This window comes from Channa argus, chromosome 14 (assembly GCF_033026475.1).
Source record: "Channa argus isolate prfri chromosome 14, Channa argus male v1.0, whole genome shotgun sequence".
Lineage (NCBI taxonomy): Eukaryota > Metazoa > Chordata > Actinopteri > Anabantiformes > Channidae > Channa > Channa argus.
In genome coordinates this window covers 3,236,707-4,243,238 of record NC_090210.1, presented here as the reverse complement: position 1 = coordinate 4,243,238, position 1,006,532 = coordinate 3,236,707, and the positions used below count along the sequence as shown (strand labels likewise).

At 40.6% G+C, this 1,006,532-nt stretch overlaps 28 protein-coding genes across 87 annotated transcripts; 13 read left to right on the top strand and 15 right to left on the bottom strand.

Annotated features, from left to right (window-relative positions):
• Nucleotides 1-22,181: 22,181 nt before the first annotated feature.
• Nucleotides 22,182-25,584, bottom strand: LOC137098386 (glutamine synthetase). The gene is made up of 7 exons (XM_067474595.1): nucleotides 25,427-25,584; nucleotides 24,582-24,769; nucleotides 24,333-24,494; nucleotides 23,793-23,939; nucleotides 23,572-23,699; nucleotides 23,284-23,483; nucleotides 22,182-23,189 (listed from the first exon to the last, which is right to left on the bottom strand). The coding sequence occupies exons 2-7, from the start codon at nucleotides 24,745-24,747 to the stop codon at nucleotides 22,877-22,879; spliced, it is 1,116 nt and encodes a 371-aa protein (XP_067330696.1). The 5' UTR covers nucleotides 24,748-24,769; nucleotides 25,427-25,584; the 3' UTR covers nucleotides 22,182-22,876.
• Nucleotides 25,585-56,177: 30,593 nt separating this feature from the next.
• pbx1a (pre-B-cell leukemia homeobox 1a) lies at nucleotides 56,178-105,182 on the top strand. Of its 4 annotated transcripts, none has more exons than XM_067475649.1 (9): nucleotides 56,178-56,852; nucleotides 57,645-57,718; nucleotides 93,424-93,668; nucleotides 95,490-95,680; nucleotides 95,963-96,098; nucleotides 97,276-97,435; nucleotides 98,371-98,483; nucleotides 99,741-99,839; nucleotides 103,275-105,182. In XM_067475649.1, the coding sequence occupies exons 1-9, from the start codon at nucleotides 56,668-56,670 to the stop codon at nucleotides 103,365-103,367; spliced, it is 1,296 nt and encodes a 431-aa protein (XP_067331750.1). In that variant the 5' UTR covers nucleotides 56,178-56,667; the 3' UTR covers nucleotides 103,368-105,182. The 4 variants fall into 4 exon arrangements, 3 of the variants coding, with proteins under 3 accessions (XP_067331750.1, XP_067331751.1, XP_067331752.1); XM_067475650.1 differs by having other exon boundaries at nucleotides 56,179-56,852; nucleotides 99,741-99,830; XR_010910667.1 differs by lacking the exon at nucleotides 98,371-98,483 and having other exon boundaries at nucleotides 56,181-56,852.
• Nucleotides 105,183-107,754: 2,572 nt separating this feature from the next.
• On the top strand, nucleotides 107,755-115,268 carry prtfdc1b (phosphoribosyl transferase domain containing 1b). Its single transcript, XM_067475648.1, has 9 exons — nucleotides 107,755-107,926; nucleotides 108,181-108,287; nucleotides 109,576-109,759; nucleotides 110,209-110,274; nucleotides 112,466-112,483; nucleotides 114,028-114,110; nucleotides 114,364-114,410; nucleotides 114,555-114,631; nucleotides 114,763-115,268. Exons 1-9 carry the CDS (start codon nucleotides 107,882-107,884, stop codon nucleotides 114,808-114,810), a joined length of 675 nt encoding a protein of 224 aa, XP_067331749.1. The 5' UTR covers nucleotides 107,755-107,881; the 3' UTR covers nucleotides 114,811-115,268.
• Nucleotides 115,269-116,871: 1,603 nt separating this feature from the next.
• On the top strand, nucleotides 116,872-152,138 carry arhgap21b (Rho GTPase activating protein 21b). 11 transcript variants are annotated; one of them, XM_067475630.1, is made up of 25 exons: nucleotides 116,872-116,945; nucleotides 117,062-117,120; nucleotides 118,080-118,286; nucleotides 124,796-124,978; nucleotides 125,139-125,160; nucleotides 132,148-132,240; nucleotides 132,750-132,828; nucleotides 132,910-132,964; nucleotides 136,471-138,037; nucleotides 140,843-140,989; nucleotides 141,341-141,443; nucleotides 141,553-141,598; nucleotides 142,015-142,140; nucleotides 142,243-142,542; nucleotides 143,992-144,050; nucleotides 144,185-144,330; nucleotides 144,432-144,574; nucleotides 144,717-144,875; nucleotides 144,988-145,066; nucleotides 145,205-145,278; nucleotides 145,366-145,455; nucleotides 145,562-145,729; nucleotides 146,131-146,236; nucleotides 148,979-149,010; nucleotides 149,130-152,138. In XM_067475630.1, the coding sequence occupies exons 3-25, from the start codon at nucleotides 118,215-118,217 to the stop codon at nucleotides 150,678-150,680; spliced, it is 5,400 nt and encodes a 1,799-aa protein (XP_067331731.1). In that variant the 5' UTR covers nucleotides 116,872-116,945; nucleotides 117,062-117,120; nucleotides 118,080-118,214; the 3' UTR covers nucleotides 150,681-152,138. The 11 variants fall into 11 exon arrangements, with proteins under 11 accessions (XP_067331731.1, XP_067331732.1, XP_067331733.1 ...); XM_067475633.1 differs by adding an exon at nucleotides 129,480-129,529 and having other exon boundaries at nucleotides 116,907-117,120; XM_067475631.1 differs by having other exon boundaries at nucleotides 116,906-117,120; nucleotides 118,083-118,286.
• A 434-nt stretch (nucleotides 152,139-152,572) lies between these two features.
• Nucleotides 152,573-224,866, bottom strand: LOC137098911 (A-type potassium channel modulatory protein DPP6-like). 6 transcript variants are annotated; one of them, XM_067475643.1, is made up of 26 exons: nucleotides 224,727-224,866; nucleotides 177,138-177,252; nucleotides 175,153-175,251; nucleotides 168,816-168,910; nucleotides 168,634-168,708; nucleotides 168,489-168,541; nucleotides 168,052-168,133; nucleotides 164,357-164,477; nucleotides 159,235-159,389; nucleotides 158,756-158,853; nucleotides 158,507-158,633; nucleotides 158,181-158,219; nucleotides 157,903-158,010; nucleotides 157,724-157,815; nucleotides 157,597-157,644; nucleotides 157,398-157,510; nucleotides 156,601-156,648; nucleotides 156,399-156,497; nucleotides 156,245-156,314; nucleotides 155,458-155,652; nucleotides 155,323-155,377; nucleotides 155,120-155,222; nucleotides 154,972-155,027; nucleotides 154,830-154,902; nucleotides 154,664-154,737; nucleotides 152,573-153,904 (listed from the first exon to the last, which is right to left on the bottom strand). In XM_067475643.1, the coding sequence occupies exons 1-26, from the start codon at nucleotides 224,781-224,783 to the stop codon at nucleotides 153,758-153,760; spliced, it is 2,397 nt and encodes a 798-aa protein (XP_067331744.1). In that variant the 5' UTR covers nucleotides 224,784-224,866; the 3' UTR covers nucleotides 152,573-153,757. The 6 variants fall into 6 exon arrangements, with proteins under 6 accessions (XP_067331744.1, XP_067331747.1, XP_067331746.1 ...); XM_067475646.1 differs by lacking the exon at nucleotides 224,727-224,866 and adding an exon at nucleotides 218,055-218,194; XM_067475645.1 differs by lacking the exon at nucleotides 224,727-224,866 and adding an exon at nucleotides 217,839-217,857.
• An 18,041-nt stretch (nucleotides 224,867-242,907) lies between these two features.
• Nucleotides 242,908-317,601, top strand: kmt2cb (lysine (K)-specific methyltransferase 2Cb). 7 transcript variants are annotated; one of them, XM_067474666.1, is made up of 61 exons: nucleotides 242,908-243,660; nucleotides 248,351-248,539; nucleotides 262,210-262,298; nucleotides 265,923-266,070; nucleotides 266,384-266,590; nucleotides 267,934-268,043; nucleotides 268,186-268,295; nucleotides 273,870-274,032; nucleotides 274,159-274,330; nucleotides 274,859-274,973; nucleotides 277,141-277,316; nucleotides 277,457-277,809; nucleotides 280,660-280,740; nucleotides 281,353-282,077; nucleotides 283,787-283,909; nucleotides 285,102-285,218; nucleotides 285,546-285,650; nucleotides 286,883-286,987; nucleotides 287,095-287,276; nucleotides 287,613-287,777; nucleotides 287,866-287,972; nucleotides 288,118-288,189; nucleotides 288,321-288,533; nucleotides 289,360-289,479; nucleotides 289,714-289,839; nucleotides 290,517-290,647; nucleotides 291,508-291,694; nucleotides 293,998-294,090; nucleotides 294,372-294,419; nucleotides 295,451-295,591; nucleotides 295,679-295,711; nucleotides 296,270-296,419; nucleotides 296,510-296,651; nucleotides 296,768-297,003; nucleotides 297,548-297,621; nucleotides 298,668-298,766; nucleotides 299,094-301,067; nucleotides 301,597-301,910; nucleotides 302,594-304,161; nucleotides 304,255-304,366; nucleotides 304,551-304,617; nucleotides 304,703-304,763; nucleotides 304,908-305,140; nucleotides 305,859-307,496; nucleotides 307,716-307,907; nucleotides 308,735-308,899; nucleotides 308,985-309,114; nucleotides 309,656-309,803; nucleotides 309,951-310,135; nucleotides 310,313-310,449; nucleotides 311,496-311,769; nucleotides 311,915-312,048; nucleotides 312,489-312,602; nucleotides 312,696-313,812; nucleotides 313,901-314,037; nucleotides 314,139-314,281; nucleotides 314,402-314,576; nucleotides 314,664-314,780; nucleotides 314,864-314,937; nucleotides 315,781-315,889; nucleotides 315,969-317,601. In XM_067474666.1, the coding sequence occupies exons 2-61, from the start codon at nucleotides 248,352-248,354 to the stop codon at nucleotides 316,059-316,061; spliced, it is 14,817 nt and encodes a 4,938-aa protein (XP_067330767.1). In that variant the 5' UTR covers nucleotides 242,908-243,660; nucleotide 248,351; the 3' UTR covers nucleotides 316,062-317,601. The 7 variants fall into 7 exon arrangements, with proteins under 7 accessions (XP_067330767.1, XP_067330765.1, XP_067330768.1 ...); XM_067474664.1 differs by having other exon boundaries at nucleotides 298,668-298,865; XM_067474667.1 differs by lacking the exon at nucleotides 283,787-283,909 and having other exon boundaries at nucleotides 298,668-298,865.
• A 4,160-nt stretch (nucleotides 317,602-321,761) lies between these two features.
• On the top strand, nucleotides 321,762-344,776 carry LOC137098439 (5'-AMP-activated protein kinase subunit gamma-2-like). Of its 3 annotated transcripts, XM_067474671.1 has the most exons (15): nucleotides 321,762-322,065; nucleotides 325,145-325,406; nucleotides 333,199-333,425; nucleotides 335,516-335,567; nucleotides 336,719-336,825; nucleotides 337,518-337,599; nucleotides 338,537-338,595; nucleotides 338,683-338,728; nucleotides 338,803-338,857; nucleotides 338,950-339,076; nucleotides 340,597-340,762; nucleotides 340,878-340,915; nucleotides 341,048-341,194; nucleotides 341,286-341,379; nucleotides 343,342-344,776. In XM_067474671.1, exons 1-15 carry the CDS (start codon nucleotides 321,982-321,984, stop codon nucleotides 343,368-343,370), a joined length of 1,575 nt encoding a protein of 524 aa, XP_067330772.1. In that variant the 5' UTR covers nucleotides 321,762-321,981; the 3' UTR covers nucleotides 343,371-344,776. The 3 variants fall into 3 exon arrangements, with proteins under 3 accessions (XP_067330772.1, XP_067330773.1, XP_067330774.1); XM_067474672.1 differs by lacking the exons at nucleotides 321,762-322,065; nucleotides 325,145-325,406 and adding an exon at nucleotides 327,913-328,626; XM_067474673.1 differs by lacking the exons at nucleotides 321,762-322,065; nucleotides 325,145-325,406; nucleotides 333,199-333,425 and adding an exon at nucleotides 334,999-335,022.
• A 2,362-nt stretch (nucleotides 344,777-347,138) lies between these two features.
• On the bottom strand, nucleotides 347,139-372,843 carry bcl2b (BCL2 apoptosis regulator b). Its single transcript, XM_067474866.1, has 2 exons — nucleotides 371,607-372,843; nucleotides 347,139-349,663 (listed from the first exon to the last, which is right to left on the bottom strand). The coding sequence occupies exons 1-2, from the start codon at nucleotides 372,153-372,155 to the stop codon at nucleotides 349,526-349,528; spliced, it is 687 nt and encodes a 228-aa protein (XP_067330967.1). The 5' UTR covers nucleotides 372,156-372,843; the 3' UTR covers nucleotides 347,139-349,525.
• Nucleotides 372,844-373,334: 491 nt separating this feature from the next.
• kdsr (3-ketodihydrosphingosine reductase) lies at nucleotides 373,335-378,962 on the bottom strand. Of its 2 annotated transcripts, XR_010910618.1 has the most exons (11): nucleotides 378,498-378,962; nucleotides 377,974-378,063; nucleotides 377,725-377,781; nucleotides 377,532-377,597; nucleotides 377,354-377,449; nucleotides 376,758-376,949; nucleotides 376,378-376,461; nucleotides 376,204-376,287; nucleotides 375,985-376,086; nucleotides 375,662-375,873; nucleotides 373,335-374,098 (listed from the first exon to the last, which is right to left on the bottom strand). XR_010910618.1 is itself a non-coding variant. In XM_067474865.1 (10 exons), exons 1-10 carry the CDS (start codon nucleotides 378,684-378,686, stop codon nucleotides 375,754-375,756), a joined length of 1,080 nt encoding a protein of 359 aa, XP_067330966.1. In that variant the 5' UTR covers nucleotides 378,687-378,961; the 3' UTR covers nucleotides 373,335-375,753. The 2 variants fall into 2 exon arrangements, 1 of the variants encoding a protein (XP_067330966.1); XM_067474865.1 differs by having other exon boundaries at nucleotides 373,335-375,873; nucleotides 378,498-378,961.
• A 178-nt stretch (nucleotides 378,963-379,140) lies between these two features.
• On the bottom strand, nucleotides 379,141-389,466 carry vps4b (vacuolar protein sorting 4 homolog B). 3 transcript variants are annotated; one of them, XM_067474861.1, is made up of 13 exons: nucleotides 389,380-389,466; nucleotides 386,000-386,111; nucleotides 385,603-385,703; nucleotides 384,011-384,122; nucleotides 383,559-383,709; nucleotides 383,346-383,404; nucleotides 383,023-383,142; nucleotides 382,710-382,866; nucleotides 382,446-382,594; nucleotides 381,198-381,279; nucleotides 380,893-381,112; nucleotides 380,669-380,809; nucleotides 379,141-380,588 (listed from the first exon to the last, which is right to left on the bottom strand). In XM_067474861.1, exons 1-13 carry the CDS (start codon nucleotides 389,449-389,451, stop codon nucleotides 380,487-380,489), a joined length of 1,578 nt encoding a protein of 525 aa, XP_067330962.1. In that variant the 5' UTR covers nucleotides 389,452-389,466; the 3' UTR covers nucleotides 379,141-380,486. The 3 variants fall into 3 exon arrangements, with proteins under 3 accessions (XP_067330962.1, XP_067330964.1, XP_067330965.1); XM_067474863.1 differs by lacking the exon at nucleotides 389,380-389,466 and adding an exon at nucleotides 386,958-387,116; XM_067474864.1 differs by lacking the exons at nucleotides 385,603-385,703; nucleotides 386,000-386,111; nucleotides 389,380-389,466 and adding an exon at nucleotides 385,032-385,271.
• Nucleotides 388,087-437,874, top strand: LOC137098539 (laminin subunit alpha-3-like). Of its 5 annotated transcripts, none has more exons than XM_067474858.1 (76): nucleotides 388,087-388,603; nucleotides 389,139-389,291; nucleotides 397,634-397,751; nucleotides 398,535-398,653; nucleotides 398,745-398,915; nucleotides 399,610-399,710; nucleotides 400,635-400,750; nucleotides 401,466-401,584; nucleotides 402,042-402,132; nucleotides 403,334-403,465; nucleotides 405,804-405,854; nucleotides 406,959-407,093; nucleotides 407,684-407,818; nucleotides 408,167-408,301; nucleotides 408,399-408,451; nucleotides 408,985-409,084; nucleotides 409,865-409,917; nucleotides 410,005-410,110; nucleotides 411,001-411,100; nucleotides 411,236-411,392; nucleotides 411,941-412,079; nucleotides 412,298-412,440; nucleotides 412,593-412,696; nucleotides 412,873-413,029; nucleotides 413,170-413,333; nucleotides 413,444-413,552; nucleotides 413,651-413,748; nucleotides 414,180-414,372; nucleotides 414,523-414,649; nucleotides 415,142-415,290; nucleotides 415,787-415,902; nucleotides 416,158-416,369; nucleotides 416,514-416,718; nucleotides 417,354-417,498; nucleotides 417,775-417,915; nucleotides 418,094-418,255; nucleotides 418,911-419,012; nucleotides 419,111-419,194; nucleotides 419,622-419,852; nucleotides 422,304-422,417; nucleotides 423,063-423,181; nucleotides 423,279-423,359; nucleotides 423,464-423,564; nucleotides 423,680-423,733; nucleotides 423,833-423,984; nucleotides 424,329-424,439; nucleotides 424,578-424,689; nucleotides 425,072-425,239; nucleotides 425,391-425,587; nucleotides 425,774-425,890; nucleotides 426,187-426,341; nucleotides 426,488-426,629; nucleotides 426,772-426,871; nucleotides 426,958-427,074; nucleotides 427,181-427,351; nucleotides 427,498-427,649; nucleotides 427,789-427,983; nucleotides 428,065-428,213; nucleotides 428,385-428,547; nucleotides 428,643-428,770; nucleotides 429,155-429,299; nucleotides 429,394-429,489; nucleotides 429,615-429,772; nucleotides 429,875-429,992; nucleotides 430,093-430,233; nucleotides 430,336-430,466; nucleotides 430,664-430,798; nucleotides 430,939-431,059; nucleotides 433,487-433,656; nucleotides 433,742-433,922; nucleotides 434,087-434,245; nucleotides 434,320-434,485; nucleotides 434,650-434,804; nucleotides 434,969-435,062; nucleotides 435,155-435,274; nucleotides 435,519-437,874. In XM_067474858.1, the coding sequence occupies exons 1-76, from the start codon at nucleotides 388,340-388,342 to the stop codon at nucleotides 435,659-435,661; spliced, it is 10,221 nt and encodes a 3,406-aa protein (XP_067330959.1). In that variant the 5' UTR covers nucleotides 388,087-388,339; the 3' UTR covers nucleotides 435,662-437,874. The 5 variants fall into 5 exon arrangements, with proteins under 5 accessions (XP_067330959.1, XP_067330958.1, XP_067330957.1 ...); XM_067474857.1 differs by having other exon boundaries at nucleotides 410,005-410,230; nucleotides 433,487-433,620; XM_067474856.1 differs by having other exon boundaries at nucleotides 410,005-410,230.
• A 1,538-nt stretch (nucleotides 437,875-439,412) lies between these two features.
• Nucleotides 439,413-447,126, top strand: LOC137098338 (tetratricopeptide repeat protein 39C-like). 2 transcript variants are annotated; one of them, XM_067474494.1, is made up of 14 exons: nucleotides 439,413-439,835; nucleotides 440,882-440,930; nucleotides 441,505-441,633; nucleotides 441,803-441,917; nucleotides 442,109-442,514; nucleotides 442,901-443,069; nucleotides 443,174-443,267; nucleotides 443,349-443,456; nucleotides 443,537-443,646; nucleotides 444,255-444,378; nucleotides 444,484-444,581; nucleotides 444,751-444,855; nucleotides 444,946-444,984; nucleotides 446,352-447,126. In XM_067474494.1, the coding sequence occupies exons 1-14, from the start codon at nucleotides 439,690-439,692 to the stop codon at nucleotides 446,439-446,441; spliced, it is 1,782 nt and encodes a 593-aa protein (XP_067330595.1). In that variant the 5' UTR covers nucleotides 439,413-439,689; the 3' UTR covers nucleotides 446,442-447,126. The 2 variants fall into 2 exon arrangements, with proteins under 2 accessions (XP_067330595.1, XP_067330596.1); XM_067474495.1 differs by lacking the exons at nucleotides 439,413-439,835; nucleotides 440,882-440,930 and having other exon boundaries at nucleotides 442,042-442,514.
• Nucleotides 447,127-447,486: 360 nt separating this feature from the next.
• LOC137098337 (oxysterol-binding protein-related protein 1-like) lies at nucleotides 447,487-467,615 on the bottom strand. Of its 6 annotated transcripts, none has more exons than XM_067474490.1 (29): nucleotides 467,520-467,615; nucleotides 467,102-467,251; nucleotides 466,932-467,017; nucleotides 466,771-466,845; nucleotides 466,453-466,564; nucleotides 466,280-466,365; nucleotides 465,809-465,953; nucleotides 465,570-465,637; nucleotides 464,854-464,898; nucleotides 463,815-463,888; nucleotides 463,613-463,676; nucleotides 463,392-463,493; nucleotides 463,154-463,282; nucleotides 462,983-463,061; nucleotides 461,729-461,835; nucleotides 457,122-457,290; nucleotides 455,304-455,496; nucleotides 453,460-453,535; nucleotides 451,373-451,507; nucleotides 451,001-451,098; nucleotides 450,712-450,894; nucleotides 450,499-450,606; nucleotides 450,141-450,230; nucleotides 449,862-449,988; nucleotides 449,660-449,776; nucleotides 449,379-449,502; nucleotides 449,196-449,286; nucleotides 449,050-449,070; nucleotides 447,487-448,706 (listed from the first exon to the last, which is right to left on the bottom strand). In XM_067474490.1, the coding sequence occupies exons 2-29, from the start codon at nucleotides 467,223-467,225 to the stop codon at nucleotides 448,604-448,606; spliced, it is 2,931 nt and encodes a 976-aa protein (XP_067330591.1). In that variant the 5' UTR covers nucleotides 467,226-467,251; nucleotides 467,520-467,615; the 3' UTR covers nucleotides 447,487-448,603. The 6 variants fall into 6 exon arrangements, with proteins under 6 accessions (XP_067330591.1, XP_067330590.1, XP_067330589.1 ...); XM_067474489.1 differs by having other exon boundaries at nucleotides 467,102-467,254; nucleotides 467,520-467,614; XM_067474488.1 differs by lacking the exon at nucleotides 467,520-467,615 and having other exon boundaries at nucleotides 467,102-467,403.
• Nucleotides 467,616-476,421: 8,806 nt separating this feature from the next.
• Nucleotides 476,422-482,122, top strand: LOC137098396 (histamine H3 receptor-like). Its single transcript, XM_067474612.1, has 3 exons — nucleotides 476,422-476,714; nucleotides 477,385-477,551; nucleotides 479,538-482,122. The coding sequence occupies exons 1-3, from the start codon at nucleotides 476,474-476,476 to the stop codon at nucleotides 480,279-480,281; spliced, it is 1,152 nt and encodes a 383-aa protein (XP_067330713.1). The 5' UTR covers nucleotides 476,422-476,473; the 3' UTR covers nucleotides 480,282-482,122.
• Nucleotides 482,123-488,687: 6,565 nt separating this feature from the next.
• Nucleotides 488,688-577,682, bottom strand: znf521 (zinc finger protein 521). 6 transcript variants are annotated; one of them, XM_067475549.1, is made up of 9 exons: nucleotides 577,508-577,682; nucleotides 569,977-570,033; nucleotides 560,949-561,149; nucleotides 533,892-537,397; nucleotides 533,630-533,714; nucleotides 533,243-533,275; nucleotides 506,045-506,176; nucleotides 500,575-500,690; nucleotides 488,688-490,140 (listed from the first exon to the last, which is right to left on the bottom strand). In XM_067475549.1, the coding sequence occupies exons 4-9, from the start codon at nucleotides 537,039-537,041 to the stop codon at nucleotides 490,111-490,113; spliced, it is 3,546 nt and encodes a 1,181-aa protein (XP_067331650.1). In that variant the 5' UTR covers nucleotides 537,042-537,397; nucleotides 560,949-561,149; nucleotides 569,977-570,033; nucleotides 577,508-577,682; the 3' UTR covers nucleotides 488,688-490,110. The 6 variants fall into 6 exon arrangements, with proteins under 6 accessions (XP_067331650.1, XP_067331651.1, XP_067331647.1 ...); XM_067475550.1 differs by having other exon boundaries at nucleotides 569,977-570,030; XM_067475546.1 differs by lacking the exon at nucleotides 577,508-577,682 and adding an exon at nucleotides 576,793-577,497.
• A 22,749-nt stretch (nucleotides 577,683-600,431) lies between these two features.
• On the bottom strand, nucleotides 600,432-610,073 carry ss18 (SS18 subunit of BAF chromatin remodeling complex). Of its 5 annotated transcripts, XM_067475541.1 has the most exons (11): nucleotides 609,705-610,071; nucleotides 609,170-609,246; nucleotides 608,991-609,075; nucleotides 607,667-607,823; nucleotides 607,016-607,246; nucleotides 606,690-606,860; nucleotides 606,296-606,373; nucleotides 605,151-605,273; nucleotides 603,217-603,347; nucleotides 602,748-602,810; nucleotides 600,432-602,013 (listed from the first exon to the last, which is right to left on the bottom strand). In XM_067475541.1, exons 1-10 carry the CDS (start codon nucleotides 609,771-609,773, stop codon nucleotides 602,793-602,795), a joined length of 1,140 nt encoding a protein of 379 aa, XP_067331642.1. In that variant the 5' UTR covers nucleotides 609,774-610,071; the 3' UTR covers nucleotides 600,432-602,013; nucleotides 602,748-602,792. The 5 variants fall into 5 exon arrangements, with proteins under 5 accessions (XP_067331642.1, XP_067331641.1, XP_067331644.1 ...); XM_067475540.1 differs by lacking the exon at nucleotides 602,748-602,810 and having other exon boundaries at nucleotides 609,705-610,073; XM_067475543.1 differs by lacking the exons at nucleotides 602,748-602,810; nucleotides 609,705-610,071 and adding an exon at nucleotides 609,567-609,602.
• A 414-nt stretch (nucleotides 610,074-610,487) lies between these two features.
• On the top strand, nucleotides 610,488-613,441 carry psma8 (proteasome 20S subunit alpha 8). The gene is made up of 7 exons (XM_067475545.1): nucleotides 610,488-610,696; nucleotides 611,639-611,765; nucleotides 611,978-612,102; nucleotides 612,298-612,420; nucleotides 612,546-612,665; nucleotides 612,831-612,893; nucleotides 612,975-613,441. Exons 1-7 carry the CDS (start codon nucleotides 610,595-610,597, stop codon nucleotides 613,068-613,070), a joined length of 756 nt encoding a protein of 251 aa, XP_067331646.1. The 5' UTR covers nucleotides 610,488-610,594; the 3' UTR covers nucleotides 613,071-613,441.
• A 19,971-nt stretch (nucleotides 613,442-633,412) lies between these two features.
• On the bottom strand, nucleotides 633,413-646,804 carry kctd1 (potassium channel tetramerization domain containing 1). 3 transcript variants are annotated; one of them, XM_067474957.1, is made up of 6 exons: nucleotides 646,445-646,804; nucleotides 643,420-643,559; nucleotides 641,138-641,316; nucleotides 640,107-640,251; nucleotides 638,117-638,422; nucleotides 633,413-635,980 (listed from the first exon to the last, which is right to left on the bottom strand). In XM_067474957.1, the coding sequence occupies exons 2-6, from the start codon at nucleotides 643,507-643,509 to the stop codon at nucleotides 635,819-635,821; spliced, it is 882 nt and encodes a 293-aa protein (XP_067331058.1). In that variant the 5' UTR covers nucleotides 643,510-643,559; nucleotides 646,445-646,804; the 3' UTR covers nucleotides 633,413-635,818. The 3 variants fall into 3 exon arrangements, with proteins under 3 accessions (XP_067331058.1, XP_067331059.1, XP_067331057.1); XM_067474958.1 differs by lacking the exon at nucleotides 643,420-643,559 and having other exon boundaries at nucleotides 646,445-646,800; XM_067474956.1 differs by lacking the exons at nucleotides 643,420-643,559; nucleotides 646,445-646,804 and adding an exon at nucleotides 642,144-642,818.
• Nucleotides 646,805-652,949: 6,145 nt separating this feature from the next.
• aqp4 (aquaporin 4) lies at nucleotides 652,950-656,969 on the bottom strand. 2 transcript variants are annotated; one of them, XM_067475666.1, is made up of 5 exons: nucleotides 656,761-656,969; nucleotides 655,919-656,336; nucleotides 655,677-655,841; nucleotides 654,781-654,861; nucleotides 652,955-653,997 (listed from the first exon to the last, which is right to left on the bottom strand). In XM_067475666.1, the coding sequence occupies exons 1-5, from the start codon at nucleotides 656,820-656,822 to the stop codon at nucleotides 653,749-653,751; spliced, it is 975 nt and encodes a 324-aa protein (XP_067331767.1). In that variant the 5' UTR covers nucleotides 656,823-656,969; the 3' UTR covers nucleotides 652,955-653,748. The 2 variants fall into 2 exon arrangements, with proteins under 2 accessions (XP_067331768.1, XP_067331767.1); XM_067475667.1 differs by lacking the exon at nucleotides 654,781-654,861 and having other exon boundaries at nucleotides 652,950-653,997.
• A 79,668-nt stretch (nucleotides 656,970-736,637) lies between these two features.
• On the bottom strand, nucleotides 736,638-794,866 carry LOC137098242 (cadherin-2-like). The gene is made up of 21 exons (XM_067474279.1): nucleotides 794,550-794,866; nucleotides 792,707-792,815; nucleotides 761,156-761,376; nucleotides 757,802-757,969; nucleotides 756,844-756,999; nucleotides 755,383-755,527; nucleotides 754,914-755,086; nucleotides 753,432-753,569; nucleotides 752,393-752,560; nucleotides 751,425-751,580; nucleotides 750,515-750,659; nucleotides 750,038-750,210; nucleotides 749,598-749,735; nucleotides 748,946-749,131; nucleotides 747,995-748,248; nucleotides 747,103-747,245; nucleotides 745,778-746,011; nucleotides 744,712-744,945; nucleotides 744,319-744,458; nucleotides 740,548-740,712; nucleotides 736,638-737,891 (listed from the first exon to the last, which is right to left on the bottom strand). The coding sequence occupies exons 1-21, from the start codon at nucleotides 794,607-794,609 to the stop codon at nucleotides 737,685-737,687; spliced, it is 3,513 nt and encodes a 1,170-aa protein (XP_067330380.1). The 5' UTR covers nucleotides 794,610-794,866; the 3' UTR covers nucleotides 736,638-737,684.
• An 87,486-nt stretch (nucleotides 794,867-882,352) lies between these two features.
• On the bottom strand, nucleotides 882,353-891,316 carry dsc2l (desmocollin 2 like). Its single transcript, XM_067529364.1, has 16 exons — nucleotides 890,421-891,316; nucleotides 890,073-890,163; nucleotides 889,719-889,924; nucleotides 889,523-889,627; nucleotides 888,972-889,127; nucleotides 888,554-888,698; nucleotides 888,315-888,466; nucleotides 888,081-888,215; nucleotides 887,777-887,962; nucleotides 887,376-887,623; nucleotides 887,029-887,171; nucleotides 886,008-886,229; nucleotides 884,913-885,134; nucleotides 884,497-884,609; nucleotides 884,038-884,352; nucleotides 882,353-883,646 (listed from the first exon to the last, which is right to left on the bottom strand). The coding sequence occupies exons 1-16, from the start codon at nucleotides 890,457-890,459 to the stop codon at nucleotides 883,434-883,436; spliced, it is 2,691 nt and encodes an 896-aa protein (XP_067385465.1). The 5' UTR covers nucleotides 890,460-891,316; the 3' UTR covers nucleotides 882,353-883,433.
• Nucleotides 891,317-893,796: 2,480 nt separating this feature from the next.
• LOC137140764 (desmoglein-2-like protein) lies at nucleotides 893,797-902,042 on the top strand. Its single transcript, XM_067529363.1, has 14 exons — nucleotides 893,797-894,008; nucleotides 894,880-895,002; nucleotides 895,413-895,568; nucleotides 895,682-895,823; nucleotides 895,910-896,073; nucleotides 896,360-896,503; nucleotides 896,594-896,779; nucleotides 896,899-897,176; nucleotides 897,339-897,481; nucleotides 897,563-897,784; nucleotides 898,549-898,779; nucleotides 899,069-899,196; nucleotides 899,295-899,621; nucleotides 899,737-902,042. Exons 1-14 carry the CDS (start codon nucleotides 893,955-893,957, stop codon nucleotides 900,730-900,732), a joined length of 3,294 nt encoding a protein of 1,097 aa, XP_067385464.1. The 5' UTR covers nucleotides 893,797-893,954; the 3' UTR covers nucleotides 900,733-902,042.
• Nucleotides 902,043-905,012: 2,970 nt separating this feature from the next.
• LOC137098718 (tubulin beta-2A chain) lies at nucleotides 905,013-909,565 on the bottom strand. Of its 2 annotated transcripts, XM_067475246.1 has the most exons (5): nucleotides 909,303-909,565; nucleotides 908,800-908,908; nucleotides 908,533-908,541; nucleotides 907,477-907,587; nucleotides 905,013-906,447 (listed from the first exon to the last, which is right to left on the bottom strand). In XM_067475246.1, exons 1-5 carry the CDS (start codon nucleotides 909,357-909,359, stop codon nucleotides 905,363-905,365), a joined length of 1,371 nt encoding a protein of 456 aa, XP_067331347.1. In that variant the 5' UTR covers nucleotides 909,360-909,565; the 3' UTR covers nucleotides 905,013-905,362. The 2 variants fall into 2 exon arrangements, with proteins under 2 accessions (XP_067331347.1, XP_067331348.1); XM_067475247.1 differs by lacking the exon at nucleotides 908,533-908,541.
• A 993-nt stretch (nucleotides 909,566-910,558) lies between these two features.
• On the bottom strand, nucleotides 910,559-940,258 carry LOC137098114 (solute carrier family 22 member 23-like). Its single transcript, XM_067473954.1, has 10 exons — nucleotides 939,458-940,258; nucleotides 933,947-934,050; nucleotides 933,688-933,842; nucleotides 922,055-922,223; nucleotides 920,839-920,966; nucleotides 919,157-919,259; nucleotides 918,164-918,399; nucleotides 916,966-916,998; nucleotides 915,712-915,835; nucleotides 910,559-915,023 (listed from the first exon to the last, which is right to left on the bottom strand). The coding sequence occupies exons 1-10, from the start codon at nucleotides 939,893-939,895 to the stop codon at nucleotides 913,547-913,549; spliced, it is 2,967 nt and encodes a 988-aa protein (XP_067330055.1). The 5' UTR covers nucleotides 939,896-940,258; the 3' UTR covers nucleotides 910,559-913,546.
• A 6,882-nt stretch (nucleotides 940,259-947,140) lies between these two features.
• On the top strand, nucleotides 947,141-962,631 carry dspa (desmoplakin a). 3 transcript variants are annotated; one of them, XM_067529089.1, is made up of 24 exons: nucleotides 947,141-947,551; nucleotides 948,861-948,945; nucleotides 949,214-949,332; nucleotides 949,578-949,722; nucleotides 951,385-951,510; nucleotides 951,709-951,768; nucleotides 951,854-952,021; nucleotides 952,145-952,249; nucleotides 952,341-952,436; nucleotides 952,536-952,661; nucleotides 952,927-953,079; nucleotides 953,183-953,337; nucleotides 953,611-953,737; nucleotides 953,893-954,079; nucleotides 954,178-954,440; nucleotides 954,631-954,812; nucleotides 954,982-955,120; nucleotides 955,246-955,439; nucleotides 955,583-955,745; nucleotides 955,926-956,009; nucleotides 956,119-956,226; nucleotides 956,509-956,607; nucleotides 956,734-958,548; nucleotides 959,096-962,631. In XM_067529089.1, the coding sequence occupies exons 1-24, from the start codon at nucleotides 947,301-947,303 to the stop codon at nucleotides 962,321-962,323; spliced, it is 8,178 nt and encodes a 2,725-aa protein (XP_067385190.1). In that variant the 5' UTR covers nucleotides 947,141-947,300; the 3' UTR covers nucleotides 962,324-962,631. The 3 variants fall into 3 exon arrangements, with proteins under 3 accessions (XP_067385190.1, XP_067385192.1, XP_067385191.1); XM_067529091.1 differs by having other exon boundaries at nucleotides 947,145-947,551; nucleotides 956,734-957,231; XM_067529090.1 differs by lacking the exon at nucleotides 947,141-947,551 and adding an exon at nucleotides 947,741-947,862.
• A 1,155-nt stretch (nucleotides 962,632-963,786) lies between these two features.
• LOC137098289 (tensin-3-like) lies at nucleotides 963,787-994,190 on the top strand. 4 transcript variants are annotated; one of them, XM_067474386.1, is made up of 27 exons: nucleotides 963,788-964,144; nucleotides 971,276-971,443; nucleotides 971,653-971,703; nucleotides 971,947-972,069; nucleotides 972,256-972,320; nucleotides 973,393-973,476; nucleotides 973,979-974,091; nucleotides 974,567-974,627; nucleotides 974,809-974,884; nucleotides 974,975-975,104; nucleotides 975,339-975,404; nucleotides 976,288-976,389; nucleotides 981,920-983,098; nucleotides 985,908-986,065; nucleotides 986,173-986,305; nucleotides 986,462-986,539; nucleotides 988,318-988,447; nucleotides 988,558-989,099; nucleotides 989,180-989,266; nucleotides 989,359-989,490; nucleotides 990,806-990,901; nucleotides 991,252-991,329; nucleotides 991,546-991,623; nucleotides 991,786-991,954; nucleotides 992,052-992,120; nucleotides 992,396-992,425; nucleotides 992,531-994,190. In XM_067474386.1, exons 2-27 carry the CDS (start codon nucleotides 971,294-971,296, stop codon nucleotides 992,673-992,675), a joined length of 4,125 nt encoding a protein of 1,374 aa, XP_067330487.1. In that variant the 5' UTR covers nucleotides 963,788-964,144; nucleotides 971,276-971,293; the 3' UTR covers nucleotides 992,676-994,190. The 4 variants fall into 4 exon arrangements, with proteins under 4 accessions (XP_067330488.1, XP_067330489.1, XP_067330487.1 ...); XM_067474387.1 differs by lacking the exon at nucleotides 986,462-986,539 and having other exon boundaries at nucleotides 963,787-964,144; XM_067474388.1 differs by lacking the exon at nucleotides 991,252-991,329 and having other exon boundaries at nucleotides 963,787-964,144.
• Nucleotides 994,191-999,425: 5,235 nt separating this feature from the next.
• On the top strand, nucleotides 999,426-1,004,126 carry LOC137098287 (insulin-like growth factor-binding protein 3). Of its 2 annotated transcripts, none has more exons than XM_067474385.1 (4): nucleotides 999,426-999,898; nucleotides 1,000,465-1,000,712; nucleotides 1,001,461-1,001,580; nucleotides 1,003,209-1,004,126. In XM_067474385.1, exons 1-4 carry the CDS (start codon nucleotides 999,526-999,528, stop codon nucleotides 1,003,332-1,003,334), a joined length of 867 nt encoding a protein of 288 aa, XP_067330486.1. In that variant the 5' UTR covers nucleotides 999,426-999,525; the 3' UTR covers nucleotides 1,003,335-1,004,126. The 2 variants fall into 2 exon arrangements, with proteins under 2 accessions (XP_067330486.1, XP_067330485.1); XM_067474384.1 differs by having other exon boundaries at nucleotides 999,445-999,898; nucleotides 1,000,462-1,000,712.
• A 91-nt stretch (nucleotides 1,004,127-1,004,217) lies between these two features.
• Nucleotides 1,004,218-1,006,302, bottom strand: igfbp1b (insulin-like growth factor binding protein 1b). 2 transcript variants are annotated; one of them, XM_067474383.1, is made up of 4 exons: nucleotides 1,005,955-1,006,302; nucleotides 1,005,646-1,005,788; nucleotides 1,005,355-1,005,483; nucleotides 1,004,218-1,005,219 (listed from the first exon to the last, which is right to left on the bottom strand). In XM_067474383.1, exons 1-4 carry the CDS (start codon nucleotides 1,006,298-1,006,300, stop codon nucleotides 1,005,094-1,005,096), a joined length of 744 nt encoding a protein of 247 aa, XP_067330484.1. In that variant the 5' UTR covers nucleotides 1,006,301-1,006,302; the 3' UTR covers nucleotides 1,004,218-1,005,093. The 2 variants fall into 2 exon arrangements, with proteins under 2 accessions (XP_067330484.1, XP_067330483.1); XM_067474382.1 differs by having other exon boundaries at nucleotides 1,005,355-1,005,788.
• Nucleotides 1,006,303-1,006,532: the final 230 nt, after the last annotated feature.

Here is a 1,006,532-nt window from a genome sequence, read left to right as displayed (position 1 = left end):
CGGAAGTTACTTCTGTGGTGCTTTTTTGCAGAAAAGGCAAAAGGCATTTGTCTTTACAATGCAGGTCAAACGGGTACTTACTGTACCTCTGTCCTTTAATACTGTTACGTGTGCTCTTGTGGTTCGATAATGCTGAATGATCATAGCCTGCCATGTGGTTTATTTCACAAGGAAGGTGGGTAGTTCTGGACTCACCTGAGCACTTTCTAGTGCATCACTTAACCATATGGTATATCGCATGGAATAATAATGGTCAGTGCCAGCAGACGGTTGAAGAAGGACAATGATTACGTTAAGGCCCTCATTCCAACATCCCTAGAGCCATGTGTTGCACATCAGGTATTAGGCATGACACTTTTACTAAATAACACAAGCCTGATCGTTGGAGCACATGACACAATACCCACCCTAGACCCCACTAACAATGACAAACAGCCTGAGTGAAAGTAGACACTGACCACCTTTGGTAGAGAGGAAGCTCTGGTCACTGTGCATCCGACGGGCTGTTTTATAGCGGACAACTGCTTTGCCATGGCAGTGGCTTTCTACCCAACCAGCGCTGTGGGGGTGACCGATCTGTGTCAGCACTCATTACCATCCACTGCCTCTTTCAGGAGTCCTTTAGAAAGAAATAAAAGAGAGATGCTTTACACTTTAATGACTTTCCCACAGTGGCTCTCCAAAACAACAGTTCCTCTTAAATTGCTGTGGCTTGGCTGAGACTGGAGTAGAGTCCCCACTGCTCACCAGAGGAAAGGAAATACTGGGTGCCCTGTCTGTCCAGTCGCCGAGGGGGGGGGGGGGGGGGGGGGGGGTGATAATCAGGTCTTTATGTAGTATGGGTTCTACAGAGGACAGCCCCAGATTTGTCCCCACATCCCTCCTCCCTCATGCCGGTTTGATTGTTTCTTTTGATCCAACACATGGTCACATTGAGTCAACCTCACAACCAAGACCACAGTTGGTGCATCTACTTCCCCAAACAAGTCCTGACCCACCAGCCAGTGAACGTCCCGTTTAAAGCAAACAGATGAGGCAATATGTTCTCTCACATGTAATTTTATAAATACACTTTCCAGGTACTTGTTCTTGTTTAGAGTTTCTGTTGGCAGGTTTATAAAAGTAAACACAAGTCACATATCCAGGGTCTCCCTCCCAAGAAATCCTTTGGAAATTGTGTTTTGTTTTGTTGAAGTTGACTATTGCCAGGTGCACAAACAATTACCAAAGTGTGACACTCTGTATTGCTGCAACTGGACTGATATAAACACTTTTAAACAGGAATGAACATTGTTTCAAACAACATTAAACAATTGACACGTAGGCTACACAATATCATTGTTTTCTTGAAAGCCAGTTATACAACCAGTAAGATGTAGTCAAGCGGGCAGTGTTGGCATCTTCCTCCAAGTTTAATCTCCCGAGACTTGTGTGAAAATAGATTATTAGACTACTTCCATAAATAGGTATTTTTAAATTATTAAAATATGTGGTGCCTGTTGACAACATCAGCATTGATCTTTATTAAAGTGTCACACACTTCTTCAAAATTATGCATTTATTTATGCAATTATTATCACTTATGTTCCAGAAAAAGTATGTCAGTAATGCAATATATGAGTAAACATAGCTCTGCTAAAGTGGATTACAGCAATAGAATCCACACTATATGTCTAAACACTGAGTGTAAGAAGTAATGGGATCGATTCAAAATCAATATAGCAGTGTAGAAATATTCTGTGATGAGAAAAAGTCCTGCTTTCAAAATGTTTCTTAAGTAAAATGTTCCAACTTTGACCTCAAACAAGTCTTACCAAGAGTAAGAAAAAACAAAAGTACTCTTGGCTCTCTCATATTATTATTATAATAAAATTACTAATGCATTATTATTACAGCTGCATGATGGTCAGACACCATCAGCCATTCTGAAGAGGGGGTGTGATGGCAGCTGTAGCTCAGTTTGTAAAGGCAGTCGACCACAAACCACAGGGTCAGCCCCTCCTGGCTATGTGTCCAAGTGTCCTTGGGAAAGACATGGAACACCAAGTTGCTCTATGTCCCTCACTTGTCAGTCACTTTGGATAAAAGTGTTAAATTAGTTACTTAAAACTGTAAGTGATGCATTATTGTGTCATGTATATTTCTGTATTGTTCTAAATCAGATTAGCAGCAAGGCTGGTGGTCTGGTCCGTCCCAGCTTTGATCCGGATTAAAATATTTCAACAAGAATAACTATGGCACGGATTGCAATAAAATTTGTTAGAGACATCCCTGTCCCATCCATCTGTTATTTGTAAGTGCTTATCCTGTTCAGGGTCACGGGGGGTTGGAGCATATCTCAGCTGTTATAGGACGAGAGGCGAGGTTCAACCTGGACAGGTCGTTGGTCTGTGTCAGTGATAACACAAACAACCATTCACACTTTAGAGTCGATTTAGGCCATAAAGAGCCAATAAAGAGCCAAAGCCAATTGCTTCGTTTTGCTGTGACCGTCTCACTTGCCTCGTTCCGATCAGCAGAAGTAGGAAGTGACTAAAAGAAGGAATTAACTTAAATTCTGAGAAAGTAACCTCTAAACAAAAAGCTGTGAAATCATAGGCCTGTTCAAACAACATGCAGTTTCTGTTCAAACTTGTCTAGACTGGGTGTTAGAAGTGGACAATTACCCACCTGAAACTTAACAAAAGTCAGCTCCTCCTCTGTCCCTGATCAAATTACACATGTTCCAGCTGTAGAATGAGTCACAAACAGAAGGATAGAAAGACTCAAAAGAAACTGGAAACCAGACATTAGCATGTATAACTGAGTTTATTGTTATAACATCTGGTCATTAAGAGGTCATGTCCAATTCTTTCTTTTTTTTTTTTGAAAGGTTTTGAGCTCTTCAGTGGATATACCTTTGTAAATGACCATGGCAGATAGAAACGTGTGCTTGCAGCTTAACAACTAGACTAAAAAGCTGACAGTTGCTGGTTTACAGAGAAATAAAAATATGAGGCGACACGAGAAGCAGCTGTTTCCTTAATTTTCTCTAAATCACGGGCTCGACACAGCTGACTCATGAAGGACGAAGTCACTTCCTTTGCATCACGCTTGCATATTGCTTACTTACGTCTGACAGTGCGCGTTTATAGACGTCATTATTGTAAAAGTGCAAAGACTGGTGCCACCTGCAGTAACACTTTAACGAAATGTGGATGTGACCCAAACTCCTAATGTTAATTAAAAGTACAAAATACAGTTGCTCACCCAGACGATAATCAAGCAGGGCTTTACGCATGGTGGCTGCTTTTGGGCTTATCTGCAGTTTTGTGTGATGGACTGTGTCTTTCAGAGCAAAAATTTAAAGACAGAACAATTCAATTATATATAAAGATCAATAGCTTTCAACTTGTCCCTTCAGGAGCTGTAACAGTGGAACATGTTTGGCAATAGTTTTTTGTGCTGAATTACAGTACCTTCCCGTCTCAACCAGCGAGGTGGGGTGGGATTTGATCCTGCGGCCTTCTGCATCCCAGCCTGATGCTCTACTCATTGAGCCTCCAGGCCCCCTGGGAAATGCAAATATGTATCATGCACAAAACATTTCCCATTATATGTACAAAAACCCAAAACACATTGAGGACATAATTAAAGTTTCATTTTATGGTTTAAGCCAAAAATGATGGAAATTATTGAACGACAACTACCAAAGTAGCAACTAAGATGTCTCCAAAAGTAAATAAATAAATTCTCATATTTTGACAAATGAATTAAAATGTACAAAGCACTTTCACTGTCAGCTGAGCTCAGATGCTTTTTACGGTGCCAGGATCACTGCGCTCAGTGTCACTGTCACTTACCCTGTGACTGGCAAATGATCAGCCACGTGACGCAGCCGGCACAATGGTGCCGTCAGCATAATCAAGAAGCCATAAAGAGAGACTGCTTTCAGACAACCAGGAGATAAATGGCTTCAGTCATGTCCTCTTCAGAACTGTGGCTCCTTTGGTAAATAATCCAACTATGCAAGGCAACAACCTGACAACCGAACAAGAGTTGATTTGATATTACACCAACAACAAGAGTCCTACATCTGCTCTATGTTCTTTTCTGACCAAAGACAATCAAACTTTTTATATCAACTGAGGATTATGTTTGTTGACAATTAGCTGACTCTACTGGGAACCAGCGCACACAGGAAAACAGGATGGAAGTGGGTCAGTAAAGCTGTGTGCACAAGAAGCTGGCGAGGAAGAAGAACACTCGCTCTGTTTTCAAATTTCCTCAAAGAGCACAAAGGCTCAACCAAACACAGCGTAACAATAAAGCTTACGCACTATGTTGATCCTGTGTTTGATTTCCGTTATGTCCGTTGCTCCCTTCAACCAGGATTTGAACACGCAATTTATTTATTTTTTTCCCATGCTGCCTGTGCCTGCCATGCTCTACCTGGTCCAGTTTTTGTCGGTGCAGAGCCTACAGTTAAGAAGCTTATTGCCATCCACTCTTAATTAGGCTTTGCACACTCCAGGCCTCCTATCAAGAACAATGACCCAGCTGTACAGGGCCATTTTCCCTTTAGTGTGGTCAAAAAAGGGGAAATGTAATCTGCCTTCAGCTGTTATGTATATTTCGATGATATAAAGGCCACAGATAAAACACTGCAGCATGTTTTCATTGCATAGACTGTAACAGGAACACAATGTCCTTAGGTGTTTCCCATAGTGTTCAAAAGAGAACACAACTCATATATTCATATTTTCTCATTCTGCTGCACATTCCTGCATATGCACAGTGAATTTGTTTCAGTTTTCCACATCACAGGCCAGCGAGCCCGAGTAGGAGGCTTCTTGTGTTTGAAGTTTGAAAGAGGCTTTAACCACCTAATAATGGAGCCATTGAGCTCTGAAGGAGGTTTTGCACAAACTGAACTCACCATGAATACACAAGACCTTCTTACATAAACAGCAAGCAAGGCCAGGTCTAATCATCATACGGCCACAAACAATGGGCTTCCGAGTGAAATTTCATGGTGTCAGATTTGGTTTGGACTTTGTCTTATGATGGGTTTGGCCACCAGTGACATCTCCCTGCCTTTTACTACAGCGTGATACATTTAAAGTTATAAATGATTCCCATCTGCCAGAATATAGGTAAGCTTACTCCTCTGGTACTAAAAAAACTACAATAAGATCTCATTTCAAAGCATTTCTAATTTTAGTGGCTTATGAGCCACACACATACCTCCCAGTACATTGTAATACTACAGTACAATGACCAAAGGTCAATATTCATCCTGCTTCTCAGTGTAGGTCGTCTGTGGCCATCGCTCCTACCATCTAAGCGTAAAGTTATAGATTAGATTTCTTCTGTGGTTGTTGCCACTTTTCGTGCTGCGTATTTCAACCCTGACCTCTCCTTGCACTAGTGAAACATCAGCTAAGGTCAAAGGGGGCTGCAGAACCAGATTACAGCAAAAGGTCATGCACAGAAACGTAACCTTGTACTGCATAACAGAGTGAAACATAGCGTAAAGCTGTGGGGCCACAAGTCATTATTATACTAATTGCTGTCAACTATTTTTGAATTGATTAACAAAGTTTGGTTCGTGATAAGTAAATGTAAACGTAACATTGTGTGTATAACACCCATTACTGTTTTACAGAATAACTTCCCCTAGGAATCTGCAACCTGTGATACAGGTAGAACAGATTTTCCATAAATTACTAGAAAATTACTAAATTACCAGAATAAGCTAGTGTACTGACAATAAAGATGAAACTGAAAACAAGTCTAGATTGGGCTTGTACCATGATAAAGTGCTTTATTCTGCAGAAACTCGTTTCACTTCTAGTACAGTAAAAGAGTTTTAAAACTTTGTGATAACCCTGTCAAAGTCCAAATCCCTTCAATGGAAGCAGGTGTCTGAGAGTCACTGTAAACTTTAACCTGATTGTGGCTCTGTGGAAACATAAAGAGGCCATTTGTTGTCTTTGTGTTTAATAAGCTGTAATTAAGATGGCTCAGCTAAATGTCTTTGACAGTGTGTGCATGTGCTGCACTGTAGCATGGAGGGCTGAATAATAAAGGCTTCAGTCTTTACTCAGTGTTGCACCCTAGAGACCTCAGATGCTTCTGGCCTGATTTGGTTCAGGTTGAGTCGGGTGATGTTACACGAACAAGCTGCTGTGTGCCAGCTAAATGAATTGAGTCCATGCCGAAGAGGACAATTCTCATTTTATCCTTCTGTCCCCCTTGACAGCTCCTGTTGCACAATGCTCTGCTCTCCACATTTACAGTTCTCACGGTACAGTGGGACACACATTAAGGTCAGTGATGTAAGAGATTACCAGTAGGTGCTTACCTGAGAGTCTGTGTAGCAGTTCACATTAAAACTATTTAACACCACTCAGAAAACAGGAATGTGAAAAATTCAATTCCAAAAAAAACAGGAAGTAAGGCCTTAAAAAAAATACCACTATTGCAATTTAAAGAAGTGGTAAAGCTTCAATAAGTGGAAATTAATGGGCAGCACTATTTGAGTTGTGAAACTTTTGGGGAACCAAAAACCAAAAAGCAAGAAAGATGTGAACACATTGCAGAGGAAGTTGGTCCAGACGAGGACAACGAGAGACAAAGTTCATCCTGGTCACGCTGTGTTTCTCTTGTTATCTGAACCCGTTAACATTTACCTTTAGTCAAGTTTATTTTATTAGGATTATATTGTTTCATGTGCACCAGAGAACAGAATAGATCCAGATGTGAAAGTTGCACCACACTGTTTTCAATTAAGCTTGGACATTTGTTGGGACTTTTATGAAAAAAAGTCCTGGGACTTTTATGTTATCTTTTATGAAAAGTAAAGAAATATATCATTTGACCACAATTTTGTATGTTACAGAACCACAATGCAGCATTGTATCAACTCACTCCTGAGCTTTGGAGTTGCCCTCACCCCCACTTTTTCTGCAAAATCCCCTCTACACTGGCCACAGGAGGTCAATCTCTTGCTGCAGAGTTTATAATGGTCTCACTGCATTTAGATTTTTAACATTTCAAAATGTGCAAAATGTCCTCTTCTGCATTTGTTTATCATGGTAACCAGCTCCGCTCAGTAAGCTAAATTACTAACACTGTGAAGTGAAAGTAATTTTCCTTCTGTATCAGTTCCACTAGTTTGCACTTCAGTGAAGCTTAAAGGCTTAAAGAACTGACTGCATTGTGTGCCAAAAAAAAGGCAAAGTAGCTACTACTGTCTTTTCGTCTCCGGCCTATAAATGTAAAGTTAGATTGTTATAGAGATGTCACACTTTTTATTGACTGTGACTAACAAACTGATCACAAAGTTGCACCATCCAGTCCTAAGAGTTTTTAGCAGAACTGTTGTGTGATATATGTATGAGTCTGTGATTTACAGTACACCCACACTCTCCACATCAGTAAGTCAGCATTTGTGATTATACAGTGATACTCCATTCTACTCATCCAACACGGATAAGAAAAACAGCTAAAGAACTAGTAGTAGTTTTGACTGTCGAAACTGTCCTCCCGTGCAATATGAAAGAATGGGTCAAGTACCGGCCACTAAACAAATGGTCAATGGTCATAAGAGAGGGTAGATTAGAACAGAAAAAAATGCATAGTCAAACTAAACAACACCTAAAACAAAACATTAGTTCTTCTTGCGGGTTCCAAACGAAGGCTACATAACTACGAGGACATACGTAGTTGTCGGACCTTCATGTTCGTGACAACGCGCGTGAACACTACAGCATTTTCATTTGTGTAGCTATGAGTTATATTACATGGCTAATGTTTCATCCAACATTACTGTGACCGCAGTTATGGTTTCTAAGAGTCCTTCTAATGTTTATCAAGAATATTTTTAAAATGCTTAATATTTGTGACTAACGTTGGCAACAAGATTTTATATATAGTAACTAGAAGATTTCCTGAATCTTATTTCCTTTTTCTTTTGCTCTTCTTAGTTAAAGTTGGTCTGTTCAAAAAACACTGGTCACTGCCAGAAGAATTTCTGCAGCAGATTGATGAGGATTTCACTGTCCTGCTACTCATACTAGAAGCAAAACAGTTTAGAACTTGTATCAGTACACTGTATTTGCAAGTACTCAAATGTAAGTATTTGTACTTGTACTTAGTCTGGGAAAAAGTGGTATCCGGACATCCCTAAATGAAACTGATAAAATACCCAACCCTAATAAGGGAGTTAAAGTTAGAGGACTTTTCCATTTGTATACTCAGTACATCCTGATCTCAAACAGTTTGTGCCAAATAATGACTAGTACAATGCATCTGCTTCACTTATCATGTGCAACCGAATCAAGACTGTGAGTGAGGCTGCATTCGGACCAACGCTGCAAGAAAAGTATCTCCCTCTGATTTGTTTAAATAGAGCTCGTCCAGCCGCACAGCAGAGGTGCCCCGACAAACAAGCACAGGGTCATCTACCAAAACAGCTGAAGCAGGCTCAACTTTCGCTTCAGTGCAACTCGGCGTCAACCCGCCAGTCACCATGATGGCTAATGTACTATGTGCAAGTCTACAATTATTGCAAGGGATTATTAAATAGATAGTGCTCTGATACATTTCCCTGAGCTGCAGAAGTCCCTGAATCATTGTGTGGTGTTTTAGTGTCAGAGAAGTAATTAAGAGGTTCTTTAACTGAACAGATTAAATTAGTTATATTACATACACATCTGCATCTCTGAATGTTGAATTTATGAGAAGCAAGAGAAAAGGTTTGGGTATGTTTCTCAATTTAAAGGCTTTGTCACCGAGTTTATTTAATTTGCTATTTACGTTGTTGTAAACTGTGTAACAGTTGATGTGATAACTGTGATGCTAAAGATGCAAATCCCTCTCAAATATAAGCATTTGTTTCTCAGTACAAAGCATGTGTGTCCAAGCCAATGTAAGGGAAAGCTTTGAGACATCCTAGAGAGAGAGACAAAAAAAAAATACAGGTGCAAAAACACAACCACGTCTGGGGGAGGACACAAGAGATTCAACAAGCCCTCACTGTTCCTTTTTATCAGTCCTGGCTCTGGTAGTCAGGACCCCCAAAGGATAGGAGACTTTGGATGTCCGCAGTACCATTAATGAATTATACTGTAACACGTACAAACTACAACTGGTATCAGACATGAGAAAACACAAATAATTGTTTTGAAACTGGTTAAACTGATAAGATTGCTTTATCCAAAGGGTAGAGTTGCATGTCTCCATCTCCTTAAATCGCTGTTTGAGCTTGTGATAGTCAAACAACTGGCTAAGATCAACCACACTGTAATCGCTGCTGTTTACCTTGGGTGACGTAGATTGTCTAGTAGAGGCAGCTACTCAGCTTCTCACAAGAGGGACTATCATTGTGATGCACTTTCTTTCTTTATTTTGCCCTAAATTTGTACAGAATGTCAAGGTTAGTGCTTTCCTTGTACGAAGTGTGAAGACGTGAAGAAGTGTTTTGAATCAACAATCAGGGTCACTAAAAAGTAAAAGAAAAGTCCCTTTGTGGTAATTTGGATAATGCAAAAATGTGCTGTATATATGACGAGAGAAATAACGTCACATAAACACTGAAAGCTGGGGAAAGGGGCTAGCTGGGTCCCCATTAGCATTTAAAACTATGTCCACCAGCACCTCTACCACCTCCTGGCATTTTGTTGTTGCTGTCAAGTTGCCATGGAAACTCAAGTAAGCTTTACCTCCTGCAGTGTGTAACTTCCTGCCAATCCACACTGTGCATGCAGCTGGTTGACCGATTTTCTACTGTAACTTTGTCTTTATGGTAAAGCTAAGCTTCCTATCTTCTGCATCTAGCTTCATATTTACTGTAATGCATAAATGTATTTAACTTAGCCAAAATATTATAGAGATGATATTGTTTCCCCCCCCAAAATTGAAACTATAACAAACCAGCAAATTAGGAAAACATTCATTAATTTGATGCTGTGTTTCTAAGACAGTTCCCAGTTTCTAGTTTGTAATTTGTGCCACATTTCTCTATACCACCTGTGTGTTCTCAAATTAAGAAATATTACAGAAAATTGCAGAGACTATTAATGTGTTAATTTCAATATTTATTAAAACAATCATTTCATAATAATTTCAATAAATTAAATAACATATGATATATTGTTATATTAACTATTGATGTGCCATGCTGAGGCTAAACTTAAAATTAAAAAGAAAACTCTCTTTATTAGAAAAGCAAAGTGTGATTTTGCTTTTCAAATAAATAAGTATTGCTAATTCTGTTAATTCCAAATTATGTTTATTGTATAAAAACTCACATTATGAAAAATCTTTTCCACATCGTTTCTTACCACATACGCTGTGACACATTGTTTCACACTTCAGAGAGAACTACACATGCATCTGTCCAATGACTGGTCACTCAGTGACAGCTGTATCCCCACTGCTTCGTGACCTCCCTTAAACGTCTGCACCTCTCCCACCACATTTATCCTATTACCGTGAATGGGTGTCAGACGAACACTAAGACCACTGCCTTATGGGAATATGCGTCATTCCTGGCTGCTTTGCATCAGTCCATTTTGATCACTGCCTGTGGATTAGAAGAAAATTTATTTTCCGTGATAACAGTCTTTTAGTAGCACAGAAGCAGTTTTAATTCTTTGCTTCTATTTCACTCTTTTAGCCTACTTTTTGTGTGTGTGTCTGTCTGTGTGTGTGTGTGTGTGTTGGATGAACTGAGGAAAAATAAAGGATTTACTGGGATTAGACCCTTGCAACAGACTAATGGCAGGAGGAACCTTGCTGTGGCATCATCAGAGACATGATCAGCATTTAATCTTATAGGAGCTCAGGGGTGTGTGTGTGTGTGTGTGTGTGTGTGTGTGTGTGTGTGTGGGCGGGGGGGGGGTTTACTGCTTTCGTGTAATCATTTTTAAATCTCTAAGTTAGAGGGAGGTCTCAAGAGTTCAACAAGTGATTTATCTACTGTCGTCATCTTTAAATTGTTTGAAACAAAGAGTGCTTAAGACTCAGCTCAGCCTCAAATGACTTGTTACTGACATGCTGTTGCCAATCATGCACAACAGCAGCCAGTGAGTGTGATTCGAATAAGCACTTGATGGGAACAAAGATTGTCCAGGAGTACAGACTGGGCACGGCCTCTTTTCACTAACAGCAAAACTGCTCCAGCACTTCAGCAATGTTTTAAAATCTTTTCAGATTTGTTAAAGGGTTTTTCCAAACCGGGAAAAAAGCCCACCCATGTGGAGGGGGGTTTGATAACAGCACCAGGATTGCCCTGGATGGGTAGCGGGAGATTCGATCCTGCGACCTTCTACATCCCAACCTGATGCTCTACCTATTGAGCCACCAGGCCCCCTCTGCTCATAACGCTAACATGTAAATTGCAAATAATTTTTATTGCCTTTGATCGTTGTTAACTTTTGTTAACTGTCCAGTGTCTTCGTCCAAAACTCCTTCGTATTGAAGCTGCCGATATATTTAAAATACTTGGCACCAGATTACAGGAGAGACTAGCTAGGCAGAGGACTAGTTCCTCATGCCAAATCTGAACTGGGTCAGATTGTTTCCGGTATTATGCACCTCATTATCGGTGGTGGTGAGCTGAAACACAGCCAGTATCACCGGTAATGACTGTGATTACAATAATTAGTGTTGTAGTGTATGTGCTCCTGGGTATGATGATTGTTTCTGTGAATTAATTTTATTGTTATTGCTACTAATTTGTATATACATTTTTTTTCTTAGTTCTTTTAAATGAGAACAACTAACTAATCAGCACAAAACCTAAAGAAACACTACAGCTGTGGGAAAGTCATTAGACTTTTAGGAATTAGAAATTATGACCTACTGTACGAGTAGAATGTCTTCACATAGATTTCTTTACCGCAGTGCTTGGAGTGTGTTGTCTGCTTATTTGATGCCAAAACACAGCATGATGGTTTTATAATACTCAAGACAAGTATGGTCTGTGATTTTATATTTAAGGTACACAGCAGAAATGTGATGTTCACCTTACAAAGAACGCGTATCATCGGGCCTTGCAGCATCTGGCCAGATGATGTCACATCGTGCTGGACAAAGTGTATTTATTCAAGGTCCCATGGTTCTGATAGAACACCCCATGGTCCTGGTCCCCATGAAGTAAACACACTCCCCCACTCGAATGAATGAGAAGGCTGCCTTTTTAATGTAGACTAAATGAGCTATTAAAGAGGATCCCAAAAGTAGTTGTCTTCATTTCGACTCAAGTAAAACTATTGCACGCTGCATTCATCGCGTTAACTGTTACATAATAATCCAATTATAACCATCATGTGAGCTTTATCTTTTTGTGTCATTTTGCACATGACAACCTTTTGCATTATGTAATGATGAAGGCTGAAGAATTTCACAGTGAATCAGCACCAAGTCCAACAGCTTCACACAGAGGATCAGTGTGTTTCATACGACTAATCATGTGTGTAAAATCTGCCTGTGTGTCGTAACACACATGGAGGAGGTTAGATAATCCCAGTGTAGGTCATCATCAGTCACAAACACAGGTGCAGAGAAAAACAAGTTTTTAAGATATTTGAGTTTCTTTTGGGTAATCACTACTAATCTAGCCATTTGAGATTTCATTTTATCACCTGATAACACAACATGATTAGCTCAGGCTTTCAGCTTCAATCATGTTCATTAGTCCTGTTGAGCTGCTTCGTCTAAACCAGACAAAATTCCTAAACCACTGCACCAGCGTGACTAACAGGGGGAAGAACCCCCCTAAGTCATCTGTCATTGTTTATTCCTGCTCTTGTCTTTATTCATGAAAGGAAAGAATGAGAAACATTGGTTAAGTCTGTCTACGTCTTAGGTGCTAGTAAGCAGAACACAGCCTTCCTTATCTGTTAAACAGAGGTGTGTTTCTGACATTCACTCAAGGACTGTTCTTAAGTCAATTTGAGATACTTGCAAAAGCTAATTTCTTAATGTTGACCATGTTCAGCCTTTTATTTTAGTGTGTTAAACTATTTGCTAACACTAGCAAATAAAAACTAAAGTACTGGACACTAATACTAAAAGTTTGACCTCAAGAGGTAGTTCAAACTCTGATTGCAGTTTCAACCATTCTCTCCTAATATTTAAATTGAGGCTATAAGGACACTGTGCAGATACTACGATGTATCCTCTCACGGCCATCCTTGCATGATTAAAAACATCTGATTCTTTTAAAAAATATAATAACAGCATACCTACTAGTATATAAGTCGTTAAAACTGACTTCACTTTGGTCAAATTTAAGCGATGCCTTAATACACTTAATTACATTATGGTATTTTTACTCACTCAAATATACTACAGTGAATATACTGCATATACAACTCCAAACTCTAAAGATTATTAACATAGAAAATCTATGCAAGAATGAACAATGATTTAAATGATGAAGGGAAGAAAAATTAGGCCAAAACAAAGAAACAGCACACCTGCCAGTGACCAGCTTTGAGGAACATTTTAGTCCCGCTCACTTTCACATTACAAAGTCACGTCATCAGCCTCTCAGCCTCTCCCATTCACCTTGTTGTCTTAAGCAACGCGTTCTCATATCTGTGTATCAAAGCCAAAACAAACAGAATCAAGTAATATTAGAGCTGAGTAATATGCTCATATATAATCTCTCCTTTTTCCCAACTGCCATGGGCCTTATCAAGCCTCAGCTCAGGTATATGACACAGAGTCATTTAAAGACACTTTGACATTGCAGTTTGTCCTCATTGAGCTTACAGCATAGTACATCCTAACACGAACATGCATTGTTGCATCGGTTGTGTGCCTAAAGGGAGGTGAAAAATAGGGCAGCATGAATCCTGGAAGAATAAGCATTCTCTTTGTTACACCTATGAACAATACCGAGAGGTGTTCATTGGGAAAATTGAACCCCCCGTCTTAGCTGGTCAGGCATAGAAGATCATGGACGGGCGAACAAAAAAAGAACACAAAGCAAATGTGCACAAATACTGCCTTTCTCTGGGCCTTAGGAAGTGCCTGTTCACCATAGCCAACAATGGCAGTACACGGATTATGTGCCAAGTTCAGGCTTGTGCTACTGTTCTGAGGACATGTAGTACTGTGTTTTGCCTGTAAGGGGATGATAAGCTGTGGGAGAGAAATGATGCCCCTGACTGTGCTAAAAGTCTCCCATTGTTGAGTTAATTTACTGTATCCATCTGATTGTCCAAACTTTAAACGGTTACTTAAGCACCATTTGGTCCAAAAAACGGAAGAGAAAAGAAATTAGTCTACAGCAAGTGTCTATAAATAAAAGTGTCACCTCCTGGAAACACCACTTTATTTGCTGTCTCACTAGTTGACGGTTGATGCAGGAACATATGAATGGTTTTTATTTCCTGTAAAAAACTTCGGCATCATCACTTACCACACCAAAATGGAAATCACAAGCGGTTACACAACTATGAAACAACTGGTGCCAACAGAGAATATTAACATATCCAAAACTTTGCTGTTGCTCAATCTTTTCTGACTGCACACAGATAACATTAAACCATTTAAACAAAAACCCAACTTACATGACAATCAACTAAAACTGAGTGTAATTATCTATACAGTGCACTGTATCTAATGTCCTCACTATTTTTTAAGTGTACCGATCCCAAGATTAACATGTGTGTGTGCGTTTGGACATCAAATGGAGTTTTAAACACATGCTTGATGTGTTCACTGATGAACAATAGGGCTGGTATTCCAGTATCAGACAGCATCAGAACATTAGGTTTGAAAGGTAAAATGAACTGCTGGTGTTCCCAGTGCTAAATCCATGTCATATGCTAAAGTCAGTAGGTCAAAGGTCAATATAGTCCTATATCCTACATCTGCTTTAAACAACTAGAAAGTGCTAACGCACATATAGAGAATTATATGTTAATTGTACTTACTGTAGTGGCTTATGAGCAAAATGATCAGAAACATTTTGATGTGTATTTTCTGTGTATTTATTTATTTAGGGTTTGATGAATGAAAGCTTGAGTGAAACAAAGCAGCTTTGAGAAATTGAAAATGTTGTCAATGTCTATATGTCCAAAATAATTATACTCACATGTCACCACATCAACTTCATTAACAAATAATTATTATAAAGGCTTAAAATAGGATCGCGTATCGGCAGTCTGTTCAAACATGACAGTATATATAAACTCAATGGCCACTTTATTATTTACACCTGTACAATTCAAAATGAATGAGGTGGCTAAGACATTAGAACCACCTGTTAATATAATTTACTCCACTATAACTTCATCATGCACTATGACCTCAATTTTTATTTATTTTTGTATTCTTAGATGTTGTTCCTGGAATATTGTAGCTGTTGAAGAATTGCATCAAACTGTTTGTGAAAAAGTATTTTTAGCTTTTTTAACTGCATGCATAGTTTAGTCATGCAATTCTGAATAAAGGGAAAACACTGCTTTAGCAATTATATAATAAGGAAGATCTTTTCCCTCTCACTCTCCAAATTCCTGCTAACTCTACTCCTTCACCTCCTCTTTCCCATGCTTTCAAATTATTAATCCTTTTTATGCATCAGCACATTAGACCAGTAAACAATGTGATCACATTCCTTAAAACATTTAGTTTGCTGGGTGACTTAATTGTTTCTCAGCTTGTACCCTCCTTCCCCTAACCACTAGTATCTAGATCCTGGTGGAATTGTCCTTTACCTTTCACCACATACATTACCTAGTCCTTTTCTATGGTTGCTCAGTAAAGGTTACAATCAACACCTTATTAATTTCTCTTTATTATATTAATATGTTTCTTATTTTTCTGCCATTTTCCATTCCTGGGTTCTATCATCCGCTCACATGGTCTTTCCTATCACTGCTATGCTGATGACACACAGCGGATGACTCCACTTCCTCATCACACATTTCTACCTGTCTCTCAGACATCTCAGCCTGGATGAGAGAGAGACATCTTCAGCTCGACATCTCCAACACCAAAGTTCTTGTCTTCCCAGCCCGACCTTCTACGCAACACAACATCAGCATAAACATTGGATCTATAGGGATTGTTCCTACTAAGTCAGGGGATCATCATCGACGACCAACTGAGCTTTAAGGACCACATCTCCTCAGTCTCTAGAGCATGCAGATTTGCAGGTGCTGGTTGTATTTTGTCTTGATCACTGCAGTACTTTGTTGATGGAGTTACCGGTATCCACAATCAAACCCTTGCAGATGATCCAAAATGCAGCAGCATGACTCATTTTTAATCAGACAAAAAGGATTAATGTCAACCCATTATTTAGATCTCTACTCTGGCTTCCTGTAGTTGCTCGCATCAGGTTCAAAGTTCTGTCTCTCGCCAACAGGGTGATCACTTCAACAGCTCCTGCTTACCTCAACTCCCTCATTCAGGTCTACAATGCTTCCCTTCCGCTGTGGTCCCATCACCGCACAGAAGACACCAAGCAAACCTCTTCAGAGCAATGATCCCACGATGGTGAAACAAGCTACCAGCCTCTGCAGACTCCCAGAACTCCTATCCACTTAAATCTATTTTTCTAAAAACAAAAACAAACAAACAAACAAAAATAAACTTGCATCTCATGAAATGTAATCACTTCTCTGATAGGACTCTGATGTTTCCTCCTTGACTTAGATTTTTGCTGCCTTGTACCTCACTTGTAAGTGGCTTTGGATAAAAGCGTCTGCTAAATGACTAAATGGAAATGGAAAATTCTTAATTCAGTTTTCATTTGAGCCCCTTGCTGATTGCCAGGTTTGCCACATACTGTAGTTCTGTGCGTAATAAATACAAATTATCCCCTTAGCCACCTACTCTCTGTGTGTATATTACACTAGTCTCAACATGACTGCTTTTATTACCTGTACACAGACAGTCACCCAGCACAGAGCAAACAAGGAAGTATTACGAGGGTTAGGATCCCAGTGAAAACCCATCTAGATAATTATCATTTCCTTCTCGAGAATATTTATGTTTACATACTGGCAATTGCACAAAACTGTTGGTATATTATAAATGACATGGCTCACATGCCAACATAGAGTTTTATCAGACAGTGGCCTGACAAAGGTCAAAACTAATTCGTTTAAGTTAAACACCAGAATAATTTCATGAAAAAAGGTAATAAATATTTCATTCCGACTTTATGGGCAACAGTGCCTGCATGTTTATGCATCAAATTAGTGGCTTATTGAAGCAGCTATAAAAGCCCTGCTTCCACAAACAGTCATGCAGGTTATACTTCTGGCATATTATGTAGTAATTTGCTAGTTTTCTCCAGTGGAAAATAACTAGATACATTTACCCAAGTTCTATACTAATGTCCAGCTTTGGGGCTATTGTACTTATTAAGTGGCCTGCTTGCATTTGGTGGCACTCCATTGTGTCTCAGACTTGACAAATGCAGTTGTTGGGCATCTAGTTGGGGGGGCTTTTTTAGATGCCTTTAAGCTGTAAGCACATCCATCAGTGTTATCAGATAACATCAGGCACTGTGGCATTAGTCTTTCAAACAAGTACATTTAACTTGGAATAGACTTTTATGTGTTTCAAAGTTTCTGCATTGGTACTTTTACTAAAGTAAATTATATGACTACTCTAATCTAAAATTTTAGGTGATGCAATTGTTTACTACATTTCCAAACAGATAACCTGAATTTCCAAATTACAGGTGTGGCTGCAAGTGACTAAGCCTGAGAGTGGGTGTGATCGAGGAATTCAGGTTCAGTCATCTTAAATTGGTGTTATTAATCTGGCAGAAGTTTCCTTTCAGTTGGAAGGTAATTCAATCATTTTTTCAAACACAACCTTACTTGTGATTAATTGTGATCCAGTTAGTCGCATCCTTTCAACATATAAAGTAGGTAGTAGCTATAATATATATGTATTTTTATGTAAATGTGTAATGTTTCACAGCATTCCCCTTTTGATTGACACAAATGTCCATCTTCTGCTTCGCTCAGTTTGGGCCCACTTAAAGCAATAGAGTTTCCAATTATATCCATTAATAAAATGTACATAATGCATAATGTTGACAAACATAATACAGTAAGGTATGACCAGGCACCATCCTCAAATTTCTGTGTGGAATTGTAAATCATTCTTAATATAATATGAATGATTACACAGAGTGGGCTTGTGTGGGTGTATGGGTTATCTATTGTTCTGTGTTTTAAAGAAAGGACAAGGCTGGGAGAGAAGTCAGGGGGAGGTTTTTCGGGGGAGGGGAGCATTTCTTGTGAATTTAGAGTTGGAAGGACCATCTGGCCTGGATGCTTGTGCAGATTCAAACAATTTTAGCCACTGGGTTGTACTCCTTAATGACACAAATTGATTTTTCAGAATTACCATGGGCTGTCATAGCAATTTTGGGCCTTAACTAACTGAACCATCTTGGGACGGGTCCATGTAGTGGTTGTTGTTTGAACACAGTCGACCCAGGTTTTATCACCGTGGGCTAAGACAAAGATCTAGTTGTTTGGCAGAAATGGCCAAAAGTGTGTTTGCTGCTAGGGGACCTTGTGCATTGCACAGAGGGGATGCAATAATGAAAAAGCAACATTACCCCAGTATGTTTCAGCATTACCCAGAACTATCAACTGAGACAAAAAAAAAACAAAAGATTTTGTAGAAATTCCGCCAAAAAGAGTGATCAAATTTCCAACCAGAGTTCTGTAATAAAATTGCAAAAGGTGGAACTTGCTGAGGAACAAGGGTTCCAGGAATGTTACCTTCAGTTACTTGCTGCACCACTGAAAACACACAGCATATATATATATTTATTTATTCATTCATTTTCATTGTGGAATAATCTGTACTATCTACCATCGGTCGACAACAACCAAACTAAAGCAGACTAACAACGACTGTGCTGCAGCAGTACAGTCAAAACTGTGTCACTGTGTCATGTGTAGTGTTGTGTGACCAATCACAGTCCAGGTAAGGTAATGTGACTAAAGGGAGCTCAGTATCAGCCTAATAACTTCAGAGTGCTCAACCAATCAGTGCACTCCCAGTCAGGGTTTAGCATCTGCTTGAAATAATACCGAACAGTGTGAATGTGCAACTGTTCTGTGCATGTAAACATGCGGCAGCTTGTAATTCTTTGCAGCAGCAGAATGCATCGGGAGTGATTTGAAGTGAACGAGTGAGATCAGCTTCCTCAGAAAACACAGTGTAAATGTGTTTAGGAGAAGTCTGCAAATTTTAACCAGACAGCGAGATTTATTTACTGGGAAAAACACTCTCTTATAGGCTGATTTTTTTTCCACTGTTGTCGATAAAAAACTCCAAAATTCATTTCATTGTCTTTTCTCTACAATGGCATCACACATCCTTCTTGCTGAGACAAATTGGTTCTCCAGTGACATTTTCTCAATAGCTCTTGCAGTGTCCTTGTTCACCATTTTGCACAAAACAACATTGTCCAGTTTTTCTCTCTTAAGCTGTTCATCATTCTCTCGTCCTTCCTAAGTCATGGCTTTAATGCAGAGTCCTCTTCTTCTGTGTCACATTGCAGAAAGAAGAGCTCTGACTGGTTTAAACTAGTATGTATTACACAACAATGCAGCATAAGTGAGGACAATCTTTCTGTACAGCAAAGCCATAACCTTTAAGAATAATTGTAGCTCTGTGAATTTGCTGTCTTTCTTGCAGCTATTTTGTGTTAAATTACATACAAACATATGTGTAACTCAGTACACTTTAATATTATGTAAAAATGGAAAGAGTTAGAGGCTATTGACACTACCTGGTGCCATAGGGTGACAAACTACAAACTAACTGACTTGCATCTTAAAGCTGTGTTTAGCCAGGGGTATATTGTGAAGATCTATTTATGAGACCCCATTTCATTTTTTTTCCATCCTTACATAACATCGATGTGTTTTTTTTTTCTCCCGCTCCACACAAGAACCAGCACGATCCAGCCTGTACATTCCAGTAGTTGTCATAGCAACAGGACTGCATCCCTTTCCATTCTTTGTCCAGCGTCATTCGTCCCCATCATTCGAGCTTCCCAGGCAGAAGGTTCGGATTTTGCATGCTAATTGAAGCCCCTAATTGAGACTTCACACAACAAAGTGGAAGGGGTTTGAGATATAGCAACCGAATCACAAAATGGTGGCACCATGGCAAACTCCCCATATTGTGCAGTGTCAATGTAAAAGATCCACAGAGTTTAGAGTAAATATACAAGCAGATAGAGTGGACAGGAACTAAATGACATGCACCCTTTAAAAACATTCTTTGGTAATATTTTGATTACTGGCGAGTCCAAAAAGATATAAAAAATTCTGGCACAGGTGGGATCAGTAGGTGGTTTGAGGAAAAGAACATGATGTCCTTGCTGTCTTTGGAAAGGCAGGACATTTTACTGGGGATAATGGGCGTCTCTGCAGTTTTCAGGCCATTTTAAATTCCCAGTAATTGTATGTGGCAGTCAGGGGATGGGGTTTTTGGGTTCAGATTTAGACCATCGGGGAGAAATATCTGTGGGAGGGGGATGAACTATTCCTGAACAATTCCTTTGTCAAGTGCACATCAGTGTCTGTATAAATGCAGAACTATATACTAAGGGTTATTGTTATACACACACACATACACACAAATGAACAAACATATGTTTGTGTGTGTGTATAATATATACAGTATATCTTCTACACAAGTTTATTACAAGTTTTAAAGCAGAATTTCTAATTTCTAATTTTCGTGTAGCAACTAGTTTTTTTCTTGACAAAAATAACACAAAAACTCAGTAACCTCCAAATATTTGCACAAAACAAAGTTCAAAAGGTGAAGAGACTTCCCATTTGGAAAATAAAGTGACAAAAACAAAGTTTGAGTACACGTGTTGGCTCAGACCCAGTAACATCCTCTGAACAAGCCTGAACCCACCCTCCACTTTTGGATTGGTTAACTTTTTCCAGCAAAGCCAATCACTGAGTTGATTATTGCCCTGTTGTTAGGGGAGCTAGGATGTGGGGTAAAGGTCTCAAATTCTGTTGCCCTACCCCCGAAAACACAGAGAGGACACCAGGAGTAAATGTTTGTGTGTGCTTGAAATCTATCCTTGTAATGTCAGTAAAAGTATTTTTTTTTTAAGTTTGAGCTTAAGTCCGGAGGTTCCACACAACTGTGAATAAGCTCTGAAAGTACAATGACATTCTCACTTGGTTTTACAGTAAATAAAAGAGCTCACACAAGATAAGTGTAGTCCTCAGCCACAACAATCTGTGGTGCTGTGTTCTTGTTTTGGACACGGCATGTCTGGGAACATTGGCCTCAGCCTGTCGCAATGAACAAGTCTAATACTGGTCATGTGAGCAAACCCATTTCCATTTACTTCCCACAGGATCTGGAACAAAGCTGCTGCCTGAGATCCTGTCAAGAAATAATCCGGACCCAAACAGCGGAACATTTGGCAAATAAAAGTACAACCAGGGAGACTTTACTAGATTTTCCTTAAAGTGCTTTCATTTTACTGTGGGGTTTTAAAGAAGTACATTTTTTTTGCAGCCCGGAGACCAGCTCCAACTAGAAACGTGTTCCTGAAAATTACAGTCTTCACAGAATAACCAAGTCTTCAAAGTTGTAAAAAAGAACATTTTGAGATGACTTCTGTTCATTCAGTTCCTGAGAAACATTTGAGCTCCTGAGCGCCAATCAAAAGCTTTATTATTCATCCAGTCCACAGCTCTGCAGCTGTAAGAGCCGTAGTGCAGTAACCATACCAGTTACTTTCTTACAGTAACAGTTTGCCATTTTGGGAAATTCTTATTTGCTTTAATTATTCTGACAGTTAAATGTGCATACAACTCTGGTGTCTGTATAGTTTGACCGCTGCTCGCAGCTGATTAGCTTTGCATAAAGACAGGAAACAGGTTGAAAACTATCCCGGTTCTGTCTGAGGTGCTGAAAACTTACCAGCAATGAAGATTTGTGCTAGTGGTTTCCCAGTCTCTAATCATTATGCTAAGCTAACCAGCTGATAGCTGAGGCCCTATTTACCACGAAAAGATGATGGTCAGTGGATAGATAGTTGGATAAAAGGATCTCAGTGTTGGCATTAACTGTCCTCAAAAAAAAGCAAATATTTCCCCAAATGTCAAAATTTATTAATTCAGGTCTAAAAGTCAAGAGTCATACAGCGATAGTGTGATAAAAATACGTTTTAAATGTGTCAATAAAAACCACCAGGTTCAGTAAACACACCGTTTAACCAAACAACAGGTGTATTACAATATTGCAGTTAACAAAAGGATAAAACTCCTTGAGGAAATCTACAAATGGCATTATGGACAGATCCACCACATTTGAACAACATACGTCTGGGTACAGACAGCTACAAAATGTACCATACAAGATGACCCAGTGTGTCAAAATCTGACGACAAAAATTGCCATTTAGAAATAGACATTTGATAGAAATCAAAGAATTAGTAACACCGTAAGACTGGAGAGTTGAAAAGGCAGGTCAAAATACATCAACAGGACATGACCTAGTGATATTTATTTAGTGGCACATGCTGTCCAGCCTTAGCAGCTCTATTCAGTGTCCATTTGCTTTAGTTCATTTTTTAGTTAAAAGAAAAATGGAAAGATAAGCTAAGAACAGTGTTACAAAAGTCAGTCCCTTCTAAAGACAAGGGAAAGACATGCCCTGCAAATACCAGCTCAAAACTACCAAGAGTATTATTATTTTGTCAGGATTTTAAGTTGACCAGCCAACCTGAAGCCATTAAAATGCATGTTAAAATAGTGTCAGCTGGAGAGAGAAAAAAATATACAGTACTACTTTAAAGAAAAATAATGTCAGGTGGGCAGTGAGGGTCAGTCCATGAGTTGTGCATTTAGTAATCCGAAGGTTCGTCTCCTTCCTCATCCAGCAAACAGGTGCGGATGAGGGCCTCGGTAACACCGTACGGGTCACAATTGGCTGATGGACGGCGGTCCTCGAAGTAGCCCTTCTTCTCCTGGCCCACGCTACGAGGAATCCGAATGCTGGCACCGCGGTTGGCCACGCCCGCGGAGAACTCGTTGATGTTTGAGGTTTCGTGGTGGCCGGTGAGACGGCGGGCATTGTCGAGCCCCCCTTTGGGATCATAGGCACGAATGTGATAGCTGTGCCTTTTCCCAAGCTTCTCTATGGAATCTTCAATGGTTCTGAGAACACAAAAGACAACATTAACGTTACACATTTAAAGTTGTCCACCAAAAAGATTCAAAGCTGTCATGTCAGCTGCATAACGAGACTCACTTCAATCCCCCCTCTTCCCTCATCTCTTTTGTGCTGAAATTAGTATGGCATCCAGCACCGTTCCAGTTACCAGGGATTGGTTTGGGGTCAAATGAGGCTACGACACCAAAATCTTCGCAGACACGGTGTAGGATGAAGCGGGCCACCCAGAGATGATCCCCCATGTTGATCCCTTCGCAAGGTCCAACCTGGAACTCCCACTAAAAAGGAGGAATTTATTTTAAGTTATATTTTGAAAGTGGCCTTGAAAATGCAAACAATGCACAAAGTGTACATGTGGATCATCACCTGAGCAGGCATCACTTCTGCATTTGTGCCACAAATCTGGACCCCAGCATACAGACAAGCTCTGTAATGGGCCTCCACTATGTCCCTGCCATAGGCTTTGTCAGCTCCCACACCACAGTAATATGGACCTGAAAATACAGAAATAGTCAAAAAACACTGCTTCACGTCTCCATGCAGGAAACACATTTATAATTATAACGTTAAACCAGCCTTGGCTTTACCTTGTGGCCCAGGGAAACCGTTTGATGGCCAGCCAAATGGGTGTCCATCTGTGCCCAGGATGGTGTACTCCTGCTCCATGCCAAACCAGGGATGCTGGTCTGCCACCAAATCCATCATCTTCTTACACGTAATGCGAAGATTGGTTTCTGCAGAGAAAAGCGTTCAACTTAAAACACTGACGCAGGGCTATGAAAGCGTGAGATTTTTCCTCTTAGAAACCAGGGGGGCAAGTCAAAGAAAAATAATTTTCGTTGCAGTTTAATTTAGAGTCTTTTGTTTCCTGACAGTCCTGTTATAAGAGTGAATGTAACAGTCAGGAATAACTTTTCCAACATTTGCAAAGACGAAGGGCAAAATTATAAGTCAGATTACAAGCTTGCAACTAAAATGCAGCTGCCTTCATCTCTCTCTGAAGTCACTGCTTCATACCAAACGGAAATATCTGGTATTTGTACGAGATTATTGGTGTATTTTATCAAGTTTGAATTTCTAACCATACTTTGTTGCACCATTCGTTACAACTTCAGACTGCTTATTACCTGCAGGTTTGCGGTTGTACTTGAGCACTTCACACAGGACCAGCTTGTTGGGGTCTTTACGGAACGGATCACGGAACATGGCTGCAGGAATCAGATACATGTCGCTGTTGGAGCCCTCGGCCTGGTAAGTGCTGGAGCCATCAAAGTTCCACTCAGGTAGATCTGAAAGAGACGGGGTACAGCTACATTACACCACATTTAGGGAACTGTCTTCGTCAACGTTGGATCAGTATTTACTCATCTGTGTACCTTCAATGCTTTTGGGTTCGGAATCCAGCGTCCGGGTTTTGCATCGGAGCCCCTCTCCGGTTCCATCAATCCAAATATACATGGCTTGGACTTTATCCCCCTGAGGGAGCTCCATGTACTGCTGCTTCACAGCTTTACTTAAACAGGCGCTGGCGGACGTGGCCATCTTATTTCCTACTATAACACACCTGAGGAGAAGAGCAGAGCCGGCGTTAGACCTCCGTGCGCTCTGGAGCAAACCTATCCGGGCTCGGCAGCAACAGATCCACCACCATTGTCTCTACTTTCTCAAATGGGGGAGGGATGAAAACCCCCGCCGAGAATGTAGAAAAAAAACAACACAACACATTTCTAGGTTCCCCCCCCAATTAATGGTCTTTAAAAGAGAAGTCGGAAAACGACTTTCCACCGCCTGCGCATAAATATTAAAAACGATTTTGAGGTAATTGCCTGCTCCCAAAGGAGAGGTCATGGAAAACCTTATCGCAGAAAAAAAAAAAAACACTAGACGACCGACAGACGTCAGCAAAGCCGCGTCTTAACTGCACATGTCACTGTTGTCGTGGTTAGTACAACCACTAGTGATGTAATATTACACCATGTACGTCTCCATTATAATCAAGTACCTACAATTTAAAGCCCCGTTTCAAAACAACACACTAACTCTTACCAACATTTAAATGAAATAAATCTCCATCTGACACCGATGACCTGAGATAATTCCCCGTGTTAAATAACAAAAACTAAGTCTGTTAGAATGAAAAGTCTACAGATGAAGCTGAGCTCCCGCCCGACGTCGTCAAGTTAATCATGGAATAAAAGTAGAGAAAATGTAGAACAATTACCTGGATAAACGAGGAAATCGAAATAAAAACTAAAGGACTGACAGGTCCCGGTTCTCAACGTGCGATGTCTCTCTAGTGTCTCTTTCATTCTCCAGTAACAGAAGTCCGGATGCGGCCACATTTATAAGAACAGGAACTGGGACGTCGCGTCTTTGATTGGTCGGTGAGACGACACTGCGTTTACTCCTGGATGATTGAAGGAACATGCAGCTCCATCATTGGACAGCAGCCTGCAAAAGGAGCCACGACGCCCTCTAGTAGGAGTTCAGCAGCATGTTACTATGGATGGTCCCCCCCCCCCCCCCCCCCCCACCCCCACCCCACCACTGCCATCACCCACCGTGTGTGTTTGTGTGTGCGTGTCCTAACATGACATAATATAATCTGAGGAGTTACAATGAAAGTCAAACAAAAGCGGAGGTGTGAGCAGGTCTGAGATGGAGGATGGTTGTTTTAAATGGAGACCTGCTTCATTGTTGGTCATGGTTGGCTTCACGGTCTTCACTGTGAGGACAAAATGTACAACATCCTCAGCCGCGGCACACACACACACACACACACACACACACACTTTAGATCTGACGCCACCATGTGGCAGGACTCAGATTATGTAATCCAGCCAAGATAAAGCCTCTGGTTTTACAATGCAGGATACAAACCCGAAGAGGAGAGTGATGAGCTAAGTACCAACGTGTTGATAATAGGTGAAACAACCGGTAACAATGTAGAATGTTTCATGACAACTGTTACTTATCTTTATATTATTCAATTATTGAGTAAGTAGTAGCTCAAAGGTGTTTTAGTTTAAGCAATGTTTTAATCACCACACTATTTTCCTAATCTTATCTCACATCCCAGAGCCACTTTTAACTGTTTACACCAAGTGGTTTACTAACCTGGGGATGGACCAGAAAAATCTAATGACAAGAAGCTTCAAAGAAACACTGCTCTATTGCAACAGGCCACATACTCACTCTTTCACCCTCTCTTTACCCAAAAATGTTTGGTTTATAAAGCCATGTTCTAACATAATGCAACACGTTTTAGGCATTTGGCTTCTGCACACGCTGAATTTGAAATGAAACACTCAAGATTTGAGGGAAGTCAGGACTTTCAGCTTTAATTCAAGGGGTTTGACAAAAGTGTGGCATTAACCATTTAAGCGTTAAAGCCATTGTAATACAAACACCCCCATTTTTGCCGCTTCATAAATAATGTAATAAATGGCTTAAAAGCACTTGCATGTCTGGGTGTGGTCTGTTCCCTTGTTATTCTGCTTGATTAGCAATGAAGTGAAGACCTGGAAATAGTTGAGGTCCATGAAGTATCAATTCCAGTAAAAGGAGGCCAATTGTTCGGCTGAATTAACAATATCACCCCATCAGAGAAATAACTAAAGCAAATAAAGTAGATGACTGCAGAAGCCTTTCGCAACATCAAGGCAAGTAAAGAAGGTGAGAGACTGCGTCATGAAAGTGAATTTTGCAACGAGCTTGCAAAGCACTGCTAACACTCAAAACCGAAAGCAAATCTAAAGCCAATTTTGCCAGGTTAAACACATAAAAATGCCTGCCCAGTTCTGGAATATGATTCTTTGGACCGATGAAACAAAATTTTAAAATTGTAGAAGAATGATGGTAAAAGAAAACTATAGAGAGGGAAAGGAAAAGCTTATAATGCAAAGTATCACCACATCACCTATCAAACGTGGTGGAGGCAGTGTTATGGCACGAGCATGTATGGCTGCCAATAGAAGCTTGTCATTGGATTTTATTCATGATTTAACTTCTGATAAAAGTAGCGGAATGAATTCTGAATTCCACAGGACAAAGCTCTCTTCAGCCAAAGTGCTGCTAATGCTGTGAGACCTAGCTTCACATTGCAAAATGGATGATGACCAAAAAACAAACTACTCAAGAGTTCTGAGGAAAAGAAAGGGGGTATTCTTCACTGGCCAAGTCAGTCACCTGATCTTAACCCAATAAAGCAGCTTACTGAAAACAAGACAGGAGGCAGAGAGATCCACAAACAGCCGCTCAAGGTAGCTGCAGTAGAGGACTGGAAAAGCATCTCAAGCAAGGAAACAGCATTTTGGGTTTTAGACTTTGTCATTGAGTTCAAAAATGATTTTAATCCAAATGTTAAAGGTTTCAAATGATATTACTTTGTTTCATTGTTATGAGGGTTGTGCATTAAAGTTGCTGTAATTTCTTCAAACCCCTTAAATATAAGCTGCAAGTGTTCACTTCTCACACCTTGAGGGTTTCATTTCAAATTTAGTGTGGTTGTGTACAGAGGCCGAATGCCAATGACAAATTCAGCACTGTTTCAATATATATGATTTATATTTAATCTCACTGTGTCAACCAGTTTTCTGGTGAGAACAATGTGCAGAGTTTGGACACTTTCCCTGAGCTCTCATTAAAACTTATCTGGTCAGACATACACTATATTGCCAAAATTATTCGCTCACTCATCCAAATAAATGAATTCAGGTGCACAAAGCAAGATCCATAAAGACATGGATGGTGTGGAAGAACTTGACTGGCCTGCACACAGTCCCGACCTCAACCCGATAGAACACCTTTGGGATGAATTAGAGCGAAGACTGCGAGCACTGTGTATTATGTATTTCATAAACACACTCCTAAACCTCATGGAAAGCCTTCCCAGAAGAGTTGAAGCTGTTATAGCTGCAAAGGGTGAGCCGACGTCATATTAAACCCTATGGATTAAAAATGGGATGTCACTAAAGTTCATATGGGTCTAAAGGCAGGTCAATAGTGTATTTTGGAGTGTGATATCCAAGTTTTACTTTCAGGTACATATACTATGAGAATCTGTGTAATAGTGAAGAGGAGCTCGCTTATTTTAGCACAATAATGTAAATAGATTCTATTATTATGACAGTATGGCCCTACAGAGTCCAGGTGTGAAACTGGTCTGCCCTGTCACTCACCGGACACATTTGGTGCATCACTGACAAAGTTGAGCCATTGAAATTCAGTGACAATGGGGGAAAAGAAATTGCTTACAAAACAAAAGCGCTGATCTTGCAAGTTCCCATGTGTTTACAGAGTGATGTTAAAACATGTTCCTGTCCCAACATTTGACGTTTTTTGGCATCAAACTCAAAACGGGCATATATTTTAGAACAAAATTCCAGTGTCAACATTTGAATCATTGCATTTACTGGGTGCTTACATTTTTTATATATGGTTGTAAATATTATAAAAATAAACCCATTTAATGTTAACATTTGAGAGCGCTGCCAACAACACTGGTCCCAAATCTCACTCAGCTAGCAAACTGACGGTTACTTTACCCTCAGTGCCAAAAAAAACAAAAAAACACAAGGATGTAACCTTGGACTGCAAACACCAGAACAACAACAGATCTGGATGTTCTCTTGGATACATCCGCACATCATGGTATTAGGTAGTATAGTTGGTAGCTTCATGGTGTTAGAAGAAGGAATGAATGAACAAACCCTGCCGTTGTCATCACTGGAAGACGGGGATGAGGGGGACAGTGTACTTTGAACATGTACACAAAGAGCAGATTCGAGGAAGACTATGGCAGCAGCTAGCCAGTGACATGTACAGAACTGTTAGTTGTTAACAGTTTGAACATGTGCAAACAGGCTGGTTAAGATATTGCCCTGCCTTGACGAAGAACAGAAGGCCCTTCCTAGGCCTTCATGTGGACACTTGTGCATCACAATTTTTCCTTCATTTATTTCTCCTTTTAGACCAGACTTTTCCCTGGTAAATTGGGAACAGGAAACGGTCACGGTTTCCCTTTCAAACTGCAAATGCGAGGTTGAGGTTGATGTAAGCATAATGAGAGGTTGATGTAAGCATAATGGCTTTAATATGAACAAAGCAAAACACAAATGACTCCAGGAGATGGTACAATGAATAAACAAAGACCTAAATATGACCCTAAACAAACATAGACAAAGTAACAAGAAACACCAACCAAAACAAGCCACACACAGTGGTAAAACTCAGTCCAAAAACAACTCACAATAATGCAGATGTGAGGCACTTTCCATCACAAAAGGTTGGTGCAACACAAAGCAGGAGACAGTATGAGTTCAGAAGACAATGCAGCAGCTTCCTTGTGCTCAGGTCACGTGAAGAAATACTGAGGCTCAATGAGCTGATCTGTTACACCTGAACGAGGGGTGTGGCTGGTGTCAAGCTGGGAAGCCCATCAAAGGGAAATTGGGGAAGAAAAGGCCGAATGGGTGTTGCGGTCGGGGGTGCGGGAAAGGAGTGATCAGGTGACTGATGGTGAGTGTGAGGAAACAATGGCAGGGATCAACAAAGGCCAGGGTGCTTGAAATAGGGCAACATCCTGGGTCATGACAACCCTTCTTAATCACTAGGCTCATTGGTTCACACAAAGCTTCACTGAGCCTTTAATGCAAATGTAGCATTTATACTTGTTTGCAGAGACATTACTTATTTACCTGGGGCTAAAATACCATTGCTATACCCGAGACTGTGGCAGCACCTGGACATTTAACAAAGTTCTCTAGCAGGTTCTGGCCAGAAGTGTTATTGTGGGTCGATTAGTTGTCATGAGAACCAGTAAGGCATCACAATCTGAAATCACAATCATACATCCTGTCAGCCTGGTGCCAAGGCCCAACGTAATACCCTGGATTCAAACGTTTGGGCAGGCAGTGTGCCAGGTGATTATAATTAAAAAAAAAAGTAGAATTAATATGGACAGGCTCTTTGAGGTTTGGATACATGCTGACATAAAGTACATTTCCTTCCTTTGGCATTCATGTCTTTTCTGATGCCCTTTAACCTTTTGTTCTTTGCTTGAACATCTTCTGGCTCCCCCCAATATTTTCTCAGATAACAAATAAATGTTTTTTAGGCGACAACTGTAGTGTTTTCCTGCTCACTTTTGGAGTTCAGTCAATGCACAACACCACCTGCTGGACAAATAGCTCGCGTGCAGCCTTTGCAGACAAAGGTGCTTCAGTAGGTACAGTAGCTCCTTATTGACAGGTGAGCTGGTGGTTTCTTACCTGTGAGAGGTCTCAGAAGGGGATGTTTCACCTTCCTCCACTACAGAAAGACCTAAAAACAAAGTACAATTAACCGCAACGCTTTAGTTACCAGCTGACAGATATTCATACATTATGTGAAAAGCAGTAGACAATATACAGGTGGGTGCAAAAGATATTATTTTGAAATGTGAAAAGGGTAAAATAATTGTTATTTAGAAATTTATTGCACATTCAGCTAGTATTAATGCTACATGTGCATTAATATGAACATTTTATTGAATTTTATACAGTCATTGACCAGGGGTGGTAGCTAAGTATTCACAAAATATTATGTTGATCAAAACAATGCTTTGTTTACTCTTTTTGGCTCAAATTTCAAAACAAGGATATGCAAACTTTTGCAACAAACGTATTATGAAACCAATATCATGGTATCAGCATTAAGAATATTTTCATACCTGATGAATGAAACTGAAATGATAGGAATCAGAGGTCAGTCATTGTGATACAATGACATTGATTTTAAAATAACAACAATTTTCCTCAATTTTATGTATTAATCTTCATCATAGTGATTATTTTCGAACAGATACATTTGTAGATTTTCCTCTTTGATACCAAGAATGTTGGAATACTTTTCCCCTGTCCCAACCCTGAAGAGGATGACTGGACAGCAAGAACTCCTGTTCCTTCTGTCTGTCGTGGACCTTGTTTAATTCTCAGATAATGAAAGGAAAGGAGTGGAACATCTATTCGTGAATATGATTGGTTGACGTTATAATAAGTAAATGTATTTATGATTTCTCAATGTCTGAAATTTAAGACCTTTAAATTAAATAATCAATTTAACTCATTCAACTGAATATATAACAAATGCAAGATAAAAATACCTGACAACAAAAACTTAGTGTATATATAACTCTCACAACAGAAAGACAATTATTTCAGCTCGAAACTTGCTAGAGACACAGCAATTATCCATCACAGGTAACATTTAATTCTCATCAGGTTTAGGTTGTGTTAAGGTTAAATTATAATCACATGGTAACACAGTAGAAAGTAGGGACCGTTTTAAGAGTCAGCTGCGGTTCATTCATGTGCACATGAAAAGCTGACATCTACAGTTAAATGACACAGTTAACTTACCATTTAAAAGACCAAATTTCTGTCTGTAGTGTTTCTGTATTCTTAGATGTAGATTATCTTGAATGGCAACAGTCTGCAATCAGGAAACGTAAACACGTGTTGTAGCTAAAGAGTGAGATTATAATAATAATTATAAATATATATATATTTAAATATCCAGGTATACAATTAATTGAAATACAAAAAGACAAGTAAATTACCTGGCTAGAATTTCATTTTACTAAATATCAACACAAATTATAAGCGACATATATAACAAGTAAAAGTAGTAGGTCATAATAATACATTCATAATTGTCAGAAAAACACAAGGTTTCCCTCTCAAACGTTTAGAAGAACAATAAAATAACATAAAAGGGACTTTGTTGTGATAATAGTAGTGGTAGTATTTCTTGTTATTGCGGCTGCAGTGAGTTACTGAGCGATGACAAGGAAATCTTATTTCACAATCATCATTTCCTCTGTAAAGGCTTTACAAAAAATCAGACACACCATTCTCTGCTAATGATGTTCAGTAAAAAGCAATGTGCACTGACATTTATGATGTTGGGGACGTCCAGTTGTTCCAGCAGAGGGCAGCAGCTACTAACCCTGGACTCACAAATGTGCAGCATGGTTTCAATCACGAGCTCACAGAGCAACTTAAGCAGCATTTCCCTTTAACCTGAGGACACTCCCTACAGTCAGTAGATTAATATGAAAACTTTAAAATATCATACAAATCTATCATAGTTTAACTGCGAATTTAATGGTCACTAAACATCCTCCATTCAGTTTGTTCAAAATTACAACATGTCAGATCCAGACTTGCTTGTCAAAATATAATTGAAGGCTTTTATAAAGACTGAGGAGGCAAAGATGATGAGGATGCTACTTTTAGCAACACACTTTACTGGGGAAAGAAGCTTGAAACAAGAGACACATGTGAAGGTTGTTTTTTGATCACTTCAACTCCTCCGTTGTTGCCTCGTCGTACTATTGCATGAGGATTTTGACTAACGTGCACCATAAACTTTGTCTGCACGCTTTGAAACTTCCCTCCTGGTTTGCAGCTCTGTCACTCAGCACAGAAGTTGACGAATGCCCCTTCATGCGTCTCATGCCTTCACCCCACTCAACCTTTTAATAATTAGGCCCTAACCCGTGCAATCCCTCGGCCATCATATATCATCATGTCCTCTACAAACCACAGGACAACACTCCACCTTAAAAATTAATAAGGCTGACAACATACTTGTCGCTATTTCAATGCCCAGCATGTCCTCTGTGACTCATCAGTTCAGCTGTAAATCAGGCCAGGAGGAGCCCCGAGGGACTGTGTTCCTCTAAAGCTCCTTCAGAACACTTCATATGGAGAATCAAAAACAAAACAGTTTGCAATAACACTTATTGGCATGGCAGCATGAAATACTATTGATTGTCCAATGAAAATCAGCAGGGGCACAGTCTGCTGCTGGGATTGTTACCTTTGCATGATCTCTGTCTATATTTTCTCTTCGGTATCAGCCTGGATGAAGGCAGAGCAGTGTGAGGCATCATGGGTTATATTTAATCCAGCCTTGCTCTTCTTTGGGATAATAACTTTTTTGCTCCATTCCAGGACTTGTCTGTCATCTTGACATGGCAATATCTCCCAACTCCACTGTTTCATAGTCAGTTTCATTTATTTCCAAATACCATTTCACACCCTGCTGGCTTTAACTAGGTATTATACAGCGTGTGGGGAGTGTGCTGCAGATTGAATCGTGACAGAGACAACACTGTTCTAGTGAAAAATAAGTGAATATTGTAAGTGGCAGAGTATATAAAATGATTTTTTGCTCCATTGTCTTGGCATGGATTTGTGTGTTTGTCATCCTGCTCTCTCAGAATCATATGGGAAGTATACAAGCTGATAAAATTAGCTGCTTTTATGTTATTAAGATTTGTATTAAAACTGAGAACTGTAAATACAAAATTCATGCATCTGTGATCCACAATTTTTAAGTCTCTTCAGCTATAGACAGTTTTCATCCTTCATGGATTTTAAAAAACAGACATTTTTACATTTTATTTTTTTATTTTCCATACTAACCTAGGAAAATACTGTTGCTAACAAAATCACAGTTACTTGATAAGAAAATTGTTTAATAATGCTCATTTTAATCAGGTTTGTGATTTCTATAGTATTGTATTTTAAACCATTTCTGTGGCAATAGGTCGAGATTTACATGCTTATCTAGCTTTAATGTACATAAATATGTAAAAGCAAAAAAAGTTTTATGGTGGTGGTGGTTTTATGAGGGTCTGTTTTTAATCTTAATGCTAAGGTAAGCGATCAAGCCCCTTGCGCCAGCTTTATATTCAACCAAGGACCTCAACTCATCTTTGTGTCTCTTTGTGTTTCAGAATATGTGTATAAATAAATGTATGTATAAATAACTGGGCTCTGATATCAGTTAAAGTGGATGTTAGTTAACTGCTAGTTAAGGCCAAATTTTAACCAATTAGTAAAAGATTCAAAAGGAAAATGTCAAGCTCTTTATAACCTTTATTAGTTTTATATGCTAATAGTAGCAGTATTGGTGATGAAGGTAGGTCATCTTCTTCTTCTTCTTCTTCATACAGAATATTTAATGGACAGATATGAGAATGAAAAAGATTCATCTGCATTTTGTTATTTGTCAGATGCCTTTATTCAAAGCGCCTTTGAAGGGAGAAACACTTGAATGTCAACTTGGGGTTTAATGTCTAGTGTCCCATGAGGAACTGGGAATTGAAACATTATCCCTGTGGTAAATGGACAACTAGCCCACAGCCACGCTACAACTCTCTCACGTGAAAGCAAATAAGCAAATATCTTATTATTATTATTAGAAATTAAAATGTCTTTGAGGCGGCACTAAACATGGTTTCTCTGCATGGTCTGTTAACCCAAAGGGTTTATAAAAACACATGTGTACATGCATTGTAGCAGTGGCTCTGGAAGATGGGAGGCAGGAGTTATGTTAAAGACAGACGCAGATAGATCAGCAGGAGACGTCAGTGATAGCAGAATGCTTTTATTTTTTTTTTTTAAATCATCGCACTGCTAAATATATGCTTTTAGTTTCCCTGACATTTGTGTCATACTTGTCAGTAATAGTCCCCAGTTCCAGTTAGGGAGGGGCCAGTTAGATTAGGCTGAACACAACGGGCAATAAAGTTTGAGCAAAAAGTTGTTTTTACTCATGATATGAACTTTGATGGAGAAACCGCCTGCATGGACATCGTATACCAACAAACCTCTACGCAATATGTGTATAAAATAATTTAGGGTTTATAGCCCATTTAACATTTGTGGTGGCTAATGTTCTGTCTACTTTAACATAAAGCAGTTGCACTTGAATCAAGATTTTTTTTTCTTTTCTTTTTATTGTAACCACATTATCAGCCCCTCCATGAAAACCTATTACCTGCCTGTTTCATTTGTTCTCTAATGAACCCTGTTCTCTGTAGTTCTAAATCTCAAAATCAAAAAAATGCCACTTGTTTATGCCACGAAGATGAAGTCCACTACAACATAACCAGCAGGAACAGTCATTTTTTTCACAGATGGTATTGTAAAATCTACCTGCAGTCACTCTTGCGCAGAAATAAAATTAAGAGATAGGAATGTTCTTTTTTTCTTGTTGTTTATTTGTTGTTCTTCAGTAATAGGCCTCCTTACGCCCACACGGCCTTTCATATGCAGAAATCACCCACTGATGTGTGTGCTATGGTGCCAGTAGGTGGTCCTCCCCATGGCTTGGTGGGCGAGCGTGGTGCCGTCCCTGCTGCCACAGCCGCTGACATATCTGAGTTGTTTATTAAGAGGATGACAACTCTATCAAGCCCCATAAGCGGGCCCTCGTGCACAGGAGTTCTTTTGTTACTTTCAGGGAGGGTGTCATCAATCTTGCTGCCATGCTACTCTCTTGAGCTGTTGATGGCAAACACGATTCCTCCCTTTCTGCCTGGCCTCTCCCGCCTCGCAGTCTGGAATCAGGCGTGGTGAGGGGGATCGGGGAGATAGGAGGACTTTCCCCGAGAGTGCCTTTTCTTGACAGGCGACGGAGCGGACCGTTTGGACACCAGGGCTCGATATATAGGACCATGTAATGAAAAGACGTTGACAGGACCTGCTTGCTTTGTAATGAAGGTCCTCTGGAGCTGTGAATGAATACACACATCTTTCACGCTTTTGTCTTCCTGCCTTTCCCACAGAATCTATCTCATCCATTTCAACCAAAAACAACGTGTAAGAGAAGCATCCAAGACAACAGCTCACAGCGTTAAGCATTTACATGCAACGACGGGGTGTGAATTTTTAATGAAACAGCAACTAAGTTGATTTACACCCACGATTTGGTAACTAAATCCCTTTTGCATCAGCCCATGAAGGTGCAGTTGAATGTTCAGCCTCTTTCCTCACTCTGTCAGTGCTACTCAAGACTCAGTGCAGCTCACAGAGATGGACTATGATGTATGTACTCCACTTTAGCATTGACTGAGGTCGCAGACTCCATAAATGTCTTAGACAAGTCTGATATTTTAATCTCTTTTTAGTGAGGGGATGTTGGGCCTTTGCCCAATCAATACACAGGGCAACAGCCTTGCCAAGTTTTCTCATGGTAGCTTTTCATTGTTCAGTCTGGAAACTGAAATGTCGACCAGAATAGAACTGCTCAAATTCAAGCTGAAATACGACTGTCTGTAGTCAAAGTCATCATTTTATGATCTAGTAGCAGCATCTGATAATAGCTAACAGAAATCGGCGATTGCAGTCTGAAGATGACTCTCGTCAGTGGAAGAGCGGGCAGACTGACACCTAAAATTTCCCTTTTCTGTTTTCAAATCATGTCCAATCTGTTTAATTCATCAGTCAACAATGGCACTAAAAGCTTGAGAGTGGCGGGTGGGGGGCTGCGGTGCCGCCTTTGTAAGCACGCACAGCCAAAAATATCAAGACGCTCTCTCACATTAACATTGCTAATTTGTTTGCCAATGGTTTCCAAGGCGCTGAATAATTGGCTGTGAGATATTGTTTGTTCAGGTGTTCCACATAATTGAATTCTGTATTGAAAGTGCTGTGGATGAATGTTGGAAGAATACTGAAAAGAATCGTGTACTTTGTGATACATTTTCTTTGAAATGGAGCAATTGGTGTAGATTCATTCGCATCCCAATTGCGACTAGGGATGATTGCTGCACATTAATTATCTGGCCAATGTATAAAGCACACACAGCTTGAATTTAAAACAACTTAACTCATGTTCACCCGTTTTCAATTAATGTCCTGTAGTGGAATCTCTTTTGTGGACCCTTCCAGAGATGATGTGGTTTCCTTTACACATGATGACCTTTTGAAACTCACAGATTGATTTCATGCATCCATTATTCCACCCGAAATGCTGCTTTTGTCAGTGCTCTGCTGTGAGCCGTGTGCTGATAAGCCCTGCTGATGTGTGTTGCGTTGCCAGTCGCATATGCACATGTGGAAGTGATAAAGGGTCCAGCTGGACACATGTGTTGACAGAGCCGGATGATGTATTTAATCATAGTTAGTTGTGAGGAGGGTCTTGGTTGGGTTTGATTCAGCTGCCCGTCACTGACCTAATGCCTCTGCTCAATCAGTCACCTTGTCCTCCCCTTGACTTCTAACCCCCTGATCCTTTTCTCCCACCCTGAAGGACAAGAAAAACAACCAAAGTGCTTATAACCGTCCGCTTTACAGCCCACCGTCTGGACAAAATATGAAATTATCGCTGGGTCCTTGCTTGTCTTGTCTAACACATTTCAACCACTGATTTGAAAAGTTTGGGGAAATAAACACAGAAAACTCTTTACTTGTGAAAATGTAATGCAACCCAATTCAAAGGAATTTAAACATTCGAAACAAACAAAAATATATTAGAAGTATATCAAACTGATCTGGTCTTGAGAACTACTGCATATGTCAAAAATTACTAATTAATAGTAGGTTTGTGGATTTATACAACATGGGAATGCAGAGTTTGAGAGAAGTGAGTTTAACAGACCTTTGGAGTTCACCACACATCTCTTAATGTAGCGACATTAGCTGCTACTCACATAACAGAGACAAATGTCTCAGCAAATAATGGCAGTTGCACTGTGGCTAACTTAGGCGCCAGGCTATGACAAAAAAAAATAAAAAATATTGTGTGTATCAGTAAGAAAAATAATCTGCATTAAATTTCATTTGCTTTTTAAACTTTCCATCATGAACCCACAGTGTTATGTGCAATGCTAATATCTGCGAAATACTCAGGTAATGGAGCTGTGAGTACAGCACATGCAGTAAATAGGACAACATGGAGCCTGCTAGCACTGTAATAGTATGAGAGTGATCAAGTATCATTATAGAAATGAAAGCAAACAGCAAAGTGTTGAATATACAAATAATAGAAATAAAAAAATCTTAAAATTAAAGATAAGTGCAAACCTTTAATGAATTTAAACCTCTGATCTGCTGCCCTTCACTACTGTGCCTGTATCTCTTCATCTCAAAAAAACTATTTAATTTCCGAACCTGTACTGTCTGTTTGCTTCAGTATTATAAGAGATCATCTTGTGTTTCTGACAATGTTTGTGTGTGCGTGCGTGTGTGTTCGACTCTCCGGTCTGATAATCAGTGACAGAGATGTTGTAGGAGTGTGACAGAGTTCTATTTGCCATAACTGACATCTTCATCCCATCACTTTTCTTGTGTTATTTTGCAACTTACCAAGTGCTGGCATCTGTGGTGTTTCCAGGCGGATACACTGCAGTGGACGGGGAATTCAGTGGATTCAGACAAGGCCACAGCAGCTCAGGCAGGTGGAGAGAAGGAAGAGCTGTGCACAGCAATACAGTAGGAGGGGAGAGGAGATGGGGGGGAGGAGTGGGGGGCTGTTTCTCGGAGGCTTATACTTGGAGTGTTTAGCAGACATGCTGTCAGATTCAAAGGAGGCCGATTCAGAGGTCGAAGGGGATGATTGTATCGACGGGTTGTATTCGCTGGTCATAAGTGGAAGCAGACAGAAAAGCATTAAAAATCCCACCATACTGTTTGCTGGATGGAAACTGAATCAAAGCAAGAATAGATGCTGAACATGTACCCGTTTTGACAACACACTCCTCTCAAGAATATTTGCACACTTGGCACACATGTCCAATTTCATTTAGCCCACTAAGTATTGAATTTCATTCATTGGCACAATCATTATCTAAAACAAAAGCTCAACTCCAGTGATTTTCTAAATACTCAATGATTTATGGATTTCACGATTGGCATTTCTAGATTTAGGAACATGTTCATGCCAGCAAGAAAATGTAATAAATGAATGTCCATAGAACCTGAAACTGCAAACATGTAACCTGCAGTGTACAACGTTGTAACACTACGTAGATAATAAAAATGCTTAATATACCCTGTAGTTGTAAGAATAACAGGTTTTGTAATTCAGTGATCCGAATTCATAGCATTTATATTCATTAGAGGTGCTGACGGAAACATGTAAACAATATTAGCACAGCGTTTCTCTCTTCACCACCCTTGTTTGTAACGTCACAATCTACGTCCTAAATCAGAAACATAATCCTTGTCACATGCTGAACTGCACTTGTGGACATAACCAAGTCAGAGCAGTTGGAAACATCCATCATTAATAAACAAAATCCACACTTGTTAACAGATTGATAGCACAACATTAACATGTGTTTATGACTGGTAATATTAATTAAACAAGAAAATAGCCTCGTGTTAAGTTTGGAAATTTGAATGAAACCCAAGAGTGCACCTTCTCAAAGAGCCTAAAGGTTTAGAGACTTTTTCTCAACTTCCAAAAAGCAAGGAAAACTTATCAGCACCTGAATCACAAACACTGAATTACTGCAAGCTTTAACAGTTCTTGATTCTACAAAGGTCAAGTTCAGATCTACTTTAACTTTTACGTTAATCTCAAAAACCCCTTTACAGGAATATAAATGTGGAAATACATGGATGCAAATGTAGTGTTTTGGAAATAAATCCTCAAATGCTTAAATCACTGCAATTGTCAGATTTACAGAAGGTCTGCAATAAATTACATGCACATTTAATAGTAAACAGAAGATCCACTGTTATTTACAGCATAAATTCTAAAGTGAAATGCTAATTGAATAATAATAAAACATTTAAGATTTCAAGCTGTTGTTCTACTTTACCTGTGCCTGAAACCTAAACATTGAAACTGCACATACTGTGCAGGAGAACGTCAAGCGATCGTTAGTCAAGACTTTACATTACTGTAGAATTTCTGAACACAGCTGAGTTGTTGATGTTATTCTTTACTTCGACTGAATGGATACTTTAAGTGAAGAGTGTTTGTGACACAAAGTGAAAAGGGCGTCGTGTTTCTCAGGGCAGTTTGCACAGGCTTTTCAGCTGCCACTGGCCCATGATGTCTGACCCCTCCCTTTCTTTGTCACCACTGGCGCTGTGCTGTGTTTTCTCCCATCTCCCTGGCAACCAGCTCTGCATGCTATTGTGTTGATGTTTGTCCACAGCTAAGGTGTCGCCTATGTGTTTAATGGACCTCCCAGTCCGCTTCAGTGTCCGCTTCAGAGTACCCCAGCAAAACTGAGCGGCTGGGCCCTGCCACTGTTTGTCCCCGCGTGTCAGTGAGTCGACGCAGGGTGGGGATGAGATAGGGCTGATAATGACCGCTTTGTTCCTTTGCTAGATGTGTTGAAGCTGTGCTCCTGTGGACCAGGAGACGCCTGGTCAAACAGAGACACACAAAGGCTCTGGACACGGCTGGCCATGGCCCATTCTCCACAGTCTGCCATGCTGCCAACATACACCACCTTCTGCAGCCACGCTGAATTACTACCCTCACAACCTTTCACACATATAAAGGCACTCTTTCCCTCAGTGGGAACACTGACATTTGCCTTTTGTCTGATACAAAGGATTTTTTAATACTAAGTTTTTTTAGGTGATTACACCGAGGTCATATACACCATTAGAACCAGTATGGGGGCTCTTTTTTGAAGGGCATTCAATTTATTCACTCGTAAAAGCCACACAAGCATTACTTGATTCAATCGAGCTTGAGTCAAGATTGATGCTTTTCCACTACCTTTGATGTGTAAGTGGTGCATTTTGCTTTTAAGATATTATTTTCACTTGATTGATTGACAAAGTAGGCGAAAGCAGCCCTGATATCCTCACTCGTGGTAGAAATTGAGGAGAAATAACTCTCCATTATCGCGCTTTTAACATTTGCAGAAACTGTACATGGCTGCACAGAGAATAGTCATATTTTGTAGTTCTGCATAGATAATGGTAAGTTTTACCAATCAATAACCAAGAAAAACCTCTGGAATGCCAAGAAATAATCTCTAGAGCTAATGAGCACGTTTCCTCATCTACCAGCTGATGTTTTAACCTCTTTAGCATAGCCCCTGGAGGAAATGGGGGATATGATTAGGAATTCGTTAGCGGGCTTCTATTTTTATGCTGATGACACACTTTCTTCTCCCGGGCTTGCAATGTTGCTGGCTCTTGACTTTCTCACTGTCTTTTCTAAACTAGATCAGCTGTTTACCACCATGTAGGAGCGTGACATGAAGATCACTGACTAAAGCAGCTGCAAGCAGAAGCAACCGATATCAGTCAGAGAGAAAACTCCGCTGTCATCCGAAATCCAGTCACACACTCTAACACCATTTACAGGGTTCTTTAAATTCCCTCTTCTGCAGCTCAAAGTTTTTTTTTTATAGCTGCTCCATTTACATTTCACCAGTTAACCTGTGGTCGTGCCACCTTCTTTAGTTTTTGGCTGCAAGATACATAAAAGGATGCACAAAACCAATAAAGGGTGCTATACAGTTTTGTTGAAATCCTGTGTTTCTGTTCATCCCATCATGTTTGGAGCAGATTACAGTGTGTCCACACATCCTCACTCCCCAGGGTGCCTCCTCTGTGGTTCAGGTATTGTGACCAGGCAGGCGGGCTGGTGGCCCTGGGCCCTGGGTGCTTTGGAGAAGAGAGGACAGTGGCTGCATTTGTTTCCCACTGAAAAGGATTACAGGTCCTGACGGCCATGATTAATCACCTGGAGGCAGACATCTGAATACAGCCAGGGAAAGGTTCAACTTTTTAATTCATCCCACACACAATCTATTCAAACCAGCTGTTGGCGCTTCTCTCCCTCATCTCGCTGCTCTTTCTTCTCAGTGACCATTGCCTTCTACTGTCTTTCTCTCCCCATTTATGGCTCACATAATTATCTAGGGACGCACAGTTGTTGTAATTGCGGTGGTGCTTGGACCGCGCTCAGTGCTCTGTTTTTATTGGAGATGGGTTCCTTTCTTCTTTGGTGGAGAATAGTTAATTGACTTTGTTAATGCATTTGGGGATCAGTGATTTCTCAACAACAAATGACCTTTATGAAGCTCAGTGTCACATATTGTTTATTGTGTGTGTGTGTGTGTGTGTGTGTGTGTGTGTGTGTGTGTGTGTCTGTGTGTTGATCCATTATGACCTTTTCATGTGTCAGGTGTGTTTGTGCAGAGACAGAGGAAAAAAAAATCCCTTCAAAACTTCAGATTCATAAATATTTCTGTGCTGCTACTATGCTGACAGACAGCTGAATTCTAGTGCTTTGAATAAATTTCACATCTCACCATGTTCATATCCACTCATATGAGCAGGCCTTCTCATTAAGACTCAGCAGGTTATATGATGGTATTGCTGGAATCCCTGGAGCAAAATGAACAGGGACAGCTACACTGCTTAATGCAAGGTAGCCTAGCAACAGATAGTGGGATGGTGGTGGAAACATACCCTCATATTTATGTTTACATGAGAGAATGATTTGTCTGTCAGGCTGATGGATCCTAATGTTCTCCTCTCCCTGGGGCTTTTCTTGTGCCGCACGCAGACCTGACACTTACCCTGAAGGACAGGCACCACCTTCCCCAACACGCATGAATACTTAATACTGTTAGACTGCATTTATGCAAAGAATAGAAATGGCACTAGATGAAGAGAGGGGAGCTAAAATGCATCAAAAACATGACACAGGGTGCATCACGAACACGGGGAAGAAGCATAGACAGTGACGACAGACATAAGGAAAGACAGAGTAGCACGTTGTTTCTTTTATGCAGTTTTTTTTTCTTTTAAACAGCATGCAAGTAATCAGATAGTATTATAATAACAAAGCAGTAGTTCTATGTGCGTGCTGACTGTTGACAACTGTGACAATGTGAACACAAGTCACTTCCGGTAAGTACAATACATGAGCTATATGACTTGATAGAGTCTGTCTTTACTGTATGTCCAGCTCCTCCAGGGACAGGCTACATCAACTCAATTAGCCTAGCACAGCCTGAGTATCAGCACCATAGATTAGATTTCATTCTGCCTTGTTTACCAGAGAGCAGCCCGCAGAATAATATCTATACAATTTGTGCTTTCAGAAAAATGATGATGGTATCATAGCAGGGAGCAGTAGATATAAGCTTCTCCTGCGCTGTGGTTTAGGGTAACTGGCTGGGAGAGATTTAAAAAAGCCTTTTGTCAGGAGATAGGCATATCCCTGTTCATCTTGGGAACTTGTTTCCATAGTTACATCAATGTTGTTGAAGTGAAAAGATCAGGGATTCCAGTGAGTGATCCTTTACATGAGCTTTGCTCTTCTCTATCGATTTCCATCCCACATTGAAAAAACAAAAAACAAAACAGCAAACTGCAAACTGTCTTACAGATATTGTGGAAGTAATGAAAGGGCAAAAATGTGTCTAAAATGTTCTGGACAAGAAAACCAAAAATAAAAGCCTCTCAACAACAACTAGGAGATTTTAAGATGTCATGTGCATCTCCTCTGATGGGGTCAGGTCATGTTGTCAGAGCCACAAACCACACACAAGCACAACAGACTAAAAAAAAAAAACTAATCAGTGTCTCTAACAGTCGATGATTGCCATGTTGTTAGCCACATGCTTATGTGTTCATACGAAATCTCCCCAACAGCATGCTGCTTGCTGTATTGCTAATGGCTCTGAAAAGAGAGTTAATCACTGCTGCGCGGTTAGCCACATGCTTCGCTCTTGCAGCATGGCTGGTGTGTTCCAGGGGTTAGCAAAACACTGGCGTAACACATGATCGCTCTTTATGAGGCCGGGGCCTGCACGAGAGAAAGAGGGGGCCCACAGACGATGCTAAAAAGACGGTAATGACAGCCATTCACCGCAATCCAATTATGCAAAAGGGAGTCTAAACTATTCCATCATCCCCTAAATTAGATTGTCCTAACGAGATAAAGGCACCAATTAATCCTGAATTAATTTCTACAGCTCATTTTCCCCAGAAAACACTCTAATATGCAAATGCCAGTGAGAGACAGAGAGGCATCCTTCTGCAGGGGTTTACAACACCTCTGCTTGTTGGCTTTTCGCTCCCAGTGAACTTATGAACTTGGACACATATTGTGAGGATAAATTGTTGGAATACACAACATGTAACAGGCATAGAATGAGCAAGTGAAAGAGTTCAATGAATGCGATTGTTTTATTGACACAAGATGGTACAGCTCGATAAACTCCTCAGCTTCTAGTGTGATAGAAATCAAATAGAAGTAAAAAAAAAAGTCAATACGTCTAAATGGGCATCTCCGTTTAGCTGCTTCAGTGTAAAGATCTTAAAACATTAAAATGTGCCCGTGTGTGTTTAAAAGATAGGGAGGATGTCTGAACCTAAAATGTGAAGATTTTCGTTGTCGTTGATTTGCTTTAGTTCTTGTGCTGCAACACTGTCAGTGTCCTGTGGGAACCATGTGTGTCCCAAATGAAGAACGATCTCAACCCAAAAAATAAACACTTAATCTTCTAGTTTATCTGAAAAACTGAAAGCCTTTAAACGTACATTTGGTTTTGCGAAAAGTGATGATTTAATCGTTGTTAACATTTTCTCAGTTAATGGCGATCAGCACAACTTGGCTAAACTTCACGTTAGCTGGAGACAGAATAGAGGTTGCACACTAAAGCTGCCTGCAAATATCAGCTTGCTTTGAAAACAAAGCAATTAAAAATTTTGTTCATCATAATCATCATTATCATTTTCACACTCCTAATTGTCTTGCTGCCAGCTGTCTCGAGTTGTTATAATTGAGTGATCTGAGACAATTTCTCAGTGGTGCCTGAGATGCAGGCTCCACCTCTGTAGCAAATGTATGTTTACAGAAATATGGGCTTGGTTTATAAGTTTATATAAACCTGTGGTTTTTCCGTTATTTATGTTTCATGACTGAATGAGTTGGTTTTTTTTTGTGTGTGTGTGCAAAAACTAAACCATCCTACAAAATGAAACGAATGAAAATTTAGAAATTCTTCTTTACTCCGTCTTTTATCACAGAAGATGTCTTTATGAACCTGGTTTGGGCCTCGAGGTGCAGTATATTTATTGATCGGCAGTGAGCTACTACCACCTGTGCATACCCCCAGTGATGACAGAAACAACCAGGCTGTCAGTTGCCAGGCAATATTCACAACCACTGGCCCACATCAGCTAATTACCAGCAGAAATCACATATTGACAGATGGGCCCATGCATATTGATTGGCCTGCACTGCCACGTTCTAAATCACCAAACACTAATGAATCATTTCCCATTTGGGAGAGAGAAAGAAAAAAAAGCATTAGTCTTCTTCCTGACATCATACCTGTATTGCACTTAGCACATGATGGACGTACACACAAATCACGGCAAACTCTCCTAAGATTTCCGCTGCTCGTACACATGCCATCAGCTTCTCTGTCTGTCTTAACTCTCTGTCTGTCTCTCTCACCATCATTCTCACCCCAGCCGTCCCTCCTTCTGTGCTGTGTGGTAGTTATTTTTCATTGCGGCGAGCTGGCCGAGGCAGTAAATACCCCGCTCCTCACACTGCGGACCCAGACTGACCCTGCAACCTCTGTGTCTCTGATGCCTCTCCCAAGGTCTCTCATTCCAAGGCCCCTGTGATGCAGTGCTCTGGTTGCAGCGCAGACCCTGTAATTCACCAGCCTGCTAGATCGCCTGCCAGCAGCTATTGATTTTTGTTTCCCCAATCTCCAGGAGAGAGGGAAAGAAAAGATTAAAAACACTTTGTCAGTTTGGTAGGGAATAAGAATTCTGCGCAGGGGGATACCTAGGAGGTCACGGGGTCAAGGCTGAGGTACTGTACGTCTTTATGGCTTTAACTATTTCTACACCACGGACATCTCTGTCTATGGCTCTTGTCCTGTCTTTGTCTTTCTGTGCAGAAACAATTCAAGAACGGAAAGGAAGTCGGTGTTTTTTTACTCATGTCCTGCTACTGTTCCTACAAGATGTGTAGTATGTGTCAGTGACTGTGTTTAAATGCACTCAGACAAAAACACCTGATCCACAGATTGCATGCACTGCGGTACTACAAGCTCACTCGATAACATGAATGGGTTCTTTAGCGTCACATTCTCACTTGTCCTTGTTGTGACATCAATATGTAGCTTGTGTGAGTCCCCAGTTTTTTTTAATATAACTGACTGGGATAAATTGAGAATGTGTAATTTTCTAATTCTAATAGTAATAAATAACACAAATTTTTCCTGTACAAAGCCTAGAAACTGAGACGTACAAGAATGTCTCACATATCTCATTCTGTTCCTGGCCCACAGGGTTGGTGGCTATATGTTGAAGTGGGCAAGACACTGAACCCCCAGCAGCCCTTTCCTTTCCCCAGCTGTGTAGTGCAGTGCCGGTAAAAAAAATAAAAGGGGAGGGTCGCGTCAGGGTGGGCATCCAGTGTAAAAACTGTGCCAAATCAACATCCAAGCAATGATCCACTGTGGTGACCCTGAACTCACGGGATAAACCTTAAGGACAAAAAATAATAATAAGTTAGATAGCGTGTTCATGTCCAGTCTCACTGGACATGAGAGTGGACATTTTTTGCAACACACAGTATGGTAATAATTTAATATGTTCCTGGTTCACATCCTGGCCAGCTGCAGCCTTTCTGTGTGGAGTTTGCATGTTCTCCCTGTTCTTGTGTGGGTTTTCCTCCTGTTACTCTGGTTTCCCGCAACGGTCCAAAGACACGTTAGGTAAATTAGTGGAGAACTGTCTACCGTGAACCCAAACTCTTTTCCCATGACAGCTAGAATAGGCTGAGCCTATATGTCTTGAGTAAGCCCCTCCCAGTAGGAAAACACGTTATAGATAATGGCTGGATGGCGAGATGGATTATCCAAAAATACATTTGGGTTTAGGTCATCCTGTCCACATTTTGAACGCAGCATGACATGACATGTAACCATACCAGCATGCTGTCTCTTGCTTGCCGTCACTAAGGCTGAGTCAACATCTACATAGCGTCAACATAGCATCTACTAGCTAACTGAGATATCTCGAAGACAACTTACCACACTCCATCCATCATGAAGGCTTTGAGATGCTATCAAAGACTTTTTTGGTCTAATGCACAACTTTTTCCTAAGTTAGCAAAGATAGGCAACTCACTGTACAATTAGAATTTTTATATTATATAATTATCTTAAATGTATGTTTGGGCTTATATGTGTTGGTCAATAAGCCTTTTCCACTTTACACATTTAATGCATAAAAGAAAATCTATGGTGTCAACCATGGAATAACCTTTGTTGTTTCTCACTCATATTGCAACTCACCCGTCACTTTGAACTTTACCTCACATACATATTAACCAGACATGCAATCGACAAGAAACTTCTTGTAACCGAGCTTCTTCCGCAAGAATCAGTTTACAATTCCTAGAATTAGCTTATAAGTGAATGTGACAGACTTCTGGCCTTCACTTATAAACATTTATACTTTTCTTCCTTCTCACCAGATGGATGACAAACTGAAAACCTTTGTGTCTTTAGTATCCAAGTTTCTCATTTAGCCATTTTGAGAAAATCTACACACACAAACACACACACACACACATTGTCATGCAGTTAAAAATACTCATGCTAATGTGATGCCAATGCATTACTCCATCAGATTGTGTTACGCATGGACGGCTCTTATCATTTCACCGTAACGTTCAACTAAATGTGGAGAATGTTTTCCCCCTGACATTACAGTTTGGTAATGGTGCCTTTCAGGGCCACTCTATTTTCTGAAATGAAATATTCATTCATTGGCGAGGACAGTCTTAGAGTAAGTCTGTCTGAAAGGTGAATTCATGGTTCCGGCAGACATTTCTTCAATATTTGATGGGTCATCAGACCTCTGTGTTTAATTCTTCACATTTTTTCACATTCACTCTGTTTTGCTCCGCTGCCTTCAGATAGTAATATGTGCTAAACAAATATACTCAGAACACCTTCTAGGATCATTCGGGGTATTTTATTTATAAAATGTTTTATTTTTTGCTTTTGTGACAATGTTTTTTTTTCAACAGGTTAACATTTCTTAAGTCCAATCCATTGTGTGAAACCATCAGGCACTGCACACTAAATCAGCTTGATTGCATGCCAGCAAGAAGATAAAAGGCTCGGAGGTGGGTACAGTAATCCAAAGAGAGCGGGTGGTCTGCTTGAAGGCATATCGTTTTATTCTCTCATGCATATTCACTTCTAAGCCTCTGAGTATGCAGATTAGTCTTGTCTGATCAGTGGACTCTCCAATCATATCCTATTTTTGCTTATTCTTTTTTCTTTCTCCCTAACTGCACCCTGCTGTGCGTGAGTGCTTGCACAATGAGTGTAATGTGCGTGTATGTGTGTGTCTAGGAGGGATTTTTTTTTTTGTTTTGCTTGTTTGCAAATTTAGGGGCAGGCGAGTTTGAGTGTGTGTGCCTGTGAGTGTGTGTGTCTGTGTGTGTATGCATGAATAAATGTTTGGGTGTGTGTTTAGGTATGTGTGTAGGTATGTGTTTGCCAGACACATGGCTTTGTCTTGTCCTGGCACCGTGCTCGACTCACCAGATGTTCTCCTTATTTATCATCCTCTATTCGTACCATGCTCTTTGAGGTTCAGGGAATCTGTGTCGCTCACGTTCAACCTGTTCTGTTGTTTTCTGTTGTTTTGTGTTGTTTTTAAATTTAGCTTAAAACATTTGGACGAATTACTTTGTCGTGCACTTCAGCAGTTCATTGCGTTTTTGGTTTTTCTTCGAATAAAATTATGGTATCAGTAAAAATGTATTGATTTGGGCACCCATCAATAATTTCCCTGGCGACAACTGCTTTTTGACGAAAGTACTAAATTCCACCGGCTTATGTAGTAACACCATTACATAAAACTCTATTGGATTACACAAAACCATATTGTGTACAAAAGAACTTTTGGGAATATCATGACTGGGATGAGTGTGTACTGTGTATACTACTTGGCAAAAAAAACCTCAACACGCTAGTCACCGTAAAATGGAAGTTGGTACGTTCTTGGATTCTATACGATGCTGAGTCAAACCTTAAAGAATAACTTTTCAAAATTACCAGTTCATCACTAAACAGACACTGAAGCCATCAATGACAACACTCAACTGGGTCACATTTGTTCTTCGCAAACTGTGTTATGGAGAATTTTTCCAAAAATGCCTCTGAATCAGAAAATCGAAAGGACGTACTTAAAACTCCCGTACAAAATTACAGTGAATTGGAGCATTTGGGGCTAAATTTGTCACAAATTCTCTCCCGAGCATTTTACTGTTTTGGTTCACTCTTACTGCACTTAGCAGACAATTTTGTTCAGATTTAACCACCTGCAGCAGAAATTTACAAGTTCACAACTGGTGACCATGGGGGAGCATTTAGCAGCTTCAGAGCCAGAAAGGAGTTGGTAGAGACCAAAAACAAAGCTAAAACAGTGTGAAAATTGGACATTTACTCCACGAGTGGCCACAAACAGAACTCCAAATGCTTGATAAGGCTGCTCCACACTGTAGCTGCTGTGTATGTGTAAATAAGCAACTGTTTACTCATTTACAGCTTCACCATATTGACTTTAAAGGTGATGATATGTCACTGTCACTGCTGTCTTCAGTTCCCCCATGTAACCACAATCACTTACAATGTTTGCATTTTAACCACCAGAGGGACATTGTGTATCAAACTAAATGCACTCAATGTTAAAGTTTAGTGCCATATGAATGCAAATGTTACACTAGCAATAGATATTGTAAGTGGGCAACTAATCATCTCACGTCTCCCCGATCTAGATTTTGTTCTACTTATTTTTACCTTAAGTACTTGTTTCTTGTGAAGTCAGGGGTGATGATAACTTCAGGTAACCACAGCTGAAACTACATTAAATGGTAAATCAAGGACACTTCGAGGGATTGAACCAACCAATGTGAGATTGGTAGACAACCACTCAACCTCCTGCACCACAGTCACCCCCCAAACTATGATTCATTAGAATTAATTTATTAAAGAAGAGATGTTCCAGTGTTATATTCCTCCAGGCTGCCCCAGAATCCTTTGTGACACCTCTGCCCTTGTTCCACAAGAGGTCAGAATGCAGGGTTGCATACAGAACAAGTAATGGAAGGAGGGATGCAGTGTTTAGCTGCGTAACTCCTCAGCAGGACAGATGTGTGAGGAGAGGGGAGGATATGGAAATTAATTGCATTTAATTGTGTGTTTGTATCCACCCGCTATTTCAGGTGTGCGTTATTAAAAAGCCTACAACAGAAAGTCAGGATTGAAAACCACTGCACCACACTTCAATCACGCCCATGTGGAATTAAATCAAGCTGTCACCTGGTCAGTGCCACCACCCACCAAACATAAACACACACACACACACACCAAGCACACACATACATCAACAGGCACACTTCCATCAACAAACACAGAGAGCTGTCAAATAAAACAACACTTGTAATTATGGGAGGGGGTGAGATTCATATTTATTTATACCAAAATGAAGCCTGCCGATCGACGAAAGGACAGCTCTCCTCCATCTGTCATCGTTGAAGCCACACACGTCTGACACAGGGATTCATTCGTCTTGTCGTCTTTGACAGTCAGATTTTCCCGGCGTACTCCCACCAGGAGTCGCACGGGATTTTTGGAGGCAGACTAAAAAAGAAAACACTCTGTGACAAGGAGTAGGCTCTTTATGAATGCAAATGAGTCTGGGAAAATTCACAGAACAGCTAGCGGGCTCCGAGGCTCCAGCATCCGTCACATCTCCCCCCACCAGGCACAACCCACGCTTTGCCAAGAGGTCTAAGGGCTTACAGGGGCCCTACAGCAAGAACAGACACACTCATGGAAAAGGGCATGGAAATCCTGTGGCTGACACACACTGCGAGTGCCACCGGTGACTATTATTTTCATGAAAATGATAAGCTTACTATTTTTCTATGCCATACACAGAATGGCTGGTGGGTTTGAGATTTTATTATAAAACATTCATCTCCCTATCCCTGTGTGTGTGTGTGTGTGTGTGTGTGTGTGTGTGTGTGTGTGTGTGTGTGTGTGAGAGAGAGAGAGAGAGAAGATGCGTCACTTGTATCACTTGACATTTGGTTCCCCTTTTATCCTGTTCCAAGGATAGTAAGTCAAATGCTATGTGACAGGTCAACCCCTTCATATCAGTCATCCTTCACCCTGACCCAGCCTCAGCTGCACAAACACACATTCAGCTCCTCCACACTAAAAATGATCATTAGCTACAAGATTGAGGCAAATCCTGCCGGGCTAAAGGCAGAAGTCTGTTTACTCCAACTAACAAGGAAACACTGCATAAAATTTCCATCTGAAGCAGCCTATTCCTGAATCCTAAACTGTTACTTTGCTAAACAAAGACACGGAAGCGGTGGCAACATTTGCTCACCTTTTCAATAAAATGCCGTTCTTAAAAGGCTGGGATCAGTTTCCCAAAAAAGATCAGGCAATGAACTTTATCTGTGGGAATTGATACAGTGACTCTCATTTATAGAAAACTCCTCAAACAAGGGACGTTGCTCCAGGAACAGGTGACAGGTGAGGTATTTGCCACATCAGAGTCCTCAAAGATTTAAATTGCCCTCGAAAACAATGCAATTAAGTCTCTTTAGATCCTGCACTGCTGTAGTACAATGTCATTGTCAAAAAATGTCATATATGTCACAAATAAAATAATGTTAGAACTAACGTTTTGCTTAGTCTGGGCTCAAACAGTGACACCACAGTTATAGAGCCACTGCATCATAAAAATAGAAGGATCCTGTTGATCCTGTGATTCATCGTATTGATATCTACCTCTGCATGTATGTATTCCCCAGTCCCCCACATTTATGGAAGTGGGGTCTAAGTTGCTGGAGCACTCCTCTAATGAGATGATTCATTATTGACTGAGTGGCCCTACTGGTTTGATTTTCTACCTCAGGTTTGTTTCAGGTTCCTCTTTTGCCTAAAAGCTTATCTAAGGGTGCAAAGAAACTGCAACTTGTGGGTATTTAATTTAGTGGGAGTTTGAAGGAGAATGGTCGAGGGCGAGGTCTTGAAAATGCTGACTCGGCTCCTGTCGCTTAATCTATTTGAGGCGTGATTAAAGTTTAATTCGTGCCCATCTCCTAGCTGTAGCCCGCGCGTGTGTTCCTCAGCAGTGGGTCGGTGAGTAGTTTCAAGCTGAGCCCAGGTCTTTTCTCTCTGTCTGGGCCTCACTTTATTCATGCCTGAGGGACGCCAGGAGCTGCAAACAACTGAATTTTTCATCAAGGTTACTTCCTGGAGAGATGCACCATGCAGTTGCTGCTTTCTCCCTCGGTGTGTTCTTAGCTCATACATAACTTACCCTGCTCTGACCTGCAGCTCTCTGTGGGAGGACTTGCTTGACCCTGGTCCAGATAGAAGAACGTTTATGCTGTGGAGTCAGCAGGAGTTTCTTATGTAGTTAGAAATACTGATTTTACATTGTTTTCATTTTTTAGATATTTTAACATGCCACTTTATTTTAAATCTCCCTATTTGGGTTACGATATTTAAAAATTGTTGCCAAGGACAAGTTTTTTAAGACAATTTTAAAAACATACTTTACATAATGTAATGTACATACACTGGACAATTGTCCTTCATATACTGTATATGTTTTATATATTCATGTAGCAATAGGATGCATCACTTAAGGCTGAAATAGAATGAGACTTTATTGCATATTTGCCCTCACATAGCCTGCATTGATTGTGAGCATCAGTTGTGCTCGTCATCAGAAACTAATAATAGACGTACACGAGATGCAATCCTGCAATAGTATTGTTGGTAGGGGAAGGTGGTGGGGGAGAGCGACAAGACAGTGGTGTAAAGTTGAGTGTGTTTCTGTGGAGGTACATGGGTTTTTATTGTGTAAATGGAAAGTTTGGTGGGAAAAACTTACTAAGCCTGTCCACAACTACAACAGTTCACATACCTACCCTTTATGTTTTAGTTGCCATTTTCTCTGCTTTGATCTCAAAATGACCTTTTTCAAGTGTTGCCACGGCTTTTAAATTATGTTGTGGAAAAGTGGAAAAAAATATTGTGCTTGGTCACGGATGAATCAGTCGAGTCTGTCTCCTTTTAGCTAACCTTTGAAATCCTCCAGACATACACAAACTAAGCAAGGAAGTCAAGGAAATATGTGAGCAATGATGCTGCTGCTGCTGCTGCCATTGCCTGCACGTGCACTTGGGTAAAGAGGAAATATACTTTTACCCTTACTCTCTTTGCTCTGCTACACTCAGCCCTCTCTCTCCCTGCTATGCTATCACCTGCTAGCTTCAGGTAGTTGTTATTAGCACATTACAATGTGTAGGAATCCTCAAAAATCTATCAATCGAGTAGAAATAAATAAAATTCTGTGGTTAGAAGAATAAAAAAAAAAAAACGAATAGATGCAAATATCTCTTTGCTGTTGTCAATGAAACTGAATTACAATATGCTAAATTTTGAGCATGTTTCTGCTAATCAAACAACAAAACAATCAAATACATAAACATACATACATATATATACGATATATCTATATCAGAATCATTTCATGGTTTCTCGTATTGCAGTATTTAAGGTAGTTTGTGAAGAAACTTAATGCAAATTTTTAGTTTTATTATAATCTTTGGTAAATTCTGTCTTCTCCATATTTATCAGAGCAGCCTCACTGGGTGATGGGTAACACAGCACAACTCAACAAATTCAACTACTTTACATTTCTGTTGGGAATACCAACATGTTTGGCATTAACATTTTTAGTCTGTGGAAAACAACTCTGCAACTTCTGGAGAAAAACATCTACTATTTATAAGAATGTTTTTACACCAAATTTCATTTGCAATTATAATCAGATACCACTTATTCTTTTTTTTGCAGGATTATTAATGCTGCAACAACACATTTGGTTTTAATGGATGGAAAATATGCAATGTCAGATTTTTTTTTTTCCCCTTTCATTAAAAGGCAGCAAATGCTGCCTTTTCTGAAATACAGCAATCAGAGCCCCAAACAAGGTCTTATTTATTCTATTCAGAGTTTACTTTCCCAAAAGCATCTAAGCAATAAGGTCATTTCTGTCTATTGGCTTACAGTGGAATAAATTTGAATTTAGAGCAAAAAGAATGAGCTCTTTAGATCATATTTCACACTAATCAATGCAGCCTTGATTTTTAAATCAGACTAAGAAGACGAATGTGTGTGCGATGCAGATCAGGACTCGAGATCACCCTCACAGCAAAGTGTGAATTTACAGTTTTCAGACAAATCGTTGGGTATAAAGAAAGCTTGAAATTTGTCATATCTGATGAAGGCATGTGCAGGAGTATGCACCGTTCTTTATGTCAGGTCGACAACAGAAAGATTATCCTCCATCATTATGAGGCTGTTAAATGGGGAATAAAATAAAGCAGAATGGCTGTTCTGGACTGCGGACTTCCATTTCAGAGCTGTGCTGTGTAGTCTTGCAGCTCCTGAGTGTGAGACATTATCACCACCACTACCCTCAACCTCACCCTGCCCCTTGTGACAATTACTGCCCTACCTCCCTATTCAGCATGTAATGAGAAAACTGACTGATCGATTTCTGTCCAGCCAGTAAAAGAAAAGAAGCAGTTGGATACAGCACAGGCCAGACTCTCACTATATATTCATATTGTGATTTGGGTTTTTATTAATGAGAATTGATGTGAGATGATTAAGTGATTATAACAACTAGGGCTACTAAAACATTTTCGTCACAATCGATTAATCAGCTGATGATTTTTTTTTCAATTAATCGATTACTTATTAGATCTATAGAATGTCAGAAAACAGCAAAGAAATTGCTTATTACAATATCCCAGGTAACATAAGGCATTGTTTATATCGACCAATAGTTGAAAAACAAAGATATAAAAGCCTGCAAATGGGCAAGCTACTCAATTCAACCTACAGTAAGCCTGGACTAGAAGGAGATCAATTCATTCTGCTGCACCCAGCCCTCCTCTCCCTGCACTGCTGTGCTCTGCTACAAAAAAGTAGTTGTTATGAAATCACAATATTGCTCCCAAACATACTAATCATGAAATAATTTTAATTCTCTAATTGGTCAAAACTGCTATAGGCAAAAATATTTTTGCTTTTGTTAAATGTTTGGGTCACAGGGGGCTTCAACAGCACCTCCAATGGTAAAGGGAGTGTTGGAAAATATATTCAAAAAAGTTGAATACTGTGATAAAATAATAATAATAATAATAATAATAATAATAATAATAATAATAATAATAATAATAATAATAATAATAATAATAATTTGGATAACAAAATAATCACCCAATGATTAAAGGTGTGTTTTATTTCTTATTAGAAGCTGGCTCCTACATTACAACAATTCAACTCACCTGCCAACAGGTCAGTTTGGAGATTGAGATGTATCATACTGGTAACTTCGCCGTGGGCTGCGTGCTGTCACCAAGCAAAGAGAGATGATAAACTCCGTTCTTTATTATCCGTCTAGAATTCTATTTTTCAAATTTGGAGTCTTTCGCCACAACCAACACACGTTACACAACTCCCTCTGATGGCACAAAGGACTGTAAAAAGCGGTTTTGACACGTCCAGTAGACTTTATCCAAGACGTGTAAACAGACTTTGATGTGTAAAGGTGGTAGAAATGGGACATGTGGCTGTAAGTCCCATTAGGAAATTAGAGAAATGTTACAAGTTTGCGGATGTTCACTATAGACAACCGTCGTATAGTACAACCGCATACGACTCGTCAAATGCTTTCCACAAACTGCTGCATGTTCTAATAAATTCATCTTGATTTATTATTCCTTTGACTGATTACATGGATGTAAATACTCAGCAGGAAAATATATAGTCTCCCTGACAGAGTGTCTTTTCCAAGCACCAGCACGCTGTCCTGTTAGGTCAGAGCTCCACTGCCACTCACAATTATTTATTAGGCTACATATTCACTCTCTATCCATCACTGTATTGCCACCCGGTCCGGTCACATCTCTTTATGTTTATTACAGTGTCCCACCTTCCCGTGGAGGATGATTGACGTTTTCGGAGAGGACCGAGGTGGGACCTGCGCGCTTCTTCTCCAATCGTGGCTCGAGGGGCGGGGGCTTTGCATCCATTCTCTGATTATGAGTCAGTTACCAGACATAAGCGAAACAATAACAGTTGGTGCTTACTTTGTACCCAAAACCTCCATAGGGAAGTTGGGTCCTAGGCGCGTTTTGGCGCATCTAGCTCTCGAGTAAATCGGAGGTTCTTAAAGCGGAGCACAACGCACGTTACTTTTAATCAGATTAGGAGCCTTTAATGTTCAATCCTGATTTTGTTCCTTCCCTACAGTAGCTGTGCAGGAGTGGCTAAAGCCAAAAGCAGCGATTCAGATCAGGTTTCACCTAAACCAGCTGGGAGAGAGACCGAGAGAGAGAGAGAGAGAGAGAGAGGGTTTGTCAGTCTCCCTCCTCCCAAATCCAGAAAAGCTTACCAAGGAAAAAAGGAGGAGTGTCGGGTCTAAAAGAGACGCGGAGGAATCCAGAGGAATTTCCGAGGATATTTTCTCTTCTTTCACCCCTCTTGATATCAAAATTTAAAAGTTGGAGCCGAGGCAGCAGGGACCGTGGTCGAGGATGGACGAGCAGCCTCGGTTGATGCACTCCCACGGGGTAGGCATGGCCGGACACCCCGGCCTGGCGCAGCATATGCAGGATGGCACGGCGGGGACGGACGGAGAGGGAAGAAAGCAGGACATCGGAGACATATTACAGCAAATCATGACCATCACAGACCAAAGCTTAGATGAGGCACAGGCGAGGTGAGACTAAACAAGAAACAAACACTTGTATTATTAATCTGTGAAAGGAAAAATGAGGCAGTTTTGTTGGGGATGGAGAGTGGAGATAACATTGTGGTCTGTCTCTAAATGAAAGCAATTACGCCCACTGAAGTGTCGTGTCTGCACGAAAGCGAAAAGAAGACCTTCAAACTTGTCACGATTCCTGTTTAATTATTCTAAACAAACTTTTGTGTTACCATTTTTTTTTAAATCAAAACTATTAATTATTGTTTGGTTATTGGAAATGGAGGCGATCTGTTCACAGGATTTTCCAAACTATGGAGCAGTTGGTAGCTCAGTTTCACGAGACTCTTCCACCTCGTTACAAAGGAGCTTACATTGTAATCCTCTGCTCCGATAACATGCTGCAGATCCTCGCCTCCACCTCTGACAATATGCATCATTGATAATAGTCCAAAATATTACTTAAAACTAAGCTGAGACTTGGTACCACTGTAACATTTAGCTGCATATTACGTTGTAAGTAGAAAAAATGTTGCTTTTGCAAAAGTCTTCCCAAGTGTCACACTGTGTATCCAGATACAAACAGACGCAATATTTAAATTCAAAGATTATGGAATTATTTTATTGTTTCCTTGGCTTCTGAGTATCTATAAAACACCCTGCTTCTGCCATCAGAAACAGCAGGGACATCTGTAGAAACGGAATCCTCATGATGATATTTCGTTATTTTAGATGACCCACTCTTTTAAGTTGTTGCCACTTGTTTGAATATGTATCTGAAAAGTGGTGTCCTGTCCTCTTCTTAAGGAAACATGCACTGAACTGCCACAGAATGAAACCTGCTCTCTTCAACGTCTTGTGTGAAATAAAAGAAAAAACAGGTACGTTTTTCCGTTTCATGGTTTCTCTTGTTTGCTGGATGTGTTTGGTTTGTTTCTGACTGGACTCAAAACCTGTACCCAGAATATCACCAGCTTTATGCCCGAATAATGTATTTTAAGTGTCTCTCATTTTTCACAACCTTTCATTTATTGTTGATGATTGTGACATTCCCCATAAACAACTGTATATTTTGCTCTGAGTTACGATTCGATTTCCCTGACGGACGTCACACAGCATGTGCGTTTACAGCTCTGGCCCCAGACGAGGTCACTGGACAGGACTGTTTTCACGCCGACATTTGGGCCTTTCCAGGGCTGGGCTTTCTCACTCCTCTGTCTGTTTTCCTTGGCTGAGCTTGATGGTGTTTGCTAAATGAGCTGTTTTACATGCAGAGGCAGATCAGAGGGATTTTCTGTTTATGTTTGCAACAAGGGTCAAAGTCATGAAAAGGAACGTGTGAATTATTACTCACTTAACAGCGGATTAAGAGAAGAGCTGCTCACATGATGAAAGCCTGTGAATAATTATCTGAAGGATGTGGCTAAGTGCTACCTTTCAAGGGAGGAAATAAAACAAATGTTCAATATCACTTTATCTGTGAACACAACTTTGAGATTACTGCGAGAGCCTTGTCACTTTGTCTGCTGGCGTTGGTGCATCGCAGGCATGTAGACAGATGAAAATAAATACAGGAGTTTCCTTGATTTAGCATAAGCTCTCTTTCCCCAACATTTCTTTCTTGTGAGTCAGATATTGGAACAGGTTTCCCCAAGAAGACTTAGAAGGAACCAGCAGACACTTTGGGATTTTCACCAGATTTATTTAGAAGGTTAAAGAGTTCAGTCTGCGCAGAGGAAGCTATAGTGGGTTGGGGCCCTTTTTCTAAATTGCAAGGCTTGGAAAAGCGAGAGAGTAATGCCTGGCTCTTTGTAAACTGTCTGGCGTCTCCCTGGGTTCAACCAGAGTTCGTTTCCAAAAAGAAGAACAAAGTGACTTGGACCTTTTCCTGGCTTTCCCCCCTGTCTCTCCTGTCTTCCCACCATTCTTGGCAACCGGGTTTTCACAGAGCTTCTGACGAGAGAGAGGCTCCCTTCGGCCTGCAAATTTTCTTCCCCTCCGTTTAGCACCAAGTTTGGAAATGGACATATTTCATCATAGTTTATAATTTACTTTTTTTTTTTTTTTTAATGTATTGAATCACCGGGACAGAAAAACAAGCTCTGGACTTACAAATCAGCCCGATGTACTGTAAAAAACTGCGTTGTTTTTATGAGGACAGAAAAGCATTTAAAAGTTAAGAATAACCCAAACAATTTGTGAGAGACTTGAGGCTTAATGGCTGCCTCAGTGTGTCCTCCCTGTCTGCGTTTGAAGAGCTGAGCTGCGGCTCATCTTCACCCATAGGAGGTTTGTGCAGACGAAACTGAAAATCCTTTCACTGCAGTGACAGAGAAAATGACTCAAACCTTCACCATGGCATTTACAGCCAAATGTGCTGAGTGCAGTGTATACGCGCGGGGTACAGCCTGTAATTTGTCAGGTCTTTTTTATATTCTTTATAAAGAGTCAGCTTCTCCTTGCTTTTTTACATTGTTGCAGTCGGAGTGTCTTTGAGAAGAAATGCGAGCGAGGGGGAGATGAGTACATCAGTTCAGATGTGAAGCAGCTCGACCTTTTACCGAAGAAAAGGTCTTTAAATCATAAATCATTTTTTGCATGCACTTATTCACATGCGTGTTTCATGTCTCCCCTTTTCATGGTATATCAGTGGTGTGTGTGTGTGTGTGTGTGTTGACAGCAGCAATATGGGACATTGCAGCAGTGAGTCCATTGGCAAGCAGCTGACAAACAAGCGGGAAGCACATGCCATGCCAGAGCAGGCCTTAACTGATGACCCCACCCCACCCATCTCCCTGTATATTTGTGTCGGGGTCAGGCCCGTGTCACTGCAAGAGAGTATTTAGCAGGCTTAAGCAAGCTCAGGTTCACATACTGGCTTATGGAAAACCAGTGAGGGAGGCTTGTGTTCCCACTTACAGTCGCTCCTTGTGGCCGCCAGTGTTGTATTTCATGAAAACATTTGCCCCGTCTACTGGCCCCTTGTGATGTTTTATTTTAACTATCATCATTGTTCCTGCAGTTCCTGACAACACTTAGAAGATACTTTCCGGTGCGTGGGGAGAGCGTTCGTGTGGAACCATTAAAACGAGAGAAACTGGCACGTACAGGTTGACTAAGTAAGAGAAGCCAGACACCAAGTCAGTGTTTCTGGGTGTCAGATTTCAGGCCTACTCTCCATCTCTCTCCCTCTCTCTCTGTTTGTATGTGTGTTTCTATCTATCCGTGGGCCTGGGACTGTTTCGTCAGGCCACTCTCTCTGTCAGCTGCCTCACATTACCCCCATCCAGGCTTGGGTCAGACGGAGAGCTCCTGCATAACTAATGTGATCAGACGGATAATGCATTACACCGCTTGAACTTATCAAAGCTGGAGACCTGCTGAATCAGTCTGTCCTGCTAACCCCCCCCTCAAAGATTGCTCTGCTAATGACACATGTACTTCACATATTTACAGAGGTGTTGGTCTGGTCAGCACTCACAGCTGCTGGGAGAAGTGGTTTTTATTAATTAAGGCAAATTTTCTTTTAATACCCACTCTGTGTTGCATTGATAGTAATCAATTATTTCATTATCAAATAGTCTGCCGGTTACTTTTTCCACTCAAATAAAAACTAATAAAAAGTAGTGAAAAACACCTATGATAATTTCTCAGACCCCAGGGTAACGTCTTTGAATGCTGGATTATATCTGACCAAGACTCCACCCACATATTCATATTACATGTGTGAAAACAGAAAAATGTTAACACTTGAGAAGCCGTGACCAGAATAAGTTTGGCACTGTTGGTAAAAAAAAAACAAAAAAAACATCATAAAGTCCTTTCAGCTCTCATTAGTCGACTTTAAGTAAATGCAAATTTATTGGTGACAAATTTGAAGTTGTCAGCCTCTGTGTGTGTAATTGACACGGCCGATATCTTATTGGCTCAGCAGGTAAAAGAAATGCATGTGGGGGGGTGGAGGTCCTGGATGTATCGTAAACTACTACCGAAATGGCAACTAAGATTACAATGGGAATGGTAAAAGAAAAACAGATGTGAAAGGATAAAAACTATTCATATACTCTAAAAAGTAGTGAGATGAAAGAATCGATTGTATTGAATTCAAATTAAAAGTCTACAAGTGTTGCCAGCAGTTTGATCTTTTTGCTTTCTCAGACGTTGACATCAAACGATTGTGGAAGCACTAGTTAAGCTCCCATGAAGCAGTGTATAGACTGGTCACTATGGCTGCCAGTGCTGCTGTTTTTCAGTTCTTAATTGACATGGCTGTCCATGATGAGTTCAGGGGTTAGTGTTGCCTCTCTTTGTTACTCTCCTCTCATCTCCAGTGACAGATGGAGGCATTAGTCTCCAATGTGGCGCTGTCCTGAAACTAATGGCTATGTCCTTGGTTTCCCCGCACTAGCTGGGAGACTGTATATCTGTCCCCGGCTTGGAAGTGCCGAAGCAGCAGTTTATCCCCCTCGTGTTTTAGTTTCCACAGAAATAAGGCTAAACAGGACTCTGTCTGTTCGCTCATAAATAATTTGAAATAAACAACTTCAACGAGTGCAGAGATTTTCCTGAGAAAATGTTGCCGGGCTTTGATTTGTGAGTTTATAGGAAACGCTTCCTCCACTTACAAAAAAACCTTTATTTAAAGGAATAATAATAAACATGTAATATATTTTTAAAAGTAGTCTGAAGATGGGATGTGCTGATTTGAACTTCATCTCTGCTTTTAAAGCGAGTTATACGATACATAAATAGACTTGATTCCCTTTTATCCAATGACATTTCCTCTATAGTCATATTTGCATCCACTACATTATCAGGACACTTCACAAGCAACAGTGAATATTTTTGCTGTTGCCTGTCCCTGATATAAACTCACTTGCAATTAGGACAGCTAATATATTATGCAAATGTTGACTGGCTTAATTGAGATGTGTTAATCATGTTTTAAGAGGCTAATTACAGCCCTGTATATGTGAGGTGGGAGTAGTAATTACTCGTGATAACAGATCTGGCTGTAGAATGGTCATATTCTCTGTGTCGATGTATAGCGATGGAGTCGCTAGGTGGATCTGGTTGTGTTGTGTCTTTTGCTTGTTTTTAGCCATGATAGCACCTATTTTCAAAAAAACAAAAAGACTAATTTAGCATTTTTTTGTTTGATTGTGACCCAAGTAAGCATGTTGTCTTGTTTGTTTCACTTTGCTGTATAATTATTGCCCCCCCTCACTCATGTCTCTTCACCTTCATGCAAGTGACATGAAAAAGAGTCGTATCGTTTCACCAATTCAACAGACACATGAATGCATTGTGTCTCTATCTATAGTTTGTTTCCTGCACTTTTCAATTTAGTTATCTGATGCAGCAACAGTGGCAATTCTGCACACTGGGCTTTTATACAAGGCTGTGTTCTTATTCTTCTGACAGAGATCATATTCAGATCCATTACGTTAAGAATGCCTTCCCACTTATCGAATATAAAATTGCTTTAGAGAGGAAATTTGCTCTATGGTGGAGTGGAGTTTCTTTTTTATCAGATGTTTGTCTCTGGAGCAGCTTTTAGTGTCTACAAAACAGCTCTGGTGACATTATTGCAGTTGCAATTGCCTCAGCCATTGTTTTTCTTATTGGTGCTGTTTGGATTTGATTGGATTTTCCACAGTCTAGTGGAATTGCCTCGCGCAGTAGGACCGGTGGATGTGTATATATCCACATATTGTTGGAGTTGAAACACCTGCAGATCTTATTACTGATATGTTCATGGAGCTCCAACTACCTTTTGAATTATACTGTTTAGTTTTTTCATTTTCCTCTGTGTTAAAGCTGTTTGATTACATGTCACCTTTTACCGCACCGTTTGACTAAGGAAACAGCTTTTCTTATATCAAACGTCTAACTTATACATTCAGACTTTCTTGGACACATTGATGGAGGCGGTTGCCCCGGCAGTTGATAACCTTTAATTTGAGGTGTGGGATCTCATTTCTCTGGCACCCTGCCACTAAGACGTAAGTGGCATGTTGGCAGCATGCTGGGGTTGTACAAAGGAGCCCCCCCCCCACCCCCACCCCCCACCCCTCCCTCGACTTCGATGAACAGTCAAACATAAAGTGGCAAGCGCTCTTCCCTGGCTGACTTAGTAAAAATGACATAAATTAATACATGCTGCTTAAACAGGACCAAGATTAATGGTTGCCTTTCGCAGCGGCTTAGATCCACTGTCAGTCGCTGCTCGCTGCCCAGATGGAATCAACACCAATAAATGAGGCTCCCTGACTCTCCCTGGATATCTGCTTAGGTTCTTGCAGCAAAAACGCAGATACACAGGTTCACATTTAAATACTATATTTGAAGATAAATTCACATACATAGTCGTGCAAAAACTCTAACATAAAATGAGCCCTTGTGGATGCAGCATTTTTTGCTCCTCGCTCATAGGAAAACTCAGGAATATCCCGTGTTACTTCCCGTACAGTGGCATGTTCAGTCAGGTGCCACAAAGTCAGATGGGAAAGAGCAGTGAGGCTGATGGCTCACTAGTGATTGGATGTTTCAATTACTGATAGTAATGCCATGGTGTAGTGAGTCATGCAGTGCAGATAGCACCATTTATTTTAATCAGGACAGGGGAGAGATGGGTGTGGATGTGTCTCCCTCGTTACAGAGTAGTTTCACATTTAGATGCAGGGGAGTGTGCTCTCTCTATCTGTCTCTTTCTCTTTCTCTCTTTTCCATTTCACACACAAACACATGCACAGACACACGCATGCACATGCTCAGGTGGATTGAGAGTGGTGGAGAGGTTGCCGTGGGTAACGCATAGCGACAAGGTACTCTCTTGGTGAGCTATTCTAATTTATGTTAATAAACCTTGCCGTTGCCGTGAGAGACAAAGGGGCCACAGATGAGCCTTGGTAACCTCGGCACCTTCACTGGAAGGAAAAGGCGCAGACAAAGAACAATGCAGACACACACAAACAGACACACACACACAGGAAAAAAAGAGGAGTGTAGAGAGAGACACAAATACTGTGGCGGAGAGCGATGATAAATTTAGCCACACAAAGAGTTGTTTTTGTGGCTGCAAAATCAAACAGCCTCATGCTGGCAATCTTCAGTTCGGCGTGTGGTATCTGCTATTTCTGTGTGTGTGTGAGTGAGAGTGTGTGGGTGCGTGTGTGTGTGTGTGTGTGTGTCAGAGTGTGTGTTAGAAGGGCACAAATATGCAGGCAGGCAGTCTCTTGGGAATGCTGCTGCTAATTCTGTGAGGCCTATAGAGACACGGGGTGCTGCAGTTTTGGATCACGTCCCGGGGCAGATGTGACACCACAGGTAGCATTTAGCACAGTGCCTCGAGTGTTAGCATAGGTCAGCATTTGGGCTGACTGCCTGGAAGTGGTCAGACCATCTCCGAGAGGAAGATAAGAGCACCTGAATCTGCTTGTGATGTTGCAGAAGGGAAACCCACAGTTATGGATGAATCTATGAATCTCTATGAACGTGCACAAAACACACTTGTTTGCTCGGCCTGCAGTAATGCACGCATGTCCTGAAAAAAGATTAAGTCCCACCTGCCATTAGATTGAGACAGTTCCACTTGTTTTCAGTGAAAGCTGTCAGAAACACTTCGTTGTTGGAGGATTTGTTGTTATCATGGAAATGTACTTCATGTAGAAATTAAACGCCTCAGTTCTAGACCAGTACATGTTTTTAAGTTTAAGAACCTCATGTGATCAGTCTCAATTTGTGTGTTTAACAAGGTAAAATATGTATTTTTCACAGTACCCACAATGAGGATTGATAATACAGTGATGCCTGCTTGCTGGTAGATGGCCATACCCCAACCCAGAGAGTGAAAGCTGTGGGTTTCCTCTGTGCCTTCTGTCTGCCAGCTTGCCTTTGGCGGTGTTAGTTCTGGACAGTTAACTCCTACTGAAATTATGTTAATTGCTGTCATTTTCTTTTTTCTACTTGAGCATAATCAGCAAATTATATACTTCTCTTCATTTATTACCAAGCCATTTCTAACAGAGTTTTTACCCTTCAAAGATAAAAAGTTCGGCGCTTGTTTTGCTCCCGTGATTCAAGCATACATGTTGGGTAATGTGCACAAATGTGTGGCATCAACAGTTTGTTATTTTGTGTAATAATTGTTTTAATTACATCGGCAGAATTGTGTCATCAAACGTCTCTGACATGTTGGTGGATGCGCATATAGCGTTAGAACATAAATATCAGGAACAAAAATAACACTGTTGTTTTTGCAGAATACGTCTTTTCATTTTCGTCACTGCTTCATAACAAGTAATAATACATGTTTTATATGTAGCTCGACTACTTATTTTTGTAGTGTAGTTGCTCTGGAGGACATCATGTTGGAAGGTGGTGGTATTAGTGCTACAGAAGGTATTTGCATAATTAATACGGACATACAAAACAAAACATCTTATTTCACGATGACAGAAAATGCAGGAGGCCTCACACTGTTCACATTTTTTTATGGTTTATTGTTGATCTGTGATTGTATGCTTTCTTTGTGAATTGACGATGGAAATCCCCTTGGAAGTCAGTGACTACAGTAAGTGTGTATGTGTGTGTGTTAACAGACGATAACTCACTGACAATAAAAAGTGTAAGGTGTGACATTAAAATATTACAATTTCACGTAGAGATTTTCATGGGGCTTAGAAAGCCTTTTATAATATTTATAATCTTAACATATGAACACCTGTAGCTGACCAATAAACTCGCTCTCTGAAAATCTTAGGCAGTCTCTCAGTTTAGCCTCAAATATACTCAATTTCTCATTTTGATTTATGCCAAATAAATACATAGGTGTAAGGTAATGTAGATGATCTAAAAAAAAAATGCAATGTAATTTCTTTTTGTTTAGGCAAGTTTAAATTCTACTTCTAAAATGTATCTTTATTTATTGGCTTCTGTTTACGACTGAGTAACCACACGCGCAGCCCGCTGCCTCTGACACTTGATATAAAAATGGCAGATGCCCAGTAGAGACTATTACTTGTAGATAAAAGGCACCTTCACCAGAGGAGAATGTGTGTCAGTTCAATGTTCAAGATCACTTTGAGCCTTGTTGTTGAAGGAGAGTTTTCTCATTCACGCTTTCACTGGTCGTCCACAAGATTTGAGCTGGCGACCCCGTGGTTCCGTGCACGCCTCTCTCTTTTGAAGTCAGCAGGCTCTTCTTCCTCTTCTATTATATTTTATTTGGCTTGTTGGCACCACATTGTAGCCTATTTTATTGGACATGTCCTTCAGCGCCATGTTTAGCAGTCTCCTCCCCTAAACACATAAAATTCCTTTATGTTCCTATTACTTGAGTTTATGAAGAGCGTCTTCACCCCCCCCCCCTCCCTGCCGATAAGATCATATTGATAGATTGATATTGGGAGAGCTCTGGTGTGATAAAGGCGCGGGGGTTAAGAGCTTCTTGGATAGTTTAACCTTGATAAAACAGTTGTTTCAGTGAGGCTGATTTTGCCCCATCCGTCTTCATCCGTCAGGGCCCCGCTGAAGTATGCAAATGAAGGCAGTAGAGGGAAGCGCCGTGTGCGGTTAAATGGGGCGTTGCGAATGTGCGGTGTACCGCGCCGACGGGGTGATACTACTTACTGTCCAAATTTAGTGTGTCTCTTCTGAAACAACCCCCACCCCCACCCCAACCACCCCCCCACCCCACTTCCTTTTTGTCTGCATTTCAAGAATATATACAGCCCTAAGAGGAACTGTGGCCTCTCGTAAAATGATTACAGCGGTGGCAGCAGCAAAGCAGTTTATGCTTGTACACGTTTTATATTATTATAGATTTTAATGTTTTTGAGCTGGAATGTAGTGACTGTGGAGCAGTGTGTTATCAGTTTATTTGTGTCGTTTGTGTGTTCAGTATCTGTATTTACATGTTGCAGTGGCTTTTATTGCATGCTCCAGCCATATATTTTCGAATATGCCTATTTATTGCGCTAATTAGTGAGTCTGGAGGTGTCAGGGTAATAATCTTTATGATAACAACTGTTTATGCTTTTACACTGCTCTCCATTCACAGTTTACGTTGCTCGGGCAGCTTCATTTGCCTGATTAGTTTTGTACCTACTCAGCAGCATTAGGGATTTTTTTTTTTGTGTGTATGATTCTCTCATTTATCTCGTGTGTCGGCATATTGATTGATTCCCCTGCTCACTCATTATTTTGTTCTGTTCTTCACAACTCATTTTCAGAAAGCGGGCCAGCACTGAGGCCAGAAACAGATAGCATGTCTCCTCTCTGCTGTCGGACTAGTCACCACACACATAAAGCTGTCAATCAGGAGCTTTCCTGCCTGCCCTTTGTTATGGAACGCCAGCTCCGTGGGTGGGTCATCTGGGTGATAGATGGCTCAGAGAGCCTATCAGACTGCAAGTAGCGTTCATCTCTGTCTGGAGCCTGTTAAACAAGCTTGGGAAGGCAGCCATGTAACCCTAACCACCACTGGCCTCCACTAAAAAAACCCATTAACATTAATGAAGGATAGCTTTAAAAGTTCTCCTGTAATAGACTTGAATTGAATTTATGAGTTAGATAGTTTGCCAGAGAGTACGTCATGAAAAATGTCCCTGGTATGTAAATGGAAGCGAGCATTTGTGCGGCTTCAGGGAGATTGTTTTATCAAGGATGTCAGCTCAGCTTGCAAACTTTTTTCCTGTCCCTCAATCCCATTCGCTCCACGTCTAATATGAAGCCTCACCTCAGAGCGTCTGTTAAGGAAAGCAAGGTGTTTGATGCTTTAAGTGACTGCAAAGATAAAGCTGCTCATCTTACACACAAACTGCTGCTTCCACAGAGAAAAACGTTCTTAATGCTTTTTTGTAAAGGACTTTCATCCCAGGTGGCACTGACCATTTCAATATCTTGCAACTACCAGTTTGCCTGTCTGCTAGGTCCCTATAGATGGCTGATGTGAAACTGCCATTAGCCAGCCAATTCCTCAGCCACAGATTACTGTGCCAGTACGTGGTAATCACAATGTTGAAAAAGGTCTGATTGCACTCCATCCAACCTACAAAGTGTGGCATAAATGGGTTTTTTGAAGGTCTGCAGTTGGTTGTTGGTATGTCATCATAGTGCATTAGGACTGTCAAAGGCAAAATGGCAGCTTTTGAAACCTCTTTCATTTTGTCTGAATGTTAAAAGGATGCAGAAATACACTTGGACTCAACCAGAAAAACAAGACAAATCAGTGAGATTTTTCAGTCAAAGCTGCACGCTTGTACATAAGATGCTCTTCATGCCATTCACCTTTTTTTTTCTTTTTTTTTTTTCGCTTCCACTGAGAATGTAGTTATTTTAAATTTTCCAATTTCGTGCACCTCTGTTTTTCCTTCTTCCTTCTTGCTCCTCTACCCCCCCCCCCCCCCCCCCCCCCCCTCCATCTCTTGGCTTGTCTGCTCTTTGCTAACCTCGGATGTCATTAGCGTTGGAGGGAGTTTGAGAGGAGAAAGGGGTTGCTATTCTTAATGAATTCCAATGTGTCTTTGCACTCCCCCACCTAGTTAACCCTATCCCCCTCTAATGCTCAAGGTGTCAAATTAGAGCAGCTGGAAAAGGGGAGAACAAGAGGATGGGCAAGGTACATCTCACCCTGCCTCACTCTCCTTCAAATCACCTAATACCACACAGTATTCATGAGTAGTATCCATGTAACAACTATGCAAAAATGGTTGGATGCACTCCATGTATCCACTTTAATGATTAAAGAGCTGGTACTGCAGTTAATAAATGTTACTCAGGCAGTGCTGCACTAAAATACAGTCAAAGGGAGAATACTCCTTCAGGTACTTTACCACTGTTACATTCAGTATCATCGAGGTGCAGTGGTTGAAGAGAATCACAAAATTGGCTAAGTAAAGAAATTGCTCAATAAGGTATTTGAGAAAATTACCTTCCACCACTATCAGCCAGTGTTTTTGAGTGATATAATTTTGTAATTGTATTTTTCATCCACCTAAGTAGCCGATGCCCCAAATCATTACACACTTTAGTCAAACCCACAGACACAGTTTTAAGTTCCAGTGGTTCCAAAGTTTCCATTCAAAAGTATAACATACTTTAAATGTCCTTTAGCAAGTTTCATCTTTATCGTACACGTTTGGCTGCTATCAGCACCCTGGTTGGATATTTGACAATGGACTTGATGTTTAAACATGTCCAACATAATAGGTCTGAGATCAGGTCATTATGAACGCAATTCCAAAACCTTGCTGTATCTCAGCACTGAGTCAGCATCAAAGTGTGTCCATGTTTCTACCATCTGGCTAATATTTAGGTTGATAGCGGGGTTCTGTTAAAACATGAGGTAATCCTCCTCCTTCTGGGTTACATCCGCTCTGTGCAATACAGCAGGTCTACTGTAATCAAAGCAGTCTCAGAGCATGATACTACAAGTACTGTGTTTTACCAGAGATACACCTCGTCACTGAGACCAAACAGATCCATCTTTGTCTCATCTGACCAATAAACTTCTCTTTGTCTATATGGTCAGCTACGGACGTTAAGCTCAGGTGTTGATTTTAGCCCAGAGCGTTCTTCCTTTCTCTTTCACTCCATGGCAGTTTAAAACTCACTTGACTGCAGAAAGTGACACTGGTGTTTCAGCAGCAACCAGTTCCTGTAGCAGACCTGTGCCATGTTGGTTCCTGGCTTGTTCCTGACAATCTGAACCAAAGTACTCTCAGCAAAGTGAGACAGTTCCTATTTCAGACCTTGGAAAGTTGCTACACCTGATTGTTTTGGAATTTGCACTTGAAGGAAGTGGCTCCAAGAGACTTTCTTGACTTGGAAAAATCTACCATCCTCTTTGTGAGCTCATTGGACTTTCCCTTTGTACTGTGTGTTGATCAATTCAATAAGCGCTTTCATACAAACCTTTATACTGTATGTTGGTACAGAGAAGCAGCTGCAGTCAATCATCATAAAAGGCCTGTGCCTGGCAAATTGAAAGGCATTTCAGAACTTTTAGCATCACGTAATTAATAATCTGAGTGGGTGTTTGTTTAGCTTTGGCCCTGTGTGTATAAATTTGAACATATAAAAATGAAGACATGAAGAATATTTGATTGAGCTGTGCAGCCATAAAAACAAAATTTCTCATGAACTTAAAGTGAAGAAGTGCAACAATCGGATACATAATAACACCATAATGTGAAAATGATATGTTCCACTTTGTCTCAGTTGGTGACTACAGAGAGGAGGCCATGACCTTGTTGCATTTACTGCATGAAGGCGGAGAGAGTAATACTGACAGGGATGCTGATAATATATCCGACTACATCAAAGCTCTTCAGGAAACACCTCAGCATAATGTCACAACCCCTTCGTTCGGCCTATGATTCTCGGGGATCAGAAGAACACGCCACTCGGCCAAGTAGGCAGGAAGGTGCAAGCTACATCGCCGGCAGCAGTTTTTAACTATGTTAAAGTGTTTCAGGGTGGATTTTTGCCGTGGGCCTTGCAGGGTTGTTGTTGTCTACTACACCCCAACATTAACAGTTGATACTCCTGACTCAACAGAGAGCCGGCATCCCCCTGTGGCTGTGCTTACTCACTCCTGAGCCCAGCGTTTAGTTTTCCTTGGCAGACCCAGGCCACAGCTCATTAGACTAAGAGAATGTGCCTGCCTTAATTAATGATATGTAAATATCCTTGAATTGGCCACATTTGCATATTAAGAGAGATTTGTGAAATCTGTGGAGTAATATATTTTAATTAGGGATTAATTAAAAATAATGGGAATTTCATTTCGCCTGGCAGGTTGTGTTTGGTGTGAAGCGTGCGCCGGGGCCCAATCTTTGAACACTGAGGCTGCTACCAAGATGTGAGGGAAGCTCTGTGCTTCCACCCTCTATCTGTGCTGCATACAAACATGCACTCTCACAAACACACACACACACACACACACACACACACACACACACTCTGGCATCACATTCCTTGAGATGCCAGAGCCTTCCCAGGGGGTCTCCACAAAGCGCTGTAGTTTTGAAAAGCGGGTGAGGAGGAGGGGGATCCAGCTTGAAACACCCACAATATATTTTTGGGGAAGGTCCCAGTTTGGCTCAATTTCATCTCCTCTCATCTCTGTTCTTTCCGTGTAGTTGGGGAATGGCTCTCAGACACGGAACACTAGTTATGTTGGCAATTATGTTAATGGAATGCCATTAGGCCATGATTGTGTATGAGCGAATGGGGAGAGAGGGCACATTTTCCGAGACCCAAGTCAATGTCTGCTTTGATCCCCTTCTAGGAGCCTTTTTGCCGAAACATTCTCTAAGATATTCTCCAGTTTTTCTCCCATAGATCTTCAGCACAGGGAACAGTTTGAGCGTCATGTCAGGGGTTGTTTCAATTCAAGCTATTTGTCCTGGGTAATGATGTACTCAGTGTGTTTTTTCTCTGACAACTGTGAAAATAAATCTAAATAGAGACAAAGAAACCATCTGTCATCAGCATCACTAATAGCACTGATAGCACGGCCACTATCGCGGCATCTCCTAGGTGGAAATCATCCCCATTACCAAGCATCAAGGCTGCTTCCTGCTTCCTGATGCTCCACACTGCAGCATCAAACACGGACACAGACACACTCACTCCACGTTACACTCGATCTGTAAAGATGATTTTTGATATATTTGGCCATTGTCTTCGGGCCATTTTCAGAGTGCAGAAGCATGCAGTAAATGTCTGTTTTTCTTCGAGCTGGGCTCAAAGCGGAGCCCTCCTTTGGCATTTGTGATGTGTCGTCAGCGCGCTGATGTTATTGATCCAGGACCTTCCGAATTCATTAGGAAATCCAGCCCCACTGTGCCGCATCTTTATTTATGTTGCTGCCCCCTCCCTGGCCTGCCGCTCTCTCTCTCTCTGCCTCACTCCCTGTCTGCTTTCCTCTTTCATCCTCCATGCATTATTCTTTTATTATTCTTTTACAGCTGCCTTATCGCCCGCATTTTGGTGAGGATAAGACCTGTCATCTTTGGGTCTTGTCTGGGGAGATGATGGGAGACTTCAAGGGGGAGGAGGAGGTGGATGGGAGGGAGGAGGGTGGGTGTAAAGAATGCCTGCTGTCCCCCTTTACCCCTCCAGTGTGAAATGGACCTCTCTCTTTTTTCCCCTCCCTCCACCTTGCTCTCTTCCTCTCTCTCTTTACTGCTCTCGCTGTCTCTCTTTGTAATGAGAATCTCTCTCTAATTGAGGGAGCCGCAGCGAGCTGGCCGAGGGCAGCGGGGTTAGATTGTGATACTGGCTACGTGACCGATATGCTGATAGAGGTGGCAGATCAATAATTTAGGCCCTGACCTTAATGGTGGTGTTAAAACGCTCATTCCTCTGGAGTCTGGAGGCCTTAAAGGTGCAGAGTTGGATAAAGTCGCAGAGCTGGCTGGATGTGGAGGTGGAGTGGGGGGATGGTTGGATAAGCAGATAAGAGGAGAGGTGGAGAAAGACAGAGAGGGAGAGTGTATTTGCAGTCAGCCCCTGAGTCTGTGAAAGGATGGATCATGAGTGATATTTTTGCTGCTTCTACATTCAGACACTCACATTGTCACTCGCATTCATCCTCTTAGTATCTATATGAATGCCATAAGCTTTTCCTCGCCTTTATTTGGTATCTGGGTGTAATCCGTTTTCATAAGAAATCCTCCACCCATTCTTACTTATGCACCGAATGCATCACCAGACACCAAAAGTGAACAAAGACTGTGGTTACGAGTGGGTTTAATCTGGTCCTGGGCTTGTCTTGTACTCCTAGCTTAAGGCCACGCATGCCGAGGTTTCGGACAGCCATCGATTTGATTCTGAGGGACATTAACGTCACGGCCTCATGCCTCTCTCTCTGAATCTCTAAGACTGGACTCATTCCCTGCTGGCAGGATGCGACCATCTCAGCTCTCCTGCTCCTCCCCACCCGCCCAGCCACCCTTAGGGGATGATATATTAGATATAACCAATTCAATTTTATGCAGCCAGGACAGACGCCCTGGGGACATAAACACACACATTTTTAATACACTCCTCACCAGGAAGCCCAATGCACCAGAGCCTGCGGCTGCCCTGGGTCTCCTCTCACACTCAATTATTAATGTAACGGCCATAGTGGCTTAATTAAATAGTAAAGACAAGCTTACTGCAAAGGAATGGGCCAAGGACAAGTCAGAAAGAGAGGTGGCTTCTTTAAATGTCTGATTTTGACATATATGAGAAAACAAGGTGCTAAATATGTAATACTGTAATAACATTTATGACAAAGATATATTCTCTCTCTCTCTCTCTCTCTCTCTCTCTATATATATATATATATATATGGCTAATAGGCTGTGTATTTCCCAGAAAGACCTTAAAAATTTATCATTTGACCATCTGAGGGAGAGGTGTAGACTTTTGGCTTCAAGTCTTGGATCTGCTCGTAAATCAATTGTCTTGAGAGTCGGGTCAAACAGGGGCTTGTGATACCTCAACTACATAAAAAGACTGATTTCCTCAGATTATGGATTCCTGCCACCTCAAGGGCAAGCCAGAGGAAGCACTCTGTCTCCAATATGATGAAATGTGGCGTTATCTTTTACTTTGTTTCATTAGATTCACTGGAGATTACACACTATATCCTCAAAGACTAGATTTTCCAGCTTTCTAAGATGAGAGATCTTCTGGCCTCAGGGCAAAAAAATATATTTCCAGTTCCCCGTCCCTCAGCCCGTTTCTTGGGGTTCGTGTCTGTTTTAACTTGCAATTAATTATTCAAATTCGTTTTAAAATGCAGGGTTTTGAGCGGCTTGTTCAAAGGCAAAAGCATTTTTTTTTTTTTTGCACTAATGGCAAGTAGGCCTCACCATTAGATTGAAAAATAGGCCCATTGTGTGTGTTGACTTGGTGGCGTACTGCGATGAAGGATTGCGACAAACTGGAGTGTTTAAATCGGCGAATTGAAATTAATGCCCTCTCAAAGCCAGGCTTGCTGACGATACATTAAAGCTAATACTCCAGTGAGGTCGAGCAAATGTTTGTTTATATACATGAAATGCGCTGCGAGAGAATGAAATGATTGGATTTTGCCCAAGTAAACACTTATATTAAAGAGAGAGAGACAAAAGAAAGAAATTGTAATGCAATGAGGTGTAGACGTTTTTTATGTTTATTGCTCCGTCTTTGTTTTTGTATAGACTAATCTTCCCTGACGCGTTTCATTTATGGCATTTCCTAAATTCTCCGTTCTTTTTTTTTTTTTTTTAATTTCACCCTCATTGTGGTTCCTCCATACCTCTTTCTTGCCACATGCTTAAAGCGTGTCCCTCTCTTTTCGTCTGCTGACACACTGAGACACTTTCAAAGGTCATGCATCAAGTCTGTCTTGTCACATCTCTTATTCAGGCTGGTTTTATTTATTCATGCCACTTTTTGATTTTAATAATTTAATGCAGCGAAATGTTTCTTTCATACAGCTATAAAGTGCTCGCAAGGAGTGTTGATGTCTCTGGAAATATGGTTATATGGCTTCTTTATACAGCTTGGACGATCCTCCATGTAAAACGTGAGATGTTGCTGTCAGTAGAAGCTGTAATGTGTATCGATTGAAATTATCCCTCACTTCCACTGCAGCCAGAGGACCTCTTAGATGCCGGGAGTGTATAATAGGCTCTTTTTGTACTTTTCTTTTTCCTTTAGAATTTACTGCCAGCGGCTGAGAGTGGTATTTATTTTCCTCAGACTCTGCTCTGCTATCCTGGAGTTGGCAGAGTGATTTTGTAGAATAGAAACATTATAGACTGTTAGTGTCAAAGTGTTAAATGTGATGTATAGAGCTGGGGGTCTCAGAGGGAGGAGGAGGAGGGGGGGGGGGACGAGGTTGAAGAGGAGGCGGTAAGGAGGTGAGCACTGCCAGCCATGACTGGAACAAGGTGCTCATGGGAGAGAGGAGCCATCCACCATGTGAGGGATGGCAGGGTAATGTGGCGGGAGGTAATGGCTTTTCTCAGTCCGCTGAAACAGAGGGGAGATCATTAGGGGCTGCCGTGCTGCACCTCACCGTCCGTTTACCCCGACTCTGCCAGCGTCTGCTGTCAGAGCAGGGATGTGGAGACACTCATTGTGTTTGTCTGTCTGTTTTTCTGTGGCGCTGGCAGTGTTGCTCCAAAGAGCCAAGAGTGTTTGATTATTATTTTGGGCCTTTCTCGCTGGGATGGATAGACACTGACACTTTGGCTTACAGCTGCACTCCGATATTTTCTTACCAAATGCTTCTCCAGCTGTGAAATCAAATCAAAGAGCTAGCTTAGACCTGATGACAAAAAACAAAACTGCTTTGCTTGTTTTTTCGCCTTTTTTTTAATCTCGCATTACAATGCACAAAGCAATTTATTGGACAAAAGCGTTGTCTTTTAAAAATCACCCGTTCAAAACCTTTGAGATATTCGGCGACCTAAAGTTAGCATTGCTTCATCATGGCGATGCTCGACTTTGATTCATTAAAAAGATCACAATGTTAGTCATACATTTTATGTGTTACAAGCAGCAACGCAGCACATTGCTTTATAGTTCAAAACTCAAGTCTTAATCAAAAGAGAAACTGACTTCAGACGGAGATAGTTTGAAAAGCAAGGAGACGAAAAGACCTTCAGATCTCAAAGTGATTGTCTATGGCAAAATAAAGATTCCCCCTTTTATTTTCTTTGAGGTTATGATCATCTTTGGTCTGTGTTTACAAGTCATTACAGTGGCTGACGTCTATGTCTTCCTACAGTAGATATGATGAAACATGATATAATTGCACATTTGTATCAAATGAGAAATTGACTTCAGACCAGGGTATGTGTGAATATTTGGGAATCTGTATTTATTTTTCCCATATGGAAGATGTCCAAACTTTAATTGTGTTTGTGTGGGGGAGGGGAAGCAATAGCATGCTTTTTGCAAGCTGTGTTAGAAATAAAGGTGTGTTTTGTGCATCAGCGAGGAGTCCTCAAAACCGGTTAACAGCACTTTGAGCTGTCGGTCGATTTTTGCCCCGGTGAGCCTCCAGCGCGGCGTGACAGAGAAGATTGGACGTCATTAAGGACTACACTCTTTCCACTGTCTGGGGGTGTGTGAAATGGGCTCTGCTGCTGCCAAAAGTGTGCACTGTTATTGTGTATCTCCATCTTTCATGTGAAATCTCAAAAAAGGGTTTTCAGCAAGTCGACCAGAGCTCTGCATTCATCTTGCGGTGTCATTTACCTGCTGTGTATTGGTTTTCCAGATGTTTTTGTCTCAGTTTTTATATGCCCCGCTGTTATAGTTGATGGTTGGTGCAGAAGTCACATCCCTAACAAGAAGATTCCTCCTTGTGTCGCTGTCAAGATTCATTCATGCTTTATGAAAAAAAGCTTCAGAGAAATATGATCACTCCTGTAAAACGTGCCAATTACTCCCCATTGACAACCTTCAAAGCTCACGTTTATTGGCCGATCCAGCCTAATAAAACTTTATTGCAGAAGCGGAAAGGGGTGCCGCCATTTTTGCATAGCTTTTCCAAGCCCAGCATTTATACGATCTCTGTTATTACACCACTGTGACATTTAAATTTTATTGAACAAGACTTTAAAATCTGTATGCAGTATATAAAATATCAGAATTTATTTCTTTGAGATAGGGAGAGTCCTCCTGACTGGGACAGATTGGCATGATTCTTTTAAATCCAATATTTTGTAAACAAAGTGATTTTTTTTTTTGCTCATCACAGTTCCCTTTAAAAAAATCTTAAAATATTACTGTCACCGTGGTGGATGTTGTAGAACGAAGATTAAATTTGGGGATGAAACGTACAACTTATTTTGTTATGGAATAATCTACAAATTGTAATAATGCTTAGACAGGGTGACAATACTATATCTTTTGTGTGCAAAACCTAAACTGTAGGGCTCCAGTGGTTATTTTCATTGTTGATTAATCTGCTGGTTGTTTGGTGTTTAGGTCCATTTAATATCACATTTGCTAAAGCCCAAGTTGCCTTGTTTTGTCTGATTAACCGCCTAAAAGCCAAACACTTTCAGTTTAAACATTCACATATTATAACAGAAAAACTGCAAATGTTCACAATTTTTGCTTAAATCGCATATAATCAATTCCCTACTAACAAAACACTGTTTACAAACTGATACATTATTTTAACAATTGTCTTCATCGGCAATATCTTAAAGCTTCATGTGATACCAAGTGGCTTACACGAGCCTCCTCCTTAAAAACATTTCTTAGACAGCCAGACAGAAGGAAACTAAAGCAGCAAGGGAAAGGCACAGGGAGAAAGGTCCTGCCCCCCTCCTCTGGGTAATTAAAAGGGGGTGTCTGTCAGGGGCTGCTGCTGCTTTGTGTGGCCCCATATGTTTGGGCGCTGATACAGGGAGGATTATTCTGTTTGGAAGCCTGATAACAGCCTGTTTATAACCTTGGCACAGGCTGTAGCCTAATCTGGCAGCAGCACATCTCTCCCCACCTCCACCCCAACCCCCTCTAAATTTTCACAGAAAAACCATATTGGCTGTTTTTTCCCTAACTGGGGGAAACAGTCATGACCCAAAAACAAGTGCTTCACCTATACTGTATCTCTTGTATGCACATATGCTGCAAGTATTCTGTGAAATGATGTTTAATCTAAACTGCTGGATGCTAGAGAGTCAAGACTGTAAATGTTTACAGCTGTCAAATTAGTTTGATTTTGGAATTTTAGCTGAACCTCAACACACCTCTAGCAAGGAGCACGGAGAAATGTTTCCTCTCTTGAACCTGTCCTTCGTTTTTCTTCCAGGGTTTTGGTTTTTTGAGTTGTACAGAATCAGCTCTACATCACCTTTTCTTTCCTTTTCCGGACATCAGTGCTGCCTTTGTTGCGAACTCCATATTCATTTTTTAATCTGCAGGCTGATTAGTTCAGTCTTTTGTTCTCAAAGTATATTGCCATCGTACTGCCTTTCACATGACTGAGTGTGTCATGATTTTAATTCTGCTACTGGAAACTCCTTTGTGATTTTAAGTCCTTTGTGCTTTTCTAATAACAGTCCCAAATGGTCTCCTTTGAATGGCTAAATAAAGCCTTTCCTTGACTAATTGCAACATGATTGACTTGATGAAAGTAATTGAACACTAGTTGCCCAGGATGGAGGCCATGTTCTGAAGAAGATGTGCAAAAACCTATTAGTATACTGTATTGTTACACTTTAACATAATATTGCTAGTATGAAAGTAAGGACTGTTATATTTAATACACTTCTTTTAATTTCCATGTTATGCTTTATTTTATTCTTCTTTATACTAGAGTGTTGCATGTTTCTATTCTAATTCATTTTATATCCAAACCTATAGGCCTAAGTGGTTTATAAACACAGCATACTTTATTAAATAATACTCAAGATTATTAAAAAGCAGTTAAATGTCTACCTCCACCGAAGAAGATATCTGTATCAATTAGCAATGATCCAATAATAAAATAATATGACTGGGGCAGTGGAGCCTATTAGAGTGTTAAGAAACTTACATTTTGTTGCTAACATTTCTTTACTTTGACTTACGTAAAGTTTTAATGCAGGACTTCTACTGGTAATGGGATATTTGTACACAGTGGCTTTTGTTTGAGTGAATCAGTGTGAATATCAACAACAGTGGATTAATGATTTTGCTGTTTCCATCAAGAAGAAAATGATTTGAACTTCAGCTTCTCCACTCTTGCTTTGTCTTGCCTTAAATGTTCATGTTAATAAGAAGGTTCCAGCCCTGCTGATGAGTTTCCAGTGCACTGAATAAAAGTCACTCTTAGTAATGCACAGTTCCATAGTGAGGACCCTTAACCGGCACACTGCAGGGAGAGAGAGGGAGTGCTCTGAGTGGCAGGCAAAGAGAACTGTCAACCTGTCACATTTCTCCCTCCTCTTCCCCCTGATAAATTAAAGTTACACAGTGTGCGTGTTGTAGCAGCGGAAGGCTGTGCAGAAAGCCTGGCTCCTCAGGTCTCAGGAGATAGCTGGCAACTAGGTCAGACTGATAATGTAATCCGCTGACTGGATCCTCAGCCCACTACATCCAGAGAGAAAAGCATGACAGGGAAAAAACGGAAATGTAGGAGGAAAAATCGGAACTTCTTTGTGTCGCTGCCCTTACTTAGCATTACCTCGCTGGCTCTGGTTAGTTACGTTTATACAGGAGTGATGTCCACGCAGGCGGTTATGTGGAAATGTACTGATAACTTTTCCAGCTGGCGTACACGTGACTATTCCGAAAGTGTAATCCATGTTACACCTCGCACACCTCACTGGGGAATCTTATTTACATGGATTCCTTTCCGCGCGTTATCTTTGCACCACATACTGCACTGCACATGCACAACAAAATAACACCGTGCAAGTCCACAGGGAGAGTGACAAGAATAAGTTCCTGCATCAGCAAGGTGCATTTTCATTCCCATGCAGTATTCCAGAGAGGCTCTGTGGGCCCACTGTGACAACTCTGCCTCCCTGCAGGTGTGGAAATGAAACAGGACCTATAAATAGCCCAGGCAGCTGGGAGCAGAGCACTGTAGAGCAGGGGGGAGGGGGGAGGTACGGCGAGGGGGGGGGGGGGGGGGGGGGGGGGGGGGGGTTAGATGTCCAGCTGGGGATGCAGGTGTGTAGAGGCTGAATACAGAATACGACTGCTCTCACCCGGGGGCCCGGGAGGGAGGTGAGGCTGTGGAGCTCGGTATAGTTTGGAAAGCGGAGAACTCCAAGATGAAGTAGTGGATCACATATGTGATGATACTGACATACCGTGGCAATCATAGAAGTAAGACAATTTTGTGATTTTGTGTTGCCACGAAAAATTAAAGCATATGCAGGCAGGTATTTTTTGACACAGATAATGAAACAAACAAAAAGTAGAAGAAAAGACTTCTGAACCAATGCATACAAAAAACTAATGTTCTAAGTAATAAAAGAAAGAAAATATTATTTTATATGCACCATATGGAACATACACATGCACAATATGTATATACTGTTTCCAGATATACATTTAAGTCCGGACAGTAGCTCAGCAGGTAGAACAGGAAGTCCACTAACCAAAGTGAAGAAAGGTTTAATCCCTCTTCCTTTAAAATGTTGCGAAAAGCTGAACCCCAGGTTGTCACTTTTTAATTGATTTGACAGAACATAAATGCCATGTTCAAATGGGAATTGGTTTTTGTTTGTTTCCACTCATTTATGAACATTTGTTTTTTCGAGATTAATTTTTTTTTAAAGAGATAGTGACATTCAAGTAAAAATACTGTATTTAGCATTAATTCTCCTTGGACTGTGTCTTGAAATGACTTTATTATTAATTATTAATTAATTTGTTTTCTACTCAAGAAATTCTTTGTCCACAAACTAATGCAACAGGTATATTTTGAAAATGAATGAATGTAATATTAACATTTTGATTTAACATTAAAAAATAATTTTTAAGGCATTTGTTGCCAGATCAGTTATAGATGTGTATTTGATCAGTTTGGTGAACCGGTTACAATGGACTGATAGAAGATTTGACGCTGTTTCCATGGTTACGGCTGTCTGACTGCTGGATACTGTGCTGCAGACTGTGGCTCTGTACCAGCACTTCTTCTTCTGCTTCTCGGTATCTCAGTGCCGTCTGCGCTGGTTCAACCCCTGAAGGCAACACTTGGAATTTCAGCGTGTTTAACAAAACCTACTAAAAAACATTCAACTTGATTTGATGAACCTACTAAAAAAAGATTCAACTTTTTTTTAGTGTGTATTCAAATCAGTGTGCAGTGGAATGGAAGATATGGGTTGTTGTGTCAACATTCTCATTACAGCTGTAAAAATACTTGTAGGCTTTTACATTCAAAGTGATTTGATTGTATTTGGGGTTTTACATGTCATTCACATATTTTTTATAACCACTTAGTATAAACAGTGTATTATTGATTGTTCAACACAGACGGACAGGTACATCCCTATGTTTACATATACACTTCACTGTATTGACAAAGCTGACCGCAGCATCAATAAAAGTGCTTCATGTCCTTTGGTTGAAGTGAGTACAGGCCGTCGTGTTGGATGAACAAACTGTCAAAAGCTACAAAAGGATTCATGAAAACAAGCTGCACAGCTGATTTTCTGAATAGGTTCATTATATCATTTACGACAGTATGAAAAACAGAAGAGTTCAGGCTGGAGCAGTTTTAGTTTACACGGGTTTCCTGAACCCGTTCCACTTTCAGCCTGACAACGTGACCTGTGGTCGGAAAGGGTCAGCATGTTCTTTTGTGAAGTGACGTGAGCCCTTTTTGCAACTGTTGTAAAACAAATTTTTGGTTTAGTTTGTGAGCTGTGACGACAGTATTCAAACCTGTGACAGCAGCATGAAAAAAGTGGGTCAACATGCTTATAGTAGACCCGTAGCACACACATCGTCCTATTTGAATAGGATATTAGCGTTTTTGGTGCATGCTGCTGATGCCACGGGGCTGTCTGAATTTTATATCGATTTGCTCATTTTACACAGAGCACTGTTGTCTTTATTTTTTAAAATCAAACCTCAGCTTTTAGGGCAGAAAATGTTGCTTTTATTCCTAACGGATGACTCGATATGCTTTTCATGTAAATTACGTCTAGCACTTGCACACTGGTGTTTGCATTAATGCATTAATTTGTACGTATTATATGCTTTTTGTAGCTGGAGGCAAAATGACACATTCTCATCAAAAACAGCTCCCCCGCTCACGGTCCCACTCCACACACACACACACACACACACATTTCAGTGCTGATTGACAGCAGGAGCTCCCTCTGACCCAGTATTCTGCTACAGTGGGACGATCCCACAGGGCTGTGATTAATGACTAGGCTCTATCCGCTAGTGGTGTGGTAGGCCTGGCAGCCAGGCAACTTAGACTGCCTGGACCACTACCTCTGCTGTAAACACTCACTCTCTGCCTCTGTGTTTCTTTCTCTGCGTTGCCTCTAGGCAGGGAGAGAGGGAGAAACACGTCATATTTATTGTAAAATCTCGAAACCTTTGTCCCAAGTTGACCTTACCCAACACACACACACACACACACACACACAGACATTGATTCATTCAGCATCACCACAAACATTTTTGCTTCAGCTCCCTTTGAGTAAGAAGCTGCGGCTTCTCGTAGCAAACATTAGTCAAATATTATTTGCCTTAATTCTACATTAGGACGGTTCTGGTACTGTGAGGTGAGGTGTATGCAAAAAGATGGCCTTCATTAGTCTTTCAAGTGCTCTATTTGGGGTATTTAAATGTGTGCCTTTCTATGCAGCTAATCCAAACAGGTTACAATCAGACGTTAACAAGACTATTTGACCAAAATATATCTCTGAGTAAATGAAATGGAGCTGGTCTCACTAATAGACAGTGATTCCTCACACAGTTTTCCTCTCCTGACAGCTAGAGGCAGGCTAAGCATCGCTTGCCAGACCACCAGGCCTGGCAGAGGAGTAAACCTCACAGGGATTTCCGTAGCTGTGACAGCATCCAAACAAAGTGCACATGCAGCAAAACAAAGACTGTTTGAGTTATTCCACCTTGATGCTACCTATAAAAGCAGGGTGCAAAAATACACCCTGCTGGAACAAATCTCTGAAGCTTTACAATATTAATGGCACCTCAAAAGCTACTGTAGCAAACACTAGGATTACATCGCCCCGCCTGCTAGATTCCCAACTGCAACCTTTTGCTGTAGTTACAGGCACTATCGACTTGATGACCAAACTATGACTATATAATGATATATATATATATATATGTGTAATGAATTAGTTGTAAAAATCTAATCCCTAGAGTGTATACATCTAAAGTATGTGCAAGTACAGTGAAATAATAGTCTGGGCAAAAGATAAGGTTACAAACGTTTGCCATTGTCAGCTACTCAAATGTGAAGCTGTTGCTGTTTTTCTTTGAATATTATTAGTTATTATTAGTTAGACAAGACAAGCAATCTGTTGTTCTTTAGCTTTATAGAATAATGCTCGTTGTTCTTTTTTTCATGACAATCTGAGACTAGCTGTGATTGTTAGTAATTGAAGTCGGTTAATTAATAGAAAGAAACAAAGATTTTTTATTATGTGAAAGTAAACAGAGTATATAGTTTCTAGATATAACAAGCTATTTGAACATTTGAGAGTTTCCATCCTTGAATAATCCATTACTAAATTAGTCACCAGTTGCACTTGTCCTCTTGTAACCTCATAAATTCATTTGCATGACCTATCACATTGACAATGTACTAATATTTTTAGCTTTGCTGTGGTTGGTCATGAGTTAACATGAGATAAAGTGGCCTTGTGGGATTGTGAGGATCTGAACTTGTGAAGAGCTTCAGGGCTTCTTGTTGAGAACCCAGAGAAGATGGCTGCTAATGATTCAAACCCTAAAACCATTGGGTAAAGCTAAAAGCCTTGCAGCTCAACAAAAATGCTCATGAGCTTGTAAAAACTAAGACGAAAAAAACAAAACAAGAAACAGCATTAACATTTATCCAAGCTGACATTGCTAGTATATTTAGTTTCTGACGTAACACTTCACTGACCAGATACTTTATATATGTAAATGCTTACTTTAGATTGTATCTAATTATAGCAAGGACAATAGGATCATACCTATTTACAGAAGATGCATTGGCATATGGCTAACATTATTATCATGCTATTCAAAGCACTCAGTGACCACTTGTGCTTTATACAGAAGAGCATTGTCATCGTGGAAGATATTGTTCCCATTGAAGATGAAATGCATCATGGGATAATCTAAGTAACTACTCTGAATCTTTTTTTAATAGTAGTGGATTGTACAGACTGACCCATGTGACTCTGTGCAGGATAATAATATTCTATATCAGTAGCCTGTCTTTGCTTTTGTCCTGTGTATTTTAACCTGTAAACAGACGGTGTAGTTTTGTTCTTCCAGAGAAGCAAACGTCGAGCTAGCTTTGCTTTCAAGCGACGCTGTGTAAAATGCATGTTTACATGTCGAGTGAAGCCGAGCACAGCGAAGCAGAACCACAAGCACTATGTGCCGATGTCTGTGAGCGGCCATATGGTGGGTGTCCTTGCGTGGTAGCTTAAGGGAGCCTTTCTCCCTGAGATGAAACCATTTTGTTTAAAAATGAACCTCCACTCCCTCAGCACTCTGTGTTCATCAGACCCTGCGCCATCACCCACCTTTGAGATCACACAGTGTGTCATAGGTCCCCAAAGACTGCTCACAGCAGGGGTGGGAAGCCAAACGTCCCAGGTAGACCTAAACTATCTCAGTCACGTGGTCTCTGCTTCTCTGCATCTCCCCTCTTGTCAAAAATCCCACCCCTACTTGTCTAGCCCTGCTCCATGCCTCCAGATGTGGCTTAATTTACTGCGACTCTGCTAATTGCTGTAATTAAGGATTAATTACTGTTAATTACCTTCGCATAAACTCATCACCAGTCAAAGAGCGGAGCCTTATGAAATGTGCCATGCACAGGAACACACACCACGGGGACTTGGGCAGGATTGTGTTACCGGACCTCTTGTTTCATGTCTTGTCCTGGTGCGTAGGGAGGGCTTGTAGGGCAACAGTTAGGGCAGGATGCTAGCTGTCATGGACCATCTCCTCCTGGCTCCAAACGCTTCACACGTCACCTCCTCACCAACTGTTGCCTGAGACAGCATCACTACACTGGCTGTCATTTGATGAGAGGCTGACATTTGTTTGTAGATGTAGGTGACAAATTTGAAACATTAAGGAAGTCTGAGCATCATTGTCTGCAATAGTATGTGACATTTTGTGTTTTTGTTTAAGCAGATTCATTAAACACATCTAATATTAACCTCCTCAGCTATGGCTGGGTATCAAACTGCAGTACTCCACAGTGTGTCTGCTGACTCAAGTCTAGAAAACGTGTTCATTAAGCATATATTTCCCTTATCTGAATCGTAATTTTTCATAAGTTATAGAAGTGACATGTTTATGTGCCTCAAAAAAGGAAAATAATACTAATATTGTGCGGGATTAGTCTCAGGATAGTTGAAACAAGTAGTGCTGTGGTAATTCTAGTTACTTATCCTAGAACTACTTCATATGATGTGTCAGAGAACAAGAATGTGTAAATGTTTCAAATGGGTATGAACATCAGATTGTTGGCTTTAGAGTATAAGCGCACTTGTTGAAGCCTTTATTTTGATCTTCAAAAAGTGTCAACCTTCCAAAACTCTTCGGACAGTCAACAAGCACTTCTACTGAGAGTTACTAGACCTTTTACCCCTCTGGTTGTAAAGTCTGAGGCCTGTGATCTGCCTGACACTTGCCCAATGTTGAATCAAGGCAACAATGCCTCAATAATCCTTCAGAACCCTCTCTCATAAAGATGTGTTTGTGTCTGTGCAAGCTCACTGCTCCACAAGCTTGCGACTTATCTTCAGTTATTCAGCCACTGTGGTTCCCAGTGCAGCCTGGAGCATGAAGAACTACATTGGCTGAGCATGAGTTTGATTCAATCAAGAAGATATATATATTAAGACACCGTAAGAAAGACTGACAGCCAGGGGGCTAATATATTGCCTATTTTGAATATAAATTATTTTAATGAAGGCTTTTAAATGGGAGTGCTCTGCGTTGGTGGCAGGGCGGTGCTCTGAATGGTCTTCTCCTCTGGCGCTGGCTGCCTCATTATCAGGCCAGCCCCTAAGGCCTCAAACTGGCCTGCTTAAGCCTCAGATGATGACGATAATTACCGTTATTAGGAGTAGCTGCAGGGGGAACTTGTTCTGAAAAACACCAAGCTGAGTTCCTGCCTCGTTTGCCGCCGCCACTACTGCCGCATGAGAAACTACCGATCGCCAGTGGAGAAAGCCAGAGAGGGAGAGATAGAGGGAGAGGAGGGGAGGGAAAAAAAAAGGAGGGGATGAGGGGAGCGGCCACCAAATCCGCCTAATGTGACGCCTGTCAGCTCGTCTCCCACCAGCTGTCACCTCCCAAATGCTCTGGGGTTCATTTTTTTAATTGACACCTCGCTTTCCTATTCCATTTCTATTTTTCGCCTTTCATTCTCCCTCCATCACTCTTCCCTCCTTGTGCCTGTACCATCCACATCGCCTCGTCTTTGCCTGTCCCTCCAGTATTTCTTTGGTGTTTTTCCTTGTCCTTGGTGTCCCCCATCCCCCCACCAAGTGTCATATACAACACTCTGGCTCTGCCCTCTTTCTGCACATGATACTCAAGATGGCTGATAAAACATAAAGCTGTTTTAGAGGTACTTTATGACTATGCCCTTGTGTACTGAGGCTGTACAGCCTCCCATTATCTGGTGATGGAGAGAACATTTTGGGTCTGAGAAAGTTTCCCATGAGTTCACCGTTAGACAACAAAACCAGTGCAGCTTACAGTACAGGACATTTAGGACAATTTACACTTTGCAATGATGAGAATATAGTTTATTAATTGTTGTGCCAACTAATATTAGCTATTTCTTAATTATTGTGCTCTTTATTAAAGCTCACATTTTGTTTAGTAGAAATGACCACAGGTGGCGACTGTGGCACAGGAAGGTAGAGCGGTTGTCCACCAATCTCACAGTTGTTGGTTCAATCCCCTGCTCCTCTGGTCACATGTCAAAGTGTCCTTGAGCAAGACACTGAACCCCAACTTAGTTGCTCCTGGTGAGTGTTGGCCAGCTGCATAGCAACTCCCCCACCGGTGTGTGAGTGTGTGTGATTGTGAGTGTGAATGGGTGAATAAGAAGCAGTGCTTTGAAGAAAAGAATAAAGTGAGGTGTCGGTAGAAAAGAATAGGTAGAAAAGCGCTATATAAGTGCAGACCGTTTACCATATGGAGTTAATTGGATGTAATGGATATAATCATAATTGTTATTGGTTTTAAAAATAATTCATTTAATGTTCCCAGTAATAATAATAGCTTTGTTTGTTGGTCGCCTCTAATGTATAGGTTGAACTCTGATTTAATAACTTACATTTTACAGATCTTGGGGAATACTACTGCATATGGATTATTATGGAATCTAAATAAGGCAATAAATTAGATCATGTCATTTCATTGTACTTCAAGTTGCAAAATGAAAGAAAACAAATATTGCTTTTATAGCCTACTCCGCATCCCTGCTTTAAGCTAGCAGCTACAATAGCTACAATACAAAAGTCTCCAAATGAATAATTATCAGTCAAGTTGCATGTAGGTAAAGTTGGCACCGGGATTTGATGCATCCAGTGAAACGGAGGATATGTTTGTTTCTGCTTCAACCACTTTTATTCTTTTTCCTTTTAACTGTCCATTGTAAGAGTGACAATGTTGCGTGAGTCTTCTTCTTCTTTTCCTTTCAGATGTTCCATTTCAGGGGCCATCACAGCGAATCATGTGCCTCCATCTAACCCTGACCTCAGCATCCCCTTCTCTCACACCAACTAACTTCATGTCCTCCCTCACTACATCCATAAATCTCCTCTTTGGTCTTCCTCTAGACCTCCTGCCTTGGAGCTCCAACCTCTGCATCCTTCTCAACCAATCAATCACGCTTCTTTACCTCTTTTCCACACTCTCCGTTGCTCTGAACCGTTGACCCTAAGTACTTAAAGTCCTGCACCTTCTTGACCTCTGCTCCCTGTAACCTCACCGTTTCACTTGGGTCCCTCTCATTGACACACATGTATTCTGTCTTGCTGTGACTAACCTTCATTCCTCTGTTTTCCAGAGCAGACCTCCACCTCTCTAGATTTTCCTCCACCTGCTCCCTGCTCTCACTACAGATCACAATGTCATCTGCAAACATCATATTCCACAGATAATGCTGTCTAACCTCATCTGTCCGCCCGTCCATCACCAGAGCAAACAAGAAGGGGCTCAGAGCTGATCCTTGATGCAGAACCACCTCCACCTTGAACTCCTCTGTCACACCTACAGCACCTCACCACGGTCTTACAGCTCTCATACATGTCCTGCACCACTCTAACATACTTCTCTGCCGCTCCAGACGTCCTCATACAAAACCACAGCTCCTCTTTCCCACAACTTCATTGTTTGGCTCATCAGCTTTATTCCTCTGTAGTTGCCAAAACTCTGCACAACTCCCTTGTTCTTAAAAATGGGCACCAGTACACTTCTCTTTTATTCCTTGGGCATCCTCTCTGAGATCTTGTTAAACAAACTAGTCAGAAACTCTACTGCCACCTCTCCTAGACACTTCCATACATCCACAGGTATGTCATCAGGACCAACTGCCTTTCCACTCTTCATCCTCTTCAACGTCCTCCTCACTTCACTCTTACTAATCTTTGCTACTTCCTGCTCCACACCAGTCACCTCTTCTACTCTTTGTTCACTTTCATTTTCCTCATGCATCAACTCTTCAAAGTTCTCCCTCCATCTTCCCATCACACTCCTGGCACCTGTTAATACATTTCCATCCTTATCTTCAATCACACTAACCTGCTGCACATCCTTCCCATCTCTATTTCTCTGCCTCGCCAACCTGGACAAATCCACCTCTCCCTCCCTAATGTCCAATCTACCCTACAAGTCCTCATATGCTCTTTGTTTGGCCGTTGCCACCTCTATCTTCACCTTATGCTGCATCTCCCTGTACTCCTGTCTACTCTCTTCAGTTCTCTCAGTGTCCCACTTCTTCTTAGCTAACCTCTTTTTCATCTTCCTCACCACCAGCATCATTTTACATACCACCATCCTGTGTTGTCTGGCTACACTCTCCCCTACCAATACTTATAGTCACTGACCTCTTTCAGATTACAACGTCTACACAAGATGTCGTCCACCTGAGTGCTTCTACCTCCACTCTTATACGTCAACCTATGTCCCTGCCTCTTCTGCAAGAAAGTGTTCACTACAGCCATTTCCATCCTCTTTGCAAAGTCTACCACCATCTGTCCTTCTGTGTTCCTGTCCTGAAGACGAAGTCTGCCAATCACATTCTCATCACCTCTGTTCCCTTCACCAACATGTCCATTGGAATCTGCACCAATCACCACTCTCTCACCTCTGGGGATGCTCTGCATCACTTCATCTAACTCACTCCAGAATTTCTCCTTCTCTTCTAACTCACATCCTACCTGTGGGGCAAAACTACTAACAACAATGAACATCACACCTTCAATTACCAGCTTCATACTGATCAACCTGTCTGATACTCTTTTCACCTCTAGAACATTCCTCACAAAATCCTCTTTCAGTATAACCCCTACTCCGTTTCTCTTCCTATCTGACCCATGGAACAACTTGAACCCTGCTCCTAAGCTTCTAGCCTTGCTACCTTTGCACCTGGTCTCCTGGACACACATTGTATCCACCTTCCTTCTCTGCATCATGGCATCAACTCTCTAGCCTTTCTTGTCATAGTCCCAACATTCAAAGTCCCTACTGTCAGTCCTACATTCCTGGCTTTCTTCTTCTCTCTCTGCATATGAATACGCCTTCCTCCTGTCTTTCTTCGACCAACAGTAGCCCAAACAGTGGTCGTTGTTAACCCGGCCCTGAACGATCCAGTATTGAAGTCAGATTCGGTGTGGAAGTCATGATTTGCATGTTTAATTTGGCATGTGTTTTACATCAGTTGCCCTTCCTGACACAACCCTTTACATTTATCCAGAGTTGGGACTGGCACAAGAAGGCACTGGCTTGTGCCCCCTTGTGGTTGCATTGACAATGTTGCGTGAGTGCTATGCAAAATCAATGGAGTTTAACAGCTTGAGAGGCATTTTTGAATCAAGCTTCAAGCTACAGCTGAGTACAACTACCGTAAAGAGCATTTTAAGATTATTTTAAACAACACAGTATTTAAAGCAAAGCAATTGTTTTCATAGCATAGACTCTGTAGTGAGCTGCGATTAGTAATTTTCTAAGGATTGTTCTTTCAGTATTGAAGCCCAGATTCAATTTAGTAGAAATGACCACATATACAGTAAATTGGATATAATACAACATAATGTTCATTTAGTTTTCTCAGTAATGATAATAGTATTGCTTAGCTCTGTAGTTTACCTCTGCTGTGTGGGTCAGTGTGAAATGTGTGGCGTCTTATGAAAGCCGCTTTATTGGGCCTGTATCATATGCAGATTAGAGCAGGATGCTGAACTCCTCGAAGGCGCAGGGAGGGGAGGATTTGTATTAGTGATACTTGTCATGTCTGCTGTAAATCACGCTGCTTTTTTCAGGTTCCTAGGTTGTTGTTGTTTTGTCTCAGAATGCTGTGTGGCAGGGATGAATGGTGGTGATGTTACATTATCATGTGGCTGTCGCTTCCACTCCTGCTGACTGGTCCGTGACAGGCCCACACACACACACACACACACACACACACACACACACTCACACACACACACCCAGAGTTGTGTCAGGAGCAAGCCTGATTTATTAACTGCTGAAACCCTAGATGACGTGTGCCCACACAATCAATAGAGAGCACAGCCACTGGCTGACCCTCTCTGGGGTCATGTGATGTGGACAAGAGCTAGGCAAGGAAGGACACACACGTACACAACCACATATATACACTATGGTGCTGTGGAGTGTATTGCATTACTGTATTGATGGGAAATGGATCCAGTCCAGCACTGGCTGCTAGCTGCCAGTCAGAGGCAAGAAGGGTAAACTTTCATCATGGCTGTCAGGGACATCACTGCTGCCTTGTTTGACAGTAAATCTTCCTAATTGTGACAGAATACTTCAACATCATTAATTAAACATGTTTTCATTTAAAAGCACTCGCAGGGCGCCAGGCTGGGTGCTCAGGGTAGTCTGCCAATGTGCATAGCTGTGTGTTTTTCCAGTGTGTGCACCTATATGAGGGCTTACATTTGTGCACAAAGTGTATGCTTGTGTTGTTTGTTTATGTGTGTTGGAGTGTGTGCACCTTGATTCTCCGTGTACGTGTGGGTGGCTTAATCGTCATGTTTATTTACACTCCCGTTGTCTGTAAACAGCAGGCACTGTGGCAATGGGCATGAGCCAGCTCTTAAGGAAGTAAAACAGCAGAAATTAATTTTTTTTTAATAAGCAAAACAAAGGCTTATTCTTAGAATTCCATGTGTTATTCAGGAAAAGGCTCGAGAACTGTTTATGATGCATATTCATTTTTTATGCCTTTCCTTCTTGGGTTTAGTGCTCCACATCTCAGGGAAGGAATTATACCCGAGTGTGGAAAGAAGAGGAGAGGGAGGAAGTGAGAGAAAGGGGAATTGTGTCCTCTCATTGTTCAATTAAGTCTGTCGGTAATGATCAAGATGAGATGATGGCCATCTTCCTTTCATAGATGCAAATCTGGGACTGTTAGTGGAATAAGAGAATCACACAGCAGTATGGACTCCATGCTTTTGTTGCTACAGTGGATTAGAAAGTCTATATAAAAGGGTATTTATGTGATTATACAAGTGTTGGGAGCATGTGATGTATTGTAATAGAGGGCACTTCCCTCTGTCAGGTGATTATGTTAATATATAGTCCATGGTTGCAGAGTTCACAACAAGCACTCTGACTGGCATCGAGGTCTAATCGATTTCATTGCTATTACTGAACAGAAATAAATAAGGCTGATGGCTGTGGTTAGGGTAATTATGCTACAGCACAGTGAATTGTTTGATTTTCCTTATTAATTGTATTTATTTAATCCATTTCATGCTTTTAGTTGTGCACTCTGGGACTTGGAGGGAATGAATAAATCACTCTTAGGCTCATTAGATTCACCCTCTGGTTGGAATGTGCCACTATTTTGTCAGAATCAAATTGGTGAACGTTATAATTTCCCGATGGTGTGATTCACATGAAAAATATCCACATATTTATCTTCTAGCACATGTGCACATGCACCCACACACACACACACACACACACACACACATACACACGCGTCTGCTCCCCATCTGAACTCCTGACCTTTTCCAGCCGTCTGATAGCCATTGACATTTGCCTCTTAAGCTGAGCTTGCTCACGTGTTGGAGCTGATGGGAATGGATGATGTTTTTGCTGGAGGAGAAAAAGAGAGGGTAGGGAAAAAAGGTGGTGGAGTTAAAATTGCAGGACTAGGGACAAGCTCTCCACGCAATCCATCTGGACCCCCCTCTCACCAGAAAGGTCACAGGGTGACTCAGCCTTACATCCTCATTACAAAAGAGCCGTTGCTGTGACCATGAGACTGCGAGCTACAATATGGCTTCACTTCTCCGTCACACAACCTGTCATTTACCCTCACTGTCTACAGTTATCATGGAGGAGACATACAGTATGCAGTATTAGATTGTTCTCCTGAAACATTTTGATAGATGTGTGGATTAAAGTGTGTATGACAAATGTTGTGCCAGCATGAGCTTTGTCTTTGTCCTTGAAGACAGTGGATGGAATAGTGGGCTGCACCTGGTGGACTGTTTTCAGCACCTCTTTGAAAAGCAGGATGTTCTGCAGCTTTACCAAGGGAGCCTTCTGGTGGCAGAAAGAGGCAGAGCAGTACAGCTGCTACTAAATAAAAAAAAAGAAAATGTGATGAAGCGCGTGTATGTTTAATAAGATTCCATTAATGTAGAAGTCAGACGCATTGTTTTTGTGTGAGTTGAGCTTGTTTCACATATATCGCTCAAAATATCCAGGTGTGTGGGTGTGTGCAGAGATGGATTTGTGAACACGTTCAATTATCAGATTTTTTTCTGTGTATTTTGCTTGTGCATATCCATCTAAAAAGACCCGTCTTTGTTCTATTTAAATGTCGCTTTTTACAATATGTGAGTGAGCTGGGTCTGCCCAGATGTGTAAGGATTCATCCCGGGATGCATTAGAATGTTCATCCAGTAGTTACTTGTGTAATATGAAAAGAAAGTATCCAAAATCCGGCATTTAAGTTTTGATGTTGAGATGCGAAAACATGTTTACTGCTCAGCATTTCACTTATGTATTGAGTGTTGTAACTAATTCTAATAATTATGAATACATTTATGAGGGAATCTGCATCTTTCACCTTTACTTTTTTGCTGTTAAGGTTTACAAGTATTTTAAGTCTTACATTGTGTACTAGCAAAGGAACTATGTGATTTAGCTTTAATTCTGTAATCTCCTTAACAGATTTATATGAGCCATGTGTCTTTGCATTAATACGCTGTGTCAGACTTGTGTCATTATTTTGTTTTTCTTTGCAGACAACATCTGACAAGATAATAAAGCCATCAGCCTAAGCATAGTCTGAGCATAAGGAGTGCAATGAAAGATGAACTGTGGTGGAAGACTGTGTTAATTTTTTCACATAAAATGGTAGTCAGAATCGATGAAATTATAGTTTTATGGTCTTGCCTAGCTGCCAGCTTCTGTGAGGCTGCAGGTTTTTATGGCACAGACTTGAACTATTAAAATGACGGCCATATTTCAGAGAGTTCACTTTGGTGGACTGGACTACGACAAGTAGTTAAGACTTTAAGTTATGGTTAAATCATTGTGCGTTGTTCCGTCACAGTGTTCACTTTAAAAGTGAGTCATTTACAACCCACTATGATAGTACATTGCATAATACCATTTCTTTTTCTTGTGTTTTCCAAAGTGCTCAGTATCCGAGGGGCCCAGGAGGAGGAGCCCCCAGATCCCCAGCTGATGCGACTGGACAACATGCTGCTGGCAGAAGGTGTGGCCGGACCAGAGAAAGGCGGCGGCTCGGCAGCCGCGGCAGCTGCTGCGGCAGCCACGGGCGGCGTCGGCGCAGACAACTCTGCAGAGCACTCCGACTACCGAGCCAAGCTGTCTCAGATCCGACAAATTTACCACACGGAGCTGGAGAAGTATGAACAGGTGGGAATTGAAGAACACTGGCTCTCCACCAGCACATTTTAAAACTCCAGAATACAATAGTTAAATACTGTAAATATTTACTTCTAACTCTTGCAACAGCTGAAATATATTTTATTTTATCAGGAAACACCCAAAATGCATTGGTAGAATTCCAGTCTGCTGCACATTTTGGCCAGCAAGATGATAAATTGACCAGGGAGCATTTTTGTCACTTGGAGTACTTTCTATAGGAACTGTCAACCCTGTTAATACATGTGTAAGCAAGTCTGGATTAAACTTCTCTGTGTTTTATGTCCATTTCACAGTCGACACCATGTATGACTATACCTCCATCTGTTGATTTTCCCATTCGGTGCAATTATCTGTTTCATTCAAATATGTTAGGGCAGTTGAATGCACACACAAGTGAAATGAGAGTAAATCCTTGTAAAGAGAGGACATGGGGAAAAAATGCCAGACGCAAACTAGGGATACACTTGGTTCATAGTTGGCGGCCTACACTCTGTGTGCCAAATCTGCCAACATGGATTGTTTGTTTCATCACAGAATTCTGGTTCTTAGGCAGGACACTTGTAGATATGGAGTTTATGCTCGACAGAAGTAAGATTGACTTCAAGGTACAGCTGTGATCTCTGGCTTCTTCCTATTAACGAGAGCATGGATTTTTTTCTTTCTTTTCAGTCTGGAAAAACTAACAAAAATGCAAAAAAGACTTGTCCTGTGTCCGTAATGTACAGAGTTCTCATATTCATGCATACATATGTGTTTCCTTCTATGGTGAAATGAAATGCAGCTGAAGTTAATTAAAGACTCTAAATTGCCCTTGTGAATGTGAGAGTCAGAGTGTGTAATAAATATGTTAAACACCAGAAAGGCCCTGCGTTGTGTCCGAGGCTTGTTTACTTGTCCTTTGGCCAAAACACGCTGAGATGATCTCCACAGGAAAAAGCTCATATAAAAGATGAATGAGGTGATTATTTAAGCATAATGCTGTTGAAAATCAGCTCCCACCGACCAACTCGTGACAAGCCAAGCTTTCAGAGATGTTATCTTCAGCAGGCAAGCAGCCATTATATCAGTCACACACCAGCTCCTTTTCTAAAGACTGTAACGTCTCGTCATTCCCTCGAAAGTCAAAGCGTTCTGGGTTTATCGTCTTCTCAGAGGAAGGCTAGTCATCGCTAACTGTCACAGTCAATATACACCTGAGCATTTTTGTGTCACCATGCTACGTACACTTCGCACGCATATGAGTGAGTAGTGTCTGGCATGTGTGTGCAAGCAGAACGGCTGCTCAGTGCATCACTTTGACTGACGTAACCCTGGTGTTGACAAGCAACAGACACCTTGACTCTGAATGCAGTTATATCCAGTGACTGATTCAGACAGAGAAAGAACAAGCTAGACTGAAAGATGGAGTGAAAAGAGAGGGAGACAGTTTAAACCTCTTGAACGTGAACGGGACTGAAAGCCTGCTGTCATTTTAGATTTCACTTCACTTGTCACATTTTCTCTTCCATTGAAGAGAAGTCTTTTTAATATTCAGAGCACTCCAAATCTCGCTACCTCCACTGTATGACTCCACTGCCACATTTGTTTGGCGTGAAACATCTCGCTGTGTCTGCTGCTTTCATCTAGACTATTCTTATTACCTCCAACACTGCTGCTGTTATACTGTCAGCACTGCTTCTACAAGGCCAAAGCCTGCAAATGAAAGTGCAGCCTCTCCAGAATCCAATTTCGTTCTTTTGTTCTGTGTGAAGCTGTCGAGCTTCTGTGATAGTTATTCTTTTTATGAATCCTGTCTGTCTGTGCATCCAGGCGTGCAATGAGTTCACCACCCATGTGATGAACCTGCTGAGGGAGCAGTCTCGAACACGACCCATCTCGCCCAAAGAGATCGAGCGCATGGTCAGTATCATCCACCGCAAGTTCAGCTCCATCCAGATGCAGCTAAAACAAAGCACCTGCGAGGCCGTCATGATCCTGCGTTCACGCTTCCTTGACGCCAGGTCTGTGTGTGATATGTGATTTGCTACAACACAAGCAGTCTGTTGAAATATAATATTTTTAATATTATATTATTTTAATAATATTTTTCCATTTTCCATTTTTAAGAACCCTTTTTTTATTACTTCTCAAGCTGAAGTTTATTTTCATTATTTTGCTTTTCTGATTTGTTTCACAGCTTTAAAACACTGTTCAGTGGAACTAGCTCAAACACACAGGAGAAAACGAAATGTATTTTAATAATTTTTGTTTTGCCCTTTTTGTTCTGCTTGCTTTCTGTCCAGACGAAAGAGGAGGAACTTCAACAAACAAGCAACTGAGATCCTAAATGAGTACTTTTACTCCCATCTCAGTAACCCCTATCCCAGCGAAGAGGCCAAAGAAGAACTGGCCAAGAAATGCGGTATCACAGTGTCACAGGTAACCAGAATGAATAAGCTTTGTCAGACACATCCACAGTTGAACACTTTTTTAAGTAAAGCTATGTTAACATTGAATGGGCTGCAGTGAGCTTCAGGGTTAACAGAGCTATATACTTTGTTCATATCTATCCAGCTTTGCTATTAGCATTTGAGAGCCAGTTGAGGCTAATTATTTTTAGCAAAGGACAGTAACACTATGCATCAAGGCTGAGTAAACTGTTTTAAATAATATGCTTATGTATTTATATAACACCTGCATTCCTGACATAGAGTACGTGTGAGTAAAAGTCCAGCACTAAGCATTTAAAGGGTAACTTTTAACGATGGCTCTAGTTGGGGGAGTACATGCCTATGAATCATATTAAATTCCCTTTCAAGTACATTTATAAAATATTCCATTTTTGGTTGTTGTTTTGTTTTTGTTCTTTCGGCTTATCCCGCAAGTTCAGGGTCACCACAGCGGATCATCAGTCCACATGTTGATTTGGAACAGTTTTTACAGCTGTTGCCCCCTCCTGACGCAACCCTTCCCAATTTCTACAGGGCTTGAGACCAGCACTGCATGGCTGGGGATGGGCTGTTGGGGGTTAAGTGTCTTACCCAGGGACACTTCGATATGTGGCCAGGAAGAGCGGGCCGCGAATCTTCGGTGGGCGGCCACTCTACCAACTGAGCTCCAAAAATATTCCTTTGTTGGTTCCTGAAAAAAACAGATGACATCATCTGGAGGAGTTTTTCAGTTCTGAGAATGCCATCTGATTGGTAATGCTATGGAGGTTGTAGTCATGGTTGATCTGCTCCTCCAGAACTCCATTTGGAGGAGAAAACTAAATAACTCTTCCAGATTATGTCATTTAGAGGCAGGCAAGGGCAGATATACAGGGAAAGCTGAGGGATGTTTAATACCAGTCATATAATATAAACGTACTCCCCCAATTTCAATCATAGGAAGGTTAATATTGGTGATTTGCATAGTAGAAACCAACATTGTTATGAGTGCAGACTGCAATGATTCAGTGCATGTCGGTTTAGAGGTACAAATATATTTAGAAGAACACAAGTACTATCAGAATGTATTCCTATAATATGCCTTTTGTTTTATGGTGTCCTTGCAGTGATATAAGTTTAATGTTATAAGTATAATTCATTCTATCTTGTCAATGATGTCTTGACAGGTATCAAACTGGTTTGGGAACAAGAGGATTCGATACAAGAAAAACATAGGCAAGTTCCAAGAAGAGGCTAACATGTATGCAGCGAGGACTGCAGTCAACGCGACCAGTGTGTCGGCTCACGGCAGTCAGGCAAACTCCCCCTCAACTCCCAATTCAGCAGGTGAACATCAGAGTGAGATTAACCAACACTAGGCTAAATTATCAGAAGCTCTTTATGTAGACCAACAAGCAAAGATATGTTTTTGATCACAGAACAGGTAGAAGCACAGCATAGAGCAGAATAATGTTCTTAGATCTGAGCTGCAACTCAAGAATTCAGTCTCTGGCTCTGTTTATATTACCAGGCCCTTCCTCTCCTTAACTAACCCAGTAATATGGTATGGGTTACCATCTCTCCTTGTTCCATTTGTTCTCTTTCTTCTTGGCGTATGCTCTTTGTCTTTCTCACCCATTTTCTTTCTCTCTCTCTCTCTCTCTCTCTCTCTCTCTCTCTCTCTCTCCCACTGTCTGTTATTGACCTCTTGGTCTTGTGGACGTTAATTTTTTCCTGCCTCTTGTCCGGTTGACCTCGTGCATGTCATTAAGCTGCTCAGAGGGCAAGCGGAGTCTTTTGTCATATAGAGACTTTGCAACTGTATTTGATTAGGACCGGGTGTTGAAATCAAGTTACACAATGGTCTCTTTACATCTGGGGAGCTGGGGTCCATTAATGGATGAAGACGGTTCTTTGGGTCTTCCTGCAGATCAGTTATTACTTCCTTAATGAAACACTAGCAGCAAAGACATTTAACAACTATATAATCTATAAGATTTGTTTTAACTGGACTCATTTTATACTTACATACTGTCTCCTTCTACTTGTTGATTTTTTTTTTTTTATTTTAAATTATGGTGCAGTGAGATTTCAGCTGTGCAGTTTGGAATAAAAAAGACTTTTTCATACTGTTTGTCATCCTCCCAAACTAACCCACTTAAAACACTTAAGCTTATGCATGCTCATTTTACCTCACTTTTCTGTCCCTGTCTTCCCATTTTTTCTTATCTCTTATCTTTGTCCTCCTTTCTTTCCTCCTCTCTGCCTCTGTGTATTCTCAGGTTCTGCTGGCTCTTTTAACATGTCAAACTCCGGAGACTTGTTCATGAGTGTGCAGTCCCTCAATGGGGACTCGTACCAAGGGGGGCAGGTTGGGGCCAACATACAATCCCAGGTAGGCGCCTCTCTAAGTTTAGTCTCTGATGTACCGCTGAAAAAAGTCACGAGACGACTTGTGATTTTGTTCAACGTCTGTCCAGTCTGTGAATGAGGATGCACATGGTAACTTGACCTACACAATGAACCAGAGGTTAGACGTAGCCTGAAGCTTTGCATTAATGTAGAAGCCATTGTCAACCCATAGTTGAGTAGACATCTACAGACAGATTTGGAAACGGTGCAGCACTCATCAGCACCCCTGACAAGAGTTCACATACCCACTGGTGCACTGTAGCTCCCTGACCTTGCCCCAGTTGACAGTGATGACCAACACAGTGTTTCAAGTGTTACAACTCTCATCATTGTAAAAGGAGTTGGTACCCAGGGTGATTTTGTTCATTTTGTTTGAGAGCTTTTGGCATAATTTCTTAATCCTTCCACCCCCCCACCCCCTTTTTTTTTTCTTTTCAGATCAGTCGTGCAAGTGCTTTAGGTCATTCATGAATATATAAAAACAATGACCCTTATAGGAAGTAAGTAGGTTTTCAGGGTTGGCCTTTAATTATTAAAAGTCATGTTCCTTTAAAAGGGTTCTTTTTCTGATCATGGCCTTGCTCATGGCAAAGTACAATTAAAAGACGACAAAACAAATAGAGAAAGTACAACTTAGACTAAATTGGCCTCTCGTCTTAGTCTGATTTATTGTGAAATCCATATAGCAGGTGTGTTGTCATTCTGAATGGCTGCTCTGCCAAAGGCTACAAAGCAGCTTCCAGGAAATGCTTGATGCCCATGGAAATGACTGCATTCCAGTAAACAAAAGTTAGAATTGAACAGTTTAACATTTGACCTCAATTACACCATATTTTTGCTGACTGCCATGTCAGGTAAATGTGTTTCAGAATACATCTTCAGAGTATTTGGTTCAGTCTTGCATTTTGTAAAAAAAAAAAAAAGTGTGTGTATATACTGTCAACAATAATGCAGGAGCCACATGTAGCGAATGCATTTCAGAGCACTGGGTTTAACATCTGTATTATTTCAACTCATTCATAATTGCCTAATGCTGTGTTTCTTTTATTTTTGTCCTTTTCCAACACCTGTTATCAAGCTTGTAATAGCAGCCAAGTTATTATGATGCGCTGTTTGTAACCTTTTCCTGTTTACGGTACCCTTTTACTATCAGAGTGACCTTTCCTTGTGCATGGCTGTCTTTGTTATCCAGAGCTTTTGTCTGACCAGGTCTTTTGTCTGTGTGTCCCTGTGGTTTCAGGTGGATACCCTTCGCCATGTTATCAGCCAGACCGGAGGATACAGTGACAGTCTCGCAGCCAGCCAGATGTACAGTCCACAGGGCATCAACGTAAGACCTGTAAAAACTCTTCCTCTTTTCTTCTAAACATTTCCTTTGCTTTCTTACTTTGCAATGATTCTCCTGTGGCAGGGGGTGTATAATGTTGTGTTATTTCTTGCTGAGATGCCACTTAGCAGAGTTGGCTAGGTTTGGCTGGTTGTGCACCCAGTTGCCCCGCTGCCCTAGTCGTGCCCTAGGTGGGAGGCAATGAGGCAGCTACCAGGCTGAGTACCTGGGCACACTGTCGGCTGTCGGACAATATTAGCGTCAGTGAAACACCTGCAGTCGACAGAAACAAGAAGGACACGGATGTCATCCTCCCTCCCAGTTCTGTTCTCGCATCGGCATCATAGGACAAAGCCATCCCCTCTGAGACTGGCTGCACAAAAAAAGTTCCCAGTTGCTAATTCTTAAAATAACTCTTTAACTAGCCTGTCAAAGGCTGGGCTGGTTTTCTAGGTCTTCTCGCTGGGCTGGGTGGTGTGGGACAGGGAATACTGGAGGCAGTGTGTTAGCATGCAGATCCATAGCGACAGGCTGCACGGGGCTGAACAGAGTCAATACGACAGTCAGAGGGACAGAAAGAGCGGGGCTTTGGGCTAGCAGTCCAAGCACATTGGTCAGATCATTCATCCACAGGAACATCCACAGCGACACTGACAGCCAAGCCTGCAACACCCCCCCATGCTAAAACAAGAACAAGGATGCTTAAAAGCAGTCACACTATGCAACAGGCTCAACTGGAAATAGATGATCAATGGACTGTGCTGGTGTGTCGGTCAGTGGAACAATTGAAAGCAGACAAAATCTCTAATGAAGTGACTCAGCGATAAGCCAGTTTTATTCAATTAGGGCCTTTATTAAACTGTTGCCCCAGATGTTCTGAACAATTACCCAAGAGGTTAGTTGTTCTGGAGGTATTTTTAGATTCCTCAAACACTTGTCTAGACATCTGAAAGAACTTTTCGATTTGTTGCACAAAAAAGACATACATATTACACTTATTATACAACCAAGTGTGACTCTTTCAATTTTAGACCTCATCCTGTGGATTTAACAGAACTACATTGTCATGTCACACGTTTACAGTTGCATAAATAGATGCAGTATTTAGCAGTGGGTTTATATCATAGGGTAAATCTTATAGAATATAAAGACACAACAGGCAAAAAAAAACTTGCAACAGGTGGGTTAACAAGACAGGGTAACAGCCAGCTGAGCAAAGAAACAGGCAAGCTAAAAAACGTTATCTTAATCTTGGTTGAGGTTCTTATATCTAGATTTAGTGGGAGTGCAGCAATGTGAGAACATGTAACTAGAAGACAGGACTTAAACTGGAGGAAGAGGCAAAGAGTAGGCTACTCCAAACCACTCACACAAAACAAAGCAAAAGTACTCTGCTCACACGGAATCTGACTAAATCATACCGTGCACAAAGCACTGCAAAGAATGAGATGTACTGTAATACCTGGAGAATCAGACGTCAGACCGATTGTAGGTAAGGTACTAGGAACTGGAAAGTGGTGAAGTAGAGAATAGAGCAGACAAAACGTGGCATAATTGACAAGACGTAACAGTAAAAAAGTGCCTGCCAACAAGAAGCCTAAATAGTACTGAGGTAGGTGTACCAGCCGGGGGGGGGGGGGGGGGGGGGGGGCACTGAACAAAGTAGAGGGCAGAGCTGAGAGAGAATGTGTGAGCAAGACCAGAGGACAGGGGAGAGCAAAGAACAAACCATAAACAAAGATGAGGATCATGATGATATTAATATAACGAGCAGAAACAACTACTGTGGTTATTGGTGGTGATGACATGAAGCTCTCATAGTACTTTTAAAAAAATTGCTGTCTTTCAGCAGTTGTGAATGAAGTACTTGTTTTTATTTAGCCCAGATGATACATTTTTCTTTCTAAGAGCTACTGACTGAACTCGTATGGTTCATATCTCCTTCTTTATCCTTGAACAGCAATTACACCCATCAAATTGCTTGTGGGTGTTGCTTATCCTAGAGACTCGAAATGTTTTTTTTTTTCCATTCTTCCTTTTTTTTCCCCTCTTGCATCTGAATACGTTGACAGACAGTCTTTACGCAAAATAACAGGGTTTGGAAATAAGAGGCTGCCAAAGCACGTTCCTAGCTCTCACTAATAGTGTGGAAATTACAATTAATGGTCTTTAGTCAACCTTTTATCCTGATTTGAGAAGGCCTCCGCTTTAAAGAAGAACTATTATTTATTGTGATAATTTATTCTTTTATCAAACATCTCAGAGGAATATTCTGAGAAATAGCAATGGTCTGTATATTTCGTGTTTTATCTCCTTTGTTTATCTCACATTATGTCGGCCATTTGGAGGAAAATACGAGCAAACTGGTGCAAGAATATTTTTAATGAACAGGGTTTGTCAGTTTGGTTTTTTGTTGGACAGACAACATATGCTTTTGAAGAGTAAGCCACATAACTTTCATATTTGTGTCTGAATTTCAGAATTTATAAATCCTTGTTTTACATTAAGGACTATCAATCTATTCAGAACAAGTTCATCTGGATTTGAGAGTGTTTTACTAAATTCTGAAAACTTTGCAAGTGATATAGAGGCATTGCACAACCCCTGTAATAGTAGTATATACTAGTCAACTGTAAGTAGTTTAATATTTTGGGAAATGTCTTGAGAGTTACTTTAATTTTCACATCCTAAAAATTATAACAACATATACATATACAGTATAGCACACCCCTAGATCTCTACATCTTTCTTGTTTTATCCAAACAAATACAGAACCTATAAATAAGGGAGTTTCTGTAAGTCTTGGCTGCCACAGTGGCTCCTAATTAACATCACCATGATGTTTTTGGTGGCAATAAATCAGAGACAGTATAACGTGTGAATTTGTCAGCATCCGTAGATTTTAGGAAAGAGCCGGGCTTCTCCTCTAGTTTCTGATCCTTACGATAAGCTAAGCTGAACATCTCCTGGCTCCAGCTTCACAGGAGACTGGCATCATCATTTCTCATCATTTCTCAGCGAGTGTATTTGCCAAAATGGCAACTAAAGGATAAAGCTGATAGTAAAAAATAAATACGGAGACATACTGGACCAAGAAAAAGCTGCTTATTATTGTTTTTAGTAAGTGCTACTAAAAATGAAGTAAATAGGATGTTTTGTTGGTTACTTGGTGATGAAGGAACATTGAACAATTTAATACTGCAATTAATAAGTTAAAAAATGTAATACTTCTGTGACACAGGTCTGTGGGACCATGGAACAAGCGTTATCAGACACCACCTCTTAGTGGGATCAATTCAATGATGGTTTTCCTCTTTTTATTGATTTTATTAACAGCGAGAAATATTGTATGGAAGAGTGCAAACCGTATCCTCAAAGATACTCTTGTACCCATGTTGTATCCTGTAGTACACTGTTACTATTAAGCTTCCTGTCTTATCTCCACAGACAAATGGAGGCTGGCAAGATGCTCCGACTCCTTCGTCAGTGACATCGCCCACAGAAGGACCCGGGAGCGTTCATTCAGATACTTCCAACTGAATATATCCATCTCTACACTTCATCTACAAAAAAAAACATGGACTGTCCTTGATATTCACAGTATTAAACATGGGAATTCAATGTCCCACACTTTGGAGAGTTACTGTGAAGCCCTAAGCAAGAAAAAAAACAAAGTAATATTTCCTCTACTTCTAACATTGGACATTTGGGATACAAAGAAAAGGTTTCACAATAAAACTTAAAACAATACCGCAATCAACGGAGACATTTGTACAGATTTCACAATATATTCAGAGGGCTGGGGTTACTTATTCACTCATAATGTTTTCACTCAGTATGATGAAATGATATGAAAAAGTAAATAAATCAAATCATTGGTTTTACCTGAAAATACTTCATTCTACCTCTCAGCCACTAAAAAAAGTAGGGAAATGTCAGTTTCCATTATTTGTTTTGTAAAAATGAAACTTTTGTCTTTGCGAGCAAAAGGCACATCTTCTTACTTACATTTTGTTGTCTCACCTATGATCCACCATTTTGACTTAAATATTGCGCAGTTGTTTACAATGTGTGCTTGATTAAAAAAAAAGAGTATGTTCATCTTCCCCTCAGTCCCTGACGAGTCAAAACAAAAGTTCTGTCAGGAGATTTTACCTTTAAGGTAACCCTGTGAAGTAAGTTATCTGTAAAACAATAAATAAATACTTGTCATCAAATCAGACAAGCTTGACATCATTCATTAAGATGGAGGATATATCAGCTTAAATTATTTTACACCCTGTTGGTTTTGGTTCTGCAGCATATTGGTAGAGTGACAGTGACAGAATTACAGGATTCCCTGACACAGAGAAAATTGACTTTAATTTGCCTGAATTAAAAACTGATTTTTTTTTTTTATTGTTACATCATCACAACTGCAGAAGAAACATTTTCCACAACGCCAAAATGCTGATGTGACCAAAACAAAACTGTTAAAAGAAAGTCTATTATATCTTTCCATTAAATGCATACAACATTATTTCTTCTCCAACCCATTATTTCAATCATCATCTACTGTCATTTAGCTGTGGTGCTACAATCAAGTGAATAATACTCTCCCATTGACAGAAAAGATAAATTATCACCGTCAACGCAAAACAAAGTTTGTCAAAGACATCTGTAACTGAGTTTGTTTTTCAATACATGAACCACAATCCACTTAAACAGGGAAGTCATTATGTTAATAGAGTTTTACATGCTTACACAGTGAATCCTTGCTGGTGAATATATAGCACAGGTCCAGAGATGCTTGTAGCGTGTAGCTACTGATCATTGCCATGACAGAAGCATCTGGATGTACCTGAAATGCTGCTCAGCTGAGGACAATTTGATATAAAGACAATGTTACGTTCCACATTTAGTTGAATTGTGTCTTTACATTTATTTACATTTTCAATCAATATATTACTCTGCTGGTACTGCTTTAGTAACCCTATTGACACCAAAACAAATGTAGACCTTTGAATTCATGCTTGTCTTACTACTATCAGACTGATTTCTTTCAGTATCGAACATTTATGAAGATTGTAAATGTTAAACATTAAGCACTAAAGAGGGACATGTCATTATGTCAAATTATGTGTATTCTGAGCAGTCTAACCTTGTTTATAGACACTTTTTTTATGTTGTGTGGCCTATTTGTTTTTGTATTTGTTGTTTTTTTTTTTATTGTTATGCTTAATGTAGCCTATTACTTTTTGCTTTCCTAATCGTGAATTAGCTCATGAACCTTCCACATGTGTTTATGTGCACCATTGTGCTTGACTTGCTTTGTTGGAAAGCGTTTTCAACACATTAAAAATTATATGTAATACAGCGAGACCATACATCAGCATTTTTTTATTGTGGAGTTTACGAGAGAGCAAAGACCTGTCATTTTGCTCGGGATCACATGAAAGCATCAGAGGCACCGTGGTAATCACAGGCACTTTTGTGATAACTGAAAGTCAACCAAGGTTAGCGACTGCCAGTAGACATTCCCCTTTTATGGCTGGTAGTGTGCCTGCCTGCTGTAATGGCTCCTGTCCAACTTGTTAGTGTACATACATTCATGTACACACACACGCGCACACACACACACACACACACACACATACACACAATATGTTAAAATCCATATTAGCTATCTTTTCATTAAAAGAAAAAGCCACTTACAAACAAACAGCAGACAGAAATCACTTTTTATGAAGCATTAAACACATCTAATTCCATAAATCTACTATTTATTTAAGAACCCCATTACAAGTTTTATAAGTCTGTAGCACACAGCCTTAGACGTAATCATTCCTACCAAAGATGACAATCTGAAAAAAAAAACTGGTCACAAACGTTAGGCAAAACTAATGCATTTGCCGAAACATGTGGAGAACTAAAGTTTCTATCAGAAGGCACTCAAACAACAGACTTAGAGCATTTGCTGGGGACTATTTTCAGATGAATGTACATTTGGTGCTCCTATGCAGAATGGTGCATGTGGAGTGTAATGAAGATAAACTACATGACCCACTGATGTGTCTGTGGCACAGAGGAAAATGTGAATTATATAAACACCCAAAAGAAAGAAAGGAAGAAAGAAGGGAAAAAACGAGTAACATACTTAGGTTGTCTTATATGTTGTCACTATAAATATCAAAATCTGATAGAATAAGAGAAGAATTGTCAAGTCCCTGTATGACCCTTCTCGTAAATACTACAAACAATGCCCCTGACATTATCTGGCTGGACAGTTCAATGTCTGACGGCATTACATTCATGGCAACTGAATATTCATAATTGGCCAAACAACAGGGGTAATGCTATAAGGGAGCAGTTGGCGATAAAGTCTGCACACGGTCACAGGCCTTGACTGCTGAGCGCGTGTGAAATGCCAAAACCAGACTGCTCCCCTGCGCCCTGAGGGCAGCTAAGGAGCCAGCCCTCTTTCACTAGCACAGGGGGCATCAAAGACAATCTGACAAGACTTCAACCAACAGCATCTTCTGACTTGTGCAACATTGCGTTGATTACTCCAGCCCCTATCATTTGCAACAAAAACATCTTATGACATACGTTGTGGCATGAATGATAACTGTTTTCAGTCATTTTTGAGGGATTTTGTCATGCAGTGTAGTTTTAACACCTCCTCGTTCCTCTGAGGTGCTGGTGCTGTGCAAGCTGATTGAAATCTAATGTTGCTGTTGACATCTGCCTCCCCAGCTGTCATTGTACCACTGTTTATAATTACAGCTGCCATGGAAGAGCATGGGTGGGTGGCCCAGACACCTTGTCCTTCCCTCTTAACAGAGCCCAGCAGATTGCTTTATGTGCAGTGACACAACGGACCAGACCCTACTGCTGCTGCTGCTGCTCCTGCTGCTGTTGTTGTTGTAGGACTGACTGACCACACGAGTCCCTGGGTGGTGCATCCAGAATTCACTCATACACACTCTTCACAATTTAGACTCAGCATAAGGGACTGGGTGTGGCATCTAGATCTCTTAAATTACAAGCGTACAAGTCTTTTTTTATCGGGTTTTGGAAAAGATAACCAGACACACAACCAAAAAAAATAATTACTATGTTACTATAATATTGCAATAATTACATGAGGTTAGAAACCAAATTATTTGATTCAAACAAACACAGTTTACATAAAGGACAGACAGTTGCTGTCCATCTCCACAAGATGGCAATGTGAACAGGTTTGTTAAAAACCTTCACAGCATCTATACATGATGAAGGTGTTAAATTTAATTATACCTACTGGGAATTGTGTGATTGCAGTGAGCAGCCACTTTTAGTGGATGCAAAAGAATTCTGCTAGTATTCTGCTAGCTTTTCACTTATTTTTCTTTTTCAGTTACACTTGCATAACTGTGAAAGCTTTGTTATGTCCCTAAGGTGATGACATAGTCTTCTGTTTTCCATTCTTGCTGATATTTTTCTTTTGTGTGTGTGTGTGTGTGTGAGAGAGAGAGAGAGAGAGGGAGACTGATCTGATTCTATTATTGTGGTGGTAATTGAATTGTTTCTTCTAATTCAATGGCTGAATGGTTTTAAGATACTTTTTTCAAATTTAACTATCTTCTCACACTTCCCAGCATTTCTGCAGGGATTGTACTTTTATTATAAAACATAAGAACATATAGAACATAAGAAGAGGGGGGAAAAAAAGGGAAATTATTTTTTATTTTTCTACATAGTCATATCACCACAGTGTTTCCTCACATCATTGGAGCTCTCGTATCCCTTCTGACCTACTGGCCGAGTCCTTATCTATAATGACAGCTTCTATAACTGATAACTTAAGCTTGTGTGCGGGTCGTTTAAGCTGAAACGACCCACTGTAAAAACTCTCTGTTGAAGTTTTGTCTCCGTGCGCCTCTGGTGACAACACAGCAGTAACACAACGCCAAACAGGAACATTCCTTGACCCCGATGCTCCTCCTCTCTCCTCACGGTGCCACATCCTTCTGAAATCTTGCCCCACCACTTTCTTGAAACAGCAACCTGCTCTAACGTCGGCGGAAAACAACATGGCAGACGTTTCCGTCCCGCCTGGAAGAACCGGCGGAATTGTGGTAATTAAAAGAAAACGCGGCAGTGAATTAACAAGTGTTGCATTGTTTCCAGTAATGGGGGGAAAGTCTTTACTCATTCATGGATGCACGGGATGGGGCAACTCTTCGCATCCTGTAGATGTATTTTCTTTAGAGCTACACGTGTGTTTCACACTGATTTCGTGCAGGCAAGAAACGTGCAGCACAAAGCTCCTGTTCGGTTTTCTCTGCGTGTATGAGTGAACACGATGCTGACGTTTATCTTGTTCTCCTAGATTAACGATGACTGGCCAGGCTACAGTTTAGACCTCTTCAGCTTCCCAGCTCACTACTCCGGAGATTTAGACTCTGTCATTATTCCACACGGCCTGATTATGGACAGGTACCACAAAATGAAAGTAAAGAATCCGTCTTTGAGGGTACTTGGGGACAACATCGTGCGATGCACCATGTGACTTTTACACAAGTTTTGTTAAAGCTATGTAGAGGAATTCTGGGACTGTAAAACTAGTATGAAATACTTTTTAAAATGATCACAGATAAGCTAATTAACTCATAAATGAGATCAATATTAATATATGATCTGTTATAATTAAAGGGCAACTTCACCAAATTTTAAATTGGCTTTAGTTTAGGGTGTAAATTGCATTAATGCTTTTAAACTTCCCTCTTACTTCCCTTTATTCAAATATTTCTCCATTTCTAGCTAAAAACCTCCAGATGACATCAACCAGAGGAGTTTTCATCTGTAGGAGTTCTGATGATGTCATCTAGGGGAGCTCTGGAAAGCAAACTCCACAGTGTGCAACAAGTAGAGAGATTTTGATACAGGGAAGTCAATGGGAAATTTAATGGCATTTATGTACATGTACAACCCAAACTAGAACCAAAAGAAGCAAGTTCAAAATCAGTGGCGTCCTTTTTATGTATTTCAGAAAATGTGTAAAAATTTTTAATGTGAATCTAAAGAAATCACAATTTGTGTCAGTATTGCACGTTGATGGACAATATTGGCATTTATGAGTCTGAATATTTGAATCAACTTCAACATATGTGGAGTTCAGTAAAATGTGTTCTACACTGACATACTTACATGAAACAAAAACAGCACATTTTTAAATGCTCACAAATTGTCAGAAAATGCTTAAAGTGTTATTTATAATTTCTCCAATAACAAAGCGACATCGTCACATGTTGCATTTACCTGACCAACAGTCCAGAACCGAAATGGGTTGAATTTACTATCATCATGTCTGACCGAGAGAAACATAAACTCTTTACATTTAGAGGTTTTTATGCTCAGTTGATTAATCAACTAATCATTGTGGATCTAGTCAGTATTATTTGGCCTTCATTCATATGCAAACATTCCTATCATATTAATATGTAGTTGAATATAGGCTGGTTGTAGTAAACACACACTTCACACATTCTTTAGTTTGTCCCTTTAACCTTCCACCAAATCTCATTGGTTTATGTTTTTTTGTTTTTGATGACATACCGCAGGTAAACAGCAAACAGGAGTATAAACATGGTAAATATGGATTACTGTGTGGATCAGACCCACAGCCTACAATTTTGAATCACCTGTAACCCCAGCATTCATTGTACCACTGGGGTTACAGGTCACAAAGTGTTACGGAGGAAATGTACTTTTTACGCTGTTTTAGAACAGAACGTCTTGCTCGAAACATCATGGATGACCTGGGGGAGCATGACATCGTGGTTCTGTGTGTGCTGAAGGGAGGGTACCAGTTCTGTGCCGACCTGGTAGACAGGATCAAGGCACTCAGCCGCAACTCCAACCGCTCAATCCCTATGAGGGTCCACTTCATTCGTCTCAAGAGCTACCTGGTGAGATTGTGCCTGCCACTGTACTAAAAGTACTCAGACACTGATACTTTGACTTAATTGGTGTGTATGTGAATGACGAGTCACTCTTTGGGCATAAGGTTATCAGTCCTGATGAGTAGTCATGACTTAGTCACAAGTTATATTTTATAGACTATGACAGAGATATCTTTGTGTAGATGGGCCATAAATGTAGTGTTTTCATGTAGCCACAGTAGCCACAGCAGAAAGAAAAATACCACAGACTTTGAAATTAGGACCCTGTAGATAGTCTTGTGCTTTTTGTCAACTGTTTCAAGTTTGGAGATAATTTCTGTCAATAAATGTGGCAAATGCCAAAAGAATTAGTTTGGTCAAATAATGTCTGTTCTCCTCTACTGTAAGTGAGAATGAAACATTTAAGTTTGCATTTTACCACACGTTTTATTCTTGACTCGTTTTTATTCTCACAGAATGATCAGTCAACAGAGGATCTTCACATAGTCGGAGCTGAGGATTTGTCTTTTTTAGCTGATAAGGTAATATTTGTCCTGTTCAAACTGCTCTTTAATTACAGAATAAACACAGTCTAAATAAGGTCTATTACAGTAAAACTAACACAAGTAGCATGGAGATGGTGGACTTGACTGATGATAGCCTCAAGAGGGCAGCCTCTCCTCTGCCATCTCTCTCTCCAGTATGACTAATTGGTTCTGTGCTTCTGTAAAGGAGATAAAAGATGGCAGTTTCTGACAATACTAGCAGTGATCAGATACCAGCTGTTTTAATGTAATAAATTCTTAGGATTCTCTCGCTTTATCTAAGTGTAAGCAAAAATCTATACGCATCTGAGTTGATATCACAGCAGATCAGGAGGAATGAAATGTGAAAATGTCAAAATCCGTACTTTAATAATGAACTGAAATATCAGTGATTGTGTCTGTATGCATATGGCTTTTACCAAACCATAGGAGAGTTATAACATGCACTAAACATGAAGAGTACAGTTCACTAACCCATGGAGGTGATTTGTGGTGTAGCAAATTAGAAACAGATACTATTTCTAAAATTGTGTTACAAACAATCATATTTATTTTTAAGTCCAATCCTTGATTGTTTAGTTTGTATTGTATTATTTTGCTCCATATTAAGGAGTCACAAAACAATCACACTTCTACAGTATGTCAACTGTTGAAATATGTAAACACTAAAAACCCCTTTGGCCAATGAACGATCCTTCAGTGCAACAACTACAGTGTATAGGTCAATACGAGGGCTGCAACTAAATGTTTTCATAGCTTAAAAATAAATTAAATATCAAAATTGTCCATATATTCTATTATTTGCATGTGTCCAACATGCTACAGCAGCATTAAAAATAACATCAATACCCTTAAAATAATTTTTTAAATGACAGCACAACTGTCAGGCACATTTGTCATCAGAGGGGATTTTTGGTATTTGTGAACGTATGTCTTGTAGGAAAATGGTGTGTGTGTGACGGTTTGCATGTCTGCAGCTTGTTTGCAGACTGTGCTTCTTTGTGTTCCTGTGTGTACACAGAGATGAATTACTTAACCACTACTACAGAAGTCATAAGTCAACTAGAGTAATACTACGTAATTTATATCAGCTGATCCGAACACTTTCTTGCATACACACACACACACACACACACACACACGCTTATACGCCCTGTAGCCAGGCGTGGCATAGATGCCTAAAGCATGAATAGGAGATGAGGTAGCATGTGTGAGTTGTTGCCGACTGCTTTGCCCTCAGTATTTTAAGTGTGCTTGTGAAATCCCTGGGCTCCTTGAGATGTACTAAACTAAAATTAGTCGACCTGTTTGTAACCGAATCTTGTGATGTTTTGCTGGTAGAAGTGAAATACTTGTATGGCGAGGAACATATTACATGTTCCGTGTTACACCTACGCCTCTCAAGGCTTTATTCAACAGGCAGCAGCTTCCCCTTTCTGCTTAGACTTGATATAACTTGTTCCTTTATACTTCTCTAGGGTATACTATGCTCTTAATAAATATGGATGAATAATGAGCATAAAACAAAGCATGACGACATGCTTGAATGAATCCTTTGTTTGAAAAGTAGGGTAAACAATTACATGCCAGTTAAAGTTTTGTTTTGCTTTTTTCATCTTGACCTAGCTGGGCTGAAGTAAAGCTGAAGATTGTGCCTCTTAACATAAACAGTGCCCAGTTGTCTCCGGTTGATTAGACAAACATTTGTAGAATTTCAGCTATTTCAATGTGACATTCAAAGAAGGACTGTAGGAACACAGATTTCCAGTCTGGATGAGGCAGCTTTCAGCTGCCTGCAATCCTTTCCTTGCATAATCACTGATATCATAAAATGTAATAAAGTGCTTACAGATACAGTGGTTGCAGTAGGGTTGGTTGGGTGTGACTCAGTTGATAACATGTGTTTCAACACACATCTTGTTAGACATTTCCAAAAAAAGACATAAACATTATTTTACTTTTATTCGTGTTTTTTATTTGGTTCCCCATTGCTGTCAGTAAAAGTTAGGCTGTCCCACAATTTTCTCGGACTTTTAAATTAATAGTTTATTGCCATTTATATCAAAACTACATAACTTTTGTAAAGTTGTATGGGCTTGTTTTTCAACATAAAACACTATAGTCTCTTATCTATTTCAACCTGAGAATAATTGTTTCTTTCCTCTCTTTTCTTTCCCGCTGCCATAAGAACGTACTGATTGTGGAGGTAAGTCCACTATGTTTTTTTTTTGTTTTTTTTTTATTCCCTTCACTGAACAGATCTATCGTATTTCTTTCCATGATTGGCTATTCAGGTCAAGAGGAGCCAGGAAAAGCATTTTAATTCCTTCTACTGGATCTGATTCTAACATGAGGAAAACTTTTTAATAAGCTGACCTGTATTTAGGAAAGAAGAGAATTATTTATTCCAACATGATCATAAACTTTTTGGCACAGTCTTTTAGTCTTGTAGTGGGGAAACAAATGACATTTACAGGAAATACATTTGCTTAGTGAGTAACATTTCCTTACTGGGCATATGATGTAGTGCGGTTAATATTTTGAAAGAGTAGTCATTAGTCAGTGCTTAAAAATCTGTGAGTTAAATATGTAATAACTTTGGCCGCTATAGCAGTAAGTAATGGCGATAAGTTCAACAGCCCCAAGAGGTCAAAGTGCCAGAGCTAGTTGGGTTTATTGTTTATATTTATTGATTAAAACTACTCAGTCAAAAGGCACAAAGTTACCACAAAGATGGAAAATAACTCAAAAATGATTAACACCGACTGTGGCGCAGGAAGGTACAACGGTCTTTTTCGTGTTGTTGGTTCGATCCCTGGCTCCTCCAGTCACATGTCGAAGTGTCTTTGAGCAAGACACTGAACCCCAACTTAGTTGCTCGCTCCCCCATCGGTGTATGAGTGTGTGTGTGTGAGTGTGAATGGGTGAATACGAAGCAGTATAAAGCACTTTAAGGGGCAGTAGGTAGAAAAGTGCTATATAAGTGCAGACCATGACGTGAAACGGTCCACAAGAAAAATAGAATTAAAAGTTAAAAAGAAAGAAAATGTCCAAAATAGAAAACACACTATGCAACACAAGGTTTACAAACTGTGCCGTCAGTGTTTTCACTCAACCTCACAGCGTTGTCTTTGGCAGCAGCAAGGAGCTGTTTTCAGCTAAACAGCTCTGAGAAACTATTTTACATTATCTGCAGACAGGCAAAGTTAGTAAGTGTGGGCTGGTCCCAGCTGGTTGTGGGATTTAGCAGGAGAACCAGATGCTGTTCTTAGGTGTTCAAAAATTAAACCAACAAAATTGATAAGGCTTAAATAAAAAGTATTAAACATATATACAGCTGGATAGAAACTAGACTGCAATCTAGGGGTGTCTCTATGTATTTATTTATTTTTTGCTTCATAGAAAATAGGACAAAAATCACTGTATTTCAAAGGAGAGTGTCTAAGAACAAACTACTGTAGGGCTTTATGACCACTTTTACATGACAAAGCATACTACTTCCTGTGGCTTCATTCCACCACTAACTTTTGCCTCTTTCCCTAATGCCGAAGGTCAAGAGGCAGTTTTGTGTGAAAATGCTGCTTTTTACTTTTTACTTCCTTTTTCAATTAAAGTCAATTCTTTTCAAGAAATAAATCCTAAACAGTTATGTAATACAATTGAAAGGGGACTTAATTTCTTTTTATTTGCCTTTCACAATTGGAGTCCTCTTGCTTTCTCAATCCCGTTTTCCTGTCTTTGCCTTTTCAGGCCATTGTAGGTACCGGAAAGACAATGAAAACTCTCCTGAAGCATGTCGAAGCTTTCAGGCCCAAAATGATCAAAGTAGCAGGGTAAGTTACTTTAATGGTTTGTGAAGACCTCAAAACAAAACCAAAAAAGACAGACCAATTGTTTTGCTTTATGAATCACTCAGATTCTAGACTTAAAGGTGGGAACCTTTAAGTCTAGACAGACAGAAAAGAGACTGGGAGACACAAGCAACACAGGTTTCAGGTGCTGTTGTTCACAATGAATGTCGTCCCTTGACATCCTACAGGGCAGGTAAAAATAGATATTGTGCAATAATCTGCTTTTTTCCCCCAGGTTGTTGGTGAAGAGGGTACCACTGAACTCGGCGTGTCTTCCTGACTGTATGTACATGACCAACCCTTTCAGATGTTTGAGTCAAGTTTTCCCTTCACATTTCAAATAATTGTTGCCTCGTGTTTCTTGGTGAGTCAGTGGACTGTAGAAAATGGTTAAACTTAAAGTTCCTCTTTGTCTTTTTATTTCAGATGTGGGCTTTGAGATACCCAATCATTTTGTGGTTGGATATGCCTTAGACTACAATGAGTATTTTAGAGACCTCAATGTAAGTCAGTCAAAAGTGACTCTGTTTTAGACAAAGAGTTTGCATTTAGTGTCGAAGAAACCTATGTTTTGTATAGTTGTAGAACATGTGCATATTCTCCTATGTGACTGGTGTTTTTCCTCCTTTGTTAGCATATCTGCGTGATCAGCGAAAGTGGGAAGATTAAATACAAGATTTAGAAAACTACATAGAGGAAACTGTCACACGGATGTCATCATTCAGCTGCTATGACATTTAATCTTAAGCATCTCTGTTTTGTTATAACATTCCTTTGATGAAATGTTTATACGTTTTAACTATAGTTGCTGACATTTAACTGACTTTAGCAAAGCACCTGTGTGTTTTAAAGCTGCAGCCTCATTCTTAATGGTAACGAAACTGATTCACATGGAAACTATTCAATGCTGCTTTACTGCTACTATGTGTTAGTTTGACTCAAACACAAATGCCATCTTATTTTTACATCACTTTGTATGCATTCAAAATAACTCGCAGAGTCTTAACCTGTATGAATGTAAATGTTTTTTATGTCCATGCACTGAGAAACATGTCATCTTCTTCTAAAACGAAAGGGACTTACACTGTTTCTATCAGGACCTTTTTGCCATTTAGTGATTAAAGTGTTGCATTTACATCATCTGTACATGGTAATTATAATTTTTATTTACTGATTCAGCTGTCATCTTTAATGACAGAAAGAAAAGCTGTTAGGTAGCATTGGTTTTTTTGGGTATCTAATTTTTTATTTAACACCAGTATTTTACAGTTCTGTGTTCTATAATACTTAAGTATCACTGCATTAAACAATAAATAATTGTCTGATTAGAAGGCCAAAGTCACATCTACCATTGTTTGGTTAAAAAACCTACAAATGAAAAAGGAACAAAAGAGAGTCAGTTGTGTTTAGCTCTTTGTACTCATATGACATATGACTCCCAGTCTTTAAGCAGGGTACTCGTGCTGTGAAAGCAAAACTGTGAGATCTGCTAGGGATTACAGTGACCTTTTAACTGAACTTGCTTTAAGAATACTGTGTTGATCAAGTGCTCCTTTTTAAATACTGTTATTTCTTTTAGTCACCTTACTTTTTGGCTGTACTGAAATAAGTTTTCAGATGGTACCAATAACAGACAGAAAAAAAAAATACAAGAAAATTAAACTGGTTAAACCCTTAATTAAGACTACATATGTAATACTGGAAAGGGGTAGTTATGGTATCAAAAATATTAGTATATAATAACATGGCTGCTGTGGATGCTAGGATTTTTTTTTATTTATTTATTGTACAATACATACATTTTTATAAGTTGATTGAATGTTCACATATGACATCTGACCAGAAAATATAAGTAACTATTAAAAAAAAAAATGAAAAAAAATGAGAAAACAAAATCTGCTTATGAAATTTGGCAAAGTATTAAATTAACAAAAAGTTAAATTGTCCAGAAAGCACAAGAAAAAATGTTGAAATAGAATTGTTTAAATATAGGCTACTTCACTTGGGGGATATTTTCAGGAAGTAAATCACAAAAATGTTCTTGTTTGTGAGGTGCTACTGATATAGCCCAGACAGGTATAAGTTGTTTGCCAAGCTCATATCTACATAAAATCTTGACTGGAAGTGGACGTTGCCAGACAAGCTTTGCGAAAAATCTCCCAAGTAACCTTAAATGACCTCTGCAACAAAAAAACTGGCAGTCTCAACAACAGGTGGCCCCATATGTTGGAGCAGAGTAAAAGCGACATTTGTCAGGGTCCAATCTGAGCGCTTGTTTTTAGCACATAGCTGGAATCTCTTTCAGATTGTGTATAGTACGTGCCTGTTAATTTGGGGCATTTATTTTGAATATTTGTTATTGGGAGGATGTTGTGTCCGCAATCATGCCGTATGGTACGTGTGAACGCATTCCTCATGTCAGCCCTGCTCGACCTCTTTTTGAACCAGGACGTGACTTCTGATTTACCCTTGTTGTGTTTATACGAAAGCGTAATGGTGGATTGCTAAGAGTCGCAAGCAATATGAGAAATGATCGCTTAGTGTGCATATTTATTAAACAAATTCCACTTTGTCCTCCTCGCAAGCTCGGTTCACTCGACTCATTGAACTCCATTAAAAAACACCACTCTTTTAACCAAGGCTGCGGCGTCCTTTTGTAAACTCGCACCCGATTGGTCGAGTCGAATACAATGCCGCTCGTGATTGGCTGACAGTGTCCTGTTGACCGAAGGTGGACTCCCAGAGAGTCGGGAACGCTGAAAGCAAAAAAAAAAAAAAAAGAAAATCCAGATACCAAAACTGCACCATGCGCCTCCCGTGAGTGTGTTCGGAAAAAATCACAGGGAAATAGGCTGTAGTCGAAATAAATAGAATTATGACCACGCCTGGCTATTCTGAAGTTCCCACGCAATGTTTTTACTCTTTGTCCTCAGGTCTACGGACAACCGCAGTCGCAGCTGGCCGTCTGTAATGACGCTTCTCCACTACACAGGTAACTTTGTTTAAACTCCAGCCGTTAGCTTGGGTGCTAACTGCAGCGGCAGTAGCCTGTTGCTTTAACTTACTTGCTTAGGACGTCGTTTTACCTACTTCACAAGCAGCGTTTACATACGGACTAAGCCTAAAAAGCGGCTAAACCATGTCATGTACAGCTTTCGACTGGTTTGTGTTGGTGTTTTGTTAAAGGTAACAAAGAAATTGCTACTTTTGATGGTCTGTTGAGAACAACAGCCCGACACGCTGTGTTCGAGCCTCCGTTGACCATCGATCCTCAAACGAGAAATTCTAATTCATTTCCTCTGAAACAAAAAAAATAGGCTTTACTATTGAAAGTTAGCAATTTGATGGGATGACCTGGCTTGTGTTGTAAACCACCGGGACTAAATGTTTGTAATTTAAATTCAAAATGTGATCGCCATACTTCGTCGTGTTCTCGTGTGTAGTCCACTTGTTGCTGGTCATTCATTATGCAGTGGCGACTGTCCACGTTGTTGAGCTTAAAGCTGATGACAGCAAACCTAAATTGTTCTTCCTTCAATTATGCGTTTATGATGTGGTGTGTTACATCACTGTCTTCACTATGTTTATGACAGGTCAATTTAGTCGGCATTTTGCTTTGATCACTTGTACGATTGTGTTCAGCTTTTTTTTTTTTTTAACTAACTTACACTCACGTTTCATCCTATCGTGTTGCATATAATTACACCAGTCTGCCTGTTTTGCAGCGACAGGGCGTAAACCAACAAAAGACAAGATACTAGAGGTTTGGCTTTAAATGATGGCCTGTTTCATAAAGTGGATTGACCCAATTTAAGTAAGGGGGGGTCTACTGTTAGGTGGAGGAAAGAAGTGAGGTATTAACTCATGTTGTGTGAAATACTTATAAGTCTGCCTTTATTATTTAACAAACCACATTGCAACAATGACCCATCTCTTCCCCTCTTCTTACAGCAGATACGCTAAGAAAGCAAGAAAGAATGGAGTTGTAAATTGGATACATAGTGGAACATAATTTTCTTGCATCCTGCTGGAGCTGTGTTTTTCGATGTGGGCGTTCACAGATAACAGGATTTCAAGTGAAATTGAATGATGGCATCAGCTTGGGTTAATTCTTGTGACGATGACGAGAGGCAACAAGCAAGATCTTCTTTCTGTGAGGTAAGCACAACCAAGTAGAACGTCAGACGTTTGTGTAGAACAATAACAGACTTTTTTTTCACTCATGAAAGTGTTTTTAGGGGCCAACTGTCTGGTGTCAGTATCTCCCCTCTCTGGTGTTGAGGGGGAGTAATGTGTGACACTTTGGCCCAGCTGTTTGTGTTTGTAAGATTCCCTGTTGAATTGTTATGCCCTTCTTTTCTTAAATTCTAGCAATCAGGTTTAAGATTTTTATTTTTTTTTTTTTGAATGGATGAGAGTGATGGTTCTAGCTAAAGGGCGAAAAAGACAAGTCTCTGTTGTAGAATAGCATTTAATGAGATTTAAAATTTCTATCAATCTTGTGACTGCTGGAAGTGGCAGGAGACAGTGGCATGTAAGGAGTTTTTGCAATTTTTTTTAAGCTGCAATTCCTGTGATACCAGACACTAGCTACTGCTTCTCTGAAAGCTTGTTGCCTGAACCCCTGCAACCCCATTCTCTTAAACTCTTTCAAAGTTATTTATAGAATCTGTATGCTCTCGTTTCCTTTATTGGCTTTAATCTAATATTCATTGTTCACTTAAGCCTCCGTGCTCCTATGGATGAACTGAATTTTCGATGGTTAGACAGAAAACAGGACAGCAAAGCCTTAACAAGATATTAATCATTGGTATGTACAGTATTATGTCATTTATTTTTATTTTATTTAGAGAAAGACCACCTTTATGTAGGATAATAAAAAGCCTGATGGTGTTTTAAACAAAGCATAACTCTGCAGACAACATGCACAGAAGCCCACATTGTTTAGAACTAATTCTAAATTCATACTGTGGAAACTCATTTTTTTGTTTGTTTGTTTGTTTTTGTTTAAAAATATTTTTTTTAATTTTAATTCTCAAAGCCAAGAAATTAGATCCTGTTTCGTTACGACCATTTTGATACATCCTCTTCTAACCACGTTTTAATAAATTCTTTCAATAATTGATGTGGAAAATTGTTTCAGTTAAATATTTGTAAATTACTTGATTTTTTTTTTTTTTTTTTTTTTTTTTATTTATCCATCACATCAAACAAATTATCTTCCCTTGTTGCGAAACGCATTTTTGTTTAAAAAAACCGTAACGTTTGAGAAAAAAGCCCCAGTACAGTGAAGTCAGTGGAACTCCTTTTTAGCAGTCTTTCTAATACCGCTACCACACAAACCAATTCATGTGCTAATTTTGAGCCGGAAACCCCCCTGGAGTCTCTGGTCCTGGGATTTTCTGGAAATGAAGACACTGAATTTAATCACTATCCTGAATTTCCTGAGTGGGTGTGTGTGGTGGTGGTGGTGGTGGTGGTGGTGTTTGTTTTATTTTTTTGAATGTGTGTGGGGTGTCCAACTTGTGATGATCTTAGTTGACAGAAATCAGTCAAGAAGTGTTAAATAATGCTAAATAGATGTGGCTTTTTTTGTCCTGTAGAAAACATGGCCTTGTTGCTATTGTAAATAAGAAGGAGGGATTTTAACAAGGGGGTAGGACACTGTGTCAGGCCGAAAGATGCCCATTGCCATTGTCCTGTATGAATAGATAATAATATTTGGTGAAGTTTATTTTGCTTATTTTATCACACTTTTAAGTCTGTCTCTCAGAAACATAATTATTTAAAAAAAAAGGCCTCTGTGAGTTATGTTTCTCTGTTGTCTCCTGATATTGTGCTGGAAAAATATTATATGCATTTTATGAATCAGGCCTTTGGCTTTTGCTAGTGGTTTCCTCTACACTGGTGTCTTTGTCCCTTTATCAGATGAATAGTGTACACGATTGTGAAATTGTAGCTGAAGTCAAATAGCAGGCAGAGGTGGCTTAATGTTTTTGGTTACTACTTTGATTTATTTGGTCACATGCAGTTTGCAGGTCATTTCTGATTGTGTGCAGATATATGTCTGTGGTAGGTTTTTCTGCATTAATATTGGTGTGTTTAAAGTATCAAACTATATCTTTTACTATATTTATTAATCTGGAACTCTAGAGATGTACACAAGTAGCTTTTTTTTAAAAACCAAAACACTTGCACAGAGCAACCTTGCAATCTTGCAACCTGCAATCTTGGCCTCATTAAAGCCTGTCTGTCTTTTATGGAACCCTCTATACAGGCATCATATGACAAACTAATAACAATCAGAAAGGAAAATTGACCTTAAATTAGATAGAAAAAGTCTTACTTCCTGTTGGCTTATGAGTGTGTCTGGGATGTCTCGAGGGAAAACATTAGAGATGGTCCTTATTCTTGTTCAGTGCTTAGTGTCATCTTAAATGAAAAAGTTTGCAGTTCTATATGTCTTGTTTAAATAAACTCCCTTTTTTACAGTGACTGTTGTTTTTCTTTTGTCAGAATATTTTGCACTTTTGAAAGCATAGTTAATTTTTCTAATTCACTACACATTATGTCATATTCAGCAAAATTTCTCTCATCTGTCTGCAGTTTGATAGTTGAAAGAGCAGTTGGTTTACTGGTTTAATACTGGTTTGATTTTCCCCCTTTCCTCCTGGCCACATGCCAAAGTGGGCAAGACTCTGAATTCTGGGGGGCATTGTAATGCAAACCCAACTAAGGGTTGTTGTGGATTGATTTAAGTGCCGATACAAGTGTAGACAAACTAGTGCCCAAATTATGGACTATACATCTAAAGAGTAAAATGACTTTTTTTTTAAATCTAAAACATCAAATAGTTATGCCTTAATTTGTTGTTCCACAACTACACGTGCACTGTCAGTATGACTAAAAAAACTATTTTGGTTTATTTATGTTACATTATTAGCTGAAAGTCTGCTCAAAAAAATCTGCACTGTTGTTGTTGACAAGATACTATTAAGTGTAAAAAAAATTTAAATCAGACTCCAAATGGTCACCTAACTTCCATCACTTCCCTTTTAGTAGCCAGCTATAATTAATTTATTTTTAACAAATCAAACTCGGACTTTTGATCACTATGCAATTTCTTTTTAACTGCCTCCCTCTCGTGAACATAATTCCTAGATATTCTATGGGATAACAAGCTTGTAAAGTGTCTCAACTACTTGCATCAAGGTTTACAGGACTGGTACATCTTAAGGTGGCTAATATAGCCAGCCACATCTCTTTTGTGCACTTTGTAGTAACTCTCCTTCCACAAATACATTTTTTACACATCATGAAGCCCATGAAGAGCCCAGGTTTACCTGCTTACCACTGCATACACAGACAGTGGCAGCGTCAGTGGCATTATCGTTTACACACCATCCCACGTTTGTGTATGACCCCCCAAAAATATGCCGGATTGCATCACGCTCTTACGAGTGGCAATTTCTGACGACTTGCTCACCAAATTCATCTAATCATTGTAGGCTATGTGAGGGCACCTTGTTGAGTAGGCATATGCATAGTTACAAGTAAACACATCTGAGACCTAACTGAACCACAAGTACAGATGCAACATTTGTCACAGATTTAACACGTTTAAGGAGTAAAGGTGCAAATGCAGTTTAAGAAGAGTGGTATGCCTGAATACACCATGCGTCTACATAGGTTGAGTAATTATACTCCAAACCCTGTCTTGCATTACTAGGCTGCAATGCTCAGGCTTCACCAGTGGCCCTGTATATCATTACCTTAGGCTTTTCACAGTTAAGTGCTTAGTTTGAATGGGATGCAGTGTAGAATTTAGCAGCCCACAGAGAACTTGGTTTCTTCACATTTAAAGGCTGTGTGCTTGTCTGACATTTTTAGAGATAATGCTTGTAATGTGTCAGTGTTATGAAAAATGGAACAAGGTGGAAGTTCCAGTTGTATTTGTGTCACTTGCCTTCAGACGTAAAAATTTGTGTTGTGTAAACCGCTGTGCATGTACAGTGTTTACCCTAAAATGTCTGATGTAAGTGGGTGGGTTTGATTGACCTGCGCTCTCATGATTTTGAGGAAAGTGCTTAAGCGTTTCGACTGAAATGGATGAGGATGGGGTCTTAGATGTAAAACAGTGTCATGCAACTCTATTGCTGTCACTAAGGATGCGAAGGTTTTATTTATACCATAGCCATTAATGATTATGCTTTTCGGCCTAATTCTTTATCTTCTCATATTGATGCCTGATTAATTATTTGTTGGGGGGCTTGCTGGCAAACACAGTTTTATCATTCACACAACTGTTTTTTTGTCTTTATTTTTTTCTTATTTAGTGTACACACTTTTTCTCTCTGACATGACTGCTGCTCCTTCTTTCTTTCTTCTGTTTTCTGTTTGTGTATTCATTATTTGGGGGTCTGTCTGATCTGTCCAACTTGTGTGTATCTCTCAGGTCCAAGCACATTCATTCATACTGAAGACAGAAAGCTTATATTCTTTTAACTCATCAAGAATTCGTTGGATCAATTCATTGGTAGTGTTGGTGTGTTTTTTTTTTTTTTATTTTGGGGGCGGGGTTGACACCAGAACATGGTGCAAATATGTGTCTGCTCTGAGACACAGGCATGGCCCCTGTTCACATCCAAAGCTATCCACCAGAGAAGCAGATGCCTGCTGAAAACTCCAGCTGCCTCACCCACTGTAAATATCAGTCTGGCATTCTGGTGATTCATAAATAGGTGAAAGGCATTCATTTGTGGGCTGGAGAGGATGTGTGTATTTTGATGTGGATGCGCCTTTTTTATATGCTTTCTTTGTAGCCCTTTTGTGACAGGTAATCTCATAATGTTCTTATGTTGATTTCCTTTTAACCTCTTGTCACAGTTAAACCAGAAAATAGTGTTTTCAACTATCAGGTTCACGCCAGGGTACTGCTTTATTTCTCCTTTGTCCTTAATAATAGATTTGTTTTTTTAAATAAAGGGAAACCTTGGAAGGAGATGTGGCTGCTGAATTTATTGACCTGGGATATAACAACAATATTAACCTTGCAAGTGGCAATGATAACACTTCTTGGCATGTGTCTGTCAGGAGTCCCACACCCGCTTCTGTCATCCACATCTAGAGATCAGAGGCTTGGAAATTGCCCCGTGCATTGGCTGCTAAATCAGACCCAGCAGACTGGGATTGGTTTGCCCTAGAGACATGAGGAGAGCAGTGCGCATGCTTTTCAAATATCCAGTTGATCTATTGTTATGTTACCGCAAACACTTGTCTGGGTATGGATTTGCATTTTTCCTAGTTGTGTGAAGGAGCCCAGAGCTCACAGAAACAGACTCCAACATGAAAGTGTTGATATCAGAGAACAGCCAAGTTTGGTTAGACCCAGTAAACCTGTTTTGCTAGATTCATCAAAATACATGGGTGTCAGCTGCACCTGCAGCTCTGTTTCCCAGCCAGCCAAATTAGTGCTGTGGGTCCTTACTCTCTACAATATACACATACTCAGACATATTTAATATACACATACTCCTTATAATGTGCTCGCCAACTCAAGATGGTATTTAAAATATACTTTTGAGTTAAGTAGTTTGTTACTGCTGGTTCCCGTAAAATATTGTTAAAAAGTGGGAAAACTTGGCTGCAAAGAAAGTATTAAAACTCTGGAAAGGACCTAGTGAAACATGCTTTAACTTGGAACTCTCCTCCAGGCACAAATTATATTTGCAATGAATGTTCATCCTGTCAAATACTCAGAGCAACTGGATGGGATGTTGGTGGTTTGAAGTTGGTTTGAATGAACCTTTTTTTTTTTTTTTTTTTTTCTTTGTGGCTTGGCTGCAACAGCTGTATCATGTGGCTAAGCTGTTAAGACTTAGATATTCCTCTTTTGATGAAAACGAGTCAGGTGTGCACAATTTTTATCTTCACAAGTGGACAGGTTCAAATGTACTGATTATTTTAATTTGTAATTCACGTAGATTTTCTGACATTTTACTCACATATTTGCTTAGGCAGAGAGAGAGTGTGAATGCAAGCTCATCAAATTCCTCGCATTGTGGGGGGTGGAAAGTGTGTGCTTTGTTGGGGGAAGGGGGAGACTTTGACACAGGGTGAGGAGAAAAATAATTTTTTTCAGTGTTGAAATGCAAGAACTTGTACTGAGTCGCTCCTGAAATTTGTACTGCAAGAGGGAATATGATATGCAGAGATCTTATTAAAAGTGCATGTGGAGTTGCCACACGATACCTCAAAGGTGTGAGTCTATTAATAGCCAGTAAGAACAGGAGTGGGTCTGAAAAGCGCTCTGGCTTGACATGCTTGACTCTCGTTAGAATTTGGTACCACAACCTGAATGTCCAAACTGTACAGCCACTAATATTTCTCAAAAGCCCATTATCCTTTAAACGAGGACAAAATTGAACGATTGTCACTTACTAGTAACCTGATACTACTAGTTGTTTCCAGTAAAAAGCCAATTTGTTAGAAGGCTTTTACGTGCCAACTTTTAGTCTCACCGTCTATGGATTTTAGCACAGGGGTTTTCCAGCATTTTTACTTTCAATTTCAAGATTTCATAACTTAATCTTTTTTTCCTCTGTGAGTGTAGAAGTGAAATTAAACCTTCTTAATTAAACTTTCCTCACCCTTGTATCTTTGTGCAGAGTGACCCTCCAGAGCGGAGAAGCTTGTCTGATTCTCCTGCAGCACAATACCCCACAGATGAGGAGCCGTTTTCATGGCCAAGACCCAAAACTGTGCATTTACGTCGCACGTCTCAAGGGTTTGGCTTCACCCTACGTCACTTCATCGTGTACCCACCAGAATCAACCATGCATTGTTTCCCGGTAAATGTCACAATTGCCTTTCTTATTAAACTTCAGGTACTTTTAATGAGTTTCATACACATGAGTTTGGATATATAACACTGAGTCAACAGAAACCTGATATAGTATTTCTATGATCACAAGCAAGAAAGTCACTTAAGTATTTCTTTATACTTCACAGGGGGAAGATCATGGTCACAGAGGTAAGCAGACAAACTTGGCTGTTTTTCCTCATGCATGCACTTCAGCACTGCTGAGTCAGAGTAGTGCCTCTGACTTCTAATGACTCTTAATCCTTCCACTCTTTGGCTCTTTTTTGCTTCCTTTGCGACAAGAACAATGTAGCTTCTGTGTATCACTAACCTTTGTGGAGACAGAAAGGTTTGGTCAGCACCACCTGTTTCTGTCCTGTGACCCACCTCTTCATATTATTACACATTGTTCTTACTGCTTTTCTCCCTCACAATGAAACGGGCTGTCAGAAAAAGATGGCATCAGTTTTTTTTTTTTTATTTTATTTTTTTTAGGGTGTGTTTGACCATTTCCCCCTGCTAGCCTCAGCTTACTTTAAAAGGCACACACTTCCTCATGTACTTTTTTAATATTTTAAACATTTTGGCTGTGTTTTTAATGAAACACACTTACTTCCTCAAATTTCGTATTATGAGAAAGGATGTCCCCCAGAGGATCTGTAATAAAATCCGTCAGAAATGACACCTCGGCTTTTATTAAATACAGAACTCCTCAGTTTTGTCTTAAGCCATTCATATTTAGATTAAATATATCTGTAAAGGTTTAATTTTGATGCATTTTCTCGCAAGGTCATATTAGAGGATATAGACTAAAAAGAAGATAATAAAGTAAAGTTAAATAACATAAATAGTGCGCATTTGCTGTAAATAGCTTTGTAAAAATGGAATGTAATAAATATTGTACATGTGCAACAATAATCACTAAAAAGACACAATAATTACTATACAAGATAAAAATAAACATACTAGTATAAGATGAAGGAAGGAAAAAAAGACAATACCAAAACATGTAAATGAACACTATACATGGGGTAGTAGGGCCCACAGTATTCAATGAGCCCTAATATTGAGCCCCCATATTGCATCTTCAATATTGCATTGCACATATCATGTCATATTGCAAAGAACCTACAACAACAAACTCGTGATTCAGATTCTTCTGTACTGAGTTCAGGATTCTAAGAGCCTGTGGAATGAAATTGTTGCAAAATCTGTCTGTTCTGGCTGACCTTTATTATTGCTTTAGAAAGAATTCAGTTCTCTACCTTTAGCAAGCATTGTGTGGTCGATTTAATTTTAAATATATTTTTCCCAGCACGCAGTAACCCATTACAAGATAGAAACATGGTTGATTGAACATGAGACATTTGTTATTATGAAAAATTAAAAACTAAAATATATCATTTACAAAAGTATTCCTATGCTTTTTTGTGGCTTTCCACATTGTAGTCAGGGTGAGACTGTTGGCTTTAGTTTTCCTAGGGATGTGTCTACAGCTTTATTGTAGTTGACCTTTGTCAAATTAAATTGATTGAACATAGTTTTTAAGAGACACACAACTATGAATATAAGATCTCATAAATCAGACGTTGTGTCAGGAAAGATCCTACCTATCCCATCCAAGGTACATTTATCCATTTAAATTGTGTCTATATTCTATAGTATGCAAAATGTGAATGGGACTGGAATGAAAGTGACTTTATGGTACATGTAAGTACCAATATCATTTGTCTTACACATGTAGAAGAAACGCGTTGTTATATGCACAAGTGAACTCTTTAGTAGAGGAAACTACATTTAAACATTTTGTTTAAAACATTTCTTAGAGCTTTCCATCTACACTTAAAGCATTCATCAGTTATTATAAAACATTTTATCTGATGTCTTTGAGTTGTAGTAATGTGATTTTATTACAAGCTTTATTTTGTTAAGAGTAGTTTTTCACACAAGGAAAAAAAAATCATAATCTAATGTGGTGACCTAACAGGAAGACCCATTGATAATTTATATGTCACATGTAACACAATAAGCAGTCAAGCTCAGGTATTTGTCACATGGCTGTTAAACAACCTATCTAAAAGAAATCACAATATTCAGAACTGTTTTAAAACAATAGGTGCCTAGAATCGTTCTTTCTTATGGTATGTGTTAATAATGAGGATATAGCAGGCTGAAATAGTCAAATCAAGTGGGTAGTTACCATCTCTTCATACAAAATTTCCTCTCTGTTTTCCTTGCATTCCTCCGCTGCAGAAAGTACCCATCAGAGCAAATGGAATTGCCTGTAACTTTGGAAATTACCTTACTGGATTGATGATCATTCACATTGGCATGCTTACAGAAATATTAAAGAATCATGGCAGTTACATGATACTGGACACAACCCAGATTGGGCTTAAATTACTACTTTTGGAGGGGGTGATAAAGTAGTCTGCATAGATGCAGACCTATGATCACCTCCAAAAGAATTAGAATAGCAAGGAAAATGTATTTTGCTGAATACAGAAGATTGTCCTCAATTGAGCATTTTTGTGGAACTTGATTCATCAAGTTTTTCCTATAATTGTCTGACAGTGGAATCTTTACTACACTGCTGAAGCACTCCACACTTTAACAAGTCCCTTCCTCTCCTACTCAGCGGTTGTGCTGTGCATAAACCATTACGGTTCTGCTGTGAAAACTCAGTTAGAAGGGAGGGGAGAGAGAGGCTTTTTGTCTCCGCCTCCTAGAGATTGTTTAAATGCACATAAGGTATTATTCTATTAATAGAATGATACTTAGACCAAAATACTTCTATGTAAAATCATACATTCAGAAGCGTCACATAGCTGGAATTGAATAATCTTTTTCAGAAACGCATTCTGCAGTAGTTTGACTATAAAATTTGCAGCCGAATTAGGCTCCTTTGATCCAATCATTGAATATTCAACTATTCAGGGTCAAACCCTACTGAGAACATGTGGTGTAAGATCAAAAGATGAAAGTGGAGAGATTTAAGTTTCAAATAGCATTATTTACTCCTTGATACAAGAAGGTGGCACCTTTTTTGTCTTTACATGAACCAAATGTTATCTGTTCCAAAATGTTATTTGCAACTTATTGGTGTGTTGCTGTGTTTTTTGGTTTGTTTTTTATTTTCTCTTTTGTTTTTTCTTCAAACAAACAGTTCTGATTTCCTTATTTTGGTTTTAGTTCTAGCAGTGGAGTACTGCATTGACAGTATTTTTATTTCTTAAAAAGAAAAAAAAGATAAATCAGCATGAAAACCAGAGAGCTGTGTGTGGGAGAGAAGCAAGGAATTTGAATTTGAGGAAAAAAAGGGAATTAGTCAGGGGCATAGCAAAAAAATGGTCATAGCCATTACAACAGTTTCTCCTGAAAGAAAAAAACTTCTCATTTATTGACTGACTATATTGACTGAATAGGACAGCCCAGGAAAACAACAGCTGAGGTTCGAAGCATTGTGAAGGAAAAACCTAAAAACAACAGTCAGTGACATCCCAAACAACCTCCACAGAGCAGGGGGGAGGGTATCACAATCTAACATTTGAAGAAAACGTCCTGAGCAGAAATGCAGTTATAGAAACACCTAATCAGCAGCAAGCATTGCAAAGTCAGGTTAAATTTGACAAAAAATACAGAGTAACCACAGAAGGTCTTGAATAATGATTAATGACTAACTAACTATTTTAGTATTCTACCAACCAAACAAACTAATCCCTTGCATGGCTGCTTGTAGAGCAGGCTCACTAATATTCATTGATGATATAACTCATGATGGTTCCAGCAAAGTGAATTCAGAAGTGTACAGAGTGTCTGCATTTCCAGAGAAATGCATTATCAATAATTAGGGGGAAGCTTCACCATGGGGCAGGACAATGGGCTAAAACACGTAAAGACTTCTTACGAAGGGAGGGTCAGACTGGCCAACTCAATCACAGACTTTAATCCAATTGAAAATGCAGTTTGTTTAATATAAAGCTTTTGTCCTTTAAATAGTTTTAATGTTATAGAGCGGGTGGTAAAACAGACAAAAGTCACAAGGCACGTTGTAATTGTTAGAAACTCATAGCGATGTTTGAAAAAGAAGAATGGATCAGTGTCAGACATATAAATTGACCATACCCAGGGTATCAGAAGGTTCCTAACAGAAATAATTAGAATATAATCAATAAAAAATTATTCACAAAAGAACTATGAACAGCCATCTGTATTTTATTTGTTATATTTTAGAGTTTGTTTTTATCAATCTACAGTCTCTAAACCATTAAAATGAATTTAGAGCCCTTGCTTTAACCATTGTTTGCCGGGGAAGTAAAATAGAATTTTAAATGTTAAATTAAATAAACTATGTTTATTGTCAAAACATACAGTGTGTGTGCAAAACATGGATTAATGTCTAAAAACATTTATTTATGATTTTTTTCTTGCCTTTTCTTTTTGTCCCTTTTATTGTGCCACACCATCATCAATTCTCTTATTGCGTTAAGAGTCTGCTTCTTCCCAAGACAAAGCTTTTCTGTCATAACTCTAGGATCAGGTTTGTGTGTATTTTGATTTAATGTACCCGTATCAACTATTCCCTGTTTTTCACATTAAGAAAAGGTTCTCTGTTACAACTGTCATTTAGTTTGTGTTGTGTAAAGAAATTACTAGCATTAATTTTGAAAACATTTTATTAAGGCTTTGTTAAATGTTTGGCCATGGCAATTTAGTTCCTACCCACAAATAAATGTGCAATACATTTCACAAAATCTTTATTAACTTTACAGTGAATGAGGATAAACATGAGCCGACTGTGGGCAAATAGTGTTCTTTATTTGCCAAGTGATTAAAATAGTACAAATGAAACTTGGCAGCATTTGTTAAACAGGCTTTTCTCTGTTTTTAAAGGAATGCACCAGCCTCTCTTTACCGAACACAGTTGATGCCTTATGCATTTATCTTAGAAAATCCTGCAAACAAGGCATTTCCCAAGATATCTGCACTATTTCATTCAATCTTATTGGGTGCAAACTGCATTTGTTACTGTAGGTGGCTGTAAGTCTGTATCGTTTGTATAGTTGGATGGTGCTTGAAAGTGTGAAGATATTTTTGTGTCCAGAGCAGACTTGTAGAGTGAAGATAAAACTAGTCAGATTGAGTTAGAGTACAAAGCACCATTGGACATTATGATCAATTACTGTGCATTCAAATGTATATTTTAGGGAGTAAAAAATATCAATGTCATGTTTTTTTCCATATATTATTTAATTTTCCTCAGTGTGTCAAAGCAAAGAGTGACCGTACATGTCAAGTAATATGGTGAATTTCTTTGCTTCATTTATTAATTTTTCAACAACTCTGTGGGCAAACTAGATGTAATCCTATTATCTGCCACAAGAGGGAACATGTCTCATAAGGGTGGTTGTAAAGGAGAGCATTACATAATGTGACTCCCCAGGATGTTGCTCTGCATGAGTAATCTTGTGTGGATGAGAAAAATGGAAACACAAGTGTGAAGAGTTTTTATTGATGAATTAACTGCTTATTAAAGTTAATCCTACTTGTATTTTGGTGTCTCTATTTACTTAACACAAAATGCTTACTATGTAAAAATATTTTTGAAAAACATTTAGCATTTAAATATGTTGGTAACATTGTGACTGTTGACTTTAAGAGTTATAACTTCTTTAACTGACAATGCTAGAATTTTTCATTACCTTATTCTATTATCATGTGTGTTTAAAATGCTTGGCCTTTCCATTCACTGTAGTGAGCCATCGTGCGCTGACTTACTATCAGAATGTAAACTACTGGGGGAAGATTTTAGCCACTCTTTGGCTGTGCCCAGAGCTATTTCTCAGTTTATAAGAAAAGAGTGGGAGTTGTGCAGCTGAGCACACTGTCACTCTACCTTCTTAGTCCCTTTTCTTTCACCCCCTTCTTTCACAGCTGCTAGGAGACAGGAGCAGCATTAGCAAACAGGGTTTCATCTCTTCAGTTGCTTTCATCCACCTTCTCTAAAACCACACAATTGGACCCCATTGGGATTACTTTTTGCGGAACCAATTAAAGAATATGTCCATTCCAAACTGTTGCAATGTGGGCAAGCTTTGGCAAGAGCACAGCGTGTTCGTCTGTCATAATGTTGATTCACATGCTTGCAAATCTTGTGATAACCCTCCTGGTTTATCTTATCCACCAATCTCTCTTTGCACTGAAATGTCATGAATTGCTCACTCTTGTTCTCGTTTGTAGGTTATGGGGTTGTTGTTTTGCACTTTTCAACTTGGTGAAAGTAAAAGGTTGTGAATGGATTCACAATATTCTGCTGCTGTATTGAAACTTTTCATTCACTTAAGCAAAAAATGGTTAAAAGCATTAAAAGACCACAAAGCCAAAAGAAATCATTTAAGGAAGTGGGATGTTTGGTTTATGTGTAGAAATGGAGGCACAGTGCAGTTTTGGATTTTGCAAGTCAAACGCCCAACAATTTTCATGTTTTAGTGGGTGAAACATGGGTTTGCATCAACAACCAGTAGCAAACTCCTTATATGTTAATTAATACTTGCCAAAAATGTCAGTTTTTAAGTGTATAACTTTCAAAATATGATGAGGAACATATCTCCAATAATGTAAACAAAATGGCCATATTATGTAAAGAAGGCAAAATGTGTGTGAGAAGTCAGTGAAGATGTATCTGTGGAAAAATTGATTCCTCTGATAGTATTTGCTCAGCACATATATTTGTGAATTTTCTTTGTAACTGGGCTCGGATGGGGAAACGTTACCATATGAAAAACAGTATTTTGGCTTTGGGTTCAGTTTTGTTGTTACACATCTATTAAGCCATACAAAAAAATCCACAATACACAATAAATACCAGTAAAGCTTCTATGACGTCCAGTACTGCAAGCAAATTACGCAATCCACACTCCCCTCGTATTTGTTGCTTTTTGCTGCCCAGAGTAACGACAAACTTTGAAGCTCCAGTGTTCCAACTGTCATTAGCAGGAGAGTTTCTGGTAATAAAGAAAAGAAAAGAATGTCTGTTCCTGTGTTTGTGTTTGAGTTATTATAGTGGGTGACCAGATAACAGTGTACTTTTTATACTTTGTATGTGTTTGCTTTGTGTACTGCCTGCATAATTCATAGTATTCTCTTTACTATTATTAGGGAGACCGCGGAATAGGTTGGAACCAATGGACACCATTTTTGTGAAGCAAGTCAAGGAAGGTGGCCCTGCTCATGCAGCTGGGCTTTCCACTGGTAACAATCAATCATTAATCAATCAGTCTACTTAACTAACTAAAACCTGCTAGGATCTAAATGTTAAGTTATTTTCACATTACTACAACAGAGGTTTAATTCTGGCAATGACGCAACAAAAAAACATAAACGCTTCCTCTAAGCTATCGGACTGATGTTTTAGTGTGTTGCAAGTTAATCGGGAAAAATGCAAGGTATGCAGTTTTGGGTAGTGGCCTAACAGTATTCCTGCTGTGAAGCAAAACATTAGCCTGAGCGTGTACGTTATAGAAAGTGCTCGTTTTTTTTCTTTCTTTATTATGTAGCTACCGCATAGAATTTTTATGATTTAGTAGATTAAGGAAACCTACAACATAGACACTGTAATCTGTGCATGGTTTTAGCATGTATGTGTGTTTCTTTTTTCCTCTTCGGATACGAACATGGGCTTCGGCAAACAACTTAGAATCTTCAACTACACATGTTTAATATTGGCATCATTGCAACTGTGTTTTTTTTATTGCTGTTAGGTGATCGCATAGTGAAAGTGAATGGAGCAAGCATCATTGGAAAAGCCTATTGTGAGGTTATATGCTTGATCCAAGACAGGTGAGATTTGATATTTTTATGGAAAGTTGTGTTTAGTTGGTACTTTTTCCCTGTTTTAAATCTCTTCTTCTTCCCCAACAGTGGTGACTTTCTTGAACTTTGTGTGATGCCAAAAGATGAGGATATTCTTCAGCTGGTAAGTTTCTCTTTACATTCCTGTTTCTTTTCCTAGTTTTGACCTTGCCAAGACACTTTACTTGAGTATTTTCTGTTATATCTGTTCTCACTGAGCTGCTCTAGATAAGAATGTTGGGAATAAAGTCATAAGTTGCAGACAGCCCACCTATCCCATCAGAGCTCTTTATCTAGGCCTCCTAATCAGGCCAGAGCTAAATTTCTGCGTCCGAAAACTGCTGCTTCTGCTACTGTTAAAATGGCCTAGTTTGAGTGCTAGAGTTAAAATTTAGTTCAGCTTCAATTCATACACAGTGCAAACATAATAGATGGTAATAAAGCAAATAATATAAAGCAATGATCATATAGCCTATATGTTTACTTAAATGTGGTACAAAAGTATATTTCACAAAACATTTTCTTCAAATGTGCAACTGTACAATGTAGACCTACACTAAACAGTGGAGTAGCAGAGACATTGCTGTGCTTGTTTTTCAAATCCTCAGCAAAGTTAGGCCACATGGATCATGGATGTGGAGGTCGGTGGTACGTGCACCAGGTTCTTGATTGCTATCAACATAATTGCAGAATTTAAAGAGATTCTATTATTTGTGGTCAAGTAATTGGTTATATCTGTATTACTGTTTTTTTTTTTTTTTTTAGAGTTATACAGTACATTTGGCTGATGTAGAGCATCAGAAAGAAAAAATAACAACATGCATGTGTTGCATTTACCCAAATAAGTGCAGAGATGTGCGCTCATACCAGTGTGCACTTGTAGATTAAACCATACTTGACAGTCTTATCATCACACTTTAATGGAGGCAGCTGTTGGCAGTCATTATGCACTCTGTGCATGGGGTAAAAGCAAAGGTGCACTCATCTGGTCCATACTATAGCAAATGTGCTTTTTGTCAGTATGCCGAGGAACCCCTTTATTATAAATTGTTGAAATGCGAGAGTCAAAATGTTTGTTTCAACTGAACTTTTCCCCTGTGGATCCTTAATTGCTGCATTGAATCAGCATAATTAACTTGATAGGTGCTTCGGGTATCGTTGAGGAGTACAGCAGCCAGAAAAGCCATATCAATTTATATGATGCACCCTGACTCCTGAAAATGTTAAAGCAGTCTTGTTTCTAATATATTTAAAACAGAATATCAGCCCTCTTTATAATTTACAGGAAATTCTAACATAAGTCAATTAAAATTTGAGGTTCATTTTCTCAGAAATGTTAATATTCACATAAATGTTTTCTTTGATTTATTATTAGTCCACCACTCATTAACGTTAGGTCCTCTCTATCTGACTCCCATTGTACGTATTTACACACTCTTCAATTTTTTTTTTTTTACATTATGATGCCACGAGTAATACTATTCCTCAGTTATGGCCAGTAGTCACACAAAAAAAAAATCTCTTAACACATATAATCAGACAGTTAAAGGTTGCCAATAAAAACGAGGATTATCCGAGATGCAAGCCGATGACATGACACTGTAGGAGGCAGCACACACCGACTGCTTGGAAACAGGCAGCAGTTGCTTAGCAAAGAGATGAATAGGGTGTACATTCAGGCAGCAGAAAAGGGAGGGAACTCTACACTAGGAAAGCAGAGGAAATACATAGCAGGGGGGAAACAGGGGAACAGTATGAATGATGAGCTTAAACCAGTAGATGAAATCAGCTGACTGTCCCGTGTTTTGAAGGTTGATGCTCAGAGAAAATGAGAGAGAAGGAAGGAGTGGGAGGGGGAGATGTACCATCACAGCTGAATGTATAATAAGCAGCTGCTGCTGTTATGTGAGCACAAGCAGAGGGAGGGAGAGAGTGACATAGACTGGAGGCACCTTGTTCCGTTACCGTAATATTCTGGCTGAAGATGGATAGAACCATGGCGACTTAACGGCAGCATGAGAGGCGAGCTTCTGCTCTTGCCACCTCATCCAGGACAGACTGGCACAGGCAGGTCGTAATACGGAAACCTTGCTACATCTCTGCTTTTTCATCTCTGTGTACTAATACTGCAGCTCTAGTATATTTTTAGCATGTCAAGCCCAGGCATTGCTGTGGCTGTTTCACATTGTCTCCTTGAATATGTTATGTGTTTTTCAATGTGTGCATTTTACTCTGCTGGCATTTTTTTTCTCTTCTGTCCTTTCTCCTTTTATTTCCTGATGCTCTTGTTTTCACATGCTCTAACGGCAGCCTTTTTTGGTGGAAACTACTAATCTGGTAAGCAAAAAGAAGGCTGGGTCACCACTGGATGTTGACATATGTTGCTTGCTGTCTCATTTTGCATATGTCATGCATGTCGGCATCATCCTCGGAGAATGTACTCAAGGGTTTTTCATTATTACTGTTCAGTTGACTCGATCCACTTTTAAAGAGGCAGTTCTGAGCTGCTGAGCTAAATGTGTAGACTGTAGAAATGGCCGATGGACTCTGCCTGCAGTACCTGTTAGATTGAGCACTCCAGCTGGCATCCAGCTGGCATGTGAGTGAAGCCTCGCCCCTTCGTCATCCTCATTGCCAAGTGTCATTAGTGTGATAAAGGCCCGTGACCTCCGAACTTTGTTGTACACTCATGCTTACAAAGGGAGGAACACAGCCTGCACTGATTGTCATGGCACACACAGGTTTATGTAAGATTGTTATTTGATAACAGCTTATTGTAGGATCAAAGTCCTCATACCTTTACACGTCTCTTACTAGTTGTATGTACAGTATTGGTAAAGCAGCTACATAAAATGAGCCTTACAGCCAAATAGTGAATGCACTGGAACAAGGTATTGCTTTAATTATGTATTTATCAAAAAAAATTGTTAGCAGATAAAGGTATGTAGTATAGATTTTCAAACTTTGGACTATAATCAAGGCAGTCTAAATATAGCACTTGAGAGATTTGCAGTCTCCTGTCTGTCTGAACTTACCATCTTCACTCCGCGGTGGGTAAATGGAAACACTTTTTACCTGTCCACATTTATGTTCATTTGTATGTACATTTTTCTACTACCATCTTTGACCAAATATCTCAAATGCTACTTAATTGTTTGAACTACGGTTACAGTCAATGCTAAAAATGTCAGGTAAATAGTTGGTACACATAAACACCATTCCACATTTATTATATTTTATTTCCCTTATATTGAAAATCAATGTTGGAGTTGGAGTAATGGTGAAAGACTACTGTACCAAAATAACGTAGATGTTGTTTGACAACAATATCCTAAGTATTAGTGGAAATGTTTTCTACTCTGATTGTACACTGTGTACAATCACCTGCAATAGAGCAGTGAATATTACCACCAGAGCACTAAATAAGGAACAGATGAAGACCACTGACACCCCTGAACTGCTAACGCCTCCACATGCTCCAACTGCAACATGCACTACCCACACAAGTCCATCCAGTAGCATTTGTAATAACTTGACTTCAGTGAATGCCCACTCTTGAGTTTCACACACACTTGATAATGCAGGTTGTACTGTATCTTTTGTAACCTCGCTTTGTTGCTCTGTGTCCAGGCCTACTCCCAAGATGCCTACCTCCGTGGCCATAACAGCTACAGCGGAAATGCCCGTCACATTCCTGAACCACCGCAACTATCTTATCCCAGAGTAGACTGTAAGCCTACGGGCATGGCCCAGGCAATGGACCAAGTGGGGCAGGTCTGCAGAGGGCCGACAGCACCTTCTGACCATGGGTACCGCAAGGAAATCACCGTGCCCCCATCTCCTCCTCCTCCTCAATCGTATCCAAAAAGCCAGATGGCAGTGTGCATGCGCAATGATAGCGTGAGAACTGTGTTGGTTCCTCCAGATAAGGCCCATATGGGACGCATGGGTCCAGGACATATGATAGATTTCATGGACCCTGTCTTTGGCAGGGGTAGACCTGGTTCGCTGGCCCAGTATCCTCCCTCACGAAAGGCTGATGTCTACACCAGTGGTCCAGGACTGGTTCCATATGGAGTTCAGGGACCTCCCTACCCACTTAACCATCAAAACATTGATTGGCGCACTTACCAAACATACAGGGAGTACATTGACAACAAAGGAATCCATTCCCATGGTAGTCGGACTATCCAGGAGAGGCTGGACAGTTTACGTGCTGCCAGTCAGACCACCTTTGCTGCTCATCACATTCCTTGGGGAGACTGGGGCCCTAAAGGATTAAGACGGAGGAGTACGTCCCATGAACGCTCGTACCAAGGACCTCCACCCCACTTTCACATTGCCCCTCGTAGTGCCTCGCAGGACCGCATGAGCAGCGCAGAGAGAATTAGCCATGCTAGGAACTGGCCCTCTCGAAGCGTGTCCCAAGATGTCCTGCTGCACAAAGCCCGTCACTCCATAGACTGTGTTGAACCTTCGGAGCTGGCTCGACCAGTTGACAGAAGAGCAGGGTATGGAAGGGCAGACCAAGGTACGAGGCCCAGCAGACAATCTATCCCTAGACATGCAATGGTCTACAGGCCTTCTGTTGGATACAGCGGTGGTATGAGGGCGGCACCAAACCCTGCTCTCTACTCTAAAGGACCAGATTCTCTTCAGACCCGCTCCTCACCCATTCTCTCAGACAGAATCTCACATTTTGGAAAGAGCTCAAGTGCTGAGCGCTCTTTTGCTGACCAAAGATCTTCAGTTAAAGGAAGCCATGCAGGCCACGCTACCCAACAGGTTCCGAGTAGGTTACGGGCTGAAAGCATGCAGCCTTTTGAGGCAGGCAGAGATGCAGCATTGGTAGGACACAGGTCGTCTTCATGCTCTACTCCAAAACAGATTCCTCAAAGGCCCAGTATCCTAAAACCACCCCACCCAGACTCTCAGAATCAGGTCAATGGAAGAAGCCCCACAGAGACCGGGGTTGTTCTGAGGGAGAAGCCATCCTCTGGAATGAACCCCAGCCCTCTGAGGCATCCTTCCTACATCCTGGCTGTAAATGACGAAGGAGCAGATTCCACAACAGATGTTGTGGCATGTTGGCTTCCGAATGACGCACGTCGAGAGATACACATACGCCGCCTGGGGAAGCGTCACAACTCCTGCTCCAGCAACCTAGATGAGTCTCTGGACTCCATTCCATTTATTGGTAAGAGCATAATCCGTTGTAAACTTTGTTTATTCCTCTTGTCATAGTAATGGCGGCAGAAGCATCTGGAACAGTATTAGTCCTGATACTGAAGCTAGTTAATGGGCAGTGACCATTGATGCCAATATAAATCATCAGTAGATTAATAAAAATCCTAATATGGTTCCTGTATCCAAACAGACCACTGTGGCTTCATTGTTAATCTGATTTAGGGTATTACTGGTGTGTTTGTGTGGGCGGGTATAGAGGTGAGGAGATGTTCTCAAATAAATAAATCTTTATTAGACTGGTTTCGTGGCATTCAGACAGGGTTTGTGGGATGTTCAGCGTAACTGGGGTGGGATGAAGGATGGCTTAATCCTTTTGGAATGTACTGGATTTCTCCTCCTCATACATTGTTTTCTCTTCAGAATGGATTGAATTATGATAGAGTAGTCTCATAATGCATTTCCTGGTTATCTCGAAAACAACTCATCATCAGAAGGCAGTTTCAAAAAGGTTTTAACTCCTACTCTCAGAAAGATAGTGATGGCTTTACATCTGTCATATTGCAAAATGTTTTTGTTGCTTCATACTCTTCATATTCTTGCTAAAATTCAAAGTGGGGTATTCAGTGCATTCTGTGTTGTTTTCTTCAGAGAATCTGTCCTAATCAGTTCAGCATTGAGGAATATATTTAGAATTATAAGGAACTGTCAGTGTGTTTGTTTGTGTGCCTTGGTGAGAACATCGATGTAGTGTAGTTACATTGTTAGAGTTTTCAGTATTAGCAGTATTTTGTATTTCTTATACGTTCTTTGGTTGCTTTTGTCAGACTGCATTTATATGTTTAGATTTTTCTATTTCTTTCTTTCTGTCATTTGGTGTCTGCCTCGAATTGTGATACTACATATTGTCGAAAAATGGTGTATATCCTACTATTCACAGTTTAGGTATTCTGTACTATTACTCTGCAGAGAAATGACCAGTCGACCGAACTCAGCATATCTTAACTAAAGAAAACCGTCTGATGGGTGATCTGCTTTTGTTTTTCAAGTGCAAAAGGAACATTTTGCACTTTTCAAGTAGGCTTTAGGGTTGACCTGGGTCACAGGCAGTGGCAGCACTAGTTTTAGTTTGACACATGGCAGGAGAGTTAATTTTGGATTTAACACACAGTGTTTCACAGAAACACATTTTGTTTGAAAATGGCTCCTAATTAACGAATCTCAAATCTTTAGAGCCTTCTTCACCACAAAATCTTTAATTTTGTTGAATGTACACATGGTTGCCAGTAAATCAGTTACAAAAGTGGTACTAATACAACGTGTGCCCATGAGAATATAACATTTATCATTCTGTTAAAATAGTTTTAGAGACACATTAACTGTAGCCTGTAACTTGTGATACTTGATTGTATTGTGATATGCTAAAAGTTGTTGGTAGAAATTTGTCCACCCAATGCAAAGTACATTATACTGGGCCTGTAAACTGCCTTTAATTGTGAGATAATTCAGGCGTTTTTGTGTGAATTTGTTGACAAGCTGAAGCGTGTCAGTGAATTTTCTCATTTTAGTATTTTGAGGTTAGATTTTTTTTGCATATTACTTACTTACTTTTAAGTCATTTGACCCTCTGAATACTGTGCTAAGCTTTTGATGAATGAAATGCCATTTTTGCTGCATCTTTAAGTGGCCCATGTAATGCAGGTTGCTAAGAAGGCATGAAAGCCCAGGTGCAGACAATGCATGCAGTGAAGATGATGCTGAAGACCACAATCTTGGATAGTGCCCCAACTCAGAAGAACAGTGCCCTGATTCAGTAGACCGCTGGGCTGCAATCAATGGCCTGTTCAGTTGTGTGGGGTCATTTGCTCCTATAGCCCAAATAGCTGTATTTATAAATAGGGTTATATGTTGTATCTCTTCTTTACAACACAGTGGCTTGTATTTTTCTCTAAGGATGGGTGTCAATTAAATTCAAACAAATGTAAATGCTATTCAGAATCTGCTTATTTAATCTGATTTCTTGATGGAGGTGTTGCAGTTGTAGCTGTAAAATCTAAAGTAAAAACAGCATCTTGAAAATAATATTAAGTAAAATATAAATTAGAGAGTTACTGAACAACTGATGATTTGTATTCATGATAGTTACCTGAAAGCAAACTCTCTGTTCCACCTCTAACTATTGTTCCTTTACATGAGGCACAGTGGTGACAAAAATCCCTTTTGTTATGGTCAAGAACGTTGATGAAAGCATATTACAGTTAAGAAGATATGAGACCTGGAGAGAGCAGATGAAAAACTTTAAAGATGTTACTTCTAAAAAATGCTCATTAGTGATGGTCAGATCTGAAGCCCAGCCGGCCCTTTCCGGGAGCTGGTGAGATCGTTTTTCCATTGCCCTGTTTCAGAGTTGGGTGCATTCAAGAACTAGGACATTTGCTATTAAATTTAGCTCCAAAAGCCCCTCGGCTGCAGAGAGCAGCTTTGTACCATGAGCTGTGTAAGACTTGAAGTGCCAGGAGTGGGCGGTTCTTAGGAGTTAAGAACTTCTTCTTGAAGAAAGCACGTCAGAATATGATCTTTTCCACTTTTAGCTGTGTTGTGGCATGTTTGCTTTTGGTATCACAGAAGATAACTTAAGATTCCCCCCTCAAAAAAAAAGTTTTTGGCCCTTTTTTTTTCTTTTTTTTTTCTTTTTTGAGGATGTGCCGATGCACCAAGCTTAGTTCGCTAAAGCAACATATCCACAACACACCGAATCTTAACAAATTAAGCCTTTGAGATTAGCTGTGCTCTGACTGAATGTTCATTTCCCTTATAGATGAGCCGGTCAGCCCAAGTGTGGACAGGGAGGCCGCTCCTATTCCACCCTCTGCTGTCATATCTGTTGCACCATCCATAACTGCAGGCAGCTCCAGTCCAGGCTCACCGTGCCTGACCATTCGTCGTCAGCTGTCACATGATCAAGGTAAACCGCTTTGGTTTGGTTGGGTGATGGAAAGCTTTGTGTCAGTAGGAAAACTGTATAAATCACTGTAATAAAACCTTGTTTAGTTTTTTAAGCTGCATCCTTTAAAATGGTGGGTTTAGTGTATATAATATAAATGTGAATTTATATATTTAGGTACTCCCTTCTTCGTGTATGTATAATCAGTAAATTAAGGTGAATTACTTTAACCTAACACACGCAATATTCTGTTCACACAGATTGTCTTTTAGACCCAAAGCTACCAAAGACAACTTAATGTGACATTATTCACTCATTGCATGGGTTATAAATTACAAGTAACATAATTTCCTATTTCTTACACCTGTGCAGAGTCCCTGAGAAGTGCTTTGCTGGAGTCTGAAACAGCCAGTAAAACGGAGAGGTCCAAATCATATGATGAGGGCCTAGATAACTACCAGGAGGAGAGTAGAGGGTGAGTGCATCCCATGATTAGATCCTTCCACTATTCCCCCCACCTTATTTTGATTGTGTTGTTGACCTCGGGTGTCTTTCCTCTGAATTTATTTGCTTGTTTTTTTTAGAAGAGCTCCCAGTAAACATATGCCCAGTCTGAGGGGGCTGCGAAAGGTGAGGAACTATGTTATTATTCTCAGCATGCCAGATTCCCTTATGCTTTGATACAACTCTCATCACTTTTATATAGAGAAGTTTGTAAAATAAAAAAATGTAGAACCACCAACACCACCAGAAGACAAATGGGCCTTTGTTGTGAGCATAACTGAGGATGAAAGTATTATCTGACATGACAGTAAAGACTTGTGCATTTAATTAGAAATGAGAGATGGTATGTATTGTGTTTCTTGATATGCTTTATTTTTTGTTCTTTTTATGCAAACAATTTTTGATGCTGTTTAAACCTATTCTATTCTCTTCTTTAACATCCAAATGTTTTTTCACTTAGAGAAATTTGTTCTCACTCCCCCCATGCACTCTACTGTCAGCTAATAATGTCAGAAATAAATATCACGTATTCACACTTGCAGGCTCTGGACGGACAAAAATCATCCGGGGATTCTGGATCTCGAAGGGATTCTTCTTCAGATACCTTTGCTGATTCTTCCAAAGAAGGCCTGCTTAACTTCAGGCAACTAAGTACAGATAAAAATAAGGTATGCCTGTACATTTATGCCTTCATTAAATTACCACACATTATACAATTACATTTTAATGTTTAAGTATTTATCTTGTGTTGTTCCTTTTGTTTCTTGTAGCGTGTTGGTGGGGGAATGAGATCGTGGAAGCAAATGTATGGCGTTTTACAAGGTTGTACGCTGACACTTTACAAAGACAGGAAGGATGCAATGTGTCATGCTTCGATGCAGTCCGACGAGGAGCTACTGCAAATCAGCATCAGGGCCTGTCTGATTGACATCTCTTATAGCGATACAAGACGCAAGAATGTACTGCGACTAACCACCTCAGATTGCGAGTATTTGTTCCAGGCAGAGGGGAGAGATGATATGCTGTCCTGGATCAAAGTCATTCAGGAAAACAGTAACCCAGATGAAGAGGTGTGTTGTCTTAAGGCTCTCTGTGTGTGTGTGTGTGTGTGTGTGTGTGTGTGTGTGTGTGTGTGTGTGTGTGTGTGTGTGTGTGTGTGTGTGTGTGTGTGTGTGTGTGTGTGTGTGTGTGTGTGTGTGTGTGTGTGTGTGTGTGTGTGTGTGTGTGTGTGTGTGTGTGTGTGTGTGTGTGTGTGTGTGTGTGTGTGTGTGTGTGTGTGTGTGTGTGTGTGTATGAGAGAGAGAGAGACTGTATGGCTAAGTAGAGATTACTACCACACAATGAGTCGTACTTTATCAGTACGTCACTCTTTGCACTGCCCTCATCAGCCCAGCCCACCCAGTAAAATGTCACCAGGGGACCACCAAGGGAAAACCAAGCAGGTTTAGACTATAGTTTTGAAATAAAGTAGGCTACAGCCCCACCCACCAGCTTAACAACAAAGAAAACCAATGTCTGTCTTTGAACAAAAAAAGCGGAGCTGTGATAAAGATGGAAAGGATCACAGTCTTTTTTTTTTTTTTTTTTAATGCCTAACAAAAGATAAAATAAGGTCATTGGAAACTTTTTCTACCCTGGTAGGAAAAACAATAGGTGGCACTTTTTGGGTATGAGGGGAAAATTCCATTTCAGATGGAGAGACAATAATAAAGCTGCCTTCCAGCAAGACCTAGTTAACTGATATCTTTTGGCAATAATTCATTCTGGTGTCTCAGATGGAGGACTGACAGTACATGATTAGGTGGAAATGTTTGGGAAAAGAAGGGGAAATTTAGTGCACAGACTTGTAGGGAAATTGTCCAGTAAATCACACTATCGCCATGATAGACTATTTTGACAATGGACCAGTACATCAAAATCCAATTTGGTTGGATTCAATGACTATATTTTAAAGAAATCCTAATAGCAGAGGATTTCTCTGTCTCAGTGTTTTACATAACACAGAATTATCCGCATTTCTGTGATTTTTCTGATTGCATGGATGTCTTTTAACATCCAGCCTTGCTATGAGATCTCCTTCCATGAGGATATAAAGGGAAGACTTGTGTTCTGTCAACATTTGTGCAAAGTTCGTATTCACTAATATTTTCTCTCGGCTTCAGAGAAAAGCTGGCTGCCTGTTCCAAAAGGGAAACTGGTCTTTATTTGTACAGTTACTGGCCTGTATGCAGTTCTGCTTTTCTCTTTGAGCTTACTCCCAGTCTGTTAATCAGCGAGTCTGTCAAACAAGCGAATACTTCCTGATTGCCACAGAGTATATGTTTTTAGATTTGTAGTTATTACTGAGAACTGACATTGTTTATCACTGATTTCAAACAATATCTTCAGACAATGGTTTTGTTAGTGTTTACAAGCAGCTTCAGATAATGAACGATTATTTAGTCATATTGGAAATAACCCAGAGGGACACAAAGTACTTAACATGTTAAACTTTCTCAACTGTCTCTTTTTATTTATAGAATGCTGTAACAAGCCAGGACTTGATCAGTCGCAAGATCAAAGAATACAACATGATGAGGTTTGCAGGACTCTACATTGCCACCTGTGGCTTACTTACAGTACTCAAACAGATATATACCTATTTTAATTGCATGTCAGTTCAAGACTCAATGTATTTGTTTGTTTGCTCTTCAAAATTTGAATCTGGATTAGTGCACCCAGTAGCAGATCTGAGCCCTCCCCCAAAACCAGTCGTCAGTCTCTTAGCATCAAACAAGCTTTCCTGGGAGGTAAAGCAGATGGCAAGGTTCACAGCCCTCATTCTCCAAAAACAGGAGAGGAGCGGAGGGCCCTGAAAGGTAAGGACACTAGTTGCTTTGCTGAGTTATGTCATCTAGATTAGTTACAGGGCATGTCGGAGCTCTGATGGCTAATGTGTGATGTGTGTGTACCTTGTCAGATGAGTCCAGTCCACCAAGGGACAGAGCTGCTTGGAAAATAACAATTCCAGGGATCATGAGGAAGCCCTTTGAAAAAAAGACTCAAGCTGGGGTCACATTTGGCGTGCGGCTTGATGACTGTCCACCGGCACAGTCTAATCGGGTGGGTTTGACCGTCTGTGTATTTAAGTAAAATGGTACCTTGTTTGGCGTTTTGGAAAAGGGGGTGGCGTGTCGCTTCCTAGCAAGTAGCATATGAATTTTAATGATGTGTCATATCTAATGTCCTCCTATGTGTTCTACAGTTTGTTCCTCTGATTGTGGAGGTTTGCTGTAAGGTAGTGGAGGAGCGCGGTCTGGAGTACACAGGAATCTACAGAGTCCCTGGGAACAATGCTGCCATCTCCAGCATGCAGGAGGAGCTCAACAGCAAAGGGATGACTGACATTGACATCCAGGAAGACGTGAGTGACTGACAGTTGGATTGCACAGTACAGTGTGCCACCTTCCTGACAGCTACTCTAATTAGTACTGTAAAGGCTGCTTAAACACAATTCTGTTTGGGTTTCTTTCCAGAAATGGCGGGACCTTAATGTCATCAGTAGCCTACTAAAATCATTTTTCCGAAAACTTCCAGAACCTCTGTTTACAAATGGTAAGAGAGTAATGTTTCTGAAAGTTTTCTTGAAAAGGGGGAATATACTTAAAGGAGAAAATCACAACTGTTCCTTTTTGATCGGTGTAATTAGATTCTGAGCAGTTGTGATTAAACGCTCAACATTTTTGTTAACAGAAAAGTATGCTGATTTTATTGAAGCAAGCAGAACAGAAGACTCAGTGGAACGATTGAAGGAGTTAAAAGGGCTGGTGAGTAAAATCCTAATACAAGAAGCATTTATTTGATTATCATCTCATTTGCATACACCGTTTAACTGTTATGGTTCATTTTTGCAGATTCACAAATTACCTGATCATCACTATGAAACTCTGAAATTCCTCTGTGCTCATCTGAAGAAGGTTTCTGATAACTGTGAAAAGAACAAGGTATTGACAGTTAACACTACTTGTAACCAACCTGGCCCGTTTAAATCCTGTGAATCTTTGAGAATTCTTCTTTTAAATCTATTTTCCCTTTATCAAAACTGTTTAGATGGAGCCTCGTAATCTGGCAATAGTGTTTGGCCCTACGCTGGTCAGGACCTCTGAGGACAACATGACCAACATGGTCAATCACATGCCAGACCAGTGCAAGATAGTTGAGAACCTTATCCAGCAATATGACTGGTTCTTCACTGATGACTGTGACGAGGACCCTGTTGTATGTTAATTTTATTGTATTTTCTTATCAGAGGCAGTTTGGTTCATAAATGTGAATATCTATAGCCGCACTATTGAAATTAGGCACATATATAATCACCAATACAGCAAAGTCCACTGCATCTTTCAGTTCATTATTTTTATTACCCACCAACAACTGTAATGTTGTTTCACTGCTCCCATCTACATCTCAGTTACATCAAACAAAAGACAATTAACTGATAAAGCCACTGCGTGCTGTATATGCAGAAACAAATGACCTACATATGCAGACAATTAATGCAGCTTTAAATCAAATGCAGCTCCCACTTATGTGTGGTTATTCTTCTTTCCATTTATGTGTTGTTTTTTCATTTATCTTCCTTCTGCCCTGTCTGTTGTTCCCTCCTTATGCGGTTCTAGACCACAGCAGAGCAGGAAAGCACGGTGCAGTCTCAGCCTGTGCCCAACATCGACCACCTGCTCTTCAACATTGGACGAACGGCATCTTCACCGGGCGAAGTTTCAGGTAACTCACCATCATTTTCTCTTTGGACTCAGCACTTCAGTATCACCAAAAATCGCCACCATAGCAGCAATTTTAGAATGTGTTACTAATACTGCAGTAGTATTAGTAGTAGTAGACATTTTTAAAAAGCTGTCTTCTATAGATATTGTAGGACCAAATGCTGTCTTAGTTGTTATGCTCAGATCAGCAGTCTACCAAATTTGTGTATATGTTAAAGCAAGTTTTTTTCAGTAATTTTTTAATGAACACGTTTTGTGTTTTTATGGAAAATTGTTGAAAAATGCTTTGCAGTATGTCAAGCCTTTGTTATTCATTTATTTATTTAAGTCTGTATAGTTTCAATGTTCACATTTTTTTGCCCAAAGAGATAAAATTGTGTTTAAGTTTTACTTTAGTTACATTTCTTTGCTTTGTTCTTTATTTTTTCCTGCGCAAGTCATTTTTTTTCTCCCTGTGCTTTACCTGTGTTGAGGCGACGACTCCTTTTCTTTCAGTTCTTTTCTTCCCCTCCTCCTCGTCTCTCACATAATCCCGGCATGTTCTTTCCCAAAGAAAACCTCAGAAACAAAAAGAAACCATGGAAGTTTTAACCCTTCTGACCTATGCCCTTCTGTGTGTAGTGTGTTGTTTTTCTCCCTTATCCCTGTCTAGCACTCACACATTACCCAATCTTGACACAGGCCAAGTGGGCGGCGTCTATCACTCGATGATGTCACTGATGGACTCTGTTTTGTCAGTGATGGACAGCTGGGACTGTAGGAAGAAGGACGAGTGTTGTGCCCAGTGTAGCTGCCTAGTCTGCAGAAACCCGCAGCTCTTTTAAATTTGGGTGAAAGGAGGAAAAAAGATAAAGAAAGAAAGAGAAGTCGATGTTTGTCATTCTTCCTGTGGTGTGCACGTCTCATATTTAAACCAATACCCTAATTGAGGGGATACAGAGCGATGCTGCTGTACTTTCTCTGAAAAGCCCTTCTGCTGTCTCTTGTTGTCTCTTAAGCTGATCGCAAGGACAAGTAGCATGGTACGGTCAACCTCAGGTTCTCTCCCGGTCATGTGGCATAATCTGTTATGATGTCTGAGGGTGGGCTCGCAGTTTTGGGACTGAGCTGGATACTTCCCAGCACACACTTGTAAACACACAGACAAACACGCATCCAAGCATGTTCTTGGACCAATAAGTATGTAGTGACTGATGCACAGGTACACATGCAGTCAAATATCCCTTGAGGCAACTCCAAACACATAAAGTGGTAGTGTTTGCTGCTGCAGAACGTTTAGTTTCTAGTGCCTCTTTCTGTGCCTTTCTGTTTGATTTGATGTTTCTGATGTCCTTGTTTCAGAGTATTTCTCTTCATTCAATATTAATTACATTAATTGAGATTGTCAACTACAGGCCAACAATGGCACATACATCCTCATGTCCCACTGTTACATAATATACATAAGGCTTTACACAGAAACACATTTGACATAGGATTTGATTGTTAATAGCCCATTTCCACTCTAGGAACACTTTCGGTAGGAAAGCATTTCAGGAACCCAGCAAATCGTACCTGTGATGCAGCCAGTGATTAAATTAATTTTCTTTGCTTTGTAATGGCCATACAGCAAGCAGGGTGAGCTTTCCAGTGCATCTCTGCTGCTCTTAGAACCCACCATTAACTTTGTTCAGTAGGTGGGTGCACTTAGTAACAGTAATTAGACAAGAATTAGTATTTTTTGTCATGTTGAACCGAAAAAAAAAAACACAAATTTAATTACGACAAATTTAAAAACACATGAGATAAAAGCTGAGCCAAAGGAGGATGAGGAGGACACAACAGTAGACATAAGCTACGTTGTAAGTTGAATGACCTTTGCAGGTCTTCTTTGCATTTGTTCATCCCGCATAAAAATACAAGATGAACACAGTTGTTTCCCTCATGTGCAAATTGCATTTCAAACACTGCTGTCATATTTTAATCTGTAACCTGTTTAATTCACAGCTTTTACGATGCTGTGCAAACCTAAACAGCTCCAGTGTTCCTAGAGCTATTTGGTAGAAATGGGCTATTATTCTGCTTATCTTTATTAGCTGCAGTTTTGGTTTGTGTGGGTTTTTTTCTTTTTTCAATAGCGAGAAAAAGGAAACTTGTGAATTCTTTTTTTTTTTTTTCGTTTAATGTTGTTGAAACTGACAGGCTACATGTTAAAGGGTACCACATGGGTTTAACTAGGTTGGAGGAAGCGCAGTCTGTTATACTAAGGCTTCCCTGAGCCAGCTGTATCCACTGCGACACACTTTCACTGATCTGTTCAGCTCAGGCCCCTTTTAGTCAGAGCAAACTTACCACTCCCTCTCCTCTGTGATGTCTTTGAGTTGGGAAAGAATGCCGTCAGCTGGTTGGTGGCTATTTGTGATTGACGTGTTTGTCCGTGATGTACCGTCGTTCCATCAATACATAAGCATGAGCTGCTTTTTGTGTCTTGGTTTACTGCCGGGTTTTAACTTCCTTTCCTCTCATCCTTAATCTCAGGCCTTTTCTACTGCTTACTGCACTTTTTCATATACAGCCTACTGTGGTTACTCAACTTTGTCTCTGTCTGAGCTGAAAAAGTGTCATCTGCTTTCATCAAGCTGCTCCCATCGTACTCATCCTGTCTTGTCAGTTTCACTCTTTTCACTGCCCTCTATCTATCTGACTGTTTCAGCAAGTTGCAGAGATGGCAAGCTTTTACTAATGATTATTCTCTTTAATACAGATTCAGCATGTAGTGATTCCTCCAAATCAAAGGTAATATCCTTCTGTTTTTCATTTGACTGTTCATAAATTCATCATTTCTTTTGTCTTTGATGTTTTTATGTCTCGCTTTGACAATTTGTTTTGATGCAGTTTTGTTTCTGTTTCCACAGGGCTTGTGGGGATCAGGGAAGGATCAGTGTAGCAAAGAAATGCTGCGCTCCTCCTTCTTTGCCAGCCGCAAACGTAAGAAGCCCAAGGACAAAGCTCTCCCCAGCAGTTCAGACGATGACCTGGACTCTGTGTTCCCCAACAAGGAGCTTCCAGAAGAGAACCAGCAGCGCCCTCTGTGGTCCCCTGGAAGCCAGACTGAGGAGGAAACTGATGAAACCAGTGAGAAAGAGAAGCACCGCAGCGGCTCGAAGGAACAGCTCGACAAAACCGACACAAAAGAGTCTCTGAAGTCCCAGCCCTCTCCCTCCCTGTCTGCCGAACTCCTTTCCTCCAACCTTCAAACTGGCTCCTCCTATGTCTCGCCCTCCCATTCCCCAAACCTCAGATACCACACAACGATGGCTCATCAGTCCTCTCTGTCAGACCCACCTTCAAATTACGATGACACAGTGTCTGACCTTGGTACAATGAACAGCACCAGCTCTCATGCTTCAGTGCCCAGAGTGATGCGTGGCAGAACTGTTGGTCTGGGTCCAGAAGCAGGTCCTAGTGGGCTGGGAGCTGAGGTTTGCTCCATTACATCTGACTACTCCACAACTTCCTCCATGACTTTTCTGACTGGAGCTGAGCTCAGCACCCTCAGCCCTGAAGTACAGTCTGTGGCTGAAAGTAGGGGTGGAGATGAAGCAGATGACGAGAGAAGCGAGCTCATCAGTGAGGGGAGGCCGATGGAGACAGACAGTGAGAGCGACCTGTCTGTGTATGCTGTTTGTAAATCCGATCAGAGAGAACTGCAGCAAGTCGCCCAACCTCTCCCCTCCCACAGACTCATCGAATGTGATACCCTCTCCAGAAAGAAATCTACCAAACAGAAAACAGACAGCGAGTCCTCACTGGACGGAGCTCGGCGCGATAAAGATTCTACCCGACTGTCGCGTGTTTTGGGCTCAGTTAAAGGCCCTTCCACGGGCAGCATCAGCTCCTCGTCTCGTAGTGAACTGGACAAGGCGGAGCCTGCATGGAAGCTGAAGATCACTGATCGACTGAAGGTGCGTTTACGCATGTCAGTGGATGACATGTTTGGTGTGGGCAGCCAGAGGAGCCGGTCCCCGGAGGGCCGCACTAAGAAGAAGAACATTAGACGCAGACACACCATGGGGGGCCAGAGGGATTTTGCAGAGCTGTCTGTTTTGGGAGACTGGCCACAGCAGGCGGGTATTGGTTCAGGCTCTCGTTCAGAGTTGTCAGCTGTGGACCGGCTGAAGCCTAAGTGCACCTCTCAGGACTTCTCCATCGTGGACTGGATTGCCCGCGAGCGCCACCGAACCAGCAATCCAGAGGTCAGTCTGGACTTACCTGACCTTCAGGGGGGCCTCTGCAGCGGAAACTCCCAAAACCTCGGAGCTTCATCTTCTCCTGAACATCATCCAGCAGAGGTGTGGAACGGGGACGTCCCCCAGAGTAAAAATCTGAGCCTTTCAGCCACTGCTCACCCACATAAACTCGCCAGTTCCCAGGTGGTCCATTCACGATTTTATCAGTACCTGTGAGAAGTATTGTGTGTGTGTGTGTGTGTGGGACTGTGTATGTTCATTGTCTGTGAGATGTGTACGTACTTGAGAGTCTGTCAGTAGAAAGTGTTGTGTAAACATTGTTAGTGAATGCGCATGCTGTACAAAAATGGTCATCTCTGTGTGCGTGCGTGCGTGTGTGCGCGTGTGAAAAGAGAATTGCTGCACACAGGGATTGTTGATCTTATGTATAAGGCATGGAACAAAATGATGTTTATACCTTAATATTTTTTTAATGACAAATAACTTTGGAATGGCTTAGCTGAAGGATTTGTACCTCCGAAAACAAATCCCTGTTATGCTGACGATTGAGGACCTGTAGCTCGTGAAACAATGAGCCTGTGAAAGTAAGTGCGAACACAGAGTTGAGATTGTTTAAAGGTTTAGCAAAGTGGCTTTAAGGATGAACTGACTTTAGAATGAATAGAGAGTAGTGAAAATGGCAGATTTTTAGTATTACAAAGGAACTATTTTTGTGTAAAGGAAGTTGCAATGTTTAAAGTCAGTGAGTCTCTCAGTAACCAAATGAAGAATGTACAGACATGCTTGCTGTCATACTGACTAAAAGCTTTAGATGCTTGTGTTTAATTCTAAAGTGTACATATCCCTATTTTTCTGTGTACTTGAATTGTGTTTTTTGGCACAGCCTGTCAAAGGGCCTTTTCAAAGGTACAAATACAACAAGGAAACACTGGACTTATGCAAATGGAATTAGTTCTTGTTTATTGCAGTTATGTGGTTTAAAGAGCAGTGAACATCTCTGCATATGTTAATGCTGTGTTTTAGTGTTTGTGGTTCACACGTGTCAGTGACTGGCAGTAGATTGCAAAAAGGAAGAAAGGGTTGGGGGAAAAAAAAATAAGTAATCAAATCAGAATCATGTTTATTCAAAATAGGAAGTGCCTAACAATGAAATGTTAAGGGTGCCATAGTGTCTTTGTTGAGATACACGAAGATTTTACTGTGAATGACATTTTTATTGTCGATACTCGGTCATTCTTCAGGTTATGTTGTAACAAAATGCAGAGCTTCCATTCCTTAGGCATTCCACTCTGGTCTTAACATGTTTTATACATTTTTTCCCCTTTTTCATTTAAATTTTTTTTTTTCCTTTTTTTTTTTTTTTTTTTTTGGTTTTAACAGAACTTGAATTTAAAATATTGTAAAATAAGTAACTTAAATGTACATATGAATGCCATGTTTTAGCTGCTTTTTTCCATTTCCATCAGATTGCAGAAGTACAGTATTGTGGGATGATGATGATGATGATGCTCATGTGGCCTGTGTGGGTGTTTTGTGGGCAGTTTGGTACTTCTCTGTGGAAAGAGGTCTGTGCAGGAGGAAACACTTCATTGAGCTGGACCATTTGTATTAATGCAGTGTTCCTCTGGTGTGCGCAGATTATTGAAACATTAGAAATAAATTTTGTCAATGGCAGAGTAAGGTGTGTTTACAGTTAAATATTAAAAGGTAGCTCCTGTTGCTTCCTAAAGTCACATTAAATTCACTTTGATTTAAAACGTGAAGAAAACACCTGAGCAGTGGTGAACGCCTTTAGATTTTTTGAATTGAATTTTTTGAATTGAATTTCCAGGCTGTGAAAATCGAGCCTCTGCACTGAAGTTTCCCAATCAATTGGAATTTAATTTCATTATTAGTACTATTCTTTCCAGTTGCTTGGACTTCTTTAAACTGGGTTATGTGCCTTGACTGGACAGGTTGGCAATGTCACCAACCTGCTAGTTAGTTAGAGCTGCAATATGCAGGTAACCTGTTTTACTTTGGATACTGGTTAAAACAGCTCGACCGCATTGGTTTTGTTGCCGTACAAGTCACACTTTGTTGTAGTTTAAAAGAAAGACCAACAAAAGTACATTTCAAAATGCTTTATATACAAGTTGCACACACAACATAAAGACTTAACAATATAAGATTTATACACTTTGTACATCAGCTGACTATAAACCACTAACAACACAAACAGAACATGGGGAGAGAGTTGAACCATTTAACACACAAAGAAATTCACAAAATAAAGTCAGCAGGTAGCTCACCCCTTTGGAAGGTAAGTACACTGTATTTGCAAACTAAAGATTCTTTACATTTTGTCAGTACAACACGACCTTTCAAACAGAAAGATGGCTACTTAGTCTCGAGTTCATTCCATGTTTTGAGATGAAATGTGCCAAACCATGTGTTTTTAAGCTTTGCTCAGTAACAACTGGCTGCTAGTCTTTTGAGCGACTACTGAACCACAATGTGGTTTTGAGTTATTAATGGAACAGACAGTTCAGACAAAGTTTGTCCATGTTTACTCATTTTCAGTGTCATGTGGGCTCCTAACGTGAAGATTTCACCCACAGTAAGGCACAGTGACGAAAAGAATGAGTTCAATTCAGAAATATGTAAAGTGAATATATTTCATACATACCAAGTTTGTATTGACACTTTTTTTTTTGGACAATAACACAAGTTTAACATTGTGCCCTTGTTTTGTAAAGCAACAAAGGACTGATGCAGCCAGACATCCACTCAGACACGGTACTATTGTAAGACACTGAACAGAGAAATTCTGAGAAACAAGTACCAGTAATTGTACTCATGAACACAATAATCAGTAAGTTGGATGGTAAAGGTTATTGGAAACTGGCAGCTTTTGAAAAGTAACATTTCAACGTAATGAACTGATCGTCACAGAGGGGACATTTTGTGCTGCAAAGCGCTTGATTAATGTGCCTTTGTTGGAGCAAGAGACATTTCTCAGTGAACATTATGTTGATCCTCTATTTGTCCACCAGAGGGAGGAAAAAGTCCAGTCAGTAGCAGGGACAAATACGACTGTTCCCTCTGAGATTTAGTCTCTGTCTTTCCCAATAGTTCTCAACAGCAGCCAGCAGGAGGTGAGACGGGGTATATGTTAAGGTCCCTTTCGCACATGCAAGTGCTGCACTTCAGAGTAGAGCTGAGACCAGAGTGGACAGCAGGCGGTGTTGGTTGATTGGGTTAGAAAGATATGTTGCATATTGTGCTGTAGCAGCTCACTCTGGGGCACAGCTTTAACTGTTGTCCTCGTCCTCTTCCTGCTTGTCGTCCGTCAGGATCTCTGGCACCCGGAAACACTCCTCAAAGAAGTTGACCAGAGATTGGCTTAGGTGCTGCTGTGTCCCCTCACTGTGTAGGAAGTGTCCCTCATCTGGGTAGATCTGAAAAAGAAATGCAAGACGATGGACTTTCTGGACTAACCAATACATCTTACAAGCCAGATTTCACCCTTTACTTCAGACCCCAAAGTGATGTCCTCAAATGTCTAACAAAGGTATAGAATTTACAATAAAGAAGCATATGTGCACATCCGAACAAATGAGCTTGGACTTAACTTTTCTTGTGCAAAGAAAGTTTGCACAGGAAAAAAAAACAACTATTCCTGCCATAGCATTAGTTGGCCACTGTTATTATTGTGTAATAGATATTACTGAGGCACTTTACTACTTATGAATGTCCTTTCATTGAACTAGTTATAGCACAGCTTAGAATTATATAGCACAGTTACAGGAAAAACCCCTAACTGTGATTTGCAGCCACCCTCACATGATCATTTATACATTTAGGAATTTTTGACCTCGCACTGGACAAACTCACCGTGTCCATTAGCAATTGATCTGAACTCTTCCTTTTTATCACACGCTATTTCACTAAATATTATACATATCCAACGCTTCAATTTGAAAACCTAAAATTAACGATTCCCCAATTTAAATATTTGAAGTTTCATAATAAATGGACAGTCTGTTTTAGTATGAAACTTGAAGAAGAAAAAAACTCGCTGAACACGGTTTTTGATTATTTAAACTAAACACCTGACCAGTTGTCACCTCTAAAGAACTTGAGACATTTTTCATATTAGGAGCTTATTCATTAACATTACAATTAGAGGAAAAAAATAGTCTGAACCTGCAACTCACCTGTAGAGTATAGTTGGCTTTCTCACTGATTAAATGGTTGATGAATTTGGCTGAGTGCTGGAAATGAACTTTTTCTGTGGTGGAGATGAGGTTGGAAAAAGGCATTAGATACCAATCACATTTAAATAGTAGTAGTGAGAAACAGTATATGAGACAAGTGTGTCACCATCAGCAGTTGGGTGAATGATCAAGTAGCGCTTCTCCAGAAGCTGACTCGCTCTGTGTGCTAAGTTTGCCATCTGAAAGAAAAAAGGCCAATAAGCATCACCAAGTTAAACATGGAGGTAACAGAAGTGTTGAAACTTTACCGTGTATACTCGGGAATCTGTCTTTGAGCCAAGGTATCGTTCTGAAAATGCAGATGCTGCAATTTAGAAAAGAGACAAATCAGATGCTTGTCAACACTGGGTCCTGAGATTATGACATCTAGAACAATAAACATCTGCAGAGTTGTACCATATAGCTCGAAATCTGTGATGGGCGAGACTGCTGTTCCACATTTAAGTTGGGTAAACTCTTCCGAGCTCAAAAGCATCGTGGCTAAATATCCTCCATAGGCCTGAACAAAGGTAGAGAAGACACAGAAACACATTTAAAAAAAAAAAAAAAAAAAAAAGCTGTGAGCTGAAATCAAACCTTTGAGCACACATCCTGCTTACCTTTCCATGAACACCCATCCGATTCTTATCAATGTAAGGCTCTTTGGATATGAACCTGGAAAATACAAAAAAAATGGGTAAAACTATTTGACCTGTGTCTGCGGCGATGCTCACAGTTGCAGTCCTTGTTCGGACCTGAGTGCCTCAAGTTGGTCCCTCTCCTCCAGTTTTCCCAGCTTCCTCCTGACTTTGTGGAGGAGGTTGGTGCCCTGAAAGCCGCTGCCGTGGCCGTCAAAGCGAATGATGATGGTGCTAAAGCTGCTGACCAGAACCGTGGCCCAGTCCACCTGGAACTGCTCCGTCACCATCTGCCCACCCGGTGTACCATCCCTGAGCAAAACCATTTACACAACAGTCACAGTTTCACACTGTATCTTATTCTATTTGTCTTATTTACTGCAAGGCATTGTAGTTTATGTTGTGCTGCTAAATCATGTCATGATTCTATGGGTTGAGTGACGGAAAATGAGCGATTAATACTTTACTTCATTTATTAAAATGACGTTTACTGCTGGTGAAATCTGAGTATTCCAATTTTCGCAGTCACAAACATAAGCCCTGAGGAACTGTGATGATGTGTTTTAGAATTTGAAAGGATTTTTGACTAAACAATGAATCATTCAAAAGATAGATTCCCAACTTAAGGGGCAATAAAGGAGCCTTCCACCATTTTCATACACCATTGTGTTTGTTCAGGGTTAGAACAGTGTTCACAGAAAGTCTGCATTACGAGTTGGGGGCAAGAGCTTGACAGATGCTGCTCAACAGGGTCTATGAGTTGCATTATTTGCAGGTTTGGATTTTGACCCATACACAGATGTGTAAATATCCCATTTTTTTTACCATTCTATTCTTATAAGTCCCCCCAAATTTAGGGTAGTGATACTAAATCACCCTTAAGGTAAATGTCAGTTGCACTTACACAAGCAGCAGCAAAGGGTAATGGGCTGTATCCACGAAACCAGCTGGCTTCAGAATCTGCATTGTCAGAGCTACAACGCACAGGACAGGGTTATGTCATAACTAAATATTCCTGACTGACAAATGTGCATTTGTGTACCCCACCGAACACATACTGTAGTCATCTATGGTGATAGTCTCGTACTGCACTCGGGGCATCTGCATGTTGTTGAAGGTGTTGTTCACTTTGTCATTAGTCTCCACGTCAAACACCTCTACAGTTAAAGAGAAAGAAAACGATTCTTTTACAAACTCAAGCATAAGTTGATCAGCAAATCTAGTCCGTGTCCATGTTTGCAGCGCAGAGACGACACTCACTCTGTTTGTCCTCGGTGCTATAGATTGCCACGCTTGGTATATCTGGGCCTGGAAAGAGCAATTCAGCAAAAAATGATCAATCAATTAACAAGGAGGCAACAATAGAAGTTAATGATAAAAGGCTCAAGTGTCTCCATCAAACCAATAAGACCCTGAAATCCAACAATTTTCTGCATCAGCATCATGTCACTGTCTTATCTTAAACAGCCTTTAGAAAAAGGCCTCTCAGGCAGCTCTACAGTTATTAACCTACTGTATTTCCGTCCCATGAGGACGAGCTTATTATTTCACACTGGAGCTACTCTCCAAAGATCCAATTAATGAAGAAAGCCACTGGCCCTCTTGGTCTCTGTAGGGAGCGGCCTAAACAAATCAGCTTCCATGGAAACTGCCTTGTACACTGAGTGTTGAAGGCAAAAGAACAGAAAAATACACAGACACACACACACACACACACACACAAATAGGCAGAAGGTCTCTGCTGAACACGAGAAAATCACATGATAATCAACACAGCGCTAACATCTGGTCATTATCTCATTCACATTAATCAATCACGAAAAGCCACACACTCTCTACCAGCAGCCGAGCAGTTACTCATGTGACTGCTGGCATGAACTCACACACGGCTTTTACTTCTGAGGCTAATCAGAGGGACCCAGCAGGTGTTTGAGGTGATTTACCACTGTCCTGTTTGATATAAGCTCTCATTTACGCGTCGTGCTGAACAAAATACGCTTCGTCCACTATCATAAGAAGAGCCTTGAGACGAGAGACTCCGGGTTGAGGATGCTCACCTTTACAGTGGAGTAAGAAGTACTGCATGTTGTGGCTGAATGAAACATCCACATAGCCGCAATTGAACTCACAAGACAGGCAGCAGCGGTTAAATGGAGGGATTGTGTCGGCACTGTGGGATGGCACAGAGTAAGTATTGTTAGAAACCTTACATAGCGCTTGAGGGAAAAGCCCGTCCACAATGTACTAAAATCCCACCTGTACAAGTGCCGTCGTTTGGGGTCATCCTCTGTGCTCAGGAAGTATCTGAAAAACATTCAAATATGAAATATCAAAATAACCAATCACACAGAAAAATGCATGAACAAATATATGCACGTCTTACATGAGGCTCCTTTCATGATTGTACGCCAAGATGCTGGTGACGTCCCAATCTCCAGAAGTCAGGGACTGAAGTATGTCTGTGCTAGTGTTGGGCTGGGAGACAATGACAAACATAACCTCTAACTAATCTGTACCCAGCTTCCAAAAAATTACCATAAAGAGCATTTTGGCATTACTCACCATTGAGGTTGACATTGATATGTGGAAAAACTTTCCTCTTCCACCCTGAGGGATCGCCCTGGTGAAGAAGAACTTGTGGCCATCTTGAGAAAAGAGTGGCGCTTCATTCTGCGGCGAGGAGAGAATAAAACATCTGGATGGGGGTTGTGTCTGAAATGGGCCTGCAGGGCTTTTATTTTGGTAGTTATCTGTTATTTAGTTCTTTTATGGCTCGGAGCAGATACAAAATGTTACACAACAGCAGCAGACGCAGCAGCAGCAGCATTTTGATCACGTACCTGTCTGTGCAACCAGCTCTCACTCTCATCCTCATGTTTCTGAAAATAATAAGAGCTGAGTTGAAAGCTTTTCTGAGGCTGTGTTATGCACACATAAGGGTAAAGTCTGTTAGTATTCTATATTATATGAAAAGAAGCAAAACAACAGGGCTTGAGTCCAATTCCCATTTGTTCTTACCAAAGATGTTACTCTTAAAAGCAAAAGTTTGAACTTTTGATGAATAGTCTCGTGGAAACAGGGGGAGGGAAGCTCTCCTTGCTCTGTACTAAAGAGGAACCAATTCAGCACTGACACTTTGCCAAAGAAAAGTCGCTGCAAGCTTCACCTTAATGCAGACTCCGGTTGTGGCCTCACACAGTGTCAGGATTGAGTTGTTCTGGGCTCTGTTTAGCCAGTTGACAGCCAGTTTGGTGCTGGTGGCCCATTTCACCATGGTGATGTAATATTCCCTCCTGGAAAGCCACATAATGACAAACTATGACCATCACTCACAACCTTTATCTGGACCAGCTAAAGAACATGCTGCAGGGCTATTTTTAGTGTTTCAAACTCGATGGGGAACATTGTCTCTCACCCTATTCGGGGGTCGTCAGGTTTTTTCATCCCCACTGTGTGCAGGGGGCCGTTGAGGCTCACCACTGACAGATGCACCACAGGGTTCTCCTCCCCAGCCTGCAAGGTCCAAGAGGAAATTAGACAATGTAAGATCAGACGTGATTTCAGTTGAATACAGTGAGGAATTGTCTTTCTGTTGTCTTCAGGGTAGAACAAGTTTTATGAAAGTCCTGTTAGGAATTTAATTTATCTACAGTTTTATAGTGCTTTACTCAAGTATTTCCATTTTATGATTATTCATACTTCATTTCAGAGAGAATTTTTTGATTTGGGCTTATACTTGACATTATAAAGACAGGACTTATTTATTCATTGTGATATTGCTACTTTTACCGTTACTAAGTACAAGATCTCAATACTTCCACTACTATTGTCACACGTCAGCAGGATAAAACCACCCAAACAATGAAGATGAGACTGCAGATGATTTCAACCTGCCTTTGGGTAGTGGTATTCCAGGCTGGAGGGGTACGGCGTTCCTGTGAAAAAGGGGATTTCCATCTTCGGCACCAGCGAGTCATTGATGGTCATGTAGGCCAGACGCAGCCCGTCTGGAGACCACCAGTGGGCTATGTGGGTCTGCAGAATCTCCTCTGGAAAAGAAAACAACCAGAAAACACATTATTGACACTAACAATGCAGAACATTGAACAATCAGAGGGTAATATGTGTATTTTCACCACAGTATTTTTCTCAGTATTTGTCTCTTTTGCATTACTGTTTGTGACAATTGTGCACTATAGAAACTTTGGATAGACGTGGAAAAAAAATGCACGTTAATACCTTAACTTCTGTCTAATCTCTCCAAAGATCTTTCAAAAGAGTGGTTTTATGAAAACCTCCTGAAGTTAGTCTTTAAAAATAAACACGTCCATTTTAAAGCTTAATGAACTTGGCTCCTGACAGTTAATTTTACGCCACAAATTCCCTGTAATGTAATGGTTCTTATTCAACATTGGGTTTTGTCTGTATGCTGCTTTCCTATTAGTTGCCCTTTATGTACTTAATTTTCTGACACTGATAAAGATGTTTCTAATAGATCACCTCTTAAAGAGACGGTAGTTTTGTATTTACAGCATGCATGATTTATGATTCCCATTTCCTCTACTGTCCTTGAGGAAATATAAATCAATTATTCATATTTAATTTTGACAGGTTGAATTGTCAAAATGTGAAACCACAAGCTGGATTTAAACAAACCTTGTTAGTGTAGTTTTAAACTAAATAATAAAAACATAATAAGAATTCTGATAAATATTATTATTATATGACTGCTGTCTTTGTTAATGATGGATTAACATAATTGTTAACCCTGAAGGTAATTGCAGATTTTTTCATTAGTAAAGCATATTATTTTTTCCCTCTGTGTATAAAAAATACAATTTAAACAGAACTCTCACGACGCTGTGTTGTTTGAGGTTTTTGTTTGGTGGTGGTGGAAAACTAAATCTGGAAAGTGGCCTTGATCGACTTACAAACTTGCTGTAACTGTGACATTTTGGAAGAAACCAACACAAAAAGCACAGAACTACTGAGCATTTTTAAACAGGTATATGATTCATGCACTTGCCATTTCAGTGGAAACGCTTTGTCCTGGGTAGTGGCCTTTACCCAGCAGGGGGCAGAAGAGCTCTGTGAAAAGCTCTTACAGTAAAAAAACTCAGCTCCATCTTGATCCAAACAACAGCCTTTTGCTCTGAAAATGATCAAGTTTGCTCAGATATTAGAAGTTTAATAAGGAGTGTGTTATGTTGTGATCATTGATGTCACCAACTATAATTATTTCTGTTCCTACTAGAGTGAATGCAGGGGTTGGAGCATGTCATAAGAGGGTCAGGACGGGCAAAGGAGATTTTTCTGAATTGAATCCCCAACAGTTGAGTTTTCACTTGAAGGCCAACTAGTTTGTTTCAGTGCTGCAGGATTTTTTTAAGGCCTGCACCCACAGGACATCAGCCCAACACAAATTCTTCTATAATTCATTATGAGCTGCAGGAAAAAAATGTTTTATTCATTACTCTTTTTAAATGAAGATGAAGCATTTAATAAAACTCCTTGCATGCTGCTCTATAATAAGGCCGTTTTTGTGGCTCAGCCACACGACACGCTATGGATCAGCAACACATAATTATATATCCTGCAGAAAGATGGGACGGTTTTGTGATGCTTGTCATTGCACATCAAATGAGACAAATCAGTGCTGGAGTGCCGCGGGTCAGCTGTGTAGGTGAAGTGACATTGTGTCTGTGAATGACAATCACTGCTGTCCAACACAAATACAGAGCTGTCTGAACCTCCATCAGATTTAGAGAGGCCACACACACACACAACCACCCACCCACCCCCACACCCACACCCACACCCACACAGACAAAAACCCGAAACCTAAGCATTGCATTCTTATTCGAACAATCTCTCCCATCTTCTAAGCCCACAACTCTGCAGGAGACATTGTAAGAGTCTTTTTAACTTCAATTCCACGACTTCATTGAGATCAAAGTTATATCTCGCATGATTTCTGATGCTTCATCATAGTAAGTGAGGAATAATTATTAACACTGATCAACATCAAAGGCTTGCAGATAATTATGTTTTTGGCCCAGCATTGCTTAAATTCACTGGACTGTATTTGAAATCTTTGTTAGGATCCAAGTGTTTCAGAAAAAAGTGAACCGTTTGAAACAGAAGCTGTCAGTCCATCATCTACAATATTCTGTTTGATGCAGAAGTGCCGCCTTAAAACATGTTCATATTTGTATAAATATAGCACAATAGACTGTGATCTCAAGAAAAATGGCACAAGAAGATTAACTACTTATGAACAATATACAATACAGCACTTTCATTGATGTATAAAAGGTCTGTTTTTTAAAACTTGCAGATAGAGTAATGTACAAAGTCCTAGGTCCCCATGAGCTTTGGTGTTCAAGCAACACTATTTTAAAATATATCATTATTTCACAGTCTCTTTATTAGAACAACTAGAAAATATAGGAAATATATAAACAGTATTAAAAATTCAAAAATGTGACAAGTATCTGGTGTGGCCTTCCCTCTCACTAGCCTGTCTTAAACTCTCTTTGCCAAATATTAGTGGAAGCCCAAGAAAACTGTTTCTTCTTTGAGAAACTGGAAGTCCAGCAAGGACCTAGCTCAGCATCTGGCAGCTTCATCTGGTTGCCAAGTTGATCCGCAGTCTGCAGAAGCTTGATTAGATTTGGCCTTTGAAGCCAAGAAATCACTTTTTCCAGAAGGGGAACAGGGCGAAAAGATTAAGATTTGCCAAAGTTCCCAAGGTTGGGAATGAAGAACAGTGGAAAATAGTATTATGAAGCAATAAATAATTTTTTTTTCTTTTTTTTCCTGGTACAATCTTTGACAATAATGTGAGAAGAAGAATTGGAGAGGTGGAATAATGAGCTCCTGCAGACGCTTTTATCCAAAGCGACTTACAAGTGAGCTACAAGGCAGCAAGAATCTAAGTCAAGGAAAAAACCTCAAAGCAAAGTCCTATCAGAGAAGTGTTCACAGTTCACGAGAGGTTCTGTCATGGTTTGGAGCTGCATTTCTGCCAGAGCTGTTGGTGATATTGTCTGAATTCATGTGATCATGAAGGCTGAAAAGTAAAGTCAAGTTTTAACTCATATAATTACTTGTACAAAGCTCCCTATTGGAAACATATTTTGTTTGAACATTTGTTTGACAGTGATCCCAACCACATTGCTAATGCAGTTTTGGGAAACTGTGAATATTTGACTGCACGGCATTAAACAGGAAACAAGCAGCTTCACCTTGAGCCATATTCAAACAGCTTCGACGATGCCTACAAGTAGAGCGCGTCAACAGAACAATACCGTACACATTGTAGCAGGGTGTGTGTTTTTGTGATGTGGTCTGTTATCCTCTGATAAAACATGTCAAGGCAAATCTTTCTTTTAGCACTGAAAATGGATTACGTCTTTCATGTGATGTTCTGTGTCTACAACAAAGAAATAATCCCGTTATTGAAAACCGATTACCGGAGACCCTGAAGCACTTCCATGCACTGTAACTGCATTTCTTGCATAATAACTTACATTTTTAAATTAAAATGTACAATTATGCTGTAATTATTGTCCCAAACCATCTTCTGAAGAAATCAAAAAAAAAAAATAATTATTATAAACAATGCCAGAAATAGAAGTTGTGACTTAATAAGCAACATGCCTATAAAGTTAATTTTATATGAAAGCGCAGGGGAAATACTAGTCTCAATTGTGGCAGTGTATCCATAAACAAAGCCGTATTTAAGTGGCGTCTAATTGGAACGACGGTCTTACGTATGAAGTAATAAGAAAAATGTCTCATATCAAATTACAAGTATGCTGGTCCTTGAACATCTGCTTAGTGAGATCGCAGTGCTGCAGACATGAATTAATTAAAATTGCCTCGACACAAAGACGAGCGATGGGAAGTGTAGAGGAGGAGGGGCACTGAATCGTAGCCAGCCGTGCTCTCTCAAATAGAATCAGGCACACAAATACCCGGCATGTCTGAGGGAGGGGAAGGTGTCATAAGATTGGTCTCTAATTACAGTTGGTTGAATTCGTTATGTTCACACGTTTCTGGACACCACTGCCTGAAGGTACATGTATATATCATGCACGGGACTCTTTTGTCCAAGCACCTTCAGTTAGAGCTACTATATTTTATTAGTGTATCACATGTCTTTAAGGTTGACAAAGCTACACGTATTTAGCGCTGGATACTGCAGTTCTTTACAGTTCTCCAGAGGAGTGTAGCATCTTTTAGCTCTTTGCTTTGAATCTTGGGCTGCAAATTGTCTTTTGGTTTACCTTCAGTGCTTTCACAGCTCAAATAAGGCAGACAGACAAAAGGTAGCTGGTGGAGACCAGAGCCACATAATTGATAGAAAATGTTGAACATTAAATCTTTGTGTGGCAGGAAGCATTATTCTAATTATTCTGTTTCTGCAGGATGTAAAATCGGTTTTAGTTTTTCTGTAAAATCTGTTTGAATGTGTTTTTCAAACACATTCAGTATTAACTCAAACAATGATAATATAGCCCCCAAAATGTGTTATAGCCCCCAAAGAGGCCAACAATGTGGTAATGAAAGTTTATGATGGATGGTGCTATTTTAACTTCGTGACATCGGCTCGGAGAAGGTCATTTTCTGTGTCTGTCCAAGCTCCAGTGCAAACAGCAAGGTGCAAATGGTCCTGGTTCGGTGACTTAATCCTGCACCTTTGGGATGAATTAATACACAGACTTTGAGCCTCGTCTTATCATGCAACATCATTCTCCAACCTACAATTTGCTCTCCGATTCTCATGTGGCTGAATGGAAGCAAAATGTCTGTGCACCAAATTCTTGCGGAAAGCTTTTCCATAGGAGCGAGACTGTTACGGTGCCATATTTTAGTGGGCCTACCTGGTGTTGAAGAGAAAAAAAATTGATTTCCTTCACTTTCTTCCTATTAGTTTACTGTGAAAGTGACAGAATTTGCTACTCTTTGTTCCAGTGTTTGATGTTTTGTGGTGTAATGGTAGGGGTCTTACCCTCATAGAGCCAGTCAGCAAGCCCATTAAAGACGACTCCCTCTTGACCGGTGGAAACCAAGCGGATTGTTCGACTCTCTAACGTTGATTTGTAATAGATGTTGTTTTCAAATATGAAGATCTGAACAGAGAAAGGCAGAGCAGAGGCCACCGTTAATTTCTGTACAACTGTACGGGATCATTTTGACTTTCACCTAAATTTTAATTTCCTGCCGTGCGAAGCTGAGTGCACTTTACCTCAGCATCTCACATTTTTCTATCTACGACGCCAATCTCTACCCAACACACTTGTTGCTCTTTATCACAACAGAACTTTATCTTAATCCAGATAGAAACACAGCTACCCACTCAAAGACCCTTAAAAGCTAATATAGTCTCAGTCGACACCTGCCTTAAGCTCTGTATTAACAGATATTTGCCTCATTATTATTCAAGCTGGATTCCTCTCCAAAGCAGTAGGAAGCCGTTTCTGTTGCTAATCAAGGCACTGGAGCTGACTGAGGCCCTGCAGGCACACACACACACACACACACACACACACAAGCACACCACTTTTCCCAAAGTGTTTGCTGAGACATTATACTGTCTGCTGGGGGTGGACAATGGCTTAGCTAAACTGTGGGTTAGACTGTTGATTCAAGCCCCTCGGCACCAATGACTGCATCGCCTGAAGGAATTAAGACACACCGCTGGCAGATGAGTGTGTGGCACTTAAAACCCACTGTCAATCCACTCCAGAGTGTTTGCTGCCTCGCATGGTGCCAGTCTGAGAGATGAACGTGGGATTGATTGGTATGTGAAGCTCAGGCTGTTTGGTGTGACTAGGCTGTCAGTCTGAAACCTATTCACCTACATCTAAGCCTCACATTGCTGCAACAAAAATAAAAATCAGAAAAAAAAAGAAAAAGCATGTCTCCTTTCACTCTGATCTGGGGCTGCTGTTGAGAAAATCAAAGTTTCATATTGTGGGATCAACATCTGAGGAAAACAGATCAATGCAGGGCTCAAAAGAAAGCTGGTGGTTGGCTAATGCTGCAAAACCACCATGAGACATAATATCATAGGCTGCTTTGAGATGCATGAGAATTCTCAACACTCTTAATTATTATAAAACGGTATGTTGACAAAAGCTACCTTAAAACCTCCACTCATCTACATAATTCCGACAAATAAAAGATACACGGTCTCCAGGTTAAAAGGAATCATTGCCAGTAGCGAACCCAATAGGGCATTGTGTGGTAAATGATCCCAAATGGCCTCAGGAAGTTGGAATAATGTGTAAACGGGCCATAATGTCTCAACTTATCAGTCTACAAGGGGGTTAGATGAAAGCAAAGAGAGAATAAGCAGAAGGCCGTAAAAAGAGCCATTTCAAAAGGTCGGAGAGATGAAAGCAGCACCATCAAAGATACCTGTGAAGCTTGAATAGCAGGGTTTTCCTACACACTGTGTCTGGGAGCGCATGTGTTGTGCTGAGAAATATTTACCAAATTTGTCAAATTATCCTTTCATTTGGTTCTTTTTTATCTCTTAAACCCATTTCTTCTTCTTCTTCTCCTCCTCTTTTGTGTCAGTGTAAGCTCTTTTTTTTATGTGTGTGTGTGTGTGTGTGTGATGACCCAGTCTCACTGATTGCTCTGTCACAGTAGAGTAATTGCTTGTGGTTTAATGAGGGGAGTGTCGCAGGAGTCATCTTCCCTTCGCTTCTAACTGTACATCTAACGCTTGAGCACACACAGTCATGCTGCCACAGACACACACACACACACACACACACACACACACACACCTCTAATTTTTACCTGCTGATGATAAATTGTTCAGATTCTGATAAACTTAATGGGAAATCATTATATTCACAAACCGTGAACATAAAAGAAAACACATCCGACATCTCCAGGTCACAGAGAGACAAAAGACAAGAGCTCATCTCATTTTTCTCGGCTGTTCATTAAATCAAATGTGGAGCTACAGTAACAGCATTGCGCATGAAACAATCAGGTACACTATTACCATATGCAAATTAATCTGCTTTCCTCCCTCGGGTAGGAAAGTCTCATCACACACTTGAAATGTTAATATTTTCTCACAGCAATGTATCTGTAATTTAAGCAAATGATACGATAAGAGCAATTATGTAGGAAGAGAGAGCTTTGAAATAATAACTGAAGAAACATGAGGTTGTCTGTTGTGTAAGCACCATAGTCCAAACAGAAACTAGTCTAAAGTCAACAAGGGAAAAAACTGTGGAAAGTTAAATCATTTGCATTAGGTGAGACAATATCGCAAAAGATCATGAGAGCTTTGAATTAAAGGAACTTTTTGGTTCGTTTAAGGGACTATGGACAAACTCCATGAAGATGCCAAAAGCAAGAATATTTTCTCTGCTTTGTCTCTCTGCATTTACATGAAGCGCCAAGGCCGCTGCTTTGTACTGAAGATGCAAATCTTTTAAAACACGTAACAAACATATAATCTAATCTATTTCAGACTCTGAAAAGGCACTGTAGCTTTTTACAAAAGTAACTGAGGAGGGTTAATGCACATTTGAGCTTTATGTTCAGCTCGAGACTAATGCACATTTTGTGCACTAGTAAATATTTGACGGAAAAAAATAACAGTGCTTATGTTTGACACAGTATAGCAAGGACAGTGTCAACAGTGTCTCAATGTCTTATGTGAAACCAAAAACAAATTACTTCTGACACACGCAGGAAATATTTACTGTTAACACTGTTATAAAAATACACTAAGTAAAGAAAATAAATCTCAAATCTAGGTCCTATGTCTTGTCACTATGACAATAATCGACATTTGCTGAAATTACTTTTGACAAAATATCAGTCAAGTTGAAGTTAGTCATGTTTTCAGAAGATTATAAACACAGTCTCAAAATTGCTTCTTTTCATCACATGAAATAGTCACAACAGAACAGCCTCAGTCATGTGAACATTAAGTCGTTATACTGCACTTTCAATAGTCAAAATGAATACAGATGGACCTAAAATGTGTAGCTGAAACTGTACAAATAAAAAGAAGTAACTTAGATTTCCAACTGTGCTGAGTTTGAGGACTTGGGTGAATAGTTTCAAAATAACAAACACATATTTTGTAAAAGTATATATTCTTTCTCAGTCTATAAGCCATCGGGCCAAAATACAATGACAAAAAAAAAAAAAAAAAATAAAAAATAAAAAGGGCAAATACAACTGTGGTGGAATCAAACTGAAAACACTTATTTTGTTTGCCCAGTTAGACAAAGTATCTTCAACTGGTGCTTTTTACAAAACTGCCCACAAATGTGGCTGATCACATCACACACACACACACACACACGGCTACCCGTAGCAGCCCCTGATAGTCCAAGCCCCCGGTTTTGCCACTGAGATGCCATCTGCCTCTGTGGCTCTCACAGGCTCAAGTGTAGTCATAAAAATTGTGAAAGTAGAAATTATCTTCGCATTGATGAATGCCAAAGCAATGAATGTTACAACTCAGGCCCCTAATGTGGTCATTACACAATTGCACATTACATTTGCACAAATATCCTATTTCCAAAATCTGTCTGTTCCACAATGACTAACCATAGATGACCAAAGTGGGTCCTCCGGGACAGTCGGCTAATTCTGACACAACTCCACAAGTGTTTCAGTGTTAAGTTTCTTTTCGAGGGTAAAGCCTCATTGAATCCTTACCAGCTGCTGGCCTTGGGGTCCCCACCCGGCAAACTGCAGCGCAGTGTCGTATACCTCAGGGGGATTCAGAGGCCAAGTTTCCCTTTGGAGATAACATATTAAAAACAAATAGATAAATGGTGTGTACATCTACTTTATGCGCAATGTGCAATCTATATCTGAAAACAACTGACCAGTCAAAGCAAGGAAGTCGGGTTCTTTACTTCTTTATTAAACTTTCAAATTTTTATTTATTGCTTTTATTAGTACAAGCTGACTTTCCGTAGCATATTACTAATTCAAAACAGTAGACATAGATGAAAAAAATGCTAAAGTGTCAGCAAAAGCACGGAAATGAGGCTGATGTTAGTGAACTGTTAATATAAAGTCATGCTAAGGGTCCTTTTGTGCAGTCAGAGATCCGTGACAAGACCAGACAAGAACAAAGGTTTACTTACTGTGTCACGAGGCTGTATATAATGTACTTGGCCACATGGGAGTGTTGGTAGATCTGTGGAAACAAACCGCAATAAATAAAAGGACAAATGACTTATTAATTAGTTAAATTATACGGTGTGAGTTACTGCCCTGAAATGTTCTCACCGGTTTCACTTCGAAAGCAAATAACACATGTTGCATGTCTGGAGACACTTGGTACTTGGCAGCTCTGGATCTGACCTGAATGGGATTAAAAACACGGTCACAGTGGAAACACACCCAGTGAAGCAGCTGCTGTGAGGATAGTTGCTGCTTGTGAATCAACTGCCAGGTAAAATGATACTCACAAACAACTGGTTCGGCACAATTACGGTTCTCTCCTGCGTGTCAACATTAAGCTTGATGACATCACCTTCTCTAGTGCGATATAGAAGCTCGTGGTCTGTAAATGGCAAATGAAAAAGAGCCATCAGTCATGACAAGAGACAGACTAGATTAGCATGTTGCCTAAACAACCAGATTATAGAGTTTTACATTTCCTCTTTTTAAGACACAAAATACTATTACAAACACTTTGGTCACTTGTTGGCAGTGGAAACAAGCTCTGAACACAACAACTTGTTGTTATATCTTTGTGTTAAACGTGTTGCTTATTGACACATCCAGCAGTTGTGATGTTTCTAGCCACATGATGAATGTGACTAAGTGCATCTCTGAAAACAGTGACTACAGTGAATACAGCAGTTGGAATTCAGGGAAGAATACAGGAAACACAGGAAAGACCGGTGGCAGCAGGATAGGCTGCATTGGGAGAGTCGGTTTGGTAGCCCTGCTTTCTAGTTTCCTGAGCAGAGACACCAAAATGATACTACGAAAAAAAAAGGAAGTAGGCAGCCCAAAGGAAGATGCGCCAACTAGGGTGGACAAAAAATTAAGGATTTTTCAAAAGAGCAGGTGTGGATGGATAAAAACAAGACACGTGGCTTCAAATCCATTTAGGAAGAAGAAGTGAGCTACTGGCAGCCATAAGCAACCTTGCTCAGTTCAAAAGGCAGGTCAGACAAATGGGATCCAAGGCCAAGTTAAAGACCACGGTGCCAGTGTTGTCAAGACTTGGACGGAAGAACGGAGGGAAGTGGAAAAAGGGGTAAATGATGAACCCTTTTTGGAACCTAGCAGCCGCTGCGAGACCTAAGAGTGGAGGCGTGTCAAAGGGAAATAAAATTGAAAAGCCAGGATGAAAACGAAGATACAATTGGCAAAAGTAACATGAACCAGCAGAATAACTTAAGGTAGACAAACAGCTGAAGATAACCCTGCAGGGACTTGTTTAAAGTGACGCTAAACCTGTTTGGGGAAAACCTGTAAAAAAAGACTATAGCAGCAGGTATGAGGAGACATTCACCAGGAAAACTGTAGTAAGGACAAAAGGGAAGCGGAAGGAAGCAATGAGTAGCATGGTAGAGGGAAGAAGCAGGCTTTGCAAATGCTGGTGGAAAAGAGAGGAGTCAGAAAAGGTTGGAAGAGAGGCAATCAGGAAAAGGAAAAAGAAGGGGAAAAGAAACTTCTGGAATAACTGCACGCAACATAGCAACAATTAATAGCTGGGTTTACCAAGCTATTTTTCTAATACCAGAAAAGTACAAGGTGTGGTGTTATGATTTTACTCTGTATCTAAGGGTAATGTGGCCCCTGAAGCTGTGCGAGGTCTCTTGGTCAGCTGTAAGCAGGATGGACTATAAAGACCAGTCATTTTGGCCGGGGATTCCACAGTGTGGAAGTCACTCCACCTACCCCTGTGATCCACCACAAAAAGGTACAGGCAGGACCAGGCAAGGCTGGTAATGGAATTAAGAGACTCTCCTGAAGAAGCAGTAATGGACATGCAGGCACAAATGGTGACAGGAAGGAAGTGGAGGACTGGGACAGTAAAGAGACTCAAGCCCCAGGAGGTTGTGTGCAGACTCCAGATGGGATGGGCAGGTTTTGGCTGGGGAGACCCACCCAGTCTAGATCAAGTAAAAAGCACAAGGGGACATTTTGATATCTGCAACAAGGTAAACCATCAGTGATGTTCCATTCAAGCAGTTGTTCTATATTGTTGTTCTGTATTCTACATGATCAGAACAAGACAGAAGGATGTGAGTGTTTTGTGTTTCCTGCGTCCTTGTCACCCTTCTCTGTCGGCTACAAAACCAAATCCAGTCTCAAAAGCTCTCATTAAATGGCAGACTTGCTTTCTCTTGTTGTATTAGCACTAACAATACAGCGTTTTGCAACACAAGTTACAAAATTGAACAGCACTTTGCAATCAATTTAAAGTTTTTCAATTAGTGCTTTCAAACTAAACTCTCTGGAACACACACTCTTTTTCAGTGTGTTTTATCATCAGATTGAATTCTACAAGACAAATAGTTTCTTAAATATAGCTCAAATGTCCCATCTTGTGATTACAAATGAACGAGGAAAAATAAAAATGTTCAACAAATCAAACAAACAAATACTCTGGTCACACATATCTGAGATATCTGAGGTTACCAAAACTGAGCAGGACAAACAGAGACTAAAGGCAATGACACAGGGGCAGTAAGGGACAATGAGCGAGGGTGTTATGGGTTGAGAACAGAGCAAACCTCTGCAGGTCTATCGATGGCCCTCTACAGCACATCCCAGCAGGTTGCAAAGCAGCACTGATGCAGGATTGTTATAGACCTTTACATGAACAAGTTGCTCTGAATGCTGGTGGAGGTGGTGAAGGAAAGAAGGCAAGAGGCAAATAAGGACAGGGTGGATTAGGAGGCCAGGGGGGGCTAACATCACCAGGAGACCCATACCTAAATACCAGGGGCGGAGTAGAGAATGCAGTTGGCCCTGGTGAGGCAATTCAATTTTCTAGGAGACGTTTGCAGCACTACACTGCTACCATTGTGCTTTAGATCACAGCCAGAAAATCAGCAATATCTGTGGAACTGACAGTGCTGTGGGAATAAGGACTGGAAGAAGCCCTTAAAAGGATGAGTGGATGAAATACTAAGCTGAATGCAAAGTGCAGGGAGGGTGGGCAGAGAGTGAGGGTCTAACTTGTTGAGTTCGGTGCCAGAGGCTTTTTTGGAGACTCAATGATCTGACTACTATAAAAAGGAGCTGGCAGACAACACCAGGTTTAGGGAGCGATGAACTCCAATAGATGTTTAGCTGCAGAGGGCGGCAGGTAACACGTCCCTTCACTGTCCCAGATGTTCCAGGGTAAGGAGCGAAATATCAATGAACAGTGACCCCCACCTGAGGAGTGCAGCGTCTTACCTTTGCAAGTACGACTGTACTCACACGCTTTGATGGCTTGCGATTTACCACGGAGACACTGGAAAACTGGATTTCTCATTATTAATTTTTCCAAATACCATTGGCTACCACTGTGATTTCTTTATTCCAGGTGGGGTTCACTGTTCTTCCGGTTCATACCTTCCCATCGCCACGAAATGTAAAAGATGTAAACTTTTAGCAGAAGATATGAGGTAACTCAGTCTAACCACCGCAGTAAGTTGGCAGTAAACCATCAGTGATGTTCCATTCAAGCAGTTGTTCCTCTTGCTGTATTCTACATGATCAGAACAAGACAGAAGGATGTGAGTGTTTTGTGTTTCCTGCGTCCTTGTCACCCTTCTCTGTCGGCTACAAAACCAAATCCAGTCTCAAAAGCTCTCATTAAATGGCAGACTTGCTTTCTCTTGTTGTATTAGCACTAACAATACAGCGTTTTGCAACACAAGTTACAAAATTGAACAGCACTTTGCAATCAATTTAAAGTTTTTCAATTAGTGCTTTCAAACTAAACTCTCTGGAACACACACTCTTTTTCAGTGTGTTTTATCATCAGATTGAATTCTACAAGACAAATAGTTTCTCAAATATAGCTCAAATGTCCCATCTTGTGATTACAAATGAACGAGGAAAAATAAAAATGTTCAACAAATCAAACAAACAAATACTCTGGTCACACAATGTTTGTGACATTAGAAATTTCTAGCTTGCACAGGTGAGTATTTCATCTGTTACACTTTATTGCTAATTCCACTGACTAAGGACAAGAAAAGTACAGTAGATGACGTTAGTTCATACTGACTCTAGGATGTGAACTGCAACGAAGCCAAATCAATTTAATAAGAAGATCTGAGCTGGGAGCCTCAAATTGCAGTAATTTAGTTGCCAAATTTGTGGTTTTTGTTTCATGAGTAGATGTCCCCTGTTGATACTGTGTTCTCATTGTTGAACAAGATCATATTCTGTAATTTAAAAAAAAAAAAAAATAGGAATGTGTCAGACAGACAGCAGCAGCTCTTTGTATTAAAGATCAGTCTGAAGGTCGCATTCTTTGTCTTTGGATTCGAGTCTGTGTGAGGTGAAGTCAAAAGACTACTGAGGCAAGTGGTGATCAAAGCGCAACGGGGATCAATTACGCACTGCTGTGAATGAAGCCCACAAAATATTGATGAGGACTACTGAAGTACGGGGTTGTCCCTTTGGACTTCTTATCAGAAGGTCATTAGCACCAAATGGGATTTGATTGCATTAACTTAACTGACAGGATGCAATGTCACACAATTGATTGCTGGGGTTTCATCAGGTGCTGAGGACATTTTCATCATGGTCATGAATGAAGGGCATAGAAAGACAGGAACTTAACTAATGATATGTTAATAAGCAAGTAATGTAACTAATCAGGGGAACAGTTTGCATAGAAGAGCACAAGGACAGATGTAAGGTCATTTCTCAGCACAAGAAGGCAATGTGAGTTTGAATTTGAATTGGAAAAGTGAGAATGTAACTTTATTTATAGGTACAGCTTTGCAAGAACCCAGGCGTGTTCATGTGTAACTGGTTAGATGTTGAACAATCGATGCTTTCGGTCTTAACATTCGTAACATCAGGGATACGTTTGCATACAGTGCAAGGAGATGCAAACTTAACCCAGAACCTGTTTTATTTCTGATTTGTTTCAATCTTCTTGCCATTTCAACTGTATGTACGTTATGTTTGTGTACAGCACTTTGGCCAACTGTGCTTCGTAAATAAAGTTGGATTGGATAAAATGGAGTCATTGTTCATTCATTTTCGAATGAACTACTCTAAACTCCTATAAACCACTCAGTACTCTGTAATGTGAGCAGTAAATTGAGATTCAGGCACTTATGAGTTATTGTCATTTCCTGTCACCACCGCAAGCGAACTTTTACATCCATCGTTCACATATAATGTACTTTAACTATTTATTACAAGTTTTAAGGGGAGCTGTATAATTTCACATAAAACTTTTGAGACTTAAATTAATGGAGAGTAGGTAAATACAATTTATGTAACAAGTCTGAATATTCTCAAGGTTTATGTTCAATCTTTTTTCTCATTTTGATTGTGGGTATTCAGTTGGTTCATGCAGTAATGCATCTTTAAACATAATCCTAAATGGGGGTTTTTTTCTACTTTAATTGTGAATTTTCCTGTTAGACTCCCTGACTTCTTGTGTCCCACAATCAGTGAGGTTTAAAGTAACTTCAAATAAGTGAACACTGTACAAACAACCAGAGGTAACCGCAATTAACAGTCTTAACCTTGACTTTTTTTGCCTTATTCAAAATACAAATAACAATAACACCTTAAAATATTTCTCATTGATAGTGGTTTTGTTCTTAGTCACAGTCACAGTCACAGAATGTTCAGTTGTCCATTACACAGAACAACCTCATGATCCATCCACCGCTGGAGAATCACTGATCGAGTTTCCAAGTACTTTTCATGTTGAACACCAGAGGGCACTGAGTGAGTCAGCTCATCCATCATTTATGAGCTAACTCTGATTACAGTACATCTTACAGTATGTCTAGTACACCGCATGATGATTTTGTAGTACATACTAACTGAACCTAGCTAAGTTCATTTGTTTACTATGGATAAAGGGGAAGCGGGAGGAAGCTATGGAGGCAGGCTGTGGTTGACTATGGATAAAAAAACGTCAACCATAATGAGCAAGGAGAATATATTTAATAGCATCGGTGTCTTTTGGAAAAAGGGTTATCATAATTATTGTAAAAATCCAGACAGAGCTGGGATTTATTTTTATAACCGTGATGTTTTTTTTATGAGCATACTATCGATCAATAAAAGTCTTGATTTGATGTCAAACCAACTTGGAAGACTGAAGACCATGGGCTGGATGGCTGAGAACCTCCACTGCTAAAACAGTGGGGCCATGTGAGGAGACTGGAGCTAAAGTGAATTTCACATTTTATAGTTTATTTATTACCTAGAAAACTCTGAAGTCAAAACTTCCAAACTACTTTACATGTTTGCTTTCATTTAAGTCTTGTAGCTACAATTCATAATCTATAGTAACTGCAACTTATTCAGAGATGTTACACACTGTATGTACTGTGTATATGAACATCTGGTGAATATTCTACTATGACCAGGGCCAGAGTTCTTTGTCTGCATAGTAATGTTACAATATGATGCAGTAAGTTATTTTTGGAAAAGTCCCTGTGAGTATGGGATGGCAATCTATTGTGTAGACAAAAGTAAAATCACAGATTTGGATTGTAAGTCATGGACAACAGTGCCATGTGTCTGGACGTGTGCTGTGTTTAATGTGAGAGTCATATTCTAAATGTACATGGTGAACTGGGCACTCACTGCTGAGCCATTTGGCATCTGGATCATGGATGCGCAGGTCCGGACCAAAAACATCCTCTATGGTCACTTTCTTTTTAAGAGCGAGACTGTCATCTTCACCTGTCAAGTGAATCACCAAACATAAACACACATACATTTAATACGACATTCAGAAGCTCAGAGGAAAAAAAAAATTAAGTCAATCTTTTGAATTTTTTGTGTTATGTTGCTTCGCCCCCCAATCCCCTGACTGATACCAGAGACTGTCACTGTCCCATTATTGTCCTCTTATCTTTGCAGACAACTATTACAAACAACCAAGGGGATCACGGTTTTGCTCTATTGATCAGAGAGCGTTAGTTCATCTGTTCATTTTTCAGCTCTCCCGGGTGACTTTTTCCATCTCCAAAACTCAAAATGATAAGAAAAGCTTACAGCTGAATTGCAGGTGGATTCTTAGCAGATTTGTGAGCTCTTTAACTGCCTCCTACCACACGTTTCCTCAGGCAATCAACCATTAGACATGAGATGTCACGACAGCTGACAGCCAGTCTGACTGTACAAAACAGTACCTTCATAGGTTCTTCAGCAGGCTTCCTGTTGTGACGGAGCAGCGAGATCCGAGTGTGTAAATATCACATCAGACATTGTCAAGCGTTCATCGACCAGAAAAATCTGAGAAATTCTCTTGTCTGCCAAGAAGCTGCAGAGTGAAGGGAGAACGCTAATTTTCAACGTGAGGCAAATGGCATCTCTGACGCTGTGCCAGCCTGACAAACGGCTGAAGCTATTACTGCATAATCATATCCATTAAACTGGCCTGAATGGTATTACACATTAAAGGCCCATTATGTGAGACGATGACCCCACCTCTGTGTAAAACTGTAAAACAATCACCAACCTGGAGAAATTGTGTCATCTGTCTAAACCTTGCTCCTGTTGCTCCTGGTTGTCAAATTCAAATAGGTGCCTGCTTTATACGAAAACACTCAATATTGTGACCAAGAGGAGAAGGAAATAAGTTTCAACTGAAGTGTGTTTGTAAAACTTAATTTAAAACCCAGTATATACATACAGAGGCAGCATAACTCTGGAATTTGGTGTAAAATTATTGCCCATGGGCAAAAATGGTTAGTTTATGATGACGAGCCATGACTTTTTATCGCTTGGTGAATTTTAAACCATTCAGTTCCAGATAGAGAGTTGAAAATATTACAAGGGCTTTCTATTAATAAAAGTTGAGCGGATTGCACATCCTTCACAGACGTCTGCGCAGAGGTTTTGCTGTTCCCAATTTAAAGCCAAGGCTGGATACTATACATTTGTATTTAGCATGAGTGAATATGTATTGCTACAGCTTCCAGGAAACCCAAAATGTATATTTTAATTCATTACGTTAGTTTTTTTGTTATTAAAAAGGTCTGTAAACATAAGTAAAAATTGTTTCTTAGTGTTTCCTATAAGAAGCATAACTGAGAATTTATTATCGTTAAAATTATTTTCCCATGAATCAAATGTGCAAGATCTCACAGTAGCCCCACATATCACCAAACAAGCTCTATCCAACTAATGGCGTTATAATTCTTGCTTTCTGTCAATGTCAATGTGGGAACTGTTGGTTTGGTTGGAGGTGACAAATATACAGTATGGATGGAATAAGGAAACTAAAACATCACGCGAACAGTGAACGTAATCGCGGGTCTAAGATCGGGGTGAACGTTGGGGTCCACACCACATTCCTATCCCCACCCTTGAGCTACAAACAATTACGGTTCCTCCACTTGCGTCCACACTTCTTCAAGCACTCGCACTGAAGGTTGGCACTGGATGAATTGTGAGATGCAGAACAGTCCTGTTTGAAAATAATTCTTTGGACATATTACATAACTAAGCACTTTTGACCAATTCATAAAATGACCAGTTAAGAGGATGCGTCATTGACATCCTTGGACACACTGTAGGAGCACTGATTGATATCATAGGTGTTTGTGTATTTTAGTACGTACGAGGGGTCAGCAGGATGACAGAGGTGACGATCAGGGAACAGATGACGAGGATGACCAACAGGGCGATAGCTATTCCCTTCCAGTTCCTTTGAGGCGGTGCACTACCCACCAGGTCCTGAAAAACATGGACATTACAGACATTACAATGATGGAAACACCCACACCAAAATATGACCTTTAAAATGATTCTACTCCTGTAGGCTTGATCCACTGATGCATTTTATTTCAAAAGGGGTTTGCAGGTTTTTAGATTTCATCTGATGAGACAGATGTATGTTGTACTATCACGGTCGGAGGCAGAGATTGTCCAGAGGACAGCTCATTCGCTGTCAGACAGATGCCAGCAACTCAGCCACTTGTGTGCAATAACGCAGCATCCTACAGCTCCTCCCCGCTGCTCACATATGAAGAGTCCCTGCAGCTCTGCCTGATAGCTGGAAAGGAGCTATGGCATCATCGCAGACACAACAGGCAGAGCAATGAGCCCCTCTCCTCACAGCCCAGCAGATGGTAGATGGCTAATCAGCACTATTCAAAACACATACTTTGCAAGAATCCACAGGACATGCAAAACATTTTAATTGCAGTGTAAAGTGTGGAAGAGAGCAATCAGGTGGCCTTTGAAAACTGCCCCCTACTCAAAAAGACAGATCCTAAACTGCACATGATGTCATGGATGTAAACATAGCAACATACCATCGATACCCTGAAACTCTCCACCAAATCAGCAGTAAATTACATAACTGTTAACATAACTGCAGAACATTGTAAATTGACAGGATGGTAAAGGGCTTATTGCTAATATTGCTCATTCGTCCTGGTTGTACTTGCTCAGCATTAAAAGCTATTAAAAAGTCACAGGAAAGCAATTCTCAAATATGACTGGGAAGATCATAAGGAATAATATTAAAAACATTTACTGTATCATTATTCATATACAAACCTCTTAATGTGGTACATTGGCATAAAATGGTAAACCCCTTGTTTAAAATAAATAAACAAAACAATATTCATACCCATGAACATCAGACAACTTGACACAGTTGTGAATATTAACAGTTTGGAATTTAGCACCGTTTTCCATTTCCACTCTTAATGTGGTATAGGGACAAAAAAATGGTGGTATTATTGGTATTTTAGTTCACTTGCTACGCTTCCACACCTTTAATTTATAAAGCTTCACATAATCAACATTTTAATGTAATAGGACACATTGATGGTCAATATAATGCTACAGATGTTTATTGCACACTGAACATGGAAAAGTGAAATGAAATGGTGACGTCTAAATGTTAAAATACTTGCTTTGATAAGACAAGTGGCTGTAAATGCTTCCTATTATAGTTTTTGTTTCATGAGATTCATAACGAGCAGCAGCAAGTAGCTTGTTATTTTAGACTTCTGTGTTCGGCTCACACATCTGCACACAATAATGCAAAACTAAACTTAACTACAGATAAAACAAAAGCAAGTGAAAGGTGCTGCGGGTTCCATTGTATTTTACAAACAGTCCCGGGCACAAAACAGCTGCTTTATCGTCAGCATAAAATGCCAAAGGACTGGACAAAGCAGCACTTTGTGAATGAGAAAGGGCTGCAGCTTCTAATTGTCAGGTTTGTGCTCGAGACTCGAAATATGTGAACATTAGTGGAAACAGTACTTGAGTGTGAACTGTCTAGTCTTTGAAAGTCTTCGATTTTAGTTGTGTCCCCACTATTATTTGGATTAGCAGTGTCTGCCTACAGCTGCGAGCAGTGGATTAATGTGGATTTTACAGTCCAGCAACTTCTTCTAGAAGCACAAATAAAGTAGAAAATACAAAAGTACTTATACTTAGTACCTATACCCAAATTGGCATGGAAACATCCCTCATGCTACTAATTACATTTCGATGGTGACAACAGACAATGGCCATTGAATGATGTGATAACATCCAAAGCAGTTGCTAAGAACAGCCCAGTAGAAGCTGGATGGTTTGAAACCATTCAACTCTTTTACCTAATGGACTTATCTTTGGAAACCATTTTAACAAGACTTGGAATTCCTGCTGCATTTTTGTCCGGGCTCGGGCCCGGCACCAAGTTGGCCCTTGGTGGCTGAGTGGGGCCAAAACTCTGTGTGTACGCAGATAAAAACCTTGTGTTCACATTTGATTCTTTGGTTACAGTCAGTGAGGAACCTGAACAGCTGCATCCACCTGTATCTGTCCAGCTGTTGATTGTTGTTATCAATTAGTCCTGATCTTTGTTTCCAGTGAGTTTATATGTAAATGTGGTGTGTGTGCGTGTTTTTGTGTGGAGAGGGTCAGGGTAATCCTAAAACCTCAACTCTTGGCTACATATAATGCTTTAAATTGCTACAGTCGAGGTTCTTTTCCATCTATATGTTTGTAGTGTGTCTGTCTATGTGTTTGTTTACCAGTGCAACCACCATCTCTGCACATTTTGTATCACAGCAATGAAGATCGATACTGAGACAGTGAGCACACATAGAAAAACAGCAAGTACATCAATAGGGTGATTTATTGCTGCAGAGGTAAGATTTTATGAGATAAGGTGCACAGGCTTGTATACAGGATTTAAAAGATATTAATCTCCCAGCATTATCATACTGTAATAGGGAAGACATGCTTTTTGCCTTTGATATACCTGAAAACATATCACTCCACACCTCTGACTGAGGCAGAAATAAAACAGTCAGATGCTCAGACAGGCATGAAGATAACAGTCTTGTTTCTGCATCTGCTTATTTATTTTTCTGGATATATCTGGGCTCAAAATGACAAACCAAATTATTGTGGGGAGGCGATTTAAATGCATGCCAGTCAGGTATCCAGTTAAGTGCCACCTGTACCTGACTGAGAGGTACAAATTTATAAGGGTGGCAGCTGGATTTATGCCACATCGTAGAGGAAAACATCTCTCATCTGACTATTTTCAAATACTTTGATGTCAGCCTTGAAGGCATATGAGTAAATATTTAGCTTCAGTCATTTCCCACCCATGACAAATCTAGCATATTCTCACGAAGAGACACGAAGTAAAATTCTTTCAGACAGCCTACTTTTTGAATAATAAATACATCTCCCACAGGCCCTGTGGGATGTTTCAGGCTGTTGACTGGATGCAGATGACTTGACTAGCACCGGTAGCTTCCCTCCTGCGTCTGGGATTTGTGTAAAGAGACACTTAATTCCTAAATTAGAGGTCAAGGAACTTTTCCACAAATAAAACATTAGCAAAAATGGATGCGACCATTAAACCTCACTGTCAATATTCTTGGATAGACCAGCTTAATAAAGATCAATGGATGTTCATCGCACTTCCGGTGGGTCACAGTGGTGAACAAGGCCGTCACAGCACCCCATACTATTTAACCCACTCAATTACCAACAGTTAATGGAGAGTTTATCTAAGACCAACCATCTGGAGTTTATTTACAGAATGCTGGACCTTAAAGCTGTGCTAGGCAACTTTTCTTATGCATTGAAAAACATGAGTTAGCATATGTTAAGGAAATTAAGTTTGTTGTTGGTTGTTTTTTTTGGCCACAATTATACGTAGACCACCCTTTACAGCCTCAGTAAGACAGTTATCGTGATCTCTGAGCAAAAGGGCCCATTCAGATCACCTCTGAGCAACTATTTGCAGCTGTTAATAGAGGAGGCATGAGCGGTCAAAAAGAGCGAAAACCAATTTGAGAGAGGAGGGGCATAAAGTTTTACAAAGTGTAAGTGCTTATGAAAATGTAAAATGCCAAAAATGCTCCTGCTCCATATTCCAAACTAAACAGAAGGTAATGCAGTGTGGTGGGCTGTGTGTGTGAATTATTTTCTTAACTAATGTTACAAACACGGTTTGAAGGCTGCTTTCGATGCAGCCCACACATGAATACTGTCCTCGTGTGGTGGGTGGGCCATTTAGAGCAACTTTTCACTACTCAAACTTGAATAACTGAGTTTTAAAATATACCTGTTGTGTCTGTTAAATATTTAAACATGTTTGCCGATAAAAACACTGGATTACGTCATTACATTCTGTAGGATGGTCGTATCATTTCTCCTTCGATCAGTTAGCAAATATGTAGACTTAAGTAGAGGTAACTAAATGTATTCAAGTATTGGACTCAAAAGTAGCTTTTTATACATTTCAAAAATACACTTTTCCTTCATGCAATCCACTGTTATTAAAGTGTCTCTGAGAGCTTTATCCCTGCAGACGCCTTTATCCTTGTGTGAATTGTGAAATATTTCACCCACCTACTCAACCATGACTAAACAGAAAGCTCCTAACTCAGGCTGAGTTCACTGTCAAAAAATGTATGAAAATCATCACACCTCCTTTGTTTGCAGCAGATTTAAACCCTAAAGAGGTGTGCAGCGCAAAATCCAACTTCAGGTCTCATTCCCCTTATGTACAGCATGTTTAAGTATATAAGAAACTTTGAAAGCTAAAACTTGAGTATTCTCTCTAGATGTTGCCTTTTTTTCGTAAGAGCTCAAGGAAAAACAAGTGTATCTGTGTGTGAGAGGGAATATTGACCTTTGGTGGAGTTTCCAGATGTGTTGAGATAATAGAGGCTGTCTGCTTCAACGTCCTTCTGTTGGTGTGTGTGTGTGTGTGTGTGTGTGTGTGTGTGTGTGTGTGTGTGTGTGTGTGTGTGTGTGTGTGTGTGTGTGTGTGTGTGTGTGTGTGTGTGTGTGTGTGTGTGTGTGTGTGTGTGTGTGTGTGTGTGTGTGTGTGGAGCAGGTATACATAGCTTACAGCTAATGACAAGAGCAATAAATAAATGAAAACTGCAGCCATTTTCACCCTCACCCACTCCACACACCTAAACGAATCCCATGCATTTCAGCACTGACAACTCTAAAGGATATAAAATCCCAAGAGGAGAAGCAACATCAGTTCTGTTGTTATATTTTCAGGCAAAGGGGCTGTAAGAATGAAACATCTTTTAAGGTCAAGCTACGTTTATCCCTCCCCCCCCACTCTCTTTCCTTCTAATCCTCTCTCCCTCCCACTTTCCCTTTGTCTAAGCATCGCTTTCTCTCCGCTCACTGCTGAAGTGTGAAATGGATCTTTCCTGATCTCTGAACACCTGGTTTCCAAGGGAACCAAAAGAGTCATTTGAGTCAGATTTGCAGTGAAGATGCTGCTGGCTGCTGTACAGTAAAGTAACATTACTGTGAGTGTGTCTCGTAGGAAATTTCTTCTGGGGCGCTCAAGACATTAGACAACGAGAGACTGATGTGAATTTAGACTAAAGTGAATTTAGACATTTTAACAAAAGCAAACTTCAGCCGACTGAAGTCATCGGACACTTGACACGCGATACACTGTATCTCTCCACTGAAATGTATATTCTCTGTCTGAGATGAGTCGAATTGGAGAGTAAAGCAGTAGCCTTCAGACACGGGAGTAAACTTTTCCTCCGGAACAGCATCAATAAATCATGGGCATTCATGAGTGAGATTAAGAATTCATGCCAGCTGGTTTTTGGTTCATAGATAGTCTCTCTGTAGCCTGTCTTTGTCCACTTTGGAAAATGTAGAGTGTGGAGGCTACACTCAACTGAGGCAAGACAAAGAGAAACAAAATGTTCTTTTGATGAGATTTTGTAACCTGCGGAAACATTTGTTGAATAATGATCAGCTCTGATAAGGAGAGCGAGGTACAAATTTGGGAATGAAAGACATGCAAGTGCAAAGCAAACAGCAGATAAATAGATCTGACAAGTAAGGAAAAGTACCATAAGGCAGTGACGTAACTATTAACTGTGGAGAAATTAAAGGAAGGGGGGAAGTGAAGAAGAGAAAAGACAACACTCACACAAGGTGTTAATTTAGAATTAATGGTACGTAAACCTACATAAAAGCTTATATTCACCTCGACTCAGACAGAGCTGTAAACTAAAAGCCAATTACCATTTTTACCATCTTCAAGTGAGACCGAAGGGTCAAAAAATGAAGGGGCTTAATAATAAAATCTGTCCTAAACCAAATTCAGCAAACTTGCGGTGCCATTTTCATCGCCCTAACTCAACTCTTCATTACCTGAAATTTCTACAGACAAATATTCAAAAGAGATGGTCAAAGTCTTTTTTCAGGGCGACCTGCCTGCACAATGAAGCATTCAAAGGAAAATGCTGTGGTAACACCTGCAATACAGAAATTGGAAAGTGTTGAATGAATTCTTCAATATCAAAGTGCGTCATGAATGTAATATTTTGACAGGAAGTCCGCTTGCTACAAATTGTTTGTTTATATCGTGTTTGGTCAAATAAATAGAAGTGACAGAATAAAGCTATGAGGCTAATTGTTTGACACACTGAACTGCATTTTACTCTGAAGTTTTCTAGGTTTTCCAAAGACAATCCATCGCCTTCTTATGAGTCATCGCAAGTGAACTACAACAGTAAAAATGTGGGCTGCAAAAACCCGCAGAGTTGGGAAGTACGGATTATAGACCTTTAACATGGCATACTTTATAAATAACTACTAATTCACTATTATTTACAATATTTGAAAAGTCGCAGTAGTAGTAGTAGTAGTAGTAGTAGTAGTAGTAGTAGTAGTAGTAGTAGTAGTAGTAGTAGTAGTAGTATTAGAGGGACCTTTGATACTGTATATTAGTGCCATGAAGACACATGCTTTGGTTGTTATAACCAATCAGGGTAATCTTAAAGGGTTTACACTAAATTCACCTGGAAAAAATGATTCACTGTCTAATAAGATGCCTCTCTCCCTCACACTTTCAGCTACAGTATCCTGAATGTTGACAATCTGAAATTAAATTACACCCAGTCAGCGTCTCATTTAATAAGAGCTGCACTCGTCTTACAAAGACTGGAGTGGGAGGTGCTCCAAGGGATTTATTCTGTGCAGAGTGTGTGTGTGTGTGTGTGTGTGTGCAGAGTGTGTGTGTGTGTGTGTGTGTGTGTAGGTGTGTGTGTGTGTGTAGGTGTGTGTGTGTGTGTAGGTGTGTGTGTGTGTGTAGGTGTGTGTGTAGGTGTGTGTGTGTGTAGGTGTGTGTGTGTGTAGGTGTGTGTGTGTGTAGGTGTGTGTAGGTGTGTAGGTGTGTGTAGGTGTGTGTGTGTGTAGGTGTGTGTGTGTGTAGGTGTGTGTGTGTGTGTAGGTGTGTGTGTGTGTGTGTGTGTGTGTGTGTGTGTGTGTGTGTGTGTGTGTGTGTGTGTGTGTGTGTGTGTGTGTGTGTGTATACACACGTGTATTTGATTGTCTAGATTTAGCTGTAAAACTAGTGTGGGACCTGCCCATTTCCCACATATACTTAACGTTTTTTAGTTTGAGTTCAAATGACACAAACTACAAATACACACACACACTCATCTAACAGCAAACATGACATTATTAAGTTATATTAAGTTTTTTCTCCATTAGTTACTGGAGACTACAGCCATGCTGTGCTCACCATTTTATTTTAGGTGTCAGCATGCTGACATTTGCCAATTTGCACTGAAAATAAAGTCGAATTTGATCAAATTGTTGCGCAGGTTTTTGATCAATTTAAAAGTTTGACCTCATAAAGGTAAGTTTAGTTAACAAGCGAGTTTAGATTTTCATTAATTCTAGAGAACGGGATCAACATATTTCAATTTTAATAAAATAACAATAATAAGCCAGTTAAAGCAGTTGTGTAAAATTGGTTATGATTATTATGGTTGTTGAGATGATTAAAATTATTACCATTTCTGCTAAGCTGTGTCATATTCTGTTTTGTCACAAAGTCTTTATCAGTCACTTGTTCATTTGTGCTGCAGTATTGTCCTCCAACATTTAACAGAAGGTCAGTGTTGATGACTGAAGAGTTTTTCTCACAATTCATTTAATTTCAAAACAGATGCAAGTTTCAGAAGCTAAACATCTCATTGTCCAGTGAAGTGATTCATGAGTCATTGGCACCAAGAAAGAGATTCAGAAGAGGCAAGTGAAACATTTTTATCCGATTTAAATAAACTAATATTTGAGAAAATGCCATTTGGTATTTAACATTTGCAAAGCAAGGATTTACACTAGAACACACACCAACTCCAAATGTTCATCTGTGTCTTTGTTTCAACCAGAAAATTGGCTTAATGTGTTAACCAACTATGGAGACTTGGTGTTTTGCCATTAGTTAAATGTATAGATTTCCCAAATGACCCATTCTGAGAGTAATTGTTGTATAGACTGCACAGACATCATAAAAAGATAGGAGGGATATCAATATTTGAGCATATGCTTTAGAGATCAGACATCAGAAGCTGCGGGAAGACATCCATAAAAGTGGGGAACGTGAGTCTTGGTGACAAAAAAAATACAACACATGGAGATACAAATAGATATTTCCTGGGCTTTGTGTGCATTTCATTGGTTTTTGTAAGAATTTACAACATGTCACACTGAGTCTGTGAAACTGGGAGGGAGAGGAGAAAAGTAAAAATGAGGCAATGGTAAACTCCTGCTGACTTGATCTCCAGGAAAATAGCAAGAATGAGAAAAACAAGTGTTTTCTCTGAGGACATGAATTACTGTCTACCTCTGGAAGAACTGGCACAGTGTCTTTTAATCATCAGATGAACAGTAGCATACATCAATATGACCGAAGTTGAATCACCGAAGAATGGATCAGTTTGACGCAACCCGTGTTTTGTTTTTTCTCTCTTTTTTTTTTTTTTATAATGGAATGTTTTCCTCAAAATGTCCCTGAAAATTAAATCCATTTGAGTTAATGGAAAGATAAGAGACCTATTATCCTTTCAGAATAATTATGTGTAGACCAAATGGATCTAGCTTGACAGAAGTTTAGGAGAGAACCAAATCCCCAAAACACACAAATTGAACTTAATCACAGCAGCATTTTTAGAAGCTGAGTGTGGTGTAGGTGTACCCATGTCATTCATTTTGTAACGGGTCTTTACTGTATGAGTCACTTTGGATCCCCCTCAGGCTGGGGGGGGGGGGGGGGGGGGGACTTTTGTTTTAAATGACAGCACTGCACAAGCACAGTACTGAAAAGAAAGGGGAAAAAAAGTAGATTCTACCTTGAACAAGACAATGATCAGTAGTACCAAGTACAGTAATGGAGGAGATATGATATTAAGTTGCAACATTTCTGTGCACCTTTGAACCATCATGATCAGCAACAATGTGAGAGCTATTTGCGGTGGTGCTCGACATAAGAGCATGACAGTGATGGTGTATCATGTAAAGAACACAGAGGTATATTTCCAGAGCCCCTGTAATGACTTCCCTGATAAAGGCAGCAGCATTTTAAATGGAGAAGAAGAAAAAAAAAACATAGCTTAGATTTTGTGTATCATATTGCTCAACTGCAGCAGTGATATTGCAGTCCAGAGGACTGGAGTCCTGCATGGTACTTCCACACACAGTATCTTCATCTCTGCATCATGAAAGACCAGACACATAGGCTGGCATTAACATTTGAAGCTGATGTTTCCAGCAAGCAAGGTCACTGTTGAAGCTGTACAGCACCAGTGATGGAGGTGTATGATTTCTGAGCTCCCCATCTACCAGCCAATTGTATCATTTGTACAAACTGTACAAATACATACTGGAAAAAAAGAGACATCAGAGCTCTGTCACATATAAAAATCACTTGGATCTAATTAAAATGCATCGTTCTGTTCACTGACATTAGTGGAAACTAAGTGCATAATGGTAACATAATGTATGTGGCCCGATGTATATTGTGTTGCACTGATGTTCAGCTTTCAAGTAAAACATCAAATTTCCTCTCAACCTTCAAAAAAAAAAAAAAAAAAAAAAAAAGACTCATCCTCCTTTTTTATCTGAACATAGTAAAGCATCTGCTGTACTGCTGTCAAGTCTGCACTTCCACTCTCAAAAATGTATGAATAGGACACGCTCGCACGCACACACACACACACACACACACACGGGGAGTGAGCGAGACAAAAATATTCACTACACTTAAAATATTCAAAGTTACAAGTCAAGACACAAAAAAGGATCTTCACAAAGATGAGAAAGTGTGCCAGGAGATAATAAGCCATTAAATGCAGGTGAGGATCTCTTAAAAAAATGCAGCTAAACCTTTCCCACTTTGACAAATATCAAATTTAAATGTATCCTGTCTATGCAACAATCACATCCAGCGGAGGGTCTCACTCTTCTCACAGTTATAGTGGCCTTTGAAAAAATGGCTGCACTACAATGGGCTTCAAGAGCCAAACACTTAACAATCAACGACTGTTATGCAACTAAATTTATTGTCAAGATGTTCTCTTCCTCATTTAAGCAAACATGGATTTATTTTGGTGAAGCGCCTTTCATCCCAAATTATGATATCAGTGCCAGGAGCCTAGTTATGTAAAGCCTGAAGTGGATGGTCCGTCTACACTACGTTACATCACTTCACACTGTTCCCGATGCCCTCATACAGATATAGTTTTAAACTCCATGAAATGACAGAACAATGCAGAGCAATCAACACCCACTCTGTCTTTCTCTCCCACTGCCTCCCTCTGTTTCTCTTCTGCACACACACACACTTTTTCTCTGGATCTGGAAACTTTCATCTTTGCTTCAGAACCAAAAATCTGACTTTGTTTCTGAAAGCAAAGCTCCTCAAAATAGACTGGGAGTAGAAGTTTCTACGTGAGGAGTCAAATCCCAAACCCAAGTAAAGGGTTAAGTATAGAAGCTACTTGTGGACCGAGGTTACAATAGGAGTTTATTAAATATTTAGGCAGGAAGTTGTGCTTTGTTAGTGCATGCATTCAAACTGCTGCACTCACTCATTTCCAGCCATAAAATCTACAAGTCCAACAGAAACAGTAATGAAAGGCTCAAATGGAAAGCAGCTGCAGTAGTTTGGGTAGTTAAATCAACTGCTGTTCTCACAGCTTTGTAACGAGCGTCACACGCCAAGGAAACACAGCCAGGGAGACAGTTGGTCTGAAGTCCTACCTGATCCTGCTGCTGAGCCGCCTTCACCGGCCCGTTCGCGTCTTTTGCCGAAGTCATGCCCGTAAATAAATGAAGATATGAGCGAGACAACGGGGAGAGAGTGGGCGCCGGTGTCCGCTGCTGACAGGTGCAGAATAATGAAGCGGAGAGAAGCGCAAACCAAGACACACATAAAGAGAGAGAGGGGAGAGAGAGGGGAGAGAGGAAAGAGGGGAGAGAGGAAAGAGGGGAGAGAGAGAGGGGAGAGAGAAAGGAGAGAGAAGAGAGGGGAGAGAGAGAGGGAAGAGAGAGAGGAGAGAGAAGAGAGGGAGAGAGAGAGGGAAGAGAGGGAGGAGAGAGGAGAGAGGGGAGAGAGAGAGGGGAGAGAGAGGGAAGAGAGTCTCTCTCTGTCTCTGAGAGAGGAGAGAGGGGAGAGAGGGGAGAGAGAGACGGAAGAGAGAGAGGGAAATGAGAGAGAGGGAAATGAGAGAGAGAGACAGAAACAAAGAGAGAGAGCGTACACCTCTCTGCCCCTCTCTCTCTGTCTCTCTCACAAAATAGACAGAGAGAGAGACAGAGAGAGAGACAGAGAGAGAGAGAGAGAGAGAGAGAGAGAGAGAGAGAGAGAGAGAGAGAGAGAGAGAGAGAGAGGGGGGCAGAGAGGCGTAAGTATTCAAAGATACTCAGTGATTTGCTAAATAATGAAGAGACCGTGGGCGCAGACAGCACAGGGTCCAGCAGCTGATGAGCAGGATCCTCTGGACCCTCGCGATGATATCACCCACAGCTGAAATGAAGCGGCTCCTACAGCTCACAGATAAATGGCCATTGAGGTCTTGAATTTCTATTTGGGACCAAGATGCATTTATTCAGCCACATCCTGAATAATTGCAAAAAATGTTCAGCAATTGGAAGGTTTCACATCCTTTCAGCAGTAAAAACAAACATCAGTGTCAACTATCAAACACAAACTATAAACCTGATATCAGGTCATGTTTTTGTCATCATTATCTTCAAAAAGGAAAGTTCCACTTTTTACAGCAAAGTAAAAACAGTGGAAAAAGGCAAAAAAAAAAGGAAAAGTTGAACAAAAAATAATCACATTTAAAAAAAAAAAAAAAAAAAAAAAAAAAAAAATCACAGAAAGCTTCAGGTAGAATAAAAGGCTTCCCACGGCTCAGCAGTCCAGGATGAAACTGCAGGTCTTTGCCATTTCCATTTTTTGCCGTTGCCTTTTCTTTTCCTCCACAGCAATGTAAAAGAAGAGCTCAAGGTTTTGTCCTTCTACCTCGACCTATATTTAGTTGCACCAGGCTCCACTGCTCAGCTCCGTGCTCACAGCAGCTGATAATATGGAGACCTGTCGGTTTGGATCAGATCACTGTGGGCACTCATTACTGGCAAGTCCATTACACAGGAAATGGAAACAGGAATCAATGCAAGAAGAACAAAATACTTTCAGGTACCAGAGCAGCTCTTTTTAGGACGGGATTTTTATCTTGCTGTAACTATGGGGCACATTCATGACTGACAATGTTCTGTGCCTTTGAGTTTAGGGAGCAGGAGAAAACAATTTGCATAATGTATCTATACACATAAAACTGATATTCGCTCCATATTCTGTATGCCAGTGCCGCTGTATTGTCTGCCAATAAAACAAAGGGTTTCTGCTGGCCTGGCTCTTGAGAAGCAGCACCGTCCTCCCACATAGAGCAGAAATAGTTCCAGTTTCTAACAAAACATTGTTTGTGCTGTAACTCTCGCACCGTGTGTCACATCTCTGTGCACACACAATCCCCATTCTTGTTAGCACAGCTTGTCTGCCTATTTGTGCTGCTCACACACACACACACACACACACACACAGACACACACGGCTCTCATGTTGGAGAGAAGGTTTCTTCAGAAGTCATGCACGGTCTCTGCAGAGCTCCTGGCCTTTTGAACCAGTCATCTGTTGGATGGAAAGGAACTGAACAATCTCACACAAGAAGGAAATAAAGTCTGTGATGTGAGTCACAGGCAGAGAGAAGGATATGTTTTGCATTAGGAAAGATGCCTGTTTTACAATAATGACTTTAGAATAATGTATAGCAGTTGCTTTATTATCATCTGTAAGGGTAATTACAGACAGCAAGGAGATGCTGCCTTCTCTTTCTCAGCCTTTTGTTGCTATACAATTTAATAGAGCTAAATAGAACAAACTCTAAACGCCAGGGTAAAGATATCAATTGGTCTCCCAGTCATTTAAGTGCATAATGATTATAAAACATACAGAGTGAATCATAAAATGTTGTGACTGCCACAGGAAATTAAACTCTACAATCTAGTTTATTCTCAGATTACATCTTGGTTCATTACTGACTTGGAAATTAGGAGCATAAAATGAAAAAGTTCTGCCAGGTTATTCAGCCAGACTTTAATAAAGAAGCTGGTATCAGAACAGGTTGGGGGAAAAAAACAAAACAAAAAAAAAGGTATTATTGTTATGAGGACTTTATTTCTTGGCTCTTTAAAATATGAGACTAAAATCTTTACGGGACCATTTCATAACGCTTATGCCCTCGTGTTCTTGTCGTCATCATCACTGTGATGAACACAAATTATTTTCAGCTATATGTAGGTTTTATTATATAGAGGCTTGTATATGTTGAGAAATGCATATTTCTCTTTATTTTATGGGCCTTTTATATTAAATGTAAAAGCATATGTGAGGCTAATTTAAATACAGACATAATGATCCACTCTTAACTATGCAGGAAATCTAATACACCTATATCCATAATAGCAGTGAAGTATCCAATAGGCATTAGGATGGCATCAATTTGTGATATCAGAGTCAATGAACTCAGAACATAAAGCAATCCACAAAACCAAAAGGTCACAAACAGCAAAAGGTGACCAATAACAAAAGATCAAATATCAGTGTACAGTAATCTGCAGCACCTGGTCAAAGTTCGGACACGTGGTTGAATTTGTCTAAAAAGTTGAATTGATATAGATAAAGATACAATGTTTTTTTCACACTACAGATGAAAAACAAACATTTCGGTGGCAGGACCGTGGCCCCTCACCATACCGAACCCCACCCTTGGCCCTGCTGTCACTGCACAGCTCAGCACGCGGCCTGAGGGAGGTGCATGACCAGCTCACTGCCAAGACTGATTTCAGCACCACTGCTGTGGACAGCTTCACTGACAAGAGCCGGAATCCAAGCAAATTCAATTCGGAAAATTCAACTAGAACTTCACACATAGAGCTTGTCTAATTAGATTTGTTTCACATACTGCAATAAATAAGAAAACACAAGTGAATAAAAGAGTTTAAGCCTCAAATGTGACACAGCCTCTCTCCTAATCGTTTTTTCACTCATATTAATGTGCTTTAGTTGCTCAGTGAGAGATTAAACTCACCTCACAGACAGGATACACGCTAATGACAATGAGTTTCTAACATACTGTATGTGGAAGCCAAACAAAAAGAACCACTGTATTAAATGAAACAAAGTGAACATGGGGGGGGGGGGGGGGGGGGGGGGGGGGGCTAAGAGAGCAGCCAAACCCTAATAAACAAGAGAAGAAACCCAAACACAGCGAGACGTGCAAAGATTGATCATTACAACGTATCACGCATCGATTCCTGGTGACAATTACTTTCCAAAGAAACAACAGTCGGGTCTAATTGGAGAAGCAGGGAAATGCAGCCATGTGGGGTCAAAGAATGGCAGCAGGGGCTTCATCTTACGGCACAAACTCTGCTTTAAAATCACATTTTCCAACTAATTACTTTCATTTTTATTTAGATGGCATTTGATCCTTTAACTTTTATGTGCTGTCTGACTCTGCATCACTAGGTGGCACCTGTCAAATAAATCCAGCCGTTCAAAGCCTTTAAACAAGCACTTTACACCAAGCGGTGAATGTGCAGTGTTGTTGGAGTGACTGTCTCTCTCTTTCCAGGGGAGCAACATAAATCCATTTGTTTAGCTGTCAGCAACGTGTGTGAAAGTCTTCAACTGCATGCTAGCTCCCCCCAGTGATCAGGAGCTGTGTGACATCTTTATTGTTGATCAGAAATAAATAATTATTGCGTACATTTCTCTTAGGAAAATTCCTCTTTTAATTGTTTGTGGCTGGAGGCTTGTGTTTTAGTTATTACAGAAAATCACAGACACAAGTTACGCTTCAAAGACTTGTAGGTTAATGGGCCTATAAAGTTATTAATAATGAATATAATTTGCAAATGGAAAAATGAAGAGATGAAAGAGATTGTGGGCAGCATGTAACAGTCGGAGTCTTTGATGGACTTTGTATGTGGTTGTAGCCATCTGTCATGGTTAAGAATGATGAGAAAAAAAAAAGAGGCGAGTGATGAGGATGTTTCACAATGGCAGGGACCGTTTTTGTTTGATAGCTGATCATTATCAGACACGCTACTGCCACAGACCAAACAGCACAGCAAAAAGACTGACGCGGCCAATTAAAGCAGGCAGCAAACCTTTATCCACCACACACTTGTATAAAAAGATCCCTGATGGTTTTTTTTTTTTTTTCTTTCCTGTGTAAAATCACCACTAATACAAAGCCACCAAGCAATAAATGGTGATTATTTAAAAGGAGGCCCATAGTATCATCAACACACATTCGGTCAAAACTGTGCCAGAGAGGTGCCAAGTCAACTGTTTGTTAGTTTCTGCAGTTCCAATGGGGTTTTATACATTATTAATCAGTCACCCACATTTTTTAATTGGACTCCTAATGTTTAATATTGTGTACTGAGAGAATCTATAAAATCTGACTTCGTCAAATGCAATATGACTGAAGTCAATTCCTAATTTTGTTTCTCACAATTTGTGGCTTTTAAAAGCTATGAGAATTACATGCTACCGATAAGGTATGATGTGTGTGTACAGAATAAAGGCTGTGAGAAGATACAAAGTTTATGATTTTTGGGTTTTTTTTTGGAATTAACAAACACTGTCAAGTGAATTTAAAAGTGTAGTGCACAATTAAAGAGCATAAAAAAGTTAAATCAAAACAGTGTGAAAAGCATGAAGTGAAGTTTAACTAAAGGATGAAAGATACGTTTAGATGCGTTTTAAAGATACGATGATGATCCACTTAGTTTGTTAAGAAACATAACAGCAAGTTGTAAAACTGCAAACAAAAAACTGTTCAGCCTGAGACAAGAACAAGGAGAGACGAAGGCAGAAAAGAGCAAGAAGACAAAGACGAAAAAGAACAAGATGAAGAACAAGAAGAAGCCGAACAGTTTGCGGAAACAGGAAAAATACAGCTGAAGTAAAATGCAGAGAAAACATTTTTCATTTCAGGTGGATTGTCAAAATCTGAGCAATGGGATAAAGCCGGAGGAGCATGTGTTTGACTGACCTCAGTTTATCTAAAAGGTTGGATGCAGCAAAGCCTCGCAGACTGTGTTGTGACCACAGAATTTTCTGCCAATTAAACTTCGGAAGGACGAGAGGCTCTGAGGCAGGGTGACCCACATCATCAGCCTGAATGTTATTAAAATGTGCAAAAACGGACCCAACAATTCAACTCTAAATTGTTCTCTCACTGTACACAAGGCCTATAAAGTGCTATCAATCAATCATTAAAGGCTGCTGATTTGGGAACAAGCTGTTTGCACTCAGCCGCGCTGCCAGCTGTCAGCCCAACCAACTCATTCATCAGTCACGTCCCCTTCGCCCTCCAGCCTGCCGTGACTCCCTCAGCACACCTGCCTCACTGAGGGGAAATACTGCTATCTGCATCCCCACCACCTCTGCTGAGCTGCAGCTGTGAACCACAGGTTGAGAAGAGTTCAAGTCAAAGGTCATCACAGATCATTACTGTACTCAAAGGTCATCGATTAAGCCCCGAGAAAACAGGCCTCTGTGTGTCGTGGCGAGACGTTTTCAAGCTGCAGGCGGAGGCAGTTTTTCACTGTCAGGACATTGCAGAGGGGTAATTAACAAGTCCACCAGTCTTTAATCAGACTCATTATTGGTCTCTTACCAAGAGAGGACTTTCAGGAGGAAACAATTAATCTACCAATGGCTCATGTGGAATTGTTTGGGGGGCACACACACACACACAAACACAAAATGTACATTAACTTTCTTTTATTCCCCAGGCTCTGAACCTACTTGACCCTCATCAATACCTAACTGATTTTTTGGACCGGCTGCTCAGCTGGTGAACTCATTTAATAAATAATAATTCTTAAAGTAAAAAAACCTAAAGTATTAAATCAATACTGTTTCTCTATAGACAGTTGTTGCACAGTATTTAAAGCTGAACATGATTACTGTAATAATTTGCCAGCTTTTTTTTTTTTTTTTAGTCTGTTTATGTGTTTATTGTTTCCAGCTTGTAATTATCAAGCTGATTTGAACCCCCCCACCCCCCACCCCCAAGTCAGTGACTGACATTTACACTTAACTCAAATATGATGTGAACAAGGTAATTACATCCTCCCACCCACACTAATCCCATCTGACTGAGGCAACATTTCGCAATGTGATACATAAAAATGTGAGTAGTTACTGAGGAACAAAACAGGAACGACCTGAGAATTAATGAATTGTTAATGAGTAGTTGCTGTATAACATGCAGAGCTGGTATACGAGTTACTAAAAAAACACTTTACATATTAATGAATCAATAGTTAATATTTAATTCATGAGAAATTGAATAACAGCCACTTTTTTCGTAGGTCATCAGGACTCTTAAACTTTATAAAGGCAACTTGAGTTTTAAATCTTTGTCTTTCCACACACAACATTACCTTCTGGCGCAATTTTAGTTTGCTACTTTTATTTTATGTTACACAACAAATTGGATATTGCTACACAGTATAAGTATGAGAATGTTTTGAGAACCCTGCTGCCCGTTTGTTATTATGAACTAATTGTGAATTTCCAACAAAACTCGCGCTATTTGAAGTGTACAAAAAGAGCAATGAGTATTTTAGTAATGAGCAATAACTGAGTTGATAAAAGTTTACCTCAACTGAACCAGAGGTAGTCAGGAACAACTAATGAAGAACATGTTATGCCCTTTTATAAATAACTGAACTAGTCATTACCTAAGGATTTATGCAAGAACTACTCATCAACGGCAAACTGATTTTTTGCTCATTTATTTTTTAAAAGGTTAATTTGAAATCCTGAAAAGAAGCCAGATGTTTCCACACAGAACATACTGTAAGGGATTCCTGTTTTTGACACCTTTCTTCAGCATAATCATAATTTCTGGTCTTTATTACTATTCATATTCCATTTTTAACCCTAATTGTTTAATAACATCTGGTCTTATTCAGCCCCACACACACACACACACACACACACACACACACACACACACACACACACACACACACACACACACACGCGATGGCAGAACTGCCATGCAAGGCACTCACTTGACCCACTCAGACCTACTTGGGATTTGGTTTCTTGCCTGAGGACGTTTTGACATTTGAACAGGAGGAGCAAGGAATGAAACGTAATTAATGGACAACCATGGTGAGCTACTGCACAGGAGCTAAAGGTATTTGATGAGTAATACATTCACAGTGAAGTGAATGTATTACTTAAGACTATTTGAGTAACATTATTATAAAATCCAGAACTCCGAATATGCTTTTTACAAGTGAATGAGGTCTGCAGAAAATAAGGCATAAAACTGGTTTGTTTTATGTGTTGCAGTTTTTGACGTGATGATTGATATGATTACGGATGTCAAAGTTGTAACCAGTGCTCCACACAATACTGTGTTGCTGTGTGTCCCGGCAGCACTTTGCTACCTGCACATCATAACTTTCAACTGGAGACTCTCCTTTTTCGTTAATGTATTTAAATGCAAGCAGAACAAGCAGAGCTACACAGACCACTGTCTGTCAGGGACAAAAATGGGACTACGCCATAGACCTGCACAATATTAGAGTACTACAGTATATTTGAGTATACAGTATACAGAGACTCACATTGTGGTTCCAATTTACAGTGCAGGACATTTAAACCATAAACCCTTTATTTATTGCTAGTGCTACATTCCTTAAATGTTGGACTCTGAAACAAGACTCAAGGCACAGGACACTGGCACATTGTGGATCTCAGCATCTTCAGGATGCTGCAGTCTGCTCAGACAGATCAATCAAGGAAGAGAGACCAGAACTAAAAGAATTTGAGTGCTTTGCTGTGAGGGTACCCAATTTTATGTGAAAGGAAACAGAAGAGTGACACCTCTAACAAAAAGTGTCAAAATAAAAGCCTTTAATCATGACAGAAACTGACAGGTTTTTTTTTCCCTCTGAATTAACCTACACCACGTATTCCCAACCCTGCTGGCTGAGGACCCCTGCCCTGCTTGTCAACTATACCCATACTACCCATTGCATATGGATCAGGTGTGCTCATTCAAACATAAGCTGGAAGATACCATCTGAGATGATTAAAGGGTGGGGAACACAAAGCAAATTTTAATCTTCATATTTCTGACTGGCTAAACACACACGATCCAGGTTTTCAGCACGGTGGGATAGTTGGGAAAAGAGCAGCGAAGGGGTCTCTCAGGACCAGGGTTGGAAGGTATCAATTTACACCAAGATGTAAAACACTTGATTTGTTTCTGCACCTAAACCGCATTTGTTGGATTTGGCAGCGGTATTCATATCACCCAGAGCTCACACCTCTTCACCGGCCACTGACTTCATAAAGCTTTTCAGTTATGGACATACGTGATGACGGTGACTGTTGAGGTTGAGCACATCAGGAGTTTATTTCATCAGCATGTTTTTTCGATGACTGCATTAAAAAAAACTAACAACACATTTAGGTTCATATTTGGGCAACTGTGATCGAGAGGAAAGTGAGTAAACAGAAGGTGATTGCAGAGTGGATGCAACGCAGATAATAAAACACAACATGAGGGAATAATGTCAACAAGGAAACAGTTAAGTTGTTCATTAGCACTGTATAACGCATGGGCAGCTGCCATATATACAGAAAGACCCAAGCAGGGTGAGTCAGCATGGATTTACAAAGCATTAACCCATCTGCTGATCCAGTTCTCATAAAACAACAGACTTACGAGCCTCATGAACTTAATGTGGGCCATTAATGACTTACAAGAGGCTCATAAAAACGAAAAAAAAAAAAAAAAAACACATTTTAAAAGTTTGGAAAGAAGAAATTTGTTGGAGATAAAGCGCAGCCACTAGACCGATAAAGAAGGAATTAGCAGCAACACGTGCAATATATTCACATCGGGGAGTTACAAATCATCAAATAAACAAAAGTCACAGGTATGAAAATGTGATTCAGTGGACTGAAAGGAAAGGATAATTAATCACACACACAGGCAGAGGGTAACTAATATATCAGTCCCATTCTATTCTTCTTAAGAATGAAGTAGTAGAGATACCAAGGGGGTGATTAAAAGCAAATTACAATCTTCTGAATGAATAGTTTTCAATTCACTGCAGGTTTGAAAAGATTTTCATCATCAGGCTACTCTGTGTCTCCAAGGACCCCTGGCAACCCACAAAAAGTTTCCAATCTAGATTATGTTTAATTATTCTCCCGCTCTCTTTTTATTAGTACTTCAAACCCAATTTAGGCATTTTACACACATGCATACACACTAACCTGCATCCATCTCTTCCACACATATGCACAGAGAAAAGGGGAAGAAAGAAAATGAAAAAGCTGCCCACCTACAATAAACAAGGAGCGTCTCTAGTGTTATTACCGTCATTCAACCTTTAGCAACTTATCAGCAAATGACAAAAACATATTTTCTCTCCTTCACCTGTAGAAGCATCAAGCCATATGAATAGAATCTTGTCTCTGAGGTTTCTGCCTCCACGCTCAGTACTGCGCTGGTAATGGTGATTTTGTTTAAAAAAATACAAGATGAAATTGAATTTTTTTTCTATTATAATAAAAACACATGATTTCAAACTAAATTACTTGTCACTCATCTGTTAAAGGGCTGAATACGAGATATAAGAGAGAGAGAGACTGAATCAAACCCAAAACAATCTGCATGGTTCAGATTCCACAAGCACTTTTCTGTCATTAGTCAGAAAAAACCTGACCTTACCATCTAACACAGTATTTCCTTCAACAGCTGTTAAGACATTTAACTTAAAACCACAAATGTTAACCTCCCGATAGGTGTACAAAATTACATGGCAATCTATTCAGTAGAAGTGGGGACACTTCCATCCCAAAACTGTAAATACTTGATCCTAGAAACTACAGGAGTAGCAGTGATAGTGATAGTAACATTCTTTGCACACAAAATATGGAAATATAGTGACAGCTTGTACAAAGTCAGCTGCCAGAGCCGGTTCTCTCAGAGCATTTGGATGCAGGTTTGAAACACCCGTGTCAAAGTCATATTGTGTGCATGTTGAAATGCATATTACAAGCGTCAAGGCAGCCACAAGGACAAAACCCCAGGACACCCAGCTAAATCGGTTGCTAAGCTGTAGCCTGAGTCTATCAAAGCCAGACAGTGTCTCATTGTTGCCTCCTGCTCTCCATGTGAAGCTGATAGCATCAAGTGAAACATCTTGCCCCTGCTGGGCCCCAAAGTGTGTCTGCCAGCACTACGGAAATTGTTATCTTTATGGCCATAATGAACTATTATCACTAACTGCACCACCAACGCGCAAATGAACTGGGTCAGAAATGACTCACATTGGGTCGGGGAATTATTTTACTAGCGCACCTAGACTTTAGGGGGCAAACCCCCTAAATACAGTAGCACATTTGAAGAATAATTTTAAAATGAAATAAAACTATTTCAGGTATAATAAACAGTATATGAATAATATTTTTATTCAGTGTAAAAATAGTGCCAAATATGTAACTAATGTATTATATTCTATTCTATTAACAACTTATAATAAACTGTTGGGGAGGATAAACGGCCTGGTTGCAACTGCAACAAAATTCAAATGTCCCAAAATATAATATATGAAGGTACTATATATGCAGATACCCCAAGCTGCCACCCCTGGCCACTCCTCTGCTCCCGCCCATGTCAGGGAGATATCACTGGGTTATTGTTCATAGTTATTGTATTTTGTTCAAATGGGAGTTAACCTCTCACCAATGCCTCAAGGATCTTTATATTACCTAGAAGAAGGTTGGCATGCAAATAGCAAACGGTGGGTGCAGTGACTACAGTGAGGGGGTTTTATTATGGATGTTTTGGAGCAACTACTAAGCACCTGAGTGACACCTGTATGCATGTGCCTACCTCTTTGATGTCTTTGTGAGGCTGGCTTTCCTTCTGATGTTCCAGTTTAAGACCCTAGAAAGAGTCTGAGACACCGGTCAGAATACACAACGCCTGGCGGTGTCGTGCTCCACGCTGGCCTGTGTTAACCTGAGGTGGTTCATCGCACTGAGGTTTTACTTCTTCAGAGAACTAGCAACTCTCAGATACACGATCACTGCCAAAGCAAAAAATCTTTTTACGGTGAGTTTTTCCTTTATTAAAAAAGAGGGTTATATTAAAAGGAACAGAGAGAGGATTTGTACAAAGGGCCCCGACCGGTCTCAAACTGGAAGCATCGTAAATCCGCTGTTTGTGCCTCACAGAGCGTTAAGAACCAATTAAATGAGATAAAATACGAATGATCATATAAATGTTGAAATACGTTTGAACTGCAGTATATTATAGTTTAAGTGTGTGAGAACAGGATAGTTGTGAAGCAAATAAGAATGTGACAAGATTGAACAGAATTTGTTAGAAGAGCTGGTTTTTATTAGAAACATCAATAAGCCTAATTACCAAGTCCCATCGACAGTTGCTTCATACTAAATGTATCTGCTGTTAAGGTCTATCTTTGTCTAGCAGGTCATATATTAAATATGTATCTTAGCAAAAAAAAAAGCTGATAATGCACGATAGGACTGAGGAAGCACTCTGTGCATTACGGTGCAGCCTTTGCTTAACCACAATTAATGCCTCTATGGAAAGTGCATTAATGTCTTTCTGTGTTCTATCCTGTGTATCTGGTTCTGCTTTTTACATCTAAAAACAACATCAAATAAGCCGTTCTGGATGAAAACATATTAAATATCCTTTAAAGACAGATGCAGTAAAGCAAAGTGAGTGTGAAATGGAATCAAGCCCAAATTCATTTCACTTCATCAAACTTTATGTAGTGCGACTGAATGCATACATATAATAACAAGTTGCCTATCAGCATGTCCCCACAGAAAGCACCCAGTCTAAATTTACCATCTGACAGGTTTTCAGATGCGTCTATGATTTTTCAACCAATTCGAACAATTTACAAACTGCGCTGTCATGTGAAGTGCTCATTATATCCTCAGCTTGTTTGAAAGATAAATAAATAAATTAATGGCACTGACACTTCCTCAAGCATAAAAACAGTTTTTAATATGTCCTCCAACTGCTGAATAAGAAACTGATCAAAAGCATAAAAATAAAGTAAGATGATACTAAAATGCCTCACACGGCAAACATTAAATGCAAACACGAGTTACATGGGTCACTGAAAAGATTTAACACACCCACCTTCCAAAGTCTCTCCACACGGGACAACTTGCGGGTTTTCATTGTGACGAAGCAGCTGCATATGACAGAGAGAGCGAAGAGTGATGTGGATCCAGACAGAGACAGTGAATAATGACCTGGTCAAAAGCGAGACACACCTCAGCTTGCAGTGAGAATATTCCCCTAGTCAGCATCTCCCCGCTAACTTTCATACATTACACCAGTGCCCACGGGGGTGTGTGCTGTGTGCTCTTGCCCTGGATTTGATCCAACTGAAACCCTGCACTGTTTTCCCCAAGTAAAGTCCACATCAATGAGGAGAACCCAGAGTGCCCAAAAGAACCTGACACCACTGCAGTCACACCGGAGAAGGTCATGTCAGATCACTGAGGGGAAAATCAGACCAAAAATGGTTTCCAACAACGGCCACATTAATCGCTGAGATGCAAGGCCAGAGGACAGTGAGGAGGGATGAAGCCCAAGCACTTGGCCCCTTCACAACAATCAGCACTGAACCACTTACCTGGGCCATTAGCTGCATCTTGCTGTTCAGCACGGATCAGCATTACACACCACACACAGAGCTGGGCAACTTTATAGCCCTTTTTATCCAGGGCTGTTTATCCTTCTATTCTCTTCACCCAGGAGCAATTTACCCACAACACCAACTTTTGAGTGATAAGAGTGCTGCTCATACTGCTGCAGTCTAGAATTTCATCAAGTCTCTGTGAAGTCAAATGGACAAAGGGCGTGGCCTTTGGAGAGAATACCTGCCAGGTGTCACTAAGTGCACACACTATCTGTGCCCGCGAGGCCTTGCAAGAATGTTGAACCTCAGGGGTGAAAGCACTGTGGAGCTTCTGTTGCTTTTTGATTTTTAAACATGATCACGAAACTAAAATATTTGTTTTTTGGTTCAAGTTTGCTGCTCTCATCTTAATTGTTAGCCACAGTGAAAGGACCCTGAAACCCACTGCGGGTTATTTGCCCAGCGCAAAGTGACAAGCAAATGTAGCCAGTAGCAGGTGAAGCATTTAGCTGCTAAAGAGCCAGATACTGTACTCAGAACAAAAATAAAGCAAAAACAGAGAAAAAAATATATATCAGATAGTCTAAAAACGTGACTCTGGTGATAGTGTACTTAGAGGTGAGGTGATGTCAATATCATGCCTCCACTGGCCTGAAGAATCTGAACCTAAACAATGATGCATTTCTCTGAAAAACTTGCTCTCTCTATCTATATGTTACTTTACCAAGAAAGCAAGAGATCCACGGATCGTTGATGGCATTTCCTGATCTGCATCCCCACCAAACCAGATACGCTCTTTGAGGTGTAAGACATCAGGGTTCAGAAATGTCCAATGGAGAGACAGAAAAAAAAACTGCTGTTTTGCAAAATGTTGATCAAGAATGTGTGTTTGTCCCAACATATAAAGCCTGAAGTCAGTCCAGCACAACTTCTTCATAAACACACGCAGCAATAAAGTCACTATATTCCCATGATACAACAGCCAATCTGGTGAGGGGAGCAACATCCATCATTGCGGTTCGGCTTTCCTGTCTTTGGTGGGGTATTATTTGACAGGCTGCCAAGCTTCAGAGTAGTGAATCACTCAATAGCACTCCCCGTTCTCTCCACCTCCGCTACACCAAACAATCATTATCTCCTCCATCACTGTTCTGCTCCATGTGAGCTCCATACCGAACATCATCACAGAAGTCAGCGCCCAACTCCCAGCTCAGGGAAAAGCAATCTCCTTCCTCGGTCCCAAAGCTGTGGATCTCATTCAGACTCCTGACTCCTGGCTCAGAGAACCAGGAGAGAAATTGACTGGGGACGATGATGCAGGGAAATCTTCAAAATGCAGAATGCGTCTGACAGAAAACACTCTCCAAAATGGTGATGACCTGCATATGCCTGCACACAAACACACACACACACACACAGCACACTACCAATCCAGAGCCAAGATGCAGCGAACCAGCAAACAACTTGTGAATCCGAGCAGACACTTTCCAGAAGTAGTAGAAACTCCAAGTTACCCACCTTCATGGCTGGAGGGACAAAACGAATCTCTCTGTTGCTCCCCGTAAGACTAGCATGCATGTAAGAGGTCTGGCAAGGACACAACATGTAAACCTATCTCATGCATTATTCATCAGAATACAAAACCTGGCTGGGGGCAGGTGAGGGCACGCTTAGCCCTGGCATCATTTTGTGAGTGAACCGATACCAACAAAGTATAGAGGGCTGAATTCGTTAGTGCATGTTGATTCAGTGTAGCTAAAAGTAAACCACGTCAAAGTGTTGGATGTGGAAATACATACACACATATACAGTATTTGGTAGATTTGGTGTAATAATTACATATATTTAGAGATGCAACTACATTATTTCTGCATTTTTGATGATGTGACTTTCTGAAAAATGGACCATTTAATCATTCAGGGAGCTGTGTTTAAATGGAGAGTATTCGTTTTGTGGCCAGGACTCGAACAATAAGAAGATCAATACAAGTCTCATGCTGAAAAGAAAAACATGAGCAGCATAAAAAAATAAAAAATAAAAAAAAAATGTATATATTACTCAATACTCCTTCCTCTGTTTACAATGAATATACTACTTTACTTATAACTCACTGTCCAAAGTAACTGATCACATCGTGTTTAGCATCTGAGAGACCAACAATGAGTCAGTATTGGAAATGCATTACATATTGAATGCAGCCACAAGCTTTGTTGGTTCTTTGTTGCTTGTTGTAGCAGCTATTGACAATACAAATTCAGTTTAAGTTGTTTAGAAATGGAGGTCTACAACCAGTCTCCACGTCCACAGAGGGCCCATCTTTGTTTAGGTATGTCCACACGGGATTTACATTATGGTGCTGTCCGATTTCAAATCAATCTCTGACGCGCTGACAAGAAAAAGTAACATAATACGTTACAGTAGTTGTTACTGGGAAAAGTCCAATTTTTACAATGCTGTAATGCTTTATTAGTAATAGGTTATGGCCCAACACTGAATATGGGACTAGCATAAATGCGTTTTAGCTTACCTTGCGATTAGTATCTTTCTGTAATACGCTGCTTTTATTTTGTATTAATTTGCAGTGCCACTATGTATCTATGCGAGCCAGTTGTGTCAAGCATGTTACTACCAAGACAAAAAAATGATGAAGTTAATCAGCTTAAACAGCATCACGATACAAACCTAAACACTGACAAGATCATCCCTCTGTTTCAACAAAGGCACAAATACAACCTGGTTGCTTCTATTACTGTCTGCCTTCAGGATTTACAGTATGGTACTGTAATATGACCCTACTGACTTTGCAGCACTGCCTTTCTTTTTAAATTCTGTGCGTGTGCGCTCGTGTTCATACACCAGTAAAATTGCCCGAATGCGTGTTTGTCTGTATGCATGTGTCTCCCAGGGGTGTGTCGCTGCTGTATCATGGCGGGGTCGATGAAAGACTCTGCCCATGTGACACAACGCATTACTGCTGCCTGGTCTGAGCCCACAACACCACTATGAGAGGACTCAGGAGGAATGGCAGCTCCATTTTTCAGCTCTAACTCCAGCTGACACAAATGCTGTAAGAGAAATTTCCTTCACTTGCTTTAAGGTTGTGTCTCCATTATTGATAATTTAATTCAGATTGTGTTCGTTATTGCCTAGGAAAACAGATGTGTAACCACGAATCAACGCTGCACAGATACAGAGGACGAGTCTCCCTTTTAGCAAAATAAAGGCTACAGGGAAAGATCTGGTATCTGGCTCAAAGACACCTCAAGTGAATATATGCACACACACGAGCAGTAGGAAACTTTGAACTTTTCCCTCACTTGATTTAAATGTTGCAATTAAGCAATGCCACTGATGTCTTCTTTGTCTTTCTCTGCCAAAGAAAGATCTATGGGTCTACAGGTCAGGGCAATTCCTTAACGTGGCTGATAGTGTTAGATGACTGTATAACCTTTCCAATTCCAATGAGGGCTGACATTATGTTCCTCTTTGATCTGCACAAGACACTCTCAGCTGTGCCAGCTGGTTGGTTGTAATCACAGATGCAAATTGTGTGTCGGAGCCTGTGTTCACCACAACCAAACCCTGGTTTCACCTAGTGCATGGACAGTGTAGAGCAGGTATATTCACTGCAACACAACAGTCTCTAGTGGCTAAACAGTTACAATGCATGGAAGAACTATTTCAAACTGCAACATGTTGAACATGTAAAACATCAATAAAATATAAATGTCCAATAAATAAAAACTTCAAAGGCAAACAGGGAAGTTAACTAATGCTTGACTAACACTTGCTCTTTCCTTGACTCTTTAAAGGAACTGCATTGCTGATTACCAGCCAGACAACTAATAAAGCTTAGAAAACGTTGCCTGATGTTTTACATTATATATATATATATATATATAAAAAAAAAGAGATATGAAGTCAAGGAGTAAAGCAAAAGAGAGAACGAGCTGTGTTAAAAGACGGTTATATTTAGCTACACACTCATAAAGGTCTTAAAAGCAGAAGAACTACAGTCTAGTTACATCTGTGGAGTGAGCTAATCTCCGGTGTAAAGCAGGCAGGGGATATGACTGACATCAAGAAGCTGAAGATCAAAAATGAAGACTGGTAAAGGGAATGATATTTGTTTTACTCTATGAATATTCAATTTTGACCACACAGATGAAAGATAGTGTTAAAATGGAAATGCCTGTGATATCCCTGCACAGAGGGCCTAATGACAGCTCACATTGTGTTTGTTACTTCGTATAATCTTCAGAACATAAAATTCTAGAGAAACTAAAGCTCAGCATCAACCACTCGGCAGGCTCCTCATCTCAGACTTCTCCGTATTTAAGCACTGACTAATACCCACTGTCACCTTGTGTAATAATACAGTAAATCATCAAGAGGGAGAGGGACAGTCTCACAGCGAGGCAGCGGAGGCAAAGCGGCCTGCTAACGTGCTGACGGGTCTGTGGAAGTGGTGGGGAGAGCGAAGTGGCGAGGGATGATCGATGACATGTCAACAGAGTGTTGAGGTACTGTGTGGGGGATGGATGACTTGTTGAGATGCCCTCTGGGAACACAGAAGCAAAAGACAAAGCGAAGCAAAACATAATAAAAAAAAAAAAAAACAGATCGATAGTGAAACGTCTGTCAGCAGCGAACCAGAGACTGAAACAGGAGTGGAGGTTTACGTATATTCATCAGGGACCAAAGGAGAGCGGCTGTTTTCAGAGTGGAGATGGGTGGAGGTGGGGGTCCGACTCATTAAGTTAGATGTTCCAAGACACAAGCAGAGGATGCTCAGTGTGTAATGAGAGAAAGCTGCGTCATCTCCAGATGGCTGTCAGAGCCACCAGCAAGCTGTGCAGCTTTGTGTGTGTGTGTGTGTGTGTGTGTGTGTGTGTGTGTGTGTGTGTGTGTGTGTGTGTGTGTGTGTGTGTGTGTGTGTGTGTGAGTGAGAGAGTGTTCTCAGACCTTAATACCTCACCCTTTCCACCTTTGCAACCATGGCAACGCTGAGCAAGAGGTCCTGAGGATGCTGTGCTGTCCTGAGGGGAGGAGCTGCACTGGCTGACAGCATGTTGGCTTTGTGTACTGTACCATTAACTACTGGTTTGCAGTGTCACCAAACTTGCATTGGACTACATTTAATTTTATGTTACCTTATTCAACGTACTGTATATGTTTGAAATCACCCAAATTAAATAGCTCTAAATATTAACATACATTTTAAAATATAAAGCCAGGTGTGAAACACTAGTAAAACTGCTTTTAATAAAAACTACATTATCATTTTAGCCAAAATATTATGGTTTAAGATTTGCTTAATGATTCAACCAAGACCTTAACGCTGCTCCAGTCGATATGTTTTCATTAACAGTGAATCAAATTAATATATGTTACATAAAAGGGGGTTGCTCGTAGTAATAAACCCAGAGAATTACATCCAGACTTTGCAGTTCCCCTGCTTTATGAAGCTTTTCACCATCCTTCAGCTCACTGTTTTGATTTTATGGTGCACACACATTATCTTTTGCTTCTCTCTCTCTCTCTCCATTTCTCTCATCTTACACCATTTTCAGCCAGATGCACACTGTCTGCCCAGCATTATCATACAATGGTACACAAACACTCACTAACTGGTGAACAAAACACAGCATTTAGCAGCAAAAGAGCCCAATATTCCCTTCAGGACTTGGTAGAGACCGAAAACAAAGCCAAGGAACATACCTCATTCTTACATTGTGAGGTGGATTCAGATCAATTCATTTATATCTGTTTACCATCTGTGGTTGTCATTTTTCTTACAATTGAAATCATCTGATAAAACAACAGTTAACATGTGACAAGAGCACCTCACTTCTGTTATGTCACTGTTATGACAGTGGATTGACTCTTGCTAGGGTCATTTGTTCCTTTCCATTTGTATTCCCTCCTTCTCCTCACGCCCTGCCATCTTACAGCTACACACAAAGTCTGGGTCATCAGGACACATCATCACTTTGAATGAGTGCAGCACGGCAGGAAACCAGAGGCAGCCTTAAGTAAACCATCCTCACCTCACTCAATCCGACTACAGAGATATTGAGGACAGACCATCACTTCTCGCTGCTCTCTTTCTTTTATCTGGATGTTCTTGTTGAGCTCTGTCTGGCTGATTTATCTGAGCTCTGGACCCCAAAGGAGGTACAGAGCTAAACTAAGACTTGGGAACCGGGCCAAACTGTCTTACTCAGTTCTGGAGTATCTCTAAGTAGAAGACACACTTAAGTGCACATGAGGACAGGGAGTGAGTGTGTGTGTGTGTGTGAGAGAGTGATTTATGATTCATTCCCATTGAACTTAAATTCCCTGTGATCCAGAGCTGGATAACAAAACTATCTGAAGAGGGAATTAATGTTTGATAAAAAACTGTTTTCACCTCAGTGCAGCGTATGCACATACCAAGACATCACGTCTGTCAGACGAAGGTAAAACTGTCTCAAGAACATAAAATATACAAACACACATGAATACATTCTCCATAAAAAGGTGATCTGCTGAATACAAATGTCAGGTTTAATCTCTTTACGTAGAATAGAAGCAGAGTTCAGCAGGTAATCAACCAGATCCACATATGACTTCACACTTCTAAGCAGAATAAACACAATTGTCATGCAGGAGTAAAATGACTAATGCATTATGGCAGAGAATGCAATTACAATAGCCCTGTGGGAAATATTGCTTAGTGCTAGTGACTGGTGCCTATTTGGAAACATCAATTCACAGTTGCTGTCACAAAATCAAAATAAGCCAAACAGTTTTATAAAGTTTTATCTATTTTCAGTAAAACGGCTATGAGGGCAATAACATGTGATTATTTACATTACATGGAGCGAATAAATGATGGAATATTTTACATCTATAAATATATCTTTATTTTGACACAAATCAGTAACTGATATCAGCGAAAGAAGTGCAGAAGATTTTCAAATCTTTGGGAGGAACCTGTGATTTGCAACATGTTGAACTTATTTAGAAAACTGACAGCTAATAAATCCAAAAGCCCTTTTTTAGTTTACTGATCAAATCCTAAAAAAAACATGGCTCCAAAAATACCACTCAACAATGGAGCATCACTTTGAAATAAAAGCGTTTGACTGTTAAGCAAGGAGTCTCAGAAAATACATTTTAGAGGCATTATAAAACATTATAATATTGCAGCCTGTCGATGGATGAGTCAAAATGACAAATGTTGCTGAATCTTGCTATTGCTATGTTGCTATTGAATCTTTGATGTCTAAAGTTTTGTCCCATTTTAAATAAAATGAAAAAAAGCCAAATGGAAGCAAATGTTCTAAAATACTTTAGGCTGTGAAAAGTGAACTGTACTTTTTGATATTGGTATGACTTGTTCTATTAGAATGGCGGCATACTGTGTAACGTTTATGTGCTAGAAAAGTGAATACAACATTCTTGAGTTACAAAATGAATTCATGCCATTTCTTTGAGCGCGTATTAATCTATATATATTTGTAGAGGCCATAACCCTTGCAGAGTCCCATTATTTCACATTATCACAACAAGTAAAAATGTCTACAATACTACAGTTTGTCTGCTATTCTGTGTCCATAAAGGAAAAGTCAATACAGACCAGGTCCCTGGGCACCAGTGTGAAGGTAAAATGTCAACGTATTTCACCTTTACATAAAAAAAACAAATAATTAAGGACTTTATTGGGTTTTCTAGTTGCAGTAAATGGGAGAGAAAAGGAGAAAGAACTGCTGCTGATATCTCCCTCTGTGACATAAACTTTACCACAAAATTCTGATGGTTACACACAGAGCACAGCAAAGATTAATCAATCCCACAACACACACACACACACACACACACAAATGCAGTGCCTGCATTTTTTGAGCTCAGGAGCTCAGAACAACAGCACAGTAAACAAATTAAACAGTTGTTTATAGAAAAAAAATCTAATTCTTTCTGCTTTTTAAACCAGCTTTAAGCAAAGTGCTGCCTCAAGCAACCCGACCTGCTTCTGAAAGTGGGGGATTTTAGAAACAAGCTGAATATCCAAGCAGGTGATTAGCCAGGAAAATAAAAATAAATTCATGCCATTTCCAAGTCAATTTCTGCCCTTTTCCTCTGCAAAATAAATGCAAACCATTGCTCATACTAACTTTTTCTGTGGGAGGGGGGCAGGTTGGAAATAGCACTACTAGAAATGGTCTCCCCATCTCCTGAGGCAAAAGGCAATTTCATGGTCCAGCACGACTCAAGGGGGACATCAGGACTAAAGGTGACCTTGAGGTTAGAAGTGAAAGCTCAACAAATATGTTGGAAACTCTGCAGTACAATAACAGCTTCTGGTCACGCTACTAAAATACTATTCTGCGGTTTAATAGTTAGAGCAAATAATGATTTCTATTTTTCCAGCAATGAAGTACGTCAGAGTGAACCCTGCAGCTTTCATAGGAAATAAACAGGAGGCACTGATGTTGTTGTAGACAGTTAAGTTGTTGCCAGCCTGTTGCCAACCTTATCACTTGATTCTCAATGTGACAGACATCAATAATGCAGAGGAATGTCCCAGTGTTGGCAGCCATTTAGAGATAAAAAGGTACAATTGTGTTTACTGTGGGTCTGAACTGCTGTCAAACAGCCAACGCTTGTATGAACGTGTGGCTTCATCAGGCCTTTGTGGAGACAAAGTATCCAAGCTTTCAAGCAAATGCAAAAGTATAAGCCAGTATTTTTGGCTCCATGTCCTGTAGACATTTAAATATTTTGGATATGGATATGATTTCTTTTTATATTTGGTCAAAGTTTTCAAGAGTTGGAGTTGGGTTGAGAAATGAACAGGTATCCACGGGTTTCCTCACCTTTTGGCCAAATTAAATTCAAATTGTCCAGCTCCAGTGCATTAAATGGCAAAGTAAAATTTGGAGTTCTAATATAAAACATCCCAACAAGACCCGTGAGTGGTGTAGCACACACTACAACCATGTTTTAGGCACAACACACGTGATGCTCTTTGCAATTTCAGCCCCGTGGACAGGCTGCAGGAACACAGAGTCCTCCACTGCAGACTGAGACAGACACATAAAAGCTATAGCAGACTGATCTTTTCTCACATCAATATCTATCAAACACCAACGTGGAGGATTTAAAAAATAAAACATTTAAATATCTGAACACGGGAACACAACACTGGTGTGGTCACTTTTGTGTATAAGCGCCACAATATATAAAAATCTTTTAAAAACTTTGGACTATCTGCAAAAGTGAAACTAATGAGAGTTTGTGTGTACATACATGTTGCATATTTCTAAGGGTGTTTTCCAAACTATACTGTACGTCTGATATTTTACATAATTGGGGGGTTATCTTGGCAAACAAAGCTTAAGTGTCTTACATCTTTATCCTCCCGAGAGCATTTTTTGCGGTATTGCACGTGAGGTCTGCCATCGACGAGTTGCTGAGGGGTCTTCGCTGCGTTTTCCTCGTCTGCAACCTGGCCACCGAGGAGGTGGCTGGCCTCAGGTGGATACGGGAAGGAATTGGTCGTGTTGATCTTCCCGGTGAATCTCTGATACAGCGAAGCCATAATATAAAGTCCAGTCCAGATAAAAACAACTTAGATCATGTCAGAGCTACAAAGAGATGTCGCCAGACTCGGGTCTAGGGACAGATCTATCTGCTGTCTGTGCGCTTCGAGGAGGACCGGTGTCGGGAAGCCAGTTTTCACCCCCGGAATGGAGCAAACAGATAAGGTGAAGATACTTAGCTAGTAAATAAGCGTCTCTGGATAGTGGATCACCTCAAAGCCTGAAGTGTTAGACCAAAATAAAAGGTGAATCCTTCGCAGCGCTGTCCTTCAAGCTTTGTCCAGGCGCACAGCAGACTGGTGGGCTCTAGGTGTCAATAGTTACTCTCTTCTGTATTCACAACACGTTTTCTCCCCCTCTTCAGTTTCCTGATGCTTCCTCACGGCGAGATAGCAGGCGGATGCGTCAAGTTTCCGATCAGATAGTCGATCCCCCACTGCGCTCCGGGTTATTGTCCGCAAAACAAAATAGGAAAAGAGAATGTTTCGACACTTCCAGGATGTTTTTTTTAATTTTTTTGTGGTGTACTGTCCTCGCGTATGGAGACTGGAGGACACAGGGAGCTTGGCGGTACACTCAGCAGACGCGCTCTGCATGAGAAGTGGCCAACACTGAGAGAGGAGCTTTACTGTAGCTACTGTCAGGCAGCACCTCAGCGTGTGTGTGTGTGTGTTTTATGCACAAACATGCAGCCAAACCGCACAAGTGTCAACCCAGTTTACCTGCACTTAACGCCTCAGCTTAACAAGTCGCTCCAGTTTATGATTTGACAAACGGAATGAGAGAAATGTCTCCTAAATGGCTGCATACAGTCCCAAGACGGAGCTCGAGTGCCTCTTTGTGGCGCTCCGCATTAGGACAGGCTGACCACACACCTCCCAGCAGGTCTACTCCTCATGAACAGATACAACAAATGCTCGGATCTTGGCTCATATTTCTCACAGTTGTCATTATGCGAAAGTTGTGATGCTTCAGTCGACCCTCTATATTCCCTTCTTTTACTAAAAAGGTCCACACATGGTTTGATACTACAAAAGGTTAAAATGATCTGTTTTCAATGTTGATATAAACAAACTTACATAACTCTCACCTCACTCATGCAAAATCTCCAAGGTTCAAATGTGGTTCTTAAAATCCCACCTGACAGAAATTATTCTTTCACACTGTAGTTTATGGAGTTTCCCCCTCCCTTTAACATCTACATTCAGCCAGTTCACATCCACAAGAGTTATTCAGCTCATACACTACACTGCACGTGATTTCATGCCTTAAAAGCTCACAGACGCCACAGCGATGCAGCTCGCCCGTAAATGCAGAATATTGGCTTATATATGGTGCAGTGGGGGGGGAAGGTTTTTCAGTCAAAGTGTTAAAAAAGCTCTGCCATCCTAGTTATGAATGCTACAGGGAAACACCCCTCAGCGTCTCACTGTGACAGCTCCAACTATCAGTCTGCTGGGGCCTGAGCTGTATTTCTGAGAAATAGGTCATCTTCACAGGGGTATAACTTCAAAGCAGGAGCTCAACCACCCCTCCACCCACATCTGCACATATTCTGTTGAATACCACTGTTTAGCATCTCCCATTTGGTGAAATTAAGTTCATTTGATAATTGTCTCCAAAGAGTAATCAAGTCGGACTACAACAGCAGAAATGAAAATATTCTTAATTCGACAGTGAACAAAAACTTTCAATTAATTTTGTTGTTACAAATGGTGAGTCATCTCATGCTCCGACAGAACTGCTGGAGGCTCACTGATTCATGGCTTGAATTATGAATGTAAACTCTATAATAGGATATGCATCTGGAATACAGAATGTTGATTTCAAAGGTTTGAACATTCATTCAAAAACAAGGACATATCTCGCTTTACGTACTGTAATTAAAGTTCCGGTAGCCCCGTTTCTTCCTTTTCTCTTTATTTAAATCAAGTTTCTTTTAATTCATAGATTCCTCTTTGCATGATTTGAGTTTTAGCCGAAATTTATATTGTGCACTGAACATCTGGACTCGTGCTCCACAGTGGCTTGCTTTGGTCCCTGTCATCATTTTCTCTAGTTCATAAATGCCTTTCCTGGTTCTGCACACCCTGGGAAATCATCCACTCAACATCCACCCCAGCCTCTCTGATAGATGTCTTCTAATCTCCCTCACCTTGTTGAGGAGCTACAGTTTTGTGAACAGCCTGACTGCGTTAACGTTCCCCTCTGGACCACGCTGGGGAGCCTGGGCTCAGCTTGACTCCCCTATCACCACCTCACAGATACAGCAACTGACTGGAGCTACGCCTTTTCCCTTTTCAAAAGCATCACTGCAGCTGAGCTCTGCATTACAGGTGGTAAAAATTTGGAGAGGCTTGTAATAACAGCTATAATGATGATGATAGTTGGACCATACTTGAGAGAACTGCAGGTAGCTGATGGTGCAACTGGGGTTGAAACTTATTTCTGAAGTAATGTGGGACATTAAAACTAATATATTTCAAGCACATAACAGGCATTTTAATGACATCAGGAGGGCGAGCAATCCCAATCAAAGGAATCATTGGAGGCCTGCATCTTCAGCACAGGGCAGGTAGTCAGGCAGATTGATGGGCAGTGGAGAGCAGAACTACAGCTAAGGCTCTGATGCTACCCAACCGGGAAGCTGTGTGGTTTTTCATCTGGCCAGAGAAGTAGGAGAGTTGTTAGTCTGCTCAATTTGGGTTTGTGTGAGTGTTGAATTATGAGGGGCCCCGCAAACTCATGCAAGGTTCAGAGCCACAAAGTCGGCAGTGCCAAGAATCTTTGTCAGCCAAGATAATGTCACCTCTCCAGCATTTGCATTTTCCAGGTCTTCTTGCAGATTCTTCATCGTGTTTTTTCCTTTTTTATTTCCAAAAAGAACCCTCCAACAAATGGCTCCAGATTAGCCTTATCGTATTTTAACAGCTGGTTTATGGCACAGAAATTGCAGACCCTTTCACAAGCAGGTAGGTTGAAACAATGATTCCACAGCATGAACAATAAAACGATCCTTGTCAAGAAAAACACCACGACATGTGCAATGATCTAATAAGGAAGTGGTGTAGACTGCATGGCAAAGGCATAGCATACTATTTTACTCAAGTAAAAGTAATCAACATGATGTAAATATACTTAAGTACTTGTTTAGAAATCTACTAAAAAGTCAAAAAAACTAAAATATTTAAAAGGCACTTTGTCTCCTACAACCCCGGAAAATGCAGGCAGGGCATGAGCATGGAAATAACATTTTTAAGTTCAGATGACCTTTATAGTGTGACATGCTTTAGGAAATTAAAACATTAAATAAACACTGAGTACATTTTTATTATTTTTAAATGGAATAAAACATTATAATGCCATCTCAGCACCCAAGCTGACAGATTTTTGTACCATGTCATATCTAGAATAAAATAGAACAATTAGTTAACTATTGCTCCTTTAACAAGGCAACAGATCATATTAAAATGTTGAATAGCATTATTTATATTTCGACACCGCAAATCAGCCTCTGTAGGGCCTGATGAATACCACATTAACTGAACTGGAATGGTCATGCAAAAGGAAGCTAACTACTGTAGCAAGTCAACATTTGCTGGACCACCAGGCGTAGACAGGCACACTTTTGGTTGCAGTTATTAACTTACCCACTCAGGCTTGCACAGGTTCAGTGCACAGTTTTGGCCAAAAGCCTAAAGTTACACAAAATAATAAAGCTGTCACTGTTCTATGTTCAACTTCAGACTCAGCTGGACATGATTAAGGTTTTAGATTAATTAGATCCGCATTTCATTCGTTTTACTTTAGCTCAGTGCTATTTCATCTGTGACATTTCATTCACCTGATATGACAACTGGCAGCAGGAACTGACCTGATGTCTTTGCTAAGAAGATTGTTTCCTAGGGCAAAGTTCACGGTCTGTAATACACCAAATTTAAATTGCTAAGTCAATATTGAATTGCTATAATCAAGTTCAGATAAATTGACAGTTTTTAAAAAGTTTTCAAGAAGCATAAACCCACTCAAAGAATATACTTTGTTACAATGACAAGCATAAATGTAATTTGTTACTTCCATTCCTGCTGGGTGGTATGTTTAGGCAATTGAGATCAGCTGTGGGAGTGGGTGGGGAGGGTGAGGTGACTGTGATTGGTGGGAAAGTCATCTAGCAGGAAGGTGAATTGCAAGGAGAAGAAATGGGAGAGGTCTGTGGTTATGTGGGTGATGTCAGAGATTGAGGTGGGGGAAAAAATTTCTAAACTGAAAATCCATACATGTAAATTTATTATATAAACGGGAAAAGTTATTTATTTTTGTCTGATAGCTGAAAGAAAATAATGCCAAAATACAGACAGGTGGAACACTGAGGCGGTGTGCAGATAAAATCCCACCGTGTGTCAGGTGGGATTATTGTCATGCTGGAAAACTCCTCCTCTTCCAAGTTTCTTGAGTACAGTTGAGTTTAAACAATGATGTGTTTTGTTGTATATTGTCCTGTACATAAATTATATTGTTGTCAAATCTTTTCAAGAGAGCCAAGTGGTGTAAATAACTTGAACAACATGTCGGTGTTACAATGTAATTGTGCATATTTCATTATATGATAAATTATGTAATGCACATATAATACACACACTGAAGTGCCCCCACAGGCTAATTTGTTTCCATCAGCATGCAACACACCAAAACAAATGACACACAAATTAATTGGATGAAAGAGCAAAAAGATCAATCAACTGATGTCTGGTGGGAGTGCCGTAAAATCTAATTTCCTCTAAACGTCACTTAGCTAAACAAGGAAATGACTGCACCTCTCAACATACATATAACAGAATGGATTTAGCTACAACCATAATCACATTTTTGCACAATTTTCCATTTGGTTTTAGCCGAGCACTAATGATTTCCCTTGCTGCTGAGCTGAGCCAACAGCGGCAACAAGTTTCTTTATCATCCTGCTGCCTGTGTCGGATTACATGCCCCACTTTGCTGTGGACTGGACAAATATTTTATCTTAACGCAGTTCTCAACACAGTCTATTACTGGATAGTAAATAGTTTACTGTCACATTGATTAAAAATAATATTAAATATCGTTAATCTGAACTGTGAACATTGAAACTGTGCAATTATCTGAACTAGTCTTCAGGCAGAATTTACACACTGCAAATCCCTGTAATACACACCAGAGGTTTTCAATCTGTGAGCGAGTCCATGTGCTGTGTGGGCCTCCTCAGGAGAGTGCAGGGGGGGGGGGGGGCGGGGGGGGTGGAAGTTGGTGATTATAGTTTATTTCAATGATTTGTTAGAAGCAGCTGTGACACAGAGCTTATGAAGACAATTAAAAGGCAACTTCATCGATTTTTATTTTCCTTTCTATGGTTTTAGCCTGAGGAGTACTGTGCATGAATTGTTTTAAACTTCCTTCCCTATATTAAAATATGTATCATCTTAAAAACTCCTCCAGACGATGTCATCTGGAAGCCGTTCAGACAGTGTCATCTGGAGGAGTTCTGGGGAAATGGGTCAACCAAGATTTGCAACCTCAGTAGTATGAGCAATCATCATCTAAATAAAAAACTCCTACCGATGATGTGATCTGGAGGAGCTTTTCAGCAAGAAACAGAGCGAAGGAATATTTTGTGTTCACATATACACACATCTAAAATCGTACTCCTTTAAATTACAACTCGGTAAAACATGGTCACACTGAAAATATACATACTTTCAGATTCATTCTGAGAAACACATTTATTATCCACTCAGAACGTGTAGTTTTACTCTGGAACTGTAAATACCTAATTCCAAATATGTAAATAAATGTAAGCTCTAAAAATAATGTCAGGTCATATTAACCGGATGGTGTGTACAGTAATACAAGCTGCGTAAAGACACAGATGAAACAATTTATGCATTTACGTTTTTTGAAAAACCATGGGAAAGAGTCTAGGAACTGCTTATTCCCAACTAGCTCTAAACTCAATTTTCTCTGAGCCCTGTGTAAAATTCAACTTTGGTAACTGCTTTCCTGGACAGAAACTAGCTGTAGCCTGTTAGAGCTGGCATATTATCTTCCACAAAGAGTAAGTGCTGAATCTCCCAGTACATTACAGCTGAAGAGAAGCTATGTAGTGAGCCCAAACTGAAATGGCAGCAGATAAGTCACTGAGGAAATGGAGTTTAATGCTGGCTGATGTGGCAAAATAGACTGTGGCTATGTTTGAGGGGAGCAGCAGACTACAGTTGTTGACTGTGACAGCAGTAGATGATGAAGAGGAGACAGAGGTAGATGGGGAGCAGTGGAACGCAGCAAGAGAGGATGTCACCGGAAATTCCCAGTTATGCGTGTTTGTGTGTGAATAGATATATCATGCGTGAATTCAAAAGGGTTGCAATGAATGAAATGAAGAAGCTTTCACATGAGAAAGTTAGACATAATCCAAACCACTCTTCTTCCCCACCTCTTACTCTTAATGCACTTACTGTTTGCATGTTTTTTTCTTGTGCCACAAAATGTGCTTCTGGCTATTATTTTCCTTATAGCTCTTTATTCATTTTAAAAGCTACATAGCATGCAGCCACTCGTTCCCTGACAAATGTCAAATTATTTGTGTACCTTGCGTATTTCAGTGTAAAAAGAGATGGATTTTGAGTTGGTTGGCTCATACGTGACTCTTTACTCTTATAACAACATGCTTTAAATAATTTATACTTAGATTGTGTGTGTTTTTCCATTTTATATCACATCAATTGCGTGACAACAACTATAGTTACCCTGAACTTCTGCTTTTCATCAATCTCCCTCGCAGCCCATTTGCATGCAAGCTTGAGACCTGCATAGAGTCGGCATTTAGTCAAAGCCGAGCAATTAGCTGACCTAAAAGCCATCTGATAGATTTTCACATAAACAAAGAGTAAACAAAATGATTATATTCGGGACATGCCAGCAAGGAATGGAAGGCAATCGTTAAAAAAAAATTCAAACATCGCACACAACAGTGCACACATACTTCTATCCAACTTTTTCCCCACAATGTCCAGCTCCCGCCTAGAATTAGATGGCAAAAGCTTACAAAGAATAACAATGAGCTGCTAAGCATTCTCCACTAACCATTCATTAGAAGTCAGCCCATGAAAGGAAATTAAACAAAAAGCGTTTGTCCATCAAGATCCTCAGAAAGGGGCATCGGGACCTGCCGCTCCCTTTAAGCCTGTCCAGCTGCTCTCAAAAGCAGCCAGCAGCCTTTTCTGTCGGGAGCAGGAGACTCACCCATAAACACAGACATTCCCTCACAGCGTGCCATGCATGCTAAAAAGGGCCACTTACCCTTCTGGAAGGAGTGCTGGTGTCTATCTTCAGCTGGGTGGCTATGAAGACAGACATGGTGAAAAGTGTCCCCCTTCCTTCCCCTCTTGCTGTGCTCACACTTTTGCACTGTGAAGTTGGGGCTGCTGGAGATGTCTGAGAAGTTCCCCCCCACCCTTCCTCTTCATCGTGTCCTCCCTCCTCCCTTCCATACGGCTAAGGAAGAGGATGACCTGGGAGCCCATAAGCCCGATCAGAACGCCTTCCCTCACTCCTCTGAGCGTGCATCAATCAACCAGACACGGGCATCGCCTCCACAGGAGGGGGCAACAGGGTGAGATGAGAGGGAAGCGGGTGGGGTGGGGTGGAGGGTCACCTCCTCCACTAAGGCTGCTGCAAATGCCACTTACTATCTCTCCTGTCCTTTCTCCCTCCCCACCCCCCATTGCTGGCTTGCTCTGTCACTCCCTCCCTTACAAATACCTGAACTCTCTCAACAAGACTTTTCTCAGCAAAGGCAGAGTTCAATATTTAAGTACATTTTACTTACACACGTGCTGTATATATAAACAATAAACACAACTTGGTTCTCAGCACATCAGTACCATACTGCCAGCTTGGCATTTTTTTTCTTTGTTTTATGTGTGTGCGTGTGTGTAGGTGTGTGTTTTTTCAATCTAAGTGTGTGCACATATTACCAAGAAATGGATCAATTCAGTCAGCTTTGCAGCTGGGTTGTGATTAAGCACAAGTAATATTTATGCTTCCTGTCCTCTGCATCATAAAACACACCCTAACACACACACACAAACACACACAAATACACTATCACAGCTATATATATATACACACACACTCACACACAAAGCCATGCTTGCAGGACAGGAGCCTGGCACGAGATACACTGCTGCTTTATTTATGTAGTGTTTGTGCCTTGTGTATTAAATCCCAGGGCTGAGACTGAGTAACCAGTTTATTTAACCAAACCACAGCAGAGGGAGTTTTTACAAAACTAGGAACACTGACATTTCTATGTGGAACATTTGGAATCTATAATTTACCATTCAAAGGCAAATTTTGCACAATTATAATATGACCTTGCCAATTATTAATAGAAAAAGTTCAATAAAGTTGAGATGCCCGTGTTCCTTTTTCACACACAGCAAAACCTTTTACACCCTGAGGTGGAAACGGGTTTGAGGTTTCAGCAATCGTAAATACTTGCTAAATTTCTTTTCAACTCCGACTCATGGATCCAGAAGTCTTCCCCCCTGCAGCTGCAGCAGTTTATTACTAATGGCTTCAAGGCTTCAGCTCATATTTTACATCTTTGATTTGTGAACGGACAACAAATGTGCCATGACAGCAGCAGTTGATAAAGAGCTGCATGCACTTTGTCAAAGGTAAGCAGTATAATCACAGAAATAAAATGAACTCTAATGAAAACCAATAAAAACATTCAATGAAAAGTTGCATATGTAATGTTTTCCTCTAAAAGTTAGATCAGCATAGAAAAGCGCACTACAAAACTGAGGATATAGATGAGCAAGAGTTCATATTTCCATGCACACCACAGGAGATGAGGTTTCATCTGGGAGAACATTTGCTCAAGTGACCGTACCAGGAAATAATAAAGTCCTTTGAGTTATTGCAAGATGTGCTGGTTGTGGTTTTCAGCACTGCCGTTAACAAGCTGATTTTGTGCCATGACATTTCCACAGGGTCCCTTAAACAAGCCCCTGATTGGTCATCTTCTGCATTTATTTTTTGTCACATTTACAGGCGTGATATACACTCCTATGATTATGAACATTGCTGGCTCACAGTATGTCACCGTAATTGCAATTAGTGTAAAAGGTCAGCGGTGTTATTACTGTCGAGTACAGAGGTGATGTGGTGTTTTATCATGCTGACAGAAGATTAACAATACGCAGCTTGTTCTTTTTTGTTTGTTTGTTTTGTTTTTTTCCTTATTTACTTTTACACCACAGCACTGCTTACACTGAAGTACTGATTTCCTCCATCTGTCACCTCCTGCTGATTTGGCAGAATGGGAGGCACCATTAAAGCATTTTAAGAGCTGGTGTCAAAACAAAATCATTAATAAAGCTTGTGATTGATGGCGCAGACAAATTCAAGAAGGTATGTTAGTTCAAATCGGAAGTTGAAAATCCCAAGGACTATGGTATCAGCATGTTCAGAGGAAATACCTGCCTCTCTAAATCCACGCAGAAAGCTGGATTTATTATTCAATACTCTGGGGATAATTATATCATCAGTTTAGGTTTGCACTTATCTATGAGTGTCGGCCTGACTGCTTGTCTTCAGCTGCTGAATTAAATGGATGAATCATAAACTGATCAATACATGAGGTTGGTAAATACCAAACATCTCGATGTTGATTGCACGGAGCAAATCATCACTAATAGTGTCTTCCTGTTGTTGTTTTTCTTGCAAAAGATCAATGTTGTCAACACTACCGCAATGATTTGGCTCGACTAAGTTATAGGATAAAGGTGCAGAGAAGTACCTGAATGGAGACGGATTTGACTGTGCAGACAAGCGCATGCGTGTTTCTTTGTGTGTGTCTTTATATAAATGTGTGAATGTACTGTACAAAGTCAATTCATAACTCTGTATCCCATGATGCTAACAAACCTTTATGTCCTTGGCCCAGCTCTGATCTTGACCTTCAACCAGACCACACTACCTATCCCCGGCTAGGCTCAAAGGCCCTCAAGCACTCCTCCCTGTGGATCACAACAATTCCTACCCCTCTACTTGGTATGCTTCTCAGACCCATTTCTTTTTGAGCCCAGGGAAGGGCAGTGGTACAAAGATATGAATAGAGAACACAACTATGTTTGTCAGAATAGGAAGGACTCCAGATAAATGTGCATACCGGGCAACGGTGTGTGTTTATCAGCAGGTTGCGAGTGAGTTTGCAACAGACAGGGCTCTATTAGGTCATCTGTTACAGGTGACAGCTTATGGATGAACGTGCACCCCAGGTAGCAATGCAAGAAAATAATTGGGTCCAGGACGAAGAGCTTTAGGTGTTTGAAGGTGGCCAGGAGCTGCACAATCTGGACCGCTTTCATAAGCATGGTTCTCATCCACAGCGAACCCTCCCTGGAGAGCCAAAGCACAGCACAGCAGTTAGCGCTGACAAATGACTGCTGTTGAATGGTGGTGTCCCTTGCTGCTGGGCGTCCCTGGTTGTTTCTCTGTCTCCGAATTTCATTTCATTGAACAATGTGCTATTGTTTGTCACTGCATTATCACTCTCAATAAAGTCATTGGATAAAATAAACAGATGGTATCAAAATGTGAGCGTACTGTGTGTGTGTGTGTGTGCTTGTGCACAGGAAAACGAAAGTCATTTTGTACTGGCTAATAGTGGCTGTGGGCAGCAATACAAACATTTTAAACAGGCAATTCAAAGTGCAATGGTTCAATGCAGAAATACAGACGGCTCACTAGATGAATACAGAATGCTTTTGAAAGGCATTTCATCCGTATATATTCCTTCTGCATACAAATCGTTCAGTGAAAGTTTGTCTGTACGATTCTGCTCCGGGGAACCTTAACATTCAGCTCAGGGTGCCAGTAAAACCTTGACACACTATTTCAAACAGCTTGTATACAGGTTCACTCAAAACTAAGCTGACCAAACAGATTAAGTTATGATCATATTCTCTGCCGACATTACAATATACCTCAGGAACACACAACATGGCCCAGACAAATTTATTAAAACATTTCGCTTGAACATTTGAATCAGTACTGCAAACTAAGTGTGTCTGCAGCGAGTGGAACAATGCCATTTGTATCTTGGAAACAGAAAGCACTATCAGCTGACTGCTGCCTCTCAGTCTCTCAGTAAATGCAAATGATCGAAGTCTAGACTCAGGTACCGACCTCAAAAACATCAGGCACCTGGCAACACCAGAGGCCGACAGCCCATTAGATAAGACAAAATACCGTGAGGCAAAATATGAAGTGTATTTTCTTCCCATTGGTGTAATGCCAATGCTTGAATCAGAGTTATGTCTAACTATGAATAAATAATACTGAGTAACCTTTCCATTTAATGTATAATAAATGGCTTTCGTCATGGATCTAAGATGTAATTTGAATTCTCAGTGAAAATGATGAATGAGCGGTTGTGGAGATGATGAATTGGTGTTAGTTTCCTAAAATACCACAAGACGCTAGAAACTGCAAACATCCAGGTTCATGTGACAGCCTAGTTTCTACTGAGTAATTTTGAATGTTTTGGATTTGTGTATCCTCTTGGGTGAGGTTTCATTTTGAAAGCAGTCATGGACATAATCTCTACAGAAAACGACAAAAACATGGAAATGAAAACAGCTTACAAAGTGACAGGACACACTGCGAAAAGTTTAATGCAATACGGACACACAACTGGAATTATAATGTGGCAACAATATGTGAATTTTTAAATGGCTCAGAAGATCTAGAACATGTGCATTTAACACACAGTGTATTACATGTTAAGTTTTAGTAAAAGTCCAATTAAAAGTCTCATGTTTTGTACCTAAAGTCATTAGACTTCTTAGTCTTCCTCCCACCAAAGCTACATAATCTTTCTTAATAAATTACTTTAAATTTAAAAGAAAACTCAAATGTCCTTCCTGAAAAGGTATGGTTACATGGGATTTCTAATAACATAATGAGAATAAAAGCTTGAAACACCATCTTTGCAATAACTGATAATGTAAGATTTTGACACTTGAATATGAAGAGCAGCCGGTTTATTCCTGGCTGCGACTTGTTCAAGTAATTTCCCAACCGAGAGTCATGCCGATAATTGCTGCAATAACTTGACACATCTATCAAAGAAAAAACAAGAGGAGAAGAAGAGGAGGGGGCAAGAAGACAAGAACAAAAGGAAAATGATGATTAGGAGTGTATCCTTGCAGTTTCAGCGAGTAAGTCAGTGCTCTGTCATTTTCAAGGCAGGATCATAACAAGAAAAAAAGGGTAATGAGCTTTAGTGAAGACATGTCTGCACCTTCTCCAAATGCAGAGAAGGGTAGGCAGCTCAGATATCCACAGCCAGACTTAATGGTCTTTTCTATGCAAATTGACCGTAGATTATGGGAAAATGTATTAGGCCATGGCCGGCAGTCTGTGAAGACTCACAAATTGGTCACAGAAACTTAAGACTTCCGGACTTTCGGGTGAAAGTCATTTTATAGCACAAAGTTGAACATGGTGTCAGCAAGAATATAGAAAAAGGTAAAGCTTCTCATTGCACATGTGAACTTTGTCTGAAAGAATCAGATAAAGGTTTGCAAAGCCCAAGTAAACGTAAGAAAATCACGGCCAAAAAAATAACATAAAATAAAAAATAACGTGGCAAAGAGGCATCATCTTGAGCAGGCATGGGGCTCTGTGCCTCCAGCAGAGGGCAAACTAACTCCAGCATGGGCTGTTAGGCCAGTCAGAGTCTGATCTATGGCCATCCAGGGGCACTGGCAGAAGAGCCAATCCACACAGTAAGATCTGAAACAAACCACGTAGAACTGTGAAGTTTAAAGCTGATTAAAGAAATTCAGGGAATTAACAGGGCAACACACTGAGCGTTCTAAGCATCTGCAATGTAAACTATTGCTAGTAAGTCCGAAAAAAAATATCTAGTATACATAAATAAGCTTTGGTTGTGGCACCATACGTCTCATTCAGCTTTCAGAATCATCTAAAAATAGCCTACTACAGCCTGTGATGTGGAACATTTTGGGGGGATGACATGCCCCCTAGAGGCAGCCACATTTGTCACAAACTTGATTCGCTCCTCAGCATAGTTTTGTCTTTTATTGAAGCCACAATAGATGCATCCTCCCGGTAATTAATTTTTGATCTTTTTCTGTGAGTGTTGTTCAGAAATGGGCTTGTGGGAGTGCTGTTGTTGGGGCATTAGCAGGTTTTTAGAAAAGTTTTTCAAAGGTGTGTTTTCCCCCTGTGGGTTGATTTGTGAGGCTTTCTCTACGCAGGCAGGACACCGTCTGGCAGGTGTTCAGAGAAGTTGGTTAAAAAAACATGTGAAGTTAGAGCTGTAGGGAAAAAGTAAGCGATATCCAGACTCTAATCAGGACAGTGTTATTTGTTTTCACGTGGAGTGAACAAAATCATTGGGGCTATAATTTTCAGTGTGTGCCAAATTTCTTTGTGCATTGAGTCTTAATTTCTAAAAGCAAAACGATCAGTGGGGTGAATTTTCCTGAAAAAATTGTGTCTTTCTTGAGAGCTGCAGAGGTATTTATTTCACTTAGTTGCATGTTTTTATTCTTTTCAGAAAACCCCGATATAAATTATGCTAAGTTAGAAACAGGACACTGAAGTGTAAATAAAGCCGAGCATCCGTGCGAGGAGACCATTGTGGCACATAGCGCGACCTCTAAATGTGATCTGAGGGTAAGACACATACCCGAAGTTAAAGCCACCACGCAATAACATCTAAACAACATAAATGTCTTTTGTTGAACTGTTGAGGGTGAGTCCACACAGCAAAAAGGGAAGAATATCTTCTCCGTGCGCATCAGTGCGCCTTCAAAAGTACTGCAGAACACAGCTGTCCACAGCTGGAAACATAAGCCTTGTGGTAAAGAAATGAAAGCCTGGCTGAATGTAAGCAAAAGTAAAATAAATATGGACAATATAAATTACCTTTTGTCCCTTGGGGGATCCCCTACGGTAGGTTCCTGCACCTGCTGATGAGTTCATGGTCCCGTATAGCAATAATCAGCAATACAAAAATATTCACCTAAGGATCCGAGAACGGTCAACTTTCATCCCCCCCACCCACCTCTGTCTGTCTCTCTTTCTCTCGTTCTTGCTCTATCTCTCTCTCCTGCACTCACAGCCAGTAACAGCAGTGTCTGCGCGTTTCCCTCTGCAACCTGCAAGTACAAAAGCCTCATACGCGTTCATTATCATTGCATATGCTGTTGAGCGCCAACTAGTCCGTGAGTGAGCGAGCTAAAACTCCGCCCACCTGTAGTAGGTGAGGACAATGAGGGATTTCTGTGAAGCAGCACATGATGAGTATAAACTTTGCTTAAGATGACAAGTAAGCCAAACGGCGATTTGAAAATAAAGTTCCTTCTGTAGCTTTTGCAGAATTGTTGCTAAAAATGAACTGATCCCCAACTAGTTTGGTGGCGCAAATTGGAAGGAAAAGGGGAAACGGAGCCGCTTTATCAGCAAACTACATATGCCTTTCTGTTCCCAGCAGTGAGGATCCACTGCAGTCGCCCAAGTGTTCACGTTCAACTGTGCAGCCTGAATCCCCTCAGTTGAATGGGAGTCTCACACGCACCTTATTCAAATGTCCACGCACCGCCTAGTCTCATTCAGGACGGGTCGTGACAAATTTGAAAACGCTTTCATGGTGCCAAGGGGCAACTATAGCCAAATCAGTTCTGACCAGCATCTTTGGCTCCTGCTTATCTGGAGAGGTTTAGAATCTCGGTTATGAGTGGCTGCTTTCTCTGATCCCATTAGAGCTGGACGGCAGCGTAACCGTGCGCGTGATTTTGCGCCGCGCCGCTGTTTCAGGGCGAGAACGTCCCGCATCCAGTCGGCACTTAGAGGCTTTTGGCGGTGGGTGGTGATCAAAGGGAAAACTGTATGTCACCCCATGGCCCCTCAGCGGATAATATTTTTTTTTCCATGGGCCTAATGAGGAAGGGAATGCAAAAGACTTCATTACAGAGAGCAGTGCGCATTTAGTGAAACCACAGGGAGCTAAGTGGCGGAGCTCTCTGCAAATGCTAATGATTCGGGGCTGGGGAGTTTTCTCCAACTTCAGTTGCAGCTAATTAGAAGGAACAAAAGGCAGACTTTTCTTTTGTTAGCAAGAGAAACGTGATTGATATTTAGTTAAGGATATTTGTGTAACTCCTTTGAGGGGAAGTGCTTTTTTTTCCCAATTCTGTCATCCTTGTTTCGTCTGCAAGCCGCTGCTGACAGTGAATAAAGACCTTGGTGCTGCTCCATTGTTACAACATTTAAATATGTTACAACGTATTAAACCCTAAAAATTAAATAGCAGAAAGGTAGGAAATACAGTGCTACCCAAAGATATTGTTTAGGCAATAAAAACCCCAAGTGGCCTAGACGGGTTAAAACAAGAAAGCCGGCAACATGTCTGCTCCAATAGTTTAAATTGTAACCTTAAAAAATGTTTTTAAATCTCAAGATGAAAATGTTTCACATTTTATTACAGGAGATCCTGTTTTTGTTCAATTGTGAGCCGCTTTAACTCTTTTATATCTTCAAAAAGGACACCTGTCAATGTTGTTGTAACATGTTTTTGCGTGTTACAGAAAAGCAATCATGCACAAGACAGGAGAATAGTATAAAGAAGCGAGTGTGTGATAGAAGGCTGAGCACCACGCAGGTATCCTCCATCTCAAAGCCATCATTTACAGATCCGCAACTGGACAGCAGCCAGGCAGCTCTGTGGTGGTGTTAATGGAAGAACAGGCAAGGGGCTCTGAAGCCACAGGAGACCAATTATAGTTGTCACACTGTTGTGGAAATCCTCAAGTGGACTAGAGGTTTTAGTCCGGGATCTGAGTTACACTGAACGCCAGATAAATTGGAAAGTGGCCAGATGAAATAGTGTGTGGGAGGTTGAATGAGTGAAATCTGCAAAACAAATATGTTTTATGATGTTTGTCTCTTTTTTCTGTGTGTGTTTGTGTTTATAAATCAGCTCTGTAGTTTAGCTCTATAGACCTTCCCTAGAAAAGTGTGTCAATAATTATGCTTGTAATAATTGTTATATTCCCTAAGAAAACCCTAATTTGTCATTAAGTCTGCCTCCTCTGGTCACTGTGCCATTATGTCAGCTGAATGATTATCAATATTGAATTACATCTTTGCAGCAAGAAATCAGCTGACCATTACAAAGTATCAGTGCTTCAAGATCCTGTTCTCAATGAGGCGTTTCCTGTCAAATGGTATGTGAGAGGGCTGTGATTCCTATGCTGCATTTTCAGATCTTATTTCAGTCTCTGAAGTCTATAAGCACTTTATTTAGATGAAGCTAAATATGCTGTAGACGGTAAAAAAAGGCATAGCGCAGCAGGATGTACATCAGCTGCAATGCTGCTTTTTATATCAGCTCTTACATAAATCAAATAATCATAATCACAAGATAGAAAGTATCCAGAACCATTTTAATATGGATGCAAAAGAAATCAAAATTTTTGCTACAGTGACTTTATTTCAAAATGTGCTTCATGGATTCACACATGACAAATTTATTCCATCATCACCTCGGAAAGAACAATCTCAATGCAGAGTAAATCCCACACATCTTGTTGAAAATCCATTTTTCACCCAGTTGGCATTCCTCTTTCTTCATTAGAATATCAACAAAGTTCACCACATGAGCTGTGAGACTCTAGATAATTTTACTGCTCTGAGCACCGCTGATTTAATGGTCCTGAGGTCCTCAAGGGTTGGAACTGAAGGTTTTGGGGAAGCATGTGGAAAACCAAGCCCTGTAGTGATAATGACCTGGATGACCAGGGAAACTGGGGCTATCAGCTTTAAAAGGCTCTTCCACTTAATGATGTGTGGGCTGCTGAAGAGCTAACATGAAGCTGAAATGACACAAGGACAAGAGACAGACAGCAACTGCAATGGCCCTGCCCTTGAAACTAATTTCCACTCCTCTACTTTGCCTGAAATTACTTAATACAGTTGCCAGCAGGAACATGGGTCATATGACCCCCTGAAATCTATTTGTAATGCATGTGCAGATGGGGAGCACTTTAGGGGGCCTGTTCACGTATATGTGCTTTATTTGAAAAGAATGACTCAGGGAAACAAAATATGCATTGAATACAAATACAAGAATAAGGCTGTAAATTCTTACGTAGTTTACTGGTCACATATCTGCAACAGAAGAACGTTGGGGAGGGGGCTGACTTCAACTATGGTGCCCATACATCATCCCTGCAATAAAGTTTATTGATTATATTGACACTTTATGTAGTGTTACATCCTCAGCGTCAATTCAGCTCAGGTAAGAGTTATTTCTTTACGGTAAATTAGGTTCCCCCAGTTTACACTATGAGAAGTGTTACTCATGTTTTAAGAGGGTCATTATTATTGACACTATCCAATCAATGTTAATCATAATGAATTCCAACGGTATTTATTCTAAATGAGTCTTATACTGTTATACTTACTCCCAATAAAGTGGAGCCTGTTTAACAGAATTTGATTATGCACCACCCTTATCAGAAACTGTAGAAGACAAGACTTTTTGCAATGTTTCTTAATCTGGGACGACCATGGCAAAAAACAAAAAACAAAAAAAAGCCCCCCACCAAACAAAAATGTTAGCACTACTTTAAAAATCCCCTTTTTATTGGACTAATCAAATATAAACAGAATATTTGAGCTATTAAGACAAAACTAATTTGTTTTCACCACTTTAGCCTTACAACTTCTAATAATGTTATGTAATAATAATAATAATAATAATAATAATAATAATAATAATAATAATAATGTTATTAATCCCTGTAACCACCACACTCACCACAATGAATTTACCTTGTGTAGACACCATCTAGGTGACAGACAATATTAGGTTAGTATAAAACATAGACTTGGCAAAGGTATAAAATATTAATGTTTAATGTGTCATAAAAGAGGGTTTGTCACAGTCACACAAAATGGTGTCGATAGTCGATCAAATTGCGTTGATAAAGATTTTGAGATGAGGTGGGGGTAGGAGGAGTCATTTTCACAGTGAATATCTTACCCATGAAGTGTTCATCTGCGTTGACACTCCACATTTTGCACTGGTGAAGCCAATTCTAGATATTCTCACCAACAAACACTGGGGGCGATTTTTCTCTTCCTCACGTTGGAATAACTCTGGAAGAGTCAGTAGACTTTGTCACTGGATATATACACTGGCGAATTTACTGTGCAGCAGCTGGTTAGCTTAGCATATAGCCTGGAAACATAGGTAACATAAATCAAATAAAAATGAATCGAACCAAATGAAGTGACCTTCCAAGTCAACTAGATGCTGCTAATCCTCGTTTATTTAACGTGTACCTCAGTGTGTAGAAACGTTGACCTTTACACACTGTTACAGGTTGGACTACTTTGTGTCCAGTCCTGCTGTCACCGTGGCTGTGTCAGACATCCAGCGAAGACACCAGAAAGTCACTGCTCCCAACCAAAAAAGTAAAATGAGGAATTGCTCCTTTCATAGCAGAAATCAGTCGGTGACGTGACACGATGGGCGACTGTGGCGTAGGATGATAGACCGGTTGTCCATCAATCTCACAGTTGTTGGTTCAATCCCTGGCTCTTCTGGTCACATGTCAAAGTGTCCTTGAGCAAGGCTCTGAACCCCAAATTAGTGGCTGCCAGTGAGTGTTGGCCAGCTGCATAGCAGCTCCCCCATCTGTGTGTGTGTGTGTGTGTGTGTGTGTGTTTTTGTGTGACAGTGTGAATGGGTGAATAAGAAGCAGTGTAAAGCACTTTGAGAGCCGATAAGTGCTATATGAGTGCAGATCATTTACCATATTATTACATTTTCCTAACCCCTAACCTTAACTGTCACACCTAAATCTAACCAGTTCCTACCTTACACTTGATCTAAACACACTAAAACCAAGTTTTAATGCCTACAAAGTCTGTAAGGACTCACACACATAGGCACACAAGAGCACAGATGCACCAGACACACACGCATTATTACAAAGACCTACTGCATTAGCTTTCAGGGTGGGGTCTCAGATTTCTAGTTGCTTTATCTCAGGTTGTGGTCTAGAAACAGTGCAGTTCCACAAAGCTTCTATTTACCAGTCCACTGACATCCATGCAGCAATTGTGAACATTGTCAGAATATACATAGAAGGACCATGAAGGCAGTGGTGACGCTATGGTCTACATATCCTATGTATATTAAATTTGAATCATATACCTTCATCCCTTTCTGGCGTCTGGTGCATAATGAAAGCTCTTTTCCTGAGCTACTCGTTGCAGAGTAAAGGAGAGGACTTGCTTGTTGGGAGATAAAACGTGTGACTGTATTAAAATAAGCACTTGTTGTCTGCATTGACATTAGGAAAAGCTCAAATAAAGACACACACACAAACACACACAGATACACACAAAGGCAAACGAACAAATTTGTTTTCAAATGCTCAAGTGTTTGTGTGCCACAAGAGAATATTTGTGATGCTCAAATACATGCAGTATGGCCATTTGTTGTGAGGCTCAGTCAAATTTGTTCGTATGACTTTGTCAGAGTTTTTATGCGGTGCCCTGCATGGTCAACATTCATCACATATTACAATCTTGTGTGTGCACGAGGAATTCCCAACCCAGAGTTAGTGTTGTGGATGTATTAGTGGGATAAATCATGCCATTAGTGGCTATGCTGTTTACAACGCCACAAGGAATATGTTGGCCCAGATTAATCTTCAAAATGAGCCAACAATTCGATAACCTCCACGCTCTGTGTGCAAACTGTCATATGTTATTATAGAATTTGTCAACACAGGGATGAGAGGAGACAGAAAGTACACAAAACAAGCCTGCAAGAAATTTGATTTGGACACATTTGTGTGGGATCACAACACAGTTTTTTGTGCTGGAGAGCTAAGCAAACAACATTATGTGCACACACTCTGAGTAAGTGGTTGTCATGTAAGATACACGCAGCACAAATAAAACTCTCCATTTTCTCATCTGAGCTGCAGTCCTGCAATTTGCCATAGCTACAATCGCTTTAAAATGGTCTCAATTAGAGGTGTCAAAAGGTCAACATGCTATTTTCTGCATGCTCCGATCAGATCCACACAGAAAGTATACCCCAACTCTGGGACCGTTGCTCCATCACATTATTCTGCAGACACCCACCTTCATAGATCACCTTGGCAGCACGTTTAGCCTTACGTGCTTTATAAAGAGGGATTATAAAGGGAAAAGTGAGTCAAATATCTCACATTGACAGAAATACTCTGCACACACAAAGGTTTACATATTCCAGCTGAAAAACAATTACTCATCATCAAAGCATTTGTGTCTCTGCATGCTTTGTTGTTTTGACAAAGAGAAGGGGACCATTCATCACAATGAATGGAAGGAGACACCGAATTTTTACTATACTTCAGCATATTCAGCCACGCTCAGCACTGCCAGATCTTTGGCTTTCAGAGGCTGATTATTTTATAGTTTATGATTTATGATTCTTTGTGTTTGGAAAACAAACATTTCCTGCATGTTTATCTATTTCACTGTTCTGAAATTTGGTACGGGCTTTGTACACTGAGGTGGGTTAGATAGGTCAGCAACACCAAAACAGATCATATTTGACATTTCTCTGTTTACTCAGTTTCCTATAATTAATGTGCTATTTCTTAATGACCATCCACAGCCATGCAGCACTGTGAGGCTTTACTTTGGCACAGAGGTGCTTTGGAGCTATGTGCTAATACTATCATGCTTACACTCACAATAACAATGGTAATATTCTGAGGGTTCATGTCTGGGAACCATGACCTTCCGTTAAAAAATATTGTGCAAATGTTTAGCTAAAAAAATAAATGCTTTGACCTGCTGATCTGAAGAAAGGTCCACAATCCACCAAACTCAGTGGGTTTCAACCTCAGGAGACCATGAGCAAGATGGTGGGCTGATTACTGACTGAATAACAGACATTGAACCCATAGCAAACAGTACAGGGTTGTAAGTACTAAATGGCAAATGTGATCTTCTACTTTACTGGACAAAGCGCTTTAAAAGAAATAAAAGAAAGGACAGAAATGCATTTTGTAACTTGGATAACTAGGTAAAAAACTCCTGCCAAAGGCTGAGTCCGGTTCAGCCTCTGTCTCATCTAACTATGAATTGATGCCTTGATGGCCAGCAAAGCGAATTCTGCCAATTCCCTAATGGTTGTGGATGCCATGACTAATTCAGGAGCATCACATTCAGCCCAGTATTTGAATTAGGGATAGTTTTTATCCATTTCATGTTGGTCCTCTGCATCTTTTCTTTGACTGTGAAAGAGCCTGTTCTAAAATACATGAAAACAACAAGGTTTTCGGTGTGGATTTTCTTGGAAGGGCTGTGCAAATAACCCAAGTGAACTCATTTAGACAGCTTGTGTATTACCATAATTAGTCTCTTTGATAATTCCAATTACCTTCAAGGCAAAATAGAAAAAAGCAAAATAGATGGGGGCTGATTTATGATTTATATCTAGTAACCAGCAGGAATGGTAAAATAATGGCTATTTTCACTAAGTTGTGGATCTCAGCATTTTCTCACTGGCTTTCTTTGAAACGTAGCTGTGGGCGACACATACAACAAACACTAAAGTGCCACTTTTATCGAGGAACGTTGCTGAACAACTGGCTGACACTAAATGTGGTAAATTTTTGACCACGCATGACCTGAAAGACATATGATTAAAGGGCGACTTCACCAATTTTCAACTTGCTTTCTATGGCTTTAGTTTAAGGCTATAAATGTGCATAACTCTTTTAAAGTGCCCTCTGTATTAACTTCCCTGTATATAAAATATTTCTCTGCTTCTAGGTGAAAAACTCCTCCAGATGACATCACACCAGAAGAGTTTTTAATCATTAGGAGTTCAAATGATGTCATTTGGAGGAGCTCTGGAAAAGCAGGTTGACCATAATTACAACATTCATAGTACGAGCAACAAGACGACATAATCTAAATTTAAGGTTTCTCCAAGTGATGTCGTCTGGAGGCGTTTTACACCTAGAAGTAGGAAGGTATTTTAAGATGGGGAATATCAGTGAAGTCCTTTAATATACTAAACTATATTGCAATAATAGAAGAGATGCTACACCTGACTAAATATTACGTGCAAGCATAGATGCACACATGGAATGTCGATCATAGATTTCGGACGGCTGCATCTACTGGTTCACTAAAACCGGCTGAATTTAAAAGGGGGCTTTGTTCTCATTGGAAATCATCCACCTGAACTCTGAAGTCAGACTGTAAAGGAAAGACAGAGGTGATGAAGGAATGTAAAGGAGAATTGATCTATCACTTACAACCCAGTGAGTCTACAACTGTCAAATTGTTTGTCAATAAACGGTTTGGTTGATAGTGTGGTTAGTGGAACAGGAAGAGGTCCATCTGTAACCAGTTCACCAACTGAGCTAAGTGGTTGTGCCAGCCTATACTGTTTGTCAAGCAGTCCCACAAAGTCACTGCTAACGTGCCATGGTGTCAGCTGTACATAATCAAATCCTATGGAAGGCTCTAGACATGTTAACATGTTCATACTCATCAAAACGAAATTTTTAATAAATGATGGTGCAAGGAGAAAAGTCACCAAATGTTGATAAGAACTTGTGTGTGGAAAATTATCCAGTAGTTTAGTTTCGCTTGAAACCAAAAATGTCCTGCTTATTGGCCCCTGATATGCAGTTTGGAGATCACCAAAGTCAGCAAGATTCCTCGTGGCACCACAAATGTACAGTGCAGTCCATTTAAATGTTGTTCGGAGTTTTCCATTTATACCAAAGTGCTGACCAGCAGGGAGACAGAGAAGTCATCCCTCCTTGCATGGCTAAAACCTTGACTGAATACAAACCTGGATTGCTCGCAATGCTAAATTGTTCCCCCTCCCAGTAGCCTACAACATGCCGTTATACTGCAGTGCACATCTACAGTGGCTTCTACAACTTTTCATTGCTTTAGAGTCATATAATTGCTTATTTCTGTGTATATATTTTGGTGCATCGTGTTGTACTGCCTATATTCTGAAATATTGCTAAATGTTGTTATTACATATGTTGAGGTCTGATGTCCTATTACTTGGATCATTCACAGAGTTTGTTACAGTCCATAATTCCGTAAAACCATAACAGAATCAAATCAAAGCTGTATGGACAAGTGCAGATTTTTCAAAAGTCATTTTATACTGTGGCTGCAGCTCTCGGTGTAGCTTTGGTGAACCACTGAAACACACAGCATTTAATTGGCTCTACTGAGTTCTGGTAGTAGACTGGCAACTTGCCCAGGATGTGTGCCATCTCTCACCCAGTGTGTGCTGGGATAGGCTCCATAAGCAGATGGATGGACGGATACTGGGACTGTCCTTTTAGACTACTCGTCCTTTCGGCAGCCTGTCAGTTATATCCAAACAGCATGTCCAACAAGAATTCCTGAAAATATACGATGTAGAAATATAAGACAGAGCAAGTTCACTTATATGAAACATCTTTTCTCTGTCCCAGCCCAACTTGACTGCTGTGAAACTCTTTCTGTGCCCAGTCTATAGCAGTAACGAGAAGAAATATGAATGTCTGTAAATCACTTCCAAAATCCTACTTACACTTCATCTTAGCTTATTGCTATGTAAACGAACAACATGACAGTTTGATAACACAAAGTAAGAGCAGCTGTATTTTGTGTCTGGTACTCGGTATCACACTGGCAACAAACTGTCAAAAATTTCTCCCATCAGCAAAAGCTTATTACCAGGGTTTGTATTTTTGGGAGGGAAAAAAGAAATAAATAAATCCAACTGAAAGATAGTGTGACTTTTTTTGGCATACTGATACTGGAGGAAGTGTGATCCGTGCTGTAATATTATAGCCTTGTTCCATAAGGTTTGACAAGCATCAGTGTAGTGAATATTCAATAAATTTGGACCCTCATTGCCATGGAAAACAAACACTGTAAACACAATATGTCCAATCTTCCTTTGATGTCTTAGCTGAATTCATTAGAGTGTCTCAGGGGCTGTCATTATAGGCTAAATTGGATGCAATTATCTGAAATCACCAGACAGTGCCTTTGTTAAAAGAACCTTAAACGATTTTATTTATTTATTTATTTTTGTCCTTTCAGCTTATCCCGTGAGTTCAGGGTCACCACAGCGGACCATTTTTCCACATGTTGATGTGGCACAGTTTTTACACTGGGTGCCCTTCCCTTCTACCAGGCTTTGGACCAGCACTGCGCAGCTGGGGATGAGGACGGGCTGCTGGGCGTTCAGTGTCCCGCCCGGAGACACTTTGACACGCCGTCGGGAAGAGCAGGGCGCAAACCTCCGACCCTGTTGTCCATAGGTGGCCACTCTAACAACTGAGCCACTGAGAGAACTTTAAATGGTCTATTTTTTTAAAAGGGCTTGAAGGAAGTTCATTATTGACTTTGGGAACACAATGCGCAACAGATTAATCTCAACAGTCACTAAAGAAAATGCAACACAAGAAATGATTCTAACAAGGGTGAAACATCACTTCCTGATTTATAAATTCAATGTTCACTGTTTGTTTTCATTCCCCAAAAAATTATTTGGGACGCTTTGGGAAATATGGATATTCACTTACTTGTCGTGAGTTACATGAGAAAACTGAAACCACTGTCCAGTCTATGCATTAATTATAGAGCAGGAGCCAGGGGGCAATTAGCCTAGTTTAGCATAAGTACTGCAAGCAGGAGGAAACAGCCAGTCTGGCTCTGTCCAGAACTAGATATTTCAATATTTTACCTGTGAAGTTCCCGGATCAACTGTTCACATGTAAATTCTTAATTCTTACATGTAAATTCTTATTCTATTACACTCGTAGATAAACAGCAGTTGTTTTGAGTGACGAGCTGCATTTAACAACTGGAATACCCAGTCTATTCTGCTAGCCCATACTAACAGCTGAATCTAAAAGTGAATCAAGCTTCACTTTTAGAAATAGAAGAGACTGTCAGCCAGAAAACACATAAGTGGGTTTTCTTTAAATGTAAAAGCTGATCCTTTCAGTGTGAGGAATGTGGATACTTAAACCAAAGGCAGGTGACAACTGAGGTGAAGGTGCATGGAACTGCACTGCACCCATGCTCACACTCCTCTGATGGGATGAGTTGGTGAGCGCTTTGTACTGTCAACAGGGGTCTTTAATGGAGAGCCCACCTCAATCTCCTCTGCCACATTCTCCACTCTCACTCCTCGATACAGTTTGAGGAGAGTATCAGTTCTGGTGTCTCACGGCTCACTACCTATTCTCTTGGGTTTATAGGGGAACTTGAGCCCTGTGAATTAATCCCCTCTAGCTGCAGCAGGCTTGTGATATTCCATAAGGCACTATCAGAGTTAGACAACTGATTTATGCAGCAAAGAGGCTGCTTTATGGAGCCATATGAACGAATTACATTATCTGAGATACAGGAGATAATGCTAAAACAAAAGTACTTCACAAGGTGGGTTTCTGTTGCACTTTTTTCATGGGTGAACAAATCACTGCAGGAAATGTGACCATTTTGAAAGTCCATCTGGGATTGTCACAGCATGGTTTGCCTTATTCTAAAACAACTTATGATAACGTGTAACGAGGTTAAATAATACCTGACCCAAAACAGACGGGCTAAAGATGGCTCCGTGTTCTGCTGTCCTGAGGCTGTTCCAAGCCAAATAAGAGAAGCACCTCATGTTGCCACACTATAACAACTGCTTTGTCTGTGTCTCTGAGGAGTCAAAGTGCAAGAGAAAGTCCACCATATTAGAAAACACTTATACTTGTGCATGGATAGTAGTATATAGTGTTAGAGCAGAGTGTGATTTACTTTAGCTTTAACAAGGCCACTTGAGTGTGTCTGGGAGGCAGCCCAATGTCTACCTGCTCTCTGGGTTTTTTTCCAAAGAAAAGTGAAAAAAAAAAAAGCGTAGTTCCAGGAGGAGAGAGAAAAGATGGAGATGATGTGACAGAGAGGAAAGGTGAAGCACTCAAAAATATCATGTTTCGCCTGCTGGTAAGATGCTTTAATTCAGTCACATCAATGAGTGATTGCCGGTGCAAATCGGAGGCTATTTCAGTTTGTGCTATTTTCGTATCCTTCCTTTAAATATACTCTTTGTAAAGCAGGTTGATTTTGATTAATTTTTGCTGGATTTCTATGCATTTATATTTGTCTCTGACACAAAACACAACCCTTTATAACAATGTACATATGCTTAATCATAATTACTCATAATTTCATTATAGAACATTTAGGGGTTTTAAGAAACAGTAGTTTCACAATTTCTACACTCAAGGTAGAAAAACCAAGTCTTAAAGCCTTAAAGCCTCCCTCTCTCTCTCTCTCTCTCGCTTTATATATATATATATATATATATATATATATATATATATATATATATATATATATATATATATATAGTAAAAGTTAATAACCATGTTACTGGAAATTGAATATTCTCAGTGTAAAATATTGACTTCTATGTTACACTGACATGTCTATGTCAGTGTTGCAAAAACAATTCATTTAATAGCCACAAAATAAAACAGAAAGTGCTGACGTGTCAAGTCAGCAAGTGCATGTGACTGGGTGATTTAGTGAGTCCAGTCCAGAAAGACTGCTTTCATGTAAGTGGATGATGGGTGGTCTACGTTGAATTCGCTGGCTTGTGCCTGTTCTGTGTCACATCATTGCATTAAAATAGGAGGCTGGTTGCACAGAGCTGACAGCATGGTCATGATTTTTGCACAAAGTAGTGAAGCAGATCCTGTTCCTGGTTAGACTCTTTGATGATGCAACCACTGAGTGCAAATGAGGGTTAGTTGAAACTGAACAGAATTACAATATTTCATGTTGAATATGCAAAAGTATCGTAGCATTATCTTGGCGAATGTGTTGTAACGGTTTGATAATGAAGTCTAACACATACCCTCTTAGAGGGTCATCGTATGCTGGTCCTAGAGAGACTTACAAAACATCTGACTACTAAAAGCTAATGTGGGACAATTCGCAAATTTTAGACAATCAAATCATCCCTCTTCATTCTCACGCTTATGCACCTGCGTTACACAAGGATTTGCAGCAAGCTGCTGCTCCCCTCCTGAATAAAAGAAACTCTGCCTTGTCTGTGTGAACCTGTTAATTTGTTTTTGTCTGGCTCCTTCGATGTGAACGTCTTGGTTTCAGATATCCCAGCATGCGGAATGATTTTATGACACCTACCGCGCTTTTAGTCCCCCTTCTGTTTCTCTATTCTCTCTGCCTCTTAGCTCTTTGGATATATTCCCCTATGATTATAAATAGATTCTAATTAGCTCCTCCAGCCATGGGCAAACGAATTGTTCATCAAGTAGGGACTGCACTCAGAAGCCTTTATACGTTAAAGCTTGTGCAAAAGTCAGAAGAATAGCAAATCCCCTTTGCCTACATTTAATTTCTGTCTTTTTTTGCAAAGCAGGGATTCATTTTCCTATAGTTTATCAGTTCAAAAACAATTCTACACTTTAATTAATTTTACTTATGGTTCACAATTACTAAAAGGTCATTATAACTGCATGATTGAAAGTCACACAAAATCAGATCTGGTACAAACAAATGAGGATTTAATATTTTATGGCTGCCTTGAAAAATCAGTAACTGATACTGAGCATCTCTTTATGTGTTGGCTGATAATATAAGCTCACCAATACAGTTTAGCGACATCTATTCATAACATTTATGCACATTTGGTTACACTTTTTTATTCTCACAGAGACCTGAATTGTTTAGCTCCAACTTCTTTATACTTTTCTCAAAGCTTGTCAAGACCAAAGACATTTGATTTCTGAGATATGACCAGAAGGAAAGACAGAGACATTTGCTTTTTAAAATTTTGCCTGTTTAATGTACCCTGATCAACCAAAGTCCTTCTAAAAGTTTTTTTCTTCAAAGTTCAGAACTCTGTTCTTCAATGAGACTGTGATAAACCGCTGTCTATTTAAAGGTAAGTAACACTCATTCCACAATGAGTTTAAACTCCCGGTTGTCAGAAGAAATTATGATGCAAATTTGTCTCTGAAACATTTATACCTCTGAAATTAAACTTTAAAACAGATGCTCTATCCTGGAGCCTTTTCGAGTTTATGTACTCTCTGGGGGTTTCAGCACTCACACTGAGTCTAATTTTCAAAACATACTAAAGTTCTGAAATGTGTTTTGCATGTAACCATGGCAAGTGTTGATCTGCCTGTGCTGTGAATAGATATGAGCTGGACTCTACAATACCTGTTCTTGTGTGGACAATAAGCCCAGCCAGCGTTAGGTTTCACATTTCTGGTCTCCTTTAATATATTAATATTATCCATCTGCTCACCTGGCAGCTGCCTGTTGTGTTGTTCTGCAACTGCCTGTGCAGCAGCCTTATGTCCTATTTGGGGAGCATCAGTGCTTTGTCATAGAAATCTCTAATATCAAACATGTATAAAAGCTTCAAAGGTAAAAAAAGTAAATTAACTAAAACTTCAATGTTAGAAGGTTTTTACTTTGTGGATGTGCAAAATAATCATGCGATGTTTCTAAATTTTTGCATCTAACAGGGTTTACATTACTTTACAGTAATGGTGTATTTGATACATCTTTAACACCCCTTGCATGTCAGACTTTGCACATAATGATCAGTAAACTGACGGCAGGGCAGTAATTCAAATCACTGTGAGGATACCACCACCAACATAAACACAGGGCAATTATTTTGTGAAAACAGCATAGCGAGGCTTCACACCCACACTATGACTTGCAGGGCTAGCAAAGTGTAGGTCAGTACCCTTGAAAAAAGCCTGTTTTATATCCCAGTCACAGTTCCTTGATATTCTCTTGAAAATTAATCCTTAATGCTGATAGCCAAAGGGCATCAATTAAGCTCAACAACCAGAAAAGAGCTCCTTAAGCATTTATCCACTCAGCATGCAATTATGTTTTATTTTGCTGAAACGAAACATTGTATTAAAACACATTTGTCTTCTAATAATTATATAAACCGGCATCATGAATTTACATGAGACAGATTTAGATAAGCATGAAAAAGTGGAGAGAGTTTGACAAAGATTCATAAAAAGGAATAATAAATACAAATGCCAAACTTTGTGTGAAATGAGTTTTTGTGAGTGTAATAGCACATTGCTTAAGCTCGGTAAAAGGCATCTAATGTGCTTTGAATTTATCCCAGACTTTATTGTTGCTCTTCTTGATAAAATCATTCATCCCATCTCTATTAGTCACATCCCCCACAGTAAAGAATATTTTACTCATGAACAGGATGCCTCTAAGATGTGGGGAGGAAAATGCCACAAACTGATTATCGCTTGAACAAGAAGATAAACAATGGCCAAACAGGACATACAAAGAGGGTGCAGGACAGGCAGAGGACAAACAGACGGTATTTTTCATTTAATCTAGTTATGATTCCTATTGCTGTATAAAATGGAGCCGTGCTGCCCTCTGTCTCATGGTTTGGTCCTTGCTTGTTGTTACGAAATTGATTCTGCAAACTGAAGTAGCCGTTTTTAAAGGTTTTAATGTGTTTCCATGTCTCCTATTATGTGAATTGGCCTTTTTTCAATCTATTGTCACCAAAAAAATACGATACGATTTATTTTTGTTCATGTTTGATTGTTGAAATAGTACATGGTTAGTGGCTGTAATTAGTCCTCCATCATAAAAGATTGTGGGAAATTCACTAGTGTAAAAATTACTATTAATGGCTTAATTCTATTTATCAGATACTTGTATAAAACAGTTCAGTCACTAATTGTGTGAGACATTTTTTCCTACTATAACTAGTCAAGATATTTTTTTTTGATAAATGCTAAAAAGGATCTTTCACAACTCTAAGATATGAACCATGAACTGGTCTGAATTAAGTTCCAGTTTTAATGAAAAACAATGCATTACTTTAGTCTACAGTCCCTGCAACGGAGTGTTACAGTAATTACAGTCTTGATCTATGTCAGCAGATCTGTAAGAGCTTGTGGGAATGAGGCCAACAGGAGTGTCACCAATACGACACCAAACATTGGCCTGGTGTGTTTCAAGGTAATTAGGTCAATGGAGGGTTGTGGTGTAAACATACACCAACTGTATGTGTGGTGTTTCACCACTGACCAGCAATCACACTTGTAATGCCACAACGCATGTCAGCACATAATGCTAATTTACTTTGAGTGTATATAAAGAATGTTAGAACATTTACTGTTGGTCGAATCAAAGGTTCATCCTGCTTTAAGACACACAAGCACGGATGCTGCATATTGTTTTGTGGCATTTAAAAAAATAAAATAAAAATTATGATTCACTGACATTGTAACTAAAACGTGTGAACTGCTTATGATGATTGTGTTCTTTTCTCTGAGGAAAACACTTTGATGAATACGTCTGCTGAAAGCATTTCTTTCTTAAGGTGCTAATTTCAGTGCTTGCAACTGATATTTGATCTGTTCTTTAATATTGTATGTTTTCAGTACTGAAATATGATACTTTGTGGGCATCACTGAATATCCTGTGACTATAATAGTTTGCATAAACCTATTATTGTATATTTCCAAATCATTTCTCTTTTGTCTTTCCTACGGTTTCTTTTCTTTTTTTGGTGTGGTTCCATTACCGTTTTTTAATTACGGCTCGGCCTGTTTGAGCTTGGCAGAACAACTTATATACTTGTTTGCGACTGAACTGGAAGGATGAAGACATTTCTTTCCAATACATTTTAACAAGTGCAATGTTTTGATGCTGGTGGTGAGCACGGTCTAACACACAGTACAGCTCCAGGATCTCCTATAGGTTGAAATGTTATGGTTGTGGAGGTTAAGGCATTGGATAAATATCATCATAAAAAAGGATCAAAACAGTGACCTATTGTGCCCCTTGTGGTAGAAAATGTAATATGTTTCTGCAATAATTTAGTCAGGTTTTACCTATAAATTGTCAGTCGTTTGCTCACTGTGTTGTCTGAGCATGTGCATGATTCATGACTACGACGAACTAATCTGTAGCTTCGGCTATGACCATGACCATAGCTGTGGGCACAGCAGCACCTACGGGCATCGTGGTCACATCAAGTGGCCGTGGCTACTGCTGGAGCTCGGCCCTACAGATTGGATTTGTTCTGGTCTCCAGTCTCTCTCTCTCTATATATATATGTAATGTGTCTTGTGCTGGATTCGACAGCAGAGGGAGCTCAGATCCTAGGAAAAACGTGCCAAGGTTTACCATTTAAAGGAATGGGGCTGTTCTTGTTTCCAGTTCATTTCCTTTTTACTTCAGTAAACTCACTAAGTTGTAATTAAAAGAGGCCAGAAAGCAAATGCATCTCAATACGTAACACCCTCTGGCTCTATTACATATTATGAACAGCCACTGGAAGCCGACCCCTGGGGGCTTTTCCGGAATTTAACCCTTGCGTGTACAGTTTGCCAGTTTGTTGACTCCTATTACTAAACACCTAATTCAAGGCCTGTAACAATGTAGGTCCGTGCGTTTGTGAAAGAGAGGAAAACCCCCATGCATCGTGCTGTCTTGGGGAAAAAACCAGTGAAAACCCAGTAGGTCTGCCTGCGTGGACGCTATCTGGACCAGTCCAGAACCACCACCGTGCGTGTTAAAGTTAAACCACCTTTGTGTTTCCCCTGTTAAGGAGAAGGCTGGTGACTGTTAGAGTCATCGCCGTTGTTGTTGTTGCTGCTGCTGCTCCTGCTGCTGCTGGCGACGATTTGCATGAGCTGGATGGAGCAGCGAAAACTACCAATCCTCCTCCAACAGGCTTCAATCCAGGCTCCATCTCTTACAGCCGCCCCTAGCCATTATTTTATTTACTAAATGCCCATATCCCTCCGCAGGGTCAGAGAGTATTTTGAAGAAATTGTTCAAAGGTTTGCGCGGCGTATTCTTTAAATCTTCTTATCGACGATAATGAACATTGAACATAGTCACATTACATTCTTACCTCGACGAGCAACGCCGATGTGGAAAGATTTCTGTGCCGTAGTTGTGGTTGGGGGAGGTGGATCTAGTTTTTGAGGAGCCTAGAGGGGCTGTGCTTCGGTGCCACTTATCACTAGATATGGCCACCGTTATAGAGTATGCCGAAGCGTCATCTTCAACTTAATTTTGTGACATTTCCTAGTAATTTCGCAGTTTGGCCACTGTCGCAGGTGGAATGTTATTTTTGGCAAGCTAATGTTTGTTTTTACATGTCCTGGAAGCGGTTGTTACTGCGTGGCAGACAGGCTGCGAGAGTCTCTTAACTGGCCGCTTGGTCCCGCAGCTTGTCGCAGCTGAAGAAAATAGAACCAGTTGCCAACCAAGCGGTCGGCTTTTGCGTTAAGCATCGCTTTATATTCGCTGAGGATTTACATTTTAAAGTTTCGTTTGCGGAGTGTTGACTTTTGCATTCGTTTGGATTTTGGCTTTGATTTGTTTATACGTTAATGGTAAAATTGTTGACCGTAGACTTGGGTGGCTAACACCAACAAGCTATATAACCCGAACTCGTGCGACGACAGCTGTCATTGGAGAAAGGAAAGTGATCTCCTGCAAATGCGTGTGCCAATGAAGCGGTTTTCTGTTGGATTTACAGCATCTGTCTTTCCATCAAATGGGCAAAGTTGGGAAAAACATTACAACGTTGGAATATAATGATATGCGTTATGCATTTCTGAGAACTGCGGTGTTGCTACATTGGAGAGAGGCTAGCTAGCTCAATTAGCTTGCTAGCTAGCTGGGTGATAAAAGTGCGACGTTTCATCCCCCAGTATTCTGGACATGAAGAGGATAATTCGCTATTCATAGGGGCTGGAAGGTAAGGCCCAGTGAGAAGTTGAAGTCGTTTTCATGCAAGCTGTATTTGTTTGGTTTTCACCTTTCTGAAGTAACGTTAAAGCTGAGCCAACATTATCCACCTCCAGTGTGATGTTGGGGGGTTTGTCGCCGCCTTGGCTTTCATGACTCAGTTTATTCAACGGAACGGAACATTCGGTAAACGGTTCATGTGCGCTATCTAATTACTAATGGATGTATACGATTTTACGTTAACGGCATCAACACAACATACGCGATCAACTCACACGGGACTTGCGTTGGTCTCTAACAAAAAGCAGAAATCAAGGCTTACGTCATTGTTTCGTGTATCATTTTCACTTTTTGTGTAGCGTTGTAGTTCCTTCCAACAGTTCCGTTTCACTGAGTAGACGAGCCTTTGTGTGTTGAGCACAAATGCTTATCAATGCATTGCTCCCACTTGTGAGTTAGCTAACGGACAGTGGTTAAGATTATATATCCGTTAGGAATATTTACCAGTAGCCGGAAGATAATATAGGTTGGAGCATGAATGTTCTGCCGTGAGTGTTAGTTAGAAGCTAGTACGATTTGTTGACCAAGTCACAGCAAACGTAGGTAACCTGTTTGCTATGTAAACCTCTTTCAAAGTTTATCGGCAAATGTCTTTCGAAGCCGAACCGAATCAACAGTTGCCAGTTACGTGATAAGGATGGAGTCCGATCTTTCTGCGGTTTCTTTCACATTTAGACGATGTCATTGTTACGTTTGCCTGTGGTCGTTAAAGAAAAGGCGACAGAGTTCAGCACAACAGGCTAGCTGTCGTTAGCTGTGTGCAACTGCTTTGTGCCCGAGCTTGAGTTAACAAAAGCTAACGTTAGCACGTCTCCAATTGTGCCCAGTGGTGGTCGTGACTGTCTAGTTCTAAAATCTCCTGCCTCGGATGCCCTACAATCCACATGTACTTATCACATTCAATTTAGGCTTGTCTGGTTTTTAAATGGTCATTACCCAGCTTTATAATTTTTAGATGATTGTCCTGACAGTCCAACCATTGTAATTACAGATATTTCAATTAAACTCCAGATAATACAGAGAGAGAGAGAGAGAGAGAGAGAGAATTACATGATGGGCAGTGGAAGATTGGTTCAGTTGCACAGTATTCATCATTACAAATTGAGACCTCTGCTGAAAAACATCTTTTCAGCACAGTTTTGTACAGATGTGTAAAAAGCTATTTTACAAAATACACAATGTAATAAAGCAATCCAGATCCACTATAGTCTTTAAACCATGCACTGCTTTACTGTAAAAGTTGACTTTGTGATGACTCATACTATTAGTCATAATGAAGTCTCTGGTTGCATTTTTGCACTGAAAAACTAGCTAATGGCGTATGTGCATTTTCGTTTGGAAGAGGAACAATCTAAATTATTTGAGTTGGGTAAAATCATGGTACATCTACTGTTTGGAAGTAATTTGCTTCTTGAAAGGATGGAGTGGGATGGTTTTTCTGCTCTCTTTGTTTCTTTGTAGGAGTATCCTGGATGTCCTTGTAGATGTAAACTATGTCAGCTTTAAACATTATTGTAAGATTTATAAGATTGTATTTGTCACATTTCCTCCAAGGTTTTCTATTTCTTTACATTTATCATTTTAACAAAAGTGTAGCAGCTTATCTATCGAAAAAACAAACAAACAAACATGAGCATATAATTGCACGTTGTGGACCGGGTGTGGGATGTAAATTCAGTATGCTTGGATGTTCTTGTTAGCTTATACCCCCACTAAGTAATACATTTTACTGGGCTTTGCTTTCTAGTTGTTCAAATGTCCGTACCAACAAGTAGCTACCTTTTGTTGACTGTGCACATTGACAACACCAATGTGAAATTGGCATTTTGACATGGCTTAATGCTCAAAATGTAGCCAGTAACGTAATGCGGGGGCTTAATAACTGAAGAGAAAAACCTTCAGGTCACAGTTACCTTGAATCAGGTTTGTCAGATGTCTAAGATGGACGACTGAAAATGTGGCTAAAATGTGTCCCCAACGAACACTGGTTGTTGGTTCTTTCCTTAATGGGCCTAACAAGTTTTCTTCTTGTCTGAGCTTGTTTACCAGAGACAACTGCCTGCCATTTTATTTTGGGGAGAGCAACCCACCAAAATATAACAATACTCGGTGACCTTAATTTATACAAACAATGTAAGACTTTGCAGACAGACCCATTTCAAAGCATGAAAGGACAACATGCATCATACAGGTGACACATTTAAATAAAACCCTTGATACATGAACAGAGAGATTTAACCAAAGCAGATGCCTTCATACGGGGCCTAATGGGTCATTAATTGTTTCAAGTACAATCATTGTTGGTAAATGGTTTGCACTTATAGTGCTTTACAGTGTTGCTTCTCATTAACCCAGTCTCTCTCTCTCTGTCTCTCTCTCTCTCGCTCTGTCACACACACAACAGCTTTAAAGTAACTGCAATTTAATTGCTTATCACAAACCTTACAAGTTAGGCACATTTTCAACTGGGTCCTTTTTTTAATGCCTCAGCCTCTGAAAAGTGGACCAGAACAGCACAACATTTCAGTGAAATATTTGCGGGTGTTTAATTGATTTCAACACAAGGCAGTGGGTCTTTTTTTTTTGTCTGCAGTATGGATCAAATCTAATGTCGTAGTGTATATTCCTCAAGCACTATCAGTGCCCTGGTCATGTTTCAGCCAAAGTCCTAAAGACAGTATTTGTAGGTTTGGAAGTAGAATCGTTTACTTATCACTTCTAACATGGGACAAGTCTGGATTGCATGCACTAGCATTAATGGATAGACACACACAATATTATGACATCGATAAAAGCACCAAAGTAATGCTTTAAAAGCTGCAATCTATTCATGTATAGTTTTTGGAATCCATGCTTACTTAAAATTGTTTGGGACAATGCTCAAAACAGCATCAACAACAACAACAACAACAAAATCTGAAACATACTTGTTTGTCCTCCATGTTGTAGTAAGACAGACAGCAGTCACTTTAACACACTGATGAGGCCAGCGGTGTGTATCCCATGACAGAAGAGGGCTTAGTATTGCAATATAACATTCCTGTTCACAAATTTGGAAGATTCCCACTGTATAAGCAAAGAGATGAAGGAATTAGAGATTTGGTAAAAACCGAATAATAACTTTAATCTGTTTTTAATGAGTATGTTCGCCAGCACACTCATGCCACGTGTATGAGTTCGCATTGTATAACACGCAATCAAATGGTAGCATTCATCACATTTACCATCAAGTGGTTTGTAGTGGGTTTTCTTTCAGTAGGTGGGTTTCAGCAAATAGAAAATTTGAAATGGCCAAATTGGAATGATTATGGAATGCTTTGTGTAAATAGTGGAAATTAGTGCTACTCCGTTGGGCTGAAGCTAGGTTGAAGAGCAGTTTCCTGCACGGAGTTGAACACGTTTCCACCCACGATGCTGAGAATGACTCTGCAACAATTATAAGGTCTTTGGGGTGAAAATGCAGCCTGGGTTTATAATGTAAATAGCAAGTCCTTTGGATATGATCACAAATGGTAATTACTGAGATGTGACAGATGATCAAGCATAACACGAAGAAGGATGCAGCTTGTTAATATTTCGCAGAATAATTTGCCAGTAAAGTGGACCTCGTCACAACAGATGGCTATTGGACAAACTACTTCTTTCTTACTCTTTTTGTCGTAATGTCCCGATACCACTTCTTCCAAATATAGAGTACCAGTACAAATACTTACATTATAGTACTCACTCGTACGAGTACTAAACTTGTTCTTCTAGAATGAACTGCTGGACAGTAAAATTCTCATCAATCCACTGCACAAATTAGCTGATAAGACACTGGTCGACAATGCTGGCCCAAATATTAGTGGGGGACACAACTGAAGACTAATTAAGACTTTCAAAGATTGTACAGCTCACCCTGTGATGGACACAGTCTAGTAGGCAGGGAAACACTGTTTCCATCAGCTTAGATTTCTTGTCTCTTGATTGTCTGGAAGTTGTACCCACGTAACAAAGCTGGAAGTTCTGATGGAAATTCTGTAGAGAAATCCACAAATCCAGTGAAAACTGAAATTCTCGCATGTAGTTCTACAAAAACAAATTGGCGGCGACCAGCCTTTGAAATATGAACAATTTTTTTTTTAAAAAAGAACAAAAAGTAAAACGACAAAGCACAGATTTAGGGTAAGTTCTCGGCTGGAGAGTCAGAGCCAATATGAAACGTAGAGGTTACGTAGGAATATTTAGATGAGAATAACTTGTAAAATGAAAATTCTGGTTAAACCGTAGCCAATCCTTAGTTCTCCCTTGGTTGTTGCCAGTCTCAGTTGTAAATATTTAACATGTTTAAAATAATCCTTGGAAAAACTGGATCTTAAGATGTTGTCACGTCCTTGTCACTAAAATGCCACCAAACAGACAACGACAGTTCCACCTTCTACTTCTGTACACCAGGTTTTTCGCCTAAAACCTGAAGTCCTTTTTCTATTTATCCTTTTAAAGTTTGTCAACTATTCAACCACATGAAAAGAAATTACGTGAAAATTAGTGCCTGTGTTTTTGTGTTTGAAAAGTTGATCTTAGCTGATTTTCCAAGTTTAGCATATCTGAAACATAGCACCTGTCACATTCTTCTTTCTTCCCATTTTTCTTTTCCCCAGAATGTCATCAGAGGATAAGACTGTGGATCCCTCTGACCAGGGACCCTCACCGCTTTCCAGCAGTGTGGGGACTACGTCCACAGGAAGTCCTGCCCAGGCAGACAAGCGACCACGTGGAAGGCCACGAAAGGATGCCACTGCCATCCTACCCCAGGCCCCACCCTCATCTACATCTAAGAACAGAAAGAAGTAGGTTTCTGCGTCTTATTACCTGTACACGTAAAGCAAGTTATAGTCACACGGGGATATGGCAGGATCAAAATTGAACAATGTGAAAGCATTTAATAAAAAAATACACAAACAAATCAAAAACAAACTAAACAAGGTTTTAAAATCTAAGAAAATTAGAACAGTATTTGTTTTGCTTTTTTGTTATTTTGTTTTTTTTTTTTGTAGGTAAAAAGCTGGTTGCAGCTTTTTTGAAATATGTCCTGGTTGGTATTATGGTTGGAGGTGCTTGTCATACAGCACGTTTTACCAGAAGCTTCCACTGCACAGAAACTTCTCATGAGTTGCGTAGCTTCTTTGTAATTTCCATTACAACATATAATGCAGCTCAGAGCTGCTCTGTAATATAATGCCCACAAGGTTCTTAACTCTCCTTACTCCGTCCTCTCAATCAATCCTAATACTGTGCTACCAGTGAATCGTTTAATCTGCAAGCGTCCAGGCGATGTGTTAAGTGGAGGGCTGACCTACGAAAGACTTTGTAAAATTGTCAACAACAAACAGGATAAACGTGACCTTCTTTTGGTTATTTACGTTGCTGTAACAGCCAGTCTTCCCAGAAGACTATAGTTGCTATCATGCCCATCTCAAATATCCTTATATTACCACTGCACCTCCAGAAAGCTCAACAGAGAGGTAATTTTCCATAGAACCTCCACCTCTACTAAATCTCAACAACTGTAAGAGCTTTGGTGATGGATTTTAGGCTGTTGCACATGTGGGCTTTCAGCCTATTCATTAGTCCCTAGTTGATGGGCTAATGGGCAGCTGGTTTCTTTGAAAAAGACCTACCTGTTTGGTAGTTAAGAAACCATTCTTATTATTGTGATAGTAATAAGTAATATTAATAATAATTGCTCTAGTAAAGGGACACAGTATGCTCAATCATGGACACAAGTACAATTGTGTGTTTAGACCAACAGGCTTCCTCTTGTACATGATATAATCAGTGTGTATACATCTTAAAAATACAGTTAAGCGCTAAAAGGCAATTTGCTTGCGACAAAGGAGGATGTGTCAGTAATCACCTTTGTACACCTGGTTGTTGGAATTGACTAGATTTGCCCACGGGCCATCTGCTAGTCAGTCCTTTTAAAAGCTACACTGATCCGTGTCAGGTTTTCCAGGCAGCACCCGCTAGCTGGGACTACTTCCGCAGCATTATTTTCACCTTTTCTTTTTTTCTCTCTTTCCCTGTGGTGGGACTGTGGAGAGGATAAGTTGTGGAGGGTATGGGGTTGATGTTAGTCTTGAGCCTTTTGTTAGTGAAATAACTGGCTGTCTCAATGCTAAAATTTGATGCCCTTAGTGTAGTTATATGTAATTACAAATGAATGTTGTGTAGCAGTCTGTGTAAAGATGCTGCCACTACCAGCTTCTTTTTGATACTATGGATTGTGGTCATAGATAACACACACACACACACACACACACAGGTTATATCTGTATTTAGGTTTACTTGCTGGAATTAAAACTAACCAGAATTTCATTAGTTATGGGCAGTTAAGGAACATGTAAAGGAAGCCTGTGATAGAAAAGATGGGGTGGGTAGTAACAAAATGTACTACCCACCCCATACATGTCTGTTGCCTTAAGGTGGAATTATACAGTGCATCCAGAACGTATTCACAGCTTACTTTTAAGCTTTCCACATTTTATATTACAGCCTTATTCCAAAAATGGATCAAATTCATAATTTTATTCAAATTATATTATTTTATTCAAATTATGATCGGGGCCTGGTGGCTCAGTGTTAGAGCATTGGGTTGGTAACCCGATCCCGTGCCCGGACCAAAAAAAAAATAAAAATAAAAAAATAGAAAATGGGAGGGTCGTGGCAGGAAGGGCATCCGGCATAAAACACATGCCAAATCAACGTGCGGAACATGTTCCGCTGTGGCGAGCCCTGAAGGGACAAGCTGAAAACTCTTGATATTTTGATTCAAATTCTACACGCAATACCCCCTTAATGCCAACATGAAAGAAATTTGTTTGAAGTCTTTATTAAAAAAAAAAAGTACTTGTACAAAAGTATTTACTGCCTTTGTCATGACACTCAAAATTGGACGCTGGTGCATTCGGTTTCCACTGATCATCCTTGAGATGTTTTGTCTCAACTTGGTGGATTCCACCTGTGGGAAATCAGTTGATAGGACATGATTTGGAAAAGCATACATCTGTCTATATAAGGTCCCACAGTTAACAGTGCATGTCCGAGCATAAACCAATCCACGAAGTCCAAGGAATTGTCTGTAGACCTCTGAGACAGGATTTTTATCGAGGCACAAATCTGGGGAAGGGTACAGATACATTTCTGCAGCATTGAAGGTCCCAATTATCACAATGGCCTCCATCATTCGCAAATGTAAGAAGTTTGGAACCACCAGGACTCTTCCGAGAGCCGGCCGGCCAAACTGAGGGATCGAGAGACAAGGGCCTTACTCAGGGAGGTGACCAAGAACCCGATGGTCATTCTGAGAGAGATCCAGCGTTTCTCTGTGGTGAGAGGAGAACCTTCCAGAAGAACAACAATCTCTGCAGCACTCCACCAATCAGGCCTATATGGTAGAATGGTCAGACAGAAACCACTCTTTAATAAAAGATTTCAAAGATTGTACAGCTCACCCTGTGATGGACACAGTCTAGTAGGCAGGGAAACACTGTTTCCATCAGCTTAGATTTCTTGTCTCTTGATTGTCTGGAAGTTGTACCCACGTAACAAAGCTGGAAGTTCTGATGGAAATTCTGTAGAGAAATCCACAAATCCAGTGAAAACTGAAATTCTCGCATGTAGTTCTACCAAAACAAATTGGCGGCGACCAGCCTTTGAAATATGAACAATTTTTTTTTTAAAAAAGAACAAAAAGTAAAACGACAAAGCACAGATTTAGGGTAAGTTCTCGGCTGGAGAGTCAGAGCCAATATGAAACGTAGAGGTTACGTAGGAATATTTAGATGAGAATAACTTGTAAAATGAAAATTCTGGTTAAACCGTAGCCAATCCTTAGTTCTCCCTTGGTTGTTGCCAGTGTCAGTTGTAAATATTTAACATGTTTAAAATAATCCTTGGAAAAACTGGATCTTAAGATGTTGTCACTCCACCAATCAGGCCTATATGGTAGAGTGGTCAGACAGAAACCACTCTTTAATAAAAGGCACATGACAGCCCACCTGGAGTTTGCCAAAAGGCACCTGAAGGAATCTCAGACTATGAGAAACTAAATTCTCAGGTCCAATGAAACAAAGATTAAACTCTTTCGCCTGAATGTCAAGTGTCATGTCTGGAGGAAACCAGGCACCGATCACCACCCGGCCAATACCATCCGTATAGTAAAGCACGGTGGTGGCAGCATCAGGCTGTGGGGACGTTTTTGAGCGGCAGGAACTTAAAGACTAGTCAGGATCTAGAGAAAGATGAATGCAGCAATGTACAGAGACATCCTTGATAAAAAGCTGTTCCAGAGTGTGCATCTTTCAATAGGACAAAATAACAAAGGAGTGGCTTCAGGACAACTCTTTGAATGTCCTTGAGTGGCCCAGCCAGAGCCCAGACTTAAACCCGATTGAACATCTCTGGAGAGATCTGAAAACGGCTGTGCACCGACGCTCCCCATCCAACCTGATGGAGCTTGAGAGGTACTGCAAAGAAGAATGGGAGAAACTGCCCAAAATAGTTTTGCCAAGCTTGTAGCATCATACTCAAAAAGACTTGAGGCTGTAATTTGTGCTTTTTTTTTTTTTTTTTTTTTTCTCTCAGATTTCAAACAAATTTCTTTCACATTGTCATTGTTTTCCCATTTCAATCCTGACTCCTGACGTCATCCAGTCAGCTTGTTCAACACATCTCTGCACAACACACTTTGTTTAGATTTGGGAGGAGCATACGTCTACCTCAGTGGGCCTCTGTGGCCTAGAGTTACCCATAATTCCCTTCTCTTCGTAGGTCTGCATTGGTATATACGTGTATAAAAAGAAATGTAATCCTGCCTTTAGCTTTTTTTGACCTTTTGTGTCATGCTGATTAGGTGAAAGGCAATTTTAACAATTTATGGTATTGCTTTTTTGTTTTTTTTCATCATGAGGAGAAGCACATTGACATTGACAGGACCCTTATTTAATGATTTTTGATTTTGGAAAATGTATATGCAAATTATCAGTTGGCCTTTTGATTGTTTGGTTTGTCAGTCAAATACTACAGACAACCAAGCTGCTACAGCTGTTTTTCTTAGTTTACTTTCATATTATCTAAATGATCACAAACAATTCTTGGTCATTTTTTATCAAGCATGAGTTTTAGAAGTATATATTTCAGGGGGATCCAAAACTATAGCAAGACAGCTCAGCATGTGTGGATCTTTACAGTAACATGGAGATTTCTTTCTTAACATTTGGTTTATTGTTTCCACCTTATTAAACTTTTTATGTTTGACTCAAGCTTAGCGGTAATTATGGATTTAACCAGGTGTTGTTGGAGGCATCTAGTGTCACTCTTTGGTTTTAGGATTGTTATCTTGACATGGATGTTCAGAGGGAAGGGTAGATTTGGCATCCAGCTATTAACAATTTATTTATTTATTTATTTATTTCTTACTCTCCAGTGGCTTTGAAAATTACCCATTACACTCACCACTCGGTCTCCTCACTCTCTTCCAACTCCCTATATCCTTCTGATCACCCTTGAGGCTTGCTGCTCTCATTCAAGCTTCCTCTCTTTACTTAGAAATGCTAACCAGTGATGTTGCTTTTTCATTTGTATCCGTGACAATTATCCACTCCGCATGGTTCTTCCAAGATTTGGTTAACAGAGCTCCCATTGGAGTATGCTGACACTGACGGATCTTGAATAGCGGTGTGTGCTGGTGTGTGCACATCTGTATGAGTTGGCACTCAGGCATGTGGTTGTAAACGTAGATGTGATCTGATTTGCTGACAAAGCACATTTTTGTAAGCTATTGATTGTTTGTTTTTGCTTTTATAGCAATGAATCCAAAAATGGATACATGAGAAGAGCTTTCCCTTTTTAAATATAGTTGTTGTTAGTACAACTGATGATGATGGTGATAATAGCAGTAGTAGTAATTTTGTGTAGCTATTTCTTTCAGTAATTGTGTATTTACTAGTTCATATTCTGATCCAGTATTTTTTCCTAGCACATACAATTACTACTTTACAGTATTTTTGACAATGTAAATAATAGTGCTTAGAGCAACCCTCCCATTTTTATCCAGACTCGGGACTGGCACCATGGTTACTTTTGGTAGCTCGTTGGGGCCACACCTGGTGGGTTTGGATTCGAAACTATGATCTTCTGCATCCCAACCAGTGTTCTACCACTGAGCAACCAGGCCTCCGAGATCCTTTATATAATAATATAATAATAAGTGTGTGCGTGCGTGTGTGTATAGAGACTAATGTCTTGAAACCCCTTCTCTCCACACGGAGTACCAGTACTTACATTTGAGTATTAAATTGTTGTGCATCTAGGATGAGTTTCTGAACAGAAAAATCCTCATCAATCAAGCACAGTTAAGCAGATGTGAGACACTGCTTATCCAAATAGTAGTGGGAACACACCTGAAGACTTTCAGAGACTGCTCACTTTAAATACCGTTTCAACCAGCTGTCACAGATTTGTACTCTCTGACAGTCTGGAAAGAGCACACAATTGATGACTGGACGTTTTAAGGCAGAGTAGAGAAACTGTCATGTGCTCTTCTGCCAAAATAAATTTGGCAGCGTCTGGGGTTTTATAAACAGAGCAACTTTTCCTGGGGGAAAAAAAAGAAGAAAGAAGAAGCACAGGTTCAAGATGAGTTGCTGGATGGAGAGTTGCAGACAACGCGAACTATAGAGTCTACAGAAAAATTTGCATGTAAAATAACTGTAAAACAAAGGAAACTTTTGGTAGAGTTGTAGAGCTCGCCAAACTTCATTGCTAATATTAAATGTTTGAAACAATCTTGAAAAATGACAGTAACTGGATCTTAACTCTCAAGCAGAACAAAGTTGCCTGTTGGCTTTACTTTTGTTGTCATCAATTTTCTTAACAGCTCTAAGCCAGGCATGTAACAGGAAATCAGAAGTTATACAAGTTCCTGAGTACGCAAAGATAATATTCGCTCTGATATTGGAATCAGCATTGGGACATCCCTAACAGACAAGTATTAGTGTGTAGCTGGCATGACAGGAAGCATTTCTTCATGATGTGGGAAGTGGCTGTTGTCCCCATCATAAACCCTTTAAATGAAGTTTTTAACCGCAACATTTTTTTACTTATTTTTTATTTTTTTGGGTAGGAGTTTATTCATAAGCTACACTCTGTGTTAGGAATATGTTGTAACAAGGTGCAAGTGTACAAAATGTATACGTCTTTTCCTTTAGGCTGTTCCCTTTCAGGGGTCGCCAAAGCGAATCATCTCCCTCCATCTAACCCTGACCTCTGCATCCCCTTCTCTCGCACCAACTAACTTCATGTCCTCTCTCACTACATCCATAAATCTCCTCTTTGGTCTTCCTCTAGACCTCCTGCCTGGCAGCTCCAACCTCAGCATCCTTCTACCGATACATTCACAGTTTCTCCTCTGAACATGTCCAAACCACCTCAATCTGGCCTCTCTGACTTTACCTCGAAAACATCTAACATGAGCTGTCCCTATGATGTCCTCATTCCTGATCCTGTCCATCCTCGTCACTCCCAAAGAGAACCTCAACATCTTAAGCTCTGCTACCTCCAGCTCTGCCTCCTGTCTTTTCTTCAGTGCCACTGTCTCTAAGCTGAACAACATCTCTGGTCTTCCCACCGTCTTGAACACCTTTCCTTTCATTCTTGCTGACACTCTTTTATCACACAACACACCTGACACATTTCTCCACCCGTTCCAATGTATACAAATGTTTGTAATGCTCAGTTTATTATTTTTTGGTCAAATTTGAACACACACACACACACACACACACACACACACACACACACACACACACACACACACACACACACACACACACTTTCTACAAATTTCCAAGGAAGCCAACTTCACAAATGAAAGTGAAGTGTAGGGGTGTAACACATCAGTGGATTCCTGAACCGTATGTACTACCCCCCCACCCCCCCAATTTGGCACACAGGTGTTCCCCAGGTAGTATGAGGCTAAATCATTCCACTCTTAATCCGGCCTTCCCTCTCCCTGCTTAGCTGCAGCTCCACTTCGCTTGCTACGCTCCACTACTATCTGGACAGCTCCTCAGCTCTGTATCATTATCAAACTAAAATATATACGAATAAAATACATATTACCCTCACATAGCCACAATAGGTAGACTCTATAACGTTGTACCTGATATTCTCCACTGTAGGAGATATTGACTGCACTAAAAGTCAGGCTTTAAAACCTTGACATTGACATTAATGTTTGCCTGGACTACATAAACTCTGTTACGGCAAGTGGGACGCATCCCGTTTCCAAAACATTTGTCTGTTACCCCGCTACAAATTCAATAAAATCGCATTTCATTCTACAGCTATTTGCAGCATGTTCAATTTTAAGTAGTTCATGATCTTATTTATTTTTCATTTGATGCTATTATGCCCAAGTTTATACACTTGCACACCAAAATTTCACACTTTTCATGTCATTCCACACATGACTTGCAACCAGCCAATCCAACACCTAATTTTTCCCCACGCAGTGGGAATCCTGCCAACAGAAAATGCATGTTTAGAAGAACTGATGCCTGGTGTGGTGGTGAAGACAAATGGAGATGACGCCCTTTGACGTATGGTTGTTTGCGTTGAACAGTCCGCGTGTTGTGTGGGGAGGGGATCGTATCTATTGAAGGGAACATTGGAGTGGACTGTGATATGTTGTGGATTGTGTATATTCCCCCTAGGATCTCAAGCTCGGATGGCTTTGGGTGAAGTTGAGGCTGACAGCACTAATGTGACTGACTGACTCACTCGGTACCGTGAATACATGCACATGCATATTTTAAATACTCAATACTCTGGGAGCGATCATAGATGCTGTGGGTTTGCTTGTATTTTCTGATTCAGTTTGTTTGTGGGTGGATCCGTGGGAAAACCTGGACCAGACATTTTGTGTTAACCGTTTGATACAAGGAAAGGGAACATACTGAACTGAGTAGGGTTTTGGGGAAAAATCTTGTTGGATTACTGAAAAGTAATGCCATTTTTTTTTTTTTTCAGACTGAATGTAGTGTTTTTTTGTGCAGAATTTGATGCGTTTTTTTATTATCTGTATAATGTTTTATTGTTTTGCAGACTGACCTGTTTCTATATTGTCATTTAACTTGGTCAGACTTGATTCTCACTGCACTTTTTTTTTTTTTTGGTTTAAATATGTATTTATATATTTATTTTCTTCCTATGATTAACCCCATTACAAGCATTAATAACATCAGGATAACCATAGGGCACTCACCCTCTTTTTTCATATTAATGTAGTTTATATCAACTTTCTGTGTTCCACAACAACTTTTACAGACATAAGCTGCAGCTGCCAGTTAAATGTATGTCTGAATGTAGCAAATTTTATTAGCAAAGTGTAGAAAATATTCATTGTGTAGCTTTACATTTTGTTGTTCATTTAGTGCTGATCAATTCAGAACTGAAAGGTGCGTCAACACCCAGACACAGTCTTTAAACCTCTCCCCTCAGAAAGACCAAACTGCTGCAGCTGAAAGAAGCTGCCTGAATGTTTTCTTTAAATATTTAATTAATCTTTCACAGCAGTACAGCTGTGCCATAGTTAATGTTAATGAGTAGTAAATGAGTAATTTCTCACCATCTGTAAAACACAATCTACTACATTAAAATGATTTTAAATATTACCAATAAGCTAAATAGTAAATTGAAACAAACTCACAATTTTGACTCGATGTGAGCAGCTTTCAAAACATGTCAACTTCACCAAAAGCACTAAAAATCAAAAATGTAAAAACGACATCCAAAAGTTTGTGATATTTGACTAGATGGCGGAAACTTTTGTGACTGTTCACAAACTTCAGTAGGACAATTTACTATGTAACAGGTGCTACCTGCAAGTATCTCTGCACCTGTTGGTGCATTAAGTAAGGGACACTGATATCTAGAGGAGGAAAGGAGCTCAGTGCATCGGGGGGTGGGTCCCCCAGCAGTCTAAGCCTATATCAGCATAACTATAACTAACAATAAGCTTTATTAAAGAGGAAGGTTTTAAGCCTAGACTTAAAAGTAGAGAGGGTCTCTACTGATAACTGGAAAATTAATTATAATTAATTATTATCTTATTCTCTGGTTTTATCATACCCTCTGATCAGTATTTATGCTCATGCCCATAACACTGTACTATTTCTACCTTCTCAATTAACAAAATATACTGATGCAACATGAATTATACTTAAAGTTATTTTTAGGGGTGGGAAGGATTTTTTAAATAAATAAGTCTATTTATGTAATGTGTGTCAATGTGTTGCAAGTAGGAAGTAAGATGGCCATGTATTCAGAGCATGGAGTCCACTGAGGAGTGAGCGAGGGGGGAAAAAAACTTGGCCGCAGTCATTTTAAGCATTGGAGTATTTTAATAGAATGCAGGCTCTGCAAATTGTTTTATTTATTTTGCTGTAGAATTCTTAGATGTAGAATCCCCTACATTCCTTTAAAGCAAGAACTTGTTCCATTCAAGTTAAAGGGCAACTTCACCAATTTTCAACTTGTTTGCTTTAGTTTAGGGTGTAAATGTACATTATTAATTACTCTATTTCTCTGCTTCTAGCTGAGAAACTCTTCCCGATGAAATCATCCAAATTAGTAATGATGACAAACTCCTCCAGGTGATGTCATCTTGAGGAGTTTCTCATGTATTATTCAATGTGAACAAGCTATAAATAAAATAAAAAAACACAGTGCAGCATAGAATCCCTTCATCATAAACTATTCCCTAGTGTTGGCCAAACACATCCATACCAGCTTGAAATGATTCTATTAATTCTATAATGATTAATTCTATTCAACTTTATTTATATAGCACCAATTCACAACAAAGTCATCTCAAGGCACTTTACAGAATAACGTGAAGACTATAAAGATGTATAGAGAGAACTCAACAATTCCCCCTGGAGCAAGCCATAGGCAACAGTGGAGAGGAAAAACACCCTTTAACAGAAGAAACCTCCAGTAGAACCAGGCTAAGGGTGGGCAGCAATCTGCCTTGACCGATTGGGGTGAGTGGAAAGTGAAGGGAGAAAAGAAAAGGGCAATAAAAGCAAGAACAAAACATCGGGCAGGTTGGTAGGACCAGTAGCTGCACACTGGAAAACAACTACTACACAACTACGGGAGAAAACACACAGTTACTGTCATATAGTGGTGACAATTGTCGGGTGAGAGGAGAGGAGAGAGTGATAAGAGGAGGAAAGGAGCTCAGGGCATTGGAGGGTGGATCCCTCAGCAGTCTAAGCCTGTGGCAGCATGACTATAACTGACAATAAGCTTTATCAAAGAGGAAGATTTTAACCCTAGACTTAAAAGTACAGAGAATGTCCACTGATAACTGTAACAGTGAAAAATCTGCAAAAAAATCAGCAAATTGTGTCTGCTTCCCAAATCTGAACTGGGACCTGGTTCCACAGGAGAGGAGCTTGAGAGCCAAAGGCTCTGCCTCCCATTCTACCTTTGGAAATTCTAGTAACCACAAGGAGGCCTGCATTCTGAGATTGAAGTGGTCTACTGGGATGATATGGTGCTAAGAGGTCTTCTATATATGATGGAGCCTGACCGTTTAGAGCTTTATATGTAAGAAGCAGGGTTTTAAATTCTATTCTAAATTTAATGGGAAGCAAATGGAGAGAAGCTAGTGAAGGTGAAATATGATCTCTGCTGGTTCCAGTCAGCACTCTTGCTGCAGAATTTTGGATTAATTGCAGGCTCTTTAGGGAGTTACTGGGGAGTTGAGACAGGATTCTCCTAATTTTGGCAATGTTCCGTAGGTGGAAGAAGGCTGTTCTAGAGATTTGTTTTATATGTGACGTAAAAGACAAATCCTGATCAAAAATAACTCCAAGGTTCCTCCAAAGTACTGGAGGCCAGACTTATGCCGTCTAGAGTAATGATATGGTTGGACATAATATTTCTGAGATTTTTGGGCCCAAATACTTTGATTTCAGTTTTGTCTGAGTTTAGAAGTAGGAAATTGTGGGACATGCAGGCCTTTGTCTTGTAGGTTGATTTAATATTTTATTTTCATCTGGTTCCATGGATAGATATAGTTGGATATCATCAGCATAGCAATGGAAATTTATGGAGTGTTTTCAAATAATGCTGCCTAAAGGAGACATATATAAAGTAAAAAGTATTGGTCCTAACACAGAGGCTTGTGGAACTCCATAGCTAACCTTTGTGTGCATGGAGGATTCATCATTAACATGAACAAGTTGAAGTCTATCAGACAGATAAGATTTAAACCAACCTAGTGCAGGTTCTTTAATCCTAATATCATGTTCCAGTCTCTGTAATAAAATGTTGTGATCAGTGGTATCAAATGCAGCACTAAGATCTAACAGAACAAGTATAGAGACTAGTCCATTTTCTGAGGCCATGAGAAGATCGTTGGTGACTTTTACCAGTGCTGTTTCTGTACTATGATGAACTTTAAATCCTGACTGAAAGTCTATATACAAATTATTACTGTGCTGTAATTGTTTTGCAACTACTTTTTCAAGGATTTTAGAAATAAAGGGGAGATTAGATATTGGTCTGTAATTGGCTAAAACACACAGGCCACATGCAGCACAAAATGGCGCCGACGATTTTCAACAGCATTCAATCGTTCTTCACTCTGTCTCATGTTTTCTACCAACTCTTTCCATTTCTATCCTATCTCTCACAAAGTTATGCAGTGTTTACTAGACTGAAAATACCAATGCCGAGATGCATTTGGCTGGTCAAGATTCCAGTGGACTAGTCCCTCTGTCTCAGATACATGTTCTCCAGAGTACATACAACAAACTTTGATTATAAACTCCTTCAAATTTCATGGTCACACCTTGGATTCCTTGCTGTTATAACAAACTCTGTCAGCTGGTATCCGGCTGCTAATTTGGAAGTTGCATTAGCAGACCTGTTTTTCATCATTAACTCATTTAACACAGCCCTGTGTTTTTTTTTTTAATGTGGATATCACTTTTTTAGCCAAAGACATTCAACACAACACCTGTTCCTGCTGTACTTCCTCTCACTTAAAACCAAAATAATTTCAACAATGGATTTGACTTTAGTGTTTTGGCTTGGCACAAGCATGGTCTCTTGGTCATTGACATCTGGGTTTGCTTCTGTTAAGATTATTTTCACCAAGGTTGGTAGCATGAAAGTTAAAATTTATTTGCATCTTAAACTTTGTCGTCCCCTATAACTCATTTCCTCTGCAGGCGAGCGAGGGGCACATCTCTGCATGCGAAGCCTGCTCTAATGCTCCACTTATTTTAGCATTTAAAAAAAATGTAATCCTAGCTTTTGCATTTTGAAAACTGCGTTCTATTAAGATAGATGGATAAGGGAAAAATTATAAAACCATTTCTAAACCTTTTTAGTGTTCCTATAAGCATCTGTGGCTTCAATAATTATTAAAGAAAAAGGACCATCTTAGAAATACCAGGACTTTCCTGGGGTCAAAGTTATTTCCCCAAGAAGAAAAGCTGTTATCTGGGTGGTGCCTAAGAACTATTGCTCCAACAGCGCTCCGTGGGACAAGATGGACAAGGTGGAAGAACCTACAAAAAAAGCTGCCACATACAGCTGTATGTGAAGAAAATCTCCAGAACATAGCACTACAGTGGTGTGAAGCATACAACCAGGATAGTGCTGTATGTACTTCGGGACAAGTCTCAGGACCTTAGCCCCCCAGAACATCTGTGGAGAAACCTGAAGATGGCAGGTCACAGACTCTTCCCCTCAAATGTAATGGAGCTTGAGATCGTCTGTCAGGAAGAATTGGCTAAACTGCTACTATTCTGGGGTGCAGAGCTTGTAGAAATTTACACCAACAATTGAAGCTTTAATTGGGGCCAAATTAGCTTTGGCAACAAACTGAAATTAATAAATAAATACTTTCAGTAATGTATCCCAATGCTTTGTGAAACCACTTTACATTACAGCCTCCAATGCTTAAAAAAATACTAATGTTATGACTGTTATAGACTGTTAAATTGCAGAGCTGTTATCACATTAGTCAAATATGAATTCTGATTGAACTTTAACTAGAGCATATTCAATTAGACTATATTTAGTCATTATTCCCCAAAAGAGATATTTGGTATTATCTGTTTGTCTTTAGTTTAAAATAGATTTGGCGGTAGAGTTTAAAATTTGATGTGTGAATAATAATAATATATTCTGATTAGTAGATGGTGTTTTACATTATTTCTACAGTATCCCTTTAATTAAATTCCCATTCTCCTAACCTGAATGTTTACAGCAAAGCTATTGCCTGCCTCCACCTTTATATCCTACTCCATGTTCTACCAACGTGTAATTTACACCTCCTTTCTCCCACACTTTAGCCATACACAGCAGTTTGGGTGCACTTTTTCATGTCTTTTATTTGCATTGTTTATTTGTTTGTGTCTCTTTATCACCCTAGGGGTCGCACCAGAGGGAGGGTTGTTGTGGATGAGGAGGACAGCATGGATGGGACTGAGATAACAGAGTCCATAGGCCCTCAGGACATAGGTGAGACTGTGCAATCCTACTTTTTGATTTATTATGTACACACTGATTCTGCTGGGAGTGATATAAGATGTGAAGTTGCTCAGCCAGACAGCCTCATACAGACAGGGCTTCAGAGGACATTTTGGTAAAGGTAAAGGAGTCTCCCTCTCCTGGAGAAGGATAGATGAGAGCTTTTTGTTGGCAACCCATGCTTCTACTTCAGGGCTATAATTGAAAGGGTTTAGCTTGAGCTGTGAAGCTGCAGTGGGTGTGTATTTTTTTCCTCCCTTTACTGCTTCCATCTCTCCCCCTTCTCTGAGATTGGCATTGAGGTGCAGTGGGAAAAAGCCCAGGGCTAATGTCCTCTAAAAGCTTTTTAAAATCCCATCAGTCTCTCCAGACCCATTTATGTGCTTTTTTTTGTGTGTGTACATCACACCACATGACCGTTCCTCCTTTTCGCATACATTTTAGTGTTGTTGTTGTTGTTGTTGTTGTTGTCGTGTTACAGATACTGGGGAATGCAATTCTGCTAGTGCTAGTAGTTTTACCTATTAGTATTTGTTGTTTTTTTTTTTTTATCTCATGCTGAAAGTCAATTTTTATGAGTTTTAAATATATTTTATTTCAGTAATGATGGACCCAAGTCTGTGTTTTGTTTTTCATTCTACTCATTTGTTAACAAATTAATGCTACACTACCCCTTTATGGATTTTAGCAGAATGAAAGATGTGATTCTATACAGTAAGATGTGTGCTGCTGAGGTTAATCCTAGTTTCAATAAGATTTATTGTTTAGGGATGTTATGATGGCCAAACATATTTATTGTATGGTTATTTATTTGAATATAGAAAATACAGACACTATTAAAAACAGATGTGGAAAAAATGGTTTTATAGGCTGAAGTGACAAGTGACCTCCTCTTTCATTTAGCATGTCTTAAATTGCATTAGGCAGACAAGATTAGAATCACTGCACAAAAATAAGAGGGAAAGAAACTAAGGGCTAAGAGAACTGTCAGTCCAATGAGAAGTTACTCTGTTTCTTTTTTGAGAAATCAGAAGAAAACCAACCATAATCTGGCTCAGGAGCATCTGCATGCCAAGTAGATCCTTCCACAGTTCAAAAAACCTTGATCAGGAATGACCTTTGTGGAAGAATGGCAGCCGAGAAACCATTTTTAAAATTTTTTTTTTAAAATGTATTTGGTTTTTTTTTTTTTGTTTTTGTTTTTTAAAGAAGGGGAACAACCCAAATGTTTCTTGATCTTTTTACGTCTAATTTTGTGCAGTGAATCTATTTTCATCCGCCCAAGCGAGTTCAACACATACTAAATGTGAGCAGGGTCACGTGTCACTTTAGCTTATAAACCATGTTAATGTTTAGTGTCAAATGTTTTTAGTCCTAAAAAAAAAAGTTTAAACCTGTTTAATGCCATGTACATATTTCCTGTATTTTCTAGATGTATTCTAATAAAGAACACAACTGAATACGTTAGGGGTAGGACACACATTGAGTTAAGTAATGTGTGTCGATGCATCACAAGTACGAAGTGAGATGTTTGTGTCTAGTAAGACAACAGAGTCCACTGGGAAAAAAAAAATCTAATGTATGGAAGTATTTTAAGTAGAGATGAAGCAACATGGTGCTCTGCAAGCTCTTTAAAAATGGCTTATGGCAGCAGTACCACCGCCATGCTCGAGCATTTGATTATATTATATAACCCTCTTACTTAAAATAAAGAAACTTTTACTTTTGATTATATATATATTTTTTCCCAGCTAGATTTAAGGTTACACACAGTTTTGTTGGTCTAAAATTGACTTGAATTTTGCACAGTTTTATTTAATTTGCTAAATCCACAACCCCAATTCCAACCAAATTGGGGCAATGTGTAAAACCTAAATAAAAACAAAAAAATTGCAAATCTCATCAACCCATATTTTATCCAAAGTAGAATAAAAGCAGCATGTCAGACGCTGAAACTGAGACATAGGTCTTGGAAAATATCAGCTCATTTTGAATTTGATGGCAGCAACACATCTCAAAACAGTTGGAACAGGGGCAACAAAATGCTGGAAAAGGAATTTCCGCAAATCAAAAACAAATGGTGCAGCATTTGACAACTAATTAGGTTAATAAGCAACAGGTCAGTAACATGACTGGGTATAAAAGGAGCATTTCAGAGAGTCAGAGCCTCTCAAATATAAAGATGGGCAGAGGATAAGCAATCTGGGAGAAACTGGGTGTAAAAATTAAACCATTTCAGAAAAAAATCTCCTCAATGTAAAATTGAGAAGACTTTGAAGACCCCACTGTACAATAAATAATCTCATCAAAAGATTCAGAGAATCAGGAGGAATCTGTTTGTGCAAGGGACAAGGCCAAAGGTCAAAACTGGATGCTTGTAATCTTTGGGCCCTTGGATGGCACTGCATTAAAAACAGGGCTGATTCTGTACTGGACTGCATGGGCTCAGGAACATAGAAATTACTGTTCACCATGCAGTCATATGTAAGTTAAAGCTGTATCATGCAAAGAAGCCATATGTAAACATGATCCAGAAACGCCGCTGTGTTCTCTGGGCCAAACCTCATTTAAAATGGTCTAAAGCGAAATAGAAAATATTCTGTCAATATTCTTGTCTAGATGAATGAAAATTTGAAATTCTTTTTGGAAACCATGAAGGCTGTGTCCTGTAGATCAAAGAGGAAAAGGATCCTCCAGCTGGTTATCAGTGGACAGTTCAACACCTGCGTCTCTGATAGTATGGAGGTGCATTAGTGCCTATAGTGTGGGCAGCTTACACATCTAGAAAGGCTCCATCAATGCTGAAAAGTACATAGAGGTTTTAGAGCAAAATATGCTCCCATCCAGACAATTCAATTTCAGAAATAGAAATATAAATGATTGATAAATTAAAAATTTTAATTAATTAATTGGAAAATATAGTTTAATGGGATATACACTCACTGACCCCCAGTTTTGTAGCACTCGAAATGGTCTTTACCTTAAGACCAGTGTGCTTTTTTGGATTGCATTAGATTATACAGGTCAAAGATGAACAGCTTTTGTTTTGGGCCACCAGGCCCCTGCATTAGATTGTACAGGTAAACCTAAAAGTGGCCAGTCAGTGTAAATTAATTGATTTAATAGAAAAGAAATCCGTAGATTAATAAAGTAAAAAAAATAAAATAAAAATTGTTAGGCGCAGCCCTAAAATACATGTGGTCTTTGTAGCATTGCTAAAACAACAATACTAACTTTGCACAGTACTGTAGGTTTACAAAATCTCCTGTGGTAATTATGTCATAACTGTTGATTTAGGACTTATGCAATGTTTATTATGCAAACCACTTTTCAAACATTTTAAATAAATTTGAAAATAATGCTTACCACATTCCTCAACATGTATACCTTACAAATTGTAGCACTATTACACGTTAAAATGCTCACAATCAAAAGAGAATAGGCGTAGACAATGAAAAGGTTAAATATTGGCATATTAAAAACAATCGCAAAAGAAATAAAGGTGATACTCTTTAATGATATCTCAAGACTGCAAAGGTTTTTAGGTTTTAATTTGAGCCTCTTTAATTCCAATGGAGAAAACTGACGAAGTACTGTGTTTTATTTATTTATCAGAAACGCAAATCCAGCAAATGGAGACTGTGGTAGTGGTGACCACTGAGGGTCCAGAGGAGGACAAGCCCTCTTCCCCTCTGCCCCAGAGCACTCCAGCCGAGAATTCAGCAGAACCATCTGTCCCAGCGAGTAGAGAAGTCAAAAGCAGGTCAGAAACACTAAACTTTAGCTGAACCATAATTGTTTGTGAGATGAAAAATCTGTGTTTCTGTATTAATATGGACGCATGCCTGTAGTATGTTTTTATGTTCAGTTTTTGTGGTTCTTTGTGAATTAAAATGGTCATCAATTGGTAGAGGCAGTACTTTCTTCACAGGTGCCACATTTCTAAAGGTTGTAATTAATCTTCTGACTTGTCTCTCACCTTAATTTGCGGTGACTTGCATGGCACTCTATTAGGCCCCAATAGGTGTACATGTAATTAAACACCTCTTACCACACTTTTTTTTTGTTTGTTTCAGGGATCATCTCTGTGCCTTCTGTTACTGTGGTGGCCGCAGCCTGCTGGGTCAGGGTGAACTACAAGCATTCAGCACCACTCCTCAGCTTGAAGCACTCTATAACCACAGGAATGGAGCAGGCTCGATGAGCGATAGCAGTGATGGTGATAAAAGTAGTCAGCCAAAAATGGCTGGAGAGACCACCTCAGGACAGAAGGAAAAGACAAAGTAAGTAGGCTTTATTTTCATCGTTGGCCAGGACCGCAAAGTCATGTGTGATGTCTCCCCTGTCTCCCCAGGAAAATATTAAACTGCATGATTTCAGAATTTGACTGAGGCCTCACTTCAGTGTGGAACACTGATGGAAAAACAGCCCACACTGCTGTAAATTTTAATTGTGACAAAATATTTTACTCTGGTGTTTCGGAAAGGTTTTGGCAAATGGAGACTTATTTTGGGTTTAAAAATGTTATTAAACTGAAAACGCAATGCAGCATGCACACAAGCACCTACACAAACGTCACAAAGCAAAAGACGTTCCTCATTCAACAGGCGGTGTTATCTTCGTATGTTTTGAAGGCTAAAGTGTCACCGTATCATAGTCTAAAGCTTCAGAGAATTGACATCAGGTGCAGAGTGTACGTCAGATGTGTGTGCATGCATGTGAGCTCACATGCCTGCGTAGAACGCCAACAAAGGACCCTGCTCTGACTATTTTGGGTCGCTGCCTAATTTGTTATGGTCCTTTTGAACCAGTTGGGTGTCTCCCTGAGTTCCCAATGATGTAATGGGCAGTGGGAGCAGTGTGAGTCTGGCAGCATGCCAAACCAACCTTTAGCTGTTGTGGTGTTGCTGTGTGATTGGTCATTGGGGCCAGGACTTACTTGCTCATGCCACACAGAGGCAAAGTTTGGGGTCCAGGGCAGGATGAGAAATCATAGATTGATTTGTCAGATAAGCAGAGAAAGTGGACACAAAGGGAAACTCCGGGCAAGAAGGTTATTTCATTATTGGTGATTAAACGTTGGCTCTGAACAATAAGCTGTCAAGGCTGTTACATGTTTTTGTTCATTTGTGCCATCATGCTTCTAAAAGACAGTCTCTTGATTTTGGCAGTTGGTTTGTTTACTGGAACTTGGGTCCTTTTTAAATGCAAATGCTACTTCTCCACATTTTCTGCATGCTATGTGGCTCACTAGTTTGAGCCAGGGACTTGGAGAAACACATCCTTTTCAACAGATTTTATGAGACAGAACAGCCAGCCTCTTGTGCACACGCCAAACAAGATGGCCCTCTTCCTCCTCCTCTTCTCCCTCCTCCTGCACAGCTTTTTATTTCCTCTCGAACATTTATCCCCCAGCTCATTCGGTCTGTCTTTATATATGTGCTTTTTGCAAAAACTGCACATCTTTCTCTATCTTTAGATCTATTCTCAATTTATTTCTGAATTGATTCAAGCTGTCCTTGTCTTGTGTAGCACGTCTTTTACTGTCCTTTTAAAAAAAGACCAAAAAAACAAACAAAACTCTCCTTACCTGCTTTCTTTGCAAACTCTTTTTCCTTTGTTCCAGTGATTCTGAAAGCTGCGAAGAAGAACCAGATCCAGCTAATCGATTTTGGGATGAGCTTTCTCATGTGGGCCTTCCAGAAGATCTTAATGTCCAGTCTCTCTTTGAGTCAGGTAAAACTGATACACTAAGCTACTACTTTTTAACTCCCCCACCCGCCCACAAATTGAGTTGACACTTAATCTAGAGTTAAAATGCTATATTTTTAGATTTTTATTTGATCCGTTTTCCCACCTTCATGTATTGAATTTTCAGGGCAATACTGGGCACATCAGAGTTGTGCCTTGTGGTCCGACGGTGTTTGTGAGAGCGAGGGACAATCTCTGCTTAATGTGGACAGAGCCATTGACTCAGGGAGCACAAAGGTGAGTCAGGGGCTAACATCTGTGGAGTAATAGATGTTAACACCATCTCAAAGTGTTGGGGCAGTAGGGAAGGGGCTTCAGTGAGCCACAGCAAAGCTGATGGATCAGACTGACTGGTAAAGGTCGGCCTGGCACCGTGGATCTCTCAGCTGTGAAATGGAAAAGGTCACGCCACTCAACAGGGCTGAGCTCTAAAGGCAGCTAAGCTCCTAGTGTTAGTGGTGGCATGGCTCACAGCTCTTCGATTGCATTTGCAGCCCATTTGTTCTGGAGCCCATCAGCAAGTCTTCCACTTTATCTCTAGAGTTGTTACTAGTGCAGACTCATGGAACTGAGAAAAATGGGAACTGGATGAGGTTCTTTTGGGGGTGTGATCATCAGACGGCTGAAACGGGGTTTAAATATGGTTCTTGATCCAAAGCTGAGAAACCCGATGACTGTTTTTCTGCTGAGACAAAAAAGGATGAAGGACCTAGCTAGGGAAAAGTCAGTATGTTGTGGTTTTTTTTTTTTTGTGTGTGTGTGTGTGTGAGATCAAGGACTTTATTGCTTTTAGATAATGGCAACATTTAAAAAAAAAAAAATCTTAACAAGATCAAAAAATAGTAAACAGTAAAATTAAAAATTATAAAAGGAAATGATTTAAAAATATTTGTAATTAATGTCAAGATCAATGGCTTTTGGCTTGTCACTTAATCGGTTGCCAAAGCGGAACATGTTCAGTTTGTTGATTTGGCAACACTTTTTATGCCGGATGCCCTTCCTGCCGCAAGCCTCTCATTTTATTTGGGCTTGGGACTGGCACCAAAGTGGCCCTTGTTGGCTGGGCGGGGCCACACCTGGTCGGGTGGCATTCAAACCCGAGCCCATCTGCATCCCAACCCAATGCTCTACCATTGAGCCATAAGGCCCCCATTTATTTGTCATTAATGTCAAATAATAAAACCAATTCTATAGATTAAAAAAACAAACAAACATCATTTTAACATGGTTTAACAATTCAAATAAAAAAAGGGGGGATTTTACTGCATTTTGAAACATTTGCATGAGGACCATGCAGAACCCTGCATTTTTGAATTTATGAAATGGAAAGATGCCTAACAAGTAGGCAGGCCAAGACAATAATTGACAACTAATATAAGGACTGAAGGCAGGTGTAATGTGATCTGTCTTACTGATCGTGGTCAGCACTTGGAGAGTTTTGAATCAATACTAACAATTTTACCCAACATTGTATGTAGACAAGATAGGTGAGCAGTTCACTGGTGGATATAAAAGCATGTATGCTGTCTGTCAGTCAGGGAGAGAAATGGCTGTGTTTCAGCAAAATGTTCAAGCTGAGAAAAAGCTCATTATGTAAAACACCACATAAGCTTCAATTTTCCGTTTCTAGTCAAAGATGTCACAGAGAATTCTATGCCCAGTGGCTTGGGGTAAGTTCTGGAGAAGTGAGCTAAAACTAAATTAGACTTTTCCTAACAGGAGATATGGACACATAGGGCCGGGAACTATATTGAATGAATTATCCATCCATCCATTATCTGTAACCACTTCTCCTGTTCAGGGTTGTGGGGTTCTAGAACCTATCTCAGCTGTCACTGGGGAAGAACAGGGTTCACACTGGACAAGTCGTCAGTCTATCTCAGGGCCAACACACACACACACACACAGAGATAGAGAAACATCCATTCACACTCTAAATCACAACTACAGGCTATTTTAGAGTCACCAAATATAATAACATGCATGTCTTTGGATTATGGGAGGCAAGCACATGAAGACAACATGCAAGGTGCCTGGTGAATTGAACTGGCAACCTTCTAGCTGTGAGGCAGCAGTGCTAAGCATTCCACCACTGTGCTGCTGTGAATGAATTTAATTAACTTAAAAAACAATTCTCTGCTGTAACTTGACAGCAGCACCAGGAGTTTTTCAGTGTTTCGAACGTAATGTCTGTCTCTGACTAGGTAACAGGCCTAAATAATGGTGCCCACAGCAGTTGAGAACAACTAAATACACATAGTTATTTTGCCTCAGTGATATGGAGTGTTGGAAATCCCACCTCCTGTCTCTTTCAACTTGATTCAATCTTTATTTATATAGCACTTAAAAACAACCCTGAGTTGACCAAAGTGCTTCACATCAGATAAACAGAATATCTAAGCAAGCAATTACAAAAATATAAATGTAGGATAAAACCGATATGATAAAAATAATCTGTAAAATTAAAAGTATAGGTTAAAAAAAAAGTAAATAGTATAAAAACAATCAAAAGCCAGTTTGAACAAATGTGTCTTCAGCTTGGATTTAAATCATGCCAATCTGTAATGCAGCAGATGTCAGGTATTAAGGGGATACACAGTTTTGGAGTAGCAACAGCAAACACACAATATCTCTCTACCTTTTACACCTGGAGCTTCGAACTTCTAAAAGAAGTCGACCAGACGTCCGTAGTACAATAAGTAATGGTGCACTGCTGCACTGTTGCATTTTAGGACATTACATAATGTAGGTAATCGGTGTTTTGGGAGCCTTCCTAGCTGAGTGTGCAGTTTCAATGAGTGTGTGTTACTTTTATACTTTTACGTTTACAATATCTAACAAAATAACAGCTGCACAACTTCATACTCTGCTAAGATCATCATCATCATCATCATCATCAGCCTTGCCTTAGTGCAGTTTTATTTCTTTCTTTTTTTCTTTTTTTTTTTTTTTTTTTTTTTACATTGTTTAAATATTGTTTGCTTTTTTTAATTGTGCTTGTTGTTATCATTTAATTTGTTGTTCCTACAGTAGCCTACACTACAGTGGTTAGAAATGGTGGCATTGATCTTGAAGATTTGTGGCTCTGTTTGTTATCCTCATACTTAGGTAGCGATGTGGAACCATTTTCAGAAGCGTAACAAAAGTGCCTTCCATCGAAATTTAAGCCTATCTTTTGTAAAACACAGTGGAGAGCACTGACAAGACACACCTGGTGGTACAACAAGCAATGACTAAAGTGGCAGTGGTCAGATCCAATGACCACATTGCAGCCAGAACGTGAGACGGCTACCTGTTCTGGTAGAATTAATAGTCATACAGCAACTACTTTCAATAAAGCCATAGATCAAACATTTATGTATATATTCCTACTCTCAAAAATCTATGCCAAAAATCTTCCTTCTGGCTGTCCCCTTTCAGGGGTTGCCACAGCAAATCATGTGCCTCCATCTAACCCTGTCTCCGCCCCAACTGACTTCATGTCCTTTCTCTCTACATCCATAAATCTCTCCTCCTGCCCGGCAGCTCCAACCTCAGCATCCTTCTACTGATATATTCACAGTTTCTCCTCTGAACATGTCCAGACCACCTCAATCTGGCCTCTTTGACTTTATCTCCAAAACCTCTAACATGAGCTGTCCCTCTGATGTCCTCATTTATGATCTTTTCGTCATTCGTCACTCCCAAAGAGAACCTCAACATCTTAAGCTCTGCTACCTCCAGCTCTGCCTCCTGTCTTTTCTTCAGTGCCACTGTCTCTAAGCCGAACAGCATCTTTGTTCTCGCCACCGTCTTGAACACCTTTCCTTTCATTCTCGCTGATACACTTTTGTAAAACAGCACACCTGAGACTTTTCTCCACACGCTTCAACCTGCCTGCACTCGCCTCTGCACCTCTTATCCACCCTCTCCATTGCTCTAAACTGTTGAGCTTAAAGTCCTGCACCTTCTTCACCTCTGCTCCCTGTAACCTCACCGTTCCACCAGGGTCCCTCTCATTCACACACATGTATTCTGACTTACTGCAGATAAGTTTCATTCCTCTGTTTTCCAGAGCAGACCTCCACCTTTCTAGATTTTCCTCCACCTGCTCCCTGCTCTCACTACAAATCACAATGTCATCTGTAAACATCATAGTCCATGGAGATTCCTGTCTAACCTCATCTGTCAGCCTGTCCATCACCAGAGCAAACAAGACGGGGCTCATGTCTCCACCTCCTCTGTCACACCTACAGCACCTCACCACAGTCTTACAGCTCTCATACATGTCCTGCACCACTCCAGACTTCCTCATACAATACTAAGACACAATGCAACTCCCTATAAGCTTCTCTGTACTTCTCCATCAGCATCCTCAAAGGAAATACTGCATCCGTTGGACTCTTTCTAGGCATGAAAATATATTGCTGCTCACATCTGCCCTTAGCCGAGCTTCCCCTACTCTTTCCCACAACTTCATTGTGTGGCTCATCAACTTTATTCTTCTGTAGGAGTGACTATGTACAGCACTTTGGTCAGCTGTGGTTGTGTTAAAGTGCTTAATAAATGAAGTGGAGTTGAGTTGGGTAGTTGCCACAGCTCTCCACATCACATCAATCTTTGCTACTTCCTGCTCCACACCAGTCACCTTTCCTACTTTGCATTATTTTGTTTCCTCATTCATCAACTCCTCAAAGTCCTCCTTCCATCATCCTGTCACACTCCTGGCAGCTGTCAATACATTTCCATATTTATCTTTAATCACACTAACCTGCTACACATCCTTCCCATCTCTCTGCCTCTCCAACCTGTACAAATCCACCTCTCCCTCCTTAATGTCCAATCTACCATACAAGTCCTCATATGCTCTTTGTTTGGCCTTTGCCATCTCAGTCCTCTCAGTGTCCCACTTCTGCTTAGCTAACCTCTTTCTCTGTATACACTCCTGAACTTCCTCGTTCCACCACCAAGTCTCCTTGTCCACTTTCCTCTTTCCCAATGGCACACAGAGTACCCGAGTATCTGTCTTCCTTTCACATCATCTGCTCTCTTTTAGTTCTCTTCATCTTCCTCACCACCAGTCAATTTACACCCCACCATCCTGTGTTGTCTGGCTACACTCTCCCCTACCAAAACTTTGCAGTCACTGGTATGGAGGTCAGATTTAATGTGGAAGTCATGGTTCACATGTTTAATCTGGCATGTGTTTTACGTCGGTTGTCCTTCCTGACACAATCCTCTGCATTTATCCAGACTTGGGACTGGCACAAGAAGACACTGGCTTGTGCCTCCTTGTGGTTGCATTCTTCTTTCTCAAAAATACTGTGTAAAAAGATTGGAGCTTGGTCATTAGTAAAACAACTTTAACAAGTTAATGGACTACTTTTTTACCTTTTCTTTTTAGAGGTTTAGAAATGCTATACACAGAAATCCTCCATCCTAAAGAGGAGGAAGACCATACAGGTTTTTATCAGCACACTTTTTAAAACAATCACCAAGGCTGGATTTTAAGTGCATTAATTATAACGGCATAGATAACACATTCTGGAAAATTCCATTAATTTTAACCATTATAAATGTATATTGGTTTTTGAAAAAAACTTTTCTGCCATAGGATTAAATGTTTTATAATCAATGCGTGTTTTTATTTAGTTTTCTGTATTGTGATTTATTTTCAAAACTTTAAATATTGTAAAATTACATTTTACATTGTCTCGACTTTTCAGGTAACTGTGTCATATATGAATCATATTTATGACATTACCTCTAAATTAATTGTGTCATGTGTCTTAGTAGTTTTTACACATTTTCTTATTTCCCTATTTTCTGCAGCACTGTGCATACTGTAAGCGCCTTGGAGCATCCATTAAGTGCTGTGCTGAAGGATGTGCTCAACTCTACCATTACCCCTGTGCAGGGGCAGCTGGGACATTTCAGGATATTAGGAGTCTGTCACTCCTGTGCCCAGAACATACCGAATTGGCCATTCAGAAATGTAAGTAGAGCTCTATAAAAAGGCTATAGGGACAAAAAAATGAGGATTTGGAACAATACAATTCAGTCAACTGTTCTTACTAAATGTTATATTTATTTTCACATTTTTCTCTTTTTATTTCTTCAGTTGTAGATGATGTAAATTGCGCGCTATGCGATAGCCCAGGGGACCTAGTGGACCAGCTCTTCTGCACCAGCTGTGGTCAGCATTACCATGGGATGTGCCTGGATATAGCTGTGACCCCTCTAAGGAGGGCAGGTTGGCAGTGCCCAGAGTGTAAAATCTGCCAGACATGCAAGTGAGTCCCCTTCTTACATCCTAAACAATGTATCTTTAAACTAAATGTTGTCTTCTCTATTTTTCACATTTTCCACACAGTTTCTCAAAGCTGCCAGGCATGATTGATTGCTCGCTGCTAGTTTGTTTATCTCTGAGGTCCATGAGGATTTAACTGGATTTTGTACCTTTCAAACATATTTAAAAGCACCGAAGCCTAGTTAAAAAAAACTCGCTTCCGTTTACATGGAAACTTAGTAATTCTAGTTAGTTATTGCAAGAGTGACATTATTCATAATGAGCATAAGATTTATGCAGGACCCTATCAGGGCAACCTGTTGCACATCCTTGACTACACATTACTGCTGCGAATCACCTTGAGTTTATCAACAAAAATTGCAAAAGACAAATATTATGATCAGCATGACTAATATCCATTAAATTCTACCTAACCTTTTTTCCCCGTTTCATCTCTCTGTCTCTCTCTTGTCCCCCTCTCTCTCCCCCTCTCTCTGTCTCTCTCTTGGTCTCTGTGTGTGTCTGTCTGTAGGAACCCAGGAGAGGACACTAAAATGCTGGTGTGTGACATGTGTGACAAAGGCTATCATACCTTCTGTCTGCAACCTGCTATTGACTCTCTTCCAACCAATGGATGGAGGTGTAAGGTAGGAAAGACTTCATATCATGCTGTATGGCCCGTTGAAGCAAAAAAGAGTTATTTTAGGGTTATTTTAGGTCGCCTGTAAAAATGGGGTTGAACCTGATGCAAAGATTGTTTTGACCGGTCTGATTTTCTAGCAAACTGCAACACAAAATTCTTATTGTGTGGCTATTATCTAATAATAAATGAAAACATATTCAAGATAAGAATTCTTCATTCTGGCACAGAGTTAAATGTCTACCACCCATGAGATTATGACTTTTTAGTGGTTTGTTTTTGAGCTTCCTGTGGTTAAGAAATGACTCATACCGACTGATCTTTGAAGGTTTCAGTACAGTCTCAGTGCTGTTAGTTAATGTAGTGTGTGTATGCGTGTGTGCACGTACGTGTCTGTGTATGCACATACGCATGTGTACATGTGCGTGCATGTTAATCACATCCATCCCTCAGTGTAGCTTTGCCCTTCATCTCTCAGCAGTGTAAATGGTGTGCATGTCACTCAGGCAGCTGGTTAACACACCACCCAATTTTCTGCAGTCGGAGGAGGAAGCCACTGTAATAGAGGCAGCAGGTGATGAGAGGTCCTCACACTTGGCTTCTCTGACTCAACGTTGGCTGTACACAACCTACACTAATCCTTGCCGTTTGCTTCTCCTGAGCGCCCACTTCCATGTCCCCAATCACTTAATGATTTTGTTATAAGTTAGGATAATTTTAATGAAGTGCAGATCAATGAAAAATGATTCATTGCTCCAGTTTCAATGCTTTGTCATTGATCTCTGCTGTTGTTTGTTTATTAAAAAGAAAAACTAGATGATTAGCTCATGTACTGAAGCTGCAGTACCACTAAGTAGGTGCTGATAAACTTCTTTTGATGGGTGAATGGTAGGGCTGCACCTAACGATTACTTGTTTTTGTCGATTAATCTATTGATTATTTTTTCAGTTATTCCATATATTATTTTCCCACCCATTATTATTCACTGGGTTGCCCGTGGGACAAAGACATAATCACCTAAATGGAATTCACAATTGCACCAGTCTATCCCAAACAAAAACTGACAAACTGTATCTTTTTAGAAAGCAGAAAAACTTACGATGATACAATGATATAGACCACTTTAAGATTGAAGGACCACAGCAATAACGAGGTCATACGCAGCGAGACGGTAAACTTTATATTATATGATGTTTGCAGGGGCAGACGGTTATTTAATCCTCAAGTGCTTTACACCTTTTTCTTGGTACAAATTTTCTCAAACTCTTAAAACAATCAGTTTTCACTGTTCAGTCCTTGCTAAAAAACATTTTTTTAGCCTGCATATGAAAAATAAATACTGCAACGACCACCATTTTGAAACTAGTGCACATTCTGGATCAAAACAAGCCCACATCTAAGCATCTACAACAAGGACTGGGCCTTCAGTGAGCCTGTAAACCAATCAAAGTGTACATGGGCCAGCACACTCGGCACACTCGGTATACACAACGTTCCAGATTCCAGATACAGCCATCTTACCTCTTATATACGCAGCGTCGATGCACGTTACAATAGTCCATGTACTTACATAATAGATTACATCAATTATGTTGAATTATGACGCGTTGCCCCACCGCTAGTGAGTGGTCAGTTTCTACTTTGTGTGTTGCTCGTAAAAGGAATGTGTCTCTGGTTTGTAGAGGATCTGACAAGATCAGAGAAACTGTGCATTGGTGAGCAGTTATAAAAAGCAGGTTGTTTAATAAGTTACTATATGTAAAGTAGTATTTTTTTAATGTACAAAGTTGATTGTGTTTACTATTTTTATATATCTATATTTATCTATCTATATAATTATTTTTTTTTTGGTTTTGAAATTGCTAGACAAGTATAGGCCATATATAACACTGCTTTATGGCTAGATACATGAAACCATAAGTTGATCACCTGATCCACACATTTTAAATTTAATCAAATATTATTAAAATCTTTAATGCTCAACAATCTTAATGCCCCCCCCCGTTTTTTCATATTCTCAATTTTTGCTGCATAACCTTAGCTGGTTTCATGCTTGTTACCTGTTCCATTACTCAAGTTTTAAATCTGCACAACACAAACACCATATTCATACTGTGTTGGGCCTGAATGGTTTTCAGTGAATTATTACTAAAAAGGCTTCATTTGCTCCTCAGAACTGCAGAGTGTGCATTCAGTGTGGAACACGGACCAGCGGGCAGTGGCACCACACCAGCCTGCTGTGTGAGAACTGCGTCCAAAACCAAGACCCTGCTCTGTGCTGTCCTACATGTTCTTGCATCCTGGACCCGGAGCATCAGAAAGACTTACTCTTCTGCCACACTTGTAACAGGTGAAGAATCAATGTTTATAACTCTAATATTCCTGTAGAAAATGGAGGTTCCCAGGTAACAGTAGAGAACCACAGCAATCATATGTCACAGAGAACCCTTTCAACCAGTCACTTGAATTCCGTTGCACTTTTTTTTTCAGATGGTTACATCTAGAGTGCGAGCGTCAGAACTCAGGCCAAGCAGAAATCCACCCTAAAGAGGACTATGTTTGTTCGAACTGTAGGTCCCCTGCCCCAGAGCAGGCGCTAAAGGCAGAGGATATGGACAACGGCCCAAAGCTCAGCCCTCAGACAGCCTCCATGCACACAGACTCTGAGACTGCACTACAGCTGGCTCAAAAGCACATGGACCTAGAACCTGGCAATGAACTGCCTCCTGAAACGCACAATGACCCCAAACCGGAATTGCTTGCTGTTCCATTGCTCTCAGATACAGAGCCTGGTCAGGCTACCATCCAGGAGGAGAAGCTGACCATGTCACCCCAGAAGCCTGGTGGGTCTTTGTTCAACAACTGTTTGATTATACACAGCATGATAACTGCTCCCAAGTGTCCCTCTAATCTGTAATCAGGATATTAGTGCCTTGTTATTGCAAGGACAAGCCAATGAATGCAAGTCTTTTGATTTTTACATATTAGCATTACGTTGAAATGTTTTTGTATTTGAGGGTTTACTGATTGAGTTGTAGTGTTAGCACTGGGGAAGTTTTGAAAGTCTTAGTTGTGGCAGATAAAAGAACTAAGCGAGAGAGTTGTCTGGACTTGGACAAGAGAGAAGCACTCTTTAATTTGGAGGTATTTCTAAGGGTCCCCAATAACCAGATGGTGTCCTCCTAATTAAAGCAACTACATTGTCTTTGTAATTAATTTTGAAAACTAAAGGTACTTTGTTTCTATCTTCTGTCTCCTGGGGATGCAGTATGTGCTGCCCATCAATGCAAGGGAGACATTGATATTGGAAGGCACTTAAACTTTAAGTGGATGGCTCTAAAGTAAAACTCCACAGTACTTCTTGAGGTGGAGATGGGTACTAGAGTTGACCATTCAAATGATTGCAAACAGAATTTTTATTTTAAATTGTAGTTGTTTTTAATAACCTCAGATTAGGCTAGAGTAATTCATACTACTAAATGAAGAGCACGAAAGAAATAAAAGTCCGAAACAGATTGGGGTCTTTCGGGATCCTTTTGCGTATAACTGTGTGCATACCCACAAATGCTATTGTCCAAACACAGTAAGCCATTTTGTGGTTTTAGCAAGATTCCAAATATGAGTTTGAGAAATAGCTGCATAATTTCTAAGGCAAAGCCATTATAAAGACTTGGGACTGGACTCGGACTCTAATGTGAGGCTGGGTAAGTCTACATAGAGTCTACACAAGACCATGTAATATACTCGCTCCTTCACAGTATCGATCAGTTATTTAATGTGGTCATTGATGTGATACATTGTCATGCAGGTTGTATCCCACACTTCAAGTTACACGATCCTGGTATGTGCTTGTCTGAAGATGAAGGCAGCATCTCTCACTTTGTTGCATGTGCTGTCTGCCAGCAGCGGAGTGCAGTCTAAGAAAAATAAACAATAAGCTGGGGATGCCAACGGTAGCTAGGCTGCCCACTCTTGTCTAGACAGCAGACTCCAGTGGTGAGAGAGAGAGAGGGTTGGAGTAGCACGATGGTGATGATATCAGACCCCCTGTCTGCAAACCTGCCTTTGAGCTATGCTGGTGTAGTCATGATTGCTCGCTCACCATACACATATGCTCTCATTTGACTAGCTTTTTCCTTTGGCATGAAAAAGCTGCTAAGACGATGCCTCCCCCATTGAGGTTTATAGGTGTGTTGAGTGTAGCTGTGTATCAATCCAAGAGGAATTGTTTTTTTAAGATTCACATAGGCTTTACCTGTTTTTAATGAGTTCTGTGGTTTATATGGTTTGGCATTGTGGGTCACAGCCCCTTAATTTAGGTGAATGGTGAAATTGTCATTTTGGTTTTTGTATATGATATTCGTCCAAGAGAATGGGATTCATTTTCGAAAGTGCTGAAATTTTAACAAATTATGACTCTAGTGCCAGTACACCTGCTTATGCCATGTACTTAAAATAAATAACCTGAGTTTTTTTTTGCCTGCCTGGATTCTCTGGCACTCAGGGTTTAACAGCAGGTTTGTAGTGACTCAAATGACATATGCTGTTACATCTATTCTTTGAATCCACGTTAGAGCTGACTTGAGGCCTCATCTGCATTAATCAAAGCCCTCACCTTATTCACTGTAGGAGATATAGAAGGCGGAGTGTTGATATAAATGAGAATGTGTGTTCAGTTTGGTCAATGGTTGAAGGCTGAGGATGGTTGGAGGCCCATCTCCTAATTGACTTTCTGGCATCGGCACCGGATGAGCACCTGCAAGCTGCACAGTCATGAGCCCAGAAGACACAGACCCTGGGATGTTGGTTGTCATGGTGACTCTCTTCCCTGGCAGAGATCCTTAGCAGGTGCATGTGTGTCAGGATCAGTGTGACATGGGAACTTGTGGATTAAAATAGTGGGTGCCTCTTTAAGACTGGGCTATCTGTACTGTCAGAGGTCGTCTGGCAGAATATTGGCTCACTGTGTAGATGCCTGATAGCCAGGAATGACTAGTTCTATTCATACCAAACTGTCAAATGTGTTCATGTTTTTGATTTTAAAAAACCAAAAAGCAGAATGAACAGAGAAGTAAAGACACACTACAAAACCAAAAATGGAAAGAGTAGGACACACAGAGTAGTGTCACTTCCTTTTCAAGGTGCCACAGTAAATTAAATCTGGGCATTGGAATTAAGTTATGTCTATATAAATTGTCTATCTTAGTTTTTTTGACCTATGCTAATATTGCACCATATACAATTCCATTTTTTATTTATTGGCCCAAGTATTGATGGGTGCTTCCAACCGAATGTTTTACATGTGAAATTGAGAGCTTATAAAGAACATCACGTTTTTCACAGAAAAACAGACGGCAGTTTTACTAGTATTTTTTACAACTCAGTTATCATTTTTTAAATTAATTGTTGTAGAGCAAACATTACATTTGGCTCTGTAAGCCTGCGATGGCTTTTTATTGATGATTTTAATTTATTTATTAAAAACAAGCTAACAAAGGAATCCGCAAATGGAGTCTGAAAATAATTTGGTTTTGGCTCTGAACAAAAGATTTAGTAATGATGAAAGGAGAACTACCCCCCAAAAAATCCCCAACCTACAAAAAACCTATACACATATAAAACATATGAAATATAAGCATTCATGTAGTTTATATACCATTGTTTTTAAGTGACTCTTTATTTCTTCCTTTTAGAAATCTCAGTGGGAGCAGACGTTGTTGAGAGGCAGGTTACTGAACCTTCTGTCTGCAAAATCCTTAACGAATTCAATCCAGGTTTGTACACACACTGTTTTATTTATTCATTATTCCAAAACAATCACCCACCACATGGTGGTGGTTTTAATATAAAACATATTCTGTTTTTTATAAAACAAAATTATGAACCAATAAATGCTTGTGTATCATTATTGGTTAACCACTTTTCAGCACATAAATTTGATAAAGTCACCTTCACCTTTACCAAAAGTGAGCTTTGACCCTAATTTCTTGTTAATTACAGTTTTTGCCATAATTACAAGAATCGGCTTTGTTTAAAATAGATTGATTTCTTTGAGTACTTTAAGTTTTATACATTTAGTTAAATGTAGATAATCTGCTTAATATTTGGGTAAAAGATTTTAGGACATATTTGTAGTGGACTTTGTTTTAATACCATACTTGCACTATAATAATTGTGGCGGTATTAGCTGTATTAGATGTGCTATAAAACGACACCATTGACATCTGGGCTCCCCACCAACTGCATGTGACATTAACACAATTATAATGGAATGTTGATTGCTCAAAATATGCTGTATTAGCCTCCATTTCTATTCTATTCGATGTCATTTTTTCGCTCGGCGTAAATACATCCAGAAATGTTCTTCTGTGTATTCCATCCTACAGAGGCATCACCAGCAGCAAGAATCCAGCTTGCATCTACACAGAATCCTGAATCTTCAACAACTCCTAGCCAAGAGTTGGAGTCTTTTCCATCCCAGCTCCCTGTGGAGGCACTACAGACACAAAATATCACATTACAAATCAAACCAGCAGAGACAGAGGCCTGCCTTGAGGACGGCATGGCCAACCCTAGCACAAAGGATTGTATGGCCATCATCTCAACCACCAAAGAATCAAGTACTACATCATTACCTTTCACAGACCAACTAATGGAAGTCTCACTACCCCCACCTTCGAGAATGGATTTAGTCAGGGCCTCTTTCCTGGACACTACTCTAAAAGAACCCAACAATGAGAGGATGGAGGATATTTTTCCACGTAACCTGACTGAGACTGTTAAACCTTCAGCCACTAGTACATCCGGGGAGATGGACACTGCAACCGAGAGCAAGCCTAACCTGTCATTTCCCAGCCTGTATTTAGAGGAGAAACCCATCAGGACATCTGTGGAGAGATTGGCTGAGATGGTTTCCAGTCCTTCCCACTCCTCCCCTCTGATGCGAGTGACATCTCCCAGAGAACCATCTCAGACCCAGATCCTACCTTCACCAGGTGACCACAGCAGTATGCCCACCACCACCCTCATACCATTCACCCCCAAGATTGGAATGGGAAAGCCAGCCATCACAAAGAGGAAATTTTCTCCTGGGAGGCCAAGAGTGAAACAGGTAGGAGCTTGGATGTCACTGATATTTTTGGTGTTCCTCTCTGGCTGGTTCTGCCTTATTCACAGTCCCCTATCAAAGTAGTGCACCACTGGGTGTAGGGTAATAGTTGGTGCTGTTTCCTAGTGGACTCGCAGATTAAACATTCTTCCTTTGGGTGGCTATGCTGTACAAAAGTGGATTATTTTTTATGAGTTGGTTGAAGCAGCTAGTATGGTGTAGGATATGTTTTGCAGTTACGGTATGTTTGTTTTTGATCAAACATAACGCTACTCTGGGGGAGAAACGGAGATTTGCAAGGGAGTGTTGCAACGTACCCCTACAGGTAGTTGGATTAAGTCAGCAGAAGAAGGTGGTCAACTTTTGAGGATATAGCCTAACCAGTCATGTGTTATTACTTAACCAGCAAAATTAGTAAAAGCATTGCAGTTAAACTACCAATATTGTTTTGAAAGCGATACTTTGTGTGCGTATGTGTTTTTGTGCGTGCGTGAGTGTGTTTGTTATGTCACGCTAAACATCATACCTGGGTGTCACTTTAAAATGAACACAGTGCCTCTTGGGTGGTAAAATGACTTCCGCACCTGATCGAAGGGCCAGCTGAACATGGCAGGGTTTCAGTATAAAAAGGCACATCTTCATTCAGCTGAAGTAGAAATTATTTCCATTTGGAACTGTGTTTTGTTTTTGGTTTTTGTTTTTAAGGGCTAAAAAAGATTTTACCAACAGACCTCACCAGATTCCACTTCATCAGGATTGTCAACTGTCTTTGTTCATCTCACACACTTCATTCTTCTTTTTGAGAATGAACATTCCTCAAATCACAAATTATAGTGTCCATTACTGTATCAGTTTTTGTTTTGTTTTTCATACTACATCATTCATAGCATTGGGTCACTATGGATTTTAATCGCATTTTAATATTAGTTTCACAGTGTCATTAAAACTAAGGAATTGTAATAAACAATCTAAATATAGACACTCGTGTACAAAAACTTATGGGAATTGAATCACACCCATGGCTCTAATATACTATGAATCATCCTATTGAGAGTGGTGTAATTTTTTGTTTCCCAGTGAGATCTAATTTCTTCAATAAGCATTATATGGCTCAAATTATTATTATTATTATTATTATTATTATTAATAATAACTTATTTTTTACAAAAAGCCTGGGGAAATCTATTATAGAATTGTGATTGTTTCTCCTTTTTTATTCCCGACATGTTTTTGTCTGATGCATTCATGCTGACGCAATTCCCCATGTTTTGGCAACATGACAAACATAACCTGTGGTCATGGCGAGAAGTTGCAAGGTCTCTTTCCTGCTATATGATGCTGTGGCACATTCTGCTGTGCGAAAAGTACTAACACAACTGTGCTCACTAGTTTTTCCTTTACACACAGCCTGTTAGAAACATGCCTCTAACTCACGTGCATGAAATCTCTAAGGACTGGCTTTAATGCAGAAAGAACCGTTGAAATGTAACCATTTTTTAGCACATCTAATTATTTCTCATCCTGTAGCATTGTATAGATGGGTGTGTTTAGAAGTTCCCATATTCCTATATTAGAAGCTCACTACATCTAACATCTTCCTTTGTATGTTTTGTTTCTTCGCTGGCTTTGTTTTTAAGTTGCTGCATTTTGTCGCCCTTCCTCCCTCCCTCCCTCCTTCCCTCCCACTCTCTCACCCACCCCCCTTACCTTAGGGTGCATGGAGCCCTCATAGCAGTGTGAGCTCCCCCTTGTCCTGGTCACCAGACCAGCCAGAGGGGTGGGACATCCCAAAGACGAGGCAGTCTTCTGGCAGCCCTGGCTGGAGCATCAGAGTGGTAAATACCGTGGCTCACCAGAAACAGCAGGGCAGCAGCTGCCCTCTGTTGGCCCTCTGTTTACCCTAGTGACGCACACTCCCTGAGTGTTCTTCAGTGTCACTGTGATGTTTTTTGTAGCCTACACTAACAATTGCCACCTCCTCACAGTAAGAAGACAATCTTCAGAAACCAGCGACCAAAGCTAATAACTTTATAAAGTGAAGGTGTGGGATTTGACAGTGACGTTCGCCTGGTTTCTCTTTGACAGCCATGCACTGTTGTGGTCTCTTTTGTTTTGTTCAACCTAGCTTAAGTATATATTTTTGTTTTTTTTGCTTTAAATTTTTATTTCAAAATCCAGAAGCTGGTTGCCAGGGTAACGGCCATTATTCTTAGCACACCTTTTTGAAGGTGTTAATTTGTACACTTTGGCTTGCGTCCAGTCCAGGTTAACCACCATGGTACATTGTGTTTGTCAGGAGGCACAGCGATGAAGAGAGTCCGGTATTGGGATCCGGACTAATTGTGGGGTAAATGGGAAGGGATATTGGAGCAGGTGCTGGAAAGCTCAGTCAGACTTAGTTTTGACAAGGCAGAGGCCTCTTGTCATAAATGTGCCAAAGGCACGGTGGAACTTGCATTACTAGAACAACAGCTCAGAGGCCTTTCCACAACTTTCACACTTTGCTGACTGTCTGCAGAAATTGTAGTGTAGCTCTTAAATCCACAAACTATCAAACTGTCAAGAATCTTAGTTGCTTTATTTTTATTTTTTATTGACATGCTGTCCAAAATGTCCTTTTAACCTTTTTAAAAATGAAAAGTTATTTTCAAAGCATTAGGATTGTCAAAATAAGTCCTTGAATGTATCAAGTAAATCATTTATCGTTCACACTCTTCTTGCAGTAGCAGCTTACATTCATCCAAACAACACTGCAGTATGACATTACCTTCCTAAAAAATGATGAGCAGTACTCCTCCTGCCTTGCATTGAAAAAATATGTACAGTCACATATACATTCCTATGTTAAGCGGGAGGATTAAAAGGTTTTCTACAGCAAACTTTTAAATCTTGTCTGCTGAGTTTACTGTGAATCAACGATTCAGCATGTACAAGACAGAAACAAACATTTGATAACACCTTAAGCTTCTGCCTATTTAAATTGGTAAGTTGGGGATTGGTCATTGTGTTATTGTCTTGCCTCCACAGGGTCGAGGTTCAGGCTTCCCTGGGAGAAGGAGGCCCAGAGGGGCTGGACTGTCAGGCAGAGCTGGACGTGGCAGGGCCAGAGGCAAAAATGGAGTGAGCCCCAGCATTAACCCTGGGGTATGTGCTTTCAGCTGGATGACATCTTGGCATCTTTGGCAGATACTGCATTCTATGAGAATAATTTGTTTGTTCTCTCTGAAGCTAAACACATGGATGATGTATTATGAGAATGCTTTAATTTTATGTTAAAGATAGCACATTTCCTGTGAACTTTAATACTACCAAAAGCAGACTCTGGAAAACTCAGAATAATAGTAATGGCTCTTTGTAACTAATCCATAGTAGTATGTGCTTTCCTATTAGTCGTTAACTCTTTTCAACTACTAAAAACAATGTCATCCCATCATGTGGGACTATTGTGTGTATTTCTTTTCTAAAATACAGGTCACCACAATAGAAACACAATACCAAGTCAAGGAGGAAGAGGAGAATGCCATGCATAACACAGTGGTCATATTCTCCAGCAACGACAGTTTTACACTAAAACAGGTCTGTGTCTGTGTGTGTTTTCTTAGAAGTATTGCTGATCAATGTCATTGTAAATCTTCATCCATAAAGTTCTCCATTTAATTAGATGGACTGAAATTAAATCTGTGTTTAAAGACCTCTCCCTCCGGAGATGAATTCCTGTGAAGATACTGTTAACTGCCCTTCAAGAAATACAGTCGATTATACTGTATATCACAGGATGATACTGAGATTTCATGGTTTCTCATTTTTTGCCTTGAAAGTAATGTTCATGTCCCAGTTCGAATTCGGAGAATAATAAGTTGCTGACGACCACTGTCAGATGCTCATCATGGCTTGAGAGACAGTATTAACAGTGAAGTTAGAATTGTTTGATAGTGATTCAGAGGTTGAAATAGTGTATTAGTACAGAGGACATGAAATTTCGGATGGATGGAGAGGGGAGTGCTTTTTATCTCCCTAGTCAACAACTTAATAATTAAAGAAAGCCATGCGGAAAATCAGATGTATTCACTGTTTAACCGTAGCAAAATCACAGTTTATTACAAAGACTCATTAGTTGCGATCTATGTAAACTAAGACATTCATTTGGATTTTGACAAACTATCTTGATATCAAAAGACAACAAGGCTTATTTTCCCAAGATAACAAGGTAGTTATCCTTTAATCATGGGATAACAGGAAAAAAAGAGAACTGCATTCATAGCCATTCTTTCCAAAGAAACTAAAATGCACTTAAACATCATCACCAAGGTGCTGTTTGTCCAGGCATCTTTCTCTCATGTCAAACTGATCAGTGCTCAAATGATTGTCCTGCTCAGCTTGAATGGGGACTATGAAAATTCACAATCAATAATACAATTTTTTTATTGCAGCCAGTGTTTCCCAAAGCATACTGTAATAATTTAACCTTGCATTTTAAGGTGTGGCTATTTTTATATTAAAAGATAAAGCACAACTGCACTATTAATATTTAATAAATTAGAAAAGAAAGCTTTCCCTTTCTCATGGCTTGCAGAATAGCACCAATATATTCAATGACCTTTTACTTGCAGTCAGTGGAATTGAATGCTAACACAGAATGTAATTGTACTGAAGTGATGGGTGGTGACAAGCAAACTGAGCTACATGTGCAGAAATTACCAGATTTTTTTTATTTTATTTTTTTTTAACTTCTAGACCTATTCACTAGGAATCACAAAGGTAAGACTAAGAGATTGGATCACTCATTATGTTTTCTCTTTTCTTTTTAGGACATGTGTGTGGTGTGTGGGAGTTTTGGCCTTGGTGCAGAAGGCCGTCTTTTGGCTTGCGCGCAGTGTGGCCAGTGTTACCATCCATTCTGTGTTGGCATAAAGGTGCATTTACAACAAAATTTCTATACCACCATTTCCGTATACTAAAGTTCATGGCAAAACAATCCTCCTGTTATACACAGCCCCACAAATAAGTCTCATTGTTACAGATCACCAAGGTAGTGCTGAGTAAAGGCTGGCGTTGTCTGGAGTGTACGGTGTGTGAGGCCTGTGGCCAGGCCACAGATCCTGGCCGCTTGCTGCTTTGTGATGACTGTGACATCAGCTATCACACCTACTGCTTGGACCCTCCACTGCAGAATGTACCCAAAGAGAGCTGGAAGTGCAAATGGTGGGAATTGTTATTGTCGTAACCAAATTTGGACTAACCTTTTAAATTAAAATTAAATGTTTCCTACAAGCATTTAACAGTTGGCCATGTTGATGACTATGATATTGGTTGTGGAAAAGAAAGCTTAGCCAGTTTGCTATATTCCCCTTCTTACAAGATAAACAAATATCTTGTCTTACCAATCTCGGTTTATAATGGCATGTAAAGTAAATGTTTTAAACGCAAATAATTCTAAGGAGAAGATATTAACTAAACGTTCTAAATGACAGGTGAATGTATAATTTTTTCTTTGCAGCATGGTGACAGAATAACCTCTGTCCTCCATGTTTCCTGCAGGTGTGTGTCCTGCACCCATTGTGGTGCTACCAGTCCAGGACTAAGGTGTGACTGGCAGAATAATTATACCCAGTGCGCCCCCTGTGCCAGTCTTGCAACGTGCCCCATTTGCGTGGTGGACTACAGTGAAGGCACCATTATTGTGCAGTGCCGCCAGTGTGACAGGTATACACTCGAGGATCAAGTACTACTAATATTTACTATTATGTTATGTTTGATGGGCTCTTACCTAAACTTTCTCTTCTATCTGCAGATGGTTTCATGCTTCATGCCAGGGTCTCCATTCAGAAGAAGATGTAGAGAAAGCTGCAGACAGCAGCTTTGACTGCACGATGTGCCGAGCTTTTAAGACCACTAAAGGTAGGTAATTCCTCTTTTTCATGCCTGAGGGGTTGTGTGTGTCCGAGGGTTTATTTGTGGAGCACTGTAGACTTGACATTTGATCCTGTTTGTGTTTTTTTATTTTTTTTTTGTAATGGCTTCTGTGTTTTCTGTGCTGCCGCAGTTGTGACCAAGGCCAGGGATACCATTGAGCCTATGGTTATGACACAGATTGTCACAAAGTCTAAAGAAATGGGTGAGTTCAAAGCTTAAGAAGTAATAGTGAAGTAATTTTTTTTATTCAAGTAATACAGTAAGCAGCTCATTCTAGCTGCTTATGATCTCCTTTTTTTTTTTTTATTAATAAATGTATTTATTTTTGGCCAGATTTGTCAAGGACCTACACCCAAGATGGTGTATGTTTGACAGAGTCAGGGCTTTGCCAGCTCCAGAGCTTATCTGCTACAGCTTCACGGCGAAGGAAATCCAAGCCGAAGCTGAAGCTGAAGATCATTAACCAGAACAGTGTTGCAGTACTTCAGGCTCCTGTAGATCCTCTCTTAGAACACTGTCGTGATGAAGACATGGAGGACAACAGAGGTACTTGTCATTTCACACAAGCTTGGTTTATTTTAAGCCGTTTGTAAAATGGACTTGACGTAGAGTATAAATGTTTTGTTTTTTATCTACAGTTTTAGGTGTCTTGTAACACTTTATATAGCTGCATAGTCTATACTTACAATTATATAACATATTTAATAATGTAAAAGACCTGGTGCAAGAAGTGAAAGTGGAAAAATATGTAGCTTGCACGACTTCTTTATTATAATGGTTTACATATCGTCCTTTTGTGCTTGTAATGTAATTTCCATTGATATTAAGGTGTTATGGCAGGAAGGTTTGAACAAGAACAAAATAGCAAGAACAAAATATCTTGCTGTCTGTGTGAATGTCATAAGTTGAAAATAAGAGGCAATTTTGGTAGGCTTCATAAATACAATTGCTTTTTAAAGCTCCCTGCTCCTCCACAGTTTAATATATCAATTAATAAATGAACCAGAAATGGGTTGTGCTTTATACTAATAACACTTTTCATACATACTTGCATACAAATAAGAAAACATCTTGTAAGATAAAGACCATTTTTAATGGATGTCTATAATTAGCAGTTATGGAATTTACTTACACCATACTGTATTTAACCCTATCAAAAGTATTCCTCAATCTCACAGTCAAAAATGTATTTTACTTGGCATTAAATAAAGAACATATTATATTTTTTAAAAATTTTCTGTCTCAAAATGAATGTCCTCCGTAATGGAACTGGTGAGCTTAATTCAAATTAGGTTGGTGTCTTGCTACCAAGTGGAGTTCAGATCGAATTGACCCTGGTAATGTGTTCTCCCTCTCCCTCTCCCTCTCACAGAGGCAGAACTCCTAGATTGTGAAGGGAAGTCTGACTCAAGCCCGGAGCGAGAACCGGCAGAAGACGACTCCAAGGGGGCCGATAGCGGCAAGAAGAGGAAGAGGAAACCGTACCGGCCAGGTAGGGCACCTGATTGAAGGAGACAGCTCCTCTGAAGCATTAAATGGAGCATTGCATGTCTGACATAGCTGTAGCAAAGCACCACCATCTCAAGACCTCTGATGTATACAAGGGGGCTGCCTAGTGTTTGAGCTTTAATGCTGAGCAAATAGCAATACCTTTCAAATTGTATCGCTGCTATTATAGCAACATTTTTACTGTTTTTATTAATCATCTATTTTCCTTCCTAATAAGGGATTGGTGGTTTCATGGTCCGCCAGAGGAGCCGTCCAGGCCAGGGTCCAGGCAAGGCCAAACGATCACTGTGCAGAAAGGATTCCTCTGGCTCTGTGTCAGAAAACCTCACTGGAAAAGATGAGGGTCAGTACAACAGTAATGTATCCACACATTGCATTATAGCAGACTGTCCCTATATGTATTTTAGACTTGTTTATTTGGTCCAAAGGAAAAAAGTTCATATGCATATACACATACATTTATACATTTACATATGCACATTGTCATTATATGATTCTATGACCCAAAAGGTGTTGGTAGAAGCTCCAGCTTGTTTAACTTACCCTTCTCATTAACAGTACTCCAATAGCTGAATTTACAATCATTTAAAAAAGTAGTCTCACTAAACTAACCAAACTTTACCGTTCTCTCTCATATCCACTCTAGACTACGTTATACTCAGTCATTAGGATATTTTTTACGATTCCTTTAAATTTAAGAAGTGAGTCACATATCTTCAACTTATCGCTGTACTTATTCCACAAATGAACTCCCAATAACTGAAATACGGCTTTCGTTTTTTCTTTATTATTATTTATTTTTTTAGCATACACACTTCTCTCATATCATATTTGCTGTCTCTCATAATGAACAGTTTTGGGTGTTATTTCATTATCAACAAGTCTGTACATAATTTGTAGTATTTTGAATTTAACAAAATCCGGACTTTTAAGAGCAAAGATTTACTAACCAATAACTATTCTTATGGCTCTTTTTTTTGATGGATGTTTGTTTTTTGTTAATATTTTTTTCTGTTAAAGGATGGACAGAGGCACTGCCTGATACTCCTGTGGATGAGATGCCTCCTGGACCAGAGGTCCCAGAAAAAATAAAGAAACGCTACAGAAAGAAGAAAACCAAACTGGAAGAGGCTTTTCCCACCTACTTGCAGGTCTGACTCTACATAACCATGCAATGCAATTTCTCTACTTAAACATTACATATTATAAAAGTTAATTTCAATTTTATTTCTGTTGTACTGTCATGCATGCCTTGCATATACTGTATATGCAGAGATTTTCTGGTCTTGTCATCACATATCTAAAATTATTTTTATCTCATCCTTGGGAAGGTTTAGAATCCAGAGCACATAGCCTGGAACCCACTTACCGCTCTGGGCTGTGGTTCCCTTTTTTTTGAACGTTTGTGAAAGAGGAACAGCCAAAAGGAATTCATAGTAGACGATACTCCTCTCGGACCATACTCTTTAAATGGCTACTGTCGGGGCTGTGAATTGACATACAAGCTTCACTGGAGATGACTTTAAGTTTTTTTTTCTCTAGTTTGTATCAGTGTCACCTTCTGTTGGCCAAAACAGAGATATGCAATGTTCCTTAAATCACCAGCAGCCAACAGTGCTGTTATTTATCTCATCACAGTACGTGGAAGTAGGGGGGTGTTTAGTTTAACCTAAAGGTCCAGCACTGTGGTGCACATTTCATTAGCTATTTAAATAGCAACATGTTGGGTTTTTAATGTCTTGATGCAGCAGGGAGCTGAAGTTGCATGTCACAAAGGGTCGTAGATGAATTGTGGGTATAAGTGGTTGGTTGAAGTAGGTACTGACAAAAGTGTGATTACCAGCAGCATGACTGTTAAAATGTTTTTCTCTGTTGTCAAGGGGTGTTCAAAATGCACAGAATAGTTTCCCCAGAGTGTCATGGATGGTAAGCAAAGGGTAATCACTTTTGAAGAACGGTCAACGCAGAAGTAACCAATGGTTTTGTTTTGGGGTTTTTTTGTAATGTTCAGGAGGCATTCTTTGGAAAGGACTTGCTGGACAAAAGCAAGCAGAGCCGGCAGCAGGGGGCTGAATCAGGCTTGCTGGAAGAAGGACAAAGTCGTGTGGAGAGGAATCACTCCAGCTTCCTGGATCCTTCGTCAGACCCTCTCCTCAGTGCCTCAACAACATCACTTTCAACCAGACCCACAACAGCACGTATGTATACACATTTCTTTGGAACTCCAGTGCAGGCGATGCAATGCGACATTGATTTAGAGTGATGTGTTTGACTAAATATTAAATGTGACCAACAGCTTGAATTAGTGTACAATATTAAATAATGTAGAACAATAATAGATTGGTTAACACAAAAGTTAGCACAACAGGGGCATCCTATGTTTATTTTCTAAATTGCTGCTTAACATTGCCTTTGGAATGATGCATTTTTTTTCCCATGGCTCTTCAAGTGTCATCACCCATTGAGAGTATTAACTATGGTTGTGCGATCTTCACAATTGCCAAGACAGATTTTTAACCCATGTCAATATGCAACATACTGTCAGCTTGCACACCATTAAAACAATTAAACTGTTGTATACAGTATATATATCGCACAGCCCTAGTATCAACCATATGAGTAAATGGGTAAGACTCAGGTTCACTGAACACATGTTTAGACTGTGATTCACCCATTCATACAAGTGTCAGAGGTTAATCTGTGGTCATAGCATAATAATCTGAAATTACATTTCTGCTAAACCAAAGAACTAAACAGAATTTCATTGCATAAATACAGAGGGGAAAAAAGATGTTTGTGGTGCATTGCCAAGTTTGCTCTTTCTCGCCTGCCCACTCACTTTCTCTTGCTCTCTTGAGCTTTCTCTCTATTTAGCATGAAATGTCACATACCTCTTGTGCAGGCTTGAATGACTGGTTGCACAAAAAAGTAAATTGGACACATGCCTGAAACAGAATAGTAACAATATTGAATGCTGAGCATGGAGTCATATTTAACATGGCCTGGCATGTCTGAATCTAAATGGAAAACATACTACAAAATTACTACAAAAATTCCACAGAACACTAGCTAGTGGCACCAGATTTCCCCACTTATGACACATTGTTTTATGCCTGCACAACAAGGCAAATTATAGTTTCAGTCACCAGAAAAAGATTAGGTAAAATCCATCTCGGCTACCATCATTAATTGATGGTACACATCAGCTGTTAGATGCTCAGTGCCAATATATATATATCAGTCGCAACCCAATCCCAGAAATGTTCATCTAAATACCAATGGTTGATTCGCTGGTCATCCCTGTTGATTGATTACCTTTCCATTTGAGGCCAAGCTTATTCTGTTTTTATTCTTTGTTAGCACTTAAAAATCTCACTGTTGCTTTCACATTTATTCTAGTATGGACGTAAAGTGTTCCCCAGAAACATTAGGGGCACTATATCGAAGCCTTTCTATGGCAGGAAAATAGATTAACTTAAGATGGTTTAAAGGTAAACCTGAGATATTCAAGACCTATGTTGTATACCCATAGTTTGTTACAAGTGTGATAAGTGACTGATAAGACAGATTTATATTCTATAGATCTTTCTATAGATGCTTGCATATATAAAAAACGAAATATATTTCTTAGAAAAGTGATGGTTTTGCAGATCCGAAAAATAAGTGCTGCCTGTAAATCTTTTCAGTTTGATGAAATAAAACACTGTATCCTTGACAGTGGTGATCTTCAGACAATAATGGGATTTTTCAACGAAATAACTTTTTCAAAACGTCTGTTAATAAACAGAAAATGGAACATTCTCAGGAGAAAAGACTGCTGCATAGAAATGTGCTGCGCTTGGGTGACATGAATTTCTGAATCTAAATGTTTTAAATATTTTTTCAGTCTTTTTCTTATTTTTTATTTTTTTTAAAGTATTTTATTTTAATGGAAAGTCACATTGAGAGCAAGATCTTTTTGCAAGAGACACCCAAGGACGAATTACTAAAGTACATCACGTACATACAAAATTGAGAATACCAATACACTCAATTCACCCAAACAATAATCAGTCCAGTCAGTCAAAAATGTGTCTGTGAACTTTACAGTGTGCACAGCAGGAATACCCTCTGTCTGATACACAAAAACATCCCCCTAAAATCAACCTAAAATGGGAAAAGAAATGGAAGAAACCTCAGGAAGAGCACGGAGGAGTATGGACAGATATGACATTATCCAAAGTTGAGCCTAAATGTCCCACAGTTATCAAAAGGCTGTTGACTAAATACATAGTCTAATGCTTGTAGTCTAATGAGTAGTCATGTCCACCCTAACATGTAAGTATTTTGATAACCTCTTCTCTTGTTATATTCAGACCAGATCATACATGCAACATCCAAACAAATGGTTCCAAATCATATTTTTAATGTTCATTCAACATTACCATCAGTTATATTTTTTGACATTTTGGTTTTTTTCTTTTTTTGTTTGTTTCTTTCTTCCTGTTTTCCCCATCCACAGAGACTTCTGAGGAACCATTAGTTGATCTATCTGATGTTCTGAACACTGATGCAGACATCTTGGGAATGCTGGGAAAGCCAAGCAGTGACTCTGGTGCGTCATAATCTCATAGGCAGTCACAGCAGCAGGATTTTAGTAATAGTCACCTAGCTGTGGGTTACAAACTCTTTTTCTTCCCGGCTCAGAAATTTCCTCAGACAGCAAGTTTCTTTTTGCTTTCACCACATTTTTTTAACAATTTTTTTTTTTTTTTTTTTTTTTTTTTTTTTGGTTTTATCTTTTGTTTGTTTGCATTGTCTGAAGCGTGTTGTGCTTGTTCTGTCTTCACAATTTTTTTTTTTTCACTCATTTTATCTGGTTTTGGGTTCTTGTAGGTCTTGATTTTTGCCCCTTCCAGGTTGAGACCTCACCTCCTACTTTTGGTAAGGGTGCTATGGCCTCCTAATCCCTTGCTTTAGTGCATTCCAACTCTCTGACACAGTGTATATTTTGAGTGTGCATGTGTATATGTAAACTGCTTATTTCTTAGCTTTTCTCAGACATTTCAGATTGTTTTAACACATGAATTGCTTCGTGCTTACCTAACCCAGTGCACAGTATTTGCTTAGATGTGTATGGTGTGTCAGTCTTTGTTTGTGAGCCTCCTAAACCCTTTCACATTGGTGACATTTTGTAAATAAAAAAAAAAAAAAATGAAGTCATAACTGGCTAATCGAAGATGTCTTCAAGATAGCAAAGAAACAAACTAACAAGGACATTCTGGCTTTCAAAAAAAAATAAGCTGTTTAAAACCAAGTTATTTAGCCCGAGGCCTTGGTAAATGTCCTTTCAGTTTCTGAACATTGTGAAGGTTTTCTGTCTCAGACAAGAAAAGCTGCAATACATGTCCTTCATTCTTTGTAAAAATGACTTTATTCAGCTTTAATGCTCTATGGGCTGAAACAATTTACTTCTAGTAGAAATACTGCCGAGTAATGGTTCCAACCATCCTTGCGTAAATGTTAAGTTGAAATTGTGGAAGAATTGTAAAGTATAGGCAAAATTATAAATACATTTATCTTCGTTCTATTTGATATTATTTTAGTTGCTAGATCATGAACTAAAAATGCATCTATGTCCTTTTCAAAGAAAATGACTTAAGATTCTTTTAATTGATGAGTGAAACCAGGTTTTTCCTCTTGTTTGTGGATCTTTAGAGAGAATTAGTATGATCTCTCTGTCTCTTCAGTTTTCAAAAAAGAATTGTAAACCCAAGGAGATGTAATCACATACTTTTCAGTTTTAATTCTATTCCTCAACCTGGATTAATGATGACCTTCATGTTTGACTATTTTGATGTAAACTCTGAAATATGTTTGCGTGTGTGTGCGCATGTTATGATGTATATACATTTTTATTTTATTTAATTTTTTGGATTATTTATTTATTTAAACACCTGTGTGTGTTTCCACAGCTGGTTTGGACATTGGACCACTGGCAGACAGTTCTCCAGTGGTGCCCCAGACTCAGGCTGGCCGCAGGACACCTCGAACCCTCCCAGAAGAACCCCTGGATGGTATTCTCAGTCCAGAGCTAGACAAGATGGTCACCGATGGTCAGTGTAGGAGAAATCCAAACAATTTCAGGCTTTTTACACTCAACACAAAATGAATAATATTGTTATCTTTGTTTCTGGTTTCAGAATCAATTCTCAGCAAACTTTACAAAATTCCAGGTTTGTACATTCATCTTTTTGTGTAGAACTGTAAGGTTAAATTGTCTGTTTTCCCAAACTAATCTCCAGGAGTTTGTTACATGTTGCAATCTCAGCAATTAATTCAGTCAAATCCCATGTGAAAACACTGCAACGTGCATCATTTATTTATGTATGTATGTATTTATTTATTTATTTAAAGCGGTTTTAAATAGTTTATTTTTCATTTTTTGTGTAATTTTATTAATTTGTTTAACTGTAGAGCACTTAGGTTATGGTTAAGTATTTAGCTAAATAATGTTACACAGCTTAGTTTTGTACTGTACATTAATATCTAGATGTCTTTAAAGGCAATTATAAATATAAAAATCACTTACTTCTCCCAATAACGGAAACAAATTTATTGTTTTTTTATGTGGCTAGCTACTATGGTAATTAAAGCACCCGTATTTGGTGCCCACATAACAAAGAATAAATGGAAGGATATTCTGGCATCGCTTTATTATTGAAAATCACCTTTACTCTTACTGTAATGGATTTTACACACACATAATATTGTACTGTCACATTCTGTTACAGAGCTGGAGGGTAAAGATGTAGAGGATCTCTTTACAGCAGTCCTTAGCCCCAGCACAAGCCAACCCCCTCCACCACCACAGGTGCCTCACCACCAGGGTCCAGGGCCCCTCCCTGCTACACCTGGCACTAGCATGCCTCACCCCAATACAGGTACATCATTAATCACCATGTCAAAATCATACGTAGAATTTTAAACTGTTTTTGAAAATTATGCACCTGATTTTAAACTGATGTCTCTAGGGAACCCCATGTTTCCAAGGATGCCAACGATCAATGGTATGATGGGACCAAACCAACGCTTCCCTACAAATCCAGGTGCAGGGCCCTGCTTCCCAGATAACTTCTCCCCCCTTAACCGTATGCCTTTCACTGACAATCCAAGGTAATGTACAGATTTCCTACTTTAGGTTAATACATATTCTAATGATGACTTTTCTTTGTTTTCCTGTTAAAGAATACTATACGGCATGTTTTCCTAATTGTTTTTTTTTTTTAAAGGGATAGAAAGTTTAATCAAATGCCTAGAGAGGCAGTTGGTCCGTGGCCCTCCTCTGCCCATGGTCCTGGCCCTACACCCTCTGGTTCTCTGACTGAGGGGGAGACTGAAGCCATGTCAAATGCACAAAGGAGTACACTCAAGTGGGAGAAGGAGGAGACGCTTGGAGAGCTAGCCACTGTCGCACCCGTCCTATATACCAATGTCAACTTCCCCAACCTCAAAGAAGAATACCCAGGTTTGTTTATGGCTCTGAAGTTTTAATGTTGTGTCCATTTTTTTTCTATTCAAACTTTGTCAAAGACCTTTTTTGTTTTGTTTTGCTATTATTTCCACTCACACCTGTGCAATTAAATGCAATTCAATACATCAGCTCTGCCAAGAATTCTACTCTTCCGAGGTTATAATTTCTCATTCCTTAGTTTGAAACTGTCAGAAAGGTGATCATTTTACTGTCTTTATTATTGAGGTCAAAGTGGGTAGTGAAGTCATACTGGATTGCATTATAAGATCAAGCTGTTTTAATATTTTGATTACCTCATTCATTTAAAATGGGGTGGCATTTTCAGCGTAAAACAGAAATGAATAACATTAGAAAATAATTTATGGCAAAACCACTGTTTTGGGTTGTATTAAATTACACAGGTGGTCATAATGTTACACCTGATTGGTGAATATTTGAATGTACGCACTTCACTGTCTCAGTGTCACAGTACTAATAACACCTTGTATGCTCTTTGAGACTGTTGGCCTCAGAATGTCTCCCCCTTTTCTTTCAACAGACTGGTCTACAAGAGTAAAGCAAATTGCAAAACTTTGGAGGAAAGCTAGTTCTCAAGACAGGGCCCCATATGTGGTAAGATCACTCATATTGTTGAATTTGCTAGATTTCTTCAACTATCTCAAAGCCTTAAGCTAGACATCAAACTGCACGAGTAGTTGGACTGACATATTAGTCCGCCAAAGGAAGACTTCTTTATCGCATCTGGCCTCTTGCCTCTTCCCAATGCAATTTGAAATCCACCCATTCACAGATGAACTAATTAACATAGGAAGCCCTGTTCAGTGTTAGAACTCGGTAATTAAGTTCAGTAGATGTAATTTTATCTGGCAGAGGCCATTTTCAAAGAACTAGTCTTGATTAAAAATGTTCCATCCCTTAGTTATTTTTAGGCATATTTTAGACTGGTTACATGATTCAAGTTGACTTTTATAGCCCTTTCTTTTGATAACTCACTCCAACATCCTAGCTGTGACCAAGTAACTATTGCGATATCTACTGTGCAACAGGGTCACCTCTGTCTTATGCAGGATATACACTGTAATAAGAAACATTAGCTGAAGGAAAAAGGTTACATAGAAATGTGGGTACAAATGCCAATCCAGTAGCCTGTATCATCTGCAAGTGTTAATTCTGTTCCATTGAAGAGCACTACTCCATCCCACATATCCTCTATTACTGGAGTACAAAAAGGGGTTGATATGGTTAGAGACAGAGTAGCTTTCTACCCTTTTGTAGATGTGGCATCTTTTCAAACCCTGCTGTTCACTAGTGTATTAGTATTTACAAAAGCTGGTAATATGGCAGGTCCCTGTACCCCTTTTTTGGTTGTGTCTTTTCAGGATGTTTATGTCACTTTGGCCTGTACTTGTGCAAGGACTATTTGGTTTATTGGTAAAATTGAAGGGTTATCTTATGCATCAGGCTCTATTTAACTTGACTGTCAAGTAGTAGGACTCGTGAGGGAAAGTTAAGGTGAACTACCAGCTAATTTTGAAAGCTGATCTTTACTAAAAGGGAGCGTGAAACGTTAAATAAAGGTAAATGCTGTAGAAAGTGCTTTGAAAGAGAAATTTTCCTCAGTGTGTGTGTCTGATTTTTGTGGTTCATTTGCTGTTTAGCAAAAGGCAAGGGATAACCGAGCAGCCCTGCGCATCAACAAAGTCCAGATGTCGAATGAGACGGTGAAGAGGCACCACCCGCAACAACAGCCCCCTGAGGTGTTTGATCCCAACATACCACTAGACACAGAACTGCTGTTTAAAGACCCTTTGAAACCAAAAGAGTCAGAGCATGAACAAGAGTGGAAGTTTAGACAGGTAAGAGTGTATGCAATGAAGTCAGCGAATGCAGCGGCAGGTCCACTTTATATTAAGACAGCTAAGAAGTGGTGGTTTAATAAAGCACCGTAAACAACTGCACTATCCTCCACATTAACCCGATGACATTGGTGGTTAGTAGGTCCAGTTCATTTTTGGCATGAAACTGATATTTGCTGCATCCTTTTTTGATGTCTTATCCAGCTTTTCACTGTGCCCTTCCAACAGCAAATGAGGCAGAAAAGTAAACAGCTAGCCAAAATTGAAGCCACTCAGAAACTGGAGCAAGTTAAGCATGAGCAACTCCAGCAGCAGCAGCAGCAGCAAGAACAGAAGCAGCAGCAGCAGCAGACTACCAGCCAGTCAGAGGGAGATGGAAACAACAGTGGGAACCAGAGCCCTGCCTCCCAACCCAGCAATGGCAGCATGTCCCCTATGCAGCAGCTCAGCTCTAAAGAAGGTTTTGCCAGGCCACATCTGCCTGGTACACCCACTTCAGGTCCTGCAGAGGATGTGTTCTTAAGACCTCCTCCTCCTCCTCCATCTGGCCCTTCTTCCCAGCCTCAGTCACCACAAGTATTCTCACCAGGTTCTTCTGGTTCCAGACCTTCTTCCCCATGGGATCCATACGCTAAGATGGTTGGAACCCCAAGACCACCATCTCTTGGGCCAAATGCATGTCGCAGAATTGCTGTGGAATCAGGTAAATCACCCACCTCCATGATGGAGCAACAGGACAGAGGCCGGCCTTCTCCTGCTTATGAATCATTTGGTTCTCCAACATCCATAAGCAGTGATCCTTATGCCAAACCTCCTGACACCCCAAGGCCAAGTGGAGAAATTGACCCTTTTTTGAAGCCCATGGGTCCTCCCAGAGCTAGTCAAGCTTCTCAGGGAAGGCCCCCAATGGGTTCCCCAGGTAGAGATTCATACTCAAGGCCTATGATAAAAAATGAAACCTATCAGCGCATGACCCAAAACAGGATGATCTTGTCTGATCCTTACTCAAGACCTTTATTAACACCAGTCCCCGGAAGTAATGAATCTGGCTCTGTTCCTCTATTCAAAACACCTATGCCCCCTTCTCAGGCTCAGGATCCCTTCAACCGACCTGGTCCACATCCTAGTGACAGGTTCTCCCAGAATCAGCAGAATGACCCATATGCTCAGCATCCACTTCCAAGACCAACTGGGAATGACAGTTTCACCAGTCCTCCTCGAGTGGGCCAGCATCACCCTCAGGGGCACTCATTTGCTCAGCCTGGACCAATGAATCAAATGTCTAGAAATCCTTATGCTCATGCACCGTCCACTCCAAGGCCTGACCACTTCACATATGACCCTTTTGCTCAGCCATCTGTTACCAATAAGCAAGGTGTTGAGCCTTTTTGTCAGTCCACAGGTAACCAACGAACTATCAATGAACCCAGTCCTCAACCTCGCCCATTTTTTGAACCCTATGCTCGACCTCCCGGCACCCCACGTCCACATGATAACTACGGTCAGCCATCAAACACCCCCAGCCCATCAACGGATCCCTATTCACAGGCACCCGCTACTCCACGGCCCAGTGGATTGAACCAACTTGCTCATCAGTCGCACCCAGGACAGAGGATGTCACCTTCCCACTCAGTGGACCCTTATAGTCATCCACCAGGTACTCCACGGCCCTCGGCAGAACGCTTTTCTAAATCACCAGGAAGTCAAAGGGGCCCAGTTGATCCATTTAGTAGTACACCTATAATATCCAGGCCTGCGAGCAGTGACATGTTTTCTCAGCCCGTGACCCCTAGGCCATTGCTTAACGACCCTTATATCCAACCTCCAGGAACCCCACGACCTGGTCCTGATGGGCTCAGCAGGCAAGCTCCAAGGCCAGGCCCAATGGTAAACCAGGATCCCTTTTCACCACCACAGGGCAGGCATCAAGAGCCCTTTCCTCATTCAGGCTCTCAAACACCAAAACACCAAAGTGTATCTGAAGATGGATTTACCCAGTCACCCTCCAGACGACCCAGTCAGACTCCTGGCCATGACCCATTTGAACAAGGCCCCATGACCCCTTGTCCACAGTCAACAGAGAAAATGGAAATAAAAGATCAGTCAGACCCAGGTCAACTGTCTAACAACCTACAACTGGCCAGTGTGTCCTCTGAGGCTCAGGGTGTTGCTCTTGCTGAGAGTGAGGAAAGACTTAGACAGGTACATTAATGCTGTGGTTTGTATTTGTGTAAATCTCATAATTCATTCATTACTAATGACATTTTGAAATAGCATCAGTGTTCCATTAATTAGAAGTTATTTGATTTTAATTACATTTTAAGGGAACCTTGAAAATCCAAAGAACAGACTTAAAACATCTGTTCAGGTCTACAAAATCTAATAGCAGATTCAGTCCAAAACAAAACGTGAACTTAAAGAAGCCCATTAGTGATTCTAACCCCTAGTACCATGTGTGTGTGTATAGATAGATAGATAGATAGATAGATAGATAGATAGATATCCTTATCCTTTACCAAATTTATTGGAATGTTTGGCACATCAAATCAGAACACAGGACCTGTACGGTTTATTTGCCTTTACAGAATTTAATGCATACATCAACAACACAGAAAATTTCTGCAAATATCTGAATGTATACTCTTATGTAAGCTACACATGACCCACAGACCAATACTGCATTTATAAAGGTTACTCTTCTTTTATTTTTATGTATTTATTTATTTTATAGCGACAACGAATTAGAGAACTAATTCTCAAGCAGCAGCAACAGAGGAGTGCCATTCGTCAGGAGAGGGGCCCTCAGGAGCTTGCTGGCAGCATAACCCCAGGAACACCTCGACCTTGGCCCCAAGAGGGCCCCGGACAGCAGGGGGAAATGTTCAACCGACCACCTCCACCTTATCCTGGACAAGTACCAATGAGAGGGACAATGAGGTTTCCTTTACCTTTTCTAGGGGATCAACGTGTCCCTTTGTCTAATGAGGGACAAAATCCCCGGGGCCCACATCCTGTAGATCCTAATTTAAGACATCAAGGACCAAGGTTTGTGTTTTTAAAAAATAAATAATTTAAAAAAATAATGTATATATTTTTTAAGTTCCCTATAACATTATCACACCTTAGTAGTATTACATTGACTAAGTGGATAAGAAATAATTGATGGGAAAGGGCTCTTTGGTGGTTCATTGTCTTGCCCAGAGACACTTGACAGGGGGATTGAATCACTGACCCTGTGCTCCGTGGATGACTGCCTTACCATCTGAACTACAGCCTCCCCCAGCTTTAAAAAAATACAAAAATAGACAGGTCCCTTAAAAACAGTGGAAGAAAAGATTGAATTTTAAAAATCAGGAAGCAGAAATCAGCTCCAATGTGCTCCGACCCAGTTTAATCTATAGACTATCATAATAAAGGACGGGCATACACAAACTGATCCCAGCATTTTATTTTTTGTGGGTATTTCTTGGAGCAAAAATTAGGGACATCATAACTACCAACCATGTTGATTTACATTCTTAACTAGCCATTATATGTATAGTAATTAATGTATACCCTTTCCTAATTTCATATCAACTAAACATCATACTGATTTACATTTAATGCTAACATTGCTACCTTGCGTTGGGTCTGTGGACTTGACACTTTGTTAGATATCATTAATTATATGTGTCAACACTTCCGAAATATAGTAATTCTTCTTTTCTATGTATGTTATCGTTTTTTAGGTTTACATTTTCACCTGGGGTATTAGGACCTCATGGTCCCCAAGAATTCTTTCCCCGGGGGCAACACCCAATGCAAGATGTCCCTCCTCAAATAAGACGCTGCATTTCTGCTGAAATGGCAAAGAGTTTGGGAGGCAACCCTATGGGCCTGCCCCAGCACTTCCCACCACGTGGTATGCCAGTACAGCAGCACAACATAATGGGCCAGACCTTCATTGAGCTGCGACACAGAATGGCAGAAAACAGGCCGCGTATGCCATTTCCCCCAGGCGCTGTGCCAGGAAGCAACATAGTTCAGTGCCTACAGGGTCATAGACCAGCGGGCTTTCCAGCAGCACATGATTCCAGGTTGCCTTTAAATCAGGGGCCCAGGATGGTAGACGCCATCACCAGCCAGCCTGGCCATGCACAACTATCTGCCAGCATGGACAATCTTCATCAGCAAACAGCAGGAAACAACACAATTAAACAGTCTCTTTTGATGAGATCCATGAGCCAGCCTGCCTCAAATGAGACCCAGAACATGGCAGCATCAATGATCCTGACTGCACCCCCTGCTGGGCAGACAGAAACTCTCTCAGTGGCCAGCAATGATGCTGTGGAAGAAAAACTGGATGCGGAGGAATCAGCGGTCAAAGATCTGGAAGATGTTGAGGTGAAAGACTTTGTGGATGCTGACTTGGAAAACCTAAATTTAGATCCTGAAGATAGTAAAGACCTGGACCTTGAGACAAATGACCTACACCTTGATGATTTCCTAACATCTGGCAAATTTGATATCATTGCTTATACAGACCCCGACCTAGATGACATAAAGAAAGACATGTTTAATGAGGAACTGGATCTCAGTGATCCCATGGATGATAATGCTGACACCACAGACCTTAACAAAAACTTGAGCAATGAGGCTTCATCTAGTTCAGCATCTGTTCTGGCAAAGCCAGATCCCTCAGGCGAGCAGTCTTCATCTGAAATAAAGCGGGAAGTCGCTAGTAGACTCGACTCTGCTTCTTTGGCTCATGGGCAAGAAATTAAAACCGAGGTCAAAGACTGTCAGAACCCACCTGAGGTGGTAGACCAGCAAGCTACTGGAAACATTTTAACCTCAAACCAGCAGGGAGTGCTTTCTGACTCCACACCTGTCCTGTCTAGTTTACTGATTAAGCAGCAGCCTGAAGAGCAGTCATTAAATCAGATTGTTGAATCTGTCAGTCAGGGAGCTAACCTCATGCCCCAGCAGAATCAAGTCAGTGAAACTCAGCATACCTCTGGACTTGCAATAAATCAAACACTACCTGACACCGCCACTGCAGGAGAAACTTCTCTGACCGGCTTTGGGACAGACCAACAGGTAGGGCTAGCCCCTGGAGTTGAACAGAGCAGTCTGGCCCAGCAGACAGCGTTAAACCAGGCAATGGGTCAGCACAACCAGCGTCCTCTCTTACTGGAGGAGCAGCCACTCCTATTGCAGGACCTCCTAGACCAGGAGCGACAAGAACAACAGCAGCAGAGGCAGATGCAAGCTATGATACGACAGCGTTCCAGTGACTCTTTCTTCCCCAACATCGGTAAATTGTTTGGGCCGCAACTTTATGTTAAATATAGGTTAATGTTCACTTTTTGTAAAGTGATTATTTATGACATTACCTTGTTATTTGCAGATTTTGACTCCATCACTGACCCCATCATGAAAGCCAAAATGGTCGCCTTAAAAGGCATCAACAAAGTCATGGTTCAGAACAACATGGGGATGACACCAATGGCCATGAATAGGTAAAAAAAAAAAGTTCACTTTGAGGGTTTTTATTTTCTTGAATACAAAATATACTGATAGTGATTGTATGTATGTATTCTTTGCTTTAAGGAAATGGCTTAGCAAAGCTAATAACCCAGGCAATACCTGCTACTGTGATAAATTCATTAAGCTAAGCATGGCTGTGGTTTTGCTGTATTTCAGATTCCCAGCTGTTCCTGTATCACCTTGTTCTGAAAGTACACCACTTCCACCCCAAGTTGTTGGGCAGGTAATCTATGCATTAATCTGACTTGATAGTGTTTAGAACTATATAATGTAAAAGTTCTAAACCTACTTGTCAACCTTGCTTTCAGGATGGCAAATTGACACAAGTCGCAAGACCAAATCCTCCAAACTTTGGACCCGGATTTGTCAGTAAGTTCTCTATAAATGTATGATGTATAGATGGTATTTTCTTTTTTTTTGTGGATTTCAAGGTCTGTCAGACCTAGAAATGTTAACATGTTTGTTTTTAATGCTGTCAAGATTGTTAACAAAATTGCCTTTTTCTTCTTGTAGACAACACTCAGAGGGCTCAGTATGAGGAGTGGCTTCAAGAGACACAGCAACTACTTCAAATGCAGCAGAAGTTTCTGGAAGAGAAGATTGGCGCTCACAGGAAGTCAAAGAAAGCCCTGTCTGCCAAGCAGAGAACAGCTAAGAAGGCAGGGAGAGAGTTCCCTGAGGAGGACGCTGAGCAGCTCAAACATGTCACAGAGCAGCAGGGTGTAGTGCAGAAACAACTAGAGCAGGTAAATGCTCAGCCAGTCAAGCTCCAACACAAAATTCTGTCTCAGCCCTGCTCCACACTGTGGCCACCCTAAGCATTGTCATTTTATTGTTCCTTTGAGATGAATTCTTAACGAAGGGATTAGAAAATAATAGACTGTGTGCCCTCTACCATCAGTATTTGGCCAATACAATATTAGTAGTATTCTATTATTATTTTTGTGTCATTTCAAGAATTAAGCTGCAAGATGCAGAGATTGAAATGTTTTTAACAGCAATTTGAATTGCAATGACACGCTGGTGTGGGGATTAAACAAGAATACAAAACATTTTTCATAAGCCTTTTTTTTTTTTTTTTTTTTTTTGGAGTATAAGTGTTGTCTTTTATGGAATGTTAGCACAGTAATTCATTTAATCTAATTGATCAAACAGATAATTTAGGTATAATGTATGTATTAAAAGGTTAACATGCAGCTCGGTTCTCTCAAACTGACTTGAAAATTAATATCCAAAACATCTGGTTTCCAGTCACAGGTCGGTGTCTCCACTGCACTTGTCAACCTAATTTAACCCTCTAAAAGTCCAATGAGACATTTTCTTGGCTGGCTGTTATTCTTAGCACCTGCTGTTTTAATTCTTCAGTAAAATCCTTCACTTCACTTGCAAAACATTTAGCTTTTAAATATGGCAAAACACCTTGAATGCAGTAGTGATACATTTCAAATTTTGCTTTTGTTTCAGATTCGCAAGCAGCAGAAGGAACATGCTGAACTTATAGAAGAGTACAGAGTGAAACAGCAGCAAAACAATATGACACCCATAATGCCTGGGATGCATCAAATGCCAGGCCCTGCAGGCATTGTACCCAGTGGACCACCCATGGTTCAGCCTCCTATAAACCCCATGATGCAGATGACACTTCATCCTGGCCAGGCAAATGCACCTCCACGAATGCCCAACCCACCACCTGGCTGGCATCCAAGTGCGCCCATGCACATGGGCGGACCAGGAATGCCAGCAGTAATGCCCCACCAGGTACCTGTGGGAAATGCAGGTCAGCCCCATCCGTTGCCAATGGGTAACATACCTCAGCACACACAAATGCCTGTGGAACCCCAAGTACCACCAGCCGTACCAGGCAGTGTAAAACCCATGCAGGCAGGTGGTGTCAAGTTTGATGATAACAACCCATTTAGTGAAGGCTTCCAAGAGCGGGAGAGGAGGGAGAGGCTTAGGGAGCAGCAGGAGAAGCAGCGGGTGCAGCTTATGCAAGAAGTTGAACGACAGAGAGCCCTGAAACACCATATGGAAATCGAGCAGCAAAGAATGATTGGACCTGATGGCAACATGGCCCCACTTGCTCAGATGCCATTTTTTAATGCAGATCTTCCACAAGACTTCATGCAGCCTCAGAGACCCCCTCTACAACAGCAGCCTCTTGGACCAGTGTTTCACCAGCAGCAGGGCATGCAGCATGGAATGGGTTCACCAGCTGAAACATTTATACAAGGTGAAAGGAGGGCCTTGATGAGCAATGGGATGATGCCCCCAGATATGGGGCCTGGTGTGGGGCCTGAGAATCATCCCCTACATGCACCCAACTTCCCCCAGGGGCAGCCCCGTCCTCGTCAGTTCAGTGGCACAGCAATGATGCTTCAGATGTCAGGTGAGGGTCCAACGTTTGGAGGTGACTCAACACCGTTGCCTTCTAACTTTCCAGGCTCAGGACAATCTCTCATCCAACTCTACTCCAAAATCATCCCAGATGAGAAGGGAAAAAAGAAGAGAAACCGCAAAAAGAAGAAAGATGATGATGCAGATTCAGTCAAGACACCATCAACTCCACACTCTGACCTTACAGCCCCTCTCACACCATGTATTTCAGACACCTCCTCAACTCCGACTAGAAACACCCATCTCTTCACAGACCAGGACTTGTCAAGGTCTCCGTTGCTAGGATCATCTACACCAAGTCATTCGGAGCTGGAAAGGCAGCTTTCTGGAGGAGGACAACCTACTCTTTCAACAGACACAGCACGGGCACAAGCTCAGGAACATGACAGGATCCTTGATAACATAAAGCTTGAGCAGATAGATGCTAGTGATTGTCATGGGGCAAGAGAAGGACCCATCACCTCAGAAATGAGCTCTGTGAAGGAGGAGGGCGGTAAGGGCAATGCTTCTCCCTTCCCGACAGGACAAAGTCCAAACAAAGGTGATGCTGCTGGCAATGAACTATTAAAACACCTTTTGAAGAACAAGAGCACACCGCCACCTGGGTTGTCCCAGCAGAGGTCAGAGGAGAGTCTGCGCTCAGAGGAAGAGGAGCATGCAGACTGCAAAACCCTGCTAAGGCAAAGCTCTATGGACAGCAATGGGGTCAGTCTTTAAGTCAGTTATAGAGTGCTGAATTGGTGATCAACAATGTGGGTCATACAGTGGCTGAGTCAGATTGGAGGAACTTCAAAGTTAAATTGGTTTAGTTCATAGTTGTCATTGCTCAAGTTGTGCTTAAAAACCTCCAACTTAAAGCCACCGTGTGAAGTAATTTAAATTTTATACATGGTGTCTAGTTTTAAAACATCTTCTCATCTTCAGGCATACTCTGATGGTGCCCCTGACTTTGCTGGACCTTTGCTACCTGAACAGGAGAAGAAGAAAGGGAGGAACAAGAGGGCACCAAAAGGAGGAGAGAAACCCGCCTCTCGCTACAAGAAGAGGAAGAAGGATGGGGATGAGAGGCAACTGATGCACCCTGGCCCTGACACTGTAATGACCCAAATCAAACAGGTATGATTGATTTTACCATCCTAGCACCTGATCCTCAGAGAGTTGGTAGAGGCTGTAATGCCACTAAAAAAAAAAAAAAAAGTTAAATTCAAAAAAGATTATAGCTTCAAATAAGAATGCTTTATTATTAATGGTACAATATCAATTACTGCCAGAACGCACAGACACAAATTTCACATACCATAAGCATATTACTGCAGGAAGATTGGGTTGGGGTAGTGGGTTTGAACTCCACCCCACCCATGTGGCCCCACCCAGCCAGCAAGGGCGACCTTGGTGCCGGTCCCAAGCCCGGTTAAAATGGGAGGAAGGGTAAAGCACATGCCAAATCAATGTGTGGAACATGTCTCACTGTAGCGACCCCCTGTATGGACAAGCCGAAAGCCGTTGTTTGACCGCTTGAATACAAACATAAAAGTGTTATTAGATACTTGGTAGGTGACAGTTGCACACCCAGCTAGTAGAAGTTATTATTCAGGAAAGTGAAGAGGATTCATGACTTTATTGTAAGTGCATTATTGATTGAAGCTTCTTGATTTAAACTATAGTAAGCCGAGTCACTTATTAGAATTTTAGATTGTAATACCAGCTCATGACTTACAGTACAACTTAACAAAATTTAAACAAGCATGTTCTGTGTTAGTTTTAAATATAAGTTAGAGCATTTTAATCAAAACACATTATGACTTAAATTGGCATCTACGTAAAAAGACTGAACAAGTCTGCTTATTTTATTAAAAAGAAAAAACTAAATTACCTGTTTGATCATTACATTACATAACTTTTGGTTGTTTTATCTTACTGGTTGTTTTTCTCTCCTGGCACAGCAACTCTCCTTGCTGCCTCTCATGGAGCCCCTCATTAGGGTAAACTTTGCCCATTTTGCTCCCTATGGCAGTGGCCAACTCAATGGAGAAAACCTCTTGTCTGGTACTTTTGGCAGTGCCTCACTAGATGGAGTCTCTGACTATTACACCCAGCTGGCTTACAAGGTAAGATGTCCTTATTTTACTCTGTTAGAACTGGATAAACTGATTGTGTGGCGTGCTGACTTTGAATTGGTGCTCATTTTTACAGCAGAGTAATCTGAGCAATCCACCAACACCACCTGCTTCTTTACCCCCCACACCTCCACCTGTGAACCGTCAGAAAATGATTAATGGTTTTGCCACAGCAGAAGAACTGGCTAGCAAAGCTGCTGCCATGGGTAAGAGCAAAGGAGTGTTAATGTCATGTTTGTGTATGTATTTCCTGTAATGTATTTCCTTCTATAGAGAATGTATTAATGTTACACATTGTTAACTGTTGAGGGATGTGTGTCTGTTAGAATGGTGATCTAAAATGTTGTTTAAATCATTCTTTGAGATGGTAAGAAATGAAGAGGAAGAAAAGGGACCCCAGATCTAAAAAATGTTTTTATTGAACTTTAAAGCAGTGGTAATTGACAAAAAGTTATGTAAAATGTTTTCAGTATCTCTGAGCGAGATCTAACATACTGTGACAACGCTTTTCAGAACCATGACAGAAATTCAAAACTCAGCCTTCAACTCACTAACAGAAAGGCAGGGGAAAAGATAGTGCTTGGGACCTCCAACAGATAACACAGTGTGACTAGAGTTTGCCCCTATTTTCCTACAGTTTAATATTATTCAACTGGTTCACAATATCTGATAAAGTCTACAAGTAAAAGTGCAAGAAAACTACTGCAAGTGAACATTCAGATTGACATTATCCTCCTGTTCATACAGTCTCCAAAGGCATGGGCCCAAAGCCGCTACATGTTCCTTTTAGGACTGATGAAGATCTACTAGCCCGTGCCATCGCACAGGGACCCAAAACTGTAGATGTTCCAGCCTCCCTCCCCACCCCTCCACATAACAACCAGGAGGAGCTCAGGTATTGGATAAATAAAAGCAATTATCTTTGTAGTCTGATCATATTTAATCATGTTATAATAATTTTTTTATCAACATCACTTTGGCAGAGTTGATTAAAATTTTTGTTGTTTGTTTTGTTATTGTTTCCTCTCACCAAATGTAACAGTAACAGAGGTCAGGAGCCTTGCAAAGACAGAGACACACCTGACAGTTTTGTTCCATCCTCCTCTCCTGAGAGCGTGGTTGGCATGGAGATCAGTCGCTACCCAGACCTTACTCTGGTGAAGGAAGAGCCACCATCTCCCTGCTTGTCTCCAGTTCTCCCAATGCTTCCCACACCTGATGGGAAAGGTAAAAGAAAAGACCTCTCCACTATAAACGTATAGTCTCTAGCTGCAATTAATCATCTATCTGTGTGTGTGTGTGTGTGTGTGTGTGCCTTCTAGACACAAAACTCCAACATACCTTTTACAGTGTAGTCATTTACTTAAAAATACCTTTGTCAAGTAGTTTTTTTTTTTTTTTAAGGGTCAGAGATCAAACTGCAAGATATCAAGACTGAGCCATCTGCAATGTTCTTTGGCTCCCCTTTTGGCCCCTTGTCTAATGATTCTAAACAAGGCCTGGTTTCTGTTGCTATTACACTGAGACCAGCTGCAGCTGAGGTAAGAATACTTTTAACTTCCTGTGGTTTCCCATAACTTGAAATCAGTATTGTTAGTCTGTTTTATTCAGCAAAAATCAGTCAGTTGAGGATAAGATAACAGGAACAATGAATGTGTTTTGCCACATTTGGGCAAATAATTGTTTATAGGTTATTGATCCATCCATTATCTATAACTGCTTATCATATTTGGGACGTGGGGGGCTGGAGCCTATCCTAGCTGTCATAGAGTGAGAACCAAGGTACTCCCTGGACAGGTCTCCAGTCTATCTCAGGGCCAATACAGAGAGACATACACAGACAAATCATTCACACCTACGGGCAATTTCTTACATTCACCCATTATCCTAACATGCATGTTTTTGGACTGTGGGAGGAAACCAGAGTTGTTTATAGGCAAATATTTTATTTATTTATTTTTAATTAGAATTGAGATGATGGAATTGACTAAAATTTAAGTTATTGCCTCAATGCAAATTTCTTTTGAAGCTTGGTCTGTTATGATGACCTGTTACTTTGCCCGTGCAGAGCTCGACATTGTGAGTAGGAAAATTGACCAATTGTCAGCATTTTATTTGAATGTGAAGAGTGCACTGGGTAAAATGACCAGATGTGACATTAAAATTGTTATTTGTGATGCAGTTTCACCATTGTCTGTTTCTCCATCTCATGGAGGACCAGGCAGCTCTTATATACACACACACATACTTGTAACATGCAGCAGCAGTGAAAAGACACTAAAAGTACAAAAGATTGCAAGCTCATCTTTGAGCTCTTGCTCAATGCAAGTCAACAAAACATGCAAATCAAAGCGAGAGACTTACACTAGCTAATGTATTTTACATACAACTTGGTCCAGAATCTGGGAATATTTGATGGAAGTTGGTGGTAGTTTTAAATTCTGACCTTTATATTGACATGACAAAAATTCTAACGGCAGGCTAAGGGATGTGAATGCAGACAACACAGTAAAAGCCCCACTTGCTTTAACTGTCCATGATAGTTATTCAGCTTAAATGTGTTTGTTTTGTTTTTTTCCCCCCTCAGAATATCACAGGAGTAGTTGCAGCCATTTCAGATCTACTGTGTGTACAAATCCCCAGCAGCTATGAGGTCAGCAGCACCCCTGACAAGGGGTCCTTATATATGCTCAGTGGTCAAAGGATGGTTCATGGCATGGAGCCTCGGCCTCCCATGCTCTTACATGCACAAGGAGACAATGGAGGAATTCATGGTCGGCCAGGACAGGTGATAAGACCCAGCGGAGCACAGGGGATGATGCATCAGACGCATAATTTCCGATTCCATCCCAACAGCCCAGGTGAGGGAATTAACCTAAAGTATGATTGTCTCTGATCACCCAAGTAGGGTAATTCAGCCTGGATGTTTTTCTTCTTTTCCAAATATCCTAACTTGTATCATAAAGGTATTTAGAAATGATTGAAAACCATTTTTTGTTGCTTCAGGGGCAGCTCGAGCACCTGAACAGAAGACCCCTGCCAGTCCTGGATGTAAACCTCATTGGTGCAGCCACTGTAAAGTGGTAGTTCTGGGAAATGCAGTGCAGAAATCTATCAAAGATCTCCCTTCCAACATGAAGGTATTGAGTTAAATAGGCGCAGGAGTATTACACTGGTAGACCACCCAAATAAGAGTAAAGTTCTTTCCCTGCTTGATACAATTTAAAGGTCTAGTAAAGTAAGACATGTTTTGAATTTACAATAAAAAGTCATCTCTGCCTAACAACTATAGATCACTTTAATATTGATTTCCCATTAAATTGAATAGATAATCCATGACTTGATGTTTAAGAGCATATATTACATTATTTACTTAAAGCTTGAAGGGTCACACAGATGCACATATTCATATATACACAGCACCACAGTAATGCTGCACATATTATCTGATTAGTTATCGGGATAAACGGTACCCTGTGACTGCACTTGAGCTTAAATGTTGCAAGTTGCTGAGGCTTTAAATTTTAACATCTCACTTTTTAACCAGTCTGTTAAAACTTAAACTGATTTCCCACTTTAGGAATCTGAAGGCCGTTTGAAATCTGAAGAAGACCTGGTCTTTTGCAGTAACAGCTGCTTCCTCCTTTTCTGTTCTTCGTCACCGCTGCAATCCAGATCAGCCACAGAAACAAAGGTTTGTAGCAGGACATCCAGAAACATCACAGTTTGTGTAAATAACGTACAGGTAATAGGATTGGGCATCATTGCTCTTCTCTCATCTTTTCAGCAATCGGTGTCCCTTCTCCCAGCCTCAGAGCAAACCGAGAACCTTTTTAAAGCCCAGCACCAGTACAGTAACAACATGTCATCGCTGGATGTTCACTGTCTGGCTGAGCTTCAGCCCAAGCAGTCTCCGCCCTCTACCCCGCCCATCCGCTTCCCAATGGCTAGTGAAACACCCAAGATGGAAACAAAGTCCGATGCCATCAAAGTGACAGTAAAGCTGAAGGCCCGCCCAAGATCTCATGATGGCTGGCACCAAGGAAAGAGGCAAAAAGGACTCCGCTGGAGGAAGTGGAGCGTCCAGATAGTGGTGCCAAGAGGGAATTCACAGCTCCCAGATGAGGATAAGATTGACGAGCTCCTGCAGAAATTAGGGGCATCCTTGCGCCCTCCTCTTTCACTCCGGGACCAGAGGCGTTGCTGTTTCTGCCACCAGTTTGGAGATGGGATCACTGATGGCCCTGCTAGGCTGCTTAATCTAGACCTTGATGTATGGGTTCACCTCAACTGTGCCCTGTGGTCAACTGAAGTGTATGAGACTCAGGCTGGGGCCCTCATCAATGTGGAGCTTGCACTACGCCGGGGTCAAACAATTCGCTGCGCCTACTGCCAACAAACTGGAGCCACCAGCGGTTGCCACCGCCTACGCTGCACCAACATCTACCATTTCACCTGTGCTCTGCAAGCTCAGTGCACCTTCTTCAAGGACAAGACCATGTTGTGTCATGCCCACAGGCCCCGTGGAACAGCAGGACAGGCAGTGGAGCATGAGTTGCGTTGCTTTGCTGTCTTTAGACGTGTCTATGTCCAAAGAGATGAGCTGCGCCAAATTGCAACTGCTGTGCAGAGACCTGAGTTAGGGTATACGTTTCGAGTTGGCAGCTTGGTTTTACATGCAATTGGACAACTAACCCCTCTGCAAATGGCCACTTTCCATTCGCCTACAGCCATCTTTCCAGTTGGCTATGAGGCTTGTCGCATTTATTGGAGCATGCGACATGGCAACCGCCGGTGTCGCTACATTTGTTCGGTTGAAGACAGAGATGGACAACCAGAGTTCATAATCAGAGTCATCGAACAGGGCTACCAAGACCTGGTTCTGACTGACACTTCTGCTAAAGGTTTGCCCTCATTTATTCTTTTGAGAAATAAGATCCAACTTTATAGAACATTTTTTTTTAACCATCATATCTGCCTGTCTGTGTTTAGGAGTGTGGGATAAGGTTCTTGGTCCTGTTGCAGAGAAGAGAACTGAATCAGGCACTTTAAAGCTCTTCCCTGTTTACCTAAAAGGAGAGGACCTGTTTGGGCTCACAGTCTCTGCGGTTACAAAGATCACTGAATCGGTTTGTTTCTGCTTTTTGCCATTTTACTTTGGAAAGAAATGCAGTGATCATATTTTTGTAATCGTTGCAGCATATAACCCTTTTTTTACTTTTTAATTCAGCTCCCTGGAGTGGATGCATGTGACAGGTACTCGTTCCGTTACGGACGCAACCCTCTTGTGGAGTTGCCTCTCATGTTCAACCCAGCCGGCTGTGCCCGTGCCCAATCAAGAACAAGCTCTCCCTGCACATCACTGGTGATAAGGTAACTTTGAGTTTAAGTTGACATTTTCAGGTAAGAGCTAACTGCATTCTCCTAATACATGGAATTTCTAAAATTATTTAATACGGTCATTTTCATGGCTTATCCCCCTTGAATATAAAGACCACAACCACAGGCTTCATCAAACAGCAGTGCCAGGTCTAACCAGAATGTGGCCCAAGGAGAAGGTGGCGCCCCCCATAGCAAGCCTCCTGTAGTGCACCCAAGGTCCTCTCAGTATCGCTGGATGAAGAGTGAGTGGCGAGCTAATGTCTACCTGGCCCGCTCCCGCATCCAAGTGAGTGTCCAAATGTGATAACGTGAAACTGCTGCTCCTTGACTTGTGTGGACAAAATGAACAGCTGCTAATTGAATGTGTTTACAGGGCCTAGGGCTGTTTGCTGCTAGAGACATTGAAAAACAAACTATGGTGATTGAGTACAATGGAACTATCCTCCGGAATGAGGTTGCCATCAGGAAAGAAAAGATCTACAGATCTCAAGTATATGTCTGTTTTAAATACTTTCTGACCAAATTACTTTATGCAGAACAAATTCTAAGTTAATATTATATTCTTCTTCACAGAACCGAGCAGTGTTCATGTTCCGCATCGACAGTGAACACGTTGTTGATGCCACTCTAACTGGAGGGCTGGCAAGGTATTATGAAATTTGACTGATTATTTTTGACATTTTAATAAACAGTGTAAGGTCCTTTCAACCACTTACAGTAGGAAAAATTGGCGGCACTAAAAGCGGAATTCACTGCGTCTATGCCTCTGGAATAGCATTGTTACAGTCTCTTAAGACTTAACAGACTGTGAATATGGATGTGTGTGGGTGGCTTGTCTCTGTCTAAATTAGTTTTAGCCTATTTTGTGTAACAAATAATACACACAAAGTTACTGCTTCACTTGCCTTCCTTCATGAGTGCTCCTCCTTTAAGATTGAAACCTTAAAGTTATAAAGGATGTAATGTTTTGAATGGTGATAATTTTGTAATGGATGTCTGAGATTGTCTTTCATGGTCCCGCAACCCCGGCTGTGTTACAGTTCTATTGTTAAAAAAGCGAAATAGTATATTAGCATGACATGAACATTTTTTTATCATGATGAAGATTTGTTGAGACTGTACGATATTATAGATTAGCAATTTAAAGTACTTTGAAAAATACATCAGGATTTTTACTTACTTTGTTGCCTATATGTTTTATTTTTTTTAATTTGTGTCTTGTCAAAATACTTAGGTCTAGAATACAAAATGTATTGTGGTGATTACCATAATGTCAGTAATAATGGAAACAAGGAATGGTAGAATGTTATTTTTAAAATGATCAGTAGTGACTACTTTCTCTAGATGATGGTGTTAAATGACCATTATCTGAAATCTCCCATATACTTGAACACTAGTGTGTGCAGTGCCTCTGTAAATATACAACGTGCAGCCTGATACTTTATAGTAATGTACATAGTATTAATATTTATATATGTGGTGTTCTACAGATATATCAACCACTCGTGTGCCCCAAACTGTGTTGCTGAGGTAGTAACATTTGAAAGAGGTTACAAAATCATCATCAGCTGCATTCGCAGAATTGAAAAAGGAGAGGAGGTGGGTGCCTGGTTCTTTCATTAGACTTTGTGTGAAGCGTTGATGCCCAGACACTGATGTTTCTCTCCATTCTCTGCAGCTGTGTTTCAACTACCAGTTTGACACTTTGGAGGGTCAGCACAAGATTGCCTGCCACTGTGGAGCTCCTGAATGCAGGAAGTGGATTAACTGAGGAAAACGTCAAATCAAATGCATTCCTAAAATTCCTATACGCTCCAGTATGTGGATGCTGTAATCTCTGCACAGACAAAAAGGCTTCATGCTGAGGTCATTTTATTAATGAGCAGAAGGCCCTGAACCCTTGGGAGAAGACGAATGAATTTACATGTCGGTTCAACAACATCATCAAAACAAAATGGGTGGAGGAAGCGACAGTGTAACACAGTAGCAGGATGTGACTTGTGCCATATGTGAGGGGCTCTGTTGTATGCAGTGCCTATTTATGCATCTGTGTGTGTTTGTCTGGTGTACATGGGGTGCTGAATCCACCAGCGAATGAGAAAGCACTGTGCAGGGTGCGGCCTTATTGCTTACTAAGGGCAGGCCCTTTTGTTTCATACTGTTAATGTATACCGTATGACTAAATGTAGACATCACTGAATGAGGAATGTACAGCAATGATTACCACGAAGGGAATAATAACTTGCACTAAAAAAAAAAAAGGAAAAACAAAAAAAAACACACACGACAACTTTTAAAATACTTGATTCCATGAGTCAGTTTTATCATAGGTCTCTGTCATGTGATTTGTGTGGAATTCGAGAGGTTTTGTATTTATTACTGAGTGAATGAATTTTATTGTCAAAATGATGAGATTGAGTTAAAGAAGGCTAGATTGCTATTGTTTTTGAAGATTGAAGAAGACATGCTGTTACTTTTGTATAAATGTACATGAAGAAAACTATAGAAATAACTGACCAAATACTACCTTAACCTTCTTGATGTTTGGGTGTTTTTAAATGGTTTCTGTTCTGTTTGTCATTGAAATTTATTTAAGATGGACGTTATTTCAGTTTGAGAGTATATATTATGATTATTCTGTACAGAATTTGTAATATAACCACAATAATTCACAAAGTATTTTTGTTGTATTAAAATAAGGTATTGTAGCGTAGTGTTTTGTGACTTACACATACTTTGACCACTCAAAAAGGAAATATTTTTGTTGACTAATGTAACAAGTTATCAGTTACAGAATCAAAGGAGGAAAAAAAAAAAAAGACTCAAAAAGTAAGATTGTTGTGATCCGTTTGCTGTTAATCAGGTTTGATTTTAAAGAACTGTGAATTAGGTTTGGAACCCAAAAAAAACAGCTTTGTAACTTTTTAACACACATAGGAACACCAACCTGTATTTACTTGTTTCTGGTTTTACTTTACTTTTAAAATAAGGTGCAAATGTCTAATGATTATGTGAGTTACGTGAACCAGTGTGTGACAAAGAATGCGTAGCTCTTACTTGGAACAATGGGGTGTTCTACCTTTTTGGAGAGAAATGACACTTCACAAGTCACATGCTTAGAAACAGATTTTTTGCGTGCACAATTTCAAACTGACTGTAAAATTTGACAGTCTTAGAACTTGTAATGTATATGGCATGTATTTTTTTAACTTTCCGAAGACTCAATTGTATATATTTTCTCAATGAATGGTTGTAACAAATTGTTTCTTGAATATTTTTCTTCTCTTGTATATTACATCATCCTGCCAGTGTGTTTGTGCTACATTTTCTTGGTCATGCAGACACCCTTTCTCCTTTTCTTTTTTTTGAAATGCCTTTTGAAGTGTACAGACTGAGGCTTGGAGTTTGTGGAACTGAATTTAGAAACATTTTACAAAAATAAACTATTTTACATGTTAGCATGTATGTATGGTTAATCTGTACATTTTCATTTTGCTAGATATTTAAAAAATGAAATGACTAAAAATCTGAAGTTTTCATCTGATTGATGGCTTAAAAAAGCCAATTGTAAGAACTATATCAGGAGTAGGTTCATTTTAATAGAGAATCCCAAGAGGCTGTTGTATTGCTAGAGATGCAATCAAATAAGTGGCTTCCAACTTTTTTTAAGCTTGCTGCCCCTTTAGGGCTGCATTGCAACAGGTATTTTTACTATCAGTTACTGTATTTTCATGATTTGTCATTTGGTCCACAAAATGTTTGAAGATATCACCCAGAGCTCAAGAGGTTGAAAACCCAAAGATCACATTATTGTCATAAAATGATTGTTAGATAACAACACAAAAAAAACTGATATTGTATGGCACAGTTCCCTACTGTGCTGACAGTGTTGGTGTCTCCTTTATCATTTTTTCAACCAGCTGGATTACAAACCCGATTCCAAAAAAGTTGGCACAATGTACAAATTGTGAATAAAAAAGAAGTGCAATAATTTACAAATCTCAAACTTATATTTTATTCACAATAGAATATAGATAACATTAAATGTTGAAAGTGAGACATTTTGAAATTCCTTGCCAAATATTGGCTCATTCTGAATTTCATGAGAGCTACACATTCCAAAAAAGTTGGGACATGTTGCAATAAGAGGCTGGAAAAGTTAAATGTGCATATAAGGAACAGCTGGAGGAACAATTTGCACCTTATTAGGTTGATTGGCAACATGACTGGGTATAAAAAGAGCCTCTCAGAGTAGCAGTGTCTCTCAGAAGTCAAGATTGGCAGAAGATCACCAATTCCCCCAATGCTGTGGCGAAAAATAGTGGAGCAATATCAGAAAGGAGTTTCTCAGAGAAAAATTGCAAAGAGTTTGATGTTATCATCATCTACAGTGCATATTATCATCCAAAGATTCCGAGAATCTGGAACAATCTCTATGCGTAAGGGTCAAAGCCCGAAAACCATATTGGATGCATATTGGATCTTCCGGCCCTTAGACGGCACTGCATCACATACAGGAATGCTACTGTAATGGAAATCACAACATGGGCTCAGGAATACTTTCAGAAAACATTGTCGGTGAACACAATCCACCGTGCCATTTGCCGTTGCCGGCTAAAACTCTATAGGTCCAAAAAGAAGCCATATCTAAACATGATCCAGAAGTGCAGGCGTTTTCTCTGGGCCAAGGCTCATTTAAAATGGACTGTTTTAAAGTGGAAAACTGTTCTTTGGTCAGACAAAGCAATTTTTGGAAAACCGGGACGGCATGTCATCCGGACTAAAGAGGACGAGGACAACCCAAGTTGTTATCAGCGCTCAGTTCAGAAGCCTGCATCTCTGAGGGTATGGGGTTGCATGAGTGCGTGTGGCATGGGCAGCTTCCACATCTGGAAAGGCCCCATCAACGCTGAAAGGTACAGTATATCCAAGTTCTAGAACAACATATGCTCTCATCCAGACAGTCTCTTTCAGGGAAGACGTTGCATTTTCCAACATGACGATACCAGACCACATACTGCATCAATTACAGCATCATGGCTGCGTAGAAGAAAGATGCGGGTATTGAAATGACCAGCCTGACGTCCAGATCTTTCACCCATAGAAAACATTTGGCGCATCATAAAGAGGAGGATACGACAAAGGAGACTTAAGACAGTTAGAAGCCAGACAAGAATTAGACAAGAATGGGACAACATTCCTGTTCCTAAACTTGAGCAACTTGTCTCCTCAGTCCCCAGACGTTTGCAGACTGTTATAAAAAGAAGAGGGGACGCCACACAGTGGTAAACATGGCCTTGTCCCAACGTTTTTGAGATGTGTTGATGCCATGAAATTTAAAATCAACTTGTATTTTTCCCTTAAAATTATACATTTTCTCAGTTTAAACATTTGATATGTCATCTATGTTGTATTCTGAATAAAATATAAGTTTATGAGATTTGTAAATTATTGCATTCCTTTTTATTCACAATATGTACAGTGTGCCAAGTTTTTTTTTGGAACTGGGTTTGTACAAAAAACATTGGTTCATCCCTGCTGACATGTGGACGAATGGTCATGTTTACATAACCAGCTGATAATAAAGTGCTAACTGAATGAAAGCGAAATGGATGTATTGCGGTTAGTTTGAACATAACCAAAATAATGACTAATAGTTTGTCAAACGTAGGATGTACAAAAATCTTAAGTATAAATGAAAAACGTGAAATCAAAATGAAATCTTTGTTAGTCGTTTATGAAAAGTTCCTGTGTACTTATGTGAGGGGTAAAGGCAGCGTTTACACATTTTTTTTTATTAAGAAAGAGAAGTTTTTGTAGCATTTTGGGGCCAAGGCGATTTTGTCTCTTTGAGACCAGTTCTCCTGCATTGTAAAAAACTTCCACAAAGTACAGATGAGGCCAGAGTATATACAATTTTTAAAGCAAGTTCGTAGGGGGATTTCTCCTGTTTATGTAAGACAGCTCTGTGGAGCAGAGCCCACATTTTATTAAAATTAATTCATGTGAAAAAAAGATTCTTTTATTTAAAGGAATTTTAACATAATTAACTTAAATGAAAACTGAGCAAAATTGGGAACAGGAAAGGAAAACATTTACCTTATTTGGCCCTATGAGATCAAAATGATCGCAGACTGGAGAATATTGATATCGATGGTTCCATAATATCAGTGGGTAATGACGAAACTAATACAAACAACAGCCAAACTAAGTCTCCTCCCCTCTTTTCAACACGAGAACAGTCAAAAGTAGCGCTTCCCGATAAACACAGTTTGACGCTTCACTTCCGTACGACACAGCAGCTGTTTAGGTCACGTGATTTTTTCTCAAAGCGATACACACAACGATACAGGGTTTCGCTTTATGTGCTTGGTACACGCGCCGACGCTTCAGTGTCGTTTGGATAATCACTACACACAAAACTTAGAAAATCAGCAAAAGGGAAACATTTTTTTGGTGTTCTGGCTTTAAAGACATGTTTAAATATAAATTATTATCAAAAGTATTGCATATTGATTTTCTGTCAGTCACCTCTAGTAATGTTTCCTTGTTACTTAATTTGAACATAACGTGATCAGTTTAGCCACAATATTTCCTCAAGGTATCTCTAATACTGATGAATTAAAACAAAACATTTAGAAAACCAGCTGAATCCAATTATTCCAGTTATATGTGTATACTTCAAAGTATTGACATATAAAGAAAAACTAGAGGAAGAGAAAGAGATTTCACTACTCGTACTACTAAAGAATATTACACTCTGCAAAACTAATGAGCTCTAAGCTCAATCAATAAACTAGTGTATATGTCTTAATCACTGGCCCTTCTCTCTACCCTCAGCAAACGTACCAACCCCAGTTCCTCATGTGTTTTTTAAAAAAATCCAATAACTACTCGACCTTTAAATGCTTTTACCTCCTTTTTGTCTGAGTTAAACTAATAAAGGAGCTGTTTTGGGTCATTTTGTATTGCTCTATTCTCATTGTCACCTTGTTTTATAAAAAGCCTAAAGTCTACACCAGTACCCACACGATTCAATTAAGCTTGACTATTTAATGCAAAATTTAATATGAACAATTATTCCAACCCTGTCTTAATTTGTTTTCTCAATCTTAATGCATAAAGTTATTCAAGCTAAAAGAAAATATATGACTAACAGTGACATCTGTTGGTGAAGCTTCTATGTACATCAACCCTGCCTGGTGCTTCTCCTTCAAAAACATGTTTTCCTCACTCTGTAACTTTTTTTTTCTTCTTCCTTCGACGTAACGTTGCAAGGAAATGCGCCACACACCAAGAAAATTGCCTTTTTTTAATAAGGATAAATATGTCGTCTTAAGGAATTGTGGAATTAAAAATGATAGTCAAAATTATTTAAAAAAAAAAATAAAGCCTGATTTTAGCAAAACTCCCAACATACGATGAAGTCGGCTATTTTATTTCCTCTCTGTCGCGAGACGGTGGACACGCATTTCTAGGGAGAGCAAAGTGTGACATAACACCTGTAAACAGACGAGTGCCCTGCGTCTTTTTCACCAAGGCCGAGCCTACTTCCTGGTGGATGAGGCAGCACCAGTGTTGTCGTAGTAGGTAGAGGGGGCAGCCGTAGTGGAGGTGGAGGCGGCAGTTGATGGTGTGCAGTCGCGGGTCGGCAGGTAGTTTGCACACTTCACGCTCCTTTGGAGAAAAAAATGGGAAGCACGGTGATGGAGTCCAGCAAGGAGAGCTCAAAGAAAATGCCAAAGAAGAGGAGAAGTCTGCGGATTAACATGCCAGTGAGTCGGTGAAGTATCAACTAATTTTGCTTCTTACTGTAACGGGAGAAAAAAAAGACTTCTTCTTTAAGTTTTAGTTAAATTAGGAGCGGAATTTTAGCCGTTTTTATTGCATCTTCGCCTGGGCTCGCGACGTTGAAGCGCGCGCATGATTGACAGCTGTCCTGCATCACGACTTTGCAATCAGTCTGGTGCGACTGCCACCTAAAAACATGCTCGCTAACGCCACAAACACTTGGCTCTTTGCACTGTTGGGGATTTATTTTGGACAGATTCTCCCCTAACGTCAAGAATTTTCATCGGCAATGTCCAAGCCAGCTCCACCCCGCGAGCACTGCAACTCACGTGTATTTTCGTCGTTTTGATGTGTAAAATCAGGAACTAGTGATTCAAAAGGAAAAAGCTCCATCACGTTTTCCAAAATCCAAGATGAGGTCGTCTCGTTTTGTCCCACCAGCTCCACAAAAACCATAGAGTAAACGCTGCAAAGTTACACAAGTGCTTAAAAACAGGAGACTCTATGATATGAGGAGCTGCGATTAAATATTTTCTGACAATAAATATAAAATAAGGAAACCAATCTAATTCATGATTCACTGTAGTCACCATGAAGGCTTTTGCTTACTTAACTTTAATTAAGTAGCCTGGAGAATTTCTGACTGGGATTTTATTTACCTTTGCTACCAGTTTTACAAAACCGTATACATTGAGTTGAATGAGGCCTTAATGCTTTATCAAACTGCTCATTAATACCAGAGCAGACTTTGCTAACAACCAGTTGGTCTTGTAACACTAATAACTGCATGTTACTATAGCAGCAGGGTAAAAAAGATGCTTTATGGACTGGCATATTATAATTTGGCATTTTGTGAAATTGACTCTACAGAAATGTATTGTGCCAGAGTTTTTAAGATTCTCTAGTGCAGGTGTATTTATTGGAAAAGTGTTGAGTTTTGATATAGCTCCATTAAAGGTATCACAACATATTTATATTGTTACCTAATTACATCTGCATACTTTCTGTCACATCAAGCATGGCATCTCTTGTCTGAAGCCCAATCTTTGGTATGGGGGAAAGATTGTTTTCCACGGTGGCAAAACATGTTTATCTTCTTTTTGAGCGTGTCAGCCCGGAGTCGTGGGTGTTAACGTAGTTCATTTTTACTCAAATGGAAAAAAAAGCTACATTGTTTTGCAAAAGCAGCATTTAGCAAGAAAAGGAGATATCAACTCGACCTGTTATGACATGCCACTTTGTTTTTCTGTTGTATGTCCTAGAATTTAGCGCTATCCTTGGAATCCTGGTCTCTCTTATGTGCAGGACTTTGGTGGATTTACTTCCACACAAGTGGAAAGGAGTCGCTCAACCGAAAGTGGCGTTCACATGATGCAGAACAAATTTTTGATGAATGATTTTTATTTTTTATTTTTTTGTGGTTATTTTTCATTTCCTTGCCAATTGTTTGTTTTCTCAAAGCTTGCTTTTTCTTTACACGTGATTTATTTTGTCTCTTTGGCACTTGTTTGTTTGGCTTTGAACAGATTCAGACAGGGATTTGGGACAGCAAAATATTACCATCACAAGGCCATCTCTCCTATTCTGCCAACACTCACTGGCTTACAGTAACATTACGCCCACTGTGTCCAGGCGTAGCAAGATCACATACAGGAAATTGATTTCTCTAACAGAAAGTATCGTCTTTCTACTGTCTGCACAAATACAATTAATTGGGAATAATTCCTGACCATTAGCTCGTATCAAGTCAAAATATATATTTCAGTCTTATCTCAGTAATATTTGTAGAATGTTAATAGAAACCTGCATTGGCTTGCGTTTTAAAAAAGTTGATTTATAACAAGACAAAATGCTAATAGCTGGTTCGCTTGCCTTAACAAGCTCTTGCACAATGACGGAGTTAAAGTTGTTGGCAAACAGGAGAGATGGGTGTGTGCTCTTGCTCCCTCAGATTCGTCACACGATTGGTTTAAACAGAAATGTGCGTATGGAGTAAGGCCAGCCTTAAGCAAATAACATTCTGAGCCCTTGTTAAGAAAAGCAGACAAAACATTTTTAGATTGAGTTGCTTTGTGTCTTCATTTGTGCATTTTACGTCCTACAGAGCTGCAGTGGTTATTTTTGCACTTTATATCATCATGCAACTTCTCCGTTTCAGTAGAGTAGCTACTATACAGAATATTTTTTGCCAAAATGTTGCCAAAATACTGTCACATTTGACTGTTTTCAGTAAATACAGTACAATCCATCCGAGTTAAAAATCACTGCAAATGATTATGCATCACTGAGTTGGAGCTCACAAATAGTTAAACTATTTGTTGTTTGCACATCCAGAGCAGGCATCAGTCAGTGTTGGGAGGAGGCTCTCTGTGTCTTCAGCTAGATTGGCTGCCACGTCTCTCGTGTCTAGTTTTGGTGTCTCTACAGTGAATAGAGAAGATTTTCCAGACTGTTTACATGATATTGACCTTGCAAAGACTGACTGATAAACATAGAAAGTGAATGAAAAACATTGTCAGTATTGTTTGGCTAAGAAAGGCTGTGATTGTCTGAGACTAACCTTATGTTCCTGTTTAAAAAGTTCCATGGAGAATGAGGCCATTAACTATGGAGTCCTACTAAGATGCTGCATAGCAGGACATTGTGTCTTAAATGAAGATGGAGACACACTGGATTTTTTTCAGTGTTTTTATAAAATAGTTTGAGCTGTGGTATTTTAGTAGCTTTGCATTTTTCTATACTGTTGGATATTAGCTGGATGCAATATGACTTTAAACAAGTGAACTCTGACAGCACTGCATACCGCTGTTTATGAGATAAGTGTTTTAGTGTGGCTAACTACAAAAACAAGAAAAGGAGAAGCGAGCAGAATACCAGGCATTCAGAAAATGCGCAGTCAGCAGCTGTCATTACACAATGAATCTCATCTCTACATTTGCACTTTTAGCATAGCCATTTGTTCTGGTTCATATATATCATGCATTAATTTGGGAACACATTGTACATAAACTATAAAAATGCAAGAAATTATCTGAAATATCTGCCCCCCCTATTTTCTCTCAGACAGAGGGTTGTATCAGTGCACCCAGCACCACTAGAGGATCGTCTGCGAGGAGCCCTGCCAGTGCCACGCTGCCCCCTTGTCCCCGGTCTGCTCCAGTGCAATCGAAGACAAGCTCAGGTTCACCCAAAACGATCTTCCCCTATCCCTCCCACCAGGATTCACCACCCAAGTCCCCCCGCCGCCTAGGCTTTAGTGGTATCTTCCGCTCTGCATCCAACTCTTCACCTGCCAGCCTTAAAATCTTCTCCAGAAGCAGGAGAGGTGAGTCTTAAAAGCTAGCATGGTGATGACTGCCTGTTCACGATGAATGTTGTTTTAATGGAAACTGAAATGGTAACTGTCAGTCAGTGCATTAACCACAGCTGTATAAAAAGTTGTATTAACCTCATTTAGGAAAATTGTGATTCACAGTCTTTTTGGGTGATAATGCATCTCAATACTGATATTACTTTGTGCAAAAGCAAAGATCTAGGAAGAAAACACTTGAAGGAAGTAAGACACAAAAGCTTGTTTGCGTTTCCTGCTGCATGTACGAGGTAAGCCACACAGAGGATCCTGTGTTTGTGAGATTGAGTTCATGAGTTCAGACACTTGTTGTAATAGTCTTAAAAACATGACATGCAGCATTTTCTCAGACACACACATTGCATATTACTGTGTCAGTAAGAAAATAGAAGCAGGGGTTTACGCGTGTTTTTCCTCCTCTCCTTTCCTTAGTGGTGCCCTGCAGGCCAACACAGTCAGCAGCCCTATCAGACAAATGAGAAAGGAGAGCCATGTTCTGTCACTATCATTATTGATGTCAACACCATTCTCTAGGAAAAGGATATGACTTGACTTATTATATTGAATCAAAGAGAAGGGAGAATTTCTATCATTGAGCATTTCATTGTAGACCCAGTTTGTCAGATTACATTACAGGTTGGGCTGTCAGCCATAGTGCAGTCACCATACGGCTATTAAAACTCATAATGGTGCTACAAATATGTGAAGTGAAGGTGAAATGACAGCCTAGGTAGAACAAGGCCTTGCTTTATGAAGGACAGACCTATGGCGCAGATTTTCATTTCTCATGTCTCAGTGTATTTAGATGTCTGATTATTACATAACCAAAACCACCCTGTTTAGCATGGAAACATCTCTGCTGGAAGGATTACATGGCACAAAGATGACTCATATGTTTTGGCTCCTACATGTACCCATTCTTCTCTGTGTCCTTGCTCAGGGTCAGTTTGGCAGTAGTTGGTGGAACAGCTTTGTGAGGGCCAGGCCTCAGGAGTCGGCATGCTGCTTCCTTCAGAGATTGTTATTAAATGTAACCAAACTGAAACCCACCAAGACACACTAACTGCCGCACTCTCATGCAAGCTGCTCAGAATGACTAATATCTGATGTGCTTTGAGACATAACATCCTCCCATTGATTATGACTAATGATGTGGCTTTAAGAGAATCATGGCCAATGATTATGCAACAAAGCATTCTTCTTCTCCTTTTCGAGTGAGCCCCCTGGCTTTCCTGTTGTAATAAGATGTTTTTGTAGACACCCTACTTTCACCACAAGGGTGTGCTGAAGGATTTGACTTTCAAACTAGTGTCCATAAGGGGGTAATGTTTTCATAACATGCAACGTTTTGAACATTGATGCATACATAAATGTGTTTAGGGGGGAATTTTGTGTGTTCTTGACAATCACATTTTCTATACTTTTTGTAATTGTTTATCGGTTGACTAATTTGTCCCCGGCGCTGTTGTATTATTTTTACTTCTAATATGATCAGAATGAGTTTCCATTTCCACCTGGTCTAAAAATGTATTTTCTCATTGCCTGGACATTGTCAGTCTCTCACAGCTGAAGACAACTGTACTGCTTTCATACCCTTATCTGGAAGTGACCAGACTCTCTCTCACTCTCCCTGTTGCTACTGTGCATTGTATGTTGTCAGTAAATACAGGAACTGGTTAGTTTTACTGACCAAATTTACAAAACGCAGACCTTACAAGGACAGGACTATTTGTATTTATTATTTTTGAGTGGTTAATTTAAGCTAAAGAAGAGCTTAACAACGTGCACCTTGGATACAGATGTGTTTTTGTAACCTAAAAAGTATGTAAATCCTCAGGGACCTGAAACTTAGCAACCTTCAAAACAAACTGAAGTGAATAACTTTTACAAGGATTGTGAAAAAAATGTTCTATTATCATAGGACGTTAGAGGGGAGGGATTTGATTTTAGCCCCTAAACTCATATTGACCTTGGGACCACTGAACAAAGTGAAGACTTTGCATAACACATTAATTGAGATCTGTACTGGATATGCTGTAACATATGTGGGCAGCAAATATTGAGTGGACCAGGTGTTAAGGATAAGTTAGGATGGTGCTATTGAATGGAAGGCGTCTGATCAGCTGACAGAACATGGGATGTCCCCCTGTCAGCTGAGGGGAACTAGTCTTCGCAGTCTTAAAGGTCAGGCCCCCAAAGGTTACAGACAGCTAGCTACACAAATGGTCGTACTGCAGGAATCCCAGCTGAACTGTCTTTCTGAATGTCTTCATTTGCAATCCCTTTAACTGGGAAAAAAAAAAAAAAAGAAAAGAAAATCTGAAAAAAATGAGTGTGTTTGTCAGATAGGCTTGTGCTGAATTTGCACTGTGTCAGAAGGGAGGGGAGTGGAAGAGGGGGGTAGTTGATGCGTAGCCTGAGCCTATCGGTGGTGCCTCCTTCACAGACTGGCCTCCTTTTACAGGCTGCTGCCATTCCTGCTATATTAAAGAGACACCACCCACAGCTGCACCTGACAGTGTGCAGCGCTGACACGGCTGGTCTGTCCCAGTTGTTATTGGGACAGACCTGGTATTTGCATCACTAACCAAGAGGGACATTTGTCAGTTGAAGCCGTGTGGAATTTACAGCTTTTTATACTGTGTAATCTTTGCCAACATATTTAGAAGGAAACACAGCAGTGTTGCCTTCTTGCTAGCCCTGTGCTCTGTGTCCCTGGAGGAATTTTTTTCCTGGATATACAAGCTTAGCCAGTACCGGAGACTTGCTTTGGTTGTCATCTGCTATTTGTAGTAGTGCTGCTCCCAAGAAAAGGTGGAATCGACAATGTAACTGAATAGCCAAATCCTTCACCAAAGTCAAAAGAAGACCACTAAATATACAGCATTTCTTGATCCATCGACTAAAGGCAACATCCTCCTTTAAAGACAAACTAAGCAACTTTCTGTCACCAGTTGGATCTACTTTTTCCACCTTTATTTTCCTACAAATATGTTCACCTACAAATGGAGTGACTCTCATTTTGAGCTGTTTCTGTACCCCTACCGTGATCCGTATGGTCATGCTCAGATTTAGTTTTGAACCCATAACTTGCTGTGTTCCATGAAGAGGTTTGGCAGCCTGAGGAGGAGCAAGAAACGGAAGGAGCAAGATGAGCTAGGAGGGAGGCATCAGTCCGAGGCATCGTATCTATCTGGTAATGTGCTGTGCTCTTCATTTACTACGTTAGACCTTTATCTTGAAAATGTCCTGCATGTTCCTCCACTTCCAGTGATCTTCAGATGTTTCAGGCGTTTTGTTTACACTCAAACAAAACAAACTGTAATTTCTAGACCTTTAATGTGCTAGTTTTACTTTCAACTGGATTTAATGCTTTAGTGCATGCTTGGCTTTGAAATTGTTTTCACATAAAATACACCTAAAATTAGAAAAACAAAATGGAACAAATGTGACAAAAAAACAAAAGGCACAGTCTTATACTACTAAGGATTTTATATGACTCATTCAAACATATTAATAGAAATCTTCAATTTAAACAAAGGATCGAAAAAGTGTAAAAATTATTAATATATCTTGGTCAAAACCTTCCATAAAAAGTTAAAAAGGTGAAAATTTGGCTCCGTCATGATTTTAAGTTTTATTGATATCTGTAACTGTTAACCAGAATCTGGTTACATAATGCAGTGCCTTGAAAAAAAAGGAAACAGAAAAAAATGCATTTTATTTTATTCTGTAGTATGTAACTAATTTTAGTAGAGTCATTTACAGCCACTCTACTTGAAACAGTCCTTTCGGAGCATTAGTTTGTTCCTTTATTCAAATGAAGTCAATTCAGAATAGCTCATCATTTGGAAACTTTATTATAAAATGGCCCAACAATTCCCACAGAATCTGCTTGTGCTTATGTTTGGCAGCTATCTCTTGTCACTAAATATTCTTTCAGATTTTTATTATAGAAAGGAGGGCATGAACAGTGTAAATGAAATGCCCATGAAATAACCATGCAGACTTAATACATGTATTGTAAAGTATTAAATCATAATGCTTGAAAGCCAAACACTTCACAGCTCCTGTTCTAGAGGCAGTCTCACCTCCATAGAGTGCATGCATAGTTATGTAAGTTCATACAGCTGTGACTGTATAAGTTAAAGCTAAAAACTGATGTTATTATTTATTTATTATTTCAAAACCCTTTTTTCTAATTGGGGTTCCTGAGTGTTTATATCACCCCTTACTTCACAGCCTACTCACCAGTTTTAACCAGTGTGCCTATATAAACATAGCCATTCATAGTTGTGATTCATCATGTTACATGTCTGGCTAGAGAAGTGTGTCCACTGAGCCTATAGTTGCCTCACTACTGCTCTGACGTCAACCAATAGGGCTCATGTTTCTCTTATAGTCAGCGTAGCCCCACATGAGTGAAAACACCCTCCTGCTCACGGGGCACCCACACTGAGAGGATCTGCTTTTAAAGGTGTTGCAGTAACACAGCTTTGGCCAATATTGCGTCAGTCCAAACAGGAGACATTACCTTTTTTTAGACCTCTAATAACTGACCACATTACAGATATTCTGTTAAGATAATTCATATTATATGTAAAGTAATTGTTTCATTATTAGAATACTGAAATTTTTTATTTTTTATTTTTTTAAAGAATTGTTTTGTTTACCCAAAGAATTTAACTCTATTATCATACAAGAATATGTGCAGCAAATCCTTGCATCTGAGAAGAACATGGGAATGTTTGGCATCTTTTCGTGCAAAATGAGTTAAATTAATTGTTTAATAAATTGTTGCATTGCTGTTGGAGTTCACAGCAGCTGTGATGTTGCTTTTTTCTCTCTGTGTCCACAGAGGAGCTGTGTCTTTCTGTTTGTGCAATTAGTCAGTATAAAGTATTTTTCGTAGATAACTTCATGTTAAAATAATACATACGTAGAGTGCTGCATACTTTTGTTTATGTGCAAATTTAGATGGCCTGGACTACTTACAGCAAAGCATCTAGTTCCTCTTTCCTGGGTTGTGGTAATAGCCTGAAGAGAGGTCCCAAGCCCCACTGTTATCTCCTCCTGTGGAATGTGCCACAACAGCGTGGCTAAAATAAGAAGGCTCACAGCGGAAGCAGGGCACACTAAAGAGGCCCGGTACACACCAATTAAATGTCAAGAGATAGTGTAGAGTGTACTTGGATAGAATGGCAAAAACACTACGCTGTACATACTGGCCCTCATGTCTTTTTAAAACCTCTTTCTCAAAGTTGGTTACACAAGATATATGATAAAATTACTGTACATAGAGATTGTTTTTTTGTTTTTTTGGTCGTTTCAGCTTATCCCGTGAGTTCAGGGTCACCACAGCGGATCATTGTCCACATGTTGATTTGACACAGTTTTTAGGCAAACCCTCCCCAATTACTGTTGATGGCTGTTACTACCGGGCTTGGACCGGTACTGCACAGCTGGGGAGGGGAATGGGCTGTTGGGGATTCAGTGGCTTGGCCAGAGCAACTTAGACTTATAGCCAGGACTGGGGATCGAAACACTGAACCTGTGGTCCATGGACGCGTGCCTTTACCAACTGAGCTACAACCGCCTCCTACTGTACATAGAGATTAACATGAAGAGTTGTGTCGTGGCTTAATTGTGAATGTGCACATCCAATTAGCAATCAAGTGACAGTCAAAAATACATGTATTTTCATTCTGGCCAGTTGACTCCAGTAAATGTGACATTTATACAGTCATGCTTCACTGTCACACCAATGTTGAATATGTGGACGTGATAAAAGACACCTTGAAGTCTCATGGTGGAGACTTTGCAAGATGCACCATTTGGTCCACATCATCCATGTCACTCATTGTCTGGCCTCAGAAATATGTCAGCAGGTTGGAGCTATGGCAGCATGAGTGACGCACATCACCCTGTGTAACATTATGACGCCTGATGTGAAAGAGCATGTGAGCTGCATCATGTGACAGACACTCTGACACATTTGGAGGAGCTGTGTCACTAACACCTGACTATTATATGGAGTTCGGTGTAACACTGTGGAGGGATACCAAGAACACGAATATTAATCCATAATTTCTATCATATCATGTTTACATTATCAATGAATATGCCATGGCAATGTTTCTAGGCTAGAGTTAGCCGTTAAATAAAATCAATAACTTTATTACCATAATGCATTTTTTAAACTGATCAAGATTTAATTTAATACGCTTTTGTGTCGTCTTGTGATTTGCTTCAGTGATATTTAAGATCTACAATTTGAAATATCTAATGAGGGTCAGAGAGATACTCTTTGGGATTAAACACACCTCTTCCTGAATGCCAAAGAAGTCTGTGGCATCATGTAGTTTAAGATCTAATTTAAGGTACGGATGTTAAAAAAAACTAGTATGCCAGGGACAGAAACAAGAATAAGGCCCACTACCAAAAATGAGAGGCTTTGCACACACAGGTGTTTGCAATTTAGTCTAATTAGACATCAGCTCTGGTTGAAGATGGGTGGGGTTGTGCTGTATATGGTTTGCTGCACCGTGTTTAGAAGTTCTAATCAGACAGAATAAGTGAAAACACTTGTGGGACTGAACCATGGGTGGTTAAAATCAAAACCCATTTTTTAAAATGTGTGTAGCTGGACAAATCTTAGGCAGGATGTTCTGACTTCAAAAAGGTCTTATAAAACTCACAGGAAGAGTGGATCCAAGCTGTTTTTAACTATTTATTTCTGTGGACACATCATGTTGCAGCTTTCCTTACAAATGTCCTCCTACTGAGCTTCTCTCTGTTAAGGATATGAAACTTGTCTTTCTTTTCTCATTTTGTTTAAAAAGACAAAAACCTGTTTTGTTCCAAACTCGGCAAACAATTTCCGTGCTTCTTTTCTTTAACCATATGGATCCCAGAAAACTACTGCAAATGTTATAGTAATTGTTATGGAACATTACAGTACAGTTAGCATTTATAAAGTAAAGCAGTTCAACACTAGAAATAACACCTGAAGGATTTAAACAGCTCTTCTCTTACAGTGTGTTTGCTCATTATTAATATTATTAATAATTAGTGAAGATTTGTAAACATCATTATGATTTTAAAATGTTCTGTATATATGGAGCTTCATTACCCAAAAAATAATTTTGACAACACAGTCCAGCTTGCATGTGGGTTTTACTCCTAATTGATAAAAATGTACTTTAGGAATATAGCAATTTCAGATTTTAATATATGAGAACTTTTCATCCATACTGGATAGATCAAAACTTTATAAACTTGTTATAACAGCACCACAGTACAAACAAAAAATGTTAACAAAATGTTCATTTTTAATATTAAATGTTTGTTTTGAGGACGTGACAAACTAGACCCTTGACTTCTCCCAAGTTTGTATAAAAATAAAATAAAATAAAATATAGAAGGAAATCCGGTGTCCCTGGCTGTGAATTTCTCTGTGGTATCGGTTTGTCAGTAGTAAGGACTTTCTCAGTCCTTAATGGATCAGATATGCATTCTTTCTCATTCATGGTATCTGCAGCAAACACAGTTGTAGCACCTCAGTCCTGCCAACTAAGTCAAGAGTGATACCATATTATGTCTTTGTGTCGCTACAAATGTATGTATGGATTGATATTGTTAAGTTATCACTTCTAAGTATTGGATCGTTTCTACTTTCTTTGCCAGGACTTTCTTGAAAAAGAGACTCTTAAATGGTACGTTCTCTGATAAACAAAATAAACTAACTAAATTAACAATTGCTCCACAGCCTCTGGAATCTCCACACCACCAACTACCCCTACCCAGGCATCCAGCCAACCTGTTTTCACCCAGGACATACCGCAGAGTGGCCCCAGTCTGGAACACCTGGAGCCAAGCCTCCGATCCCGGTCCCTTTCCACACCTCCAGACACAGGACAACGCCTCAGCCTCCCTTCTGCTAAACCTCCTATCCCTTACTCAAGTCCTGTGTCATCTTATTCTACCTCACAACAAGTGAGTCATGCCGCACAAATATTTTTAAAAGATGTTATCCTGTTCAAAAATGCATGTGTGTCTATAACAGTTCAGAGCTCACAAGCAGTGACAGAACAATTAATTCATATGGCTCTAACTATGATGAAGATCTGTGTGCTAGTTCTTGCAACACTGAGGACTATTAGTACTTCAAAATAAATGTGATGTGAAGATTTTCCATGAGCAAGTGCAACTGTTTTAAACTTCACCAAGTTGGTACTTTCAGGAGCGGTGTGAATTTCACAAGTAATGACTGAAGTTCCCTGGGGCCTGTGTGTGAATTTGTAGAATAGGTGATATATTTGTTGCTTTTACTCAGAATTGTCAGGTAAAATGCAGTTTCTTCACCCTATTTTCTGGAAGCACCAATTAAATTTCATGGGTCATAGATGTTGAAACTAATTTGTATTTTCCTGTGTAGCTGCACAAAAGTGCCCTTACAAGCCTTGAGTGCAGGAGTCATTCCACTTCTCTCTGAGTCATAAGGGTTTGCTTTGACTTTGGTGAAGAGAAAGCAAGGATGATGCAAATCTCTTTAGATCAAGCTAATGCTTGAACATGCAGAGTGTGTCAACAGCACTGTTTGCACTATTTGCTCTGAGCATCAGTGGCCAAATGAATGTGTAAATATTGTTCCAGGATTGAAACAATATCTGAAACTGTGTTTGATGTCAGGATAGCTGCTGCAAAATTGTCTTCTGCTATAAAGCAGCTGAGAATAATTTTGTACATGTCACAGGTTTGTCTGGAATCAGACAGTTTGAGTCAAGGTGTGATACCAGATTCCCTGCAGCTAGTGAGAAATTACTTTATGACTTGTACTGATTAAATGAATAGTTGGGTGAAAGTCTATCTTAGTCTGTCTGCTGTGAGTGACTGTGGGCTCTAGCCAAAGGAGGCAAATCAATATTTCATCACCTTAGTTGTCTACTGTTAATATCAACATTGAAGGATTCATGATTGCGGCTGAAGAGTGATGAGTTGAACGGGTTTTCTGTTTATCTGCTTCCCTGGAGTTTGCTGTAATGGCAGAGCAGGCTGCGTATCTGCTGTGATGCAGCAGGTGGAGATTTATGAAAGTGCAGGAGTAGTTTCTGGTGAGAAAAGTGCTGTGTCACCATTGCAGGGTGACGCTGGGGACTGTTAAACATCCCAGAGCAGGAATAAAGCTGTTCTCATATTGCTGCAGGATATACTGGATTATAGGGACCAGGGGAAATCTTGTATCAACAAGCACCCTTTGCATAGGCTAATGCCTCAGCATGACAAGGCACATTTCATGCTGTGAGCTCACCTGTGTTACGTGTGATAGGCAAAAAGCACATTTTGCATTTTATTTTCTCCTGCTGCACTTCTTGCCAGAGTTGTTTTCGAATATCTCCGCCATGATTCTCATTTTGTCAGGCAAAAAGAACTCTAATGAAGTGACAAGGCATCCCCAGCTTCTTGCTGCTAAGCAACGTAAGGGATTTCCTAATATGGTGAAGCCTATGTTGCTGTGCACGGAGGGTGTGTCCTCAACGCGTGCAGCTTCCTGCTTTTTACCCCCCGTTTCATGTGAGAGACTTTTCCCGTGGTAAGTGTTGACTTGCAAAATAAAGGCTTTAAGAATGAGACCAGCTGAAAACTGTAGTGGGATTAGTGCTCGTGCGTGTGTGAAGTGGCTGCTCGAGCAGCGTACAGGCATTGGTTCCCCCTACTGCAGCAAATGAATCAGGACTGTTCCACTCGGAGTTTTGAGGGGTGTCCGTTGTCTAATAAAATGTGCCAATGAAGTTGTAGCTACAAAGCGCGAGGTTTTATTACGCTACGTTTGTGAAATGAGCGGAGGAGGAGGAGTTTTATGCAATCGGTAAAACACCGGTGGCGCACGTCATGTGTGTGTGAGTCGTTGTGGTGTCTGCGCACCACACGGGGTGTGATCACAGTCTGCTGGGGCCGCTGGGGAAAATTCGCTTCACCCTGCTGCTCACTCACAATTTACGCAAAGTTTTGTGGCTCATCGTTGTGCGTTGTGAAGATTTGGTGCGCTCGCTACTGCAAACGTCTGTCTTTTCTCCCTTTCACAGGTCTACGGCTTTTTCGAAGGCATGCTGGAGAAACTTGAACTAGATGATGACGGTAAGATGAGACCGCTGACCCGCTGCTCTCTGTCACTACATTCAACGCAATTATGTCGAGCTTCATATGTTAGAGGTGATATCGTGAGTTTCCAAGCATTTTGTCTGCAGAATATTAGGAGTTTTCCTTTTATGTTCTTGGTTGTTTACCAGGCTTATTCCACGTGTTTTACTAAATCCAAAATATTAGGTAAAGATAAATCTGTAAATACTGTACTTTCATTGCATTGTCATGGAAGCAGCGCCGCTTTGGTCCACAGAGATCCAGCTATTCATCCGCTCTGTAATGTGTCAGAATTGATGGAATTCCCTTCACAGGATTTCGACTAAGCGGTTTGTTGCACAAACACTGCTTTATGTAAATGACTCATTACTCAAGCGGCTTATTTCTGCCATGGTAATTGAATGTTTCCAAAATAGTGGGAAAGGACTCTTGATTTTGTCTGTAAATATATATATAAAAATGTCATGCCAGTTTAATTTAGTTCCTGTAAGGGCAATGATGAGGGTAATAACAAATCTGAGTGGGGACCTTGGCGTCTCACTCAGGGACACACCTGGTGGATAGGCTGGGATTTGGTCCCACAGCTTCTGCATTCTGTCCTGGAACTCTACCCATTGAGCTACCAAGCAATAGAGGCACATATTAGTATAGCACATTGTCAAGAGCACAACAAAATGATCGTGTAATTAAAAAAGAACATTCTCATTTTCATAAAGATTTAATGTATTAGAACTTTTGTTTTAGACTGACTTAGTTTTTGCTTGGTGTATCTAATAATGTATTTCCAAACAGCAGTACAGTGGCAAATCCTCACATAGTTGGAACAATTGTTGTCATAATTTCCTGTGATGAATTGCCTAAACCTTCATTTACTTTTCTGCCAGTCAACATACAGATTCATTTGCTCACTTTTTCATCACCATATATGTGGGGAAACATCTTTGCTGTCTTTGTTTTTCCACTGTGTCTGTGCTTGTTGGTGCTTAAAGCAGAGTGTAATTATCAGTAAGATCGAGCCACAAAGTGGTCCAGGCCCATAATGGTTGTTTAGGCCCTGAGTGTGTTTTGTTTCCAGTCTGTCATTATGTATTCCCTGGGAGATTTATCCTTCCTCTAAAAGTATATTCCTGCTTTTTCTTTTCTTACAGTTGCTGAACCTGAGAGTGATATTTACATGCGCTTTATGAAATCCCACAAGTGCTACGATATTGTCCCCACAAGCTCCAAACTGGTTGTGTTCGACACAGCACTTCAAGTCAGTACTGACTGTCTGTTTGCCTCTCTGTTCTTTGTAATAACATTGAATATGCATGACAAACGGCTGTGAGTTCATTAGAATTGTTACACTATTAGATTGAGTCATACCTCTTTTCCTGCAGAAGAATCTTGTTTTTATGGTTGCTTAGGGCTTGATACCTGAAAGAGATGCTAATCCTAAGGTAATGTTTAGTAAAATAAGCAGGATATTTTTGCCTCAGAGCAATTTCCTTAAGATGGTTAATGAAATTGTCATAAAATTGTTAAACAGTAATCCTGGGAAGGTCTGACCTCTTTGATGAGTAGATCTTCAACTACTCAATTCATAGAAACTAGGAGTTAAGAGCCCTTATTAAAAAGAAGTGGAAATACTTAAACCAACACAGTCATCAGAAGTTTAGGCAAAATTTTGTAAAAAGTTTGTCTACTCATAAAAATCTGACAGCAACAGTGTTGTACTTGTTCAGAAGAATTTCCATTACAGGTTTGCAGAGCCCAAGATGACAAACAATTTATGTTCAACTTAAATGCATATTAAACAAACAGGGCAGCAGTTTTTTGCCTTTAAGGAGCCACTTGTGTTCTTGTGTGGTGAATGAAATGTTTTTGCTGATGAACCTTTCAGCTCTAGTATTTTTCAAAGTCTTTTATAATTTAACAAAATATTACTTTTCCACTGTTACTTCACAGGTTAAGAAAGCGTTCTTTGCCTTGGTAGCCAACGGTGTACGAGCTGCCCCACTATGGGACACAGAAAAGCAGAGCTTCGTAGGTAAGAACCACAAAACCTTTTCAGACGTCATGACCTTGTTTATGTCTGCTCCTGTTAGATGCTTAAATTATTAGGTCTGCAAGAACATTGTTGTATTCTTGTTTTTAATATCTCCAGTTAACTGCTGATAGGTTGTAAGCTTCTGTAACGACACATACAAGCAACAAAGTACAGTAATTTACCAAAATCTGAAAGATTCCATCTATCTGCTTATGAGAATTATAGGCTTATGAACCTTGTACATGCAAAATCAAAGTGAGGAAAAATCCACCAATTCTGAAATGTGTCGTGCATAACACTGAAGCACAAAACAAAGTCAAAGTTTTTTGTTACTGTTCAGGTCAAACTTAAGCATGTAATACATACATACATTGTGTTCGAAGTAAGAGAAAAAAGTTCTTCAGTCATTACAAAGTATCACCAAGAAGAAAGGAAGGCTTCTATACACTTTGTATACCATGTCCATATTAAAGATAACGCTATAACTTTTTAATCTGCTGCATTTCTGTCCTTGCTGTGGAGCTAAATGAGCACAGTGGCCCATGGTCACGGCTACTGGAGCATGGTGCTGTTTTGAGCTGTCATAAACCATTAAGCACCACAAGGACCCCCTTCTGTACTAATATGGGCTCAGACAGGTCACATATAATATTCAACAGCAACAAAAAACTGACTTTAGACTTTTAGAAATGCAAACCTGTTATTGACGCAGCATCAAAAGCCAAACCAATAGGTGAACAGGCTTTGTTGTGCTGCTTTGTGAGCCCGTGATAAATAATGAATGTCAAATCAGCAGGAGAAAGCAGTGGTGAGGCAGTGATGTGCTCTTTGAACCACACCCTTGTATTCACTCTTTTCTACCTAGTCACACAGAGCCTGCAGTCAGTTCTCTAAATGTTCATTGATTCAGTGTGTTGTGCTGCTTGTTTTCTTGCAGGAATGCTGACTATCACAGATTTCATCATAATACTGCACAGATACTATAAGTCGCCTTTGGTAGGTCTCTTTGACAGGTATTGTTTGCATGACACTTATCATTGAAGATTTCTTTTAAGCCTATATATATTCTTGTTGTTATTTCAGGTGCAAATTTATGAATTAGAAGAACATAAGCTTGAGACATGGAGAGGTAAGTATCATCTTTAAAGCTATTATGTTTTTGTGTTTTAACTGTTCTTTAATATATTATTTGTTGATACATAGAGGTTTACCTTCAAGCAACATTTAAACCTCTGGTCAACATATCACCTGATGCAAGGTACATCACCTTACTCTAAATAGTTCTTTAGGTTTTGGTTCTTATTTGTCAGATTTCGTTGTGCTTCTCGTGATTGTGCTTGTTGTTTGCAGCTTATTTGATGCAGTCTACACCCTCATCAGAAACAAAATTCACCGCCTGCCTGTCATCGACCCTGTTACAGGGAATGCACTTTATATTCTCACACACAAGAGGATCCTCAAGTTCCTCCAACTCTTTGTGAGTGAATTTTAACCCCACATCACATGTTGAGTGATATGATGTTTATTGTTATTATTATGTCATTTACTGGTTTTCTGCATAAATTGGTCGTGAATTGCGATCTGACCTTCTATTCAAAAATATCAACAAAAACTGTATTTCTAAGCTGGTAAAACAGTCACGGTCTTTCATGTCTTTTATTAAACACACCCATTAAACATGCACGGTGATGGTAGAAAAGGTAATGGCAACAGTGTTTTAGTAACTGGTTGAACCCAGCAATAACCTTAAGCAAGTACTTCCTGTAGCTGGGGATTAGACCTGTACTATGTCTGGGAGGAATTATGGACAAATGTTCCTTACAGTACTACTTCAGGTCAGCAATATTCTTAAGATATCTGGTGAGCGGCTCTTTTGAGGTCATTCCACAGCATCACTGTTGGGTTGAGGTCTGTGCTCTGACTGTGCCACTTCAAAAGGTGGATTTAATTCAGTGTTTAGCATCTTTGTCCTGCTGCATCAATCAGCTTCTGCTGCTAGTGGACAGAGCCACCCGGACATTATTATGTAAGAGACCATGGTAAACTTTCAGAGGCAGCAAAGTGTCTCTAAATCATATTGCTCCCTCCACTGTGCTTAACTGTTGGTATGATATTTTTATGTTGGTGTGTGGTTCTCTTTTTATGCCATACATATTGCACTGTGCACTTCTCAAACTTACAGTATCAAAGTGGTCTTTGGCAAACTCCAGACATGCTGCAGCGTTGGTTTTGGTAAGGAATGGCTTCTTCTGTGGCTTTCTGCCATGGATATTCTGCCTGCTCAATATTTTGCCCATGGTTGAATCATGAACCCATGAACAAATTCCAATAAATCTTTCAAGTCTTTAGCTGGGGCTTTTTTTATTATTATTATTTTTATTTTATTTTTTATTTTTTCAACTTACTTGGTCATCTGTGTTCTGCCTTTTGAAGAGGTCCTGGCCACCCACTTAAATGGAGAGTAGCCACAGTACAAAGTTAGCTCCATTTATAGACAATAATGATTAAGTGTTTGGTTACTTAACCCTTTACAGTTGCAAATCAACAAATCAACAATTCTTGATTGTAGGTCTCTGGGTACTAACATTGGCTGACGCTGCTTGTGACTAACACACTGACAACGTTTGACTGTTTTTACAATCGGTAGTTTTAAACCACACCTCGATTTTTAGTGTCATTAATTACATACCAGGATTACCAATGGGTGTGTTTAAATATAGACACGAAACATCATGAGTTTATGTTTAATTGGCTTAGAAATATTTAGTTTATTAATATTTGTGACTTTGGTGAAGATCAGATCAAATTTTAATTTATGCAGAAAGCCAGAAAATTTGATTACTTCTACTGGAACTTTGCCTCTTTTTTTCCCCCTCTACTTCCCCCAGTGGTGAGTGTGTGTGGCACACTGTGTGTGTGGCAATTAAGAAACTATGATGAATTTGATGGAGAGTGATCTGATTGAATGTGTCTCCATTGTGCGTGTGTGTGTTGCAGATGTGTGAAATACCGAAACCAGCTTTCATGAAGCAGACTCTTGCAGAGCTGGGTATTGGTACATACCATGACATTGCTTTCATCCACCCGGACACGCCTATCATCAAAGCACTCAAAATCTTTGTGGAGAAACGAGTGTCTGCTTTGCCTGTGGTAGATGACTCTGGTAAGCTAACAACATCCAGTATTAGAAGTATACATGTATAAACACATACACTCTATATCTATCTAGCTATCTGTATATATTTACTGTTACTTACTGTTTCTTTTCTTTTTTTCAGGCAAAGTTGTGGATATTTACTCCAAGTTTGACGTGATTGTAAATGAGGATTTGTAGAATTCAGATTTAATGCCAAATATTTAAAGTTGGTCTGTGATGTAGTGTCTGGCGTTTATACGTTAAATCGGTGTGTGTGTGTGTGTGTGTGTGTGTGTGTGTGTGTGTGTGTAGAACCTGGCTGCTGAGAAGACATATAATAACCTAGACATTACAGTGACCCAGGCTCTGAAACATCGCTCTCAGTACTTTGAAGGAGTCGTGAAGTGCCATAAAATGGAAACGATGGAGACCATTGTGGACAGAATAGTGAAAGCTGAGGTGAGACTGACATTTGCACACAGTCTATTCTCAAAGACATTTACGTTTTATACTATTTTTATGGTCGGGTGTGTGTGTGTTTTAATGTCAGGTGCATCGACTCGTGGTAGTGGATGAGCGCTCCAGCATAGAAGGCATCATCTCCCTGTCGGACATCCTCCAGGCCCTGGTGCTCAGCCCTGCAGGTATAGATGCTCAGCATTGCTAGCCCCAACTCCCCTTCTGTCCTGGAACCTGAGCTCTCTCTCCCCACCTGCCCTATAACCCTGCCCCAGGTAGGGAACACACCCGTTTGGCTCACGACTGGCTGGAAAGAGGCATTGTGCCTGTCCAACATCCCACTTGTTCTATTGGATGCGGTGTTGTGTGGAATCTTGTGGCAGAATAAAGAGTTAAAACATGCCACTAGTTCAAAACAAGCTTGACATAATACACTGAAATATATTTGCAGATGTATGGTAGTTTAGTTTTGATATAGATTTGCTAAATAGTATATGAGGGGGGGAAAAATGTAAATATTAAGTTCAAAGTTGGATAGATCAATCTGTCATCAAGGGAAACAGTTTGCTCTCATCCAGCCCAGGAGTAAACATTGACATTTTCCAAGTGGGTTAAAGGGGATCTCCATTGATTTTCCCCCCAAACAGCCCCCCTCCCCGGCCAAACACTTCAAAGTTTGTTGACAAGTCAGGGAGTGTGTCTGCATACATGTGCAGTAGTATGAAGCTTTTTGTGGATCCATATTGAGCTGTGCAAAGAATGCAAATTAAAAACAAAACAATGCAATCATTTGAAAATCATTTGGATTGATTTGAATAGAAATCGTGAAGAGGCAAATTATCAAATGGTTAAACTGAGTAATTTGAGTGTTTATAGTATATGCTCATTTTGAACTCCATGCCAGCAACACATTTACAAAAACTTGGAAAAAGGGCAACAAAAGAATAAACATAACGTGTAACTCTAAAAGCCACCTGGTGAAACATCTCACAACTAATGAGGATATTTGTGATGAAAAAGACTTACAAATTTAAAATACTTGATAAACCCAATCCAAGATTGCACCTCAAGCAGCACAATTGTGACCTCTGCATATCCAGCAGTTAATGGCAGAATTTAAATAAAAAGCCCAAAACCAAAATATAATCTGAGAACTTGGTGTAACGCTAGCTTCAATTTAGGGCAAATCATTAAATAAAATCTCTATCAGTGTTAGTGTAAGTAAATCATGAGTTGGAATTGGTTTGTCTTCTGCTTTGCCATAACACCTACCAACCTTATAACCCGTTTCCCAGACTTTTAATTTACACAGGTGTAACCACATTAACCTGTGATTCTCATGTAAATGTGAACCAAAATAAAACTGCCTGAGCACAAGATTTCATTATTCAATGAGGCATAATGTGCCCCATGCTGACGATTACATATTAATTTACAGTACGTCTTTCTGAGTAGTAAGCTTTGATAAATCACTATGTGAAGGCAAATGACAAATGGTTGCATAGTCTTAGTGATATCAGTTTTACATGATGTGGTGGGATCAGGCTAATTCCAATCATTACACTTCTATAAAGATAACATAAGATGCAAGCATTGAAAGCTTAGCACGTTATATTATTCAACCTAAGATTTACTGACCTGTTTATCACCATGCATAAATCTCTATTCATACAACTCGAGTTTTTGTGAAACTAAGCCTGCACTGCAGCTTCTCAAAGGTTCTACACAACGTCCAGTGGGGAAGTCATTGACTGCTTCAAAAAGAAAGAGAAATGATGTTTTTGAAAAGAGGAAGCTTAGTTTAGACATTGACATGTCCCCATGTTATACACACATAAAAAAAAAAAAAAAAAGCGAGCTAATTATTCTTACTTCTGCTTTTATTTCTTATTTCTGCATCCTCACAGAAACAGGGTAACTGTGCAAAGTAGAAACATTGATCTATTAAAAAATGCTACAGTCAACATGTGAAAATGGGTTTAGAATTTTGTCTGGTTTTGAAGGTATGAATAGTTTTTTCCATTAGTCCTGCAGTGTAATTGCTCATTGACGAGGTTGTGTTCTACACAATTATTAGTCCTTTTCATGTTTCAGTACATTTATTTCCATACTGAGTCCCAATTTGTTGCTTTTCTTCCCCTCCACAGATACCTGTAAGGAAGAGAACCTGACTTAGTAAGAGAGTGGAGGCATCAGCTAAAGTGGAGACGTGGTGGCAGTAAATTAGTTTGAAGGTGGAGATAGGGAGTGTGAGGCATCCAGAACCGGTCGAAGGTCCAGGAGACGCCTGCAACTGATGCACTACAGAGGCTTGGAAACCAAAGAGCTAGACAGCTGAGTGAAGTGTAGTTCCTGCACTGAGAATTGATTTTCTAAATAGGTTTTTGTTTAGTTTATTAAACACTGATGTTAATGTACACACATACTGGATAATTTACATGTATATCTATATACACACAAACACGCACAGGAAACACAGGAAAATGAAGCAGTTTGATGAGTTTGGGCTTCGGCATTTTGGGTGGTTGTTGTTGTTGTAATGATCATGCTGCTCTCATCAGTTGATTTTTAGTCCCATTTCCCAAATGTTATCACCTCCAGGAAAGCTGGGCATTTATCAGTATTTCCTGTAGAAAAGATGAACATTGACTGATGCAAGTTAATGTTAATGTATCAAAAATATACTTCACCGCGATGTGGCCAATTTAAGTGTTAACATACAGTTTGCTATTGTCATGTTGGAGCACTTAATGTCCAGTGTTTATTTGTGCCTTTTGTTTGCCCTGCACACACCAGTTTAAATTTGTATTTCTGTATTTTGACTACTTGTTCTCAGAGCAGTGCTAATATTTGGAATTTTAAAGAAATGGAGGTCTGACTGTAATATTAAAGTAGTCTGCAAATCATGCCTTCTACTTGTATTTCAAGTGATTCTTCTTCATTTAGTTTTGTTAGTAAATTTCAAATTATGTCAAACTTTGTCCAGAATTACATATAAGTAGAAATCTTAAAATCAGATACGAAATAAAATCGAACTCATTTTGGCACAAATAATTCGCTGAGCAAGAGTAAGAATTCTTTTTGTGATGGTATGAGAAGAGGGAAAAGGTCTTTTTAAAAAACTTTTTTTTTTTTTTTTTTTTTTTTTTTTACATGTAATTCCAGTGGCTTTGACGCTTCAGATAATCTGATACTCAAAAGCCTTCAAAACAACTCGGTTATCTCAGCTGTAGCTCTACAGGACTCATCTCCATCTCTGACTGTAAATAGGATAGTTTTTGGGAAATGTCACAGAAAGCTTTATTTTTATGAATGTGTAAACGTGTACAAAGAGACTGCAGTTTTAATGTAAATTTTTGTAAATATATTGTGGCAATATATTTTTGTAAATATATTGTGGCAATATATTTTTGTAAATATACTGTGGCAATATGTCCAGTTCCAATAAACTTCGTATCAGATCAACACGTACTGTAAATGTGCAAGCATGAAAAATGACACTTCAGCAGTATGAATGTTTTTTTTTTGTTTTACTTTTTCTAATTTTCTGGCTGTGGAAAAAATAAAAGGACACTGAATGTACTTTGAAGCCTTGTTTCTACTGCGTTTCCACATTCTGTATACACATGCAGTATTTAGCAAACCCTGGATTGTAATTCTGATCTGATGTACCCGTTTCAATACATGAGGGGTCTTAGGGAGATTAGTTGTGCTGGATTCGTGATATGTGGATGAAAAAGAACAAAGTGACCCTGGATGTTAAGCTTTCCTTACTTTATTTTTGGCTTTTGCCTTGTTAACCCTCAGCAGCAGCACAGTGTTTAAACACCTGAGGGTGGTGTGAAACTGGAAGGTGTCGTCTGCAGCCTGCTTGTGGTGGTTACTGGTTATTGTGGCTTTAACTGTAGTAAAGCGTAGCCTCACATGAGTTGGCTGCTTCTATATCAAGTAATTTAAGTATTTTCAGGTTAGCTGAACTACCCAGCATTTTTTTCACATCCCCTTACATTCATGGTGTAAACAGAAGCGCTGAAGCGAGCGGTTGTAGAACAGAGAATATGAATTAAACCACCGAACATCAATCTGCAACCACTGTCTTTTTTTTCTTGTAAAACCAATAAGATTGAATTCACTGTTTTCTTCACTGTTTCTCTCCAACTGACAAAGTTGAATATTCTTTAGCCTCTTGATCGAGATTCTTCTTACCATTTGTGTTTTGTTTCCAGTCTGAGCACAAAATAAATCAACATGAATATGCAGGCTTACACATTTGTGGCTGTTGAATGAGTTTTCCTTAATTAGCTTTTAGCATCTGTGTGGTTTTGCTTATCACAGACGTGACTTTTTCCATGTTGGTTCTCCTGCTGGTTGCCCTGTACGACATTTGGATCCTTGTTTCACACATTTCTCTAAACCCCTCTACTGGAATAAAATGCCTCACCAACCACAGAGGGCCGAGCAGCCATCAGCAAAGCTGTAAGCTGCTGTGTGTTCAGCCCTGGAGCTTTTTCTTTTCATGGCATGCTGCCCCGAGGATATTTTGGAGCAGGGATAGGCAACCATGTGCCAGAGTGTGCTGAGAAAAGACTGGTTTTTATTTCAGCTGAGCACTACAGCAGCTGATAGTTCATCCTCTATATTTGCGCACGATCGGCTCAGTGAAATCAGCTGTCATTTCCTGTAAATGAACAAGCAATTTGCAGACTCTTGGCTCCTCTGTGGTTGCCTTGTGTTTCAGACTCAGCTGCAGCAATGTAGGGAGCGCGTAGCAGCCACAAGGTGACACTGTAGTACACGGCTTTAGCAGAATAAGCCTGCACCCAAAATCACGTATCTACAGTTGATTCCATCCTGGTGTAATAAGTAACAACCTCTTTCTCATTGAATATTGACATTTGAGCACAACATAAATGATTTCTGATCTCTTTCAAGGAAATAGCTTGATTGCACTAGGAAGTTTTTACTGCAATAGAGGTTGCCTCTAAATGAGGCAAAGGTGCCTGGCATAGATCTGATGGACTTCCAAATGAGGCTAAAACTGGACCAGACTTACTCCAGACAATCTGCTTTGATCTCCCAATCTCCCCAGTGTTATCCAGGGAAAGCCTCCTCAACACCTTGTAGGCCTAAAGCAGAAGAGGCAGGAGGGCTTCACTATACCCCCCCCCCCCCCCCCCCCCCACACACACACACACACACACACACCTCTTCTCAGTGTCCATTTCACTCACTTTATACACACACACACACCATCCACACCCACACTGGACTCTCTTTTGAAAGTCTAGGGCCTGATTTAAAATTCTTCTTCAGAGCGTGTCATGCATTTTATATGCATGGTGAGTGGGAGAGAGAGGAGGGATTGCGTGGGGCTCCAGCCTAAATGAACTTCCCTCTGCTGTTGGTCTCCTCAGGGATGTATCCACACACACACACACACACACCACTTTCTTTCACTCCTCTCCCCACAATTTCCCTCACCCTCTCAACTCTTTCAACATTAGTTTTACTGCATCATGCTTTTCACAAATTACACTGAGCAGCGAGAGTGCCATAGCCTTTGAAGACAAGTGTGATCAGAACAGAGGCAGGGGGTGTAAAAAAAAAAAAAAAAAAAAACCTGGCCTCGGGGCATTTGGGTTTTTGCACTCGTGTTTAGCAGCGTATTGAGCAGAGGAGGGAGGCTGACAAGTGCAGTGTTCGGGGACAGCTTTGATGTCTGATGGGGTGCGGCTTCTGCCTCTGCACAGTCCTTCACGAGGAGACTGTCACATTGACACAACAGAAATGTACAGTTCGTAGCTGTGGATAGTAAAGAAGCGTGCTGCGGGTTCACTGCTGTCCACGTTAACATCTCTTATTCCCCTTCTGTCTTGCTGACATGCAAAGAGATGAAATTGAGACAAAAAAAAGAAGACACAACATGAACTCAGACTGCAGCTGCTTCTGAAATCTGGTTTATTAGGAACAATATCATCCCCACTAGCTTATTGTGGATATAGCAGTAAACAACAGAAACACAATTCACTTTTTTTTTAAGTGCTACAGGTTTGTGATTATAGACGTAAAACGGTACAGCAACCATGGTGCCTACATTCATATATGCACAGAGAATATAAAAATTACAGTATATTGCTGTTAAACTGCTCCTATTCCTGCTCATGAATCACCCTCCGCTTCTTGGTTTGCAGTTCTAACTGAGACGAGGTTTAGGTCTGGCAGGTCAACATTTTAACAGATTAGCACTGAGTTATCATTGGAGCACAACGATGACAAAAGTTAAGCTGATATAGTACAGTAACACTAGACAAACCCTCCACAGAGAGATCACACAACCTCACTGGACAGACTCTCAGTGAAAGTGAAGCGACACTTATTCTCATTAAGCTACTTTTAGGTTTAAATTAAAGATTAATACAAGTTAACTTTGGTTTCCAGCTCTCTAGAACTATACTGTAAATTTGTGGCAGTTTAAGCTGTAAGTACAAGTTAAATCAACAGTATAGCAGCCATAAGCCAATATTAATACGACACAGAAATTCACTTTTTAGACTTTTTTTTCTTGTTATAATAGCAGCCAGAAAAAAAAAAATGTAGTTACAGTGTGTACAGATTCCATAGCATAAGAGTGAAACAACTGATTTTTTCATTAGAAATCTGATCTGGTACCTCTAAATAAATAGAAAATGCAGCTTCTTTGTTGTCATTTCTTGTCTTCTACCCTACTCTGTTATAAATATGGATACTCAAAAGGGAAAAATGTATTGTGTGAAAGCAGTCTTCCATCCATGCGACAAAGAAGCTGAAGATTTATGACAGAAAAATAAAATCACTGTTCCATAACCACCTTGCTAAGTACTGTATACAACAAAATATTTCAGAGCTTTTGGGAGCCTTTTCAGAATTTCTATCAGACTGTAACACAAGACGAGCATCCATAAAAACAGACTGAAAGGAACAAATCAATGACTGAATGAATGCATTTGCAGACTGGAGAGAAGGGACATCTCAGGTTCCAGCACATGGGACACACTGGCCTTAGTGCTAAAGTGAAACCCTGCTGTCGTGCTATTCCACTCAGTGGTGTGTGGCTGAGCAAGGCTCTCTCGCTCCGCATCAACAACCGTCTTTGTCACAGCGGACTCTAGCATTACAGAGTGGCTGCAGGGAACCTCGGCAGCTGTGTGTGGGGGTGTGGGGGTGGGACACGTGTTGAGAGGGCCAACTCTGAAACCTGGGCGAGCGTTTACAAGAATGATTGAAGAGCAAGAAAACTGCTGCAGAGGTAGAGAACTGAAAATGTCCTGGCAGCTTTTAGACTCACTTGTTGCTAATGGTGAGAGCTCTTTGCGTGACGAATATCCTTTTGAAATGTTATCCGCTCGCGTTGCAGGGCCCTACTCGCTATTCAAGATGGGAAATGTAAATGTTTTTGTTTTGTCTACCTCTCTCCTTTGTGCTGTGCTCCACATTTCTCCCAGTATGTCCATCATCATACAACATTTTTCTGCAATGAAACGTTTCCCCTGCGTGTTTTCCAGTTCTTCAATAAACCCTCTTCATCTGCAGTGGAACTAAGCTACATAGGGTGTTGCAAAAATAAAACGTAAAAAAACTTTACGTTTCCAAAACTTTCAGAAGATGATCTCAGTCCTCCACAGGTCCATCCTCTGTTGAAGGCTAGGACAGTATAATGGAGCACTGTGTTCAGAGTTCACTGGAGCTGTGTGAGGAGGGGGAACCAGTAAGACACACACTGTGCCAGTCGTAACAAGTGCTTTGCATTATACATTCTGAGCAGCTTTTCTTGGCAAGAAGTCCTTTGAAGGGCGGCTGCAACATGGGGCTAACTGGAGCCCACAGTTCAAGCAGAGGTGGGGCGTGGTCCTCATCTTCGTCACTACATCCCCATCATTAAGGCATCCAAACAGAGGTCCCGCGTGAGCGCCGACACATGCAAACGTCTACACTAACACTCAACGTTCATGCTATAACTAGTACAGAAGCAGGCAAGAAAACAAGATAGACGCATGCCACTGATCCCTCAGTTCTCATCACTCGCACTCCGCTTAGCGTGATTACATCTAAGCTGCCTCTTTTTCAAAACATCCTCTCACTCTGTATGGGCTGTGCATCGGGTTCTCTCAGTTGTTTTTGATTTGTGTCTGTTTTGACATGAAGGGCCAAGGACGAGGGAGGTTTCTGAGAGAAGGCTTTGAAGAGATTGGGAAGAGTCTGAAGGTTGTCTCTGAGGGGTCAGGGAGTCTTGAAAAGGAAAAAGAGAGAAGGATGTTTGGGAAATAAAGAAGAGCTGGTTAAAGTAGGACTCGCTCATTTCTGTGTAAGGTACGCGCCGATAGTGAGGCTGGCTGCCCCAAGTGCAGCCAGACCGAAGACTGTCTTGATGGAGGGCCAGGAGCAGCTGAAGACCGACTCCCTCTGTCTGTCATACAACTCCACAAAGGCATCCTGGGAAACCGAGAGAGACAAACAATTCATTAATATTCAGTTAGTTTACCTACTAGAAAACACCATCATGAATAACACAGAACTGCCATTCACTCATGTAGCCAATGTTTTCTAAATGTCTTTTTTTTTTTTTTTTTTAGAAATGCTCATTAATTTCCTAAAACAGTCCAGCCAATGTTGTTTAAACTGGAGTAAATACATCATCTCCCGAGGGGCTATTTTCGTCTGCACACTGATACATATACATGTGTGTATGATGGACCAAAACTGCACTGCACTCTTTGATCTGAGTGAAGAAACCTGACAGAAAGTGTAACTTCACTGGGAGTTTTGATTTCATTTATCCAGGAAATGTGTCTGACCAATTGGTGCTCCAACCTTAATATGAAAGAGGCAAACAGAATTTAATTTGTGGTGTTCGCACGCACAAAATTGATGCTTCAATTATTCCACTCTTTTCAGAATCTTTAACTTTTGGTAATTCACACAACTCACAGTGAGCAGTTTTTTTTTTATTGGTTTCTGCAATATAGAGTATTTCCATTTAGACATGAAGTCAGCTCTGTGTGTTATTCAGCTTAGAAACATTGTGTTTTGATCTGAGCATCTCCATTTATTGAGGTGGCAGCAGAAATTTCACAACTCTCTCCATGACTCTATGTAAATACAGTTCTTCCATAATAGAAGTGAACGGATGCTTGAAGATGAAAATCCCTTCAGTGTTATTACGTGCTGCCAGCAGATCCAATACTGCTCATCGGCTCACACACCCTGCTATGCACAACCTCCGAGAACCATCATGCACAAGGAAATCAAGACACGCACAACGCAAATCGCCAAAATCGGCCGATGCACAGCTGTACATCAACAGATCGGTGTGTTTATGAGCGTGTGCAGGAGGAGCGCTGAGGCGCTCAAGTATAAATATATTAATGTTAAGTCAGAGGGGGCTCTGCTTTCTGGTGCTAACAGGAGTTTTAAAGGAAATCTGGTAAAAATTGAGAATTTGTGAATGTGCCTGCAGAGTGAATTCCAGGACGGCTGTGTGTCTTAGACAGGATACAGACATCTGCTCATAACCAATGACAGCGGGAACAGCTGGACGGGACAGTCATTGTGCTGAGCTCCCTGCTCCCAGTCCCACACCCACACACACACACCAGAATTTTTGGGGCTTTACCAGAGGATGTATCTCCCATTTCCTATTGTATTTCAGTCCTTTAGCTGTGAAGCTAACCACATTAGCAGCGTTCTACATTTCCACTCCTTTGTTGCCTCTGTTTTTAGTTGTAACTTGACCTGTCTGTGAACAATGGTGAATTGTTAAGTTTAATTCACTACAACATTACTATGTCAGTTCCCATGGGAGTCTATTAGCCATCTATTTTAATCGGTCTCGATTTTACTCAATTTACCTACAGTAATTATGTTTTGTGTAACTCTAACACACGTTTTATCCGACCTTGATCTAGTAGCAGCAAAACTGGGTCATGGTGCTCTAATTCCGAAGTGTCACATTTTAATACACGGTTTCCTTTTATCAAACAAAAGCCCACACAGGAACAACAACAAAAAAAAGTAGACATCAGTGATATAGGGAGACAAAAGTATTTCCTGTTTCCCTCTCCTCCCTTCCCGTCCTGAGGCTCTGAGCAGTCCATGACACAGAGGGAGAAGAATCAGCAGTTTCTTTCCAGTTTCCACCCTCTGGTGTCCAAACACCAGCTCCCAAATTAGCTGGGAATATCTTTAATCACACGGCGTTTCCTTTGTTCAACCGAGTGCTTTGAATTTTTCGAGTCTGAAAGAGTTGTGTTTAAGGCCACGCTAATGTCAGTGAGGGAACGCGCCCTTTCACACAACGCTGACAAGATCATGCGAGGCAGGTTTTACCATCTTAGCTTAGCATCAGCGGGGTGAAATTTATAAAGCAGCACTTTCCACAAAGTAGAGCTGCTATGATGAGGATGATGATGATGATGATGATAGGAAGACGGTTTCAGTTTGCAGGTGTTCATACACGAAAAGTCAGGAGGTCAGCAAAGTGATTAAAATGTATGAATCTGAGTGCTTAATCATCCATCTAATATTTGACTCCAAAGTGGTGCCAGAGGAAAGGTCGGGAGATCACCGGAGTCTGAAGGACGACTCGTTTCTACTAAATGTCATCCTTTTACTCAGTTTGTCTGTCTGGATGAAATGAGTGGATTGATCCCTAGAGCAATGAAACTTCCAAGGCTAAAAACTGAAAGCAAAATGTTCCATTTTGGAGAACTTTGACAAGGCCCTGACATTCACTGATGATAGTCCCCTGCCCTCCCGTCCCTCTGCATTGTTAATTAAAAACCAGCTTGTTCAGATCTAAAGCTGATGGGAATGTGTTGGCTGTGCAAAAACACTGCCTTCATCTTTTCTTTTCTTTTTTTTTCCACCTACTCCTGAAAAAAATAACAGTTTGCTGAGGCAACAACACAAACCAGCCACTGGGTCCGACAGCAAGTGCATGTGACTGACTGTTATCAAGGCTGAACAAAATGGCAAGCTCATGATGTGTGTCCTCGTTTTGTCCCAGACAGTCGGCATAGATTATCATCTATTTAAGTCTGAAACAAAAGCTGGCCAATTACGGTAAGAGGTTCATACGAACGATGATGGATGCCTGAAAGAATCCCGCAAGGACATGGATGGTAATAACTCCAGACTGACTCACGGCGGAGCTTGGAAGCGAGAAACAGAAGAGGGAGGGGAGGGGTGTCAGGTGCAAATCATGAGACTGAGGCATGCTCCACTTCAGCTCCTGGAACTTTTTCACCCACACGTTAGCAAGCAGCACTGCAGCAACCACGTGAGGAGTGTGAAAAACAAACTTTGACACTTTCTATTTTGTCCTTCCCGTCTCTGTTCTCCGTTATTCCTTTTGCATTCAACTGTCGTTAGGAAAATCTGAGGCTTTGGAGAAAATAAGCTAATAATAAGCAGCTGGCAAAGGAGGATGTAGAAGGTCGGCTTGGACAGGAAAGGACAAAACATCTGCATTCATCACATGGACAAAAGGGTATAATCCTCAAAAACTCATCTTTACCCTGCAGCAGACCATCTGCCATCAGCAGCAGGTGTGCGTCTGGGAAATAAAGTCCAGGCTGCAGCTCTCTACAGTATTCATTTTTTGGATCAATGGCTTTTAGAAAGGTCACAGCCACCCTACAGAAGCCGTGAATCCAACGGGAAAATGCTTAGCCAGGTTTACACATTCCCTTCCTTTTAGTTTTACTGCACACAATGAGCCCCTGGGAGAGGAGCAATGGAGTAAAGGAGTCAGACTAAGCAGTGAGGACTTGAGAGGATCCTATACTCAGCCATGGGGTGGCAACTTGCTGCCTGAGTGTCATGGTTACTAGGTTACTGGAAGCTTTGCACATGATTTGCTTTTCCCACCAGTGGGAGGATGCCCTTCCTGGACCTCTGATTTTTGTTTTCTCCCATGATTCAGTCCTCTGGATTTTGTGTCATTGACACAAAGAATGTTTTTCGCCGTTTTCTTCCTCAGATTGGGTTTATATTATCTTAAGGGCAACAGGAAATACCAAACATTGACCAGTTCCTTCTGGTATCCCCCATGCTACTGGGGAATGATCTCTGAGCTTGTGTGGAAGATAATGAATCAGCTTGTGTGCTTGGCTAACTCTGTGAAAAACGCCAAGCAGGGCTTTGCCAAAACAGAAAAATGATTAGGCAGTCATCTCTGCGTTGGGACATTTCTGTGGGTAATTGCGGGCAGCCTGGGACCGGGAGAAAAGGGATGTGGGTAAAGGTTCAACTTGTCATTAAAGTGCCTGTTGTGGCTTCGCTGCTGTATTCCCATCCAAACCAAAGCCTTTCCTTACGCTCTGTTTATGTCCTAAGCATTCACATGGTTACGTACGAGGGTGATCCTTCTTTGATTTTCTAATGAGCTTCACTGCAGCTAGTTAAAGTTGAACAAAACTCCCATTTTGGGGCTAAGGGGGAGTAATGAGTGGTTTAACAACTGCAATAAAGGCATCATTTTTTCTGCCATTGATCTGTTTTGATTAAAAGTTACAGTGTACAGTTACAGTACATACTCTGCCATTTGTGTATCCACATTTTTTAGTTAACATAGATGCATTAATATATATATATATATATATATATATATATATATATATATATATAACACAAACCCTCTCCAGACACAATAGTTGGCAGGACAGCAACCTCTTGTCTGGCAGCAAGGTCAGGTTCGATCAAGTCTCTGGTGTGTCATCCATCGACTGGCCCAACAAAAATGAGATGACGGAGGAGTTTGTTGCAATACTCATTACCCAGTGAATCCCCCTGTGTCAGCACTGCCAAACAGCTCAGAGCTGAGGACACTGAGCCCTTCACTACGCTGTGACAATACTGCAATACTTGGAAACAACAGCCACTGAGCCAAGTGATGACAACCAGGGTTGGGAAAGCAGCAAAAATCTGGAAGATATGCACAGTTAGAATTCAGTTTTAGTGGATAAGAATATTGAAAAATGGTTCTGTAAATGTCTGGATTTAAAACATATACTTCTAGGCTAATAATCAATTAGTAGATCATCAGACAAATTATGGTAAAAGTTACAGATGTTCATTCTGGTATGAGATTCGTCTTTATTATTTCTCTCTGTTATATACAGAGCTATTATTATCCATAAGTGATTTTAAGAATGTCAAAGAATGAATAGAATGCAGTGAGGGGAAAATGTCAGTGTTTTTCTTGAGAGGCCTTAATGAATAGCTGTCATTCTCCTTTATTGTTCATTTATGTATTTTGTACGTGTTGAATTTGTATGGCTGCTATCTTGGCCAGTTCTACCTCGCAGGAGAGATTCCCTATCCCAATGGGAGTTCACGGTCAAATAAAGGTAAAAAAGAATGATAATAAATCATTATTAGACTTTAGCTTAGCTTAGCATAAGACTGGACATGGGAAACAGCCAGTTTTGGCTCAAAGGTTTTAGCAGCACATCTAAAGCTCATGAACAAACATGTTATATCTTCCTAGAGACACCAGGGTGATGGTCCAGCCAAATAGCCTGGCACGTAAGCCTACGTTGAGAAACATTCCCCAAGTTTGCTTCAAACCTTTTTCAAAAGTAGGGGTTTCATGTTTGTCTGTCTTTTTAAATTGTACATTTTTACATTTTGGACTGTGAGTCAAAGAAATCACACAGTTTTCTAATGATACGATCAAATGATTAATTACCTAACAAGGACAATAATCAGCTGAATTTCTGGCAGTTAAATTAAGTGTTAAATGAACCTCACTGTAAAAATCGAGTCTTTAATTTAGAAAACCTAAATAGCTATATGGGGGGCATTACACCAGCTCTTTATATCAATATTATCTCCACTTCATAAGAGAGGAGATAAAAAAGCACATGACATCAGCTTGTTTTGGTAAAAACAAATATTTTGAGAATTTAGAACAAAAGTGATGAACATCAAACACATTCCACCTCTGTCCTCCAAAAAAGCTCAGATCAAATCACCCAAGGAATTAAGTCTCTAAAGTGGCCAGACAATGTGATAACTATAAAGATTTATCAGTCCATCTGATTAAAGAGAAAGCAGCCATGATGTAAAACAAAGAAAATGAGGAAGCCTTTTTAATTTGGCTCCACTTGAGTTTTAGTCTCAGATTTCGTACCAGTGTACTTTCCAAAGTCATATTGGATTCCAATGTAAAGGGAGAAATCATTTTGACGCTGGGTGCAAACCTTAAAGGCTCATAAATATTCAAATGTGCGTCAGCAGCAGCAGCAGCAGCATTTGTGTGTTTACAAAACAGTACGATCTCCCGTGGGAGTCAGCCTGCTCCGCTGGAACATGAAATGCGATAGTAAATCACCCACACTCCTCGTGACATTCTGCGTTTCTTTATTGTCCCCATTATTCAATGTCTAAACTGCCAGATAAATGAGGACGGCAACTTTACACATGGGACTTTGGTTTCTTTGGAGAAGAATAACGGTTCAGTAAACTTGTTTGTGGATGCAGGAGGAAGAGGAGGAGGAAGAGGAGGAGGAGGACTCAAGTTAAAGTGTCCAATTTGTGCCGAAGCATCCAGTTTTTCGGTGGTTTCTGGGGAAGCACAGATTTGGAACGGAATCCACTTTTCTGATGTATGCACCTAACCTTGACTGAGTATGATCCTTGTCGGCCATTTATTCTTGTTGAGCCCCTTGATTTTTATTGAACAGCTTTGATCCAACATGAAATGAGGGAGAATGAGGGGGGTGACCTTGCAGGGTCAGAGGATTGAGAGCGAGAGGATGGATGCAGGCTATGTTTGCCGTCCTGTCACCATTTCTCCTCCTGCCCTCCCTAGTTTATCTGCACCTCTCCACACCTTTGTGAGGCTCAGGGTGAATCATTTACAATCGTTCGCATCTACTTACAGAGCAAAGAGATATCAAGGTGTGAAAAAGAAGGCGGTGAACCAGAAGAGGTGATCTCCATGGTGTAGTTTGCAAACACGCAACTTAAAACAGGCAACACGAACGTTAGAAAGGAAGTGGAGTTCCAGCAATCTCATTTAGCCTGGAAAAACAGTTTAAAAAGGTACAAAAAAATCTCTCTGTGATGCCAGAACAACATATTATTCATCATTAATAGAAGAACAACAAGAACAACCCCCGGTTTCTGTTCAGTACTGTAGCCAGACTGACTAAGAGCCAGAGTTCTGTTGAGCCTAGTTTTCCCTTAACTCTGAGCAGCAATGACATCATGTAAAAGTGGTAAAAGTCACCAACGATCTTCTCATGGCATCAGATAATGGACTCGTCTCTATACTTGTTCTGTTAGATCTTAGTGCTGCATTCGACACCATTGATCACAACATTTTATTACAGAGACTTGAACATGAAATTGGGATTAAGGAACCTGCACTAGGTTGGTTTAAATCTTATCTACCTGATAGACTTCAATTTGTTCATGTTAATGATGAATCCTCCATGCACACAAAGGTTAGCTGTGGAGTTCCACAAGCCTCTGTGTAAGGACCAATACTTTTTACTTTATATATGTCTCCTTTAGGCAGCATTATTTGAAAACACTCCATAAATTTCCATTGCTATGCTGATGATATCCAACTATATCTATCCATGGAACCAGATGAAAAAAAATATTAAATCAACCTACAAGACAAAGGCCTGGATGTCCCACAATTTCCTACTTCTAAACTCAGACGAAACTGAAATCAAAGTATTTGGGCCCAAAAATCTCAGAAATATGATGTCCAACCATATCATTACTCTAGATGGCATAAGTCTGGCCTTCAGTACTACTGCAAGGAACCTTGGAGTTATTTTTGATCAGGATTTGTCCTTTACCTCACATATAAAACAAATCTCTAGAACAGCCTTCTTCCACCTACGAAACATTGCAAAAATAAGGAGCATACTGTATCAAAGTGATGCTGAAAACTGGTCCATGCATTTGTTACTTCTAGGTTGGACTACTGTAATTCCCTACTTTCAGGATGCCCCAGTAACTCCCTAAAGAGCCTGCAATTAATCCAAAATGCTGCAGCACGAGTTCTGACTGGAGCCAGCAGAGATCATATTTCACCTTCACTAGCTTCTCTCCATTGGCTTCCCATAAAATCTAGAATAGAATTTAAAACCCTGCTTCTTACATATAAAGCTCGGAACATTCAGGCTCCATCATATATAGAAGACCTCATAGCACCATATCATCCCAGTAGACCACTTCGATCTCAGAATGCAGGCCTAGTTGTGGTTCCCAGAATTTCCAAAGGTAGAATGGGAGGCAGAGCCTTTAGTCTTTATTACATCTCTTTACTGTATTCTGTAAAGTGCCTTGGGATGACTTTGTTGTTAATTGGCGCTATATAAAGTTGAATTGAATTGAATCAAAGTAAAGGGAGAGACACAGTGAGACAATCCTTTTTCTCACGCAATAAATCAGATAACCTTTGGAGCCTAGACAATGTTTCTTTCATTCCTGAAAAACAATTCACTACCATGATTTTGCCCTTGAAACCCATTTCAACCTTAACAATTGATCTAAAATCCTTTTCAATCGCCAAAACTTGACACAATGGCTTCCTCAAATAGATACAATGAGGTTAAAATGAGACGTCGGGCTTTTCTGAGAATGTAGGACAGAGCCCATCCGGCCTTCAGCAGAGGAGGAAGTGACAGAGTTGAACCGGACAGAAGTGGACCAACTGCTGTGCTGCTATAAATATCGAGAGGGTTCATCTCAGCTCCTGGTTCAGGGGCTGCCTAATCTAATAAAACAACTCTCATCTCCACCGCTCAGGCCCTTTTAAAAAGGCCACCGATGACGTGCAGGAGCAGAGCCGAGGAGAGAATGAAAACGGGGCACTGAGTCATCATCCACCCGTCGCAGGGCTGCTGTGTTTGGAGCTCATTAAACCTGGCTTGAGTGGCTTTCCAGTAAAGACAGGATGTCTGCCACTTGAGCATCTAATAACTCTGCGTTGTCTGCTCCAGTAACGTGTTTGTGGCTTCAAAAAAAAAAAACAAAAAAAAAAAAATAAAACATGCAAGTCCTGTGAAAGTCGACAAGTTGTGGTGTTTTCTTTGGAGATAATCTCCATCATGGTTTCAGGAATTCAAATTGGACGGCCGTGTAAAAATCCACTTGTGGTGACTCCAACATGTAGGAACACTCCCAAAAAAGGCAAGATTGTGCTTCACATTAGCTCCACGTTTCAGGTTAATGATTAGACATCGGGGAGAGCTTTCACATTTCAAACAGCCCTATCGGCTTTAAATCAGCTTTGTGTGAAGTTTTGGCTTAACAACAAGGCATGAGAGCCCCGGTAGCTGAGCTGTTCTGCCTGATTGCTTCAGATCGTAACCTCTGATACAGACTTAACAGTATTACACAATCCCGATTTTCCAAAAAGCGCTTTTCAGTGTTCACTTGGCTACGTCTTTATAAAAGACCTCAACAGCTCAGTTAGAGTTAGGTCACTTCCTGTTCCAGATACTACAAGAATGACATCACTGTCTACTTTAAGACTATAGCTTCGCTGTGGTAGAGCCAAGTATGGTTAAATCACAGACTGTTGTGGTAACTAGGGAAAGACCAGGAGCAAGCCAAACATGTAGTCATACTAATACCATGGAGAAAGGGGAGGGGGAGCAGCAGGGGAGAGCTGCACTTGGTTAGACACTGTAACTAAGAGATTTGTATTTGTTTAGAACTATTAAGTGACTCCTAAATCTTAGCCTCAAGTATCAGAAAAAAGCAAAGTGTAACCAAACGGAAAGTTTTATGTTCACAAAAAGTGGCAATGTTGTGATTTTTTTCCTTTGATGCAATCCCAGGTTACCCCTGTAATTTAGGAAGCGTTGCCAAACACGTCGAGTGCAATATCATCTAACAGAGCATTAAACATGTCAGTGGAGAAGAAAGTATTAGAACATCAAAGCCAGACACCGAGCGCCTCTCATAGTCTCGTCTTTCAAATGGGAGACATCTTGTAAAGTCGGGGCTAAATGAAAGCTTGTCAGCTTTGGCAACAAGATATTGGAGCGGTTTAAGTGATTGGAATCCACGGGGCCAGGTTTCAGGTTAAACCGTGTTCTCTGTGTACCCATGTAAATGAGCGAGGCCACAATCTGGGAGAGGGCACGCTGCGAACAGAGCACATGGAGCATCTCAGATGTCCGACAATGTCAGAGACAACAGTCACGTGTTTGAGGTGCAGATGCCTGCGCCACCTTTGAAGTGGAGAGAAGCGAAACTTTCCAAGAAACAAAGTCAAAACGAAGACGTCTCCTGCAAGAGACAGAAAGTAATTAAGTACATCCTGAGGCACTACTCAACTACTACAGCACATCTATCTGATTGAATTTCTTTTTATATTAAACCACTGGCTCTAAACAGTTTGACATTCAGCACCAAACAAATCATTTCCACTTTCAAAATCTCAGATGGTCTAAAGATGACACATTGTCCAACAGAATAAATGTCCAAAAACCAAAACCAAAAATTGCGTAGCTGAACACATTCCCCACTCCCATCACCAGGGGTGGACGACCAGAGGGGTGGAGGCTTTGGGCGGGCACTGGTCAGCCCCAAACCCCGATTGGCCATCCCAGTTGCCCCTACTGCCAAAGTGACAAGGTGGTAGGTACCTGATGGAGAACTCTAAGCACAGAGACCTGAACAAATCTGAAGCTGAAATAAATCACCATCATCATAAGCAGATATCATTTTAGTATTTTGTACATGTAAGGTGGTTTCATATAATTTCTCCCAATAAAGTTTTTAGTTTCACACAGACAGTTTATCCCAGCTGAGGAATTCTACCTCTCCCCAACTCCTTATGAATGTTTAGAGTTGGAAATAGTAGATACGTTATAAATATGACATTTCTGATACTGAACACACACTATTAGCCTATTAATGTCTTTATTATTTCTAAAAAAAGGTTTTAAATTTGAGTTCTTGGGGCAGCCCCCTCAAATTGGGAACCACTGGACTAAATTGTATAAAATAAAACAAATCGAGCTCCACCTCAACAAACCACAACACTAAATCATTTTTCAGTAGAAACTATCAAATAGTGTATAATATCAGTCGCAGGGACATTTTTCCACATTTACTTTTTATACTGAGCAATTGCCTTTTGCTGACAATGCTGATTATTCCCACTGAAGTTTTAAATGTAATACATTTTACTCATTATTACTTCTACAGTGTACTGGCCCAGTTACTTTTAAATACATCTTTTACCTCGGTATGTTTTGATATTTACATCAGAGGAGTTTAAAGAGGAGATATTGTGAGGGAAGACAAAACAAAGAAAGAAATGAAAGCAGCTTTCCCGCATGCTGAGGAATGAAAGAGTGACACGCATGACAAAATGTCTCTGCCCTTCATGGAGCGTGAGATCATTTAGAGACTGGAGAGCGGGGGAAGCAACAAATGAGACTTACACCATTCAACTTCTGATTGAAACAGAAACTACATGTACCATTTTCCTCGGAATTCCAGTAAATCTCAGAGCAAGCTCACAACAATCTCTACTGAGAATCACCCCACTGTTTTCCCCCCCATCCCCTCCCTTTTCAGGCTGGGCAAGCTGGAGAAAAGCTCAACGACCTCTCTCTTGGGCAACCAGCTGATTTTCATCCAGGCTGGGGGAGAGGAATGAGAGGAATGCACTGATGTGTATAAACAAACAACTGCACTGTGTGCCTGAGAGCCATGATATGTGAAGGAATGAACCTTGAGAAGACCCAGTCGACTGCAAGCAACACAGCTAAACCGCACACTGGCATTATGCAATGAAACGACTCCAACTAAAACATTTTAAGGGACAGATGAGCGTGGGTGGACTTACCTTTATCCCTGGTCCTTTTGCTTTCTTTGGTCTGAGTTTAGTGTGACTTATAGAGACTTTGGAGAGAGAGAGCTGTGTTGAGCAGTGTGCTTTTGAAAGATGGAATTGTTTGAACTATCCATAGCAGGTTAGCTCACCCGAAGCTGTGTGACCTTCTCTGTCTGTAAGCACAGAGCAAAGGGAAACAAGCACAGCTTACCTGATGAATGATAATAAGTCCGTGTAAATTGTGACACCGAAGCTCTGGTGTGGAAATGTGCGGAAAGCTCATAAGGCATGTTGGCATTATAATAGAGGAGGGTTTTCTGCCATTTTCTCTCTGGAATAATCCATGGAAAATGTTAAAAGTGATATTCGGTTGTTGGTTGGTGTATGGTGAACAGCCGCTGACGCTGGTATGTGCTGACAGAAGGTGGAGCTATAGTGAGTCAAACAGACACTTAAAATCATATGGGGGAAAAATGTATATATATATGAAGGTGGAGGTGTGGTAAATGTTCTTTTTTATTTTTATTTTGTGCTATGTAAGGCGCATGTGGATGCTTCACAAGTACATTGCTCGGCTTTCCAGTCAGCAGATGGATCAGCTGAGAATCAGATGATTATGGAGTCAGATGACTTTAACGGGCAACCTTATCCATGTTTGCTCTCCAAAGGTCTATGGAGTCCGCTAATCAACTCATGCTCTACCTAACACCCTAGATTCCAATTAAATCAAAAGCACTACTCTACTTGCTCTTTTGATTTGGTCTTTCAGCACCGGTGGCCTCGTCATACTTAGTCACTCATCCATAGGTTTTCTGGCATTTCCTACATTGTCAGTCTCAACCTGGCTGCAGCACACGTGTCTTTAAGTGGGGGCTGGACCGTCTCTTTATTGCTTTAGACGCCTCCTCTCCTTGCATGCCCTTCCATCTCTCCTCCTCCTCTACACCCCTGTTAGCTTCACCTTCTGATCAAAGGCACCATGTGAAGTCCAAGCATTTCATCTGGGGATATTTTATAACCCCGTCCCCCTTGGAGTGCAGAAATGTGGATTAATTCAAAGCTGGAAAACTTAAAGGTCATGGGGGCTGAGTGCCTGTGCTGATAGACTAGGTGGTATCAGAAAATGAGTTTTCAAATCTAGCTGATATTTTTGGCAAAATCAAGTCTTTTTTCCACTAATATAATGACATTTTGTTGATTAAAAAGGAAAGATGATGAACACTTTAGGCTCTTTCTTCTTCATTTGTTAAACATCTTTTTTCCCCACCAAGTGGAAAATGTGAAAGATAAAGTAAACTCTTTATAGGTCTATTTGCAAAGTTGGTTAAACTTATACTTGTGAGCATGGACTTCGTCCAGACGTGCTACAGAGTTAACACTACTCTATAAAGCAAAATGGCTGAATCCAGGCATCATAAAAAATTAACTCCGACAAAAGTCACCAGGTGATGAATCTGTAGAACATATACAATCATAAATCCTCACTGTGTTGTCAGAAATACCCAAAAAATGCAAAACAAAACACCTGAGAAGAAAAGGCATCACTGTCAGTTCTCACCGCTCCCTTTGAAGTATCTGTCTTTATATGAAATTGTAATGGCAGCCGAACAACCAATTAAAGGCAGCTCCTTCAAACTAGACGCAGTGTAACTGGTGTAATATAATGCTGTGGCAATACTGCGTATGCCCCTGTTGGTGGGATATTCCTGTTAGAAGTGGGATGCAGTGGCAGTCCTCTGAAAGCAGCAGGGGTTATCTGTGACAAAATGTCTGTTCACTGCAGCATGCTGACAGAATGTGGTTGCGTAGGTTTAGAAGGATATGAAGACTTCAGGATGGTGAGGTGTTTCACGAACAATGGTTGCTGCCCTAAAACACTAGATAGCAGCAGCAGCAGCAGCAGCAACATCTGCATTGCAAAGCTTTTATCTTTCAGACATCAGTTGCGTTTCTCTTTTTCCACACAGCAGAACTAATCAGTTGCCATCAAAGGTGACTAACAACAGGGCGATGCTACCGTATGTGAGCTTTGGCAGGGGTGAGAGCTCCCGGGTTCAGCCCACACACCTACACACACACACACACAAAATCAGCATAAAAGTGCTAAACCATTTGCCAAAGTCTTTCTGCAGAGACACTTTTTTCATCTGCATATTCAATCTCCCATTTACAGCCACAGTGTTAATTGAATCTTTGCTCAGAGATCCCAACACAAACGGTCGGAAACACACAATCAATGCGACATAGAGTGATATCAGAGCAATGGCTGACCTCACTTAGTGTTGACTGAAACAGATCAAATTTCCTTAGGGCTTTCTGTCCTCTGCCAAAAAAAAAAAAAAAAAAAATATCACATTGGGGAGGGAGTGCAGAGAAATATTTACCCCAGACCTCCACGGATGAGGCGGAGAAATCTATTTACCATTATCTGGTTGTTGTCATTTTTGGGAGGGCATGTACTCAGCATTTCAGAGAAGTGCCAATAATGGCATAGTATTTGTTAATGGCCAGCGCTGTGGCTAGTTGCACTGGGAAATCCCAGCAGAGATGGTAGTGGTGAGTGTGTGTGTGTGTGTGTGTGTGTGTGTGTGTGTTGAGGCTGAATGGCATGGCTAACAGGAAGCTAGGCACCCCGGGGCCATCTGCTCCCTGCCATGGCTCACATGTCACCCTGTGACAACACAGGATTATTGATTCACACTACCACATCCGTTTCTGTGTGTACACGCCGATGTGCCACATTATATGTGTGTATGTATAAGCGTGAGTGTGTACACAGCCATTTTGTGGACAGCAAATAATTGATTTGTACCAGTACATCCGCTTCTGTGTTTGCCTGTCTGTGCATGTATAAACTTTTATAAACCTTAAAAGTTCAGCTCAGTTGACCCGAATCACTAAACCAAATTTCCCCACATTCTCATTTGGAATCTATCGATGCAAAAGATTTCATTTTTATTTTAACAAAGGTTTTAAAGCTGCACTAATCCACATTTTTATATATTACTAACTCCATCACATATTACGAGAGCAGAGAATTATTAGCTGGTTGTGCATCTTCCCTTTGCTGTGAGTATTTTCTTTGGTCTGATGAACTTAAACAACAAAAGGCAACTCAAGCTGTCACTAGCACGATACTTGAAATCATCCAAGCTGCTCTTCTGCCCAGCCTTTTCTTAATCAGTTATAATCAAATTACAATAAGTAAGAATGCAGCAACAGATCAGCCACAATATCAGGGACATCTGTACAATCTAACCCAACCCAGTCCAGCGGCTCTGCAATAAATTCTACATTTACAAGGTTATTTCTCCTCAAATTTTACAATGAAACTGTCAGAAAGGTGATAATTAGTTGTCTTTATTATCGAGGTCACATCGTGTAGTTGAGTCTTACTGAAGTGCATTATATTGGTGTGGTGAATCTAATCTTTTGGCCATTGTATTTAAAATTAATGAGGGGGGGCAAATCATTAGGACCACCTCCTTGTAAATGTAGAATTTCTTGCTGAGCTGCTGTGTTGGATTAGATCATCCAGGTGTACCTAACGTACTAATAATTATGGATTTGTTTTTGCGAACCATAAAGTAATTTGGGATACTCCCAGCTGCATTTTAAACAGCAGTGGCCACTGGTGCTCTACAAATTAATTGAGAATATCACATCTCTTTCGAACCCTTCTGGGGCTTTGACCCAAAAATATCTACGCTAGCTAAATAATGGAAGGAACCATTTAACCTTGCCCTATATTGATATGCTGTGGGACTCGTAAGGGTGTGCCCACTGGCAAAGTCAACTAGCATCTCTCAGCGGGCTCCTCATTATCCAGCTCCCCCGATGACAAAGAAGGTGGAAAAAATCTTTTATCTGCCATCTAAAATGGTGTATTAGGACATTTTTTCCATACAAATTGGTGGTGGACTTGTGATGTGAGTGTGATGATGGCACAGAAGCAAACAGGGCAGGGATTTATGTGTAACATGACAATTAAAGGACCACACGGGAGCAGGGATGGTTACACTTCTATATTTAGAGGCCTCTCACATGTCCCTGCATTTTTCAGGGATGTGGAACGTTACCTGACACTGAACGCCAGGTCTCAGGGTATTAGTGTGTCGTTTGCGAAGGGATTGTGCACATGTAAATTACTATGTCTATAGCGGTGGGGTAAAAGAAAGATGGAGAGAGAGAATAAGGAAAACGAAGGGAAAAAGTACAGTTAAGCTCTTAAATGGAGCTCAGACAGCCTTCGGGGTTCCACTTGAGGAACATCCATTTAGTATCAGCGTTCGTCTGCCCCATATATTATTCATCAGTGTGTGTTCTGACTGGGATGGTAGTGCTTTTTAACAGCTCAGGCACATGTCCCTTATGAAGCTGGAAAACAGCAGGTCGTAGTGATTACTGATTTGAATAACATAATTAAAAGGAAACACAATCATATGGCTGTATTAAAATAAAAAAAACACCAATCTGTAGGCTCACATGACCCCACAGGCCTAAATTTTAGTAGACAAAATAAACAAAACACACACACACACACACACACACGTCAGCACACCAAAGGCCTACAGTGTTTCCTGAGTGAACCATGCTCAGCTGACATGATTGTCCAACAAAAGAACTAAATTGCCCACACCCTTCATTGGCCACTCAGGAAAGAAACACCCAGGTCGTCTCCATTATTTATTTACAGTTGCTGTTCCCCAGCAGACATTCCTCTGGCTCTCCTGAGGAGGCCCAGAAATAAGCACACAGAACGGGGTGGAGGGACTCTAGAGAGAACTTAGGTCGTGGAAACAGGCAGAGCACTAGCGAAGCAACAGAATTATGTTCCAGAAACACTGACGAAACACCATTTCTGTGCTCATTGTGCTGTTGGAGTGTTTTCCGCACACAGCAAAGGTTTCTGCTATGTTCATGAAGCACTCGACATGCGTGGAATAGCAAACTTGACATAGATACTGAAGAAAGATCAAAGTCAACTTCTGACCTTCTCTCCAGTCAACACAAAAATCCTTTTTTGGTAAAGTTTGGAGGTGCAGCGCGTTACTCTGTCTTTATGAAAGCATCTTTTGTATAATTAAGGCTGACAGCATGTCTACAGTTGACAGATCAACACGATTTATTTGCCGGAAAATAAAGGAATTGCAGCTCAACTTTTGAATATAGAGCTAAATTATTTATTGCACTGCATTCAGCTGCTATAAAAGCTTCTGCTTGTTATTGTTTGTTGTAATGAAGGGCTGTAGGATAGAGACGCTGTGAACAATGTACTTGTTTTCTGGCGAAAATTGAAACAAAGTGAATTCTTAAAAAAAGCAGCACGCATATACAGACATGCAGAGGGGTGAAGAAATTCTGTTTTCAATGTTAAGATTAATGCCTACTTATGTCGTCACAGGTACCTGCGGTAAAAGTCAAGTAATTTAATTAGGCAGTAATGTGTGTAGGCTTTGAATTAAGTAGCCTCTTGTTGTCACTCAAATGGGAACCATCTCAGCTATAAAGGGTTAAATTTACTTTCTTAAACATTGCCCACAGGATTGAATGCACGGAACAATGGTCTTTGTGCTCTGAGCATCTCAGAGACCCAGATAGCAGAGAGACTCGAGATCTCTCTGTCCCTGCTCCTGAAAGAATGTATTCATGTCAGACTGATACAGAACGTCACAGCCCTGAGCTGCCTAGGACTGTAGGAAATGTTGCAGAGATTACAGTTGCCGAGCTAATGGGTGTAAACACAGTGGCAGATGGCAAGCGACCGAGGCCTGCGCAGCAAAAGGGGTACAGTGCAGGGGGAAATCTTGGCTGCTTCGCGCCGCACTAAGTCCTTTTGCGGTGTAGAGTCTCCATTACAGAGCTGAGAGTCCACATCAAAAGATCCTGTTGAAATCTCCAAACTGAGTCCGAGTTACAGATGTTCCTGCCTGTTCAATAGTGAAACTGTGTTTTTATTCCTCCGTTTGGTTATGATCAATGGGAGGGGGAAACCCCTAAATATTATTTGCATGAGTAATCACATATTCCTTTGTGTTTCCTCTTACTCCTTTCCTTCTGAAAACAAGAAATCCGAGTTCAACCCACAACTACAAATTAACAGTTGTTAAGGGAAACAAGTGACTGTGATGACTCACAGAATGAAAAGAGAGGGTTTCTAGATGTGAATGGAAGCCTCAGTCATGAATTATAGGGCTCGAGGTTCCGTAGCAGTTCCTTTGCTGTCAGTTCCAAGCCAAACAAAACAGCATGAGCCCTTTCTGAGTAATCATGGTTAGTATCGGCTTGTGTTAAACAGACTGACTTTGCACCTCGGTGACACACATTGGATGTAAGTGAGGTCTCGCTCAGACTGTCTTGTAACGCCACGTGCCTCCTTTTGTGATTCAGTTTGTTTGGATTTTTTTTCCACCTCCCCCTCTGCCAACATGTCACCTATATGGAGATTAATGACTTCCTCGCTGTCCCAGATCCACTCAGTCCTAACAAGCGAGGAGTAGGCTGCAGCCAGATGCCTACAATGCTTGCATCTCCCTACCAGTAGATGAGCAGATTGTGCTTAGGGAATCCCCCACAGGATGGACCCAACCCAAGCCAACTCACATTGTCTTCTCTTTACACACACACACACACACACACACACACACACACACACACACACACACACACACACACACACACACACACACACACACACCTGTGACACACAGATAAATAGGCCACCTTGCCAGCAGCATTCTTCAGACACCTGATCCTGCTGTTTGAGACCTGAAAAGGTGTTTTTCAGGCGCTTTAACTCTTTCTTGTCATAAAAACAAGATTAAACAACCAGCTGTTAATGTCATCATGCTAACATGACAATGCTACACACTGGTGCTTTTCCACCTTATCTTTACCCAAATTACTTTATCATTTCAGTTTTTTTGAATGGTTATCACAATAACATTTGTTCATTGGCACAACAAAGCAACAGATAAGGCAGAAGGCCACTTGTTTCATTTGAATGTTTGCTCTGAAATTTGGGGCGACAGTGGCTCAGTTGGTAGAGTGGCCACCTACAAACCATAGGGTCAAAGGTGGTGTTACTAGATGAATTGAACTGAATTCTTCAGTAAATAGTCCCAAAAAATAGCCCCACAGCTAAAGTCATTGTCAACTAATCATTAAGATTCATCATCTGGGGACCACCAGTTACTCTTTAAATGTTCACTGCCATCTATGCGACAGCTGATGAGGAAGTTCAGTGGGCCAAGTGGTGAAGCGACTGACTGACAGACACTGCTCTCCTTAAAGTGGGTCCAAAAATAACACAGCAGACAATAGGTCCTTTTCTTGACACTGCATCTGAAGCCGTTGTGAAACCATGTCTCTCTGGAACACTTCCCTCCATGCCACCCACTCAGGCAGTCAAATCTCTGAGGTCAGCTTGGAATTTGTGAAGTCTAAGGCCGTATAACACTGTGTTCAATCACCTGGTATTTACAGCAAGTGCCTGTAAATAAACACAGGTGTGCCATGTGTGGGTGAGACTGCAGTCCCCTGACGAGAGCAATTTCTGTCATTACAAAGGTTAAATTTATACAGGCGGACAAAACAGACTGTGTGGGACGAGGAAAGGACAGTGTTTGGCTTGCTGGAGTGTGGGAAGTAATCAGTTCAGAGCAGGAGGTGTTTCTCCATCAGCTGGGTTTTAAATGCAGCATAGGCTTTGTTTTTTTCCAAAGGGCAGATAGTTTTGTTCAACTAAAAGTATATTTGACTCGCTGGTGATGGCTAGACTCAACAACGATTAGAGGGCACTCCTATTTTGGGATAAAATGGTTTAAAAACAACAGGAAACCGCCTGGCTGATAGAAAGCTGTTTCCACTCTACTCTGACATGTCAAAATGTCCGTAATGGGCTGATTAGCCCACGTTTGTTTTGAGAGTGGTGGAAAACAGAAGACTCACCTCTGGCACACAATAACACAATGAACAGTGTGAGTGACCATAAACACAGCCTGTCTAAATGCACATATAACCATGTTTATTCAGTGTCTTCATTGTTGGGAAGTTGTGTAAACTCCATCAAGAAATATGATCTTTTTTATGGTTTGTGCCCTCACAAAGCCAAAAGCTCCTCAGAGGTGAAGGAACTGAAACATGTGTGAAATCGACAGAATACTGTGTGACACTCACACTGTGCACACATGGTACATTTGCTTCCCTCACAATCCATTCAAAGCTTTCACACTAAAACCAATTGTCTGCAAACAGTGGCAGGCATTATCCTATTCACTGATGGCTTCTGAGGTGGCGCCCCTGCTTTTCTGAGTTTGTGTTTTGGCAAATGCACATTGCCTTATTAGAAAATGAGACATTGTGCTGCATTTTTTAAATGGCTGATTCGATTCTTCTTAAAATCAAAATGTGGAATTTCTAGAAAACCAAGACAACAGAATAAGGTAATTTTACCTGATGATCTTACACCATTCAAGGGAATTATCTGATCAACGAGAGCTTTGGATTCATAACTTGGGAGTCAGAACAAAATCAGCCTATAAAACACAAACACTGGAATGTAAAAGTGACAGAGCACAACACACAACGTGGAAAAACTACCTTATTGACACATGCTGCATGGCATGAAAACTTGCATTATATTTATATTATGGCCAAAAATTCAGTAAGAAGGAGAAGCTGCTTTTCACAACCATCTCTAAAGTAAGTTGTTAAACGTCAGGCAATGATACACACCTCCGGAAATCCCCCACCTGACTGACATTCAAATGAATATAACAATACTGGTCTCTGTCAGACACTGATGCGTCTACTATGAAGCTACCAAACCATCCAAAGTAAAAGTCCCCATCAGCAAAATGCTAACATTTGGCAATAATTTGGGCAAGTTTTTCAAAATGAAGACATTAGAAAGCCACCATTGAAACAAAAGTGAGACAAACAGTAGGACTCGGTCACCAGATCGCCATCCAATCAAGCACCTTTGGGATGTGGTGCAAGAGGAGGTTTACATCATGGATGTGCACAGCCAACGAATCTGCAGGTGGACCAGAAAGTCTAAGGAATGTTTCCGGATGAAGACAGTTAAAAAGGCAAAAGTGGGACCAACCTACCAAGGCTGTCAGTAATTATATGCTTGTAGATAATCCTAAACAATGCCTTGGTTTAAAAGGACTGTGCCTTTTCTCTCTCTCTCGAGTGGATGCAGTGCGGCAGAGATACAGTCATCTCCTCTCATCTGGAAAACACAGACTATGATGACCTACATTATTGTTCAGTGGGCACAGGCTCCAGAGACCCGGAGCAAGCCTCTCTGCAGCCCAGGCTACAGCAGCTTCAAGGCGCGAGTCTCAAACAGCAGACAAAAAGAGTTCCAACCTAGATGCACAGAGGGCTGCATGTTAACACAGTGGCTGCAAATTAGAAATCTGTGTTCCTGGAGGGCCCACCCTCTGTTGCCTGCCTTTGATATGTGGCACAACCTGCTACCTCCAGGGGCAAGGCAGACTCAAGGGGAATGTTAAACAGTCCTTCCCTTTGAGGTGAAATGTTCACTATGAATCATTGATGACCCCCCCACCCCCCAAAAATTGATAACTTCCAGCTAAGATAATCAAGCCGCACAAATGTTATGCTCTCATTAAGAGCACTTCTTGCTAATTAGAGACTAATTCCAGGCAGATTGGTTTAATGGCTGTGGTGATCGCAGAAGAGGAGGCCGCTGTGCTCTCTACTGGAAACAAGAGCTACTCCAGAGTTTGCGGCAGAATTATTGCTTGTGGGTGTTATATCTCCATGTATGTGTGTAGGGAGAAAATAACCAAGTGTAGATGCCTCTTCTCGTTAGCACCTGAAGCTTATGTGTCATTTAGGTGTGCAGAGAACCGCCCTGATAGCTGAACCCTGTCCAGCAATGCCCCGAGGCTTGAAAACATTAATTCAATAGTTTTCTGTTTGCTGACAAGTGTCTGACCTATTTCCCCCCCACCCCCCTTTGCTAGAATCCTACACCTATGCATCAAACCACAACAGCGCTGGAGCCCTTTGGCTTCAGATGCAAAGTAAATGGTGAAACAGCCATTCGGTTCTTCACGGGGACATTCATTAAATGCAGGTTTTGTGAGCGTTAATTTACATTAAGTTACAGGAAACTGCGCTCCACACTCCGTGACAGCTGTGTGGCTGCGATTGGCTCTTCAGTTGAGTAGGCGGGCTTTTCTGTTAGAACGTCGGGAGGTGTGACAGTGCACACTGGTCTGATTGGTCGAAAGTTTAACAGCCACCGCGGACCCCCAATCAGAGCAGTTCATCCATCTCGGACGTACCCGCTATGCGTACTGGGCGCATCTGGATATTGATAAATTTAATAATGAATAGCTACAGATGTGGTTTTAATGATGTGGTCACACACCAAGGTCACAGAATCCACGCTTTACTATCAACTAAAACTGTATTCATAGCTGCATCAATGTTTAAAATGCATTAAACAAGAGTAAAGGAGGACTTTTGGGCCCCCGTGGCATGGAAATGCAAAGCGCTCGGAATCAGACCTACCCATCCCCCGTTATCTTGTATCCAGCTGTTTAGAGGTCCATTTAAATACTCCGTCATCCACTCCGCGATGTTGTCCACCTGCGATGTCATCTCCTCTTTGGACGCGCACTCCACACACACAGTGCCGCCGAACTCGAAGAAAGCGATAATCCGGCCCCAGTTCACCCCATCCCGGAACAGTTCGTCTATCACCTCGGCGAATCTCCTCTGCGCAGTGGTGGAGGTGAGATACAGCTGCCGGGACATCTCCGTAAAGTCCGGCTGGTATAGTCTTTCAAGTTCATCTCCAGCTTCGCGCAGGACTCTGTGAATGGCGGCGTGCGGGTCGGACTGAGGGAGCCGTCTGCAGTGGTGCGGGATGCTCTCGCTGTCAGGCCCGGTGCTGGCTTCACGGCACCGGCGAACCAGGAGCGGTGGTGGGGGAACAATCGACCCGTTGTTAGCAGCATCTTCGTCTTGGCCATTCTGAATCCGCCACGCGTAGCCCCGTTTGGAGAGTCTGTGGAAAATATACTTTTCCACAATATTGCGATTACACTCGTTCGCCATTACGGCTTAATTTGGCACTTTGTATGCCTACAGACGGATGGTACCGTAAATAAAATGCATTCTGATCAAATGGGTGCGCTGTACACTGCCCTGCACAGGTTTGTCCAGAAGTCGGTTGTGTTCAAATATCAGCTTTGCGGCGACTTATTCCACATATAGAGCAGTCACTGGTTCGAGAGTTGAAGAGATTCTTTAATTAGAACTGCGCAGAAATCGCTCCAAAAGTCAAAAACAGAGAGTCCGCGCCAACAGCAGTTTTCATTTCCCGAATCCTTGGGACATATGCGACCTTCTTTTTGCATAGAAATCCAATATGCGGAAGAGGTTGGAGTAGTGTTGGTCTATTCCTGTGCACATTACCCCGACGTGGAAGTGTTGCAAATAAAAAGCATGAATGAGGGCCAAAGTTGTAAGCTACGCGCCTAAATGAGCTTTAAGCGCCGCCAACTATTTTAGCAGCGTTTACGCACAAGCAGGCGCGGGGCTGTGAGCCAGACAAGGTCGGACTGAGTCCTTGTGCGATTGCTCCTATATCCTCCTCATCGCTAGTGGGCCGCGCTCGGCTGGTGAGGTACTCCTGACGTCACCCAGCCACAGTAATTCCTTCCCTGAGCTCGGAGACTCCCAAGTGCACACGAAGAACTGCACTAAAAATCATTCAAAAGCGAATTACGCTCGTGAATACGCACATTAGTAATATCCAATCAGTCCACCCAGAAAATACAAACAAAGTCTTCGTTTATCTGCCAGACACCTGCAAGAAAACCTGAAGGGAATTCATAAGGGACACAGGAACACCACCTTAAGCTAAGGGGCGGCTTTTATGTGGTCCAGCCACCCCCTTGTGGATGCGGATTTAACTTTGCAGAGCGAAGATTTTGCACGAAACTGCTTTCTGATTCCTTCTCTATAGTCTCATATAGCCTCTATGTTGTTTTGCTCTTTTCCTGACAAAGTAACTTTATTTCTCAAGTCTGAGAGGTGCTTCACTGGAAATCCACCACTTTGAAGATTAACATTTTATCTCCTCAAACAATAGTTTAAATGCCACAACCCGCTCACCAACATTAAATTCCCCAAACCACTCACTGAATTAAGGATTATCTGTTTAGCCAGGTTCTCCTCAAGTACAGTTCAACCACTCAGATCTGCAGATGTGAATGAATACAAGGGATTGGATTTTGGTTTTCCTCACAGTTATTTATTTAGTTTGTCATGTAAGAAAATAAGACAAAGAAACGTTCCACTTCTCACATTTTCTTTCAATGGCACACAAGGTGAAAGTGTAGCTTTTTGGCAGGAAAAAAAAAAAAAAAAGTCAAAGCAATAAAGAATAATGAAACAAAAGAGTGCATTATGACTTTCATGGTTAATACCTAAACTCTGATGACACCATTAAACAGGGGAAACTAGTATAAGTGTTACAGAATGTAAATCTTAACTGTATGTTTAAACATGTTATAAGCATAAGCTTCATTTGCATAGCTCAAAGTTGTTAAACAAATATGCTTTTTAGTTTGGCTACATGTTCTATTAACTACATGTTGCTACCTTAATGTAAAATAACTTTTCAAAGCAATAAGTGTACAACTATGAAATGCTCGAGTGTCAAGTGCCTTAACCAATCTCAAATGAGAACATCATCAAACAAGAGTCATCCATTCTCACCTTCATATTTTGTATTTAAGTAAGGCTTCTTTTTGTCATACAAAGCTTCAAAATTGACAAAATACACAACAACAGTTGGCATTCTACACTGAAAAGTCATATTAAATGAACTGGTAAACCACAAGTGGGTTAAGCCACGTTGTTCTGTGGACATGTCCATTCTAATAGCATTAGCTTCGTCAGTAGTCACACGTCTTAAGGCTTAGAATGGGTTCCCACACTGCTCCACAGCTTTTACGAACTAAGATCAACAGAGCAGCAGCATCAAAACGAATCTGAAATGAACGCATTGCATCTACATAAATTGTCTCAACACATTTTGGCATTCAAATATTGGTGCATTTAAAAATAATATTTCTCTGTTCTGATTTGTATGATTTGTATTAAAGTACATTCTCCCAGTTTATGATGGACCGAAGGAATACTTGCATCTCTTTCTCCCTCTGTATGTAAAACCACTTAACGTTCACATAGTAAAACAACATTTCAAAGCCTGGTAAAAATCTGGAGGGAACAGATTTTGTCATTTAAGTGAGTGACAGCAGGTCAAAATCAGAGGGATAAGAATCATGCTTCCCTGCTAGTCCCTCTATTATTTGGCCCTTATGTAAAACAATTCTCTGGCGCCCTCACTAGACCTACAAGGATATGACTCGAACCAGCGAGCTGCCCTGACTTGAAACCACCCCAACAAATAACTGATCCCACTTGGATCTTGACTAGGGCAGTTGAATTTGTGCACTGACATAAAAAAACTGCATTTAAAAAAATTATACACTTTCTTCAAAAAGGACAAAAAGTGTATTGAAGTTAATTTAATGCACTGGTGAAACGTGAAGTCACCTGTGCTTGTGTTCTCCTCCCATTTTCTGACTTCATGACTTCAACCCATAGTACCTCCTTTCCTTTCTCAGTAAAATAACTGGGATGATGAGAAAATCAATTTGGTGTGATTATTCCCGAGACAGTAAAATCTAATGGCTTTTCTCTCCCTGGGGGGTTGGCTCAGTCACAGTAAACACAATCACACACATTCATGTACACGATTCACTCAAAAATCTTTGCCCCAACATTGTGTGTTAACTTTTTAAAAATTATTTGTCTAAAAACCGTGTTTTTTCACTAGTGAAATAATAAAAAAAAAAAAAACTATTAAAAACATCACATGCTCTCTTTTCCTGATATCACTGAAAAGGACTGTTGTGTCACACCAAAACATCCCACAGCATAAATAAAACACTAAGGGTCACAGGTTACAAACAGAGGTCGCTCATAAAAAGGAAGGTGCTTTGCCTGCAAAGACTTTTGGTACAAAAAGGTAGAGAAGAAGGAGTTTGTTTAATTTAAAAACTGTAAAAGTCTGACTAATTGGACCAGGTTTTGTGATATATGAAAATAAGTGAGAGTTACCATTCTGTATTTTAATATCGTCCCTGGTAAAAAAGGAATTTCAAGCCATTTTGGCACAACCAGTCTGGCCGAATATATGTTGCTTTTCTTCTAGTATGAGAAAGAATAACACAATATAAGTAGAGGAACAGAAGCCTGATATTTAAAATGTGAATGTTTCAAAAGGCCTATCCTGAAAGCAGGCTGTGGGATGTTTAGTCTGCCCTCATTCCCCTACAAGTAAGGCTGCTCCCACAAAAAGAAGCAGGTGGACACATTAAAATAAAAAGTCACTGGAATGTTTCGATAGAAAAATTGAAATATCTGAAGTCTACAATGGAGTTACATCACTGGATAAGCAAAGAGTAAACATCTGTCTCTTTCTTTCATCTCGACTGTTACTATAAGTTGATATTGCAAATGCACTCAAAGCTCGACCTTTTTCTCACCTAAGGTTGTGCACTTGTACAGCTGGAGGAGGGGATGGGAGTGCAGTGTGGGTGAGGTTTGGATGGGTTGGGGGAAGGATGTAAGGCAGCTGTTACTCCCTCTTGTCAGCTGCTTTTGACTGCTCCCTCTGAATCATGCAGCGGCGGACAATGCTGTCAAAACTCCCCAGGTAGAAAAGGGCGATGGTCCGAAATAGCCCCATTGTAATAATCTGTACAGACAATACACTACAAATTACAAGTTGTAAACTCACGGTTTTAAACAGCAGCTGCCAGTAGCATTTGTCTGGCTAACGTGACAGTAGCTATGCACATATCTGTACCTGCTGGAGACCTTCTGTGATGGAGGTAACAGGTGACATTCCACAGGTGAGGGCAGAAAGCATGTAACCATCTGGTCCCACAGAGCTGTTGAAGTTTCCCTGCTGTAAGAGCAAAGCAAAAACAACATTAGATTTGCAACAGATCACCCATCTACCTTAAAAAAAAAAAAAAATTAAAATCACACGGTAAGTCAAAAGCAGGTGAACTGAATTCCTTACCACTGCGTCTCGAACAACAATTTTGGCCACTTGTTCTGGCTGACAAACTCCAGAAGTTTCAGAAATTAATTTGGTCTCTAGAGGCTATAAGAGAATACAACAAAGGAAAATGGCTTTGAATAGGAGAAAACTTAAGTGAAATGATGTTACTTTTTATGGTGTAGAGATGTTCACCTTTGTTTTATTCTCCTCAGCTAAGCCTGGAGTGTCAGTGTCTGGGGGGTAGGCCACAGTCACATAGATATTGTATGGCTTAATCTGAAAAACAGCAAAACCGTAATGAAAACTAACAACAGGAAACATTTCATTTTAAAAAGTTCTTAAGGGCAGTAAAATTATGTATGAATGCTACTATTAATTTCAGTATGAATCCTTAAGTCAACATTCAAACAAGTAACATACACCTCTTCATCACACAGCAGCAAAGACATGGAAACAAATCAACTGCAAAGTATTTTAAATAGATGCATTCTGAAGTATCTAGAGCTGCAGTGTGTCTCGTAGTTGTGGGGCTGAAATCAGGGAAATTTCAACCATGAGAGGGCAAAACTCACCTCCATCTGCAACGACTCTGCTAAGCCACGCAGGGCGAACTTGGATGGGGAGTACGCGGTGTATCCAAACAGACCAATCTGGCCTGCTTGAGAGGACACAAACATGATGCGGCCCATTCTTCGCTCCTTCATAGTGGTTATGACAGCCCGTGTTGGGTAAACGCTGCCCAGGTAGTTCACCTCCATCAGTTTCTGTAGGAAACCAAGGTTCACATATAGGATAATTGTGGACTCCATAGTGCTGTATGAGTGCAGCTAAAGACATTTCACATTTCAACACTGTTGCACATTTTATCCACTTAGCCAGTCACAACAGACTGCAACTTGTATCAAATATGACCTGCGAGTTAAGTAAAGCACATTCCAAATGTGTTTCCTCATAAGTATTTAATGCCAAAAGACTTTTTTCAAAGCTAATCTGTAGTCTTGGATGGCGAGTAGGCGCATACACACAAAAACACAAACACACACTTTCACCTGGTGTTAATATGAGATGTGCATTATTTTGATTAAAAGTGTTTTTATTACTGTTAAGAGCAGTTTATCGACTTCTGTACATAGCACTATACTTGGAGGTTACACTTCCAAGTACTTACTTTAAAACGATCCACTTCCACTTCCTCAAACTTGCCAGAAATGGATGATCCAGCACAGTTCACAAGCATATCAACAGGTCCGAGCTTCTCCTGAGCCTACACAACAGCAAAAAGCAACTTCAACAGTGCTGCTGCAGAAATCTGAGGTGTTTCAATGTAGTGGTGAAGGTAATATTACCTGTTTTATCACACTTTCCACCTGACTATAATCACTGGAAACATCCACAGATATGCAGAGTACCACCTGAATAAAATACACTTTATTAGCTTTTATAATGTAATGCTCCAAATGTAATGTCCTATGTGAACACAGTGTCATAAAGTGCTATAAAATAATATTTGAACGTAACATATTTTACTAAAAACCATACCTGCTTGTCATTGATGGCATATTTCTCCACATCTTTCTTAGCCTGAAGCAATTTAGCCTAAGGGAAAACATGCATTTTAAAACCTTGTGTAAATGCTGACTGAGTCAAGTCAGGTTTAAAGTTCAATGTTTCCACAGATGTGTGGAGCACAATCCTTGTTTTTTTTTTTTTTTTTTTTTTTTTACCATGTTTGACATTAGACCAGTAAAAAAAAGAGAAACACTAGATTAGGCAGTAGTGTGATCTGACCTCATCTCGGGCCACCAAAGTGATGAAGGCTCCTTGCCTGTAGCACTCAATTGCAATGCACTTCCCGATCCCACTCGAGCCACCTGTCACCTGAAAATGCATAGGAAATAAAACCTGTAGGCTTGGGTGGCAGGTAAACTAGAAAACTGCTGTGTGGCTTCATACATTTAAAAATGTGCAAGTCATTTTTTTAGTGGTGCTATTGGCAATAGTACTGGGTTAGTGTTGATTTGACAGTCTACTCCCTGACACAGTCATAAAGACCATAAACAGAACCATATACAAAACTGAATAATATAACCTTCACAAATATAATGTTAACGTCAGGCTTCACAGACAAGCTAGAGCGAGACATCTAGTGTTAGCTAACTCGCGCTAAATGAACTGGAAATGTTTCATCTAAATACAAATTAACACCTCACTCTGTTGTTTGGTTCACAGTACTTAGCTTATGTGGGTGTGTCACACTTCATAACTGCTAACGTTACGTTACCAAAGTAACGTTAGCACTTCGCAGCACTTACCACAACGTGGGCCCCGTTCAGTTTCAGAGGTTTGGGACTAATAAGAGGCGAGATCATGTACAACAGCAACACAAAGGCAACAATCAAGGCAGCAACTACGAGAAGCATGATGAATGGCAGAAGGAGCCACCAAGAATTGATGAAAAGCCAATTGGTGATCGTTGAGCTCAATCCTTCTTCAGAGGACATGGGTGAAATCTGACAACCGTTAGCTAGTTTGCTAACTAGCAGGCCAGCTTCTGGGGTCCGATAACAGCGCTACGAGGCAGGCGGCGACCTTGAAAGGAGGGTGGCGGTACACAGATGTCGGAGGAGGAGTTGCTCCCTGGTTTGGCAGTGAGTCAAGGAAGTGCAACGACTAGATTATTGTCCCGCGTTGAACCTTCGCTCCCCGTGACAAAGCAGTCTACATGAACGTAAACAAATCCAACTGTGCTGCGTGAACGGACGCTTGACGTTAGGCACTTGGTAATTGTAGTTTTCAGGGCGAAATTTTGCTACGTAATCCAACGGCTGCTGCGCTAATTTAACCACAACTCCCACAATGCAATACTTCTGCTCATCGCTCGTAGTATCCAACACCCGCGCCTTAAATCACTGCCAATAACACATTTTATAATTGTTACTAAAAAGTAAACAGCTGTTATTGATGTAGGTAAGTTTTATTTACATAGTGGGAAAAAACAAAAACAAGAAATTGTAGGCATCAAAAACATGGCTATATGTATAGACATTTACAGTCAACAGATGTTTCCCATCAAAATTAAACAGAAGCTGTTTGCACACTTTGGGAGAAAGAGTACAGTTGTATACAGATGTCTCTAAAATAACGTACATGAAATGTGCAAGTAATATACATTTTAGTTGTAGTGACAAAGCACTCAGTATATGAGCAGTGTGTCCAATTGAGAAATAAACAAATACAAAATAAACTTGCAGCTTTTCTAGAAGGCACATGGTGCACACTCCCACTTATGGCTACAAATAGTTCATGCTTGGAGATGCATTCTTATGCTGTAGAGTATGCAAAAAGATGGTGTATCCAACCTGAGCCATCAATGTCCATCTTCAACACCACGGTCTGGTTTTATCACAATTGGTGATGCATCTTTCTCTTAACAGAAGGCTTAGTTTTTTGCAGTTTGTATTAAGAATGAGCAAAGCCTATGAATAGGTTACAGAAAAATATGTACAGTAAGTTGTGAAAAACCCATGAGCTCGGTGACAAAACACTCCAAAGCTAGCAAGTCCTTTGAAGAAAAAAAAAAAAAAATAGAGTGAACAAATACAACTGTTATGTTTGGAAACTGGAAAGATAATCTAAAGCCAAAGGGCCTAATGCAGTTCTCATCCTGAGTATCCGTCTCAAAACTATACCATGTTCAGCAAGAACTACCTATTATTTTACCTATAAAAATTCTATGAACTCACAGTCAACTTGACTCTCACAGCCCAAGATTTATACATTCCACAAAGTACAGCACACACTTTAAAATGCTTTTTTCTTAATACAAAATAATGAATGTATGCAGGGTATTTTTTAGTCCAATAAAATTTATTTTGAATGTGTAAAGGACCAAAAGCTAGTCCTCACCTAAAATAAATTCTTAGTTTCAATGGCCTTACGTAAATTAATTTTTTAATAGATATAATTATTGTCCCTAATTTTCTTGGGCATTCTGCACACCTTTAGGCTTTAGTGCATACATCAAACAACCCCTGAAATTTGGTAATGTCATATTAGTTTTTTTTATCAGCTGCAGATTGAAAATATTGCATCTTCTTTGGACAACAGTGAATATCAAATAAACTTCAACACTTTGTATTGTTATCCGGTTGGTAGAACAGAGCAGTAATCTTGCCCATTTAACGATAAACCACCAGACCTGGTGAATAGTTGGGTGAGATAGAGGGGAGGGGAAAAAAAAAAAGCGAAGAGAGACGATCACAATTAATTTGCTTTGGTTTGGGTTGGTTCAATCATCCCACCTAGCCTTCTTGTCCAAAGTCGTCTGTGAATTTTTTCAGTTTGTCCAGATCTTGTTCATTTACTGTAGGCTTTGTGCTGGTAAGAGACCTCAGCATGTCAGGCTGAAAAGACAAAAACGTTGTATATTAAAGCCAGGACTCCAATAGAGATTTACAATTATCTAGTGTGTTTATGTCCTTACCATGGATACTATTGGTTCCAGTAGTTTCTCCCCTGGAACCTCCATCCATGTCATTTCAATCGCGTTAGGATCACCAGGGGAGCAGGGGGTCAAGAGGTCATCTACAACCAAGTTGGGGTCAGATCTTGATGACCCTCGAACCTTATTCAAAAGAAAAATCACTGTAAAGTTAAGAAAATGACATGATTATGGCATGAAACTGTGTGAAATTTGAATAGACATACGCGTTTAAAGTGGGTTGCTGACTGGACTTTTCGAACTGGCTGCATTAGAGCATCTCTGACAATGACACTGATATCTGCTCCTGAATATCCCTCTGTCTTCTTGCCCAAAGTGACAAAGTCAGAATCGGTTAGACTACTTGGGGTAGAGCCCAGATGGAGTTTGAACATGAAGGAGCGTGCGTGCTCTTCAGGCAATGGGATGTAGATCCTCTTCTCAAATCTGAAAGAGTGTGATTGGTGTACAGTGAACACAGGTGAAAGACAACATGGTTACAAAATAATTTTCATCCACTAATAACAGTTACCTTCTTCTGATGGCTGAGTCTAGGGTCCACGGGATGTTTGTTGCTCCAAGTACCAACACTCCATCATTATCATTCCCCACACCTGCAAAACAACAAGTCAAGGGGAAAGACAAGATTGAAATTAAACAAGCTTTAAAGACACGGCACATTTATGCAGCTACTTGTGATGAGGAAAGTACCCCTTTAAAGTCTAACAGTTAGAGGAAGAGGCTCTAATTTACTTGTTGCAAATTGTGTTGCACCTCTAACCACATCCTAATCAGTGATGTCACAGCTCGCTTTTCAACAACATCAACTACCCCAACATCTGTTTGGGGAAGTGACAAAAATCTAAAATATATAAATTTAGATTCTAGCAGTTTTCTCCCCATGAGACTCTGTGCTCATGTAGCCTATTCAGGTTAGCTTTCAGTTATGAAAACGTAAACAGAATAGAGCCAGTCCATGCACTGCCCTACTGTGAAAGAAAAAAATTCCAATACAATCCGTAAGGCATTTATACTGTTTTACCAGTCCTGAGTTTCTATGATAACACATTTATCTAAATGGTAAATGGTCTGCACTTATATAGCGCTTTTCTACCTATTGGTACTCAAAACGCTTTACACTGCTTCTTTTTCACCCATTTACACACTGATGGCCAGCTGCACTCAACCGGAGCAACAAAGTTGGGGTCCAGTGTCTTGCTCAAGGCACTTCGACATGTGACCCGAGGATTGAACCAACAACTGCGAGATTGGTGGACAACCAGTCTCGCCCCATATCCATCTGATGTTTAGCTATAGTAAAATTAAAGGGACTTAAACTGAAATTTTTTTACTCAACTCCCATTTTAGATCCCAGATGTGGTTTCTGATTTCACAGAATAGTACTAAAAAAACTGTTCCTTATACACACACATTATTATATAATACACAAATACCAGGTTCTAAAGCAATTTAAAAATAAAATGTCTGAACCGTTGTTTTTGCTGGCATAAACAATGTGCAAATTAAGTCACCACTTTGGAGTCACTGAGACATAAAGGGCCATCTCAGGCCTATACCACACATCAATATTTTGCTTATTGTTTTTTCCCCCCATGATCAGAGTCATAAGTACTTCTTACCTCTCTCAGTATAAGTTCAGCTCTATCTTCATTCATATTTAATAGCCATAACAAAGTATGAAATTGTTTACAAACTCAATTTGATCATTTCTTACTAAGCAGAGAAAATTGTTTTTTGAAATTTAACTCAACAGACATACCCTGCATCTGAACCAGGAACTCTGTCTTAATACGACGAGCGGCCTCACTCTCATTTTCACTTCTTGAGCCACACAGGGAGTCAATCTCATCAATGAAGATGATAGAAGGCTTATGCTCTCTTGCAAGGGTGAAAAGATTCTTCACCAACCTGGAAAGTAAAACAAAAGTTTTCAGGCAGTGATATAAGAAAATTATTTTGCTTGCAACATAATTATTTGCTAACGCATGCTCCCCTGGATTGCTGATAGTTAAAATTCACTCACTTTTCACTCTCTCCCAGCCATTTAGAGACGAGGTCGGATGAGGAGATGGAAAAGAACGTTGAGTTGTTTGCCTCTGTGGCAACAGCTTTAGCCAGATATGACTTTCCTGTTCCTGGAGGTCCAAAGAGCAAGATTCCCCTCCATGGAGTTCTCTTTCCTGTCAGTCAAATGCAGAGGCAATTTAGTCTATGAGCGTGTCGCCAAAGCACCATCTACTGCACTCTGACACAAATATTCTGTGTATCATTAATGATTGCTTCTTTCATTTAAAACCTAAGCATTGCTTTGAATCCTATTAAATATGATTTAATACCTGTAAAGAGGTGGGGGAATTTGATTGGAAGAATAACGGCTTCTTTCAGGGCCTCCTTCGCTCCCTCTAGACCAGCAACATCATTCCATTTAATGTTTGGTTTCTCCATAACAATTGCACCTGAAAAAACAAAACAAAATAAAATGTTATACATAAATTTGATTACATTACTGAAAAGTCACAATGATGCCTTACTTATGACATGATAGCATGTACCAAACACCTAAGAATTAACGAATACTGCAACAACTCGGTTTAGAGATTAGTTTAAAAAAAAATGCACATGCAAAATCCAAATAGTCCCGAAAAAGAATATTACAAACCTGAGAGTTGATTTTGGAACTTCTTTTTCTCTGGATCATCACCTTCATCACTTTCATTCCTAGTCACACAAAAACAATTTAAAAATATAATAGTAATAACTGTCTAAATTTCAGGAACAAATTGTAGATTTGATCCTTTATTTTAGGCGAAAACAGATTTTCGATCCAGATCTGAATGGCACCACATGATCATTGCCCCACCCATAAACACACCCTTTGTCATCAGACTGTGACTCTTTGACAGGCTTAGCAGGAGGAGCCTTCTCTTTCTTCTTTAGATACTCTTTCAACTTCTCTGCTCTGTCCAAATATTCTGCACATTTCCCTCGGATGCTCTGTTTAGCTTTGTCACCCTGGGCTTCATCTGTCAAGAATAAGCATAAAATATTAACAGATTTCAGGCTTTGGGATTCAACATCGCTGTCTCGTGATTTCAATTTAACAGGTTAATTACTCATAAAATATTAAGATTGACAAATTGCATAATAGTGTTTCAGGAAATTATTGTACTATTTTGTGGGGACATCACAACTATCATGGAAAGTGACTCGCATGTCATTTTGCACAAGGCAATAATAGTCTCGTATAGCTGCAACCATTTCAAGAAAGATGAGGTGATTATTAAAATGTGCCTATGATTACCAAATGTATACTCTATGCCTTACATTTTACCACATGAAGGAAGTACTGAACGGCAGCCTGATAGAGACGCAGAGCCTCCTCATAGTTCTGAGCTTTATCCTCCTGAGCAGCCTTGCCGGCAAGATCAATGGCTTTCTAAAATCACAGAGACAGACACTTGTAAGTACTGGAACAAATGACAATTGATGTGTGAGAAGGTCAAAAAGTCTTTGAACTATGAAACTTTTTTCAGTCTATGTTAACTGTTAAAAATAATCAAAAGGTAAAAACATAACGTTACAAAATTTACCCTTTATGGGTCATAAAATACGTAGACACATTGAACATTGAACACATTGCTACATGTCAATTTCCTATGAGCGTATTTTACCGTAATTTAATATATGTAATGACCTCATACAACGTAACACCTGTTCTGTGCGACGACACTACACACACCGAGGTAACAGAGCCTAAACCCTGAGAACTTATTTTTAGGTTTTTTTTAAGTCTCCGTAGTTATAAAGAGTAGCTATACCACAAATGCGTAAGACTCATACAAAAATAGGCCTACACCACAAATGGATTGTCCTTCTATTGGACATCGGATGTCTTTTGAAAGGCCAAATAAAAACCAGTTAGCTAGCAAAGTTAATCACATTAGCAGTCTAGTCCATACAAAACTATCAATAACGTGAAACCATATATTTAACAACTGTATTTACTTAAACGTCCAAAATCATCGACCTTTTTATGGCACATTGGCCACTGTATCCCCTTTTTTGATTGTTTTTTTTTTTGTTGTTCAGAACTGTCAAATTCACGCCTAACATGGCTAACTGAATTAGCCAACCATGCTAACTAGCCGCTAGCGTTGATGTCACAAACATTTAGCTACTTTACCCGGTAGAAATCTTCTATAGTGAACAACGTCTAACAAAACTAAGTGACAGATTGTATTTGTCACGACCTACCGTGCTTTCTAGTGTAGTCTTACTCGTAAACAACTTTTTTTAGCTTATTTTATGCGCGTTTTAGCAAGCTCTGGGTTGGTCTTAAACTTACCTGTAAATTGTTGTTGGTAGCCATAAGGGCCGATCACTTGTCCAATAATCGAAATAAAATGAACACCGCCGTGTGTAGCCAATGTTTACACAATCTGATTTATGTAGCGGTAAAGGTAAACAGTTAGCTTAATTTTCGAGTATTTTATCAGCCTTGTTTTTGTTTCTTAGATCGCCCCCGAATAAGATCGAAGAGGAAACTTCCGTATTATACAGCCGATACTCGCATGCACGGAATGTGATGACGTCAAGACGTAACTTTGCTTATGAGCTTCCGGTATCCTTTTGTTCACAATCTAGTGAAAATACATTTGCCATCTGTTTGTGTTGCTTTTGTTACCCTACGTCTATTTCACCACTCTTTTTTCTTAGCTCTGTTTAATGTGTTATCATGTAGTGTTTTTGGTGAGAGGTTCACTCCAACGCATAGCCTTTATGTAGCCGACGTGAATCTTTCTTGAAAATATTCTCTCAGTTATCAAAATTTCTACTTGCAAACTCATAGTATTGTGAGATATTACTAATTTTATCATCACGGAGAATGAGCTCCAGTTGTAAATTTTTGTAATAACCTCTTTATTGACTTGGTAGTCCTGTAGTTCTTCTACTCTGTCCAGGTACTGTTTACATTTGTCTCTGATCTTCTGGTTGCCATCTTTACCCTGAGGTTCACCTGATGGGAAGAACAACATTCATTTAAGTTAGAATTATATATTGTGGTTGGTATGAACATTTTATAATCTATCTTTTATAACAAGTTAGGTAATTACACTAATTAAAATTAGCATTTATATACACAAGCAATCAGCAGACTAAAGCCTAGTAAAAATTCAAATGAAATGCTAATTAATTGATAAAGCAGTTAGAGGGATGGACACCCATGTACAGTCTGTTAAATGACTTTAAAAGGTTCGGTTGGTGTTTAAATGTGACATCAGAAGCATTTTGTTTCCAGCCATTTTAACGCACGTTTTAAAATGTGCAGAAAGTACTTGACAGCATGTTGGTAGGAACGAATAGCTTCTTCGTAGTTCCCGGCCTGGTCCTCTTGTGAGGCCTTTTGTGCTACGGCAATAGCTTTCTGAAAGAGTGAAAAATTAATTCAGATTTTAAACACAATCAGACCTTTTATCTTTACCACATAAAAGTCCGTGTGACTTGAATCTAGAGTCTGAGTGATTTCATATGGCATCAGTGTCCCATAAATTTCATGAATCTACTTCAGTCAAAACAAAGGTAATGTGTCTGCATGTTATCAGTATACTGCCTATTACCAAGCAAACTGTCAGACAATTGTGTAATAAACCACTGTATTTGTAATCTGTCAGTGAAAATCATTGTGTGAACATTTGCCAAACTATTGTCTATGACCAACTAATACATTTTAGTTATACATGAATACAGTTTTTATATTAGCAGATTGATTCCTAAAACTCTCCTGTAGAATATTAGTAACCCAGTACCCCAAGACCCCATTTAGCTATTAGTGAACTTTGGGGTAGACCTGCTATTTTGTTATTTAAAAATCACTGTACAGCGTGTATGTAGAATACAGAATTGTTATAAAAAGTACTCAAATGATAAAAAAAAAACACATTATTAATTAAAGTTCCGATTTAACACTTGAAATCAACTTGATATAAGACTTGTTATAAATCTCTGTTTTTGTTTAGTGATGCACCGCAGGCTGCTCTTGCAGAACATAAATATTAACATAGATGCCCCTGCACTGAAGCCAATAACTGCTTATTCTGTTATAGTTTATCAAAACATTGAGAGTTATTTTAATAATCGATACCAAACTCATACAAACAGATTACTAAAATGAAACTGTCAGAGTGCAAGCAGCTACACTCGGTTGGTCCAGTGAGACACACTGTAAACAAACCGTGGTCTGTCCAGCTTTAAGGAAACTTATCCTACCTACCTGGAGATTAGTTGGCTCCATGCGGAGTCCTGTGATAATTGAAAAACCCCACAGTTCTAACTTGTGATCTGCGCCAGGCTTGTTTCGTTTACCCAGTTGTTCTGTAAAGTGGCTGAACTCTTAAGTTCCTGTTTGCCTACCAGTCCCTCTGTCCTGACACATGCGCTCAAGAAAGCAGTCTGCCCAGTTATAAAGGAATGACAACGATGCCGGGGCGCGGAAACTCTCCTGCCAATGAGTCACGGTGCTTTATTGTTGTTGTGCGGGTTACAAAGACAAAAGGATGCTAATAAATGATCCCAATTTAAAGAGCTGCTTCAGAATGTGCTCTGGAGGACTCTTTCAAAGGGTCCCTATTTAATTGGAAATAATTCGGGGCAGTAGAAGTAGAATAATAAGAATTAAATGTAAATACGCCAGGTTTTTTTTTTTTTTTTTTTTTTGTAACGCATCTTTTATTACAAAAAGCCCAATAATTCCGACTTCATCTGTACGTGTGTGCGTAAACGCGGTAATAAAATGTCGGTCACTGCATCTCGTGTGACGGCCTCTAGAGGTCGCCCGAAGATAATTATTAAAACATCATGTTCGCATCATGGAATCTCACTCTCGGGGTAAATTTTAGATTCTTTTGATTTAGCTGTCGGAGATAATAAGCTTTATATTCATATAAGAATACATAATTTATATATAAAATAAAACGTAATGATGTAAAAGATACAAAAGGTTTTCTCCCTTTTCTAATTTTGATTTTCCAAAAAAAAAAAAAGAAAAACATTCAGTGCATTTGCACATTTTGTTATTGGTTTAATATTAAGGCCATGTTCGAAGCAGACTTTTCTGTTTCAGAAACTGTATCTATCTGCAGTATCGCCCTATTATCTACTCTCTGCTATAAGGTATTCTATTAAAACGGATCCAAAGATGAGTGTTTTAAAATATTTAGGGTACAAACCAGATGTGGTCATATGAAACGCTTTATACCACCAAAAAAGTTGTCAATAACTAAGGCAACTTGTAAATTGATCAGAAGAAAAGAAAGGGAAAATATCTGCACGCAAGCGATAACTGATCAGAGACCTTTGGCCCCACTCAGTGGATTAGCTCAAACCATCCACAGCCCGACACCTGATAGTTCCAGTGTGGCGCACACGGTGTGGCCAGGAAGACGGGAAGCCTGCGTTACTTTGGGAACATGCGGCGGAAAGAAAGCACGCCTTCCACAAGAGAAGACCAACTTAGAGCTTCTCCATAAGCGGACGTGGATGGTGACACTGGGGAAAAGAAATTCGCGCGGTTTGGCGCCTGTCGCGGAGATGTATAGATGACAAGTTCTGCACGCTGCGGGTTGCTCTCAGCATCTAGGATCTTTGGTGTGGAACATGGCTAGAGGGATGAGGGGAGCTCGTCTCCTCGCTGTGTTTTTGACTTTTGCGTTATCGCTTTTCAGACGGGCCGAGGGACAAGGACCTTCTGATGACTTAACAGGTTTTAGTTTGAATCCGCCGTATTTCAACCTCGCCGAGGGGTCTACAATCTCTGCCACAGCAACCTGCGGTCAGGATGAGGCTGGGAGACCGAGAAAGGATTTATACTGTAAGCTTGTTGGAGGACCTAACTCCAGATATCCTCCTCAAAATATACAGGTAGGATCACATTCTTGATTCGGGCTCACTCCAGCTTTTCCTACAAACAGGTAATGTAAGCGCTGTACAGCATCAAGCAGGCTACAATTAGTAAGCAGGAAGTGATATAGGTCAGTGAATGATAGCATACTACAGTCTGTTTATGTGGAATTTTCTTCATATTAATATGCAACTGAAAAAAATGTGTCATCTTGTAAAATGTACTAAACGAGTGTTTGGAGCTCTAGAGGGAACCCTGCCAGTCATGCCCGCCCTACCCAAGTTGTACGACAGCCAGAAATAGTTCAGAACTACACCATTGTAGTTGAGTCCCAGGTTTTCTAAAGGAAATGGCTTTTCTGTATTGGAAGCTATTCTGAGCGGCCCCACATTGCTGTAAGAACAATTTCACTGTGACAGTTACATGCCCCCCACCCCCTTTTTAAAAAACGTATTTGGTTCTGTGCCAGCGCCTCCCTCCATTCTAAACTATGCATGTAGTTTGCTGCAATGATTTGGGTGTGTTTCTGAATATTAACAATTGTACTCCACTTAGGGTCAGTTTTGTGACTATTGCAACGCCATTGACCCAAACAAAGCCCACCCGGTGACCAACGCCATCGATGGGACTGAGAGTTGGTGGCAGAGCCCTCCTCTCTCCAGGGGACTGGGCTACAATGAAGTTAATGTTACCCTGGACCTTGGACAGGTGAGATTATCATACTTTAATCGTGGTTTACCTGCTGCTACCTGCTGTGTGAATAATGATTGCTCTGTGGTGGCAGTGAAACACATACCTGGATACCTGTGGAAGGAGTAGGAATGTGTTTTTCTGTCTTTGCTCTGGCTCTGCTGCTGAGTTGTGTCATTCATGTGAGGTGGTGGATTTGGGCATCTTCCTCAGTGCTGTGTTTCACTGCTGCTCCTTTGTTTCAGGTGTTCAAGGAAGAAATTTGTTTGGAGTCAAGATTTTTCATTTACAATCATATTCCATGTGTTTACAATTTCAGTGGGAGCTTTATTATATTACCTAGCCGTGACCACGTGATCGTCCTACAGCTGGATGCTTTCCAGGAATCAGATTCACGCCCCTTGGCCCTTGAACATGCTGCTCCGTAGTGACTTGTGTCTCTGGAAGGGCTTTGGCTCAGGGATCCCAAAAATGCATCTCATGCTCAATTATCCACTGTTAGGAAAGAAGGGAATTTTGTCTTAGGATCAGGGATCAGAAGGATGGCAAATCAGATCCAAAGAGTGCAGGGGTGTTGTCCTGTATGAAGAGGGTTTTGTATGAAGAGGGTTTTGACTAATTTTGGAGAGCAACAAGAGAGCTCCTCTCCACACGTGTTGAATCTTTGGCTCCCAGTGGGCACAGTGTCAGACAATGGGTGTTAGCTTTTCAATCTCTGTTTTTAGACAGACTGAGCTGAGCAAAGACCCTACATGGCTAAATATAGCCCACGCTTAGAAGAGGATGGGCACATGCAGGGCTTCTAGGGATGTCTGACTTTAATACGTGGTAATACGCAGTTTATTTGGGAGCAGGCAAAGCAGCATTATTGAATTATGGTGTGCTAAAAAGAGCAGGGCTAGATATGTGGCTCTGACTACCAACCACAAAACACCCTGCTGCCCCTAAATTCATCACCATCACCTCAACCGAATACTCGCACCTGTCACATCCATTTTTCTTTCAATGGCATCGGATGCAACCGCTGAGACTGTAAACAGTGTCCAACTGCCAGTGTGGCATTTTAGGTCATACGATTGTTTTAGCACTCAAATATTCTACCTATTCTGTCAAGGAAAATGGATTTGAAAAGAGCTTTCCCAGTATGGTATGTAGTCACTAATGAGCTAATGAGAAATGTACCTATGGCAGCTTCCACTTTCTCTAAAACAATCAAACTCAACATTCTCTGGTACTGAGGAAGGACACTGCTCTATAAACGCAGAAAAAAGCTGGTGCATTATAAATGAGACATCACTTAAAGGCTGTTCATATTGGCATATATTGTGATTTGAGTGTAAAAGGGAGTTTTGGGGGGGGCGGGGGGCATTTTCCTTCATTGAAATAGCTGATTTACTTGTCAAGCAGTTTGACTGTCCCATATAGTTTTTTTTGGATTTGTTTTGAAGTCTACAGGGTGAATAATGCGGTCACTGACATGTGGGCCAGACTCACCTCAATGGGTTTGCGGTTTCTTTTAGGACCTACATGCTCTTAAAACATACCACACTGAGGACAGGGTGGCTGCTGTGTTTATAGCTCTCAGGAGATATATTAGATAGCAGCACAGTTGTTGTTTATGTTAAATGATGTTGAAGTTCAATGATAAGGCTCAAAGAGAGGCCCCCTTTTTTTTGACAGCCGTTTCCGTTTTTTTCTGCTTCAAAGAATCTGTTTGAAGCAAGGTGTTCGTGTGTTTAAAGCTAGACTACTCTGACTGATAGTGAACTCAGTTTGTCAGGTGGCAATGTTGGGCTGTCAGTTGGTCTGTTGGTTCACCGTGGATTTTCATGAAATGTTGTACAGCGTTCACGGTTCTGGGACAGTGATCCCCCGGATTTTTCTTGTCACAGCGAGTTTGTCGTTTCGACAAATGTGACAAATGTGTCAACAGCACTTGGAGGGATCGCAGCTTTTGCAGTCGTGGACTTCATGTCCCGCTTAGAATGAACTGTAATGGCTTTGGTGATCCCTGATTTTTCACGTAACGTCATCATTGGCTCAGAAATGTTATTGGTCCAGTATTTTGGTATATATTTAAATGTAAATCGCATTCATATAAGCCACTCTTTTGTATTTAGTGCAAAAAAGGCATTTTAACTTTAACTAACTCTAAAGGCTGAGAGCTCCTTGGGATGTGATCACTTTCTGAATCAGCTCAGCTCAAAAAGCACTTTTGGATGAGCACCGTGTCTCTGACGAGCCAAGGACAGTAGGGTTGTTGTGACTTGTTTATCAGGCTACTTGGCTTTGACCTGTAACCCATGGAAAAGCCTACCTTCAAGCACATAATGACCTCACTGATCTCCAGTTAGCTCCAGTATGACAGATAAACAAAGGTGTTTGCCCTAAAAGTTGGAAGTAAATGGCCCAAAACTGTACGTAGACAATTTGTTCTAGACACTTTTTAGCTGATTTCTATTATTATAGCTTTTGCATTATACATGTTTGTCAAACTCGAGGCCGTCATATGTCGAGAACCCATTTCTTGTCCAACCCATTTTAAATTTATACTGCACCGTCTCCATCAAAATTCTGGCTACTTTACCAGGAGCTTTTGCCCTCGTTAAACTATTTGCAGTGCACAGTGGGCTGGCCATTGTTCTGATAAACATTTACACCATGTATCAAGACTGCCAGTCACTCCTTTTTTCTGGGGAATGTATTTTAGGAGCCCTGAGCACATGTGCTTATCTGCCTGAGTGAGCCCAGAGTACACCATGTGAGGCTAACATACCAGGGCTTACTGCTGTCTGTCTCCCATCTGATGAGACTGAGTTGCTTCTGATCGGCGGATATCAGGCAGTGAAAGAAAATCAGACATTAGTAGTTTAAATGAACTTCTCATTGGTGGATGGATGTAGATTCGAAGGACCTAAGTGGCATTTTTATGTGAAGGTTTAAGCTATGGATTATTTCTGTAGATGACAGGTGTTTACTATGTTGATGATGGAGCTTTGTGCAGTGGTTTTGTGGCTTTAACTTTCATTGTGGAACATCTTGCTGTTTATCTGTGATTTATAGGGTTAGTTGCCCAGCAGGCTGACATACAAGTTGAGTTGAGTTGGTGGTAAATGATTTCCACTTTTTAGGGAATGTCAGTATGTGCAATATTTCAGACGTTAAATGCTGAAGTTGGAAGAGAGTAATGATCTGGTTCAGGTTAAAGCAGTGGCTTTGGCTCCGCTTGCAGTTTTGCAATCGTCAAGAGACAAAGCTTCCACGAACTCAATTTTAGAGACATTCCCCTGGAACCTAATCCCCCGTCTCTCAGGGGTCCACCTCCCAGTGAAGTTGGTTTGAATGTCTTATTTGCAGCCGTCGCCCCCTTTTGTGTTAAGAGTTCTTCTAGACAATATTGTGTGACATCTATTCTGCCCTCTCAGACTCTCACAAAGGTTTGGCTCTTTTTCAACGTTGCTGAAAGTGACCTGGCTTTCGCTATTCATTTGATAAATGGAGAAGTAGTGTAATTTGGTGGTGAGAAAGTACTTACACCGAAAACGCACACACAAACACACATGGAATTCCACACTCCCCTGACATCAGCCCTCTTACTGAATAGACATTCAGATACAGCCAAGCATGATGCTTGCGTGCATGCACGGATGATTTTGTGGGTACAAATTCAGTGCGCATGGCTTAACTGCGTCCTTCTATATAATGTAGTTGATTGCTGTTAAAAATCCACCCTGTACCGGTACAAATGTACATATACTCTGATATACAGTACAACTGGCACAATCGGCCCCTAAAGACAAGGCTGACAGTTAGGCAGGCTATGCTGACCATAGAGGTGATGTAAGTGTCTGACTTTAGCCATGCTGCCTGAGGCGCCAACCAGCCCAGCGGATATTTACTACTCCACTAGCAGCCACCTCGTGCTAGTTAGCAGCACCGCTCTGGCTTGGTGCGTACATCACAGGTGACTATTGGACTGTAGTTCCTTCTAATTCGGGAGCGCAGATGTGGAAGAGCTTGTAGGGGTTAACATGGGATCTTGTTATCTTTTCAATGCCTTTGTCATCAATTCTTACATGGAAATGCTAATCTTACATGGAAATGCCGTCGCTAATCACAGGTTTACTGACACAGGCATTGATGCAGTGGGTTGTGTTAAAGAGGAAGAAAGGGTTGTTTCATGAATAGCAGAAGATCCATCAGCCTACCTGTGACTGAAAGGCATCAGTTTAATATTAAAGCATTACAATAATACTGTGTTAGAGTATTCAGTTCAGTAGTATTGTTTTTTTTACAGGCATTTCTTTATCTTGCATTATGTTTAAGTGTTTCACTGACCATAAAAAAAATAACTGTGAAATATTTCTAATTTCATTACACTTTGTAGGTAATATTAGTGTACTAATTTAAGAAATTATGCATTCTATTGCCTTGTTTGAACGGAATTTTAATTTTTTTGTTTTAAAACAGACTATTCTTCCTTCATTAGGCTTTTACATTGGGACAAAAACTTAAGGAAAACATCATGTTTTCTGCAGCTACAATTCTTTTGTGATTCAGTGGTTCATTGTTCCCATATTACTAATTCTGTCATGGAGACAGAGAGGAGCACACCAGACTGCCCCTCTCCCCTTCCACCGCCCACCTGTTGCAAACAGACAAACAGTTGTACACTGCATTGTTTCAAACTGGAGGGCAACTGTTCCACCCCACTGAGCTGCAGCGTGCTCTGTCTAGCAGAGCTGATTCATCCCAACAGAAGGTGATGCCTCTGCTCCTTTGAAATGCATTCTTCTATTCTCACATCAGACAGTCAGATGCCTTCAATCTGTCAGGACTGTGGTCTCCCCTATAGATTTTCTCCTTTTGGCTCTGCTGTGACCTTTGTTTGAAATTTAGGATTAGGATGGTCAGTACCTGTGTCTTGACATCATGTGCTGAAATTGTTGTTATTGATATTAGATTGCCAGTTATGTCCTTTGTCTACACATTTGTTCTTCACATGATAGCACACTGTGCCCAATATTAGGGAATTTATTATAATTTTAAATTCAAGGATTATTCCAAAAAGGAACGGTAATTGTTTCAGACACTAAAATGTATGATTTAGAAGAGTGTGAGAAATTCCTAACCAGTCCACTTACAGTCCACTTTATTAGATCAACACAAAGAGATTATAATGGAAGAGATCCGTGTGGCAGGCACGACAATGAGTGTAACTGTGTAACTGGCAGTGTGTCACGCAAGCTGGCCTTTTTTTTTGGGTACGTGTTTAATAGTGCTCCATGGCTCTATTACATGAAGTGCAGGCATGTGTGAAATGAGTGCAGAACCACATTTCACACTCAAGGGTGCATATTTATCATCCTTGAGCTGTCACACACACAAAGTATGAAATAACTGTCAAGCGTCTTGACTTAATAGTACATACAAACACCCTTTAAGCATTAAATGTTAGAGTTCAACAGATTTACGAATGATGTGGGTTTGTGCAAATGTTGCTGCAGGTGCAATGAGAAAGAAAAAAATGTTAATATGCTGTTGTCGAAATGGTGCTTGGTCATGAGGGACGTGTTCGGCCCTGTTGTCCTGTTGTGTTAATTAGAAGGCTAGAAGAAATCTGGATACTTTACACCTTGTATATGTGACACTATTATAAGGGGTCAAGATTAGGAATTTGAGAATGGGCCAAAGTGGGTAGATGTCAAACAGTGTGGACATGTTGTAACTCAACCCTTGACCTTTTTGATAGCCATTTACAGCCACCTACACTAAACCTCTTGGCATAACATGCTTGTCTAAAGCCTGAGGCTGTTGGTGCAGGGAGGGGCAGAAGATGGCTCTGCCCAAGTGCTATTCCAAGTGTCTTTGCCACAAGCTCGTCAATCTGTTTCGTGTCTTACGCCACTGGAATCTTCTGCCGATGTGCTTAGCATGCCATCGAGATAGTTCATGCTCCCTCTAAACAATACGTAGGTGCTGGACATATTTCAAGAGTGTGTGTTTAGACTGGCACGACACATTTGGAGAGGTAGGCAAGCAAGGAGAGGCTCCATCATGGGCCAAGACTGTGCTGTCTGTTTCTGGCTGTGTTTGTTGGAGGTTTCACTCTGCTACTGGCAACAAGTCAGTATTAGATACCACAATGAATGGCATGATGTAGGAAATTTCGAATAAAAGTTGGATGCATGAGCTTTGTGCTACTCCCTGGCTCACCAAATGTACACTTTCCTATCAGAGTAAGAAAAAGTTATATTATTCTTTTGTGATATTTTTTATCTATAATTAAGAGTTTTCATGTCTTTAACATCAGAACAATCCTTCCAGAGTACAGTAGATAAAACACTGGACAATATAGTTACTTATCAGTAGACCTGCACTGGACATCGGTCTGTTGTAGTTCATCATCATCATCATCATCATCAGATGCTTTAGTCAAATTGTTGGTTAACTGTATTATTTAATGATACCCATCGCTGTACAGCAGTTCAGTAGTCTCCAAATTGCAACTTATGCATCTTTATCCATTCTGTAAAAAATACCTCTGGACACATTAAACGTTTCCTGCCTCCTCAGCTAATATAGTGGGTTTACGTTTTACATGTAATAAAAAAAAGGTAAACTAATGTAGTAATGTTGTTCTTTGTTAAAGGGGGGGATCTCTTTTAGTTGCCATTTTTCGGAATCCCTGACAAGTGGTGGATAAGATTTGCACTGCTGTGCTTTGTGTCAGTGACAAGTTCCTGTAAGCAGTGACATGCCCTGCTTTGGGTGCATTAGGAGGGAAGGGGAATGTGGCGCTATGTTTGGAATCTGAGATGGGTCCACATGCCAGCCAGCATGTCTCTAGCCACCCATACCCTTTTAACCCCCACCCCTCCCATCTCACCCTCTTTCCTCCATCCCTTAACGTCCCAGTCCATGTGAACCAAACTCCCTCCTGGTGCACATGAGACCCAACATCCTAATAGTAAGCAGCTCTATGGAAAAAAACCTTGCTTCTTATTTTAGCCATTTAACAGCCCAAATCCTGCCCATCCTGTTGCATGTGGGTGGGAATTGTTTTTCTAATTAATTTCAAAACAGACCACATTTAAAGTTGCAGTCAGAAGGACGACTCATGCCAGTGGTGATCAAAAGCCAGTTAATGACTCTTCAATGACTGCTCCTGATTTGCAGCCTAATTGTTGACAAACATAGTTAGGCATTGTTGACAAACATTAGAGAATAAGGCCATTTGATTCCAGCTGACCTCTGAACTCTCTCACAATCCGTCAAACTCTGCTACTCGTACTCGAGGCCTTTATTTTTCAGGGTTGTGTGAGAAAAAGCCTCGATAATTGTGGCTCCTTCTTGACACCAAATTTTACAGTCGATTTTTTACGGGGGGTTACTTTTGCTTTGAAATATTAACATAGCTAACAGAAACCTGAATGTTTCAAATGCCTGTTAGGGTTTTAATCATGGTGCTGAGGGATGCCAGGCGAGTGCAGGCCTGCCCTCATCCTTTTCAAAGACAAGACCATGGACATTTCTTTCACTTAAATTGCATACGCTTTCCATTCCACACTACAGTCGTGTGCACAGGGCACTGAAATTGCATGGGGAAAAAAAGTATATCATCCATAAGAAAAACAAGACAGGGGTGAGCTGGTCAGGTGTGGGCGAGGCCTTTTGTTGACACTGCAGGTGTCATGTGCAGATTGGTGTCACAGAGTGTATATTTCAAGCAGTGCCAAGTCCATGGCAGAACATAACAAAGCGAGCGTTGACTATCACAAATTACATTTTCATTGTACAATGTTCAATCGGGATGGATTGAATCGATGGCTCGTTGATAAAATGCAAAGCAAATATATTGCTCTGAGCATTATGAGCTTGACAGGAAACAATGTTTAGCATAATTTTCCCTTGTTTGACCTGAATAGTCTGATGAAAGGTGTAGATAGAACGTTCAGAGAAGAGACGTAGATCATGTGGCATTAACTAATGCCTTTTCATTAACTAGGCTGCACCTGCACCATTTTTATTGCAAATGTTGGTGAAATGTTTGTACTTTGTTGTGCGGCCACACCGACACTACTGAAGTCATGCAAGGCTAAACCAAACTCAAAACAGGAAGTGTCGGCCTTGTTTCAGTGCAATGGCTAAAGTAATTAGTTCTGCAGTGATCATTCGCAGTGATGCTGTATTATCAAGCTGAAGTTGTTCCCAGGCTTTCACAAGAAAGGAAACAAGAGTATTGTCAGCATTTCCGGCCGAGATTTGGCCTTACTTGCCCGAACAAAACATTTTGCCAAAATCCATTCACTGCAGTGACTGCCTTTTGTTTAGCCTGCTCTTTGTGTTCTGCTTTTTAGCTCTTCCATGTCGCGTATGTGCTCATCAAGTTTGCTAATTCACCTCGGCCTGACCTGTGGGTGTTGGAGCGCTCGGTGGACAACGGGAGGACCTTCACCCCCTGGCAGTATTTTGCACGTATGTTCCGACTCTTTCTTTTATTTTAGTGTTTGTATGGGTTTGTGCGAAACAATCCAAGGGAACATTGAAACTGACAGCTGAACAATCTAATTTTGAAATAAGTCCAAGGATAGACCTTGTGCACAAAGTGGCGAGTGCTTACATGCAGTAAATCCTTGTAGTTTCATTCTATTACAAATTACCTGAACTACATACTTGAAAACACACTTTGCTGTGTTGTCATATCTGAGTTATAATGTCTCATATCTGGGAGGCACTTCTCCACAGAGATTCCTAGGAGAGACTGCTGTGACTCATTAGATTTGTTTTCCCTAAGATATTGCTTTCATTTTACCAAGTTAATGTTTATTTAGGATCTTTCTTGAGTTCAGCGCAGACTCCACTTCTTCAACAGCTCTCATGATTCATTTCCTTAGGTGCTAAGGCTTTGTTTCCTTATTTCAATACTCAGTTCACTATTACTCTACTTATATTTTTTTTCCCTCGTTAAAATAACAATAGCACAGAATCATACCCGGTAATTAAAGACATTTCACCTCCCACAAATACATTTTCATATTTTACAATCCATGTGAATCTGTTTAATGCTATATTTATTTGCTCTTTGCCTCCTGGATTTCTTGTGCAGCATAATTTAGGACAAGGTGCTGTGTTTTTGCAGCTGCCTCTTACACATACTGTAGGATGTCAGAGCTTAAAATGTGTGACTGTTTCATATTCATTGGCAATAGAAAATAGTTTGACACCTATTTTATCTATTTATTTATTTATTTTGAACAGATTCAAAGCGAGAATGCATTGAAAGGTTTGGAATGCACCCCAATGCTCGTATATTACACGATGATGACCAGATCTGCACCACAGATTACTCCCGTATTATACCTTTGGAAAACGGAGAGGTAATAATATCACATGAAGTAGTTAATAAACCAAACCAACCATTTTATGTGGTATCAGAAACGACCTGTGAAAATTATTTTTGTTGTCCAGATTGTGGTGTCTCTCATCAATGGTCGGCCAGGCTCCAGAAACTTCACCTACTCACCGGTTCTGCGAGATTTCACAAAGGCCACCAACATCCGCCTACACTTTCTCCGCACCAACACCCTGCTGGGCCACCTTATCTCCAAGACACAGAGAGACCCCACTGTCACACGCAGGGTGAGACACATACTGTACAATCCTACACAATGTTGGCGCTTTCATGTTTCCCACTTGGGCAAACTGAATTTACAGCTCTTCGCCGCCTGCCGTCTATCTTCCTTTTTGCTGACACTAATACACTGACCTGCTCGCTCGTGTATACACATTCATTCTCACCGAGGCCCAACGCCAGATCTGTCTGTCCAGTCATCACGGTAATTCCTTTGGCAGAGATTGCCAAGGTTGGTTTGGACAGCTCCCATAGACTGCAGGTGCAGAATATTGCACCTCTCTTTAAAACAGGGGAATACTGTATGCTGTATGTTAATAAAAACCTGTTGTGTCAGAGCGTTGAGGTTGAAGCCTGTGCCTCCTCTGCTATACTTGTAGTAAACTGTAAAACCATGTTATAATTCCAGAAATGTGTCCTGTGAATTCATGATAAAACCAGCTATTTGACATAATGACAATGAATCACTGATTTTAGCTTTTTCATATCTGATTCATATCTTATCTCATTTTTATGGTGCACTGATTCACCCCATAAAACTAGCCCTGGATCATGGGTCACGGTTTAAGTTTGTTCTTGTCGCCGTGTGTGACTCACTTCTGCTGCCATGGAAAGCCAGATGTTCTGGTGCAGGTGACATGCCTGAGTAGCTGATAACACAGCTGATACCTTGATGATGACATTTTTGTTACTTGTTGACAGTACTTTTATAGTATCAAAGACATCAGCATCGGTGGACGCTGCGTTTGTCACGGACATGCACAGTTGTGTGGAGGGGTGCATAACCAAGACCACCCAAATAGGTAAGAAATGCTATTCATCATTAGCAGCTATGTTGTTGTTAGACCCCTATCTAAATATGATACAAGACATAATATATGTGGTAAGTTCTGGGGGAACGGGTTTTATTCACTCATTAATTTTCCCGACTTTGAAGTTGGGATGAAATACATTTCATTTGTTTATTCATAACAGAGCTGAGTTCTTTCTGTACAATGGTATCCATTGTGTATGACAATATGCTATGATGAGGCAAAGACCGCAGAGATATTGCCAAGTAGTGATTTGAGTGATAGTGAATTGTTTCTAAACTAGTACAGTTGCCTCATGTGTTTGTGCAATGACATCAGCATTTAAAAAAGAAACAGCACATTATTTTTGTTACTCTGAGGACTGGGTGTGACATCATGCATTCCTGGTAAAAGGAGAAGATGTGACTGTGGGTGCTCCTTTGTATTTTCAGCACTTAAATAGAATAACACATCTCAGCTAATTGTGTGGGTGTAAAGCATTTAGCTGTACTGTTTTGATTCTGTCTCATTGTTCTCATCCATGCTGTTTCCTGATGTTCCACGGAGCTGTTTTCAGTAAAAAGAAAAGTTCTGATCTTCTACTTAGCCATCACCAAATGCCAGACATTTCATTGAGGTGGAAACAGAACTAAAAAGAGCATAAATGTTAGGATTTCTGACGTTGTCTCAAACATGAATCAAAATAATTGTAGTGCTGCTTTGTCTTAACTGGATGAGAGAAAAAACATGTTTGCAAATACATAACATTATCAGGTGATTCTAGGTGATATACTTTTGTGTTTACAGCTTGTCTGCTACATCCCGTTTGGGTGAAAAACAACAATTATTTCTGTTCTTGTAAGTTTTTGTTTTGTGAGCTCTGAGTATGATATAAGTATTGGTGTTCCTAAATTCAGTCTCATCTCCTGACATTAGACTTCAGTGCGAGTGCCAGCATAACACCTGTGGTGAGTCATGTGACCGCTGCTGCCCAGGTTTTAACCAGAAGCCGTGGCGCGCTGCAACTGTCGACAGCCCGAATGACTGTCAGCGTAAGTTTATATGTATAATTGTTCATTTGATGAGTTAAAAAAAAAAAAAAAATCACACTTTGTTACTTCTCTTTGTTGCTGGCTCCTTGAATTCTAACCTCCGTAGGATTGACTGAAGTGTCCTCTAATATTTAAGCCTTGTTGTCGATGCCCTGATATGGTATTGTAGAGAGCCTCAGTAAAGAGATGAGAAGACATTCCTCATATGGTATGTGTGATGAACAGCACAGTGCACAACTCGCTCAAGATAGTTGCTTTTTGTCTTAGCCAAATAGTCAGCTTGCTAGCCAGGCCCGAGCCAGTCTAGATAGTCCCAGATGCAAGCTTATTGGTGAGCCATCCAGCTGTAGCAGCTGGAATCTAATTGCTTTGGACTGTTGACAAATTCTGCCTTTCTGAAATATGACCTTATAGCAGACACAAAAGCAGAAAGACTTGTAATCCAATCAGTGCACTCAAGCAGTGGAAATGCACCCTAACCATTCATAAACATTAATGAGACACAAGGGTGGTATACAGGAAGAACATGTGCTGCCTTGTTTACTTTGGGTTTTATAGTTTCTTTTAATGCTTAACAACTATACTTAGATATCTTTTTTGAAGAATGAGTAGCTTAAAGTGCTTAAATACAGATGGGGGAGTCAGAGATAATTTGCAGAGGCATATAGACTAATTCTGTGTGTTTGTGTGTCTGTCTCGGGGGTTTCCTCCTCAGCCTGCCAGTGTTTCACTCATGCCTTTGACTGTTATTACGACCCAGAGGTGGAAAGAAGGAGAGCAAGTTTAGACACCTTCGGCAGGTATGATGGAGGAGGAGTGTGCATCGACTGCCAGGTATGAAGTTTATATCAAGTCTAAACTGATTCCCGTGTATGTGCATGTGTGTGGTTGTAGGGGTGGAGGGTGTAAAATGAAGAAAAATTCCATGTTGCCTGTCTATATATTTATGTAGTCCTCTGGGGAACATTGCATACTGCATCATTTACTCTGCAGCATGTGCAAATGGGTTGATGGGGGCAAGACCACCTTTTTCTGGCTTTTTTTCTGTTGTCAGAATAAAGTTAAGTGTATTCTGGAGTATGATGCAGAAAAAGCTGTTTCCTTTCAAACACAGCTTACATAGTTAGGCTAAAACAGTAAAGTAAAGCACAAATACATGAATAGGACAGAGAGAGAGAGATTCTGATATACAGAGTAAAGAGGACTTTATTGATCTTCACCTGTGTTTTCTGTCTGGCACCAATTTTCAGTTTTGCATGAATGATGGCTCATACTTTTGTGTTCTTCTTAGCACAACACTGCTGGAGTAAACTGTGAAAGGTGCATTGAAGGCTACTACAGACCTTATGGAGAACCCCCAGAGTCTCCCACTGGATGTATATGTGAGTCACTTTCTCTGTGTTTGTCCTGTTTTTTACTTTGGTTGATTGTTTTGATGCTGGCTTATTTTTTGTCTTTTTTGTTAAAGGATCTGAGCGTTTTTGGGCTATTCAGAAACACCATGGAAATGTTGTAGATGTGCGTAGATATATTAATTTTAAAACTAGAGAGCTATGAATCTATTGGACTGTTATTTTTATATTTGGATGAATGTGGCAATAGATATGGCTTTAAATAGGTCTGATTTGTGTCTGCTGTTTTTCTTGCTTATGAAAAAGGACCTCAACAGTTATGAAAATGTCCAGAGAGACTAGGGATGTGTTTGATATTAAATAGATAGATGTCAATGAAAGGCTCAACCAAATTGTGTATTGGGATAACATGCTTAGTTTCTCCATTTTTTTCTGCATCTTTATCAAATGTAGTGGTGGTCTAATAAATAGAGAAGCGAGCCCTTATCAACACCAACACGAACCCTTGAGCAAGGGTTTAATACCAACTGCCCCAGTGGAGCCGCTCAGTGGTCAGCATGTCAGACGGTGGTTATACTGGTCAGCTATTAGTTGTGTAACTGATCAGGGTCTTCTGAAAAAGTGAAGCTACACTGAATAAATAATGGTTCAGATAATATGAATGAATGAATAAAGAAATAAAAGAAATGACATTATGGAAATGTTTGCTTGTGTTGGGTTGAACTTTGCCCTCTGTCAAATTTCCAGGATAGTTTGGGAAGTAAGTAATGTCTCAACATGTAGGTATTTGATTTAGAGTGTGTATCACTTATACACAAAACAAAAACAAAACAAAGATTCAAAGACAGCATCGGTCTCTTGTTTCAGACAGACACAAATGGCCCCATTGCATAATCACCACTGGCACCACTGCTTGTATTATTGCTAAACTGTGGTCTCCTTGTGTTTACATTACTTCAAATGGCCCATGACTGTTCCTTGCTGTATAAATAGCTGCCAGTGGTGTTTGGACATTAGAAAGTAGTGAAATTAAACTGCTTGCCCTGAGCACTTTAAAAAGTACACCTTAGGATTCGCAAGGCTTAGCAGTGGAAGGTGTTCATTCTGGCAGATGATGTATGGCTGCAACTTTTTTGTTATAGTAAATGCAATACATCTTTAGATGTTAGTCAATATGTGTACATATCTGTTTATTTGTATTCATATTTTAATAAAATGTGATCCCCCCCAGCCTGCAGGTGTGATAAATGGACTACATCTGGCTGTGAAATGGGTTCTGGAAGATGTATCTGCAAGCCACAATTTGCTGGAGAAAACTGTGATCGCTGTGCTGAAGGATACTATTACTACCCTCAGTGCATTCGTAAGTTTTATTTTGATGAAATCAAAGGTTGGATTCTACCTATTGTGGAGATGGATAAGTGAATGTCTGGGTTGTTTTGTGGACCAAGGAGTCATTTAGTTGAGCAGAGTACATCATTTGTGTGTATGGCAAGAGTTAAGCCTGTAACAGCTTCAAAAATATATAGATAATAGCTTGTAATAAAAGTCAGTTTGTAAAACTTGACTCACTCTTTGATGGCTGGAATCAGTTTCATGTTCAGCCTTTTATAAATCTGTTTCCCACTTGAGGTTTTTAGACAAAGCTTATTTTAAAGTTGTAACCATCATTGCACATTCACATGTCATACATCTATCTAAAAACAGATACGGGATAGAAACACAGAGAGTTTGTCCATTTTTGACTGAAAAGTTCTGTGTGTGAACTTGTTACAGAATTCAACGTCTGTGTGCTCGATATTTAGATGAAGATTGAACTAAAATGACTTGTTTTCTCAAAGGGGGCACTTATATTAAAGTGGCCTCAGAAAAAGTTCAGGCCCTTTCACATGGATCTTAGTTTAACTAAAAATAAAAATTCTGTTTTTGCCTGCAATGTTTTAAAAAACAAAAACTGACATTAGTTGTTTCGTGCTGTTGCACTTTAGTTTGTGATCATACATCATGTTATCTGCATGATCATCACATTACTTTTCTAGTGTCTGATTTGGCACATTGCATTGACTGGACATAGTTTAGAAATGCACTCCCTTGTATTGTAGGTGTCTACCTTTGCAGAAGTGTAATTGCTGCAAAGAGAACTTTTAAATGCATTAATTCTTAAAACATGTTTTCACTGGGACAAACTAGAAGTTTTGTCCAACACAATAAAGTCAACAACACAGTTTGAGTTCTTTACTTTGCTTTGTTCTGAGGCCACTCACTCTAAGAGATCATAAGATGCCTCCCATCTTATTTGAGAATTCAATGTTCTTTTTCCCTGATGATTTATGGTAAGACAGTTTTCCATGAACTACAAGGTCAGTGGTTTGATTCCCAGTCCTGGCTATATGTCAAAGTGTCTCTGGGCAAGACACTGAACCCCCCAACAGCCCATTCAGTCCAAGACCGGTAGAAATTGGGGAGGGTTGCGTCAGGAAGGGTATCCGGCATGTGCCAAATCAACATGGTGACAATGAGCCCTGAACTCACAGGAGAAGCCGAAAGGACAAAAATTTTTTATTTTTTATTTAATGATGATTTAAAAACACTTAATCTAAAACTTTCATATTGTAATGGTTAGTTCTGACATATCCTTATACAAATCAACTAATCTGTAGCCTGCCAAAGGCCTAATATTTCTTATGTCATATAAACTTGAAATTAATTGTGCACTGATAAATCAAGACGTGGCATTTTATAAACATTAGATTTATTACGCAAAGATATTTTTTAAAACTTGGTCTTAAAACTTGATCTCTTGTTTCTTCAGTTACTTAGCACTGACAAACTAGTCTAATCATGCAGACGCATTCATTGTGAGGCTCTCTGGGTTGCAAGACATGTTCATACGCTCTATCAAATCCCTACAACAGTGGCCGATAGAGAAGAATTATAGTTGCCATGCTGAATCACAAATGTCTGTTTAAAAACAATATCTAACTATATATAAATTGCGAAAAATGAAAAAGTTACTGAGCAGACCAAACCAGGTGAGGTCAGCAGCTAAATTCTTTTTCAGACCTCAGTGTGGCTCTAGGCAAAAAAGTTTAAAGAATAGTTTGACATGTTGGAAAATAACGCTTTTAGGTAAGAAGATTGATGAGACTCTGGTGTCTGTAATGTTATGACAAAAATGTAGCTGCGGGAAAGTTGTGGTTTTACTGGGGTTATGTGCTAGATTATATCTTGGCTGGAAGAGGTTGCCAGAAAACCAGCATTGCCATTATTGGAACTCAATATTGTTCCCAGCATTCAACATTCTCCTTAGACAAAAGGGCAACATTGTGTTTTGGAAGCTTTTGTTTAAACATTAACACTTACTATATTATTTGTATGGATTAAACAAACAAGATACAATATGTTAATCTTTGACTGACTTCTGTTTCTTATGGACAGAGCAGAGCCAGGTAGTTTCTCCTATACTTCCAGTGGGTTGTCAGCAATTTAGGTTGGCATCAGGTTAAATTCCCAAATTTTCTTTAATATCTTTTGCCTTTAAATTTACTGGGGTCTTTTATATGTGTTTCCTTTAATTCAATAAAACATTGTAGTAAAAGGAATTTAGTAAACAGTGAGATAAATAAATTTGACACTTGAAATTTTAATTCATCAGTTTCCCATCACTGGATGTGTTTTTTGTGCTTTTCCTTTGCAATCAGGATATCCCATATACCCGGCCACAACCAAATCTCCTGCAGGTCCCATTGTGGGTAAGTTCAGTAAACAACATTTTACAGTGTCTCATACCACGGTTTAGCTTGAAGGACATTTATAAGCAATCGTTTACAATGCTGTGTCTGCTGAACCTTTTATTTTTCCTATTCTTTTTCCTTCTCTCTATCAAGGGCCCACCCAATGCCCTTCGGGTTATTTTGGCACACACAGCTTTCAGCACACCTGTGATTAAGTCAAACCTAATATGTTGTGTCATGTCTAGTATGTGTTTACATGTCAATGGTATGTTAACAGTTTTCAGTGGTGCTTTATGTTAAAAATGTGTTTATAGCATGTATAGGTGTGACAGTGCAAGTTTCTTCCCACCTGGAAAAAAAGGCCTTTAGAGAATCATTTAAGGCTGAGTCTGACAGTGTTAAACATAAAAAACAGGGTCTACATAGAGGTCAGGTCCTTTTTGTAGATCTTCTGAAAACAGATCTGACAGTATATTATGCTTGGGTTTAATAGGATGGTTAAAATCCTGGAATGTAGAATACTGGTATAATATATAATGAATAAATCTTGACAGTTTTGCATGTTTAGCAGTCTGATGGCCTTAAATGATGATGGCTATCAGTGGGGATTTAGGTTCAAGTGGTCTCTGTCCATGATAGCATTACTCAGTTGGGACTTTTCAATGAGAACTAATCAGTCTATTATTAGTTGTAGTTCCCATGCTAAATGTTCTTTTCTGGTTTTCTCCAAGCTGGTAAACCTATTATTACTAATATGGTATTTTTATTAAAACTATCTAATGACTTGTTATAGAATGAAGACAAACACAGACTTTTCTTTAACTTATCTAATAAAAAGTCGTTTTTTTAGCCTGCGAACTGACTGAGAAGTAATTTAATCAGTAGCTCGTAAAAGTTCAGCAGCACAGAAGAGTGTGTGTCTATTCACATTCCGATACCAGGCAACATGTGGGCACCAGTGTGGCCATACACGTGCCACAATAGCTGGACCAAACAAAGAGCTCAGACTCATTAACTAAGAGGATTCAAGCCTCAGCTGTGTTATTTAGTTGAATTTCTATTAGTTAGGATTTAATTACTTTCATTGCTAAAAAAAAAACATTTGTGTGTGTTTGTGCACAGAGTGTATATGTGACAACAGAGGGGCAGTGGATAAGGTGTGTGATGCCTCAGGACGCTGTCTGTGCCGTGAGCATGTGGAGGGGGAGCGATGTGATCACTGCCGACCTGGATTCCACTCCTTTCCCCACTGCCAGGGTAAGAAACAATCACCTCACACACTGAGAAGCACAACATCAAATACAAACTTTTATTTTGAAGAATATGATCACAATCTCTTAGAATGTAGACATAAACAAAGGCAGGAAAAGAGAGTAAGTGGGGATAGATTTCCACAGTGTGACCACTATTGATATTTGGAAGTAATTGTAGATTGTTGTTGTGCAGAGACTTTGGACAGTTTCCCCTGTATGCTTGTGCTTTATCGTTACACAAAAGTGTCTTTTGGTTTGGACGAGCCTGCTCACAATAGGTTTTGCAGCACATCCCCTTTAAGGAGGGCAGTTTCTTAAGTGTTTTAGGATCATAACTAATGTAAAATAAACAACTATGTCCTATTACTTTAATTTATTTGTTACAATAGTTTTGAATAGTACCTGTATTATATTTTATTTGAAATAATCATTTGATGGTTCCATTTTTAAATTGGGTTTTGCATAGTTTTGAGTGTGCCATCAGTGCTATAACAATATAGTGAACTCTCATATATTAGTTTGTAGAGAATAGGGGGTATTTAACTATGTAAAAGTGCAAAAGCAGCAGCTCATACCGTATTTTCTTTCCTCTAGCATGTCTCTGTGAAGGGGCTGGTGTGGCCGACCATGTCTGCAGTCCAACTGGATATTGCATTTGCCTCCCCAACTATGAGGGGCAGGAGTGTGACGAATGCGCACCAGGCTACTATGGATACCCAGACTGTGCTGGTGAGTGGGTTTGATCCCTCTGCGTTCACCAGTGTGATTATGATAGATAAACATGTGACCTCTGCTGATCTGAGGGCTGATGGAAAAATGTTGCTGCTGCTTTCGCTAAGCTGACTGTGGCCTCTTCTCATGACTCTGTAGAGCAAACATCCTCATTCTCCCACAGTATCCCAATATACCCTACATTATCACACACATTGGATTAATTTTACGTTATCTGCATCAAAACACAGCGAGCCAGCCTTCTTACTTATAGGGAATTTAAAGGAATCTGGAAAAAAGTCTTTTTAAGATTCAGCCAACCCTAATGAGGCTTGTATTAAAATTCAATTTTTTCCTGTCCCCCAGCATGTCAATGTTCACGTGAAGGCTCACATGGCAACGTCTGCAACAAATTGTCAGGTCAGTGCCTGTGTCTCCCTGGAGTAGTGGGCCAGCAGTGTGACCGCTGTGCCTCTGGACTCAGGTTCCCCCAGTGCTCAGGTAAGCACATTACAGTAGATATCATCATACTCGTAACGGCACTTGGTTTTACTGCAAGCAGCAGTTATTATTTAAACCATTAATATTCTCGTTTCAGCTCCTATCAGTCAGTGTAATTCAACAGGAACTGAAGTTGTTGATCCCCAAACGGTAATCAGTTTTTAATAAACTTTAATTTTCTACCACAACCATGTGTTGATGAAGTTGTTTTTTACCTTGATAATAGAAGTGGTTACAGTCTAAGTGCAGCAATGGTCCTTTGGGTGTGGAACAGTCCTACAATTGATAACACAGCTGCCAAAAGTACATAAAGCGGATTTTACAAGGAAGTGTTTTTCCCGTGAAATGTAAATGTAATTAAAAAAAGGAAAGGGGCTTTCCTTCCATTTGGAAGAGGAAGGAGAAAGCCACAACATGAAGCCATGGTCAGCTAATGCAGTGTTGCTGGAACTCCACTTTCTTCCTTTTAAATATCCTGTGTTTAAAAGAAAGTACCAGGGTCATACTTTAGTCATGATTATATTTATCATGATACAAAGTGCCGGTGTTTGTGACAGACCTCAGTCTATCTAATTAGAAAAAACTGATAATTATTGTTAAAAAAAAAAAAAAAAGCCTACATAACCTGGCTTTCAACGACAGATGCTGTACCAGTCTCAACAATCCTTTTACTCCTGTTTCAGGGCTCCTGCCACTGCCTACCAAACGTAGAGGGGACCCAGTGCAACAAGTGTAAACCTCTTTACTGGAATCTGGCTACAGAAAACCCCCATGGCTGTGTAGGTAGGTGACCCAAAACCAGGAAAAAACAGAATAATATATTTGACTTAATTTTCTAAACAATGTCAAAAGAGATCACTGTATTAAATAACCAGTAAACATTTGACAAGGTACTGATATGGGTCCTGGCACCTCTTATCCAGAGGATATGTCAACATGCCCCTGTCAACAAGATCAGAGCTGTCTTCCTGTCCCACAGAGGGAAGCTGAGGATAAACACGTTAATACAGGAAAATTCCTGTTAACTGCTCACAGCGTGGAGCTGCAAGTGAACTGGACATGAATTCTATAACCATCCAGTAATCACTTAGCTACTGGCACATTAAAACTATATCTGGACGCCTGCTCTGAGAAAGTAATAACCCAAAAAGGATCCACTGGAAATACTTATTACCCACCCAGTAAGGGAACAGCTTCAGGCTTTGTCCAGATACCTGTCTTATGTTACAGTTCTACTCTCTTGAAAGAATGTTATCACTGCCACATTGCCTGAAGACACAAGAAGGGGGGAAAAAGAGCTTTTAATATCCTAAGAATGCTTCTGGTTGAATGTGGCCGGACATTAAGAGAACCTTCTTTCACTGGGTTGAAAGCAAACCATGGCAATAAAGCTTCCCCTGGACCTTTGATGTGCAGATCTGTAAAGATCGGAGGGTTTTATGCTGCGGTATTTCAACCATGAAAGTGACAAAACCTTGTAATCAGGGTCTATTCATTGTAGAGCCCCTTTAACATTTTCATAACCTCTCCCTGCTCTCTTTCTGTGGCTTGCTCTCATACCAGAGTGTCAGTGTGATTTGAAAGGGACTCTGAGTGGTGTTGGAGAGTGTGAACAGGTGAGGGTTTCATCTCTACCTCCAATTTTTTTTGCTCAACCGCAATATTGTAACATTAATCTTAATTATGCTTTTTTTTTAAAATAGAAAAATGGTCAGTGTTACTGTAAGCCCAATGCATGTGGACATTTATGTGACAGCTGTAAGGATGGATACTTCCTGCTGCAGAAAAAGGATTATTTTGGTTGTCAAGGTACGTTAGCTTATTTTCCAAGGTTCCAGCAACACATCTCACTTGCATGTACTTCATCTTGTTACAGTAATGCAAAGAAACTGCAGGTTGAACACCCACAGAAAGGCAGGGATGGATATTGTAAGTAAACGTATACCGATCAGGCATAATATTGTGACCAACTGTGAAATTTATTGCAATCCAATACACCTCCCTCATTTTAAATGGAGTGGCCAAAACATTAGAACCCACTCTTTTTGTAATTCACTCCAGCACGACTCCACTACCCACTTTGACCTCAATAATAAACACAGGATTAGAATTATTGCCTTTCTGACAGTTTCAACCTAAAAACTGAGACATTCTAACCTTGTAAAAGTAGAATTCATGGCAGACACACTGTATTGGATTGCATTAAATTGCACAGGTGGTCATAAAGTTATACCTGATTAGTGTACACGCAGTCATAATTGTACAGAAGTAAATCAATTTGCTCTTCAAATCTAACTTCAAGTTTCCTAAAAGTCTTGTTTTTTTTCTGACCTACAGCAGTTTAACTTCGCTTTTGTTGAAGTAATGTAGAAATATAGTCAGTACACCATTACATTACTTTTTGGTGTAGATCAGGTATAACGGAGCACACTTTTTATCGCACCCATGGGGGTAAAGTGGGTTTTGCACACATTCAACCAGAGATGGGAGTGAAAAGCTCCTGCAATATTTTACTTAAAGACCTCAGTGTTTCTCTAAAACATTAAATTTGCATTAGTAAAAATGTAACATAACTCAAAACGTCAGTTAATCTGCTTGTACGTTGTTGTAGACTGGTGATCAAAGAGTTCACATAGGATTCTAATTCTGATTCAGCTGAATTTTGACACTGAGGTAAAATAATGAACCCTGCCTCTTAGGTTGTCAGTGTGATGTAGGCGGTGCCATCGACAGAGCTTGCGATGTGATGTCAGGACAGTGTTGGTGTTTGAAGAACATTGTTGGTCATAAATGCACTGAGTAAGAAACGGCAAACTTTATTCTTATTATATTTAATTGAGAATGAGACCAAACTTTACATACAATATCTATTTAGCTCTTTTGCTAATCAGTACCTGTATTTGTTTCAATTTAAATTGTCTTATACCTCGTTAGACCAGCACCGAGCTACTATTTTCCTTCTCTGCACCAACTGAAGTTTGAGGTGGAGGATGGCACCACGCCAAATGCCAGACCAGTACGTTTTGGTTATAACCCAAAAGAGTTTCCAGATTTCAGCTGGAGAGGTTACGCTGTTATGTCCCCTGCACAGGTTTGTACTCAATATTCATAATTAGGATGCTATTAAATGAGTTGTTTCTTCTACTTTAATCACTTTATAGCTTTCTTTTCCATTTTTTTTTGCAATCTATTCTTGCTAGCATAGATGTTTTGCTTTTACCTCTGCACTGATAATCCTGCTTGCACACAAGCTGTTTCATCAGAGTTAATGTGGTGAATATGGACACCAGCTCTCTTAGAACTAACACTATTTCTCTGCAGCCAGAGGTGATCCTAATGCTCACCCTTGGGTTTCCTGGCTCTTTCCATATTGTCTTACGCTACACCACCCCCAAACAAAAGGGGAGCGCACAAGTCAGTGCACGGATCTTGGTGGTGGACGAGGGTGGCTCTCAGTCTTGCTGTGACTGTAAGTGAAGGGCCTGCCTTGCCTCAGCTGTAATTTCCTCTCTTCACCTTGCTTGCAGTCTGCTGATTAACCCAGTCTGTTAGTTCAACTTCTCAGCTCACCAAGAGTTTTAACCAAGTTCTTAACATTTCACTCTCACAGTCAGCTGTGTGTCACTGTCATCCCTGCAGAGTGAAGTCAGAGTAACAGTGCATGTTGACCCCAAAGGTGGGAGGCAGCATTTGTTCCGTGTGGTCCTGCGGTTTATTAACCCCAGCAGCACCGCAGTGACCGGTAGCATCAGGGCTTCCAATAACAGAGGCACTGCAGGTAAGGCTGCCTCTGACATTGATTTAGCTCTCATATTTTACCATCATATCATAAAATCGAACTAATCCGTGAATAAATAAAACAAATAACTCGTCTCCTTTGCGACATTTGCAGGTGCATGATGTCTTTTATATGATGTTCCATCTATCATTCAATTTATGTGCTGTCAAATGCCAACGTGCGACATTACAACTATCTTTCCGCGTGTGGTTTGGCAGGGTCAGATCAGAGTAAGGAAGTAATATTCCCCAAAAGCCGCAGCCCATCCTTCCTCACTGTGCCAGGAGAAGGCTTTGCCGAGCCCTTTGATTTGACCCCTGGTAAATGGATCATTTACATCAGGGCTCAGGGGGTTCTGCTGGTGAGTCTAATGATACGTATGATGTGAGCATCATTGTGTAAATTCTTCTGGTGTAATTTGCACTTTCATTTGTTGTTGATTTGTTGATTGGAGAAAAATAACCTATGTACAGTATATTGAATACTAAGTGCTCTGTCACTCTTGCATCCCAGGACTACCTGGTGCTGCTTCCTCGGGATTACTATGAGGCGCCGCTGTTACAGGAAACGATCATGCAGCCCTGCACATACTTACCCACTGCAAACAAGAATACAAAGTAATTCTTCAAACCTTCTGTTCAGCATTCAGAACTTAAAAAGCATCTATATACTCCTAACACGATCCTTCAGTAGTCTATGTTCGTTAGCATTAAACACTACGCTTGTCTTAATTTCCACATCAACCACAACAGGGTTTTTACTTTTGTAATACCTCTGTGTGTCTCCATTGCAGCTGTCTGTTGTATAAACATGTGGCCATGGATGGATTCAGCTCTGCACTGGGCTCACAGGGAAGAGTCTCCAGCCGTAGTAGGCGCAGAAGTAGGCAGGCCCGTGTGCGGCGTCCTACCACAGATCACCCTGAAATGGCTGTTCTTAATGGCAGGCAGGTAGGAAGCCATGCCTTTATACTTTTACAATGTAGATTAGCTGAAGTTACATCTTTAAGTCAGTCTTTGGTCAGTCTTTACCTCCCATTCTCTCAAAATCCAGGAATTTTTTGCACAAAGTGTATGTTATGTGTCCTCAGTCTCAGCTTCAGCTCAGTCTGCGTGTGCCTCATCCTGGCCCATATGCCCTTGTCCTGGAATATGCCAGCGAGGTGGACATTGTCCAGAATGTCAACATAGTCATCAGTGCCCAGTCAGGTGACCAGGTCCTGGCCAGGGTTAACATTTACAGTTGTGCCTTCAGGTGAGCCTTATTGTTGTTGCTGCAGCTTCAAAAACAGTGTTTTTATATTAAATTAAAAATAAGTGGTAGAATTTATAGGTTTAAAACTGTGGTCTCTCTAATCCCGGCAGCTTTTTGTGTCGGAGTGTAGCAGTGGACAGCAGGGATCAGGTGGCAGCTTTACAGCTTACACATAGCACAGAACTTCTCCTGCAAACATCCACAACCTCATTCCTGCTGGTGAGAGACATTTTCCCCCTGATATTTATTATAGCTTACAGTATGATATACACCACAACATGCAACAACAAACACAAAAAAACTTGTTCTCTTGGCAGTACAAAGTGTATGCAGTGCCTGCAGGAAATTTCTCAATTGAGTACGTAGAGCCCAAGGTGCTCTGCGTCTCCACCCATGGCCGCTTCACTGAAGACAAGTAAGTTACCTTGGGTGAATTCAACTTGGTTTTAACAACACGCCACACAGAGACTAGATGTTTATGTTGTGCTGTTGGAGAGTAGAGATACACATCTGTTTTCCAGGTGGGGTTGCATAAGTTCTTCCAGCTGAGCAAAGTCATTAACCTGAGGCTAAACTAAGGGTCAAGCTCCCTTTTCTCCGTGACACTAAATTGACTCCCTAAACCTAATGATGACCTCAGACAGAAGTCACATATGAATTGTCAGTGTATAGTCCTGTAATTTATTATGTAGCTGACTAAAACTTCTAAAAGGGAAACATGAAAAGAAAACAAACCTTGGCTTGCCACTGACCCCTCACCTGACATGTGGTACACCATTGAAGTATTTTAACCACTATCAACAGACGGAAATAACAAAACAACTTATTGCTATCTCATGTTTTTAGTCGACACTGTGTTCTGAGCCAGTTTGACAAGCCAAACTCAGCCTTGATTTTGTATGCGGCGCGTGATGGCCAGCTGTCCTCCCCACGAGCTTCCCATCAAGCTGAGAATGATGACTGGAGACAAAGACGACAATCTGGGGTGTTCTCTGTCAGTGAACCTCAGAGTGATGGGGTGCTGCTGAAACACCCTCAGGTATTAGAAAAAAAAAAGCACGCACTGATCTTCCTAACATTGTTGAACGATTTGAGTCTTCCACTGCTGCTTGGAGCAAACTGCACCAACGCAAAATTGTAGGTTTCGCGTCTGGTTGGTAATTAAGGTTCCATGCCATTTCGTTTACAGACAGAGATCCACTTCACTCCAAGGGTGCCCGTCCCAGCCAGGTACGTGGTTGTGGTCCATTATCATCAGCCTGAACATACCTCCTTCCCTGTGGAGGTCAGAGTGGACTCAGGCCATGACTGGAGGGGTGAGTCTGTGTGAAGAATGTAGAGGGTTACTCCTACTGTATCTGATCAGAATGAATTAGAGAAGCTATGACCTCCTTTTGGAAATAATTAAGTTTACTCGGGTAGTGCCTGGGACAGCCTACTCAGTGAGGGGAGTAATTTGGGGTGACTGTGGTTCAATGGGTTGTTGGTTCAATTCCCAGCTCCTCCTGTCCTTGAGCAAAACACTGAACCTCAACCTAGTTGCTCCTGGTAAGTGTTGGCAAGCTGCATAGCAGCTCCCCCATCTGTGTGTGATTCTGAGTGTCAGTGCATGAGTGAGAAGCAGTGTAAAGCGCTTTGGGTACCAACAGAAAAAGGTAGAAAAGGGCTATATAAGTGCAGACCATTCCTCCTTGAGAGCAGAAGATCAAAGACGTAGACACACTTCCCTATATGGCTTTAAAGGATCATTGTTCGGCTTGCTAGTGTCTCTTTCTTCATTCAATATGAACTTTGCTCTTCTCTTGCAGGTTTAATAAATGCATCGTTCTGTCCTGCAGTGTCAGGCTGCAGGGAGGCCGTGATTGCCAATGGGCGCATTGCACTCGACTTTGACCAGAATTCTTGGCAGCTACCCAGGATTTCTGTGATTGTGCCAACTAGGAAGACTCTTATTCTGGTCAGTGGTTTAGAGAATGTGACATGTCAAACACCATCTTGAAAGTTTACGCCAACTACATTCTTATTTAATTAAGAATTAAGATCAAAGGAAATGAAGACATACTTGTGTGTAAAGTTGTGTAAGTCTCTGAGGACTGAGGAGTCTGTGTTTTGTAATGAAGTCGTTGAGCTTGAGGACTGGGATCTTCTCAGTGTTATGTCATATCGCCAAAAAAAAAAAAAACAATGAAGGGCCTGTACTCCACCTGGCTACTCAAAACAGCTTTATAAGAGCAAAGCTTCGAACCTTAAGCTGGTGCAGGTTGGGCTTTGTTGCTTGATGCTCACTTGCTTTCCTTCATCAGATCAAATGAAACAGAACAATGTGGCAAATACATTCAAAACATTCAAATTATAGGTGCATTACTGAATAGGGTTTAACAACAAAACAAAGTAGAGGGTTTTGGTGGGGTTATATGTTTTATCGTTTGTTATGATTTGTGTCTTTTCTACAGAATTATATCTTGTTGGTTCCTGATAGTAGTTACACCCTGGATCTCTTGAAAGAGAAGCCTTTGGATAAATCATCAGAATTCATACAGCAATGCAGAGGAGAAGGCTTCTATATCGAGTAGGTATTCACCGTGTAGGTAAAACAAGCCAGACTGATACCCGTCTCCACCAATACTGTAGATCGAAGTATTGAATGAGCTTTAATTAGCCCTGGTTTCGTATAATCTATGTTATACTGTATCCTTATTTTTTGTTACGTATAGTGTGAGGAGTGTAAGTTAGTAAATGGTGCCCTCTAGCTGTGATAATAGTGAGTAAGATGATGATGATAAAAAAACGACAACACTTTTTTTATGAATTTTTCTGCCTTCAGCCCCAGAACATCTTCACAGTTCTGCAGAGAGTCTGCCCGCTCTCTCGTAGCTGCTTATAATGGTGGAGCTCTTCCTTGCGATTGTGACAAGTCTGGCTCCACAGGGATGATCTGTGACCCAGTTGGAGGACAGTGTCCCTGCAGGCCGCACGTCATTGGTCGACAGTGCACGAAGTGTGCTACGGGTTACTATGGCTTCCCCTACTGTAGACGTGAGTTACTATTTACTTTTTCTGACAGCTGAAAATAGATATGTACTGGTTGTGATTCATATAGTGCGTAAGATATACACAAAAATAACTAGTGAATATGAAATATGCACAAGTACTTGACATAATCCCTTGTTCTGCGTGCAGCGTGCGAATGTGGTCGTCGACTCTGCGATGACGTGACGGGAACCTGTATCTGCCCTCCTCATACAGTCAAACCAGCCTGTGATGTGTGTCAGCATCAGACATTCAGTTACCACCCTTTGCTGGGGTGTGAGGACTGTGAATGCTCTCCAAGTGGCATCGACACCAATGCAGGACTTGACTGTGATCGCATCACTGGGCAGTGCAGGTGTGTGGCAACTTACACTAAAATATTCACTCACTAAGACTAGAAATTAGAATTTAATAGTTGTATATGCAGAGGTGAATTTAGCACCACACACTGCAGTTTTATTTCATGTGTAAAACAATCTGCTCTTTCTGTTGGCTTCTTAGCTCTGTAATTGTCCAATTTTCTGTAGTTTACAGTATTTCTTGACACATTATTTTCTTCAATGCACTAACTTTTGGATGGTGAAAGAGGCTGGTATGTGAAACCTGCAGCGTCTGACATTGAAACTGAATCAAGACTGCAAAATACTTAGAGTGATTAAAGAGGGGATTGGTACTCAGTCCAGTCATGTTGATGTACTGTTTTCTCTCAAGTAGGTCTTCAGTCACTCAGCTTTCCCAAGTTGATGTCTCTGTAGATAAAGGAACAATAGGAATGCATTAACAAATACAGCACTAGGATAAAGCAATTTAATGAAGAGGATTATACTTTATTTTTCAATTTATAAAAAGTGGCTTTATTTTTTTCATCTTCATTTTGTCCATCTTTTTTTTTGCTAATATCTGGGTTTAAATGTATGAACAACACATGACGAGTTCGGAAACTGCATCAGAATGTTTTTTTTAAAAATGTGACTGTTTATTTCTACATAGCTGCAAACCAAGGATAGGAGGCCGGCAGTGTGATCGCTGTGCTGCAGGTTATTACCACTTCCCTGACTGTCTACCTTGTAGTTGTAATCAAGGTGGTGTCACACCCGATATCTGCCACCCAGAAACAGGAAGGTGTCTCTGCAAGGTGAGTTGATTCTATCTAAATGCTAATGTTAAAGGACGCCTTCACTGATTTTCAACATGCTTCTTTTGGTTCTAGTTTGGGTTGTACATATGTACATAAATGCCACTAAACTTCCCATTGGTTTCCCTATATCAAAATATCTCTCTAGTCAGGGAGTTTGAGAGCATTAATGTACATTTACATCCTAAATGAGAGCCGTAGAAAGCAAGATGAAAATTGGTGAAGTCGCTCTTTAAAAGTCTCTTAAACATCCTCGCTCTGACTTTATATTTGTAGAGAAATGTTGCTGGTGACCGCTGTGATACTTGTCGGGAAGGCTCCTTTTATTTTGACCCCTCAAACCCTTATGGCTGCACCAGCTGCTTCTGCTTCGGAGCCACTGACCAGTGTCGAAGCTCCAACAAACGCAGGGGGAAGGTGTGTGTTTGCTTTTATGTGGTGTACCACACACATTTACACATGTTCAGATAACAGACCTGTGCTAGCATAGCAGATAATAGCATAACATGCCAGGAGGGTTTTAATGGGACATGGGCACATTGTACATTTTAGATTTAGCTTTTGGTTGCATTTCTTAAATCCTATCCTTTTTTAGTTTGTTGAGATGCGGGGATGGCGTTTGGGAAGCTCTGACCAGGAGGAGTTTCCCTCTGTGCTGAACACAGCCAGTAACACAGTGGTGGCAGACATCCAGGAGCTTCCTCATGCAGTTCATACTCTACACTGGGTAGCACCACCATCCTACCTGGGAGACAGGGTGAGTAAATGGACTGGAAATGCCAAAGGAACAAGAAGGCTTTGTCTATCTTTTTATGTTTTTTTATGATGGTCAAATGTCCGTCAATTCAAGGCAAAATCTAGGGCTGTCATGATATCAACTGTTGTTGGACAATAAATTGTCCATAAAGTAATTGCCATAAATGATATAATAGGTGATTTAAGAGGGGTCCCCACTCGGCAATCGGCACTGTCCCTGAACTGCCTCAATGCATTGCACAGAACCATTTTCCAAAGAAACCTACACTTTGTGGTGTCCCTGAATGCACCGTGTCTGCAAGACACTGCAAACCTGCAGCTTTGATGCTACAGTGTTATATTAATGTAAAGCCCTGTACACAATGGGAAGTGATCCAGTTACAACATGAAAACAGAAAATGTCCAATCCCAACAACCATTTAATAACCATGCAGAAAACAAGACTGTGGCAATTGCAAATTCTCAAAGTCGTCTCAATATATTGTCCATATATAGTCGATAATGTAATTATTGTTACAGGCCTAGGTAAAACAGTGTCATAGCAGAGAAAATGTACGGCCTTAACCTAGCTTCCTATTTTAGAACCAACTAATGTAGATACAGACTTTTTCCTGTTGCAGTGTCCTTTATCTCCTTTATGGCTTTCTTATTCTTAGGTTTCATCTTATGGTGGTTTCCTCACCTACCAGTCCAAATCCTTTGGGATTCCCAGTGAGGGGATGACTCTGATTGACAGAAGACCTGATGTTGTACTGACTGTGTGTAGTGCTGCTAGTTTCCTCATTCTCACTCTTCTCTTCTTGCAGTGGCTTTTTTCCCCACAGCTTATCGTTTTCTATCTCATTATTTCACCTAGGGTCAAGATATGACCCTGATCCACATGGCTCCACAAGTGCCACTTCCAGACAGGCTGTATCAGGGCAGAGTCCAGATTGTGGAGGTAAAACACATCAGTTGCTCTGTTTGACATAATTTTACTTAAACTTCTAAGTTTAAGTTTAAGTCTAAAATCAACAGGTATAATTATTTATCATACCCTCAGGACATGGCTGGAGGTCAAGTCAATAAATATTTCAAATTAAAATTACCACTCAGAATACATCCTTTGGGAACTGCAATAATGAAATTTAATAATTTAAATAATTATAATAAATATATATATAATATGTATATCCTATTTTATAAAAACAAAATAGAAAATATAAGATTTATGATAAAAAGTAACTCACATGTTTATACATGAAATTAAAGAAATTTGAATTGTGAATGGAAACTCCCCTCTATAAATTTCTAAGCATTCATCGTGTGTGTGTGTGTGTGTCTGTGTGTATATATATATCATTATTATTATTTATTTATTTTTCCAGGCAAACTGGCGCCATGCTGTTACTAACAGGCCCGTATCCAGAGAGGAACTGATGATGGTCCTAGCTGGTTTGGTTGGCCTTAGGATTCGAGCTTTGTATTTTACTCAGACCCAGCGTCTAAGCTTAGGAGAGGTCGGCCTTGAGGAGGCCACTATCACAGGGACTGGAAGTCCTGGAAACACTGTGGAGCATTGTTCCTGCCCTCCTCAGTACACAGGAGACTCTTGTGAGGTGAGAAATTCAAAGACTCTTGAGTCTTTTGATATTAATAGTCTTGAATTCTCTTGAACAATAAATACATATTAAATGTAAAAGACTTAATGATTATTCAAAATAAGCTATCTTTTCAAATCATATTTAATTGTTTATAATTTAAATACGTGGGCACACAGTAACCTAACAAGTGATAAAGAAAAAAGCGTAAAATACAAGATTTAAGCATAACTATGTAAAGTGCTTTGTAATAATTGTGAATCTGATGGAAAACATAAACTAATTATGAGAAAAAAGTGACAGGATCGGGATTTTGGTGGATTTTGTCGGATCAGAAGCAGCAGAGATAACAAACGGGGGGGGCAGGGTGTTGATTTAAGAGCTGGACCTCCTCCTCGTATTTTTAGGGTGTTCTGACATGCCTGATGCAAGAACCACACCCTTCTCTAAAACAAAAATTCATCTGCTGAGGAGCCTTGGTTGGAATGTACTGGAAAATACCGGCTGGTGAGGTGTGCAGCCAAATTGTGTAGCCCAGGGCTAGGACATGATGCACAATCATGCAGACATAATATTAGTGATTATAAAGCTATAATCACTGGCATGGCTACAACTCACAGAAATGATGTGGTTGCTAAGGAAAGAATTATCTTAAACTCCATTATGGTGCTGAGTTGACTGAGTCTGTTTGTGCTTCTCAAATCTGATTTGTATACACATGCTTCATTAAAAGGACTTTTTACTTTTCTAGCAGAGAAAAAAAACTTTCTCTTCTTTCTCTCCTCTTCTTCAAAAAAATGTAAAAGCATTTTAACTTTGTGGTAGTACTGTTGCCATAGATGTGGCTACAATCCTGTGTGTTTGGGAGTGTTTAAAGGAAGTTCATTATACGTACCTGGAGGTGTTATGACACGGTGCCTCACCTTAACACATGAGGTGTGGCACTTGGCAAAGCAGTGTTGCTCATAAAACCTCACCTGAGTGCACTCTGTATGTGTGTGTGTGTCTGTGTAAGTACAGATGACGCACCTAGTTACTGTATGTCTGTCGTGTGTTTGAGGAGTGTGATTCAGGCATGAGTTTGTTGTCTGTGCTGTCTGAGGATGTCTGACTTTCCCCTCACTCATAAATGATTGCACACTGTTGGAAACCACACACACAAAAACACACATAGAGAATGTTATCAAATATTATGAGACTTCCGGACATTTTACTTCAGTCTTATATTTGTGATTTTTTTTTTCCCATCTCTCTGCTCGGAATAATTGTGCTAATGCTAAATTTCTGCGTGGATGCTCATGCATTTGCCCACATTTGATTGTCTTGATGTAACTCACAATCTGTGTGTGTGTGTGTGTGTGTTTGTGTGTGAGAGAGAGAGGGAAAGCATAAAAAGCAGATCGAGGACATGTAGAATCTTGCATGTTTGGGCCTGTGTGCCTGCATACGATCATTCTGATCTGCTGGACTGACTCAAGTGGGAGATGGGTGTGTCCTCTTTATGTGCGTGTGTGTGAGTGTGCGTATTTGTGTTTAAGAGGCTGAGGCCGGTCAGAGTAGAGCACTATTTGCCACAGACCAAACACTAGGAATGTCACATTCGCGTACGGATAGACGGTATCTTACAGGGGCTCTGCTACAGACCCTGATATGTTGGACTTTGATTGGACTTTGCTACACTGGGAACAGGCCCCTTGTGAGAGTAGAGCGGCCTCGCTACGCTAGACATCAGGAGAGATGGACTCAGAGAATACAGTACCCGTCGATTCATGACCAGGGAGCTCAGCGGATAGAGTTTCCATCAGTAAACGGCCCAGACACCCAAGAAGTACGCTACCCCTTGGAACATGACAGAGGACAAACGGTTCAGTATCCCTCAGTTAATGACAGTGCTGCTAGTTCTCAGCTTCAGGTAAAGATCTTTGAAAATGTGATGCATCTTATTGTTATTTTGTGTTTGTTCCACCTGGTATGTAATTTACCCTGCTCTCCATGTGTGGGTTGTTGGAGACTTGAAGACGGTTATCTCTGAAGCCAAAGGGCAGGTGTTAGCTCTTTAGTGTTAATTGTTAATGACACTCAATTCAGGTCAAGTTCATCTTGTGTTGTGTAAAATTCTCATTCTTCACAAAACGAAGGCCGTGCCTGGGAGAACAGCTTTTAATCCTCGTCTGTAACTGGTGACATAATCTATGGAAACACTGTTGGGTTCAGGAAAAATAAATGGTTGATGATTGGTATTATGTCAATTTGTATATGGTATTATTCATAATTTAGGCAGTAAGGCAGTATAGTGTGTAAAGGGTATAAAGAACAGAGAAATGTGTCAGCAGTCAGATTATGATTTATTTACCATGAATTTCTATTCGAAATCAGATATATAGGTGTACACACTACCAATATAAGCAATTTCAATATCAGTAATAGGTTAGTTATTCACGTCTCTATATTTTTAATTCTCTCTTTCAGAAATGCGCTCCTGGTTTCTACAGAGATGGCAGTGGGTCTCACCTGGGCCGCTGTGTGCCCTGTGAGTGCAATGGTCTGGCTGATGTTTGTGAAGAGGGGACAGGGAGGTGCCTGGTAAGAAACTCAATCAGTCAGTCAAAACAAGTACTGTACGTAGGCCCATACGCTTTTACTAAACCAAGAGGGATTTCCTTACCTCAGCTGACTCTAGGGTGAGCAAGGTCTGCATCTCTCACCGTCAGGATACATTTATGGGCACACTTTTTGTGCCCTAGCCTCCCTCTTTCTCATCAGCAATTTCTTTATCACTTCATCTGTACCATTTTCTTTACCATGGCTGTCTGATTTCCTCTTAAGGAGCCCTTCTCACTCATTGATGGCAGCCTTAAGGCATTTCAAAATCTCCGTCTCTGTTGTGTTATTCTTATGCAAGAGACTCAAGACTGAGCCTGTGTGTGTGTGTGTGTGTGTGTACATACGCAGGGATCCACACCCTAGCAGCACAAAGCCAAATGCATAGAAGCGTCTGAACACTCTCTCTGCTATGTGCATTAAACACACGCTTAGGGAATATATTTTTTCTTTTCCCTTGGGGCTTCGCACTACATGTGTGTAAAAACCTTACGGCAGAGCCACACCGAGTGCATGTTTTTTTTTTATACAATACCTGGCCAATATTTGGCTTCTTCTCATCCATAATTCCACACATGCAGAAGTGTGTTTGCAAGTGATTGAATGAATATATTATTTCCTTTTCAGAACTGTCAGTACAACACAGCTGGGGAACGATGTGAACACTGCAAAGAAGGTTACTATGGAAACGCAGTTCAGAGGACATGCAGGGTATGCCCGTGCCCATTCAGGGTGCCAACAAACAGGTGGGTGAAGAAAACAAACAAACCAAAAAAAAAAAACAGCATAATTACATGTAAATGTGTATTTCAGGAATTAAATCATCTCTCGGTCAAATTGCAGTTTTGCGACAAGTTGCAGAGATGTCTATGGCGATGTCCAATGTATATGCAAACCAGGATACACTGGTGACAAGTGTGAGAGGTGAGTGTATGGTGTATATCAACCAAACAGCTGACTGTACAGATGCTGTGGGCTTATTTCTATTTTGCCACGTATTCTGTGATACTTATTTCTGTTTCACATAGTTGTGCTCCTGGTTACTATGGAGACCCTCTGACGATGGGAGGAAGTTGTCGACCATGTAATTGCAATGGCAATGGTAACAGCTGTGATCCCCAGACTGGAGGTTAGATTGTGAACTTGCATATTAAAAACCCTACCACAATACAATAATTGAAACATTTAAATAAACATTTTAATGTAAACGCATGTTAAATGTATATAATTGAATTTTTCTGTAGTTTGCAAGAATGCACTGGAGCCAGGGGACACGAATACAGATGAGCAGTGCCAAGGTAATCAAGCAAAAAGAACTGAAGTCTGAAGACTGGAATTATATTTTACAATAAATTGAATAGGATCTTTTGCTAAGTCATTCGTTGTTCGTCCTCCAGAATGTGACAGTTGTGCCCAGACTTTACTACATGATCTGGAACAGCTGGATGATGAGCTGGTGAGGATCAAAGCTCAGCTGGATAATGCCACTGCCAGTGCCTCCTCTCAGGACAGGCTCAGGAAGCTGGAGAGGGCTGTGTCAGACACAAAGGTAACCTGCCAGTATACTGTAACCCAGCTCCCTCACTATACAAATAGGAAGAAAGATAAGGGGAAGAGAACACTAACATATTTTAGAGTATAGGTATAAAAGCAAATAAATGATGCCAACTCATAAGCACAAAAGATCTTTTTAATAATTTTTTTAAACTACACATAAGATGGGTGTACTTGTTCAAAACTTCTAGCTTTCTTTTGATAAACATTGGGTGACGCAGCCCGTGTGCAAACGCTAATGAGAGACGCTCATTGTCTCATAATTTCAGTGCGTTTGTATGAGGGTATGTCCTTTGTTAGTTTATGACGTGAAAGTGAACAATTGTATGCCTTTTGCAGATTCTTGTCAATAGATTTAGCTCTGCCATCAACACCCAGAAGTCCACAGTTGACCAGCTGGACAGGGACACAATTACTCTCGCAGATGACATGTTCTTACTCAAAAATAAGGTAATTTTGGACTTTGTATGTTGCAAATTGTATGTTTCACCCCTAACACCAGTGCATAGTATTTTATTAATAAATGTGTCATTTGTAAGTGGGGAACATGTGTATAAATGCGTATTGGATGTATGTGTTTTTATTTAGGCAGGTGAAACAGCGGCTGATGCTAACAAGGCAATGGCAGAAATTGAGAAAACACAAAAAAGGGCTAAGGATCTAGACTCGGAGATTCAAAACATGCTCAAGAAAATCCAAGGTAAAGAGTAATTCTGTTTGTCAGTCTGTTGGTATAATAACCTTTATCAACCTTCTATTGGTTTTCTGCTTTCTTTGATGTTTTTATATACTGTATGTTGGTAGAGTAGGTGCTGTGAGTAGCTACGCACTGCTACAGTGGTTACAATGAATCACCTTTGTTTAAATTGTTCAAATTTGATGAAGATAAGGTAAAAAGGTACAGGTAAAATCAGCAGTCCTCCACTGATCTACTGTGGCAATACCTTTAAAAATCTTGATATAAAGTCAATAGAAAGGCAGGGGGATCCTCCCTAAATCAAAACCGAAAAATTCAACATGGCATGATATCAACTTCACATTCTCTATTGCATTTGATTATCAGAGTGTTTGTGTACTTACAGCTCTGCTGGACCAACTGAATGAGGCGGGCAACCGTGGTGATATGAGACCCAATGAAAGCCTCACCAGAATGCTGGAGGAGGCTCAGCGCATGGTGAAGGAGATGGAAAACAGAAACTTCACCCCTCAGATCACAGCTGCTGAGAAAGAAAGGGACGAGGCCAGGAAACGTACGATTTTTGAACATTTATAAACATTTTCCCCCAAAATTCTAAGGTTTTCTTTACCAAGGATTTGATTTAGTTCTATAATGTTTAAAATTATTGCAGACTGGTCAGTAACATTTCCACTAACTATTTTTTATTTTTTTTTATTGTCCAGTACTTGACTACATCAAGGCTAATGTCAGTAAGCAGGTTGGACTGAATGAGGCTGCAGCAGACAAGATTCGAGGCCTTCTTAAGGATTACGAGGCCAAGCTTAAGGATCTGGACCAGGCTCTGAAGGAGGCCCAGGACTTGGTGAAAAAAGCCAATGCACAAAATGGACTCAATTCTCAGGCAATGGGAAATTTGCAGGTAATAAGTTAAGCAATTAATCATATATGAGGAGCACACGAGCTTGTTGGTTAATGGTTAGCATGATAACACGAGGAGGATGTTATAGTGGTTTATAGAACAAAGATACACAAGATTTTTTTGTACGCTATACAGGATTCCGTTATTACACAAGTGTAATGAAACTGACTCATTTACTCTCTACAGAAACGTATTGAAGACTTAAAAAGGGAACAGAGGACTGTTGTGGACCAAATGTCAATGGCAGAGAACGAACTGCAGAAAACAGAAGACTTGCTGAATATGCTCACTGACAGCAAAACGGTATATTTGACTATTCCCTGCATATTCTGTACACTTAAGTGCATGTCTTGTAGTTTTTTTTATTTTCCAGTAAAAGAGCCAACACATATTAACACACTGTGCTCCTGTTATAATAAACCACCACATCTCAGATCCCACAGCAGCAGGCTGTCGTGTCCCAACATATCATCTACGCAGATAATAATCAGTGCTTTTGCTTGTTTTGGTCTGAAGTGAGCAAAATGACATTTCCTGCTGTTTTGAATAACCTCTTGTTCTATTAATAAAACGACATCACCCGTCCTTCTCCTCTGCAGGAATATGAACAGCTGGCAGCACAGCTGGACGGTGCAAAGACTGACCTGACAGAGAAGGTGAACGAGATTTCTAAGGCAGCGGGCAAAGAAGACATTGTGAAGGCTGCAGAGGACCATGCTCAGAATCTCGACAAGCTGGCAAAGGATCTTGAGGAGTAGGTTCAATGTGAACTCAACATTTTGGCAAAATACTTTACATTGTCTGTGCGGTGGAGGATTTCCTTGCTGATTCAGAACAAGTTTCAAGAAGCCTATCATTTAAAACTACATGGGATTCTTTCCTTTTTATTTTGTATAACAGTGCTGTGAAGAACACAAGTGGCCTAAGGGAGGTGCGTAATGCCAAAGATGCTATTGAGGCCTACAAGAACATCACAGATGCCATTAATGCTGCAGAGGCTGCAGCTAATGAGGCCAAAGATGCTGCAGAAGATGCTTTGAATGTAAGGCACTAAACTAATATTTTCTGAATTACATTATACAAGTAACTTTGCTCTCTTCTTCTGGTATGATAGAAAAGTAAGTGTATCACCTTAATATTTTAAAAAATCCAATTACTTCCACTACTATGCTTTTTTTCTCTAGAATGTAAAAAAACAAATGCTCTCAGAAAGAGCAAAAGACCTGAAAGAGAATGGGGATACCTTGCTGCAGAATGCACAGGAAACAGAGGAAAACCTTCAGGGTATTCAGCTCTATTTTTGAATGGTTTGTTTTAAAGTTATTTTAAATTATTATGTTTACTCACTAATCTTTGCTTTATTTAAACAGACGCTACCAGCGATCTTACTGATCTGAAGAATCGCTTGAAGAACGCTGACAAAAAGAAAAGAGATCTCGAGAAAGACCTGCTTGATGTACAGAAGCAATTGAATGACACCAAAAGAGGTAGTCCAAGCTTTATAGCATTAGTTGTGACTGTGAATCGGATAGTGTCTGAGCCAGAGTTCATATTTTCTTCTGGTCTCCCCATTTACTCATTTCTCCCAATTAGATGACATTGGCAAAATGATCGATGAAGCCAAAAGGAAGGCAGCTTTAGCCAATGACACAGCCAGCAGCACTATGGACAAACTGAATGACATCAGAAAGGAAATTGACAAGATCAATGTCACTCCTGTGGACTCCAATCTAAGCAGTGTGTTAGACAGTGTGGACCAGTCAGGTGAGCTTAATAAGAAACTATCATAGGCACATTTCTCATGGTACAACCAAACCCTTTTTACATTATTAATGTAAAATGTTTGGGGTTAATCTTAATGATGTTGCCTTGCTTCTAACCCCCGCCCCCCGCCACCCTCTTCTTTGCAGTTAAGAACCTGCTGAAAGCCATCCCGGTGCTAGATAATAAGATCTCAGAGGTGGAGAACTTGACTTCGCAGTTCTCACCCATCAGCAACATTTCTGAGAACATCAAGAAGATCAAGGAGCTCATTGAACAAGCACGAGATGCAGCTAACAGGGTGAGGTCCCAGTCTGTACACACAGGCATTTTTGCCATATGTATGTAGAGTACATCAGACCCAAATGAAACAGAGCTGTAAAGTGCAGAATATCTTACCTTGTCGTGTCTAATTTCGTTTCTTTATTTCCGCTCTCCAGGTTGGAATCCCAATGAAGTTTACAGGCAACGGCTATGTGGAGATGCGCACACCAAAAGATGTGGACGATCTGAAGGCCTACACATCCCTGTCTTTATCACTTCAGAGACCTGAAGGCAGTGGAGATGCAAGACGCAGACGCAGACAGACCAGAGACAACGGAGACATGTTTGTGCTGTACCTTGGAAGTCGAGATGTAAGTGAATCCAAAAGCATATGATTATTTTGTTTTGCTTTGTAATTATACACAAGGCACTTATAAACTGTGATTTTGTAGTCTTCTAAGAACTACATAGGCATGGTTCTAAGGCGCAACGTGCTACATGGCGTGTACAAGCTCAACGGAGTTGAGTACAGCATCAAAACAGAGTCCATCACAAGGTCTGCAGCCGAGGTGTCCAGGTTCGATAAAGTGGACCTACACAGGTAAACTTCCACTTTACTCCTGTTGTAATTTATCTGATTTTGGTTTTTATTTTTTCCTGTCTTATCTGATGTGACTTATTTCACTGACCTGTCGGTATTCTAAAGTGAAAGTGACTTCACTTGAGTTATAATAAAAACGTGTTGTTTTTTTTTTTCTCCTCTAACGTTCAGAATTTACCAAGACGCAGAGATCGCCCTCACCAAAGATGTAACCTCAGTCACGCTCAAGCAGCCAGTGCAGTACAGCAAACAAGGAGATGAGAGCAAGAACCTCCTGGACCTCAGCCCGAGTGATGTTGTTTTCTATGTTGGAGGCTATCCTTCCGACTTCACTGTAAGCAGCAACAAAATGAGTGCAGTCTTACTATTTTATACTCTAAACCAGATTGGATTTTAGTAATATCTGCTTCTTTCTTTACTGCTGTTTAGCCACCACCTTCTCTTAGGTACCCCAAATACCAGGGCTGCATTGAGTTCTCCTCCTTTAACGACAAAATCGTCAGTCTCTATAATTTCCAAAAGGCTGAAGAAGTTAATTTGGAGACTCCATGCAAGAGGTAAGTCCCTTATTTACTTGGCACTGAGAGTACATAAACATATTAAAGTCTGGCATGGAAAAGATTCGTCAACCCCATATTACCCTATCAGTCTCACACTGACCATGTCATCACTATTATAATTTAAACCTACTCTGAATTCTGTGGTCCCATTTCTCACATTTAGCTCACATGTACAGTTTGACAGCTGTTTTTTGTTTGTTTTTATTTATTCCTCCCGGATTAGTTTAGTCTCAATCTCTCAATAATAGGGCATTTGTTATTTGCTATTGCATTTGTTATGAAAGAAATTTCCACAGCATGGTCCACAAAAAGGTTGACAAATAAGCAAAATCTTAGAATGTATTTTAAAACCTGATCTAAAAGAGTTTTCTTTCTGCCTAGGTATATGCCTCAAGTGGACACATCCTACTTTGAAGGCACTGGATATGGCAGAGTGTTAGTAGATAAATTCCTTCCCTCCCTCCTCCTTGGTATGTCCATCGTTACTCATCTAGAAAACAGTCTGCTTTTGTTCATCGAGAATAAGGTAAATTATGAATTCATTTGTTTATGTAACAATCCCATGTTTTGCTGCATTTACAACAGGAGTTTGAATATTCTGTATTCTCTCTTCCACACAGGGCAACTACTTCACTGTGACACTGGAAAAGGGCTTCATTGTAATACGTAGTAATCTGCTTGAAAACCCAGCTATAAGTAGCAGTAAAGTAGTCAAGGTAACAAACCTTTTTTGTTTTTTGCAGTCCCTCTGGTTCTTTCTTGACATTTAACATTACACAACTGACAGGTATAAGAGGAACAATTAATTAAGCTGCATCTTTATGGTCTTTATTTTCTTCAGAGCATGGAGTTGCTAGATATTTTCACGGTAATGAAAAACACTGGAGAGATTTCAGTCCGTGTATCAAATATAGAAGTGGCCAAGGCCCAAGCCACATACAAAGTTGCTGACCTGAAAGAGGTCTATGTTGGTGGTGCACCGGTTGACCTGAGGGAAAGGTATGTGATTTTCATTTTCCTTTTTAATTGTTACGCATTGTAGGTAACGTGGTCAACCTTTTCCCAAGAATAACTTGATCTTCCTCCTGATTGTGCTCACAGATATAACATCAATATACAGCCATTCAGAGGATGCCTGAGTAAGATGAAGGTGAACAATGATTTTATAGCTATTAATGAACAAGTGGGCATCAGCAGAGGTTGTCCTAAGGAGTCTTTGGTAAGACATAAACTTATGAATTTCTTTTGTCGGATCATTTCACTGCCCAACCCACAATTAGGTTTATCTACTGATGAATAATGTCCATGTTCTTGTGCAGGTTACTCGTATAGCAGAGTTCAGCTTGGGGAGCTCCCTGTCTGCTGAGCTCAACGGCTTTAGCTTGGCTGATGATATCACCGTCTCTCTTGGATTCAAGAGCACAGAGAATCAGGGTCTCATTCTGCAGGACAAAGAGCTGGTCAGTCCTCTCGTTTGTTTTAAAATATGATTTTGTAACCCTGACTGATCTGATATTTGTGACTTGCGGAAATTTTAAACAAATGACAAATATATTTTCCAGGGTAATGGGATTAATCTTGCGCTGGAAAATGGCTATTTGAGTCTCAGTTTCAACGATAAGAAATGGAAATCTAACAAAAAATACCACGATGGCCAGTGGCATTACCTGACTGTAACCAAAAGAGCTGGAAGGTAAGAAGGAAGCATTGATTTTGTATTATACAGCATATATTAATGTGACATTTTACAGTATACATACTTAACCCTTAAACATGCACATTTGAATATGAGCGACAACAGGAAGTAAATGAACAGTGACACCTGTTGCTCAGTACATATAATTAAACCCTGGTAAAAGTTACACTAAATGCTCTGATTATTCCAAACAGGATTGAGCTGCTTATCGATGATGAAGATAAAGGTCAGGAGCAGAGTGACAGCACTTCCATCGCTGACACAAGTGGCTCTGTGGTCCTGGGAAATCAGCAGTTTAAAGGCTGTGTTTCCAATCTTTACACAAGACGGTAATATTTTCTCCATGTGCTATCCATAGCTGCATAATTTGAAAATACCCTTTAAAATATTTTTGAAGCGATTACACACTAAATATGTACAGTATGGATTTACTGTGTGATATTAAATCTGCTGTTTGTTTTCCCTACAGGCCAGACAATCTGTACAAGGCTGAGGACTTCAGCAAATTCAAGTCATCTGGAGATGTCCTTCTGGATGTGTGTACAGCTGACAGTCTTGCTCAACTGATGCTGGACCGGAGTATTAAAAAGGTGAGTGTTTAACATGCACACACATACTGTGACCTATGCAGTTCCACTGCGTTTTGTAAATAAGTATGTCAGCCATGTCGTGTCAGATGACATAATTATTTTCCAAGCAAATGAACTTGGTTCTCTTTCCCTAAATCAAGAAATGACTTTGGTAAATTACTCGATACCCGAGCAGTCCATCTCATAACCATCAAAACTATGAAACATCTACGTTACGATTTGATGATGATTGATTTTGCTCAAGTAGCAGTGAGTCTTAACCAGCTCAGTTCTTCCCCTATATACAGTTACTTTCATTAAGTTGTACTGGAAAACACTCAAACTTAAAACAATATTTGTGGTTTGTTGACATTGTTTACATTGTATTTCCAGAGATGAAGAAGAAGGAGCCCTAAGACCTTCTGATGCTGACAAGAATCTGATATTAACATGAAAAAACGAGTGGCAGTGTGCACCAGAATGTCCTGTTGCTTTTGCACAAGATCATTCATTTGCAATGTACTTCAATAAAAAAAACTTGCATGAATGTTCCAATAATTACAATACTTATAAAATGTATTGTATGCTTGTAAACTCTATTTAAAAATCCTAATAACTACAAACCAAAACTTGTGAATAACAAGCTTGAAATCATTTCATGTCTCTTCTCTTTCTTCCATGTAACAATAAGCCACTTTCTAACGGTCGCCCACAAGCACATCCGCTCCATCTCACCATTGTCAGACCTAATTTGAGCTCAATTTCACTGTGACATGGTAGAAACTGAATCCATGTCACCATCAGATAAACCTACAAATTATCATGCTTGAGCACAGTAATTTTCACTATACAAACACAATGGAATCAGCATGTTTCTCAACATTTTCTGGCCTTTGACCCTTTTATTGCTTAAACATTTCACGTAATTCACGTCATATACATTCTATATCCATTTCTGTAGCCCTGCGAGAGACTAGTAATGTGTCCAGGGTTTTCTTACCTCCCACATAATGTCAGCTGGTCCTAGTTATAGAAAACGGATGGATGAATTGCAGTTTGTGGGCAAGAAAGGCCTAATGAGACAGTGTATGCAATACATACATGCACAGGCTCTGCAAATACACATCTTGGGTTCCGGCATTAAGGTCGAGAAACGTTACAGATGTGCAGTACGGCAGAAGAAAACTTCTAAGATTTGGAGGCATTTTCTTAGATGAACTGCCAATGCTTCATAGATGTTTTAGTCAGTGATGTACGAGAGGCCTGGTGGAAGTTACAGTATTTAACTACTTTAATTGTAAAAATAATTGTACTATTTTCTCACATCACTGTGGATCTTGCATGCTCATATTTATCCACTGAACTATGTTGTTTGATTAAGAGCATCTCATTAAAAATGGGCATTTGACAACCATAATCTCTTCTCCAACGATGTCTGACCCACACTAACTCGTCATCATAAAACATTTGTTCACAATAAGTTCTATACCATGACAATATGACCAAAATCAGAAACAAAAATCTGACATGTTTTGTTTCAAAATGCAGTTTCGATTCCCGAGGTTTCCTTCTTAGATGATATGTTTCCATCTCTTATGACTAATTATGTTGGCATAAACTAACAGCATCATATCAAAAGCACCCAAGCCATTTCAGAAACAATCCATTTACACCTTCATCCAGGGTGTATTCCAAAATAGTTGCACTCACAACATGTGCAACTATTTTGTCTCTTCTTGTACTGAACAGTGGGATAAGTACAAATTCGTGGGTATGTTGAAATCAAACACGCCCCTGAGCAACAGAAAATTTGTGTGGGTTGTGCTAAAAGAAGCACAGCCTCATGGTAAAAACCTTAATGCAACTAAAGACAATATCCAAGGGTAGGTTTAATTGTAGCTGTAGTTATAAGAACCACACTGAGCCATCATCGAAAATCATAATAAATAATCACAATAAATAATGAAATCATAACTACGTGTTCTATTTCGGAATTTATCAAATACACCACAACTATCACACGGTTCGAGTTTACTCTCTTAGGGAAACTTATCTCTGCCCTTCACAACAAAATTAGCTGAAAAAAAAAAGTAATTTAAGTTAAATGTTTGCTGATATTCTTCGTCTTGTATGATAGTAGTATGTAAGTAATTATATTTGGGTTTTAGCTGGACAAAACAGGCAAACACATACACATTAGCCAAAGCCTTACATTCAGCGTGGATCTACCTGTGTGGTCACCGGTGGTCGGTGGAGCTCCAATACAGAATATACTGTGTTTGTAACAATGATTCAAATTATTCTCACCACTATTCATTGTTGGGCCGTCACATTTTGATTTTGACAGAGTGCAGACATACAAACAAGCTCTGATCCAGCAAAGACTTAAAGACAAACTTTGTATCGTTGCACTGAGTCTTTCTCTTGTTTATGCTTGTGCTGTTTCAGGATGGTGTAATGCAGGTGATAAATGAGAGTATACCAGTGTGTACACCGCCTGCCCTAGTTCAACATGCCTTTCACATTGGGGGCCCTGTTAGCAGCCTGAGCTACAGCCTGCCACTGCAGGTCCTGCAGCCAAGGTTGGAAGCCAGTCCCACCTTCCTGCACTATTTGATGTGCGAAACACACGAAAGTAAATCAAAGTTGGCTGTGTTTCTGTGCGTCAACACTAAAGATGATCTTTGTCTTTACCTTCGCCAGACCACACTTCTCTCTGGATGTCAGGACTCGATCTCCAGAGGGTCTGCTGTTTTTTGCTGCTACCAGAGGAGGGCACTCTCATCTCGCTTTGTACATGTCCAAGGGCAGAATCCGACTGTCTGTAAGCAAACAGAAGGAGATCTTCAACCGGGAGAAGTACAATGATGGAAAGTGGCATTCGGTCAGTGGTCTCAAAGCATCCTAATTACATCTTAACACAAATCCAAACTTATTTGCAATTATTAATTTCCAATCAATAATATAATGGAAACATAATGGAATCATTGAATCCACATTGCAGCAAGAACAATACTTGTTTTTGTGTGTGATGAACATACACTGCAGGTCATATTTAGTTTGGAGAAGAAGAAGTTTCGATTGATTGTAGATGGGATCAGGGCCCAGGACGGTCAGCTGACAAATACGGAACTGACGTCCATGCAGCAATTAATGTCACCTGTGTACCTGGGCAGTGCACCACAGTCCCTTCACAAACAGCTGAAGGTAAACACACAAGCAAACGCACATACACATGGATTTACAAACTACAGCTATTCATTTTTCCGTTTACCTTTCAGTCGAAGGCGCTTCCAAAGCAAGCTGTGTCCGGCTGTCTCAGAAACTTTAAAATGAATGGAGCACCAATGTCCAATCCAGCCACAAACCAAGGTGCTGGCCCCTGCTTCGAGGGACCAACACAAAGAGGGACGTATTTCTCAGGGAATGGAGCACACGCTATTATAAGTGAGTGTGTCACTATTAAAAACCCAATCTTAATATTGTAAACACATTTCTAAAGAGAATCTCTATCTCACCTTGTTGTTTTACTAAACTATCTAAATTATATCCAATTATATCCAACAATATCAGTAATGACTAACATCTTATTGTTGTGTTCTGTATTTCAGATGAATCCTTTGTTGTGGGCTCCAGCTTTGAGCTGCTGTTTACCATTCGTCCACAGACTCAGACTGGACTCCTGCTACATGTTGGGGACACCAGCGGGAGTCAGTATGGACCCACAATGGGCCACTATCTCAGCGTCTACATGCTCAGAGGAGAGGTGAGCCATGACTCTACATCTGTTTTTAGTCAAAAATCTTTGTCCATTTCTTGAATTAACTAAATTGATTGATTTTTAAAAAAATAATCTTCTTGGTCTTGATGGAACAGAATCTACTGCATTTGTGAACAATGGCTTATGTTTTAACACGCTCTCATTGACAGGTGGTGGCCCAAGTTAACAATGGAAAAGGACAATTCATGGTATCAGTAAAGCCAAAATCTTCTTTATGTGATGGAATGTTCCATAAAATTTCAGGTAAAATGAAACACATCATTCAAGGCCAGTCTAACTAGTTTTAGAACTTTTTAGGACTTAGAGAAATAAGCTGCTTTCCATGTGTCTTTTAGTAATAAAGAGGAAAAATGTTATACAACTGCACGTGGGCACCATTGATAATTACAAGATTGGACCACCGTCTTCCACTGTCACTTTGACCAAACACCCACTGTATGTGGGTGGCCTCCCTGGTGAGTATTACTCTCTTAATGTCAGGTTTCATTTAGTTAATTGAGTCTTTGAGTAGTATTTTTTTTTTTTTTTTTTTTTTTGCACATATCACAAATTATAAAAAGGAAATTGTGGCTTCCAGAACAGACAATAGCAATGAGGGGGGAAAAAAATCCCCAAGTTAATTTTAGCCAATATGCTGTTTGCTATTATCAAATACAATTGTGAAATCAACAGTTTATCCTATTTCCCTTTCTGGTGCAGAGATCTCAATGCAGCAGATTCTCCCAGTCACATCATCATTTGTGGGATGCATCCAGGACATGAGGATCAATGGGGACTCTGTCTATTTTGAGAAACTTTCTGGTCTGTTTGGTCCAATCAACCCCAAAGAGTGTCCAAGATGAACAAAAGTGCCTCGCTGCAGCATCATTAAACAAACCTTGGGACCATGTCCTCTGCCAACTATGTGCAATCTGTTACCAAGACAGAGAATGTGTTTGCGTGTAGGAATGTACAGTGGCATGAAAAAGTAAGTGATCCCCTTGTAACAGCCTGGTGTCCTGCAGGAACTGATCCTAAAATCTAATCTGGTCTTCAGTTTATCAAGTATAGAAAAAACACGATGTGGTTAAACTATTAACAAAAATAACTACAATTTGTTTTGTCTTTAATACGAATACACCTTTTAAAGACTCGGTGCTGGTGGAAAACAGCAAGTGAATAACAGCTTAGACCTCCTTTGGCAACAAGAGCCCTTAAAAATGCACTTCTGCTAACGTTGGATAAGCCCTGCACAATGTTCATTATCAGTTCTGTACATTTCTACCTGAAGGAGCTCCGCCATATTTTTAGGATGTCTGGTGTGAACAGCCCTGTTAAAGTCATTCCACAGCAGTGACTAAGTCACTTTGATGTCTGGGGTCATTTTCCTGCTGCATTGTTCAGCTTCTATTGAGCCTCAGCTTGTGGACAGCCACTGTGTCAAACAATTCATTTTCCCCTCAGAGGGTGATTTAGGCTTTAATGTTATAGTAGACTGTTTAGAGAGACGTTAGACGCTGTTAGATGTTCTAACCTCCTGACTAGCAGATGCTCTGTTACCTACAGTCTTTGACACTACGCTGTAACCCTTTCCAGCTTGATGCAAATAATTACTCTGAGTGAGGTCTTTTGTGTGACACATATCAGTAGTGTGTTTTTTTACAAGTCAAATTAGCTCAAACACACATCTTCACTTGTTTTATTGATTTGACACCTCTTTTGCTGACTCTTTAGCTTTTGCTGATATCAGAAGGGATTCACATACTTTTCCCAACCTACGCACAGAACATTTATATGAGGTAGTCAATATGGACAAAACACTGCAAAGATTTGTGTGTTATCGTTTAAGAAAATGTTGTTTTGTGGTAAGTTGGCTTAACGATATGATGATGTGTAAATGGATGCAAGTAATTCCACTTACTTTTTCATGCCACTCTCTATATATGCTGAGTGTGCTGAGTGAGCACAGGAGGGGCTGTGAATGTGTGTGTGGAAAAATTAGACATGAGCGGCAGATTACAGGTTCATAATATTTGCTGCTCTGTATTTATTTTGTGATATAATCATGTATCACATATTAATGCATATTTAAAGTTTTTTTTTTTTTTTTTACAGTCTGATGTGTTAGTACGTTCATTCTCTGTTGACAATCAAATGCTACTGATGGGTCAGGGCTACAGTGTGAGGAACCCAGCACTTTAAGGAAACAAAAAAATACCTTTTGTCATGGTGCTTTAATGAAAATCAATATTAGTAGTGGATGTTTTTGTTGTTGGACTAAAAAATTCATTCTCTAATAATTACGTTTACACCCGTGGTGCTCTGTTCAGTGGCATTTCAATGGATTGCCAAACCATTTTATGTTCACATGAAGACAGAATTTGGACTTTAAAAAAGGCCTTCACGCATGATATGAAGGACCTTTTTCTGCCATTACTGCTGTTCTGAATTTATTTTCCGTTTTGCATTCCTTTTGCATGTATAAGAATGTTCTGTGTGGCTGTTAAAAGCAGTCATGCTCTAAACTTTGTGGAGCTGTTAAAGTAATATTCTGTAGATTCCACTTTAATAACTGTCACATTTCTAGTCAGTCATGTTTGGGACCATTTTGCCCATAAGTAAGCCAGAAATGTAATAAAAACAAAGGGTATTTATAGGAATATTCAGGTGTTTACATACCCAATCTGTACATTTATACCAAAATGTGTGATATGAGAGAAATATGCATGATAATTGGATTTATAATTGCATTCCTGGATTGCGACCATTGATTTGTTGACTTGTAGACCCATAGGTTTTGATAAATATCTTTTGACTTGCGATCATGTTGACAGTGCTTCATGTATTAAAAATTTGTATTTTGTGGGAGAAATCCAGGATTCAATGTTAAATTGTGCTCAGTAACATGTTTATATTTTTGAGTGCATGATAACATAAACATAATTTGCAATTTTTGAATAGAGCTCATGTTTAATTTGGGGACTGGAAAATTAGGATTCACACGTACTGGGAAATAAATATTCCATAACTGGAAAAAAAAATGTCTAAAAAGAAAATGCAATGTGAACGCGTTGGAGCTGAAAGGATTTTCCGAGCAAAGCTGAAAAAAGCTGAAATAAAATGTCGCTTCCTTGTATTTCGGTTACCCAAAAACTTTAAAGGCAAAACTTCAAAGGTAATTGTGTGGAGTCACTGGTTGCATTGATGACGTCAGAATTCAAACACGTATAAAAGTATAAAAATGTTAAAAAGCATCAAAGTTATCAAAAGCCATATACAAGCAATAATGTCCTAAGCTGAGCGTTTGACGTTTGAACTGTGTTTATAGCTGAAAATATGCCGAAGTTGTTGCCGCCAAATAACGTACTGAAGACGGAAGTAATAATAATAATAATAATAATAATAATAATAATAATAATAATAATAATAATAATAATAAAGAAATAATGTGTGGAAAAAAGTACTCTTAAAGTACTCTTTATTTATTACACTTCTATTGTGTCTTTGCCTTTTTGTTAACCCGATTTTATGGCCCTCAGGAAGCGTAAAAGTGCAGGATTTCTCTTGTCTTCTTTTCTTAAGACTTTGTTGACTGTCTGGATCTGAAGGACTCTCCACGCCCACTCAGATGCTGCCTTTAGGGACTCGTTGTGACGTTTTGACGTAAAGGTTTGGATGGAAATTCTGCGACCAAATATCCAGTTTTATAAGTAAAAAACGTTTAAAAGAAAATAAAAATAAATGTTTTTAGGTAGGTTTATCAGTCCTGAAAGCTGTAGAAAAATATGTTACTTCACAATTAGAGAAATGTTGGCACCTGCTAAAAAAACTAAAACCTCTAGTGTTTGTCATGAAGTTAATTCTCCACCATCAAAATGTGCGACCTGTAGAAGCAGCATGGACTTTACTTTACCTTACTGTGATCAGCAAAGATCACCTGTGCTTTATCACACACCTTAGGGTGATAGCTTTTACCAAAGTCCATGTTGCTTCTACGGGTCACAGATTTTGATGGTGGAAAATTAACTTCATGACAAACACTAGAGGTTTGACCAGTTTTTTGCCAGGTGCCAACATTACTCTAATTGTGAAGTAACATATTTTCCTACAGCTGTCAGGACTGATAAACCTACCTAAAAACATTTATTTTTATTTTCTTTTAAAAGGTTTTTATTTATAAAACTGGATATTTGGTGGCAGAATTTCCATCCAAACCTTTACGTCAGAACGTCACAACGAGTCCCTAAAGGCAGCATCTGAGTTAGTAATGAATGACCAGCCAATTTTTTTGGGCTCCTCACCCAAAAACAACAACAAAAAAGTAAAAATAAAAAATAAATCCAAACAAACACACACACAAAGTTAGACATTTAACCCCCTTTGAAAGAGAGGCAAAATGACAGATTGGTTGGTGTGGGGGCTTAATGCTTGTTTTTTTTTTTTTTTTTGCTTGGGGTCCCTCAGAGTCATGTCTGTCATGTTTGATATTTTAAGTGGTGCAACTTCGGAGGAACCTGCGATGAATCAAATTATGTGGCGCAGTAAACGGGGAACTGCTGGGCTTTCTGCTTGATCACAAACACGACAATTCCCATAGCCCTTGAAAGCAGCACATTTCCTGTCTGCACAGGAACACAAACACCGGCCAGGCGGCAGAATACGGAACAGTCGGTACGATGGACACCGTCCACACTCATGTTGCTAGCGGGTAGTAATCTCAACTTGTTCGCTTGTCAGTCTCCTAACTGAACAACATGGATTTGACTGCGCTTTTTCAGAACTGCGCCACTGGCTGAGACTCGCGTGCCTGTAAGTACCTTAAACTCAGCAGACACAGCGCACGTCCCCTCCCTGCCTCTCAGTTCCTCACCTCCGCTGTCGGCTTAACTCAATGGCGGACCCGCCGGAGCCAGCCGCGGGGAGCGTGGAGGAGGCGAAGACGGCCAGTATCAACGACGCGGAGCTGGCTCTGAAGGGCATCAATATGCTCCTCAACAACGGCTTCAAGGAGAGCGACGAGCTTTTCAGAACATACAGGTCTGTCTCTGCGTGTGTGTAGTATTTGTGCGTACTGTGATGTTTAGGAGACATGTGAAACTAACTGTGTTCGGCATCATTGTAACGCTTGGCTAATGTAGCAGCACAGGACTGATCCGGTTTCAAACCGCTGAGCAAATATCCCACACCTGGAGTGTGAGTCTGGATGCTCGCCCAGTCTAATGGCAGTTTGTTGGAAGAAGATTGCTCAAACAGTGACAGGCCGCTGCACTTGTTGTCAGAAGAATTGTTTAACAGGTGAACAGTCCTGTCATGTCGGGTACTTTGCTCAGGTTTGCATTTCACTTGCCATCATGGACCCGCTTCTGCAGTCATAAGGCTGGAACTACTTTATGCGTGTTTGGACGCTCTTAAATGGCCAAGTGTAGAGATTAAAGTTTGTTACAGTGATTTGTTTTTTTTGCACATGTAACGCTAATGTTTGCATTTCTTTAACTATACATCAGCACTTTTTGAGTTAAAAAGTTTGGGATTTTGTATTTGTAACCTTTGGCCACTGCCTTAAACTAATTCCTCAGGCTTGCTGTTGGGTTTGTATAGCGGCTCATTATTTCTGTGAAGTGTTTGCTTTCATCTTGAGTGTTGATGCTACAGAAGGGCAGACCGCAGGTGTCCTGACCCCTGGTGAAAGCTTAAATGTCACACCTCTAACTAATTGCATTTAGCACTAGGTGTCCTCCTGTTTTCATTACATCAACAAAAAAGAGGGAGGGGGGATTAAAGACGGAGCATCTATGATAACTGATTACCAGCTCTGTTACTGCGTTAAATGTGTAGGGGGATGTATAGGGTGGGAGTAGTTTTCCTTTATTATCACACCCAGTCACCACATACCGAATTACTTTGCTTTTGTTCAACTGTGCCCCAACTTGTTAATATATTCAGCGAATCAACCCACTTCACGATGCTTGAAACAGGCTTAACACACAGATTAACACACAGATCTTACTGCTCTGCTAAACTCTTACCTCTTTATACTGTGCTGAATTTACTGACATAGCTTTACTTGTCTTGCTCTGTTTCAGGAACCACAGTCCCTTGATGAGTTTCGGGGCCAGTTTTGTGAGTTTTCTGGTGAGGAGCATGCTACTGTTTTACTTCCTCTTTAAATGCTGACTAAATAGTTTTAAAGTAGCCTTTAATAAGCAGTTCTGTTTCAATATAATGATAAAGGAATTTGTCTTTGTGTTCCTGGTAGGAGCAAAGCCAGATGACTCATTTTTTTCTGGCACGAAAACAGAAGTGAAACCGATTAATTCCCTTTTGAAATAAAAATAATCCAGTTTTCACCACATATGTTTAATTATTATTTTACATTATATTTGTTTGGCAGATGCTTTTTTCCAAAGCACCTTAGAACGAGTATAGTTAAACATAGTAGAAAAGAATAGTTATTGACAGTATCACAAGGTCTGTGTGAGCAGATGAAATCAGTTTTATATAATCAAGTGCACTGGTTAACAAGTTAAAAACACGTTACAACAAGGAGACTAGTAAAGCTGTATTTTGCTTCTTTCCAGGAGCCAAGGGTTAATCCAAAATTCAATCCAGGATTAGACTTTTTGCATACTTTATAAGACCATTGTGGATCACCAGGGTTTTGGCTATAGTTGAATAAAGTATTGTTTAACTTGCTACCATGTTATAGAACGCTGTCATGACGTTTGAAGAGGAGAAAATGCAGATGGCCTTTGAGGACCTTAAAGCCACAGAGAGGCTGTGTGAGAGCGAAAACACTGGAGTCATTGAAACAATTAAAAACAAGATCAAGAGGAATGTGAGTAAACCCGATAACAAGTTATTGAAAGGATGGCATATGCACAGAACAGGTACAATTTGGCTAAAATAGCTTTTTATGGTGCGTCACAGTTTCTAGCTTTGCTTATTAGCTTGCTGACACATCAGTCACTTAACAGCCTGAAATTGTGAGGTATTTGTGTGGGCAGGTGGACTCTCAGAGGTCAGGGGTGGCTGCAGTTGACAGACTCCAGAGGCAGATCATCATTGCAGACTGCCAGGTTTACCTTGCAGTACTGTCTTTCATCAAACAAGAGCTATCGGGTAAGAAATCCTAGAGTATTTGCTGGTTAAATAAAAAGTGCACATTAGAAAATGATGAACTTATCAGTTCAGTAATACAAGTTCTATTAGCATTTTTCTTTTTCTTCCCTTTTTCTTTTCTAAGTATTATCAGATGATTGCACAGGTCAGCATTCGCAGTTTCACTGACCTTAACTTGAATCCACTCACAGCATACATCAAAGGAGGCTGGATCCTCCGCAAAGCCTGGAAGATGTACAACAAATGTTACAGCGACATCACACATTTACAGGAGGGATGCAGACGAAGGGCCTCAGAGCAACAATCGATGCCGTCTCCGTCTCTGTCATCTTCCTCTGACCCGTTCGACGATAGCCACTCATCTTCTCCCAAGCAGAGTCCATCCCAGACACTTGACAGAGTCAGCCCAGAGGCTCTGGACCGGCTGAAGGGTTCAGTCAGCTTTGGTTACGGCCTCTTCCACCTCTGTATCTCGATGGTGCCGCCACACCTGCTGAAAATTGTTAACCTGCTGGGCTTCCCCGGCGACCGTCTCCAGGGCCTGTCAGCTCTTACATACGCCAGTGAAAGTAAGGACATGAAGGCCCCCTTAGCTACGTGAGTACGTGAGTGAGTACGTTTGTGTATCTGTATTGTGGCTGCGACTGACACGTGATCTGATTAATTCATTTATAAACAGCATAATAAAGTAACGGAAACATGATAACTGGAGGAAGGAAAGGACAGACTCAGAAGCAGTGTTGTGTTGCTGGTTTGCACCGTTTATGCCAAATCTGAGACTTGTATACTCATATTCCTGTAGTACTATAGCAACTATATTTGTTTTGTTAGAAACTTGGTTCTCTACAATGATCCAAAGTTCTCTGAAACTATTTACGTGCACTGATTTCACATAAGGAGTCATATTCCTACCGGTAAAATATCAAATGTGATGTACAGAACAGCATATTGTCTCCATTACAGTATCTGTGTCTCCCTTCCAGCTTGGCCCTCTTGTGGTACCACACAGTAGTGCAGCCCTTCTTCGCTCTGGACGGCACAGACACACAGGCAGGTCTAACAGAAGCCAAGTCTATTCTCCAACAAAGGGAGGCTATCTACCCAAACTCCTCCCTTTTTATGTTTTTCAAAGGCAGAGTCCAACGCCTTGAGGTAAATACGTGTTATGAATAAACCTTATTATATGTGACTATGTGACTTATCCGTCTGACTTGGGGAAAACTCAATATTATTTCACTGTAAATCCTCCTTTCTAGTGCCAGATCAGTAGTGCCTTGAAGTCCTTCAATGATGCCTTGAATCTGGCCTGTGATCAGAGGGAGATTCAGCATGTGTGTTTATATGAGATAGGTACTATTTTGCCTTTTAGATTTCAAAGCAATGCCCCCAGTTCTAGTCTGCATCCTAATCCCTAATTTTTGATCGTCTTAGGTTGGTGCAGCATGATCGAACTAAACTACAGAGAAGCCTACAGAGCTTTTGAGCGGCTGAAGTCTGAATCTCGCTGGTCCCAGTGTTACTATGCCTATTTAACTGGAGGTAGGACCACTGCAGTTCAATAGAGTAATAAAAGTATCTCCCCTTAATTCTGCTCCTGATTAGTATTATCTGTTGTTTAGTTTGCCAAGGAGCCACAGGTGATCTTGAGGGGGCTGTTGCTGTTTTCAAGGATGTTCGAAAGCTTTTCAAACGCAAGAATAATCAGATAGAGTTGTTTTCAATGAAGAGGGTGAGTATACACTGATCAGCCAGAAAGATGAATACCACATGGTGGTTTTACTGTTTTGGTGAAAAAACATGTGCAAAGACACAACGCAACTGTTCTGAATTACCATCTAACTGGACTATGGTTGGAATTGGGTCCATCAGCTCATCTGTAATAGTCTGTCAGCCAAGCCTTTTAGAACTAAAGAGAATTCATTGTGTGTTTTAAAGTCCGTTTATGGATTGATGAAAAAAAATTAAATAAATGACCAAAACAGACCGTGCATGTTACCGTGCTGCGTTTGCATGGCTATTCACGGGTACTAATTCTAGATCTTCGGGTGCCGCAGCCATGATTGTTTTCCAATTGTTCCTGCAATACCCACCGTTATCTTCCAGCATCCGACTGACTGAACAAACCTGTTACAGGTAATAAGCAATGGGCATGGATAGTTGGAAAACAAACGGGAGAGTGGCTGGTGAGGATCTGGAATGAGTAACCCTGCACTCTAATGTCACCACCTGGTCTAAATGCTGTGGCTGATTGCTGTATATTTATTGATTGCATATTATACAGTAACTTCTTGAAACATGTAATGAGAATTAACCTAGTATGTATGCAAACATTTAAAGTCTGAGAAGCTACGAAGCTCCAGTCTGTGTAAAGAAGTCTGCATCCTGTCTGTGATTGAGATCCTTTATCTGTGGAAAGCTCTGCCAAACTGCTCCACTGCCAAGCTGCAGACAATGACACAAGGTACTTGACTTTGAGATGTTTCACTTGTAGTTAACTGTAAACTTTACAATATAATTATTGTACTTGTTGTGTTCGTTGTAGCTAAACTAGGTTTCTTTCTTTTAGTCCTGCAAGGAATTGATGATGCTTCATGTGCAGGCTTGAAAAACCTGCTTCTTGGTGCCATAAACAAATGTCTTCATAATACCAAAGATGCCATTCAGGTAACGTTGTGTTTAGGTATTAAAACAAAAGGTGGTCCATGATACACCACACTTTTAGGATTTCTTGTAAAGTGTGTGATCTTCACACAGCAATCAGTGTTGGTTGTGCTAATAATAGTTCAATTTTCATCCAGTGTGTCACAAGGATTATTATTTTTATTTTTTGCAGTATTTTCAGCTGGCTGTGAGGGATGAAGTTGGTCGTCTGACCAACTCTTATGTGCAGCCCTACTCCTGCTACGAACTGGGCTGCGTGCTCCTGGACACCCCAGAGGTATTTGTTTGTGCGTGATAATGAGAGACTGTCCCACTTATCTGCCGGGGCCAAGTCACATAGTCAAAATGTGTAATTCTCTCTTTTCAGTCTGCCGGGAAAGGCCGAATGTTAATGCTTCAGGCCAAGGTACAGTAGTATTTTATTATTTTTTTAATTTGCCCTCTCACCACTGTGAGGCAGATCAGTACATTCACTGGCTGATCAGGGGAGGGGATGCTGAATGACCACAGTAAACCCTCTGATGGATAAACTGGGTACAGTGGGGCAGCTCAGCATCAAACCAGAATTGCTGGAGATTGATAGAATCACAGTGGACCCTGGTCCAGTCCACATTTTGCTTGGTCTTGGGTCTTTGTGTCAACATTAATGGTGTGTTTGTGTGCGTGTGCACATTCGGGACAAGATGCAAAATGAGTGCTGGGCTTTCCAATTCATTGCAGCTCTTTGCAACAAGGCAACTAAAAAGCTGGTCTTATTTTAAGAAAGTAAGTTTCCTACAAGATTCATGCTGTTAAATTACATTTTGTGTTTGTCTCAATTGAGAAAGTTTGGGCTGACTGCTTTTGGTTCAGGTCTAATATCCTCTGGTGTATTCAAGTCAGGTCCACAACTTTATATGCACATTTAGTCAGTTGGTAGCTGCTTTTAACCAAATGGTGTGACAATGAAAGGGCAACTCTTTGCACAAAAATACTTCAACACGTGGGCCGGAGGAACTGAAAATCACTAACCCTTCAGTTAAAATCCACCTACTGAGCCATAGCCAGGCTTATAGAAGTGAAGTTGCACCAGCTGGACAAAATGAAAGTCAACAATAAACTACATATTCTCCATTGTAACTGTTCTTGTGACAATAGTTGGCTCACTCTTAGGAGTGCTGGACATACCTACTCTATACCTAGCCTGAGAATGGTGGCTGGCTCCAGCTATGCCAGGTTCCTGTTAATGTGTTTGAGTGCAGCAGCCACTTATTCTTATCACATTCACATTGCCCCCCCCCCGTTCAGAGGACTGAGACAGTGTTCTCTCCTGCTAATTTAAGTTGTATTTACAGTGACCTCAGCATGAAGTTACAAAACAGGATACAAATTTGCACTGAGCTAACTATCCTGAACTACCTGAATGGTAAAAAAAAAAAAAATGTCTGAAGACAAATTGTCTAATTACAAAAGGCCTGTGTTTACATATGTTCTGTAAATGACATCTGTATTGTCTTTTGTCCAGGTGCTGACTCGGGTGTTTAAATAGTGTTGTGTGGTGCAGTAGCGTGGACTTTGTTAGCTCACGTTGACTGAGGCGTTGAGAGAGCTCTCAGTCTCTGCTGTAGCTGTAACATTCATTTAGGAGCACTGAAGGAGCTGAGCAGTCAGCTCTCTGCATTTTCTTTTCTCCTCTGCTCTGACCTGACTGGGCAGTGAATGTGTTGAGGTCCGAGCTTGAACAAAATAAAATGTGCATTTATTCACTAATGTCTCTTTTCATGCACTATGCAGGAGAACTACGCTGGCTATGACTTTGAGAACAGGCTCCATGTTCGTATTCATTCAGCTCTTGCCTCTATGATGGCTGCAGCCCAGCCTTGACCAAGTTTTACCTGCATCTTGCAAAGAACTGGAAGAAAGAGTCCTTGAAAAACCCAGTGGAACTTTTGTTCCACTGTTTAATTTATTTTTATTTTGTAATTCTCAGCCAGGGGGAGGGGGGGCATATTAAATGTGTGCAATATAAAGTTTTTTTTTTTTTAATTTTTAAATGGATGAGCAGTTACTGTACGAGATTTTACTGTGCTACACAATAGAAAACTTGAGTTTAAATGTTTACGTCTGATTTAAATCTGTTCGGTTAATCGGTTAAATCGTATTTAAACTAGATTTAATTTTGAAAGGCATCTGTCACACTGCTTCCACGGAGGTCAATATTTTCCATAGAAAATTCAGGTCGAGCACAGTATTAACCGAAAAAGCAATTAAAACAAATGACTTTGTAAAACATACCTTTCCAGTTTCAGTGTAGAGTGTTGACTTTAATGTTTGTGCTCTAAACGCTTTGCTAAAACATAGACATGGGTACGAAATTGTGATTTTAGTGCATCCCCCTTTTTAAAGGAGAATTTTTAATTCATGTAAATTTGTCTTTCAAATTTTAATAACGTGCCCCCATTATGTTGTGCCACTTTTGGGGGCCTAGATGCATACTGCTACCATTTGCTGTAAACTGGTTCTACTTTATAGTTGTTTTAAGATAATAAAACTAATATTGAAATGATAACATGTTCTATCCTCAGTGATTCAACAGGTGCAACACAAACCCTCAGATAATATTTATAGCACTTTAATGGTTTACTTGAAGCAAAATTCAGGTACAACTGTTAAAAAGTAACATTTAATTGATCAGGTCTAATCTTTCCTGCTTTTATTGAAAAATGTAAATGTTTTATATGCTGTCAAGTTACTGTCAATGCAAGTGCAATGCACCTGGTTCTGTTAATGAATTATGAAAACACCTGTAAAACTTAGTAAATCACAAATGTAGGACAGCATAGAGTTTTGGTTGAGACCGTTATGGTACATTACATACAGGCAAGTTTCTTTAAATGTACAGGAAATAAAATGTATGTATATGGATTTGTTTCAACAGTCAGCTTTTATTTAGCAACAACTGAAATTTGATACCCAAAGAGCGATTAAATAAACAATCTTATGGCATCTGTCCACAACATTAGATTGAATATTCAGTGCCTGTTTGTGAGAGAGGTAAAGTTTGCATAGTTCTAGTGATACACGTGCAGGATTTAAATTGATTTGAATTAGATCAATGTACATAGCACTAGGAATATACCTTTTATAATTACTATGGGGAGACTCTTACACACACATGCGCTTTAGTTAGAAAAAACTGCTTCTGAGTAAATAGAATCAGGTAGATGTATGTGCGATGCATTCTCTATACACATTTATACAGTACATCATTTAGGACTTAAGTTTTTACAGTAACCAGTGTTTAAGATATCACACCAAGTAGTATTAGACGTGTTGTCGTTCAAGTCATCAGTCATTGACGGATATTGTAACATTTTACCTGCCATCATTTCTGCAGGGAAATGGCTCCAATTCAGTGCAGCAGCTGTTGCAAACAACTAAACAGGCAAATTTATAAGACATCCAGTTAAACACTAATTAGTGTTTGTACACCACCCATTGTACGATCACTTGAAAACTAATATAGATGCACCAAAACTGTCTTATTTTAATGCTTTGCACTGCATTAAAGTATGCATGCACAAGTAGAATTGGTGTCAGTCAAATAAACATCTAACAGTGTGCTCAAGATGCACCATGCTTTCCATTGTGACGGTTTTGTCCCTGCCCCAAACCTGATAAATAAAATGTTTTCATAACCAGACAAACTACAAAAAAATACACACACTAACATTGAATATTTTTAAAATACATTGTAGTTTTTCCTGTACGTGCCTATCTCATATTTAAATATGCCAATAAGAGTTTTTGTGCTTTGTTCACGTAGATGTATATTGTCTATATTCCCCTAGGTTCATTTGTGTCTTGCTGCCTATTAAAACATACATCTTCTAAGTATATTCTCTCCAACTGAACTCCACTAGCTGTTGTTCTGTATGATGGTTGTTAATGCTAGAAGCCCTAAAGCAAACCCAAATACACCAGATAAGGTCTAAAGGTGATAACAGAAGATATGTGTGTGCTGCCTCTGTATGTGTTTCTACTTGTTAGTAGATGTCAGGCAGCTGACTGTAGTTCCTGTCCCAGTAGCCTTTTAAGTAGAGCCAGTCCTGAGCTTTGTTGTGAGGGTTGGGCCCTGGTTGAAACCACCTGTACAGATTTTAACAATGAGAGCAATAAATATGAATACAAGTGGGGGGGGTGAATAAAAAATAGCAATTACAGAAAAAGCACACAACGTGAAGCACACAAAAAAAGCAGGTGGTCATGTTAAGGGCCCATTGTATAAGAAAAAGGTCATTAGTCCATCTTTCTTTAAACTAAAGGTTGAGTTTCAAACACTAGCATCTTGAGAAATTCAGTGTTGTGACACATGCTTTCAAGTGTAAATACACAGTTGCAGTTCTGCATTTTGTCCTCAGGAGGGTGGTGTAAAGCAGTAATTCACACTAGAGGTAACAACAAGCAAGAAAAGCAAAGCTATGAACCAAACCTTGGGCCAAGTGTAGAATTCCTGCATTGTTAGTAAAGGTGGAAGGTAGAGTGGATAACATAAGACAATAGGGAGGTGTTTAGTAACAGCGGATCCAAAGACAGCAACTGGCCAACAACATTAGATCCCATGTGATATTGTCTAACCTGGTTTTCCATTCCTCTGTTGATTTGGTTCGGTTTTTCCGAGCAATCCTCTGTTTTTCCTCAAGTCTCTGCTTCTCTGCACTTGCCAGATCTATAATGCATAGATGGAAATATTTGAACATGGAATTTGACTGCTGTGTTATAATGGCGACTCAAATCATACACTCAAGTCCCATATTGTACCTATGTCTCCATTTTCCATGGCGCGAATGTCGGGTCTGAGGCGACTGTCGGTGGGAGGAACGACTCCCTCCATGCTTTTATCCAGCTCATTTAGCTGCATAGCGAATGCAGAGAAGGCATAGAACTGCCACAGAGAAATACAGAAATTGCAACTGTGATTGACAGAGCAAGGATGAGAGGCAACTAAATACTGGACACTGGCTGCTATGTCGCCCCTTTTCTTTTAATATTTTGTTTGACAAACTGTCCATGTTCAACATCGACCTCCCGTCCTCTTATACCTTGGATGAGTTGTCTGGCTGAGGAGTTATCTTCCAGATGAGTTCGCTGCCTGGAATGACCTGGACTGTCTCAGCATCATGTGGAGGCGTCTCTTCTGGCTCCTCATCCACAGTGCTCTGAGGCCACAGGAATAAACACAAGTTTTACTTAAAGAAATTCCGACAGAACATGGGTAACTTTGAAAGCAATAACATCTAATACCTGTTTGCTGCCCTTTTTCTCATCTGAATTCTTTTTGTCAGACTTTTTGTGGGCATCAAAGGTAGCAGGGTCCACTGTGTACAGGCATTCAGTCCATTTGCCGTATATTGCACAGAGCTTCTTTTTGCTGCAAACACACAAAGGACACATTATAAGACGAATGTTTTAATAATAAATAATCTGAGGACATTACTGACAATACTATGTGCTAAATAAGAAACCTAATTTGACCTAATATGACAAAAGAGTATTTGTATTGGTAATTAAAGAAGACGGTACCTTTTATCTAGGATGTATCCTTCGACCTTATGGAGCTCTTTTCCAAAGAGGCCACAGGGTTTGAACGTCAACATGCATTTCTCTCCCGTCCTGTCACAGAAGGACAACACCATTTACCTGTTCTCTGTTATTCTGTGAGCTGAGGCTTTTTAAACATTCATGCCACCATTATCCTCCCCCATGCTCTTCTAGTCTAATAGCCAAGAATTCCTCTTCCTCTCCCCATGATCTATAAGCCAAGTCTCAAAGTAGATCAATACACCACTGCACAGTCCAAAAAACATTTAATGCACTCTGGTCTGCATGTGTGCAGACACCATACACAAAGAACACCAAGAGGAGATGAATGTTCTTTTACTTATGATTGATCACTTCCACGCTGCCATACTGCTCAATCCAAAGCTGACCCACAATGATATTGTGGACACAACAGGTTGGGTTCGTCCAGGTGTAGGCTTCATTATACCTGCAGAGACAAGGTAACAAAAAGGTAAAGACAAAAGTAAAGTATAATTATGCTGCCTCAAAAGGATTCAGATCCGACTTACAAAGATGATCTATGTGGACTCACTTTGGGAGCTCCAGTGTAATGAGCCCCCTGGGCTCTGCTTCTATGCTCTTTCCCCAAAACTTAAGTTTGGGATAGATAGAGCCATGGAAGACAAAATCATCCTTGAGGCCCTCAGCATGAAATGCACTGACTGGAGGGTGATGGCTTACTTGCTCTGACACCCACCTAAAGCCCAAATCATCTCTAATGGAAAACAGAGACATTATTTTTACTGGAGTAAAAGACATTTAAAAAAAGGTAATTCTCAAGCACAAAATGCTTTCAGGTGGACAGCAATCAACTATCTTACCTGATGAGCTCATAGGTTTCCCCAAGCAGAGGGTTAAAAGGTTTTCCAGTCCTTTCCCACTGAGATGCTACAGCTGACACAGCGAATGCTGCAACGCACTGCAAAACGTTAACTTATGATAAGCAAATTACAAGCAACCAATTTAGTATTTGATGACAGTAAATTAAATCTCTTAACTACTACGTTGCACAATAAGCCACTGTTACTAGAAAAGACAATGATTGACTTATTAAAGTAATTGTACAATAATTTATTTTAAAGTAAGGCTACAAAGAAACTCCGATTTTACTTTTTAAATAGTAAAAGACATACGGAGATAAATGATGAAATCAGTATTTTAACTGAAGAAAGTAAACAAGGGCATGGTGATACCTTCATCCGCTCAACAGAGTCTGTTGTGGTATTGGCCTGGTGGATGAGGTAGGTGTGCTCCATGTACTCTGTCAACCGCTGGAGGAAGCTCAGAGGCTCATTAAATATCACAGGCATGGCAATCTTTGATAACTCCTGAAAGGAGAGTTGGAGAAGACACAAGACACTGAGGCCCCAGACTGATGTACAAGCAGTTTACAGTACACGTTTACCAAGAGTCATTTCACAAGTCAATTCCACCGAACAAGGTAAGAAACAAACCTTCTATAGTTATGTGATCCGATTAATGACATCATCCGTACAATTATACGTACACTTCTTAATCTAACTAACCTTACAATACACAACGCGAACAAAAACAGAGGAAACCCTGGTTGGCTCATACAGTTGGTTGTTCAGTCTGTATGTTGATTATGGACAATGTGACCAAAATTATACTTCAAATTTCAAATGTATCACAAGATGATGTGGACAAGTTTTTTTTTTTTTTTTGAATGACCGTTCAAATGTTGTCCCAAAGGATAAATCAACCTGAAGACTAGAGAACTGTCCATTATGCCATTTTAAATCTGATGATATACAGACCACTTAAGCCATCAAATGTTAATATTTTTCTAGTTTTATAGAACTAATTGATGTCATCTCCTTTAAATGCACTGGCTTTTAATATTGTTAATATTGTGGACACCATGCATAGTCCGTGTTAGTGGGAAACACCAAATTTAACTGTCTCTTTGGTTTTTGGTTAGTTTGAACTTCAAACTATGGAAAACACATTTGTGACATTACTGTAAAATTAAATTTGACCACCTTTCAGCTTTACTTTAACTCTAATGACAACAACTATCGGAAATCCAAATTCCTCGGAAGCCATCTTGAAAGCAATGACCTTTTTGTGCCATTTCAATTTGGTTTCTGCTCAATGCATAGTACCAAACAGCTTTTTAGTGCTTTTATCCAAAGCTTTACAATGTCGCTTCTCATTCACCCCTTCACACACACTATTGTTTCCTGCTGGACCATTGTGCACCATTTGACACAATTCCCCTTCAATTCTTTTTGACTGTCTTCATAATATTGGAGCTTGTGACACAGTTTATCAATGGCTTGTTTTTGTTTAGTATGATGGTTTCAGGAATTTGTTAAATGACCTTGAATGTCTTTTTTATCACTCAAGATTAACCTGATATGAAAAGGAACTTAGAACAGGTAGGTCAAGGAAAACAACAGCTGAAGTATTGTATGAAGTATAAAGAAAACCCCCCAAAATCCTTCAGTGACATCACAAACACAAACATATTCACAGAGGAATGGGGAGGGTATTGTAATTACCGATTTGAAAAAAAAAAAGTTTGCAGAAAGATGATGGTAAAACATAGTGGTAGTGTCATGTGTTGCCACATCTATTGATATTACTTATAATGTTAAGAGTAGAAAAACATTTTATGGTTTTAAAAAATCTTTTGTCTGCAACTTTACAAAGAAATGCATGAAGACTGACTGGGAGGTGCTTTATCCAGCAGGAAGACAATAATCCAAAACACACTGCCAAGTCAACAGAGGACTCCATCAGAGGGAAAAAGTAGGTTTCAGAAATAGCCAGGCCTTTGCCCAACTGAACATGCATTTCCCCTCTTAAAGAAGAGAAGTGAAGGAAGTACCAACTAAAGGATGCTGCAGTAAAAGTCTATAGAAAAAAAAAGAAGCCAACCATTTGCTGATGTGCTTATGCATGATATGCAGATACAGATACACACACCTTAAGCATATCTATACACCAAGTTCATATTTAGCTTTCTAACAACAGAATTGCATACACATGAATTATAAACCTTATAACATTTAATTAAATCCAGGCAGGGGCTGGAGTGAGGACGAAGATCCCTTAAGACTCGAGGACACTGATACTACTGACAGCACTCTTAATAGTAAAGATAATGAGGAAGTGCAAAACTGATTCATCACAATTACTTAGTTTTGTCCTTACTCAACAGGCCTGCTTTAGAACAAAACCTCACATCAGCATTTATTCATCCCAGACAGCAAATTCAAGGTTAATCCATTTAAAGAAGACAGTCTTGGCTCACCATGCCAATGCACTTTTTCAGGATACTCCAGATGCTGACATCGTTCCTGGAGAACATGGGAGCTGGTAGAGAAGTTCTGTGGAAAGACAGAAACACAGTGAGAACGATCATCCATGTCTATATAATGTGTCATTATGTCTGTAAATACAATACATTTTCAGCTCAATAAATAAATAGTTTATTTTGAGTGCAATATATAGCAGGTAAACAGATGCCTTTAGAACATGTGATGTAATCTCTTCATCACTCAGAATTATTTACTTTTCTATTTTGACATCAAGCACACAGTGCTGGGTAAATTGCTATTTTATCTACGGAGTTCCTATGCAATTTAAAAGCTGAAGAGCGGACAACATCGCTTGACCCAGCATTTGGAAACGCAGTCATTTGACACATGTGAGCTACTGAGCTTTCAGCTCGTCAAGTCTCATGTAAAAACCATGAAGGGATGTGCAACTGTATGTGTGTTGGTCTCAAGGCAGGATGAAATCCTTACAGGTTTTCATTAGCATATCAAGTTTCTGTCAAAACCAAAATAAATAGCTTTGCATACACTTTACATATTTTAACTTCTACACCTTCTAAGTCTTGAGTCATTGCTGCTTGACTAAACTTGTAACTTGTCTGCATTGTATTTCTTTGTAAGTCTCATAGACAGCTCTAGCTTGTAGTGTTTTACAGGTATTCTGGCTGGAGGCAGATGGTGCCCTTGTTTGAAAAGCAGTGCTCAAACAGCGACACAAATAAAAGCCTACTTCAGCTAAATAAACAGGGAGCCAGTGAGTGGGGGTTTGCTCCATCTGTAGAATAAGCAGAGCAGTGATGCATGGCATACTATACTGTACTTCTGGCCTAGTTAGCATTTCACAAACTTCTGCTCCAAAAATGTATCTGGGCATAGAGGAATTCATTCTGAAGGCTAAAAATCCCTGAGCCTGTAGGTCGTCATCATACAAAAGGCTAAAACAACACTTTGAAGGATGCATTTCTCGCACCACCATCTAAAGTAGAGCTTTTTCAGTATTATAACATGCATGAAAATAATACATGTACTCTCCTGTAATCTGGTGCTCTTTTGATTTTAACTCAAATTTAAGTGATCTGGACGTTTGTATTGTAGACCCTTAATATAGAACAAGGTACAGTAAATGCGAGAGACACGTGTATGAGTCCATGTACAGGCAACCGGAGACGGGACTTACAGTACAGTTTCTTTGAATGACAGTGCTCATTCCAAACAAACAGATGCCTCATAAATTTTTAGGGCACAGCACATATCAACACAAAGCCAGCCAGTCCCCTTTTCTCCAACTGCTAATATGAGCCAGCATATGCTAAATAATTCATGGATCACTTGTTGGATTAAGGACAAGGGGGCCACGCCAGAATCAGCATCCGTGGAAATGAAAGAGATTGTCCAATCTTCAACAAGCAAAGCAGCAAAAACTAAGCACTACTAGCTTGGCTGTTTGCTTGGAGAGTTGGATCTGCAGGAAAAAACAAAAACAGGCTATTCTCTGTGGATTGGGTGCTCAAACAAACACACCTCGCTACAAAAACAGGACACGGTGGAAAGGTGCGATCTTATTACACCAAGGCTGCCATTCATTGAGATAGTCACATGTACAACTTGTATTTAAGCTACATCATTTAAGTATTTAAGTTATATTTTACTAAATGCCGCTGCCATCGGCAATAATTCATCTTAAACAAAGCCCTGTGTGTGGCAGTGCACAGGTTGTCTGGAGATCAGTCAGTATGGATGTCTTTGTATTTCCACCTGTCTCGTTTCCATCATTTAGGTCAGTAAACAAGCATGACATCATAACTGGAGTGTGTCCCACCTGGGCTTCTGGACATCATTGTATTGGGCTGACTGGTTGCCATGGTTACCCTCCCCTGACATTCCGGTAGGCTCGCCGAGTACGCTGGGGTGGCAGAGGCTGCTGAGAAGGGGAGTGTCTCTCCCCTCGTCCTCTTCACAGGAGTGACTGGCCACAGACAGGAAGCCGCTCACAGAGAACTCCGACTCAGACTCTGTGGGGCAGGGGGCAGATGCCAGGTCATGCCAAACTCTCTCCAGCTGACACACACATACACACGCACACACACACACACACACACAGAGGTTCAAGCGGTTGGCTCAGATCGCTGCAGGCTCGACAGTATACGGTCAGCAAATAAGCATCTGCGTTTGAGTTCTTCTCCGACCTCCCCCTCCCTGCTGGCTGCCAATCCCCACCTGAGGATTGTGCTCCAATGAGAGGCTTCTTTTCAACATCGTTTGCTTTGTGCTTCCTGAATTCTACTTCCTCTAGCCGGCACTATCAGTGACATTACAGGTACCGTAACACACCACAAAAGGAAGTAGAATAGCTTGCAATTCGTTCACAATGAGTCACAATCATGGAGAACTTTTTAGTGGCAAGTGTAAAATTTTGGGAGCACTTTAAATGTTTCACTTTTTCCTGAAGAAATGACCTTAAAAAAAAAATAATTTAATCACTAAAACTAAAACGAACCCAATTGAACTAACTCTCTACATACAAACATAACACTTATTCCCGTATCAAATGTGGACAATAATCTAACCTTAAGTATTTGTGTGGGTAAGGTTTTTGTTTATTTTAATTGATTTTATTAATTCCATTTATCTACTTCGGGACAAAAATTATGTTTTAGATCATATTTATACATAAATTGCAGAACATTTGAAAGGGGTCGTGAATTACAAGCACCACTGTACCGTACTAGACTTCTAGACAGAATAAACCATGGCTGAACCCGGTAGAACCAGATATAAAAACTGCTTAATAATTATACTTGATACAAACAAAGCTGTGACACATATGATGAGCATGGTGCCTCTAGCTTGTAGACACCATATGACCATCAATGAATAGTGAAATAATTTCAGAGAAAGATTTCTCCACAGCTCACAAACATATTGTAGAAGAAATTTTACTCTATATAATCTCAGTGACATCTCAGAGGCTTTGGGTACATGTACAGTATATACGAAATCATAATGTGTGCATCCATTTTAATACGGACACATTGCTGACACAAATATTGCATTAAAGTAACCAATTTTTTAATTCTTCTTTATTTAATCATTTGAAATTGCCTCAGTCTAAGCATGATTTTATTACCCTTGAGTTAAAGTGAATTAACAAATACACGCACACACAAACACAGTATTGGTGTGTGTGTGCGTATTTTGTTAATCATACTTGTTACAGTTTATGTCAAGGTAGAGCTGAAAACTAGTTTGAAACAAAACATCCAAAAGGTGTTTATCACTAGTTATGAAATTTCTGAGCACAGTTACTTATCATAAAACGAGGCTGATTATTTAAAAAAAAGTAATATTGTGCATTGTTTGCACCCATGTTTGTGATCTTGGCCTCTTTTTTTGCTTTGCCTTGCATTTTGCTTATTCCTTTGTTGCTGCATTGCAATTCTTCTTTTTGCTTTCCTCTCACCAATTAGTGGAACAGTGAAACCAACAGTGCCAATGTTTATCTTGTGCACAACACAAAAAACTCCACTGCTCTACTATAAGTCCAAAAGTCCACTCACTCCGTATCTTTTAGGAAATCTCTGCAATTGGAGAAGTGAACATATATATATATAAAACTGTCAACAGAGGTGCTGCTGACCTGACAGGGCATCATAGAAGTCATCTTCAGTGAGGGTACTGAGAGTTGACAACCTCCTGCTCTTAGTCAGGGACTGCTTGAGTTCGTGGTGCTCAGTTGCTAATGTCTGCAGAGCCTCTGTCAGAGCTTTGTTCTTCTCTAACTCCTGCTCTAACTTCAGGCTCCACACCTGCAAGCACATGTCCAGCAGACAAATAAAACACATGGGAACACACCAGCTGTCAAATATTTCATGAACATTTCTGATCCATGTGTGCCTAGTACGTACGTATTGTGTTGCTGGCAAACATGTGACTGATGGTTAGTGCAATATAAAAAAAAAAGTACAGATGTGGATCTTTAGCTTCCACAAAATTTGTGCCTTTGCAGGTCAGAAGGTCATTATTTTAACCCTGCACATAGATCTAGTTTCCATCGGCTGGAACCAAACACCCCAGTGTCCGTGCATGTCCTTTCAGAGCAACCTGAGCTAGGCTACTGTGGGACAGACCAGATCAATTTTAAACTGAAGACCAAAAACTAAAATGCACGCGCACACACACACAATAAATAAGATAAAGACAGTAACATGTTTTCTTGATAAATAAAATGTATATAACCAGTTTAAAAATTACATTCTGACAAAAAGCTTTACAAAGTAAAAAAGTGCACTGGTCATGAAATAGCATAGCTTCTACCACACAGAAAAAAAAAAAAAAACAAGGGAGTCACCTTGAGGAAGCCAGTGGATTCAGAGAAACAGGAGCTTGTGAATCCAACTCTAAATCTGAGAATTCAAAGCGAGGCCCATGTCTTCTATTAAGGATAAAAAGTTCGGCCTCAGCCGTCAAATGTGTGCAGACGCGCAAATGGTCGGCTACAATTTACAGTTATAATCAAGTGTTATCTGTGACTCACCCATTTCCCTTTGGTTATGTATAGCCACATATCTCAATGTGGGGACAATGATTCAGCAGTCACACTGGACATTTAAGTAATTAACAATGCCAAAAAAATGATTACTCTGAATTGCAAGGGTGACATTTTCATGATGTGTGATATACCAATTAAATGCTGATTAGTATTTTCAGATCAGTAAACAAGGATGCTGATCTACCTAATAATTATAGTGTTTTGATTCAAATGAAGGGATAACAAGTGGACCACCCTAACACCACTGTACTGTAAAAGTGCATTATAGTATTATGGAAATACATTATGCAGACCTCATTTTCTTCCTTTCACTGAGCTTCAAAAAGATGAGTATTACTATAATGCAGAACATTTAGGTTCTGATTCTGTCAGAGCAATACAACCCATACTATCCAAAGCTACAATACGTTTATCTAAACTCACATTCATGAACTTTGCACCTATCACATCATTTCGGCACAGGGGTGCCGGTATAGGGGGATGGCTTTGGTATTTTCGAACAATACTGCTGACATTTCATGATGTTTTGAACCTAACTGCATGAAACATCCGTTACTGAGATCCCTGCCCCTTATGACCCTTGTAGCTTTGCTTTTTTTGAACCCTTGCAACCCTGGTAACCCTGGTAAAAAAAGGCCATCTGCTGTGGTTTAACCTAGGTGAGTTAGCCACAGCAGATACATTGCAGATACAAGGCTTGCAGCTTCTTTCACACGAGGTTCAACAGCTGCCTGCCACCTACAGGCGAGGACAAACTTCACACTTTCACTTGTGCTGTCATCACAGTTGCTGTGCTGTTATGTTCAATCCAGTTTGGTCATATTGTGTATGAAAATAGATATGCAGCGTGGATGTTCAGACTGTTTAGGGACGTTCAGATTTAGATCGAGAAACACACTTCATCTGAAGCCATTTCTAAATGTTTGGTGCAAAGTAAATGAGCTGACTGTGTAGGAGCCAGTGTGAACACTGCCCGTCTCAGGCCCATCCAGGAACAGAACACTTTGTTGTGTAACTATCCCAGCCAGCTCTCACTGCATCCTCTTGCCTGAGCACAAACAGAGCTATTTTAAGCCCTGCTGAGGCTGTGTGCTGTAGCTGTAGCTGAAGCCTGGGAGAGATGCTTCTCCTTGGCCAACGCCCCAAAGGAAAGATCTTTTACTTTATTGTAAAACGTGCTTCCTCTGCTGAGGGAGAATCAAATCTCAGGGGAAAGGTTTATGAAGCTCTTTACAACATTCTTTAACACGTGGAGTTGTTCATCAAACTTTACATTAATGGAAGGTGAAGGGCACCTGAGCAATTGAAAAAGAATTATACTTGTAAATAAAAGTCACTTAAGTGCTTGTTAATCCCTAACGGATTGAGGAGCAATGTGCATCCTTCCAGCCTGCTGAAGAAATTATGAATATCATTAAACAAACAAACAAAAAAAAATCTATGCTACCTTTAGAACAGTACAAGCTGACACTTCTGCTTATCTACGTACCACCACTAAGTGGCTTTATGCTGTAATTCTCGGTTTTCTTGACAGGTGAGGAAGTGTGCTACCAACCAGTCTTGTATTAATGTGGCACTCTCACTTGCATACTTCAATATTGCAGTGGCAGCTGAAATGGGTCAGACCACATCTACTCTGCTGAAGGGCAATACTGTAATTGCTGCCAAACCTCGGGAGCTATGAATTATGCTTCTCTATTACTTATCTGCCCAGACACCAAAGCACAATTACAGCAGCACCAGCACGTGACTACTTTGTTATGTACTGTAGAAAACAAACACGGGTATCTGTACCAGGACAATGGGAATGTGGATTATAGTTAATACCGGCTAATGTAGTCACTCTCAGCTGTAGGAAATATAATCCGGTTAGTAAACGTAGAAGCAGAAACAGCTCAGTGGGAGACTAGTGGATGTTAATTGTTAATGCTTTTTCCTCTTATTATACAATCTGGTTGTCAGAAATGAATTCAGTGGTCATCCTTGTGACACATTCAGTATTTTTCAGACTCCAATTAATGTCTTCAGCCTCCATGTGATAAAAATAGCGCATAGTTCCATATGACAAGGCCCACAGCTGTTGCTAATTCTTACTAAGATCGTGTCATGTGGCAATACACACACACACCCTTGTGTAAACATGCTGCAATTAGACACCATTACTGTATATCAGTTGACTCTCACAGCAGAGTTTCATTGTATTTGATTTGGTCGTTTTCACCATTTTTATACAAAACCAAACAAAAGAAGACACAAAAGTCCTTAGGTGTGTCTCCATATGAAGATCCGTTTAATTCCCGCATTTTTATTAGTTTTGCACAAAGTCTTGTAAAACCGCATAATGTATTCAGCAATGACTCATTTTAGTTTGGTACTTTGCCAAAGTGCCAATTTGAAATAAATGCATAATGACTCAAAAAAATAAATAAATCCCTGAGTATTTTAGTTACTACCGTAAACAACCACTGTGTTAAAGTGGTAAAACCCACAATTATATATTGAAAACCAAACTTCAAGTGGCACCAAATAACTCCCACATGCACTTCAATCTTTGCTTTCTTCATGTTCTCACTTTAAAAGCATTCATTGCATTATATGATGATCTCATTACAAAGATGCAATGAGCTATGTAACATTTAGCACCACTTCAAACACGCTCAATTTCACGCTCTGAAATTAGATTATTAAATCCATAGTAATGATCTGTGAATACGGATGAACAGCTTTCACTCATGACAACACTTCCAATATTCAGTTGAATGACATAATGACAAAAACACCAGAATAAATCCAACCTATGCCAAACTTCAAACACCTTAAACTAAGCACTCTGGGCCCAGCACACTGCAAACAGACAATTGTGTAGCTGAGGATTAAAAAAAGAGAGATAGAAAAAGAAAGAAAGCACAAAGCATGAACGTAATACAAAAACAATTAGGTTTGTACCTGTGCAGATGCTAAATGAAACAGTCGTCCCTGTCCCCTTTTTCTATTGTTCTCGGATGCTCTTGCATTTGAAAGTGTGCGTGTGAGAGTATATTTTCCCTCTGTGAAGGTGAAAGCATGTATCTCCAGCTGAGCCTTTTAATATGCACACGCTTGAGTTCCCTTGCTCAATGCACAGCTCTTTCCCCTAGAGCGGGAGTGTGTGACTACAACTCCAACAAGGTCTGTGTGCATGTACCCTGATCTGGAAGCTGAATGCAGAGCTAAGCATAAAAGCGGATCTTGTCTGTGTCCTTCCTCTAAACGTGCCACTGATTACCCCACGCTTGCATTCCTCCCCAAGGGCACAGTACAGCCACTAGGACAGGTGGACAAGGACACACACGTACACATGAAATTCAGATCTGATTGGTATGAAGGAGCTAACGTAAGAGTGGGGGGAGCGTGTGCATTTTGTAATCAGTGAACATAATTTATTCAACCAGCAGGAGCACAGCGCATGGGTATGGGAATCCATAAACTTCATACAGACTCAGTGAGCTGCAGCCATTAAAAAAACCAAATTAAATCTTCACCTTGTGAAGCTCGACATATGATGTACATCTAGCTTCACAGGGTGAAGACTTTCACCGTAAACTTAAATATGTGTGAGGAAAGGCGCGATGGTGGAAAATATAAAAATGTGTTTGTTATTTGCCAACAATAACATGTGGACGCAGGCTTAACTGTGATGAAGAATGTTTCCTGACCTCTTCTTGCTTTGACATCAGTTCGAGGCACAAATGGAGGGCAGCACAAGTCTCACTGGAAAGCTCACTGGTCTCTCTGGCTTTCAACAGAAGAGGAGCAGCCAATGCTTTGAAAAAAAGTTAAATATGTGAAAATAGTAAATAATTGCATAATCGGTGATTATAATTATCATCATCAGATATTAGATCAATCACTAGAGCAGAAAGGTTTTAATTAACAGTGAAGTGTAACAGAGCTAATTATCAACCATTTTTTATGTGATAACCAACTTACTTTGGGAAAAATTATTATTCAACACAATTGTTTTCCTTTGACATATTTGGTGTACATAACATTACCAGCAAACATTGATATTATCTTAAAAATGGAGCATAAGATTCAAATCAATTTAAAAAAAAAAGTTATGCAGATTAAATTGGAATGACAGAAAAAAGTACTGAACAATTAGAATGGGCTGAGTTAATGCATGTGGTATTTGTTACCACCACCCTTTTATGGTGTAAAAGCATTGTTTCTTACCAAGCTGTCGCACAATCAATATTTCAAGATGGACAGAGGCAAAGAGCTCTGCAGTGACATCAAGAGGTGTTCATCATACTTTGGGGCTGTTTGTCTTTTCGTGGCACTGTCAGAATCCAAATTGTTAAAAAGGAAGATATTCTTGAAAAGAATGTTATGTCATTCAACAGGTGAATGACGATAATAAGTGGGACGATGCAAAAAAATACTACAAAGGAGAATCTTTGGTTCAGGAGAATGAAAATATAAATGTTGGAACAGTTCAGTCAATTCCCCAACTTGAAACAACTCTTGTGTAAGTTAGTGAAGGTAAAAATTCACAAGCAGATTCACAAGCAGGTCCTTTATCTGCTTAGAAGAATAAAGAGAACCTGAAGCGGTCATTGCATGTAGAGGTTTCTCTTAGTGTTCTGTACTTTTTTCCCCAAGTTTTCATTTCAATTTAATGCATATTATTTTCTCTTAATATGAATGCTATGAATTCTTAAGCTATTTGGCCCAACTGAATAAATACTTCTGTCTGGTCATAAGTCTATGTAAAAAGCTGCACTGGAAATCATTCGAATTTTAAAATGGCACAATATTACATGAGGTTCCCCATCCTGCACCATGATCGAATTTTTTAATGGCAATTGTTCTATGGATTAACTTGCTAATTGTTTAATCATTAAAAAAAAAAAAAAAAGGGATATATTTTTTTGGTATTGTTATGTAACAAACTCAAGCACACTTACCAAAAAACTTCTCATTTTTCACCATGGATTGAAATATTGAAACTTCACCCTCCAATTTCTGCTGGCAAGCACCAGCTGCCTGCAGCAGTACAGGTCAAGAGGAACTTAAAGTGGGACATTGTAGAAGCAAACAAAACTACAACAAACACACCAAACAACAACTAGTTTTACCTGAAGGGCTTGTGTCAGATTTGCCTGTGCTACATCATCACCACCACCATCTTCATCACTAAAAATCTGTCCTTGGATACTCTGGCAATTCCTATAGGATGAATGTGCCTCAACAGCATCCAACCATTTCTATGAGGACAAAAACCAGCTGTATTTACACATTTGTCAACTCCTGCAGAAAATCCCCTTAGAAAAATGAAGGTGGGGGTATTGCAACAGCACAAAAGACAAATCTCACTTTTCTTGTTGCCACTGAATCTGTCTTTGAGGGGACCTTAAAAGAGTGTACAGTAGCATCAAAGCACCTGAGCATGAAGAAGCAATGATCCCACGGTTTCACCTGCAACGACAAACACAAAATCTCGTTCTGCAGTAGATGTCATGGTACAAGCTGAGTGTGACATGAAACATCTAAAGGACTTCTCCAAATGTGAGGTTTAATTGTTTATAGTGTCTCACCATGCAGTAGGCATTTGTTAGAGACTTGCACCCCTGTTTTTTGACACCAGCTACTGCATCAGCTCTAGGTGAAGAAAGACGAAACATCAGACACCAAACACACACGAAAAGCTGCAGTAATAGGAAAGAAAGTTCAGTCACATGGCTGACACTGTACTATGATTATAGTTTCAGAAACTGATTTCAGATAGAGTTCACTCACTGTTTGGGGTACCAGGAGAGTGTCCCATTCTCAATTACCACCCAGTGGGACCGCCATCCAAGAAAACGTGAGCTCTGTCACAGACAAGTGAAGTCAACAATAGATAGACAGTAACTAAAATAAATTTTAATGTATCATACAGTGATTAGCCAAAACATAACCACACGCCTAAAATCGAGTACGTCCCCTTCCGCTGCTATAGCAGAACATCGCCCAAAGCACCGCGCTGCCTCTGTCGGCTCGCCTTCTCCGTATTGTGCATCCTTCTGCCATCTCTTGCCCAGGTAAGTGACACACATCCACGTGATGTAAAAGAAATCATGATTTATTCGGACCAGTCCACCTTCTTCCATTACTCCATGGTTCACTTCTGGTGCTCACATGGGCGTCCTAGTCTGTTACTACACTGCCACATTAGCAAACTGTGTCCTGATACATTTCTTTTGGAACCATCAATTCAGCGTCTAATCCGCAGTAGCTCTTCTACTGGATCGGACTACACAAGCCAGCTGTTGCTCCCCGTGTGCTTATATGAGCCTTGCCTACCCATGACCCTGTTGCTGGTTTAGTGGTTTTGCTTTCCTGGATTGATCTTGGTACATCCTGACCACCGCAGACCCAGAAAAGCTGCAGTTTTGTTGTTGTGCTGAACTAATCTTCTGGCCATTACAATTTGGCCCTCGTCATAGTTGCTCAAATCCTTACACTTGCCCATATTTTCTGCTTCCAACACATCAACTCTCTTTGCTGTGTAATATCTCACCCACTGTCAGGTGCTATTGTCACAAGGTAATCACTGGTATTCACCTCGCCTGCCAGTGGTTTTAAGGTTATGGCTGATCTGTGTATTTTTTAATTTACAATTTTCAAAATGTTACCATATTCAAAATTAACTAATCAATTCTCAGAGAATTCAAAACACCGATCTGAAGGGACTATAAAGTAAGAGTGTGTGTTGATGTGAAAACAAGTCACCATCTGCTGAAAATATTAGAAAAAAAAGATATATCACATGAAATAGACTTCAACATCTGGGTACCTTCCAAAGAGTGCCCTCAATCTTCTGCACCTCGCTGTTGACATCCTTTATGTGGGGAGAGAAAAAAGAAATCATTCTCAGTCGCAGTCAACAGTTCCTGACTGACGGTGCTGATGAGTTGTTTAGTGAGCCCACAACAAATTTTATTTCACAGCAAAACCTGCTTAGTTTCAGATGTCAGCAGTAAAGTTTTCATTTCCTAAAAAGCTCTGCCTCAACAATCCTTTGCCTTTTTGTTTTTTAATTTTCCAGTGTTATGAGGCAGCGCTCTGTAATGAAGCTGTGCCAGAGTTATCAGACATCCAAATGAGAGCTAGGACCGCTGACTGCAGTCTATAGACCTAAGGTGAACACGTGCAGAGATAAATGAAAGAGCAAACTGCAGAGAGAAGGTTGTGGTACCTATGTGTACACCGTGTTGAGGGCAGCAAATTCCAATGTTTTAGTTAAAGAAGAAATGTAAACACCCAAGCTGAGATGCTGAACACACCACATGCTGACTTTTAGTACTAAAAATTATCTTATTATTTAGCATTAATTGGCATTTAATCCTCGGGGAAACATGAATGAGCTCAGTAAATTTCACGGTCTAACTGTTCATTAGATTTATTTTTGCCCCAGAGGTGGTGGTAGACCAGAGGCAAACAGATCACTGACGTAATCAGTGCAATAAAGAAATAATCCTTGTGGGTTGTAACCTAGTTATCTATACTCACCTTGACTTGATAGACTGCTAGAATCTGTTTTAGCTCCTCAGTACGGACCAGATCCATTGCCGTCTGGCCTGCAACACAATCGGTGTAAAGTTATTATGCACCTTTGTACACTGCCTAGCAGAATATTGTATATTAATATATATATATATATTTAAAGAGTGCCAAGGAGCTTTGCAAATAAACTGTGAAAACCATCATACTAGTCAGAATAGTTTCCATGGGACAACAAAGTGATATACCATTGTTGTTTTTGATAATGTAGCTGGCACCAGAGTTGAGCAGTTTTATAATGCACTGCTTCTGCCCCCTGTAGCTTGCACAGTGTAAGGGTGTATTTCCCACTGAATCCTTGCAGTGAACATCAGGAGCTTCCTTTCCACTGAGCTGAAGAACAGAAAACAACTTAAAAGCTGAAGAGAGCAACACCTTTACACACCTGTTTTATTTATATTTTTCTTCAAACTGTGCACTGGCTTTGAAAAACAAAACAAAACTGAATACAGCAGGTTTCCTTTTACTTATGAAAAATGTCTACTAGGTTTCAACTGAAAACTATAACTAATCTAATCCTGTTGAATGGTGCTGATTAAAAGGCATCGTGTAACTGACATTTGACAGAAATGCAACATGTGCCAATAGATTTGAGGTTATAAGTGTGAATTCTTTAACTTTAACCGCTGACAACATGCCTTGTACAGATATCCACTAACCAATTCACACAGAGTTGAAATGTACCCCTCTCTGGCTGCTTCCAGAAGCTTCTCCTCCCTCCGCCTCTTCTCCCTTCTCTCTGCAGCTGCACAAACCCAATACCATTTCAAAACAAGGGCAGATGATCTACAGCAATGAGAAGCCATCAGCAAATATTCCCATCATTTCATACCCTCCAGCATTGTAATGATTTCATCATCCTCGGTGAGATCTTTAGGGATTTGAGCTGTTCCATTGATTATTTTGGCAGAGGCATCATACCGCAGCAGCAACAGAACGATCTCCTTCAGGGTCCACAGTAAAGAAGATAAAACAAAAAATACAAAGCTTGGCATCAGTCAAATACTTCTGAAGGGAGGAAACAGATACTTTGTGGAGTCTGTGACAGTAGCTCCAGCTGAAAATAAAGTATGTTACAGTACAGACAGGAACTCTTGTCTCTTATTATAGATGAGTTGGCATGAAGGCAGGTCTATTTTTCCTCCTTTACCTTTCTACCAGCGCAGGCTGCATTGTGTAGAGGTGTGTCACCCATGTCATTCTGCAAATTCACATCAGCACCTTCCTGTAAATGCATTGCACATAGTTATTGCACCCCCTGCAAACCTGGAGGGGAGCACAGAGTAAAGTCCCATCATCTGCATCTCTCACCTTCAGTAACTCCTCCACAACATCGCTGTGTCCAAAGGAACAGGCCAGGTGGAGGGCTGTCCACCCTGAGCTGTCTTTAGACTTAGCTACAGTGACAGACAGGAAAATGAACAGCCTCCCATCTACTTACAGTCATGCTGCTTGGGAGACACTTAAAAATGTCTACTTACATCTGCAGTTAATGTTAAAGGAGCTGCTTTGGTCAAATCTCGTCTGAAGGAGCCTCTGAAGATGAGAACAGCTGCCCTCTTTAGCATAGAGGAGAAGCTGGCCCTCAAATGTGTTTGTTTCCATTTACAACTTCCTAGGACTCATTTTCTCTGCTTAAAAATATTTGATAAAAGAAGCTATTAGACAGGGACACATGTTGGCACCTTTTCTCACCGTCTTTACCAAGTTTAAATGTCAAGCTGCTTGTTGAAGCGGTCATTTCTGTTTGTTTTCTTTTAGGTTAGCGCTAAGGATCATGGGACTTTGAGTTTAATATGCAAAACAAACTACGCGACGGTCGCAAGTGTTGGGTAAATGTATCATACCAATAATCACTTTTAACTAACATTAAAATGAGACAAACACTTTCAGACTTACGGGCAGGAAAATGTTAGCTGACCACACTTTCACGGACTCTAGTTTACAGCTGTGAAACCACTCGCACTTTCACACGTGAAACCTGATCATTTCCATCAGCTGACAGTCAGTGGCAACCGTCACGTGACCGGGCAGCGGCTAAGCGGTGCAGGCACGGAGCTGCAAGATCAGACGTTTCAATCACTTCAGTAATCATCCAGTAAAAGGCTCTCGGCTTTTACTGGATGTAATAACATCACATATTCCATATTTGTCTCCATCATATTGTATTGGTCCTGACTTTCCCAAAGCTACTTTATGCAACTGAAGTTAGCATGAGACTCAAAATCAATCCATTCCTCAGCCAGTGCTCCCTCCAACTGTCTCAGCTCAACTGTCCTCTGCTACACCACACTGCCCACCGCTTCAGATAGTAGTCATTGTTGTAAAATTACAAAAGACAGGAATGCTCTAAAACGTACTAAGCATATAGACATAACTAAAATTCTGTGCTTTGTTAAAGGGGTGAGACTTGCCTAAAAAGACTTGGAGGCAAATATCTCAGAACGTCAATGTGTCTTGATCACAGGAGACTTGGACAGCAGCTCTCAATATTGAGATGATTTTTGAAGCATAGTTATAGTAAAAAGATACAACCTAATTCTTCTTTTGTTCACTAGAGGGAAGCATTCACTGCAACGTGGGATGTCTGCATGCTGTAGGTAAGAGCTATATTTTATTTTCAAGCTTCTGACAAAGACACAATAATTATATTTGTGTAGCATCTTTTATCATAACCACATCTGAATCCTTTACCCCTAATTGTACCATACTTCTCTTTTAAAGGTCATTCATCTCAGACATTTTGGACTTTATTATCCTAACAAGAAAATTGTAGCTGCAGACATTTTTGAGGCATTGAAGGTTAATTCACTGTGTGTGGCTTTAAAGGCCTTACTTATTTCAAGCAGTTAGGTCCCCTGAGGCACGTGCATATCTGGCAGGGAGGTTGCTGGGAGGCAATGCTGTAATGAAAGTGCATGTCAGGGAAGACTTCAAAGATGAGTCACTTGTAAGAAAAGACTTTTTTCAGAGGATGTGTAGACCAGGACCCTCAATAACAGGTCACAGTATTGTAAACCCATAATGCAATAGAATTTCAATGCTGAAATCACTAATTTGCCTGCACAAACAATGCCACAAAGACGGGTAACTTGAGTTTGTATAGTCACAGCTGCATCTGCCAGCTGTGAACTAAATCTGCAAATCGGTACTTTGCTATTTGAGCTTTCAAATCAACATGAGATAACCAACAGAACTCTAATTAGGCCAAAACTGCTGCCTAAATTGCAGATGCTGAACGGTTTGGACAATTGTGTCAAACAAAGATAAACTGCACTGACTGATAATAGGAATGCAACTTTGCAATCAAATGTGTTTCCATAAAGGTTAAGTGCGCACACTGTTTTCAGAATGTAGTGAACAATGCCACTTATTACCGCTAAAACTGTATATTTGCTTATTAATAATTTTAAGTACCTTCACTGTCAACACCATTATTTTTCTTTTTATAAGGTTATGACTGTTAGAGCAATGATGCTGTTGACTATTAGGGACAAAATGGACTTTTATTTTTAGCTCTTTAGCTTATTCACCTGTTTATTACACAGAAGACTGCACCATCGCATGCTGGGGGAAGAAGCCACTTCACAGCTTCCTTTTAATTTTCAGTCATATCTTGCTGCAATTTGTGCCTTGCTTTTTCTTTTTCCTGACTCACTGCTTCCATCAATTGCGAAATGAATCAGGGATTAAAGGTGGTCTTTTTAAGTCATTATGGTTGAGCTGATCATAATTTGCTTTACACTCCAGGGATGTTTGTATATTGATCTTCTTGTAATTATGGTTCCCTACACTGGTCCAACGCGTGAATAAAACCCTTTCAGTGTCTTGATTGCATGCAAGTTTTCTCCTCATCCTTCGCAAAACAATCACCTCCACTGCTTGCTTGTCACTATACATCAATCAATCCCCTTTTTGTAAAATTAGTGACGTGGTTAATTTCATCGGTTCAGAAGATATGGAAACACCACTGCCAACATTAATCAAACCATATTCATCAAATCAGGTCTGGTGAGGGAAAGAAGCACACTGGGCTATTTCCTGCTAATTACTATGCCAATTATTGTAAGCTGTCACAGTTCTTAAGCAACGGGGTGGACTGTGTGTGCTCCAGAGCGTAATCCCTCACAAATTACAAGATAATGGAGGCAAAGAGAGGCCACCGCTTCAAAAGGAACCAAGAGATAGAATCCCCAGCAGGGACATTTCAGAGACATCCAGACAGAGTGAGACAGCGAGCGAGGGAAAGGTAGTGGGGGGAAAAAAGTACAGCATGTATTCCCTTCACATTGAGCTGTCTAAAGAGGAGGGTTATATTTGACTGCTTATCAAAGCGATGGGCTCCAAATGAAACAGGTCTTAAAAGTTGTTCTATTAACACATTGTTCATTTTTTCCCCAACTGTAGTCTTTTAAAATAACTATTATGAAGATAATAGCGCATAATAAAGCCCCATGAGTCCACTGTATTCCATGATGCAGCATGAGCTCACTGGATAATTCACTTAATAAGCACAGATTCATTGTCATGTTCTCTTTTTGAATCCAACACGTGGCATCCTTACCTGTTATTCAAAACACGCTGGTAAAAGTCTATTCTAGCCTGGATCACAACTGAATTTTATGCGTGTTAAAAAATGACAGCATATAAAAGAAACCAGGCTGTTTCAGCATTTCTGATACACACTAGACAATTGTGTTACCTTATACATTCAGCATGTGCGTGTAGTTGATGTAGAGGGTCTTTATAACACTGTACTGTGTGTGATGGACTGTACTTTGTACATTATTCATGCAAGATGTATTTCAGGATGTTTCAGGAAACAAATGGTGCAAGTGATAGCTTCTCTTTTCTTTTCTTTTTTTTAATATATGGAATTGCCCAAAATGTCACATCTCAAAGTTTACAATTGACTCATCACCAGACACATGTATTGTTCATTTGAAATGTTCTCAAATGCATATCATGAGTTTTAAAGTCTATTTCAACAATGCTATTGTCATTAGTTCTGATAAGTGTTAGGACATTAAAGCATTAACATTCATATGAGGAATGTTATCATAAGATAATTGCTTCACTACTGGCTTTATACAGAATAAATGTGACCATGCAGATTAACTCTTGTTATTTGTCGCTTTACTTTTGGCAAGCAAGTTGAAGCAAAGACCTCATTTGAAACCATTTTAATGCATATTTACATAACAATAGCCATAATTACTATAGGTTAAAATAAAACACAGTGCAGTGGTAGAAACATGGTGGAAACAAAGTTTAATGAGATATAAAATCTACATTGTGCCATTCTGTTCTTGGCAAAAAGCACTGATTACATGTTATTGTAACCAAATTTCTAAATTATTTTATTAGCCCATTATTTCTTTGCTTAAAGACTAAACAACAGTTTAACATCGAGATTTCCTGGTAACACCTACATAATGCTTACAGTAACTATTAGAGCACACTGATGTTTACACACTTACTTAATACATTTTGATATAAGGGTTCAGTACAGCCATACATGGATGCTTGCTGCATTTGAAAATGAGATGAAACATTTAGCAAGTCAAAATACTGTCACCATGAGGCACACCCACAGCATTTCAATGAGCTTCTGTGGATCTGCAGCATAAGGTAAATGCCAGCTCCCTTCATCTCGCGAGCAGCGCTGCCAAACAGACTGTGAGGCTGTGAAGCCCTCCAACTATGAGTTCAGCTCTCTCATTAATCATTATCATTTATTATGTAAACCGTGAGAGCTCTCATGTGATGTGAAGACTGAAAGTATCAGGGGATATTTCTGCTATGTTCAAATGGCAACTAGCCCAGATCCACCATATTGATGCATTCAACAGTTGAAACATGTTTTTTCTCAACAGATGCATTACTGTGTTATAGTGTGAGATAGTATTAATTTTAGCAGAACACTAAACTAGGAGAAAATTAGGTAAAGGTTGTGATGAAAGTACATTTTTTGTTGAAAACAGTGGAGAATCAGACTGTATTTAGTGAAACATGTAGCAACATGTGAGACCCTTTTGTGACTTGGCACTAGAAAAAAGTTGGCTGGTTGTCAGGTGCTCCTGCATTATTTAGAACTGGACAGAGCCAAGTAAGAAGAAATGACCACCACGAGCTTATGCCTAATTAATAAAGTAAACTAACATATGTTTATGTTCATACTGTTGGTTGAATATGTCAATTTAGGTGAATTACAAAATAGAAAATGTACTGTACAAATCCAACACTGACATGTTCAACCCCTACGAAACATTATGTTTTCAAAAGAGCTCAGTGTTTCAATACTGCATCACTAGTTGGGCCTGTAAACTCGTTTCAAAACTTCAACATCAACTGCAAAAATTACGACTCCCGTTAAAAAAAGTTGGGATGACGTGTTAAATGTAAATAAAAACAGAATGCAATGATTTATAAATGAAGAATCTCATCAACCCATATTTACTTCACAAAAGAAACTGAGAAATTATACCATTCCATATATTAGCGCATTTGGAATTTGATGGCAGCAACACATCTCAAAAAAGTTGGAAGAGGGGCAACAAAAGACTGAAAAAGTAACTGATGCAAATCAAAAACAAATGAAGCAGCACTTCACAACTAATTAGGTAAATTGGCAACAGGTCAGTAACATGACTGAGTATAAAAGGAGCATTTCAGAGAGACAGAGCCTCTCAAATGAAAAGATGGGCAGAGGTTCACCAATCTGCGACAAACTGCATCTAAAAATTGTGGAACAATTTCAGAAAAATGTTCCTCAATGTAAAACTGCGAAGACTTTGAAGATCCCACCATCTACAGTTTTTAATTACATCAAAGGATTCAGAGAATCAGGAGCAATCTCTGTGCTGAAGGTCAAAACTGGATGCATGTGATCTTTGGGCCCTTAGGCAGCACTGCATTAAAAACAGGCATGATTGTCTACTGAACATCAATGCATGGGTTTAGGAACACTTCCACAAATCAGTGAACACAGTTTGCTGTGCAATCCACAAAAGTTAAAGTTGTATCATGCAAAGAAGAAGCCATATGTGAACACGGTCCAGAAACTTCACCGTATTCTCTGGGCCAAAGCTCATTTAAAATGGTCCGAGACAAAATGAAAAACTGTTCTGTGGTCAGATGAATCAAAATTTGAAATTCTTTTTGGAAACCATGGACACCGTGTCCTGCAGACTAAAGAGGAGAGGGACCATCCACCTTGTTGTCAGCTTACAGTTCAAAAGCCTGCATCTCTGATAGTATGGAGGTGCATTAGTGCCTATGGTGTGGGCAGCTCACACATCTGGAAAGGCTCCATCAATGCTGAAAAGTACGTAGAGGTTTTAGAGCAACACATGATCCCATCAGGACAAGGTCTCTTTCAGGGAAGGACTTGCCTATTTCAGCAAGACAGCGCTAAACCACATACTGCATCCATCACAACATTATGGCTTCGCAGGAGAAGAGTCGAATATTGAATATTGTCTGCCTGCAGTCCAGATCTTTCAACAATAGAAAATATTTGGTGCGTCATAAAACAAGTCAGCAAAAAAAGCCTAGTTGAGCAGCTAGAGTCCTGGATCAGACAAGGAAGGGACAGCATTCCTCTACTAAACTTCAGCAACAGGTCTCCTCACTTCCCAGACATTGTTCAAAGACGAGGCGAAGGTGCACAGTGGTAAAAATCCCCCTGTTCCAACTTTTCTGAGATGTGTTGCTGCCATCAAATTCAAATTTAGCTAATATTTTCCATGAAATGGGGCAATGTGACAGTTTCAACATCTGATATGTTGTTTATGTTTAATTGTGAATAAAATATGGGTTGATGAGATTTGCAAATCATCGCTTTCTGTTTTTATTTGTGACTTACATGTTATTTTACAAGTACAGTTTTTTTTTTCTTTGTTTTTTGGCAGAAGAATTGTTTTTTCATTGGTAAGGTCAGGTCTAACAAAAAGGGAAGGATGTAGTTTGTCAGCTGGGTGAAAAAATCTGCATCACCTTATTTTGAAATAGCAAAATGAGTACTGGCTTGTATCTGCTGAACACTGGAACATTTTGCAGCCCCCTACACGGAAACTGCGTGTAGGGGGGCTGCAAATGTAACACAAAAGCCTTATCTAGTAACTCTGCACCATCAGCTAGTACAAATGTTCTTTCATTATCAGAAGTAAAAAAAAAAAAACCTTTTAAAAATAAGGATGAAAATCATTACTAAAATAATGAAAATGACAAAAGTGCAAATATTTCGATACCTCTTGATAAATAGTTTAAAAATGAACTTGACAAACATTTGTGCTAACTAAATGTGCATTACATATTGTGTTTATTAAAAACATAATAAAACATGTATTCTCTCACTGTAAGTATATTTCTGAATAAAAGTAAGATAAAGGAGCAAAAAGCCGGGGATTGAACCAACTGTGAGATTGGTGGACAACCACTCTACCTTCCTGCACCACAGTCGCCCGAACAAACAAACAAATATGAAATTATTGATGATTATATTTAGATAACGCTACTTCACACATGCAGAAATTTCTTTCCCACATTATCGGAGAGTCCAGAAAACGGTGAATCCTTGTGATGTGTGCTTTACGTGCCATCGTTTAACTGTGGACGGAACACTGTTACAGTATGATGGCATCAGTTCTCCAGCCCAGCATCTAAACACTTGAGTAATAGAGTAATGGAGAACCACAGCAGGACGTAGTATAATCAGCAACACTTGAGCGTCTGTGTACCCTCTGTGACACTGCTTTGTTTCTGAGTGCCCTCCATATTCAGATGAGTCAGTGTGCTTGTATTTCCAAAGCCGGTGACAGTGCACCTGGCACATTGATTGCTTCCCTGACACAGTTTCCTTGCATTGCAGTTTAATATGTATGCATTAGTTTAACATATTATACTCAATTGTAATTACATTAACATAAATACAGGTTTAGCTGTTTGTCTCAGTATGTTCCCATGAATGTCTTAGTGCGACCTTTAGAGTAGTCATTTAATATTGACGCTGATCTTTACATGATGTCTGAGACTTACTTAAGAACTTATTTAGACATGGATTATTTCCAGTCTGGTGAAGGCATAAACAAAGAGTTATTGGTGGTAATGTCTTAATTATTATGAAAAACGCTTTTCCAATTACAATTTGTCATTAGCAGAATTTGTGATCTGCAGCTCAGAATGGAAGACTGAAAAAAAAAAAAAAACATTCCTGTGAACTGGTGGAGCACAGCAGTAAAGCAGCGCTGGTGTAAATCTTTACATTCATTAATTCCCATGACGGCACAACACCAGTTTCTATAAAGTCCTGGTGTTTTTGTGGCATCGCTGTTTTACAGAGATTTGCAACTAATGGGAATTTTGTAATTACTAGATTTATTCAGGCAAACCATTTAAATATTGAATTCAACGTTTGGCCTTGAAGAGACAGTTTTATAGGTGCAGGCAGTTGTGATTGAGGTTCTGACACCTTCCAAATATGACAAATGAATTTCAAATTGATGAAGCACTATGCAGTTTGATTGCAAGCAGTTTATGAATAAAATCACAGTCGATTCCTAAACTAACCTTCAACATCAAAGCCAAATATCTACGTTTGTTGTTCTTTAATGGAACAAACAAAAGCATTTTGTTCTATTAGCCATCACGATGTGCAAATCACTAACCCAAATCCACATGCTGGATTATGATAAAACATTTTCCATGTGTTAAAGCACCCAGTAGTTTCTCTTTTGTCAAAGCACACAGATGAACAGATGAATTAAAGCAAAGTGGCGAAACCAGTTAGCTTCAAATTTCTGAAGAGCTGATTTGAACAGACATTTTACTTTAATTGAGCTTATTGTGAACACCACTGGCAAAAGTCTAAAAGAAGCTGCATTAAAAACACCCACGCTTGCTGTGTGCTATTTGCCTGCACTGGGTCCTGTGTTACAACTGTGACGTGACTAACTCTGAGAGATGGTGGTGGTGCTTCCATTTGTGAGAAAATAACAGTAATTCAAGCTGGGCTCCTTTAGTCACTTCTACTCTTCTGTAGTGTTTCTCATTTCTCCTGGTCCACAGCTGGGGGACTGACCGGACAGTGTCTGAATGCAAATAAGACATACACAAGCAGGCAAACAAGAACATGGAACATACACATTTCATTAGAGCATTAGAGCTAATATTTCATTACAACTGGTAAAACTGGTCTCAACCACTAAAGGTGTAGCAGCTCAAATAAAATGTAAAAAAGCACGGAGTAATCCACATCTCCAGGTTCTTTATTGTTTACTTTCAGCTTAGAGGCATTGTTCTTAATTGTTGGTGCAGCAAGTGAGGAGGTAGGTTGGTTGTGTCACCTCCAGCATCATATATGGGCGGGATGCTGGCCTGTGTGCTGCTGAGGTGTGTGGCTGAAAGTCAAGTATGAACTTTCTCTGAAAAAAAAAAAGACAATTAGCAGGTTTGTTGCTTTTTAAAAAACATTTCACATTTTAGTGCGGAGAAATGCAACTTTTGTCGGGTGGTGTAAATGCGGTATAGTCGTGGCCATCGCTTTACAATCCCCTCTATACATACGTGCGCTGCAGTGATCGTTGGGAAAGGGAAATGAAGCGCTCCCTCACCTCCGTGCTGTCAAATGTCAGTTCATCAAGTGTCCATGCTGCCTTTGTGGAGGGCGTTGTGCGCTCTCTCGTGGATTTGCTTGGGCACTGTGTTCAACCGGGAGGCGACGCTTTCAGATGATGAATGGGATGTGTTGGATGCGGTGCCCGTTCATCTGGCACCTGTTGCTGGCTGCTGGGTTTTCATGCACCGGTCTATTGAGGATTTAACGGGCGCATCGTTCCCCTCACACCAGGACCATGTCGGAGGATCAAACTAACTCCAGCGGGTACTATTTTGACAACAGCTCAAGTAAAGTGCAGAGCAGTTTCGTCTTTTCAGGACCCATCTTTGTCATTTTGATGGTCATGATGGTGACTTTGGTTGTTGTGATAGTTTTGGGCAACGCACTTGTCATTTTGGCCTTTAAAGTGGACAAGAGTCTAAGAAGACAGTGCAACTACTACTTCCTCAATTTGGCAATTTCAGATTTCCTTGTGGGTAAGTCCAATACTTTTTTTTTCTTTTTGTATCACATTAAAGTCTGGGCTAATGTTTAAACGTGTTACTTTTGTCATGAAGGTTATTTTGATTTGGAGCGACGTGTTGGTATATGATGAAGTATAGTCGCACATTTTTGAAAACCTAAAAACAGCATTAAGGATTTTCTGCACTACTTTGTATTTTTCATGTCCATCCCGCTGTACTGCAGATGTGACCAAATACAGTAGTTGAGCAGGTAAATTGAGCCACTGCAATTTCCTTCATATTAGTAGACAAACAATGCACGATGTCTATTTCCTTCCTTCCTTCCTTTCTTATTTATTGAAAGTTTTGCAAATAGTTGTATGATCTGCTGTTTCACACCTACTAATCACTATATTGTTCATTAATCTAAGGTTAAATTGATTTAATTTTAATTCATTACTGTAAGTCCCCCTTAATTACAATTTATAAGCACAATACACACATTACATAGACACATTTATGATTTATAAGTAAATAAATTCTTAATTTCTAAGACGTTTATAACATACCATAATGGAGTTAAAAACAGCTCTTGGAACAGTTTGTGTTTATGGGAGGAATATGTGACTTTCATAACATTATCTGTAAAGACATTTATTGTGCATTTAATCTTACACACAAGTTAAAACATTGGTTTCTGTAGGGGCCTTCTGCATCCCGGTCTACATCCCCTACATCCTTACAGGCAGGTGGACACTGGGACGAGGACTGTGTAAGCTGTGGCTGGTCATGGACTATCTGCTTTGTTCTGCATCGGTCTTCAGCATTGTCCTCATCAGCTACGACCGCTTCCTGTCAGTCACCAGAGCAGTGAGTGGAACATCTTTCCCCTCACACCCACAGTGTATATAGCCATTAATGTGAATTTAGGATTGTGACACATAGTCTGCTGCAGTTAGGTGCGTGGGATGTTACAGTTACAGTTACAGGTGCGTGGGATGTTACAGTTACAGTTACAGGTGCGTGGGATCTTCTTTCTATATCATTTTCTAAACAGACAGAATAATACTTGTTTTCAGTTTAGATTAAGCCTTTAAAGCATGATGCTAAAACCCTAATAGCCATCCATCCAAATGTTTACTGCATGTGCTCAGTGGCTTCGTTTCTGACTGGTGAGTCTCTCAGGTCAGTGGTAGGGGCAGCACCACTTTATTCTCCCAAATGTATCCAGCTGCAGAGGTTAATCACTCCTGACCCATTCGGGCCCAGTGCCACCACTAATTATAGACTTTCCACACGACAAAGAAAAAAAAAAAGTCACACTTCTGCTTTTGGATTTAAATTTAGACGATGCACAAAAACTCATGACTCTCAATAAGCCAGTGACATTTGTTGACTAATCCAATCATTTAACATACAACCATGAAATTATGGTCTACGGTTTTGTTTTTTCTGAAATACACCATCAGTAATGTCGATTTTCTTTTTTTCTGCCTGTCTTGGCACGTATTTCCAAACCTCTACAGCTTTTAGCCCCATTGAACCTTTTGTTGGGCCTTGTTTGTGCGTTAGCTTGGTGGCCGTGCATCATACACATGTGTGTTAACTCAAAGGTGGGATGAGGGTTGGCACAGTAGACAAAGAGAGTGTTCTGTCTCCTTTCACAAGCAAACACTTAACATTAGAGCAATGAATACAAATAACACCAGAGAGAGAGAGACCCTCTTCTTTAATTAGATAGCTTTGATCATAGAGATCCTCCTCGGTGCCATGGTCCTTCCAACCTGGAGAGATCAATCACAACAGAAACAGGCCACCGGCAGCCAAGCTGAATTTTCCTAAAAGCATTTCTCTCTGAACATTGAAAGACAAAGGACTGTCAACAGTAACAGGACAAAGTTTGTCTTTGAAAAGAATAGATGGTGTCACATTAGATGGACGTGTTTGCCAGTTAGGCGAGATGTCAACACCTTAAGAAAATGACTAATTGCACGGCATTAGAGATGAAAGATCTTATACAGACATCATTAAAGGACTATAATATCACTAAAAAAATTCATATTGGATTCATGAGCACACCTGATTCTACTCGGTTGAGTGGTACATCATTACATGAAGCAGGGGTGAGAATTATGCCAATCAATTTATGCAAACACAAGTGGAGCCATTTGTCATCTTCTTTGAAGAAGAACCGAAGTTAATTTCATCTGATTCCGAACAGTGGCATATATTCACAGCAGCTCAAGGGGTTGTAAAGTGTGCTGCCCGCTGAAGAAGAAGAATGTGGACAGGGGCATTGGATGTGGGCCTAATTGAGACAAGTGGTCATGAGAGGTGCTCCATTGACTTAACACTCATTCACACACTTTTTGTGCACTGCATGTTGGAAACCTTAAGAGCCCATATGTCCTGTCTCTCCATCAAAATTTACGATGTGATGTATCTGTCAAGAGATGGATGGATGACTGGACTGGATAGTTTTGTAGAAATGTTGGAATAAATCTCTGGCCTCGAAGCTTGAAGTATTTTGGGAGATTATTGGTGTGCTGTACACAGCCGCGATTACTACATTTACTCTATTACTTTACTTAAGGAGAATTTAAGAGGAGTTTGAAAACATATGATAGATTAAATTACCCAACACCATTTAGTAGTAATAGTTACATTTAAACACAATCCTAACTGTGTTACTTCAAAACACCGAACTCCTGGTGCTAAATACGGATTACTGACCTTTTTATGGCAAAAAATAGTCCACTACATGTGTTATTTTTGCTCTCTGAAAAATACCCATCTAATATGAGAATGCAGCAATTCCCTAAATATTTTCTGATTTGTGCTCTTTATTTACTGCAGGTAAGTTACCGTGCCAGACAGAGCATGACTCATCAAGCCATATTCAAGATGATTGCTGTCTGGGTGCTGGCCTTTGTCCTGTATGGACCAGCTATCATCTTCTGGGAGCTGGTTGTGGGCAGAAGCCGTGTGCCAAAGGATGAGTGCTTTGCAGAGTTCTATTACTCTTGGTACTTCCTGCTGAGTGCCTCGATGCTGGAGTTCTTCTCTCCTTTCATCTCGGTGGCTTTCTTTAACCTCAGCATTTACCTCAGCATACGCAGAAGAAGGCTCCAGGCCCAGCTCCACCTTCAAATGAGCGAACCTGCCTCGGCTCAGGGGGAAGGTACCCCGCTGTCCCACAACTGGGGGTATGGGATGAAACTGGCTTTAAGAGGCTCCATTCATTCCCAGACCTCCTCTCCCAGTTTGGGAAAACTCGATCCCTCAACCAGCAGGGCTGCCCAGCCTAGCCGTCTGTCCAGGGATAAGAAAATTGCTAAGTCCCTGGCCATCATAGTGTGTGTGTTTGCCATCTGCTGGGCACCGTACACCCTACTGATGATCATCCGTGCTGCCTGCAGAGGGCAGTGCATCCAGCATCACTGGTATGAGGTCACCTTCTGGCTCCTGTGGCTCAACTCTGCTATTAACCCATTCCTGTACCCGCTTTGCCACAGCAGCTTCCGCAGGGCCTTTAACAAGATTCTCTGCCCAAGGAGACACACTACTCCCCCATCATCTGTCCTTCGGGCTACGCTGTGATGGATGTTCATAAATGGATGTGAATGTGCCAAAGCTATGGATGGAAGTATTCAAACACAAGCTGAACCCTAAACTGTGAGCAACATTTTGCCGTACAGAATATAACTGATATTTCTCAATTGTGCTTTTCAGTATTTTAATGTATGTATTTGATACCATGAAGTAAAACCAGTCTTTGGTTTAACATCTAAGTTATGTATTATGTAAACTTTCATTAAAACATATGGTGGCACAGGCCCATTGATAAAGACCATGCAGAGACATGTCAGCTAGGGATTATTTTTAACCTTTTTCAGGGTAGGTCCATTTAAAGGCACATTTATTTTTTAGGAAGACCCTGATACACACACACACACACACACACACACACACACACACACTGGAGCAGCTGGGATTCGAAGGGTCTCACTAAAGGGCACCACAGTGGTGTTGGTGAGGGAGGGGCAAGTGCTGCCTTTTCAAACGTCCCAGCTGGATTCAGTCCAGATGATCCAGGTCCTGGGGACTGAACCATAAAGCTAAACAGCATTTGGTTGGTTCGTGCTAAACAAGTTGTTCTTAAATCTATATCCTTTTAACCTTTTATGATCATATAAACTGTTGCCACTCACTGTGACATCCTTGCTTCAGTTGAAGTAAAAGAGATCACTATCACCCTCTGCTGTTGAAAGGACTAACAGAAGCACAGTAATGAAAACACAAAGTGCCACTCAGTATACATGTGTGTAAAGCCTGACAGAAAGCTTGATTTTCTTCCTGTTTTTGGCACGTTGTTATACATTAGATAAGTTGTTCCCTGCCTTGTTTCCTTGGAGACCCCCCACTTGTATTAAGGCAATGCTGTGCGTCCCTCAGCCTGCACACACACACACACACACACAAACACCAAAATTATATTAATGATTATCAATGTAAGCACCAGTACATGCGTAGCTCTGTCCTACATCTCCCAGTGTACTGAAACAGGGGCAGTTTGTAGCATATCCAGATACACATCATGTGAGCACAGGTTTTTACACTGTTATACAATAACAATCAATAACTTATTATATAAATATATATCCATATTGGGCTGCCTCAGAACAGACAAAGCCTCGTGCCCCCCCTGTGATTTTTGGTGGACCCATCTTTGGGACCCAGTTTGACAACACTGGCATCAGATTAGTAAAGAATTACATTTGAAGCAGATTCTGCACTTGCATCGACTCATTTTTGCAGTTTCTTACAGCAATGTAGAAAAAAAAAATCCACATGCATTGTTTTTTTTAAGAAAGCATTTTCCACATTATAAGAGAGAGATGTAACCTGCTTTCATAAGACGGCAAAACACAATTTTCACCATCTTTGCTGAGCAGGTGTATGTCTCCTCGTGTCCCACTAGATGTCACCATTAACCTTTACAGCTTCCTGTGCACGTGCAACGCACAAGCATTCAGCTACCATTCATCACAGTGAAGCCAGTCTTCACGATTTCACATGGCCTCCATTACCTGTTTTTCATTGTTTGTGTGCAAATGTTCAGTTAAATATTTATTTATTCATTTGAATGTTTATTTTTGCATCAGGGCCCTCGAATTATAATAGAGGAATGCAATTCAACATCAAAAATCTAAAAACCAGATGGTGCTTCTCTTCAGATATACACAGTGGCACTTTTCACTGCACATTTTGTCATTTAATAATTTTTAAACTGAAACAGTTACAGTATGTATTACGGTATGTGTAAAGAAATAAAATGTATAGTCCTGAACCACTGGCATGCTAGTTTCTGTTCTTGTAACTAAAATATTAGTAGTAGCCTCAGTATTGTGTTTTTGTCTAGTAAAACTATGTAAAAATCAAAATCAAAAGTCAGTTATTGTTTATTTTAAGTGAATGGGAAAAAAAAAACACCGGATGAGAATTCGTATGCACAATGTCCAATAAAACCGCTGTTTTTCTGATCTGTGTTTTGAATGGCAGCACTTCGTGTCAACTGATTGATAACTGGGTCAGCGGCAAATAGGCTTTTGCTGGATGTGCAAAGGAAATGTTGAGAATGCAGTATAATTCCTGTGTTGTGTCCCTTGTTTAGGTAGGTTTGATTTGATAGAGTAAATGAGTTTCTTTCCAGATGTAGACTTATTAGACCTGTAATTACGCCATCATGTTAGATTGTGAGGTTACATTTGCAGGTGCCTGGGTCTCACGGGGGAGTTACATTGCTCAAATTGTTGCTGTTGCCCGTGTGCACATCTGGGCTCCCAGTCAGGTGCTGGGAATAAGGGCACAGCTGCGGGGAACAGGCCTCTGCTCCCCCTCGCTCCCTCTCTGCCTGTGGTGTTGTGTGTGTGTGTGGGGGGGGGGGACAGAAACACACTTCTGACCAGAGGGATGCAGGCACATTTCCCTTGGGGTGACAGAACTGCATTTATCAGCAGAATGGGTTTACTCCCTGTGTATCTAAATGCAACAGCAAGAAGCGAATCACTGTGAGGAGTGCTTGCACTGTGTGCAGTTATATTAGGAGGAGTACTGCTATTGATTTTGTTGATAGATTGAAATGTCAAGGCATGTGTGCCAAACTGAACGCTACTGACTGAGGCTGCATTGAGTATTATGCCCACTTAAATCAGTGTAGCACGGGCAGCAAAAATAAGAAATAATAAATACAGCAGTAACAGTACAAAAGGTGTGTGTGTCTCTTTAATCCTAAATATCTGTGTGATTGTGTCCATGTTTATGGGGAGTTTAGATGTCTGTGACCCCAAATGGAGCACACCTGTGCCACTTGAGTTTATAGAGTAGAGCCCTATTAGCAAAGACTCAGTCAGGTGGGGGGGCAGGAGAGGGCCCTATATACAGTGTGCTCCCCTTAGATGTTCCCCTTCAGCACTTTGTTAGACTGACTCATGCTGAAACCTCGTGTTTTTAAAACACCTCATATCTGCACAATAGGCAATAAAAGATGACAGATGTAGAATAAAACCGCTGCAACGTTTGCCATAGGAAAAAAAAAACACAAATTTGGGCGGCATTTTAACTTACCAGGACTCTTTGTGACGGCGCAATGACTAATATGCTACTGCACGGAGATTTTGAAGCAATGCTGGAACATAAGAGTGGACCTGCGGAAAAGACCAAACCACTTTAGTCTGCAGATGCAGGTCCAAACTATGACCTCTTTTGAAGTTGTAGCATCACTTAGTGCACATTTTCCCCCAGTGTAGGCTGTTCACTTTCAAACTAAATGTAAACCACAGTAAATATTTTATGAGGGACATACTTAAAAAGAAAAACAAACTCTTTCTGTGTGATTTTTTTGCTTTTTCCGTTCTTCCGTTTTTCCCCTCTGCTTTTTCCTGCAGTGTACTTCCTGACTAGAGATTAAATAATTCCATTGGAATCCTCTTAGGATGGGTTCCCAGCACTTGGCAATTAAACAATTACATTTAATCAGCATGGGGCGACGCTTCAAGTCACCCTCATTTCAGACGTTGATTAAAAGCAATTCTGCAGTGGTTATTGCTGTCGACTTTCAAAACTGTGGTTCACTTAGGTTTACTGCATCTGTGGGGTCAGGTTGGATAGCAATATGGCAGGTTCAGTGGTGGTCGAGAGCTGTATCTGCCTCTGGTGGTTAGTAGAGTAATGGCAGAACTCATGGCAGACCTTAGATGGTCCCTTAAGACAAAGCTAGTTAGATTACTTGGAGACATTTTGACCCTACAGCAAAGAAGACTCACCGAACAATGGAAAGATGAGGGGCTTTACCTTTTGCATTCGGGAGTCTGTGTGATTGTACACATCTCTTTTTATATTACTTATATACTTGAGTGTGCCTATACACAGCTGTTTCTTTTTGCATCTGCATTTAAGTGCATTTGAGTTGAATTAAATGCACCGTGACATGTACAATTTCATCATGCATTGCAATAACATCTCCCTCTGTGATGGCAAACAAGTTGAGAGCGGGCACAGGGGGAGGGGGGCTTTGGTGTGAGACATATTTGACATTATGCTTGAGTGAAGCAGTGCTACGTGGCGTGCTGCTGGAGCGGACTACAGTCCAACACTGATGAGTTGTGATGGATATCTGACCCCCTCTTGTGAAACCCAGGTGCCCCTGTTTCATAAGGCACCCCACTGGCTCTCCAGCCCTCTTAATTAGAGGCTTCCATCAGCTGGCACCCAGGCCTTCAAGCACCAGTCACGGGCCTGCGCTGCTGAAAGGATCAAGCTCACTCCAGATCTTCAGCTTTTTTTTCAGCAGATGGATGCATGGGTGGACCGAGTGAGCAACATCAAGGTCTTTGCAAACCTGTAAATCATCTGTTAATGTTGTGGTATCGAGATCAGATCCAAGCATATACGATTGATTATATGACTGCTGCTGGTGTCAGTGGAGATGGGCAAAGGCAGAGAACGGGACGCACGTTTTTTGGTTTCAGCTGTAGACAGCGATGATTTTTATATGATGAAGTCAAATATAGATAAAAGATGCCACCAGGACTTGAATTTAGTCTTTTTCCTGGTGTAGTATCATAGCAGAGCTGTAACAATAGTCACTGCTAATGACATTCCCCTAGTAACTTCTTGCCTCTACGAATCTCAGGGGGGAAACGCTACAAAAAGTGATAATTACATGAAATATACATAGAGAATAAAGGGAGCATGTTTACATAACCAGGCCCATAAATATCTGACTGAGAAGACATTGTTCTCAACTCCTTTTAGGCTGATCTCCCAGGGATGCCATTTTAATGACATGATGGTTTAAAGAGATGCTGCTCACTCTCGTTCCATATTTAATTAACTTTTGCTTTTCTGACGCAGAGGAAAAAACAGAATAAAGAAAGCGTGATAGAGACAAACACGCGATAGCGAGGAGACAATAACAAATAGCTGGGAGAACAGAGAGGGAGGCAGGGGGAACATGAGCGGAGACCTTGTCATGCTTTTGTGAGCTGTTTACAATACAAGAGATGCAGAGGGAGAGGAGGGGTGGAGGAAGAAGAAGAGCAAGGAAGACTGGCATGGGTGAGCGAGGATGGTAGTGAAGGATGGGTATGGCGAGAAAAGAAGGAACAGGATGTCCTGAAAGAGAAAATGAAAAGAGGAACACGAGGGGGATAGCAGGGGAATACCAAGAGTATGAGGCCCTTGTTCTCCCCTGGGGCTCCATCATGGAGCATTTTTCTAGTTAATCACCAATAACCAAGCAAGATAAATATGAACCCGACAACAGTAACAGACATGTTTCACTGACGTCCCAGTTTTCAAATGATAAATAAAGTAAACATTAGCCAAATAGAATAACGATAAAGCCCCTTTTTCGTATCACGCTTGGGCTTCCTTCTCCACATTTTCGGCAACACACACCGGTGTTTATCTGCTATGTGCTCATTAAATAAACTTGTCAGATGTGAGCAGATTATTTCCCTCCAGTATTAACACATGCATTTACAGTACTGACATTTCTCCTCCGTACAAAACATGGCTGAAAACATTTAACCCACTAAGTTTGAGTTCCGCACATGTGGACACACACGCACACACACACCCAATGTTCTGGGCCATTTTAACTGGTTACAGTGAATTAAAACCATTTAATCAACAGATTTATGTTCTGCCCTGAATTTGCTCTTCACTCCTCTCTCTCTCTCTCTCTCTCTCTCTCTCTGGCAATGTGTTTTTTTTTACTGTCAGCTGTATACAGTGTGTGCTGCATTATTGATACTTTCTTTCCCTTTTCTCTCCTCTTGTTAGACTTCTCGTGTCCTCAACTCATCACACCGGCCACATTGGCAGTGGTGCCTGGAGAGTGGCAGTGAATTTGACCCCACCTGGTCTATATTTTATTGTTTGGTGTTTAATGCATTTTTGAAAATCCTCCCCGCATCTCTCACACACGCACACAGACACACACACCAATCTAGTTCCTTGTCTTTTCCAAATGTCTGTCTTGGTGAGGTGGTGGGGGAGGGGGGGGGGGATGACTGGAGGGGGATACTCACCTTCAGCATACTCTAGTTCCGAAGGCAGGGGGGGATCATTAGTGAGGGGCTACAGAGAAGGGAAAAGTGTGAATGTGTTTGTCTATGTGTGTGTTAGCTTGGTGATAGACTGGTGACTCGTCTGTGGTTTATCATGTATCTTGCCTAATGTGTGTCGGGAGAGGCTCAAGTCCCTTGTGACCCGAACAGGACAAATGGTTAAGCAAATGGATCAAGAGATGAAAAAACATCCATGCCCTACATAAATCAATGCTTTATTTTGAAAGTGCACACATTCACATTATCTGTTTTTAAATTGCAAAGAAAATTAGACGAAAGACAACAGCGTAGGCCCTTGAGTTTAATCCATAAACACTGTGGCACCGTTACACACTGAGGTTGAGGCGTCCATTTTGCTGACACAGTTCTGAAGTGAAAAGATGGCTCTGTGGATGTGAAGTGCCGGTGTGAGAGATTGGGTTACCCCAGACACTCCCAGCGGATCTCCCGGCCAAATGGATCTGGATCTCATGCTTGGGTGCACATATTGAATGCCATAAGAGGTCTCTGAGGTCTCCTTCAGTGGGAGGAATGCAGAGTCTAACAATGTGGAGTTTTCACCAAACTAAATTTTGCACCAAAGCAGTGCAATACCAAGGACACTGGCACACAAGGGACAAGTGCTGAATGCATACTTAGATTTGTGCTGGTTGTTCCTACCAGATAAAGTGGCAAATTTTCATCTTCCTGCTGCACACGTTCAGTGGAATCTCATATAATTTTTAATAAAGTCTTAACACAGACTGCCACCACTTTCCCCTAGAGGATATTGATATTAGGCTGTCAAATAAAAAAACAAACAAAAAAACAACAAAATGCCATTTTACATCATCTCATCCTGGACAAGAACAATGGCATTTCAGCTACTCCTAAACATCTGGCCTAACTGCCCAGTTTTGCTAAGGACTGGCCAGGCTCTTAGCAGCACTGAGTGCCACTTGCATTGAGGTTATGTTCAGGCGATGACACACCAGAGGATCCGTCAGCCTAAGTTATCTCTGAACAAGCCATCCATTCCGCTGCTTTCTGATGGAAGAATACTTTGGGGCTGTGTAATTATATTGCTTTAAATGAACCCCCGAGAATGCCTCTGCCAAAGCGCCCACAAAGTCTAACACTTGGGCGAGTGTCAGAAACACAACGCTTGTGTATGCACTCATGTGTGTAGCTGTGTGCGTGTGTGTGTGTTTTGATGCTTAGGCTTGCGTTAAAAGGGAAGCCACAGTGCTTCTGATACGCCTCACAAGTGAATTTAATTAAATCATAAATATGAGCTGGAGGCCGCCACCCAATTTAATGTAATGGATGATGTGGGCCAGTCCATCTTTGGCAAAGCAAAGTTCTGGACCCGTTCAAATGCCCTTGAAGCTTATTAAAAGTGCCTGGCACAGGGAGATGCTAGCAAAGTTGTTTAATGGATGCCCAGCTTACATTCCGTATGACAGTTAATGTTGGGCCATACCATGTCCGATCTGGATGAGGGGTTCCACTGCGAGAGGCCTGGTCCATTCCTCATCTGATCCTCATTAGGGTCGAGTAATATGAGCTAATAAGTGAAAGACAACATGCACAACTGATGTTACATTTGAAATAAGAAACTTCAGTAAAATAAGCCAGATTACACAGATAAAATACCTTAAGTCAACATTTTCTGTGACAAATGAGATTTATTATCATCCAGACGTGTTACATCTATAGGTTTTCGAATGTATTGCGTACAGAAAGTATCAAAACGGTATATGTTGAAATGTGTGTCTCCCTTATCATTTGTTTTGATGTGCATTATACATTTGCATTTAGATCCATTATATTATGAAATACAGAATATCTGTGTATCTGCTGTGCATTTCAGATGCAGCTTCTTTTGTTACAGTATAACCTAGTTACAATGCAAAGAGCTCCAGTGCTGAGCCTTTTCAAAACAAAGCTGAATGCTCCGACAAATGTTATGCTGCTCGTGTGCCACCACTGATGAATCATTTGCTGAGACAGACAGATGTTGTCGCACGGGTTTCGTCCTATTCGGCAAAGGCAGAAGAATTTTTTTCCCTTGGTCCCCTGGAGCGCTGGAGGATCCCCAAATAGACCTAGCACAAGGGTGTGTAGAATGGGACCGCACAGGGTGATGGGTAATGGAGTCATTAATAACACAGACCTCCCTTAAGATGCTCAGATGTTCGTTAGCAAGAGCCACGAGGGAGTGAGGAAAAATAGAATGCAATTTAATACAAAAAAAGAAAAACAAAAAGACAGTGTAAACGTTTGATGATGATCATGTTTACACTGTCATAGGTCTTGTATGATAGGTTAATTGTATAAACACACACACACACACATACGTTATACAGTTAATGAAGGGATACTGAAGCCATTTCCTCATACAGTTTTTAATATTTCCATCACATGTGCAACACAAAAAAAACGAGGTCTGCCAAATACAGAACTCCTTATTTGTACAATACATTTTAATAACATCAGAGATAACTGTCCTTTTGCTGCAGGAGATGGTGATTTCCTGTAAACTGTGTACGAACAATTCTCAATCAAAATGTCAAAACATTAAAGTTTCATACAAAAGTGCATCTCAGGTTCAATGAATGCAAAACATTTACATGACAGAATGGTTTAAAGTTGTGTATGATGCCACAGTGGCTTCCAGCTTTAGCAGAGAGCAATGGAAAACTGCAAAGTAACAAGAGGAGTACTTGGGCACTCTCCAGGAGAGCCAGGGACAAAGTTTTGTAACTACAGTATATCCCCGAGACAGACTGAAATTGTGTTTAGTCTTCATGACCCCAAATCCAAGTGGATTTACTCCCTCACTGCGAAAAAAAAAAACATGTAGAAATAACATTTAAAAAAAAAAGATATTCCAGTAATCTCCCAGCTTCAACGAGCAGTAAACATTAACAACAGAAATGTACAGGTTGAGTCAGTGGGCTGGAGATTTCCCCATGCTCTGAGAGCCACAAGGGAGCTTCACGCCTCTGTTCACGAGCCAACCAGAGAAACTAGCCTTTTCCAAATCTGTGTCACTGCGTTTGCATATATCAGCATCCTGTCCTGTTTTTCTGTTCTCTGTATTGTTTCTTCTTCCCCCCCCCCTCCTCATCTGAACTTCAGTGCAGGCAGTGCAGATTAGTCACACTCTCAGCTGGTCCTCTGGCAGCCACGTAACGATGGACACACAAACAAGATCTCAGCCTATGCTGGTGAATCAAACTTTTTCCTACCCCATAATGATTGACCGTCTCAGGATACGGAGCAACATACTGCGCAGTAGGAGCAGCGCAGATGAAAAGAGTCCTCCTGACAACACTTGCTGGTTCCTACAGCTTCCTACACTCTCAGTGGCACCCTGTTTCTCCTTTACACAACTGGTTGAAACCCATCTGGTTTGATGGACAATGTCATTGATCTTCCCCCCCCTTTCTCTTTTTTTTTACACAAACATTTTGAACTGTACATTGGCAAATACTGTATAAGATTGCAATATAGCTGTAGTTAAGCAACACATGAAGAATTCTATGTACAAACAAGTTGGCTTTTTCTTTATTTCTGAAATAATGGTCAGTAAAGAACAGGGAGGGTTCTTTTATGATCTTTCCCCCCATTTCTTTTATTTTCTTTGCTTTTCTTTACTTGCTGTGGCACGGTTCCTTGTGGTGTAACCGAATCGAAAGTTCAGTGCAAGGCAGTCTGTGGGAAACTGCACTGACAGTAATTGGTGGTCAGACATTATTCTCTGCATCATACGATCCTTGTTTTTGGCCACGGCGCTGATCTTTGCCATGTTAGCTGCTGTGCTGAGTCAACGTGTGGTTCTGCAAGGACACAAAAAGAAACTGACATTATGAAACAAACAGGGCAATCATTATGATCACATATGTCTTTCAGCTTTCTTGCTTATTATTAAACAGTAATCTTCAGTTATGTTTGTGCACTTTGTTTTACTTTTTCTTTTCTTTTAAATGTTATGATTGACATTGTCTTTCGATAATCTTGACATTTGAACATCACCATTCTCCAAATCCAATTAACTCGCAGGAGCCAAATCTGGGGATCAATAGCAATTGGCTTTGGGTTAAGTCCTGGGCTAACACAAAAGGCACAAGACCACTAACAGATAGCATCCCATTCCTCAGAAATGCTGCCTCTCAATCAAAGGCTGTGTCCATGGAGACAAATCCATAACAAGGCACACGTGATGGAATATCCTTCTTGGACTCTTGTTAATTCACAGCTTGCATGTGCTGGATTTGCCACAAATGTGCAATGCCGAAAAAAAAAAAGTTTTCAGATACTTAAGATGCAAGTGTGGCTGTCAATAATTTGAGCCACCACACTTATTTACATATGTAACGGTCCACAATTCGCTATGACAGGATAACAAGCTGACAATATCACTCAGTTTTGCTGTATCTCCCAAATTTATGCAGGCACACACACAGACCATTGAGAGTGGTTGTAGTGGGGCAGCTGTGCCAGGTTCTTTAAAGGCAGTGTAGACCAGGGGGTGTGTAACTGGTGTCCCTGGTGGGCTGAATCCAGGTCATCTTTTGAAGTGACTGCTAATCCCTTTAATGCAAACTACATGCCCCACTTGCTGCGCTCTGTTTAAAACACGGCCTTGGACTCTCTAAACTGGCATGGAGTAGACACACCTGTCACAGAGTCCTCAACACGCATACAACCACACGCACACACACACACACACACACACACACACACACACAGGTCTGTGCACACATATATATTTAGTCCTGCACACAGGCACAGAATTACAGTGAACCAGAATTTTAAAAAATATAAATGCGAGAAAGAGACAAATTGATTACTGCAACCTCAGCGAGAAGATTTACCAAAGCAGCCACCTTCAGTCGTGTTGGTGCAGTCCTTTGGGCAGTACTAGGAGACTATTAGCCCCCCTTACATTCATTCCTACCCTCTTTACCCTTTCAGCTGCCTCCATATAAAAAATTTAAACACCTCGACAGCTTTCCTTTCAGCCAGGGCGATTACTTCCCGACAGGTGGGGTAATAAGCTGTTTGACGGGGAGCAGGAGTGTGACCCCTGTAAGGGTTAGCATGACTCGCCTGGGCCCTACTCTCCCTTTTTTAAAGAGACGGCCCGGACAGCTCCTCTGCTTCTCTCTCTCCTCTCTTGCTGAAATAAAGCTCCTTTAAGTGAGTCTGGGAGGAGACTCCCCACGGGACACTCTTTTTCTCCCCCCCACCTCACCTCCTCCCCTTCCTCACACTCCACCAAGCCCCTACCCCCCGGTGAAGACATCCTTGGCGTTGCTGAGGAGGGACAGGAGCACGGCAACCTTATTAATGAATGCGGCCCATTACCCGTCAGCCTGGCTCCTCTGCGACTCCCAGAAGCCCCTGCAGTACGTGACTTCAAATGGCAGGATATTGACACGGGGAGAGCAAAGCAGCTAGGACTGAGTTTGTGTGACCGTGTGGGTGTGTGGAAGAGAGAGAAACAGAGAAAATTTGTGCTCAACTGACTGTGCATGCCTTTCTGTGAGTGTGCCAGTGTGTCTAAGGTGTGTATGTGTGCACGTCTGTGGACCCCAAAGGAACGTAGCTCCTTGGATATAATGTAGGGCTCGTAACAGCTATTAGAGGGGAAAATAACCCCTCTGGGGAATGGCTCCCCCTCCCGCAAGTCCCAGCTCTGTCTGACACACACTGCATTCTACCTTTTCCTTAAACATGCCAGGAGTTTTCTCACTGAGGGCTTTCTCAAGGACGGTGTTAAACGACTTCAGTGGCTGTGGCAGCCATGCAGACTGAAGGGAAATAGAGGAAAAGAGGGGGAAAAAACGTTAAAAGAAAATGAAACTGATACCTTTATCTCTGTGGATACTGAACTCCGCCGAGAAGATATAAACTGTTCTGTGTATGACTACGTAAGGCGGAAGGGGGGGAGAGTGGAGGGATAGTGGGAATTCACTTTCCAATCTTCCTCCTTGTCAAGTTCTTCAAGTACCTCTGCACCAGTGCCGGGCAAGTTAAATACCCACACGCCGTAGGCAACAGCAAATGTCAAATTAGATGTGAAACAAAAAGATTCACGCCCTACGTGAGAAAAACGTCCAAAATGTCCGGCACCCCATCTAGGAGGACGACACTAATGGTGTCACACCAGAATCGCTGCAATTTAGGATTAGATGCCCTCCATTAAGCCTTTTAGCTCTCATCCTAGCTCTCTCCTTCAATGCCATCTTATTCCCCCTGAAACTTTGCCATTCCCCTTATCATCCATTTCCTTTCCTTCTATCCAACCCTTAATCTCCCTCTCGATCCTTTCAACCACCTGCTGGCCACACAGGCCTGCTGCAGGGTTCCGTTAGCAGCAGTGTTCAGGTAAACCATAGCAGTCAATTCTCCACTAAATTAAATTTTGCTCTGATCAATAATGCGCACCCACTTTCTCCCTTATGAAGACTGGCTGCAATGGCTTGAAGCAAGCGTCTTCCTCCTCTCTTATTCTCTCTGCGTCTCTGTGCCACCATTTAAACACCACTTTCATCTGATTACATCACCCTACTGCAACGCCCTCAGGGGTAGTGGAAGAGGAGGGAGAACACCCGGCAGGGGTCTTGTGTACCCATGCAAACAGGTGCAACATGTCTTAGGAATTTAACGCTACTGCAGAGAGGGAGAGGGTGATTAAAAAAAAAAAAAAAGGGGCAACGATTGAGGAAGAGCAGAGAGTGGGAAAGTGCAAGTAGGCTGGGGATTTGATTTATTAACTAATCATTCTTTATGCCGTTCCCCATTGCTCGGGTCTCCATCGAAAGCACCCGGCCTCCTCTGAGGCAACAGAGGTGCATCTCTTACATCAGCTCTGCAGAGGAAGGCTAGTGGACTTGCAGACGCATTCTGTCTTTCATCTGTACATCTGTATTAAAGACAATCATCACATTGTCCAACATCACAGAGAGAGGATGTACAGCTTAATCACAACACTAACAATGTTTGACTAGCATAATGTTAATACCTGCAGAGCACATGTTAAGCACATTGTGTCAGCTCTTCTACCTGGTGTTATCCAGTGTGTTAAACCCAGGCTTTATTGAGTGGTTAGAGAGCTGAGTGAGCAATAATGACTTTTTAAGCCATGTTTTTTCTTCCAAAGCTTCTCAAACACACAGAGGAGTGTGCACTTTACACAAATGTAGCACCGACCAGCAAATTGCCCAGAGTGTCTTTTATTATGTAACCCTTGTGCCGTTTAAGCTTTACTAGTTTATTAATAATTACATATTATTGAATTAAGGGTCAAATAAGTTACTATGGTTCTATGATCTAGCACTTAAGACAAATAAATGCACAATTGTATATAAAGATCTTATGGAACGAAGCTGAAAATGCTGCAATTTAATTTAACGATGCCCCCTTTGCATTCTTCTTAACCTAAGTCTAATGTCAGTGGCATAAAAAAAAAAAAACGCCGTCTATAGGATGTTATAAGTATTATGCAGTGGAACTTAAAACGCTAACAGTAAGGCTGGAAGAACTGCAGCCATAAAACAGATTGTTTCACTAAAAATCAATGTAATCATTTGGATTTCAAATGTCACAAAGGCTTTGGGTCCTCACTGTTAGGAGGATAAATGTAAAAAATATCCACTAAAGGGAAGTTCTGACACATTAAAATAGATAAAGATATTTATATATGTTATAAAATAAAAGTTAACATACATTAGGTTAGTAAAGTTTGGTATTTATGTTTCATATTTCATTTGTTAATTATAAAGCATATTAATTTTAGCTCCAGCAGCAAAAGTGTCCTATTTCGTTTACTTGCTATCTGAATGTAAAAAAACCGTCAAAAGTCTTAACACAAATCTAAGCTCTGATTTAAAGTCTTTAGCGTCTGTGATGAATTCCTCTCTTCCCCTACATGGCTGACATACTGTCTGCATAGCTGCATCTGGAGCACGGGGTGTGTGCACAAAACCACAGAGACCTGTGTATACCCACAGTCATCACTCAGGAATTTAATTAACGTATAAGAGAACGTCACCAAAAGATACTAAAACAAAGAGCCTGTGCTATGTCTTTGAGGCTTAAAAACCGCCGGGTGACTTTAAGCGAGGAAATCACTATGCCCATTTATGTTTGCGTAACGACTGAAAGATGAACAATGGACTACGACCAGTAATGACCCTTGTGCGTCTTAAGTTATTTGGTGGAAATTCTATAGTTGCATTGTTTTCTTGTCATTCAAAACAGCTGTGGACAAAGACAAGAGTGCTGCATTCTGCCTTGATCTTTGCTAGTGTGTTGAACTCGGGCCAGTATTGACTCCATTTTCCCTTTGTGGATTCCCTACTGTTGACCAGTTCACGGAGGGACGAATCTTTTCCTGCTTCGACCTCAGGTCCGACTTACTGCTGGCTAGTTTAGCCAATGAAGCACAACGGTCAAATAAATAAATAATACAGCAGTTGGCATTCTCCACAGTCATCACTTATCGGGCGCGTGGAAGGGCTGACCCTAAAACACTGTTGTGCCACGACCGGCCTGGTCTCCTTGGTAACAGGCTGTCTTGTTTGAAGTGAGGTGCCCAGGGAGCCATGGTCATACAGTAACAGCACTAGGCTACAGTGGACATGACAACAGCAATCGATTTCAGTGTCTTCCACGTGTATCGTTTTGTGTTCGGCCATATTCACAGGGACTGCTTGTAAAAATATAAATAATAAATCCATAATGTTCGAAATGCTTTGATTAGATGTCTAACTACTGCGACCAAATACTTTTGAGGTGTAACCGGAGATGACGGACCACCCTTTTTGTAAGCTGGTGCTTTGTAGCTCCAAATGATACTCATTACCCTGTCTAAGTAGACAAGTGAATGGTACTAGAAACACACTATGCAGTGATCCCGCTGTTTGACTGAGGTGGCAAAACAACTGCACAACTGCTGTGTTATTATGGGGCCTCATTAAGTGAGGAGAGAGTGGGAGATGGGGAGAGGGAGAGAGGGAAAGCAATAGAGAGAGGCCAGCGAAAGGGGAAAAAAAGAGGGAGAGGAAAAAAAAACAACACAAGAGAGCGATACAAACTGTATTCTGAGGTGATAGCAACACACAGATGCCTTTCCAGCCAAAATGAAGACTATGACTAAAGAACCCAATTAAGGGCTTTCTTAGGGGAGCCATCTTGGGAGGGGGATGGGTCTTCCTGGGACATGAGCCCTGGGCTACATCCTCTAATTAGACAGAGCGAGGGGGGAGATTCTCTGCCTGTCACTGGGAGGGAGATGGGGTCCATGGGGTTCCACATGTCAGTCCCAGAAACAAAACACAATTACTCTCACATTTAACCACTTCAGTGAGGGACAGACTTTGACTAGGGATGCTACCAAGCACCAGCGACCCCCTCCCGCCCCCCCCTCCCCCCTCCCCCCATGCTGCTAGATATGCCACTTCAGAAATGCGTCGATTTTTGAGGACTACATTTTCTCCTGCGTTTCCACGCTTTTATTAGAAGCCAAGAGCTGATCCGCACTCTCATGCTTTCATGGAAAATTAAAAAAAATTTGCTTTTAATCTACCAACAATTGGTGTCATTCAACATCCCTTTCCAAAACTGGAGAGTTAAATGACTTTGTTGTTGCAGTGAGTGAATATGAAACTCGAGAGGGAGTAATTGTTCTAATGCTGTTTATTTTGGCCTCCGCTGCATTTTGTTAACACCAACAGCATAAGAGACACTTAAAAAATCAAATCACTGCAGACAGCAAATTAAACCTGTGGTAAAATTCCTGAGAAGCACTTAAAATAATATTTATCAAAGTTGTTGAAAAAGTCAACTAAGAAAAGTAAAGGAGACATGTTTGAGGGAGAGATGTGGTGATGGATTCTAGCACAGAACACCAAGTGTCTCCTCTTTGTTTGGATTTAACTTTCCCCAGTGGTGCAACAGAGGAAAAAGAAAAAGAACAGCTCAAAGGCTTCTGGGAGTTTTTGTCATGTCTCCCTCCAGACAATGTGTTTGCATGCACATATCAGACCCTGAGAGAGACAGAGACAAAGACAAATACATACAGCATACACACAGATGTATATACACAAACACACACACACACATACAAACAATGAGAAAGAGACTATCCTCTCAGGATCATTAGGTCTGTCATGCTGTCTAATTCTGATACACCTACAAAACTAGAACACCACTATTGCGATACATCACCATCGTCATCTAAGGGTGTTTATGTCCCCATTTACAGTGCGGAGCAGTGTGTGTACAGTGTTGTACATAATTATAAATAAGCTTAAATATTAATGATGGCGCATCACAAGCAGCTGTTTTTTCCCTCTAATTCACTGTTCTTTTTTTTTGTAGTGCAACTTTTTGAAAACGGTGACAGAATTCTGAGCACCTGGGGTGATGAAGAAGAAAACAAGTTGTCATATAAAAGGAAAAAAAATATACATATACAACTTTCAAAAGCACGAGAAGCTGTCACACTTGGCAGATCAAGACATCCAGAGAAAAATGGGGTGTTTGAGAGCCACTTGGGGACAAACACGTGAAGCTATGCTTTTGTGCGACATGTTTGGGACGTGGGGCAGTTATGGTGTTTATGAGGGCATATTTTAGAATTCATTTAAAGAAGAAAAGGGGAATTAAGTCTCCGTGCTTAATGCTGAAAAGCCATTTGTAAGCCATTTTTTGAAAGGAAGGCCTAAAAAAAATTTTTAAAGTTTAGTAATTCCAAGCATCATTACAACATTGTATGATGCTTTGCATGGTTTGAAGATATTTTGCGTTTAACACATCGCAGGCACTTGTTTACTCTTGAGCCCTCTCCCTCTCTCATCCTCTCTGACTGTCCATCTGTGCTGGTTATTCTCCTTATTTTCTGTCTTAGATGGACATGATGACATGCATAGCTATATACACTGACCCGGTGACCGCAAAGCCTATAAATATGCTTAACTAAAACAGTGGAATTGGTCACAGCTTGGCAATAATGGCTATTACATGGTGAGAGGAGGATCTCATTTGTGTGGGGAAGTAGAACATAATGCAGATGTGCTCTTGTCACTTTCAGCACTCATTAAGGCCATGGAGCTTTGGATTGTCTTTGAAGGAATCCTTTTAAAAGACACTCCAATTAAGGTACGTGTCCTGCGGGCGTCTGAGGAGAGGGAGAAGTCATACAGTACGCCAGTCCTTTCACTTCACCGTCAATCGTGGCACAACTTAACACATGACTTACAATCTCGTGTCACTTCCAAGCAATGATAATGAAATTGGAGGATGGAGGGAATAAAAGACAGCCCAGCTTAAAAGGAACAAGGGAATCTCACACAGAAAATGTCATCTTCACTGTTGTGTAACTTCAATCTCATTGTCTTGTCTTTGGAGGAATTTAGATAGCTGGGAGAGAAGCTTCCTATTGCAGCCCCTCCAGTACATTGCATCGCTGGAGGAGCTGAACTTGTGTGTTTCCTCACAAATGAACTGCACTTAGAGAAATGTCAGATTTAAGCTGTGGCTAATACTGCGCATCCATCAGTTAATGAATCTGGCTAATTAATCCAGTCTAGCAGCATTGTCAGTGGCTCAGTTCTTTCTGCAATGTAAAAATCTCCTGTATCTGAAGCCAACGCAAAGGGAAAAAGGAAGTTTATTGTTAAGTTCCACATCGCAATGTTGCCTTTGCAAGAACCCAGGGACATTTTTTACTCACAGGGAGATAGCTACTTTTAAATTGAGAGGACAGTGGATCTTATATGGGTGAAAGTATACAGTGAAGCTATGCTTCCTAGTTGCTCTAGGGGTGGGCAGTAGTTGAGGGTCAGAGAGAGCACTGCACAGCTAGCCTGCTTGCCCTCCCCATCAGTACCTCATGAAATATCTAGACTTTGCTCCATATTTTAATGGAGTGAGGCAGAGGGATGTGCAGGGCAGGAAGCTGTGTGAGTGTGTGTGATAGGGAAGGGGCGTCCCCTGGAGAGTTTCGAGGAGAATGGTGGTCTATGCATCTCAGTGCTTATTTTTTGTCTGTGAAAGAAGGAGGAAGGAGAGAAATGGAAGGAGAGAGAGAGAGAGAGGGAAAGCAAGAGAGAGATAATTCTCCTTTGGAATCTGGATTCTGGGGCACACAGGCCCAGGAGTCAGTCAATCTGGCTGGTCTGAGGGGGGTGGCTGGGCGGGGGGTCCTGTGAGGGCTGATTAGACGGATGCTCTCCCATCATCCATCTCGACAGGCTGGCGAAAATTGGCTAGCCCCTCGCAGGGTCGAGTTCACGGGGGGAGGCGGTGGGGGAGGATGTGGAGCAGTGCACTGGATACCTGTCACAGCCTTTGGTCTGTTTCAGGATCTCAGCAGCAAATTAATAAAATATCGTTCCTGCTTCCCTTTACCTGCCGTGGCAGCTCTCCCTCTTACCGCTACTTCTCCCAGCTTGCACTGGCCCTTTGACCCCTCCGACTACTGTGAGAGATGAGGAGCCCAGGCAGCCGGTGAGTGGGCCAGAGTGTCAGGGAGAAATAGGGAGAAACTCCAAACTCAAGATCTGGCAAAGAGAGAGAGAGCTTCCACTCCACTCGCTGCAGGAAGACAGCTCCACTTCAGACAGACTGACAAACGACTGCCCTGTGTCAGTGAGACATTTTGAAGTGTGATGCATGGGAAATGGCAACTGCACAAAAAAAACAACAACTAAAAACAAGACTCCAACCTACAATATTTGTTGAAGTCTTTAACTAAAGATTGTGAAAAAGGCAAATTTAACATTACTGTGTCCAGGACCTACAACCCCCCCCCCCGGTAGAAACGGTAATGTATGTGTACTTGTATCTATATGTACTGCATATATGTGGAAGAGCATGAGCATGCTCTCACATGGGACTGCCTTTGGAGCGTGGCACAGGTTGAGCATAATAATCATCTTATCCCCCAAGCTCATTCCTGCTCTCCTTTCATAACCCCCTGTTTCACAACAAAGTGCCATAGGTCTTTCATGTTCTACTCTTGTCTCCTCACACAGAGTGTAAAACAATATAATCATGCATGAAACAACACCTCCGGGAGGTAGAGATCACTTCAATCCAAAAAATGTCAAACAAAAAAAAGTAGGAAAACATCCCCAGGTTATTTGAGATTGTTTACAGGTACCTGCAACAACCCTTGCTATAGAGAGAACACTCGTACCAATGAAGGATGAAAATGTGATAAAGAGGAGGCCTTGGCATGAATGAAAAGTCTCCACATTGGCAGTTTGGCAGAGAGCAAGGCTTGTTAAATAACCTTCTCTGTGGTGGAGTTGCATATTGGTGGATCAGGACTTGTTTTATTCATGGTTGCGGTGCTCAAATGACCAGCAGATAATGATCAAATTCACCTTCCTCCTGGCAGACACACGCCTCTGTGTTTACAACCTGAATCTCAATATGAAAATCGTTGCCGATCAATGGGCAGCCAAGCCCTGGATGCTTCCTCTGGCTACCTGCTAATAAATAGTGCTGCTAATCCACATTTCAGGTAGGTGCATTAGAAGGATGTGGTTGGGAGCTGCCAGCTTCTCTTTGTGCTTTAGGGTGAATTAAGAATCATTCCAGTGATTGAAGTGCACACGTTACTAATATTTTAATGATTTAGTTTCAAAAGCTAATAGAAAGAAATCTGGATATGAGAAGTGCACTGTGAGTATGGTGGAGAATCCCCCTAACAAAACAGAATTGCTTGAAAACACCACCACAGTGAAATAATATAATAAGGTCTGTTTCATTTTTTCAGGTTCTCCAAGGACCAGAGAAAAAGATTGCTAGAAAATGGATTATCTCTCTAACATTGCGAGTTCATAAGTCCAACTAGTAACTTTGTTGAAGGGCAGATATGGTTTCCCAGAGGACAAAGCTCATATTTAGCCATGAGGCCTCCTGTGTGATTAGAAGGGGAGATGCAAGCATATTGATTCAACTGTGTTTTTGCCTCTGCACTGTATGTAATTACCTCTTCAAAAACGAACATTGCACTAATCCTCTAATTCCAGATATTTTAGTGCTCTGCTGGTCTAATAAGCAAATCAAATCATATCTGCACATCACAAATGAGTTTTGGAAACGGCCTGAAATAATTCCTTCTGTGCCACAGACGGGATGGAGGGGATAGCCGGAGTGTGGCGAGCGGTGTTGAGTGTTTGTTAAGCTGTCATGTGTGATTAGCTACTGCACTTTCTGCTGGTGGCCGTGTGCTCCACCAGCCGCGGGCTCACCTGTAACTCGGTCTGGAAGAAGAACTTCTGCGGGCACTGCGAGCAGTCGTAGATCTTATCCTCTTGGCCGTGGGCAGAGAAGATGTGCTGCTGGAGCTTATTGGCCTGGACAAACACTGCTCACAAACATGGAAGAAAAAGAAGGAAAGGAACAATTAAACAGGGGGGAGACATTTGTAAATGTCAGAGTATTGTTAATGCTGTATTTTCAAAATTAGTCACTGTAAGGCGCATGATGCACCTCTGTGCTTCCCATTGCTGACCCTGCTACATGATACTGGGGCCTTGTTGCTTGCACTAAGGGAACAAAGCATCATAAATGCATGTGTCTAAACAAAATGTAAAGGCAGATGTGTCGAATGGCGAGAAAAGTTACCTAATTACAAACAAATGGATGCGCTATCAACAACGGGCAAAAAACATTTTTATGAGATATATAATTGAAAAAATGGAGATGTTAACAGCAAAACTTGAGTGGTCACGGCACTAGAGCCGAGGAATGCATAATGTTTGGGGAATAATGATGCTCTTTATTTAGCACTTCTGTGGGGACAACAAGCCAGGAAATAAACAACCACCAAAAACTGGCATGGCTTCAAGTGCAAAACATGGCCTCCATTAGTCTACATTGCTAATTATATTGACAATATAAATATTCATGGTGTTACACTTCCTATTTATGCAGACTCAGATTATATTCACCATGATATAAACACACAACTCACTGGCACTTAAAACATACCATACTGTACATTTGTGCTTTAATTAAGACATAGTCCACACTGAAAAAAAAAAAAAAAAAAACCTAAGGACTTAACTGCGTGTGTCTTGAGTGTATGTGTGTTGCACGTGTGGGCGTGTGTCTCTGCATTCTCCGAGGAGCACTTCAAACATCCCGTTTGTTATCCCAGACCCTTGTGCTTTAAGGATGGCTGTCTAATCTCAAAGGTCTGGATGCTCTGGAAAAGTTAGCATGTGGGGGCTTCATTTGAATTCCTTACAGCTCAAAATAACTTTTCTTCTAATGCATGCACCGCGGGGCCACAAGGAGAGGGAGGGGGGGGGGGGGGGGGGGGGAAGCACAGCCACAAAAGGTGAGGTGTCTGTTGGAGATGGCTTTGGGGTCGCTGCAGCCCACTGGTAGGGCCTGTGCAACATTAACGTGTCCCAATTTGAGCTCACCTGGGAGAGCAGTTATTAATTATTGAGCTGTGCACACTTGAGACACACTCAGCTTCATTGAATGTCACACTCCTGACCTGGGAAATAAAAGTTTAGATCCAAAGCAGACACACTACGGTGACGCTTTCAGACTGCTAATGCTTGGGTGGCAGCTGTCTCTGGAACATGGCAGCATGTTGACCAGAAAGGAACAAACCTCCACTAATGAACAAACAACAACTCTATGGTCCATTTCTGAAACTAATGACCACAGCAATATGAAGACAAACATAATTGCAGAGAGATGGCCAGTTTTACAGTCGCTTACAAAACATTTCAGCTCAAGGTTAAGGGCCCCCAGCTATCATGCATATTTGTTGCTCTGTTATGCTCCAAAAAAATGATGACAATTTTCTATGTAGGGAACACATGCTCTAAAAAAAATGCACTGATAAACAATGGCTTTTTCCTTTAGCTGTCTTTTGTCTGCATATACTGTACAGAAGCAGGTCACAGCAGCTGCAGGAAGCCTTCATTATGTCTTTGGCTAGAGGAGGAAAAAGTCAATACTGCAAAAATAAAAATGGATTCGAGACTTAGGGGGCCTTCAAATACTGTAGAATTTGGCTAAACACAACAAGATGTCAAGTTAGCCGTTGCTGTGTTTACATGTGTATGAGGTCCAGTTTCAGTAATAGACACATTTAATCATCTATACGCGATCAGTTTAAAGCTCTGCATTCGTTTATATGCTAGTGTCCATTACCAGCTGCTTTAAAGTGGGAAAGAGCCCCAATAAATACTGACTAGATGTATGGGATAAATGAGAGCTCCGCAACGTTTGGGCTAATTTAATAGTGCAATTTTTGAAATCTTTAAAGGCACGGGTTATATTTATGGTTATTAAAGATGACTGCAAATCTCAGGCATTGCTAAGATACTGTGGCTAGTGGTAAGCATTAAGTAAGTAAGAGTTTCAATTCAGAAACTTTCTAGGTGATATTGACAATTTGCATGCAACATGTAATGAATGGATAAGCTAAAACTGGCAATGAGGAGACACCGAGTTTGCATTTGGCAGCATGAGTCTAATACGAAAAATTCTACGGCTGTAGCCATTCGCAGGAGGAACACAGGCATGTCTTTCTTTAGGGTTAAAATGAGGACATAGAGAAACGGGGAAGAAATAATCCAAAACCACATCCAAACAGGATCAGTAGCTGGCCATTGTGACATTCCCTGCTGAGAATGAGAGAGAATCGGGGAGAGAGAGAGAGAGAGAGAGAGAGAGAACTTTGTGGAGTTTGTTGGCCGTGGAGCCAGAGCAGAGCAGCGCTGAACAGAGTGCTGAGCCGGGTTGGGCGTCAGGGGTGTCAGGGCTGAGGGGGCTGAGGGGCCAAGGTCTCCTCGCTGTGGGGGATATTAAGCCCTCTGATTAGATCTCAGGGGCCGCCCATGGCAGACGTCTCCTTTACTACAGGCCCCAGCTCATCTTTATTTTGGCAGGGTGGTGCTCTCTGCAGGCTGCACTGCACCAATACTAAGCTGTTTGTGCAGGGAGGAAAAAAAAGTTTATTCTTTTTCCTCCTTTCTCCTTTTCATTTATTTATTCGTCTAGCCTACATGTGCTTGTTTCTGCTTAATCCAAGATTTCACAATGCAGAGCCTGATCCAAGTGTTCTGAGGCAACACAAACAAGTTGACAGCGTACTATTATTCACAGTTATAAGATGATGGCTACTAATCTTGAGGTAAAGCTAAGCCCATGTTAGGTTTTTGGTGGATGTAATACGTCATAATTCTAACATCATGCACCAGCAGCACATTGGCAGCAACTAAACAAAAAACTAATTAAACTACTGTACTTGTCAAACTCTTGTGGATTTGAAAGCAGTGCATCCTGTAGTTTTTCAAGTTTGTGCTTCATACTGTGACATAAGTAAAAGAAATGTGTGTACACACACACACACACACACACACACGACTTTCATCAGGAACACTTTCTTCTGTTTTGTTTGTCTTAAGCACATATTCCCAATCACAATTTCCACACCAGCCCTCACTACTGCTCCTAAGGGTGCAGGCAGACACTTCTAGCTGCAGGCTCCCCCACTTCTGAAACCTGTCAAATCTGTCCTGGGAGAGTCAGCCTCTCTCTCATCATCCAGGGGCTTATGGACCTCTCTCCATTTACCCTCCCTCCCCATACACAGTTCTCTTTTCCTCCTCCTCTTCCCCCTCTTTCATCTCACATCCAAACTTGCCAGTTGCAACCTTCTCAGCTTCCTCCAAGTTTTGTCTCCTTTTCTCCTCTATTTTGTCTCCACTCATCTACCGTCTATAAACTTACTTTTCCACATATCTTCCTCCAGTCTGTTTTGTGGTGTGATTTGTCCTTTTTCATTTCCCTTCGGGTTGGATTTAGGAGAATCACATATGTCAAAGAATGAGAATCCCTCACTTCATCCCCAGAGATCTACTGTAGGTCACAGTGGTCCTAGACGGTATGTTTGTTTTCTGCTAATGTGTTACACTGTGAGGGAAAGTGTGGATTTGTATCCTAGATGCTGGATGTGATTAGCTTCATGCAAATTTAAGCTTTAAAAATGATTATGTTGATGATATTAATGAAATGATGACCTCTTACTTGTGCTTTTAAACACTCTTAAAGTTCGAGTTCTTAAACACAACTGTGAAACTATTAATGATCCTCATTGAAAAACAAACAAATTACTGTGTCATTTTTCTGTGGTGGGTGGGTGCTGTTGGAAAACAGTATTAGGCCTCCTGTATATTAACATATTTTCTAGGAGTGAAAATGAAGGACTTTGTATTGAATATTTGAAATTTCCCGCGTCACCATTTCTACTTAAATAGCTTAAATTCATCTTCCATCACTGTATGTAAAAGTCTATAACTGTGCAATCAAATGTGAACTCAAACACATAATGAAAAATAAATATAGTTACCAAAGTATATATATACTGTGAGCTTATTTTAGTGTGTTAACTATTTAATTCCTCTACATTATGCCAGACTCATCTTGAGGAAATATATTCAAGGACAGCTGTCAGCCAATCTCTCAATTCCTCCTTTTCCTCTGAGTGCTCTGACTTCAGTCTGCCTGTCCCCTGCATCCCCAACAGAGGGAGGCCTTTCAGTCCATTCTAGCCTCCCTTCCGCACTACCACAGGCCTTCTCCCATCTGTCTGTCTGCTTTGCGACCACTGTCCTGAGGGTGCACTCTGTCTTTCCCTCCTCCTCGCTCCCTCCCAGCATCCCTCTCTCTCATGCGCCGTGATCGATATGGACGCGGAGGGAGAGGGGGGACCTGTCTGTCAAAGCTGGCGGTGGAAAATGAAGGCTCAGATGAAGGAGGCATGCTCTGTATATTAAATGCCCAGACCCCTGTGGGGGGGGGGGGGGTTGCTTGGGTTGGGGATATATCAATAGGCTTCTGCTTAAAGAGAGATAAGGCCAAAACAGCAATGAGAGAAGTAGAGTGGAGTAGAGGGAGGGGAGGGGTGAGAAAGAGAGATCAGGGAAATGAATGTGAAGCTGAGCAGTGAGGTGGATGAAGAGGTAAAAATATGAAAAAAAAAAAAAAGAACTTTGAGCAAAATGCAAAACGCAAGCTAATGATGTTAACTGATGTAACAAGTGGAAGAGAGACAAATGAGTTCTTTTGGGTGATGGGTGGCAAAGGAGGGTAAGATAAGTGCAAGAGAGGGAAATGAGCTGAGGACCCAAAAAGTGTGAGGAAGAGTAAAGAGCTGAGAAGGGAGAAAGAGTGAAGAGCTGAAGTTAACGACTTTGCAGATTTCATTATAGAGATAGTTAACCCTGTTGACACTGAAGGAGGGCGCTATCCTCTCAGGAGGAGTCCGGTCCTTCCACCTCCACGCACAGAGACAGATGAGATCATTACAGCTATCAGCACCACTGCCATCCACAATTAGCACATCTCCTTTTCTTTCCCCACTCTTCCATCCCCCATCTCCCCTCGGCTCACACTGTCTTCCCCCTGCTCTCTTTCTTCTCCCCCCTTTCACATCATGACACTTCTTTGGCCTTGATTTGAAGGCAATCTGACTAAATAAAAAGTCACATGCAGCAAAATGCTCTCAGCTTTAGCGACCTGCTTGCCTGACCTTTCCCAACTCATTTAGAACCCATCTGCCTTTTCAAACTGAAGAAAGACGCTTAGAAAATGCAAAGCTTAGCATGTCGAGAATGTAAATGCCCTCGGAAACTAACATTCTCTCAAATCCGTGATGTCACGGGATTACAAAAACACCACAATACCCACCTGTAAAGCAGACAGGACACTTGAAGGTTCCACCCATTCCCTCAAAGCTGTGCTCAATCAGGTGGCATTGAAGCTTTGCAGGCGAGTCGAATGACTGACTACAGAGCTTGCATTCATGGTTCAATCCTTCCTCTGTAGAGAAGAGACAAGACAAAGACACAGAAAATCATAAGAGGGAAAATAAGCATATTAAGCATAGCAGAGGTCTCACTCTGTCCTGTTTCTTTGTTTTTTTACGTTTTAACTTTATTCTTTCACATGAAATTTAAATTTAACTAATTTGCTGCAAAGACTCCTGCCTGGGATTTTCATGACTCAGACAGGAAATAATACAAGGTGTGATCTGCTCCCATCAAGTACAAATTGGATGATCAGCCAGGGTCCTAATCGCTCAGATGAGCCTTGCAATTTGAACATGGTGAGTGTCATCTTTTTGATTAGCTTACATGCAAAAGAAAATTATTTTTAGAATATTCAAATTAAAACAGAGATGAAGGAAGTCTTATGAATGAATGAATGGAAAAAATTGTGCTTTGCTAAAAATGAATCAAAAACCAAGAATAGCCATATAGTCTCATTTCAAACAGTGAAGAGGGTTATTAATATTATTGCGAGGACAAACCGTTATTGTGAAAATAGTTTTTTAGCTCGTTTTATTTTATGTCACCAAATCATATCATAGCTTCTTTGGTGTATATACACTGACTGTCGAGGCTGTCAAAACAACTCTCCTTTACAACAAACCCACATGTCAACATTTTTAATACAGTGATGTGACAGTTATTTCAAGAGCACGACAGATTCCCAGTTTATCTTCTTGGCATTACAATTCCCCACACATCTATCTTGACATTAAACTACCTCACCCGTGGCTGGAGATATCTTAAATAAATGTCGTTCAAACTGTGAACCTGCGCACTCATTTGCAGCACAACGATCCGCTGACTCAGAATTCCAGTGGACTGCCCATCTCGAGTGTGTCAATAAACGGCCTATACACTACCATGGCCCAGAGACTAGTGCTCTATCAAACTCTTAACTTGCCAAGTCTCACATAAGGTGGGGCGTATACACTGGGGATTCATCTAGAATTTAACCCCAGGTCTCAACAGCCCAGCGCCCAACACATCCAAATGCACACATAACCACGTAAACGCATAATCCACCAATCCAGCTGTTCCATTTTGTCTCATTTGGAATTAGTTCTTGTTAAACCTGATATGACAGAAGCCATTTAGCAAATTTAAATCTCTCAATAACATAAACATTTTATGATCTTTCTGTATCAATAATGTGAAAAAAAACAACTTGTAATTCCCTTTGTAAATTATTATTGCAAAAAAAACTTGCCATATGCATGATAGATGTCATGACAGAATAAATAGTAGGGTAGTATCTCTCTTTCTGCACCTATAGATTGATGCCGGTTAACAGTGATGTCTGGAACCCAATGACCCCTGATATTTTAGGAAGAGAAGCAAATGGAAACATCTCCTGCAGTGCCAAACGTAACAGTGGGAGTGTATACATATTCAACTTCTTACTTTAACATATGACCACATGTTCCTTTACAAGCCTTTCTCAATATCATAAACATATGGCATAGTATATCACAAAAGGTGGTTTCTACGGCATAAAAAAACAAACCATAAATTGTGCATCAGCACAAGTGCACAGATTATGTTCTCCCATGACTGTCTGGTAAAGGCTGATCAAACACCTCATAGCAGTTTAAAAAGGAAAAGCTGATGGTGTATTCTGGAGTGATGCATTCAGCAGATGAGATTTTCTGTAGCCTACATGTGCATCTGAGTGTAGCAGCAGCCATCAGAGGAAGAAGCGGGAGGAGGGTGGCACGAGCACATCCACACAACGGTGGAAAAGGATCACTGCCCTCTTTGATCACCATTTAGTTTGCTTATCTGTGTGAGGGTGTACACTAAGGTCAAGCTTGCTGCAAGGTTCACAAATCTGTTTTTCTGCCATATGTGCAGCCCATGTTTGACCCTGGTGCACAATGCTGTCCCTTTGGAGACCTGGCCTGCTTCATTATGCAGATAACTCTGCACCTGCCTGACTGACCTTGTGCGTGTGCATGCGTGTGTTTGTACCTGTGAGCAGGTGCGTCAACAGTAAGCGGCAAATAAGTGGCAGATAAAAGTACTTACTTCAAATCTAAAGTAAAGGGCTGGTGTTCTTCTGTACTGACTATGATTCCTGTTTAATCCTGTGAATAGACTAAATTCAATGATGTGTTAGTCTGTTTCTCAAGAAGACAAAAACCTTTAACAAGAAGGCACAAACATATAGTTTCAGTTGTTTTTTAGGCTAAAACAGCCGTGCACTGTAATTTAACCACCCATATTTAAACTGGTGAGAATTGCAAAATTGTTGGGAACAATTTTTTCGTGGAACAATTTTGGCGCATTAGCAGAACGTACAGTATGTGGAACTAAGTCCAAATTAACTGTCCATGCATGTTGCATTGAAGGAGCATGTCATCCAGTAAGACAGCGTGGTTTACATTAGTGTGGACAACAATGAAGGTCTGTGAAACTTAGGAATAAGCCACAGTACATTAGGTTATGGTTACCACTGACAAGACTTGTTAGTGGGTCAGTGCTGGTGTCTTTTAATGGGGTCTGTGGTTGATTTGAAACAGAGATGAATACAAATCATTTTTGAGTGTAAGTTCCTTTTAAAAATAGTTTCCCCATGTCCTTCATGAATTTACGTATTCTGTGTGTATGATCTGTCTATTCAGTCCTAAACTAAATGCATAATATGTCAAATCTGGATAAATATAGGTGGACTTAAAGAGAAACGAGTAGTAGAGGTATGGCTGCAAATCTATCATGACTAAACTGTGCTCTGTTAGTCTTTTTAATGCAGCTTGTGTAGGGCTGGGTTTGTATTCAGCAGTGTAACAGGGGTTGAATCAGACTGGCAGTCTGTCTCTTGGTGAGAGCCAAGGGAGGAAGTCAGCTTACTCGCCCCTATAGCTGCCTCACTGCGCTGAGGTCACTTCCTGTTGCTCCCACAGCCCTTCTCCAGGGCTGCCCAATCAGCATGGCTCTGTGTGAGCCCCCACCCCTCTCTTATGCACTGAGCAGACTCTGGATATAGTTACAGGGCCACAGGGGACTGTCAGCTCTCTCTTTCTCTCTCTATTCTCATCTCGCTCTCCCTCCTCCCACTCCCTGTTTCTGAGTCTCTCGAGTCCTCTCCGATGCCACCACCCTGTCCCTCTGCACTCCTAAGAAAATCCTTTAGATGAGAACTGCTCCTGTGCCTGCTCCCTCTAAGCATCCCTGACACCAGCAAAGTAAGCCCATCTGCATATCCACAGGGCCTTGCGTTCCTGTGGCTCATGGTTTATGTATTTCACAGCTCCTTAAAACACAAACGCGTAATATCTCTCCCATGTGGAGGAGGACAGGAGAGGAAGAACGGTGGGGGGGGGGGACTACTCTCAAAAAGAATGGTCTTTATTTCTCCATGCTGTTTACTTTTTCAACCAGGCTGAAGTTCATGTGCTGTTGAAGGTTGCTTGGGACGCTGGGGCTTGCAAGGTTTGGCTTGCATAGGCGAAGTCCTTATGTAACGACAACACAGCTACAGCATATTGCATTCAGTAAGAATAGGGCAGCCATCAGCAGCCATCGACTGACAGCGAGCGACAGTGAAACACTAAAAACCAAAGTAACTAAAGATACTCAAGCTTCCCGATAATAGTGTGTAGTTAAGTATAACGCAGGGCATTGCTTAATTAAAAACTCTGCCTTAGCTTGTTCCACCACCCCACGACACCACTGCCCCATACGCTATTTAAACAGGCGCAGAGGAGAGGAGCAGTTGGAATTGCAGGGGAGTTCATGATCACTTTTAGCATTTGGCTTTGGAAGAGAAAAATCTGATACTTAGATTTACCCTCCTCTCTGGGGCATTGTGAATGGTTCTCTGAAGCTCCCTCTTAGTGGGACCCGTGCTGCTTGTGTCACCAAAGCAGCACACTCTAACAAATGATATTAAGGACATCAATCAAGCCACTTCTTTGCTGAAAGTAATGAGTAAACAAGTGGGAGAACAAATTGAGAATATTTGGTAGGCAAGGATGGGTTGTTTTGAAAAAGCCAAAGACCGAACCAGCACAGTAATCAAAGCTGGTCCACACAAACTAGCAGGTCAATGCAATCCAGTCGCTCTAAAATGCCAACCACTGCTGGATGAATTTCACCTTTAGCGATAGTTTGCTTTCTGTTTTAGCGCCGGAATTGTACTATTTAGCCTGATGTTGGAGTTGCATCTTAATAAACCAGGAAGATTTGGTTTTCAGCGGACTCACTGCTGTATATACAACCCACCGCGGGATTGTGGATGGTAGCAGACAGCTTCAGGCCTGTAAACAGTAGGTGGGTTTACTTCTCTCTTGTCTCTGCGGGAACTATCCATTAACAGATAATGGGGGGAAAATCAGAGTGATTAAGGCCCAGGGAATTATGGGTGAATACAAATTGACTCCACCTCTGTGTGGTGCGCTCTCTTGAGGTAGAAGCACTGCTCATAAGGAACAAACTCATTTCAGAAGCACTACAAGGCCCATTAAGGCCTGGAGAATGCAGGGGATGGGGGGTAGGAAGGTGGTAGGTGGGAGCGCAAAGGGATGGACTCCCCCTGGACCAAAGCTGATTGGAGAACTGGTGCCTGGGGGGAACATTACTGATATCTATTTCCTGCCTCCACAGTTTGAGAAGGACAGAGTGAATCAAGTGCAAAATGTCGAAATTAAAGTACAAGATTTAATCATGGCACCTTAAAATTCACCCCATTCTATCATAGAGTTAATGTATTACATGAACAGGGATGGAAATGTGGTCGAGCACTAGCTAATAAAATCAGAGAGATTGGAAAACTACCACAGCATGAGAAGGAGTAGCTTTACTCCAGCCTGCTTGTAGGGAGGAGGGCATGCATGAGACATATTCTGTCTTTGCAAGAATGAAGAGCAAAATGCAAGGTACCGAAGCTCCTGTGTCAGGGCCTTAACTTCCATGCATGCCCGATGCTGTATTACAACCTTCAGAGGGAGAAGGAGGGGTGAGACTGTTGGCTGCGGCATGTCAGTAACAGTGACGCCCTCGCACAGCAAGAGCAAAGGATTCTGGGGGAACATGTCTCTGGGAGAATGTCAGCTCTGATGCATGGCAGCTCGTTGGAGGCGCTAATCAGAGCAGGTCTAGGCTCCTGCTAGGATCAGCCACTCTGAGCCTACATTAACCGCCTCACAGCTCCCCTGGCTACCGGGCCAGAGGTAGAAACACCAAACTGACAGGTTTTTGTGTTGAGATAAACATGCGTAACGCTTGAATGGGTGTTACAAAAGGTTTACCCGACTAGAACACCTTTTGGAGTTCACAAAACAGGAGGGACAAAAACATAAGGACAATTCCTCTTCTCCCTAACATAAATGCACTGAGAAGACATTTCCACTTGGGTTATTTGCCAAGAGCCCCTGTGCATGTGTTTAGTGATATTCAGGCATTTGACTGTGCAGCAAAAAACACAGAAACTAAAGCAAGTGGTGATCACTTTAACATAATATTAAAGACACATAAGGAAGCGTTTTACTTTGCATTATTATGTTAAACCAAAAAAAAAAAAAAAGTTAAAAAAAAAATCTTCTTTGTGAAAAACATAAAATCTACGCTTATAGAATTTCTTAATAAGAGCCCGGTATTTATGAAGAACCCACTGCATGTGCAAGCTTTTTTTTTTCAGCTGGGGTATGGTATGAAGGACGAACATCAAAGAGGTAATTTGACGGAAAACCTGTATGTAAATTTTACCCTTCACCATACTATAGCCTATTATATCTCTATCAAAAATATATATATTTAGCTTAGATGCTGACATTTCTGCAAGTGTATCTCTTCTAAATCAATGACGCAGATGCAGTGTGACTTAAATCCTGTAGTCTAACGCCAAGATAAAGACACATAACCCTAGCCCTAAGTAAAACAAAGCCATCCTATAATTGTAAAATGTTGTGCAAATATGTATTTTACATCAAAACTGGTGTGGTGCTAGAGCACTACAGAATGCTATGAAGAATATAATCTCCTGTTTTGTGTTTTGCCTAGACCATTTTACCTGCTATTCTTACAACTGAAACCCACAATGGCTAAAACTTGGTCAAATGAACACTGTGTAGGTCACAGAGGCAGAGGAAAAGAAAAAAAAGTGAAGGGAGAAATCCACAACAGTAAAGGCAAAAGCCGAATACTTGTTAACGAATGATGTGTAGGCGCTGCAGCTGCAGGCAGGTACGGCGGTCCGTTGGGGACAAACAGTGCAGGCTGTTGAGATGGATTGCATGAGAGTGCTGGACCCCCTGCAGCGACACAAACACCATTCTGCACTGAAATGCTCTAATTTACTCTATACATGCCTATTCTAAACTGCTGGGCATTTTCTTGTTAGAAGGAAATAAAGGTCAAGTGACTACGCCCTGACTTTCTAAGACTCTTGTGCACAATGAAAGTTGCAATGCAAAGTGAGAAAAAAATAAAAAAATAAAAAAAAATACACAAGCAAGCAAAGCAACTGTTAAATAGGCAAAGAAAAAATTTAAAGCAAACAAAAGGAACATAAAAAATTAGGTGGGAACTAACCAGAATCCCTTTCAGGTCCGAAAGAGTGAGTGGCCTGGATGTAAAAAGTTAATTACGGGCACATGCCCGGCTTTTCTTTGGCTAGTCTCACTGTGGCATTGTCAGCCTTAGGTATGTGGCTCTATGGGTTCTGTGATCCACACAAAGGAGCGAGGAAAGAGAGCGTTGCAGAGAGGCCCCTTGGCTGGGCTCACGGCATGGAACACTGTACAATTAGCCAGCCCCTACGTTCTGCCGGCTTATAATTATCAGTGCTCACCTTAATTGACTCCCTTAGCCTGCTGCAGAGGGACCCCCCCCCACACTCCCTTTCTCCCCTGCTCAACGCAGGCCACCGAGCGCCATGCCGGGCTCTCCAAAGTCATTTAAAAAACCGCTCATATTTTCGACACAAAAAAAGGGGGAACATTTGGCGAGAGAGAATTCATCATCAGGTGTCTAGAGGTTTTCCTTAATAGAAAAGCTGAGTCCCACTGAGTGCGCTCCGTGTAGCGGCCAGCCACGCATGCTCAGGACCAGCAAGCCGCCGTTCACAGCGGGCCACAAGACATTAGCATAATTTTATATAACACAGGCACCCGCACTGGAAATTTAATACATCTCAGCAAATACGAGACAGGCGTTTTGCATAATTTTTTTCCTCGTTCTTCAACTAGCTTCATCTCTTCCTTCCATCGCTCTGTCCTCACTCCGCGTCTCGCTGCTGTCTTCGTCCTGCCTCCCTCTCTCCTGCTGCCACTTTCCTTTGCCCCCGCCCCTCACAACCACCCCTCTCTCCTCGCCCCATGGTGCTGCTCTCACTAGGAGAGGGGAAGTTCATTACCTCAGCTAAATCAGAATTAGTCCCTTCATTTTGACGGGGCGAACTTCATTAGAAAGGCCCTTCCTTAATCCAGCAGGGAGAACTGATGAATCTACATGGGGGCAATAATTTGCTTCAGACAGCACATTCAGCCACTTCCTCCACACTATTTCCCCCTTCCTTTTCTCCGTCTATCTGGCTTTATGCACTTATGGTTACATTTTTATTAGATCCACAGCAAAAGACTTGAGAAAGGAAAACACCTGCATATAATTAACTAATGGCAAAAGAGAGGGTGTAAAGAATGAGTTATGCTTTTTGGAATGTCCCGTCTCCCCAACAGGCTTCAGGGCCTCCGGAGCAGTCAAGGCTGGCTTGGCCGACGCTCAAACACAGCCTGAGTGAGCATGGTCAACAGCAGGCTGGGTCTGAGGTAACTATTCAAGATTATTTTACAATGATTATACTCTGGTGTTTTAGGAAACACAAATTGTTCCTGTGAATGTGGTTACGGCAGGTAGAATGAAAAAACACACATATGGATAAACTGTTACTGTGAAAGTGAGAACATAGCATCCTTTGTTTAGTTTTCCTTTTTCCAAAACCTACAAAATACAGAGTCTCTAAAGAGACAAAGCTTCAGTAGTTGTCCAGCTCTTTAGAACAAACTACAGAATGGAGAGATGTGAATCAGGACAGACAGCCCCTGACTGCCATACCACAGCGCCTGGTGTCAAACAGATGTGCTGCTTGGCAGCTAGGCTCCCCAGAAAACATGGAGCCTACGCATTCCAGGGTGGTGTTGAGTTGTGCTGCCCTCCCCTCTCTCACCACTCCACCGTCCCCCAACAGTCCCAACTCCCCCACACTGTTTCCCTGCAGTTTCCCTCCCTCATCACCTCCACACAGGGGTCTCCTGACTGGTAATCTCGTTCCTCGAATGTAAAATCTCCAACAGAGATGCCCTGTGCTTTTACCCCCTACCTCTGTGGCTGATGGGTAAATTGGAATGGCGCACCCTGCTGGTGCCAAGAGCTCTGAACAGACAGCGGTACACACATGCTGTGACACCCCACGCGCACTCTGTCTAATATAGTGGACATGCACACTTCTCTGTGAGCTGCAAAATCCATGCACTTACACACAAATGCACACACAGATGATACGCGTGAGAACATACTCGCAACAGCTTCGCATGAATCCCATACACATCTTCCTAAACATACGCGCATATGGATACAAGGTAAGTGTTCCATGCATGATCTGTTCACCCTCATCTGCACAAAGACTGAATATATAATAAACCAACAGACACCAGGAAGTGAGTCGAATTATTTTAAAACTTAAGAGTGCATCATCTGGAATGGCTCAGCTTGGGTCCTTCAACACAATCTGCACCTGATATCAGTCTCCATCATTCCTATTGTGTATACGATGTAGAACAGAAAACACACAACAGCAAAACAATTTGAACTGCAGTAAAGGAGCATGTATGTAGGTCCTCAATGTGTATAGTAAGCGCTGCCAGCTTCATGTTTTTTAATAAGCACATTGTAATTGTATTGTAATAACGACTCAGATCAGAGACGATCTTTTTTGGGTTTTTTTGGTTTTTTTTGTGTCAAGGAGTAGCAGAGTAACATTTCCCAGAGGGCTGGGTTAGCTGTCCGTGGCTTCCCCTCTATCTATCTGTCTGTTTTTCTCCTCGGTCAATGTTCCGAAGCATGTGTGAATGGTTGGGTCCACCCTGAAATCGCAGGGACATCGTGAAATAGTCAACGGGACTTGAAGGGGCTAAAGATCACTGCGGAAGAAGCCACAGAGGCCTTCCTGTCAAAGGCAGTGCTTTCAGGGGGCCAGGGGTGAGAGGAAACTAGAGGGAGAGAGCCAGAGACATGACATACATTTCATTACACTTAAACCAACTGTGGGTTCAACTCAGAGCCCTGGATTTCCAATGGGGTCTCAAAGGATGGAGTAAATGGAGGTATAAGAGAATGGTTTTTACAAAGAACACAATGGGTAGGTGGACAAAGGCAGGCAGCTGGACTAATTGCTTGGGGGCTTGTAGGAATATTTTTGTAAGTACTTCTATTTAAAGCTCAATTTAGTGGCGTATGTCACTCTGGTGAACATTAAATATCTAATGTATGAAAATCTCCAAACTCCAACTGCAATTAGAAGGAATATAAATACGATTCATATTTCAAAACATTTAAATGAATGGTGCAAATATCTATTTTTTCTACAACAACAGATTCTATCTCACAATTTTATTATACCAATTTGTTATTTATGTCAAAACGAATACAGTACACAAAGAATGCCCTATCTTTCCCCATCCTCTATGTTCGCTCCCATGAAGGCTGTTTAATTTGTGTCTATAAACACAAGCCTAGATGGGCCTGACACAAGAGAGGAGAAAACAGTACTTATACCAGACATACCCAGAGTGGTCTTTCAGCGAGAGCTCTCCTGGCCTTGTAGAGAGACTACTTGTCCATTAAGACTGTCAGAGGATGCTCTCAGAAATGGGAGGCCATATCTCTGGAGAGGTCTGCAGGGAGCATGCTCAGATGGAGGCTGGGGTTAAAGGAGAGGGAGCTGGATGGGTGTAGTGTAGTGGCCATTTATGCACGAGGTTAAGAAAATCTGGAGCTGGACTGTGCAGCACAGTGGTGAGGATTTGGTAATGTAAAGACAAACTACCCATCATCACTGCAATACTATGGAAAATATAATTTCCAGTCTAACCTACTTTACAAAGAAATGTCTATTTAAAAGTCCTGGGAGGATTATTAAAAGGGCTATAGAATTACAAAACACTATTATTATTGCACGCTTGGGGGGAGCCCTCGCTCATTAAGCCTCTAAGATGTCGTGGGTTTTGATTATTCTATCAGCTTCATTCTCTTATTATAGTGACAAACTCCTGCTATTTTGTTGCCAATCTTTTTCCAGCTGTCATGACTGTTGAAAGATCACAAAAACCTTCAAACACACTTGTGATATGTCTTCAAATTCACCAGACAGTGCACGATTCCCCTATTGAATTTGCAGGATTAACGCGAAGAAGAAACAACTCATATTTCTTAACTGGTTGCTGCGCTGACATCAGAGTGTATGAGAATCTAGCATAGTGGTATTGTCCAGGGGAGGGAACCCTCACTCTAACCGTCAGCGCTTCACCAAGTGGGACAGAGATGATTAAAACACACCATGGCTGTGACTGACAGACTCCCCACCACTTCTAGAAGATGACATGTCTCCAAGTCACACAGAAAAGCAACTCCTCTAATTTTAACTCTGACTGCAACACCGACCCCCTCTGTCAAAACCCACAAAAAACAACCATGCTGAGATTCTTAACCACAATAAAAGTGATAACAACTAAACAGAGAAATAAGTTTAAAAACAACAATTGGGAGGGAGGAGACAAAAGGGCTGAGAAGGCGCCATTTCCCTCTGGTGCACACAAACAGCAGGAACCTGTGAGCTTGTGACAACACCTTCAAACATTTCTGTTACTTTCACAGAAATATCTGATGCTGATGCTCCAATGTGATGCTTCCGCAGCAGTCTCGTCCCAGCGCACATTCAACTTGGCAAGCTTTTGGTTACCAAAAGGAAAAAAACACCCTCCTAACTGACTGTGTTTGACATTTGTCATGACAGGAATACAGTGAGAGGCGAAAAGAAAAGAGGAGTGAGAAGTGGGAGGGGAAGAGGAAAATGGAGGAGTGGCAGTGGGTGATCAATGTGTGAAATTGTATGTGTGAAAAAAATAATTCAGCATTCTCTGGGTTTACTGCAATTCTCCTTTTTTAAGGAGGACAGAGGGGGGTTTCCTGTTATTGTCACGTTGCTCAGGGTCGCGTACTAAATGATTCACAGAAAACGGAATCTTTTACATTGGCGTCAGCAATTCAGCCAGGCGCCCTTGTGGGGGAATTCTTTTTGTGTTTTTATTGAAGTCTGCACTGAGCGCGCCCAAAAGCTCTGACAGGGGGCCCCCGAGGGCGCTTGTCTTCACCTCCGAATCATAAGATGGAGAGACGAAGCTCCCTCTGTGCTCTCAATTATACCCCTCAAAACCCCCTCTCGCACAGAGACTTGCAACCACGCCCTCCCCACCTAAAAAATAAAACAGAGACAGAGGAGAGAAGCCTTCAGTAATGCAGTCCCAGTGGAGGGCTCCACGATCACTCTGTGCTGTTGAAACAGCTGACAGGCTCGACGCAACGGGTCAATTCCCAGCAGTCTGTCAGAGTTGGTGCTACAGCATGACGGTTAGTACTTCTACTCCAGGGATGTGCCCCTTTTGTCTGCTCCTACACGCCCCTCACATGACAAGCCACTTCTCTGACCCATGGAAGCTTGGTGGCTTTGCCCCAATTACTGCTACGAGTAGGTGGAACTCTTTACCTTTACTGTTCTCCCCCCCCGTGAGTGGCGGACACATCTGAGCCTCCTGGCACATTCAGAGGAGGTTGGGGGACTCCCAAAAAGGGCAGAGGGAGGTGTGGGTGTTGCAAGAGGGTTGGGGTAATTTGATCAGAGGGCACAGCTGCATAAACATGGGTATCAAGGAATTTCTGTCTGCTTGATGGAATTGACTTTGCATGAATGGGCCCTTTTCCCCCTGAAATGGGCCATTTTCCACATGTCTCAATGAATATGACAACCTCTCCAGCAATATGAGTGCAGTAGTGGAACTGCAACAACAGCTCAGGGTAGCCGGAGTCTTTTCTCGAGCTCTGAAAATTCTCCCTCTCTGGCTGCCTTAGCTAAAGCCCTCATCCAAGTCCTGCTGCCTGACCTGTCAAAAAGAGCCCCATCCTAACTAAAATACCCAAACAAAATAAACCAACAACCGCTGGCTGGGTCAGAGGGCAGCTGCTCTGGGTGCCTGGACTCTGGCGGGCCCTCTGATTGGTGGAAAGGGCAGTGAGTAAAAGGGAATCTTTTCAAAGTGAAATCTCCAGCTGATGGCTTAGAGCTCCACACCCCACAGTTTGTTTCTCTTGCTGCTGTCAGGAGTTTTGCCCGAGCCATTTGGAAGGATTAGAAAAAGTGGGGGAAGAAAAAACTCAACGGGCAGATCGTGTGCGCTATACGGTCTGAGTGATGGCTCCAGGACCCCTTGGAGAGTGATAAACCTTTGACCTTGACAGCCTCCTGTGGTGACCCCTGACCTCTGGCTTTGTGCCACAGACTCAGTGAGACAGGTGCAGGCAGCAGAGTGACCACAACTTCCCTGTCCAAGCCAAAATCTCCCACATCTGACCTATGTGTGCTGATGGTCTGGACCTAAACTACATAAAGAAAAAAAAAATACCCACAGGTACAAGATGTTGTGATGTTGTGCACTAGTTAGTGTTTGAAAAGAAAAGCATGCAAATATTTGAAGCAAAATATAGTTGTGCTGCATTTACGAAAACATATATCAATAAATTATTATATGAAGTTTAAACATAATAGATAAAAGGGAAATGGAAGAGACAGGGGGAGACTCAGGGAGTTGCACAGATGCTCTAAATGGAAGCTGAGAGTGACCAGTCAGTTTACAAATGGATTAAGTTCCATTTCAAAAACACTTAGTTCCCCAATGTTATGAAGAAAATACAAGTGTTTTTTTTTTTTTTTTAAGTAGGAGGTGTAGAGTAAAGGCACAGTAACTTCTCTCGCGGCCTCTATGCGCTCCGTGGCGGGCATTAGCTCCAAGGTCGCGCCAGTCCGCGCCAGTCTTTCTGCAGATCCATTTCCTCTCCCTAGGCACTTTGCTCATGTTGTTGGCCCAGTGATTCAGTGCCTTGCATTAAGAGCAATTCACCTGCCTCCGGCGTCCCAGCGGCACAGGTCCCCTGGGGAAACCAGGTGGAGCATAAAAAAGTTCCACATATGGTAAAGTCAAGCTGCTCGGAGGCTGCCGAGTGTCTGCTGTGGGGATAGAGGCTCCTAAAAGGCCCAGCTGGTACTTGGAAAAGGGCTTCTGCATTACTACACCTCAGTGTCTTTTTGGGCTCCCCTTTGGAAAGTGTTGGCCGACGCACATGACCAGCCATTTTAGATTTCTCCCTCTACCCCTCCTCATCCCTCGCTCCCTCCCGCCTTCCAACTGGTTCTGTATCCAATTGAACATTTGGTCCTCCACTGCTGGTTAATCAAATTCCTCCATCTGGCCTCCCTATCCCTGTGGAACACAAAAGGTGCAGCCTGAGCCCAGGTCCAAGTGCATATTGGGAGGGAGGAGGGGGATGGAGACAGGGACTGCCTACCTAACTTACATAGCCCAGTCAACTAGATCAAGTAGAGAGCACGAGGCCAGGCCTGATCGTTTTGGGCAAACAGGAACAGCTTGGGACTAAGTATCAGAGCCCTGCTGTTCATATAGAACTCAGGGACAGCAGTGGGTTCATATGACAGTAGGAGGGTTTTATGAGCTAATACCTCCACATACACTGTAGAATACAGAATAGAGTGATGCCTAAGCACTACTGGCTACAGCAGAAGGGATGCATGTCCCCGACACGTTGATGTTATTCAGTCTCCATGGCAGCAGAGGGCACTGTTATTTGATGGAAAAAACCCCAAAACAAATAAAAAAACTACACACACATATTATATATAATTATGTGCATGCGTGTGTTTTGCGCAAAAAGACATTTAAAACTAAAAATTAACTTGTTGTCTTCCTACACTGCTTCTTTTAGTTCAAAGTAGCAGTGTGTCAGTAACTAAGCAGCCTCTAAGCCTGTACTCTGATCAAAAAGAGCTATCTTAAGATATCACACAAAGGCAGCACTGATCTTTTAATCCCCCAGAGAGACTGTGTAGCCTTCACAAAAAATCTCCTTAACTACATATTTATTAGAAGAGACCTTTGAAAAAGCAGTCCTGCCGCACAAAGTTAAACAGGTTTTAAAGTGCAGTCACTTCCACAAAATGCTTCCCTTACAACTATGACATATCCAGCTGATCACGTCTTCTCTTTGCTCTTATTCAGCAGGAGAACCATAGGCCAGGTGAAGACAGGGACGTAAATGGAGTCACAGATACGGAAACACATGGTATCTCAAGTGTTAGCTATACCCGTCCATGTCTATTGTATGATTTCTATTCATGTCCAACCGTCTTTCCCCCTGCCAGGTGGCAAAACATGTGTCAATAATTAAACTGCTTTTACATAACAGGATACAGGAACACAATGCAATTTGCTGCCTATATTTCATTGGGCCTTTATGAAAGCACATGAGAGAGTGTAATTAATCAAACCACTGGAATATGTGAACGGCAATTTCCACTTAATGGCACTTACAGGGATTGGGTCCCTTAAGCACCACGTTCTGTCTACCAAACGAGCGGGATTCATTTTCATCTTCATAGTTCAGACAATAAAATCTGGTGCGGATGTTAAACAATACCCATTTGACATCAGGATGTCTGAAAACAACAGCAGTTGGAATCTGTGAGGCCTAGTCTCTCCCATTTATACATACTCTTTCATCTGGACTGCTCAGCTGATACACTCATGTGTATGATTCTCATGCTTAGACTTCAGAAATTAATATTCTTTTTAATGATCTTGCTTTGACCTCAAACCTGAGAGTATGTTCTGTGTTCACTTAACCACAGGAGGCTAACCGCCTTCCACCCAGGGACAGGAAGAGGATCATTCGCTGCTTTTAGTGGCTTTCTGTGAGAAGATGGTCCCAGTCTAAATGGCACCCATGTCCCTAAAAGTGTTTCTCTCTCCCCCACCTCTCCCTTTCTCTCCCTCTCCAAAGACTTGTCTAAGTGCAGCATCTTGTTTCAGTAATTCAGCCAAGGCAGAGACAGTGGAGAGAGGAAAGTAATCGATTTCTCTCTCATTTGGTTCCTCCTAGACTTGCTGTAAGGCCTCTTAGGGGAGTTCTGGACTATTGGACAGGACAATGTTATGGGAAAGAGTGTCATTGCGTTTAAGGTCATTGTTACACCAAGGTTTCATTTTGAGTGTATTTTTATTGGTGTATGGAACAAAGTAGACAAACAATGCTGCTGCCATTTCCAGGATGGCAGAAATAAAGATATGCCCTCCCTGTTGATAACGGCATTGCCATTCTGAATGATAGAGAGGAATATCACACCGCAACATGATCCGCTGTAGAGACATACTCTGAAAACTGCTACTAAGTACTAAGCTTTTAGTAAGCTCCATAGGTAAACCTTGTGTCTATAAAAAGATACCATTACTCAATTATTTAGAGGCAATTCCTTTAGTGTATGATTACTATTTCTGCTTCATATCATCTTTCCAAAAGAAGGAAAAAAGCAAAAAAAAAAAAAAAAAGAGAGAGAGAGAGTGGAAACAGAAAGAGCCAAATGACGTTGAAGGTTGTGAGTGGAATAATATGCCTTCTTGCTGAAAATTTGAAGACATCCACCAATTTTAGATATTGTACCTATTTCTCTGTGTATTGAACATTGTGGACTTTACATCATGCATTTTACAAACATGGCTGCTTGTAAAATGTGTTTTTTAGCATTGTGTTTCATGTAGCAAATATAAAAACAACTGCCTTTTAAAATATTATACAGTGAAACTGTTATTTGTAATTATAACGTAAATACTCTGCAGAGTTATGGACAGTCGTTCCCGCTGTCTCTTGACACGTGGAAGTACTGTGCATGTAAGGCAAAACCCTAGACTTTAAAGGGAAGCAGAAAAAATTCAGCCTGTCTTTCCCCTCAAGATTTAGCATTATTGGATAGTGCCAGTGAAGTCTTCCCTCAAGCCTTTCAGCCTCTCAACTTGGCCTCATCAACAGGTTTGTGGTTAGTTCTGTTGTCTGCATTTGGGCCCTTTTATGGTTTATAATCATTCATTCTGTGTTTCAACTCCACATCAGCCTGCTAAATTCTTAATAACAGTGAGTAACTCTCAGGTTGGGCTTCCATTCATTTACATCAGATTGAGATATTCTTGCACAAACCAATTAACAATGCAATACAACTATACCTGCAAATCTTGGCAAGCATTATTTTCAAAATGCAGACCAATCTCATGTGTCATTAGGAGTGCAGCAGCTGCAGTACAAACAAGACAAATCTATCTATTGTTTATTATCTCCTCAGGCTTTTTACCCAGAGGGCAGAATAAGAGAGGGAGGGGCAGAGGTCAGCATAATTACCATTCACTCCTTCCTTAGAGTCAGACAGTGCTAAGACATGCATTGGCAAATTCCATGGCAGCATCGTATATCACATTACCATAAGGCCCCGAAGAGCTAACCTTTGTTCAATTCCATTTGATTCTAAGCAAGGAAAACAGTCTCACTGACAGCCTGATACAGCCTCAGTGTTTTAAGAGTTCAGTTGTTTGTCTTTCAGTCTTGTGACTGCTCTTGCTAAAGACGTGCTATTCCAAAAATAAAGCGTCAGGGGACGTGGGGGATCATTGAATCATCCTGGGTAGAATATCACATCATCTGGAGAGCTTCAAGGTTTAGTCTCAAACTTTGCCTAAGAAAAAAAAAAAATCCGGTGTTTGACTCCAAGTCCCTCAATATACTGTACATAGTGTTATTCTATATTTGTGTACAACTATGCCTGCTCACTTTCTGATTCCTATATTTTTTCTGTGACATTAAAGTATTACGCCCCTGGTATTTTAGAATCACCTGGAAGCATGCTTCATTTTGGCTTCTGTTGACAAAGCTCTATCGTTTGCAGCATCCATAGACACCAATATGCATGTTGACTGAAAATGAGCGTGGCCGTGCTGATGCTGATGCTTCGGTCATGCTTTAAGCCAATGGCTTTAGCTCTCTGTGGCAGGCTTTAGGTGGTGCAGAAGGACACCGGTTGCCATGAAGGATGAAAAAAATATAAAGATGAGAAGGGGGCAAGTAGTAAACAGGCCCGTGGATAAAAACACATAGAAGAGAATAATGCAGACAAAGAAATTAAGACACAAATGTGGGAAAAGAGAGCAAAAGAGAGAAATAGAGAAAGACAGTATGAGAGAAAGCGAGAGAAGGAAAAAAGAAAGAAAGAAAGAGAAAGAAAGAAAAAGATCTGTGAATTTCCCCTTCCTCCCTTGAGACTTCCCTTGATGCCAAGCATTCATCATCCAGCTTCTAATATCAGTTATTCTGTGGCTCCTCTGCTTACAGCAGAATTAATTTCTGCTTTAATTACTCTCATCGGCGGAATGCTGATGAAGGAGAGGGACGAGGCATTCTGGGACTCGGGCCTCATTCCACCGCTTTAATTTGAATGAATTCCACCCGGAGACGCCGGCAAACAACTGGCAGCCGAGCCCAGGGAGCCACTCTGGGACTGCGCAGAGGAGCTGCAGCCATGGCCCCCACCAACCTAGCTACCTTGTGCGTGTGTGCCTGTATGTGCTTTCTTGCTTGTGTGTATTATGTGGAGGATGTTCATTGTGTATAAGATTGAGCGGTGAAGTGAAAAGGTAGGAAGAAGGAACACACAGGAGGAGGAAGAGAAAGTGATGAGTGTGTGTACAGTAAGTGAGTGTGTTTATAGTGATTGTGCATGTGACTTAGTGAGGAGTTTGTGCATATTTGCATTAAAATAAATGTACTCCGTGACTTGGGAAACAACATTCATAGAAACAAGAGATTTCGTACATAGAGACAAAGTGTGAAAAGATCCACACGGACACGAAATATATGAAATATAAACAACACCACTGACTGCAGCCCACTGTGTAACACAAATGCTAGTGTGAGAGCAAAAATCATTAATAGTTAATTTGATTAACTCAGATATAGCACATCATTCTCCTCAACAAACCCCTAGTCCATATATCATACAAGAGCTAGAACTATAAAAAATGAAAAAAAAAGAATAAGGAGTAGGAGTATGAATAGGAAATTGCTGTATGTTTGAGATGCATACAGTCCATGTTTGCATAATGGAAACAACTGCAGTAACAGTACACAGCAAACCCAGCAGAGAAGCAGATAGTGGGGCCTTAATTGACTTTTCTCCAAGCCAGCTTCCTAGGTACAGAATGTAGCATATTGGATAAGGATTTTGATTGATTATGTGGGTCTGCCATACCAATTCGTTTGATTAAATGTAACCATGGGTTTCTTTTCCAAGCCCTAATGAAGCAGCAATTTGAAACGGAGTCTGGATGAGGCTGAGCCAGGCTGCCTTCAGCCCTACACTATCTATCAGTGTGCATTTGCAGCTTAAAAAAAACAAGAGGAATCACACAAAATCCTGTCACTGTCCCTCTGCTGTGACACAAATAATTATACAGTAGATTTTGTGGAAGCCTGTTTTTGTCTGACTAATACAATTAAGCAAACGACACGACGGATTTACAAAATTGTGGTCTATTTAAAGAAAATCTGATGTAACCTCTCTATTACTACACATAATATCAGCATTAAAATTCTATGAACAAATATGTGGCACAAATATCCGAAGAGAAAAACAAACATTTCCATTCGCAGCATGAGAACAAAGGCTTAACTCTAATTAATATGTACAACTAGGGTCGTGAATTCATTGAGTAATGCTTGAACTTCACTCAACAATTTATCTCCTCCAATTTTATGATCAAAGCTATCCCTCCTCCAGTTCTGCAGAGGGCAGGGAGATAGGTAGATATGACCTCCACTGACCCTGAAACCTCTGGACAGGTGGGCGGTGGTCTACGTGCACTGTCCATTTTGGCAGCAGCTCTCTTCCCTCCCCGGCAGGGAGCTCAGGCCATGATGAGCAGCTGGGTCGCAAACACTAAGCACATTAATATCTTCTTAATGATAATAATCATTATGGCATAAGCACCTTCCCCAAAGTGGGAAGGCGCATGGAATGTGCCAGAGTAGCACCGTCGTTAAGGTAAAAAAAAAAAAATATATACAAAAAGGAAAAAGAGGAGAGATGAAATGACTCTTTTAATGGGCAGCAACTTCAGCTACTCGAATAATGCAGACACTAATGTAATAATATGATAATTAGACACACGAAAGACATTAAGGATACCAAAACCTCAATGAAAACAGTGTAAATGAATAAATAAAATCTGTACATGAAATTGGGGTCATAGGCTTTATTATATGACACATATGCTAATGAAAACGTGATTATGTGACAAATGTTAATTAGTGCAAACTACCCTAAAGATTTCCCGACGCTTTAAGGCCTGTCAGAAGTTAGTGGAATACTTTACCACGTGTCTTCCTCCGTCTTTCTGTCCATGAAGTGCTACTTGTGCATAGCATTTCCCATATACTTGGCTCATTTAATATAACTGTCAGTATTCACCTATCATAGGCCATTATCTCTCTCATCCGCGTTCATTATTGAAGCTAATGATCTGTTGTCCTCTCTGCTCCCCATTGAAGGAGGACTACATTAAAAGTCTCTTACTAACTTAATTAGTAATTATAAATGTTAAAGATTAATCAGAGAGTGAGTGGCTTACGGTTTACGTCTCTAGGCAGTGGTGGGACAAATGGAGAGACAAAGAGGCCAAGTCGCTTCACTGTTCACATTTCACTGTCATGCTTAGAATTAAAGCAAGTACGTATGTCATATGTGTTTTACATATAGTATGAGTTTGTGAGCTTGAAGTTACTCTTACCCTACAATTGCAATGTTTTGTTTTTGTCGATAATTTGCGAGCACCACTGCAGCGCATATAATGCTGTTACAGAGGAGAACATTTAATATAGTAACCTATGATGCATAGAGTACTCACATTATCTCTTTCTAACAAGATGGAAATAGATCCTGTTAATTAAATCCTGGGTGTACACTAATTCCTTACTAAATCTGCACCTCTTTGACAATTCCACATCAGCAGCACTGTGTACGCCAGTAAACATACAAGCACGGATATCAACATTAAACCTTAATAACTAGCAAAGCTTTTATCCAGGGAGTTCCTGTGTGATTTCCACTAACGTAGGGGGAATCGCCCAGGACCATATCCTTCTCCCTATTTTCCGGAGCATGTTGATGCTCAAGCCAAGGGGGTCTGTAACTCTTGGCACAGGGGGAAAACAAGCAGGAACTTTATCTGTGCTGAGGATGGTAGAGATGCAAACCACATGTTTGTCTGAACTTCAACCACATGTGAGAGAATCTGCTTGAATCTGGCCAGCAATTAAATGTTAAAAATTCCACTTGAAGGAGATACGCAAGTCTCTTGTGTGAAAAACTAATAGGGATAAAATTGTAACTAACACAAGCAAAGATTACACAGCGAACAATGGCGCGTATCCATTTTGCAGCTCTGTCCTCTCGCTCTTTCAGAGGAGAAATGGCAGATTGTCGAGGAGGAAGACCTATCACACAAGACACACAGTGTGGTGATGGTGGGGGGCTGGATGGTGGCCCGCAGCACCTGAAACCTATTAGAGAGCTTTGGAACATTCCACAGGGTTCTTCCACTTTGGCCTGAGGGCATCGTAAAAGTCCTCACAGAGCGGGCTGGTGCAGCTCAGACACTGACGCACAGCCAAAAAGGTGAAGTACTAAAACTAGATTCTGATATTGAAGAGCCTGAGATCTGACTGCAAATGAGAGTTCTGTTGGTTTTGTCATTAGGAAGAAAATAAGTTGCTTCCACTACAGCTCTAAGTTGCCCGTAGTCCCAGCTGAAATATAAAAATGTGGCTTAAAACCAACTATGACACGTTCTGTATTTATTCACAAAGAGTTTGTCTTGATAAAGAAAGACTAGGTCTGAAAACATTTATTGTTGGCAAGCGGAGCAAAACTTTTATCAACTTTTTATCAAATGGTTTGCCATCTGGACTTATAACAGTAGGGGCCCAATAGTGCACTGACACTAAAAACAAACATGCATAAACACACACAAATTGCTGCCAAATTTCTTGGAGATAGCCTTATCTTCTCCGCTACGTGTGTGTATATATGTGTTTTAGTGGTACCAAGGCCCATTTCTTTGGCTCAATCTGTGTCCATGCCTCAGTGTTATGCTCACTGGGTTTAGCTCTATGGGTGTCTGTGGCCTCTCCTCTAGCCGCCCGTGTCCATTTGCTCTGCGGGTATGGCAGGCCTGAGCTGACAGATGGCCGCCCCTCTCCATTCCGCTCCAGAGTAACACAGTAACTGGTTTTTCCTCCGCCGCTGACCTTGCCACAGCCAGCCAGCAATCCAGGCTGGCACTCGGCCTGTCGAACAGGAGGGTAATGAAGTCCAGCGCTGCTCACATGATTATTAAGGCTTTGACGCTGGGGGGCCTTTCAGAACCCTATCCCCCTCCCCTCCCTTCCCCTGTCTGCCATTCACGCAGCCAAAGTTCGATGAGGATAGTCATTCGTTACATGGTACTTTGGAAAACCACCACTGTGATCCATGAAGAGAGCTAAGACTTTTTGCTGTACTCTTTTGGAGTATGTTTGTATTCGCAAATAAACCTCTCTACACCTATAAAGTGCACTTGACAACAATTTTGAGAACAACACTGAAACTCTTACCTATTCAGTAGCATGTGATAGCTAGTCGTGTCCCAGCGTGCATGTCATTCCAAAAACACACCATGTAAGAGCCACAACACAAAGTTAGATCAGATCTGTCACTCTACTATTGGTGCTGACAACCTCTAAAAGCAATGCAGCTCAGCAGTAGAGCACCACTTTACTCTTACTGTAACTTAATTCTCCCTTACCACAAACATCTCTAGGCATGAGTGGAACCTTGGTCCCGTCAGGGCCAGACTGGGATTTGAGAGGTGTAGGTTGCAGCTCTGACCTTTACTAAGGCAGGACTGTCTGTTTGCACTTCTCCCATAAGCCCCCCTTCGAGTCAGAGTGCTAAGCAACCCCATCAGACTAGGGATGCGCATGCACCTACGGCCTTGGTGACATCTTAGAGACCATGGGGAGGAGGAGTAATGCAGAGGTTAATTCTGATCATCCAGTATTTATGGGCTTCACTTCAGAACAAGGGTTGGCATTAACACTCTAAAGGAGACATCCCTCCTGTATATCAATAAAACATGGCCAGAAGCACGGGAAGAGCCTACCTTTATTCAAGTTGCCAAAGTGCCCAACTTGACTTGCCTATGGCTAAAAGTAAACCAGCGATTCCCTTCATTAGGAGCTGAAATGATTTATTTATGTCTGTATTACTGTATGTAGTTTGCAAGTAACAGTTGCCTAAAAGCCCACAAACAAACAGAGTTTAAACAGTAAATTAAATGAGTTTTACTATGGCGAAATCAACCCACCAATTACAATGCAGTAAGGGGCAGCAAGTGTTCATCCAGAGTTTGTACAAACAGGCTGTATGAACTGAGAGCATCAGATATTTTCTCACATGTTGGCCTAGTCTGTGAGGTGTGGGGAAATGTCAGGAAAATCAATAGATAAGGACCACATCAGACCAAGCTTGTCTGGCCTAGCAACAGAGCATCCCCATGGTGATGTCAATTACCTCTGCTTTACAGCAAAAACACCAGGACGAGCAAAACAGTCTCTGCAATGCTGTAAAACTTTTAATGCAGTCTCCTGGTTACATCAAGGAATTTGTAAGAAATTTCTTTCTTTCTTTTTTTTTTGTTTTCCATCCAGACAGGTAGGTAACACTGTGAATGTGAGAATCTTATTGATAGCTCTTTTTTGCAGCTCACTCTCTTTTTTTATTCTCCTCATGGATGCCACATTAGTCGGGGAGAGGTATAATGTAACGAGCAGTAAGGTGCGCATAATTGCATATTAGCAGCAACACACTTGGCTGCACGGGAGGTGACTACGCTAACGAACAGAGAGGTGTTATTAATCACCAATTAATAAAAGCAGGCAGATATCAGGCTCCATATATGGCACGCATGGTTTCCTTTGTTTCCACTGGCTGGTCCAAGCTTGTTCTCTTATTTATTTCATAAGATTGATTCTGTTCATGTGCTGTGTTGTCTATTGAGTTCTGACTCTGATCCAGCCCCCTAGGAGTCAAATGAGGAGTGTTTGGCCATGTTTATTAGCAGATTACATGTGTGTGTGCTCTATGAATAACTCCCAGAAACTGAGGGAAACACCATCAAACATACCTAATCAAAAAGGATCATAGGAAAAGAAACAAAGACTGAAAATACCATATTTGGTTATTGCACCAGTAGAAAAAAAAAACAAAAAAACCCAAACACTTAATGGAGTAGTAAATGTGTTGCCACAAGGGCAGAGACAGTGATGGAGACCATGTAATCAGCATACACTGGCCAAGTTGCTCTTGGGGCCCAAGACAAGAGGATATGTGTCAAGGATAATTTGTGGCCCTTAGCAAGAAACACAACAAGGCTTTCAGCTTCAAATACTGTTAGTGTGCCTCCTGTCTGTTTCTCCACTCACAGCCAACACAGTATGTTTTTGCCAGGTTGGAGAGCAGTGAATATGAAAATGTGAGAGCTAGATAGTGAGACAGAGGAAAATGGAGAGATGGTGGACAGTGAGAGGGTGGGAGACAGAGAGAACAGAGAGGAGGAGGAGAAACTAGAGGAGAGCTAAAGGCCTCTAACTCGCTCCCCTCTCCAGCTCTGTAACGGCCCACAGTGCCTGCTTCACACAGAGCGGCCAGCTGTACAGCAAATGTGCCTTTCCCTCTCCGCCCCCAAACCTTTCCACCCCTCCAGTGCCCCCCTCTGCCTGGGCCGACCAGGCCACCGGCTCCTCTCTGTGAGAGAAGGCTCCTCCCTGACTTGGCTCCAAGCTCAGTGCTGTCACCAACCCAAAAAATCCGTAGAGGTGACCTCAAAAACACTTTTCCGGGATGAGGTTTAGTTTGTTTGTTTACAGCTGTCCTTCGGAGCACTGTCACTTCAGCAGTGGCTGCTTGCAATGGACAGGACAGCGAGATGAGAAAGCGGCCATAGCAGAAAAGCAAAAATCCTTTTCACCTTTTAAAACCCTTTAAGACAGAGCCTGCGCTTCAAAACCTGTCAGGGCTCTGAAAATCCACACAGGGACATTTGAAACAGTGCGATAAATGGGCCAAACGTGCCCCCCATGATGCTCCAAATGTCATAGTTTACAGTGGGGTCAAAGTGAAGCAATGGGGTGGCATGATGGCATGCTGATAAAACCAAACAGGCTTTTGTGTCAATGAAAGACCTTCAAAGGTCCTGTTAAAAAACAAGTTACTTTGTGAAAGCACTGTGATATTAAATCTTTTTCCAATGCAATTACTGCGGATCAAAGTGGTAAATTGACCCGATGGATGGATTTGTGTCCTAATCTCAAAGAAGAATAGAAATAAAAGGTTTGATAGTGACTGCAGCAGCTGAAAGCTGTATAAATCAGTGTGTCTCTGGAGAAAAATCGGACACCCTCAATTCTGTAAGTGTGCCATGCCAAAAAAACTCTAAACTAAAGAGTGGCCAGCTGTCTTCTGGCCTGCTATTAAATTGCTCCTTGGATGGTGGCGATATCATTTTTTTCTCCATAGGAGTATCACACCAGGTCCCCAAACAGAGCGACCAGCTGTACAGCAAATGTGTACTGATCCATCTGGGCCCTAGCAGGCTGCGGCCTCCATCTTAAGACACGTGGGGCCTTTCACAGGCTTGGCTGGGGCTGGTCTCTAACACACCCTTCTGACACCCATGGCCACCTCCTTCCTTTCATTTGCTTCAATTATCATAGTAAATTTTGAGTAGCTGGGGCACCAAAGCTGTGTTTTACGTCTGAACCAGGACCACAATTGTCTCGGTGTGATTTTCATGCATCAAAATGCGCTGGCAATCATACAGAAGACGCAGCCACAGGCACTTTGGTCCAATGGGTGGAGGCTGACTGCACTTGGTTTACGTTTACGACTATTGTATTTCAAAGACAGCTCGTATGGACTCGTCTGGGTGAAACAGGCTCAGGTTTTGTTGTTCCATACACTTAGCACTATGGTTATGTCATGGCACATCACTATATATAGAGTTATCAGTGTGAACTGACACCATGGAGCGGGGCATGGACGAAAACAACACCCCTATGAATCCAGCGTCTGCTCCATTACCTACGCTAATAACGCTGACAGCTGAGCGGAGATGACCCCAGCCCCCTGTTTCCCCTCTCCTGTGCAGATGGCCATTAAAAGGAGAAAGTGTCCCTTTTTTTTTTCAGGAGAAAAGGTATTTAGAGCTTTTCCAAATGAGCATTTTTTCAGTTTTTTTCTTTTTTTTTTTTTTTTTGGCCAAGATTAGCTTTACAGTGATTACAGCCTGAGAAGAATTCACCAACATTCTGCACATAACACGATTTAGTCTTAAGACGCTATATGAAATGAGATCAACATTAGCGTTGTAACAGAACTAATCTGATGCACATTTTCCTTATAGCTCCTCAGTTAAAATATTCTGTGTATTTTTATTCCGTGCAGTCTATCTTTTTTATACAAAACGCAATCATGTCTTGACAACTTCATCTTTCTATCAAATTTTCATTACGATGAGTTCTGTTTTCTCCATATTTTACAGATCGCAAAACAAATGCATCTAACAGAAACCCTTTGAGGAGTCTGATGAAACCCGTGATCATGTTGAATACAAAGCAATGGCATATCAGAGAAATAAGACATCAGACAATAACCCAATCACCTATCCTCCTGTTATCTTAAGCTGTCTGAATTCCACTATTATGGGGGAACTGTGTGCTTGTGCGGCTGAAAGACATAAAATAACCAGTAGGGGGGTTTGTTTTCTACCCTCCCAGTGTGCTCCGTGCCTGCCTTTGCGAGAGAAAGGACTAATGCTGGCATGGTACTGTATTAGGCACCCCCAGTAGAATAGTGGGTGAGCAGATCTCAAAGATGAATACAAAATACACACCTACACACTCTCAGCTCGTCTCTCTCCTTTGCAAATACACCGCAGCATCAAAATCACAAATCACATGCTTCTGATTGTTTATGCACAAACAGTGGGTCCCTGATAGAATTGCCTACCAGTCCTGATAGAATTGCCCACCGTGTTTAAATTCACCTGCGCCTAGAAGCGTGTCCCAAACAGAGAGGCGGTTTGGTTCCAGATCAATGAGTCTCTCTCCCAGTGAAGACAACAGATAATGCAGTGTAATGAAAGAGCCGCCAAACGAGCTGAATAAATGAATGAATAAAGGAATGTGAGACCGGAATTCAGACGCCTACTTACTGCAGGCAAGAAAACCTGTTTTCCAATTGTCTGTTCTCTACAAATTATTCTGCCTGCATACAAATGGCAACCAAAAGTAAAGACATTTGGAGAATGTGGATGTTAATCTTATGCCAGCACTCTTTGTTTAGAAATCTCGTGAAAGCAAAGGAGAAATGTTGAGTAATTTTGCGATGCACAGTGTGATTAAATTAAGTATTCACTTCTTGAGCTCATTTGTCGTCACTCAATGGAAGGAGCATGGAATTATGTTACCAAATGTATTCAGATCTCAGTTATCCAAAGAGGCACATTGAACAAACAGAAAAGTGCAGCAGGAATGTGTTTGTGTTTTTTTAATGAATTAAAAAAAATTTGAATAAAACTGCTTTTGGTATTTAATAAAGTCAATAGTCTGTAGGGTATGTTCCCACTACTTCAAACTACCTTCATAACTGAGTGGTTTGAAGTGGAGAGATTTGGCTCCATGTGCATGCACACTTATCGGACTATATTGTACCATCCACATGCATGAGGAATTGAAAATGAATGGGTTACAAAAATGCACAACACAGGGGATGCAGTTGATGGTCAAAATATAAAAATAATTCCACCTATTTGGTGATGTGATCCAGACACTTGTAAGCCTAAATGACACAGGGTCAAATATTTGATTACATATAATTCATCAATCCTTAATGTATGATTCACCTTTAAACCAAAGCATGAAAACACAGTTTCTGATATGTATTGTATGCACAAATTGGTAGTGGAATTACCTTAATGTTATGTATATTGTATATTGGGGATTAGACAAAAATCATTCCCTCTAACATTTAAAACACACGCAAAAGCCACACTGATTAAGTTTATGTTACAATATACTGTACGAACACTCTTAGAAATGTAGAAAAACATATTTGCATAAAGCACAATTTTTTTATGAATTTGTCGCAGGAGTGCATCAGAGACAATAATTAATGAAACAAAACGTCTCCTACCCAGCATGTGGTTGGCTACGTGAACTTGGATGTCCCATTCACTGTAGAAGACCATCTGACACTTGATGCACTGATATGTCTTCTTCTGTATATAAAAAATAAGAGGTAAGGGATTATTAAAGTCAACACTGAATAAAAGGTAATATTACAAACTAGCAATCGTTTTAGTTCTTTATTTTACACAGCAGTACATAATAATTTGTGAAACTCGTTCTTTCAAGGGCTATTAAATCTCATTTCGTACAACACAAATTAACAATACCTCTTCAGTTTGTGAAGGACTGGCTCTGGGCATAGGGGACACCTGGGGCGTCTTGAGCTGCCCGCTGTTGCTGTCCCCAGCCTGTTCCCGATGAACCGCCTGGACATGGTTTTGCAACTCTGCTTCAGACTCAAACTTCACATTGCAGCTAGAGCATCGTGTCTTGGCCACAGATGATGAAGATGTGGAAGAGGATGAAGATGAAGAAGAAACAGTTTTGCCTTTTCCATCTCCAGGGCTGAGACTCTCTCCTTGGATCCATGTAGCTGTAGTTGTTGCTGGAGTGGAGGCTCCGCCTAGTTGCTGTTGCCTTCCTCCATTCACTGTTGGGCTTGAGCTCTTGGAGCCAACTGCTGTCACACAGGATGCACAGAGTCCATAAGGCAGTCCGTTGATATCCAGTTTTACCAGGTCTTGTTTTGACCTGAAATCTTTCAGGCAAGAGGCGCACTTGAAAAATTTTTGGGTATGGTGTTGCTGCTGGTTCTGAGAGATTGCATTGCTGCGGCCAATAGGTTGGTTGGTGGACATGGTGCCTGTTTTTTGCATGTGGAAGGTACCATGAATCTTGAGCTCCAACGTGGAAGTGACTGTCTGCATGCACACCACACAGCGGAAACCCGTCAGGGAGTTTCTCAGGTCAGGGTGCATCTGGCAGTGCTCCAGGAAGTCCTCCTCACTTTGCAAAGGCATCTTACAAATGCGGCAGCTGCCTGTGTCCAGACTCTTGCTATGGGTGACCTTGTGCTCAGTAAGTGTGAGCAAGGAAGGGAAGCGCTCCCCACAGATAGGACACATGTAGTGTTTGACAGGCCCAAGGTGGGTCTGCATATGTTCCCTAAGCCCAGCCTCAGAGAAGAAGGTGCGCGAACAGACATTGCACTTGTGGTTGCCCTTGATCATTTCAGCTTTCCTTTTTATCAAGGCACTCTCACCAGGGCGTATATTGTGATCTCTCAACTGGTGGTTAGTGAGGAGTGATTCCATAGTGTAGGAGGCCCCACATATGTCACACCCATACATGGGTTCGGCAGTGTCCACCTCTTCCTCACTTCCATCGTGGCTATTCTGAGACTCTACGACAGATCCTCCTGCTGCCCCTGGACCATGGCTGTTAGTGAGAAGACCTTGTAACTCAGCATCTTCTTTCGGCTGGCCATCCCCACCACTTACAGTAGAGCCATTTGCACCGCAATTCTGTGCCTTTCCCTCGAACACACAGTGTTTCTCCCTCAAATGTTTCTCCAAAAGGACAATGGCATGGAAAGCCTTACTGCAAAAGCGACAGTTATACTTCTTGCTGTGAGTGGTGATGTGGCACTGCAGTTCCACTTCTGTGCCAAAGGACTCTCCACAAAAAATGCAGCGATGGGCACGACCTTGGTTCTCCAGATGACTGTGTTTGACATGCAGCTGTAGGTCAGTCTCATGCCTAAAGTCCCAGTTGCAGGAAGTGCAGCGATATACTTTCTTCTCATTGCTGTGCTTTACAGCGAGGTGGAGCTGGGTGGACACCTTTGAGTCAAAAACTTCCTGGCACAGAGTGCAACGAAAGAACACAAAGGTATGCATATCAAGTAGATGCTTCTGCAGATCATCAACTGAAGTGAACTGCTTGTCACAGCTCTCACATATGTAATAAGTGGAGGTAATAGTAAAGTGAATTGTCACGTGCTTCAGCAGAGATTCCTGGTTGGGAAACTCTTTATTGCACTGTGGGCAGGTGAGCTGAGGCTGCAGACCATCCAGATGGGTTTTTAGATGAGTCTGGAAAAGGTCTAAGCTGGTATACTTGGCTCCACACTGGTTACATATAAACTCACTGCTAGTGCGTGAGGCTGAACTGCCTTGTTTCAGCATAGTTGCTTCCACAGATATTGGAGAAGAGGGGCTTAGAGTGCGCAGGGATTTCTTTCCATTGTTGATGTAGTTCAATGCCAGTGGAATGTTTTTGTGATTCTCCTTGATGTGCTTGTTGAGCTTCAGAACACTATTGAATATGGGAGAATTAGTGCAGTATGAGCAGGAGTACACTTCTACTATAGGCTCCTTGGGAGCTACTGCCAGGGGGGAGTCGAAGCGCAGGCTCCCACCATCACAGTGAGTCTGACGAACATGCTCCTCCAAGGTGGCCTCTGTCAAGAACCCCATGAAGCATTGAGGGCAGAAGAAGGCATTGCTCTCCTTGGCAACAGGACTGGGAAAGCCATGGGAGCAGCGGATGTGTTCCTGAAGGGCGTTGAGGTCACTCAACACCTCAGGGCAGAAGTTGCACTGAAGAAGGGCATCAGGCAAGCTAGCTAATAGGGCGGCATGGTCTTCTGCATTGTGAACTTGCTTAAGATGTTCATTTAAATTTAGTAAAGAGGGCAGAACCTCCAAGCAGAACTGGCAAGTATGGGCCTGCTCGGGCTTGTCCAAATGCATGGTTCGCAGGTGAATTTGAAGCACAGCCAAACTGGAAAATACTTGCTTGTTGCAGTAGATGCAACTGTATGAGACTTTAGGTTGCTTGGAGGAACGTCCTCCCACATCTGACGTGTTCTGAGCAGCCCTCTTTCTCCTGCCTCTCGTCTTGGGCACAGGTGGCGCTGTCTCCACCATTGTGGAGCTGTCAACAGAGAGGTTGGAGTCAGGGGTGGTGCTGGAGACAGAGGTGTAGCCCACAGTCAGCAGCGAAGGGCTGTTACTATGGTTACTTGATTCTGGGAGCTGGTGGATGTCCATGTGAGCATAGAGATCCTCAACAGATAGAAAGTGCTCGGAGCAGATAGCACAGGTGTGGCCCTTCCTGTCCCGGCTGTGGGCCTGGTCAATGTGGGTCAGCAGTGTGCCCTCATCACTGAAGGGCTCGTGGCAGTAGATGCACTGCAGGGTGGCACCTAGACCTCCATCTTCTGATGGAGAGCACTCAGGGTGGCACTCTGCTATGTGCCTCTGGAGCTCTTCTGGGACATCAAAGCCCTCCTCGCATCGGCTGCATTTGCGAGTTTCTTTCAGCTTCCATTCATCAGCTCTAGAAAGGCTTGAGCTGCTGCCATCTTTGCCCCTTTCATGTACTTGCATGTGGCCGTGGAGAGAGCTGGAGGAAAGGAAGCCTCGGCGGCACACAGGGCACTTGTGGGGTTTGTTGGAGGCGTGGGTTTTCATGTGGATTTTGAGGTGATCACTACGGGAGAAGGCAGAGTCACACTCTCCGCAGTGGTACTTCTTATCACCGGTGTGGAGTTTGACGTGTCGATCTCGGCTGCGCTTGTGTTTAAAGAGACGGCTGCAAAAGGTGCAGCTGAAAGGGAGTTTATCACCGTGGCTCTGTTCGTGGCGCTTGAGAAAGCTTAAGCGACTGAAGGACTTATCACAGAACTGGCATGGATACGGCAGGCCAGGGCCTCCTTCCTCCTCACCGAAATCATAATCCTCACAGTGTCCTGGAGAAGTCTGATCCTTACTGGAGGGAGATGATGCTGGCCAGGAACACGATGGGTCATCCTCAAGATCAACAGCATCTGGTAGAAGATAGAAAAAAGAGAAAAAACAAAACAGGAGATCAAGTCCATGCCAGAGGAGAAAAGAAGAAAAGATTGCATGAGCAAAACAGAGGGAGTAAGAGGGCTGTTTTGCAAGACTGTATTAGCAATTCATTTGTCTCACCCTTGTCAAATAGAAAAGGTGGGCCACTGTGGTGTTATTTGTCATAGTAATTATGAGGTTGTGGTGTATGAATTTAGAATTCTTTGCAACTTGGTCCATTTTTCTTCAGCAGAAACAATACCTCTCCTTAGGTGTTATCTAAAAAGTTACATTTAAATATGCAATTTAAAGTATAATTAGAGAAGAGAATAAGTGGAAATACTTTTACTACAATTAACCTTGTATGTGGCCATGTAATGGCTTAGCCCACTGTGACTCAACACACAATCTCTCTGACATTTAAAGCCAACACAAGACAATAGGTGTACTTTAGGATGTAAGCCTGGCATGAGGTAAATTAGAACATTTCTATTATTCCCTAACAATTACGAGAATATTTTTTAAAAACAAGAGCCCTTCAGATGACCTTAAGACAAGAGAAAAAAAAAAGTAAATTAAAGCAGTTCTCGAGAGTGACGGAGAAGATTAAATGTGCAATTTGGGCCACAGCTTTGCAAAGCCTTTAGGAACACTGTACTGCAAAAACAGATGATTTTCATGAAACACTGACCTTTCTGAGCATCAATCAATAGCTATCAGATTATACACTATGCATTATTATCATATTTGTCTGTGTGGCCTGTGCTAAGCCGTGAGGCAACTGATACTGGATAGATGAGTGTGCCACGTGCTGATGCATGAGGAGAAAGGGGACAGGGAAACAGCTAAGGGAAGACAACTTAGTTGCTAACTACGTCAGTCAAGGACAAGCAGGTGCACAGAATGACCAGGGAACGGGTTAACTGACAATAAAGCCCCCATTTTATTCACTGTAACTTTAACGTGTCCCAATTCAAGCAGTTTCTTTGCTGACATTCCTTTTCGCTTGTTCACTGCACATTGATATGAATGGAAAACACCACTTTCCGCAAGTTCAAAAGGTTATAGACCACTTCTTCCCGCTGTCGAATTCTAAGTGCTGTGAACTTCCTTGCTTAAATAAAACAACGTAATCCCAACCCTTTAAGAAAAAAAAAAACTGTGTCAGAAGGCCAAAACTTGAAATGGGAAAAACAAGAGGAAACTGCAAAGATTTATGAGAGGGACGAAGGAAAAGCAGGAGCTCTTTCCAGGATCCAACCTCTGTACTCTCCTTCAGCTGACAAATCTAAGTCTCTCTCTCTCTCTCTCTCACTCCCCCTTACTGTTGTTTTCTCTGGGAGATCTGCCCTTTGACAGGATATCATGCCCTCTCCGAGCACTTACCCCCATCAGGGCCTATCTTCAGGAAACAGATGGGGTCGGAGGCCATTCCCTTGCCCCTCCAAACTGCTGAAAGCGGCACATTGAGAGCCCACCTCCACACCGTGGCCCTCCCGGAAACCTCCCACCCCTGGCAAGGCGCCCACTCTGCACACACATCTCACTCAAGAAGCAAACCTTCCCCGATTTGCTTGCTTTATCTCTCATACATGTCTCATGGTTTTGTATTCTCACTTGCTCTCTCTGGTTTGAGGGAGGATGGGTGACTCAGTGCTATGCCCTCCTCCACAGAGGGGGCGGATCTGCCCTCTCTCATACTGCCTCCCAGGGTATAGGAGAAGAAGACAGTTCAAGAAGAATGACCCAAGTCAATGCCTTACAGTCAAACATATTGGCTTCAAGACAATAGTATAAAACAAACAAATAAATGGGCCTGTATACAAGGCTAAATGAAATTCTACTTCTTAAATGAGGATGTCTATGCCTTGAGACATTACTAAGCTGTCAGGACAACCTCATTCCATTTTTGTTTGTTTACTGATTGATGTATATTATTTATTTAGAGCCTTTACTCCAATAAAACTCATACATAAAGTCATATCTGTGGGGGACATGTGGGAGTCGCAAACATTGCTTGAGTTCAACTAGCAGAATGGATGTTTAAGATGGGCAGAGAGCTATGTTAATATTATATTTGTGAAATATTACAAAAACTCCAGCATAATAAAATATTCACATAACATTAATATTAATATTTATATTTTTGTGTAACAACGAACTGTATTTGTCTCTGAGGTACACCTTTTGTACTACTCCTGTATCATCATGCTAATCTGACTTTAATATGTTGTATGTGTGCTTTAACAAAAACCCAGAGTTGCGACTTCTGTAAAACACATGATTGCTTAATCTTGTGTCCCAGCATTTAAAATTCCTGAAAAAAAGGAAAAAGTATCACATCTGTTTTAGGCCAAACTGTATATTTTGGGTACAACTGTCCCACATAGCGAGATTTACTGCAGTTTTATTCTCTCTCTCTCTCTTTCTCTCTCACACAAACACACTCTCTCTCTTTCTCTCTCAATAATATACACACAAGAGACTATTAGTGCACTGCACATATATATATATATATATATATATAAGCACACATACCTCCACACACATACACACATAGAATACACAGATACAAGCGCTATGGTCAAAACAAGTGTGTGAACAACTGTAGATGAAAGAGCAATATTTCTCAGGAGACCTCGAGAGGAAAGAGAGAGAGAGACTTGTTTTTTTCCTTCTTCACCCAGACAAGAAATGCCCAGGCCTCAGCAGCAGCCTGAGTAAATAAAAGAATGGGCCTTACTTCCCTGTCTCTCGGGCCGGGGGCCTGTGCACGCCAGCACTCTCTCTGCTGCTGCCAAAGGGGATGCTGGGGCCTGAAAAACTACACCCTGCAGCTGAAGGGCTGTCTTTGTTGGTCTGCCAAGGCCTTCCTGAGCATCCTCCAGCCAACAGCCTGTCACGTCCTGGGAGGAAGACCTCCATCTTAAGGCCTGTCCTTCTCTGGGAGTTCTGTCCCTACCCCCTCCTTTTTTCCTCTTTTAAATGTCCCCTATATGGAACAAAACAACCTCATTTACAGAGCCCCTATAGTTAATGTCTTTAAAAAATTCGTAGCTATTTGGTGGTAAGATATAATCGGTCCTAAGCTACAGTACATGAAAACTTACCCTGTCAACTTCAATGAATCAATACATGTAGGATTAACAAAGAATTTACAACACCCCAATACTGTAAAACTTTTTATTTATTTTTCACTGGACTGCAAACATTCCCATCAAAAATCCCCACTTCTGGACAGGCCTTAGTTTCCTCTAAGCCCCTCTGAAGTACTCTTTCTGCACCATTTCCTCGATGTTCATTTATAGCACCCTTTCCCAAAGTAAATACTCCTGCTCAAATAAAGTCCTTAATGCCAGGAACAGGTAAGTTTGCTGTTTCTGTACACATCAGCATTGCTTTCAACCCCCTGAAGAATGCTTGCATTTATGCAATTAATGTATTTGAGAACTAACAAGATATAAAATATATATTTTTAATAGAGATAGTCATAAATTTTCCTGATGACATTGTTCCCCTTTGGGCTATAATACATATGGTGGCAAACATTGTCTCTGTGTTTGTCCATGCTAAATGGTGAGAATAAATTCTAAGTTATTACAACTGGATTGTTTGTAGACAGATACCCCCTCATCATTTAGGGCACTGGCAACATCATTTTTCGGTCCTATAGTTCATATCCTTAAGTATATGTTAAGTATAAGTATATGCTGATTGGTAGAAGAATTTCATAGGTATGATGGGATTGGATGGGATTTTTTTACCTTGTAAAAAGTTTGTCAAAATACCTAAAAATACAGCACCCACACACCTCATCTTTGCTTTTTTTTAAACATAAAATATTTCATTTTATCTAATAATTGCAAAAGAATGCATTGTAGTTGAGTTCTTAGATGCTTCAAAGACCATCCTGAGAGAAATTGCTTTTTTATCCCATATTTTAAAAAGCACAATGACTTAGGTTTCAGTTTTTTTTCAAAAGTAAATGCTTGCTAAAAAGGCACTTGTCTTTATCCAGTGGTAAACCCTTCTAAAACCTTTTAGGGATCATGGTTTGAGAATAACTCACTGCTGGAGCCTGGACATTCATGTCTCAGGTCCTGGAAGCGGTTCAAGATGGCTTATCGCTGTCTGACAGCAACAGAGTACATGTCTTGTATTTAGGGAGCCAAAGTCTTATCCAGGTCCAGGACCTTATCTTATCAGAAAAGTGCTTTTGCTATCACTCATCTGCCACTTCTATAGCAAGCTAGACTTTGTTCAAAAGCCATTCTAGTGAAGCAAAGCATAGCCATGCATCCTGCCACCAAACCTTATCTTTCTGCGTGTTGTACCAGATATCTGTACATAGCGGTTGTCATAAGAGATGCGTTTGTGTGAGTGTATTTGTGGCACGTTGGGGATTGGGGATTCATTGAATAAACAAAAAGCTGACAACTTGTCTGATGTAACACCATGACCCTACTTCATATTCAGAGAAAGGATCTTTTTACAGTTACAGGGAAAAGTGGTGAGCCTTTCCCATGAGAGAATGCATGTGTCATCTCCACGCTTTTCCTGTTCTGATGCCCAAATAGCAATGTGTGTCTGAACAACACGCTATCATGTACGGCCTTGTTTGTGACACATCCATTTAAGATCTAATAGAGTAGGTGGTGAGACAATTTTTACATTAGCTAACACTCCATATCTCCCTGACTGAGAATGTGCGGAGTCGGGTGTCGATTTTTGGGGACTAATTCCAGTCAGATGAACAAATCACTCAGTTGATTTAGGACTGGGAGCTCAGAGGACACAGAGCTATTGGAAGAGGCCCAGTGCTGGGCTTTACTCACAGTAGTCCCGCTACATCCCTGTTTTAAGACATCAAATCCAGTCAAAATGAAACACTGATAATTCCCAGTAGCTGTCAACAAAAGTGCCAGGTGGCGAGATGTGGCTTTTTGCACCATGCAGCTGATTAACACACACAAATAAGCACAATTAGAAATATTTATCAGAGTTTGTATTTGCCAGTACATTTTAGAACACATATAGTATTGTCTGTGTGTGTATGGATGTGCGTATACTCAGTTTGTCCGGCTCGTTTCCTTTTTTTTCTTAGCAAACACAATATGTTTTCTACACATCACTGAGAAATGTCAGGTCCCTCTCCCCCCTTGCTACAGATCAATCAAATCCACCATGCTACAGGATGAGAAGAAGGGGTTGTGCGAGACGACTGGAGGAGCAGTGAACAAGGATGCTATCTTTTACTGGACGAGGTAGAAAAACAGTAGATGAAATGAAGATTCACTTCCTGGGGTTTCATCAGTGTTGTAGCAGCAAGACACTCTGGCCAAACATTGTGTAAATGCACAGTAAAACATCAACACACACACACACACACACACACACACACACACACACACACACACACACACAAACTTGAAGGAGAAATGCACACATCCCCGAACTGCAGTCAGTGGGGATTTTTTCACACAGGGCCTGACACAAAGAGCTGGAACATCAAGCACTGTCCTGACTCTGTGGTCTGGGTGTCCATTATTTCAGCCCTCATGGCTCTGTCTCTCAAGCATGGGGAAGCGGCAAACTGTCAACTACTTTGTCCACATTACCCATGTCCCCCAGCTCAGACAGGAGCACTTGGTCACTGTCCCAGAAATCACAGTGCCCCAGTGGCATCCTGGGCAAGTTAGACAAATGGAAGGCCAGAGGAGGAAAAGTAGGGCGGCCAGTCATCCTTTACTAGGGTTTTTCTATTCATGATAGTGAGGCAAAATGAAAAGTGGAATTCCATTACTTTTTGTTTTGCTGCATCTCCTTCAACATGGACAGATTAAATAAAAATGAATGATGATCATCAGTGACAATGTTTGTTCAAATAATATCACGTCTTTAAAATGAAGGCAAATGTGCTGTGTGCCGAATCTGCCTCATTGTGTTTCCTGGAAAAATCATCATTGCGTATCGATCTATAACTGCACGATACCAGAAAAAATGTTGTGCTGTGTGAAACATTCTCCACCCTCAATACAAACTGCATACTATTACACGTGGTCACTGAGGTCAGCAACACACTTTATAAAACAACACGAGAGCCAAGTAGGTTTAGGCAGGCTTGTAAAAATATTGCGAATTAATTATTTCACTCTTTGATAAATACTAGCATTTTTCTGAGAGAATCAACTGTTAAATCCATTCAGGGGAAAGTCAAAAAGACGGGGTTAACAAGAATTTAAATTGTCAGGAGTGCTTCATTTAGCACCTTTGAAAATTAAGTCCCTTTTTTTTTTTCAACAGAGAAAAAAAAGAAATTAATGAGAGGACAAGAAAAGGGAGATATTTAATTACTCTATTATTCAAGAAATGTGAATTTAGGGTTCATTATTGACTCATAGTCAGAGTGTAGTGGGTGGGCTCAAGGGCTAATTTTGATGTTTTGTTGTTTCAATTGAATTTTAGTTGATTTCAAGTGCCTAAATTATTAAAACTGATACATTTTGGAACAGAATACACCTCATAGTATGCATGTCATCAATTCTGTGAAAGTCTTTTTTACATTGTAAATAAATGTCTATTATTTGCATAGTAACTATCACAATGGCAAAGCACATTTTAGCAAAGTGGAATAATTTAAATACTATCAGTAAATCTGAATTTACCCATATAAAAGCAACAAGCCCAATTTCTTCTTTGGCATATACAAGACATAAAGGTGCTGCAAACCTCATGGATGATGAGAGTTACATTCAGCATGCAGGTGGAGCACTTTGTGTGTGGGGGGGAGGGGTGGGGGCAATGGTGTCATCTCCTGTAGAACTAAGTGCCTGGTGGTGTGGAGAGGAAGGACAGTTGACCACTTCAGGTAGAGTACAGTACAAACAGGAAGGAGGCTGTTCCCCAGGTCTTGGCAGGACTAGAAGACACAGTGAGTCTCTCAGGAGGGGAAGGGAGGATGACAATCTGTCCCCCAGCATGGCCCTTCACCGCCTGCCTCACTGCACTGGCTCTAGGGGAGAGCTGGGCCAGGCGGTACAGGGCTGGGCCAGGCCTTAATACGCAAGGGAACTACTCTGTGTGTGTGTGTGTGTTTGTGTGTTGATATCTCAACACTGCGGCAGACCAGGTGAAGGACCCAGTGGATGGTCAGCTAGCCAGTCACCCACAGTTAGATGCCGCCTCGCTGTGCTGCCTCTCCACTAACATTTCCTCACTGTGCGAGAGTTTACTTGGATGCTCTTATTTTTCTCTACTCTTAGTTACTCATGGAAATGTGATTTATGTGATCACTTGGAAACGAAAAAAAAAAAAATGGCGGTGCGCACAGAAATATGCTGAGTTACTGTATGGTTGCTTCATTAAAATAGGGTTTGCTCTGCAAGTTTCAAGAGGCACTATCCATTACTGAAAACCAAGCACAGCACTCATTGAATTTGGGAAATAGGGTCTAATTCTTTTTAATCAAACTACCTCGTAGTGACCCATAAAACTTGGGCTAGACTTCAACTAAGAGTTATTTCACTTTTAAAGAATAGCTTCAGACACTTGGATCTGTGTCTCAGTACACGAGGGATATTTTTCAAAAGGGCAGTTTGTCTGCCAAATGCCCATGAAAGAGTTTAATATCAACACCTCTTTATTCCCACTACAAGGATGAATAAATTCACATGCATATGGACAAGCCACTCTAGTGTTAGCTTTAGCATTAGCATTTATCAGCCTGACCCTGCCTCTTGACCCATGATCTTTTGTTCCCTTGATTAATACACCGTGGCTCCATTTGATATCTCCTCAATGCCATCCCAGCTTGTCAGTGGTAAAACAACTGGAGACAGCCCAGGAGGGAGAACAAAACATGCATTTTGCAGAGGAGAGCGGGAGGGGAAGAAAAACAAGCATCAACTCAAGCAAGACGATGTATTTTCATGCATCCCTGTCTTAAATGTCAAGATTTCTTAACCCTCAGCGACTGCAGTGCTGACACCTCTCCAAGGTTCAACAGAAACCGCATTCATTAATAATTAGCTCAGCTGTGAGGACAGGGAGTGAGACTGAGAATGAGATAAAATTTAAACTTCTGTCCTTTCCCGAGAGAATCAAGTTTCACTTTATTTTTTTCTCATTCTTCCTCATTTCTTGTTTTCCTGGTGTGTTGGCAGGAATCCTGCAGGCAGCCCACAAACGAGTGATGCAGCCGTCGCATCAGCCTTACTACTCCCTCCTCTCCTTAATCATGGCTCTAATACCCTCCAGATGAATAAACATCTTCATCCCCTCTCTGTTAAAGCCAGAAGGCTCCTCCACTCTCGAGTCCAAGAAAGGGAGAAAGAAAGAGAAAGAAATGGAGAGCTGAAGAAGGAGCACAGGAAAAGGATGACAGATGGAAGGGTGGATCAATGTCGAAATGAACCAACAGCAAAGTAACAAAGCCACGGCAAGATTTTCTCGTTCTTCCCATAATTTGTCTGATCTATTTCCCCCTTGACACAATTATCACAGTCCTCCTAATTATTTTTTCTCCTTAAACAGATTTCTAATGGCAGACTGTGGCTTTTTTATGATCGTGTTTGTAAAGTGGAGCTTATGCGAGCTGTTGTGCAACCTTGTCGCCTCAGACTGTGTCCACAGACTGCACAGGAAGGGGGAAGGGGGCGGAGAGGGAGGAGGCGGGTGGGTTGTCTCTGGAGAATGGGCCAGGCCCCAGACCAGCACTTCTCTGGCCCAGTAACTGTGCCAGAATACTCATGACATGTGTGTACAGTATGCGAGCGCAAATGGCAGACAGATTTAGGGGTTTGCTTTGTTTCCCATTCTATTGTTTTCTGTTGGTATCCAGGCAGCTCATCATCATATCTTAATACGACTAAGTAATATAAAAACACACACATGCACACACAACTACACAAAGCGCAAACATGCACATGTCTCAAACGAAGCTGTTCCCTTACTGCCCTCAACCTCATCTTCATTTGCAGAACAGGGCTGGAATATGAGGCCGGAATACAACTAGACAAATGACTACAGGGCATTTTACTTATTCATCCATCACTTCACATTGATTTATTCTTGTTTATCTATTTATCAGCTGAAAAAAAAAAGAAAAAAAAAAAAAGCGTTCCCTTGGATTGTTTTGCTAAAAGTTTGCATGCTGATACACTTACATGGTAAACTTTCAGGGTCGCTGTAGAAAAGCCCTTAAAGAGATTATTGAGGTTCATCTTACCTTTAAACACCCTCCTCTCATTCCAGTACCTCAACGGATACTTTTTCTCCCCCTAATTACACAGACCCAGCACTCCTTGGCTTAGTAACCATTTACTTAGTTACAGACCGCCACCTGGGAGGCTATTTATGTCTCTCTCAGGAGAGGAACTTGGTACGACTGCCAACCAACACCCCCATATGAATTATCATCCATTTAATACATGTAATTTTCAAAAAAAATCTCACGTATTCACTATGACTCCCTCTTGTATGAACAATACCAAGTGAATAAGTTGAACTATAAGGGTTGACTTGTGTATTATAATTAAAATATTTTAAAAGAATAGGAGGCTTCAGTACATGAATTTGATCTGATTTAAGGAGTTTTTCCTTTTATATGCTGTAATCCCACGTCAATCTAAATGTGCAGCTTACTGTGTTCAGCTTCAAGAAAGATCATTCAGGAGAGAGAATGTAATAGCCCCCCAATATCAGTTATCACTGACAGCAACATCCATATCAGCTAATTACTTTTCACCGGGTTTTAGATGAGAGGACATCAGGCTTTATCTGTATATGAAAGGAGAAGACATCGCTCTTACGCTATTACTGTTAAAGAGCTAATGTTACCAGACCAATAATATAGAAACAGGACACAATGAGATGGTAATAAAACCCATGTCACTCCCCCAGTGGCTTTCCTCCTTGGCTACTTTAAATATCAAGAGAATATTAGCAATAAGGTGACCTTTAATTAAATTTGGCATGCAAATAAGCTGATGAGTCAGGAAAAGAGTGAGAAAGAGATGTTCTAAGATTACCATTGGAGTCCTGATGACACTCACACATACACGTACAGCCCTAACTGCCTGGTAAAATGATCCCTGCAGTTTCTTTCTATAACCAGCATAAACCCGGCAGAAATAGAGGAAACAAATAGGTCAAAGAATCGTACTCCCCCTTCCTTAATTTCGATTTTCCTTTGCGTTCTTGGGTTGGTGAGGTGATCCTCATCTCCGCTGGTGTTTATTGTCCAAGGGACGAGCTGGAGTTGGGGACCACAATCCCTTTCACTATACAGCAGAGGAAGAACGTGTGGGCCCAGTGGTGGTGCATGGCCCCCTGGGTAATTTGTAAAACATGAGCCATGGCACCTGAGTGCCATGCTGAAGCCTGGGTCAGGTGACTCACACAAAGGTGCACCAAGGGAGGATATCTGGTGAAGAGGCAGACCTACATCCACACGGCATGATTGGCTACACAACATTTCCTAAGAATGAACCTCTCTGGAATGCTAGCTCAGCCTTTATTTTTAAGTGCTGAATGCTGCAAATGGAGCAGAAGTGGTAGCTAAACTGTTAATAGATTTTGAGATTTTGGAGACCATTTTGGATTATTAGCTTGCAGGTGGAGAGAGGTCGGTGACTTCAGTGCCTTTCGTGCCTTGCTTCTATCTGATAAAATGTTGTCACACCTCTACATATTAGCTCCCTGCACACAGATTTTCGAACATAATGGCTTAAACATACCACAAATACGTGCCAGAGCCCACACATGTCGCTTTAATAAGTCTGATTTGAATTCGGTATACGCAACATCCCACGTGCGTGCATGGTCTTTGCTTTGCTAGGCCTCAGATAACCTTTATCCTATAGGGTTTAATTAATGTCAGTCTACTCTGCCTTTCAGAAGGAAACGACTTATTCCTCTGCCCTCATGAAACCCAAATCCCTCTGTTTCACTGGTGAGGCCGACTGACTTGTTTATCCCAACTACAGGTACTGCTCCCTATTAAGGCCAGCACTTGTTACATGGAAAAGGTTGAATTATTTACCAACAGTAGAGGAGGAGGAAGAGAGAGAGGGGGAATGAAACAGACACAGGCATCTCATACATGGGATGAGATTTGTTGTTTTCTGAGGGTATGAACAAAGCAAGAATAATGATCCGTGGATACTAGATATAGACGCTGATTGCTAAGGAACCAAGTTATACAGTAAGTAGATATAAATTCAAGTCAGTAAATCACACCCAAAACATCATGGATTAAATTCCTTTGATGAAAAACACCTCATATCGTGTGCTCACGAGTTATACATTTAGTAATGTGCAAACAGATGAATGTGTTTTGTTAAATAGACACCAAGAGTGCTTGTGCGTACTCTTCACCGAGGGCAAACTGTCTGCATTCTATCTGCATCTCAGCCTCTCTGCACAATACAACAAAACATACAGAAAACAAAAGGGAGCACAGAGGGGGAGAACGAAGAGACAGACCAAACAATAAACTCAACCACAAGAGACAGAGTTTGACTTTGTGTGTGTGTGTGTGTGTGTGTGTGCGTGTATCGAAGAGGGAGACAAAAACCAAGAGGAGGACGAGAGAGATGAAGACAAATGCAGAAAAGGAAAGAGACAGAGGGCGGCAGAGAAAACGAAAGACAGAGGGAGAAATCAAATTTGCAAGAACATAACAAAAAGCTGTATCTCCGACAAAAGAGAACACACAAGGGTATTTGTCTAGCTGTCTGCACCAGCAGGATCCTCTGAAAGTTTATTAAACTAGAACCCTTCAAGAGAAGGCAGAGAGTAGTAAACTATACTACTGGGGAGGAAAAGAGAGAGGGAGAGGGAACAGGGGGGTTGGAAAGAAAAAAAAAAAGCTAGCTTTTCAGCCTCTGTCTCTCAGAAATTCTTTTATTTCAGCCATGCATTAAGTAACCTCCCCACTGAGTTCTGCTCCCCTTCCTGGTGTGGATAAAGCCGTCCCTCGGGGGAGCCGCTGGTAATTTCCAGCTTCGCCAGAAACTCAGGTATTAGAAAAGACCGCTTGGGGACCTGCCACAATATACCTTCACAATTTCATACGCTCAGAAAAAGAGGGAGCCCCTCCCTCACAAGCTACCCCCACCCTCCCAGTAAACCCCCTCGAGGGTCCCCAGTTCAAATTTCTGAAGTGCAGACAACGGGTGTATGTGTGTGTGTGTGTGTGTGTGTGGGGGGGGGGGGGGGGGGGGGGGGGGGGGGGGCCCGTGGGACTGAGCACCAGCAATAGAAAATCCACTGCATTGAGGAGAAAAAAGCATTTCCTCTCTGGTCTGGCAGGAGTGCCTTTTTCCCCTGGCTCCCACCAGAGGCTTTTTACAAAACATGTGTTGCTGACATGTTGACAGATTGCTCAGTGAAGTGTTAGGCGCATGCACACGGCTGGCCATTTAGGGGGACATGGCTTCCTACCCAACATCCTCTACCTGAGGCACCATGTTTTATACATCATCCCCCAAAGAAAAAAAGGAAACAATAAAAGGTAAGGGAGTTGCTTCCTTTGTGAGGAAAGCAGAGTATCAGAGAGCAGAGAGAGACTGCGTATAATGCTGCCTTAGCTGAACTGCAGCGATGGGGAGGAGCAACGGAAGTGAGAATAAGGGAGGGAAATGGTTTCAGGCAGGAAAGACTGAGATAAAGCATAGAGGTGGAAAGAAAAGAGCTTGAGGATGGATATATGCTTATGCTTATGTGCAGCAGGTGAGCTTGTCAAGCCAATAGAAAGCCCACAGGACCTCCTCTTTGTCTTCCTTTACCAAAGCCACCAATAGCAAACGAGAAGATGGAATCTGATCAAAGGCCAGCTTGTAGATCCAACTTCTGCTCCTATCAGGGTATCGACAGCACACGTCTTAATCGCCCTGCGGCTCCAAAAGTGCTGCCGTGGCAACAGGATGGAAATGGGGATCATAATGTATTCATGGTGCCGGCGACCTGGGGGCTGCGGAGCGTGCTCTCTGGGGACCGCACTTTACCCAGAGCCAGACGTGTCTGGGCAAAATCACTCCACACAAGACAGCAGCAGAATACTGAGAAGCCATGACAGGATGGAGGGAGGGCGAAAGAAAGAGAGAGAGAAGGAGAGAATGAGGGGAGGCAGGAGACAGAGCTACGGTTAGAAAGAAGATAATAGAAAACAAAGAGTGAGTAGGGTTAGGACATCAAGGGTAAACAATGGTTGCTGAGCAGTTTCAGAGATTACAGTAAAAAAAAAAAAAAAGGACGAAGCAGCAATGAGTCCCAACTTTAAAACACAAAAAGACAAAAAATCTTAGGCTCGTGGTGTAAAAAAAACAGAAAGTGATTGGTTGGAAGGGGCTTGCTGGGATGAGTGGCTCTACCTTGAGAACTCTGACGCTGCTTGACCAGGTGGGTGGTTGGCTGGAAAATAAATTGCAGAGGAAATTGTTTCAGATTATCAGGGCCACAAAGAGACATCGCCCTTTGGCCACAGGCAAGGATGGATAAATGGCTAGATGAGTAAATGAACACAGGGATAAAGAAGGGGAAGATTGATAGCTGAGCAGACGGATGGTTCAGTCAGCGTGTGAGACCAGTTAACCACCTCCCTGTACCTACAAATCATATCTGCTCCTGAAATACAAATGCTTACACTGGAGAAGCATCGTGGTTTCTTTTTTCCATCCCTGAACGTAATGGGCTCTCTGACCCTTCCATTCTAATGATCTTTCCCTCCTCTTCAGACACACACCACACATATACAGTGTATACATACACAAACTCATGCACATCTGCAAAAATACTCATGCGCACAAACAAACAAACAAACAAACAAACACAAAGCTATAGCCTGACCTGCTTTTCCTCAACAGGAGGGCAGCTACAACAGGCACCATGCCAGGTAAACATCCTCAAGCCTTGTGCGCTCACTGCAGAGGGTAAAGCTCAATGCTGCAAACACACTCGAAAATACAAGGAATAGTCAATTATGTTTAGGACTAGGAAGACATTCTTATAATATATATATATTCCTCTTACACAGCGCTCCTGCTGTATCGAGAAATAAAAAATAAAAAGACAACTTTTTGAAGCATTTTATATCAAGGTTCCATCTGTAACAAAAAGTCATAACAGTCCCCCCTAGAGGTGATGATTCAAATGCATTAAGTCTCCTAAAATGAGAGGATTCACCTGCAGACTGCGGTGCATCCTTCTACACTAACTATCCTCCACACGTAGTACACCCCTAGGCATTCAACCTAGGGTCACAACTACTCCCATGTCTGTCTTTCCTTCTTTCCTTTGGCTGACAGGTTCTTCGACTGCTAAGCTCCAGCACGGACCTCTGTGTTTGTGATGACTGTGCAGTGCAAATCAAGGGAGAGACAGAATGAAAGAAAAGACTGATGAAGATGGGGGCAGGAGAAGGAGTGCAGGTGAAGAAGAGGTAGAGAGAAACAAGGACATCAACAACGTGTTCTCACAGAGAGATGACCCCTGGCCATCCCGAGGCATCTGGTTTATCAGGCTGTCTGGGTAAGACACGCACACACCTAATGACTCCAGCCTGGTCTATATCCCATAGGTTTTTTTTATCCCGGATTACGGATAGGGAATGACAATGGGCTGTAAACTACTGTGCCTCACGTCTAAGAGCTTGTATCAAACAAGAATAACTCCGCGATGACAAGAACGGAGTAAGTTGAGAAAAAGGTTGAAAGTTTTAAGAAGTTACAGCAATAGTTTCTAAATTATAATCACAATGCAATGTAAGATTAATTGATGTTTACTAAACGTCTACAATATATGTGTGTACAGACACGGAACTGGGGTATTGCTGATCTGTGTGCATCCTAAACAGTATCACTTGTCAAACTGGAGGTCAAATATACTCTGGGTTTCAGTATGAATAATGTCGGCAAATATGAAGATGTAGTTTGGACTCTAATCTCCCTCCTATTTTTTTTCATGTTGCATGGAACTGCTGAACAGACCTCAATCTACTTCTGCGGTGGAGATTAGTAATCATCTAGGGTCTTCATATTGATGACCAGGCTCAGCTTGTTTGCATATTTACTGGCCTCAGAGCCCAGTCGCCTGAGGTGAGAAGCAAATTACATTTCTGCTTACCCCTACGCGCACAACTCTCTCACACTTTCGATTTCTATCCCTCGTTTTTTTTCCTATTTTTTTTCCAAACCTCGTTTCTCTTAACATGCTGATCAGTCATCTTGCAGTAAGCATCTTTGCCTGCCCTGTTTGCATCCGAATAGCAGTCTCATTTGGCTAACATCATCACAGCGTAATCTTGTTGGAGAGAGCAATCAGTTTACTTTGGAATTAGGTATTCCGTTGGCGGGCCCAGAGAGAGGGAAGGCTCACAGGGTTTAAAGGATGCAAACGAAAGCATGCTCTCCAGAATACAGTCTTGAGCCTGATTGGGTGATAACAACCCACACAGGCTCCATGTGAGAGTAATGAATGGCCAATGGGAGGCCTGAATAATAATGCAATCGGATTAAAATCCAATCACACGATGGTTTTGTCTGTTGACTTTGTTTGTGGGGTATGTTCTACAAACCAAGTTCATGATGAAAAAGATGCATCATGCTTTGACTGGGGGCACATAATGTCCTAATATAAAGATTACCACAATGTTTACTACGGCCCAATCTCTCTTGGCTGTCAGTCAGTCCTGCAGGATTGTGTTGATCAGATATTAGTGTACATGCACTGCATATAGAATGAGCTTGACAATTTAATGGAGTGAAAGTAACAGTGGATGTTCTGTGTCATCTTAAATCAGTGGCTTATTTAGACAATGGCTATCACAGGTGGCGAGTTACTGTGTAATCAGGAATTTTAATGTCTTGGTTTAACGCAGAGACATGCACCAAGCTGGTGCACTCTGCAGCATTCCGCAGAAGCCCAGTCACACATTGGGAGGCCATCTCATTGGAGAGGCTCTCTGATCAAATTGATTGACTCCTCCAGTATGATCGATCACTCAGGCAGGTTGGAGGTGGAATAGATTAGATGACCTTTACATTCTCGGCAGTGTTGGACCCCCCACCGTCTGCTGCTCTTAAAAATACGAGAACATCTCTGTATTGTCTGACAGCGTGGCTTTACTATTACTTTCTGTACCGACACGCAGTCATCCCTCAACCAAAGCAGATTACAGGTGGTGGCCTTGGAGACCTAGGAGAAATGCACCCATCCTGCACATAAAAATACATTTAGGAAGCCACCTTCCACTGCAGTTGGAGCACTAAGTGAGCAATTAGCACTTAGGAATAAAAGCATTATTTTCACATGATATTTGAGAAGCCATGTCCTTGTGGGTGGCTGAACTCCCTATATCCTGAAGTATAGGAGTGGCTGTTCTACACGGTCTCTTAGCAGCCCCCACCCAAACACTGCCCCCTGGCCAACAAAAACAACCCCTGGGAGGGATTGAGGAGAGGGGGAAATGGTGAGTCGGTGACAGTGTAACCCCAAAGTTCCTAAACCACAGTGGCTAGCAGGATGCCGTCACAGCTGGCTCCGCTCCTTCCTGTGGGCCCGTTCCACAGAGCTCAGTCTGCAGGGAGACATAAACCTGTTGGACTGGTCACTCTTTCCACCGCCCTCCATCTCTTTCCTTTCCTCCCATTACTGGTGAGTTTGGCAAAAGCCCTCTATGAAAAAAAAGCCCTATGGGGATCAATGCGCAGTACATTTCCATGCGACATAAGCAAAATCCTATGACCTTTTCATTAGGGAGTATGTGATTAAAAAGACTGCACAAGTCTTTGAGGTGTCTGGGAATGAGGTACATGTTAATTGGTGAAGTGGTCTCCACAGCCATGTGACATCCTGTCGACTCCAGGTGCAAACTATCGTTAAAAAAAAAAAAAAAAGGCAATGGAAATGTTCTTCAGTATATGATATGTTATTCCAGTGTTAATTACAAACCAATGGTGTGTCCATGTTACTAAAAATCAAAGAGTTTGTAAAAGCTTATTTGCCACTTGTTAGGGTGCCATCTGATGAAACGTATTAAAACTGAAAGCATAGATAAAACTCTGAGGCAATAGCATTTAAAAAAAAAAAAAAAAAAAGTACACACTTTATTGTAATATGGAGATTCAGAGAAAAGCATTTTACAAAGGATCTGTTAGAAACCTGAGCCCAGAAAATGTCCAAGACATTTTTAAAATACATTTTGCCTGTTCTTTGTGCCTAGTTATGTTTTTCTGTATCTGCTTCATCATTATTCTGGTGAGCAGTCCCACGTTTGAAAGAGAAAAAAGAAAATCATTTGAATTCTGGGGACCCAGAGGAGAGTGAGCAAAACCCAGAGGTAAGATCCAAGCTCGCTCTCCGTGCCCTTCCGTTGGCTGCCTACCTGGTAAACATCTCCACAAGCTCCTTGCTTTCAAAACACGTCAACTGGTGCCTATGTACTTTAGACTGGCCGGCCAAGCAGGAATTGAGACTTTATTTGTTTTTTACTTTTTCCTGTCTCTCTTCCGAGCCATCGCACATAACCTGTCTGGCATTAATGATGCTGTTAATAAAATGCAGCTTGTCTGTGGGTGGATTTGCCTGGCAGGCCTGGTGCCTGTCCTTCTCAGAGATAAGCCCTCTGCTGGCCTTATCTACCTCCCACAGCCCCACCCAGCAGTGCTGTGCACTGGACACACAACCAGTCAACTCATCACTGGCTAATTACCACCTCTGACTGCCTTACAAAGCAGGCCTGGATTCACATTGCTGCTGCTACAATTGGCTCCCCTACCTTGACTCTGTCTGTCTGGACTTCTTTGTCTTTTTCTCCTGATCCCTTTCTCCAGCTACAGTTTTGCCTTTCCTTCCCTGTCCTTCCATATCTTCGTGCATTTTAGTTGCTACACCTAAGCGATTTTGTCCTAATCTACTGTGCCTTCGGTGCCTTTGAGGAATATCTGAGATTCATGTCAATACATTGTACCTCTAATTAGGAAAGAAATAAGCAACAGCTTCATTGTGGGTGGTCAGGTAAATCCCGCGTCTGTGTTACATGTTATGTCTATGCATTTTGAAAAGGGCTAATGTAATTTATGCTACAGTTTCTCAGTAAGGGCTTAAGCCATTTGTGAGACAGAGTCAGTTCAGTCTCATAGCTTCAGCAGAGCAGTCAAAGTCACTTGTGTTACAGAGGGAGGGAGCAGTTTCTTTTATTCAATTGTTTTCCACTTCCACAAGCGTGTGCCAAGGGGGAGGAAAGCGCCGGCTTAACACGCTCTGCAATTCAACACGGCCAGACGCAGTCCTATTAAGATTTAATGTGCCATTCTTCTGCTTGTGCCGCTGAAAAAGACTTGCAGGCTGAGGAAGAGAGTGAACAAAGAGCAGGCAGAGCCAGGGCCAGAGAGAGAGATGAAGAGAGCAAGAATAACCGAGACAACCACTCTATGGCCAGGTCCTTGTCACACAACTGAAGGCAGTACTTTCAAAGGGGTTGCTACAGTAGAGGGGGAAACAACAACAGTATCATTGATGTAGTGTTTTCACTCAAGAGCATGCAGTTCTGGATGAGTGCACAAGATTATCTCTGTTTTGGCCACATGCCACCACTGTTATTGTGGCTACCTACTTAAAAAAGAAAGAAAAAAAAAAGAGGTCAACTGGATGAAGTCACAGCATGTGTTTAGCCTCTTCAGCGATGAATTATGTGTCATCTAAAATGCAACGTGCAAGCACGCAGGTGCTGCGAGGGAGCATGTGTAAGCATGTGCGTGTGAATACGTTTCTGTGTTTGCATGCCTAAGCTGAGATGACCCGAGTGAGCAATACAGAGTGTGTTACTGTACGTGGAAAGGGGTGTGAATTTGAGGAAAGCAAGGAGTTTTTGTGTTGGTCATTATCATTTCTACCCTAAACACTGAGAAACAAGCATGAAACGCGGGCTCCTCTATTTTTATTTTGATTGTTTTTCTGCCTGAAATGCAGGCCTCGTCTGACAAAGACCAATAAATACTTTATACAGTGCATAATGTGTGCAGTGTGAAGCGCAGGGGAAAAAGAAAGAGGGCGTTCTCACGAGGGCATATGCTTTGAATTCCTAATGACACTCCTGTTAACGTTATTGGCACTGTTGCGCACAGGAAATGCACAGGGATGTCATGTCATGGAGTCAAACATCTACTTTAATACTCCCTTTCTCTGTTCTCTTCCTACCTATTTCTCTTTTACCCACATACACTCAGCGAACATGCACCCACACAAACACATACACACAGCAAAGACTGAAGCCCATTTCTGAGAGCTCACTCTAGCATGAGGTCTCTTTTCAGTGGCTGTGTTGTGCCAGAAGTAGCTATTCTCCCCTGACCGCCTCTCCTCCTTTCAAAGCCTTGTAATCAGTGTGCTGCTCTTTGTACCAGGATGTCGCAAGACACCCCAGCAAAAACACAGCAGAATTTCTGATGAACGGCAGTGGCTCAGAGTTCGGCTAATCAGGTCTTGCTCATGTCGCTTTCCTCTTATGTGAGCCCTTTTGAAGCAAATAAAGTCTTTGCAGTTTGGCACATTCTTCTTGGCAGTCACAAAGCAGCTGTTGGATCAATATACAAAGTTAGATGAAAAAAAAATAAATAAAAAATACAACCAATAGGAGCCTGTTGGAAACAGTTAGTCAAAAACATGGACTGCCAGGAGCCAGTTCATAGTTGTGGGTATTACTGAGTGTTTCCATGCTGCTGACCCAAGGGCTTGATGTAAATGAATTCAAATAATTTAAACACAGATGTCATGGTCAGGAATGGCAGGGGTAAAATATATCAGTGAATTTAAAAAAATGAGCGCGCTTCCCCGCCGCCAAGACTTCATATCACAAAAATATTTGATATCACTGCATTGTGGGGGGATTTTATTGTTTTTCACTGAGTATTAGTATTTCATTTGTATTTTTCTAATAAATCTGAAATGCATTTTATTGAAGCTGAGAGCATTTTGCAATGTCTACAGGGAAGACAAAACAGACAATCTACATAATATAAATCCATATATGGCCCAGTTATCTCTCCCTCTTTCTGTGTTGCACCCTCTCTGATTGATTCCTTTATCTGAGGGAAGCAGAAGACATGCTCTGTTTGCTCGCACAGTGGCCGGCAGGAAAACAGAGAAAGACACTTATTAAAAAGGTCATCTCACAGAGGGTTAAAATAGCAGGGCATGGATGTCTCTCGGGGGAGCAGCCATGCCCCTCCTCTAGTGAAGGACACAAGAAAAGGTGTTGCTCAAGGGAGCTGGACCCGTAATGAAAGAATGGCCACCAGGCCGACAGCTCGTGTTTGCACTAGGCTATTCAAATAGTTTCAGAGGCAGGGAATTGGAGAACTGACAGTGAAAGGCTTGTGAAAATGCAGTGTTTTGAATTAAACTCTGAGCGAGAGGTGTTATTTTTATTTACCGTGTGGGCTAGCAGTAAACACAAGTGGAAATGAGCGGAGAAGCAAGGTATTTCTTTGGTGGTAGGTATGAAGACATGCTTCCTTGCCTATTGCTGCAATCCCATATCTAGCATATGAACATGTTTTATGCCAACTGAGAACAAAAGTCAAACTACACTTTTTTATTTCTCGAATGATCAGTACTAATACATGGGTGTACAGACAATACAGTGAGACAGCGAGACAAAGCTTTTGTGAAGTGTTTCTGGAAAGGCCTACGGAATAGCAGTGCCTCCAGCCTCCTGTCTCCTCCCCAGGGCAGCCTAAAGCCCTGTCGGCAGGATGCTGATCCCCACATGGAAACCTGATCTGCAGCCATTCTGGAGCCTGGGGGGGGGGGGGGGGGGGCGGTGAGCTCTTTCCCCACACAGAGCCCCTCCATTTCTACCCCTGAGTTAAAGGGGTGCTCTGGGGGAACATTCCTCTAGCCCTGCCCCAGCCAACCTCCACTCTCAACTCTCTAGAGGAGCATTCTTCCATCCCTGCCCTAGCCTTTACTAGGATCTCCAGGGGAGCATTCCTGAAGCCCTGCCCCAGCCCAAGACAGGCTCCCTGGGGACACATTCCTGCAGCACTCTCTGTCTCTTTCCCCATCTCCCTCCTTCTCCCTTGCTCTCTTTCTCAAGCTCCTGCCTTCCTCTGCAGTCTAGCATTAGCACGATCAATAGCACCGATCGCATCGGGGACACGAGGCAATCCATACCCATGCACTCCCTTAGCGCACTGCAGTGGTCACGGCTTAAGTGCAAGGAAAGGTGTTATACCTATGGCAGACGAGGGGGAGACAATGGCCGCCATTGATCGCAATGACATGTAACATCTTACTCTCTGACTATTGGGCGTAGTCGACATACAGCTAGAATCTGTTTAGACTTTATTCTGTCTGTTTAGTCTCATTCCTGTTGTGTTTTTACTGTAGAACATAGAAGCAAAGTATAATAAGGTACAGAACGACATGTGTTCAACAACATGTGAGAAAGCGGGTGCACGTGGGCACATCTGATTCGACGAATACACTGTACGTGCTTATAGGATATCAGTTAGGAGAAAAGGGCAAGTTGAATTTTGCTAGGGAACAGCAAGCCCATCTCCATATGTGGATTGGTTCCAGTCAAGCTTTGCAATTTGTTTACCAAAAATAAAACATTTGAAATTGTAAAAAATGGAGGGTTTAGCAGGTGCTGGTGGTTGATTAGAAAATGGTTCTAATAAAGGATCCATCTGTGAGTAGAGACTTGATGTAAGGCAGATTAATTGGTCATGGATGTCTACATAATCCCACATAGGAAATCTCCCCCCATATTCCAGAGAAAACATACACAGACACACACACACACACACACACACATTCCAAGTACTTAGCATGCCATCTAGAAGTTTCTTTTCTCCCACTGTGTTTGAATACTAATAGAGTGTTTCTGCACAATCACAATACCCTAATGGCAATTAGATTCTTTTGTTTGGTTTCCACAGGGGCTCTTATCCAAACTGTGTTTTTTTTCATCATTGAGCAATTAAGAGTTATTTGTCCGTAAGATTGACATTTATAAAAGCAGGCTTAATTATAGGAAAAATATGGCTGAGTCAGTCATGACCACATTACAACAGGGCTGAACATAAAAGACCTGCCCATGAATCAAAACACAACTCTTATAAGATTTCTGACAGTTTCCTGAATATTACGCCACGAAACAAGTGCAATTAAAAGACATTTTTAATTCAAGCAATGTGAGTACTTGTCCCCCCCCCCCCATGTCTTAAATAATGCCCTTTGTGTTTTTAATTTCAGAGTTTCTGAAACACTCTGTCCATGAATCTGGCTCGGCCTTAAAGAATTGGGTGTTACGTTGAAAAAAGTGTGACAGAAGTTCGGCAATCGGTTTCCCTTAAAGTGACAAATGCTTATGTTGGATGAACGTAAATTGAAAGCGAGCAATAAATTGATCACCTTTTGACAACCTTTTGTTGAATAAGCATAGCTTTTTTCGTATGTGCATACAAATAAACATACCCTTAGTACACATACACATAACAAAGTCTAACATATATGCATTTCTGCTTAAATGAACACCAGCGGGGGGTACGACAGAATGCACATGCAGACACACATACAAGCAGGCATTTACAAACAACTAGACGCAGTTTGTGAGACTTACAGTTAATGGAAAATCTTTCTAAAACTTGGTGGATATCTACCCTGCAATTTGTGGCTTGCTGATGGTGGGTTGCAAAATATTAAATCAAACTGGGCTTGAGTGTAAACAGAATGGAGGTTTCTCCTTAACAGTGCATTGAATTTGCTTAAAAATTTAAACTGTAGCTTCTATACTGCAACAGAAACACGATCATCAACGTTTAGCCTGTTCGTGTTCTGTTTCTGAAGAGATCAGATGATGCGTGTCAGAAGTTGTTTCTCAATGCAGGCGCATCAGGATGTGTAAAGGAGGACGGCACGTCCAGGAGAAACACATGCAAACCTTCAGTTCACATTATTTGTTCTGTCTTCCACCTTGTCAGGGTATTTATAGCTCTATTCATCCATCAACAGGTCAATGACACAGTCTGCCAATGGCATCCTTCTTTTTCAGTCCCAGTACTGCTGCTAGCTAGCATTGTGACCAGCTGAGGGACTTTCCTGGAGCAAGGATCTGTTTCCAGTTGCTGGTCTGGTTACTCTGTGACCACGTAGCTGTGTGATACACTCTAGTGAAATGTTAGAATTAGTGTGGGGCTGTACACTCAAACAGGCAAGGACACAATGCACATCCTATAAATACACATACTGTAGCCTACAGTGGTCTATTATAAGGACACATTGAAGCCCACCTTTATGTCACATCTGTAGATATTGATGTACAGCACATATAAATAATGTGCCGTGTTTGAGGCCTGTGCTTTTCTGTGTTGGAGATCTACCAAAGAAGCTGGTAGTCTGGTGTTGTGCTCCCCTTGGCGCAGTGTAGTAACACACATAGTGTGGCATATTCTCTGGTGAAGGCATAGAGCGAGAGTGGGAGTGGGAGAAGAGCTGAGTGGCAGAGTGGAGGGGAGGCCCGGTGGGCTGAACGTTGTTTACCTGTCAGCTGGCATTGATTAATCTTGTGTTCGGTGAGATCGCTCAGCGACTCGAACACCTGCCGGCAGCTGTCGCAGCTGTGCAGCGCAGGCTCCTCGTCCTCCTCCTCTCCCTCTTCTCCTTCCTCTGGAGAGAGCAGCCTCTTCCTCAGACGCCCGGTCTCACCATCCTCCGCCGCCCTCTCGAGGGCGCACTCTGGATCTGCCAAGCCACAGGAAATGACAGCAGCACATAGTCAGAGGGGTGACCCACACAGTGAGGTACAACAGCTTCCTCTGGGTGACAATAAAATAGATTTCTAGACTCTGGATTTAATAAAAACAATAATAAAAGCTGTAATAAAAATGCAGGTTCAATTTGGGCTTCTGTAACTCAACCACTCATGCCATAACAGAACAGTTGGGCAGGTGAGGATGGGGGATATACACAGACAGGGTGGCACAATGCTCACACACACAATTCTATCACACACACACACACACACACCTCAGTTATTAGAAATGGTTTTACGTTGTGTTTGCCCTGCTTCACCCAAGCAAAACTCCAGTATATGAAACTAGACTGATGGGAATATGTGTAGTTAATAAATCCTGGAGTGTAGTTTTGGCTGGACCAAAGAAATATGAAATTCAGCCAGTGAGCTCTGAATTGCATCAGTCATGATCTATAAAAGGAGACAGACCTTGCCATATTATCCAGACATCTAGGCCAGATCTGTGGATGTATGGTGCACAGTTAAGTCACACAAAACTGAGATTGGTGTGTGTTAGGCTGTCGTCACAACACAGTTCCCTAAATTATTCAGCCTTGCTCGCAGGCAGCCGCGGGTCGCACACATCAATATTCTTCAATCCATCTGCAGTTTTGTCTCTTGTTGGCTTTGTGCTGCAGCAGTGCCAGGGGTGGGCGATTGACTACCCTGAACTAGGACTAAGAATCATCTTTTCAAATACCAGTCTAATTTGTCAGTCTAAGTTCTTATTATATTTTGAAATATTCCAACGACAAATCAAACCTTACATTGTTCCCTCACAGCATATCATAAACATCTTCACTCGGTGGCTTAGGACATCAGAACTGGTTTGCAACAGCATCTTATAAATAGGTAGCCCAGCCTACAGCCCTCATTCTCCCCCGCTGTGACCATTACAATTCACAATGAGACTGATTAAAAAGCCATACTTGCAATCAAACAATCATGTCACCCTGGTTAAAGCTTTGTGGGGGAGAAGAGCCTTTGTACTTCACTGGCAGCCATTTTAAGCCCCACTGATGCAAGTGTTCTTAAGCTTGTCATAGAACTCCAGAGGGGAACGTTAGGAAAAAGCTTGTTTTTTCACCTAGCACGCCAGTTAGCAGTGCCTGAGGACAAGGAGTGTGTGGGAACGATGTGTGTTGTTGTGGGTGTATTGGGTGTATATACACACAGGCGGCCATTTTAAGTTCTCCTTCTGTAGGGTGCTCTTAAACTGAAATTCCTTGAGGAAAGGCGTTCCAGAACTCATCAAGGCCACCCAGGATTTTTCCTTTCCCCCTCTTGCGCCAAGTATTGATGTAACATCACACCCTCCATTGTCCTTCCCTCTTGGCGACTGAGGCTCTCGGAACATGCCCTCTAAAAATATCAGCACTGTGGTCCCCAATGGGACCATGCAGAACAGAACAGAAGGTGTTTCAAGAAAATGAAAATCCCAACCCAATCCTCACAGATGCAGGCCTTTCTTGCTCTGGGGGGAAACACTTCTGACTGGAGCCAAAAGCCACACAATATAGACTTATGATTCATCCACACACACAAATGCAGAATCCACAATACGTGTTGAAATGTGAACATTTTATGCCTTTTTTACAGGGCTCCTGTGGAGGATATGCCAATATCCTTTATGAATCATTAATTTCTCTAATAGAGCACTGGGTTGAGATGCAGTAGGCCGCAGGCTCGAATCCCACCCCACCAGGTGTGGCCCCACCCAGCAACCTAGGGCCACCTTGGTGCTGGTCCTGAGCTTAGATAAAAATGGTTTGGGGCAGGAAGGGCATCCGGCATAAAATCTCCTGCCAAATCAACGTGTGGAACATGTTCTGCTGTGGCGACCCCTGAAGGGACACGACGAAAGGTTTATTTTAACCCTGTCGTTTTTGACAGCTTAGTCAAAACTGTTGGTCTAGCTGCAAGACCTCCAATGAATATATATACATATCAACAAGTAAAGGTTTGAGAGAGAGCGAAAAACCAACTGGGTGCTATGCAGTCTGCAAATCAACGTCAAACGTTAACGTCCATTTTTGAGTTCTCCCTCAGTTTTGCCTTGGCAACTTCTGAGCAGCTTCTGAACCTCTGAGTCATTTGTTAACCAGTTTTGACTAAGCTAACTACAACAGTACACCCAAAAGCAGCCACACAGACACACACCTCACAGGTTATGTCTTTGTCAAAGTTAAGAAAAAAAGAGGCCACCGTGCCACAGTGATGTTGCTGTGGTCACAAAAGCATTGAGTGCATGATTTTCTACCCGAACACGTAAATATGCTTTTTCTAATATAGGGACATTACAGTCCATCGTTTTTGGTGCTGATACAGATCTGATACCTTTACGTTTGCCGTTTTGCTTTATCTGTCGGTGTAGATTCTGATGATCCCCTGAGGGGGCCAAAACATTAGAACCACCTCTCAAAATAATCCACTCTGTTATGACTCCACTATCTACTATGACCAAAGAAACTGATAACTTATAACCTTATGTAAGAAGAATTCACGGCAGAGCATGTTGTACAGGTGGACCTAATGGAAAGGACAGAAGTGCTCTGTTGACTTCTGGAACTACAGCCTACTTGTGTTTTCTACAGCTGTTCCTCCAAAGTGGAGCTTCTTTCCTCGCAAACCTTTTTCAGTTCCTCACAGAATTAATTCTAGCAGCTAAAACCATGGTTGTCATTATAACCAGTAAATGCAGCATCTGAAGTGGCAGCATTCATCATTTTTAACAGCTGTTTCATCTAACCTGCACGTCTTGCTGCAAGCGCTTCAGTGGCATCTTCATGTCCCTATGTAACTCCTCTACAAAGAACAGACTTATGGTGAAGCGGAAGCTCAATATTTACTATGTTAGCAGGTGCCTACAGAGGCTTAAGGCCCTTGTCGTCCATAGCTTTATTCATATTTTGTAAGTCATACAATTACTTCATTGAAATGTTCCTAACACTGTAAAAAACAAAATTAGACACACTTTGCATATCCGCTGGACCCCGGCGGTTAGCGCGTCAAAAGAGTGGACGTTCAAGGAGGAAGTTTCAGAAGCGCTCAAATACAGGACAGTAAACCACTGCAGCTCAGTAACGCAGTGACGACATCTCCATCGACTCGTTAAGGACCTTTTGGTTTCATGCAATGGCCGACTATAGACACTGAAAACTAGTAGCAGCCGCAGTGTCGTGTTTTCAAAATATTCTTCTCAGGTAATAAGTTGAAATCAGATAGGATTATGAGAAAAACTTAGCAAAAACTAAAATATTTACATTATTATTTTACATCCAGGGAATTAACTACCGTTAGGATTAAATCACTTAACGTTATTTTAGTTTACATAAACAGAATAGACTGAACGTATTGGACAAGTGTGATTTCACAAGTAGATAGATATAGGTTTGCCAAAATGTGTTTATTAGATGTTTTTGGCAGCCATGTGATCTAACAGCACTTTAAAGATCTAAATTAACATTTGTAACATTTTTAGAAAACCTCTTGAGGGTATGTTTTCATATAAGCGCACAACTGCTTCATCATATAAATTAATGCATAAATCTGCAATACTTATAATTGACCATCAGCAAGATTAGCACAAAATGTAATACCAGAGGTGGAGTAGCCTGATAATTTGAAATTGTATAAGGCATTAGCTGTTTACCACCAAATGCTTCTTTTCTCAGTAGAATCCAACACATCTGAATCACTCTCTTGAAACTATTTAAACTATTATTCAAACTGTCATGTGACCAGCTGTAGTTTGTGACCCCTGCATCCTTATCTAGTAAAAACAAACGAAGATGGGATTTGCAATGGCCTAATTTTATACTATACTGATCCTTTGAGGTATGTGGATAACCATACTTGGTGTCCCCAGATTGGTACATCTCTAGAAATGTCCCGGTGTAAGTATCTGTAAGTACATTTATGAAGTAGACATGTTGTGTCTAAATGTACAAATGTAAAAAGAAAGGAAAATATATAATAAATGCCTACATGTGTGGTTATAAGTAGTATAATTTTTTTATTATTATACAAATGTATTAAATCTTTACAACACTACCTGTAGAAACGAATAGAAAACCTGAATATTACAAATCCATACCTGCATGCTCTCAAATGTTCACCTACAGACTGCGTAGCATAATGCTGAAAGTACAAACTAGTACATGTTTAGGGAGAGGGGTAGGTGGGTGGGTGCGGGCTTGACATGACAAGGTCACGTCTAACCCTGGGATTAAAGAGCCATGTTGATGCAGAGGTTCCTGTGCCTCTGGGCCTAATATAGTAATCCATCAGATCAGGACATCCTCTTCTACCAGTCTCCACAGGCTGGACAGCAGATCAATACCAGCATGCATGGAATGGCTGACAATCACATGTGGAATATGAGGGAACATCTGCAGCATGCTGAGAAAGTTTCAGCTTGCTTAATGCCCTTGTTAATTTCGTGAATCATGTTGACAATGTTGGTAACGACGAGCGCAAGGCTACACTGACCTCTGATCCATATTCGGAGAAAGTCAGTCGAAGTAAGATGATTGTAATTTGGACTGAGAAATTATTCATGAGATGAACATAATGAAAATCTGACTAAAGAATTTTAAGGTTGAATTTTCATCCTTTATCGTACTAAAAGCGCATTAATACTGCACTAATAAAATAAAATGTGCAAATCTGAATGGTGATTGACATCTTTACAGCCATGTAATATCTGTCTGAGTCCAAGTCCATCCATCATACACACTCTTGTCTCTCATGGTGCCTGGTGACATTTATCGTGCCACAACTTTCATCTTGTGAGTTGAAGAGTCCCTTGGACCCCCCACCCTTATATTATTGAGTATTTCTGCTTTTAAATATTTATAACCTTTTAATTGATATTCTCATCTCTGCTCCATTAACCCCAATAGGGACCCGTGGTCCTTAGTAGAGAAGCCTACACTTGCCCCCCACAGTATGGCCCACACACTGAGACCAGTTGAGTTCCTGAACAGCGTAGAGAGAGAGCCTGGACGTACAGGAACACTCAAAGGATAAAAAAAGACAAAGAGGTAGACACTGAAGAATCTGGCCCAGCTCCAAAACCTGAACTCGAATCGAAATCTCTTTTAAAAAATTAACTCTTACACACTTAACCTCAACGGAGAATTCATATCTAACCCTAAGCTTAGAGATTAGGTAAAATATTGAAGACTTAGACAGGGAGAGAAGGAAGAGAGAGACATAAAAGTTGTAGTTTTCCAAATGCAACATGTGATGGATGTCAGTATTTTAAACTGAAGTTGTTTTAGTTCCGGCCACAAAAGACTGAGCACAAAACCTGTTTAATCACTGAGGGCTATGTTCTTGCTTGCCTGTAGATACAGTAAATCTAGCTCCATCAGGGTTTAGACTGAATCTTTCTTTGTGCACTGAAAGACCTTGGTGTTGAAAACATCATTACCACCTCACCCATCTCCTCATTTCCCCATCATTTCCCAGAGATCCTGATACTGTGATGCTTCCTCCCTGGCAATCCACCCTACAACCACCCACCCCCAAGTTCAAATTAAGAATTTATTTTAACCAGCAAGCAGCTTCTGTAGACACATGTCGGCAGGCCTGATCAAAGGTGAGTACGCTCCTTTATCAGAGTGAGAGGGGCTGTCAGAAATAGGGGGACATTAAGATTGAATAACCTTCACACGGTTGCCGGCACCTCATTATTTAAAAATCTAAAACTTTTGCAGAGCACCCACTATATATAGGTCACGCTGCATTCTAATGCCACATGTGTCTCCAACTGCATCCTCTTCCGTGTGGATGAGATTTGGGACTCTCCACTTAGACTGTCACATCCAATGAACCCCCATCATTAAAGAAAGTCATGATCCAACAACGAGGCTGTGTGCTTGGCACTTGCCAGATTGTAAAAAATCCTCATAAGTCTGCATCTTGTAGACTATCTAGTCCCCCAGATTCCTTTTAAAGAACAAATTTTTCTTTATATTTAAGCAGAGGAGTTTGTCAAAAGACGCCCCCCCCCCCTCAAAATTACAAACACATTACAAGCTGAAAGTGTAAAAACGGTAAAAATGTTTCACAACTTGTTACATATTACAATTAAACACGTCGTGTATTTATGAAAATTTTATGATGCATGCTGAGATAAAGATAACGGAGAAAAGGTGCCAAACAATGAAAGGAAGAGTAAGGACAAACAATGAAGACAACACAGAGAGCACTACATGAAGGAGGCAGTACGTACAATCACAGGTGTACCGATAGCATCAACCACCATTAAAATCTCAAAAAAGCAACAACAACAACAAAAAAATAACCATACGAGCTTCCAAGGGAGAATGGAAATCAAGGCAGTTGAATGAGAAAGAACATTTGAACAAACCAAGTGCTGTCTTTCTCTCTCACCCTTTCTCCCTCACTCTCTCGCAGGGAGTGATAATATTGAATGGAGCGCCTTGCTATGCCATTAGTGCAGTAAAACATCAAAGGAAATGAATAATAGAGAATATGATTTTCTGAAGTGGTGGAGTGAAAGACTCCTTTCCTCTTCCTGCTGTAGTGAGCCCTGCAGTACATTGATCTGTGGGCAGCCTCAGCTAGAGTCAGAGTCTCAGACACCGCACCACTAAGCTACACTACTCCACATTATGGCCGCCCAGACACTCTCTTCAGATCTCTCAAATATTTCTATTTGCCTCAGTCCACTCCACTTTGACAGAGCTGACACCATCTTCCTAAGAAACACCTCAATCTGACATAACCACGAGTGAAAAAGAAAGGAAGGAAAAGGACAGGGATGTATATATAAGAGAGAAGAAAAAGCATGGAGCATGTGGTTATAATTACACACAGGCAGCACAGTGGTAAAGCCAAGCTGCAGATCTTAAGCCTACTCGACACTCTCTGGGTAAAAAAGCGCACTGCCTCATTAAATCTCAGATATCACACTGTTTCTGCCCCTCTATACTATGCATAATACTGTCTGTCTTGTAGAGGGCCTCTTTTGTTAGCATTTCTCCTTTGCCTTTGCTACATATCAAACATGAATGAGAAACAGGATGCAGGGCCTGCAGAATGCTTGCAGAGTCACAGAAGAGCACAACTGGGGGTCTACTTATGAGGCAGATCTTGACACCATGTCTGATTAAGCCCTTAGCTTGTCAGGAGTCTAATGGATATTGTGTCCGTGTCCGTCAAAGTGGCAAATGCATGAAAAGCAGGTAAGCATTTCCACTGCTTTTCAGTTTGACGTTAGAAAGGGCTTGTTTGGGCAGTGTTTTAACCATACAAATGGATTACTGCTGTTATGATAGACCTTGTGACACACAAGCAGCAGTTAAACATTTAAAAAGTTGGCAATGACTTATTGGCAAATATCCGGAGAAATCTCGCACCATTTTAAAAGTTTACTGCCACAAACAACTCGTTTCCCATTGACCAATAGTCAAGCTGCATCCTGAGAGGGGGTTAAAAAATAAATCAGTCAGACGAAGTCAAATGAGGAAAGTGAGAAATTAATTTGCGCGCCCTCCTGATTTCTCCACAGGCAGACATCGATCATGTGGCGGCTGTCTCCCCTCACTCTGGAGATAGAGGTTGTGGAGGGATGGAGAGAGGGGAGATTCGTGTGTCTGAGGGGGTCGTTTTAATCAGGCACACTCATTAGCTCTGGTTTGGCTCTGGATGACAGGAGGTCTCCAAAGCAAGTCTGCCTCTTATGCCCAGTTCTTCATCCCTTGAGCTGGGGTTAGATGGGCTAAGGAGGCAGTTTCTCTCCACAGAAGAACCCACACATAACTATCAGTACACCTTAACACAGCAACAGATAGCTAGATATTGCTCGGCTTTTTCCAGAGATGCACAAAACTGGACAAGACGAGTTTACTTGTACTTCTGGTCAATTAAAAGCATGAATTAGATGCATAGAAGAGAGAAAACTGAAAACATTTACATTTTTTTTTTAGGTCTGCACTTTATTTGCAGCAAAGTGCTTCAAATTTAATGTAATACATTTCAAGAATTTAAAAAAAAATCCCTTTAAATACCTGCTGGACACTAAAGCACAGGTTTGCAGAGACATAAAAAAAAAAAAAAAAATAGAACATAATACCGTAGTCATCAGCAGCTGAGAAATGCTGGAATCTATTGTAGTGGTGCATGCAGCTCCTGAATTTCTCACAGGAGCACTCAGGAAGCCGTGGGTAAATGCTGGACTAATGTGGCAGCCTAGGAGTACCCAGGGTCCCCAGCCTGCTGGGCAAAACCATCCATATCGGGTTTAAAATAACCACGCCTGAGACTTAACCTTTACCAGAGACAAATGAAATGAAAATATACAGTGTGGTGCATCAGGAGCAGGTTTCATTCATAGGGGGCTTTCTGCTAGCCTGACCTGAATTACCGCTCTGTTCCTGGAGGGCCACTGTGAATGGCACACACGGAGACAGGACACATTCATCTGGGTAGCTCTATTCTACATCATACAGAAGGTTGGGAAACAAAGCGTCTAAAAAAAAAAAAAGGCAGGAACACACAGAAACACAAGGACAGCTATAAGCACACCTGCATGTATGCATGCTCACAAACGAATAAGGAGAGCTACACCACTCGGCCCTTCTCTTATAAAAACCCATGCGACCGTGCAGGAGACAGTGTAAAAACCTCAAAAACAGGAAACGTACTTTATTTCATTCTGACAGACACACACGCAAACACACACGCAAAGACACATGATCCACTTTCCAGCTGAAATTGATGAAATATGAATTGGAGCATTACCGCTTGGAATGGCAGTCTGCCCAGGACTGTGCTGGTCCTCTGTCACATTGTCTTCTACTGCCAGAAAAATTGAAAGGGGAGAAAAAGAGGGAAAGAAACAGTTAACAGTGAAAAACAAGTTTGGCTCATTGAGATTTCCTTCTTTTTTATTATTTACTATTGAGATTTTCTGTATGGAAACTCCAGGAGATTTCAACAGCTTTCGACAGCTCAACCTGTGGTTTGGGAATCCGTGCGAACCTTTCACATGTATGAGATTTGGCAACAAGGCAAACAGGCACCCACGTAAATAACATATTGGACTGGGTAATGACTTGATGAATTATGAACGTCTCCCATGAAACGTCCTCCGAACATCAACAGTGACCAAGTGAAAAACACCTTGATGACTGCATTAGTGGGAAGGCTGCAGCGCGCCCTGGTTTTGCTAAATTAGACAGGTATCAAAAAACAGATTTGTAGATTCAACTAGAAACAGAGAAGCCTACAGCTTACTTTGATCCAAACTTAAATGAAAAGAAAACTGTATATTTTGCACGATATATGTTCTGCACTACGAGTCATAACAGCAAAAGTAAAGAGCATTTGCTCTTTAACAGGGTGACCGACAAAATAGTGATGGCTTGATCGGCACTCACATCCGCTCATTAGGTGCATAGCAACTAAACCACTTTTGACTTTCTGACAACAGCACTGGCCTTGAAAAACAAGACTTCTGTTTAGTAAAAGGTAGGAACCTTTTACATTGGAGCCTTTTTGGAACTGGTGAGAGTTCCTTGTGGCATGTCAAGTACAAGAAATGAAATGGATTTTAACAGCGGGAAGAGAACAAAAGAGTCTCCCACCTGTTCCATGTAAAATGAGGGTCTCACTGAGGACTTCTTACGCCTCTGCGTTCCACCCCTGCAGTTGAAATGCATTCTCCATTATGTCTTTTCTTTCTAGCCTTTCATTTTCTTGGGCAAAGAGGAAGGGGGAGTCTGACAGGACCTCCCAGTAGGGGAGTGTGGCAGTGACTGCCAAAGCAGAAACTGGCGCACTTTTAAAATCACACAAAATATCCTGTACTTTGCATAATTAAGGCAGGATCCTATGGTGGCAGAAGCCTTTCCCTCAGGGGAGCAAGAGTCAGTGTCAAGCAGCGTGTCAAACCTCAGTGAAAAATGAAGAGGAAAGCGTTGAGCTGTTTTTTTTTTTAATTTTTTTTATGAAGATGGCAAATGACGGAGCAACTACGTTTTACTGTCAGGCCTTGTCCAACCAAAACCCAAGTTTTATTCAAAATAAACTTTCTAAAACAAATGGCAATATTCGTTTCAATATATAAAAATGGGTCTGATTGCAACCATTTCCTTCATTAAATCAACGCCATGCAAAATATGCTATGGCTCCAGCAATGAATTAGCTGAATAGATAAATAAAAGTGACGGAAAGACAGTGCTGGACACCATGGGGGTGCATCCCTCGGCACCACCAAGGAGGACCGCCTCAGCCAACGCAGAAACCTTGTCCTGTTAGAGGAGGCCTCAGCGACTGACGCCCTGAGAGTTTAATGAGTTTCTCCAGCACTGTTGAGTGCCTTGCATGTAGGATCATTTAAATGGGCTAGGGATAGGGGGTCCTAATAAATCCCCCATGGCTCTATCAGAGATTGGTGGTGAGAGCTGGAGTTTTTGTTTTGATTACCATCCCTGTTGGTGAGATGAGGGAGTTCAGGCAGAAAATTCAGTTTCACAATGCCATAAGAACTTAAACATAGCAGCGGCTTGTGATGATTTGTCACCACTGTGAACTTATTAAAAGTTTTGCCATTTAAAGTAAACCACTTCCATCACAGTGCAAATTCTTTTCCCGTTTGCACCTGTCTTCTGGATAATTAATAACTAGCTGGGAGTGATCTTAGAGGGCGAGCTGTCAAGTAAGGGCAAACTCCTGTGATGTTTCTTACCAGGTGGACATTTGATCAACAATTATGACGCAGTCGACACACAAACAGCCGGACAGGTTTAATTAATAGACTCTAAAGCTCATGATCACCTTATAATGACTATAACTTCAACTGAATACAAGTCAGCCCACACTGTTTTTAATGCATCACTGCTATCAGTTAATTAATGTTTGACAAGGTACAGTGTATCACTCGGTTGGTGACAAACTGTAATCACGCTGCTAGGTTCTGTTGATACAATACCAAACACACATGGGACCATTTCGGCGCTGCTCCTTTGATTTTCAAAATGCGGCGCAGGAAAAACATAATCCCACAACAAGTGGCTCAGTCTTAAAGGCCACTAATTAACACACTGGCCACACACAAAAATGAATGTAAGGCAACTGTCATTATAGTGTGAGTGACAATCCCCAAGACAGGACATTGCCTTTTTAGGGATGAATTAATTTTCTACAGCTAGGTGAGCGAAACAAGAAGCGAAACACAAAGCACAGTGTAAAAAAACAAAACGAAACAAATTTTAAAAAAACACACTGATCGGCACATGCACGGCCCGTGAAATATCACAACTGCAAAAACTAATGATTTAATAGACATGAATAAGCAAAACATGACATACTCTCAGCAGCTTGGACCATTGCTAATCCATCAAACGGTTTCTGCTGTGTAAGAGGCTACAGTAGAGGAGTGTGTACATGCACACAAAAGTGTGTGCACTGTATATACTTTAGTTCTTTTTTTTTTTATCAGAATTGCCACATATCTGTGTGCGTATGCTAGTGTGCATTGGTATCCACAGCATTTCTCAGACACACACACAAAAAAAGCTCTGAGTGTGTTCCTCGATATGCGTGACTCATCTGCTTGGTTTCAGCCAGCTTGGACGATACAGTGCCGAACACAATGGCTGTGTAATCCGCCCTGACTGACCGGGAAGGAGACGCTCGCCACAGGGACTACAACTCAATTTAGCTTGGGTCAAGAGGTCAACCCTCCTCAATTAGGGCTGGGAAGGGAGGGAGGACGACACATACTGCACATGAATAACTTTCTTAATGAGCATTATTTGAACTGGTGATTAGTGTCATAAATAATTTGCAATAGAGGAGCGTGTTAATCACATTGCATAATATTTGTAATCCTTTCTATACTCCCATTTACAGTAAACAATCTAAAGTGCACTTATTCAAATAAAAAAAAAATACACTTCACTAGTAGCAATATAAAAATGTCATGGATCAATAATCCCATTATAAAATTATTGCAAGTGCAGCTTAGAAAAACATATTAATGCTATTCATAGAGGCAAATGAGACACATGCAAATAAGCCCAGCAACGTTTCATTTCGTTTGCAGCACTGGTGGAAATCAATCATTGTCTCGGAATCACCATGTGGCAGACAATCCATGACAAGAAGAGAGACACATGCCATGGAATAAGAAGAGATATCGGCCAGCTCCCGCGACACCCAGTCCAACACAGTGAGCCGCATGTCAAGAGCACTGAAAGCCGTGCTAATGGGATTTTTCCACGGCTCCATCATAATTTCCTTAATGATAATTCTAACCATATTTTTGTGTCACATTAGAAAAGTGTTAATGGGTGTTATGCCACAGATCATTAATTGTGAACAGCTTTATAAAAAGTCAAAATGATGGGAAAAAAATAGACTGAAATACTGTTCAAATCAAGACAAGGCCATTATTACTTTAAATGTTAAACACATTGAATACAGCATATATTACAAATGAAAAGCCTCATTTCTTTTTGAGGATATTTTTTTCTGAAGAAATACTTAAGGTTAAAGGTGCAGCCACACTTTGGTGGCTGTGCATCCACACAGGCTTATACAGATCAGGACTTACACGGGACATGGTTATTCATTTCTGGGCATAATAGACATGGTGGAGAAATAGCTTCAAATCATGGCAAATGTAGATTTTAAAAAATAATATCTGTTTTTCTTTGACATGTCAAATTGTAGCAGCAGTCAAAGTTGCCTGACATGAAAGGAAATAAAATGTACTTTACATCTGGTCTATTTATGTCCTAGAAGAGGAATTTTAGGTCAAAATGTATAATTATTTTTATTTTTAATTTGCCTTTCAAAGATTTCATTTAAACAATCTGTTCTGTGAGGTTTACATTTAAAATCATATTTTCTTTCCCGCATTGGCAGGTCAAGACTCCTCAACCGTGTCACAATAAATTTTGGCTCCTCACAAAACATCAAATATTTATGGTGCAAATGACACTGCGCTGATTTCAGGATTTCAACTGTTGTAATTAACTAAATAAAGCAGAAAACATATTTGTATATGCAGATGACAGACCTGGAAACTTTCCCTAAGCCAATAAATACGCGAGGACTGACGCTTCACGACGTGTCATTTGTGCTTCGAATGAAAATCTCAACCTGTCCGCACATTATTCAGGAAGTGCTGTAGGACAGACAACGTGGCAGTCATCACACGTTACATGCAAGATTTGGAGTGAGATCCTCCTTCCTTGCTGCTCCTCACTGACTGAGGCAATGTGCTGACCTCCGCACATCAAAACAAAATTACAATGTGCCTACAGTTGAGAAATGTAGAAGGCTCAGGATTGAGTAAATGTCAGTAGCTAGGTTGAAGTGTTTGCATATAAGCGAATGATGTATGGTCTCGTCCTGTGCCATTTATTCCCCCAAGCAATAACGTAGCCGGATCTGTCTCTCAGACTTAATTGAAACGGGACTTGTAATGTTGCCCTTTTCCTCATAGGGACCAAAAACATAACCTCTGACTCCCAGAAGCAGCCAATACTAAGGAAGTGGGTGTGTGTTGGGGTACACAAGGGAAGAAGTGCCAACTGTCATAGCATTATTTTATCAACTCCTCTACAGGCACCCCACACTATCCATACCAGTGTCTCAGACACCGCACACGATGCCCGCTCTACCTTGGCTTCACTTCTATTTTCGCTCCTGCAGAACAAAGTGTTCTTTCTGTGCAAAAACAGAAGCGTCCACATTGACCACCGCTTCAAGTCAGCAGAAGACAACCTAGAAAAGTGAAACCTGACCTCTGAGAGCCCATTCTGGCCACAAAAACATGCAGCACACGCAGTCACAGGTTCACACACAGGCATGCATACAAAAGAGAAACAAAAGAGAAATAGAAAAATGACTCGCACAAACAATAGTGGAGAATACAGTGTCAAGCAAGGACATGCTCTACACTGGAAAGTTATTGTGGACATCTGTATGAGTGTGTCTCTGTCCCCGAGGACAAAGATAGACAAAGAACAATAATAATAACATCTGCCTGGCCTTCCTTGGGTCTGATCCAAAACAGGGAAATATCTATGACGTATCTGCATTTGTGCTCTGCTTGAGCAGTCGGAATGAAGACATAAAAGTCGCTATGTTTTGTGTGCGCCGCATTTTCCTAATTTAAATTTTAGTGACAATAATAAAACAAACAATGTCATCACTCAGACTTCATTTGCATACTGATTTGCTAACACTCTGTCCCTCTCTGTCGCACACATACATGTACACAAACCTTAACAGATGTTCTTCTGAATGCACACACACACACACACACTTGTAGCGTGTAGGCATGCAGACAGGAGACGATTATATATAGGTGATGTGTCTTTTGAGAGTAGCAAATGTCACACCAACTAACAAAAAAAAACAGTCAATGCCAATCTGGTCTGAGAAAATGGGAAATCTATGTATACAGCTGTTCACTGTGAATAGAGCAGTGCAGGTGTGGAAACAGAATGTGACAATTTTAAGATGTGCATGCACTCACATTTCCACCCTCTCCTGGGTATTGATTTAAAATGGTGGCTGCATGAATGTACTAGTGCAGACCATGTAATCTTCCTTTGAGATGAAGACTTCCGAGAACGAAAGGGGGAGCGAGAAAAGGGCTCCACAGACCACAAGCTGGGAATGTGAAATTGTGGACAATTATTTGCTGAGCAAAATACAATGCCTGCCAGATGAACTGGAGCTCAACCTCCAAAGCGCAGCAGCTCCCCTACCAAAATGCTACAGAGAAAAGTAGTGTCTGAATATGTGCATGGGAGAGTGTGTGCATGTTGCTCGCTCTTTCTCTCTAACCCCTACACCCCACAGCCCAGACACAGATGGACGATCAAATTACTACTGGTCCAACAGTTTAATAAAAGGACAAAAGTAACAAAATGGCACAAAAATCATACACATTATCTGCAGTGTATGTAGTGACATGCGGTGCAGTCCTAAAGTTTTCACGCTTGGCGCAGATAAATCCAGATGTTTAGAAGTTTGTAATGAGCACGTCAAATTAACACCTAACACATATCCCACCACGAATTTCTCTCTTTTTTTTAAAGTATCGTGCGTGCAAAGGCATACACAACACGCACACGGACACAACCTATCCCTCCCTTTTCATAACATATAAAATGTTTCCTCCTTAGTTTCTCAGACGGGTAGGGGTGGAGGGGGGAGAGAGGCGTCACGTGACTCTGCACCCCATTCCACCAGACGACTTAAGTTCTGACCAGGAGCGTCTTTAACATATCCAGATGTTTAGCAGCGTCGGCGCTGCACTGTTGCTCGCTAAAATCTCCCCGCACTGCCCCTGCACTTTAAGTAGCATTGCAGCCCAGTCTGAACTGACGCTTGTCCCCGATGCCACATAGCCTACATGCAGCCGATTTTAATGCGCAACATAACAGGAAGACTTCCAAAGGCGTCAAAAAAAAAAAAAAAAAAAAGGAAGACAGTTAACATTTCAGCGACAAGTTCAGTTCATGTTCGTCCAGACTTGTCACCACCTTAAAATGAAATAATCTGAGAGCCACCAAACACAGGCTTATCACTTACCTTTCAGTGATCTTGGTTTAGCTTGCTTGCGGCGCGACATCCTATAGAAAACGCTGAAGTTGCTCAGTTTCTGCCTGCTAAATTGTGTAAGACGGGATAGTCTAAAGGTTCAGTCTCTCTAAATTTCACTGGCCAAAACCGCCGCTGCCGTTTTACCATTACAGAAAGATGCAACTTTGCCCTTGCCGCGCGGTCTAAACACGAATAAGCTGTTATTTTGTGATGAGTAGGTGGATGTTATAAAATCCAATTAGCCCGATCGGTATAGGCGACTCTGTTTAGTTGAGCTAGGTATCGGGAAAAGTGTGAGAATAGAGTAATCCCGTCATGCGCTTCCATTCTCCGGGAAAACACACACGCGTGTGGGCATGATGTTCGCTTAGAAATAAAAGCGGAATATTTGCTTTTCGCCTCTCATCTCAAATGCATCCGCGTGAGAAAGACATCAGCAAAACGCCTCCTGTGAGAGTGCAAAAAAAAAAAAAAAAAAAAAAAATGCAACAAAACCCCAAAAAAGGAGGAAAAATATGATAATTACACTTTTCACTTCATATCCACCTAACAGCATCAAAACTACTATAGACTCTTCCTTTTCTCACTCCAGCCAGCTAATCATGAATTAGTTTCGGAATCTGATCTAAGTCTACGTCTAAATTGCTCTTAAAAGAGGATGAAGAAGCAGAGAGAAGATGGAAGCTCCCTCCTCATCACAAACCTGCAAGGTCTTGGACTGCGCTGTCGCTCCGGTAGTCCACATAATAATGGAAAATGGAAGCAAGGCCCCCAAAGCCATCAGGATGGCTCCAGAGGGGGCCCCTACCCCGCAGGGACTCGCTCTGTACGTAATCACTGAGGAAATCATTGTCAGCCTGCCTGCACTCACACACAGACAGAGAGGCATGATTAAAATCCTAGGGATCATGGCAAGATGCGGATTGCTGGATCTGCTGGTCCCCGGATCCGGAGTCGAACTCTAAACCCAAAGTCGGCTTGCTCACCCTGGCGTCTCCTCTGCCTCAGCTCACCGTCGGCCACTCTCCGTCTACGGCAGACGGACTGGTCCCCCTTCTGGTAGAAATGGTTAAGCAGAAAGACATTTTCTTGTGCGGCTGTTGACATATATGAAATGTAATGGCTCACAGTGAATGTTGGGATGATCCGTTTATTTACAAATTGAATTTGACGTTATTACTGACACGTGTGAATTGATTTATTGTTATTATTATTGTGTTCGTTAAAGAGAAACACATGCTTTAGATTTAAATCCATATTATTTAATATTGTTCTCCCCAACAATATTTCCTCCTCTCTCAAACAATATTCTAGGACGATTTTGTGTCTGATTATTCTATTATTTACAAACAAATGCAGTAACAAGCACTATAATAAGCTCATTTTGAATTTGCTTGATTATATATATTTTTCAGTCTAATAAAAACACATGTTTTCTTTCTTTTTTCCTTCTTATCATGATTTCCACAACAGTGCATTGGTATACACCCTCACCTACATGTGGACGTCCAGGCCCCCATGCTACCCCTGCTATGTGAAAATGAGATCTGGAGAGGAGTCCTGCAGTGGGCTTCTCACTCTGTTCCTCTCTCTTTCCACAGTCTGGAGGTAGCCTCTGCCAGGGGTCACATCTAAAAATCACAGTCACGCAACTGCTTTCCCCCACTTTCGCTGGTTTCCTATTCAGGCTGATTCAAAGAGGCAAATGTAAAAGGCAACTCAAGTTTTTTTGCTGCAGACCTATAGGGAAAGAGAGAAACAGTCGATAGGGCAACTCCCAAATATGGACCGATGTAGAAGAAGAAAATTAACAACAACCTTTTGATAGCCTCTACTGTGGCAGAATCTAAGTTTGTTAAAGAAAAATCAACTATAAAAGTTAACTATAACTATAAAAGTTAATGATGTGAGTATATAATAAGGCTGCTTTTATCCCCATGGGGTATTTCTACCTTTTTACTTTGGAGTCCATAATGAGGCCTTATACCGTTACAGACATTGAAAGCAATCACCGCGCACAAAGTAATATAAATGTAACAGAAAATTCAAAGCTGCACAAGAGGCATGTTACCTGACAGTCATTATCAAACTCGTATTTTTTTGAAGGCTTTGTTACTTTGCATCTTTTGTCCCAAATAAGGAGATGTGAGAATTGGGCACATTATAATAAGTGGGGACTTATGACCTACATATGTTGTCAAAGCCTTCATTTTGTTTGCCTAATTGTAATTTAATCCACACACTTTGTCTTTCAAATAATTTCCCCACCCACAAGCTGCCATGAAAAGTGTGAAAAAAGATCAACAAAACAGGGGATGACACAGATTGACGTGATGTGCTTTGGTAGATTCAAAGCCCTAACAAACTACAGTAAAGTTGGTAAACATACACATATGAAACATCTATTTGTAGGTGCTTGGAATCTGTCAGGAGGTCTCAGCTGCCTTAAAACTTCAATCTTAACAATGCTCCAAGTTCCCCCCCGCTCTGTCTCGGCACACTGTCAGGCGGCTCTCCCAAAGTTTTACCACCTTGCTTCCCCCCCCCCACCTCTCAAATGCTCTCTCAAACACAAACAAACAGTGCTCTTCAGTCCTCCAGGGCTCTTTGCTACTTTCATTAGTGACAAAGTAACTGGGAAAAGGCTTGACTTGACTCAGTGCTTGCACAGTTCAGTCTCTAAGTTACAGTACATTCTTGTTTAGAAGTTGTTGTTTTTTTTTTGTTTTTTTCTGGGTGTGGAAGAAGCCTTATGTGAGGATTGTTGCTCATGATGCTCCAAACAACTGTCTGACACGGCTTATCCCCAAGAGATGAGCTTATAAATATGGAAAGGAGAATCAAATGTGAATTTTGGGGAGCAAATAGGCAGAATGAAAACCAACAAAAAATGTTTCTGTTTTAAGTCTCACCTCTGAGCAAAAGGGGGAAAGGGAATCAAGCAAAGATAAAAAAAAAAAATAAAGACAATTCCAGCCATGAAATTTCCGTTTATCACATATCTATATGATACTGCAAACCTAGTGGATAAAATCAATCAATCTTTCCCTTCCTCACACTCCATGTCTACATTACAAGCCTTTCAAATGCTCAAACTCACAAAAGCACAGTCTATTTTCAGATCACTTAAACATCTTATTGTGGTATTTGTAGTAAAACTGAGCAGTTATGGGCATTTTTTTTTCACCACCCATAGCTTTTCGTTAGACATGGAGCCGCTGCAGCAACTGTGCGTGCTCCGGCATCAGAGGCTTCACTCTGCCTCTCAGCAGGGTGAAATGTTTCCCAGTGGAATCTGTGGCCCTCGGGTGGTGGGCTCCTTCAGCAGTTCCTCCTGACCTATGGTCTGCTCACCCTCTGTCCATTTGGCTCCAGCAGCACATTGTCCAAAAAGCAAATAGTAGCTGAACTTTAAAACTAAGAGAAAGTTTTAATCCCAATGAAGTGTCTCCTGTAGAAATAATAATCACTGAAGGCTATTTAGTAGAATAGTCTCGCAAATGGTGAAAAACGGCAGCTAAAAAGCACAGTCGGTCAATTACGCTCGTTAGAAGAGGGCAGATACACAGACATGCATGTACAACACACACACACACACACACACTCTTGACTTGCCTCATTAAAACCCATCCAGCTACTAGAACTCAGAGATGTGAATGTTTCCCTTGAGGAGTGGGGCACGTTCATTTTGAGAAAGGCAGAAGATTCAACTTTTTTCTTACTTGCTTATAATTACAGAGATTGCTGGAATGCATGACCCTGAGAATAAGGCTGAGTCCTGAGAGAGTCCACCAGAAGCATCACCATCTTCAGTTTTGCTCTCCACTGTGCATCTCCCTTGTTGGATGCCACCCACACCCGGCATGAGTGAGGTCGAGGCAGTGCCCCCATCACCAGAGGAGCGCTCCCTTGGGACCTTACACTCTGATCCAACAAGTCAAACTCCTGAGGCTGAGAAAAAAAAAAAAGCCAAGCTAGCGAGTGACTGAAAACATTGCCCTCTGAGCACTGAGGCCTACTCTGACAGTAAACTGATTAAAAAAAGAACAAAAACAACATGGAGAGCTAACAATCAGAAGGCTTCAGTGTTGGCAAGCAAGGCGTGAATGCTGCTTTCCAACTTCTCTGTTATCCAAATTTTTGAGCAATTAAACACTGGAGCAAACAATGATCATATGTATGCAGTTCACATAAACATTGTGTCTTTCGCTACCAAGAAATAGTGCATATAATTACCACTAACTGCGTGGAAATCACATAAGAATATCCCTGAGTTGCCAGTCGGTCAATGCATATATTTAAATTCTTTAATTTATTTTTTTTCGTTTGAATAAAAGGGTCAGTGACACGCTCCTTGTCCTGCCAATTCAAGGGTGTCAACCAAGTAGAGGGAATGTGAAATGAGCGGTCCATGTCAACATTGACCTTCCAGCTGGATATCCACAACTTCCATCTTCCCAAGCCAAGGAGCCCCATGGAGTGACTCCCAAACCGGGTCATTAGCACAGTGGTGTCACCAGACAGCAGATCACGGGCCAGAGAGGGAGCGAAAGGGGGACTCCTGGCACTGCAGCGGCTGCTGTGCGGTTTGACATTCAGGGCTGGCTGATCTATGGGGCTGGGGAGACAGTGCCCTTGCTCTGAGTCTTCATGAAGAGAAGGTCCTGGCAGTTTTCCCCTTACTTACTCCATCATAAAACTTAGGTCACAGGATGTTAGACTCACATAGGCCTCACTTGCAACATCAGGACCCGAGTTTTCTAGGGTGTTATTGTGGCTTTAGGGACTGTGCTATCACGTGCAGGTTACAACAATGATATTTCATGCGTAAGCTTTGACAGTTTGCTGTTGATAGACACCACTTCCCCTCTATTATTTTGTGGACAGCATTCCTTTTTTATTACCTGGAACTTCTGTCTGTGCCACTTGATCCCAAACTGAAAGCCTTTCTGGATTTTATTGATCGGTAGCATGATACAATTCCCATGAGGACTAAAAAATCTGCGCTCACGATCTGGTTAGATTAACATAATACTCCTAACATTCACCTATGAGTTGTAAGATTTATTCCCTTAGACTAACTTGTCATGACAGTAACCTCCACAAAGATGTGTTACTGGCACCAAGAATACCCTTTTAATCACAATGCAATGGTTTCATTGTGTGATCAAAAACCATTCTAGGGTTTTTATGTCTGTCTCAAATGGCTTTGACCTCCACAGCCCATCTCCTGCAAATGGTGACCACTATGAACATGCCAAGAAAGAGAACCCCCTAAGGGCATTACCATGAGCCAAGACGATCATAAAAATCTCCCAGTGAAAGATGGACATTTTCCACTTGGCACCGCCACATAAGATGAAAGGAAAAGACAGTAAACCTTTCAACACTTTTTTTTTTTTAATTGAAATGAGAGGGATTTTTTTTTTTTCCTTGCTCATTACCACACTCTCATTAGGAGATCTCCACTTTAAGATGAGATCAAGCCTCCTCACCTCTCGATACAGCAGTTGTTAACTAAGCTGCGGCGTGTAACTGTGCTGCAGAGCCCCTTAACATACAGAACATTTTACACCATCACCCAGACTCACCTGGTGAGCAGCACCACTGTGTGATTACTAGGTTCAGTGGATCTCACACTGAATGTAATCATTTAGTGGAGCATATTTTTCTGAACAAAAAAATCATAGTTCAAGAACATGGCTATAGGATTGTAACTACTGCTTCCTGTCCTATGTAACATGTTCCTTTGTAACTGGGAGAACAAGCTAATATATTCAGCTCTAAATGTGACCCGCCGATGTACGAACGAATGTCTGTGCGGTCAATAGCTACAGCACAAGTGAAAGCTTTTTGACTTTTGTGCAGTGTAATAATCTTTAGTGCAAATTACGAGCAGCCGTTTTCTCATCAGCCTCTCCAATTTACCTTAGGATTGTCCCTAGAAAATTGTCAGCTGTGTAGAATGACTGGTGTGTGAAAGCATGAGGATAAAGTAGGCTCGGAAGGATTGGAAGAACCCCCACTCCCAGGCCAAGCGCGCATTATTCATCAAACCTCCCCCTCCTCACCCCGCTCACCTTCATTGCTCTCACCCACCCACCACCTTTCTTGCTCCCTGATGACTTCCCCACTTCCCTGACAGTTGCATAAACCTGGAGAAGCTCTCTCCAGACCATGGTGGCAGAATCTGGGAGTTGGGACAGTGTTAATTAAAGGAAAAGGTTAACACACACAGGGCCTGGCAGAAGGTGCATTCAGGAGGCTCCCTTGGTAGAGCAGCTGCTCGCTGTTTCCTCCCTCACACTCCCCTAGGAATGGACCAGCGACCAGGGATGGAAGCCAGGTGACTTGGGAGAACAAGATGAAGGTGTGACTGGGGTATAAAGAATGGAGCTGATTTGACCCTCATACTAAAGCTCAGCCAGGAGGTGTAGTGAGTGTTTCCACTCACCTGTCTAGTGCCTCCCTGCTGGTGCCTTGATTTGGGCCTGATTAGTGTGTCCCAGAGAAGATCTCACTGCTCTAAGCAACACCCACACACACATACCTTCGTTAGACAGTGGGATCCATGCCAGGCCCATTTAGAGGAGTATGTCAGAGGTGAGGAGAAACAGACAAAAAGGTGAGGTGACAGAAGAAAGGGCAGGAATAGAAGCAGCATTTCAGGAAGAAAAAAAAACTCATACTGGACAACAAATAAGGGGTCAAAGGGTTACGTGGGCCTGAGCGTGCAGGCAAGTTTAGTCTCTGACAACTAGCCCCACACAATCCTGCACAGCTGTTGTCGCTGACTGCACCATGTGTGATGCACTGTCTGTGTGAGATCATTAAACACAGTAATGATAAATTATCATTTCATGTTGTTCAAATATGTAACATTATATAAATATTATATATTCATTTGGGAAAGTTGTTGGCCTAGTTTAGGAGGGCTAACAGTAAAAGAGGTGTTCGGCATCAACTGGGATTTGATGATAAATGGATCACACTTAGTAGCAATATTTTAAAGATTAATTCATTGAGTAAATTAAGACACCAAATCTGTTTAATTTCCCCAAATAAGTCCAAATTCTTTACCTTTTATCGAGAAAAATATTCAAAAATCATCATTCCACCTTTGTCTTTTGGTCCCTCGCCTTCATTGTGTGTGCCGCTCAATGAACTCACGTCTTTCACACACCGTCCACAATATTCACTATCTTAGGTCAATACATTGTGACTATCAAACAAAGCACACTGATTGCCACTTAAATTAATTCAAATAAATACTCATGAGCTTTTAAGACAAACAAGAGGGAGTGAAACAGTTTTTCCTTCCTTTCCGCCCCAAACAAGCAGAGATAATTAAACATCTATCCTCAGAGAAGAAGTGTTCCCTCTGGAAGGTTGTTTGGTTTAAGGATTTGCTCAGTGGTTTGACTCGCCAGGGACTCTCCATTTGAGTCTCAAGGTTTTATATCTCTAATAAGGCTTTAATTGCCAAGGAAACAGACCACCTGATTAAGCCTGACAATAACCCTGCTTTATCTGTGGGCTCGGAGCGAGCTGAATAGACTGCAGGGTGGAGGAGGGATATTCAGCTATCAGAGAGTCATGTATTCATGCTCAATGAGGTTGTTATTTTCATATGGACAACAAGCAGAGAAACATATTGTATAGTCCATGCACCTCAGGAGTGTGAACTGCTTAAAAAATTCTATTTACTGCATGTCAGCTTTGGAAATTCACAGCACTTGCAGGAACGATCCTAATTCTACTGAGAGTGTGGAGGAGGCGGCACTCAAAGCCTCAGGTCCCATGCCATGTGCCCTCCTTATTGTAACGAGAGCATTTCTCTCCTCAAACTCTGACTGGTGAGTGCGTCGTTGTGGAGGGATATTCTTCAGAGGAGACGGGGAGTGTCTGGTGGTGAAAAACTCTGTGTTAAGGTCCCATCTCTCCTGTCAGAGGCCTGACACGGGGCAACCAGGGATGCTGGGCTTCTGGTGCTCTGAGCCTGGACACTGGCCTAGTTTCTTCCCTCTATTCACCACCACCCCCCACCCTTCCTACAACATCCCACCTACAAAATACTCCTCAACCGCCCCATCTCATCTGTTCTTTACTGTCATCCTGACCTCAGTGAACTGCTCTCCTCCTCTGGCATTGCCATCCCTTAGCTTTACCCTTTCTGTGTGTGTTAGAAACAATCAAAGTCATCTTAAAATTGAAATCAAACCATAAATTGCAACAAACAACTGTTGCTGTATCCCAAATCCATTACGCACACTAACTACAGGCAGGTTTTAAAATATAATGTGGACAACAAAACAAAACACTGGCAAAATAAAATAAAAGAAAACAAAAACACACAACTATCACATTATAAATTGTTTTTAAATTGCAATTTGATCACCCGGAGGAGTTTTACATCATTAGGAGTTCAGATAATATCAACCTGGGGGAGCTCTGGAAAAGCAGGTTGACCACGATCACAACCTCCGTAGTGTGAGCAACAAGATGACATAATCTGAAGTAAGGGATCCTCCAAGTGATGTCACCTGGAGGCATTTTTTTCAACCAGAAGAGTGAGATAGTTTAATATATGGAAGACAGAGAGAAGTTTAAAAGCATTGTTGTATATTTACACCTTAAACTAAAGCCATGGGGAGCAAGTGGAAAATCGGTGAAGTTCCCCTTTAAGTATAATCATTTCTTGTTTACCAAATTTAAAAACAGTATAGTACCAAGATTTGTGCAAATTACTTAATGTATACAGTTAATGTGCAGTTTGGCTTTGGGCTCAATTATGCGATGTATATATATTGTCTGGGGTCATTTATTTCATTTTGTCAGTGTGAAAGGTCACTCATGATCCATAAGAAATGTGGCTTTACGAAATAAAGTAAAGTAAAATTACCTTTAATTACTGATTCAGAAGTGCAATGTAATGTTGGAGTTAGTTTAAAAAAGTCATATTTATCAATCATAATTAAGAGCAAGGAAACTAATGTTCAGGGAAATATTAGAAATACTCTTTTTGCTCTACTCTGTTGGCCCTGGCAGGGGGAATTCAGAGTAAACAAATGTGCACTGCCGCTTATGAGCCACGAGCAGACAGTATGCTGTTAGCAGTGGTAATAAGGAGTAAGAGCTATGTCGGCATCTAAATGATCAAAGCTGCATTTGCAGGTAAGTTTACATGTTATTTAATCTAGTTGCAGCTGAGATGATAAGTCTGTAAAAAAACCTAAACTTGGAAAGTTGCTCTTCATCTGAGACTGAGAATTACAAGGTGCTACAATGGATGTATGCAAAGTAATGTCCGGAAATCATATACATAAATATATATATAGATCCCGATTTCTGTATGTTTTAGTAGGTTTTAGCAAAGAGTAACACAAAGCTGGTCTTTTTCTGTTTCAAAATGTTGTAATTTTGAATTGGTGTTTACTAATTTGTGCCATATGTTTGCTTTTACAAATATCCCAAGTGAGACCAAACCAGAGAGATTCCTCCGCCGTGTGAGAAATGAATGTTGTGTTATGTTGTATCATCACTTGGCACTGTTGCTACATCGTGTAAAATATGCTGAGGAAAGCAGCATCTTGCACCACTGACTATTTTGTCAAATTATTGACGCACTCCAGTTTTTCTGTCCCGGATCATAGGATCTCCATTTCAAAGCTTTGCCTGTGTGTTGATATAAAACGGCTGCTGTATACAAATGACTTATCTTACCAACCCTAAAACAACATTCAAAGCATCTCTGTCATGTGAACACGTTGTTCGTGTCACTTCATGAAATTCTGCCTGACACATGGCGTCAACCCTTGCACTTCACATTATGCTCTGCGTATGTGGCTATGGAAATTCAATGTCAGGATGGTTCTCTCTCCCTCTCTCTCTCTGTCTCTCTCTTTCTTTCTGGCAGGTGTAAATGCTGCAAGTTTCTGTCTTGTTCAACACCCATGCTATTTTGATGTGTTGGCAGTCCCTTTGCCAGACCAATAACTCCCTCACACCAACACTACTCTTTCATGCTGCCTGCTTTCTTCTCATTCTTGGGGGGAATCCTCCTGAGATACATAGTATCCCTTTTAATTTCCCCGGGGAAGTATGTAGGAAACATACACTAGTGACTTTTCAGGGATGAAACACGGGGAAACATTAAAAGAGGATCTATCAGGGCATCTACTGCTGCTAGGTCAGATAACCAGTTAAGTGGGTTCCTCAACTTGTCACCAGCCTATTGCTTTGTATTTCTCGTCGTTGTTTGTCTCCCGTTTTCCTTTCGCTTTTTTGTTTCCCGGGCCGATGGGTGGAATTATTCTGAACAGCGTGGCAGTGAGCAACATGCAGCCAGTCAGAGCAGCATAGTAAAGGAGAATCCCAGGAGACAACGTGGCCCACTGGGTTTGGTTTGTACTCCCGTCACACACTTCTGAGGGGTGACGTGCATCACTGCTCCACTGAGGGAGAGCCTCTGCCATGTTTACTGTCATGTTCCAAGGTATGCTACTTGGCTTCAAACACATCAAACACATCTACAGGAATACTGATATTGGGAATGCCATGGGGAGAAACACAAAGGGTACAGATAGACTCCTGAAAGAACACGTGCCCATAACTGTGCGATGAACACCACACGAAATAAGTCTGCGTCAATACCGATTTAAAAAAAAAAAAAATGTATTATCAAATCGTCATGTCTGTGATAGTCTTTTTTTCTTTTCCACACAGATACATGGTTGCGTCAGGTCAGGTCAAATTACTATGTGAGACATCGTGTATTGATCTCATTCATGTCTGAGCTACTGTATCTAAATTTGCCAATATGTCATTTTCTCTGTACTGTTGTTTCCATAGTAACAACAGCAACAGTAATATCTATGATGTAAAAGGAGATGACATAGCCTGGCAATTCTTTGTTCAGATTGGGGGAGCTGCTCGGAAGCAAAGATGATCAAATTGTCCGTAGCTCGTTATCAAGGTGTACGACGAACAACATCTAATTTCTCACAACGGCGTCAACTGACAGTGTTGAGGATCAGCACAATGTCAATAACCTGTTTTTCTGTCCTCCACAGTCAAGAGCCTTTGGGCTGTGCCCTCACACAGTTGTGCTTGATTTATGAAGAATGGACAAGACTGATTTGACTAGCAAAGTGCTCCCCGTCCTAGCCCCGCTGTGTGTAGTGTTGACGAGGGCTGTTTGCTGTGCCTCTGGGCGTTGGGATGAGGGGGAGCAGCCTGGAGTTTCTGCATGGCTCAGAGGGAGGTTGGACTGGATTAGACGGCTGACAGCTGGGCCACATCTCTGGAGGCGCAGGGCAGAGAGGCCCCCTGTCTGCCTGCCTCTGCACCAAGTGTCAATTTGAGCATGAAGGAAGGATAGAGCGAGCCAAAGAGTAAGTAAGTGAGCAAAGTGGGGCCACTGGTAGTCCTGGGTGGATTGACATCAATGGTGCATGGGCCTTGCACACCGTTAGGCATCAGGAAACACACTGTTTATTTAGCTGCTTTTGACCTGGGGGCACAAACGTGTGCACACTCGGACAGAAACACAGACACAAAACAAACCACTTTTACAAGCTCGGAGCTCTTGACCTCTTTAGTTTGAGCGGCGATGTTCATAATCAACACTACGTGGCATCGGGCGAGCATATTAAGCAGGCTCAGCTATTTGATTTCAAAATGTAAGCGTTGCTATTAATTGCATTTGTTTCATAATCAAAGCGTAATCTTTTCTTCACCAAATCAAAGCTTTTCAATAATGCAGAAATGGCAGTGAAACTAGCTCGCCTCAGGTGGTATCCTGTACAATTATGTGCAATCAAGATTACAAACAACTTCAAAATCAAACACACTGCTATTTTACTCCTATTTTCAGGGATAGGATGTGTAATTAAATCTGACTTCTGTAGTGGTTGCATTATTCGATAGGCTGACTTTCAACATTTGCTGCAACTTCCACAGGAGATTCCTTGATAAATTATTTTATTGGAGCATGCACAACAACTGGCATAATTTACTTCAGCAGCCTAGTGTTAATAAGAAGAATGTTCCAGTGCCATATGAGAGTTTTCTATAATAGGTTTTCGCTAATCCTGAGAGACTGCTTTGTGTATTTCCTGCACTGAGACTTGGCTATCACTGGGACGTGGGATGTGGGCCTGAGTTGACTTTATTAGTCGGCGATGTTCTAATGTGATTTATTTTTATAAATGAGTGTAGGGTGGGAATGCAAGTGGGGGTGGAGGCCAGTATGCAAATGTGGACCCTCATTAAACACCATCGCCACCACACATTATCTGCTGCTCCTCGGATTGTTTGTGTGCATTAATGAGGTGCAACCATGTCTCCTAACTAATGACAACGTAATGATCAGAGCATTCATGATAAAGTCATCAGAAGGCATGACATTTACACATTCAGTGTATTAGGAGGGTCTCTGCCACCCATACACTCAGGTCAACCCCAGGTTTGAGAAACTCAGCAACGATTAAAGATTTTAATTTATAGTTTATGGCAGTGACCCACAGTGGCAACAAACTACTTATTGTATCTTCACTTCTTGGGTGAAAACTTTCAGGCAAAACTTCAGTGAGAGCCTGATGTTAGGATCACAAAATCTCTTAGGGGACAAATAGTTGCTGCTGCTGAGAAAATCAAATATGTGATTATATTATGATTAAGAAGAATTAAGAAGAACTACAATTAGGAAGTCTGCTTTTGATATTTCAGTTATGAAAAAAATGCACATTCTTTCATCCTGTGTAAGTCTCTGAACCAGCCTAGGTGTTTTGTTCTGGTTATTCACGGATGGATGAATGATGGATGCCGTCTTAAACACAATCTAAAATTTTGTTAGTTATTTTTACCAACGGTTCTTGGGTTAGCTTTGTTCCAAGATTTGGCAAAAATGACCGCGCTACTCCGCACAGCGGTTTTATTTTTGGTCCTTCAAACTTTCTTATGAAGTTGGGACGCAGTTCTCTGGGGATTTGCGTGAGCCCATTTCTGTGCAAAGATGTTTATCTTTATGCCTTTTGCAAGAATGAGGAGATTAACCCCATAACTAGAAGACATCTTATATTTGATCTGAGCATCATTAGTCCACATTAATAACCCATGGAAGTGCAAATGGGCTTTTTTTTTTATCATCTTAATTACATGACATCTGAGCTCTCTATCTAAAGATGACTCTCTTTAGAGATGAGACGGGCTCTGTGACTTCGAGGTACTTGTTTTTGTGTGCACATCTGATGAAAAAAAAATCTCGGTGCTAAAGAATGTGTGTACACACACGCAGACGCACGCACGCACACACACACACACACACAACCACCCATCTAAACTAAAAAGGATGCCATTGCCCATTAGAGAGATGGATTGACAGGAGAGCAGAATAAATCTTTGTGGCAGTGAGTCAGAAATATAAATAGAGCACCTAAGATAGATTTGTCTCTGGTGTTGATGAAGTTACCTCTGGGGGTAGAGCTCTACGTTTTTAGTAATGAGGACAACCACAAACAGTTTGGTCTCCTAATGAGAAATGATCGTTGCGGAGGTGCCATACAAACATGCCATAGAATAACACCTCACTTAAGCATTTTCTACTCTGATTCTCAACAAAATTACAAAAAAAAGGGGGGATTCATTCGTGGAGGAATCAGCCCCACCTGGTGGCTACTGATGTTACACTTTACGCACCTATTAGAGCAGGAGGAAAACCTGCTCTGCATTAGTATCAGTGATACTACAATGTGTTCACTGAGATGTCATTTCAGTTGCCTTGGGCGGTTAGAAGACATTTTTTTGACCTGTTTTTCTGTCCACACCTCCAAGGAAGGACAGCATTTAACTAAATGTCTTCTGAGTGGGTCTGGTGTTTACATGCTCACACACACCATCCTTTACAAGTATTCCTAATCAAAACCTGCTCTCCATAACAAAAATGCACCATCAACAGAAGAATGATTTTAATTAGATCAATAGATGACGGTGGAATCAGGTAGGTAGGGGGGGAAAGAAATGCTCTATTACCCATTTTATCATCAAAGTGAGCGCTGTGTTAATTATGCTTGCAGCACCCAGTTAGAGCAGCCCTCCAGAGACTGATAACAGAGGACTGCCCAGGGTTACAGTGATAGCACACACCAACTCCCTCCACACCATATCATTGGGCAGGTTGACTTGCTGATATCCATGCACAAAAAACGGATGCATGATGATAAAGTGCACTTAGAAAGGTATGCAGTGTTTTTTCTTTTCTTTTTCTGACCCGAGTCTGTGAGCTGGCATCCCATCAGGGCACTATTGCTAATCAATGTAAGGCATTATAGGTTGTATAAATCACACTCTGACACCTGCAGTATGGGTCATTAACAGAGAACTCACCGGGGAGGGACAGACAGAACAAACATGCAAACTCACAGAACAAAAACGTCTGAGGCTCAGACGGAGGCACAGACACCAAAGCATCGCTGTGGTGACCATGGAGCGGATCAAAAGTGAGATTTGATACAACTTAGTTTGGTCGTAGACGAAATAACTACGGCAGTTAAGCGGTGAAGCAAACGTCGGTTTGGCTTGGCTACAAAGATACACTCACTGCTTTCTAATAATGTAATCTAGGCTCCAATGATTATCTTTAATTTGTGGTTACCAAACAACCGCAGACCACCGGAGGTATTTTTCAAATATTAGAAGGCAAAGAAAAGAGAGGTTCCTGTGAAAATCTTTTAATTGAGGATGTAGTTATTCTGCCCAAAAAGGCATGCAGGAAAGTGCACACGCAGGCATTTGTAACCTGAGTGTGGTACAGAGGGGGACCATCTGAAGACTCGCAGGCCCTTTGATGTCTCCTGAATATGGGTATAATGCATGTGTAATTAATAAGCCATTTGCATATGATGAACTAGGGCACTTAGTCAGTGTTCTCGGGATACAAATACCTGAGGAAAACAATAACAACGGCGAACATTAAAAAAGGGAGTCTACGCAAAAAAAGACAAATCTATGGCCCGCTTCGGATTAGAAATACATTAGCAGCTAATTATGTCCTAATTGCCAATATTTTAGCAGGTGTTTGTACTTAACCAGTGGTAATGCCCTCCTGGAACAAGCTCATCAGGGTTATTCTCAGGTGTATCTCGGCAGTCCTGGGTGATTATGATGCGACAAGATGGACTTATGGTCCAAAAACATGGGTAATAATGAGGCTGCTGAATGGGACAACAATAATAACAATACCAAACAGAAACATCCATAATAATGCAATGTGTATTCTTATACTATGAATAGTATTATAAGAAATAATTATAATAACCAAGCAGAGAAAGAAAAAGTGGACACGAAGAGAAACTTGTAATTCAGGAGCCTTTATTACAGAGTACAAATGCAACACTGACAGCGATTACTGGTGCATAGCTATTAGTGCTGAGAGCACACAGTTCAAAGAGGAGTATTAATTTTTTTTTCGGCCAAATATTTTCAAAGCAATCACAGACTCTGGGAGGTGGAATTCTCTTACCTAATCAAACAGAAAATGTAACCAAGCGCTTGATTAAATATTGAGTTTAGTAGTTTCAGATATCTTTTTTCACTGGCCTGCTGGCATCTGCCACCAAGGGAGCATCAAACTCCCATACGTCTTTGGGGCCAGGCGACTCTGAAAAAGTGCTGAGCCAGCAGATCAAACTGCCGACACGTCACGGAGTGAAAATAAAATGCAGCATATATCATCAGAGAGTATTCCTCACATCTGACACTATAGTTCTTGATGAGGTCCAGATGAGTGGTGCTGTGAAAAGTTAACTTGGGTTATAACTCAGGCCCAGTGAATTACAGAATGATATGGTGTTTTAGTGTCCCATGATAAGTTATACCAGCAAATGGCAAATATTTGAACGTGTCACAGTAGGAAAAGTATTAATAATAAAATGAATGATGATTTATTGATCGTGTGCTTTGCATACTGGTTCAGCATCACCATGTCATTGCTTGATGGGACATAAAATAGAGCAAAGAAAATATAAAGCTGAAAAAAAAAACATATTACTAATATCAAACCTATTGTTGATAATATGTTTATTCATTCTGTAATTGCTCTGTAATTACTGCTTTTCACTGTTAGTGGTCATTTTTGTGCTAACTTGATGTAGTGTACTTGTGAATTACATGAAGCACAGCATGTAGACCCCTGAATTTATTTATGAATGTCAGGGAAGACAAGGGTCAGCAGCTCCACACAGATAAAAAGGTGATGCACTGTGTGATGAGGTGGTGCACAAAGTCAGTACTCAAGTAAAAGTAAAAGTAAATAATTTCCCACTGCAAGTACCACCTCAAATCTTTTACTCAAGTTAAAGTATTAAACAGATTATCTGCATTTTACCTACAAAGTACAAAAGTAAATGAGTTCTCTCCACTAAGACAACAATGTAATTTAAATAACACTGATCATGGTAGTTACGGTAAAACATAATTCATAAAAAAATGAAGGTCAAAGATCACTGTTGGTAAAGGTGAAGCTGACTTTTACCACTTTACCATTTCACATTCACAACCACCAACTGGTATTAATGTTGTGGCTGATTTGTGGATCCGCTGTGTGAATTTAATTCAGTGTAAACGCTCCTATGCTTCCCCACAGTAAAGTGTGTTGAATCATTAAAACACACTTTGCATGATATTATCAATAAATCACATGAAGTGCAGTGTATTTGTTCCTAGTACTGACAATGTTTATCAGGACAACATGACGATGCCACTTTCTGCTTTTTTGACAGAGGATCAATTTTAAATATTACGTAATGGAACAAGAAGGAAGCACCACAGTGAACTGGTGGCATAAGAAGTACAGGTCCCTGCTGTTATGTGGAAATCAAATAAAAGTTGCTCTGCATTAAGGAATAATGATGGTTATTGACTGAGAAAAATGTATGTAGTTCACATGTACCTGCACTCGTATTGTAGAGGTACATGTGTAGATCAGTTGCTTCCTGCTGTATTTTTGAAAAGGTTTCTGCCCATGGAGCATTTGCTGTATTAAAATACACTTACTTTTACCGTCAATAACCAATAAATAACCATCAATAACCAAATCAATGAGGACTAACTCATGAGGACTAACTCCACTTTCCACTCACCCCAACCGGTCAAGGCAGATGGCCGCCCACCCTGAGCCTGGTTCTGCTGGAGGTTTCTCCCATTAAAGGGAGTTTTTCCTCTCCACTGTTGCCTAGGGCTTGCTCAAGGGGGATTTGTTGGGTTGCTTCTACATACTTGTGTAGTCTGGACTTTATTCTGTAAAGTGCCTTGAGATGACTTTGTTGTAAATTGGCGCTATATAAATAAAGTTGAATTGAATTGAATTGAATTGAATTGAATTGAAATTGAATTGAATTAATATCTAAAAGCTTAGATACAGATATCTTCAATATCTTCATAATGACAAGTTGTTAACATTTCATAGTCCAGCTATGCTTTAAAAAACATGTTATTGATATCATGCCACTTACATTTTTAACCTACCATTTATATGTTTTATGCAATTGTAGTTTTTTTTATTAATACCCCAAGCTTTGATAGGTGGGTCAAAAATGTCCTGTGTTCATTTCCATGGAATTTCATGGCAACGTGTGTGTGTTTGTATGTTTGTATGTTTGTGTGTTTGTGTGCGTGTCATTCATGACTGTTGTGTGAAAGTGGATGTGTTTCTTATGATCTATCATCCAAAATGCCTATTTTATAGTTTGCAAAACATGCTAGCTAGTATTTTGTGTGTGTGTGTGCATTTATTTATATGGCTACATATTGATCAATGGTTTGATTGTCATTCAAAACATTCAAGTAACAAACATCACATAGTCCACAGTCGGTGTGGGAGATGCAACGTACCTGTGTGCAATGATCACAGCCAGAAACAGGTGGTTTGTCACGAGAAGGCAAGAAGAGAGAGCTACACACACATGCACACGCATATTGTTGGTGAGGCAGTCGTCCACGGACCACAGGGTCAGTGGTTAAATTCCCGAAACCTCCTGGCTACGTGTTGAAGTGTCCTTGGGCAAGACACACTGAGTTGCTCCCGGTGGGTCAGGTGAGCACCTTGCTTGGCAGCGTCGCCGTCAGTGTGTGAGTGTGTGAGTGAATGGGTGGATGAGAAGCAACATTGTAAAACGTTTTGGATAAAAGCGCTACATAAGTGGCCATTTACCATTTGCAAAGACACGCACACACAAAATGGATGTGGACAGTGTCCTTTAAAATTTTCACAATGTGTTAAAAATGTTCAAAGAGTTAAAAATAAAAACATTTAAAAAGCATGAAATCATTGTTGTGTGGACAAAAATAAAATACAAACTTTAACCAAAAAGAAAAAAGTGGCATAAGAACACACTGATTCTAAACACGGGTCATTTTTGTTTTTGCGTGCAGGGTCCAGTCACTTGTGCATCTAAGCGCTAAGGATTCGACCACTGATGTTATCAGTAAGACTGGTGCTTTTCCACTTTTAAAAGAATTTACTGTGATACTAACTTTGTTCATCCTGGACACAACAAGCACAGTTTGTCCACAACAATGCAGATTTACATACAGAGCTGTAATTCCACACATTCTTTTTGGGGTCTCTGAAACTACCCCAAACAATCATACAGGTCCTCTGATAAATGCCTCTAAAATTCACAAGTCTGAAATACCGTTCTCCCAGTTCGTAAGTCAGTACCCAGTGCTACATCAAATATCTGTTAAACTTTTTCCTCCATTTCTCTTTTCTTTTTTTGTTCTACTCCCCACACTTAACATTGTATTGTTCGACCTTGAATGAGATGCTGTCAGGCGCTTTTTTAGAACATAAGCGTTGCAGTTTCCCATAATCCACTGGGAGTATTGAGGTGAGAGCTGTGGCCCAGTAGCACTCTGAGTGGCTGGCAGCAGATCAAAAGCAAACGAGGTTCCTGAGCTCATTCCAATTATAACAGCACACACTATCAACTACAAATACAAACAGCACGTAAGTGATAGCGCTGGTGGCCTGGAGGACTGCTGCCAGAGAGAAGGCAGCATGCTAATCAGGATACCTCTTGCCATGGGCTATTTAGGGAATAGCCTCTCATCCCACCAATTCCCCATGCCTTTGCCAGGAAAACGAAAGAGAAAAAGGGGAGTGAATTCCCCGAGTGCACAATCCAAGGACAAAATATTAGAAAATGGATCTTTATCTCTTGCTCTCGGCCAATATCCATATTAATTACAAAAAAGAAGAAAAAAAACAACAACAATGCATTAGAACTGAATAAAATATAAAGAGAAATGTCAGCTACCAACAGCTACAAATTATGACCACCTACTATAATTGCCATTTTCCTATGATGTTAATTCAGTTCCCGTACACAAGTAAAATAATGTTGAAAAAATATTACCGAGAAGAATGTTTTTTTTTTTGTTTTTTTTTTGTTTGTTTTGCAAATCCCACATAGGCTTTTGTTGACTTCACTAAGTTGGCATCACACAGTCAACCCCATGGTTTAACCTTTGCAAAAGCCGAATGTGGAAAAACAAGATCCTCAGTCATTTGCACATCACTTCACACTGTTTATTGCAATTAGTCTGATTATTCATAACAACATCTTCCCAAGCATCCCAGTGTGGTCGGCCAATCCAAGGAATTGATTTATATCAGGTCGGCTGATATCCGAGAAGGAAGTAAGATGTTCGGAGCAGGTCTGTGGCAACATGCACACTCCCCCCACCTGCACGGACAAACCCCTCAGAGCTTGGCAACTCTCCAGAGCCATGCAGGGGTGGCGGAGTACAGCAGGAGCCTGAGTGAGAAGCCCACATTGTGCACCACGGGACCCCACCAGCCCCGGCCCGAAGGCACAACTCTCAAGGACATGGAGAACTGGGGCAGAGAACTTCAAAGCTCCCCACTGTCAGGGCAGGCTGAGAGAAAAAGGGAAAGTTTCCAAAGTGTCTCGGTCTGTGCAAGTGTAGCTGGTGAAATGCGTTGTTCAGAGGTTAGATGTAAATGTTGTTGTTCGCAAGACAATAAAACTATTTGGGTTACGTTACATTTTGCATTGACAGAGGGTCAAGCCAGGGTCGCTATCAGGAAAACAGGGCTCATATTCAGGAACAACAGTCAATAGATTTGAACTAATAACGCATTTGCGCAAATACATGCACACAACTGTGTTTGTGTGTATTAATTTCCTAGTCATTTAACTGAATTATATTCAACTTTGGAAAGTGACACTTTTGAATTCCTGGCTCATATAACCTAAAACGTCTATGTTTATTCTATAAAAACAAGATGTTTCTTAAAATGGAAATTTAATCCAATATGGGTTGAGGTATATAATATTTCAAATAGGAAGAGACATAAGAGAATATTTACTGATTTACAGTGGGCTGTAAAATGAATCTGCATTTGTTCAGCTCTTCTGAATATTTCTGTGACTGGTTTTTGATATAAAATTGTACAAAAGAGGCAGTGTTTTTTTGACTCTGCTGGAACAAGCAGCCCTTTCTCTCATTGTCCTTCCAGTCAGGAGTTCAGGTTTACCGCGGGTCAGCCCCCTCTCTTTCCACATCAGGGGGAAGGAATCACACTGATCTGAGATGGAGTACCCCCAACCAAACCTTGCCACATCGACCCATGCCACCATCCTGGGCCTCTAATGGAAGTCCTGGGCATCCAGACACCTCCCCCGCTCCAACACGGGCGTCAAGTAGCGCTTCACTCATCACTGGAAGCAGCAGGCCTTGCATCCCTCCTTTTCTCTCCCTGGGACTGACTTTTTGGGAACATTGCAGGCAGATGTGTCCAGATGAGCACGTTTTAATTTGCGGGCCCAGGTTAATGCTCCGCCAGAGGCCCTTGAGGATCAATAGCTTTATTTCCCTAGAATGCCGGCGAGGTGAGAACCAGCAAACGGGGTGCTTTTAATACCGCCACAGTTCCAGTGACGACTGGGCTGTATTGATTGTGCCCATGTGGAACTACGTGCGCCTTCTGGGGAAGGATCTATTTGTGTCACCCTGGGCTGGGATGGGGGCTCCACTGGAGGAGTAGAGAGCTCAGCCAATGGAGGATGCCAAAAACATCAAAACAGCCATGTTTACAGATTACCCAAAGGGAAAGCAAATTACAGCAATTATGCAGGCTGTGGGAATACTGATATCAGCATACCTGCTATTTCACCTAGAGACTGCTTTTATGAGGCTAGAACACATACAAAACAGCACACTCAATTTGATTTGATGGCTAAACCCTCAACAAACGATGGGATTTAAACAAAGCACTGCACATCAGATGCATGCAAAACACCCTCTTTCTAGGGGACCACCCTGTTTGTGTATGTCAGGTCCAAAAATCTTTTCAGTTGTTGTGAAACTAGATATAATCGCTTACACAAATATCTGCGAGGCAAGTATATATCTGGCAGGCATAATGATGAACATGTAATATTGAATAGCATCTCTACCACCGTTTTTTTTTTTTTTTTCAAACAATGGCAATTAATCATTCTTTGTAAACATTGCAAATTGCTTTACAGAAAACTCATTTAGCAATGCAGCATTTATCTCATATATCAGCACAGAGACAACATACAGAGGAGTCTTATCCAAATCACAGGCCTTTGTTTGCAGCTGTCGCGACATATTCATGACTAGGGCCATAATAGTCAGATTCCTGTTATATCCCCCAGGGAGAGCAAAGAGAATGGTGTCACATCCAATTACTGCAGCCACTGTAGAGGTAAATCAAAACTCATGCCATGAACTCTGGAATCCAAGGTGCACACACACACACACTACATGAGCAAAGCGAGACAACAGGTATATTAACATTGATAAAATATTGGAAAACACATTCTCCTGGTAACTTGGAGGTCATGTATGGATCACACAGGGAAATGGGATTGTTGTCTGGAGGGTGTTAGCAACTGTCTTCTAAAACCATAAATTGACATACTACGTAAGATCTAGACGCAAGTGAAGCAGGCCACGCTTACTCAGGATTTTACAGTTATGGATTTGCTCACCAGCGTGCAGAAATTGAAATTGCAGATGAGGATGATATGATGCCCCTCACTGGAGGAGGAACAATTGGGTCACCAAGTTCACCTACACCTTCTCCTCAGCACCAATAAGATTTATTTATTTTTTTTCCTATGGAGTGAAGAGAGCGCCTTTGTTTTTTCCTCCATAGTAGTCTTTGGAAGGCATGGTGGTTTGGTGGTTGGAGGGTATCTCAGCAGTGCATAGCCCTGTTTCACCCTGGAGCGGTGCAAAGCTCCTGCCCAATAAAACAGGCTGCCTCCCCAGGGCCCCTCCCTCAAGCCTCCAGTCAGCGCTTGTTTTTGCACCATTTATTTAGTGTGACACATCTCCAATTAAACTGTGGAGGCTGCTGCATTCCCCCCATAACTACCTCTTATACCTCCCCATAGACTTTCTGTCACACTGTGAGTGTGGGTATGAGAGAGTGAAAGAGAGTTAGTAGGGGATAGAGAGAGACAGACAGATAGACAGACAGAGAGAGAGAGAGAGAGATCACATCTTGCCTGCCAGCTATGATCACAATGTCATTTTCCCCTCAGTGGCTGGGAGCCTCTTCTGAAAGGTGCCCTGAATTATAATTATCAAAATATTGAACAAGATAATCATCCTCATGATGCTGCTAGTTCACCATTTGCCTTACCAACACAGAATGTGCGTGGAGAAACACGGTCCTCTAATTTTTCTTGATTACTCATTTAGAACTACACAATCAAACAACTCTCTTTTTTTTTCTGTTTTTTGCAAGAGTACACTTTGCGAGAGTCTCCTTGCCTCTTCATTCTCCCCCAACGGCCCCAGACACAGTCACAGGAGGAGTGACATTGTCCGACCCCAATCCCGTCTGCAAGAGCGCAGCTGAGGGCAGCAGCTGCCAGGGAGGACTGGTGGGGGAGCGCCCAAAACGCCAGCTCTGCCAAGCCGAGGGGCCGGGGGGAGCCCCAGTGGCAGCTGGGAAGGGTGGGGCGGCCAGCTGTGGAGCAGCAGGATGTTGGGGTGACTAGGAGATGCCACTAAACCTGAGCAGGGATACACATATGAACACACAAGTGCATATAGTTTCTACATAAACCTGCTTAGAACGTTCACACCTCCTTCATACCTTAAAGCACTTCTGCTGTACCCACCCACACTCACACACTCACACATAAGCGCTCATCACTGACACTAAAGCAACCCAACCAGCCTGTGGCCCTCTTAACACCAGCACCACCCTCACATCACGTGCTTCGGCCACACATCTGGTGTACCATCTGTATCGCTCCCCCCAATGTGACAGGTAGTCTCTCTCCCTCTGTGGAGGGAGCAGACGGGGAAAGAGGGACACGGAAGGTAATTTTGGGTGTAAATGTGCTCTGGACCTCTCTGGATGCATCTGGACAAAGCAGACATGCTGCTGAGTGGGGAAGGGTCATTATCAGTTGGAAACTGGCTACCAGATAGCAGATGAAGACAAAACAATTAGATCATACTGTCACATTATGAAAGCACCAATAGTGCAGATCTTGTCATGAGGATGAACAATGTTTCACTTCTGTATTAACAGCACATCAATAAAAGGTCAGATGCTATAAATAACACAGGTCGTTCTTCCCATTTATTGTAATGTACAGTTATACATTGCCATGACACAAATGTGACCACCACTTCAATGGGGTGCAGAATGCAAAATATTAAAACAGCCATATAAACAATAGCGGAGGACACTGAATCCTCTTAATGCCACTGTACATATGGAAGTATGTAAAGTATACACCATAAAACAGATATCTAGACAGTAATATAAAACTGCACAACCAGTCTTTACTGTGACATTAAGGAATCCATTTCAGAACATTATTTTCACATCTTATGTTACATATTTGACAATAACAATCTTTAGTATTCACACACACACTATTTGAATGACATCAACTTAGACATTTATTCAAAAAGAGGAAAAGGGGCGCCAGCATTGTCAACATAAGAGTACTGGTCAGAAATACTATACCAAGTTTGAAGTTTCTCATTCACCACTTTGCAGTCAATGGACAAGACATGAGGTGCTTGTTCAGAAAAAACAAAACAAAACAAAAAACAAATCCCAAACTAAAACGAAAGGCTCCAGACAGCATCAATGACACATTGGCAGTGGCATCTGTTACACCCTCTATGGGCACATATGCCAAAACAGTGTCAATGGTCATTTTTCTGTCAGGTAATGTTAGAAATATTTGTTACATATTTTGTCACCGACTTAAAAACACAGCTCACCACAAAATATATAGCAATTGGTTTTTGTTTTTATTCTTGATATGCTCTTGGTATTTGTCCTTCAAGGAATTCCTGTGCATGTTAATGGACTTCTCGTTTTTACACTAAAGATGGATACACTGCGTCAATGAAGCAGCAGATCCAATTGTAGAATTACACAATTCAACTTCAGAAAAATGTGCTGGATGAGATTATGAATAAAGATTGTGGAAGAAACAAAAAAAAAAAACAAACAAAAACAAAACACTGACACATACACTTCATGAAATAATACAGCTGTAGTACTAGTTTCCAATGTCTTGTACAAAGTTAGCTTGATCTAAAAAGCATAAAATATATTTTAACAATATCACATACATCAATACATGTACCATGGCCTAGCAGGAAGTTTATCTGGTGCAATGTATTCAAATCTAAGCCCCCACACATTTCCCTACTGCTGGCATTATTGCTTCTTATAGACAGGGAGCTGAATGATAGAGAAACAATGCACCACAGTAGTTGCAAGTGTACATTTAAATAATCTCTGATATCCAAACTTTTGTTATAGCCCATTTCACAATCTGCAATGCTAAAGGATAAGGCAGTTCCATTTTTTAAGGCATTGCTACTTTGAGACATACTGGACCACAGGGCAAATCATGGACTTTGACGATAATATAGTCAACGTTCATGACAAACAGAATACATTTAGGAGCCCAAACAAAGGGGAAAACATGTCTTGTATTTTTTTTTTTTTTTTTTGAGTGTAGCATGGTCTGAGAGAACTTCTGTGAGCTGCAACCATCATTAATGTCTGCTTAGCAGACCAGAGGTCAGAGCTCCAGACAGAGATCAGAGCAGATCTGTGTGGGTTGCTGTGACCATCTCTCATTGCTGGTAATTTCCATACTGGCCCTGTGGAGAGAAATGTGACAAATTCATGTTACCGACCTTCTCAAAAACGGTAAAAGCTTTTATTCTATTCAAGTCTCAACAGGGTGCAAATAAGTATCTGTGGTTTCAACCATATCATACTGCAAACCGTGATTTATGGCTGCATTAGCTGGTATTAACCAGCAGGTGGCAGCATGGCCTCACAACTTGTGAGCTCAAGTCTATTTTGATACCTCAGGTTTTGGCAGCAGCATGGCTGAGGACAATATTCGTCATTATACAGTGGACACTACTTTCAAGTGAGACACATTAAGTGTGAAAACAGTAGTAGTTGAAGCATTTCTAAACAGGGGTCGAAGTATGGGTTTAGCATTAATGGAAAATGCAGTAGAAACAAAATATGATTTCATGGATATACATTTATTTCAAATATATTTTAGAGTTTTATCGTGAGCACAATAGTATTCAAAAACAGTGTTATAAAATTGCAGAGATTAAGGACACAGCCAAAGCAGGTAAGCATTTGGCTGTCTCAGCGCAGACTAAGCATGCTGTGTTTCTGGACCTCTTGACAATTCGACCCCTGGTTAACAACAACAAAAATAAAAAGAGTAAACAGAGTAGGAAAGAAAATTAATGAAGAGAGATGGAAGAAAGATAACGAAAAGAGAAAGAAGAAAACATAACAAATGCAAATTAAGGCTAGGTGGTCAAACATCTAGGTTGGACGTTGAGGTCTTCACAGCAACCATTACCTTTGCTTCTTACAGAGCTAGTCAGGGGTTCAAATCCCTGGGTCTTTATTTCCTCATGTGCCCCTGAATATTCAAAGATAAAGATATCAAAGTGTAGCTGTGGTCCCCACATGAGACCACAGGAAATACAGGGCAACAAATAGATCTCCTTTTAAACACTAGAGCAGTCTGCATCACGTTTAAGGAGAATTCCTCTTACAGCCCTCATATTTCACTGGAATGGCATACCATGTTAGCCAGGACATAGAGGTAAGTCAGGTAACAAGCCAAACACAATAGTAACAGTCTCTTTGGGAAAAGCAGATTTAATCTCCAAAATGATGACAGCATGCATGACAGTATTACCTTTTAACATTAACGTTTTATCTTAAACATACAACTATGTCTGGCAATAAATATATTAAGAGACAAACTAGGACCCATTTCTAGACAAGTCTCTGTGACTGTCCAATGTTGTAGGTATACTCACCTGGTCATAACCATAAGGGCGCTGCTGCTGGCCCTGTGGGGGACCAGGCTGAGGAGGGCGATAGGCCCCATACTGCTGTCCTTGCCCCTGGGGATAGTTGGGATACTGTCCTGGGGCACTTTGGGATGGACCTACAACAAATTTAAACGATGCATACTTTAACGATCTTCAGTAAACAGAATACCATTTGAAAATGCTGTTGCACAGAGCCAAAGCAGGCACTGAACCAAACTGCTTGTAATTGGCCAATATCAGCATGTCTTGTTTGTGATCCACACTGGGCAGTTTCTTTTAAGTCTAGGACAGTTTTTCCAAAAACTGGTAATGTAAAATAAATAAAAAAAGTCATAGGCCACACATATCATTAGTTCTACCTTAAAACAATATGTTGCATATGTAATCGCATAATTTGTAGAACAAGTGGATTATTCATGTCATCATATATCACAAACCTCACTGATTTGTGAGCAGTGAAAAACATCCAGGCCCAACTTATTGTCACACATGATTAAATAAGTTGCCCTGTGAGCTGTTTTCCCCCCCTTTTCTTTCAATGCAGGTCTTATCATCTGCCTACAGAGAGGTGTGACAACCAAACTCAGGTTTCGTCAAACAATGGAACCTGGTGTGAAAATAGCTCAACTTTCGCTCATTAACCATTTCAGTTTCCTACTTGTAACTGCGAGGACTCTGGGGAATCCCTGTTAGTTCATGATCACTAATGGGCGGCAATAAAAAAAGCTCGTGGATAACAAAGAAAGGATGGTGGGTCTATCAGACCCATTTGTTTAGGCTGCCTCCGCAATGCCCGAGTCAGTAATGAATGAGAATTAGTGAGTCAGGTTGGAGCCAGGCGGTGGTTCCCTAATGGAAGCAGGCATCAAGCCGATTCCGTTGGTCTTCATTAGAGGAGCAGGCTTCATTTAAAAAAAATAAAATTAAATAAATCACTTCATCAGCCCCCGTACTCTGTAGCTATCTATGCCGGCTCTGTGAAAGACTGAGCAAAGCTTGACTGGGGCTGAAGTCAAATGAGGCCCACGCACCATCGTTAGGCGCTCATAATGCCTTATGCTGTTGAGCATAACCTTGTGGGGGTCTGTGAGAGAAAGCATGTGTGTGCGCCAGATGGATCTCACCTCACAGCCTCTCTCCTGGCTCATTACTAACATCAGCTCTGGCTCCGACAGAGTGTGAATGATGGAAAGTTCCAATGAAAAATAAGGGGAGGAAAAAAGCTCAAGAAGCCGTAAGAACTTGAATAATAACGCCGTGAGTCAAACCTGCGTTAGACTATCTACGCTATATTCAATGTGGTTTAATCTCAAAGGGTGAGCCCTCAATGTGAATACCCTAAACTTAGAAAACACAGGTCAGGAATTGTTGTCAATAAAGAAACATAATTACTATTATTATTTGCAGCTTGCCTTTTCTACCAAACGATTCCGAAGTGTGATGATGTTTAAGAGACTTAAAATCTTGAAGGGTGACAAAAATTGCAAATTCCTTCGCAATTTGTTCAAAATGATAAGTTTGGTTGAGAGTTTGCACACACTTTACTTAATGGCTGCCTCCATCAGCCTAAGCTCCTTTCCCACTCCCCTTAGAACTGTGTGTCATATCAAACTGAAGCACCAGGAGAAATGCTGATGTAGTGCCAGCCACCAACACTGATTAAATTTCTCTTCCACCAAGCTCCAATCCCCTAACCATTCATTAAGGTGGTCCTTTAATTCCTTGCTCTTAATGATGTCTTGACATGCATCTGGCACAGTTACATTTCCAAGGGGCAGTAACCACCAACTCGCTCAGGAAGAATTATTATTCAACAGTTTAAAAAAAAAAAAAGAAAAGAAAAAGATGGCAGCCAAAGAGAGCCGATAGTGCCTCCTACAGGACAAATATATGTCCCTATTTGAGAAAAGCTTACTCACCATAAGCCTGCTGCTGTGGTGGGTAGCCCTGTTGACCTGGGTACTGCTGTTGAGGAGGATAACCCTGCTGCTGGGGAGGGCCTTGCTGGTATGCTTCCTGTTGCTGGCCATACTGGGCATTACCTTCGGGGGGCAGGAGCAGGCAATGTTAGGATTTTTGCTAACAACTAACAGCATAACATCAAGGCAGACAGACATTAAATGAAAATTACTTCTTCAACATTCGTTTAAAGTGTTCCATAAATTTCAGATGATGTGCTTAAAAAGGGAAGTAGCTGTATTTGCCAACACAGATAGTCACGACTGCAAATAAACATGTATTGATAGTATACATTTAAAATACTTTATACTTTTAGAAAACTACTGTTATTTAAAAGCATTGTTTTTTTATTAAATAAACAACATCCTTGAGAAAACTTATTTCAATATTTTTACAGAGAAAGTTAGGCATCCTTTCCAAGACAGCTGGAATTGCAATGAGGAAGACTTTACATAAAGCCTACTGATGACTTGATCAAGATATAGTGGTGACTATGACCTACATCAGCTCAACATGAGCACATAACACTCAATTAATTCAACTGAACTAAAAGACAAAATAATCTCTGTAGGAGAATATACGATTGGTCACATTATCGAGGAGAGTAAAAATGCACTTGGTTTTAGGAACTGTTTCTCAAAAATGGCTGGATTTTCATTATTTCAGAAGAGGAAAACACTTGTGTTTAAAATGTCAAAAAGGAAATAGTGTAGTCAGAAAGGAAAAACAAAAACATTTTTAAAATTAGAAATATAGAGAATGAACACTAAACTTTCAGATTCATGTAAGACCCTGCCTGACTTTTCTTGCACAAACAGGTGGAGCACCAGCCATGCCTGGGGGTGGGTGCATTATAAGAGTAGCTCCTAACTTATCAATAAGCTGCAGCAGCTTGGAGAATGGGGTGAAATCTGGCATGTGGACATTTACTACGTGTTAGATACCATTTATTGTTACATTCCAAAGACCATTAGATTCCCCAGAAAACAATGAAGAAACTGACATTTTAGTTTTGTCACAGTCTCTTTGCATCATTTGTGTTTTAACACAACTCCTGGGTTCATTGTCTGTTGGTTTTCTCCAGCTGACTGGAGAATTCTCCTACCTTCTGAGGCCCCCTGTCCTGCGTGACTGTACTGGTCCCCATAGTAGTCTTCCTGCCCTGGGTACTGCTGAGGGGGTCCTACATACACATACACAACATACACACAAGTAGATTCAAGGTGTTGTTGGGTTGGTTGTGCGAGGGGGAATAATAGAGAGGATGGATTCCTTGCTGCCAGTTCTTATTCAAAAGTCTGCTTTGGGTCACTTGACTAATTTTATAATCGGAGGTTTAGGGTTTACATGTCTTGATGGGAAGCCTGTGAGCTACAAAAGTCAAAAGAAAAGGAAATTGAAAGGGTCAATGAGTAAGAAATGCAGGAGGGTTGATTAGGGAGAAGAAATACCAACACTCACAACATGCATACGCAACAGAAACATTCTGGGGAATATACCTTGCTGTGGGGGTCTGTATGGTGGCATTGGCCTCTGTCCCATGACATGGTTCCCTTGGTTGACCTGTCCCATCATACCCATTGGGTTTTGTTGCCCTTGGTAGTGCTGTCCGCCACCACCAGGAGGCATGTTGTACTGCTGGGAAGGAGGCTGCTGGTGCATCATAGGGCCTGTGGTCCACCGACAAAGAGTTAAAATAATCAGTATAGCAGAAAAGGTTACGTTTATTATAACTGCATAATGTGCAGCAAAGAGCAGCAAGACGGATAAAAACACACTGGAAATCAATTCAACCAAGTGGAAACTACTAAATAAAATGTTTTACCTTGATTGGGTTGCATGTTCATGTTTGGCCTTGGCCCATAGTTTCCCATGGGCTGGCCTTGGGTCATGTTCATTTGGCTCTGAGCCGGCATGCCCTGGGAGGAAGGGACAGTATGATTGTACCCACCCATTGAGCCATGGCTGCTGGGGGGGATATTCATTGAGCCACTGGGCATGTTTGGGGGCTGATTGGGGCCTGGGCCGGGACCTTGCATGGGCATGTGATTAGGCCCTGTAATACAATAGCACACATAATTTACGATAAAAATCACTTGTGTATTGCACACATTTAATATGCTGAATTTCAATAATGTTGTGATATCTGTGGTTTTTCTGTTTTGTGGACAATTGTAATCTTTCAGTTCAATTACTTAGAAATCAGCTCTTTAAAAAACAAATCCCTCGGCTGTTACATTATATAAATTCCCAAACATAAACCCAACAAAGCTTATATTTAAACAATACAAAACAGATAACAGATATCAAAAAGTCCAAGACAACCAGAGCTGACAAACGGGTGACATCATCCTTCAACAGAAAGACCTCCCTCACAGCTCTGTGGTGTTGCTAGGCAACCCAAGTGAGACAGGGACTGAAGAAGGCTAAAGAGAAAAAGATATGAAAGGGAAGTTGAGGGTGAGGGGTTACTTACCAGGCATCTGTCCATTCATCTGGTTTTGCATGTGTGGGGCTGGAGGGCCACCGCTGACCATACCCTCAGAGGGCATGTTGTGACTGTGAGGAGGCTGAGAAGGGGGTCCACTTTGGTTCATCCCACCAGGGCCCATGGGCATGTTTTGAGTAGGTGGCTGCAGGCACATAACACAGACACAAAAACACACATCAGCTGGCTAGAATCACATCTGAGCCTGAGTCACTCAAAAGAGAAAGCACATAGAAGCCAGGATCTCTACACAAATAAAATATTATCTGTTATAACTGATGTGCCTTAATAAATCAAGGATGACAAAAAAGATTCAGCATGATTAAAGGGGAAAATAAACAAACATGTAGCACAATACATACATACATACATACATACTTTGCTTTGAGAGACAAGAAACACAAATATGTAACAACGTGGACACATGCCACCATTACTTAAATTCACTCTGGGCTGCTGTGGCTCAACATATGATGGGACAGCACATTCACAACAAGCATCTAAACAAACCGCTTACCTTTTATAGGCTAAAATGCACACAGCAACTTCAATGAGCAACATCTACTGAAGGAAATACTAGTTTTAAAGGATATATTTTATAATTTCAAAACGAATTATATTTTTAGCAATCACCCGAAACTAACAAGGAATTGTCTCTTCTCGCATGTCAAATCAGTCTGCAGCCTGGAGTAGCTTATTAGTCTGGGCCATCAAAAACACATCAACTGGACACGCCTCTATACTGAATCACGTGTTTCTTTATTTCAAACCACTTGAGATATATTAAAGAATTTACCCCCAGCAACTAAGTTCTACAGTGCAGATGGAAAGGCTGAACAAGGTTGCAGACTGTATACACGAGCAGAGGTAACTCATTGTTGGTTTCAGTGTCTCTGTGAGGACTGCTGATACTATTAATTAAGGAAATGATCAACGTCATGCTTAAGGAATTGTCAGCTCAGTGTTTGAATTCCAGAATGTTTGGGGGGAAAAAAGGTTAAGACTTTTTCCTCCTAATATGAGTCAATGCTAAACATGATGAATTGTGCAATTTTTTTTAATGCTTTTACATCAGAAAATATTTATTTTATAGCGTTAAAACCATTCCCCTGTAATGTAAAGGGGTAATATAGCTTTGGCATCTTTGTTCAGCATTAGCATATTCTAAAATATTTTTATTGAATATCAATTGAGACCATAAGCCCAAACTAATACCCAAGTGACACGTGCTTGAGATGTTCTAATACTAAAGCTCAACAATACTTTATGAGGGAGAGAAGTTAATAAACAATCATCGGACCCCAATACTTACAGCAGGAAGGAGAGACTGCATGTTCTGATTGGAGTCTGCTATCGTGGCCAGGTACACTAAATTTCTGTGCAGCATCTGTTGATATCTGGGCAGGTGAAAAAATATCAATACAGTTTTATAATCAATATGAATTTGAAATGAGTGCAACGTGCAGGGAGGAGGGAATTTTCATAACTTACTGTGAACATTCTGCTGTTTTGCCTTTACTCTGAAAGTCCATTATACACTGAATCAGCTGGTTGTTTTCGTCCAGTAACTGAAATGAGATTTATATCACGCGTTAATATTGTAGGCTAGAACATTTAAAATATAGACAGTAACGTTAATTCATTTGGTCGCCGACGCTCATTCTGCTGTAACATTTGGTTAAAAACAACTGGGAGCTTTAGGGGCGTTTTGTAACATTTAAATGTGGGTTTCTAGCTAACAAAAGACTCGTCTCGCCAGCTAGCGGTTTCCCAGCTAACAAAACCACAGGCCTCCATTAATTTCAAACAAAACTGCTCGTGTGTGTAATAAATCGACCGATCTATCGTCTACACATGGCGTCCTGACTCCAGAGAGGTTCATATTCACCGCGCTTTGACCCTGCAACATTGTTCCCGATCTGTTCTCAGTTGGACTTGGATGGGCACTGCTACATTGATTAGCTCAACGGCTAGTAGCGTCTGGTACCATAGCCTCCATTCGGCGACGCGCTAAAAGATGAATTACCTTTTGTATTCCAGCGGGTGTTATATCACCTTTCCCACGCTGCCTGTGAGGTGCAAACGCCACCGACATGGTGATACTCAATGAGATTTAACTGAACTGGAACATAAAAGTCAAAACTAGCCAACGCACCTAACAAATCGGTAAAACTCAGATCAAACAGTTCAGAATAGGATGTAATTTCGTAATGCAGTGGTCCGTTTGAAGGGGGGATACAACACATTCGACAACAGACTCGACGGCTATTATTTAATTTGATCACACTAAGATAAGCGAGGTTCACATTTAAAAGACATACACTATAACACGTCAACACATGTATGTAGCAAATTCAAAGCTTAATCATTTTTGCTCATTTCAATTACAAATCCACCCATATTTTGCATAGTGGAACAGTCTAGATCGACTCCAAAGGCCACGGTAGAATGACTGCTCAACAAAAAGAGAAAACAGTTAAAGCGTAATTTTTTTCTGTAAAACTGTGTTTTTTTTTTACAATGTACAATAGGCAATAACAATATTTTATTATTTATTTGTGTGTTTAAATGTATCCTCATCAGAAGCTTAAACCACATTGCCCAGCCACCATTAATATGCCTACTATGAAAGTTTGTACCAAAGTAGTAATGTTAAGTCTTTTATGCGTTTTTACCTTTGAATAATAACGTTTGTTTTGCATATAGTTTTTGCGAAAAATGTGAGTGTTATATTGTATTTTTATTGGAAATAAATTCAGCCGGCCCCTAGTTTTGGTATCGTCCATTTCAGAGGTCGTGCGCATGCGCTGTTGCTAACACACGTTAGCTTCACAGACTGAACGGTTTGTTGCTAACTAGCTGAATCATTTAGCAGAAGTCTTTCAATATTCGTGATTGAACGTGTCTTGCAGTGCAATGGCGGCAAGATATGACAGAGCGATTACTGTGTTTTCTCCCGATGGCCATCTGTTTCAAGTGGAGTATGCCCAAGAAGCTGTAAAGAAAGGTTCCACAGCAGTAAGTCCTGAATTAAAACAAATGCTAACGTTAGCCAACTAGGGTTCGCATTAGCCAACTAGCTAAGGTAGCAACTAACGTTAGTAGGCTTTCTAATTACTTCAGTGTTTATCTTACTTTGCTCTTTAAGACAATCGTTTATACTCGTAATGTGGTCTTTACAACCATTTTCGATTGCTTTGGCAAGAAATTGGTTTGTTCTGTAAATGTAAATAAAAAGTAACATTGTCATTAGCGAGCATATTGCCGCTGTGTCACTCTCACGATGCTTTCAGTTTCAGTGTTAAAGTGTAGCTAACTAATGCCGCTTCAGAAAAACAGTATTTCTTTGTAACATGCTTATCGTAGCTACATTCTCTTAGGTAAAGTATAAAAATTACATTTCATGTAAAACCCCAAAAAAGTACAAACACCAAACTTCTAGCAGAGAAACAGCTTAAGTGTTGTGTGTGCATTATCTTAAGGTAGTAGGTGGAACACACATACTAAATTAAACCGTTGGTTTTCATATATTTATAAAGCAGCTAACGTCTGTTGTAGAGAGTTTAATTTGTTGATGAAAGTCGCCTGGAACATGTTATTTACTGTTACCCCAAAATTCCATTGCAAACTGTGGTAAAGCCATTAAGTAATATGACTAGGGTAATTTGTTCAGGAGCAAATTGAAAATGACGTTCTATTTGAATAGACTTTTTTTTTTTAATCACATGGCAAAATGTGAGGAGCATAGAGTCCATTAAAATACTACACATGAACTAACGACACTTACTGGATTCTTGAAATACAGCCTATAACCTGTGACATCATCAGCTTTAAGAATCTGGATAGTTGCTTTTTATTACTTAATGATATTCTATTAGCTGCCAGCCCTTGTGAGTAAAATAATTTGTGTTACGAATGCTCAGAAATAATGATGATTTCGCTTGTTTGTTTTATCCTCAGGTGGGAATCAGAGGTAAAGACATCGTTGTCCTTGGCGTTGAAAAGAAATCTGTGGCAAAGTTACAGGAGGAAAGGACTGTCCGTAAGATATGTGCCCTGGATGAGCATGTCTGCATGGCATTTGCAGGTAAGTCTCACAACACAGTCTTCTCCTGTGACCCAGTAGCATGTTGATTATGTGACACTACATACTTGTTGTCACAGCTTACTGTGTGACAGAGTAATCAGCAGACTCGTTGTGACACCTTATGTCATTAATATCAGAATCTCCTCAAGTAGATGTGCATTGAATTTCTTTTTTTATGTTGAATAGCTTTAACCACATTCAATGTTCTGAAGGTTTGACAGCAGATGCCCGTATTGTGATAAACAGAGCTCGGGTTGAATGCCAGAGCCACAGGCTAACTGTTGAGGACCCAGTAACAGTGGAATACATCACACGATACATAGCTACACTCAAACAGGTACTTAACCTTCTTACTATTACATTTGCTGTTTACTATTAATTAACCAAAAGGAGATTTTACATTCAATGGGCAAGAACATCAGTTGTAGCTTTTGCCTTCTTTTTTTTGCTTGCTTATTTTTAAATTCTGGTTACATTTTTTTGTTTTTTGAATGACCATTAACATCAGTCTGTGTATTGCTCCTCTTGATAGCGCTACACTCAAAGCAATGGGCGCAGGCCATTTGGCATTTCTGCATTAATTGTTGGCTTTGACTATGATGGAACTCCCAGGCTGTATCAGACAGACCCGTCAGGAACCTACCATGCCTGGAAGGTCAGCAATTGTTCTCTTCGGACATTGCTTACTACACCTGTGCAACGAGTAACTTTTCGGTTTGAAATTGATTAATAATTGATTTTCTTTGTGTGTGTGTGTGTTCTTGGAAAAAACTATATCAGGCAAATGCAATTGGCCGTAGTGCAAAAACTGTGAGAGAGTTCTTGGAGAAGAATTACACAGATGAGGCCATCGCTGGGGACAACGAGGCTATTAAGTTAGCTATCAAGGCTTTGCTTGAGGTCAGACCAAATGTGCTTTTTATGTTCACATACTTGCATATTTTTAAAACTGTATGATTTCCAAACTTCTTTAGAATAGAATAGACAGTAAACTGTTGGTGAATTTGCTATTGCTGCTATTTGATACATGCCGTTTCACTGGGATTTGCTTTGATTCTGTAACAGGTTGTCCAGTCAGGAGGAAAGAATATTGAACTTGCTGTCATCAGACGGAATCAGCCACTCAAGGTGGTTTGCAGCAAATTATATTTTTCGTTTAAGTCTAACCTTTTATGTATTGGCTACTTGATTTTTCTTGGTTGTTTGCAGATTTTGGAATCCAAGGAAATTGAGACCCTGGTGGCTGAGATTGAGAAGGAAAAAGAGGAAGAGGCAGAAAAGAAAAAGCAGAAAAAATCCACTTGAAACTGTTAACTACGAGTTTTTCTTTTTTTGCACTTGGATGACCATAGCATATTTGGCTTGACAATGTTTAAGTATGTTTCAATGGATTTAATCCCATTTATTTCATTGTGACGACCTGAACTATAACTTGAGATTTTATGTAGCCTGAATATTTTGCAGTGCTACTGCATCATTGGGCTTTAGCTGAGTTGACTTGAGTGTAAAAGAACACAACACAAATCTCAAGTCATGGTTTAGATCTTAACTACAGGATTTTTAAAATGAGCTTTGCCAAATAACCGTCATGGTGATTAATCTCAACTATTGAAATAAACGAAAACATTCAAAACCATAATAAGACTAAATATTCAATAAAAGATCATTTGTTTGTACCATGTTTGTTATTTGTAAAACTAGTATTAAAGACTTTGTTACTAAATGTCTTTTATTAGATAGTATAATCACGACTGGTACATTAACTGGTTTCTTTAGGATGAGAGTATTAGGGACTTAAAAAGCAGCAAAAGCAGCAAGAATGGCTTCCTACCATATTTTTCCTTTTCCTCATTGATTATCCTGCTACAAAGCAAGTACTGCAATAAAGATAACTGGTGTTTAAAACACTTGGCAGTGTGGTATGGGCCTATAAAATGCAGTGTTTTTCATTTATCTGCATTGTGTCACGCAGCTGGGATTGTTCTATGAAGTGCTTACCTCTATCATTTAAAACAAATTAGCAAGGAGCAAATGCGAGCGTCTAACGGTGGCCCAACAAGACCCCTTTTTGCCTATCCTTTTGTGTTTCACCCTAAATTCGCTTATCAAGCGACTGCTGCTCTGAATTCTCAACGACACAATTATGGCCGGCGGTGTGGTAGGGCTGCTTAATGGGATCCTGGCCTCAGACCCCACTGGGAACTTTCAGTGACTTTAATCTGGAGCCCTTTGAAAAGTTGTGCCGTGCTGTGCTGAAGAGCCCCGGGGGTTCCCTCTGACTCTCACCAAAGACATAATGGTGAATGGTAAAGTCCTTCATTTAGAGTCATCTCCCCAAGCCAGGATTTCCTGAGTGGGTGCCCTGGCTGCCTTGACTAGAGCAATTGCACTTTGTCTGCAATTTGTCTTGTTTGTGAGTCTTGGAGGTTGCTGTTTGGGCTGATGTCAGTGGATCAATTAAGCCTCTGACTTTACTTATAATACAGTGTCATTAAATTGTAGAATGGCAACACTATTTGGGGTTTATGAGGCAATGTCAGCTATTTCATCCATAAGCTAACTGCCACACAAATGCATTTTAGGTCTGACTTTCACGAGATCATGAAGTGAAATTCATTGATTTGTTGGTGCTCAGTTTGCAGACAGCCTGAATATACTGGATGACAAAACAAGCTATAGGTAAACTTTAATACACTTTATTTCAGGTAATCCTCCAGCTACAGAGGTTATCTGATCCATCTTGTCAATAGAGCAACAGCAGCTTATTCTGTGCCGCTGCTAAGACTCCCTAGTCTTTTGAACTGCTTGTGGGAAGAGTTTTTCTTTTCTTTTTTTCTTTTTCTTTGCCAGCATTGTTGCCCATAATCAGTGCTACTGTGCCTCAGGATAAAGTCCATCTCTCTCATCGCTGGCTCCTACTCATCATTAATGCAGAAAATAATGGCTTTACTAGAGGTCATCGACGGAGGAACGAGGCCCGAGGACATGTACTCTCCAAGCAAGTATGCAAACTGCTGCAGGCTGTCGACTGAGTGCACTGTTTGTATGCACACACACACACACACACATACAGCTTACAGGACCATTGCACATACACATGGCGAATACTCTATTAATGTGAACACACAACAGATTTTTTTTTTTTTTTTTTTATAAACAGTGCCTCCATCTCTTTTTCTCTTGATCTGTCATGCAGATACACTTGAGGCCAAATGTGTTCTCATGTTGTTGTGAATATGGAACAAATACTGCGAAAAGCGTTCCATGTGTTTACGTTTGATTTAAGTATTTGGTTGTATTGAACATCAATAGTCTGACCCTTTTCCAACGATATCCATTACTGTCCTTTCTAGTTGATTTCCAAGTCACAGGCAGATTTCACTTTGAGGATCTACATTTTTGTCATTCTAATGTGCCACCCTGTGGCCATATTTCAAATTATGCCTCTCCTGGGATGTTTGAAATTTGCAAAATGTCCTTAGGTCCAAATAAGGCAACAGCTTCAAGGGTAGAAGCACATACACACTTGCAAATCCCGGGGAGCTGAGGTTGGTCCTTAGTTGAGACTTTCTCAGTATTTCTGCTGAAGGACTCAAGGTGATTTCAGCTTCAACCAGTAGAGTGCAGTGTTGAATAAAAGCAGTGCTGGGATCATATCGCTTACACTTTCATCTCACATTTTTTTTGTCCTACAGATTGACAGTACGACTCCTCCAGCAAACAGCGACCAGAATCTACAGGGTACTGACATGTTTTTGTCTCTGTGCTTTAACACACAGCCACAAAGGCTCTCTGAACAATTGATTCTATCAAGGGAGAGTTGTTTTGCTTAAATTTGTCAGATGAAAAAGCAACATTGCTCGTGTCCTCAAGCAATGGCCAAGCTGTCAAAGTGTGTTGGGTCATAAAAGGCTACGCTCTCAACACTGTCCCTTTTCTGCTTGTCACATGTCAACAGTTGCACACATACACTGAGTTTACTGGATTGGCCCGCCTCCACTTATGCCCTTTAGGCCTCTGCAGTATGAAGTAAAGTTTGGGCACATTGGTGTGCTGGCTTATATATCCATAAGTGATCAAAATATGTGCCCATTTAATGTTCTCTTTTAACTTATAGCTCCAGGGATACATTTTGAATATCATTCTATTATCTCATATCACACATCTCATCTTCTGTGTCCTTAAATCTCTTTCTCTCTCCTTCGCTCTCTCTCTCTCTGGCACATATGCAGCACATCTTGATTTTCAACAGTTTTCCTCTTGAACACGCCCTCTGCTCTTATCACCATCGCAAAGAGCAACATGTACAGTTGAAAAGCAGATACCGCCATCGGATTTGGTCGTCGTTTACCTTTGTGTCCTCTCAAAGGCGCTGAAATGCTAACGGTTCGGGGGGAGAGACTAAAGACACGGTTTTGGGTTTCCTTGAAGACTGACCTGTCAGGGCTTTTGTCTCACAGAAGAATAAAAGTGCATCCTCTTCTAATTAAAAGTAGACACCACTGGGCCAGAGAGAGGGAAGACGAATGGAGAGAACAGGAGAGACGAGGAAGGAGAGAGCAAAATGACAGAGAGAGAGGCAAAAAGGAGCAGACAGAGCTAAAATAAACAATTCCCAGTATGCTGCAGGCCAAAAGCAAATGCCCTGAGGCTTCATGGCCTCTCAGGGCCTTGGCAGAAGCCAGTCACACACATCACATAGCATTACTAGGGATGGGGTTACAGGAAAATGTCAGCCGACGCATAAGGAGGAACCATCGGCCCATAGGATAATTCGATTGCCTGAGGGAGGTGCAATCTTGCATTCCCACGATTCCTCTCTTTCCACCCACACCCTCTTTTCATTGTATTTTTGAAACCCTTTTTCTTCCTCTGTTATTTAATGTTTTCAATTTCATTGTTTGCTCTGGTAGCCACGTATTTTTACGCCTGTACCGTAGGAGGCTACTGTGCTCCTGGAGTGGGATGCTACGCTACATTTTCTGTGCAGCCTCCTCTTCTATCCCCATAGGGATTTTATGGGCCACTGGTTTGTAGTGTGGCCCCTGATATATTGATTTACAACCGGATCACAGTCAAAATTGGCTTTGCACTGATCCTAATGTGCCCCAACAGTGTTGTGGGATGCATGTTGTATCCCCAATCATGAAACAAATCTTGTTCCTATGGCAGATGTGGCCAAAGTGCAGTTATGAAATGAGTCGTAGCATGTTGTGTATTTCACATGCTTATGGTTTCAAATCTTTCGTTTGACTTTCTGTCGTACGGATGTTATTATTGCATTGTTACTGTACGCAATATTGAGGCATGTGATTGTTGCATGTGTCCGTGCATGAACATGCAGCTGTGTGCATTAGATAAAGATGAGAGAGAGCAAAGACAGCAAAAGAAAGAGACAGCAAGAGAGTTCAGCGCAGATATCTGAGTGCGTCTGACAGAGAGGACAGCCCTGGAGGCAGGTCCCAGCCCTTCAGCACCGAAAATGACACATGACTGCTTTGACTCTTGTCATCCCCTGTCTCCCTCCGCCCCCAAACCCAAGCCTCTAACAAACACAGAGGCTAGCATAGATACACACACTCAGAGAGACACACAGTCACACTGTATACTGCTTAGATTACATTATCTTTATCCTCAGGACATGAGCCCTCCTTGTTGGATGACATTTAGGCTTGTGCAGCACTAAGGTTACCTTTCTTTGCCTCTGAGTTAAAGATGCCTGTCTGCAGCATGCATTTGAAATGAAGGACGGGGGAAAAAATCAGATGAGAAAGATTTCCAAAAGCACTTTGATCAGAGGCATCAACAGTCACGCACAAACTTGTTAAGCAGTATGTAAATTTGGGCTGATACTGAATAAAGTTGCCAGAATGGCATGAATCCATTGTGCTGCGATGATCAAAATAAAAGAGGGCTTCATATGCTGGAGGGCAAGAAAGTCACAGACATGAAGGTTTTTTTCCTTCCTCTTTTTTTCTACAAAGGGGCTGATGGGGTGCAGAGAAGAGAGAGTGAGGGGAGGGAAATGAAAGATAGGGGAAAGCCTGGAAGGATCTCAATCTAAATTAGCCGAGTAGAAGGAAGACTGTGCTGTGTGAGACATATAATTAAAACCAAAGTGATGAAAACATCAGCACTCATTCAGTCACTTGCCAGATGGATTTCTGAAATTGCTACTAGGATGATTTGAAGATGTTTTAAAGCTAAAGGTAAATGTAATCCATCGGTAAAGTGCACCGGTCTCCCATTTACGCTCTACTGCGCTTTCTCTCACCATCTTTCTTCGTCCGCCTGCCTTCCTACTGCTTCTTTATCCCCTCCCTCTTTCACTCTTTCTCTCCATCTGACACCCTGAGATGAATAGATGCTGTCACCGAGACTCTTGTAGCCTGTCAGCTTTTAAACAAACAGTTAGCAAAAGGATCACTTTCACAGGAAACCTCCCAGTCTGAGGTGAGGTTATCAGCTTTACCTTGTTGTGTCCTGTCCAACCCAAACCTGTGACTGAGCTAAAGAATATGACCTCAATCACGCAGGAGTCTCACGCCTCATTGCATTGTACCATACATTCAAACTAAGTGCTGCTTTCAATCATTGTTTCATGAGGTTGTTTAAGTAGCTTGGCATTGGACACAACGTCCTACATTTGGGCCTCATTGCTGAGAATTGTATTTGTTCTGTCAGCCCGCATCTCAAAACAAATGTCTCTGGCAGTTAGATAGGAAGCATTCTAAATGACGAGCCTATCTCACTGTCTGTCCTCCCAAACAACATATGTCTCTGCACCAAAAAGGCCTCTCAAAAAATTAAAAAAGATCAGCCTGACTTTTGTGAGGAGAAAAAAAAAAAAAACCCATTCCCCTCAGGTGTGTTCCCTCTCACTCTTCCTCTCTGCACCTGCACTGAGTCTCTCAAGTCCTCCGTGTGTCTCTCCACACAATGGAGACAGTGCGTAGCCCCTGGCGTCTCTCTCCAGCTGAGAGCCACCTCTCTCCAGAGGACAGGAGAGGAAAACTGCCAGCACTAACAACTGATCCTGGCAGATAAAGGAGCAGATAGGCGAACAGAGAGTGCCTTGGACAATACTCGCCTTGCCTCGGCCCTTAGTGCCACTTCCTCCAGCCCTGAGACAATGATGATAACAACTGTTGGGACAAAATGCGACTGCTGATGACTAGTTTAAGTTCAGAAAACGAATTCTTTTGTTGTCAAACTTGTTTTTTCTATATTATCATCTTTACAAATAGTTGCAAAACAACATGTTCTTATTTTACACAGATTTGTTTTACAATGCACAGTCTTCGGAAAACCCCTCTCAGACTGTTTTCATTTCGGATCTAAACTGTATCTGTTACCATCAGTTGTGACCATAAACATGGGCTTCTTAGTCTTTTTTTTTTTTTTTTTTTTTATCTGCTCCAATGCATTAGTGCCAGGCAGGATGACCCAACACCAGATCAGTGTACTACTCACACTCCCGAGGGCAGCTGACTGGAACTGCAGCTAGGCGAGAGGGGGCCATCGCAGGTTGCCCAGGCCACAGCTGGGAACCCCTAGGCCAAAATGCTGACCTGATGTGATTAAGGGCACATGCAGCTGTACTGAGGGATATTACTGTACAACGAACATAGTGTTACACCTGGGAATTTGTGTAACTAATATAAACCGCGGTTTGTGTCTGAAGTCACTAAGAATTCCGGCTGTTTCACCGTGTTTTTGGAGAGAAGGCTTAGGTGCATTTGCATACCCCTTACTCTCCTAATTTCTCCCCCCGATCCAGTCCAGTGTGTGTGGTCTATAAGAGCCAAGCTCCCGGTATTTGTCCTGAGAAAGACCTTGATAGGAATGGGGTCTGAGTGAGAGTGCTTATTTTATTCTCTCCCATGCTGCTGCAGGCTATGGCTGTATTAATGCAATGGCAGGGATCTTTGAAGTTGTGACTTTATGAGACAAAAGCTAATTTCCTTTCCTTTGTTCATTATCGAGAGCGACTTCCAGCCGGGCGGAAAGCATGCTGCGCTAATTATTCCATTCATGAGTCTTCTCTAAAGTATGTAATGGATTTCACTGGGCTTTTCACAGGTAAGCAGGGTGATATGGCGCACACACTTCAGTCAACATGCTGGTTTACTGCCATTTTACCTTTTACTTTTGTTTAATCCTCGCTCGGTAAAGACGAACAAATGGTCTTCAAACACCTACTGTAAGTCAAGGCAGACGACTTAGAACTGAATGGACCGGTAACTTTAGGTTGCCAGGTTGTCAGCTGTTTTGTAAGTAAACTTTAAATCAAGGCTTGACACATAGGCACACTTTCACCGGTGCCTCAACAAATACATATCCTCTGCAGATTTATGAGACCAAAACCACTTTGCAACTCATTATGATCTGAACCCAATTTTACAAATGAGTTTCAGAGTTTGTAGGGCCAAGTTAGGCATGTGACATAATGGGATTTCCATATTTCCCTGAAACACAACTTGGCAGAGCATGAAGGGAAATGCAACATTTCACATTCCATCTTTGCCGTGTAGCAGGATGCCACCCACAACACCTGAGCGCTCCCAATCAGTGAGATGTGTGTGTCCCGCCATGGATGCATGATGTGTATCCTGTCACTCACAGCCAGATCAGACGGGAACAGAAATGAGTGTACCGGTGATACGAGTGAAGCCATATACCTCCTCCACTGCTATCTGACACCCCCCACCTCCTCCTCCTCCTCCTCCTCCTCCCCTTCCTCCTCCTCCCTCTTTCTCTTTCTCTCTTGCTTTGTTTGTGCTCATTTCATTCCGTGTGCAGCCTCCTGGCAGCCAGGTCAAGGTTTACCCTCGCACCACACACCATTTCCCTCACAAGCCGCCTGGGGGAGGAACACTAGAGGCCTGAGGCAAGGGCAAGCCCAAACAGCTCACACAACGTTGTTGCCATCACCACCTCTAACCATACAAATAGAAGGACAGGAATACACAGCTTAGAATCCAACAACTGAATCTTTTGTCTTTCTTTTTTCTTCCTTTCTTGCACCAATTATTCCCTTTCCTTTTCTTCCTTTCCCTCCTGCACTTTATCTTATTGTACATTATTGATTTCTGTCAGTAGTAAGGTATATGTCTATTAACCGACAGATTTAATAGAGCGACAATAGAAAGCTACTCATTTGTTCCCCCCGTAAGTGTTCATTTTGAGAGTCTGATACTAACCCTGGCTAGGAGCTAGTGCTGGATTTTTAGCTGTAAATGGAAAATGCCTGTGGGCTTTTCATTTTCTGGGCCCAGACGTTCCCTTCATGGTGTCGGAGCCCTTGTGTTCACAGAGTTCATGTTTTGCTGCGGGGCTTTTTTTATTTTTTTATTTTGTTTTATCTCATAGCTTAGACTAGCAGGGCTTTAACTCCCAGAGGACTCCTGCGTAGCAACAGCAGAGATCAACAAAGTAAGTTTGTTTATGTTGGCTGTGTCCGCATGTTGTCGACTTATACATTTCTCAGTCTCCATTTCCTGCCTCTCCTTGCCCCAGGGGAAAGGAGCCCTCTAATTGGATCTTGTTCTAATTGAGCCTAATACTGGAGCTAACCGGAGTTGGGCCCTGTGGCTAATGAAGAGCTGAATCAAAACTAAGCACTAAAACTTTGAATGTGCATGTGTCTCTCTCTCTCTCTGTGGGTGTGTGTGTGTGTGAGTGCCTGCATTTTTTTTTTTTTTTTTTTTTTGCTCTACATTTGATCATGAATGCACCATTACTCATTTTGGCTTCTTCTTCTTTCTACTTCATATTCTGCACAACAAAACACAAAAATCTTTATTTTTGGACAGTGGATGCATATATGTGACCAACACTAGTTGTCAGACCATATTGTGTGTGTGCATGTGTGTTTTAATTGCGAGTGACACACTTAAAATAGCTTTAGCATGTTGTAGATTCTCCACAAGAGGAAGCTATTCAATCATTGTCAAGCCAGTTTTACCCATCTCGCCCCACCAGCAGATAGTTAGACCCACATGTACTGTGGACACAATGATGTTGCCACCTACAGGAAAATTAAAGAGTTTCCAAAAAGGACCATGCACAGCCAGTACGTTTTTTTAGTAACAGCTGTTATCTTTGTTTTACCATATGTTAGCAATGATAAAATGACAATGCGTCACACCAATGGCTGCTAAATGCTCACACATAGGGACAATGCACCGACACTAAAGAAACATTTTTTAAACACGCTTTTAGCCTATTAATATGCTGTTTCGATTTCCAGAAAGGCTTCGAGACCTCAGTTTAAAACCTTTTAAATCATTTTCCAAAAGTGTCACCCTATTTAGAGTGGGTGCCCGAGTCCGGCCACCCCAGTAAAAAATGGATAAAACCACCTGCGTGCTAACCACTGTGCCCTTGTTCTTTAAGTCACTACCCTCTCAGACCAAAATGATCAGGCGTTTTCTCTCATTCTATTTCCCTCTGTTACACCAAGTGGCATTTTTAAAAAAAATATCAATTGGATGTAAAATGAAACAGGCCAAGCACATACTGCAGTTTCAACAGTTGCGTAGGCAACAGAGAAATGGAAAATGAATAACGCCAGGTTTTTTGCTGGAGGGCTAAGAAAAGAAAAAAAATGACTTCTGTCTTGCCTCCAGCCAAGGGATTGTCTTTTTTTTTTTTACATTTCTATCTATCTACAAATAATCTGCCTTTTTACATAAGAATAGACACATGTATTCACTGTGTGTATGAATACCCAATGTGGCCACAATGTGTTTTTTAATCACATTCTAACAGTGTGCATAAGAACATCCATATCGTTTTCCTAGTAGTTTAATTTAGTTTGCATTCATGTGTCACTATTCACGTCTTACCTGAAGACAACATGGCTGATCTGTCCTCACTACGGGCTCATGTCCTTAAGATTAACCACATATAGTGTTTTCAACACCACAACATGCTCCATTTTATCCAGGTCAGGCACAAAGTAAATCACACACATTAGACACATCAGTCAAATTGACAAAGTGGTTGGCCATAACTGGCAGTTCACGTTCAATGTGTGATGAAAAATAGAGCGCAAACACTTTCAATTCCTTTGTTTTGCTTGTACAACATGACTAGTTTTAGACGTGCAGCAACATCAGGCTTTAGGACTTTCAGGGCGAAAAACTTTACACTTTTTTAAAATTAGCAACCTTAATTATTACAAGTTATTTTATGCCTTCTTTGCATGGCTCTTAAATGTTATTTTGAGCAGTATTAGCTGGCAAGAGGTGTCAGCTCCAGGTGTTGCTGCAGTGAAGCTAACTGTTAGCCAGTTAGTACCAGAAATAAACATGGAAATAGTTCCGTGTGCACTAAGAGCATACAGTTCAACTTTCTTGTTACCCAGCAACTCATCTCTGGTTTAAAAAAAATAAAATAAATCTAGCTTGTAAATGGCGATGGAGCAATGCCACAACATAGCTGTGGCCAGTATTTCAGCTGAGCACATATGGTTCAAATCCCTTCTGTCAGCGTTACCATACAAACTGGTGTTTGGAAGCTGCCGTTATTCAATCTTGATCTCCAGATTGTGATGTCTTTCCAAACAGTTGTTGTAGTTAGTCAGCCCTGTGAGGCAAAAATCAGTGTTGCACAGTGTTGGCGACTACTACCAGAAGGCGGTTGGGTGGGGTGGAGACACAGCACTCCAGGTGGGCTGAGTTGCACTATACCCTCGGGCGCTCTGCCATATTTCGAGAGGGAGGAGGGCACAGTAAATGGTTCCAGAGCAAATATAGCCTTCAAAACCTCCTGCCTCAAGGATGTAGCCCAAAGGCCAAATTGAAGATTGGAAACAGATGAAAGAAAGAAAAAGAAACTATAGGTGGAGCTTTTGGAAAAACACAAATACTTTTTTACTCTTTAGAATGTCACATTTTTCTCTTAGACGATTCAATAGTCAAAAGGTTGCCGTTTGGGGTATGAACATTTGGACATGTATAGACGTGACAGCATACGTATGTGCCTGTCATGTGCTCATACTCATTCAAGAGTGGGATTGCATTGCCTAAGTAGCCCTGCAGCTCTCTTGTTTGTTGACAGTATTAAACAAATGGTCAGAAAACCCATTACTCAGGGAGGAATGAAGTGAAACTGCGTATGCATGTGTGTCTACGGTGAATGTGTGTGCTCTTGAGTGCATTGCCCCTCCCTGGCCCTGCAGCTTTCTCTGGGGTTTCTCGTCACCCTACGTCTTGGAGGTGAGAGGGCGGGTGATAATTGAACACTCCCTGGCACTTTTAACAAATGTATTGAAAGGAGGAATCGAAAAACCTGTTAATGAGATTTCCCTCCCCAGGCAGTGCTCAGGGTTATTATTCTTATAATTTTCTTAATCTAATGAGTTACTCAAAGTTTATTTTCAAATGCATTTCTACCACTCACCCTATAGGGCTCCAGTTTTATTTTGTCTCTGTTCCTCAGCAGCAGACAAACTGTATTAATAAATCCATTTACAATGCTTTGGAAGAGGCTGCTATTGATATTCAAGCAGTCAAGATCTTTCAAACCCAACAAATGATGAGACAGAGACTTAGCGACTGTGGAGATGATGGAACAGCAATGGACTTGTACCAAGCTGCACATTTTTGTATGTTTGTTTACCTCACAAGATGGCTTCTGGCTTAGGGAATGGACCATGAAAATGGCTGCTCTCTTGTGCCCGCAGCACTCTATATAGATTAGTTTTTCACATGGCAGTTGCTGGGATATACTCCCCAGGGTATGTGGTCTCATTAAGGACAGCAGCTCTGGGCACTTTTGCAATGCTTCCTGTGGCCACTGACCTCCTTTTTACCCGTGGGCTTGCAGCTACACCACAGCTTCTTGGTCACTCCCAACAATGCCCTAGGGTCTTCGTATGACTTGTGTGACTCCTGACCTGCCCGGGCCTTCTGCAACCCCCTCCCCTCCTGATGGCGAGTCGATTAGAACGATCGCAGACAGCGCACTGTTCACATGTGCCTCCCCCCCCCCCCGAAAATGGCGGTTATGTCCTTGGGCTTTTGAAGGAAGACTTTTGCGAGTCAAAACATCATGTCAAAAATGGCTGACCTTATGTGTCATCTTAAAGCAGTACAGCTGCAATTTTACTCGTGTGGAAAAAAGTTTGGGTGCTACAGTAAAACTAAGCGTGCCATCCATCATTCGTACAGAGATAGAAAGCACTTGTCTTGTTGGACCTTGAACCTGAGTTCAAGCAAATACTGAAGTCATGCTGGTTGAACGGACTCAAGTAGGGTTATAAACATTGCTTCGTCACTATCCTCCCTAAGCCATTTATGAAGCCATTTGCTCCACGTTGTGGTTCGTTTTTGCCACAAGAGAAACTAACTTGCGAGGAGCACCTTAAGGTGGTCTATGATTTGGACTAAAATGCTTAATCACTGATCAAAAAAACATTAGTGTCGACTAGGGGCATAATAGCTCTGTGCCTGAAGTGTGCAGAACAATATCAATAAAAAAAACCCTGATATTTTTTTAATCTGAAGGCTAAAAGCCTGGTTCTTTCTGTTCCTGGTATAGTTCAGTGGGGACTTTAAACCAAAAACTCTTATGCTCACATACATGAAGTACATGAATTCAGGGGTAGGCTGTGGGGTGGCCCTGCATAGCTGATTGGTGGATTAAGATATCAGACCAGTTCTCATCAGCACCACCCATACTTATACCTGCAGGCAAAACAATTTTGTCCTCCTCTAGTAAGCAATTAGATTATATTCAGACACACATACACACACACAGAGAGCCTCCACAAACTGCATTCCCCCTATGCAGCATTCTCCTTTCCTCAGTATGACACTTGCTTCCTCCATATGTGTGAGTTTGTGTTAACACAAGGGTGTGAGCAAACACACATAGATACACACAGACCCTGTAGGTACAAGGTTCCAGTTGGTATATCTCTGTTTCTAAGCCTCAGTTTGATGCCCTAGTCTTATGGTATCCAACCCCCACTCTTTCTGCATCCCCTTAGGCTTCTCTGCGTGTATGTGTGTGTTTGTAAGATGGCTACTGAACCAAGAGGGCATTGTTTCTCTCCAGCGGGGTTTCATAATTGAACGCTCACATTTATGCACTCATTCAAATGGATAGTAAAAGTAGAAGTGAAGCGAGTAACAGTGTTCCACACTTGAATTATCCATGATGGAACTGAAACTCAGGATTACAATGCTGATGTATCGTGCGCCACTTCTATGTGGCGATCACATTTTAGCGGATGAACACGCAACGTATAATTACACGCGTACATGTACAGGATTGGAGGCTTTCCACAGGAGGTGCAAACTCCAGTCACCCTGCATCAGGTCAGGGGTTTCTTAGGCACATGTGTGAGAAATACAGGGAAGAGAAAAAGACAGCGGGCAGCAGGGACAAACCCGTCAGCCACTCAGATCACATCAGGTCTGTCGGGACACATCGGAGCACAGCGAGCCTGATGGGATATGCCCCCCAGGGGGTGTGAAGCAGGCCAGATGACATACAGGCACAGGGGCAGGCAAGAAGGGAAAGAAGAATTGAGGATGGCACGCTTTTAATGCACATTATGTTCCAATAACTTGCATTTATAATTGGTAACCTTAGCTACATGCTAAATACACAACAACATCATGCCACCATGGATGTACACTTCCACACAATCCCAGATACTGAAGCATGCAAACCCGCAGACTCTTATCTGACGCACACACTCACAAACACATGCAACGACTTCGCCATAAACACGTAGCCTGGATCTCACACCAGATAACTTATATGCTAATGGGAAACATGAAGGCATGATGTTTATGAGCTGCACACGATACATATGCTTCTGCGTGTGGGTAAATGCACAGACACGCTTGGGTACATATGTCCGCAGGGGCAAAACGGGAAACAGACACTTCTCTTCATGCCTGTTCTTTAATTGGGGCATTTATTGTTTTGTGGTGGTGTTTACTTCATTAAATTAAGGCACATTTCAGAAATGCAGCATGTTTCAAGGTTTATATAAGCAAAATTATGCTTTCAGCCATTAAGTTACAAATTAACATATCTTAATGGCTGTGGGATATGCCAGTTGAAGATGCTTTTACATTTTCACACTAATCAACTTGACTTTAACATGTTGGATTTCAGTTTGATTTGCTTTCATCGCAAATATTGTTTCCCCCCACGGCTGTGTGTGTGTGTGTGTCTGCACGTGTATTTGAGAGGAGCCGGGTTGGTGTATGCCTGCTCGTAAGCGTGTACGCCTGCATCTTTCTGTTAGTTGTCCATGCCACCTTAATGTCAGCCCTACTGTTCCCTTTCTTAGGAAATAAGATGTGTGTCTGAGGAGGGGGGGTGTTGCAAGGACAAAATGAACTAATGTTGAATATTCCGTATTGGTTTTACTGTAATTCTTTTCTAATTCTTAGTTTATTCAATTTCATCTCCTTGAGGGGGGTAGGTATGGAAATGAGGTCTGTTCCTTTTTTTCTTTCTTTTTTTTTTTTGCCTGTGTAAATTGCAGCTATCACCTCAAGCCTTTTGAACAAGATTACCCAGATGGCCTTGCGTGGTGTGCCTGAAGTTTTATTTTCCTCCTTTGCCTGCTTTTCCTTCTTGGCTGCGGGGGGAAAGGAGAGGGAACTGGGAAGCCTCCTGAAGGCTTTGGGCGAGGCTAGGAGGCAGCAGCTGTGGCAAAGAGAGATCTAGGGGAAGAAGAAGAAGAAGGAGAAGAAGAAGAGTGAGTTAGGGAGGGAGTGCTGGGGGGTGAAAGAGACTGGTGCAGAGGGCGTTGTTGTGTGCATGTGTGTACGAAGAGGAGGGTGGTGGGGGGGGGGTTACTAAAATCTAAAACTGAGCACACCAGCTATTATGAACCTGGCTTGGCTGTCAAGGGGAACAGAATAACCCTTGGAGTACTCAAAGAGGGGGCTAGTGGAGTGTGTATTCTGCAAAAGGCAACAGGAAGAACTTGGGAGTGCATACCTGAGCATACTTGGAGGAAGTTGTTTCAACCCTGTCAACTAAATAGGCATTTCTGTGCGGCTAAACTAATGAAAATATGTTTTTGTAGGGAATGTGACCCATATTGTGTTTCTTTGTCCAACATTGTTTTCTGTCAGTAAAAGTCTCTTCGCCAACAACATATTTACTTTTGATGAAAACCAGAATCATTTCCAAACATTACTCAATGTGCTTTTTTGGCCTAAATTTAACCACTCTTGGGACCATGGAATCAGGTCTGTGGTTTGAGAGTTTGAGTGTGTGCAAGCTGACCGTCCTCCCTCTGCTTTCCATTAATAAATAGCGTTTCGTTCATTCAGAGAAACATGCTGCAGTGGAACATAATGCAGACAATACGTTCCTGAGAAAAAGGAAATCGGGTTTGCAGTTTGCAATTATCGTAATTTCAAGAAGATGGGGTTGGTTTGTTTACAGTGTGTCCCAGTGTAAACAACATATTACTACCATTAGCAGTACTTAAAAGTCAGGATTTGGTGAAAAGCTTGATAAATAGCAACCTCCTGCCCAGGTGATCATTGTTGTGCGAGTGATGGGATTTGTCATTGGGTTTCCACTCACCATGCCCTGGATATAATCTGCTGCTGGTTTTCTGCCCCAAGGAAGAATATGATTTTAATACATTAAGGTGGCACAGAGATAGAGAATTATGCAGAGTCGAAGTGTTCACCTTATTATTCTAACAGGCAACAGCCTCCATCCACACTAATCTCCAATTGAACACACCCAACTCCCAGATTGTTGATCTTGGCTTGGAGGCAAAAGTGAAAGGAGATTCTCACCTGAGATAAGGTGAGGAGAGCAGCAGGATAGACTTGGAGGAGCTGCGTATGCCACTTAAAAAATACTTACCAAAAAATGTATTGGAGGAATAACAAATGGGAGAGAGTTATGTTTCACCTCTTAACTTACTAGACATGGCTTTTATCTAGTGAACATACTCAAGTTGTTAGTCGTTTGAATATAGTTGTTCATGTTAGTGACACAAGAAAACAAATATCTAAGCATGCAATGCACATGGTCAGCTTTTTCCTCACACTGAAGTGTGTTGTCGGATCAAAAACACCCCGTGTTATTTCAGCAACAGCTTCTCAGATACTGCTGCCAATGAGCCAAAAGTAGACTATCACTGTTTGTTTTCACTCCCTCCGCTTGTTTGTTTTGTTAAGGTTTTGCTTTCCATCATAATGAATCACGTTTTTCATCTTGTTCTTATTTATTCTCATAGCTGGAGGTGGAATGAGGTGGTTGATGAGGGGCTGAAATGAACTGAGCCTTAGCCTTAGCCTGGGGGCTGGCGCATATCTTAGCATAAGTGATGGCCAACCAGAGGGCTAGAGCCTGGCTGAGAGCGCCCTCAGGACAGCAACTCTGACAGATCATGTATTTATAGGTCTGTTGAAAGACCTCTATTGTGTCCCACATAGCCTCAGAGCACATCTGTCCTCTGTATTATAATAAAGCCGCTGGCCTTACCACTATGATGGATGGGTGGACCTCGAATGGCAAGCTCCAGAATCATTAGAGCACTCCTAACATGAAGGTCTACCCGTGTGAAAGACTAGTGCAGGGAGGGGGGCTACCGGTGAGCAATACAGTACAGTTGAGACCTTTTAATCAAGGCTAGCTAGCCCTTATTAATTTTCAACCAAGTGAGAGGGGGGGGGCGAAGAAGGAGAGAAAAGAGAAGAAGTGAGGGAGGGGGTAGGTTTGCTGATGCTTTTGCCAAAGGAGACATTTACAATTATCTCAGTGGGTTAAAATGCCCTCCAGGCTTCTTCAGTACGGGTTAGAAGTTGGCACCTATAGCATTTACAGGCAGCTTCACTGGTCAGATTTCATTGCTGCTGAAAATTTCACCGAAGCCAGCATTCCATCACACGTCCACAGGGCCATATGGCTTAAGTGTAAAATGTGTGACCATGAAGGTATAACTGAGCATAGGATAGGCCTGTATATTAGGACATTTGTTTGGAGAAACTAGTTTAGAAAATAGAAAGAAAAAACACAACTTGCTTGAATACTCTCTCCAGCTCCCCCCAAAAAACAGCTTGACTTTTCTGCGCCTTGAGCCTCACAAGCGAGTGGTGTTTGAGCTGTTTCCCAATCTCATGTTCTTCTGTTACCTCTGGAGTAGAATATAAATGATTCCCTCTCAGTGTACAGTGTATGCCAAGGGGCCTGCAGCGACCATAGTCCGGTCTAAAATTCCTCACTGCGAGCGCGCCATAACTCAAGGCCCGACTGATAAATAAACAATGGAAAGTGCAGCATGTTGTCAAGCACTTACGCAAATCCTCCACTTGGGGCACTGTCACAGTTTACAGACCAAACACCATGAGAGGAGTAAGTGTAATAAAGTTTTTTTTTTATAAGGCAGGCAAGCCATATGCAGCCTTTCTGTACGCTGTGAATTTGTGGGAATGTGGAGTGTAATATTTAATCGTGAACATTTTATATAGGGTTACATTTTTTCCCTAATCCTGTAAGAAACAGATTCTCAATACGTAGTGGATAGATTGACACAACATGGTTCTCAGGTGATGCATCCTCTCAGATGAAGACTCTGGTGGTTTTGCCTGGTCCTTAAAATTTTGAATGAAGCTTCGTTACCAATTGTAGGGATTCCCATGATATTTGCTCCAAACAATGTGACAATTTGAGCAGCTCCTGAAACTAAAGCCTCACAAAGCTGCTAGCATGGTTGCAAATTCTTACTCTTGTAAGAGAAAGGTGATGTTAAGTCCTGGCGTGGAGTTTGAAAGTAACAGTCAGGTGGGCTCAAACAAAGATGACATCGATTCATTAGAGAAGAGCTGAAAGTCAGGTTATCTCTAATAAACTCTAATAAACGTTCCTTGAAGGATCACAGAGAAACAATAGTTTGAAATAAGATTAGATTACATTGTGTGAGTAAAGCAGCGCACTGCTTTTTTCCTATCCGTCCATCACGTTTGTTAATCTACTGAGTGAAACTACGACTCCAAAACATCTTGAATGGCTGAGCTGAAAAAACTATCATAGAGCTTATTGGGTTAAAATTTGTTATACATTAAAATTTGATTATTTTAAATTGCCTTAGGCTGCTACAAAATAGAAAACTTGGGGAACATTAAGGATAATGTGTTAATATAGTTCAGTGGAATGATAAGTAAAAAAGATTCCTCTTTTGCACGCAACATGCACCTCAAACAAGTTTACGCTCTGTACAGGCTGGAGCTGCATTTTATGTATTTAGACGGTCCCCATTTTCATCCAGACTTACATTTCTATAACTAAAGCAAAGCCACTGTGACATATTATTCTTCTAGTGAGGGTCCATTTGGGATATTCTCCTACCAGCAATTGTCCATCTAAGAACATTTAAAGCCCCAAAGACTGCAGAGGCATTCATCACGCAGATGAACTAATTTTTCCACTAGAAATAATGGCTGGAAATATGTGGCCATTATATTATAATAAAGGTATTTATGAGCCTTCAATCTCCCATCCTCACTATGAGATATCTTTGAAAATTTGAAATCAGTTCCTGAGGCTGAGGGTGGAGGAGGAGGGGAGGGCAAAAGAGAGGGAGAGAGAGAGAGAGAGAGAGAGAGAGAGAGAGAGAGAGATGGCAAGGGAGCGGTGTGGGAGTTGTGTTTTGCTTTTTTGCCAAAGGTAACATTTATAATTATCTTGCTGGCATAAAATAGCCAAGAGGCTTTTTCAATAAAGGTAGGAGGCACCTACAGAAGAGAATATTGCCTTCAGATCAACACAGAGAAAGAAAGGGGAGTGCAGATAGAATAAGACTAAACCCAGAGTACAAAGTATATCATCTAATAAGTGTATTTAGTCAGGACATTCATTAGAAACAGTTGCCACTGCTCACACTGGGCAGTGGGACTGAACACTGTTAGGGCTCGTGATTTGAAGACGAGGTGAATGAGTCCATCCTCTGACCTTCATTGGTGGTGAGTAAGCAAAGCCTTGGGAATAAGAAAAAGATGGCCACAGACACTTTCTTCAGGCCTTACTCTGCCTTTTGATGACTGGAAATAATCACTAGAGAGAAAGTGAGTGAAAGAGACATGACGACAGAAGAAGGGAAGGATCTCAAATTACTTTATTCTCCTCAAACCCCCTTTCCTCTGAAGCACTGGAAGTCAGCTTCCTAATATCATTCATCTTTTCTCCAAAAGGCTGTGTCCTCAGAAAAAGGATATCTCTAATTCCTTTTCAAGTTAGTCTGAATCCAGGAAGTAAGTGGAGATAGAGCTGGACAGGGTCTCATTATGCCCAGGCTGCCCCACAGGTAACAAAGTTAAAAATCACATAGGGTGCACAAAAAGTACTGCTGAATTTGAAACTAAACACATGGAGATTTCTAAAGGTTGAAACAATTGTTTGATGTTTTTGGAAGTACATGTTTTTAGATAGATAGAATTTTTTTCTTTCTGGAAAATAAATACAACATTACACTTCAGCCAGTGGCCAGTTGTATTATTTCATTTCAGGAAGTCACTATGTCCAGCTGACGACTACGCCGGATTTAGTTTGCAGTTACAGCTTTGGTTCGGCTGATGGGTGGATTTCAGCTAATCTAACCAGCTGTAGCATCATTTTTCGGCTGGTGATACTAACTTCTTCTTACTCTTCGAAAGAAAGCAATGAATTCCTGTAAAAACATTTGGACGATTACTTGTAATACTTTGTGATTACTGCTCTGCTATGCTGTGCTGCACTCTGCCATGTTCTGCTTACTTCTTCAGGTGATTGATATTATAAAATGACAATGAGAATGTTCCAAAACCTGTTGGTCAAGCAGAAATTTATAAAATCTTCATACTTAGATGCGGGCGAGTCTCACTCAATAACTTTTTAAAATGTTTAAATGTTTGTTAAGTCCTGGTAAATTTACCAGCACCTCTCCACATGATCATGAAGCATATTTCTATAAAGTTACATACTGTACTGCATCTTTAACTCGTACCAACTCCAATAGTTGGTGAGGCCTGCTCCATTAATACGTGCTTATTTCACAGGTCTAGAAAAGTTTGATTTTGTGATTGAGAGGAAACCACTGCTACAGTATGTACCACTCACAACACAGCTGCACCTCTAGCCTATGAGAATAACAGTCAGTCAAAAGGGAATCTAGGGCAAAGAGGCCTGAAAGGGAGACATATAGCATAAACCGTAGATCGCCAAAGAAAGTGGAGATTCTGCCAAAAGGGATGAAAACAAGACGACAGGACTCCATGTGGGATTTCACTTTGGATTTTGGCCCTGCAGGAATGTGTGGAAGCACAACTGACAGGACTTGCGTGGAGAAGTCGGCTCTATTCAATATAACTAAGTAAAGAATGCCCCATGTAGTCACTGATGCACCAGCATAAATCCTCCAAGGTACAATTTTGCCTTGGTAACGTTAGCGTCACCTCTCCTGGTTGTACAGAGCTTAACCACTACATAATGTAACATATTTTTATTCTTTTTGCCACTGAACACATTCAGAATGTTGAAAAATATCTTTGCATTCAGTAAATTTCAATTTAAGGAACTGCTATCTAATATAAACCTGGCCAGACATATAATAAGAAATGTCAAAGCAGTCCCTGCAGCGATGTAAAAAACAGCGGACAGACACCATGACAACCTTAGCTGAGATTTATTTCACATTTTCTGCTACATTCCTCTTAACTCAAATCTAGGGAGCGTAGGTGGGTCAGTCAGTCTTAGAAATACTTTATACTCAACTTCATATCAATATGTGTGACGGGAAACGCGATCTTGAAGTGGGTGGTACAATATGCTTTTAATCTGTTCAGTCATGTCTGAGGCAACAAATTTGCTTAAAAATATTCAATGTAAAAAACACAAACACATATACAATGAAAAGATTTACAGGTCATGAAACAGAGGAATAAAATGATCCAATTAAATAATTTCCAATGTAGCACATATAGGTTAGAAGTTCATACTCCCCAGTGATACAAATGGAGTGCTAATAATTAACTAAATTATTTGTATAAATTGGTCTTTGATGTTACTAACGTCAACTATATTGTATGGCATACTCCAATAAAATAACTTCCATAAAGAAAAAAAAAAAACACTTCATTGATATCACAATATTCAACATGATGTTAATTGTGAAAAAAAAAAGATGCTTTGTTGAACTGTTCATAACAACTGAGACATTCCGTACTTTAAGCAACACATTAGTGACCTTTGTACAGCAAGGAATAAAAACAGGCCTAGCCAATTTGCCAGTGAGACAAAATCAACTCACTGGTAACAAGTTATGCAACATACATCAGCAATAAAAGCCTTTTTAAATTTATAATGGGTATAATAGAAATGATATTTAACCTAATGTAGGCTCCAAGTTTTAAAACCAACTTTTTTGGGGGATCCGACATACAGTCGCACGAAAAATTAACGGCACTATTTGCAATTTCCTGGTTTTCTGCATAAATTGGCCGTGAAATGTGATTTGACCTTCACAACTATCAACACACACAATATTTCTGAGCCGATAAAACACAGCCATCCTCTTTCATGTTTTTATTGACCCATCAAACTTTCAAAGTGATGGTTGAAAAAGAAATGGCGACACTAGACCTCTGATGTCGCCGAACGTCCACCGTTGCATGTAGCTGGAAAGAGTTACACACTAATCTTAGGCCTTAGATAATCATCGATCCACAGTTAGACATACTGTCTATAAATGGAGAGAATTTGTTGCTGTGGCTACTCTCTATAAAAGTGAGCATCCAGCCAAGATCACTCCAAAGCCACAGAACAGAATACCCAATGAGGTAAAAAACAACCCTAAAGTAACAGCTAAAGACTTGAAGGATTCGTTGGATTTCGTTAACAAGTCTGTTCGTGAGTCAACCATGGGCAAAACATTGAATCCATGGCAGGACAGCGCAAAGGAAGCCCATGCTCTAACAAAACAACATTTCAGTGTTTGACAACACTCCTGGCAACAGATGACAGTCTGTGGACAGATGGAACAATGGTAGGACTGTCTGGGAAGAACACACGGCATTATATATGGCATAAAAAAAAAAAAATGCATACCAACATGAAAACATCATACCAACAGTGAAGTGGCATGAGTGAGCAGCAAAAATTTGGGGCTACTTTGCTGCCTCTGGACCCGGAGCGCTTGTTATTGTGGTGAGCAAAACAAATTACTATGTTTATCGAGATCTCCTACAGGATAATATCAGGGTGGCTGTCAGAAAGCTGAAGCTCAGACGAAGCCGGGTGATGCAGCTGGAGCATGGCCTAAAAATCAAAGAAAATCTACTACAGAATTAGTTCAGAGACACAAAATCCAGCTTTTGAAGTGGCCCAGTCAGTGCTCAGACCTCAGCCCAACAGAGATGCTGTGGAATGACCTCAACAGAGCAGTTCACAGCAGACATCAAGCATATGGCTTAACTGAAGCAGTTTTGTAAAGAAGGATGGTCCCAAATTCCACCTCAACACTGTGCAGTTCTAATCCTCAGCTATAGGAAGTGCATGCTTGAAGTTACTGCTGACAAACAGAGTTCAAGCATTTATTAAAACACTTGTTTCCAATACTTTTTCCACCAGCACTTTGAATGTTAAATGTGTGTTCAATAAACACATGACAGATCAAGACTTCGATTATCAGCTTAGCAATACAGTGTTTGGGGATATTTGTGGTTTTGGTGGAGATCGCACTTCACGACCAATTTATGCCGAAAACCAGATAATCACAAACTGAGCAATTACTGTTTTTTGCGACTTTATGTAAATCCTTTTTAAAATGGTTTATTGGGACTAGACAATCACAAATGTCTTTGCAATCTCAAACTTATCAAATGTCTTGTATCTTCTTATGGCAAAAGTCTCCTGTTGCACCTCTTTTTTTAAAATTCTCTAGATGGTTTTCGAGTTTAAGAAAACAATTACATCAACAAGGAAACGAAGAAAAAACAGAGTCCACAGAGCTCTGCAGCATCGAGCGTTTGGCTGCCACAGAAAATGTCTAGCACCTCCTACTGCTGAACAGGCTTCTAGTCCAGCTGCTCCTGCTTTATCCTGTTTGAATTGGGTCCTCGCTGACCTGTCCTCCTCAGTTCTCTCCTCAGGATGTACTCGCTAAATTGGGATGAGTCCACGCCTCCGCCGCAGGAGCCAGCAATCTCAAAGCCACGTTGTTGGAGACGCTCTAGAACCTGGAAAAGATACAAAGGAAAGACAGAGGAAATTGTCAGTGGCTTCCATGACATAAGTTATAGAGCGGAAAAGCACCATTAGCGGCTACTTAACAGGCAGTGCTCTGTCATTTATCTTCAATGGTCAGTGTCCACCTGACCCAACAGTCAACCCAAACTGTGGTGCTGAAACAATAACCTCTAACCGCTCCAGTCATAGTTCTCCAGGTTAGTGCTAAGCCTAGCACTGGGAACAGCTTTGGAAATAAGCTGCAGCAACATACGGCCTGTGACGTTTACTTGGATGAGACATTCGCAAGTCTTTCATGAAACTAAGAGCCTCTCATTTTGCCCCATGCTTCATTTTCATTGTTTTCTTGTGTACATGTGTGTGCAGTTGTTCCTGATCTCGAAGCCTCGCAGACATCTACAGACGTGTCCAGGGGGGATGTAGGATCACATTCCATCGAAGAGGCCCCAGGGAGCAGTGAGGCTTTCTCTCTGCCACTTGGCTCAATGTGGGTTGCTTAGTAAACCCCCCTGCTCTCCATTTCTCCCCCAGCCCCCAGGCCCAAGCCTCTGCCAAAGCTACAAAGGTCCCCCTACTGCTGGCAGCTCTCTCTGCCCTCCTTCCTTCTCTCAAAACCCCCGCCCTGCCTCCATTAGCCGCAGATACAGCATCCACCCCCGGCGTGCTTTAATAACCAAACAGGATTATGGGCCCTGCCTGGGGACAACCTGCCAGGGAGCATGCTCACTCTCTTGCTCGCTCTCCACAACTCACACACTTAAGAGATGGGTTTGTTTGTGTGTTTTTGGGAGGGGGATAGAGATTTGACTTCCTCATTTGAAGACACAGTCCAGATCATTGTGAAATCTTTTCAGATATGCGTCTTCTGTGTTATTTATTGATGCATTTCTGAGGATTTTATCATCAATGAGTTAGTGGAATATCAATATACAATTAGGGAAATACAATATTGCCAAATACAATGCTGTCTATAAAAGATGATTCATTTTAAATTTTTAAGAATCTTGAAGCTGTTTTTAAAGTCCTGTTTTAGTGATTTTCCCTATAGAAAGTAAGAAAAGTTAAGTGTAAATCCCTTTCATGCAGTATAAGTATATATAAGTATACGCTGGCTTTTAGTACTTAAAAAAATGTATTCATAGATCTTTGGATAATAATTCACAAATCTCCCAATTACAATGTAAAGTGTAAATTATTTCATGTATTTGATGTCAACTACAACTCACCTGCCTAAGATTATTCTTAGTATTCATGTACATCTATACATCTAGGGACTCTACATGTAAGACATTTTACCAAACATTTATTGGACTGTTTTGTTTTTCTTAAAGTGCCACCAATATCTGTAGAGTTGCTTGACGTGATTTTTATAAACTGAACATTGATCGTGACCCTGCTGTTGGACACTCACAGGCATCATCTCATCTGATGTCTACTCTTGTATTTCACTGCATCCTCCATTGCCATCTTTTTCTTGCCATCAGCCACTTTGGAAATTCATGTGACTCACCACCACGATTCAAGGTGTCAGCCATTCAGTCAGTTGTGTGACAGATTCTACAATTAGCCCCTTTTTACAAGTTGTATCTTCTCAGCAGTTTGGCACTGATGCCCACTGAATATTGAACGTTTACAGCACTCAAAATGACTTCATTAGGATTTCGTTGTTAGTGTGTTTTATCCACACAAGACCACAGAAGGCAACTAGGAGGAAATCTTGAAGGAAAACATAAGAAGTAACCACTGGTGCTGACCATTTCCCAGCTTCAGAGTCAAAGTTGAAATCATTATTCCAATCAGATCACAGAAAAGTAAGGATAGTGGTTGGCTTGTGTAATGATGGCTTGCTAAATTGATGCTTTGATGAAGTCATCAAAGAGCTCATTTTTCTGCAAGGCTGTTCTTGTAATTTGATTAGATTAAAAAAGATAAGATTTTGCAGTCAGACACCACTTAAATGTTAAAGTCTAGAGGAGGACAGCACATGAAAACAAACTGAATGAACAAATTATCACCTTAGTCACTTCCCTGGGCAAACAACTGAATGGAAAAATATTATCTATATATATATTACAGTGCTTGACAGAAAAGATGATACACCCACAGCAGACGAAAGTTGCCATTACCTGGACCGAGTTGAGGTGGCAGTATCCATTGAGTGGAAAGCGGATGACATGCGTAGAGTCATGGTTCCAGCCAGCATTGACAGAGTTGCACATGACATCGCCGATCTCCGGAAACACATCTTCAATTAGGGCCTTATCACCGCTCAGCGTGATCCTCTCACCCAGGTCGGGTGCAACACGCACCACCAGGCACTCACAAGGGCGTGAGACCCAGCCCAGCTCCTGGTCCTGACGCCAGCGCTCCAGCTCCGCAAGCATAGGCTGCAGCTGGAAGTATCGCGCTTCCTCATACAGCAGACTGTAGTCCTGTAGGACAGAGGGGAAAAGAAAGGTTTACAAACCATTTCAAACATGATAAATCCCGTTTCATCCTAAATGTCTTTGCTGGATTTTCATTTTGGATTTTACGGACTCTGTTAGTAACATATATTAACAATACCAGTTGTTTCTACAGAAAAGGCTTTGGGCTGGTGGGTTCCTGGGTTATATTTAAATGTGCTGTACATAAATAATAATCCTGTACTCTAACAGTCTTGATACTTTGATACCTCTAAGCTTGTAAACTAAACTTAGAGAAAGTACTTAACTGGATATCAGTTACGGAGGAAATATTCACACACACTCTCAGGGTTGAAATGTGTTGCATACTGTATCAAAAGATCAACGGCTGTTGGCTCGTTCCTTCAGGGGTTGCAACAGCAGAATGTGTTCTGCACGTTGATTTGGCATGAGTTTTTCCCCATTCCTCCCCATTTTATGCGGACTGATGTGGCCCTTGGTGGCTGGGGGGGGCCACATCTGGTGGAGGTGGGATTTGAGCCTGCGACCTACCACTGAGCCACCAGGTCCCTTACAGTATGTGTTATATACTGTATACATCTACAAAATACCGGTGAGAATGCATCTGACTCATGCTGGGTAGTGAGGTCAACACTGGAAATATGATGTTTTGCAAAAAACAATATTACAACATACTTTGAAGTATCTCAATATCAAAAATCTAATATGCAGGACATGCATTTCAGTTTAAATATTGTCATACTCTCTCGCTTTATGTTTTTGTTGTCATGTCAGCATTTCCATCCATTACCATTATAAATATGTTGTAGAAATGGATTTTAAGGTAGACTGAACTGAACTGGAGGCACCTGGTCGCCTAAATGCAGTGAACAATACATCCTGTTATACTACTAAATAAAATAACAAAAAAAACAGATCACGCTAATCAGGCTGAGATTGGGATTTTCATCTACACCAAACAATAAATAAATAAATAAAACATAATTCAGCAAGAATTACACAACATACTGAGTAGAGGAGATGTAGTGCGACATGTAACACAGGGTTGTGAGGGGTAGAAGAGCAGATCCTCCACCCGCAGGACTGCGGGGCCTAAATTTGAGTTTTCTCCTGCTACTCTTAAAATCTACTCAATGTGAATGTGGCCTTAGCCTGAACTTGAGCCTGTCTTTTGTCTTTGCTTATTATAGCTGACATACTTTCCACTGATTGAGTCACACTGTGGACAGTTCATCAGATAATATGGTTATTTGTTTTCTCCCAGGACAAGTTAAGTAATTACTGACTAAAAGATACATACGAGTATAAAAGAACAAATGTTAATACGCTGCTTACAGTGAGAATCACCGTGGACAGACACAAGAAAACAGAGTGCTGGAGCACATGCTATGTGGTCATGGGCACCAGATTATTTATTTCCATGTCTCAATGCAAGCTTCTTGTTTACCACACATACTGTATCTCCAATAATCTTTGGTGGGTAATAGCCAGAGGGGATCAAATTGTATCTTATGATCAGTAAATGCATTAGGATTGAGCGCTCATATTTTCTCTTCAGCATGGGAACCATTTTCTGCAATTCAAGGCCCAAAGGCATCCCACAGCCTTAGCATTCATTGTGTGTGCTAAGTTGTAGGAATGCTGACTGGCTGATGGAACTTTACAGGTTCTAGGATGGACATCCACTCACTTTGAAGTCGTCTGGGATGAGGAGCTTGGACGTCCTGAGGAAGTTAAGGATGTAGCGGAACATGTGTCCATCCCTGTCAATGAAGTAGTGCTGCTTCAGGCTGTCCAGGACTATAGGCTCTGTGCCATCAAAGAGACGACCAATTCTACCAATCCGGTAGAGGGGCGAGAGGGGTGGCAGGTTAGGCAGAAAGGGAGGGAGGGGGAAGGGGGGGGGGACACAACACGTCAACATTAACATCCTGAATTTCTTGATTTTTTTTTTACATCACTTTTTAAACACAAAATCATTGGAGAATGAGTTTCTGCAGCTGAACCTTTTTGGAATAAGTAGGAAAGAGAGGTTAAAATGGCAACTTTTCTCAAGCCATAAAGTGTTTTTTCACACTTTAGCACAGACGTTACACACCACCAAGCTCAATACACAGAGCAGCCAGCATGAATGACAGGCAAACAGAAAAAAGAAAGCAGAAGAGTGAAAACAGAGGTGGTCTGGAGAGGTCAGGGCCAGCTGGTAGTTGGCTGCCTGAAGCACTGTGCCAGTCACCCTCAGGCTTGGGCCCCGAGCGACAGTGCAGCCCCACAGCCTCCAGATGGCCCATGCCCTTTGGCCCTTCACTACTGCTGTGACATCTGTCAGAATAACCAAGCTGCTTTTGTCTGTGTGCTGCATTCTGCACTTGAAGCTCCTACAAATTGTTTACTGCTCAAAAACAGTGTCTTTGTAAATGACAAGATGTTCTGTTACGGTACTTAATAAAACATAAAGGAACTAGTGTGTGGAGTAAACACTGTGTATAATCCCAGACTGTCTACCGAGCGCATGCATGATTTTTTTTTATGTGATTTGAAGATTTTTGACATTTGATGGCTGAATGTCACAGAATGACATTAAACAGTGAGGAAAGTCTGACAGTGACACACACATCCACAGCCTCCTCCTCTGATACAAGCTAAATTCTACTGGCCAAAGACACAAACTTTATCTCCATCACATACTTAAAGTGCACATGCATGGTAAAGCATACTCACCGGGATTCTGGGAATTTTGTTAAGGTGGCCAGGCTGCTGGTATACATGTGTCCGCCAACATCGATGTGCACAGGGGCGTTTGACTTGGTGAGCTGTGCAGGTGTGGGGATGCCCTGATTGCTCAAGGGAGACACTGGTGACCGAGTGATCATGGGCCTGGACATGCTGGAGCGATTATCCTGTTTCAAACAAGACAAGGGAGAAATACGATGACACAGGCTGGTGTGACTGACCGGAGGTGCATTGAACTCTTGTTTTTCTGCTGCAGCTCAAAGATAAAAAGACACAATTATTGACTGCATGCAAAGTTAGTGTTTAAATGATCACTAGAAACAATCCAAACGATTCTGTCCTGTAACACGCTTTACAATCAGGAGTGTAAGGGAAGATTTTCTCTGCAAGTTAGAGCAGCCTGACCTTGACCTGAATGTTGCCACAAAGCACAAGCATCAACTCCTGTGGGCCATAATCTCCAAAACCAAATTAATTTGGAACATCAATCTCACAGTCTTGGAAACGAGCAATAATGACTCTTGATTTGAATGCCATAATAGGATTTGGAAAAATTGTCTCTTATTAACCTACAAACACCATTAGCAGACGATTTTTCATAAGCTCTCAGAAGAAAACGACTCTATACAACTAAAAGTTTCAGAGAGTGAGTGAAGATGGTAGAAAATACCCCACGGGGAACTGTATCAGTCACGAAGGGGTTCTACATTTAGATAGTAAACATATTTTCTGAAAACGATTAAAAAGATCCGACAGCAAAGTAGAGATAATAAGCTTTATCACACGCCACAAAGGACTGTGTGTGACTGCTAATGGAATAACGTGACAATAAATGCGCACTCCACATTTAAGAACAGCTGAGAGACGATCTACTACATTTAGTAAAACGAAGGAGTATTAACTTCGCTACCCCGGAAAAAGTGACAGGGCGACCCCAGTCTTTTGGTTATTTCTCTGTTTTTTCCTCGGACAATAGCAGATTTTACGCGTTTACCTGCGCCGGCATCACTGTGGTTGGAGAGGAAGTCACGGAATGGTCATTTTGCTTGAGTGATGCTGCGGGAACAGGCTCTCCTCTGACAGCGAACATCAGTGAGGGATCCCTGCATTCCGCCGCCCGGATCGGGAGCCGTTTGAGGGACGAGTGCACGGACTCATCCACGGAACTGATTGGACGCGGTCGCTTTCTCGCCTTCTGATGCGTTAAGTCCATGATATCCGTTTCGTTCATTACAGCTCAGAGTCTCAGGTTAACAGATAGTACGTGGTTGGCTCTTTCCACCACACCTGCCAAATGTGGAGAGGCGTAAAACGCGGGGATGGCGAACGCCGGGGGAAGAGCGGCGCCGTTGCTGTCACACGGAGCAGCTCCTTTGCAATGGCTGGAATAAGTCAAAGCCCCCGACAACATTAGCATGGTAGTGCCTGCGGCTCTTTTGGGCTGTCGCTGTTTCAGTAGCAGGTATGTGTGTCGCATTTTCGGAATTAAACAAATACTGCGCACCAAAATGTGATCGTTGGTTCTACGCGCACATCTGGACCTGCCACAGCTGGCCTTTGCCCTTTAGGAACAATGCCATTCTCCTCCTGCTGTTGCTGTCCATTGGTCAGCAGGTCAAACCCTCCTTTGTACAGAACAACCCAAGAGTCCAACGTTCAGTAACCAAAACGCACACAAGCACCTGGACAGCACCTGCCCCTACTCCCTCCACACACACACACACACACACACACACATTAATTGTATGCACCTGAATGTTTATGAACTTTCAACAACACAGAAGCAGTCAGTAATGGCCTTTGCTGTTGTTCGATCGCATTGTTAATAAAGGGCAAAAACACTCTTTTCATTATTTAAACAAAATATGAAGAAGTGCCCTTTCAAAGCAGGAAGTAAAAACACATGTGTCTCAATCCTTTTTTTGTCAGTTGTTATTGGCTTTATGCCTCACAAATGTCAGGGTTGTATAATAACCGCAGTGTGTAAACATCACCTCTGATGACCACATCAGCACTGCAAAACTGCCACACCAGTGACATTAATGGAGTAGAAAAACCAAACCACAACATGTCCAAATGTTGTTAAAAGTACTGCCACAGCACTCTCCTGGGCTGTTTTTCCCGTAGAAAATGCAAGGAATCCACAATTTTTAATAACATTCACATTAAAATTAATTAGTTCAACCACTGGCCTTAAAACATCCACATTCCTGACTCTCATTGGCAGTGTGAGTTTCACACCTAGATACCCAATTAGCAATTAAGCTTGCCTTTGAGTGTAGGCCTCCAATGCGGTGTGTGATCCTGGTCTGATTTGCATGCCGCTTGTGCACGCGCTGATAAGCGCAGGCAGCAGCCATACATAGTTTTAAAATTCAACTCCAGAATCCCTCGCAGAAGGCAAAGGGGCCTGCAGGGCAAAAGAGAGAGAAATCACATGGCTGCTCTTCAAAAGGGGACCTGTGTAAGGCAGCCGGCAAAGTGCGTGGGATCACACTCAGAATGCAGGTAATTTGTTCCCTGACTAATTTGTGGAGATGATGGTGTGTGTGTGTGTGTGTGTGTGAGTGTGAGTGACTGTGAGAAGTGAGTGTGCCTGTGGAGAGTAAGTTCTGAAAACAGCTTGGTGGAATTGGATTTCCTCAAAGCCTTGTCATCGTAAAGGTGGATTGAGTGTAAAATCTGTAAGGCATTATGGAAAATTGCAGGGGAGAGAGAAGAGAAAGTAAAAGAGAACGGGTGCTTGGGTGGGTGGTTGTCGAAATGTGCTCTTATATCACGAAATCACTCTGAGTTGGTGGAAGTACAAATAACACGTAGACCTTTTTCGTGACTAATATGCACATCGCAAATCTGTGTTTAAGGAAAGTGCAAAGGTCACTGAAACATCTAAATGCATCAGTAAGCAAACAGTGTGATACAGAGCACCGACCATTGTATCAACCATCGGCTCCAGATGAGCAATGCAGATCTGGCACAAAAGCTGTTCCTACCTGTTGCCATGTGACAGTGTTTGTAGACATGTTCGTAGATGTGTCTAACATTTCAAGATGAAAGGTACGTGTTTAGTGAATTTGCTTATGTACCCAGCTTGCGTAAATCTGTTGCACCATATTTTGCACAAAAAACAAAATCCAATACAGGCTCACGGTATCAAAGCCTAAAGTACCTGAGCTGCTTCAGTAACTGCTGTTGTATCCCACTGTGGTGGTCTTTTAGTGATTTGCCCTTTATGTAGCATATTCCTTTATATGTGGAGATGCAGTGTCTGGTAAGGTAGTTTGGGCTATTACCTACTAATGCTCCAAAAGCCCAGGAAACTAAAGTCTTACTACTATTGCAATAATCAAAGGGCCTGTTGGGATCAGCATAAGCAACAAACTTGCTTTCAATTTTCCATCCCACAATGCAGCTCTCCAGTGTTTCGACATATCACACAAGACACAATTAGCATTTCAGATCACAGCATTAACATTCAGTTCGAGGCAGGGAGACTGGTATTTACATAATCTCGATAGGCTGTGTTGCTTTAGTGCCCACGGCCATTTGTTTCAAATGTCCACACACAGGCAACTACAGACTTTGTGTTAACTTCAGTCACTGGCAGCCGTTAAAGGCAAAACATAGCAGGTAGTGAGACGGCTGAAATTGAATGGCCTGAGTAAATATTGTAAGATGGCTGTCTGGACAGGTGTGCATCACTTTGGCTTCTGCATCTGTAGTAGATATCCGTACAATATCCAGTTAGTAGAGGGGGCACGCAGGTAATTATGGTCAGCCACAATCAACAATGTCATAGAGCGTAAGCAACTCAGTCAAACAGAGACTAAATACAATCTGAACTGATGCTCATTTTTCCGATTTTACATCTCCAACATTAATCCAACATTAATCAGAGTTTTATTACAAGTAGGGCTACTTCTGTTTGGAGTTACTGCAGCAGTACATTAGCATGACCTCACGCATAAGGAAGTGTGATCAGTGCTGTGTTGCTGCAGGCTGTTTGGGAGACAGTGGTGCATGTTCACTGGCACGGATCGAACTATCCTAAGGCACAGGAGTGGCCGTGCTACAATAAGAAATATAATAACACTATTTCTCTCCAAGGAGTTGCCATGTATCAAGCACCTCTAAATTAGAGCAGATGGCGGAGCCTGACAAATATATTGTGCTCTTACAGATTTGCCTTAGAAGTATTTGTCTTGGGCCTGAACAGACTATGTTTCCTAAGTATTATTATAGTGGGAAAACAATGTACAGATGTTCTAGCTACAATGAAGTGTCATGGCTTTGTTATTATAGCGCCATCAAGTGATCAGACCGACAACCCGACACCCCTCTGTTTATTCATGCACTGCTGAAACCACTCCTGGCTTTAGTTACAGGTGATCTAAACTTAGAGTGTTACTTTCTGTTACGTATAATCTATAAATCTATAATAAAGTCTTATCAGGAATGCAATGACATAAGTAACACGGCACAATTTATGTTTTTGTTTGGGATGTAATATATCAATTGTAAAGTCTAAACTTTATGAAGAGAAGCAGATGCTTAGTTACACGCTACAACGTCCCCTATGTGAAATAGGTCCCGGTTCTTCAATATCAAACTGTATTTGCATCCGGACCTTGACGCTGATTACGCACAGGGCGGGCGAGCAAAGGGCGATAAAGAGGATAAAAGTCACTCTTGTCCTCGCCTTCTTTTACATAAATATGATGTTCTTAACACTGTTGGAGCTTGTATTAAAGGATGATTCACAAATTCTGCATTGACGTGTGTAAAAGGTGCAGTCTGTCTTACAGAATAAGAAAAACGCCCGCGGCAAAATTACTCCACAATGGCGTCTTTCATTAGGAGATCTGGGGCAGCCAGGAAATAGGACTGATTCGCGACACAACTGGCTTCCAAAAAGAAATCTTCGCGAAAACGGCAAACGCACGTCTGAGTAAGTTATGAGCAAGTTATACAGCAACAGCGACGCGGAGACGGCGACGGGGTAGGAGCTGAAACGCGCCAGGAGCGAATTCACACGGTGGATAAGTGGTGTTTGCTCGACATGATCTCACTCTAATCCCCTCTTCGTTTAGATCCGACGCGACGGAGCCTCATATATTGTAGTCACGCGCATATATTTGTACAGCACCTAAGGAACAATAGCCAGGAAGTGGTTAAATATTTTTTAAGAAGTGTACCGCTCGAATCGTTTGGCACATGCGTAAAAGCTGCTGCGCCTCAATGTCCCAGTCCATCCAGCCTCGGAAATAATAGCAAACCAAATAAATCTCTGCTTACCTGAAACATAGAGCGGCATAAAGTAGCTTTTTATGCACCTTTTCCCTCCGATTTGGCTCACGATCTGCTTCTCTTCCTACACCAGTGAGAAATGCAATAGCTTGGCTAAGGTAGACAGAACAAAATACAGAGAACACTTGCTCCAGGGCTCCGAAACCCCTCAAGGCAAAGATCAGGATACAATTAGCTCATGTCTCTGCCCCAGTCTAAACCAATCTGCAGACTAAAACTGCGAGCAAAGGGAGAGATCACAGCAAGCAGTGCCTCAGTCTTTGTTGAGTTTATGTTTTTATAAAATCAAATGAAGAAATAATTTTTTTTTTCTGCATTTTCAACACCCTCACTCCTCCTGCCTCCAACTTGCCTATTGCCTCCCTCTCGCAGAGAAGTTGATTTTAATCGTTATGATTAGTTTTGATGTAACGTTCCCCCGGGCGATTTCTGCAAATGGATGGAGTGTTTCTTTGCCAGGGAGGAAAAGCAGCAGATGATGATGATTATATAGATTGTTGGTGGAGTCCTTTGATTTTTTTCCCCCCTACCTCTCAGACATCTAACCTATTTAGCCTGTTTCTTTAACACATGCCACACTCACTGCGTGTGCATTAGGCAACTTGTTGATTAGCTTGGGATCAACTTATTAATTTAATAGAATGTGGTTAATGAAATTCTCACTCCGCAGTTTCTCTTTTGTAATCTTTTTCAGCCTCTTTCCTCCCCTTGGACAACCTCCAAATGACGTAGTTGTATAAATAAGCACTTGCAGCTTGCCTTGCCCCAATCAAGTTTGAATCAGTGCCTGAGGGTGATGTGCGAGCTCATTTCAAATGTTCAGCCATGCATGATTTCAGGAAGATTGAGGCACTTCTGAGGCTTTTAGAATTACTTGGGGGGGTGTAGACAGTAAAAGAATCACGTTCGTGTTTAAAGTCCTTCATTTTCCCAACTCCCTTCATGTGAATATAGTAAAGTCATTATTCGGTGTCAGCGAGGAGGGCTAATTTGTGCACACCTGGACATAGAAGTGAAACTGTGAAGTCCACACAGTCATCTCCAGCCATAATGGGATAAGGCTGAAATACCCTCTTTTGCGCCCCCTACTGTAGAGTGACCACCAACTTGTTTTTGAACAGCGCCTGAAAGCAAATCAGTTCAGCTGTGTTATTGTAACATTACTCACCGTGAGAGCCAGGAACGCAGAACAGAGAATGAGAAAAATACCAGAGAAATCACCGATTTGAAACAAATATTTACGAACAGGTTGCATATTTCAACAATCGTCCAGGGAGGACTGTGAATCTAGGACAAGTTTGTTTTGAAGTTAAAGCACGGAACCAGTGACTGATGGATGCCAGCACAGTACAAACACAAGCATTTTTCAATTCTCTTCATCAAAAGAGTTTCCTTCTCCGAGCAGCTTTTGTAGATTCGGAACAAAACTGCTTTTGAGGAAAGGGCCAGCTGTCCCTTGCCCATCCAATCCAGGGATTATCAAACTTTCCACCTTTTGACCAGCATGTCCTGCAGGAAAACAAACACAGGATTAAAGTGTTATGATGAAGTTATTTATCTCAGTGGTTACTAACTGGCACACAATACACGAAGGATATACACACATATTTATGCCATTAGTCTGACAATCTGTAGTGAACAGAGAGCACCCGGGCCTTAAACTTCCATACGTTATCCATTTTCCACGCAAAGGGATCCCATTCATTATGGGATCCTCTCACCTCACAATTTAAAATATGCATCAGATGTTGCTGAAAGTAACCAGTGGAGATCTTTAAATGCATTTGGTGGATGATGCCAAAAAACAAAGTCCTTGCTCAGTGCCGTGATGGAAGAGTTAAGAGTATTTTCCTTGGATGTAAGTGCTACAGCAGCAACGGGCCAACATTAGCTGGCTGTGGCATATTTCGGTGGACAAATTATCCAGATTGGTTACAGATGTGAGTTTAGCCCCAAACAGAAACTGCCTAGGCTGAATGACATCATACGGTTTTAAAGCATAGGAACAAGAGAGGAGCAGAATCTTTGATTGAAGTTTTGTGAAGCTGACTGCAGTCATCACACCCCCAAATAGAAGTAGTTACCAATTTGATCAATTCTTTCTGTCCCAACTCGAAGCAAGACTATTTTTCATTCTGAAAGCAGAAATGACACTTTTTTTTCTCTTGCAGTGACGGAAGATCATGGTGGCTAAAGTTATAAAACTTTAATTAGACAGTAGGTTATTGATACTGTTGATACCACTGTTTGCTTAACTTCATAATTCGTTAGCTGTGCTGTCACACTGCCCTTTAAAGCTAGTCACAGTTTAGCAAAAGTTACATCATTTTACTTCAAAGCCGGAATTCACAGAGTTGACGAACTGAATCGGAGGCTCTGTTTTATCCTCGTCTAGACTTTTTTCCCTTCTGAATGCATGTTTTAATGTCTAAGAGCAAACGTACTGCTTCATCATACTACGATCTCTGCAAGTCAATGTGGTCTAACAGTAACTGCTGCTTTAGCCTCAGATCATATTAATAACTGCTTCTACACTCACCACACCCCTCTAATGGCCCATGGTTATGTAATGGAGTGGAATGGATAAGGAGAAGCGAGTGCTGAAGCTGCTCCAGAGCCTGGCTCAATCTGCCCTGCAGGGCTGCACACTTTTAGGCCAGAACTGTTCATCAAATATTATCTTTGGCACAATGAAATTTAGATTTGGAGAATGTTTTCATTGCTACAGTGGCGTCTAAATATATCACCAGCGATGGCTTTTCGAAGGTTACATGTTAACAATGGTAAGAACAAAAAGTCATGACAGTGACACCTGTGCATTAGTTGTTTCATTGTTCTTGCCTTTCTCCAGATTCGTTGTGTGTGCAGACGCTGTGGCGTTTCTGCCTCACTGTGACGATGGAGTTATTACAGCTTGCAAAGCAAAGCTGGCAGGGTCTATTCCGTTCATGACAACGGGTTAACTTTGCAATCAGGCAAACGTGATGGAAAATCAAAGCTTTTGTGCTGACAAGTCACTTGTTGATTAGGGATCTTCAGTGTTTGCCCCACTTGTTGTCTTACCTTTTGGCCCCAAATGCACCCATCCCATCCACAGTGGACGGAGGAGTCAGTGACACTGTGAGGGGAAGAGAGACAAGGAGGGTGGGTGTGGGGGTGGAGGGCTGCTTGGGTTATGCTGGGAGGCTCTAATAAAATGTAATCCTATTATATGCTTCCCACTAGAGGGCAACAATAATAAAGGTTTCCCTAATAACACAAGCAGACCAAACCCAAATGGAAAACAGCTCCTCCGGTCAAGTCCCACACTTGTACATATATCCTCTCATTAACCCGATTGCTTTTGGGCCAAATTACACTGACAGGCCTTCGAGATTTAGCCGAGATGGCGAAGCAAGAGTTAAGTCAAACAAATGTGTTTCATCAAACTGCAGTTTGGGCTGCTCTGCATAAAGGAATTGAAGGGGGAGCGGGGAGGAGGGGGAGGAGTGAGGGAATGTGTGCGGGTGGGAAGTTGGAAGCGGAGCCCTGAGGAAACCAATCAGAACTTCTCCACCCTCCCTTCCTGTGTCAAAGCCACCGGGGTCTCAGGTGTGTGTTACATGAGCTAATACCTCCCAAACTTGATTGTTTGTGTTAGAGTAATCAGAGTTTTCTAAATTACCATTTTGGAAATGATAGTCCTCTCGCTGATAAACAAAATCACAATAAAGTTGGGGAACACCACAAACTAGAAATCCCATGATAAGACCTGATGGTTTAGAAAACCTCCAAATGATTATCAAGTTTAATTCTTCCTCGTGGGCTGAAATAAATGAAATAATTTTTAAAGTCAGAAACAGATGAATTGGCATCAGATGAGGTGCAAACTAAGACACAAACGGTGAAAGTGTCTTTCTTTGGCTAATATTTACGAGAAACGTCAGTCTCATTGTGAAGAAGGACGTAAACACAAGCTCTCATATTTATATGATTTGATAATGTAATGAATGAGTTATTCCACTTCCTAGCTTCCTCACATAAATGCAATAAAATATTTATCATAAGTGACAAGGTGAGTGAGAGTATCAATCATATTTTCAAGACAGCTTGAGTTATTAAGTGAGCCAATGTAACAGTATTACAAAACCCACAATAACAAAGTTATTTATCTCTCTTTCTGCATGTGTGTCTGTGTGTACACAGCATTGTGTGTGTGTGTGTGTGTGTGTGTTTATGTCTGTGACAGCATCAGACAGAGAGAGAGAGAGAGAGAGAGAGAGAGAGAGAGAGAGAGAGAGAGAGAGAGTGTCGCATGTCTTCCTGTTCCTGTACCACCCTCCAACCCCAGAGCCGCAGACTCAAGGCAGTTTCCAGAATCAAACAATTTCACGCAGCTACTGGAGGAGGAAATGAACTGAGCCCAGAGCAATAATAAAATTATACAAATGTTATTACAGACTCGCCTGCTACTGTCCTACTTTAATTCAAATTTGGGCACTCCAGGCGGTGCTGGTGGCAGAGACCTTCCTGAATAAATCAACATTAGCTTACGTCTAAATTATTAAGGAAGTGGGAGACTTTCTTGTTTATAGTATGAATTATTAAACAAGTGTTTAACGCTGTTTTTCTTCATGAATCCCCAAATATTAATTGCTAATGATCTTTAAGGTGTGTGTTTTATCTTTTGCCCCTTCTGTTGTATGTTGGGAATAGAGAATCAGAATTTCCAAGTTGCACAAAATCTGTTTTTAGTTAGATAAGTATGAGATGCACTTTGAGATATAATTTCTCTACACATCTCTATGATGTGCAAATGAAGTTTTGGCTATAGAAATATCGTCATCCTATAGCCATTGTAGTATTTGAAATGAATGCCAATAAGCCACTGCAGAGGCTATTCGTCTTTTATCACATTCCCGCTCGTCTTACCGATAAGTCATTCAAATTGTTACCGAACAGACAGCTGAAAAAGTGTGGGTTTATTATGTGTTGTCACTTTCTATTAGCTTTTCTCTAATTGAGGTGTCTGCAGCAATCTTTTGGAAGACTGTCAGCACAGAGAGAGAGGACATTTTTCTAATGAAGATCCAGGTTGATTGGCACAGCACAGGCTTACACAGCGGATTTTGGCAATGCTTTGGCTCTTTTAACATTTCATCCTCCACTACCAATGTGAAATTCTTAGCAAAAGTTAAAATTCTAATCCAACGGGGAATGCTATCCTCACCTGTCGTCCTCTTTTTAATCTTTCGATGAGCAAGGGCCAATGAATCAAATCTGAGTGAGCCCATTCCCCATAATCTGCCCCAGGAGGAAATAGTCAATGCATGAAATATCAGATTTATGTACTCATTCATTTGGGCTATAAAGATGATTAAATGTACAGTAGCTGTGGCCTTGAGCAGGAGCCTTAAGGGACACATGCAGCATGCCTGCAGGTAAAGGATAGTGCTGATGAGAAATTCAGTGCTGTCCATTTTGACTAAAGTAGGTCTTGAAGAAAAGCGTTCGATGTGGGAATTTAAGGTTAAATATGGAAAGTATTTAGAATGCACTTCAATTTAGACGGAGTGAAAATATACATACAAGTATGTTCTCACTCACTACCAAAAAATAATAATATGACAAAATAGGTTTGTATTAGTTTTTCTCGTGAAGGACTATGGAACACATGAGCCCACGATAATCCTACGTGTACTTATGAAGTATTGGCCTGTGTGAGTTCGAATGTGGCTCAGACTTGTATGTGACCAGCACTTCAGTGTAACATGTGCATCCAAGGCTCGTGGCTGCCCTCCCCTGGAGAAATACAAGTGGGAGCCTTGTTGTACAGTAGCTCATTCACATCATGGCCAGTAGGGGAAGCTGTTGTCACATGAAAAAAAAACTTTCTTGAAGAAGAAGGTGAATTGGGGGAGTTGGTCCATGCTGGAGTAAAACCCATTTTATCTGAATAACTCTGGCGTTCTAGATTTGCAAGCACAAAATCGTTTCTCCACGTGGACAACTTCATTTGATGCAGCACTATCAGCAAAGCTGATCATTCCCTTCACATTACAGAAAAAGGATTGAATTGCACCTGTTCTTTTAGCAGAGGAAATAAAGTGTAGACATAACGGATCACCTCTATTTCTTTTCACAAAGAGGCATCATTTCCTGTGCTCTCACTGATGGAATGAGATTACGTGAAGCTATTCTCCGAGAACTAACTCACAAGGAACACATACCATGGACATTTATCTAGACATAGTGAGACATAATCTAAAGGTAGATGAGCCGATCTATCACGGAAACTCTCCTTTCCTCAGTGCTCAGTGACTCAAGTAAAAAAAAAAAAAACCTCATAGGTGTGGCAACAGGATGCCTCGCAGTAGATTTATGTAGCTCTTCTGCTAACTTGTTGTTGTTTTTTTGAAAGCTTTATTTGTTTTACCAAATATATTTTACTAATCTTTTAATAATAATTTGCATTTTTGTACAATAAACTTTGCAAAATTCACACTAAATTACAGCGATTAGCCAAATATCAATAAATGGATCAAATACAGCAAATCATGCTGAAACTTGTGTTACAAGAACCCAATCTACATCTACAACATACAACTGCTAAGAATTACAATTATGTGAAAAAACAAACAAACAAACAAACAAACAAACAAAACAAATCACAGTACAGTACAGTAATAGACATGATAAATTAAAAAAATATAGCGATAAACCTGCACAACAACTCAATCTATCCACGATGATCTGATTGTTTTACTGACAAATGCACTGAAAATGGAGAGTGGTGTAATATAACCCTGATAATAAAGCTGCTCAGAGCTATCTTACATCGCTTACAACCTGTAATGTGCTTAATGATCACAAGGAAAATCTCTCCTGTTATTATATATACAGTACATGGACCAAATGTGACAGTAAGCCAAAAATAACTAGCCTGCATTTTGCTTCTTCACTTCTCCGATTCAGCAGAATTAACCTGTATAATTGGTTGACCCCACACATATTCCCTACCACAATGTATTGCTGGCTGTTATTCTGCACGGAACAATGTGCACTGCATGCCAACACTGCTACACAATTGTTCAGGACCTGAGGAGCAGTATTGAACAGGCTGTAGATGTTTGCGGGAGTCGGCCATAGAATCACATTAGCTTTGTGACAATTAGAGTAATTCAGTCTTTTTTTGGAGCCTTGAACAGGGGTTGTATTCTACTTTGGAGGGTTGCAGACTCATCTTCATCTCCAAAGCATGATCGTCGATTCATGCTTTACAGATTGGTCTCCATTTCCAGTGCGTGTGATAGTCATACAGAAGACAACACTTCTGTTGAGTCCTGAAAAGGATCTTTTTTCTCTGTTTTCTCCAGATCGATGGTTTGAGTGGAACCCGGCCTGATGGCAATGTCCTCGGCCTCCACCTCCCTGTATTTCCCCGATGAGCCCTTCTGAAAGACCTGCTTCAGCCTCTTCTTTATCTCTGGGTCAGGACAGTACAGGTACTCATACAGGCCAGCAGCCAGGACGCCCCCCAGGATGGGTCCCACCCAGTACACCTACCATAAGACAACACAAAAAGGATTTAGTCAGCTGGATCATCGTTGCTTTATTTAGGTGGGATGATAAAACAATGTAGCATAAACATGGTGAAAAAAACCCAAACTTAAAACCTGAAACTGTCAAACTGTCCTGCCTGTCCTGCAGGGTGCCAACCTTTATGAAAGACAAGTAGCTCAGTGTCTGCGGTATCAAGCATTTGCAAACAAGAGCAGACACTTCTGTATATGATGCTAGCCTCAGAGGCAGTTACTGACAGTGCATCAGCCAATGGAGGCACACACACACACACACACACACACACACATACACACACACACACACACACACACACAGACACCGACACCTGCTGCCTGTTAATAGCTCAGAGGAACTAACTAATTGGGCATGTCTCATTATGTATCTACAGGTGAAAATGCTGTAAATTTATGATTCGTAGATTTAAAAATAATAATAATTTAAACCACCTCACCTCTGTGGATTTCTCTTTGCATTTACTGACGCAAAGGCTACTCTCGTACCTGTCATACCTGTTTTTACTGTCATGGCAGTGCCATTAAATTGGTGACCTTACCAGGTTTACCGTGCCATTCTAACTCACTGCAGAGGCTGCACTCTTTAGTACAGTCAGTTCATCATTAGCTACTGCAAATCGAGCCACTACATAATAATAGGGGGTAAAGCTGATTTATCATTTGTAACACAAGTGGCACATGCTCATTATCTGGAGTTACCAGGTAATGATTTGGCCATGCAAAGTCAGGAAGAAGGATTATCCTTACCCAGTGGTTCTCAAAGTCAAGCATGATCATTGCTGGCCCAAAAGAACGAGCAGGGTTCATGCTGGCCCCCGTATAAGGAATCTACAAGACATAATACCACTGTTTTCAGATTGAATGATGATACTTATTATTTTGTGTAAAATTATCACTAGATATATGCTGTGAATATTGTGTATAATATTGTATTGAATACTGCGTAATACTGTTGACTTTTATGAATAATAAATATCCTAAAGAATATGCTGTACAAAAGTAAAAATTTGTATATGCATTGGTTAAACAGACCAAGGGAGAAATCAGTTGAGCAGTGTGAGAGATAACATCTATTTCCCTGTGTGTTCATTTGCTGTGCAGGGTTCAGGGAGACCCCAGAGATTCGTTGCCATGCAATGGCAGCCTCCAATAAAGATGTGCACGTGGGTGTGAACCACAAAGAAGTGAGCAATATCACACATTAAAGAATAGATGCTGTGATGCGCATTCACTTTCTCAGGAAGCATCACTGTTCCAGGTTTCATCTCATACTATAACAGCTTGCACTTGGAAAGAGTCTTGTTCTACTATTTTTAATGTGGTGTCTTGAATTCAACATGATGAATCTTTAAATCTGGGTTGCACTGCTGGGGTATGGAGCAAAAGAAAGAGTTGTTTGCAGTACAAAGGTGGGGTTGCAGATTTCCACAGGCAATTATATTCAAATCTAGTATTTTATTTTGAATATATAAAAACGTGCTGTGAGAACATTATAGTTTTTATATAATGCAGTTAGCCACAAAGACGTAGAACATACCTCGTTAAAATAATTCAGAAATTCCTGCTATAAGTATTCTATTAGCCTTCATACATAACTTCTAACTCCTATCTTTGTTATGTCTAGTTCACTGGCTGATACTTACTGCAAATAGGTGACCAATCACCACAGCTAAACCAATAGCCAAGCTAGCAGAGCCACTTAGGTCTGTTCGCTTGGGATCGCAGGTGGCAAAGATGGTGAAGACCAGTTCAAATGTGATGAGGAGCTCCACGAGAAAGGCGTGGCCTACTGAGATGTTGGAGTTCACCTTGAAAAAAGACGATTTTCCTTATAAACTGTAGGAAATTTACAATCACACACAAATGAATAAGTTCCGATTCTTACCGTGGTCAAACCAAGAGAGCCTCTAACCGCAGCTGGTGTGACTAAGTAAAGAATCCCAGCTCCTGTAATAGCTCCCAGGCACTGAGCCACCATATAGAACAAGGCCTTTGCCAAGCTCAGCTTTCTGGTTACAACCATAGCAGCAGTGACAGCCGGGTTAATGTGTCCACCGCTGATGTGGCCAAAACTCTGCACCATAGTGGTGATGCTTAGGCCAAAGCACAGTGAGATAAGGACTAGATTGGCCGGGGGAGGATTTTCCTGGCCCGCAGCCCAGTTAATTGTGGAGCCCAGACCAAGAAGGACAAAGATGAAAGTGGCCAGGTATTCTCCAGAGACAGCCCTCCAGAAATCCTTGGTCCAGATCCCTTTAAATGCCACCATTATGCTTTGACAGTTACACCAGGACAGGAACCTCCTGGCAAAAAGTATAATGAGCAAAATGATTAGCCTACTTATGTATTCCTAGCATGTATATGTGGCAGAAAATGTGCTGAACCCTATCAGGATAACTGCCTCTGGGCACAACATTTATAACTCCACTAAGGATTTAAAGCCAGTGACTTTGCATCACAAAATACAACACAGAGGATTCTTTAAACACAGTGTATGAGGGAAAATCATTATAGTTCAAGTCACTCATTGAACTTCAAGCAGGATGGGAGGAAAACACACTTCCTTTGACAATAAATACTAAAAAGACCAACATTTAGCTGTAAGTGACTATACACACTATACAGAAAGAAATATGATTACACAGTGGTCAGCAAACATCCAAGGCAACGAAGTTGCAACAATAACTTCAGTCTTTTGTTTTCTTTGTTTGAAGGTTTACAACTTACCTAATGTAATGACATGTCCTCCCTCTCACTGTCCCCGTTCTGTGAGATGTGTCGTCATTCATAAGTCCCGGTGGGTTATTCAGCTGGCAGAGACATACCTCCCATCGTCACATCTAAAATCTGCAATGGCCGTGACCTGCAGTAGTGACTGAAGAGCATGGGGCTGTGTGAGCGCAGAGAGCAGGGCAGCTGAGCAGAGAGCAGGTCTGTCAGCCAAACATGATGCACACATTGTGCCCTGGGATTGCATCCAGCAGCTTTATTAAGTTAGCAACAGGGCATCAACCTCATGGGAATTAAACAGCCTAGTCAGGGGAGGAGTTATGAGATTGGCTTGCGCTGCAAACAGTGGCACCGTTGCACAAAGTGCGACTATAGTCAGTATCAGCATCTGAGTTCTGAATATTACACCTGAAAAATCATGCTGGGATAAGCACAATACACAAAATCCTTTTAAATTAACCTATTCCTTCTGATTTTAGTCATTCTGAATTACTTCTAGAATAAAATTGTAGAGGTATTAAATTAATATCATTCTGATTATAAAACCATTTGATAAAAGCAGTGTAATAATATATATATATATATATATATATATATATATATATATATATATATATATATATATATATATATATATATATATATATATATATATTTCATCTAAACTACATTTCAGAAAAGACTATTGTATGTTTTATTCAATTAAAGCTGCTTTACAAATAGAACCTTCCATTACACAACTTTCATCCATAAGGCTTCTTCTAGATGAAAATATCCAGGGTCAATGTTACCATTTATCATTTGCTCCAGCTTGAACAGGTTAAATACAAAAATGCTACATTTTAATGTATTGTTCCAGTGGTAAGAAGAATCAAATATACATTATAGACCTCTGCACAGGACCCGAGTCTTTTTGCTTTGGATACATAACATATTTTGATGCTTCTCTACTATTATTTGTAATTAGTTTTTTTTTTTTTTTTTTAATTGTGGCTGTGAAATATATTTTTCTCTAGTGTGCATTTTGGCAAACAAGCACCAGGTTTGTGTTAGATTAAAATATGATTTGTTATTTTCGCCGGGTGTTCCATGCTCATAGAGACGCTATGACAGCTCTGAACAACACAAGCCATAAGTTTGGTTCCCCTGGGTTATAGGTACATGTTTCAGCTGTTAAAAGTACTTCTTGAGTACACATCAGGTGTACTCGAGTTTTCAAATTTACCATAAATCACTAACAGGATGGTATCTTTTTGTTTGTGAGTTCAAGTGTCAGGTTTAAAAACTCAAAATGTCTCTTCTCAGTGCCCTTCTGATATTGATCTTCAGTAAATATGCACTTGCAAAAATGAAGATCTGTGTGCCTCACTGCGAGCTGTATTTTTATTTGTCAGCAGTAAATGTTTGAGGCCATGCTACCTCAAAAATTCTAACGCACCTTCTTCTCTTTTATTTGGCTAAGTCTCCCAGTTTTTATGAGGGAGTGCTAATGTGCCATTGCTGCTTTAGTACCATGGTGTTGTTGTGCTGTAGATATTTATTCATATCAGCGATAACGCCTCAGATATGCTTCTCAAAAAACAACAAGGTCATGGGGAGAGTGAAGGTGATTTTGAGATAACAAGGCTCAGTGTAACATAAAAACAATTTGCATTGACATTTTCAAGAGAATTAGTCACACTTTATTTGTGTCATAGTCACACTGACAAAAGAAAATGTAATAAAGATGCACTTTGTTAAAAAATAAAGCTCATTCTAGAAGGAGTGTTTGCACACAGGTATTCATATACTCTTTCAACTTTCCCTCCTCGTTCTGCTTCGTTTTTCTTATCTGTGCCAATTTGACCTTGAGGAAACAGCATTCAGAAGTTGAAAACGACGATAAAAATAAAATAAGATGACCTACGTTTGTCCTCCACGTGAGCGCAGAAGTATTTCACACATCCCGACTATATAAACAAGTCCCTGCCCGATTTGTTCTATAATATTAAAAGTTGGCAAATACCGAAGCTTTATACTTCACCTACTGTTTCTGGATCGGTGTGGCTGTGGTAGGTGGTAACCTCTTGAATTTCAACGCATAAAGTTGCTACGAAGATGCAAATACGGCAAACAACCAAACACCAGTGTTCGTTTTAGTGGATCAAACTTATTTTGTCGCTCAGAGAAGCGTGCTGAGTTTGAATCAAAGGACATATTACCGGAGGATGAGGAACATTTGGCGTATTGTCTCCATTCGCTGGTGCCATCTTGTAATGTCTGGCATGTTCAATTAAAAACAAAAGCATAAAGTTGCCACAATTGTTATGGCACATGAATTAGACATCTTCAATCATTCTGAGCAACCAAAGGGTGAGATATTTTACACATATTCGAAACTCAAGTACTACATTTTTTTCTACAATGCATTTACATCTAAGTAAAGTTAAAAAAAGTCAGGACCATGAATAAGACAGGAAACAGCAGCACTTTCCTTTCCCCCAAACAGTTCGACACACCCTGCGTATATGCACAGTTTGACATTTATGTATGCAGTACATTTTATTTACAATGGTAAATATGGCCACAAGGCTTGAAATTTAAATCTGCACACTATACAAACTAGAACATTAATGAGCTACATAAATCACTAGAAAACAGTTACTCAGTATCGTGTGAAGTTCTTTTCCCACATCCTGTTTGTATAGTTCCTCCAGGCATCTCATACACATGAGATGAGCCCTTTCTTTACTAATTAAAGACTTGCCTTAATGCCACGGATTTGCATGTGTTTAAGTTACAGTTGAGTCGGTTAGTGTTTGCAATTACAATATGAGTTCTGTTTGATTAAAGAAGTGTCCTTCAGATTCGTGTGTTCAGTGTTTAATTCTTAATGTGCTTTGAAAAAGAAATAGTTAACGTGGCACTACTCACTTGTTTTACAGTGAGTATGGAGCTTATCAAGCTATGAAACTGAATTATGAAAAAAAACAGCTAATGTGGCAAATTGCCTGCTGCTGTGTAACATATTGTGTTTTACAACCGATACAATTCCAGTAAAATGGCGATCAACCCACCAATGTCCATCAATGCATCAGTGCTTTTCGCACTACTTTAAATAATGCAACCTTATGAATACATGAACATTTCTAATGACAAATGCTCATGTTGTCAACAAAAAATTTTATGGTCTATATTCGATCCCAGCTGTAGCCCTGGGGATTTAGTAAAGGCAGCTTAAGCAGACTGTCTATTGTAACAAACATGTTTTCATTACTGAGTAATACTGCCATGCTTCATTAGACACAAGCTACTGCCTTTGTTAGTGCAGCACCATGCCAATTTTTTATGTGCCACAGTGAAGAGAATCCCCACACTGTTATATAACCTATAGCCCCGATAGGAAGCAGAATCAGTCGCCTCCTTCTGAAAGACAGCACTTGTTAAAGTAAATGAAGCAAATGGGGACAATTTGTCTTTGAAAGCTCGCTTGACCTTTGACACGCAGAGAAAAACAAGCTGCTAACTGTACTGACTGGTAATCATGCATTCATGCATGAGGATGGCACAGATACAGTGCATCTGACGTGCATTCAACCCGCTGCTTTTCCACCGATGATTTTCTTTCTTGATACAGTCTCTATAGATAAGACATGGCAGGCACAGGCTGTCATCAGTGATGCTGATAACATTAGGTGGTCATTTTTATTTTTACAGGTCTTTACCAGCCTTGTTGTTAGACTTTAATTGCTGAACATCCACCAGATCTGTAACATGCTGTAACACTATTTCTCTGATCACCAGAAGGGCCTCACTTTGCCATTACAGGGATAAAAATATTCAGACTTTACTGCAATGAAATAATATTTTCAACAATGCCCATACAAAATAAATTGCCTCTAGCAGAGTTCTTAACATGACCAGTTTTGTAAACACTCACCCTCTCTGCAAAGTCTGGGAGCAGATCCACGCCACACTGTCCCAGCTGAGCTCTAAATCAAATCAGCACCCAACCTGACTCTGGCTGCATATGCTCAATATCTCCTGGTAGAATTATGGCGATTCGCAGCATTTGGGGCAACAACCTGTCTCCTTGAATTAATAATCTCTCAAACTGTGTTAGTGATTCTGATCTGAATCCCGGGTTGTCCGTCGCTTCTTTAACATCACCTAAAAAATAACCAGAGATCGACGTCGTTGAGATTTTTATGGTGCTGATATTGCTTAATGATCCAATTCTTCAAATGTACTCTTCTCAGTACTTTCTGTCATTCTTCTGATCAGAAAAAAGATAAAACAAGTAAGGAACAGAATTTTTCCGCTTTTCTACATATATGAAAATTACACTTCTTCAGTAGCAAACAGCCACAGCAGTAGTAGACGGCGGTTTGGGTCAGTTCATTGTAGCAGCAACTTTAACAAAAAAGCTGCAAAATATTTAAATGGCTATTGAATAAATGGGTGTTAAATATTGTATCAGAGCATTTTGCACAATTTCATAGATCTTACTCAAAATAACAAGTCGATATAATGCATTGTTACTCAGACATTCACGCATTATATAAGAATTAAAAGCTTCACCTTAAAAATATGGTAAGTAAATGTAAGTACCACTTGATAATACCTCTCTTTTACTCTTTTTAATCCTAATTTAAAAATGTATTTTTACTGTGTGGTGGTTTGTCCCTCTTCCAACTTTTTTAAGATGCCATCAAAATTCAAAATTAAGCCATATTTCCCATGAAATGGTAAAATGTCTCAGTTTCAACATCTGATATGTTTTTTACATTCTATTGTGGAGAAAATATGGGCTGATTACATTTTACACATCTTTTGAAATTGGGGTTGTATTATAGAACATTCAAACTGCAGAAGTACAAACAAAGAGCAGCTTGTTCAATTTACTTGGTCTAATAAATATTATTGCCAAACATGAAAATGAACTGTCAAAAGACATTTTACTGTACAGTGCCATTCTTTCAATTGTGGGGATTTACAGTACATTAAACATAAGTTCAATAATTTACAACAAAGGCATAAAAACTATAGCAAATTATTACTTCCAGTGCTGAATTAAAATGATCCAGAATTATTTTGTCAAAACCTGTGATGTAATTTAAAGCCTTCTGTGATGAGAATGATTGTATACGTATTTGTTGGGTTTTGTTCAGCAAATCAGCAAAGAGGAAAATCCAACTCACTGTAACATCAATGTACCCTTCAAGTTCCACTTTATCTACCAAGGCTTTGCACATTATTTCACTTTGCCTGTGCTGCTACAGCTACACGGTGCAGTGAAAGCACCAGTATTTAATCAACTCCACCTCGAGGCTCTGATTCCAGTTTCCCCGTAGGTGAGGATTTTGTTACAGTCACTCCCCAAACCTCTGTGGGCAGGCTCAAAGAGGATACTGCAAGAAGAGGTGACGTTGGAAACATTATTGCTTATACTCAGTTTAAACATCAATAAAACTTTTCCTGTGTGCTGGCTGCTCAATTGCTATTATGTACTTCTCAAAGCTGGCAGGCTGTGCAAATCCTATGGTCTAATAAACCCACATATTTTGGCTTTTTTCCACTCTCCTGTTCTCTCTGTTTCACCCTGTCTTTCTCTCAGAAGCACTCAGAGGACCTTAAGATTATAGTGCTGCTGGACAATAACAACTTGACAAGATCCCAGTGTTTTCTGCTGCAGGGAGAGGGCACATTCCTTCTAAGCTTCATTACTTCTATTCAATCATCCAGAGAATATACTCAGATTTTCTACTTGGATTGGCAAAATGCATCACACCGTAGCTGGAGTTGAATCGTAGCTTAGGACCAATATAGTGTTTTTTAATCCAGTCATAAAAGAAAAAAAACTTTAGGGCGCATGTGATACACTGTGTATCTTCAGTTGCTTCAAGATTTGCACAATCTGGTTTGCACTTAACTAACAATGATAAAAATGTTACACCGTCTGATGTCAGGATGGACAAGGTGTCCTTTGTTAAAGGGACCGAAGGGCCCTCTGAACGGGCCACCATGGGCCTCCAGACTGTTAACGTGCAAACTTTGTGTGCACTGGTGCAGCTACAGAGGGTTACTGGGCTCTGTCTGAACTCACAGGAACACAATGAACAGACAGCGTTAATGATTTGTCATCTCACAGTCTCCATCTTTTTTATATGGCAACTGAAAATTGATTGAAGTATAAAATATTTTTCGGGATCACAGCCACAGTGTTCATGTGATTTATTACTCTGCCCGGACAGCACTCCACACTCATGTCATATGTCTATGTCCATGAGGGGCCTTTATGGGAAAATCACATCCTCTGCAGCACGAGTCATCAGCACCAGTTGCAATCTCCTGGTGGGGATGTAATTTCTTAAAACCCCATTTATCTCTTTGTGTCTCATGTTTTGTCTGACTCAATTCTGTTAACTTTTAAGAGATTAAATGGCAAATTTTCCGGCACTAACACTGTTATGGAGGAATGGAGAAAACAAATACTCCAAGACAACGAACAGAAGGCTCCAGAACTATCTGCAAAAGTCCAACCGCTCACAACACAATAACGATATTAGCCCGATCAGTCGTTTGCAAAATAGTTAATTGCCGTCTCAAGCCTGTTCATCTTGGCCCCTCTGCCACTGCCTGCTGCCACTGTTAATCCTCAGACTTTACTCCTTTGCCCTGCCTGTCACCTGACTCCCAGTTTGAGCCATCTGCTCACTTTCTCCAACAGCAATCACTGGACATTTATTGCCTACCTTCAAACCTGTTGCCCCTTCCTCCATTAGCATTGTCCTAATCTGTCTCTAAACCTTTCCGTTCACTATTTCCCTAATAAAATTACTTCACTACACCTGCCTTTCTTGCATGTGTGTTCTCCCTGCTGATGCTTCACACCTCACTTGTGATAATGATAAGCAAATGAATTCTTCTCTCAACACGCACACTTTCTCACTGAGTTTCATCCTTGTTTTGCAATGTGTGACAAACATGAGCAGTGGCATTGTACGTTTCCAAACCTAATCAGAAATACTTTCCCTGCACTGTGATTTTAAACTGAAGGATAACCTGTCTGCCTCACTATGTCCTGCCTTTATTCCAGCCCACTTTGGAACTGAAAATGCCATTTTTGCACCTGCTCGTCCCGGAAAATCCTGTCTGACCAAACGTGTCCCTGTTGTCCAAAGAGGGAATTTGTGATCTATGACTCAGTAGACATCATAAATAGCTTGCTTTCAGGGCAGCTTAGCACTGCGGAGTGATTTCTGTCTCTGTCCCTTTTCACTTTCCAGCAGAGGACAAGTGCATCAGAGGGGAACAAATTGTTCAGTGGAGGGCTAATGAGAGTAAACACCAATCCTGTGGAGTCCAAGGCTTTCAGACAGTATCCACAGAGAGTCTCACAGTACATCCCTTTTACATCTGACACTTTCCTTAATCAACGATTGATCTATTTATAAAGTACTACATGTAACAATTAGGCAAAAGCTCATGTTTTATTTTCTATACAATACTGTCTGTGGAACAGTGGTGGAAAAAGTACAACATTCAGATTCTCTACCTAAGTAAAAGTACCAAACAATAATGTAGAATACTCTATTACAGGTTTACCCTCAAAGTGTTTTTGTGTAGTGACTTAAAGACATATCAGGGTTGTGACACGCTTAACCTCAGAATAAAGATGATTCTGTATGGCTTGTTGACATGGAGATTTTCTCTCCTCTGATCATGGATTGATCAATCATTTACCTATGACCTCAGGTTTATTATAAAATAGTGAGACAGCCACACCAGTGTGATCTGGTTCTTAGTATGAGGTGTTCAGGGACAGTGCAAAGTGTAGGTCATCTATGTTTCAGAAAACTCATCACTATAGAGAAAGTGAAGTTGATATCATGCCCGGTTAACTGTTGGTGCACATGTGGACCATAGTCATCTTGTCACATTTCCCCTGCCTTTCTGTTAGAACATTGAATGCTGTGTATGTTGTGTAAAGCATCGCCTCTTGAACAGTGCCCGTGGAACTCTGTAATATGCAGGTAACCCAGGCACTGTAGCCAGCACAGGTGAACAGGCCACGTAGATCAGAAGATGGTGATATTGTGTCACAACGGTTAAACACAGCATGATGTAACTTTACATTTTCTAGTGACTATTTAAAAATAACTTATTATCAGAGATATGCTGTGAGCTTCCCTGACACCCGTTATTATACATATGAATATGCGTTTGCCTTGTTTTATTGTAGCGGATCCCCTTGTGTGTTAAGCAGGGTCAAAGACACGTTGGGCTTGTATTTAACTACAACATGTTCACGTGGAGAGTGTTGAATGAATGAAAAGGCTTTCTGTATGTGTGACCGAGTAAGGGCACAGAGCAGCCACTGAGTCAACAGAGTCTTAGGCTTTATTGCGGTGCAGCCTCAAGGACATCCACGTTTTAAAATCCATGCTGAAGTGCAGGAGCAGTTAAATGTAGAGTGACGTCAAGTAAAAAATGCTAAAAACAGAGCCTTTCATGTACATGTCTTCTTAGCCTTAGTTTTATTAATTAATATATGTTATATAATTCTGTGTGTATGCATAATAAAGTAATTAAATCACTTTTTTAAATTAAAGAATTTGAGGTTTGAGCTGCATTCTTTTAAAAATTAACATCCTGTTTTTTTAAAGCAGGGCTCAGAAAATAATGTATAATTTCCCCTATGACATATTTAGTGGAAAAAATAACAAGTGAGCTTTTAAAATGTATCTCTTTTGGTTTTTGGTCTTCCACCACCCACAGTCTTGCATCCTTATCCGAGCCGTCTCTGCCATTTCACCGGTTCTCAATTCCACTTGACCAGGTCTGTAAAAATCAAATCCAGTGTGAAAAGACATCAGTTATATCAATATCTGAGGTGCTCCGCAGTTTTATTAGGCTTTCTAATGTCTTTGAACTCACTGGTTTGCTTTTACTTTGTGCATTTTTACCAATTTAGTGGGTAACTGGCAAAAAGAAAAATAATCATTTTTGAAGACTAAATGTTACTAAATGGACCTTAAATAAATTATAAGAATTACACATTTTCCAGGTGGACAGAAACATGGCTCCAGTTGAATTTAAACCTATCAAGTACGTGAAGTTATTCTGTTTTTATAACTTTTTGTGCTGCCCCCAAGACAAAAATATCTATCATCGCAAGGCTACAATTGTTTTTTAAACGAGTAGCTCTGACACTTTTACATACAATATCACCATCATTACTTTTAACCTTCTAAACGAGAGGACCAGTTTTCTGTGAAGACACCAACCAACAGAGCTGTTGCTTGGCATTTTTACTACACACTTGTCACATTTAGATTGAATTACCTGCTATGAGCGTTTTTAAAAATCTCTTAAGTTAGACAAATAGGTAGCGTAGATTAATGTCGCCGTTTGGTTGTTTTACTTGCCAACGATGTTAAAGGAAAACTACAGTATACACGAGCTCCTAAAACACTTGTGTATATGTCATTCTGACACATGTAGACAGGATGAACACAGTCTTTCTCATTACCAAACCTTCATAGAGACAAGCTGTCAGGTTGAAACCCACAGGAGCCCACTGCAGATGCTGCAAACCATCAGCTTCAACTCCCAAAGCGAAGGAAATAGGATGTCTGCTAGCATCAGCATTAGAGGGAAAAGAAAATATTTACAGCGAAAGCATTCAAACTGAAATCTTGATTATAAACCAACTCTTCCACAAGGTGTTAGTCTGCTGGGTTCACTATCAGTTTACAATCTGCTGTCAGTGCTGCCAGTGGAGAGATTTAACTATCTCACTATCACGACTAACTTCAAGAGCAGAAAATCTGGACGTCTCAATAACGCTAGCATCCGTTTGCATTTCCCATTCTATCACTCATTAGGAAAAAGACAACATGAGTAATAAACTTAATGTAAATGTAACATGTGTGAGAAATCTCTCACTAACTCTTAGATGGCAACTCCTATACTGACCAAATGATCCATGTGTTATTACATGAGCTGCAGCATCTGACCTCACTGCGAACACTGATCCAGATGGCAGGATGCTCTCGTTTAGATCAGCCATACGTTTTACTGCCAATAAATGACTGTAATAAATGTCATATTTAGGCACAGAAGCGGTGGGAGGCACCACTCCGTCACAGTCACAAAGACTTCTTTAAATTCTGTCTGTCTGTTGACTAAGGCCGTCTTTGTGCCCTAGACAACATTTTATTCAGGGCCCTCTCTAACCTGATCTGAACCAGAGGCATCATCTTCTCACTTTCGTCTACACTTTTTGTTCCTGCCCCACCCTCCTGAAAAGCTCACAGAAAAGAAGAAGATGCAAAAAAAGTGTGTGTTTTTAGTGATAAAGTGCTTCCCCTATTTTATCAAAACACCTCCCTCCCACTCAATCAACTTTTCAAAATAAGAGAAAATAAAGAATCTTGTAATTTAGCTTCACTACACATAGTACTAATCAATCAAATCCATCTAATGAAATTACTTTTGGTGAAAAGCTGCTAAAAACTGCATCTTTAGCCTCAGTGCCAAGCATGCCATTACACTTATCCCCTGGCACAGTCCTGGAAACATTTTATTCCTCTTCATTTTCCAAGAATAGCCCGGCGTTGGAGTTCAGCCTACAGAAACAAATATATCACTTGCTTGTTTCATCTATCTCTTTGCGGGCAGAATGGAGAGCTACTTGGTGGCCTCGAGGGGCAACAAGTCCAGAATCTAGATTGAGGGAAACGTGGTAGCTGTCCAGGGGGGCAACTGGTGTCCTGTGTTCCAGAAAATCAAGACAATAATGCAACAACCAATAACAGCAAATCAATATTAAATTAATGAGGAAGTTTGTTCAAAGGCCGTTTCACTAAATGGGGGGGGGGGGGGGGTCTTAGATTTTAGATAAAATTTCGCTGATTGTGTCATCAAGGTCATTCAAGCTCCAAGTTTCAATGTTACGGAAACATTTAGCACCAAACTGAACATGTTAAGTGTGAAAGATGCAGGCATGTAATGTAAGATGTCATGGAACTGCAGTATAGGAAGCGTAGAGTCAAGTGTTTTTAGAGAACTTAGACTCATATCTCAACCTTTGCAACTTCCGTATGGCAGAGTTTTGTCCACATGCAAAGCTCAATCCAGAGGAGATAAATAAAATAAATACACTTACTCATGCACAATACTTGTGTAAAGTTTTGCTGTACTTTTACTCTAGTGGCTTACTTTCATTTTATGTTACCTTTAGTTTTACTCCACTACAGTTCTGAAGTAATCAAATTCTGTACTTCACAACATTTACCTTAGTTGCTCTGTAGGTGGATATTCTTAAAACAAAGTACAATTCAACCATTGAATTCAAATGCTGATATATTATTACACCTTTACCAGCTGCTGTTTTACTTCTGCCCCAAATCTCTGTTTGTACTTAGGACATTAACTTAGTAATTTACCTTGAGTGAAGAATTTGTGACAAGTGACAATGTGACACGTACGAGTGAAAATAATGTGTAAAATAAAGTTAAAATAATAATAATAATAATAAAGTATAAATACAAGTGCAATTTAAAATACTACAGAAAATATCTATGTCCGAAATTTAATGAGCCTAAAACATACAGTGTTTGTTAAATCAAAACAATGTCATGTCACTGTCAGTACAAACAAATTGTTGTAGTCTAAATGTTTACTATTAATAAAACAATGTAGAACAGTATAAGCATTAAGTTAAACACAATTTTTGCAGATCTTGTAATTCGTTTTCTTTTACATGTTTGATTTTACAGACGCCTAAAGATGCTGGTCAAGTTATCAAATGATGCAGGTACAACATGATGCCTCAGGATGGTGCCAGTGTGCTTTGAAACACAGAGGCCTCTGCAACCTACTGATTCCTCATGGACCCCAACTTTAGTGACAACCCTGGTGGCATTATATAATATCAACTTAATGGTGAATGTTCTGTCACAGTTTGAGCTCCTTGTCAGCTATTCATCCTCCTTTCTGTCTTTTGTTGGCTTAGTGAGAAAAATGCTTTCACAATTACTACACTTTGCAGTTGTCTCAAAATGTCAGCTTTGTGCCACTTTAGATGACCACTGCACACAAATAACAGATACATGCATAAAACATTGGCTATGCTTTGGCTAAGTCACATGGGTGTGTATATCCATGTAGAAGTAGTGTTGCACCGTAAACCAGCTTGTCTTTATCCCTGTTGCACATTCAACTCCAAGCTCTGCATGGTAGGTTTAAAAAAGTCAGCTCCGTGTTAATCTGACGGGTTGTTTGTTTGGGATATTGTTAGGTAGCTAACTGGAGGCTCATTCAAATTTAATAAAGAAATGTTATCTTTCACCATCCACATACTGCACATCCAAGGCCATCACTGTTTGTTACAAGCTAAATAATGTTAGCAACATCACGCTATAGTCAATAGAACACAGCGTGTATTAAAGTAATAATTTGACATTTTGAGAAATGCGCTTGTTTGCTCCTCTGCCAAGAGCGGGATTAGAAGATCAACACGTTACACTGGTAGGGGGAGAGAAATTGCCAAACGGTTTCTTGGCCAGGTGCGATAACTTCCTACTGTCTTTTTATTTTCTGAAGTTACTGAAATAAACTTTGTGCTCAAATAAACTCAACGTTTAGATGCAAGTGGCAGCTTCATATAAACATGGTAGAAATCTTCTCATCTACCGTTTTTTAACCAATTGTTAAAAAAATCAGGCCCAAACATAATAAAAAATAAATCTTGTTTGCTTGACCCTTACAGAGATGACCAAGCCTAGAATCATAATTGAATCCGCTGCATAAATCCCCCCCTATTATTGCACATGATCTGAGAACCTTAAAAAGCCACTATTCACAGTTGCTGTTTCACTTCTATTCCAATATATACATTTTTGATTAATAATGTAAAATAATGTGTGGCTGCAGTAACTCATAAATTTAGATGCCTCTTTTCTCCTTTATGCCTTAGCTCAATCTGCATAATGTGTAGCCTAGAGTGAGTGTTCTGGAGAACATGCATAGTGGGACTATTTCCCTATGGTGACATACAGCTGATGCAGAACAAAAAATGACATTTTCTTTCCCACATGGTTCAACTGCCAAGCATAAAGCACATAATATAACTTTTCTTTGCTGAAACAGCTCCCACAATATAGGGCATAATACACTTCACACAGGTTTCTCCAGCATAGACATGTATACATGGTACTGTACCGAGGGCTGCTTGGTGTTATGGTCAAAAGTGAAAGCCAAAATATCCTCAGGATACCAGCATGGAGACATGCATTAGTGTCAGTTATTTTCCAGCAACTTCCGATACTCTCCAGTTGCAGACACCCCACTGGACTTTAAAGCGTGTCGATGTTTTGTTGGGGCTATTAGTACGCACAGTTGTCTATGGAGTATGTGCTTGCATGCTGCTGGGAGATGGGGGAGGTTGAAATGTAAGTTTAGAAATGGGGAAACTGTAAAAGTGGTGTGTTTTCGGAAGACGGTGGAAGGTAGTTGTGTTTAAAGTAAAGGGGGACTGAGGAATTGTTCCCTTGTGTAAGTGGATGTGACAGCTTCTCACCCAGGAGAGCACTTGTACTGAACACACACTAGAGGCCAGCAGGGCTACCTGTCACACAGATCTGTGACTAAAGAACTCTATTAGCGTACAAGCACCCTGGGGTAACAGACACATGCACATGCATGGGTGCACATGTGTACAAACACATACAGTGCATAAATACACTGAGTCAATACGTGTTTTACCAGTTGGGGTAGAGCGATTAAGTCACGAGGTAATAAATATGGAAAAGGATAAGACAAGAATGAATTGACAGCCTCCTTTAATATTAATTCTTACTTTAATGATCCCATTGTTGAGATTATGGCATCCTTGCCACTGCATTCTGCAATATCGCTGCTCAAATGTGCACATTTTCAATTTATATGATTTAGAGTATGTGGAGGGTGTGAATGCCAATGGAACAAAGATTTCCTTTTAATACACGAGGTGGTGCATGACTATGTTTCACTCTGTCCACACTCCATTCAGCATATGACAATTATCAAGATGGATTTGCACTAAACCGTGTACACTGCCATGAATGCACAGTGTTTTTGAAAAGATAAGTGGGGGCTCAGCGCTGAAATAAAAATGATCTATATTTCAAATAAACATCAAGCAGGGGTGAAAGGCAGACTGCAGGCCCTTGCACTCGCATGCAGACAACTTCTCTTTTCAATTTTATTGTCTAAAATAATTACCTGTCAACCACTTTTTATACATGCTATAGGTAACTTAACGTGCAGAAGATGCTGGAATAGAATAGCCAGAGGAATTTTCCACAGTCTCCCTGTTGTTGTGGTCTAATAATCTTATTGACACTGCCGCGTCCTCGGAAAAAGCACGACAAGTTGGGCTGTCAGGGCTCTTTTGCTTGGCTCTTGTCCTTGAAGCCTTTTGTCATTTTTCAGCTACTTTCTTGCCCCCGCCTGAGAGAGTACTGGTGATGTTTGATTTTTAAATGGCTGCTGGAATAATAGCCATGAAATCAGGGATGATTGTTGCTGTCTCTCAAACCACTACCTCCCCATTACCTCCCTATTTCAGCCTCTCACGTGATGCTGTCTAGCTGATCCTTGGAGAGAAATTCATTGGAACAGGTGGAGCTGTGGACCATATCCCATTAGTGAGTCTGCCAAAGGCCGGTCCCTGTAGGAGTAAACCCTCCTCTTCATGCACCATAGGCACAAGCTACTGTATATAGACTCAAATTTATGAGCTAAAACCTGCTTTTCAGGCAAATAATAGGGAGGGGATGATGAGCATATAGATCCCAGCTTTCATTACTTTTAATAAATCTGTGAAATACATGATACAAACCCTCTTTCGAGTGAGGGATGTATTTAGCCTGGACACATTTAGAGAACAGTCATCTGCAATGAAAGTCAGTGGCTGAAAAACTACTGTAGGGGGCTTGATGTGTGTATTGGGGATGCATGTGAAGGGCGGACATGGCTCTGACTTTGGCTTTGACTGGCTCGGCTGTTAGCCCCTGGCTTCATGACTCTTCCCACATGGCAAAACATTATGGCAACACTCTCAATTCTATACATAGTACAAGGAATAATGTCAGAACAAATGAGAGTCATTGTGCACAGCGATCTGATAAAGCAGCTTTCAATTTGGCCTTACAAAAATGAAATGGACCAGACTTTACGCAATATAAAATGGAAAATTCATTCAGCGAGACATGTGCACATGAAGGCTGAGGGGAAGATGTCTTCACAAACGACGACATTGGTTAAGTAATAGACAGAACATTCGAAAAAGTCATATTTTACCAATATACATATGGCATCATGAGTCTACTTGCTTGTTATCAAGGCAAATTTGAACACTAAATATGTGTATTTTCAAACCCACACATACAAACTGAGAAACATATAAAAATGCAGTGTTGAAGAGCAGATTTTTTTCATTATTTTGAAAATATTAAATTTAGTGTCAACAATTTGCAATGGTAGCTCAAACTTGCTAGGAAAGTCACAATCATTTTCATAGTGGTGGCAACACAATATATATATATATATATATATATATATATATATATATATATATATATATATATATCTTTTAAGTTAACTGACTTGTTCCATGGTTCCAATTCCATGATCTAGGCTGAAAGATAAGGAAAAAGTTCACATGACAATACATTTATTGCCATGTGACCTGTTTTACATTTTTTTGAGGTGGAAAGCAAAATCTACTGTAAATGAAGAGAAGAAAAAGCTAGTACTTTAGTACTTTAGTTGCTGATATTAATTAATTCAAATGTAAGATGAAAATGCTCATTTGAGAAATTATGACCAATTAATAAATATGTTATCTAGCTGCTTAGCTAGCTACAATCACATAAATGATGTGGAATTAACGTAGGCCAATTTGAAACCCTTGAATTATTAAGCTTCGGTTGACAAGTCTTTGTGCCTTACAGCTGACTTCAACAGCTTTTGGACACATTTAATAAGTTTGACATGTGCTGTCTTGGTCTTTTGCATTTTCTAAATGTTTTCCTTTATTATGATATAGTGCTAATAAATGTTGTCATTATGTGACGGTAAAATAAGTCTTTCCTTACTGAATATGACGCCGCTAAACTAGTACAGGTTTACAGATCACAAGTGCAGTAGCAGCACGGGTGTAAGAATTTTACTAACTAACTTTACTGGCATTTGTTGGATTGCATTTGTCAGAGACAGTTGCAGTACTGTGTATTTTTACTCTTTGCGTCTTGCAGCATTTAGGAGCTGAACTGCCTCTTTCCTGAAGTAATTTGACAACTTGTTGAGAGACAGCACAGTGAGGCGAGAGGCAAAAGGATCAGAGACGAAGCAAACAGACGTGTTGCCATGGCACATAATGGTTAGGGTAGAGGATCCTGTCTCTTCAGGAAAACAATATCAGAGAGCTGCAGCACATTCAGTGCTGCTTCCTTCTGTTGGGTTGTGGACACTGATGGTGTTTGTTTGGGTTTAGCTAAGCATCCTGTTCCTCTTATGTCAGTTTTCCACTGGATGGAACTGAATGCTGTTGAAAGGCTATGAAAAATTTATCCAAGAAAGACTCCTGGGTTCCTGCTGGGCTGGAAAGTTTGCTTTGTATTTTAACTCCAAATAGCAGTTTTACTAAGCAGGTTAAAACTAATCCTTCTCTTTTCGTCATGATGTTGTCTTCTTCCTTTCGACTGTACATATAAAGAGCTTCTCTAACCTTGTAATCACATCTCTCTACAATAGTTTGAGTTTTTCACCTGGCACAGTACTAAATGATATTGTAACTGTAGCGAAAAATGACTAGCTCAATTCACATTAACTGGGATAGAGTGTCCTTGAGCAACGTGCACTTATGAACTGAAAATGTTGCATTACTCACTAGGGAGTAGTGGGAACTGAGGATGCAGTTCAGGACTCTGAATGTAATTGGGGATGTCAGTATTATAATAAGAAAGTTCCATCTCGTTTTTCTTGACCTTTTGTTCGAATGCTCTCTCTGAGTTTGTACTTTTATAGCAAAATCAATATGTGCATCATGGTCCTCTTTGTTCTTTGTGCACAACAATGGCTACTGGCTAAGTCTGCAATGACCAGGTAAAATAGTAAAATTATGTGGTATTTGAATCATATCCAAACTGAGGTTTTCCCCAGGCTGAGAAGTGAATCATTGTAGGAGTGAAATGTTGTTGGTTACAGTTTACATACATGACTAACTTGAACTAATATGAAATGATTAATTTGTACATTTTTGAGGCAAAATATTGTAGAACTCAATTTTAACAAACAAAAATTGGTGCACAGTTTAATTCATTTGGGGTTTTCTGACATTAACACAGGCTCCAAATTATAAAAGTCCAATTCAAGGATTTTAGCTGCATCATACACTAATGTACCTCCATACCTTCAGGCTTTTGTCCCAGTGTCCATGGTTTCCAAAAACAATTTTAAACTTTGATTCATCTGACCACTGAACAGTTTTCCATTTTGTCTCGGACCATTTTAAATGAACTTTGGCCCAGAGAATACGGTGGCGTTTCTGGATCGTGCTCACATCTGGCTTCTTCTTCAGTGTTCCTGAGCCCATGTAGTGATGTCCAGAAGAGAATCATGCCTGTTTTCAATGCAGTGCTGCCTGAGGGCCCGAAGATCACATGCATCCAGTTTTGACCTTTGGCTTTGTCCCTTGTGCACAGAGATTCCTCCTGATTCTCTGAATCTTTTTGATGATATTATATCTAAATAATGGGATCTTCAAAGTCTTCGCAATTTTATATTGAGGAACATTTATTTGAAATTGTTCCACAATTTCTAGATGCAGTTTGTCACAGATTGGTGAACCTCTGCTCCACGTCTCTGAAATGCTCTTTTTATACACTGTTGCCATTTATTAGTTGTCCAAAGCTCCTCCATTTATTTGATATGCATCAATTTCTTTTCCAGCCTTTTGTTGCCTGCGTCTTCCAACTTCCAACTTTTGAGATGTGTTGCTGCTAATATTTTCCATGAAATGGTAAAAATGTCTCAGTTTCAACATGGTGAAACTGATATGTTGTTTGTGTTCTATTATGAATACCATCTACCTAAAAGTTTGATTAAAATGTCTGCGGTTGTCCCCCTTTTCATTATTCTGTCCACTTTTAGCAAAACAACCTCAGAGGACGATGCCACTACTGTGCTTAACAGTAGGCACAGTGTTCTTGGGGCTGAGCATCTCACCTTTACTCCAAACATAATTCTGGTCATTGTTGACAAACCACTCGATCTTTGTCTCTTTGGGCCATGACATTTCCATCCAAAGGGCTTTTTCTTCATGTGGTTAACTGCAAGTGCAAGTGAAACTGATGTTCCAGCAGCAACCACTCCATGGTAGGCCTGTGGACCATTATCCTTTGAGCCGAGTGAGACACTTTGGGTCTGTTTTTGTAACCTTGGAAAATGACTAAACATCTAATTTGAAGATACTGTGTGTACAAATGTCTGAACTGATGATTTTAATCTGCAGTTGTTTTAAAAAGGCTCTGAGAGACATTCTTACAATGCAATTAGCTTCTTGATCTTTCCCATTGTATTGTGCATTGGTCAATTTAATAGGTGCAGTCATCCAAACCATTATATGTTGGCACAGAGAAGCCAACAGCTGTATTCAGTCATGAAGCCTAACAGGAAAAAGTCTTTGGGTTTGGCCTGTTGTTATTTAATTAAAGTTTGCAGTGTACACTTGTAAATGTGGTTAATTACACTGTAAAGAATGGGAAAAAAACTTATTACAACTTTTTTGATAAGAAGAAATACTTCATGCACATGCACAATATACATTTAGTTTTAGATTTGACAGTGCTAGAAGTGATGTTGGTCATTATGCTAATCAAGAATAAAATAATTGCACCTATTAAAGCAATCACAAATAATTAAGAAACATTTCACCCTTTCCTTTATTTTCCATGACAGCTCTTCTGCCACGGAGTCTGTATTTGTGAAGACAGTGTCATGAACTGTCCAGGTTCTAATAAGGGTGCAGATATTACAGTGGTGTAAAAGATCTGTGCAGTGTTGTGTAAGTTCCCCCTGGCAGCTGATCAGTGTAGGGATGCACATATGTATGTGGATGACGTTCATGTTCTTGTGTTGCAAAAAGATCCATTCAGTTTACCGATCACGAAAAATTATGTGTTTGATCAAACACACTCTCTGGGTTGCAACCAGTATACGCATTTTGTTCTGCACTGCATTGTTCAACGTAAATGAAATCATGAGCCAAAGTGTTTGCATCTCTGCAATAGTATTACTTCTAAACAACCACTTGTCATTCCTGGGGCGTCAAATGCTGACATTTTGTCAAAGCTGCTGGTGCCTCATAAATACACACACGATACACTTTGGCATCTGCATCTGACGTGCAGGGTGTTCAATTGACTGCAATGCTAAGCCACTGGTGGGAGTTTTATACACAGAACAGCTGATGCAGATGTGTAGTGACTCCAACATAAGCCGATATATGGCAATATTAAATAGTTTAAGAATGAACACTGGACATTTTATTTCCTAAAATGAAAACCCGGGGACATTTGATATAACTAAAGTATTTGAGTTGTTTAGTTGTCACTGGTGTTACCATAGCAATGAAAGACAAGGACAAGGACTCTTTTGTCAGGACAAAAGATAATAAACTTGGGCCTATTGATTTTTAATATGCATTGCTGCCTGTAAAGTTGGAAATTTCTATTTTTATTTTTATTTCATAACATGTGTCTGAAAGCTAAATTATTCCAACTTTATGGGCAACAGTGTATAATGAATGTGTATTGATTTAATTAAAAGTAATAACTCAACATGTAGCTAATGTAAAGTTTATATATCAAAAAAACAAAAACAAAAAAAAACTGAAAATAGCCTACAACAATATTTTGGAAAAACATGGAGTGTGGGATTCAGGTGGTGTAAAATACTTGTCAAAGCATAAAATATGTCGGCAGAAAGGTTTGAATTGGAGTCAATACATAGCTGGAAATACAGGATATGTCCTGCATGATTACAATGAAAAGCATATAGATATTTGTAAAGACGGGCTTTTCTGGTAATTTAGGTTGAATCTAACATTCAGTTGAGTTTTTCTTCATTCATTTGTTCAGGTTCTTTCCTAACCTTCCTGGTTAGTCCACTCGGAACCACTTTGGGATGAAAAGGATCTGAGTTTAATATGACATTGTCAACAGAGTGCTTGTAAAGAAAAAAAGAAAAAAAAAGGAAATTGTACACATGGCTACACATCTTGTCCTTCAGTAATACACTTAAAACTACACAATACATAACTACCCAATTTAATCAAATTCAAGTGAATTACATAAGCCTGAATAGACAATTACCTGAAAATACAACCCACTATAGCATTTTGTTTTTCTTTGCAAATACATTTTAGAATTCTTCTAATACAAATGTTGAAAAGAACAAGGTTGGCAAACAAAGTAGTCATATGTTGTCAAATTCAAAACATTAATAATAAATAAATAAATCCGTTAAAATAAATAATCACAAAGACGTTATGCTATGCATAATCAATTTCAAAAATAGAGGTGCAGATGCAAACTACAAAAATAAACATTTCACATCTAGCACGCTCCAAGGCCAAAGTAGTCCTAAAATCCTAACTGATCACTTGTTTTTTAAGTCTCATCATTATGGTCTCATAAGCCAGAAAGTAAAATGGGCCTTTGAAACAGTTGGAAGTAGGTAGGACTGTCCCTACTGTCAAAATTCCCATGTGTTCCACTGTGGAGGTGGCTGCTTCAGTTTGCAGGTTGAAACATTATCAGTGAAGAAGTTCTGTAAATCAATAGGATAAAGACAATGGGATACAGCCAAGACCCCAAAGACTACTGATAATCCACTCTGATTGAAACTTTGAATAGCTACATACTGTAGCTCAAATAATTTGCAGCCTGAGCGATTGCTCTTCCTCTGCATGATGAAATAAGGGAAATAATAGACATAGTGACATATAATAACTCAGCAACAAAGGTGTAAAGAACAGATTGAATGCTCCTTTAAATGAAGTGGACATCAGTCACAATGATTCTGATGCACAGTCTCACATGAAGCACAGGGGCATCAAATTGTAAGATGGACAAGCTGGATGGACAGGCTTATTGGTGCAGACAAGTTGTGTCCAATTTAATTTTCCCAAGCCTTTGTCAAGATACTGGGATATACTCAAAAGACTCTGATGCCTTTTTTCCCTTTTCCCGCCACAATATAGAGAATAATCTATTTTGGCCTATTCAGTAAATCTGTTTGTCAACAAAAGACTCAAAAGGCGTATTCATAACAGAGACTGATGACAGTTCTGTGTAATGAAGAAATGCCAGATATTTGGTATTTTAAATTTCCTGTAACAATAAGCCAGTAGTACCTGTCATTCCACCATTATCATATTCATAGAATAGCCTTCAGTGAGTTGTGAATAGCGGCGTGATATCAAAGTATTCCCAGAACTGTCCTCTGAAATTGTTTTTTTTTTTTTTTTTACTTGACAAATGCCAAAGATGTCATCGAATGCTCTGTGACTGCAATGGGAATGATGGCTGTGGAACTGAATGTGAACATTTTCAGTGGACAGTATTTACAGTTTTCAAATATTCACTCCCACAAACCCACAGTATTTCAATGAAATGTCTTTGTACTGCTGAAATTATACAGTTTTCAAAGGCTTTATTTTTAACAACCATATCAAAAAAATGTTAGGCTGACTAATAGCCCCAGAACACACACTGAACTGGATTCATTGTTGATGAATCAAGTTTGCTTGTTATAAAAGCCAAAGTGTGTGACGTGGTAATGGTCTTAAAACTTTGTTGGTTTTTCAGTTCTGTCTGAATACACATACAATTTTCATTCTGTAAATATTTGGCTTCAGCTCACTGCAGAGGTGATTTGCTATGTTGGGATCAGGTGACTGAGCTGGCAACACTGTGATGTTTCTGGAACTGTCTTGTGGTGATTGGATGCATTATCTTGGTTGAAAAAAAAAAACGAAACATCTAACAGTAGGCTGTGGACATGATTTGTCAGAAATGTTTAGGTATTCTGCATCTGTAAAAAGATGCTCAGTTGGGTAATGTGCACCAAAAACCATATATTATACACAACCATACATAGATAAAATCTAGAATAGAATTTAAAACCCTGCTTCTTACATATAAAGCTTTGAACGGTCAGGCTCCATCATAGATAGAAGACCTCATAGCACCATATCTTCCCAGTAGACCACTTCAATCTCAGAATGCAGGCCTACTATTGGTTCCTAGAATTTCCAAAGGTAGAATGGGAGGCAGAGCCTCTAGCTATCAAGCTCCTCTCCTGTGGTACCAGGTCCCAGTTAAGATTCGGGAAGCAGACACCCTCTCCACTTTTAAGTCTAGGCTCAAAACCTTCCTCTTTGATAAAGCTTATAGTTAGTTATAGTTATGCTGCTATAGGCTTAGACTGATGGGGGACCCACCCCCCTGATGCACTGAGCTCCTTTCCTCCTCCTGATCCTCTCTCCTCTACTCTCACCCCACAATTTTCACCACTGTGTTGACATTAACTCTGTGTGTTTTCTCCTTCTCTGTCTCCTTCTCTGTCTCCCTCTCTCTGTCCCTTTCTGCAGGTGTCCCCAGCTTTGAAGCTGCGTGTCTTCCAGTGTGCAGCGACTGGTCCTACCAACCTGCGCGATGTTTTGTTGTTGCTCTTTTCCCTCTTCACTTTCCACTCACCCCAACCGGTCAAGGCAGATGGCCGCCCACCCTGAGCCTGGTTCTGCTGGAGGTTTCTACCGTTAAAGGGAGTTTTTCCTCTCCACTGTTGCCTAGGGCTTGCTCCAGGGGGAATTGTTGGGTTCTCTCTATACATCTTTATAGTCTTCACTTTATTCTGTAAAGTGCCTTGAGATGACTTTGTTGTGAATTGGCGCTATACTGTATAAATAAAGTTGAAGATGGACCCAAGGATTCACGCAGTTCGTGCTCACTTGTTAGCTTGCTGTAACCATGTTGTCACACAAACCTTGATCCCATTGGACTAGCAAAAAGCTCCCCACTGCTCATCACTAGGGTGATGAGATCCCTTCATGTCTTATCATTCTTTTAGAGGTGACAGAGAGGAACCTTGCATGTTGTTTTGACATTTAGGACCATACATTTTAAGATTTGACAAGCTGTCTGACTTAAGAAGCCCTCCTGCACATCACTGTGATCCTGAGCTGTTAGTTGTGTTTTTGTAGGCCATCAGTCAGCTAAAACAAATGTCATGCTATTGTGACCTCTCCTGGCAACAATGTGATTTTGTCCACAAACCTGTCAGTGACTGGAAGAGTTTCTGTTTGTTTGCTAATTTTTTTTTTGCTCACAGCACAATTCAAAATAAACTGAAGGCACTGCAGTGAGTGAATTTCCCAGAATAGTAAATGTGTTTGTGTTGGAATTTGCACATCTGGGATCAAACATCACACCACATTCAAAGTGGTTCAGATCACATCCTGCCCATTCTGCCATTTAGTCAAACAGTTACTGAACCTCTCAACCCTGGTTGCATGCTTTACACTCATGCATTATTTATATACAGTATGACTCACTGTCTGGAGGAGCGGGCTGTTTGTGTAAAATGTTTGTGTGCTTAATAAAGTGAATAGCAAGTGTACTGTAGATTCTTTCCCAGAACACCAGTCATAAAAAATCTAGTCACATGAAGTTTTAAATTTTACCTTGGGCCACAACTGCTTTAAATGTTTAACGCATCTAGGAGCTCTGTGAGTCCTTGATCTCTTGAGCTGACTTACAAAATTAAAAGCTGCACATAATGGAAAAAACATTTCTTTGAATTATCATGGATTGCCACTAAATTTGTTGTAGATATTTTGTACTTATTACATCTCCCATGCCCATGACTTGTTCAATGTTCTGTGCTTCATTAGAAAAGAATAAAATAAATCCAAAATTGTGTTGCTAAAACTCCTTCAGAGGAGTCATTTGTATCTTGGTGGCCTTCCTCACTAACCTCATTTTGTGCTGTCATCCAGTTTTTGAGGGCAGCCTGCTCTGGGCAGATTTACGCATGTGAAATATTCCTTCCATTTCTTAATGATGAATTTACTGTACTCCAAGAGATATTTAATGACTAGGAAATGTTCTTGGATCCATCCCCTGACTTCTGCTTTGCAATAATCTTGTCATGAAGATGATTAAAGTGATTATTAAAGTTCTTTTGTCTTCATAGTGTAGATTCTGGCAAGGATAATGATTCAACAGTAATTGGACCTGCCAGATACAGCTGTATTTATACTACAATCCTTTACACGCACTTACTGCAGCCAGGAGTTCTGCATTTAACAAAAGGTGTGACCTGGGAAACCAGGTGGCTGCACTGTTTTATTTTTTTGAAATTAGTTCAGATTACTGTTTAGTGATCTGTCTTTACTTTGACATGAAAGAGTATTTCTTGTAATCGTTTGTAAAAAAAAAGTCAAATTAAATAGACTCTGATTCAGTGTTGTGAAAAAATAAATATATTCCATGCCCACTGTAGATCAGCAGGTTGCAACTAAGCGACTTTGATACTATGTTAACTGTTTGAACATAACTATACAATGTTCCCAGACAATGTAGTTTTTCAGCCAAGATATCTAATCCTCCATTACTACATCCAGTATTCTTTTCTGACAAAACACACAGTCTTGCAGCACAATATAGTTTTTGCAACTATGCCAATATTCAATCTGTTTATAACGGTTTGGACACTCGCATTATTTGAAATAAAGTTTATATGTGTGTAGCCTAACTTGGCTAATAAAAGCTGATGCCATTCTTATTCTGCGGCTGACATATTGATGCTGCCATTTACTGTAGCTGTCTGGCCTCTTATACATGTAGCTGCTGGGTCTTGTTAGTAGGATTCTTTCCTCAAAAGTACCAGCATGGTGATTCTAAAATAGATGTGCTATAAAAGTCACATAGCTGCATAGCCTTTTGGGATTTTGCATAAATGTTGAAAATAATTTAAGCAGTGTTAAACTGTTTTATTTCATCACCGTTTCATCCATTGTAGTAGCGATTTAGAGCATAGTGAAGACACACTTGTGTAGTCTGATGTGTGATGGTCAACTGGAAATGGCCAGACAGGCCCCTGAAAAAAGACCAACTACTTTGTGGTGTCTGTGTCCTGATGTCAGGTGTAGGCCTTGAAAGAGAGACACGCTGACTCACCCACTGATCCTGCTGAATGCTGACATCAAAACAAACAGGCAGAGGAAATAAGCCGTGGCATTGAATCAACAAACAGCTGTCAGCCATCCCTGCGTAACATGACGGGTTCAGCCGTGGTGAGAACAACAAAGAGTAAATGGGAAGGGACAGATGGACACGCTCCGTTTGGGTGACAGACTGCACAGCCCTAGGTAAGGTGTGGGACAGACAGCTTTTTTTTTATTTTTATTTTTTTATAAAGAAATATGTTTGACACTGTGGAAGCTTGCTGCAAAAATCACATCAGGTTGCCTGAAGCAGGTTTGCAATTCTGCTATTGTTGAGAAAATATGAAAACACTTTCAAACTGTGGATATATCTGCAAGTAATGTCTTTTTCCCTGTGGGGACTTTGATTAACTATTATCATCATCTTCAATTTTATCATAATAGATGCATATTTGCTGAGAGTTTTGAACGCGAGCAATTACAATGAGAATAGAAAGCAATCAAACTAAATTGTACTGCTGTAGTTGTCAGAAAAGATGCATGCGAGCAGTCCCTTGATAATGTAGCTACAGAAACTGCATGTTATCTCTGTAATGACAATCTGCAGACATTACTGTAGTGCAAGTGCGAAGTTTTGCTCAAAACTTTCCGCTGTCATTTATTGATTATCTAGATCGATATTGAGGGTCAGGTATTATTAAATGTACTCCAACACTTTTGTATTATCCCCAATGACTGGTGAAGTAGTATCTTACCAGATACATCACGTATCCTCAAACTGTAGGAGTAATGCAGGACACAAATTACCTCCTCCCTTACATCTCTTGGGAATGAGACTGTATATTCTCTGTTTTCTTCAACACCATGAATCTTCATGAATTTGACAACTACACTCAATTGTCCTTGTCTAATGGTTTGTATTGTGATATTGAAATGCAGAACAATGCACAACAGCTTCTAGGGGAAACAATTGCAATCTGTCTAGCTTGGAAAATAATTGTATATGAAATTATATATTTTCTTAATAGCAATGACACTCACAAATCTCTGCTGAGTGATCTGGGATGAAGTGGGATTTTTCAGAACTGTCAGATGCTGCTGAGACTTTCGTGATGCTGCAAGTTTTTCCCTTTGTTGTAAAGAAATGTGGACTAGAGATTCTTGTATTTGATGTTCTCTGTAATGTTAGAGAAACAAAACAGAAAGCCTACAAAGATATTACTCAAAACAATGCAAAATATTCTAGGTGTCCTTGTTGTGTTGTTATGCGAGATTAAAGGAGTGGTTGGGTTGGATGTTTCATTAAGTTCCTTGTTGCTAAGTACAAAGGAAGCGACTGGAACAATCACATATCTGTTCAGAATAGACTGAATTATAGAAATGGATACGACAAAAAAAAAATGATAAAAAGAAGTGTTGATTCATTTTATAACATGTCTCAGCAGTGATCAGACGGAAAAATATGTCTGAACATTTGTGTTTGGTAAAATCTAAAAACTAAACTAAATAGGCATCCACTGGAAATATGGGACATAAGGATATATACAAAATGTTTTCATCCCACAGTGTGAAATAATGACATCAAACCTCTTTTTACGTCCTTTGCCATCTCATATTGATACCACAGGTACCATTTGGCATCACTCTCGGACGCCCCTGGAGCACCACTATTGGTGCAATAATCATCATTTAAACACACACTTTCTCAGGCTCTGAGAAAGTCGTGTTTCTTGTGCCCCCCCCAAACCACCCAGACCAACTCTGTATGAGGGCTTTTTTCTTTACATATACGTTCTTTGCTTTAGGCACCAAATACTGAGCTGACAGTAACCAGTTGTACTTGACTGGAATATGCGTTTATTACTGATGCATAGGGATATTTTGGCATCAGCAAGTACAGCCACAGGGCTGATCAAAGTGGGGATTTTTGATGCCTTGGAAATGAGAACGGGCTGACACACTTTATGCTTGTTCTGTTATAGTATAATACATTTTTGATGGGAACACACTGTATTGGATTAAGTTGTTTTTGTGATAGATGCAGATGACCATGACTGTAAACAGACTCAAACATTATTGGAATCTAATGCAACTTGAGAAAGATTCTAATCAATGTCTGCTTTTCAGAAAACAGATTTCCATGGATTCAGTCTGCTCAACAGCACTAATTATCGTGCCAATCTTCTGGCTGCATTACATACTTGACCTAATCCTGCTTATATCATTTTTCAGTGGCCACTCAACTGAAACATTTGCTTCTTTTTATATATTTATTTATTGTTTACATGGAAGCTTGACAGACACAGTCAATGGCTCTAAATGTCTCATTATAATTCACACTGAAATAGGAAACTGTTTCATTGGAAACATTTTTGTTTTGAAGGAAAAGCCATTAGAAGATGGTTTAACAAATAAACAACAATTCTACGTAGCTTTGGTTCCTTATTTAACTGGTAATTTGTGCAATCAAAACATGGACATGAATGTCTTTTTCCAAACTCGGGTGTGGCTCATAACTCATTGATAGTAAATGGTCTGCTCATACAGCACTTTTATAGAAAGTGTTTCACAATGCTGCTTCAAAATTTCTGACACGATCACAGTTTCCCTAATACTTTTCTCCTTTAATTCTTGTTAAAGGATTAAGTCTTAATTCTGCAAAATTCATAACACTACATATGTTGCTTTTTCCATCCTACCTGTGAGTATCCGAAAGTCTCACTAAAGATTTATCAGTATTCGCATGAGAAAGCTGTGTCACGGGGCTTGACTTTCGGTTTGTTTTTGCTTCTTCTTCCTTTTTAACACCGCATTGATCTCCTACAAATTTAATTATGGCTTGTTCCTGTCCAGTGGGAGGTCAGAAAGAAGTCTCTTGAGTCTCTTGGGTTCTTCTCAAGGAACACTTCCACTGGTGGCTGTTTGCTGTCAGTGGAGCTTGAAAGTGGGTTTAGCAACTAAAGGGCAATCTAATCTTAGACACACAGTTTCCGAGTCTTTGATGGATGAAACGCTAAGCTTTACAGTATATATGAAACATTTCAAACAAACGTATCAAATGTTGAACATTTTATTAAATATGCACAATCAACCAAATCAGACCATTAAGAAACGTTACGTCTAAATACGGTTAATCTATCTTGTCTTTTCTAAAGCATATTGTAAATGCAGTGTGACTATGCTCTGAGGTTTTTGATGGATTTTTACATTCTCTCCACACCACACAGTGACGCAAAGGCAGAAGTAAATAATGTCTAGGCCTAAAATGTAGCTTTGTTTTGACATATTTTATGCTAATCCATATATCTATATCTGTATACATATAGATATATAGACAGATAGATATAAATGTGCAAACAAAAGTAACTTTTGTTTTTTTATTAATATTACTAGCAGGTCGAGTACACTGACAACACATAAGCTCTGAGAGGCCGTTGGCATCACCCTATTTGCTCATTACGCAAGTTGCATAATTTTGACCAGGAAAACCACAGTGAGACGAGCAGCAACACAACGTTTCGGACAAACGACAGAAAACTTAAACTAGCTGTGTTTGGTGACATTACTGGGACCTGCCACGCCCAAATTTCAGCTGCCAAAAAGAAATAAATCAAAAACCTCACCAGCTTTTCCTCCCCATTCAGTAACAGCGACACGCTCTCATCCCACAGGTGCTGCAGGGGCACTATTATTATTATTATTATTATTAAGTATAGGACCCTCCAGGAGCGTTAGCTTTTGGCGCAACGGGAACAACTCTATAGGCACAAAAAACTACTTAAGGCTTAGGGAATATAACATCAGGGTAACTTTACGTTAGGAAACAACTACTGTTAGGTTTAGACACAAAAACGTCATCGTCAGGCTAAGTTAGAAGACGAATGACGAAAACGAAACACCACAAAGAGCGAAAACAGCACACACGTGCCTACTAAATATGTGAGCACGTGTGCCACGTTGTGAAACTTGGATCAATAAAGCGAACACCATCTCGCACTAGAGTCAAACCCCAGTCTCCCGTGGAAAAGTCCTGTATCTTGTCGTGTCCTTCACTACACTTGTCCACCTAAGTATGAGACTTTTTCACTTATAGTACGTTATCGATTTTTGCGTCAAATATTATAACGCCAGGTTTCTGATTATTTACAAACGGGCACCTTCAGCATCACCATGTAACGCGGAAGGTCTTGACAAAGTGATGCTTTTTAATGCCTCTGGTAACAACTATGCTGTGGCCTGAGCTTTATAGTTGCCTAAATTAATGTGATCTATTGGTTTCTTCATCCCTTTAAATCATAAACGGTCTTAAATGTTGAGATGATTCAGACTAATGAGAAATAACATAAATTCAGTGGATTTGATGGTAAGTTGCTCACAACATTTTCATGAGCTGTAACTTTTTTATCATTTTTAAAATAAATGAATAAAAGACGATCATGTCTAATAATACTTAAAGGCAAAAAACAGAGACTTCTTGGTGTAAGGCAATGACGACCTCAAACGTGGTCCTGGCCTCTGTCTGCTCATCCATTTCCTCATACCAAACCTCAGGATCCACAAGAAACTGTACTACATACAGATTTATCGCAAATGTATCGTTCATAAACATTAGAAATTCTAAATGTGATTACATTTGACAATAGCCCATTTCCAACATGGACTATGTCACATTACATTTCATAAATCAAATAAAGGGACATCTTTTTGCCATTTGAGAATTTCATGCACTGTTAATTGCTAAATAGTAGGAAATGCAAATACACATTTAGTGAGACAAAACTCACACCTGTGTTGCTTCTAGTTAATTTCTGTGCAAATGATCACATACACACAAAATACTTTCTGTCTAGTAAGCATGCAGGTTCATGAGAAACTAATCTTTTTGCTCATGTTTCTTTAGGGCCTCCGTAGTTTTACATTACATATACAGTAGGATGTGGAATGATGATCATATTTTGAAAAATTTTAAACTAACATTTATATTATTTATCCATCCATTAGTCGCACATTAGTTGAGTGGATGTATCGAAAAACCTTAACATTAAATATTGTGGAGATATGTTTAACGTTAGGGTCCTACACAATACCATATGTTACTTTACTCTGCTGGACATACTAGGACAGAAATATAAAATGCGGGACATAAGGCTGGTGTTTTCAGCAGTCACACACTCCTGAATGCCTTTCTTGCTTCTTGTCTCTTTGACATCAGAGTACTGTCAAAACCAACTGCTTCAAATAGCCACATTAACAGCAATTTAATGAGGGCTCGGACTGTCTAACACTATTACTGTTGTAATTATTCTCACTGTGGTTGGTGTGTGAATATGATCTGATCCTCAGAAAGAAACTCATAGAGGTTCTGAAAGTGCATAAAATCTTAAAGGAACTCAGCCTCTCCGGGGATAGAGACTTAACGAGCTCAAGAGCCTTTGAGTTGCCTGGAGACAGTGTCAGGGTTATAAAGCATTAAGGAAGGAAATCAAGTCCTCCTGAACACAGAAAAAAGAAAGAGGCTGCAGAGATTCTGACTAAGCTGTGGGCGGCGGCTGCAGAGGCTACAGGGTTGCTGAGGACAAGTGATGAAGGACCCTGAAGAAAAGGGAAAATTGGGATCAATGCAGGTAACATAATCGACAATCACTAAGGCAGTGACATTTAGATAAAGCCCATTTAATGCCATATTCTGTTTTAAATCTTTTGCAAGCAATTCCCCGTAAGATAGTCTTCAGAAAGTTAAAGGCTTAGAAATTACATTTCATAGTGCCATGCTACCGTGCGGACCATTTCCTTTCTTAATTACAGAGTGACTCATAGCAGTGTAATAATATGTGATGTCAAGCGCTGTCAGGAGGTACATTTCTATAACGAAGCATGTTTTCCTTTAACACTGCTTCGCTCGCTTCCATCTTCTCTTCTCTTCTCTTGACACAAATTCCAAAAATGTGACAGTAGTGCTGATGGAATTCTGTACTGTCCTACAGGCAAAAATTTAAGTTGTTTGGAGCCTCTCTTTCTCCCCCCCCCCCCCCCTCTCTCTGATGATAACCCACAAAGCCTTTGGCTGCCTCCTCCAAGTCCTAAATTACTGAAGTTGTTACTGGTGAATTCAGTAAAGATTAATACAGTCTTTGAGCATCAAAACAATCTGCCCTGAAATCTGCCATAAAACAATAATTCCCTAAAACTTTAAGGCCCCCCTCACTTTTTGAGATTTTAAATTACCTGTTGGATAGATTTACATGTACAGTAATTTAGTACATTAAATCCTCCCTCAGGATGTTTCTAATCAATTCCATTGTGTGCTCAAAACATCAAATTACTCCATTCAAGGCAAAGTTATTTCCCCTTTGGGCTTAGTAAAGTTTTCGGAATCTTGAATACTTTTCTATATAATTAAATATGCAAAAAAAAAAAAAAAAAAAAAAAGGAATTTGCATAAGACTCATTTTACTTTGTGTTTAGCAGAAATAAAAAAATAAAAAATTATATATTCTATAATTTCAAATAAGCTCAATGAATAAATTACCTTTAAAAGGTGTTTTTTTTTTTTTTTAAATATGCTCGGACCAGCATTAAAACCAGTAGTATAACAATGTATACGAACTAGTAACATATTACTTTTAATAGTTACACTATTAACACTGACACCGATACTTGGTGTCTGATTGTGAAGGGATGCACACACCAGAGCACGGAGGCCTGAGGGCTCCGTGACCAGACTCCTCAGCTCCTCCCGGCCACTTTATCCTGGCCCTAGTGTTCCGTGGTGTCCTCTGCTGGCTGTGGCTTTGGGTGTCCTACCAGGTCTGCTAGGCATGAATGTTAGCATGGACGCTGTTCACATTTTACCACAATAGCATTAGCATTTAGCTCCAAGCACTGTTGTTCCCAAGCAGAGCTTCAAAGAGCTGCTGGTTTCTCTGTAGACGCCTGCTGTCTTAGTTTTGGTTGTCGTATTTTCAATGTTTTGTGGAAAAGGGCTAAGTGCTGATACCACACCCTGGGAGCGTTTCCTTCATTAAGTCTCCCAGAGATTGTCCTGCATTACTGTTATTGAATTTGTGCTTTTCACGAAATGCCTCATGATTCTCAATTTCATAATGGAGGCAAGTGAAGTGTTTAAACTTTGAATCATTTTCCAAAAACAGATTAGATTTTTTTTTTATAGGGTTTCTTTGGATAACAACATACTGTCAGAAGAAAATGAAACCTCTGACTCTCGGGGTGAAGAAAGCTTCTGGGGAATATTGTAGTGTTGTCTTTCAGAAAAAACGAGAAAAATGCAGACCCCGGCTAATTTGATTGGCATCTATTTTGATGGCTGCTGAAGCGTCCAGGTGCCCTCTTATCTAATTCTCTGTTCTGCTGGAAGGCTGGAGTCTATAATAGCCTCGTTATGGAAGCCTGTTAAATTCATTATGAAAGAAGGAAGCGGGAGCGACAGTGGGGGCAAGAGCTCAGTTGTTCTGACATTCTTCTGGCAGAGACTCTGCAGGGGGAATAGTGTTTCTCATTTTCATTAGATTTCATTAGATAACACCTCGCTTTTCGCAAGCAGTTAAAAAGATGAAATGCAGTTTTGCACTTTTGCTGTGTCCTCTGCCCACACAGAGCTGCTTCCAAGACGGCGCTGTTTTAGAGAGGGAAAAAAAGACTTTTACAATTGAAACTAAAATTGTCTCTTGGTTTTGAATGTTAGCTGGATGCTGCAAACTAACAAGCAGCACAACTTTAACTGATATATTCAGTTTAGTACAACAAATATAAAACTCTTTTTATATTGCTGCCTGTGTTGTATTACTGGATACATGCCACTGCCTCTGCAGCTGCTTGTCATCTCATCTTGCTGTTGGAGAAAATCGGATTCAGTTAGTTTACCAAAGAAATATGTTGCTGTTTTATGGGCACTCTGGCCCGATCGGACATACTTGTGTAGTTCTCAGTACGGAACCTCACAAGTTTACTCATAAGCAACACGGTTTCACAAGACACCAGCACAAATATTGCAGCACTAGATCAGTGGTGTTGCACACGGTGTTGTCCATGAAGAGCGCTGCGTATTAAATACGCTCATGTTTCAATGAACAATGAACTGAACAGTTCATTTTGCAACTGTTGACTCATTGCACATGTTTTAAAGCCTGAGCATGCAGCTCCTGTTCACCCTGGTCACCTCTCCACTCAACTGATGCCCCGAGGGCTCAGGGAAGGAACACTGGTCCATATCAGTTACAGAAGCTGCTAAACTCTTTCCACAAGCAAGTATTTCACAGAAGTTATGTTTTCTAGGGGTTCACATCAGAAAATGGACATGACCGACTTCATTTATTGGGACAGCAAACTTACAGTGGTTCAAAATCTAAATTGTGAACAATGAATGGGTAATTGTTCATTTCAGTTTTGGTGGACTGAACTATGAGCTGCTCTTGTGAAGTGTGAACTTGTACAATGCTGCTTACATAATGGAATTACATAATGCAAAAGCATTTTTAATATTACTTTTCCCAAAATAGTGAAAAGTAAGACGCAAAAATAACATTGGTAAAAAGCACTTTGAGTTTTGTTTTTTTACGCTTCTTTGAAAAAAAAAATATGATAAATTGAAAGAGCCACTTTATGTACTATAATCCCGAATTTGCCAAATAAAAGAGCAAATCATCTTAGACACCCATTGGTGACAATACCCACATGCACCGAATTGTTGTCATCTACACAAATTAAATTACAACATTTGCATAAATGTGCACTTGAAAACACTACTTTCACAAGCAGTCAGAAATGAGTCAGTCCTAAAAACCTTACATCAGGTAAAATAAGGCTAAATGTCTTAGTGTTTATAGGGTTTAACTATTAAAAATGTTTGTGTTTTTCAAAAATATTCCCAAATGTCACTCCTTCTTTTTTGTCACACCTTGCTCTTGCACACTTACCTCGAGGTTTCTTACAGCAAATGTAACTTGCGTTTCAGAATATGCTTATCTGTTACTTATTCAGCCACTAGTAATAAGCTTCTCAAACATCTCTGGGCAAACATCAACAGAATTTGTACTAAAGGGGCACATAAGTGCTGTATCTCATCTACTAGCTCAACTTTATGTTCTGCTGCAATCCTCTTAACCTTGTGCACTCTCGCCCATCTCTCCTTTTGAGTGTTGTATTTTGCTGTGCTATTCCTCTGCCCTGTCCTGCAACTACATAACCTTTCTAACTGCAGAATATCAATCAATCAGACTGTAGCATGTGTTTCATCATTTGGCTCTTCAACTCAGCCTCCTCTGATTTCACAGAAGCAATCAACTGATTGTTCTTCAGCCTGCTGAACCTTTCCTGAGTCACCCCACAGAGTTCAGCCTAAATGTCAACCAAATTAGCAGCCAGACTACCTGCGAGCATCACTAGCAAACAGCAACATTCTCGGAAACAGCACAGCTACCACATCGCGCTAACAACTGTGCTAGACAAAACAACCACGCTAGTGGCCATCAGCAAAGTTCCTGACAAGCTGTTAATGTCGAAGGTATACCTGCTCGAAGGTCTAAACAACCCCTGAACTACTTCTGGCAGGAGCGTGCCTCTTTATTTCACATTTATTCCCATTAGGGGATTGTTTGATGTACCCCCTGCACAGCATTTATTATGCTGCTGTTTTTCTATGCTGCTTTGCTGCGTTGTCACAGCAGGGAGCATCCCGAAAGGCAGAAGATTACTACCATGTCAAAGTGTGTTGAACTGTGTATTTGCAACATGATATAAGAGTTCCTGACAGGAAATATGTTGAGGTCCCATAAGGCAAACCAATGGGATTTCTTCCTAAAATAAGAATTGTTACTTGCAGTGAACAGTAATAATATTTTCTTTTGCGGCTACTTCTGTGAAAAAAAAATAATTGTATGACATACTGATGGGAAGTAGTATTTCATGGAACCTGAACTTTATGTTAGTGGAATAAACTCTGACACCTGGCTGTGTAAGGGCCCTGACACACTGGGGTTGGTGACGGTCTGTCTGCGACAGAGAGCATTCGGATTGACTGTCCAGAGGACAAGACAATTAACAATGGCAAAAAGTGGGAGCTAATGCTGCTTTGTTTACAGTTTATATATTCAGTTTGTACATACATGCAGTACCAGGTCTACGTGATCTACGTGCATTTTACATGCCTCTCAGTTTGTGTCTTTGCCACTTGTTGATACAAATGATAGGTGGGGATGTCACAGCCCTAAGGTTCAGCGCCAGTGCAAGGATCCTCCTCGCTCTCCTGTGATTGCCCTTGGCAGGTTCTGCAAACCTTTTGCTGTATGTGGGACGCTACATGCCGTGTAAGAGGAAGCTCACAGCATACTGAAGCTTGTATTTGATTTAAAGTAACAGGAATTTACCATGCATGTCATTGTTGCCTAGGAAGTGAGGGTGGCTGCCAGATATACAGTACATGGTAAACACTAATACGGAGGTCAAGTAGCATTTAAGCATAATTATCTTTAATCATTTGCTCCTGTAAATTCATACCGCTACATATGCAGACATTATGAATCAGATAGACAAAGAAATGTAGCAGCATTGTATTTAAATTAATTCTAACCAGGAGGGACGCGTTTTCTTATGTGCTTATGATTGTGCCATAATTCTCATAATCCCTGTACAACCCCCTCAATATGTCATGTTTATTCAGCGATTTATGCCATGAAAAAGCTGTAGGCTGGTGATTACCTAAGACAAATGGTGCCACTTTACATCCTTAACTTACATCATCTAAGTTTGGCACATGAGACTGCCATTCTGTGCTTTTCCATGTTTTCCATTGCCATAAACAAATTTCTCCTAAGGCATTTGTTCCCTGCCATATACTGTTTGACAATCTGTCCAATATCACGTGTCACAAAAACAGCAATTTTTTTTGACAGGACTTGCTTGCATTGACGTGCATACTGCATAAAGATCAAAGCTTATGTGTGGTTTTCAGTTCACGGCTGCACTGTTTGTGCTCCGGCACAATGGGGGAAAAATCTTTTTCACGGTGAAGAAAAATAGAAATTTACTACATGGGAAAATACCTATCTCAAATATTGTACACACATCCGCTGAACTGTAAAATGACTAGCTTCAAATAACTCAGTACACAATAATTACAACTTGTTCCCGGCTGCTGTCAGACTTTACAACCAGGGCTGCTCCCAGTGAACCAGTACTCACTATAATATATATTCCTACGACTGATTGCAACACTGTTCAGTAACATCAACCCTTGTGCAATTGTTTGTTTGTTTGTTTGTTGATTGTACACTTATTTTTAATCTTGTACAGAAATTTGCACATTTTCTTCTGCTGCCACGACACAAAAAGTTCCCCACTGTGGGACGAATAAAGGATGATCTTATCTTATCTTATTTTATATTTGCTACTGTGCTTGTGAGACTGACAAAAGATGAAGAACATGGAAGTATATTTGTGTTAACCTGAACACGCTGCAAAGTCAGTTCACATACTGTTCACATACTGTTCCTTCTGTCATGTAGACAATAATTCCAAGAGGGGTAACTTCAGATTTAAGGGTTGAGTCTGTAGTAGATTTATTTCCATTGTTCCACAAACACACTATACTTGTGTTCAAAACAGAGTCAATCAATCAAAACTTTATTCATACAGCACCTTTCGTACAGATTAATACAATTGACAGTACATTCTTTTTATTTATGTATAGTTGTGAAACTGATTTTGTTTAGTTGCGTGACTTATTCACAGTCTTTATTCTTCCTTCCCACTCATAGACCTGCTGTCTCCAAATGCTTTGATAAGCTACATATATGTTGATTTGAGTGGTTGATCTTTCCTCACAGTTGAGTGGAACCACACATGTAATTGAACCAAAAGAGCAAATAGTTGAATATGTCAGATGTACCAGCAATTAATACTGCAGCATATAATATGTGAATGTCACCAATGTGTACAGGCCATATTTGCATGGTTCTATGATTAGTTTTGTAACGTTACTTCCGTTCTTTTTTAAATGGGTCAGAGTTAAAACGATATGTTTCTGAACTACTCAGTTATTCCAAAGTGAGAGGGAAATAAAATTATTATAACATCACACAGACTTACAGTAACAAATGGTCATTGAGTAGTCTGCACAATTTTGTGCTTCCGGCAAATGAAGTTAACAATGAAATGATGCAATAAGGAGCAACAATGTTTTCATTATCAGTAACTACTGATTTCTAATCTACTGTACACTATGAGGGTACTGTGATTTTCCTCCAAATATAGTTTGCCCACAAAGGTGCCTAATTAGTAATCAGTACAAGTGCTCAGTGCTGATAAAATACAAAAAGATGATCTGCAGAATACCTTTCATTCTTTCAGCTTTTTCCACTGTGGCTGAAGCCGAGCCTTTCAACAAAGTGCTGCTATTTAAATCAATACATCCCTCATTACAAAATGATGAATATTTCATCAGCAAGACTATTACTTCAAATGAATAATTTAACTGTGTTATATCAGGAAGGATTGGGGGGTTCAGTGGTACCATGGTCCCTCAGCTTTTAAACCCAACCACTTATTATGAAGCTTTTTAAATCACTGTATAACCCCTCCAAAAAGGTCCAGGATGAGGTTCAGAGATTGTTCTCTCTGAAAATGCCAGGGTCACAGTTGAATCTACTGACAGTAAAGGTATCCTCAGTTCCAATTAGCCATTGTAATGAAAGCATTTATCTTTATTACATCCATGCATCAATGCATGAGTAAATCTTGAATGAATGTAAAGCTTTTGTGCTTATTATAAATACCAAAAACCCTGATGACCTAAAACACTAATCTATGAATTATAAAAAGGACTAAAAAGAATAAATGTGGGTGGCACACTCTCTGTGCAGTCTGGTTTTGCAATGACGGCTCCTTTCGTGTTTTATCATAAACTATATCACTTTTTCATTTATTTTTTATAAACATGCTGATCATAGCGGATGTTATTGTGGAGAAGTGCTGAGGAAACCTCCTGTAACCAAAGCCCACTGAACATCACTGGCAGCAGGAAGAGAAATTTGCGTTTTTGAGCAAGACTAGCTGCTCTAACCACTCAGAGAATTTTACTTTATGTCTGCTTTATTTGTACATTTCTAAGCATTTTTAGTAATTGTCATTTCATAATTATGACTAACTGAAACATTTTTCTGACCTTCTTCCACTTATAGAGTTGATATATTGATATACATACATACATATATATATATATATATATATACACACACTTTTGCAGTTGTTCATTTAACCAGATAAAACTATTTGAATAATTACATTAGCAGGTCATGGTCAGTGAAAATAATTAGTTTTGTTTAAATGACAAAATAACATGTTAAGATTATTTCCCATCAATAGTTCAATATTATGTACAAATGGAAATAAATTGAACAAAAATATTATTATGTATTTCATTACTCATAACCATAGCACCAACCATAACTTGAACCCAAATAAACCCCGTTTAACTTTGATTAACTCTAAATTTCTTTTTCAAATCCAAAGATAAATACTTATATTAAAGATGAACTTAGTTACTGATGCCTAAAATGGAAGTTGTAGGACATCCCGTTTTCTTTTTCCTTACAACTTATGCACTTGGATGTAAAGTATATACACTGTTCTTCCTTGCTCATGCACAAAAGGAATCATCATCTTTCTAAAATACATTTGTTGGATTATGACTTATTTTAGTGTAAAAAGCTTCACTGGCAGCTTGGGAGTGAATCTCTTTACTTATCTGTCAGTGCGTGGGCAGTTTTTTCTATGAATGGGGCTGTTGTTGGGCCACACACACCTGACAGTATTTGATGAAAAGCTGGCATTGAAGAACACAATCCCAGTAACAATGCTTTAATGTATCAGTTTCCAGCTTACATAGTCAATATAATCCTAGCTCATGTGCATTAGAATTGCTCCATTATGGTTTATCATAGATACGTTTATATTTTATTCAAGTCTTTGGATTATCACTTAAAGCTAAAATATAGTGCCAGTGCAGTTCCGCATGTGCAAATCACGGCACTCTAAACATGACTGAGAACAGTGATTGTACAAAAAGGATAACTATATTTGCAGTGCGTCAAATCCAGTATTATACCGTAAAAATTGAGTGAGCAGATTTTGACCTTTGGGATTTTCTTGGAGAAAAAGGATGAATCCACCTACCCCATATGAACTTCATCAAAATGGAGATAAGAGCTCTTTCAAGTGTGGAGCTCTGCTGGGTATTAAGTAACACAAGGTCAAATTCTGCGTTCACGTAAGATTATGAAAATGTCAGTCTTTTTCCTTCCTCTCGACTCTGCAGTTAAGAACACTGACACAGAGAGCACTGTGGTTAAGTATGTCGTACACAGATAGACATGTTGATTGTAAGAGAAGCACCTATTTGAGTCGCATGCCTGCTCATTTGTAGTCTTTCACTTAGACAGGTTATAATTTCAATGTAATTACTTCCATTAGCATGAATTGCTCTTGTGAAGCTTGAGTTTGTAATGACATATTGTGAATGCAAATAGGGCAGCATGGGCATCACGGGCTCTGCAATCTTTTCCTTTAAAAGGCTGCATTCCCGTTCTGCAACTAAGGCATGTATCGAGATAACTCATCAGTATCAAGCCATAGAAATCCAATATTTCTGTAGATATTAACTTTATCCTTTTGGGCGAAACGTAGGCTGAGGTGGGATGATATGATTCCTAGCTGACTCTTCTGAAAAGATGCATTCATGCTGCATTTTAATCACTGAAAATCAACAGCGGCCAAGCCGTCGTGCTTCCACTGCACGTTGAAATTGGTGGGTGACGTCTTTTCATTCTGCACCGCTACTGTACGTCTCCATGCATGTGGAAAATAAAATCCACGTGCACTTTTTGGACAATCGAAATCTATACAAACCAAAGTGGATTAAGTTCTTTTGGAAAGCTGCATTGTTTTTGCCTGTGCCTGCAAAGTTGTCAACCCTGACCTTTAAGCATCTAAACCAATGTATTTAACATAGCTGGTAATTCCTTTTAGCACTGAGCCATTCATATCCTCTCTAACATAATGTCCTCCTAGACGGCGCTGATAGTGATGGCGGAAGTAACTTATCTAGATCTATCTCTCCCCAGACTCTCCCCTATCTCTCCATCCTCTGTCCGAGAAACCTACTGAATGACAAAGTGTACTGTTCTCTGTGGATCAATGGCTCATAAGTATAAACCAATTTCCTTTACAAACTGCACTCTGGGAAATAAACAGACACAGTGCCTCAGGAGCCTGACACTGTGAGAGCTTCAACAGCCCATTATTCATTTTAATGTTGTGGAACTTTGGTAGATATGCCAAACTTCGGAGATTAGTTTAAAAAGTAAATTTTGCAAAAGTAAAACTAACATCACAACAATAGTATAGAAAAACTTTTACGGCTGACATATCTTAAAGATGTTTAGCGGCACTTTATCATAGTCTTTTGGTTATAAAAGAGGAGAAACCACAGTGAAGAGCCTTAACATGGCTGACTAATAGCTGAGTCAGCTGTAGATCATAAAACTTTGGGTTCGAAAAAAGCTCAATTTACTTTAATCTTTCTTTTGTGTTTAGGCTTTTGAGTTGGATTTTCTGACAACATACCTCAGTAACGCAATGCTTTCCCACAGACAACAAGCTCTTCCGGAGAACTGATGAGTGCTTGAATGTGCTGCCAACAAGAATCTGTTTTGCAACTGCCACAGTACCAAACTACAGGGCTGTGTACATGTATCCCAACATTAACATTGTTGGGATTGTTGGGACTCGCAGAGCTGGAGATGTTTTGCTATTCGTTGTCAATTCTTATTCTTTAAGCAGATTAGAATAGAACAAATAAAATAATCATCTCAGCAGCAGACGTGTTAAAACTCTAGGAGTAAAATATGTGTTTTGTCTTTTTTTTTTCTTTAATTTAAAAGAGGGTCAAAGAGTTTAGTTAGTTCTCTAAAACACTATCTTCCCCTCAGTCTACCAGTTGTTTCCACTAGTGTCATCAGAACAGACAGCTGCTCAATGTAAGTTATGTTTTTAGGAAGCATTTTTTCAGGGCCAGATTCTGAATGATGGATCCTTTGTTGCTGGAGTGACATTAAAAGAATGTCCAACTTTGCAAGACTGATCTGTTTTGTTGTTTGGCTTTGTTTTCTTACACAGTTGTCTTGGGACTTTTGCACTGATGATGCAATTATGATGGAAAAACTACTAGTGGGAATGTTTCGACTAAACAGAAAACATTCTGACATACAGTAACACAAAGAAGGACAATAGGAAACAGTGTGTTTCAAATAAATTTTTGCTCTTTTCTAAAACAAATAGAAAATCAGTACACATTTCCGATAATTGGATATTAACTGAGTGAGTAACGGTTTGCTTCACAGTTTGCCATCCAGGCTGCATGTTCATAATAATAAAGTTGCAGCTACTCACTAAAATGATTTCAAATCATATTCCCTTCCACTTTTCCTTCCTTAAGTTCTCAATTAAGTAACCAGGTTTGTTGAATAGTGTCTAATTCTTCCTGCTGTTTGTCCTGGGCCCCTTTTAATAAAGACCATTCTTGATGAAGGCTCATACTTTCAACAACATTTTTCTTCGTTTAGTATTACTTTGCTAGTAGCTGTGAACCATATCATTTAAAAACGATCTCTGAAAGCAATGCTATAAGTCCCACAAGAAAATGGGTGTATCTGACCATATGGTTGGTATTTTTTAAATGTGTAGTTGGCCAGCCCTCCCTCAGATTAGGTGCATCTTTCTACTCCTATAGTTTTAGCTCTGCATCTGCCAGCAAATTCACTGAAGCTTTTTGGGCCTTTTTATCCCATCCAACACTACTTCAGTGCTTCCACTCACATCTGAAGAGTTTCTTGATTGCTTTAACTGCTCTTGCTTGAGTTCTCTTGATGCCGTTGCTCCTCTTAAAAACAAAATTATCACCAACAAAAATCCTTGCCTTGACTAAATGAAACCACTTCACTGGTGCAGGGAGGATGTCTTAATGTTATATCATAAACTGACATAATGTTTTCAGTTACTCATGACTGCTCATCTGGAGAAGACATTATTTTGGGGGCTTCCTTGGGATCATGATACTCTTGCGTATTTGAAAGCATATAGAATATAAGTTTTCACTGTTAGACAGAGTTATATTGCCTTTTCCCATGACACTCAACCACAGAAACACTTTCTTCTCATTTACCTACTGCTGCTACTGCTAAATGACAGACGTGTCTTTCTAGCAATGTAAACACAGCATCAAAACACCCACATCACCCATTTTAGACTTGCTGCCTGTTTCAGAATTCATGCTGCTTACTGATTCATAGCTCGGCATCACAACTTAAATTGGAAGTTGAAACAATGACATTTTACTTAAGAAGGTGCCACAAGTGCCATTAAGAATCAATGTTATGTCCTGCTTGTACTGAATGGCTCCTCAATTAGCAAGTGATTGTGGAGAACATGTTCTTTAAAAGCAGAAATGAACTTACAATAATAAGTTTAACATGTGTATTATTACGTTTAAAAACAACCACCAAAAAATATTGTCACATCAAACAATCAAACAATTGAGGGACCACATGTATGTGAAATGAACGGCCCCTCATAAGCACGTATGCGTCAATTCTGCATTTTCCTTCCACTCACAGGGCTTAAAAGCACCTTTCAGCTCACTGCTTTGGTTTTTAATCCAGCCCACAACTTTAATGTAAGAGTTCACTCTCACCCGCAGCTGTTAAAAAAAAAAACCCACTATACATTATCAGCCCATGGAAGTCACGAAAATCTACTGTAGCTGGTTATGTCGCTCTGAAACTGCTGGATGTTTAGGAAGTAGGCAACTATTAGCAAACAACTGACTGTGTTTAATTAGTTAATACTAGGTTTAAATATTTGAATATTTGATCAAATTTTGAGTTTTCAGATTGATTTCATTTTTATCTTTGTAAGCATGTAAATAATGTCAGTATCCCAACTTTTGAAAACGTTGCTCATCCTCTTATTTCATGTCTATGACTCATGCTAATTGGATGGAGAGTGGCAGAAGTAAAGAGGCTGAACATAACAATCTCATATAAGCTTTGCTATCTAGGTTACAAAACACATTTCTGGACTGCAACAGAAGCATGGAAGGGGGGGGGGGCAATTCACACAGAACACTGAAAGGGTTTGATCTCCTGCAACAGCCATTTTCTCTGAACCTCCTACTTAATGTTTTGACACTGTTATCCATGTAAATGCTCAGCGCAGTGCTTATGAATACTGAGAGCTCTCTTTTGCACATGAATTGTCAGAGCGGCTGGAGATCATTTAATTCTTAGGAGATGGTGATTAACACATGCATTAATTTCAGGTTATGCACCTCTTTGATGCCAATGGAGGGAGAGAGACTGAAAGAAGAGGAGAAAAGAGGTGGAGGAGAGGCTGAGAGAGGGGGCAAGGGAGGGGGGGAAAGACTAGAAAGAAAGAAATACAAAGAGACAGACAGAAAGCCACACAGGGATGGGAGAGACAAATCCCTCATAACCGTGTATTATTGGTGTGTGGCAGCGTGCAGGAAAGAGTCTTCATTAGCACTGCTGATACTAAGCACAGCTTCATTCAAAAGCACAATGAGCACTTTGCATTTGCAGACATTATCAACACTGCCCTTAGCTCGACAAAGAGCGGAATGAAAAGAGGCAACCACGTATTGTGCAATAAAAGCTGCCAGTAATTACGTTCCAATTTCCACATTAACAACATTGTCCTTCATTCCTGAATGCGGCGGATGTGGCATTTGTGGTGGGTGTTTGTCTGCAAAGGGGGGGGGGGGGGGTCACTTTAAAAAAATGAATAAACAAAGATGAATAAATTATGTACACATAAACATCCCGAGCGAGAGGAGAAATGGGCTGAGCACTGATGGTGTACAGAGAGAAGAGAAGACAAAATAGGAATAATGAGAAATTTTATTGCGATTATAATTATGAGATCTGACCATTTAAAGGGCTATTGAGGCTGTCATTAGCCTCCTTGTAATTCCTTCAGCCACTCTCATACTGTGTAGAGATATTTCCAGCCCCTTCATCAGTGATAATATGCCAACACCTTCCTTTGGGTAAATATCTCATTGTTTTTAAAGGTCATGTCCCAATTACTGATTCATAGCTCATGCAAAAGGGCAGATTTCCTTGAATGAAACCACGGCTAAGGTGATTTGCACAGAGCAGCATTTATCCACACAGTATCTATTATCTATAATCTTTCAACCATCCTCGCAGCATTTCTATTATGCATCTATGCATCATATTCGCGTATGAACGGCGGCAGGCATAGCCCAATTCCAGCTGAGCACTTGAGTTTGTTTTCAACTGCAATACACGACAGAGGCATGTAACAAGAACAAAGACTTTGGTCAGGGCAGGACAACGTGACGGCCCCTAGAGGACCACCCTCTGTACTGGCAGAGCATTGCTCAAATACATCTTTTATTAGTCAATTATATTTTGGAGTTTAAAAGATTTTGTTCCCCTTAAGAACAAAGTTTCCACCCATTTGTTTTTTTTATTTTTATTTTTTTGGTCCTGTCGGTTTATCCCGTAAGTTCAGCGTCGCCACAGCGGATCATTGTCCGCATGTTGATTTGGCACAGTTTTTACGCAGGATGCCCTCCCTGACGCAACCCTCCCCAATTTCTACCGCGCTTGGACCGGCACTGCACAAATGGGGAGGGGAATGAGCTGTTAAGGGTTCAGTGTCTTGCCCAGAGCCCGGCACTTCGGACCGGGTATCGAACCAATGACCCTGTGGTCAGTGGATGACGGCCTATTCCAACTGAGCTACAGCTACCCCATAAGAACACATTTTCCACCACCCATTTAAAATCTAAGACTTTAATACTTGCTTTACTAAACAGATCTTTAACATGACTTTTTTTGATTTTCCAGTGATAACAATATGATGAATATAATCTAACTGAACACATTTACTAAACACAGGTAAACTGTGGGCCTGTCTACAACAGCTGACCTGTTTGCTGTGAAGAAGAAGGCTCAGAAGGCCACAGTAGCCTACAGCAAACAACTGATGAAACCCAATGTGATCTTTGTTGGTTCGTTAAATGAGTTTATGTTTATACTAGGTAATGGACTTTTAGAGTTATTTTATTATTGGTCAGTTTTATTAGGCTAAACTTAGTTGCCAAGTAGAATTTTATTAATATTATTATCATTTTCTTTATTTATTTAGGGTAAATTTATTAAAAAGTAAAAGTATTTGACTATTTGTGTCCCTTTCTGTGGGTCAATGCTGCTTCATGTTTTAGGGGACATTAACTAATTAATGGTAATAGACATGAATGATGGGTTGAAGTTCATTAACTGTATGATCCGATGCTTTTGTCAGTTTTATTTCTAAACCCCTCATATCGAGAGAGAAGAAGAGGTAGGCAATGGCAAGTTTAAGTTCAGGAACCCAAAGAGTGAAATTATTACATACATCCTCACTTTGAGTATTGCTAATACATCAGATAAGTCTTTTAAATAAGATTGTGAAGGACAAGGTGGTTTATTATGAAATGTGTAAAGTTTGATTTGATTAAAAATGCAGTGGACTATAGATATTTGCTCTTACATGTAGTTGCTCTTACAAGGAGCCATTTGGGGCAACTTCATGGACCTTCATCCATGGGGTCTGGTCGGGCACAGCTCTAAGAAATAACATGGAGCCAGCACCCTGTGGGCCCACCACCTGCAGGGACAGGGATCAGGGTCAGGTGGCAGACAAAGTCAGGGACCCAGATGTGCTGATCCCTGACTTCATAAGTTGATTCAAAGCACGTGGAATGTTTGGCCGTGATATTGAAATTGGTACCAACTTTAACATTTCTGCTATCATGACATCTCTGAGATAAAATACTGTCTTCATTCTTCAGTCTACTGCAGATTTGCTACAACTGTCAGCCTGTTTGCCACCAGCACATACACACGTACGCTGTAAACAACAATAATGCTGACAGATTCTTTGCTGAAAATTCCATGTACATTTTAAAACAACTGGTTCATGATGAGAAACATGAGGGCAAAAGCAGACTTTTCGCTTCTAGTTATTAACCATCAGTGTTGGTAACTGAAATAACTGTCAGTGGCAGATTGGTTTAAATTTGATCTGTGAGTTGATTGACTTAATCTGTCTCAATAAAGCTGCTGACCCCCTTTAAAATTTGAATTAAGCAAGTGGTGCCATATCAGTGGCCACAAACTGGTGAAGTCCAGTGTGAGTCCAGATCCAAAGTCTCGCTTTTTCCAATTCGAAATTAACCTCTGCCTTATTTTGATGCCACCTTGGCAAAGGTGTGGTTTCTTTGGGTTAAAGTGTGAATTCAATTGGATTCAATTCTCTGAAACACTGAATCTTTAAAGGACCTTAAGGAGGCTGTGGCCCATTTTAGCCGCCACCGGGCAAGAGGCAGGGTAAAAACTGGACAGGTCATCAGCCTATCACAGGGCTACACATGGAGTGTATCTCACAATTAGTACAAAGGTGGACCCAGGTGACAAGCTCATTTATTATTAGAAAATCACTAACAAACAGAAGTCGCTCCGAACAGGAGGGTACGAAGGAAAACATGAGCGGAAACAGAAATAAACCAAACAGCAAGAATTTCAGAATATAAAAGTCCAAAAGGCAGGAAGTGTAACTGAGGGCCAGATGGTCACAGTGTAAGGATGTGTCACAGATTGAGTGACAGGAAACGATGCTTTCTGACTTTCTTTGTTGCGTGTTCGTGCTGCGGCAGAGTGACAGCGCAGGTGGACAGAATGAAAAGACAGAGGCGAGACAGACAGCTGATCCACAGCACAAACTGTCTGAGTTTAAAAAGTGACTTCTTTCAGATATGCATATATATATATACTGTAGCTAGAATGAAGGTGCATTTGAGACAGACGGAGAGAAGGAGACAGAGACATAGAGGAGGGGTTGGGGGGGGGGGGGTTCCTTTTATAACATTACAATGTGTCTTCATTACTAAAGAGAAAACCTTTATTTAACATTTGGATGGAAAATGACTAAAAGCTAGCTACTGATCATGGCATCCGGAAATGGCTGCTTGTGTAGCAGACGACGTGCTGTTGTACCAGAAACTCCGACGATAAACCTCATTTTCTCTTCCTCGAAGCTTTGCAACACCAACTTGGCTGCAATTGTGTTTGTGTTTACGGGACATATTTCCTGCTCTTTCTTTCTGCTATTGCTATTCTATCTGTGGTGCAAAAGCCTGACACCACAAGTGAAGTTACTTCTATTTCGCATACTTCAGGTTCTGTTTTCTCTCTTTTTCACTCAGGCTTTAAAAGCTTTTGTTGCCAAGGTTATTTCTATCTTATAACAAAGAAGTTTTGGGGCAGAACACAGGCATAAATTATTTGAACTGAAGTAGTGATTTAAACCTGCACGTATTTCATCAGGTTTTATAATATAGCAAAAACAGTGATTACATATTTGACAACAATGTCCAAAGTTGTATCAGGCAAGACTGGCAGTAAAATAAGCCAATTCTTCATAGAGAAACAGTAAATCAGACTCAACAACACGTAAATAATCATCCAAACACAGCTGCTGCTACTGCAACAGGAATCCAACTTAATCATGATTGACAGCTACAAAGCCAGGTTGAGATCAACATTTTAATACAGTCTTACCTTAAACCGGTTCTTCCTCTTTGCAGAACATTTGTAATTAAATCCACGGTGGATCACAACATGATATAGAAAGAAGATGTGCACTAAAATAAATCTAGCTTTCTAATCAGACGGTTCCGCCCTCCTCCATCTTCCTCACTTACTTTGTCACCTAGAGGCTCTTACCCTAAAGTGTGGCCCAGTAGATATGTCTTCGGTCAAAGTCTGGAGTATATAACTATAATCAGTGATGTTCCAGTCCCATTAATGCTAATCTGAGACTTATCAATAAGAAACAGAAGCAGAAAAGCAGCATTTGTTCATGGTTGTCACTTGGCTGGTCAAGCTGCAATGCTAATCGAGCATTTACCGGTGCAGTATTTCATTCTCAGGAGTGGCTCTTATTGTTAAGAGGAAATGGGAAATATAATGGATTATCGTGCTGCAATGTTTGGAGAATGAAAATCCAGTTTGGGGCACTTTTGAAGGTGTATCATTTTTATTGATCTGAGAAACTAAAGAAACAGAGTAAAGCTGTTTCAGTTTAGGGTAAAATACTTGTGCTCCCACTGCACCAGGTCCATCTCATTTAGCTTAGGTGCTTCTTCTTCTTCTGCCTCCTCCTCCTCCTCCTTCTGCTCTTCTTCTCCTTTTTTGTGTTTAATGGCAGTTGGCAACAAGCATTTTCAGACCAACACTGCCTCCTACTGCTTCAGAGTGTGGCTCAGCACAAGTTACCCATTAATCCTGTTTGTTCAAAATACTGAAAAAGGGGGGCTGAGTAGAATTATATACAGGTTATTTCAGAGTAGGCTATAAATGTAATTTAAGTATGTACTGTATCAAAATATCACAGTAAGTTTCTGTTTTTTTTTTCCTAGGGAATTTCCCACTTTGCCTTTACCTCTAGGCAAAGTGGGAAATGTGAACGGCTACCTTCAGATTCCGTGTGAGATGCCAAAGGGTTGGAGCAAGTGATGCCAGGAAATTGAGAGCAGGTTCAAGTGAATGCACCCAGGAGAGGAGAGGACAGCCTAGTGAGTAACTGTGGTGACTGAGTAACAAAAGAAGTGTGTGCACAGAGGAGTGGGGGTCTACACAGCACAGTTTGGGACGAGTCAGTGTGGCAGCCGTGTCAAACAACATGTTATGTGCAACTATGTAAACTGAATATCTAAGTATACAGCTTTGTGTCTCTGTCGGTCTCCTTTTTGAACAGATAATGTCTCCAGTAAATTGTGAATATATTTTAATATTTTTAGTATGGTAAAAGTGCACACTGCAGTGAAGTATAGGAAGCAAACTATGATTAAGAAAATGCTTCTGATCAGACATTGTTATCCATTTTTGTAACGATTTCCTGTATTGTCCAACCAGCTGTTCTGGCTGCTGGGGAACTTTGATCAATGCTGAACTTTGGTGATACAAGCAAACTCACCGTTACTAAAACATTGCTGATGGACTGTTTTTATCAGCACGGCTGTTCTGGTACAACAACTAAATCAGCATTAAAGACCGTGCTGGCTTAAACGAGCATTTTTTAAATATCGGTTTACGCTGTCTTTTTGCGGTAGATTTATTCTGCAGATTATTCTTGCTCTCAGGTGGGTTGTTCTGACGATCAATCCCGAGCTAATCTAAGTGTTTTAAAGAATGTGTTTTGTTATAGTATACTGTAGGTCTTTAGAGAGTATCTAGTAGTACCTGTTACTCGCATGGAGAGTTGAGGAACAGAAAATAGGGCTTGGAACGGCTTTTTATGAATATTTGCATACTGGCAAAAGCACAGTGCCATTGCACGGAAAATTAGATTCTCCTTATATACATGTATGTATGTATTAAATGTTTTTGGCTTGGGGCTTAGCTGGTTATTAAGCAATGAATGGATCATAGCTATTTAAAGAAGGGGTCGAGTAAATAATACATTTTTATTTTTTTGGTGCTTTCAGGTACTGAGTCCACAGAAGATAATTTACTTTGGATCGTGCTTAGCTGCAGCATTGTCTGCAAAGAATCCCACAAAAAATAAAATACAAGAAAGAATTGTTTTTTTAAACCTGGAGTTATCAATAATGCCTTAATTTCACAGATTAAATTCATCTACATTTTATTGCTAGTTAAATTTCATGTGTTGACAAATCAACCATACTATATATGTGTTACTTTAGCTGTTATAAAATACATGTTAACATTTAATCATTTTAAAAATGTAAGCGACAACGACCAAAAACAACAAACATGGGCATTAAAAGGTGTCTTCACAATGAAAAGGACACTGACTCTATAGACAAAGCAGTATAACTGTATTCCTTGTTGTGGGTGTAAGCTCACACTGCCAGTTCACAAAGTCAGCGTAATGTACCGTGAAATATTGTTTCATCATAACTTCAAAAAAAGCTGGCCCTAGCATATGGATTTTAGCTCAGTCGGTTTAGCTTTTTGCCTTGAGTGGCTCATATAAAATTAATTTACATTTATGTATGAACATATTTTGCTGTGAATCACTTGATGCTGTGAGCATTGTCGCAACATTTGGGCCCGAGACAATCTAATGACAGACACGCTTGTAAATACAGGATGTACAGTAGTCTACCAAACAGTGAACATGAACTTCCAACCTATTACATTTTGATCTTGAACGCGGGAGGGCATTCAAATATTTATGATGCTGATGAGACATTTTGGCTCTTAACGTGTAAACTTATTACCATTTGCTCTAATTTGTCATATCCTCTGCTTTCAGATGGATGCCCCAGAGCCTTCACCAGTGTGCATCTCTTTCCCAAGGGTTGCATAATTTGTCCGAAAAGAAAATTAATTTCTAGTGCCCGTTTTAGTTGAAAACCGCTTTATATTTTACAAGAGCACTTTGACCAACAGGAGTCTTTAAAAATCAAATTACCACTGTCCTTGAATGTTGACGGTAGCTATTTTGCAGAGATGAAAAAATGACAAATAAATGCAAAAGCTGTGCGTGTGTGATGGCGTGCAATGCACATTAAAGGATTTGTTTGTGGAAGAAATCCATGCTGAATATTTTTATAACTCTTGAAAAAACATTTTTTTCCATCAATTGCATTCTAGTATAGCTGCAGGCGACGGTGTATTGAGGAAATAACATAGTGATTGTGGACCTTCGGGCACAGTCAAAAGTAATATTGCTAGTAACATCATGAGTGGCCTGTCACTATGTGTGGACAAACTGTGTGTGGGGATGATGGGGGACAAAGGAGGCGATTAGTTGGACAGAGCACTCGTAATACACTCTCAGGGGACCAGTAAGTCAGGCGGCTCAATGCTGCAGCCAGGTTCACTGAGCAATTAAGAGAGCTCGGAGAGTCAAAGTGGCTTAGCCTCATGCTCTGCAGCTCTGCGCCAGTGTTGAGAGCAGAGGGTCACTTTCAACCCCTATCAGTCCACCTGTGTGTCTTAATGCACCCATCCACACTGGCTAGAGGATCCAAGGAGAGAGCCAAAGGGACAAGTGGGGCCAAAGCTGTACATGGGAGGAATTATTCTCCTCTTTCCCCATAATTGTGCCTGGCACATCCTTTGGCTTCTCTCCCAGATCACTAGTGATACATATATTTTCCTTTATACCCTTGTTATCCGTGGCTTCTTAATGAATAATTTATAGTGGGGTGAGTGAGGTGGTTAAGAGAATTTCTCTCAGAGTAAACATACCCATAAAATGAGGGATGACTGCAATAAAATGATATAGAATGCCTCATTTGCCCTTTTACTCAAATGTGTTTTTAAAGTGTTATAGACCAAACACTATTTTTGAGCCGTTCAGTGACATCAGGAAACATGGGAGGTCGGAATGAAACAGTAGAAACCTTGAATCAAAGGAGCTAGATTAGTAATGTAGGAGACTTTATTATAAACTCAATCATACTTTGTGATGGAGGAACAATTGATCTTAAGTGCAATAATCCTGGCTGCTGCACAAACTAAATCGATTAAATCCTCTTAAATATTCCATTTTCTAATGAACACAGCCATTAAATTGCTCTAGCAGTTTCTTTCGGTTTCAAACGAGTGTCAAATATGAGTGTACAGTGAGTGTTTCTGGCAATAAATAGAAAAAATAAAAACTGCACTGGAAGCGTTTAACAGAAAGGCCCCAGGGACAAACCTCAAAAGTGTTTTTTTTTTTTGATTCGCTTTTTTTTTTTTCCCCACCACCAGTCCACAAGACAAGCAAGATTACACGAATGAAGGCAGTGATGCCTTGAGGGGAACAATTTCCAACTTACCAGCAGCGCATTAATGAGCACTCTCTCACCTAGAGGTCCTCAGAGAAATCTGTGCTCCAATTTACAGCTTCTACAAGAATGTGAGAAATAACTTCTGAAATGAGGAATCAAGCTCTTTGTTAGATTTCATTCATTTGGAGGGGAAACCGTCAGCTCGACAGACAGATGCCAGGGTCAATATTGTGGGAAAGTCAGGGACTTTCCCTCAACCTACACATGTACATATGTTCTGAAGTCTTAATTTTATTAATTCTTGTTGAGTCCTAGATTCTCTCAAGCAGGTTAACACGTGTAAAAGTGAACAATCCTCCCACATATAAACCTGCGTGGTGTATTTGCTCATTGATATATACTTGCTTGAGTCCCGTATTTTGCAGGAGAGGTCAGTGATAGGTCAAAGCAGAGAGCCTTTTAATTGATGTTGTTCATAATAAAAGGAGGGGGGAAGGGAGAGGGGAACTGTTCGTTAATAATTGATCAAAGAGCCGTTAAAATGAAATGTGTTTGCATCAATTAATCATTCCCCCAGATGCCACTAATCAGCCTCTTCATTGCACTAACATAGCAAACCTGCAGAATACACCAGTTGTGCTGAGTCCACACTATCATTCATCATGTCTCGCTCTCCTCCTAAAAGTGCCCTCAAGTCTTTGACAGAGTGATTAAAATACTATTGCCACTGAGCGCCACAGGCTTTACTCACAATCTCCTCCGAAAATTGGTTGCTGTCTACACTGTGTACAGTTTGAAACTTGATTACTATGTTTCTATAAGGTTATTGATATTCTCTGAACTTTAACAGGGGGGTGAGGCATTCTGCAACTGTCTAAACGCTCAGCTCAGTCACTGTCAGACAATTACCTGCTATGTTGAGGGGTAGAACAGATCTTAGCAGTTTGTGAACAGTCCAAAATAAAATTTAAGCAACTTTTTTATAGAAAACCTAATTTATGTTTATGGTTATAGTATTATTATATGTCCGCACTGGTCAAAACAATTTCATGCTTATATTACCTTCATATGTCTTTCCGGCTTGTTAAGTTCCTCAAATCAAACACACCCACAATGGGACTGTGTAGCCATCAAGTGCATGCATGGAGATACAGCTGTTGCTCATAAGAGAATAGAAACTGTGACATTTAAATCATGCAGCCTTTTTTTTAATTCACCACAAAAATACAAAACATAACAGCATAACAACAGAGTGAGAAATGACAAAAAGAAAGAAAGGACATGTGTCACCTATGTGCAGCCTATGTTTGCTTGTGAAGGTGCATCGGTTGTGGGTAGTGAGGATGGGTAGAAAGTGTATAATCATGAAAGAAACAACAATTGGGATGGGGATGGGAAAGTATAGGGTAGGAGTATAAATATTAAGGATATAAATATGTTTTAAGCGTATATATTGTATAATAATTATTTATGTGAAAACTGATAGTACATTCAGATAAATTAGCTAAAACAGAACAAAGAGAGAGAAAAAAAACACATATAAATATATATAGCAAACAATGAAAATAATAATATTGTTAATCATAATATCAATAATAATAGTAGTAACAATAATGATGATAATATCACTAATATTAACCAATAGGCTGATAACAACACTAGCGATAGTAGAAAGGATCCAAAACATGTCATAGTTAAATAATAGAATGATGATATAATGATAGTGTTTAGACAACACACTAAGGTGGGTAAAGGTGGGAAAGAAAAGCTATTACCACTAATAATAATACTAATAATATTGATAATAATAATCATCATCATCATCATTATGGTGGAGGGCTGTGTGGAGATGTGCATGGCTTCAGTCCCAGGCATTTTGTTTAAGTTGAAATGTTCTAGAAATGGGTTCCAAGCTTCATCGAAGTTTGCTGTATTGTTTTTGTATGTAGCTGAAGTTTGCTCTATGCTTATGTATTCTGTCGGAAGATTTGTCCACTGACTGATATCACCACATCTCCATCCCTCTTTTTGTTTACTTGGAAACATCTCTACATAATATAAAAACCCAGTACTCATCTCTCAATCGCCAAGAAAATCATTTTTCAAAAGTGGAAATCTAAAACCTCCCTACGTAAAAGCATGCAGTTTGAAAGATGAAATATTGATTGCGTTTGGAAAAGAAATGACAAGAAACGAACAAGGAAAGAAGTTGCACTTTCTGTAGGTGAAATGGTCTGAAGTCTTGGCGCGTTGTGTCATGCAGGCCTCACACAATGATGCGGAAACATTAGTGAGTTGAATCATTTTAGAGAAGGTGGCAATAATTTGTAATCTATTGTGCCCATCTACGAGACGGGAATTAATATTTAGCTTGGACAAGTGACCCCGTGGTGCAGTTTGCAGAGTATGACATGCTGCACAAAGGGAAAGGCATCCATCAGAAACAGTTCTAATTATTTTTAATATTGTGTGCCTGTCTTTTATCATATTTTATCTTTGTTGCTCATAATCACATTTTATCCAATTGATCTAAATATAAGAGCGTGACAAATGTGATGTGTTCCAAAGGGTCACCTTCATCTAGTCTTTGTGAAATCAGAGCCCACCATCTTTAATTAAAATGAAAGCCCATGTTGATGCCTTTATATATTTACTACATCAGTGAACATCCAGGTTAATCCAAGGAGGGATTATCTCGACCACTTGTGTAATAAACTCACAGGTTGGGAAACTCGGTTTCAGAAGGCCTGTGCAAAGTTACAGGTCAGAGTAGTCAGTCTCCCCTCAGCTATGTTAGGAAATATCCCCATTGTCTTTATTTAAAGTTTAATATCTCTAGGCTGTGTCTCGGGCCCGATACTGTTGACATAAAAATGATCAATGACAGTAGATCAGCCCCATGGGAAGTGCAAGACACACATCACATGATTAATGGCTTTGCAGGCTGTCATGAACTATACTGGACCAATAGAGCTTCATAAATCTTAAGTGTTCTGACACATGAAGTTTTTATGCACTTCAAAAAAAAAAAAAAACAACATTTGGAGTGTTTTCACTTTTCTCTCCTTTTCTGCAGTAAATGCTCTGTAGGACTTTTCTACTCATTGATACTCAAAGTGCTTCACACTGCTTCTTATTCACCCATTCACACTCACACCGATGGGGGACTGTGGGACTAAGGTGAGGTTCGGTGTCTTGCTCAAGGACACTTCAACGCGTGGCCGGAGGAGCTGGGGATCGAACCAACAACTGCGGGAATTGGGGGACGACCGCTCTGCCTCCAAAATTACTCCACGTATTCTAAGCAACACAACATTTTCGCTTCCCGTTTTGTCTGTATATAGCGAAGCTGCTCAATGCTGTTGACAGAAACGTTGCCTCCGGGTCTCATGATGAATTAACCATAAAATTTAAAACTACAAATAAGATGTCCCTCAGGAAAGTCTTTCGTGCGCTGTCATACACTAATGAATGTCTCTTAAACCTGCATTAAGTGTTTACCACTAGAGAGAAGAGAGATTCCAACGCAGATTCAAAGCAACAGAGCCCTGACACACCATCAGCTTATCGAGCACTCAGGGCTAAAGTATTACTAGAAAATTGCCTGCCTGCACATGCAGCACACAGAGAGATACAAAGCTCATATTTGTTTGGTTTTCCTGTTTTTTTTTCTTTCTACCTTTCAAATACTCGCCCGTATTTTAGCCCCTTGTTTGGTCCTCAAACCACTGAAGAAAAATACACGGGTGTTCTTGACTTTCTTTGATGTCAACAAAAAGACTCAAACTTTAAATATCGTCACCAAGCTAAAGTGCTGGCTGTCGATATTTAAAGCTGCATCCCTTAAGATGCTTGATTTGACGCCTGTGGTCATCGTGATATTGACACGCACGGTTTATTTTACAGCTCACATAACTCTGGAGCGTGCGAATACTACTTGAGAAGCTTCTATATCAGAAATACGACAGACAAACAACCGGCGTACCTGTTTATAGTGCCACCAAATAAACTGGCTGTGTATTAATAAAGAAGTCTGTCAATAGTAATTGCACCAGGAATCTGATTTCATGCTGCACACAGAGACAGCAGCTCTCCACACGTCAGCGTGGCATATTAGAGTTGGTTATCTCTTTGAAAAGTTGGACGTGGCAGTCTGAATTTCAGCAGCCAATAACTATGAAATTTACTCCATATGGAGATACAGTATAACATTAATTTGCTTGGCTATTGCAGAAAGTATCAGTGAATCAAAACTGGGGGTTTGACTTCATCAAATGTTGGACTTTTAATTTAGTTATTAGCAGTACAAGCCAACCCTTCACATTATACAGGAGCAAAGTCATTGTATTCGGTCTAATGAAAAATACCAAGTGATGGAGATTTAAATAGTGTAATCTCTTCTAATTTATGTTGCTTTAAAGCCTGGTGTTTATTCCCCAAAGTCTACTGACGACTATTATTCTCCAGATTCAACGTCTTGCATTCTTAAATGTGTCTGTGTGTGTGCTTTGAGAAACATTTTCCACTCCTTATCATTAGAATATCCTTGGGATGCTGAACACTTGCATTTTTACACATTTGCATTCCACACGAATCATTATTCCACCACAACGCTCCTTAATGGCCGTATTAGTAAAACAGGTCATCGCGAGTACAACTTGGGAATGATTACATATCCACCCACCAACCACCTACACATGCAGAATTTCATTAGTCGCACAGGCATGTGTGCACAATCAGCAAAGACACTACGAGGACAGCAACAGGAGAAGATGTCGAGGGAGAAAGTACAAAAGAAGAAGAGAGACAGAGGTCAGAATTAATGGAACATTGAACCTTTAATAACACAGTGTGATGGTGAGACCGTTCCACTTAATAATTATGCTCATTAGCCTAATGCCCCCTCCTCCATTCTGTCCAGTATGATATGTAACTCTGTTGAGATTCATCAGCTTCATACCCATTGGGACTTTATGAACATATGGTGGATTTAATGATGTGGGGAAAATAAAAAAATAACTTCACATAAATCTCAAATAATTGTTGATCTGACCGTGCCTTTGGGACCCCATAGCATTTCTTAGAACTGAGAAAATGTACTCATTTTGTATTAAATGACTTACTCTTTTTAATGACTGCATAAACATTTGCCGCATTATATTTTTATTATTAACACGGGCTCCAGTGGGTGACTGCTTTAACATGGAAATGTAAGAATTTGAGGAAATCCTGCAGGACCGGATCTTTCTACCAAATTCCTACCAGTTGAAGGCCTTTGACCTTTGCCACTACTCAAAGTTAGCAGCAGCTTGTGCTAAGACACCACAGAGTAGGTTCAAAAGAACATGGAGAGACACACTGGTGGCTCAGGGTTTGGAGCAGCGGGTTGGGATGCAGAAGGCAGCGAGTTCAAATCCCACCACACCTGGTGAGGCCCTGCCGCAGGGGCCACTTTGGCGGCAGTTCCGAGCCCCGATAAGAAATGGCCTCTAGCATAAAAACTCCTACCAAATCAAGATGTGGCCCACATTCCCCTCTAGTGACCCCTGAAGGGATGAGCTCACCTTTGTTCATCTTTTGACTATCACTCTGTGATGCCAAAGGGCAAACATTCGAAAAACATCACAACTTTAAATATAGCCTGTCAGAAGCTATTAACACAGTTTTGTGTTGTTTGGTAACTGTCCTACAATAACTTAGAATGTTCCTTATTTCTAAGCTATGCTGTCTAAGCTATGCTGTCTCCTTGCCAGTGCATGCTGGGACAGCATCCAGGTCATTTGGGACCCTAAATGTGGTAAGCTAGCATCGAAAATGGACGGATGCCTGAAAGGAGTGGAGTCTCCCTAGTGAGAAGATTCACTGTTATGAGAATGACAAGCAATATCTCATCTCCCATGTGTAGGCTCTGGCCATTTAAAACATAGTAACTTGTGCAAATTTGTCACGAACGATCTTCGAGAGAAAAGGCTGGTTTACAGTAGGATGAAATCGTTTGCATCCAACTTGCATCTAATTAACATAAAAGTTAATGCACATTTAGTCAGTACAAAGTTGGTTAGTTAGCTCTTATTTTTAATTTTTAATCTTAATTTAATTAATTTATCTTTAAATTATACACAAAGTTTATCACTTTTGTCATTTTTTCATATACACGTCTAGGTCTCTTTATTTCAATAATGAGAGAACATTTCTACTAGCTGACGCATTCTTTGAGTGTCAGGTTTAGGGTTTGTATTCCCCATACGTGCCATTTCAGCCAGTACAAAACAGTGACATACACACACACACGTGAGCCAGAAATAGTTTGGTGATGCGAAGTGCGATCGGGAAGGAAACTTTCTGACTTAATGTGGGTATTTGACAAAAAAAATACCAAATAGAGTCATAGGAGGTGCAAGCACTACTATTTCTCCACAAAGCACAACAATTTCTTTCACTAATCCGCCCTTGATCAACATGATTGGACTGTTAGAAGGTGCTTTTGTTTTAATTAAAGCATCATGCGCAGTACTAGTAGCAAATGCAACAGTACCTTGCAACCACAGTAAAGCAAAGGGGGCTTTGAATGTGTATTTCAGTCATGTGGGAGTGTGGCACTGCAATTTAAGTCAACTGCCCGAACTGGCGTACAAGCTTCATAACTGATATAAAAAAATAAATTATTCCACCTCTGAAAAAGACCAAATTGCCATGGCTATAGACATAGTATATTTCCAACCGTGTGATGCTTTCTGTTTCTTTTAAGCTGCCTGTAATTGAGATGCATATGTTTACCTAGGAACTGTGGTATTAATTATTGTGATTTTATCATACTTATTACTAAAAAAGCTCTGTGCATCTAAAGGAAGTTTAATAAATTGGCTATTTAATTTTATTGTTATTGTATTGTGCATAGTCACACATGTGAGAAAAGTCCTTGGATCTGGATTTAGTCACCTAACATTGATAGGTCCTACTACAAATGGGCTCTGAAAATTGGAAAATAAAATGCTGTAATCAGCACTATTATATGTCTAGTGGCTGACACAGACAAGAGTGTTAGTATGACTAAGGGAGCCAGGACACAATATCCTCATTAAATGCTGTGTCTCAGGCTGTGAACAACAAGGCCTGACCCTTTGATTACGCCAGAGCTGGGGACAAGGGCAATCCAAAAAACCTCCTCCACAACAATGATTAACACTGCAGAAGCTGAGGCTCCCCTGTGCCGTTTTGATCCTATCAGATCATTTCTGTTATAGTTACTTCCAAAGTAAAAAAAAAAAAATGTAAAAAAAATCAATAAAAAGCGAATGCAAATACAAAAACATTGTGAACACCACTAGACAACAGGGGAGGCAATGGAGCTCAATGCCTTGATCTAAAAGTGGTCACTCGACTTTGGAATCTGCAGGCAATTGGCTTTGCGATGTTAAATTCAGTGAACATTTATTTGCCCGTGCTGTGCGTGGTTTTGTCGCACACAGAGGAATCAGCACATTTATCACAAAAGCAGCTAGTGATGTAGGTTCAGCTATGGGCACGATAAACTGTAGGCCACATTGTTTCCTCCTAAACGGAGAACAACAAAGACTGAAATGTAACATAAAGTAAGGCACAAAATACAATAATACAGTATATAATGTGTGTTTATACATAGGATATATGTTCACATACCCTCATTTATCATTGTAATTACATTTCTGTACAGGTTATACTTTGCATGTGTCTGTCCTTAAAAACTATATTTATGTATTAATTTATTTAACTTTTTTGCTCTCGTGCTTCTATCAGGCAGTTATAAATCATTGGCCAAATCTTTTTAAGCCATAAAGTGAAGCCGCTGACATGAAGCTTGACAGTTTAGGCTCTTGCTCCTATTACACAGTTCCATGCCCGTAAAGAACACTCAGTACAGACATAGTACTGAAGTGAGATGATTATGTTATGTTACTGAGAGGATTCTGACATGTCAAGTCATGTATAAGAACCCATTGTCCACTAAGAGCTTATTGGGTTTTTTTACATTCCGAAAGTGAGTTGAATGTCTTTATTTCACTCTAAGAAATCCAGATTAAGAGGCAATTTACAAATTAAACACAATTACCCAGTGAAAGCCACGATATTCAGTTGGATGCAAATGTCCATGTGCCTGAGAGGCGAGTGACAAGAGACAACAGAGAAGTAAAAACATCTAAGCTAATGCTACCTGAGAACATTTCTGTGCTAAGAAGACAGAACATCGGTCAAATACAGGGATGCTAAGAGCTTTGGTAAAGATCTCTTTAAATGGTTGGTCTTGATGCAAGACTCAACATTTATCTGTAATTTTAAAATAGAAACTGACAACGGTTTTCTTTTCATTGATATTTACTATTGAATGTAAAAGTCCCTCACCTGATTCGTCATCAACAGATGAAAAATACAGAGAGAGTCCTTCTGGCTGTTTAAAACGCTCTGACAACATATGCTGGAAAAGCAGTCATTAACACATGTCATAGCTGGAAGTGATATGTGGATATCATTTTACAGAAGAATGGGAAACACTAATTGAAACTATTCGTGGACTGCAAATGAGGCAGCCTCAGCTCTTTCCATCATTCCCTCCGCATTAAACAGGAGTTGCATAGTGTATTTTTTCCGTTGTCTATTCGCCACTAATTGAACTTCAATGCACAGGCACAGGGCACATGCAGACAGCCCTGTGTGCTCGGGTAATTTTGCTTCCCCCCGCGAATGAATGGGGTGTGAATAAATGAATTGCTGTGAAAAATCATCTGCGAACGTTCTTCAGAAAGCAGACAAACAAAATTATATCAAGCTGATGGAAAAGGTGTCAAGGCCAATGCTCTGGGTTGTTAACGCTGCTGATTTCGGTGACCAGACTCTGCCCCCGGTCTACATGTGGCTCTGATTATAAGAGGCCTCGTGGCTTTGAAAAGCAATGACCTTAACTGCTTAAAAGCTGCTCTGAATCAGGCGCAAGGAAATGTCCTTCCCAAATGTTTATTTTACCTTTGCTTTGCTGCCTGCTCTACAACATCCTAAAACGGTCATCAAGATGTTGTGAAACCCACACAGCATATACAATTACTGAATACATTAGTGTGCTACATCTGGAATCATTAAATTCCACTTTTTGGTGGGTTTAGTAAAAGCACCGTTAAAGCAACCAGTGCTGTATCAAACTTAAAATAAGATGACAGGTGGATGAGACGCGATGTGCATGTTAAGCGCGCGTTTGCTGCGAAACATGAATGAATGTGAAGTATGAATATGGAGAGGCGCCTTCCGCCTGCTGTTCCTCGACACCTGGCCATTACGCTGCCACGTAGCTGCTGCTTAGACAAGTTTCTCCAAGGCTGCTTCTGCCCTATAGCTGTCCTTGTAGGCATCACTTCTTTATTTAATTTCTGAGGTTTTTATCCTACAAAGGAGGATGTGCTCACTACACAGCATAGGAAGAGATGTTACTCTTTTAATTAAAACACAAGCCAGTGACTGGAAATACAATTTTGAGTCTGCTAAAACTCATCAATACGGGAAAGCTGCAAGTCAGAAGCGTTAGAATAAAAGAGAAAATCTTGGAACATTTATTGTCTTTCTGTAATTTTGTTGGAGTTTTACCACACAAATACAATAGAGAAACGGTCACCTCATTATTTATTCCTATTATCTCCCAAAGCATCCGAATCACCGTAAAAGTGCTCAGAGAGGGCTTTTCGGGGTAAAAATCATCTGATGATGGGAATTATTAACTCGCCAGGACAATAAAAGCACAGATGCACATGAATGCCCTCAAAACAAATACAAGAATACAAGAACAATGTCCCGATAACCCTCCTAATCCCGGTGGGAATTTTTGTCATTACTGGCCCGTTGTGTTTGCGAGGATGCTGGAATGCGGCATCCAGAAAGCGGTGCCCTACATCCAAAGCTGGGAGAGCCCCTGCCAGCCCGATGTGCTCTGCTAGCAATCACAGCCCACTGAGTCACGGGCCAGTGGAAAATGTCAGATAAACATCGCACTGGGAATGAGCTTCCTCCCTCTTCCTCTTACTGGCAGTATAAGTGGTTTAAGAATAGCACTAGGGATGGAGCTGCTTATTTTAAGTGACACCATAAGAGTCAAAAGGTCAAATGAAATATACAAAGCTAGAGCAGGCAAATGCTGGCTGAGTAGATCAGACGACTGAGGCAGATGCCAGGGTATGTTGCTGCTTTCACTGTGATTCAAACACTGTGCTGCATATTATTCTGTCTCACCAACATCTCTGCTGTCATCCTCTATTATGAGCTGTACAATAAAAGGAGAGGGAAGCTTCGACGATACAGGGAGGAACTGAAACCTGAATCAGAGCATTGAGTTCTTGCGCAGAAACGCTGCATTAGGACTGAACTGAGACTTGGCTCACTCTCAAGCATCTAATTCACACCTTCAAACAAACAGTCACAAAAGCTTGTCAGAATTTCCTGTGAGACCTTAAAAAAAAACACACACACACAATGAGGCACAGTTCTCTTTACACGCTTGTATTGTAAATCACATGGGGGCAGCTCGGAAATTTCAGCTTTGTTCAACACTTTCATGACCTATTACATGAACTTACACCATGTAATATTTTTAATATTAATAGTTTTTACCTGTTAAACTAGTGCATAAAAAGATTTCCCTGACTTCTAACATGACGTCGAAAATACATTTAATATACAGCAATCAGCCACAACATCAGGTACAATTGTACAATCTAATGCAGTATGTCTGCTATTATTTCTATTTAGGCAAAATATACGTGAAGAATTATTCATTCAGACATGAGACTTGCAGTTGCTACCGTATAAAAGTAGAATTCACGGAATAACCGTATTGGATTTCATTCAATTGTAGAGGTGTAACTGAGTTCTTCCTGAGTTCTGATGCTATGCTACTTAATTGTTATACTTCACTGCATTTCAGGGGAAATACTCCATGTAACAGATTTTAATGTATGTCTTGTTTCTATGAACAGGCAGTTATAGTTATATTTTATAATTAGACTTATGTGTGACTTGATTTACATCTGCTGACCTTTGTTGTTGCCCTTTCACAAAGCAACTCAACCTGTTCACTGAGTTTCCTCAGCAGATGTTTAGCTGCTTCTCCACCCAATAACAAGACTGTTTAAGAAGACTTGCAACCTGCTTTGAGTCGGACATTATCTTTCAGATTGTGCTGCACTTCCCTCCTGCAAGAAGCTTATAGTAACAAGCTTGTTTGACTTATCAGCTTTGTTCCTCCCACTCAGTAAGATCCAATAAGTTTTTTCCATAACGTCGACTACTTTGCAAATCAGTATTAGACATACATATCCTGTATTCTTTTTCTGTTCTCCAACTTATTTATAAGGTTTCAAGTACCTTGAGCAATGTTTAATCAATGTGTATTTTAAGAAGTTTTATGTAAAATTGGTCTATAACTACATTGTGATGCTATGGTAATTTTGGCTGGACTGTAAACTTTTCTCTAATCTTTAAAAAGACTTATCTCAGGTTATTCAGCACACACATACTTTGTACTTTTGTTCCATTTCCTCAGGACTTCCTCATTTGTTTTGCTAACTGAATGCTGGCCCAGTTGAATATCTACCACCCCAATTCCCCAGAAGAGGGGAAACAAAAGCATTGAAAAGTAATTGCTGCAAACCATTTAGAAACTAATTGACAACAGGTCAGTAACATGACTGGGTATAAAAGGAGCATTTCAGAGACGGGGAGCAGAGGTTCACCAATCTGCGACAAACTGCATCTAAACATTGTAGAACAATTTCATAAAAAGATCCCACCATCTACAGTATTTAATATTATCAAAACATTCAGAGAATCAGGAAGAATCTCTGTGCACAGGGGACAAGGACAAAGGTAAAAACTGGATGCATGTGGTCTTTGTGGGCTCAGCCGGTACTGCATTAAAAACAAGTATGATTCTCTACTGGAGATCACTGCATGGGCTCAGGAACACTTCCAGGAAAATCTAGCTTGTTATCAGCGGACAGTTCATAAGCCTGCATCTCTGATAGTATGGAGGTGCATTAGTACCTATGGCGTGAGCTGCTTAAACATCTGGAAAGGCTCCATCAATGCTGAAAAGTACATAGAGGTTTTAGAGCAACATATGCTCCCATCAGGACAACGTCTCTTTCAGGGAAGGACTTGCATATTTCAGCAAGACAATGCTAAACCCCATACTGCATCCATCACAACAGCAGGGCTTCACAGGAGAAGAGTCTGGGTGTTGAACTGGCCTATCTGCAGACAGTTGTTAAAAGAGATGTTACACAATTGTAAACATCGCTCTGTTACAACTTTTTTGAGATGTGTTGCTGTCATCAAATTCACAGTGAGCTAATATCTTCCATGAAATCGTAAAAGATATGTTGTTTATGTTCTGAGGTGAATAAAATATGGGTTGATGAGATTTGCAAATCATTGTATCTTTGTATATACGTTTTCTCATCTTACCAACTTTTTTGGAATTGAGGTTGTATATAGTGCAATGAGCGGGAAAAAGCTACTGTATGGGTTCCGTCCTCTTTCTTCTTCTGTTCCTCCCTGGCATTCACTTTGCAGTGACAACCGGTGATCATGGCAACGGCAGGTCTTTGGCAGGGCTAGTCAGGTCTAGACCGGTCCAAGCTGCAGCAATCTGCTGGCTCTGGTGCTAAGGCACTGTGTTTAATTAGGCCCATCCTGCTGAGATGCTGCTGTTTATTTCCCCTGTGACACTTCGCTGATGTCCACTGAGAGAGAAAGAATACGAGAGACAGAGAATCTTTATGGAGACACTTCTGTCATGAAGCACCTATACACTAACTGCTGTAGACACACAGAGCGAGTCACACACACACACGCAGAAACCCACACAGTACATTGTCTGGAAAATTTCATTCTGTGCACACATGACCACTTTGCAGAGAGGCACTACAGCCACTAACAGTGCTCAGCCAAGGATTCTCTGGTCTTAGCCTGCACTCCCACGTTATCTTACTGCAGCAATGTGCAAGCTTAGCCACATCTCTAAAAAATCCACTTTAAACCTCCTCAAAGTTGAGCTGCTACAGTGTATTGTTGATATTAGCTTGGTCATTACTGGGACACATGATTCCTTTAAGGTAATCATCAGAAACCCCAAGAGGCAACTGCTTCCCAACAAACCAAGCCAAGGTGGTTTTACACTGACTATCTTATGCAGCAATGCCCTGATCACATTCCCACCTTGAGCAGTTTAGGGGTTTAGGGCCTTGCTCAAGGGCACTGCGGTGGCGTTAATGAGGGAGGGGCAAGCACTGCTTTTCATTCCTGTTGGTCTGGGGATTTGAACCAGTGACCTACAAGTGATTTCAATGTTCTCATTTTGGTCTCTGCAAAAAATAAAAAATAAAAAAAAGGAATTTACACATTTCTCATTTAACATCCCGTGTCAAAGAGCTTTTTGATATGATTTGTGTTTTTGTGGCGTTTTTTTTTTTGCACACGGATTTACACTGGCCTGCTGCTGTGACACCCCTTGGAGAAAAATTATAGAGTTTTGTGTTCAAATGTTCATGTCAAAAAAGAAAAAGACATGCTCACAGTCCACTCTCTCTCTCACACACTGAAAAACAGTAGACCTGACAGAAGTACATTTCATATAGGGAACAGGCAGCAGCTGTGTCGCTCCAGTACAAAAAAGCAATCCCCAGTAAAAAAAAATAAGAAGAAAAAAAGAAAGAAATGCAATAGACCTGACAGAAGTTTGGGCCTGTGAGTTTCTTGAGATCTTAGAAATTCCACTGAGTTTTTAAACATTAGCTGTTTCATTCAATGACTGTTTATCTCTATGGGTTCTCTATACGGCGGATAGAAGCATCCGGTCAGCACAACACTGCAGCCTAACGGAGAGACAGTGATAGATGGACTGTCAGAACACCTCAGGAACAAACATCTCATACCGTAGAACACATTTTCACTATGTGTCATTTAAGCTGCTCAGCTAAACAAATGAGTGAAGCAAAGACAGGCGAACAGGGTAATGTGCTATCCACACCTTTTTTCCCTGTTTCAGCGGCTACAAATTGAGAACAATTGGACCACATGGTATGTTAGAAAGTTGTTTGACTACTCTGGCACCTACCAAACTGTGAAAGTAGGACTGGCAGAGCAGCCATATGCTCTGTGCCAGAACACAGCTCCAAACACACACACCCACACCCACACACAATTATGGAGGGGAGATATGATTGATTTCCTGCTTTTAAATATGAACATTCACTGCTCTATGCTCACTAAGTTTAATGTGCTGCAAACCTGCAGCTTAATGTTGAATGAAAAACATATAGATGACAGAATCACGGACGTCTTCCATAGATTTATAAGGTCATAATTGAAAAGGTCATTTGCTGTAATGTCTAAGTTCAACTGAGAAGCTCAAGACGCTTAATTGTAAGATAAACCATTTACATTTTATGCTCTGGTTTCTAGCAGGCAGTTTGCTTGGATCTCAAAATATGAGGAGAATATTTTCCTTTTTAAACAGAATATTTTCTCATCTTTAGGCAAAATATATGTGAAGAATAATTCATGAGACACACTTTCATAGTATCCGCCTTGGCTTGTAATTCATTGGCCACATAGTGTCTTTGTGTCTGCATGATGAAGTGACTGAAAGCGGCAAAAAGGACGTCCAGGAATTCCTTTGAAGTGCACAGCTGTGCCCATATCAGTTGTGTATGAAGTATAATGAGAGGCTTGCTTGTCACTGTCACCTGTGATAGACTCATCAGACTGCAAATCACAGAGTTAATGGAGAGATTGCCCAGTGGGGTACAAAGGAGAGATACGGCTGTATGAGGTTACAGTTGGCAGGTGATCTCTGGAATGGGAGGCATAATGCTGCATTTATTTGTTGTGTTAATGTATTTTGGAGGAGCTCGTTTGTCTGTCGCCATGTACACTTCACTGGAGAGAGATGGAGATTAGCCGTGGAGTCAATGTGACCTTTCGTTCTGTCGTTCCTCTCTTCTCACTGTCTATTGCGCCAGGCTGTGGTGTCCGTCTCCCACTGTATGCACAGAGTGACCATGAACTTGGATTAGGAAAGGTTCTTGGCAGCGGTAGCGTTTTCTGTGCGATGACAAAAAGGGCAATCTGAAAAGAGAGAGTCATTCTTGAGCCGCTGCCTTGGTGAATGGCCCCTTGGAGGGGAGCTGATCGGTGCTGGTGTTTACTTAACCTGATTAAAAAATACACTTACCATTGCACAACAGGGGCTTCAGCTCTTGCAATTGTTTGCTTTAGCCGGTCGTCCTTAAATGTAATAAATAGACCAGATAAGGGAAAAAAGTATTCCTGCCTAATTGTCTCACAGGTCATGAAATAATCCCTGATAAGTAACGTAATAGTCAAGGTAAAATAATAATAGTCCGACTGTTTTTATGGCCATAGTGTTTGGTGAGACTTTAGAAAGACAAACAGTTGTTAAGTGCTGTGACAGACATCAGAACCTAAAGCCAAAACAGAATCATAGCACAAAACCTTCTTGCCAAAAGTTGGAAAAGATTAGCCACAGTCTAACTGGCATTTTAATTCTTGTTTTTTTTTTTTTTTTTGAATGCGCATTACTAGCAGCGTTCTCGGTGCACATTTATGTGTTTCTTGTTTGGCAAATGAGGCCCATTGTTGATTTGCTTTTTCTGCGTGTTACCGGAGTTCAGGACAGCACTGTTGGCATTGAGAATGATTGGAAGGGGAGAAAAGCACAGTGACAGGCTTGAGCAAACAATCTCAGCATGATCAAAGCTGCTGAGTAGAAGAGAACACTGTGTACAATGATTGGAGGGGGTGGGGGTGGGGGGGTGGAGGGGGGTTACTGTAGTGAAACAGATCACCTCAACACAAAGTTTCTCTGACACTGCATTTCATGGGAAGGAAGAGGGGGGGGTGTAGTTACACCCCATTAATCATAACTATCACACTAATGTCAAGCAATAGCTTTTGCAACCTACATCTCGACTGATGTTGTGGCTTTATAGCAGAGCCCCCGATGTGATCGCTGCAAGTGCATCGTAATTAAAGAGCGGCCTTCGCACCTGAGGTGCGACAACAGGCAGGAGCAAAAACAAAAAAATACAGGTCAGAGTTCGAGGTCCAGTCATTGCTGGATATTGTAATTAAACTGACGAGGTAACAACCTCCATTCTGGATCACATTCACAGCCCTGTCTACATAATTACCACATTTCTCCCCTGCAGTGACTATTGCCGGTAGGAGCTGCGTCCCTGCAGAGGAAGAAAGACATGTGACACCCAAACCCACCGAGCACTGTCATTACACAGCGAATTAAGGCAGAGTGCAGCAGACAACTCGTGTATTAGGCCTAATGGTTGTGCATTGGGATGTGGGGCTGATTGGGGACAGGGCAAGTAAAATGTGTAATGTGGTGGTGGAATTAAATGCACGTTGTGAAGAGGCTGTGATTTATATATGAGCAAAGTGTGTTGGAGACTGCAAAGCTGTAAATAATGCTCACAAATTTAACACGGACTCTATGATGTTGTCATTTTTCTTTTTAATGCTACAGCTTGAGACTTTTGTCACAAGCCGCAAAAATTAGTTTTGGCCGTGTGGCATTAATACAAAATCGTCCGACAGCTTTGGAAGTGAGGACATTAGACATCAGCTAACTTACAAATATCGGAAGCAGCTTCATTTTGTGCTGTGTAAATGTAACGTATGATATTTAAAAGTTAACAACGTGTAGATTTGATGAAATTGAAACATTTTGGGACAAAAAACAAAAGCTTACAGTAGAGATACAACACTAAAACTCTGCTGTGACACCAGTGCCTCACATATTAATACTGACATTTCCACAATCCGTACCATCACCAAACTGTGACTGTGACAAAGATATACAATGTTTGGTACTGTTTTATGTATTTCAAATTTGTACTTTTCAATAAACAATGTTTATGCCAATTAAAATTGGTGACAGTGCTACACACACACGGGTGCATTGTGTGTGCCGGGCTTTGCCTGTACTATAACTATGTAAGCTCATGACCAGGGGACACTTCTGGGTCAGTTCCTCAGCAATGTGTTAATTCGATCTGCTCCCTCTATCTACAATTAAAACCCCACTCAGGAATGCTGCGCCGTGGCCCAATTACATTTCTCCCAAAAATCTCCACTCCCACTCCTCCCACTTATAAGTTTGTGTGACAAGCACCTGAAATACCTGCTTCGTCTGTAGAGCTTTTCACACTGCCCCAGATCCATCATTGCAGGGCCATTGAGGCTCATTGTGTGCATCCATTAACTGTATCTATGGTGGAAACGAACAAAGGGCCAACTCGAAGAGGGTCACTGGTGCGTGGGCCCCTGCCTTTATAAATCTGGTGCAGTACAGAGTTGAACCTCCTCTGTGCTCGACTAATGCTGCTTCAATCGCTGGCACCGCTGCTTGGGTGGGGCCAAGGGGTGTGTGTGTGTGTGTGTGTGTGTGTGGTGGGGGTTGGAGCCTTACAAGGGCACGTGATGAGTAAAGCATCACTTATTTGTTTCCATGCTCTGAAACCAATGAGCCCTAACTAATCACCCAGCCTTTTGTTTCAGAAGAACACAAATTGTCCGGCCATTTTAGAGGCACTTTCTTTGTCAAGGTTTTGATATGAATCATCATCTTTATCCCCACTCCAGCACAGTACTAATATCCATATGAATAAAATATAGGCTGGGCACAAGGGACGGTCACACCCCTTCCCTTGCTTACTTACAGATGGATCTCATTGTTCCTCATTACTGAAGTGGGTCAGTGCCTTTTCACCTCTCTGCTCACCTGTACAAAAACATATGGGTTCAGCGGGACATGCAATATTAATCCCCCCATAAAACATGGAAGACCTCTGCAAATATGTACTACCATAAATATAGTTTTACTCCATGACTTGGAAACCAGCTCTTCAGTAAATGAACATTTGCTTTTGTCATTTCAACTGCAAACCGTGAGTGTTTACATCTTCTACAGCATTACATTCTTTAACTTATAAGTTGATGTTGAAATAAATATGTGTAATGAGAGCTAATGATTACAGAATATTATTCGGAAATATTGTATCCTGAAGTAATTCGGCAGTGTGTTAAAACTGGCATTTGTACCAAAGTCACACGTTGTTAATTTGGTTTATCTGTTCCTCTGTGCACTGACTCCTGTGCAGTATTCCTCTAAGCATTTTCACACAGACACAATTGTCCCACTAATTTGCCTGCAGGGTCCTGGGAACGACTGAGTCCCTTGCGCCGTATCACACTGACTCAATTGGGTTATTTTGAGAAAACTATGAGGAGACGCTTTTACATCCTGTATCCCGCAGTTTGTCCTCTGGAAACTGGGCGAATAAGTTACATTTCTGCCTTTGCTTATTTTCTTTCTTCTTCTCTCCGCCTACAGCTTTGTAGGTAATGCAGTCAGAACATCTCCCACTGAAATCTGTGGGTGTCCTCTAAAGTAAAAAAAGCTCCCTTTGGTTTTCCTACAGCATCCTACCCACACGCGTAAAACGGTTTCCTTCACCAGTCAGTCTCTGCAAATCCATCACAGTCTGAAACGCAAAGAAAAGCGTCCACCTTAATACTGTCCCTTGGTAGATGCAGCACAGTGGCATTGGCAAAAATACAAGGCAATAGTGCCTCTGCTTAAGGGCCCCCAGTCCTCTTCATCCTTCACATGTTGGCTAAGCAAACCTCAGAGGAAGAATCAAGTGCTTAGAGATCAGTGCTGTTTTCACTCCAAAAGCTGCAGGGTGACTGGTGGAACATAGCCAGACATATCCTCACATTAATGACACATTTTAGATGATAGACCATGTCCAGGGCCTGATGTCCAAACATTCTTCTTATGGGGGCCCCAAACTAAGTATCCCAATGCTGCACAAAGACTATATTCATCATAAATTAAAAATAATTGTTTATAGCATAACGTAAGAAAAAAAAAATCACACACTAAAATAAATAATATATTAAATATATAATAATAAATTATCCTGAATGATACATTTAAAAATGAGTTTTCTTCTTTTATCTTTTTGTCTCCAAATTTAAGACTCTTTTGTGGTAATCTATGATGTCTTTGCCAGCAATTAGAAATAAAAGCATGTTTTATTGTTCCTTCAAAAAAAAAAAATTCCAATTACGACTGTGCCACAGGTTTCAGAAAACCCTGTGAAATGCAGGCTATAGCAACAATCTATTATCGGTGAAGTGTATTGAGCAATGCACCAGAGAAAGCCATATCAAATATTCATCCGAGGCTATTTCCAAAGTGTAAACATGAATGTCGTCCTTGATAAGGCAGTGGCCAGTGGTGCAGCAATGATGACAGACGCCCAGTGATCCACCTGTGTGCTGTTCAGCGTTCCACAGAACGTGCTCCACAGCTGCAGGGATTACTATTCTGCTCAGGTCCGACCTCTCTGTGCGCCAGGATCGCAAGCAGGGGCTCTGCAGAAATATTAAATACAGTTGCAAACAAGCCAACAAACAAACCAAAAAATGTTCATGCCTACCTGTTGGATGTTATGGTAATGATTTCAGAATTACTCCTGCATCCTATGTGCTTCATTAAATGGAATTCCTACTGTGTACTTTCACAGTGTACATAAGATTATCTGTGGTGCTGTACAGCGGCTCATTTTAATGCTGGTGAGGACTTTGTCAAATAAGATTATATGCTCACATAGGTACTCCTTTTTTCTATCTCTCTTCTTCTTTATGTACATTTACATTTAGCTTCTATGCACATTTTTACACTGTAAGTATGAAGTAATGAAGATACTGAAGACAGATATTTACCCAGGTTATGTACCAGATAGGTCTGTGAATTGTGAGTGAATTGTTTTTTTTTTTTTCTGCAGCTGAACAAATATTACACTCACAGCCAAGCCAGAAGAACATTCTATTGGTAAAAAAATATATATATATTTAAACTCTATTGTCTGTCTTACTGCATATCCCTATTTTTTTTTTTGTGTAAAATGTTTTGTGTGTCATCCTTCCTTTTTATGCTTAATACAAAATCTATAGAAAAACGTGACCGGCTACCAGAGAGTATCGCAGGTCAGAAAGGTCACGCTATTTCACGTTGCCTTAGGTGTCAGAAATGACACCAGCATCTTCATAAAACACACGAAAAATATTGACTCTACTGCAGTGCAATGAAACTATAAAACCAAATAGAAAGAGGAGAACAGGTGAAAGAGGGAATCTGGTGAAGGACTGGGACAAGCTTCACCTCTTTCTTATTATAAGGTGTGATTGATCACAGTATCATGCCATTAATGGTGTTAGAGCTCACATAATACCAAGGTCATGATACCACATTACTGTGCGCTGCTGTTCCTTGACAGGGCGGCAATATCCTCTGCTTTTGACTCACAGTCGAAAATCTTTTCGTTCAGCTCAAACCGTCTTATTATTGCCAGCTGTAATTCTTTCGTAGATAATAATGTTCTGTATAAGAAATGTAAACAAATGTGAACATTTCTGTACTCAGTTGCAGTGCACAACTATTTATTTTTGCATAATTTTTTCATGATTAATGTGTCTTAATGACATCTCTATGGTTCCTATTTGAGGCACTACTAGGCAAGAAGAGCTCTCAAACTGTGTAATATTAAATTAATTATTGATATTTGTTGCATATATAATTGAGGTCTTGTTATTGATATTTTTTTTTTTCATGGATGTTAATCCAGTTGTGCAGCCTCATGGAGATGCACAATAATAAGTATGGTCATTTTCAGGTGCAATTTGTAGTCCATGTTGATAGGAGGGAAATCCTTGCACGTACATGTACATATCTCAGACGTCGTGCCAATAGTTGAGGACAATGAGCTGAAGTAGTTATGTCCTGTAATCATTTTTATACCTCATTAATTTGTGTTATAACGGTGTTTGCTGAACAAGGACGTGTGGTTGCAAAGGTCTTTGTGTGGCTATAGAGCTTTATGCCAGTGATGTCAAAAGCATTCTGAATTTGATTTCAATGAATTAGACAAATTAAACAATTATTAATTGCTCCATTTGTTAATTTAACTCCATTTAAGCAGCAATTTAACGTTCTGGCACCTGGCTTTAGTGACTGCAGCATTCTAATGGACTATATGTATTCACTGCATATTTGTACTTCACTACTGCTGCCAGAATTGACAATATTCATACAAGCAAAAATGAAAAGGCACCAAAACTCATTGTTTTTTCTTTGTGGTGCGCATCATTATTGTTTGTGCACCTGACCAAAACCACATCTTCCAGTATGTTGTACTGCTGATAATAAAGTCGTTTCAGAGTTTTGAGTTCTGTGTTTGGAGCTTTAAAGGCGTGAGGATGATTTATCCATCTTGGCAGGCGTGCATTTCTGCTTGTTTATAAACTGAAGAGTTTATGGGGTTTCAAGCTTTGGCAATGTTGTCTTCATCTTCATCTGTCCTTTGGTTACACTGCTGTTCATTTACAGAGGAAATAGTCTCTATGCTGCATGTGAAAACAAGCAATCTATTCATTGTATCTTAAAGCCTGTGTGTGTGTGTAGGAGCTGTAAGACACAACTTACAGAAGCTGGCAGCAGTTTTCTTTTTATAAAAGTGGAGAATGGACAGATGATTTACAAAAATAGTTTGATAAAGAAGATAATATATATTCTGGAGCTGAGCTTAAATGCCAACACATACTTCAAAATATCCACAACTGTGCTCCAGCCAAGTTCTGTTCTCATACTCCCTTTACTCCCTTCAGTGTGGGATTTATTAAGGTGTTATTAAAAAAATAAAACCTTGTTTCATGGATGCATCTTAAAAACTCATCGCAACAGCGTACCATCATAAATCATCCTCTCTGAAGATTTCACCTAGTGCTGCAATAATTCTACTTTTCATGCACACAGGTTCTCCAGGTCAGCAATAAGGCCCAGTGTGACACTCCTTTAATCTTCCAAGAATAAAACCTGTGCTTTGGACTTTGGACTTCTAAAAGACACAGCTTGTAAAAACTTTCTGCGACAGGGGGTAAAGATGTTCCCAGTTTAAGCCACCCTGGTTTTGAAGCTCCTCTCCACTTAGAATTGAGGGCAAAGGGTCGATTCAAGAGAAGGAGGCATTTGTGAAAGCGAGGGCCGTCGGGAGAGATTAGGCAGAGCAGGGTGAAAACTTATTTAACGTCATCCAATCGCCATCTAATTCTGTCTTACACCTTTGGAGAGTAGTTGGAGGAACATCATATTAGCATCAAATACCAGTAGGAACTGTTTATTTTATCACGGGAATTTTGCCAATTGAATTTAACGTGTAAAAAAGGATTAAAGGGAGCTTATAATCGCTATGTTTATCTCTACTTAGCCATTCACGGTGGATGGTTTGACATGTATGTCAGAGCTGACTAATGATTTTCACTCACTAATTCATTTATATGTTACAGTAATGAGCTGTAATTCGTGTAATAACTGACATTTTACAGATGTCAACATTATAATAGGCTGATTAAAACGTACTTGAATTGATCTGATATTTCTGTGACAACGTGGGGATGAAAGCTGATGTTCTTCAGACTGACTGTACTCTGGAGTTTTGTCCCTGACTGGCTGATGGCTTGTCACTCTAGCTCTCGGCTACCCATACGAATGGGTAACTACAATGGAGTCAGTAGACAGGAAAGAGTGTGGCCCACCCAGTGGCCTCGTTTCACCTCCATATAGACAATAACGCAACGACCCCGTTGTACAATCTGAAGCACAATCATCTCCAGGCCGCATAGCCTTCAGCACAGTTATTAGCCAACGATCGTGGAAGTCCCTCACTAGTCAGCAGCAAGACCACAATAACATATTTGTTCTCACTGGAAGAAATTACCCAGTTATTGCAGGGATGTGGCCAAGGGACATGAAGCCTTAATGACAAGAGGGTGATGGAATGTCAACTGTTTAAAAGCATGAATAAATCTCAGGGCTTCGCGAGGGAGTCATTGTTTCCCCTCTTTCTTGTCGTTCTTCACTTCCTTTCTGCATATCACAGGACAATAAAAAATTCCAAAAGTCTTTCACTTGAGTGCCCCGTTGCTTAATATCATCTCTTCTTTTTCTCTTTTTTGGTGATTTTAAGCTTGTGCTAAAGCAGATAAGCGCGTATGCGTATACAAGTAAGGGAGAGAAAGACACAGAGAAAGAAATAGAGGGCTCGGGTGTCTAAATGTGTGTGCACGGTTTATGATTACATGTCCTTTGTGGAGCACATCAACCATTCATGGAAGAGAGACCGCGGCGAGATGAGAAATGCCTTCCGCGCTCTTGCAGGCAGCAGAAAGTGACATCAAATGTTCATATACGAGTGGAAATCTTATGTTCGGCCAATATGCATCTTATAAAAGGAACGGCGTTTATCATTTTCCTTTCAGTGCGCCCCCCCCCCCCCCCCCCCCTCCAACCTCCCCCCTTGCTCCCTGTGATCTGTGACCATGGTGCCACAGCTATGTGGGGACTGAGAATAATGGTGGGATGGGGCCTGATAAATGAGAGCTGATAAATCAGTGTTGCGAACAGAGGCAGAACAATATCTGCAGAAACAGAGGGCGAGTCATTCGAGAGATATCTGCCTGCAGTCAGTGAGAGCACAGGGAGCTGTAGATCAAGGGTGGATGTTGGTGTGATCGCACACACCTGGGACTTATGACCAGGTCCCTCTCTGTGGGTGAAGCAATCCAAACAAATGGATCTAAAATTACGCTTAAAGTGCAACCGAGTGGAAATGAAATTGACTGATTCTACTCAAGAGACCAGGTTTTACACACAAATACATACAATCCTGCATGTGCCCCTGTGTGCGCTCTCTGTCATCCAGCCTGCTTATTTATTCATACGAAGGTAGCATGCAGGGGCAAGGAAACCATAAGAAATATGCTCCTGCTGCTGCGGGCCAGAAATTTCTATCGATAGCCTGGGTAGCATCCATCTTTTCCAAAGTCCACCAAAGGTCAGGGGCAGCATAACTTAGAAGCTGGTTTGCATTGGATTCTAGTCGGTATTCTGCATGTTTACTGACAGCTCCCCCCCAAGGAGGCTGAGTGGCTCTGTGACACTAGCTCAGCCATCCTCACACACACACACACACACACACTCTGTGGAGCTGAAGATGCCTGCCTTGTAAATCTGCAATGGTGAGGGGGCGTTGGTGAAAGCATTGTTTCGCAGTCAATAAAATAGGCCCTGGGGTGCTTGTAAGAACAGCAATCTGCAGCTATTTTCCAATGAGAACATCTTGGGAGTACTCGGGGGGTTGTAAGTTGAGTTCCTCCTCATACTTGGAGTTAATAATTCGATTAAAAACTAAAACAATAATCTGCCCAGCACATGTTGCAGTATCTAAAGGGAAAAGATATGGAGTCGTGGGAATTCAATGGGTACACGAGAAGCGGATTTCAGTCCAGGATAGACAATAAAGGCAGTAATGCCAGCCAGAATTGATAGCACGTTCATTATTTATTTATCATTTCGTATTCCTGAGGTGTTTGCCTTTTTTAATGTGCACTTTGTATGTGGAAGACATTCCCATAAACTGGCAAATGAAACCAGTGTCATTCCCAGCCAACTTAATTAGATTTGCAAATAACTTTCTGCATATTTAAATTCCCTCACATTACTATTTTTATCCATTTGTCAGCTAGCTAAAATGTGCAAATGAGATACTGTTTTGAGCAATTATTTCACCCATCCTTGCTGAACCATATGGCAAATAAATGTTGAAAATATGCTTCTAACACAATAGTCATTGCAATTACAGCTCGGTCAGTCAATGTCAATGATTCTAATTAAAATATATTATCCTTTAATTTCCCATATAATATGTTCCAACATCACTCTAACAGGAAATGATCCTTTTCACCGCACTGTTAAACAGTCTCTAATGCTATATGTCTACAAACGGTACACAACTTTATGTTCAGGGTGTGGATAGTAAAGGAGCTGTGCAGTGGCTGCCCTCATGTCCTGGGCTCTCTTAGATTGCCAGAGTTCCTTCGGGGATAATCCAGGATGTGAAATTGAAGTGCATTGCTGGAATGTCAATTCTTTTTTTTCTTTTTTTTTCTTGCTGAAGGTTAAAAAATGATCAGCATGTGACTGCTCTGTGTATGAGAGGCCGTTGAAGCAACCTGAACATCAAGATGACAAAACGGGAGAGTGGGACAGCTACAGAGGCATTAAAGCTGAAGAGGCAGCATAAAAAATCAGGACCAAACACAATAAACCCTGGAAGTTATTCCCTTTTTTTGTGTGTGTGTGTTAATTGACAAAATAGCTCCATAAGCAATAATTTGCTGACTGGTGGAGAAAAGGACAGTATGTCTCATAAAAAAACACATGGGGGTAGGGGTGGAGGGGTGGGAGGGGGGAGCTAGTAATTCATGAATTTTGGAGTTTGTGTTCGTGTTACATTCCTGCTTTGACCTCGGCGAAAGTGAGGAGACAAAAGGAAAAGAGCAACAAAAAGCAACAACAAATCATGGGGCAGGTTGGTAGGACCAGTAGCTGCTCGCTGGAAAACACACAGCTCCCAAGCCTGGGGACACCTGCAGAAAGGGACAGAGAGACGGAGACAGACAGGGAGAAAGACAACTACCAGAGAAAACACACAGAGTTAATGTCATTCAGTGGTGACAAATAAATTTGGGGTGAGAAGAGGAGAGAGAGGGACAAAAGGAGGAAAGGAGCTCAGTGCATCGGGGGGGTGGGGGTGGGGGGTGGGGGGTCCCCCAGCAGTCTAAGCCTATAGCAGCATGACTATAACTAACTATAAGCTTTATCAAAGAGGAAGGTAGACTTAAAAGTAGAGAGGGTGTCTGCTTCCCAAATCTGAGCTCAACTAACCATTTTCACTATTTCAATCCCTGCAATGTTGCTATTACAACACTTAATTCAACCTATCACACGTGACTTCTGCACAACTCAAGCAAAACACTTACGATTGTTTTATAAAGCTGTTCTCCCAGACTTGTGCTATGCTAACTGGCTATGTTTAGCAGTGCCATCAATCTTCCAGTCTAACGCAGACAAAGTTGAAAGCAGATCAGCGTATTTCACAAAATGTGAGCCTATTCCTTTAATGGCGTAAAGCCTTCCTCCTAAAGATTGTACTGCTTGGCTGCACAGTTGTTAACTTTAGGCACATCTAAGCCATAAAAAAAAGGATTTGATTAAGCCCTTTTGAGATAGTGAGTCACTAACCACATCTGTGCCTGCCCAAGATCAAAGAACTGAAGGTAGTTAGGCAAAGGTTTAAGTGGTATAACCTCATATTAGTGAAGCGGAAACAAAAGGAAAAAACATTAAAACCAGCCATCAGGTTTAAAAACCTCAAAGTTAAAGGAAGTGATGTGGCAAAACAAATACGATTCAGATGCCGGTGAAACAACACTTTAAGGTCAGACATTCAGTTGTTCAACATTTCATCAGAGTGAGCGCTGTAAAATTTCATGTTGCTTCTGGCAAGTGGAGCACACAGCTATGCATACTTTAAGATATGTGATACGCCCCAGACAAGGTAACTTAAAAAACAACTCGGAAAGAATAACTCTTCCGCTTGTGAAAAGAGGGATGTATGAAATACCACTGGAGGTACAGGATGTGGAACTGATTAACAAAGAGCTGCGACACCGATTACAGCAGCTGAAAAACAAAAGCCAAGTATGGTTCACTGGTTTTGTCTAATAGACATTCATTGCATTTTGAATGAAGACTACAGAACCAAACTTGCTCCTGTCTAATTTGGTCGAATTAATTAGCCATGTCCACATCCATTCCAACGGGTGCAAGTGGGTGGCTCAGTGAATTACAAGGCGCACAGGAAAGTGAGAGAGGGGAAAGGAAGGGCAAGCGAAGGATAAACGACTGACACTCCCATAGACACGATGCACATCAGGACTGAACCACTGTTAGCCCCCCGCACACACACACAAACGTTAATAATTTTCATCTTTATCCCTTCGCAGGTCCCAGGTGTCCAGATACACGCTATGTCCCTAGTGTATTTTTTTTGGAGGCGGTCTTCACTTTGAGGTCAGGTCCAGTCTGACCTCCAGCACAAATCCATGAGAGCAGACGGGCGCAGAATGGATTAGGCGTTTCCGTGAGCCTTTGACCTTGACTCGGCTTAGGAACACAGATAATGTATTGTCTTCTTCTTGGCCTGCAGGCCACACGACTTCTCATCAATAGACTTGGGCCCTTAGCATTTTGCTTTTACATAGTTTGTGCAAACAACAAATAATCATAGAAATGATTTATTCTCCCCTTCTGTAAAATTTACCACTTTCGTTGTTATTTAAAGGCTATTGTCCTTTGAGTCTCTGCTACAATACTGAGTTTGACTAGAAAAAGAGGCGTTTTTTTTTTTAGTTCCAAAATTAGCATTTTATTTGGATGGCTGGGGTCAGAGATGTATAATTATCCAGTACACATGGTTTTCCACAAGGCTTAACTCCAAAACCTTTTCCAGTCTTAAAGCTGATTCATTCATTAGTGCCTAGCATGTCACCCCCACCCCACCCCACCCCCCTTTTTGGTACAAATTCAACAGTTGTGCTGACAAAAGAACTACTTTCCAATTTCATTAATGGTTGTTTTTTTTCTTTTTTTTTTATACAAAAAACTCTCTTAACTTCTACACATTTAATGTCACCCAGGGTTTTATTTTTTTTATTTTTTCACTTTGTAAATAAATTTGGGAAAGAACATTTTTTCAGTTTTGTCGTCATGAAAAGATAAAAACATGCAAAAAACTTGAATTTGTAGTCCAAATTATACATTTACAAGTTTGGAACTTTTTGCACTTCTTCATTTACTACATCAAACAAAAGAGATAAGGAAAAAAATATGTACACACGTCTTTTTACAGTGAAGTAAAACTTGAAAATATTCGATGACTAAGGCAAATGAAGTGTACATAGATTAGACCCAAACAGTTTTTTTGTTGTTTTTGTAAAATACTACATCACTTCAGAAAAAAAGAAAAAAGAAAATCTGCTACAAAAAGTATGATTCATAACTCCCTTTATTTGCAACCAGCTGCATAATTTTTAATTTTTAGTGAAAAAGTCTAGAAGTCTAGTGTACTGTACAGTGCTGCTCATAATTTTTTCCTTCCGTCCTAGCCAACAGATGATCCTTCGTTTCCTTTGTAGTTGGTTTAAATAATCTTTAACAAACAGGAGCATTGTGTAACCAAAGAAAAAAGCATGTAGAAGCATACCAGAGTGTAACATACCTTGTTTGAAATCACTCCAAAAGTCAGTACCATTAAAGCCTTTAACATAAAACTAATCATTTAGATCCAAAAAAATGTACAAAAAGGCACATTATATCCCAGTGCTTCTGTACTGTGAAATTCAAGTGTAACTGAGCGCATTCAATACCGACAATCTGAGTGGTGACAGTCCACGAGTGTTCCCTCCCACATCCTCCATAACCGGACCACAGTCTATGCCTAAGCTTTCGACAAGCATATGTATGCGTAGACTACAACAATAAGCCTAGGTTGGTTGTTTTGAAAAAATTTCTGAATCAATGTTTATTTTTTGTTTCTTTTCTGTCACAGTTCTGTCACCCTCTGGGGAATATCAGAAGCTGTCCTTGTCCATCAACAGGAAATCTTTCCTTTTTCTTCGTCTTTGTTTGATCCCTCCATCTTTTCATCCTTCCAGAATTGGCTGTGTGTCCTAGTCATCGCTTCCACCGTACATGTCTGCCAGCTTTCTAAAGCGAGGGCCCCAGTCGTTGAGGTAATCGTAGTCTTGGTCGCCCCCGCTGCTGGAGGAGTTGAGGGAGCTTAGGGAGCCAGCTGTGGAGCCGCTGCCCTCGTAGTCGAACACTAGGAGGGAGTCGTAGGGAGGAGCGGTGGGGTCGTTGTCTGCCGCCTTAAGTCCCTGTGCAGACGGAAATAAAACCACCGTTAGATGAGAAGATTAAACCACATCTGTACTGACAAGGACTGAGCCATAGCAACAGCGCTCCCTCCCCCATGTTGCGACACACAAGCGGGCTAATCTACCCTAAAACCACTCAGTTGGTCTCCCACCACTTCAGGAAATCGGGTTCTTGTCCAGATTAATCAGGCTCTAGTCTTACTGTAAGTATCCTGCTTTTTTGTTTGGGATTCTCCTGATGTTACTGAGTGTAGGATGTAAGGCTGAGCATGACCAGCAGCCTCAAATCACTGGAATCATCTCTCTTTCCCCCACTGACCCCTTTGTAAAGCTCTTTTTTCTCTTCATAGGCCTTGTAGAGACACTACAGCTCTGGCACTGATAACCGCCCACCTACAATCTAACCACATTTATATTCATATTCATCAGACTACTGCCCGAACATTAGCACTAAGCACAAGACTCCGCCGAGGCAGAGATTAGGAGTGTGTTCTGCCACGCATGCGTGTCTTCCATGTTATCTTGAGACTCGTGCCGCTTGTGTCGGGGGTGGATCTCTTTCAAAGATTGTGCTCGACATTCCCAGAAATTCTCAAAGCGTCACGAGAAGTCCTTATGGATTGGTATTGATTTCCAGCCTCGTTCCCTAACAGTACTCGGGAGAGTTGATGGATTGCTAATCTAGGAGTTGAGATGTGTTTTGGCCACGAACCACTTTGGATCCAAGCCTGGTTTCTCCCTTTTACTGCCACAACTGAGGACACCCAACTAATAATAAATGAATTAAAAGAATTGGAGCAACATAACATAAGAGAGATGAGACCTCAGCTCATTGGGAACTTGGCATAGATTTATACTTCCTCTATGCTGCCATTATGGTGCTGAAATGCTCTTAAATAAAAAGATGGATTAAATTAAAGTGACTGGACACTTAGCGATTATTTTCCACTTGTTAGCTTTCGTTAAGTATTTGCTCAGGGCTGTGGTGCTGATAATTTGTGAGGAAATATGACAGATGGATCGTTCATTTCAATTACAACCATAATCGCTCTGCTGGTCATAACCCCCCCCTTACACCCCCATCCACACACACACACACACACACACACACACACACAACCAAATCGCCACTGGCAGTTTCATAAGGTTAGTCACTCACAGAACTGAGCCTCATAATTTTACTATAAGTGAGTCACCCACTGTGCTGCAGACAATTACAACTTTTAGTGGACTGTGGACTTATGTGAACTGTTTTAGTGAACTGTTTTCATGTATTGGAGTCACTCTGTCTCACCAATAACAAAAGATGTGTAATCAAACCCAGGGGTTTATATGCACACAACTCTGCTGAGAGTGAAACAACAAAATGATTCAAAACTATAAATTAAATCACTTCAGCTGGCACCTGTGACTAACAGAGGTCATGTTTACTGGGTGCTAATATATTTAATGTTACCCATCTGTTGGACCAGAGCAGGAGTGGACTAACTAGACCCTTGTTTGTCCGACTGTGAGGTTAAAGTCCTTATGCTAAACCTCTGCCTGTTTTTTTTTTTTCTTTGGGTCCCTCTAATTTAATTAGGAGCCAAAAGTTCCCGGGGTGCGAGCACATTTCAGGGTGGAGCACATTTCAGAAACCTCCCCCACACCGCCCCATCCCCCATCCCTCTCTGTCTCCCAGCTCCTCTGGCAGCTAGCTGTTATCAGTTCAGTCAGATTCCACCTCTACATGAGTTACCATGACTGGGAGTTAACGACAGTCAAAGCTGGGTCTAAAAACAGATCAACTGTGGTTGCAGCGAGCGTTTCTAGGTCGGAATACTCAGACTTGAAAAGTCGCCACGGTCTTGTGAGAATATTAAAACAAGCCTAATGAGGGATGGTGCATTGCCAAATTGCTCTTTAATGGACTATGCAAAACATTACATTCCACTTGTTATCAGCTGTTATGATAAGCAGATTAGGTGTATTCATGACACACGTGAGAGAAAAAAAAAAAGTAGAGCTGGGTATAGGAATCACAGAGATAGATGGTCGGGGGGGGGGGGGGGGGCACACCTGAAAGAGCAATCTATCTAATCTAAAAACATGGGCGCCATCCAAAAACTAGGAGAGAACTCCATTTGTAATACTGAGAAACTCTTGTCTGTTGGAGCCTGTGAAAAATACATGACTGCTCTTTTCATTTTACATTCTCCCTTCATGCTGGAGTCAATGATGGCCTCAGGCAAACGAGGGCACTCTGAACAGTGTACTCCAATAGAAAGCCAATGCATTGCTTCTCTCATCTCCTATTTCTATGCTGATACATCTATAACTCTACTTTGGTGGAGAGTGGAGAGAAAAACAATTATATCTAAGTGCGTTAGCATCATGTATTTTGCAGGCTTTATACATGTCATAGTGGATATGTGTGAGATGAGAAAAGTTTCTATTCCTTTTACTGGGAAAAGATGAAAACAATTCTGGTATGAGCCATATGAGGCAAACTGTTTATTTAGATACAAGTATATTATAAGAAACCATTCAACCTGAAAATGAAATTCAAGCTTTGTAACACCACTGATCCCTTTGTTTCAGCTCTTTTTCTAGGATTTGATTTCACACAGCGAAACAATCTCAGGTTTTAAAAACTGGTGCTACTCAGTGTTTGTACCTCATTGATGAATTCTCCGATGTCTCCAGGGTGTGGTGCTGCTGACCTCATGGGGTACTGTGGCTCAGGGTGGAGGGGTCTCTCGTCGAGACGGCGAATTCCTACAGGCTTGATGGCATCAGGCTCTATCGTGTCTGGCTGCTGGAGCTGACTCAGATCGTAATCCTGTGGGACAAATAGATAGATGGGACGCGGCTTAGCTAGAGCGACGAGGCCCTGAACTGAGTGTGATTATTTCAATACATAAACACTTCCTGTGCTGTACAGTTAAAGAAGGAGTTTCAGGAGCAACTGAGTGGAGGGAAGATTTTTAGAGTTAGATGAAGCGAGAGGAGTTGAGGGAACACGAGGGAAACTTCTTGTTCGCCTAATGTTCTTGTCTGTCACGAGCCCAGGGACAATTTTACACATTAAAAGAGACAGCACTGAGAGGGTCCAAACTGAGGACCACATCATACGAGTGTGTGTACTCGTGCGACGTGCTGCAGGACGGATGTGCAGGGGCCTGTTTTTGCACTAATCAATGCCTAGACACGGGATGGTGGATATGCATAAGCCATTGCTAATCCTATTAACATTACCAAGGCAACGTGAATGGCTCGCAGTTTGTGCAAAGTCATAGGCAGGAAGGGAGGAGCAGAAAGAATGAAGAGAGAAAAGGAGTTAGGAGAGAGAAAGAGAATACGGTGAAGAGCAGAGCTGATCTGAGCTGAATGGCTGGATGGTATCACAGTGACAGCAGATATGATAGAGAAAATGCCATTTGAGAATCAGTCAGTGTGCCTAATAAGCATGCATGATGGATTGTCCCTCTTTAGAAGATTTTCAGTAATCCATCCATCTCTAATATCCCCCTGCAAAATTGTCTTTGCTCAGTTGCACATGTACCTACACACATAGACAGCAGCACTCTCAATCCCAGCAAAGAAAAAAAAAAAACGTTGCAGACATTCCAATGTAAAAATAAACATGAGAATAAATATCAACCCTGCGATGCTGCACAAACAACTCAGAAATACAAACACACCAAAGCAAGTGGGCACTTGATAAACACCTATTCAACCCCACTCTAATAAGTAGCATCTCCAAAGTAAAACAAACACATTGATTATTCATGTGTAATTTCATTCCATGCAGTTTGACAGTAACCCTGAGGCAAGCAGCAGAGGAACAACGGTCATCACACATCATTCAATCAGGCCATCCATCATCTTTGGCTCATTTCAGTCTCACCCCTGTTTGACCTTCTCTGAGGTCGCACACTGGAAGGGTCAGGAGCTGGTGACAGAAGCTGCAGCAGCATAATGGCTGAACTAAGCAGGAAGGCCTAATGACATACCAGCAGCCTTTGGGGAGATGACTCCTCACACATACACTGGCCTGGTGAAATGGCTGCCCCCAGCACTCATGACCCACATTCAACCACAGTAAAATGAACATTGCTGAGCCCTGTGCACTTTATCTGCTGTGAGTAATAGCTGAGCAATTTAAAAGAGAACTGAGTTAATTTATCATGAAGCCAACAAACAGTGTGAAGCCCAAAACCTCTATGAGTAACCTAAGGTTTTATTTCAGTTTACGTTTCTGCCATCATTCCTACAGGTAATTATAACATATAATCACACCCCAGGTTCACTGCAAGAGAAAACAGAGAAGAACACCTGAATCATAAAAACCTATTGCAGCAGATTCTGGATTAATTTTGACCAACATACTAATGAGTGTTGAGTTTTTCAGTGTGCTCACGCATGGCTTTACTTAGGATAACCGAGCTAAAGTGCTAACTTGTTTATGTAAACCAGCATTTTAGGAAATATAATTATTTGCCTTCTTGCTTTGAATTAAATGAGAAGATTAATATAACTCACATCTCTGCAAGAATAGGTAAAAAAATGCTTCACTTACTGCATGAGATTGGAAAAAAAAAAAAATCAAAATCATTTTCAAAGCATGCCCCCACTTTCTAAGGTTAACGTGCTTTAAATTACTCTGAGGTCAGGTTTCGCCTGTAAACCTGTGTCCAACAACTTCCCAATCTGCTGTTATTTCTGCATAATTCTTTTCCCATGGCCACAGAGTGCGTCCCGATCAGCTGTCCGCCTTTGAAGAAATTGGTGTTTTGCCAACTAGTTTAAAGCAGGGCAATGACAGCGACAACTGAAATCATGGTCTGGGAGGGCCCACTGGTCTGACACTTCAATTTCCTTCCCAGCAGGGCATTATAAAGAACACATTGGGTCAGGTCCATTTTTTCTTTCCAACAATGACTTTCTTTCCCCGATTCCGCAGACAGGCCCATTTTCTACCAACATCCTGCCTTTATGTGCACAATTCAGAAAAGTTTCCTTCCGTTTAATTGCTGCACCCATTCATTTGCCTTTAAGCGCTGTTATAGCATATGACAGATTCCGTTTAAACATGTTCTGGTTTACAAGTTTGTGCATTTTGTATGTGAAAGTGAGGATGTGAATACACAAGTGGTTGCACTCCCTTCTGCCTAACCACAGGCAGATGTGTAATGGCTTTCCAGTCATATTGTTACCTTAGACACAGCTTCATTATTGCGCCACAGCATATGTCTGTTTCCAAATGACATCAGCTCACCAATTACTAGGCTCCGAGGCTAATTTGGCACCGTGCTGGGTCAGACCAGGGTTTCCCTCTCATTTCCGCTATACCTAAGCCATGTGAGCACTTTAGCCAGCAGCAAGACTACAGCCCATTTGGTATATCACTGCGGTTTTTATGAAATGATTCCGTTCAGCTAACAAGGGGTCATTAGGACAATTGAATTTGTGTCCGTGTGCCTGACCAGTGCAGGGGCATACAAAGATGTGACTTCAGGGACTAGGACCCAGTTTCAGTTGAAGAAACATTTCCAATATTTCTAGAACAAATTGGGTTAATATTTGTTCCTTTTCTGATTCAGGTTTCTATTCCCACACATTATTTTCAGAAAACAAGGGACCATCTGTAATTTACAAAGAAAACTCAGTTGCTCGCTGTCAATAACTGGGACCTGTTAGCTCTGACTTGAAGAACTAACTCAAAAGGAATGCATTGTACAGTGTACAGTATGTATGCTGCAGAAAGAGAGTAGGTGGCCCTTTCAGGCCTTAGTCTGCTTCAGTCGCACAAAAAGTGTCTCTGTGCTGCATAGATGTGACCTGAATGTTTCTCCTAAATAAAGACCACACACATGCCTTATGTCACCCTTTTAAAGAAATTGCACAGTGACATGAAGTGTAGGCCCAGGTGGCATTTTACATTGTCAAATATATCGTTTAAACACGAGCAGTCATGTAGGAACTTTGTCTAAATAAAATAATATCCAATATTGTTCTATTTTATTTAGATGTAAATCACAAACCTAAGCAAATAAAAGAACAAAACTAAACAAATGAGTTATGCAGTTATGTCAAATGCAACCGAAACCATCTGTTCCTCTCTGATCTTTAAGGTATTTATCCATTAATAACAATTCTAATGTCTAAATGAGCAATGCTCTTTTAGACATCAAGAACATATTGCAATTTTAACATTCAAAACTCAGTTTATCTGCTTCATCAGAAGTGTGTGGGCTTGATGAAATTTGATTGACAGCAGCCTGGCAAGATAAGAAAACAGCTCCGCAGCTGTCATCGGCATCTGATTCAAACGTTGCTAAATCCCGATCAGTGCTCAAATGCAAGTAAGTAATAGTGCCTAGAATGAAAAAAAGCCAAAAGCACAAGAAACATTTTCTTTAGAATCTACATTGCGTCTACATACCTGATCCTCCTCTCCTCCACCTTCCTCATCGTATTTGAGAATGTTGTCTCTCACATCATCCTCAGGATCGATGAGAAGCTGCTTGGCCTGACGCTCTTTGTCACGCCGCTTCATCCACACGACAAACATCAGCACAAGAACTGACAGACACAGAAAGAGCGAGGGAGAAAGTAGAGAAAGATCTCATATTACAAAACATAATAACTTACATATTTTCATACAAATGTAATCGGATCAGATGTTTTAGAGTTTGGATGGGGGCCTGATCGAGGCTATCTTTTTTTTGTAATCCTACAGTAATCTAGTGGTATCTCGGATAATGTTTAGCCGTCTTTATAATCCCTCTGTGTGTTCATGCTATGTGCTGTATGAGAGAGGCACTGAGACACTCACTGAGGAGGATGATGATGCAGAGGAGGATGGATATGATGGCACCAGTGCCCAGACCAGCGGCCATGATGAGCTGTTGGTCAGTACAGTCTCCATTGATGTCACACTGGCACACTTTAATCCGCAGGTAGGAGGTGTTGGACATGGGCAGGTTGCCTGAGTCTGTGATTATGATGGGGATGTCATAGATACCACTTTCAAGGAACCCAATCTTCAGGCTAACCTGAGCATAGTCACCTGAGAGGAGAAAGAACAAAAGGAGTGAGTGACCTATGATGGCTCCTTTTATGAGGAGTTACCTATGACTAAACAAGCTAATGTGATTAAATATAAAATAATATAATGTTTCTTCACCACAGAGGATGAACCCCAAACTCCAAATAGTTGTTTAATATGTGGAATCAACACTGTGCAGTATGGAGCAGAAGGTCCTACCTGGAAGTTACATCAGCATATCTAATCCAAAACATGGTCAGGATTTAGATTTGGAGCATATAAATCTACTGAATACCTTTTGATAATGCTGCTTAGGCTAAATTCCCAGCCGCGATAATCCAAATGCTGTTATCCTATTAAGATATATTCACTGTGTTTCAACTAACACTACCTAATAACTAGCAGTCAATAAATGAGTTCCTCCACTCATGTTTTTATTTCAAATTAACATAAACAATTAATGCCTGCTTGGTAAGGTTAATATAATATTGTTGGTCCCTGCTCTACCTGACCCCTATGTAGTATGATATTTATTCATATTTTATTTGTTTAGGGGAATCACAGAAAAAAAACTTTCATTATGAAATAACAGACTGAATGATACATATTTTATATATTAGATACTGTATTTTACAGTTTTATTTGCAACTAACAAATGTCACATGGCGATCTTCTTGTTTTTTCATTTTTCAAGGATGAATACGATTGGAGGCGAGTGCCAAAAAGGTCAATCTAAGTCCTTGACAGGCTAAAGATTAGTTTCATTTTATTCGTTTAAATTTACATTACAAGCAGCCTAGAATGAAACTAACTTGAGTTATTGAAGCCAAACTGTAAACGGTGTTTGTGTTACCACTGATTCTTGTGATGGTCCAGTTTCTTCGAACATCCGAGGGGCGATAGGCTAACTCAAAGGCGAAAGGCCCCGCGTTGGGGTTCAGGTCTACATCAAGTGCAGTGATGTTGATGGCATTTGGCTCTGGCTTCTCACATATCTCTGCTTCCTGAGGGAATACCTTGGGAGCGTTGTCATTGATATCCAGCAGGTGGATCTGGAGAGTACCTGTGCCACTTGCTGGAGGTACACCTGCATTGAGCACAAATTGACACACAGTTAGCACATACATATTTATGAGAAAAGTGGATCTTTAAACTGTGCATATGGATAGAAATATAAACTACTGGAATGCCAGATCTCATCTTGGACTCATTATGGAGTCGATACAGAAGAGTAAAAAAAAAAAAAAAAAAAGAGTAAAAGACTAAAATATGAAGTTTATTCTCTGGGTCTCATGCTATAATAGGACACTTTAAACAGCTATTTACTCTAGTGGGAGAAGACCCATCCAAACTGCATACTGATCTGAGAATCTAATCTCAAGTGAGGAGGCAGACAGAAAAAGGGAGATATCAGAAGATTTGGGTTGTGTGTGTGTGTGTGTGCCTGAAGAACGTCTTCCTGACGAAGGACGCAGGATGGGAATACTAAAGCAGACAAACAGAGCCCACTGTCGCTCCTCTCAGGGTCCTCTATGTATTCACTCTGCTAAGAGGCTTTTTTACCATTCAGGCCACGCTCAAAGGAGCTAGTCATCCAATGCTGACCCATTAATGCTGAGAAACCTCTTTATTGGTAGAGTTTTTAAGCCTATTGGCCTAAGCTATGGTCTGGAGAACAGGGTAAACTTGAACAGAGGTAAATCCCGCCAGTGCAGGAAGAGGTGAATATATCCACAAGCTGGCTGGTTCTGGAATTGCTAGCACATTAACCCTCAACTAATGTGGTCAGCGTTCCAGACATGTCAGGTACTGGGTACAAGGTTGACCTTCAAGCATGGAGGGTGTCTTTGTCAAAGTAACAGTGATAGTTTTTTTTTTTCCCTCCAAAGGATATACAGAGTGTTTGTGCACTGGCTTTAGGTGAAAAGCATCACAGAGGTAGACAAAGTGATGCTGTGTGGAAGATTGACCTTTGAAAGGTAGGCTAGATTAGACATCCGCTAGGGTTCCTTTTGAAAAGGCACCATTATCTCCTCCTGAATGCTCTAACAATAATGGTCTGGAATAGAGTGCTTGTGTAACAACCAGGCTAAAACACCTAGACCATGTAACGGGTGCATCACAGGACCACAACAAGGTATTTTTGGCAACTGCAGTGCCACTTGAATGGCTGCATACCACTGTCAGAGGCAAGGAACGTTGCATTGTACAGACTGTTCTTCACAAAGGGCGACTCTCTGTCCAAAATTGCGATCGTTGTGATTCGGCCACTGTTGGGGTCAATGCTTAGCCAATTGGCTGGATCTGAGAGTTTGGAGTATCTGAGGGAAGGAAAAAGAAAAAAAAAGAGGTTTACACATTAATTCATAATCCTTACTATTCACTTTAAGCTGGATTTCTAGTTAGTGGTTATCAGCAAGTTTGTCTTTCAGTCATGAAACACTTTTAGAAATGTTTAATTTTGGTTTCTGCAGAAGGAACCTTAGTCAATTTAGTCTCCATTACTATTTTAACAACCCTCTCTTCTAAGATTTGTTATTGTTTTTATTTGTTTACACACAGAGTAAATATTTTAGACATCATGCACTTTCCATAATTATTCAGCCTCACAGGGGAGACAAAACTGGCTTGTTGTTATCAGAAGCTCAAACTAATTTGTAGGACAAACCGTGGAATTACAAAGCTAGCTCATTTCTCATGGACTGTATTCAGGCAGATAAACTCTTCCATGTCCAAACAGCTGTGAGGCAAAGCATTTGAAGATGAAAAGGGAAAAAAATAGAGCTTTAACAAGAATGAGATGGAGACATGTTGGCTGCTTTTTTTGCAGGATCGCCACATAAAGTAGTCAGAGTGAACAGTCATCACAACTTTACTTAAATAATGATTAATGACCTTAACAATGCCCTTATTTTGTTTATTGTTAATCATTTTATTTATTGTGGTTTAAAAGTCTGTGCTGTGATTTTCAGAGCAACAACACATTAAGAATTAACGCTAATTTTAAATGCTGTGACTTGGACGCAATTCTTTGAAGTTTTTTTCTTCCCCATGTTACTGTGAAAAGTACCTGATGCTTTGCACCATGAAGCGATCAGGGTCCTGTGCAGTGAAAGTGGTCAAAGTCGAATCTGGCATCATTCCCTCTTCCAGCTTAATGAGTTTGGGGTTGGGCTCGAAGTAGGGGCTCTCGTTGACATCTATCACTCTGATGGAGACGGTGGCAGTGGATTGACGGGGAGAGTGGATGCCTCGTGCCAGAGGGACCTCGTTCCTCGCTTCCACCGTCAACACATACGTCCTACTGATTTCATAGTCAATAGGCTGGAGAGAGTAAGGGACAGTACACAGAAAATGAATTACATAAGAAAGTAGGATAAATGGACTCACATTGCATATTTGCGTATGTGAAACTGTTGAGAGGCAAATGTAAAAAATGAAAGCTTTTCCTTCCCGTTGTCTGAAAAACACTATTATGAAAGCTTATTGTCGAGGGACCTGAGATAGAGACAGTCTCCTTTTGTGGTCAACAACAAGAGGGGCTCATGAAAGAAGTGTAAGTGTTGAGTTGTTTTCTGAATTGTAAAATAGGCATGAAATATTCATTCAAACTTACACACGATCCAAGACAAGGCGTCGCTAGTTACAGTTTTTCTAACATGTTAATCATTGCCAGAAAATGAGTCGTTTAAAACATGCAACAAAACCGTTGTTCAGTTTTATCTCATAGAAGTCTGATATAACAAAATTCTTCTACTCTTCAAACTATTGAACTGCAGGGTTGGATTATTAATTTGTTCCCTTCATTATAAGGCAGCAAGATAACACATATCACATTTGGATAATACACTCGTGTACAACACACAGAAAAGTCTTAATGCCAGATATTAAAGTAGCCAACCACTCACCACCCTTTTAGAAATGCCTAAATACATACAGTTACATACATACACACACAGAAACAGTGCACATATGAATCTCCAAGGGTTTAAAAATGTATAGTTTGAAAAGGAGGCCTTACCTTGACGACTGTTACTAGGCCCTCGTTAGTGGTGGGATCAGTGGGCACAGAGAACCTGCCGGTGGGGTCGCCCCCGGTGATTTTATAGACAGCATTCCAGGCCGGCGTGTTGGGCTGGTCCTTGTCAGTCACCGTCAGGTTGGCCACAATAACATTCACACGGTTTTCAGGCACCTCGCCGAAAAACTGCATGAATAAACCATGAACGTACAGAACAGCAAGCTGTTAGTGATACTGCTGTGGCAGCACAAAATACACCAAGGCTTGACTCTCACAACACAGCAGGAACAATCTAGGCATCTAAGGTAACTTATCATGTCGTCATGGTCATTCCTTGTTCTCCCCTGATAGCACAACAGTGGCATTACAAATTTCAGTGATTTGAAAGTACAATAAGTGCCTTTCAGTCAGAGAGACATCCCCCGTCGCTGCATGTGTCAACATTCGGAGAGAGGTAGAACACTTTACGCATGGCTGGCTACTTGTATATCTGTAAGGCTTTGGAAATGCTTGGCAAGCAGAACTCGGTAAGTGCGCAGAGCTGACAATTGCGTGCAGATATCCACATTGAGGTGTAATGGGAGTACTTGTACTGCTTTGCTTTACTCTAATATTACTGTGTTGATGTCCCATATAGGAGTTTGTGTCTTACCGTCTCAGCAGTAAACTCCGGCGGATTGTCATTAATGTCAGTGACCCTGATGACAGCAGTGGCTGTGTTGGAGAGGCCATACATGGGGTTGCCCTCCATGTCAGTGGCCTGGATGATCAGTGTGTACTGAGGCACTTTCTGAAATTGAGGGAAGAGAAACAATTACAGGATTATAACACAGTTCTCTACAAACCTATTTTAAACACTCAAGGTGCCTGTGTAACTCAATATCATTTGTAAGTTATTGTTATTATCATGTATATAAATATGGATACGCAAAAGAAAGATTTTGTGTACTTTCACAAAAACTACACAGGCAGTAAAGTACTAAAGTGTAGTAAACTAAGAGAAAAAAAGCCAAGTCAAATACCCAAAGGTAAAGAGAAATGGAGGGGAAAAATGAAAAGGTCACAAAGAGGGAGGGTAAATGTGTCAGTCACCTCTCGGTCCAGGCCTGCTGCCACCGTAATGATGCCCCCTGTTTTATTGTTGATGGTGAACATATTAGAGGTCGGACTTTCTGGATTCTGAGACAGGATCTTATAACGCAGCATCCCGTTAGCTGTTTTGGGATCATCTTTGTCTATAGATGTTACAGTCATAACAAACGTTCCTATGGGACAGAAAGACAGAAAAGATGCAAATACTTTCCCCTTTTCATTTCTTTTTTCAATGGCGTCACAATGCATCAGAAGCTAAGTCATACATTTTCGGACAACACATAATTTATAGATTTGTAATACACACATATATATCCGACGCTGTTTCTTGTGACTCTAAAATCTCAGTCATCACCTAGTACAGCTGAAGCCAAGTTAACAAAATGGCCACCCCAGGAATGCTATCAATGCTGTTTGATCTGCTAACACTCTCACACACACACTGTGACTGTGCGCTTGGATTTGGTGATACATTACCTGGCTTGGAACCCTCTGGAACTGTGCCATTCCAGATCTGATGGGTGAACTCAGGTCTGTTGTCGTTCATATCGATCACATTGATCACAATGTCAATAGGGTTTTCTACCTGGTTGCCATTAAGGTCCACTGCATGAGCTCTCAGCTGGAAGAAAGCACAAACACATTTGGACTATAGAAACTGTTCAGGCAAGAACATTCTTAGCTGTGCAAACAAAACAGTATATTGGTACAAACTCAATGTCAACCCATTAAACTGCTGTGATAATTACGCCCACACACCATAATTAAACCATCATTAACATCTTTTGTTGTATGTACAAGAGCAAACAGTTCGGAAAATTCTCTTCAAACCAGTGTCACCAACAGCAATTCTGTATATGAAAAACAACATGTGACAATAACATGAGCATTTTAGTTGCATTTTAATGATTGTATCTTGAAAAAAAACATCCACTGCATGTATTTATTACTCTTGCCTAAAATCATCACTGGTTCAGTTTTGTTTTACAAAAACAGCTTTTGCACTTGAAGTGCCCTTTTTTTTTGCAAATAAACATAACTGCACAGTTGATGTCTTTTATCTCATTGATATACAGTATCTATTTTGATCCCACCCATTTATGTTCATTTTCAAATATAGATACTGTGGCATGTACTGAGAATCAACAGTACTATGTATGTTTTTCCTTAAAGTCTGTAAGGTTAAGGTTGTTAAAATCTCTAATGATAAGTAACAGCAGGTTACTATGCTATAATATCATCACGTTAAATTGTTTAACTTCTCAGATGGAGAAGTCAGATTCCCTGGGAGACCCTGGTCTTTATGGAGTCTTAATAGGCTGTTTAGGTTACATGTGACAATTGGGATGACAAGAGGGATTTTTTTCAACTATTGTGTCTGACTTACATGGAAGTTGGGGATGTGCTCTCTATCCAGGGGCTTGTTAACTGACAGCTCTCCAGAAATCGGGTCGATGGTGAAGATGCCAGTGGGGGGCTGGTCAGCACCAGGTCCTGTCACACTGTATCTGAGGGAGCGGTTTTTATCATGGTCTGATCGGATCTGTGGGTGTAAAGATAAAAGAGATAAAAGTTATTTCATACCAAAACAAAAAATTTTTTAAATAATCAATTACATATACTTTCTGTATAAAATCCTCTTGTATTTGCTGTGTTATTTACATGCAATAAGCTAATATCAGTCATCACACTTTAGACTAATTTCGTCTATATCAAGAAGCATTAAACCTGTAAAAATCAACAGAAGAAAGTAAACTTTGAGTAGCTGCACCAAGCCAATTATTAATTACTTATTAGAACTGGTATTAACTTACATAAATACTTACATCCCTCCTAATATGACTGGATTAAGTTTAACTGATAAAAATGGCTTGTACAAGACTTAATAGTGGGAAAAGAAGGTAACTTGAATTACGGAAGAAAGTCTCATTTTTATCTGCTGTATTGCTGCTTGTCCTCTGTCAGCCACCCACACTTAGACCTGACCACAGAATTGTTCCAAATGAACTGGGCCATGTGTGTCCTTGAGGCATGATAAAAGGAGCGTAATATCTCAACAGCCAACTGAGGAACAATTGCGCTGGTGAGCTCTTCAGATTTAGCATTACAGTGGCACAGAATGCCCCCTGAAACAAAAGATAAACAATACAGCAGGAAAAAAAGGCCCTGACCTTTAACAAAGTATTGTAAATATGAAGAATTTTGTTGAAGGCATAAGTCTCATGTCTCTGACCCTCTGAGTAGGAGCTCAGGGCAACAAGGAACTCTAAGGTTGTCCTATCAAGAAAAAGACATTTTCTTTGAAATTCAGATTGATGTGTGTGTAGACTCATGTGCATGGGTGAGCTACGTTACCCGGACAAGCTCTTGCGGGAATGGGCCTCGAGAGTTTTCTGGGACATTGATTGGGGGGATGACCCAGTCTCTCTTCATGCGTTTGAGTTGGCTGTCTGTGTTACGTGGTGGAAATGTTATTTCCTTCAAATCCTTTGACATGACTGGAGGGGCAGCAAACTCCAAGACCTGTGGAAAGGAGATGGTGTAGTTATAATGATCACATCTATGCAATAATTTGAGTCCATTGATTTTAATCTGCACTAGCGGGTTTTTTTTTTTTTTTTTGAGTTGGTCAGTCTGTCCACAACAGACTAAAACATCTGAAAATCGAATGGATGTTTTTCATGGATTGCAATGAAATTTTGTGCAATTATTTATGGTTCCTAGAAAACGATTCCTACAAACTTCCCCTAACTTTATCTCTAACACTATCATTGACACTGACAGTAGTTGTGAGTAAAACAGTAGCACAGTGTAGCACCTAACAGAACTAATCTAGTATTAGATAATGGTAAAGGTGTTAACCTCACCACGATAGCTTTTTCTCTTTTAGTGTATTAGATTGCTGATATTAGTATTTGACTCAAATCATCACTAAATAAAACCTCCTAAACCTGTTAGCATGGCTACAGAGTCTTATTATGTTCAACCTGTGGGACTGAAATCATAATTTTGATTACATAATAACTCAAATTAAATCCAGCACATGTCTATCCACTTACTGGATGGACACCTTATTCCAATGGTGTAGGCTGATGGATGACCCAATTTTCTGGAGTTTAAAAAGGAAAACTGATGTTGTAATAAAAGAAAACCAGCTGTCATCGTCTACTACTATACCTAATAAGGGTTTCCAAATGTGATTTAAAACCTGCTCAAGATGTGGATTATATATCTGTGTGACTTTGGGAAGTCTTGGCCAGCAGAACGTGGTAAGGGAGCAGAACTGATGGTTGTGTGCAGATATCCACATTGAGGTGAAATAGGAGTCCAATTGGTGCTTTGCTTCACTCTAAGATTACTGTCTGGATGTCCCAAATTTGAGACGGTGTCTTACCGTCTCAGCAGTAAACTCGGGCTGACTGTCATTATTGCCAATGACTCTGATAACACCGGTGGCTGTGTTGGAGAGGCCATACATGGGGTTGCCCTCCATGTCAGTGGCCTGGATGATCAGTGTGTACTCATGCACTTTCTGTAATAAACAGAGGAGAAGCAATTACAGGATTAAAAAAAAACACTATTCTTACAAAAACATTTGAAATGCTTGGGTTAGCTGTGTTAGCTGCTATTTTGCAGTTTATTATATACAGCAAATTTTTAAATATATTGTCTTCTTCATGTATACAAATGAGGACAGGCAAAAATGTAGAGAAGGAAATATAATAGAGTTCAATGCAAAACAACAGCCTGAAAAATTACAACATAGTTGAATCAGCACCTCTTCAACTCATTCAGCAAAACCTGAGCTTTCAAAGCGGATTATAAAACACATGTGTTCCCTATAAGCTGGTAAGTCTGTATTCATATTTTTAACTAAAATAAAACTAATCTGAACTGACCAACTTGTTGTGTGGCATTTTATATAAATCTGATTTATTTATTCCTTATTGGGGGGGTGGGGTGGGGGGGCTTGTGAGTGCATATGTGAGACTAACACCTCTGCTATGTAGACCATCATAGAGCTAACAAATGACTCTTTTCACATTAAAAGCCACTCAGGTGACGGACCAGTTGTTGGGTAATGAGAGCCGGGCAAATTACTTTCATGGTGGCAACAGGCGGACATAAAACTGCTGCCCAAGGGTGGAAGTGATTGAGCAGCCACCTAGTCTGATTGCCCTCTCTAGAATTGCACCAACTGGCTCCAGCTTTCTTTATTATTTTATTTATTTTCTCAAACAGCCATGCGATCCAATTAAATGAAAGAGTGGTAGCATTTACAGCATGGGGAATGGAGAGCAAGAAAATGCAAGTAAAGCGTCTGCTTCAAAAAAAAAAAAAAAAAAAGAAACAGAAAAAAAAAAGACAGAAGGTACGAATGAGGAGATGGAAACATTTAGCTGCTCAGTGATGCACGTTGCCTCCTTGTAAGAGTAAATAAGTGTGAAAGAGCCAAGTCCATTTCTACTTCTTATTTAGCTGGTAATCAGCAAAATTCCATTTGCCTCATTAGTTCTCAGACATTTGGTATATTAGCTAAGATACTTAAGCTGTGTTTTGTCATCATATTTAAAATCAAAAAAGCACAATCTATTTATGTAAATATACAAAATTGATGAGTTGATCTACAACAAGCAGCAAATGCAAGACAAAGATTTGTTAACATAATAGACGGCAGTGCTAGGGAAAGCTTCACCTACTGTAAATGCAAGATACAACAAGTCTTAGTGTACTTTCACAAAAAACCCGAACCGGCTATGAAGTGCTAATGTGGAATGAAACTAAGAGAAAAAAGTTAAGTCACGTACCAGAAGGTAAAGAGAAATGAGGGGACAAATGAAAGGCCACAAAGAAGGAGCGAAAATGTGTCAGTCACCTCTCGGTCCAGGCCTTCTGCCACCGTATAGATGCCTCCTGTTTTATTGTTGATGGTGAACACGTTAGAGGTTGGACTTTCCGGATTCTGAGACAGGATCCTATAACGCACCATCCCATTAGCTGTTTTGGGGTCATCTCTGTCCGTAGCCGTTACAGTCATAACCAATGTTCCTGTGGGACAGAAAGACAGAAAAGATGCAAATACTTTACTCAAATGTCTCTGTATTTATTTCTTTTTTCAATGGCATCACAATGCATCAGAAGTTAAGTCATATGTTTCGGACAACACATAATTCATAGATTTGCAATATATACATTTATATACTCTAAAATCTCAGTCATCACTTAGTACAGCTGAAGCCAAGTTAACAAAATGGCCACCTCAGGAATGCTATCAATTTCGTTTGATCTGCTAACACTCTCACACACACACCGTGAATGTGTGGTTGGATTTGGTGATACATTACCTGGCTTGGAACCCTCTGGAACGGTGCCATTCCAGATCTGATGGGTGAACTCAGGTCTGTTGTCGTTCATATCGATCACATTGATCACAATGTCAATAGGGTTTTCTACCTGGTTGCCATTAAGGTCCACTGCATGAGCTCTCAGCTGGAAGAAAGCACAAACACATTTGGACTATAGAAACTGTTCAAGCAAGAACATTCTTAGCTGTGCAAACAAAACAGTATATTGGTACAAACTCAATGTCAACCAATTAAACTGCTGTGATAATTACGCCCACACACCATCATTAACATCTTTTGTTGTATGTACTAGAGCAAACAGTTCAGAAAATTCTCTTCAAACTAGTGTCAGCAACAGCAATTCTGTCTATGAAAAACAAATGGATTTGTTTTCCTTTACTAGCTCAAGCATGTGCTGGGACATAAGGCAAACAGGGATTAGACTTAGTCTGATACCTGTCACATGTAACAATAACATGAGCATTTTAGTTGCATTTTTATAGTTGTTTCTTGAAAAAACATCCACTGGGCAACTGTGGCACAGGAGCTAGAGCAGTCCATCAATCCCGCAGTTCTTGGTTTGATCTCAGGCCCCTCTGGTCCCACGTCAGTCAAAGTGTCCTTGAGCAACACACTGAACCCCAACTTAGTTGCTCCCGGGTAGTGTTGGCCAGCCGCATAGCGGCTCCCCCATCGGTGTTTGAGTGCCAATAGGTAGAAAAGCGCTATATAGGTGCAGACCATTTACCATTCACTGCATGTATTCAGTGCTAAAACTAAATCATCACAGGTCCAGTTTTGTTTTACAAGAACAGCTTTTTTTTGCACTTAAAGTGCCCATTTTTTAAATAAACATAACTGCACAATTGGTGTCTAACATTTGATTTTATGTTATTGATATACAGTATGTATTTTATTTTATTTTGATCCTAACCACTCATGTTCATGTTCAAATATAGATACTGCAGCGTGTATTGAGAATAGTCAATGCTATGTATGAGAACAGTGCTATGTATGTCTGTATATTTCTCTTACAGTCTGTTAGAATTACTAATGTTAATAAATTATGTTACATTGCAAAGAGCCTAAATCCAAAGAAGAAATTATGACATACATTATTAACCTAAATCAAGAATGGGCTCCTCCTATGTTTAGTTCACATTCAGCTTAAATTGAATGAGCATGGACATTGTTTTTTTTATTGTTAGAATCTCTAATAATAAGTAAGAGCAGGTTACTATAATATATCTAACACACACAGTTCATTTAAAATGATGGAGAAGACAGATTCCCTGGGAGACCCTGGTCTTTATTGAATCTAAACAGGCTGTTTAGGTTACATGTGAGCCTTGAACACCTACCAACTGGCAGGACTGTACAGCACATTTATTTTTTCTTCAGCAGACTGGGGGAAAAATGCAAATTAATCTGATATTTTTTCATCCATTGTGTCTGACTTACATGGTAGTTGGGGATGTGCTCTCGATCCAGGTGCGTGTTAACTGACAGCTCTCCAGAAATCGGGTCCATGGTGAAGATGCCAGTGGGGGGCTGGTCAGCACCAGAACCTGTCACACTGTATCTGAGGGAGCGTTTGTCATCATGGTCTGATCGGATCTGTGGGTGTAAAGATAAAAGAGATAAAAGTTATTTCATACCAAAACAAAAAAATGTTTTTAAATAATCAATCACATATACTTTCTGTATAAAATCCTCTTGTATTTGCTGTCAGCTTTGTGTTATTTACATGCAATAAGCTAATATTAGTCATCACACATATCAAGAAGCATTAAACCTCTAAAAATCAACAGAAAGTAAACTTTGAGTAGCTGCACCAAGCCAATTATTAATTACTTATTAGAACTGGTATTAACTTACATAAATACTTACATCCCTCCTAATATGACTGGATTAAGTTTAACTGATAAAAATGGCTTGTACAAGACTTAATAGTGGGAAAAGAAGGTAACTTGAATTACGGAAGAAAGTCTCATTTTTATCTGCTGTATTGCTGCTTGTCCTCTGTCAGCCACCCACACTTAGACCTGACCACAGAATTGTTCCAAATGAACTGGGCCATGTGTGTCCTTGAGGCATGATAAAAGGAGCGTAATATCTCAACAGCCAACTGAGGAACAATTGCGCTGGTGAGCTCTTCAGATTTAGCATTACAGTGGCACAGAATGCCCCCTGAAACAAAAGATAAACAATACAGCAGGAAAAAAAGGCCCTGACCTTTAACAAAGTATTGTAAATATGAAGAATTTTGTTGAAGGCATAAGTCTCATGTCTCTGACCCTCTGAGTAGGAGCTCAGGGCAACAAGGAACTGTAAGGTTGTCCTATCAAGAAAAAGACATTTTCTTTGAAGTTCAGACTGATGTGTGTGTAGACTCATGTGCATGGGTGAGCTACGTTACCCGGAGAATCTGTTGCGGGAATGGGCCTCGAGAGTTTTCTAGGACATTGATTGGGGGGATCCACCAGTCTCTCTTCATGCGTTTGAGTTGGCTGTCTGTGTTACGTGGTGGAAATGTTATTTCCTTCAAATCCTTTGACATGACTGGAGGGGCAGCAAACTCCTGGACCTGTGGAAAGGAGATGGTGTAGTTATAATGATCACATCTATGCAATAATTTGAGTGCATCGATTTTAAGATGCACCAGGGGCAATGTCTTTGAGTTGGTCAGTCTGTCCCCAAACGACTAAAACATCTCGAAAGCTAATGGATGTTTTTAATATATTGCGATGAAATCTGATGCAATTATTTATGGTTCCTAGATAATGATTCCTACAAATGTCCCCTGACTTTACCTCTAACACTATCATTGACATTAGTTGTGAGTAAAACAGTAGCAAAGTGTAGCACCTAAGAGAACAAAATTATACTAATCAAGTATTAAATAATGGTAAATGTGTTAAACGTGTCAAATCATAACTAGATAAAACCTCCTGTTACCTGTTAGCATGGCTGCAGAGTCTTATTATTATGTTTACCCTGTCAGAGTAAAATCTTATTTCTTATTACATAATCCCCCAAATCTTCTCCAGCACGTCTATCCACTTATTGGACTGACACCTTATTGCAATGTTCTAGGTTGACGGATGACACACTGGGGTTACAAAATGAAACTGTTGTTGTAATTAAAAAAACAAAAAACAGCTGTCATTCTACTACTATACGTATTTATAAGCTATTCCAAATGTCATTTAAAACCTGCTCAGGATGTGGGTTTAATCAAACAACCCAGATTTTATAGCATTCTTTGCAGCCTAAATTATGTACAAAACAACATGTGACAAAAATGGTATAATTCTTTGGTGTGGCTCCTGCAGAAGCTGGGCGGTACCAGCACCAGCACCAGCCTGCTTGAAATGGCAGGCCTTTTCTTATGTCCTGATAAAATGCACCCACACAGACAGACCAGCTTCCATAATGGATCTGCCATCCTCCCTCAGCTGTAATGAATGAGATTTGAAACAAAGGAGGATGGTACCTGCAAGCCAGACACTAAACACACAGATGGCTCAAATTGCCTATGCTGCTGCAGAGACTGAGGAGACTGAAGTGGTGCCAGAGAAAGTTAAACTAACCTTGAACAAAACAAGGAAGGAAGGAAAACATGAAAACAATATGTAAAATCTGTCAATGTCAATGAATGATAGTTGGGATTTCACTGGAATTGTCACTGGCATTTTTCCTATAATGCCTATAATTATCTGAGTTTTGACTTGTTGCAAAGTAGTCAAGTGTCCCATGCAAAAACATATCAATGAATTGCCACTCTGCCACCTTATATCATGACCCATATCCCCCATTCCCATACCTCTAAAATCTGTCGGAGAGCTTCCACTAATCATGTTTGAAGTTCGTTTGTACTGCTTTTACACATTGGGAATGCAGAGAGGCAAGCAGGCAGATAGTGAAGAAGCATGCTTCAGAAATATCTATTACCCGATTAAAATTGGTGCGAGTGAGAGCAGTAATTATTTGCAACCTGTGTCTGGAATGATAAATGGCATGGTGGGTTCACTTAGCCCAACATGCATCTATCTCTGGTGCGCTGGAGGTCTGCTGCCATCCACACTCTCCATACCCACCGTCTTCTGACTAGGAGTCTTCAGAGTCCAGGAGAGTGTTACGCTGAGCGATGACCTGAGTGTTTATGAGCGTGTGTAAAGAACTATGCGTGAGTATTTAGCATCTCCTTCAGAATCTGAAACATTTTCTCCTCACAGACTGTGGTGGAGCTGAGGTTCTAATAGAGGGGGCGATAACAAGTGAGGACACTCATGTTAATGAGGACATTGTTTGGCTGCCATTGATTAAAATGTTTCCCCAAGGCTGCAGCATTCATGGCACTAATAAAGAAATTTAATCACTGATGTGATTAAGAGATGTGTGATGATTCATGACAATAATTGTGCTGGGGGGGGGGAAGATAGCCACTCATGACCTAATAAACGTGCAAGATGTGGGAGAGTCAATCCCTGATTTCATTACAGACAAATCAGGGCAAACCTAACAGCTCTCAACAGATAAATAACAATGGCACAGTTTATAAATTGTACCAACATGTCAAAGTCATGTGAGAATGTGGGTTTTGCTTAAAATGTGAATAATGGTATCAATAAAATGGCATGATGTAGGAGCCCCTGTAGGAAATGCGTGTCAGTGGTGTTGTAAAGCCATAAAATCATTACCAGCTACAGGCTTAATTTCAGCGCAACAGACCACTGCACCCAAAGCACTGACAGTAACCTCGCATAACTGTCAGTATTAACTTTTAATCTGCAGACATATGAAATATTACACTGGCCTTTCCCGAGATTATCAGCGGCACCCGCACGTTTTGTAAGTGGCCACTTGTTGTCATCTGTTTAAGTGTATTACAGGGATTAGAAAGAAAAGCACATTGTTCTTTGTAAAGCAAACATGATTACAGGATGTTCATTAAGATGTCAGAGGGCTAATGAAATCTTACAGCAGTGATTATTAACATATGCACATAAAAGCTCACTTATAACCCTCCACAATGCGTCAGGATAGAGAGCAGCACACACAGTTGGGAACAGCATGTGTGTCTGTCTGTAGTGTCAATCCGAAAAGTTTGAATTAGTAAATATTATCAAAGTGAACAGGATCACACTGGCACAGAAGCTAAAATCTCTACAATAGCAAAGTCTTTAGAGCGTCTTTTCATTTCCTGGTTACAGAGCAAAGCAAATGGACCATGTGGAGAGCTCTTTTTGTGCACTTCCTCTGATCTTTGGCTAACCACAATGTTGACATATGAACACACGGTCATTCTAACTAATTGCAGATGACTGCACAACATGTCCAGCGGAGCAGTTAAAGCTGCACTCTGCAGCTCAAACAGATGCTTCCCATCATCCAAAGCACTGAAAAAGATGAGTCCCCTTTTTGAAAGATAATGCAATAACCTCCTAGCCACAAGGCATGCTCAGTGAAATCAACTTTATCAGAAGCTATTTTGCATCTGCTCATGCCATCCATTGACCGTGATGAGTATATGTTTGTGCTCCGAGTAAACTGACACGTTAAGTTTTAATTAGCAAGCATCTAATCCGGTCTCTCGGAACACCTGCTACAATTTAGGAAACTAGTCATCTGTGAATGTGAGGTATATGTCTTAAAAGTGGAAGTTATTCGATGCAAGGGCAGAATTGATCGTTCCACAGGAACATACATCAGATAACTGGCAAACAAGTCTGAAATATTATAAAAGTGGTTGACTGATGGGTATATTCACCTGCTGGCTTGAATGTGTGTAAGGTGTCAGCACGACTTGGGTCACCCATTGCTGCTGCGTAGTTGTGTCGCTGGCTTTAATAAGCAATGGTGACACAAGGAGAGGGGAGCGCTGAAGACTCCTGGCAGCATATACTACTCCGTTGGCTTCTATCTGGAAGTCAGATGGGTTGCTGCACTCGAATCGTACCAAACCACCTCGGCCACAGTCATGAAATCTCACTGCAAGACAGAGACAGATGGGTTTAAGTTCAAAATTAGCTCAAGAGTGAGAGAGAAACCTAGGGAAAAAGTAAGTATATCGAGACAAAGGAGGTGAAGATAGACAGCTAGGGAGACAGACAGAAGGTCCACAAAGGTTTTTTGATTCTGATTCTCACTCATGCATTATTCACTTCAAGCTGTGCCCCAAAGGTATTGCTCAAAACAGGTGCAGTGGAGGAGAGAGTTGCAGGGAGTGAAAACCACAAAAAAAAAAGGAAGTGTGACCCTTAAGAGCTATTAAACAATAATCCAAAGACCCCAAACACTACATTAAAAACCCATCATATAAATTAGAACGTTTAAAAGCCTCACTGTGTTTAGGTTTGGGAAAATATATACAGTACATATGAACATGTTTCATTCTGCTAGATAACTCGCAATGGCCTCTGACCAAGGCCTGCTAGTTTGCATGGTAGCTTTATCCGCCATGACATACAGGGATGCTTTCCGCGGATGACTACCGATCCACAGTTCCTCGAGAGACTGAAGCAAGTGCATGTGATGTTTATTGCATCAGCAAGTTCACACAGAAAACGCAGTAACTCACGTATGCATGCAGACGCCGCAGACAGGTGGCTCATGGGGGCGCAAGTCCCAAAGGTGCCTCAGTGGCAGTGGTACAACACCAGTTCATGTTACAAGTGAGTGACAGTACAGCCGCCGTATATCCTATGTGCACACAAACACAGCTAAGAGACTCATTGTGTGATGCTTTGGTGTGGATACGCTTCCTTGACAGCCCCCCCCCTCATGTTTATAGCATCAAAACAGCATAAAAAACAAAGATTTAAAAAAAAAAAATCCTCTTGGCAACAGCACTCACGTTACCATATATCATTTGTGTGAAGAGTGTACTGGTGTTGGTTTAAATTATTAAAGCATATGTGGAATTACTCAACAACAGCCTTGAAGGAGGGGGCCTAATCTTCCTTTTTGCTGCTACCTTGGGGACCCACTGATGTGTTCAGAGCATCGTCTGCAATCTGAGCACAATGAGTTCCTCTGAGCAATGGAAGGGGATGCAGGAGGTGAGCTTGGGGTCTAAAGGAAGTCATACATTTAACCACCAGACTTAATTTAATAGTATCAGCCCAAACACTTGCAATCTATTCTGCCAATGTGCACCACACCCTGCTACCAATAAATCTGGTGATGACAGGGGTGAATTTAACACCTTTTTGTGCTGCGTATAACAGCCGACATGGCAGATGTTTTCTGGTAGATGTGCCTGGTCCTAACACTGACAAAGATGTACTGGCTTATTAGATGAGCATCTAATAGCTAAAGCACACTCAGCAATAGCAAAGGAAAGGCCAATCACGTTTGAAATAAATAAACAAACAAATAAATAAAGAGAATATATAACATATATAGGTAAAAGATGGGAGTGGAAAAACCCAAATACCGGAGAAAATTGCCTATCACATCCAAGTGAAAAGCATTTACAGAGAGAGAGAGAGAGAGAGAATAAAGTGTAACCTGTAACATGCAGTGTAACCAAAATGTATTAATTCTGATGAATAAAAATGCAATCTTGCTGTATTTTATCAAAACCCAAAGAGGGAGAACAAATCTTCGCCAAGGACCATGTGCTACATTCCATTACAGCCTCCTAAAAGATTTACAGTAAGTATCAACTAAATCAGAAAGCAGCAGTGCAAATTGAACTTTATAACTGAAGAAGTGTTGTTCATAAATAGTGCTTAACAGCACACACGTTGAAATGGCTCTGAGGGAGAGCAAACACTTCCAAAGATGAAGATGTAAAATACACTTTAGTAAAATACACTTGAAATTGACCATCTTCTTCCTGGCTGCTTTTGTTCAATTACCCTTGACCAATTAGTTTTTTCCTCTTTGGACCCAGCAGATCTGACATCAGATAGATGACCTTCTCTCTCTCTAAAGGTTTTGCCTTAAAGCCAGTCGCCTGTAAACTCAAAGCCTTCAGGCAATCACCAGGCACCCAAAGTCAGCAGATACTGAGACAGAAGTGGAATACAGAGCAAGGGACTGTCAAAATAACTCCCAATACAGTGGAAGAAAAGTCCATGGATTTAAGAAGCTTCACAGTATTGGTGGTTGGAAAAGTCTCACTATATATCGCAAACTCTATTGCTGCTTGAATATTAGACTTTCAGCAAATATCAGTTGATCAGAAACAAGCTAATTAGCCACAATTTGATAAATCATTCAGGTAATCTTTCAAAGAGCAAGACAGCACATTTTTTCTAACAACACTTACAACACTTACCTTTACCTTTATATTAGAATATAATGAGAAGGACATTTTTCTCTACTTCTGTATTACTTTACTTTGGGCTGTTCCTCCTATGCACCAGTTAATACCGGTAACCACCAGTAGAGTTACATTAAAACTAGGCGTGTTTAAACCAAAAATGTTATTTAAATTTGCTTTTTACCATCAGTATATGTATTTTCCTGTCTCACACTCTCACACACATTTTGAACTCATGCATTTTGCCTTTCTGCCCCTGTCTTTCGCGCCCATGTGTTTCCATTTTCTGTCCTAATGGCACTTTTGACAATACATTTTTGTGCGGTGTGCAGCGGTGCACTTGACAGCAGCGTTCCCAGTGAGTTATTTTAGCACAAGTCTCTTGTTGAGCTGAGCACCAGCTCTTTAACATTGTCTGAAATTTGGCCATCAGGACACGTCCGAGAGGCATTTCAACAGTCAACCCCCACGGCAATCACTACACCAACTCCCAGCAGGCACAGCCATTTCCAATGATAATAAATAGGAATGTCCAGCATGTGTCTATTCATTTATCAAGCAGACTCTGGTGGCTTATAAAACCACATAAATTTAGTGTGGCTTCACTTAAACCTGGCTGCTACAACTTATCTATTTCCAGATGTATTGGCTCCACAAGGTGGAGGACTAAAAGAGACCTTGGGTGCCACGCCCTGTCAGACATGGCGTCATGGGAAGAACGATAAAGGCCTCTGGTTTGGACAGAAATGCCGATGCAGCAGAGGGGGACTGGGGGTTGGGGTTTAAAAAAAAAAAAAAAAAAAAAAAGGTGAGGGAAGAGAGAGAGGGAGAGAGGGACAAACAGGCCTGTCAGCAGAAAGGTCTGTCCAACTAATGCCCTGCACTGGGCCCCAAAATTACCTCTGACTCAATGATCCTTTTCAGAGCTTAGATGCCCCCCTCACTGACAAGCAACACAAAAACCCTGGCTAACCTCTCCGTAGTGCCAGAGTGCCTCGCTATTGTCTGCTCCATCACGTGATAACTCAGACAGACACAAATAGAGAGAGATAGGGAGAGGCAGAGAGAGATACATTTAATTTGGAACAATGAATGTGGACTCCGTGACTGCACAGAGGCAAAAAAAAATAAAAAATGTTCCACAATCTCAGCCTTTATGTCTGAGTGCTAAATACACTGCATGTGAGTGAGCAGGCTAAAAGTCGCTCTTATGTAGTGTAAATATGACAAGACTGAAACCTCTCATATGAGATCATCTCGATGCACCACCCTTCATTTGTAGAGAGTGAGGTCACTGACAGGTGGGAAATACTCAGGGAAGGTGTTTTATCAGTAGCTGTTGGTTAATGCAGACTCAGGCAAATACCCCAGTGACAAGTCCCCATCAAACCTTGGCAAATGGCAAAACACCTCTGACAAAATGCTTTATTCACATATGAATGTGACCAGGTGCAGTGTAGTGGCCTGCACGGACAATGAGACAATGCAATGTAAAGCAATGGCTTGTATTGAGTATGTTGTTTGAGACATCCATGCCTGTGCCACTGTTTCAAAGATCCTGTTAAGCCCCTTTGGAACCCACACTCTGGGTCCTAAATCCAGACTGCTGATATGGAATTCTAGTCCCAGCCAAAAATTAAGGAAAACACGCTAAATTAAGATCTGCATTCTCTCTCTGCATTCTAACAAACTATGTGTCTTACCATCAAAATATCCTTCACAGCATTTTCTGCAATAGGCCAATTACTGCACAAACTGCTAAAAGCACAACACACTAATGCTTTTAAAATACGATCACTGACGCTATGTGTAATTGTGCATGCATATGTTATTCTTTCCAGCTGTATATTTTTAAATAATATTTTTATAAAAGCATAATCTAGAGCTTGAAGGCTGGTAAGTAAACAAATGCCATTGTGCAAATGACTACATCACACTCCTCACAATTTTCCATTGTTTTGTTGCTCTCTGGTTAGATGCAATCAGTAAAGACACATTTGCTTTTTCAACAAGTTCATAGACTCTGCACATTTAAATAATGTAAACTGCGATTAATTGTGTTAAGAATTAGGTTGACAAGCCTGGATATGTGAAAATAGCTACAGTTGGCTGTGTGATTTGAGCTGTTCATTCACTACTTGTCTGAGTCAAAAAAAAAATCATTTATTCAAAGAGATGCAGAGATGAGTCTAAAACATACTTCTGTTTTCAGAAAATAGCGTGTTGTTCAGAGAAAGTAAACAGTTTGTAGCTGAAGCTTGGATCTGGGAATGATGATCCTCCCTTTTGCCAGTCTAATCCCTTGAAGGCATTTTACTACTGCACTGCACTTCAAACGCGTAAAGCATTCCATGCATTTATAGCTGGGCCTAAAATATGTGAGGGATTTGCATCGGAAAAACAACACAGAATGTTTGTACTCTGTTCAGTGTCTCCAGTAATTAAGAAAACTAAAGAGGAATTGCATCAGAGCATAAACACATTTAACAAGCAGCTGGCTCATTTTCCAAGCTTGATTGCAGTGACCATTCCCCTAGCTCTTGGTTTGTGTAGTTTATGCATATTGTTGGCACTATTTTTCCTTTTTCTAAAACTGGTGCCTCAATTAAAGCATCATGAAGAGGCCCTCAAAAACTTTGATTGATACTTCCTTTATCACACAGAAACATAAGCACCGTGGGATGTCTGAGTGGCTGTAGTCGTTTGAGCTTGACCTACCTAACTGGCTATTAGGAAGGGGAAACTATTTTCAAACTATATGATGTGTTCTTTCCTTTGGTTTCACAAAAGCATTTACATGACATTTACACAGGGCCATTTGCTCTCCCAAAGTACAGCATCAGCATTTGACAACATGTCTATTCAAAAGGACAGCTGCAAGGTAAGCCACCACCTAGGACCCCCCACTAGGCCAAGAGTCACCTCCATTTGCTTTAGAGTGCTTCTTCCTGTTTCTGTATAGTGCAAATGTTCTACATTGTGTCTCAGCAATGATTAGCCTTGAGGAAACTACCATGACCCTCTCCACTGGCTGCCTTATACCTGCACACCAACACTTCATGCGTTGTAGATAGCTGCTGGGTTCTGAACAAAAAACTAGCGTCACGCAACCGAACACAGAGATTTTTCTAAACTGACAGTCAGTAAGAGCCTCTTCTTCCAGTGGCAAAACAGGTTTCTCTGCAAAGAAGAAAAAAATCATGATGACAGTTCTATTCTTGTGAATAAGTAATATTTGGCCTTTGAAAATTAGCAATCTCTATGGTTTACTAGTGAAGGGGGAGTGCATGGGGACGTCACAATTATTCTGGGGCCTTTGTTGGCTAAATGAAATGATTCAGTGTTTTCCAGTACAATGACAGTGGAGCATTGTGTGGATTACTGTGTCAGTGGAGCCAAGAGCTGATAAGGCTAAGCTACATCCTTCTGCAGTTATCAGCGCATAGCTACTGGGATTTTGTTCTGTGAGTTATTGAGACGAGCGGCTTGATACAGAGGCTTGAGTGGGGTATTAAACTGACCATTTTAACAGGGTGTCAAATGCTCTTTCTCTTTGTAATGTCTTTCAGCAAAAGTTCAGCGACCCTTGCAAATGTTTACAGGTGAAGCTCATTATGCAAAGTGTCACATTTAGATGCCATATAATCAGACAGCAAAAATCCCGAAAGCTCAATGTCTCCCTGTCCTTCATGTTCAAAGGACAACAGTTGACCTAACTGCATCCTTTCATAAAAGGTTGCAGGTTGTTAATTGCTTTCCATACCCTAATTCACCTTATAACTTCTGACACTGGTCACTTTGGTAAATCTACAAAGGTTGAATGATTAGTGGAGGAGGGAAGCAGTAAGAGATGGAGAACAAAAGCAGATAGGCTTGGAATAAAGCAATCTTCGTGAGGTTGGAGACCAGAGGCAGGTCGAGACACTGAGATGCCTTTTATAAATCAGATCGGATAATAAGCCATTTAAGGTGTCCACATGCATCACTTTTTATTGTTTTTGTATTATAGAGGTCATTCTCTGGTGGCCATGTGCTGCAGGAGCACACATTTTAAGAAATGCTCTACTGCACTGTGCATCCATCTTTCGCCAAGCCATGGTGCTACAACATCTCCGGTATTTTTAACTCGACAGAATGTTAACTTTCTGAAGCTCTGGTTGGGTGAGAAATAACCATAAATATTAAACATCATATATTGATTGCTCTCATTAATTATGCATGTTCTGCGATGAAAACAAAGACACCACTTAAGAGAAGTATGATGCTCAGTAGGAGTCACAAAAAAAACCTGAATTCACTTTTAGGTAAAAGAAAGCTTTCTATATGTATTTATTTAAACAAATATGTCAAACACAAGCACAGTGAACAAACTGCCTAAATTAGATAAAGGAGCTGGTGGTATTTTATTTCTTGAATATAATTTGGGTTAATTTTCCCAATAGCTACTGTATGTCAGCGGATTACTATGACTCCCCCCTGCCTCTGGTTCCATGCTGATATTTTTTGAAGAGACTGCTCACGAGGGCCGGGCACTAAAACTGCTTCAGTGCAACCTGTAATGTGGCATTATTAGGTCCTTTTGATCTCAAAAGCCCAGACTCAGAGCTATTTAGTTCTCCTCTTGATCATTTCTGTCAAAAATACCATCATAAAAATCAGGGACAAAGAAGAAGGCAGTGATGAACCTCTGCTGGCATGTTCACTGGGTCTTGTAAGACTTTTTAATCACACCCGCACATTGGTTTCAGTCTCTGATTTGTTGCCGAGAGAAAAATCTCTCTGCCCAGTCATTGTTCATTGGGGACAATAATTATTTATGACTCTTGGTGGAAGAATAGACAGGTGACTTACACAATGATGTCAATGTCTCATTCTGCTTTAACAGGCTGGAAAACTAATCATGTTAACATCACGCATAGTCGGTGGTTATCTTTTAAATACTCTCATCAACCCATATTTTATTCACAATAGAACACAAACAACATGTCTGTTGTTGAAACTGAGACATTTCAGTTCAACGAAAATATTACCTCATTTTGAATGTGATGGCATCAACACATCTCCAAAAAGTTAAAAACGAATGCTGGAAAAGTACTTGGCACCAATAGAAAAACGAATGAAGGAGCATTTGACAACTAAGTAAGTTAAAACTGGCAACAGGTCAGTTACATCACAGGGTATAAAAGGAGCGTTTTAGAGAGACAGAGCCTCTTGAATGTAAAGATGGGCAGAGGTTCACCAGTCTGCGACAAACTGCACCAAAAATTTTGGGAACAATTTCCGCAAAAAAAATTGCGAGGCTTTGAGAATCCCACCATCTACAGCATATAATATAATCAAAAGATTCAGAGATTTAGGAGGAATCTCTGTGCACAAGGGACACGGCTGAAGGTCAAAACTGGATGCATGTGATCTTTGGGCCCTCAGGTGGCACTGCGTTTAAAACAGACATGATTCTCTGGTAGATATCACTGCATGGGCACTTCAGGAAAACTTCCAGAAATCACTGTCTGAGAACACAGTTCGCTGTGCAATCCACAATTATACGTTAAAGCTGTATTATGCAAAGAAGAAGCCATATGTGAACACGATCCAGAAACGCTCTGGGCCAAAGCTCATTTAAAATGGTCTGAGGCATGCAAATTTTAAATTCTTTATTAAACCATGGATGCCATGTTCTGTGGACTAAAGAGGAGAGGGACCGTCCAGCTTGTTATCAGCGGACAGTTCATAAGCCTGCATCTCTGATAGCAAGGAGGTGCATTAGTGCCTATGGTGTGGGCAGCTTAAACATCTGGAAAGGCTCCATCAATGCTGAAAAGTACATAGAGGTTTTAAAGCAACATATTCTCCCATCAAGACAACGTCTCTTTCAGGGAAGGACTTGCATATTTCAGCAAGACAATGCTAAACCACATACTGCATCCATCACAACAGCAGGGCTTCACAGGAGAAGAGTCTGGATGCTGAACTGGTCTGCCTGCAGTCCAGACCTTTCATCAATAGAAAGTATTTGGTGCATTATAAAACCCAGTACTGTTGAGCAGTTATAATCCTGCATCAGAGAGATTGTTTTATGCTAAATAATTTTATAAAATGTATAAAATGCTAGGTGAGATCTAGTTTGCCAATATAAACTTGGCAAACTACAACTTCAGTGGATAGTCCATTGCTGAATAAAGTTAGATATAAGTCTTTATGCAAATAAAAATTCAAATCATTTGCTTAACAACAATGACTCAATACTAATTAACAAGAAACTGATAGCTAATAAAAAAAAGGCATAGTTTTGTGCATCCACTCTACCGTCATAAAAAATATTACTTGAGCCTGTTTTGCATAGCTCTGTTGTCAATCAAACCCATGCAAATGACTCGCTCAGGTAAAGACCGATACAGTCCGCTGCATCCAATTACAAACCAAACCACACACACACACACACACACACACAAACACACAGTTTCTGTTCACATTTTTTAACTTTCTTTTTAATGTGCACACACAAACACACACACACAGTTCCCCTTTGTCCTTCTATGTGCTGAAAACAGAACAGCGCAGCAATTTGAGCCAGATTCACAAAGTGAGGGATTGTATACAACACAGAGTGCCTGAAGAAGAAAAGACACGCTAGGATGTGATGCACTCACCTACTGTATAAGATGTAAAATAAAAGCTGAAGATGATTGCATGCATGGGGATCCAGGACTAGTTCTGGGGCCATTGTGTCATGTGCAGCACAGTCACAAGTTTTAGAGAACAAAGCTAATGGAATTCCTGCTTCTCTGCCTTTTCTTTTAGGAGAAGTCAGGGCTCGGGTAGAAACAAGGAGAAGGCATGTGAATCCTCTTTGGCTGGGAAACAAAGCAGCAGACAAAGGAAGATGAGGCTGGCAGCCTCTGGAGAAGACTATCTTAATGTAAGATAGGGGCTTCTCTGCATCTCTGAGTCATTTGCACGCGCACACACACAAACACACACACACACACACACACATACACAAATATATACTGTATATTGTATTTCATTGCTTACAGCAACGTCTGTAAATTCTACCAGCGTATATTTATGGGATAATAGGCTAAAAGATTCTTAGAGGGATTGAATAGGGCATATATAAGAAATTTCAAAAGCAAAAAAAAGAAAAGAAAGAAAGGGATAACAAGCGAAAAACACTCTTTAGTTGGACAGGCTCTGAGGACATTTAAATGATTCTTTTTCCAGACAAACAAAGCAAATGAGTCATTCTGGTGAACAGGCCATTACAGTCCCAGTTACTGACTATTATCCTTATTTCACTCACTTGCCTTATGCCACATATCGCAAGAGACTTGAAAATCTCTCTTTTGCAATAAGACCAAAACAAACAATCATATAGAAAACCCCCAGTGCAGATGAAGGACTGTGTTTAGAAGCCTGCCTCTCTGAAAGGATGGGGACAAGAGAAAATGAAAAGAGAGAAAAAAAAAAAAACATCCCCAAAACAATGACAGCAAAGAAAATAAAGCCTCTTCAAAGAGGGGGATTAGGGCAGCTGCCAATACACAGGGTGTGCGCATTTGCCATTACACGTTGGAATCAATACGTGTCAAATTCCGCTTTAAACACAATTAGCCCGTGCTTAAAGAAAACGATGAAAAGTACACAGAAGGAAGATTAAAGACGAAGTCCAATGTTCCTCTCAAAAAGATTTCATATCCAAGTCATTCACAGCTTTTCAAATGCATGACAGCTTGTTACGTGCTGCTCCAATTGAAGAAAGCAAACAGAGAGGAAAGCATGCATTTGTATGAATTTGCTGTCTTAACGTGTCAGCAGAGCTGATCCCTTTGTACTGTGTTGGTTCCAGGAGATATCAAGTTACAACTCGGATGTTGAATGCATCTGGCTACAAACCTACTTTGACATCCTTGACCTGCCCTCACTCATCGTTTAAGCTCAAAAGATGAGCGGAATAGACGAAGGCGAGGACGCACGATATTCTGTGGTTGGATATTGTAATATCTATCAAGAAAAGCAATTCCTTTCTGTATCTCAAGGCTGAAGGAATCATATTTTTCAAATTAATACAAGCTTGCAGTAGACAAAGAACTCCATTTGAAAAATGATGCCTGCATGTGGACTTTGATAAGTTCTCTGATTTGCGTGTTATGTTGTGTTACATATGGATCTTGTGCACAACTCTGTTATTAATCGCTGATACTCTTTTTTTTGTCATTATTGCAGAAGTTCAGCGTCTGATATTAAAAGCAGCATCAACTTTTAAGAAAGACACATCTTTCTATTAGCGCCGCTCATTTTCATATGCATGACTTTGCATGATTTTTATTCCTGAGCAGGGAGAATTTGACACAATCCAACCCAACAAACTGCACTGGAGCCTTGCCTTTACGTAATGCAATGAGCAGCATTATAGGACTATACGTTTGAAGACTGAAAAACTGCGCAGCTGCAATAAAGATTGCAACGGTTTACACAGAAAAAAACTGAACACGATTTCCCCCATATGAACAAAATGTGTGTTTTCTGTGTTGCCCCTGCGTCGCAACTCTTTTTCAATGCAAATGCAGCATCAGGTGCGAACAATTAGTCTTGGCAACAATCCAGCAGAAGGAAGTGGCTCCTCTTACATGCATTATCTGTGTTAAGGGAATAGTAGGGCATGACTACGTGGGGCGCATAGCTGTGTGACTGGACTCTGTGAGAGGAGATGACTTTTACTCTCATGTAATCAGCTGAACGGAGTGGGTTCAGAGAAGGATCTGTGCAGCTGTGCTTTATTACAGACACAATGAGTCCCAGATTAGGGAAACTGGAAGGAGGTGGGGGACTAGTGGATTGTCGGGGGACAAGGAAGGAGGGGTAAAAATAACTACAAACACATCTGTCCTCAGTTTGTCTGCAGCTTTAACACCAAACCACAAGCATGACCATGTACAAATCTGTCTTTGCTTGGGAAGGCCGCCTGCGGAAACATTTCCAGACCTTGGCTTTTTAACGTGAGGACTCGCGGGACTAGTCTGTCGCCTTGCAGTGATAGCAATGTTCATCAGGGTCACACTAACACCGACAATAGGGGCACAAACAAGCAGGTGGCACTAACATGTGAATCACTGTAGACGGCTTCTGGTACTGTTGTGTGGTCTCTGTGGGTGTAGCAAGTAAACCATCAGCAGTGATTTTTGAATCACTGTGAATGATGTGCTGGTTTGCGAGCTTTTTCCATTTGTCTACATGTTTGTTTGTTTGTTTTTTCATTTTACAAAAGTGATTGTCGTCCAAGAACACAATGGCTTCTGGCCAGGCCAGAAGTGCATCTCCTGAAGCGGGTTTTAAAACTTCAAAAACTACAAGCGATCATGGCGCCTCCACCTGAGCCACCCTAACTGACCTACAGGGAGGGAGAGAGCGAGATAAGAAGGAGAAGGGGGAGGTGGTATGTTTGGTCTGAGCTGTCCTATCTTTTTGCTCCAGTGGAACCTCTCAGGCAATTGAAAAAAAAAAATGAAGGTTCACAGCACGTTATGCCAACAGAGGCATGATTCACCAGGAAGACATCCCACTGCCATTAAAGATTACTGAAAAGCCTTTCTATCCCCCTTAGAACAGCTTACGCACAGGGAGTGATTAGACATCAAACTACACTTTTGAACCATAATCCACCACCCAATTCTTGATGTGCCTCCCTGTTTGTCTTGCTTTCCTTCTTCACATGTTCATAAGTAAGTAAGTTGGTTCCTAACACTATTCAGAACTAATCCCACAATAAGATGTCTGTTTGAGAAGAGGCAGTAAGACTTTCACACAGTTGACAAATGTCCTTTGTTATACTTAGTACTACCACTTACTACCTAGTAATGTGAAAAGTTACTTCTGGTTTTGATGGACATTAATCTTTTTATTACTGGGGAAAGGCCACATTTGGCAAAACCTGGGGAGGTTCGTGACACCGGCAGTGCGCGGCACTGTTTCTTTGTTGGAAATAGAAGATAAAATTGTTCCCAGTGGGGTGATATTTTCTTTAAAACTCTTCTGCTGGTGTAAGAATAGCTATCCCCGAGACTGAAATCGATCATATGTTTCAAAGCAGACGAACAGACCAACAGGAACAAAGGGGGCTACATCACTTAGTCTGTGGCTAGTTTTATTGGTTACACTACTTCCCATCTAAAGCTGTTCTGTCCACTTATCCACATGCCTCTGATGCACTGGAGTGGGCACAGGAATTATATTTTTTAATAGCTTAATCTCATTACTTTCATTGGCTGATAAAGCCCTGTACTAAAAGTAGGCTTATTATTTATTGTTTTGAACAAAGTCTATCCACACCAGGTGTGTGCATACTCAGAGGGATGCAGCGATTCAGATAAGCAGTCCATGGATGATAATAATAACAATAATAATAAAAATAATAAACTTTTTTTGTTCATATCTTCTGTGCTCAGAGTATGGCACAGCTGCTTATTAGGCAATATGATCTCCTGCACTACTCTATTTCCTCTAGGACCACACAGGACATATCTAGCAATATACATGGAAGCTCAAGATGAACAGCCTAATAACTCACATTATATGAATTCAATAACACATGTCTATACCCCTGCATGGTTGTTGATGGGAGCAGTAAAACAAACTTTAATATCCCAGTGTGTTAGAACTGTTAATGATCAGAGCTGAGGGCAGTTATGCTGTAACTCACTGGCCAGGGCCACTTCACTGCCAATGCAGACTGTAATTCTCATGCTAACACTATATGTAAGGGCTGGAGAGCTATGTCTCCAAAGGAGGCAGACACAGCACCCATAAATAACCTTCAGACATTTTAACAGGCTTTTACCAACTGTGTGACGTCAGCACTAAAGTTGTGGAGCCCTAAAACCCACAACAATATCTGATTCACTCGGTTTTATTGTTTTCTCAGAAAAGCATGACACTGACCACTTTTGAGCACAACTTATTCATCAGAATGTGATTTCCCATCCAAGGGCAAATAATGACTTGAGGTAGGGCTTTGGCGCAGCCGATGAATAGAGCAAAACATGGAAAACATGGCATGCTATGAGCTCACCAACCGCTGGCCAGCTGTTTGTGTTGATGCTGTGGAATCCTTTCAAGCCCTTTCAACATACGGTTCGAATCATGTACATCAGAGTCATACTGAGTTATAAAAACAAGCAAAAACGTCCCCTGTATTTGAAAATGCTGGATTAATTAAAAACAGTAAAAAACACATCAGAAAACACATTGTGACATGTAGAAATGCTGACAGTGTATTTATGCGACCACATAATTCAAATTAGAAAAAACAATTTGTGTTTCAGTGTAATCCAGCAACAGTTTTAAATTCAAGTCTCAAACAGCATTTGACAGTGAGGCTCACTGCTCTGAGCATTTAACAAAAAGGATTTAAACATATACAGTATGTGGTAGTTATACACAGTAGACACTGTACTTTCAGTCTTTGAAAATTATTTTTCAGGTGGGAAATCAAATTAAAATCATGGTTAAATGTTAACAGTACAGGAAGCTGTTGGGTAGGTAAGACCTCACAGTCTCAGAACACAATCTGTTAGGAGTTAAACTACCTCCTTTACATGTTCGGACGCAGACATACATTAACCTCTGTGCAAATCATCTAAAGGTAAAACTTCAGTTTATTGAGTTTGAAGGCCACTCTATCTTTCAAATGCATTATTGCACTCTGAAGTGCATCAATATACTGAGCAGAAATCGACATAAAAGGGGAGAAAAGGTGTAAAAAAAACAACAATTCTGAATACTTAAAGCCATTAACCGTGCAACTTCCATTACGGTGTCAAAATGGGTACCTTTATATTTATTAACCCTGCACAAAGGGCAAGGGTATGCAGGTTTTCAGTCTCTGGCTAAAGCAAACAGCAAAAGGGTAAATAAACCTTAATCACTTTTATGTGTAAGTGGGTGACTGAGTCTGTGCTGACGAGAACACATTTGTATACTTTCACATATTGCAACACTACTGTCACTATATTTGAGGGGTGACTGATGGTCATCCTATCCATACAAAGCAAGCACGACATATGGACAGAAAAAAATCATGTTGAACCACATTCACACTAGTGAAAAACACAGTAACTAACCTCTCTGACATGAAATATACAATTTTTAAAAGCAGAAAGGGTCAATACATAAGCTCAGATACAGTCTGAGAAAGGGTGTTGTCAGTGCACCTCAGTATGGAGCTACATCTTGTATTACACATCCCCTATCCTTTGTGCACAGGGACAATAACAGCGTGCGGGGGGTGGGGTGTTGGTTGCAGGGCTGACGGAGAGGGGGAGTCTGGTTACCTTCCCAACCACTGTCATAACAACATATGGAGGAAGCTCAGTTATACAACAACAGGTCCATCTCCCTATATTCCTCTTTATATGCTGTTCAGCTTTCACAGGAAGCTGGTGGTTAAGTAGTGAAGACACACACCCCCACCCACACACACACACACACACACTAGAAAGAGAACACAGTGTTGGATATTAAGGTAGTGTAATTGATACACAACTGAAATTTTTCAAATCACTTTACAACTAAAGCAAGCGCCGCACTGCTTTGTTGTGTACCAAATAGCAAACAGTGTGTAGGAAAATGATTGTATCATCCCTCTCTTTTGTACACTCATTTACATAATGTGGGCGTAAAGAGGTCAAAGATCAGCCCCATCACAATTCCCTTTGAGCGAGGACTCACAATGGACAGGAGCTGAATGCTTTTAGCCTAGCGGCAAAGGGGAGAGAGGCGCCTCCCTTGGTGCTGGGTTCCTCCATCCCTGTACCCACACCTCCACCACCACCACCACCCCATTATTCACCGAGTTTACCGTTTGAAAAGAATCTTACAGCCTGCACTGTAACCTGAAGCAGTCTACTGCATATCAGTTTTCAACTGAGAGTAAGCAGAGCTGTGGAAGAGAGCAGAGGGAACAGAATAAAGCAGGAACAAAAAAAAAACAAAAAAAAACCTGCAAAACAAAGACAAAGAGGAGGGTGTAAAAGCAGAGCTCTACTAGTAGCTATTTTATTGTGTTCGGGTCCATGGCGGAAACTGTGGGGTTTCTTTCAGTTGTCACATTAAAAGCCTCATCCATCAGTAACAGGGCTCAGTGTAGACCCTGAAGACTGGCAAAGAGGGGACACTTTCCGCTGTGTTGGCCAACACTCCTAAACCCAGCTAGTGTAAATAAGGTTTCCATTGGCACTCATTATTACCAGGATACAAATAAGGCCATAACATCCCACAGAAATGAAAACAATAAAATTAAAGACATGGTGGGAGTGGGGATTGTTTATTTCATGTTATCCTGAACAACACAGAAAGGTTATATTATCTAAAAAAAAAATGTGTAGTTCACATAAAGTGCATGCAGCACTGATAGGGTAGCACGGCATTATGAGGGCATCAAATCTGATTTCCTCTTTGAAAAAACTTTCCATTTGGGACTAAAGCCTCAAAAAACACTACTGCGCCAGAAGTCTTTTAATTAAGTATGCAGTCCTGAAAATAACGACACACATTTGAAAGCGTCTGCAGCTGGGATGCTAGCAGATATTGTGTTGTTTTCTGAGCTGGAAGGTTTGTCCAGGAAGAGGATAACATGACAGCTGCAGTGACCCAAGATACTAAGAAGACCTGCAAGCATAAACATTTGCCTTTCTGCCTCACTGGAATCCACATTAGGAGGTCACCGGCATTACAGAACCCCCCCCCCCCCAGACGTGCCCCGGTGGCAGCTGCACTCGGGCGATTACAGCCCAAACGTAAACAAGGGGTTAGGGTGTTCATAGAGAGAGATGGGTGCTGCCAATGCATGTACAGTATAACACTGACACACTATCCCAGATGCTGTGCCTGGAGTTAATTAAATTACCGTGTCACGACAGCCGTTTTCATGGAACCAAGTGCACATTTACATATATTTACTAAGTCTGGGAAGATAAGGATGAGAAATGAGGCATGTGGTAACGTGAGAGACCCCATTTGCATCATAAATCAATCAAGATAACATCACCAGGGTCATGCGATCTTACACCAAATACTAAAATGTTTGATGTTTTCCCACATATGTCCCACTCAATCAGGTTAAGCTCTTCTGCTCAAGTAGAGCATAGGGAGCCAAGCTTTCAAGATCAATGTAACATATGGAACACACCAAATTGGGGGGGAATGGTGCCCAAGGGTTACATTTAAAAATGGACAGACAGCTGGTGCCGTGAGCTATGACAGCAGAGAATTTGTATGGAATTCAATTCCATTTTTACTGCCGTGGAACTGTGGAGCTTCTCTGGTAAGAACATTAAAGCGTTTTTTTATGAGTCTACTAGCAGAGAGCAGGTCACATTAATGAGGGCCAATGTCCATCCCATGCTCCTCCTCACTTTAACTGCATGCTTGGCCACATCACAGACATCTGGCCTCTCCAACTACAAACATGGCCCTTAATGGACAATTACAATGTCCAGGGTCTAAGAATATGCTTCGATTTATAGTTCCAATGTATCCAAACCCAGAATTCTCAGTCTATCATGGCCACATTAGGTTATATGAGACAGGAGGCCCATCAGACCTAATAAGCCTTATCCTTTCCAGAGGATGGCCATTAACCCCCCCAGCACCACCACCACCACCACCACGCCAGCCCAGCCATCAGCTCCCAGTCCAGTAAATTAAACAAATGAATGGCGTCTTCTGTATTACAATTAAAGCATAGAATAACAAAAAACTATGAAGCTCATTAAAGATCTGCTCCATCTACACTCCAAGCAGAGCGCAGGAAAACTCAATTATAAATCCTTTACAAGGCAGACATCCAGTGTGTGTATTTTGTTTCACCCTTTCAATGTCAGGCTCATTTTCAGGACTATATGCTTCTATCTGAGCCCTTTGAGTTGCCCCTGACAACCCATGGCTTTTGCCAAGTTGAGCCTTCCTAATTTAAGATCCCCCTTTCTTCACTTCTCTCTTTTTCCCCCTCTCTTTTTCCATCGGGGGTCTCCTGCTTTTATTAAGTCCCCACCCCCTTTCTTTACAAACAGCCACGCTATCCATGTCCAATCCGTTGGAGACAGTCTGAGGAAGTTAATATGGAGCCAACAGATTCTCAGCTTCGACTGTGAAACTCCTATGGCTGAAACTGCATACACAGCTGAAATCGCGGACAGCTCATTTTCCTAAATATGTGATAAAGGTTTAAGCAAAAATTGTTATTCCAAAAAAACGATAAATTCTTTATATTCAATCGAAATCTATTCAGGTGTGACAGTAAACAGCCTTTCTTCCTAGCAATGTACAAGTAAATGAAAATTGTTTCAGCTGAAATAAAACGCTGGACAAAAAAAATGACATTGTTTTTTTTTTTAGTGTTTCTAAGCTTGGAACTACTGACAATAGGATTTATCGTAGACGCATTAATCTGCATAGTTTAATGATTGGCTTGAGCAAGGAGCAAATTCTAACGTAAGGCAGACAAAGAACAATCAATTGTGAAATACTTTATTCTTCCCATCTTAGTGTAGATGCAAAAAATAAAAACTCTGTTCACAAATTATTCTTAGCAGTGTGAATATCAGCTCCGGAGAGAGAGAGAGAGAGATAAAGACAGTACAGAAAATATCTACCGTATCATGCCTTGTTTTCTGCTGTCTTTTCTAGCAATTAACACCTACCAACAGCCTTTCACCCTCCTGTCCTAAGCCGCAGGTGTGAGGAGGCAGACGTGTGACCTGATGAAAGACACACTGCCAGTGTAGTGCCAAACAGTCATTTCCCCTCACTGATAGGCCATTCTTTATTTAGCATAGCCTAAGGAGGTATGCTTACCCACCAAGCAGACCAACACACACACTGCACCAACACTAAAAATAAACCATTACCTCTAGCACAGCCCACTGGTCACACATTAACCGCAAGAAACTAGCTCTTCTATGTGTGATAAGATAGCGAGTCTTGCAATCAGACAGAAAACAGCAGTGGGAAAAGACCGAACATGGCATCGCAGGTCAAACTGTGAATCACCACCTGTACAGCGGTATTTCTCCCACTCCTCCTTCTGCTCGCCCAATGGCCGGAAATCTAGAAGTGACAGTGAATACTAACAACGGGAGATAGTGTCTCCTGGGCCTCTGTACAGCAGGCACGGTGCAGAATCATAAATGAGCGACTTTGACAGAAAACACATAGGCTTAAAGGAAAAAAAGGGGTGAAGGATGAGCAGCAGAGGAGGCAATGAATTTAGAGGTTGGGGGATTTTTGATATGACAGGGGGTAGTTATTTGCTGGCAGCAGCAAACCCTTTACCAACAAAGGGCCTTTCATATTTCCTGTGAACAGAGACACAGACTCCCATTAATCCCGGAGGGAGGGCTCATCTCAGGCTTCTCCTCCGCACATAAATTACTCTTCCTATGCCCTTCCTCCCATTACTGCTCAGTGTTTACAGCATAAAGAGTAAAGCAAGAAAGTAGAGGAGCCAACCGCACATCTTTAATGTGTTAGACCACTCTTAAAAACAGTTATGTCGGTGCTAACTCATAACACATGTGCCAACATTTGCTTTGCTCCAAGCCTCAGTCAGGAAGCTGTGGCTACGCCACTCTCTATGTCCCTGCTCTGGTTATGTCTCTCCATGTCTCATTTGTGTTTGTCCTTTTCATATGGGAGGAGTGAAAAATCTCTGCCCAGCTGTCGCATTTCTGAGCAGATGAAAGCCGCTCTGACGGGCAAAGAACATGCCAATCCCCACTTATCCTGCACAGAATAGAGTTTAACAGTGGTGCACAGCTGCATGTGTACACATGCTTAGACCCCTTGGTGGTCTGGTGGAAGACACGATAAGCGGCTAAGGAACCATCGTCTCGTCTGTGTGGCACTCGTCGAATGGATTTACAAGACAAGGAGGGGAGAGAAAGAGCGCAAGGAACGGAACTGGACCGAGAAAGAAAGAGAAAAAGAGTTAAAAGAAAGGAAACTTCCACTTATGCACGTGCCCAGTGTCTGGACCTCCTTATTTCAACGCACAAATCCTCAATGGTGGTGGAATTGCGTTTTCCAAGCGTACTGCGGACGGCCCAATAAATGGAGGCCAGGGTTTAGAGGATAGGCTGTGGAGGGGCCAGACACAGCATCGGCTGTGGCCAAGTTTCATAGAATGCTGTTCCAGCTGTCAGCAGGGTCCAACACCTACTGCCGCACACACTCACACCCTTTAATGCCTGCAGCAGAACTGCTCATAAGGTGCTCAGCATGAGACTGCTGTGGCTGTTGCTTTTTCGACCATTAAAAGCAACAGCAGCCATACTGTTTTCCTGTGAGAATGTACTGATCACGGCACAGGAATGGTGATGGATCATCTGCATAATGGAATGATTCGTCAAACTTATCAGATGGATGTTCTGGATTCAACGCACTTCAAATCTGAAGTCATAAATAATATGGCAGCAAAGCACCCTTTGCATGTATTATTCCCAAAGTCTAAAATCTTAAAGACAAAAGAGGATTGTAGAGTATAATCAAATACCTATTACTGAAAAGCCACAAATCTCTTTCACATATCAATATGTAACCTACTGCAGGTCATGAATCTCTTCTGTTTAGTACATTTCGAATAAATTCAAAATGTACAACTTCAGTGTATTCCAATTCAGAAGACAAGTGTGTGACTGTCTTGGTAGTCAAAAGAATGTAAAATTAATATCCAATGTTAAAGCTCATGAATGAAAAATTCTCTTTCAATCAACTACCCAATCTTTCAACAGATGTATAAAACAACAATGAGTGCCAGTGTTGCCCCATGCAGTCACTCCGCGCAGAGTAGGGCTGGTGAAAGTAGAACAAAGCTTTGTTTGTGTCTTTTGACCTCAGTTCTCCCAGACAACACATTCTTGGTGGCACAGAGGGGGAACATTAAAACGCGTTCAACACTTTTGTTTTTCTGCTATTTATACAATAAGATCCTCTTAAAAAGACGAGCTGTTTGCATTGCGGAGGCGGAGATACGCATAAAACAAACATTTAACTAGTGATGTAGTAATGTCAGCCTTTTGGTTTTTGTGTTCTTGGCAAAACATCTATCATTTTGTTTGGGACTGTTCTCAGCTGAAACGTTTTGGATCACACGTAGGATTTTGAAGGGTTTTTTTTTTATAATAGTTTATTTTCCCTCGAATGTTGCCCAGGGATAAATAACGGCTAAAACCCACTTTTACATTCACCAGTTATAGAGATTTTCATTTACATATATTAGCGCAAATGAGTATAAACAGGTCAATTAAAATAATGTCCTTGTGCACTACTGACACCCATTAGCACAGCAATGTTAGTACAGAGCTCAAAATAGTGACACCTTCAGCTCGACTGCTCAATCAACCAAGGGTGTGATTTGATCCACCAGGTTTTGATAAACCCGACAGTGACTTTGTGTACTTTTCCTTAAGACAAATTTAGTACCTTTTAAGCGCCATTTGGTCCCAGAGAACAAAATGGTCTACAAAGGAAGCAACTCCGGTGGAAAGGCAGCGTCTGGGTTTAAAATGTGAGGGTGTTTCATCATGTCTTTATCTCGATGGGTATCTAGATTCTTGCATGAAAAGGTTGAAGTCACACCTTCAATAGGAGGAGGAACAGAGGAGAAAACATGAGCTGTAAATATATGAGGATATCACTTACTAGTTTTCCAGGGCGTTTCCAGATCAAACCTCAGAGTTTAAATAAATAAACATGTAAAGATTTTTAGCATACTTTTGCTTGTTCACCATTTGGTGGTCATGCTCTTTTGTAATTGAACTGTGTGCGAACCTCAGATTTAGAGTGACAACCATATTTAGTTACAGTGTCATCATACCCATCATAGTGCATATTTTCCCCATCAGCTGGCAGCCGTTCGTCCACAGTCTCAGCTTGAGGTATAAGCTTTTGTGATATGGAGCTGTTCAGGTCCAAAATAGCCCACCCACTCATACAAATCCCTGATGCACACAGGCAAAGATAATATGCTTTCCATTTTGTACACACTGTACATTTCGATAAATAGTCCACCTGAGTAGGAAAATAGGTCCTAGCAACACAAAAGTACACATTGCATTAGTCCTTTTACCTCATTCTATAGCAATCCTGATGCAAATAAACACTTGAAATCTTGAAGAAGCTACTCCAAATGAATGCGTTAGATGATGTTTGAAGCTGCATCTGTGGTTTGGTTTCTGTTCTTGCCCACTTGTAATATCTGAAGTATAGGTATGAATAAAATGTATCCTATTTAAAATGTCCTTTAAGCTGGACGTCACTGGGGATGTTCTCTAATAAACAAAAACACATTTATAAAGCAAGTTGTCTGTTTGTATCTATTGCTTATTTCCACTGGGATGTGATTGTGGTCCTATGTACAAACAATGCATCAGGCCGAGATAAGCTTCTCCAGAGTCAATAAAAATGGTTTTGAGTTGAACCCCAGAAGGGGCCGGGTGTGATTATAAACACAAGTAGTGAAGCTGGAAATAACATCATAGCATGTTGATCCAATATAAATGCATGCTTCCCTTGCCTCCCACCAGGTTTTACAGACTGGGAGCTCTGAGGGAGGATGGGGATGAAATAACATGTTCTCAATCTTCTCTATCCATGGCTCTGTTTTTCTGCAGTCCACACAACATTCTTTACATTCTTCATTTTATTCAAATGGTTTTCTGTCTTATCAGCTTTCTTCCCCCGTCTTACCGCTATAAAGTACATCACGAGCAAAGACCCAAAGACAAAAAGATTTGTGAAAGACAGAAATAAAAAACTTTGATGTCTGTCTAGCAGTTCGACTTTTGCAAAACAATAAAACTGTGATTTCTGATTCTGAATCCGCAAAATTCCTTTGTGTGATAATAATGACCTCAATTCAAGATGTGCTGTTGTAATGTGTTTTGTGGTCCGAGTGTTAATCCTTCAGGCAGTTCACGCATTGCACACTGATTTTTCCCAGACATTTAACGGAGAATTTACTCCTGCTATGTGTGATCTCAGCTTCTACTCTGGCAGAAGACAATTGGTCAAACAGTGTAAAGAAATCATGATTTAAATGAAAACGAAAACTGAAGAATAAAGTTGCCTCTAGGTTTGATTCAAAGCCCAGCTTCTTAATAAGCACAATTCATTTCGCTCCTGGGCCTGGCTCCCTCGATCACTAGTGACAGGCATGAAAGGTCAATAACCTTGGCTCATAGCTTTCATATGGTTAGCAATGCCATAAATTAATGGTTGAGGCTGTTAGTCCAAACTCTTCAAGTCAGCTGAAGAAAGCTTATCTTCTACAAAGGTCACAGTGCTTAGAACACTTAGTGTGAGAGTGAATGGCTGACACAGAATCTATGCAAGATTGAGTGTAATGGGTGGAAATCAGATGGAAGGTAGGTGGCATGCTACAACTGGAATCCGAATGAGAGCTGTCAAGAGGAATCAAATTAGTGCACAGTTTTATGAGTTGCAACAAAGATCAATAGACAGGAAAAGGACATTTCTTTTACAGAATAACTAACAATACATTGTGTACTTAGTATGTTTTATACTAACAATGAAAAAAGTCTGTGTTGTGCAATGCACCAGCCCTGCAAAAGGCACTACCTTGAAAGTTTTTGTTGAAACTACTTTTTCTAAACCAGACACCAAGAGATTCGGCCCTGCATGCAGGGAGGATTTTCTGGTGTTTTTTTAATGGCCTCGATTGCTTCATTGTTACCTCCTAATGCTGCAACCACGATTTGCCTGAAATGTGCTTGTGACTACCCTCGATATTATCATGATCTTAGATACTAAAAGCTGCCATGTAAAAAAAAAAAAAAACAGGCAACCTTTTTGCGATTTGCATTTTTGTGGCAAGTCTAGCTTGGACAACATACAGTATTTCACTCTTCCTCAGTATGACCAGGGTTTTATTTTTTTTATTTTTCCACTCTGTATTTGTATTTACAGAGAAATTAGTGTGTGCTTGGCTTAAGGTAACTGATCTCCTACTAATCCAAACACAGCAAAGTCATTGTCATGGACCAATGAGGTTTCATTGTTGTGAATGTAAATATTGATTTTGATAAAATTATTCATGTAGTTCTAATGGACAGCTGCTTCCAGCTCACAAGCTCCTACCTGCCCAGCATAAAATGGCGAGCAGGTTAAGCACAGAGTCAAAGAAATTAATGACAATATGAAGAGGTTTAGGAAGGTAAAAATATAGAATATATATTAGAATATAGGTAAAAACATGTTTTAATCAGACCTCAAAAGAAAGAAGGCAAAAAAACTGACTTATTCTTGACAAGGGGTAAAACTTACAAAGCTGCTAAAATGTAGGTGTAGGAGCAAATTGACAATACAAGTAGAACTATTGTTGTGACATTGGTGAAAGACATTTGCCGGGACTTCTTGTTGTGTTTAGACATCTATTAATAATATCCATTTCTTGCAAGTGATATTACAATCGTTGTGACTATTTCCACAGTTCTGTTCTCTGTAGTCACAACCTTTCTAACAAATGCAAACCTAATCAGAAATCATTCAAATAACTGTAGGATATGTATTTGTCTCAGCCGACATTTCTGCTGCATATTGTCCAAACAGGGAAACATTTTTACACAAGTGAGACTCAACATGTCCACAATTTAGCAGACCCTCACTTTGTAGCAGCAACCCCTTCAGTAAGAATCTACTCCCTGCAGCCTCCATCCTGCTCAGTGCTACAGAAAATGCTACGGGAAATAAAGTGCAGTGCAGTTCTACAGAAAATAAAGTGGCGACACACTGCAGGCTCTTTAATGCCTCAGTAAATATCGACAGAGGAGGAGATAAAATAAACTCAGACAACACAGGCCGCAGAGCGATATGTTGCTTACTGCCATAGTGTGGTCAATCATAATATCCGTGCGGTGATAGCACACACTGGTGTCAGTCAGCAAGGTCTGGTAATACTAGATCACTTGAGGGGAGTAATATGGTGGGCTACATGCACTTATCTGATGAGCCAACATTTTGGACTAAGGAGGGGGATGGAAGCCAATGTTCCCAATCACCAATCCAATCAAGATTACACAAAATGATTTATTTAAGCAATGATGTTCTTTATTTTGTAAGACAAGCAAAAAGCCGAATGACTGTCACCCCAGCGGTTGCTGGAATGATAAGATCAATCAGTAGTGTTTGGGACTCAACTGTATTCATATCCTCTTTGACAAGCATGGACACAGAGCACAAGTTGTATAAAAAGCTATCAAAACCCACACACATCGCAGAAAGATATTTATCAAACGTATTACCAGCACCACGGAAATCACACATCACACTCATGACTGAAGCCATGAAGTCACCATGGTCACTGCAAGAAACAAACCCATCTGTAGAATAAAGGACTAAATGCTTCAGTATACTGTCCTTGCATTACTTAATTTAGACACATCAATCATTATATAGAGCCAAGGGAGCTCCTCCATCTTAAAGCTCACAAGAGGGAGAGGGGGAAGGGAGGACAGAGTAGCGAGTGGTGGAGGGCTGGATAAAAGAAGGATGCATGGAGAATGTCACAAGATACGACCCAGTGACTCATCAGAGGCCTGTGTCCAGAGAAGCGCCAGTGTGTTGAAATTGAAGCTTCTGCCGGAACACAATAGTTGGCGTGGCCTGCAAGAGGTAGACGTCTCTCTCCAGACAGGATATTGGCCTTTGTGAACATCGTTACAATATCTGGGTCAATTATTGTGTCTCTGCTTCAAATTTCTCTTTTGCTGCAAGGAGGAATAATAGTGTGTCAATTCGTGTAGCCTCATGTACACAGCATGAGGGCTTGAAAATGGGAGTTATGTGTGTCACTTGCATAGAGAAAAAGGCTAAACATGTTCCTCTCTTTTCTACACTTGCTCAAACTATCTCATTAATATATTCATTAGGGTATTAGCTTCTCTCTTTGACCCCACACACAAAGACGCTTTGTCTACCTTCTGTCTGTCGTTCACAGCTACACGAGACAGGTAATGTGGCTGCGTCTACTTCTGGGCGGTCAGTGAATGCTCTCCTGTCCAAAAGCAACAATGCTGAAGCTCAATGTATTGCCAATAGCAAACAAAAGATTTAACAAGAGGAAAAGTAATGAGGAATGGGAGTGCCTTCACATCACATGCCTGGTGACAGAATACACAAGGACAAGGCTCTCTATATGCTCATCTACCTTAACGTAATGGGAAAAACAAGCATGGCAGAGAGAGAAACTGCGGGTAAAAATCGAACAAGGGTATTGCACAATAAACAGCTGGGGCATCAATGCAAACAGAGCTTTCTTTCCAGAGACAGGAGACTGTGAGAGATATGGAGTTGTTTGCTCTACCAACCAAAAGAGGCTGTCCCGCACAAGAAAAATGGCACAGAAATCCACAAATCAGTGCCTAGAAAAGTAAACAATTCACTCCATAGTGCTGATGAATCGTCTTCTAGGTGCAAGCTGGCATTTTTTTCCAAAACTTGTTCTAACATTTCACTTGTGAAAAATCACACTTGCCTAGTTACAGTATATAGAGGCGTATATGCAGAAAGTCAGGTCAATATAGCTATTTATACATGGCCTCATTACAGAGTGCAGTCATCTCTCTGGGTGTTCTTCACCTTAAATAAAACACATCAGAACCCCAGCACAATTACTAAAGATTATTCCTGCTTCCTCACATGTCATGACCAACAGCAAGCTAAGAATGATTGTAAAAATAAATCTTTCCCCTTTGGACAGTAGTTTAGATGGAAGCACACACATTGGTTTTTGAACTTAGCCATAAGGCATCACAGCTTGAGGGGTCCAGGTGTGATCTTGAGCCAAATAACCTATAAACCCTACTAATACAATACAACGACACGTCAGCTTTATAAATCTGTGTAAATCACTCTGGATCACAACAATGACATTTTGGCTAAAATTGGCAAAGCAGTTACATGCAGCCTTGTGAGAGATAAACAATCTACATTTAACTAGTTCTATTATATAGCAAGGTGTCAGCTACAGTCTTGGTCAAATGGCCTTTACCAACATCTGGTTATAAAAGTCTCTGTTACCAGGAGCTGCACATGCATTTGTCCACCACCACCAAGAGCAGTCTGGGTCAAACAAATTAATTACATGCCAAGGACAAACACCCCACTCACACTTGTAGGCTTGAAAGAGGGACACATTAGCTACTGCACAATGTCAGAGGCACATGGTTAGATAGCACCAGCAGAGGGTAGGGCCTGCAGCTGATAAGAGTGATATGAACCAAAGTGATGAGAAGCCACCAGGCAATGTCAACCCTCTACAAAATACTTTATCTACATTTAGGCACTGCACAAGTACCTGACTCCATCTAAATATGGAGGGGTGACTTAAGAATACAGATCCTAAAAAGGTCAGACGTAAATAAATGATGCCCTTTCCTGTAATGCCACCCAGCAGGCTCAGAAAGCACACCCACAAATTAGCCACAGATGGGTGCATTTGGTCTAATTGGCTTACATTGCTGTTGCAACACTTTTACAATAAAGCTTCGCAACTTGAATGAAACTGTGATCTTCTGACAATCGGCAGTAGTGGCAGTAGCACTCTAACTTTTCTTCTTATTTTGTGGGCAAACCGAACAATTTCTTCAAAAACATATGTTGCCAAGATTCAATCTTTCACCACAATATGTGTCGGTAATCTAGGCCATGGTGCTCTCAGGGAAGATAAAGACAAATGTATGCATGCTGATAACAATAAAGAATAAAAAGAAATTCAACTCCAACCTGCTAGTGATGCCTTAGCTGGGAATTGGAGCAGAGACTTCATTACATCATATTGATCAGTGCAAACAAAGACCCTGTATTCATTGATCCTCTTACAGAAAAAGAGGCAATACTGGAGCAGCGGACCACTATGAACAAACTTGCAGTGCAACTGCTTCCTTAGCTTGAAAAAGGGTTGAAAGCTGGAGTTTAAACCGCACAAAAAGGACAAGGATGGCCTTGGGGTTGCCAATGATGTCCCACAGTGACAAAGAGAATTTGTGACAAATGCAGTAGTCAACATACTTTTAAAACAGTGTTGCTTTTTACTGCAAAATAACTTTGTTTTGAACAGGGTTTCGAATATTAAAAAAATCATTTATGTAACTATTCAGCATTGGCACAAACATCAATGTAGACTTTATACAGATCCACAAACACACGATCTTCACAGCAGACTTTTTCGATCTGTAGATTTTTAAAAAACACCCTAGCTATTTCTCAAAGTTACAGCAGAATATCTTCATAAACAATAGGGCTATAAATTTATTTCTTTATTTATTTAAATTATATTTATATAAATTTATTTATTTATTCCACCTTGTTCCACAGACAGTCTCATAATAGTTATTTATCTGTCCACCATGCTGTTGGTGAAAAAAATACTAAGAAACTTGTTATGCAGACTGCCTGAAAATGTTAGATTCTGAATTTTGATTTTGTCTGATTCTCCAAGCAATAAACAAGCAGCTCCATAGGTCATCACAACATAAGGCATTTGTGGGCTCCCCAGTGATAGATCAGGACCTCTTGTCCTGCTGTTCTATTCATCTATAGCTCACCAGGAAACCCCCACCAGCTTCTTTCCCCATCTGAGAGCAAAAAAAAAAAAAAGGGTTAAGTATGTTGCCGAGCACTTGGTCCAGTTTACCGGAGAGGGTCAAGCAAGGTCACACCTCGCCAAACATTGGGGCCCCTTAAAAACATCTGAGTGGCCCCAGCTGTACTTGGGTCCATCAGAGAACGGCATAAAAAATGGATGGAGTCAGTGCAAAGTTTGCGTTCTTGTAATGTTTTTTCTTGTCAGTGAGTCTGCCTTAAACAAACACAGCAAGGAGAAATAATTATACTTAATTATAGATTAAATAAAAACGGAGACATATTTAGCCTAAGAGAGCTTTTCAGTTCATGTTCCCGTTGCTGACTTTGACACTAATTGTTTCAATCACGTTATTAAACTGGTCAACTGTAAATCCCTCCCGCCAACTCGTCTCTGGAACCAGCTCAGTGAACCCTAGTACGCTCATGTTTTAAACACGGGAACGAAGGCTAAAGCAGACTGTAAACATCCTTCTTTTTTCATCACTGGAGCTTGCGTAAAGAAATAGAAGAAGTAAAACACAAGGCTGAGGGGTGGAGAAGGGAAAAATGAAAGCAGAATAGATGCTTGGTAGGGAAGGCAGAACACCAGCATAAGAGAGTATATTAAGCTCAATTAGGCTTTTTGGGCTTTTCATTAACCCAGTTTTTAGGGAGGGAAACCTCTGCTGAATAATGCTCTGGCTGACTCACTTTGCAACCCTGCTTTACAGGCCTCTTCTGGAAAAAAAGAAAAAAACTGCACAATGTGTGTCAGCTCTCCAAAGCCACCAGAATTCCATTAGACACCCATGGGCAAACCTCCTGCAGCCACAGTCTACCTGAAATTAAATGACTAAACAATGTGAGCATAAAACACTGCCCAAATGTTTAAAGACGTTAAGCCGCTGCTATCTGTATGGTGTTCTGGTAATAAATAACGTGTTTGTTTGTTTGTTTTTACTCAGTATCAGGCCAGAACAAATATTCTAATTTTAAGTCCAAAGTCACAAGGCAGCAGGAGGATGGGGTAGACCTAACCTCGTTTTCAGTCTGCATACAGTTAGTGTGAACGCCCTTTAATGAATCAGTGAAGAGGAGTTTCAATAGAAACATAATCAAACTTCCTTCCTTTTCTCTTAGCTGCTTTGCTAAGTAACCTTAAACAAGCACATTTTACGAAATCTATAAAAACAAATTAACGGCACGTCACCTGGCCAGTTAACAAGAATGTGACTGAATCTTCCAGCCAAATGGAGATTTGCTAATCTGTTGGGTATAACCAGCCTTATCTAAGCCACAGGGCGTCTTTAAATTAGCACATACAGTGTCGACTGTTTACATGTCAACTGTCACCATTTCCAGGTTCTACGGGTCCCAGGATGTGTATTCTCTTAATCAATAGCAAAGAAGAGAATGTAATTAAATGGGACAAAGACACCCAACAGCTAACCCCCAATGGATGCATATTTGGGGGCAAAAGCAATACAATACATGCATAGGAGTCACACTGCTGACACTCAAGCACATCCATTTTCAAAAAAGCAAAGTACCCCCAAATACCAATAAACAATAACCCTAAGAGACCATTGGACAACAACAATGTATTTTAAATATAATTTAACTATAGTGGCATGAAAAGAAGTTAAATCTTAAAAGAAGTTTATGCTTGCTGGAAACATCTGACTCGGTAATCTACAAACAGACCCCACCAACATTCACCAGGTCTTTCCATTCATCATTTAAGGGCACAATTGACATCGTTAATGAAATGCAAGAATACACAAAGCCATAGCTAGCTACATGCAGCTAGACAAGCACCAATTTGAAAAAGAAATAAATAAATAAATAAATAAACTTCTGGCCCTGGTCAAACACAATGTTCTAAACCAGCATGGTGGAAGCACAGTTGAAAAACTTAGGGCAAACTCTCCACACTGTGAGGCCTTTGTCTTTTAAAATATGCCACTGGAGCTTTTCATTAGCGAAAGCAGTTTCATTAACACCATCCCACGCTGCTGAGCTCGGCTGCATTACAATGACACAGGAGTGCCCCTTGCTGTCAAGAAAATCTCCACAGAGCAACAACTCGCTGGGGGAGGGGAGGGCAGAGAAAAGAGTGGAGGAGGTAGTACGGAGGGCAAACAAAAGGGAACCTGATTACCCCCGGTCACGGCTCATCCACAAGCCAACAGAGGGAAATCCATCACCTGCGGGATCAAACAGAAACTTGTGCACAAGGTAAAGCCCAGTGAAAGCTGTACCCACCCATCTAAGCACTCGCCTCCCTCTCTCCTTTCTTCCCCTCTGCCACTGCCACTTCCCCCTCCACCTCTGTGACTCACATCAACGGCAGCATGCAAGTTTTAGTCGCACAGTGTGAAATCCAACACAAGTGAGAATGTTCTGTGGTCCAAATGACCTCAAGGCTCTAACCTCTTTAATAGCACACTGCCAATATGTTACAGTTTGTATTACCATCTGTACGGCCTGCATACTGTTTCACGCTAGCTGCATCCTCATTTTGCCAATATTAAACTCAGAGGAGGGAGTATTGTTCATGCCTGCTGGAATGTAATGGAATCCCGCAAAAATAATCTGTTTTTTTTTTTTTTTTTGTTTTACTTTCTTGTCTTCAGCAGGTTATATGAAAACTAGGTTTACCAAAGGACTTCAGCTGTAACAAACATTTTCAACAATACTTTAATAGCTGTAAGTATGGCTTCTGAGTGGACTCGGTTGTACTACACTGCAACTGGACCAATCACTGTAAGATTCTAGCAGAAACCTTTCAGCATTAAAATGTTTAAACAGCCAAAAAAACATCTACTGCTTTTGATTTAATTTTTTTTTCTTTTTGCAAATGTAATATAATAGCATATGATAATAGAAATTATCTCATCCACCAAGCTCAAGGCGTGAGATATTATAGCTAGAATATTTGCTTGATTTAATGTGAATAAGTATTCAAATCTGTGTGTAATTGATTTTTTTTTCATTGCAACAAGAAGCGTCCCCAGTGTAATCAACAAAGTTTTCCTACTTTTAATGATAAAACCAGCAATTAATATTCTTCTCTACAAAGTGCAGAATGCTAAAAGAGAGGGTGTTTTACCACAATCTTCATATGCTTGTCTGCTATGAATAAAAAACATCATGTAGGAAATAAGGACAGGAGCAGCATAAAGTTGAAACCACATTTACAAGCTCGTTTACAAGGAAAACAAGCGACTTGCAATGCCACACAGCTACACCGAAGCTAATTGTTTAAATATGTCACAGGCTTCTTCTGATCCTCCCTGAAATGTAACACATGAAAACAAGTACACACAACACCGACGCATACCCACATACTTAATCAAACACACAACAAGCACCCACAACGAAACAGCACTAGGAATATTTCACACTCACCACTGAAAAGGGGCTGTCCTTCCTCTGTGGTATCTGGCACCATAACCTTGTATACATCTTCAGTGAAGCCTGGCCTGCACGGTGGGGTGCCCCTGCCCTCTGCTGCAATCTGTGATGGTGGGGTAGGAGAGAGAAAAAAGGGGGGGGCTACAATGAGTCATAAATCAACCTTCGAAAATGCACCGTGTTGCCTCTAAAAACCTCTTGGTCACGTTCTGAAGCCCCCACAGTTGTACAAAAGCATCTGTTGTTTTTATAGCAGGGGCCGCAATTAGGATAATAAGGCCAAAAGGGTTAAGCATTAGCTAAAAAGCATGGTTAGGCAAGAACAAGCTTCATTTGTCCCCCCCGAGGGGCCCAGGCGCAGGGTAGGTTTATAACCAACATTCTTGGTCAGCCCCCCTTATCAACACACTACTGTGGACAAACATTGCACTTTGAAGTACAGGAACAAGGGAGTAAAAAGTAAATGCTAACGATCCACTGTTGTGGGAATAAACATTTATGTGTGAATGTCTGGATAAACGAGAAATAGCATCGGCAGATGCCTAAAGAAGCTGCTAGTCTATGGCTGTGATCAATATAGTGAGTTTTTCTCCTCGTTTGGAGAAGGAAAACTGTGCTTAGGGTGTCAACACAAGATTTAGGGAACAATCAGGAAAATCTCTGCATCACTCTAGAGGTTGCGTTTCATTAAAGCATGAAACTAGCTAACAGTGAGAAATCACACAGTATAACTGAGCGATGCAACCTGGTGTCCAAGCCAATGCTCCATCCCACTACCTCAGCGTTGTTTGCTGGCCCTGTTTCTTCACATGCACTCTCTCAAAAGAATGTAAAGCCAGAGGAGTCCTGCTGAAAATTAGTTTTTTTTTCTTTTTTTGGGGGTGGGGGGTGTCTGTGCCACTTGCCACTCTTAATCAGAATGGAATTTAAATGGAAGACACTTGCAGAGATTTGGGGGAGGGGGTCCGAGCTGGAATTCTAGCTCATTACAACAGTGGCACCAGGGTGTACAATTTTCTGGTTTTAAGTGTTAACAAAGATGCCAGTGTTTGGCGGGGGGGGGGTATTCCTGCTGCTATTTAACGGTGTTGGCTGTGCTGCTTTACTTTGTGTTCCCTGCTTCCCATGAGGCACATTGATGTGAAAATTAGCCCAATCGTCAAAGAAAAAGAAATGATTACCACAAAGACACACTCGGATTACACTGACAGGTTCCATCCAGTGTTCCAGAGCTGGACGACAATAACCATCCCATCAGTGGTTGGGTTACACAACCTGCAGCATCACAATCATTTACAGTAGGCTACTTTTCATTGTCGCCCATAAAGGCTTTTAGCAGTAAGACAATTAAGTCACTGACTGGGCGACAGGGACACGCTGCAGCAATCTACATAAATATTAATCCCAAACTAAATATAACCAGGGGAAACTAGGTTAATGTGGGCCTGCGTCCCCCAACTTCTACACAATAAAAGATTCAACTACATATTGAGCAATTAAATGTTGGCTACGTCAATACGCATTTTAATCCCCCTGAAATGAATTTTTTATTTTTTTGTAATTGAATTTCCTTTTAACAACACAGCAGGTTGTGAGCACGCGGCGAACCGGACCGTTAGCCTCCAGTTCGCGTGCCGCACGGACTTTGTCGTGGATTGTGGTTCGGCTTCCCAAACAGCACGCCACGCAAAGTGCCTGTTGGATGGAGAGCGGCTCCACCAGGCTCGTAAGTCACCCACCGACACACACACACACACACACACACACAGAGAGAGAGAGGCGCAACAACACCGAAAAGTGTCCGCTGGAACTCCAGCCCGCTCCGGGTTTACGTTACCTGCATTCCTGCCAGGACCGCCAGCAGCAGCAGACCGCTGCCCTCGTGTATGAAGTACATTGGTGCGCGTGTCGCTGCTTAATTCCCCGGTTACGGAATCCGAGAAAAATCAACGAAATAATATTAAAAAAAGAATTTAAAAAAAAAAATAAGAATATCCTCTGACTGTGGCGTGGCCGCGGTGAAGAACGTCCCTCTACGACAAAGGCAGGAGCGGTGTCGGCGGCGGCAGCAGCAGCATGTAGCAGCAGCAGCCTCCTTCTCTGTCTGCCTGCTCTGAGCTCTGCCTGGTACTGAGGCTGCTGCTCCCTCCCATCCAGTCCAACACGAAAACAAAAAGAGCCCCGGCCACTAGTCTATAAACCGCCCATCTCACTGTCTCTCCCTACTGGTCACACGGCCAACTTCACCGCTGGGACCAAGCGGGGGGTCTCCAATGTAAACCATCTTCCCAAAAGACACACAATGACGTCACATTCACACATAATAATAATAATAATAATAAAGTACAGGCACAGTCTGCGATAGTGCTGGGAGTATTATCACACACACAGAGAGAGAGAGAGAAAGAGAGAGAGAGAGGAGAGAGAGAGAGATGACTAAGTGTTTAAATATGTGGTTATGATAGCATTATATGCTTATTATAAGTCAATGTAAAAACGCTGAAAGGACTTTTGAAACACTCACTCATGTACATACTGAGATCGCTGTGTGATACGCTGCTGAGCCCGTTGTAATTTCAGCTATGTGAGGTCACCCTTTGTTTGCCTAGTGTCTGCTGTCTTTTAGTCATGCTCACACAGTTTAAATGCTACTCATCGAAGGCAAAGAACACAACGACCCACATGGACAAACATCAAAATGTGGCTACAGCGTGGTTCGTTTACAGTTGAGGGTGATTGACAGACTTTTAGTGTAATATTTAGAAGTTACTGTAAATTGCGAGCTCTCAAACCATGTGTTGTTTTTACTTCCAGATCATAATACACCGGGTAATGTGAATATCTATATTGTTTTTCCATTTAAATTCTATGGTTATCATCTCCACGCTCCTCTGAGAGAAGTGCCTGCTGAATGTCATCAGCTATTCAGGAGTCAGTCAGTTGTCTCTCAGCCTGCAGGAAGAGGAGCCCACACTCTAGTGCTCGTTAGGTGGAAGATTTTGATCACGTTGCCCTTAGATAATTGCTGTTTACTGCACATTTGCTCTTAAGGATTATTCATTGTCAATAGGTGCTAAGTCTCGGAATATTCAAACATATGTTTCCTGCTCTCATACAAACACTTAGCTAACACGCTTGCTTTTCCAAATGTCTTGATCACTTAGAAGATTCGAATGTTGTATTTTTATTCGGTTATCGTTAGTTAAGTCTGGGATTCATAAGTAAAGCTCTTTTAATGTTCCACTAAAATATGCAATGAATAATTCCCTTGCATTATCTTCTCATGTGATACAGCCTGATGAAGGTTAAATTACCTGAGTTATGCTGGTGACACCTAATTAACCATCAAGAGGTGTCTCTAGGGAATCGGTGACAAATTGGATCTGTGACACCGATACATATTCTAGTTTTGTAGACAAGAAAATACCTACACCATCTCCAAACAATAAACAAGGGCTGACTTTTAGTTCACCTCCTCCTGGGCAATCTGTTGTTTTCCAAGTTATTGGCATTTTGAGGTGCAGGTGATTTTGTGATGGGAGAGATGCTGCTCCCTTCCTCCTACAAATCAAACCATCCGCTCCTGAGAGTGTGTTGTAATCCTAAACAAACAGCAAGCACTATCACATCCCACTTACAGTCAGCACACGTACACATGAAGAGAAGGCTGAGCAGTTTTGGAAAGTGCTCACTTCTTGTAACAAGTGACTCATGTCACTTAAAACTCTTGTCATTGATTAGCGCGCCTGGTCACTCATGTTCTAAAGTAATAAGGCTGTGTCTTTGCTGAAAAAAGAAGGAAATTAAGGGAAAAAAGAACATGCAAAACAGTTGAGATAACAACAATTAAAAAATCTTTTTGTGCTTTTCAGAAACATGACAAAATCATCTTTTAACCAAAAGCAGACAGATTCAATGTGCACTCTTTTTTTTTTTTTTTTGCTGTGGCAGACTGGGGCAACAGATCAAACTGAATGACCTGGTGATAATTGATATCACATTTTGTACAAATTGTTAAATTTATGTCATCTAATCTAATTGAGAGTGGGATCAAAATGCTCCATCTCTTTGATTAATGCAGAGGCGGTTATCTTTCATCAGTACTTGTCTAGGCAGGGAGGGGAGGAGGCGTTAGAGGGAATCCAATTTGGACTTGGTGCATTCAATCACACAATATCATGTTGCATAATTCATAAGACCAATCGGAGACCCCCCTGAAAACTCAGCGTGCGGGGTATACCTGAGTTTGGTGTGGTTTAAAATCTGCAATCAGAGGCCAAATCAGAGCTTGCTTCTCATTCTGTGGTCAATACTGTAGCTGTGTTTTCAAGTCTGTGCTGCCCGTGTGTACATGGCTTAGGATTTTGCAGGCATGCGTGAGGCAGCCGCATGATCTATGTTGGTTGTGTTGCTGACACTGCGCTTGACTCTTATAAGCGGAGGTGTCTGAGGTCCCGTGGCTGCAGGAGCACTCGATTCTACACCTTTTACTCTGCACAATTGGGTGCAGGATGGAGCATTGCAGCACGGTGGCCTTGATGGCACTGGAAGAAAAATGGACGAGGTCAGCAACACTTTCACATCTGCGGCACTTCTTCATGCTGACTTTGTATTGATACAGGAATATCACCCAGTTCAACCTCTGCTCCCATGTCCATAATGCAGAGCTCAGTCATTTCTAATCAAAGCCAAATATACACAGCAATATTCAGTGACACACATACATACAGCCTTATTGGCTGCTTATGGAAATTGACAGAGACACAGATGCTGCATATTACGTAGACTTTCTTTTTGGTATAAACACACATATTTTGACCCCTCTCAACAGTTGGCTAATTACCTTGTCATTGGCAGTCCTGTTCATGTCAAAGGTTGCTTTAGAACAAATTAGTGAGTGGAAAGGAGCAGCCCAGTCTTCAAAGCCATTATCAATTCCAATCAAGCTTCATTGTGATGCATTCAATAAAGGATCTCAAAGGACCACTGTAATGCTCTGATTATTCTCCTCTCGCAGCAAATTCAATTCATTCAATCCTTTATATCATTTTGAACAATGGAGTCAAATAGAGTCACACATGTATCAGGCTGCATGTACAGACATTCTGTGTAAACATTGGCTATAGGGTGTGTGTATACATTACATGTATGAATCTTATTTGGCAGCTTTCTGTTACGTCTCACTAACATCCTCAGATGTAGTGCATGACATATTCGTGACAAAAAATATTGCACGATTACTTTAGTGAAAATTTGTAATCTTAAAAGGGATCTGATTATATTATATTGTATGCAAAGTGACAGAGACATGCAAGAACATTTCCACCAAGCATTTTCTCTGTAATTTCTTGTGAAAAGACATGTCAGTAAAGCAGCTTGGTGCCATCCCCTTGTCGACAAATAAAGGCAAAATGCTGCTTTGCAAGATCTGGCAGCAACTCTGGCAACGTCTATACTGAGTCACAGGGCCCATACAAGTGTGTGTCTGCCCCAATTTAGGGATTGTAGTTTTGCTGGGGGGCACATCTGCCTGCTGTGTTCTGGTGTGGCACACAGACCTAATAGTGATTGATTGGCTGATTAAGGCAAATTGTGCTGAACTCCAGAGCAACCCAAGGAGCGAAGAAAGCATGTCTAGTTAGTAAGGCAATAAAACTGTAGCTATTGATTTGTAATGGCAGATGCTGCACAAAATAAGCAGCAAGTCTCAATTATTGATTTCTTACTTGTTTTTTTTTATTATTAGTATTACTTTTATTATATTATTTTATTTTTATTATTATTTTTCCATATAAACTAACTATTCAAAATATGGAGCCTACAATAACAATATGTAGACCAAGTGTAATTAGACCAGTATTCAGGCATGGTGCAGTTTTGTGCCAAATATTAATGTTTGCATGGTGACATTATGATGTTTACAGGCTATTATGTTTGTTAACAGGCTAATATTTATAAATTAGGACTAAACGTAAGGCAATCTATAAAAACCTGATGGTGTTGCTGCATGAAAAGCGAGAAGATCACCAGAGGTACACAGTGTGAGGACTGACTGTCTGTAGATTCTTTAATTCATCCAAACGAGAGCTGTTACCATTTGAGCCAAAGGGATTGACCAATCCCATCTAAGAAGAAGTCCGACACTGAGCGCTTCCACCAGAAGTTCAACGGCTTTCGGCATGTCCCTGCAGGAGTCGCCACAGCAGAACATGTTCCGCACGTTCACTTGGCACGAGTTTTACACCAGGTGTCCTGCCGCAACCCTCACAATCCTCATGACCGGCACCAAGGTGACCGTTGGTGGGTGGGATTGGAACCCATGGCTTTCTGCATCCTAACTCAATGCTTGAAAACTGAGCCACCAGGCCCCCTTAAATGCTTTCACCACAAGTATAGTTGCTCAACTTGACTTGACTCTACTCACCTTTTTTTGGTTTTCCATAAGCCCAAAATTGTGGAAAGGAACTAGGACCTCTTTTTTTTTTTGGCATCACTCCTAGTCTAAAAATAAAATTAGTCTCCTTTCTGTGACAAAAAGCCATAAACAGCATTGCTTTGATGTAAACCATTGTTCCTGTGTGTGTCACGTTAACGTTAATGTCACTGGGGTTCGATGTGGCATTGCCATGACGACCAGCTGCATTAAGTGGGGTGCTATATCTGCAGTGGAAAACAAATTACGTGGTACCAAAAGCGAGTAGCATAGAGAACAGTTGATCCAAGTTGAGCCAATAAAAGAAAATGCTATAAGGGGGGCTTTGTGACAGCGGCCGTGCCCCATATACTGTCTTTATGGAAGGTTTAAGGTTATAAAAACTGTCATTGCAAAATGTGCCAATAGGAGTAGCCATAAGTGGTCCTCTTTACCAACATTTGGAGGGGCACAGACATGTACATGCTTTTCTTCTCCTGTCTTCTGCTTGTTCATACAGATGCTATTACTCAAAACACCAAAGAAGAACCAAACATTTTTTGTCCCTCTCTCAAGCACACAGAAAATAATAAATGTCTGTGGCGTTGTTATCTGAACTTCCAGGACAAAATTGAAAACAGTTCTAATAAATAGCTTTATCTTCTTTACATGACAGGTTAGTCAGTCAAGTGCAGCAGCACACAGGCACTTGCACTTCTAAGTAAGTCTACAAATAAACAATGCAGAGTTATTTAGAATCGATTTTTGATAATCACACCTAACAGTCACATCCTTTGAATCCCTGCACGACCTTTTTCCATGAAGTAAGTCAGATACAAAAAAATGACGTAATGCTTCAACGACAAGCTCATCTCTTTTTCCATGTCCTCCTAATCCTAAGCAAGAACAAGACCAAAGATCCCAATCATAACTTCAACTCTGCAAAAGTCCCATTATAATATTCCACACTTCAGGATATGTTCAAGCTCTTTGAAACACGAGTGCCTCTTTGGTGTTTTCAGTATTTGCAGCTCTAAATTTATTTCCCCTTATCTCTATTGATCTGCAAAGGACAAGGTCTCCGGTCTCGACAGCCTGGCGTGTCTGATTTAGAAGTGGACCCACAGCCTGTCTGTGCAGAATGGCCTGGATGGATTTATACGAGGGCTGTTGCTGTTGCTGATCCACCCCTGCGCCATCCTCTGTCTCACACAGGACTTTCTTATCAAGAGCTCAGTTTTAGAGGCGGCCAGGGAATGAGACACAGTTTTGTTGTAATCACTGGAGGAATGAGATTAGAGGTTACTTCAATAAATGCTTGATTTTTTTTTGGTTATCTTAATGTCTTCAGCTGGGAGAGTTTAGTTTTCACATTTATTAGATTGCTTTCATGCAAATGGTGCAGAAGCCTGATTACAAAAATGTGTTAATAATTACTGTGGGCTTAAGAAGGTGGCAAAGGGCTGGCTTGCTCTCTGAGTTTGCCAGATTGCAAAAAGAGCTACAGTGCATTCATTAAAAGGATTAAAATCATGATGAAAGGTATGATAAAAGGCAAGTTAGTTAATATGCCACCATAATAAATGATGCATGGAATATTAGCATTCCTTATTATTGTAAGTTTACTTTATCATGGTGCTATGTTGCCAGTTGAAAACCATAGGTAATATTTAAATGCTTTAAATGGCAAAGCTAACTTACACATGCTCTCGTCAAAGTAAATTAAGAACATTACTTTATGTATTTTACAGTAAACAATAATGGACACAAGAAAACGTTGCTTTAATGAGATTAGAATATGATTCTAATTCATGGTAATTGTCACAGTACCTTTTCCAACACGCTGCCTGTGGGTATTAGTATGTATTATTTTCCCCTGTCAGTGTGAACAGGATTATTATCTGGTGCATAATGCTATCTCCACAGCTCATTAGCAGTCAGCAGGTTATCAAATGCTTAAGATACTGTTTTTCTTTCATTAATACAGAAAACAGAGCTGTATTTCCCATCTGAATCAGATAATTGCTGAAAAATAACACCTGCTACCCAAAGGTGGAGCATTTAAAGGTGATTGTTGCTGCTAGCAGTGATCCTCTCTGCACTGCAAGCACTGATAGACATTCCACTTTTGGCTCACCCAAGGAAATAGGAATAAATTAAAACATTGCTTTTAATTTTTTTTAAAGTTTTTAACCTATGTAGCACTAATAATTGTTCAAACTCATAAGCACACAGGATTCATACAACTTAAATGGGAATTAGTGGCCAAAAACAGCAGATGTTGGCGGCAGGTTGCTCAGAGCAAAGGGTGCTTCCTTTGGCTCACTCAGGAGGTGATCATGAGACATACTGCCTTTACTCTCGCCCTCCGCACAGACACATGACTGCTGTCTTCACCCGCTGGGGAATTCAGCAACACGCATATCATATGGTCAGAAGGATGGAGGAGAAGGTCAGAGGGGAACTGTTTTTCAAGGTTTTTTTTTTTTTCAGTGGAATTTATGTTATATCCAAAATTCATCACAGTCATAGCAAAGTTCGTTTGGTTAAAGTGAAGCAGAGCGATGCAGCAATATGACTCACACAATCCAGACAATACTTTTGAAACGCCCACAAATTTCGAGTGAGACCTACTTCACAAATGCTTTTAATCTCAAGTTTTGCAACCTTAAAGAGTACTCTTTTGTGCGTCAGAAGTAGCAAAGATGCTTGATTTACTCTGAGGTATTTTGACCAAAAAAAAAATCTCAGTCTGTGCTTTTCTTAGCTGTTCAATTCCTCTCTCACCTTTCTCTGTGTCTAATTGGGTTTCATTGATTTACTCCTCTATGATGCTGGCTTGGCCAAGTCTCTGCTGACCCTGCAAAAAAATATCAGGCAGGCTGTCTAACAGGCACCATTCCGGGTACACGCACACACACGCATAAACACACACACACACGCATAAACACACACACATCATTTCCAATACAAGCAGTGAATGATTGTGTCAGTGAGCTGGAAGTGAGTCAACCTGTCGCTCCTGTGGCCCTCACAGCAGAACCATAGATTAGCGTTGCACTGAAACAACAAAAGGCTCTTGGGGGGGGGGGGGGGGGGGGGGGGCGAGGGGGGCTAGTACAGTTGTAAAAAGTGGAAAGGGGAAAAAGTGAGAGGGGCAACAGTCATCAAGAGGCCTGGGTACACAGTCACTCATCTGTGTCTGAGGAACCATGTGTCACCTTGAGCTCTCTGAAGGAGGTGTCCGGACATAATCCTGCTGGGCCAGACGAGGTGTGAAGAAAGAGCAAGGATGAAGGAACAGAGGAAGTAGAGCTTGCTGTCCAGCTTTCCATATGTGACATCTGTGGCTCAGCAGATGACACAAAGCTAAGCAATAACTGGTAAAAAAAAAAAAAATTTGGACAGAGACTGGAAAAAAAAAAACACCCTTCCGTTCAATTCTGCATACAGCAATAGAGAGGATAAGAAGAAAAGGATCTAATACAGACAGAGCTTTGATACCAACTGTGTCCTCGTTTCCTCCTCTCGACTCTCGTCCCCCTTCTGCCATGCATTATAAACGGCTGATTATGACACTGACAGCTCCTCAGGTGTGCAGTATGCTAGATTTGTTATTCAGCTCACAGGCATTGCTGTCCCTCCCTCTTACCACCAGCACAGACACACACGCACACACACACAGTGACACACACACACACATGCGTACGTATTGCTCACAGCTGCTGTGTCAGCGGGACTCTGGAGCCATAGAGAAGGGGATATTACATGAATCAGCCTTACACAACTATTGTATTCACAATGCTATGATCCAAACACACAATTCAAATCAGGCTTTTATTGTTTTATTTATTGTTTGATTTAGATTTTAATGGAGCAGCGCAGTTTCCATGGACTTAATTTTAAAGATATAAGTACAGTCCAAAGGAAAAAATATGCAGAAACACACAGCAAAGGCAAATTAAAACCAGTGCTCAAAGCTAAATATTTTGCAATTTGATTCATACCATGTTCTGCAAGTTTTAATATTCAAAGCTTCACCTATTAAATGTTGTAATAATAAAACCTCAGATAACTGAAAAGTGAAAGTGGTCACTCACATGCACTTATTATCTGATCCAACACTTCTCTATAGCTCCACAGAACGTTAAAGCTGCAGAGACACCTCCATCTTACCTGGCACAACAGATCCTGCAGTGATGAAAACTTTGGATCAAATCCACAAACAGACTTAATTGGGATAAACTGACCACATCTACTAAATCTTAATGAAAAAAAAAAAATTACACTTTTAAATGAATAGTAGCTCTAGGATGAAAATTTTACTTTTACTTGTAGAGTATACCTACCATGACGTAGGAGCTAAAATAAATTCTCTAAGCAATGTTTTAATGGTTATTCTAATTTGCCACGGTGAAGAATCTAATTCAGTTCTTGTCCAGTACTAAGAATTTTCATTTTACAGCACGCGCGCATCTTTCTTTCTTCATATTCAATCTAAATGCTCTCACAAACCTCAAGAACTCAAAAGCTGACAGAAAACAATAGCGACTACCTGGTGCAACATTTTAGTACCAAACGTGTCTGAAGTTCTAATGGAGAACTAAAGGGAAAATTATAATTGCGCTTTCATATATGAGGTGGACGGAAATACAACTCCAAATCGAAGCTTAAGTCTCAATGGTACATCAGTGATTTGTTATGCTGCACGCAAGGGCCAAACCAATATTACATTGAAAGAGCTAATTATCAATACTTTAACATTTAACATTTATTAATGGAAATACAGCACAGTTGAAATTTGAGATGCTTCGCCAAAAGCTTGATAAATCTGAAAGTAAACACATCTTCATTACATGACTACAGGTAGGTTGCTCAATTTATTATTGGCAGGTTTGACTGAAAGCAACAAGGTTTCCTCAGAAAACAACAGGCCTTCAGAAACATTTACGCATACTGAACAACGAAATCGATCAACTGGGAAGTTTCCCCTGAAGTTTTACGTAATGCTACCAATAATACTGATTTGCTGCTATATTTAAAGGTAATCAAAGGGCAAAGATAGTGAAGATAGCATCTAAAGCAAACGTATTGAGTGGTAATCATTTTAGGGAATGTACAAAAAGAAAGAAAGAAAGAAATTACAGCCCAGAGGGGTTGATTTTTGAGGGGTCTCGCAGGGCATCTCTTGAAGTGCCTTATATTTCAGCCCATGGCTGAGTTCTCTTAATTTACTCCTGTTTGGGCTTCACTCTACCATGTAAATGCAATCAAGTTGCTGACAAAGTAGTTCTGTTGGCAGAGCTGCTGCCTGCCTTGTAGCCTACATTAAATAAATAAAGAAATAATGAAAGCGGGAAACTGATCTAAAAATAGAAAGATTAATCACTTTGGCAGGCCTGCAGTGGGAAGCAGTAGCTTACAGAGGGCTATGGCTTCACCTTTTTCACTCATTCCACTGAGCTGGTTATATTTGTGTTTATATTTTTAACGTAATCGAACTTGACAAGGTTAATTTTGCCCGGTGTACAGTAAGAAAGATCGCCGAGCCTTCGACATACAGACTCACAGTCAACTTTTAATTGGGTTCCATGTTCACTTCATTACTTTGCTTTTCTAATGCAGGCAGATAGTGATGTAATCTGATTAGTTTAACTGAGCGCTGCACCCCCAACATTAAGAATGATTGCCCAACCTTACACTTAAAAAGGTTACATCAACCTTCAATTAAATCAATAATTTCTTACACTATACGGACAACACTGTAATTTAACTGTTGGTATAATGCCGAGAGTGAAAATGTTAAAGCTCTGTACCACATTTTGTCCGTTTCCTTGAGGGTCAGAAAGTACAACTTATAAACACCTTGTTTGTTGCACCTATGTATTTCAAGTTCTGCCTTTAGGGGCCAAATTAGACAGACGTCACCTTGACTGCAGGTTGCTTTTTTTAATTTCTGCTTCATGGGTCAATAGCACATGCAGCAGAAATCAATCTACACCAACAACTGCATGTTTTGATGTAGATTATTATTTTTTCTTTTTTATGTCCATAAGCAAAGTTCTCAACAGGAGACATTTTCAGGAGACAGTGCAGAGGAAATGTAGATATTATCTTATGGATGCGGCCAGCTGTTAGTCAGGGCCACGGGCACTCTTGGCTTACTCAGTGGTAATGAACCTTGGGGACAGTGTTTGAGCATCTGTTAGTGAGAATGCCAGGTCTCAGACCCCTTAAAATAAGACTGAAATTGATACTGACAGAGAAGCTCTTATGAGTGTCATGGGCTCCTGAATGCAATGACAAATTGTATTGTGGATAGAGTTTAGGATTCTGGTGACGACGTGTCATCTTGCATTAGCTTACGGAAGAGTGGCGGATCAGGCCAAACAAGGTGGCAGTGAGGTGGGGATAGGCAGACAACAGATGAGCCTGTTCACTCCTGACAAGCTTCCTCTGCTCAAGCACTGAGAGGAAGAGCCAGTGTGGCCAAGTGATTTTTTAGAGTCCTGGTTCTTGCACTACTCACTGTGACCCACATGATTTCCCATTTCACCATCAGCTTCTTTTTTTAAATTCAGTTGTTTGTTTTTACCCATCTTTTATTGGGGAGGGGGGGGATAGACACAAATGTATGTGCCAAATGCTTTTGAAATCCAAAACAAATCAGAGTGCTTTTATATAAGCCAGAAACACTGAGATAAAAGCAAAGAGGTCATGTGCTTATCAAGCCCCCATATCCGCACTATAAACTTGGAACAGATCTAACATCGGTCTCCCTGCAGCATCATGTTGGAATCACAAAATATTGTGGTTGAATAGAGAAGGAACCCAGCTGAGATGTATACTTGCAATGTATTTTTAGCAGTTCTTTGAGCAATTGTGCATTTGGGAAAGTAACTGAAGGTGAGGATGCTTTCATTCTCTTGTACAGTAGATTTCCTCCAAACTATGGAAATACTTTTCTATCGACTTTATTAACACCAGCTTTTAGGAAACTTCCGCGTAAAATTAAAAATGAGCCCGCTGTTCCACATTTTTCTGTCAGGTTCTTTCAGTTTTGTCCTTGTGTCATTGACTCTTTTTAAAACACTTTCTTCTTACTGTAATGTATCCTCTGAATTGACTTAACCATAATTAATAAATCTTAGTTTTGGCTAAACCCATGCTATTCACTTTATTTGATTAAAGTGCTACATATGCTGTGAATCACCTTGTTACAATATTATCGGATTAAAATGATTGATTTCAAAGGCATGTTATTTCTAAGCCTTAATCCCCTTGAAAAGTTTTCTAAAGCATTTTTTGTTTGTTTGTTTTACTGTACAGTGATAAGATGATACCTCTAAGTTAGACACTCCCTGTCCTTGTCATCACACTTGTGTCAAAGCTTTGACCCCAAAAAGTTCTAAATCTTCGTTTCCCTTTCTCAACCATTGCAAAAAATGTGGCTTAAGATTTGCAAAGTTTATCATATAAACTGACTTTTTTCCTATGTCACACATTACAGTGTCTCCTCTTCTTTTCAGGGAACATCAGAAATTGTGTTCAGCTCTGCTGCCAGGTGTAAATAACAAATGGATGCTGGAGATTGCCCTTGCAATATCATGATGTTAATTTAATTTGTATTCCCACTTTACAATTTGAAAGGACAATATGTAGCATCGCCCTGCATGCAAAGTAGGGAAAAGATGCCTTATCTTATGATAGCTAATTAGATTTCTTCTGTGAATACTGACATGTTAAACTGGCTTCTGTTAGCAGTGTCCTTCATGGGTCGTACTCGTGTTTATGATTACCATTAATCCTGCCAGCAGAGGAGAAACATCTTGCTGTCTTTGTATTGGCACAGAAGTCTTCAGTCATACCAAAAATAATTTATTCTGTTGGTTGAAGGTATTTCCCTATGAGGACTGCTTTTCATTTTCCAGAAGACAGACAACGCTCTGTCAATCTAGTTGATGCTATTGATATGAATGCATCACAGGCTAATTTCAGTGTCCCCGTTTATTATATAATATTTGATGTTAGTAAAATTCTACATCTTACTGTGATATTTTATTTAGCTCTTTAAATCGTGGATGGCCACTGCTGCCATACATCTGAGCAGAGGGTGACAGGACATGTGAGGCAAATTGAAAAATTAGTTGTCACCAGTATCGATTTGTTAACAACTCTGAAATCATCGACCCGCACCCAAGTCCGTCCACGTCCCTTAAACTTGCTAAATTAATGTTTTTCAAGGTTGCACAATACAGCAACAATAACAAGGTTTCCACATGTTTTTTTTTTTTATAAACAAATCCCTATTAGTGGAAATGTGGCTGAGAAGCTATAATCATGCTGATCAGCTGATGATATTTTCTTGCTGGAAATTGCTACGTTCTGTGCTTGTTTGTTTGCTCAAGCCTACAGCTCTGTTAAATGGGCTAAATGTAATACCAGCACAATAACAAATTATCTGATGAATTTGCATTATGTTGTCGCAGATAACATCCTTGCTCATAATAATCACCCCCGTTTCCTAATGGGCATCTATTATAGCATCTCGAAATATGTTTTTAATTCTACGTGGTCATCAGATGGCGACATTAAAGCATATATGATATAGCAAACAAACAATGTGCCCAATCTGTAAGTTGTTTGATACCTGTGTCTCACTGCTGGGTAAATATAAGAAATTCTATGAGTCAAAAGATCAAATTTGGCCCATGTGACTATGATGTGAATTTGTAGCATGCAGCCTAAGATAAAGCATTAAAGAAAGTGAGACATAATATAAATGTTTTGCTCTTGAATGACAGTTCCTAACCTCTAGTGGGTGAAACCTGGCAGCTGAACATTTTGTGCAGACTCTCCTTTTAAAACCATTTGGGTTTAGAACACTACTGTTAATTGTACAACAAGCTTCCAGGTGATTATTTCGCAGTTAAATCTCAGACTCAGGCTCATCTGGAGAGCATAACAAACACACTACTGGCCTATTAATAATTAAGCACGGCATCAATATAGCAACAAACAAAGGCAAATTTGACCACGAGCATTGCAATTGGGTGATATAGTTGCTGTGCAGTTGTGCCCGTGCACATGTGCGGTATTTACTCTTTTGCAGTTTTTCTTCTAACAAGCACTAGATTTTAACTGGTCTTACATAAGCCTTCTTCCTTATAACAGTGGAGCGTTTGAGAATTTGCAATCAAACAAGCACTTCTTAAGTAATCGCAGCCAGATAGTCTGAATAAATACTTGAACGTTATAACACCTTAGTGGCCTAACTTTGAGTTTCCAACTGAAACTACTTCACTGTGACTTCACTGTGTTGCTGGCAATGCTTCAGTTTCACCCTGGACTGAGTGCCTTGATTAAAAAAAAGCCTTGAATCCACAGTGGCACATTCTCTACGACCTCCTACTACCTCTGCTAAAAGTCAAGTGTTTTAGGGAATGCAGGCAAGATAAATAAGCAAAGTGCAGCCATTCTTAGGAAGAGAGAGTTTCTCCTTTATATGTAGAATTGTTTCATACATGCAAGTGATCTTGTTTGAAAAACAAATATCAAGTGGTTGTCTGGAATATAATATCACAGCAAAGTGTGCAGATTTTGTTCAGGGGGCTGATAATCAGGGGCAGATCTGGCCAGACTGGGTCAAACATTTAAAATGGGGTGGCACAGTTTGAAAACATGGTGGAAATAATAACCTGTATTACTGTAAAATAGGCCAGTGGTGTGTTTATACATTTTTATGAGTCAGAAATGTCTGAAACTAAATTAAAAAAATTAATAATCTGCCTGGTCGTACTCATACAAAATTCTATTGAGACAAAGCATATGAAACCATCTTAAATGTACATAATAGTAACATTTTATCTGTTGATATTGACAGTGATTTATTTCAGTTTAGATTCCGTTACTTCTACAGGGAGTTGCACCTTGGGTGCCACATTAAACTTCGATTTTGGGTGTTAGCTTTGGCCAAACTGGGTCTAGAAAGTTCAGTCCACTGCAGAGACTGTTGTTGCAACAAAGCTGAATCTTGGCCGGTGTGGCCCCTGTCATGTGCAGCTCATGAGCCATGTTGTGATACTGCAGGCCACTTCCTCAGCTGCTGCCTGGCACTGCAGACCCTGTCAGAGCCTTAACATTTATTTTAAATGTGTGGTTTTAGTTTAGAGTGTTAACGTACATTTGTTTTTGTTTTTTCAGTTTCTTTTTTTTTCGTCCTTTCGTCTTTATCCCGTGAGTTCAGTGTCGCCACAGCGGATCATTGTCTGCATGGTGATTTGGCACAGTTTTTATGCCGGATGCCCTTCCGGACGCAACCCTCCCCAATTTGTACCGGGCTTGGACCGGCACTACACAGCTGGGGAGGGGAATGGGCTGACCCTGTGGCCCCTGGATGACTGCCTTACCAACTGAGCTACAGCCGCCCCCGGGGTACATTACTGCTTTTAAACTTCCCTTTCGAATTCTCTGCTTCTAGCTAAAAACCTCCTCCAGATGACATAACCTGAAGGAGTTTTTCACCATTAGGAGTTCAGATAATATCATCTGGGGGAGCTCTGGAATAGTAGGTTGACCTTGATAACATTCTCCATAGTGTGAGCAAAAAGATGACAAAAACTGAACTGAAGGTTCCTCCAAGTGATGTCATGTGGAGGAATTTTTTAAGATAGAAATAGAGAGATATTTTGATACATGGAAGTAAGAGGCACGTTGTTTGGGATTCATTTATATGTACTAACCAAAACCAAAACCAAAACCAAAAGAAGCAAAAGAAGCAAGTTCAAAATCAGTGAAGACAGGCTGTAATTCTTGCAGCCTGTTGTTTTATGGATGCATTTCTTTTTCCTGCCCAAACTTCACATACATGCCAATTTTAACTTATTCATTAACCATTAACATCTGAGAGTGATATTTTACATGGAATTAGTATTTTTAAGAGACATATTTTGTACTAATTTAATAGGTAACATTCAACAATATGAAATCAGCATGTCACCTCAGAAGCATAAAACAGCAAACACAGAGGAAAAACATTTGTAAAATATGTGTAAATAACACATGGAAAGACTCTTGGGAACCTGCTATTATCATGGCAGCAATGATGAAAAAACAACATCAAGGCAGCTGATACAAACAAAGAGCCAGTTTCCCAGTTAAGGATTATGAAAATGCTTTACTTCTGTTCTCACACTAAAAATTACTCTCATTACTCTCAAAAGACAGCAAAACAGTCAGAAGAAACTAATTAACAAACAAGGAAAGTTTTGGATTTCATCCCTGCACTTGGGATTATGACCTCTCATTTCTCTGAGTCAAGATTATGTTTAAAACACAGTTTCACAAAGACTTGACTGAGGTTAATAAAATGTCACAGTAGTAGTGGAATAGATTAGACTTTAAATGAATGGACTTGCCACCCATGGATACAAGAGATATATTATACACCTCTGCTGCCTATTGTAGTGCCATTGTGGCTTATTCAAAGGAGCAGCAAAGCATTTTGATGCCTAAATTTAGTTGAGCATGATTATCATCAAAGCTATTCTGATATGGGAAACAGAAACACAAGCTTGATAGTAGAAAAGGACTTTTTTTTTTTGATAGGAAAAGGATCTTTTGGTGTCAAACTGTCACTGAATTAACACTGATTAAGGTGTAACAAAAATTATGTTTTCAGACTAAAACCTGGATTCCAGTGCTGTAGACACACGCAGTGATAGCTGCGATCTAGATAGAGCTCTCTGCATATTATGGTTTGCCAAACATGGGTAATCTGGTCACTTAACAAGTTCTGTGACTAAACGTCAGGACACATTCAACCAAAACATGGCCTAGAATAGGAAAGTTCTCCCTTTTCCAAAGCAATAAACAATCGGATTTCAGTCTCTTTATACGGAGCGAGCTGCATGCTGAAGATATTCAACATTTAGTAGACAGGGGATCGAGGGGGGTATCTTTATTGTTTTGCAAAAGGCATTTTGCTTCTTTTCATCCATGCACGGAATGGGAGCAGAAATTGTGCCTTAGATACTATAGTTTTTGGAAGATGAATTTAGCCTGAAATGTAACATAATTAGCTCACAAGGGTTTCTGCAAATTCATTGCAGTAGTCAAGGTAATTCCTCTCTGTAGGGAGACTAGCTTGGCATCATTTACCACTTATTGTACCTGTGTGTTAAGACCACTGAAATCAGATATTGTAATGGTACTGCTGCAGGAGGCCAAAGAGGTTTAAAAAAAAAGAGGATTGTTAGATTGCTGCCGCAGAATTAAGGTGGTAATTACAGAGACAAATCACTTGAGTTTATCCCGACTGTGGGAAAAGTAGAAAACCAATTTCTAAATGCATTAAAAGTCCGTACACACGTTTCATATAGTTGCTGTTGAGGATATTCTGTAGTATTAAAGGAACTTGCATATGTACAGTCACACTAGATAGCGTGTGAAAGTCTGCATATGACCTTAAATGCGATCAGATATAAAGGTTCTGCTAAAGAGGAGACCAATTAAGCAAATTAGACAAATATTTTAAATATTCATGAATTCATGACAAAAATTCTACATTAAATTGTGAGTGGCTACGTATACAGTAGGGTTAAAAATTCTTTTTAAAAGGGAAATTACGGTCAGTTGCTTCAAACAATGTTTGTACAAGTGTGGCTCAAACAATGAGATTTTTGGAGAAGAGATGTAGATGCTTACTAGGCTGGAAAGCGTTTTCAAAAGAATTTTAAGAGTTTGGACTCCACCAGTGGCCTGTCAGGCTCTTAAAACAAAAATGCATTTCGTTATTCAAAAGAGGGTCAAAGGTCTGACAGTGGAAGGAGCTGAGGCCGGCTGTTCATTAAAGTAAGCCAACCAAACGTCCGTGCTTTGAAGCAATTCTGGAAGGAGGAACGGGTCAAAATCTTTCCAAGCTGTAGAGCAGGACTAACAATAGTAACTTAACTTATGTACAGTCCATCATCTGATGAATATATGACATTCATGATTTGACCCCTTGGACACATTTCGTATGTTCAAAATATTAGACTGTCCCCCTCTTTGAACCAATCGCCCATAACGAACAAAAGGTTTGCCCCATTTAGAGGCTGCAGCAAATGTTATTTAAACCTAAGTGTTTTTGAGTTTGTATACAATATACCTTAGTGGTATTGTATATAATATCATAATACTGTGGTGTAGTGTAGTACTGTTACTATAGTAATGCACGTTTAATCGTTTTGGGGGGAGGGGTGTGGCTAACAAACCATGACTAAAGACGATGTGACCAAAGGAGAGAGTTAAGTCAATGAGTCTACATGGGTTTAACAAATAAATCAGACTGTGCTTAAAGTGTCTACAACTCAGGAATTCAAAGAAATTCAAAGAAAGAACCGTCATATTTGTTGGCCCAACCTAAATAAGTGTGTACTCCATACCAAGTTATGAGTACACCATAAGTACATTTTTAAGTACTGCACACTGTTTTTTTGGTTATGTAAACTATAGAGTTACTATAGAGGTAAAACTTAATAAGTTTTGTTAAGTAGAAATACAATTCCTAGTCCAGTTTACTTGTTTTTTGCAAGGTAATCGGTTTGCATGCTTTTTTTAAGTAAGGTTAACTAATCAGAATTTAGGCTTGTAAGAAGAGGAAATAAACTTTGTGCTATGTTTTCATATCTGGGAATAACATTTGCACTGCACCTTTTGCTCAGAACGGATGTTCATAATTTTGCTTAATTTTGCTCGGCTGCAGTAAGTAAATTCAATCTTTCAACACCCTAACTGTGTATTTGGTCACCTTCACTCTCCTCCGTGATTGTGTTTACACTACCTGTGTATCCACACTTAGTGGAAGAAACCTGCCTCATACTGCCAAAAAAAAAAAAGAAAATAAACGGGGTTGTGATTTCAGCACCACACAAATGAGAGCACATCACTTCGCCACATTAGAAGCATTAAATTGTGCTTGTGGGTATGAAAAAACACACAATGAGAGCTTTTGGACACTAAACTATTTGGGTAAATCCTGAGTAATTTCGTGCTACATTTGCTGTAAAAACACTGAAAATCACGGGTTAATCAGACAGCAGGTCAGCGTAAAGCAGAGTACCCTCAGATACTTCCAAGACGGCAGGATTACGCTCTTGAAATAGCATTAGCCTAAATTATACTACTCAATCAATACTTATGGCCCTGTGCCACACATTGTGATTTTGTGTGTCTGCAGAGATTACATGCTTCATATTTGTTGTTTTCTTCCCATTACCTCCACCAAGGGCATAATGCTTTCAATCCCACTTCTATTCTGTGTCTTTCATTGTTTGGAGGATATTGCGAAAACTTGTTAACAGATTTTAGACATTTTGTACATTTTCTGTTATTAAAATACATTTGTTCAGCATTGTGCAGCCTTGAGCAAGTGTACAGTCTTTGAGTGCTTTTTGGTTATTATAGTTATTATTTCTGAATGTTCCGAACATTCCTGGGCTTTCTGCAGTCAGGCGATGAGTGAGCCCGCAACACTCGTTTCCAGTGCTTCTGCTTGTGAAAATTAAATTCTTGAAAACAACAGCCATTCCCAAGAAGTGGACTGTAAAATGTTTGGGTGAGTTTTTATTTCTTTCATCTTTTTATCATAAGCTTTCTCCTCACTATCAATTCTTGTTTAGAGCCTCTTCCAGTGAAAATAGAAATAATAGACAAGCTGAATAACAGGCAGGTACGTTTCCAAGAGACTTCTTTGTAAACACTTTTTGTATTTCTAGACCATGACTCCTCCTTTTTATGTAACTAGTAGAAACAGCAAAACAATATAATTATACACTGGACACTTCAGAGAATAAACATGTGTTTTCACACACACATTTTGCAATGACCAAAACTGCTAAAAACAAGCTAAAGGATAGTTCCACTGCAAATACATGACTCACACACTAACTGTGTAATGTGGAAACATCAGGGAGGGTCTATGAAAGGCGTGCATCCTTCCTTATCATAGTTTATTTATAATATCTTAGTGAATCACAGAGCATCTCTCCTACCTAGATCCTGCCGGACCTATTTTCCAGAAATAAGCAGAAGAGGTTTTACCAGCATCTGGTTCAAAAGTAGTGTAGCTGATATTGTTAACATTCAGAGCCTGAGCCGAGAGCAATGGAGCAGCGAACAGAAAACAGTTGAGCTGCTCGCCATCATCGTTCTCTGTTTCCATTACACTTTGTTTTGTAATAAGATCGTTTTGAGAGATTTGCTCTGTAAATATTTACGCGCTGCCATTTTGTTCATTGTGTCACCACTTTCAGTTGTTATCTGATGGACATTCCCAAAGCAGAGATTTAGTTAAACTAATAATGTATGTAATTCAGTATATGCATTGCCACTGATAGATAGATAGATAGTTCTGCCGTTTCAAGACTGCAATAAACAGTGTGACAACACTGGCGGAGCAGGTTGCACTTTGTGGTAAACAGGTAACAGATCAAAATGGTGGGTTTGGCACGTCAAGCAAGCAAGCAAGTAACATATACATATAATGTGACAGTACACTGTGTTTACCCTGCACATTTATTACTTATTCTTTTAAAGTGGAATCGCTTTTGTGAGAAAATGATACTGCTGAGCTCAACTGCAAGTGAAAGTGGGTTTTGCTGCGACATAGCTGATGCATGATGTACCAAACTGAGCTGTTCATGGGTAATTGAAAGCAATTTGTGTTTGTGTGAAGTCAGGCTGTGGAGACCGACTTACCAGGTACTCGAAATACGCAGGATAGGTATTTATAGCTATTGTCTATAAATGGCCTTTTCAAAAAATAAAAAGTGTCAATAAAAAGCAGCTCAATTGTTTCTTAGTTGCAAACTAATTAAAAAAGCTCACGCATCTCGACTATAGATAAAAGAGTCATTGTAGCAATTTGTCGGTATTTTTATCTTTCTTACTGTAGAACCGTAGATTCTGGCTCTGCACTCGGGGACACGGTTGATGATCCAAATGCTATATAGCATGGAGAGTTCTGCCAATATGTCCTTGCTGTTTGAGAACCCCAGCTTATTGTTTGAAGTATGGAACCCCATCAGCAAATACCTCACTGAAATTCAAATGTGGTGAAATGCAGTTATCTTTTTATGGGGTTTTAGATGGAGCTGTTTGGAATTGGGGCTTCCTATTCATTTATTCTGTCACCATTGAGCCGCTCAGCTGTATTACAGCATTGATGCACTGTGACAGTCTTAAGCTATTTTTATCTCCTTTTCCATCCTATTGAGAAATTACAGCTGATATACTGTAGAAAAGTCATGGATTTCCAACTGACACCGAACTGAACTTGATATAGCTCATAACACCGTCTAAGCTTGTGTATTGAGTTTTGTTCCTCTGTGACCTGTAGATCAAAGTAATGGACTATTGGAGGCGGTGCACTCCAAACTAAAGAAGCTTGAGCTACTGAGCAATTTAATGGTTTTGGGCAGGTTTTTAATTACAAGACAGTTTCTCCTCAGTGATTCCTCTACTATAGCAGGGAAAGGCAATTGTACATTTTCACCTGATCAATACAATGAAGATAAAAGGCACCATCAAATCTATTAAGACACAGCTATTCAGGCCAGCAGCTAAGCAATACATTAGCCTAATATGACAGAAGGAGGTTCCAATAACACATTTGAACTGTGGCAAGTTTGCATGATTATCTTCTTACATGAAGATACTGTTACTGTTGCTGCCTTTTTTTCTTTTTTTTTTTGCCTTCGAATGAAGCTGCATGTTTTATTAACAGTACATTAGATGATATAAATGGTCAGCAACATGTCTTTACTACATAGTGCAGACTGTGTCCTCATCGAGCTGCTCTTGAAGGTCTGCCCTTGTTTTCTCTGTTGTTTTGAACATCTTGCACGAATGCGCTGATAATGGTCCAATGACTTTTTGTTCCAACAAGTTCAGCGGGTCAGACGTGTCATCCATTTTACTTTGCTCAGACCTGGTATTGATCTCTCCTAAGTGTAGCTTCTTTTTCTCTCTCTGGGATTTCTGCAGTGAGAGAAAATACTCCTCACCCTACTTATCGGCACTGTGCTCACCAGACATCGCACATCCAGACAAGCTGTAAACATCGATACGGTAGAGCAGACTAGTGAAAAGCTGATGCATTGCAAGCAAATATTTTTCCAGCATGGCACTGCAGTGAAATAACATTGGTTGTCACGGGTGAATTGTTGAAAAGCAATTAGTTTACAAAAGCAAATCTTGTTGCTCTTGTTTATGCAGCTTTTTATTTTGGATCTGGACATTCATTGTGTCTGGTAAGAGATTCAAAATTTCTTCAAAATTTGTATTATTATAATTATTTGTTGCCACAAGAAGCAGGGATATTAGAAAACATTTACTTAAGTAGGTTACTGAAGATGATGAATAAAAATTATACAACAAATTATCCAACAACATTATACAAAAAATACAACAAATTGATCAAAGTAAAGGAAAATGTAATTATTATAGCAAAGTTGTTAAAATTTAATATGTTCATGGGGGAAACGTAAAACAAAATATTTTAATTTTAAAAACATGGAACAGTAAAGTGACTGTAATGGTTCTATTGTGTTGTTGCTTTTTAACTTTATAGATTTAGTTAATGTGATATTGTGAGATTTAGCTTTGCCTGCAAGAAATTTTATATTTGATAAATTGCCAATTATCTTGAGAACACTTTTCTGACTGTGGGGCTTTGCATTCACACCTATTTAGTTTCTTCTCAAAGCCCAAAATTGATAACTCTCACTGACATACAGCTCATTCTAAGACCACATTTAAGCTGAGTATGAATCATTCGTTCTTAAACGTTTCACTGCTCATACAAGCAGCTTCTTCAGTCGGTGGAAAAGTTGAGTCCAGACTAAACAAAGATGACATCACTAAGTTTTGACCAGACCCAGTTAAGTCCGGTTGACATGACTCAATCTTCGGATGACCAGACCTGGATGAACGAGAATATCCACCAACATTTAAGCTCAGTATGTTCTAAAATGCTGTTTTGGTGCCAAAGCAACACGTGTCTCCAAAGGGCAGTTATTTCTTTTCCTTGCATTTACTTCCATCCACATTAAAACACATAAGAAAACAGTTAATTCTCTTCTTAATGAGCCTGCAGGCAGGACGGGCATCCAAGACATTCTTAGGTAACAAGTGAAGAATGAACAGTATTTCATTTCCACCCTCTACATTGTTTAGTCTGAGCAGACTACAAGGGCTTTGTCCCAGAACAGTATCAGGAATCAAGCAATTTGAGCTTCTTTTTCTGTCCAAAAAAAGATGGCTGACAGCTTTTAAGATTAATAGTTGTGACACACCCAACCGACATCAGAACTAGAAAAGAGAATAAATCCATCATATATTACGGTCAGGATGGCCACGAGCGCCAGCAGTCAAACGAATGTTCGTCCAAACACCAGTTGTCGATGGGCCGTCATTGCCAACTTACCTTTTCATTTGAAATAAAGTTTTGATTTTTTTTTTTTTGTCAATGCATAGAATTTTTACCTCCTAGTTTTAACATTCATTCTGATATGTTGCCTAAATGTCTTTTTTACGTTCATTTGGCTTTCGGTGCTCTATACACACTTTTCTAGCAAATCTATGGCAGGGAAAACTCTGCATGCTAATGACGGAAAACTTTGAAAAAAGACGCTGTCATACAGTATGTGCTAAATAAAGGTGCTTAGTTCCCCATCACAGAAGAATAGATGATTCATCCTTTTTTATGCAAGATATGCATATGGTTAGTGTGTGATCATGAGATTTCTTTAAATGCTGGTGCCCTGTTACCATTATTTAAATAGATTGGACACGAGTGTCACAATTGTTGTTCAAAGTAGATGAGAATTTTTTCACACGCTAAGTAAACCTGAACAAGAAGTCGCAACAAGAAAAACTTTTCTAATTTCAATGCTACGTACGGCTACTAGATTTCAACCCCCGGTTAATTATTCACGGGCTCATTGACTGCACCAGAGATTTTTTTTTTTTTAACTCCACTCTTAAGACATGTTTGCATTATGTATGCCATATTTTGGATCCTCCTTTGGATGCCCACTCTTCTCTCACACCTAAACTGCACCTTTTTCTAGAGCTGTAGTGGTTTTTTTTTGGTTTTTTTGAAGTGGGAATGCCCTAAAATCAAAGCGTGAGCTTGTCATGAGTGCTGAAGCGCCTCCTGTGCGACCACGTTTGAACTGCTTTGTCAACCCAGTGCAGTGCGCTTGAAAGTCATTTTGCAAACATTTTATCAGTTATGCTAAGTTTTCCTTTGATACACATAGCCACTGACAGTGAGTAATGTTAGCCTGATTTTAATGTGGGATTAGTCAATGTTTAACAAGGTTTTCTGCCTGCAGACACCTCAAGTAGATAGCCTTCCAGCTTTTACATTGATTTTACATTTCTTTGTTCTGTTCTTTTTTGATCATATGTTTTACTTTTAAGCGAGCAAAGATATGAATAAAATAAATCTATAAAGCAAGAGCATGGATTTGCACCTTTGAAATGTAAAATTCGAGCATGTCATTATGTGAAGCAAGAGGTTGTCTCAATACAGGAAGAAAAGTTGATGTCGTCGTGGCTCTCGGAGGTGAGCTTTTTGGAACGGTCGCCCCCCCCCCCGGTATGACTTTGAGAAGTTCTACAAGGCCTCATCCAGTCACGCTCTGGACTGAGCTGGATGTGAGCGATTTGCGGCAGAGAGACATCATCCATCAGCCACTTCACCTGGGCCTAATGGCTTGCCACAGAGAGGCATGTTTGACTGCGTGTTTGATGTGTGCATACCCCATCCCCACCTACGCTTTTTATGTCGGAATATCAGCAAGCAGCACAGTGTCAGGGCTAACAAATGGATTTTCTAATCCACTTGTTTGCTGAAAGTTCTTTCTTTCCTTCGGTTTTGAAGCCCAAGCCAAAAATGTACTTAAGAACACAAGCATTCCCTCGGACTCTTGTCCATCTAACCCCCTATCCCCCCCCCAACCACGGCTAAAACATTTATGTGGATGAGAGAAAGAGATGTAGACAGGAAAGGCGAAGGACATCAGGAAAGCTCAAATAATGGGATGTCGAGCAGGTCACACCGTAATTGTTAATTACATTAATTCCAGTGCTTTTGGAAGGCAGCCATGGTGCTTTCAGGAATATAAAGTGCTGCTCTCGACATGTTTCAGGTTCAGCCTTGTAAATGGGTCGGAGTGATCAGTCCTAGAATTGAATAATCCTAAGACAGGCCTCACATGGCCTTATCAAGATTATAGGCAGATGGTTAAAGTCTCCACAGCATTACACTGAATAAAACACTGCCTTGGTGAAATTGTATGAATAACTATTAGCTGACTACACAAATATGCTTCTTCATTAAAGAAGTGTTTGAGCTGCATGAATCACCAGGACAGGACAGAATACAGCTGAGTGCAAACTTTGCAATCCCTCACAACACTTTAAGCTAAGTACAAATGTTCCTTCATCATCTGAAGTAACCAAAATACTTTATATGTCCTCCTTAGCTTTTATAGCCTCGTCCAACCTCTTTTTTGAGGACCCTCTGAACAGCGTTTGTATACCTCCGGGTCTTGTTCTTCTGTGAACCAGATTGATTGGTTGTCTGCCATGTGAAGCCTTCTTCAAATGTATTTACAGGTTTTCAATAATATTTAAGTCTGAAGACGCCAACAGTAAAACTTTGACCTTAATCCTAATCATTCCTGAGTCGATTTTGCTTGTGCTTTCGATCATTGTCTTCTTCAAAGGATCCATTGTCTCTTCATTTTTAGCCGGTGGGAAGTTTTGTTTTAAAATCTTCTGCTATAGGGCTGCAATCATTCTGCCTTCCACTGGATGCAGAGCTCCAGTGCCTGATGCAGACCCTCAAAACATCAGCGAGCGTCCACCATGTTGAACTGTGGAAGAAGATGAACACAATCTTTCTCTTTATATAGGATTCAGAGTTTTTTCTCGCCCAACAAACCTGTGCAAATTATGACCAAAATTATGATATTACCACGACTCCTTTGGTTTCTTCTCATGCTCCTTAGGAGACCCCAAGCATGCTGCCCTATGTCGAGAAGTAGGCAGTGCCATCCTGCAGGCTTTTCTCCCAAACCATCCAGACTTGTGCAGTCCACACTTGACCTCTTTTTAAATACTTACACATATGAGACCATTATATTCCCTTTCAAATCCCAGATAAATACGTCAATACATAAAAATATCTAGGAATCTTTTCATGCAATAAACAAACAGCCAACAAACAGGAAGACTGCATTTCACTGAACAATGTGTTTCCCCTAGATGCAAAATTGTACTGTACTAAATTCTAAATTACTAAATTTTACAAAAATTTTACAAACTCACTGAATTTAAATCTACTTAAAGTCAGAGTTTTACACATTTTGAATTTATCCTCAGATTTGTTTAATAAAATCTCCCCTCAGACAGAAACGTCTGGCTAAGAGTTTTCTGATCATTAAGTTCTCTCTTTCTCTCTCGAAATCTATACTGTATTTTGTTACCAATTTTTTACTTCTTTTATATACTGTTGGAGCAATTTTAAAGTCTATATCATTACATTTCAGTAACTGTGATTTGGGAAACATACTTTGAGGAGTCTTATAATAATAACATCTATTGATAATTATTAAAGCTTTTTTCTGTAAACTGAAAATTTGATTAGTGTGAATTTTACAGACATTTCTCCAAACCGCTACACAATAGATGATGTATGGAACGATAATAGAAGAGGACAGTGTGCCTACGGTGGCCCTGAAAGCTCAAAGCACTGCAATTTGAGAAAACACATGCAAATAGACAAAACACACGCAAATATACAAAAACAACTTTGACAACACAGGTACAGCATCAGGAAACACGCAGCAAAAGTCACAACACAACACAAAATGGCATCGTGAGCAAAAAAAACAAAAAAAACCAAAACATTTGCTTTGAGATTTCAGGGCCACTAATAAGCCACAACATCAAGTACAGGTAATACAATCAAATGCAGCAGCTCTACCATAAATTCTACTTTTACAAAACTAGAATTTCTCAACTTTTCAGTTAAAACTGTGATTCTACGATGCGTTTTTGTCCATCATATTTAAATGAATCAGGGGGTCATCATTAGACCCACCTATTGATATAATGCACTATACATCTCCCCTACTAACTATGGCCTCTGTAATAAAAATTCTACCAATGAAATTAATAAATGAAAAAACTACATGTTCACATTTATTGTTTCAAAAAAGTTCCTCTCAGGATTAAATTAAATTCCAAATTCCTTGTAATCAAATGTCCTGAAGTGTGTTACTGTTCATACCACTTAGATTATGTTGGCTGAGTCCCTCACTTCAGTACATGTCTCTGTCGTAGTAATACTTTGCTTGATGTTTCCCACATCTACCTGCTCTGTAGCATTTTTTTGTGTCCCCGATTCATCAGTATGAATCCAGTGCTTTGAAATTTTCAGTTACAATGTCCATATCACTTGTATGTTGTTCTCTTGGTAACGCTTTGGATGTTACCATTGTGTTTCATCATGATGTACCTTGTCAGGAGATGTCTGCCCTCCTCTTGGTGAGATGCTCATTAAGGTAAATGTTGCTTCTCTTTGACTTTTTTTTTTGTCTTGTTTTAATAGATCAGCCTTGTGCTTTCTGTTTTTTAATATGATTATGATGTCTGGCTTCATTTCGCTGCTTCTCCAGGGCAGTGTGGCAAGGTGTGATTGACTCACTTTCTTATTGTGGAGGAAGTGGATTATCTGCTGTTCCAGTGACAGTAGCTTTGTTTATAGAGCATCTTCTCTGGCTGAGTCTCTGGCCACCACCCAAACCTGTGATCTCTGTTTGATTTGTGGTCCACTTATAATTATATCCTCCGTATAAGAATAGTGCTCCAGCTTGATCACCCTGTACCCCAGCTCTTCAATTTTCCGATCCCCTTTTATCATTATTTCACCTTGCAAACCTCCTCTATTATTCCCAGTTGCTGTGACTGTTGTTTTGCAATTTAGAGATATTCTATTCTCCTCCATCTCTTTTTTGGAAATTCAAGGTTAAAACTTCTTTAAGCTTGTAATTAGTTTTTTCGTTTTAAATTTGCCAAACAAGCCAAATAACCCTATTTGGCATCGTACTCCCCTAAGTTGTCTTTTTTGTGGATGGTTAATTAGCTCGAGCAAGAGCGTGTAGCACCACATTCAGTTATTTTCTTTGGTTTTCTACCTCTCTCTAGATTTTTTTTTTGTGTGCACGTTTTCTTTTTTACATTTCTGGATTATGGCCTTTACTGTTAGTACTGGTATCCCTGAAGACACTAGCTTTACAGAGGTTTACCAAATCTCATTTTGAGGTCTTATGAATGCTGTTTTCATGATCCCATTGTTTTTGTTGCTCTCAGCAAACTGTTTGAAAGTGCCCCTGTAGATCAACCCGCTTGCAAATTTAAACCTCACTCATCAGGCATTAAGTGATGACCGTATTTTTATTTATTAGTCAGAGGATTTATCAAGGTGGATGTAAACATTTGCAATTATATAATTTTCTTTTTTTTTACCATTACTTTCAGTTTATACATGTGCACACTTAACTGTAGTTTGATACAGTGGTATTATTAAAAGAAAAGCTTTATGAATGGAAATCACTCTCAGGATGTTTGCTTTGACTCTGCCATGTACCATGAAGGACGACTGGACTGGAATTGACTTTGACAGGTGATCAGAGTTGTCTTGTTTGAAAGCAGGTTTCTATGTTACTAAGGTTTGTGTTTCCAAGTCGGATGTGTACTTATATGTTTACAATGTTTGCATAAGGTTTCAAATTATTCTCACTAATTTCTTGCAGTGACTTATTGCAGTTGTTTTCGCACTTTATCTTGTACTTGATATTTTGACACTAATTCCGTAAGACAAATGCCTGAATTTGGAAATATTTGTTCCTTCATCTTTATATCTGTGGTTTTCATCATAAGTTATCCACATATTATTAAAATTGTTGTTTTAAAACATATATGGTGACTTCTTTGACTTTTATTTCTTGCCTAAATCTAAAGCTTATATCCAGTGGCCCTATAAATGGCCAACTGACAAAGATGATCTTGCTTCAAATTTATACCTTCACTTAAAACCCTGCAGACAATTATGGTCCAAACTGAAGGTAATCAAAAAGGCACTGGACAATAACAGCAAGCAAACTCAGACGTTCACAAGTGTCCCGGCCTGTAGACACTGTGATTCTGTAATGTCTGCTCTTTCATCTCCTAGCCAAAAATTAGAATAGTGTTTCTTCTTTGAGCTGTCTGCCAGACCAGTGATTTAATTGGACTCTAAAGAGAAACTGTCAATCATTTTACTTTTCCGTCACTCCAATGCACTGCCGTGGCAATAAAGACATCGACTCCTAAGAAATACAAGTAGAAATACAAAAATACTAATTTTTTTTAATACTCTCAAGCACAAGCACAACCTCTGATGTACATATACCTTCCCAGTTTTACTTGCCACCCCCAAACCATCTGCTGTCAGACATTGGTAATTAGTTTTATGGCGTTCTTGGCAGCCACACTATAGCTTCACGATAATTACCCTTTTATTGTTTTGTATTCTATTGTTAATGTTGTTGTTTCATTGTGGTCCTAATTAAAAGTTTGGAGTTTACACAGACTCCCCTTTTTGTCCTTGTAAATTGCTTATCCTGCAAAGCCAACATTATTGGATATGATGGGTACAGCGAGAGACTAAAGCAGATTTGATGTGGGACAGTAAAGCATCTCAGTAATGTGACAGACTGAAGGTTCTAGACTAAAAAAAAAAACCACAAGAGTTGCTCTCATCACAAGCTGTAATGATGGTAAGATGATGAGAAACTATTGTTACTAATTGACTCCAGAAGCCTTATTTCACAACACACCAAAGACTTTACAGGTGCTAGAAACAACCTGCGTATCCCCTCTTCAGAATTCTTTGACATTCCTCTATTTCCTTTTCCTCAGCCTCCCCCTTGAGTAGAGTACAAGCCAATATTCATCCTGCATCTCTCACTGTGCTGTTTGTTTTAATGGCTTTTAAGCCGACAGGTGGTCAGAGCTGGATTTCTCGAACCTTAGATGTGTTGTCTAAAAGCTTTGAGCTTTGGTCATAATCACAGCCAGATCCATTTACACACAACCCAAGCACATCCAACAACACATTAACGTGAAGTAAAAGCACTCGAGATTAAGTGGAAGACTTGATGTAAAGGAGAAAAAACAATGCATCTGGTATCATCAGACAAAACTTATCTCGATTCTTTACTCCCCCTCCCGTGACACACGATGTTCTCATGGTTATGATCAATTTACTCATTCACTCTCAAATACTATAGAATGTGAAATGTATTCACCGAACCTAAGTGTAGGTACTTTATCACCTTTCTCTGCTCTGCAAGTTCTCCTTACATGCCTTGCACCAAATGATGAGCTGAACATGGTTCGCCCATGAAAACACTTTACACATTGCTTGAGACATAATGTCCCCCTGTGTGCTGGTACATATTTACATAGAGCCATGGCTTTCAGCCTGTCCGTTCAGCGGTCACCATAGTGAAATGTGTTCCGCACGTTGATTTTGGCATGAATTTTTTTTACGCCTGGTCGGGGCCACACCTGGTGGGATGGGATTGGTACCCGCGGCCCTCTGCATCCCAACCCAATGCTCGACCACTGGGCCACCGGGCCCCCTATTAACACATGTACATCACTTAACAAAATGTTTCTTTTAATACAAGTAACATATTATTGTATTCAACTTACACCATTAAATAAAGTTAAACCGTATAACTGCATGACTGCATGACTTCCTTAATAAACTTAACATGATATCGAGAATATTTTTATGAAACCTGAATAGGAGAAAGGGGAGAACAACAAGGCTCCTTTACTCAGCTTAAAACAGAGTCTCTTGACTGGCTTGGTAAGTCGTTTTTCTTGGTCATCGAGTGCTTTTCCACTCATCAGCAAATGTAGCATATCTATCTTGACATTTAGCTTCACCAGGGTATATTTTAAAAAGCTTGGCCAGCTTCCATTTATTCCATGGTGTAGTATCATCCTGCACAATCAATACATCATTGATCCTTGCATTCCTGCATGTTTTGTGCCATTTTTTTCTCTGTTGTAAGTTTACCAGATGCCTTAACTTGTATCCATTTATTAGGGACACCTACGGTTGAAACTAAGTCAGTCTAATCCAACATTCCTACGATAAATGAGAGAGACGCATGTGCATTAGACCTTCCTGTTCTATAAAGATATTTGGGGGGTTTTCTTTATGGCAGGTAGAGACAGTTGTAACAGGTTGTGCACGTCACAGGCATTGTGGTTGTGCCACATCCAAAGGCTTTTTAAATTAGGTGCAGGTTTGTCCTGCATAAGGTTGCAATCATGGAGCAAGTCATATCTCCTTCATATCTCTGAGCTCACTTCTTGTTCATAAACTTGTAGTCATGCATTTGCTGCATCAATTCTCTTGCGAGTCTCCAAGTAGTATATTTGCCAAAACTTTCTTTTAGTTCATATTTTCTTGCTGCTTTTTTGCTTCAAAATTACTTGCAGTTGCAACTGACTCTACCACCGCTTTAATATTTGTGTCTCTATTTTATGCTCAATCTTCTTCATAGCTTAAACATTAAGACCTTGACCTGGACCTTTGAGCCAGTCTGAGCACTGTGTGCTTGTTCGTCGTAAGATTCCCCATCACGAAATGATTGTGGTACAACCCAAATATTCTCATAGACATTAATCATAAAAATATTGACACACACATTTCCTTGGGTAATTAACTCCTTCACAGACTATGGAATGGGAAACAGATAATTACACTGCCTGAACCTAAGTGCAGGAAAGTTATCACAGCTAGTGGAAAGGTCTGCTAGCATCCAAAGCTATAAGCATAATGTAAACAGAACAGATAACCTTTTATACCTCATTAGCTGCATTAACTTCAGGGGAGAAAAAGAAGAAAAGGACATTCAGGCTTTACATGTCTTCACTTAGCCCGAATCTTCATCACTATTACCACACAGCAGTGTAGTTTAAAACGTTATCTTCTGCCAGATGAAGCAAAAAGAAAAACTTACTTGGGGAAGTGGAGTGTAAAGCCCTGATGATGGTCACCTGAAATAATTCATCCATCTCACAATGACTGCATTTTTATTCTTGTTGTGGAGAATTTTTACCTCAACAAGAAATGATTGCACATTGCAAACTTCTGTCACTGGAAAGAATTTGGTCAGCTCTCTTTTTCATTTTCATACATGTTAGTTCCATTTTGCTGTCATTTTTTTTTTCTTTTTGCAGAATTGTTTCATTGGCAGGATGCTCTGAACTAGAAAAGGGTATTTTTATGTAGCCTCACTGAGTGATTACTGCAGGAAATCCCACTTTAACTAGAAGTTTGTGAAATCCAGACAACGTTATTTTTAAAAATGTCATTTTTATATTTTCTCACTCTCTTGCTAGCCCTGGAAAATGTTCACAGCAGTGCAGCATATATGCAGCATGCTCTGACCCGTCCTTCAATTAATTCACAGTGTTGCTACAATTAATTCAGCCAATCCCCCATGAATTCTGCGTGACCTTGCAATTTAAAACATCACAAAAATATTTTTTTAAAAGCTGTCAAAATCCGGCACATAAGTCGCCACAATCACAAAAATGTCGACAAAATCCTGGAGGGACTGTCTGACACAATGACTTATGTCGGACCACATGATCCATGGGAATTATTAAAGCTTTACTTTCATTCGGATGTAACACATGGTCCCTTATGCCCATAACACTAAAAGTAAATGTGGTCTTCTTCATGAAGTGGAGATCCGTGGTTTTTAACTAACTATGAGGCAGTCAGCCATCATGAAATGAATGTCAAGACAAACTTGGTGACCCTGTAGTCAATAAAATATTTATGTACTTAAAAAGTGGCATCACCATTTCAATTACTAAAATATTAAAATGAACAGTGCACAGTGAAAGTAGCAAGTAGTGTCTGTATCAATAAAATATTACCAGCCACATCAAGATGCCTTCTCTTCCAATGAACGACTACTAAGTTATATTTAAGCTTCAATTATGTGACACATTAGGAAAACTGATAAATGATTGCTGGCCTGTTGGTAGAGAAAACTTTGCGGTTAACGTCAATGCCACTTGAATATATGCATCCCAGAAAAATATTGCAAATGCAGGATGGCTTTTAGTTTTTTTTTTTCTTTATATTTAACAGAAAGGCAACAAATTAATTTGAACGTCAAATTTAAGTTTTTCCCCTCATTAGCCAAACATTCCCCCCTTAGCCTAAATGCCAGCCCATTATATATTCACTGTGCTGACCAGAGAGAAGGGGCACAGCTAGCTCTTTATTTTACACACAGAGTGTAATGATTTGCACTCAGAGGGGGTCTGGTGAGGGCTGGACTCAGTCTGTGTCCTTTAATAGAGCCTGTCTCCAGTGATTAGCAATTGTCGACAGGGGAAGTTGTAGTGCCTAGCACCAGATGGAGCATCTATTTCCTTTTCCCATTTAATACAACCATGCCAACCTATGCTGACAAGGAAGAATTGCCGTACACACAAGCACAAATGAACGCACACATACTTTTGCTCATTATGTCAAATATGAGACAGTGAAACAAACATTGTGAAGTCATGGGGGAGAGCTTGGCTGCCTTTCCTCCCACGCCTTCCGAAAACTTCGGGGTCTCAGGGCCACACTGGCAATCACACTCCAGCTCTCTCATCATTACAGCCTGGTTCACAGTGCAGCATCAGGACTTTCTATCCTGAAACAGGCTGGACCCAAACTAATTAGCCTGTCATCTCTATTCTCTTGTCTTTGAGGCTGCTGGATTCTTCTGTGATTAGTTTCTTCCATGTCATTTCTAAAATGGTTCATAGGCTTTTCTGCCCTTTTTCCAGCTCACAGCACTGACTGTGACAGTCAGCTCATCTTTTCCTCTCTTACCCTGCCTCTAGAGATCAAACCCGGGTTCACCCAGACCTTAGAAATCGAGTGGTTGTAACTGAACTACACCTTTAACCTGTGAATGTACACAAACAGTGCAATCAGAATGTAGCAGGCAATGCATACTGATTATAGTCTGTGTCTTCCTCTGGGTGCTGAAGGCTAAATTAATTTGTATGAAAGTCAAGGATAACTAATGGACAGCCTGGACAAATAATACAATAAGAGCTCTGTTATTCCACAGTAATTCAAAGACACAAGGCTTATTTGATTATATATTCCTACCAAATACATACTCATCCCCATATGTAAAAGGGGACCTAATGGCATACTAATGCACAGTGTTAGCCATTATGCACGAACTGTTTCAGGCTAAGCTACCATGAAAGCCAATCAAACCATAGCCTTCCAAATTCCACAGTGTGACTTATTTTTCAGAACAGTTTACTCTACTGAAATCAGCCATTAATTGCATGAGAGTTAATTGCGGACTGAACTGCAGATGACCTCTGCTGCAGTCTGTTATACCCTTAGAGAAGAGGGTAATAGATTTACAACAGTAAAAGGATGCGCTCAGAGCAGTACAGCCTGGGCTCTCTTGTGGCAATTAGAGCTGGGATGTGATTTTTTTTTTTTTTTTTTAAGGACAGCACCTTGCTGAAATAAAGAAAAGCTGCCAAAACATATTTCAAGGCTTCAGTCAGTCAGAATGGACAGAAGTTAAGGCCACAAAGCCTCATACTTCAAAGATATTCTTTGTCAGTGTCCATCACACGTGGGCATTAACCTGTGGCCATCATATCTCATCATAAATCACCTTCATCCAGTGAAACGATAGCATTAATGCACCTTACACACACATAGAAGCAATCAAATCAAAGCAGGCAGCTACAATTGTGAAATCTGTAAAAGTGACCAAGGAGCCGCTGCTCGTCACATGTGTTGACGGTTGCTTAGCAAGCTCCAGTACTGTACATGAGCCCGTGTTAGCTCAAATGGGCCGGCCCATGTGCGTGCTAGCTCTGGCCTTAATCGGCCATGATTATAACTAATGGCTATAATGATGAGCATTTTCTCCCCAGCAGGACAGTGCAATTAGGATCAAGCGAATTCAGTATCTCCTCAGGCAGTCCGTAAACCCTCTTTCTCTCACAGTCTATTTAGCCAAGCTGGTTCATGTGTGCGTGTGTACGTGAATTCACATCCACACAACATGGTATCCTTTACTTTTAGCCATATTACACTGACAAAAAGACCATTTCATAGTTTGTGATAAACGTTTGCTAATTTACTGACCAAATTAAAAATGAAGTTGCAGTTAAGTAACAAATACTAAATAAAATACTTATTTATTTATTCACATAGCCAAATATCACTGATTGTAAATCCTCACGTAGCTTTACAATCTGTATGACATACTGTTCAAAGGCTGCTAAGCCTCAGGTAGAGCAACAGAGGAAGGATTCCCTTTTCCAGGACAGACAGTCATAGAATCATTTAGAAAAAAATTATATAGTAGATTTACATTATGGGAAATTAGGATGGCAATATTATAGATTATTAAAAATTAACATTTGGTTAAATTAATGAAAATTAGATCTGTTCAAAAGTTTGCATCGATCCTCAATTGTTTCTGATGAAAGAACAATTGTAATGGCTAAATGTGCATAAATATTATGTGGATGGGAAAAAATTATCATTGTTTTATTCTTTTGAGATTGTAAAATAAGGTGATGCAAACCTTCGCACCAAAATGTTTTTGTTTTTCCTATGTATAAGGCAGAAATTGACATGGCCATGCAGTGGAGTGCATAGCACAACTGAAAGAGTCATACAAAATTAAAAAGGTTAAATTAAGAGATAAGATTTGCATTTCTTTGTTTCCCCCAAATGTGAAATTATGCTGGACAGTATTTTAGAACCACTTTAGATGTAGTTATGCATATTAAGAGGGTTTTGTGAGAAACATGCAAATGTGCTGTAAGAAAATCTGCAAATTTGGATGATCAGAGATGACTGCATTATTCATCAAACAAGACTTGCCTCTGGTAAAACTCTCCACCCTGCAGCTTTACCAACTTGTTTTTTGTTTGTAAAATAGTACTGAAGGCTCAAAACCTTAAAATCACATCTGTCTCTCCAGACAAAATTTTTTTGCCTGGGGCCAGTTGCACCATGTGTCTGATTCACATTGTGTTTAGTTTCAATCAATTACGGTGTTTTCATTAAATTGTTGAACAATAAGAGACAACGTGGTGCTTTTAACCTAAAAGTATAAGCATTTGTTCCTTTAGGCAGTTGGTTGCCTTGGTTACTTGGATTCTAAAGTCTTAAAGTGGAGAATATGCATTTCTGTTTTGAAAAGGTTTTGGGATTTACGTCCCGCTGTATCTCTTACTTACTTCTGACTTGTGCAAATTATGGAGCCAACACACACTCTCATATACATACTGTATTCTCATATACACACCCGCATGCACACACCGCGTTTGTCAAATCAAGCGACGTCTCCATGGAAACTGGAGTCGAATAAAGAGATTGCTTTAATCACTCGATAAGTAATACAAACTCTGCTTTCGTCTGGCCAATGACATTCACTTTCCAATATGATTTCAAACTTAGTATGTGAAGTGTGTGAAGCCATTTCATTCTATTACCCAGAGACATACACGGCGACATCTGGGACAGCACTCCAATATGTTGGACTTGGGGTTAATTAAAAGTGTAATGGTCAAGTCTGTATTTCTAATAAAGCTGACAGAAGCTCATAATTCATTCAGATTGATTAGATACAAAAGCAGTGGTCTGTATAAGCAGTAGTCCGAGATGACTGGAACAATTATCCCTGAATCAGTGTTGATAATACCCATTTCTCTGATTGGGACGTGGATGGAAATCCGACGAAGCAACGGGAGCTTGTTGAATTTCTTTCCTGTGTTTAAGAAAAATAATCCTCTCGTACATTGACATATTTTTAATCTGGAGGGCTTGTAGTACGGTACACTTAATAGTTATGTTCTACAGCGAATTTGGTTAATAACTATTACATATATCAAAGTGCCGGGCTGCTGGCCCCTATAGAAAACCCTACTAACACAGTTATCTGAAGCTACAGTGAAGCTACAAACTAGCATTAGCTTCACAAACACACAGCTCCACAGCCCCTAGTTGCACGTCTATATTTTTTCATACAGCTAATTGGACAATGCTCCTAACCAAATATTCCATTCACAAGTACACGCTATGAGAAATCACTTGGTGATCGTTCCACTAATGTTAATATACAAGTGTGCCTCTCATGACAAGGTAACAAATGTGATTTACTGCTTCATACTGGTGCACGACAAAACAAGCCGTGATTGATATGCCAGTTTCAGCTCCTCTCTACCCATCACCAAAAGAACTACACAGCTGCTATCTGTGTTTCCCATCCTCTTCCCCTGAGGCAGTGCTCTGATGTGGATGAAGTGAAGAATTATCACTGTGCAAAAAGATGGGCACCTGCCTGCTGTACCTGGACTCATTCCATAGCACTTTTTAGCGTGTTCTGGTAGCATTCATCTGCACTGAGAGTCAAAAGGAGAGACCGTGTCTTTGTCAGATTAATCAAGCCCACACAGCATTTTCAGATATGGATAATGAGGTTGATGTTAACCTAGCACCCATTTCTGAGATTGACAATTAGCTCACACCAAGGCTGAGATGATTGTGGATATTCCGTTTCACAGTTGTTCACCTTTTAATAAGTATCTTTAAACACAAATATAGCGCGCGGCAAAGTATATTAGAGTGGAATAGAAATAAGTCCGAATCTCTGTGTGAGTGAGTTAGCATTTTTGCTCTTCAGGTTGAATGGGTTCTTTGTCAGATACTAGAAAAGCAAAACAAGGTCATATTTTATCGCACGATATTAAATCTGTCAGTAAATACTCTACGAGGGATTTTTATTTTTTCTATTTCTTTGAAAGGCAGCTGCTAACCCGTGGTTCAATGGTGGTCTTTAGGAACATAACACATCATCATGCCGAGCTGGAGAGATTCACCTACTCACTTGTCCTTGGTGTTGTGTTGTGCTCATCTGTGAAGATTATATTGACACACAAAACATTTACATACTTTGTTCTACAATAATCCAAAACAATCTAACGGAAAAGTCCCATTGTCGAGGAACCAGTTTTATTCCAGGATTGACTCACAAAAATGTAAATTCTAGTGCATCCTACAGCACTTTATGCATTACAATTATTATACAATTATTGTCTTTTCATGAGGTTTGATTTTGATGTCAGCTTTATCATGAGTCATAATAGAGAGTAAGATGCTGAACATTAGAAGATATTAGCTCTCCTTGCTGGGCTTTTTCGCCTAAAGGCAAATGAGAATAATTTTCCTCCATGTAAACACAGTTAAACACATTTCCTCCTGTGTCACTTTGTTTTAGTCGTCCAGGCTGCCACCCTTAAGCAAAGGGATCCACTGGCACTGAGTCACGGCAGTCAAAAAAAAGCTATCGTTTCTCTCTGTGCAATGCCTGGAACCAAAGCAACAAAATATCAGAGGGGAAAGAACATCAGAGCTACAGTACCCTGGTCGGGGCTCGTGAACTCTGAAGCGTTATTATGCAGATAAGACTGTGGCACCCTGGTCATGGAAATGGAAGCAGGAAATCAGACAAGACTGGCAAAAATGCTGTTAGTGATGTAACAACACGCGTGACAGTAATTACAATAAAAGTTGTCATTCAGTCAAGAAGTGAAATACTTGTGCAGCACTCGAGCTGAAAGGGCTAATATTTGAAGAAGACAGAATAGGAAATACTCCTGTCAATTTGCTGTATCCTATGAATAACAGATTAATACAGGACATAAATCATGCAAATAGACGAACGTGTCTTCATTTAGAGAGCTCGGAAAAAGTTAAATCGGATTTTCGGCTGAAAAGCTTCAGAGGTGATACTTTGGGCTTATGGACAGTCGTAATGTAGTGAATTAATGAGCAGGGATTATTCCGTCTTTTTCAGCAATCTGCTCATATCTGTATTTTATGTCTCCCCAAACAGACTTCTTCTTAAATCTGCATTGTTTGTCTCCCATTTGTTTGCCGTACTGTGCCGTTGTTAATGGAACAATTTCACAATGAATGAATTTTAACAGTCAACGTGTTGTGAGTATAGCTGTTAAAGTCGATGATGATGATGATGAGACTTTTTCTTGGTGTGTACAACAACTTGCAAATCTCCGCTGATGTCCCTAGACCAAATTAGATTAAACCTTAACAATCCCTGCAGGAAAATATGAAATCTGTTGCATAATGTGGCCTAAGTGCTTAAATTTGTAGGGTGAGTAAAAGAAGTGTTGAGAGCGTATTAATCCTCTTTTTCCTTGCTCCGTGTACTTGTTATATTAACATAAAATAAAAAAAAAAATGTGTGTACTCTTGAGACAACAGATAAAACAAACCTATATAAACAACAATAAATAGACATTCTCTGTGTGTAAAGTCAAAAAGCATATTCAATTAAAATGTGAATGAATGAATTAGTTGTGTCTCAAATAGCAGCTGTTTTACAGATTGTTCGTTTTTTTGACTTAACATATCATTAATAACAAAAAAGATGCAAACACAGACATGGAAAAACCTGCTGCTGGTCACTGCAAGAGCAGCACCGTTACGACGTGATAACCACATGAAAAATACTTGACCCAACTATGGCTGCACTTTGAGATAATATTCCTTTTGTTACTTCTAAGAATTTCCCCGAGAGAGAAAACATATCTCATATTGCTAAAAATATAATCCACTCCCAGGGGCTCTTCAAGGTCTGAAAGGCATTCTGAAGAGTTTAGGAACATTTTTGGTTATTTTTATCTGTCTAAAAATACAGGAAAATGCAGTCAAATGACTTATGTTTTTCTCTACAAATGTAGTAAAACATGAATTGTGTCACCAAGCTCGAGCTTTTACAGGACGTGTTGTTCTACACGTTCTAATTTAGCATGTGAATAAATGAATAGCACAACAACATAACAGGGGGAATGTTTCAATCCAGAGCAAACGTAATGGGTTCACTACACAGGAACTGTATTAGCAATGAGCCACATACAGTAGCTATATGTTGGGTTATGTGCGCATTTCCAATTTGTGTTGTAAACCAAAATGTATGTTATGGGGACTCGATTAAAACATCACTTTTCTCTTAATAAGGGTTATGAAACACAGTTAATGCACACTCACTTTGCATGTCGTACAGTAAACCAAATTCCAAATAAACATTTTGTTGCAGCGTGTGCAAAGGTTTAGGCACAGCATCTCCTCAGTAGCACTTCCACTGGCACGTACTACACATTGCAAATGCCTTTTGTAGCCTGCCAAAAGTCTGTCTTTTAAAATATATTTCATTTCCCCCCCCCCCCTTTTTTTTTTTTTTTTGCAAAAGGCTGCACAGATCTGGGGTCATCTTTAAGTAGTCCATGGTGGGTTTGAGGTATGTTAAAGATAATTATCCTGTCGTAAAAGCCATCCCTTTTTTTCACCTTGAGCTTTTTTTTTTATTTACAGACAGCCAGATATTTGCTTTGAGAATTTGCTGGTATTTAGTGGAATCCATTCTTCCTTCTTTTCTTGCAGTATTTCCTGTGCTACTGGCTGTAACACAACCCCCAGAACAGGACATACTGTATATACCACCATGCTCAACATTCAACAAGGTGTTCGTTTGAACAAAGACTCCTCCTTTTTTCACCCCAACATGTACTGTATCTTCGCTTGTTGAGGCCAAACTGTTCTAGTTTTATTTCATCAGACCACAGCACTCGTTTCCTCAATGTGTCAGGCTTAGATGTTCTGTTGCATACTTCTGTTGTTGGCTTCCATGGTGAGGAAGCAGGTTACGCTTTCGTTTATAGATTTTTCTATAATTCTATAGATCATTCTGTGAAGGTCTTGTTTGTGCAAGCATCTCTTGCACAATGCACCACAACTCCCAAGTCTGTGAAACCTAACTTCAGATTCAAATAGGGGGTATTGATTCCTCTTTCTGACCAGGTTACAATCAATCTTCCTCACGATTTTCGTTCTGGACCTACCATCTCTTTATTACATCTCACAGTGTGGAAACTAAAAGTTGAAATTGTTTTGGTATCTTCTTCTAGCCGTCCACTAAAATTATGGGTATCATTAAGTTTAATTTTCAGTCTGACACAGTTGTAAAGCTTGGAAAGTGGCAACAACTGACACTTCCTAAAGACAATTGTTGGTAACTGACATTGTTGATGTGCCCCAGGCCTAACAAGCTAATCAAAGCCAAATGTTTCATTTTTTTCACTTTATAACATGAAAAATAACGGCATTGAAATTAATTGAAAAGATTGAGTTTCATGCTCCATATCCCAGAGAGGCTGTGTGTGCTGTTCCGTGTAAAATGTAATAAATATGTGAATCAGTGGGTTTTGGCGACCAGACCTTTGACTAAAACTACTGTATATGGTGCCTGAATGTAATGCTGTGTGTGTGAATGAGTCCTAAAACACAGCTTAGTGTGTGGGCTTCCTAAACAGGTGTTTGGTCAAATGGCTGAAATAAGGTCTGTAGTTAACATAAGATCAGAAAAAGTCTCCTGTTTTCTTCACTAACATAAAAGTCATGTCACACAAGTTGACGGAAATATTAAACATCATCCAGTCACTAACCTGCCTTCAGAGCCTTGTTACGGTTATAACTCACACTTCTCATTAGGTATATCAGCTAACTTTCAATATCATCAATAAATGACAAGCTACTGATGTGAAGTAAAGGGAGAATGTTTTATTAACCTCCTTGACAAATGTAATAACACAAACCTGGCTACCGTTACCTTTCACTCCTTGGCAGTGGCATCTGAATAGCCTCCTTCGGTGGAAATTCTGTCTAAAGCAGTTCCCTCAGTAGGTCGTGATACTGCCTGGAGACTAAGGTTGTCCGTCTACAAGACATTTGGTTGTTTCAGTTGGTGTTAGGCCAACAGTCCTGTCAAACTCAGAGATTAAAAAAAAAAGAGAGAATGAAAAAATCATAATCCCACTTTTACAAGATTTGCTGTTGTTGAAATACCTCATGATTCTCTAAACTTTCCTCACTTGAAGACATCTAGGTGGATGTGGGATACGCTGAGCCTCCTGTGCCCTCACCACAGGGCTTTAACAGCCCGCTCTTTGATGTGCGGTTAGGTGGGTAGATGTAGAGACAGGGGAGAGTGAGACAGAGAGGGAGCAAGCTGGTATTAAGTTCGAGGCCAAGTTAGTTTGATCATTTACACTTTTAAGCTCAGGAATGGGCTTTCAAAGCTGAGAACTGAAGTGGAGGTAAGTCACTAGAGAGCGCGTCGGAACTCAGGATTAATCCCACTTGTTTACATAAACCTTTAATCGGTTTTTGGTTAGCAACCCAGATCGAGCACAGTGAAAACAAGGGCATCTTTACAGCGATTGCACATGTTAAGCACCGAACGATGAATCGGACCAAAACCAAATGACTGGTTGGATTCGTTGTTTGTTTCAACGATGACGCACAAACAGTAACCTGCTAAAAGGTTCCACGGTACAGACGATGTCAAAATCCTATAAACATGTGAAAAGTGGGACTAAACAAATGTCTCCATTATAGACCTCCATAGCGCCAAGCAATTAGCATGGAAGCAATATTCACTTGGTAATAATGCATAGGAACATATATAAGTACAATAAAAAATGATAATGAGAAATGGGAAATGGCTTTTACTGCTTCAAAACTGAGACACACTACATTCACTTACTCCCATATGAGGCAATAAGTCACTGTTGAGCAGTTGAGGGGGACTTTCCAAACACCCCCTAAAAGGAAATATGGGGAGGGGGGTTTTATTTAACAGCTCATTTAGCATTCATGTCTAGTACCTTCAGTCCAGGTTCCTAATGGCCTTTATACCCCAGGTTTTGTCAAAAGATATATGCAAATGCCAAACATGTCAGCAGGAAGTGCATCCAGCTCTCTCGGCATGGAGACACATTTTATGAAGCTGCAGTAAAGAGTGTAGCTTAAGTGGGGGCCTTTAGCTGGATTTTAGCACTTAACTGTGGCTTACCCAACACACTGCGAGCAGAAGGTTTCCATTACTCTGTCTTAACGATGTTAGGAAAGCTGACAAGGAAATAAATGACGCTTTATGAATCTTTGACTTTTGTGATTTTGTTTCATTTGATTAATAATGTCACTCTCAATCTCTTATTGTTATTACACTGTCAGATGACATTATGATCGTGTCAGTAATGTTTCCCCAGACCACAAGTTGTGAGGCAGATTTTTTTGAAATGTGCTCGATATGATAGCAAGTTATTAGGTTCAAATGTATTCATAATGCTAATACAGGGTAGCAATGGTCTAGTAATGCTGACAAATGTTTTTACCCTTTTCTATTGTTTGATTTCATTTATTGTAATTCAGAAAACGGACCATTACAAACGTAGGCCCTATTTTCTTTTTTAATTTTAATATATCTCTAGTCACACTTAGCCCCATGCATCTCTTCCTGATTGATTCTATCTGACTTGGTTTCCAGGATGACATAAAGCCTAAAAAATCTAAAGCTACTGGTGGAAAAAGCCTCACGCATCACGCAAATAACCCGTTGAACATGGATGAAGTGTGAAGTGCGGGTGTCGCTCAGTTTTAAAAACGGCGTGTCAGGAGTGCTGCATACGGCAGCATTACAGATTTACTGTTACCTACAGTGCGACAATGAGGAGAGAAAAGAAAAAAGATGCTGAAACTGTGACTGCATGCAAACCTTGTGCAACACATGTCTGAAACTGACAACATTACTTTGAATATAATGAACCATTTCAGAAGGCATCACCCAGGCAGTGTGTCCACTGAAGGCGCAGAGAACTGTACTTCTCTTTGCAGCCATCACATACAGATTCAGACATAACTAAACAAAATCCAGCATATTAATTTCATTTATTTATTTTTTTTAACTGTAATGTCACAGGGTATGTTTGGTTTATGCTGCACTATATGTTGACTGGCTGCATCTAGAATGTGGCTCTGTTTGTGTAAAAGGTTTTTCTGCGCTAAGTTCTGCAATCACGTTTCATATGTTATTATCCAGAGTTTTAAGGTAAATTGTTGCCAAATAAATGAAAAGCATGGCGATATTGGCAATGCTCTTCCCCCGACTTTACTGAAAACATACCAAACTGAACAAAACTATGAATTTGAAGAGGAGGAATCTGCTGATGCACAGTTCAGACTTCAGCATAATGTTTGTGTCTAGTAATTTTTTTTCACATATAGCAAAAAGATAGATAATTTCATGTTCGAATTTAATGTTTGAAGGATACAGTTACCCTGATAACTAATTTAACACAGTAGCAAAACTTTAATATTTTTGCAGCACTGTAGGACCCCCACTCTCACCTCGAAGCTTTTACTGTTTTATTTTTACCACTACCTGCTTTTTAATGTTGTCATCACTGTGCAAGTAAATGAATTATTTTCTTTTCTTTTATGTGGATTACAAGAGTTTGTCATTTTGAAGATGGCAACTTGTTCAGCATTTTTTCCTGCAACTCTGTGGCGTTTAAACTGACTACGAAGATGTTAAAAACATACAGTACACTGCAACCAATTTCATTCTCCCCCTAACAGCTGGTTCACATAAAAGCCATCCTTGCCTACGTAGTGGCTGGATACTTTCTAATCCCATTACGTGTGAGGCCACTTGTCCACCTATTACACAATAAGTTACCAATGGCACTTAAAGGGTATTACCTGGCCACCCAGCTTTCCCCTGGCCAGCTAAAACGGAAGGGGAGAACATTCCCAGGCTTTTATCAGGTGCTGCAAAGTGTCATCAGTAAGTGTTGGTGGCATGTGATGTGCGGAGGTCCACTGTCAGCTCTGTCTCCTTGTCACTAGATGTCACTTGGATCACTGCCAGGCAGAGCTTCAACAAGTGTTTTTCCATTTCACCGCAGCTTCATCTGGACAGAGCAGGGGTCCTGGTTTTACAGAATGCAAGACAGTTCTACCTTCACCATCACTGTTGTTTGAGGCCAGTTGGAGTACGGGTTCCTTTACTTGCCCGGTGTGACTTTGCATTGTACATTTTGAGACATGCCTGCCATAAAACAGCCGTGTGACCGTGCTGAAAGCTGTTGTATTGTGTACACGAAGTCATGGGTTTCTTGACATCTTGTCAGTGAACTTAGGGTCTAGTACGTGAGCCATGTACTTAACCAAATTGTAACGGTTCCCACAGTGAGAACACACCGTGGGAGGTATATTAATCACTAAAGCTCAGAGTTGCTGTAGCAACACCAAGACACAAAGTCCTCCCTTGCTTACGTGCGGAGCCCACCTGGCTAGTTTTTATAGGACTAAGGGTCATGTTGTAGTAACACAATGCAGAGTGTTTTTTATTGATACAGTCCTCGAAGGATGAGAGCAGATGTGTGTGTGTGTGTGTGTGTGTGTGTGTGTGTGTAGGCTTCTTCCTTCATGTGCACATGCAGGGAATAAGATAAACACCTTCCCTCCTGACAGATACACTACCCCAGATTTGCGCTCGGTTCTTTAAGCGACAACTATTAAGAATTGATGAGCAGTGTGACAATGTTTCACAGCTGGTTCAGCGTTTGTCACGTGAAGGACGGTTCAGTACAGTTTAGCCTGACGTGAACCACCACTGACCAGTACTTTTCCACTCTCATTTAACAAGGCACTTTCCCTTCTGACAACAGCTGTGCCACTTTGCAGTCCTCATGCTGGATGATACCTTATATGGTTTTGGTTCCCTAAATGCTGGTTGCAGTACAGTCAGACCTGACAACGTTCGGTTACCATATGAAATGTTAACAGCTGTAAAGGCTGGTCTAAAAATAACACTTCTGTTTCTTTTTGCTTTTTTTCCTCCACTTGTTTTGTCAAGTGGGAGGACCTTCTTTTTTTTTTTCTCTCTCTCTCCTTTAAGCATGAGCTTGGCCTCTGAGTTGGGAGCTTGCTCAACTTGATCCGCTTTCTTCATTCCCACTGCTTGCCAATTTTCCTGACAACTGAAGCAGAATGCAGACAGAGAGAAAGGGGGTTGGAGGCTGACGCAAAAGCATGACAGTCCGTCTCTGCCCTTTGTAACGGCTGTGCTTAAGGACCCCCCACCCCCGCCCCCACCCCACCCCGCTCCATGCATTCCTTTCCCCTAGCCTTACCAGAACAAGGTTTATCATCTGTGATAAAGTACCCATGGTCTGGGAGGAATCAGCCCTGGATGTTTATTACATTAGGTCAGCTCGTACTAATGGAGAAACTCCTACAGACCATGTCATCGCCACAGGGCAACCGGGTAGCGGATACAGAACAGCATTACTTCTCCCTCCTCTTCCTCTCTCTGTTCTTTTTATACACAGACAAAAACACACGCCCACGCAGGAAAGGTCACACTCGATTGGAAAGCTTATTACAGACTTTAGCATATGCAATTTATTTGACTCTATGTAATCGGAAAATAAATGAGCAATTACATATTTCGTCTCCTGCTCACATACAGTGCTCTGTCAGATTCCATCTATTTGGCAGCAACAGAAAATTAGTTGTTAAATGGTTTAAAATGTTTTTTATATTCATGATGTTGTGTGTGTTTGTGTGCTTGTGCGTGTAACAACGACACACCTGCATATGTGTATTTGCTATGCAAAGTTCTTACGACATATGCTTTCTCTATAACCTGCGTACGGGTTGACTGAGTCATGTTTACACATCTTGCGGTCACACTAATTTCATGTTATGTTTAAGATCCCATTGCAAGATAGGGTTTCATCACTTTAGGCCTAAAAATGACAAAATCTATATGGCCCAGTTTCTATTGTTTGTTTCAGCACATTCCACATAAATCCATGGTAATAACAATACACTTGTCGGACATAAAATAAACCATTTTTTTTGGTCTGACATCTTTTTTCCAGCAAAACAAAACGGTTGGAAATTGGTAAATCTCATGCGAGAGGTCGGCAAACGTTGTAAGACATATCTACTAAACATAAAGCCAACGTGGATTCGTAGAGAGAAAATGCATTTCTAGTATGAATAAATACAATTATATCACCCCATCGACACCTATTCCAGTGAATACTGAAAGCGCAGCCTGAGAGAGATTGAGTTGTCAGAATGAACATTATTGCAGTTTAAAATTAATTCAATGATTAAAACACACCCATGTTGCAGATACTGTAAAATTGGCTTTACAGAGTTCTTTGTTTTAAGTTAATATAATAATCTATACAATACAATAAATTCCGTCTCCTGTTCTGATGCAGACTGATGTTTGCATTTAAAGTGGCTTTGTGAGTTTCTAGGCCAATACTCTGATGATGACTTCACTCTAACTTGTGCTGTTCAGGTGTCTGAGAAAGCATCAGCTGCCAATTCACCTGAGGCCCACAATTAGCGTTGAGCAGCTGGTAAGCTTTCTGTGCCACAACAATTCACACTCTGTGGACACAGACTGTCAGCTCTGCAAGATCAGCCACACAGAGCAATGAGCCTGTCTCCTTTCCTTCCCAGTATAGACTTTTATAGTGCTTCCTCCTGGATTTGTGCATGCATGCAAAGAGGGCAATCCACCTTCTATTTTTATGCTATATGCTAGCTGCCAGTCTTTTTCCTGGAGTAAGCCGCACTTTAAAGTCATTTATGTTCATCAGTGTGCCACTTGATGGAAACTACTTCAGTTTCAACTGCTTGTTGACCTCCTGCAGAAAGCATGCAGGTGCTGGCCCTCATGTGTCCCCGGCCAGTGCAACATCAATGGCAGCAGTGGCACCATTAATGAGAGACACTAATTGTGTGTGATCTGAATCATAGAGAATGCTGGAGCTTCCCCATGCTGTGCTAAGCATACTGCATTTTAATGATTATTAGGAGAGCTTTCGAAGGCCCAACCAGATGGTTTCTCTTGAGGCATGCCCTGTTTGGAACAACTGTCATGAATTAAACCAGTTCCCTTAAATGATGTATTCTACTGTAACCACCCTAAATTCATTGTCGTTATAAAAGACCACCGAATGGCAAATAGGGAAGGTCCTGAGGAAAGAGAAATGTTTCTCTTGCTCAAATCTACCTGAGCGTTTATTATGGCTGACAGTCAGATGTTAATTTACATGTTCTCACCAGGACCACTACTGCGCTGGATTGAGATTTAATACAGATAATCGGCTGCCTTCTTTTCAGCCTCTTGTCTTGTTTGTACTTATCCTACAATTAATACATTATACATTTATATGGGGAAAAAGCTCATTTATTGCACTTTGGAAATGCCTTCATTCTCTGCAGCTGAGAAATGCTGATGGGTTTGTAGGGTTGCACTCATCCTAGTTGACAATGCCAATAAAGTCTGTTCAAAACAGCCAGTGCACTGAATGTGACACCTTTCAAACCCCGTTTAGATTCTCCTGCATCAAAATAAGCTGCATGAGCACAGTAATATCACGCTTTGCTAGCCGGTGTGTCTTTTTATTTTTTATTTTTTTCCTTTTTTCCATGACTGATTTAAATAAGCAGCAGGCTTCCACACAACAAGTGGAGCTCAACAATTCAAACGGTATTTTAATTACCTGTCACCACCGTAGAAGGTGACAAGAATAACACGCTGGAATCAGGCTTCAGCGGTACAGTCGAGTGTTTGCATTTTGTGTGAAAAATACTATACAGTACGCACGGTGGTGTTCTGTGAGTTCGAATGCTGACGTGAACGAACATGTGGGAAAACATGCATCACTTGAGGCCCACATTTACAGGCGTGTTATAGTCAGTGACAATTGCTGTGCATGCGTGAATTTGCCTGAAACAAAATCTGACTCACACAAACTGACACAAAACAATGCAATGCCTCCAGTGCCACATGAAACGGGGTGTAGAGGCACAGTAGAATTTTGTGCCATAGCTGTAATCATACAGCGGGTGTTACTGTATGAATCAGTGTCCACTAAAATAAAGCTGTTGAAGTGCCTTCAAAGCACAGCACACAAAGGCGCAGCTAAAGTGTTATCTGCCAGTGGGGAAAATCCTTCCTAGAAGCAGTGCAGATACCTGCCGCAGCGCCTCTCTTCTTCACCTTCTGTGAAAATGTTGTTTTTCTTTCGAGGGAGTGAAGGTGCATATCTGCTCAGAGAGAAAAACATGTTGCTACTGTACCAAAACAAACAGGATAAATCTCACCAGCAGAGGCAGTGGTGCAGAGACAAGCCTGACAACAGCCGCAGGGCCCAGTGACTACTGCACTCTGCCTAATCAAGCAGCCTTTTGAAAATGTTGTCACTTTTATCCCGGCGAAAAGAGGAGGGTGAAACTTGGGTTTCAAGTGGCACTGGAAACAACGGGAACAACAAGAGGAGAATACAGTTTCTTCTTTCAAATTCGTGTTGAGTAGCAGTTCTTCAGGTGTTGCTCAAGAAAAGGTGCAGCAAAGGAACAAATTGCAGCAGATCCGAGCGCGTGGGAAGCAGGGGTACACGCTGTCTTTCACAATAATGGACTCTCTTCATTGTTGTGAGCATCTAAACAGCCATTAAGTGATCCAAGGTGAACACTGACAGTTCTCATTTTGTCAAAGTATTTATTTAGTTGTTTTTTTTTTTTTTCATGTTTTCTTCTGAATATGGTCATGTGGGCACAGAATAGCAGGCTATTAACAGAGTCTCTGTATGACCTTGGTCAGAAAAAAACACTCAGTTATGCTGAACTTACCCACTCACCTGCACAATATCTAAGTGGAGAGAAATCAGCAGCAAGCACTGGAAAAACATTCAAAGCCAACCTGGGTGGCTGATTCCCCTCTAGGATCTTATGTTCACTAAACAATAGCCTATAATATTTATCTTTGTCCAAAACCGACAATCCTTTTTTTTGGCAGTATCCCCACGAAAAACAGAAGAACATGCTGATCCTTTCAAACAAAGAAAAGAATTCATCTCCAGCCACATAAAATATTTCATCATTACCTTCTCGCTGCCAAGCACCTTGTTGAGATGGTATCCTTACATTATTAATGGGGGCAGATTGACCACCATCAATCGAGTTCGGTTTCACCACTTTTCACCACAAAGATTACTTCTTAAACAGGCTGAAGACCATCAGTATCCAGAATCCAAAAATAAATACTCTGCACTCAAGTGTGATATTTACAACCACTCACTGATAATCGCAAAACACAGATGTTCCCGTTTAACGGAAAACATTGCATTTCCTCTCGACATATCAAGTTCTTTTATTTGACCGACATGTAGGCAAACTTCAGTTAGTGTTTTTTCCTTTTAGTGCCAGTGATGACGGTGAGAGCGACCGACCTTCTCCTCTGTTCTCTCCCCCCCCCCCCCCCCCTCTGCCCAGTGAAGGGTCCTGAAATTACTGGTCTTAACTGCTACTGCATTTCAATGACTCTTTCCAATCAAAATAACTCGAGGTTCAAGGTTAAGAATTTATTATAAGTAATTAAATGAAACCTATTTTCGTGAAAACTGTTCGTCTTGATTACATTAAAAAGGAGGTAATTTAGGGAAAGTGTTTTAACAGCCCAATAAAAGTAGGTGCTCCGGCAGAGTGTCGCGTGTCATCGACTGAGTTTCAACAATATATCCTTTACGGTACAGTATTTCTGTTTTGTGTTAGGTCTGAGCGTGAATTCATCTGGGGGCATTTCTGTCGAACATATAAAAATAACAACATAACAAACAACCTTGGATTTTCCTACTGGCTTGTGCCAGTGTTTCTGTCGAACAATATGGAAAATATCAAGGGCGTTGTGTTTCAAACCACATGTTCTTTCAGTTCCATCCATGAAAGATTTTGAAAGATGTTATACTGCCTTGTTATAATATTAGTAACCTGAGTTGTGCATCTAAACATACACTGTCAGCTCTGTGAAATGTTAGAAAAAGATCTTGCAGAAGAGAATAACACTACTTACACCAAATACAAGACTAATGCAGTCCACATTGTTCACAAAGACTCATTTCAAAATGAATGTTTCACATCAGGATGTAGTTTAACTGCAGTCATTTGTCATTAATACTGTATATTTCCATTCATTTTTCGCTTCCTTTTTGCAATGTGCCCTTGTCCTAATTGAAAAGAAAATCACCTTAAATAGCTATTATCAGTCATCAGCAATCATCACTGGTAAGTAATCCAAAGGAAACTCGTCTGTTAAAATAACAGGGACTTTGGGAGAGAAAATCTGACATGTGTAGTAGTGAAATCTCCAGCTGAGGACTTAATGGAGGCCATGTTTAGAGATCCCAGCCTCTCGTCTCATAGGTATCAGTGTCTTTATCGAGACAGGGAGGCAGAAGGAGAGACTTGTGAACCTTGTTTGCCTCTACACCCAAATCCTTCGATCTCAGAAGCCTTTCAAATTAAACAATGTTCAGATTTAGCCTCACCTCCCTGCAGCAGACGAAAGTTGACTTTCCTACATTCCCATCCGTGCAAAAATGGAGAGCAACAAACTTTCTGTAAAAATAAAAAATAAGGTTTGTGTAACGAGATGAAAGAAAAACTTTGCAACATCTGGCAAGCAGATGCTGGCAGGTTAAGATAAACAGAGTTTCCTTTTATGGTAGTGCTCCTACCCTCCACAGAATCAGAGGTATGATGTGGAACACCTTCAAAGGAGCGAGGGGCCAGCACATCTTGTTTCAATTTATCCTCTCACTGGCAGACATGCTCTTTGACCATAATATGCTCCCACCAAGAGGATACTAGGCACATGCTCGTACAATCATACGTTGATAGTGAGCCACGCTCAAAAATGGCCGCATTCTCAGACACAAAAGCTTTTGTTAAAGTCTGCATTTCATTCCACGTTGACCCCCACACAGAGACACACAAGCGTTCACAAACTTGCATATTTTCACTGTGACCTTCTGTGAAACCAGGGCGGGAGTAGATTAATTAGTTCACGGCCAGCCCCTGAAAAACTAGCCTCATGCCAGACCTGCATGTCAGCCTGTACAACATCTGGCAGCGGGCATCTGGTGCCATACATCAAACTAGCTCCTCGATGTTCCACGCCCCACACGGTGAATTTTGGCCCGATCAAACTAACTTCTAAAACCAACATTTGCTTTACAGGGGGGAAAACGGGGACTGTGAAGTCCGGAGGCAAAACAGGTTCTTGTACCTGTTTTTTCAAAGGTCACTGCCAGTCCAAGTACAAGAAGTGGCAAGTGTACTCCCCTTCTGATTTAAGGGGAAATACTGAAAAAAGAGGCAAAGCGTGCACTGCAATGCTCGCTCATCCATATATATATATATATATATATATATATATATATATATATATATATATATTTCTTTTTTTTTTTTTTTGAGGATATGTAACCAATTCCAACCTTAGGCTCCCAGCCTTCATACTCCCAGCTGCTCCGTGCATCCCCTTTGCCAAAGCCTTTGATGTGACTAGCTGAAATGTCACAAACCTACGAGCGCTCCAGCCGCTTAGAAAGCTCTAATGAACAGGATAAAAACACAACCCCCAAATCAATGAGCAGGCAGCAGCAAGCCTGTAGCTGTCACAGTGATATCAGAGTGGGTCTGCCCTCCACGCTGAAGCTGCAGGAGAAAAACAGGCTTCCCCTGTGATAATAGGTAGCAGGCTTTAGGCTTTTAAACTGGGTCACTTAGTGGTGCATGTATCTGTGGAGCTTTCTAAATTTTTCCTCTCCTCTCCTCCGCTCACCCCTCCCCTCACATTTTTTCACTTCACTCTTTCTCGCTCTTCACCCTATGGACCTTTTTTGTTTAACAGCTCACCCTCCAGCACAGCACACACACCCCGAGTGCTCCTCTCTAACCCTGCCACCCACTATCCCCCCCGTGCCTGATAACAGTAACTGCATTCCTCTCCAGTGATACCACGGTGTAATACTGCTGGACTGCCATCTTTTCATGGCCACAAAGAAGCATCGGCGGCCTCCTTTTGAATAGAGCTGCCTATCTTTCTGCTCGTGTGTGGTATTTCATTATCATGTTTCATTGAGTTGTGGCTCTGTCGTGCAGTAATGAGAGAAAAAGAATGGTACCTTTGCTGCCTCTCCCTCTGTGCATGGTGCCATACTCAGTGTTGGAGTATAATTGAATGATTTTGTGAGGGATCAATGAGATTAGGGATTTTTGTTTATTCCACTGTCGCTCTGGATTAGTGGTGCTTTTATATCTGCCTTGAGGAATAGCACATACAGTAAACACACACTAGAGCCGATATAGAGACAAATGTGCTGACTGGATAGCAGCACGGTAAGAATGTAAGAGCGGGGTGTCGAAGCTGCAAATGGGCTTAGTGAACGGCAAGGTTGATGTTTAAAGGGACTTACTGTAGATAGAGACATCTTAATGTCTGCTGCATGAGAAAAAAAGGATACACCATCTGTTTTCTTTGCGTTTCTAGACGCCTGGTCTTTGTGCAGCCTGTGTTAGGCTTTGTGCGTGTCTTTGTGCACACGTGTCAGTCTTCGCTTAGGTAGAGACGCAGCTTCGGAGATTGCTGGGGGGGGATTTTGCTCATGGACCGAGTTGTACAAAAGTAGGGGGGGGGTAGGCTCAGCCATTTTATAATGTAGGCAAAGCCCACAGGCCTGTCTATCTGCTGTTGTGCGGGTAAAAGGAGAGTTTGCTATTATTAACCCAACTCACAGTCCCCCGTCCTTCGACCAATCCAGCAGTAATCCTAATAATCCAAGCTTGTGCTCCCATCCTTCTGTAATAAGTGCCAGATGCCGATAGTACAGATAAACAGCAAACCTGTGTTTTTATCCAAGAAAAATAAAGCAGAGAGGCCCACTGGAATCCACATGCTGTGATGAAAGTATGTGAAAACAGTGGTACATAAGCAGACAAAATCGCTCATCACAGAGAGAGAGAGAGACAATGGGCCTCATTCAAACGCCGCTCGTCGAACAGAGTTGTTTGTAGGTAGCATGTAGGAGGGATTTAAGAGAATTTGTGGCATTCAAGAAATTATTTGTACTTAGACGTTTTCTCTTTAATGAAGGAAATGGATAATTGGTCCAGACCTGTTTTATGTGCCACGTGAAAAAGTGGGACTTTGACTTAGAAGTTACAGTCTGAACGAATAAGGAGTTTAAATATGATCAAAATAGACTAATAACTGTAAAAAGCTGCAATGTCATATTGGGGTTGGCTGTACCATTATCTTCTGCCCTCTCGTTTCATAGAAAGGTTCCACACATTTATCTTTTTTCTTTCTTCTTATGACATAATTAAGATATACATATTGACATCACATTTTATAGTCTGTAGTTCAGGAGAGAAATGTCTCTCCCCCCCGACATGGAATTTCTGTCACAATTAAAACTGCCCTGATGACACATCTGACATCTTATTTCTAATTGTTTTTAGACTAATTTAATGGCTGAAACTACATAATAACTTAGCTCTGTGTGCTGTTTTCTGACAGGAGGACTTGAAGTGCCACAACATGAAAGTACCTTCGTCCAAATGGAAGCAGAACAGTCAGCCACATATAGCAGTTTGTTGGCACCAATTATGCTAATGATTACATCTCACAAATGTGCACTTACTGAACGAGTGGTATTTATGATGTTGAAGTGGGCGAGGTTAAGAGTTTTGTGAATTTGACTTCGAAAACAGGAAGACATTTTGGAGAGAACTGTAAAAGTTTATGGCATGACTGACTCCGAGCATTTTGTAAAGTAACACAAAGTCACAGGCAAATACTGATCTTTTTGGTGCTGCACAGATTGCTTTCAATCCTCAGCGGAGGGGCCAGTGGTGCTGGAAGACCAAAGAGAATGAATCATGAGCAAGGGTTACAGCCAAATACACGGAATATATCTGTTCATTCAACCCACCAGAAGTTAGTGAACTACTGTGCCGAGCGCCATTTGATGCACATCCTCCACTACATTAAAAAGAAGGTTTGTTCTTAAATAGGCAACATTCAGCTTTGACTGAGGTGACAATGAAAGTCAGCAGAAAAAAAGAAAAAAAGAGGGAAATGTAATGTTTGGATCTTTTATAAGACGCCCTACAACAGGTGACCATTCAATTCACCCGGCTGATTAAAAAATGTTCTCACTTATAGTGTGCATCTCTATAGATCTTCCCGAATGGCTTCTTTTGTGATTTCTGACAGTGATTCATTTTCATTGCCAGGGTGATTCTGCCTGACCCAGTTGTAGGAATGCTTGTTTCCCTTTTTCTTTCAGCTGAAGAATATGCTGGCCTTGTCTAATACTCCTGCACAATACCTTTGCCTTTAAGGCTTCTACATAGTCCTTGGGCACTATTCAATGCTGTATTGTTACCTCTGTGACATACCAACAATAAGCCGCAGCTTTTTTTTTTTTTTTTTTTTTTGTTCTTTACGAATATAAAGTCCAGCTGTGCTTAAGAAGACATGAATAATTTAAGCCGTAGAAAGTGCAGCATTATACCAGGAGAATAGCATGAAAAAAAAAAGAAATGTGCTTCACTGATGGGCTTAAAAATGGGCTTAAACCGCCTTTGATGGTAATGATGAAGAGGGTAATAATGATAGTCCTGACAGCACTGATGTCTATGAAGATTAAATGCAGAAGCCTTAATAGTCTTGTTGCTGTCCTTGTGGCAAATGTATCTTTTACACAACAGAGTGCTAAGCAGCGGCCCTCAAATGTGTTTTAAGCGGCCGTTTCGTCTTTGTTTACCACCTCCCCACCCATCAGCACCCTTCCTTCGGAGACAGGAAAACAAGAAAACCAACACCGAGGAGAAATCGATCATAGCATTGCTTTTTCCCCTGTGGAGAGTGAAGCCGGGGCAGGTGACACATCCACCCCCATCATACACGGGCGCAGCACTCCATCACCTCTGTCAGCCAGAACTGCAGACTCCTCATTCTGTCCAATCTCGTGGTCCTTTACCTTATCTTTCCAACCAGTCACTTTGCTCCTGATTCTATCCTCTCAGCCAATTTATATTCTGGAGCTTCACTTTACCCAGTCATAGACTTTTGCCCTTTTATCATTTCATCCAGCCAAATTAATAGCCGCTGCCTTTATGTGTAACATCAGAGGGATCAGGCAGGTAAAAGGGACAAAGACGTGCTTCTCTCTGCTTCACTTCGATACCCTTATGCAAACTAGCTAGATCACTTGACTTTGTAGCAGTGTTGAAAATGTGTCAAATCACTTTTTTTTTTTTTCATGGTATAATCAAGCTTCACAAGCTTTGTGTTTGCCTTTTATAGATATGCACATATGTCCTGTTCACTCATGCTAAAAAGCTAAAAAGAACTACATGACTAACTGATAAGCAGCTTTAAGTTTTAATAAAGTTACATTTGCTCTATTTTATCAGATAAATAACGATAATAATGCCTGATGATGATAATGGAGGATTGTAATACATTACACATTCTTTCAATGTCATCGTTCAATTATGTTTGCTTGTTAGGTTAATGTGTAACTAAAGTCACATTCAGATTATTCTTTACTCTGAATGTGATGCTTCCAAACCCTTATTTTTGTACAGTCAAACTCTAAATCACCAGTGTCTGAATGTCTGTGGTTCTCTGCTGAAACAGTGACTGAACAAACATTGTCCTTCAGTTCAGTATCATCATGAGGATGACTAGTTCACATGGTATCTTCAAATTCAACTCTGTTTCTTAGGTCTCCATCTTTTTTCGTGTTAAATAACGGTGGTGCTCATTAGGCAGAGATGTGTAATTGCGTGAGTCACACACCCTAACAGTTGCTTTTTTGTCTGCACATCACGCTGCTGAATGCAGGACAGGGCAGTCTGCCAGTTCCAACTCCAAAGTCCTGGTTTGCTTTTTTCCATTTTGTGTGTGTGTGTCTGTGTGTGCGCGCACGCTTGTCCGTAATTGTATGTACGTGCTCGTTTCAGGCCCAGTTCTTATTTATTGATTTTTTTTATTTTCATATTTTTTTTTCGTCTCATTATTTGTCTATTTGTCCTCCGTCCATTACAGCATTATTGCGGTTATTGCCCTTTGGAAGGAATTTTACAGAAGACTGTTGTGTAATCAACCCACATACTGTACAATGAGGCATATCTGTGATACTTATTGACTAAACTGTGATGGTTTATTAACACGGTGAAGATAGTTGTTATCGTAATTGACCGAAGAAAAGTGAAGTGATTCAAATCTCCTCGCAAAGACTAGAGGCGTGCCAAGATTATTTCTCTAACCAGCAGTTTCTGTGACTCTTCAATGGAAAAACAAATGAGCTCATTTGTACTCGAAAGCCTTTTTGCAACATTACAAATTACTGGATTAAAAATAGCATAGCTTATTCATTTATCCCACATGGAGATTTAACATACTGCACTTTTACGAACCTTCCTTTAAACAGCAGACGAATGAATAAAAATGCTGCATATACTGCTTTCCAATCTAAATAACTTTGCATTTAATGGATTGTAATCACACACCCTATATAGTGGAAATTAACGTTTGCATAGCAAATCACAGTGTGCGCATCTTTGTGTACATACTGATGTTGTGTGAAGTGTTTCTCTGGTTTTCACCTGACTTTATGTCAGCTACAGGCAAAAAGTTTTCTTTCCCGCATTTTCTTCCCACCATTATTAATCATAAGTGAACGGAACAATGGCCTGAAGACCTGGGAGTTCAGCGATTCCCCACTGATCCAACGGTTACAAACAGCAAAGTGGGATCAAATATGGTCAGCGTTGTCCTGTAGTCTTCAGTGTATCATGTTACGTAATAGTCTCCGCTGTCAGGGGGTTATGAACTCAATGGGACACTCATTTGAAGACAAAGTCTGTGTACTTGTCTGATGACTTTCAAAAAAAGAGGTGACCGTTTGCTCCTGTTGTCTTCTCATACACCACACCACTCACTCCTCTGATGTTCTGTCCTTACCTTTGAATGCCACCATTACAGTATTACTGTTCACCAGACACACCTAATGGGGGGGGGGGGGGGGGGGGGCAGCTCTGACAGAAGTCCCATACAACTGGGAAATTGGGAAACGACAGTCTCTCAGCTGGAAAAATAATAATAAAAAAAAAGCTTTGCTCTGTTGTTGCTTATGAATTATTAATGTTAGTGTTTCTCACTTTAGTCTTGTTTCTTTCCTTTTTGGGGGCATAATTAATATCTCAGGAGCTCTCTGAGTGTGCTGGGGATTAATCTCCCATGACACATCTCCATCTGCAGCCTGGATCAGCAGCCATCCCTCTCTGCATTAGCCCCCAGCTGTGCTACTGTCTGCCCAACCCAGACCTAGCACAGTGTGTATGGGGACCCTCGGAAAAGCAGTGCGATCTGAGAGTGGGAAAAAAGGTGTTAGGGTAAAGAGAACTCATAAATCTTAATATTTATAGGAATTTTATTTCACAGAACTGACTTAAGCCACATTTTCTCTCAAATGGCCTTTTCCCCTGAGATTTGATTGATACTAATTGCTTTTACAGCAGTTACATTTTTAAGAGGGTTTTTTTTGTTTTATTATTTTATTTTATTGCTGCAGACAGTTGTTAGTGTGGCACCAAGAAAGATTGTAAATTTGGCAGTTTTTCATGTAATGTGACTCATGAGGGTTGTTAGGCTGAGAGCTTCTGATACACCACCACTGTCTATCTACACTTGCCCTGATGTCCAATACTAAGGAAATGAGTAATAAGTAGACAGAAAATTCAGATTATTTTTGCTTTATTTGTGAAACTATTTGCTAAGTGGCCAAGAAAAGCCATTAGTGTTTTCAGTGCATTCAAATATAGCAATTTTGTCCTTCTCATGTTCGTGCTTCATGCTGCGATGTACATTTAGATTTTCCCCCCCAAAATGACAGTCGCAACAAATTGAAATAATATTGTCTGCTTTAATGTTTAAATTTATTTTGAAATGTGTTTAACCTAAGTTACAGTTATTAACAAACACGTTTCATCTTGAAGCACGCAAATCGTTTCTGTTTATTCTTCTTCGTAATGAATTCATCATGCAAACATTCCCACCAGAGCAAATTGAAAAAGTATGTGAACCCCTAAACTATTTGAAGTAAGGAGTTAACCAACCTGCGAGTCCAGTTATTGAAGCTTGAGTGGGGTTCGGTGTTAACCACTGCTTTCCAAAAAAGCCATATGAATTATGTTCAGGAAAAATTGACCAAGTCAGAAACATTCTCACGTGGTTCAGAGAAACTGCACTGGATTTTATTGATAGTTGGTGCCTGGCCATTGTTCAACATTATAGAACAATATGCCGAGCTTTGTTTGCAGCACATTAAAAACAACAAAAGAAACCATGACAGCTTCCTGATAGAAACGTCATCAATTGGCTCACTCACTCACTTTAAATCCTCCCAACAGTTTAGGATAGAACAGCGTATCCACACAAAGGCTTACTCCCATTACCTAGTCTTTGTGCTGGGGAGGAAAAAGTCTGGGCAATGTCCGGGCCGTCTGACTCAGACATTGGCATTCTCACATGCAGCTCCTAAAGTCACATGGCAGTGCATGTGTGAAACCACCTACAGCAGGGAATTTCGAGCGATACTGCACAGGCATGCATTCGGAGGAACAGGGTAGATCTGAGCATGCAGTGCTGATCGTGCACGCTCAATTCGGCCTCCTGTCAGAATCATTGGACTGCACATGTAGCAAAGGTTTTGGAATGAGTGTCAACCTACTAACAATTAAGGGACTTTAAATGGTTTCCGTGCAATAAGTTAGTTTTGCAGCGCTCTTCGTTATTATAATATAATAACGACTAATGTCTGAAGGGCAGTGCAGAGTGAGGCAAAGTGTAGCAGAGTAAGGAGAGGGAGGGCTGGGTGGAGCACAGTGGATTGAATTCCACACCCATGTGAGTAATAGCTTAGTGTTCATACTGTCGCTCTGAATCAGGAAATAAACGAGTGATGGTGATATAAAATGAAAAAAATAACAAATTTATCTGTTAAAATAGAATAACAATAAATAAAAAGGACTTCAGTAAACATTGCCAGAAATAAAAGTTATCACCGCCATGGATGGCTGTAGCTCAGTAGGTAAGGGAGTCATTCACGGACCACAGGGTCAGTGGTTTGATTCCCGGTCCCGGCTATATGTCACAGTATCTCTGGGCAAGACACTGAACCCCCAACAGCCCATTCCCCTCCCCAGCTGTGCAGTGCCGGTCCAAGCCCGGTACTAAAACTGTGCCAAATCACCATGTGGACAATGATCCGCTGTGGCGACGCTGAAATCACGGGATAAACCGAAAGGACAAAAAAACAAAAACGCCATAATATATACTGTAACTACTTTTACATTTTTAAACATATTTTGGAAACATTATAATTAAACCCAGATAATTTTCCAGCCAATTACATGTGATGTTAGTTGTTTCTGTCAACAACATTCCTCTTTTACGTGACCACTGTCCCAAGTTTGATTTTGAAAATAATGTCCAGTCGAACCAGTGACACTCAGCTCCGAGTTTGAGTTGAGGGCTCAGGGTTTGATCAGTATAATCGTGGGATTCCCCACTGCTCGCTCAGATGTAGTCACATAATTCTTCTTGCATGCTCAAATCTATTGTTTTGCTTTCTGTCCTCGTGCTCAAATCGAATTCAGCTTTCACAAATCTGCACCTATGTGCTCTCAAGTTTTTTTGACTTGCAGCCCGAGTGGTAATTGACATTTGGGTCGTGTTCTCTCATTCCCAGGAAGAACACATAGCACTACGTATCATGGAAGAAGTGCACTGCAGCATGAAAGGATCATCCCTCCTCGTGAGGTATTGTTAGGGAAACATCATGATGGGTGAATTCATTTATCAAAGTGTTTTTGGTGAGGCCAAACAGGTCTGTGACGCTGAAAGGCTCTGTGCTATCAGCTTAACCACATTGTATTTGTGTATAGTAAGTTGTGACTTAGATGAAGATCAGTTCACATTTCGTGAGCAATGCAATGCAGAAAATAAGGGGATTGCAAAGGGTTCAATAATCTTTTCTCGCCACTGTGTATTTAGGTGTTTTCTGAGTTCTCAAGTGTGATCTGCAACCAAACAGCGTACCTAAATGAGCAATCCAATATGACAGCAGAGACCCATGGGTTTATAAGTCTCCAGGCTTTGGATTGGAAACTGTCCCGAAACTAAATAGCCAAGGAATTTGGCTTCCCCGTAGCCCAGGCGAATTAATAGGCCCTGGGCTCCAGCATGCGAGATATGGTTGATCCAATTTAGGCCATGTTCAATCAACCTAATTCTACAGGGGACACGGAGACCGGGTACTGCAGTGTGTGCAGGAATGGATTGCTCCACAAAGCAGCTTTAAAGGTCATGTTTTCACTGCCGCCATACCTACCAGATACTTACAGAGGGCACAGTTTGCAAACTCGAGTATGTAAATTCATCACAAACCTCCAACTCAACAGTGATTTATGCCGCATGAACTTGAGGGGCCTCAGTTCCCGCTGAAAATGTAAAATGCAGCACTGCGTCTGCAAGGTCCTGTATGTGACTCTAAGGTGATTAGAAGACTCTAAAAATTACACTGACTTTACAAGTTTCTGAAATGCTTTGGAGGTGATGAGAACATCCTGCAAACGCCTTTTAAGCTGTTTTCTTTTTGGTGGAAAACAACAGTAATTACTCGATAACGGTGAAGCTTGTCACAAATTTGTGCACGTCAAATAGGTTTTTCCTGCTCCTCAGTATCCTCATCTTTCTCACGGGCAGAACGGTGTCATGCTTTTCCTTCTGCCATACAAGGAGCCAATTATATTATCAGCATGGGACCTCTGCTTGAGATCCCATGTCCTGATGGTATAATGAAATAAAAGAGGTTTCACACACATGCTCCCACTGTGTCCTTGATGTTTAGAAATGTCTACTTTACAATTTCTGTAATTCTGGTGAGAGGTATATTTTCAGAATTACCACGACGTTGAATGTTCCTCCACAGGGGATAGGAAACCCTAGGTTCCTGTTTAGAAAGGCAGAGAAGATTTCACTGGGGAATTCCACAATGTGAAACTTGCGTTTGGTTTTTCAGGAATATCAGTAGAGGCTGAGTCTGGCCATAGTTTTATATTAGGAGTCACCCAAAATCTATCCTGTAATGTGTGTGGACCTAGTATTGGTGATCTCACAGACAATTGAAGACCAATATTCTTTTGTTTTTATCATTTTTATTGTTAAATAACAATGTAGTCACCTAGACTGAACATTATCTACAATTCACACCATTATAAACTATTGTTTTGATTTGGTATCGGCTGGAGAGAACTTGAAGACCTCAGATTTCTCTTTTTGCCATTAGTTTTTACTGTCAGACTTTTCCAGACTGACTAAACATCACTCTAGCAAAATACCATTGAATAAAGCTCAAGCTTATTTCCAGAAGCATAGTGTCATATATTGCATTCCAGCCACATTTCTTTGATAAAAAAAAAAAAAATACCTTTACCAAAATAATGATGTTGGCAACTTGATTCTGAGCCATACATAGTGGAATAAAGGGTGATATGGAAACTCAGCTTTAATTGTCAGCAACGAGAAGGATTTTAGTGACTGTGGGAAGTCTAACATGCAAACTTTTACAGCATGTCGAAAGGTTTGTTGCAAATGCTCAACACGCCGCAATAAAATGTGCCAAGCGGCGCTTGATTCTGGGGTTTAAAGCAAGCTTGTTATAATGAGATCTCCCACCAACAAACAGATGTGGTGAACCAGCATTCTGTGAAGTTAACATCTGTAGATAATTGGATGGTGTAGCCATTGTGGAAAACAAGTTATGGGCCCTTGTTTCTCAGTGAGAAGTCATTATCAATGTTTATGTTAATAGCTTTGCAACACCAAGGCTGCATGTGCTGTTGGACTGAGGGGGCGGTTTGGCTCACTCTTTCTGCTTTCCAGTTCTTGGTCATGGGTGCCCTGCTACTCCGATTTTCTTAAGCCTTAAATATCTGAAGAGTCTGCTGTGAATTCCCAGGATCTGGCATGTCATCTGTCAGTTACCTTAATAATTCACCTCAATCTTGCCAGGTGCCTGCTTCTAGGTTCAGCGTTAAGGAAACTAATATTCAAATATAAATCTATGCCAACAATGGGTTATTAGAAAAAAAAAGTTTTTCAAATGATACCTTTTTTTTGTGTGTGGAATAAATAGAGAGAGAAATTGTTGGGAAGAATTGTTTTCTGGCAGCATAAATAAGAAATTCATGAAGTATTTGGGTTGGAATAAGGTTCCGTCTGTGGAGGACTGCTTGATGAAACATGGATGATTCGGTGGGATAAGGTGTTCAAATGTTGGAGCCCCACATACAGTATGCAATGCTCCTATTATTGTCTGAAAACCAATGAAAAGTTCCAAATCTATGACGAGTGCAGATGGTTTCTGCCTATGTCCATGTCCTCACCAAGGTTTTGCACTTGATTGCGATTTGATCAAATTCGATATTCACATTCAGCCTTATGGCAAATTCGAAATGTCATTTATATATTAGGAAAAAGTCATATACATAAGGATAAAACTAGGGATGGTTATGACTAATGATAAGCACTTTTTTTTTTTGTAACTGAGCTTTGAGGTAATTTGATGTCGAGTGATGATGATTGCACCAGGCTGCCATGTGTTTTTTGCCCTTCTCTCAGCACAACAGTCAGTCAGTCAACCTATTAATACCAGACGCATAAAGCATGCAGACAGGGTTTGGGCAATTCATTTACCGCGTGACTAAATGTTTAAATTGACAAGATCTACAGTAAGTGATTCAATTTTGTTAACAGGTGCCGGATCTGCTTCCAGCATGTCCAAAACAGCGTGATCACATACACTGTCCAAAGATGAGGGTATCAAACAACACCTTCCCCGTTAGCAGTCAGTTAACAATGTCAAGAGCCTGAAAAATAAATCCAGGTCAGAAAGCAACTTAATATATAGTCAAGTCAGGTTAACGGAGTCTTTGTAGAATATACATGTTTGTTTTCACTCAGGCCAAGATAGTGTTGCGAGGTGAGATCGACTTCTGAATCTGGTTTCAGTTTTAAGAGGTGTCATTTATGTTGCTTGGCACATATGGTAACCACTTTTTTGAAGGAGGGGCACATTAGTTTTCTGTTTGACCTTAACCAAAAATGATTCATCCTGCTATTTTCCATTCGTCATGGGAACAAGCTATAAGAAGATGGTGTTCCCATTCTGATAAGTCGACTGTTTTTACAGCTGTCGACTGGCAAAACATAAGATGTGTACTAATCAGTGGGATGATCAGAGGTGTGGAGTCAAGCAACACGAGCCTTTGATAGAGTGAACGTTCCGTGGATTCTGGAAGTCAGGATGATGTGCTATGTCATGGAAAGAAAATCTAATTTAAACACAACCATGCAGTGGCTCTGGTTTGCTCCCTTAGCGTCCATAGCCCCCAGCCTTAAGTCAGTATTATATCTTTGAATGTTTGTCACATGTTATGAAATCATTGTCATGAAGAATTTGGGTTGATTTGTACATAGAAATAGGAAATCATCTTTCTATTGTTAGATAAGAATCCAATTTTACAATGAAGCTTTTACTGACAGACATATTTCAATTCATGGTACCCACCAAAGCAACTGGCCAGATAAATTGAAATGGGAATAGGAGATTCCAACCTTTGAAAAAGGAGCTTTGTTCACTGTCAACCAGTGTACATAAGTATGTCTAATACTCAAACCTCTATACATAATGTCTTTTTTAACATCACAGATATAATATACTATGAAATGGGAAAATCATAGATTTATGATTAAATTACACAATATCCAAGTGATGTGTTTTTGAACAGGATTTAATTTACTCCATCTTTCCTTTGACCCCTGAAAAACTGTGTGTACCAGAGAGAGCAGCATAGTAAATTTAGAGTATAATTAATTACGGCGACGACATGAAAGATTGCATTTACAGGCAGAACATGACCCACAAGCGCAACAAACTTCCAGGTACTGCCAACAGGTCTGACCTGAGGCACTAAACCACCCCTCCACCATAAAGACCTAGAAAGAGGACATTGTTGGTGTATTCCAGTGAAGTGGAGGCCTTCTGCTTTCAGCAGGTCGGGGCAGCCCCAGAAAGAAGGCTGGTTGTCAGCAAAATCAAGTCCCTGTTTCACAGTTCAGTGAAGTAAGCCTGCTCTACATCTTAACATTACCCTGCGCGGGTACGGGAACGTTAATCAGTGCCAACCGAATTTTCAGGCAAACACAAACCTCCTGGCTAGGTTGTCTCTTGTGATGTTAGACCCTTTCATTGTAACATGATGGGTGCCAACGTGGATTAGTGTTGCTACAACCAGTGATGGAGTGTCCCTGGGTTCTCTGTTATGATGCTGGAATCTAGCATGAACCCTCTGTGTGTGGCTGGAGGATCCATGTGGGCCAAGAGGACTACCAACGGGACTAGTGATGGGACTAGTGAGGGATGGGGACTACAGACCAGCCCACTACTGGTTGCATGCTCTCGCTAGTCTCGCTAGTCACATCTGGGAACAGGGGCAAATTCCACTGCTGATGGTGCTAACAATAAAAGTCTAAAAGCTGATGGACATGAGTGGTCACTGACTACAAAAGCAAAAACGCTAATAAAAGTCACCGTCATATTTTTAGTCGTGCTTGTGTGTGGGCGACTGTGGCGCAGAAATGCAGAGAGGTTGTCCACCAATCTCGGAGTTGTTGGTTTGATCCCCGGCTCCTCGGTTCACATGTCGAAGTGTCCTTGAGCAAGACTCTGAACCCCAACTTAGTTGCTCCCGGTGAGTGTTGGCCAGCTGCTTAGCAGCTCCCCCCATTGGTGTGTGTGTGTGTGTGTGTGTGTGTGTGTGAGAGTGCAATGGGGGAATAATAAGCAGTCTTTGAGTGCCGGTAGGTAGAAAACCGCTATAAAAGTGCAGACCATTTACCATTTAAGTAGAGGCTAAGCTGATACGTGAGGTTGGGAGGTAGAGCAATGTAGTAATTCTAAAATTATAGAAATTTCGCACAGTGAGCATCAGAAAATAATCGACAGTCTGAAAAGTGGTGATTAAAGAGAGAGAAGGGATTAAACTGAATGAGTAGGAGAAGGAACAAGACAGCAGTTGTCAGTCTCCCAGTAAATCACAATGTGCGTCACAGGCAGCATCATGGGATGCAGCCAGTGTGCTTGTTAGTGAAGGGAAGACTGATGCAGAGCAATAAATACCAGAAAGACAATTATCCTGGAAGGTCAAAGGTGAGTAGAAGAAGAATAGGTCTGAATGTGTTACAAATTCTTTGAGTTGTACTTTCTGAAATAAATCTCCCGCGTGGTGAGTAGATACTTAGAGAAAAGATGTAGTAGCAATGTCTGCGCCTTGCAGTAACTACAGACTAGTACAAGTACTCGTTAAAACACGGCCATGTATTTTCATTAACAGTTTGGAATGAAGTATTTTTACACCTGTCATCAGATCCATGAAGCTCCCACTGTTTGCTAAACAGGGAACGGGTTCATCCATCTCCACAAAAGTGATATTGATTGAAGTAGCAGAAGGAGGGTATTGTACAGGCAATGGAGTGCTATGGCATGTAATTATCTCCTACTGTCTTATGCTGATAAGGAAAAACAAATACGCCGTGTCTCAAAAATGTTAATCCGGGTATTAGACAAGAGGGAAGATGCATGTCTCAGTGCAGACTGGGAATTAGTTTTCAAACGTTTTCATTAGAGCCCTGTGATTGAAATAACTTCTTTAGCTGAGAAAGTTTTGCAATGCTTTCTCTTCCCTTTATTAGCAAATAACTGGGCAGTGTTTGTACTGTAACTGCATAGTGGCTGAAAGTGCTCAGACTGCAAATGGAAAGTGCAGCTTTTGTTTTTTGTTTTTTTGTTTTTTTCTATTAAACAGGATGTGGTAATTGCTATCACTGGAATATCTGAGAAAACATGCTGTTATCTGGGATGCTTTTAAGCTATTGTCTAAAGGCAGAATTTAAATCCTTCAAATGGAACTGGTAGGAGTAATTTTAATGTTTCAAACTAAAGCAATAACACAACTTTTGTGTGATTTTATCACTGCTCACCATTGCACAGTAATTGGAAGAATCTGGATGAGGCAGCACAAAGTACTTTACAAAGAAATTAAAAACTACGTCACCTAAAGTGTAAGTGTCCCCAGGACCTTAATTCCGTTCCACTAACCACAGGGTCAGGGGTTTGAACCCCAGTTCTCCCTGTGTCTTTGGGCAGAACACTTTAACAGGACATCGATTGTTAATGTTATTAGGAACTCTTTCCTACTGCAGGTCCAAATGTCTGATGTAAAATGACCTATTTTTGCAAATTCTTTTCTCGAGGATTGGTCACAAATGACTGCATGGGTGCTACTCACAGGCCTTGATTGTAAACTGCTGCTGCTGGTACACTAACTGCTCAAATGCTGGTGAAGCGGGAACATGGTCACGTTCATCAGTAGCTCTACAGTACCCCAGCTTGATGCCTCCCAATTAATGCCCATGTATATCTGCCACTGCTGATATTCATTTGATTGTGGGCTACATGAGGTTTTGGGAAGCAGCATCATGTCTATCAGGACAGGAATTAACCTACTAACCAACCAGTGCAGTTTTGACCCCTTGACTTCCTCTCCAGACGGCACCTCAGGCCCCTCTTGAACTTGTCAGCAGCTTCCTCATGTCTGCAGACTGGGCGGCAGCAATTTATTTCCTGTGCCCTCACTACAAGGAGCACCGCAGTGTTGAAAGATGGTTGTCCTTGTAAGCTGGGGAATAAACCTTGGCGTGATAGTGTCAGGAACCTTAGCTGGACCTGAGACCAAGCTTGGCACAAAGGAGAGTTGACCTTTAATCAAAGCAAATCTATACATAATGCTACTGTTATAAGAACACCTTGCTTGGTGATTTTTATTTTTTCTTTTGTATTATTTGTTGGTCTGTATGATTTCTAACCATTATGAGTTACAAAAGGTATAAAACAAATCAGAAACAACTTCTGTTAGCAATTCAATTTGGCCTAAAAAATGACAAAAAATTAAATATAAACCTGTTGCAGTTTCAGTGCACATGGAAATCAACATGATTTGACAATCACCAAAGGACCATATACTGTAACAAAAAATGGTGCATAAAGTTATGTATTGACTGTCACATTGATTGTTGGATATACTGTGGTATTATGACTTGTGGATTCTGGGAAAAAAAAAAAAAAATTGTCACAGAGAAGCTGACATTTTGACGCAGGAACATCAATGCTGATATCAATTTCTATTTCTTGCAACCGTTCAACATCTTAACACAACAAGATTCAAAAGAAAAACGTGGGCAATATGAAAAACTTTTTCCAAATAATAGCATTCCAAAAGGAACCATAATCTTATGCTGATTTCTAAACATAGGCCATTTTGTACCACCGGCAGTATCATCGTGTCTGACTGCACTGAGCTTCGGTGTGTGTAGTCAATCATGTCCACCCACACACTACATCAATTCGCCCACACCCACCACCCACTGACGAATTTGTCACAGTCGCTATCTGTGACAGTCCCCTCTGGAGTAGTGTGTGCGTGCAAACATGTATGTGTTTGGAAAAACAGGCAATAAGCATATTTGCATTTATCTCTGTGTGTGTGTGAGAGAGAGTGTGCACGCACAGTAACTACAGGGCGATGAACTTGTGTTTGCACGACATCATAATTCCTATGTGCTGTTTTGATTGCTTGACTTTTATGTCATTTTTGTAATACAGGCCATTTGATAACAAGTAAAATGCTGCGTGTGCCACTGGAGTTTATACAGTCGTTCTTTCCATTGTCTTCCTTTGAATAATCGGAGCAGCGCATTGGGCGCCACAAGCTGCTGTATACTTAGCGAAGATGAGGGAGGATGAAGTCATTATCAGCTGATGTCTCTTTTAAATGCTTCTGTCCTACTGATGTGTACTCAACCCACCCTATCTCCCCCACTCCCCACAACCCTCCACTACCACTGCTACTTTCTATCTCTTCCTCATTTGACCTAATGCTGATAAATGAGTTCATTCTCACCCATAGCATTTCTCATTCTGAGTGGCCCGGTTTGGATTTACTGGTGCTTACTTCTTCCTTATTTCTTCACAGAATTTGTCACAAGGACATAAAGGTTCTCGTAGTGAATTCGGGAGGAAGGTTATTCACAGCAGAACTAACACGGCAGTGAGATTTCAGTGGGAGAGTGGGTCATTTGAGTTCACGGACTCGAAAGTGTTGCTTCCACTTCTTCACACCCGAGCGGAAACGTTGAGACATTTTGTGTATTTTTTCCACATGGTATTTTTATTTCATTTCGAGCGGACTGCGTGTGGTTATCTGCAGAAAACGGCCTGAAATGTTAAAAGGAAAAAAAACTGGAACTGTTTATTGCATTTAGAGAGGAACACTAGAGCTACTAATTTTTACCTAGGAGACTTAAACTCTTTAAAGCACTGCCATTGATGTAAATGAACACTATTATTCTCCCAAAGGTTTTCCAGAACATTACTATAATTACCATAATTATATACTGTAAAAAAAAACAAATTTGCTGAACAACTGGAGCAATATCTCCATACTCTCTCTGTTTAGTGTATGCTTGCACATTTTTCTAAGTAACTCTTTTGGCAGACTTTTCGTTCTTATTCCCCTGGAGAGCTTTTTGTGTGGCTCCTCACTTTTTTTTTTTTTAAAAAGAGGGAATGGGGGTGGGGATGGAGAAACAGAAGAGACAGAACCATGTGCTGTGAGCTTTACTGATACCGCTGGCTGCTGCGTGTGACGCTGGGAAGCCATATCTGGGTCAGGCCTCCCAGCCTGGTTCAGGCATCATGTGAGATGCCACTGGGGCTACTCTTTAACATCAGCATGGGCGAGGAGGAGATGGATTTTGTCAATATCTTGTATTGCAGGTGTGGCGTGGGAGATAAAACACTCCCTGAAATGACAGCTAAGCAAAGATTCATCAGCAGCACAGCAGGTCTAAAACCTTCGCAGAGCGGCTGGTTCACTCTCACCGCTCTTGACATCCCATAGTAACACTTGAAATCTTACCACGTACAGTGTGCCTACCTGAGCCTGTGTTCTCTCCTGACATTTAACGTTCAGTGAAAAGCAAAAGGCAGCAGTAAACACCTTTTGACACATTTTGCCCCCGTGTGTTACCCTCAGCGAGGCGAAAGCCTGTTGACTCCCACAGTTTAATCAGACTGACAGGGAGCGTTGTTTGAGCACATTACTAAACACGGGAGTCAGTTATCAATGCTGCAGTGACAGATCGTGCAGCTTGTACTTCAGAAAGGCTGTGTTTGTCTTGAATTACTAGATTCTGCTTATTTTTAACATCATCGACATATTGATAACCGCGATACGACAACTTTTTGTCCTATATCGTTGAGTGGGAATCTTTGACAGCTTTAACACTTTAAAATGAACATTATTTGTCCTGGCAGCTTCGTGTGCGTTCCGACTGAAACCTCTCCCTGCAGTTTTATGTGGGCGCTCTCGTTGCGGCACTTGGTCCAGGTGCCTGCCCAGTGGGGTGCGGAGCTGTGGGAGATAGCGTGAACCTCTCATGTGTTACACCCTCCTGGTAAAGCTCATTGCTGGTAGGTGAACGGAAGCAGCTGGCAGCGTGTCACGGAGGTGGCACATCTCTCTGTAGTGCTGCTTAGGCCAACTGTGATGACAACTGCTGAAGTGGGTAGGGGGTGTTATATGCCAAAGCGGGAGAAAGGTGGTGGGAAACAAATCCAAAGAAATAGACAGAGTTTTAGTAAATGATGTAGCCTCTTATACCTTGTTCACTATTTGCAGGGCTCTGTTTGACCTTGCAAGCAAAAAAAAAAGAAAACACTTTCAAAAGAAAAATATCTCAGAATACGAGTGAATGATGTTCTTTGCTTGTTAGGATCAAGGAATGTGTGTGAAAATGTTATTCAGCAGGGGTCTTGTAAAATGTGTAGCCTTGATATGTCTTAACTTTTGAAACTGCTGGCTGCTGTCGAAAGAGCATTCTCTTTTAAACCAGAGTTGTTCGGCATTCTAGCTTGGCCATGGAGTTGGATGGGACTCGGTTCAGGGTAAACCATGCTAGTTTGTTTGAGAGCGAAGAATAAAAGAGTGTGGAATGTTTCAGCTCTTCCTTTAAAGAAATTTCCAGCCGACTGCACAATGCAGTATAGTTTTTAAAACGAGTACTTTAGTGTCGACTGTAAATGTCGCTGTTTTCAGCTCCACATTAACAAGTGAGGTTTTGGATACACAAATGCCACCCTCTGCCATGTGGGCATCAGCTTCTACGATAGCTGCAATTGCACAAAAAGTGCCACTTTATCCAGAGCAATTTTAAGGCTTTTACAAGTTAGTGCCACCCGTGTATTATAACCAAGAGTAGCGTCTTGTATCTCGACTACATGCATCAACCCTGTGTCCTAAAAATTACGTTCCTATACAACAAAAGAGCAAACACGATTACCTTTTCCTTGAAATCTTAGTTTCAACCATATTATGTCTCTTGTGAACGTATAAAGTTGCAAATATGTTGATAATAAACATATCTATGAAATGTTACCAGAGAACATATTTTCTGATATTTTCAAAATACCAAATCTTGCAGCAAAATATCCTCTTTTTTTTTTTTGCCAAACCTAACCATACACAGGACTCTGGGGCAGAATACGGGGTGGACTCAGGAATATATATATATATATAGAGAGAGAGAGAGAGAGAGATCTACTATCTACAATCAGGTGCGAAGAAGAACATTTTGTGATGCAGTATATCCAGCAACAAATGTGTTGGGGGTCTGTGTTATGGTCAGAAAACTGAACAACATTTGGGGCTTTACGTTGTACCTGACCATTCACTGCATGTTTAAAAACCTTGACAACAAACTTCTCATAACAAATCAGTCTTCACGGCTCCAAAAGTTTAACTTTCACACCAAGCTGACCAGTGCAACACCAACCTGACATGGAATTGATTCATTTTCGAAATACTGAGCGTGAGAGCAGCCTGACTCCATCTTTACAGAGTCGAGGAAACAAAGTAAGATGTGCTGCCATGAAATTAGATAAATTAACGAGCAGCTGCTGTGGACAAAAGCTAAATATTATAAAATGCAAACCATAAAAACAAAAGCAGTTCCTGGGTTTCACAGACAAATGCATATAAACCACTGACAGTCCTGTTTCTACTTCCTGCACAAACGACCAAACAGTCGGAATCCAACCAGCCAATAAAGGATGACATATTTAAGATGTCATTAAGTTCATTTAACATCCTATACAGTAGTGACACAGATCCAGAGATCAGCAGCAGTAAAACTAGACCCGGTGAAGCTCAGCTGAGCAGAATTTGGATTTAACTCGGCTCAGGACGCTGCAGATGAGCTTCTGCTGGTCTTTCTATTTTAAACGCGCTGCTTACTGTGTAGTTTACTGGTGACGAAAAAACAGCCTCCATTTGCCAGCCTTCTATATCTGTTGTTAGTTTTAACTTGCTTCTTCCTGTTAGGATCATGACTCACAAGGCCCAAACAATAAATGCTTATACAGAGAATTGCACACTCATGCTATCAGAGTCAGGGCTGGTCAGTTCGCTACAAAGAAGAAAATCAGCTCTGTACCACCCACCATTGTTACCCTGCCTGGATATGGTCTAGTTACTGGTAAATGGGCATGAGCGTCATGCACATAGTGGTGAGTCAGTCTAATAATCTCTGTAGGCAGCAGTCAGGTCAGCTGAGTGAGACTCAACTCAAATAAACATGCAGCAAAGTATGAGGATCCAGCTCCTGTGGTTCTGTAATTCAGCCCCTTATATCGCTGTGTTTTTACTCCAGTGAAGCAGCATTTGTTTGTGTCAACTGTGACAAGCTTTAAATGGCAAAATAATAAAAAGAATAATGTAAATGAAGGCAGGTGAGAGGTTCAGTGCCATGAGCACGAAGCTGAAAAAGGGAGACAACATGTTGGTTTTGCATTTGTCTTCTTTTTTAAAATTTAAATCGAAAAGGTAGAATCAATCATGAAAATACTTTGTCTTACACTTTATTGATACACTCAAATCCATATTTTATGTCTTAATAACGAAACAGCAAGCAGTCTCGGCAATTGCAGTCTGCCTGCTCTTTTGCCTCTTTCTCTCTACCCCCCCCCCCCAACATCTCTCCCCACCTACCCACGTGTACAGAGATGCACACATGCATGCATGCTTGCTCATCCCTGTTCTCCAGGACTAATTGCTTTAAATGAAAAAAGCTCTCCTCTGGGGCACCAATTTCACCCAGTGTCTGATGAGCAGAAATTACATGTCTAATGGAATGGAATAGTTGTGCAAATTGAAGAAATGTAACACACTTTTTTATCTCGGTGCCACCTTAAATTAGATTTTAATTTGGACCACACTCACACATAATGGAGTGCAGTAAGCCTTATTTGGCACCTTTTCTAATTGCCTGTAGCTTTCTTATTTCGGCAGGTCACCTGCTGTATCCATTATCAACTCCAGTGACTGCCATTTTAAGATTCCTCGTGGGGCAGGAACACAATGTCAAGGCAGCCACAGCAAGCGCCAGTGCTGAACCACTGCTTGTTTTCAAAGCCCTTTTTAATTCAGAACTCTCAAAGAATCCGGCTTCGAATCCTGTGTCACAGCTTCCGGCATAATAACCTGCTGACCAGGCAGAATCTCCCTGTGTGGTAGAAATATTGCCCTACTTCTGGTTAAAGAACCTGCCAACCAGGTAGAATTGTACCGTCTGCCAGAATTATCACCCTGCCTCTTCGCAAAATGACCTGCTTCGGGCTAAACCGTCAACCCAACGTATCCTCGCTTTTTCATCTTTACTGAGTTCGCAGACTGACTATTCACAGGCAGGCAGGGAAAGATTTCCACTATGAAACCGCTTTTTAATGCCGTTTTGACAGCGGTGATGATTTTTCTGCCATTTGAGGAATTCTACCTTATTGACGGGATGTGCTTTCTAGCCTGGTCATCAGAATTCATTTTATTTTGCCTCTTTGGCATTTTGTCTTTTTTGGCGGGGACTACAAAGATATTAGACGTGTAAGAAATTGATAATAAATGCTCTAAAACCAACGTCACTGTCCTTCTTTTCTAACAATCGTTGGCCAACCAACTGCTGATTACCTGGATCAGGTGCTCAAGATAAAGTGAATTGGTATCTTCCAGCCTCTGACCGACTGAACTCATCTAATCCAGGTAATCAGCGGTGGGTACGGATCCTAGGGTCCTCACACGAGGACAAGGGTTTGCCAACTTTTTACCTAAACGAACGTGAAATTGTTAACTGAGACAAATAAATCGGGTTTATAATCCTAGCACAATGGAAAGTTGTCAGGAGGAGTAATTTAAGATAAAAGATGTTCCATGGTTGTCAAGTTCATCGGTGACAGAAGGTTTTATTTAGAGCAACATATGGATGAGCCTGTAGGTTTGTATGTTATTTATTTAACCCCTTACGTACGAACCTCAGCTCAAATCTACACAGTGAGTAGTAGTACCACACACAAACAGATTTAACTTTTATCCTTCTCCTCTGGTTTCGAAGTGAAATACGCTGAAGAGTGTTTGCTTTGCCTCCTCCATGTGAAAACATGTCTAAGTCGCAAAAAAAGAGAAAAGGCAAAGACAAGATACAGCTGCTGAAGTTAAAAATAAACAGAAACCGTACTGACGGGAATAGAGTTGGTGGGAGCTTTAAAGGCAGCATCGAGAGGCTGACCCTGTGGCTCTGAGGTCACGGTGCTGTGTGTGTGAGATAGAAAGAGAAAGACAGAGACGTGGAGAGGTGATCTGGCAAGACTCTGATAATTCTGCAAACCCTGAACAAACTTTTTTCCAATACAAATACCTACTGAAGATATAATACATTGAAATGGAAAATGTAATGTGATTAAATTGTGCCCAAAATGTGCTGGCTTTGATAAAATACACACTCTCCCCCATTAAACATATTACATTAGGTCAATTTACATTAGACTTTATGTGAAAAACTATTAAGCCTCTTGAAAAAAAAAATAATGTATTCATTCATTTTATCATTTGCCTACTCATGATGATGTGGGGACCAGTTCCAGCATACCAAATAAGATTAAATGATAAATGAAAAATGTCTTTATCTAGTCTTAGTAGGATTTTGCTGCAGTCCACTATGAGCTGATGTAAAAAAAAAAAAAAAAAAAAATGTTCGTATCATACATGGGGGAATTCTGGCAGCTGTCAAGATGCTCCTCTGATAGTGTAAGCCAAGGAGACGAGCGAGATATTTTGAAAGCACTGCAGTAAGAATAGTAACTTATCAGCAGCACCAGCCTCTTTGACTACAGCCAAGGCTTCCACAGCACTCAGCTGAGTCACTGTCCCAGCATCCCCATGCTCCCTGCTTTACCCCTTCCCAGCTGAAGAAACCTGAACCTATCCAGATATGCAGTGCATCTGTGGAGTCACACCAAACCACGAGTAAATGTACGGTGTCATCTGTGATTGTTATTAAAGTAATTCACAATTTCTCCATCACGCTGGGTTTCAAAGCCAAACATCTGACATAGAGTCGGTGCTCGGAAGCAGCTGTAAGTGTCCTTTGGTGTCTTTTTAACATGAGGGGCAAAATATCCTACAATTCCTAATTATATACAGATGTAAACATGCCCAACTTTTGAGCAGAAGGTCATCAATATTGACATAATTGACAAAAAAGTACATTTTTAGTGACAAAAAATGATTTATTTTTGGATGTACAGTATGTTGCAACTTTAGCTCCACAAAGCTGATACGACATAATTGAACATTAGGTGGCAGCTAATGAGTAAACTGGAGCAAAGGTTAAAGCTTTGTATTATGTTCTGCTGACCTCACTACATTATTCAGGTTTCCAATAAATTACATAAGTGTCTGCAACCAACATTACCTCTGCACCGCACAACAAATTACTTTGTGCGAGATAATATTTAAAGCTTAACCCTCCAAATAATTCACCATCGCATAGGAATTCATCCTGTAATAAGGGATTATACCACAGCTTACTCTAAAGGATTTTGAAAGCCATAAGCTGGAATGGCAGAAAGTTCTCTGAAAAGAAGAATTACAGTGGTGTAGGATAAGCATTCGTAGATAGGTATTTAAACAGTCCACTCATCTTATTGTGATCACTGTGGCTTAGATGGGCAATGAGAGCAGTACCAGTGTTGTTTTATTTCAGCTTTTACATAACACCTCATAACGGAGTTGAGACCGCGGACAGTAAAATTGGTTCTTCAACAATGTTTTGCTTCACTTGCTGAGGATGATTCTATGTGAGTTATAACATGAGTTTTATTTCTCTATTTACCAGCATCGCCTATTAGGCCAATTAACCTGCATCCCTCTGCCTGCTCGCCCGATCATTTCTCAGCACATTGAGAAACTACTGGCATTTTTCAAGAGATACAATGTTTTGCAGACTGAATGCTGATGCTACTCTAAAATCGGTGGTCAAGGGACAAAAGAAGAAATGCATTACATTTACTGATACAGCGTGGAGTGTGTTGCATGGAGAATTACCTGCAATAAATGAAAGTACAGGCAGGAGAGGGGGAGATAAAGCGGGTGGGTAAAAATAGAGGAATGTGCCCACCGTTTGCAGATTTGTTGTGTGAAATAGCTGGCCATTATCTGGACAGCCAGGGAAGTTTAGCACAGTGTGAGGAATGGTGAGGTGTGTCCCGCTGTGTAATTAACAGATAAAACTGTTGGTTCATTAAATGCATACGCAGTGTCATGCATTCACTATGCCACTATTGATTGTCCAAACATCTCCACGCACCTCCCTGCTCACCAGACTTCTGACACACTGCATCCATCACGCCACCTACCTCTACCATATTTATAGAATTTTAATTAGCTATGAGCTCAAGCCAACATCATTAGCTTTTTCTCTCTCTCTCTCTCTCTCTTTTTTTTTTTTCTAACAGCCATGCACGGCAATAATTCTCAGACAGAAACTGTGGGTACTTACATCAAGGACACAGCGAGAGAGAGAGAGAGAGAGAGAGAGTGTGTGTGTGTGTGTGTGTTCGGTGCAGGACAAAAGGTTGACGGTTTAAAATGACAATGAAAAATGGAAGTAGTGGGAAAAAAGCAGCATAACATGTGGAATGCAGGCAGTAATGTCACCTTGGAATAATTTTAGTATGATTAAATGAGTAAATCTAGCAATTCTTCCACTATGACAGTATCTAAAAACAGTCAATACAACACAATCTCAAACAGGTAGGATTGACGTTTTAGTCTCTCCAACATGCAACACAAGCTTGTCACAATTAGCCTTTAAACAAGAGCAGGCCTATATACAAATTATAACGTTAAGTACAATATTTTTTGGCTTTTTCAAGGAAACTAAAAGCATCTAGTTTTTAATAATATGTATGTAAATTGAATGGTTTCTGATCACTTTTATCAGTTCTCTGGCTGGAAATGACTGGTCATACTGTACGTGAGTTTGCCAGAAAAGAAACAATATGATGAAAAGCTCTCATCTCTCTTACTCGCAATAAGATGGAAGAGTCATATCCATAGCAGTGTATTAAAATGCAGCAGCGTCTTGGCAGCCATACGGCAAATTAAAGTGGCTTTGTGCTCAGCTGTTGAGATAATATAATCAGTGGGCCTATAGAAATGACGGACTGTGGCTGTGCAGACTGGAGAATCATACATATACACATATTAAAAATATGGGATGCTCCACATTCCATCATATAAAAAATAAAATAAAAAAACAAACTCAAAATCTTAATCATAACTAGAACCGGGCATGAAAACACATTCAGTGCATAAGTATGTTTTACCAAATTTGGTCTCAGCTGGATGGAGAGTTACTTTTCAGCAGCCTACTGTATATTCACCCTGATCTCGTGACCCACCCAGTCGGGGAAAAAGTGTTCACACACGCACACATGCTGTCACGGACAACACACCAACACACACACCATCGCACAGTATTCACTTATGAGTGACCTAATTAAGCCTGGGGGTAGGTGTAATTACATGCAACCTTCATCTGCCCTGTTCTCTATTGTTCTGGCTGCTCGCTGCCTATGGACTGAGTCACCATGTGCCTATACTGCTGTCGCCCAGAGACTTTTTCAATCCATTACCTCTATAATTCCACAGAGATGCAAATATAATTTATAAAGTTCTAAAGAGATATATTTCACTGTCATGCTCCCTTAGAATTCCATTCACTATTTCATGGAATCGTATATAAGATTGTGTAACGACCTAAGTTATAAATTACATAGATCGATATTTCATGTCATCTTGTGTTTTTTAAAGATGTGAAATGTGGGATTTTGTAGAAACTGTGGTTGTGCACTTTGTGTTACCAAATGCAATGAAATATTTTAACCAGGCATAAAATACAGGCATAAAACGTATTATTTTTACAATCCACTTGTATGCTGTCGAAACAATGAAAGCAGGGAAGCTCTACAAGGCTTATCTCTTTTCTGCTGGCACGAAGGTTGGCCATTAGTCTCCAGGATTCATGGAAAAAGGTTTTACCTCATAAATATACTGCCCACAACTGCTAATACATGGATTTCTTTTCCTACCACATAAACCTTGAGCTGTATTAATGAAACAAATAATAAATTACAGTTCCCACTGTGATGTGCATGTAGAGAAAGTGCAATCTGTCTGGGAAGCTCAGATGTGATCAAGTCTTTACAAACTTATTTTAGATGCTTTAAGGCATCTAAACTGGGAGAAACTTTTACCACTTAATATGAGTTTGCGTCTGATGATTTGTTTCACTAAGGCTTGCAAATACCATATCGAGTTAGACATAATTTTCAAATCTCAAATCAGATTGAAAGTGTTTTCATGGCTAATTTAATTTCGGTTTACATACTTTGTTGGTTGCAGTATCTTTGTCGTCTTCACCTCCACTGTCCCGCCAGTGGCTCAGTAATTGTACGTCCATGTTGTGTGGACAAGCATCATTTGAAATTCTAGTAAAGCTCCACAGATACTACAAGCAAAAATGTATAATAACACAAGAATTCTATTAATATTTGAGTCTGCCCTCACAGAAAATGGAGTTTAGCACTCGTGTTTTCATTTCGTGCCAAAGTGGGAAGTAAGGTTACATTCTTGCATTGCAGAAAAAAGTAATAATTGGAGGTGGTGGTGGAGCGATATACCTTCTGTCCTACCTTAACAGCATTTAGTCATGGCCACCATGGTTTCCGAAGCTTAAACATTAAGTCACTTATCCACGTAGGGCTTACTGGACAGTCTATGAGGCATGATCCACCAAGAGGTGTGTGATGTGATGTGTTTGAAAGTAACAGAACGAAGGTAAAAGATGATGAACCAACAATGACCAATAATGACCCACATGATGTAATGTAGTCATTTTGGGGGCTGCTGCATCTCAGTTGGTAAAGGCCGTCATCCACTGACCACAGGGTCATTGGTTCGATACCCGGTCCGAAGTGCCGAAGTGTCTCTGGGCAAGACCCTGAACCCCTAACAGCCCATTCCCCTCCCCAGCTGTGCAGTGCCGGTCCAAGCCCGGTAGAAATATGGGAGGGTTGCGTCAGGAAGAGCATCCGGCCTAAAGACTGCGCCAAATCACCATGCGGACAATGATCCGCTGTGGCGACACTGAACTCACGGGATTAGGAGGAAAAAACAAAAACGCCATAATATGTACTGTAACTACTTGTAAATTATTTAAATACTTTTGCATCATTATAATTAAACCCAGATGTAATGTAATTATTTTGTGGATATAAGGGTTGTGGTGCTGTTTACCTGTCTGTGCCAATGGGACCTGCTTTCTTCTGTCTCTGTCCAAGTACCCGTCTTTAGTCAAAACAGCAGAATTTGGATAATTGGGTTGTTTTAGGATGCAACACAATAAATAACCGATTTTGCTGTTTATGTGCGAGAACATGAAAACATGGCATCTTAGGTTTAAACTTAATATTCTGCCTTAAAATAGGAGAAATGAAAATAGGGCCACTGAATTTTAGCCAACCCCAGACTCTTTTTGGTTGTTTAATGATATTGATTAATATGCTCTAAAAATGAAAGTTGCAAACATGCATTCGATCATGTAGTAACAATGGCCCCATTAATGCCTTTCATGAAAGAAAGTCTAAATCAGGCCTGTGTGATCAATGCGAGTTATGAAAGGGGTCACGAAGGTCACTGATAAGAAATGTTATTACACAAGCTGTCATCTGTAGCAGCAATTTGCTGTGGGTCCTGTGTCTAATTAATCACAGATGCCTACTAATACGTTCGTTCGATCTAAAAGGGATTCATTGTGCTGAGCAATGACCCTCAAAAGGTCAAACTCCCCAAGTGCTGGTCATTCTTAATAAACTGTATTTGCAGGATGCATGAGGGGCATCGCTAGTCAATACCATTTAATCACCGTGCACATATTAAATGAATCGCTGCAGAGATTGAATTCTGTGAATTTAATGTTTAAATGTTCAGAGATAAATGTTATCTGCTGACCGAAAATGCCTCTAAATTAATGAGACAACACAATATCAGTTGAAAAAAAATTAACATTGTTCTGATGCTGGTCATTCAGTATCCGTCTATTTATATTAAAATCGGGTGTTAAATGTGTCGATGAGGCACTGCAGTATACTCAAAATAGCAAGACGTTGTATTAGTACTAGACAACTGGAGATGCTGGGAGTGCTTCTAAAAATAGAAGTGCTGGTTTTCCTAAGCTAAAAAAAAAAAAGTGCCGCATGCAGAGCACTGTAATGTATGTTGTCAAGACGCATTCACACTGTTGACTGGAATTAAAAGAAAATACCTAACAATTCAGTTCACATTGTTGGAGTCGTTTAGACCAAGGCTTTGATTTGACCTCTTGGACGGGAGGACGTGAGGTTAGAGGGAAAAAAATGACTGCCAAATATGCTTGCATCGATTTCTTTCCCTCCGTCATTCCTTCACCTGTCACTCACAATAGATGGAGTGATTTCTGGGATGCTAGGATGGCAATCAATGGGAAAAGCAGAAGAGGGAGTTTTGGTGGGCGGAAGCAATAAGCAATAAAGGAAGCTCCCCCTTATTTAAAGGAAAGGCATACGATAGCATGGTGTTCGTCCCGGGGAGAATATACCGCAGCATACAACTGCTGAGTCTGCTTTTCAAAGCAAATCGATCAAAGTAATGTGTGTTAAACTGGACGTGTCATGGCAACACGATGATAGTGTTTAGGATCTAAGGGACAAATCTTCAACCTTTGGCCAGCTTCAGACTGTCAGGGAGCGTCCCTCAGACTGGTCTTTAAGGGGTGTCCCACACCAGTCAGACACCAGCACTGGCTTATTGGCCAATTCATCATGTTGAATCAGCTGTTGGTTGGTGTCTGCCCATCAGCGAAAGAGACAATTCTGATTGGCTGTTAAAGCTTAGTGTTGCAGTGTAACCACCAGTACAATTTGTAACTTCTTATCAGACATATCCTCAAATATTATTTAAAAAATGTCTTTGGTGAAGGCAGTGTGAAAATTCTAAGCTAAAGCTTTTCTTTGACTAGTTACACTTTGGTACTTTAAGCAAATTTTAGAACATGTACCTTTGTACTTTCATTTGAATGAAAAGTATCAAGTGGTACATGTACCTGTACTGGAGTATTTTTATATGCAGATACTTGCACATTTATTTGAGTAATGAGTTCGGTTACTTCTACTTTGCTCATAACGCACCAAAACGCTCTGCACATACAAATTAGAATAAATAAAAAGCTACAAAATGTACTAATCAAGCAGAAATAATAACTTTTTTGTGAATGGTCAGTAGGCTAAGTCCCACTTAACACAAAGATGATGGGAAGCTTTTTCCTGCTGCTGTAGAATTTCAGTGTGGACAAAAACAACCTGATCATTTCCATATTTAGATTTAGTAAACAATTCCTTGGATTGGTTTTCATCCTACTAACTGTGTAAAACGTTAACTATAAGCCAAATGAATGTTATTGGCAGATGCTGGAAAGATTTGTAAAAGGACAGTGCGCTGCTGTGATTCTTGTATATTTGGTTCTTATTTCTAATTTTTTTTTTTTTTTTATCGATCACTGAATTTACTAACTCAGTTGAATCAGGTCTCCACTGAAATCTGTCACTTGGCTGCCAATTGTCTGGGAATGGAGGCCGAGCGAACTCAACGGAGCCCAGCAGTGGGATCGTGGGATGCGTCCTTCTTTTGAGCCAGCTGCATGAAATATGGGGTCAACCACCGTGTTTTCAGCAGTGCACATCATCATTTGTTGGTCTATTTGTGCTCCGCTTACCATCCACCGGCCATGTTGTTGTGTACCGAGCCTCCTGATAGGATCACGGCTGATCCAAGCCTGACAGGAAATCAATGAATTGTATTCCCTTACCATCAGTGTTGGTGGATATAAAAATGTCTTTTGAGCTCAGTCTTAGAACATGAAAGGCAGTGACATGTAAGGGGTGTCAGGTTGGTTTAACTTCTCTAGACTTTGGTATAAATAAACAACAAAGTAGTCACAGGGCTTAGTAAGAGATTTGCTGCTGTGCAGTATTGGATTTTTTTGGTTTTATTTATTTATATATTTTTGCTACGACTATAGATGCATTTATTTAAAGATAATGAGGTTGTTATATTGTGTGTCCATTTTCCACATTTAGGACGTGCAGATGCAGGTCTTCACTTCACATGCCATGTTATTTGCATAAAATATTTAATTGCATACGTGTCCATCAATACAGCCAAAATTGTTCTCCTAAAAAAAAATCACCTTACTGTACATTTAGTGAAATATTGATTGGTTTGGATTTAGATTTTTAATAATTACTTGAAACCTTAAGACCAGACACTGAACCGCCAACAGCCCATCCCCATCCCCAGCGGTGCAGTGCCCAGTATAAATCGGGGAGCATTGCGTCAGAAAAGTAGTAAAAGGAGTAAAAACATCACATCAACATGCGGACAGAATGATCCACTGTGGCGGCCCTGACTATGCAGGATAAGGTGAAAGGAGAAAAAACACAAAAAGAAAAACTCGAAACCTTAAAACCAAGAATCTTCATCAATATGCATTTATGGCCATAGAGCTCAAAGGACTGAGGGGGCTGAGATTTGGTTGCATGCTGTGTATCTACAGCTTCAACCTTTAGCTCATCTTGTTTTGACACCTACTGTGCCAAAACATTTCCTGAAGTCAAATGTGCAGTGGGCCAATTAAACTCCACACTAAGACTATGTGGTTATCAGGGCAAAACCCCTGTGTGACTGTTTTGTAGTCTGTTGAAGTCTCTCTCTGCACCCAGCCAAGAGACAGGCAGTGGGGAAGAAGCAGCAGCCCACACAGGAGGTGGTGTGATCGGCTTTATAGATCTTCCCTGCAGGGGTTACGCACTGAGAGCCGGTGTAACAGGGCGTTCATATGGATACCAAACCCTGGGCCAGCGACGGGCGCACATTCGTTGTCACCCCCCCCCCCCCCCCCCCCCCACCAACACCACCACCACCACCGAGCGAGACAGATTGAAAAGAGGCCAAGCTACAAGGCAGAGGAAAGTTCAGCAAAGTTCAATTTTTATGCAAAATATCCTGGGACACAGTTCGGCCACAGCCGAGCAAAAGCCAATCGGGAGCCTCTTGACTTTAGCTGAGACTGAGGCAGCGAGTCAGTTTACTACCCAAGGTGAAACATTTTCAACATAACCGAGTCTTTGCACTGACTTTATGTCTAACATCAGTCCCCAAAATCAACTACACCCACGTGAAAATCTTCTCTTCTTGTCTCATGCAACTTGCACTCTGCTGATCCGTGCATGTCGGGCTGTTAAATCCTTGCACTGCAGCTGTTAAATGTCTAGCAGTGGGTGAAACATGACATGAGTAGGATTTTGCAAAAGGCTCACTTTGATTATGATAACTACAGAGAACAACACTTTGTCAGGTCTCCTTTTTTTTCCCATTTCTGTCAGATAAATATAACGGGGCCACTGTACTAATATGTGGCACTGCTGACGAGCAACGTCAAACTGAGCCACTTTGTCAGACAGCAACTCTTGTAACATACATTTGTTCTTGTCAGGAGCCTTTTTGGCACCAACTACACCCTGCGATCGCAGCTACAGTCTTTCTGTTTTTGGTCGCTGTGTGCGCGTGTGTTTTTATCCAGGTGTTGTATTTATTTGTCTGATCATGGTGCACTGCTGCGATATCAAAAGCACACCTACGCAATCAAGACAAACTGCCAGTTTCTATTAGCACCTGAATCAAAAGGGCGACCTGCAGCGTGAGCCTCGTGTGGATGAACAATAACGAGCAGGGAACGCGCTTTTCATGCAGCTGCAGCTTTTTTAACTTTTTATTGCACCTCAGCACGTGGGCTCCATGGAGAAAACATGCATCTTGACCACACACCCAAATGGCCTTTTGATGTGGTTCACAAGGTTTGTGCACTGAGATGAATGGCCTCACTAGTGGTCAACCTCAGCCATTCACTCAATGCAGTAATGAGTCTGAGGCTCCTCGGCTGTAACTGCGGTGTGGATACTTGATGTTGAGTTTGATGAATGCTGCAGCTCGGCGCTCCTGCGTTACATTCGGTGTGTGTGTGTGTGTGGGGGGGGGGGGGGGGGAAGAAGATGAAAGTGAAGCTTTCATCCTGCTGCGTTTGAAACTGCCATTAAGTGTTGGGAGGGAGAAAAAGAGGTCAGGCCTAAAGTAATTTTAGCATTGTTGTCATTTGAAAACAACTTTATTTTCTTGTTTTCCTGTGCCACCAACCTTTTTCTTTACCACGTGCATCAGTCGTGTCCTTGTGTGCACTGACATCTACAAAACAAGTCTTTTGTTTAATAATATTCACATTGACTCGTTATTTATATCCAGAGAATAATGACTCATTTATTCAGACAGTGTTTGGAAGGGTCATTACATCCTCCAGCCTTTCTGGGGACATAACGACATCTGTGATGCATGTGAAAAACTTCAGATGTCAAGTGTGGGAAACCTCAGCACTTAATATTTAGAAAGCATTCAATCAGATGGAAACTCTGCCTGCATCTCATAAAATAAATATCAGGGAAATGGGAAATAAATGACATGAATATTTACAATGTAGATATTCGACTATGGGTGAATTAATTAAGCATTTACACGCGCATGTTTTGACTCTTTACGTCTCCAAACCTTTTACTTTCCATATGTTATACTGAAGATTTTCACTCCCAGGCAGATTTATCTAATTATTGTGCAAGTTGAGTGTGAATAATGTGAACGGCGACTCAAGGAAGAAACATAATACCTCAAACAAATGGTGTAACAAGCAACTTCAGCTCCTGTAGAGATACAATAAACCATAAAGGGGCAGGCGTTATGATGACACTACTACATATTTGTGTTCAAATTAGGTTTGGGACTGTTTTTTCTTTTAATTGCGTATTGTTTTAGTGAGAGTTGATATCATTACTAGTAATCCAATAATATTATCATTTTAGCTTTGAAATTCCATTGTGCTCCTTGTTAACTGGGTTTTAGTCACTGTTACAGTTACAGTTCCATTGAAATGACATAAAGTATGACATAAACCTTCTTTGAGCTGTGAAGTTGAAGTCTTTATAGACAGTTAAGTTGTCTGATCTTTAAAAAATATGACTTTCAAATACACCGTCATTACTCTTGTCAGTTTCAGCCCCTCTGCAGGCTTCCCAGGACGGTGCTGGTCAGCTTCAGTCTGACTTTAGCCATAATGAGCACGGAGGAAGAGTGAGGAGCCTGATCTTGTTAGATAATTGACGGCAAATATCAGTGAAGGGGACGGAGAGCGTGTGATAACTGTGCAGTCTGGCATATGCCACGTCAAGGCACGATGAGGCTCCTGCCACAGCTTGTAACATCACTTCACTTTGCCTGTGCTGTCTCGGCTCACGTCTTAATTGAAGTGCTTTCAGGTGTTTGGTTCTACATGTGACAGACAGAGGAAGTGTCTTCACTAAATCCAGCCACCTTCTATAAATATTCCCTCTCGGCTTCCTCCACAGACAAGATGTAAGTGTGACATCTAGTGTCGCTGCCTGTAATAACATCAGGTATTTACAACAGCCTGCCACGCGGAAAGTGCAAATAAATCATACATAATTAGTGACACATGACTCATTTGAAACAAAACACAATCACTTTCATGAATACATCATAGCAATTTTAATAAGGCTTGTTGCATGCAGTAACACTTGCCTTAGGTTAGTAAAACAAACTAAATTCCATACATACATGACCTGGTTTGTGCTTTCCAAAGGCACATCATAAAGAAATTACTTTGTCATGTGCACGGATAGCAAGCAAAATATTTTGCACATGCCACATAAAACTATAAATCTTGAGGCCGAGTCAACGGGGGGTTAAGAAGTTTCTGTGCTCCACGTTCTTGGCAGCCGAAGGCACCACTCCATATTGAACTCAGATGGAGCCAAGTGTCCTCAGACTCTCTGGTGGAGGGTGAAAACACCCCTATCTGGAGAGATTGTTTTCACAGTATGCTGAAAACTAATTACAAGCAATAAATTAATTTCACGCTACTGCTTTAGAATTAATTGCATCTTTATAGAAGTGACTGGAAGTGATGGCTCAAGCCGCTATGATAAGGGTGGACAGCAAAGTGGTCTATTGAATTATGCGGCTTATCAGTGCCTTTGCTTTACACGAGGATGCACTTGATAATCCATTAAGAAAAAAAAAAAGAAGAAGAAGAAGAAGAAAATTTCCGTTTGCTGTATTTTTTAATTGGTGCGAAGGTATTTTTGTCATGCAGCTCCCCAGCCGCACACCATATGTTAGGACAGCTGAGGATGCTGTTTTGTACAGTGGCCCTTTAATGGAAATGTATTGTAGTGAGGCCACATAGGACATTTCATCACACCTCTCACGTCAAACTATTTCCTCCCTCGTTCCCAGTTTGAACGAACATGATACATTTCGCACTTATTAAGTGTGACGTGCCTTTAAATAAACTGTGTCAAATATTTTTTTCATCCACTCCCGTGTCACAATGCAAAGTCATGAGCAGAGCACAACCCAAACAGAGCAAAGAGCACATCTTCCTACATTACACAGAGTGTCTGTAACATGTATATAGAAATACACTTCTAGAAAAGGACATTCATTTACGTGTTGCTTAAATGTTATAAGTACTTCAAATCTTCAGTCATACACACAAGCTTTTATTCCTGCAGAGAGGAGTAATTACAAAGAAAAACATACTCTTGGTTTCTAAACTATGTGTAATGCTGTGGACCTGCTGTCTGTGTGTGGACTGCGTGCTTTAGATATTTGGGTTAACTGCTTAGTTTCTTTATTTTGAATTAAACGACTTTTCAAGATTCCTCTAATTGGCCCCTGTGGGATTTTGAGCATAAACCCTTGATGTTCACATCCTCCCATAATCGTGACAGCATTATTGTAATCTGTGCTGATAATATTGTATTTTTAACAAGTTTCCAGTGTTTGATCACAGCGAGAGACCAGTTTCCTTCCCAGATTTAATTTCCTCTGTTTCGCTCCTCTCTTGCTGTCATTTTGATACTCATCAGCATAATTGCATGACAGATGATCTTTTCTAGACCTTTTTTTTCCCCATCTTTAGATTTGTAATTCATCTCACTGATGCATGTGATCAACAAAAGTTGCTGAATTGTTTATACAAGCCGGCGCTTTTTTGTATTATCTGTAAATTCATAATCCATAATCTGCCCAAGTGTAATTAGATCAAGAACCAGAGATTTCAGTTTTAAACACGTGTTTCCCTGCAGAATGCAGCTAAGCTTGTTGTGTACAAAATAGTTTTGTAGTAGTTAATTATACATGACTTTATTGATACAGTAACTTTGTATTATGTGAAACTCTCCTCTAAAAGTCAGTATTGTATTTTATCGCTGACGAAATAAAGATCACATTTATTTTAAAGTTGACCTTTACTGCACTGTTGGCCTGAAGAATATTAGATGATTATGGTTAAGGCACAATAATAAGTCCCTCAACATAATCTGTGCAAGGCTGGAGGTAAATATTAGCTAAGAGGTGAGGAATTTATCAGTCTGTGCAACATTGTGCAAACTCAGAGCGTCACACCCAGTCAATTATTTACAAGACTACAATCAGAGACTGCACACAAAAGACCACTTTTTAATCCATGTTCTTTCTGTCAAAGTACAGATTTAAAAGCACAGAAAAGCTTATATATTTTAACAAGTTATTGCTTATCAAAAAATACCACATGCTGTAATACATAGTCCAAGGAATAAAGAAAGTCATATAGTTGTTAGTTTACTTTCAATTTTCTGTTCATTTGCAAATTTAGCTTATAAATCTTCTTTAAAATTACATTTCCATTTTATTAATCCTAACGTTCTATAAAACTACATATGATAGTTGCAGACTTAATTAAATCTTCATATCATAAACATGCATGAATGTCAGATGTCCATAAATCAGCAGGCTCAAACATATTTGTCTGAGCTGTTTAACCAGAGATTTTATTAAGACAAGTTGTTGGCAGTGCGAGGATCACGTCACTTCTCCAATTCAGAATCATGCTTTAACCTGAAGGACACACAACCAGAAGCTGTGCCACAGTGCGCTTCATAATTCGTAAAACCGTAGAAAGTTAATCTACACTATTGTTTAAAATGGATAAATAATAAACTTTTTAGTTTGAAATGTTTTTATCATGAATAAAATGAATAAAAAGCATTTGCATTATTTTGTCTTGGTGTTTATTTATTTTCTACAAAATATATAAGAACTATCCATTTTAGCAAATAATTTCAAAACAAAAGTGTAAAGTTGGATTGTCCAACAATAGCAACAATAACTAAAATACCCAGAGTGCTTTTACTAACTGAGAGAAAAGTCCCATGGCCCTTCCCTGCATTTATCAATACAACCAGTATAAACCTATAAAAACAAGACTTCAAATGCAAACAACATGTTATTACGCAATAATGCACCGCACAAAACATTTACAACTGACTGCATCTGCATACTTTTCAGTGCAAAAGACTTTTACCAAAAAACAGCAAAGACCAAAAAAAAGGAAAAAGCAATAGCAGAGCAGTAGATACACACTGACGCCACCTGCTTGTTCATTTTCTCATTCATGTTCAAGGGGAAAACCAAGCATTCAGGTTGCAGGCCTCACTACATGCTGTATAGTGAAACATTAACACCGTTGTTGTGAACATTTATTGCTCATGTCTTTTTGTCTTTTTGCAAACGTCCGCAAGAGTTTTGAACTTTGGTCCGAGCGTGTTTAGGAAGTCGAGGTTATCATTGTCACCATAGTCACTGCAACACCCCACAGAGCCAGCTGCAGAGCCCCCACCCTCAAATTTGTAGGAGTGGATGATGTCGTCTGCGTAGCGCCCATCCTCCTCAGCTCCCAGATAGCTCAGCTTCTGCAAGACACAGTGCAGGGGGAGAGGAAGACAGTTATTACTCAGAGTGGACTAAGGCTGCAAGATGGGAAGTAAGATACTACACTGTGTGATAACACATGGCTGCTCAGGATATGACTGACACAGTGAACAAACAACCACCCACCAAGTTACAAAAATATGTCTCACCAAGTTGAGGAATTAAAGTTTACAAAGGATACCATCACTGCTTAGAGAATGGGAGCCTAACTTAAAGTTAGATAACAAAAGCTATCAAACGTCAAAGAGTAAAAGGTCTAGACATCTGTATACATTTAATTTTGCCATTGTCTTTGACTTTTTATGCTAATATCCACTCTTGGACATATTTTTTGTATTATATAGTACATTTTTAAGATGATTAGACTATTACCTGGTGTAGATATAGACCATTTGTTTGCCAGGTCTGCATTAGAGCTGAGTCCTGGAAAAGGTGTCTGCTCTCCAAGCCCATGCCGTTTCCAACAAGTTGACCTCTAAAGTGACCTCCAACCTGTTTAGCACCATAGTGACCATCATACTGAGTAGAATAGATATCTTGCACGTCGACACCATTCTTATACATCCCGTTCTCTTGTGTGTTATAAGCTCCAAGTGTGCTCGTGCTCTTGACCCCCTGCCCTGAATTCAACATAACTGAGCCCTTTTCTCCATGTACAGCAGAGGGATAAGTAATTAAACTAGGATCCTGCAGATTAAAAAACAGACAAACAAACAGTTATTCATACATGAAGAAATAAATGACGAAAAAAACAAACTGTTACAATAGAAATTGTCTTTGGTTATTACAAGATTAGGAGACCAGGCGATGCTATTATCATTTTGTTCTTACCACTTCTTCCCCTCTGCCCTCAGTGTTGGACTTGAGCAGGATTCCTCCGTCTCCTCCATCTTCAATTTGTACCTTGTCACCCTTTGTCACACAGATAAAGGCGAGGAGTAAACCTGCAAGAACAAAACAGATATCTCAGAAATGGCTGCGCAAGCAGTGCAAATATTTTATTACACAGTGCTCCGTGTGTTGAAGGCATCACAAAAACAATAGCAGTGTACATAGTACATATCTCTCCTGTGTGTCAATGCTCAGTTTCCAATATACAACGCATAATTCAACAACAAATGGAGCTTCAAACTTATATGACACTTTCTGCACATTTTCACATGCATGAATACAAAATCTTGTTTTATTATCTGCACAGCGTAGCCTACACGATTCTATTGGCAAGAGTATAGCAATGGGGAACTCACCGAGCAGTAGGAGAAGTGCCAGAGGCAGCAGCATGGCCAGTAAAGCCAGTCCCCCTAATGACACAGAGCTTTGCTTGGCCAAGCAGACTCCATTCTTGCACTGGCAGATCCTTATTTTTGCCGTCTGTGTTTTACCAAAGCCCTGCAGATCTGTGATGTCGATGGGGACATTGTATATCCCATTAGGAAGCTCTTTCATCTGTGTCAGCGTAGCAGATGTGTCTGAGGAGGAAATATATAAGAACTACGATGAGACTCAAGTTTCTCCCAAGAATTAGAGACAACACTTTATCCTTGGGGCTTGGGATGTTTTCGCACAGATCAGGGTATGTGTTCATTATAGTTAAAAAGCATCAAACAAAGATGTAACTTTCATATTGCATGTATACCCTGCTGTAGAGTGTGAAAAACAAATTGCAAAACTGGCTGCCGTCACTCATAGAATAAAGAGCAAAAAAATACTAAAGCCCAACAGTCTTTGGAACTGGTTTTAATTATGAATGTGGATTTACTTACTACATACTTTGCTTTTCCCAACTAATTAAATACTCAGCCAAAAAAAGTGCTAGCATTTACTTTTTTGTCCACCAGAGAGCACCAGTTCATTTTCAAGCTCTAAAAGTATCAAGGTTACAGTTCTTAAAATTTAAACTAATTGAATGGATCCTTATCAAACACAATTATGTTTTGTAGTTATGTTGCGTTTAACATACTGGCTAGTGTACCATTGCTTTAATCTCAATTATAATATTGTTGCAGCTCTTCACATTATCAGTTGACTAATGTAAGTATCATACTTAGATCTAATTTTGAGGTCCTGTATTTGAGTGTTTGGATTTTGTGCTATGGTTACAAAGCTTAAAATGAGCTTTAACTATTATCAGGGCTACTTAGTCAACTATGACCACTTTTGTCTCTCTTAGCTGATCTAAAAATGTGTCCTGTAGATAATTATAAGCTGTACATATATTTGTAAGTAGTCAGAGCTTCTAAAGTTTCAGTGATGGTTCCCTGTGGCTAAACTAAACATTTACTTAAACCATCCAGTTAAAGATGTTCTCCATGAGACAAAGCCAGATTAAAACAAGCACCTACCATTAAATCTTTTCAAGGACCATTTGCCATCATTATCTTTTGGCAAACTAAAGCTGAATGGGTAGGAAAAAGGAGGCTGGTCTTTGTCTTCAGCCACAACAGGCACAGAGCCGAGTTCCCCCCCTTTCCCACACAGCACCAGTTCCCTAGTAGGGATCTCTGGCATATTGTCATTGATATCCTCCACCTGAATGATGACTGTTCCTGTGCCTGTTTTTGAGCCTGAAATAAAAAAAGATCTGTAAGTCAAATGTGGACATGTTGGTACTGAGTAAAAACCAGACAGACATAGCTGGTTATATTCAGACATCACTCATATCAATTATCTGAAATTTCAAATTCTGACAACCATCTGGGATACGAGCCCAATTTCTGCCATCACACCAGAGAACAGTGAGTCATAAATGACTAGTCACATTTGATCCTATCAACAGGTGTTCTCAGGTGTTCAGTCAGACGCTGGACAGGGTGGAGTTGCTGTTCTTAACAAATTCTGGCAAGTGTAACAATACCAGCACAAGGTGTGGAGTTGACAAACATGTCTTCTGTAAGCAGCAGACATATTTTAGAGACGAAACATTTCCCCAAACCACAGCTTCCTTTAGATAAACACCTTTCGACTTGTCCCTTTAAGGGTTGCCACAGCAGAACGTTTGTTTGGCATAAGTTTTTTACGCTGGATGCTCTTCCTGCTGCCACCCTCTCATTTAATACAGGCTTGGGACAAAGGTGGCTCATGATGGCTGGGCGGGGCCACACCTCTTGGGGTGGGATTCGATCTTACAGCCTTCCCAACCACATGCTCTACCCCCTGAGCCACCAGGCCCCTTAATTTCCCAATATGATGATATTTTATAAACCCATCAGAGGTAGTGAGTTTATTAAAACACAGGTGTCAGCTACAGCAGAGTGTTAAAGAATTTTATGTCTATATCGGACAAGCAGAAACATGTATGGAAGCACAGAAGATACATACTTCTGTTTATTATATTTTCTGTGTGAAGCGTTTTAGGCAACTTACTAGCATCGACGGCCCTCATGATAACATTGTATGTTCCATTAGAGGCAAACGGTGACTCTCTGTCTATTGTATTGGCAACCCTCAGCTCTCCAGTATTTTTGTCTACACTGATCCAGCCGGCTGGGTCTGTGACCTTGTAATACCTGGATGAATAGTGGTAGAAAATATGTGTATTAAAGAACATGTGTATTACTATCCCATCTCTAAGTTCAGCAGTCAAAGTCTGCCCTCCAGTGTTTAAGAGAAGAAAGACAAACATGAGTTATAGGGTTTAAGGATAAGATGTCGTTAGCTATTGTCTGCCACAGGGAAGTTCATTTCTTAATGGCAAAGATAAGATTGCTTACTTGATGCCGTTGCTGCTCTTGGTCTCAGGATCTGAAGCTGTGTAGGTTCCTATCAGTGTGCCGTTTGGAGTGTTCTCTTTGACAATAAAGCGAACAGTAGGGGCTGTGAATTCTGGACCTTCATCGACATTCAAAACAGAGACGTTCACAGGGACAGTCCGCCACTTGGCGTCAGTGCTGCTCAGCTCTGCTTCATTACATGCCATCACCTCAAGGTTTACATTTCTTGTCTGCTCATAATCTAAGGGCTGGAAAACAATGAGGGAGATCAATGTAAATACAAATATGTTGTCCTTGCTTTTATGGGCGTTGACTTCCACTAAGACGTATGTCTCCATTGTGCCACATCAATTAGTTGTAGTATTACTAATTTCATTGTGATAATGAAAAGCCTCACTTACCTTTGCTACATACAAAAGCCCTTCATTTGTTTTGGGGTCCCTATCTATCCTGAAATTTCCTTTTTCGTTTCCTTTGGTGATAACGAATTTAGAATTCCAGTTTGGCGTGTTTATTAAATCCTTGTCTTCAACAGGAATTCGAAGAATAAGTATTTCCTTTTCATTTTCTTTGACACTGGCATCATACTGAAAGAAAACATACAGCGCATTCATTAAATTAGGCAACAAATCATTTAGCAAAAATAAAGACACAAAATGCGTATATTATTTCAATAAGAGCCTGTTTTTGCTGCTGACCACTTACAGAGGTTTTTGTGAAAGTGGGGGGATTGTCATTGATATCACCAAGTGTAATAGTTGCTGTTCCCGTTGTTGACAAACCATCTGGTCTACCGTTCATATCTCTGATTACCACCTTCACAAAATGCGTGTCTTGTGCCTTAGGAAGAAATGTGACATGAGAAAAAGGTAAATAAGTAACAAACAATGTACTATTGTGTTGTTGAATTTAATAAAGCACCACTAAGGTGGAGCTCACCTCTCTGTCCAAGGTATTAGTCATTGTGCTGATGACACCCGTGTCCATATGGATGTAAAACTGGTTTGTATCAGAGAGAAAATACTTGACTTTGGCATGGTCAGAGTCTGCTTTGTCTCTGTCTGTAGCGGTCACCTTCCCCACCACTGTCCCTGTGGAATAAAACATAATCATTGAGTTTTTAATACACTAAGGCTCAAATACTACCGGATTTTATGTGTATGCTTCCTGTTTCTCACCCGGCTTGCTGTTCTCAAGCACAGTATACTGCAGCGGTTCACTGAATTGCGGAGCATTGTCATTCACATCATCTATAACTATCTGAACGTCCAAAAAATCGTCTGTCTCTTGCTTTGTTTTTTCGTCAAAAACCCTGGTCCTTAACTGTGAAAAACAACAAACATCAGTTTTACAACGTTATATGCAAGAACACAAAACAGTGCAGAGACAATCATTCATTTACAACGTCATTCACCTGATTGACAATGTAACTGTAAATATTTTGAGAATCAATTCAGGCAAAAAACCCACACATGACTTTACCTAATTCCAAAAGTCACCTTGCTCTTTAGAAAACTGAGATGGTCGTTTTTCACCTCTCGATGATATATTAGATGCATGCAATAAATCAATATATTTTAATAATTTCACACTCACTGTAAAGGATGGGAATTCCTCACGATCGATTGCTCGATTCACAGACAGCATGGCAGTCTTAGTGTTAAAACTGAAAAGGTCGACTGGATGCTCATTATAACCAGGTCCACTGATGGTGTAGTAGACGGCATACTTGGCTTCGGTATCGGATACAATCTAAAATAGAAACCAAATAACGTCGTGAGTAAACGATAAACCACTTTTTACTTATTCATAAGCACAAAGTCTCTAAGCCTTTAAAACTGTGAGCTTGCAATACTCACACACATCAAGCTAAAAAAAATAGATTTTATGATGCCTTTAGGCAGATACCTAAAGAATTATTCACTGCATATGGCTGAAATTCATGTAACTAGCAGGTGTGTCAGGGTGTGTGAATCAGACAATCTGGGGGAATATTAGAAAAGAAAGGACAGAAAAGGACAGGGAGAATTTGTAGCACTGCATTTCCAATAAAGACATCATTCACTTATCATCCACTTTACAGACACATAAGGCAAAAGCGTAAAGCTTATATACATTATAAGATAATTTAAAAAAAAAAATAGTACCCTATCAATGATTTTTGGGTAGGGCCCAGGATCATTCTCCAGTATGTTGAAAGGTGGAGGACTCCACCTTCTTTTGGTGCGTTTAAGCAAACCTTGACCTGCTTGCTGTCAGACACAAATAGAACGAGGATTAAAAAAAAAACATGTCCATTACGTTCTGGCCTGTTGTGTACGCAGACGTATGCCGTTATCTCACCTTTCTCACCCGCAAACTGTGAATAAGGTGAACTTCCATTTCACTTTTCGGCCCGTTGTTGTCCTGAGCCCACACAGAAAATGTCCGCCCTGTCGACGGTACATACACAGCAGCGACTGCTTCTACTGCTCCGTTACTGCTCACTGTGAAACTCGGGTCCTCCACACTTATTTGCACGGAGTTGGCGTCGCAGTCGGCAGCTTGAACTGGAAAAGGGGAAACGGGGACAGGGAGACAGGAAGGTAGGGAAGGGGGGGGGGGGGGGGGTTACAAAACTAGAAGGGGCAGGAAATCATGGAAGGTGAAAATGAATAAAACTGTTCGTCAAACAGTCGGTGACAGTTAATGACGGACCTTTGGTGACCAGGTATCCAGCCGGAATTGTTTGCGGCACCACGACGTGGACAGACCTCGGGATAAGGCAGGACTCCACACAGGACAGGACCTGAAGGAAAGAGTTGTTCGCTCTTATCGAGTGCGCTAAATGCCTTTGAAGTTTACTGATATCAATTACTATACATCATATTAAAAGTACATCTTTACGAGCAAGTAATTACATTGTAGCTCTGTAGGTGAAAGCGAAGCCTGTCAGTCACCAAGATGTGATTCAACCCGACGCAAATTCCAGAAACAATGTAGTTCCTTCATTTAAACTAAGGATTTTATTTTTTAAAAAGCCATGAGAACATTTCAAAAACTTACCAAAAAGAAGACAATGTTGACATCGAAAATGTTCGCCATTTTTGAAAACTTCTGATGGGCTTCGTCCTCGACGTCGGGGACAAAGTCCTGAACCCAAAGAGACTCGTTCAATGTGACACAGGTGATGGATTAGCGTCGGCGTTTAAACGCTCGGAAGACGAAACTGGTCTGTGCGCTTTGGCTGCAGGTGAGTTCAGGCGGACGTTACTGTTGCTGCTGGCAGTCAGTCAAGGCACCGACACACCTTAACGGCCCCACCCAGCCTCTGTGAACCTCCCTGGGAGGAACAGCCAAACACAGCGAGTACGGGCTGTGCTCGGGGCTGTTGTGCTATTGTCCTGAACACGTCCACTCATAAAAGTTTTAACAATATCTACACGTTTGTTCCCGCCAGCAGGGGGAAACATTGCCCAAACCTTCCGCCAGCTAAAGTAGTTCTGTAATCAATTATAGAGTGTTGCGAGGCATCAAAACAAATCCAGGTTTTCCATTTCTCATGGAAGAGTTACAGTTGTAGCCCACCAACAACGTCTATAAAAGCATTAAATAAAGAAAAAAATGAAAGTCGTGAAAATGACTTTGACTTGTATTTAAACTGGGTAGATGAACTTGAAGTTGTGTGAGTTTCCTCCCTTTTTCCTCAACCCATTGGATAATAGCTTTGTATCTTCTTGTCTTCTTGTTTTGAGGACGCTGCTCAGATTGACCCCTGCATTGCTCTGTCCTCTCTCCTTTGCAGCTCCACTCAAGCGTTCTGCTAGCAGGAACAGAATTGGCCTTCTCTCTTTAACGCCACAGGAATGTGAGCTGTGAATAAAGCCTGGTTGTGGGGGAGGCTCTGCTCCCACAGCAAAGTGCTCTCTATCTCAATAAACTGCTGATAAAAAACAAGAGAGTCAGATTCAGGCACACTGGGCCTGTGTCCTGTGAAACATGTCCTGTTGGGGATCTCCTCCAAATGAGGTTAATATTGTTCAGAACTGCAGGGGGAAGTGAGCTGCAACAGGAAAGGTGAGGAAAAATGTCAGGAAGAGTACACAGCAGTAAGTCTTGGGTGTGGACATAATGAAAGGGCTCGGGACTGGGAGTCTTAACAGTACAATGCGAGATTCAGCAAAATACCCCCCTGAGTCTCTCCCATGTTAAAGTGAAAGTGGGTTACAAGCTCAGGCTTCACTAAGTACACTGTAGAAATTTGAGGACATCAACTCTATTATGCTTGAGCCTTTGTATTGGTGACCCACCACTGACCTTTTCCTCCCAAAGTGTCAGTTTGCAACACATATTTTTCTTTTATGATCGTAAAACCACGATACGTATCATTTCCCAACAAGCGAACTTGTACGTCCAAATTATTTTTATTTCACAGTATTATGACTTACACAAATTATCTAGATGTGATTGTCCTGTGGGAGGGTCTGCATTAGTCTTTCAAACACGTCAGTTTAGTATTGTTATTATCTTCCCAGGTATTTCACTAAGCGTATCTGCGATGTTGCGAAACTTAGTTTAGAGCGAGTGATAAGCATTACAACAAACCACTGTTTGTGCTGCAGGGATGCAACAAAAGCGGCAGAAGTCTGATGCCAGATTTTTTTCAGGATAAATAGGTAAAACAATGCTCAGACAAATGCTGTCATTCAGTCTGAGACAGTGACAGATAGGCAGATAGCTTTACATATTAATATCTGAGGAAAGAAAGTTCTCAGAAAGTACCTAAGCAGCTTCTGTACACGCCCTTTGGGTAAGTGCCAAAGGAGAGAAGGACCCACGTCATGTGTGAGTGGTTAGTATTTGGGTGAGACAAGTTGCTTGGTGGTGTTTTTTAGAGAACGACTGTGACTAATGGCCTTCTGGTTATTAGTGTGTAGTTTGTAATGCAGTAGCAATTACGTAATAACAATGTGGAGACTCAAGCATTGTGAAATATAAGTACAGAATGCTTTTCCCTTACAGTAGAAATACCGTATTACATCACAGACAGTCTTCTACATGTAAAGATGCACAGCAGACCCACATAGGACATGTAGACAGAGAGGGGTCTGTGTCTCTGTTGCTCTTCTTGAGGTTTCTTTCATTGTGGCTCGGTGTTAATGTTTTGTTTCATTGGTAGGGGTGCTGGACAGAGGATGTCATATGATTTGCATCCTATAAAGGCGAATTTCTGATCTGTGATATTGGGCTGCAGAAAATAAAATGTAGGTGTCAGTAATGTGTAGTATACTATCAACTTCATTCATGTAAATGCAATGGACGAAATGGTTAATGTCCTTAATATATAAATATATATGTTGGAGCATATATATTTATTGGTCAGTAAACGTAATTAAAAATCTATGAATGATACAGTGCCCACTCAATCTGTAGTTATATCACCCAGATCCTCTGAAGTATCTCGCTCTGCTACGTTTGCAAATTGTTCTTGTTCTTGCAAAACAGTAATTATGTCTATCACATCTCTCCCAAAATAATTACAGAGACTCAAGTAAAGAAAGTGGGTTTCTTTAGTGGGATTGTTTCTCTCCTGCTATCTCTTTTTCTGACCTGCAACTTACAGGAACAGTCATTTGTGTAATTGTTCCATCGAAACCACCCAACCTCCTTTGAGTCGTCCCTTCTTTCGGTGCTGCCAATAGAGTGAAGTATATGTAAAACTTTAACAATGTTCTAAAAACTTGTTGTAGAATACAGGTGAACTATCAACCAAATACACAATTAGTTTTTTTAGAAACCAATTATCAATTCAGGCACAATAAAACTGATACTGTTTCCTCCCCAACACACCTTTCACTAGTTGGAGTACAAGCTCTGGGTATCTAAGCAACGCAAGCTGACCGTTCCAAAATGCACCTTTTCCCTTATCTGCTGTTTTTCTCCCTATTAATCTGCTAAACAAACTCGGCAACACCTACACACACACTTACACAGTCCCACAGTCTCACAGTCCAGTGTGCAGCTTTATTATTTATGTGTGCAGAACCCAGCAACAGAGGTGTACTCCTTGGAAATTTCACAGGTTAAGGTGAAGTTTTACACATAAGTGAGAAAGCATGGATCCAAAAAGAGCCCAGTACATTTTAAGAAATCATAGATAAATAAATAGCAACAAACTCAAGATGCTGTATGGATGGTGTTTTATGAAAAAAAACCCAACAAAAACATTGTTCCACACAGGTGCTATTGCAGATTCATAACAAAAGCATCTGTGCATGACTGGAACATATTAAGCAGATTTCCTCTCAGTTCAGTCCAACGTTTGTTTCCTCTGTCTCACACAAAGACAATAGGCTGCACACAAATGCTGCAGCTATGCACAAAGTAGCCATAGCCTCCTCCTTCCTCCGCCTGTTATCAGCAGAGTTGCGAGCAATCAAACGGAGGGAGGAGCCGCCTTTCGCTGTAAAAAGTTCTTCCTACCCTCCAAGGGGTCAAAGTCTGGACGGAACTAACAGTAGACTGCACATAGAGTCAAGTTGACAGGATTTGGCTTCACTACGAGGATTAATACGTTTGTGAGCGTGTGTTTTAAAGCCGATGGCTCCACTGCTGAAATGCTGCGTGTTAGTCCTTTTGGCGACCGTCCTAAAGGTAAGTTAACGATGACTTGGTCCGTGTTCATTGTCTTTTGTAAAATAACGGAGCTTTTACAGGTGTGGCTTTTCGGAGGCAGTGTGTTGAGCTCGGTAGACGTGTTTGGCCGTGGAGTCAGAAGTAAAACCATCGGGCACACACAGTTAAAGACAGGAAAAGCAGGGAAAAGTTAATGCGCAGTCTCCGTGTTTCCCGTCGCGTTTTCTTTAATTCAACAGAAATTCAGCAATTCCCCCTTTTAAACACTGGAAGCTGAGATGGAAGTCAAAATAGGCTTTTTTATATAAGAGGAACATTCTAACGGAGATTGTAGATTACAATTAAGATGCAAAGTGTAACATGGCTGGTGTCAGTTTGCAGTTCAAAAAGTAAAAAAAATCAAAGAAGCCCAAGAATTTTGCATAATTAAAAATAAATAATGTGAAAACTTATAAACTAATGCTTGAACATCACGGAGGGATTACTGAACAGGTTCAGGGGCCCAAGAGGTCAGGGGGCCTGTGCACTTGAGAATCAGATGGAAGTGTTCAGATTGTTTTAAAAGAGTTCACTTAAAAAGGCACAAAATGACCAGAGACAGACGTCCATTGATATCCAAGAAGTCCTGAAAGATGGTGAATGACTTAGAACTATGAAAAGGGGGTGTGAAACAAAAAAATCTCCCAAAACCAGACACGAGATAACAGCAAACGTCCTAAAAACACACAACAAACAAACAAATGAAAAAGATGGCAGCCCCTTCCCCTGTCTTTTGCCCAGTGGTCAGTTTTCTCTTAATCCAGCCATGGTGTTAATGCCAAATGATTATTGCAGTATCAATACACATGAATAATAATCCACTTTTCCTCCCTTCATTGTTTACCTGCAGGATGTTTCTGTAGAGGCTAAAGGAGACGGACCAGCACTACAGAGACATAAAAGAGACTGGATCGCACCCCCCAGAAAGCTGAAAGAGAACCATGACTACACAGGCTTGGCGAGTATTGCTAGAGTGCGTACTTTTTGTTCTATTTCTTTATATTAATATTGGATATTCTATCTAGTAACTTGCAGTCATTTAGGAAAGTACAAGATGCTTTTGTAGTCATGCAGATAATTAATGTGTGTACAGCAACATTTCATTCGTTAAAATAATTATACTATTGCGAAGTGAATTGAGCCTATATTCCAACTGGTTTTATTTTTTGAAAGCCTACTATAGATAACATGCTTGTTAGAACAGCTCATCAGACACTGGCACACGTCCATATTCGGCGCACAACAATACATTCTTTGTTCAGATGTTTACATTTTCACACCCCTGTTTAGCCCAGCTAGATGTGAACAGTGTGAGTCACGTTGAAATGTTGCTCCTTCCAAGATCAGGTGGATTCATTTTGTGTTAATGTATTTGTGTTGCAGATTCGCTCTGATAAGGAAAACTATACGAAGATACTATATTCTTTAACGGGACCTGGTGTTGACCAGCCCCCCTATAACGTCTTTTATATTGATTCTAATACTGGTGCTGTAAGAGTCAGTAAACGTCTAGACCGTGAAGAGATCGCCTTCTATCATGTAAGAGCACTTACAGCACATATCCTGTTTGCAAACTCTACAGCATTTACAGCCATGTACTCATGTTGTTGGGTGAGGGAATGGTGAATTCATTATGGAATATTTTCTTGTAGCTAAAAGGTGAGGCGAGGTACATCGATGGGAATTACGCTGAAAATCTTATCGATCTTAACATTACTGTTGAGGATGAAAATGACAACCCCCCGGTCATTAAAACAAAACAAATCGGATATGTCAATGAATCTAGTCAATCAGGTAAAACATTTGCATTACATTTGGGATGTAGTTGCTGACCAGGACTCGACCTGCTATGCCCTTAAATTCTTTTTGGTAATTTCCAGGTACTGTTGTCATGAAAGTGATAGCTACAGATGCTGATCAAGAGGACACACTCAACTCCAAGATCTACTATAGGATTTCGGAGGAGAGTAACATTGGCAATATGTTCTACATCAACTCTGAGACTGGAGAAGTCATAGTTCGAAAGAACACTCTAGATAGGGAGGTGAGTCACCATAACCACTGATAGTTATTATGGTTGAGTACACACAGCTCCAGACACAAAGGACTTCACACAGTTAATCTGAACGTTTGATCAGCTAATTTTTGCTTTTGGCGAACAAATTACGGCAGCAGGTAGCAGGACCACAACTCACAATACTCAGTGCACTTAGGCTATATTTAACCAAATATATTCCACAGGTTTTATGAGGAACAACAAAGTAGATGCATTAATCATGTCACTGTGTTACTGACCTTTTCTCTTTTTTTTTTCTCTGTCTTTCTTTTAGACAAAAGATACATATAAGTTAATAATTGTAGCCTCTGACATGAATGGAATGGATGTGCAGCCAAAACCAAACACAGGAACTGGAGAAATCGAGATCAAAATTTTGGACATAAATGACAATATCCCAACACTGGAAAAGGAAAAAGTAAGCATGACCCTATTACTAAATATAACACTTATTTTTATTATTTTTAAATAATCTTCAAGGAAAACTTGATATTTGTTTCATTGGCAGTATGAAGGGAGTGTGGCGGAGAACACTATCAATATGGAAGTGATGAGGATCAAAGCCATTGACATGGATATGATTTACACTGACAACTGGCTGGCTTCCTATGAAATCATTTCAGGGAATGAGGCAGGTTATTTCAACATCACTACTGACTCCAAGACCAACGAGGGGATTATCACGATTCAAAAGGTGAAACACAATTTGTCTTAGTTTGCGTTGTATAATTCAGCCGACAGACCACAGATCTGATAGACCACCAAAAAAAAAAGCTAACCTGCGTATCCTCTGCACTATCCTTGAATCTTTAGGCCCTGGACTACGAGGAACTAAAGGTGTTAAACTTAGAAGTAGCTGTTTCCAACAAAGCCAAGTACAATTTTGGCAGTGGCTCTATGACAGGAGCCATGAGACCCAAACCCTACCCCATTAAAATCAATGTGATCAATCAGAAAGAAGGCCCCCGTTTCCATCCTAGTGTCAAAGTGGTGACTCTCAATGAGGGCGACAGTTCCATCTCCATCCACAAAGTCATCGCCAATTACGCTGCAATTGACAGCGACACACTACAGAAAGCTACGAATGTAAGGTAATTCAAGTTTACATTCAAAAGTAGATGCACTGACGTACACACATAAGCAACAATGCTAACAACAGCCAGTGGTTGTGATGTTGTCATGTATATGTTCGTCTAGTATATTTTACACGGGGAGCTTATTTTTGTCCTTCTTTTTTAATTCCATGCTTTCAGGTATGCAAAAATTTATGATGAGGACAACTGGCTGACTGTTGATCAAGCAACTGCAGATATCAGGCTGAATAAACTACCTGACAGAGAGTCCAAGTTTGTGGTGAATGGAACATATTATGCCAAAATTATATGTATCACCGATGGTGAGTTCTGTCAAATGGAATAGTTATCAGCAGCACCCCACTGGACAACACATTAAAGCTGATTTCGCTTTTGGCCTTCAGATATTCCCTCAAAAACGGCCACAGGGACCATAGCAATCCAGGTTAAGGACTTCAATGATCACTGTCCAACACTGACCACTACAAGTCACACCATGTGCCTTGAAGACAATGTGATCTATGCCACAGCCGTAGATGAAGACGAGTTTCCCAATTCTCTACCATTTGAGTTCACCGTCATAGAGGGGAGCAGCAAAGGCAAATGGACGGTGGAGCATTTTAATGGTAAGACCACGTAAAGAGGAAACTCACTGCTTGAACGTTTCAGGAAAGCACAGCATTGTACTTCAGGATTTATATTTTAAATGGACATTTTAAGACAAATTCGGTATTAACCGCTAGTTTTCAACCCCATTAGTTTAGATCTCGCAAGCCAATTTTAACTATCTCAGTGCTTCTCCTGAAAACTGAAAACCATTCAGATGATCACAATCTGTATAAAAAAAAAACAAAAAAAAAACTTAACCACAAATCTTTTTTTGCTCATTGATAACTGTATTGTGCAGCCATCCCACCTCTCCCGGAAATTCTGGGAATCTCCTGTGTGTCGTTAGCAACTCTCTAACTCCCGTCCAATATTTTGGATTTTTTTCTGAAGTGACACAAATACAGTAGCATGTTGAGTCCTCTTGCTTTGTGGAAAGTGGACTTTTGTGATGCCTTTATGTAGTAAGTATGACCTACAACTATAGGCTCCCGAAAATGTGCAAGTCATTACTTTTACATATTTGATACTTCACACTGCATTTTTAATTTTACGCATAAATAACATAAAAATAGACATTTCCATTTAGACCTTACAGGTTTACATAATTTCTTTACTAACATGGACTATTGGTAAACCCAAATTAACCATTAATGGTGATGATTCCAGCAGCTGTTCATTCCTGCTTTGTTTCCCTTAAAATGATCCAAGAAAAAATAGTAATGCAACAAAATCCAGGGCCTATGCAGCATATATTAAATTTTGTGTTATCATCTTTCTACAGAAAGCACAGCCATTTTGCGAGACCACGCCAACTTGTGGCCAGGCACTTACAAAGTGGCAGTGGAGGTCAAGGACCAGCAAGGGAAGGCATGTGCCGATGTTCAGACGATGGATGTAATTGTTTGTACTTGCCATGAAAACAGTAAAACCTGTCGGTCACGCAGTACAGCGACTGCTGGATTTGGAGCTTCGGGTATTCTACTTTTGCTCCTGGGACTGCTGCTGCTACTTTGTGAGTAGGATTATGGCTTTCTTTTCCACGTTTGGTGTTGTAATAAGGATCATTACCTTATAAAATTGCCTAACCTGACATGTTGTAACATGAGATTGCATGAGATTTACTTCAAATGAATGGGTGGGTCACTGACACATTTGCTCCATCGTGCATTGCGTATTTTCTTTTGTTTGTTTCCAGCTACTGTCAGCTTCTATAAACACTTTGTTCAATGAAAGTTATTCCCGCATTGATGATCAGACCTTTTTGATGTGACTAACACTTTCTTCTGAATGTAATATTTTAGTGATTCCTCTGCTGCTGCTGTTCTGCCTGTGTGGAGGCGCAGCAGCCATTGGAGACTTCAAGGCCATTCCATTTGATGCCAAACAACAACTGATCTCATATCACACTGAGGGACAGGGAGAAGACAAGGTATTTTGATCCGTTTATGTTGCACATATTCTAGTAAATGATTTTTGTTTTGTTTTGAAAATGTACCTAAATGATGAGATCTCACACTTTGGAAACAGGAAATTCCCCTACATTCCCAAGTGGAAGCTGACAGTGGCACGATGATTGTCAACACAAACAGCTATGCACAAAAGGGTCACCTAGGAATGAATGAATTTGGAGCAGCAGGTGGAGGGGGACCCTTAAGGGCTGTAAACACAGGAACTTTGACAGCTGAGAACATGCACATGTACAACCAATACGGACAGTACGCTGGGCAAGAGGAGATGGATTTTATGGGCACAGGGATGATGACAGGACAAGAACATCTGTTTTCTCAAAACAGAGGTGGAGTCTTTGATGGGATGGCTATATCTGATGAGTTCCTGGAGGAGTACTATTCAAGTGTGAGTATCTATAAATTTTTGGGGTTGAATTTAAAACTAGTATAACCATAAATACATTGTTTGATGCCATTGTTATTAAGATACAGTCTTAAATTCTGCTTCTCCTTGGTTGCAGAAATTGAACCATGCTGCCCAACAATCCCATCTGAAGGATAGTCTGCTGGTCTTTGACTATGAGGGCCAGGAGTCCCTGGCAGGCTCTGTGGGTTGTTGCAGCCTTCTTGGGAATGATGATGATCTTGCATTCCTCAATGACCTTGGGCCTAAATTCAAAACCTTGGCTGAGATATGTCGGGGATCAACCTTGGTGACTGAGTCTGTGGACACAAAAGTGTCTATTTCCCCTGTCAGACCGGTTTCTCCTGTCAGACCCTCCACCTCCACACACACACATGTCCATACTCACACGGAAACAGTCAGGGACAGGGACCGTTTAAATGTAGCACCAGGATCCTCCACCTTCATTCAGGAAGAGCGAATTACTGAAAGAGCCCAAGGTGCAGCAACTGTTCCCAAAGGTCAAGTCCAGGACAAGATAATGATTCCCAGTCAAACACTGCTTTTACAGCAGCCCACCATGTACTACGCTGCTACTCCCATGTATGTGGTTGAGCCTAATCCTCAAGTAGTGCTTGTGGCAGGGGGCACCCAACAGTCAGTGGGTCAAGTAGGGCACGTTGGTGTAAGTCAGGGACTGGTACAGGTTGGGGGCCTCCAAGGTTCTCAGGGCATGCTACTTGTAGATAGCCAGTTAGGAATGGGTGGAGTAACAGGGCATGTAGCACAAGGTGTTTCACAAGGAACCGTTTCCAGATCCAGACAAGTGTTGGTAATGGAAAATGGGTCCTCAGGTGGACAACAAGGTGAACACTTGGCACAGGGCTTTGTTCAAACTGGCCAGAGAACTATAGAGCAGGGGTTGGAGATCAGAGGCCACGGTTTGCAGGTAAAACCTCAGACTTTTTCACTTGGTTCACATGGTTCCGCAGGATCAAATGACGACTTTGTCTTGACAGCCACACCCAAAGTGTCAGGGAGCCAGCGAGTGGTTGTGCAACATAAGAAAGTCTCAGTCACTGAAAGAAATGTTGAATCTAGTACAAGAGCATGAAACAACCCTTTTATGTAGCTTATCCTCAAATGTCACAAGTGTTTTGATACTATTCAATATACCACAGTATATAAATATATCTGAATGCAGAGAGATAATTTGTTAAATTGTGGTCAAACTGGAAAAATGACTCTGAAATTACACTGCTTGACTTTAAGTGCAATAGTGTGTATTTTTGTCAAGTTATAACACTACTGCTCATAGTATTTAATATGTGGTACTGCCTACATGACATGACCGCGGCTTATGGAAAAGTACATTTGTTACCTAAAAGTGCCTTCATTTAACAGCATTAACCTTAGATAACACTACATTAGTGTGAACACTTTACATGCTCTTTAAAATTCACAAGGGTTTTATTCAAATCAATGCAGGAATGCAGAGTAGCAAATAAGGTCCTGAGAAATTTGAAGTGCAAAGTGCCTGTTATTAAGGTGGATTAGGATTAATCCCATTAACATTCTTACAGTTATAGGAAGATCACCGTGATCTGGGTGTTTGTCCTTTTTGTTTAGAACTGCAAGGATACATTTTAGAACTAGTTTATTCACGAAAGGATTGGATGTAAGGAGAGACTAAGGGAACGGTCGAATTATGTTTCAGGAGCTAATATTGTATTGCATTTTTTAGTGTGGAGTTGTTCTAAAAGTACCTTGGATTCTGTAACACTTTAGCTACAGCAGTGCCATTAGCTATTCGGTTGACATTTGGTTTGTTGAGCTTAGTTATAGTGTAACAAATAAGTAATCGATTCATTGGTGGCTTCCTTGGAAACTGTGCAGGAGAGGACTGCACTTTGTATTGTAGTGCTTGCTGGGGAACCGTAGTGTTTGAATGATTTGTTCCACCAAGAAATATGAGTTTAGAGCTTAGCCATTATAGACTATATCAACCAAAGATGAGAACACGACACAAACTCCTCTTTGTATTGTTGCACTCTTTATTATTTCTGTAAAATATGTTTAGGTTTTTCTACTTTGTACTTCCATGTTTTACGTTTATGCCAAGTATTAACTCCAAAAGTGTAAGTGCTAAAGCTATCAAACAATAACAATAACATACTATTTTTAAAAAAAAATTTTTTTAGAATTGAAAATGTTATTACCAAATAGACTTTTATTTCCGTGTGTGTTTGCGTGTGTGTCTGTGTAAAGCCGAAATCATTTGGGTGTGTGGATGGCAAGAGTAATCAAGAACGGGCTTGTCAAGCACTGAGAATATTTAGTGAAATGAAATGGATCTGTTGTTTTTAAAGTGCTTGTTTTTTAAGTTTTCCTATCAATACAATTAAAAAAAAAACAAAAAAAAAACTTTTGCACCTGTTTGGTTTGTGTTTTCTCTTTTCATACTACAACATACAGTATAGTGTAGTAACATGTCAAAACAGATTATGTTGAGAACTGCGCATCAGAAATCAAATACTTGCATATCATTACCTGCTCATTTTAATTAATATTCATCAAATGAAATGCGTGGGAAGTACATTTGTTGCCCATAAAGTTGGAATAACATTGTTTTTACCTCTTCTCATGAAATGACTGTAACAATGTGCTTCATTCTTGGATAGATAAAGTGCATATCTACTCAAAACTTTATTTATCAAAAATATTCCAAAAATATCACAGTTTAAAGGCAACAGCAATTAACCTTTGCAAAAAAAAAAAAAAAAAAGGAATGTGTCTGAAAACAAAATTATTCCAACCTTATAGGCACCGTTGTATTAAGTCAATAGTGTCTCTACAATTTTAAGACCCAATTTGTACTGACTTGTTTCTGCTGTTTTGCTTTCAACAGGAAGAACATTCAAATAAACCGCATTTGCTTGCGCAGCAAATCACATGCAAAGATGCAACATCCCTCCCTGGCCTCCAAACCTGCAGTATTGGGTTAAAACACATTTCACTTATTGAGTTAAAAACTGCAAAGCACTTTTGCTTTAAGCTAATTGAGGTGTGCCTATATATTAGAAGAAGCTCCTACTTCCGGTTAAGAAAAGAAAGTGGAAAATCAGGTTTCCTTTGTAGAGAAGAACAAAACATTATCAAGACCCGTGATACCATCAGACAACTCTGACATTTCACTAGGATGGTTGAACAAATATGCACGTTATCTCCTAAAGAATGTAGGAATTTGTCTCATGTCTCTTAAACTCTGAATTATTTTTGCACAGTACAGATGGAGGGGTTCACATTTTGTTTGAGTGTACAAACAATAATTTAAACAATAATTAGCTGCACAATCAGTGCTAAAACCATAATTAAAAGCCCAGGCAGTTTACTTGGCTTGAATTAGACAAATTGGTAGATATCTTAAAAAGTTTCATGCTTTTTTTTAAACCAATTTCCCTGTTTTTATCATTATCCTACAACTGTAGAAACACAGCGTAGAGACAGTGTCCTGGGCAACACCAAGAAATATTTTGTTCTAAAAATAATGGTTTATTAAACGAATGGTTTGATTAACTCATGATGCCGAAGCATCATATCACGTACAAATTAGCTTTTGAACTATGGATTAAATAAAATTTGCATACGGGGCATCTGACTATTGTATATTGTTCTATTGTTTTTTTTTTGTGCATCCTTTGGAGTCATGTTCTTTAGTTGCAATGTTGGGTCATGATGGTACTGGAGGTGACAGTGAGCTGATGTTTATCTAAACTATGCTTGGTGTCCACATATTGTCCACATTCCAGAGTCAGTGTTCAGGGTAAGTCACTGTGCAGAGGATGAGGTCAGCTTAGGTTGAGTTGATGTGTGCTATGTAAAATGCATGGGAACTTGTACGTCTGCCTCAGTTTTTAGTGCAGCGTGTAATTAATGTATACATATCTTTCTAATAAAAGTAAATATTGAAGAGAGCATCATTGATAGAGCGGCTGCACAGTAGAATTGTACTTTATCAAAGCAGTAGAAAGAGAAAAAGAGTTTTCCCAATGACACCAGGATCTTTACAGAATAAATACATAAATAAGTCTGAGTGATAGACAGAATGAGCCGTCTACTGAGGTGGAAAAATAATTTCACGTTCACGTTTGACATTTAGGACAAAAGTGGGTTCATCCTGACATCCTGACCTATTACTCTATTATACTTAGTAAAGACTTCTTTTGTTGTCTCTAGGATGATTAATTTAAAATTCATATTTACCTTTTTACTTATGGCAATAATGTTTAATGCCATGATTTAACACAAATCTCTGTTGACATACCGAAAAGCCAAGCAAAGACACTACTACTCTCTGTTTTGTGTTCAAGAATTTAGTCTTTTGGCCATAGGTCGTGTCAAAGCAGATGTTTTTTATCAACTGTCAGAAAATTCTTTAACAGCCATTTCTAGGGTGTGACAAGACGTATTTCGACATGAACAGCATAATTCAAGCCTATGAGTATGTGTCAGTGTCTTGTCAGGAAGCCCAGGCAACACATCAGCAAGTTTCCTCATGGCACTGCCATGGTATGTATCACATTCTTACACTCTCAGTGATTAATGATCCTTTTCAAAGTCTCCTATTACTTTCGCTGCGTGTTTCCAGGCTCCACCCTGTTGCCTTGAAGTCCGGGGAGTGTCCTGGGAGTCTGTCGGTCTTATTCCGATCTTCGTACTGACGCAGTACATCAACACATCACAATGGCTTTCAACATATTTCTATTACAACAAAATTTTAAACAAACATGATTTATCAAAGACTTATTCTCCATTTTACATATATTTATTTTTAAAAAGTATATATAGTTAGTATTCTGACCAAAAACAAGTTTCTTTTTGTCAGTCACTGAGTACTTTCTGGTTCTTTTACCTTGTCAGTGGTTCTCAGGCTCAACAACACTAATTCCCATTGAAAACTTCATACGTTTGTATTTACTGTACCGGGTTTGTGGGATTAACTTGAAATAAATTTCAATGTCTGTGTAATGAAGGGACACACATGTGCAGAGGGTCAGACGTGTGGTTCAGTGACTGTGTTTAATAGCTTTCGGAGAAAACAGGAGCAGGATTTAAACCATAGTATACTTTGGTTACACAGACTGTACTTTTAGGATCTTTTTGCTCATTCGTTGTGGTCATTTCTCAGGCATTTCTACACAGAAGCAACTCTGTAGACCTCATTGTGGACAGGTCACATTTGCAGCCAGCTGTGATGCTATGCGTTGTGTGTCACCTTCCGTATGAATCAGGGCACACTGACCTCTCGCCAACCCAGCATTAGAACCACCGGTTGGATCCTTTAACCATGGTTTATTGGTGTAGACTGTGTAATAAAAACACGGCAACGACTACTGACAGGAATGGACATTTTATTTGAGCGTTAACACAGTGATTGCATGTTGCAATAAATGTTACAAAAGTGTATTTAGGACAAGACAGTACTCCTGGCAAAGCGTGACTTGGTAAACCAAATACTATTACACTTGCATGTGTTCAAATTCTAAAAACACTCATGATCTTTGTTAGTATAAGCCATATCTATATGCGGCATAGTTTTGCAAAACAGCTATATTTCATCACGACCTGCACACTGCCCTATGTAGTTGAACATCTGGATCTCTAGTATACCTCTTATATATATGCAGTTTCCAACAACAATTATTTGGCTAATTCATAAGAATGTCAGGTCAACGTTTTTCTAATCAGTGGCGACCGTCATGGCGGGCTTCCTCCTCGTCCTCTATTTCATCTTCTTCATATTCACCCATCTCATCAGCAGTGGCATCCTGGTACTGCTGATACTCGGAGACCAGGTCATTCATGTTGCTCTCGGCCTCAGTGAACTCCATCTCATCCATTCCCTCTCCAGTGTACCAGTGGAGGAAGGCCTTGCGGCGAAACATGGCCGTAAACTGCTCTGAGATCCTCCTGAACAGCTCCTGGATGGCCGTGCTGTTGCCAATGAAGGTGGCGGACATCTTGAGACCCCGGGGAGGGATGTCACAAACAGCGGTCTTGACATTGTTTGGAATCCACTCAACAAAGTAGCTGCTGTTCTTGTTCTGCACACTTAACATCTGCTCATCCACTTCCTTCATGGACATGCGGCCACGGAAGATGGCTGCTACCGTGAGGTAGCGTCCGTGACGAGGGTCACAGGCTGCCATCATGTTTTTGGCATCAAACATTTGCTGCGTGAGCTCTGGCACAGAGAGGGCACGATACTGTTGGCTGCCCCGACTTGTGAGAGGAGCAAAGCCCGGCATGAAGAAATGCAAGCGGGGGAAGGGCACCATGTTGACCGCCAGCTTCCGGAGATCAGCGTTGAGTTGGCCAGGGAAGCGAAGACAGGTGGTCACCCCGCTCATGGTGGCTGATACCAGGTGGTTGAGGTCCCCATAGGTGGGTGTAGTCAGCTTCAGGGTGCGGAAGCAGATGTCGTATAGGGCTTCATTGTCAATGCTGAAGGTCTCATCTGTGTTTTCCACTAGCTGGTGGACAGAAAGAGTAGCATTGTAGGGCTCCACCACAGTGTCAGACACCTTCGGGGAAGGCATGACACTGAAGGTGTTCATGATCCGGTCGGGGTACTCCTCGCGAATCTTGCTGATAAGCAATGTGCCCATTCCTGATCCTGTACCTCCACCCAATGAGTGGGTGAGCTGAAAGCCCTGGAGACAGTCGCAGTTCTCAGATTCCTTCCTCACCACATCCAGCACTGAGTCCACCAGCTCAGCTCCCTCAGTGTAGTGACCCTTGGCCCAGTTGTTTCCTGCTCCACTTTGACCTGCATGATGTAAAGACTAATCATGTTGGGATAATGATACAGTTTTCTGTCTATAAATATAATATTGCCTTCAGAAAAGGTTCGCCATTATATTAGCATATACACACAGGGTCCCCAGAAGATGGATCCTAGACTATGGTCATCTTGTAATGTATCAGAAACCAATATGAGGTTGATAGTTTAAATATTCATTGAGTAAATGTTGAACTATAAAATGCTCCGCCATAAGATTGTGTACGGACATTAATGCCACTCTGTTTTATAATAAGATAATAAGATAATACCATCATTTGGTCAAATTTTCAATTTCTCTTACGTCTCATACTTTGGTTTATGAGCAAGCATCTATAATATTGACTGAAGTAAACGATAATAACGCAGTCCTAGTACATGCAGTTTGTGTTTGTGTCGTTTGCAACCAGGCAGCGCAAACATTGTTCTATTTCATGTCTTATGACATGATGGCCAGATCCATAAAGAATGAATTAAGTATTTCTTACTGTAACCATCAACTTGCATTTGAAAGCATTAATAAGGTTTGTATATGAATTAGTAAACATACAGTAGGCCTTAAGCTTTTTTTTCGAGACATTCTAAATTACATTCGTGGGTAAATGCTTCTTTGGTTCGGGGTAATTACTTTTCTCTATTACAAAGCGTAAACACGGTTCTTCTGTGTGTGTGTTTTCTGGTAATTAGAAGTTGACTGATTAAGACATGCGGTGATGCAGCTTGTTGGTCCTGATATTTTTATTTGTGATCAGCACTGCAGCAGCTTCTTCTAGGAGTTTCCTTTTTTTTTTTTTTTCTGCTGAGTCACCACCAGAGCTGCCTCAGTCTGACACTGGCTGTACATGGACAATGCATCACACTAGTGCCACACTGCTGAGAGGCTGCAGAAGCTTCGTGTGAGGAATTTGCAACACTCCCGAGCGAAACAAAGCGCAGCTTTACTGGATACGACAGCAACTGCTAACATACACGCTCGCTGTCCTGTATGTGCAGCTGGTTCGGGTGTTGTCCACTCACCAAAGACAAAGTTATCAGGCCTAAATAGTTGTCCAAATGGGCCAGAGCGAACTGAATCCATAGTTCCTGGCTCCAGGTCCACTAGAATGGCACGGGGCACGTATTTGCTGCCTTTGGACAAAAAAAGAGCAGAGGACAGCAGGACAGAGGGAAGTGATGGATGGAAAGATGGAGTAAGCTATCAACAGTCTCAGTGTGCATGATATCAGAACATTTCAAGAAAGCCATGAACCTTGAAACCTGACTTCTGTTGAAAACTGTTCCTTTTTCCATATTAATACTGTTCCGATGTAAAAGTGAAACTATGCAGCAACACAAGTAATCGTTTCTGCAAACTATGCGGATAACTATCCGGGTAGATAGTTGAAAACTTCTGTATTGTTTGCTTCCTGCGCTTTGCTTTGCTCCACCCACTCTGTTTTTGACCCCTCTTGCAAGAATTTTGCTGCAGCATGCTGCACTGCTTATTTTGGAGCAGCATCGCTTTTAAAGTGCTGATCTCTGCAGGGTCCTTTCAAACAAAGATGTGATCGTCCTCTACCCATGGCTCTAGTTAATTTTTGTATTTTTAATTTTTTTTATGAGACGGGATAATGGGATAGTTTATCAGTCTACATGCAGTCAGTGACCCAGTGCATGACACTGACGCAAGCATGCAACATGGAAACAAAGGTTCAAGAACGACTGCTACTAAGAAATGTGATAGTGCTAGTTAGACAGTAATGAGTTTGCAGTGTTGGCCTATGTGAGCTTCCTGTGCAAAGCTTTCATTTAGCCAAAGTGGATGACTCACTTAATTTTGGCTACACATGGATTGAGGTCTGCACTAACTTGTCCTTTTTTAAAAAGCACCAGTCCAAAGGCTGAGCCACAGGAGTTTATTGACTACTCATTCAGTCGCTCATTCACTGCCTGCCCGCTTTCTGCAGCGGCCGTCAGCACAGACACAGGATGCATTTGGAAGGATTTGAAACATGCCACGCCGATAAAATCAGATACTGAAATGAAACCAAGGCACAGTGAGCTCAGAGTCAGATATACGGAGACTGCAGATACCTGTACTCCCTACAGAGAGTGACAGAGAGAGGAGAGAGACAGAGGGAGACAGAAAGAGAGAGAAATTTTAGCAGGTTGACTGTCCTCATTTTTCCTGCACTCATGGTGGGACCTACTTTCCCCTGAATTAGAGACATGATCATACTGAGGTAGGATTGTGCAGCATGCGGTCAGGCACATATAATGAACAGTGGATGCAAAGTTATTCAAATGCAAACATAATTTAAACAAAGTTGGGCAATTATTATTGTTCTTTTTTTTTTTTACCTGATGCCTCATTGTAGTAGACGTTTATCCTTTCCAGCTGCAGGTCACTGTCACCTTGGTAACTGCCGGTGGGGTCGATGCCATGTTCATCACTTATCACCTCCCAAAACTAAAATAGGATAAAGCAATTATTTTTTTTATCATTAACAACAAACAATGGTGTGAAAATAAGTTAAAGCAGGTGCATTGGATATCATTTTAGTTTTCAGGGTCTGCTTGGCGACAAAATGACACGCAGCTGTGGGGGCGACATAACCGCAGTCGCTGCCTCCCAGCAAAGCCCAGCCAGACCGAACCGCACCCTACAAAAACACAATTAACCATCTGCCTTTAACTTTTTGAAATATATATTTATTCGTGTCGTTCTCCAGGAAGCTCTAAACCAATCCCTTTAATGATTCAACACGAAATCCGAGAAAAACACGACGTGTGACGCTCTACATTAAAATTACAACTACGCCGTTAAGAATTCTCCCTTTTAAATTAAATGATCATATTAATACCTTCGCCCCAATCTGATTTCCACACTGCCCAGCTTGGATGTGAACGATTTCCCTCATGGTGCGCTATCGATGCGGGCCGAAAGCGTCCTGTGTCGAGTTTATCAGCGTCCAGTCTTCAGTCTCTAGCCTCGGTGTTTCTCAAAAACTGAACTTAACTCATTTCTAAGCGAGTGTGGCGATAGATAAACGTGCTGTCGGTCGGATGACGCAGCACACAGCGCAGCATCCCAGTATCCCCGTCAGCCAATAGGAGCGCTCCGGTTTGATGCAGTGGAGCAGAGGATCAATGCCGCATCATGCTCGTGACATCACCATGTCCCATGCAGGTGAAATGTTGCCCTATAGAGGCACTCGATAGAGTCTGAGCAATTGTTTTCCCTGCCAGAAAACGTCGAACTGGTTTCGAGGCTGAATATGTGCTGAATCAGTCAGGATCAAGAATAATACCGTGACTAAGATGTTCAGGAGAAGCTAAAACGAGCTGTAGGAAAGGGTCAGATGTTTCAAACACTGGGCTGAAAAAGTTATAAATAACAATGAATAAAACTCAGTGATTTCCATCTTAGATGCAAATGCAGAGTAAATTCGATGGCCAGGCCCTAACTGGCCAGGGGGGTAAAAATGAGTTGTGGGCCTCTATTGAGCCCCTGTCTCATTACTGTATTTCGGCTCGTACCTTCAGGGGTCACCACAGCCGAACGTGTTTTTACGCCAGATGCCCTTCCTGCTGCAACCCTCCCATTTTCATCCGGGCTTGGGACCAAGGCATCAAGGTTGCCCTCGGTGGCTGGGTGAGGCCATGTGTGGTGGGGTGGGATTCAAACCTGCTGGCTTCTGCATACCAAGCCAATGCTCTACCACTGTGCCACCAGTTGTTGAATTACTGCATCCCCAACCGGAAGCATGGGTTGAGGCCTATTTATAAGTTTACCTTTCGCAGGTATGCCATTAAGTTAAATTTGTTAAAACATGAATTCCTCCTGTTCATTATCTTAACCGCTTATCCTGTTCAGGGTTATTGGAGCCCCTCACAGCTCTCATTAGGGGAGACAGCTTGTCAGCCAAGGCCACGTAGAAACAACCAGCTATTCAAACCTGCTGGACAGTTTGGTTTGAGTTCTTTGAAAGACACATTCTTTGATGCTTTCCTCCATCTAAGAGTGAAAATACCCAGAGTGGAAAGTTACCTTGCTTCAAGTAACTTCAATAAATTCCACAAAGTTGGTAAAAATGTAATAACTCACTCACATCTGTAGTTCATCAATAAATAGTGGTTTATTTTAACAACAGGTATGGCTTATGTACAAGTGCATCATTATTTCTGTTAAAAGAAAATGAAACCAACAACGGTAAATTATAAATGGTACAATCCATGGTTTTTACATTCATTCAAGTCTCCTGTCACAAATTTGAGAGAAGCAAAACCTGAAATGTGTACACTGGGGACTTTTTTCTTTTTTTCTTTTCTTCTTTTTTCTTTTTTTTTTTTTTTTTAAAACCAAGCTCAACAAAACTATTCACCTGTCCACAATATTATCTATGCTCCTTCATGTCATCCAAACTGCGTGTTCACACACCTTTACACATTTATTTACAGAGGCATAACCCATATTTTTTGGTTTGCCAATCTACCCTATCATTGCTGCTAACATTGCTTAGGATTGCTTTCACAGATTTGTACTTCAATTTTGCTCCAAATAAGTCAAACTCAAACCTTTCTAAGAATAATGTAATAAGTCCTATCAGTGCAGACTGCAAGGGAATTCTGGGAGTGGAAGCAACAAATCTCAGAGAAGACTGAGGTTGTGTTGTGCTGCGACGCTGTCTTTACACTGGCGGTGCATTGGGGTTTTGGCCATGAGGTTTTTGATACAATTTGATTTCTGCCATACACACACACTGAGACAGAGAGCAACAGTCAAAGACGGCAATAAGTCAATGAAGCAACGTGAAGCTACTGGCCGCTGCTGTCAACCCACTTTTTACTGCAGATGCCAAGAATTCCACATTCAATCCAGTGTCAACACCCTTTGCCACAAAGTAGATTATATGTTGGTCTATTGCAAAAGTCGACATGTAATTAGTTATTTATGTTTTTGGACGTAAAATCCCAGTTCATTTTTACTTTTATTCAACTGTCAAAATGCCAAGCTCCACCAAATCTGACGTCACATGATTTCAGGGCATTGTGCTTTGAAGCTTAGCAGCATGGTTTACATATGTTTGACATTAAATGTTCAGTCAAATCTTTCAATAGATGGAAGCCTGCTGAGGTTGGGATCCATCCTAGATCCGGCAAAAAAATAGAGCTTTTTTTTTTTATTTGTATTCATGCTGCATCTGAGGATGCCCACACCCACAGGCAAGTTTGATTATTTATCCAGTCACCGAAACATACGCAGCCTTTGTCAAGGCATAATATGAGACTTCAGTCAATATATTGTTGACTGTGACTGCATCCTAATGGATCACCAGTAATCCCTGGATATCTTTACTTAGTACATGTTGTGTGAGAGTTATCACATTTGAAATGACAAGACATCATTAAATTGGCTCTACAGATTTACAGTACAGTGTGATTATTATTATTATTATTTATCATTACCATGAGGATTGTTGTAAACAGAGGTCTACCCATCGCACACCTTATCTAGACAAATATTACAACTGCTAATGCATGATTACAACTGTCAGGTTACACACAGATCTTAGTCAAGTATAACGCTGTCCAAAGGGACATGGGCTTTGGAAGAAAAGGTGTCTGTTCAAAATTGAGGATATTAATCTCCTAGTCTGTCCGTAAATACCAATTTGACCTGCACTTTAAAATGTCATCACGACAAATACATCTAATATTGCAGTCTGAGGTTAAACTTAGTTGTGCAGGTGAATTTGTACATTCACTATGACAAGGTCAAAATACAACATTTGTAAAACACACTGAAGGTTAGCAAGGTTAGCAATGTAGCAGTTGGACATCATACTAAACATTTTGCCATCCATGGATTTTAAAAAAAAAGTAACTTGTAAGTCTTTTTTTGTAAAGGTTTGCTCCTTTGTTTTGCTGACACGTTGACAATTCGTTTCATGCTTTGTCCCCACTGCAAAAAAATAAGATGCCACCACACCGAGGTGCCACAAATACTGTAAGTATAGCTTTGTACAATAAGGGCACACCATGGGACATTATTCAAAATAATACTTGGAATTTTTTTTTAAAAAATGAGTCAAGCTCAACAACCAATTATGCATTTACTTACAATATCACATTTACAAATAAAAGCGTTGGCATACCATAAATGTCATTGGCTGAAACAACTAAAAAACAAAATACGTTCCTTCAGCCCAAGTTAATAAGAGTCATCCATTCGGCAATTTTACTGTTCATACAATGAACCTTATGTTGACGCTCAATTTTAACTCCCAATTCAAATTCACCAAATGGTGACTTAACTTTTGGTTTGGTATTAATTTGAGTTTGTTTCCCAAGTTTGAAAAAGAGCTGATCCACCAAGAGTCTATGGCAGGGGGGACGCATGAAACAGTATTTGCCCAAAAAGGCAAATACTGTTCCAGTATTAAGGTTTTGGCACTATATCTACATTTAATTTTGGTCAAAATAGTTTTTGGCATTGTATTAAAAAAAAAAAGGGAAAAAAAAATAACAATTCACTCTAATTTGGATGGTTTACCTCTGTAATGGCAAAATATACTTTGTACCATTCAGATTTTCTTGTCCACGCAAATAAGGCCATATTTCCATACAAATATGTTTAACAGACATTTCATTTGAGCAAAAGTACCAGTTGTTTATTTTCTTGTATTTAAGCATCGTTGCAATTTGCACCAGTCCTGATGACACATCTCAGTGATTGTGGGTATTTGGGTCTCTTTGAAAGATGACCGACACAGAATTTTCCATTCATTTACATCAAAGTAGTTTATAGGCTGGTGATTTCCAGTGACATTCGAAAAAAAAAAGTAGAAGACACTGTCACACTGTCACAAACCAGCCTCTGTCCCGCTCTCGCTTGCATGCTCTCATTTACTGGCTAAATACAGGAAGAAGGGTGGGATAATGAGAAATGTAGAGCAGCTCTGTAGGACGTGTCTTGTCGACTCCAGGTGGGGACAGTCTTTATTAAGTGCCTACTGTAAGTCTGAGCAGGACAGGAAGTATTTATGTGGCATGGACTGCCTCCTGGTGCATTGGTAAAGCTTCTTTTTCTGGCGGAAACGTTGAATCAAGATGACGCTACACCATTGACAGTGTTGTTTTCTGTGCTGGCACTGTCCCTGATGTACAGGGCCCCAGAGTCTATTGGGGAAGAGACAGTGCAGTCCATTATAGGGGGCTGAGTTGCTTCTGTAGAGCCTAAATCTGTGATGGAAGTTGGTACTGAATCTAAGACAAGGGAAGCAGCTGTATCTGGTACAGTGCCTGTGACAGTCAGAGAGGTTGATTCTGGAGCGGAGCTGCACACAATGTCTGTGACTGGGAGAATAGTAGAACACGGTGCAGTGGCGTCGACATTAGCTGTGACGGGAGAAACAGAAGAGTCCTCTGAAGGTAAATGGTCTGCGTCAATGGGTGTAGGGGGAGGAGCTACATCATTAACACAGGGAGATGCAGGTTCTAACTGTTGTGGTTGGACGTTTATGACAGGAGGTACAAGAAAGTCTCTAGTTGAAGGAGGAGATGTTGGTCCACCTATTATTCCTAAATGGATGGGAATGTCAGATTTTGTGCTCATGGAGGTTGGAAGGTCAATGGACACGTTACATTCTGTCATAGGAGCAGGAGCGGGGAATGGAGGGAGACTAGATGGAATAGAGGAATCTGCTAAAGTGCCGTGAGTGTCCTCTGGTGAAGATGGGTCAAATTTCAGGCTGATATTGTCAATGTCATTACTTAAAGGTCTTGGGGATTCTAATGTGGTGCTAGGTGGGGGTTCGATGACAGGTGTGGTGCAGATCAGTAAGGAGGCAGGCACACTTTGAGGGACTTGTGGAGTCGAAGTGTCCAGTGAAGGGGTAACAGCTGACTCTTTTGTTGGAGAAAGACCAGTGTAAGGTATTTCAGAAAAGGGCTCTACAAAATCCAGGCTTATTGCTGGAGGTACTTCGGCATTGGCTAAAAGTGGGTCCGTGATGGATGGGCCTTTGTGCAAAGGAGTAGAAGACAGCAGGTGCTCTTGGCTGGCATGTATCACAGCGTCTTTACCCTGTGCAGTGATGGGGATCATGGATAAAGAGGACACTGAGTGACCGTTGGGGTCTTTAGGCTCAGTCTTGCTGGAGTGCACTTCCATGTACGTGGGTGCTGACGTATCGCCAACTGAAGGAGCAGTCAAATCAACAGCTGAAGAGGCGGTGGAGTCCATTGTGGACACCGCAGTGGCAGCCGCCTCATGGAGCGGCGTGCCCTGCAGCCTGGTGTGGTCCTTGCTGCTCTCAGATCGGGTCAGCAAGAAGCCCTGCTCAGGCTTCCTTTGGGAAAGGAGAGGCGGACGACTGTAGATCTCCGCGTCGGCCAGGGTCTCAGGGAGGGGCTGGTCGCGTGTCTCGGGCAGCAGGAGAATGCAGATGATGCAGATAAGAGTGCAACAGGCAAAGATAATGTGGTGAAGGAAATAGCCCTTCTGATTGTGGAGCTCCATGATGGGTGCAGTCAGCATGCCGAAGCCTGCGCTGGCTAGGACCAAGCCCAGACCACCACCCCTGTTGGTGAGAGGACAGAAAACGTAGTCACCAGGTACAGTCAGATCAGACATATGTTATAACACATAAACATCCCATGAACCACTCAAAAGTGAGTTTGAGTAGAATTCCAGCGACTCATGATGAAGCCCCGCCAGTCAGATCATATATAGGCAGCGCAGCTCTACTTTTGTTGTAGGCCTCTGTTGCTGCATCGCTGCCATTTTAACAAACAGCAGCAGTGTGCTGCAGTACTCCCAGTCTCCTTTTAGTCCGGGGCCTGCTATTGCTCAAGTTCACCACCAGATGGCGACCGGCAAGCAGTTTCAGCAGAACAACACCCCTTACATAACCCCAGATAATGAAGTTCCAGTGCAGAACAGCTAATTTCTACAGGAGGTAGATGACGTCTGACACTGAACAGTCTGTTGTTCCTAACATGGTAACGATATCATATCCTCCTTCCACAGGTGGCGAAGCAGCTAATCCATCTACAGAAATGGCTTGTGATGAAAACCAGCTACAGCACTGACTGAATACTGGGCTAGTTAGGGCAAAGCATAACAACCTTTATTAGTCCATAATACAAGTGAGCAAACCTGGACATATTGTGGACCTGCCTCATCCTGCATTAAATAACAGATCATTTATCTGTCAGAGTAAAAGCACATTTTACATATGTTGCCCCATTTCTGTTTTATGCACCTACCTGATCACAGTGGGAGTGATCTCAGCACAGAAGAAGATGCTCAGGTTGCTGACTGCATGAGAGGAGAACATCCCAATGATGGAGAAGGCGATGGAGAAGTTCTTATTCAGCGTACCTGAGCTATCTGCAGACAAAGGAGGACACACGCATGCACGGCACTTTGCATCAGTCCACTCGGAATTCAGTCAAAGAACGTATCACACTATTTCTGTTTTGTTGATCACCACACAGGGGGATTAGGTGAAAAATTAGGGATGTGCACAAGCAAAGAAAGGCACGATAATTTGTGTCATTTATACACAATAATACACCTCATTGTGAAATGTAATCACTACTCATTATCAATGTCAGTTTACCTTTATGGGTGTTTGAAGTTTTTTCAAGTGGTGACAAATAAAATCAAGTGAAGGAAATTCCAGTCTCACGGGGTCTCAGTCACTCTCAGTCACTTTTCTTACACAGACCATGTGAGTGATGTGATATGAGAGAGTTCCTTTCAGTTTTAAATTAGGACTAGACTTTAAGATTTAGCAATAGTAACAAGTAATTTGAAACAATATATACGTGATCTGGTTTTGCAGATAAACACAGAGTAAACATGTGCGTTTATAAGTACTAAAGCAGAAGCGATTTTAATGCATGATCACAATTACTAATCCTACCTACCTTTGAGCAGATCTTTCAGCACCAATAAACTTTGGTGACATAAAAAGTTACACCATCCCAGCACCAAGTTTATCTTGATGAGCCTCTAGGAATAGGCATGAGCACAAAGGGCCCATTTAGGCCAAAGTTGGCTTAAACACAACCCACATCCATTTTTTATGAATAAAAAATGCTGAGAGAGGATCAGACAAGACGGCTCTGTGATCAGCTTGTTTCCCACACGTGATGGGATTAGTGTGGCGAGAATAAAGACATTGCTAAGCAAAGGAAGACGCCTTGTGATGAGATTTGCAGCTCTGTAACAAAGAGGCTCTTCAACATAAATGGGGATAAATAAGTGAGAAACAAGTCATAATTACATCTTCTACTTCATTATGTATCTCTGCAGGGCTTGTATAGTCCTAATGAAATCCTGCAGGATATCTGCACACAGCACGTTTTCTAAAAGCTCATCAACCTACACTAAGTGACATGGTGTGTCCGGGTTTTGGACCAATGGCACTGACAGGTGTGATTGTTAGATTTAAGCAAACAAACAAACAAACAGCAAATGAACATGAAACAAAACTAATAAACAGATGATCATACCTATATTCAGATGCCCGCTGTACTTCCCCAGCACTAGTAGAGAAAGAAAGATATGTAAATCAATAACAAACGCAAAACTGCATCAACACATAACAAGGTTCACAAACTTTAAAGGGGAACATGAAACGCGAGCATAACCTTGATGTGTTGACACAGGTTAAACATTAAGTCTCGGTCATTTGTAACTGAATAAACTGAGTTGGGTACAAGTAGGAGTTTGTAATTATCCTCAACTACTCCATTAGCAACAATATGAGGTAACAGAGCTCTGACATTTATTGTACAGGCTGTTGTGTAGAAACACTGGACTTCAACAGTATGAAATTAGTAAGGATATGTTTGAAATATAAAAATTGTCAAAATGTGTATGTATGTAAAACAAAAAGGACATAGTGTGTTCTTAGTCACGGATTCAATCATTTACACGGCCAGAACTTTGTAAAATGTATTTGATGTCATGTATTTGTTGCCAACAGCAGCGAACGAATAAAGAAAAAATAAGCAGTGCTGGAAGCTGGAAGGAAGCAACTCTGACATATTAGTTGTCATTCAAAGCCATAAACATGAGGGGTAGAAACCAAAATGTAATAACTAACTAACTTTGCAAAAAACTTCAATCAACAAAACACCTCTTAACACAACTGTAGAGTCAGAAATCAGTAGACTGTGAGTGAAGAGGAGAGATTTCTTGGTTTGTAGATTACGAAGCCTTTTGTCAGAAGGCAGAAGGGGAAACCGTCCGTGGCGAGGGTTGGTGGTCTTTTGGACAATACTGCTGCATTTGGTTTTATGCAGTGTTTCAGGAATATATGCTAAATGGTCGGGAAAGAAGTGACCTGATCACCCTGCTGCATTAAAGGATTGTTTTAAATGGCCTGAATGAAGATGATGAAAGATTCGGTTTTTTCACAGTGGCAGTAGTTGTAATGCTGTATTCCGGCCTCCTAATACATTCATGAAGCAACTAGCCTGGCCTCTGTCCAAAGTTTCAAAACCACCTACTACTTACTTGCAAATTGTACTGATTAACATGTTTTATCTTGTTTGTATAATCCTCAGAAACAAGTTGTAAGTGTAGCACTGATTATCTCATCTAACTCTGCAAACATCTGTAAACCACGAAAAGTCCAACTATTCTCTTCCGCTTCCCAAAAAGCAACTAGAACTTTTAAAATTAGTGTGTGCATGAAGGACTCACAGTTGAGCAGGCCGAGCTGCAATAGTGACGCTAGAGCGGTGACGATCATGAACATGAGGAGGCCACCCCGACGGCCCATCAGACACACGGCTGGACACAGCGCCATGCAGGACGCAACTGCAATGCCTGCCATTGTGTAATAGTCTGCATAGAAGTTATGGAACATGGTGGTTTCCTCTGCTTCAGGGTCCCTCATGCTGCGGGCAAAGCAGTGATGGATCCCATAGCCTGTCAGCCTGAGCAAAGAGCATAGTAAGGAAAACATAGTGAGGTGAAAACAAATATCAGAAAACACCAGGAGAATTAAGTGATTGGTGACAGAAATAAAAAAAATAATAATTCATTGATGTACATAACACGGGGAGACAAATAATACACACAAGCGAATCTAACAGATGAAGAGGTTGAACAGAGAAGGACCAATGACAATTCAGTTATATCATGGTTGCTCTCATCTGAAAGAACAGTATCTCTAGCAAATGGGCACAGATGTAAACATGGACTTATTGCACACCATGCACACACCCCACAAGCAAACACGCACACTCTCTCTGGTGGCTGTCTAATGTTTCATAAGGACACAGCTCATGTAAAATTTATGTTGACTCCGGGAGTCAGGGACACCGTGCGCTGAAGCAGAGCAAAAGCTGGGTCTGTCTAGCTAGAGAGGAGGTCGGAAGATGCAAAAAAATAAAAATAAAACAGACGCCGGATCCCAACGTGTATGAAAGAGAAAGCAGCACAAATAGTGCAGGACAAACAGCATTTAGGACCACTGATCAATGCTGTATTGCGCCTCCAGGTTCAGAGTGAGTCGTGACTGTACAAAATGGCGTATCTCCCTGGCACTGCCTCGCCCTAAGCATACACATACACATGCATGTGCATTTTCCTTTTATCATCTGTCTGTTGTCATATCCTCCCACACCTATTAGCAACACACCACATAAAAATTCTGTTTTCAAAGTACTAATCCATAAGATAAATACTTACGAGTTGACGCACAGCACAACAATATTCTTCCACAGACTTCTTGTCCCAACCATTTTCACAATGCATGTCTTTTTGGGTTTCTTCTGAAGAGCTCTTTGCAGTTCTGGAAACAAGCAAATACAGGAGAGCTCATGTATAAACGTTTTATTAGAATAAAAGTTATACAATCATGTCTATACATATTTGTAAGTGTATGTCCTCCTCAAGAAACCGTAAAAACTATGTGAAAGAAACATTATTAATAAATAGTCAAAAACATATTAGCACAAAAATATCCCACATTTAAAAGTACTAAAAAAGAAACATACTGAAGTTTCTATTTACATATGTTACAACAGATACACTGTTTGTGACAATTCAGTGATAAATAAATACAGTATTTCTTTTTTTAAATAGAGCTATAGAGAAAAGAATAGAGGGAAATATGTGGGTCAAATATCTCTATAAAAACCAGCCTATGAACTACTTCACTATGTTTCTTTGTCTGCCAACACACAATGATTCCAGTGTATCTGCATTAAGCCTATAATGGTTGATATCAACCTGCTCTTAGAGCACCGGTCACGGTAAGATCCCCACGTCAAATCTCAGTTTTCAGGTCAAAGGAAAGTCTTGATAGCAGCCCGGGTTCTAAAAGACTCAAACCGGATTCTACGCATTTCCACATGTATTTTTAATGAGCACATTTCATCCTACCCGACTAGTTTCCCACTGGCTTTGTGAGACAGGTATGGAAGGAAAAAAAGAAAAAAAAAAAGCTCAGAGAAGAACAGGAATAGTTACTGGTGCGGCAACACCCCTTAGCACTGTGTATGTTTTGGTATTGGAATACAGATTTCCACAGAAACACACGTGTGACGCCATTCCACAAAACTGCCTCAAGGTTATGTCTGGCTGTATCACTCAGGCTTTCCAGTGGTCTCTTGGTTAAGTCACTAACACCTGAGTAAGACTAACCCTGCTAGTCACTTTCTGAACAGTAGTTACACATGCGTTTGTCATGTCTGAGTGCTTGAAAACATTCCTCAGCTCTTCTTCTAGAGCAGCAGTAAGTGTACGGATGCCAATCACTGCAGTGGAAAATACAGATCTTAGTGAAGGGGTTTGGGACTAAGAATAAAACTGACTGTGCTTTACTGGGGCTTTTACCAGGAATTATGCCGTTTTTTTTCTTTCCAAAAATGTATTGATAAGAACAACGCAGACTTCTACACCTATTGACAACAAAACCCTCCTGTCTGTCCCTCTGGCAGCTCGTCTGAGCGCAGACAGTTATCCCAGGGTCACACCGCCTGACCCGCGGCCATCTGGCGTCAGCTCACCGTCATGTCAGCTCTTATCCAGCCACCCAGGATATAATGAAATTAATCATGGTTCCTGAGCGTCAAAACGTACTGTTCATTACCCACTGCTAGCTCTACAAGGGAACGTTACCATGGTAACAAGACAGCAAACGCATATAACCTTGTCATTCTGGTTTATTTAGAAAGGCACAGCTGAGGATATCACTATGCACCCTACCTTTCAAAACAACAACCGAAGAATAAAAGCTTGGAAGAGGAGACTGCTGCACACGTATAGGCAGCAATCGATTAACATTTTTTTTAAAAATGTACCAAACAAAATTCAAAATGTAAAATGCAGCTGATGGGTTTAGAAATTTGTCTGAGTATATTTATTACCTGTGAGGATGTTGTCTGCGTCAAGCTCCACGTTCACCTGGTTCTTTGTGACTATATGACCGATGATCCACTTGGAGCGGCAGTACTGCTGAGTGGCCAGCAGCCAACGCAGTGACTCCGGGAAGATCCTGTCAAAAAAAGCCAGAGGGAACGTCCTCATTATTAGGACAGGAGCAATGGTTCAAAGCAAAAGTTGCGCTCATTTGGCGCAGTACTAATCTTGTTTTTGTTACCCGCATTGCCAATTCAAGCATTGTTCCAGAAAGCTAGAAATATACATTTAACACTAAACTGGAAGACACACGCTGCCGAGTCACAAACAAACACGCACACACCATTTCCAGGTTGTACTCTCTCGAATCAGGGCGGTAAAAACATGTGACTGCCAACACTGTTAGCACTGTCTTTTTGTTCAGCTCTGTTGTCTAGCATTTTTGCATCATGTCATGTTGCACACATTCCTTGTGAGCAGTGGATTTGATAGTTAGAAAAATAAAAAAAATTCCAAAGTTAGCTTATCTTCATTGAAACAGATGTGTATGCAAGTAAATATGCAGGAGCCATCATCTTGCACTGGTGTGGTTTAAACTTTACAATTAGATCACACAGGAATTGAACAACTGCATTTTCACTTTCTATTTGTCCAAGTCTATGTATTTGAATGTAACAGTAGTGTGTGTGTGTGTGTGTGTGTGTGTGTGTGCTGTTCTGACAGCACTATTATAGCATTGCAATAAAAGACAACCTGAACCTTGGACATCGCTTGTTACTTGATATTGATATTTGATCTTCTAACAGCAATCTGTTGGAACCATGAATTTCGGCTATGCTTCTTAGCCAGAAAGTCAATGATCAGATTAAAGCAGACATACCAGCTTAACATCAACAATGTTGGAGCCGGTAGAATAAATGAAAGAGAATGCGCAAGTATTTTTTTCCTGAGTTTTTCCAAAACAAACTGCGGTCACTACATCTGAGTGAACAAACAACACTACATTTCATTCTACTGGAAATTTACTGAGAGGAAAATGCCTTTGAGGCAAACTCTGCAATTCTTTCTTGAAATTAATTTTAAATCTGACTGCAACAATGTGGATTCTATAAATGCTGAATACTAACACTTGTTTGATTGTTATTGCAGCTGGCACCACATATTTTATTAGTGTCTTTTGTAGAATTTGGCCTGTGGCGGCAGATGCTCGGCTCTTTTCCTTACCAGATGTAGGACATCATCAGCAGCAGAGGGCAGATGATGACAGCTTGGAGTACCTGCCAGTCACGACTGAGGTATGCCACGGCGGGCATCAGCAGCTGACCACCCAACATCACAAAACTGGCCACCATGGTCATGGAAAAACGCCATCCTGGCAAGCACAGCTCAATCCCTGCAGAAGAGAATCAACACAAGTGTCTGTTAGTAGGTTTTCCGAAAAGGACAGAGACACAAAATGAGAATTTATGACTTGGCAAATGCCACGTTTGCCATGTGTCTTTATCAATGTGATCCCACGAGTATTTATTCAAGTGGAAAACTGAGCTGAGGCATAATTTGATTTGTTCTTCTGCTGACAGAAATGGGGGAAAGTCAATGAATCAACCATCAAAACATAACACACCACCTTTGCCTACGTGAGGCAGACAGGCCAGAACATGGTCCTTGACAGTAGTGTGATTTACACAGTTGTAATGCATCATGACAACCACAGATTTCTTTAAGAAAAAAAATCTGTCTCAGATTTAGAGACAGAGAGAAAAATCAATTATGAGTTTACATGTGATTAACTAACCAGCATTTGCCACACTGCAGCCAACTATTTCCAAAGGAAATGTGAGACCAACAGTCTGCAAAATGCTTTATCAAGGCAAGAAAATACAGGATGGAAATATTATTCATTTTGTGAACAAAACCATCAACAGTTGGTCTCAGCTTTAAAAACAGGAGAATTTGCTTCTTTTATTAGTTCTTTGAATGCTTCTTTTTGCTTTGGACTGTTAGTTGGACAGAACAAGCATGTCACCTTGTTAGCAAATTACTTTTTTTTTTATATAAAAAAAAAAATAAATCAAAAACTAACAAAGGTTCCTTTACAGCTACAAAGCATCTAAAGACATTTAATAAAAGGTGATAAATCGGAGTGTTCAGTTGTTGTTCTGAGACAGCAGACACCCCAAGACAGAAGGCTGCTGTAAGGGTGAACTAACCAGAAAGCGGTTCCTTGTGCTCATTTCTCTGCCGTGCGAATGGCACCGATTCATTCACCCAATCATTAGCATGCACACCACACTGGAAGTCAGCAACAACAAACAGTCTAGCCCTTCAGTTCCTGCAGTAGAGGCCATGGCCTAAAACCATAGTAAGTGAACACTACGGTAACGCTGCTTCATTCATTCATTCATTCATTCATTCATTCATTTTTTAAAAACATCACTTTCTTTTAAATACGTCTTTTCTGCTTCCTAGGAATGTTAACAGGCTCTAGATGAGCCTTTCAAGGTGACAGGGCCTGTATAATAGTGGGTGTCAGAGGCCCCGCTTCATTCCATTGGAAAAGACTGGAATTTCAATTAGGACTTGCCCCCTTCTGAGGACATGAATAATGCTCTCTGTTCACAGACACTATCACAGCTGGAATGACAAAGCCAATGAGTGGAGAGCAGGGCGATGGGTGCAAGACCTGCTGAGTATGAACCAACTAACCTCAAGGCTCCTTTTCTGTGTGCTGCCGGGAGAAAAGTGACGGTTCACCGATTATGAACTGAATGGGATTTGAATTCCTTAGTTATGTATGAGGCGTCATGTGCGTTGAAAAGGTCACTGCATTGGGACCTCAAAAGTACATCCTATGGTGAGCTACAGTATAGAAAAATGATCACACACACACACACTGAGATCCCAACATACAGTATAGCAGCACGAATTATAGTACGTTACCCAGTTGACAGTTCTAATAATTTTACAATCTGAGCCAACCAGCACTCATGCAGTTGCACTCAATAATTATTCAACCTCCACTGAAAATTAGGTGTAATGACAAAATGCATACATTTCCAGAAGTATTTAAACAGCCCAACACAACTAATCTTACAGGTAGTTCCTGGGCAAAGTCGACACAAAAAGCAAATTTAAATGATTACAGCTTTCTCAAAATGATTCAGCAACTTCATAACGAGTGTCTTCACTACTTAGTGCAGCACCCTTTTGCAGTCGTGACCTGCTGCAAACATGATGCATTGCCAGACACAAGCTTCTGGCAGCAACCCTGAAGAATCTTAGTCCATCCCTCATGGGCTATGGCCCCGGTAATAGTGCACTTATGTGCTTAAGCTTGCGTGTTGCAACATCTTTCTTCAACCAGATTTTCTATAGGGTTCGAGTCAAATGACTTCCAGGATTTTTTCAGTAACCAAAACTCGGTGGACATTGTCCTGTTGGAAGGTCCAGTGATGTCCATGCTTTTACTCCCTCACAGACACAGACTGCTTTCTTCTAAGATGTCCTGATACTTGAATGAATCCATATTGCATTCTAACACGCGTTCGGTGCCAGAAGAAGCAAAACAGCCCATGAGCCCTTCGTTACTGAAGGCCTTCATTAGTTGCATCAGTATTACTGTGAGGTTATGTACTGTATAAAGTTCCAGTTCCGGTTCTTATAAATGTAATCCCAGTTCTGGTAGGTCATCTTAGTTGGTTAGCTCTTCTGTTTAAGTTTGCAGAAATTTTGGTGGGACACCAGATGGGTTACAAAAACCGGGAATGACATCATTCTTTCTCTGCTGCAAAATGAGAATTTTAAAAAATGCATGCAGTCATATTTGTATACATCCTGTAATATTACTAACATGTCAGTCAACATCACTGTAAGGACTCTTTTTGAGCTTTTCTAAAATTTGGTGGGGTAACGAGACAAAAGTGTCGGATGAATACTATTATTTCTAGCAGTAAAAGTAGGACCCAACGTTATTTCTGAGTGTTGCCTACACTGAGGTGAAGTACGGGCCATGAGCTCCTTACTCCAACTGACCTTAATCCCCCATAACCCACTAGATCAGCATTCCCATAATGCCCCGCCGTTGCCTGTGTCCTACCGATGTAAATAAGTATATCTAACGTAACACAGTATCAAATTAGCAAAGATGTTAATCGGCATGACTAAACCAGCAGAAAGGTCACAGCAACATGGCAGCTATTAAAACCCAACTACTGTATTTACTCCACACGGACTTACAGTGGACTTAGAAATAACTTCATCAATGATCAAGCTAATAATAATATAGATGATGATAATCCTCAAAGAAGCTTTGGCTGGTTGGCTGAGTTTGGATAAATATCTTTGGCGCACATTATAGTAGGTCCTAAGTCTTCTGTCAGGTACAGAGTGCAGTCAGGGAGGCCTATTGTTTCACACTTGATCACTAAAGGCACCCGGTGCAGCCACTCTGTACTCAGGGGCTAGTGTCATGACTTTTTTACTGGTCACATGAAATCCAAATGGCTCCTTGCCACAATTTCACTGCCAAATCCACCTACCTTTAAAAGATAAAAATACTGTGGGGTCTTACTATTCTGAAAGTCAATGTATAAATGTTTGCTTGTGTATATGACATAATTCTAGCTTATTTTTAGTAGTGTTGATGTGGCTTTGCAGTACAAGTCATTGTACTAATATATTGCTAAGCTCCACACCTTTGAAACTGTAGACATCAATGGAAATGCTGAGTGATTTTATTTTGTGCAAAGCACATGATAAGATTTTGGACTGCTTCCTCTAAGTGACAGGCCAGTATAGCATTGTCAGCAAGCCAAATTTCCCTGAGTAGGACCTAGAAAAAAGAGAAGCACGTACAAGACTCACAAATACAGTGGATGACAATGAGCACAAGAACTTAAAAAGGTTTCCATCATCTGTGTTTGGTTCTACATTACCAGCCAGCAGGATTTACACTCGGACGATAAATACTCAATCTTTCAGGCTCTGAGAAAGTTTTACAGATATCAAACCTCCATGAATTAAAAGCAATAATAATAAAAACAAAAAAGAGACTTTGTTTCCCATTGAGGGTTTCCTGTCAGCTTATTTGCTTTTATTATACCCTAAGAAGATGGTTTAGGGAAGCAGTACATTTTTTTTTTTGTTGCAATATCATGAGCAGTCACTGGAAAATAAAATAGCTGAAGGGCTGAGGGGCTGAAGGCGGTGCCCTGTTTATACATCCATGAGTCTAACCGACAGTTAAAAGCTGCTGAGAATTGGGCACATTTCTGTTACGGTGCACTGTTTGCATTTCAACAACACAGGATATTGCAATGACATTAGATAAAAGGGAGATTCCACAGGTTTTTTGGCTCTGTGTTTTGAGGACAGGAATAATCATTGGTACTCACACGTCCTTCTCTGATAAGGGCTTATTGCCAAGAATAAAATCAAACTCATTGATTGTTCCCATGTCTGGAGCTGCAAAAAAGCTGACCAACTTCCACTAGCCACTGGCCCTTTGACCTATGGGTGCTGAAACTCTTATGAATCAAACAATAGATAAACCACCACCAAGAGGGTATTTTCACTGATGCTGTGTGTGTAACTGTATGTCAGAAACATTCCAGTAATTCCACCACTTCCACCCAACGCGCACAGATCAGCACAAAACCAAGCTATCAGGTATCTGGGAAATGGGACGGACAGTTCATCTGATAAATATATATGCCTGAGTCTGAACAGATACATGGAGATTCATGAGCTTGAACAAAGGAAAACTGAAACAGCATTCTGTCTTTTTATACTCTCGTTATTTAAAAAAAAAAAGAGTTCAAAGGTCAATGGTGTTGAAATGGTTTGGCGTGTGAGTTCACTCATGGACTTGTGTTGAGTTATGACATGAGATTAAGTCATGCAAAGTCTCTGACAAATATCATGAGTCAAAACTGGGAACTTAATCATTTGGTCAGTCAATTTCAAAAGACAAAGAAAATGAGGTTAAACGTACACCCTACATCTGCTAATGTGCAGGGGGAGGAATTCTGTTGAGCAACCAAAACTGCCAACTCTGCACAGAAGGGAACTTTAACTCTGCTCAGGGGTTAGAAAAAAAAGCTCCGTCTGCACCTTAACCCATTTATCAGGAGACAGCTAGAACACATTAAAGAGAAGGATGACAACAGTCCAACGTGTGTGCCACAGAATATACCATTTCTTGGCTGTTAAACGTGCACTCTGCGCTCTGTGCACAGTAGCTCACAGCCTACCCCATCACGTTTATAGTTTAAAATCCTTTTCAGACAACTTAAAAACAGGCAGAATAAAAAAAAAATTGGCCTCAGAAAGGCTCAGCGCAGTATCTCTGCCGTCATCAGGGAGGCATGGTCATATGCTGGGGTAACACAAAATCCATCAAACAAAGAGGAATAGGACATTGACACCGGGGAAGCCATTTACACATATAAATACATAAAGAGCTTCCATCTTTATGTGTTTCCCTTTCCGTCTCATCAGTGTGCAGAGAGATTCACATTTGTGGTTACAGGCGGGAACCACAGAGAGAAAGCACATCTTTTAAAGGCAACATGGGAACGGTGACAAGGACAACACTGGCCATGGCCTGAAAAGCCTGACAAAAAAAAAAAAAAAAAGCTGCAACAGAGCATCCTGTCTGAATAAAATAGTGTTACTCAACCTTCTAAAGAATGGAAGCATGCATGTAAATACCTGAGGAGCACACATGACCGTACACATAATGTTTTCATCATCTCATGAGGACAGATCAGGTGAGAGTACATAAATAAGTGTTGTCACATGATCAAACTGTTCGCGTCTTAAGCGCAGGGACAATCTGCACGTTTAAGCCTGATTGGATTTGGCCTAAAATTTCACAGGAGAAGTGTGAAATGGCCCAACTGAAATGTGTATTATTAAAACCTTGAAGCCGGCATCCTTGCTTAAGTGAGGTATTACCTTAAGGGCAGTCAAATGATAACCAACACTTCCACCCAATATGGAAAAGTTCAACAGCATGTTTTTACTTTGTTATCATGGTGCAAAAAAAAAAAAAAAAAAAGTCAGGGTTATCATCCATTCATCCATTATCGTAAACACTTGAGGGGAGGCTGGATCTCAGCTTGCGTTGGTCGTGGGTTTAAAATTAAAGAAACTGAAAAGGACTCCTGACTCCTTTGTGACACTGTATCCTCACATCATCCTGTAGGTTGTAGGCTGCCCTTCCCTGTTATTGACTACTACGCATACAAGTCCAGTGCATGTACAAAAGGAGTGACAGCAAACACTAGCCACTCAATCAAGAGCCTGGGTGTGTCCACACCAATACACACTGACACTGGTTTTTTTTGTTTCCCATGAGAACACACTGTACACCTGCTAACAGGAGCTCGTGTTACGTTCATGGATTAGACATAAATGCAATACTATGAAGAGGCTTTTTGGCACCTTAGTCTCCCTCCATCTTGCATCTTCTCTACCAATCAGGAAACTTTCCCAAAGCTAATTATTAACTAAATCAAATTCAGGCCTCATATGAATAATGTATGCTGTGTGCATTTTAGCCAGGGCTCAATAGAAAAACCACAGAACTAAATCAGCCTGGAAAATAAAATCACTGCAGCACAGGATGTGGTTTAATTATTGCCATTTTGTGGCGCACACTAACAGGTGAGGTTTTACAAATGAACTTTAATTAGGCACTGCTGCTTTTTTTTGAGAAACGATTAAATTAACGAGACGATTACTCAATGCCAGCCGCTAACTGTGTTTGCTTTTGTGCGATCTGTTGCGATCAGTAGCCATGACATGGCATCAGGACAAACAAGCAAGTGAAACCACCGTAGTGTCTGAAAATCGCTTTTGATTTCGTCATTATTTCTCCACATGCCTTATGGGCACTGATAAAGCTGAACAAGTGCTTTGCTTCAGTTGGGAAAGTATTTTATGACAAGACCAGAAACAGCTACGGTCTAGTTAAAGAGGGATTGAAAAAAGAAAAATTCGTCGACCATCGCACATTGCGCAATTGGGAGCATGTGTGTCAAAGGTCACTGACAGCAAAGTCACGCAGCTCTTTATGATCCAATCACGAGGTCTGTGTGTGTTGCCTTTCTGCATCTCTGTGTCTCAATGTCTGTGTCTCCCTGCAAGGCTTTCTTTGCACACACCCACCACATGTACAGGCTCGCTGCCGCTCAATTCGGACGTGGAAGGTGAGCACTTAGACGACTTTAGAGACATTTGGTCTTTACTGTAAGCCGCTCACTTCTACAGAGTAAACATCCTGCCTCTTAAAAAAACATCTAACCGTTGCAATCGGAAAATAATAAGGGGTACAATGAAAAACATTAAGGCAGCGTGTAAATACAGATGCACAGAGCAGGCAATCATTTTTTTTATACAGAAAACTACTTAAGCTACTTACTAGAAAAACAGAAAATACTGTTCGACTCTGTTGGAAAACAACTGATTACGGCAAGTGCTCGATAAAACATGCGTAAGCAAAAAGTGAGCTTGGCCTACTGCCCTAGTACACAGTCACCGCATCTCAAGCTGATCACAAAACTCACACAAAACAAGCGCTGCAGCCAGCTAGCATGACTCAGCAGATGTGGGCCCATGTTTTAATGTGAAAGGGTAGATGACGAGGGTCTGGGCTGTAGGCGTGGGGGGAAAATCACACGACTGAGAAGCACCGTGACTTTGAGCTGCTCGCTGCTGTGATGCTGAAAATAAAATGTATTTTACATACTATGTTATATATACACATATATATCCACCTGCTTACCCTGTGCAGGTTCCCATGGCTCTGGAGCCCACCCCAGTTGTCACTGGGGAGAGGTGAGGTGCACCCTGGATGATGTACTAATGAAACACTGGGGTATAAATAGCAGCAAGTCCTTCCCATTATTTTCTATAACCATCTGCTTTCCTATTCTGCTGTTGCACTTTGAAACCAACACCACTGTAGGTCAGTGCTACAGAGAGATGCATTAATGCTTAAAGTTAACGTAGAGAAACACTTGTTTTTCACGCAAGGTTTTGGTGTATTTGTATCCCGCTGCGTCTTAAGAATAGCATTCGTCAGAGGTGAAAAATGTGGCCTTCTCTAGGCAGCTTCCACATAACTCAGTCTATATGTTCTAATGTTTTCTTCCTCAGTCTAGCTGCTGCTGGTCCCCGTTTCCTCACTTAGTCTGAAACCACCACACCCTTAATTCTTGTTTCTGTCTCTCTGTGTGGTAGTTCAATGTACAGATTTATCACTGTATTCTCAGAATACACACATTTTCACAACTCTTTATTCTAGACTAAAATTCTAGAATAAGATCGCAGCCAGGCTTCAAGACTCAAAACTAAGACTGAATCACTCATGGACTGATGAATAGGGGGGGGGGGGGATTAGTGTAAAGGTTTCCAGTGTAAACACAGCTGAAGTCAGGATTTGGTTCCGACTTTCCTTTGTAAGCAGAGTCAAACAAAGCACGCCACAAAAGTGCTTTAGAATGACACATGCTGCAGTGTCATATGACTGACACAGTGCGATGTCTACGGTGAATCTTAGCATTTAAATGGGTGAATGCATCCAAACCGCACCCTAGACAGACGGTTTTGAACTGCAGTGGCTGAATCACTCCAGTAACATGAACACTTTTCTTATTCTTGTTCCAGAGCTAGTTTTGTCAATAGAAAGATTGGCTGCTGGGTAATTATGTGACAGAGGCCACACACACATGATCGCAAATGAGTGTGGAAGTAGAGCAACACAAAACCTACACAAATATGCAAAGCTCAAACAAACAAGTCCCCAGTTAGGCCAAGCTTACAGTGGAGCTTTCTATTTAGCATTGCAGTTGCAAGTTTTTTGGTAAACAGAACTATCATTTCCAGTCACAAAGAATTAGAGATTAGTAAAAACAATGAAGCATCTTAGATGAGATAATTGGTTTGAGAATGATTTAATGAGTAATTGGAATGGAACAGTGCAATAATAACAAGGAGGAAACTGATTAGCTGAGGTCATTGCCTGGCTGCTTGTTTTATGCCTGTTAAGTTACTTTTATACTGAATTACAACCACTGGCTGCGTTAAATGTATCAGCAGACTCCACAATGTGCATCCTAGACTTAAAACAGAAACCTTTCTACGAAGCAGAAATACAGTACATATCCTATTGGTCTCCGAGTCAACCAGACAGGCACTTGAATGGATCATAGAGGGTAAAGTGGTGACTCTGGCACAGTGAGGTACAGTGGTCATTGTGCCAATCCTGTGGTTGTTGGTTCGATCCCCGGCTCCTCCAGTCACATGCCGGACTGCCCTTGAGTGAGACACTAAACCACAACTTAGTTTCTCCTTCCAGTGAGAGTTGCTCCCTCATCGGTGTGTGAGTGTGTGTGTGTGATTGAGAGTGTGAATGGGTGAATAAGAAGCAGTGTAAAGCGCTTTGAGCGCCAATAGGTAGAAAAGCTCTATATAAGTGCAGACCATTTACCAATAAGGTGCAGCTTTCATAAGGATCGGATTATAGAAAACCTGTAATATAAAATCACCTGTAAGTAAAATTAGCACTTGCAGTTCTTTTACACTGCAGAATGCTTGGCAGAATAGGAAATTCGGTAAAACTCCAGTAAGATTTTACCTTTAGCACAAATTAAACAGACATATGATGATAGGTAATGTACAACATATTAAATTATTAAAGTGTGTTAAGTTTTATCGCCCATAGTCTACATTAGACAGATAAAAACGGCTTATACAAAAAATGTTAGTAGAAACGTAGTTTAATACCGAACGTGCAGAATTTTTAAACCGTTCCACCTCCAACTGACAACTACTGATTCATTGAACCATCCATTGAAGGCTAATGTGAAATGAATGGTTGCTGATGTCACATGTTTTCAAATTTGATAAGACACCTTACTTTATGATATAATTCCACTTGTTTCCTTCCTGCTGTCCCACCCCCTTTTCCTTCGTCCTGGGTGCAGACTAAACGCCCCTTCTATTTTAGGAGCAAGGCAAGGCTTTTCACAGTTTACAGTGTGGAGTAAATTAAAAAGACAAGAACAGCGAAGGTCCATTCCTTCATCCCTGAAGTCATGCAGCCTTCTTCCTTCCCTTCCTCGCTTTTCTAGCTTCCCTCTACACTGGTCGATTACTGCAGTCAAAGAGGCTTTTAAAAATCCATCACCGAGACCAGAATGTGCATCAACTGCAAGGCCAATTAGCAGGACACTATCAGAAAGTCTCTTCCCTTCCATTGTTTGGCGCTAGCACAACATGGAACTAATTATTTAAACCTTTAGTTTGCTGAGAAGGTCACAGAAAGAGACCCGATTCCTCACCACATACATTACAGTCTTTCTGCAGTGATGCATGAAACTATAGCAGAGACAAGTTACCAAACCACCCGACCCCCGTCTGTCAGTATCAGATTATTGATTAGCAGCAACAAGGATTAAAATCTCAGGAAGAGACGTGTGCTTGTGCACCTAATATAATTTTAAAGAGTTCACTTCAAGGATAAAGAGACTAACAGCTTCACAGTAATGAGAATTTACCCATAAACAGCATTCAGTTTAATAAATGTCAGTCACTGCAATCTGAGGTCCCAGTTAGTCTTGTTGTACTGGAGTCCTACCTTTAGTTAGAGACAAGTGACGAGAATTATAGTGTAATGATTTGTTCGTGTTGTTAGTGAGAGCAGTAAGTGGGAAGAATCTAAGTATTTTATTTTTCTTTAATATAAATCAACAATTGTCACAGAATTATGTTAAGAATATTTTTTTTAAGTAACTAAGTCGTAGTTCTTTGACTTTCTTTTGACATAATTCTTTGACTCCCTGCAAAAATAAATTCAAATAAGTGGGAATAATATATAATATATCATTATAATATATCAAGTTTTTACTTAGCTTCAACAGGGAGAGCTGCATGTTTAAATCTTGAAACTGAATTTACAATGCAACAAGCGCTGCCTTTACTTACTAGACAAGGAGCCACCTCCCAAACAAACCAGTTTGACTAACCACTAAACAGCACAGGCCTCCATTATCGTTTCTGCATTTGTGGTGTGGCCATTGTCTGTCAGTTCCTCGTTTAAGCACCAATTAAAAAAACAGATACTCAAGACCAAAAAAAAATTCATAGTTTCTTTTCCTTTTACAATTGAACATGTGAATTCCCTAAACTGCTCCCCTATACAGGAACTAACTGAAATAGCAGGTCAATATTTTGATTTCACAACAAGTTAAAGCAGTGTGTAACACACCTTGTATTAAGTTGGAGTTTGGAAGGTTGTGTCTTTTTATCTAATCCCTCCAAAACCAAATCTAACGAGCTTCTGCTGGACCCAACAGAGTCTCTGTTTGTTGTAGTGTCAATTAATGATTGCTACTAACTACACTTGTAACTACAGTTACTTCCAACGCAAAGTCATGACCTGCATTTACCTCAATTATTTTGTGTACTTACAGGTGAAAAAAGAAAAAGTGTGTGGGAGCAAATAAGTTGGCATTGGAATATTAGGGTGAGGTGACTTTATCCTGCTCTTTAACGGATTTGGGGAAACACCAAAAACAAAACGTTATCCTTGCTATATTGATTTAATATTCTAGGATCTGTTAGTTTTAGCCTTATTCTATTAGCATTATTCAAACCACAACATGTACCCATCATGTGCAGGCTTTGTAGGGTTCTTTTCCATGTGAGGGGTAAAAGTAGGAGTCAAACTTCTGTTTGATCTGGATCATATCAGAGTCTGGTATTAAACTGAACTGAGAAGCCGTCTCTAAGTTTTCCAACCCGATTTAACATTTGAGGAAAATATTGAGCTGGAAACATTCGAGACTTACTGAGGACGTAGAGAGAGAGGGTGATCCCTGCCAGACAAAAGCCTTCAAAGAAACGCAAGGTGATGAACATGGGGACATTGACAGAGAAGGCCACAGTCAGACCAAAAACCAGCATGAACAGCACCGATATAATCAGGACTGGGTGTCGGCCAAACCTGCAAAGGTAAAAAAAAAGAAAGAAAACGTAACATATTAAACGTGGAATAAGATACATCAGTCGATTATTTTGCTCAGAAATAACTTCTTTAAAATTTCTTACCAGTCCGCAAGGATTCCAAACACTAGGTATCCAAAGATGGATCCCACCAACAGAGAGAACTTTGCGATATGGACTCTCCATGCTGAGTTACATACCAGACTCCACTGTTGAGACAAATGAAAATGGACATTAGTTCGGAGAAATGCACGCTGGACTAAACAAAAAAAGGAAACTGAAAGATAAATATAATTTTAATTTGGAGCTCTGTGACGCCCCACCAACAGATGGGCTGACTGTTCACAGTTATTAGCTAATTTGCTAGTTTTTCCACAAAAATATGTGGATAGCTAAAAAGTATTTCTGCCAGTATCAAAATACGGTATCAAGTGCAATTGACACTGGTCTCTAAAAGCCTACATCACGTATTTGATGCATCAAAAATTCAGCCCACTGTTTATGCCCGTACTTTCCCCAGCTCGAGACAGTGGGTCAGCATAAACAAACATTTTTATATTTCATTATCTATTTCTGCCTTCTCTACAGTGCTTCTTTGCTGACGGCACTCGCCACCTCAGGGGGATTCCTAGAGTGCACAGTGTATGGTGGCTTGGCATGACTCAAACACGCCCTGTTTTTTCCCCCTAACTGTAGTGACAGGTTGTGACAACGTGTACGAGGTGTCCCTAAAGAAATCCCCCCCCTCCCCGAGCCCACGTTTTCGTTTACCACTTACATTATTACCCAAATATCCTGCTTCTTACTTTTAATAAGGATGAGAACGTGAATTTCGAAGAGGTGGAGGAGTTACTTTTTTGGCAAAGTATTGACTGGCAGGAACCAGGAGCACACAAGGGAGCATAGTGTACGGGAGGCAAACAAAACACGAATGATGTCATGATAAAATCCCATTTATTTTTCTACCTCGGATTGAAATAATGTAGTTTCTCTAACCTCCTCTAACCTCGACTATGGTGACCTGTTCCAAATGGAACGCTCCAGGATTACCCAGTCACCCAGCCGTCACGTGATCCAAGCATGCCACTCATTCATCGTGTCAGTATCAATGTCAGCAGAAAAAAAAAAAAGACCGGGAGGCAAACACGAGCCTGTTGCACAACCACTGCAAACCATCAGTTTGTTTTTAAAACAAAAAACTGAAACTGCCCTTCTCCAGGAGGACTGTGACAAACCGTGTGCAGTCAAACGAAACTATGAGCTTTGCTGTGGTGGCATGAAGAAAATCCAGCAAACTGTGATTCAACGTAAACAGGAGTCGAATCCATGCAGCTTGACTGCTTGACTATGCCCCTATTATTTCTGTCAGTTGCTCCTATGCTATTCTCCTGCTCATTTGGGAGTAATGTATAGAAGCTAGTGTGTGGAGTTCAGTTGGACGTATATAAATCTATTAGCCGACAGAAAATGCTGGACAATGAAGAGCGACAAGCGAATCAGTTAAAATCCCCAGGGTGTCCGTATGACTGGCCACCAATGAAACAGTGAGTCTCATTAGATCAGCTGAAGACGCTCCCAACTACAGCTGCACATTTCTGCACTCGATGAACTAGAGATGTGGGTGGGTTGGGGGGGGGGGGGGGGGGGGGGAGCTGTGGAATAAGGAGGTAGGGAGATGGAGGAAAGGGTTGGAGCAGTGAAGAATAAACACTATACAATGCACACGCAGAACATAGAAAGAGATGAAGAGAAATATAAAATAACAGGCAAGAGAGGGAGGGACAGAGATGCCTAATAGCAGTTGTGAGAAGCGACTGCTGCATTGTTACTGCCTGGCAACAGACCATCACTGTGATTATCAGACTATTTCTGCTGCCAAGTGCAAGTTTTAGCATCACAGCCTCACTGAGGGGCTGAAATTCTAACATAGGTGTGGGTGAAGGAGAATAGAAAGGTCAGGTAAGCAGCGACCAAAAAAAAAAAAAAGGAAAGAAGTCAAGAAGGAAACAAAAACCCTCTCAGGGACCTACTGTCTAATGGCAAATATGTATTATATCTAGTAGGTATGACAAGCAACTGCAAGTAATCTGGACTCTGGATTTCAGATGAGAAATCCTGACTTTTGTGCAGATGGATGTTGGAAGTCCTGCAATCATCAGGGGCACTGATGCAAACAACAAGAAATATTTGCCTATCAAACTAATATTCAATTCAGTGCAATTTAACAGTCCCCTCACGCTGAAAGTCCAGAGCCAACTACAGGTCTGACCCCAAGGAGACCTTAGGAGATTCCTATAGCTTGAATTTCTTCACATAAACAAACTAAGACCACTGTCAAGGGTCGGACTCCCCACAATGTTCGCCCCTCCCTGTTACAAAAACAGCACTTATCAGAAATGAGCCTGCAGTATACACTCTTGTCATACACACATATAGAGCCTCAACCGAGTTATCTTTTAGTCACACAAGCGTCCTTTCCTTCCAGCTGACGCTGTGAGTGGCTGTCATTGTGTGCTGACTGGGTATCTGCAGGGGGGTCATTGCGTCCCACACTGATCCTGGGTCTGTGAAAAGGACCGACCAGCTGGGTAAACAGTATGAAGGGACACAGATCAGAGAGGCCTATATGGGTGTTCAACTGCAGTATCATCTTTCAGATCTATGGGTGTGCAACCTCCAGCACACACAGATAGACAGGGTGTACACTTAAAAAAAAAAACTTTACCCTACATTCTGAGTAAAACAATACAAAAATGACACGGACTTATTGGATAGTTGTACCAAGAAAAACAGAGGAGCCACAACTTTAAATCCACCTTTTGGGTTTATTGTTGATTTGAACAATGTTCAGTATGGACACTCTGACCGGCTTTTTTGATGCAGTGTGTTGTGACACCTGTAGATCACATCCAGCATAAGATTCCAGTCCACCACAACACGAAACCCACTTGGCACCTGTCACTTGGTGGGTTTCCAGTGTACTATCTGTATATATATCTATATAATGAAGGAACAATGACTCAATTAGCCACTCAACTTCGAAAGAAACTAATTATTTTCATTGTCAATATGTTAAAAAAAAAAATGTACATCTAAACTCCCCAAAGCCCAAGTTTGCTCATTAAATGTCTCATCATATCTCTGAGGTGTATGTGTTTAATACACAACCACCAAGCTTTTATAGTGAATAAGCAGAGGGGTTAATCTTTGCTATGATGAGATTCTCTGGCCACTATTTTGGGCAGCATGTGCAGCTGCTACTCGTCTGAATGGGAGCTGAGTAGGTTACATTGCAGAGAGAGTGTCTCTGAGCAATGATATATACTCATTTCTGAGGCTCAGTCCAATTAAGATGGACCCTGAGGAGAGCTTTGACTCAATTAGAATGGGTCTCCACATTAGCCACTCTCGATCCTTCACCACCTTCTCAACCTCAGCTGCTTACATCAGGAACTTCTTTCTGTGACACCCTGAGAAAAAGACTGAGTTGAAACATATTCCTACGCTGACGATTCTGCAGACGCGCGGTAAAAGCGTCTACTTATAAATACATGTTACATGCATGTGATATGAAGCGTTCATACAGTGGTTCGTGAGTTCGAATGTTTTGGTACATTCTGACACTACACCGTTTCGTCAGTGTTGGCCCTCTGCTTTGGTTTTCAGGGATCAAGTGTCACTGATAGCTGAGCATGTGCAGTTATGGCCATGCAATCCAAACACGGGGAGAAGTGCCAAGTCATCACATCCTGCTGCAGTGTCAAATCCTAGTCTCGGTGCTGTGGGGACAGAATTGGGCCTTAGAAGAGGGAAGAGCAGCTTGCCAAAGGGTACAAGGCCAACGACGAGTCTGAGCCACTTCTGCCTAATTTCTGGATACATTGTGAGATTTGTCTGCATGCCATCAGACTCAGTCTCCCGGCAGTGACCTTGTGACAATGTAGACTTGCATGGGGTCACGGACGATGAGTGCTGCCAACTTCTCCGCTCTTTTACTGATCAGCAGTGGTGGCAGTGTCAACATAACGTGCTAGGCTTGTTATGCGTATGCACAGGCAACACAAATGTTAACTTCTGCAGGTTATGGCCAACATAACCAAAGAGGTCACAGTGCTTATGAGCCTGGCCTCAATTTCATGCAGCCCCAGTCTCAAAACGAGCCTTAACTGATTAGGAAATCGAGACGTAAACCCCCCTCCCTCAGTTCATAGATCATTTAAAGTGCCACAGCCACATTTTCATTTGCCTTATTTAAATGCGGACACTATCAGTGATAAGCTAATGGGCATTTGGCATCACACAGTGGATCCAAGCTTAAGCTTCACAGCGCAGCTCCAGATCAGACACTTACTGGAAATGCTTGCATGCCAAACTTTCCAAAACTACAGGTGGCGCATATTGCATCTCTCTTTTTTAGTCTATTCCACTGTAGAAATTTACCATGCTGAACACCAGGGCGATCCTCTTATCTAGAGACTCATCAGAGCTAAATTTCATATGTGTACATATATGTGTGTGTGTGTGTGTGTGTGTGTAGGCTGTTAAAATATACAAACATACTCACTTAGAGGTGTAAGCAGCAACCAGTATAAAGGAGAAGAAGGAAAACTGAAAAAAGAAACTGGAGCTGAACACCTTTGCCCTACAAGTCCACGTTAAGGGAAAAATCGAGGTTGTGGGTTAGAAAGTTCCTGCAGCCAACAACAAACAACTAGATGTGTCACAGTATTTTCTCTGCAGATTTAATCCACTGATCCCGCCAACACTAATGTCAGCTTTACTCAGACGACCCTGTGGATTCAAGTTCCAGGATTTCGCTGCCCGTACTAAAAGAAGACGTGATATCTTGAGATGCAGCATTCACAGCAGGACAAGAGCTGATAGGTGTAATAATATATAAAGCTCTCACTCTTCCAGCTAGCAGACCAAGTATGATGAAGGCAGGCTGAGACTCCTCAGCCTGGCCTGTACAGACAGGAATATTGCTAGTGAATAGTGATGCGACAGGAAGCACCGAAGGTGCCTAATAACAAAAGCTGTAAGAATATCTCACATGTATTTGATTAGTAAAGTGCTGAGCGGGTGGGGTTTTCAAGGGATGGGATTAAATTCGGGATACTGTTTCTAGAGAGTGCATTAAAGACCTTCGCTCCAAATGAAAGACTTCACAAAAACAGCAAAATTCCACCAGCCCTGATAGTCTATTGCCCAATGTGTGTTGGCGTGAGCATCTCTGAGCACACTTGTGTGTCATATGTTGCAGTGACTCAGTAGTGTCAGCAACATGCATTGTCTCACCTACAGTATAACATCCTAGTGTCCTGCTCTGTGAATCCCCACACTGTGAAATGACTTAAGTGCTTGATGGGCTACAGTGGATGATGCCTTGGATATAACAATGGAGGCATAATGAACACAATCACTATGTCTAAGAGCTATTTCATTCTTTTTTTTTTTTTTTTTTAACATGTCTGTGTTGCTGCATGTAGGGGCCATAGTGCCAGAATGTCCTCTTAACGTGGATCGAGCCTAACAGGATTAACGCGACAATGCTGTCACAGTATTCAGAGCACAATGTGATGGGAAGGTTGCCCCTCCTCAAGATGGGCCGCTTACCTTGGTAACAACATTCTGCACGAGTCCCGTGTGGAGCTGAAATGTCCACTCGCTGCACCGACACTGCGTGTCCGTCGTGTCATTGTGGGAGCCGTAACTTCCACTGTCATAAATATTAGATGACCGCGCACTGGTGTTTTGGGGATTGTCTACCAAGAACGGATGGCTCGTAGTCTGGTTAGTCGGGTTCGCCAACGGCTGGATACATGTGCTGTTTGGCTGTGCAAGAAGGAAATTATCAGAGTACTGGCTGAATCCAATAAATAAAGCCGGAATCCATGTCAGCACGATCAGCTGTTTCTGGTATTTCCCAAACCCCCCGAGAGCTGGCAGGACGGAATCGTCTATCTGTGCCAGCAGCCCCGGCGACGTGGTTTCTGGGGACACGAAGCCGTTCTCCGGTTGATGGTCGTCCCTGTCGAGCTGCACCACGGCCATCGCGATCTCGCCGATAGATGCCTGCGTTGTGTGGCGAAGCCGGGGCTGCAGTGCTTACCCCCCTGTCGACTCCACAATGCGTCAACGCCCCCAGGTCCGGCGGTAAAAGCTGTGCGCACTCAATCACAGGAATGGAAATAAGACGCACCTCTTTATTATTATTATCAGGAAGCACTTCCCTCCTCCGTGTGCCACGAAAACCTGCGCGCACAGGCTCCCAATCAAAGGTGCTTTGAAGCAATTAAACAGCGATATGTGGCAGATAGTGCGCGTTTTTATTTCCCATCGTCTGATTCATTGGTTCTGTGTGGGTCAGCTAAGGCAGCGGAAAACCTAAGAAGTGCTTCCTGCGGGAGCCACAGGTAACACACCTGCTCATAAAAGCAGTGTGTTGTTGACTCTATCCAACATGGCCACCTGAAGCCATCACTTTAGCCCTACGCAGTTTGGGCGCTTTGATACGATCCCGCAAGAGTTAGAAACGACCCTGAACAAGTAAAGGTGTAAAGACAACAATTGGTTAGTTTCATCTGTTCCTAGTTATAATTAAATCAACGTGAGGATGAATGTTTGCAGTCACGTTTGTGCTGAATCAAAGCAGATGTTTTGTCCTGTTATTGGTGTTAATAGTAATATAGTACTAGTGTTTTTTTAATATGGGGCATATGTCTAAGAAAATGATAAAACAAAACAAGTAATAAATGTGGACAGAGTGTAAATAAGAACACTGTCTCTGTTACTGCTTATTTATGCAGCAACAATAGTATTCATACTTTTTCATAACATTTCCAATCGGCACAAATTCAGAGATAAATATGTGTGTGAGTGTGTGTTTTGTGACACTGGTGTGGCACAGTGTGGAAGAAGCATCGGTCTTGACAGTATGTAACGAGTGTAGAGACATTTATCGACCTTTATACACTTAGGGAGAATAAAGTGTCATTAGGATGGAAAAGATGCCAATTTCCAAGACAGACAGTCATTTCTAGTCAAACACTGTGGGCTTTATTGTTGATTATCCATTTTTTTGGGAAAGCAAATAGGCTACTAAGTATCAGTGTCAGTATATTTCTACACCTGCTATTTCACTGAGGTTTTTAAAATATAATTAATTAGATACTAAATACTTATACAGTGTAAATGATTTGTAACTAACAGTGTAACGTAGTTCAGGTTACTGGATCTTTCAGAAATTCTTTTAAAGATCATTAATACGTTTAAGGTTTTTGACAAATACAGTACATTTGTGTACCTTTATAATAATCCAAACAGATCTGTACATTTTAAGTCTTTAGTAAAAAACGTCATCAAGTCTGGATTAGTAAAACCCATTAAGCTGATAAACAGATTTTGTTGCAGATCCTCTTCACCTCCTTTGGGCAGATGAATGAATGAACTTAAGATCTGTTGTGCTGAAAGAGGATTAAAAAAACAGTCAGATTTGTTTCTGGCAACTCAGAACTCCTCTTCATGGTGTTGGACAGATTATAAGTTTCAGAAACAGATTCCTAACACACTGAAATAGTAGTTACAACTTATAAACCCTTGGCCTTCTTAATAATATTTATAGCAAAAACACTATCACGTGCCGTGTTACACAATTTATTCACTAAACGTTTCGCCCATCTCAGAAAAGATTGTTTTAATTTCTCCCACTTTTTTTTTTAAATTCCCACTGTTTTATAACACATGTTATTATACTTGATGTAGTATTGTTATAACAAAGTCCATATGGCTGCAAAACTAAACTTTACACTTCAATATACTTCAATGTTCATTTTATTTCCTATGATCACAGATCTTAAAACTTAAATCCACCAGTTGGATTTGACGTTGCGACTGTAACATGTCTCTGATCACGTGACTCCCCCTTCTGTTTAGTAATGCCTCCCCCTGCAGGCCAACATGTGCTAATACACACTGTTTACAGACTCCATTAGGCGAATCGTGATGAATTAAATGTTATTAGTTTTATTAGTTGGGTCAAATGTAATTATTTATTTTTATTCCTGTTACAGACTTACATCTCTTCTTTAAAAAAATATAATTATGAGGCAAATATAGCATAGAGTTGTGGTAGACAACACGATGTAACAGGCTAGATTTTATTGCATATTTTAAATAAACATATATATATTTTAAGGATTATTGCAGATGACACTGCATGCAAATCAGGTAGGGATGATCGAGAACAGCCCCAGGAGGGTCGGCTGAGGGCTCAGGACTCTCCTGCACTGTCTTGTTTTATATAGTTACACTCTGACGACCCCTGCAGACAGACTGGAGAAGAAGCCTTGCTTTCTTGCTATTGCATTCATATACAGTCTATAATTTTATTGGCTGAATAAAGCCACATAAATATACATGTATTGGGGAATTTGACATTTGCGAGCCCATTTGCAATTCTCACATAATGACAGAAAATGTGTCGGAAATAAAGCTGTTAATAAAGCACCATTAATAGTCTTTTAGTGTGCTGCACAAGTGTTAATGAATCAGTTATAAATATGTTTGTAACAGGAAAAGTCTGAATTCTCTGTGGTCTGATAAGAAATAATAAACCGTACATTAATGTCCAGGACTATTTGATTTGCATCCTTTCGAATCCATTATTCAGACAAAGGTTTTTACTGTAGTGTTTGCAGAAAATGTCACATGGCTGTACGCCAACAGAAACCAATTTGCTGTCGTACTATCTCACTGTTCTGTTTGTTATCATACAAACCTGCTTGTTATCCTCCCTAGCAACTAATTCAGGTGTGTCTTGGATCCGCCCCTATGCAGTGCTATGAGTCAGCTTAATATATATGTGTGTGTGTGTGTGTGTGTGTGTGCATGAGCAGCTGTGTTGTTCTGTCTGTGTCTGCGTCCTAAACCGGCTGGTTACACATGAGGTGTAAAACACATAAATCCAGAGGTGTGTGAACTTTCACTCTGCAGTGACTAATTCAGAACCTTGTCTGCTGTGCAAAGACTTACAGAGTTTGTATCTGTGGATGTGGGTTTGAATATCGATTGTCCCATTATATATTATGATAATAAAAAGCACGTTTTCCACAGGAGAACATATGCAAACAGATACTGTATATAGTTTTATTGGATTTCAAAGTCCAACAGATAACATAGTGCATCGTTGTCTTTCTTATTACTTTGGGGCTAATGTCAACTTGCAGCATATTTTCATGGACAGTGGTCTGCACACGAACGCACACAGTGCAAAATGCACTGCCTTCACATAATCTTCCTGCAATTAAGAAAACTACTATAGAGGGTGCAATCATTGTGGTGCAGCCTTTGATGCTGCAAATCTTTAGCCAGTAGTTGAGATTAGCTGTCGGGCAGATGGCTTCACATTTGCCTGTAGAATGCTGTGGCATATAGGGAGGAATTCATGGCCGACTCAATGGCGACAAGGTGTCCAGTGGCTGCAAAACAAGCCCAAAGCATCACCCTCCACCAACATACTCGTCAGTGGGTCTGAGGAGTTTCTGCGGAAATGTGTGGTCTTCTGAGAAAACGAAGCCAAACAACTCCACTTTGGTCTCATCTGTCCTTAGGACATTGTTTTGGAAGTCTTTTGGCTTTTCCAGAAGCAGTTTTGCAAACCTCAGTCGTGCTTTAATGCTCTTTTGAGACAGAAAGTGCTTTGTCCTGGCAACCCTTCCAAACAAGTTGTACTTGTTCAGTCTTCTTCTAAGTGCGCTCTCATGCACTTTAACATTTAGCATGATCAGTGAGGCCTGTTCGGGCTGAGATGCAGCTCTTGGGTTCTTTTGTATTCTCTGACCATTGAACGTTTTGCCCTTGGGGTGAACACGCTGGAATGTCCACTCCTGGGAAGATTGACAACTGTCTTAATGGACTTTCCTCTGGTGAATATTCCTTCTCGGTGTAGAATGTGGAACTCCGAAATGTTTACAAATGGTTTTATGACTTTTTCCAGATTGATGTGAATCAACAATTGCAATCTAAGTCTATTACTTGTGTCTTTCTCTCTTGGACTTGTGTTACCATACACCTGAATTCCCCAGAGCAAGGAACTGCCAAAACTTCTGCTTTGTAGAGGTATGAACACCTGCTGATGATCAGCTGATCAAGGGCTGAAGAATTAGCAGCACCGGGCTGCAACTTCCTCTCCTAAATCCCATGAAAGCATCAAGGGGGTGATTAGTTTTGCTCGCAGGTTTTTGTTTTTTTTCTGTTAAATAAATAATGGCATGGTGAAAGAAAGTTATATGTTGTTGTTCTTCTGAGGATACAAAGACCCACAATAAAATCACTTGATTTTTATTGTTTGTTTGTTTTTTATTGATATTGTATAGCAACACTAACATTTCTCCTTTTCAGTATTGCTCAATAAATGTTGAACCAACGGAGAGTCAGGGGAAAAATATGTACGCTATCAAGCTGGACACTCAGACCAGGACAGGACATTAATAAGTGAGACTGTGTCAACTGTCAACTTATAAACCAGGTGTCAGACCTTTTTTTCATTTTTTACACAATGAATGATGTCAGTGCAAATGTCTGGAAATGTTATCATATGTGTGTGTCAGCAGGTCTTATAGTCACTGTGAATCATTAGACATGACATATTTAGCGGCCTGGTGTTGCACTTTCCTTGTTTGTGATTCATCTTGGTCCTCGCCCTACATGTCCATTTGTTTTATAGAAGGTATTATATTTCAGTTTTAATCTCCCATGTAGTGCAGAAAGCAAACGAGTTAAATATTTACCCCAAGCCGTGGAGATAGTGAGCAAAGCTTTACATTTCTCCCCAAAATGCTCCTGCATCTGAATGGAAAATGCATGCACAGAAGTGTGTAGGTAAAAAGTAGACATGAAGGATAAAGGAGGATAAGGTAAAGGGTGGAACCACACAGTCTATGAAGACAGACAAGTATTACTAAATATGATACAGTCAACTATCCCTGCAGTATCTGCCACACCTTTTTGTGGCTTCTATCTTACTGACATTTCTAAGTAACGCCCTTAGCTTGAAGAAGTAAAAATGTAAATGTAAATGCATCTCAAAACATTGTTTTCATTGCTTATGTCAGAGTTTCATATAACAAAGTGCCTTCTGTTAAAAAGTTCTGCTCTTAACAAACTGAAAGGTTTGCTGCCCTGCATTTCAGTCTATGTCTTTTTTTTTTTGCACGAGAGCTGTTTTTAAGGCTGTAGTTTGGAAAAATGTACATGTTCAGTCATGCAGTGACATTTGTTTGGAGAACGTGCATTCGTATCAAAGACAGAAGACAAACCCACCTGAGCTTAGTGGGAAAGAAAAAAAACTGTAGGGCCTGTTTTTTTAGTGGGTGTGTTCTGGGTTCAAAGATATTGACATTATTGTGGATGACAGTGTCACTTCTACCGTTGGAAGTGATAATAATTAGTGTATACTCGCAAATGTTGAAGGCAGGCAAGTTGGACCAAGTTTGTTACGCATTCCAAAATATTTGAATGTGAATTAGAAAGAGAGAGTCATTTTAAAATGCTTAAAAAAAAAAAAAAATCCTGTTTAGGGCGTTGGCTCCTTAAAGCCTCCAGTTCTTACAGACCCATGCCTCCCTCTCCTCTCTCATACATTCTCTGTATTCTCACGCTCCTGTGCGATGTCCTAGTTTATCTGTGTGCACAATTGCAATAGGTCAGGGCTAAAAAAAGCAGAGGGCACAGTATCTCAGTCAGCAGAGTCAAAATTGTTCCCTGCTTCAGTCAAGAAAGGTGTAAACACCTCACTATGTCGTCATTTCTAAAAACCAAAGCATTAAAACCACTACAGTATAAGGTGTTTTTTTTATTTATTTTTTTTGATGCTTTGTCTCTTTCTATCCCTGGGATCTTCTGTTTTTTCTGATTCTTTTGCAACACATCTGCACAGACAGAAACCCAAATCACACCTGTGCTGTTAACTCTTCACGCATTTCACCTTTCCATTTTTTCCTCATACTGACATGCAGCACGCCTGACCCACCCTTCTCTGTCTTCTAGTTCTATCACTCCGTTTCACTTTTTAAAGTTCAGACACACCCACCCGTGATGTGATTTATCTGCAGACAAATGAAGGGAAAATAACCACCATTTACTGAAAAGGGGAAAAAACTTTAAAGTATAAAAACTAGCATTTTCGTTTTTCCAAACTGTGGTGTCACTTGTGTGTGAAATTTAAACAACTATGCAAAACGCTCTTTCAAATGAACTCCCTTTGACTTCAATGAACTCACGTCAACTCCATTGTGCAACCACCATCTCTGTTCACTACACTGGGATTCATTTGTTGGCTGCTGTTTCATCTAATTGTTGTGTTGATAGAGTGTTAATAAATCCGAAGCAAATGCTTCAGTGCCAATTCCCTCAAATCCCTGATACGTATTAAGATAGAATAATCAATCAGGGGACATCTATTTGGTTCAGGGAGTACATGAAAATTAGTTTTGATTATTTAGATGACAGAGCGTGCACTTGTAAAACTTCTTTTGATATCCTGAAATATGTAATTTGAAAGGATACCAGGCACCTGCAGTTGTGTCTTGATTTACCGCTTTGTTCTACAACAACAAAACATGTTCAGAAGCCCAGATATGGTTTATAATGGAGTACAATAGATAGCATATCACAAAAGCAGGATATGGCTTATCTAGATTTCTGGGATACAAGTAACTACATTTACAGTGGATTCATTCAATTTAGAAATTACAGGGGAATGAAATGTGATCTGTAAATGTGTCAAAAGGTTGATTTTGCTGAATGACATAAGTTTTTGTAATAATTGCAAAAAACACAAACAACATGTAGCAAAAGTAAGAATATTTTTTTGTTACTATTTTAAGTTAAAGAGATGCTGTTTTAAATGTGTGTAAATTCTACAAAAAGCTGCAAACAATGGACGTTTCCTAAAGGTTCTCTTAAAGGCCTGAACCTCCAGGGAACGTTCCCTGGAGGTTGACTGATTGCTTATGTATCTTAAGCAATACAATAACTCAAAAAGTAGACCAATATTTTGAAAACAACCAAGTTTATTTGCTCTAAAAACAGGAGCTGCGCACTGTCAAAGCAGCCAGAATCTCTGCATCCGAGCTGGCGTCCGTCCCATAAACTGTATAACTGTATGCATCATGAGCCAACTGAGCAATCACAGTTAGTTATGATTGCAACATAACGTTTGGTGAATTTTGCAGTGCAGCACGGTTCTTCCCACACGGGCTGGCGTTTCGTAAACACAGCAAAGGTGTGGTTACTAGCGTTCCTCTCCAAAAACGCGCTTCCGTCTATTCACAGCGAACCATTATCTGCGCAACAGGAGACGGGGAGGGGAGAGGCGCAAACTCTGTCCCGCTGACCGGACGGCAGAACAGACCTGCGGAAGAACGCTGAACAAAAGACAGAACGCAGCTCAGCAAACATGAGTCTCTACGGCTCCACTTCTAAACTGGCCACTATGGGCCAGAGAAGTAATTCCCGGCCGGATTTGGCGAGTGCCGGGTACAGGGGCGACGTATTCGTCGGTGGAAACGGCTTCCAGGGGGACTATCAAGTAGGCGACGGTGGATACAACTACACCTATTCCAGGAGCTCCATGCACGGTGGAGGTGTCGGGGGACAGAAAATTCTCGTTGGCGGGGGAGGGGGCGGAGGGGGCGGAGGGACCTTAAGGTAAGACCTTTGGAACACCTGTTCTTTTAAACGAGAGCGAATAACAGACGGTGGGTGAGCGTTGAAAAAGTTTCAAAAAAGGTTAACAAGTGCCTTTGTTCAAAAAGGAACAAAGTTTTCACCAAACATGGTGGATTTACACATATAATTTTATTAGACGTTATGCTTCAAACGTCACCTTAAAGCGGGCGAGGGGCTGTTGAAGCTTCCTGTGACCCACTGACAGACTGTGTGTCGCATTCTTTGAACCAGGCTGAGAATCGAAATGGTTTCTACTTGTTTTGGAGCAGCGTCACTGTCATACGTGGAAGGTCTTGACATCATTTTTTATTTTATTTTTTTCTATGGCGCTATTTTGTAATTTATGCAATACATGTATCCAAGCAATCTTAGTTGTATCACTGCTGAGCTGTTGCCTAATATTCTGAGGCACTAACGACACACCCTCCTGGAAATGTCCTTCCACTACCATTATTCATTGGTTATGATGTTACCGACTGAAGTAATAACAGTGATGTTTTCACACATTTCAAAACATTTGTTTAGATGCATAACGCACAGTGGACAAAGGTCAGCGTGCAATGCAGGATAATATTTTAAGTGGCTTTAGGGAGTAAGAAGCTCTTTAAAGAGAGAAAGTCCACACTTGGTTAGTATTTAGTGCATGTGACCTTTCGGTGACTTATTTCATGCCCCATGAACCACAGGATCATTGTTTGCTTAGAGTTCCACACATTAATGTTGTTAAATATGTTTTTAATTTCCATGTTAATGAAGAACAATGATAATACACATTTATAACTATTCAGTGACCTGTTGCCTACACCGATCAGCCATTACATTAAAACCACCTGTACAATTAAATGCCACGAATTCTACTTTTACCAGGTTATAATTTCTCAGTGTTTAGCTTGAGGTGGTGAGTTCTGACAGTTCCATTCATTTTAAATAGGGAGGCCTCAACATTAGAACCAGCTCTTTTTATAATGCACTTCAGTACGACTCCACTTCCCACTTTAACCTTAACAATAAACACATAGTAGAATTATCACCTTCCTGACAGTTTCAACATAAAAACGGAGAAGTTTTAAAATTGTAAAATAATTCATGGGAGAGACGCTGTATTGGATTGCATTCAATTGCACAGGTGGTCATAAGGTTATGAATGCATATTAACATTTATTTTCCATCTTTGGAAATGTTAGACTTTTAAAAAATGTTGGTGGTAAAATGTGCTGTATTTCAAAATATGTATTTGAAATTTGAAAATACGCACATTTTAATAATATCTTTTATATGTTCGTATTAGTCCACAGGCTATGCAACAAAAAGCTACATACCTAAGTGGCCAGTGTAACGAATTCCTGCAGAGAGCAAAGATGATTGTTCAGAGTGTAAGTATGATACATAGTTTATACTTAAAAGACCTGATCTTACTTTTCATTTTAGCCTCAAGTGGCATGAAAACACTAAAAAAGTAGTTTCGCTGAGATGTGGGTTTATCAATATAAGTTCTGTCTAAGGGCTGTTGACTATAAGCTTGACTGTTTACATTTCAGTACAGTGGCATGAAAAGCAAGTCATCACACCAATTGCATCTAAAGTGAAATATAATTTGTAAGTAGTTGTAGAGTTCAGTCTCTATTCTGTGTGTTTACATAGGGGGGTCCACCTGGGGAAGTAGACAAGATGTTGCACTTTGCTGTAGAAGCCATTGAGCAGCTGAAGGCCTGTGGCAGAGATATGCAGCAAATGCGTATACCCAATGATGTCTTCAGAAGGTAAGAAAAAATGCACTGAGTTTGTTTGTGCTCATTCATGTGTTTGCGTGTTTAAATAAAGTTGCTTGCAGGTTGACATGGGTAGGTGCTGCTAAATGGGAATAATAGAAATCAGTGCCTACTGCACTTGTTTCGCACTCACGCGGGTTTGACCAGCAGAGCTTTTTAAACTGGAGAGATCACTGTGTCCCTGAAAGATTCACAAACTATTATCTTTTTTTTTTTTTTTTTGCACAACTATACAGTGTGGAACAGTTCCAGCTGATGTATAATGGTCTCCAACAGCAACTCGTCAGTGGTGTGACCATAAGACGGAACAGGGGCAGTGTGGGCTCCATGGAGGGGGGCAGGCTTTTTAATGATGCCATGGCCTGGATTGCCCAACATAAGGTGAGAGCTTCACTTCAGAAAGACAAAAACAATAAAAACACAATAAAAAATGCGGAAATGGTTGAAAACTGTGTCACAATAATATTCAGTTTTAATTAGAAAACCATCACATTGATGTCAGACATTAAAAGTAACACAAAATGTTATTAATTTAAAAAGACGTAATTCAGTAAAATAATGCATCCACCAACTGTGTGATGCAGAATGCGTATTTGCACCTTCATGTATGTTGTTGCCTGTGCGTGTGGATTAGTGTGGGCACCTTTTTATGCAAAGGGAGGAGAAGTGGGAGGTGCAGTCATCCTATCACTTTTTCTGACCTGCTGTAACTGAAACCATCTGGACACGCTGAAAATCTGACCCCTCGACTGGAAGAGGCCCAGAGACATTGCAGGCTAAACGAAACAAAGATGAGAAAAGAGCTCTGCCACAGTCAAGCGAGAGAAAGGAAGGTAGAAACAGATACCGCGGGGAAGCGGGAGGAACATAAAGACACAGTGGAGGCAAAAAGAAAAGTAGAAGTGTGAAACCTGACACTCGCCACTGAGTCAGTTGTTATGGGGAAAGCAGTTCAGTCCAACTCTCTCATGCTCCTGAGAAAATGCCTCGTTAAAAAACACACCCTGTCATTTTGTCACCACTCACTGCCTCACCCCCATTTAACCCCCCCCACTACCCTGGCCAGTTGATATATATAAACTGTTGTAGCTCAGTTGGTAAAGGCAGTCGTGCACGGACCACAGGGTCAGTGGTTTGATCCCCCGCGGACAATGATCCGCGGTGGCAAGCCTGAACTCCCATGAGCCGAAAGGACAAAAAAAAACAACAACTGTTCCTCGTACATGCATTTCTCTTTCCATATTGGCATCTGTACTGCTACTTGTCATGTTTTTAGATATTATTCTTCATCAAACGTTAGTTTTTCTACAGAGGCAGGTTCTACTAAAAGCCTCAGCAAAGTATTCGTAAAGGAAAAGGGAGTGGTGACAAAACAAAAGTCTTGAGAAAGGAGAGAGAGAGAAAAAAAACAAGTGAAGTGCAGGAACTGGTTGTGGTTGGTTTGTAGGCAGAGATCTTATCAAAGCTTAGAGCTGCAAACAAGGGGGGGATAGTTGGAATTCTTTCCTCCTAACAACGCTCTTAATGATTATCTGCTGACACCCAGAGGACAAATACAGGAAGTACATTTGATAGTTTTTTTGCTTTGCTTTGAAAGCCTGGTTTAACATATTTCTCTGTGCCATAGATTTACGTTGTTGTCCAAACGTTTCGTCTTTACAATGGACATCAAAACCATTAACCGGTGGACATGGGCACATTCCAATCTCTGTTTAATAAATCTTCACTAGGGCACCAATGCTTTCTTAATACACAGCTACAAATCTAAAGACAAATTCTGTTTCCCTAAACATTTCAGTGCCATTTATGTAGGAAGGTCTTTTCCTGTCTTCAGTGGGAACAAATGGGGTCAAGAGGGTCAAGAGTGTTTCAGGAAGTCAGACTCAGCTTGGCTAGTCTTTCCTAAAACTTTGTTGACAGTAGAAAAGAAGAAATAATGCCATTTTCTTCGAAATGATTTTAGTTCATAAATATCATTTTGTAATTTTGTGTTTTAGTTCTTGTATTTTAAAAGGTAATAAACTGTGGTTCTGTATCTTGTAGCGCATGATTGAGACAGCTCCATTCGGAGAGGACTCTGATGCCATAGACAAGCAAATCATCAACCACAGCATGCTCCACAGCTCTATCCAGAGGAGCCCAGAAGTAGATCGTGCCCGAGAGGATCTCGTAAGTGGTCATTCTCCACCCTGTGGTCCCAGACTGTGTAGCCTAATGTTTCCATATACGACTAAATCTGTTGTTTTCTCTAGATATGCGTTTAGGAGGATGGTCATGCATCCTGTGTACAATAACTTGTACTCTTATAATCCTACGATTGCAAAATTGTAAAAAAATAATAATAATAATAATAATTCTCCTTTTTAGAACATGAGGGGTGACAAATACAATCTCAACATATTGGAACAAGAATGGGAGAGCATGCAGGTAGAAACAATTTCACAGCAATGATACATTTATAATCATTGGTATTCTGTATTAGATTCATACATTAAGCTTGTGTCTCTCTCAGAAAATGTCCCACGGCCGTGTGAATCAGCTGCAAGATCTTCGGACCATCGTTGACCAGATATCCAAAGCCATCATGTGGGTGAATGAGAGAGAGGAGGAGGAACTTGTGTTTGACTGGGGAGACTCAGACATTGATCATTATATCCCCAAGAAGCAAGAGAGCTACTCGGTAAGCATCTCTGGTTGAGCTCGTCTTTTCTGTCATAAAATGAATGTTGTTTATGTACCTTAACATTTGAGGGGTGTTGTGGCGGATTCCTTAATTTCAGTTTTTTTTTTTTTTTTTGTGCAGAGGCTGATGAGGGACCTGGAGGAGAAAGAGAAGGAGCTAAACAAGCTGAAGGTGAAAGCAGACGGGCTCCTGAACAACAACCACCCAGCATCAGATAAGATTCAGGTATTTCGTTGTTTATTTTCTGCGTTTTTTTAAATCCCAGTGAGTTAACTATGAACTGGGTTTCTACTGATGACTGTTTGCATGTCCACAGGCCTACATGGATACCTTACAAACCCAGTGGAGCTGGCTTCTCCAGATCACAAAGTGTATCCATGTTCATTTGAAGGAGAATGCTGCCTATAGCCAAGTATGTGCTCTGTTCTACTCTTGCTTCTGTGAGGCTTCGTGCCTCTGTGTTTTCCGATAAACATTAATCCAAGCTTTTTTTTTCTTTTGCCGTCCTTAGTTTTTCAAGGACTCCACTGAGCTTAATGTGAAGCTGCGAACGGCGCACGATACTATCCGAAACAAATACAAATGTGACAAGAACACCCCACTGGATAACCTCTCTGAACTCCTAAAGAACCTTGAGGTATTTTCTCTTTTAAATAACATACAAATTTGTACTTGTGCTCCACAAAACATGTTGGAGCAGTTCACTTGTTTGAGTTACCTTGCTGACAAAAAAAAAAAAAATCAAGATGTTTGGTTACTTGTTAGGCCAGTTATTTAGTTTTTTGCCCATGACAAAATGGAGGCTCTATTTATTTTGAAATGTGTGGGACTTACTTCTTACTCCTGGCACTTTCCATCTACAGTGGCACTGGCAATAACATATACTTTTTGTTTGTTCACAGAAAGAGAGGGAGCGAATACTAGAGAATAAGAGACAAGTCCAAAGTCTGCTCAATAAGTCAAAGTCCATTGTTAGGCTGAAGCCTCGCAACCCCGAGGAGAAGAGCAGCAGTCCTGTCATAGTGCAGGCCTTATGTGACTTTAAACAAGACCAGGTGGGCTACATGCACTCTGTCATGCAGACAGACACAACCCGGCACCGAGTATGAAGTATAATGCAGTGTGTTTAATGTTTGTATATTCCATCATGTGCTTCAGAAAAGTATTCTGAAAGGGAATGAGGGCATCCTGAAGGACAACTCGCAGCGCAGCAAATGGCTTGTGACAGGACCTGGAGGTCTGGGCATGTCGATTCCCTCAGTGTGTCTGCTCATCCCCCCACCAAACCCACTTTGCCTTGGCGTCGCCACAAAGTGAGAATCATACAGTGGTCTGAAAAAGAATCTTTTACAGATGTTGGTTAGGGCATATTTGACTCTCCCCCTGCATATTCTGAAAAAAACTACGTAAATGTTCCTAACTCTGCAAAGCTGTATATATATTACTGTACAAAATCAGCTTTTTATAATGAAAGTATTCTTACATATATACTTGCATATTAGCCAGTTCTGCTTTATATTGCTTTAGTTATTATATGCTTGTAGTTTCTGTTAAACAAGTGATTGATAGCTTTGTCTGTTTCCTAGGAATGAGGAGTATTTTGAAGCCATCATGACCGTTTGGAATCAGGCCTTTATCAACATCAAGAGTCTCATCTCGTGGCAGTATTGCCTCAAAGACATCAATTACATCAACTCTCTCACTCTCAGCATGGTAAAATGTCACACATACAGTACTGCAAATAGCAAAAGAGTTTTGCTTTATAAATAACTTATCTTTTCTTACCCGCACATCTGCAACATTGTTTGCAGGGCTTTGCTCATGTTCTATGTTTGACCTTAATCTAACTCCTCACCATTTTTTGCCAGCTGTCTAAAATGCGCCCTGAAGAGTACCGAAATATCATCAAGAGAATGGAGACTCACTACCAAGAGTTCTTACGAACCAGCCAAGGGAGTGAGCTCTTTGGAGAAGAGGAAAAGAAAACTATGCAGGGCCACTTTGATAAAGCCCAGAGCTACTATGATACACTAATTATTCAGATGCCTACTTATGGTGAGTGTTAAATGTCTTCAACTTATTGAATTGTCATTAAAGGGTTTTTTTTTTTGTTTTGTTACTATTAACTGCTATTATTTACCATTTCCCACTAGCCAATAAAGGGGATGAAGGGGTAAAGACTGACACTTCACAATCAGAAAGCAAGTCAAGTCAGACGATCACCAAAACAACTGTCACCAAGGTCCATACCCAGCAACCCTCACACGGTTCTTCCCTCAGCCTTAATCTGCTCAGTAGTCTACAAGAAATTCGAAGCAGGCTGGAGCTGGCTGAGTCCGGCCTTACCAGTCATCTCCATGTTCCACTGGGGGAAAACAGTGTGCACGAGTGCTCAGTGCACATCCAGAGGCTGCAGGTATGTAACAATTGATTTTTCTCCTTTTAATTAAAAGTTGGGCTTCTCTTACACACAACATCCATATCAACATTTGCGAGATATGGGTAAAATATAACTGTAATTATTTAAAAAATTCTTACGTTACCACAAGAAAACTTAATTTCGTGAAGCTAATTTAACTTTTAAAGCAAATTATATTGAATTACAGGCTGTGCATCAAGATTTGGACTCTATTTATGATGACTATCTGCGTATAAGAGAAAACATTACAAAGCAGCTGGAAGGGATACCTGCTGACTCAGAGCAAGCCAAGTTCCTCCGATCTGAAATGGAGATCATCAACCAAAAACTTGGCGACCTGCAGGGTCTCTACTCGGCGTATCTTCAAAGGTACATTACTTTATTCGAGTCACCCGACCTTTTACTTATTTGGCCATATTTAGGTAAACAATGTAGAAACTAAAGCAACATACAGCATTAATCACAAAGGAAATCATTTTTATAATTGTTTTATCTATTAACCGTTGTATTTAATGTAAGGATTGCATGTCCTTAACAGACTGTCAGCCCTTAAGGTCTTGCTACAGAGTGTTGTCCAGGCTGAAGATATCATTAAAGTCCATGAGGCCCGGTTGGCGGAAAAGGACACCACTTCTTTGGACCTTTGGGAGGTGGAAAATTATCGGACCATACTAAAGGTTTGACACAATATCCGCATTGAACTTGGATTGCACACGTTAGCTTTCTAGATTCATGCTGTGTGCAGCAATAAAACTAGTGATTATTGAAATGTATCTGTGTTTTTTGTGATTCTCTCTTAAAGCAAATGAAAAGTGAGATGGAGCAAAAGAGGGACCTGCTGACAGCTATGGAGTCTGACCTGGCTAAAGCAGTGCACTGGAATGGTCAAATCTCTGACTCCTTCCACAAGTGTGATGTGGACTTATCCAAGTACTCAGACCTGGTGAATCAGATGTCTGAACGCTGGCGCCGCATCCAAACTCAGATTGATAGCAGGTATGGAAGCTTATCTGTATGTGTACACACATTTCTTTTGTGTCTGCAAATAAATCACCACATCCTCTGTTCATCATTGCTGGTAACAACACTAAATATATCACTTTAATCCTTCCTCTGCCTCCTACTCTTTCCATATTCAGAGTGTGGGACTTGGAGAAGCACGAGACACAGCTGAAACATTATCAGCAGAGCAGCACTTCCCTGGCGCAGTGGATAGACAATGCCAGGAAGCGCCAGGACACCCTTCAGATGGTTAAGCTCAACGACATCCAAACCCTAATGGAGCACCTCAACCAGCAGAAGGCACGTCAACACATTGTTATCGATAATAATATTCAAACTGAGCTGAGATGGTTTTAATTTAGTAGCGGTTATAAATGTTTCGAAATATTGAGTGACAATTTAATAAAAGTATACTTATGTAGTAAAGTACTAGATGACTGAACAGTCTGATGTAATCAGTTAATTTAATGACCTCCACAGGGACTTCACACTGAAATTAAAGGAAAGAAAGAAAAAGTGGACGATGTGCAGAAAAATGCAGACACGTGTGCTGCCTCCATTCAGGTTGGTAGTTAGTTAATTTGCATTCAACTCAAAACATTTCATGTGTACTCAAAGCTGCTAAGCCGCCACAAACCTGTATAATAAGGTTAATTGTGTCATATGTTTCCAGGACTATGAGCTACAGCTGGCTTCCTACAGTGCAGGCCTGGAAACTCTGCATAATATTCCAGTTAAGAGAACAATGCTGCAGTCCCCCGCATCTGTGGTCAGGCATGAGGTATGACCAATGACTTTCCATTAAGACGCACTAACCCATTTTAAATTTGTGTATGATTATCACATGTGCTAAACAAATTAAAATTCAACTAGTTATGTTTAAGTGATCTATTTAATACGTTTAAGTTAAGCCATCATTTGATTTGATTTATCAGCGCATTTTTTTTATGCCAGTTTAAAGGTTAAACTTTTACTGCGTGGGTCATTTTAAGGCAATTCTACAATATAATTAACACCTGTATATTTGACATCATAAATCAACGACTACTTTTAACTCCACCAGGCGTCTGACCTCCAGTCTCGCTACATAGAACTACTTACCCGCTCTGGTGACTACTACAAGTTCCTAGGGGAGCTGCTGAAGACCATGGAAGAGCTGAAGGTAAATATTAGATTTGTATGATCATTGTTGTGTTTATAAAATAATGTGTATGATAAAAGCAAGACACATAAAATAGGTTTGCCCACTCGTGTCAGTGTATGTAACTTCCTGTTTTGCTCCACTCAGATGAGGAACACCAAGATTGAGATGCAGGAGGAGGAATTGAGGCGTCTGAAGGAGAACCTTGAGCAGCGTAATCAGAAAAACAAGTCACTGGAAGATGCTCTGGACCGCTACAAACTGGAGCTCTCTCAGTCAAAAGAAAAACTGATTTCTATGGAGGAAGTGAAGAGAACCTCAGCAATTCAAGTTAATGTAGTCAAGGAGAGCTTGGACAGCAAACAAAGCCAGCTTCAAGATCTTAATGAGCAGTTGAGCCGTGTTAAATATGAGCTGGAAGAAGAGAAAAGGAAAAGACGTCTAGCAGAGGAGCGCTACACTAGCCAGCAAGAAGAATATGAAGCGACTGTTCGCCGTAGACAGAAAGAGCTGGACGAGCTCAACTGGATCAAAATTGACTTAGAAAAGTCTGTGAAGGACAAGGAACGTGACCTGGAAAGGATGAAGATACAACTTGACGATGAGGCAGCACGTCGGCGAAATGCTGAAACAGATGTCTCAAAGGTAAGAACACAGTGCACCAAGGAGATTAATGAACTTAAGCAGACATATGAGACAAACATCCAAGTTACCAAGACCACAATCCTGAAAACGTCACAACAGAAAGATGAAGAGTCAGCAGAGCTGAGACTTCAAGTTGACAGACTCACAGCTGAGAAGAGCAATCTAGAGGAGGAGATAAGGAGACTGAAACAGTCAATTGCTCACACTGAAGAGCAAAAAAGCAGAGCAGAGCAGGAAGCCAGCCAGCAGAGGTCCTCAGTGACAAAAGAAACGAGGGCACGCACAGAGCTGGAGGTGCAGCTGAGAACACTTGTGCAGCAGAGAGGGGAGGATGAGCTCAAATTAAAGGAGGCCACCAAAAACAACCAGGAAAAGTCCCGTCAGATCAGTGTGCTAACATTTAACTTGGATGAAGAGGGAAAGAAGAGGAGAGCTCTGGAACTGGAAGTCAATCACCTAAAACAGGCGGAAGCAGAGCTTAAGGCAAAAAATGTCTCCTACTTGGAGGCAATAAACAAGTTAAAAGTATCTGAGCAGGAGATCCGCATCACCCGTGTGGAGCTGCAGAAACAAACCAATGAGAAAGCCATGGCTGAGCAGAGTTCTGCCAGGATGCAGAGCCGTATCCGTGAACTTCAGTGCTCTCTAGATGGAATGGAGGCTGAGCTGGAAAAGCAAAAGAAGGCAACCCAAGAGGAGTTCACACGTAGAAAGAGAATGGACGCTGAGTTGGAGAGGATGACACAAACCTGCAGAGAGCACACCACCACAATCAACACCTTAAAATCTGTTCAGATTGAGGCCTCTAACTCTGGAAGGAAGTATGAGCAGGACCTCAGGGCTATCCGAGAGGAACTGGAGAAGAGCCTGAGGGAGCATAAAGTCACCAAGGAGGAACTGGCAGCTGTAACAGCTGAGCTGAAGATATTGAAACAAAAGCTCCAGCAAGAACAGTCCCGGATACACGAGCTTACCCTACGTAATGAAAGCCTGTATAAGACCATTGAAGAGAAGAGCAGGCAGCTTAATGAATACATTGCAGAGATTGAAAAGCTGAAGACTCTGACACAGAACCTTACAAAGGAGAGACTGAGGTTGGAGGAGGAGCTAAGAGCAGTTAGACAGGAGAGAGATGAGCTCAAGCTTAGCAAAGACACTATTGATGGAGAAAGTGCTACTCAGATCTCAGCCTTGCATGTCCAGCTTCAGAGTAGCACCAAGAGGACAGTGGAGCTCCAAACTCTCATCAATGACCTGACCAAGGAGCGAGAAAAGATTAAATTGGAGCTAGACAAATTCCAAAAGCAATCGATTGAGGTATTTTTGATTGCACAGAAGGATCATGTGATCAATGACATAATGACCTTTTTTCGCTGCTTCTGCATGAATGTGTATTGGTGCATTAAGGCTGAAATTGCTTTGAAAGTAGCCCTGCTCTATTTGTGAAAACAATCCACATTACTTCTATCACAAGTTGTGCACAAAATTCACTTGCTTGCAAGTTGCTTCTGCCTTATATGCACATTATACCTCTTTCTTTGCACATTCTATCAAATAAATATACTCTGTACTCACTATAATAAATTAATTATACTAACATAGTGTGAATATATGCACCAGCTCTGTACAGCTCTGGATGGAATCAATTAATTCCAGCGAAACTGACAACAGAAGGACATGGAGTTGGATTGTGAGATTGTGACTTTATGACTTTAAATTCTGACAGGCTCCTTTCGTACTGCGTGCTGGTACAAATATACATGCATATTTTACATGCATAAACTAATTATTGTTGTGACTTTTTGCACATGTTAAAATGGGATTTTTGTAGAGACATAACAGTTGTTTATTTATCTGTTCACAGACATCCGTCATGGTGCACGAGTCCCAAAGCAAGTTCACTTCGCTGCTACTGGAGAAGGACAGTTTGCTTTCTAAGCTTAAACTCCTGGAGCAAGACAAGAATCGTCGGCAGGGCCTAGAAGACGAACTCACTCGCATCAAACTAAATCTAGAGAATGAGCTCCGCAACAAACAACGACTACAGGATGAAAAGAATTCCATCTTAAAGGATTTCAACTATATGAAGAGTCAGTATGAGCTGAGAGACAGCCAGCTCAAGCAGTTTGATTCAGAAAGAGACAAGGGTGAACGTGAAAGGCTCTCTCTGAAAAACGAGATTGAGAGGCTCACGAGGGAGCTAAGGAGTCTCGAAGAGAGGTACAAGAGCCGACTATTGATCACTGAAAAGGAAGCGTCAGAGTTGAGCGTCAAGCGCGATGCCCTGGAGAGAGAGATACAGAGGCTGCAGCAGAGACCCAGCAGTCTGAGTAGGCAGACCCAGACAGATGAGAAAATTCCAACAATTGATCCATCCAAGCTTGTGTTTGATGCTGTGCGCCGCAAAGTCACGGCCCACCAGCTTTGTGACTGTGGCATCATCACTAAAGCCACTCTAGACCAGCTCATAAAGGGACAGAAGACAGTGGATGAGGTAGCTGTGGATATCCAGCTTAGTCTGAAGGGCACTGGCATTATTGCTGGCATGACCACAGGTTCTCAAGGGAAAATTCCATTTACCGAGGCCAAAAACAGGAAGCTTCTCAGCCCAGAGAGTGCTCTCATGCTCCTGGAAGCTCAAGCAGCAACAGGCTACATAGTTGACCCCGCATTTAATGAGAAGATGCATGTAGATACTGCCTGTTCCAGAGGAATTGTAGACACGGAAGACAGAGATATGTTGGTGACAGCTGAAGCAGCTAGCACAGGCTTCAAAGATCCGTACACTGGTAAATTGTTATCCGTGGGACAAACCTGGAAACAGGGCCGCATAGACAAAGAGAAAGCCATCCGATTGCTGCAGGCTCAGGAGTCTGTTGGAGGCATATTGGATCCTGTTCTGGGCGTGTTCCTTCCAAAAGATCTGGCCTTGGATCGCAATCTCATTGATGAAGAGCTCTACAGGGCTTTGAACAAAAAACCCGCATGTTATATTGATCCAGCAACAGGAGACAAGATAAGCTACAATGACCTCAAAAAGAAATGTAAAGTGGAACCTGTTTCTGGCTTGCTTCTGCTCCATGGTCCAGAAAAGGCCATAACTATAAAGGGTCTCCGTGGTGAAGTCTCTCTCACTGAGCTCGTAAATTCGGAACTTCTGGATGAAAGTGACTTGCAGAAACTTAACCAGGGCAAACTCACCAGTAAAGACATTGAGGACAAGTTGAAGTCCTATCTGTATGGCTCTACGTGCATTGCAGGTATTTATGATGAGGCCAATGACCGAATCCTGCCTTTCTATCAAGCAATGAAGGAAGGTTTACTCATGAGAGGAACCACTCTGGAGCTCCTTGAAGCCCAAGCTGCTTCTGGTTTTATTGTCGATCCTGTCAACAACGTCTTCTTGACAGTAGAGGAAGCCACAAAGAGAGCCCTCATAGGCAAGGAGTTCAAGAATAAGCTGTTGTCTGCAGAGAAGGCAGTAACCGGATACAAAGACCCAGCCACCGGAAAGACAATCTCCCTTTTCCAGGCTATTGAGAAAGATCTAATTGAGAAGGGTCATGGGATCCGTCTTCTTGAGGCCCAAATTGCTAGTGGTGGGATTATTGACCCTAAAGAGAGCCACCGTATTGATGTTGCTGTTGCTTATAAAAGGGGATATTTTGACGAGAAGATGAATGACATCCTAACCTATGAAGGCGATGACACAAAAGGCTTCTTTGACCCTAATACCAAAGACAACCTAACATATCTTCAGCTGAAGGAGAGATGCATCAAAGATGCCAAAACAGGCCTATTGCTCCTGCCACTATTTGATAAGAAGAAACAACAAAAGAAGCCACAGGACAGCCGTACCAATGTGCTCCGCAAGAGGCGGGTTGTGATTGTTGACCCAGACACTGGTCTGGAGATGTCAGTGAGAGAGGCCTATCACCGGGAGCTAATTGACTATGATACCTTCCTGGACTTGTCGGAGCAGGAGTGTGAGTGGGAGGAAATAACTATCAAGGGGTCAGACGGCTCCTCACATTTGGTGATTGTGGACAGGAAAACAGGAACCCAGTATGACATCCAGGACTGTCTGCAGCGTGGCGTCATTGACCAGAAGTCTTTAGATCAGTATCGTAATGGAAAGCTAACTTTGACCCAGTTTGCAGATCAAATTACCAGCAGAACCAGCAGCACTGACATGACCATTGCAGCCAGCAATGTTGATGACATTTTCACCTGCAGCAGCCCCACTCAGGCCACGCCGTCCTCTCCGACTGTCCGTAAACGTCTCAGCCAAATTTCTATTACTGTCTCCCCCCCTGAGATGTTTGATGACCACAGCCCTGTGGCAGCCATATTTGACACAGAGACCTTGGAGAAAATAACTATATCTGAAGGACTCCGAAGAGGTATAGTTGATACTATAACAGCACAGAGGTTGCTGGAGGCCCAGGCATCCACAGGTGGTATTATCAACCCTGCTACTGGTGAGAGACTGTCACTACAGGATGCTGTCCATCAGGGCATCATTGATGAAAACATGGCTTCTAAGCTGAAACCGGCCCAGAAAGCCTATGCTGGTTTTGAGGATGTGAAGACTAAAAGAAGGATGTCTGCAGTAGAGGCAGTAAAGGAGGCGTGGTTGCCTCATGAGGCAGGCCAGAGATTTTTGGAGTTTCAGTACTTGACAGGAGGCCTGATTGAGCCTAGCACTGGACGCCGCTTTGGCATTGAAGAGGCTATCCGCAAGGGGTGGCTAGATGGTCAAGGCGCCCAGAAGCTTCAGGACACACGAAACCATCAAAAGAACCTGACCTGCCCCAAAACAAAACTGAAGATCTCCTACAAGGAAGCCATGGACGGCTGCATGGTGGAGGAAAGCAACGGAATGAAGATGCTCCAGGCTTCGTCAGTGTCCAGTAAGGGAATCAGCAGTCCTTACAATGTCTCTAACCCCGGGTCTCGGTCTGGGTCCAGAGCTGGTTCCCGTACCGGCTCAAGAAGTGGATCTCGTAGAGGCAGTGTGGATTACTCGTCTAATTACAGTTTCACCTTCTCTTCCAACAGTACTACATACAGCTCCAACTCTCTCTCTTAGTGCACAACAGAGATAAATAATGACACTAGAATAGTTATGAGCATGCTATGCAATTTTTTTAATAGGTGGCTTTAGTTTAACATTTGTCTGCTACCTGTAATTTTGGAAAGTTTCCCTTTTTTAAATTCTGAATCTGATTTTGAATTCTTTTAAGTGATTTACTGCTGTTTTTGGTGTCTTGGTGTTTCACTATTAAACACAACGCTGAGTGTTAACCATTGTTTGGATGCATACATTTTTATTGAGTATGTTTGTCATTTTATCATAAGACATATTGTAGAATTTAGCTGTAGAATTTTTTTTTTTTTACATTAAAATGTGGTTACTGACCTCAGATTCTGCATGCACTCAATTTTAATTTCGCTCTTTTTTTAACTCTTGAAATATTGTGTTCACCTATTTTTTTCTTTCATGGCAAATTAACTGACAATATAATACCTTGACAAAGCAATGAACATTCTTTTTCACCAATGTTATTCGGGTGATTCAAAATAAAATCGTTATTAAAAAAAAGTTTCATTTCATGCATTTTTTAAACTTGTTTTTCACAGCCTGATATGTGATCAGTGCATATTAGAAGAGGCTAATGTAGATATTCAGATGAAAGATAGTGTCCATTGTTACCTGTGGATGGCGCTAACTGGCATGTTAAAACCAATTACAAGTCCACAAGCTCTACGGCACATACGTTTTACCTGAGGTATGAAATGGAAGCTGCAGACTTTACCTGTGGTACAACATAATGCTGAGTTTAGTTATAAAAGTATCAAATCAGTTTGGTTTGAATTATTAACCAAATGCAGATTTTGACCAGCAATTTATGACCTGTTTAATTTTTTAAATTAACTGTGTTCCCAATGTGACATTGGAGTTAATAACTAGGCATTAAAAATTAATTGTTGTGCCCTAGACTGTGTAACTACTTGATAATCCACCACTGGAGATTGGAGCATGTTGTTACAATACCGAATACTGAATATAATAATTGTAATAAATGTGCACTCAATTTATAAACCCAACCTCACTAAATGTATCCCTTAGCCTGCAAACCAATTTTGTCTAAGACGTGGGGCAGGTGCTAAAAGTTAAAAGTATAAGTTGCTGATTTATTGTAAACTATATTCAGACAAAGTCACAAAAAACATCGTATGTCATTATTATACACGATAATATACATTATTATACAGGACAGACTGACAACAAAAAGCACCTTGGGAATTTTCCATTTTGACGTCACACGTTTAACGTTCCTATCATGTTAGTATCCAGGCCTTTTTGTTGACTGTATGTCTTTATAATATTTCAACACTTTCCACATGTGAATGAGTTTTGGGGGGTTTATTCACAGGGTCGGTGGCTGGAGGAAGTCTCACGCAGTCTGCGTGCGGCAAAGGGTGGAGGCCACAGACAAGGGAAGGCTAGGTGAAAGGGGGAGGGAGCAAGCGAGGCAGACCCAGCAGCGCAGTGGGAGGACTATCCCCCTGCCAGGACTTGTGGCGGCTGCAGCGGCTGGAGGAAGTGTGTGTGTGTTTGTGCGTGTGTGTGTGCGGGGGGCTGAGCAGCGACAGCGGGAGCAGCAGCGCTTCACGAAGCGAGCACAGGGTTTGATTTTGCTGCAGAAAAGGAGGAGAGCTCCGGGTCCGGCTGGGACACGGTGGGCTAGGAGAAGACTCGCAGCGCATTCCAGCAGAGGACAAATGAGCCTCTCAGTATGACGGACTGAGGACTCGGACTCGGGACTTTACCCCACTCAGACTCACAAAAGGGAGAAGTGGGGAAAAAAGAAAGAGGGGGAAGAAGGACCAAAGTCAGTTTACAAAGGTGAGACCCAGAATCGGGAACTTTTCCTCAGTCAGTCATGGCAGGAAGGATCGGTACTTAAAAGCGGGACTATGCTTCCACACAGTGGAGCACAATCCCACATTTTCCCCTTCTGCTTAGTTCATTGCTTGGTCACATTTTGTGGGTTTGTGCATTTATTCAGAGACCAAAACAGGGGAATTGCTATTTGAATTTACTTTGGCTTTCAGTCCTATTAAAACCAGGTGTGTGTGTGTGTGTGTGAAAGAAAGAGACACAGAGAAGAGTCATTCAAACTGTGCTGCCACTAATCTTATGATGCTTTTTTATTTTTAAAGTGAGCATATTTTGGCCTTTTTTTTGTTACTTTTAAATGTTTTCCTCAATGAACTGTGTTTTGCAATGGCTGTAATTTGGGGTTCCCTACTATTGTGGCTTATAGTGTTTTAGAGACCTTTTTATAATGTGAAACATATGGGGCCATTCCTGTGGAAGACTTGCACCCAGCGGAGCCCTAAAAGAAACCGGCCTACTTTGTCCTTTGTTGACTGTTCAAACTCTTGCTGATGGATAAATGATGTAGGCAAATAGGATGAGAGAGTATGACTTTTTGTTCTCTGAGGTTCAGCTGCTGCGTGGTATTTTTGGCCTTGGGGCTATGCTTCTCGGGCAGCCATTGTTGATGACATGTACAAGCATCCTTACATCATAGACGCTACAGCCCTTTTTACCTGAATATCAGTTCCTCCCCCTGTCTACTTGGACATCACACACACACACACCTGCATTTACACATTCCTGTGCACCTTTTCCTTAAAGCTACATAAACCTTGCAGGTTGTTCTGATTTCTGTTTTGCAGGTTAAACTCTTTCAAGATTAGCTTTAATTACAGGCCACGTAAAACAGGAGAAACATTTTTGAACTGCCAATTATAGTTTTTGTTTCAGAGGTCAGAGTCACACGAACAATATCTGCCCCTCTGGCTAAAACAAACGCGTGTCATAAATCTGAAGTTTCCGTTTTTCTTCTCGCTGATAACAGACGGCAATTACAAAGGGCTGGCAGATGAATGGGGGATCTTGATAGTGTAGTTTGGACAGGTGGGTTTGGCAGAGGGCTGGGGTTGTGTACTGTAAGCAGAACACTGTGATCTATCCCTCGGAGGAACAGCATGGGACGGAGCGCTGAGGCATTTCGCATTGTCACAGCAGTGCCACGGCCACTTGGCTGACATATGCAAGCCATTAAAAAGAAAGAAGTAGACCTGAAGAAGGAGGGAGAATGAAAGCAATTAAGGGACAAGAATGGCAAAAAAGTGGGGAAAGAGAGCGCTAGAGTGGGAACTTAATCCTTTTTGGAACGCATTCCACTATGACCTTGGGATAGAAAACGGTAATTAGGGAGTACTTTAGGAGCTTAAGGGGGCACAGATTTGCTCAGAGCCAAGGCTGTCATTTTTATTCCCTTCAAAATATCTTATGAAAATGTGGCTCAAATACATGTTAGAGTTCCAGGGATAGGAAATAAACACGCTCAAAATACCTTGCAAACCCATTCCGTGGACCTTTTTCCAAAAGCTCTCAGGGTTTTGTTTATTTCAGCTCTTCAGAAAGTAAATGGGTGTCAAAGCCACGGCATAGACATAAAGCCCCGGACAGGAAAAGGCCATAAAACACCGCGGCCTGTAAACCAACCTGTCTTGTCACTGTGGACGTGTTATCTCACAGTATGAGGTGTGTGCTTGGGCCAAGTATGAATACAAGGTGCTTTGGTACAGTGAAGCTGATAGTATCAAGAGTATTAGATGGCTATTAGGTGTGAATGCTAAATATCAACTGGGGGAAACTGCCAGCAGCCAAGGGCACGGCACAAGTCTGCTCAGTTTGAACAAGTCCTGTCATCTGATGGAGTGGTAAACAGATATATAGAGTTCTTTCCTTGTGCTGGCAAAACAAACCGAAGGGTCACAAAAAGATTTTATATTTTGTAAAAATGCTTAAAGTCAAAAACCAGCCCCCCAAAAAAACAACAACTTTTCATTCCAGCAGCCTTCCCATCCCTAGGCAGCCCCAATTCCTGAAGCATTTATGGCACTTTGGGTGTTAAGTCAGGTTTCCAGAAAACAGCTAGGAGATCATTAATCTGTCCAGAGTCCCCAAAGAGCCATTAGTCCACTGTATGTTTCCTTTTATATAAAACACGTTCTACATGCTGGGGTGAATGAGCTTTATCACCTCACATATTGAGCAACAGGAGGCTTGGTGCTATTTGGAAAAGTTTTTTTTTTCTTTTTTTTTCTATTAGTGATAAATGTTAGTGCGCCCATCTTTGTATTTCAGATACATAATTTCACTTTAATGGACCCATAAAAATGTTCAAGTTGTCACAAAATGGTGGCTCTTGCCATAACACATTAATCACAGAGCAGACGTTAAAGCCAACACAAGTAATTTAGTTTGATTTTAAAGTATGAAAGGGGGAAGAGCGAGCCTTGATTGCTTTCATATGTGTGCAGGCTTAGTGTTTGTGGATATTGTAGTTTTCTTTAATTGATTTTAAAATGCTTTGGGCCATTTAATTATGGAATAATTGTTCGGTTAGATGCAAGTCTCTCATTTGGTAAATGTAGACTAAAGTTTGATGGTTGCAACTTCTCCAGTGTTAGGATTTGGAACATTTCTGATGCATTATTACTTTGTAAAAGTTGACACTTTTTGGCTTTGGCGGCATTTGCCGTAAGAAACCTTTCACTTTGAGCTCTGATGCTACGTTGTAATGTGAATTTGTCATTACTTTTACATTTTACAAAACCAGAATTCTATAATAATTACAAATTGGCATTGAAAAATGAACCAATGAATGAACCTTCCCTCGTCCTATGATGGTTATTTCTTCCACCACGTATTTGTACAAATATGTAAAAGCAGTCAACATGATGATGAGCACACAGAGATAGCTAATGAAAAACATAGTTGGAGAGCCGGTGGACATGTAGCAACCAGTCTTATCACACACAAATAAACTTCCCAGTAAATGGATTTGGTTGCTGTGGTTTATTGCGGGGCCTGTGAGACTTATTATTGGTGACAGACAAGTATGCAAAGTATTTGCCCACTTTTGTCACCACGACGGACTGCAAAGCGAAAACAACTATGAGGTCACTTTTAACATAACTTGGCCGTGAATCAGCGTTTAAAGCCTATCTAACTGACGAGCGGATTTTTAGATTCTTCTTCATTTCATGTTTTGGTAGATGATGCCAGCGTCTTTCATCTCATGGTTCACCTGCTTATACAAAATGGAAGATTCAAAACAGTGTGGGCCAGGTGATGGGTGTGGCTCCAGGGATAGAAAGAGGCTTTATACAAGCACTTGAATGAGGCCTCCTGCCCCTGTCTTCTCTGTATTTTTGTATTCGTAAATGCAATGCTTGATTAATTTATTTTTAGCATTCCTCTGGGGAGGTACAGGAAAGGCATTTGAAGGTGAAGTGATGGTCATGCATGTGTGAACGTGGCTGACAGGACCCACGCAGCCTAGTCAAGCTCTTACCTGTAGGGGCTGGCGCTGGGGAAACTAGACACACCCTAATCCCCCAACATCCTGACCCTAGTAAACCTGTTGGAGCTTGTTCCCAGTAGACCTGGCAGCCCGTCTCCTCAAATCTCTGCTGCTTACCCCACTCCTCTACCAGCCTTGCTCTCTCACAGTGCCATGGGTGGGCTTGGGATTTGAGTTCCTTGGCACTGCTTATTCTGCCTTAGTAAGCTAATGTTGTGCCTCAAACCAGGAACAAAAGCAGTCAGTGCAAATTAAAGAGCAATTACCTTTAGTGCATGCTGGGGCAAGTCGCTCATGTTGGCTTGAGTGATGACTGGGAGAAGTGAGAGGTCTTAGCAGGAAAAGGATGTTTGCTGCAGCGCTGCTCATGAATGATTCATGTGAAATTAATAAGCCTTAAGTTTGCATTTAGAAGTTTTGATTTATTTAACAGGGTCCTATGGAGACATCTTGCAGATCTTTCATATGGCTTATTCTTTACGTGGCTACATTGAAAGAAGTTATTCCCCCTTTTTCAAATTAATACCTCAACGGTGATTTGCTTTCTTGTCCGAAGGTAGACAAGAAGACTGATGCCAGGCTGGTTAGCTTAGCTTAGCATGAAAAAAATGGAAACTGAAACAGTGAGCCAAGCTCTGTCTAAACTAAACAAACAGAAATGTGAAAACAACACGTGGAAAACAGTGGGTGTGCCAAACTCTTTCTTGGCCCAAACATAAGTAGGTGCTGCCTCTGGCTAGGAAATAGTCCCTCACATAACCCCCTATAAAACCACAATAGGTTGTTTTTAGTTTTTGTTTGGATTAAGTACACGCAGCCTGTTTCCAGTCCTTATGTTAAGCTTTATTTTTTTTTTCTTTATGGTCTTATTTTTGTCTTTTCACTTAACTCTTCATAAGAAATTTCCAAAAAGGTCAAACAAAAACTTAAATTAATAATTGTTTCACATTTGTGGTTCATAAAGAATTTAAGGATTGATCAGAAACCATCAAAGCGCGGTTACTTTCACACTTCCACAACATTTACAAAAATTATCCAATTAGAGGAGAACTTGAGAATGACTTTTTTTTGAACTTCAGTTAACAGTATGCACTATACTAAATTTAGAGATACGTTGCCTTTTTGTGTATATTATTTGAAATCTTTGTTATTCAAACGTGTTAAGAAGAACTGTTAATCTAAACAAAACTGAGGACGTACTGTATTATTAAGCAAATATATTCGAACCCCAGAGGTCTTTCCGTGCTCAGTGGGGATTTGGTATTTTGCCCTTGGCCTTGGAAACCGGATGTTTTCATTCAGCTCCAGCAGAGGAGCGATGAGAGCACTGTATGTTTAAATTATTTTGTGGATAGCTTGTATTCTGACTGTAGCAGGTATATAGGACAATGTCTGGGGATTTCTCTCATTTTTCCTTAATAGAATAGTAATAGAACCTGTGTCTTGTAAATCAATGGCTGCCGGACACCTGTGGGTGTATGAGATGTAAATAAATGTATATTTATTCACTCATTCATACTAGGTCTTCATGCCCTGGAGATACACAGAGGTTAGGACTAGTCGACCTCTTCATTAATTTCCCATTTATCAGCAGTTCTTCCTTAGAGTCTCAGGGGAAATAAACTAACCCCCTGCCATTAGATCCAGCAATCCCACAGGACCTCTTCCCCCTGCTCCCACCACTTCCACCAGCACACACTCTCAAAACACCCAACCCCATTCCCCGAGTGATGACCTCTTCACACACATGGCCTCTTTCATTACGCTCTGGCGGTTGGTTTAAGCTGTGGTTACTCTGTCTCTATTTTATGGCTCCCGGGTCCCCTTCACAGTGTTGGGCTGTAGCCTCCAGTCATTGCCTTCACCTAATTGACAGACATTCTTGACAGAAACGGTAGATGTCAATCGAGATGGTGATGTCCCTGGCAACTTTAGGAATGCTTTTGCTTAAGAGTGTAAGTGTTTGTTTTAAATCTGATTGATTAATTAACCAGAAGTAATGTTTTACGATGGCAAAGATATATACTTTTTCTGTGTCAGTATTTTAGTCATAGAATACACGATTTTGTCAGGAATACAATATGAACGGAAACGGAATATTAACTGATTAGGTGATTTACAAAAAAAATAGATGCCATGAAATGAAACTTTGAAGATAACTTTTTTTTTTCAGGAAGTCAACACAGTGAAAAGTTTGATTGACAACAGCATAATCAAATCTTAAAAGGCATAAGACACAAATGTAAATACATTAAAAATTATTAAGGTATGCACATCCTAACAGCCATTGTGTAGCCATATATAGAGTACTACCTATTTCCTGCCTACAGAAAGGAGTCCTTAGCCCAACTTGTACTTTATTTGATTAAGTTTTAACCTATATATAACTAGTCTCTGTTGTTGTTACTATGACCCCCCCCCACCCATTCTTAAAATTATTAGAAAAAGGAGACAAACTGCTTTTTCATTTGTTTGTTTGAGGCCTATAACCTTTATTTATCAAGGAAACTTAATTAGTATAGTCTTCAATTTGACTTACAGGAAAATTCAATTCAACTTTATTTATACAGCACCAATTCACAACAAAGGCATCTCAAGGCACACACAAAGTCAGGACTACACACAACACACAAAATAGTTTACAAATTAGAATTTAACCAGAAAGGTATTATGAATAACTGACCCTCAAGTATAATATTTCATTGTTGCAATCAGCATAGGCACCTTAAAACAAGCCAAGAGTTGTTAAAAACCACAAAAAATGTTTTAGCCTTATGCCAAACTTGATGAAACCAATACATCCATCATTTCTCTAATTAAATTTAGGTCTTAAATAAATAAATTGTAAGGATATTGTTTAAAAAAAAAATCACTCAGTATCCAAAATCCTAAGATTACAGTTTCCAGCTTGTTTTGTTAGATCAACAGTCAACCTAACACATCACTTTTACAATCCTATGAAAACAGGGAGAAACAGCGGTTAATAAGATGGAAACAGGGAGTAGTTTGACATGTTAACTTGATAAAAGCAGCACAAAATATACAGGAGATAAGACTAGATAAGAAACTAAGGGATGTGTCTGTGGGTGTGGGTGAGAGACGGGCTCCCTGCAGACCACCACTGCAGGAAGTTCATGGCCATGAGGTCACAGGAACACACCATCGCTCAGGGATTTACAGCAACTGGTTTCAACCGGAATTCTTTGAAAGTTCTTTTTTTTTTTCTTTTGTCAATGTAGCTCTGACTGAGTGGCTGTGGTAGCAAGATTGCTAGGATTCAGTCTTTTGATACCACTGTACTGTATTGCAGAGCCGATAACTTTCTCACATGTTCATACGTATTGTTTCCTTTCAACCAAGGCGGTTTTTGTGACGCACACTACTGACTGCCGCAGAGCAAACAAGACACTCTGTCATGCAATCTGTGATTGAGGTCGTTCTTTAAAGCTTTTTGCACAGGAACCTAGACACAGTGACTATAGTTGAGGACTTTGACCATCAAATATTGACCTGAGTAAAGTTGCTTAAAGTATGGTATGAGATATTTGAAAAATCTTGCCTACATTTCTCTGCTTTGTTGTTTTTAATAGAAGATCTCAAGATTCAGGATGGAGGAGGGATATGAACTCGACCTCACGTATATTACAGAACGCATCATCGCTGTGTCCTTCCCCCGGGGTTGCTCAGAGGAGATCTACACTTATAACCTGAAGGATGTTATACGAATGCTACGATCCAAGCATGCAGATAACTACCTGGTCAGTGCTGGTCATCATGTCACCATGTGTCAAAGTCCAAACATTACTGATGTCAGAGCTGATGGGGTTTCACAATATTTTGACTTTAAAGTATTGATCTAAGAGGGATTAGCTTATCTGTTGATCATGATAGTTTAAGAATGTGCTACAAAGCAGAAGTGTCTTTTAGAAATTGTTGGTTACAGGGATTTGTTGTGTTTTTTCTTCAGATTATCAACCTGTCAGAGAGAAGACATGAGCTCTCTAAAATGAACCCAAAGGTAGGTTTACGTGACTAGCACAAGTTTATAAAGCTCCATCAGGATAATGTGTGTTAGTATAAATCAATCTGGATATCCACCAAACACAATTCATTGCCCAAATAGATCTTTGGTCATCCCCTTTGGCCAACTGTGTCTTACCAGTTACAAAACTGCGTGTTATTGATTGCTAATAGATGGGCGTAGAGAATAAGCTCTGTAATGATAACGTTATTTGTTCACTGCGTATAATGTGTTTTTTAGACCCTGGACACAGGCTGGCCTGATCTGCATGCTCCACCTCTGGATAAAATCTGCACTATCTGTAAGGCCATGGAGAGCTGGCTCAATGCCGACCCTCTGCATGTGGCAGTGATACACTGCAAGGTGAAAATCTCTTGTTAAGGTTCTGTCTTGAATTTGTCAAATATTTTTTTAAAGATTTTGTGAAGATGGTCTTACACTTGTAGTCAGGCGCCTATATGGACACAGATATGCATCGTATAAAAATGGAAGAACAGCAAGTGCTGCATGTGTACTAAATAATCTCCTGTCGTCTCTTGTTCCTTTTAGGGTGGCAAAGGTCGAATTGGTGTTGTCATTTCATCATTTGTGCATTTTACTGATGTATCAGCCAGGTAACCGCTGCTGTGTGTCTACACTGTTGATGTTAAGTTACCATAACTGTTTGCACTGACATCAGAATTGATCATAATACACGTGTGCCCACTCACAGTTGGCAGTAAACAATAACAACAAGCCACAACAGTCCATCAAGACTCATTTTGTAGACCACAAGCAATGTCGTTGCCTAACCACAGGTGATTAATTTACTCCCTTTGATTCGAGGGTCAAGGTGATTCAGAATGTGACTCAAAGGAAAGGGATCTCTTTTCAAATTCAAAGGAAAACCACACAGTTTAAGCTGTGAATCATGCCATATTGAATTGCATGAATCAACCTGGAAACACATTAGTTACTGTAATAACTTGTGACCACAGTCTCAGTTACATGAAATCTATTCATCATGGTTTTCGAACTATTGTCAGAGAAATTGAGGAGCTTTACTGAGCAGCAGCGTGATCATGGGATACCAAACCTCTCACATTGTTTACCTCTATACAAACCGGCAGTTTTGGAAAGACTGCCTGGTGTGATGCCAGTATTGTAGAATGTGTCTGCACGCAGCAGTCACAGTGACATGAGCACACATCAGCCTTCATATGGCCATCATCTTAGTATTTATGGATTAATAAGGTGAATGCGAAAGACAGAGGGCAAAAGAGAAGTGGAGGAGGAGATAGGAAAACAATGAGGCACATTTACAATGGAATAGAAACAGACAGAGGGACATCGAGAGGAAAATAGAGCTGTGGTGAAAAGGCGCCTGAGCCTGTTGGTTTTACGCCTTTCTGAATAGCAGTGCTGTGCACACACACTGTCCCCTCGCTGTCCTCCTCTCCCCCTCCGTGTTTACCTAAGGCTGGCATTCTCTTCCTCTCTGTCTCTCTGGTTACTTTCACTCGTCCCCATTATGTGTCCGTGTCCGTGTGTGTGTGTGTGTGTGTGTGTGTGTGTGTGTGTGTGTGTGCGTTGTCCTAATTGAAGTCAGGGTTAACACCATTCAATTATAGTGCAGCAGAGTGCAATCTCTCTTCAGTCATAATTACCTAAAGCATTTAATGTGTCTCTCTCTGTCTCCCTGAAAAGTGCTGATCAGGCATTGGACCGCTTTGCCATGAGGAAATACTACGATGATAAGGTCTCAGCTCTGATGACACCCTCGCAGAAACGGTAACACCCAAAACATAAGCACACCCTTCTGTATAGCAACATACATCTAACCGTGTGTTGTTTGGCCGCCTCCATCCAAACACATTTGAGTCTCCCAAACACACCTGATTCAAGACAAAAACTTTTGAGTGTGTTAATGTTTCACTGAAAAGCCTTGTTATTGTTGTTCATGAAATGAGAGTGGGAAAGGCCTGGTACTGGCTTCTGTTTAGGGCGAAGCTCTCCTATTAACTCGTTTCATCTTGTGTCTTAGAGGTAGGCAGGCAGCCACTGGATAGTCCAGGATGTCACAGGAAACAGTTATATACTGTAGTACTGCACATACATTTCTGTAAAATCACAAATCATTGTTATCAATCATGATATCAAGTGTTGTTACTGGGGGTTATGTGAAAATGATTACAAGTTTGCATCATGGGAAGTGTAGGATTCATCGTAAAGATTAAAAGACAGGATATCTTGACCTCTGTTGACTACTTCTACTCCTATGCTTTCATTTCAGGTATGTATGGATCCTCAGTAGTCTTTTAAGTGGATCCATGAAGATCAATGCCTCCCCCTTGTTCCTGCACTGCGTCATCATTCATGGGATACCAAACTTCGACGCCACTGGAGGTGAAACTCATTTTGTTTACCACTATACACAGCTGCAGTTCCCAATGAAAATAAGGTTGCTGCTGCCACAATGGTATAAAAGAATCCAGACACAACCACATCAGAGTTGGAGCAGTAAACATGTGGGAGAATTATCTGTACTTTACATCTTTCTCTTTTTCCAATACACACATGCATGCACAGACAGATAGAGGAGCTTCTATAAGCTGAAGAGACGGACATCTTTATGGGTGTCCAGTAAAACCCATGGGAATTCACACACACTTACATTTAAATAGCTGTTTTCACTAATTTCCCCGAAACAACAGCGGTTTTCGTCACATCGTGGAGCAGAAATCCTGTTCTCACAACAGCAGCTTATCACACTATACCTGTGAGCAAAACAGAGGGGGGTACTCATGAATATCTTTTCTGATGGACTGTTTTAGGCCATTTTATATTGAATTTAGAATTGTTCTTTTTTTTTTTTCCCCAGTATGTCGACCGTACATCAAGGTTTACCAGGGTATGCAAGCAGTGTATTCATCTGGAGTCTAGTGAGTAACTTACACATGTGGTACAGTAATTTAGAATTATTGTTTACTTCAAAGAATGCTGGAATACTTCAAAGCAATTTACTGTTTAACTTAGTTTAATGCTGATTTTAACTTTGACTTACTGCCTTCGGTAAATATCTGTGATTGCTTCCAAACTCTGGCTCTGTTGTTTTTGTTACAGTCATATTGGTCCAGGCCACAGAGACCGTGTATGCATCACCCTGGAGCCTGCCCAGCTTCTAAAAGGGGACATCATGGTAGGAAAACAGAAAGATTGACTTGTGAAACATCCTGGCATCAGTACTGGTTTTAGTAATTGCAATGTTTTTGTATATTCCGTTCTGTAGATTAAATGCTATCACAAAAGTGACCTAACTTCAGAGCGTGAAGTAATTTTCCGGCTGCAGTTCCACACGGGAGCAGTGCAGGGCTACAACCTGATGTTTGAAAAAGAGGACATGGAGAATGCCAACAAAGGTAGATGTGAAAAAAATCCTGAGTGCAGGCCTCAACCTGCCACCAGTTTATGGCAACTGATCTGCTCCATGCAGCATCTGCAAGGTTCAGTCTGGACGTAATTTAGGCTTGGCACTCTGAGACCAATAATCGTGTTTTCACAAACATGTTACGTGACTGAGAATTCCATTTACAAACAGCACCATTCATCTTTCCAATTAAAATGGCCCATTTCTCTGTGTGTTTACATTCCAGATTCCAGATTTCCAGATTATGGTAAAGTGGAGCTGGTGTTTTCAGACGGGCCAGAGAGAATTTCAGGTAGCTTCTTCAATGTAGTTGTTTTTTTGTTTTTTTTTAAGAATTTGCAACACAGAGAGGTAGTTGGAAAAACAGGCAAAGTGCTTTCTGTATTTCCCCCTGTGGTGGCGTCTTGTGTCGTTTTCCTCCCCCTCTGCACCCTGGTGAGCACTGATGTGGAATGCTGCAGAGGGGAAATGTAGTGTGAAGTGCGTGCTGACAGAGACGTAAAGACACACAGCATGTGCTGCCCAGATCCCCACAGTAGTGAAACTGTGGGACTGTAGTGTGTTGTAGTGTAGTGTGTGTGTGTGTGTGTGTGTGTGTGTGTGTGTATGCAGGGTCAGTATTTAATGCCTAAATATGATATGTAACTTTAAGTTACAGTAATATGACTTAGTTCTCCTAGAGTCAGATTTCTTGGTTTGGCAGTCTGTGAGGAATGTGATGTTATTTTTGATCAAAGATGGGATGTCACTATTTTTCCTCGTCCCAATGTAAATATGATTTTAACAGTGTGGTTGTAACAGTTAACACATTATGTCTACTTTGTTTATTGCTCACGCAGTAAAAAGCAAAATGTTAAATGAATAATAATTTTCTTTTATCTTGTTCTGTTTTAAGCTAAGATACCTACCTGCATGCTATAGCTTCTTAATTAACACCTTTTGATAAATTTACACTTAATCATTGTGAGGCTTTCAAACCTGAAAATGTGTAAACTATTTTTATCTCGCAAAATATGAGGAAATACTTATGCAAAAACATCCTGCTTGGTTCCAATCCTACTTTTTGCTGCCTCCAGCAATGACAAATCACAGTGATTGGTGCCACTCCCTGTGAAAAAACTCATAGATACTGTATATACTGTATACTGTATATAATTGTTGTTTTGGGGGTCCAGGTGCCAACAGGTGGCAAAATGGAGCAGACGTTATTGTGGACTACAACACAGCAGATCCTCTAACACGTTGGGACTCCTACCAGAACATCTTTGATGGGGAAGGTACTGTTACTGCTACCCAACATCAGTCACTACATGACACAATACTTTGTTACAACACTTCCATGGTCTGCCTAATGCATCAGATGCTATCGGAGTTAAAATATCACAGGCTGTTTTACAAATGGAAGAAGTATTAAATGTGTTGTCTTTGCTTCTCACTTACACAAACACACATGCAAACTCTTTCTTTAAAGAAGCTAACACGGCGTGACAGGTCATGTTTTTCTGAGCCTGCAGTGGGATTGCATTAACATGCACACATGACCACCACCAGCTTGGTTTATGTTGCAATAGTTGGTAGCAGGACTTATTACTCATAATTGGGATTTAAAATGCAGACAGACAGGCAGGCCTTGTGGAAACAAGACTTTTATAATGGTGAGGGAAGGAAATGGAAGCTAAAATTTACCTCGGTGTAAGAAATCATACGGTTGCAGTATGATGGGTTTGACAAGCAGTGTTGTTTCTTTGTGAAGGATTGGGAGGAGTGTTGTTGTATGTAGGGAATGCTAGGTTCAGAGCAAACGTCGTTCTCAGGAGATTTCTTTTTTGTTGTTTCCTTAAATAAAAAGGCATAGTTCAACCAACACACACACACACACGCACTACCGCCTACACTCACATGCACGCAGACTCACGCAGAGAGCCATCGTGTCGGGGCGTCCCATCGTAACTGTGGTTGTTGCTCTCCACTCAACCACAGAATTCACAACAGCCTCCCAGAATAGAGCGACGTGGTGGTGGCATTAAAACACAGACCCACCCTTTCCCAGTATTCATTGAGCACTTTTATAACCAGCTTGACAAAATAAGCTGGCTTTTAAAATTTCATTTTAAATACCCCAAAATGGCCATGTAAATGTTTAGGCACACTTCTGGCAAAGCAGTGAAAGACCAACCACTCCTATTTAGAACAGCATCAAAGTGAAACGAAGGCATCAACAAAGGAGACATTTTATCTCTTGCTTTTATTCCAGTGCATTCATGTGGGATATTTACTGCCTTGTTTTCTCATGTAAACATTACATCTTAGAGGGAGAAGTAAGAGCTTTGCTGGAATTCAGCATCTACTTACAACCAGTTGTCTGGCTGGTCCAGTTTCTCTCAAAGTCTAAGTCACTCAGAAGTGGGTGTCTAGGAGGAAGCCTAAACAATCATTGGCACCATAGTGCTAAGGTTGTGAAAAGAGAACCTCATTTATTAAGTGGCATTTCTTCAATCGCAAGTGTGAGTTTCTCCCCATTTGTGAATTAAAAGGGACATATTAAGTTCATTTTCAGGGTCATATTTTTCCCCAGTACGTCAAGAAGGTTTTTCTTTTCTTTTCTTTTCTTTTCTTTTCTTGCTGTGACGCCTCTTTTCTGCCTGTCTAAAATGGTCCATTTCAGAGACTTTGTCTTTTAGGCCGCTTACTTGAAAACCCTTATTTGCTCTGATTTATCATATTTTAGTAGGTACCAACTATAGATTATTTAATAGATGATGATTACAACATTGTCACTCAGCCTTTCAGCTTTCCTGATGGCAACTTGCAGTATTGGAATAAAAAACATCTCTATAGCCCACAAAGCTGGAAAAGTATGTTTTACGTCTGTGACATCATCCATCATCAGTATGAATGTGTGGGCAGGACTGGTGAGAGAAACACTAATGCAGTGGGCCTCGCAACGACAAAGCAAACCCAGAAGCTTGAAAAGTGACCGGGGGTAGTTTTTGAGTCTGGTAACCAATTCCAATTGTACACTGATGCTCAACATACACAGAGGGCCATGTTTCAAGACCGGGATCCGTGTAGCCAGGAAAACACGTTAACTGAGAGTAGCAGAGTTTCTAACATGAATATGACCTCAATTATTGCATCGAAACTAAAAAACTCACATGTTCAGTCCAAAATCAAAAGGGAATCTGATCATTATATTGGTCTAATATGTCTTCACATGCAAATGACTTAAATATTGTGACTTACATATTGTAGGCCAGTAAACTAGAAAACGTTTGTTGTCAGGATATAACGAGATGGCTTGTTAGCAGCAATGTTAGCATTGTGTATTAATTTAAATCATTATTATCATAGTTAAGACATTTGCAGAAGTCATCGTATTCTCGTGTTTTAACTCGACTCGGCACAGTAGTTACATTGAACAAGTACCATTATAATAAAGTAACAACTTGCATGGACCTATATTCTGCAGCATGTTAAGAGAATTAAAGGCGTAATGTTGCTTTAAACATGTAGTTTCTCTAGCTGTGCCAACTTGTCCATGTTTCACAGAGTTGTTTTTCATTTCCTCAGACAATTATTGACATAAACCTGGTCGATGTATTGTTTGTATATTACCCTTTAATATACTAAGGTAATACTGTGTATTACCTGGTGATCTTTGGACTCTAATAAAGTTTGACTGTCACATAGAAAAATGTCTTGTGTTTGCAGAGTCCATATCGACTGATTTGTGATGGAAATGTAATATAAATATATTACTTTAATCCCACAAGTCCTTTAATACAATATTTACGCCACAATTTTAAATTGACAAAAACACTGTATTTAAAAAATAAAAAAGTGTATTTTTAGCAAATAAAATAGATCTGAAAATACTGGTTAAAGTAGCAAAAGCATAACACTTTACACAGTCGACATCATGTTCTCCACCAAAGTAAAGGCTTTCTTTCAAACTGGTGCTGTGCTGCTGCTTGTCACTTGGTTCCCATCACTTGACCCAATGCACACAATCAAGGGAACAGACCTTTTCTGTAACTTAAAAGCAAAGCCCTTTGGTTGCATCTTAGTCTATGAATGGACCTCCACAGTGTTCATACATGAACATGTCACAGCAGTTTCTCACAGTTTTGGAACTTAATGACACTACAGTATATAAATATGAGCAACAGCATAATATGTCCCCCTTAAGAGTTAAATTTTAAAGGTTTGTTATCCTCTAAGGGTCTTTACTAAAGTTTGCTTTTGAAGCAGTTCATTGTCTGAGTGGCTTGGCTAACGCCTGGTTTCAGAAATGAACAGCTGAAATGTAACAAGATAAGTCTGGGGTACTTTATTTTCAGGCAATATGTGAGATTAACACACATCCAATAAAGTAAAGATGAAAACAAAGCCATTTGATTATTTCGATGGTTATTTGGGCTTAAACTTCTAACTTTAACCTATCCATATTGACAGGAAGTCCTAAGAAATGATGTGGGTTTTGTTAAGAGGTAGTTTAATGTGTTTTTTTTTTCCCTTTTTTTTTTCCCTTTTTTTTTTTCCCAACCGAATTCACCTCTTTTCTTTCTTTTTTTTTAGAAGCGTGGTTGTAAGAGGGGCAGAATGGTGATCATCATTATTGTTTTGACTCAGGGTCTTGGCATTTTAAAGGTGCAGCATGGTAGTAAGTGAGAAGGAATGGATAGGGTTGTGTCACTGCATGATTATGCACAGCCAGAATTCCTCCTGTGATAGAGCAAGAAAGAACAGCTAGAGGAACAGTGGTGGTCTCATCACTCTCTGCTTTGTAATTGGTGGCTTCTTCAGGGACTGACCATACCATAACAACCAACACGATGAATGCTTGATATGGCTTGTGCTGATTTTCACGAGTTCAGTAGCTAAGAACATAGTTGGTTAACCATTTATTTGCTTGTTAGCGTGAAATAGTGAAAGAGTTCTGAAAACAATTGTTCGACCCCCCATAAGATCAGGGCACATCTGTTTCATGGTGATATTCTACATAGAGGAGTAGAGACATGTCCTTTCATGACACGAGTAAACAAGCTTAGTTGCTGCGTTTCGTGAAAATTGCCCAGAGCACAAGTACAAGGCAAGGATTCCTTTAATTAAAATGTGTCTTTTTACAGGGCGAAAAAAGTCTGGAGCCGCTGGAATGTTGTTTTCATTCTCCAATCTTCGTTAGACCGCCCCCCCTCTTTCTTTTTTCCCCCTCTTCTTCCCCCTTTTCTCTAACCCAGTGGGGTAGTCCCTTAACGCAGGGCAAGAGGTCGGGTTACTGCTTTCCTCCAGCCCGCCTTTAAACCTAAATCCCGCCTTTTGTGTTTACATTCCTCTGCCCTTATTTGGAGATCTCAAGCCCCCCCCCCCCCCCCCCCCTTTATGGGGAGTGCAAACACTCTCACCTTCTCAGCAGAGGAAGAAAGCAGGGCCAACTTGTTCGACCCTGAGCATATCTACTATTTAGAAGCCATGCCCACTTTCATCTGTCTGCATGGCTTCTTTTACTCTTCTAATGTTGTTGTACTGGACAGAACGATTGTCTTGTGTGCTTACCTGGCAGAGGCTTACAAGGTAAGACGCTTTTTTTTTTTTTTTTTTTTTTGTGAGGGGGAGGAAAAAGAAAAGAGTTAGGACGATGACGGGACGACAAAAAAAGAGAAAGGTAGCCAGTGTTGAGGCAAAGGGGAAACATCTGTTTCAAATCCCGCTCGCACCTTGCCAAGAGGAATTTTACAAGAGGGATTTGATGGAAATCCCCCAGCGGAACTGACCTGCACGGAGGCTTGACCCAAGGCTGTTCAAGGCTGGATGCAGGTTATACTGGTGTGTTTGTGCAAGCAGGAGAAAAGCCATGCATATAGCAGCTTTCTTCAGAGGAGGAGGGGAAGCTTTTATCATGCAAGTCTGGTATTCAGATCCTTCAGTCATGGTTTTACTTAAAGGCAAGCACTTTAGGCAGTAGGTTGAGAGAGAAGCTTTCTTTTGTTTAGGCATTGGGCAGAGTGACATTGAAACACTAGTTTAACTTACTTAGCAACGCTGATCACATGCACTTGGAATTTTCCTCCAGCTCTTAATTTACGTGAGTCTAACAAGGCTGTGTTTGATTTTTTATTTTTTTTTAACTGTTTATGCTGTGATGGATTTGACCCTGCCTCACATAAAACCTGGCCACTGTTGTTTTTTTTTTTCTTCTGCTGAGGATTAAGTAGATTGTTTGGACATATGCTGGGGGTCAAGGGGCAGCCGAGATGGAGTAGGGTGGCTTAATCACAGTATGGTGAGGAATGCAGGGGTCAGCTGTCTGCCTGTTGTAGTGGCATAGAGATGACTTAACACCCTTTTGAATGGCCTTAGCACGAGGGACCTTTGTCTGCTGGAAACACCTTAGCAGTTCACCTGGAGGCCTGATGGGAGAGAGAACTTGTTAGGATGACTGAAATACCTCTGTTTGAAATCAGAACAGTTTTTTTTTTCTCACATCTTAATTAACTGACATGATTGACATTTCTCTCTGAAAGTTTGATAATGTTTTTACCTGCCAAGACTACTTGTGAGATGCTCTGTGTTGTCTGAAATGTGCAATAGATTGTTGTCCAGTGTGAACTTGAGTGTGTTTGAGTTTTGTCAATAAGAGTCTAAATGAAGGAGTCTGTGGGATGACATGACTGTGTAGCATGTTGGCAGGTTATGTGTTGTTTTGTGCCTCTTTGTGTTTGTCTGTGTGCTTTTTGTGTGCATCTCTTTGTATGTGTGCCCATACCAGCTGACTGTATGAAGCGCTGCATCTCTTCTATTTTCCAGCCCCACGCTCTCAAGGCCTAACCCAGGACAAAGCGGCTAACAAGAGGAGCCCCAGTGGAGGGGAGGCCACATTGGGCAGAGGAGCCCGCACAACCACCTCCAGCCCTGACCACAGCGATCACGCCCTCTCTGTCAGCAGTGACTCTGGTCTGTCTAGCACTTCCCTGTGGGCAGACCGACCCACACCTGTTACCACTGTCCCCACTCCCACCATCAAGGCTAACCAGGGCCCCAACCAGCAGGAGAAGGTCCAGCTGAAGCGCCTCCTAAGTGGCTTTGGTCTTGAGGACCCCTCACTGGTGGAAATGGATGATCAAGGCCCTAGAGTGGGCATTCAGCAGAGAGTGCCAGCTCAGGTGCACATCAATGGAAACCCCCGTCCCAGAGAGAGGGAAACCGACATCCTGGATGATGAGGTAATTACAGGTCATGATCTGCGCAGTGTTGACAGTTTAGGGACCTTGTCATCCTCCTGTCACAAGAGCAGCCAAAACTCCTTGCTATCCGATGGCTTTGTTAGTCCAGGAGGGGAGGAGCAGGCAAGCCACCACCATCTTCACAATCCTGCCCCCCCACCATTGGAGGAGTATGAAAGAGCCTATCCAGACACTAGAAATGTCTGTCTCAGCTCCAGGAGCAACTCTGTGGCCTCGTGTAATCCCAGTAGTGCTCCCATGCCCAAGCATCATGTCTACAGACAGGGAAGCTATTCCACACAGTCTTGGGTTCGCCAGCAGCAGATGGTTACCGCACAACAGTTTACCTACATGCCAGATGATGGAAACGATGCAGAAAGGTACCCAGGAAACAAACAGGGGGGCTTTTCACCCAAAGCAGGCTTGCCTGTTGAACGACAGGGCCCTACCAGGGACACAACAGTAGATGCTCTGACAAACACCGCACCCCACAAGGAACAGGCTGCAATGAACAATAACAACAACAGCAAACGGGACGAGGAGTTCAAATCTTTGACGAAAGACATTGACAACTCCATCGACCAGCTGAATCAACTGATCATGGACCTGGATCCTACATTTATGCCGGTATCGAACCACAACAGCTCCATGAAGGGGAACGGCAGCACGCGTGTAAACGGCTCAGTCGGCAAATGCTCAAATGGCATAAATCTCAGATTCGACGATAATAATTCAGCCACTCTGACAAACCCACAGCAGACAGGTAAGATGGCCCGACAGTCTGGGTGTGGTGGTGGTTGTGATGAATGATGATATGGTGTGGTCTGGAAGCGTGGTCATGAAAAGAAATGTGTGAGATTACTAAACCAGAGAAGCTGTTTACATTGGCACGTCTTAGGAAACGTAGCAAACTGAAAGTTGTGTACTTAGAATAGTTAGGAACAGCATTGGGGTTTACTTTTGCTCACAACGCAGTTCATTAAATAACGAGGCACCTTCTCTGCATCTCCTGCTTGGGATGTTTTAGTGACAGAAATATCAGGGTTGCTGCCAGGTTTTCAGATGTTTTCATGTTTCTGGGGAACGAGCTCTGTTAAGACTTGTCTGCAGAGCTATCTGACTACGGGATCTGTATGGTACATGAAGAGAGGGCGAGCAGCTGTCATCAACCTTTCTGAACATTGCCATCTCTCACTGCTTGAGTATAGTGCACACTGAGGAATATAAATATATATTTACAAAATCAAAGTTCTTAAATTGCACTTCCTGCAGAACATCCTATTTACTGACAGCTTATTGTTGTATGCAGGAGCTTACATATTATACATTACATATATACAGTTTAATAAATTGAATTAAATCTTTCTGTTCCATCTGTCCATCTTGTCTTTAAAGCTCTTACCAACATATTATTATAACAGTAACATTAACATTGTCTTCTTTTTTTGTTCTTGTTGCATTTGTCATGCTTGCAATTGTTTTACAATGTAATGAATCGTGTATCTAGAGTAGATATCACTATAACTATTTCCACTTAATTTATGTTGAAACTGGACCCAGGGAAAATGAATTCACAGATTTCCATTCAGCAACTGTATGTTTTATTATGAGGATGTAAAATGTAATAGGAGACTATTTTAACAATTTCTATCTGTTTTAAGCTTTTTTCACATACACAGTGGTGATAAACATGCATAGTTGATCATAGTTGAACTATCTTTGCCTAGTGTTACAAATGTTAGACTTTTTTTTTTTTTATCAGATTTGGCAACCAACCCTCACAGGCTATAAAATTCAGTACTGTTCACTATAGAATAGTGAGGGGGGGGGGCGGGACAAAACAAGATAGGGAGCCCTGAGGAATTTTCAAAAGAGCAACAAGTGAGCCCAGAGGCGAAGCCTTTTTCATTACATTCAAAAGGTGTACTTGTCCGTACATATCGGCAACACGGCATTGCCAGTCCAAGAAACAAATGCTGAAGGCCAAAACTGTACGATTTCATGAGTGAACTGTACGAAGCAAAGAATAGTTTTGTTAAAGTGGGCGTTTAACTAACTCTAATGCTGGCTCCCACACTAATGCTGCTATTTCATGTATCCATGTTACTAAACCGGGCATGCTCCTCATTATGCCATTGCAGCTAGCTTTCATTTGATTACAATTGTCACACATTATCATGAATTCACCTGCTACTTCGTTTGCTTTAGCATGCATAGCTGTATTGAGGAGGTGAAGAAAAGGGCAAGAGGATGATGGGGGGCGAGTATTTAAAATATGTATGTTATGTCAAGAAAAGTTGGGCTGATAAATAGCAACTAATGAGGTGACGAGCACTAACGTGATGGGTGAGCACCACCAGAGAATTTAATATAGGCTGCGTTTTTAGATCGATACCTATTGCTGTATGTGAAACCTTTTATAGCTCTGTAGCTTAATGCTTGTGGCCTTTCAGTCCTGCCTAGCCCTAGATTGTGTATGCGTTGATAATAAGTAACAGAAAAGAGGGTGTTAAAAGTGAGTCATTGGAGAGAGTCATTGTATCTGTTCCATGTTCGTATCTGAACCACAAAAATTCATGCTTGTTTCTTCCTGCGATTGCTTCTGACACCTCCAATCTAATGCACTGAGAAATTACAATGCATACACTTTCTGGATCTATGATACACACAAATACACGATCCTGAACGTGTATTGTGAATATAGAAAAATCTTCCATTGCAACAGTACATGCATGAAGACACCAACTATGCGTGACACGCTCTGTGGCATCTAGACAAAGTGAGTAATGATCCCAGGCATTAGCACTTATGCACCATTAGCATTCTTCAAGGCTGAGAGGCTGGCGCTCATAGCGGAGGGCTCAAATTAACACCCTGGTGCTGAGTGGAAGCACATTTCAGAGTTGTCACAACACTGACCCCCCACACACACGCAAACATACACACTATAGCATCCAGCTCAGCAGTCAAGTCAAATCGCTGGGATTCCTCAGCTACTCGTCTCATCTCTGTAGGCCGTATCCTGGCTTTAGCAGTGCGGTCGCTTCAATTTGTGGTTTTACCCGGGTTCAAATTTCAGTCCCAAACTTTCTTCAGTAAGAACCCATTAAAGTAGCCGCCCCAATTCAAATTTGAGGGATTGCAAACACATAACTGTAAAACACTAACAATAGCACATTAGAGCACTGTTAAACATATTTACAGTTGGATACAAAAGTTTGCATCCTTTTATTGTTAAAATACGAGGATTGTGAAATCCTCTTATTTTTCTTAATTTATGAAGGGGGATGCAAACCTTTGCACTAATATATTTTTATTAATTAATTATATCTTCATTTTTATTCATTCCTTGACCATTGTTTTGCTGACTTCTGATGAAAAAAGAAGATTTAAACTTGCTAAGTGTGGATTGTTGTTTTGTGTCATTGTAGGGATAAGTTTGCAATTTCAATGCAAGGCGTTATACTTTTTAAAATGCGATGCCTTTTTTGAAAAGTAGCGAAGGTCAAAACACGGTTTACTTCCTTGACATTATAACATTTAATGATTGGCCTGCCTCTGTGTGTGCCCAGCTGTCCAGTCGGGCGAGGTGCGTGTGGGGGTCACACAAAGTCCGAGTCGCCAGGGATGTGATGTTGTGGATCACCCAGGCTTTTGCAGCTCAGGCTGGGGTGGGATAGAAGAGTACAGAGGCCAGCGGACGTACCCTCCCTGCGTGCCACAGTCCCAGGTGAGGACAGCATAGTGTATAGTGCTTGTAATCTTTATATGCTGTTGTCCCACTAAATGATATTTCGTAGGGATGCTTACTGCGTGTGTATGCGTTGTCCGCTCTAGCATTCCATGTTGTACAGGAGTGACAGGGCTGACTACAGGGCTCAGGGCCCAGAAATGGACGGCGGAGTTGAGGCCAGGAGTGACATAACTCCACCCACTCCAGCCTTCCCTGTCTCTCCACCTACGCCTTATGGTAAGTACAATACGTTTCCTGTCACTGTGAATAACTTCATTCAGGCAGCTCAATTGATTTTTTTATTTATTTGATTTTTTTTTTTATTTGTGTGACCAGCCTTTTCTGGAAAGTCAAATTAAATGTGCCTGTCTTTGTTTGCTTTTATGTTTTTAGTAAAAAATATGTCAGAGGTGACTCCTTTCAGGCAATCTTCTAACATGCATTCATATGGAGACTACAGAACAAACCATGGTATGTTCAGAACAAACTCTTTATTAGCATCACATGCTAATTAGCTATTAAGTCATCTTTCAGTCTGAGACTCAATAAGAATAGACACTGGAAAAGAGAACAGCAGTTTAGAAAAACAATTTTCCATATAAGTTTACATTTACTATATGTAAAGTACAGAAATGTCCTTCGATTGTCTGATAAACCAGATCATTTGAGCCTTCAGTAAACCGGTCGGTGGAAAGTACCACATTATAGGAAGCTAAACAACAGACAAAACAATTTTCTTCTTGTGAAGAAGAAAAAAATATTTGTCTGTTTTTTTTTTGCATTTCCCATATTTTTCTTTTCATTTATGTATGTGATTCCCCTCAACCAATTAAACATATTGAGTGAAAAAAAAAAGACACAGTGACTGAGAGGTAATTGCAGGAGTCCTCTTTCATGTCTCTTCTGTGAATATACCTGTTTGGGTCCACTTTCTCATTAGAACGGAGCTATTTCAGATCCCCCTTGCATCTACCTAATAATGGTGACATTGTTGCTTGTGGAATCTTAGCGGCTTTCAGACAGAGGCCCAAGACAAAGATGTCTCATAAATGCAAAAAGCAGGGAGATTCCTAACCAGTCTCTGCACTTCTTGTTTGGTTTTGGAGAATGTCTGTGTGGTCATGGCCTGAAGAGAACTTTTTTAGCCATAACAATGTTGTTCTTAAGATTAAAACTGAGCCCTTTTTGTTTCTTTTTGTGTGGATGTTTTTTGTGGTGTTTATCTGAGGTGGAACACACCCAGGCTGTAAGACTGTCATAGGAAATTGGAAAAGTTGTGCATTTATAGCACTTTATAGGAGCTGCATATGTGGACTTTGAAGTAAACTCTAAAATAAGTAATTTTTTATGTTGCCTTTAATCTTTATCCACTGTGTAAATAGATTAACATTTTATTAAAGCCTAACTACTGATGTATTGCATCATATATGGCTCAGAATACGTTTGTGTACCTGTGTTTATTTGGCATATTTTTAATCAGCGTTGTTACGCAAAGCAAGTACATACAACAAACTTCCTGAAACCAGACGATCATTTCTGTGAGGCTCCATAGACATCTACAGTATGTGTAAAGGTTGCAGGGCCTGTGAGCAGATATGTGCTCCTGCTCTGCCCTGTACTACCTCAGACATGCAGGCAAGAATCACTGCATTCATCCGTCCTGCCACATCTCCATGGTTACTGTGGGTCAGGAGGCACGACACAAAAAAACTTTTCTTCCCCTATGAAAGTGTCTCTGTGTACACAGAGGGGAAATGGGGACAAGAAGAGGCCAGCGACTCTTTGAGCTTTCTACCTCTCTTTCCTATAAAAGTAACCCAGAGAAAAGCTCACTGTAAAGTCCAAGTTGGAACATGAGCTTTTAGATTTTCGAGCTGTCAGTCGCTGCAGAATATAACTCATTATAATAGAGCTTTTAGATAATTAATTTCTAGCTGGATTCTACCCTGATTTATTGACTCTATGGGTTCAAGGCCAAGTGGACAGTTTAAATTGATTTCAAATCCATTGTAGCTCTTTTCCAAAGATTTTCTTCGATTTCCATGGCTTCTTTTTTTTTTGTTTGTTTTTTAAGTACTACAAACCTACTTAATACAAGTTTATTGCCACTTTTCTTTCTGAATTTTATTCAAAATATGTTTTTTAATCTGTGTATTTGTTTTGGTTGCAACATTTAAAGCCAGAACAACTTTATCCTGTCTGAGAATTTGTACACATGTGCTTAAACTCATCTTTTATTTCAAACTCAGAACCTCAGGGATATTCGGACATGACCAATCACAGTGTTGATGGTTTGTCAAACTCCTCCTTCAGCTGTCACAGGACCCTAAATGCTGCACACTCTATCCCCATGGTTGGAACCCTTCAGCGGGCAGACAGGTAGAGATCTGACTTATTCACAATCAGCCCCTTTTATTTTAATTAAAAGTTGTTTTTAGTGTTGGTACCAGAGATGATAAATAAAATATTTACTTTTTTCTCTTAATAAGCTCCATGAAACCGTCCTGGCCGGAGCATCCCGTCCTGAGCCACCACTCCTCGCTGAGTAGCTACCCCTCAGTCAGGCAACCCCCAGGTCACGCCATGTCACTGGACTACGGCCACCATTCGCCTCCCCTTCACCATGGCCACATCCACCCTGCCCCTAATGCCCACAGCTCGCCACGAAGTAGCCAGCGAGGTCATATGGCTTGCTACGCTCTCAACCGCAGTGAAAGTTTTGAAGAGCAGGATGACTCTCCCCTTGGCTATGGCAGAGATTGTCCAAACTCCTCCTCTTCTGTGCTAGGAAATGTAGGAATGGACAGGGATCTCCTGACCTCCATGGACGGTCAAAATCCGTCCCAGGTGCAGCCCCCATTACTGCCCGAGAAGAAGCGTGCATCAGATGGGGAGCATTCGCTGGGAACAGCCTCCCCTGCCCTGAGTGGCTTCTCAAGCCCCCACAGTGGCAGCTCCCTGAGTATTCCCTTTCCCAATATCTTGCCTGACTTATCGGCTCAAACACCAGGCCCAGGGTCTCCTCTGCCAGGTAAGTCAAGGTCTCCTAGAGAAGCTAATTCCATCATCGGTGTCACTTGAGCTTATTAGTGCAAATTGTGTGTTTTCCAGATGTACTTGCCAACAAGCAGGTTACTGTAAAATTTGTGCAGGACACCTCAAAATTCTGGTACAAGCCAGATATCTCCAGGGATCAAGGTAGGCTTCTAGTGTCTCCGTTTGTTCCAGACTAAGGGGAATTTTTGCACAGTTATGCAGTGGCCTCACAATTATGTCACCTCTCCACTCAGCCATATTGGTCCTGAAGGACAAGGAGCCTGGCTGCTTCATCGTGAGGGACAGCCACTCTTTCAGAGGGGCTTATGGACTGGCAATGAAGGTGGCTACACCCCCACCTTCTGTTCTTCAGCAGACCAAGAAAGGTACGATACATGTGGATGATTAGAAAGAATGCATTTCAACCTTTTAGGTTAAATATTTATTAACTTGCTCGAAACAAAATTGTACTTAATTAAAATTATTGCAATAGAGGATGGACTATGCTTAGCCGTTTCTCTTTGTGAGTGTATATTATTTAAAGGAACAGATCAGCATTTTGAAAAAGAACTTGGTTATGCAACTGAGGTTGAGATTTATAATTTATGATGGAAACACGTCTTTTTACACTTTCAATCTTCATGCTAATTTAATCTCATCCTTCAACTCGATGTATAGTATGTAGAGTGATAGCAGTCCTCTGTTTGTTTCCCAAAAGATTTCAGAAATATTATTTGAATTGTTACAATAATGATATCAGGGACTGGTCAACCAATACGTCACGTAATCCCCCACAAGCCATCTACAGTTACAACCACTGTACTTGTCTCTGTTTTTCTCCTGGGCAACATCAAGCTGAAGCCAATCAGACCCCTGTTGCAATAGACGTGCAGCTAATGTTTCACCCCTTAACAAAGGATGTGCTTGGTCCATAAACCTACTTTGGTCCCAGGGCCTTCTCCTGGGAAGCTCCCTGCCCCACATAACGTCCCCTGGCTATGTTTCAACATGAAAACAAAGGCTCATTGAATGATGATGAGATTCACACATCACTGTTTTTCTTATCCAAAAGGGCCAAAGGACAGTACACCTAACACAAATAATATCAAAAACATTTTTGGACAATTTTTTACTTATGTTTTCTTACAAAACAACTCCGAGTGACAAAGAATGTCCTCATGTTCTTCATCTATGGGCCTACCACAGCGTTCAACCTTTTCCATTTATCTCCCACTCACACCTGTCCTTTTGTTTGCATCCAGTCATCTGCAGTCTAGCGGCACCTATGGTGACATCATGACACGGCCCCTCTCCACACTTTTAAACTTGGGGCATTGTGGCTTTTTAAAAGTGTGAAACCCAACCCACCTTAAGGAGCGGGCCTTTCTCCAGCCTTTGTGTTGAGACATTCCTGACATTGACTCCTCCTGCCCCCTCCGTGGCGCTTCTGTTGAATCATAATCCCATTAATCTCTGAAGACATTGAATGTAGCAATTTAATATGTTTTATGTAACTCTTCAAGGCTGGGAAATGACACGTTTTACTGAGGTAAATGCTTGTAGCTATTATTTAGGTCAGAGTAAATCTAGGGTGTCAAATAGAGGACAGTTTTTGCTAAAACCGACCACAGGTTATGGTGAGGATTCACTTCATCTTCATCTTTTGCCATCTTTTGCCTCTCTTGCTGTATCCTCTCCCAGGAGGTGATCTGTCCAATGAATTAGTACGCCACTTCCTGATTGAGTGTACACAGAAAGGAGTTCGGTTGAAGGGTTGCCCCAATGAGCCGTATTTTGGTGAGTCCCTGCTCGTTGAAGAGGTCTCTTGTGTTTACAACAGAGGCAGCTCCTGACTGTTTGACAACATGGATCAGGACTTTATGCACGACGCTGCCCTCTATTGGTGTGTGCCACAGTGTACCAGTGGCTATGACGGATTAAAAACGTCTGGCGCCGTTTCATAGGTTGCTGATTCGTGTTGTTGATATTTTTTCTGTTGCAGATTCATGTGATAAGTGATAAATCTAATCAACAAGTTTGGCATTTGGCACTTATTGTATTTAATTAACTATTTTTATTTAATTATTTATTTATTTTAAGTTGTAATAAAGACATGATTGTGGTTGGAATTGTCTCGTGTTTTACAGGAAGCCTGACAGCATTGGTCTGCCAGCATTCAATCACTCCTTTGGCCCTGCCCTGTAAACTTATTATACCTGATAAAGGTAAACACTAACACATATGCAGTCAGCTCAGCTGTTTTTTTGTTTTGTTTTTTTTTTAGACAAACTTATGGTCAGAGTAGGAAAAAAACATCATTTAGGTAATGTTGCCAGCGTGTGTATTTATCTGTCTGGACATTTCGTAATTGTATTTGTTTCTGTTTCTGTAATGTTTTCACTGGATAAACCCCGCTGCTATTTTTACTTTCACTGTCCTAGATCCTCTTGAAGATGTTGTGGAGAATACCTCACAATCAGTCACCAACTCAGCTGCTGAGCTGCTTAAACAGGGTGCAGGTAATCAAGCGTCACTTGCTATGAATAGACATTACCACAACGCACTGATGGAACTGTACACAAGCCTTATATGCAATTCAGTGTTACGAAACACACTTGCTCTGAAGTTGTTTTCACCTAGCAGGTGTGATGCAAGTCTAATTTGCATCTGTTTTCCTGTAGCCTGTAATGTGTGGTACTTGGGCTCAGTGGAGATGGAGTCCCTGACGGGCAGCCAGGCCATACAGAAAGCCACCACTATGACCCTGAGCTCCAACTCTCCATCAGTCTCAACCGTGGTCCACTTCAAAGTGTCTTCCCAGGGAATAACCCTCACTGATAATCAGAGGAAGTGAGTACTACACCACTTCCATGATACATGTATGTACATTTACTGCACATGCTCAGACCTTGTTCTCACAATAACCACCACCCTGTTTCCCTTTTAGACTCTTCTTTAGGAGGCATTACAATGTCAATACAGTAATATTTTGTGCATTGGACCCTCAAGATAGAAGGTGAGTACTGCTAATTTAAAGTTTGAACACATACCATTGAGGGGTTGTTAGAGTGCTGACTATTGTTAGGTAAACCTGTTATTACTCCAAGAGGGTGTGGTATGACAAAATGTTTCCTAGATAATTACAATTTGAGCAGGAAACTACATAAGCATTGGAATATCAACAAATATAACCCTAAAAATAACTTTTTTGGTTTCAATACTAATGTAAAATGTGTAGGTGGCGGAGTGCTAATAACACAATAATCATTTTTCTCATTTCTCTTGGCACAGGTGGAAAAGAGATGGCTGCCCTTCAGCAAAGTTAGTGTGTTTTTCGTTTTGTTTTGTAGCTACAACCACAACAGCTGTTCTTATTAAAGGGGCTCAGTAAATGCTGCTATTAAATTCTTTGCTCCACCTCTGCAGGATCTTCGGCTTTGTGGCACGGAAAACTGGCACTTCTATGGACAATATATGTCACCTGTTTGCCGAACATGACCCCGAGCAGCCAGCGAGTGCCATTGTCAACTTTGTTTCCAAGGTGATGATTGGCTCACAGAAGAGTAAGTAAGGACACAGCTCAACTAGACAGTTTGCTATCAAGAGTGCAAACAAGAAGTAAAGACTGCAAGGCTACACAGAGGACAACATTTGAGGACATAAGACGGTGATGATATGGACATTTAACCTGGATGTTAACTGGATGTTACATATAGTTTAACAATCACTTAGCAGTGCTGGCTAAGTGACATCTTTTAAGAGAAAAATATAAATACTTTTCTGTAAAATGAAATGTATATTAGCCAAGTAAGAAAATATCAAAATAACAAGGATTGTCCTTTTTTTTTCTACAGATTTATCTAACATCATATACAATTATAGTAGATGTATTCAATCTAAGTATATTTTAAGTGCAAACCTCAAAGGCTGCTCTTCCTATTAATGCATAGCATTTTTATGAACAAGTCAATAAAGCCCTACCTTGTTGCATGTAACATTTTATACTAGTATTTAAACAAAAAAGCTTTATTCAAACATTCTGTAAAGGTGTAACTAATTTAGAGGCAACTCTGTGTTGCACACTGTCCAGCAGGCAGTATTTCCTTTTAAAATGTGCCAACAGAGTGCAGCAAATTGTATAACGTAGGCTCTGCCACTGGCTACATTGAATACAGGATTATCTTATCTATGCAATGTAAATTTTAAATGTAAACTCTGGCCCTCTGTACATTTGCAGCATGTATGTGGCTGCTCTGAACTTGTTAAATAATTTTTCTGAAGACGTGCGTGTGTATATGACCACTTACAAAGCTGTCAGCAACATTTTTGTGTGTGTGTGTGTTTAGGTGTGTGTGTGTGTGTGCGTATGTGTGGTGAAATGAAAGAAACCATAGAAAAATATTTTAATTAAACCCTAATATATATTGACTCGACATGATTCGGTTAAAAACATATCTATACTTTGTGTAGAAAATAATTGCGTTCCATTCACAGCTGCCAAATTTTAGTTTGCTTTGCCCTCTTTATAGGGGCTTTTTCAGTATGAAAAATAAATGAGCATACATTCCTTTGTACATTGAATTTGAATTTCAAACACCCAGGCTGCTATATTGACAATTCAAATGTCATTGTGTTTTAGAGGAAAGCGAACTCAAAACTAAAATAAAAAATGCTCAGTGTTGGAATTGCACAAATGAATTTAGTATCTGACAAACTCAGCTAGTCATTTGTCAATGACATATGCAATTTACTTGCTCTGGGGGGAAAAATTATAGCTGTCAATTTCCCAATTCAGTGCTTTTTGACTTTGTGTATGAGATAATGACCAAAATATAATTCCTTTGAACTTTTGTGTTTTTGAGAGCCATTATATTCATAGAGGGACCCACCATCATCATAAACCTCTGTGATATTCTTCCATTGATTATGTACACTTTTGTTATGTTATCATTTTCACGACCTATTATCTGTACCTCATACTCATTCAGTACTGTGTTGATAACATGCTACATGTGAGCAGGTTTTTTTTGTATATTAATATTGCATTGTTCAATGTGTTCTGTAAATAAACATAAAGAAATATTTATGCAGTCTTGATGATCTATCAACCCCTCTGAGACAAAGTGCAATCCAGTCTAGACCAGTTGCCAGGCAACCAGCAGATGCACTTATAAGTTTATGTCTGTACATGAAGACATACATGTCTGGGTGTAGATGACTTCTGCATCTTTATTTTCATATATCCCTAAAAACGTTCCTATTGTTGGATTATTAGCCTTGTGGGTCTCCGGTACAATTTCCAAAAAAGTTAAATAGGTTTAGATATTGCTTGGCTACACAACATGATATTGCAATGACTGAAATATTGGCAGGCTATAGCTTAAGGGTTATGTTTTTTTAACAAATTAACAGCATAACAGCTGAAATATTTGACACAGCAAGGTTTCCAGCTTCACTGTCTTCCAATATTAGCTATAGTCTCAGAATGGGGTCAAGGGGTCAGATATGAACAAACCCCTATTTACAGCAACTGTACAGAATGAAAATGTCTTCAGTTCAAGCTTCAGCCAGCAGAGGACAGTAGCAACACAAAACATTCAAATCTGCACAGTAGCCAAGAAAGGTTTCGTGGCTTATTTCCCAGTCAAGTTTAACTTAAGGGGGGACAGACTAAAGTGTGGCACACACTGCCTTTAAAAAGGTGACACACAAGTACTTAGTGCAATTGTTGTTGTTTTTTTTGCCCTGTACACATGCACATATCCAACATGTCCATCGTCTCGTGTGTAATGCAGTAAAAGAGGATTTTACCTCTTCGCAAGCCTGAACAGGTTATTCCAATGGTGCTGAGAGGAAATAAAATTGCAGAGCTTCGCTAAGGAAGAAGAAGAGAAGAAATGGGTGAGACACTCCCTCCTATACCTCTCTGCTGTACGTCCGCAGGTGGTGAAAGTGAAGAATTCCCAGGCAGGGCAGGAAGTGGGCCAGGTGTGGTGACTGCAGAGAGCTCGGAGTCCATCTTCCTCTGTTTACTTTGAAGTGGCCTCAAAATTAAACCAAAAAAAAAAAAGCTCTGGCAGGTTCAGAGAGTCTAAAAGGGCTTGTCAGGAGATCCAGTATAATATATATGAAAATAAGAAAAAGACAATAAACTGCCGAAGAGCGTTGGGCTTATTTCCCTAAACGTGGTGGGTGCTGAGTGTCTGTAATCTAATCACTGCTATTGTGTCTCCTACCTGAGCAAGGAACCATAGCAGACACTGATTAAGCCTGTCACACACACTGTGGACGTCTTTGCCAGCTTTTCATTAAACTTCACAGATTTAAACCAGCCCATTCCAGCAGACTGAAGCTAATCAATTCTCATTTTGGAGATAATGTGGAGGGGCGAGGCCTTGTTTTTCAGGTTACCGGAATTCGTTCTCATTCCGGAAGCAGGCCAGCTCTGCAGTATTCCTAATTAGAGGGACAGGGCTCATCTCTTTGCTCTGCAGCAGAACAAAGGTTTGGGAAACAAAAATAGAAAGTTCGTTTTAGGATTGCAGAGCAATTTAAATCCCCTGTGCTAAAAAAAACAAAAAACAAATTGGGTGTTCTTACCGAGCAAGGCCATAGTTCATGTCAGGTCACCATGAGTGGGAAGCAACGGATAAATTACTAATTAGTAGTACGTTTATGTAAATAATATTTTACACCCGAATCATTTAAAAACTCATGCAAAGTGCAAAAATCTGCACATTTTAAGCCATATAAACAGAGAGAAACAAAAGGTATTTCTAATGTTTTGCTGTCATCACTGCAATAAAAAGTGACTCAGTGTTTCCTTCGATGGGCCACGGTCATGGTGACCTGCAAACAAAAAGCATACTGATGTTGTAGAAAGTGGGTTTGCAGTTGCATGAACCCGTCAGAGACAGTAATAGCTTTGTACATAGACAGTGACAATTCCATCTTTTTGGGTCCCCATCAGCATTTTCCACTGACTGTCATAAATACTAAATTAATAACACAATAACATTAATGAAGCATTAAAACCATACTTCTTAGTTTTAATTTTTTTTCCCGTTTTCATAATGTGCACAATTGTGAGTAAATACATGTTAAATAGTGTAATGAGTGTACAGTACATGAGCGAGACAAAAAGAGAAGTTAGTGTCTGGGGTATTCGGGGGCCCAGAGTGAGCTCCTCCACTCTGCCCAATGCTGAGCCCTCTGCAATCTGTCAAGCTGAGTGCTGAGTGCTGCTCTCTCTCCATTCTCCACTTTGCTCAGGCCAATTACACCCTTGGACGGCCTCAGAGGCCAAAGCCTCCAGACATTGGGACCATAACAGCTCCATGGACAGACCACTCCAAAAAATAATTAATCAACCATGGAATTGGATGAAAGGTGGCCCTTTGCCCTTTTGGATAGTTTTTGTTCAAACCACTCAAACCACATCTCTATTAATCGCATAATTGTCACAGCTCTGCATGTGCAGGCCAGAATGACAGGGAAGAAACAATCGTGTTAATCATAATAGAGACCTTTGTGTCCAATTCTTGTGTGAAGAAATTCTGCACGAAAAGCTCTCAGACAGGGGCAATTAAACAAGAGACGGTCATGAGACAATGGGGTAAAACTGTGACCGTACCAGACTTGTCATGTGATCTGCGGCGGTCTCATTCCTGCACAGTTCCACCCGTCCTCTTTTCCTCCAGCACACTTCCACGCAGTCTCTGCACATAAACCCCCAACCGTGGTTGGTGTTTGAGTGTGAGGGGCACGCACACACACACACACACACACACACAAACACACACACATATATACACCGATCAAGCATAACATTATGACCATCTGTGCAATTTAATGCAAGCTAATAGTGTCTCTGCCATGGATTCTACTTTTACAATGTTATAATTTCTCAGTTTATAGGTTGAAACTGTCAGAAAGGTGATAATTCCACTTTGTTTTATTATTAAGGTCAAAGTGGGTAGTGGAGTCGTACTGGAGTGAGCTATAAAAAGAGTTGGTTCTAATGTTTTGGCCATATATACGTGGATTTAAATCTTTCTCCTAGGTGAACCCAGACATGTTCTACAGATCTCCGGCCGATTAAACTATGCGCTTTTCAATCTGTGAGCTTTGGCCTTCGCTGCAGATTCTTGTGTTTTTCCCTGTCGCTACAGTAACATCACCCACTGGATGAAGTTGCCAAAAGAAACATTATTTATTACTTACTACTAATGCAACCAACTTAGAGTATCTTTATTGATAATAATGCCAATAAAGCATGTTTGTTGCAACAAACCCCGTCATCCTCTTTTTGTCCTCCGGCCCTGGATTACTTTTTTCATACATTTTTCATCTCTTTACATCAAATTGGGTCAATTAACTCAACATACAGTGCATCAAAGTATTCACATCAAACTATTCCACATTTTGTTATGTTACAGCCTTATTCCAAAATTGATCAAATTTATTATTTTCCTCAAAATTCCACAAACAATACCCCATAATTACAACGTGACCGAAGTTTGTTTAGAATCTTTAAAGCGCTCTGGCGCATCCTGTTTCCACTGATCATCCTTGAGATGTTTCTACAACTTGGTGGATTCCACCTGTGGGAAATCAGTTGATTGGACATGATTTGGAAAAGCATACATCTGTATATATAAGGTCCCACAGTTAACAGTGCATGTCCGAGCATAACCCAAGCGATGAAGTCCAAGACCTCTGACACTCCTCAGAAAGCCCTGCCGAAGACTCTCAGACCACGAGAAACTAAATTCTCTGGTCTGATGAAACAAAGATTGAACTCTTTGGCCTGAATGCCAAGTGTTATGTCTGGAAGAGACCAGGCACCACACACCACCTGGCCAGTACCATCCCTACAGTACAGCATGGTGGGGACGTTTTTCAGCAGCAGGAACTTGGAGACTAGTCAGGATCGAGGGAGAGATTAATGCAGCAATGTACAAAGACATCCTTGATGAAAACCTGTTTCAAAGCCCTCTAGTCCTCAGAGTGTGGTGACAGTTAATCTTTCAACAGGACAGCTACCCTAAGCACCCAGCCAAGATAACAAAGGAGGGACTCTGTGAATGTGCCTGACTGGCCCAGCTAGAACCCAGACTTAAACCCAAATGAACGTGTCTGGAGAGACCTGAAAATGGCTGTGCACTGACGCTCCCCGTCCAACCTCTAAAAGCTAAAGGCGACTGAAATATAATAGCAAAGGCATCATTAGGAAAATAAATGGCAACATCTAATTAGAACTACCTATAAGTTTATCACCTATGCAGGCCACTCTTTCAATTTCACCTGAGGCTTCTAACCTGTCCAACCTTAAAGCAGTGGACCCAGATTACAGTTTAAGCACTTGTATAGCTTTTAATGGCAGATTATGTTTTACACATGTACAGTCATATCCTGGAGGTGCAAAAGGAAATTCTTCACACTCTCTCTATATTGAGTGGTCGCTCTGTGGGACGACATTCCTTCAGTACATTACTCCCCGTGCCTGACGCTCTACTCTGCTATGCTGAATATGCACAGGTGGCTTGGGAGAGCCCCCCCCCCCCCCTTCACCAAAGAGCTGTGTGAGCAGAGAGAGGGAGGAAAACCGGCAGACTTTTTTCCGCATATTAAACAAATGTTTAGCATTCCACGGAGCACGGCTTTGCTGTAGAGCTGTCTGTTAACAGGCAAAGTCAGTATTTTGTTTACAGCCTTCTGAAGTCACATTTCCGCAGAACGACTTGCAAATGCGTCGAGGTAAATAAAAGGACAAACGATGCTACTGCATTATACAATATGCATGCAGGCACAAGTTAAAGATACTAATGTGAGCACACCTATGAACAACAGCAGGGGACACACAAAACAAAGACGAAACCTGCGGACACACAGCAGATGAGGCCATTTTAGCCTCCAAGTGTCACTGAGTTATTCAATTACACACCCCCAAACGCACCAGGGCGCCTCTTTGGCGCCCCCTATTAGCGCAACCGCGTATAGCAGATGCTCTACTCTTTAAAAGCAGACCTAATACACATTTACATTTTTCTATTGAGTACCACGAATATTTACTGAATCATTTGTATGTACTGCTTTATAGGTGACACATGCATGCAGAATATCAAGAGTTCTGATTCCTATGTTAAAGTCAAATACTCCCGTTTGTTGAAATTATTCAAGGGGAAATCATAAATGTTACTCCACTGGTCTGCATAAACCTCAGCATATTGCTCTGATGGTTTTCAAAAAATAACGAAGTCGAGGCAATTCATGTAGACCACAAGTTATTCGGGGGTGTGACTACAGTCAACTGGGGTCTATATATTGAGATGTTTTGTCCGGTGGCTTTATGTGAATGAGTGAAAAACTGCCCGACGCGCGCCTTCTCACTTCGACGCCGCACGCACTCACACGCCACGATGGGTTCACGTCTTCGCGCACTTTGCATGACTTTTGTCCTGGCCTCGTTCGGCCGGAGGTCAGGTGCGGTCGGACCGGTGATCAGATGCGAGCCATGTGATGTTGGAGCGCGGCTTCTGTGTAAACCTTTACCCAAAGATTGCGCCGAGAAAGTCCGCGAGCCGGGCTGCGGCTGCTGCATGACCTGCGCGCTGAGCTTTGGCCAACCGTGCGGCGTGTACACCGGGAGATGTGGCTCCGGACTGAGTTGTCAGCATCAACCTGGTGAGACGAAACCTCTGCAGGCTCTGCTGGAGGGACGCGGGATATGTGCAAACGCGACTAACAAGAGACTAACCGTCAGACCAACTCCTCCAGTCAATGAACTACCAGGTTTGTCTTGCGGCTGCGTTTTAAATCCATTTGCACTTTAGAAAAATCATCACTGAATCTTCTCCGAGGCGCTGGATAAACATCAATGAGCAAATGTATTTTTGTCCTAGTTCAGTCTGTAAAGTTTTAATCACAGAAGAAACGTGCGGGAAAAAAAAAGCTGAGGCGTCAATCTGGGAAGAAATCTCCACTGTGATGCACTTGCATCATCAGTGTATCGGTTAAGATTTGATGGTACATTATAGAAAATCCAAATGAAAGCTACTGTCATTAAATTATGTGATTTGTTAAAATGTTCTTCGTTTAGGGGAAACAAGAGGTGGATGGTTGAGACAGGTTGAAACTAATTCAACAAAGCTTGTTAGGCCCTAGTTAGAAGAAGAGGAAGATGTACCTTTCCTAAGTCAGTCAGAACACCCGAACCTCCCTGAATCCAGAGGAGAGACAATGTGTTAATCTTCATGTTTTTGATTCGTACTATACCATGAGACATGGAATATAAAATGTCTAAATCAGCATAAACTACCACTAGTGTTTATGAATCAACACGTGTTGCTCTTCAGCAGAGGGTGTTGACACTCAGGACGAGGAGCGGAATTCCACTGGCTCAGGTCTTCAGACCTTGTACAGTACCCACAGACCCTTGGGACCCCTTAGACCTCCACTTCACCCCTTGTTCCCCTCTGCCAAGTCAGACATCCTGAAACGTGAGCAGCAGAAGAAAAGCCAGAGCTTTAAAATGGAGGAGCACTTGGGACCACTCATCACGGACCAACAGAACTTCTCTCTGGAGACCAAACAGGAGAGAGAATATGTAAGTACCACAGCCAACACGTATCTGTCTTCAGTGCGCGCTGGAGGAATGTTTTCCTCCGCTTCCACTGTGTTTTGGTGTTTTTCTCCCCCCCCTGCGGGTGATGAAATGTTTTGGGTAGCACACTGACGGTTGGCAGGCAGCGTGAGCAGTAGAAGGGCATGGCACCGAGCGGGTACGAGGGACCTGCGGCTGACCTAGGTCAGGCGGCCGTTTGGCCACAAGGCGTCCGCGTGCCGGGTGCACCGAGGAGCCAGTGAATGATGGATTGGCCTGAGTGAGTGCCTGTTGGGAAGCCCGTCTGCTATTTTGATCTTCACTTTGGACAGAGAAGTGAGCGCACAGTAGTAATGGGCTTTGACTGGCTGCTTTGATTAGTGACTGGAGAACTTGGATTCGGGGCGAAGCCGTTTGGCTTCGCGTTGGAGCCCTTTGAATTCACTTTATCCCCCCCCCCCCCTCCTTTGTGTAACGTGTAAGAATTATAAGGAGCTTTGGCAAACTGTTAAGCCCCTTCGAGTCGGCCGGATGAATTCATTTCTCATCCATCACCTCTTTCATATTGCAGCCACCATTGTTTAGGTATTACAGCGGGGCAAGTGTGTGATCCAGCACGAGCCAGCTTTGTTCATGTCTCTCGTTGCAGAACTATTACATACATGCCTTGTGCTGCGTTTACGGGCTTGGAGATAAATCTACAAGTATTGGAGAGAGTGCAGTAACATTTTGTGTGTTCCCTCATCCGCAGGGTCCCTGTCGGAGAGAAATTGAGAGCATTCTCGGCAGCCTCAAGATTACTCACATTCTCAACCCCGGAGGTTTCCGCATACCAAATTGTGACAAGAAGGGCTTCTATAAGAAAAAGCAGGTAACACAGCACATTCAGACGGGCAGCATTTGATACTGTGCTAATTCAACATTTATGCATCAGTTTAGTTTGAGACTGCGCGTAAATTAAAGACGAACTTCATAAAAACTTGTTTACAGAATTGAAAGGCTTCCTTTTTTTTTTTTTTTTTTAGCAGGCTACAATAATAAAGATTCAGTGTTGACGTCTAGTGAGTGACTCAAACTTTAGGTCTTGCGCAGCCCAATTACAGATTTGTAGCTGTCCTCCTGCAGTCATCGGTAGTTATTAGAGCCTCATCATTGCACTACCACACAAGTGAGGTAGACCCGATCCACTGGGTCTGGAGACAGGAACCACGGGGGCCAAGCCCCAGTGGGGTTGACAACTGGGACGACGGCCATTTAATGGGAACCCTCCCAGGGAGACAGACGTCAAGGTGGCCACCAGCACCCGATGCGCTCGCCCCATAATTGCTGGACTTTTGAGAAGCGTGCACAGAAATAGAGCTGCAGCCATCCCCACACTCACATGGTTCAGCCACGATCGGGTTGTAATAAACGAGTGGTTCTGACGCATTCATGTGCAGGCACTTACGGCTCCCGCACCACGGCATCACAGAGGCAGCTCTTCTTATTACATAGCAGTCCCTCCTGCTTAATGGAAGCGTTCTCTTCGACCTGCAATCATCTCATAACCGGCCTCACAACGCCAGGCTCATTGTCTTTGTTTATGTAAAATGGACCTAGTGTGCCGCACGGAGCCCTCGGGCGCTGAAGGAGTGGCAGAGATTTTATGTTGGTCAGTTTAATTTGGACCTTTGCGTGATTTTAAGCAAAGACATCTCTTATTAAAGCTAATAATAACAGCAAATGTCTCTTTAGAGGAATAAAAACACCCAGCGTGCTGGAAGCACATACAATTTGTGATATTTACGGTTGACATTTTTTTTTTTTATTTATGATATTTTTGTCCATACAAAAATGCAGTGAAAGCAGGTACATGCGTTTTCCAAATTGAACCGTAAGCATCTTCCCTTGCACGGCCTGAGTGCGAGAGAGTCAAAATCAGCTGAAATCCTAAAAACAATGAAGATGTCTTGCCCCCCCAACCCCCCCCCCGGTCAGCTGAGACTCCGCCGTGGAACAGCAGCACAGTTGCTTTAGCCCTTGAAATAAACGGCTCCATGTTTTACTAGAGTGGAGGTTGACCTTTAGTAAAATTGGCAGTAAAATAACAGCCCTTGGGTAGCTCCACAGACTCTGTAAGTCATTTGTAGTAGGCTACCCATAATTTGGAGCTGCGGGGTATAATCAGCAACAGATGATTCGTACCGGCCACCAGCTTCTGAAAATAGATCCTGCTTCTCAGTTGTTCACAAATGGGACTAAGCAAATATTTTACCAGGTTTCTGTTTACCTTTAAGGTCTCTATATGTGTGTGTGGGACAGGAGGTAGACCATAAAAGCAGCTCAAAATACCAGAGTGTGTTGGACAAGGCTGCGTTGACTCAGCGCAATCTGACCATTACTACCTCTCAGCTATTGCTGTTCTGCTTCATTGAGTAAAGTGTAATGCTGCACATTCAACTTGCTTCGCACATTTTTCTCCTCCCTCCTTTCGCCCTCGTCCCCTTCCTTGCCTTTCAGTGCCGTCCATCCAAGGGCAACAAGCGAGGCTTCTGTTGGTGCGTGGACAAATACGGGCATCCTTTACCAGCCTTTAATGAAAAGGAGCGGGGAGACTCCCAGCACTACGTCTCCGGGAGCCAATAGGAGCAGAGCAGGATGGAGGGAGGGAGGGAGGGTGGGAGTGAGAGAAGACGTTTTGTAAACAAATGGTGACACTGAGGATATTGGGAGAGAGGTCAAGAGATGGCTCAGCTGATATATGGATGTTTGCTATTTCTATCTGTTGCCTGTGGGACCTTTTTCAGAGGCAGAGCAAGGGGAACAGAGGAAGACCCAGACAAAAAAAGTCTCTGTATTGCAGATACAGTCAGTAGTTTCATGCAATGGATGAATTCTTTATAAGCTGTTTGTCTCAGACCAAACCTGGATGGCTCTAGGGAAGAGGATTCACCTAAAGAACTGATCCCTGAGGCCTTGTTCTGAGACATTGTGCTCTTAATTTACGCACAATTAAGCGGCATTGCACATAAATATGCATAATGTATGAAGTGTAATCATATTTTGTATGCTATGATTTGTTATAATGACGTGTCGTCACGACAACCATAAAAGTATGTATGTTTGAATACAGCCTGTCTCTCAGAGTAAGCACGCAGTGCCTTACGATGAATTTTAATTTTATAAAAAATAAAAAAAAAAATCCTTTTTTTTATTTCCGGGTTGCATCCTGCTCCTCAAGCACAGGACAGTGCAGCTCAAACAAACACTACAGTACATATCAGATTTTTATGCTGGATCACAAGCCACACAAAGAAAGAGGTCAATTTTGTGTTATATGTACTGTTGTTTTTACTGTTCTGTTGTAACAATGTATAAGCTGATTTTTTTTTTTTTAGATAAATTGTATTAAATGCAACCTTCAGAGGTCTATTTTTACTTAATAAAGGCAACATAAGTTTATGCAGGTATTTAGTTCCTTCATTCTTTGGAACATGAATGAAACACATTAAAACTTGACACCCTGCAATTTAAATGTTACAATTTTAATTGGATGCACATGCACATAATTAAAAGACTATATACATACAACAAAACCAATAATTGAATAGCAGCATTCCTTTTAAAAACGATACACAAACAAGAATAAACACACAAGTTAATCATAATAAATACTAGTTTAGATGATAAAATAGGTCAAAAAAAAAAAAAAGACCACAGTGAAACTAGACAAATAAAAGGTGAGAGGGGCTTCGCAGAGTAGAGCCTTTGGCAACACTCTGTTAAACCTGTAGACCTGCAGAGACTAGTAGAGGTAGACAAATACAGAACAACCCATCCCAAACCTCATGGTGGTTTGGATGAGCCCTGATATGTTTGTGCTTGGCTGCTGTGCACATACTTGTGGTGCTTTAAGTATTTCCCTCAATACCCATTGAGGAAACGCCAATGGAGATACATTCAGACAATGTCAACATGTTGAATGAATGAGCGGCTGTGTTGTTTTGTACTGTGCACAGCTCCAATTTTGAATGAATTTAAAAAAGAACTGATCCTGAAGACTCTGGAATGGGCCTGGCATAGCTGCGGACTTGTGGTTGTGAGGAACGGAGTTATTCAGTCATAAACACAAATGTATACAGTGTTGTCCTATTTACAATTGGAAAATAGGCAAACATACAAAAAAAATAAAATAAATCTAAAAATGACATATGGTTAATGGTAAGAATATACAAGCTGCGAATAAATAAGCTTTGATACATACATCATGTAAATACGAGGAAATTTCCCCCTTTGAAATAGGATTTTACATTTGGTATGAGTTTGTTTTTGTATGCGATTTTAAGAATTATGCATGTTTGTCTGTGTGTGTGTTTACATGTGTTCATGAAAAAAAAAAAAAACCTCAGAGTGTGACTTCTTGATGACACTCTGAATCATTGAGCAGGTCCTGGGATCCTGGAATTTTTTTCCCATTCCAGGAAGAGACACACCAGCAGCGGGCAGGCGGTCCAACCAGCGATGACTCACACTGGACAAGAAACAGAGAGTGAAAAGCCACATGAATAAATCACCCAGTGGCTGAGAATAAACTTCTTCTAACAAACAGGATGAATTTTATTCATTAATTATTATTTTTTTTTTTATTTAATCCCGAGGTTCTCACCTGCTTGGCCTTGTAGAAGCCGTGCTTGTCGCAGTTGGGGAGGTAGAAAGTTGTGAACTTCTCACCTAGTTTCTGCTGAGAGCTGGCTATCATGTCCAGTGCAGCATGCAGTTCGATGTGACAGGGACCCTGTGCAAACGCACACAAGTTAACACTTTGAGAACTACACCAACATAAAAACATGAAAAAAAAAAAAAAACACAGTTCCTCAAAACCAAGTGCTCCCTCTTCTGGAAGGATGGTGGATTTGTTTGATTCATAAGCTTCGTGAGCCGGTGTCTCTGTCCTCACCTGCTGCACCAGTTTGTTAAGGATAGCGTTGACCTTGGCCTTGATGCTCTCCTGGCCCTCAGCTGTGTCTTGGTGATCAAAGGGATGGTTAAGGCCCAACAAGTGGTGCAGGGAGCCATGGTCAGGGACTCCATCCGTTTCCTCTGCACATGTAAAATATATATATTTTTTGTTTTGTTTTTGATTAGAAATGTAAAAAAAAAAGTTTGCTTCATAAGGTTTTCTTTGTTTCTTTGAGATTGAATAACCACCAAAGTAGGTCATATTAACGATGCAGGCAAATTACAAAACCGTGAATAACTTCATTACCTTGGTCCAGGTCTTCATTGCAGACCCCCTGTCCTCTGGTCAGAGCGTGGAGAGGTCTGGGCTCCCCTGGCCTGGGAATGCAGCGGAGACCCTCAGCACAGTGGGCTGTGTGAACCCCACAGGATGCCCCTTTCTCCAGAGCGCAGGCCATGCAGCAGCCGCAGCCAGGCTCCCTCAGCACCTGCTTGCAGTCTGCTGGGATGGTGGGACACGCTGTCAGTTTCTCCTGCGTACAGGGGACGCAGCGGATAGGCTCCGGTCCCACTACCGGTGACGACCGCACCACGGCTAAGACAGCCAGACCCACTGCTGCCACAAATGTCAGCTTCTCATGTAATCTTGGCATCTCCAGTATTCAGGTAAATCTTCTTTTTGGACGCTCAAACTGCGCTGTAGTGACTTTGGTTTTCCTTCTAAAGTGATTTCTCCGAACCAGCAATATTTATATGGACATCTGCCCTCCAGGGAAGTTAATGATTGACATGGAGACCGCAGACATAAAATATTTTTGACAAAGCTGCTGTAAACAGTGGATGACCCCAGTGAGGATGACGTCGGTAGATCCAGGTTCACAAGGT

Coding starts and splice junctions, on each gene's coding strand:
- LOC137098386 (XM_067474595.1), bottom strand. CDS start 24,747: ATGGCCACGTCCGCCAGCGCCTGTTTAAGTAAAGCTGTGAAGCAGCAG. Junction 23,700..23,792: donor CGGTTTCCCTGGGCCACAAG/GTAAAGCCAAGG, acceptor CTGTATTTTCAG/GTCCATATTACTGTGGTGTG. Junction 23,190..23,283: donor AGGGAAGAGGGGGGATTGAA/GTGAGTCTCGTT, acceptor TTGTGTTCTCAG/AACCATTGAAGATTCCATAG.
- pbx1a (XM_067475649.1), top strand. CDS start 56,668: ATGGACGAGCAGCCTCGGTTGATGCACTCCCACGGGGTAGGCATGGCC. Junction 56,853..57,644: donor TTAGATGAGGCACAGGCGAG/GTGAGACTAAAC, acceptor CCTCTTCTTAAG/GAAACATGCACTGAACTGCC. Junction 99,840..103,274: donor AGGGCATCAACGTAAGACCT/GTAAAAACTCTT, acceptor TTATCTCCACAG/ACAAATGGAGGCTGGCAAGA.
- prtfdc1b (XM_067475648.1), top strand. CDS start 107,882: ATGGCAGACGTTTCCGTCCCGCCTGGAAGAACCGGCGGAATTGTG. Junction 109,760..110,208: donor TTCGTCTCAAGAGCTACCTG/GTGAGATTGTGC, acceptor TTATTCTCACAG/AATGATCAGTCAACAGAGGA. Junction 114,411..114,554: donor CTCGGCGTGTCTTCCTGACT/GTATGTACATGA, acceptor TTTTTATTTCAG/ATGTGGGCTTTGAGATACCC.
- arhgap21b (XM_067475630.1), top strand. CDS start 118,215: ATGATGGCATCAGCTTGGGTTAATTCTTGTGACGATGACGAGAGGCAA. Junction 141,599..142,014: donor GTCTGAGGGGGCTGCGAAAG/GTGAGGAACTAT, acceptor TCACACTTGCAG/GCTCTGGACGGACAAAAATC. Junction 149,011..149,129: donor GTGATTCCTCCAAATCAAAG/GTAATATCCTTC, acceptor CTGTTTCCACAG/GGCTTGTGGGGATCAGGGAA.
- LOC137098911 (XM_067475641.1), bottom strand. CDS start 210,724: ATGGCTTCGCTGTATCAGAGATTCACCGGGAAGATCAACACGACCAAT. Junction 158,854..159,234: donor TGGAATACCACTACCCAAAG/GCAGGTTGAAAT, acceptor TGGACCTTGCAG/GCTGGGGAGGAGAACCCTGT. Junction 157,511..157,596: donor AAACGACGGCACTTGTACAG/GTGGGATTTTAG, acceptor GCCATCCCACAG/TGCCGACACAATCCCTCCAT.
- kmt2cb (XM_067474664.1), top strand. CDS start 248,352: ATGTCATCAGAGGATAAGACTGTGGATCCCTCTGACCAGGGACCCTCA. Junction 286,988..287,094: donor CATTCTGTGTTGGCATAAAG/GTGCATTTACAA, acceptor TCATTGTTACAG/ATCACCAAGGTAGTGCTGAG. Junction 289,480..289,713: donor GAGGAAACCGTACCGGCCAG/GTAGGGCACCTG, acceptor CTTCCTAATAAG/GGATTGGTGGTTTCATGGTC.
- LOC137098439 (XM_067474671.1), top strand. CDS start 321,982: ATGGGAAGCACGGTGATGGAGTCCAGCAAGGAGAGCTCAAAGAAAATG. Junction 339,077..340,596: donor TCAAGTTCCTCCAACTCTTT/GTGAGTGAATTT, acceptor TGTGTGTTGCAG/ATGTGTGAAATACCGAAACC. Junction 341,195..341,285: donor ACAGAATAGTGAAAGCTGAG/GTGAGACTGACA, acceptor TTTTAATGTCAG/GTGCATCGACTCGTGGTAGT.
- bcl2b (XM_067474866.1), bottom strand. CDS start 372,155: ATGGCGAACGAGTGTAATCGCAATATTGTGGAAAAGTATATTTTCCAC. Junction 349,664..371,606: donor TACAAGATAACGGGGGATGG/GTAGGTCTGATT, acceptor TCGGTTTCCCAG/GATGCCTTTGTGGAGTTGTA.
- kdsr (XM_067474865.1), bottom strand. CDS start 378,686: ATGTCCTCTGAAGAAGGATTGAGCTCAACGATCACCAATTGGCTTTTC. Junction 377,782..377,973: donor CTTTGGTGGCCCGAGATGAG/GTCAGATCACAC, acceptor GTTTTCCCTTAG/GCTAAATTGCTTCAGGCTAA. Junction 376,950..377,353: donor TGGAAGTGGATCGTTTTAAA/GTAAGTACTTGG, acceptor GGTTTCCTACAG/AAACTGATGGAGGTGAACTA.
- LOC137098539 (XM_067474856.1), top strand. CDS start 388,340: ATGGCTAGAGGGATGAGGGGAGCTCGTCTCCTCGCTGTGTTTTTGACT. Junction 411,393..411,940: donor CTGTTATGTCCCCTGCACAG/GTTTGTACTCAA, acceptor TCATCCCTGCAG/AGTGAAGTCAGAGTAACAGT. Junction 428,214..428,384: donor GATAAAGTGGACCTACACAG/GTAAACTTCCAC, acceptor TCTAACGTTCAG/AATTTACCAAGACGCAGAGA.
- vps4b (XM_067474861.1), bottom strand. CDS start 389,451: ATGACACAACTCAGCAGCAGAGCCAGAGCAAAGACAGAAAAACACATT. Junction 383,143..383,345: donor GTTCCAAAATCAACTCTCAG/GTTTGTAATATT, acceptor TTGTTTTTTCAG/GTGCAATTGTTATGGAGAAA. Junction 381,280..382,445: donor GTTCCTGGTTCAGATGCAGG/GTATGTCTGTTG, acceptor GTTGTTTTGCAG/GTGTGGGGAATGATAATGAT.
- LOC137098338 (XM_067474494.1), top strand. CDS start 439,690: ATGGCGGACCCGCCGGAGCCAGCCGCGGGGAGCGTGGAGGAGGCGAAG. Junction 443,457..443,536: donor CTATGCCTATTTAACTGGAG/GTAGGACCACTG, acceptor TCTGTTGTTTAG/TTTGCCAAGGAGCCACAGGT. Junction 444,379..444,483: donor GCTGCAGACAATGACACAAG/GTACTTGACTTT, acceptor TCTTTCTTTTAG/TCCTGCAAGGAATTGATGAT.
- LOC137098337 (XM_067474490.1), bottom strand. CDS start 467,225: ATGGAAACAAACACATTTGAGGGCCAGCTTCTCCTCTATGCTAAAGAG. Junction 463,889..464,853: donor TTGAGGGCACTCTTTGGAAG/GTACCCAGATGT, acceptor TGTCTGTGACAG/AGCTCACGTTTTCTTGGATG. Junction 450,231..450,498: donor GTGGAAGTGATCAATCATAA/GTAAAAGAACAT, acceptor CTTCTGTGACAG/GACGGGAGAGAAATGCATGT.
- LOC137098396 (XM_067474612.1), top strand. CDS start 476,474: ATGTCGGAGGATCAAACTAACTCCAGCGGGTACTATTTTGACAACAGC. Junction 476,715..477,384: donor AATTTCAGATTTCCTTGTGG/GTAAGTCCAATA, acceptor TGGTTTCTGTAG/GGGCCTTCTGCATCCCGGTC. Junction 477,552..479,537: donor TCCTGTCAGTCACCAGAGCA/GTGAGTGGAACA, acceptor TATTTACTGCAG/GTAAGTTACCGTGCCAGACA.
- znf521 (XM_067475546.1), bottom strand. CDS start 576,832: ATGTCGCGCCGCAAGCAAGCTAAACCAAGATCACTGAAAG. Junction 570,034..576,792: donor TAAACCAAGATCACTGAAAG/GTAAGTGATAAG, acceptor TTTTTCTGGCAG/TAGAAGACAATGTGACAGAG. Junction 537,398..560,948: donor TAATCAATGCCAGCTGACAG/GTAAACAACGTT, acceptor ATCTTCTACCAG/ATGCTGTTGATCTTGAGGAT.
- ss18 (XM_067475540.1), bottom strand. CDS start 609,773: ATGTCGGTGGCGTTTGCACCTCACAGGCAGCGTGGGAAAGGTGATATA. Junction 607,824..608,990: donor TGCAGTCTCTCCTTCCTGCT/GTAAGTATTGGG, acceptor ATGTGCCTGCAG/CCACCTACTCAAAACATGCC. Junction 607,247..607,666: donor GATGAATGGACAGATGCCTG/GTAAGTAACCCC, acceptor ATTGTATTACAG/GGCCTAATCACATGCCCATG.
- psma8 (XM_067475545.1), top strand. CDS start 610,595: ATGGCGGCAAGATATGACAGAGCGATTACTGTGTTTTCTCCCGATGGC. Junction 612,103..612,297: donor ACATAGCTACACTCAAACAG/GTACTTAACCTT, acceptor TCCTCTTGATAG/CGCTACACTCAAAGCAATGG. Junction 612,421..612,545: donor GAACCTACCATGCCTGGAAG/GTCAGCAATTGT, acceptor AAACTATATCAG/GCAAATGCAATTGGCCGTAG.
- kctd1 (XM_067474956.1), bottom strand. CDS start 642,380: ATGAACGAAACGGATATCATGGACTTAACGCATCAGAAGGCGAGAAAG. Junction 641,317..642,143: donor CCACAGTGATGCCGGCGCAG/GTAAACGCGTAA, acceptor TGTTTGAAACAG/GATAATCGCTCCAGCATGTC. Junction 635,981..638,116: donor GCCACCTCAACTCGGTCCAG/GTAATGGCAACT, acceptor TATCTTTTCCAG/GTTCTAGAGCGTCTCCAACA.
- aqp4 (XM_067475666.1), bottom strand. CDS start 656,822: ATGAATGACGACACATCTCACAGAACGGGGACAGTGAGAGGGAGGACA. Junction 656,337..656,760: donor AGGACATGTCATTACATTAG/GTAAGTTGTAAA, acceptor ACTTTTTGCCAG/GAGGTTCCTGTCCTGGTGTA. Junction 655,842..655,918: donor GCTCTCTTGGTTTGACCACG/GTAAGAATCGGA, acceptor TCTTTTTTCAAG/GTGAACTCCAACATCTCAGT.
- LOC137098242 (XM_067474279.1), bottom strand. CDS start 794,609: ATGTACTTCATACACGAGGGCAGCGGTCTGCTGCTGCTGGCGGTCCTG. Junction 757,000..757,801: donor TCCCGCAACAGATTCTCCGG/GTAACGTAGCTC, acceptor TTACACCCACAG/ATCCGATCAGACCATGATGA. Junction 740,713..744,318: donor GTGGAGGAGAGGAGGATCAG/GTATGTAGACGC, acceptor TTTGTCCCACAG/GATTACGATCTGAGTCAGCT.
- dsc2l (XM_067529364.1), bottom strand. CDS start 890,459: ATGGCGAACATTTTCGATGTCAACATTGTCTTCTTTTTG. Junction 888,699..888,971: donor AGGAATTCCCATCCTTTACA/GTGAGTGTGAAA, acceptor TGTTTTTCACAG/TTAAGGACCAGGGTTTTTGA. Junction 886,230..887,028: donor CATGAGGGCCGTCGATGCTA/GTAAGTTGCCTA, acceptor TTTTTATTTCAG/GCTCAAAAACAGGCACAGGA.
- LOC137140764 (XM_067529363.1), top strand. CDS start 893,955: ATGGCTCCACTGCTGAAATGCTGCGTGTTAGTCCTTTTGGCGACCGTC. Junction 894,009..894,879: donor TTTTGGCGACCGTCCTAAAG/GTAAGTTAACGA, acceptor GTTTACCTGCAG/GATGTTTCTGTAGAGGCTAA. Junction 897,177..897,338: donor CAGAAAGCTACGAATGTAAG/GTAATTCAAGTT, acceptor CCATGCTTTCAG/GTATGCAAAAATTTATGATG.
- LOC137098718 (XM_067475246.1), bottom strand. CDS start 909,359: ATGAGGGAAATCGTTCACATCCAAGCTGGGCAGTGTGGAAATCAGATT. Junction 908,909..909,302: donor GAAATCAGATTGGGGCGAAG/GTATTAATATGA, acceptor ATCCTATTTTAG/TTTTGGGAGGTGATAAGTGA. Junction 906,448..907,476: donor GCCTGATAACTTTGTCTTTG/GTGAGTGGACAA, acceptor TACATCATGCAG/GTCAAAGTGGAGCAGGAAAC.
- LOC137098114 (XM_067473954.1), bottom strand. CDS start 939,895: ATGGCCGTGGTGCAGCTCGACAGGGACGACCATCAACCGGAGAACGGC. Junction 918,400..919,156: donor GTTGTGCTGTGCGTCAACTC/GTAAGTATTTAT, acceptor CTCTTTGCTCAG/GCTGACAGGCTATGGGATCC. Junction 915,024..915,711: donor ATCACTCCCACTGTGATCAG/GTAGGTGCATAA, acceptor TCTCACCAACAG/GGGTGGTGGTCTGGGCTTGG.
- dspa (XM_067529089.1), top strand. CDS start 947,301: ATGAGTCTCTACGGCTCCACTTCTAAACTGGCCACTATGGGCCAGAGA. Junction 952,437..952,535: donor AGAATGCTGCCTATAGCCAA/GTATGTGCTCTG, acceptor TGCCGTCCTTAG/TTTTTCAAGGACTCCACTGA. Junction 954,813..954,981: donor TACTCGGCGTATCTTCAAAG/GTACATTACTTT, acceptor TGTCCTTAACAG/ACTGTCAGCCCTTAAGGTCT.
- LOC137098289 (XM_067474386.1), top strand. CDS start 971,294: ATGGAGGAGGGATATGAACTCGACCTCACGTATATTACAGAACGCATC. Junction 988,448..988,557: donor ACCCTTCAGCGGGCAGACAG/GTAGAGATCTGA, acceptor TCTCTTAATAAG/CTCCATGAAACCGTCCTGGC. Junction 991,955..992,051: donor CTCACTGATAATCAGAGGAA/GTGAGTACTACA, acceptor TTTCCCTTTTAG/ACTCTTCTTTAGGAGGCATT.
- LOC137098287 (XM_067474384.1), top strand. CDS start 999,526: ATGGGTTCACGTCTTCGCGCACTTTGCATGACTTTTGTCCTGGCCTCG. Junction 999,899..1,000,461: donor TCCAGTCAATGAACTACCAG/GTTTGTCTTGCG, acceptor GTTGCTCTTCAG/CAGAGGGTGTTGACACTCAG. Junction 1,001,581..1,003,208: donor GCTTCTATAAGAAAAAGCAG/GTAACACAGCAC, acceptor CTTGCCTTTCAG/TGCCGTCCATCCAAGGGCAA.
- igfbp1b (XM_067474382.1), bottom strand. CDS start 1,006,300: ATGCCAAGATTACATGAGAAGCTGACATTTGTGGCAGCAGTGGGTCTG. Junction 1,005,789..1,005,954: donor CAATGAAGACCTGGACCAAG/GTAATGAAGTTA, acceptor TTACATGTGCAG/AGGAAACGGATGGAGTCCCT. Junction 1,005,220..1,005,354: donor GCTTCTACAAGGCCAAGCAG/GTGAGAACCTCG, acceptor TTTCTTGTCCAG/TGTGAGTCATCGCTGGTTGG.